Source organism: Schistocerca gregaria, chromosome X (assembly GCF_023897955.1).
Source record: "Schistocerca gregaria isolate iqSchGreg1 chromosome X, iqSchGreg1.2, whole genome shotgun sequence".
NCBI lineage: Eukaryota > Metazoa > Arthropoda > Insecta > Orthoptera > Acrididae > Schistocerca > Schistocerca gregaria.
This window is the reverse complement of record NC_064931.1, coordinates 217,728,183-218,881,615: the sequence shown is the minus strand read 5'-3', so window position 1 is coordinate 218,881,615 and position 1,153,433 is coordinate 217,728,183. Positions and strand designations below refer to the sequence as shown.

The window sequence follows — 1,153,433 nt, the reverse complement described above, 5'->3', positions numbered from 1 at the left end:
TTGAAGTAGATTATAAAGTTATTATGTACTGGATCTGTAGGCATAAAATATTTATATTAGTACATCTATAAAATTTTATTTTAACCAATGCTGCAGTGCAGCTAGAAACTAGATATTAAAGAAAATAGACGAAGCAAGGCGTGAAACGTCATTTACTAGCCATATGGCGTTTCATAGTGCAGTAAACAATCTTTCAACTAGCAAGACAATAGCTGTGAAATGTTTCTCGTCGTTTCATTAGGCATTTTAGTAAATATCATAAATTAAGAGCTCCGCAGTATAATCATATGTTTTCAAGTTTGAGTGTGTCGTATTTATGATGCTTTCTACACAGAAATATCAATAGCGAGGATAATTGCCTTTTTTTTCTCCACCTGTGCCTCTGAAAGGCACACACTAATGGCTTTTTTCGAGGCAATTGTCGCGCAGCTGGGTACCCACGACGCATTACGTGAAGGTGGTCACTGAACTTTCTCACCGAAATATTTACGACACCAGTTTGCACTACAGTGATAGTCTCGTATAAAAAATTTCACGGGTCGAGAATTTGCGTTACAAATGTGCAGAAACAAAATCCTATAAATAAAACAGTGTCCAAAAAATTTCGCCAGCATAGTGATACATTCACGCATATACACACATTTCATAACTCTTAAAGTACGGTTCTTGGTTTCCAACAACCTTTTTCACAAACCAGAGTCCCTAACCACTACTCATTATTCCTTGCTTTATTACACATATACATATTCCTAGACACTTCTTCAATATTTCATCATAATAAATACATAGCATAACCAAATTCCTCATATAGCATCAGCTTATTGATCATAAACATACCGCAACAGCGTAATACACATAGTCATCGTAATAATAACATCATAACACCTCAGTCAACTCTCAAAATCGTCGTAGCTTCCTCCAATAATTTTAAAACCTAAAAAAAATTCTCTGCTCATGTCAAAAGTGTCATCTGCCTCAAACGTACTTTAAAAAATCATGATCCCATACCAAATACATCATTCAAAGCTCTCATAGTATCACAATAGTTCCGAAAAAATATGAACATTTCACAAAGTACAGACAAAATACAGGGTGATTCAAAAAGAATACCACAACTTTAAAAATGTGTATTTAATGAAAGAAACATAATATAACATTCTGTTATACATCATTACAAAGAGTATTTAAAAAGGTTTTTTTCACTCAAAAACAAGTTCAGGGATGTTCAATATGGCCCCCTCTAGACACTCGAGCAATATCAACCCGATACTCCAACTCGTTCCACACTCTCTGTAGCATATCAGGCGTAACAGTTTGGATAGCTGCTGTTATTTCTCGTTTCAAATCATCAATGGTGGCTGAGAGAGGTGCCCGAAACACCATATCCTTAACATACCCCCATAAGAAAAAATCGCAGGGGGTAAGATTAGGGCTTCTTGGAGGACAGTGATGAAGTGCTCTGTCACGGGCTGCCTAGCGGCCGATCCATCGCCTCGGGTAGTTGACGTTCAGGTAGTTACGGACAGATAAGTGCCAATGTGGTGGCGCTCCATCCTGCTGAAATATGAATTGTTGTGCTTCTTGTTCGAGCTGAGGGAACAGCCAGTTCTCTAACATCTCCAGATACTGTAGTCCAGTTACAGTAGCACCTTCGAAGGAAAAGAGACCAAAAACTTTATTGGCTGAAATGGCACAGAAAACGTTCATCTTAGGCGAGTCACGTTCATACTGAGTTGTTTCCCGCGGATTCTCAGTGCCCCATATACAGACATTGTGACGGTTGACTTTCCCGTTAGTGTGGAAAGTTGCTTCATCACTAAACACAATCTTTGAAACGAAAGATTCATCTGTTTCCATTTGAGCAAGATTAAAATCACAGACATCGATTCTTTTAATCTTATCAGCTGCAGACAGTGCTTGAACCAATTTCAGACGATAAGGTTTCATAACTAACCTTTTCGTAGGAGTCTCCATACAGTTGATTGTGGAATTTGCAGATCTCTGCTAGCTCTGCGAGTCGATTTTCCTGGGCTGCGAACAAATGCTTGCTGGATGCGTGCTACATTTTCATCACTCGTTCTCGGCCGTCCAGAACTTTTCCCTTTGCACAAACACCCATTCTCTGTAAACTGTTTATACCAACGTTTAATACACCACCTATCAGGAGGTTTAACACCATATTTCGTTCGAAATGCACGCTGAACAACTGTCGTCGATTCACTTCTGCCGTACTCAATAACACAAAAAGCTTTCTGTTGAGCGGACGCCGTCTTAGCATCAACTGACGCTGACGCCTAGTCAACAGCGCCTCAAGCGAACAAATGTACAACTAAATGAAACTTTATAGCTCCCTTAATTCCCCGACTGATAGTGCTTAGCTCTGCCTTTTGTCGTTGCAGAGTTTTAAATTCCTAAAGTTGTGGTATTCTTTTTGAATCACCCTGTGCAATTTCATAAGTGTGAAGTTATCCAACCGTGTAATTACGTAAACATCTGTCACTGATGTAGTAAAATAAATATTTGTCTCTCTCAGTTAAATCATCAGATAGCTGTGTATTTCTGTGTTAGAGAAATATGGTACCGATGTGTAAAGTTGTATGAGCAAATACCATATTAGCTAGGGCTCCTTGTGCTTGCCATACACATGGTACACAAAGTAAGCGTGTACCCCCGTGAGGATTAATGTAATTATACCCTCAGGTGTTACAGATTACAGCAATGGAATGAAATGTATCACTGAAAACTTTCTTTGTAATTCAAAAATCTTGAAAAATAAATGGTTCAAGTACAAAATTAAGATTTTGCTGTGTTTGTCTCTGATTTTGTTCCATTGTGTCTAACTTTTGAAGCTTTTGCTGTGTTTCTCTCTGATTTTGTTCCATTGGGTCTAACTTTTGAAGATTTTGTTCCATTGTGTCTAACTGTTGCTGTGTTTTTCTCTGATTTTGTTTCATTTGTTGCATTAATTGCAATAATAATGTATTAGTGTCTGGAATCTGTTCCTCTATGCTTTTCGGCAGTGCATTTGCACCGGCAACATTCACATTTTGACAAGCAGAAAATGTATCTTGACTTATTTGAGAAAACGGTGAGGACGCAAAACCTGAATGTACAGTATTTCCTGGATTGTGTCCCGTCATTTAGGATTCCTGATGCGAGCTGCTGCCTACCGATCGAACGATAATGCTTCCCTGTTCACTAACTGTTTCACTGCCTATACCATTATTTGCAGCCCGCTCCATTTCCCTATGCACTATTACCAAATTACTACTTTGAACATTAGTTAATTCATTACATGGTGGCGCTAACACACTGCTTTCGTCTTCACTGTCATGTCTCAGTTTACTTTGGAGCCTAGTATTACGTTTTTCACACAACAACACAGAAAAACACAATTTGAAAAGCAAAAATAAGAGAACACATTAACATAGCACTGAAAATAATATCTCGTTAATTGTGAGCGCAGCTGCGAAATACTAGGTGCACATCTACATGCATGCCACAAGTGTTTTACTGTACAACAATGAAAAACTACAACTACAAAGAAGCTTCTCTCTACAATTACGCACTAGCAAATAAATAATAGCTACAATAATTACACAAACTACAAGAAAAAATCTGAAGAGTCCAGTGAGGTATCCTCGGCTAAGGGTCGACATATGAAACGTCCCCTTAGAAAAATTATACATGACTGTGCTTAAACTGACGCACAATATTTTTAGCGCAAGGCAACCTGACTTTCAAAAATCCCTACAAAAGAATGGCCCTGACTAACATTAACCTATACGTTTCACATATCACTTACCTCACAAAAATCTTGGTTACTCGAACTACTGCAATACAGCGAGCACCACTACTGCCAGCTAAATAAAAGATTCAAACTACGGGAGGCACTAACTACTGATAGGCATAGTTAGCAAATGAAAGATTTTGATAGAGAACAGACATCGTATTTACCTCAATAGTGATCAAAAGTCATAATGTATATAGCAGTTCATGACATCCAGTCTTACAAATTTCAAAACTCCGCCATCTCTCTCCCCACATCCACCACTGCTGGCGGCTCACCTCCAACTGCGCAACGCTACGCACTGTTCACATCCAGCTGCCAACGCTACAATGGCGAGTATTACAACACTGCCAACCAGCCACAGACTGCACACAGCACAGCCAGTGATCTTCACACGGAGCGCTACGTGGCGTTACCAATTAAAAAACCTAAACAGCGTACTTACAAGTTTCGAAGTGGCCTTATCATTCACACAGGTACCTCTGGTGGATGCACCACAATTTACAGGAGCTAACTTGGTGGAAGACGTCTCACATCTATTCAAACTAGTGCTTACCTCAACTTACGTTTTATTTAATGAACAGTCTTTGGAGCAAAGTGATGGTATTGCTATGGGTAGCTCTTTGTCTCCCATAGTAGGTAACTTTATGGAAGACTTCGAGGAGAAAGCACTTAAGTCGGTGGTGTTGAAACCTAAATTTTCCTGGAGATATGTGGGCGACACCTTGGTGGTACGGCCACAAGGGGCAGCAATGTTTGCTGCGTTTCTGGAATACCTTAACTCTGCCCATCCTTTAGCATGGAAGTGGAGAAAGTGGAGAGCTCCCATTCTTAGATGTCTTGGTTAGAAAAGAAGACGGTTCCTTAGGTCACAGAGTGTTCCATAAACCAGCTCACATTGACCTATAAGTATGAGCTGTGAGCTGCCATCACTCAATCACCCAACTCAGCGCAGTGGCATTTTATGGACTCTCGTTCACAGTTATCTCAGATACAGGGAGCTTACAAGTATAGCATAGTCATCTTTGCTCTGTGTTTGTACAAAACGGCTACTCTGATAAACAGATTCGTAATGCATTTCTACTTGCACGCACTAAACCTGAAAAAAAGTCAGAAGAAACAGAGTTATCCTATATTGGTGGCGTGTCGTTTAAGATCCGCAGACTGTTCAAGAAACATACAATAAAATGTGTCTTCCACTCTCAGGGGTGAGTGTAAACGATGTTGGGTTCTGCTGAAGACAGCCTAGGCCTAAGGAGACCAGGGATATATAAGAAACTATGACAGTGTGGGAAATAATACATTGGTCAGATGTGTTGCACTGTTACAGATAAATTTTTAGAACATAGACGTCATACCAGATTGGGCCACGCCAGAAAAGTCTGCAGTTGCTGAACACTTTCTTGAGACATCCCAGGTCGAGCCCAACCCTCCTGTGTGCTTGCTCGCCCCGTATGTTGACGTTGAGGATATGGTCAGTCCGGTGGTTCAACAACATGGTGAATGTTAACGCAGTCTTTCTTTTGAATGTTTGAGTTTTTCTTATGCATGGTACTTATACTATAACGTCTGTATTTTTTTAAATACAGCGTGTGTTGCATGTACACTCTGTGGAAATTTAAGAAGATTCAATATGACGAGTATTTGCACTGGGGGTATCAACAGCATTCGAACTTCTTCCATTCAGGTCCTCCTGGGGTGTGGGTCGTCCACAGCTGGCTGGCCTCTCTCTGGCTGAAATGCATTTCTGGAACTGTGATCATAGGCCGCGTTTACAGCACCAGTTTCCTCCGACGGCGCTGCAGTGCGGTACGGTGAGTACATGGGATGTATTTGACGATGTAGAGACCACTTTTGTGGGGTTTAACTACCAGTGCAGTATGGCGATCTGTACAAAGTAGTTTTGCTGCTGAATGTCTCGTCTGCAGAAAAAAATGCTGGACAGTGTCCCCACACTCGCAGCAGCAGGTTGGCGGGTAAATTCAGTAAGACACAATCAGAATGCTCCATTCATTCTAAAGATATCCTATGTACTGGGACAAAGGAGTGTCTACACAATGGTTCGAACAAGATGGGGGGCAAGGTATCTATAGAAAGTTCTGATGTCTTCTTTGTTCACATGTTCAAAGACACGTTGAAGCAGTCCATCCATCTCTGGTGAGATGCTCTCCCTCATCTACCATTGTGGTGTTTGGACGTCTCCACTGTAGGACAGTGCTTCAAATTGTGTTTTTATAATGTTTTGATTTTCCTGTCTGTGCTTTGACAGTGCTCTCTTTTCAAACAATGAGAATGCTTTAATGATTATTGGCATTTTCGCAAGCATGCACAGATATGATGCAGGATTTTAGTGGTGAGAACCTGTACCGTTTCTGAGATGTATGTTGAAAGCACGACGTTTCGATTTCCAGGAAGAGTAACATGTGATGGACAGGATGCCTCGTTAGGACCGTCAGGAAGAACGCATGCATTCTGGGTTATTTTCTTAAACAGGTCCTGTTATGACAAGAATTTGCATGTAGGCAAGCTGAGAAATCACGAAAGCTCCTACAACAACAAAATCGACCGTTAACTATTTCTGTGACATTTTATGATTTCTGTGAGGGGACTGATATGTAATGGACAGGCTCTGCCATTAGCAATGCATACTGCATTATTCTGGGAAGGATTGCAAAAGATATCTATATCATGTCCAGAGGGAAACTTGGCTGTTATTTACATAGACATTAAGTATCAGTATAACACTGACAACCTTTTAGCTGCGCTTTCAGGGGTGAGTTGATAGGACATGCATCTCTCTCTCTGCAAATTAGGCCTGCACTGGACCCACTATGCTTCAGCCACAGTGGCTAGGTTAACACGTGATTCAACAGGAATTTCTCAGCTTTCAAGTGTGAAAGGGATCCAACCGCCTCATGCATGCAGCACGCAAATGGACATCTCCACATGGCTCAGCAGCTAACGGTCGCGTCGTCACTTTGCGGGGGCCACCAGTTCACCCCGACTACTGGCAGCGAGTGCAGTGGTGTTCTGTGCAGTCCAGTGGACAGCGCATGCTTCGTGATAAAAAGATTTTCACCAGTGTAATGACTTGTGTAGGTGTTTCATGATGGTTCAAAATGGTCCAAATAGCTCTGAGCACTATGGGATTTAACTTCTGAGGTCATCAGTTCCCTAGGACTTAGAACTATTTAACCCTAACTAACCTAAGGACAGCACACACATACATGCCCGAGGCAGGATTCGAGACTGACAGTAGTGGTTTCATGACGGATTTCCTTGTGAGAAATGAATGAAAAAAAGCGATCGATTTATTACTTATTACAAAAGAAATGCATCTTTTCAAACAACAGAGAATGATGAGCACGAGAAATCCAAACCCTGCAAACAGATTTTTTTTTATAATAAATAAATGATATACCCTTGAATTTCCCTTCAAGAGATCCTTTTTCTCCACCAGAAAGCTGCCAGTTTGCTGGCAGGGGAGGGGAGGGTGAAAGGGGGAGAGGAAGGGATGGGGGTTTATCAGAGGGGGAGGGTTAACTAGCTGATCAATTTAATTATGTAGTCAAAGAAATTGATAAGAATGAGGTGGGGGCTATTTGAATAACTCAGACCTGAAATACAAATCTGTGTGAGTCGGTTTCCTGTACACAGAATGTCCTAATGACCCATCATTTTTACGGCATACTAGCACGTCTAGAAATGGTAAAGTGCCATCTTTTTCAATCACCATCGTGAATTTGATGTTCTCATGTAAAGACTTTAAATGATGAAGGAGAAGGTTTTTAAAGAGAATGGCTACACTTCACGCCAAATAAGAAAGGCCATGCGCAACTGTCATAACAAGAAGCAGCGCACTGAGGACGCTGAGGACGACTTTAAATCAACTGCGTTTCTTCCATACGCCGGGAATGTGTCGTCGAAAATAGGCCGATTACTGAAGGAGAATAAAATCAAGGTTATCTTCCGTCCACCAGCAAAGAACCGGGCCCTGGTTGGATCCGTTAAAGACGATTTACAACTGAAGAAAGCAGGCGTCTACAAAATTCCCTGTGAATGTGGCTCTGCATATATTGGCCAGACGACAAGAACTGTCCATGAACGATGTACAGAACATGAAAGATACAACCGTCTGCGGCAACCGTCAAAATCGGCAGTAGCAGAGCACTGTATTTCATTGGACATTCAATGGAATACAATGGAACAAAAAAATTTTAGCTCCGGTTTCCGGATTTTGGGATTCCGTAATCAAGGAATCAGTGGAAATACGTCTTGCCGATAATCTTATAAATCGTGACAACGGCTTTCAACTGGATAAAATTTGGAATCCTGTTATTAAAATTATACATTCACAGCGGAATAGACAGCGTCATTCGATACTCAATGACTAGATGATCTTTTACTTTCACCACCGAGGGTAACACGTACAACTCGGCTATGCCGCGCATGTCAACACGTGCGCGAGAATCGGTATAAATACCGCGACTGCACCTGGGCTCTTCAGTAGTTGTGTACTCACCTGATGATGGCCGGACGTCTCTGGGCCGAAATATCGTGGCAGAATGTCGACGGGATCCGGCTGCATACCCGGAAATTATTAGAAGAACAAATACGCCGGGAAAATTTCAGAAGTCACACACATAAGTGTTTTGGACTACACCGTTCATCGGTTATTGCTGAACATGCGGCTCCATAGCAGACGACTCCTACAAGTTCTTACGTTGGCCCAATGACATCGTCTATTATGACTGCAGTGGCCACAGGATCGTAGAGAGCGGAGCGTGGATCAATGGAAACGTGTCCCTTCGTGTGGTGAATCACGTTTTAGTTACACCAGGTCGAAGTTCGTCTCCACAAATGTCGTCATCCACGGGAGTGGCGGTTCGAAATGTGCACCATAGCAAGGCCACAGGCTGGTGGGAGCAGTATTATGCTATGGGAGACCTTCTGCTGCACTTGCGTGGGACCTTTGGAAGTAATCGAAGACATGGCTAACATTTGTGGACAACATGCATCTCTGCATATTAGATGTCTTCCCCACTGGCGATGTATCTTTCATCAGGATAACAGCCCGTGTCTCAAAGCCAGAACTGTGCTACAGTGGTTCGAGGAGCATGATAGTGTACTCACGTTGATGTCTTTGCCACGAATTTCGCTTTCTGTGAGTCCAGTGGAAGCTATTTGGGTCACTATCACGCGTCATCACCGCGTACATAAATCAGCGGCCCATTGTTCAAAGATGGTTCAAATGGCTCTGAGCACTATGGGACTTAACTTCTAAGGTCTTCAGTCCCCTAGAACTCAGAACTACTTAAACCTAACTAACCTAAGGACATCACACACATCCTGCCCGAGGCAGGATTCGAACCTGCGACCGTAGCTGTCTCGCGGTTCCAGACTGTAGCGCCTAGAACCGCTCGGCCACCCCGGCCGGCACGGCCCATTGTTTCAGGACCTGTGCGTGGGTATCTGGTGCGGCATACCTCCACAAACGAACCAACGATCTATCGAATCTATAATAAACAAAATCGGCGACTATATGATTGCAAAAATGGACCAATGAATTATTAAGCAAGTGGTCGCAATATTTTCGCTCATCAGTGTATAACAGCCAATTAAATGACGAAGACGTTGACTCACACGTTTCGAACAACATTACAATATAAAAATATTTTATTTGGAATGTGATTTGGAAGTGAAGTTAAAGTGGAATCACAACGAATTATTTCGCAAAAACTACAGTAGAATTAATGCTTTCTTAGTTACCGCTGAAGAAGATAATGAGGTGAAAGTTATACATCGAAGTCATTATTAAAGGTGAATTCAGAAGTGTTTCGCATGTGTAGAACGTATTTCCTTTAGGGTCATAATGGTAAAACTCCGTAAATCAATTAAAATTTCTGATAAGACATTTAGAATAAAAAGTTGTTCTGATAACTAATTTAAAACAAAGGAAAAGTACGAGTACATTTGTTTAATAAATGACAAAGAATTGGAGCAATAAATAGCATTGGATTTCGAGTTTATCTATTATACCTAATACTTTTTTTGTTAGCAGATGAAGGAAAAAGTTTTTATTCGAGTAAGTGACTAGTGTTTCGACTAATATTTGTTATTCACTAATAACGAACGGTAATATTTATCTGTATTCGTTATTCCTCATTCACCGAAATTTTGCCCAAGTCTGGTGCAACGCAATGAGCATCGCCCATGCGCACACTGAAGATTCGCAGCCTATGTGCAAGTGAATTCAGGCGCGTGAAATCCGCGTGCCTGCGGACAAGCGCTCACGCAGCTGTGCCAGTCATCAGCATCGGTAATCTTCGGAAACTTCCTCTAACGTTCGCGAAGTTTATTCGCGCTCCCACTAGCATACCTTAGACGCGTGTAGGCCATTCGGATAGGTCACACGTTTGCGGGGCTCTAGCTGGCAGTGCTCTTGGTAGCTCTCGACGGCGAAGTTCAAACGGCTGCCACAGCACAGCGGCAACAATGTGATGCCATAGAAACATTAACAAAATCACGCTGCACGATTGGTCGTGGCAGACAAGCGAAGCAGCCGTGCTAAACCGACTTTAGCTGCCAAGACCTTTTCTTTCCGTATGCGCTGTAATGTGGCATCCTTAGTGGACATTTGTTTCCTCTGAATTCTGTGAATTTGCTGTACGGGGACTACGGTATTGCTACTGCGGCCATCTACTGTATGTTACCTTTTAGTTACACTTAGTTTTTCCTGTGACTTTTACAATCTGCTCTGTGTAGCTAAAACACAGTTTATGATCTCTCACATTAGCAGTTACGTAGAGACCGGTGGAAGAAACAGGCGATTTATCAGGACGACGACGGCGGAGTACACAACTGATGAAACACAAGTCCACATCGTAGCAATGACTATACCAGTCCAGGTACCAATCTAAATCACAAACATAATGCAGGAAAGGTCAAAACTTGACTCTTCATTGGTGCGTAACTAAAGGGTTCAAAGACTACCAAGATACTGGGTAAAAAAGCCGGACCGTGGTATTTACCGACATACTTTCGTCAGTGGCCCTCTGCACATAGCATGCTGGCGGCAGCGGCGGCGGAATCTCTTCACACGGGAGCAAGCTGAGGCCGGAATGCGTAGCCCTGGTATCTCTGACACGTTCACCCTATCAATACACAAGCTGGGCGGGGGATCCGAATCACCCTCGGAGAGTAAATTGAGTGTCTGTTTCAGCCACAGATCAATACTAAAATCAGCATGCAACCTGTAATACAGGTATTCTCAGAGAACGCTTGGTTTATAAACTGTGGTGTATGAAAACCTGAACGCACTTTTTCATACGTTACAGTTTAGTCCTAATTTTCCAATGGAGGTATTATCCGAGCGTGCTTGATACACATGGAATGCTGCGTCTGACATAAGTCTGTGGCTGAAATGGAAAATGACATGAAAAGGTAATATAAAAGCAAGATACAATAAACCTCAGTATAATGCAAACAATGGCAATAATCTATTCCACATATTCGAAATCCACAGTATTTTCTACTAGTGTATTTGCAGCAGAAATAAAAAAAACTTCTACTGCGGATGCCACAACTGTGATGAAACGTGTCTGGATAAAGATAAACAATTAATTATCCTGGAGGGTGCGCCACATATTATTCTTTATATAAAATACCGGGTGATCAAAAAGTCAGTATCTTTGAAAACTGAATAAATCACGAAATAATGTAGATAGAGAGGTACAAATTGACACACATGCTTGGAATGACATGCGGTTTTATAAGAACCAATAAAATACAGAAGGTCAAAAAATGTCCGACAGATGGCGCTTCATTTGATCAGAAAAGCAATAATTAGCATAACAAAGTAAGGCAAAGCAAAGTTGATGTTCTTTACAGGAAATGATCAATATGTCCACCATCATTCCTCAACAATAGCTGTAGTCAAGGAATAATGTTGTGAACAGCACTGTAAAGCATGTCCGGAGTTATGGTGAGGCATTGGCGACGGATGTTGTCTTTCAGCATCCCTAGACATGTCGGTCGATCACGATACACTTGCGACTTCAGGTAACCCCAAAGCCAATAATCGCACGGACTGAAGTCTGGGGATCTGGGAGGCCAAGCATGACACAAGTGGCGCCTGAGCAAACGATCATCACCAAACGACGCGCGCAAGAGATCTTTGACGCCTCTAGCGATATGGGGTTATTTTTTGGTTCTAATAAGACTACATGTCATTTCAAGAATGTGTGTCAATTTTTATCTCTCTATCTACATTATTCAGTGGTTTATTAAGTTTTCAAATTTATACTGACTTTTTGATCACCCGGTATTTGTCGTAAGTTTGGTTAATCATTATTGGTGGCGTGAAATAAACTACTTGCGTACCCTTCGAAACAAGTTACTTTTCTGGTAATTGTAAAGATGCTATTGCATACGCAGGACAATACAGGTTATGGAATGAGTCTGTTATATAAAAAAAGTGTGACGAGGCGAAACGGAGATTGTGGTGAGTATTATTTCGTTAGTGACTTTTCAGGGTTCGAGCGAGACTGTGCATTATGAGACCTGTGTTATGATTCGGCGCGGGAAGCAGCTGTAAATGGCGGACGAACTAAAATAACCATGAGGATCAGGCCTTACAATAGCGGACGCTCAAAGCTCCATGCCGTCCGCCCAACGGTCGTCGCTCAGCTCCTGGCTCTCATGGCTCGCCATCGCGTCTACACTACATATACAAGGTACTCCACAGTACGTAGCGGAGAATACATTGTACCTGTATTAGCCACTCCCAGCAGCAGGCTACTTGGGTATGTGGTGGTGGTGGTTAGTGTTTAACGTCCCGTCGACAACGAGGTCATTAGAGACGGAGCGCAAGCTCGGGTTAGGGAAGGATTGGGAAGGAAATCGGCCGTGCCCTTTCAAAGGAACCATCCCGGCATTTGCCTGAAACGATTTAGAGAAATCACGGAAAACCTAAATCAGGATGGCTGGAGACGGGATTGAACCGTCGTCCTCCCGAATGCGAGTCCAGTGTGCTAACCACTGGGCCACCTCGCTCGGTACTTGGGTATGTACTGAGAGAAAAATGACTGTACACATCCACATGCGTCCTAATCTCTTATCTTGTGAGGGACAGTCATGAAGTTTTAATTATCAACTTAGGGGGAAAAAGGCTGCCACCATGAGCTTTGGTCATGCTGTCAGTCCTTCTCCACGTATTCACCCTTCAGTGTGACATCTTTTTCCCCGCTATAGATGACTTAGTCGTGTTGTTGTTATTGTGGTCTTCAGTCCTGAGACTGGTTTGATGCAGCTCTCCATGCTACTCTATTCTGTGCAAGCTTCTTCATCTCCCAGTACTTACTGCAACCTACATCCTTCTGAATCTGCTTAGTGTATTCATCTCTTGGTCCCCCTCTACGATTTTTACCCTCCACGCTGCCCTCTAATGCTAAATTTGTGATCTCTTGATGCCTCAGAACATGTCCTACCAACCGGACCTTTCATCTTGTCAAGTTGTGCCACAAACTCCTCTTCTCCCCAATTCTATTCAATACCTCCTCATTAGTTATGTTATCTACCCATCTAATCTTCAGCATTCTTCTGTAGCACCACATTTCGAAAGCTTCTATTCTCTTCTTGTCCAAACTATTTATCGTCCACGTTTCACTTCCATACATGGCTACACTTCCTGACACTTAAATCTATACTCGATGTTAACAAATTTACCTTCTTGAGAAACGCTTTCCTTGCCATTGCCAGTCTACATTTTATATCCTCTCTACTTCGACCATCATCAGTTATTTTGCTCCCCAAATATCAAAACTCCTTTACTACGTTAAGTGTCTTATTTCCTAATGTAATTCCCTCAGCATCACCCGACTTAATTCGACTACATTCCATTATCCTCGTTTTGCTTTTGTTGATGTTCATCTTATATCCTTCTTTCAAGACACTGTCCATTCCGTTCAATTGCTCCTGCAAGTCCTTTGCTGTCATCGGTGAACCTCAAAGTTTTTATTTCTTCTTCATGGATTTTAATACCAACTCCGAATTTTTCTTTTGTTTCCTTTACTGCTTGCTCAATATACAGATTGAATAACGTCGGGTAGAGGCTACAATCCTGTCTCACTCCCTTTCGTAGAAGTCGGGATTTTGATTATTAGCAAACGTTTCACCTAGAAAATACCTCTACATAAATTTAGAAATGCCTGCCACGTAAGGAGAATACGGCGCTGAGACAAAATGTGATTGCCCACAGAAGCACGTGTGGCTGTGAGCTGTGCTGAATGAGCTGCCGCAGCGTTGTCGTGGAGAAAAGAAAACTTCCTTAGACAGTTTCCCACGACTCTCCGAATTGACATCCTGCTATAACGTCGTCGGGAGACGTCTGTAGCACGGTCCTGTGGCGGTTCGTTCATCACGAGTATAATCCGTTAGTATCACATCATGGCAGTTAAAAGAAAAAAAGGGAACATTGCACGATGATGGGTGCGTCTTCGTCTTTCAAACTGTCGTGCGTGTCGTCTGAGGTTACTGTTAATATTGTCTACCAGGTAATTGATATAAAATATGAGCAGCAAAGGGTCAAACACATTTTAATTAATTCAACTATGCCTCCTTAGTTAAACACTGTATATTGTATTAGCTAAACGGAACACTTTTTGCCTTGTTTCACAAACTATGTTATTAGGGGAAGTTGGGGTATAATCGGATACGGGAGTGAAACCGGGAAACCTCATATTTCTCTTTACGAGTCGGTAACATTATTTTTTGACCTGTAAACCATGAAGACAGCCGGCAACTTCAGTACCGCCATGCAATTCAGTAGTGTCAGACGCGTTGTTGTTGAGCAAAATAATTTTTTGGATTTCTGTGGTTGTGTACGTCACTTTGTGCTCTTTTGTATTCAATGAGGAACTTATACCTTCGTATTAAAAGCTGAAACTAGTAACACAACGAATAATACTTTTCACTGGCCTTACGAACACATACAATGTTAAACGATTCATCAACTTCTTTCTTATACAGAAGGAACTTTACAGGTGAGGTAATACCGGGTAGGAGCAATGGGAATTACCTGATATTACCCCATGACTTCGTTACATATAACTTAAATGGGCAATGTAAGCAGTATGTGCTTTTATCGGTACGATACTTGTGTGTACACGTTTTAATAACTACAATTGAATAATTACATACAGAATTTATAGTTATTTTGTTCCAGTTTTTAGATTATCTTGCCGGCCGAAGTGGCTGAGCGGTTCTAGGCCCTTCAGTCCGCAACCTCGCGACTGCTACGGTCGCAGGTTCGAATCCTGCCTCGGGCATGGATGTGTTTGATGTCCTTAGGTTGGTTAGGTTTAAGTAGTTCTAGGTTCTAGGCGACTGATGATTTCAGATGTTAAGTCCCATAGTGCTCAGAGTCATTTGAACCATTTTAGATTATTTTTGTCACTAATCATTTGATTAATTACTCTTTACTGAAAAGGTATATTTTCATTTGAGATGGGACCATTAAGCGCTTTATACGGTCAGGAAGTTAAGACAAGGCTTAACAGTCATCTGAGAAGAGCAGCAACCCAGTACCAAATAGCTCAGTTATTCGGACAAATGTGTAGTAGAACAGGAACAATGCAAAATTACCCGTCTGGATTTAAAAACACTGGCCCTTTTACGTTTAATGCAAATGTATTTGGAGAAGAAGAATTGGCACCATCAGATACAACAGAAAGAATTAATGCCAGACCCCCAGAACACAACAGTCAGTTACTGCTTCTTCTCTATATCCTGTTCGGTCGACTGATGTGCAAACACGGTCTTTATTCACTTTGTTACCAGAGAGTAAAGCCAGCTCCTTGTTAGGAGAGACCACCATTAATCACACGAAGAGGAAAATGCGCCGTGATCATGGAGTTTACGTACAAAAATGAACTTAACGCAACAGAAGCATCTTCCTGGCAAGTGAAAAAAAATGTTGAAGAACACTCGTAGACCATAAAAAATACAAGAGTCTGAAGGCTATTGAGGCAAACAGCTCTTCTAAAGATGAGAATGAAACGCCTTGTCTTCTTTTCAAAGAGACCTACTCGTCAACAAGAAAATCAGATGATTGGGTGAAGTATTTAAAGCGCGAGAAGTGGTCCCATGAGGATTGTACAGGGTGGATTGAAGATGACTTGCCTGAGTACCGGTGTGCCTCATGCCTCAGACGGAAAATATAACACTGCCCGTTTGTACCCCACAGAGAACCTGTTTTTACCCCAAGGTATGGCGTATAACCATGTATTGCACAGTGCTGAGTTATATTAAACATAATAAGTCCTCATAGTTCATATATGTTATTCATACCTTGTTTACCTATTGCTGAAGTAAATTTGAAGTCCCAGCAAGGAAAACTGTCATTGTTATCTAGCTTTCTCCTTAGCCACCCCATTATACCCCAACTTCCACTATTATACGACCTAGTTCAGGTTATAAGCCCATTTTCTAGCTCAAATGGCTCTGAGCACTATGGGACTTAACTTCTGAGGTCATCAGTCCCCTAGAACTTAGAACTACTTAAACCTAACTAACCTAAGGACATCACACACACCCATGCCCGACTCGAACCCGCGACCCTAGCGGTCGCGCGGTTCCAGACTGTAGCGCCTAGAACCGCTCGGCTACCATGGCCGGGCCATTTTCTAGTACATAACTGATCCCAAAGGTGGCAACCGAGCAAATAAACTCGTAGATTTCTTAATGTATCGATTCTAGACTTAGAATATATGTTGACAGTTTTGGCACACTACCCTGGGACACGCCTGAACTTACGTCTACATCGTCCGTCCAAAAACGTCGGAGACTTGTTTTATTACTGGCATTTGACGGACGTAGGTGCAGTTATTGCTGTGGCATCTTGAACTGACAACTATAAACAATAGATGTGCATTCGACAAGCCATTTGTGAGCAGGTAGTGTTAAGTAGTGGACGTGCGATCGTAGTATATCAACGCTGTCGTGTCCCAAACCACAATGGAACGAGGAAATGAGCATGTCTAAATCAGGTGTTCCAGACATTCTACAGAATGTGTTTAAGAAGAGAAAACTGTGTGCTTGGACAGTCCGCACGCCTTGCTTCGTGGACAAAAACGACGACAACGGACACCTACCGCGGATTGATTGAAATTAAAAACGTGGACAGTTCTTTTCTGAAGAAATCATCACAGGTGACTAGACTTGATGTCATCAGTACGAACATATCGCAAAACGACAACATGCAGAATGAGCCTCTGATGGTTCGCCAAGACCGAGGAAGGTGTGAATGTGACGCGTAAGTTGAACAAGATCTGACAGAAGAACAGTTTCACAAGGCTGTATGAACGTTATGTACGTTGTATTCTACGTAGGTCGCCTGAAGCATTAAAACCACCATATTTACGTTCTTCTGTTTTTATTACTCCAGAAATTTTTTGGACTGACGATGACTTTCCACCCAAGATGACGTGCTGCGTTCTCCCTACCAAGAAATCCTGTCTGGTCACAAATTTCGTTTGATACCGCATATGATCGTACTTTTGTTAATATGCTTTCGTGTGGCAGTGAGTCAAACTCTTTTCAGTATTCAAAAACATACTGCATCCACCTGACTGCTTTGATCCACGGCTTTCAGGAAGCCATGTGAGAAAAGCACAATTTGTGTTTCGCATGACGGACGTTTACGGTATCTGTGCTGGTTAGTACCGATTCTGCCCGAGGTACCACATTATCTTTATGCTTTATTTCATGGACATAGTATCATCAGTGCTGCCAGGCAACTCATTAGATGTTGTTTCCTCCGATTTACTTTATAATAGTTGACTTCAGGTATATAGGACACTCATTGGAACTTTTCAGTATCTCCAATTGTCGAAAATAAAGCATAGTTAAGAAAAAGAGAGCTTATTACGTCAAAATGATGATAGACGGCTGTCAGGACAAGGAAGATATTTCGTAAAACGTTTGGAGTACAACAATATCTGAAATATATCACACGAAATATACATACTTAAAAATCAGAAATTCTCTTCTATAATTACGAAACAGAGAAGGGTAGCGGCGAGTGCGAATAGTTCCACAGTTCTACTGATAGTCTCCCCCAGTTCTGGGAGAGAGTTGTGCGTCTCTGCTAGAGACGTTGAGCGAAGCCGACAGGCTGCCATCAGTCTACCCAGAGCATTCTGGACATGTTCTACAGGATTTGGAACCAGAGACCTCACTAGATAGTCCATCCAGAGGAATTTTTACATCGGAGAAATTCACTCAGCAGAGCTGCTTGATGACGATGTACACTGATAAGGAAGTTTTTTCCACCTGCACCTGTGATTGCATTAGGTTACCTTTATGCATCAAGGATTGATAATAGTCCTCGTGTTATTAAAGATGTCTTGAAGCTCTTATATGCCGTCTGACACGGAGCGTGCACACATCAATATCCCTGCACCAAACTGTGCTCTTTGCACCAGGTTGCTGTAAGTGCACCGACTACTATTTTCCTTCAAGGCGAATATGTGGGGTCAGAAGCTCCACGAGACTGTTCACAGACCATGCTGCTGTATACAGGGAAGTTACAACGCCAGAAAACACAACGAAACGTAGGAAGACTGCTGCACTGACTAGCAGCTGACCTTCAAAGAAAAAAAAAACGTAACGCACTATGCATAGGTAAGAATAAAGACTCAGAGCTGTTCAATTTCACTTCTTCTTCTTCTTGAGGGCCATCTCTCTTCGGGGGTTGGCTATCATTACGACTAATCTTGTTTCCGATTTTATTTGGATCCAAACTGTTGTAGGGAAGTTTGTCTGAACCACTTTCTCAGCTTCTGTAGCCACGACGTTCGTCTTCTTGCTACTGATCTTTTCGGTGTAACTTTTCTTTCCATTATCAACCTCAGAATATTGTATCTTTCTCCTCTCATCATACGCCTAAAATAACACTCAAGATAAATCACCGGAAACCATAACAACGGTAAACTATGTAGGGTAACTGTAACTGTCCGGAATAATGAATGATCTAAAGAGGAACATTCATTGAATATAGCTGTATGAAAAGCAACTGCAAGGCTGACATTCATTGTCCTAAGGAAATCATCCTAGCGAAATGTAATTCATCGGCGAAAGAAGTGACTTACAAAAAATTCATTCGGCCGGTTCTTGAGTATTGCTCCTCAATCTGGAATCCTTCCCAAGTAGAAATGGGAGAGAAAATAAAGAAGATCCAAAGAAGAGTGGCATTATGTTAGTTCCTCCCACATACAGGAAGTTGACAAAAATATGGACACATCAAAGCACAACATAGTACCATGCCTAATACAGTGCAGCAAAACCGATGGCATTCAAAACAGCTTCCAGACGTCTCGGAATGGATCAATACAAGTCCCTTACAGTTTTCGAGGGAATATTATCCCATTCTTCCAGCAAAATAGTGGCAAGTTCAGGTAACGATGATAGAGGTGGATAGCGATCATGCACCCTTCTCTCCAAAGTAGACCACAAGGGCTCAACAATATTGAGATCTGGTGACTGTTGTGGCCTGGGAGATCCGACAATTCATCATTGTGCTAACAAAGAGAGGGTTTAACGATGCGACCCTATCCTCTTGGAACACAGCATCACAATTGGGGGACAAATACTGTACTGCAGGATGGACCTGATCAACCAATATGGTCACATAATCATCCTTTTTCAGTAATGCGATCTAGGAGTACCACGAAATGGCAGCTCACATCACTGAGCCCTTGACATGTTCTACTCGTGACAGTAAACAGTCTGCATAGTAAGCTTGGGATGGCTTACGCCAGACATCTCGGCCAGAAGTTGCAAACAGACTGAAACAAGAGACTCTTCCGACCAAAATGACTTTCTTCCATTGCTCCATAGTCCAGGTTTTATGGCTCTCGCATCATGTTTTCCTGTTACGGGATATGCATCACTGATGTGTGGTTTTGGAATTCCAGCTTGTCGTGCAATTCCCTACTTATGGAGCTCAATTCGTTTTGCTAGTGCGACATTTACTTCTGCAGTGACTTTTGAGGCTGTCGTCCTCTGAGCCGGCCGTTGTCGTCAAGCGGTACTAGGCGCTTCAGTCCGGAACCACGCGGCTGCTAAGGTCGTAGGTTCGAATCCTGCCTCGGTCATGGATGTGTGTGATGTCCTTAGGTTAGTTAGGTTTAAGTGGTTCTAAGTCTAGGAGACTGATGACCTCAGATGTTATGTCCCATAGTGCTTAGAGCCATCTGAACCATATTTCGTCCTCTGATGTTTCTTCACAATCCTCTTCACTGATCGTCTGTCGGGATCACTCAACGCAACAACCACTTTCCTCTGCTGTGTAACTTAGCGGATTATGTTTTTCCATTTTCCCTGTGTGAGGTATAAAATTTTCAATACAGTGCCTCTAGAAACACTAAACATTCGGTTACCGTGTTTATGGCAGCATCCATCGTAAGAGCACCGACGATTTACCCGAATTCGAATTCACTTAGATCCGACAAAATGCACTCAGAACTGTATAGAGCGCTGTTCTGACCACAACTGACAGTTGCGACGTATTGAGGACATTGCAAAGGTGCTGTTCGTGGTCAAATACTACAGCGCCTCCTGCCGGCGTGGCTAACATTCGCATTTGTGTTCAAGCATGTATTTCTCGTGGGGTTTAGATATTTTTATTGAACTCCTACACATCACCTAAACTGACCACGATGGGAAAATAACAGAATCAATGCTGATATGCAGGCTTACTGGCAATCATTCTTCCCACGCACAGTTCGTTAATGGAACAGAGAAAAGGAGTGGGAGAGATAGGGACTGGTAATGGTAAATGAAATATACTCCCCCACATAATGGTCAATAAAGTATCCTCCGCCACACGCACCGTAAGGTTGATTGCGGAGTATAGATGTGGATGTAAATAATCAAATAACCATTTCTTTTTCAAATTGAAGCAAGATTCCCGCGTGAAGAGTGTATTCCTCCAGTCATTCATGGACGAATCTTGATGTTGCTGCCTCAAAAAGCTGGACTTCGTGAATGAGACTAACACAGCCTGACGTCTACCGCACAGATCAATTGGTCTGAGTCCCCGACATGCAGTTTATCAAGAAACCAAAACTGTTGTGGTAGCCATTAGCACTACAGGCAGTTGTCTTACTGACCACGCTGGATTTCGTAGTGCAATGTAAAAACGTAAATGTCGTGTGGCATTATCGGCTGGTATATCTCATGAGGTATGTTGTGTCATATGTACACTCCTGGAAATGGAAAAAAGAACACATTGACACCGGTGTGTCAGGCCCACCATACTTGCTCCGGACACTGCGAGAGGGCAGTACAAGCAATGATCACACGCACGGCACAGCGGACACACCATGCACCGCGGTGTTGGCCGTCGAATGGCGCTAGCTGCGCAGCATTTGTGCACCGCCGCCGTCAGTGTCAGCCAGTTTGCCGTGGCATACGGAGCTCCATCGTAGTCTTTAACACTGGTAGCATGCCGCGACAGCGTGGACGTGAACCGTATGTGCAGTTGACGGACTTTGAGCGAGGGCGTATAGTGGGCATGCGGGAGGCCGGGTGGATGTACCGCCGAATTGCTCAACACGTGGGGCGTGAGGTCTCCACAGTACATCGATGTTGTCGCCAGGGGTCGGCGGAAGGTGCACGTGCCCGTCGACCTGGGACCGGACCGCAGCGACGCACGGATGCACGCCAAGACCGTAGGATCCTACGCAGTGCCGTAGGGGACCGCACCGCCACTTCCCAGCAAATTAGGGACACTGTTGCTCCTGGGGTATCGGCGAGGACCATTCGCAACCGTCTCCATGAAGCTGGGCTACGGTCCCGCACACCGTTAGGCCGTCTTCCGCTCACGCCCCAACATCGTGCAGCCCGCCTCCAGTGGTGTCGCGACAGGCGTGAATGGAGGGACGAATGGAGACGTGTCGTCTTCAGCGATGAGAGTCGCTTCTGCCTTGGTGCCAATGATGGTCGTATGCGTGTTTGGCGCCGTGCAGGTGAGCGCCACAATCAGGACTGCATACGACCGAGGCACACAGGGCCAACACCCGGCATCATGGTGTGGGGAGCGATCTCCTACACTGGCCGTAGACCTCTGGTGATCGTCGAGGGGACACTGAATAGTGCACGGTACATCCAAACCGTCATCGAACCCATCGGTCTACCATTCCTAGACCGGCAAGGGAACTTGCTGTTCCAACAGGACAATGCACGTCCGCATGTATCCCGTGCCACCCAACGTGCTCTAGAAGGTGTAAGTCAACTACCCTGGCCAGCAAGATCTCCGGATCTGTCCCCCATTGAGCATGTTTGGGACTGGATGAAGCGTCGTCTCACGCGGTCTGCACGTCCAGCACGAACGCTGGTCCAACTGAGGCGCCAGGTGGAAATGGCATGGCAAGCCGTTCCACAGGACTACATCCAGCATCTCTACGATCGTCTCCATGGGAGAATAGCAGCCTGCATTGCTGCGAAAGGTGGATATACACTGTACTAGTGCCGACATTGTGCATGCTCTGTTGCCTGTGTCTATGTGCCTGTGGTTCTGTCAGTGTGATCATGTGATGTATCTGACCCCAGGAATGTGTCAATAAAGTTTCCCCTTCCTGGGACAATGAATTCACGGTGTTCTTATTTCAATTTCCAGGAGTGTATAAAACTCTTATTGTGGAGCCCTGTTGTAATTTTACAATTAATATAAGGCCCTGGTATCTTAACTTGATTTCAAAAAAAACATTCGTGTAGCAAACTTCTTCAAGCATGAGTAGACGAATGAAAAAAATTAAATAAATAAAAACAATAATCGAGTTTCGAACACGAGGCGTAAGAATGATAGGGTGGAGCACTAGCCTCTGTGTCACCAGTTGGGCTGAACTTATCGAGTGCTAAGAGGCATCTAAACTATGTCGAAAGCTTTGACGGTCGTTTTCATGGAGCCGGTCCAGTGTCTACGGATGATGAGCCAAGACACGTGTTCGTTTATTTTGACCTCTCTTCCACAGAGCGAAGTTTCTGGGAAATCTGGTTATGTCACTTGCCGTGTTCTACTCATTAGTGCAGGATCTGCTACCGCCAATTTATCCGTGTTGCCCAGAAGACAATTGCTCTTGTGTTCCTTCAGGCGGGTGTTGGCGATCAAAGAACACAAGAACCAAGAAACAGCTCGGCAGTTTCAGATAGCTAAACAAATTTACATTTATTCCGTCACTTTTAGGGCGTGCATCCGGGATATTATTAATTCTTGCTTCGATATTTCGACTGACACCCTTTCAACCATTCTCAAGGTGAGTCGACTGCAAGATTTTTAATCACCTTACACAATAGCGTGGAGTAAACGTATATGATGGAATTTAGGTCCATCGGGAAAACGTCAAGAAATCCAAGCTCACATCCGAAAACTAAGTAATTACATCCTTATAGCCTTTGAGGATGTTATCCGTAACTGGAGACGGCACATTAGGCACAGAAACGCATCCTAGAACACGGGCTAATGTCCGTAAGTCCACATTTTGCTCGCAAAAAAAGTGCGAACTCGAAGAGCTGTGTCTAACATAATGATTTTCCTTATAGTGAAATCACATGTCTGTCAGTACTCCTTTGTAACAAAAATAATACAATTCTGGTTTGTAGACAGCTACTGACGGCCATTTACACCTAAAAAATTCACCGACTGCATGGAAATACGAATTGTATTGGAATGACAACAACTAGTCACATGTGTTGAAAGAGCTCTATTTCTAGCTACTCATGATCATCTTTAGAGACTTTATTACCGATATGAGTGTATCATGCTTATAAGCCACACGTTGGCTGACTTGATAATCGAGGACTCAGCGCTGTTATATGGGCCATCAAACAGGATTTGGGTTTTCAGTATTTCCCTAAATAGTTTCGTGTAAACGTCGAGATGGTTTCTAAATTTAATGTACGACATTCAGCTTCGTCGTTCCATGCAAATTATGACTGAAATCTTACACCACCAAATTACTGATATAATTTTTGCATCAAAAGTGACCTACCTCGTGAGACAGAGCGATTAATCAAATCCGTACCGAATCTGCGCCGTGGATTGACGACTGTTGCTATGATGTTCCGGAAAGCCTAAGAGTGATTTTTAAGCTGTTTTCCACTCTCGTTTAGACAAAACGCTCCGATGTCCTACAATGTCAGCCTCGGAAAACATGCTACATATACGCTTAACATACGATAACACCCAGAACAAAGTTTCCCTAGCTTAGATTAAATGACTACCACGGCAACAACATAAATCCTCCAAACCATGAAAAAAGCAGACCCGGATGATGGGATAAAAGAAGGATGCAGGGGAGTTTTCTATCAAAATTAAATTATGCCATGGAAAATATACAGAAGCCACATAAATTAATATGTGATCTAGACATGGATGTGGTCCATCATTGATGTTATTTTTTGTTTGTTTGGAATAAATAAGCAGAGAATGGTGAGACAAAAACACTGTGCTGCGAACATTATTATCTGTCGATCACTATATACTAAGATGTTGAAAGCGAACATATTTAGAAGAGCTCTACATACATACATACATGAAAAAATTCTAAAACAACATAATATAAACATTTTTTTTTGTCATCAGTCTACTGACTGGTTTGATGCGGCCCGCCACGAATTCCTTTCCTGTGCTAACCTCTTCATCTCAGAGTAGCACTTGCAACCTACGTCCTCAATTATTTGCTTGACGTATTCCAATCTCTGTCTTCCTCTACAGTTTTTGCCCTCTACAGCTCCCTGTAGTACCATGGAAGTCATTCCTTCATCTCTTAGCAGATGTCCTATCATCCTGTCCCTTCTCCTTATCAGTGTTTTCTACATATTCCTTTCCTCTCCGATTCTGCGCAGAACCTCCTCATTCCTTACCTTATCAGTCCACCTAATTTTCAACATTCGCCTATAGCACCACATCTCAAATGCTTCGATTCTCTTCTGTTCCGGTTTTCCCACAGTCCATGTTTCACTACCGTACAATGCTGTACTCCAGACGTACATCCTCAGAAATTTCTTCCTCAAATTAAGGCCGGTATTTGATATTAGTAGACTTCTCTTGGCCAGAAATGCCTTTTTTGCCATAGCGAGTCTGCTTTTGATGTCCTCCTTGCTCCGTCCGTCATTGGTTATTTTACTGCCTAGGTAGCAGAATTCCTTAACTTCATTGACTTCGTGACCATCAATCCTGATATTAAGTTTCTCGCTGTTCTCATTTCTACTACTTCTCATTACCTTCGTCTTTCTCCGATTTACTCTCAAACCATACTGTGTACTCATTAGACTGTTCATTCCGTTCAGCAGATCATTTAATTCTTCTTCACTTTTACTCAGGATAGCAATGTCATCAGTGAATCGTGTCATTGATATCCTTTCACCTCGTATTTTAATTCCACTCCTGAACCTTTCTTTTATTTCCATCATTGCTTACTCGATGTACAGATTGAAGAGTAGGGGCGAAAGGCTACAGCCTTGTCTTACTCCCTTCTTAATATGAGCACTATGTTCTTGATCGTCCACTCTTATTATTCCCTCTTGGTTGTTGTACATATTGTATATGACCCGTCTCTCCCTATAGCTTCCCCCTACTTTTTTCAGAATCTTGAAGAGCTTGCACCATTTTATATTGTCGAACGCTTTTTCCAGGTCGACAAATCCTATGAAGGTGTCTTGATTTTTCTTTAGCCTTGCTTCCATTATTAGCCGTAACGTCAGAATTGCCCCTCTCGTGCCTTTACTTTTCCTAAAGCCAAACTGATCGTCACCTAGCGCATTCTCAATTTTCTTTTCCATTCTTCTGTATATTAGTCTTGTAAGCAGCTTCGATGCATGATCTGTTAAGCTGATTGTGCGATAATTCTCGCACTTGTCAGCTCTTGCCGTCTTCGGAATTGTGTGGATGATGCTTTTCCGAAAGTCAGATGGTATGTCGCCAGACTCATATATTCTACACACCAACGTGCATAGTCGTTTTGTTGCCACTTCTCCTAATGATTTTAGAAATTCTGATGGAATGTTATCTATCCCTTCTGCCTTATTTGACCGTGAGTCCACCAAAGCTCTTTTAAATTCCGAGTCTAATACTGGATCCTCTATCTCTTCTAAATCGACTCCTGTTTCTTCTTCTATCACATCAGACAAATCTTCACCCTCATGGAGTTTAGGAAACTAAAAAATGATATTGATTGTAACTGGAAAAAATCATTCAAGAATAAAAATTACAGTGAATAATGATACAATGGAACACGGGACAGTCTTAATAATTAGAAAATCCAACTCAAGCAGTTAACAAACCACACACACGTAGAAAAGAATTTAACAACGTATAATAAATTAAATGCGATATTAAAAAGAAACTTCGATAAACAAATGAGAAAAGAAATGAAAACCAGGTATCACAATGTTATATTGAGAGGCACCCACATGCCTTGCTCATACTGTGGCAGTCAGGCCTGCAAGGTGAGTGGTCCGCCAAGCGAGTGGATTCATTCTTATTTATCGAGTAACATGAGCTCTAGTACTCACAATTAACTTACAAATTATTCTCGTGTTTGAATATTACGCAACGGAAACGGATAACGCGCATCTGACTATTAGTAATTTACACAACTCTGACTGTTCACTACGCACTGGCAATACCACATTTTCTTTCCTACCCACCGGCTTTGATCAACACGTGGCCATCGCACTGAATATGAATGGCGCACACATTATAAATTCTGGATATCATGACAACATACTATTCGAAGGAAAAGGCCACCAATCTTTTTCTTTTCACTATCTTTTTTATTCCGATAAATTCTAGAAGCATTCGCTATATCTCACACTTCGACTATCACACCCATCATCGAAAATTTCCTTCTGACCGAGCGGTACAAAAGAAACATGCATAACTCACTGCCTCTGTACCTATCTTGCTATTCTCCCATGCAAACCATACACACTTAAATTACATGAAATACAAAACACTGGTAACATGGAATACAACACAAGGAATAGTCACAACGTTATAATCACATCACTTTCAGCTTTCCCACTTCCATTAGTATTCATCCCAGTTTCACATGACGCTGCCCCACTTCCTAACTTTTCTTTCCTACTATGAACTCTGGAGGATATATGCACGTCTTTCTGTGCAATGCAAGCCGAGTGGCGTTGCTGGATAGACGGGTGATTCACTTTGCTTCACTCCCAGAGTATTATAGTTTGAATCAAGCGTCACACGGAAACATAACACACAAAGTAATATTAAGAACATACTCGTCACACACGCGAGTCCTCAACTGATACCATGGACGAGTACTTCTCTTTATCCTTTGTCTCACACACAGATTGAGACTCACACAGTACTCACCACGTGGAAGTACTCGTCTCTAATTTCAAGTCCCGCACACGCCATTTCTTAAATATTTCCAACTTATAGTACACACGCCAGTAATTCAGCTTTACTTTAGCACTCGGAAGCATTTCAACACGTGGTTTCATTGTGACCATTGGTCACTTCCGAAGATTACTACGATCCCCTTAATATTATCTGCTTGACATTTAATTCTGCCCACAAAAGTTCCTGAAATAGAGAAATTATTATTCCAAACTACTCTTAAGTATTTCACATGCATACAATGTTTCCACTATTTTGTCTTTACGGAGCACACCTAAGACAGGTCTTACCAACACAAGATCCAGCGGCAGAGTGCTGAAACATGGCCGGTCTCGCACCTCCGCCAAGGTGGGGGACCACCATGCTACCGTATTGGTCAGCCACATTTCATGCGCTCAAAGCTCAGGTAAATTTCATGTCTTTGGTTCCAGAAAAGGTGACCAAAGGACCGTCTCAAAGATGATCATATATTGCACATTCACTATCTGCAGTTAACAGACGACCATACATTCATTCATTTCACAGATCCCACCAAATTGGATGTAGGGATTTATTTTGTGGGAGTGCACATGTAATCAATTAAACAAATAAATTGTCATTCTTTCCTACACTGGTATCCAGCTTCGCTGTATTAATTGAAATTTAGTTATTATTAGAAAAAATATGTTGTTCTGACAAGAATAACGAAGAATGTTGTATCTATTTTCAATGTCGGGCGGTACTGTACCCATTCAATATCAAGACCAACAGTTATGCAGCGTACCTTAGAGGGAGAAACTGAAAAGTGGAAAATATGAGAATACAATGGGTTGTAGGAGTGGCACGTGATGTGCAGACGTGCCAATCTAAATGACACGAGAATGTTGTTAGAATGCCAGAAGATAGGTTACCACATTAAGCGTTTGCATATAAACCCTAAGTAAGAAGAACTTTAGGAGGACCATATCATCAATGACATGAAAACTTGTGCAGTCGCAACGGGACGATTCTCAGTACCGCTCAACGAAGATGATTGTGATGATTAATCAATCAGTGTATTTGTAATTAATTTATATATTGACAGAGCCCGTAATTTTGTGGCGAAGTTTCAGTGGTCGCATTGAACAAAAAAATCAAATAAGCAACTAAAAACTACTCGTTTATTATTGTAGGCAATTGCATAAAATTATTAGACCGAAAGGTAGCTATTGTGCATTGTGATCAAGACAGGAATCTCCAAGACAGCATTGTCCACTTCAGCGACAACTTCTCGCAGCTGTTGGTGCGAGAGGCATGCGATCAGGAGCCACGGCAGGCGTCTACAATGAGTTCATTAATTAGAGGCCTGCGAGCTCCGCTATCACACGCAATAAAGCAGGCCCATTATTAGTTACGACCGCAGCATGTACCAGAGATTCCGGATCCTCCCTGTAGCGAGAGTCTACCTGGGTTGGATTTGCTTCCTATCTTAATCGTTCGCTTTATGAACGAGGCCATTGTTGTTCTTGCACGAATAAAATTAACAACTATCTAGTCGTGTTGATCGTCTGTTATTGGCTATTGCTATCAGCACGGGATCGACATCGGAGACCATTAAGCGCAGTGCAGGTGAGAGAAGAACGCACGCAGTCAACACTTGGCGTTCTTGACCTCTCTCTCCTAAATCTTAGAAGAATCCATACATTTACAAACAAAATTTTACCAAAAGTCGAATCTTTAGCTATCTCTTGACTTGTAGATGATCAGAAGACGTTACAGCATATTACCTCTTCCTTTAATTGCCCTGTCCACTTTCTTATTTCTAATATGAATAATAACAAATTTTGCTTACCAATTTTCATCACGAAGCTATAATTTAAGTAGGGAATGTGAGTTAACTTACACACTACAGTGCTTTTCTAAATGTGATCCTCGACGATGCAATAAACCGACGAAAAAATCCCAGCACAAAGAAATGATTAATGTAGAATAATCAGATTTCAGGAATATCTTTAAGTGATTAACGTTGTAAGATAACAGATTAAAGTAAGCGCGGGAAAAGCCACCGCAAATGTGAAAAGCTGGTACATTAGTTCCCGGTGTAACCGCCAGAATGTCCATTGGAGCAATACAAACGTGCATGTATTGAGTCGTACAGGTGCCGATTGTCAGTTTGTGGGATTGTCCAGATGTTCAAATGTGTCTGAAATCTTATGGGACTAAACTGCTAAGGTCATCAGTCCCTAAGCTTACACACTACTTAACCTAAATTATCCTAAGGAAAAACACACACACCCATGCCCGAGGGAGGGCTCGAACCTCCGCCGGGACCAGCCGCACAGTCCATGACTGCAGCGCCCTAGTCCGCTCGGCTAATCCCGGGCGGTTGTGGGATAGGAGTGTTGCACTTGGGCGATCAATGAAGCAATGGTTAATGCTGGTTGTGGATGACGCTGGGGTTGTCGTTCGATGATGTCCTTGTACGTGTTCGATTGGAGAAAGATCTGGTAATCGAGCAAGCCATGACAATATATCGACTTTCTTTAGAGCATGTTGGTTACAACAGCTGTATGTGGACGATCGTTATCCAGTTGGAAAGCTCCTCTGGAATGCTGTCCATGGCCGGCCGGTGTGACCGAGCGGTTCTAGGCGCTTCAGTCTGGATCAGCGCGACCGCTACGGTCGCAGGTTCAAATCCTGCCTCGGGCCTGGATGTGCGTGATGGCTTAGGTTAGTTAGGCTTAAGTAGTTCTAAGTTCTACGGGACTGATGACCTCAGATGTTCAGTCCCATAGTGCTCAGAGCCATTTTTTGCTGTCCACGAATGGCAGCACAAGTCGAATCGCCAGATTGTCGTACAGATTTGCAGTCAGGGTGCGTAGGATAACCGTGAGAGTGCTCCTGCTATCATATGAAATCGCAGCCCAGACCATAAATTCAAATGTAGGTCCGGTGTGTCCAGACCGCAGACAGATTGGCTGCAGGCTCTCACCTAACCTCTTCCTGACCAACACAGGGACATTACTGGCCCCGAGGCAGAACTGGCTTTCATCAAAAAACGCAACAGTCCTTCACTCTGCCCTCCAATGAGCCTCGCTTGACACCACTGAAGTCGCAAATGGCGGTGGATGGGGTGTCTGTGGAATGCTGGCTCGGAGCTGTCGTTACAGGGACCGATTTGTAACTGTTCGTTGTGTCACTGTCGTGCCAACTGCTGCTCGAAATGATGCTGCAGACGCAGTCCAGAGCGATACGCCCTCTCGTTAGTGCCACGTGGCCGCCCGCAGCCCGGTCTTCTTGCGGCCGTACCTACCTGTGACCACCGCTGCCAGCAATCAAGTGCAGTGGCTTAATTCCCGCTAAATATTTCTGCAATACCATCCAATGTCGCGGGACATTCCGCCTATCGTAACCCTATTACAGGACCTCGTTCAAACTCAGTGAGGTGTTGATAATGGCGTTTTCGTCTTCTTAAAGGCATTGTTGACTAACGACAACTCACTTCGCCTAATCTCAAAGGTAACCAACGCTCAGCCGGCCAGAGTGGCCGAGCGGTTCTTGGCACTACCCTCTGGAACCGCGCGACCGCTGCGGTGGCAGGTTCGAATCCTGCCTCGGGCATGGATGTGTGTGATGTCCTTAGGTTAGTTATATTTAAGTAGTTCTAAGTTCTAGGGGACTGATGACCTCAGAAGTTAAGTACCATAGTGCTCGGAGCCATTTGAATTTGATAACTAACGCTCACTACCGTTACAGTGTGTATTAAAGCAAACCTGATTTGCAACCTCATAATATCGTTATTAGCGCCACTCTAATGCGACCGGTATGAAATTTGAAAACGTGTCATCTTTTAGATGTAGAAATACGCCTTCTTTCGTTTACGTCGCCCAACTCCTTCTTGGTATTACAATTTTTCCGTCAATGTATAACGTTTTATAGTCCTGTGAATCTTCACTTATTATCCTTTTTAGAGGGATGAAAATATTATCTTCTACTAAACCGGTCGCTTGAGTTTTGCAGTGTTAATTTCGAAGGAAAGAAACTGTTAAACATTCAACATCTTCATGGATGCAAAACCTAGTCCCCTATCAGCTTCCCATGAGATCTGAAGAAGTTAGATTACTTATTTCATCAGGCCAACCTCTAACAGCTAAATGCAACAACAGATCCTGATGATATTATGATTAGTAAAATACTAAAGAGTGTGCGTAGCAGGGCTGTGTGACTTCTGGCACAGTCTGCATTGTTGCCAGATTTCCCTTCTCTCCCACTCCCCCTACGAGGTCATCGATCAGCTCATGCATTAATTCCACATTTCTTCCCCTCCTCCACCCCCATGACTTACTCTAAGTGTCCACTATATAAAAAGGCGTGAAATTCTAAACTTGGTGGGAAATTCAAAATAGCCAGGGTTTTTCCCACTCCTCTGATGTCACTGTGGAAGTAGGGTGCTTGTCCTAAGTACAAAATGGAAGGAGATTTAAAAAAAAAGTTCAAGACATGGGGGCAACATTGTTCAGTTGGTTGAAAATAGGGGAGGAGGGGGGGGGGGATAAGGATAGTGGCATCAGAAACCAAACTGGCGACATCATAACTTAATATACTATGGTAGCAAGTATGGTTATCAGTTTCCCTGGCCCCATGATGTCACAATTCAAATGGTGGCCTTCAGGATATTAGTGCAGCCTGCACGGTTGACAGATTTCCCAGTTCACTGGTGGAGCCAGCATAGTTGCTGGGTCACTTGTGCTAGGTATAGAATCTAATTCTGAGTGTAAAGTGGCGGGAAAATGAAATTTCATCGGTTTTTCCCTTGATGTTACTATTCACTTGCATTAAGTTTACAAACAATGCAGTCTGCATGTTTACACAATTAATGTTACCGTAAAATCAGCAGAGGAGTATTGCACTGGTCCACTGGAGACGAACTTACAAGCAGTATACAGGCACTAGACGTTTTCCTCACAACACAGATGAAGCTACTTGAAAAAGAACATTTGATGTGTCGAAGCACATAGTCATTCTCACATCTCACCATTGATACAAAGGTACCCTACGGTATGCACTCTATGATGGCTATCAGAGTATGTACACTCCTGGAAATGGAAAAAAGAACACATTGACACCGGTGTGTCAGACCCACCACACTTGCTCCGGACACTGCGAGAGGGCGGTACAAGCAATGATCACACGCACGGCACAGCGGACACACCAGGAACCGCAGTGTTGGCCGTCGAATGGCACTAGCTGCGCAGCATTTGTGCACCGCCGCCGTAAGTGTCAGCCAGTTTGCCGTGGCATTCGGAGCTCCATCGCAGTCTTTAACACTGGTAGTATGCCGCGACAGCGTGGACGTGAACCGTATGTGCAGCTGACGGACTTTGAGCGAGGGCTTATAGTGGGCATGTGGGAGGCCGGGTGGACGTACCGCCGAATTGCTCAACACGTGGGGCGTGAGGTCTCCACAGTACATCGATGTTGTCGCCAGTGGTCGGCGGAAGGTGCACGTCCCCGTCGACCTGGGACCGGACCGCAGCGACGCACGGATGCACGCCAAGACCGTAGGGTCCTACGCAGTGCCGTAGGGGACCGCACCGCCACTTCCCAGCAAATTAGGGACACTGTTGCTCCTGGGGTATCGGCGAGGACCATTCGCAACCGTCTCCATGAAGCTGGGCTACGGTCCCGCACACCGTTAGGCCGTCTTCCGCTCACGCCCCAACATCGTGCAGCCCGCCTCCAGTGGTGTCGCGACAGGCGTGAATGGAGGGACGAATGGAGACGTGTCGTCTTCAGCGATGAGAGTCGCTTCTGCCTTGGTGCCAATGATGGTCGTATGCGTGTTTGGCGCCGTGCAGGTGAGCGCCACAATCAGGACTGCATACGACCGAGGCACACAGGGCCAACACCCGGCATCATGGTGTGGGGAGCGATCTCCTACACTGGCCGTACACCTGTGGTGATCGTCGAGGGGACACTGAATAGTGCACGGTACATCCAAACCGTCATCGAACCCATCGTTCTACCATTCCTAGACCGGCAACGGAACTCGCTGTTCCAACAGGACAATGCACGTCCGCATGTATCCCGTGCCACCCAACGTGCTCTAGAAGGTGTAAGTCAACTACCCTGGTCAGCAAGATTTCCGGATCTGTCCCCCATCGAGCATGTTTGGGACTGGATGAAGTGTCGTCTCACGCAGTCTGCACGTCCAGCACGAACGCTGGTCCAACTGAGGCGCCAGGTGGAAATGGCATGGCAAGCCGTTCCACAGGACTACATCCAGCATCTCTACGATCGTCTCCATGGGAGAATAGCAGCCTGCATTGCTGCGAAAGGTGGATATACACTGTACTAGTGCCGACATTGTGCATGCTCTGTTGCCTGTGTCTATGTGCCTGTGGTTCTGTCAGTGTGATCATGTGATGTATCTGACCCCAGGAATGTGTCAATAAAGTTTCCCCTTCCTGGGACAATGAATTCACGGTGTTCTTATTTCAATTTCCAGGAGTGTATATAGATGTGAATTTGAAACAGAAACTTATAGTGACACATCTGAGACCACAGATAGGAGCACTTTAAGAAGATGACCAAGTCTATTAGGGGAATATCGTGAGCAAAATGGAATCGTTTGTGCAGAAATCTGGAAACCTCCGATCAGTCACCCACGTTGCAAAAACGTAAGAAATCACATTGTTCACATCGTCATCACGAATGGAGGAGCAAAAGAGAAGAAAAGAGTTGTGAAACCACCTATAGGAAGTGTGAAGCAACTAAATACTTAGGAGAGTAGCTTGAAATAACACGATAATTTGACATGATTGGTGGGTACACTATGTACATGTATTTAGTTGCTGTTGTACCTTTCAAATCTATAGAGTACTCGAGAATGGTACTAGTAGTGGAACTGTACCACTCTGAAGACAATGATATATAAAAATTATGTAAACAAACCCATCTGTCACTTTCCTCTGCCCTCTACTTAACCTTCCTCCCACTCCCAGTAAGATACTTGGGCTATTATTGTGTGTTTACTTAGGATCTAATTTATGACACTGTGGTTTTATCCTATTGGTTGCTATTTACTTAGTACTTGATTCATTACCCAGTTAATTATCCTTATGGCTACTAAGATAGACGCCTCTATATTTACGTCAATCTTATCCTTATTGCTATAATTTTATGATTCAATATGGCCAGTGGTTGTTTTCCAAGGTATCCTCATCATAATTATTATAATTTATGACTCAGTATGCCTGCCACAATGAAAATATGATTGACCAAGACGTTAAAAACATGCTACATATAGCACCAGCAATGTGATAATACTGGCGTGTTACACTTTTTTATCATTGTTGGTCACGAATCATAAACCTTTTTAAAAATAAAATAACCACTGCTAGGAGCCTCTGTTCATACCAGAGAACATTACCAGAACTCATCTTCATGATCATCATCCACATACACGTGTATATCATCACAAATACGAGACTTTTAATGTTTAAACGCTCACAGCTGCAGGCATGTTGTGCTGATGGATGCGATGGGATCGGAGTGTTTATTTATCTAAACAAATAACGCGTCAGAACGGCCTCATGTGCCGACACACTACATGTCATGAGAGGTCTCCGCGGAGGAAACACTTCGTCCCAGGCCGCTGCCGCTCATTCTCCGGCCAGCCAAACCATACGCTGCCCACCACTGCAAATGGCTGAGCGCAGGAAGGCGCCTCACCTCACGGCTGTGATCTTGCTACAAGCCCCGTTACATAGCTTCGGCCCTAGGGAGGACACTCCAGGTGGGGAGCTGCTGGCAGTGGACGTGCATAATCATACATAAAGCGCCCACCCCACCCCTCGATGAGCCGGCAAGAAGTGCCTCTGAGATGCCGGCCATAGGCATCATCTGGCGTGACCACTGTAGGAGGCAGAGGTTGCCGGTCTTACACTTGAACTCATTGTAATTTTATAACGGGACATTTTCTGGCCTCTTAATTGTTGGAATATTTTCAGGAGTGAGACACTGTTATCAGCATTCCAGAAATCTCACATACTAACCCTAGCAAGGTTGTCCCGTATTATAACGATACAGCCTTCCGCAAGATTAATATAGAATGTCTGATTCCATCTTTTTTTATATCCATCCGGATAGTTATCGGACAATTCAGTGCTTCCTAAGTCATTGTATATGTGTCTTTACATATATCATTCTGTCCTATTTGATAAAAAAATTCGATTTTCATTGCGAAGGCATATGAAATGTTCTAGAAGATCGTGCGTTGTCGTAATTATCGGTGGATTGTTGTCATTGATAAAATTATATACATATACTAAATTAAGTAAGTAAACAAGAAATAGAAGTAATAAGTCCTTGCCAATAAATAACTAGAGACTGCAGAGATGTTACTATGCAAAATCAATGATTCTAATTAACAAAATGGTAATCTAAAATTCCAGTAATAGGAAACAATCTTTATCTTGAGACTCAGCTGAAAAGTTATTACCAAACGATGTATTTTCATTTCTTATTTATTTTTATGTCTTCCTCTGTAATTAATAGCCTTTCTAATTACATTTCTAATTAACTCTCCAGTTGTTTACATCTCACAATTTTCCAAATTCAGAATTTGAGGGCTTATTTGTAACTTTCTGGTATGCAGTCGGATAAAGCAAAAGATTTGTAATAGCATTGAATATCATGAACCAAATCCAAACTGTAATTAATTATGTAACTAAAATAATACAAGAGACATTATTGTAATTAAAGCTCAGAATGATTTTCTTATGGAAAACTAAAGATATTAATAGAATAAATAGTTATTCAAATATTGTGTTTTATATCTTATTCGGCTGTAACATCAGTTTCTTTCGGTTTTGTAATTTTAATTGTAACATTGACATTGTCCAAATTTAATAATGGGCTATTTTTAAAATTCTATATAAAGAAATGCAGCGATGCTGCGACAAGTCAGTTTTGAAGTTACTTATGGAAGTCAAAGACATCAGTGAAGTCTGTCAGTGTTTTGCTCACATGACGAGAGTGCAGTTCCGATGTCAATTTATGTGAATAAATTTTGTTAAGCATGAAAAATTCACATTCATTCATCAATGGACCAGGCAGAAGAAACTTAAGTAACATTCAACATGAATCGTTACAGTATGTAGCTCCACACACTTTCGTTGCCAACTATAAAAGAATGAAACTCGTGTACAGTAACCACACAGGGGGTGCAACGACCATATATTTCTTTGATATACGAGGGACATTCAATAAATAATGCAAAACATTTATTGTTCTCGGCCAATTTAGGTTGAAAAATGCGGAATTGGTCGGGGCATTGTCGTGTAATACTCCTGCATCAGCCTCTGTAGTTTCATGAATGTCCGACTGGTTACGCTACTGTTTTAGCATTCAAAATGGCGTCTGTAGCGGAGTTGCATTCCAAGCAGAAGGCTGTCACGCGTTGCTTTCGGAGGAAAACCAGAGAACTGCAGATATGCGTAGGCACTTGCAGAATCTCTACGGAGATATATCAGTGGAAAACCAGAGAACTGCAGATATACGTAGGCGCTTGCAGAATCTCTACGGAGATGTAGCAGTGAACAAAAACACTATGAGTCGTTGGGCAAGGCGTCTGTCATCATAACAAGGTTGTATAAGTCTATCCGATCTCCCATATGTCTTACCACCAAGGTGGCCTAAGGCCGTCGCATTGAACGGAGATTATGTTGAAAAACAAGGTTTCTAGCCAACACAGTGGGGAATAATACGGTGTACGAGGGGCGTTTGAAAAGTCCGTGAAAAAATAAAAACTACTTACGTGTTTGGGGTGAACCTTTTTTATTTTTCGACATAGTCTCCTTTTAGACTTATACACTTTGTCCAACGCTGTTCGAATTTGTTGATACCTTTCGAATAATAGGAATTTTCCAAGTCTGCAAAACAGCTATTAGTGGCTGCAATCACCTCCTCGTTTGAATAAAATATTTGTTCCACCAGGCATTTCTTCAAATCGGGGAACAAACAGCAGTCCGAGGGAGCCAAGTCTGGAGAATAGAGGGGATGTGGACGAGGTCGAATCCTATTTACATTAATTTTGCGACCATAAATGTTGAGGAGTGTGCGGGTGCATTGTCGTGAAGAGAAAGGACTTTTTTCCTGTGTTATTCTTGAAGCACGCTTTTCAATCGGTCCATTAACAATGAATAATATGCACCTGTAATGGTTTTACCCTTTTCCAGATAGTCGTTGAGGATTATCCCTTGTGAACCCCAAAAGACAGACGCCATAACCTTTCTGGGCGAAGGAATGGTCTTGGCCTTTTTTGCTGCAGATTCTCCCTTGGTAACCCATTGTTTAGATTGTTGTTTGATCTCAGGAGTATAGTAATGTAACCGTGTTTCATCCACAGTGACGAAACGACGCTTAAAGTCCTGCGGATTCTTCCTGAACAGCTGCAAACCATCCTTGCAACACTTCACACGATTCCATTTTTGGTCAAGCGTGAGCAATAGCGGAACCCATATTGCGGATTTCTTCTCATGCCCAAATGTTTATGCAAAATATTATGTACCCGTTCATTCGAGATGCCTACAGCAATGAATTAAATTTTAGGCGTATTTTTGGATGTTGTTTAGGACTATAATTTGTTTTAGGCAATATGAGTTCATGGACGTATCGAGGTTTAGGACTGTGTCTAGAAAAAAATGCGAAATTGCTTTCTGATAAATCACATGAAATATGGCTGGTATGTCCCAGATGTTCCAAAGTGTAACGACATCCCTAAAACAATTTTTTACTTTTTGCCAATTTGTTGGTGTATTCATTGATTACTATGAAACGTCCCCTTAGAAAAATTAATGAATTACTGTGCTGATAAACCTATTACATTATTTGATTTTCAAACAGCTGAACGTACTCAGACATTTCGCTCATTACCTATTCTGATCATCACTAAACTGACACACAATATTTTTAGCGCAACGCAATCTGGCTTTCAAAAATCCCTAAAATAGAATGGCCCTGACTAACATAAACCTATACGTTTCACAAATCACTTACCTCACAAAAATCTTCGTTACTCGAACTACTGCAATACAGCGAGCGCCACTACTGCCAGCTAAATAAAAGATTCAAACTACTGAAGGCACTGACTACTGATAGGCACAGTTAGCAAAAGAAAGATTTTGATAGAGAATAAACAATGTATTTACCTTAATAGTGTTCAAAAGTCATAATGTATATAGCAGTTCATGACATCCAGTCTTACAAATTTCAAAACTCAGATTCCTCATATAGCATCATCTCATTGATCATAAACAAACAATGTATTTACCTTAATATTTTTCAAAAGTCATATTATATATATCAGTTCATGAAATCCAGTCTTACAAATGTACTGTCTCTGGCGGACACACGTCCATATCGTCCGGTCTTAAAATTCTGCCATCTCTCTCCCCACATCCACCACTGCTGGCGGCTCCACTCCAACTGCACAACGCTATGCGCTGTTAACAACCCACTACCCAACACTGCAATAGCGACTATTGTAACAATGCCGACCAGCCTCAGACTGCACACAGCACAGTCAGTGATTTTCATATAGAGCTCTACGTGGCGTTACCAATAAGAAAACCTAAACAGCCTACTTACATAGCCCCCATGCTCCCCACAAAAAATTTTACAAATTGTTTTGGGCACTGGCCAATACATATTTGTTAAAAAAAATTTCACAGTTACAACAACAAAGAAATCACATGCACACACTTATTGATACAATGTTGGTCAAAAGCTAAAATTTTCTCACAGCCCATAACGACAGTCCTGACCATTCATCACAGTAAAATTGCAGTTTTTTTCTCAAATTTTGAGCAGTAAAAGACAATGCACACGGAAGTAGTGGATTTCAATGCAGTCTTGAAGAAGTAGTGTTGTCCTTCCAACAGAAAGACAGCGCTGACTCTTGACATGCAGACAGTTAATGGGCCACAACAGAGCAAACCACCGCAGAGTCAGTCGAAGTTTTGAAGAATATTGGTAGTCCTTGTAGAAATAATGGTATTGGTGGGCCATCTAAGATGCAGACCCACTGTAGTCCTTGTAGAGACGGCCAGCAGCCATCTGTTGCAATTGTGCAGTTGCACAATCACCATCGAAGAGTCTTACGGAGAATATAGCAAGTCCATAAACCACCACTTGTGCATGGACAAAGTTTTTGGAATTGTCCTTAGAACCAGCAATGCTGTTAATCAGTCCCTTGCTGAATTATCAACACACGTACAAACACTAACGGTCCCAACTTCTCACATATTGTGCACATACTATGACCAACAGAAACGTGTGCAGTCTAATGTAACTTACAAGTTAGTTAATTTCATGAACTGGTGTCAATTACAATTTTATAACATAAGAATACAATAACAAAGGTACAAAATACATCATTAAAGAACATAACAATACAGATAACATTTGTAGTAAAACAGGCTTTACAAAAGAATAGAAATAAACATATACATCAGTGTTACAGGAATTATGCCATAAGTAAATATATAAAATAATGAGAATAGTTTTCGAAACATTAATTTCACATGTGAGCATTAAAACAAAACAGATTAAATAATGTCTAAACATCTTTACAAAGTAAATAACATATTATCAGAAAAATTCTACAATGTAAATCTTATTAGCTAAACACATAAAGACGGGAAAGAGACAAATAAACAAGGGTACATAAACACATAGCGGAATAATACAAAAGGAAAGACAGGGTTCGTTTTCAGTGTGACATTTGGTACTGCAGTCCAACCCAAAACTTCGTTCTGTAGATATTTCCTCTTATTTCAACGTTTGTTTCCACCAAAAAATATCCTATCCAAGCATGCTTTCTGTGTTCTGTTCACATCCTCTTTCAAAATTCTTTTTTGGCCAAACCATTTTCTTATAGCTTCTCAATGCATTTCTTCCAATTCATCACAACTCGTTCTCACATATAGCTACCCATCTTAAGCTAACTTAAATCTACTGAGCTCAGATGCTAAACTAAGGGACGAGGCAATGCAACAGCATAAAACAATTAACACAAACAGCAATGACAAAAAATGCAAATTGGCAGAGCAAGCAGCAGTAAATGTAATAACTTATATCTAAACATGACAAAGCCACAAGCAGAAAAAATAGTACACTAAAGACAACAATGCAGATAAGGGAAATATATATTCACATCTTAATGTCTGTGTAACTAAAGTGGTGCACCACAACTTATTCTACGAGAAATATTACCATGTAGTTGAAAAGAAAATTCTGTATGCAAGTCCTGTCAAGGGAAATGTCTTTTTGTGCTCCTTCTTTTTTTTTTTTTGAAGTAGATCATAAAGTTATTATTTACTGGATCTGTAGGCATAAAATATCTATATTAGTACATCTATAAATTTTTATTTTAACCAATGCTGCAGTGCAGCTAGAAACTAGATATTAAACAAAATAGGCAAAGCATGGCGTGAAACGTCATTCACTAGCCATATGGCATTTCATAATGCAGTAAAGAATATTTCAACTAGCAAGACAATAGACGTGAAATGTTTCTCATCACTTCATTTCAGTAAATATCATAAATTAAGAACTCTACAGTGTAATCATGTTTTCAAGTTTGAGCGTGTCGTATTTGCGATGCTTCTACAAAGAACTGACAATATGGAGGTTAATGCCTCTTTTTTCTCCACCTAATGGCTTTTTCTCCAGGCGACTCGCACAGCTGGTAGCCCATAACGCATTACGTCAAGGTCACTTAGCTTTCTTACCGAAATATTTACGACAGAAGTTTGCGCTACAGTGACAGTCTCATAAAAAGAATTTCACAGGTCGAGAATTTGCGTTACAAATGTGTAGAAACAAAATCCTACCAATATAACAGAGCCCAAAAAATTTTCGGCGGCATTGTGATACATTCACGCATTTACACACATTTCATAACTCTTTTAAAGTACGATTCTTGGTTTCCATCATCCTTTTTCACAAGTCAGAGTCCCTAACCACTACTCCTTATTCCTTACCTTATTACACATATACATATTCATCAACACGTCTTCAATATTTCATCATAATAAATACATAGCATAATCAGATTCCTCATATAGCATCATCATCATTGATCATAAACAAACAATGTATTTACCTTAATATTTTTCAAAAGTCATATTATATATATCAGTTCATGACATCCAGTATTATAAATGTACTGTCTCTGGCGGACACGCGTCCAGATCGTCCGTTCTTAAAATTCTGCCATCTCTCTCCCCACATCCACCACTGCTGGCGGCTCACCTCCAACTGCGCAACGCTACGTGCAGCCACCTGCCCAACACTACAACAGCAACTATTGCAACAATGCCGACCAGCCTCCGACTGCACACAGCACAGTCGGTGATTTTCATATAGAGCGCTACGTGGCGTTACCAATAAGAAAACCTAAACAGCCTACTTACAACAAAGATAATGAAGGGAAATTTTGTGAAAAATTTCAATTTCTTTTTCCATATTTTCGGGACTCAGAGGGTTAACACGGCAAAGTCCTTAAGTATTTCTGCACATTAATACAGACTTTCCTGAAGGCCCAGCAGTACCAGGCGGACTTTGCTGAAGATCCAACAATACCACGCACAGTTCAATGGAGTCAGACACGGACTCTACCACACCGAAAGTATTATCAACGACGCAGCTAACGTGAGAATGCTTTTGGCACTCACTGACAAATGGCGAAAACGTTTTAGCACTTAAATGGCTTATCCACTTCCTAAAGTATCTTTTTTTTCCCTTCTGTTTTCGTTTGTTTGAGAACGTAAACTCACCGAATGCCACGAAGCTTTAGTCCTCCAACTTGTTTAATACTCGGTGAAAACTGAATACCAAGGTTGTTATCCATCAATCAAGTGCTACACACGACCAGAATTTTTGCAAATGGAACGATCGGGAAATAAGAATTCAAAAAGGACAGACTATTAATAAAGAAGGTCATGAAGTTGTCGAAAAGAATACAAATAAATAATGGCCTGAAATTCTAACAAGAACGTTTGATATAATAAGATTGTAGGTGAAACAAAATTTGACATTACGTGGACACAGGGAAAATCACAACAGTTTGAGCAGAGGCAGCTTTTCGAGTTCTCTTGCATCTGCTGGCAAAGTACGACTGTTGCATCTACTGGCAAAGTACGAGCCTGTTCTCCGGGCACATGTAGTAAAAATAAAAATAGGTAAAAAAAATTCACATATTCGTATGTCATCACAGGTTCAAAACGAGTTTATTGAAATTTTAGGGAATAAAGTTCGCCAAAAAATTATAGATCATGTTTAAAAGGCCAAGTATCATTTCATGATTTTTGACAATAATCCAGATATTTCCCTCGCAATCAGACAAGCCAAGTATTACATTAATAGATTTCACTGAACCGAAGAAAACAGCCGAATATATTAGTGAGATAATACTATCTAAAGTCGACTCTGATGAACTCGACATTATGACTGGCAGAGCGCAAGCTTACGGCATTGCTGTCCTGTAACAATGGCTGGAAGACGGACAAGTGTGCAGCAACGGATAAAGTCCTAATACCGAATTAACCGAATTAGTACTCTGCTCAAACCACTCACTGAATCTAGTTTTCTTCCGTGTGGCTTCAGTGTAGGGGAATCCAGTGACTGTCTTCGGAACACTTTAATGCTTTTTTTTTCTACACACCGATAGGAGGTCCTGATTGTTATCACAGGCAAGAGATTGGAGAGGGTTCATGACACACATTGGAGCGCAAGAAGCGATGTATTAAACATGACCGAAATCGTTACAAAGAAATTTTTACAGCACTAGAGAAGCTCACAGAAATAGGCGAAAGCTTGAACACACGAAGGGACGCAGGAACTTTGTTAGTCGCCACGCCATCATTTTTGTTTCTACGTTTCTTGTGGTTCTGGCATCCGGTTCTGCGTAAGTGAATGATGGCCAAAATTATCTGCAAATGGAGGGACTTAACACACAGCTGTGTGCTCAGAAAATAAACTCCTTACAGGCTGCGTTGGAAGAGAAACGAGAGGAATTCGTAGACAAGGCTTAAAGTTATGGTAAAAACTTGTATGAAGAACTTGAACCTACAAGAGGAATATGAGGAGGTAAATTTCTGGCAACGGAATTCGAGATGTTGTCTTACCGCGCGAAGATTATTTTAACGATAAATATTTTCTTCATTAGATGGAGTAATTGAAGAATTTCGAGAAAGTTTCTAGCAGTCCCAGACATAGGGCAAAAAATGTATCTTCCCAAGGCCTGCAACAATATTGGGCGTCGGAAATGACTGATGAGAAATACACCAATATATAATGAGAAAATTCCTCACAGCTGCCTTAAGTAGTGCTAGTTATGAAAGAAACTGATTAAAATTATTTAAGATCTTCGATGTTACAAATCCAGCTATTTTGGCAATCGAGCAAGAGGTGCAAACTAACATTGGGGAACGTATTAAAGATACTTTTAACAATGAGGGTGACGCTGAATTATTTTTAAGATTGCATATATCAGTGCTATGTAGTTTCCATACAACATTATTTACGCAAAATAAACTTTTAATTTAACAAAGACATTTTATGTTGAATCCATCTGAAATACTAACGAAGTATCACACTTTCTTTTTTAATTTCGAAAGTAAGGGGTGGCAAATTGAAGGTTCGCACTGGATGGCAACACCACTACGCCGAAAGTATGATCATCGGTGAGATACTCCATGCTAGTGTATGTGGGATGAAGTAATGTGTTGCCTGGAACATACTCTCAGATTTTTTTCAACAATAAAACTCTTCGTTATTCGCAGTGCCTCTCTTGCAGCGACTACTACTAAACTTTGTTTACCATCTCGCAACAGCTAAACGATTGCGTGGATGCCGCTCTGCATTGGATCATATCTGTCTCTTCCATTAATTCAATCTGAGCTGATGAGCAACACTTAAAAATCAGTCAAAAAGGTGGTTTTTAAGCCATTTCTTTCGTAGTGGATTATACTTCCTTAAGATTCTCCCAGTAAACTCAGCTTGGCGTCTGAGTTTCCTACGAGATGTATTATGTGATCATTCTGCTTCAGCTCGGTGCAGACTGTTACTCCTCGGTATTATATGGTTGCAAATATTTCCAGTGATTTATCATCAATAATGTAATCGCACAGCGCTGGATTTCTTGCCCTATTTATGTGCAGTACATTGCATTTATCTGTATCCAGATTCAACTCCCAGTCCCTGTACCAATTAACGATCTTCTGCAGGCCCTCCTGCAATTCGCTAGTCTTATGGTGTTTCTATCCTCTTCTCATAGACAACCACATCATCTGTGATCAGCTCCATGGAGTTTCTGACATTATTCAAATGTTTAGATGGCTCTAAACACTATGGGACTTAACATCAGAGGTCATCAGTCCCAGAGACTTAGAACTACTTAAACCTAGCTAACCTAAGGACACCTCACACATCCATGCCCGAGGCAGGATTCGAACCTGCGACCGTGGCAGCCGCGTGGTTCGGGATTGAAGAGCCTAGAACCGCTCGACCACAGCGGCAGGCTGACATTATTCACTGGATCACTTATAAAGGTAGGGGTGTAAATGTGGAAGCGTGTGGGTAATGTGAGAACGTCTAGTATCTGGCCTGCAGAGTGCTGCACTGTAGTGGGGCAGCCAGAAATCGTTGCAATAGTTCCTATTTTGTCACGGCAGAGGGTTAGAAGTCAGTAGAGCAACAGGCGCCGTGACAGTGATGCAATTTACGTTCTCGCATTTTCTAAATCTTTATCGAGGTACGTTGTCGTATTATATTTATCTACATACTTTGTAGTTATCTTTCTTTACGTCTGATAGCTTATAAAGGGAGGTGCATTGAAGGTTTTAGCAGTCCTTTGTCAACCTTAAATGGATAGTTGCTTAATGTAATCTACCGAAATTTAAAATGGCCATTGTGTAGGTAATGTGGAAGCGTACATACGATGGCATTGTGGAAACGTTTCCACAATACCAACATCAAATACGTTACTTCTAATACATTTTGCGTCTATTTCTAGATGCCACGAAAGCTAACCGATCTGAAACCAAGAGCTATTGTGAAGAAGTGAGATGCTTAAAACATGATTAAGGCTGTAACAGCCTTAAGGGAAAAGCAGGTGGAGTAAAGAAGAGCAGTAAAAGCTTTCAGTGTACCTCAGACGACACTTCAAAGGTTTGTGCATAGTCATATGTCACGTGAAGAATGTGTTGCTTTGAGACGGACGTAAGTCTGCACTACCTGAAGCTATTGAGAAACAGTTGGTACAGTATCTCATTGAAATGGATAAAGCAGAAGGTCGACATCGCTGTCAAGTACCTCATCAAATATGTGAGTGTCTTCACAAGGTATCATGCCATCCCCTCCTCTAAAGAGGACGGTTTCCAACAGAGGTCATAAGCCACGCTCATCAGCTGTTTTGACATCTTCCCCTTATAAAACACGCCTTGAAGACCCCTTACTGAAGGGTAAACAGAAGCTTCCTAAGGCATCTGCCAAAAGCAAGAAAAAACGTGAAGCTCCTCCTAGAAAACCATGCAAAAAACGGCTTAAGTTATCTTAGGACTCAGCTGAAGAGCCCAATGCACCAACTGTCTCTTCAGGCGAGTCACATTTGGATCTCGCAGTTGGGAAAGAGAAACCTATTGAAGAAGATGCAATTTGTATTTTTTATGGAGGCGCATTTTCCAAAGACATTCGGGGAGAATAGTAGATTAAGTGTGTAGTGTGTGAGGAGTGGTGCCACTCTTTGTGTGCCGGAAATGAAGGAGATATTTACATATGCGATTTTTGCAAGTGAACTTCGCTTATGAAGCATTTTTCTAATACAGTTGCGTTTAAAAATATTTTGTGTAGTTTAAATTTAATATAAAATAAAATAGTTTCTAACATTTTCAATAGTTATCGTTTGAAGTAGTCAGTTTGCCACAATTTTAAGGCGTTTCCACATTACCCGCACTTCTTGAAAAATTAATGAGTTGTTGCGCAAGCAAATAATGTTTTTTAATTTTTAACATTTTTAGTTTTTGTGTTTCATAATATTACATTCATTGCTAAAACATTATGAATTAGCTTTGTCTAATTTTTGAAGCTGAAAGAGAAGTAAACATTTCTTTTATATAGCAAAAACAAACTGGGTTTCCACATTTACACCCCTACCTCTACTGCTGCCACTGCTCCGTTGGTGAGCCATAACTACTCAATCATCTAACGCGATTTTATCAGAAGTAGTGTCACTGTGTGATCCATGTGTATTTTTTACTGCTATAGAACAAATAAGTTATGACAGTAGTTCGACATGTGTGTTGCACTCGAAATATTATTTATTTTCATAAATAATAATGCAGTCACTTTTATCTTCACACAAGATCGAATACTTTTTGTTTGTGATCTGAGATCTACAATCATACATGCGTATTATGATGAGCAATCTGCATGTGTTTGGTACACATACTGTTACTCTCCACCGCAAAATATCTTTTTAGGGTGGAAATTAAGCGGTGTATGTGTTTTAAAATGACTCTTATATTGTGTATTTACAGCCTAATTACATCCTCGTAGAGTAAAGCGATACATACGGCAATGGCCCAATCTATTTGCAGAATTTTATGACTGTGGTCCCATACAGAAACCTTGGACCGAACAGCAAAGTGCCTCCGTTACAAAACGCATGCTATGTGCAGTTCTGGGTCACAGATCCGTGTTCTGGACTATGTATCACACAAAAAAGGTTACTCTAGAATTCCTTTTCATTACAAGAATCGAAGTAAGCCATCCCCCACTTTATGATTTACGGAGAATTTCCGCCCTGACACTGACTTCTTTCTCATAAAATCAATAATGACTCCATTTTTTGAGAATAGTGGTGACGCTGACTTTTTTGAACATTGCATTTAGCATTGCTATGTTGTTTTCATACAACATACAGGGACGCAACTGTAATTTGAAATGGGTGTAGTATTCTACTGCAGAACCTTAAGGTGTTTGAATCAATCTTTTACTGCCAGCACAGTAGTTTGTTACAATTGTTTTGTTGTAACATAGCAATGTGTGGACTAAATTTAGAGTAATTTAGAATATTGGAACCCAGTGTGTTATACTGAACAGTGGAAGTTCCACAATAACGAAAGTACAATCGGGCGTGCCGCAAATACGCTCAACCAGATCTATAATATTCTCTGCGAACATTAATGATTTACCAAATAATGTTTGCAGAACATTCACATAGTTCGGTTACGATACTGTTGTCTACGGGAAAATATCGTCGTTGAACGGCGCGTTCTTCAGATACTTAGTGTTAACATTAAGGAGCGATAATAAATGAGAGAGACAGTTAAATAAAAACGAGACAAGTGAAGAAAATAAGTAAACTATTTATTATTTTAATAGTAATCGCCATAACTGTTAATGTATTTATCCTACAGTAATGCAAGACTGTCAGTTCCATCAAGAAAATGTTTGTAGATGGCTACGGAACAATGGTTGTACCAAGGCTTGAACGTCTTCGTCTGAAGCAAATCGACGGCCACGAACGTCTTTCCTCAGGACATTTTGCAAAGGCTGAAACGCGCAGTCAAATCCAAACGCACGGGAATGTTGACAGACGGCATCATTCTGTTGCAAGATAATGCACACTGACATGTTGCCAAAGTTGTTTAGACTACGCCGCAGAAGTTTCGCTGAAAGCCCTTACACATCCTCCATACAGGCCCAGTCCCTCATCTTGCGATTTCCATATTTTTGGGCCGGCCGAGGTGGCCGAGTGGTTGTAGGCGCTACAGTCTGGAATCGCGCGACCGCTACGGTTGCAGGTTCGAATCCTCCCTCGGGCATGGATGTGTGTCATGTCCTTAGGTTAGTTAGGTTTAAGTAGTTCTAAGTTCTAGGAGACTGATGACCTCAGAAGTTAAGTCCCATAGTGCTCAGAGCCATTTGAACCATTTTGAACCATATTTTTGGAGCCCTGAAGAAACACATTCGTTGCGCGCCTGGGTACAAACATGGTGCCTTGGGCAACAGCAAACATTTTCCCAGGAAGACACTAACCGTCCTGTCTCACAATGGGATAAAAGTATCAACAGTTATGGCGATTGCTATTGAAATAATAAACAGTTTTCTTACTTTTCCCATCTGCATCTTTCTCATTTGACTGCCCCTTATGTAATCATTGGTAGGAAACAGGAACCGAAGACTTAGCTTTTTTGGAAGGATTCTGGGAAAGTGCGTTTCATCTATGTATGAAATGACGTATAAGATTCTAGTGAGACCAGTTCTCCACCGTGTGGACTTTTTATTAACTAGGCATGACAGCAGACGTCGAATGAATCAAGAGACCACTACTGGAATCGTAATAAGTGATCATAGCCCATACGAAAGTGTATCAGAGATGCTAGGGGAATGCCGGCCTTGTGGCTGAGCGGTTCTAGGCGCTGCAGTCCGGAACCGCGCTGCTGCTACGGTCGCAGTTTCGAAACCTGCCTCGGGCATGGATGTGTGGGATGTCCTTAGGTTTGTTAGGTTTAAGTAGTTCTAAGTCTAGGGGACTGATGACCCATAGTGCTTAGAGCCATTTGAACCATTCTTTGCTAGAGGAATTCATATGGGGAGCTTTGGAAGAATGGCAACGTAGTTCGCGCAAACTCTGTTGGTTTAATTTAGAAAAACGGTATTTAAGGAAGACGGTCCTGTCCGACAGTTTTGTTGCTACCATAGGACATATCACACAGGCCCATGTGAATAAGACGAGGGAGACTAGCGTGCATACAGAGGCAAATAGTCGTTTTTCGTTCGCTGAATGCGTGAATCTAATAAGACATAAAATCGAGAGTACTGGTATGATGTCCCCTCTGCCACACGATGTATAGTGACTTGCGCAGTGCGTGTAAGCTCACTAGACGAAATATACTGCCGGAAAAAGTTATTACACCTTTTTAGAAGTTTCCAACTCACTCAAGATGTATTGTTGCATAGTGCATATGGAGTACATGAAATGGTTACATTTACGGACCAATAGCACAAGTCGTTCAGAGATACCAGGTACCGAACCATGCTGAAACTCCTATATTAGCACGTGGTGTAACCTCCAAGGGTAGCAATGCAGGCGTTGAATGGGGCATCCAGTCGATCGTACAGATGGCGAATACTGCCTTGGGGTACGTTATGCCACGACTGCTCAACCCGTTCACGTAGTTATGTTAGAGTTGTTGTTCGATGAGTCACAAGGGTCACTTCTCGTCCCATCATATCCCACGTATGATCGATTGGAGACAATTCCGGAGATCGTGCTGACCAGGGATATTGCTGCACGTCTTGGAGAGCACGTTGAGTTTCATGGGCAGTACGTGAGCGAGCATGATCCTGTTGGAACAACACATCACATTCCTGTTGCAAGAAAGGCGAAAAATGGTTCAAATGGCTCTGAAGACTATGGGACTTAACTGCTGAGGTCATCAGTCCCCTAGAACTTAGAACTACTTAAACCTAACTAAGCTAAGGACATCACACACATCCATGCCCGAGGCAGGATTCGAACCTGCGACCGTAGCGATCGCGCGGTTCCAGACTGAAGCGCCTAGAACCGATTGGCCACTCTGGCCGGCAAGAAAGGCGAAAGAACGGGTATAACAGTATTGTGCACGTAACGAGCACTGGTTAGCGTCCCCTCCAGAAACACCAAAGGTGAACCTGAGTTGTGGCTCATCGCACCCCAAACCATAAAGCGTGGGCTGGAACCGGTGTGTCTTGGACGAATGCTCTCTACGTGATGGTGCTCACCAGGTCTACATTGTATGCGCAAACGACAATCACTTAAGTGCAAGCAAACTCGGCTTTCATCACTGAAGACCAAGGTACACGGATCAGAAAGGTAGGCCGTTCAGGCTATTACGCTCTGATTGGCCAGCATGGTGTCACGTTACTTGGCAGCAAGCGCTGGCGCAGTCGCACATTTGCCAGTGGAAATCTCACTTAGTAAACCAGTTTGTCAGGTCTCTCTTCATTCGATTTTGGGCATCTCATTGATGGAGTTCAAGATGATTCTAAAGAATTAGTTTTTGAAATATTCGAAAGGAAATGTTAAAAGCGGTAAAAGCACTTATGACAACACTTAATATCTAAAGCTAGCAGTAGATGATCGTCACTAAAACTTACGGCTTAAGAACGCGACTACGGTGAATATTTTGCAGTTTTACGTCCTATGTTAGTCCAGACATATTTAGACAATATTATGACAAAGATGGCGAAACTTATTTGACAATGTTCACATTTCAAATTTAACTCGAATTTGCTGAAGACGACACAGTCCAGAGAAGATTTCTTTTCGTCGCAACTTCATTGCATCCCATTTGACTCTTTTATTCAAAAATCTAATGCGAATGGAAGTTCTCATTCTTTCACACACATCAACTATTATCCAGTCTAGTTTAGTTGTTAATTCTGTATCGGCATGGCATTTTGAGGTTGTAATTGCTAACGAAATGTCGATGTTTCCACACTTGAAAGCGATATATCCTGCCAAGTGTTTTAACGCATCGTGAGTAGCGTCTTCACAGGAGTTAACTGAATCGCTAAGATCGCATTCTACAAGCAAATATCCTTCAACTGAAGTATCGTAACGTGACGTGTCAGCTACTTTGTTGCGCAACTCTCTAGAAGTAAATTTCTTCTGCAGAAGTTTGATCTCCGTCCTCTAAATTGGAGGAACTAAGGGGTAAAGATATATTTGTCACATTGCCAGTTAGTATTAGTAGGCTAATCCCATTTTATAACCTCGAAGGGCATCGAATTATTGTAAAATGCACCAAGACCACGAATTCGCGAAAAAAATTTTTCGAGACAATCTTGGTTCAGTCTGGCAGTCACGGTGTAACTTGCTCCGGCATTTTTCATGTCTGTGAAAAGTCATAAAAAAGTGAATATATTGATGAAACGAATCGTTTTTGAAACGGGCAATCACCGAATTTGTCCTTGAGTGAAACACTGAGACATAGAAAGGTCAGATGTTTTGGGAGGTACACATTGTTTCTGAGCTTTCTTCGTAGCTGCAATTTATTGCTATAGTAAAGCGTTTCTGCTATTCATGATAGACAATCCTTTTTCCAAGTCTTTAATTTCTTGCTGTTTTCTTATGACGATCGTATCATAACGAATTTTTGTGTTAACTGACTTGTCCAGTTTTGTTTTCGCGGGAGACAGAATATCCACTGTTTCGAGAGTTCTCTTCCGCATTGTTCTGATGTTACTACCACGTTCTCTTTATGTTAAGTAATCTTCTATGTGGGCAAAACCTGCAGCAACAGAGTTATTTCTTTGCTAGTTAGGTGTTTTTTGGGATGGAAATGCACTTGACTTCAGCAACGTCTTGTAGGTAAACTCAAGAACTCATTTTGCATGTCCCGATTGTAATCCTGTGGACGGAAATATTCGGTACATATCCTTGCATTTTTAATATTGACAACCGTTCACGCTGGAATTCTAAGTCTTTCGGAAACCCGTGGTGAAGAACGTCCTCGGTTCTACGTCCAGAGTTATTGTACTTAGCAACAGCACAGTACTACGTGTTTTTGCTCATTTCACTCAGAAAATACTGTGAACGACTCGCAAGATTATGAAAAAAAAAACCACTTCGTACCGGAATACGCCACAGTTAACGAACTGCACTCGAAGGAGCGATAACACACCACTACCAACAACGGCGCGAGTCTCGCGGATACGGCCCAGTAGCTCCCCAGTGACGTCACGCCTTGACAGGCCGGACGAGATGCAAACGCGCAGGAAGCGGGAATACACCCCTCTGGCTGAAGACTACGGCCCGCCATTTCGTCTTCCACGTGATCCTCTGGCGATTCCAGTCGAGCTGTGCACGTCGATGCTCTGGCGTAAGTAGAAACCGGGCAAGAGGTATGCGTGCCTGTAATCGCTCTGCGAACAGCCGGTTCGCAACTGTTCGTATTGACACGTCTGGGCTCAGAAGCCCTCTTATCTGTGCTGTGGTAGCTGTACGATCTACCACTTCTGCCCTTACAATACGTCGATCCTGGCGGGCGTCTGTGCTGCATCGTCCAGAACATGGTCTATAGGCGTGAGAATGTTCACATGACCACTGATACCAGAATCGTTGCACAATTCACACACCACGTTGTAATATTTCCGGCATAGTCAGCCATCATATTAGGCTCCAAGAAACTGTTCTCAGAGCAGTGGAGATGCAAGAAGTATATAGATGACGAAATGTGGTGTGAGGTACCTGTGACAGTTGTTAGATTCGGTACCATTCCCGTGAGAAAGACCGCCTGCATAATGCTACTGCTCTGTGAATCGCTGCTGTGTTCGGTGCAAGGGTGCCAAAACGTTAAAGTATAGTTATTATTATTAGTTAAACTACTCATTGGAATGACTTCACTTTTTAATATAAATATCTCTCAACAGCTGACTATCAATCAGTCATTTTAGAATTATTAGAAGCAATTTAAATCAAAAACAAAAGACTGACGAAATTGCAGACGAAGCACTTCGGAAGCGTTCGGGTCACGCCTTTTCTGGTGTGGCGAGAGAAGTGTTTCGGGCTGTACGTGACTCTGGATTAGGCAGTCGAGAAGAACAGACATGTTGTCAGTCGTAGCATGAGTTTCCAATTTTTATTTAAGTTCCTGTTCGTCACTCTGGATTAGGCAATCGAGAAGAACAGACATGTTGTCTATCGTAGGATGTGTTTCCAATTTTTCTTTAAGTTCCTGTTCGTCACTCTGGATTAGGCACTCGAGATGTACAGTCATGTTGTCTGTGGCAGGATGTGTTTGCCAGTATTCAGTATTAAAAGATTCACTCCGGTAGTCATGAGGCACAGACACGTGCCACAAATAGTGTAAAGGTACATTTTCGTAAACATTGTGTTTGATGATGTACTTTGCTGTATCAGAAGGTGTTGTGTTAAGATCATGTAGTCTTCTCGTGTGGCTATATTAAAATACGCGAGTGGCATCCCAAAGAAGTGATATATCATTTCAGAACAGAACCTCGCTAAAAGTCAGTTTCAGCCTCAAGATATAGAACCTACGACCTGCGTGCTGTTTTCTGGGATGGGGACATCAGCTTGAAGACAGCAGGTTAGTGAACTATAAGAGAACCTTCGTATTCCACACAGTGCAGTGGAAACAACTAGACGCCTCACGTGTACTGCATGCACAGAAAAAATGTGCTCAATGACACGTCATCTGTAGTAATGCAGAGGAGGTAAAGGAGGACGATCGTTGTTAACACCAACAATAAATTCATTCTTCCTTTCTTGCCGTAACGTCCAGTATGTGTGGCAGTGCTCCGAAAGGACCATCCCGCTTTTCGGAATGCCACAGTTTTGCTTGCTTGCTTCACATGTTTCCACGAAACTGAGCCTTCTGGTTGTGGGCGTTTCCTATTGAAGGTTAGACACAGATGGCGCTCTGGCAGCTATGTCACCACGCTATCGTAGGGCAGACCACGTTGAAACGGGTATTCATTGGACAAATATATTATACTAGAATTATAGTAGGACTAACATGTGATTACATTTTCACGCAATTTGGGTGCATAGATCCTGAGAAATGAGTACCCAGAACAATCACCTCTGGCCGTAATAACGGCCTTGATTCGCCTGGTCATTGAGTCAAACAGAGCTTGGCTGGCGTGTGTAGGTACAGCTGCCCATGGAGCTTCAACGTGATACCACAGATCATCAAGAGTAGTGACTGGCGTATTGTGACGAGCTAGTTGCTCGGCCACCATTGACCAGACGTTTTCAATTCGCGAGAGGTCTGGAGAATGTGCGCTGGGCAGCAATCGAACATTTTCTGTATGCAGAAAGGCCCGTACAGGGCATGCAACATGCGGTCGTGCATTATCTTGCTGAAATGTAGGGTTACAAAAAATAGTTCAAATGGCTCTGAGCACTATGGGACTTAACGTCTGAGGTCATCAGTCCCCTAGAACTTAGAACTACTTAAACCTAACTAACCTAAGGAGATTACACACATCCATGCCCGAGGCAGGATTCGAACCTGCGACCGCAGCCGTCGCGCGGCCCCACACTGTGGCGTCTAGAACCGCTCGCACGCTCCAGCGGCCCAAATGTGTGGTGTCGCAGGGGTCGAATGAATGGTAGAGCCACGGGTCGTAACACATCTGAAATGTAACGTCCATTGTTCAAAGTGCCGTCAATGCGAACAAGAGGTGACCGAGACGTGTAACCAATGGCACCCCATACCATCACGCCGGGTGATACGCCAGTATGGCGATGACGAATACACGCTTCCAATGTGCGTTCACCGCGATGTCGCCAAACACGGATGCGACCATCATGATGCTGTAAGCAGAACCTCGATTCATCCGACAAAATGACGTTTTGCCATTCGTGTAGCCAGGTTCGTCGTAGAGTACACCATCGGAGGCGCTTCTGTCTGTGATGCAGCGTCAAGGGTAACCGCAGCCATGGTCTCCGATCTGATAGTCCATGCTGCTGCAAACTTTGTCGAACTGTTCGTGCAGATGTTTCTTGTCTTGCAAACGTCCCCATCTGTTGACTCAGGGATCGAGACGTGGCTGCACGATCCGTTACAGCCACGCGGGTAAGATACCTGTCATCTCGACTGCTAGTGATACGAGCTCGTTGGGACCCAGCACGGCGTTCCGTATTACCCTCCTGAAGTCACCGATTCCATATTCTGCTAACAGTCATTGGATCTCGACCAACGCGAGCAGCAATATCGCGATACGATAAACCGCAATCGCGTTAGGCTACAATCCGACCTTTTTCAAAGTCGGAAACGTGATGGTACCCATTTCTCCTCCTTACACGAGGCATCACAAGAACGTTTCACCAGGCAACGCCGGTCAACTGCTGTTTGTGCGCGAGAAATCGGTTGGAAACTTTCCTTAAGTCAGTACCTTGTAGGTGTCGCCATCGGCGCCAATCTTGTGTGAATGCTCTGAAAAGCTAATCATTTGCATATCACAGCATCTTCCTCCAGTCGGTAAAATTTCGCGTCTGTATCACGTCATCTTCACTGCGTAGCAATTTTAATGGCCAGTAGTGTACTTTGAGGGTCAACTGTCAATCCCTGTACCAAAAGTAGATCCTATGAAAGTCTTCCTGCATTTCGCTACAGTTTTCTAGTGTTGCAACTTTTTGTATACAACAGCATCGTCCACGAAAGGCCTCGTGGAGCTTTCGATGTTAACCACTAGGTCATTTATAGAGGATGTTTCCAATTCTTTGCGTCAGATGTTTAGCAGTGAGAGATTACGTCACGAGGAACAACTATTTTTAGAGACAAAATTTTCGCTGACGCTTCCCGGCGAAACTAGGTGTCTTTTTATCAAATCCACCGACCTTGGGACTACGAGATTTCACCGAATCAGCAGGTTCTATTAATCAGGCGTGGTGCATCTGCATAATCTAATACCTACCACCAATTAATTGATAGAGTAATTTCCAATAACAAAACCTTAATAATGAATGCCTCTAAGCAAATAAACGTATTTTAGAAGTGAATCATGAACTTGGCTTACCCATTTTCACTTAGAGCAGATAAGTGGATCATAGGCAACACACACAGCACACGCACAATGGCGAGTGCCTATGCTCTTCCGCCTCTCAGAGGCGTCAACTACACTACTGGCCATTAAAATTGCTACACTACGAAGATGACATGCTACAGACGTGAAATTTAACCGACAGGAAGAAGATGCTGTGATATGCAAAGGATTAGCTTTTCAGAGCATTCACACAAGGTTGACGCCTACAACGTGCTGACATGAGGAGAGTTTCCAACCGATTTCTCATACACAAACAGCAGTTGACCGGCGTTGCCTGGTGGAACGTTGCTGGGATGCCTCGTGTAAGGAGGAGAAATGCCTACCATCATGTTGCAGTTTACCGTATCGCGTCATTGCTGCTCGCGTTGGTCGAGATCCAATGACTGTTAGCAGAATATGGAATCGGTGGGTTCAGGAGGGTAATAAGGAACGCCGTGCTGGATCCCAACGGCCTCGTATCACTAGCAGTCGAGATGACAGGCATCTTATGCGCACGGCTATAACGGTTCCTGCAGCCACGTCTCGATCCCTGAGTCAACAGATGGGGACGTTTGCAAGACAACAACCATCTGCACGAACAGTTCGACGACGTTTGCAGCAGCATGGACTATCATCTCGGAGACCACGGCTGCTGTTACCCTTGACGCTGCATCACAGACAGGAGCGCCTGCGATGGTGTACTCGAGGACGAACCTGGGTGCACGAATGGCAAAACGTCATTTTGTCGGATGAATCGAGGTTCTGTTTACAGCATCATGATGGTCGCATCCGTGTTTGGCGACATCGCGGTGAACGCACATTAAAGCGTGTATTCGTCATCGCCATACTGGTGTATCACCCGGCGTGATGGTATGGGGTGCCATTGGTTACACGTCTTGGTCACCTCTTGTTCGCATTGACGGCTCTTTGAACAGTGGACGTAACATATCAGATGTGTTACGACCCGTGGCTCTACGATTCAAATGGTTCAAATGGCTCTGAGCACTATGGGACTTAACATATTAGGTCATCAGTCCCCTAGAACTTAGAATTACTTAAACCTAACTAACCTAAGGACATAACACACATCCATGCCCCAGGCAGGATTCGAACCTGCGACCATAGCACTCTACGATTCATTCGATCCCTGCGAAACCCTACATTTCAACAGGATAATGCACGACCACGTGTTGCAAGTCTTGTACGGACCTGTCTGAATACAGAAAATGTTCGAATGCTCCCCTGGCCAGCACATTCTCCAGATCTCTCACCAATTGAAAACGTCTGGTCAATGGTGGCCGAGCAACTGGCTCGTCACAACACGCCAGTCACTACTCTTGATGAACTGTTGTATAGTGTTGAAGCTGCATGGGCAGCTGTACCTGTACACGCCATCCAAGCTCTGTTTGACTCAATGACCAGGCGTATCAAGGCCGTTATTACGGCCAGATGTGGTTGTTCTGTGTACTGAGTTCTTAGGATCTATGCACCCAAATTGCGTGAAAATGTAAATACATGTCAGTTCTAGTATAATATATTTGTCCAATGAGTACCTGTATCTTCTTGGTGTAGCAATTTTAACGGCCAGTAGTGTATATTGAAAGACGCCTATTGTCACTGGGGAGCAGCAACAAACAGTTTGTCTCGAACAGAAGTTGTTCCCCATGATGCCATCTATCACTCACAGACGTTTGATGCAAAGACTTTGAAACACCCTTTATATACTGTGAACTGTAAGAATCCTATAGCACTGTTCTGAGGTACGACCAAAGTTAATTTTACGTCTAAAGATTTCTCTCCGTTAAGGATGATGTGCTTTGTTCTCCTTGATGATAACTTTTCAGACCAATCACACAGCTAGTCTGATATTCCATGCACTCATCTTTCGTTAATTAAACGACTGTGAGGAACCGTGATGAAAGGCTTCCGGAAGTCAGGGAACATGGCGTCAACCTGGGAGCTGGTATCTACTGCCTTTTGGGCGATCGTTGTTTGCACAATCCATGTTGATTCCTACAGAAGAGATTTCCGGCCTTCAGAAATCTCACTAACGTATTAAAATGTTTTAAAATTCCAGACAACAGCCTAGTGTTAGTGATATGGGCCCTTATGAACAAAACAAAGTGGTGTCGCTTTCATAATTTGGGAACATAAAATGAAAGAAGAATAGGTCCCCTTTGCCTGTCGGGCTGTCAACAGTCAACTGCTGCTGGCCAGCGTGACAGCTGCTGTTTGTTGTGATAGGATGCGCACACAGAGGTTTTTACGGCTCGGCTCGTACGCCTGTGTAAACTTTCCGGGTACTTGGCGCCGCCGCAAGTGCTGCTCTGTTGACACGTGGAAAGGAGTTAATGCACTCGAGAGAACGCCAATTTCCATAAAAAACACGGCCAGCTGGTAACTGGTTACCGTTGTACCGCCGGCTGCAGGGGAGCACAGCTCTTCCTTATACGTTAGGTCTTAGACCGCCCTCATATTTTGCCACTGTCTCATTGAGTATTACAATATTGTTATCAGATAATGTTTCCTCATTTACAAGGTGGGTTATTTGAGTCGAGACGTAAAAATATCTCGAGAACTATGCATCCCACAGGGAAACAGCACAGATTAAATTCTCTTGAGGACGAGGCCCCTACCCAGTTCCTATTAGATGGCGATGTTGTCGCCCAAATAGAAAGCAACTCAGTTTTAAAAAGAGAGAGCTAAGTTTGCAACCTATAATAATACGTGCTCTAAGGAAAAAAATACTTTTATTTGGGCCAGACGGATTTCATTTTATTTAAAGTATCCTCAGTAGTCACTGTAGCAATCGTGGTATTTCTTACAAGTCAGTTTAACGACATCACAAACAGTACTCATGTTTTGGCACCTACGTTATTTTCATGCTTTCTTCTATACAGCCACAAGAACAAAACAAAAGGTGACTGCATTCCTCAGCAGTCAAAACAAACTAAGTACATAAAGTACTCGAGGTGAATGTAGATATATAGAAACATGCATAGGAGAAATTATAGTGTGCCAGTGCGGTGCCAAAAAAATCGAGAGCACTGCCGCACAGTGCAAAGAATGCTCGAAGACGTGGCCCTCTGTCTAAACAGCATATAATCTAATCAACGCAAGTAACGCACTGTAAGAAACTGAGTTACTGAACTAACAAATCTTTTACAGTACATTGCCTTCGACATTTCTAACACATTTAGACGGAGAACCAAAATATTTGTGCCTGTTATTTTATGCTGGCTTATATTCTGTGTCTGTTACTTACTGACATGGAAGGACCCTACACAATTTCAAAGAGAATGTATCAGTTTATGCTGCACGGTTAAGCAGACGAATCATTGTATTCTGTCATATTCATTACCTTACCCACCATTTTAATTGAACATTGTATTTGCAAATTTAGAATTCCATAAACTTATATGACGTGTTTCTTGAATTTTGTGTGCTATGTTCGATGGTTTTGAAATGTTAAAAACAATAGAATAACAAAATGACTTGTTGGATGCCTGTGTGGGCAAGTTTTTAAAAAGATCTTCTAGTCTACATTAAGATCGAAATTTGAATCCAATCAACGTCTACATCCATTATTTTTATATTTACGTCTAATAACAATGAACACCATACACATCCAAATAAATCGTTAAGGAAAATAGATGACACCTCCAGGAATGCTAAATATTTTGCCTCGCAGGTATGTCTACCATTCAATGCCGTATTACGTACATTTAATACAGAAATTAGTATTCTTTCGATTTCTTTTAGCTTTTGGCGGCATTTTTTAGCATCCCCTTTATTACGTGACGCCATTTTGTAGCCTTCACTTTACATGTTCATAACTTACCTTCAGGGACTTAATCCTAAATATAAATTGCATATTAGTACCAGTCATGGTGTAAATAACGTAATATCTATACTTCTGGCCATGTTTTCGAGAATTCGTTCAGTGTGCTCGGTCGACCTGAACGCGAGACCAATTTGCCAACAAGGGTGCAATCTCGCTGTTTTTTTAAGTTTTTTATAAGGCACGAAAGCAGAGTTCTAAGCATTACAGTGTTTAAGTTGAAGATCGCACTAGCACTACCCAGGGAGAGTATGTTGTCTTTTTGTGAAAACTAGTACAGGACGGAGCGTAGTCACACTGAATTTATATTGATTTAGTCTTCTTCATCTGCACCACTCTGAAGGCGGATATTCATTATATTCCTATTAAAAATGCCTACCAGTGAAGAGCATTATTCTATATTTACCTTCAGTTTTGTCATAAAGCATCATCGTACAACAGATCTGCATTAATATTTTTTTGTTGTATTTGATGGATAGCCCGTCAAAACTCAAGCATTAAAACAGGAAAAGGTGTACTGAACAGCGAAAAAAAAAGCAAAATAGAGGCAGCGAACGGTCCAAGCTCAACAAGTGCAATATTGAGTGGAACTGAACAGCTGCGTTGTCGTGGTTAAGTGGTCACGGTGATGGAGGGTGAAGAGGACGCGCCGTGTTCAATACTACTTCGTGCCGTATAAATTTTTTCATAATATTATGAACTGTCCTCTCATTGAAATGCTTCTTCTCTTTCTGTAGTCTTGGCTGTTGTCATACTATACATTGGCTATAGAATATTAGTCATGTGGTAAGAATGCGTTACCATCGCAAGTAAACGTGATGAATAGTGAGAGCAGGCGAGATACCGCACAGACGCCTCATAGAAATGAAAATAACAAATAACACTGTGTGAACTATGTTAAAACAAAGGAATTCAAGAGTCAAAACTTCCAAACCGGATCGCAACTGCAAAAACGTTAAAAACATATGTATTGACAGAGCGCAGAGAAACGATGTGATTGTGATCAAACGTTTGCGGTTCCCATTCGAAAGCCACTTCCTTTCGGCTGCTAATACAGTAGTTGTGCAGAATCAATTGTCATAGGTCCCTTCCTTAACCACAACGCCCTTGCCGCTTCTGGCTGCTCTATATTGCACTTCTCCTTGGACCGTTCACTGTTTCTATTTTGCTTTATTTTTTTACCTTCTTCCTGTTTTCATGCCTGACCTCTGTTCGGTTTTTGACTGGTTGTCCACTGGGCCCTCTTAACACTTAATTTGGGGGGGGGGGGGGGAGGGAATTTCCCTTGTAAGTGACATCAGTAGTTCAGTAGTTTATTTACTTAACCTGACAAAATTAAGGCCATCAGACTTCCTTTTACATGTAACCAGGCATTCTACATATTTCGATATGTATTCGGTACGATAAGCATGTTCAGAGTGTTGTGTTGGCAGAAGAGTCAATACCGTGTTACTAGAGGAGGCCGAAATGCACGCGTTGTAGCTCACGAAGGCTGGCGTGAGGAGCGAAGAACTATACTGACGTGAGGTCTGGAACATGACAAGGAATTAGAATTCAGAAGGCGGGAATAATTAGTTTGATACTTAACTTTAATCCATTAATGATGAACGTCGCTCTTGACGGTACATGAGTCACAATATTACCAGTTCAGAAGACATAGTAACTGAATATGGCGCCTTGCTAGGTCGTAGCAAATGACGTAACTGAAGGCTATGCTAAACTGTCGTCTCTGCAAATGAGAGCGTATGCAGACAGTGAACCATCGCTAGCAAAGTCGGCTGTACTACTGGGGCGAGTGCTAGGGAGTCTTTCTAGCCTAGACCTGCCGTGTGGCGGCGCTCGGTCTGCAATCACTGATAGTGGCGACACGCGGGTCCGACGTATACTAACGGACCGCGGCCGATTTAAAGGCTACGACCTAGCAAGTGTGGTGTCTGGCGGTGACACCACAAAGAGTTTCATCTGATATACGAGGGCGTGCTGAAAAGTAAAGTTTCTGAGTTTTTTTATTCTGTTCTCAATATCTGCTGGGTATTACATGACATGCGTATTACTCGGCCGACTTTCCCGCTTCGCTAACGCATTCTGCAATCCTCTGAGGGCTCCGAATTGTGACGTGTAACATGGACATGTCTAACGTAACTATGTCGTTAAGTGAGAAAAAGCGTAGAGTAATCGAATTTATAATCGCAGAAAACGTGTCTCTGAATGAGATCCATAGAAGAATGAAAGGTGTGTACGGTGATGATATGCGACGTTAGGTTGGTCGTGTTCGTAATGAAGGAAGAAATGGTATTACCGTCACCGCGCGGAGTGGCGCGCGGTTAGAGGCGCCATGTTACGGATTATGCGGCTCCTCCAGCCAGAGGTTCGAGTGCTCGCTCGGGCATGGGTGTGTGTGTTGTTATTAGCATAAGTTAGTTTAAGCAGTGTGTAGTCTAGGGACCTCAGCAATTCGGTCCCTTAGGAATTCACACACATTTCAACATCTTTTGGTGCTAACCTGAACGTGGGTGACAGAGCTCGCACCCGCCGACCGCGTACGGCAACCGGCGAGACTCATCGGAATTTGATTGATGAAGTTGCAACGTACGGGGGTTTATCGCAATATTATTGATATATTGAAATATCTATTGGTAGTCTTAGTCGACCTTGAGTTGCTCTCTGACTGAAGTTGGCTCTGTTTAAACGCGCGGTTATGCCCCCAATATCATTTGCATCGAAATTACCATTACACTCTAAATATTAAACAAAAATATGGTGATTGCTAGCTACGAAATCAATAACGCGGTGATTAGCATATGATACCAAATTTAGATTTATTCAGAACAGGATGAGCAATATATCTAGCGTAGCATGACAATACAATACACTCGCTAACCAAACTAGCCTTAAGTCAACACTGAACCCACAAGTGACTCTATTACAGTTCTGCCTGAACGGACATAGACTCAGAGAGCGCCAGTCAAACAGCTAGCGGAATACGAACTCATTGAGAATTACAGTGCCCTACTTTGGCTGATGATTGCTAACATCACCGTAATTCTCCGTGATGATTACGACGGCCGGCCCAGCCAACGTCGTGATGCCGTCTTTCCCGTGAGCGAGCTTGGCTTTAATCTCCAACGTGGAAGTGGTTTGCGCCCGTAAACTTCTGTACGCAAGTGTTCAATTGCGGAGTCCGTCACTAGTCAATACTCGAGCTACTTGCACATGTGCCAAGAGTAGTTGGTCGACTCAAGTGCGCGGCAGCAAAGGTACACTTCAGATTGCATATGAACACCACAGGTTAGTACAAATCTGTTTCTCTCCTCAGAGGAGCAGATAATGCTACGTGTGTGGAGTCGTATGCTCTAAACTATTCAGACTTGGAGAGTAACCACTGGACTCAATGCCGGGAACTTCTCAAACCTACTTCTCTCCACGCTCTCCAAGCAGGGCAGCCAGACACCGCGAGTGCTCTCGTCCACAGCCGACCCCAGAGTCCTCCTTCAGAGTTTATGCAAACCTGGCCGTTCTTCGCCGCATGGATCCGTGCGCTTTGGTAGACAATCACGACACAGACTTCCATGTATTCGTGCGCATTTGTACCCAGCCACGACACAGAATTCTCCCGTGGTTACTGTTGCCGCAAAATTTCTAACACATATCTCTACGGGCTCTGCGCCAATCCCGTCACAGTCTTCCGCAAATCGTCGCGCGAAATCGTCTTTCTCTCTTTCGCATATAGCTCCTTCTCGCATCTTGTTGTGTTGGCCCAGCCTCTCCGAACGTCTTTGGTGGTCTGAAGTGCCAGCCGACAAAGGGGTCCGGCCGCGGCCATCCCGTTAGTTTGACATGACATTAAACACCTTCCTTAGGGGTTCCGGCCGTGTTCCAGCCTCTGAGCCCATCTCGATGGTCTCACATGACACACACAACTTTCTTTTCTATGTCCATTCTCTCCTACCGGTGGGCCAATTATCAATTATTATTCGGTGTATTAGTACTGATTTAGCATCATGTAATGTGCAAAGTCTGCTACCTTACAAAGTCATCAGAGAAAATCATGAGACAATAGAGACACAGCTCTCAGGTAAGTGTGACATATCGCGAGAGCGTGTACAGGCCATCACTGCAGAACTGCGGTACAGAACACTGTACAGAGCGAGGTGGCGCAGTGGTTAGCACACTGGACTCGCATTCGGGAGGACGGCGGTTCAATCCCGCGTCCGGCCATCCTGATATAGGTATTCCGTGATTTCCCTAAATCGCTTCAGGCAAATGCCGGGATGGTTCCTTAGAAAGGGCACGGCCGATTTCCTTCCCCATCCTTCCCTAACCCGAGCTTGTGCTCCGTCTCTAATGACGTCGTTGTCGACGGGACGTTAAACAGTAATCTCCTCCTCCTCCACAGAAAACTGTGTGCACAGTGGATGCCTCGAATGCTCACCCCTGTCATGAAACGGAGGAAATTGGACAATTTGTTTTGCCTTTTGAGTGTGAGAGTGATGGATTCCTTAACAACTTTGTGACAGGTGGTAAGCCCGAAAACGAGAGAGCAACAATCGAGTTCCATCACAAAGGATCATCGACGCCAAGAAAGTTTGAGACCATGCTATCAACAGGCAGAGCGGTGCCCACAGTGTTCTGGAATACTGATGTTGTGGTACATTTGGAATTCATGCCCAAAGGCACTACATAAGCTCTAGATGGTACTCCGAGACCCACAGAAAAGTGAAAGCGCGAATTTGAAGGGTTCAAATGGCTCTGAGTACTATAGGATTAGATTCAAGAAGCGCTTGTAAGAATTGCATAAACCTAAGAATCCCTTCCATGGCTTTTTGCTGGTTGGAACTGTACATTGCATTAATTTAGTTGCGGTTGGGTCGTATCCCAACCGCAGATACAATGTACCTCAAAAATTTGATGTCTTTACTAAATGGTTCAGTTGGTTGTGAGCACTATGGGACTTAACATCTGAGGTCATCAGTCCCCTATAACTTAGAACTACTTAAACCCAATTAACCTAAGGACATCACACACACCCATGCCCGATGCAGGATTCGAACCTGCGAGCGTAGCGGTCGCGTGGTTCCAGACTGAAGGGCCTAGAACTGCTCGGCCACACCAGCCGGCTCGAAGGTTTCGTCCACGCATCATGCACTGTCTCTCTCAGCATGACAATACCAGTCCACACACGAGCGCTGCGACGTCTGCAGCAATCTGAAACCTTGGGTTCACTGTCATCGATCACGCTCCATACGATCCCGACTTGGCCCCATCTGATTTTCAACTCTTTCCAAAACTGAAAGAACACCTACGAGGACTTCATTTTGACAGTGTTGAAGCAATGCAAGCATATGTGAAGTTATGACTCCGTCAGAAAATTCAAACATTCTACAGTGACGGTATCAGCAAACTGGTATCTATTTTGAGAAACGAACATGTAGTCATGAAGAATAAAGATGTTAATAATGTTTATTTTATTTAAAAATTATTAAGAGTTTTCAAGTAAAAAGATTCGAGAGTATCACTGTTCAGCAGCAATTACTATTGTGCAGAAAGAAAAAAATAATAAACACAAATTAAATTCGTTCATGAGATGTACAACAATAGAGACAGGTTAGGGGAAGGTAGATTTAAACTAGGAGGGCTAGCAGTAACGAGCATTGGAGAAGGGGCGAAAGAGGAACGTGATAAAATACGATTTATGAAGGTAAGGAGACAGAAAATTACGTGACTGACTGAGAAATGGAAAGAGAAAGAAGAGTAAATGGGAGAAGGTGGGACCATTTCCTTCAGTGTTTGGCTCAAGTAAAACAAGCCATATACGATATTTTTTGAGGACGCGTAATGGGGCTGACAAGAGCACGGGCTTCACCTTCTTCTTAAAAGCAACAGGGTGATGAACTGTGTGCAGAGTAGCTTCTTCTAGGGGCGGATGGTGGCAAGAGGTAAGGAGTTTGTAAATGTTTTTGTTTCATGGACGAGCGGAGTACTAGGATGCATGTGCACTGAGGAGCCGCTGAAGTAAACATAGCGTATGGTAGTCACGCAATTTGTCGGGCCACAACCAGTCTGACTGGTTTGCGAAGCACTGACATCGTCCAATGGACATATGTAGAAACATATAACGCACATAAGCATTTACTGTGAGTTCTATCTGTCTAGCTTTCTCACTGCTCGTGTCGTCTTGGACTACATCGCAATAATGGAGGTTCGGTAGAACGAACGATTGGGCAAGTTTACGTTTTTAAGCGGAAGCTTTCTTGCGTTTGGCAACAGTTGAGATGCTCATCCAAAGTTACACCCAAGTTCTTCGCTGTTTCTTTGAGAAGGTATTCGAATACTGTCGAGATGAGTAGGAGGCAACTGTTCGCGAATTCAGAATTGATTAATTTCTGATAAGATACTAAAATTGCTTGGAACTTTTTCTCATTTAATTTAAATCTAAGGTTTTGTGCCTGTGTTACTAGTGAAGACAGATCATTATTCATCCTGACGATCACAGTACTCGATGTGGCCGAGCGTTTCTAGGCGCTTCAGTCCGGAACCACACTGCTGCTACGGTCGCAGGTTCGAATCCTGCCTCGGGCATGGATGTGTGTGATGTCCTTAGGTTATTCAGGTTAAGTACTTCTAAGTCTACGAGACTGATGACCTCAGATGTTAAGTCCCATAGTGCTTAGAGCCATTTCAACCATTTGAACCATCACAGTACTGAGATCTTCAGATCAGGTCTTAAGGCGTGAGCAACTTCACTCTTACCCTACACTGTCGGATATGGAAAGTGTTACACTACTAGCACTTTGGTCGAACGCTACCAAATTGATACTCCAGTGTTTACATGCCTGTGAAATATGGAGGTTAAAATATTCAGCGAGCTTATTTTCACTAGCAGAAAAAAAGCCATTCCGGTACGTGAAGAATCATGTGAGTAAATGATGGCTGTTTGGTGTGTCTACTCTTACTGGAACTATTCACATGGAGATCACAACGCTGCCTGCCCAGAGCATATGTACCATCGTGCTCAAAAGTATCCGAACGACGTGAATAGCATTTCGCCTGATTCGCACGCAACCCGCATAACGCAGCTGTCCAGCAGGTCCTCTAATCGCTGCTTGACTAGTGAAAATACACTCCTGGAAATGGAAAAAAGAACACATTGACACCGGTGTGTCAGACCCACCATACTTGCTCCGGACACTGCGAGAGGGCTGTACAAGCAATGATCACACGCACGGCACAGCGGACACACCAGGAACCGCGGTGTTGGCCGTCGAATGGCGCTAGCTGCGCAGCATTTGTGCACCGCCGCCGTCAGTGTCAGCCAGTTTGCCGTGGCATACGGAGCTCCATCGCAGTCTTTAACACTGGTAGCATGCCGCGACAGCGTAGACGTGAACCGTATGTGCAGTTGACGGACTTTGAGCGAGGGCGTATAGTGGGCATGCGGGAGGCCCCGTGGACGTACCGCCGAATTGCTCAACACGTGGGGCGTGAGGTCTCCACAGTACATCGATGTTGTCGCCAGTGGTCGGCGGAAGGTGCACGTGCCTGTCGACCTGGGACCGGACCGCAGCGACGCACGGATGCACGCCAAGACCGTAGCATCCTACGCAGTGCCGTAGGGGACCGCACCGCCACTTCCCAGCAAATTAGGGACACTGTTGCTCCTGGGGTATCGGCGAGGACCATTCGCAACCGTCTCCATGAAGCTGGGCTACGGTCCCACACACTGTTAGGCAGTCTTCCGCTCACGCCCCAACATCTTGCAGCCCGCCTCCAGTGATGTCGCGACAGGCGTGAATGGAGGGACGAATGGAGACGTGTCGTCTTCAGCGATGAGAGTCGCTTCTGCCTAGGTGCCAATGATGGTCGTATGCGTGTTTGGCGCCGTGCAGGTGAGCGCCACAATCAGGACTGCATACGACCGAGGCACACAGGGCCAACACCCGGCATCATGGTGTGGGGAGCGATCTCCTACACTGGCTGTACACCTCTGGTGATCGTGTAAGTCAACTACCCTGGCCAGCAAGATCTCCAGATCTGTGCCCCACTGAGCATGTTTGGGACTGGATGAAGCGTCGTCTCACGCGGTGTGCACGTCCAGCACGAACCCTGGTCCAACTGAGGCGCCAGGTGGAAATGGCATGGCAAGCCGTTCCACAGGACTACATCCAGCATCTCTACGATCGTCTCCATGGGAGAATAGCAGCCTGCATTGCTGCGAAAGGTGGATATACACTGTACTAGTGCCGACATTGTGCATCCTCTGTTGCCTGTGTCTATGTGCCTGTGATTCTGTCAGCGTGATCATGTGATGTATCTGACCCCAGGAATGTGTCAATAAAGTTTCCCCTTCCTGGGACAATGAATTCACGGTGTTCTTATTTCAATTTCCAGGAGTGTAGTTCCAACAAGTCACCACTAGAAAACACTGCTCTGTATCCCAATAACTCAAGATGTAAAGTATTACCAATATACTAAAAACAGCAGGGAACACCTTATCATAGATAAGACTGTCCTACAGGCTTGTAACTTCACATTTATTACAATAAATGGCATACCTGAAATGTTACCACTCTCATTATTATGTCAGATAGGTAATGCACGTAGTAAGTTCATCGTATTCATGATTTCCTCTTCAAAGTAACATACAGTACTTATTATTTAACACAAAATGACATTAAAAATTCAAGTTATTCATGAGCAGGTATTTGAGAATATGTATGAACATCAAATGACACCACGAACCGTCTCGTTCTGCATATGGATTCATACCCAGATCATGCAGACTAAGCAAAGATTTCGTGACCGACGGAAACAGTCATTTCTGACTAGGCATACAGAGAGTGATATACCTCGATCTGTTAGTTAAATTACATAAACATTTTTAACAGACGTGAGTTCCTACATAGCATCTGTTGTCCCTTTTAACTAACTACGAGAGATGTTAAATATTGCTTCTTCACAAGTATCTAACTTGAAATGCCGTATGGTAAAGCTTTGTGTTGGAGAGTGATTCGAACCCAGAACCTGATCGGATTGTTATCGAAGCACAATCAACTATGACATATTGGATTTTCTCGGCAGTAGCTAGATGTCTTAACTGAAATGACGAGACGAAACATTATTTTTTTTCCTTCCCAGGACTCCAACCTTGCACCTACCGCTGTTATATTCTAGAGAAAAAGAACGTTAAATATGGGTTTGTTACACCAGCAGCGACATGTGAGCATGTTTGAACTGGAAATTATATGATGAAGAGTTCAGTGCTGACTGGGACTCGAACCCCACTCATTCATTGTTGACTACACATAAAGAGACGCCAGCTACCGATTTTTCCTCCACCAGCAGCTCAGAATAACATCCTTGAACTTATAGTGATCTCACAAATAGTTCTGAGTCTCACTGGTAGTCAATAACGTCAGATATGGTTAGTGTTGACAACGATTGAAAATACATTTAAAATCAAAATTTTTATACACCAGCAGATAGGTGTTCTCATGCTAGAGCTTGATAATACATAATGAAAACTTTAGTGCCGGGGCAGGATTCGAAGCCAGATGTGGATATGTTGAGGAATCTGTAGTTTTGAACAAACAACAAATTCTAGTCGAGCTGTATTGTCACGACGGGAGCTAAGTGCGGTCTGAGTTGCACAATCAATTTTATCGACATACACAAGCTCAAATAAAAGATGGAATAAGTGTCCGGTGACCCTACATTGTGTTTGTTTCGTCACTAGAAATAATTAACTAGTATAAGAAAGGTTTCTGGTGATACAGTTTTTACATGTAGCCACTCGTGACTTTATTGTGGTTCAACCTAACATCTACTTACTAGAGAAGGAATTCATGTTTAATGTGAATTTCAGATCACAATGCCATATACGTTCTTCACTTGGCGAAACCAGAAGAGAATAGAATCTGTCTGTCCTATCAAATATCATGAGGAGAAGTTGGAATGGAACGCACACCGTAAGTATATGAACCTGTCATCAACCCAAGAAACCACCAAATCATCTGCGCTGTGACTCCTTTTTCTATCGTAGTGCCGTTGCGCCACATAGGATGAGGATTCTGACACACAGGCTGCCTGTAGTGGATTGCAGCATGTTCAGTACATTCATTTACTTGGTTGACCGAATCGCCATGAACTAGCTGCCACGGCTACCCAGTGCATACATTCGACTCTATTTTGTAATCGCCGAAATAAAATCAAGTAACTGCTATCGACACAGAACTGCCAACGGTGTAGGATGCACAAATTTAAATAGGAAGAGTCCCTTTGCAATTGAGTTACTCTATTGCGCTATCTGCTTGTTAAAAACGTCGTGCAGTGCAGAAGAAAAGCTGTAACTGTCTGTCTCACAGAAGTCTAGATCCGGTCATATGCATTTCTCACAGCACTGTGAAATGTGGAAGTTCTGGACGTGCTGTAGCGATGTGTCAGTTAGCAGTGTAACGATAAGCGTTGCGCACTGTCGATAAGATGTGGCGAGTTCGAGTACATTCACTACTACATTTTTTTAAACACGATTCTGCTATCTGCTGAAGTTATCAATCTAATGGAACTTTGAACTTAATTCCCTTCACTTCTCAACCCAAAATAGTCGCATGTGAAAAAAGGGCTAACTTGTGCGACCTTCATTTCTTTTCAGGTTTAATAGACGGCCAGGTAGCAAGCAGATGGATCTCGCAACTTTTGTAATATGTATGGGGAGAGCGCATCGTGACAAAACACGCCAGTGAAGTATTTTCTACATTAGCTGTCGTGTGACAGTAGCATTTTATTCTTGTTCAAACCTTGTTTGACAGCTTTAACTCAGAACGTGCATGTAATCAATAAACTGCATGTGCATTGTCAGATTGTTATAGATAACATCAGAGAATTCGCATATATCGTTGATGATTAATTTCTCTTTCATGTTTAGTATTGTTTTAACAACTCTAAAAGAAACCTTAAGAAAATTGTGAACTGTATTGTAAAAAATGAAATACAACTACCCAGGATAACCTTACGTCGAAAGTCTGTTTTAATAAAACGGAGTATCTGTATACAAGCGCGCCTCTGTCGGCACCAATTAGTAAAATACTAATCACTTAGATTTCGATTGCGTCTCTGTTTAATTCATATGCTGTGTTATACCCAAGAAGTATGCGAATGTGGCATTTCATAAATAAAGCTATGTAGTTCTAGAAACCTAAAATTAGCTTGTCATTAGCGGAAAGAGGCGTTACCTTTTGTAGAGCCGGAGTTACCTGGAACACTGAGTGGTATTCTGTGGTGTCTCGCAATGAGTCGCGCTTCTGTTTGTGGCGGTAATACCGACGTCAACGAGTCTGTAGTTGACTTGGTGAAGGACCACAGGAAACAGTGATTTTTCAGATCCATACCTCTACAGCTCCTCGGATGATGGTGTGAAGGAGCAGTTGGGTACCAAAACAGGAAGGCTGCATTATTGCACGAAAATAAGTATCAAGAATGTTGCCGTAGGCTCATGACCAAGGTATTAAATGATCGACTCCAGCAGGATAATGAAAGTGCCTACACTGATTTTCATGCCATTATCGCCTTGAGAAATGTGCAGATCCCTTTGCGTTTGCATGGTCTTCTGATTTGTCACACAGAGACAGTACCTGGGATGTGAAGTGAAGATATATGCTCTCATACAAGCCTCCAGCCAGAAATCTTGAACTGACATAGCTTGCGATTCAGGCACACCAAGAAAGCTGAACTTCAACGTCTTTGATTAGTTAACACCTAATGTTGAATAATGGGTGGCAAACTTGTGAGATGTTATTGTTTTGGTTACATTTTGGGTGGACACAATTAAGCTAACTTTCTTGAGGTCTAAATTCCTACTAAAAATGATACACAGTCGGTTCCGCTATGAGCCCTGAAACGATTTTAAATGTATGTAATAACTGTAATTGGGTCCAGTTATGCAGTATGGAACCAACTCCAAATTTATAGTTTTGAGCTACATCATATTTCGCAAAACATTAAAAATAAAATTCTACATGTACAGTACAGACAGAGTGAGAATGTTATTACAGTTTACATTTTAGATACCTACGTTTAAAATAAAGAAAAGTATAAAATATACATTTCCCTAGGTGCAAAGGGCCTAAATGGGAGTTGGTTCCTTATTGCTTACATCAACAAGTTAAAATGGCACTTTGATCTTTTGTTCTGTGTTTTGAGGGACGGGATAGTGTGCATCAGGAGCTTAAAAAACCTGCCAATAGTGATGTTTGTATCTATTAATATACTGCACTTCAATTATTTACCAAACAATATGAACTTAATATAATTCAATGTAAAGAAAAATAATACATTTTGCACAATGAATCCGATGTTACTCCAAGGTGAAGTCCAGCTCCCCGTCAACATCACCCACAATACCACAACCTACTGAAAGATTACTGTAAAACGTGGTACCATCACTCGGAATGAGATGTATAATGGACGCGATGTCGTCCAATTTTGGCTGTGATATAGGCTTTCCATTAGGCCACAAAGGTAACAGGAGTGAGAGAGCGATCAGCTCTTCTTTTCTTGACATAAATTTCAACAAAATTCTCATTTAATTCTGAATTTATAAATACAGAGAAAAGGTTTGCTCTTTAATATTCTAATCTGACAGAGTTGCAGCCAGCTTACTTTTTCTGAAATATGTCTTGTTTCCTATTAACAATATTCTTTTCAAGTTGTGCGGTTCCTTTAAAGTCATGTTTTTGCATCTTATGTACCTGTAGGGGATTCTTTTTCCTTGCCCTCTGCATTGCACGGACATAGTCTTCTGGAATATACAGTCTATCCTGCACCTTCAGAGTGCGTTCTATATCGCCCGTCACTAATGTTAGGCAAAAAAGAATGGACTGAGATAAAATATTTTATTGTAATTGTCTACAAAGAACTATGCTCGTCTAGAGACGCTTTTAACATTAAAACCATTGTTATATTACGGTTTTGTCCTCCACATGAATCCGACCACAAGGCCTATTTCTTCACTCCTTGATTTACATTGTTCTGTAGGTGGCGTCGAAGACATGACCCACGGCCAGCAGTGCCTTCAGTCCAGGTATAGCAGTGCGCTTAATTACATTTACCGCTATGGATTCCACAGTTGTACTACCAGAATTATCTTTTGTAAAAGATGATATTTGTTGGTATTCGTGGTAATGGCAATGTCTTTTCTAGATCATAAGTGAATATTTGAATCTGATTTTCCTCCTGTGCTCTAACCATATATTCTTTCAGAATTTTCTGAGCTTTTTCTGCTTTATATATGTGTCTGCCAGGCTGGTCTTTAAGAATTACCTTATCCACTGCACCATTTGCTGATGCAATTTGTGCCTTATATTTGTCGCAAACATTACATGTCTTTTTTAATTGTCTTCTTTCTTAAATTAAATTTCTTTATATAAAACAGAAATAGTTCCTTATACTTGGAAAATGAGACAGTATCACTATGGTCCTACTTATATAATCAAACATTTTGCTATCGTTAAATCAGGGGCAATGTATTCTTCATCTGACTTGTTTCTACTGTAGTGACTTACATATTTTGGGAACTTATTAATATTTTGCATAATGTCTCGCTTTTATGGATATGCAATCTTATTATGACCTCCACAACATCTACAACTACATGGATACTCTGCAAATCACATTTAAACGCCTGGCAGAGGGTTCATCGAACTACCTTCACAATTCTCTATAGCGAGCAGAAAGAATGAACACCTAGATCTTTCTGTAAGAGCTCTGATTTCCCTTATTTTATCGTGCTCATCGTTCCTCCCTATGAAAGTTGGTGTCAAAAAAATATTTTCACATTCGGAGGAGAAGGTCAGTGATTGGAGAAGATTCCGTCACAACGAAAAACGCCTTTCCAGCCCAAATGCTGTTTCACTTCTGTGACACTCTGTGCCATATTTTGCGATAATACAAAACGTGCTGCCTTTCTTTGAACTTTTTCTATGTACTCCGTCAGTCCTATCTGCTAAGGATCCCACACCATGCAGCAGTATTCTAAAATAGAATGGACAACCGTAGTGTAGGCAGCCTCCTTAGTAGGTCTGTTACATTTTCTAAGTGTCCTGCCAGTAAAACACAGTCTTTTGTTCGCCTTCCCCACAACATTTTCTATGGCTCTGAGCACTATGGGACTTAACATCTGTGGTCATCAGTCCCCTAGAACTTAGAACTACTTAAACCTAACTAACCTAAGGATGTCACACACATCCATGCCCGAGGCAGAATTCGAACCTGCGACCACAGCAGTTGCGCGGTCATTTTCTATGTGTTCCTTCCAGTTTAAGTTGTTCGTAATTGTAATACCTAGGTATTCAGTTGAATTTATGGCTTTTAGATTAGACTGATTTATCGTGTAACTGAAGTTTAACGAGTTACTTTTAGCACTCATGTGGATGACTTCACATTTTTCGTTATTTAGGATCAACTGCCACTTTTCGCGCCATTCACATATCATTTCTAAATCGTTTTTCAGTTTGTTTTGATCTTCTGATGACTTTATTAGTCTATAAACGACAACGTCATCTGCAAAAAGCCGAAAACGGCTGCTCAGATTGTCTCCTAATCGTTTATATAGATAAGAGACAGCTAAGGGCCACAACACTACCTTGGGGAACGCCAGAAATCACTTCTGTTTTACTCGATGACAGGAATCACAAATCCAGTCAGATAACTGAAACAATATTCCATAAGCACGCAATTTCAATACGAGCTGCTTGTGTGGTACAGTGTCAAAAGCCTTCCGTAAATCCAGAAATACGGAATCAATCTGAAATCCCTTGCCAATAGCACTCAACACTTCATGTGAATAAATAGCTAGTTGTGTTTCACAGGAACGATGTTTTCTAAACCCATTTTGACTCTGTGTCAATAGACAGTTTTCTTCGAGGTAATTCATAATGTTCAAACACAATATATGTTCTAAAATCCTGCTACATATCGACGTTAACGATGTGGACCTGTACTTTAGTGAGTTACTTCTACTAACTTTCTTGAATATTGGTGTGACCTGTGCAACTTTCCAGTCTTTCGACACAGATCTTTCGTTGAGCGAACGACTGTATGTGATTGTTAAGTATTGAGCTAATGCATCAGCATACTCCGAAAGGAACCTAATTGGTATGCAGCCTGGACCAGAAGACTTACTTTTATTAAGTGATTTCAGTTGCTTCAGTATTCCGAGGATATTTACTTCTATGTTACTCATGTTGACACCTGTTCTCTATTCGAATTCTAGAATATTTACTTCGTCTTCTTTTGTGAAGGCATTTCGGAAGACTGTGTTTAATAGATATGGGAGCAGAGCATCTCCACTGCTATCGCTCAGAGAAGGCATTGATTGTTTATTGCCGCTAACATACTTCATATATGACCAGAATCTCTTTGGATTTTCTTCCAGGTTTCGAAACCAAATGTCGTTGTGGAAACTATTATAAGCTTCACGCATTGAAATCCGCGCTAAATTTCGAGCTTCTGTAAAAGATCGCCAATCTTGGGAATTTTGCGTCTGTATAAATTTGGCATATGTGTTTCGTTGTTTCTGCAACAGTGTTCTAACCCATTTTGTGTACCAAGGAGGACCAGCTCCGTCATTTGTTAATTTATTTGGTATAGCCCCTTTTATCTAATAATTGTATTTGGATTTGCTCTTCTCCATTGCTGTAATATCATTAACTGTGTAAAGCCTACTGCAAGTATGTTTATTATTTTTTCTATTTCCTCTGTGACGGCAGACTTCATGTTGCCTAATCATTCTACCTAACACTGCAGTTTGTATATTATAGTCTCCACTTTTCCAAAAATCCTCAAAGTACGGTTTTCTTTCCTGTACACTTATTACACTACATTTTCTTGAAAAGTTACATGTATAATCTCCAAATAGTTTTGGCTCCACTGGTTTCTTTGCAGTGTTAACATATTTTTTGTTACTATTTCTTAGGAACGTCCACTGCTCCCTTGACAAACCTCCAGATTTTCTCTTCCTTTATTTTGTGAGCCTCTCTTTATGTTCACCTGCAGCACTGCCACTGTCGTCACCACTTTAGCTGTCTTCTGCATCATGTTCCATAACTGAATTTTCTAGATCAGTAGATCCATTAACAACCATGACATCTTGTCTTGACCCACATATGATATTTCCATCTTCTTCCTGTAATACACAAAAATAGGTACCATCAATATATCATCCAGTTCAAATCAATGACAGTCATAAGAAATTAGTTAAAACGTTATACTAACCTCACTTTCTCTTGATTCATTTTGGGCCTGTGGAAGTTGTCCTGCAACATTCCCTTCCTGCAACTATAACAAGTAAGGCCTTGTAAGCGATATCACCAACAAAATACTATGTTACAGATGTGCACAAAGTATTAAAAATATTAGTTATTCAACATGCTTGCAAACTCGCATCGTCATGTAAACCATGTAAACACAAAGAGACCGGATATATTCCCCTAGATAACTTGTTCATTTTCGTTGATTTCTCCCAAGGAAGTGTTTTAATATTAAATATATGAATAACATAAACCAAAAACACAATAGTTCGTTCAATTCAGTTGTAATAAAAACACTTACACTTAGATGGCCCATGAAGACATGACTTCGTATCGTATTGCAAATCACAGCACCTTTCATTCTGGTGCTGGCGGTTGGTTCTGCACTCTCTAAATGGCAGAACATTACAGGAAGAAGTTGGTTTTATTTTGCGTAACATGATACACACCTTCTACCTCTTTTTGCAATATAAAACCAAAAATCCAGAAAATGGTGGTTGGATACTTATTTCATAACTTGGCCCAGTTGTATTGCATGGATTTCGCATGGGATTCGAACTGTGGATTTTCAGATATGAAGCCAGCTGGGCGATGCTTTTACGTACGTTCATCATTGTGTTTGCCAGAAACCATGGACCTTGCTGGCTCGCATGCATCAACGACACAGATAGCCATACCGTAGGTAGGTAGGTATCTGCTGAGAGGCCAAACAAGCATGTGGTTCCTGAAGAGGGGCATCAGGCTTTTCAGTAGTTGCAGGGTCAATAGTCTGGATGACTGACTGATTAGGTCTTGTAACTGCAACTACAGCTGTTACTTTTCCTGAGGGCATGCAGGTATTCGTATTGTTAAATGAGGATGGCCTCCTCTTAGGTAAAATAGTTCCCCATTTGGATCCCTGTGCTATGACTATTCAAAAGGTTGTCATGATCAAGAAAACCAAAACTGTCATTCCATTGGTCGGAACATGGACTGTAAGATTCCTTAATCGAGCATTAAGGTTAGAAAGTTTCGAAAGGGAAATGGATAGATTTATTTTCGATATAGTGGGAATTAGTTAAGTTCAGTGACAGGAGGAACAAGATGTCTGGTCAGGTGAGTATGGGGTTATAAACACAAAATCAAATATGGGTAATACAGGTGTGTGTATAATAATGAATAAGGAAATAGGGATGCGGGTAAACTACTATGAACAGCATAGTGAACGCATTATCATAGCCAACATAGACACAAAGCCAACTCCCACCACAGTAGCACAAGTTCATATGTCAAATAACACGGCGGTTGATGAAGAGATGGAAAAAATCTATGATGAGATAAAAAAAAATTATTCAGAAAGTTAAGGAAGAGGAATATGTAATTGCGATAGGTGACTGGTATACAGTAGTAGCAAGAGGAAGAGAAGGAAAAATAGTAGGAGAATATGCACTCAAAATGAATGAAAGAGGAAGACGCCCAGTAAAATTTTGCGTGAAGCATAATTTAATCATCACTAACTCTTGGTTTAAGAATCACGAAAGAATGTTGTATATCTTGGATATTCGGGAATCCAGCCGGATGTTCGCGTCGTTCTCGCACGATATTTCAACAGCGTACCTCGCTGTCTTCTTCAGGTGCTACCTGAGACTGGTCCTTGGGTCGATCGAGTCCAGTATTTATGCCTGGGAGGAGCTGGGCGTTCCCTAATCAGTCCGCGCCCAGTCGAGTGTTCCATCTGTGGTCCGCGCCCGCCAGACTCGGCTTCAACGGACCCCTCCAGTCGCGGATGTTCCGACTGCCGTCGGCGCCGGTTTTGGCCGTCCTCAACGGTTGTGGTTGTCAACCACAACCGTTGAGGACGGCCAAAACCGGCGCCGACGGCAGTCGGAACATCCGCGACTGGAGGGGTCCGTTGAAGCCGAGTCTGGCGGGCGCGGACCACAGATGGAACACTCGACTGGGCGCGGACTGATTAGGGAACGCCCAGCTCCTCCCAGGCATAAATACTGGACTCGATCGACCCAAGGACCAGTCTCAGGTAGCACCTGAAGAAGACAGCGAGGTACGCTGTTGAAATATCGTGCGAGAACGACGCGAACATCCGGCTGGATTCCCGAATATCCAAGATGTCAACAGATCGCCGGGAAAGCATGAAGAATTACAATGTTGTATATGTTGAAGAGACCTGAAGACACCAGAAGGTTTGAGACTGACAGTATAATGGTAAGAGAGGTATATTGCAACCAGATTCTAAACTTTGAGACATTTCCAGGGGCAGATGTTGTTTACGGACAGCAGATTAAAACTGAAGCAATGCAAAAAACTAGTAAATTAAGGAGATGGGACATGAGTAATTTGAAAGAACCAGAGGTTGTTGAGAGTTTCAGAGGAAGTATTACGAAACAGTTGACTAAAAAAAGAGTAAACAGATACAGTACAATATGAATGGGTAGTTTCAAGAAATGAAACAGTGAAGTTAGCAGAGGATCAAATAGGTAAAAGGACAAGGGATAATAGAAACCTTTGCACATCACAGGAAATATTGAATTTAATCGATGACATGAGAAAATATAAAAATGCAGCAAATGAATCAGGCAAAAAGGAATCAGTCTGAAAAATGAAGTTGACCGGAAATGCTAAATGGTTAGCATGAATGGCAAGAGGAGAAATGTAAGGATAATTAATCACTTATAACCATGTTAAATACAGAAAGCGTCTATAGGTACATAAGAGAGACCTTTACAGAATAGAGTAGGAGCTATATGAATAGGAAAACCAGTACTAAGCAAAGAAAGGAAAGCTGAAAGACTGAAGTAATATGAAGAGGGGCTCTACAAAAGACATGGACTTGAAGGCAGTACTGTAGAAAAGGCAGAAGACATGGGTGAAGATAAGACAGGGGCTATGATACTTCGAGAAGAATTCGAGAGAGCGCTGAGAAACCTGTGTCGAAACAAGGAACCTGGAGTAGATGACGTTCCGTCACAACTACTGCTTTCAAAGAAAGCACAGCCTGATAAGTATGAAAATTACCAAACTATCGGTTTAATAAATCATGGTTGCAAAATACTAACACGAAATAATTACAGAAGAATAGAAAAACTGATAGAGGCCGACCTCAGTAAAAATCAGTTTGGATTCCAAAGAAATGTAGGAACATGTGGGACAGTATTGGCTAAACGACTCCTGTTAGAAGACATGAGTTTCTTTTATTTGTAGACTTACAGAAAGCTTTTTAAAAATGTTGACTGTAGTACACTCCTGGAAATTTTGAAGGCAGCAGGAGTATAACACAGGAAGGAAAAGATTATGTATAACTTTTACAGAAACCAGATAGCAGTTATAAAGAGTCGAGGACCATGAAAGGGAAGCTGTGGTTGAGAAGGGAGTGAGAAAGGGTTGTAGCATATCCTCCATGTTATCCAATCCTCACATTGAGCAAGCAATAAATGAAACGAGAAAGAAACTTAGGATAGGAAATAAAAATTCTGAGGTTTGCCAAGGACAGTGGTGATGAAGTTTGGTTTGTAGCACACTCAACTGCACGATCATCAGTGCCCATACAAAGTTCCAGTTTTTACGCAGTCCGTTTTCTCTTCACAATCCAATTTAGTCACTCTCTTAAATGATGATGATGGTGATGAAATGTTGAGGACAACACAAACACCCAGTCCTTGGGCAGAGAAAATCCCCAACCCGACCCAGAATAGAGCCCGGGGAATGGGCAGTGTCTTGAAATGAGGATATGAGGTCAACGTCAACAAAAGAAAAACAAGGGCACTGGAATGTAGTCCAATGAAGTCAGGCGATGCTAAGGGAATTGAATTAGGAGACGAGACACTTTGGATAGTAGATGAGGTTTGCTATTTTGGCAGTAAAATAACTGATGATGGCCACAGTAGAGAGGATATAAAATGTAGATGGTAAAGGCAAGAATAGCGTTCCAGAAGATGATAAATTTGTAAACATCAAATATAGATTTTATGTCAGAAACTCTTTTCTGAAGATATTTGTCTGGGGTGTAGCCCTATGCGGAAGTGAAACGTGAACGATAATCAGTTCAGACAAGCATAAAATAGAAAGTTTTGAAATGTGGTCTACAGGAAAATTCTAAAGATTGGCTGGATAGCCCATATAAGTTAAATTCAAAAAATTATGTTAGGTGAAATATTATTAGCAATTGTATCATCAAAAGTAGTACATAATTTACAATTGGTTTTCTTGGTTTGCTCATAATATTTTCTCTCTCAGTCATATTTATGAAATAAATTGTGCAATTCCTAATAAAATTATAGGGATTTGTATCAGTATCTCCTTTTAATTCTGTAACTAGTTTGAAATCACGAAATGAATCACAAACCTGTAAAAAAATTATTTGGCAGTATAATCTCCTCATTTCTTGAAAAAAATTTTAGTCCTTCCACTTTTTTAAGTAAATATTCTCCAGTTTAACGTTATCAAATGATAAAGACTCAATAAATAGATAAATTACCTTTTTGTTTGAAAAAGAACAAAAGAAAAATAAGGAAAACCAAATACTGGTGAATAATATTGATTCGTTATATCTATCTCAAAATTATTTTTATTACTAAATCCAACGATTTCTATTCAATGAAAATTATTGCTATTTTATTATTCTTAATCTTTCTCGTTGTAATTAAATTTCATAATAAGGTTCATATGTAACAATAGGAACGTTAATTTCCATATTTTCAATAACAGTGTGTCCTTCTTTAGATAATGTATCTTTTTTTCGCTTCAACTTCATTTTTATCATACAATTTAGGAATACTATCTTCACCACTAATAGTTAAAGTAAAAATGACAGAGAAAGCTGCTTCCCAATGATTACTTACAATCTTTTAGAAAAAGCTGCCAAACATTTCTAATGGATACTATGGTACATTTTCCTAACCTTTAATGTTACCTTTCTTAAGTATATGTCCTTTTATAAGGCGTAAGCGAAGTTTGATATAATAAACGATAAAATGTTATTTCCTTTTTAATAGTTACAAAATCAAATGATTTTCTAAACATAATTACCAATAAATTTTTTATTAGATTTTACATTGTCATTATATCATTAGAGCCATCAATTTTAAAGTTCATACATAATGGAGTAAGGTTAGGATAAACCCAAACATCTCCCATACCAACATTAATTTTTGTATTTCTATTAGGAATATTTAAATTATCTTTGCATTTGCATTAACAGGAAAAGAATAAAATTAATAGCTCTCACTATTGTTATTTATAATGATTACAATTACTAAAAATGTCCTTAGACATTTTTTATACAGATATATCATCAAAATTATCAAAAACAATCCATTTAACGAAAACTTTACACATTTTTTGTAGTTCTTGTTCATAAAAGTTTCCTTCCATCTCTTCTCTATTAAAAGCTTTAAATCTGTATATGAATAGATAAGGATGAATAACTTTTTCAATTTCGAATATTTCTGTAGACCAGTTAGGTGTGTAGTCATCTTCAAAAATTACTTTTAATTTACTTACTCTGCCAATATTGCCGATTTTATATTTCGTCTTAGTTTCTTCAAAACTTGTTCCATAAACACTGTATTAATTTTTTTCATGAACTTTAGTTCAATGTTCAGTGTTGTAATATTCAGCAACTAGTATTTTAACTATATCATATATATTTCCCTGTATATCAATTTTTTATTATTTTTTCTTTTAATGTTCTACTAAATCTTTCATCATGGGATGCTTTTATTCTGTGAAAGTTGAATAACAATAAATTATATATTTTTTTCATTTGTTCTTGAAAACCATTATTATCAAATTCTTTTCATTTTCCATTTGAATATTTCTTGAACACCCATGGTTTAAAATTTTTAAAAAACAATCAGTTACATTCTTATCTGTTTATCCCCTGGAATAGTCCAATTACATTTTGAAAAAACATCAATTATTTATTTAATAATTATTTAGATTCTCTATTTATTTCTGAACTGACTTACAAATTAAGTGAATCCATTTGTACTGCATCTGCTAGCTATAAATCGTCTATACCAAAAGAAATAAACTATTCCTTTTAAAATTTTTTGTAATTGGTTATCTGTATTTCATTAATTACTTCTTCTCAAACATTAGTACAAATTTGTTTTACTGATTTAGTCTTTTTAGTTTTACAAATTAAACCAATTTCTTCAATTCTTTCTCTTCAAATGTAATAGTTCTATTTTGATAATGGATTTAAGAAAATATTTTACATGTTATACACCAATTATTATTGTCTGGAAGGTGGTATTCACCATTCACTTATATAACATTAAATTTCACCAAAAAAATTATTTCACATTTATTGGAACAGTTTTACCTATATCTTTTACTCTTATAGTTAGAAAACATAGTTTATATAAAAATTTTATTGTCTTCTTAGCAATACTCATTTTGTAAAGATTATCAAAATCTTTAGTATAATATAAAAAATGATTAAAAGTCAAATCATTAACAGAAAAGTCTTAATTTTTTACCAACAACACCTTTTTAAGAACAAAATTATACTCATCGAATTTACGGATTTTTGTTAATTTACAGTAATTAATGTAAATTCAAGTATTTGTATCACATTCACTGTTCTTAACCATTAAGTCCATCTAAGCATAATTAATTGTGGCCTTCAATATGTATAGGTTTTGGTGATAATCTTCTATAGCACTTGTATAAGCTGCACTTCTTTTACTAAAATTACTTAATATACTTTTAATTATTTTTCTCAATATTGATTGGGAACAGCATCATAACTACTAATAGAATTGAATTACTCGATGAATTCAGACATTGTTTGGTTAAATTTTATATTTTTAGATGTATATCATTTCTTAAGTTTTCCTAAGTCATGTTAATTAATTTTTGTATCCATTTTTGATCTATTTCTCCTAATTCATCTTCAATAATAGCTGTGTTTTTTATTATATTTCTAATTGACAATATAATTAAAATAATTTTTATTGTATTGGTAATTTGCATTTAACAAGTTTTCTACTTTTACACCTATATCATCTTTATTTCTTAATTCTTGTTTCTTAATGTTTCGTTCTATTTGACATGTTTCATATTTATTAGTTTGTGTATACATTTTTTATTCTATTTTTGATTCATGTTTAATTACATATTTCTATTCTTAGATTTGTCTCTTATTTATGTTTTCTAATTCAATTAAGGATTTTTATAGTAATTCTTCTACATATAACTGTTTTATTTATTTTTGATTCTATGATACTTATAATTCTCCATATATAATTTTTATTAAATTTAAAATATGTCCACTTACAAGATTTAAAATAAGTTGAAATTTTTAATGTCCGATAATAATTTTAACATTATTAAACACAATGCCCACTATAAATTATTCAGAAATTTATTTTCTTTCGACATTATAATATAAATAATTTTCGCAAAAAATTAAGTAATGTTGAAAGTATGAAGCAAGAACAATTATTGTATTATAAAAATCCAATGAGTAACAACATTAGCATAAAACTCTAAATTATCTATAACACATTCAATTTTTTATCTATTTGGTGCTACATCAATCTTAAAAACGCCTCTTGAAGTTACTTTTTGTTTCCATACCGAATTTGCTAAACAGTATCTGATAATTGTTTATTTGTTTTTAATATTTCTTGAAAATTTTGTTATTCCTGTCACTTTGTATTCCATTGCTATATCATGTTTACTTTGTTCTTTTAATTCTTTATCTTTTTGTAATATATCGATTACTGTTTATGATGCATCAGATACTTCAACAGCTTGTCTACCAATTTATCAAAATATGGTAATGTAGCCAAAATAATGGTAAAAATTCTACTTCATGTTTTATTAATCTGGAACCAGACTTATCTTTTTTTTTTAAAAGATGTTCAACATATTTTCTCACCATTGGAATACCTTGATTCTATAAATTAATTTCCATTGGTTTTTAAATCACGATTAAGTTTTGCGCATTAGTAGAAAAATTGTCCAACTATTTAGCTGCTCATTACTTACTTTTGTTTTAGCTGCTTTAGATTTATTTTACCACTTGGCAGCAACGTATACCCAATAGATAAACCTCTCATTTACATTAAAATTTTAAAAAATCTTGATTAAATATTATAAGAAACATTTTATGTAAATTAAAATTTAATAACATTATGATAAAAAATTTGTAAATTTTTTATTACATTAGAGTTTTATAAAATATATATTAAAAAATTATAAAAGTATTGTACTGAGTACTGTTAAAAAATCTACAACAATTATCATTGGAATCCATTACTAAGTAACGTTTTCCATATATGTTTCCTCTAACTGCTGTTGATAGTACATCTTCGCCACATGAAGTACGTTTGGCATACATTCCTTATTTTGCAGTTAATTGACATTCTCTATCTGTTTCATGTTTTTTTCCAAATCTTTATTATCACTGCACGAAATATAGTTTTTACAAGTCTCATCTCATGGATTTATTCCCTTATCACCTCTAGCTAACCTTTTTCTTCTATTGGTCCTGGACTGGAATAATTATATTTATTTTTATTTTCAGTTCATTCTTATCTATTAATATCTGCCTATCTGTCAAGTAAATATGTAGCATTCAAATAAGTATATTCAGTTGGATGTTCCATATACTTTTAATTAAACCTAATTCACTAATATTTTGTCTTCACCTGAATTTAAATTTTCACTTTTTTTAAAAAAATAGACTGTGACAATTCTTTTAAGAGACATGTATATTCATCACCTTACTGATTTTTATTTTCTTTGGATTATAAACTGAATATAATACAGTGGACTGATATTATTTATCTACATAATTTGGTAAATCAACGATATCAAATTTTGCTTTTCATGTGATCTGGTTTTCAGTTAAGGTGTTTATTAATACACCTGTGTTTTCATATGTACTATCACCGACTCTTAATTTAACTCCTTAAAATTTTGCCTGCATTCTTGTAATACATATAAATCTATCAGCAGGTCTTTATCCAAAACTTTATCTTCACTGTGGTCGAATATTTGAGCATCCTTTCATTTACATAAATTTTTCTAGTATTTGGAGCTCGTTTTTCTTCGCTGATGACCTCGATATTGAGCTCCCATAAAGCCCCCCTTTTTCTTTTTTTAACTATTTTCTTTTTTTAATCACTGCTTCGTATTTATTCAGTAAATCTTTTCTGATTTGTTTTAAGGCTAATATATATAATATAGTTTAGTTGCTGGTACATCATTAAATTATTCTAAATAATATTGCTGTTAATGATGATAAGCACCAAATTACTTTTCAAATTTTTTTATTTTCTTCAATTGTTACAAAAACTTTATTTTGTATGTCTTTGAATGTATCGATAACAGGTTGAAACTCCTTCATATATTTGTCATTTACAGTTCTTGTTTGCGTTTTTCATTTTTTAAATTCTTCCTTACAGTACTCCTTTTTTGACAACTTTGTGATCATATTCTGCTAACATTTATTAAGGATAGAAGAATAAGTAATATTATTTTTAATGTTGTATTATTAATCTCTAACATTAATGTTTTTTTAAAGTCTTTGGTTTCTTTCATATCTTCTTAATTAAATTTTCTTTTCATATGTATTGTAATAAATGCAAATTTATCATTAGTCCAACATTCAGTATACATTTCTTTAATGTCATTATCATCATACACCACCACCAGCAAATGTATGTTGTATGTGATTTAAGTTCGTGTCATGTTGTCTAAAATGTTAAAAAATTTAAATTATCTGCTACTAAGTGTTTTGGTGTTTTTGAAAATGTTTGACCTAGATAAAAACAATCTTTCCGTTATGTCTACCTTTAGTAACGTATTTTTAGTTACATCTTTCTTATCAAGAATAAAATTACAAAATAAAGAAAGTGACCTATTTTGACAATGAACTAATGGTATAATTTCTTCATTATTTTTAATTAAAGTTACAAGTTTTCATTATTTTATTTTCAATTTTTTATACATTTTTATCAATTCTGAGTATTTTGTTGGCCCAAATATATAAATCGTTTATTTTGTCCAAGTGTAAATGTCCTGGAGGCAAAATATAATTGTCACCCATTAATGCCTTTTTTGGTTTATTGCCCATTGGATAGAAATTGGTGAAGGTTTACAAGTTTATTTTTACTTTTGTTCTCACAATATCTTATTTTTATGTTTCAATCCAATTTTTGTTCCTGGAACAATTTTAATCTTGGGAGCTGTTTGTAAATCCATAAATAATCATGAAATTTTTTTGGCATTCTAAACATATTTAAAAAATATAACAAATTTTAGAAATGTCTACAATTCAACTGATTTACTAAATGTCTTAGATCTTCTGGAAAAAAATTGTTAATATTTTTCATGTGATTCTTTGTTAAATTTGAAGAATGTATCAAGGCTTGAAGCCATAAATTTAAAATTATCTGGAGAACTGAAAATTTTAAATTTTCTTTTAGTTCACGAAAAGTAATACATCTATTTCCATTAATTGGTTTTATATCTAAATCATATTCATCATAATTATGTTCATTCACAAAAATATCTGTATCATAGCCAAATGAATTACGTATAAAAGTGGTGCAAAGTTAATGTCTTTACTTGTAAATTACATTTATTAGATAATAGATTCATTTATTTTCTAGTCAAATGATCAGGATAATGAATTTTTTACCATTTTTGAGGTTTTCATACATAAAGAACCAATGTTATATCTAGAAGCTTTTTCGTTCTTGTTCCCATTTCTTCAAATTCTCTCGTTTTCTTCAGCCTCCTTTATCATATATTCGTTAAATCTTTTATAACAATATGGATCTAGATATAAGTGAATCTTTGTAATATCCATTTACAGATTTCATCTTATAATAAAATTCGAGATGTTCCTTTTTTATTATTTCATAGTAAAGGAATTTTCTGTATTGCAGTACAATTATTGAGTTTTAATACCAAATTTCCAAGATCCACAGAAATAACAAACGGAACTTCATGACTGTATTTATAATTTTTAAATTTTATGGATTCAGTTTTCTGATAGTTCTGCTTTTATTTGTGTATTAGTTAAAGATTTTTTTGAGTGAGCTTAAATTTTTCTTTGTTATTAAAGTGTAATAAGCATAAATCACAAATAAACTTTTCTTCTTTGTAATTTGAAATTTGGATTTAAACAAGTCAAGATCATTCTTTCATCAACAGTAGTGTGAATTATTTTCCTGTTTAAAACGTAATGAATTAATATTTTTCTTTCTTACAATTTATTATTTTTAATGGATATACTAGACATTATTCATTGAAAGAGTAACCAAATATGTATACATTAATTTTAGTCTCTGTTATTGGTACTTCAACAATTTTAACAGGAAATGAAATATTTTGTAAGTTTTTCTCAAATTCCATAGCAAATTTTTTATATTTGTTTGTTCTATCTTGATTTTTACATTTCTGCCTTTCTATTTCATTCAGTACTGAAACTATAGAACACAAAAGCACTTTGTCCTTTTTTCCCATTAATACAAGGTCATTTTTCTTTTATTTTTCTGGTAATTGAATGTAAGACGATCCTCTTAAAGGAATGTATCTATTACTCGGTAATCATACTGCAGTAAGTCTATTTAATAGCGATCATGATCCTTGATTCTCAAAATTAGAGATTTTAGTTTAAATGTTTTTTTTCCCAATATAAAATTTCTTAGCTATATCTCTTTCAGTAGCAGTTGTATACTTTTGAGTTTGATATGCATATTCCAAACCTTTATGATTTGTCTGCGCTTTCTACTCACAAAACAAATTAAAATTTATTTTCAAACCATTATATAACAAAATTTTTATTACCTATTTTCAAAATTTTTCGCTTTTACGGCATTTAAGAAATAGTTACTCCAAACTGAGTTTAATTTTATGGAAATATATATATTGTAGCCTTTTCTTTATTGCTTTTACAACTAATTAATAAATAACTGTTCTCCTAAAAGGTTTTTCTCTCAAAACTTTTGTTACCATTAATATCAGTATTAGAAGAAAGTAATAGCTTCTCAATTTTTCAGCTTCTTCTTAAATGATTAATTACAAATTTAATTAAATTATGTTTATTTAATTTATAATAGCCTCTTAAATTTTCTAATTTCCAAAACTTAGGGAGTTCATTTAGAGCTAAGTTCCCTCTAAGAATATTATGAGCTTTAAAGACATTGATCATTTTAATAATTTGTATTTGCTAAGATTTACTTTTTTTAATTTGTTTGAAGTTTAGTTCCGTATTTGCCACTTTAAAAAACTGAAATTCATATTCATCAACTAGTTCATTACATCTTTTTGGCAAAAAGATTCTGTTTATTATTGAGTTGTAAACAAATCTTTTAACATATTTAGTATTTATATATACACAGTTAGTAATATTATATAATAAAACTAACTCACAGTTTTTTATTTTTTATTCAAACCTTTATTTATAAGGAAAAAATTTATCATACTTTGGAAAATAAAAAGTTATTAAAAATGGAAATACAAACTGTATCTAGATTTAGAGAACTAATTTATGAGATTTTTTGTTTGAATTTATAAGAGAACATTTATTATGTCTCAAGAAAGGAAATAAAAATTTAATCAATTATAAAAAATGGAAAAACGTTTTGAATAGAAAATTTGTTTGTTATTATGTATAAGATAAAATTTATGTTAACTTTTAAAAATAAAAAAATAAAATATTATACTATTATTATAATATTTAACATAAAATGATTAAAAAAAGATTTTGTATAAAATGTAAATTTATTCATGTGCAAGATTTTATTAAATTTTTATTTAGCTCAAAATTATAATCTGCTGTTTTTAAATGAATTAATATTCTGTTAATATGTTTATAATTAGCTGCTTTTTAAAATCAAGTGATATTATGTTGAAATGTATAATTTTTAGATCTTTTGTTTAGTTTTGTTTATTAATTGCTCTTAAATTTATTTACCTGATGGAAGATGATTGGAGTGAAAAGTCTGCATCAGTAGTAGATATATACTGAGGAGCTGCCCCCTGTTGGTGCTGAGGCCCCAATTTACATCCTCTCAGGTACTCAATGATGTGTTTATGCTGCATTTCTCACGACATAATAGGAGACCATAAGGACCAATGAAGGACCAATTGTGTGCAACTGCTTGCACACTATTTGGCTGATGGTGACAATATTTTGTCGAACTCCATCATAAGCGATGAAACATGGGTTCAGAAGTTTAAACTGGAAACAAAACAGCAGTCTACGGTGTGGCGCCACACCACCTCTCCTGTAAAGTTCTAACCTGCAACCTCAGCCAGTAAAGTAAAGGCGACAGTCCTCTGGGACTCTGAAGCTGTTATATTGCTTGCTGTCCTTCCTAATAGTCCAATGATCAATTCTGAAGTGTGTTTTGCTACCCTGTGGAAACTGTGTTCAGTGTAGTCATCGACATGTATCCTTCCAAAAAATCGTAGCCAGCCACTTTCTTTGCATATAGGTCAGTCTATGCATTCCTTCCACTTTATATCTGTTCACATTCTTACCTCCTAATACCTGTATGACATAACTGACTTGATTTTCGACTCATCAGTCCTTTAGTGAAAGGACACCAAAGTTTCATGTTTCAAGATGTGTGCAGCATTGCATTTCTCTACAGAAGGACTAAGTCCTTGCATCAGATGGATACTTTGTCGAACTCCAAATGGACATTAGTTCACGTTTTACTGAACTGCATTTCCAGGTATGTAACTACAGGAGGTGAACAAAAATATGGAAATAAGAAAAACACAACACATTACGATAGTTAATACAGTGTAGGAAAACGGTTGGTATTCAAACCCAGTGTCGCCTTGAAACACAGCACCACCAGACAGTATACCATGGGATGAACATTATCAGCCAAAATGATCACATAATCCTTGCCACTAATGCGACTTTGCAGCGTTATCATGGAGCCCATGGAATATGATGATATGGCTGCCACAATCATCATCAACCCTATCCAATATTTCACCCTTGGTGCAAAACTCGGGTGTAAATTATAAACAGTGTGCAACAAGACACATCTGACCAAAACACTTTTTTCTGTTGCTCCATAGTGTAGGTTATAGGACTCCGGCACCAGGATTTGTCGACATTTGAATCACTGGTGAGTGGTGTTGGAATTCCAGCTCACCCTGCAGTTTCCTGCTTATGGAGCTACCTTTATGCTGTTTTGGTGTTGATGGAGTTCGCCAGTGTGACATTATGTTCTGCAGCGACATTCGGAGCAGTTGTCTTCTTATTTTTCGTCGTAATATTCCTCTTCAATGACCGTCCGCTATTGTCACTCAACACACTGTGACTTTTCTGATGATGTTTTACCGCTTTTCCTGTATATGGCACATCTATTCGATACGGTGCCTTGTGCAATACCTAACAATTTGGGTACCTTGGTTACTGAAACACTCACTATAGGAGCAGCAAAAATTTGCACACTTTCGAATTCACTTAGCTCGTGGTCCAATACAACAGCACAACCTACAGGATTCGTTAGTGTCCGCATTTATGTTCAATATTGAAATTCTCGCTACCGACCAAGGTGATACCGTGATTAGTATACCGGACTCGCATTCGTGAGGACGACAGTTCAAACCCGCGTCCACCCATCTGTATTTAGATTTTCCGTGATTTCTCTAAATCGCTCCACGCAAATACTGGCATGTTTCCTTTGAAAGGGCTGGGCTGATTTCCTTCCCCATCCTCAGCACCATCCGAGCTTGTGCCCCATCTCCAATGATCTCCATGTCGACGGGACTTGAACTCAGTCTTCGTTTTTTCCTTATGAATTTGTTGCAATGTTCCGGATCTTTGTCTAGACCCGTATACTATTTGCAAAAAAACAGAGATTGCAACTTAAATTACTAGCTAATTCATTCACATATACCTTGAACGCCAATGGTAGTATTACGCTCCCCTGGGACACATCAGATATGTCTTCAGTATCTCTGGATGACTCTCCTTTAAGGGTAGTATGATGCCATCCGCCTGTTAGGAAATTTTCGATGTATTTGCGGACCTATTTATTTCTTTGAATCATTATCATTTTCCTTAATATCTCCTTCAAGTTAAAAGAACAAGCATATGTGCAGTATTAGTAAGCTAACCAAGTATTAATAATCACACCAAGAGCAAAGAAAACACCGAGAACAAAATTAAAACTATATGGTAAATTGTGAAAGAGGCGTCAGGGCAGAATGTGGGTGATCAACATATTGCACCTCTCTTGTTTGAGAATGGAACAGTTAGTGATCCGCCATAGTTGTGAAAAAAATTTAACAGTCACTTCTTATCAATAGCTGACAAGTTAAACAAAAATTTTATTGGTACATGTAATTATGTAGAACTCTTGAAATCTGGTGTTCTGAGGCAACTACAGTAGATGCAAAAGCAGTAACCAAGCAGAGATGAAACTGCATCAAATATTACATTATTAAAGAGCAAAGATTCCCATGGGTAAGTTAAAATTTTGTTAGTAGGATTATGAAAAAATGGTTCAAATGGGTCTGGGCACTATGGGACTTAACATCTATGGTCATCAGTCCCCTAGTACTTAGAACTACTTAAGCCAAACTAACCTAAGGACACCACACACATCCATGCCCGAGGCAGGATTCGAACCTGCGACCGTAGCAGTCCCGCGGTTCCAGACTGAGCGCCTAGAACCACAAGACCACTGTGGGCGGCAGGATTATGAAGATCAGTACACCATACATTAGTTCTGTACTCAGTCACTTGGATAATGTGTGTTTTAGGTGTGGCCACTTTCCTGACAGATGAAATACTCATTAGTGAAATTACTTTATAAACAGTTTTAATGTTGACAACTACCAGCCAATTTATTTGCTACCAATGTTTTTAAAAGTTTTGAAAAAGCAATGTATAAGAGGGCAGTGGCACAAGTCACTACACACTATTTGCTGTCAGACACGCAGTTTGGTATCAGGAGAGGGATATCCTTGTAAAATACAATTTCTTCTTTTGTGAGTGAGGAACTGTCAGGCTAAACGATAGGTTGAGAACACAAGCTGTTTTGCTTGAGATTTCACGGAAGTGTTTAATTCTATGGGGAATGCAATACTTTTACGTAAATTGGAACATTAAGTCATTAGAGGGATAGCTCAACAATGGTTCACTTCATATGACTAAAATAGGAAGCGGCCGGTTATCCTCCAAGGTGAATGTCTGCAGCTGATGGTCTGGTGGCTAGCGTTGCTGCTTTTGGATCACAGGGCCCCGGGTTCGATTCCCCAACGGGTTGGGGATTTTCTCTGCCTGGGGGCTGGGTGTTTGTGTTGTCCTCATCATTTTATTTTCATTATCATTATCATCATACGTGACGGTGGCTAGATAGGACTGTGTAAAAATTGGGATTTTGTACAGGCGCTGATGGCCGCGCAGTGCAGCACTCCACAAACCAGACATCAACCTCCAAGGTCAATAAACAGGCAAGATAAGATATTACAGAGTTTGTGTTACTAAGAAGCAGGATGGAATGTTACGCCGATTACAGCCATCGTGAAATACAGGAAATTTATTCGTAGTTGCAAATTGGACAACCATCAGCTGTGTAATGGAATGACGATAATGAAAATTAGTGCCAGACTGTGAGTAGAACCCAGATTTCGCACATTAGACGAGCAGCCGCCTTAACTACTTTGGTTATGTATGCATGATTCCCAGACATACCCAAACTTCCATATGTCGTCGTTCATGAGTCACCACTTACACTTGTACACATTACGTAATTCCCATGCAGAGGAAGGCCATTTTAGCTGAAATTCACTGTCTTATACCGGCAGATACATATGATATTGCAGTGCCTGTGTTGTTAAGAAGTACCATGCAACGTTCCTTCGGACATGCATGCATGTCCATCTAAGTCCACTTAATTTTCAACATCTTTCTGTAGCACCACATCTCAAACGTTTCAACTCTTTTCCTTTCCATTTTCCCCACACTCCATGATTCATTTCCATACAATGGTGTGCGTCAAACGTAAATGATCAGAAACTTACCCTCGACCTATATTCTGTACTTAAGAAACTGTTCGTTCCATTCAACAGGTCCTGTAATAGTATTTTACTTTCAAATAGGATAGAATTCTTATCAGTGAACTTATCACCGAAATTCTTTCATCCTTAATTTTAATCGCACTACTGAGCATTACTTTTATTTCTGTCATTATTGTTTTGATGTATAGACTGAACAGCAGAGGTGAAAGACTGTATCACTGTCTTACACCTGTTAGTGTCCATAGACGGAAATTTGAATCGTCAATTTTACTGGAGGACCAGGAATTTAAAGGACTGTATAATGGTTCAGATCCATTTGGACTGCAATTAATGACAACATATGGAGATTATTGAAAACATCACACACAAAGAAAATATATACAGGTTGTCTCACCTAACTCTGCCACCTCAAATATCTCTGGAATAACAATAGATACTCAAAAACAGTTTTCACCATGATGAACGTACGCCAGGGGCTTAGGAAACCAAACACTATGCGAAATTTTAAAACGTAAACAAATACTATTTTCAACGCAAATTTGTGTATTTTTCAAAGGACATCTCCTATTATTTTGTATGCAATCAATAGCATGAAAAATCACAAAAATAATGGCGTTGGTTGCATCGCAATACGTCAATTACATACCGAGAAATTGCGAAGCGAAGATGACGCTTGAAATGAATGAAGCGCACAGCTAGCGCACGTCCTGAGACTCAAGCGTGCACCTCACGCTGCCGGTAATTGTGATGTGATTGACGTACTACGTCAGTGGAGTGTTAATGTATGATGTAGTATCATATGACAACACATAATTGGCCCATATTTCATTGATGGCACTCCTAAAGGGGAATAGTTTAGCCCCTTCTTGAGCTGTACCTTACTTGAACCGGTCCACCTCTTGTAATGTGTCAAATAATGCGGTATCAGAATGATGGATGTCCTGCGCATGATGTTTATTGTTGCGAAATGACAACTAGAGATACAATTAGTGGTAACACACTTGGTTTCACGTTTCTAAACCTCATAAGTTCTAGAATACGTGGCTAATAAAGGATGGCAACGGCGTCACAGTTTCTGACGTAATGCATCGCAAATAGTACTGTGCTCAGTACCACCACGGCACGCTCCACCTTCAGTGTACAAGTGTGGTCTGCCGAACCGCTCTCATACTGTAACGTAATTCACATACGTTGCCACATTAAAACCTGTTTTCTTATCGCTTGTTACATTTGCCGTCATCTAGTCGATATGGCGCCCTTCAGTAATGAAGAAGAACTAGATATTATTTTAATTTATGGCGAATGTCACAGAAATGCAACCGCAGCTGTGACACTGTATGCTGAGCGCTACCCAGATCGGCGGTATCCGTCACGTCGAACCATTGGCAACATCTGCAAGACACTTACGGAAACAGGAAGCTGGGCTCCGCGAAAACGTCGACTTACAACGTCAGCCACTGGCAATGGAAACGAAATTGTTGTTCTGGTTGTTGTGTTGCTGCAGTGCACAATCCTCAGGTGGGTGTACGAGGAATTGCACGAGATGTAGGAATAAGCCATGGCAGTGTGTGCAGACTCTTGCATCGGCATCAGTTTCATCAGTTGCATATCTCACTGCACCAAGAATTGTAAGGGAATGACTGAATCCCGCACTGCATTCTGTCGTTTTGTACTTCAGCAGTTGCGAGGCAATTCAGTATTCCTAAGCAATCCGGTGTTTACGGACGAGGCTTCATTTACAAATCATGGTAATGTGAATAAGCGTAACATGCACTACTGTTCCTTGCAAAATCCCCACTGGATTCGCCAAGTTGCTCATCAACGGCAGTAAATTGTCAATGTTTGGTGCGGTATCATTGCTAACTGTATTGCAGGTCCCTATTTTTACCGTGGAACATTGAATGGACAGCGATATGCATCATTTCTTCAACACACACTAGTGCTCCTCTTGGAGGATCTAGGATTGGAAACTCGTCTATCAGTGTGGTTTCAACAAGATGGATGTCCCGCACACGGTGTAAAAGTTGCCAGAGACGTTGTAGATGCGACATTTCTAAAGAGGTGCATGGGCCGGGAAGGTACTGTGCAATGGTCAGCGTCACAGAATCTCAATTCTAAGGGCCCGGGTTCGATTCCTGGCTGGGTTGGAGATTTTCTCTGCTCAGGGACAGGGTATTGTCCTAATCATCATCATTTCATACCAATCGACGCGCAAGTCGCCGAAGTGGCGTCAAATCGAAAGACTTGCACCCAGCGAACGGTCTACCCGATGGGAGGCCCTAGTCATACGATATTTATTTATTTATTGGTCAAGATGTGGGTGTATTTTCTATGCTGGATGCAATGCACAACAATACAGTTTCTGTGGGCGACAGGGCACTAGTAAATGTGTTTAGCAAAGTTGAATTCAAGTGTGTTATCTCTGATTGTAGCCCTACTTGTCATTTCGCTAGAATAAACATACATTTACAATTTGGAAAACGTAACTTTGCATTGGACTTGTTACTTGTTTATTTTTGTGGATTTTGCGTACCTTCCCATTGTGTGAGCCCCTGACACAGACTGCGTGAGGTGCAAAATTTAGTCTCAGGACGTGCATTAGCTGTGCGCTTCATTTATTTCAAGCATCAACTTCGCTTCGCAATTTCTCGGAATGTAATTGACATATTGCAATGGAGCCTACGTCATTATTTTGTGATTTTTCATGCTGTTGATTGCATGCGAAATAATAGGGGTGTTCAATTAAAAATAGAAAAGTTTGTGTTGAAAATAGTATTTATTTACCTTTTAAATTTCGCATAGTGTTTGGTTTCCTAAGCCCCTGGCGTACGTTCATCCTGGTGAAAACTGTTTTTGAATATCTATTGTTGTTCCAGAGATATCTGAGGTGGCAGAGTTAGGTGAGACACCCTGTATATACGGCCATTAGCACATGAGATGTGCGGGACCGGGCCTACAACAGCCGCTCGAGCGAGTGTCCATTCATAACGTCCCTCCCTCTCGCCGCGGCGAGTCCCGTTAGTCACCCTTGGAGAGGTTGTGTCCTGGCCATTGTCCCTAAGGTACAAATAACTCGAGAGAGGGCAGCACTCTCCAGTGACTCAGGCGAGTGTGGCGATCGAACACACAGTCTTTAATGTGACAGCTTCTTTGTGTTTCTTCCTTTCTTTTTGCTCCCTGTTGGGCTTTGTACATATTGCATATTACCTGCCTTTCCCTGCAGCTTATGTTAAGGGACAGTTTTTCTCAAACTGCCCAAAACATTATTAATAATTACTCAGATGAGGTGCGGACAATGGCTCCAAGAGAGAACAAGCCTGGCAAAAATAAAGTTTACCATGGAAATAGAAAAGGATAACAGAATATCTTTCTTGGATTTCTTAGTTATGAGACGGTCCGATAGAAGCTTGGAATAAAAAGTTTATCGGAAGGTAACACATACAGACAGATATTTACATAAAAATTCTAATCATCATCCACAACAAAAAAGGGGTGTCATAAAAAGTCTTGTCGATCGAGCGGAACGGATATGTACACCTGAACATTTGGATGCTGAAGTGAAACATCTGAAGCAGGCTTTTGAAAAAAACGGCTACTCAAGAAAAGAGATAAATAGAATTTTGCGTCCAAGGAACAGAAGACCAAAAGATAAAAATGAACCACAACGACAGAAAAATACAGTAGTCCTCCCTTTTATTAAAAAAGTAACAGATCGGATCGGTAAGATTTTACGAAAACATGACATAAAACCGGTCTTTAAACCAACAAAGAAAATAAGTCAAGTACTACGATCTGTGAAGGATAAACGCCCTCCCCTGTCGACATGTGGTGTGTATAAAATTCCATGTACCAGTGGTAAAGTTTATGTTGGTACTACCAAAAGAAGCGTAAATACGTGACTGAAAGAGCACAAAAGTCTTTGTCGACTTGGAAAAATAGAAAAATCAGCTGTAGCGGAACATGCTCTTCAACCAGGCAACCACCAAGTGAAGTTTTCGGATACCGAAGTTTTATCTACAACGTTAAATTACTATCCACGGCTACATAGAGAAGCTATTGAAATTTATAAACATCACGATAATTTTAATAGGAAAGAGGAGGCTATGAAACTTAGCGATATATGGACAGTGGCTCTACAAAATTGCTGACAATTTTTATCTTCGACAAGGTGATAATCGATAGTCAACCTTATTTTTGCTGTAGATTATCACTGCTCATCACGTGTCTCCTGAACCACGCCCCCACCCTTCCTCACATATATAAGTCACTCTCAGACACCAGACCAGTCAGCCGGCGAGACTCAGCGGAGCAGCGTCTCTGAGGAAGTCCTGCGCAGTCCTGGACAAAACGTAAGGAGCAGAAAAGTTCTTGGACCACGACCTCAATCCCGGAAAGCATATCAACAGCCATGTCACCCGGTCGTGAAAGCCTTCATTCTACAGAGAGCCAGGAGTCAGCCAGATACAACCGGAAACATAGCACTGTTTTTTCAGCAGATGCAAAGACACCAGGGAGTTGCCGAGTGGGTGGTAGGTCAAGAGAAAGTGTCCAGCAGGTTGTGAACTTTCAGAAAAAAAAGAGTTTTTAAGAATGCCATTAGAAAACATAAAATCTGCTACGCAAGGAGAGAAACACCACATACTCAGCTTGGGGGACAGCTGTTGTGGACAGTAGTAGCCGACCGAGAAAGACGCAGCGACAGGGAAGTAACCGATTTTGTAACATTTACGAGTTCCTAACCTGGAGAGAAATTTATTATATCATCTGTGTGCTTTAATAGTTTAGTTTCTTGACTTTCCGCATACAAATTTAATATCTAACAGCCACAGTTCTCTCGTTTTCGTTTGCGTCAGAAAGTAAACCGATTTTGTGACATATTCCAAGTTCCTAATCAGGGGCGAATTATTTAGTTTCACCTGAGTGCTTCTGTAGTTAGGTTTTTGAATATTTGCGTATTAATAAATAGTTCCTGCGTTTTCGTCAGGGTTTACAGTAGAGTTGCGCAGCACGTGCCGATAGTCTGTTTATCTGCATAGTTTAGTTTTCCACGGCCTTTAATATGAACAGGGACAGCGATTGTTGTGTGTGGATGCTTGCCAAGTTGGTGATACTTAGCTCTCAGCTTCAGGCTGTGATGGCTTCGGGTACACAGCTTGAGGCTGCAGTGGATGGGCACCACTGTTGTGGGCCAGCGGTGGGGATCTAACGGACATCCAGCACGTCCGAGTCCTCCGATCGGTACTCACCAGTGGCCAACCCAGTTAGTTACTACTCACACTGAGGTTGACACCTCACCTGTGGTCGAGTGGGAGGTCGCCCCGGTGAGAAACAGGCGGCGAAAGACTTCCCAGGCGGCCGCTCGTAAGGCCTCCCCGGTTTGTCTGACAAACATGTTCCAGGTGCTGTCTGTGGCTGACACTGTCGCTGAGCCAATTGCTGTCGCCAGTCCTGTTTCAGAGAAACCACTCAGCCTGCAAGATCCGGGAAATCCCAGAGGGTGGGATTATTGGTAGTTAGGAGCTCCAGTGTTAAGAGTATTTTGGGACCACTTAGGAACTTGGCTGAAAAAAGGGAAAGGAAACCAATGGGCACTCCGTGTGCATACCAGGTGGAGTCATTCCACATGTGGAAAGGGTCGTCCCAGATGCCATGAAGAGCACAGGGTGCAGCCAACTGCAAGTGGTTGCTCACGTCGGTACCAATGATGTGTGTCGCTCTGGATCAGAAGAGATTCTCTCTGGTTTCGAGCAGCTAACAGAAGTGGTAAAGGCTGCCTGTCTTGCCTGCAAGATGAAAGCAGAGCTGACCATTTGCAGCATAGTCCACAGGACCGATTGCCGACCTATGGTACATATCCGAGTAGAGGGTCTGAATCAGAGGCTCATATGGTTCTGCGACCGTGTAGGCTGCAGATTTCTCGACTTGCGCCAAAGGGTCGTTGGGTTTCGAGTTCCGCTGAATAGGTTAGGTGTCCACTATACGCAGGAGGCGGCTACACATGTAGGAGGGCCTGTGTGAAGTGGACTGGGCGGTTTTTTAGGCTAGAGTTAGAGGGTCTCTGGAAAACACGAGAAGGGCTTCAGTCACATAGGGTACAGGCCGAACACAGGAGGAACGTAAATACATAAACCATTGGTATAACAGTTGTAAATTGTCGTAGCTGTGTTGGGGAAGTACCAGAGCTCCAAACGCTAATAGAAAGCACTGATGCTCAAATCGTTATAGGCACTGAAAGCTGGCTAAAGCCGGATATAAGCTCAGCCGAAATTTTTGCGAAGAACCTAACTGTGTTCCAAAAGGATAGGCTAAACACGGTTGGCAGTGGGGTGTTTGTTGCTGTCAGAAGTAGTGTAACTTGTCGCGAAACTGAAGTAGATACTTCCTGTGAGTTAGTATGGGCAGGGGTCATTGTTGGCAACTGGAATAAAAAAATAATTGGATCCTTTTACCGACCTCCCAATTCAGATGATACAGTTGCTGAAAGCTTCAAAGAAAACTTGAGTTTAATTTCAAACACGTACCCGACTCATACGATAATAGTTGGTGGTGACTTTAATTTACCCTCGATACGTCGGCGAAAATACATGTTTAATTCCGTAGTTACGCATAAAATAGCATCCGAAATTGTACTAAACGCATTCTGTGAAAATTATTTTGAGCAGTTAGTTCATGAGCCCATGCGAATAGTAAACGGTTGTGAAAACACACTTGACCTCTTAGCAACAAATAATCCTGAGCTAATAAAGAGCATCAAAACCGATACAGAGATTAGTGAACACAGGGTTGTCGTAGCGAGATTGAATATTGTAATCCCCAAATTCTCCAAAAATAAGTTAAAAATATGCCTATTCAAAAAACAGATAAAAATTCACTTGACGCTTTCCTGAGAGACAATCTCCACTCATTCCAAATTAATAATGTAAGTGTAGACCAGATGTGGCTTGAATTCAAAGAAATAGTATCGGCAGCAATTGAGAGATTTATACCAAGTAAATTAACAAACTACGGATCTGATCCTCCTTGGTACACAAAACGGGTTAGGAACACTGTTGCAGAAACAACGCAACAAACGTGCCAAATTTAAACAGACGCAAAATTACAAGATTGGCGATCTTTTACAGAAGCTCGAAATTTAGCGCGGACTTCAATGTGAGATTCTTATAACAGTTTCCACAACGAAACTTTGTCTCGAAACCTGGCAGAAAATCCAAAGAGATACTGGTCGTATGTGAAGTATGTTAGCGGCAAGAAACAATCAATACCTTCTCCGCGCGATAGCAATGGAGATACTATCAAAGACAGTGCTGCCAAAGAAGAGTTACTAAACACAGCCTTCCGAAATGCCTTCACAAAAGAAGACGAAATAGATATTCCAGAATTCGAATCGAGAACAGGTGTCAACATGAGTAACGTAGAAGTAAATATCCTCGGAGTACTGAAGCAACTGAAATCACTTAATAAAAGCAAGTCTTCCAGTCCACACTGTATACTAATTAGGTTCCTTTCGGAGTATGCTGATGCATTAGCTCAATACTTAACAATCATTTGCAACCGTTCGCTCGACGAAAGATCCGTGTCCAAAGACTGGAAAGTTGCACAGGTCACAGAAATATTCAAAAAAGGTAGTAGTAGTAACCACTAAATTACAGGCTCACATCGTTAATGTCGATATGCAGCAGGATTTTGGAACATATATTGTGTTCAGACATTATGAATTACCTCGGAGAAAACTGTCTATTGACACAGAGTCTACATGGGTTTAGAAACCATCATTCCTGTGAAACACAACTAGTTCTTTATTCACATGAATTGTTGAGTGGTGCTGACAAGGGATTTCAGATAGATTCCGTATTCCTGGATTTCTTGTATCACACAAGCGGCTTTTAGTGAAATTGCGTGCTTATAGAATATCATCGCAGTTTTGTGTCTGGATTAGTGATTTCCTGTCAGAGAGGTCACAATTCGTAGTAATTGACGGAAAAACATTGAGTAAAACAGAAGTGATTTCTGGCGTTTCCCAAGGTAGTGTTATAGGCCCTTTGCTGTTCCTTATCTATATAAACGATTTGGGAGACGATCTGAGCAGCCGTTTTCGGTTGTTTTCAGATGATGCTGTCGTTTATCGACTAGTAAAGTTATCAGAAGATCAAATCAAATTCCAAAACGATTTAGAAAAGATATCTGAATGGTGCAAAAATTGGCAGTTGACGCTAAATAACGAAAAGTGTGAGGTCATCTAGATGACTGCTGAAAGGAATTCGTTAAACTTCAGTTACACGATAAATCAGTGTAATCTAAAAGCCGTAAATCCAGCTAAATACCAAGGTATTACAATTACGAACAAATTAAATTGGAAGGACCACATAGAAAATTTTGTGGGGAAGGTTAACCAAAGACTACGTTTTATTGGCAGGACACTTAGAAAATGTAACAGACCTACACTACGCTTGTCCGTCCTCTTTTAGAATAATGCTGCGCGGTGTGGGATCCTTACCAGATAGGACTTACGGAGTAGGGGTTTGGGTTGTTTTTAGAGAAGTAGAACAGACAGCGAGTTCATCGGTCTCATCGGATTAGGGAAGGTCGGGGAAGGAAGTCAGCCGTGCCCTTTCAAAGGAACCATCCCGGCATTTGCCTGGAGCGATTTGGGGGAATCATCTGACGGAGTACATAGAAAAAGTTTAAAGAAGGGCAGCACACTTTGTATTATCGCGAAATATGGGAGAGAGTGTCACAGAAATGATACAGGGTTTGGGTTGGACATCATTAAAAGAAAGGCGTTTTTCGTAGCGATGGAGTCTTCACACCAAATTCCCGTCACCAACTTACTCCTCATGGTTCAAATGGCTCTGAGCACTATGGGACTTAACTTCTAAGGTCGTCAGTCACCTAGAACTTAGAACTAATGAAACATAACTAACCTAAGGACATCACACACATCCATGCCCGAGGCAGGATTCGAACCTGAGACCGTAGCGGTTACGCGGTTCCACACTGAAGCGCCTAGAACCGCACGGCCACATCGGCTGGCCTACACGAGATTGGAATAATAGAGAATTGTGAAGGTGGTTCGATGATCCCTCCTCCAGGCACTTAAATGTGATTTGCGGAGTATCCATGTAGATGTAGATGAAGGAGGTCAAGGTGTCTATATCTAAATTTTGTAAGGATGCCCATCATTGGCTCATAGTAATTGTTTTGGTATTGAGGATGAGATCTCACAAGTGAGTATCTGCATGCTTTTCTATTGGAGGAAACGCCAAAATATACACATAGTGGGAGCGAATTTCTGTTTACTGCCCCACTCTAAAAGAGGACTGTGCAGTGTCAGTCAACTGCGACCGCTGCATTAGGAGAAAGGGAATTGTTGCATTAGATGTAAGCTTTTCATTGATCAGTGTTGGGAATGGCTAATGGTTCAAATGGCTCTGAGCACTATGGGACTTAACAGCTATGGTCATCAGTCCCCTAGAACTTAGAACTACTTAAACCTAACTAACCTAAGGACATCACACAACACCCAGCCATCACGAGGCAGAGAAAATCCCTGACCCCGCCGGGAGTCGAGCCCGGGAACCCGGGTGTATGAAGCGAGAACGCTACCGCACGACCACGAGATGCGGGCTTCGGAATGGCTATTGAGATTGTGGCACTGGCAGACCGAGAAAAATTTGGTGGAGGATGAAAGAAAGATACTATGTCTTGGGATGGCAGGCAGATGAGGCTTTATCTTAGGGCATGAAACAATACTTTTCTTCATCGCAGGGGGCCATGGAGAGAACAGAGACGTCGTCAATTTAGAGCTGATCACATATACCGAAACTGAACTTAAAACTCCCAGCCGCTAGTCCAGCCATTCTCTGCAGCTGGGAATCAGCAGAGTGGTAAGCACAAACCTCATTTGCGTATCAGGATGAGACGACCGCGAAGTTAGTTGTTTCCTGTCAAAGTTGTTTTTTCTGAATTAACTCATAGACAGCTATCTGCACTGAATGTGCGCTTAAGGGAGAGATCTGGTGCTTGTTCATATCTTTCTGGGTCTTTTCGTCAGCAATCATTGGGAAGGTTTTTGAACTAAATTTTTGTATCATTCTATCTCAAACGTACGCAGCTGTCGCACAGTCTTTCGTACATGATTTGCATCGTTTTTCTATTTTGTGACCATTTGTGCTGTTCATTCAGTGATTAGAATAATATAAATGTATCTAGCAATAAATCATTGTTATAGTGACCTTTAGTTTCGTTTAGTAGCTTGTGGAAGCCTTTGTCACTATTTCTATGTGGTATGTGGTACTCACGTTCCGTGTTAAGTTGGTCCAACCCAGTTTATTTCAGATAAGTGATTGATTAACTAATTATCCATTGCACAATTTTGCTTTTTCATTTTATATGGTGTCATGGCGAGCAATCAGTTCGCTGTATAGGTCACAGGATTTCGATCTCCTAGCATCTTTGGGTATACTAAATGCTTTACCAAAACCTCACACTTATTTCTAATTCTGAATTCTGAGCACCTTGCATCACCTTATACTGCTGAACAATTTTTTCAAAACCTATGAACAGGTATCGACTTTTCTTATGGTTTTCTCCCATTATCAAGCACAACGTCAGAACTGCCCCTCTGGTGCCTTTACTTTTCCGAAAAGCAAACTGATCATCATGTAACAAATGGTTCAAATGGCTCTGAGCACTATGGGACTTAACATCTATGGTCATCAGTCACCTAGAACTTAGAACTACTTAAACCTAACTAACGTAAGGACATCACACACATCCATGCCCTGCGACCTTAGCAGTCGCGCGGCTCCGGACTGAGTGCCTAGAACCGCTAGACCACCGCAGCCGGCGGTCATCATGTAACAGATCTTGAATTTTATGAATGGTAGCATTGATTTATTGTGTGTTCTCTAGTGAATAAAAGTATCAACTGACCTAACAGCCTGTAACTATCTACTCTTTTCTTTTTACACCAGGATCCCTCACCTCAGATTGTCTCAACTGATCTTTTCCACAATCATTCAAATTTGGTAATCGTCAGTAGCTCGATATTTTACCCTGAACTGACGTGACAAGAAGTCCCAGCATGTTTTGTACAACTTTTGAAGGTCAGTAGTCATTGCTGGAAAATCTCTTTCCCTCCAGATATTCCTTCAGCTTGCCGAAAAGTTGGAAATCGCATGGTGTGAGATCAGGACTTCCTAAGCGTCCTCAGACATACCTGTGCCGTCTCGGTCAATTCGTTGGCACAATTTCACTGCGGCTGGACGCGACATTGCATTTGGTCGATCCACCGCTAGAATTCCATGGCGATCTTCTGTTAAATTTAGACATTTTGCCCACAAGAATCGAACTGCCCCGCGTACTATCACTTTGGAATACATTTCCAGTTGCTGTGGCATTTCACTTGCACACTGTGCTTCATCTACTATCCACATCGGTGTAGAATTGTGTCTGCAGGTAAACCGTAACATGTAATCTCTTCTGACAATGCGCCACTCTTGTTGCGCAATGGTCTTAGCGTGGAACGATGTGTGCAACATATTTTCCGAAGTCTCTATGTAGAACATTTCTATTACATCAGTCAATTTCCAGTGTGTACTTCTGCATCTGTACGGGCTAGCCATTGCACTGTGTGTGGCGGGGTGCGTGTAGCGCACCAGTACCACAACCGTGCCCCCCCCCCCCCCCCTCTTACCCCACCTATTTCTTCCGTTCGTGTATAGGAAGTAGAAGGAAAGACTGTCGGTACCCTACTTTAGGATCGCGCAGTGGTGCAACATACACTCCTGGAAATGGAAAAAAGAACACATTGACACCGGTGTGTCAGACCCACTATACTTGCTCCGGACACTGCGAGAGGGCTGTACAAGCAATGATCACACGCACGGCACAGCGGACACACCAGGAACCGCGGTGTTGGCCGTCGAATGGCGCTAGCTGCGCAGCATTTGTGCACCGCCGCCGTCAGTGTCAGCCAGTGTGCCGTGGCATACGGAGCTCCATCGCAGTCTTTAACACTGGAAGCATGCCGCAACAGCGTGGACGTGAACCGTATGTGCAGTTGACGGACTTTGAGCGAGGGCGTATAGTGGGCATGCGGGAGGCCGGGTGGACGTACCGCCGAATTGCTCAACACGTGGGGCGTGAGGTCTCCACAGTACATCGATGTTGTCGCCAGTGGTCGGCGGAAGGTGCACGTGCCCGTCGACCTGGGACCGGACCGCAGCGACGCACGGATGCACGCCAAGACCGTAGGGTCCTACGCAGTGCCGTAGGGGACCGCACCGCCACTTCCCAGCAAATTAGGGACACTGTTGCTCCTGGGGTATCGGCGAGGACCATTCGCAACCGTCTCCATGAAGCTGGGCTACGGTCCCGCACACCGTTAGGCCGTCTTCCGCTCACGCCCCAACATCGTGCAGCCCGCCTTCAGTGGTGTCGCGACAGGCGTGAATGGAGGGACGAATGGAGACGTGTCGTCTTCAGCGATGAGAGTCGCTTCTGCCTTGCTGTTCGAACAGGACAATGCACGTGCGCATGTATCCCGTGCCACCCAACGTGCTCTAGAAGGTGTAAGTCAACTACCCTGGCCAGCAAGATCTCCGGATCTGTCCCCCATTGAGCATGTTTGGGACTGGATGAAGCGTCATCTCACGCGGTCTGCACGTCCAGCACGAACGCTGGTCCAGCTGAGGCGCCAGGTGGAAATGGCATGGCAAGCCGTTCCACAGGACTACATCCAGCATCTCTACGATCGTCTCCATGGGAGAATAGCAGCCTGCATTGCTGCGAAAGGTGGATATACACTGTACTAGTGCCGACATTGTGCATGCTCTGTTGCCTGTGTCTATGTGCCTGTGATTCTGTCAGTGTGATCATGTGATGTATCTGACCCCAGAAATGTGTCAATAAAGTTTCCCCTTCCTGGGACAATGAATTCACGGTGTTCTTATTTCAATTTCCAGGAGTGTATTTCCTGGTCGCGCCTGTGTGCTGTCCTGTTCGTTATTGTAGGCATCTCTGACGGTTTTCGGTTGCTGGGGGACTATGGTTGATGTTCATCCTGAAGTTGATGCACTGGTCTTTCCATAACACTCATAACATAAGTAGGTGGTGGTCAGAGCCGACTAGGCTAATTTTTAAGGCTGGTATTTTTTAAAAATCTGTGGCAGAGGTGCTTCTAAAAGTCTAGCCAGGGAGTAGAACCTTACAGAAGCATTGTAAGTGGTAGCGGGAATTGGACAATGAAAATATAAGAGTCGATCGAAAAGTCTCCGACTAAGGGCGTTGCTGCAGCGTATATGAAACGTAGCGCGACTTCAAAGCGGGTATACAGGGTGTTACAAAAAGGTACGGCCAAACTTTCAGGAAACATTCCTCACACATAAATAAAGAAAATATGTTATGTGGACATGCGTCTGGAAACGCTTACTTTCCATGTTAGAGCTCATTTTATTACTTCTCTTCAAATCACATTAATCATGGAATGGAAACACACAGCAACAGAACGTACCAGCGTGACTTCAAATTTTGTTACAGGAAATGTTCAAAATGTCCTCCGTTAGCGAGGATACATGCATCCACCCTCCGTCGCATGGAATCCCTGATGCACTGATGCAGCCGTGGAGAATGCCGTATTGTATCACAGCCGTCCACAATACGAGCACAAAGAGTCTCTACATTTGGTACCGGCGTTGCATAGACAAGAGCTTTCAAATGCCCCCATAAATGAAAGTCAAGAGGGTTGAGGTCAGGAGAGTGTGGAGGCCATGGAATTGGTCCACCTCTGCCAATCCATCGGTCATCGAATCTGTTGTTGAGAAGCGTACGAACACTTCGACTGAAATGTGCAGGAGCTCCATCGTGCATGAACCACATGTTGTGTCGTACTTGTAAAGGCACATGTTCTAGCAGCACAGGTAGAGAATCTCGTATGAAATCATGATAACGTGCTCCATTGAGCGTAGCTGGAAGAACATGGGGTCCAATCAAGACATCACCAACAATGCCTGCCCAAACGTTCACAGAAAATCTGTGTTGATGACGTGATTGCACAATTGCGTGCGGATTCTCGTCAGCCCACACATGTTGATTGTGAAAATTTACAATTTGATCATCAGAATCGAGGACGTACAGTACATACTGACGAAACTAAAATGAGCTCTAACATAGAAATTAAGCGTTTCCGGACACATGTCCACATAACATCTTTTCTTTATTTGTGTGTGAGGAATGTTTCCTGAAAGTTTGGCCGTACCTTTTTGTAACACCCTGTATAAGCGGCGACATGTAGGCAAGGGATTAGTGTGGCGTTCCTGTCTTCCAAACGCGCGTGCCGTAAATATGGAAACGTGAACTATGGCGACGTCTTTTCCAAGTGCGTCCAAACGGGACCAACGTGCTGTTACTCTTTTCTTTGCTGCCGAAGGACAAACACCTGAAGACATCCATCAGAGAACGAAGAATGTGTGTGGGGCGGGATGTCTGTCGAAGCCACCGATGTGGAATGGTGCGCCAAGTTCCGCGCGACAAGGGGTGCTGGGGCTTAACGTTTAGGTACGTCCCCCATGTCGCAAACGTAACGCACAATTTACGCCAACTCAAGTGGGGGACACTCGAGCACCCTTCCCCGATTATCACGTCTTTGGTCTCTTAAAAAAGGACCTGCAAGGTTGGCGATTGCCTTAACCCGACGATGTGCAGCAGGCAGTAACGGACTTCTTCACACAGCATGTGTTTCACAAAACTGGTATCTGCAACCTGGTACGTAGGTAGGACGATTGTTTCAAAGCTCACGGCAATTTTTCCTGATTAGCGTACGGATTCCGGACTGTACTGCCTTCGAATTGAAACTTTTTGGCTTCTAGTTATAATTTCTTGGAGCGGTTTGGAGTTTGTGAGGTTGCCGGCAGCCCTCGTGGGATGTCGTGTACGCTCTGGGTCGAAGCTGATGTTTTCGAAGTGTTTTTCAGAAGTCGGAAGAGGGGATTCTTGGTGATCAACCGAGTTATTTCTTGAGATACGGAGAAATTAAGAGATTCTACTGACCATTAAAATTGCTACACCACGAAGATGAAGTGCTACAGACGCGAAATTTAACCGACAGGAGAAGATGCTGTGATATGCAAATGATTAAGCTTTTGAGAACATTCACACAAGGTTGGTGCCGGTCGCGACACCTACAGTGTGCTGGCATGAGGAAAGTTTTCAATCGACTTCTCATACACAAACAGCAGTTGACCGGCGTTGCCTGGTGAAACACCGTTGTGATGCCTCGTGTAAGGAGGAGAAATGCGTACCATCGCGTTTCCGACTTTGATAAAGGTCGGATTGTAGCCTATCGCGATTGAGGTTTATCGTATCGCGACATTGCTGCACGCGTTGGTCGACATCCAATGACTTTTTGCAGAATATGGAATCGGTGGGTTCAGAAGGGTAATACGGAACGCCGTGCTGGATCCCAACGGCCTTGTATCACTAGCAGTCGAGATGACAGGCATCTTATCCGCATGGCTGTAACGGATCGTGCAGCCACGTCTCGATTTCTGAGTCAACAGATGGGGACTTTTTCAAGACAACAACCATCTGCACGAACAGTTTGACGACGTTTGCAGCAGCATGGACTATCAGCTCTGAGACCATGTTTGCGGTTACCCTTGACGCTGCATCACAGACAGTACTCAACGACGAACCTGGGTGTACGAATGGCAAAAAGTCATTTTTTCGGATGAATCCAGGTTTGTTTACAGCATCACGATGGTCGCATCCGTGTTTGGCGACATCGCGATGAATGCACATTGGAAGCGTGTATTCGTCATCGTCATACTGGCGTATCAATCGTCGTGATGGTATGGGACAGTGGACGTTACATTTCAGATGTGTTACGACCCGTGGCTCTACCCTTCATTCGATCCCTGCGAAACCCTACATTTCGGCAGGATAATGCACGACCGCACGTTGCAGGTCCTGCACGGGCCTTTCTGGATACAAAAAATGTTTGACTGGATCTCTCACCAATTGAAAACGTTTGGTCAATGGTGGCCGAGCAACTGGCTCGTCACAAGACGACAGTCACTACTCTTGATGAACTATGGTATCGTGTTGAAGCTGAAAGGGCAGTTGTACCTGTACACGCCATCCAAGCTCTGCTTGACTCAATGCCCAGGCTTATCAAGGCCGTTATTACGGCCAGAGGTGATTTTTCTGGGTACTGATTTCTCAGGATCTATGCATCCAAATTGCGTGAAAATGTAATCACATGTCAGTTCTAGTATAATATATTTGTCCAATGAATATCCGTTTATCATTTGCATTTCTTCTTGGTGTAGCAATTTTAATGGCCAGCAGTGTATGTTCCCGCGAGAGGGAGTCTATTTCGGGTTGTGTTTTCCGATGTTGTAGGCGAGTGTTGCCTGTAACTGAGCGCGCGTGTGCTCGTTAGGCAGACTCCTTACATTAGACCTCGGAAATTAGTGTTTTACTGAATGAGACGGACTCGGTGAGATTTGGTAGAAGCCAATAAATTATATTTGTTTCCGTGAACATTTGAGAGAGATGTTTTTGTGTGACTCTTTCCTTATTGACTTCGAACCGTCTCGCTGTTCGTTTGTTGTGGCCGTAATAGGCGGGAGTTGCTAGTAGCCAGCTGGAAGCGGTGTATTGAACTGTTAGCGGTGAACATATTCCACTCAACTAGCCGGATCTCGGAATATTTCCTGAAAATGGTTACAGGGCTTTTAATTATTGACTTTGGAGTTGCCAGAGGTTTATTCCTATCTCGCGGGTTAACGCGAGGCTGGTGACTCTTATTTAGAATGATTGGTAGTGTAGCAGAGCGGAGAATTAATCCGGCCCCTCCAATAACGGTTTCCAATTAAATCCTCGGGGCAGTAGCGGCACATCGCGTAATTTGTCCCGCGCCCACACATCGCCGAGAGTGCGTCGATAATGGCAACGGGTGTGAAATCGCGCGGCGCCACATAAGCTCCGAGGCACGGACGAAAGGGACGTTTCAGTCGTTATTATGTGAAATATACGAGGGCGTGCTGAGAAGTAATGCTTCCGACCATTTATGTGAATTTTCTTATAGTTTTTAAAGAAAACAAGCCTTTTCTTCACGTCTACTTATTTATTTCTCATCATACTCACCCTGGCGATGAATGCATTTCTCCCAACGAGAGACCAGTTTATTGATATCACCAGTGTAGAATGTTTGACTTCGTTGACGGAACCACAAATTCACCTCTGCTTGCACTGATTCGTGACTATGAAAGTGAAGTTCTCGAAGGTGTTCTTTAGCTTTTGGAAACAGACGAACATCGAAGGAAAGGCGGGACTGTATGGAGGATGATCGATGACAGTGAATCCAAGACATCAGATTGTTGCAGATGTCGCAGCGCTTGTGTGTGCTCTGGCGTTGTTATGCTGAAGGCGAGAGGAGGGAACTCTTGAAATTCGAAACTCGGTTACAGAACGTTGTTTCTCACGGACTAATATAGTGGCGTTACACACCGCCACGCTACATACTACAGTTCGGAGATCTCTAGCGACAGAGGGCTGGGAATATGTAGACCTGAAGAATAAAAATGTAGAATGTTAGTAACGTTTCTTTTAATTAAAAAGCCTTAAGCATTTACACGTAAAAACTCGGAGGCATTACGTTTTAGCACGCTCTGATACGTTGGAAGAAGTAATATCTTTCTTGGAGTTGAAGTATGGAGCTTGTTTTACGTTCACATGTTATGACATTTCTGGGGGAAGAAATTGTTCTCTGTAAAAAGCCACGTGGGTTCCATAAACAGCAGTCTTGCAAAACTCAACTCGCTATTCATGTGTGGGAACAAGTGCGCCGTTCACAAAGGCTTTCAGATTGGTGCCATGTTCAACTTCCGGAAGGCATTGATGCAGTTTCCCACTGTCGTTTAGTAAACAAAATGCGTACTTATTTAGTACCGGACCAGTTTTGTGACTGGATACAGGACTTCGTTGCAGACAAAACTCAAGATGTCGTTCTTAGCGGAATAAAATCGAAATATGTAAAGATAATTTGGATGTTACCCATTGGAGTGTTATATGACTGCTACTTTTTACATTTCATGACCTAGTGGATAATGTTGAAGGTTCCGTGACGACATTCACAGACGATGTTGTTGTCTATAGGAAGCTGATCATGACATAAATATATGTAACGAATTCCGCATAAATTGACGAAGAAATGGACTGCTTTTCGATTACGCTATTAGGGACAAATGACAGGAAACACTAACGACCGCAAAATGCCTTGGAGTAACCATTCGGTGTGATCTAAAGTGGGACAACCACATAACTGCTAACGGCCTTACCACCTTGGTAATACCGGTTTCCGCCAGATAACCGAAGTTAAGCAACGTTGGTCTCAGTTTGTACATGAATGTGTGACCGTCCGAGGAAAACCGGGTGCCATTGGCTGAAAGACACGCAAGTCCAATTGAAAGACCGGCACCAGGCCAGTGTGCCATACAACATTATTATACTACACACATCGAAAAAGTTTTGCATAACCCCAGCTCCCAGAACTCCTGATATAGACGTTGACTATGGATATTGTATCACAGACACAGTCTCTTTGACCGCTCAGAGATGTCACTAAACCTGCCCAAAGCTGTAAACAACCATGCATGAACAGCGCCTATTAGACGGAGGGGTCCGACAGCCGACCAGTTCCAGTCATTCCACCAGGAAGGAGGTACACGGCTCGTGTTGTCCGTAGTTCAACCATGCCTATACGATCAATACCGTGGTTCGATCTCTTCCGCATTGTTACTTGGTGCCAGGAAGGGATCTCAACAAGGGAAGTGTCCAGGCATCTTGGAGTGCGCCAAAGCGATGTTGTTCGGACATGGAGGAGATACAGAGAGACAGGAACTACTACTGCAGTGGATGACCGCTACCTACGGGTAATGGCTCGGAGGAACCCTGGTAGCAACGCCACCATGTTGAATAATGCTTTCCGTGCAGCCACAGGACGTCGTGTTACGACTCAAACTGTGCTCAATAGGCTGCATGATTCGCAACCTCACTCCCGACGTCCATGGCGAGGTCCATCTTTGCAAACCATGACACCATGCAGCACGGCACAGATGGACCCAGCAACATGCCGAATGGACCGCTTAGGACTGTCATCACGTTCTCTTAACCGATGAGTATCGCTTATGCCTTCATCCAAACAGTCGTCCGAGACGTGTTTGCAGCAACCCGGTCAGGCTGAACGCCTTAGACACATTTTCCAGCGAGTGCAGCAAGGTGGAGGTTCCCTGCTGTTTTGGGGTGACATTATGTGGTGCCGACGAACGCCGCTAGTGGTCATGGAAGGTGCCGTAACGGCTGTACGATACGTGAATGACATCCTCCGACCGATAGTGCAACCATGTCGGCTGCATATTGGCGAGACATTCGTCTTCATGGACAACAATTCGCGCCCCCATCGTGCACATCTTGTGAGTGACTTCCTTCAGGATAACGACAGGGCTCGAATAGAGTGGCCAGCATGTTCTCCAGACATCAACCCTGGCGAAAATACAGTTGGATAACGTAATACTTCTTCCCACACACGTTTAGCGCAACGACGACAAGAAAATCTGAAATATTAGAGCCAACACGGAGCTTCACCGACAATCATTTTATCCGGCTCGCTATTCGCGAATGGGAAAGGGAAAAGGGGGGGGGGGGGTCAGGGAGTGGTGCCAGAAGTACCCTCAGCCACAGACCGTAAGGTTGCTTCCAAGTGTTATTAGTGTAGACTCATTCTGGAACTCTGTGAATAATGCTCTCCAAGATGCATAGCGTTTTTCTTGCAACGTTACCCAGTGCCGTTCGTTGAGTATTTCTGAACATTCTTATGGTGACTAGGGTAGTGTAGCACCTCGACAAATCTTTTCGATCTCATCTGTAAGGATTACTTGGTAATGGAACAATAATCAATAATTGATGGAAAAAGTGTTTTGTAAGCGACTTCTTCGGTGCGAGAGTCACGCTTCCTTAGCGTTCTCCCAACAACGCTCATTCTGACAGTTGGCTTCCCAAAGACCTAATTTAAGTGGTCAGAGCGAGTTAAATCATTAGGAAAGGAAACTACTAGATAATGGAAGGATGTGACTGATATCCATGACTGCTCACCGATCACTTTGTTATGTCAACTGTTCAGGCGCATTGCATTACATGTATGGTCTGTACATTACTGGATATAGTAGAGGAACATTTTGGAGACGATCATTGTATCAGCATGACAACGAACACGGTTATAAAGCAGTATATTCGAAGCAATGGTTTGTGGACAGAAACATTTCTGCAATGGGTTTTCTTGCACAGAGTCCGGACCTTAAGCCAATGGAACAACTTCGGGGTGAGTTAGAACGTTGACTTCGCTCCACACCCGAGCTTCCAACATCACTACCTTCCCTGGTTTCGACTCCTCAGGAATGACTGGCTGGCATTTCTCAAAAGACATTCAGACTCTTCATTGATAGTGTCCCCAGCAGAGTTCAAAGAGTTCAAATCGTCATAAAAGCGAAGAGTGTGTAAATAGCTGTTTAGGTTTTTTTAATTGGTAACGCCACGTAGCGCTCTGTACGAAAATCACTGGCTGTGCTGTGTGCAGTCTGTGGCTGGTTTGCATTGTGGTTGGCTATTGTAGTGTTGGGCAGCTGGATGTTAACAGCGCGTAGCGTTGCGCAGTTGGAGCTGAGCCGCCAGCAGTGGTGGATGTGGGGAGAGAGATGGTAGAGTTATCTTTAATTTGCTAACTATGCCTATCAGTAATTAGTGCCTTCAGTAGTTAGAATCTTTTATTCAGCTGACAGTATTGGCGCACGCTGTATTTCAGTAATAACGAAGATTTTTGTGAGGTGAGTGATTTGTGAAAGGTATAGGTTAATGTTAGTCAGGGCCATTCCTTTGCAGGGATTATTAAAAGTCAGATTGCGTTGCGCTAAAAATACTGTGTGTCAGTTTAAGCACAGTCATTAATAATTTTTATAAGGGGACGTTTCAAGTGGACACACCCCACATTAATGTCGACAATGGCAATCCTTTTCATCAGATAGTGTATGCAGAGCAACTGAAAACAAAGCATGTGTTCAGTAAGACAAGAATGAAAGCGGGTGAAAACTTCTACAACGAGTTTATGAAAATACGTGATGAATGAAGGCTTAGTGCAGCTGAATTTACCCAGTTTCCAGGGAACAGCAAATTTCAGCGCGGAAGAAGTTGGCAGATTCTTTGACAAACCGCATGAGTTGATGAAAATGTTTTTGCAACGAAAATGACTTTTTCACAAATTCATGTACAGCAAAACCCTTTACGGCTGGAGTTCTGGTTCACTGCGTACGTATGGTCAACAGTGGCGGCCCTAGGACGCTACGTAACTGGAGGCCCTGTCACATTACCTTAGTCTACGCCGCACTGTACCTTCGCCGTTAAGCGAGCCTCTGCCTTAAGAAAGAAATAAAACATTGGCTAAAAATGCAGTCTTTTTTTACATACATTTGTATACCATTTACTGTTTCGTGAAAGTTCCAAACTTTGTCAAAACATGAAGGGGACGAGCTGAATCCAGTTTTGCCGAGCTTACGGAAACCGGGCGCGTCCGGGCGGTGCCGTGGTACAGAGCAGCATTTCTGGCCTCCTTTTTTCCCTTCTTCCTCGGGTCTCACATACTCGATACCGCTGCACGACGACGAACAAAAGGCGGGATGAAATTTCAAGCGAGTCCGCAGCAGCGTGAAAGCGATCTGGTAATTTTAATATGGGCCTGCGGCCTGCCACCGCAGCGCCAGGCCGACGCTCCGGGACGGCTCTGCCCTGCTTTAAACCTGGTGCTACCTTGTGGCCGCCACCATTCTCTTTCCTCTAGAACGTCCGTGTTACACGGATACCGCACGGAGGAGGCACTTTACAGTCACAGTCTGTGTTGTTGTTTGGCGTTTAACTCGCTCATTTGTGTGAAAACTGGTCTCGACTACAAGTCAGCCACACACACATTCACGCACAGATCAGCAATTTATAACTATGATTGTTGTTGTAATCTTCAGTCCCACAAGAGGTTTGATGCAGCTCTATACGCTGGTCTGTCCGTCACAAGTTTCTACATCTACGTCATTACTCTGCAATTATCATTTAAGTATTCGACACAAAGTTCATAGAACCATTTTCAGACTCTTCCTCGACCGTTGTACTCTCGACAAGCACATGATAAAAGTAAACGATTAAATCTTTCCGATCGAGATCTGATTTCCTTTATTTTATTAAGATGGTCACATCTCCCTGTGTAGGTAGGCATCAAGAAACTTAAGAGTATTTTTCATTCGGAGGAGAAAGATGGTGATTAAAATTTGGAGAAAACATCTCGCCGCAACGAAAAACGCCTTTGTTTTAAGGATTGCCGAACCAAATCGCTTATTGTATCCGTGTCAATCTCTCCCATATTTCGCAATAACAGCCGGCCGGATGACCGAGCTGTTCTAGCCGCAACAGTCTGGAACCGAGCGACCACTACGGTCGCAGGTTCGAATCCTGCCTCGGGCATGGATGTGTGTGATGTCCTTAGGTTAGTTAGGTTCAAGTAGTTCTAAGTTGTAGAGGTCTGATGACCTCAGAAGTTAAGTCCCATAGCGCTCAGAGCCATTTGAACCATTTTTGCAATAACACAAAACGAGCTGTCCTGCTTTGAACTTATCCGATGTCTCCTGTCAATTTTATCCGGTAACGATCCCTTAACAATCAGCAATGCTCCACAAGAGGACGCACAAGCGCAGTGTAGGAAGTCTCTTTAGTAGATTGGTTCGTTTTCTCTGGTACTTACATAGAATTAACGCTGAATTTGTTAAGTCGATCCAGTGGTGGATGCCGAGGAATGGGTGGGAGCTGAGACAGAGAGCAAAATAATTAGAAGCACACGTAATGGACAGTATGTAATGTCGTTCACTTAACTTCCTTCTGCCAGTCATTAACAACTACGACAACACAGAGGAAAACTAGCAACTCTCCGAAGCCTCCAAGTGAACACAATTAGAGCGGATGGCGTTGCAGCATAAGTCTGCTCGGTGGTGGCGCGTGCAGCAGACCGTGTGCCTACGAGCTGGCTGCGGTTTGGCAGGGCAGTCACATGTGATCTGCCAACCTCTGGACGTTCACCCCAAAGTTATACACAAATGAAATCTAACATTGTCATTTATCTGTTCACAGAATAAAATCAGTTTGCATGTGCCCTTCCAAAAACAGAACTATTAATTTATCCCAAAAACATTGAAGTAATTATTGAATAACTAAGACAACTTTCACGTGACATTCTCTGACTGACTAAATAATTGAAGCACCCAGAAGACATGGTGGGATGTCAATATAAGTTCGTTTGTAAAAGCTTAGAGTTGCAATTCCATTTGACAAGTAGAACGACCACGGGAGTGCATTAGTGTTGTTAGTGCTGAATGCTGCTACCAGGCCCGGTAGAGTATTTAAGAATCGTATTCAGCGTCAGATGTTGAGTGATAACTGTGCACGGGTACTCGTGTGAGACAGAGTTATTAGCATCTGACAGAGTTTGAAAGAGGTCTCATTTTGGGTTTCCATTTGAGTAGTCGGTCAAATCATACAATATCCAGATTTATGGCACATTCACGTTTGACAGTGGCCTAATGTTGGACTCCATGGCAACGTGAGAGTAGGCATGCTCATTGTCAAGTTTCCACGGCTGACCACCAAACGGGTGGAGCACCGTATTGTGCACCAGGCACGTCGTAACCCCTTCACACCTGCGCCTGCCATCCAGGAACAAGTAAGGGACTTCCTGAAACATATGTGGTCATTCCGCAGCATTGATCGGTGACTAGCAGCAGCCAGACTAGGGAATTACCGTCCCATGTGTGGGCTGTTGTTAACACTGCAACACAAACCACTGCGTTTGGAGTTGTACCACGAGTACAAAGCGTGAACTGACGAAGAATGGCGTCGTATTTTGCTCGGCAATGCATCAGGGTTTAGCAGTAGCCCGATGAACATCACCGGCGAGTATGGCGACGACCTGGAAAGAGGTCCCATTCTTTCAGTATTTTGGAGGCCAAAGTGGTGTTACTTCTGTTGTCATGGTGTGGTGAGACATCGGGTATACTTCAGGTGACGGCATTCTGCTGGCACAACAGTACATCTCGGACATCCTGCGACCTAATGTGTTGTAAGTAGGGTGTTTAGGTTCTTATATTGGTAACGCCGCCGCCACGTTGCGCTTTGTATGAAAATCACTGGCTGTGCTGTGTGCAGTCTGTGGCTGGTTTGCATTGTTGTCTGCCATTGTAGTGTTGGGCTGTTGGCTGTTAACTGCGCGTAGCGTTGCGCAGTTGGAGGTGAGCCGCCAGCAGTGGTGGATGTGGGGAGAGAGATGGCGGAGTTTTGAAATTTGTAAGACTGGATGTCATGAACTGCTATATACATTATGACTTTTGAACACTATTGAGGTAAATACATTGTTTGTCCTGTATTAAAATCTTTCATTTGCTAACTGTGCCTATCAGTAGTTAGTGCCTTCAGTAGTTTGAATCTTTTATTTAGCTGGCAGTAGTGGCGCTCGCTGTATAGCAGTAGTTCGAGTAACGATGATTTTTGTGAAGTAAGTGATTTGTGAAAGGTATAGGGCCATTCTCTTGTAGGGATTTTTGAAAGACAGATTGCGTTGCGCTAAAAATATTGTGTGTCAGTTTCAGTACAGTCCTGCACAATTTTTCTAAGGGGACGTTACAGTGTTACCTCTCATGCAACAATATAGTAGTGCAATTTTTCAACAAAACATTGCTCGATCACAAAAAATGTTCATATGCCTCTGAGCACTATGGGACTTAACATCTGAGGTCATCAGTCCCCTAGATTTAGAACTACTTAAACCTAACTAACCTAAGGACATCACACACATCCATGCCCGAGGCAGGATTAGAACCTGCGACGTAGCAGCAGCGAGGTTCCGGACGGAAGCGCCTAGAACCGCTCGGCCACAATGGCCAGCGCTCGATCACACATGGCACGTGTGTCTGTTGACCGTCTGCGTGATGTTGAGGTATTTCCGTGGCCAGCAAGATTCTCAGATGTGTCCCCTATGAAACATGAGTCAGACCAGCTCAGACGTCAACCGCATCCCAGTAGCACTTTTCAGCATCTCAGGGATCAGTTACAACAGCTGTGGGCCAGCTTGCCTTTGGAAAGGATAAAAACGGCTTTTTGACACCCTCGCTATACACCGCGGCGAGAGGGGGTGCAATGTCGTAGTGATAAGTTGGTTTACACTGCCAGAGTCTTTGTAAATTTGACTCATAGTTGTTATCAGTGAGTAACATCACAACCCATGATGTTTCATTTCGTTTTCTCATCCCTTTCCGCCTGCTTCACGATTTTTGTCAGGAACTGCAATTATGAGGGTGTAAGAAAATCACCAACATTAACAATAGTTAATGCACATAGTGATAATTCTCTTCACCTACTGCAAGAAAAGCACATACCATCACAACTTTAGCCTTTGCAATATATAAAAACGGCCTAGCTCTGCCTAATAAAATTTGTACCTCAAATAATGAGAATTTCCAGTGGAGATGGCCAAGACAGTCCCCTCAATTAACTAAAAGCTCCAAGAAAAGAACTGAAATGCTTAAAATGACAGAATGAACTGAATATTATACCCACAAATAGTCACACGTCTCAGTGAAGCCGGTTACTGCATGTATTGACTCCCAAATTTCCACATGCAAATTTATGTCTAACTGAATGATACTCGACCTTACTCTTACAGGACAGATAGAAAAATTTCATTGCTTGCATAAAGAGCAATCTTAGTAGCAGCACACACATTGATGATATTACTGACAGAATTACGCAAAAAAATTAAGACTGAAGCTAAATTCAGTATCAAATAATTCCTGAAAGTAATCATGTCTGAAATGCGGACCATTGACAGGATTTAACACAAAATAATTAGATTATCAGTGAAGCTGCTTACTATTAGAAGATTACAAGAAACTGATCCTGCCATCAGGATGTCAGTTGAATGCAGTTCGCCATATTTAAACACCAGTGGGTTTCTTAAGATACTGTGACCCCTGTATTAATTCTCTCAAACAATCCAATTTTTGAATGAAATCCGGCCCATAAGTTAACAACCACACAATCTGACCAAGTTTCACGTGATATGTGGTAGTGAGCAGGCACAATAATGTGAAGGGGATTTAACATAAGTTAAGCCAAGGTAAATTGAAACCATAACCTTTCCAAGAAATCTCATCTAGTTACTCCCTGTCTGAGTCATGGAGTTCCTACTGGCAGGAGAAATTCGTGCAATTTAAATGGAGCTACACACGATGTCCTACAACAGCTACTCAGTTGAAATGAGCTTGTATGGTAGCCAAACATTGACGTCTTTGTCACTGGAAACGTGTGCTTTGAAGTTACAACGAGATATGTACTTACCATGTTATCTGCAAATTGCATCAAAACATAAAATAATCTCTACGCTTAAGGCAGATTATTGCTTTCTTCGTGAAACATAATGAAACCTAATCTAATTTTCTCATGAACGAGGTTCTTAAGGGAGCACACATGAGGATTCATACAAAGATCTGAGGAGTCGAAAATGACTTCGTAAGTGCCGGAAATTATGTGAATTTATGTAAGGGGTGAGTTAGGAGCAAAGATACATGCTTTGCGGGATGACAGTATTTTTGAATGTGAACAAAGAACTTCGAATGAAGATATGTCCTTTTCTTAACTGTTTTCAACATAGAGCTGTTTGAGAATCACGGGTGTCAGTTGTATGTTTTTCTGCACCATCATTCACATGTGAATACAGTCAAAGTGACATTAGGCTACGTGAAGCTGTCTTTACTGACCATTCCAATGCGGTATTATTGATGACCAACTCATCGGTCTAGTTGTATTAAATAACCATCTTGGTGGAATACGGTATACTGATTTCCTTCAAAATGTGTTACCATGATACTTGGAAGATATTCTTTGGCAACACAACGTCGTATATACTTACAGTGCGACGGATCTCCTGCATATTCTGTTCGGCCAGTGACACAATAACTCACTGAAGCGTATCTTGGGCGTTGGATGGGTCGCCGTGGAGTCATTTCTTAACCACCGAGGTCACCCGATCATACCCCATTAGATTACTGTTTTGTGAGGTTGGCTTGAGAGTGAAGTCTACAAGCGCAGAGTGGACGCAAAGAAGGAACTTCTCGCTCGTATTTTAAATGCGTGTGCTCCAATAAAGAACCATACGAATGTGCTCAGATCATGAGCTGCTCACAAGAACTGCAAAATGCATTGCAGTTGACAGTGGACTTCATGAACGTCTTTTGTGAGGAAATGTACACAATTAAACGAAACATTCGATTACAATGTTTCATTCACAATGACCGACATTTGTCGTGTTCCCCATTGTTTTCATTAGTTTTCCCGGGAACTGTTAAGAACAGGACATATGTCCGTATGACTTTTTTTGTTCAGGATCACTAATACTATCACCCCTCGAAGCATGTACATTTCCTCCTGACTCACTCTGTATTCTGCAGAAAAATAATACAGAGTTTCATGTCTTACATACAGGTGGAGGTGCCTATAAACAGACCCCGTGGCTTTACATGACCACACAATTACAAAAGCCAGGAAAACAAACCCACATTCGTGTTAACGGCCATAATATTAATTAATGAGTGCAAAAGCAATGAGAAGAGCTGATGACGTAAAGTTTCTGATCGTAAAACCTTGTGCCGGTGCCCTGGATTAAATTACAAACCACTTCGCTGTGTCTCATGGCGTACCACTGTTGATGGTGATCTGTCCGTAAGCATGACGATGTTAAGCTCGGCGACCCCCTTGGGGCTATTTGAAAGGAGTAGTCCATGTGCCGACACTAGATAGCACTCTCTGTTTTTCTCATAACCATCCTGCTCAAACACGACACCTTAATATACGTATATCCACTACAGTCAGCTGCACTCAACTGATACATTTATGACGCAGGGGTCACACACCGAGAGGGAAGTGGCCATTGTGTATGGATGAAGAAAATCCCTTCCCTATTAGGCTGTTGAGCCTACCCCTCTGTGTGAATATAATTGCGGGTGAAACTGAATTTTTATTGACATCGATAACTTAACTATGTACACATTTGAACATAATAAAATGTGACGATTGCTGGTGCCTAATATATATTAATTTCCATACTTGATATATCCTAAAACCTGCTTCTGAGTCCGCTGCTAAGTTTGTGGTTTATGGGATGGGAATAATCAAAGGATGGGTTAACCATACACGCACTTAACATCCACATGCAGTTGAGGTTTACACAGAGGAGAGAAAAAAAAAACAAATGCCTTCCACCATGACTACACGTGGCTAGCAAAGAGATGCTCCTTCCTCAATTTTAACAGGCGGAATGAGTATGTAGAGTTACCACTGAAATGTACAGACGACGATCAAAACATGAACTAAGAAACACATTCAATTTAAATACAGTGTGTAAGAAGGAGATTGAGGAAGCTACATCACAAAACATGCCTTAAACCAGAACACGTGGTGTTAACGAACAAAGGTAAGTATCGAACACATAGAAATTTCAGAATAAACGGAATGGGATTGAACTGAATTTATCGTAAAGGTAACAAGATGAGACAGATGAAAGTTCTTACACATGAACACTAACAGTTGTGGTAATGAACAAAGGCAAGTACCGAATAATGGAAACTACAAAATAAAACGGATGGAAAACTCAGTGACACAATCACAGCGGTATCATATAACGCACAAGCACCCACGGTTAGAAAAATTAGAAGCTCCTTGAACTGAATTGTTACTCATTCAACATACAACCACCTGTTCAAGTGACTAGTTGAATCAAACAATAGCCTACGAAATCACCTAAATTTCAAAGTATTCCGCATTCGCGATATCAAAATAAAATTCACCTCATAAACGAATAGCCTTTAAGTAAAACGCGTCAGGGCTTTAGCTAGATTGAAAACTAACACAACTTCAATCATTAGACTATTGCGGAGAAGCTCTTACGAGCTACAGCTCTTACCAAGTTCCCAGATGGCAATGAAGAACTCCCTAACAAACACGGGTTTATCCCTCCAACGTAAGTGACCAGCGAGCAGGCCTACTATATTGTGCCAACCTACCCAAAAGGTTCTACCAAGGAAAATTGAAACCTCTTTGCTACCCACCAAGCACCTGCGGGAATTGGCCATACTGTCGCAGTAACAGATTACTCTACGCCAAGGGTGATTCACATATAATTCGTAACTGCATATATATATATATATATACAGGGTGAGTCACCTAACGTTACCGCTGGATATATTTCGTAAACCACATCAAATACTGACGAATCGATTCCACAGACCGAACGTGAGGAAAGGGGCTAGTGTAATTGGTTAATACAAACCATAAAAAATGCACAGAAGTATGTTTTTTAACACAAGTCTACGTTTTTTTAAATGGAACCCCATTAGTTTTGTTAGCACATCTGAACACATAAACAAATACGTAATCAATGCCGTTTGTTGCATTGTAAACTGTTAATTACACCCGGAGATATTGTAACCTAAAGTTGACGCTTGAGTACCACTCCTCCGCTGTTCGATCGTGTGTATCGGAGAGCACCGAATTACGTAGGGATCCAAATGGAACGGTGATGGACCTTAAGTACAGAAGAGACTGGAACAGCACATTACGTCCGCATGCTAACACCTTTTTATTGGTCTTTTTCACTGACGCATACGTACATTACCAACAGCGTTCAGCAGTCGTTGATGGAGTTACTCTTCTTTTTCGTTAAACTTCGTATTACTCTAGACTAATCTTGGGAGCGTAAGATTTGTAAGGATAAACTGCTGTTTATAATAAATGTGTTCCTGGGTATATTACTAGCTTAATATTCTCTTGGAGATGCGCTTCGAGAAGTTGTGTCTTATCTAACAGTATGAACTGTAATACAGTAATATATCTGAAAACACATTCATTATATGCATACAACAAACATATATCAAGCACGTTGTTGATTTTTCGCAAATAAAAAGAAATTAAGAGAGTGTGGCATAAAAACAATAGTCTTATATTTAGCTGTATAGACGGGTCACATCTCCAAGATGTTAATAATCTATGTTTCTATATAAAGACAAGTCGTTGTTTAGCGTTCTTATCAAAAAATCTCTAAAAGTACTTGACCGATTTACCTCAGGTTTTTACACGATACTCTATTAAACGTTTGGGCAGACATATATGTTACATTTCTGCTAACCATCTTCCCCTTTAAGTTGTAGTTAAAGAGGAAGGTTCTTAGCAGTAATAAGTTCTTTACACTATACTCTAATAAACGATAGGGTAGACACAGGATATATATACAGGGTGGTCCATTGATAGTGACCGGGCCAGATATCTCACGAAATAAGCTTGAAGCGGGAAATCAGATGGCGCTATTGCTGGCCCGCTAGATGGCGCTGCCATAGGTCAAACGGATATCAACTGTTTTTTTTTTTTTAATAGGAAACCCAAATTTTTTATTACATATTCGTGTAGTACGTAAAGAAATGTGAATGTTTTAGTTGGCCCACTTCTTTCGCTTTGTGACAGATGGCGCTCTAATAGTCACAAACGTCTAAGTACGTGGTATCACGTAACATTCCGCCAGTGCGGACGGTAATTGCTTAGTGAGACATTACCCGTGTTAAAATGGACCGTTTACCACTTGCGGAAAAGGTCGATATCGTGTTGATGTATGGCTATTGTGATGAAAATGCCCAACGGGCGTGTGCTATGTATGCTGCTCGGTATCCTGGACGACATTATCCACGTGTCCGGACCGTTCTCCGGATAGTTACGTTATTTAAGGAAATAGGAAGTGTTCAGCCACATGTGAAACGTCAACCACGACCTGCAACAAATAATGATGCCCAAGTAGGTGTTTTAGCTGCTGTCGCGGCTACTCCGCACATCAGCAGCAGACAAATTGCGCGAGAATCGGGAATCTCAAAAACATCGGTGTTGAGAATGCTATATCAACATCGACTGCACCCGTACCATATTTCTATCCACCAGGAATTGCATGGCGACGACTTTGAACATCGTGTACAGTTCTACCACTGGGCACAAGAGAAATTACGGGACGGTGAGAGATTTTTTGCACGCGTTCTATTTAGCGACGAAGCGTCATTAACCAAAAGCGGTAATGTAAACCGGCATAACATGCATTATTGGACAACGGAAAATCCATGATGGCTGCGACAAGTGTAACATCAGCGACCTTGGCGGGTTAATGTATGGTGCGGCATTATGGGAGGAAGGATAATTGGCTCCCATTTTATCGATGGCAATCTAAATGGTGCAATGTATGCTGATTTCCTACGTACTGTTCTACCGATGTTACTACAAGATGGTTCACTGCATGACAGAATGACGATGTACTTCCAACATGATGGATGTCCGGCACATAGCTCGAGTGCGGTTGAAGCGGTATTGAATAGCATATTTCATGACAGGTGGATTGGCAGTCGAAGCACTATACCATGGCCCGCACGTTCACCGGATGTGACGCCCACGGATTTCTTTCTGTGGAGAAAGTTGAAGGAATTTTGCCATCGTAATCCACCGACAACGCCTGACAACATGCGTCAGCGCATTGTCAATGCATGTGCAAACATTACGGAAGGCGAACTACTCGCTGTTGACAGGAATGCCTTATGCCATGATGATCCTGTGGCCTTAGGGCCTGAACGCGCTGTAGATGATACGGGTACAACATTTGTTCGTGAAGTACGTCGTAGATTACAGAGCGAGACACGCCTGCTGCTGCTGCTACACTACTGGCCGTTAAAATTGCTCACCAAGAAGATACGGGTATTCGTTGTGACAAATATATTATACTAGAACTGACATGTGATTACATTTTCACGCAATTTGGATGCATAGATCCTGAGAAATCAGTGCCCACAACAACCACCTCTGGCCGTAATAACGGCCTCGATACGCCTGGGCAATGAGTCAAACAGAGCTTGGATGGCGTGTACAGGTACAGCTGCCCATGCAGCTTCAACAGGATACCACAGTTCATCAAGAGTAGTGACTGGCGTATTGTGACGAGCCAGTTGCTCGGCCACCATTGACCAGACGTTTTCAGTTGGTGAGAGATCTGGAGAACAGAATCTGGATTCATCCGAAAAAATGACGTTTTGCCATTCGTGCACCCAGGTTCGTCGTCGAGTACACCATCGCCGGCGTTCCTGTCTGTGATGCAGCGTCAAGGGTAACCGCAGCCATGGTCTCCGAGCTGATAGTCCATGCTGCTGCAAACGTCGTCGTACTGTTCGTGCAGATGGTTGTTGTCTTGCAAACGTCCCCATCTGTTGACTCAGGGAACGAGACGTGGCTGCACGATCCGTTACAGCCATGCGGATAAGATGCATGTCATCTCGCCTTCTAGTGAGGCCGTTAGGATTCAGTACGGCGTTCCGTATTATTCTCCTGTACCCACCGATTCCATATTCTGCAAAAAGTCATTGGATCTCGACCAACGCGAGCAGCAATGTCGCCATACGATAAACCGCAATCGCGATAGGCTACAATCCGACCTTTATCCAAGTCGGAAATGTGATGGTACGCATTTCTTCTCCTTACACGAGGCATCACAATAACGTTTCACCAGGCAACGGCGGTCAACTGCTGTTAGTGTATGAGAAATCGGTTGGAAACTTTCCTGATGTCAGCACGTTGTAGGTGTCACCACCGGCGCCAACCTTATGTGAATGCTCCGAAAAGCTAATCATTTGCATATCACAGCATCTTCTTCCTGTCGGTTAAATTTCGCGTCTGTAGCACGTCAATTGATGTAGCAATTTTAATGGGCAGTAGTGTAGTTAGCGCACACTGGTCCCCGGGGTTTCTTCCACCCAGTGTAGCACACGCTTCTCCACGTCAGGCGTGCGATCTGTGCGGAGCCTTCCAACCGTGTCAGTAGAGGTGCTTGGATACCTTTGTCCCTCAGACGCTGAAAAAGACTGCCGAACAGCTTATCAGAGGGCACAGTGTGCTGTCGATATTTTTCAGCATATAGGACACGGCCTCGCAGGCTACGTCGGTTTGCTAAACCATAACAGACCATCATATCCGCCATGTCGAGTAGTAGACTTCCATTGCTCACAAGTGGTGGAAGAAAGAAAATGTAAATGTACCTCACTATTTCCACCTTCAAACAGCGCAATAACGGTAAAGACATAAGTGAATCCGCGTTTAGAAGACAGTTCTATACAATAAGGCACACAAACACGACGAAACCGAACGTATACTGCAACACGACTCGAACCACGCAACTGACTGCAGACCACCTAATAGTAGTTAGAGTACTGTGAGTAAGACATCATAATACCCAGCCGACACATTTGATGGACCGCCAATGTTCTAATACCCGCAACCAAGTGTCGCGCAGCCCTTCGTATAAACACGTGTTTACCTAGGCAGGTATGCGTTTTGCGTTTCCGGACCCATGTTCACTGGACTTATTACTGTCATAGGCTACATATTTCTTTAATTCATGTGGTACATGACTATACAGGGTGGCGCAGTAAAAGCATCCCGCCTCCCCCGACTTTTGAAAGAAACAGCTACAAAACTGGACAGTTTTAGGCAATAATCGATTGTTCTGTCAGTATTTCAGTTTATTTCATCAATGAATTGAGACGTTTCTCTTTGCGGTCTGAAAAATGACTTTCTCGATGGAAGAAAGAAGTGAAATTGTGGAAGCATATGTGAAAACAGGTTCGGTTAAGGAAAATTGCGATATTTTTGGGGTCAAGTATCTGGATAGAGAACTTCCAGCAAGGAGAGCAATACAGAGTCTGTACATAAATTGGCGCACCTACGGATCTGTGTAAAATATAAAACTACGAAGAATTCCTTCAGTTTGCACACCAGAAGTTATTCCAGACATTTGCCAAAGAACTATTCAGAGCCCATACAAAGTCTACACGTCAACTGGCCCAACACGTGCATGCAAGTAGGAGGAGTTGCCAGCGGGTATTGAAAAATCTTAAATTGAAGCCATGTCGTGCGACGGCTGCGCAGCAGTTACAGGAGAATGACTATCAGAAAGGTATAGATCACTGAATGTGGCTTTTGAATAACAACAATTGTGTTTTGTTAGATCCTTTCCATTACATCATAAGTGATGAAGCTTGATTTCATATTTTCTGCTCTGTGAATTCACAAGACAATGGAGAACCCCAAAATTTTGTGTCAGCAACCACTCCATGATGAAAAAATTGGCGTTTGGTGAGGTGTAACACGAACGCGCGTCATTGGACTGACATTTTTTGACACTAGCCTTAAAAGGTTTTTTTGAAACATTTTTGCTCAACTCACTGAATGTGAACGACAATACTGCTTCTCCCAGCAAGAAGGGGCTTAACATGTCACCTGGAACGACTCCATGATGTCTTTACTGAGGAACGAACTGTCAGCAAACATTTATGCCCACCACGTTCGCCGGATCTAGCATCAGGCGTTTTTTTTTCCTGTGGGGACATTTGAAGAGCAAGGTCTATAACACAAACTCACACATAATACAGGAACTGAAAGACATCAGTCGTGAAGTTGCCGCTATCGAAATCCGAACTTTACTCCGGGTCTATCTCAATATGCTTAGACGTGCATATTGATGTTGCAGGGGGTCACGTACAGCATCTTCTACAAATGATTCTTTTTTTTCCGCAGCTCGGGGTCTAGTGACGCCGGCACTGTGTAGTTCAACGTGCTCGGGCAGAGTGTTAGCTGCCCTCTGTAATAATAATAATATTAAAAGACTGAGTGGAGCGACGGCCGGCTCTAGCGCTACGGTCTGGAGCCGCGCGACCGCTACGATCGCAGGTTCGAATCCTACCTTGGGCATGGATGTGTGTGATGTCCTTACGTTAGTTAGGTTTAAGTAGTTCTAAGTTCTAGGGGACTGATGACCTCAGAAGTTAAGTCCCGTCGTGCTCAGAGCCATTTGAATTTATTTTATTTATTTATTTATTTATTTTTTTTTTTTTTTTGACTTAGTGGATGGATCGACGCTGAACTTGAACGGGTGTCATGGGACGCCCGCGTCGAACAAATGGAACAAACAATAACGAACAAAATGAGATACAAAAAAAAAATTTAAAAATCTGGCTAGCGTTGCTGCCTCTGGATCACGACGTCCCGGGTTTGATTCCCGGCCGAGACGGGGATTTTCTGTGATGTCTTGCCCACTCGTCTCGTATATGGTGCCTAAAGGATGCTGCGTTCTCGCAATGCTATTCAACAATTCAAGGAAAATCACATTAATAGTTTTTATTACAGATAAGAAGGTAGAGAATAATTAACTTTGAATTAACAATGGTGTTACAAGAGATGGGCGACATGCAATTAGTCAAAGTCCTTTGCTGTATACAAGATCCATGTAAGCAATTGGTATGCATCACAGGTTACTGCTATCGTAGTGTTCTCCTAGTATTGGACGAATACTGCCCGGCCGAGGCTGGCAGGAACGGCGCTTATATTCTCTTCGGCTAGAGGGCGCTCCTGTCGTGGTGCGGTCCTTGTCAGCGGGCTGTTGGCTGACGTCGTCTCACCGCCTTCTTTGTTCTTGCGATCTTCGCCTTCGTGCCGGTGCTTGTAGTTCCGCAACATTTTCTCCATCTGGAAACTGGGTGTTTGTGTTGTCCTCATCATTTTATCATCATTCGGGAAACTGACTAGACTGAACAGTGAAAAGGTTGGGGCTTCATACAAGCGCTGATAACCACTCAGTTGAGCGCCCCAGACGCCAAATATTGTTATCATTATAAGTTTATTTTTATGGTTCAAAATGGCTCTGAGCACTATGGGACTTAACATCTGTGGTCATCAGTCCCCTAGAACTTAGAACTACTTAAACCTAACTAAACTAAGGACATCACACACGTCCATGAACGAGGCAGCACTCGAACCTGCGACCGTAGCAGTCGCGCGGTTCCGGACTGAGCGCCTAGAACCGCTCGGCCACCACAACCGGCGTTTATTTCACTGCATTTCCTTTATACTTAGGAGGGTTACTTTTATCTGCACCACTCTCTCTCTCTCTCTCTCTCTCTCTCTCTCTCTCTCTCTCTCTCTATATATATATATATATATATATATATATATATATATATATTCCTGGAAATGGAAAAAAGAACACATTGACACCGGTGTGTCAGACCCACCATACTTGCTCTGGACACTGCGAGAGGGCTGTACAAGCAATGATCACACGCACGGCACAGCGGACACACCAGGGGAACCGCGGTGTTGGCCGTCGAATGGCGCTAGCCGCGCAGCATTTGTGCACCGCCGCCGTCAGTGTCAGCCAGTTTCCCGTGGCATACGGAGCTCCATCGCAGTCTTTAACACTGGTAGCATGCCGCGACAGCGTGGACGTGAACCGTATGTGCAGTTGACGGACTTTGAGCGAGGGCGTATAGTGGGCATGCGGGAGGCCGGGTTGACGTACCGCCGAATTGCTCAACACGTGGGGCGTGAGGTCTCCACAGTACATCGATGTTGTCGCCAGTGGTCGGCGGAAGGTGCACGTGCCCGTCGACCTGGGACCGGACCGCAGCGACGCACGGATGCACGCCAAGACCGTAGGATCCTACGCAGTACCGTAGGGGACCGCACCGCCACTTCCCAGCAAATTAGGGACACTGTTGCTCCTGGGGTATCGGCGAGGACCATTCGCAACCGTCTCCATGAAGCTGGGCTACGGTCCCGCACACCGTTAGGCCGTCTTCCGCTCACGCCCCAACATCGTGCAGCCCGCCTTCAGTGGTGTCGCGACAGGCGTGAATGGAGGGACGAATGGAGACGTGTCGTCTTCAGCGATGAGAGTCGCTGCTGCATTGGTGCCAATTATGGTTGTATGCCTGTTTGGCGCCGTGCAGGTGAGCGCCACAATCAGGACTGCATACGACCGAGGCACACAGGGCCAACATGGTGTGGGGAGCGTTCTCCTACGCTGGCCGTACACCTCTGGTGATCGTCGAGGGGACACTGAATAGTGCACGGTACATCCAAACCGTCATCGAACCCATCGTTGTACCATTCCTAGACCGGCAAGGGAACTTGCTGTTCCAAGAGGACAATGCACGTCCGCATGTATCCCGTGCCACCCAACGTGCTTTAGAAGGTGTAAGTCAACTACCCTGGCCTGCAAGATCTCCGGATCTGTCCCCCATTGAGCATGTGTGGGACTGGATGAAGCGTCGTCTCACGCGGTCTGTACGTCCAGCACGAACGCTGGTCGAACTGAGGCGCCAGGTGGAAATGGCATGGCAAGACGTGCCACAGGACTACATCCAGCATCTCTACTATCGTCTCCATGGGAGAATAGCAGCCTGCATTGCTGCGAAAGGTGGATATACACTGTACTAGTGCCGACATTGTGCATGCTCTGTTGCCTGTGTCTATGTGCCTGTGGTTCTGTCAGTGTGATCATGTGATGTATCTGACCCCAGGAATGTGTCAATAAAGTTTCCCCTTCCTGGGACAATGAATTCACGGTGTTCTTATTTCAATTTCCAGGAGTGTATCTAAGGATAAACGTTAGCAAAAATTTCGTGACCGATTTACTTCAGATTTTTTCACGATGCTCTGATAAACGTTCGGACGGACACAGTTTACGTATTTACGAAAATGTTTACACAAAACTCTAATAAACGTATATATAGGGTGAAGACAAATTCGAGCACTAGGGCTTCTCAGCGCGATTCCTCACATACTGGCGATACAAAAATGTCTCTCATATAATTTCGTCCGTTGCATAAAAATGGACGTTAAAGAGTGACAATCTGTCAACACTGCAATCACATCTACGGTAACTACATCTATCCGCAGGTAGAGTAGTGCTGTGCAGATTGTGCAGTGGATGGCGTTTATGGTTAAAATGCAGGAGGTCGAGTGTTAGATTTTGGGTGGGGGCATATTTTTTATTATTTGCTAAATGTAGTCTGCATGGTACGGTATTGGGAGTCTTAATCGCCGGCGTTGGTGGCCGAGCGGTTCTAGGGGCTATAGTTTGGAACCGCGCGACCGCTACGGTCGCAGGTCCGAATCCTGCCTCGGGCATGGATGTGTGTGATGTCCTTAGGTTAGTTAGGTTTAAGTAGTTCTAAGTTCTAGGGGACTGATGACATCAGAAGTTAAGTCCCATAGTGCTCAGAGCCATTTGAACCATTCCTGGAGTCTTAATCGTCATACAACGATTACATTGGGCCTTCTGCACAATATTTGCAGTTACATTCTATTAATGGAAGTACATTCGTTTTCATTGGTCAGCTTTTAATCAAGCCTATTGCACGTTGTGAACGAGAATTGTTTCGCGCTACTGCATCTGCTAGATTCCAAACCTGTTTTCTGTGTCCCCTCCCCGAATGAGCCCATAAAAATTATTTTCAAAGCACGTTGTTAGCACAACTGGTGATGTAAGACCCAAACGAAATCTAATGGACCTGAACGGGGCAAGAATAACAGTTCGTATTAATCGAAGGGACCATTGGGAGAGGGTACGCACAAAAAAAGTTTGGAATCTAGTAAATGCAGTGGTGCAAAACAATTCGCGTCCACAATGTGCAAAAGGTTTCTTTAAAAACTTACCAACGAAAACGATTGTATCTAGATTTCTGTGCTCATAGGATGTAACCGCAAATGTTTTGTAGAAGACCCATTGTAATCGCTGTATAACGATTAAGACACCAAATAAATATGAATAAGTCTCGACCCAGAATCGGACCCAGAATCGAACTCTCGACATCCTGCATGCTAACCCGAAACGATATTCACAGCACCAGCTGCATAGTGCTGGGTTGCCTGCTGTGAGAGGTAGTAACCGTATATGAGATCACAGTGTTGCCAGATTGCCAATCTTTAATGTCCATTCACTACGTGAAATTTTGTGACAGACCTTTTTGTATTGCGATTATGTGGGGAATCGCGCTGCGAAGTCTGAGTGTGCGAACTTTTCTTCACCCTGTATAGGCCTTGTTTTTTATTATATATAATAGCGAAACTTTGTAATCAAAAATCTCGAGAAGGTGTTGACAGATGTACTTCACATTTTTACATGATAATCTAATAAACATCTACATGGACATAACCTATATATGTTTTAAACACCAATGTACGTGTTTTCTGTTAAAACCAACTGCGAGAAAGAAAATGCGGTACTGTGCAGTGAAATGTGCGGTTTTCTCTTTCGGAGCCAATTTTAATTACAATAGCAGGGCATTTAAACCATTAGAAATGGTTTCTTCGAGACATATTCTTTTTTCATGTATGTAATTTTGCACAAAAATTGTATAAACAAAAATGTGGTGTTTTACTTTCTTCCTCTCATTCGGTTTTAACAAAAACAAGAAATCTGTAATTATAGCTTGTGGTTAGAATACTACGACCGATTCCGAACCGTCCGAAACTTTGTAATCCTTCCTGTTCGCAGATTAAAACAATGCGAAATACTGCGGACATTTTAGCTACTATCCTCATAGCTCGGGCAGCTGGAGAGGTCTCCTTCATACACCGTATACCAGTGATCCCAACCAGAAACTTACCTATTAATTTTAAGCGATTTCAATTCGCAATCAAGGTGTTATTTGCAGTAACAGAAAACGAAGCTCAAGGTCAGAGAGAGGGGGGAAGAGGAGATGGGCTTAGAGGGGGGGTAAGGAGCAGATGAACACAGAAAAGAGGAAGAAGGAGGTAAGGATGTATATCCATTTCCCACACATATTCAGCAATTGCGAAGCATTGCTGCATTCGCTAGTAATAATACACGAGCAGCTAAGAAACTTTGTTCTTCTTTTGCAGAAGTTGCAGTTGTGGGTAAATACCGACGAGGATATCGTCAATGATTGCTAGTAGTGTGATTCTTACTGTGAAAGCTAATCATAAAGAAATGCAACTTACTGAAATGTTTTCACGACTATGAAGTGCGTGGAATACTGATAACGTTAGTAATTGTTAGATTAATTTTGCGTTTCTCGTCACTAGCAACACAGCGCTTTTAACAACGCATATCTGTAAAGAAGGACAGGAAGAAATGAAACAGCTGAAGATAATAAGAGTGCAGATGTTAATTCAGTGCATGCAACCGAAATGTAGTATTGAGGCTGAAAGGTGTTGCGTTCATTAGTGTCACAACGATATTGTGACAAGGTATCTGATCTTGACTTCAAGCGATCACAGAATCTCGTTGGTAAAGGGCAAAAGCAAAGTGTTAATTTTCGTGACAAAACACAAGCGCGCATGCAACTAGCGGAGGTCTTTAGTAACGCTGCAAAGGTCGAGAGCCTCAGAAACATTTAATACTCCGGGAAAGCATTAAACAGCACATAGACATCGTGGTTGCCCTTCCATTCTCAGAGCGAATATTAACGTGCGAGCGTTGTCTGCTGCAGAATGGATGAATGCTTATTAAAGGACGTGGAACGACGGAGATGAAAGCGGGAATTACCTGCACGTGTACGGAACAGTTATTATGAGGCTTCAGCGTTTTCAGATAACAGCATTTTCCTTCATTGGCCAAAACACGAGCTTATCACCTCCGTTACCCATTCTGGGCGTAGTTTATTATTGCCGAAGCCAGATTCCAGAACGTGTCGTTCAGGGGAGGGCGATGGAGAGGAGATACAAAGCGAGGTAAGAGTTTAACATCCCACCGCCAGCAGCATCTGTAGAGCTGAAGCAGTAGTTTTGACTGGTTAGGTACGAGGAAATGGGACGTTGCCTATTCTAACCTAAACCATTTAATCAAAAATACCCGAACACCCCTATAAAATGAGGATATAAAAGGAAGCGGGGAGTATTGTGTTATCAGTGGTGAAGCGACCACAGCAGAATGCGTTGGTCATGAGAGATCAGTGATTTCGGACGTGGGCTAGTCATTGGATGTCACCTGAGCAACAAATCCATCAGAGGCAGGTCAACCTTTCTAAAGCTGTCCAAATCAGCTGTTGGTGGTGTGACTCTGAAGTGGAATCACAAAGGAACATCGCAGACACACCGAGCAAGGTGGCGCAGTGGTTACCCCACTGGACTCGCATTCGGGAGGACGGTGGTTCAAACCCGCGTCTAGTCACCCTGATTTAGGTTTTCCATGACTTCCCCAAATCGCTTCAGGCAAATGCCGGGATGGTTCCCTTGCAAGGACACGACCGAGTTCCTTCCCCATCCTTTCCTAATCTAGTTTCTTTAATACTGAGAAGATCTACTTTCAGTAGATTATAATTTCATTCTTTCAAGAACCTTTTATCAAGCACATTTAAAAACACCACACTATACGTGATATCGGCTCCACTGTATCAATATCTTTGAATTACCCACTAGATACCAATTAAATAGACTGGAACGTTTCCTTTAACCCCAATGAAATTGGATTTATTTTCCTTCTAGGTATCTCAATACACGTTCGTTGTCACCAGTGAACGAGTGCCAGAAAATACATTATCATTCCCCACAGTACGGAAGCAAGTAATAAAAAAATCAAACAAAAATCCTAAATGTCACCACCACTTTTCAACTAACCTTAAGTTACAATTTAAAAGCAAATCTTGACCTCTTCAGGCGTTGACCACACGCGACCCGCTAAGTTCCCTAACATTTCAATCGGCCACTCGTCACCTTGATGAATCAAGTTTTGGTTTAGCTACGTGTAGCTCGTTAAATGGTTTCTTAATTTACTATCGCTTGTCTACTCAGTGATACGTGCACACCATCACCGTATAGTGAAACAGTTCGTCGTTCTATTAGCCAATTCGCTGTTTGCTGCAAGCTAGTGGTCTTGAAAATACAACTACCAACGCGTGTTCGCGGCTTTCCCTTCTGGATACACACACGCACAATACCCAAACCACCTCAATAAAAACGACAAGCAACCCAATTACCTCTGGGCGAGTCGCGACCACTCAACATACAATGCACACGGGATATCGGTCACACCGATTCCACAAAACTCAGAACCTAACAAATCAATCTCTCAATTAAATCAGGCTCTCGCGGGACTCACCCCAGCAAATTTTACGAACGAAACTGTTCCCATAATTATAATCAACAAAATTCCATGTACTACCCAAGACTTAGGTGTCAACTGAGTAGCCTCACTACACCACTCAGTGAAACGCTATAAGATCAGACCTGATATACACCACTACCACCACTTGGTCGGTGAGAGGTCTATCCGGGAACTAACTAACTCTTTTCGTTGTACAATAGAAACCATTTATAACGAACAAACACGCAATGCCACGCCAACTTTTAACAATGAATGTAATAATCATCGATGGTGTCGATTCTTCGCAATAGCGCCCGGCTGCTGCGCGTCGCTCAGGCGGCATCTCTGGACGCAGCGAAGTCCTTATGGTATATCGCAGCAGTCGCGCGTGGTCGCCACCTGCTATTCCGTAAATGCTCTCATATCATTGATTTATCACGCAGGACGCTCAGCACCAGTGAGGGCGAACGTACCCCGTGCGTTTTGACACAGCACATCTTCCTACAGCCCCCCCCCCCCCCCCCCCCCCGCAATTCATCCAGCCACAGACAAACCGAAATCAGGCAGACCCCATGTACTGACGGATATGGACCCTCGAGTATTAAGGAGTGTGGTTGTAAAAATAGCTTGAAATCAGGGGAAGGAATCGTGAGTTCCAAAGGACTGACAGCAGTCCAGTTAGCACGTTGACTGTGCGTGTGGAGTTAGAGGGCATGGGGTACAGTGGTCAATCAGCTCCTCATAAGACACCCATTCCTGTGCTCATCTACATCAAACTCCGCAAGCCACCTAATAGTGTGTGGCGGAGGGTACTTTCGGTACCACTATCTGATCCCTCCAACACTGTTTCACTCGCGAATAGTGCGTGGGAAGAATGACTGTCAGTAAGCTTCTGCATTAGCTCTAATTTCTCGAATTTTCGACTCGTGGTCAATACGCGAGATGTAGGTGGTGAGAAGCAATATGTTATCCGACTCCTCCTGAAAAGAGCTGTCCAGAAATTTCAACAATAGATCTCTCAGTGATGCACAACGCCTCTCTTGTACCGTCTGCCAGCGGAGTTTGTTTACATCTCCGTAACGCTCTCTCGCCAGCTGAAAGATCCCGTGACGAAACGCACCGCTCTTCGATGGATCTTCTCGATCTTCTACATCTCCTCTATCAGTCCTACCTGATAAGGATCCCAGATAGATGAACAATACTCAAGAATCGGCCGAACAAGCGTCTTATAAGCTACTTATTTCGTGGATGAGTTACGTTTCCTTAAGATTCTTCCCATGAATCTGAGTCTGATGTCTGCTTTTCCCACTATTTGTTTTATGTGGTCATTCCAATTAAGGTCAATCTGGATAGTTAGGCCTAGATATTTTACGGCAGACGCTCTGCAGCTGTTTGTCAACGATAATGCAGCTCTATAGTAGTGGATTTCTTTTCCTATGGCCGACCAGAGTGGCGAAGCGGTTCTAAGCGCTACAGTCTGGAACCGCGCGACCGCTACGGTGGCAAGTTCGAATCCTGCCTCGGGCATGATTGTGTGTGATGTCCTTAGGTTAGTTAGGTTTAAGTTGTTCTAAGTTCTAGGGGCCTGATGACCTCAGAAGTTAAGTCCCATAGTGCTCAGAGCCATCTTTTCCTATGTATGGGCAATATGTCACATTTGTTTACGTACAGGGTCAACAGCCAGAGCCTGTGCCATTCATCAATTCTCTGCAGGTCGTTCCGCAAATTCTTACTATCTTCCGGCGTTGCTACTTTGGTATAGACAACTGCATCATCTGCGAATAGCTTTAAAGAGCGACCGACGCTTTCTACTAGATCATAAATACATATTGTAAGCAGCAACGGTCCTATCACACTTCCCTGTGGTACTCCGGATATTACCTTTACATCTGTCGATTTTTTTCCGTTAAGAGCGACGTGTTGAATTCTATGTGCGAGGAAGTCTTGAACCCAATGGCAAGTCTTCTCCGATGCTCCGTAAGCTCGAATTTTTTCATTAAACAATGCGGGACGGTGTCAAATGCCTTACCGAAATCAAGGAACACGGCATCAACCTGAGTGCCGTTGTTCATTGCGCTGTGGATCTCACTGAGGAACAGAGAGAGCTGAGTTTCGCAGGATCTCTGTTTGCGGAATCCATATTGATTTTTATAGATGAGATATTCAGTTTCCAAAAACGTCATAATTCTTGAGCATGAAAAATGTTCCATAATTATACAACAGACTGACGTCAACGATATAGGTCTATAATTGTGTGGATGTGTTACGGCATTTCTCAAAAACGGGAATGACCTGCGGTTTTTTCCAGTCGTTAGGTACATTTCGTTGCTCAAGCGATCTACGATAAATTACTGCTAGAAGGGGAGCAAGATCTTTCGCATAATCTTATAGAATCTTGTAAGTCTCTCACCTGGTCCTGACACCCTGCCACTACTAAGCGAATGTAGCTACTTTTCAGTTCTGCGATCGGTTATCTCAGTATCTGCCATTTCGACGTTCGTACGACGATTGAAAGGAGGGAGAGTGTTACGATCTTCCGCGGTGAAACAACTTCGGAAGACTGAATTCAGTATTTCGGTCTTCCATCTATTATTTTCCGTTTCGGTGCCGGTGTGGTCCCTGACAGAGTGACTAGATGATTTTAACCCGCATACGACCAAAATCTCTTTGGGTTTTTACTCACGTCGGTTGACAACGTTTTACTATCGACATCATTGAACACATCACTCATTGCTCTTCTTCCGTACATTTTCATTTCTTTCAGCTTTTTTTTTTGTCTTGAATCTGAGATGAAGTGCTATTTGTTTAGTAGCGCTCTTCTAATACGGCTATGAAGCCCTGGTGAATCTTTCCCATCAATTAAAACCTTACTCGGAATATAGTTGTCTTGGACATATTGAACGATGCCTTTGAATTTTTTAAATTTGTTCTCCATATCTTCGTCCTCATCACCAAATATTTGATGCTGACTGCTGAGATATTTTGAAATCTGTGTCCTGTCACCCTTGCTGAGCAAATATATCTTCCTACCTACCTTAACATTCCTTGTAGGACCCGTCTTCATAGATACTTTCATAGCCTTATGATCACTGACACCTTCCTCTACGTTAACTGATTCGATAAGTTCAGGTCTGTTTGTTGCCAGGAGGTCTAGGACGTTACCCTCACGAGTTGGTTCTCTAACTATTTGCTCAAAGTAATTTTCGGACAAAACATCCAGTACAATGCCACACGAACCCGTGTCTCTGGCACCAGTTTTGATGGCATAACACTCCCATTCTATACCTGGTAAGTTGAAGTCACCCCCTATTACAACGGCATGGTCAGGAAAATAACTAATGATATTCTGCAAGTTCTGTCTGAAGTGCTCTACAACCACAGATCCTGACCCAGGTGGTCTATAAAAGCATCCAATCAACATTTTTTGCCGTTCTTTGATACTTAATTTCACCCAGATTAATTCACATTCGGAATCCGTGATAACCTCGCTAGATTTTATCGAATTTTTTATTGCAATAAACACGCAACCACCATAGGCGACTAACCTATCCTTACTTTAAACATTGCAATCTCAACTTAGGATTTCGTCGTCACTGACGTCTGGTTTCAGCAAGCTATCTGTTCTCAGTACTATCTGTGCTTTATAACCTTCAGTAAGCGATACTAATTCTGCGACCTTTCCTTGGATGCTCCTGCGGTTTACTAAAATCATATTGATCTTATATATCTCTGATCTGCGAGGACCAAGATTCTCTGAAGTCACTGTGGTTGATTTAGCAGACAAATCGTCTTTGATCCCACGCCACACGTACTCCGCTACCCTAGTAGCCGCTTCCTGTGTGTAGTGCACGCTTGACCTATTAAGGGGAACCCCAAAATTCTGCACCCGAAGGCGGAGGTCGAGAAATTCGCATCCAATACCGTCGCAGAGTCGTCTGAGCCTCTGGTCTAGACCTTCCACTCTGCTCCAAACCAGAGGACCGTGATCAAGCCTGGGTACGGTGCTACAAATAGACTCCGGCCGGGGTGGCCGAGCGGTTCTAGGCGCTACATTCTGGAACCGCGCGAGCGATACGGTCGCAGGTTCGAATCCTGCCTCTGGCATGGATGTGTGTGATGTCCTTAGGTTAGTTAGGTTTAAGTAGTTCTAAGTTCTAGAGGACTGATGACCTCAGAAGTTAAGTCCCATAGTGCTCAAAGCCATTTGAACAATCTTTTTACAAATAGACAGCACCCCGCCTGCGTTGCTAGTTGCCTTTACCAAATCAGCCAGCCGCCGAAACGAGCCGAGGATGGTCTCAGAACCCAAGCGGCAGGCGTCATTCGTGCCAACATGTGGCACTACATGGAGCCGATTGCACTCAGTACGTTCGGTAGCCGCCGGTAGGGACTCCTCCACATCACGGATGAGACCTCCCGGCAAACATACCGAATGCACACTGGAATTCTTTCGTGCCTTGGTTGCTATCTCCCTGAGGGACTCCATCATCCGCCTAACATTGAAGTTCCCAATGACAAGGATACCCACCCTCTTGTTCGGACTGGACAGGGAAATTGACCGCTGGCCCAATAGGAGAGCCATCCAGTGCTGGATCAGAGTTATCATCAACACTGGGTAGCACATCGTACCTGTTGCTAAGACGTAGGGAGCCAGCCGCACGGCCTGCTCCCTCTTTCGCCTTCCGCCCAGTGACAAGCAAACCTGTCACTGTCTGCCATCCACTCTGGAGTGAGGACGGACCGGTCAGATGTTGCGTATCAGAAGCCGCAGCAGTGTCCGGGTCACCAGGGGATTGCAGTGGCACCAAAGATGTCGCAGGTCTCGTCACATGAGCCACAACGTTAGCGCAACTTTGAGCGTTAGCTACAAGGTTGCCGATGGTAGCCAACGCACCTTCCAGCTATTTAAGGACAGCAGCCAACTCTCCTTGTGTCCGCTAACAACAAGCACAAAATACATATAAGGTCTCAAATGGTGGTACTGAGTTTGAAATGTATACAAAATATACCAAAGGAGAATAACGTAACACTAAAAGTTTCTGTGCATATTTCTCACTGTACTCTGAGACCGCAACATATTAAACAGAAATAAATTTCTGTACTGAAATTGATGTAATTACAGATACCTGTTATTAGAAATCCTGCCTAACGAAAAGTTACTACACGAGATAAATATTCAAACTAGAATGCCCTGATCTAAACTGTCTGCTGTCTACTAGCACAAAATAAAAACTTAGCGGAGTGACGGAGTTTCTGGCTACAGGAAAATTTACACTAGGAAGCCGCCGTACAAAAGGATATTCACAAGACTTACGCAAAAACAAAAACTACGCTTAATTTTGTAACCTCTGGGCAACACAGTAAAATACACAGGTATAGTTCACTTCCTTGCAGAAGCACGTGAAAAAAACAAACACAAAGACTAAATTAATTTACTGTTTATCAGACAAGTGCTGCTGCTGCTGGTGTGCATCCTCTTGGCTCGGCGGCTGCCGCTGCTCAGTGTTAAGCGACGCTTGAGCTGGTGTAAGGAGCAACATCATTGAATAATGGATGACTGGAAACGAATGGTTTGGAGTGATTAATGACGCTATACCCTGTGGCAGACCAATGGATGCGTTGTGTGTGGCAAATGGCTGGAGACCATTACCTGCCATCATGTGAAGTGCCAAGAGGAAAGTACAGAAGAGGTGGTGTTACTGTATGGGTGGATTTTCCGTTGTTAGGATATGCTAGCCTTATTGCGCTTAAGAAAACGCAAAATGTGAAAGCATATGAATATGGTTTTCAGTGATGTGTGTGGCGTACAGTAGAGGAACAGTTCGGAGACAACGATTGTTTATATCAACATGTCAATGTGCCCTGTCATAAAGGAGCATCTGTGAGTCAATGGTTTGTGAACAATAAACTCATGAAACGGACTGGCCTGGTGGATGAGTTAGAATGTCGAAATCGCTCCAAACCCCAGCATTCAACATCACTACTTTATCTGGTTTGGCTCTTGAGGAAGAATGGGTTAGCATTCCTCCCTAGACATTCGGACATCCCTTTGAAAGTGTCCGCAAAGTACCATAAAGGAGAAGGATGGACATAGCCCATATTAATGTCCACTAACAGATGTCCGGATACTTTTGATCAGATAGAGTATATCTGTTCACCACAAATAACCGTATCGTGAGTATCGAAGTGTAAATGTTGTACACTTCCTGTTCCATTCAGGGATCGACCGACAAAAGAAAAGCTGTCGGTACCGCTTTCTGCATGCCCGAATTTCTTTAGTTTTGTATTCATGGCCATTAATCGGGATTTAAGTTGAAAGAAGTACAATTCGGTCCATTAAAATTGCAGCACTAGGAAAGATAGCCAATAAAATTTCGTTTATCGCGCGTCTACTGTATAATAGAAGGAAAACAATGATTAATTTAAAAGTCATTTGTGGGTATACAGGGTGCGAAATTGAGTACACAGTGCTGCCATCCACATCAGCAACAATTACTTTAACCCAGCTCAGATTCAAGTCGAAGAGAGCATTGATGAGAGGTATGGGTACGTCGTTCTATGCTTTTTCGACTCTGGGCCTTAGTTCATCAATCGCAATGGCTGCCGAGTGATGGTATACCAGTCTCTCATCAATACTGTCAATGGATGGGAGATCTGGAGAGTGTACTGACCAGAGCAAAACTCGAACACCTTCTGAATCGAGGTAGGTCAGCATAGTACGAGCTGCATGAGGTCTTATCTTGATAAAAAGTAACGTTTAATATTAAGCTTAAAAAGCAGTCCCAGGTTGCACCATGTTCGTTATTGGTTCAAAAACGACACGTTCACCTGTGTTGGCCATCATAACGTTATCTGGAACTACAGTACTGAAAGGACGCAATAAATAACCGGGCGTGGTCCTGTCCTGAACTACTATACTGAAACGTGAAAACCAAAAACGGAAATATATAAAACGAAAAGGATAGGAAAGCTCGTTTAAAATACCGATACTGCCAAAACGCATTCGTAAAATACGCCTAAAATACCCGGCAATCAAACGTGAAGAACACCGTAGAAAATGGTAGTAAAACCACCGAGAAGAAACGTACAGAATAATCCTCAAAAGTGAAACCGTCCATTAAGCTCTTGTAATGTGGGTCATCAGTCACAGCAGCGTGGAATAAGACCACGTTCATAAACTGTGAACACCAATCCTGAACAAAGCGTCGGGGCCCATCCACGCTCATTAGTGTAAACACAGTAACGATGCAATCAGAAGCGACTCACGGTGTTAGAAAAGCTAACAAGCACTAGGCGGTGCCAAATTCAGTTACGAAGCCATCAATAAAAAATGATTGTGGTATAGAGAAAGAAATACTCATAAGGCCGGCCGGAGTGGCCGAGCGGTTCTAGGCGCTTCAGTCTGGAACCGCGTGACCGCTACGGTCGCAGGTTCGAATCCTGCCTCGGGCATAGATGTGTGTGTCGTCCTTAGGTTACTTAGGTTTAAGTAGCTCTAAGTTCTAGGGGACTGATGACCACAGATATTAAGTCCCATAGTGCTCAGAGCTATTTGAACCATACTCATAAGGAAGAAGGAAATAAATTTTACAAATATTACTACAGAATACTGGCCAAGAACAGAAACAGGGGGTTCAAGTATGCAAATGTAGTACAATGAAATAGAAAAAAATTATAAACAAGAGAAAGAAATGAGACAGAGGTACGTAATACAGTAAACGGAGTCGGGAGGCTGACATACAATAAGAAGATAATGTAAAAAGAACTATACAAGATCCACTCTGAAACCTTCCTAATTAAAACTATGCAGGGCACGAGGTAGAAGGTACATAACAGGGAATGCTTGTCAATAAAAAAAATTGTCAAGAGCGTATAGCTAAAACCACAATTAGTTTATAATCCTAATACTATCATGTAATTCTGCTGTCATGAGCAGAAACATTCAGCACGAAAAAATATAAAACTGCAAACCCCAAATATTCCGTAAAATATAATTTATTTACAAGAATAGAAATTTTATGGTAAAACCATAAAAGAAACCTAAAAGAAGCCTTATAAATCGGAAACGCTACGTTCATAGTAAAGTATTATGCACCGGCGGGATCTATAAGGCACATGAGCGACAACTCACGTCAGTAAAATTAAGTAAAGTGACTGAAGCAAAAGCAGAAACTATGACTTTGAAAAATATATAGGCCTATACGATTAGTTTATAAGCTAAGAATTGTCATAAGACTCTGCTGTGAATTCCAGGAACCAACAAGATAAAACAAGACAAACTGCAAACCCCATGTTTACTAAAAGAACTATATAACGTAAAAACCAGAATTTTTAAAGTAAAAACATTAAGAGTTATAAATGTATAACAAGCACTTTGTTTTGGGGTGATGTTTACAGTTTATAAGCGTGACCTTGTTATACACTGTCATGCTATTTGCATGGATCTCTTTATGAATGTTTAGGTTAAGGAGCCATTGTTCTCACTAACTGCTTATTTTCCTGGTTCACTTGTGATGTGTATGAGTTAATGAATCATTTACTCTTGTGTATTGATGATGTTTGAAAACTGGCGTTGTCATGTCCATTGAATATCGTTTACTGCAATTTTTCGGTTTGTTGTTGTTAATGTTTTCCACAAGAAAGGAGCCTGTTAGCTGATAGTTTGGTACTGACTGGAAAAATGACTGAGCTAATATCTATACATGACCGCCATAACTTCTTGAAAACTGAATTTTTATGCTTGTAATTATAATATTAAATAGTGAAGCTTTTTTAAAGGTGGTAGAGAGCAGGTAGCTGGTTGAGGTTAATTGTTGTAGTCAATATATAGATATAAACTGGTGTGATGACTAATGATAGGTCTGGCAAAACTTATATAAGACAGGACGGCAGTCTCAATGAGCCACATGGAAGGAGTGCACTCAGTGAATAAGATGTATGATATTTGGATAAATACATTAGAGGAAAGTGGGCTTCATAATTTTGTTCAAATCAAGGGTGTTCACAGTGTACTGCAACATCAGGGCCACAGTGAAGTCATATTTAAGTTCATTTTATTGTTATTTAAATTCAATAACTTTATCTACTTTGGGATAACATTTGTTGATTTGTATAACTATAAATGATTTTGTTTATACTGAGTCTGTTGACACTGTGGAGTTACCTCAGAGCCTCAGTGATGCCATATTGTAAGATTACTTTCTAATTATTTTCTCAATCAAGTAAATCCTCTCAATTGAATTCTTTAGGTACAATTTTGTTTCGTCTATTAATTATCAAGCCATATTATGGTTCCATATTCAAAATGGATGGCTATACACACTGTAGCTTTAAGATATCTTGTATTCATTCTTCTAATATCATGATTTATATAGATATTTTATTTTTATCCTGTAGATATTCAGAGCATGTAAGGTTATTTATTACTTACAGTTATCTAAAAGGAATTTATGTACTAATAGGTTGCGATTTATCAGGGCTGTATGTCTTAAAGTGTCAGTAAACGTAATGAATTTTTAAATAGGTCATATCTTATCCGTTTTGTTGAATGAACACTACTGTTGATGATGGCAATTTTGACGACCAACTTGGTGGTCTTCAATTAATCACTCCACAGAAAACATTCCACGTTGGCTCTCCTATTCCAGGGGAGTCTGGCGAAGAGTATCTGCTTTAATCAGCCATCTTTAATACGTTCCATTGATTTGCATGCCGTTGACTAGTAAGCATGTTTGCTTTTGTATCAGTAACAAACTGATCGATATCGGTATTTTCGGTTACAGTGGCTGCACTTCGGTCTTTGCCTGTGCTCTTTCGAGCGAACTTGGCTCCGGCAATGAACAGCGGAGGCGTGGTAGCCTTACTTGGGCAGGCTACTTTTCTAAACGACGAAGTGGCAGATGGAGTGTTGCAGTCATTTGGAGTGTTTTTGTTGTTGTAGTTGGGAGCAGGCAAACAATGGTGGCCACAAAATGGCCACTAGAAGTTTTTTGTGATGGTCAGATAGTTGTCTACTGTACTCCATTTTGACACTACTGTGAGTAGATGACATGACATAGGTATGAAATGTTAGCGGGCGTCGTTACTACATATTATTGAGGACGGGAGACCGACAAGCATATAACGCTCCTATTTGTCTGCTCAGCAACTGAAGGTAATCTGTACTTTTTCTTTACGAACTGGCTTTTAACACTGGAGCAGTGTGGTTGCTTAGGTCTTCTTGTTGAATATGTAACAGAATGACACTAACGGTTGTGATCAATGCGTCGCGATTCTTGCTCTGTTTATGAATTGAATTTAACTTGTGATCGGATGTAGTAAGTCACCAAATAGATCTTGTCGTTCTCATTCCATTTTAAAGCGTGTATCTGTTGAAATTTGTCTTTTGTAAATTTTGAAGTACAATGATAAAGTTAGCGCAAATCTCATATCTTTGTTTCAAGTTCACCTTTGTAAATTTAATTGACTGGAGCAGCAGTTTTATCAGGGAGTAGAAGTGAGCAAGCGTGATTAGTAGCCCAACGCCTACGTGGAAGTTCTTACATGAAAGATTCTCGTAGCTAATCCAAACAAGTTTTTTTACATAAAAAACCATTTCTGCTCGTAATAGGTGCTCACAAAGGAAAGTTTCTTGGTTGAGTAAATTATTTTCAGGTCAGATAAGGTAAGTCACTTCGACAGCTTCGAGACGGCCGCTACGCGGCATTTTACTTACTTGTTTTGTATCGTTGTGAGGTCGTTTCAGTACATTTGATACATTAACTGGGATGGGTAGTTTTATTACCAGCTTGAGAAAAATTAATCTGCGATGATGAAATTTATTGATGGTGTTAGTCCTTTTCTGCATTTCACCCCTCAATGTGGACCATTGTTCCCAACGGCGAATGACTTGGTAGAGACAATGGTTGTAGAAGTCTGCATTTTAGCTGTTCAGGAAACGTTCCACTTCGAAAAGCACATCATCATTCTGGAAATGCCTGCTACGTTACTGTTCCTTCATTGAAGGAATGGGGAAGAAGTGAGTGTGTGCCATATTATCAGAACAAAGGGTGAGGCTAAATAAGATATCCCAAAGAAGCAGCATGTGTATCTATGACCTGTCGTGGAGCAGAAAAGCTACCTTGGACAGCTTCCTGTCACGCTTCGCTGCCGTAAGCTCGTTAGTTTTCGGTAATATCTCCCTGCAATTATTTGCCCCTTGCAATCGGAATTTGTTCGCACCACATCATCACATTCATAAAAAAAATGCTCAGCATCACCTTTCCAGATGTCTCACTTATCGTCTATTTCAGCATTGGTTCCACTGCTTGTTTTGAACCCTTGTCTCGTCGTCGCATTGATAAAACCAGCCTTCATCCATGTGATTACGCAACTAGTCCGTGGCCACTAAGTGGGTACAGACGTCATCTGGAATTGCCTGACACAGATGCATGACTTCCACCGATGCCACGGAGCTAAGGAGCCCAGTGGTTAGCGTGATGGTCTTCCATTCGGAAGGTTGGCGGTTCTAATACTCTCCCTGCCATACTTATTTAGGTTTTCCGTGATTTACCAGCATCGCTTAAGGCAAATGCAGGGATAGTTCCTTTGAAACGGCACGGCCGATTTCTTTCCCCACCCTTTCCTAATCTGGACTTCTGTTCCGTTTCTAATGACCCCGTGTTCGACGGGACGTTAAAGACTAATCTTTCTTCCTGAGATCGAAGCTCTTTACGAATGTATGTGAACAGTCATGGAAGTCAGCAGACGGCGATCTTTGCTCATATTCAAAATTTTCACTTTTCCCATTGACGCCTACAATGTGATATTCCGGTTCACTAGCACCAGGGCGCTCCAATTGGCTTGTGATTCCGTTTCTTCACAGAGGAATGGCCTACCACTTCGCTCTTTGTCAGACATATTTTTAGATCGTACTATAAGCGTTGCGCCACTCAACCACTGTTTCATTTTCATACGCAGAAAAGACATTACCGTACGACACTCCACTTTGTCAGTGGACTGTGCCATTTTGTTTTGGGTACTCTATGAACGGCGATATGGTACTACAGCGCGGGGATTTCTATGTGTATCAGGGCGGCAGACATATACTTGTAAACAAACAAAATTACCGAACTTTACTTTTTACAGGCGATAAAACTCTACAACTACCCCTTCTACTATGACAAACTTCATTCAGTGTGGTCATGGGGCACGTCCAAATACAATAGCTTCTTTTTGCCATTGTCACGCCCCCACTTCGATACATGTAACAGCACTGATTCCAAAGAACCGTTGCAGTAGCGCAGCAGCAGAATGTTGTGGTTGTCTTCAGCCTGAAGAGTAGTTTCATGCAGCTCTCCATGTTAATTTATCCTATGCACGCGCCTCTTCATCTTCGATAATTTTTGACGTCATTACAGTTTTAACAAAATAAACAGCCCAGATGTCAATAAATTATTTATACCAGTAACAAGTTTCGGTCTATATCACCATTTTCAGACCAGAGACTATGGAATGTATAACACGATGGACCATGTATGACAACCCTTATTCACCTTAAAAAGTAACATAAAACCAAAAAAGTATGAACTAAAATTATGTGCTATCAGCTGACATGAGGAGCTAGTACACGGAGCTATCGTGAGTACCTGCTGGTACCTGACACCATGTGCTAACTAGCTACCAGAAACTTGGTTGGTTGAAATGGCTCTGAGCACTATGGGAACTTAGAACTACTTAAACCAGGGCTTCCCAACCTTTTCAGCTGGCGGACCCCTTCTACAGTCCAAAATCCATGGCGGACCCCTAGTCAGTCAAGAGCGCAGTAACTTTAAATTTCAGAGCGAAACCCATGGGAACTGAAAGCTACTTAATGCAAGTGTCATGTTCCCAATGACCTCCCCCTCCCCTTTCCCCCGAAGTATCAATAGTCTTCGGAGATTCTTGTGATTGTTCTTCCTTTGGTCGTCCTCCCTCCTCATTCATTTCAACTGGAAACTTCCCTTGCTGTGAAGGCGATGGAGAACAGCACCCTTCTTCAATGATCCTGACTTCAGCCACGGATCCATGTTAAAAGTAATAAACTGTTCAAAAATCGACTTATGAAATAGGTAGTGCACTGACAAAGCAAGTATAACATTTAACGATGCCTGGGGCCGCATACGTGCCAGTGAGAGATGTGATTGGTCGACAAAACTCGCTCCGCGCATGCGTAAAAGGTTTCACCGCATCTAGCGCCGTGAGCCGGCGCACAAACGACCCTCGTATTGTTGCGAAACAGTCGATCAGAGAAGCCGCATTCTCCGGCACTAAACTGTGCATGCATTGTCACTTAGGAGCCGCAAAGGCTGCCTGGGAATACGACCTGAAGTAAAAGTACACTTGTTTTTCACGCACAAAAAAATAGTGATTAATTTGATTTTCACATTTTAATTCAGTAATTTTACTCATTATTTTACACGATTTGGTGAAAGGTGGCTGCAGACCCTCTAGAAAGAGCCGGTGGACCCCTAAGGGGTCTGTGGACTACACGGTGGGAAGCCCTGACTTAAACCTAACTAACCTAAGGACATCACACACATCCATGCCCGAGGCAGGATTCGAACCTGAGACCGTAGCGGTCGCGCAGTTCCAGACTGTAGCGCCTAGAACCGCTCAGCCATCCCGGCCGGCACCAGAAACTTGGCTTTCCCTTCGTGACACGTCATAAAAAAGTAATTAAAATTCATAAATAGCATGTGTATAAACAGAGAAACATTATTTTCTGCAAGCAAACATAATACAAAATTGGTTTAAAACCATAAATACATTTAAAAAGTTTTAAAAAGGCCGAATATTAAACAATGCCTTCTGTTATGTAGTTGACTGGACTATTTCATTATGGACAAGTTGTTAAAGTTTGTAGCACAGACGATCCATTCAGCCAGGCCATGATTACGCTGCGCCGGACGCTATAGAGACGCAAACCGCTTGTTCTTCCATCCCAGTCATTACTCCTCCTGCTGGCGTGCCAATGTGTCGCGCCTAAATGCTCAGCGTTACGTTGTGAGTACTCACAGCCAGAATGGGGCCTTTCGTGCCAGTTACCATGAAAACCTAATAATCAGCTTAATTACATGACAGGCGGCAATATTTCGTTAGAGGTGTTATTATATCTCATGTAATGTTCAAATGTCTCTGAGCACTATGTGACTTAACATGTGAGGTCATCAGTGCCCTAGAACTTAGAACTACTTAAACCTAACTAACCTAAGGACATCACACACATCCTTGCCCGAGGCAGGATTCGAACCTGCGACCGTAGCAGTTGCGCGGTTCGGGACTGAAGCGCCTAGAATCGCTCGATCACAACGGCCGGCTCATGTAATGTTTTTAACTCATTTTATTTCATAGCCGGCCAGGGTGGCAGAGCGGTTCTAGGCGCTACAGTCTGGAACCGCGCGACCGCTACGGTCGCAGGTTCGAATCCTGCCTCGGGCAAGGATGTGTGTGATGTACTTAGGTTAGTCAGGTTTAAGTAGTTCTAAGTTCTAGGGAACTGATGACTTCAGGTGTTAAGTCCCATAGTGCTCAGAGCCGTTTGAACCATTTTTATTTCATAACTATGTTGTGTTTACGTTAGTTTGCAAGATGAATAAGTATTGTCATTCATTGACTCCTCTCGCCTCTGTGGGCTCACGGTTTCTTCGTCAGTTTGTGCATGGAGCTATTGCGACCCATTCTTCCCCCCCGGGCTGCATTTCCTTCCCCGTATCCCTCCCTCCTATCCTCGCTCTTTCCCCTCTGCCCCCTCCTTCCCTTCTGTCGATATTCTTACTTACGCCGACATGGCTATCCATCTGGATTCTTGTATTCCTTCCAGATTTTGTTTCCCTTGCCATTTTCTTTTCATCCTTCGTTTTTGGTCCCGCTTTCGTGTTTGACCTCTACTTTTAAATTCTCTTTCTGTAGTGTGAGTCATTTGGGGAAGAACTTCCTCGCTAGCATCTATGACGTGGCTTCCTTTACCCCCTTCTTCCTTCTTCCTACCCCACTTTAGCCCCCCCCCCCCCCTCCTCTCCCAGGCCACCTAGAGGTCAGCACCACGTGTAGCCAGTGTAGCCAGTCGGTGTGATGGGGCCGTTGTGTACCTACCTGGCTGAGTCCCCTAACAACACAGGGATCACACTTCTGATACCTCAGCTGTTGCCTCTCTGTGTATGCGTAGTGGTGGTTGCTTATCGTTCTCTAGCATCAGAACTCCCGGCAATGGTCGCCGTGCCAGTGGGCTCTTGCTATGACTGTGTGGTGCCGATGGGGAAAGCCCCTGATCAGAGAGGTTGGTATCAGGGCGGATACTTTGCTTATGAAATTATTAAGCTCCAAAAAACTGGCCTTTCGGGCCAGGCTTGCCGGCTTGGGGTGAGACACTTTCCCCACTATTTGGTCAGCACTAGGACTGATGGGGACACGTTCACATACTGGACTCGCATTCGGGAGGGCTATGGTTCAATCCCGCGTCCGGCTATCCTGATTTAGGTTTTCCGTGATTTCCCTAAATCACTCCAGGCAAATGCCGGGATGGTTCCTTTGAAAGGGCACGGCCGACTTCCTTCCCCGTCCTTCCCTAATCCGATGAGACCGATGACCTCGCTGTTTGGTCTCTTCCCCCAAAAACAACAACAACACGTTCACATAAGCACTGCAGGCGCGTGAATAGGGCTTGCCTACGTCATTCACTAAGCATGCGGGAGCACGCGGTTGGGAGTTCACTCACTCGGTATCATGCGGTGCACACTCATGAAGTGACGAACAACAGCCATGTGGCCTTGTCATGTGGATAAAGAAACATGGACCCTACCTATACAACATCGACACAACGTAGCTGCACTAGTGGGCCTGGCAAACGTTCAAATGCATTTTGAATTAGAATTTCGTTTTACCTGTCGATTTGCCATGTTTTCTATGGGAAAGGTGTGTGAGATTCACAAAGTGTTAGCACAATGTAACGAAAATTAAAATGATAACAGAATATTGAATGTTACTGAAGGTCATTGTTTCAGTTGTAGAACTCTATATCTCTGTGAAATAATAGCTGATGAACTAATGCTGGCTTTCAGTCTGCTGCTAAAATCGCACTGACTCTTAGACATAGTTTGAACAGAACAAATGAAAACAAATTTACTTTGAGAATGTGGCAACTGACTACAACTATGAACTTAGTGGCTCGAAACAGCATATCCAGACACTCCGGGATGATGATGGCATGACACGCGTAAAGCTGAAATACTAAACTCCTTTTTCCAAAGCTGTTTCACAGAGGAAGACCGCACTGCAGTTCCTTCGCTAAATCCTCGCACAAACGAAAAAATGGCTGACATAGAAATAAGTGATCAAGGAATAGAAAAGCAACTGAAATCACTCAACAGAGGAAAGTTCACTGCACCTGACGGGATATCAATTCGATTCTACACAGAGTACGCGAAAGAACTTGTCCTCCTCCTAACAGCCGTGTACCGCAAGTCTCTAGAGGAACGGAAGGTTCCAAATGATTGGAAAAGAGGACAGGTAGTCCCAGTCTTCAAGAAGGGTCGTCGAGCAGATGCGCAAAACTAAAGACCTATATCTCTGACGTCGATTTGTTGTAGAATTTTAGAACATGTTTTTTGCTCGAGTATCGTGTCGTTTTTGGAAACCCAGAATCTACTCTGTAGGAATCAACATGGATTCCGGAAACAGCGATCGTGTGAGACCCAACTCGCTTTATTTGTTCACGAGACCCAGAAAATATTAGATACATGCTCCCAGGTAGATGCTATTTTTCTTGACTTCCGGAAGGCGTTCGATACAGTTCCGCACTGTCGCCTGATAAACAAAGTAAGAGCCTACGGAATATCAGACCAGCTGTGTGGCTGGATTGAAGAGTTTTTAGCAAACAGAACACAGCATGTTGTTATCAATGGAGAGACGTCTACAGACGTTAAAGTAACCTCTGGGGTGCCACAGGGGAGTGTTATGGGACTATTGCTTTTCACAATATATATAAATGACCCAGTAGGTAGTGTCGGAAGTTCCATGCCGTTTTTCGCGGATGATGCTGTAGTATACAGAGAAGTTGTAGTACTAGAAAATTGTAGCGAAATGCAGGAAGATCTGCAGCGGATAGGCACTTGGTGCAGGGAGTGGCAACTGACCCTTAACATAGACAAATGTAATGTATTGCGAATACATAGAAAGAAGGATCATTTATTGTATGATTATATGATAGCGGAACAAACACTGGTAGCAGTTACTTCTGTAAAATATCTGAGAGTATGTGTGCGGAACGATTTGAAGTGGAATGATCATGTAAAATTAATTGTTGGTAAGGCGGGTACCAGGTTGAGATTCATTGGGAAAGTCCTTAGAAGAATCAACAAAGTAGGTGGCTTACAAAACATTCGTTCGATCTATACTTGAGTATTGCTCACCAGGGTGGGATCCGTACCAGATCGGGTTGACGGAGGAGATAGAGAAGATCCAAAGAAGAGCGGCGCGTTTCGTCACAGGGTTATTTGGTAACCTTGATAGAGTTACGGAGATGTTTAGCAAACTCAAGTGGCAGACTCTGCAAGAGAGGCGCTGTGCATCGCGGAGTAGCTTGCTGTCCAGGTTTCGAGAGGGTGCGTTTCTGGATGAGGTATCGAATAAATTGCTTCCGCCTACTTATACCTCCCGAGGAGATCACGAATGTAAAATTAGAGAGATTCGAGCGCGCACGGAGGCTTTCCGACAGTCGTTCTCCCGCGAACCATACGCGATTGGAACAGGAAAGGGAGGTAATGACAGTGGCACGTAAAGTGCCCCGCCACACACCGTTGGGTGGCTTTGCGGAGCATAAATGTAGATGTAGTTTAGAATCAACTACAAAATTTCAGTCCAGCTACACCGTAGTATTTCATGAGTAAATCGAGCAAGTGAACTAGTAGGACTCGTTACATTCGACAATATGAACATAAAGAGAAAGGAAGTGTAAGTTGTAGTAGTGAAGAAGACAGGTATTATTCGAACAGATTTCTATCTGGATAATTATTCGAATAATTAGATCATTCGAACAAACTAATACAATATCTGCAAATTAAATAACGAATGACATATAATGCCACTGTATTTTCTTTGTTTACTTCTTGTTCTGGACTAGCGTTTGTTCCCTTGGCCCAGTGCAGTTTCTGTTTTATTAATAACTTATTATGGATTTGACCAGAAGGCCGAGCGGGATTAGCCGCACGGTCTAGGGCGCTGCAGTCATGAACTGTGCGGCTGGTCCCGGCGGAGGTTCGAGTCCTCCCTCGGGAATGGGTGTGTGTGTTTGTCCTTAGGATAATTTAGGTTAAGTAGTGTGTAAGATTAGGGACTGATGACCTTAGCAGTTAAGTCCCTTTAGATTTCACACACATTTGACCGGAAATGTGCCTTTGTCGCATAGGATTCGATCCGCAGTTGGTCCTACGATTTTCTCTGTTCTTGTCGCTTGCTTCACCTATAAGAATCCCAACAATACAAGTCAAGTTGCACAATGTTTCGGAGTGAATGGTAGATCCCTCACTAATTGACTGTATCTGTTCAGGGGTGGGAGGAAGTGAAGGGCGCAACAGCATGACTAGTAGAGCACTGCAGTGCTGAGCACAGCTTTACTTGATTTACAGCGTAACGAATGAAACATAAAAATGCTTATAGGTGGACAGCATCAGCAGTTTGGGGCATAACACACAGGACAGCCGCAGCGATAATCAGCCAATTTAGTCAGTTAGCTCACGGTTAGTCGTAACCGATCAGCTGAGTGAGATGGACGTGGAATATTTTATGCCTTTTTTCTCATAACAACCGCATTTTATTACAATTATAAAAATTATTTTTCTATCGTTTTAATTGCTTTATGCACTGCGGATTATAATTGACTTACATGGATGCTGGAGCATAGTGAACATATAGTTACTCCCCTATTTTTATGCAATCAATTTTGTCTGAAAAATCTCTTTAGTAAAAACTTACAAACATCGGAGAAAAGCCCCATATAAAACGAGAGAGCACCGATGCCGTGCCGGCCGCTGTGGCAGAGTGGTTTTAGGCGCTACAGTCTGGAACCGCGTGACCGCTACGGTCGCAGGTTCGAATCTTGTCGTGGGTATGGATGTGTGTGATGTCCTTAGGTTAGTTAGGTTTAAGTAGTTCTAAGTTCTAGGGGACTGATGACCTCAGATGTTAAGTCCCATAGTGCTCAGAGCCATTTGAACCATTTTTGAGCCGATGCCGTGCGTCATTGTCTGAGACGAGGCATTTAGTATATCTGAAAATTTAATGCGTCCTTATGGAGGAAGGAGCTTAACAAACAATAAGAGAACCTTTAAAAACCGACTGTCTCGGAATAGGCAGTTTATAGAATACTTTGCCAAATAAACGGTGAGCGGGGAATTTTTCATCGCGCAATGGATGTTCGAGATGAATTTGCAATTGTAGTAATAAATACATGCTGCATTTTACAAAATAATGTGCCAGAAAGCGACGGCTTTAAATTTAAAGACATATTGTACGTTACTCCGGAACTGGAAATTGCTCAAGTCCTACAAACTGTCGAAAGTCGTCATAAAATTTTTTTCAGGAGGCAAAGAAGATCTGGCTCCCTCGACAAGTGCACGGACACTGAAAGCAGCCACTTAAATTGTCCATAAAACAGCCAGCTCACAGCTGCCAGTGCTGTGCCAGCTGGCTGTCGTAGCGGCCCAGTAGTGAAAGAGCCGGCCGCTGTGGCCTAGCGGTACTACGCGCTTCAGTCCGGAACCGCGCTGCTGCTACGGCCGCAGGTTCGAATCCTACCTCGGTCATGGATGTGTGTGATGTTCTTAGGTTAGTTAGGTTTAAGTAGTTCTAAGTCTAGGGGACTGATGGTACAAATGGCTCTGAGCACTATGGGACTGCTGTGGTCATCAGTCCCCTAGAACTTAGAACTACTTAAACCTAACTAACCTAAGGACATCACACACATCCATGCACGAGGCAGGATTCGAACCCGCGACAGTAGCAGTCGCGTGGTTCCGGACTGAGCGCCTAGAACCGCTAGACCACCGCGGCCGGCCTAAGAGACTGATGACCTCAGATGTTAAGTCCCATTGTTCTTAGAGGCATTTCAACCATTTGAGTTAGTGAAATGGACTCGAGAGAGGAGGAACTTTTGTTAGTACTTCCAAGCAGGAAGAGGAGGAGGAGAATGAAGACAAAATGTTCACTACACGTGTAAGTAGGCTGTTTAAGTTCTTTTATTGGTAACGCCGCCGCCACGTAGCGCTCTGTATGAAAATCACTGGCTGTACCGTGTGCAGTCGGTGGCTGGTTGGCATTGTTGTTATACTCGCCATTGTAGTGTTGGGCAGCGGCAGCTGGATGCTAACAGCGCGTAGCGTTGCACAGTTGGAGGTGAGCCGCCAGCAGTGGTGGACGTGGGGAGAGAGATGGCGGAGTTTTGTAATTTGTAAGACTGGATGTCATGAACTACCATATATATTTTGACTATTAAGGTAAATACACTATTTGTTCTCTATTAAAATCTTTCATTTGCTAACTATACCTATCAGTAGTTAGTGCCTTCCGTAGTTTGAATCTTTTATTTAGCTGGCAGTAGTGGCGTTCGCTGTATTGCAGTAGTTCGAGTAACGAAGATTTTTGTGAGGTAAGTGATTTGTGAAAGGTATAGATTAATGTTAGTCAGGGCCATTCTTTTGTAGGGATTTTTGAAGGTCAGATAGAGTTTCGCTAAAAAAATATTGTGTGTCAGTTTAAGCACAGTCTTGTACAATTTTTCTAAGGGGACGTTTCATATGTCGACCCTTAGCCGAGGATACCTCACTGGAATCTTCTGATTTTTTCTTGTAGTTTGTGTAATTAATGTAGATTTTTTTATTGTTAGCGCGTAATCATAGAGAGAATTTACTTTGTAGTTGCAATCTTTCATTGTTGTACAGTAAAACAGTTGTGGCATGCATGTAGATTTGCACCAAGTATTTCGCAGCTGCGCTTGCAATTAACTAGATATTATTTTCAGTGCTATGTTAATGTGTTCTCTTATTTTTGTTCTTCAAATTGTGTTTTTCTGTGTTGTCGTGTGAAAAATTGTGACAATAATGGCGTGTGAGAAACGTAACACTAGGCTCCAAAGTAAACTGAGAAATGACAGTGAAGACGAAAGCAGTGTGTTAGTGTCACCATGTAATGAATTCACTAACGTTCAAAGTAGTAATTTGGTAATAGCGCATAGGGAAATGGAGCGGGTTGCAAATAATGGTGTAGGCAGTGAAACAATTAGTGAACAGGGAAGCGTTATCGATCGATCGGTCGGCAACAGCTCGCCTCAGGATTCCGAAATGACAGGACACAATCTTGCAAATACTGTAGATTCAGATTTTGCGTCCTCACCGTTTTCTCAAATAAATCAAGACACATTTTCTGCTTTTCAAAATGCGAATATTGCCGGTTCAAATGCACTGCCGAAAAGCACTGAGGAACATGTTTCAGACACCAGTGCACTGTTATTACAGTTAATGCAACAAATGGGACAAAGTCTGCAAAAGTTAGACACAACGCTTGAACAAAATCAGAGACAAACACAGCAACAGTTGGACACAATGGAACATAATCTTCAAAAGTTAGACGCAATGGAACATAATCTTCAAAAGTTAGACACAATGGAACAAAATCAGAGACAAACACAGCAACAGTTTGATACAATGGAACATACTCTTCGGAAGTTAGACAACACACTTGAACAAACACGTGAAGATTTAACTACTGAGTTACATAACATTAAATCGAAATGTCAAAAAATCTGTAATGAGATAAAAACACAAATTTGTGAGCATTTTCAACCTATTTTTTCGCGGCATGAAAACTCATTACAGAATCACGAAGCAGACATAAAAGAATTGCAAACTGTTGTTCGTGAAAATCACGACACCTTGCAAGCTAAAATGGACTCAGTTGCATCCACCGATTCGGTTACGCAACTTGCAAGAACTCAGGAAAACTTAAAGGACACAGTAGATTCGATTTCAACACAAATGGACACTCTGAAACTTGGTTCAGAAAAACACACTGAGGAAATGTGTTCACTATCGGAGAAAGTAGCCGAACTTTCGGATCAGTTCACTAATTTATCTACGAAGGTAGATGATAATCTGAATGACAGAAAACCGGTAGTCTTTAATGACACAGAAGAGTTCGAACAAATTAGGAAATTCAAACAAAATCAGAATCAAATTAATACGCAACACCAAAGAGAAATCCGGGAAGTACAACATCAGTTGACACAGGTAATACAAGAATTACGTATTTCAGAGGACACTCGCACTCCAATACGGGAAGAGGGACATAAAAATACGGAACTGTCACAAAATAACCACACAGGGCACTTTGGAGATTATGAAAGAAATTGGCAAAGTACACCGAATTTTGAGATGGAACCGCCGAAACGACGTAACAATGACCGATATGCGACCCGCCGACACGATGATTTTGACTATAAGCTGTTCATTACTACACGTAAATTCAAAACATTTAAGAATTCTGGCAACGACATTCATCCACAAGCGTGGCTCCATCAATTCTCTCATTGTTTTCCTCCCAACTGGTCACTAGAGCACAGATTAGAATTTATGAGTGGCTACTTAGAGAATGAACCAGCTGTAAGAATGCGATCGGTCATTCACGATTGCCACAGTGAAGGAGAATTTTACCATGCCTTCCTCTCAGCATATTGGTCCCAAGCCACACAAGACCGAGTAAAACATGGCATCATGATGATGAAACATTTCGAACAATCTGAATTTTCCAGTCTTGTGAAATATTTTGAAGACATGTTGCACAAGAATCAGTACCTGTCAAACCCATACAGCCCGTCAGAACTTATCCGCATTTGCTTAATCAAATTGCCTGAACATTTACGGCATATTATTTTGACAGGCCGTTGCAAAGACGACATTGAAGCTTTTCAGGGACTCTTACAAGAATTAGAAATTGACACTGACAATCGCGGAACGCGAAAACAGGAACACAACAATTACAGGTCACATCCGTGGCAATTCCGCGATGAAAGAAATAATAAATGGACACGACAAGGCTATTCTCACAATACAAATCGTGACCAAAACAGACACCACCCGTATGACAACCGTTGGCAGAGTAGTAATAACTACAGGGAAAGGTCACCTCTTCGTGGTAATGACTATCACAGAGACAATCAGAGAAACAGACAATATGGGAACCAAAATAATTACTATCAAGGGAGACAGAATAACTTTAGACGCAACGGTCCAGCGCGCAGTTACGATTCAGAGAGAAATTCTCCACCACGTGACCGACAAGAAAGAAACTATGGAATCTACCGACATGACGACAGACGATATGATCGTAACGACAGACCTGAATTGCAGCAGAACTGGCGGGAATCAAACAGAGCAGGGCCCTCTCGACATGGTGAATTTGTAGAAGTTAGGTCTCCAAATCCCATTAACGACTCGCGCCAACGAAGACACAATAGGCAATGACTCACACCGCTGGCAGCCACAAAACGTACGCATGAAACTGACGACGAGGTGCCGTAGCTAGTAATTACGTTAAAATGGAAGACATTAGGGACATATTACTCCAGGAACACGACGTAAAACATAACAACATTGCATATCCTGTGATTCACATTACTGTAAATGACGTAAAATTTACGGCAGTACTTGACTCAGGCAGTCCCATTTCAGTAATTAGTGAAACAGCTTTTAGTAAATGCAGCAAATCGAAAGATTGCCCCACACTTCCGTTACGCAAGATTAAATTACGAGGTGCAGTCATTGGAAAAAGTGTAGATGTACACCAACAAACCAACTTAGAATTCTTTTGTCAAAGCCACAGCTTCTCCATGAATTTTCTTATTGTTCCATTATTGTCGACGGAAATTATACTGGGAGTAGACTTTTTGAATGAAAACAAAGCAATCTTAAACTTTCACGATGCTGAAATAAGTTTAGAGAAAGAAGGTAAGTCAATAGCTTTGAAATTTGAAGATTGGCTCTCAAACCATGACGAGGAAATTAATCGACTTTACCTTCTGTTAGACAACAGTTCGGAATTTTCTACGGAACTAGACACTAACAATCACTCTGCAAGTACTGAAAGGGATGATATCGACGGCATATTTGAAACTAATGAGTTAATTCAGAATAAAATTCAAAAAATTGAGAATTGTAATGACACTGATAGGCAGGACCTTTTTGAGATTTTACAAGCACATTCTACAGTTTTTACTCACAAAACAGGAACAATCAAGGGATTTCAATACCAATTTCGTGTTCGTGAGCATACTAAATTTTGTGTTAGACCATACGTAATTCCAGCACATTATAGGGACCGTGTTAGAACAGAAATACAATCTATGCTTGACGACGGCATTATTGAGCCTGCAGTAAGCTCATACAACAATCCATTACATGTTGTTGACAAGAAAAATGGATCGATCAGGCTTGTCTTAGATTCGAGACAAATCAATACTATCATTATTCCTGAAACAGACAGGCCGCAAACGTTGGAAGAACTTCTTCATAATTTTAATGGTGTAAAAGTGTTGTCTTCCATTGATCTCAGATCCAGCTTTTATCAGATCGAACTTCATCCAGAATGTAGAAAATACACAGCTTTCCTTTGTTTCGGCGTTTGTTATCAGTTTCGGAAACTTCCTTTTGGTTTGAACATTTCCTCGGCAGCATTCATTCGCGAGCTAAATTCCATATTACCTGAGCTCTTAAAACGTCACATCACCTTATATGTGGACGATATTCTGATAGCAGAAGTCTCATGGGAACAACATAATCGCATCCTCAACAGCGTGTTACATATTTTTGCAGAATCTGAAATTACAGTTAACTTGGAAAAGTCTGAATTCGGTAGGACAAAAGTGAAGTTTTTGGGACATATTATTTCCTCTGAAGGCATCCAGCCGGATCCTGAAAAGTTAGAAGCAATCAGAGCCATTCCAGTTCCATCCACAAAAAAAACAAGTCCGCAGTTTTCTAGGTCTCGTAAATTTTTACCGTCGTTTTCTGAATATGCAAATTCTAGTTACACCAAAACTTTGTTCTCTCACTGGAAAAAATACTATTTGGAACTGGGACGAACAAGCACAGTTGGAATTCAATTCTTTGAAAGAATCGTTACTTAACGCGCCAATACTAGCTCATCCAGATGTCTCACAAGATTTTTGCCTTAGCACGGATTCTTCTAAAGTCGGTCTTGGTGCCCATTTATTTCAAGAAGCCACAGAAAATGACATTACTGTTCAGAAAACCATTGCTTTTGCTAGCCGAGTGCTAACAAAATCTGAAAAAAATTATTCCGTTACTGAATTAGAAGCTTTAGCTATCGTTTGGGCATTTAACAAATTCCGTTTCTTTCTTTATGGTAAGCACGTAAAAGTATACAGTGACCATCGTGCATTACAATTTCTTATGTCTTCAAAATTAAATCATGACAGGTTAAAACGTTGGGCATTGTTTCTGCAAGAATTCCACTTCACAATAGTCTACATTCCCGGCAAGGAGAACATTGTTGCGGACGCACTGCCACGCGCACCGGCTGGGCTTGAGAAAAGTAACACAGAAAGCAACCTCGAGAGAAATTTCAGTATTCTTTACATCCAGAAAGTCGCCTTTGAAAACTTCATCACCACATCTTTGAAGGACATTGCTCATGAACAAGATAAAGATCCGATTTGGAAAGACATCAAAAGTAAATGGCATGAAAAGACACACACACAGATTCGGCATTATTATCTGGTTAGAAACAACATACTGTTCAAACGATGCACTGTTGATGACAAGCTATGGGTACTTTGCATTCCAGATGATTTTGTTAATAAGCTCATTTGGTACATTCATTTCAGCTATGCACATTTTGGTCCACGAAAATGTTATCATATTCTTCGAACGACTTGTTATTTTAACAATATGGAAAAGAGAATTAGAAGAGTCTTGTCTATTTGTAAACTTTGTCAAAAGGCGAAACCATCTACTGTCTCTCATCGTGCTCCATTGTTTCCTATCATTCCTTTTAAATTAAAAGAATTTGCTGCTGTTGATCTCTTGGGACCGCTTGTCAGAACATCTAATGGATTTTCGTACGTTCTAGTCGCTGTTGAACTTACTTCAAAATTTGTTTCTTTCACTCCGTTACGTAAAGCCACTGGACGGTCTGTATCCAACCCCTTTCTTATAAATTTCTTACGTGAAGTTGGACACGTTAGTAAAGTAATTTCAGATAACGGACCGCAATTCAGATCTGCTGTTTGGTCACGAATGCTTCGTAACCATAAAATCAAATCTGTTTTTATTTCATTGTACTCACCACATTGTAACCCGTCTGAACGGATTATGAAAGAAATCAATAAGCTTTGCAGACTTTATTGTCACAGAAAGCATCAGCATTGGGACAGATATTTACACTTATTTCAAAACGTGCTGAATGAAATGCCTCATGACTCCACTGCTTTACCACCTGTTCTTGTACTGAAGAATAAAGAACCACCAAACAGAATAAGAGAGCTTGTACCTTTTCCGAATACACGTAAACTTCGACACAAAGACATAATTGATTTGGCTATTAAAAATATAAATTCTGCTGCAGACAAAAGGAAAAAATTACACGCGAAAGCAAATGCAAAGAAATTATATATTGGTCAGAAAGTTCTCATTAAAGCTCATCCATTGTCACATAAGAAGAAACACTTGAGTCACCAATTCTTTCTAGTTTACAGTGGACCTTACAGAATCCGACGTATACCACATGATAATTGCGTTGAAGTTGAAACTCTGCGTACTAGAAAGAGTAAAGGTTTACACCACATTTCACATGTAAAACCGTTTATTGAAAGATAATCTGCTTTTTAACTTTGTCTTTGCCATAAAACATTTCACTTCACATTTCTAGTATGCTTTGTCACACTTAGAAACTGTTAACATGGAACAATGTTTTGAAGTTCACTATCCAGTCTAGAACCTACGGAACATATTTAGACAGTATTTACGAGTGCATTGTTATAGTGAACAGACATCACTGTGTTATTTCGTGTGTACATTCTTGCTTGTTAGTTGCACGATTACGTAACGACTATAAGGCTCACATACTTAGAACATTTACCAGTATTGCTAATGAGATTTTAATGCAACATTTTGGTTTACTTGAAAATACATTCTGGATTTAAAGTACTTTCTGTGAGATACCAGATGATACAGTGGTTAGTTTATATGACAGCTACACGATTTTATCACGACGCTACTAATGAGTGACAATTTACAATGTTGCTTTTGCAGTTTATCTGTTTTATATCTGCACAGTTTTTCTGAATTTTTCTGGAAAGTAAAACATGTTTTAGTAGTAACGTTTGTGGTATAGCTACAATGAGACAGCCTTTTCTGTAGCACAACAATACGTACAGTACAGTACTTACTTCATCACGGCAATAAGCGTAATAACTAAGATATCTATACGAAAAGCATTTCAATTTCGTTTATCATGAGATAAATACATTGACTTCTGCAGAACTTAGCTTTCGGAGGACAATAACTACATTTCCACAGAGATTGTCTTACAGCAAGACGCACATTTAGCGCTACAGGACACGCATTAAACTATTTATTTTTCAACATATTTGAATTACAAAGAAAGTTTTCCGTGATACATTTCATTCCATTGCTGTAATCTGTAACACCTGAGGATATAATTACATTATTCCTCAGGGGGGTACACCCTTACATTGTGTACCATGTGTTTGGCAAGCACAAGGAGCCCTAGCTAAAATGGTATTTGTTTATACAACTTTACACATCGGTACCATATTTCTCTAATACAGAATTACACAGCTATCTGATTATTTGACAGAGAAACAAACATCTTTTTACTACGTCAGTGACACATGTTTAAGCAATTACGCAGTTGGATAACTTCACACTTATGAAATTCTATTTTGTCTGTACTTTGTGAAATGTTCACATTTTTTCAGAACCATTGTGATACTATGAGAGGTTTGAATGATGTATTTGGTATGGGATCATGATTTTTAAAGTACATTTGAGGCAGATGACACTAGACATGATCAGAGAATTTTTTTTAGGTTTTTAAATTATTGGAGGAAGCTACAACGTTTTTGAGAATTGACTGAGATGTTATGATATTATTACGATGACTATGTGTATTATGCTGTTGTGGTATGTTTATGGTCAATAAGCTGATGCTATATGATTTATTTGACTATGCTATGTATCTGTTATGATGAAATATTGAAGAAGTGTCGACGAATAAGGTAAGGAATAAAGAGTACTGGTTAGGGACTCTGATTTGTGAAAAAGGTTGTTGGAAACCAGGAATCGTACTTTAAGAGTTATGAAAACTATGTATATGCGTGAATGTATCACTATGCTGTCGAAAATTTTTGAACACTATTATTTTTAAATGATTTTATTTCTACAGATTTGTAACGCAAATTCTTGACCTGTGAATTTTTTTTATATGAGACTGTCACTGTAGCGGAAACTGGTGTTGTAAATATTTCGATAAGACAGTTAAGTGACCACCTGCATGTAATGCGTCGTGGGTACCCAGCTGCGCGACAACCACCTGACAAAAGAAAGCCATTAGTGTGTGCCTGTCAGAGGCACAGGTGGAAAAAAAAAGAGGCCATTATCCTCGCTATTGAGATTCCTTTGTAGAAAGCATCGCAAATACTACACGCCCATACTTGAAAACATATGATTACACTGTGGAGCTCTTAATTTATGATATTTACTAAAATGCCTAATGAAACGACGAGAAACATTTCATGGCTATTGTCCTGCTAGTTGAGAGAAATGCCATGTGGCTTGCTTTATGCATTTATTTACTCATTTTGTTTAATATCTAGTTTCTAACTGCACTGAAGCATTGGTTAAAATAAATTTTATGGATGTACTAATATAAATATTTTATGCCTACAGATCCAGTAAATAATAACTTTATGATGTACTTAAAAAAAAACGAAGTAGCACAAAAAGACATTTCCCTTCACAGAAATTGCATACAGAATTGTCTTTTCAAGTACATGGTAATATTTTTTTTACAATAAATTTTTGTGGTGCACCACTTTAATTGCATAGACATTAAGATGTGAATAGACATTGTCCTTATCTGCATTGTTGTCTTTAGTGTAACATTTTTTCTACTTCAGCTTTGTCATGTTTAGTTATAAGCTGTTGCATTTGCTTCTACTGTGTGCCAGGCATAGTGCTGCTGAATTTCGCTTTGCATTACTCTGTTAAGCCAGTTTTACTACGGATTTGTTTCTCTTGTTTGCTGCACAGCGCCTTATATTAGTTGTAATATTGCATTTGCTTTACCAATTTCCATTTTTTTGGGTCATTGCTGTTTGTATTTATTGTTTTGTGTTGCTGCATTGCCTCGTCCCTTAGTTTAGCGTCTGAGCTCAGTAGATTTAAGTTAGCTTAAGAGGGGGTAGACTATATAAGAAACTAACTATGATGAATTGGAAGAAAAGCATTGAGAAGCTTTAAGAAAATGGTTTGGCCAAAAAAGTAGTGTACAGTGGAGAAAAACTATTTTTGAAAGAGGATGTGAACAGAATACAAAAAGCAGGTTTAGATAGGACTTTTTGGAAATAATGCTGAACTAAGGGAGATCTCTATGCAAAATACTGCAGTAAAACAAACCCTGTCCTTTCCTTTCGTATTATCCCTCTATGTGTTTATGTACCCTTGTGTATTTGTCTTTTTCCTGTCTTTATGTGTTTAGCTAATAAGATTTATGTTGTAGAATTTTTCAAATACTATGTCATTTTCTTTGTAAATATGTTCAGACATTATTTGTAGTGTTTTGTTTTAATGCTCATGTATGAAGTTGATGTTTCAAAACTTATTCTGATCTTTTATGTATGTACTTATGTCGTAATTTTTGTAACACTGATGTATTTGCTATTTCGATTGTTTTGTAAAGCCTATACTACTGCAAATGTTATCTGTATTGTTATGTTCTTTAAAGATGTATTTTGTACCTTTGTTATTGCATTCTTATGTTATAAAATTGTAATTGACCCCAGTTCATCAAATTAAGTAACTTGTAAATTACATTTCACTGCACACGTTTCTGTTGGTCATAGTATATGGACAATATGTGAGAAGTTGGGACTGATAGTGTTTGCACGTGTGTTAATAATTCAGTAAGGGACTGGAAACAGCATTGCTGGTTGTAAGAACATTTCAAAAACAATTTTTGTGAGTGCACAAGTGGTGGTTATGGACTTGCTATATTATCCGCAAGACTCTTCAATGGTGATTGTACACCTGCACAGTCAAACAGATGGCTGCTCGCCATCTCTACAAGGACTACAGTGGGGCTACACCTTTGACGACCCACCGATACCATTATTTCTACAAGGACTGCAATGGGTCTGCACCTCTGGTGGCCCATCAATACCGTAATCTCTAGCAGGACTACAGTGTGTCTGATCTGTGATGACCTACCTACTGATGGTCTTCAACGTCGACTGACTGCTGTGGCCCATTACCTGTCTGCATGTCAAGACTCAGCACTGCCTTTCATTGGAAGGACAACACTACTTATTCAAGACTGCTTAGAAAGCCACTACTTCCAAGTGCAATTTCTTTTGTTGCTCAGACTTTGAAAAAAAAAAACACTGCATTTTTACTGTGATGAATGATCAGGACTGTCTATATGGACTGTGAGAAAATTTTAGCTTTTGACCAACATTGTATCGATAAGTGTGTGCATTTCATTTCTTTGTTATTGTAATTATGAAAAAAATTTTCAAATCTGTATTGGCCACTGCCCATAACAATTTGTAAAATTTTTTTGTGGGGAGCATGGGGGCTATGTAATTAGGCTGTTTAAGTTTTTTTATTGGTAACGCCGCCGCCACGTAGCGCTCTGTATGAAAATCACTGGCTGTACCATGTGCAGTCGGTGGCTGGTTGGCATTGTTGTAATACTCGCCATTGTAGTGTTGGGCAGCGGCAGCTGGATGCTAACAGCGCGTAGCGTTGCACAGTTGGAGGTGAGCCGCCAGCAGTGGTGGACGTGGGGAGGGAGATGGCGGAGTTTTGAAATTTGTAAGAATTGGTGTCATGAACTGCTATATATATATTATGACTAGTGAGGTAAATACATTGTTTGTTCTCTATTAAAATCTTTCATTTGCTAACTATACCTATCAGTAGTTAGTGCCTTCTGTAGTTTGAATCTTTTATTTAGCTGGCAGTAGTGGCGCTCGCTGTATTGCAGTAGTTCGAGTAACGAAGATTTTTGTGAGGTAAGTGATTTGTGAAAGGTATAGATAAATGTTAGTCAGGGCCATTCTTTTGTAGGGATTTTTGAAAGTCAGATTGCGTTGCGCTAAAAAATATTGTGTGTCAGTTTAAGCACAGTCTTGTACAATTTTTCTAAGGGGACGTTTCACACGTATATCCACTGCTACGTGATCGGCCGGAGGAAGGATTGTTTTATACTCTTTACGTCGATCTGAGACAAGATGAGAAGAAGTTTTATCAGTATTTTCGAATTTTGAAAACTTCATTTGAAGAACTGCTAGGAGAAGTGAAAGAAGAAATCACGGGAATGAACACTACTGCGGAGGACTATCCCTGCAGAGAAAAAACTTGCTCTCACATTAAGGTAGGAACTGTAATATTAAGTTATTTTGTTGAAAGCATATTTCACAGATTTGAGCTGGTATTAGTATACATTACAAATTATTGTAAAACTCACAGACAGTCTACTGTCATTGTTGCTCTGCCTGTGCAGTTGAAAAGTACACTACTGGTCATTAAAATTGCTACACCAAGAAGAAATGAAGATGATAAACGGGTATTCATTGGACAAATATATTATACTAGGACTGACACGTGATTACATTTTCATGCAGTTTGGGTGCATAGATCCTGAGAAATCAGTACCCAGAACAACCACCTCTTGCCGTAATAACGGCCCTGATATGCCTGGGCATTGAGTCAAACAGAGCTTGGATGGCGTGTACAGGTACAGCTGCCCATGCAGCTTCAGCACGATACCACAGTTCATCAAGAGTAGTGACTGGCGTATTGTGACGAGCCAGTTGCTCGGCCACCATTGACCAGACGTTTTCAATTGGTGGGAGACCTGGAGAATGTGCTGGCCAGGGCAGCAGTCGAACATTTTCTGTATCCAGAAAGGCCCATGCAGGACCTGCAACATGCGCTCGTGAATTATCCTGCTGAAATGTAGGGTTTCGCAGGGATCGAATGAGGGGTAGAGCCACGGATCGTAGCACATCTGAAATGTAACGTCCACTGTTCAAAGTGCCGTCAATGCGAACAAGAGTTGACCGAGACGTGTAACCAATGGCACCCCATACCATCACGCCGGGTGATACGCCAGTATGGCGATGACAAATACATGCATCGAATGTGCGTTCACCGCGATGTGCGCCAAACACCGATACGACCATCACGATGCTGTAAACAGAACCTGGATTCATCCAAATTCGTCGTTGAGTACACCATCGCAGGCGCTCCAGTCTGAGATTCATCGTCAAGGGTAACCGCAGCTATGGTCTACGAGCTGATAGTCCATGCTGCTGCAATCGCCGTCGAATTGTTCGTGCAGATGGTTGTTGTCATGCAAACGTCTTCATCTGTTGACTCAAGGATCGAGACGTGGCTGCACGATCCGTTACAGCCATGCGAATCAGATGCCGACCAACGCGCACAGCAATGTCGCGGTACGATAAACCGCAATCGCGATAGGCTACACTCCGACCTTTATCCAAGTCGGAAACGTGATGGTATGCATTTCTTTCCCTTACACGAGGCATCACAACAACATTTCACCAGGCAAAGCCGATCAACTGCTGTTTGTGTATGAGAAATCGGTTGGAAACTTTCCTCATATCAGCACGTTATAGGTGTCGCCACCGGTGCCAACCTTGTGTGAATGCTCTGAAAAGGTAATCATTTGCATATCACAGCATCTTCTTCCTGTCGGTTAAATTTCGCGTCTGTAACACGTCATCTTCGTGGTGTAGCAATTTTAATGGCCAGTAGTGTACATTAAGGATTCGTCGCTGGACTCAGAGGCCGTTGACGAACACGCAGTTGGTAACTGATCGGACAACCTGGACTGTCCTCCAGTGTAGCCGTGAACTGTTCCACGATGTGCACGGTCGTGATATGGATCCCCAGCAGCGTAATTTGGTCCTGGTACAAATCCTATCTGGAACGAAGCGGAAGCGCTGTAGTATTGTTGGGCATTAGTAATGACATTCACCATATCAGCTTTCACTTTCAATCTTGCATGAATGGGAATTTTTTTAAATTCAGGCACTAAAGACTGCATAAACAAGCTATCTTCGCCTGCTTGTTGTGTTGAATTGTGTTTTGTGGCGTACTTTTCCTTCAAAATGTCATGCAGCATATCATCTTCTTCAAGACTTTTCTCTTCACGTGGCCTTTTTTGCGGTCACACAACAGTTTTTCACATGCCTCCTGGTCTAAATTTTCTCCTCCATCAAACTCATATCTCTCACTATCATCATCGTCCTGAATACTAGAGGTAGCGTTCATATAGTCAGTCGTTAAGAATCGCAGCTCATCGAAGTAGATGACTGTAGAGGACACTTGCTACCTGGGACATGGCAGGTACCCACAGACGGACATGTCTCCGTCATGTCACCAACAGCGGTAACGTAAACCTGCATAATATGCACCATTAGACAACGGAAAATCCCCGATGGCTGCTGTATTCCGCACTCACACCATTTCCGAGTGGTAAACAAGAGCCAGTGATGCAGTCTCAAGCTGAGAGGGGCATGAGGCTAGTTAATTTAATTTTACATTTTTGACTTTTGCAGACAGCTAGTTGTCACCACCATGAACTTTGGAGATTCTATTGGTGTTTGTACTTGCTTTTCCGGGTTTCTTCCTTTAAATCACCAAACATTTTCACAGTCTTTGATTGTATCCAGGATATACTCGTAGTTTCATGTTATGCTTTTATATGTCCACCCACAAGTGCCAAAGCTATAAGGGGTGGTCAGAAACAGTCTGAAAAACTTGGAAAGCTGTTGCAGGGTTCGATATGTTGCACCATTTCTGAGTTAATTAGGATTGAAGTTGGGCCGTTGTGTGTGCAAATTCAAGTGACCCGCCGGATACAATTAGTGTTATTTGGTCTCGTGGTGTATTTGATATCACATGAGACTGCTAAGCCTCTCTTGTACGGTTTCAGGTAACCAAAGGAAGAACACGTTTGTCGACCACTGTTTCAAGTGGGCCACTTTAATTTGCGTGTGCAACAGCTGATTGGATAACTCCAATGCTAATTAACTGTGCAACGTATCGACTCTTTTTCTTAACATTTATTTCTCAGCACAACCTACCTTGCAACACCCTTACAAGCTTTTCAGACTGTTTCTGACCACTCTGTATTTCATTATTATGACCTTTGCTCCCCTTATTAAATATTTACGTGTTTAACTGAGGAGACAATTCATTTGTTTTATCTGCTGTGGTAGTAAACCAAATTGTTATAGTGACCGCTAGTTTCCTTTTGTAGTTAAATGAGCCCCTACATTAACACATTTGTGTGAGGTGTGGTACAAATACTTTCACGCTTAATTGGGCCCCCGCTAATAGTTACTCTTCAATAAGACGTTATCCACTGCATGACATAGCTTCTCTTCAATTTGCATGACGGTATGGGGGGCTTCCCGTCTCTGTAGGGCCGGCCTTTGGTGGCCGAGCGGTTATGGCGCTACGGTCTGGAACCGCGCGACCGCTACGGTCGCAGGTGCGAATCCTGCCTCGGGCATGGATGTGTGTGTTGTCCTTAGGTTAGTTAGGTTTAAGTAGTTCTAAGTTCTAGGGGATTTAAGGCCTCAGCAGTTGAGTCCCATAGTGCTCAGAGCCATTTGAACAATTTTTTCGTCTCTGTAGGTCATGGGGGTCGAACGTGGAACATCGTAGGGGTGTGCTAAGCAGATCAACCAGTACCACACTCAATGCTTGTACGTAATACATTTAAATCTTGTTACCCCCCATCTTTCAATTTACATAATAGTATTTTTGTGCTCCCACATCGATGAAATTACAAACGTTTAACTTGGCAACATGTGCCAACAACAACCACATCACTCTCCCACCAACCACCTAGTAAAACTTCAACTTACAACAGAACAGGACAAACTCCTCATAACACACATCGAAACAGGTTAGGCCAAGATGATCAGTGATACAAAAACTTGTAGCACAGCGATCTCACAGAGCATCAGTGTCTACAACCAGAGAAATGTATATGTAATTATTTATTTTACAATTTTTTCAAGTTATTACTCAGAAAAAATTATAAAAATAACAGTAATGCCAACAATGATTATTAATTCCAAACGTCTACTCAGAATTTGCAAAAAACTTTTTAAAATGTTCGCTTTCTGTTAAGAATAATTTATTACAATTATTTATAACTGAATAAAAATAATATATTACTTTATTGTTTGTTCACTAAAAAGAAGAAGCCAAATCATCACTATACAGGGTGGTCCACTGATCGTGAGCGGGCCAAATATCTGACGAAATAAGCGTCAAACGAAAAAACTACAAAGAACGAAACTAGTCTAACTTGAAGGGAGAAACCAGATGGTGCTATGGTTGGCCCGCTAGATGGCGTTGCCATAGGTCAAACGTATATCATCTCCGTTTTTTTTAGATAGGAACCCCCATTTATTATTACATATTCGTGTAGTACGTAAAGAAATATGAATGTTTTAGTTGGACCACGTTTTTCACTTTGTGCTAGATGGCGCGGCAATAGTCACAAACATATGGCTCACAATTTTAGACGAACAGTTGGTAACAGGTAGGTTTTTTACATTAAAATACAGAACGTAGCTATGTTTGAATATTTTATTTCGGTTGTTCCAATGTGGTACATGTGCCTTTGTGAACTTATTTCTGATAACGCATGCTGTTACAGCGTGATTACCTGTAAATACCACATTAATGCAATCAATGCTCAAAATGATGTCCATCAGAATCTTTGCATTTGGCAATACGTGTAACGCCATCCCTCTCAACAGCGAGTTGTTCGCCTCCCGTAGTGTTCGCACATGCATTGACAATGCTCGCCGGCCGTGGTGGTCTCGCGGTTCTAGGCGCGCAGTCCGGAGCCGTGCGATTGCTACGGTCGCAGGTTCGAATCCTGCCTCGGGCATGGATGTGTGTGATGTCCTTAGGTTAGTTAGGTTTAAGTAGTTCTAAGTTCTAGGGGACTAATGACCGCAGCAGTTGAGTCCCATAGTGCTCAGAGCCATTTGAACCATTTTTTTTTTTTTTTTTTGCCAATGCTCTGACGTATGTTGTCAGGTGTTGTCGGTGGATCACGATAGCAAATATCCTTCAACTTTCCCCACAGAAAGAAATCTGGGGACGTCAGATCCAGTGAATATGCGGGCCATGGTATGGTGCGTCGAAGACCAATCCACCTGTCATGAAATATGCTATTCAATACCGCTTCAACAGCACGCGGACATCCGTTATGTTGGATGTACGTCGCCATTCTGTCTTGTAGTAACATCGATAGAACATTACGTAGGAAATCAGCATACATTGCAAGATTTATATTGCCATCGGTAAAATGGGGGCCAATTATCCTTCCTCCGCCGGCCGCGGTGGTCCAGCGGTTCTAGGCGTGCAGTCCGGAACCGCGCGAATGCTACGGTCGCAGGTTCGAATCCATTTGAACCATATCCTTCCTCCCATAATGCCACCCCATACATTAACCCGCCAAGGTCTCTGATGTTCCACTTGTCGCAGCCTTCGGGGATTTTCAGTTGCCTAATAGTGCATATTATGCAGGTTTACGTTACCGCTGTTGGTGAAAATGGTTCAAATGGCTCTGAGCACTATGGGACTTAACATCTATGGTCATCAGTCCCCTAGAACTTAGAAATACTTAAACCTAACTAACCTAAGGACATAAAAGAACACCCAGCCATCACGAGGCAGAGAAAATCTCTGACCCCGCCGGGAATCGAACCCGGGAACCCGGGCGTGGGAAGCGAGAACGCTACCGCACGACCACGAGACGCGGGCGCTGTTGGTGAATGACGCTTCGTCGCCAAATAGAATGTGCGCAAAAAATCTGTCATCATCCCATAATTTCTCTTGTGCCCAGTGGCAGAACTGAACACGACATTCAGATTCGTCGCCATGCAATTCCTGGTGCATAGAAACATGGTACAGGTGCAATCGATGTTGATGTAGCATTCTTAACACTGACATTTTTGAGATTCCCGATTCTCGTGCAATTTGTCTGCTACTGATGTGCAAATTAGCCCCAACAGCAGCTAAAACACCTACTTGGACATCATCATTTGTTGCAGGTGGTGGTTGAAGTTTCACATGTGGCTGAACACTTCCTGATTCCTTAAATAACGTAACTATCCGGCGAACGGTCCGGACACTTGGATGATGTCATCCAGGATACCGAGCAGCATACATAGCACACGCACGTTGGGCATTTTGATGACAATAGCCATGCATCAACACGATATCGACCTTTTCCGCAATTGGTAAACGATCCATTTTAACACGGGTAATGTATCATGAAGTAAATACCGTTCGCACCGGCGGAATGTTAAGTGATACCACGTACTTATACATTTGTGACTATTACAGCGCCGTCTGTCACAAAGCGAAAAAAGTGGTCCAACTAAAACACCCATGTTTCTTTACGTACTACACAAATATGTAATAAAAAATGGGGGTGCCTATTTTAAAAACGCAGTTGATATCCGCTTGACTTTTGGCAGCGCCATCTAGGGGGCCAACCATAGCGCCATCGGGTTTCCCCCTTCAAGCTAGACGAGTTTCGTTCTTTGTAGATTTTTTGTTTGATGCTTATTTCGTGATAGATTTGGCCCAGTCACTATCAATGGACCATCCTGTATATGAAGAATAAATGTGTATCGGACACTCTGATCATTCTTATAATGCACTCTGCTTCTTCTATCATATCGAGTACTCTAGTCTTTCAGTCGTATCGTATTGTAGCGGCACCATCGTTTTGAATAGGGAAAGTTAGTTTTGTTCGATATTCGGAGCATGGGTTACAGCCAGGTGTGGGTCAGATTGCAGTAAGTTACACATAGCAGCAGCTGCGAAGGCAAATAGAGGCTACAGGGACGTAGATCTGCCGAAGGGGGCGTACACAGCAGTTTCCATGGTGCAAGTCACAGGCAGAAAGGGCCCAGTGGCGCAGCAGAGTACGTGACTCAGAGCGGCGCGTTAACAAAACAGGGGTGCACCGCTGAGTATAAATAGGTGCCGTTCCTAATGAGATTCATTCAAGTGTGGCAGCTCTCCTGGACGGCGAGGTGTGTCACACCGCCGGGGTACACGCAGCAACAGATGGAGCGACAGCGTCCCAGTTTACGGTGGGTCATTGGTTCGACCCTCTGAGGCCAGGGCGGGCCACTCTTCAGCTCACTACCGCGGGTAATTGTCTCTGCTCCCGTCACACGCCAGAGACTTCCGAGGCAAGCGCAGCAGATGCAGACGCCGGATAGCGGGCGCTTGTTTGCCACCGCAATCTCAACTACGCCAGTGAGAAGAAGGATGCAGCTGGCTGCCTGCAGCTCACTCCGAGTGGCACTCAGTCGGCAGGGATGCAGACCGTCAAGTCAACTGTGGCATCCTGACGACGACGCAACTCTGCTGGCATACAAGACCCGCTGGGGTGCTTCCTCAGCATCGCAGAGCCTGTGACGCAGGCCGAGGTGAATGGAGCACTGTAGTGGAAGCAAATAAATCATTTGGAAAGTTCTCGCCGAGTTTTAATTTCCACTACATTTGGTGTCAATACGCCACATTTGGCGTCTGATACCACAAAAATATACACAGATACGTAATAGAAATGGTTCACTAGCCAGTTCCATTACAGTTCCACTGTGCACGACACTAATTTGCATTTCAGTCTTAGTTTTACTTTTTGGAGATAGGTAAACATGTTGCGTTGTAGTCATCGATCTAATGAGTACAATGGGCTCTCCACAGTAGTCAACCATGTTGTTGTTGTTGCGGTCTTCAAAAAATGGTTCAAATGGCTCTGAGCACTATCCGATTTAACTTCTGAGGTCATCAGTCCCCTAGAACTTAGAACTAATTAAACCTAACTAACCTAAGGTTGCTCGGTTCCAGACTGTAGCGCCTAGAACCGCACGGCCACTACGGCTGGCTGCGGTCTTCAGTCAAAAGACTGGTTTGATGCAGCTCTCCATGCTACTCTACCCTGTGCAAGCTTCTTCATCCCCTAGGAACTACTTCAACCTACATCCTTCTGAATCTGCTTACTGTATTCATCTCTTGGTCTCCCTCTACGATTTCAACACTCCACGCTTCCCTCTAGTACTCAGAAGTAGTGATCCCTTGACGCCTCAGAATGTGTCTTACCAACTGATCCCTTCTTCTAGTCAAGCTGTGTCACACATTCCTCTTCTCCCCAATTCTTTGCTGTGTCTCCTCATTAGTTGCATGATCTACCCATCTAATTTCCAGCATTCTTCTGTAGCACCACATTTCAAAAGCTTCTATTCTATTCTTGTCTAAATTGTTTATCGCCCATGTCTCACTTCCATATATGGTTATGATCCACAAAAATACTTTCAGAAACGACTTCGTGACATTTAAATCTATACTCGATGTTAACAAATTTTTCTTCTTCAGAAACGCTTTTCTTGCCATCGGCAGTCAACGTTTCATATCCTCTCTACTTCGACCATAATCATTTATTTTGCTCCCCAAGTAGCAAAACTCATCTGCTACTATAAGTGCCTAATCTAATTCCCTCAGCATCCCCTTCAGAATCTGAAAGAGAGTATTCCAGTCAACACTGTCAAAAGCTTTCTCTAAGTCTACAAATGCTACAAACGTTAGTTTGCCTTTCCTTAACCTGTCTTCTATCAGAAGTCATACAGTTAGTATTACCGGGTGTTCCTACATTTCTCCGGAATCCAAACTGATCTTCCCCGAGGTCGCCTTCTATCAGTTTTTCCATTCGCCTGTAAAGAATTTGTGTTGATATTGTGCAACTGTGACTTATTAAACTGATAGTTCAGTAATTTTCACAACTGTCAGCACCCGCTTTCTTTGGAACTGGTATTATTATATTTTTCTTGATGTCCGAGGATATTTCACCTGTCACATACAACTTGCTCACCCTGATGGATGAGTTTTGTCATGGCTGGCTCTTGCAAGCCTATCAGTAGTTCTAACGGAATGTTGTGTATTCCCGGAGCCTTGTTTCAACTTAGATCTTTCAGTGCTCTCTCAAGTTCTTCACGCAGTATCGTATCTCCCATCTCATCTTCATCTATGTCCTGTTCCATTTTCATAATATTGCCCTCAAGTACATCTCCCTTGTATAGACCCTCTACATACACTCCTTCCACCTCCTTGCTTTCCCTTCTTTGCTTAGGACTGGTTTTCCATCTGAGCTCGATATTCATACGGCTGGTTCTCTTTTCTCCAGAGTTGTCTTTAATTTTAGTGTAGGCGGCATCTATCTTACCCCTAGTAATCCTTACATTTGTCTTTCTAGCCATTCCTGCTTAGTCATTTTGCACTTCCTGTCGATCGTATTTTTTAGACATTTGTATTCCCTTTCGCCTGCTTCATTTACTGCATTTTTATATTTTCTCCTTTAATCAACTAAATTCAGTCTCTCTTCTGTTACCAAAGATTTTCTACTAGCCCTCGTCTTTTTACCTACTTGATCCTCTGCTGCCTTCAGTATTTCATCTCTCAAAGCCACCCATTCTTCTTCTACTGTGGTCCTTTTTCCTTTTCTTGTCAATCATTCCCCAATGCTCCCTGTGAAACTCTCTGTAACATCTGGTTCTTTCAATTTATCCAAGTCCCATCTCCCTAAATTACAACCTTTTTGCACTTTCTTCAGTTTTAATCTACAGTTCATAACCAATAGATTGTGGCCATTCCACATCTGCCGCTGGGCATGCCATACAATTTAAAACGTGGTTCCTAAATCTCTGTCCAACCACTATACAATCAGTCTTAAACCTTCCTGTGTCACCAGGTCTCTTCCACGTATACAACCTTATTTCATGATTCTTAAACCAAGTGTTACCTTTGATAAAATTATTCTCTGTGCAAAATTCTACCAGGAGGTTTCCTCTTTCATTCCTTTCCCCTAGTCCATATTCACGTGCCACTTTTTCTTCTCTTCCAACTATTAAATATTCTTCTCCCTTAATTATCTGAATAATTTCTTTTATCTCATGATACATCTTCATTACTTCATAAGCTACAGAGGTAGTTGGCGTATAAATTTGTACTACTGTTGTGGGTGTGGGCTTCGTGTCTATCTTAACTATAATAATGCGTTCACTATTCTGTTCGTAGTATCTTATCCGCGTATCTATTTTTTTATTCATTATTAAACCTACTGCTGCATTACACCTATTTGAATTTGTATTTATAACCCTTTATTCACCTGACCAGAAGTCATGTTCCTCCTGACACCGAACTTCACTAATTCCCACTAAATCGGACTTTAACCAATCTACTTCCCTTTTCAAATTTTCTAGCCTTCCTGCCCGATTAAGTAATCTGACATTCCACTCTCCGATCCGTAGAACGCCAGTTTTGTTTCTCCTGAGAATGACGTCCTCCTGAGTAGACCCCGACAGGAGACCCGAATGGGCTACTATTTTACCTCCAGCATATTTTACCCAAGAGGCTGCGATCAGAATTTATCATGCAGTAAAGCTGCATACCCCCGGGAAGAATCACTTCTGCAGTTTCCCATTGCTTTCTGCTGTTCGTTGTACCATCACCGCAAAGCCGTTTTTGTTGATGTTACAAGGCCAATTCAGTCAATCATCTAGACTGTTGCCCCTGCTATTACTAAAAACCATATGAAAGTATTTTCACCTATCGGTAACGACTCTGATTTACATCCATTTGAATCTTCTTACTGTAGGCTAACCGTTGTCTCTCTCTCACAACGTTTTCACTCCAAACAGTTGCCTCAAATAGCTGTGGCCGAGCGGTTCTAGGCGCTTCAGTCCGCAACAGCGCTGCTGCTACGGTCGCAGGTTCGAATCCTGCGTCGAGCATGGATGTGTGTGATTTCCTTAGGTGAGTTAGGGACTTATGACCTCAGATGTTAAGTCCCATAGTGCTTAGAGCCATTTGAAAAAAAAATTTGTCTCAAGAAGTGTCCTATCAACCAGTCCATACTGTAGTCACATTAGGCCATAAATTCCTTTTCTCCTCGATTCAAGTTAGTACCTCTTCATTAATTATCCGATGTATCCATATAATCAGCAGGAGTATGTAACACCACATTTCGAAAGCTTCTCTTCTGTTCTTGTCTTAACTGACCATCGTCCACGCTTTACTTTAGTGCAATGCTACACTCCATACAGTGCCTTCAGAAAAGACTTCCCAACATATGAGCTTATATTCCATGTTAACTACTTTCTCATTTTCTAATCTATTTTCTTGCTATAGCCAGTCTGCATTTTACTCTGTCCAGTCACATTAATATGACCACCTGTTAAAGGCCTAAATAACCACCACTGCAGGAAGAATCGATGAGGTTCTGGAGGGTACCGACAGGAATGTGGAGCCATGCCAACTCCAGTGCAGTGGCCAGCTGCGCGAGGTTTCTCGGTTGAGGATCCATAGCGCGAACAGTCCTATAGACGTTCCCCTTAGATTCTCTGTTGGGTTTAAATCCGGAGAGTTTGATGGCCATAGGACTACGGTAAACTCTCCTGGTGCTAACACAGTAATATCACAGATTGAGTCCGCCTTGATGCAAAACACCGTGTTATTTGTTTATTTCTTTATTATTCCAAACTAGTTTCGGCGACAAATATCACCATCATCAGTGGTTTTTTTAAAATCTAAAACATGCAGAAAATGGTATGGTTGTACAAACACAGTAAAACATTATTACATTTTTACAAATCGTCAACAAGCAGAAATTTTCGAAGGAGGTACACATAGCACATGAGAGCTCTGAGAAGTGACAGCACACATTCCACTTTTGCAGATCATCTAATGAACAAAAACCATAATCCCACTAATAGCGAAAACGATCTAAGCACGCTGAGAAACAGCAACAGTCTATACCGACAACTAACGACAGAAGAAAATTACCACATACAAATGGCTATAGTCGAAAGGAAAAATGTAATAAATGAAAACACAACACTCTGCGACAACATAATCTTTACCGCTCTGAGAGAACTGACCAAGGACACAGAATAGAAAGCACACACACGCAAAAGAACCTCTTCCCCATCACACACAGAGACATAAATTATGTACAGAAGTCGTAATTCGCACTACAGTTTTTCATAGCCTTTCTCGCCACTTGCGATACGCCTCTGGCGACACACGCGAACAGCAAGATAGCGTAATGTTCTGGATCAGAAACAAAGTGCAAAAGTTTTGTTTTTCTGTGTAAAAAGCAGTCACACACCATCCAACGAACGTGAGTACACGAATAGCTAAGCAAGAGCTAAATACACACCAAAGTAACTGGTTTCCACAACACCACCACAACCCCAAGTATATACTGCTGACATACGAAGTTCACCTTTGAGTATTTGTTTACTAACAGCCGTTCACATGGTTGCAGATGACATGATGTTCGCTAAGTAATAAGGACGGCAACAGAAAAAAGAGCACAGAAAATTTGTCACAAACAGCGCCAATAATAGCTTAAAACATGCTGTAGAATACAATAAATAAGGTAGTATGAAAGTATCAATATAAAACTGTATTTCAAAAGACGATTTGTAAAAATGTAATAATGTTTTATTGTGTTTGTACAACCATACCATTTTCTGCATGTTTTATATTAGAAAACCTCACTAATGATGGTGATATTTGTCGCCGAAACTAGTTTGGGATAATAAAGAAATAAAAAAATAACACGGTGTTTTGCATCAAGGCGGACTCAATTTGTGATATTACTGGTTTTCTATGCAAACACGGACCAAATGGAAGAGTTTCAAGATAATGCTATTGTCTCCTGGTGCTCTTCGAAAAAATGCATGTACACTGCTAGCTGCGTGACTGGTTGCATTGAGTTGCTGGCAGATGTCATCGTACCGAGGGAAAAGGGTGCACACGGTCTCCAAGCATGCATGCACACTTTCGTTGATCCAGTGTGCCTTCCAGAATGACTAGATCCCAGGGAATGCCACGGAAACATTTCCCAGCCAGTAACACTCCCTCCTCCGGCCGGGACTTCCGACCACTGTTGCTAGATGTTTGCTTTCAGCACTATGGAGCAAAAAACACCACTCATCTGAAATGGCCACCTGTCGCCACTCAGTGGTTGTCCAGTTGCCGTACTGGCGTGCAAACAGCAGTCAGCGAGGTGCATGAACCAGGCGCCTGCTATGGAGGCGCCGGCCGGAGTGGCCTTGTGGTTCTAGGCGCTACAGCCTGAAACAGCGTGCCCGCTACGGTCGCAGGTTCGAATCCTGCCTCGGGCATGGATGTGTGTGATGTCCTTAGGTTAGTTCGGTTTAAGTAGTTCTACGTTCTAGGGGACTGGTGGCCACAGCAGTTAAGTCCCATAGTGCTCAGAGCCATTTGAACATTAGCAACGGAGGCTCATAGGCAGCAATGTTCTCTGAACGGTCGTTGAGGATACGGTTGGGTGGTCAAGTGCTCAACAGTTCCACATCCATTCGCCCGAACACATCTCCACAGCCGTCGTTGCCCCCTGACATCTGTGACCCATGGTGTACTACAGTTGCCTCGGCGCCAGTTTTTGGACAGCGCCATTTTGCCATTCACGGTATACAGTGAACTATGGCGGTGTAAGAAAAGCTTAAAAACTTAACCGTTTCACCTATGGTCCGAAACCCAATGATCATGCCCTTTTGGACTTGAGATAAATCGCCCCGTTTGCGCATTACGACAACGACTGCACTGTTTTCCGCGTCCCCTCGACACGCATTTTACTGGCTCAAAAATGGTTCAAATGCCTCTGAGCACTATGGGACTCAACATCTGAGGTCATCAGTCCCCTAGAACTTAGAACTACTTAAACCTAACTAACCTAAGGACATCACACACATCCATGCCCGAGGGAGGATTAAAACCTGCGACCGTAGCAGTCACGCGGTTCCGGACTACCGTAGCAATCACGCGGTTCCGGACTGAAGTGCCTAGAACCGCGCGGCCACAGCGGCCGGCACGCTTTTTATTCCTGCCACTGTTAGTGCTGTCTCCTGCCGTCGTAAGTGGTTATTGCACGTTGATGTCGAACATAGTGAGAGCGTACCGTGTATATACTCTCTACGTCAGCTATCGTCAGTCATTTTTCTGTCCAAATAGTATAACTCGTCTACTACATGTGCTGTTTGCAGGCAATTTTGCTCTACTGTATGAAAATCTAGCCAATGCAGACATACAAGTCATTCTCTTGGAACAGATAGCTATTAGCGCAGATAAGGAAATTTCAGGAAATAAATATAAATTTTTACTACAGTGAAGAAAGCTACACTCGTCCGGATAGCCGTGCTTGCTAAAGCGCCACTTTCTGGATGGGAAGATGCTCCGGTTTCCGGTCAAATCGGCCCAGCGGATTGTCGACAAGATTCGCTGTGCCGACAAGCCTGGTTGTGGGTTTTAGCCGGTTTCCCACATCCCACTATATGAATACCGGGCTGGAACCCTAATTCCGCCTGAGTTACCGTGCGGTTCTAGGCGCTACAGTCTGGAACCGCGAGACCGTTACGGTCGCAGGTTCGAATCCTGCCTCGGGCATGGATGTGTGTGATGTCCTTAGGTTAGTTAGGCTTAAGTAGTTCTAAGTTCTAGGGGACTAATGACCTGAGAAGTTGAGTCCCATAGTGCTCAGAGTCAGCCATTTAGAAAACTTTCAACCACTTTCACATGAATAACACTACACATAGCCAGTTATGGTACACGCATTCCATCTCAGAGGGTAACGGGGTGGCAACAGGAAGGGCGTCTAGCCTCCCGTTAAACTAACCATGTCTTATCAGTTAATAGCCATGCTGTCCGTGAGCCGATGCTGTACAAAGGCACAAGAAAAATATGCTTCGCAATTAATTCGCTTACTGCGAATTCTTTGACATCAGCTGTAGTAGGATAGATCTACTGCCCAGTAGTAACACATGAAAATTAGTGCCGCTGGCCGTGGTGGTCTCGCGGTTCTAGGCGCGCAGTCCGGAACCGTGCGACTGCTACGGTCGCAGGTTCGAATCCTGTCTCGGGCATGGATGTGTGTGATATCCTTAGGTTAGTTAGGTTTAAGTAGTTCTAAGTTCTATGGGACTAATGACCACAGCAGTTGAGTCCCATAGTGCTCAGAGCCATTTGAACCATTTGAAATTAGTGCCCGACCGGGACTCGAACCCGATTTTCCCGCTTAAAGCGAGTGGTCGCATTAGTCATTTCGACAATCCGTGCACGGTCTACGACCCTACCCAAACGTCCACATGTCTAACTGTCAACGTTCTTATACACTCAAGCGCCAAAGAAACTTGTAAAGGTACGGGTATTCAAATACAGAGATATGTAAACAGGCAGAAAACGGCGCTGCGGTTGGCAACGCCTATATAAGACAAGTGTCTGGCGCAGTTCTTAGATCTGTTTCTGCTGCTACATTGGCAGGTTATCAAGATTTAAGTGAATGGGACACAGCGTTTCCGAGGTAGCGATGAAGTGGGGATTTTCCCGTACAACAATTTCACGAGTGTACCGTGAATATCAGGAATCCGGTAAAGCATCAAATCTCCGACATCGCTGCAGCCGGAAAAAGATTCTGCAAGAACGGGACGACGACGACTGAAGACAATCGTTCAACGTGACGGAAAGTGCAACCCTTCCTCAAATTGCTGCAGATTTCAATGCTGGGCCATCAGTAAGTGTCAGCGTGATAACCAGTCAACGAAACATGATCGAAATGAGGCTGCCAGTCGACTTGTGCCAAAGGGTGGTTGGGTTTCGGGTTTCGCTGAATAGGTCAGGTGTCCACTATACGAAGGAGGTGGCTACACGGGTAGCAGGGTCTGTGTGGCATCGACTGGGCGGTTTTTTAGATTATAGGGTCTCGGGAAAACACAAGAAGGGCTTCAGTCACAAAGGGTGCAGGTTGAACACAGGAAAAACGTAGATACAGGTACCATTGGTATAACAGTTGTAAATTGTCGTAGCTGTGTTGGGAAAGTACCAGAGCTCCAAGCGCTAATAGAAAGCACTGATGCTCAAATCGTTATAGGCACTGAAAGCTGGTTAAAGCCGGAAATAAGCTTAGTCGAAATTTTTGCGAAGAACCTAACGGTGTTCCGAAAGGATAGGCCAAACACGGTTGGCGGTGACGCGTTTGTTGCTGTTAGTTTAACTTGTCGCGAAATTGAAGTGATACTTCCTGTGAGTTAGTATGGGCAGAGGTCATTGTTGGCAACCGGAATAAAAAAATAATTCGATAATTTTAGCGATCTCCCAATTCAGATGATACAGTTGCTGGAAGGTTCAAAGAAAATTTGAGTTTAGATTCAAACACATACCCGACTCATACGATAATAGCTGGTGGTGACTTTAATTTACCCTCGATATGTTGGCGAAAATAAATGTTTAATTCCGTGGGTACGCATAAAATATCATCCGAAATTGCGCGAAACGCATTCTCTGAAAATTATTTCAAGCAGTTAGTTCATGAGCCCACGCGAATAGTAAACGGTTGTGTAAACACGCTTGACCTCTTAGCAACAAATAATCCTGAGGTTATAATGAGCATCAAAACCGATACAAGGATTATTGCCTTCCTCACAGGCAATCTCCACTCATTCCAAATTAATAATATAAGTGTAAACAAGATGTGGCTTAAATTCAAAGAAATAGTATCGGCAGCAATTGAGAGATTTATACCAAATAAATTAACAAACGAAGGAGCTGATCCTCCTTGATACACAAAACCGGTTAGAACACTCTTGCAGAAACAACGAAAGAAACATGCCGAATTTAAACAGATGCAAAATCCACAAGATCGGCGATCTTTTACAGACGCTCGAAATTTAATGCGAGGTGCCTATAACAGTTTACACAACGAAACTTTGTCTCGAAACCTGGCAGAAAATCCAAAGAGATTCTGGTCGTATGTGAAGTATGTTAGCAGCAAGAAACAATCAATGTCTTCTCTGTACGACAGCAATGGAGATACTATCGAAGACAGTGCTGCCAAAGCAGAGTTACTAAACAGAGCCTTCCCAAATGCCTTCACAAAAGAAGACGAAGTAAATATTCCAGAATTCTAATCGAGAACAGCTGCCAACATGAATAACGTAGAAGTAAATATCCTCGGAGTAGTGAAGCAACTTAAATCACTTAATAAAAGCAAGTCTGGTTCAGACTGTATACAAATTAGGTTCCTCTCTGAGTATGGTGTTGCATTAGCTCCATTCTTAACAATCATATACAACCGTTCGTTCGACGAAAGATCCGTACCCAAAGACTGGAAAGTTGCACAGGTCATACCAATATTCAAGAAAGGTAGTAGGAGTAACCCACTAAAGTACAGGCCCATAACGTTAACGTCAATATGCAGTAGGGTTTTAGAACATATATTGTACTCGAATATTATGAATTACCTCAAAGAAAACGGTCTATTGACACACAGTCAACATGGGATTAGAAAACATCGTTCCTGTGAAACACAGCTAGCTATTTATTCACATGAAGTGGTGAGTACTATGGACAAGGGATTTCAGATCGATTCCGTATTTCTGGAATTCCGAAAGGCTTTTGACACTGTACCACACAAGCAACTCGTAGTGAAATTGCGTGCTTATGGAATATCGTCTCAGTTATGTGACTGGATTTGTGATTTCCTGTCAGAGAGGTCACAGTTCGTAGTAATTGACGGAAAGTCATCGAGTAAAACAGAAGTGATTTCTGGCGTTCCCCAATGTAGTGTTATAGACCCTTTTGCTGTTCCTCATCTATATTAACGATTTTGGACACAATCTGAGCAGCCGCCTTCGGTTGTTTGCAGATGACGCTGTCGGTTATCGACTAATAAAGTAATCAGAAGATCAAAACAAACTGCAAAACGATTTAGAAAAAGATATGTGAATGGTGCGAAAAGTGGCAGTTGACCCTAAATAACGAAAAGTGTGAGGTCGTCCACATGAGTGCTAAAAGGAACTCGTTAAACTTCGGTTACACGATAAATCAGGCTAATCTAAAAGCCGTAAATTCAACTAAATACCTAGGTATTGCAATTACGAACAACTTAAACTGGAAGGAACACATAGAAAATGTTGTGGGGAAGGCTAACCAAAGACTGCGTTTTATTGGCATGACACTTCGAAAATGCAACAGAACTACTAAGGAGACCGCCTACACTACGCTTGTCCGTCCTCTTTTAGAATACTGCTGCACGATGTGGGATCCTTAACAGATAGGACTGATGGAGTACATCGAAAAAGTTCAAAGAAAGGCAGCACGTTTTGTGTTATAGCGAAATATGGGAGAGAGTGTCACAGAAATGATACAGGATTTTGGGCTGGACATCATTAAAAGAAAGGCGTTTTTCGTTGCGAAGAAATCTTCTCACGTAACTCCAATCACCAACTTTCTCCTCCGAATGCGAAAATATTTTGTTGACACCGACCTACATAGGGAGGAGGGATCACCTAGATAAAATAAGGGAAATCAGAGCTCGTACGGAAAGAGATAGCTGTTCATTCTTCCCGCGCGCTATACGAAATTGGAATAATAGAGAATTGTGAAGGTGGTTCGATTAACCCTCTGGCAGGCATTAAAATTTGGTTTGCAGAGTATCCATGTAGATGTAGAAAGTGCAAATCGAGAATTGTGAAAATAGTACATTACACACGATACTGAAATCAGACTGCCTCTACGCAAGCGAGTACCTATTACTGAATTGTAGACCAGACAAGCTGGGCGTATTACCGAGAAGAATTATAAGAAAAATGTTTGGGTGTAATAAGAAGCACAGAACCTTGAAAATTAAGATGCCGTGATTAAATTTAGAAAAACAGAAAAAGCTAACAGAAAAATAAGAAAAATAAAGTTATATATTCTGGACATTTGTACTGAGTTAACAGCAAGCTAACCAAACTGATCTGAAAGTATCTATAGGACAGGAAATTAACAACACGCCTGATTCGAGACTTTAAGAAATATTCACAAATACAAGAAAATAAGCTGGGGAAATAAATATATTTACAAGGAAACTGTTAAACTTAGAGGGATGCCAAGGTATAAGTAGAAAAAGAACAGATGTGAAATTGTCTGAAGAAAGGAAAAAAATTGGAAAAATGTTATGTTTTGTGAAATGATTTGTTTAAAAGTAAGAAACAAATATATATCAGAGAAACATTTGATGCGCCTTTTAATGATGCTCGAAATCATGTACAACACGTGATGTGTCGAATGAAAATTTAACATTCAATGTTTAACTTAGAATCTTAGAATTTAAAGAAATCTAGAGGGAATTTGTTTGGTGGGTTACGTAGACGTGGAATCTGCTGTTATGTGGCCTTTGGTGCATTTCTATCATATATGCCCGAAGGTGTAAAAATTCTCAGTCGCACTCATTTGGTGTATACGATTTTGAGCATCGTTGAGAGATGTATGAGATGTTTCTCTAATGATTTTTTTAAAAATTTCCTGCTTTTATGAAAATCACTTCACGAAAATTTCACCGTTTTTCAATTTTTTTATATTCATATCTTGCTTAGAAAGAAATGAAGGAAAATGTAAGCTGGTATTCGCAATGTCTGCTGTTGTTGCAATGTTCTAAATTTAGTACCTGATTCGAAGGAAACCATTTTAAAAATCAAGTATCACACCAGCGCAACTTTTTGTGTGCAAAATAGTTACGCTTTACAGAGATGAACTTTCTGACACTTCATTTACATAGCCAGCACCAGCTGTTCGTGACATGTTTCAATTACCCCCCCCCCCCCCCCCCCCCCCCCGAAATCACCAAACATATGACCAATGAAAGAGTAATGGCAAAAGATGGAAGAATATTGTAAGAAAAAAGAAGCCAGTGGAAAGGAATTGATACTGCCACGTTCTGCCTTGTTGATCGTAACCACAAAAAGCCAAATAATAACTATGTGTGTACTGCGCTAGTCACTCTATGGTGCGAGGCTGAGCGTACTTCCCCTTCGCTTCTGTGTCCCATTCACGAATGCACGATTGGCGTGTGGGAAGAACGATTGTTATTAGATTTCCATATGAGCTCTACTTTATCTGATTTTGTTCTGTAGTAATATCTGAAGCGATTGTGAGGCCCCTGCGGTATTTGGCATTGTGGCATATCAATGCAGGCTGAGCTAGATTTCAATGCCGGCAGTGCGGGGGTGTCCGTTCATGTGCGCCCACACCTCACCTTTCCAGCGACGCGATGCCATGCGATGCTGCTGCTGCTGACGTGGGAGTGACTTCCTCCCACACAAAGCGTCTGCCAACCCCGCTAAACATTAACATTTATCACGTTCTGAGTGACCGAAACAGCGCCGAGTCAACAGGAAAAATTCAAACTCATGCTGTTTCGTCCTGTGTTAAAATGTATTACACAAGCCCTATAGTAACACCGTAGTGACACTGAACATTAACATGCACCTTCCACACATCTGAGGTACAACAAATTTTAGATGACAGTTTAGTAGCAATCCAATCTAGACAGATTTACACAGATGGGTCTAAACAAAAAGACCGAGCTGGAAGTGTATTGTAGATGGCAAGACTATTCCAGAGTGCACATTCAGGCTCCCAGAAGTAGCGGCTACATTCACTGGAGAACTTACTGTGACTTTAGAGGGACTTAAATATGAAAAAAAGGTCAGGAACAAACAATCATTATTTTATCAGACTCACGTGCAGCACTGCTGCTGTTAGAATGCTGCTATGTCAAGAACACAAATGGTTATCCCGTACACAACATTACACAAACATTTCAAGAGTGTTCTCGCCTAAATAAGAATACATTGGTGTAGTGAATTACGATAAAGTTCTGCCTGGCGATCTGCTACGTACCACAAAAACTAGAATCACGTCACAATGGCACTATAACCTGCACTGGTCTTGCGAAATTAAAGGGAGACATTATGCTACAGTGGTGCCTAACTCCCATCAAGTCCTTGATGCTAAAATCTCAAATAAAGTAAACATTTTGTAGTGACAATGGTAAGCCTTCGATTTAATCACAGGAGATTCCGGCAGCAACTCTACCACCTCACCATGATCCCATCTTCTTCGTGTGAATACGGCGGTGAGAAAAACGCTAATCACACTTTCTACGGACGCGACAGAAGAAACAGGAGAATGTCAGTTTCCTTCAGAAATGTGTTACAAACCAACATTCAGACTGATTTAGCGACAGAAGATGTAAAATTGAATAAAATCCTATAAGTTTTTATAGCGGAAGTACAAATAATGTTATGGAAAACGCGTTTTTTACATTGCAAAATATTAAATGAGTAAGTATACTTTTTGCTAATAACCATCTTTTTATATTAATGAATTTATTTTAAATTTCTTCGATGTTGGACCTAATTTCAGGTAAAATGCAAGTAGTTGTTAATTGTTGTTATAATGGTACGTGTGTTCCATGTTTCATTTCAAGGGTTTCGCGCTGTTACTCGGTTAAATCATTCTTAGGCTGACTTCATGACTAATGTCCAAAAGCCATTAATAAATAAACAATAAAATAAATTGTGGTAACGAGACTCCATCATAAAGTCACACTAAGATACAGAAACACTCCAAAGAATATCTAATATGGATGACATAATCTAGTTGTAGCATGTAGCTCTAATTTTTATTTAGTCTCATTATTTTGTATATGGGTCGGGGTGATGTCTAAATACTTATATTGCCTTTATATCTGTATTATGTTTGAAAATGTTATGGAATGAAAGCCTTACATAAATACGTACATACATTAATACTTGTTCTATAGACCGTGACAACGACATTTCACAATGATGTGAAACGTGTCACTTTAACGTAAGTTTTATTTACACAAAATAATTAATTGATAATTATTTTTGCAGTTACTATTTCATATCTAAAAATTCATCTATTGAGTAGAAGGAATTGTCATTCAGAAATTCTTTTAATTTGCTTTTAAATGTTGGTTGGCAATCTGTCAGACTTTTAATGCTATTTGACAAATGACCAAAGATTTTTGGATCAATATTATTCTTGAAAATAAGAGATTTTTTCACCTTAAGAGGCAACAGTGATTGAATATGTATGTAGACAGACATGGAGTAAATAGAGAAAAGACGTGTAGTTGACGACTGAGCGGACAAACAGCACAGGTGATTCTGAAGGCAACATATCTGATTGTGAAACATTTTATGAGAAGATTAATTAAAGAGTTTTTGGATGGATGCTGAACGGAAGCACTAAATACATTGGGAAAGGTGAAGGTTGAAGATTTGGCACAAGTAGAAACATGTCCAAGAGTTATTAAAAGTGGGAAGCACGTTTATCTAAGACGTTCGACAGAACTGGTGACTTACGAATTAAAATTGTCTTACTGGAAATCACTGTGAGCGGAACACTCTTTTTGATATGTTAAAAATATTCTATAAAGTTTACCTTTATTACTTCCAATAAAATCTAAAAATCTCTACTGATTTCTGAAATCCATATATAATTAATGAAACTGTGCTTTTGATAGACTATACGCCTCATAATTTCTATGGTCGAGTACTCAAATTTCCAGAAAAACGTACAGCCATGAGACAGGAAACTTATCCGTCTCCGTCGAATCATGGCCCATGCAGCAGTGGGTTGGCTTGTGTGCCTCCGATATCCGTATCGCTCACGTAACCTCTCAGAGAGGCATCTGTCGAGAACATATGGTTGCTGTCAGAGGGGGTGAAATACTTGAAAGAAGAGATGAACAGAAAAGTTAGTGCCCTGAAAAGATGTTGTAAGACGAATATCAACGTAAGTAAAACAAAAGAAAGTAAATTAGGTGATGTTGAGGGAATTAGATTACAAAATGAGACGCTAAAAGTAGTAGATGAGTTTTACTATTTGGGCAGCAAAATAAATAACGTCCAAAGATGTAAAGGGGATGTAAATCGAAGACTAGTAATAGAAAGGCAGCCTTATCTGAGAAAGAGAAATACGTTAATAATGACTGTAAATTTAACTGTTAGAAATTCTTTTCTGAAGGTCTGCACTGTAGCCTTATACGAAAATGAGACGTGGGTTATAAGCAGTTGAGACAAGAAGAAAATAGAAGCTTTCGAAATGTGGAGCTACAGAACAACGTTGACGATGAGATGGGTAGACCCGATAACTAATAAAACGTACTAAATGAAACTGGGGAGAAAATAAATTTATGGGACATCTTGACTAAAATATGGGATCGACTGCGGTAAGCAGGTTAGAATGGATAGCATATTATGAATTATAGCGATGTAGCACAGCATCATACCTGTCGGTACTTCAGACATCATTAGCTATTAAAAAACGATCAACCGTATTTTTGGATAAGGAGATTAACATTGGACAAAAGCATGGAAAATCCGTGTGAAATGTATAAACTTTATGAAAGTACTAGCTACTAACTATGCTGCAACAACCTGTTTGAAATAATCAATGTAGTCACTTATACGAGGGGTAGTTTCAGTTATAACCTCGAAAAAATTAACCTGCAGTCTGAAACATGGTGTTGGCGGTAGTCCTTCTCTACATATTCATCCTTCAATGCGACATATTTTTTCAGAGATGGATGCTCCAGACGGAAACCTTGGTCTAAAAACCTGCATTTTATCTGATCAGGTAACGTTACACCTCGAAAATCATTTCGTCGTAATTCCGGAAATGTCTGCCATGGAATAGTTTCTTTATCCGAGGAAAGAGGAAGAATCCACAGGGTGCCAAGTCAGAACATGGGTGCTCTGATAGGCCAAAGAAGCAGCGTGTGTGAATGCACCTGGGCAGAATGAGCTGGGGCATTGTTGTGGAGGATAAAACTTTCCTTAGACTTCCTGCAACACATCGTCTTCACAGCCTGTCGTTACTTCGACTGGAGATTCAGGTTATAAACGCCTGTAATGGTCTGCCTATAAAGAGTGTAATCTGTTAGCGCAACACCATGGCAGTTCCAAAATACTCAGTTTTAGCTAGCTCAATAATGGTTGGATCATCGCCTTTCTCCAGCGGTGATGAAACCACATGTTTCTGCTCCTTGCTTTGTTTCTTTGCCGTAAGGTAATAGTGATACAAGCAGCTCTCGTCTATGCCAGTTAAGTGGCTATATAAGGCACTTTGATTTGCTACTACTTTCACTACTACCTGAGGCTTTTTGAATGGATGTGAGCAATCGTGGAACACAAAATGTTATACAACATGTGGAAATGTGTTCAATGGCAGATTTTCACTTTTCCACTATAGCCTAAATTTTGATAGGCCGGTTTTCGGTTTCTAGGGGTCCACTTCTCCTGCAATTCCCGGTTCCTCAACATCCTGACTTCTTTGACTACAGCAAAAGAGTCTGCGCCACCTAACCACTATGCCGTATGGTAGTGCACAGTTGATGTTATTTTCTGCCAACACAGTGAAGTGTTGCAGTGATCTTCCCCTTCAAATGCACACACCGAGTTACCGCGCGACACTCCTCACTTGGATGCGCCTTTTTGTTTTGCCCCCTCTAGTGGCATGCTACGGTAGTGTTGCTCGGAGTTTTCAATGTCTCCCTGTACACACATGTATACCTGTATGCACGTGCCTACAAAAAGTTTATTACGTAACTTTATTTGAAGATGACAGTGAAAACTCTGACTACCTCTCGCGTGCACGTAGAACTTAGATTTCAGCATGGAAACAGTTAATTACTTTTGTTATCCTATCTTTTGTTGCGTGGTGATCAGAGTTTGGCATACACTACATTTTAGCCGTCTACGTTCACAGTCAAATAAAATTTGTCTCCATTGTAATTTTATACAATGGCGCTAACTATCCCTTTCAGATTAATAATAACAACAAAGTAACAGTATTTGCTGAAATAAAGAAAAAGTGTGAACACACACACCCACACACCCACCCACCCATCCACCCACCCACCCACCCACCCACACACACACACACACACACACACACACACACACACACACACACACAACAGTGCAAATGGGCTATGAGTTGGTTAAGCTCTTGGATTTTATTAACATCTGTTACATACATTTTGGATCTTTGGAGCATATACAAAGCTCTGATACCAGCAGTTCCTCATTATTCTGTGTTATCAACATACAGAAAAGTAAAAAAATGAGTGTCACCTTTGTTATATGGTCATGGAGCGAAATTTTGTGAGAAATCAGTAATCATAAAGTTGTATTTAAGATAGCTTAAGTCGACACTTCAGTCTACGATAGGTTAACATTGTGATGCACTAAACCTCCACCTGAGTCCATGTGTTTTAGTGGACATCCGGGCTGGACATTGGCAGCTAGCACTCTTTGTTTACAGACTTTTTCTGGGTTGACATTTTGGAGGTAGAAGAAGAAGCAGTCTTGCAAGCACTTCGTGGACAATCTGCCTGTGTGGAGGAACCTGAGTCACTGCTGGATGCTAAACAAACCAAGCCACCCTAGGTAGAATGAATAAGAACACAATTATTTTATTACTGCATATACATTTCCGCAAGCAAAATACGGAAAAAATCTCGATAAAAATTGGGAATACAAGATATCTGCATTTACAGTAAAAACTGATGAAATGTGGTTACATATCAGTGTACTTCTGGAACAATAATGGGTTCAAACGTGCATACTATATCAAGCTATAATCAAACAAAATCTGTTTATAAACTTCCATTCCTATTTGAACATGTTTAAGAAAAAAGTGATTATATTGTATCAGTGTGTGGTACATTTCACGTTAAGTGTCATGTTATTCCAGAAGTCTTAAGGGGAATCGGATGTTTGTTTCGTTCAAAATTTTTTATTTTTATTTTTTGCACCTCTTTTGTTACGCATATATTTGGGTTTAAAATGATACCAAATTTATTAATTTATGTTGAGTAGTTTCCGTTTTACAAGCATATTAGTAAAACCCTGCAACACACACTTTTCATGAACTCAACCTTCTTTTTACTCGCTAGTGACTACTTGTTATAGTACAGCTGTTTGAAAGCTTAGTTGGTAACACTGATGAAATACCGTTGGCAACAATGATAAAAACAACTGCCAGTTTACTTTGTTGTTTTCAGTTCTTTGTTTGTGGTAATTGAAAGTGAAATTTGTTTACGATATTCGTATTTCAGTGTTTAGATCTCAGCAACTAAGTTTATGTTATGTAAAGAAGCCGCGAATAGAAAACAAGAAAAAAAATGTGAGTTCAGTGGGGGGAGATGTAACCAAAAACAGTTTTTGTATCGTGGTGAATCTGAAGGGGAAGTTCATTGTGAAGGTGAGTCTAGGCCTAGTACTAGTATTGAGGCTGCTTGTGTTTCTAAAACAAGCTTTTCTTCTAAGAAGCTTACCCGTAACTTGGCTAAATATAAGATATATGGAAAACAAGAAGGTTACTATGATATTGTTAATATCATCAGTTTAGATAGCCTAGTTAGCCAAATTGCGGTGTGTGTAAAATGTAAAGGATTCCTTACCGTCTCTACTGGAATCAGGCTAGGCTTACAAGTACCAATAGTAATAAAGTGCAGTTACTGTTCTTTTGAAGTGTCCACTACTAATTCTCCATGCTTACCAGACTCTAAACAATCAGAAGTGAATGTTCGATTAGCCTACGCATTCCGATGTATTGGAAAAGGTGAAGAAGCGGCGAAAACTTTCTGCGCTGTAATGAACTTGCCGACTCCGCCAGCTTTCAAATATTACAATAAGATGCTTCGAGACGCTGCAAAAGAGGTCTGTGAAGAGAGTATGAAGGCTGCTGTTGCAGAAAGTGTCGGTGAAAATGATGGTAATAGAGATTTGACACCAATATTTGACGGATCGTGCAACGTAGGGGCCACACTTCACTCAATGGAATTGTAACTGCAATAGCAGAAAACACAGGCAAGGTAATTGATGCTAAAATTTTATCCAAGTATTGCAGATGAGAAAATAGAATGACCAAGGATCATGATGCTGATTGCCTAGCTAACAACTATGGAATAAGTGGAGGAAAGGAGGTAAAAGGAGTTGTGGAAATGTTCCAAGAATCGCTGCCGAAATACGGAGTGCGGTACAAGTATTATTTAGGAGACGGGGACAGTAATTCTTACCCTAAGGTTTGTGATGCCAAACCATATGGTCCCGACTTCTCAATTGAGAAATTGGAATGTTGCGGTCACGTCCAGAAGCGGATGGGTAGTCGCCTCAGGAAATTGAAACAGAAACTTGGGAAAACAAAACTTCCCGACGGCAAAACGATCGAGGGTCGTAGCCGCCTTACTGGTGAGGCTATAAATCAAATACAACTATATAATGGCCTACCTATAAGAAGAAAAGCTTCAAAAACTGTAAAGGACATGAAGGCAGCGATCTGGGCAGATTTTTTTCATTTGACGGCTACCAACGAAGACACATCTGGACACGGACTATGCCCCAAAGGTGAGACAAGCTGGTGCAAATTCCGAAAAGCCCAAGAGAAAAATGAGCATTATGACCAACCACAATGACCACACTCATCTTCCTTTCGCTGTCATAGAACAATTAAAACCCATATTTAGAGACTTGGCCCATGCTGACCTCTTGCGTAAGTGCCTGCATGGTGGTACGCAAAATCCGTCAGATCGTTCAACAATGTTGTATGGTCGCGGCTACCAAACGCAACTTTTATTTTGATGACTACATTTCAGTTTGGAGTGTAGGAAGCTATTACAAGTTTCAATGAAGAAAATTTAGCAAAGTGTAAAATTTTGTGTCATCCAGGCATATCTCCAAGCAAGAACTGCGTCAAGTTTTTGAAAAATGACGACGAATTTCGGATAAAAAAGCGGACAAAGCTGTCACAGAAATTGAGAAAAAGTGTCGCCAGGCCACACAGCAAGCAAGAGGAAAGACTGAGGACCAGTTTGAAGAACTAGAAGATCCAGATAGACCTTCATATGAAGCTGGAATGTAGTAAAGTAAGAATAATAGCATTGATTAGTAGTCTTATCTTTCCAGAATGAGATTTTCACACTGCAGCGGAGTGTGCGCTGATATGAAACTTCCTGGCAGATTGAAACTGTGTGCCCGACCGAGACTCGAACTCGGGACCTTTGCCTTTCGCGGGCAAGGTTCGCAGAAGAGCTTCTGAAAAGTTTGGAAGGTAGGAGACGAGGTACTGGCAGAAGTAGAGCTGTGAGTACCGGGCGTGATGCGTGCTTCGGTAGCTCAGATGGTAGAGCACTTGCCTGCGAAAGGCAAAGGTCCCGAGCTCGAGTCTCGGTCGGGCACACAGTTTCAATCTGCCAGGAAGTTTCAGTCTTATCTTTATTTGCGTTTCCCCCACAACTGTGATTTTCAGTGGTTAGGAACATTTTTCTTGGCTACTATTAATGTAATCAACATTATTTTTTAAAAATTGTTCCTTAATGGTCAGTTGTTGATTTAAACTGAGGAAATATTAATATCTTTTAAAGAACTGTGGTATAAATTTAATTAAAGTAAGAAAATTGCAATTTTTGAGGCTACTTTAAAAAATACTTTTTAAATATAAGTTTTTATTATTTATAAGACTTATCAGATGAAAATGAAGATAAAGATATAAGGGACACAACACAAAATAATCATGATAATATGTCAATTGGTTAGGGAGAAAAACGTTCCTAAATTCATATAATTTAACATGACCGAGACAGAACCATTCGACTCCCATTAAGAAAAAAGTAGCATAAACTGTTACTGTTCTCACAAATAACGTTATTTCAAAAGTCTTAGGAAAAAGAAGCAATGTATCAATCCCTATTAAAGGAATTACTCGTTGTTGCTGTTTCCTGTTGATGTGAGTCATTGCATATAAACGACTATATTGGGATAGATAGTACCTATACAAGTCAACCGTTAATAAGATTACCTCATGATCTTTACACTTCCTTAAAAAAACTGGCCAACATAAAAGAACCATGATTTTAGCGCCAAAATGTAGAACTGTCAGACAAGAGTCTGCACAGTACCACCATTTGTTGATGTAGATAGCCTTCCACAGTGTTAGGAAGTATTATTTTGCTCACTGAGGAATGCTGTTGTTAAACATATCAGAAAGAGCCAATCCAGTAATGACTCAAGGTATTAGTGGGATGTATAGTTTGTAGAACATCTGATTCAGATATCACGCAAACGCTCCATAACATAACAATTGCAAATTTGTTGCCTACACCCATATGTCAGAATACTTTACAATTCAGCAATATTACGTTGATTTATAGATACTTGTAGAAAAATCAGCAGAAGTAATCAGATTTTGCAACAGAAACAATAGATGTAGGAGGGAGATAACCCATATACGTGTAGTATCATACATGGTACATTAAAGTTCTACATAAAATTACATAGTACGTGGTTCAGATTAACGATCTAAGCATAAGATGTCAAATATGATTGCACTAAAATATATGAGGAAGATGACTTCGCATATCTATTCTTTAATAGAGGAATAAGGAAGCATTCTAAGTTACACATAAAGTTACATACTGCATGAGGCGAATAAAATGACCTAAGGACAAGTTGTTCAATAAGGATATGGTATAATATAATTTGGAGGTGACAGCACATATGTGTACTTTAATACTGAAAACCTTCTAGAGACACAGTGTAAAGACGAGACTACAATTTCTCCTACATGGGAATGAGAGTGTGATAGCAAGAAGAATACTTGAAAAAATCGGTAAAGAAACATTGTAAACCATTTCGAGGAAATAAGAAAAACCCTGTGGGTATACCACATAAAGTGAAATTGGCATATGTTTAAATGGATGCTCTAATAAACAAACTGCCTTGGCTAGAGAAAAGCTTCATGTAGACGACTGTTACATTATGGACATGGATATAACAGAAGATTCTGCTTGGATTTTCTATAAAAGTTGAGATTTGTGACTACCTAACATCAAACTACAACTTCTGTATGCAAGACGAAGATTGCCAAAGAAACAGTAATGTTATTGTTAGTAATGATAAGTCATTAAACACACATTTTCCTGTAGTTGCAGAGGCGGAATTAAGATATTCTCCAGAACGATAAGAGTGTTTAACATAGACGAGCTCCTGTTGTAGAAAAAGGATATAAAATAAATTTATGTGTTACGTCACAAGCCAAGGAGTGAGTAGAGTTATCATTATCCATTTATCGATGTTACGAAGTACTCTCACATGAGACTACAAGAAACTTTTACGTCTTCCTCGGATAAAAAACACGGTAGTACCAGACTAGAAGCTACGATTTGTACGCGGGTCATTCAATAATTAAAGAGAAAAACTGGTCTGGAGAAAAAAGAGTTTATTTTTACAAAACAATATTTTTGACAATACTTTTTCTACCTTTCAACACAATCCCCTTAAACACTTACGAACTTGTTCCAACGGTCTACAAGCTTTTTTATTTGGACTGAAAAGAACTCTTTATCTTGATGTTTGAACCAATTTCCCACAAACTTTTTCATGTCCTCTTTGTCCTGGAAGCTCTTCCCACAGGATGCCTCCTTCAATGCACCAAACAAATGGAAATCAATAGGTGCTAAATCAGGGCTGTCAGGGGGATGAGACAGTACTTCCCAGCCCATTTTGTCGCTGGTTTCATGGGTTAGTTGAGCAATATGAGGACGTGCGTCGCCTTTCTGGAGAATCACACCTCTCCTCTGAGATCCATAAAGTCTCTTTCTCATGGCTTCACCTTGTTTAAAAGTAAATCCGAGTAGTATTGGGTGTTTATTGCACGCTGCTCTTCGAGATAATCACAAAAAACTGGGCCTTCAGCATCTCAAAACACCGCTAACGTGGCTTTTCCTGCTGATGCTTGGGTTTTGAATTTTTTTACTGGCAAGTGATTTGGTGTGCTTCCACTCCATGCTTTGTCTTTTTGATTCTGGCTCATAACAGTGAACCCAAGTTTCATCACAAGTTAAAATTTTGTAGAGGAAGTGCTCACCTTCTCTTTCATAACGTTCCTTTAGCTCTGTGCACACTCTCAATGTTGTTTCCTTGTGTCGCTGCTTCAACTCCTTTGGGACCCACCGTGCACATCTTTTACAGTACTTCAGCTTGTTACAGACAATATTATGGACTGTATTAGTACTAACTTGAACCTTATCTACTATCATCTCCACAGACACACGGCGGTCGGCATGAATAATGTCACCAATGCGACTTTCAAGTGAGAGAGTTGAAACTGCAACTGGTCGGCCAGAACGATGTTTGTCAGTCACTGAGTCGCGACCATTTTTGAACTGCTCTCCCCACTTTTAAAAATTTGCACAATTCATACAACCTTCAACATAAACTTTAGACATTCTAAGGTATATATTCGCTTGTTTCTCGCCTTCAGCAAGTAAAAAACGAATAACAGGACGTTGTTCAACTAATTATGACGATTCAAGCGGACACGGCATCTTGAAATGTATTTTTGAGGTTATAAACAAAACAATGTTGATACATCAGCTTATCAGCGTTCACTCCAGTAATGTCAACTTAAAGCCATAGAAGTACCAAACTTGCCCTACAAACAGTTTTTTTCCATAGACCAGTTTGTCTCTTTAATTATTGAGTGACTCTCCTAACTATGCAATGGATGATGTGGGTGACCCTATGAAAGATTGTTTAATTGTATTAAATGCAAACAAACAGTATGTAAGGTGTCAGGCAAATCCAACACCTTCCATGAAAACGCTGACATGATAAGCAAATCCAGTAGTATGTCACATAGCTCCGAATAAATCGTGACATTAAATTAACCAAAGTATTACGAGTAACGAGTGAGCAAATAGAATACCACAGACTAACACAAGAATGCCTAAATGCATGTCATACCTTCCCACCGTGAGACAGACGCAGTTCCGAGGGGAGAAATGAGCAGCAGAGAGCAGAACCGTGTTAAGCTAGAAGGCCCTGCGATAATGGACGGACTGGACACCCACGTTGCCAGCAAACCACTAGGACAACGCCAGCTGCAAGTTTTAGCGTGAGACTTTTTCGCGTCTCTGTTACGTTAGGACCACCCCCGAGCCCATGTTAAAAGATAGAGCTCTCCAGAAGAACAGTATAGATCTTACGATAACGCTAAAAGGACCACACCAGATGCAAGTTTTAGTGTGAGACTTTTTCACGTCTCTGTTACGTTGCAAACTTTAAAAACATTGCCCCACCACGAAAAGTATAACGTTTCTCATTGGATAGACAGAATTTTTGTAGGCGGAGAGCTTAAGGTTAACATTGAGACCCTGATTGGTCAGATGAAAACACAGCCAGATAGTTTTTTTAAACCAACTTCGGTAAATTGTAGTAAGGAGAAGTTAGGAGAGAGTTAGTTCCGAGACGGCGAGCTGGATGGCTGCTGCGCCAGCCGCCGCCCCCTGACGAACACCATCAAGGTAATGAACGCAGGCGGTGCCACATAACAACGAATAAAGCTTCACTCAGAACTGCAGAAGTCTCATCTGTTACACCCCCTTTTTTGCGTAATACTAGTGTCGATCGTCAATTAAAGCTCATGGTGTTCACATTTGCCACTTGAAGTAAAAATCTGAAACCGCGATGATTTTTCTGTTATATAGTTATTGAGAAGCCACATGAGCCACTGTAATTTACGACAAGTTAGATAAGTAATTAAAGATAATTGAGGGTCACTGTAGACCATTTTGATAGTTTTCTCTTTTGTGAAACTTAATTTAAGCCTAGATTATAGATGTGATATGGCATAGGTCATCCTTCGATCCATTGTAGAACTTGGAAACCCATTCAGGGAATATTCGTTCACATTTTTGTTGAACGCAGTTGGTTTTTACCATCCTGTATTAAAACACTTCCTTTTATAAATAGTGCAATTTATAAACAATGTTTTGTGAGTAGAATAAAATTTCCAATGGTAAACTTAACTGCTTTTTCGACGTTATTTTACCAGCTAACTAAAAATAGGAAAGCCTTGAACCCCTTCCACTAAATTTAGTTAGTATTAAGATCCTTTTACAGGGAGTGCAGTGGAGCGGACGCTGAAATCATTAAGTATTTGGTTATATCATCGCTAGTCTCACTGAAATATTCTGAATTCTACATGTCATGTGTGGTCTGTCGTCTCCTTACCAGCAACAGGTCCCAGGTTCAAACTAGTCAATTCCCTAAAAAACACGCTGGAAATCACTTACGTGTCGTGTAAATTGTCAGATAGCTTACTAAACAGCTGCTCTAAGACAAAAAACGATGCACCATGAAGGAGTTATGAAAATTAGTCACAAACTGATATCCATACAGGTATCGACGAAAATTGCAAAGTTGTAAACTTTGGCAGCCAGTGCATGACTTTGTGACACTGTAGCGCAACTTCACAGCACAGCTGGCAAGGATGATACAGGGGGACATGTCGATACCAGAGATTCATGAATTGCATTCCATGTACTCAGTTGGACAGTAACAATGCCACTATTCGACAATTTTGGTAGGAACGGGTGAACCATGGTCGAATACAGCATCAAGAACGAAACAGTCGAGCTAGAGGGACAACAGAAAGTGAGGATCCACCAACTGTCAAAGAGGCAGTGAGAGCACCAGATTCGTCATTAATATCGATCTCATGTGTAGCTGGTGCTTCACTGACCACAAGGACCATTAGTAAGCTGCTCACAGGAAGGGGGTTGAGCTCACAGCGTCCCTTGCGCCGACTAACACTAACGAGCCCGTTTCCGGTGGCGTTGGGCGCATTTGACCTGGAACTCATTGACTGGAATAAAATTGTGTTCAGTGATGAGTTCCGCTTCGGACTGAGCCCCAATGACCAGCGAAGACGTACCTGGAGATGCCCTGGAGAGCGGTGGGATACCAACCTGACTGTCACCTGCCATACAGCTCAACAACCAGGAGTGATGGTGTGGGGTGCCATTTCATTTCATAGCAGGGCCCCTTTGGCTGTCATTGGCGACATCCTTACAGCAACAATGGTACGTCGACGATATTCTACATCCCGTTTTTTACAATTCATGAAGTTAATGCCCACCTGCACATGGTGCGAATTTTTACTACTTATCTTCATGATTGGCCATCGAGGTCGCTATATTTGTCCCCAAATGACTCAAATGACTCTGAGCACTATGGGTCTTAACATCTGAGGCCATCAGTCCCCTGGAACGTTGAACTACTTAAACCTAACTAACCTAAGGACATTACACACATCCAAGCCCGAGGCAGGAATCGTACCTGCGACCGTAGCAGTCGTGAGGTTCCAGACTGAAGCGCCTAGAACCGCCCGGCCACACTGTCCGGCTATATCTCGCCTCAATTGAGAAAGTTTGGAGCAATATGGGCAGGATCTTCTGACGAGCTCGGGGTTTTGATGATCTAACGGGCCAATTGAACAGAATTTGGCACAGTATCCTTCAAACGGATATCCACCAACTCTAGCAATCCATGCCAAGCCGAATTACGGCTTGTATAAGGGCTAAAGGTGGGCCAATGCATTAGTGACTTGCTCAATTTGTGGAACTCATTCTCTTTAATAAGTCTTACAATTTTTTCATTTGTTTGTCTGCACACGTACTTCACACATACCGATTTCCATCACAAAAAATAATTTTTTCGTGCTACGTCGTTTTTTTGTGATAAAATATATTTAACAATGTTCTGCAGTTTATCTACTGGAGTAATAAGAGTACACAAAAGTTGACTGCTATACAAATAAAACGTCCCGACAGTTAAGAAAGAGAAACGATTATGAAGTATGTTCTGTCTGCCTATAGTTTCAGTTATCTGTTTATAAACTACACGGCTGTCAAATGGCTCTGAGCGCTATGGGACTTAACTGCTGACGTCGTCAGTCCCCTAGAACTTAGAACTACTTAAACCTAACTAACCTAAGGACATCACACACATCCATGCCCGAGGCAGGATTCGAACCTGCGACCGTAGCGGTCGCGCGGTTCCAGACTGTAGCGCCTAGAACCACTCGGCCACTCCGGCCGGCCTATAAACTACACGGAGATCATGTAAATTAAAGGTAGAGGGGAAGAAATGAAAGGAAAGGGAAGGAACTATTGACGTCAGCTGCATCAAGACTTTATGCAGAAACAGCGGCGATGGGTGAAAATGTGTGCCGGACCAGTATTTGAACCCGGGCTTTCCCACTCACTAGGCAATTGTATTAACCGCTGCACCATCGAGACACAGTGTTTATCGCAATTACGTGGACTTGCTCGGTACACCTCTCGGACGAACCACACTCCCACCTGGTGCTACCTATTCGCAGTCTCATCCATGTCCTCCACGCTAGCTACTTTGAGAATCCCATAAAAGATCGAACATAATTGTTCATCCACAGCGAGGGTGGGTGATTCATTGTCCCTCTAGGCAAATCAGTTATATGAATGCGTTGTGTCTTTTCTTTCGAGTCCGCAGCGCGCGGTCTACTGGTTAGCGTTGCTGCCTCTGGATCTAGGGTCCCCGAAACGATTCCCGGCCGGGCCGGAGACTTTCTCTGTCCGGTTGTGAGTGTTTGTGTTGTCCTCATCCTTTCATCATCATCATTCGGGAACAGTGGCGTGAATGGACTGTGAAAAGACTGGAAATTTGTACAGGCACGCAGTTGAGCGCCCCATAAATCAAATATCATCGTCATCGTCATCGTCATCATCATGTCAAAAGACCAGACACCAAGCGAAGTCTGCAGCTGTGAAACATATTACATAAACTGAAGGTGGAACGGGGAGAAAGAAAAGGAAAGGTAACGAACTATTATGTCAGCTGCATCAGGACTTTATGCGCAATCAGCAGTGTTGAGAGAATAAGTGTGCTGGACCGGGATCCAAAGTCGGGATCTCGCGCTTACTAGGCAATTGCATTAACCACTGCGGCATCCAGACACAGTATTTATTACAATTTCACGGACTACCTTGGCAGGCCTCTCAGCCAAATCACTTTGTTTGTTCTTTCAGAGCCTCGCGGGATTAGACGAGAGATCAAGGGCGCTGCAGTAATGGACTGTGCGGCTGGTCCCGGCGGCGGCTGGTCCCGGCGGAGGTTCGAGTCCTCCCTCGGGCATGGGTGTGTGTGTTTGTCCTTAGGCTTAAAGACTTTTATCTGAATGTATTAACTTGATATAAAATGAATCGCGAATAACAATCGACAAATTGACTATCGTCTGTCTGCCGCCATCTTAGCAAAAATATCTCCGCAGCAGTTCTGAATCGAGAATTTTAACAAACATAAATGTTGTTAGATATAAATGAATAGAAATAAATGTGCACCGGTGGTCCCGAATCTACTTTAAAAGGTAGAATTCAACTTAGAATGAATCCTTAAAAATAGTGCTCACAGCACGTTACGTAATATCAAGTTCTTATTTGCTGATGTATGAAGCCTAATTATTTCGGAGGATTTACGTGAAACGTTTTAATAGGAGACATACGTCAGTGTTGTGCGCGGGTAGTATTTCGTGACTAAATGTTCCTTTCGATAGAGAAAAGTGTTTCCTTCTTAAGTAGCAGTTGCGTAAAATCTGATAAGTGATATGCAATTTACTGCCACTCACGCGACTTTACAGACAACGTTTCTACAGAACGTCAAGTGGAAATTTCTTTAGCACAGTGACAAATATTAGCCGGGATAATCATTTTTGAGATCCAACGAATTGTTACGCGGACAATAGGTAACTGGTTTTACATTTTATTGGATCTACCAGAAATAGAAGTAATTAAAGTCACGAAATGATACACTACTGGCCATTAAAATTGCTACACCAAAAAGAAATGCAGATGATAAACGGGTATTCATTGGACAAATATATTATACTAGAACTGACATGTGATTAATATTTCACGCAATTAGGGTGCATAGATCCTGAGAAATCAGTACCCAGAACAACCACCTCTGGCCGTAATAAGGGCCTTGATACGCCTGGGCATTGAGTCAAACAAAGCTTGGATGGCGGGTACAGGTACAGCTGCCAATGCAGCTTCAACACGATACCACAGTTCATCAAGAGTAGTGACTGGCGTATTGTGACGAACCAGTTCCTGCCACCATTGACCAGACGAAATGTAACGTCCACTGTTCAAATTGCCGTCAATGCGAACAACAGGTGACCGAGACGTGTAATCAATGGCACCCCATACCATCACGCCGGGTGATACGCCAGTATGGCGATGACGAACACACGCTTCCAATGTGCGTTCACAGCGATGTCGCCAAACATGGATTCGACCATCATGATGCTGAAAACAGAACCTTGATTCATCCGAAAAAATGACGTTTTGCCATTCGTTCACCCAGGTTCGTCGTTCAGTACACCATCGCAGGCGCTCCTGTCTGTGATGCAGCGTCAAGGGTAACCCCAGCCATGGTCTCTGAGCTGATAGTCCATGCGGCTGCAAACGTCGTCGAATTGTTCGTGCAGATGGTTGTTGTCTAGCAAACGTCCCCATCTGTTGACTCAGGGATCGAGACGCGGCTGCACGATCCGTTACAGCCATGCGGATAAGATGCCTGTCTTCTCGACTGCTAGTGATACGAGGCTGTTGGGATCCAGCACGGCGTTCCGTATTATTCTCCTGTACCCACCGATTCCATATTATGCTAGCAGTCATTGGATCTCGACCAACGCGAGCAGCAATGTCGCGATACGATAAACCGCAATCGTGATAGGATACAATCCGACCTTTATCCAAGTCGGAAACTTGATGGTAAGCATTTATCCTCCTTACACGAGGCATCACAACAACGTTTCACCAGGCAACGCCGGTTAACTGCTGTTTGTGTATGAGAAATCGGTTGGAAACTTTCCCCATGTCAGCGCGTTGTAGGGTTCGCCACCGGCGCCAACCTTGTGTGAATGCTCTGAAAAGCTAATCATTTGCATATCACAGCATCTTCTTCCTGTCGGTTAAATTTCGCGTCTGTAGCACGTCATCATCGTGGTGTAGCAATTGTAATGGCCAGTAGTGTAATTCAAACTGGGAGTATTCCTGGTTGTAGCTGCAGTGTATATAGTAAGCGACACTGAATGGTCTATGCAAATGTACACCTGGATGAATAGGAGCCAGAGTCTACACTACGACTGCAACCAGGGACTGCTTCCAGTATGCATTCCCTATCTACATAAATCACGAAGGTAGTTTTATTTTATTACTAAATTTTGTAAACCACACAAATTCGTTTTTGCCAGTAGGCATTATACTGGTTACTGGTTTAAACTGAACACATTCGTCAAAATTTACATCTAATCCTTCCTAGGAATAAAAATAAAACAGGTATCATTAACATATTACAACGATGAGAAGTAATAATGCTACATCATGTAGGCCTTGACAAGTTTTTTATGTAACAGAAATGACATACTTCTGTATTACTAGCGACCAGCAACGTTTACAGAGTCACTTGTCTCTGAAGATGGTACTCTTTAATATGCAGTTGTACAAGCCTAATTCCCTTGTCGCCTCTCTAATCTTTTAAAGTCATCCATTCATAATCCGAATACTGTTTTCCAAAGAAGTTGACAGAGGCGTTTTGATTCTGTCTTTCGAAAAAGTGCGTAAGTTAGAGCTCTGTAGTGAATGATGTGTTGGTAAAGTTTATTTTGTTTTCATACCACTGATATTTAGTGCCACGTTGTGCATCCTTATTTACTCGATACAATCCTGCTAGAATTGACCATCTGAAACATACACATTTCTTTGATTCGATGTTTGTTACTGCGTTTTTTGCATCTATTACCTTAGGATGCTTCCTGTGTACTTTTGCACGGACTGTCTTATTTTCGTTAATGTGCAACTGAATTATTTCCTCCAGAGCCCAGCCACAATCACGAGCTTGGAAAATTTGCTGTCGCTGTGTGACATTGGTTGAATACCATTCATTGATATGAGTAGCAGTCAGCGATAGAGCAACGTGCACAGTCAGCGATAGAGCAACGTGCATTGCATTGAAGTATATTTGCTTTTTCTGAACTGTCTTCGGTAAGAGAAAGTTGCAGAATAGCAAACAGTTAATCTTAATTTGTTGGTTAAATTGAGAAACTCGACTCTCGAAAATGGGGAAACAGGCATCCAAGGAGTATGTGAGGTCCTTAAAGCCTAGCCTATTATCTGTAACACCTGTAAATATTCTTCTTGGAAATGGAGACTCGGCATCTTGGCATGGAGATTATCTAATTTAATATGGTTTGCTGCTGGTTCAGCCTTGATAATAACAGTATTATTAGGATAGTCGACGAAAGGTGAGCCTAACAATGTGATGATCTTCTTGCAAGTTCTCTGTTGCCGCTGTTGGTTGCTAATTATTTTCTCCTTAGTGGCTCGATGGGACCGCTTCCCTGTAAGGAGGACTGCAAATTCTCTTCGCTGCTCGATCAACAAGACTGCAGCTTCTGTAACATGAAATATAGGAAAAAACCATGTATTCACAGATATTCCAAACGATTTTTGAATGGTAGTGTGAATAAGGAGAAGGTGATACCTACATTTTTTGTTGAATTTCCTATTTCCGACTGCTTTTTTAGTGCAGATAAATCTCTAATGTTTCTTTTTTCAGATAGTTTATTTTGCAGCTGCTTCAGGAGCTCAAAACAGTCGTTTACAGCTTCAAGGACAACGGAGGAATTACTACTGCTAGATGAAGTTGGTCATTTCATTCGTCTCAAATTTTTCCGAATACTTATTGCTTCTATGACAGCATTCTTATCTCAAGTGCTCAGTGAGAATGACTGCAGATTCTATAACATTAAATAAGGAAATACAAAAGTGTTTTAATGACAGACGGGATAAGCAGAAACATACTTACATTTTCTCTTGTCGAATTTACCGACTCTGCTCTCTCAATTCGCAACTGTTTCCACAGTATTGACTGTCCGGCATTTCAGAATCAACAGATAGCTATTGAACGAGCCTTCCTGCTTTTATACCCAAACCACCCTGCTGAGTCAGGAGAGATGCCTTATCTCGTTTGTTGATTCAAGGCTTGCGTAGCTATCTCCCCAGGAAACACAAGTTTCCCACAAACATCAAGCGTGAGGAAGCAGATAGACCTAAGCAACCTGAGCTATTCGTTTTTCCTGTATTCAAGAAACAGGCGAGCTGAGATTTGTTGCCGGCCGGAGTGGCTGGGCGGTTCTAGGCGCTGCAGTCTGGAAACCCGCGACCACTACGGTCGCAGGTTCGAATCTTGCCTCGGGCATGGATGTGTGTGGTGTCCTTAGGTTAGTTAGGTTTAAGTAGTTCTAAGTTCTAGGGGACTGATGACCTCAGAAGTTAAGTCCCATAGTGCTCAGAACCATTTGAATTTGAGACTTGTTCCCGATTGTAGAAACCTCCAGCCTCCCTCTCTGTCTAGAAACTGGAGTTGTGTTCTCCATTAAATTAAAAAAAATTGCATTTACAAATCACAATGAAATCTAATGCACACACAAAAAATTCCAGAGAGAGAATGACTGCATCAAGATGATGTACCACATGTGTTGCATGACATCACATCACAAAATTTCCTATCCCTTGTTGTTGTTTCCCTAAGATTAAAAATTCCAGTCTTTTAACACACATTACAATTTAAACAGTAGAAATGGTAGCCCGTGCTTCACCTTGAAGACATCTGACCTCTGTCATACGCACAGCAGACAAATCAGTGCTTTTTGTAAGATGTCTCGTAAACTTTTTAGTCTCTAGATATTATTGCTTATCACTTTCGTTTGGTTCATGTTGTAGCAACCTTGTAAAATTATAATGTGCAGAAATTTCTGCTCGACAATTTGCAGGTATGAAAAGTAGAGCTTCATCTGACAAAAAGTCGTTTCTCTTTCAACCTCAGAGCTGTTATTTAACGAAAATATTGTTTTCATCGATCTTAACAGACTAAATGTCGTCTTCTACAATCCAGTAAAGATTAGAATGCTGATTTTTGATATTTCAAATATTGTTCTTTTTTTTCGACTACGTGTTTTAGACCTCCATGAATGAAAGGCTTTAATTAGTGAACAAGATTACAGACTTCCCACTATGTAATAGGTGTACTGATAATAATTCTTGGGGCACCTTAGACTGGACATTACATACCCAAAAGAACCAGATTGTATTGGAAGGGAGAGGGTCTTTTCACCTTCATTCCCATCTTGGAGATTCAACATGCATGAGGTAATACCACCTCACCCTGAGGGAATTGTGGGTTAAAGCACATATGCTCTCCAATACATTAACGATATATACGTCTGGTGTGAGAATTCCAGCACACATGCTGCGTTTTTCATGTATGATGTCTTGCAAAAAATAATAAGGTGATTCTGTCGCCCTAGTTTTCGCTAAAAAGATTTTGAAGATATGATTTGCCCCAAGATTATTTGAAAGATGAGTGCACATAAATTACTTTTAGAAAAACTGTACAGCGGTAGCGTTCTCGCTTCCCGCGCCCAGGTTCCCGGGTTCGATTCCCGGCGAGGTAGGGACTTTCTCTGCCTCGTGATGACTGGGTGTTGTGTGCTGTCCTTAGGTTAGTTAGGTTTAAGTATTTCTAAGTTCTAGGAGACTGATGACCATAGATGTTAAGTCCCATAGTGCTCAGAGCCATTTGAACCATTTTTGAAAAAAAAAAACTGTACAAACGTTATAGTAGCACCACGATAGGAGACTGTATCACTTACATTTGCAATCAGTTTCAGGAAACGCCTTCTCACTTATTCCCTCTGCGTAGTGCAAAGGGGGTCTGTCATCTAGTTACGAAGTGGAAGAGAGTAATGCAATAGTCAGTGGTCTCTCTTGCAAGAACAGAATGTGCCGGTGAGTTCTATATGAAGAATGTTTTGGTAAATAACACCTTCCTGATGAAAAGCAGTAATTCATTTCTTTGTCCTTGGAGTCAGTTTTTTATGTTAGTCCAGATGTACGTATTGGCACACAGTTTTGCATGTAAGAAGTTATGTATCATGCGTTATTCCTTAACGTTACCCATTAAGCATCAGGTGTTCCTGGATCTTTATGTTGAATTGGACTTGTCTGGAGACATAATGCATTACGTGTTAGTCATCAAGTATTACTGGGTCTTACATTATATTCTAACACCAGGCGGATGACAGTTACGGGAGGAATGCGAACTGAAGTCCACCTGTAATACGTTATAATGTTGTTGCCTGGAGGCATTATGCATAGCTGTTAGGATGTAACTAAAATTGTAGAGTCATGATTGGAAGGTACACCAGCCAACATTCGTGTGTTACTACAAAATGACAACAGTGATGATGGGCATATGATGATGGGCATATGATGATGGACAGGAGGGAGGAGGGGGAGGGGAAAAGGATTTTTAATTGCCCAGACTATTTTCAAATACTACACTCTGAGTCGTTGGAAAGATGACTGGGAGAAGGGTATTAAAATGATTTATAAGAATGGCATCAGGTATGTATTAAAATTTTCATAACCTCCACTTGAAAGTCAAAGAGATTCATTAATTCTGACATAAAAATGGTGTTAAGTTACATTATTTACATACAGATCAATTGTGTACATTATAACCCTACTACCCTTCTGTTTCCAACACTGTGTTAAAAAATCCAAGTTGATGGAAATAGACCAACTGTGTGTTTTATATTCCACGCACCCTCTAGCATAACGCTATTGCAGTATACAGATACAAGTACAGATCTGTTCACGAATTTATAATGCTTAAAATGTGGGCGTCAAGTGAAATTATTTCTATGAGAGTCTGAGATGGTTCGCATAGGCATACTGATGACATACTATTTTTAAAAAAATGGTTCTAAGGTCAAAATGTTACGCATGTCTTACACCAAACCTACTTTACACACACCGTTGTTGTCAAGTAATTTTTTGTCTCACACACAACTATATTAAAATTAAATTACTATTGTAATATGTTACTAAGGAATAATAGTAAAAACAGTATATAAAAATAATAATTTTATTATAAAAATTTCACAGGGAACTTCCACAGTTTATACTGTGGATATATACGAATTTAAAGTACATTTACACTCTACACTTCTTCCAGCATTTTCTATTACAGACAGCTTTTTTTTCCAATGTGAGCAGATATTTGAAACAGCTCCTTTAGACAACCATGATTCCAGTGCTGTATCTGCCTTAAGGAAATCGAAACGGCGCTGAATAGCATTTTGCGAGCAAACTGTATACTTTATGAATGATATGCTTGTAATATAGCTATCTACGAGATTTCTATACTGGGACAGTAACAGTTCTGTGTTGTAAATACACTCACATCTATCATATACCAGAATGAGATTTTCACTCTGCAGCCGAGTATGGGATCATATTAAACTTCCTGGAAGATTAAAACTGTGTGCCGGACCAAGACTCGAACTCGGGCCTTTGCCTTTCGCTGGCAAGTGCTCTACCATCTGAGCTACCCAAGCACGACTCACGCCCGTCCTCACAGCTTTACTTCCGCCAATACCTCGTCTCCTACATTCCAAACTTCACAGAAGCTCTCCTGCGAATCTTGCAAAACTGGCACTTCTGGAAGAAAGGATAGTGCAGAGACATGACTTAGCCACAGCGTGGGGGTGTTTCCAGAGTGAGATTTTCACTCTGCAGCGTAGTGTGCGCTGATCTGAAACTTCCTGGCAAATTAAAACTGTGTGCCGAACCGAGACTTGAACTCGTGGCCTTTGCCTTTAGCGGGCAAGTGCTCTACCATCTGAGCCACCCAAGCACGACTCAGGCCCCGTCCTCACAGCTTTACTTCCGCTCACGCCCCGTCCTCACAGCTTTACTTCCGCCAGTACCTCGTCTCCTACTTTCCAAACTTCACAGTAGCTCTCCTGTGAACCTTGCAGAACTAGCACTCCTGGAAGAAAGGATATTTGCGGAGACATGGCTTAGCCACAGCCTGGGGGTCAGCCACACAGTTTTAATCTGCCAGGAAGTTTTGTTACCTATCGTGTACTTCAAAACATAGAGTTCATAATCGGTAAAGCATTCTCTCTAAAGCGATTGTATTATGTGCTCACTGACTTCTGTAAAAGCCTGTAGTCAACAGTGACTTTAAACGTGAGAGTTAAACACTCTTGAGTCTTGCATATAAAACAAGTCTTTTTTTTATACTTGTAATATTAACGTCTATTATTCTTCCACTGCATGATACTTTGTTAACAGAAAGTGACTTTTTTATATACTCAAACAATTACGTATTAATTTCAAACTTGACTGTGTCTGTATTTTTCTCTCTTCACAATATATTGCACATACGTTACCTCCATTGAGGAAGTAGAGTTTGGTGGGACTGATGGTCGAGAATCATGATGGTAGATATATCTTGCAGTCTTTCAGATGAACCAGCAGCGTTGTTCCAAATTTGATGGTGACGCATTCTCTGCTTAATATCGGATGACAACGCTCCTTTTCCAATGCTGATAGGCATACAGTTTATACTGTGGTCCCCAGACTCTTCAAATTCTGTAACATGGAATCTCTGCTTCGATTTATTACATACAGCAAGTAACTGATAAGCAAAATGTGTATATTGTTGTTAGTAGTAGTACCTGTTATACTTACATCTCTTGCAAAGACGGAGACTGTGATGTTGAGTCTCCGAAGGTTCAGTATCAACTGATAGCTTCCTAGCGAGTTTTTTTCAGCTCTTATAGTACGCTTCTCTGCTGAAACAGCAGTTAAAAATATAATTTGTAGGCGTTAGAAAATTTATCATTATCTTGTTTACAACACACATTTCCTAAAAGAGGACCCCATCTCGAGATATTCTCGGAAACACAATCTCTCCCTCTTTTTGCGGATGTGTGTGTGTGTGTGTGTGTGTGTGTGTGTGTGTGTGTTGGAAAGGAGAACAGAGAGACCTTGCTTCTCCACATCACAAGTTTCCGTTAAAAAAAGAAACTGTGGTATAAAATATTTTTAATGAGTGTGCCGTGATAATTGTGGCAGTAGTGTGCTTGTGTTAGGCGCGATGGTAATGGAAGCCGTCTCAAAATTGGCCGTGGCCTTCCGACACATAAGGCTGCAGCGTTATCTCTTGCAGACTATTAACTATGTTTGCTCGCTCATCTTGGTGTAAAATTGGCCCAGTTATTTGGCTAATATTTTCAATCCTTTTGTGGAAGCGAAGACAATCCCCTTCCATCTGTTCCCGTAACGTAGTGAATGCTGTTCGATCCAAATCAATAAATATATGAACTGTTTCCAGACCTACGAAATTGACTTTTTGCAGACATCTCTCAGCTGATGGAATGTCTCCACACGCAGTCTCCCAGTTCTTCGCTCTAATATGTTTGATAGCCATCGGCAACATCAGACAATAATCAAAACATGTTAGCATGGTACCTATTTATTTGCACTCCTTAATCTCATTCACTGTGAACTATAAGAATATTTTAAAAAATTCAAGTTGTCTTATTAATCGATTAACCTGCAGCAACAAACTTTTTTCATCTTTTCCAATTCTTCTGCAGCCCATTTTCTACCCATTTGAAACATAAAGCAAATGGATAAGATTAGTTTTTACAAGTCGACCAATACATGGTTTTATTTATTAACTATGCGGTGCAAAAGTAGAGCTGACCTTCGGATTCGTTTCATTTCCTCTCTTAAATCTGTGTTGCTGACTGGTATGAGGTATTTTAAAAGTTTTAGCTGCCTTTACACTCCTTTAACCTGCACAAATTGCATGTTTTGCCTTTCACAAATCCTTTACAGTCCATCTTCTACATAAAGAAAATGCGACAATGCCAGGTATCATTCAACAACTATATGGTGCAAAAAAGTAATAGTAACTTAGATGTTGTGTATAATCAATAGTAAGAGACAACTGATATGTGCTAGCAATGTTGCGCGCCCGACATTCAAACAACAGATACAGGTACTTTATGGAATACCTCTTAAATACAGAAGACCACTGCAGTCATCGCTATCATGAATGATATTGTGGACACGATTATTTTCTTAAATATGGTAGTAGCATACAAAATCGATGCTATTAAGGTCATGATGAGCTGAATGCAATGTTTCATTCAACAACTATTATTACATGTTGCAAAAAATAGGGCTAACCCTAAGGCTATGTATAATTAATAGTATGAGACAATTAACCCCATTACACTCTTATTCGCTCAATATTCTTATAGCTGATAAAGGGAGTTCACACTTTCCTCTGACCATCATGGCCAAAAATATTTTTTCGAATACGCTCTTTTTCATGGTGGAGTCATTGTCTGACTCGGATTTCGTGAGATCTGCCAATAAAAATTGAAGGTTTACTACGTTTATTTTTTTGAAGAATGTGCTTGTCCAGCCTCTGATTCATAATAAATTTTGGGGAACCCCTTCAGACTTTTCCTTAGAATCCTGGCCTTTGATTTGCAAGAAATTTCTTGAAATTTCTTTCAGCGAAATCACCTCCTGATTTTTGTGTTCTGAGTAAGCATCGCCATGCTCGTAACAATACAGATAAATATTAATTTTTTTAAAACTGTTTAACCGGTTATATTTCAAAAAATATGACAAAGCACACCACCTCTGCTTAGAGAGAGAGAGAGAGGAGAGAAAGGGATAGAGAGAGAGAGAGAGAGAGAGAGAGTCAGCAGGTTTCTGCAGGTAGGAGGTCCCCTGTTTCCTGCCTCTCACAAAAATAAATGTCTTAGGTTGTTTAAGTCAGTTTTTTCTCACTAGCAGTAGGGAAAAGCCAGTGTGGCCCCACTCTGCATTATTGCAAATTTATTCAAGATAGCTGCCACAGATGTGGCAATGTCACAATGACATCATGGGGGAAATTCAAATTTTGGTGGGAAAATAGGTCAGCTGAGCTATCTCCACTAACATACCTCCACCCCCTTCCCTCCCCCCGTACCCCCTCCCCCTCTACCCTCTACCCCCTCCCTCTTTCTCCCTCTCCACCACTCCCCTCCCATCAACCAAAAGGAAACTGGCAGGAAAAGACTCAGTCTGTGCTAGGCTGCTGCATAGGAGGGATGTAAATCTTTATTTTGTATGTATGGCGATATATTGTATACTTAAACAATTTGAGTTGTCATAGACAGTAGCTCCATCTAGTGTGTTCACCTTGAAGACCAGAGTTAAAGTGACCTAATATACAACACCACATCCAGAGGGTACTGTTGTCCCTCCCACCTCCCTTACTCCTCCCCTCCTGTGATGTAATCCAAGATGACGGTCTGGGGAAAAATTGAGGGACATTGGCTCCATCTGTGTCCAGCTGCTGGACTGGGAGGATCTCATGACGGTAGGCTAATATAGCGTGCACAAGGCATTGTTTAAACAATTTGTTTGTTTATTTCAGCAATGGCATTACATCACATAATTGATGCTGGCGTTTTAAACTATATAAACAATATCAAACAATTGCAGCGCTTTTTCATTCCGATCGCACAAGGAACCACCAAGTTACAGTGACACAGATCACTTCAACGTATCTGGAAAACTTTCTTGCATTTCGCCGCCCCGTGCAGTGTGCTCGGAGTTGGGATGCACCAGAGGAGAGGGACTTGGAACCGCCAGTGTCCATGCCGGCTGCTGAAGTAAGCCATGCGGCAGGCTCACAGCACCGGTACGCGGTAGTTGCAGGGTTGGCTGCACACTAAGTACTTCCTGTCGCAGTGGAAATACCCGCAGCCTTCTCCTTCTCATTCCTGGCTCATGGATGCCCCTTGGCGCTAAATAGAAACTGCTTCAGGAGTTATTAAATCTGGTGTTTAAGAAATGTGCAGAATATTATCACATACATATCTTGAAAATGTCACAGGGTTAAATGTACCACTGCACGAAGAGAGAGAGAGAGAGGTTTGCAGATGACGCAAGAATATTTAAACAATTTGTAATGTAATTGCATGTTTTATTCCGAGGAATACCACCAACACTTAACTCTAGGCTCTAAAAACAGATCGCGGCACACTTGTGAAACCTCCCACTCTTGCCGTGCGGGGTAGCCGCACAGTCTGAGGCGCCTTGTCACAGTTCAAGCGGCTGACCCCGTCGGAGGTTTGAGTCATCCCTCGGGCATGTGTGTGTGTGTGTGTGTGTGTGTGTGTGTGTGTGTGTTCTTAGTGTAGTGTAGTTTAAGTTAGATTAAGTAGTGTGCAAGATTAGGGGCCGATGACCTCAGTGGTTTGGTCCCATAGGAACTTACCACAAATTTCCAATTTTCCACCCAGTCTTCCTCCCTGATACACTTCGCACGCTTAGCTGCAATATCCGACGCAATGCGACGATATTTGGCAGTCGAAATAAATATCTCTGTAACTCTAAACAGGGCGCTCGCTACTTTTCGAGTTTTAGCTGCTTGTTTGAAGACACCACCAAAGGTAGTAAAATTTCTGAGTACTACAGCTGCTTCGTTCATTACTTTTCTGAGTACACTGAGTAGGCTAAGTTTATATTTGCTGCTGGAGTCAGGGATATTAAGGCTCTTATTCTTGGTTTTTGTCAGTTCTCGAAGCACACTGGTATCTAAGTACTGGTGAGAATCCCAACTGCTCGAACCAGAGGAGGCTGGTCTGCTTCAATGTGTATCTGAAACCTCGAACAAAGAAGAGATCATGCGACTCTTAGACGTCACAGAACTTTCCGTAGATAACTTGCACCTGTTTTGCTCGAACCAGACTGTAGAGGCTCCTATGTTCCGCGCAAAGGATGTCTTGTGACTCTCTGACGTCATGGAACTTCCTGTGACTGGAGCATTCTGGTTGGTTCCCTTTTAGTTTACCCGCCAAACAGCTGCTGCTGCCGGCGTGAGAGCGCTGTCTGCCACTTTCTGCAGACAGGCAAAATACTAGAATTTCAGTGGCAAACTATTTCATAGTTAAACCTTGCATACGTGATCTACAGATCATGAAATACGAAAACTATCGACAAAGACACTTCATCAATTACACTTCTCTTCTACCGTCGAGGATAGCTTGAATTTTTCAGCATGAAACCGGTCTCCAACCAGGCTATGTCACCACACAAACGACTGTAGCACCATACCATATTGATGTAGTAAGACACAGTTCATATCCTGTTCCATACAAAACCATCACTTCCGCATCCTGCATACAGCTATCGACCACCAGACACTCGAACATATAGCGCGAAGTCAGACAGATCCCAAAAACATAAGCACATGCACCGTATATAGTCGCTGCACTAGATATTTCCCGCAAAGTCAGTTGGTATGCACCACTGGCAACGGTCACGAGGCAATTGCCTCCGCACATGCTGGTTTTCTGCACGATGAGAGCGCCTTCTGCGGACTGCAGCCACTCTCCGAACTGGTGTGCAAAGGCCGGGCTGGTTCCCATGGCACAAATACGTAACTGTTTCCCATCTGGTCTCCTTGCTTGCTGCCATGGTTTCTACAGCCATTTCCACACTCTGAGATTACAAGAACATTTGTATTTTTACATGATTTCCCAGGACATCACACCATTTATGCGGTAGTTCTCGATATAAAGCAGATAGCAGTATGGTACCGACCGCTTGCACAGTATAATTCTGAAGATGAAGAGTGGAAATGACATATGCCTAGAAACTCAAAACTTTGGCGAGATCATTATGTGGGATGTGCTGCGAACCACTGAGTGACTAGAAACTTATCTCCTCTGTGAAGATCTTTACATGAAAACTCGAAAAAAATAGAGGAAACTGATAGTTCCACTCGTGAATGCCGAAGTCGGTGATATAACAGATTCCAAATCATCCTTCTAATTTACAAAGTCCACTAAGATGTGAAGAACCAGCAAACGTGTCTTCCACCCGTCTTTCACCTGCTAGATGTACACAACACAAACCGCAATCGATGTTCTCTCAACCAAATAAAGACGGGAAATGCCCAGAAGCAGTCAACCGGATTATTTACATGGGAGGCAGTAACTGTCCAGCACAAACACATGCCCATATTGTATCTTCTTAAATTTCCACAGAGAAGACATGCGATCACGAAGGCTGCCCAACGCATACTGAGTATAAGTCCGCTAATCAGCCGTCTAGAGGGTGACACAATTACATTTGCTACATTCCTGTACCCCAGACGGCCTCTCAATTTGGACGACTCCCGCCGTAACCCAGAAACGTCAATCGTTCCTGCCACAAGCCACAGCCGCCGCGCTCCCCGCCCACTAGACAGAATCATCGTAGGAAACGAGCCACATATATCTTATCACAGGAGTTACAGTTAAATAATACGATTGCAGCCTCAATCGGACGACATTCGAACATGAGCGAAGTATCAGAAATGCCCCACCCTGACAGCTACGGTTCTGGACATATCAAAATCTGTCCCATTCTTATGACTGGACATAATCTTCCACGTAAAAAAATCTTTCATCCCCTTACAGCGATCGATGCCCTGAAATCGTAATTCTCCACGTCAAATGTATACTTTATTCATGACAGGACAAAGCCGTTTTCTTTGCACATGTCGCAACAATGCCCACAGTAACTTTACACCTCAACACATACTTTACAAGCCGGCTGATCACAGTGAATCTATCACGCGTCCCCTACTAAGTGTAATACTTCGCCAGTCACTGAATGCTGGTGATACCAAACAATACTGAGTGAAATTCCGCGATTTGTTTTTCTTGCGAGTGGTACCAGTGTGTCTTATGAGGATAGACATAATCGTTTTATAAGCGACCAGCGATTAAAAACACGATTGAAACGATGTATGTAACTGTCACCCTGCATAAAAAGTGGTCTTGTTTCTACAGGCCCACACAAGTACCACTAACGATATCCATGTTAAAAACTATATAAGCTTTGTAAATTTCTTCTTTCGCTTATGCCATAGTCCCGCAGCGATCGCAGGGTCGGCGTGGTTACAACGGAGTTGGCAGTGTTAGTGTTAGGGATGGCTGGATGCCCTTCCTGCCGCCACCCCGTACCCCCCAGGACGGAATCAGTGTACCCCAACTGTCTGCATCTAGTGTAACTCGTGAAATAGTGCGGACGTCATTCAAATGTCTGCACCGCGTGTAACTGAGGCGGAACGTGGGGACCAGCCCGGTATTCACTTAGCGGGATGTGGAAAACCTCCTAAAAACCACATTCAGGCTGGCCGGCACACCGGCCCTCGTCGTTAATCCGCTGGGCAGATCCGATCCGGGGCCGGTGCGCCTACCGGAGTCCAGGAAACAGCGTGTTAGCGCGCTCGGCTACCCTGGCGGGTATATGAGCTTTGTAAATCGAGATATAATACTGCTTCTGAATGGTCTTCCACACAAATACCGCAACATTGAATATAGACAGTGATCACTGGGGTGTGTACTAACAGAACGAAAGCGCGGGTGTATGTCGCTGGTGATGTAAGCTCGTAATAAAATCACCATTCCAACCCAATTTAGAAAGTGATTCCGCTAAGGAACGTAGTATGAAGCTGATATTTGCAACTCCTTCATGCCACCGCTAGATAATTCTCACGCTAACAAACAATATTTGTAAGGTATTCTATCTCAGTGCCATGTCAGAGGTTCTGCGATAATTCTACTAGATTATAGGCGAGGGAGAATGATAGTTGATTGAGGATGATCACATACAATAGATGGTGTGCTATGTGAGGAATCACTTTAAAAAATGCAATGCTAGATTGAGGTCATAAGAAATGTACAAAATCCTATGACCAATACACTAGCTTTTCAGATCTATTGTGTTACACTTTCCGGTCGATATGCTGTCTATGATTAAGAATAAAGTCTCTCCATTCAACCATATACTTGCGTTGGATTCTATAGAGATGTCTTTTAATGATTACAGCTAGTAGTGAATCATATTCATAGTGCTCTCATTTCTCGAAAAGAGTCACCTTTTTCTAACCTCTCTGCTAAGAACCCCATACAACAAAACTCCAACGTCGTTTTAGACAGTCCCTCTGTACCTTGTAACTGGTCCTCAGTCTCTGTCCCGCCTCCCAACAGTTTTGTCCATGTGATCGTCCCAGTTTAAGTCGGAGCTGAGCGGAAGTCGGAGAGCGCTATATCTGCCACCTTCTGCAACCTGTGTAGAAACAGGGTGAGATGAGTTAATACGACACGACCATGTTTTGGACCACTCTGTGGTAACAGGGACATGTCATAGTCCCACCAACAGTGTGCAATGTATAAGGCCAACACTAGACGAAGCTTTCTCCTGCAACACGAGACAGTTACGGGAATTGGAAGAAGGATGAGGATTTTGCTGCTGCATTACTATGCATCTCCAAGCTACATACAGGTAGTGCAGTCCGAATGAGATTTGCATCTCTCAGGTTGCATTCATGTCTGTCACCCAAACACTCTCACCGTCCTCGTTATTTTGTACCATCCAACGGAGGAAAAGTATGAACTATAAAAACTCTACTAATGTCACCCAGTAGAGAACTCTATAAGATATTACCACATCCCTGTCTTCTGATATATCAGGAAACAAATACTATCAGGATGCTGGCAATGACCAAATGTGATGATCTCATTAAATATATCATGTTTTTGGGCCATTGGAGCAGATGATCAGTGATCTAAGTCGCTTCCACAAACTAGTGTAAGCTTTCATTACCTGTAGAGTAGGAGGTCCATATCCCACAGACAGTCACAAGAAAGGGTGCCTGTGTTGTTGTTTGATACACTGATTTTTTTCTGCTGTAACACATCGAAGCAGTGTATGACTGCAGCTTTGTACCCCACACATTTTGTTTGTCCAACTAGACTCTGAGGTCTATACCTCACCCAACAATAACACATTTTGATCCATTGGCTTGTAACCTCCCCCTCAATTATCGACCTTAATGACAGTGAAAAATTAAACCGCGTGCACCTAATGCAAATTTGGGAAAAGCAATCGTCACTGAAGTTAATCTGTCGGTAAAGAGGAAGGAAAGGGTTACATCTAAGTGAAAGGAAAAATGCAAATGAAATGGGTGGAAATTAATTTTGAAAAAGGGTAAAGTTAATGAAGAAAGTAAATGTGCTGTCGTTACGTTAACAATTAACTGGTGTTAATTAGATATTTGAGATTTGGGGAAAATTACGGTCGCCAGTCCTATGGACAACTACTATAATAACTGAAAAAGAAAGGTTAATGCACATATAATTAGCACTAAAAGCGTGGCAACTGAAGGTTAACACGTGTTGCGTGAAAACTGAATGTTTGTCAGAAGTAATAAACTTCACTACACTCTGACTTAATTTAGCAAAAGAATTAATAAAACCGGAAAATTGAAAGTTAATTTAGTGACTGAAATTAATAGTGAACTTTGCTTCTGAAGCACTACGAAATAAAATAAAATAGGGTTAGTCTTGGGCTACCTCAACAATCATCTCAAAAGCTACTTGAATCTACGCAATTTAGAAATAAGAGATTTGACTTTGAACTTGAATTAAATGATTTTGAACAATTAACAACAGTAAAATTTAGTACGTACCAGGCTGAGCTGCAGTCACAGGTAACCTAAAATATGGTAACAAAACTCTTAATTTGCGCTTGTGTAATCTAAATATTGTAGCCAGCTATGAATACTTTTACTGAACTTTGAAATTAAAGCAGTGAAATGGAATGATATTACTTTAATGCTGGCGTTTGAATTTCAACGACAGTCGGGTTCATTTCGGAAAAGATAGAGACCCTGCTTGGTAATGCAATTGGGACAATAAGCAACAAAGGTTCACGCTAAGTTGCTGTATTTTACTGATACAAATGGAACAGTTTGAAAAGCTGAGGTCTGCCATACAGTTCTAAAACTTAACGTGCTTCCAGTCTTCGTTGTTGGTTGATTGCAGGTTTGAAGTCGTCGATCGAGGAGGTGGCGACAATCACTTATTGCTGGCCGTCACTGTTGCAGAAGCTGGATATTGGCGCGCCTTCTTCTCTGCACGGTCTCCAGGCGAAACTGACTCTTGATGTGTGCCAGCTAATGTTTCCCGTCCACAACACCGTGCCAGAAACTATCATAGCAAGTCGAGCGCAATTACATGCTGCCAAACCCCGAAAGCGCAGCAACTCGCTGGAGCTTCACTCAACACACCTCTCCACCGCCCTACTCCAGCCAGACTCTGCTCTGCCCGCGCTCCACGCGGCAGAGCCAACACTACCAAAGATCATAAACACTTTGGTTCTCCACACGACCTATCGATGTAACCGTTCGATGGCATAGTTTTCCCTAGGCAAGACCCAGCGTAAAAATGCAAATAATGTTTACAAAACAAAGCAATTATACATCGACAAAACAATTACAATATATAAAGACACAGAAATGTCATATCTTTAGGTAACAAAATAAGGAAAAAATTTATAGTACAATATATGGAAATAGGAGGATATGTATTTCCGGCGTTACAGGCTCTCACAGAAAACTGGACACCACATGGTGTAAACTAAGTTGCTGCTCCCACAACACACACAAGATGATTGAAACAGGAGACAGAGGCAGTGTTTCTTTTTGACAAAAATGCAGAAGACATCACAACATATGGAAACTGGAAGATTCTGCGGCATTGTGGATCATTGTGAAGCAGCTGCCCCAAAGGTGATCAACTCTACATTTTATCTCATTTCTGAAGGGGTAGCAAGTGTGGCGGTGTTCCATTTCGATTGACTTCTCAATTTACAGTCATGTACGCGATCGCTATTTTGGTGCTGGCCAGCCCTGGAAGATGTTACTCCCACCAATATTCTGTCTCCAACTCAAATAAGTGATGTCAGTCTGTCATTATATGGTAATCAACTGCTTAGCAGTGGACGGATGGGATGGAAAAGACACTGTCGATGTACTGTGATAAGCATCAAAGTTGATAGGATGATCAATTTTTAGCAATTTTATGTTTCTCTGTAATTTCAACACCAACCAGTGACATGGCAACATGGTTCCTAATTTCTGTATCATCATTAAACCACCCCTCCACTACTTTTTGTGTACCATATGCTAGATTTGCGAATGTAGATAGATGACTGTGCAGTATGTCCATTCATGGTTAATTTTCGAACATATACAACAAGGTATAGAAGACAGCATTCTATACCGATCTATATATTTCTAGCACTTCGATCATAGTGCGTAGTTGACGATTACTATTGCTCATCTTTCCCTATGCGCATGGGAGTCACAGAGCATTCTCGCATTCTTAGGATAAAGTTAGAGATAGGAAGATCTCCTCTCATTGTCTTTCACCAACCCTCCCTGCAACACTATCACAGATTTAATTTGTAGCTGACCAGAAGTTGACCACTACATTCCATGTCTCATGAAGGAACAGAGTGAGCCAAGTCTGTAATTGCTGACCAGCGAAGATTGTTCTGGACCAATTTTACTCTCAGCACCCATCCAAGTGCACAAGATCTCTCCAGATGTGCACATGCCGAGGTGGTTAGCACCTTTTATCGGTGTACAGTAGATATGAAACAGACGGTTAAGAAGAAGAAATGTGCAGTTTTGTGCATGATGCAGCTCCAGACAGATGGAGTTTGAAGCGTTTTACATAAATCAACTGCGCTATCAATTCTAAAGTATTATTCTAGTGTCGGTGATCAGTAGCAAGAAGGTATTGGTAAGAGAGAATTGATTGTGGAACATAAACACATGCACTGTAATGCAGGATGTAAATTTCCAACATCTGGAATTCATCCACCCTGCAAGTTTTCTTTCCCACTCACTATTGTGACAAACTTGAAGAAGAAACTGCTTCTTTCTACACACATAAAACAGGTTTCTGTAGGTGTATAGCGCCCACTCTTCACATACAATCACAGTTAATAAATTATACTATGCTCCCAGAGTGTAATTTTCACTCTGCACCAGAGTGTGCGCTGAAAGGAAACGTCCTGGCAGTTTTATACTAAGCTCACACTGGTATACTATGCTCGCATTGGTCCTATAAATTGAACCTCAGCAACAGAGAATGCTTCTTACAGGGAAAGAGACAAACACATATCAGTGGCGTTTAACATGTGAAATTACACGCCATGCTGCCACTAACACTGTAAACAGGACATCTGTCTAGCAGTTGTATATAGAGCGACTGCAGTACCTCATGAACACCTACCACTAACTTATAATCAAGGTAGTTACGAAACTGGAGACTCGATTTTATGCCCAAAAATGCGGCAGGGGAATGGTTCTCTTTTCCAGGAAAGCATCAAAGACAGCAGGCAACTTGCATGTATCACTATTATCTCAATAAACATATAGTAGAATGTTGTTAAAAAAGCATACAGGAACTGTTTTTAATGTATTTAACTGACAACAAAAGATTGTGGAGAGTATAGAGAAGTACATTGTAGATACTGTTTGTTGGGGCTTAAAACACCTAAACAGATCTGCACAGAGTCAAACACACAATCCATTCTGTAGCTGTATATTGGAGTCACACAGCTGGTAATACAATGCTCCTTAGCTAAGGAGACTACAAAATTGAAGCCGACTACTGTGCAGTGATCTTGAAAGTGTATTTAGAGACATATTCATTTGGACTTAATAGCTCCTGAAACAGCTTGTACCCAAAGATAAGAGAAGGGTGTGGCATTGCCCACAAAAGCACATGAAATTTCTCAGGTATGGTTTCACGAATGTGGCACAATCTTTTTTCAGATTCTGTGTTCAAGTGTGGTGATGGTATTCCTCGGAATAAAACTTGTAATTACATGACAAATTGTTTAAGTATTCTTGCATCATCTGCAAAGTTCTCTCTCTCTCTCTTTGTGCAGTGGTACTTTTAGTTCCCGTGACATGTATGTGACAATATTCCCCACATTACTTAAACACAAGATTTAACAACTCCTGAAGCAGTTTCTGTTCAACAAGAAGGGGTATCTGTCCGCCAAGAATGAGAAGGATTGTGCAGGAAGTGATTAGTGCATGGCTACCCTGCGGCTGCTACATGCCGGCGCTGCAAGCCCAGCGTACGGCTTCTTCCAGTGCCGGTATGGACACTGGCAGTTCGAAGTCCCTCTGGCACACCCTGACTCTAAGCAGCCTGTGGGGGGTGGCGAGGTGCGAGGAGGTTTTCCAGATACGTTTCAGAGATCTGTGACAGCATAACTACATGGTTCCTTACACGATTGGAATGAAAAAGCACTGCAATTGTTTAACGCCATCTAAATTGTTTACAACGTCAGCACCAACTTCGAGGTGTATTGCGATTTATGAAATATATAAACAATATTCTTAAACAAATTGTTCAAACAATGCCTTTTGTACGCTGTATTAGCCTACCGTCGTGTGATCCTCGCAGTCCGGCAGCTACACACACAATGAGCAAATTACCCGCCACTTTCCCCCAGACTACCATCCTGGATTACATCAGAGGAGGGGAGGGGGAGGGAAGGGGGAGGGCCAACAGCATCCCGGTGGTGGTGTTGTGAACTAGATCAGTTGGACTCCAAGCCTGAAAGTGAACACACTGGATGTAACTATTGTCTATGCCAATTCAAATTGTTTAAGTAAACAATATACTGCAATGAACACTGTTGTCCAGCTGCCCAACACAGACTTAGTGCTTTTCCCACCGATTTCCTTTTTGAGGGGAAGGGGGCAGAGGGGAGAGTGGAGGGGGAAGGAGAGGGGGAGTTAGGTTAGTGGAAGTAGCTGAATTGACCTATTTTATTGCCGAAATTTGTATTTCCCCATGACGTCAGTGCGACATTGCCACAACTATGGGCGTCATCTTGGATTCTCCATCTTAAATAAATTTGTCAGCAATGCAGTGGAGGCTACACTGGCTTTGGCCTACTATTCACACTTCGTGTTTGTGGGGAAACCGGCGTTTTCAGGAATGTCACTGTGCAATCCCTGATTCAGTGCACGATATAATCAGAGTCTGCTGACTCAGTAGTAACGTTTGAGCATAAAAGCAGGAAGACTCTCTTAGTAGTTGTTAGTTAATGCTGAATGGGGGATAGTGAACACCATGGCATCAGTTGTGAGTTGGGAGGGCTGAGCTGCAAATTCGACATATAACATAGTCTAAGTATTCTTCTGCTTATCCAATCTGTCACTCAAACATTTTCTTCATGATATCTATGAAAAATTTTATTTTGTCATGTTCATGAACACATTTTGTTTGTCATATCCATGAATACATGGTTCTTTTTCTCAGTTAATGCCACACAATCTGTGGTCCAGTAGCAGAAACGTTCTCTCAGAAGTACTCAGAGGTATAAACAGCAGACATTCTAACTTGCAGAACTCATACCTTGTCCTCAGAGCTGTCAACATCTGTTTTAGGTCCTAAGAAGTATGTGGAAAAAACAGACAGTGGAGTTTTTTCTGCACTAAAATAACAGTTGGGAATAGGATATTCGATAAAATGTAAATATTATTGCTATTGCACCTACTATTATTGACACATTCTGTTTGCCATATGTATGAATATATGTTTTCTTTTCTCATTTAACGTTACAGAACCTGCAGTCTGGTACTGAATCTGTGGAGTTTCCACACTACACTCAAGCTCTGATTTGGCAAAGAAATTTCCGGGGAGTCGCCTTGACAATATTTTGCAGGGTATACAAAGCCCAGCTTCACCTCACAGAGTCATACATGCTTTATCCTTGGATGTGTAAACAGCTGTTTTGAGCTCCTGGATCAGTGGGAAATAACAAAATCTCCAAGAAGAAGCAGTAGAGCTTTTTCTGCACTAAAAAAAAGCAGATGGAGTCGGAAATTTAAGAAAAAACCTGAATATTGTTCTTCTTCTTATGCACACTATCATTGAAACATTCTGTTTGTCATATCTATGAGTAGATATTTTTTTCTTCTTTCATGTTACAGAATCTGTAGTCTTCCCGATCGAACAGCGAAGAGAATCTGTGGTCAACCTGATTGGGCAGTAGTCTGATTGAGCAGTTGAGATGAAAATAATCGGCAAGAAGCAGCGGCAACATATAACCTGCAGAAGGTCATCATCATATTGGTAAGCTGAACTTCCATCGACTAACCTAATAATACTATTATTATAAAGACTGAACCAGCAACAAACTGTATTAAATTAGATGATCTCGAATGGCTTGATGCCGAGTCTGCATTTACAATAAGAATATTTACTTGTCTTATAGATAATAGGCTTGGATTTAAGGATCCCACATACTTCTTGGACGCCTGTTTTCCCTTCTTCGAGAGTCGAGTTTCTCAAATTAACCAATCTATTAAGATTAATTGTTCACTAGTCCTCAACTTTTTCTTGGTGAAGACAGATCAGGAAGAGCAGATCAATATTATTACAATGAATACGTCTCTATTGCTGACTGCTTCTGACATCAATGAATGGTACTCAACCAATGTCACAGGCGACTTTCGAAGAACACTGGAAACTTTCCAAGCTCGTGATTGTGGCTATGCAATTAAGGAAATAATTCCATTACACGTTCACCTTTATGAAAACATGGATTTCCAAGCAGGAGTGCAATGGAAACGTCGACTCAAAGAATAATGCATCTTTTAAATGGTCAATTATAGCAGGACTGTATCCAGTAAATAAGGATGCACAATGTAAGACTAAATATCAGTGTTAAGAAAAGCAATTAAACTTTAGTAACACGCCATCCACTACAGAGATCAAACGTTTTCACTTTTTCTAAAAACTGAATCAAAACGCCTCTGTAAACTTTTTTAGGATCTGTATTCTGTTTATGAATAAATGAATGTAGAAGATAAGTGGGAAGACAAAGAGATTAGAGCTGTACCACGGCATATCACAAAACACCTTCATTACAGACACGTGAATGTGTTAATGTTTCAGGTTGTTTATAATACAGAAACATGTCATTTCTATTACGCGAAAACTTTGTTAAGGCCTACATGGTGTAGCATTACTCCTTCTCTCCAGTATATTGTAAGATGTTGATGATGCCTGTTTTATTTTTATTCCAAGGAAGGATTAGATGCACATTTTGTTGACTGAGTCTAGTTTAAACCAGTCATCAGTATAACAACTACTGGCAAAATCGAATTTGTGGAATTTAGAAAACTTAGTAATCAACTGAAACTACCTTCGTGATTTATGTTGATACGGAATGCATATTGGAAGCAGTCGCTGGATGCAGGCGTAGTGCAGACTTCGGTTCCTATTCGTCAGGGTACATTTGCATATACCATTCAATGTTGCCTATTATATATACTGCAGCTGTAACGAGGAATACTCCCTGTTTACATTATATAGAGGCTGAGATTGAATGGAATGCTTTACACGACAATTCTAAGCAATCACCGAGACTGTGAATGGCATTTTATGATAAAATAAACTGATAAAAGTTAGCGCTACTCAGAAAATGTCTGTCATATTTATGAGAAACCCTTTGAGGATTACGATGTGAACCACTGGGACCACTGTCATTTCACAGGTGCGAACCAAGGTGCAGCACATCCTGGCTGCAGTGTGGTTCACTGGCATCACTATGCTGTGTAAAAAACAAAAAGACAATAGCTGGAGATGAAGGAATTACGTTAAATCCAGGTCGTGTTTCTACTACACCATCGAATATGGAAAAACACAAATCTTTCACAAAGCGTATTCCAATAATACATCAGGAGAGGGAGGAGATGCAACATAAATTTTCGATTGATTGAGTCATTAAATTTTGTGACATGTTCCCTCAAAAAGTATGCATCTTACCTGAAACGAGTTAGAGCTCAAAGTAATGAGAACATATTTTCCTGATGATCATGAGTTTAATTTAATTAACCACAAGGAAATTTTACCATATGATTACGTCACCAATAAATCGATTCTTCTGAAAGATCGCTTGTCCTCAGTCGAAAAGTTTAATAAGAGCTTGCTGAAACAATAACTGAGGCTGAGTACCAAAGAGCGTGCCGCGTGTGGAACGTATTCAGTTGTAAGACACTCTGATTTCTATTTAGAGTTCGATGTGTTGCTCCTTGCTGATGTGTTTGAAAACTTTTGCGGTCTTTGCCTTAAGACATATGACCTGGACCTTGCACATCACATACTGCACTCTGCCGTGGCACGCTCTACTGAAAGTTACATAAGAGGAGTTGCAGCTAATAAGTAATATCGAACAATTACAGTCCCTAGAACGAGGCATCAGAGGTGGAACTGTTCATTGTTCTTGAAGACATGGAGTTGCCAACATCAGATTCATGTCCGGTTACAATGAAAAAATCGTTGAAATCGTTGTCCGAATACGGTGACAAACATATTGGGAGATGTTGCAACATCTTCCTGTATCTACGTATTTCCTTCAGATGGCATAAAAAATTTTGATTTGGAAAGGATACCAGACGGATCAAACACAGAGTGCATAACTGAAGTAGAACTTGGATAGCCCAAAAGTATTCATAATTTACATTTAGATTTACTCTTGTGTTCGGAAAAAATGGCACCACAGTCAGACAGCAGAAAACCAAACAAGCTTTTCGACCTTGAACGATAAGAAAATTTATGTAATTCATTGTATAAATTTGAAACAATGCATGGAAAAGATTCATCGAATCTTATCATTTAGGCAAGTTCCCTGGATGAAGCCATCCAATGCACAAAACCGCAGGAGGGCACATAATGATTTTGAGGGGATTTTCTTCAAACTTATGAATAATGCGGTATTCGGCAAAACCATGTAAAATGTGCGGAAGATACGGGACACTACACTTGCAATATCATGGGAGAGGTCTGAAGCACCTGCAATAATCGCAAAAACTTAATTTTGAAAATGCGTCATTTTTAATGTAAATCTTGTCGCCAATGAACTTCGCCCTTTAAATGTTGTATGCGAAAAACCAGCCGCCGCTGGAACGGTGATTTTAGATATTTCTAAAAGGCTTCCGTTACTGATATGAATTGAAATAATTCCCGCCAGATTGTGTAACACTGTGTTACAGACATTGCTAGCCTCATATGCCACTTCAAGACGACCAGTGTCTATGAGCATCTAAGGAGAGATGTGCATACAAGTTTCGATACTTCGGGATTCACAGAGAATAGCCAACACACTATTCAGTGGCGAATAAAAATGTCGTTGGTTTGATGAAAGACGAAGTGAATGGTGAACCTAGCATAGAATTTGTGGGCCTGCACACAAAATAGAATGCACTTGAGACTGAGTCGGTGCGCATAATGAATGCACAGAGCAAAAGGTATAATCAGTCTCCGGCCGTTGTGGCCGAGCCGTTCGAGGCGCTTCAGTCCGGAACCGTGCTGTTGCTACGGTCACAGGTTCGAATCCTGCCTTGGGCATGGGTGTGTGTGATGTCCTTAGGTTAGTTAGGTTTAAATAGTTCTAAGTCTAGGAGACTGATGACCTCAGATGTTAAGTCCCATAGTGCTCAGAGCCATTTGAACCATTTGTAAACCAATCGCCTGCAAATGGGCTCCTTCTTGAGAATTACAAACAGTGCATCCTGGATACGGAAGTGGAAACAACGGAGCAGTTCGGTATGCAACCGAAATATGTTGTTTCGACTATTAAACGACTGAGACTGACTTTATCTGCCGAGGATCACAAATGATGTATACTTCCTTATAAGATAAATATACTGGCCTTGTGAAAGACACTGGCCTGGGGACTTCACTGCATCAAAAATTAGATGATTATTATTAAACTGTAAGTACTTGGCATGAATGGTGATTGTGTATAATGTAAAGTATCTAATTTCTTTGTACAGAATTTAAATAATTGAAATAATGACGCTTGTATAGAATGATTGATTTTTATTGTAATAATGTAAATACTTCAAAAATATACAAATAATACAAATACTGAAAAAATGATCAGTACCTTACTGGTTTTTATTATGAAAACGCAAATACTAAGATTAGGTTAGATTAGATTAGATTTACTTTCATTCCAACTGATCTGTAGTGTGGAGGTCCTCCAGGATGTAGAACATGTCAGAAAAACAACAATTCATGACAAATATTTACAACTCAAACAAATAAGCTAATGTACCATTCCACAGGTCCCAATTGGAATGATCGTCATTTTTTAATGAACACTATATGAAAGGATCATTTTACAAATACTAATGCACTGAATTTAAAATAAGTTAATAAACGTGTAATACAACTACTATAATACTTATTTACAATTAACACATTACTGCACTGGTATGGTGCAGAAGTTAGATTGTACTTACACCCACACACGCACGCACACTTATTCACAGTGAACACATTACTGCACTGAAACTGTGCAGAAGTTATATATATATATATATATATATATATATATATATATATATATATATATATATGAAGGAGTTGGCCACCAATAAATTCTTTAGGTTTCTCTTAAACTGAATTTCATTGGTTGTTAAGCTTTTCATGGCTGCTGGCAAGTTATTGAAAATCTGTGTTCCTGAATAATTCACACCTTTTTGTACAAGACTAAGTGGCTTTAAATCCTTGTGAAGATTATTCTTATTTCTGGTATTGATTCCATGAATTGAGCTGTTGGTTTGAAAAAGTGATATATTTTTATAACATCCATTAAAGAACAAATATATTGGGAGGCAGTATTTAGTATCCCTAGTTCCCTAAACAGGCTTCTGCAGGATGTTCTTGAGTTCACACCACATATAACCCTTACTGCACGTTTTTGTGCCCGGAAAACTTAAGCTTGACTTGATGAATTACCCCAAAAAATAATACCATATGACATTAACGGAATGAAAGTAAGCATAGTATGCCCACTTTTTCATTTTTATATCCCCTATGTCTGTCAACAAATATTTTATCAACTGATGTTTCTAAGACTACATTTGATTTGCTATTTATTGTAATGTTTGTGTCATACATAAAACTAATGCCAATATAATAATAATGTAAATAATAAAGTATATGAAAGAGATTGTATGAAAGAAACAATTAGCTTTATAATAAATTTTATATGTACGTTTTTTATTTGTTTGAGTTTTCTACCTCCAAAGTTTGTTTCCACGCAGCATTAGCAAGTGTATATCTGTCTCAGATGGACTGCATCTGTATCACGATAGCTGGGACGTGCAGAACTATCTCGCCTCTCTCTTTGCATTATATAAGCAAAATGTCATCTCTCTTTGTCAATTTCTGTGCTCCCTATGAACTTGAAATTCTTCTGTATTTCTTACAGCCAATACTATACTTCTTTAGCACTTCTCTCTCTCTCTCTCTCTCTCTCTCTCTCTCTCTCTCTCTCTCTCTATTTCCACTGGATTTATTCACTGTATCGGTGACTGACGAAAAAAGCTTGAGAGTTCGGAATATTTATACATTTATGTAAAAAGTTACTGAGGATGATATTTAATAATGAGACATAAGTGGACAGATTTGTTCAAACACATATGTGAAATGAGATTAAACGACGAGACAGTACAGAGTGAGTGAAGGGGATTCAGGGAGGAAGGGAGGGAGAGAGAGAAGTCCTAAAGAAGTATAGTATTGGCTGTAAGAAATCAGAAGAATTTCAAGTTCATAGGGAGCACAGAATTTGACAAAGAGAGATGACATTTTGCTTATATAATGCACACCTTCGAATTTAAAGTAAAGGTATGTAGCAATATGTACATAATCATCTTTGACTTCCATAGAAAATATTGTCTATTGACATCATTTTTTATTAATCATGATAATATAATTACGCCAGAGGTATGTAAATACACTCCTGGAAATTGAAATAAGAACACCGTGAATTCATTGTCCCAGGAAGGGGAAACTTTATTGACACATTCCTGGGGTCAGATACATCACGTGATCACACTGACAGAATCACAGGCACATAGACACAGGCAACAGAGCATGCACAATGTCGGCACTAGTACAGTGTATATCCACCTTTCGCAGCAATGCAGGCTGCTATTCTCCCATGGAGACGGTCGTAGAGATGCTGGATGTAGTCCTGTGGAACGGCTTGCCATGCCATTTCCACATGGCGCCTCAGTTGGACCAGCGTTCGTGCTGGACGTGCAGACCGCGTGAGACGACCCTTCATCCAGACCCAAACATGCTCAATGGGGGACAGATCCGGAGATCTTGCTGGCCACGGTAGGTGACTTACACCTTCTAGAGCACATTGGGTGGCACGGGATAAATGCGGACGTGCATTGTCCTGTTGGAACAGCAAGTTCCCTTGCCGGTCTAGGAATGGTAGAACGATGGGTTCGATGACGGTTTGGATGTACCGTGCGCTATTCAGTGTCCCCTCGACGATCACCAGAGGTGTACGGCCAGTGTAGGAGATCGCTCCCCACACCATGATGCCGGGTGTTGGCCCTGTGTGCCTCGGTCGTATGCAGTCCTGATTGTGGCGCTCACCTGCACGGCGCCAAACACGCATACGACCATCATTGGCACCAAGGCAGAAGCGACTCTCATCGCTGAAGACGACACGTCTCCATTCGTCCCTCCATTCACGCCTGTCGCGACACCACTGGAGGCGGGCTGCACGATGTTGGGGCGTGAGCGGAAGACGGCCTAACGGTGTGCGGGACCGTAGCCCAGCTTCATGGAGACGGTTTCGAATGGTCCTCGCCGATACCCCAGGAGCAACAGTGTCCCTAATTTGCTGGGAAGTGGCGGTGCGGTCCCCTACGGCACTGCGTAGGATCCTACGGTCTTGGCGTGCATCCGTGCGTCGCTGCGGTGCGGTCCCAGGTCGACGGGCACGTGCACCTTCCGCCGACCACTGGCGACAACATCGATGTACTGTGGAGACCTCACGCCCCACGTGTTGAGCAATTCGGCGGTACGTCCACCCGGCCTCCCGCATGCCCACTATACGCCCTCGCTCAAAGTCCGTCAACTGCACATACGGTTCACGTCCACGCTGTCGCGGCATGCTACCAGTGTTAAAGACTGCGATGGAGCTCCGTATGCCACGGCAAACTGGCTGACACTGACGGCGGCGGTGCACAAATGCTGCGCAGCTAGCGCCATTCGACGGCCAACACCGCGGTTCCTGGTGTGTCCGCTGTGCCGTGCGTGTGATCATTGCTTGTACAGCCCTCTCGCAGTGTCCGGAGCAAGTATGGTGGGTCTGACACACCGGTGTCAATGTGTTCTTTTTTCCATTTCCAGGAGTGTATGTTCTGGAAATAATGATTACCTTTCAAGGGATCTAACGCACTACTTTGACTTTAAAGTTGAGGTGTGTGATTTTTTACAGCACCTAGCACATCATTTTAATGCTGTGCTCTGACTGGATCGCAAATGAAGTAAGTACTATAACACCCCAACGACCCCCTTAAAGTCAATTAAGACAGAATATCATAATATGAGGTAGGGAAGAGTTATCTTGGCAAGTACGACATCTTTGCCGATAAGTTAACACCAAGAAGTTTTGATAACAACAACATTATCCATCACTGGGAGTTTTTGTTATGAAAAGAGGAGGAAGGAACCTCAGATTTAATTAATGAATAAATATCCAAGTGATAATTGCAATTAATATCTTGAAAGCTAAGTCCAAGCTGATGTTAGTCGAGAGATTACTTTTATGTGGAAGAGAGTTATAAGCGCAACGAAGAAATTCAATGCGCCTACAATACTCTTTCACAGAAGAAGTCGCTTGCTGGCTCTCGTCCTGTAAAGACGTGCGAGAACAATTCTTGTCTTAGTTATTGAGAGTACGGAACGCGCCGAGATTGTTTTGCATTCAGAAGTGTTTCTTGCGTAACGTGACTCACGAACTTCGGAAACTGATTTTCTAAGCAGAGACAGGAACTGATAGACGGGTTAGACCGTGCATAACGGGTTAATTGAACTTTATTGACGAAACTACTGAATATTGCACTTGACTTTCAAATAGCTGTAACTAAAAAAAGAGTGGATAGTATATCAAAGGACTACACTCAAGTAGTCTCGAGTAGGACACAATTACACGACTTTACGAAGATAACACAACTACGCTGAAGAATCAAGTTGTCGTAATTGTCAAGAAACTTAATTTTAATAGAACTGACTTTCTCAACCAACTGCGTGTGCGTGTGGTGCGAAAGTTATAAAGTATTTAATGGCCAAGGAAAAATAAACTGTTCGTTCCAAGTGAAATATCAAGCGTGGGATACATTATTAAGTGATTTAACCAACGATAGTTCAGCAGGGACAATTTAATCTGAATATCAAAATACATACTTCATTAATTGAAAAGAGAACTTTTGAACATTTTTTTTTTAACATTACGGCGTAGGTTCACTCAGATGTGACCAAAGAGTATCTGTGGATCTCGCTTCATACAGGTTCAACAACTCCATAGCAGCGAACCAACAACGTACGAGAGGACTGATAAGTACAACGTTTCCTCGCAATTGGTGGTGTGTATGATGCGGATGAGATAAGATTTAACAACTACTGCATATCCGGGCAATGAATAATTCAATCTTAAATCAGAAGAAGCATCCATCGTACGAGTTCGCATTTTCTGTCTCCCGTTCACCAACGGGGACCTAGGTCATCGCTCATCGTGTCTCAACGCTCTACGGCGTCGACAATATAAGCACGCGGTTGGAGTGCAGGGACGCCACACAGTAGACACCACTTTTACACTATGTCCTGACTATCTGGAGACAGGGAAGAGGCGACGTGGGGTATCAAGCACAATCTGTTTGTTTCTATCACCTTGTCTCTTTGTAATACTGCACTGGAAAGAGGAGGGGGATTATAAAGCACAATGGGTCTGTACATAAATAATATCACAGGACATCATTTTTCCACTACGCTCAGATTTGCTGGAAAGAGGCGCGGGACTGGCGTATAAAGCACACACAACTGGTTTGTTTCCATGATCCTGATTGGGTGGAGATAAAGAAGGTTCAAAATGGTTCAAATGGCTCTGAGCACTATGGGACTTAACTTCTGACGTCATCAGTCCCCTAGAACTTAGAGCTACTTAAACCTAACTAACCTAAGGACATCACACACATCCATGCCCGAGGCAGGATTCGAACCTGCGACCGTAGCGGTCTCGCGGTTCCACACTGAAGCGCCTAGAACCGCTTGGCCACCCAGGCCGGCTATAAAGAAGGGAAGGGGTGTAACTTGACATGTACATCAAAAATAATATAATTTGGCATCATTTTAATATTAGGCTATAATTGGTCTGAAAGAGAAGTAGGAGGAGAGGGGGAAGTGTACATAGGAAATAATGCACTTTGACAACATTTTTATACTACAAAAGATTGCTTGGAGATGATGAGCAGAGGGAGCGTGAGATACATAGGATAGTTGGTTTGTTCTCATCATCTTCGATTTTTGATACCGCGCTTGACTGACTGGAGATAGTGAAGAGAGCATGGCTTTAACTTGTCATTAACACAGTTGGACTATTTTCTAATACTACATACTTCTTGGTTGGAAAAACGAAGGAAGGGGTTGGTGGTATAAAGCACACAATTGGTCTGCTTCTGTCACCTTGGCTATTTAATACTGCACTGTGACTGGCTGGAAACAAGTAGTACTGCGATGTCTGATTGGCTGGAGAAGTGGGGCGGGGACGGGTTTTAATTTTTACACTAATGAAATAGGAATATTTCCGCCATCTTGGATTTTTTCAATACTGTGCTGTGATGAGCTGGATAGAAGGAGGAGGGCATGTCGTATCACTCATAACGATGTCACTGATGATGTCATCAGTCAAAGTCATCGATGACGTCATGCATGACCTGGAAAAAAGGTCAATGACAGAGTTCAGTCTCAGTTAGTGTATCTGTAGGGATTCTAGCTGCGCCAAAGAGTTGATAGGCATACTACTCATGCGCTGTTACATTCTGTATCAAGGAAAGAGGTGGAGCATTCATTGGTATTCAGTTTATCCGACGAACGTTTTTAAAAATGGGTCACAAGAATTGTTACTTACAAAGGAATGGCAAGGCAAGTGTGTAAGTACAAAAGAGATACGGTGTGTGGGGTATTTTAATACTACACTCTCCAACGGTGCAAAATTATCATCGTCACAGCTGGATTAACATGATTACAGCTTAACACGCCTTTGAGGCTATCGAAGATATTTCTATAAAAATAATTAATGTTAACTCTATTCTACTTGTGGTTTTATGTATCTTGCGAGGACAGACAAGAGCTGATAAAAAGACAGCGATGATGCCACGTTATAGAAATACTGTCCATAAATTTTGCAGAAAGTGATTGCTATTAATTCAAAAGCTTGTAATTTTTGCCAAGGTGGCGTTTTTCCCTGTAAGGGAGCACTTTGTGCTAAGTTTGAAAGATCCTTTGCATGGATACGCCAGAGAGGCGCCAGAAAAACGATCCTGACCGTTAAGAGCAGGGAGTGCTTGCCAACCTAACTTAACTCTGTAGCCTGCCCCGAACTGTGCAAATGAGCACAGTTATGATGGCTATGAAAAGTAGAGCCCTGCACGCAGTCGGAAGTTTTCTCCGAAACTCGAGGTGTTAAATAACCCCTACAGCAAGAGCTCTGCCTCTCTCAGATAAGATTTCCTTTGCAGTCAAGACGTGTTTCGTGGCTGGTACAGACAGTTTGCAAACCACATGGTCCTACCGTTTAAGTGCCGTGTGAAAATAGCGATACTGAGGCTTACAGGCACCAGGAGGTCGATCTGATACTGACGTTTACTCGGAGAATCCGTACATGGTTTTGTTGCCCGTCAGTTGCCCCACGGAACCATCCAAAATTCTGATGGTTATTCGTAATTACGGTCGCAAGCGGCCTCTGCGTCACCTCTAGTGTAATCTGCTTCGTATACTGCTGTTTTCCACCAATATCATTAGACCATATCTCTCTCGATCCCCCTCAGCTAAGTGTTTTTTCCTCTTTTGCACGTGTTCTCTAATAGATTTGTTTTTAGAGATGGCCCGCCTTGAGCAAAACACGATTTTTACTTTTCTTTTTATTTCCCAGACATGTTTCGCTGAAGTTTAAGCATCATCAGTCGGTTGTTTGTTATCTTCTATAAAACAGGGAAAATGCTATTTACTACTTGTACATATATAAATTTCAGTTTTTAAGACAGTATTTACATATCTAAAAAAGGAGAAAATTTTGTATATGTACATTCGTGGACAAAACGAGCGAGACCCCTCGCCTTTTCGTTATGCTGATCCGCACAGCTTTAAAGTCTGCTACACAGCATACCAGGCAAGGCGACGAGGTGCTACCAACATACCATGCAAAGGCATGAATCTGAAAACCATCCGAACTTTGTCAGACTGTTTTCAATCATGTGTAAGACTATATTAATGCTGATTAGTGTTTTAAACACAACAAGTAAATATAAGATATAAATGAAAGAAGAACCGCTAATTAGTGTAAACTGTACTAATAAAAATGAATTTCAGCTTATCGAGATAACATAACTGTTTTAGTAAGACAAAGTACCCCAGATCATTACGAAATAGTAAAATGTTATTTGCATTAGGCCGCGAAACGGTCTGTGTCAACGTTCAGACCATTCATATTGGATTACCGTTGCTGACCTACCATGAAAGTGTGCAAATGTAGCAATGCGTGAAGATTAATAACGAAATTCTGTTAAAAATCATTCAGTGCCACACTGAAGTCAATTCAATTATTGACGGAAGCGGAAAATGTAGGCAGTAACAAGTATGAAATTCTACAAGATTTTCATATTGACATCCACAGGGCGCCGGTTCAGAATAAATCGGTAAAAATGGAACCCTACTAGTCTCACTTTCTTGACCGCCTATCTGTCTACCCAACCCTTAAAGCCCGTTTACCTCGAGTTAGGGTAGACATAATAAGCGGAAATGTATCGCACTTCCTGTGGTATACGGTCCCTTGGTGGTGTAAAAAAGTGAGCTTCTATGTCAACGCAATCTACAGATACGGCCATTTATGTAAAGAAAATTTACGCGAAAGGTCAAATAGTGGCTCTAAGAACTACTCGACCAAACTGCTTAAGTCATCAGTCGCCTAGACCTAGAACTACTTAAACCCACCTAACCTAAGGACATCACACACCTCCATGCCCGAGGTAGGATTCTAACCTGAGACTGAAGCAACCGCGCAGTTCGTGACTGAAGCGCCTAGAACCGCTCGGCCACCACATCCGACGAAACCCTTTTCACCTAATGTATAAAGATGATATACACTGTCTAGTGAGGATAAACTGTATTCGCCAGCAACTCATATCTTTTAATCACGGAACTTTTACGAAGATACATTCAAATTTTGTTCGAAGTCGTCTGCAGTATCCACTTATAAACACCCTAGGAACGTCGTATGCGATATCCTCTTCTGAAGACGCTGGCAGACTCTGCAGTACCATACCAAATAGTTAAGAGTTTATTGTTATTAGTCCATGCATGACACTGTCTTTCAGTATCAATTTAACGCACATAGGTGTTTATCTATAGCTAAAAATATGGGAAAAAAATAAATAAACAGCAAACAACTTCGATGTTCAACTCAAATGTAACTCACATGTTGCAATTACAACATAATTTCGATGTTACATATACATGACTACATCTACAGGATTTCTTTGCAATTCAGACTTACCTGTCTGGCAGAGGGTTCATCAAACCACCTTCGGACTACTTCTCTACCGCCCTATTCTTTAACAGCTTGCGGTAAAATGGACCACTTAAGTCTTTCCTTAGGAGCCTTGAATTACATTATCACTATGGTCATTTCTTCCCGTGTAAGAATTCTTAACGATCTGCGGTACTTTGTCTTACTAAAACAGTTATGTTATCTCGATAAGCTGAAATTCATTTTTATTAGTGCAGCTCATGTTAATCAGCGTTTCTTCTTTCATTTATATTTTATATTTACGTGTTGTGTTTAACACATTAATCAGCATTAATATAGTCTTACCCATGACTGAAAACAGTCTGACAAAGTTCGGGTGGTTTTCAGTTTCACGCCTGTGCATATTGTGTTGCCTTACCTGTTATGCTGTGGAGCAGACTTTAAAGCTGTGCAGATCAGCATAACGAAAACGCGAGCCCTCCCTGGGAAATAGGTGTGAGTGTTTGTCCTTAGAATAATTTAGGTTAAGTAGTGTGTAAGCTTAGGGACTGATGACCTTAGCAGTTAAGTCCCATAAAATTTCACATACATTTGAACATTTTTGAAAAGGCGAGGGGTCTTGCTCGTTTTGTCCACGACTGTACCTTGTGACCACATGCTGTACATTTCGTGGATTTACGTAATTTAATGCAGTTCTTTTGTTCCACAGTTTGTCATCTGCTACCATATAGGACTTACTGTAGAACAGTTACATACTATACAGTTCCACTCTTTCACAATCTTGTCTATACCATAACAGGTTTTCAAACCTTGGCGATGCCCGAACTGAATTTCGACTGCCTGACGGGAAGTAAATTAATGAGATTTCCTGCCAAACTGACGGCTTTTTTCACTGTTTCTTCGCTTAGGAAGGAACAGTAAACACGTTTTTGTCCATTTGTCCATTCTTCTGAGAAGCTCTATGAAACTGAAATTGTGGTGGCAATCGTTATTCTTGTGCTTTTACACAAGCAAACTTCAAAAATCACTCGTAGAGTGTATATTTACTGACAATGTCGAACAAAAGATAACTGGTGAGGATGCGGTCGGCAGAACATCAAGAGATGGTGTTGAATGCTGCAGCCCATCTCAGGTTGTTAGTTATCTGACACAGGAACTCGAGGGATGACGAGACGATGGTCCACAGATCGAGACCCGCATGGCCCACTGGAACCGTTCAGGCTTGCTACATCGCGGATCCATCGGTTTGTCGGATAGAGCGGGCACCGCACCAGCAGACACTTGGCGCTCACGAGCGAGTGATACAGCACAGCCCACCTGTCCCTGTCTGATCCATATCAGCCCACCGCGCCGGCCACACCAGCACAACTCTCGCTGAATCTGGACCTCTCCACGGGAGCTAAGCACTGAACTACTGCAGAGCATTCTATGAATCACCAAATGCAGTTGAGTGGTCCCAAGTTGGGATAGAGTCACATTGTAGATTTAATGTCGGTATTAGTAGGGATAAACGTTAAATTGGACAAATAGGCTGAAGAAAGGCAACAAAACACTATATTAGATCAACAGCCCAGAAAAAATGCTAACATTAACACGCAGGTAGATCAGCTGCAGCTGTCTTTACTTTGCTGACCAATCGATTGGGCGATGTCCATCGCCATGTTATTGAACAAGTAGGAAAACTCAAGTCATTCGGAAATGAATTAGCTTCTCTAATCAGTAACGTCGGTAGGGGACTCGCTTCACAGGAAGTAGACACTAAGAAGCCTATTAAATCAATAGTTAGCGCAGTAAAACATGGGATAGTGGAATGCGAAGACGCCAGTGCCTCCTTAGACAGGCGGATTTCTGTGTTTGGTGTTGATCTCATAGGAGAAGTTATTATGTCACGTTTGCAAAGGTTGGAGGACACTTCAAGCAGCATCACTGGCTCAAGTTTTAGTATTTCATACATCTTTTAGAAATTATCCATAGCTTTGTTAACTTGTACTGGACGTCAGACCTACATCTTATTCGTGTTGACATAAAAGATTTTGTGAGGGGTAGCTTCCATGAACTTCTTGCAAAGCCTGATATGAGAGCACCGCTCACCTTAATTTTAACTTCTTTAGAATAAGATTTTGGAGAAATTAAGATATTTCAATTGAATCCGATGCCAAAACGCCCCGATTCCGATATCTAGATTTACTTAAAGGACATAACTTTAATTGCTTTTAATTAATAAAACATCGTTAAAGGTATATCTGTAAATTTTGTAATTCTTTACCTAGACAAAATCCGGCTTAAGTTTCGTAATCCTCCTTATTAACAGAATGGTTTGATATAACGGGTGATTATACTCGTAATTGAAGTGCAGCTACTTACAGAGGTTGTAACGTTCCTAAAAATAGAACAATGGCGACGGTTTATTATTATTATGTTCACCTGCCTATCCATTAAACAGTGGGTTTTTAAAATGCCCTACCCACCTTCCAGAAATACCAGTTTCTGTCAATACTACAGTTCATGAAGATTCTCTAATGCTCTTTTCAACTTGAGCACCATATTGCTATAATTCCTTGTTATTCGCATCAATATTTTTACTTACAGAGTCTTCAATTTCTTCTATCTCTTCAATAACTTCGCCTACTCTATTATAACACTGAGAGCAGACATTAATTATTTCACAGCTATTGTTATCTACCTCATTTTAATTTATTTAGGTAATTCCAGCACTGAAATGTGTTGTTCTGTTACGACAATACTGAGCAGTAATATCTCATTTTTTCTCACTTGATCAATAGTAGATGTTAGTTCACTAATTAGATCATTATGTTCCTTGATTTTATTTTATTGGAGCTAATCCTTTCATATAATTCCCCATCTGTTTTCTCCAGTGAACTAATCAGCTGATCTCAATTCTAGTGTTTGTCTTTTGATTTTCAGTGCTAAACATTTCACTTTCTTTCAGCCTTAAATTTAGACAACTTCCTTTTTTAATTCCTCACAAGATTTGGTCAGCTGATCATTTGTCTTATCAATATTCTTTGTTACATCCTTTCTACTTTGCCTTAACTCATTATTACTTTGTCTAATTTCCTTGCTCAAATTCTCATTAGTTTCTTTTAATTTATGGTTACTTTGGTCAATTTTCCTACCCAAAATCTTATTACACTCATTAATTTTAGTAACACTCCTAGTCAATCTCTTATTATTCCTATGATTTGCTTTCGACATATGCCTTAGTGTATACATAATATTCTGAAGACTACACTCTTCTGGTGTTCCAACACTAACCTCATCACACTGTTTGGTAAAGCTTCAGTAAGCCTTTCACTATCATCAATTTCTTGTTCCCCATTTTCTCCAACAGTATCTTGGGATGCTACATCATGAGATTTACTCAGTGCTAGTAAATCACTGTTACCATTATTGATTAACTCATAAGTACTGTTTTCAGCGCTATGAACGCCGCCCTGGATAGTGATCATGTTAGTCACATTAACATTAACTAATTTATTATTATTGTCTCTATTACTGTCAACATTCACTTGAGTGATGACTTCATTATTTACATTTACACTAGCAGAAGCAATGTTAATCTGTTACTGACTCACAAAGTAAAACAATTTTAAATTACAAAATTCCCAAGTTAACATTTCTTAAAATTATAATATAAGTCCCTTTCTCTAATAATAATGTAAGCACAACTTACATTAACAACTGCGAGGTGAAGCGTCACATCGTTAAGCCAGTGCGCGCTGAAAACCGCGTCTCCGGCGAGACCCCTGTCAGACGCAGGTAACCACTGCTGCCAATACTCGGACGTGCTTTCTAGGCCGCCGCTCCGTGCGCCGCCAAAGTTAAGATGAGAATGACGCCGCCGTCGATATGCGCTGTCAGCCGCTGGCATCACACCTCCGTCGTCGCCCTACTCCAAAATGCGCGCGCCGTCCGATTACCATGTCTTCATTATCGAGTTCCGTTTGTAGTGGAAACTGCTCCATCTTAACAGTTCTAATTCACTGTATTGCTAAACATCAACTAACGCTACCCCAGTTCATCAAACAGTTTCTGAACTATTTATCCGCTCATTTGTCATCAAAACGCAACGTTCAAAATAACTACTAATCATCAATAGTTAAAAAAAATGTTTCTTGCTACTATTCAAAGTTTTGCCAAGTCTAAGAATTCAGTGTTCTTCAAAATTTTAGCAACATCAAAAGTCACTGTTCTTTATATGCACTGATATAAAATCTCCCCCACTTTGATCACTGTTTTGCAAAGTTAAAAACTGATTTTAAATTCCACAATGCTCACTGTCCATTAACACTTCTTGCAGCACCGATGAACCACAGTCCACTGGTCGTTTCCCCAGTTAGAGAAGCCAAGTTTAACGTTTTTTCTAAAAAAATAAAAGATAGACGACGGTCGATTATTATTATAATGTTCCCCTACGTATTCGTTACGCGGTGTGGTTTCATAAAATGCCCTACCCACCTTGCAGAAATGCCAGGTTCTATCAGTACTACCGTTTATGAGGGTATGTCTTTTCACTTTCCTAACATCACTTATTTTGGTTTGCTTACGTCGCATCTTCTAAACCTGTCTTATAGGTGTTGTCCCGATTGTTATCTTCTCCACATAGGCGCAGGAATCGACGTACGAACAACAAACTGAGCTAAACTGAATTGGCAGTGCGGAAGAAAATTCAATGCTACGAAGTAAAGTTATCAAAACACAGGATGTCACTTAATTTTTATTCATTAATGATTAGCGATAGTCAAAAACCGTAAGCAAGACCCTAATTATGTTCATTCATTACACCAATTTACTTGGAAGCTAATTGTGTTCACAGTACCGCAACAGGACACACTAATTATTTACAGTATTACAGGATGTTTAAAACTTCACACGACCGTTCACCAAGGCACTTTCAACGCGAAAAATGATTTTAGATAACTCGTCACACTATACCCTTCAAAGCGCGTGTTGCACTTGTTCGTCCCTGTTATATAGTGATACAAACAGCATACAGCTCCAGATTTTGACCTACGGTCAAAGTAAGAACTATTTTTTTTACAGCGGAAATCAGTTCCGTATTAACCTTTGGCAAGTCTACCAAGTTTCGCTGCCATACACGATAATTGCAGCCCACAATGGACTTCCATGAGTAGCTGCACGTTAATTGTAACCACCTAGTACAGAATGATAACATATTGTTTGATTTTTAATTTTGGCATTTTTCTACGAATTTTTGTTTTTGTGTTTTTTCGTTTCTTCCATCTCCCTTTCAACCCGATTCAGTCAATACATTATAAACACGATTTACATCTACATCTACATGCATACTCCGCAATCCACCATACGGTGCGTGGCGGAGGGTACCTCGTACCACAACTAGCATCTTCTCTCCCTGTTCCATTCCCAAACAGAACGAGGGAAAAATGACTGCCTATATGCCTCTGTACGAGCCCTAATCTCTCTTATTTTACCTTTGTGGTCTTTCCGCGAAATGTAAGTTGGCGGCAGTAATATTGTACTGCAGTCATCCTCAAATGCTGATTCTCTAAATTTCCTCAGTAGCGATTCACGAAAAGAACGCCTCCTTTCCTCTACGGACTCCCACCCGAGTTCCTGAAGCATTTCCGTAACACTCGCGTGATGATCAAATTTACCAGTAACAAATCTAGCAGCCCGCCTCTGAATTTCTTCTATGTCCTCCCTCAATCCGACCTGATAGGGATCCCAAACGATCGAGCAGTACTCAAGAATAGGTCGCATTAGTGTTTTATAAGCGGTCTCCTTTACAGATGAACCACATTTTCCCAAAATTCTAGCAATGAACCGAAGACGACTATCCGCCTTCCCCACAACTGCCATTACAGGCTTGTCCCACTTCATATCGCTCTGCAGTGTTACGCCCAAATATTTAATCGACGTGACTGTGTCAAACGCTACACTACTAATGGAGTATTCAAACATTATGGGATTCTTATTCCTATTAATCTGCATTAATTTACATTTATCTATATTTAGAGTTAGCTGTCATTATTTACACCAATCACAAATCCTGTCCAAGTCATCTTGTATCCTCCTACAGCGACTCAACCACGACACCTTCCCGTACACCACAGTATCATCAGTAAACAGCCGCACATTGCTATCCACCCTATCCAAAAGATCATTTATGTAGATAGAAAACAACAACGGACCTACCATACTTCCCTGGGGCACTCCAGATGATGCCCTCACCTCCGATGGACACTCACCATCGAGGACAACGTACTGGGTTCTATTACTTAAGAAGTCTTCCAGCCACTCACATACTTGGGATCCAGTCCCATAAGCTCGTACCTTTGTTAGGAGTCTGCAGTGGGGCACCGAGTCAAACGCTTTCCGGAAGTCAAGGAATGTGGCATCCGTCTGATACCCTTCATCCATGGTTCGCAAGATATCATGTGAAAAAAGGGCGAATTGCGTTTCGCAGGAGCGATGCTTCCTAAAGCCTTACTGATGCATGGGAAGCAACTTCTCTGTCTCAAGGAAATTCATTATATTCGAACTGAGAATATGTTAGAGAATCCTGCAACAAACCGATGTTAAGGATATTTTATAATTTTGAGGATCCGTCCTTCTACCCTTCTTATATACAGGAGTCACCTGCGCTTTGGATATGATCAGAACTAGCAGTTTGTGAGTGACTCCAAACGTCATTTCAATACACTGTGAAACTGGCCATCAGCGTAGCTTAAAATTGCATGAAATTGTATTTGATTCGTAAAGCACTTCGTAATTCTGATGAAGGGCTTCTTTGATATCATGGGTGTGGTATCGGCGGCGTGTTCGTTGACAGCACCTGGGAAGCTGCGAGTCGCTCACAGTGACGCAGGAGACGGCACATTCACACTTCCCGCTATGACATCGCCGACGAGCTCGCTCTTCCATCACTCGCTGTATCCGATGGAGGTGCCAACAGAGGACGTCGAATTCACTTGAGCTCGCTACCTGTAACTCTGACTGGCCAGCTTGTCTTTTTAAGCAGTCACATTCAGAGCTCCACTCCAGATTCAATTCATCTTCATACTTGTATCGGCCTTAGTACAGAGGAGTGCAGTGAGAAAGTACACTGATGTGGCACTGAACTACTAAGCATTACTACTTGATAGTGATTCGACCAAATGTATCAGCAGTCAAGACTCTTTGCCTATGCTGAGAACGTTACCGTCAGCACCACAGTAGAATGCACAGCTATGCAGAACAAATGAAAGTTGTGTATATCTCAATTATTAAGGGTATGTATTGCAAATAAACTTATTAATGTGCCATCTTTTTGAAGTTGTCTCATTGTCTTTCTTGACCACATCAGTTAACGATACATCAAATGGAGTGACGTCACAAGCCACCGCAATAAAAGAGATGGCCTCAGCTGAAGGTGAGCAGTCGTAGCACCTGTCGAGAAATTCTCAATGAGATATCAATGAGTGCAGCTAGCAGATGCTTAGGGAAACGGCCAAGTCTTGTTAGTTCCAAACATACACTCCTGGAAACTGAAATAAGAACACCGTGAATTCCTTGTCCCAGGAAGGGGAAACTTTATTGACACATTCCCGGGGTCAGATACATCACATGATCACACTGACAGAACCACAGACACATAGACACAGGCAACAGAGCATGCACAATGTCGGCACTAGTACAGTGTATATCCACCTTTCGCAGCAATGCAGGCTGCTATTCTCCCATGGAGACGATCGTAGAGATGCTGTATGTAGTCCTGTGGAACGGCTTGCCATGCCATTTCCACATGGCGCCTCAGTTGGACCAGCGTTCGTGCTGGACGTGCAGACCGCGTGAGACGACGCTTCATCCAGTCCCAAACATGCTCAATGGGGGACAGATCCGGAGATCTTGCTGGCCAGGGTAGTTGACTTACACCTTCTAGAGCACGTTGGGTGGCACGGGATACATGCGGACGTGCATTGTCCTGTTGGAACAACAAGTTCCCTTGCCGGTCTAGGAATGGTAGAACGATGGGTTCGATAACGGTTTGGATGTACCGTGCACTATTCAGTGTCCCCTCGACGATCACCAGAGGTGTACGGCCAGTGTAGGAGATCGCTCCCCACACCATGATGCCGGGTGTTGGCCCTGTGTGCCTCGGTCGTATGCAGTCCTGATTGTTGTGCTCACCTGCACGGCGCCAAACACGCATACGACCATCACTGGCACCAAGGCAGAAGCGACTCTCATCGCTGAAGACGACACGTCCACATTCGTACCTCCATTCACGCCTGTCGCGACACCACTGGAGGCGGGCTGCACGATGTTGGGGCGTGAGCGGAAGACGGCCTAACGGTGTGCGGGACCGTAGCCCAGCTTCATGGAGACGGTTGCGAATGGTCCTCGCCGATACCCTAGGAGCAACAGTGTCCCTAATTTGCTGGGAAGTGGCGGTGCGGTCCCCTACGGCACTGCGTAGGATCCTACGGTCTTGGCGTGCATCCGTGCGTCGCTGCGGTCCGGTCCCAGGTCGACGGGCACGTGCACCTTCCGCCGACCACTGGCGACAACATCGATGTACTGTGGAGACCTCACGCCCCGTGTTGAGCAATTCGGCGGTACGTCCATCCGGCCTCCCGCATGCCCACTATACGCCCTCGCTCAAAGTCCGTCAACTGCACATACGGTTCACGTCCACGCTGTCGCGGCATGCTACCAGTGTTAAAGACTGCGATGGAGCTCCGTATGCCACGGCAAACTGGCTGACACTGACGGCGGCGGTGCACAAATGCTGCGCAGCTAGCGCCATTCGACGGCCAACACCGCGGTTCCTGGTGTGTCCGCTGTGCCGTGCGTGTGATCATTGCTTGTACAGTCCTCTCGCAGTGTCCGGAGCAAGTATGGTGGGTCTGACACACCGGTGTCAATGTGTTCTTTTTTCCATTTCCAGGAGTGTACTAAGGGAAAATTATGAGACAAGAAGTGGAAAAAAGTAGGTAAGAGGACAATTTGTTAGTGTGGGCTGCCTGCATCAGGGACAAGTATTCATTCAGGGGCAAACCGCTCATTTTACCTGTTGTTCTGCCAAGAGGATTATGAACCTGGGGATAATCCATCCTTTTGATTATCAGGTCCTTTACCCATTGTTTGGTTAAGTGGTTTTCCAAGAAACACCCAACCCCCCCCCCCCTTTCGCCAATCGTGGTAGCCGTTCTAGGCACTTCAGTCCAGAACTGCGTGACTGCTACGGTTGCAGGTTCGAATCCTGCCTCGGGCATGGATGTGTGTGATGTCCTTAGGTTAGTTAGGTTTAAGTAGTTCTATGTTCTAGGGTACTGATGACCTCAGATGTCAAGTCCTACAGAGCTCAGAGCCATTTGAAGCATTTGGACCACCCCTCCTCCCCTCCCTCTCACCCTCCCTTTCTCCTGCCCCACCTCTCTTGAAACTCCCCTCGACGATACAAGCACACTTTTGATATCAGCTAGATTGAATAATTAACTAAATCGATCAATTAATTAATCCACCATCTGGGAAACCACCCAACCCTACCCTACCCTCCTCCACCTGGAAATTGGTGGGGAAAGACTGCTGATTGGCCATTTGGTGGGAAATCGATTGCAGTGTATGGAACGTTGTTTAAACAATTTAGACAATGGGTGTAACATTGTTTATTCAAACAATTTGTGTGATACAAGGTGGTGTTTAGAATATAGTTCATTTATTTAATTAAAGGATTGGTCGGTAAATTGACTGCAGTATATGGATTATTTTATTTTCTTTATCCTGATCGAGCAAGGAAACGCTGAGTAGGCTTAATATATATTTGCTGTCGGAGTCAGGGACGTTGTTTTACTCACTTTTCGAAACACACACTGGTATCTAACCACAGAAGGGAAAATCAGAACAATTACATATCTGAAACTTCATGACATATTTGGAAACCCACTGCCACTTTCTACAGACAGACTAATCATTCGAATCTCAGCAGCCAACTGTTTTGTACATATGGAGGAACATACAGCGGTCCTATTGCACTGACAGTTAAACCCTGCAAAAGGGGCCTACGGTTCATCAATGGAATGAAATGCGATATAGTAGCCACTGTTTGGGTTCTCTCATGCGTGTACCTATTGTCAGGGCACCGCCACGAAGGTCAAAACCACCCATTGTTCTAATTACAGATTACGTCGCTAAGTACCATCGATCATGGACCGCGCATCGGCCTCCTTTGATCTTGCAGCTCCAAAAGCAAAGCATCAAGTGGCGGCATTCTATTAAGTGGGAAATCCCAGACTAGCTGCCTGTCTCTGTCTTCCTCAAGAGACCACTCCCTGTTTGTCTGTGTGAACCTATGTCCTGGAACACGCAGATGGAGGTGTTTATTTCTCCCCAGAATACAGTATTCCTATTGGCTAATGTTGGAGGCGACCGTAGCAGCAACGCGGTTCCGCACTGAAGCTCCTAGAACCGCTCGGCCACAGTGGCCGGCTGGACGGGGACTACCCTGTAATCGGCGAATGTCGCGTGTCACGGGATAGCTAGTCTGTGTGATCGGTAGGATTTTTTTTTTTTTTTTACCAGATATGTTTAGTGGAACGATGTGGCGGAGGAGAGACTTTGTGCTCTCAAACATTGGTGTGTACAAGACCTTGAATATATTTAGCACTACGATCTATTTGTGGTGGAAATTTCATTACCTGATTTTCATATTGTTTGTATGTGATACTCAAACGTTGAAAATACGTTTTATTACGACGAAGGATCATCGTGAGATGGAGATGAGTGTTTTAAGTGTACTATTTTACTCTCAATTACTTTGAGAGAGCAGTGCAAATGGCTTATTTCACTCTATTTTTGTAATTGAAGTCGCGTCAGCTCTTCCTTTGTCTTCAACATTAGCCAATAGGAATACTGTATTCTAAGGAGAAATAAAAACCTCCATGTGCATGATCTGGGACGCTGGTTCACAGGGACAAGCAGGCATTAGTCTCTTGAGAAAGGCAGAGACAGGTAGCGAGTCTTGGATTTCCCACCGGCCGGTGTGGCCGAGCGGTTCTAGGCGCTTCAGTCTGGAACCGCGCGACCTCTATGGTCGCAAGTTCGAATCCTGCCTCGGGCAGGGATGTGTGTGATGTCCTTAGGTTAGTTAGATTTAAGTAGTTCTAAGTTCTGGGGGACTGATGACCTCATCTGTTAAGTCCCATAGTGCTCAGAGCCATTTGAACCATTTGTGGGATTTCCCGATCAGAAGAATGTCGCCACTTGATGCTTTGTTTGGGGGCCGATGCGCGGTCCATGGTCGATGGTACTTAGTAACGTCATCTATCATTAGAAAAACGTGTGGTTTTGACCTTTGTGGCGGTGCCCTGACGATATATACACGCATGGGAGAACCCAAACAGTGGCTACTATACCACACTTCATTCCACTGATGATCTGTAAACCTCCACTGATGATCTGTAAACCTCTTTTGCAGGGTTTAACTGTCATTGCAATAGGACTGCTCTATGTTTCTCGATCTGTAGAAAATAGTTTGCTACGGAGATTCTAGTAATTTTTCTGTCTGCAGGAAGTGGCGGTGGGTTTCTAAATATGTTATGAACTTTTAGATATGTAATTGTTCTGATTTACCTGTCTGTGGTTAGATACCAGTGTGTTTGCAAAAAGTGAGTAAAATAACGTCCCTGTCTTCGACAGCAAATATAAACTAAGCCTACTCAGAGTTTCCATGGGTGATCAGAATAAAAAAGCGACACAGTTGTTTAAATATTCAATACTGCAATCGATTTCCTGACAAATTCTTTACCTAAACAATATTGTATACACCACATTTTATTGTATAAATTGTTGGAATAAAAAGTAATTCATACACTGCAGTCAATTTCCTAGCAAATTCTTCAATTAAATAAAAGAACTATATCCTAAACGGCACCTTGTATCTCACAAATTGTTTAAACAAACAATATTACACACATTGTCTAAATTGTTTAAACAATATTCCAAACACTGCAATCGATTTTCCACCAAATGGCCAATCAACAGAGTCTTTTCCCACCAATATCCAAGTGGAGGAGGGGAGGTTTCCCAGATGGTAGGTTAATTAATTGATCGATTTAATTAATTAGTCAATCTCATTGATATCAAAAGTGTGTTGGTATCAGCGAGGGGAATTCCCAGAGAGATGAGGCAGGAGAAAGGATAGAGGGAGGGGAGGAGTGGGTGGGGGAGGGATGGAGGTTCCTTGGAAAACCACTTAACCAAACAAATGTACAGGAGCAGTCAGTCAAAAGGATCGATTATTCCCAGGGGTTCTTAATCCTCTTAGCAGAACAATAGTTAAAGGATCTGTCAGTCAAAAAGAGAACAATTGCTTTGCCCTGAATGTATACTTGCCGCTGGTGTAGGCAGCCTACACTAACAAATTGTCCTCGTGCCCACTTTGTCCCATTACTGAGAGATACTGGTCACCGGTGCATAGAAACAGCCAAAGCTTGGAGGCCAGCTACATGAAATGTCAGAGGTTCCTAAACGCATTGTAGAGAAATAGTTATGAAAGGCGCCTGGGTAGCGATGGTCGCGTTCAGTGATAGCACTATAACTTGTAAAAACAAGAGTGATATTATTGCAGACAAACAGTAAGGGTAAGACAGATATAACTGGAGCAAGTCTTTGGAAGGGGTATCTGTATGTTACGAAAGGCCTATAGCAGGCCTAAGACATCATTTACTGAGAAATGCCTCCCTCCCTCCACACAGCCTCCAAAGAATAGTGGATAATTAGAGCCAATGAGACCACGAGTGCTCTTCGATAACAGGCTTTGCCAGTGACTGGCGTGGGCAAAGGGGAAAACTGAATAAAGCTCGTAATCAGGACGCTCCGAGAGGTCTGTTACAGTCAGAGTAAGAAGATGGTAGATGTATCAGCAGAGGCAGCCGAAAAGAGTACCCGGGCAGGTCTAAGCAGAGTTATCTGGAGTAGCTGCAGCGCAGCTGATGAAATCCTTGTCGTTTAGCTAAGGACCTCTGCATGTCATATCGTAGATGCGTGCTCAGTTATTGCAGACAGTCCCATTTTAAGAAGACGGAACGGCGTTTGATAGTCACCACCTCTATGTAAAGATTTGGTCTCTTCGTGGGTATATTTCCTTCAGGTAAGTATATCAGGAGTTGATATTGTTTTCTGAATAAAGCCATAAGTTGTAATCAGTCGTAATAAGAGAATTTTAACGACATATTCAGGTCAAGATTCCCTCTCACTTAGGTTGACAGACTACTTCCATTCTTCCCGAACCCTGTCGGCGAATTCCCAAGCTATACTTACGTCTGGGACGCGACAAGCTACGGATGTGCGTATCTTTCATTGTTTCTGCCTGGCGTGAAGGTGGCAACACTGGGACAGAGATATTTCAGTGCACTGCACTTGAGTTCTTTTTTTTTTTGGAAAAATAATAGGCAAATATTTCTCAGTTTTCTTATTTGTAAGATAAAGATCACGTTAAGTGTATAATGGAACTGTGGAGCAGCAACCCTGGAAAAGCAACGACCACAAGATAAGTAGTATGTACACAGGAAGTCAAGCATGAGTCCTACGGTTTTCTTCAGCCTAGCTATGCATGAAAGAAAAACGTTAGTGGCTTTACTACGCATGTGCACAAATTTTTGTACAATGACGTGAACTGATTATAAAGCAAAGTATTTATTGAACATCACGTCCTGCGAGCGTACCATAAACGGTCGCACACTAGCGAAACGTTCTAACGTAAGGCATAATTAGCCAAATCGTAGTAAATTCAAAAATATTAAGATAGTTGAGACTGACGTGTAACTACTTACTGCTCTACACACTTTGTGTTGCTCATTGCTTCACTAATTACTAACACACAAAGATTAGAGGAGAGTGGGGGAATTTGGCGCAGGGGGTAGAATGAGGCATGTCAATATGTCTTTAACTGTGAGAGCTAGACTTACTGATCGGTGCCGCCTCCTGCTGCTTAATTACAAATAAGCATACAGAACGTGGGAACCGTTACTTGCCACTTGTCGGCGCTAGAAAAAAGAGTGTGTTTTGTCTTTGTTTCTTCTAATGTTTGATCTCTAGTTTCTAAGACTTGAGCCATTTCCTGTTGTCATAAAATACAAGTTTTTGTTGTTATGTCTGTCTTTGCACAGAAACCGCGAGCGTGGAACATAAGCTTTATGTAAGCCAAGCTTGGTGGGGTAATTTGACGCATAGAGGCCGAGTGGGTCATTTTATCCCACTTCAGTTTCACGCTAATGAATGTTGGTAGCTAAATGAGATATATTAGTGTCTATTCAATGAAAGTCAAAATGACATAGTGCATCATTTTTGTAGGAATGGGTTCCTCTGATGAGATGCCGAGGATGTACACTTGTAAAACAGAGAGAGCTTCTTGGACGAATTAAGAAATACTGTCAGTGCTGTTCATAGTAGGACTTCTATTAGACAGAGCGCCATCCAGCACAACATACCAGGGGTGAGACAGTCCTGAAAACTGTAACTGGGACTGGTGTCTGAAGAAGTGTTAGTTGTTTTGCAGGAAGCAAGACACCAGTTCCTGAATACACTTCTGCTCGAGTCTTATTCTTCACTTTGTCATTATTTTATAAGAAAACTATTATCATTGTTTTGTGTCTGTTCTACAGTTAATTAAGCTCATATTTTCGCTATTTTATTTTTGTAAATTATGTTGTTGAGCGTTTCGTTTAATAAGCATAATATTCAACACATATTTTGTATTATAAGATGTGTGAAATTCCTTGCGCTAATTTACCTCGCTTATTGCATCATTTTACCCGGCATGTCGGGCAAAATGACGCAGTGCAATAATGTCATAATTTGTCAGTTTCTTTCTAACACGTATAGAAGTATATTTATGGTTTTAAGATGCGTTACAGTAAAAACATGCGGCTAATGCTACACGAAAATTAGAGCCTCCAGGTATTATAGAATAAAGGTTATAGTCAAAATACCTTAGGGAGCCGAATTCTCCAACTTCCCCTGGCCTAACAAACACCAGACATTGAATAACAGTTGATGCATATTCGTGTACAGTTTGGAATGATGGTTGCACATTACAGATGTCTATTATTTTTGGTACTGTTGCTAAAATAATATTTGCATATTACTGCGACGCAGGCAATAAATAGTTTCCCTCAGATCTCTATCTTTAATATTTATTGGCTCGAGTTAACAATTGGCAATAGGTTTGGCGTCTATATCGGCTGCCTTTTCTGAGGAAACAAAATCAACGTTCATTGTCTTTTTTTTCAACAATACTGTATTCTGTCTTCAGCTTGGGCTAACCACATATCGCTGAATTCATGTATATTTTCTTCCCACACTTCTAAAAAGCACTCCCACTTACGTTCACCAGTAACACTGTATTTACTCTGCTTCAGGAGTCTTCTTATGAGATCTGTAAAAATGGACTAAATAATATAAGGTAATGAATAAATGCTAGTTCTATAAAGGGGATGTCATGGGCACACTGCTAGCCATCGCCGTTGTGGCCGAGCGGTTCTAGGCGCTACAGTCTGGAACCGCGCAGCCGCTACGGTCGCAGGTTCGAATCCTGCCTCGGATATGGATGTGTGTGATGTCCTTAGGTTAGTTAGGTTTAAGTAGTTCTAAGTCTAGGCGACTGATGACCTCAGATGTTAAGTCCTATAGTGCTTAGAGCCGTTTTTCTTTTTCTTTTTCTTTTTTTTTTTTTTTTTTCTTTTTTTTGCAACATTACGAAGACAGTAAGCGACAAACGTCAAACTGACATGAAGTTTTGGCTACTACTCGTAAATTCTTGCATATGTCAATGATTGGCTTCTCAGCGCGACCACACGAAGTACGTAGGTGTAAAGCCTTCTACATTCTGTATACAAGAAGAATATACGCAACAGGTTTCTCGTCAGTTCCATAGATTGTCTACGACGTTTGCTGAAGACGATTAATTTGTTCCTGGATGAGAGTAGATTTTTCGTCAGGGCTGACAGTCATTGCACCAGTACAGAACCCTTAATGGCTGGGGTGTTGCAGGATTCGATTCTGGAACCCATGCTGTGTTCTGCCTACACAAACAGCATATCTACCTAAACAGACAGGTGAGAACTCGTTCGGTACGCTGATAACATTGTCCTGTTCAAGCGCTGCCACAACCTAAACTTTATTGTTAGGCACCTCTAGAGAAATCTAAACAAAAGCACACAGTGGTGCACTATCTAGAAGGAGAAAATCAATCCTAACAATAGCCAAGCAATTCTTTTCGCTATCAAGCTTAAGCTCCCAAACAGCCAACCCGCAACTTTGGCCTTACCATAGAAAAGATACTGACAGAGGTCGCATGACCTGTGCTTTCAATTAGGATTGTGGCTTTTTATACCAGCTGTAACTGCACTTTAGCAATGAGACATTACCAGACTAAGCAAAGCTGACGATTCGGCGCATCAACGTACTGCCGACTCTTGTAAGATTGTGAAGCGTGGTCAATGGGCACCGACAAACACTTGAAAAGACTGAACCCTCCCAAAACAAAATGAACCCTCCCAAAACAAACGTATTCTAACATCCAACAGTCATCGAACAAATCATCAAAAGGAAACCTACTGGTTTCTACAGGAAAACGGCTTTTTCTACCCATATTATCATAAATACCAAGAACACCCAAATTCTCTTCGTAAAAGACTAAAGACGACCCTTACACTATGCTTAGAGATTGACGCATATTTACGGACTAAATATCTAGCATCACTATACACGGATGATATCGCCTCACTTTTCTACTCATGTGTACCACAGTCAGAAGGCACACTAGCACAATACCCTGTGCAGATTCTGTTGTTTCTTCAGGGCGATTCCGTGATGATACAAACTTTCAGGGATGATGGAGGACTGTATATGTGTCGATTTGATGAAAAGAACCCAGGTCCGGAAATGACCTAGTCGAAAGTTATAAACGAAAATCCTTGTCATATCTCTGACACTGGAATACATATTGTAGGGTAGGAAAGTGTCAGAGGTGATAATATGGACAAAAACAAGAAAAAAATTCATAGTAAACATAGGTTCAAAACTGCATACCTTAATAACTGTGGGTACTTGTCATCTTCGATACTGCAGACAAGATAACGCAAGAACTCATGTTTCCTGTGTTTCCCTGACCTAATTCGATAAAGAATGTGTTGGACTGTTTCCCTGGCCAACAAGTTCTCTTGACCTCTCACCCATTGTAAAGATCTGGTGAGTGGTTGCCGAGAGACTGTCGCGCCACCAGCTCCCCTAGGAGTACAACTCATCAGCTCTGGCAGAGAGATAAAGCAGCATGGATTGACGTACCCGTATGTCATACAGACTCCGTCCAACTCTACGCTCAGTTAGGTTGGAGCTATTGTTGCTGTCAGAATGAACAGTTCTGTGTACTAATTTGCGCCCCCTTTATGCCCTGAAATTGTCTACAAATTTAATAATGTATTCTTCGTACTATGGTGTACACGCACGCTAAGTAAAACTTCGCTATTTGCTCCCCTTCCTGGTACTGCAATCCTAATGGTCAGCAGTGTAATTACTGGATTCGGATTTCAATCCGCAGAGTAATTTTAGGAGATTGAGATGGGTGTCTTAGCGAGATTTCCCCAAAATTCGAGGGCATTATAGCACTCGGGAATGCTCGGTGGATTTAGAGCGTATCTGACGCCGACGCTGGAAGTTTCTTGGCCGTTATTCTGCCAAATTTGATCATGAGTGTGCTTTTGCTAGGCTACAGCATCGAGGAGACAGTTGTTGTTAGCTGTGGAGGGCCAATGAGGAAGTACATGGGAAAGATAAAAAGCTAAACCATCAGTAGTACTAGCGCTGATGGTCTTCGGTTTAAAAAATTGTGAGAGTATCTAACGATGAAAACAAATTCAGCGGAATATTGACGCAGAAAGTAACCAGCATTTCTAAACTTCATTGACAACTGTAATGTTTTAATGCAGAAGCACACCAGTTACTGACTGTAGCTTTGCTTTGGTGGTAATGAGTCTTCAGTTGTGACTTTAAAAGTCGAAAATATGGTGACATAGTCCAAATTAGCGTATTATTCAAGGAAATTTTGTCTTAGGTGAGGGGACAATGGTTAGTTGAAAGAGGTGCTGGTCATAAAACGGAAACACTAAAGTTCTTAAAAAGGGGATAAACAGAGTTCTTTCCACGAAAATGTTGTGCTTTACTTCGGTCTGCTCTTCTGGCCCTTAAAGCTCGATTACATACAGAACGGGTTCCAAGTCACGGTCCGTCGTGTTTAATGGGCGTACAGCGATCCAGTTGAATGGCGCTCGTTATGTGTGAGCTAGTTGCTGTGCAGCATACATGAATACTACTTCCGATGACGACCAACCGTTGCTTTTATGTGTACTCTTTTGGAGGAAGCGATGAAAGCCGTCATATCATATGAATAGCAAACTACACGTCTATGGCGTGTTTCTCCGACCTCGCCAGGAACTGTGGTCTTTTGAATAACGTTTCTTTAGTTACTTTCGTGTGCCTTGTCAACAATCCGGAACGTTACATGATTTTCATTGAAGCGAAAATCTTGACTATTTCCAGTTGTGTATCGTTAATGGACTATTCAAGGAATACAAAAGGAAAATAGTTCGATATTCGAGAATGTTCTTCAGTCATTCTTCAGAATTATATTATTACCATGTGCAGGTCCAGTCTCTGCATATGATTAATTATGATATAGAATTGCTCCATCAGAGTTCAAGGAAGCATATTATTATATCAACTGAACTACATTTTACACAGAAATACTTATGTGGTAGTATATACCATTAATCTAAACTCCCGACTCATCAAAGAATCGAACTCCCATGTATAAAAGTACCAGGTGATCAAAAAGTCAGTATAAATTTGAAAACTGAATAAATCATGGAATAATGTAGATAGAGAAGTACACATTGACACACATGCTTGGATGACATGGGGTTTTATTAGATGCAAAAAATACAAACGTTCAAAAAATGTTCGACAGATGGCGCTTCATCTGATCAGCATAGCAATAATTATCACAACAAAGTAAGACAAAGCAAAGATGACGTTCTTTACAGGAAATGCTCAATATGTCCACCATCATTCCTCAACAATATCTGTAGTCGAGGAATAATGTTGTGAACAGCACTGTAAAGTATGTCCGGAGTTATGGTGAGGCACTGGCGTCGAATGTTGTCTTTCAGCATCCCTAGAGATGTCGGTCGATCACGATACACTTGCGACTTCAGGTAACCCCAAAGCCAATAATCGCACGGACTGAGGTCTGGGGACCTGGGAGGCCCAGCATGACGAAAGTAGCTGCTGAGCACACGATCATCACCAAACGACGGGCGCAAGAGATCTTTAACGCGTCTAGCAATATGAGGTGTTTTTTTTTTTTTTGTTCTAATAAAACCCCATGTCATTCCAAGCATGTGTGTAAATTTTTACCTCTCTGTCCACATTATTCAGTGGGATATTAAGTTTTCAAATTTATACTGACTCTTTGATCACCCGGTATGTCAAACGCCTGATTACTTTACAAATGAGTCAGTGTGTTAAATATTTGATGTTAAGCATGTAAGCGAAAAAAAGGTTGGAAAAGATTTGAAATCATCCTTAATACTTATTGGACGTCGCTAAGTGTTCTTACTATGAAACACTGGACGAATATAGCGCTCCATTTTACGCAAAAACTAGTTTTTCAAGCCTCTATTTATTTACGACGTCGTATTTCCTGAACTACACTAAAGAGCCAAAGAAACTGGTACACTTGCCTAATATCGTGTAGAGCCCTCGCGAACACGCAGAAGTGCCGCAACACCATGTCGCACAGAATCGACTAATGTCTGAAGTGCTGGAGGGAAATGACACCGTGAATCCTGCAGAATTGTCGATGAATCCGTAGGAGTACGAGAGGGTGGAGATCTCTTCTGAACAGCTCATTGCAAGGCATCCCATATATGCACAATAACGTTCATGTCTGGGGAGTTTGGTCCAGTGGAAGTGTTTAAACTCAGAGGTGTATTCCTGGAGTCACTCTGTAGCAATTCTGGACCCTGTGGGGCGGCGGGTGGAAATGTTTGTTATTGAAATGAATGTAATGTAGAAAAGAGGCATTTCCCGGCACATGCATAATATGTGGGGCGGCGGGTGGAAATTATTGTTATTGAAATGTTCCTATATTTTAATTAATGCTGCTGTTTGCCGTTTTTAACACTGGCTCTCTAACTACAATATTGGCAGCCAGAAAGTGATTAGCAAAACGTGAAGCCTGTAATTAGAATTCCTAGTGCCCACTTCAACTGAGAAATACACTTATAGCTACAGCTTATAGCTCTGAGGAATTAGGAGATTGTCTGGGATTCATAATCAAAAAAACGATTCTTTCAAAACTGTTCGCTATATTCTGAAAGTCGCAGACCAAAAAGAATCCACACAATCCAACTACCAGAGCAGTTCAGAGTCTAATGCGCTGATACAACTATAACTGTTCAAATTAAATGCTTAAGTGAATGCTCGCCATAATTTGATGATAAGGTTCATCAAACACCACTCTAAATAATAGTAGAATGTCTGTCCCGCGGCGGCACGTGAAAATACGACATACGCAAACTGAAGATAGATCATTAAAGTCATCCCAGAATTAACACTTCATGGTTACGCGTATCCCGAGTAACTTATTACGGCATCCGAGGCTGTTTATAGCAATGATACCGACGCGAGGCGACTCCCGGCACAGGTGGTGCGCAGATCAGCGTCTGAAGAGAACTGGGGCTTTATTTTCCTACGCTCGCACATATATTGAGGGTTGAACCCTCTGCTGTTATCGAAGTTTTAGCGCAACTAAGGCGCTTCTCCTTCTGACATGAAGATTGATGTGGGTGATGTGGGATGTCGTGACAGATTGGTGATGGCTTGACTTTTGTGCTGGTTTTTTTTTTTTTTTTTTTTTAGTCAGAGAGTTAGTGGAAGAAATGGGAAAACGAACGGCCCAATTGACTAGCCGGGGATATTACAATTTAATTATAGAATAAAGGAGAGGAGGAGGAATAGTTAGAGTGAGTGAAATCGAAAGGCCATTATCCTGGCCTCTTCTTCTTCATAGCGGCGTCTGGATGGTGGTGGCAGACAATCTTGGAGTGGTGTGGGGGGGGGGGGGGGGGGGGACATGAGAAAGAAGTCAGAGAGTGACAGCTGAAGAAGTGGAAAGAGGAAGGGCCTGTCGTGATTAGGCCAACATTGGGGACAGAGTGGGTGGAAAGGGGGGGGGATGGCGTGCTTGGGGCGATGAATGACATGACATGTTGGGGGATGATCGATGATGTGAGGAAGAGTAGTTGACATGAGATGAGGTGGCTTGTGCATGCGAATTCATGGGGGGCGGAATAGAAGGTCAGGCCATCGAGTGGTGGCTAGACGGTGAACACGGGTACCCAGGGAGAGGATTAAGGGATTAGGAGAGTGACGTGTTTGTTGGTAGAAGGAATTGGCTGTGGAGAGGATGCGGGTGCGAAGAAGCGGCACCTCGGCCATGTTGTGAAGCTCTTGGGTTGGGAAGTCGAAGGGGAGGTGGAGGGCACGCCGGAGAGCCCGATTCTGGACGGTTTGGAGTCGGCGGAAGTGGGTGGGGGCAGCATTGCCCCACACCACCGCCGCGTATTCAAGGATGGGACGAACAAGGGAGGTGTACAATCGAACAGCAAGGTGTGTGGGGAGTGAAGAGGTTGGATTGATGAGAGGGTAGAGCAGGCATAGCCGCCCCATTGCCTTACGACGCACGTCATCGATGTGGGGGGCCAGGTGGGGTGTCGGTCCAGGGTAACACCCAAGTACTTCGCAGTACGAGTCCAGTGGACTGAGGTACCAAGGACCGTCACCTGAGGGAGCCGAATGGGAATATGGCGTCGGCAGATGATAAGCGCTTGGGTCTTGGAGGGATTAAATGCCAGACGCCAGGTCCTAGCCCAATCAGTTAGGGAATCTGTAGCCCCCTCAAGCCGCTGTTGTAGACCTGCCTCACTCCGAGAACGAGAGAAGAGTGCAGTATCATCTGCGTAGAGAGCTAAATGTACCCTCGGCGCAGAGGGCAGATCGGCTGTGAAGAGGGAGTAGAGTAGCGGTCCAAGTACGCTGCCTTGTGGTACTCCTGCCCTAATGCATCGTCGTGTAGATTTCCCGTCAGGGATCCTAACATGGAAGGTGCGACCTTCCACGTATGTGGCTATTAGCCGTACATGGGACACTGGAAAGCCGAGGGAAAATAATTTGTAGAGCAGCCCTTCGTGCCAGACCGGGTCAAACGCTCTGGTCACGTCGAGGAGTATGGCCCCGAAGTACTCCCTACGTTCTATGGCGTCCAGTGCCTCTTCTACAAGGCGCAGGAGTTGGTGAGTGGTTGCGTGTCCCTGCCTTAAGCCAAACTGCTTATCAGGGAGGACTTGTTCTCAGGCAATATGGATGAGCAGTCGTTTAAGGTACAGCCTCTCCAACACCTTGGAAATGTTGGGCAAGAGGCTGATGGGGCGGTAGCTGGCAGGGGAACGAAGATACTTCCCAGCCTTGGGGATGGCGACCACTTCAGCATGTTTCCAGGCAGTGGGATATTGCCTGGTTGTGAGGATGCTGTTGAAGATGGGCGTCAGGATGGGAATAGAAGCTGGGGGTAGCTGCTTGAGGAGGGCATTCGTCAGCTTATCGGGGCCGCGAGCTTTCTTGGATTTGAGGTACTGCAATTGCAGTTCGACCTCTTCTTCATTGACGGGGTGATTTCATCCTCAGGGTCCTAAACGGCAAGGAGTTGTGGGAGGCGTGCCATTACCAGGCGGATGTGGTCAGGGTCAATGGGGTCATTGACCAGGGTGAAGTTGTGTGTGAAGACATCAGCCGAGGCATTAGCCTTGGTGTCTGGTTCGAACACAAAATCATTGCCGACCTGGAGGGGGGGGGGGGGGAATCCTTTGCTCTCGTCTCACAAGGCTTTTTGTGAGCTGCCAAGTGGACAGGTCACTCAGGTCAATCGCAGAGATTTTGTTCTCCCATGCCTGATTGCGGTGGTCTTACACCGCAGCCTTGATTTGGCGTTGTAATCTATTGATGAGGCGCTTGGTTGCCGGATTCCTAGTGAGCTGCCATTCTCGGATGGTCCAGTTTTTCTCTGTGATGAGAGCAAGGATGTGCGGGGGGGGGGGGGGGGGGGAGTGGACGCAGATGGTCTGGGGGCCGGTGTGGACAGTGAGGGGTCGCTGCTGCTGCTGCACCATCTAGGGCTATGGTGGTGAGGTGTATGAGGGTGCGATATGCGTCAGTTTGATTGCCAGCAGGGATTGTGGGTAGGGCTGCTTCGACCCGTCCTGGTAGGACTGCCAGTCAATACCACGGATGTTTAGGCCTTCACTCGGCGCGGTAGTGATTCCAACGAGATCAATGGAATAGATGACCGGCTGGTGGTCAGAGGCTAGAGCGATGCGGGTGGCTGCTGTGATGGGGTGGGGTAGACCTTTCACCACTGCGATGTCTAAGACATCTGGGGGACATCCTCCAGTGGGGTATATGGTGGGGTCGTGCAGGCCGATGGTGCGGGCATCGTGCCGCTCAGCGACCTGGAGAAGTCGATGACCAGAAGTGTTTGTTAGTCTACTGTTCCAGGCAGCATGTTTGGCATTGAAGTCACCGCCAACGAATACATCGTTGGCGAGCGACAGCAATGCCTCGTAGTCTGGTGTTTCAAGAAGGCCTCGAGGTGGTCTATAAAGAGCATCGAATGTGAAGGGACCTCTCACTGTGTGGACAACAACGCCAGTGGCTTCCACGGTGTTAAGTTGGGGGAGGGGAATGGGGTGGTGATGGAGGGAGTTACACCGCCGTGCCGCCATAGGCGGTGGGCCTGTCTGTCCTGTAGCAGTAGTTCGCTACACGGACAAAAACACCAGGTTTGAGGTGCATCTCAGCAACAAGGCCAATATCTACCCCCTCATCTAGGAGGAATTGTTGGAACTCGCCCTGTTGTTTGTGGAGGCCATTGGCGTTCCAGATCATGGTTGTCAGTCCGTGATGTCTAACAGCCATGACTGGTTGGAATGGGAGTGGTGGTGGTGATGGGGGACATGGACTGGGAGAGGGCAGTGACAAGTTGGTGTGGGATGGTTTGGAGGAGGGAGTTGAAAGTGGTGGAGATTGCCAAGGTCAGTGCCTCAACAACATTGTTGATGAGGTCACTGAGGTGTGTGGGAACAGAGGGTGGGGTGGGGAGAGGGTGCTGCTGGGATTGTACTGGGGCTGGGAAGGGGGCAGCAGTTCTTAACACCAGCTGGTGGGATGGGGAAGGAACAGCAGAGTGTGAAACTCACTGTGGGGAGGGGGAAGCAGTGCTTAACGCCTGCTGGGTGGGGAGATGAGGGAAGGCTGTTGGGGGGGGATCGGGATGGAGAGGAGGGGGGGGGGGGTAGGAGCCCAGAGGGGCGGGATCGGAGAGAGGAGCATGTTGGGAGTAAGCCTGCGGCGTCGCTCACACCAGGGCACCAGAGTAACTGGCGCCCCCACAGGTCACCACTGATGGCCTTGCAAATCTGTTTTGACTTGCCCTAAACAACTTAATTTTTGGGCAGCCCATATAGCTGCCCGTGTGATTCCCGCCACAGCGGGCGCAGGTGGGGGGGGGGGGGGAGGCGTCTCAGGGTTTAGAGCACTCTGAGGAGGCGTGACCACAAGCACACTTCATGCAACGCACCTCACGGGTGCAGTCACCCGCGAAGTGTGCCAGTCCCTGGCACTGATAGCATACCAGGGTCATCCTCCTGGAGTGCAGTTTCTCCATCGTCACGCTAACGTGATCGAGGAGCGAGAGGGTTAGGCGGTGGCGGTTCTCCGGCGTGTCAGGGGCGGAGACGAAGAAGAGTGGGGTGGGGCGACTGGTTCGAGGGGAGATGATCTGGGATATAACCGTGGTGGTGATGTTTAATGACGTGAGTGCCTTCCTCAGGTCATCACCAGAGTACTCCATGGGAAGCCCTCTGACGACGATCCGGAGGCGGCTGGTCCTTTTAGGGGGGGGGGGGGTGGAGAAACCTATATTAAACTTGCTCAGGATGATGAGGGTCTTGGCAAGGTCAGTGGGGGGCTGGACAGACAGTCGGTAGTTGTCATTGCCTGACCATTTTATTCGGAAGAGGTAATTAGTGTGAGTAGTTAGGATGTCTACAGGCTCTTTGTAGGGTCCCTTGTGTTGTATATAGATGGGTGGGGGGGGGGGGGGCAGGACTGGTGGCTGAGGGTGGGGGGGGAGGGGGATTTGGTGGGGTGTCTGCGGAACCATCAATAGCCGCAAATGTATTACTGACGGGCACATCCGTCAGTGACGTGGTGAACTGACGGCGGGGTGCCGTTTTGCGCGGCACCTGGAAACCTTCCGCGTCAGTAACGATTTTTTTCTTCTTGGTCAGCCCGCGTTCGGCAGGCAGAGTGGCCTCAGAGTCGGAGGACGAGGCTAACTGCCGCTTCCGACGCTCAGCGACCGGGCGCCGATGGTCGTCATCAAACTCCATCACGCTCCCGTCATCGCTGTCGCCGGCCGCGGCAGTCATGTTGGGGAAGAAGCCGAACACAGTCGACCTGCTGGCCCCCCTCCTCTGCGGCATCACGGAGGGCGATCAGTTGCTCTTGCAACCCTCCTGTATGTCTGCGTCGGACATCAATGACGACGCGAGGTCTTCTTGTGGTGCCGGAAGCTGTTGTGGGACGCATACAGCGTCCTGTATGTCCGGCATGTCGAGTGGTGGTCTGGTAGGAGGGGGGGGGGGGGGGAAGGGATCTAGAGCACGGCGCACGCGGGCTTGTCCCACCTGAAGGGGGCCCTGATGCGCAGATTTCCCTATTCCTGGCCATAGGTGCAGTTTCATTGATGGCTGCATCAATGAAGCTGCAACCGGGAGTGGCAGGGGAGAGGCAGATGACTGTGGATGTGATGGTTGTGGTGGTGATAGTGGAGGTGCAGAAGGTGGTTATCGGCAAAGTAACTACGCCGGCTGCGGCAGTCTTCGCTGATGGCCTTCTTTTATATATATATATATATAGGATGGGGCCCCTCCACGCCCGCACCAACGTGGTGACCAAACCAAAAGTTCTACTGTCACCTCCGTATAACACGTTAGTTTTAGAATCAGGAGTCACAGGCTGCAGGCTGTGATGTTATCCATGCGTCTGGGTAAGATTACTCATTTACATGGTCCATCAGGAGATAGAAGTGGTCGAAAACGATCGAAGGGTAGCGGTTGTAAGGGCAGAGGGAAAAAAGTGCCAAGGCAAGCGCCAAGGGAAAAAAAACCTCTGCGACAGTAGGACGGGTAGTAAGGGCAGTAGCGGATTGCTAGCTGCGACAGCGCATGCAAGGTGTGGTTATGTTAGTGCGAGGTATCGTGAATCGTTACCGTTGTCGTTGCTGGCGCTCGTTCCAGGATCTGCTGCTGCTGCGTCCCTGAAACATTTCATTGACGTCATATATTAGTGGGCGATCGGTCATAGATCAGCTCACAGTGTGGGGGGTGTGTGTGGCTGGTTTGCGTGCTGTGTGCAGTACGGTTTCCCTGCGATTGCCGGTATTTCGGCGGGTTAAGCATCTGGGGTTGCCAGTAGTAGCTGAGTTGCAGGGGCTCGCCAGTACTGTCATGTTAGCGTGCTATGGACCATAGATGTTCAGTTTCGTGCTAATAGTGTTTTTGGTCTATTATGTTTCCATCTATGGTTGTGGTCGTAGTTACCCAGAGAAAGGATAAACGGGTTACGCGAGTGTCTCGTGTTTCTGTATAGTCGTGTGGAGAGTTTTTGGAATACCTGCAAGATGGTATCTAGCCGATATTCCCGGTGAAGGTCCGCGGTGCGCGTGTAGCGCGGAGCGTTGCATATGATTCTGAGTACTTTGTTCTGTATGAGCTGCAGACGGCGCACACGTGTGGGCGCAGCGTATCCCCAAACGGGAGCAGCATACGTCATCAGAGGTCTGATAAGTGTGGTGTACATGGACCTGGACACCCTCCTATTCAGTGTGCTACGCCTGTTAAGCATAGGGTAGAGTTGTTTGAGCCTCGCGTTTGCTTTGTTGCTCACGTGCTGGATGTGGTCCCCCCAGAGTAGTTTCCGGTCAAGCCAGACACCGAGGTATTTGACCTTCTCTCGGAAACGTATTGGGCGTGCGTGTAGTGTTATTTGATTGCAGTGTTGATGTTTGCGCAGTAGTTTCGGTCTTCTGGTGAACAGAACGGCTTCGCACTTGTCGACGTTTACTCTAACACGCCACTTCACCAACCAGGGCTCTGCCGTTCTGAGTGCGGTCTGTAGTCGTGAGTTAATGTTAGACGGCTTCCAATCTTGCGCTAGGATGGCAGTGTCATCCGCGTAGATTGCCATCGTCGTGTTATGTGTATCTGGGAGGTCGTTAATGTAGAGGCTAAACAGTAAGGGCCCTAGGATGCTTCCTTGGGGTACCCCTGCCTGTATACCATGTCGTGTTGATTGTTTGCCCGCCACGTCAGTGTTGAAACTCCTGTCCGTGAGATACGAGTGTATGGGATGTACGAGCCCGTCGGGGAACCCTGCGTCGTTTAGTTTGCGTATGAGGCCGTTGTGCCATAGACGATCGAAAGCCTTCTCGATGTCCAGGAACACCGCACCAGTTGCTTTGTTCATGTTGTATCCGTGTGTGATGTATTCGACGACGCGGAGGAGTTATTGTGTTGTCGAGTGGTGATTCCTGAAGCCGAATTGCTCCGGCCTCAGGGTGTCATTTGTAATGCAGTGCCTAGTGAGTCGTTTTAGTATTACCTTCTCAACAATCTTGCTGAGCGCGCTCAGCAGGCTGATGGGTCGGTAATTTTGTGGGAGGGAGTGGTCTTTCCCCGGCTTCCTGAACATCAGGACCTTGGCCGTCTTCCAAAAGGCGGGGAAGTGTTGGTGTTTGAGTATGGCATTCGTGATGTGCGTGAGATATTCTATTGCTTTATCCGTGAACTCCTGGAGGACACGGTTTTGAATGCCTTCGTGACCAGGGGCCTTCCTAGCAGTGGTACGCATGATGGCCCATTTCACTTCAGCTGTGCTAGCCTGGCGGATGTTGTTGCGAGCTGGTTGGGCCAGGATGCGAGTGACCTCCTGGTCTGTTGCAAGTGTGAACGCTGGATCTGACGGGTCCATGTTCGGTGTGAATGACGCTGCAAGTGTGAGGGCCATCAGTTCAGCTTTTTCTTCCGCAGAATATGCCGGTCCGTCGGGCCCTTGTAGCGTGGGTGTGTAGTGTTTCTCCCTGGTGAAGTGGCGGGCCATCTGCCACACTGCCAGGTCGCGTGGTGTCTAGCCCTGCGAGTTTTTGGTCCCACTGTTGTGTTTTAAATGTTTGTATTTTGTCCCGGATTATTCCCTGGAGCCTGTTAATGTGCCGTTTGAAGTGCTGGCGCCTGGTACGCTGCCAATACCTCCTGAGGCGGTTCCTCATTGAGATAAGGCCCAGGATCTCCTGGGGCAGGGCAGCACTGTAATGTTGTGGTGTGCGGATTGGTATGGTGCCGGCTATTGCGTCTTGGACGGCGTTAGTAAGGGTTTCAACAGCATCATCTATTTGGGCTGTCTCATTAATTGCGTGGGTAGGTGGGATGTGACTGTCAAGCGTTTCCTTGAACAATGTCCAATTCGCGCGCTTGTAGTCGAGCATCCTGCGTTGGTCAATGTGCTGCAGTGTTTCTTCATCGCTGATGGCCAATGAAGCTCTCAATTTAAATGTGCAATCAGCACACAGGTAAGTAATCATAATAAAAGTATGGCGTGGCTAAATCCAATATTTTGGGCAAGAGAATTAATTTAATTACACTACACGCAGTAGACGAGCTCTTAACTTGCCATTTGGAGATACGCTATCGCTATAGTTTTATAGGTGTTCTGTTGAAACTTTTCACATCTTTATGATTGTAGCGTATCTCGCTTCTATTTAAATTTAAACATCCTAGCTTTATTCATTCAACTACTTAATCTATCTTGCTTCCTTAATTTTTAAGACAAAAATCAGAAAATTATGAATTTCAACTAAAATTTTAATTTGTGAGATCCAGAATACTGTTTCTACTAAATTGTTATGCAAAAGGAATCTAAATATAAATTTTTAAGTTTCTAGCTCTTTTCTGTTGCGCCAATGATTTTTACAGAAAAACATCTAAATTTCGAAAGTGGTTAAAGTTATTGAACTGATATTCAATAAATACTGATATAGTATTACTCCTGACATACTAGAAACGTTTCAGGTTATTTCCTTGATTTTTAAAGTATTGTGCAACATTTATGACGTCACAGCTAGTTACAGCAGTCTGGCTGGCATACAATGGAAAGACTGATGTAAATTTTCTACGGCGTGAGTAGGCTGCTTCCCTACATCACCCTCTACTTAATTTTTTGAATGTAAATGAAAAAAAATTAATTACAAAAAGGGAAGCAAGAGTACAGCTTAACTCCCTATGAAAATTAAGACTGAAATGTAAACATATAGAAATATTAAAAGATAACTTATTACCTACTACAATTATTTAAATTGCTGCGATATTCACTGCTTAATGAGCAATATTAGCACTCAAAATTTAAGTAAAATCAATGAAACACATTGGCATACATATTGCCTTAGACATACAAACACCTAAAATATGTAAAACTATGAAAATTTTAAATCCATTAAATACATTTTTACATACACAAATTCAAAGAAAATAACAGTTATTCATGATACATAAACAGATAATTATATCTTAGCAGTCTTTTCTAACCCTGAAAGAAAATTTTACAAATCCTGAAAATTTCATTTTTACACACGTGGTTGTAGCCGTTTTGGCTGGCGTTCTACACTTCCATTCACAAGGGTAGAGGAGGGGAAGTTGCTATGGTGTGCGTCCTTCACGTTCACTCTAAATTACATTGGGAAAGGGGAGGGGTCACTGTGAGTTGTGTCCAAGTCACTCCACGCTTTCACGCAGCTGCCAGGCTGCCATTATCTGGTTTGTCCTGTAGAATAAACAAAAAGAGTGCCTCAGACTCTGTTCACTTAATATCTAAGGGTGGGTCACAATGAAATGGGGATATATACATTTTATCTTTCAATATGCTACTGGAGCAAAGTTAACAGACCTTTTTCAATTTTACTCTCTTGGTTACTTAACTGTCATAAAATTGGTAAACAAATGGCTCAAAACGCCGTTAGTCACGTACTAGAGAAAATTTATGCTCGAGGCATATATCATAAATCCTATTTAATTTCAATTCATTATTTCTGGGCCGGAACACTGAACCAATGCTCGGTACATTCCTGACACATTTGTATTTTATTTACTTAGCTGACTCATCTTCGATTTCCTTATTCTTAGAGATAGTATGAGTATATTTGATTAGTAGTTGTCTTTTCAGCTTCTTTGTACATGTGAGTAACTTGTGGTAATAGTACAGTTCCGAGTGTTCAAAACACACTACGGTTAGTTGACTACTAAATCCACTTATTGGTCCTCTGCTGCTGTGTCAGTTCCACTTCTGCAATTATGTACTTACTTCATCGAAGTGTATTCATGCTGAGCTATAAATAACGTTTCACGTCTGCCATTTTGTTACTCAATTATGTTGCTAGTATATGTACTTACTTAACACTCACTCTATTAACATTTAAAACATAGGATAGCACATTTATTTCATATCTATAGTGTATTGCAGCTAATCAGTTTGCTCGCGTGGCAATCCATTTCCACTCGATCGGACGCTGAAACCACAGGTAGTCTCTCTCGACCTACCACTAAAGTGCATTAAGTAATTATGGACGAGGGTAATGCTAAATTTCTTAAACCTATAGGACACCATGAGCTGCTCTGTCTCATCTAACATAAGGGTATCTATGGTCGCATTCACGTCTCCAACTCATAACCTCAATACGTGTAGGTGTGTCCCCGCACACCCAACACCAAAATAATGGCCAGCTCCAACCTTAAAAAATACTTCAGTGACGTGTCCTTCACGTCTCAACCAAAAACACTACTCAAATTCTATTACACTGCCATTCCTTGCTACACAAGATGAGTTCATTTTTACAACTTATCTGCATATTTTTCATATCACTAAACAATCTCTTGTACTATTAATTAGTTAGCTCTAATGCATACACTAGGTCTCATTGCCACTTCAGATCTTGCTTGTACACGAATTTGTATACCTCTTTTAAATTACTGTTGGTGGACCATTTCCAATAAAACAACACTTTGTACTTACAATATTACCAGGGTTCTATACATACTTGTTACTCAAATACCTTTGTATCTTAATTACATCATACTTCTCTGTTGTTTATGTCACTGTTAGGTTTGTCACATTAGGTATTTTCTTCACTAATCGGTGGATAGAATGGTTACAGAACTCATGGCTTGATAGCCATGACGGAAAATTTTTGTATTGCAAAGAAGGAGTCGAAACTTTGGTGGATAGGAAAGATGAAGAATGAGTGAGACCTGAAATGGAAAGAAGATCTCACACAGCTGGGACTGCACAGCTGCCACACTGTGTAGAGGTTACAGAACAACCTCCTTACAGAATTCATTGGTTTCAGAAAATTTTCATATTGGAAAGAAGAGGTCGAAATTTTGTAGATAGGAAAGATGAAGAATGAGTGAGATCTGAAAAGGAAAGAAGATCTCACACAGCTGGGACTGCACAGCTGCCAAACTGTGTAGAGGTTACAGAACAACCTCCTCCCTACAGAATTCATTCATTACCTATGAACTTCTTTAGGTCGATCACGTTCCTGAGACCTAATATCTTTTTACTTTTAGGGTACTCTAGCCTACTTGCATTGGCATGTGGTTTTCCTATGATCCTGAAAGGTCCTTGGTATGCGAACATGAATTTATTTGTTTCTGCATTTATTTTCTTTGATTTTTCCTTTGTTTTGACAAGGACTAACTGACCTATTTCAAAACTAGTGGGTACAGCTTTTGCGTCATGACCCTTCTTCCTTTCCAATGCTCTTTTTCTTATATTTGCCCTAGCCTTTAACTTTTTTTCCTCTGTGGATATTTGCGTTAGAATAGGGAATTCTACCATATCTGCAATCACATTGTGCGGTTCTTGGCCAAACATCAATTCACAAGGCGCAAAACCAGTTGCATCATGCCTTAAGTTGTTAATTACATTCTCAAAATACTTAATGTGCTCTGCCCAACTTGAGTGTTTCCGAGCACAATAAGTCCTGCAAAGCCTATTCAATTCTCTCATAATACGTTCACTCATATTTCCTTGGAGGAAATACGCAGATACTTTCAGATGTTTCACTCCGGACTTATCCAGACATCCTTTAAATCTATCAGAAGTAAATTGAGGCCCATTGTCGGACAGCAAATTCTTCGGAACACCAACGTTCACGAAGAAATCTTTTTCTAACGTTTCTACCAACGTTTTTGCATTTGCTCTTTTAATTGGGTATAGCTTAACATATTTACTAAATCCATCCACAACAACAAAAAGATGGGTGCACGCACCTCTAGAAGCAGGAAGAGGGCCAAACAAATCACAAGCCAGTAATTCCAGCGTTTGAGTTGGCTCTACTGAATGCATATCCCCTTGTATTCTGGTATTAGTAGCACGGACTTTCTGGCACACTACACAAGATGCTAGACGCTTGGCAACACGGCGGTACATGTTGTCAAACACAACTTTCTCTTTTAATTTTGCAATGCACTTCTTTGCACCATAGTGCCCATACCTCAGGTGTACATAGTCGATTAGTAAGTCTACATGTCGTGAGGGAAAGCACAGCTTCCACTCAGAAACACCTACCTTTTTCCTCCTAAACAGAATACCTTTATGCAGACAGTAGTATTGCGAAACCTTATGATAGTTCGCATCTTCCAAATAGCTCTTTACTAATTTCAGTTGGTCATCTGCATTCTGCTCACGTCTCAAGTTCTTAATCACCCTCTTTAATGCACTTTCTTCCTTTACTTCGTGCAACGCAAATATTCGTACTTCACTTAGGTCTGTAGCTGTAATTCCCGCGTCATCACAGAGCTCTGCACTTCTAGATAACACATCAGCTACCAAATTATCTTTCCCTTGACTGTATCTAACCTCAAGGTCAAACTGCTGGAGATACAATGACCATCTTACCAAACAAGCATTCCTCAACTTACAGGTCTTTAAAAAGGTCAACGCCTTATAGTCACTGTAAACAATTATCTTGTGACCTAATAGATACTGCTCAAATTTCTGTACCCCAAAAACAATTGCCAACGCTTCCAGTTCTGAGATGACATAATTTCTCTCTGCTGCCTGTAAAGATCGACTTGCGAAAGCTATAGTCTTGTGCACTCTTGTTCGTTCTTCTATTCGTTATTTCTACTTGGAATACCTCCAGAGCTATACCATAGCCACTAGCATCAACAGACATACAGAATGGATTTTCAAAAACAGGATGATGTAAAATAGGACTATTAATTAAAGATTGTTTAACCACCTCGAACGCCTGTTGGCATTCTGCTGTCCAAACCCAAGAGGTATTATTTTTCAGCAGCAGGTGAAGACAGGGCGCATTAAAAGCCTGATCACTAACAAAACGCCTATAGAAGCCGAAAAGACCGAACATCGATCTCAACTGCTTCTTGTTTCTGGGAGCCTCAAATTTTTCAATGACTGCTAGCTTGCCTGGGTCAGGCAGAATTTCTTTTCCACTTATCATATATCCCAAGAAACCTATTTCCTCTTTAACGCACTCTGTCTTTTCAATCTTTAGTTTGATGCCACCTCTCTCAATAGCCTCTAACACTTCCTCTAATAAAACTGTGTGTTCTTCCCAGGTAGGAGTTCCTATTAACAGATTATCCACGTATACTGTACTTTTATTACTTAAGGCTGGTCCTAAAACATGGCACATCACACGTACGAAGGCACAAACAGAGATATTAAGTCCGAAAGGTACCACACGGTATTGGTAATAAACTCCTTCGTACAAGAAAGCTGTGTACTTCCTTGAACTTTCCGCCAGTGGCAAATTCCAATATCCACACGTGATGTCCAAAGAGATTAAGAATATTACTCCCCGGAACTTTTGCAATAACTCGTCCATGTTCTGCGGTCTATCACTTTCCCTAACGACTATTTCATTCAACCAACGAGCGTCCAAGACCAGTCTGACACTCCCGTCTCTTTTTGGTACAACAACAAGAGGATTATTGTACTCACTGACCGCTTTTTCAATCACACCCCACTCTAGCATCCTCTGTATCGCCTTTCGAACCGCCTCCTTCCTAGCTACATGTATTTGGTATGGCTTCCTGAAAAACACTTGGCCAGGTTTCACCTTTAATTGACATTCATAACCTTTGACCACGCCAGGTCGATCTCAAAATACCTTATGATGCCTTTTTAAAACCTCTCTCAGTTCTTCCTTCTGATTAGCTGAAATTTTTTCGATTTCCTGCAATTTAGCTTCTATTTTGTCCAAAATAATTGCTTCTTCTTCTTCTTCTTCTTCTTCTTCTTCTGTGTTTAGCTTACTTTTACTAAGATTAACATCTTCGTCCCAATATCTCCTATTTTTCAGAACTCGTATAGGCAGCTCCCAAGTCTCATCATTAGTTACTACATGTTTATCAATAAAAGGTACCGTAATTACTCAGGTTATCGGCCAGACCATTTTTAACTGGCTTATTACAACGTCAACAACACTCTGATATTTCGACAAGAAATTTATGCCAATTAAAACCTCAATACTGAGATTGTTTACAATCAAGCATGGATGATCAATTAAATTACCATTAATGTCAAAAGGCAGCAAAGCTTCTTGCTTTACCATTTTTGACACCTTGCCAGTAGCACCAATTATTCTTAGTCCTGATACCCTCATTACTGTAAGCTTGTCTTTACCAGGTAATGCATCAAAGAAGGACTGAGATATTGCACTCACCTCACTTCCACTGTCTAAGAGACAACGTACATTGATACCCAACATATTCACTATTATTACAGGGTGGCTTATCCTAGTTCGTACAGGTGGTTCCTCAAACTCATCCAATAGTTCCTTTTGGATTTGTCTCCAACTAAAGTGATCGACATCTGTCTTCATTACATTTAGGTCAAAGTGTGTAGGGGTTTCCTGAATTACATTTTCAGCTGCCTTTTCCAGTCAGTCTATTAATTTCAAATCGAAACACCGCACTACTTCATTACATTTAATTTGCTGAACATGACTCAAATTATTATAGTCTGAGCGATTCTGCGTCTCCAGACCGGGCATAACACTAGTTACAGCTAAACCACTTTCACTATTATCGTCGGGTTCCTTCTCAAGTGACAACTGGTCATAGCTACTGGGTTCATCGACCCCCAACAGGCTATCCTCTACATTCTCACTTACCACCTGTCCTAAATCTATTAGTACAGTATCAATAACCTGCACAGGCACTTTAGATAAGAGCACATCATCCTCATCGTAAATATAAGCATGAATTTCTTCTGCTTCTTCACCTGACAATTCAGTATTTTGTAGTTCTTCCCTACCGTTACACTGCTGCTCCTTATCTTTCTCTTCCCACTTAGAAAGCGTCTCTAACACGGTATCTATCAAATACTGTGAGTGATCTAACATTTCTGCTGTATCCTTAGATGCTACCGACCCCTCATTCACATGTTCAGTCTGAGTATTCTGATCTGTCTTACCAATTACTGTAATCACTGGCTTAGGAAAAGTAACCGCCTGTTGAGCGCCAGCGTCCTCATAGACGGGAACTAGTTTTCCTGCCTCGGCCTACTACTGTTTCCTTTATTCCCATTATAGTTAACTGGCATAGCATTGCATTCCGCACTGTTGTTTACCTGCATAATTTTGTTCGGAACAAAATTACTATCATTTGGATGCCACTGTTGGTTCTGATAATTATTTCTCCAATTCCTACCTCTCTTAGGATGTCGAACACCTACTGTTCTGATGTTTACATTGCCATTCTGCTCGTTCTTAAAATTACTACTAGTGTTATTACCATTTCTGTTATTACGTGCTTGCTCCTCATTGGCAGCAACACGTTCTACACGTTCCAAATATTCAATTAAACGATCCAGATAGTCTCTAGGGGCAGATATAATTCTAGTTTGCCAGTACCATGGCAGTTTGGCTTCAAGACCTAGTATTATCATTTCAGGTTTCAGCTTTTCGGCCAAATGTGACAAACGTGACATCCATGACCTGGCAAACTCTTTAATAGATTCCTTGCCTACATTGAAGCGTTTCCCACTCCAAAATTCTCTTAACACTTCATTTTGCTTATTACTACACCAATACTCATTAATGAAAGCTGTTTTACATTCCGCTACTGTTTTACACTTCAACATAACATCAGCTGACCAACGCATGGCGTCACCTGCTAAATGGCTTCTAATAAATGAGGTTTTCTCTCGTTCAGACCAAGTTGATGGAATCACATCTTCAAAATCGTTCCAGAAATCTAGCGGGTGGATATATTTATCTGGATCGAACCGCAAGAACTGCCGACACCCGATAAAAGCGGCGTTTGAAGCTACAACTTGTTGCATACTACCATTACCAGAAGTTACTGAAGCTACTTTACTCTCAATGTTAGTAATGTTAGTACTAATATTTTTTACTCTCATTTCAACATTATCTACTCTTTGCACAATATGAGTAATACCAGTTTTGATTGCATCTACTTCTGCTTGACATATGTTTACTTTTATATTAACATCCTTAAACCTATCTGAGCACAGTTCAGATTCCGCCTCGATCTTTTCTGTTAACTTGTGCTCCAGCTTCGCATCTTCCATTTGGAAGTCTTTGCGAACCTCAGCAACTTCGGATTTTACTGTTTTATACATCTCAGATAACTGTTGAGCAATCTTTTTCTTAATATCCTCATTGTTGTAATCAATTTTATAATTTAAACTATCCAGATCCTCTTTCAACTTACTGCAACCAGCCTTGAAGAAAGTTTCTAATTCAGTTTTATTAAATTCTAATTTATTGTCCGTTGCCTCAAACCGTTTATTAAAATTAGTTTGGCTGGTCACAATCTCATACCTTAATTCAGCATTACTGCATTTGACCTGTTCACTTATTTCAGACTTTAATTCAGCTGTCATTCTAGCATTACTGGCTGACATTTTTGCGTTACTGGCCGCTATTGCTTGTAATATAACATTTAAATCCATAGCCCCAGTATTTTTGGGTTGCTCACTAGCTGGTTTTTTATTACACTCAGGTGACGAAAAACTAGCTCCAACACCAGAGTCATCAAAACTAAATGAAACTTCTGATCGATCAGTCATATCTAACTTCTCCTGTTTAAACTCTACCACCTCTGATGACTGTTTCATTTCTAATTCATCAGAGAAACTATCATCCAATAAATTAACAATTTCTGATTTCTGCTTTACTACAGGGGTCTCTATTATTAAATCATTGCCCTCTTTCACACTACTGTCAGGAGACAATACTTCATATTTCACTTTAACATTACTATTTTCATACATATTTACACTTGAAACGTTGTCTGGATTTACAATTCCCTCAACAGATATAGGTTTTGATTTAAGTTTAACCTCAGCTTCTTTCTTCGGTTCCATCGCCGACAGTCTTTTAGTGCAGGTTGGTAAAAGTTTTAACAGCTTTTCACTTAACTTAGTTCCTTCTGCACGACGTATGGCGTTGCCGGCGCGGCGTACCAGGATTACTGATGCGACGCGATGCGTTGAACTGCAGACGGCTTTTCGACGGCTGCTGTGTGTTTGCGTGGCCCGCCGCGGCTCCGGTTGCTGCGGAGAGGCGAAACTGGCTTCTCGCGATTCCGGCAGCGCCGCTAGACTCAGTGCCAGCTCCGTCAATCCAGATGCGTTGTTAATCCAATTGAGTCATCCACATGCACACGTAACACTATCACTGTTCTATTACTCAGTTGCGTGTCGCATTTCACTCCCGTCTCCGAATATTTAAAAATTACTTTCACTGTTACTCTGTTTGTTTCCCGGCCGATGCACCATATGTGGGGCGGCGGGTGGTAATTTTGTTGTCAGAAATAAATGATGATATATGTCATTCCTAACGATGCACCATATGTGGGGCGGCGTATGGAAATTATTGTTATTGAAATGTTCCTATGATTTAATTAATGCTGTTGTTTGCCGTTCTTAACACTGGCTCTCTAACTACAATATTGTCAACCAGAAAGTGATTAGCAAAATGTGAAGCTTGTAATTAGAATTCCTAGTGCCCACTTCAACTGAGAAATACACTTATAGCTACAGCTTATAGCTCTGAGGAATTAGGAGATTGTCTGGGATTCATAATCAAAAAACGATTCTTTCAAAACTGTTCGCTATATTCTGAAAGTCACAGACCAAAAAGAATCCACACAATCCAACTACCAGAGCAGTTCAGAGTCTAATGCGCTGATGCAACTATAACTGTTCAAATTAAATGCTTAAGTGAATGCTCGCCATAGTTTGATGATAAGGTTCATCAAACGCCACGCTAAATAATGGTAGAATGTCTGTCCCGCGGCGGCACGTGAAAATACGACATACGAAAACTGAGGATAGATCATTAAAGTCATCCGAGAATTAACACTTCACTCGAAAACAATTTCATGGTTACGCGTATCCCGAGTAACTTATTACGGCATCCGAGGCTGTTTATAGCAATGATACCGACGCGACGCGACGCGACGCGACGCGACGCGACTCCCGGCAAGGTGGCACACAGATCAGCGTCTGGAGAAAACTGGGGCCTTATTTTCCTTGCGCAGCGTTCTTACATATAAAGCCGCGGTGCGGACGGCTAAGGGAACGCTTGATTAAATTCGCTGTCCCGACTAGCCGCTGGGCTAGTAATGCACCGCTTTAAGTTATTAAATAAATCATTGCTTCCTTTGCTGATGACCAATGAAACTCTCAATTTAAATGTGCAATCAGCACACATGTAAGTAATCATAATAAAAGTATGACGTGGCTAAGTCCAATATTTTGGGCGAGAGAATTAATTTAATTACACTACACGCAGTAGACGAGCTCTGAACTTGCCCTTTGGAGATACGCTATCGCTATAGTTTTATAGTTGTTCTGTTGAAACTTTTCACATCTTTATGATTGTAGCGTATCTCCCTTCTATTTAAATTTAAACATTCTAGCTTTATTCATTCACCTACTTAATCTATCTTGCTTCCTTAATTTTTAGGACAAAAACCAGAAAATTATGAATATCAACTAAAATTTTAATTTGTGAGATCCAGAATACTGTGTCTACTAAATTGTTATGAAAAAGGAATCTAAATATAAATTTTTAAGTTTCTAGCTCTTTTCTGTTGCGCCGATGATTTTTACAGAAAAACGTCTAAATTTCGATAGTGGTTAAAGTTATTGAACTGATATTCAATACATACTGCTATAGTATTACTCCTGACATACTAGCAACGTTTCAGGTTATTTACTTGATTTTTAAAGTATTGCGCAACATTTATGACGTCAGAGCTAGTTACAGCGGACTGGCTGGCACACAATGGAAAGACTGATGTCAATTGTCTACGGCGTGAGTAGGCTGCTTCCCTACAACGTGTAGGGTGTCGCATTGTCCAGGTGGAATTACCCAAGGCCGTCAGAATGCACAATGGACATGAATGGATGCACGTGATCAGACAAGATGCTTACGTACGTGTCACCGGCTAGTGTCGTATCAAGACGTATCAGCGGTCCCCTATTACTTCAACTGCACACGCCCCACACCATTACAAAGCCTCCACCAGCTTGAACAGTCCCCTGATGACATGCAGGATCTATGGATTGTTGAGGTTGACTCCGTATTCATACACCTGCATCCGCTGGATACAATTTGAAACGAGACTCGTCCGTCCGGGCAACATGTTTCCAGTCATCGAAAGCCCAACGTCGGTGTTGACGGGCCCAGGCGAGGCGTAAAGCTTTGTGTCGTGCAGTCATCAAGGCTACATGAGTGGACCTTCGGTTCCGAAAGCCCATATCTATTATGTTTCGTTGAATGGTTTGGATGCTGACACTTATTGATAGCCCAGTATTGAAACTGCAGCGATTTGTGGAAGGGTTGCACTTCTATCCCGTTGAACGATTCTCTTCAGTCTTGGTTAGTCCCGTTCTTGCAGGACCTTTTTCCGACCGCAGCGATGTCGGAGATTTGATGTTTTACTAGATTCCTGATGTTCACGGTACACTCGTGAAATGGTTGTACGGGAAAATCCCCACTTCATCACTACCTCGGAGATGCTGTATCCCGTCGCTCGTGCACCGACTATAACAGCACTCATCGAAATCTTGACAGTGTCTTATATAGGCGTTGCCGACCGCAGCGCCGTATTCTGCCTGTTTGCGTATTTGAATACGCATGCCTATACCAGTTTCTTTGGCGCTTCAGTGTACGTGTCGTACAATGATATAATTTTGCTCTGATATTGGTTCAAATGGCTCTGAGCACTATGGTACTTAACATCTGTGGTCATCAGTCCCCTAGAACTTAGAACTACTTAAACCTAACTAACATAAGGACATCACACACATCCATGCCCGAGCCAGGATTCGAACCTGCGACCGTAGCGGTCACGCGGTTCCAGACTGAAGCGCCTAGAACCGCACGGCCACACCGGCCGGCGTTGTGATATTCATTAGTAAATTGGATCCTGTCTGAAAACGTTGTTTAGAGTAGATTCGCTGTTAAAGAGCAATAATTTAAAACATCAAGTGTGATGGTAAAGGTTTACTGCATGCACAGCGAAAATGTAGTATATGATAGGCTTTTTTCCTTTCATCATTTTGTAGGGGTGTGGGGATATGTGAGAGACAAAAAATTTGGTAAGGGTTTGAAATTCAGTGTAAAGTTTGTTGTAATTCTCTGTTCTGTAGTACTGGGTGGATAAAGAACGTGTATTTGCGCACTATCAGTTACATTACCTCAAGACAAAAACAAATTTTCTGGCTGTAATACTTTTGTTCGTGTGTTAAACTTAATGAGTTGATTATGACAGTAACGCGAAATACTGAAAATCTAATTTTTGTTCGCCTGGCAGCCGTTAGATAGGCAACGTACAATTGGATTTGTTCCGGGTTAGTCACTTAGTAATACAGATGATACAAGTATGCAGTCATTGATGAATATAATGATTAGCCGTTTCATTCATATTTGCACTTATTTTCTTTCACGTTGCCGCCTTTTGCGTCCCTTTTTGTATTCCGTACGGCAAGTCTTAGGAACAATATGTTTGTAAGCATCAGACCAATCAATCTTCTAATTTATTTCGACGTTTCGCACGCTTGCCCAATACGGCAAGAGCAGTCCAACACGCGTGACCGCCTTCTGTTTGACTGAGACGATGCCCCAGCGTGCAACACAGCTCCCTGTCTCACAAAACCTTCACTTCTTCAAACTGCTCTCTCGAAACTCTCATTGCTATGACTGTAGACATGGTTACAAAGAGCTATTATAGGTTAAATGGAGGTTATTGAAGTCGTGTTTTTTCGTCAATCTGAGTTACTGAGGGCCTTGGGACAGCCAGCCATGACAAAAATATTCCATCTGGTATGTAAGATATACGAGACAACCGAAGTATTCTCAGACGTCAAGCATAAAGTAGAATCCCAACTCCAAAAAATGGTTCAAATGGCTCTGAGCACGATGGGACTTAACATCTGAGGTCACCACTCCCCTAGAACTTAGAACTACTTAAATCTAACTAACCTAAGGACATCACACACATCCATGCCCGAGGCAGGATTCGAACCTGCGACCGTAGCAGTCGCGCGGTTCCGGACTGAAGCGCCTAGAACCGCTCGGCCACCGCGGCCGGCCGAGAGTTCCAAAAGGCAGATGTTGACAGTCTGAATATTACCGAACCTCCAGCCTAATAAGCAAAAACAAAATTATAGACATAATCACATGTTTATGACACAGTCATAAACGGTCTCGGCCATACAATGAGCATCTTCAGATGCTAATGGCGGCATGCACTGAACACAGGTTCATGCGTTGTGTCTATAAATAAATAAAAAAAAATACAAGAGAATCAATCACGCACTCCATAGAAAAAATGTCGTTTTTTCCAAAAGTTTAATAAATCATTGTTGTAAAGTGGTGGTGGTGGTGGTTAGTGTTTAACGTCCCGTCGACAACGAGGTCATTAGAGACGGAGCGCAAGCTCGGGTTGGGGAAGGATTAGGAAGGAAATCGGCCGTGCCCTTTCAAAGGAACCATCCCGGCATTTGCCTGAGACGATTTAGGGAGATCACGGAAAACCTAAATCAGGATGGCTGGAGACGGGATTGAACCGTCGTCCTCCCGAATGCGAGTCCGGTGTGCTGACCACTGCGCCACCTCGCTCGGTGTTGTAAAGTATTGACACGAATTATTAACAGTATAATGGAAAAATTGGTAGAAGTTGAACTCGGGAAAGATCAGTTTGGGTTTCGGAGAATTGTAGAACACACGTTGTAATACTAATCCTACAACTTATCTTCGAGGGTAGGTTAAAGAAAGGCAAGCCTTTGTTTATAAAATTTGAAGAAAGTTCTTGACAATGTTGACTGGAATGAACTTTTTTCAAAATCTGAAGGTAGCAGGGGAGGGAAAGGCTGTTTACAACTTGTAGAGAAACCAGACAGCAGTTATAAGAGTTTAAGAGTAAATGAAAGGGGAAGGTCGTAGCCCATCCTAGATGTTATTCAGTCTGTACACTGAGCAATCTGAAAAAAGGGAGGAATTAGAAAAGTAAATTTAAGTTCAGGAATAAGAAATAAATACTTCGAGGTTCTCCGGTGACACTGTAATTCTGTGGCAGAGAGTAAAAGACATCGAAGAGTAATGAACGGAGTGGACAGTGTATTGAAAAAAGTTTATGAGATGATATTCAACAAAAGTAAAACAAGGGTACTGGAATGTAGTCGGATTAAATCAGGTGATACTGAGGGAATTAAATGAGGAGATCAGGCATTAAAAGTAGTACATGAATTTTCTATATGGCCAGCAATATAACTGACGACGTAGAAGGACAGAGGAGGCAAAATACAGCGTGGCTAGAGGAAGAAAAGTATTTCTGAAAAAGACGAATTTGTTATCTTTTAGTATATAATGTTTAATTGTTCGGAAGTCTGTTCTGACAGTATTTATCTTGGGTTTAGCCATGTACAGAAGTAAAACGTGGATGATAAGAACTCCAGACAGGAAGAGAGTAGAAGCTTTTGAAATGTGATGCTACAGAAGAATACTGAAATTAGATGGGTAGACCTAGTAACTAACGAGAAAGTGTTGAATCGAATTGGGGAAAAAGGGATTGTATAAAATAAGTTGACAAAAGAAGGGATCAGTAGATAGTAGGCTGCACTGCCAGGGGCATCAAGGAATTGTCAGTTTGATAACGAGGGAAGTGTGGGGGGTTAAAACTCTCGAGGGAGATCAAACAATAAATACAGCGAGAACGATCAAACGGATGTGGGTTACAGTAGTTATTCGGAGATGAAGAGGCTAGCACAGGATATTACTTTATACAAGGTGGACAGAATCTGTCTGAGAAGCTTGTAAGGGTGTTGCAGTGTGAGTTGTGCTGAGAAATTATTGTTTAGAAAAAAAATTCTATACGTTGCGCCATTTCCGTGTTAATTAACATTGGAGTTAGCCAGTCCGGCAGTTACGCATGCGGATTCAAGCGGCCCGACCGATAAAATTAGTGTTAGTTATTTTCATAGCGTAAATGGTACTGCACGATACTGCTCAGCCTTTGGCTCTGGTTCGACCCTTACTACCACTCCATGTCCAATTTTTGTTGGGAACCAAACGCAGCACCTGTTTGCCGACGCCGTCTCTGGGGGCCGCTTAAATTCTCGAGTACAACGGCCTGATTGGCTAACTGCAATGCTAGTTAAGTAATTAACGTATCGATTTTTTGTGAACAGTTATCACTGATCACAACCTGCCCTGCAGTGCTCAGGCTGCGATTGCGTTGGAGCGGTGCAGCGCTGCGCAGTATGTGTGATTATAGTGGCGCTGCAAGCAGGGTGGCGCTCGGGGAATCAATCATGTTTGTTTGTAAGAGAGGCGACCAGAGCGTGAAGTGATTCCGACTACGTTTGGGCAACGGCGGCAGTGTTCGACTGTTGTTGCGGGTAGCAACGTCAGTACTGTTGCTGACGCTTGTCTTTCTTTTGTTGCACTGTTGGGAAAATGGCATGAGCGGAAGCCATGATAGCAACTGTTTTTACTCGGCGTCCTTTTTGGCACCAGAGAAGCAACTGTCAGCACATCTGATTCATTTTGGACAAGTTGCATGAAGAGGTGGCAGCAGAATTACGAACTGGCCGATGTGCACGTGTAAGACAGAACATGCTGCGGCATGTACACGCATGCGTTGAGGCACGTGGACACCATTTTCAGCACATACTGTAACTGTGGCCGCATGGTACAGGGCGTATTAGACCGCAGTCTCTGTAACAAAATATGATTGAATAAATGGTCTCTAGCATGTAAATTGTGCATTTCCGGACATAAGTTCATTAGACCTTTTTTGTTCCGTATCCTCTCATCGATCAATCCCTAGAGTTTGTACACGGTGGAAAAAATCACCCTGTAGAAATGGTGTATCAGAACACTGCACCACCCAACGTGTTCTGTAACATCACGCCGCCAGGAAAGCGTTATTTCCTCTGGTGTATAGCATGCAATATCATACAGGAAAAAAATATAATAAATTACTCAGGGAAAGTATTTAACCCTTAACCCACGAGGTGTGGTCTCTCAGACCACATGAAAATGTTCGAACTCAGTCTCCAAGGCCAGTTGTGGTGGAATGCTTCTATACTCCCGCTACCCTTCTTAGATTGCCAAGCCTACGATGTTTTGCTGTCGGTTGCGTTATCGCCTTCTGTCTTTGTTGTTGAAACGTGTTATTGATAGGTGCTGGAGTCACCTAGACCGCGCCTCGTGAACTACGTACCTATTTCCTTCAGTATGGTACCGTATAGCTCAAACTGTGTTGGCACGAATGTGTCATTTTTAACTTTCCCGAGTTTGATGAAATTGTTAGTCGGTCTATGGAGGAAGGTGTCAGTGATACAGATCAAGAAATAAACGAAAAGAAGACCGTTTTACATTAGCCCGTGATCACAGTTTCTATCGAACAAGAGTATCATTCAGAGGAAGAACTTCAGGAAAGTTGTGATTGGGACCTGTCTGTTTCTTCAATGAAATACTTGTTAGTGCCCGTTAAAATCGAATGTGTTCTGAGTGGTGATAAAAATGTAATTCCCAGCAAGGAATGTCAATTTGACAGACTTTCTTTTTGTACCTATCGGGTGGAATTTTTATGCGCAAATTTAACCCCTGGAATTTAGTTTTATTTGGAAAGTTATTTGCTACAGAAACTGTATAATTTTCCAGAATGTAAAATGCAGTCTATTTACGTGTACTATTTAAAAGAACCACACAAAATTATGTAATTTTGCGTGATAAATAGTAAAATGCTGCAGGCTTTGTTTAGTGCAATAAAGTACACTAGAAGCACTTAAACTATACTTAAATAATTTAAAAAATAAAGTTAAATAGCAAAATAGCAAAATTTCAAATCATTTTTGCCATAAATTTCGCTTTAAACATCGGGATCCCAGATACCCCACCTCTCGGTATACGTTACAGGAAAGTCACCTTGCGATAACACTAAACTGAAGACGTTCCTAGCGTTTCTTGTATGTACAAGGGGACTTGTAGGAAACTTTCGCACTTAAATAGTTGTAAATAATGATAATATTTGGAATAAGTATAGTCGTTGGGATATGGGTAGTTGTGGGGATGAAGAGAAAATACCTTACAAATGAACCGAACGACTTATAATAGTAATCATGAATTCATGATACATCCTTATATGTACACTTGCATGCTCATAATTTTGAACATAATTATTTACAGAACATTACAGCACCTCAGTCTAAACAGTATTTGACGTAAGAATGTAATCTTAGTCTACTTCTTGTTTTTCATTTTCTTTAAGGCTTACGGCCAGAGAGAATGGACAAGTGCAGTGGTCACGGCCATCATACATGACAATGCTGTATACGAATTATCCGGTAAAGAAGTACTTTAAAACAAATAGAATGGTGTCTGTAATCAGATAATATGAAAAGGGAGTCTCTTATTCGTGATGAATTTAGCTTCGTAAAACAAAGGTATGAAACTGGTCATCAATGATACCCTTTTATCTGTTGATAGTTTAAAATTTCCTTTTGTGTTAAAATTTTGCTCAAATTGTAAATTTTTGCGCAAAATCGGTATGCAATGTCAGAAGCCAGCTATAAAACAATTTTAACGATACCTCATTCAGCCCTGTGTTAAGAAAAAGGGATGTTGACTCGAGAAATAATATATATGACAAGAATTATTGATTCTTTGTATCAGCAGTTGTTTTTTAATTGCAGATTCGTAAACAAGACCTATATCATTATGAGACTGTGAGTCATATCACGTTCATTTAATCTGTTCCATATAATTTATACAATCTGTGTTGGATTATAAAGCTGGACCAATAAATACATACTACATATACGAAGTATTTCCTTTCTCGTTGCGTGATGTTCTCAGCAAGACGTCATGTGTGAGGCGGATGTAGTCCAGAAGATGTGCCGTTTCCGACGGCATTAAATGGACACGCACATAATGCCAAGCTATTTCTCAGAATTGCTGCCAGTGAAGCATTCGTGTCACGCGCACGAAATACGCCGCTTCCGCGCGGTGCTGCACGTGCTGGAGCTTCCATCGTACGCGGATAGATGGCGACGATGCCCACACGGCGACCCCAGCCTGGAACTCCCTGCTCCTGCTACGTGCGCATGACTCTTATGCTACTTGATGCAACAGGATGTCACACTGTCTCTCAGTCCGCTCACGTAAGCGAAGAACTTACGTAAACAGCAGTTTAACGGAGATCCGAACCAAAAATGAAAAACTACTTGTGCTTACACGTAAGCAATTATCAGGTAGGCTCAGTAATTCCGCTAAGGAAGCTCCCCCACAGTGTTGCGTACGTCGGTAGCCCAAAAGTAGAAAGTGTTCGAAAATTTCAGGTTATTTCAGTAGATTCTTTTCGGAGTCATAAAACAAAAATAACCGCTTGGCTTTGTTGGCAGAGCACTTTTCTGCTCTCTCAGAGGTTTCAAATTCGTGTTCCGGAAAGTTAATTTGCATCGGCATCTACTTTATACTCCATCTAACGGTGAGTGGCAGAGGGTACTTCTGGTACCACTAACTGATCTCCGCTTCCCTGTTCCACTCGCTAATGGAGCGTGGGTAAGCGTCGGTAAACCTCTGTATTGGCCCTAACTTCTCGAGTTCTCTTGTCGTAGTCATTTCGTGAGATGTGTGTGAGGGGAAGTAATATGTTGTCCGACTCTCCCCGGAAGGCACTCACTGGAAATTTCAGTAGTACCTCTAATGCTTTCGCGCTGGCTAAACTAACCCGTGACGAAATGCATCGCTCTTCGTTGGATCTTCTCCATTTCTTCTATCAGTCCTACCTGGTAAGGATCCCAGACTGACGAACAATACTCGAGAATATGTCGAACAAGCGCCTTGTAAGTCACTTCTTTCGTGAATAAATTACATTTCCTTACGGTTATTCTTACGAATCCCCGTCTGGCATCTGCTCTTCCTGCTATTTGTTTTATGTGGTCATTCCGCTTAAGGTCGCTCTGGAGATATTTTACGGTAGAGACTGTTTCCAGCAAATTGTGGTCATTAGTGTAGTAGTACAGTAGCGGATTTCTTTTCCTATGGATGCGCAATATGTTGCTTTTACATTCATGGTCAACTGCCAGAGCCAGCACCATTCATCAGTCCTCTGCAGGTCATTCTGCAAATCGATACTGTCTTCCAGTGTTGCTACTTTCTTACAGACAACCGTACCACCTACGAACAATCTTAAAGAGCTTCCGACGCATTCTACCAGAGCATTTATGTGCTTTGTAATCAGTAACGGTACTATCACATTCCCTAGGGGGACTCTGGAAATTGCCTTAACATTTGTCGATTGCGTTCCGTTATGAGCGACGTGTTGAGTTCTGTCTGCAACAAAGTCTTGAATCCAGTCGCAAATCTGGATCGATTCTCGATAAGCTCGTCCTCTTTCCCACTAAACGACAGTGCGGGCGGCGTCAAATGCTTGCGTGAAGTCAAGGGACACGGCATCCATCTGAGAGCTGTTGTCTACAGCGCTATGGATCTGTTGGAAGAACAGAGAGAGCTGAGTTCTTCAAGGTCTCTTTGTTCGTGGAATCGGTGTTGATTTTATTGATGAGATTTTTTTCCGCAAAAGGTTTCATAATTCTACAACAGATTGACTTCAGAGATACATGCCGCGCGGTCTGAGGTCCATGTCATGGGTTGCGCCTGCCCCCCCCCCCCCTCACCCTCCCCCCTCCCCACCAGAGGTTCGAGTCCTCCCTCGGGCATGTGTGTGTCTGTTGTTCTTAGCATAGGTTAGTTGAAGTTAGGTAGATTGATGACCTCAGCAGTTTGGTCCCTTTGAAATTCACACACATTTGAACATTCAGCGATACAGGCCTATAATTTTGTGCATCTGTCCTACAGCCCTTCTTGAAAAACAGGAATGGCCTTCGCATTATTTTCAAGTAGCATCATAAAGGAATTATTACTACCGAACAAGTGTCACATGAGTTATGTGTCAACAGAACATTTGGTTCATACAGCTGCTGACAACGCATCTAGATCATGTTCAGTAATGGAGTTTTTGCTGCAACTTCGCTACAATATTGTAGGATCTCAAAGGTTGGCGAATGGGTACTGAAGCAAAAAATATTATTTGATCGTGGGTGTCCGATTAATACCGATTTCTACCAACTGAGGCCTGGAGTGAAACTGTTTAAACTACAGTACCTCAAATTATTTGATAGAATAATAAGTGAAATGGGAAATAGATCTCACACATAACATTTCATCTCAAATGGCTTTGAGCACTATGGGACTTAACTTCTGAGGTCATCAGTCCCCTGGAACTTAGAACTACTTAAACCTAACTAACCTGAGGACATCACACACATCCATGCCCGAGGCAAGATTCGAACCTGCGACCGTAGCGGTCTCGCGGTTCCAGACTGTAGCGCCTAGAACCGCACGGCCCTCCGGACGGCTAATATTTCATCTCACTTTAATTTCCTATTAACATCTTAATCGAGAGATCTGTATCTTATTTTAAAAATACCTATTTTGATGTCAAACGTAACACAATATTGAAAGAGCCGATCTAGTTAACAAAAAAGGTTTTAAAATGCCAGTACAAAGAGACGATGAAGAACATTATCATAGCTTGCTATTTCTATATTAAGTAGTTTGTATTTTCGAAGTATGGGTCAGAAGTTGCTTATCCAAACGTCATAATAGCTTTGAGAATATTTATGACTATTCCAGTGAGCACAGCTTCTTATAAAAGTAGTTTCAGAAAATTAAAGATGAAGAAACCACTTAAGATCGAGGCTAGGTGAAATGGACTATCAAATTCAGCTATCTTGTAGACAGAATGCGCCACAGCTGATGAATTTGACTTCAATGACATAATCAATGCGATTGCTTCTCTTAAAGCAAGGAAATGGAAAGAAAATTGATACTAAAACACAATTTTTGGAAAGGGATATGTTCTCAACATTTATTTATAGACCCATTTCTCAACATTTACTGGTAGCTCTTTTTTGTTTCCAATTAATAATTTATACACTATTAACAATTTATGAGGAGCAGATAATGAATGCTACTTGTCATACATCGTGCTGAAAGCAGCGTGCACTAGCTGATTTACAAAATAAGACGTAGATTTTGTTTCACTTTCAATTTGTTTAGAATGTTTCTACAATTTGTAATTTACTTACAAGAACGATGCATTTAATTAGGTGTTTTTCAACTGTTGTTGTTGTAATCTTCTGTCCGAAAAATGGTTCCATGCAGTTCTCCATACTAGTCCATCCAGTGCATGCCTCTTCATATCTGTGTAAGTATCTCAGCTTACATTGATTTTAAACTGCTTACCGTATTCAAGCATTCGTCCTCCTGTACAGGTTTTACACCTGCGACTCTTATTCCATTTCCGAACTGATGATACCTTGATGCCTCTGGATGTGACCTACCATCCGACCCCTTCTTTTAGTCTAATTGTGGCTGAATTTCATTTTTTTTCCCATTTACATTTATTTGTATTCCATCAACAAATCTAATATTCAACATTTTTCTGTGACACGAAGTTTCAAATACTTCTGTCTTCTTCTTGTGTGAATTGCCTTTCGTCCGCGTTTCACTCCCATATAAGGTTACACTCCATATAAAACACTTCAGAAAAGATTTCCTAACATTTAGGTTTGTATTATGTGTTAACAAAGTCCACTTTTTTCAGAAAATCTTTTCATGTCATTGCCAGTCTGCATTTTATTGCTTACATACTTAGACCCGCATCAGTTACTTTTTTGTCCAAATAACAAAACTCGTATATGTAGTCCAGTCTACATTTCAAGGTTTTCTATAAGTCTAAAAATGCAATAAACTTAGGTCTGCCTCTCTTCAACCTATGCTCTAGGTTAATTGATTTAAAGAAATCCGCTTCAGTTGCACTAATTATTTATACAAACCACGACCAGTTTCGTGATTTAAAAATCCCATCTTCATGTGAGAAAAAGTTACGTATAAAGGAGACGGGGGAAGAAATCTAACGCCGATATTTGTAAAAACCAGAAGAGCAGACTACTAAAACAAGTCGACTCACTTATTGTAATTGGTAACGCACAACACGCCGTCGGGCCAGTCAGTGCATGGGCTCCATACGACTGCATCTTGGCTGAATTAGAGGAAAGGAGACGGCCAAATAATCAAATGGACCTAAATTTATAATGCCCGGGTGGGCAGCACGAAGGAAACAGAAATGTCAGCCGCTACCATTATTTCCGTTCTTCGGTAAAAAATTCGTCCCAATATGTTGCTCCCGTGACTTTTCGTTTGGCAGTATTTACTTCTGTAAACACCTGCCTTCTTTGGAATTAGAATTATCATATTTTTTCTTAAATCTGAGTGTATTTCGCTTGTGATATATATCTTGCACACCAAACAGAATAATTTTGTCATCGCCGGCTCTCCCAAGAGTCTCAGTAAGTCTGATGAAATGCTATCTACTTCAGGGACTTCTTTTCCATATATATCTTTCAGTGCTTCGTCAAATTCTTCTCGCATTATACTGTCTCCCATCTCATCTTCAAGTGCTTGCTCTTCCCTTTCTATAATATTGGCATCAAGTTCATTTCCATTGTAGAGGCCCTATGTATAATCCTCCCAGTTTCAACTGTCCCTTCTTTGCGTAGCATTAGCTTGCTATTTGAGATCTTGGAACTCCTACAGTTATTGCTCTTTTTTCCAAAGCTATATTTAATTCTTCTAGAGGCAGCGTCCATTTTTTCTTGTTATGTGTGCTCCTGCAGCCTTGCATTTTTCCTCTGCCCCTACTTGCTTTACCTTTTCGCACTTTTTGTCGGTCTCAGTATTCTCTTTCACCTGCTTCATCTGCTTCTTTTGCTGCATTTTTATATTTACTCCTATCATCAATGAAATTCAATATCCTATTACATAACCAAGAATTATTTTTAGGTCTTGTATTTATACTTACGTGATCCCCTGCTGCCTTCACTTTTTCATCTCTCAAAGGTACCTAATTCGTTTTCTATTGTGTTGCTTTCCCCTGTTTCAGTCAAACGTTTCCTAATACTCCCCTTTAAACTCTCAATACCCCCTGGTTCTTTCAACTTATCCAAGCTCCGTATTCCTGGTTTCCTACATTTTTGCAGTGTTTTCAGTTTTAGTCTGCAGTTCAAAACCAAAACATTAGGGTGAGAGTCCATATTTTCCCTTGGAAATGTCTCATAGTTTAAGATCTGGTTTCGAAACGTCTGCATTAACATTATACAATCAATCTGAAACCTTCCAGTGCCCATAAGCTGTTCCTCGAATAAAACCTTGTTACATGTTTCTTAAATCAAGTATTGGCGATGATTCAATTACGCTTTGAGCAAAATTCTACCAGTCAGCTTCCTCTTTTATTTCTTTCCTCCAATCTATTGTCTCCTACTATTTTTCCACCTCTTGCTTTTCCTATTACCCAATTCAAGTCACCAGTCACAATTAAATTTTCATCTCCCTTAACTGTCTAAATAATTTGTTTTATCTCGTCATGTATTCTTTCAATCTCTTCGTCATCTGCGAGGATAGTTGGCATACAAACTTCTGCTTTCGTGGTGTAAGTTGGCTTCATGTCTCTCATAGCTACAATAATGCATTCATTATGCTGTTCATAGAGCTTACCTGTATTCTTATTTTCTTATTCGTTATCAGCCCTACTCCCGCACTACCCCTATCTGATTTTGTGTTGATACCGATTTGACCAAAACTCCTGTTCCTCCTGCCAACGCACCTCACTAATTCCCAACATACTAGGTCTACAACTTTGCTTCCGCCGTTTTTTCTCGGAGTTTGGGGCTTTATTGTGAAAAACTTACAAAAAAAATATGATTCATAGCATTGCCCATCGCTGGCCACTACATTCTCCCATCTTTCGGATAGCACACGAATCCCGTGGCGGAAGAACTGGGCGTCTTTTGTGGGGATCCATGAATCGATTCAATTTTGCACTTGTTCATATGATCGGAAGTGCTGGTCAGCCAGACTCTATGCCACTGATCGAAAAAGGTGGTAGTCAGACAGGGAAACGTATACAGAATACGGCTGGAGGTATAGGACTTCTCATTTCAACGTTTCCATGTATATTTTGACGGGTTTTGCCACATGGAGCCGAGCACTGACCTCCTGCAAAATTACCTTTACTTGTCTAACGCTGTATTGTGGCCGTTTGTGTTTCAGTGCTGGGTTCGAACGCATCAACTGCTTTCGATAATGATGTCCTGTGACTGTCCTCGTCCGTTTCAGTAGCTATGAAAACGTTCTGTCTTCCACCGCCAAGCCGGCCTTAGACGTCAAAATCACCGTTATTAAGGCATTGAACACATTCTCTGCACGTTCTTCCACTAATAGTTCGCCCACCATTGGTTTTACCCAGAATTTTAAGAGCCACAGCCGCAAATCTCTTCATGTTAAAGTAGAAAATTAAAACTTCCCGCAAATGGTGAGAATTGGGTACGCAAGTTGTCGTACTTAATCGAGAGTAGCCTTACGATGCAATCACAAATCGACTAATATTTTTATGGCATTATGTTTACAGATGCCTAAGCTTATTGTATTACATCTATGACCCTAACCCCACTTGCAGCTAATGCAGTCTATCGCAAAACGGCGGAAGCAAAGTTGTACACCTAATATCTAACTTCAACCCATCCATTTCCCTTTTTAAATTCTCCAACTTACATACTCAATTAAGAGATCTAACATTTCACACGCCCACTCGTAGAATGCTAGTTTTGTTTTTCCTGACGTCGACATTCTCCTGAGTAGTCCCCGTCCATATGGAGGACTACTTTTCCACTAGGATACTTTACCTGAAAGGGTTCCTTCATCATTTAATCATACAGTATGACAGCATGCCCCCGGGAGAGAAAAGGCACTGCTATAGTTTCCCTTTGCTTTCAGCCATTCGCAGTATTAGCACAAGAAGATCATGTTGGCTAATGTTACACGACCAGATCAGTCAACTATGCTCCTGCAACTTCTGAAAAGGCTGCTGCTCCTCTTCAGGAATTACAGGTTATTCTGGCCCTTCACAGATACTCCTCCGTACTGGTTGCACCTGCGTTGCAGCTAGCTGAGTTGTTTCATTACACAGCTCATTCATAAATAAACCGCCTTCAGTCACAAGTTGCGTTTATTTACTGCAGTATGCATTTCGAGCCCTGGAGGCTCATCTTCAAATGCTTTTTAGTGATTTACATCAGGTTCTTTTAGTTGTTTGCCTGTTGATATTACATTTTTGTGTTACAACATGGTATATTATAGATATAAGTTTAACAGCGTTAATAATATGAAACTAACTTACAGTTCAACATTATATGATGTCTGCTTCTGTTGTGCAGTTGGTATGCACAATACACATCTTTAATTTTGCAGTACATACTGGGATATATACATAGTCACACACTTTTTCGCACATTGTAGTAGCAGATCGTAAACATGCCAAAGATTCTCATTCATACAGATGTTCTACTTCTAAATATAATCGATTTTTTTGTTTCACAGAAGATAATATGATATAGTATTACTAGTACACAGGTATTTTTAAAATAATTATTTGGCACCATGTTGTAGGTTGTCAGCTGTTTGTACTATTATAGATTTGATTTCTCAGAAAAAAAACTAACTTTTAAAGGTGTAGAAAAAATTGTGGCTGTTAAGCTCTGTTTGTTCATTCAACAAGTTTTCGGAATATGTTTCTTTCTGTAGCATTATTTCGAACTGTTCTAGTAGATTAAGTTTTTTACTGTTGGGTTCTGTGTGATGTACAGTAAGGCTGTTGTGGATGTCATCAAGTCTGTGTTTATTTATATACATGTGATTAGCTATTGTAGATTTTTCAAAATGGTTTAGTCGAAAGGCGTCGGCGTGTTCTTTATACCGTGTGTGGAAGGTTCTTCCAGTTTTTCCTATGTAAAATGCAGGGCAACTGTTACATTGTAATTTATATATTCCACTGTGTTGTGTTATTGGCTTGCTTATGTTCACTGTGTGAGGTAAGTGGTATCCAAGTTTGCTGTATGTGGAGAAAGATATTTTAACATTGGTTTTTCAGGATAAGTTAGCTTTCTCTGTGATACTGTGACTAAGTATGGAATGCTTGTGAAGATTTGTTTTGTGTCGGTAGTTTTCTTTTCAGTGTTTTTGTGAGTGATGTTGGTCTGAATTTTTCTAGATAGTTTATCAATTGATTTTAAAGAGTAACCATTATTTACTGCAATTGTTTTGATAGTATCTATTTCTTGTGTTAGTGCTTTGGGTTTTGAAGGTAATGTATGTGCCCTGTTCAACATTGACCTAAATGCAGCATACTTACGTGTGTTCGGGTGGTATGAAGATTCATGTATTGTGACGTCAGTGTAGGTTGGTTTTCGGTAAATGTACAAGTTATGTTCTTGTTGTTCATTCACAATTGTCAGGTCTAAGAAATTTATGGATTGATTTGTTTCTTGTTCTATTGTGAACTTTATTTTATTGTGGAGTGAGTTGAATGATGTGAGGAGTTCTTCAAGTTCATCTTTAGTGCCATCAAATAAGAGTAGTGTGTCATCTACATATCTCTTGTAATACACAATTTTTTGAACAAGTTTATTTTCTCCTTTGAAGAACGTGTTTTCTAAGTGGGTGATGAAAATATCAGCTAGGAAACTTGACATGCAGTTACCCATAGCTAAGCCTTCTTTCTGTTGATAGGTTTTATAATAAAATAAAAAGTAGCTGTGGGACAGTACTAGTTCAAGTAGATCTACCAACTCTGTAATCTCTGGTACGGTTAGTTTTTGTGTGTGATGAGGTTTTTTCTAATGATTTCAATTGTCTCTTTAACAGGTATATTTGTGAACAGGCTGATAATGTCAAATGAGGCAAATATAGCTTCTCCGGGGATTTTTACATCTTCGATGAGTGTTGTTAACTCATGTGCATTTTTTAGTGTGTATGTGGTTTCAAAAGTGTAAAGTTCTGTTGACACATAGAGAGCATAGATTCAAAAAATATCATTGTTGCGAAACGAAATTGACTTTTTGTTCACACGAAGCAATGAGTGCTATCGCCAGGGGACTTCAAGTTGATTTAATATATCTAGATTTCCAGAAGTCTTTTGATATCATTCCTCACAAGTGGCTTCTAATCGAATTGTGCGCCTATGGAATACCGTGGCAGTTGTGCGAGTGGATTCGTGATTTTCTGTTGCAAACGAGATGTCATTGGGAAAAACAGAAGTGATAGCTGTTGTTCCCCAGGGAAGAATTATGTTCCCTCTTCTGCTTATAATCTGTATCAACGATTTGGGAGACTATCTGGATAGCCCTCTTACATTGTTTGCAGATGACTCAAATGGCTCTGAGCACTATGGGACTTAACATCTGTGGTCATCAGTCCCCTAGAACTTAGAACTACTTAAACCTACCTAATTTAAGGACTTCACACACATCCATGCCCGAGGCAGGATTCGAACCTGCGACCGTAGCGGTCACGTGGTTCCAGACTTAAGCGCCTAGAACCGCTCAGCAACAAGGGCCGGCCATTTGCAGATGATACTCTGGTTTACCATCTAGTAAAGTCATCAGAAGATCAAAACCAATTGCAAAATCATTTAGAAAAGACATCAGTATGGTGCGAAAAGTGGCAAATTATTCTAAACAATAAAAAGTGTGTGGTCATCCACGCCAGTACTACAAGGAATCGTCATGTCTCAATGTCGCACCCACAATTGATCACACAATAGGAGGACACGAAACAAGAGGGTTAAAAAAGCATTAACACGCTTTGCTGCAGAAATGTTCAAATATCGTCGAATGTTTTTTCAACGTCCCTAGTGGTTCCAGCCTGAATACCAGCGCAAAAACTGCGGTCGCGCAACACACCGAAAGCATTAGATCACTTACAATGGTGTTACAGCTCTGCGAAGCCCTTCGAGACATGACGAAACGTCCTGGGGGTGCCAGCAGTGTCAGATGTCGTCAAGAGCGCCGTCCTGTTGCTCATCGCCCTGAGAACAGTAGATTTCGAACGCGGAAGGCGTGGGAATCTACGCCCCAAGGGAAGGGATGGTTTCACTGGCGCCCTTTATGCCGCCCGCTGCGGCCTTTTCGTGTCAATTCTGAGCGGCGGTGTGGCTCAGCTGGTTTCCTTGGCCACACATAAGCAAATCGCGCCATTCCAACACTGAGCGTCGCAGTTCTAACCTCCATTGCAGAGGCGTCAAGAGAAGGGGTAAAATGTGGGTAAGAGGAGGAGGAGGAGATTAGTGTTTAACGTCCCGTCGACAACGAGGTCATTAGAGACGGAGCGCAAGCTCGGGTGAGGGAAGGATGGGGAAGGAAATCGGCCGTGCCCTTTCAAAGGAACCATCCCGGCATTTGCCTGAAGTGATTTAGGGAAATCAAGGGAAACCTAAATCAGGATGGCCGGAGACGGGATTGAACCGTCGTCCTCCCGAATGCGAGTCCAGTGTGCTAACCACTTATGGGTAAGAGTAGGTGTGAGAACCTTCCCCTCGAGTGACACGTCGACTGTAGCGTTGGGCAGAATTGTGGCGAAATTTGCAACATCATTAACTCACCACGTACCTCACACGAAATTCTGAGTTCTGGCCGTTTTCTTGCACGTGTCGACACCTTACTGTTTGAACGGTCGACGAGCCCGAGGGTGACGTAGCAGGGCGCAAGCATTTGCACATCTACGTAGGAGGGATGTAGACATCTTATAGCGGAATTTCAGACTTCTGCGTAACAGAGGGAGATAATTGCTGGGTTTCAAAGAAGTGTGACCCTTTAATGTGTTGCACACTGTACATGACATAGCCAAGTTACGGAGAATGCAATTTGAATGCGCAATATACATTTGATTCGAGTGTTGACAGCTCTGTCCCGTGCTCTTCCTGACAGATGATGCTGCACTCTCTGATTTGACCAAGAGCGTTTGTTTAGGTGGCGCAGATGTTCTCACTCTCAGGAGTTTTCAGCAACTGACCTACCGGCAATAGTTTACGTTTTATGCAGATATATTAGACTCATCTACATATAGATACATACATATTTGCACCACTACAGAGGAAGGATGTAGACACCTTATATCAAAAATTTCAAACTTGTGCGTAGAAGTGGAAGATAATTGCGAGCTTTAAAAAAGTGATCCTTTAATGTGTTGCACACTGTCCACGGTATAGTCAAGTTAGGGAGAGTGCGTTTCGAACGTGCAATATACATTTTATTCGAGTGTTGATAGCTCTGTCCCGTTTTCTTCCTGACAGATGAGGTTATTTTCATCGTACCCCACCACCACGGACCGCTCCTGCTGCACTATCTGCTTTAACCAAAAGGGTTCCCATTCTCAGGAGTTTTCAAAAATTGACCTACCGGTAGTAGCTTACGTTTTATGCAGATGTATTTGACTCATCTACATCTACATACATACATATTATTCAACGAAATTTCCCATTACTGAACTTTATTACAGCTTATCTTTGTAATTACGGATAATTTTCAAGTATAAAACGATGTTGCCAAAGAAGAAGAGAGATGCAAAGGCACAGAAAATTTGTTTCCCATTGTCAGCATGGGTGAATCAGTCAACAGAGAAAGAAGACTTAACGTTTAACATTATCGCGTCCATGTTAACACTATGCAGAGAAGAAAACAATGGTCTGCTGTTTTTAACAGAGCTAACGGATATCGTTACATTCCGTATACTTTAATTAGCTAAGCCGAGGTTTAGTTTACTTCTTCTAACGACTGGAATTGCATCTCTGGGCACCTCTGGTATATTCCTGCACAAAGGGCTGTTGAAACTTACCACAAAGGACTCCCTTACATCGGAAAATATTTGGCGAAAATTGCTGACTTCTAAGTTCCTTTCAATTACGACGATCATAAATTGTGAACAATATTCTTATATTGGGGCATCATTACCGTCTGTTTGGAATTTCTCGTGCGCCCTCACAACACGCATAAAACATCTAATCAAATTTTACTCATATCTGATATTATTGCTAGCTTGTTAATCTCTAACGAACCTACTTCTGACGTGGCGATAAGACTCATAGTTTGCCACAGCAGGAGAGTATGGCATCACAGATCAGTTTAGCGAGACAGTCAATATGCCGAACAGTGCCTGAGTGTTCATCAGATCAGAAACATGTTCGTGCAGCCATGTAAAAACGTCTATAGTCACACTGAAAAATTGGAGTGTCCACAGCCATGAAGATTTAGAAGAATATGTTGAAATTCGTATCCTGATTCATGAAACTTCCAGTCAGATTAAAACCGTGCGCCAGACTGGACCTGGAATCTGGGACCTTTGCCTTTCCCAGAGAAGTGCACTTCCGCCAGTACCTCATCTCCCGTGTTTAGAACTTCACAGAAGCTCTCCTGCGTACCTCGCGGGCTGTGGTTAAGCTAAACCTTCACATTATCATTTTTTTCAGGAGCGCTAGTCCCGCAAAGTATGCAGGGGAACTTTTGTGAAGTTCGGGTAGCAGGAGATGAGGTACTGGCGCAAGTACTCTGCGAGGACGGATCGCGAGTCGCGCTTGGGTAACTCAATCGGTAGAGCGCTCGAAAGGCAAAGATGCCACGGGAGACAGCAAGTAGCTATGGATCTTATGGTCAGCTTCGACATAAAATCTTTGTTTACCAACGTGCCTCTAGTCGAAATCATCAACGTCCTACAGGAGCAAATACTGCCGGACATCTGCGATCCAGTGCAGTTGTGCTTGTTGTCGACATACTTTAGTTGGCAGCGGAAATTTTATCAGCAAAGAGATGGAATGGCTATGGGCTGAGCCCTCTCACCTGTAGCAGCTGTCACATATTCACTGAAGACTTCGAATAAACCACGCCAAATTCCGCTCCATCGTGCGCACTCTACTGGCTGAGGTACGTGGACGACACGTTCGTCGTATGGCCGCATGGGGAAGCAGAATAACGCATATCTCATGAACGCCTCAGCACTTTACACAAGAACATACAGTTCACTCTAGAAATGGAAAACAACGGAGAGATTCCTTTTCTGCATATAGAAGTCCACAGAACATCTAGCGGCAGACTAGGCCATGAAGTTTTCAGGATGCCGAAGCACAAGCAGCAGATACCTACACGCGAATTCACACCACCATCCAGCACACTACGTGTGCCGATAGCCCAATCTCACTGGATTAGTGACGCCAACCACATACAACAGGAACTGGACGAGCTCAAGACAACATTCCGTGATAGTGGATGCAACAGGGATATACCAGGGTTGCCCAGAAAGAAATGCACCGCATTGTTTCTTCAACAATTCTTTATTGAACATAATGAGAATTTGACACACGAAAGAATGTGGTGTTTTATCTACACGCCCTATTTTTCCACGTAATCTATGGCCTTCCTCCAGCGTGAAACAAGGGCGTGTATGCTCTGTCGGTACCAATCCTTGTCCTGGCGGCGGAGCCAGTGCTTCACTGTGTGAACTTCCTTTCCCGATTGACAGATGAAGCGCCAGCTGCCGAGTCGTAATGCGTCAGTCACGCGAATAACATCAGCTCGCTGCAACATGTCAGGTGTGACAGCCGCGGATGGTCTCCCCGACCGCTGCAAATCGTGGAGCTCCACCGAAACGCCTTCTAATGGCCACATCCTCTGTGCCCAGCGACTAACTGTACTCCTGTCGACAGCAAATACTCCATAGACTTTGCACAAGCGGTTGTGAATACTCCCCACAGTTTCTCTCTTTGCAGTGAGAAATTCAATGACGGCACATTGCTTGTTACGCACATCACCTACAGACGCCACTTTGAAACTGTCCTACAGCTACACTATCTGTCGGAAGCGACGGAAACTTGGCGCGCTCACTCAGAAGACTTCAAATAATACATACATAACGTTTCGCATTCGTAGAATTGTTTTAATCTGAGAAAAAAATGTGGTGCATTTTTTCTGGGCAACACTCGTACATCGAGCCATGAAGTACAGCGAAGGCAAAACAGAGAAAGGTACAGAAACACTTCCTGTCGCTCGCATACCTTATGTGAAAGGTGTCAGCAACCTTGTAGGCAAGAATCAGACCTATATCTGGGAGTGGCCGCAAGATCAGAGATTTGTAGACGCCCACATGGGTCACGGTTGAATGCTGTCCACACTGCAGGTGTGTACGAACTTCAGTGTTAATTCCGCGAAGTCTATGTTGGTGAAACCGGGAGACCCCTAGCACTCGCGTTTTGGAGCATGAACGTTGTGTACGACTGGAACAGAGAAACAAGTCAGCTGTAGCAGAACACCACCAGTCAGGTGGCCGTCCTATCAGTTTTCAAGAAAGTCGCGTGCTTTCTCGGCAGCCATGGACGCAGCAACGGAAAATAAGAGAGACTATTGAAATACTTAAATACCGTAACAACACTAACAAGGTGGATAGCTAGAAGTTACCTGCGGCCTGGCTGCTGGTGATTAGAGCCCAGCGGACCGCTTGAGTTCGTCGGCCAGCGGCACCAATTGACCCAGGTTTGGCAGTGTAGTTAGTGGCCGCGAGAGAACTGCTGTACAGTTTTATCGTCTCGCTGTAGGAAAACATCATCCCCTGGATACAACCTGACGATTTACCACTGCATTCCAGTCACCGACGAGAGTTTCCCACCAGTCACTTACCAGAAGGGCACAGGGAACACACCACCAATATGTTACTTTCTACCAATCACACGCTAGAATTTCCTTCCAATCAGCCACCAGGATAGCATAGACAATATCGTACCGTACAGCCACCCCTTCATAAAAACCTCTTCAAACTGTCCAATGACATCTCAAATATGTGACATTGGTAGCCGTCACATAACCGAAAATGACAGTATATAAAGGACGAAATTGACCAGTATATAGCAGTGAGCCACCCTGAAGAGGACCGCAACAATTCGATCGAAACCTTTGCAATTCAGCAGTTGTAATAGTTACAATGTTGCGCCCAACACTCAAAATTATTTTACCCAAAAGGTCTCAGGTTCCACATCCAGTATGGTAAGCACTTTTAATCCACCTGGACGTTTCAAAATAGCGCACACGCCGCTGCAGAGTGAAAATTCATTCTGGATCCTGGTTCATATTCACAGCAACCTCAGTCAGTGGGCATGTGTCGTGATACCAAAACGAAATAACGGTCCCCACCTACTGCAATTTAACCGTCTCCCTAGGACAATGGTGCACTTGACCCCTTGCATCATTCGAAAAGTGGTAAAGTCGTGACTCACTTCCATTCAGTTTCTGTGTAGTTCAGCCTGTTGATAACGCTCAACAATATGTGCCACTATGCGCAGTGGCGAGTTGTCCAACACCAAATGCATGCACTCCAAGCATGCGCTTCCATTTACAATGTTCACTAAGAAAGTGGCTGAGATGGACTGCATTTATTGACATCGGCAGTTTGACGGGTTTGAAACCGATTGACACTGACAGGACGTGACATTCGTCTCCTGCCCTTGCTGGTTATTATCTACACCGTTCGTTGTAGACACGTTGAGAGTCCAAGTTGATACAATGACAAATCGGGAACTTTTTCACAATTTGGTCAAGGGCACGTCCAAGCTCCAATCTGTCATCTGTTACATCTACACGGCGACCCATTTTACTGCGCTGATTCCATAAAACGTACTGCAATATACGCATCACTTCATAGCCATAACTTATCATCACAGTGGGTGTCCGCATGTCTGCTCGATATCAGTTTTATACCACCGTTATCACTCCGAAGCGATCAGCGGGCTCCTTCAATCTTTTTGACTAATAATTTATCCAGTGATTCTGTCTCTTTAAGTTAAAAAATTGTGTTACATATTGTTTCCGAATTGTTATCAGCGACGTCCTGAGATTCCCTGGTTACTTCTTTGACGGCGCCGTGTTGTCTTTACAGCTCCTCTACACAGTGGTGATTTACGGAAAACCAGCGTCAAGAGTAGGGAACGTCGCTGATGCACGCACTGCGGTACAAGTGCAAGGTCGGTAAAGCGCAGTAAGGTTCAGCACGACTTACTGCATGACGCCATCCTCGTTACTTGGTGACCACAGCCATACAAGGACACTTTTTTGTTTGGCGCGCGTCCCTCACCTTCAGAGTACACTCTTTGCCATAAAACATGACCTGCCGGCCGGCCGCTGCAGAGCCTAAATCCGCGCCGATCGCGAATCGGGACAAATAACCTGGCCACGCTGATAAATATTGTAAGTCCAACCATCTGCACGATCAGGCAACACTGTATGCTGTGGCACTTCCTGGACTCAAAAGGCGTATCGTTCGAATGTGAGGTCTCGCGATCGGGACGACCCGTCGTCGGCTACATTTTACAGCGCGTTTCGTCTGAATGCCGAAGTTAAAAGTGAAATGATAGTACAGTTACAATTTATTTCACTTTCTAACACACCGGTAATAACAGTTTCATCCAATAAGAGTAATCGATTGCTTAACGGATTGTCTACCTCTGGACGCCCCACAGGACACATTATCCGGGGCCCATTTGATAGTTAGTGGCAGCGGCTGCAACGGCGACGCTGACTCCCTCGCCCCTTGCCAAAGGCGCCTGCTACCGCTAATCGCTTTGGGTGGTATAAATTGCTTTAATGTTGTAGAGTGATGCTCCAACAAAAATATCCACTATTTGCATTTCACACTCGACAACGGAGGCATACGACCGTTTTCAAAATTATGACTTTTCTGTGACACTCATATAGCACAAAACTATTTGTATAGTTTGTGATCCAATTAAAATACCCCACTGGGTTGTTTAACGTTATTATTACTGTTTTATATCTCACTTCTTTTCCTTTTAGAGGTTGTTCTTCATGCAATTATTTCGTCAGGAATTTGTGTGTTTCCGTCAAGCCACAGCAAGAAACGGTGGTGCAATGCGTTTCACTATCGCCGTTTGATTCCGTTCGATAAACATATGCGCTAAACTGTGTGAATGTTTTGCTGCGCATGACCTGTAGCAAGAAGGCACTATGCACATTTTGATTCATGGAGAACTGAACGCTAATAGAAAGTGACTTTTGACGTATTCAGTTACATTTAAACCAACAAAACTCACCACGTTCGAAGCTATCCTGAGGAGAAGGAAGTTGCTAAGGCCGATGTCAGCAAACATCTACAGAGGGTGGCGAATTGCTGTTACAGAAATTTAGCTCAGAGGAAGTATATTAATCAAAATGTTCACTTCATACCTATTCTCCTGACATGTGGGTCCTACGCGACGAGCAGATCTCAAATTCGTATCGTTGAGGATCGATCCGAATCTCTTCAGAGACGATTGTATAATGCTGCAACTTGGTAATTAAAACAGATTATTGAGTCAAGAAGGCGAGAAGACTTAATGTGCGAAGGTTTTCTCCAGATTTCTATCAATTTTTAGCTCCATGAAATAAAACGGAAAAAGAACTTTTGGTGCTTTGGTACTCACCGGGATTAGAACTGGCCAACGACACCGCCGTCGCATCGTAATCCACGTGCAAAACCACGCAGCTCACGAAACGTTGCTAGCAAGAGCCCTCTCATATCGCGAGATTGGTCGCTGACCTTGATAACGCACCGATAAACGTAAGACAGTTGTTAGTTATGTAAAGTACTGAATACCTGGAGTCGAAAAATGAAATTATTCTTCTCACTGTCTCATTTTACATGTGCATGTCAAATGAATTTAGCGGGTCTACTCAGTGACCCACACGGAAGTATGAGCACTGTCACAGGGTTGCCCAATATTTGTTGGGATGTTGCCAATTCTTAACTGTGCTGGAAACAGCTGTGTAGCGAAATGCTTGATGTGCTCGTCTTTTACGGGCTCTCATAGGCTGCGTTGTCTCCTGATACTTTCTAAGTCAATAAATTACATTTAATCAGAATTCCTCATTTTCTAACCTTTCCGGCGTGGAAGGAGACTGTTAAAGTGTGGTGTTACACACACTGGTTGGGGGATGGGTTGTTTGGGGGAAGAGACGAAACTACGAGGTCATCGGTCTCAACGGATTAGGGAAGGGAGTCGGACGTGCCCTTTTCAAACGAACCATCCCGGCATTTGCCTGGAGAGATTTAGGGAAATCACAGAAAACCTAAGTCAGGATGGTCGGAGGCGGGATTGAACCGTCGTCCTCCCGAATGCACACACTGGTGTCCAAAATTAAAGCAACAAGCGTAAATGTTGCAAGGCTGCGTGTATTTTGCCACAAAACAATATTAATAGGTACAAAAGATGTAAAAATACAGAAGTTAAACAATTACAACATGTATAATGATAGGCAAAAAAGTTCCTTTTTTTTGCAACTTAAAGATTTGCACACACATTCGAACGACTGGTTAATGTGCTCAGTAAGGGTGCGACCATCTCTGGCAGCAATACAAGCCTGACAACGACGGGGCGTACTGTGGATGATGTCACCAGTCTCATGTTGAGGCAGTAACACCCATTCGTCCTGCAGAGCTACTCTGAGTGGTTGGTGGATGCTCACGTGATGCAACCAGTCTAGTGCACTCCACACATACTCTATGGGATTCAAATCGGTAGACCAAACAGGCCACGCCATGTGCGCAATATCTTCCGTCTCCCAGGAAACGTCAACCACATGTGCTCTATGAGGCCGAGTATTATCGTCTATCATTACGAAGTCTGAGCCAACAACACCTGACAACGACTGCTCATGAGGTCTAAAGATCTCGTCACGTCGCCTGACAGCAGTTAAACCTTACCGGTTCACCAGTAAAGCTTCTTCAAGGGCTGTTTGACTGGACAACACAATCCTTGCCCACACCATTAGGGATCCTCCCTCGATATCGGTCTCTTTCTACAATGTTTGGGCCCCAAAATCGTGTTCCACTTTCCCTCCAGATACGAAGCCGTCGAGAATCACTCCAAATCGGAACTTGATCTGTGAAAAGCACATCGACCCACTGTTCGGTCATCTGGCTGACATGTTGGCGACTCCACTCTAGACATTCCCTTCTGTGAAGACGCGTCACAGGTACACATACAGCAGGTCTGCGACAGTAAAGGTCACTCTGACGAAGCCTTCTGTACACCGTTTGCCTCGATGCAACAGATCGACTGGATGCTGCGAGGTAAGGTGGTACCGTCGAGCCCCTACAGCCAAATAACAGTTCTCTCTTCTGATGTCACGCGTTTTCGGCCCTACACTGGTATTCAGGATACAGTTTCAGTCTCTATGAATTGCCGCCACATTCGAGATACAACCGAACGATTTTATATATACACTAACATAACTCATTCGAATAGGAGAACAACTGTGGTGTGCGTACTGTAAGACCTTCGGTACACACACCATCAGATTATTTGTCGCTCTAACGAAGTAGGCGGGTTTCAGCAATGTGTCTCGTGGTCTTATCGTGGCGTGTTTATCTTCTGCCCTTAGGTCAGACGATAGAAATGCCACTTGCACGCTTAGAGTAGCAGATTGACGGTGACCAACTTTAAACAGAACTTGATTAATTTTCAAACACATTTATTAAAATAATAACAAGTATAAACCTTACTTAACTTGATTCTCGATACTATTTACAATTGACAATCTGAAGTTCCTTTGGTCTTGGTACGTTAATCTTAGTCTCACATATCTCTGATACTTGACAAAGTGTCTATTCATTTCTCTTCATGACTATGTATAGGAATATGGTAATCTTATTAGGCGCAGACTGAAACTTGACTGCAGACTAATGCAGACTGACTAATTGGAGGTCTGTACACTCGTTATAATACCTCGCGGGTTCAGGTATCACTGCGCGAGTGTGATCCGCAAGGAGAAAAGATTCTACGTTAGTAGCAATCTCATTGGCTGCGTGACATATTAATACGCGGATCGGCGGAAGCAGGATTTGATCCATCTCTAAGGCAGCGCCATCTCGTAGTGCGGAGACGGACGAGCGCTGCGCCTGCGCTGTGGTGCTTAGCGGGGCGCGCTCTAGTGGGAAAGTTTTGTACGCGCTGACTACGCAGAACTATGTACACAACAACAACATAATTATCAAAGACAGTTTTCCATTTATAGTTGTTAGTCTACAACCTACAGCTGAGTAAAGGGTAAACCATGGTTGCAATCATAAATTCGTAGCTATCTGTAGCAGAGTCCGTCCATACTACATATTCAATTGCTGAGTAATCCACTGCGATGTGAATTTATCTGTCGTCATGTTGTGAAATCGGCAGAAATTATTCTGCCTCCGTCATCAGTTGTCGTTTACTCTTATTAGGCTATTCCTATTGACCTGATCACAAGACGCCGAGTTAAATGTGTGTGGTCTGGGTGACGAAACATCCAACATTCTATTCTTCCAGCTTCACTGGTCAAGTGCATTGACACAAAATAGCGATACGAAATTTCTTGCGACAAAAGGACTGTCAACAATTATAGTAAGAATAAATAACGAACGAATTTTATTACATTACAGAAGAAGACGTCGATTAAAAATAAAAATTGGCTGATAGTTCAGTTGGAGCGACTCTCAAGACAGGTGGATGCCTTACAAATTTCTTCATTTAAAACGGCTAGAGGAAATAATACACCGTATTTAGTGTTTCAGTGTATGTGTCACATGGTATAAAATAGTCGAGTAACTTAAAACACTGTGCATATGGCGTGTGCAGCTGTCCAAATGCGTACAGGCCACTCATCAGGGCACCAATATAGTAAGACAGTCTATCTGAGTTATGAGTACAGTAGGACAATCGACTCATGAAAAGAGGCATGTTATCTCCACAGTATTATTGTTGGCATATGAAATTAAATGACAATAGTTGATCAACGTCTATTTCACCATTTCTGTTTATGGGGAATAAACAAAAAATACTGTGTTTAGCATTGGATGACTCGAAAAGTGTCAGATCCAAAATGTGCCACATCTCGAGCCTGAAATTCTTTACTCGAGTCGCTCAGTATGACAATGGCCGATTGTCTCTTAAGTTGTCCAAGCTCTCCGCTTCTACTGTCACTGCTGTCAACAGGACTTCGAAAGTTCTCTCTCTCTCTCTCTCTCTCTCTCTCTCTCTCCGTGAGCGTTGAGGCAATCATCCCACCTATGCATCAGGCCGAAGATACCCGTATGGGAAAACGCCGTGTCCCCCTGAGTGTAGAAGTCCATAACTGCCTGCTACACATCTTCGTCCTCGTGGAATTGTCGACCGTCCAAGGGCTTTTTAAGGTATCGAAGCCGTGATAATCACATGGGAAAAGATCAGGACATTTGCGATAGGGGATGTGCGTCATCATGAAGCAGCAGCACCGTGTATCGCAGCATTCCCAGCGGTGTATCGCAGCTCCATACACATTCTTTATTCTCCGTTAGTCCGCCCCCGGTAGCTGAATGGTCAGCGTGACGGATCGTCAGTCCTCTGGGCCCGGGTTCGATTCCCGGCTGGGTCGGGGAAATTTGTCATCCTCATCGACTTCAGGTCGCCGAAGTGGCATCAAATGGAAAGACCGCACGTTGGTCCTGTTTGGACGCATTTGTCAATAACGTCGCCATAGTTCACGCTGCCACATTTACGGAACGTGCGTCGGAAAACACACTACTGCGTTGCCTACATGTCTGTGCTCATATACCCGCATCGGAGTCACGCAAACAAAATTAAATTTCGTGTGTTGAAAGGGTGTGTCACCCTATTTCAGTGATTACAACAAAAGTGAGTCAAATTCACGAGAGACTTGGCAGTATGAGCCCACTTATTAATAACGAAGCTAATCTGATGTTCAGAGACTTTCAAAAAATCTATTTAAGTACCAAAGCGATGCGTGTAACGTGAAATGCTATTGTGTGGCGCCCTGTAGCCAGGTACGAGGGTGAGTCAAATGAAAACCTTAAATATTTTTTAAAATATTATTTATTGTGCAGAAGTGGTACAAAGCTGTATCACTTTTCAACATAATCTGCCCTACGCTCAATGCAAGTCCTCCTGTGCTTACAAAGTGCATAAACACCTTTAGAAAAAAATTCTTTTGGCAGTCCACGCAATCACTCGTGCACCGCGTGGCGTGCCTCTTCATCAGGACGGAACTTATTTCCTCTCATTGCGTCTCTGAGTGGTCCAAACATATGGAAATCACTTGTGGCAAAGTCTGGTGAGTATGGTGGATGAGGAAGACACTCAAACAGCAGGTCTGTGGTTGTTGCAACCTTCTCAATGGATTCAACTGCTGCAATGTTCTGTGGAGTCACAACTCGTTGTGCCTGACCTGGACGAGGAGCATCTTCCACTGAAGTCACACCATTTTCGAACTTCCTATTCCATTCGTAGACTTGCTGCTGTGACGAACATTTTCACCGTACTGAACCTTCACTCGTCGATGACTTTCAATAGGTTTCACATCCTCACTACGCAAAAACCGAATACCAGAACGCTGTTCTTCCCTGGTGCGAGTCGCAAGTGGGGTGGCCATCTTTATACTGATACTGTGACGGTATGTGTGCATCTGCACTATGTTGCCATCTACAGGCCACTCTGCACGCTGTTTGTAGCACGCTTACCAACTTACAGGATAATGGCGCGAAATTTCGATTTGTTATTACAAATTTTAGGTTTTCATTTGACTTATCCTCGTACATGACTTAACTGAGGACTTTCTGGCAGGCAGAATGTTGCATGCTTCTCGACACAGAGAGTCAACCATAGGCACAGAAATAATTTAGGTTGCGTTCCAAAGCGGTATTCGTGAAATACGTTAATGACTTTGAGGATACTCTACCACTGTTCTTAAGCTACCTATTTGTAATTCCTGCAGTGATTGTGAAGGTAAAATCAGGCTAACAAAAGTTCGACCAGCGGCATATAACTACTTTTCCAACGCTCCATTCGAGAACCGAACGAGAAGACATTTTAATGTCTTACACAATACAATGTACCCATTACCACATAACTGACAGTGATTTTGTGAGTAGATGTAACATAGAACAGAAATCTATATCTAATTGGCTTTTCTCATCTTACAGGGTGACAATTATTGAACTATATAAAATAAACGTAAATTAGTTGCAAATTACGGCGTGTACACACTTTATTCAACATGCAAACGTCACTACAGATATTCGGATTTAAGTTATGACGTGTTCGATATTCTTACAATCATTGGCGATGATGTGGCGCAGACGAATAGCGAAATTCTGCATGACCCGCTGAAGTGTCGGAACATCGATACCGTAGATGACCTCCTGAATGGCTGTTTTCAGCTCAGCAATGATTGTGGGGTTATTACTGTACACCTTGTCTTTAACATAGCCATACAAAAAGGTGTCACGTTTGTTCAGACCCGGAGAATATGGCGGCTAATCGTGGTTAAGGCCAGTGGCGTCTGGGACCCCAGAGCCAGAATGCGTTCCCCAAAGTTCTCCTCCAGGACATCAAACACTCTCCTGCTTCGATGGGGCCGAGCTTCGTCTTGCATGAACTACATATTGCCGAAATCAGGATCACTTTGGATAACTGAGACGAAATCATCTTCCAAAACTTTCGCATACCGTCCCGTAGTCACCGTGCCATCAAGGAATATCGCACAGATTATTCCGTTCTCAGTCCCCCAAATGCGCCAATTTTGCTTACTGACTAACCCATCCAAAAGAAAGTGGTCTTCGTCGCTAAATCAAACCATACAGCCCATACTAATCCCCAACATGCCCCGCGGCCAACCGTGCAGTTTGAACGTCCTAACGCTAACCGTTCAGACGTTATGGCGATTTTATTTCATATAGTTCAATAATTGTCACCCTGTACATGCACACAGAAAAGAGAAGCGTCTCGTATACATCACACAATAAACAGACCCTGTCTGTATTTTTTACATTTTGTACGAAATATATCAAGATCAATATGTGAAAAAAAATCATTCTTGTAGCAAGATTGCATGTCTAGTTCTTAAGTAACATTGGAACTCGGCGCATTTATTCCACAGCAAGCTCGACAACAGCTTTGGGATTGCTCACAAAGTGTACACCGATTCGCCTGTGCCATCGTGCAGGAAATAAATAAGCCACTCTTCGATTGCCCTGTCAAAAATACCGACACGATTACAAATGACTTTTACACCCGAGAGGAATACACTGGAAGCGAATCTCTCTAGAGGAATCAATGGAAACGAGCGAAGCAATCATTTTTCTCTTTGAAAAATTGTGCATCGAATAATATTTTACGTCTCGCGCTTATATGTTTGACAGTGTTTCGGTGCAAGGCACAAAAATTAAGAAAGGTACCTCCAGCGGACTGGTGGATGTAAAATAAATAATACAATCATCTCTGTTTGAATTGAAAGTCTGCAAAACGATGAAATTGGAAAACTCTTGTCGAGACCGTAGCCACCGCCTAAGGACATTTTTTTATTTCAACGAGTTTTATTCAAAGACGGCTAATATTTAAAGGGCAGCTATTTCATGCTTTCGTGCAAAGTCTAATATGATGGATTCAGTTTCACTTATTTAACAATCCTGTTATATCAGACTCTTTTTTTAAATCACCCTAAAGTATTAAATTAAATCGAGCGGGGTTGTATGGAAAATGAATCTGTTGCAGAGTAATAGAATAACAGAAACAAGCGGGGATATGTCTTTTAATAATAAGTGTATTTAAAAACGTTCATATTGTTGACTGGCAAAGAACTCTTGAGCTTTCATCAAACCGTCTCCCTGAATACCTCGAAAACTGACGTGGATGCGACAGAAGTGGCGAAGAATGGCCGCAGAAAACGATGGAAAATTGCTCTGAGCACTATGGGACTTAACTTCGGAGGTCATCAGTCCCCTAGAACTTAGAACTACTTAAACCTAACTAACCTAAGGACATCACACACATCCATGCCCGAGGCAGGATTCGAACCTGCGACCGTAGCGGTCGCGCTGTTCCAGACTGTAGCGCCTAGATCCGCTCGGCCACACAGGCTGGCAATACGATGGAGAAACTTACACAATCAGCGGATATTTTTTGAGAAGAAGCAATTGACGTTGTACTGCAACTGTCTCAATCGCTGTTTTATATTCAAACTGGACTGACAACTTTTTGTTGCTCTAAACTAGGGCAATTTCTGACTTAGTCCTTCACATTCTGAAATTTATATCAGATAAAGACACTCACTTGTTGTATCTTTGAAAGGACAGTGTATCAATTGTTTACCTTCAAACAGCCTTAATTTTTTAATGAGTGAACTGATGAGAAACATGCGCTTTCAACATGCACATTTGTTTTAGAGTGGCATAAAATTTTAATATGATATTACAGTGTTCGTGTTGTTAAGAAGAATGATACACTGTTCCTTCGGACATACATGCAAAAAACCATCACTTATGTAAGGGAATGAGGATTTCCCGCTTATCGCGAGTAGTCGTCGTATCACTAAATTATCCGAGCACGCCTCCCGGCCAGATACAAACTTCCATATGTCGTCAACGGCTTGTCCACAACATGCACTTGTACATTCACTACATATATTCCCGTACAGGTAAGACATTTTAATTGAAAGTCGCTTGGCCAGATCGGCGGTTAAATACGATACTACAGTGCGGGTGTTGTTCAGCATTACACTACGAAGTTCCTTGCTGCGATGGGCCACAGTTGACTATTGCAGTACTGGACGGCAACATATAATTGTATGTTGCTGAGGGAAGAGAAGATGATCTTGATGACATGACGTGCACAGCAGTGAAATAAAAATTTGTAAATGCGCCCCAAGTACCCGGCTTTATCAAACACCTCAGTGCCGAGTAACATGGCACCGGCACTATGTCAGATTTGTTGGACAGTGGACAGTACAGATGTGTTCAACTAAGCAGGTAGTCTGGTAAACCGTGCAGTGGCTGGTGTGCAAGCCAAACTGCTGGGGAATGAGGATGCTGTTGAATGTAAAGAAATCACAGAGGAAATGAAGAATGCCGTGTTCAGATATTTTACTGGAGCAACTGAGAGGGGAGTTTTGGGGAAAGAGGAGATCCACACCTGATGTGGATGCACACTATAACTAGGGGGATAGGTGAAAAGTGGTCCAAACTGGGGCATGAAATTGGTGGACAATGCTCCTGACAATCGTTTCCTTGTGGTCGCCACTTTCCTTGCTGTCGGAGTTCTTGGACTGGATTGCAGCTACAGTGTCGGACATGGCTTCAGTCTTCTGTTGATGATCATAGACTAACCCATTCGGATTTTGTAGCGGTTTAATGGGAGCGGATTGGCTTTTTCATGATCGTACCATCCTCCAAAACTTGTCCGAGTTGTTGTCAGCTTCTTGAAGGGATGCTTCCCAGTACTGTGATATGTGCCACTGGAGTAAGTTTTTGAGCTGACGGCTGACCTTAGTTCTTGGATGTGTTGAGGCACGGAACGTCGATTTGTGTGATGAATGTTGGCAGTAGTAGGATGCCAGCTGCTCTCGAAGGTGTCATCAGTGAAAGAGGCAATGGCTTGGTTGATAGCTGCTTTGGAGGGTGAGTTAGGCAGCAGAGGACTACGGGTGGAGATGAATACTTTATAGCAGTCGCAGTCGTTGAAAGAATTAGGAAGGTATAGCCATGACGAAGCATCAAACGTTGTGATCCAGTGTAAGGAGGATAGGTTTATGGACTGAGTCCAGATCATTGACAACAGTCAAGTTGTACTGTCAAGGAATGAACTTGAGTAGGAAGAAGTCCAAAATATCTTGGCGCAAGAGCTGTTTATAATGGACGTGGGTGGGTGTATCTGGAGCCGCAGCAGTGATATCCCGAGTGGACTGGAGAATGGTATGGATAATCTTCCGGATCCTTTTAATGACATGACAGTGCCAGGAAGAACGTTTAGAATTAAGGTCTCCCCAAGGCTGACCGTTCTACCGAGATATAGAAAAGACTGCAGGTCATCCGGAAGAAGGCGACTTCCTGCTGATGCGTTAAATGAAGCAATAAGGGAAAAGAGCTTATCACAGAGCTGTGCTTCAACTGCGGTGGCTTCCATCCATGTTAGGTTGTGAAGCCACGCGATGTTGTATCAGGACCACAGTGTCACCAGCCAGGCAACCAAACCTGTCGTTCTAGTAGATGAAACAGTTGCACGAACGGAAATGTTTGTTTGGAAGGAGGTGAGTTCCTGTCAGCAGTGACATCAGCTCGATGGTCTTCGAGGAATTCTTCTTATGTCATACATTCGAGAAGAACGTTATTGATGTTCCAAATCAAGAGTGTGATGGCCGAAGCGTGTTCAGTCCGAGCCACTGAAGAGACTAACAGCAGCAGCACATAGGAACGTTATTTTGTAAATACATCAGGTGGCTGTCAGATTTGTGGGACTATCTGCTGCACTGTTGTAAGAACGTGACAGATGTTGAGTTGGAAGAGGAGACTGAGAAGAAACTTCACGTCCTTTCCAAGTTTCGTGGGCTGAGAGGAGTGTACTGGCGGTTGTTGTGCCTATGGGCCAGTCAGAATGGTCCGAGGTGCTGACAGTGGCTGCATATCACAGCGTGGTAAAGCCCGAAAATGTGCAGGAATCATTGGAGGCGCTGGTGGCTGCTGGTTGGCAGCAGAGCTGTAGGAAGCCTTCTGTGCAGTCCACTGTGAAGTGATGCTAGCGTAGATGAGGTAGTCTCGGTAGTTGGCGGTGTGTTCACCTCCGGATTTTGAGCACGTAGGGGCAGCGGTCTTAAGTTTCCTACAATTGGCAGTCCTGTAACCCTGGCCGCACTTTACACAGCGTAGCGGCAAGTTATAACGACGGGATCATGACAAAATTCATGAGAATTATGAAACTGGACCCTTAGGAGCTCTGTATGGCTCTACTGTCACCTTGAGGTGAAGGACAGTGCATGGATCCTATATCCTTTTCAAGCATTTGCATTTTCCAAGCCAATCAAGTAAAGCGAAGTGGGGCGTTTACCGTAACCATCTAATTCTGGGTTAGATATTCTGATGACGTGACTGGCTGAGGACAGTCAGACACTCATAATAATGCCAGTGTATATCGACAGGAGAAGCCCACTCATGACCACCTTCAGTGACTGCTGAGTTCATATCACGATGTAGAAAGGAACTTGTTCCTGTTGAGCAAGGCGCACAAGACGCAGAAATCGGCAGGTTTAGAAAAGATGAAGGTCACAGCTTCCTCGACAGCCTCTTCCAGTCTGAAAAATCTTAAGGTAGTCAGTGCTGTTATAGACGAGGTAGGGTGGCGCATGCTGCTTCGCTGGTTTGGCAATTGAGGAACCTGAGAGTCATCTGCAGCATCCTGAGGCAGCAAAGTAAACCTGTTGGATGTTGGCACGTTAGAAACGAGTTCTGTGTCCGTGTTATGAATACCAGAGGCGCTTCCCACACATCGTAATCGGTATTGGTAGGAAGAGAGTCAACTGGAACTTTCCGCTTGGCAGGAAAAGTGTTATCAGAAGTTTCGGCCCTACGCGTGGCTTGGGGAGGCGAAGTAGAAGCTTTCCTAATAGAATCTACCTTCTTCTTTCCCGTCATCCTTGCTTGCCCATGTAAGTCATGGATTGTGCATATGTTTGTGTAACGTGCTTTGTGGTGGGGAAAGATGGACAGGGTCAGAAGAAGATGAATAGGTCTTATCAGCCATTGGTATCCAGTAGGAATTCACAACGGACAGAGAGTGAAAAGAAAAGAAGTGAATTAACCTACTTGCTTAACTAGAAAACTAATCTAACCTTGCCTCTGCGTACGTGGGTGATACCAATGCGAATGGGGCCCAAGCACACAACATTCCTCACTAACAGCTAGAGTCTGGCTAGCCCAGAATCAACCTTTCAGCGACAACTCACAAGTAGACGAGCTTCGAAGTAGACAAAGTTTAGCAGCGAAAGGCGCCGAACTGCCGATGATTCCCCAATCGTCTCTGATCGCTTATATACTTTCAAATGGTTCAAATGGCTCTAAAGACTATAGGACTTAACATCTGAGGTCATCAGTCCCCTAGACTTAGAACTACTTAAACCTAACTAACGTAAGGACATCACACACATCCATGCCCAAGGCAGGATTCGAACCTGCGCCCGTTCAGCCGCGTGGTGCCGGACTGAAGCGCCTAGAAACGCTCGACCAGAGCGACCGGTGTATATACTTTCCTTACCGCGGCATATGTCTGCAATACCAACAGGTGGCAGTTAATATCGCTGTGTTCAGTGACCATACTACATTGACTCACCTGCTTATATTATGAATAATGACCTGATGACAACCCGTTGGGGTATATTCATAGTTGACGGTTTCATTCCTTTAACAACGATTAGTTCCATCTACTTCTACATCTACATCCATACTCCGCAAGCCACCTGACGGTGTGCGGCAGAAGGCACCCTGAGTTGCTCTATCGGTTCTCCCTTCTATTCCAGTCTCGTATTGTTCGTGGAAAGAAGGATTGTCGGTATGGTTCTGTGTGGGCTCTAATCTCTCTGATTTTATCCTCATGGTCTCTTCGCGAGATATACGTAGGAGGGAGCAATATACTGTTTGACTCTTCGGTGAAGGTATGTTCTCGAAACTTTAACGAAAGCCCGTACCGAGCTCCTGAGCGTCTCTCCTGCAGAGTCTTCCACTGGAGTTTATCTGTCATCTCCATAACGCTTTCGCGATTATTAAACGATCCTGTAACGAAGCGCGCTGCTCTCCGTTGGATCTTCTCTCTCTCTTCTGTCAACCCTATCTGGTAAGGATCCCACACTGCTGAGCAGTATTCAAGCAGTGGGTGAACAAGCGTACTGTAACCTACTTCCTTTGTTTTCGGATTGCATTTCCTTAGGATTCTTCCAATGAATCTCAGTCTGGCATCTGCTTTACCGACGATCAACTTTATATGATCATTCCACTTTAAATCACTCCTAATGCGTACTCCCAGATAATTTATGGAATTAACTGCTTCCAGTTGCTGACCTGCTATTTTGTAGCTAAATGATAAGGGATCTATCTTTCTATGTATTCGCAGCACATTACACTTGTCTACATTGAGATTCAATTGCCATTCCCTGCACCATGCGTCAATCCGCTGCAGATCCTCCTGCATTTCACTACAATTTTCCATTGTTACAACCTCTCGATACACCACAGCATCATCTCAGTGAAATTCCGATGTCATCCACCAGGTCATTTATGTATATTGTGAATAGCAACGGTCCTATGACACTCTCCTGCGGCACACCTGAAATCGCTCTTACTTCGGAAGACTTCTCTCCATTGAGAATGACATGCTGCGTTCTGTTATCTAGAAACTCCTCAATCCAATCACACAATTGGTCTGATAGTCCATATGCTCTTACTTTGTTCATTAAACGACTGTGGGGAACTGTATCGAACGCCTTGCGGAAGTCAAGAAACACGGCATCTACCTGTGAACCCGTGTCTATGGCCCTCTGAGTCTCGTGGACGAATAGCGCGAGCTGGGTTTCACACGACCGTCTTTTTCGAAACCCATGCTGATTCCTACAGAGTAGATTTCTAGTCTCCAGAAAAGTCATTATACTCGAACATAATACGTGTTCCAAAAGTTCTACAACTGATCGACGTTAGAGATATAGGTCTACAGTTCTGCACATCTGTTCGACGTCCCTTCTTGAAAACGGGGATGACCTGTGCCCTTTTCCAATCCTTTGGAACGCTACGCTCCTCTAGAGACCTACGGTACACCGCTGCAAGAAGGGGGCAAGTTCCTTCGCTTACTCTGTATAAAATCGTACTGGTATCCCATCAGGTCCAGCGGCCTTTCCTCTTTTGAGCGATTTTAATTGTTTCTCTATCCCTCTGTCGTCTATTTCGATATCTACCATTTTGTCATCTATGCGACAATCTAGAGAAGGAACTACAGTGCAGTCTTCCTCTGTGAAACAACTCTGGAAAAAGACATTGAGTATTTCGGCCTTTGGTCTGTCATCCTCTGTTTCAGTACCATTTTGATCACAGAGTGTCTGGACATTTAGTTTTGATCCACCTCCGTGGTCCAGATTCATTAATACGGCCATCGCCTATAGTCGACGTCAAAGTGCAAAATCCACTCACGGACGTCAGGTGGTACTACTAGCAGTGGGGGGTATATACGACGGTTGTCCAGAAAGTAAGTTCCGTTCGGTCGCTAAATGGAAACCACAGTGAAAATCAGAAACATTTTATTTGCAAGAGTTATCTACACTTTCCAGATACTTCTCTATATAGTCGCCGCTTCCACTTAGACATTTGTCGGAGGGGGTATACCAAATTTCCAATACCATCGCATAGAAGGCAGCCGCTTGTGCTTTCTGATAATTCTTTACGCTGGTCTATAGCGCGTAGCCTGCGCCCAAGTGCTGTTTTCGTATTCAGTGTTTCATGTGAACAGAGATGATACTCAGGACGAGCCAATTAGGGCTGTGTTGTGGGTGATCGAACTCTTCCCATCGAAAAGGCTGTGAGAGCCTCTTCACTGTCCCTGCAGAGTGAGGCTGAGAAAAAAAATGGTTCAAATGGCTCTGAGCACTATGGGACTTAACATCTGTGGTCATCAGTCCCCTAGAACCTAGAACTACTTAACCTTAATTAACCTAAGGACATCACACACATATATGCCCGAGGCAGGATTCGAACCTGCGACCGTAGCAGTCACGCGGTTCCAGACTGAAGCGCCTAGAACCGCTCGGCTACACCGGCCGGCGCGGCTGAGAACTGCCATGAAGAGGGAAGTGCTTGGCAGTTGTGTTAGGTGGGCTGCATTTATTAAGGCGGAGCCTCACAGCGGGCCCTCCTACTTGGCGGGAGATATCGTTGTTCTAGGCACATTTACTCGTTCACAGTGCGCTCACAACTCAAAAGAGCGTCTTGATGCAAGCGACCGTCATACCAGAGACCCTACCCAACACATCTGTGCAAAGCTTCATCGGGTTTTCACTGTGGTGTCCATTTCGTGATCGATCGGAACTTACTTTCTTGACAACCCTTTTATCTTTCAGTTGAAAGCAACCCGGGATGTTTGAACTGATATCAGAGTGTTTTCGTTCGATCTTCAGAGGTAGCGTAGTTAGTGGGCTGGAACGTCAGCAACCAGTAGAGGACAACTGTATGGCTGGTGGCTGTGTCGCAGGCGTTAGCCTGGGTATGAAGCAGCAGGCAGACAGCCTAGCAGCCAACGCCGCCTTCTTGGAAGCCGTCACTTGGCCAGGTGTAGGCCACAGTCTCTCCTCCCGTTTCCAGCCAGTTACTGGTGGTGAAAACTTCTTGTACTGCCTTAGTTCGAATCAGCTACCTCTGAGCTGGGTACTACCGCACAGGCGTTCGTTAGAGACCTCAGCTACGGAGGCGGCTAATGCGTTATGTAATACTACTTAATTGTAAGTGATAATGACGGAATGTTGATTTCTTAGTATTTGTAATTAATCACAATCTAAATCAAAGCTCTTACCTCATCTTTAGCTGATATGCAGGATGTTTTAGTAGGAACTGTAAATTATTTGAAAGGTATAGACTAATTCAAATAAAATGTACCATATAATTTGCGTCCAGTTTTACTGATTACAGAGATAAGTTTTCATTTCCCTCTTCGGTTCTCCAGTTTCTATGGATCTATTGGTCGAGTGTAAGTTTTATTTTGAAAGTCAAGTTGTAATGTTTTTTCTTGAGTTTCCATAATAGAATTTTCAACACTGGCCAGTTTGAATATTCATCATGCTGGGTATGCCAATATGGTATTTTTGTACGGGTTTTGCAATAGAAACATTGTTGCTGTTTGTAGAGAATACGGTAGACTATCTCCTAAATGCAGAGTGATTTCTCGTGTTTTCATTAAAATAAACGAGACTGGTGAAACGCCCATCTGAACGTGCAAATGAACAGCGTATGGATGAATTAGAAGCATTAATCACTTGAAGGAATTTAGTTCTTCAACAAACACACGTAGAATTTCTACAGGTATTGGTGTTCCACAAACAAGAATATGACTGACATTATATATAGGGTGTTACAAAAAAGTACGGCCAAACTTTCAGGAAACATTCATCACACACAAAGAAAGAAAATATGTTACGTGGACATGTGTCCGGAAACGCTTACTTTCCATGTTAGAGCTCATTTTATTACTTCTCTTCAAATCACATTAATCATGGAATGTAAACACACAGCAACAGAACGTACCAGCGTGACTTCAAACGCTTTGTTACAGGAAATGTTCAAAATGTCCTCCGTTAGTGAGGATACATGCATCCACCCTCGGTCACATGGAATCCCTGATGCGCTGATGCAGCCCTGGAGAATGGCGTATTGTATCACAGCTGTCCACAATACGAGCACGAAGAGTCTCTACATTTGGTACCGGGGTTGCGTAGACAAGAGCTTTCAAATGCCCCCATAAATGAAAGTCAAGAGGGTTGAGGTCAGGAGAGCGTGGAGGCCATGGAATTGGTCCGCCTCTACCAATCCATCGGTCACGGAATCTGTTGTTGAGAAGCGTACGAGCACTTCGACTGAAATGTGCAGGAGCTCCATCTTGCATGAACCACATCTTGTGTCGTACTTGTAAAGGCACATGTTCTAGCAGCACAGGTAGAGTATCCTGTATGAAATCATGATAACGTGCTCCATTGAGCGTAGGTGGAAGAACATGGGGTCCAATCAAGACATCACCAACAATGCCTGCCCAAACGTTCACAGAAAATCTGTGTTGATGACGTGATTGCACAATTGCGTGCGGATTCTCGTCAGCCCACACATGTTGATTGTGAAAATTTACAATTTGATCACGTTGGAATGAAGCCTCATTCGTAAAGGGAACATTTGCACTGAAATGAGGATTGACACATTGTTGGATGAACCATTCGCAGAAGTGTACCAGTGGAGGCCAATCAGCTGCTGATAGTGCCTGCACACGCTGTACATGGTACGGAAACAACTGGTTCTCCCGTAGCACTCTCCATACAGTGACGTGGTCAACGTTACCTTGTACAGCAGCAACTTCTCTGACGCTGACATTAGGGTTATCGTCAACTGCACGAAGAATTGCCTCGTCCATTGCAGGTGTCCTCGTCGTTCTAGGTCTTCCCCAGACGCGAGTCATTGGCTGGAATGTTCCGTGCTCCCTAAAACGCCGATCAATTGCTTCGAACGTCTTCCTGTCGGGACACCTTCGTTCTGGAAATCTGTCTCGATACAAACGTACCGCGCCACGGCTATTGCCCCGCGCTAATCCATACATGAAATGGTGGTGGTGATGGTGGTGGTTAGTGCTTAACGTCCCGTCGACAACGAGGTCATTAGAGACGGAGCAGAAGCTCGGGTTAGGGAAGGATTGGGAAGGAAATCGGCCGTGCCCTTTCAAAGGAACCAATGACGGCATTTGCCTGAAACGATTTAGGGAAAGCACGGAAAACCTAAATCAGGATGGCCGGAGACGGGACTGTACCGTCGTCCTCCCGAATGCGAGTCCAGTGTGCTAACCACTGCGCCACCTCGCTCGGTCATACATCAAATGGGCATCTGCCAACTCCGCATTTGTTAACATTGCACTGACTGCAAAACCACATTCGTGATGAACACTAATCTGTTGATGCTACGTACTGATGTGCTTGATGCTAGTACTGTAGAGGAATGAGTCGCATGTCAACACATGCACCGAAGTTAATGTTACCTTGCTTCGATTGGGCCAACTGGCGGTGAATCGAGGAAGTACAGTATATACTGACAAAACTAAAATGAGCTCTAACATGGAAATTAAGCGTTTTCGGACACATGTCCACATAACATCTTTTCTTTATTTGTGTGTGAGGAATGTTTCCTGAAAGTTTGGCCGTACCTTTTTGTAATACCCTGTATACGCGGCCTCTATCCGTGTCATTTACAGCCTTTTTACCTTCGAGAAGGACAGGAAGGTAGACGATCAGAATTTTGTTACTGGCTAATTGCAATTCGCCGAGTAATCGCATCAATAGTGTTTACTGATGAAGCATCTTTTGCTCATGGCGGTATTAATAACACTAACAATTCACATCGTCTGTCCGAAGGAAAGCCACATGCCTTCGTGGGGGTACATTTCGAAGAACGCTTCTCTGTTGATGTGTGATGTGATTTGATAGATAACCGGTTGACTGAGTCTATTGTGTTACGCCATCGTCTCACAAGACCTCGTTATCTAGATTTTCTTAGGAACGAGCTTCCAGCATCGCTGAGAGTTATCAGGGTTATGAGGGTGTGTCTACGTTTTTCCAGCACGACGAGTCCTGCAATTATAGTCGTCAGGAGACATATCATCTAAACCTCACATTCCTCGGAGGGTAGATCGGCAGAAATGATCACATTTCATGGCCACCAAGATCTCCGACCTTACCCTTCTTTGCTTACCACTTCTGAGCTTTTGTTTGTGCTGCATGTAACAGCCGTATCTCTGTAATCGATAAAAATGGACACATGTTATTTGGAATGTTTCATTAGAAATAATCTATACTCCTAAAATATTTACTATTCCTGCTGATTCCCGCATCTCGTGGTCGTGCGGTAGCGTTCTCTCTTCCCACGACCGGGTTCCCGGGTTCGATTCCCGGCGGGTTCAGGGATTTTCTCTGCCTCGTGATGGCTGGGTGTTGTGTGCTCTCCTTAGGTTAGTTAGGTTTAAGTAGTTCTAAGTTCTAGGGGACTGGTGACCATAGATGTTAAGTCCCATAGTGCTCAGAGCCCTTTTTTTTATTCCTGCTGAAACACTATGCAGAGGTAATTCTTTGGTTCGCCTCCTTTCAATTTGCGCCAACATATCTAGTTATTTCTCTGAACGCAACAAAAGACAACAAAAATTTTTATCGCTGCATGTTTGGAAATAAATAAATAAATTTATCTTACAATAGCCCTTCTTTTATTATTATTTCATAGACTATATAAAATTCAAATTCGCATTAACAATAATAAAAAATATTGCTAGAAGTTCGTATTATTGAACCGTTTTTTATATAATCTTTCTGAACCATATGTAACGAATCAGTCTTGTAAATTAAATTGAAGTGCCCTAACTGTTATCTAAACGAGGCGTACAATGGGATGCTGCCACACTAGATGTAGTATTCGCATACTCTGTACTTGAACAAAGCGCCTAAATTGTAATCTGACGTAATCATGCTAGCATATCACATCGGACAGTAAGGAAATCGGTCAACTACCAGACGAATAGGGTGTTTCAAACTAAGCAACGGAATTCACGACACTGCAATGTACAATAAACCATGGTTTCCACGAATGAACACAGGGTAATCCAAAGTCAGTTTTATAAATATGAGAATGCAGTAAATAATTACGCACAAGCTTTCTGATGACACTTCGGAGAGAACAATAGCAAAGAACAAAAGATATCAACTCAGATTTGTTTTATGACCCACATAGCCGTGATAAATCTCACGGAAACTGACTGTACGACACCTGCTGAAAAGGAGTTAGTCATTCACCTTATCCCATATTCTTTTGTCATTCATTTCTCGGAGTCTTTTAACTAGTGCTGTGCATGTTGTTGTTGCTGTTGTTGTTGTGGTCTTCAGTCCTGAGACTGGTTTGATGCAGCTCTTCATGATACTCTATCCTATGCAAGCTTCTTCTTCTCCCAGTACTTACTGCAACCTACATCCTTCTGAATCTGCTTAGTGTATTCATCTCTTGGTCTTCCTCTATGATTTTTACCCCCCATGCTGCCTTCCAATGCGAAATATGTGATCCCCTGATGCCTCAGAACATGTACTACCAACCGGTCCCTTCTTCTTGTCAAGTTGTGCCACAAACTCCTCTTCTCCCCCATTCTCTTCAATATCTCCTCATTAGTTATGTGATCTACCCATCTAATCTTCAGCATTCTTCTGTAGCATTACATTTCGAAAGCTTCTATTATCTTCTTGTCCAAACTATTTATCGTCCATATTTCACTTCCATACATGGCTACACTCCATACAAATACTTTCAGAAACTACTTCCTGACATTTAAATCTATACTCGAATGTTAACAAATTTCTCTTCTTCAGAAACGCTTTCCTTGCCATTGCCAGTCTACATTTTATATCCTCTCTACGTCGAACACCATTAGTTATTTTGTTCCCCAAATAGCAAACCACATTTACTACTGTAAGTGTCTCATTTCCTAATCTAATTCCCTCAGCATCACCCGAGTTAATTCGACTACATTCCGTTATCCTCATTTTGCTTTTGTTGATGTTCATCTTACATCCTCCTTTAAAGACACTGTCCATTCCATTCAAGTGCTCTTCCAGGTCCTTTGCTGTCTCTGACAGAATTAAAATGTCGTTGTCGAACCTCAAAATTTCTGTTTCGGCTCCGTGGATTTTAATTCCTACTCCGAATTTTTCTTTTGTTTCCTTTACTGCTTGCTCAATATACAGATTGAATAGCATTGGGGAGAATGGTTCAAATGGCTCTGAGAACTATGGGACTCAACTGCTGAGGTCATAAGTCCCCTAGAACTTAGAACTACTTAAACCTAACTAACCTAAGGACAACACACACATCCATGCCCGAGGCAGGATTCGAGCCTGCGACCGTAGCGGTTGCGCGGTTCCAGACTGTAGCGCCAGAACCGCTCGGCCACCAGCGGCCGGCAGCATTGGGGAGAGACGACAACCCTGTCTCACTCTCTTCCCAACCACTGCTTACCTTTCGTGCCCTCGACTCTTGTAACTGCCATCTGGTTTCTGCACAAATTGCAAATAGCCTTTCGCTTCCTGTATTTTACCCTTGCCACCTTTAGAATTTAAAAGAGAGTATTCCAGTCAACATTGTCAAAAGCTTGCTCTAAGTCTACAAATGTTAGAAACGTGTATTTTTGTTTTCTTAATCTTTCTTCTAAGATAAGTCGTAATGTCAGTATTGCCTCACGTGTTCCAACATTTCTACGGAATCCAAACTGATCTTCCCCGTGGTCGGCTTCTACCAGTTTTTCCATTCGTCTGTAAAGAATTCGCGTTAGTATTTTGCAGCTGTGACTTATTAAACTGATAGTTCGGTAATTTTCACATCTGCTTTCTTTGGGATTGGAATTATTATATTCTTCTTGAAGTCTGAGATAGGAATACTAAAATCTGCTCAAAATCTTCCTCCGAGTTTCGGTGTATGTTTTGTCCATTACTGTTTACTCAAATGTAAATGGCTCGTCTTCGTTTCCAATTTTTTTCTGACACGGAGCCATACAGTATATTTGTGTTCGCTACCTCAAAATTTATACAGTCGCCGAGCGTTTGGCAAAAGCCGGAAGTTGTTTGACTGCTGCTACAGCAATCCGGCGAGAGGTGGCTGTCAAGAGCGTTCCCTGGGGCCCTGTGGCCGCTATTGATCTAGGCTGGCCGGTTCGTATACAAACACGGGCCGGGTCCCCAGAGACCAGTCGTGTCAAACGAGGCCAGTGCGGTCGCCTGTCGGAAACAAGCAACACAGCCGGCACACTGTGAAACGAGCCGCAATTTCAGGACAACATATTGACTGAACACGGAACTGATGCTTTGACACATCTTCTCAGCGCACACTACATTTTGTCCTTTCTGTAACTGAAATTATGTAAACCATCCATTACTCTCTTTATACATTCAGCAACGAATATTACAAGCCTCAAATAATAAATTATCGCCACGTGGTATTTTTTGTGACCTGTCTAAGATGTTTGATTGTGTAGATCATGTTACTCTGAGAAAACGTAAATTTTACTGGACTGATGGTTTTATAAACAACTGGTTTCAATCATGCGCAAAAAACATAATGCAAAAAGTTGTGCTGAATAATGCAAACAAAGATGGAAGGAAAGAAAATTTTAGTGACTGAGGACAAATCATGACCCATTGGCCTTGCTGCCGTGGTAACACCGGTTCCCGTCAGATCGCCGAGGATACGCGCTGCCGGGCTGTGTTAGCACTTGGATGTGTGACCATCCGCCAGCCGGAGTGGCTGAGCGGTTCTAGGCGCTACAGTCAGGAACCGCGCGACCGCTGCGGTTGCAGGTTCGAATCCTGCCTCGGGCATGGAAGTGTGTGATGTCCTTAGGTTAGTTAGGTTTAAGTAGCTCTAAGTTCTAGGGGACTGATGACCTCAGAAGTTAAGTCCCATAGTGCTCAGAGCCATTTGAATGAACCTCCTTTTTTTTTTTTTTTTTTTTTTTTTTTTTTTTTTTTTTTTTTTTTGACCATCCGGTCTGCAAGCGGGGTGCACTCAGTCCTTGTGAGGGAAACTGAGAAACTACTTGATTGAACAGTAGCGGCGCATGTCTTGTAAACTGACAAACGGCTGGGTGGGTGGTGTGCTGACCATATTCACCTCCATATCCGCATCAAGTGACGGCTGTGGGCTGGCCGGCCGGAGTGGCTGAGCAGTTCTAGGCGCTACAGTCTGAAACCGCGCGACCGCTACGGTCGCAGGTCCAAATTCTGCCTCGGGCATGAATGTTTGTGCTGTCCTTAGGTTAGTTAGGTTTAAGTAGTTCTACGTTCTAGGAGACTGATGACCACAGATGTTAAGTCCTATAGTGCTCAGAGCCATTTGAACCATTTTTTGTTAAGTCCCATAGTGCTTAGAGCCATTTGAACCATTTTTTAATCATGGTAAACACATCAGCATAATATGAAACACTTTCCTAAATGCACTTTACACTATTTCCTCTGTTAGAAGGAACCTGTCGTCTCATTGAATCACCGAGCGAGGTGGCGCAGTGGCTACTACACTGGACTCGCGTTCTGGAGGACGACGGTTCAATTCCGCGTCCGGCCATCCTGATTTAGGTTTTCCGTGATTTCCCTAAATCGCTCTAGGCAAATGCCCTCTCATTGAATCCCTGATGCACTGAGTGGCTTTAGGTGCGGAGAGCGTGGAGGCCAAGAAACTGGACCACTTCTACCTACCTATCTGTCTGGGAATCTGTTATTTAGAAGCCTCTGAACATTAAGATTGAAATGAGGAGGAGTTCCATCGTGTATGACGGACATGTTTTGTCGCACTGGTAAAGGCACATGGTATAGCAGAACAGGTAGAGTATTCTCTAAGAAATGAGCCTGAGTGAAAGAACATGAGGCCCCAAAAATCACCAACAGTGTCGGCCAAGCTACAGGCAGAAAAAGTTTGTTGATGACGTGATGCAACAATTTTGTTAGTATTCTCTACACCCATACGTGCTGACTGCGAGAATTTACAATCTGATCACGTAGAAACGAAGCCTCATACTTGACCAGCGCATTTGCACTAAAGTGGGGTTTGATACATTGTTGAACGAACTATTCAAGAAGTGTACCATTGCAAGAAAATCAGCTGCTGATAGTGCCTGCACGCGCTGTATATTGTACATAAACAGTAGCTTCTCATGTAGCACTCTCAAGACAGTCATATGGCCAACAATACTTGATGCAGCAAATTGTCTTACACTTACACAAGAGTTGTCGTCAACTGCATGAAGCCGTTCCTCCTCCAGTTGAGGTGTCCTCGTCCTTCTAGGCCTCTCCCAGTCGCGAGTAGAAAGCTTAAACGTCCCGCGATTCATAAGACGGTATTTTGAGCAGTTCAAGTAGGAAAACTTTTCATGTTACGCTGGTCTGTTCTGTTTCTATGTGTTTCTCATGATTAATGTGATTACAGAAAGAAGTAGAAAATGAACTCTAACATGGAAATAAAGTGTTTCCGGCCCCACACTCCTTTAATACATTTTCTTCCTCTATGTACGACGAATACTTCCTAACAGATTGGCCATCCTTTTTTGTTATACCCTGTAAATACACTACTGGCCATTAAAATTGCTACACAAAGAAGAAATGCAGATGATAAACGGGTATTCACTGAGCAAATATATTATACTAGAACTGACATGTGATTACATTTTCACGCAATTTGGGTGCTCAGATCCTGAGAAACCAGGATACCACAGTTCATCAAGGGTAGTGACTGGTGTATTGTGACGAGCCAGTTGCTCGACCACCATTGACTAGACGTTTTCAGTTGGTGAGAGATCTGGAGAACGTGCTGGCCAGGGCAGCAGTCGAACATTTTCTGTATCCAGAAAGGCCCATACAGGACTTGCAATATGCGGTCGTGCATTATCCTGCTGTAATGTAGGGCTTCGCAGGGATCGAATGAAGGGTAGAGCCACGGGTCGTAACACATTTGAAATGTAACGTCCACTGTTCAAAGTGCCGTCAATGCAAACAAGAGGCGGCCGAGACGTGTAACCAGTGGCACCCCATACCATCACGCCGGGTGATACGCCAATATGGCGATGATGAATACACGCTTCCAATGTGCGTTCACAGCGATGTCGTCAAACACGGACGCGACCATCATGCTGCTGTAAACAGAGCCTGGATTCATCCGAAAAAATGACGTTTTGCCATTCGTGCACCCAGGTTCGTCGTTGAGTACATCATCGCAGGCGCTCCTGTCTGTGATGCAGCGTCAAGGGTAACCGCAAACATGGTCTCAGAGCTGATAGTCCATGCTGCTGCAAACGTCGTCGAACTGTACGTGCAGAGAGTTATTGTGGTGTCACCGCCAGACACCACACTTGCTAGGTGGTAGCCTTTAAATTGGCCGCGGTCCGGTAGTATACGTCGGACCCGCTTGTCGCCACTGTCAGTGATTGCAGACCGAGCGCCGCCACACGGCAGGTCTAGAGAGATTTCCTAGCACTCGCCCCAGTTGTACAGCCGACTTTGCTAGCGATGGTTCACTGACTTCTACGCTCTCATTTGCCAAGACGATAGTTAGCATAGCCTTTAGCTACGTTATTTGCTACGACCTAGCAAGGCGCCAGTATCCGTACTATTGATATTGTGAATCATGTACCATAAACAGCGACGTTCGTCATTAATGGATTAAAGTTAAGTATTCCACCAGCTACGTCCGTTTTACTCAATTCTAATTCCCTTGTCATGTTCCAGACCTCATTCCAGCCTGCGTGAGCTGAGACGCGTGCATTTCGGCCTCCTTTAGAAAAACACGGTTGGCTCTCCTGCCAACCACAACAGTTATTGTCTTGCAAACGTCCCCATCTGTTGACTCAGGGATCGAGACGTGACTGCACGATCCGTTACAGTCATGCAGATAAGATGCCTGTCATCTCGACTGCTAGTGATAGTATTACCCTCCTGAACCCACTGATTCCATATTCTGTCATTGGATCTCGACCAACGCGTGCAGCAATGTCGCGATACGATAAACCACAATCGCGATAGGCTACAATCCGACCTTTATCAAAGTCGGAAACATGATGGTACGCATTTCTCCTCCTTACACGAGGCATCACAACAACGTTTCACCAGGCAACGCCGGTCAACTTCTGTTTGTGTATGAGAAATCGGCTGGAAACTTTCCTCATGCCAGCACGTTGTAGGTGTCGCCACCGGCGCCAACCTTGTGTGAATGCTCTGAAAAGCTGATCATTTGCATATCACAGCATCTTCTTCCTGTCGGCTAAATTTCGCGTCTGTAGCACGTCATCTTCGTGGTAGCAATTTTAATGGCCGGCAGTGTATGAATGAGACCTTTGACTTAACGTTTATCAAACAGAAGAGATACAAATTATGATAGTTATAACAAATCACATTGAAGAGAAATGAGAAGAAAAAATTGTTAATGACTTTTTCACAGAAATATGATGTGGTTCTCTGTAAATGGATTCCCCTAATTTTGAGAAAACTAACTCTATTCAGTTCCGTACTGCAAATACTTATACCAACATCTGATGTCGCCTATGAACAGGAGTACTAAGAAGGTAGGATGCTTCAAATTTTTACGTGTACATATTGATGATAACTTTAATTAGAAGAAACAAATTGCTGAGTTGCTCAAACAATTAATTTCAGCTACTTTTGCTCTTCGCGTAGTTGCTGGCCTTGGAAAGAAAGAAATCATCTTCCTAACGTATTTTGATCTACACTTAGTAATGTCCTATGGAATAATTTTCTGGCGTGTCTTATCACTTAGAATGGGAGTATTGATTGCAAAGCGAACAATAAGAATAAGATGTGGTGTTCAAACGCAGTCATCTTGCACGTACCAGACCGAAGAGTTGGGCATTTCAACTAGACCTCCGCAATATACAGGTGATTCAGGTGCTCCTGCCGCCCCGTTGTATGGAACCCACAGTGCCTTCAAATACTACATACAAGATTTTCATATTCTCTCTCTCCCGACGAGCAAACTATTAGTCCTACAGAAAAAATGAACGAGACCTTCTTCTAGGAAGCTTAATATAATTAAATTTTGTACTGGCATCCGTTTCTGCTAGATGCCATAGTTCTCGAATTACTCAAGAAAAACGTGTTAAATTACCTTCAAACGCAATTCTCTTGAATAACTCAAAAACCGTGGCCTGCAGCGAGGACGTATTCCAGTACAAAATTTAATTATGTTAAATTCTCTAAATAAAAGGTTCTGGTCATTTTTTATGTTGCATTAATATTTGTACGTAGCCAGCGAGAGAACATGAAAATCGTGTGCGTGATGTTTGAAGGCATTGCGGGCCGCATAAAATCCAATGATAGGGGCGGCTCAGTCACCCTGCATACCGGGTATCCTTCCTAAGAGTCACCAGAATGTGAGGTAACAGGCGAATTGTGGTGCCCTGAAAAATTCTTAGTTCGGAGTTGGCATGATCGCACGGGCTGCTCGGCGGGCGCGGGCCGCTCGGCAGGCCAGTCGGACGTTGGCCGATCGCGTGGCTGGGAATTCCATGTTGACGCTGTGACGAGGACTGTGCTTTGTGTTGATGAAGGAAATGTCTATGCCGGGAGTGCCAAAAATGGCGGACTTTGTGAAACCATAATAGCAGACATTTCACAATTCGTATAGAAATTAATAGTAGCCAGATGAATGATGATACCTCGAAAAGAAACGTGTACATTACCATTATTTGCACGATGATTCTGATGGTGTAATCAGATTTTCAGTATCTTTATTAAAGTTTAGAATCTGACTGCAAATTATACAAGTAACACCCTGCAACGAATTCCAAAATCTAAACGCTTCATCCGATTTTCACGCTCGACGTGTCTTTAGAAAGCTATTAGTGTAAACCTAAATTGGTATAAATTACAGACATTTAACTTGAATAGCACATGAATTATTGGAGATCAAAATGGCCGTTTACTATCGATCGCGTCAGGCCGTAAGTACTCCACAGTTACACGGAAATAAGCTAGCAGCATACTTATAAATATATTTATTCGTCTATGTCATTGTTTATATCCGATATATACGATTCATGAAGAAATTGGTCAAATATTTACTGTGTTTTAGAAAGCACGGAGACATTAGGCTACTGGCCTACTTTTACTTGCTATTCCTTTGATATACGTTTATTTAATTTGCTTATGTATTTAATAATGTATGTAGAGCGTGTTTATGGTCCAGCAATAGGAATATTTCCTTAATTTCAAGTTATTTAAATGTAAATCCAGTATTTAGAAAGTGTTTTATATTTGTGAGTTTGCATCGGCTTGAAGACATGGCGGCAGCGCTCTAGCCACCACAGCGCTAGTGAATGGAGAGACCCAATGGAAGTGGGAAAACAGTATGGCACAGGACACGGGAGATGCTGGACAGTACGGCCGGACGGGGAGTTTGCGCGTGGTCGCGGGAGTGCCGACTTGTGCTCTTGTGTGATTTCCGTGGCTTCTGTAGTGAAGACGGTATGCGCTTAGAAGTGAATATTTCGCGAGCTATGTTGTTGTTTATAACTAATTACGTGAAGTAGGAATCTATTGTTTCACTGTTATTCAAAAAAATGGTTCAAATGGCACTGAGCACTATGGGACTTAACATCTGTGGTCATCAGTCCCCTAGAACTTAAACCTAACTAACCTAAGGACATCACACACATCCATGCCCGAGGCAGGATTCGTATCTGCAGCCGTAGCAGTCGCGCGATTCCGGACTGAGCGCCTAGAACCGCTCGGCCACCGCGACCGGCAACCCACTGTTATTCAACTTATATTTTATTTAATTGCTGGACCATCGACACCAATAAGTGTTTTGCAGAAATATATCGCATTCTCAAAAGTACTTCTACTATTGTACTCATCATTTAAAGTCGTTAGATATAACCAGCAGATTTTATTTAAATGCAATCTTTCATTTAAAAAGTCTATATTACGTTCAAAATTCGCAATTGCCAAGTGATAGGAACCTTCGACCATTCGATTAATGTGTCTGTTCATATTGTATACTGTAGACTTCAAAAAAATGGTTCAAATGGCTCTGAGCACTATGGGACTCAACTGCTGTGGTCATCAGTCCCCTAGAACTTAGAACTACTTAAACCTAACTAACCTAAGGACATCACGCACAACCATGCCCGAGGCAGGATTCGAACCTGCGACCGTAGCAGTCGCACGGTTCCGGACTGCGCGCCTAGAACCGCGAGACCACCGCGGCCGGCTATACTGTAGACTCAGCAGTATTGGCTTGTAATGCGGCAACTACGTATCCCATCCCGTAGACAACGAAACCAGTCAGAAATTTTAATATTTCAACTCTGAGTCTGAGGGTGCGTAGTTGAGGGCCACCACATCCCATTTCATTATCATTTTATTGTTAAACGCCCGCAAGAAGCACTTACTCTGGTTCAAAAATGGTTCAAATGGCTCTGAGCACTATGGGACTTAACATCTGAGGTCATCAGTCCCCTAGAACTTAGAACTACTTAAACCTAACTAACCTAAGGACATCACACACTTCCATGCCCGAGGCAGGATTCGAACCTGCGACCATAGAGGTCACGCGGTTCCAGACTGAAGATTTACTATGGTATTTCGGCAGATATTTGCAATTTCATTTCTGCAATGTGTAACTTGAGTCAGCTCAGACAAATAGACCTACTGCTCATGATGTCTTTCCTGTGACGTCCAGTGTCGATGGAAAGCGTCGGTTTGTTCCCTGTTACAAACAAAATCTTGCTTAAAGTGGAATTTTACATGTACTTTCGATACCGCGGTCCCAAATTAGTCTAGTGGGATATTCTTTTTATTGAGACATTAAAACAGGAAGAATAATCAGTATTCAGCAGCGACTTAGCAGCGCTGTTGCATGGCAGTAACAGTCAGCAAAGGCCAGGGAGGGTCTCTCACTGCTGAAGCACTGGTCATTCTTCCTGTTTTACTGCCCCTGTTAATATATATCTTTGAAACGAAAATCGCACTGAACTAATTTGGGACGGCACTAACGAATGAGTACGTAAAATTCCGCTTTAAAAATCATTTGGTCTGTAACGGGAAACGAATCGACGCTTTCCGTTGACAATGGGCGCCGCAAAAAAGACGTGATGAGCAGTATTTGTTTAGGTTGATTCTACCTACAGACTGCAAGAAGGAAATTGCAAAGTATCTGCCGAAACACCAGAGAAGAGATATCCTGTCATTCGTCATAGCCGGCCGGAGTGGCTGAGCGGTTCTAGGCGCTTCAGTATGGAACCGCGCGATCGCTACAGTCGCAGGTTCGAATCCTGCCTCGCACATGGATGTGTGTGGTGTCCTTAGGTTAGTTAGGTTTAAGTAGTTCTAAGTTCTAGGGGACTAAGGACCTCCGATGTTAAGTCCCATAGTGCTCAGAGCCACTTGAACCATTTGAACCATTATTCGTCATAAATAACCGACCACAATTTTAGAAGCATATTAATGCGAGAGGAAAAAAATCTTCATTACTCATTATTAAAGTTGTTAGTTGCTCAGAGAGGAGTTCAGTATGTACCAACAAAATTTTCTGATCATTTGCCCAATAACATAGATTGTCTGATACGTAGTGAAGCAAGATTTAAATCTAACCTAAAGTTATTTCTTCTGGACAATTCCTTCTACTCAACAGACGAACATTTATTTGGCTAATTGGTGACCTGTAAAATAATCTCTAGTTTTAATTCTAGTCGCATGATTAGTTAACAAATAATATGTCTGTTAATGTTAAATTTAGACAGTTTTACCATTTAGGAACGTGAGAATGCCCAGTGTGTAGCCATCCACTGCAAATAATTATGTATACATATCCTGTAAACTGACTCGTTCCACATTTCTATGAAAAACCGTTCAAATGGTCTATGGGACATGTAACTAACTAACATGGTTTTCTCAAGTATTTTGTAAACGGTCTCTTTAACAGTGGTAACGGATAACCGGCCGAGTATTTTGTTTTGTGGTTAATACTTACAGCCAGCAATTTACATCACTCTATACATTTAGTGGCTATTCTTTGTGATAAAATGAAAGTTAGTAGATATATAGCCACATTTACAGCTTAGAAGTCGTATTAGGTAAATAATTCAGAATGTTATTTACATCTTATAATGCACATACTGATAAAGTTCAAACGGTTCAAATGGCTCTAAGCACTATGGGACTTAACATCTGAGGTCATCAGTCCCCTAGACTTAGAACTACTTAAACCTAATTAACCTAAGGACATCACACACATCGATGCCCAAGGCAGGATTAGAACCTGCGACCGTAGCAGCAGGGCGGTTCCAGACTGAAGCGCCAAGAACCGCTCGGTCACAGCGGCCGGCTACGGAGAAAGTAATAAGCCCAAACACTGGCACTCATAAAACTAAGCATTACCCTTGATAAAAAGTAAAATCTCACTGTTGCACTACATTTACACGGTCCAGTCACATTAACGTGACCACCGCCTTGTTCGATTTAAACTTGCAATTACCATTCACAGAGGGTAGGTGGCCAGCACTGCCTCTGGAGGGTATATAACACATGCTGTGGGACGTAGAATACAGAGCTGTCGTTGTCGTAATGCGGAAAAGGGCATGGTCATTGGCTTTCTAGCCAAGGGTGGAAGCATTTCCGAAATGGCTAAGCTTGTTAACTGTTCACTTTCCGTTGAGGTTGAAATATACTGTGCATACCAAAACAGTGCTAACAGCGGCGCCGAAGCAACTGTGGTTCACCACGGGCCGCTAGTGCTGTCCATTGATGACAAAGTTGGAATTTGCGCGCCAGTATCGCAACCAGACGTCCACTGACTCGCGACAGGTAGCTTCTTCAGATGAATCTCGTTTTATGTTCATCGGGCAAATGGCCGTTGACATGCACTGCGTGAAACTTCTGAAATCAAACACACTGCAACAATCGACCGACGGGTCCAGGCCGGAGGAGGGAGCGTTATGGTCTGGGAAATGTTTTCGTGGCATTCCTCTGGATGATCTCGTCATTCTGAAAGGCTCAGTGCATCTATCCTTGTGGATCATGTCAACCCTTACGTGCAGTCTGGTTTTTCCCTGCAGGAAGCCATCTACCAGCAGGACAATGCAATGTGCCACACAGCTAGCAGTGTACGTGCGTGGCTCGAAGAGCACCAGGGTCAGTCTACCGTAACCCCCCCCCCCCCCCTGACCGACCAAACTCCCCGGATTTAAGCCTAATCGAGAATCTGTGGGACCAACTCAATCGCGACGTTCGAGCCGTGAATCCCCAAACGAGAAACCTAGACCGTCTGGCCACGGCACTGCAGTTATCATGTCTCCACATTCCTGTCGATACCTACCAGAACCTCACTGACTCTCCTTCCTACACGTCACGCAGCGGTCAGCGCTGCAAAAGCTGGTTATTCAGGTTTTTGACAGGTGGTCATATTAATATGACTGGACAGTGTATAATCATATTTTTTACTCCATTCACTCTTATTTTGCTGTTGCTTTCTACGTAGGATGCTTTCTTATTGGTACAGATTTGATGGTGATTTCGTCACAGATAGTTGCTATACACTTCATCTGAAGGGCTGAAGTGACTAGTTTGCAGATTTACATTTAACAGACCCCACCTAAGGACTCTATCGCAAGTAGAACTGTACCTAAATTTTTGCTGCATAGTGAAGTGCGATAGCTGATATGAGGGTTGCCAATGAGTTCCTGAAATAAATAACGCCCGACGATCTCACCTTTTAGAATAAACGAATATAATCGAAAGTCCCATTGGGAGTTTCTGTCAACTCTTTAAATATATGCAGAGTATAACTGTCTCTGTACTCTTCATCATCGAAGGATCCAACATAGTCGTGAATAGCAAGTGGTGTAAGCAGAAAAATTTTTCCTCTATTCCTGCAACTATAATCTCAAATATCCAGTTGTAACTCTCCACTAAAAACCGTAGTTTCATGTTCGTATTGACATTTTCCTTTAACGGAAGGAATGTCGTAAAAATCGTTAACTCTCTGAGTGGCTGCATAACTGTTGCCTTTAATGTAATGTTTCTTTCGTTTCGTTTCCTTATCTTTCCTTATTCGGTACAAAATTACATCCGGCCGGACAGAATTGATTAGTATATCTGCGTAACTGAAAATTATTTTCTGTTTACATTGAAAACTTCTAATATGTTCCAATGACAATATAATTATGAGACAATAAAATTTTATCGAGCCATGTCATATAGTTCAGTGTCCAGGAACTTTCCGGCTATTGTACGTTGGCAGTCAATTGACCGAGGAAATTTTATTAGTTTATTTTGCCGTGACACTATGCATAAGACTTAAGCGGAAATAAGCACATATTCGAGTTTTTCGCTAGACAGATTAAATGAATGCTACACTTGGACCCTACTCACGGCTATTCATTCGTATATATTTTGCCGCTCGCTTCAGTTGCCGAATAAATACCGTAGAAGTTTTCACTGCAATGTGGCAGTAGAGGAAATGGACCCAAACAAAGAGGACGAAAAGAAAGGGGAAGAAAATAAATTGTGACCTTTCCTCGTGGGTAACGGCAATCTCCTACCATAACTTGATGCACGCCACTACTCAACTTGTTCATCTATTGTGATATTGAAGTAACTATTGTGTTTAACATAACAATTTACTTTTATGAAAACAGCAGCCGAGTGCACTTGAAACGAGCATGGTTATAAACGCCGTATTTCTAGCTCTAATAAAGCGCAAAAATCGCCGGAAACTGTGCTAAATCTGAAGGTGACTGTATTGATCTGATCTCCACTATGCGGTTTGTAGCCAGCAAGGAAGGTGAAGCAGCGCTGTGCCCACTGTCTTTGCCTTTTATCATTTCTTGTCTCTTTATACCACAGCAGATATTAACAAGCGTTATTTCATTGCACTCTTTCTCTCTACAGCTATCGACTTCAGTTTCTTAAACGACATTCTTCTACCGTTTTCTAATATTTATTTCAAAAATCGTAGCTAAGAGAATTTCCTAGAAGAAACACAGTTTAAAATGATCATATCGAGACTCAAAGAGGCAACACTTTGGTGTGCAGCACACTGAGCTACGTGAATGAAACATATAGTCTGCTTAGTAGTCTCTATGGCCTAGAATTAGTACCGACTGTTTGTGAAGCGAATAATTAGAAGCTAAGTGTAGGTAGATGTACCCTGTTCATTCGAAAAATGCAAGTAGATTCCATAGGGATAGACATTTCTCAAGGAAAAGATATATCTTTTTTTCACTGAGTCCGCGATCTCCTGTTCGCAGTTATTCTATGTTTGTCAAATGATTCAAATGGCTCTGAGCACTATGGGACTTAACAGCTGAGGTCATCATTCTCCTAGAACTTAGAACTATTTAAACCTAACCAACCTAAGTACGTCACACACATCCATGCCCGAGGCAGGATTCGAACCTGCGACCGTAGTAGCAGCGCGGTTCCGGACTGAAGCGCCTAGAACCGCTCGACCAAACTGCCGGCTCTGTGTTTGTCCCCTCGCCCTAGCCACTCCACCCAATGTACCCATACCATACGTTAATTCCGTGTAGACGATCATGACGTCCAATTCGTGCTACTTTAAGAACCAATTATCCACATGTTTTCTACGAAAGTAAAGATGCCGATGAGACTAAAGTTAAGACAAACGCTGTCCGTCTGATTAATATCTGAGCGCATGACTGTGTTACAAAAAACTAAAATATCGAAGGCAGTGTCAGAAATGAAGAATGCATGGAATACTATTGCACAAGAATACTCCCAAAGAACTGGCAAAACACTACGGTGTTGCACAGCTTGATAAACTGTTCACAAATATGAAGAGTCAAATAGAAAAGGAACCCGATCGAAGCAAACAAGAAATAAACCGATTAAATTTAAAGATTTCGAAAAGGGTTTATTGGTATTACTCCTCCAGGAAGATAATTCTGATTTTAGAAACGCTCCAGGATCTATTTAGGGTGGTGTCAAGCACATATCAAATGCTACTGAACACTGCGATAGAAATGAAGATCAGAGCGAAATGTCTTACACAGGTACGTGACGCCGGCCGCGGTGGTCTCGCGGTTCTAGGCGCGCAGTCCGGAACCGCGTGACTGCTACGGCCGCAGGTTCGAATCCTGCCTCGGGCATGGATGTGTGTGATGTCCTTAGGTTAGTTAGGTTTAAGTAGTTCTAAGTTCTAGGGGACTAATGACCACAGCAGTTGAGTCCCATAGTGCTCAGAGCCATTTTTCAACAGGTACGTGCCCAATTGTTGCTCCTGCGAAAACAAAACCGACAAACGCAGCACACATTCGACCTGGAGTGAAACCCCTTGCAGCATATGAAACTGAAGAAACAAAATACCTCTCTTTACCGCAACTTCAGAGACTTGTATTGTTGAAACAACTGGAATTACAGAACGTTCAAATAGAAAAAATGAAAAAAAAATTGCAGGAGACAAATCTACTCAAACGGATTATTTGTATGAAACGTAAATATCGTATTGTCAAACGTTTCGTTTTACCATAGCCTTTCCATTCCTTTCTTTATTGTGAAAAAAAAGTACATTTTTTGCTCTCTTGTAATTATGTGACTTTCAGTTAAAATTACATTGCTTATATGTTGCTTATCAACCTGAAAAGTACACAATTAAGCCTAAAAAGTACCTAAATAAAATCTCAGAATTTGCTGCCGCTTTATTGACCAAGAATTTTCCTTCAACTGTTTTTGCAGCTGTCTGTTGGGAGGCTTGTCTTCATGAGGACTCTCATTTTCGTCGTCGTCTTCTCTTTCTCTACATTCTGCATCTTTCCTGTCCTTCAAATGACACTGAATGTGATCTTTCAGGTCATTAGAGATGTTGTGCAGTACGGCACACGTTACTATTAGTCTGCACGCTACAAGGGCATTCTGCACATATGCTAATAAATTTCTCAACAACATCTACGGTGGCCTCCACATTAATAGAGTGCAATTGATGTATTCGTCATCATGTAACGGTTTCCTAATTTCTATCTGGGTACAATCCAAAGCTCCTATTACAGATGACAGTCGAAAATTTTTTTGCCGTTCTGTCTTAGCCGTATTAATTTCTTGCTTTTTAGACGAGAATCGAATACAGTCGTGAGATTTTGAAACTATCTGACCCATGACATTGTTCAATGTTTTACACAATGTTGTCTGGTCATCCCCCAAATTCCTCGGCCACACCAGTCTGGAATCCAGAATCGCCCAAACAACGAGAAGTATTTCCATCCGTTTTCGCAAAGTCGAGACTCCTCCACCTGTTTCGTCACGTACTGGCCTAAATTCCACAGTTAAAAAGTCCACATTTTCCGTTTCGAATCATAACACCTCTTTGCATCTACTAACAACCCTCCAACTCTGATACCGTTTCTCGTGTGTGACCGCCAGGTACATCGCCATGGCACAGACTCACGGACCGCGCTTAAGAACATGTCCCACTACCGTCTTACTAATAACCTAGATGTATCTCAGTGTGAAAACCAGACTCTAATTTTTATTCACAGCTTAAATCTAGTACGTTCGGAAAATCCAAGATACATTTTGGCATATTCGAATCTACATCGTTTATTCTCATACAAGATAGATACATGTTAAAATCGTGCAAGACTTGACTTCAGCTCATTTTTATTCACATCACTCATTGCCTTAGTGAGCACGGAGAACCAGTCAAGCAAAAAATTGTCTAACTTCCACACAAAAATTTAGCTGAACATTGATACTTAAGCAAAATATATGAAATTTAGCTAGAGGGAAAGCATCCACAAATCCATTCCTTACCATTACAGCGACAAACAATAATTGCTACCACAGCCATGTGATCGAAACGAATAATTGAAGGTTGATTAACAAACTTATTATTGTTTTTTTTGACCAAATCTAATGTCCCAAGCAGTTTTTGCAGAGGGCCCTCAGAAAATTTAAGCAGTTTATGACTATCTGTTTGCTCTTAGTGTTTTGAATAACGCACTGCCAACAGAATATCAAAGGTTTCTAGAAAGAAAAATAAGTGCTATGAATGTAAGTACAAATTAATTTCTGGCTTCTGAAATTGTTTCACTGTATTTGCACTATCAGTAGTAAGTCTGATTTGAAAGCTATGTTCAAAAATGTGGTTTGATTAAAATTAACTATTCTATGATTATAAGCGTGAAATGAAAATATAAATCAAAGTACTGGCAAATTTTGATATAAAACATGCCCCGCAGAGATATGAGTGATTAAAATTGATGAAACAATTCGGATATAATTAGGCTTTTAGATGCGTAAGCCAAGCAAACGGAAATAACAGTATTATGTATAGGGTTTCGGTTGTAAGGGGCCAATCTGTAACTCAGATCTCTGGATTTAACATCCCTCTAAGTGACATTTCTCCATATTAACTGGACAAATCAGAGGTCATGGTGTCACTGTAACATAAACAAATCAAAAGCAGTTCATTTAGTACAAAGCAGGGATAGGCAATGAACACTGATGATGAGGATAATGAACAAGACAGCTATCTGCAATCCACAACGGATTGGAAAATAAACACTATTGTTTGTAACACTAACAATACGAAATGTCAGAACATAGTTCACCTTCGTTAAAAATGTTTCTCTTGATAGTAAACGCACTGAAACCCGCCTGAATGACCGTGCATGTTAAAGTGCCACTTTTGAGACGGAGAGGGGCGCCGGCTCCGGATCGAATCCGCCCAACGGCTTAACGACGATGGCCGATGTGCCGGCCAGCCCGGATGTGGTTTTTAGGCGTTTTCCCACTTCTGACTTAGTGAATATAAGGATGGTCCCCAAGTCCCTACACAGTTACATGACGCGCAAACATTCAGAAAACTTTCGCCCCCTTTCATCCCAATAACAATACATGAAGATAGCTGAGATACACATATTTCGTCGCGGGAGGCAAAGGAGTGGCGACGGGAAGAGTATCCTTCCGCCCCTCTTAAATTAACCATGCCAAGTTCGTTACTAACCATACTGACCGTAGGCCGATGTGGGAGAAAGGCACAAGCAGAATAAGAAGAATATAGTAAACACACTTAAACCAAAAAATATGTTTCAATCATTTACTTAACATTTCATTCCATGAAGGTGATATTTTTCAATGTATTTACCAAAGAAAAATCACCAAACAGCCATATTTTTTCAGATGTTCTTATCTTATTTACACGACTAGTTTCGGCATGTCATTAATGACATTTTTAGGTCGCTATGCACCCCCTGTATAGAGAATCAGATGCATCGATGCATGCATAACCGGAGCTATCAATACCTGGGTTCCGTGAATTTTTGTGGAGAGTGTGCTTTGAAGACGGAATCCAGGTATTGATGTCTCCGGTTATGCATGTATCGACGTATCTGATTCTCTATACGTGGCGCGCATAGGGGGCTAAAGATGGCATTAGTGAGATCCCGAAACTGATCGTGTAAACAAAATAACAGCTTCTGAAAGTATTTGGCTTTTTGGTGATTTTCCTTTAGCAGATAAGTTCGGCCGCTGTCCCGCATCCACGATGGATCAACAGAGATTTTCCACTACAGGATGTATATTTATTAAGACCTCTGCATAGCTACACAACTACAGTGATAAACCAAATCATTTTGACCGCCTGCTTAATTGACTGTTGGTCCACCTGTGGAACATAATACAGCTGAAATTCTGTGTGGTATGGATTCAGAAAGTCGTTGGTAAATATCCAGATATATGCGGACTCAGCTGTCTACGCAGGGGTCTCGCAGTTCCCGTAAAATACGGTCTGGTAGATTGTAGGAGTGGATCTGGCAACAGACAGTGCCCCAGGTGTGTTCCATGATGTTCTGATTAGGAGGCAACTTAGGTGGCCAAATGCCGACGCGAGTTCATTATCATACTCTTCAAACCTAACTAACTAGCTAACTAACTTACTTGTGACGCGGTCATTTAGCATGCTGGAAGATGCCGTAGCCGTGGGGGAGCATGAAAGGACACATGGGTCCACGTAGTCCACAGCTGTTCTGGTGCTTTAGGTTACTACCACAGCCCTCATGGAAGCCCAGGTGAATGTCCTCCATATGATAATACTGCCCCCATGAACCTACGTCCGTGGTGCGGTGTGCATAGCGGTTCGCATGGATGACGGCGTTTCCGGACACGACCACCGAGGTGTGTAAAAAAACAACGTGATCAATAAAACAAGGCGACACGTTTCCATTAATCCATGATCCAGCCCTGTGGCCACTGCATTCGTAACTGACAATGTCATTGGGTCATCGTGGGAACACTTAGGAGTCGTGTGCTGTGGAATCTCATCGTCAAGAGTGTATGCTGCATGGTGTGCTCTGAAACACTAGTGCCTGCAACAGCTCTGTTGTCAGAACTGCCACATATCGCCGCCTGTAAAGACCTCTCACCTCCACGTTCTGTGATGACACGTGAACGTCCAGCATCTTTTCGACTATTCTTGGTTTCACCGCCCTTCAACCACTTTCGGTACATGCTCACGATAGTAGCACGCGAAAACCTGGCCAGCTGCACCGTGTTCTAGATTCTCGTTCCCAGGCGCCAGCCCATAACAGTCCCCTCTTTGTCAGAGTCGTTTATGTCAGTCGATTTTCCAATTTGCGGCCCTTATCGTCTCTGGGGTGGTTCCTCATTCGTCTTTGCTCCGCTTATATACGAGGGTTAGAACTTAAATAGTGGCAACTATTTATTCACAACCGGTACAAAAGAGTTACAAGTTTGCATCTGTTACTGTCCTCAAAAGTAGTCACCTGCGCTGTGTAGAACCCGTTGCCAGAGATGTGGAAGGCGTAATATACCATTAGCAGAGCCTGCTCTGTTGATGGTGCGAATCGAGCGGTCTAAAGATATGGTGATTCGTGTACGGCTGTGATGGTGTTATCCTAACGCATTACGTTTCTCCACAGCAGACCGTCAATGCACAGAATTACTGTTCATTTTTGGAGCATCAGCTGCGAACAGCTTTGCGAATGAAGCGGCGACACATTCTGCGCAAAGCTCCCATCATTTTGCACGACAACGCGCGGGCGCATACAGCACAAGCTGTGCCTGCTCTGTTCGGTCGATGGAACTGGGAAGTACTGTACCATCTACCAAAGTCCCCGGACTTAAGTCCTTGTGACTTTGCCGGCCGGTGTGGCCGAGCGGTTCTAGGCGCTTCAGTCAGGAACCGCGTGACCGCTACGGTCGCAGGTTCGAATCCTGCCTTGGGCATGGATATATGTGATGTCCTTAGGTTAGTTAGGTTTAAGTAGTTCTAAGTTCTAGGGGACTGATGACCACAGATGTTAAGTCCCATAGTGCTCACAGCCATTTGAACCATTTTGAACATTGCGACTTTGATCTGATTCCGAAGACGAAGGAACCACTTCGTGGCATTCGCTGTAGAACTGTTCCAGAGATTCGGCAGGCAGTAGACCGCTCCATTGGCACCATCAACAGACCAGGCTCTACTAACGGTATACTACGCCTTCCACATCCCTGGCAACGGGTTCTACACAACGCTGGTGACTACTTTGAAGGAAAGGAACAGGTGCAAACATGTAAGTCTTTTATATCGGTTGTGAATAAATAGTTGCCACTATTTGAGTTCCAACCCTCGTAGTTTCCTTATCGCGTCACGTGACCGCAGTGCCACCGGGAGACATTCAACGTCGCGCTGGCCAGTCGCCAGAATGTTTCGGCTCATCAGTGTAGTTTCGGCTTCAAAAGCCATTTTCAGGTTCTAGAGCAAGGCGCTGTACGCATGAAAATGGCAGAGAAGTCCCACAGTAAGCTACTTTTCGTAATGGTTTACAAATTACACTGTTTCTGATGTTTCACCGACCGAAGTGCATCGATTATCATTCAAACCATCACCAGCTTTATAATTTCTAAGTTATCAAGAATGTAATAAATGGTGTGAACCCGCTGACATATTGAAGCGTATGGTCGGTGCTCTACATAAACAATCGAAAATAGCTTCTAACTCCAAAACTAGTAGTGTAGTTAAGAAAAGATTGTTATCAATATAAATGGAAAAAATGGAAATGAAGTCCCATGCTTATTTACAGAGCGTAGGGGAACGATGCTGGAGACTCGCACTGCCTTACTAGACAAGGTCCTAGTGGAGGTGGTTTGCCGTTGCCTTCTTCCGACCGTAATGGGGATGAATGATGATGAAGACGACACAACGACACGCAGTCATCTTGAGGCAGGTGAAAACCCAGACCCCGCCGGGAATCGAACCCGGGACCCCGTGCTCGGGAAGCGAGAACGCTACCGCGAAACCACGAGCAGCGGACGGTCAATGTAAATACGTCGCCTTTCTTTAGTAATTTACGGCAGGGATGTCCTATACGAATAAATACAAAACTGTTTGAAGGAGATAAATAATAGTTAATACAGATTTTTATGAGTAATTTACTTTGCTTTTCGGTTAACAGTTTCGTTATTTTGTAGCCAACTGAATTCCTTCATGCCGTGAACTCTTAGATATCCTTCACGTTTTTGACTGAATCGCTTTAATTGTGTTCGACTGTTTCCTCTCCAATTTTTGTCGTAATTTGTAAATGAAAGTTATTTTTCTAGTGATACATGTAGCGTAACTTTCTGTCTAATGGTTTATCCCCTGAGTAACGTATCGCTCTGTTGTGTTGTAAAATATCCGAACCACCTTAACTGCTTTCTGCCTCATTTCTGTGCAACCCACATAACATAGCTGTCTAGAAGGTGTCCTAATGTCTTTCCGGGACAGTCGTTGGACTATACTAAATTGTTACTACAAAAGCCCACTAGAGAACTTTGCCCTGTGTGCCAATCAGTTCAGATGCAAATTAATGGAACGTTGATGAAAATATCACAAAGCACGTTAGTCGATATGACAGAGGCATTGAAGCTTTAGAACTCAAATTTATTACGATAAATAACATTTCAAAAACCGAGGCTCAACTTGAAATTACATGATGAAAATTTTGTACGGGATCAGGAGCCGGGACTCCTGCCCCTGTTAACTAACCACTTAAGATCTTAAATTTGGTTTCATTCACAAATAACGAAGGGTGCGTATGTTTAAATTTGAAACGACGAGGCTTAAAGTTTTGTACAGGACGGGGATTCGAACCCAGCACCTAATAGATTGTTAACTAAGTAGAATCAAATGATAGATATCGAAATTTTTCAACAGTAACGAGATGATTGAAAGTGAAATAGCGAGACGAAAAAGTTTTCCCTTATATGGATTCGAATCCAGCACCTATCGCTGTTGTTTCCGAGTGACAAACAAACGTTAGATATCGGTGTGTTTCACGAGTAGCGAGATGTGCGGGTTTTTCACCTGTGAATAAAGCGACAAACAGTTCTATGCTGGTCGAACCCGCACCGTTGATTACTACACACGAGGGTGCCTATCTAATTCTTTTTCACCAAGAGCAAGGACGGCATGTTTGCACCTGAAATGATATGAAAAGTTCCGCGTCTGTCTGGGACCGGCACCAGTCGTTACTGTCGACATCGCACGAACACATTTCAAAAGTCATAATTATTTTTCACTTGCAGTTTTGTGTGCACATGCCACAGCTTGAAACGACATTATGAAAATTTTTGCGCTTGACCAGGATTCGTACCCAGACATACACCATTCGTGGAGACCATGAGGAGTTCTGAATCTTTGAGAAACAACTAAACGGTGGAACTGTATCGTACCGAAGAGGTCAAATCTCATGAGATATTCGAAGAGCAGTACAGCACCAATAGTTTCTACATCTCAGGTTCAAAGAGAATAGTAAATAAGTGCCATGTGACTTTAATTACGACTGGTTCCTTATAAAATAAAGTTACTGGTGTAAGAAAGCTAACTGTGGCAGAGATTCTACTTGCCACGACTTCCGCCTCTGTTATTGGCCTAAACTACAGTGACTCTTCTAGTCCATAGCGAGTGGACGCAACATTTAAGTTGTGTTTGGAAACACTATGCAATTCTTTGTTGATCAATTGGCGTTACGAGAGGTGAGGAGAGTTGGTTCATTTCAACATACAACCGCAATTCACAGTGGCGCACGATTTTGTCTTGTCGATGAGTCATCCGCGCTGGATGAAAATTATGAGCGTCTGGAGGTAAATTATATCTTGTTCAAAACATTCACTTTCTGGTTCTTTCCCATTGCCATCCAATAGTTGCCTTGGCTACCCAACGCGTACTTACGACTGATTCTGTAATCACTTAAATTAAATCACATAACGGCCATCTGCTCAAGCTGGCAAAACTGCAAGTACGTATATTGTTACATGAACTATTGATTCCCATTTGGGACTCTATGGTGCTGTATGTATTAGTGGAGTAGTGGCAAACGTGGCATTGTATACACGCAGATCGGTTTCTCGTTTAAAGTTGAGCCATTTCGACGTGAATAATTTTCCACGTTCAAGAATACCAGCGGGCTTTGACGAATGACGACTTTACATTTTACCACTAGGGTCTGCCCGATTATGGGCAAATGTGATGAACTGCGACCATTTAACTTTCGTGAGACAGTTGCTTTCACAGGGCGAGCGTGGGAAGAAAACGAAGGAAGGATGATTAAACATCACAATGACGACGAGGTAATTAGAGATCAAACAGAAGCTAGGATTGGGGAAAAATCGACTGCGCCTTTCCAAAAAATTTGCCAACATTTGCCTAAATAGATTTCAGAAATTAAAGCAAAACTGAAATCAGATGACCAGATGTGCATTTGAACCACCGTGTGTCAACTTCCTAAAAAGAAATGTACGAAACAATGACCTATGTAAATATACAAAATGTAATTTTATACATCTGATGGCACAAAGAAGGCGTTACGAACTTCATCCCAGTGTTTCCGTCGCAGTTGGAATCTTTTACCAACAACTGAGACGCCTTGCGGTCGCCATGTAAGAAAAGTGACTAAGAAAACTGCATCGTTTGTTGCCACTGAACAACGCCCGTCTGAATTCGGCTGATTTCACTAAGGAATGTATCCATGGTTACCTCTACCTTTCCGTACAGAACAACCGCCTGGAAAAATTCTTTTTGAGCCAAAATGCACTTGAAACCTGGACTGACAAGAACTTTATCACTGAACCACTAGCTTTCTACAGTCGTGGAATCCAAAAAAACTGTCTGAGCATTCTCAGGCTGTTGTAGTTAATGTGGGAGAATATACTGTTGGTGATTACTTTCTCTCCTATATTTCCCTGTCATAGTCAATAAACGAACGAGAAGCACTATAGAAATATACAATTTTCTAATTCAATTGGATTACAACTTACTATGGTAACCTTACTACTAAAGTCTAATTTAATATAACAAACTGTATCCGTAGTACGAGCCTATCCAAAACTCCACACTTTAGTAAGATATATGGAAACGACCTTCCTGAAATCAATCCATAAATTAAGTAAGAATAATTCAGTTTATTTATTTGCAATGACAAGAAAATATCGAGTGAATTTTGCAGGATAATTCTGAACCACCCCAGGAAGCAAATCGACGGTCACATAGTTGTCAAATGTATGTTGTAATCTTGCCAATTCTCCACTAGACTAGCGACATGAAGACCGCATTTGCTCAGCCGACGTCTCTCTTGATCTGGTTAGCATTTGGGAAGCTCGGGCTGCGAAGGGACAGCCACCAAGTTGACAGCTGGCCGAAATACCTAAAGTGTAGCCCAGCGACTTCTATTCACATTTCCGTAGCTAAGATTTGGTTCTAAACTGTAGTTACGAATAGCATCCAGATGCACCAGCTGCAAGTCGAACATCATCGATAAAGAACTGGGGGAAGTATTTTGAAGGCCCTCCTCTTCAGTAGCTGTCGTAGCTATTTTTGTTTTTCCGTCTTACGTGTACTGCAAACTAGAAAGCTCATTTGCCGGAAGCGATTGGTTTTTTTAGCATCACCAGACGCTATTGACATTAAGAGTAAAATTCACTTTAATGTTCAACAATTAAAAATAATTTTCATTAAGAATGCTTTTAATGTCACCATCTCCAACTCATAATGACACAAATAAAAAATAGCACTGATTACAAAATGCGAACACTAACATTTCGCGAATGACAGTCTCAAATGTCTCGAATGAAAACCAGCCCACAGTTGCACTAAATTATGTTTATTTTAAACCTTGACCATGGTTTGTGCTATAATAATGTAGCCTTCTTCAGAAGTCCTAAAAATGATCAAAATAACATCTAGACCAGTGATACAATCTACACATAAACTTCAAAGTTAGGTAAGTGCTAACATATCACTTATATACACACTAATAAATGATAAATGTCTTATCCCAGCGGCTGCGTCAAGACCAATAAAATAATTTCAACAGACATAAGCCTGTTTCGAACATAAGTAAAATTACATATGGCACCGTATGTACTTTGCCACTACCACTGTTATACTGGGCGCACGGTTGTCAAATGTGGTGCACCCCGCGCAACATAGGTGGCGCTCACCACAGTGAGATACATCGCACCGTTTATCAGGCAACTAGTCAATATGTACGACAATAAATTAATAACAAGCCTACATGTGCAAATGACGAACCATATGCTATTAATACGAATGTCCAACAGATGAAATATGATCATTAGAGTGATAGAACATTCACAATTTTATATAACAAAGTTTGTCGTATCACTATTTGATGCATGATGCAGAAACGAGACTCTCATATGCAAATATAACTTCAGCTTACATTATACGCTCTAATAGCTTATAGGACTAATTCTACCAGCCGACCGTAGTCGTTGTGCATAGCCACACTACCAATGATTGACATTATTTCTACGACTAACACCCTAGTGCATGAGTGAGGTAACATGGTACAAGATGACAAAGGGCACATTAACATATCTGTCTCAACATAAACCACTGTTAACATATTAGCAGCTCATGACTCTTTATGACAAATTCCTACTGGAGCATTGTCCGAAAACATTAGTTTATCTCAAAAGATAATCATACAATCATATGGCACAATCGAGTAACTACTAGTGCCTATCTGCTACGCCCAATACGTGCTGAAAACCTTCAAGGAAGCTGGAACTTTTCAAATAACACTTATCATTCAGTAAATTCCTACTGTCAAACGTTTTGTGCACCTCCTCCAATAAATCTAATTTCACACCCTTTGCTTCCTTACACAATAGTTCGGTGCCGTTAACAGGTTGAGGCGTAAGTCCTTCTTCGATGATGTGTTCAGCAAACGTTGACCCATTCTTATTCATACCCATCCTCGACAGCATATGTTCTTTAGATCTTATGGCTATAGACCTACTTGTTTGCCCTATGTAATACGCCAGGCAGACATTACATTTCAATTTATAAACTCCTGATTGCAATAGCTTATTATAATTGTTATCGCTGAAACAAACAAAATTCCGTTTTAAGCTATTGTTGGTGGAAAATGCTACATTACAGTCGCGTTCATGGAGCATGCGTTGCATTTTATAAGATATGTTTCCTAGAAACGGAATAGTTATAAATCTCTTACGTTCATCCCTGTTGTTCGTGGACATCATCAACATGGAAACTGTATTTTTCGTTTTTCGCTCAATTATATTATCGACTATGTTGGGGTTATAACCATTATTACAGGCAGTCTCTTTTAGGGTACACACTTCTTTTTGAAAGTTAGCCTGTGTAAGAGGTAAATTTATTGCCCTGTGTACAGTCGAATTGAAAAAAGCCATTTTCTGCGCCAAGGATACGAAGACCTGTTGGGAATGATTCAATGTGTAAACGTAGGGTTTCGATAAATATTAAACTCTATCCCATCGTTAACTACTGATAAAGTCAAATCCAAGTAATTAATGTCTAGTATTATTCCCTAGTTCCATAGTGAACTTCATTTTCTCATGCATCGAATTGAAATGAGTATGTAACTGCTCCAGCTCCTTATGGGACCCATCTACCACAAACAACAAATCATCAACATGTCGTGCATAGAATCTAATGTCATTTTTAACGTCCATAGCGCTATTGAAAAAATCGATTTCTTTTGAATCGATAAAAATGTCGGCCATAAGCCCAGCAGCCGGCTGGAGTGGCCGAGCAGTTCTAGGCACTTCAGTCTGGAACCGCGCGACCGCTATGGTCGCAGGTTCGAATCCTGCCTCGGGCATGGATACGTGTGACGTCCTTAGGTTAGTTAGGTTTAAGTAGTTCTAAGTTCTAGGCAACAGATGTTAAGTCCCATAGTGCTCAGAGCCATTTTAGTCATAAGCCCAGCAAGCGGGCAGCCCGTGGGCAGGCCATACGGTTTTTCATAAATCTTCCCATCAAATTCAAAATAATTGTACTTGAGCGTTATACGTAGGAGCGTCATCATTTCAGTGGTTTCCTGCGCTGTTATTTTTGAATGATAAAGTAGATTTCGTTCTATGATGTCGAGCGTAATGTCATCTGGGACAATGGAATATAAGTTAACTATGTCGAAGAACACTAGTTTAGTCATAGATGAGCATGAGATAGTTTTAAACCTCTCAACCGACTCCCAAGAATTTTTTATCGAGTAAACACGTTCGAACACATACACTTCCTTTAACTTATTTTGCAGAAGACTAGCTAATTTATGATGAGCACTATGGGAATTGTCGACGATCAGACGAATCGGATGGTCCTTTTTTTGTACCTTAAATCGGCTACGTAACTTAGGCGGCTTCGGATTCATGTTAATTAACGTCTTCTTTTTGTATTCACCCATAAGGCATTTTGTGTTACAGAGAGCATCCCTGATACCTTTTGGCAAACTATTCGTGGCGACTATGTCGAGTTGTACAATGTTATTCGCATTAAAAAATTGCATGCCTTGTCAATATACTTGTTAACATACGCCACAATAGCCGAGTTTCCCTTGTCAGCCTTGGTGATAATGGCCTCGTGTTGCTTCAACTTCATATTAATGCTCCTTATAACCCTGTATTCTTCATTATTTCTGCTAACCTTCTTACGCTCTTTTTCTATTAATTTTGAACATTCATATGCAATGTGCACCTGCTTGCTTTTCTCAACTTTCGCACAATCTAGTCCGACCTTCAAATCGACCAATAAATTTTCTATCGTCCGTTCTTCATCAAGCTTAGGTGTAACATTATATTTAAGACCATTGTTTAACAAGTTCTTTTCTGTGGAAGAAGACATAATTTCCGTTTTATTAACAACCCTTCCGTAGAACTTTATCTCACTCCTCTGTACATAACATGACTTTCTAGGTTCCTTTCTAAAAACCAACTGAGCCAGTTTTTCCTCATGCCTAATGACGATTTCCTCCTTACGATTTTGCAGCCATTCATTTTTGTTAGTAACAAATACAAACTGTATGAAACTTCATTTAAACTATTCTTAACGATACATAATTCAGCTATTCTTCTATCTAGAACCAAAGTCTCCATTTTAGTCCTTATATTAGACTCCCCATAAGACCGTTTGTAGTTGACGAAGTCCTTTACAAACTTAAGCAAACACATCTCTCTTGTCATTGTTTAATGTATTTTATTGCCATACCTGTTCTCATAATTTTTAAAGACGTGTCCATATAGCTGTATGCTGCCGTCACTACCTGGGCCAGTACATATTTCATTATTTTCATCATGGCAGCGACAACAGCAACCGTTACGAAATCCTCTCGAATGAAAAACAGCCCACAGTTGCAGTAAATTATGTTTACCTTAAACCTTGACCATGGTTTCTACTATAATAATGTAGCCTTCTTCAGAAGTCATGAAAAATGATCAAAATAACATCTAGACAAGTGAACTTCAAAATTAGGTAAGTGATAACATATTACTTACATACACACTAATAAATGAAAAATGTCTTAGCCCAGCGGCTGCGTCGAGACCAATAAAATAACTTCGACAGACATAAGCCTGTTTCGAACATAAGTAAAATTACATATGGCACCGTATGTCCTCTGCTACTACCACATTTGACAACCGTGCGCCCACTATAACACCACCAATAGCTTCAACATCTCAGGTTCTAAGAGAATAATAAATAAGTGTCATGTGACATTAATTACGACTGGTGTAAGAACGCTAACTGTGGCAGACATTCTACTTGCCACGGCTTCCGCCTCTGTCATTGGCCTAAATTACACTGGCTCTCTTCTAGTCCGTTGCGAATGGACGCAATATTTAAGTTGGGTTTGAAACCACTATGCAAGTCTTTGTTGATCAATTGGCTGGTCAGTGGACTGGGCATCGGACTTCACTGGCGCCCAGCCATCAGATAGCCGGACCTGCCCCTAGAGTGCTCACCTGGTAGCAAGAGCAGAAGAATGCAACCCAGTGACAACCAAGAAGACGAGCCAAACTGAGAAGACAATAAATACTCTGCGATTCACCGAAGCTGGAACAGCAGGCTCTGTTTAACCTTCATCGACCGTGTGTAACGAAGCACCGGTGGGCCAGTCAAAAAAATCTTCAAATGTGTGTGAAATCTTATGGGACTTAACTGCTAAGGTCAGCAGTCCCTAAGCTTACACACTACTTAACCTAAATTATCCTAAGGACAAACACACACACCCATGCCCGAGGGAGGACTCGAACCTCCGCCGGGATCAGCCGCACAGTCCATGACCGCGCGCGGCGGTGGGCCAGTCAGTTAGCCATTTAGTCGAGCCTGTGACGCTGATATAGTTAGCTAGTTCGTTCCAGTTAGTTCAAGTCTGTACGCCGTGAACTAGAGGCAGGCAGCACTTATCAGCCTTATAGTGAACATAGCAGAGTTCTACTTCAACAGCTCTGAGGCTTCGTGGACTACACAGAAGAGAGCTTGTATCTCGGCATATGGAACTTCAAGTTAAGAGCTCTTTGTTTATGAATAAGGAACCCAGTTATTAATTGCGCGCAATTCGTGTTATAGAACGAAGATACCGGCCATCGACCGACATTCTCTAACTTCCCAAGGTACAGCTCTACAGAGAAAACGAGACTACATAAAAGAGGCTAAAGAGAATACAACATCCGAAATGCTTCTTCGGTAGAACAAGGGACTTCAGGAGAAGACCATATCAAGGTCAAAAGTCTGTAATATCATAATAATGAGTGAAATTTTGGGCAAACACTTATTTTGGATTCTATTTGTTTTATTAAATTTACCATGGTAAATTGTAATTCATTTGAACGACGGAGTTTTGAAAAGTAATCCCTTCGAATTTTTTACGAGAAAGCTCTTAAAGCTATTTAAATAAAACAAACGTTATTAACATTTCACATCTTTATTTTCACGAAGACATTTCATCCAACGAGAGACCAGTTTATCGATAACGTCATTGTAAAATGTTTGACTTTGTTGACAGAGGCACAACCTCACCTCTGCTTGCACTGCTTTATCACTACCAAACTAACGTCATCGAAAATTTTCTTTAAGATGTCGAAATGGATGAAAATCCGATGGTGGCAAGTCGGGACTCTTTGGAGAATGGTAAATGACAGTGAACACAAGGCGTCTCGTTGTTGCAGATGTCGCTGAAGCATACGTGCTCCATGTACGGACGAAGTCTCCGAATTCTAGTCTCTATTATAGCACGCTGTTTCTCATGCACCGAAATAGGTACATTGCACACAGCCATGTTACACGCTACAGTTCAGAACCCTCTAGCGGCATAGGTATGTAGACATGAAGAATAAAGATGTAGAACGTTAATAACGATTGCTTTTTTCATAAAAAAATTCGGGCGTCTTACTTCAGCACACCCTCAGATTAGAAAAGTGTGTGTTTTTATAATGCTTCTCGCTGGTGTATTGAGTATAACAGAAAAAAATAAGAGAGAAATTAATCATGAACAGTATAGTCTCTCACATTAACTGTTACAGGCTGATAATGCTTAGACAGTTTGTGGATTGCATGCCTGTTGAAAGCTACTGATTCAGGGACAAAGATGTTGTCAATCCAAGTTTTAATTGTATCTTCGCTCACAAGGAAATTTTCCAGGCCGTTGTTCGGTATGAAGAGGGAAAGATAAATATTTTACAGTGCAAGAATAAGTGCAGCAGGAATTGGTTTACAACCAAGCTCCTGGATACATTCCTTAGTTAAACCAGCAGAATTGAGACAGGTTTTCTCGTCCAGTACATCTACATATATGTCTACGTGTTGACTCTGCTATTCACAATAAAGTGCCTGACAGAGGGTTCAATGAACCAACTTCAAGCTGTCTGTCTACCGTTCCACACTCGAACGGCGCGCGGGAAAAAGGAGCACTTAAAATTTTTTTGTGTGAGCTCTGATTTCTCTTATTTTATCGTGATGATCATTTATCCCTATGTAGGTGCGAGCCAACAGAATGTTTTCGCAATCGGAGGAGAAAACTGGTGATTGAAATTTCGTGAGAAGATCCCCTCGCAACGAAAAACGCCTTTGATTAAATGATTGCCACTCCAATTCACGTATCATGTGTGTGACGCTATCTCCCCTATTTCGCGATAATACAAAACGAGCCGCCCTTCTTTGTACTTTTCCAATTTCATCCGTCAGTCCCACCTGATGCGGATCCCACACCGCACAGCACTACTCCAGAATAGGGCGGACAGGCGTGGTGTAAGCAGCGTCTTTAGTAGACCTGTTGCATCTTCTAAGTGTTCTGCCAATGAATTGCAGTCTTTGGTTTGCTCTACCCACAACATTATCTATGTGATCGTTCCAATTTAGGTTATTTATAATTCTAATCCCTAAGTATTTAGTTGAATTTACAGCCTTCAGATTGGTGTAACTTAGGTCTTAATCGAAATTTAGCTGATTTCTTTTAGTACTCATGTGAATAACTTCACACTTTTCTTTATTCAGGGTCAATTGCCACTTTCCGCACCATACAGATATCTTATCTAAATCATTTTGCAATTCGTTTTGGTCACCTGACGACTTTACAAGACGGTAAATGACAGATTCATCTGCAAATAATCTAAGACGGCCATTAAGATTGTCTCCTATATCGTTAGTATAGATCAGGAACAATAGAGGGGCTATAACTCTTCCTTGGGGAACGCCGGATATTACTTCTGTTTTTACTCAATGACTTTCCGTCTGTTCCTACGAACTGTGACCTTTCTGACAGGAAATCAGGAGGCGATATCCCATAGGCACGTAGTTTGGTTAGAAGACGTTTGTGAGGAACGGTGTCGAAAGCCTTCTGGAAACCTAAAAGTATGGAAGCCATCCGACATCCCCTGTCGATAGCACTCCTTACTTCGTAAGAATAAAGAGATAGTTGTGTTTTGCAAGAACGATATTTTCTGAATCTGTGCTGACTACGTGTCATTAAATCGTTTTTTTTTTTCGAAGTACATCATAATGTTCGAATACATTATATGTTCCAAAACCCTACTGCAAATCGACGTTAGTGATATGGGCCTCTAATTCGGGTATTGGTGTGACTTGAGCAATTTTTAAGTCTTTAGGTACGGCTCTTTCTGTGAGCGAGTGGTTGTCTATAAGTGCTAAATATGGAGATGTTGTATCCGCATGCTCTGGGAGGAACCTGACTAGTAAACAATCTGGATCACAAGCCTTGCATTAATTAAGTGATTTAAGCTGCTTTGAGACACCTAGGATATCTACTTCTATATTTCTTATCTTGACAGTTGTTCTTGATTGGAATTCAGGAGTTTCGGAAAGCGGTGTTTAATAACTCTGCTTTAGTGACACTGTCATCAGTGACTTTACGGTTGTCATGATGCAGTGAAAATATTGATTGCGTCTTCCCACTGGTGTGCTTCATGAATGACTAGAATCTCTTTGGGTTTTATGCCACATTTCGAGACAGAGTTTCGTTACGGAAATTATTAGAAGCATCTGGCATTGAATACGCGGTATATTTGGAACCTTTTTAACACTTTTCCAGTCTTGGGGATTTTGAGTTCTTTCAAATTTGGCATTCTTTTCTCGCTGCTTCTGCAACAGCGATCTGACACGTTTTGTGTACCATGGGGTATCAGTACCATCTATTATTAATGTATATGGTATATATCTCTCAATTGCTGTCGATACTATCATTCCACAACTTTACTACGCTTACATGATCAGATGGGAAGGAGTGAAGTCTTTTTCTTAAAAAGGAGTTAAAAGCATTTTATCAGCTTTTTAAATAGATATACTTTGTGTTTCTTTTTGATGGTTGTAGGTCTTAAGGCATTCAGCCTAGCAGCAACTGCCTTGCGGTCGCTAATCCCTGTATTCGTCACGATGCTCACTATTTGTCCAGGATTATTTGTTGCTAAGAGGTCAAGCATGCTTTCGAAACCATTTACGCTTCGAGTGGGCTCATGAATTAATTGTTCAAAATAATTCTCTGAGAAAGCATTCAGTACAATTTCGGATGCTGTTTTATGCCTGCCACCGGCTTTAAACGCATAATTTTTCCAGCACATCGAGGGTAGGTTGATGTCACCACCGACTATAGCAGTATGAGTAGGGTGCCTATTTGAAAGGAAACTCAAGTTTTCTTTGAACTGTTCAGCAACTATATCTTCTGAATCGGGGGTCGGTAAAACGATCCAATTAATAATTTTGTCCGATTATTGTATATAACCTCTACCCATACTATTTCGCAGGAACTATTTACTTCAATTTCACTACAAGGCAAACTACTTCTGACAGAAATAAATACCCCACCACCAACTATATTTAATTTCTCCTTTCTAAACACTGTTAGATCGTTTGAAAGAATTTCGGCTGAACTTATTTCAGGTTTTACTCAGCTTTCTGTACCTATAACTATTTGAGCTTCAGTGCTTTCTATTAGGGCTTGGAGCTCTGGTTCTTTCCCAACACAGCTACGACATTTTACAACTACAATACCGATCGTTTCTACAACTAACTTACTGTGTTTTACATGTTCCCTTTTAGACGGACTATCTTTCTGTGGTTCCCTGAGACCCTCTAACCTAAGAAACCGCCCAGTCCCTTCCACAAATCCCCCGCTACCCGTGTAGCCGCCTCCTTTGTGTAGTGGACTCCTGAACTATTAAGCAGAACCCAGAAACCCACCCACCCTCTGTGAATGCCCAGACCCTTTGGGTCGAGAAGCTTCCTCTGGAACAGGGTGGACGACTGAATCTGACTCAGAGACATCGTCAGCCACAGATAACACACGAAACCTGTTCGTCAAACGAACTGGGGAGGCCCTACAATCGGCCCCTCAGAAAGTTTTTCGCTGCCTGCCAGATTTTGGCATGATCTTCCATTCGACCACAGGTGATGGGTCAACCTTAGTGCAAGCAGCACCTGGGGCGGCCACAGCATTGGACCGATCGGGGGACACGTGGGACGTACTCGACGTCCATCGCATTCCCACGTCCAACCCTCCAAGGTGATGCCCCTGGTAGTAGTCTCAAGGTGTGTGACAGAAGCCAACGCAGCCTGGAGCTGTGAGCAAAGGGTCGCCGACTCAACTCGCATCTGTACACAGCAATCACAGTTCCTATCTATTACTGCAGTAGCAACAAGTGATGAAGTTTCCTTCGTCACTTTTTTTATATGGCGACCGCAAGGCATCTCAGTCGTTGGCAAAAGATTCCAACTGAGGTGGACAAACTGGGATGAAGTTCGTAACGCCTTCTTTGTGCCATCAGATGTATATAATTACATTTTGTTTATTTACATTGGTGTTTGCTTTGGATATTTTTGTAGGGGTCAACCATTATTTTCTTTTTAGAAAGCTAACACACAGTGGTTCAAATGCACTACTGGCCATCCTGATTTCAGTTTTCATGTATTTCCCAAAATCGATTAAGGCAAATGCTGGGATATTTCCCTTGGAAAAGCACAGTCGACTTCTTCGCTACTTAAATCCCAAATCAATTCACGTTGAAACAGCCCTACATGAAATGAGAAACCCATCTGCATGTACACTGTGCCACATTTGCTACTACACCACTAATACATACAGCAGCTCAAATGGAAAGCAGTTCGAGTAAAAATTGCCACTTCCTATAGTTTTGCCACCTTGTGCAGATGGCCGTTAAGAGATCTTATTTAAGTGATTCAATAATCAAGTCTAAATTTCGCATTGGATAGCAAAGGGAGCTGGTAGACGGCAATGCGGTCGAACACGAAAATGAATGTTTTGAGCAGGCTGTAATCTAGCTCCAGGGGCTCAGAATTCGCATCCAGCTTGGAGCACTCTTCTATACGACAAAATTATGCCCCAATGTGAAGTTTAGTTGTCTGTTGGAATGGTTCTAGCTTCGTGTGCTTAAGGTCACTTGGGGCAACCATCTGTAACAAACGCGAATAGACTCTCTGCACACCAGATAACACTAATTGAACAAAGACGTTTTGGTCTTTGGTTCCAATAGACATTACACTGAGGTGACAGAAGTCATGTGGTACCTCCTAATATCGTGTCGGACCTCCTTTTGCCCAGTGAAGTGCAGCAACTTGACGTGACATGGACTCAACAAGTTGTTGGAAGTCCCCAGCAAAAATATTGAGCCCACTGCCTCTATCCATAACTGCGAAAGTGATGCTGGTGCACGATCTTGAGCACGGGCTGACCTCTCGATTATGTCTCATAACTGTTTGACGGGATCTGGGTAGCCGAATCATTCCCTCGAATTGTCCAGACTTTTCTTCAAACTAGTTGTGAGCAACTGCGGCCCGGCGGCATGGCCGGCCGATGTGGCCGTGCGGTTCTAGGCGCTTCAGTCTGGAACCGCGTGACCTCTACGGTCGCAGGTTCGAATCCTGCCTCGGGCATGGATGTGTGTCATGTCCTTAGGTTAGTTAGGTTTAAGTAGTTCTAAGTTCTAGGGGACTGATGACCACAGCTGTTAAGTCCCATAGTGCTCAGAGCCATTTGAACCATTTTGAACCTGCCTCGGGCATGGATGTGAGTGATGTCCTTAGGTTAGTTAGTTTTAAGTAGTTCTAAGTTCTAGGGGACTGATGACCACAGATGTTAAGTCCCATAGTGCTCAGAGCCATTTGAACCAGGTTCAACCCGGTGGCATCCCGCACTGTCATCCATGACAATTGCAACGTCGTTTGGAAACATGAAGTCCATGAATGGCTGCAAATGGTCTCCAAGTGCCGAACATAACCATTTCCAGGCAATGAGCCACGTAAATATAGCCCACACCATCATGGAGCCACCACCAACTTGCACAGTACCCAATTGACAACTTGCGATCCTGGCTTCGTTCGGGCTGCGCCACACTCGAACCCAACCATCAGTTCATACCAACTAAAATCTGGGGTCATCTGACCACGCCATGGTTTTCCAGTCCTGTAGGGTCCAACCGACATGGTCACGAACACAGGAGAGGCGCTGCAGGCGATGACGTGCTGTTAGCAAAGGCACTCGTGTCGGTCATCTGCTGCCACAGCCCCTTTAACGCCAATTTTCGGCGCACTGTCCTAACCGTTACGTTCGCCGTACGCTCTACATTGTTTTCTGTGGTTATTTCACGCAGTATTGCTTGTCTGTTAGTACTGACAACTCTGTCTAATTGCCGCTGCTGTCGCTCGTAAAGTGAAGGCCGTCAGCCAATGCGTTTTCCATGGTGAGAGGAATTGCCTGAAACATTGTATTCTCGGCCCGCTTTTGACGCTATAAACCTCAGAGATTTGAATTACCTAACGAATTCCGAAATCGAAAGTCCCATGCGTCTAATTTCAACTAGCATTCCGCGTTCAAAGTATTTTAATTCCCGTTGTGCGGTCATAACCAGGTCGGAAACTTTTTCACATGAATCACCTGAGTACAAATGACAGCTCCGCCAATACACTGCCCTTTCATACCTTGCATACGCGATACTACCGTCATCCGTGTATCTGCATATCGCTATCCCAGGACTTTTTGTCACCTAATTGTAAACATGATGTCCCTTCGCTACCGAATAGAAGATATTCGGACTAGGTTGGGCCATGTCAGAGGTGAAAGTCGCAACAAGCAGAATTTCTGCCACACTAAGCCTTCTTACAACAGAAATTTTATTTCCAAATGAATTAATCGTAAACTAACGTCTCTGGGCACTTATTTGTTATTGTATGAGAATCTGGGGCGTTGAAAATATTACTGGACTGGAATTTGGGCCTATATCTCCCCTTTCACGGGATTTGACCCTCTCAGACGATACAGTTTCGTCGTTTAGTTGTTTCCCCAAAATACAAAACTCTTAAAGAGCTCCACGAATGGCGTGTGTTTGGGTTCGAGTCCTGGTCAGAAACAAAAAAAATTATCATGTCACTTCACGCTGTAGGATATGTACACCAAACTACAGATGCAGAATAATTATGATTTTTGAAATGTGTACATGCGTTGTCAACAATAAAAGACTGGTGTCGGTACCAGCTAGCCACTGAAATTTTTATATCATTTCAGGTGCAGACATGCCACTTCTAGCTACTGGCGAAAAAGAGTTACATATTTTACGTATTTTCGTGCGTAGTCAATAATGATCATGTGTGCGGGTTCGGCCCGCAGTCAGCAAACAACTATTTGTCACTTTATTTCCAGTTGACACACCCGCACATCTCGCTACTAGTGAAACAAAACAATATTAAACTACTTTTCGTGACTAGAAAACAACAGAGATAGGTGCCGGACTCGAGTTACAGCAAAGGTAAACTTTCCTGTCTCGTAATTTCAATTTCAGTCATATCGTTACTGATAAAAAGTTTCTACATCTATCATTTAACTGAGTTCAGTTAACAAACTATTAGGTGCTGGGCTGGAACCTCTGCCCCACACGAAACTTGACGCCTCGTCATTTCATTTTTAAAAATACACACATTTTATTATTTGTGACTGAAACCATATTTAAGATCTTACATGGTTAGTTAACAGGCAGAACAGCAGCCGGATGGTCCAGTGCAAAATTTTCGTTAAGTAATTTCAAGTTGAATCTTGCTTTTTGAAATGTCATTTATCTAATGAATTTGAGTTCAAAAGCGTTAATGGCACTGCATCTCCATTACCGTGTAATACTTTCATTATCGTGATACTAATTTGCAACTGGACTGATTGTCATACAGAGCAAACTTCTCTATTGGTCTCTTGCAGTAGCTGACATGTCCCATTGTAGGGTGGTGCACGCACAAAGGAGTCAGTTCCCAAGTAGCCTTGAACTGAAGTATTTATTTCTCTAAGGAAACTACAAATGGCTCTGAGCACTATGGGACTTAACATCTGAGGTCATCAGTACCCTAGAACTTAGAACTACTTAAACCTAACTAACCTAAGGACATCACACACATCCATGCCCGAGGCAGGATTCGAACCTGCGACCGTAGCGGTCGCGCGGTTCCAGACTGAAGCGCCTAGAACCGCACGGCCACAGCGGCCGGCAAGGTAACAACAAGAAAACATCAATAACAGAAATTGAATCATTACAAAAGAACACAACACATTGTCCTGGTCTGATAAGAACACTGTCAAACAGTGTATATACACTCCTGGAAATGGAAAAAAGAACACATTGACACCGGTGTGTCAGACCCACCATACTTGCTCCGGACACTGCGAGAGGGCTGTACAAGCAATGATCACACGCACGGCACAGCGGACACACCAGGAACCGCGGTGTTGGCCGTCGAATGGCGCTAGCTGCGCAGCATTTGTGCACCGCCGCCGTCAGTGTCAGCCAGTTTGCCGTGGCATACGGAGCTCCATCGCAGTCTTTAACACTGGTAGCATGCCGCGACAGCGTGGACGTGAACCGTATGTGCAGTTGACGGACTTTGAGCGAGGGCGTATAGTGGGCATGCGGGAGGCCGGGTGGACGTACCGCCGAATTGCTCGACACGTGGGGCGTGAGGTCTCCACAGTACATCGATGTTGTCGCCAGTGGTCGGCGGAAGGTGCACGTGCCCGTCGACCTGGGACCGGACCGCAGCGACGCACGGATGCACGCCAAGACCGTAGGATCCTACGCAGTGCCGTAGGGGACCGCACCGCCACTTTCCAGCAAATTAGGGACACAGTTGCTCCTGGGGTATAGGCGAGGACCATTCGCAACCGTCTCCATGAAGCTGGGCTACGGTCCCGCACACCGTTAGGCCGTCTTCCGCTCACGCCCCAACATCGTGCAGCCCGCCTCGAGTGGTGTCGCGACAGGCGTGAATGGAGGGACGAATGGAGACGTGTCGTCTTCAGCGATGAGAGTCGCTTCTGCCTTGGTGCCAATGATGGTCGTATGCGTGTTTGGCGCCGTGCAGGTGAGCGCCACAATCAGGACTGCATACGACCGAGGCACACAGGGCCAACATGGTGTGGGGAGCGATCTCCTACGCTGGCCGTACACCTCTGGTGGTCGTCGAGGGGACACTGAATAGTGCACGGTACATCCAAACCGTCATCGAACCCATCGTTCTACCATTCCTAGACAGGCAAGGGAACTTGCTGTTCCAAGAGGACAATGCACGTCCGCATGTATCCCGTGCCACCCAACGTGCTCTAGAAGGTGTAAGTCAACTACCCTGGCCAGCAAGATCTCCGGATCAGTTCCCCATTGAGCATGTTTGGGACTGGATGAAGCGTCGTCTCACGCGGTCTGCACGTCCAGCACGAACGCTGGTCCAACTGAGGCGCCAGGTGGAAATGGCATGGCAAGCCGTTCCACAGGACTATATTCAGCATCCCTATGATCGTCTCCATGGGAGAATAGCAGCCTACATTGCTGCGAAAGGTGGATATACACTGTACTAGTGCCGACATTGTGCATGCTCTGTTGCCAGTGTCTATGTGCCTGTGGTTCTGTCAGTGTGATCACGTGATGTATCTGACCCCAGGAATGTGTCAATAAAGTTTCCCCTTCCTGGGACAATCAATTCACGGTGTTCATATTTCAATTTCCAGCAGTGTAGTTCTACTAAGATGCACAAGAAAACATACAGTGTGTCAGTTGTGGTCACTATCGGCGGTGCATTGGCGTTGTCTTCGTCCGGTAGTGATCTCGTTGTTTACTCGGCGGTAGACTCGGCGGCAAGCTCTGCTACAGAGCTATTTTTGTGGTAGGTTGAGGTACAGTGTCACCGATGGATCTCGGTGTAACTGTCTTGGTGTAAGGGTAAATTTGTTCTATCCTACAATCATGTAATTTCACGTGAAAGTTCAAGGCATCAGGCAATAGGGAACACAACTACATAGATTGGTGGTCGTATTATAGACGCCACGGATCGACACTTTATTAGTGGTCATAACAGCGCTGTCGTTAGCTATGTTTTGAATCTGATTCCTCAAGGATGGTGAGAGGAACAGGGTGACGGTGCCAGTGCCGGAGAGTTATCGTGCCAATTTTTTGTAAGCCAGTGACCGTGTGACGAAGGGCATCCACTCTGTCATAGAGACGCATTGCCCTCTCTCGAATGGACGTCTTCAGACTTACCATGTGTGTTTTCTCGTGGAGGGTAACTACCCTCGTGAGGGGAGGAGCATGGAGGTTCCACCGAAGCGCCTTATTCTGCAGGCGCTGGAGGATCTGCATCCAGGACGAACTATTCGTAGCCAACACAGTGGAGCCGTAGGTGAGGGAAGGGTGGAAAACCATCTGGTACAGTCGGAGCTTGTTCTAGGTTCAGTTCCCTGCTGTTGAACATTGAGTACAACACTTTTATCAGCTTTTGTCCTTTTTAGGTCATTTATTCTGCATGTCGATGGAAGAGCAGTTTTTTAATCGATCCGAAACCTAGATATTTGGTATCAGGGGACCGTGGGACTTGGACGTCTGCAATAGTGATGTTGTGGTGGAGGATTGGACGCCATTTGGTGAAGTAGACTGCCGTAGTTTTGGTGGCATTGAGGGCAATTTTGTTTGAACGCCACCAGGTCACTTTCGCGTCCACCCGCCGCAGGAGACTAGCAGTGAGCTGGTACTTGGTGTCGCCAGTCGTATAGAGCGCCATATCATCAGTGTATTGCGCCAGGTGGCAGTGTGGGATTACTGGCAATTCACTAACATAAATGTTAAAGAGGATGGGAGACAACACAGAGCCATGAGGGGTACCCATCGACATGTGATGTAAGCTTCAGCGTTTTCCTTGCAGAGTAACCAAGAAGGTTCAATCTTGGAGGAAATTATCCACAATCTTGTCATAGACGTCGAGGATGGTCGTGTGTGTCAGCATTACCTACACAAGGTTGTCGTGCCAAATCTTGTCGAACGCGTTTTGCAGATTCGCTGGCGGAGTGGAGTTAAAGTCCTTGCTGACGTGTACTGTGGTCCTAAGAACTTGGAGTTCGGCCGACAGATGGTAAGTGAATCCGAACTGTTCCAGACAGATTGTCCCAGTCAGCGCCAAAGGCTGGGAAATGCGGTGGAGGATCAAATATTTTGGGACCTTTGCCATGGTATTCATAAGGCTAATGGGCCTGTTGTTAGTAGGGACTGTAGGATCCTTCGAGGGTTTGGGGATGGCAATCAGTTTGCCCTGCTTTCACTGTGGGAGGAAAAGATCTGTTGTGAGACAGCGGTTCAGGATGCTGGTAAATAAGTCCAGTGGCCTCTATATGTTCTAGTGGTTGTAGAGCCTCGTGATTATGGGCGAGTGCCTTATGTAGAAACACTGCCGTGCCCCCACCTCAACCGATGGAGATGTTTGTTTAAGATACCATCCAAACCTGGAGCCGACTGCCCAAGCTTCCGCTGGAGGATCAGTTGAACTTCCACCAGGGATGTAAGGTGAGGGGCAGTCAGATGTTGTCTTTGTATGAAAGCGGCAACGGCCGCCAGAATATCGCGTTCATCCTGGAGTTCATCAGGCGTAAGGTCCTGGATGAGCAATTGGTTCTGGGCATCAAATGCATAGGCCACAGTTTCTACCACACGCAGGGCATCATAAGTTAAGCCATCCACGGTGCAGGTGGGATGGTTGGTCTTCATTGCGGAGAGCCATAGGACTTGGACAACAGCAAATTCTGATTTACGTTGGCCGGCCGGTGTGGCCGCGAGGTTCTAGGCGCTTTAGTCTGGAACCGCATGACCGCTACAGCCGCAGGTTCGAATCCTGCCGCGGGCATGGATGTGTGTGATGTCCTTAGATTAGTTAGGTTTAAGTAGTTCTAAGTTCTAGGGGACTGATGACCTCCGATGCTAAATCCCATAGTGCTCAGAGCCATTTGAACCATTTTGATTTACATTGGAGGAGGAAGGCGAACATCTTGTCCTCCCATTGTCCTGTTTGCCAGTCAGCGAGGTAGTGGTAGAATTCAGTTTGGAGACGCTTCATGCAATGCTTATCCCTAGGGCATGAAGCTGCCTCCACTGCCTGAGGTAGTGGTTCTTATGAATTCTGTGTTTGCGGAAGAGGAGAGGCAAGTCATCCAGTGGGGTTAAAGCCCTTGGGACAATGGAAGTAGAGGCCTTCATCGCCTTCTGGATTTTCGTAGTTAGGTAATCAAGAGCACTAACCAGATCGGCAAGCATTGTCAGGTCTAGATGTTCCCGAGTGGTGTTGTTGAGGATACTGGAAAATTTTTCGCAACCCGTGATGGTCAAGGTAGAACAGACATCTAAAGACAGAGCGCAGTTGGTAAGGTGCAGGAGTACGGGGTCGTGGTTAGAGCCCAGTCCATGAAGTGTTTCCAACGAAAACTGCAATGCAATGTTCTTGAAAATGGCCACATCCAGAACATCTGGCTGGTAGTCGGAGCAGACTTGTATATGGTAAGGAGTATGTGGACCATAGACTGACAGCTCTAGAGGACCTTCCAGGTCGAGGAGGACTCTGCCCTAGGGATTAGCAATGCGAGAATGCCAAGCTGGATGCTTGGCATTGAGATCTGCCCCAACAATGAATTTGTCAAATGATGTCAAGCTACAGAGATCCGCTTCAAGAAATGGTAGGTTAGGGCTCAAATGCGCCACAGAGAAAGTAATAGTACCAAGGCAGGTAGAAAGAGTGACAGCTGTAGCCTCAATATGTTCTAGTGGCTGGAGTGCTTGGTGATTATGGATGAGTGTTTTATGAAGAAACACTGCTGTGCCCCCACCTTAGCGATGGAGTCGGTCAGTGCAATAGCAAACTATGTTGCGAAGACGAAAGTCGTTGGTGGATTTCAGGTGGGTTTCTGAGACAAGTAATATGTCCATATGGTCATAGAGGAAGGTTTTCAATTCAGTCTTCATACGTTTAATGCCATTAACATTAAAAATACAGACAAGTACATCCTGAGGTAGCTGATGGTTGTGTGGTGGGCGATTCGCCATTATAACAAAATCTGGCTGAGCCCTTCAACAAGGGTGATCACCTTGATGAGGCCATCTTCCAACCAACGGTTCTTTTGAGTTGTTTCACGAATGGCAGCCCTGATGTGGGGCTGCATGAACAGAGAGATGGCCTGGAGGACCTCTTTATTGCCACCCCAGAAAGAAGCACTTGTCTTCACCATTGGGGGGATATCCCAGGTGGGCTACTTGACCCTGCAGAGGGCAGGAGTGGGCGTGGTGACTAGTGGAGAAGGTGCCACCATGGAAGGCTGTAGCACTTCTACAGGTGGGCATGAGGAGGCTGCAGATAGTCTTTCAGTTTGGTGGGCGTTGGTATTCGTCTCAGAAGACGGATGAGTAGGAGGAGACTGAGCTGCAGCAGCGAATGTGGTCGTACGGAATGGAGGTGGAGGGGGGCTCCTGCCTGAGCATCAGTGGCGATCCCGCGATGGCGGGGATGACCCATTAGTCCTTGGTTTCTTTCTTTGAGGGCGTAATACTTTATTGCCTTCTGGTATATAGGACAACCTTCCAGGAAACCAGATGGTGGGGATCGTGAGGTGCCCAAGCGTGGGAGCCGGTACACTTGACACACCTAAAAGGCAGTGAGCAGTAATTGCCATTGTGTCGCTAAAGTTGACACCCACAGCAGGTGGAGGAGCCACTGCTGCCTTATATGATTCAGTATGCACCTTGGTGCACAGGAGATATCTGATTTGGTAAACGTGTTCGACGTCCTCTCTCCTAAGAAATGAGACAATATGGGTGGACATAGGGATTAATTTCCGGGTCTTAGGGTCCCTATTGTTGTATAGGTGCACCAAAGAGTCTGGGAACTTGAGACTAAGTCATCCCTGATGTCTGTTTCTGTAACTTTGCAGGCAAGCCCTTTGATGACGACTTTTATTCTTCTGTCACCAGAATTCTGATGAATGTAGTAGTGCATTGCCTTCGACTTTACAAAGTTGAGAACTTGAAGATAATCGTGGTCCGTGTCAAGCAGGTGCTTGACACGATCTTTCTGGTAAGCTGCCTGCAGTTGGCCTGCAATAAGGCGTTGCAGTTCAGTTTAATGCCGTTTGTGGGACTGCAAACCACGACAGGAGGGATCTTCTCCTTCTTTGGTGGTGGTGGCGGTGGGCTCTCAGAAGTGGGGTCGGGAGGGGGACCCATGTCCTGGCCCATGGCACGGGCAGGTGCTTCTGCTCCAGGTGTGGAGGCATCGATATCCGATTCACGCCCCTGCGATGAGCGCGGGCGGAAGGCCGTTCAGATTTTCGACTACGGGGAGGACTGACAGGGTCAGAGTCCCCAGAAGGTCCGTTGGGCGGACGAGATGGTGTAGACGAAATAGCGTCTGACGGGGCGTTCACGTGGTCGTCGGTTGTATCAATGCTGGGGGCCGACATGGCTTGTCCATCACTGGGTCTGAGGTCTATCACTAGGAGGCCATGGGAGTCGTCAGATGACTAAGGGGAAAATCGGTCCCTCACGCGAGGATGTCGACAGGGTTCACTTGAATTGGTATCACTGTCAGTAGTTATCGGTAGCTTGTGGCAGGAGGCACAATGCGCTCGGTCCTTAGCCCATTGTGAGGTAGTATCTGCGCCTCTGGGATGGCCGTCAAGTGGCCGGGGTCACATTGCCACGCAAAGGGGCAACAGAAGAGTCGCCTAGCCGCGGATTCCTGTCCTTCGCCCTATTCATGCTGCCTAGGCCCGACTGACGTAGTCAGGGCCCTGGCAGACAAAATACACTAACGCCTGTAGCCTATAAACGCCAAGTGCAACGGGACGCTTACGAAAAAGCAACGCCGGCTTAGAATGCGATCGAAAAATCAACGTTGACTCAGACACTACGACTGAACAACGCTCAGCCACACTCGTGACCGTAACGAACGACGCGCCTGTACTATCATGACTCCAATCTGGCTAACGCGTGCTGGAGAGCTGAGACGGCAGTCCTATTTAGGCCGCCCAGCGTAGGGGTACTCGGAAACGGCCGGCGTCACTTGGCCACGCGGACGCGAAATAGTGCCGGCTGTGTCCAGTGATCGTGGCGCCCTCCATACTGCAGCGGATGGCGTATGAAGTCGAACAGTGTCGGCTGCAAGCGTCTTGCGCAACGGCAACCCGCAAGGCACTGCTGTGTGGCGGGTCTGCCGGAACATCAGGCATCCAATGCACACAGCAGTAACCACATTCATCTACATCCATGCTCCGCAAGCCACCTGACGGTGTGTGGCGGAGGGTACCCTGAGTACCTCTATCGGTTCTCCCTTCTATTCCAGTCGCGTATTGTTCGTGGAAGTCAAACGACTGTAACGAAAAGAGATTAGCGGACCTGCAAGACAGCTGCGTTATGTGGATTGCTCACAAATCAGGAGGATGTTTTGAAGCATGATAGTATACAGACGTGTTCAAATTATTAGACTAAAGGCATTACATCCACATTTTCCTTTTCTGTTTGCATTATATTCACCACCTTTCTGCACTGAAAGTTTGATTCTGCTGACAGTTTTCTGTGATATTCTCATTCTGTCAGCAACTTATTGCTGTGTATTACGATTTTCAGCAAAAAGTGCTCCCATAGCCGCAACTTTCCGAGGTGAAACACCTTTTGTCTTCCCCATAACCTCGCTTTCTTTGGAAAATCCACGATTTATTCCTATAGCTAAAAACAAAAGCTACATAATATCTTGTTAATGTAGCAAGAAGTTGATAGAATAAATGACAAGCTGAAGTACATCACAGAAACATAAAACATTACTATAAACACAGTTTCAAAGCATGTACACAGACAACTAACGCCAACACGATTTGGAGGGAAAATGACAAATGTTACCAACTGTGAAAAATTCAGTGATCTGTGAGTTGCCTGGAAGGGAAATTTCGTTGCAACAATCAAACTATTAAAACAAATTAATTATTTCACTTTTCTGTCCTCTTTTTACACCATAAAAGAGTATCCAAAATAATCCTTTGCTCTAATAATTTGAAAACGTCTGTATTTGTATTTGAAATATATTACGTTCATCCCTTTAAGTTAATATTCGAAACTAATAAGGACAACAAGAACACCTACTTGCATAGCTTCTCCCGTAACAGGAGGTATTACCTCAGGCATAAGAATACATAAGACCACAGTTCGAAGTTGAAAATTGTAAGTAACGAAGGAGGAAACCATCCTACACAAAAGCAAATATTATACGATTAAATATACTTCATATATCAAATTTTATATTAATCTGGAATAATTAGAAGTCATTCAGCTTTTCCTTTACATTGTATTAAAATATACTACGTCAGGAATGGTTACGAGCGCTACAACGCATCACGTTTTTTATGCAGAAAACAGTTACCAAATTTTAATCGTTTTCACAACGAACAAACATATAGAGCGGAAACAGTGGATAATTTTAAAGTTTCTAGGTTTTGTTTCCCTTTATTTATTTTATTTACATTCTTCTTGCTAGGTGTAGGTATTCTGCGACAAGTGACCAGCCTACATCTCATTAGAAACATTCTTGGGTCATAAAAAGATGAAATGTTGTTTTTCTTTGATCTGTTGGAATTATGCGGCTGTCGCTCCTCGTAAGTTAAGGGACGTAGAAACGTTTGTGGGATTTGAGAAATTTGGGTATGAAAAATGGTGTGGAATGTGTACGTAGGTACAAAGCGATAGATAAGTTTTAAGTGTTTGGAGAAGGGTAGGACTTGCAAGGCAGTAAAGCATGTGTTGGACTCCTAATTTGTGTTTGCGAAGATACGGTATGTCACAGTTGGCAGGGCGGGTATCTCTCAGAATAATTTCATATGGTTCAAATGGCTCTGAGTACTATGGGACTTTACATCTGAGGTCATCAGTCCCATAGAACTTAGAACTACTTAAACCTAACTAACCTAAGGACATCAAAGACATCCATGCCCAAGGCAGGATTCGAACCTGCGACCTTAGCGGTCGCGCGATTCCAGACTGAAGCGCCTAGAACCGCTCGGTCACACACCGGCCGGCCAGGATGATTTCGTTGTGTGGGAGGAGGAGACGATTAAATTCTCTTTGGATAGGATGATATCTATTTTTAGTTACAAGGAAGTTGGGAACTGCTGATACAGGCGCTGCCGATGACCAAAGTTCTCAGGAACAGGGAATATTATGGAGTGCCGGTATTTTCATTTAGAGAAAATGTATCGGCGAAGGTGTTCCTGGTATTGGAGGGGGTGAGAGAACTTCTTGATCTGGTACAGGATGCGGTAGAGGTCGATGCAGATTACAAGAGTTTTGAGTTAACTGTAATCTTAGGGAAAGGCTGAGATCCAAGTGGTATTTGTAGATGTGTGGACGGGGCTGATGGTGTCTTGTATGTACCTAGAACGATGGTGAAACTTAATCCACATTTTCTGCCGGTTAATGATTTTAGTCTACTGTTGCCTTTCTTTTGGACGTTTAGTAGTTGGGGATAACTCTTTTCTAAGTTTCCATTCAGACCACGATAGTCAGATCTGTAACGACCGCTGAACACTGTCAAAAAATAACTCTGAAGATAGAGACATAAACTGTTCAATTTTGAGAAAATACCTGAAACGTTTATCACTATGCCTTTTGATCACTTTTTAATGAGAAATGAAGTGTCCAGAAATCCGAGATTTTATCTGAAAATGAGTGGACAGTCAGTAAAAATTAAAAAAAAAATTCTCCCCATGGTAGAGCGGAGTTCTAACGATCTTCGAGATTGGGCTTGGCAATGGCTGACAAATCTTCATCTGCATCTACGTCTATACTTTGGAAACCACTGCGAAGTGTACGGAACATTTTCCTGTTCCGTTCACGTAAGAGTGAAGGTGGAACGATTCCTTAAGTTTCTCAGTGCGCGCTGTAAGTAATCTTTTGTTTACGATCGCTACGGGAGCGATACGTAGGGTGTTTTAGTATATTCCTGGAACTGATCACTTAAATTGTTTCTTGAAATTTACCAAGCAGGTTTTCGCGGGATGGTTGGTGTCTATCGTCAAGCGTTTGCCATTTTAGTGTGGTTTATTTTTCAGAAACTCGGTGTCCGTCTCCCATATGTCAAACAAGCCTGTGACCATTCGTGCTGCTCTTTTTTGTATATGTTAACTACCCCTTGTTAGTCCTGCTTAGCATGGGTCCTACATACTTGAGCAATATGCTACGATTGGTTGCATGATTAGTTTGTAAGCAATCGTCTTTGTAGAATGTCTACATTTCGCTTGTATGACTCTGATGAACTGAAATGTGCCACATGGTTTATCTACGACAGAGACTGTGTCATCGTTACATTTTATATCCCTTCAAATTTTTATACCTAGGTATTTGTAGGAGGTGGCTGTTTCCAACTGTGACTTATTGATACTACAGTCTTGCAAAATTTTACGTTTATGAATATTTTTAAAAAATGATTCAAATGGCTCTGAGCACTATGGGCCTTAACTTCTGAGGTCATCAGTCCCCTAGAACATAGAACTACTTAAACCTAACTAACCTAAGGACATCACACACACCCATGCCCGAGTCAATATTTAATATTTAAAAGAAGTTTCCACTCCTTGTACAATTTTGAAATCTTATCTAGGTCCAACTGTATATTTGTGCATCTTTTGCCAAATAGTAGTTCGTTATGGATAATATAGCTAGGCTGGCTCGAGCACTGCCTGCATTGTTACTAGATTTCCCCACCCCTATAACATCATCAATCATATCATGCATTGTTGTCAGATCTCCCTCCTCTGACACAGACCAATTGCCCTATGTATAAAATGGCAGGGAACTGAAAAGTTCACAAGAAACCCCAAATAGCACGACTGTGCTGCAGCATTCTCCCCAACACCTATGTGGTTACAGCTCAGATCTCAGTTGTGTTAATTGGTGCGGAATCGAAGATGGTGCATTGTTCTTCTAGTTGAAAATCCAAGATATCCGACCTGGGAATACGAGCACAAGCATATGACAGAATCAAAGATAGTGATCCAAGACGGCGGACCTGGGAATATGAGCATAGACTCTATAAAGTCACACTTCAAGATGGCTGACCTGGGAATATGTGGATGGCATCTATGGCGTCATATACCAAGATGGCGCTACAGTCTGGAACAGCGCGACCGCTACGGTCGCAGGTTCGAATCCTGCCTCGGGCATGGATGTGTGTGATGTCGTTAGGTTAGTTAGGTTTAAGTAGTTCTAAGTTCTAGGGGACTGATGACCTCAGAAGTTAAGTCCCATAGTGCTCAGAGCCATTTGAACCATTTTGAACCAAGATGGCGATCTTGGGATACGAGCGCAGTCCTATGGAGTCATAATAGCCCTATGGCGTGATAATCCAAGATGACGGACCTGGGAATAGAATCAGAGGCTCTCTGATGTTGCTATTCAAACTGGCTGACCTGGGAATACGAGCATAGGCAACATGGTTTTCAAATATTTACTATAAAAGACAGTCTTGATGACAATTTATTTATTATGGTGACCAGTTTCGACCACTACTGTGGTCATCTTCAGCCCAATGAGTAAGAACCTCCTTCTGGTGGTAAATCGCATCTATTACCACCAGAAGGAGGTTCTTACTCATTGGTCTGAAGATGACCACAGAAGTGGTCGAAACCGGTCACCGTAATAAATTAACTGTGATCAAGACTGTTTTTGATAGTAAATATTTGTAACACATTGACCACTGTTCACTCCCACAATGTATTCAAAAGTAACATGGTTGTCAGTTTTCCAACCCTATAGCGTCACAGACTACGATGGCTGTGCTGGAGATACAAGCACAGGCCTCATGGCTGCCAGGTCAGTTGTGCTAAGTGTCAGTGGAGGGAAATTGAAACAATCATTGCCTTACCCACTCCCATGATAAGAATGTCTGACTTTATTTAAACGTCTACCACTCCGGGGAGAAGCCCCTCAGATCTCGCATCATGACAAGTGCATGCTGATGCCGCCACCTCAGCCTCACTCACTGCCGCCCTCAGCGTCGTCGTCACACTAGCAGGAACTGCGGAATGCGTATTGCTGATTTGATAGTCTAATGCGAAAGGAACAGTAGTTCATATTTCCACCACTGGTATGTCTGTGATGTCGCTACAGCCACTCCTCACATGACTGACTTAAAATGGCGAGGAATTCTGAAAATGCAAGCAGTACACGCAAGCTTTGCCATGTTAAAAAATACAGGATGTTCAACATGACCTACAACCAACAGACAGTCACCAAGAAAATTTAGAAGTCGCAGATGCACAGTCGTCTTCCTCCCAAATTAGTAAAGAAAGGTGCATGTTTTATGAGTATTTGCGTGAAGTGTAAAATACAAAAAAGACAGAAAAATATGATAAGTAATTTTTTAAATTATAAAGTTTTGATTAACTATCTTTTATAAAGTACTGACATTAAGAATTATTGTTTGTATATGAACCGGATTTTCATGTGCATTATACAGGGTGTTGCAAAAAGGTACGGCCAAACTTTCAGGAAACATTCCTCTCACACAAAGAAAGAAAATATGTTAGGTGGACATGTGTCCGGAAACGCTTACTTTCCATGTTAGAGCTCATTTTATTACTTCTCTTCAAATCACATTGATCATGGAATGGAAACACACAGCAATACAACGTACCAGCGTGACTTCAAACACTTTGTTACAGGAAATGTTCAAAATGTCCTCCGTTAGCGAGAATACATGCATCCACCCTCCGTCACATGGAATCCCTGATGCGCTGATGCAGGCCTGGAGAATGGCGTATTGTATCACAGCCGTCCACAATACGAGCACGAAGAGTCTCTACATTTGGTACCGGGGTTGCGTAGACAAGAGCTTTCAAATGCCCCCATAAATGAAAGTCAAGAGGGTTGAGGTCAGGAGAGCGTGGAGGCCATGGAATTGGTCCGCCTCTACCAATCCATCGGTCACGGAATCTGTTGTTGAGAAGCGTACGAGCACTTCGACTGAAATGTGCAGGAGCTCCATCGTGCATGAACCACATGTTGTGTCGTACTTGTAAAGGCACATGTTCTAGCAGCACAGGTAGAGTATCCCGTATGAAATCATGATAACGTGCTCCATTGAGCGTAGGTGGAAGAACATGGGGCCCAATCAAGACATCACCAACAATGCCTGCCCAAACGTTCACAGAAAATCTGTGTTGATGATGTGATTGCACAATTGCGTGCGGATTCTCGTCAGCCCACACATGTTGATTGTGAAAATTTACCTTTTGATCACGTTGGAATGAAGCTTCATGCGTAAAGAGAATATTTGTACTGAAATGAGGATTGACACATTGTTGGATGAACTATTCGCAGAAGTATACCCGTGGAGGCCAATCAGCTGCTGATAGTGCCTGCACACGCTGTACATGGTACGGAAACAACTGGTTCTCCCGTAGCACTCTCCGTACAGTGACGTGGTCAACGTTACCTTGTACAGCAGCAACTTCTCTGACGCTGACATTAGGGTTATCGTCAACTGCACGAAGAATTGCCTCGTCCATTGCAGGTGTCCTCGTCGTTCTAGGTCTTCCCCAGTCGTGAGTCATAGGCTGGATTGTTCCGTGCTCCCTAAGACGCCGATCAATTGCTTCGAACGTCTTCCTGTCGGGACATCTTCGTTCTGGAAATCTGTCTCGATACAAACGTACCGCGCCACGGCTATTGCCCCGTGCTAATCCATACATCAAATGGGCATCTGCCAACTCCGCATTTGTAAACATTGCACTGAATGCAAAACCATGTTCGTGATGAACACTAACCTGTTGATGATACGTACTGATGTGCTTGATGCTAGTACTGTAGAGCAATGAGTCGCATTCAATACAAGCACCGAAGTCAACATTACCTTCCTTCAATTTGGCCAACTGACGAAAATAAAATGAGCTCTAACATGGAAATTAAGCGTTTCCGGGCACATGTCCACATAAGATCTTTTCTTTATTTGTGTGTGAGGAATGTTTTCGGAAAGTTTGGCCGTACCTTTTTGTAAACCCTGTATAATTAGACATAAGAAGATTTACATTTGCGCCGGCCGGAGTGGCCGACCACCGCTACGGTCGCAGGTTCGAATCATGCCTCGGGCATGGATGTGTGTGATGTCCTTAGGTTAGTTAGGTTTAAGTAGTTCTAAGTTTTAGGGGACTGATGACATCAGAAGTTAAGTCCCATAGTGCTCAGAGCCATTTGAACCATTTACATTTTGCATAAAAATAACTATTAGGCGCGTAAATTAGCATTTATTTGATGAATTTTATACTAAAATTACGTAGTTATTCGAATCGAATGAAAAAAGGAAAAAGTAATGACAGAAACGAGACTCAATCTAGCGATTGTTAGTCTTGTGCACCTTGTGTATTCTGCACTTCTCGGAAATGCTCAGAGCATGCACCTTTTTAAAAAAATTTGATGCTATCTGGAATCGAACTCAGCCCCACTTCTCCCCACCCCGCAACGAGAGAGCACCTGACCACAGAGCCACATTGCTTTTAGAAATATTTGTTCCTAAATTTAACATATTAAACGTGGCTGGAAAACTTCGAAGTCCATTATATCGACAATTTTTGAGAGTTGCATCGAACTGCGTTGCGAGAGGCATATTAAAGATATGAACTTCACTTGCCATAAACATTTAAATAAAATTACAAAAATCCGATTGCCCTGTGGTCCACTTATGAGTTGGCGGAATCCTTTTTTCGTGACGCGTTCGTCTAGTCGCTGTAAAGTTTGATATACCTCTTCTTCGACATTCCGTATTACACCCTTATGTGTGGTGTCGATCTTCATGGCTGGTATCTCTTCTGTACTCGGCCGACAGTTCTGGCTGCCATAAAATGCTGTATCTCTTCTCTTACAAAAAAAAAAATGGCTCTGAGTACTATGGGACTTAACATCTGAGGTCATCAGTCCCCTAGAACTTAGAACCACTTAAACCACACATCCATGCTTGAGGCAGGATTTGAACCTGCGACCGTAACTGTCGCGCGGTTCCAGACTTAAGCGTCTAGAACCGCTCGGCCCTTCTCTTAGAAACTATTGTTTAAGAGAAACAAGGTCACGGTGGTCCTCCACAACTGCCATAGGGAAAACTTTCTCCCGACTCTTTCTGTTGCATATTCTCGATGCGCTAGCACCATTTCACAAATTATTCTGGTGTTGTTACATCCTTTTACGAGAAAAGTTTGGTACACGTCTTCTGCAATTTCTTTCATCAGTTGTGAGATTTTGTCGGCTTGTCATATTCGGATTCACAATGTGCAAAGGGCCAACACATTCTGTATATATTACTCTATCGTTTTGCCAGGACGTTGCGCCTTGCTCTTCAGTTCTCTTCTACTAAGCGGACTTGCTGTTGATTGTCACCAAATGTTTTCTTGAGTTCTGGCTGGAATTTTTCGCAGCTACTGAGCTTCTCTTCTTTGTTCAAAAATGTTCAAATGTGTGTCAAAGCTTGTGGGACGTAACTGCTAAGGTCATCAGTCCCTAAGCTTACACACTACTTGGCCTAAACTATCCTAAGGACAAACACACACATCCATGCCCGAGGGAGGACTCGAACCTCGCCGGCCGGTGTGGCTGAGCGGTCCTAGGCGCTACAGTCTGGAACCGCGCGATCGCTACCGTCGTAGGTTCGAATCCTGCCTCGGGAATGGATGTGTGTGATGTCCTTGGGTTAGTTAGGTTTAAGTAGTTCAAAGGTCGAGGGGACTGATCACCTCAGATGTTAAGTTCCATAGTGCTCAGAGCCATTTGAACCATTTTGACTCGAACCTCCGCCGGGACCAGCCGCACAGTCCATGACTGCAGCGCCTCAGACCGCTCGGCTAATCCCGCGCGGCTCTTCGTTGTTCTCGAACCACTACTGGGGCGACATCATGTCATCCCACCCGTTGCATCTGCTGACTTTGTCGAACCTTTTCAGGCGTTTCGACGGTTCCTGACCAGCGTATCCGGATAACAATGATAGTTGTCTGATGTGCAGATGATTTACTACTATTTTGGAATCCACCTGCTTCTTGAATATACGGATCTTAACAACTATGTACTGCTTGTATTCGGACGGCGACTTTTACAATACCGAAATGGAGCGACGGTGACGCAGATGTTTTGAAGTATCCGGCGTCTCCTCCAAACAACGTTACGTCGAATACACAAGGAAGTCCAAATCCGAAGGGAGGGTCATCAGTGAAGCACAACACATAGAACTGAAAGCACGTTTACTACTGTCACCAACGTACTATTGGAACTGAACTGACCTTCTAGACGGAGAGTGTAGCTATTTATACAAATATCGAATAATCCAGAATATACCAATATTCCAAACCTAATATACTTCAGGAACTTTCCAGAAAGGATAAATACTAATAAATAAATAATTTCTGTTAGCCAGGTTTGAACTGACGACCTGCCCAGCGAGGCTAACCACTAAGACACACTCTATGCACCAGTGCCACCCTTCCCCTCTCAGTATTATAATGAAAAGAGGTGCTAACTCAGACAATTCGGTACATAATTTGAAAAGGGTTTATTGGACCATGAAACTTTGTTCAGTTATTAACTGTGTCTCTCTCTCAATGACACTAATATCTACTTCACTCATCATTGCAGTGGTGATGATGATGTTGTCTTCAGTCCTGAGACTGGTTTGATGCAGCTCTCCATGCTACTCTATCCTGTGCAAGCTGCTTCATCTCCCAGTACCTACTGCAACCTACATCCTTTTGAATCTGCGTAGTGTACTCATCTCTCGGTCTCCCTCTACGATTTTTACCCTTCACGCTGCCCTCCAACGCTAAATTTGTGATCCCTTGATGCCTCAAAACATGTCCTACCAACCGATCCCTTCTTCTAGTCAAGTTGTGCCACAAACTTCTCTTCTCCCCAATCCTATTCAATACCTCCTCATTAGTTACGTGATCTATCCACCTTATCTTCAGTATTCTTCTGTAGCACCACATTTCGAAAGCTTCTATTCTCTTCTTGTCCAAACTAGTAATCGTCCATGTTTCACTTCCATACATGGCTACACTCCAAACAAATACTTTCAGAAACGACTTCCTGATACATAAATCTATATTCGATGTTAACAAATTTCTATCCTTCAGAAACGCTTTCCTTGCCATTGCCAGTCTACATTTTATATCCTCTCTACTTCGACCATCATCAGTTATTTTACTTCCTAAATAGCAAAACTCCTTTACTACTTTAAGTGTCTCATTTCCTAATCTAATTCCCTCAGCATCACCCGATTTAATTTGACTACATTCCATTATCCTCGCTTTGCTTTTGTTGATGTTCATCTTATATCCTCCTTTCAAGACACTGTCCATTCCGTTCAACTGCTCTTCCAAGTCCTTTGCCGTCTCTGACAGAATTACAATGTCATCGGCGAACCTCAAAGTTTTTACTTCGTCTCCATGAATTGTAATACCTACTCCAAATTTTTCTTTTGTTTCCTTTACTGCTTGCTCAATATACAGATTGAATAACATCGGGGAGAGGCTACAACCCTGTCTCACTCCTTTCCCAACCACTGCTTCCCTTTCATGCCCCTCGACTTTTATGTCTGCCATCTGGTTTCTGTACAAATTGTAAATAGCCTTTCGCTCCCTGTATTTTACCCCTGCCACCTTTAGAGTTTGAAAAAGAGTATTCCAGTCAACATTGTCAAAAGCTTTCTCTAAGTCTACAAACGTAGGTTTGCCTTTTCTTAATCTTTCTTCTAAGATAAGTCGTAAGGTCAGTATTGCCTCACGTGTTCCAACATTTCGACGGAATCCAAACTGATCCTCCCCGAGGTCCGCATCTACCAGTTTCTCCATTCGTCTGTAAAGAATTCGCGTTAGTATTTTGCAGCTGTGACTTATTAAACTGATAGTTCGGTAATTTTCACGTCTGTCAGCACCTTCTTTCTTTGGGATTGGAATTATTATATTCTTCTTGAAGTCTGAGGGTATTTCGCCTGTCTCATACATCTTGCTCACCAGCTGGTAGAGTTTTGTCATGACTGTCTCTCCCAAGGCCGTCAGTAGTTCTAATGGAATGTTGTCTACTCCGGGGGCCTTGTTTCGACTCAGGTCTTTCAGTGCTCTGTCAAACTCTTCACGCAGTATCGTATCTCCCATTTCGTCTTCATCTACATCCTCTCCCATTTCCATAATATTGTCCTCAAGTACATCACCCTTGTATAAACCTTCTATATACTCCTTCCACCTTTCTGCCTTCCCTTCTTTGCTTAGAACTGGGTTGCCATCTGAGCTCTTGATATTCATACACGTGGTTCTCTTCTCTCCAAAGGTCTCTTTAATTTTCCTGTAGGCAGTATCTATCTTACCCCTAGTGAGATAAGCTTCTACATCCTTACATTTGTCCTCTAGCCATCCCTGTTTAGCCATTTTGCACTTCCTGTCGATCTCATTTTTGAGACGTCTGTATTCCTTTTTGCCTGCTTCATTTACTGCATTTTTATATTTTCTCCTTTCATCAATTAAATTCAATATTTCTTCTGTTACCCAAGGATTTCTAGCAGCCCTCGTCTTTTTACCCACTTTATCCTCTGCTGCCTTCACTACTTCATCCCTCAGAGCTACCCATTCTTCTTCTACTGTATTTCTTTCCCCCATTCCTGTCAATTGTCCCCTTATGCTCTCCCTGAAACTCTGTAAAACCTCTTGTTCTTTCAGTTTATCCAGGTCCCATCTCCTTAATTTCCCACATTTTTGCAGTTTCTTCAGTTTTAATCTACAGGTCATAACCAATAGATTGTGGTCCGAGTCCACATCTGCCCCTGGAAATGTCTTACAACTTAAAACCTGGTTCCTAAATCTCTGTCTTACCATTATACAATCTATCTGATACCTTTTAGTATCTCCAGGGTTCTTCCATGTATACAACCTTCTTTCATGGTTCTTAAACCAAGTGTTAGCTATGATTAAGTTGTGCTCTGTGCAAAATTCTACTAGGCGGCTTCCTCTTTCATTTCTTAGCCCCAATGCATATTCACCTACTATGTTTCCTTCTCTCCCTTTTCCTACACTCGAATTCCAGTCACCCATTACTATTAAATTTTCGTCTCCCTTCACTATCTGAATAATTTCTTTTATTTCATCGTACATTTCTTCAATTTCTTCGTCATCTGCAGAGCTAGTTGGCATATAAATTTGTACTACTGTAGTAGGTGTGGGCTTCGTATCTATCTTGTCCACAATAATGCGTTCACTATGCTGTTTGTAGTAGCATACCCGCATTCCTATTCATTATTAAACCTACTCCTGCATTACCCCTATTTGATTTTGTGTTTATAACCCTGTAGTCACCTGACCAGAAGTCTTGTTCCTCCTGCCACCGAACTTCACTAATTCCCACTGTTTTTAACTTTAACCTATCCATTTCCCTTTTAAAAATTTTCTAACCTACCTGCCCGATTAAGGGATCTGACATTCCACGCTCCGATCCGTAGAACGCCAGTTTTCTTTTTCCTGATAACGACATCCTCTTGAGTAGTCCCCGCCTGGAGATCCGAATGGGGGACTATTTTACCCAAGAGGACGCCATCATCATTTAATCATACAGTAAAGCTGCATGTCCTCAGGAAAAATTACGGCTGTAGGTTCCCCTTGCTTTCAGCCGTTCGCAGTACCAGCACAGCAAGGCCGTTTTGGTTAATGTTGCAATGCCAGATCAGTCAATCATCCAGACTGTTGCCCCTGCAACTACTGAAAACGCTGCTGCCCCTCTTCAGGAACCACACGTTTGTCTGGCCTCTCAACAGATACCCCTCCATTGTGGTTGCACCTACGGAACGGCCATCTGTATCGCTGAGGCACGCAAGCCTCCCCACCAACGGCAAGGTCCATGGTTCATTGGGGGGGGGGGGGGGGGGGGGGATTTCAGTGGTACCAGAATTAAATTGGGCAATACACCTGGATTTTCCTTTGCAAAGGATCAACTGGAAACTGCTTTGCTATCCACAATTTCAGTTCCCATCCAGACCATGAATGTGCAGACACTAACTTCAGTATCAGCCTTCATATATGACGGCTGATAGTGGCACACTCATGTTCGAGACAGAAACTAAAATTGAGGGTAGCAAAGCATATGACTAGAATTTCCTCGACTTTTGTGAGAGATACGATAATACTCTGCTACGGTAGTTTTTGAAGGCTTCGCGCATTACCGTCTAGACATCTACATCTACATCTACATGACTACTCTGCAATTCACATTTAAGTGCTTGGCAGAGGGTTCATCGAACCACAATCATACTATCTCTCTACTATTCCACTCCCGAACAACGAGCGGGAAAAACGAACACCTAAACCTTTCTGTTCGAGCTCTGATTTCTCTTATTTTATTTTGATGATCATTCCTACCTATGTAGGTTGGGATCAACAAAATATTTTCGCATTCGGAAGAGAAAGTTGGTGACTAAAATTTCGTAAAAAGGTCTCGCCGCGACGAAACACGTCTATGCTGTAATGACTTCCATCCCAATTCGTGTATCATATCTGCCACACTCTCTCCCCTATAACGCGATAATACAAAACGAGCTGCCCTTTTTTGCACCCTTTCGATGTCCTCCGTCAATCCCACCTGGTAAGGATCCCACACCGCGCAGCAATATTCTAACAGAGGACGAACGAGTGTAGTGTAAGCTGTCTCTTTAGTGGACTTGTTGCATCTGCTAAGTGTCCTGCCAACGAAACGCAACCTTTGGCTCGCCTTCCCGACAATATTATCTGTGTGGTCCTTCCAACTGAAGTTGTTCGTAATTTTAACACCCAGGTACATAGTTGAATTGACAGCCTTGAGAATTGTACTATTTATCGAGTAAACGAATTCCAACGGATTTCTTTTGGAACTCATGTGGATCATCCCACACTTTTCGTTATTTAGCGTCAACTGCCACCTGACACACCATACAGCAATCTTTTCTAAATCGCTTTGCAGCTGATACTGGTCTTCGGATGACCTTACTAGACGGTAAATTACAGCATCATCTGCGAACAGTCTAAGAGAACTGCTCAGATTGTCACCCAGGTCATTTATATAGATCAGGAACAGTAGAGGTCCCAGGACGCTTCCCAGGGGAACACCTGATATCACTTCAGTTTTACTCGATGATTTGCCGTCTATTACTACGAACTGCGACCTTCCTGACAGGAAATCACGAATCCAGTCGCACAACTGAGACGATACCCCATAGCTCCGCAGCTTGATTAGAAGTCGCTTGTGAGGAACGGTGTCAAAAGCTTTCCGGAAATCTAGAAATACGGAATCAACTTGAAATCCCCTGTCAATAGCGGCCATTACTTCGTGCGAATAAAGAGCTAGCTGCGTTGCACAAGAGCGATGTTTTCTGAAGCCATGCTGATTACGTGTCAATAGATCGTTCCCTTCGATGTGGTTCATAATGTTTGAATACAGTATATGCTCCAAAACCCTACTGCAAACCGACGTCAATGATATAGGTCTCTAGTTAAATGGATTACTCCTACTACCCTTCTTGAACACTGGTGCGACCTGTGCAATTTTCCAATCTGTAGGTACAGATCTATCGGTGAGCGAGCGGTTGTATATGAGTGCTAAGTAGGGAGCTATAGTATCAGCGTAATCTGAAAGGAACCTAATCGGTATACAATCTGGACCTGAAGACTTGCCCGTATCAAGCGATTTGAGTTGCTTCGCAACCCCTAAGGTATCTACTTCTAAGAAACTCATGCTAGCAGATGTTCGTGTTTCAAATTCTGGAATATTCCATTCGTCTTCCCTGGTGAAGGAATTTCGGAAAACTGCGTTCAATAACTCCGCTTTAGCGGCACAGTTGTCGATAACAGTACCATCGGCACTGCGCAGCGAAGGTATTGACTGCGTCTTGCCGCTTGTGTACTTTACATACGACCAGAATTTCTTCGGATTTTCTACCAAATTTCGAGACAATGTTTCGTTGTGGAACCTATTAAAGGCATCTCGCATCGAAGTACGTGCCAAATTTCGCGCGTCTGTAAATTTTAGCCCATCTTCGGGATTTCGCGTTCTTCTGAACTTCGCATGCTTTTTCCGTTGCCTCTGCAACAGCGTTCGGACCTTTTTTGTGTACCACGGGGGATCCGTTCCATATCTTACCAATTTATGAGGTATGAATCTCTCAATTGCTGTTGCTACTATATCTTTGAATTTGAGCCACATCTCGTCTACAGTCGCATAGTCAGTTCGGAAGGAATGGAAATTGTCTTTTAGGAAGGCTTCTAGTGGCACTTTATCCGCTTTTTTAAATAAAATTATTTTGCCTTTGTTTCTGATGGGTTTGGAAGAAATGGTATTGAGCCTAGCTACAATGACCTTGTGATCACTAATCCCTGTATCAGTCATGATGCTCTCTATCAGCTCTGGATTGTTTGTGGCCAAGAGGTCAAGTGTGTTTTCGCAACCATTTACAATTCGCGTGGGTTCGTGGACTAACTGCTCGAAATAATTTTCGGAGAATGCATTTAGGACAATCTCGGAAGACGTTTTCTGCCTACCACCGGTTTTGAACAAGTATTTTTGCCAACATACCGAGGGTAGGTTGAAGTCCCCACCAACTATAACCGTATGAGTGGGGTATTTATTTGTTACGAGACTCAAACTTTCTCTGAACTGTTCCGCAACTGTATCATCGGAGTCTGGGGGTGTTTCTTGTAGCGTCCCTCTGTCCATGATCCTATGTTTTGCTTTACCCCCATTAATTGCTTGGGACATTTTTTATTTAATGTCATTGGTGTTTGTTACATACCTTGCCGTCTGCGCCATACTACGGTGGAGTGCTGACAAATAATTCCTCCAATCTCTTTCCGTGAAAGCTCTTAATTTTTTTTAAATAAACCGAACTTGATTAACACTCTACATTTTTATTCTTCGTGTCTACATATTTATTTCTCAAAATAGTCACCCTAACGACGAACACACTTTTCCCAACGAGAGACCTGTTTGCTGGTACCGTCGCTGTAGAATGTTTGCTTTTTTGTCGGAGTCATAGCCTTACTTTTTCTTGCGCCGCTTCATCACTATCAAAGTAAAGTTCTGGAAGTTTTGGAAACACGTGAAAATCGAATAGGGCCAAGTCGGGACTGTATGGGGGACGATCGAAGACAGTGAACTCAAGGCGTCGGATAGTTGCAGACGTGTCAGCTCTGGTGTGTTATCTGACATTGTGCTCCATGTGTGGACGTTTTCTGTGGTAAGATACTCGAGTACAGCACGCTGTTGCTCTTACATCACGCTGTTTCTCACGCACCGAAATAGTTATGTTACACACCGCTATATTGCGCGCTACAGCTCTTTACCGGCAGAGTGTTGCAACTTGGTTCAGCGAAGTGGGAAAGTCGACTGAATAATAAACATAACTTATAACACCTCAACTGCTATTGAGAACAGAATAAAAAATCTGGAGGCATTTCTTTTCAGCACGCCGTCGTATATAAGTAATCTGACGGTTACAACATTTTTATGTTAATACACTCGTGGAAATGGAAAAAAGAACACCTTGACACCGGTGTGTCAGACCCACCATACTTGCTCCGGACACTGCGAGAGGACTGTACAAGCAATGATCACACGCACGGCACAGCGGACACACCAGGAACCGCGGTGTTGGCCGTCGAATGGCGCTAGCTGCGCAGCATTTGTGCACCGCCGCCGTCAGTGTCAGCCAGTCTGCCGTGGCATACGGAGCTCCATCGCAGTCTTTAACACTGGTAGCATGCCGCGACAGCGTGGACGTGAACCGTATATGCAGTTGACGGACTTTGAGCGAGGGCGTATAGTGGGCATGCGGGAGGCCGGGTGGACGTACCGCCGAATTGCTCGACACGTGGGGCGTGAGGTCTCCACAGTACATCGATGTTGTCGCCAGTGGTCGGCGGAAGGTGCACGTGCCCATCGACCTGGGACCAGACCGCAGCGACGCACGGATGCACGCCAAGACCGTAGGATCCTACGCATTGCCGTAGGGGACCGCACCGCCACCTCCCAGAAAATTAGGGACACTGTTGCTCCTGGGGTATCGGCGAGGACCATTCGCAACCGTCTCCATGAAGCTGGGCTACGGTCCCGCACACCGTTAGGCCGTCTTCCGCTCACGCCTCAACATCGTGCAGCCCGCCTCCAGTGGTGTCGTGACAGGCGTGAATGGAGGGACGAATGGAGACGTGTCGTCTTCAGCGATGAGAGTCGCTTCTACCTTGGTGCCAATGATGGTCGTATGCGTGTTTGGCGCCGTGCAGGTGAGCGCCACAATCAGGACTGCATACGACCGAGGCACACAGGGCCAACACCCGGCATCATGGTGTGGGGAGCGATCTCCTACACTGGCCGTACACCTGTGGTGATCGTCGAGGGGACACTGAATAGTGCACGGTACATCCAAACCGTCATCGAACCCATCGTTCTACCATTCCTAGACCGGCAAGGGAACTTGCTGTTCCAACAGGACAATGCACGTCCGCATGTATCCCGTGCCACCCAATGTGCTCTAGAAGGTGTAAGTCAACTACCCTGGCCAGCAAGATCTCCGGATCTGTCCCCCATTGAGCATGTTTGGGACTGGATGAAGCGTCGTCTCACGCGGTCTGCACGTCCAGCACGAACGCTGGTCCAACTGAGGCGCCAGGTGGAATTGGCATGGCAAGCCGTTCCACAGGACTACATCCAGCATCTCTACGATCGTCTCCATGGGAGAATAGCAGCCTGCATTGCTGCGAAAGGTGGATATACACTGTACTAGTGCCGACATTGTGTATGCTCTGTTGCCTGTGTCTATGTGCCTGTGGTTCTGTCAGTGTGATCATGTGATGTATCTGACCCCAGGAATGTGTCAATAAAGTTTCCCCTTCCTGGGACAATGACTTCACGGTGTTCTTATTTCAATTTCCAGGAGTGTACATACAGAGTACGTAGTAGCTGTTAATTATATCTGTAGGTTATTATTTCTAAAGTTCATGACTATTTCGTAAAATTCTACATTTCCTTCTGCGAGGATGAAGATGATTTTTCTGGGAAACTGGTGTTTCATTTTGCCTTTTGACAAAATTACTTGTTAATTACTATAACAGCCACACGAAAATATCCGTGATCTAAATCACCTTCTCTTGTTGATAACGCGTTCTTATCATTGACTTTAGACATCGTCTGGCACATGCCCATTCAGGAGGGGGAGGAGGGGGGAGAAAAGGGGATTTGGGGGAGGGGGGGGGGGTACGGTAAAAGTTGCACATTACGTTACTGGCGGCCTCTCCTCCATTGTGTTTTGCTTACACTTCAGAATATTTAAGCCCAGGCACGACTCACGACCAACCCTCGCAGCATCACTTCTGCCAGTATCTCATTCCTGCTTTCCAAAATTCATAGAAAGAAAGGAAGATTAACGCTTAACTTCCTGTCACCGATGAAGTCATTAGAGATGAAGCTGCGTTTGGGGTAGGATAGGGAAGGAAAGAGCAGTACCCTTTGAAAGAATCAGTACTGACACTCACCTTCAGTTTCACACATAACCTGAATCTGGATGGACGGCCAGATTTCGATCACGGCCTCTCCAACAGGAGTCCAGTGAGTTGCCACATTGCTCAGTACTTGACCCCTCAGTAGATCGTGGTTCCCGAAATGATCATACTCCGTCGATATCTGATGTCAATGATAATGATTATTTTTTATCACATAAGCTCCTCTGCATTACAGAAGATCGTAATACGATCCCTCATTAAAATCGTAGTAAGAATGTCGGAATAGCAGATATTGACATAAGCGATCGCGGAATAGACAAACAACTAAAACTGCCCAACAGAAGAAAGGCAGTAGGACCGAACGAGATACCTTTCAAGCTCTACAGAGATTAATTGAAAGAAACTGCTTCTCTTTTAGCAGTTTTAGCAGTAGTTTATTGCATGGTATTGTGACAATGAGGGTAGCTAGCGATGGAATAAGGCGCAGATAATTCCCTCTTCAAGAAGACTCGTCCCGGTAGTCGATCGCGTTAAAGCTGGGGGGGGGGGGGGAGGGAGGTATGAGGAGCCTTCCCCAGATCGAACCACCGTCGCAGGTTAAAGACGAGCTGGTGAAACTGACCAACCTGAATGTGGTGTGTAGCGGTTTCCCACATCAAACTATATAAGTGCTGGCCTGGTACTCACATTCCGCCTCAGGCCCACGCTACGCAAACATTTAGGAAACTTTCTCATGCTTGAACGTAGATTTACGCTAGACGCATACAGATGGGGTGTAAAGATTGCGTCCCAGGGGGAGTGGTGGCATCAGAAAAGATATCCGGCCGCCAGCTCCTTCTAGCATTAAAAGCCTCTCTAGGTTTGCTGCCAGGGTCTGAAACCAACGTAATTCAATATTTCGGCGACCCAGTTGTGCACCATCTTCAGAAGAACGTTGCTGCATAGAGGCACTCAATGGGACACAGCAACAGCAGCGTTCTCCTGAAGATGGTGGACAGTTGGATCACCGAAATACTGAATCATGTTGATTTCAGGACCTGGCAGCAAACCCAGGGAGACTTTGAAGACTTATTACGCCGGAGGAGCCTATGGATATACTACTAACACTGCCTCAACCCACATAACTGCCATGTTAGGTGAGAGCGCTACTGCGCTGCTTTCTGGACTCGGGTAGGCGTGCCGGCCCCTGATCGAATCCGCCTGGCGGATTAACGACGAGGGCTGGCGTGCTGGCCAGCCTGGATGTGGTTTTTAGGCGGTTTCCACATCTCACTAGGTGAATACCGGGCTGGTCCCCACATCCCGCCTCAGGAACACGACTCGAAGACATTTGTAACACTTTCGCACTGTTTCATGATTTACACTAGACGCAGACGGCTGGAGTACACTGACTCCGTCTTGGGGGCGGGGGGGGGGGGGGGGTACGGGGTGATGGCAGGAAGGGCATCCAGCCACCCCTTACAATTAACCTTGCCAAATCTGATTGTAACAAAGCCGATCCTGCCAAAACTGTGGGATGAGGCACGAGCGAGAAAAGAAAAAAATTGCCTCAACCCACATAACAGACCCCTAGAAGAAGCGGAAAAAGGCTTGTTGTCTGTGGCGTAACTGAGATTGTATTATGCACATTTTTTTAAACATTTAACTTTTGTCACACCTTTATGCGATAACAATGTTAGTTATCCACTAAGGTGTTTTGGTGTAGGAACGATCGGTCAACAGCCAACTCATTTTCAGACGAGTTATCTTCGCTGGAAGTTAATAATACATGTATCGTTAAGTAGTGTGATATTTTTTAAAATTCGCTTGAACTTTTTCAGGTTTAATGTTTTTTCAAAGTTAAGTACGAACATATAAGCGGTGCACAAAAGAAAGAAGAAGCACGCATTAGAAAAAAGAAACAAACAAATTAGCGAAAATAATAATAACTATTTTCTTTTCTCTTCCTGGTGGTAGTGCTAGATCAACGGTTACAAAAGTTTGCAGTGTAACAGGTGAGGTGAAAACTGATAACAGCAGTTGTGAATTATACTTGTCCGGGCTGTTATGCCGTGGTCGGTTGATGAATTTTGTCTCAATTCCCAACGTTTCGTCTCCGACTGCGGGAGACATCTTCGAGGGGGTCCGTAGGTCGATAGAAGGTCCAACACACCCACTGGCTCGCTCCTGACTGCCGCTAAATTCCGTCTCCGCGAGCTCCCGCTCCGCGGTGTGACGTCACGTGTTTTGAAAACGTCAGTGCAGTTGGCCGCTGTCCGTCGCCGTCGATCGCTGTTGCCATCAACCAGTAGTGGACGGGTGGTACACATCTTCTGTAACACCGGCATCCATATACCGTTTAATTTCACGCCCTCTTCCTTTCGGTTGAAATTATTTGGGTGTTTAGCGATTTCGATTGCCTCCCTGTAGAGCCTTTCGTAGTATCCGCTTGTGGCCGCTAGTACTTGCGTCTCCTCGAAACGAATATTGTGGTTCCCTGGCTGGAAAGCATGCTCCGCAACAACTGATCGTTCCGTTTCTCCTCTTCTACAGTTTCCCTTGTGCTCTTCCAAACGTTTAGAAACCGTTCTTTTAGTTGTACCCACATAAACATCACCACAGCTGCATGGGATCCTGTACACTCCAGCTTTTTCCAAAGGTTTGCGAGCGTCCTTGGCAGGCTTAAGGTATTCCTGTATCTTCCTGGTGGGCTTGTAAATTACGGTAATATTCCGCTTCGTCAAGATCCTCCCTATTCTTTCCGTTACATTTTTAACAAACGGCAGGAATACCTTAGATTTTGCAGTAGCCTGTACGTCAGTATGGTTTCTGCGTGGCTGCCTCAACGCACGTTTTATTTCGGCGGACGAATATCCGTTCTTCATTAATGCATTGTGGAGATGTTCCATCTCAGCGTCGAGCAACTCAGGTTCACAAATATTTTTAGCTCTGTCCGCTAACGTCTTGATAACACCCCGCTTCTGTTGTGGGTGGTGGTTCGAATCCCGGTGCAAATAACGGTCTGTGTGCGTGGGTTTGCGGTATACTGAGTGGCCCAAACTACCATTTTCGTTTCTAAAAACAAGCACATCGAGGAAATGTAATTTGCCGTCTACCTCCTCCTCCATTGTAAACTGAATTCTCGAGTTTATGCTGTTTAGATGTTCGTGAAACCGGCTTAGTTCTTCCCTACCATGTCTCCACAGCACAAACGTGTCATCCACGTATCGGAACCATACATTTGTTTTTTTGCTGGCCGTACCTAAGGCCTGTTCTTCGAATTTCTCCATAAAGAAGTTTGCAATTACGGGATTTAGGGGGCTTCCCATAGCCACGCCATCCGTTTGCTCATAAAACTGTTCATTCCACTTGAAGTATGTGGTCGTCAAACAACACTTAAATAGTTCTAAAATATCGGCAGGAAAAATTCGATCCAGCTGTTCCAATACATCATTAAGTGGAACCATGGTAAACAGCGATACCACATCAAAGCTGACCAATATGTCCTCCGGCTGGACCACTATGCCATCCAATCTGCTGATGAAATGTGTCGAATTCTTTATATAAGAGTCCAAACGGCCCACATGTGGTTTCAACAGCGTAGTCAAAAACTTGGCTAACGAGTAGGTGGGCGAACCAATGGCACTTAGTATTGGTCTTAATGGCACACTTTCTTTATGAATCTTGGGCAATCCATGAAGCCTCGGTGGTAGCGCAACCGAATTGCACAGACCTTTCTGTAGACTCTCTTCAATGGAGGACTTTTTTATTAACCGCGACACAGTTCTGAGAACGTTGTTAGTGGGGTCCTTATTCAGCTTCCTATATGCTTGCGGATCCAATAGATCAGTAATTTTACTCTGGTAGTCGGCCACATCCATAACCACCGTTGCGCTTCCTTTGTCAGCTGGGAGAACCAAAATACTATCGTCGTCATTCAGGACTTTTAAAGCTCTTCTCTCACCCACAGTTATATTACTTTTCGGCGGTTTTGCATTGGCTAATATTCTCACTGTTTCTATACGGATTTCTTCAGCTGTTACAGAATCCACACTGCGAATTCCTGCTTCTGCACTGGCTATAATTTCTTTCGTGGGCACATAACGCGGACTAACAGCAAAATTTCCTCCCTTGGCAAGCACAAATGTCTCATCGTCAGATAACGAACGTTTGGACAAATTGATAACGGTCCGGGAAACGTCTAAATGCCGAACAGACTGCTTAGGTAGCTAATTATCAAACTTCTTCTTCTGTCTACTAGACGTTGGCAACATATGCTTCGCCATGGTAACATGCAGTAGTCTATCAATCTTATCCCAGTCACTGCTGCACAGTTTATTACTGATTGTAATATGGAGAGACATTAACTTACAGTTTGTGCTTACCAAGTCCCGTCGGGCCAGCTGAATGCGCTCTCGTAGTAAGGCCTCCTCAGTCCGTTTGAAAATGCGTTGTGCCTTTCCCGAATAGAACAGTCGCTTTATCTTCAGAAACTTCGGTATGACGCCGAGGCTCTACAACGAGACAGGAATGTGAGGGAACACAACAGCTGCACTCTCTTCTTCTGGAGTCCTTCCAGGCGTCGCACTTCCTTGACATCTCCTCCCCGTAGAGGCGTCTGATACTAAAATGTAGACTTTCACGGCCGGAAATATCATGTCCATTATACTTGTCCGGGCTGTTATGCCGTGGTCGGTTGATGAATTTTGTCTCAATTCCCAACGTTTTGTCTCCGACTGCGGGAGACATCTTCAAGGGGGTCCGTAGGTCGATAGAAGGTCCAACACACCCACTGGCTCGCGCTACTGACTGCCGCTAAATTCCGTCTCCGCGAGCTCCCGCGTCGCGTGTGACGTCACGTGTTTTGAAAACGTCAGTGCAATTGGCCGCTGTCCGTCGCCGTCGATCGCTGTTGCCATCACCCAGTAGTGGACGGGTGGTACACATCTTCTGTAACACCGGCATCCATATACCGTTTTATTTCACGCCCTCTTCCTTTCGGTTGAAATTATTTGGGTGTTTAGCGATTTCGATTGCCTCCCTGTAGAGCCTTTCGTAGTATCCGTTTGTGGCCGCTAGTACTTGCGTCTCCTCGAAACGAATATTGTGGTTCCCTGGCTGGAAAGCATGCTCCGCAACAACTGATCGTTCCGTTTCTCCTCTTCTACAGTTTCCCTTGTGCTCTTCCAAACGTTTAGAAACCGTTCTTTTAGTTGTACCCACATAAACATCACCACAGCTGCATGGGATCCTGTACACTCCAGCTTTTTCCAAAGGTTTGCGAGCGTCCTTGGCAGGCTTAAGGTATTCCTGTATCTTCCTGGTGGGCTTGTAAATTACGGTAATATTCCGCTTCGTCAAGATCCTCCCTATTCTTTCCGTTACATTTTTAACAAACGGCAGGAATACCTTAGATTTTGCAGTAGCCTGTACGTCAGTATGGTTTCTGCGTGGCTGCCTCAACGCACGTTTTATTCCGGCGGACGAATATCCGTTCTTCATTAATGCATTGTGGAGATGTTCCATCTCAGCGTCGAGCAACTCAGGTTCACAAATATTTTTAGCTCTGTCCGCTAACGTCTTGATAACACCCCGCTTCTGTTGTGGGAACCACAATATTCGTTTCGAGGAGACGCAAGTACTAGCGGCCACAAGCGGATACTACGAAAGGCTCTACAGGGAGGCAATCGTAATCGCTAAACACCCAAATAATTTCAACCGAAAGGAGGAGGGCGTGAAATTAAACGGTATATGGATGCCGGTGTTACAGAAGATGTGTACCACCCGTCCACTACTGGGTGATGGCAACAGCGATCGACGGCGACAGACAGCGGCCAATTGCACTGACGTTTTCAAAACACGTGACGTCACACCGCGACGCGGGAGCTCGCGGAGACGGAATTTAGCGGCAGTCAGGAGCGAGCCAGTGGGTGTGTTGGACCTTCTATCGACCTACGGACCCCCTTGAAGATGTCTCCCGCAGTCGGAGACGAAACGTTGGGAATTGAGACAAAATTCATCAACCGACCACGGCATAACAGCCCGGACAAGTATAATGGACATGATATTTCCGGCCGCGAAAGTCTACATTTTAGTATCAGCAGTTGTGAAGTCGAAAAAGAAGACAAAGAAAATCGCAATAAATATAATTAAGCCATTATCACTTACTATTGAAATGATCGTACAAATTATTAGTCAGATGTAGATGATGAAACTAAAAAGTTCTTTGCCAGACAAAAAGCCTTACCAGCCAGTGGCTCCATTCGCCAAAGATGCTAAGCGGGAAACCTGGTTCTACTCCATTAAATATAACGAACATTCACATTGACAGGACGAAGAACTTGAAGAGAATAGTTGTGTTATTCATCTAAAACTGGCCCGTTTACTGCAAACCGTGTTGGCTCTTTGCAGGACAGAAATTGCCTTCACCTTGGAGGAATAGGGTTCGAGAGTGAAGTATAATGCGACACGAAACTAGGTATGCACATCTAACGCATGAGTTGTTTTCAATTCATGGCGTAAGAAAAACACAGTTGATGCGGTTGTGAATTCAGGAGTGAAGAAAACTAAGAGCAAACGTGAACAGGTCCTTGAGGATATTGTATATGTGTCGTTAACACTAGCATCCAATAAGACAGATTTTCGGAAACATAGGGAAGAACTGGAAAATCAAACATGGAAAAGTTTTGGCAATTATCGAACTTGCAGCAAAGTAGGATCCAGTATTACGTGATCTAATAAATGAACCGAAAGTACCTTAGCCCTTTAACTGAAAACCAGTTAGCGAATGTCCTATCCCGTGAAGGTGAAAAAGAAAGTATTAATGACATTAAAGTTGCCCCATACTTTTCTGTTATTGCAGATACAACGTAGGACATTACAAAAAGAGATTAACTAACTCAGACATTTCGGTATGTTACAGTTTCACATTATGTCACTCAAAAACCTTCGGAGGAGAAGATAAATGAAAGCTTTCTGGGTTTTCATGAAGTAAAAGGACAATGTGCGTTAGAAATAAAAAATCAAATACTAAGTACAATAGAAGAAAAGGGGCTTTTGTTGACTGAACGCCGTGGTCAAGGTTATGATGGTTGTGCCAGTATTTCATGCATGTATAAAGGTTTTAGCAGGAGAATTCAACAAAGACAAAGAACTGCAAAATATGAGAATTGTGTAGCGCATAATTTAAACCTAGTACTTAACGATGCTGCATGGGGAGTTCAACAAGGCAGATCTTTTTATGACACAGTAGAAACGTTGTATCTTTTCTTCAGCCATTGTATCAAAAAATGGGAACTTTTGGCATCTTATTTTACCTTAAAAACTTTGCCCACAACTTTGGTCTTTGATATACCAGTCAATTAAACCCCTTTGTTACGTTTATGTCGATGTATTTCGGCTCTGTCAAAAATAATATTTATATCTAAACAAAGGGAGAAAGGAGAAGAAACTGTATTGTTGAAGAACTAACTAGAGAAATTTGAATTCATTTCTCAGATAGTGTTGCAATTAAAGTTTCTAGAATGTACTAATTTAGCATCTCAAACAATGCAATCGGGAAATGTTGAGTTTGATAAAGCGTGTTCTCTCTTTTAGAAAGCATCTGATAATTTATCTTGGCATGGAAATAATTCTGAAGAAGCAGCGTCGTCAGCTGCATCTTTAACAAAGAAATGGATCAATTCACCATAATTTTAAATTAAAATAATTCGAAAAGTGAAAAAAAAGTTTCATGAATTGTATCAAGACGTGTGGCTAGTGGATCAAAACATGTATTTCAGAACCATGGTTTTGAATGGCTGTTTGGACATTATTGTAACCCAGTTAAAAAGGATAATTGAGGGTGTGCACAATGTTAACTATTTCTTCAAAATTATTGTTCCAAAATTTCTAAGTCTGCTTCTGCCGAAGAGTTTCACGATGCAGCACTGATTCTTCAAAACGAATGTGAGAAGGATTTATACAATAAAGTCCCAGACCAGGTAGTAGGTTCCAGAAACACTCTAATAAAAGAAATATCTTAATTAACCTCTGTAGTTGACTTAACAAAATTATTAGTAATAGAGAATTCAATCGTAGCGGCTAACGTCCAGATTAATGCACAGCATTTTACCTTTTTCGCTATTCCTGGTACTGTTTCTTCGGCTGAGCCCCCATTTTCGAAGCTCAGACTTATAAAGAAGTGTCTCGGGAATTCTATGACCCAAAACAGACTTAGTGAACTCGGCCTCCTCAGTATCTAAAGTGAAGTCGCTTGATCCATTGATGTCATTAAAATAATCAATATCTTCGCATCACAGAAAGCTCACTAATGTCCTGTTTCACTACACATCAAGGCGAGTAAAGTGATGTTTTATAAATGCAAGTGTTAATAACATTTAACAGTATCAAAAATTTTGTTTAATACTTTGAAAATAGTGAGCAAATAATCGCTTTGTTTGTATTACATGGGATTATGCAACACATTGCATTAAATTTCTACTTCACCTGCGCTTATCATGGATGTGGTTAAATGTGAAGTGGGGACTTCATTTTTCTATTCGTCAAGTTCTGCTAAACCGTATGTTAGTTACTGATCGGTTATAGGCTACATTTCATTGCAGGGGGGTAGGATTTTTATTTCTGCACGCAGGCCCGTGTCGTGTACGTTACTCCTCTACCTGAGCGGCGAGGGGCGCAGGACCTATTTCTCCCGCGGTCTGAAAAATAGGACACGTTCCTCCCGAGCCCGGAAGGGTCCGGAAAAGGATGGGACCCATTCCTCCCGTTTAAAGCAGGTAGACGTGTCTTTCGCAGCTGGTGACGGCCCTGCAGCGCATCGGGAGATGAGGTTGGAGTGTGTGACCAGCCTGAAGAACCGTTAGCGTTCTCGCGCGGGTTCTTTCTGCCCTTTCTGGGAATTCATCGCGGCCCATTCTTCAGTCCAAACTTTATGAATACTCCAAGAAAGCAAAGCTTTCTAGCATATGTACTTACAGTAGAAGCTGTAAACGTTTTCCGCGTTTATCATGAATATGGTTAAATGTTCATTTTTCTATTCGTCAAGTTCCGTTACACCGCAAAAGGTCAGTAAAACGGCTGAATATAAACTAGCACAATAGTAATGAAACACAGAAGCTGGCTGAAAAATCTCCAAGGAACTATTAGGCGTAATACAACGAGTGCCGGCCGCGGTGGTCTCGCGGTTCTAGGCGCGCAGTCCGGAACCGTGCGACTGCTACGGTCGCAGGTTCGAATCCTGCCTCGGGCATGGATGTGTGTGATGTCCTTAGGTTAGTTAGGTTTAAGTAGTTCTAAGTTCTAGGGGACTGATGACCACAGCAGTTGAGTCCCATAGTGCTCAGAGCCATTTGAACCATTTTACAACGAGTGTGCCAGCAGGAGATTCTTCAATTTAGGTGCGAGAATCACCGCTAAGATCTTTGACACCTCGCGGTAGCTTACTGAAAAGGGATGCGGGAGAATACTATACGACTTTGTGCATAAGAGTCTGGGAAGTGTGATCCAAAAGTAGATTTAATTTCTGTCTAATACTAATTGAATGAAAGCTGCTAATTCTTGGAAAATAGCTCATGTTTTTAAAAACGAACATCGTTTAAAAAGTCCATGTTGAGAGTGCCAGTTCATTTAGTCTCTGAATTTTGTGACAAAGTAATTTTTGCGTGAATGTGGACTTCTTCAATACCCACACCATCTAGCTCTTCAGTAGAAACAATTTCAATAAAGTTGCTGCAACATGAGCTCGCAAACTGCTGAAAAGCCTCTGGGCTGTTACCTGCAGGCCACTAGGCTAGATCGGGAGGAGTGGGTCCTGTTACTTGCTAATCTACCTGGTTTTAGGAGGAATGGCGTCCACGGCGAAAGTTCATCAAGGACAAAGGTATCAGGAATTCTTCAGAGAAGTGTGATAACACCATTGTTATTCTCTGTATGCGTTAATAACAGTAGCGGCTGGTGCTAATTTTCGTTGGCGGGGCCAATAAATTTTACTAGCGAACTGCTCCAAACTGTTCGCTATACAACATTTGTTTACGTCTTACTGATTAAAAACACTAGAAAAATAGTAAAGCTGGTAATTATACAGATATGAATGTAGGGCTAATCAAAGAAATACTGTAGTTAATAATAAAGTATACAGGGTGTTACAAGAAGGTACGGCCAAATTTTCAGGAAACATTCCCCACTCACAAAGAAAGGAAATATGTTATGTGGACATGTGTCCGGAAACGCTTACTTTCCATGTTAGACTTCATTTTATTACTTCTCTTCAAGTCACATTAATCATGGAATGGAAGCACACAGCAACAGAACGTACCAGCGTGACTTCAAACACTTTGTTACAGGAAATGTTCAAAATGTCCGCCGTTAGCGAGGATACATGCATCCACCCTCCGTCGCATGGAATCCCTGATGCGCTGATGCAGCCCTGGAGAATGGCGTATTGTATCACAGCCGTCCACAATACGAGCACGAAGAGTCTCTACATTTGGTACCGGGATTGCGTAGACAAGAGCTTTCAAATGCCCCCATAAATGAAAGTCAAGAGGGCTGAGGTCAGGAGAGCGTGGTGGCCATGGAATTGGTCCGCTTACAGTACATAGTGAGGAAACTAAAATGAGCTTTAACATGGAAAGTAAGTGTTTCCGGACACATGAACCACATAACATATTTCCTTTGTTTGTGTGTGAGGAATGTTTCCTGAAAGTTTCGCCGTACCTTTTTGTAACACCCTGTATACAGAAGTGAACTGAAGTTGTTTTTATCCGTTGTGTGTGTAATATTGTAATTACGCCTGTTATTGTTGTTGTTGTTGTCTTCAGTCCTGAGACTGGTTTGATGCAGCTCTCCATGCTACTCTACCCTGTGCAAGCTTCTTCATCTCCCAGTACCTAATGCAACCTACATCCTTCTGAATCTGCTTAGTGTACTCATCTCTCGGTCTCCCTCTACGATTTTTACCCTCCACGCTGCCCTCCAATGCTAAATTTGTGATCCCTTGATGCCTCAAAACATGTCCTACCAACCGATCCCTTCTTCTAGTCAAGTTGTGCCACAAACTTCTCTTCTCCCCAATCCTATTCAATACCTCCTCATTAGTTACGTGATCTATCCACCTTATCTTCAGTATTCTTCTGTAGCACCACATTTTGAAAGCTTCTATTCTCTTCTTGTCCAAACTAGTTGTCATCCATGTTTCACTTCCATACATGGCTACACTCCAAACAAATACTTTCACAAACGACTTCCTGATACATAAATCTATATTCGATGTTAACAAATTTCTCTTCTTCAGAAACGCTTTCCTTGCCATTGTCAGTCTACATTTTATATCCTCTCTACTTCGACCATCATCAGTTATTTTACTTCCTAAATAGCAAAACTCCTTTACTACTTTAAGTGTCTCATTTCCTAATCTAATTCCCTCAGCATCACCCGATTTAATTTGACTACATTCCATTATCATCGTTTTGCTTTTGTTGATGTTCATCTTATATCCTCCTTTCAAGACACTGTCCATTCCGTTCAACTGCTCTTCCAAGTCCTTTGCCGTCTCTGACAGAATTACAATGTCATCGGCGAACCTCAAAGTTTTTACTTCGTCTCCATGAATTTCAATACCTACTCCGAATTTTTCTTTTGTTTCCTTTACTGGTTGCCCAATATACAGATTGAATAACATCGGGGAGAGGCTACAACCCTGTCTCACTCCTTTCCCAACCACTGCTTCCCTTTCATGCCCCTCGACTCTTATGACCGCCATCTGGTTTCTGTACAAATTGTAAATAGCCTTTCGCTCCCTGTATTTTACCCCTGCCACCTTTAGAATTTGAAAAAGAGTATTCCAGTCAACATTGTCAAAAGCTTTCTCTAAGTCTACAAATGCTAGAAACGTAGGTTTGCCTTTTCTTAATCTTTCTTCTAAGATAAGTTGTAGGGTCAGTATTGCCCCACGTGTTCCAACATTTCTACGGAATCCAAACTGATCCTCCCCGAGGTCCGCATCTACCAGTTTTTCCATTCGTCTGTAAAGAATTCGCGTTAGTGTTTTGCAGCTGTGACTTATTAAACTGATAGTTCGGTAATTTTCACATCTGTCAGCACCTGCTTTCTTTGGGATTGGAATTATTATATTCTTCTTGAAGGCTGAGGGTATTTCGCCTGTATCATACATCTTGCTCACCAGCTGGTAGAGTTTTGTCATGACTGGCTCTCCCAAGGCCGTCAGTAGTTCTAATGGAATGTTGTCTACTCCGGGGGCCTTGTTTCGACTCAGGTCTTTCAGTGCTCTGTCAAACTCTTCACGCAGTATCGTATCTCCCATTTCGTCTTCATCTACATCCTCTTCCATTTCCATAATATTGTCCTCAAGTACATCGCCCTTGTATAAACCATCTATATACTCCTTCCACCTTTCTGCCTTCCCTTCTTTGCTTAGAACTGGGTTGCCATCTGAGCTCTTGATATTCATACATGTGGTTCTCTTCTCTCCAAAGGTCTCTTTAATTTTCCTGTAGGCAGTATCTATCTTACCCCTAGTGAGATAAGCTTCTACATCCTTACATTTGTCCTCTAGCCATCCCTGCTTAGCCATTTTGCACTTCCTGTCGATCTCATTTTTGAGATGTTTGTATTCCTTTTTGCCTGCTTCATTTACTGCATTTTTATATTTTCTCCTTTCACCAATTAAATTCAATATTTCTTCTGTTACCCAAGGATTTCTAGCAGCCCTCGTCTTTTTACCCACTTTATCCTCTGCTGCCTTCACTACTTCATCCCTCAGAGCTGCCCATTCTTCTTCTACTGTATTTCTTTCCCCTATTCCTGTCAATTGTTCCCTTATGCTCTCCCTGAAACTCTGTACAACCTCTGGTTCTTTCAGTTTATCCAGGTCCCATCTCCTTAATTTCCCACATTTTTGCAGTTTCTTCAGTTTTAATCTACAGGTCATAACCAATAGATTGTGGTCCGAGTCCACATCTGCCCCTGGAAATGTCTTACAACTTAAAACCTGGTTCCTAAATCTCTGTCTTACCATTATACAATCTATCTGATACCTTTTAGTATCTCCAGGGTTCTTCCATGTATACAACCTTCTTTCATGGTTCTTAAACCAAGTGTTAGCTATGATTAAGTTGTGCTCTGTGCAAAATTCTACTAGGCGGCTTCCTCTTTCATTTCTTAGCCCCAATGCATATTCACCTACTATGTTTCCTTCTCTCCCTTTTCCTACACTCGAATTCCAGTCACCCATTACTATTAAATTTTCGTCTCCCTTCACTATCTGAATAATTTCTTTTATTTCATCGTACATTTCTTCAATTTCTTCGTCATCTGCAGAGCTAGTTGGCATATAAATTTGTACTACTGTAGTAGGTGTGGGCTTCGTATCTATCTTGTCCACAATAATGCGTTCACTATGCTGTTTGTAGTAGCATACCCGCATTCCTATTCATTATTAAACCTACTCCTGCATTACCCCTATTTGATTTTGTGTTTATAACCCTGTAGTCACCTGACCAGAAGTCTTGTTCCTCCTGCCACCGAACTTCACTAATTCCCACTGTTTTTAACTTTAACCTATCCATTTCCCTTTTTAAATTTTCTAACCTACCTGCCCGATTAAGGGATCTGACATTCCACGCTCCGATCCGTAGAACGCCAGTTTTCTTTCTCCTGATAACGACATCCTCTTGAGTAGTTCCCGCCTGGAGATCCGAATGGGGGACTATTTTACCCAAGAGGACGCCATCATCATTTAATCATACAGTAAAGCTGCATGTCCTCAGGAAAAATTACGGCTGTAGGTTCCCCTTGCTTTCAGCCGTTCGCAGTACCAGCACAGCAAGGCCGTTTTGGTTAAAGGCTGCTGCCCCTCTTCAGGATCCACACGTTTGTCTGGCCTCTCAACAAATACCCCTCCGTTGTGGTTGCACCTACGGTACGGCCATCTGTATCGCTGAGGCACGCAAGCCTCCCCACCAACGGCAAGGTCCATGGTTTATGGGGGGGGGGGGGGGCAATTACGCCTAGCCGCTTGATTTCTAGCTGCTCTTCCATATTTAATAAATTAAAGGCCGTTTTTAGCAAACAATCTACTTTATTCATTTTAAAATCACTGTAAGAATACTCGAGTTGCAACCACAGAGCTCCAGAATATGAAACACTACTGATATATGTCCCGTTTGCTGTTTGCAACCTTTTCTGTTGACGAAGGGTGGTAAGAGAGGCTACGGACAAGAAGGGGGGGGGAGGGGAGGGTTTATGTGTCAACAGTGCAATTAATTCATACAGCTGCTGCCAACACAGTTAGCTCATTTCAACAATGGAGTTTTTGCTGGTACAGTATTGTTGGATCTCTCAAGTTGGCCACCAAGTCATGAAACAAAAAATATGCAGTTTAACCACCGTCTTCTTATTCTTGCCGATTTCTGCTAACTGTGGACTGGAGTGAAACTATTTAAGCTAAACTGCTTCAAAATATTCGATACAATAGTAAGTCAAACGGGAAACAGATCCCAATAAAACACACAATTTCATCTCCCTTTCATATCCTGCCAGGAAAGAGTTAAATGAGAGCTCTGTATCTTATTTTGAAAAATATGCAACAGATTTTGGGCCCAAATATAATAGAAATATCGACACAGAAGAGCTAGTTAACGAAGTAGCTGCTTTCATATTACAGCAGAAAGACTCGATATAGAGTGCTGACACAGATTCTCATATGGATATTTGTAACTTTTTATTTTTGATGTGTGGGTTACGAAATGCTTATTCAAACAGCGAAATAGGTTTGAGGATATTTATGACAATTTCAACGCAGTTCCAGCAAATTATAGATTATAAAAAAATTATTTATGCTCAAGTGTAGGTGAAGCAGACTGTCAAATTCAGCTATCTTGTCGACGGAACATGACACAGCTGCTAAATTTGACTTCAGTGACATTATCAATGAGTTTGCTGCGCTCAAAGCCCGGAAATGGAAAGTAAAATTATAAAAAGAATACTGTTCTCGGAACGGAATGTGTTCTCAACACTTAATTATAGCTCTTTTCTTTTAATTTCTATTAATGATTCGTCAGCTATTAATAATTTAACACGAGTAAATATAATCTGTCCTTGATTATACATGGCGATAAAATCAAAGTACAGTAACTGCCACAAACAATGAGACATATATTTTGTTTCACTTCCAATTATTTTAGAAAGTTTGTACAATTTGTAATTTATTTCCTGCGATGATACATTTAATTTGTTGCGTGAAATGTTTTTCGTCTATATAGCTCACTCAAGTAACATTTTTTCAGGAACGCTTCATTTTTATTAATTCTCCCTTACAAATTTGAAAATTTCCTATATCTGCTTAGAAAAAATTGCAGAAAAGTAGTTTTCTTGGTGAGTTTGGGGGGGGGGGGGGGGGGGTTTGGCATTTCTGCCAGAGGCACAGGATCAACTAGGCATGGCTCTGGCTACGGTCCCTATCGGCATGGCCTCAAACATTGTGTAGACGAGCGGACGAGTGGCCCACGAGGGTTGAAAGACAGCAGCGTTCGATAGTGTGCGTGACCTGATTCGCCCAGTGGGCCCGTCTGACCCACAGAGCGTAGAGCAATGCTCTGTGGTCGGAGCTGGCTCTACCCTGTGCTACGGCGAGGAGCGAAGTGAGAAAGGGAAACTGCTTGGCCACATTACTGTGGCTTCCGTTTTACAAGCCAGGGGTGTGGAGGGAGTACGGGCTATCTAACGCAAACCGTGGCGCGGGACGAATGGGGTGGGGAAAGGAAAACAGTTTCGGCACTGTGGAGGGATACGCTTTGGGGAGGGAGAGAGAGAGAGAGAGAGAGAGAGAGAGAGAGAGAGAGAGAGAGAGGTAGCAGCGAGGTCTGGCCCGGCTACCGACAGCTCAGAGTAACATCGTATCTCTGCAGCGGAGCAGTGGAAATGGGACTTATTGCATGTAGACTCTGTCATTCGTACTACATCAAATCTTTTATTATTCGTGCTCTGCGAATAAAATTATGTCACAAAATTTCTGGTGGGACTGGGCCCCTCTAGACCTTAAGAACGACCCTCCTCTGATAAATGACCTGACAGATAGAATGAGTATCAGTCTGCGACTGTTTGCTGATGAGGTTGTAGTGTACGCGAGAAGCCGGCCGCTGTGGTAGAGCGCTTCTAGGCGCTTCAGTCCGGAACAGAGCGACTGCTACAGTCGCAGGTTCGAATCCTGCCTCGGGCGTGGATGTATGTGATGTCCTTAGGTTAGTTAGGTTTAAGTAGTTCTAAGTTCTGGGGGACTGATGACCTCAGATGTTAAGTCCCATAGTGCTCAGAGCCATTTGAACCATTTTTGTACGCGTAAGTGTCGTCGTTGAGCGAATGCAGAACCGTACAGGTTCACTTAGGCAGAATTTCTATTTGGAGTCATGAGTGGCAGCTTGCTGTAAACGTGGAAAAATGTAAGACAGTGGAGATGGGTAGAAAAAAATTATCCTGTAACGTTCGAAAACAGTATTAGCGATGCGCTGCTTGACAGTATGCCGATTAAATACACTGAAGCGCCAAGGAAATTGGTAAAGGCATGCGTATTCAATTACATAGATATGTAAACAGGCAGAATACGGCGCTGCAATCGGCAACGCCTATATAAGACAAGTGTCTGGCGCAGTTGTTAGATTGGTTACTGCCGCTACAATGGCAGGTTATAAAGATTTAAGCGAGTTTGAACGTGGTAGTATAGTCAGTGCACGAGCGATGGGACACAGCATCTCCGAGGTAGCGATAAAGTGGGAATTTTCCGCTGGCCGTGGTGGTCTCGCGGTTCTAAGCGCGCAATCCGGAACCGTGCGACTGCTGCGGTCGCAGGTTCGAATCCTGCCTTGGGCATGGATGTGTGTGATGTCCTTAGGTTAGTTAGGTTTAAGTAGTTCTAAGTTATAGGGGACTAATGACCACAGCAGTTGAGTCCCATAGTGCTCAGAGCCATTTGAACCATTTTTTGGGGATTTTCCCGTACACCATTGAATATCAGAAACCCGGTAGAACATTAAATCTTCGACATCGCTGATGCCAGAGAGAGATCTTTTAAGAACGGGACCAACGACGACTGAAGAGAATCATCAGCGTGACGGAAGTGCAACCCTTCCACAAATTGCTGCAGATTTCAATGGTGGGCTATCAACAAGTGTCAGCGTGCGAACCATTCAACGAAACATCAGCGATATGGGCTTTCTGAGCCGAAGGTCCACTCGTGTACCCTTAATGACTGCACGACACAAAGCTTTAAGCCTCGCCTGGGCCCTTCAACACTGACATTGGACTGTTGATGACTAGAAACATGTTGCCTGGTCTGACGAGTCTCGGTACAAATTGCATGGAGCAGATGGGCGCGTACGGGTATGGAAACAACCCCATCAATCGATGGACCGTGCACGTCAGCAGGGGACTGTTTAAGCTGGTGTAGGCTCTGCAATGGTGTGGGGCGTGTGCGGTTGGAATGATATGGAACACCTGATGCATCTAGATACGACTCTGACAGGTGACATGTACGTAAACATCGTGTCTGATCACCTGCGTCCATTCGTGTCCAGTGTGCATTCCGACGGACGTGGGCAATTCCAGCAGGACAATGCGACACCCCACACTTCCATAATTGCTACAGAGTGGCTCCAGGAACACTTCTCTGAGTTTAAACACTTCCTCTGGCCACCAAACAGCCCAGACAAGAACATTATTGAGCATATATGGGATGCCTTGCAACGTGCTGTTCAGAAGATATCTCCACCCCCTCGTACTCCTACGGATTTATGGACAGTCCTGTAGGACTGATGGTGTCAGTTCCCTCCAGAACTACTTCAGACATTAGTCGAGTCCATGCTACATCGTGTTGCGGCATTTATGCGTGCTCGTGGGGGCCCTACACAATATTAGGTAGTTTTTTTGGATCTCCAGTGTATCGAGGTATAACGTTGCAAAACGATATGAAATGGAACAGGCACGTAAGGAGGGTAGTAGGAAATGTAAATGGTCGACTTTGGTTTATTGGGAGAGTTTTCAGAAAGTGTAGCTCATCTACAAAGAAACCGCGTGTTGTAGAACATTGCTCTGCAATCCATTCCTGAGTACTCCCTGAGTATTAGGGAACGCCACCAGCTCGGATTAAAGACAGACATCGAACCAATTCAGAAGCGCGCTGTTAGATTTGTTACCGGTAGGCGCAATTAACATGTGAGTGTTACGTGGATGCTTCGTGGACTCCACTGAGAATCCCTGGAGGAAGGCAACGTTCTTTTCGTAAAATACTCTTGAAAATGTTTGGAGAAAAGGCATTTGCAGCTGATTGGAGAACGATTCTATTACAGGCAACGTACATTTCGCATAAGACCAACGAAGACAAGATAAATCAGCGCTCGAACAGAGACATATACATTATCGTTTTTCCCTTGGTCCATTTGCGAGTGGACTCGGAAAGGAAATGACTGGTTGTGCTACATGGTACTCTCCACTATGCGCCATTCGGTATGTGACGAAGATTTAGATGTAGATGTAAATGTAGATCCGGAGCGATCTAAAGAGGGATGACCACTCTAATCAAATAGGAAAAGCGGATGCCAGAATGAGTATCACGGAGAGTATCTTAAGCAAATGTAATTCATCCACGAAAGAAGTGGCGCAGAAAATACACGTTCGACTGAGTCGTGAGTATTGTCAATCAGTCTACAACCCCCATGAATTACAAATAATAGAAGAGAGAGATAGAAGATCCAACGAAGAGCGGCGCATTTAGTCACGGGATCAATTACTCGGCGCGAGAGCATTCCGGAGGTACTCAATAAACTTTAGTGGCAGGTGCTACGAGACAGGAGTTGTGCATCACGGAGAAGTTTGCTGTTGAAATTTTGAGAGCTTGCATTCGGAGAAGAGTCGGGTAACATATTACTTCCTCCCAAGTACGTCTCGCGAAATGTCAGAGAATTAGAAGTCATACGTAGTTTTACAGATAGTTATTCTTCTCAAGCACTATTTGTGAATAGATCAACGACAGGGAGAAAAAGACAGTTGTACCAGAAGTACCCTCCGTCACACACATTAAGGTGGCTTGTCGAGTGTAAGCGTAGATTGAGGTACTTCCTGGACTAGCAGTCCTGGAAGAAAGTACACTGCGGAGAACTTGGCTTGGCCACAGCCTTGGGGATTGTTTCCAAAATTGATTTTTTCATTCTCCAGCTGAGTGCGCGGTGTTCTTACTACCAGATTAAAATTGTGTGCCAGATCACGACTCGCTGGTCTAGTAAGGTATACAGAAATATTTGTTTGAAACTGACTGGAGCGCTCAGTCGGTAAGACAACTTCGCGTTAAATGCAAAGTTCTGAGCTCGAGTCCCGGTCTGGCACAGAGTTTTAACCTGCTAAAAAGTTTCAAACCAACACACACTTTGCTGATGAGTGAATGATTCATTCTGGAATAATTAAGTTGCACACATTTGACCACAGTTCTAAAAGCATGCGTTGTTGAGAAGTTTTCCTTTATTCGGCTGATTAGTTCAAAATGGTTCAAATGGCTCTGAGCACTATGGGACTTAACTGCTGAGGTCATCAGTCCCCTAGAACTTAGAACTACTTAACTCTAACTAACCTAAGGACGCCACACACATCCATGCCCGAGGCAGGATTCGAACCTGCGACCGTAGCGGTCGCGCGGTTCCAGACTGCAGCGCCTAGAACCGCTCAGCTACCCCTGCCGGCGGCTGATTAGTTACAAACTATTTTCGAGTTTTGTCCTGAACTGAGACAATGGTTTCCTGGGCGGCAAACACTTGCATGTGAGAGAAGTAATGAGCGGGTAACGTCGTGAGTCACCTCTCTGGTAACTTAGATCGTGCCTGTGAACGAGCACGCGAGCTCCACGCAAGTAAGGACGTAGAGGTCTTTCGCAACCACTTGCATTTTACTGCATGTCAATCCTTACGACACATCTCACTGCCAATCTCATATCTGATGTAGCAAGTCAGTTGTGAGTAATCGGCATTGTCAGATAAAGCGAAATTCCTTGTAGTTAGAGGATACATTTACATTCTGCATCAGCAGCCACCTGAAACTGATCATTAAGATTGTATAAATCAGCCGTATGATCTGCAATAATAATACAGAAATCTTGGCAGTTTTGCCCTGTGCAAGGTCATACCGACCATATTATGAAGTATCTCAATTCTCGAAAACTTTTTTGATTGGAAACCACGCTGACGTCGACTAAAGATAGTACGACCCTATGAGATATGTAACCAAGATTGCAAATGAATCACAAGTTTCCCTCGAAGCAGCACGCATCACGCTACATTGGATGGGGGGTCGTCTGCAGCCACTGAAGTAATGTCTGGTGTGGCCAAGGACAACGTGGTATGACTGTTGCTGTTCATGTCATCCTTAAATTACTTAGCGGATAGTATCAGTTGCAAATCTCATGCTTGTCGCAGATGATTCAATTATCCATTACGAAATTCTATTCGATAAATATTGCAGTTATATCCAGTGAGCTGTCGACAGAATATCAGTCTGGTGCAAAGAGCTGTAATCAGGTCTTAACTCAGAAACATACAAAGCTGTTCACTTAAAGAAAAGTGATATCGTTGACTACACTATTAATGAGCCACACCTAGAGCGAGTTACGCCGTACAAATAAATGGTAGTAACAGTGAGACAGACTCAGTTAAGATGTTGTGGTAAAACACGTTTCAGACTACGAATTATCGATAGAGTACTGGGAAAATGCAGTTTGTCGACAAAACAGAAAAGAGGCTGGACAAAAAGCGTCTATGGCCCGCACTTGAATACTGTTCATTTCTGTGGGACCTGTACAATGCCGAACTATGAGGAGACGTAGGGTGTAGTAAGAGAAATGTGGTTTGGAACGGTCAAGTGCACAGTTGACTACGCAAGAAAGTGTAACAGAAATCTTGAAGAAACTTAACTGGCAAAATTCGAAGAAAGAAGTCGTATATTTTGCAAAATCCTGTTTAGAAAACATTAAGAACCGATTTTCAGGGCAGGCACCACGAATATTCTTCAGCCTTGTATGTATCTATCCTTAGTACGTATTTAAATAAAAAGGACTATTTGTCTTCTTAACTGATCGCTTAGCTTGTTAGTGCCTCACACGTAAAAGAATAAATTTATTTTATGTGGATGTTCCTTTCCCGAAGTGAAACTGCTAGTCTGAGAAATGACCTCGTCCAGATTATGGAATTATCAGATATGATTTTGCGCACGGACAAAGAACTGGAAACTGCAGGGATGGTGACTGGCTGTTTTGAATCAAGTAGCCAAGTAAGAGAAACACAACACAAGTTTCCAAGACTGTCCCGACATGTAACAGAGAAAGGGCAGGTGGTACCGCAGTACAACGGACACAAGACTTTATGTGGAAAATAATACATGGGCAGCGGCTGCACATTGTACCATTCTCACAACGTAAATATTTCTACGCCCCACATGTAACGATGAACCAACGAGTGATGCAGTGTTGTTTGATAGAGCCTCACGTACTTGCGTATTTAGTTTCATTAAATGAAACCTGTTTCACCAAAAACAGAATGCTCTATAATCACTACATTCATGTACGGCCCTTTAAGAGTCTTTGCACTAACCTTGTGTCCGCCCCCGGTAGCTGAGTGGTCAGCGCGACAGACTGTCAATCCTAAGGGCCCGGGTTCGATTCCCGACTGGGTCGGAGATTTTCTCCGGCTGGGTGTTGTGTTGTCCTAATCATCATTATTTCATCCCCATCGACGCGCAAGTTGCCGAAGTGGCGTCAAATCGAAAGACTGGCACCAGGCGAGCAGTCTACCCGACGGGAGGCTCTCGTCACACGACTAACGTTGTGAAGAGAATGAAGATTTATGGTTCACTAATGAGAATGCAAACTATATGACTAATTCAGAACTTACCTTACAAGCGTTAGTTGAGCAGCTAAATTGGGTGCAGCGCAGATGACATAACGGCAGCTGCAAGACGACCGCCCTGGATCAGTCAGCTAGGCTCAGAACAGAGGTAGCCCATTGCCTAACACAACACTGTCATGAATGGGATGCAAGCCTGCTCATCGATCATAGTAGCAGTTCCGTCGACGAATGAATGACAGCAGTTCATCGATGAACGATACGACACAAAATTTTCGGTCTCGTCTTCTATATCTTCTTGAATATCAGTTCGCGTCAGATTTTGTGCGACTGATTAGAGGTGATATTTATGTCCGCCATTGGGGTCAGCCATTATGGCTGGCTCCAGCTTATTCTCCCTCACTTTACTTGCTATACTATTGTACTTCCAGAGTTCATTGGATTTTAAGTGATTGCCTAGAAAAAATACACTCTAGGTGTTTTCCATCGGTTTCCACGCGTGATATACACTGAAAAAAGTCGTTGGATACCTCATAATATCGTGTCGGACCTCATTTTGCGTGGCGTACTGCAGCAACTAGACGTGGCATGGATTGAACAAGTCGTCGGAAGTCCCCAGCAAAAAATATTGGGCCTCTATAGCCGTCCATAATTGCGAAAGTGTTGCCGGTGCAGGATTTTGTGCACGAAATGATCTCTCGATGATGTCCCATAAATGTTCGACTGGATCCATGTTGGGCGATCTGGGTGGCTCGAATTGTCCAGAATGTTCTTCAATCCAGTCGCGAACAATAGCCTGGTGACGTGGCGCATTGTCATCCATTAAAATTCCATCTTTGTCTGAGAACGTCAAATCCATGAATGGCTGCAAATGGTCTCCAAGTAGGCGAACATCCAGAGGACCCAGTCCACTCCGTGTAAACACAGCCCACACCATTATGGAGCCACCATCAGCTTGCACAGTGCCTTGTTGACGACTTGAGTCCATGGCTTCGTGGAGTTTGCGCCAAACTCGAACCCTACCTCAGCTCTTACCAACTGAAATCAGGACTCATCTGAGCAGGCCACAGTTTTTCAACCGTCTAGGGGCCAACCCATATGGTCACGAGCCCAGGAGAGGTGCTGCGGATGACGTCATGCTGTTAACAAAGGCACTCGCGTCAGGCATCCCCTAACATAACCCATTAATGCCGAACTTTGCCGCACTGTCCTAACAGATGCGTTCCTCATCCGTCCCACATCGTTTTCTGCGGTTATTTCACGCATCGTTGCTTGTCTGTTAGCACTGACAAATCTACGAAAACGGCCACTGCTTTGCCTGTGGTGAGAGGTAACGGTTAAAATTCGTTATTTTCAGCACACTTTTGACACTGTAGGTCTTGGAATATTGAATTCCATAACTATTTCCGAAATGGAATGTCCGATGCTTCAAGCTCCAACAACCATACAGCGTTCAAATTCGTTAATTCCCGTGGTGCGTCCATATTCGGGTCGGAAACCTTTTCACAAATGGTACTTCCGGCAATGCGCCGCACATTTATAGTTTTTGTACGCGATACTACCGCCATCTGTATATGTGTATATGGTTATCCCGTGCTTTTGTCACCTCAGTGCACCTTCTTGAAGAAAGAATATACGCTGCATCCAGGGATGGGCGTTAACTTCAATCCCAGCGTCCGCCGCCTAGCTAAATGATCAGATTGAAAGCAGTTGCAAAAGAATGAGGACTGCAGAAGATATTTACAACGACCTTGGGCTCCTGAACGTCACGGAATTCTGTGGGTAATGAAGGACCGTCGCTGAGCGACGATTGTCTGTGTGTCTTGACGAAGGTTCAAAATGGCTCCTAGCACTATGGGACTTAACTTCTGAGGTCATCAGTCCCCTAGAACTTAGAATTACTTAAACATCACACATCCATGCCCTAGGCAGGATTCGAACCTGCGACCGTAGCTGTCGCGCGGTTCCAGACTAAAGCGTCTAGAACCGCTCGGTCACTCCGGCCGGCCCTTGACGAAGGGAGGTGTCGTGATACCTGCATTGTGAACAGATGAGGAGTATATAAAAAACACACTGAGGGAAATGGAAATAATCGGTCCGGTATTTATCAAACTTTGCAGAGATATTCATCACATAACAGGTATTAAAAGATTTACCTTTCATTCCGTTCGGAACTGATATCCATCATCAACATCGATATAAGACATGACCTCCATGAGTACGAATACACTTTTGCGTTGGTCAAGACATTTCCTGTCATGTCTATACATACTGTGTCAGCTCATGAAGACTGGTGATACACATGTTTCATGGAGACAAATCACGGAGATAGAGCAGGCCAATGAAGGAACTGTATATTTCTCAAGGATTTTGTGATGGGGACTGCATCATCATGCTAGTACATGCCGTTTGGCACCCTCGTTATTATTCGTCACATACTAGCTAGCATTCAGCATCCCTTAAGAAATTACCACATTAATTTTGTCGTCATATCCGATAGCTTCGTATACCATCAGTCCAGGGTTTGGAAAAGTATGGATTTCGAGAATCGCTGCTTCTTTTGACCTTTCAGATTGCCATCTACGGGACGTTGGCATCAATCAGACCGCCAGAAGTGAGACTTATCACTGTACACCACAGAATGCCACTCAGTGACGCAGTTAGCTCAGGCTCTACATGTCTGTGGTGTGATGTCAATGAATGACTCATGGCAACTCGACGCCTCACCTAGCGTCCAGTAACCTGTTCCTGACGTTCTGTCGTCGTACTCTGTCTGTAACCTCTTCACGCATTTCATATATTGCCATCCGCCTCTTCGTCGCAGCAGATCGAACTATCCTACGACCTTCTCGTGGTGTAGTCCTTCTGAAAGCACCTGCGTCTATGCTTCTTGCCACACTGTTGTCCTCAGTCCATTCCATTAACCCTCGTTCAGAAGTCATTACTCTGCAGCCAGCCTTTTGTGCACCCTGTCGGAATGATGTTCCCACGTCCCTCATGTCAATAAATCGACCTTTCTCAAAGTCCGAATGGCGGTGATCAGCTACACGTTCACGTCCGCTGGAGTGTTGCGTTGCGATCTCGTCCTGGGACGTCCCTGTAACGTTAGACACAACCAGCTGCCATCGTGTACCCACACCAAACTATATCTGCAGGGGTGCTTTTATTCTGTGATGAAACTACTGAAAATAAGCTCACATAAGACAAAATTTTAATCAACATATCTTACATGCATGGAAAAACCGGAGTATCAGTTTAGCTGTGCACAGTCAAGATGTTCACAGTGTAAAAGTATCCAATTCCGTTTCTGTATTTTCGACTGTCCTTTGGTCCACTAAGTTGGATAATCAACAGATGTAGAGAATGAGACATTGTTGGAAGATGATGTTTTGGTTTCCCTGTCAAAGAATTTATGGGCAAAGATCTATGGTTGCCTTTCTAAAAGCACGCCTCACCCAACATACGAGGGCAGTTATTTTTTTTGTTACAACCTCTGATGGGTCGCGAAACGGAAACCGCAGTGAAAGTCAACAATGTTTTATTTGCGACATTTAGCTAGACGTTCCAGTTAATTCTCTATATAATCGCCGCTCGCACATATACACAAATGGCCATTAAAATTGCTACACCACGAAGATAACGTGCTACAGAGGCGAAATTTAACCGACAGGAAGAGGATGCTGTGATATGCAAATGATTAGCTTTACAGAGCATTCACACAAGGTTGGCGCCCGTGGCGACACCTACAACGTGCTGACATGAGGAAGGTTTCCAACCGATTTCTCATACACAAACAGCAGTTGACAGGCGTTGCCTGGTGAAACGTTGTTGTCATGCCTCGTGCAAGGAGGACTTTGACTTTGATAAAGATCGAATTGTAGCCTATCGTGCTTGCGGTTTATCGTATCGCGACATTGTTGCTCGCGTTGGTCGAGATCCAATGACTGTTAGCAGGATATGGAATCGGTGGGTTCAAGAGGGAACACCGTTCTGGATCCCAACGGCCTCATATCACTAGCAGCCGAGATGACAGGCATCTTATCCGCATGGCTGTAACGGATAGTACAGCAACGACTCGATCCCTGAGTCAACAAATGGGGACGTTTGCAAGACAGCAACCATTTGCACGAACAGTTCGACGACGTTTGCAGCAGCATCGACTATCAGCTCGGAGACCATGGCTGCGGTTTCCCTTGACACTGCATCACACACAGGAGCGCCTGCGACGGTGTACTCAACGACGAACCTGGGTGCACCAATGGCAAAACGTCATTTTTTCGGATGAATCCAGCTTGTGTTTACAGCATCATGATGGTCGCATCCGAGTTTGGCGACATCGCGGTGAACGCACATTGGAAGCGTGTATTCGTCATCACCATACTAGCGTATCACTCGGCGTGATGGTATGGGGTGCCATTGGTTACACGTCTCGGTCACCTCTTGTTCGCAATGACGGCACTTTGAACAGTGGACGTTACATTTCAGATGTGTTACGAGCCGTGGCTCTACACTTCATTCGATCCCTGTGAAACCCTACATTTCAGCAGGATAATGCACGACCGCATGTTGCAGGTCCTGTACGAGCCTTTCTCGATATAGAAAAAGTTCGACTGCTGCCCTGGCCAGCACATTCTCCAGATCTCTCACCAACTGAAAACGTCTGGAATGAATACTCGTTTATCATCTGCATTTCTTCTTGGTGTAGCAATTTTAATGTCCAGTAGTGTAGATCTGTCGTAGCGTGGTACCGTCTTTTCAGTTCCCTCGTCATAGATGGCAACCATCTGCGATTTCCGTCCATTCCATTTGCTGGTCTGTAGCTCCTTGTCTGTACTAAAACGTTCTGCCATAGCCAGAAGTTACGTGAGCGAAGAAATGAAAATCAGAAGGAGCCAAGCGTGGGCTGTATGGCGGGTGATCAAACACTTCCCACAGAAAACACTACAGGAGCATCTTCATTGCACCTGCAGTGTGTGGCCAAGAACGAAACACATGGCATTTAAGTTATGTGGACTGCATGAAATCAGGTGAAATCCCTCAGCAGGTACATCACACTTGATGGGAGACGGTGCTTTTCTAGACGTCTTGTGTGCTCGCTGTGCCCTCAGAAGTGAAAAATACGACGTGACTCGATAGACGGGCATACTAGAGACACTGTGTAATACATGTATGCAAAGCTTCACCGAATTTTCACTCTGGTTTTAATTTTGCGAGCGATCGCAGGTTGAAAAAAATAGTCCTGGTAGTAGCGACGCATTTAAAACACAAAAGCATTCGCAGGCACCCTCCGCTTTAAGTGGCACTGACGTTTCTTCGAGACGAAATAGGTTACCTCTAGATTTTTTTAGGGAGAAAGAAATGACTGTCGACCATCTAATCTTTAGTAATGTCATTAGAGACGGAACACTAGGACTCTGGAGCGAATCGACAATGGCTTTATCGTAAGAACCTTACTGCTATTCCAATGAGCCACAGCAAATCAAAATCTGGATCACCAGAAAGAGATTTGAACCCTGTACCTTTTAATACAAAGACGGTGCCTCAAGCATTGCATGACTGTACTCAGTATTTATGGAAAGTGAAAGGGTCCAACACGTCACCTGGTTTTCATCAAAATAGTTAAGCTTTGTATGCCACATTGGCATAAGATTAAACCATGGAGTCCCAGCATAAAAAATTAAATTTTTTCACAAAATTGACCTTTATCGTAATAGAAAGCAACGAGTACATGAAAAAATTGTAAAACAATAAACAATTAATTGTTGTAACGATGTGGTTTCACTTAAAAATTTTCACAAAATTAACCTTTATTATCTTCGTAAGTAACAAATACAAGAAAAAATTAGAAAAAATAAGCAGCCAATCGTTTTAAAGCTGCAGTTTCATTTTGGAACCATTGGGGACATAAATGTTTCAACCTCCCATCATTCCATGGGATATATTTGAAAGCATTTTTGCAATTTTCCTAGGCGCAATTCCACAGCTCAGAACTACCATCAACTCTGCCTAAAGCAAATTATTCTCCTTAATAACAAGGAAAAATGGGTCTAAAATTTAAATTTTATCAAAAGCACATACTATCCCAATGGTTTCATTTCGAAACCACTCATAACAGCACTGGTACAAACTCAGATTCACGTTACAATAGCTTTAGATATACTTACTTTCAGCGTCAGTTATCTCTTCAGTATGAAAAAAAAAGAAAAAAGAAAAGCAAAAAAAAGGAAGTCACATGCCACATTCTACAATCACGTAGCACAACTCCGCGTCAACGGTTGCTTTGAAAGCTGTTTTAAGTGGTTGCTACATTGCACTACATTCTACAGGTACATTTACATCCGGCATTTGTATCGGCACCAGTATGCGCGTCATTTATACACATCTCCGGCATATGTATCGCGACTTGTAGGAGAGCACTACTTGCAAGTCATACATGTATGATCTGCGTTTACATCGTCCGATCGTGCAAAGCTGTTCTGAATTCGCAAGGGCTTCTCAAGACTTTGCATTTTTATGTGCTTGTGCACTTTCCCTTTTGAATGAAGAAAGGAAAACCCCCAAAACCCAAAGAATACAATAGCGGATTTCATAGAACACTCACGATGAAAAGGTGTTTTTAAAAAAAAAAACATGTAGGCATGGCGCCAAAAATGTTATTGTACAAACGCAACTTCTGCGGCTTGTCGAGTATATCGTGCAAAATGTATAGACCTATGCGACTTGTATACGCGGGAAAGTCGGGATACAAGTTGGGTTAACTCTTGTTCAAAATGGCTCTGAGCACTATGGGACTCAACATCTATGGTCATCAGTCCCCTAGAACTTAGAACTACTTAAACCTAACTAACCTAAGGACATCACACAACACCCAGTGGTTAACTCTTGTATGAGATGATGTATGGCGACATGTCAGATTGACATGACGTTCATACAAGTTGTGGTACATGTCTCTCAGTGTAAACGTACCTTTACAGATAACTCAGTGTATCACTAGATGTCTCTGTCTTGTAATAGCATAGGTGGTTTCATACAAAAAAATAGTAAAATGGTGGTTTCATGCAGAAACCACTGGTACTCAAAGAGTTAAGAAAGAACGTCAGATTCAAGCAGGTGATGGTTCAAAGCTCGCGCGATTTAGTTTGGCATAAGCGCCGTAACAGACATCTGTCAAAGGTGACCGGCTGTGGCTAAATAATGCCAAATAGCAGAAACAATCAACACAGAGTCACTTGCTGTTCACATTAAGTTATGCTTCAGGAGTGTTGGGTGCTCTTATACCAGGCGCTTTGAATGTGAGAGCGAGGGAACGCTCTCCGGCCGGGCAGAAGTCGTTTCGTGGCATTCGTCCGAGAGATGCTAAGTTGTCAACTTGATCGCTCCAATGCAGCATAGCTTGCGCCGTAGAGGAGTTTAAAATCTGTTTATCACCTTTCGCTCTGAGCAATCTCCTGTGCTATAATATTTTTAATTATCTTTTCAAAGTAAATAATCGTGCAATATCTAATCATGGTTTTCCCCCTTTCAGTCGAATGAGTAGTTAAACTTTCTATTATTTCAACTCTTGATTAATACTACACACTCTAACGTCACTGTTCTTACTATCTTATTTAATGCTGCGTAAAGTTATGTTACATATTCGACATCGGAGCTATTTTTGAGCTTCTTTGAGTACATTCACGTGATCCTTGTCTAGAATTGGCGAGCACTGTATCATGTTCACGTATTAGATGCCCATTGCCACTATTCTCCCAATACCTGCTCTAAACATTTCAGAGAAAAAGAGAGCTCATGAAACAGGACTTTCTGCTTCTCGTGAGTTACAGACTGCGTTCTACTAAGCTCTCGTCTATTCGGCTTGCATATTTGAAACTTGTGGGAAATGAATGGCTCCTCTTTCTAAGTAAGCGTAGATTTGTTTCACAATAGCAAATCGATCGTTGAGCAATTTTGGTAGTTTTGCAGAACTGTGGATGAATAAGATCTCTTGCCCCTCCAAGTGTCCAGATGACGTTGAGATACTGTATTCAACGTCTGTACAGTTCGCATTTGTTTTCAGTTACGGTAAACTCATTTTGTGAAATCACTTTGTCTAAGAACCAAGGTTGTTTTATTGAATATATTGATAACGTATTTCCTCGAGTCAGAAGCTAATACAGTGCGTGGTAATTAACATTAAAAACAAAACAGAGAAAGCATTATTAAGCTACACTACTGTTGCCCAAAATCTTGTAACATCAACTGCGCTGAGTTGCGAGCATAAGTCCTTCTTCTGCGAAAGATGCAAGGCGTAGTTAACATACTATTACGTGTTCCATGGCGAGTTCTTGGCAGTCACGGTTGGTGATATCCACAGGGAAGTTCAATTTCTGGAGGTTGCTCCTGAATATTCCCACTCCAGATAGAATTTGGCTATGATCTGGACACTATCCAATTCTGCCCAGATGAGAGGGTTTCCGACAGGTGTGGCCAAGCAGAGGTATTCTCAAGTCGGGAAATCCATAGTTGTTTCGTTGCTGTAGCTGCTGTTGATGGCCACACTGGGTGTTGTTGACCACTCCGAAATGTTCTTGAGGAAACTTCTTCTGGACATGAACCTTAGGGCTTCTGTAATGTGCCCATATAATGAGTGGTTTTCCAGCTAAATCTGATTTGTTCCCTCCGCATTGGCAGCTACTTTACGACGAATATCAGGTGGCGCTAAGCCTGTGAGCTGATAAGAGCTTTGCAAGTGGCGTAGGTTTCAAACCTCCTGTAGTAAGAATACACGTTTCGTTCAGTCTCTTGTCAATTTTGTTTGAGTGCGTAGATTTGCACCAGAGTGGGCACGCATACTCTGCAGCACTGTAACATGTTACTAGTACCGTCGGTCTCAGGGTTTGTGGTCAAGAGATCCACGTACCATCAGTGATATTGCGTAGGATGTTATTAAATATATTGATATTAACAAAACCGTTTCGGTGTTGGCTACATGGCTTCTCCTTGACAACCCCGTTAATCATTCAACTACAAAGTTTAATCTTTTTGAATCATTGTAAATGGCAGCATCTCTTCTTTATTCATTTAATTATTAATGTCTGAAAAAGACATCATTTCTAAACATTGTGGCGCGTGTTACTGGAGGACGCTTGTACAAGTCATACAGTTACAATAGTTGCAAGTGAGTAGAGTAGTTAGAGCAGATCAAAAAGGACACAGAATATGTTTATGTGGTTAGCATTCGTGTCTTTATTGTAGTCATGAAAAAACTCACTGACTCTGTGGCACCTAGTGCCTTATTCATGATAGTATCCAGATGATTTATTATTGTAGCAGTGTTAAATATTGTGAGATACTCTCTTCTTTATTCTTTTAGATATGACAGATAGCAATTACATGATTTCTTTTGGGTATGCCAACGTTACGTGTGAGGTTCTTGATCTTCAGTGCGCTTGTGAGAAGGTGCACCCTAATAATAAAATTTATAATATTCCGTAACAGTCATCTTGAGAAAAGTGTAACTTCAAATTAATTTCAGTTTCATATGTGGGCTAAATAGTGGTTACATACAACGAATCATCAATTAGTATGTTCTAAGAGACCACGTGAAATTAGTCACGAATACTGGCCAAGTGTGAGTGCCAACGTTTGACAGTGGCCGCTGCATGGTCCCGAGTGTTCACTGGGAATACTACAGCGAAGGAGGAAGACGCTGAAACGCGCCGTGGGCGGCGCAAGTATTGCTCACACCTGCTCCACGAACGTGACCGATGACGGAGGACGGCTATCGAGAATTCTGTGAGACAATAGAAAGGCGTATTAGCTGGCATGACATCATCGTGTTACGACTATGAGGCCGATTCCGAGAGTACAGCACATACTCATTTTCAGGCAACTTATACTGCCGGATAAAAATGCAACACATTGAAGGTCTGTGTTCTGTGGCACCAGGGTAATTATACGTGCGTACTGAGGGGTTTAGTGTTACTGATTCATTTCTTACGGTCATTGGCGATCAAAGAGTCCACAGGAGGCCTGTTTGTGCATATTCTGCTTTGAGGTGAATGGCGTTTGCAACATTCATTCTAGGGTACAACCATGCCCCACCGACGAATTCATACTCCTGTTGAACAGCTTCATTCATTTGAACATGGTCGTATTGTGAGCCTGCGGGAGCTGGATGGATATATTGATGGATTGCTGTATATACTGCGCACGCTGAATCGTTGATGTGTCGTTGTTTCCAACAGTGGCCTCTTGCACATTCCCATAGCTATAGACCAGATTCTGGACGTCCAATTAGTACAGATGCACGTCAAAATCGACGTGTTGTTGCGAGTAGCGGTGATCGACCGAACATCATCCAAGGACAAAATCTGGGCACATGTTGCATCCGCTGTGCCATCAGGGACCATCTGCTTGCAGCAGGACTAAGAGCACGTGTGAGTCTGGCCAGGCCACCATTGACACTCCAACACCGCCAATCATGACTACTCTGGTGTCATCAAAGAGTTGAGTGGAAAGTGGAATGTCGCTCTGTTGTGTTCAGAGATGAGAGCAGGTTCTGCCTCTATGCGAGTGATGGACGAACACTTGTATGGCGCCGACTTGGTCAGCTGCCTTTTCCAGAATGCATTCGCCCACGACACACAGGTCTCATCCCATGTTTCGTGGTGTGGTGGCCATCAGTTACAACTCACTGTCAGATCTGGTCTTTCTGCATGGTACAGTGCCCGCATCAGTGCACAGGCTGCATCCCCGTGGTACTGGCCTTTCTTCGACAGGAAGATGATGGGCTTTTTCAGGAGGACAACGCACGTCCACATACAGCTGCTGCGGCTGCACGTGCCCTTCGTGGTCCACAACAACTGCCCTTTTCAGCAAGATCACTAGATCTCTCACCAAATGAACACGTTTGAGACTCCGGGATGAAAATGGCATTGAAACAGAGGATGACACGCGTGAAGCTGAAATACTAAACACCTTTTTGCAAAACTGTTTCACAGAGGAAGATCGCACTGCAGTTCCTTCTCTAAATCCTCGCACAAACGAAAAAATGGCTGACATAGAAATAAGTGTCCAAGGAATAGAAAAGCAGCTGAAATCACTCAACAGAGGAAAGTCCACTGGACTTGACGGGATACCAATTCGATTCTACACAGAGTACGCGAAAGAACTTGCCCCCCTTCTAACAGCCGCGTACCGCAAGTCTCTAGAGGATCGGAAGGTTCCAAATGATTGGAAAAGAGCACAGGTAGTCCCAGTCTTCAAGGAGGGTCGTCGATCAGATGCACAAAACTATAGACCTATATCTCTGACGTCGATCTGTTGTAGAATTCTAGAACATGTTTTTTGGTAGCGTATAGTGTCGTTTCTGGAAACCCAGAGTCTACTCTGTAGGAATCAACAGGGATTCCGGAAACAATGATCGTGTGAGACCCAACACGCTTTATTTGTTCATGAGGCCCAGAAAATATCAGATACAGACTCCCGGGCAGATGCTATTTTCCTTGACTTCCGGAAGGCGTTCGATACAGTTCCGCACTGTCACCTGGTAAACAAAGTAAGAGCCTACAGAATATCAGACCAGCTGTGTGGCTGGATTGAAGAGTTTTTAGCAAACAGAACACAGCATGTTGTTCTCAATGGAGAGACGTCTACAGATCTTATAGTAACCTCTGGCGTGCCACAGGGGAGTGTTATGGGACCATTGCTTTTCACAATATATATATAAATGACCTAGTAGATAGTGTCGCAAGTTCCATGCGGATTTTCGCGGATGATGCTGTAGTATACAAAGAAGTTGCAGCATTAGAAAATTGCAGCGAAATGCAGGAAGATCTGCAGCGGATAGGCACTTGGGGCAGGGAGTGGGAACTGACCCTTGACATAGACATATGTAATGTATTGCGAATACATAGAAAGAAGGATCCTTTATTGTATGATTATATAATAGCGGAACAAACACTGCTAACATTTACTTCTGTAAAATATCTGGGAGTATGCGTGCGGAACGATTTGAAGTGGAATGATCATATAAAATTAATTGTTGGTAAGGCGGGTATCAGGTTGAGATTCATTGGGAGAGTCCTTAGAAAATGTAGTCCATCAACAAAGGAGGAGGCTTACAAAACACTCGTTCGACCTATGCTTGAGTGTTGCTCAACAGTGTGGGATCCGTACCAGGTCGGGTTGTCGGAGGAGATAGAAAAGATCCAAAGGAGAGCGGCGCGTTTCGTCACAGGGTTATTTGGTAAGCGTGATAGCGTTACGGAGATGTTTAGCAAACTCAAGTGGCAGACTCTGCAAGAGAGGCGCTATGCATCGCGATGTAGCTTGCTGTCCAGGTTTCGAGAAGGTGCGTTTCTGTAGGAGGTATCGAATATATTGCTTCCCCCTTCTTATACCTCCCGAGGAGATCACGAATGTAAAATTAGAGAGATTCGAGCGCGCACGGAGGCTTTCCGGCAGTCGTTCTTCCCGCGAACCATACGCGACTGGAACAGGAAAGGGAGGTGATGACAGTGGCACGTAAAGTGCCCTCCGCCACACACCGTTGGGTGGCTTGCGGAGTATAAATGTAGATGTAGATGTGGATGTAGATGATGAAGGGTAAACTTACACATGCTCCAGGGCGTGCATGAAATATTGCTGAATTGCAACAAAAGGCGTAAGGTGCTTACGACAGCCTATCTCAGGACACCATTCTGCATGTTTATGATCGTTTTCATGCGAGAATACACACCTATACTGCAGCCAGAGGGGGTACACTGTGTAACGATGCTACTGTCTGGGCACCGTTTACTGTGACATATGTATTTCATTTGGTCTAAATTTATTATCATGTATCCCTAAAATGGTGACTCCCTTTTCAATAAAATGACCTTGTCCTTGAGAGCGTCGGATATTATCCGGCAGTGTCCAGTGTCGTAGCAGAGAAGGCCGCCAGATTCCCACGAACAAGAACACAGCACTGGGGTTCTTTGTCTCGACAAGTCACTTTCTATGGAACAGAAGTCTTTAGATACACTTGTGATAGATTGTATCAGAGATACTTAGATTGAGTGGCCAAATATCATGGAAAAGGTTGTCCCCTTTGAAGATGTATAGTGTACGACGGCCGAATGTTGCGGCTAGAAGCGGTGTATGGTGCGAGAGTATACACGACGACTGACCGGTCGACAGGAGTGTGGTGACATGGCAACACGTCGCAAGTTAACCGCTTTGTCGTAACATACCGAAGATCATCTGAGAATCCAGTATCCCAAAGACAGCGACTAGGGTGTATCTTCAGTATGGTAAAAATGTTTCCACACGCGTCAAGCGCTGCAAAGGTCGACCGCAGAAGTCTGACGAAAGGACGCCACGTCTCTCCGCTGTCATACGAGGCGATCAACAGTGTACCTCATTCTACTCCACTCGGAGTCAGATCGGTGCCGAATTGAATCTGAAGCGTTAGGAACCCATTTGTACCGGGAATGAACGAGGACAAATGCACAGTAGAGGATTCAGCAGCCAATGACCAATCTTTGTCCCAGAACCTACTATCGTGCAGCAAGTGGTATTGTCCCAAGAAGCACTTTTTCATTCTTCTAACAATTTGAACGCAATTAGGCAGCGATGATGTTATCCATTGCCTGACTGTAGAGACGTGCGATGCTGGCAAATCATCGATGCTGATTTCCTTTACATTATCGACGTCTAGATATCGATAGCCAATAATACTCGACGCCAAAACATCGATGTTTTTTACATCGATGGTAAACAGTCAATATATAGATGGTGTAAATATGAGAATAAGAGGGGATTGAAAAAAGTAAGCTCAACATGTCGTCCCACACTAAGACCATTGACCATTGCACAACAAGAGTGGCACCTCTCAGAAGAGAGTACATGGTCTGGGTTCCCTGCAGAGAAACTGGTGCTGCAGCACGGTTAACAGGTGCACCACAGTATGTGTATGAAATGGTGAGATAGCTGAAAACGTACTCCAAAGTTGGAGTGAGCGGGATAGTATGATTCTTATGAACAAAACGTCTAAATTGCACACAGATCTCGGAGGAATTCTGGCGGTATATATACCAAATGCTATGTCCCTTCCTGCCGCAGTGAATTGGTTCCAACAATGTGTCTAAGGCCGCAAAGACGTGCGTGATGCTGATTGGAAGGATGGCCATCACGTTGTCCACAGACAACAATGTCCAGGTAATCGGGGAACTGATTCGTAGCAATCGCAGATTTTTCAACTACGATGACGTTCGCACAGCGCTTCTCGAATGACTCCGTTACCGATGAGCGGATTTCAGTCGTCGAGAAATCGAACGATTAGTAGAACGGTCCGTGTGTTGTTCACAGAGACGTCGTGACTATGTTGAAAAAGAGTGTCATGTGTCTTTGTTTCTTTAAAATGCTGTATTCTTTCAACAAAATGTACTTGGCCTGCCATAATAATATTTAATTTACTTTTTAAGTCCACTCGTACAAATAAGTCATATAAAATACTTACTAACCAATAAATACAGCAATAGTTCACACTACATATGCCGCAACTTCTCGTCAACAGACATAAATGCTTTTTTTATTTCCAGTTGCTAGTTCCCGTAATGATCCAGGTATAAACTGATTCTTACTGTTCACTCCACATTTAACGTAACACGAAATTCAATTCGGTTTTTTGAAGTACGTTTTGGAACAACTCAAATGTTGAGAAATTAGAAAATAAGGTATCCATAACTCGCTCGTCGGTGAATACGACGCCCCTACGCTGCCGTATCATTCCGTGATCATCTTTAATGTTAACACATGCCACGTGGAAATGAAAGCGTGCTGAAAGCGTTTATAGTTGGCAGTAACGATCTCTCAAATTAACAAACCAAAAGAGGAAATTATTGGAGTACTGAGAGAACAGAAATATTTGCTTGGATAAAATGTAATCTTTCGTATCATAAACGAAAAATGTACTTACATAGTTCAAAATAACTTTTTAGTACTTATAAAAGCTATTCAGGATAATATGGGTACACACTACTTGACACCACGAAAACATGAACTGAATGACCAAACAAGATACTTCTTGTTCTTCTTAACCGTCTGCTAGTACAACACAACACTTTCAAATATGTTACTATACACCGATAAGGGTTGCTAGCCTCTTCGACATGGGGGCATCTGCAGAAATCTTGTGTACTTGATTGGACGAGGACTCGGCTAGCTCCATTCATTCACGAGACGCGGAATATAGCGGTCTACTTCTGGTCAGCTGCATATTAAACCGGTAACGGTGCTGCAGGGCGGGTTGGTCAAAGACAGTGCGGGGGTCTTTCAGTCTCTAATTTTATCCTAAGACTGTGAGAATGGTCTTTGACTCCCATCCGCATAGAGATAGATCGTAAATTATGCACTATGCTCGAGGTGCTAGAAATATGTAGAGTGCTGTATGGTATACTTTGATGATGTATGTGATCGAGAATTAACACTGAATGAATGTACTGGACAGTCGTCTATCTACATTCGCAAACGTACTCACAACGTAGAGGAGGGGCGGCTTAGCGATGATACTGAGACTGGGAAGTATGCTGTTCCATCATTGGTCAGTGCTGAAATTACGGTGAAATGGCTAAAACTGTTCACACTGTCAACTGTGATGCTTATTACAATACATCGACGGTGTCTTTTCCATCCCATCCGTCCACTAGTACGCTGTTGATTACCACACAATGTTTGACTGACATCGCCTGTTTGAGATGGAGAAAGAGTTTTCGTGGAGGGGCAACACCTTCTGGGTGTGGCCAGAACCGAAACAGTGATAACGTACGTGACTGCGATATGAGGAATCAGTCGAAATGGTACACAAAGCCATCAGCTATTCCGTCACTGTGACAGATGAGTTTAAATGTAAAGGTCGTCAATCACCTCCGGACAGCAGTATGGAAACGCTCCACAACGCCGCCAAACTTTTCCAGTTTCCTTATATTGTAACTGTCTTTTATTTAAAATCATCCAGTTTGTGTGGTGTCTTATGGTAGCAGCATGATTTATACTGTGCGACGTCTAGTTTTCTGTCAGAAGCAATGGACCAGAACGTGTTAATGTCAGTTTAGAATTTGTCACAGACCTCGAAGTCGTGGAAAAAAACAAAATGTATGGCAGTTAACAAAGCGTGTCACAGCAGAAAAAACGATGTTTCAAACCACGACACAGGGTCACAGGGAGCGTCTCTTGTGACTCACAGTAGAGTTTGTGGGTTATGGTCATCCTCCTACAGTACAGGGGATGCAACTTTACACTGGTCTGTGCAATGGATCAATACCTGTATATTCAATAGAATCGTCTCATGTGCTCGATGCTTGCATGCAGATGGTATTTGTTTTAGATATATAGGATGAGAGAGATGCAGAAAAAATCTTATCGAGTTGTCTGTTGGATGAAGTTAGTGAAGGTTTTATAGTTCGTAATTTTTCTCTGTTGGATGGTACAGAATAATGATGATAGCATGTTGGGGTGATAGACGTGAATGGGCCCTGAGGGACGCGGATCTGCTTCGGACAGCAGTACCTGTATGTAGTTTGGGGACACACCACAATGCTGTAGCAAAATCTCGTCCTTCGCCCAGTTCCTGTCCTGTCTTTTCTCCTACCTCATGTTGCATGATTAGGCTTCGTTTGGCGCTGACCTTATAAATCGTGAAGCTACGATAACTTGTTCCCATTTCCACCGCATGATCAGAACATGGTCCTGTCGCACTGACTCAGGTCACTCTGTTTCTACAAGGGTTGCAGAAGGTGGTAGATACAGCTCTCTCCGACTTCTGCTCAGTTCCTATTTAAATTGGAACGATCACATGCCCAAAGCTGCAGAAATGACAGCAGTTGCAAGAGGCATAGGGACTACCTGAAATTTTACTGTAGCAGATAGGTTCGAAAAAGGTGACTCGTTTAGTGATATGAGAGTACTAGAAATATGATTCAATAGTGGCTGTAATCAATAAACGACTTCTCCATCGGATACAACGCAGATATGTGGTTGAATGGAAAGACTTGATTCCAAATCATAGACATCATTTCTAACAGAAAGCGTAGCACTAGAGATCTGAAAAGCTACTGTTCGTTTCTTACGACCCCAATCAGCACACCATCTACTGTTTGGATCCTTCTCAATCAACCATCGCCTATAACCGAGTCGATATATCACCGAACTTCTAATGTGGCATCGAGACAGAGTGTGTTACAAATACTGGACAAATAGCTAGCGGCGGCGTGAGGGAGTTGCAAATACCGGTTTCATGTCATGTTCCTTAGCCAAATCACTTTCTAAATTCGGTGATTTTATCACGAGGTTGCACCGTCGGCGACGTGTAACCACACCGTTGGTCTGATAATTTACACTCAGGCGCTCATCGTCTATATTCAGTGTCGCAATACTTGTCTGGAAAAACCACTATATTCGGAGGTAATGCCATATCTCGATTTATAAATCTGGTATAGATTTTAACACGGATACTTGAGTACACCTGTAGAAACAAGACCGATTGTGATAGTAATATGATCGTTGGATCTGGCGCTTTGTAAAACGATTGCACCTCTCTTCCTAAGACACAGTGGTACACTCGCAAGAAAAAATTACGACATATGTCCACCCATCGCTGATTTTCTCTCAGTATTATTTCGTATCGCCAGCAATCAGTTATTAGTAGTAGGGGGTGCATGACAGGTTCGCCATGAGCATCAGGCTTATAAAGTATGTGTGCGTGTTCCGACATGTGCAAAGGAAATGACTCTCTCGAGTCGTAAGGAAGGTATGGGTTTGATGTGGAATAATGTGATAGCAAAGGGAAAAGTATGCCAGGTCATAAGAATGGTACAGATACTTCTATTTCCAGGGACACAGCCGTCAGCAGGGTGTATTTCCAATACTTCGCTCAATGTCGAATGTCGTCCAATTGAGATTGTGATCGTAACATTTAACTGTAAGTATAGCGATCAAATATTTATGCGACTAGTTTCCTAGGATAATTCTATCTAGGGGCTGCGTGGCGCGTTGGCGGTGGCATGATTCACAATTCCGGCTAACGGCAGGAGCTGTCTGAATGCAGGAATGTAGCTGACTTAACCGTGTCGTCTTCTAGATTGCTGAATAGCGAACTAATACTTAGTGTGTGTTGGACAGCTTTCGTCACCACGTGGAAATTTTAGAATATTCAAAATTGACGTATGTTTGCTCTGGATCATTATTCCTTCCCATGTAAATTGTCCGATTGACTGCTTCTTCACGTTTCCGTCTTTATTTAGTTGAGAGAACATCGATTGTGGTGTGCGCATCTACATAGCAGGTGAAAGAGAGGTGGAAGACACGTTCGCTGGTTCTCTAGACATGAGAAACACCTTAGTTGACTTTGTAAATTATAGGAATGATTTGGAATCTGTTACATCACCGACATCGGTATTCGTGTGTGGAAATATCAGTTTCCTCTCTTATTTTTGAGTTTTCACGTAAAGGTCTTCGCAGATGGGATAAGTTTCTAGTTACTCAGTGGTTTACAGCACGCTGAACCTCGCTAAAGTTTCGCGTTTCTAGAGAAATAATTTCCAGTCTATATCTTTGGAATTATGTTGCATGCGCGATGCTGCTATGCTAGCGATCTTGTTGTGTGCTTGATATCGAGAAGTATAGCGTAAACGGTATAATATTCTGGCAAACCATGTGAAAATAATGTGTTCTGGTAATCCCAGAGTCTGGAGATTGGAGTAGAAAACAACCAAGCAAGCAGGTCGGTACCAGAAATGTTGACGCCCTTGTGCCAAGGGGAACCGACCCAGCCTTTGTGCAACAGTCTTTGCGGTATATGTACGAGTGTCTCGCGAAAATGATATGATATTCTAGCAAACCATGTGAAATTACATATGTTATTGTAATCCCAGAGTCTGGAGATGGGTGTAGAAAGCAAGCAAGTCAGGGCCAGAAACAGTAACGCCTTTATGCCGAGGGCAACCGATACCCACTTGGTACAACAGTTCTGAGAGTAACTTCGGTCCACTGAGGGCGGTCTGGTCACACCTTGGGAGCGGATAACTTGTGACCGTCGACTGCAGTGGATGACCACCCAACCTCGCGTTAAATATCTAGTGCAGTGAGGAGTATACTTACAGAGCATGTCATTATGCTATCTGTCTTCACAGTTTATCTACGAGTGTCTGGCGGTCGATAGTTATATGCATGATGCAAAAGGGGCGATTCTGTATAGGACAGGATACGAATTGTATGTTTACTACATCGACACGGCACACGGTGATATATTGCCGGGTCGGAGATCGGTTTCACACTCTAATATTCAAGCTTCCGGTCTCAGTGGCAGAGCAGCGTAATTGAGCAAGTGTCTTTCTGTATTTGACGGTCTGTAGGTCACTTTTGCAGGGTTTAACTGTCCATTCAATATGGCGATCTGTACAAAATAGTTTTGGCACTGAAAGTCTTGCCTGCAGAAAGAAAGAAAAATGCAGACAGTGCTTCCACACTGGCAGCATCAGTAATTTGGCAGGTAAATGCAGTAAGAGCCAATCAGAGTGCTCCATTCATTCTCAAGACTTCTTTGTGCTGGGACGTAAGAGCCTCTACATAGCAGTGAGAAGGTTTACTGATTCTGAGACTATGTTGAAAGCAGGATATCATGAATTCCATGAAGGGTAACACGTCACAAACGGGGAGCCTAGTTAAGACCATCAGGAAGAATGCAGTCAGTGTTATTCTGGGCTATTTTCCTAAACAGCTCCTGTTAGGACAAGAATTTCCACACAGACAAGCTGAGACATCACAAAAGCTCCTACAAAAGTGACCGTTAACTATTTCTGCAGCAGTTTACTATTTCTGAGAGGTAGACTTGTGACGTCAGTATAACATTGAGAACCTTTTAGCTGTGCCTGTGCAGGTGAGCCGCTATGCATACATCTCTCGCTTGACGCTCGACTTGCAGATAGATGTCAGTCACAGTAAACATGTGCACTTCCGGAGGAATCTCACCTGTCCTGTTAGGATTGCTAGGAACAATGCACACTGTGCTATTGTGGGAAGCATTGCAACAGATTTCTGTAGCGCGACCTGTGACGTCAGTAAAGCATTGAGAACCTCTTAGCTGCGTCTGCAAGGGTGAGTTACTTGGCAATTAGGTCTTCGCTGGACTGCAGTTGTAGAGGATTCGCGCCAGCAACGGTAAATACATGCGCGCCCAGAGGATGACTTGACTCTTATTTACATAGATGTATGATGTTAATATAACAGTCGAAGAATTCTAACTGTTTACCCGAAAATAGACGCGACTTTCACCTACTGGCTGTATGCGGTAGCTGCCTGAGGGCAAGAGATTGCGCTCCTGCATTCGTCTGTTTGGCGGTGGCTCGCGGCGGCGGCGCGTGCGTGCAGTGGAGAATCTGATACGTTGCGGTTGACGATAGTTAGAAAGCCTTTTTTTTCGTGCAATGAGTGTTTGTACACTGCATTATTTTCCGCTGTTTAAGCGTTGTGAGCATGTTTGCAGAGCCTTTTACATGCATTATTTTTAACAATTTATGAGTTGTTTGCATGTCTGTAGATCAGCGTACTGCATTATTTCGGTGATTTACGAGTAATTTGCAGGTCTGTAGGCAATGTACTGCATTATTTAGACAGTTTACAATTAGCAAGCGTGTATGCAGAGCGTTTTAAATGCATTATTTTGAAAATTTTCAAGTTGTTTTCGTGTCTGTAGACTTTGCAATGCATTATTTCGACAATGAGTGTGTAGTTTGCAGATCTGTACGGTGTGCAATGCATTATTTCGGTTACATACGAGTTGTTTGCGAGCCTGCACATCAGTGTACTGCATTATGTCATAATTTACGACTATTTTGCAGGTCTGTAGGCTGTGTGGCGTGACCCCAAGGGGAGATGAAAGATTTTACATGGAAAATTATGTCCAGTCAGAAGAATGGTATAGAAATTGACATTACCAGAGCCACAGTCATCAGAAGGTGATATTTTCGATACTCGCTCACTGTCGAATGTCGCAAGAATGGCGGTACGATCGTAATACACTCCTGGAAATGGAAAAAAGAACACATTGACACCGGTGTGTCAGACCCACCATACTTGCTCCGGACACTGCGAGAGGGCTGTACAAGCAATGATCACACGCACGGCACAGCGGACATACCAGGAACCGCGGTGTTGGCCGTCGAATGGCGCTAGGTGCGCAGCATTTGTGCACCGCCGCCGTCAGTGTCAGCCAGTTTGCCGTGGCATACGGAGCTCCATCGCAGTCTTTAACACTGGTAGCATGGCGCGACAGCGTGGACGTGAACCGTATGTGCAGTTGACGGACTTTGAGCGAGGGCGTATTGTGGGCATGCGGGAGGCCGGGTGGACGTACCGCCGAATTGCTCAACGCGTGGGGCGTGAGGTCTCCACAGCACGGATGCACGCCAAGACCGTAGGATCCTACGCAGTGCCGTAGGGGACCGCACCGCCACTTCCCAGCAAATTAGGGACACTGTTGCTCCTGGAGTATCGGCGAGGACCATTCGCAACCGTCTCCACGAAGCTGGGCTACGGTCCCGCACACCGTTAGGCCGTCTTCCGCTCACGCCCCAACATCGTGCAGCCCGCCTCCAGTGGTGTCGCGACAGGCGTGAATGGAGGGACGAATGGAGACGTGTCGTCTTCAGCGATGAGAGTCGCTTCTGCCTTGGTGCCAATGATGGTCGTATGCGTGTTTGGCGCCGTGCAGGTGAGCGCCACAATCAGGACTGCATACGACCGAGGCACACAGGGCCAACACCCGGCATCATGGTGTGGGGAGCGATCTCCTACACTGGCCGTACACCTCTGGTGATCGTCGAGGGGACACTGAGTAGTGCACGGTACATCCAAACCGTCATCGAACCCATCGTTCTACCATTCCTAGACCTGCAAGGGATCTTGCTGTTCCAACAGGACAATGCACGTCCGCATGTATCCCGTGCCACCCAACGTGCTCTAGAAGGTGTAAGTCAACTACCCTGGCCAGCAAGATCTCCGGATCTGTCCCCCATTGAGCATGTTTGGGACTGGATGAAACGTCGTCTCACGCGGTCTGCACGTCCAGCACGAACGCTGGTCCAACAGAGGCGCCAGGTGGAGATGGCATGGCAAGCCGTTCCACAGGACTACATCCAGCATCTCTACGATCGTCTCCATGGGAGAATAGCAGCCTGCATTGCTGCGAAAGGTGGATATACACTGTACTAGTGCCGACATTGTGCATGCTCTGTTGCCTGTGTCTATGTGCCTGTGGTTCTGTCAGTGTGATCATGTGATGTATCTGACCCCAGGAATGTGTCAATAAAGTTTCCCCTTCCTGGGACAATGAATTCACGGTGTTCTTATTTCAATTTCCAGGAGTGTACTTAACTGCACTTCCACTGATAAATAATACAGTATGTGATCAAAAGTATCCGGACACCCCCATAAACGCACGTTTTTCATATTAGGTGCATTGTGGTGCCACCTACTGCCAGGTACTCCATATTGGCGACGTCAGTAGTCATTAGACATCGTGAGAGAGCAGAATGGAGCTGTCCACAGAACTCACGGACTTTGAACGTGGTCAGGGGATTGGATGCACTTGTGTCATACATCTGTACATGAGATTTTCACACATCTAAACATCCCTATTTCCGATGTGATAGTGAAGTAGAAATGTGAAGGGACACATGCAGCACAAAAGCGTACAGGCCGACCTCGTCTGTTGACTTACAGAGACCACCGACAATTGAAGAGAGGCATAATGTGTAATAGGTAGACATCTATCCCGACCATCACACAGGAATTCCAAAATGCATCAGGATCCACTGCAAGTACTATGACAGTTAGGCGGGACGTGAGAAAACCTGGATTTCATGGTCGAGCAGCGGCTCATAAGCCACACATCAAGGTGGTAAATGCCAAACGACGCCTCGCTGGGTGTAAGGAGCATAAACACTGGACGATTGAACAGTGGAAAAACGTTGCGTGGAGTGACAAATCACGGTACACAACGTGGCGGTCGGATGGCAGGGTGTGGGTATGGCAAATGCCCGGTGAACGTCATCTGCCACCATGTGTAGTGCCAACAGTAAAATTCGGAGGTGGTGATGTTACAGTGTAGTTGTATTTTTAATGGAAGGGGCTTTCACCCCTTGCTGTTTTGCGTGGCACAGACAGTTAAACCCAGCAAACTTGGGCCACGTTGATGTTTTAAGCAGCTTCTTGCTTCCCACTGTTGGAGAGCTATGGGGGGATGGCGACTACATCTTTCGACACGATTGAGAACCTGTTCATAATGCACGATCTGTGGCGAAATGGTTACAAGACAATAACATCCCTGTAAAGGATTGGCCTACACAGAGTCCTGATCTGAATCCTGTAGAACACCTTCGAGATGTTTTTGAATGCCGACTTCATGCCAGGCCTCACCGACCAACATCGATACCTTTCCTCAGTGCAGCACTCCGTGAAGAATGGGCTTCCATTTCTCAAGAAGCCTTCCAGCCCCTGACTGAATGTATACCTGTGAGAGTGGAAGCTGTGATGAAAGCTAAGGGTAGGTCAATACCATACTGAATTCCTGCATTATCAATGGAGGGCGCCACGAACTTGTGATTTATTTTCTGCCAGGTGTCCGGATACTTTTGATCATATAGTGTACGTGCCTGGTTTCCTATGCCGATTCTGCCTGGTGTCTGTGTGCTTGGCGGAGGTAGCCAATGACTGTAACGAATGGACGTTTCCAGCTTAAGGTGCGAGCTGCGCTAAGCCCCACAAACCGATCCAGTGGGGTAAACTGGGCCACCCTCTGGGCAGGTGAGTAGCGAACTAATACTCAGTATATGCTGGGTAGCCTTTGTGATGGCGTGTGTTGTGAGTACTCTCCGATATTGACGTGGATATTTGTGAATACCCAATATCGATCACTGGCAAGTTTTGGCACTGAACATATTGATAACATCCAGATTCCTACCTCTCCAGTTTTCCTGGACACTCTCCATGGAAGGGCGGTACTCTTCGGCAGGTCAAGTCTGGCTGCACTCTTCATCCTGGTGTGGCTAAAAGCACCAACTTAGGGATTATACAGTGCTTTAAAAAGCTAATCGCAATGTCAAATTTCTGACTGATCGATGTATTGTTTCTGATAGTGGTACTGTTGCGGCCACATGTAGTAAGCATTGCTTCATGAAGTGGAGAATGACAAAACAGAGGCACGCCGGCGACCGAGGCATTGCGAAGTAAGCATGCACAGACAGCCTTGCTGACAGCAACAGTCTATCAACAGACTGACGCAAGGACGCACACAGACCGAGCGCCGAGTGAAGCCTGGAGAGTGCTGAGTAAGGGGAAGTGAGGTCAGCATGCTAAGTTACGCTGCAATATGCTGTGGGAGTAATAACAAAAAGCTACCACTGAGGGTAAAAAACGTCCTCCTGCCGGATATAAATAGTGGAGTGCAGGCAGCAACAGACAGAAGCTATTAGGAAGCAGTTCAGATCTGACGATGGACGTGATCCGTGTCCGAGTGTTCAATCTTCGTAGGTGACGATTCCGGAAGTCTGTTCCAGCTCGCAGGAGTCATCCGATCGCCACCAGATGTCAACTTCAGCTCTGGAGGTCGGCCCGAGTTCGGTCGGCACCATGGCTGACTAACTACAGCGAGAACATCCAGCAGGACTGGCCACAGTGCGGTCTTGGTCATAGGCGCCACCGGGGACTGATGCCCGGACTTCAAGGCAACCCGGCCCACGGCTCGTGGTCCATCCATGACCAGACCTCGCGGACATCGCGACTGACGAGTTCCAAGTCGCTGGTGCAGCAGGTGCAGCATCTGAGCTCGTGGCGACGCCCCTCGTGGGCGTGCCCGTACTGGGGCGCCGAGCTGCGACGAGTTCATCTCAACCACAGGGCATTCTGGCTTCATCGAAGCACTGGTGGCCTGAGGCTCCCGAGTGCGATCAGCGGCGCTCGTTGCGCGCATTGTTGGAGAATCTACACAGCACAGCCAAGTGGAGGGATCCACAGGACTGGGCAGCGACGACGAGGGAGAATTAGTAAAGAAAGTTCAATAAATAATTGTAAAACTCCACGCCATCTCAGTCTTTGGCGCGGCCACTGTGTCTGCTGCTAACAAATGGTGCAGAAGTCATATCAGTACTGTGAAGACACACATTAATCCAAGCCCTCTTCAGATTGTTTAAGGACATTACATGCAGATGAGCTGAAATTTGAAATTCTCTGCTACCTCCAATATAATGGCCTTTCTACCAAATGACCTAACTGTGCCAGTATCCACCAACAGGGAAAATTCCAGAAGGATTTGGAAATTGGATTGTTGCAAGATCGAATCTCGCCAGTTATACCAGTCCTAGTATTCACCATTAGGATGCAAGGAAAAACTGGCCACATACAAAAGGTATCAATTTAATTAATTAGCCCATCGATCTGATAGAGTGAGGGAATATTTCCCAGACATCCGCAGCCTTGGGGATTCCCAATGTATCTACTACTCTGATCAAGACAAAGCAGGGATTAGGGTGGCACACAACAGATGCAACATACTTCTTCTTGAATGTCTTTGTTCCATCCGCTACAGGTTTCCATAGCAGTGGAAGTGTGAGAACAAAGGGATATACCGACTACCAGAGCCAGGTCTGATGAGTGGCGAGGGGGCAGGGTGAGGCAATAAAAGGGAAAAGCGGCAGGAATTACACCTGTGTGTGTTTGCATACGTAGGTTCACACAAACAGGAAGTCAGCACTTGAGACAGAGAGAAAGAGACTGACAGGGAGACAGGGAGGCAGGAAGTGAGTCTGGTATCAAATTTCAAAGGGATGCCGTTACCTGATGCTTTGTTTGCAGAGGATTAGCGCGGTCAAGCAGCTGTGGCAGTCTATGACCGGTAGAGCACCCAATGCAGTGCAATTGGTCTGGCAGTCAGGAACATGACCAGGAGTATTTTTTCGCCAGATGTGTTTAGCGCCATCTGTAACAGTGTAATTACGTGTGGTGGATGTCCCACGACAGTATTCCTTGTCTGATCAGAATAAAACAGTGCCACAGTTGTTTAAATATTCCATGTTGCCTTGTCACCCATAAGTTGTTTAAATAAACAGTAATCCATACACTGCTGTCAATTTCCTGACAAATCGTTTAAATAAAAAAAAATCTGTATTCCTTACAATGCCTTTAGGCCATAGATTGTTTAAATAACTAATATTCCACACATTGCCTTGTGTACCAGAAACTGTTTAAAAATATTGCAAATGGTTCAAACAGCTCTGAGCACTATGGGACTTAACATCTGAGGTCATCAGTCCCCTAGAACTTAGAACTACTTAAATCCAACTAATCTAAGGACATCACACACATCCATGCCCGAGGCAGGATTCGAATCTGCGACCGTAGCAGTCATGCGGTTCCAGACTGAAGCACCTAGAACCGCTCAGCCACACCGGCCGGCAAAGTATTTCATACACTGTAGCCAATTTCTAACAAATTCTTTAAATAAATAAATAAACTATATGCCATACACTGCCTTGTATCAAATAAATTACTTAAATAAACATTATTCGACACATTGGCATATCTACCAGAAATTGTTTAAACAATATTCCATACACTGCAATCGATTTCTCACCAAATGGCCAATCAATCAATATTTCCAAAAGAGGGCAGTATCTACTAAGTAAAACTGATCCATTGTCAATTTAATTAATAAGTCAAACGAACTGATAGAGTGGGAGGGATCTATTCAAATGACTCAGGCTTGACCCAAAGCAGCTCATGGTCAACGACAGACTACCAACAGGGGAAAATTGGTGTACAGCTGAACAGTAGGTCAAGGGAGTGGAAGGGAAAGGGAGGATGGGGGAGAGAGAAGGCATGGGCGAGGGGTGTGGATCTCCCAGAGGGGAGGGTGACAAAGAAAACTGGCTCAGTGTGTGAAACTGAAAAAGAGTCATAGAACTGGCGAGGAAGGGAAGAGGGCCATGTTGTAGCTGGGGGAAATCCATGGCATAATCAGGGAATGGGGGTAATTAATTGATCTCTTCAATTAATTTGATATCAATGTGATGTAAAGTGATGTAGAAGAAGAATGGGTTAAGGGCTGACATGAAGTAGAACAATAGGTTAAAGCGTGATATCTTAATTGCCCCTGAATGTATGCTTGCCCCTGATGCAGGCAATCCACAGTGTGACGTAGAACCGGCCTTACTCTACTACTGTCATCATTGGGAAGGTGGATTCCAGGCTTAGATTTATTGGAAGAACCTTAAGAAAATGCAATTCACGCAGAGGTTGTCGTTTACCAGACATTTGTTCGACCAGTTCTTGAGACACGCTCCGTTAGTGTTTCGCTTAATATGTAGGATTAACAGAAGAGGAAAAACAGATTCTACGAAGAACTACACGATTCGTCACGGCTTCGTTTAGTAGGTGTGAGAATATCACAGTAATGGTCAACGAACAACAAAAACGCTCTGCATCGCGAAAAGTGTTACTCACAAAATTCCAAAGCACCACGATCCAAAATGAGTCAAGAGACACACTACACTGAAAAGCCGAAGAAACTGGTAAGCTTGCATAATATCGTGTAGGACCCGCGCGAGCACGCAGAAGTGCCGCAACACGACGTGGCATGGACTCCACTTAATGTCTGAGGTGATGCTGGAGGGCATTGACATCATGAATCCTGCAGGGCTGTCAATAAATACGTTACAGTGCGAGGGGGGCGGATACCTCTTCTGAACAGTACGTTGCAAGGAATCCCAGATATACTCAATAATGTTCATGTCTTGGGAGTTTGATAGCTAGCAGAAGTGTTTAAACTCCGAAGAGTTTTTCTGGAGCCGCTCTGTAGTAATTCTGGACGTGTGGGGTGTCGGATTGTCCTGCTGGAATATCCCTAGTCCGTCGGAACGCACAATGGACATAATGGGTGGAGGTTATTAGACAGGATGCTTACATACGTATCACCTGTCAAAGTCATATCTAGGCGTATCAAGGGTCCCATATCACTCCAACTGCACACGGTCCACACCATTACAGAACGTCCACCAGGCCCTGCTGATATGTAGGGTCCATGGATTCACCAGGCAATATTTGAGTTGACGGGCCTAGGCGAAGAGTAAAGCTTTGCGTTGGGCAGTCATCAAAGGTTCACGAGTGGGCCTTCGGCTCCAAAAGCCCACATCGATGATGTTTCTTCGAACGGTTCGCACGCTGACACTTGTTGATGGCCCAGTATTGAAATCTGCAGCAATTTGCGGAAGGGTTGCACTTCTGTCACGCTGAACGATTCTCTTCAGTCGTTGTTGGTTCCGTTCTTGCATGATCTTTTTCCGACCGCAGCGAGGTCGGAGATTTGATGTTTTACCGGATTCCTGATATTCACGGTACACTCGTGAAATGGTCGTATGGGAAAATCCCTACTTCATCGCTACCTCGGAGATGCTGTGGCTCATCGCTCGTGCGCCGACTATGACACGAAGTTCAAACTCACTTAAATATTCATGACCTACCAATGTAGCAGCAGTAACCGACCAACAACTGCGCCAAGCACTTGTTGTCTTATATAGGTGTTGCCCACCGCAGCACTGTATTCTACCTGTTTACATATCTCTGTATTTGAATACGCATGCCTATACCAGTTTCTCTGGCGCTGCAGTGTATTTCCTCCTACGGTTATCACTCTTAGTGACCACGTCGCCAAAACTATAGCAATTTTGACTCATATACAAGGGTATCAACATTCTTTCCTCCTGCGAAAGGAGAAGGAAGGGCGGGAAGTGCTGCCAGTACGTTACATTGTGTATCCTCCAGCACACAGCGATGCAGACTTACAGAGTACGGATGTAAATTCCCACTGATGAGCTGCCCATTGGTAGACTGAATGCCGCCTGGGGGCATTGCGGGCATGTGACACAGCAATGAAAGTGTAAGAGGAGCAGAGAAGAATGGGAAATCATTCTTCCTATGATAAGAGCCATAAATGGAGATATCCAGTGACGTGAACGACTTTCACAGAGTACATATTGCTACGGCCCAGCGCCTGGGAGCGAAGATCTCGGAAACGGCGAAGATTATCAGCTGTTCACGTGGTATTCTTGTGAGCATTTATGGAAATGGTTTAAAGCACGGTGAAACCACGTGTAGACAAGAAGTTGTTGGACGACCACGCTTCATCGCAGAACGTGCATGTCAAGGTTGATCCCACCTGTAAAGAATGATAGGCGGCGATCTGTGGCAAACCTGACCGCAGAGTACAATGCTGGAGCAGGCACAAGTATTTCAAAGTACATTGTTCAACACGCATTGTTGAACATGGGGCTCCGCAGCAGTGACCGTTACACGTTCCCACGTTGACCCAACGACATCGTCAGTTATGACTACAGTAGTCACAGGATCATCGAGATTGATTAGACCAGGGATCAGTGGAATGTGTCGCTTGGTCGGACATTCACCTGGACTTCCATGGGACCTGTGGTAGTACCCGAAGCCTCGTTACAGCTGTGATCTTCGCGAACATTGATTAGGACCATCTGAATCCCTTCATGCAACGTCTTCTCTGATAACAATGTTAATCTGCATTGATTCCAAAGAGGTTGTTTATGCAAAACCCAACTCCTGATTTTCTCACATGACATCCTGAGAACCAGAAGTCAAAGCATCAGGTAGATCAGTATTTCACGACTTCAAAAACCATTTTACTCTGTACTACACAGCATATAAGTAGTGAGTCTACGAAGAAGAATAAAAAAAATATCAGTGTGACTATAATGCAACCCTCTGTATTTACAATTTAATTATCCTGATTTATTAATATTATGACCGCGAATGCATCAGACTACCCAACGCCAAGTTATAACAAAATTTCAAGTACATGTGGTAATAATATTTCACTGATATTTTGAAATTAGAAATAAATAAAACATTTATGATAATTGGAGGATAGATGTTATGTTTGCTAATAACATAACATGCTATATCACTTAATTTCGTAATTAATATGGCAGTCATTCGTACACCCATACATCCAAGCTATACTACTAATCAGCGACTAATCAACATAAATATTTCTACAGGTGGTATGGTGCAGTTACTAAATCTGTTAAGTTACTACAATGATTCATAAAGTTCATAAAGTTCATAAAGAAACTTCTTACTTTAGTTCCACACTTCTATTAGCAATCAAAATATTATACGATTCTTGCTTGTAAAAAAACTTAATAAAAGAACCAAACTATCTGCTCTGTGTTTAATTCTTGAACTGCAATACTTGAATGTAAAGTTATGAAGAAACTACACTTTACAAACAAATAGGACTTAGCTGGATTGTTGCTGAAGATGCTCTGGTTCAGTGACAGATATACAATTTCCATGTCCTCCATCGTTCCTCCTGCGACAGTGTTATGTTATTATTTCATTTTGGCCAGCCTCTTCTTCTGGCATCTGCATATATAGCCACATTATAGGTATGTGTCTATATGCTATTCCTCGACCATCACAAAGGCACACATCTGCACTCAAGAGTACAGACCAGAACAGTGATCTAAGTCTGACTGCTGCACTCTCCACTACTCCCAATGTGTTATGATAAATAAAGTCTCTGCAGGACTAGTGCAGTTCTCTTCTCAAGAGTACAGACCAGAACAATGATCTAAGTCTGACTGCTGCAGTCTCCACTACTCCCAATGCTGTTATGATAAATAAAGTCTCTGCAGGACTAGTTCAGTTCTCTTGCAGGTATTATAAAATGTTTCACTTACTTTGTTTCTTTTTATTACACCTTCTTCTTTTCTGTGCTGTTTAACATTTTGAAAATGAATCCCAAAAATTATATCTACAACTGTTAGTTTGCTCAGGCAGAAAAATAACATTTATGCAAATAGTTCTTCACGAATATCAGTGCTTACTTCAGAATATCTCACACTGAATTATCAACTGAAATTAACAAATGATTGAATGAAAATTATGCTATGTCTTTATGTTTTGAAAGTGAGAGTCTTTAAATGTATTGTACTGTGTTGACGTAGCTGTGTTGCACATGCCCCTCCAGTTGAGCACGGGTTGTCAACACGAAGCACTGACTGAACTGCCTCAGACAGTGCATAAGCGTTATAAAGATGTTACAGGTGAACCTAGAAATGTGTAACTGTCCGTGTTTTCTTGATCAAATAATGTTAATAACCAGTTAGAGGTGGATTTCGTTGTCCTCCCTCCTCCCCCACGCTCCTTAATCCAAACTCGGTCCCCATATCTACCTCATTACTTTTCTCTCTTATGTTAATTTTTTTCTTTTTCTCGTTTAGTCATGGTCCAGGTTTCTGAACCATACACGATTGCTGGGCTTACTACTGTGTTATATCTATTATACTCATAATTCTGTTATTAAGTTCTTAAAATATCAAGTGATTGTTACTTAATTTCACCTGTTAGTTCTCTCCCTTATACTCTTGATCTGACCCATTTTTGTCACAACCCATAATAAGTAGTTCAGTCAATATCCTGTGAAGTTAACTGAAATAACGTCTATATTTTCACGTCATTTTTGGGTCATTTATTAATTGCTTCACATGGATCAGAAGCTCAACACCGCTTCTTGATGCCTCTTTGTAGTGGAGCATGCCTCATGCCCACGGCTCCTTTGAGCCCTTCTTTTCTGCTCTCATCTGCTACTTTGTATTTACTGCCAAATATTCTTTTTATGTCAATAATTTCAATTAAAGCAACATTTCATCTGAAACAAACTTTTACAACCTTTCCTGACACAAAAGTTTACAACAGTAGTTCCTAATAGCTTCTGTTTGTTACATTCTTGGCACTTTAGTTGTTCATACTAGTCTGAATGGCCATTTGCAGTCATCAATATTCTATCTGTTTAACTTCATGCACAGTTTTACAATATTACAGATGATACAACTAATATTATTTCTCACTCATACCATCATTTGTATTGACTAATTCCTAGGAATTCACAATACAAATAATCATAACGTCAAATAATGAATAATTATATTTGTTAAAGCCCCTTGTCATAGCCATGTTCATAAAGTAAAAGATATCATTGTTGAGATAGTCCTTCCACAACCCAATGCAGAGTGCCTTTAATCACAAAAAAATGCTTCATATCTTTTAAGAACATTCCGTTCAAGTATCCTTGTAATTCTTTCGTACTTATCTCTTCTTTTATTCCCAGAATCATAGCTTTTTCTACAATTCAACAGTAAACCACATAATCAAATACATGGCACAACTAATTTGTGTACAACTGATCGTTAACTTTCTGTCTTCTGTCTTGGCCTCATTATTGCATCATTTACTAACGCCACTTGCAATTCATTTACTGACCAACATTTCCATGTGTCATAAAAACGAGTATTCAAAAGTGAATGTACAAAATAACCATCTCTGTCACCTTGAACTATATGCAAGAATAAAATTAAAATTACTATCGCTTTCCATAGACAATGTTGTACTATAATGAAAATTTCAGTCATGTGCAAGACCTCTATTGCACACTACTAACACTGTGGATACATCAGCTGTCAATTAACCATATATTACATCGTCATCAATCCTATTTGCAAAAGAGACAACAACAATAGTGAAACATACTTTTAACAGACTGATAGAACAGTAAAGACAAATTCAGCACAGAAAAATGAATCTGGAAAAGAGCACTGTGCGGCTCAGAGGCTTGTCCTCGCCAAGCACATGATTCATAAAGTGTGTGAGTCCTTCTGAGGTCAATTACCTTAATCAACCCTCTGTTCACACAATTTTAAGTCCACAATATATTTGACACCAAACTTGTTATTATCTTTTGGAAAAAATAAGTAACAGTCATTAGTATGGGGTATGTTCACTACCTCATATGGGCCATGATATATTATATGAAAGAATTTTGAAATCTCAGATGTTACCTGTTTAGATTTCTCGTGGGTCTTTACTAGTACTAAGTCTCCCATCTTAATCTTAGACTCTCTGAAGTTAATATCATGTCTCTCTTTTCGTAGCCAGGATCTGGTTTGCATATTTTGCTTCATCAGTTCTCTTTTCTCTTCAATGCTCATTTGCTGGGTGGGAACTTAATGATTTCTTCAGTGAAGTACGTTGTTCTTACGCCCATGATAATTTCCTCAGGAGTGAATCCAGCACTCCTGTGTTTAAACAGTCCATTATACTTTCAGAATTTTTCACTCAAGTTCCCCAAGAACTATACTGTTCGTTACAATAAATTCTGCAGAATCTCCCCAAATCTCTCATACAACGTTCTGCCAGGCTGCTGGCCGGATGGTAAGCTGCTACGTATCTAACTCCAGCCTCAACCATAGCATTTTTCCATAATTAAGGACAAATTGAGACCCATTATCCAATAACACAGCTTTAGGTTTACCTACTTCCACAAAGTAATCTTTAAACATTTTATCACTTACTGCCTTGCCAGCGGCTTTGTTTAAAGAGTATAACTTAATATATTTCGAAAAAAAAAATCGACTGAAACCAAAATATAAACAAAGCCTCCCCCTCTCCCCCCAAAATTTGTAGTGGTGATAATGATAGTTTAAAATCAGAAATAAATAAAACGTCTACGACAATAGGGGGGTAGACGTAGGTTTGGCAATGACCTAATATACTATATCAGTGAATCACATCATAACGTGGCGTTACTTGTTACATTTACAGAACATTGGTGCGCACCTCAAAATACTCAGACTACATTACGAATTAAAATTAATAAATTCACGAATGAAAATTACACTTTCCTTTATATTTTGAAAGTGAGTGTCTTTAAACTTATGTTCATGTCTTGACTTAATTTGTCGTTACATGATCTATCGTCGAATATTGCTCAAAAGTGTGCGACCCATGCCGAATTAACTACTTGAGAATACTGAATGTGTACAAAGAATAGAATCGCAAATGATCACAGGTTACGAAGATCCAAACAGAGCGTCACGGATAGTTTCAGCAGCCAGTATTAAGAGAGAAATGTAGGAATATACTACCGCCCCCTAGGCATCTCTCCGGTGGAGACCGCGAAGACAAAATTACATCAGTTACAGCTTCCGCAGTAGCATTTATCAGTATTTCTTCCCCTGTTCCATGCAGCGGTGGAACGTGAGTCAGAAGTAATATGCGGTTCGATGGGAAGTACCCCAAGACACACACTCGACAGTGATTGGCGTAGTATGGATGTAGATGTAGAAGTAAAAGAAATATGTGTTACCTGCGGGGCGTTGTGCCGGTTTTATCATATCTACTCATAGACGAGAGTGGAGTAGTTTGCTTCTGCTACGACCGGTGTTCACATTCGCCACCTTACTTAGCTTCGCTCATATCCTGATCAGCCAGAACATTATGACCGCCCATCTACTATCGATATAAGCCCGTACAGACGACAGGAGCGTCAGCAGACGAGAAATGACTACTTGTCAGACATACGCACGGCAGATGTAGTATCAGTTTGCTTGCTGTCCGTGTATAGAACGGTGAAGGCGCACGATCTACCTGAGTTTGGCCGAGGACAGATTGTGATGTCTCCGAGGCTCGGCACGAACATTTCAGAAACTACACGACTTATCGAGTGTTCTAGGAGTGCTGTGTCTTCAACACGTGACGAAATCAAGGTGAAACTACGTCCAGACATCGTGGGGTTGGGTGGGCACCCCGCATTACAGATGTCGGACGTCATAGACTGGGCAGGCTGGTAAAGCATGACTAGTGGCGCACTATGGTGGATCAGACTTTAATGTTTGGCAGAGTACAAGTGTGTCTGAACACACAGTGCGCCGAACACACCTAACGATGGGCTTCTGCAATCGACGACCCCTGCATGTGCACGTGTCAGCACCACGAATTCGGCAACAACGACTGAAATGGGCCCATGGCCATCGGCACTGGACGTAGACGCAGTGGCAGAGCGTTGCATAGTCTGATGAATCCCGATACGTTCTTCATCATACCGATGGGAGTGTACGAATCGGTAATCGTCCAGGGGAACAGCTCCTCGACATATGCACTGCAGGACGGCGACAAGATGGCAGTGACTCCATTATGCTCTGGGGAACATTCACGTCGGCATCCATGGGTCCAGTGGAGCTCGAGCAAGGGACCATGACGGCCAAGGAGTATCGTATAATGCTTGCACACCACGTATGCCTATATTGACCCTCATGACGATCATGTTCCTTTCAGCAGGATAATGTGCCACGTCACAGGGTCAGAAGTGTGACGGAGTGGTTCGAGAAACACAATGGCGAGTTCCAATTGTTGTGCTGGCCTCCCAGATCTGACCCCAATCCAACACATCTGGGATGCATTTGAACGTGGCATCAGTGTTCACTTCTCCTCGGATTATAAGGTAATTAGGTGACTTGTGAATGCAGATGTGGTGCCAGTTTCGTCCAGTGACCTACCAGGGCCTCATTGCTTCCATACCACGACGAGTCGCCGCTGTTATCCGTGCCAAAGATGCACATACCGGCTATTGGGAAGGTGGTTATAGCTTTCTGGCTCATCTGTGTATAAGATATGAAATATCCAACTTATGGTTCAGAGCTGCAGTGGGGTGGCGCCTACGTTATCCCCTAAGACACTTAGGACACTCTACAGAAACCAAAAATAAATAGATAAAATCAACAACTTGGCAGCAACTCTTACAATTTGACATCAACATTATGAAATGTCTGTGAGTCGTTTTACAGCGGCAAGTAGATGGCAGTTTTTCTCCCATGTCATCTATTGGCAGAATTAGATGTTTACAACCTGACGTCAACATTATAAATAATAAATTATAAAACATCTGCAGATGATTTTATAGTATGAAGTGTGTCGCAGGATCCCTCTCTTGTCATCTATTGAGACCTAAACCTTATACTGCTCGACGAACGGGAAGAAACTTCCTTCGTAAGCAACTGAAAAGCTGCATGTGTTCATCAATACAGAGTCATAACTGTGCGACATGTTGATAGTATTCGAAACAGATTAAACAATTTTGGACGAGGCTTCGTATTACTTTGCGAGCGATCCCCGTGTTTCATACGTTTAAGCTGCAGAAGGACCTCAGAATATGAGGAAACGATTTACATTTTCCCTGAACTGGAAGTGAATCGCTAGAAGCATCAACAGTAGGTTGCGTCACGACCTTGGAACACAGACGTCCCGTCCTGGCACGAGCAGTAAATGTCAGCAACGAGGATAACCGAGGAAAGAAATCTATAAAATGACGAAAAGAACAGGGATTGACAGCCGAGCAGAATGCAGTAGAAACCCTTCCACACCTCTGGCATCTTCGTGACAAGTATGTGTGCCAGACTTCCGTGAATTGTTCAAATGCATATCGTGAATATTTTCCCGTCGGCATCAATATTTTGGCTTGAATGATAATACGAAAGCTTTAATTCTGTGCATGAAAATCTTTTCGCTTTCAGACCAGTTCTACTTAAAGTGGAAGAAATAGCATTAATTGACAACCAAGGCGTTGGGAATCGCTTTTAGTGCTTTCTATCCAGGACAATAGATTTGTCAGCGCGGTGGTGTCACAGGGGCTTGAGGGTCATCCCAACTTTCACCTCTAGATTTTTCGTATAGTTCGGGAGGTTCGCTAAAGTCCGACGTGTACTGGCAACCGGTGCAAACGAGGAATGAATTGCTCGTTCGTCCTGTACACGCTGAAGTACAAAACTAACATACGCAGGTGAATAGATAGATCCACTCTTCATAGATTTTCCAAAGACGTTCGACGTGATGCCACATCTTTGACGAGTTATAGGCTACTGGTATATTTTACAAAAAGCATTTGATTGTGTTCTTTTAAATAAATTAGAATATACTGGTGTGGAAGGAAATGTTACATGGTTCAGATCGTATCTCTGTGACAAAAAACACATGATGTCAATAGCAAGGAGTTCTGTATTAAGTAATCAGACATCATCCAACTGGGTACTAATTTCATGTGGTGTCCCAGAAGGTCTTATCACAGGGCCCTCACTTTTTCTGGCGTATATCGATAAACTTTCATCAGCGACACTGCCAGATACCTAATTTGTTGCCGGCCAGAGTGGACGAGCGGTTCTAGGCGCTACAGTCTGGCACTGCGCGACCGCTACGGTCGCAGGTTCGAATCCTGCCTCGGGCTTGGATGTGTGTGATGTCCTTAGGTTAGTTAGGTTTAAGTAGTTCTAATTTCTAAGGGGCTGATGACATCAGAAGTTAAGTCCCATAGTGCTCAGAGCCATTTTAACAAATTGAACCTAATTTTTTTTCTTTGAAGATAATACAAACATTGGAATAAATAGAAAACTAATTATAGTTTTAGAAAGATCGACAAATGAAATTTTCACGGACATTAATAAATTAGTCATAGCCAATTCTTTGTCACGAAGCTTTGAAAAGACATGCTATATACTGTTCAGAACTTATAAGAGTCCCTCCTCCCTCCCCCCCCCCCCCCCAGTATACGATGAAAATATGAGGACGAACATATAGAAGAGGTGGACAGTGATAATTTTTTTAGATTACAAAATGGTCAGGACCTGCAGAAAGTGTCATCACTTATGCCTCTATGCTGTTCATTTTTGGAACACAACCTACGGCCAGCTTAGAGACAGAAGTGATGACACTTTCTGCAGGACCTGACCATTTTGCAGGACAATGTTCAAGCACGTACAGTGCAAGCTCTCCCTGATTTGTTTGACTGGTGGGGCTGCTAAGTGCTATACCACCTACTGCACTCCCCTGACTTAGGCCCTCGTAAGTTCAACTCGATTTCTAAACTGAAGGAAACGCTTCACGGCATTTGCTTCAGAACTGGTACAAATTCGTCGGGCAATAGACCGCGCCGCTTTTAACTGTCAACACATCTGGCACTGCTAAGAGTATCTTACGACTTCCACATCGCTGGCAACGGGTTTTACACACAGCTGGTGACTACTTTGAAGGTCAGTAAAACTTTGAAACACGTGGCTATTTTGTACGAGCTGTAAATAAGTAGTTGCCACTATTAAAGTTCCAACTCTCGTATTCGAATATTGATAGCAAGCATGCAATCGATAACTGATCAGCTCCTTCAAACAAAGTGCACTCTGCCTTTTTAACATAAATTTACTCGTAACAGAAGTTGGTTCTGATGTAACATAACATACTCTGTAAACTACAACAAAAGATTTTTTGTAATTTACCGTTTATTTCAATACCAATTATTTTTAATGTTAACTGCACAAAAGAAAGTGCCCCAGAACCTGCTAATGTGCGAAGGTCTGTAGGATTAGATTCAAGAGGAACTGGAAATGAAATAAGAGGCTTTATGACACGGTAAAAGAGAACTTCGTTATGAAATAAAAATAAAACAATAGCCAAAGTAGCCAACCCTCCTTGAACTACAGACAATGGCGAGGTGAGATGGCTCCATACTTCAGCGATACGGGTGGCCGTACCGTAGGTGCAACCACAGCGGAGAGGTATCTGCGGAGAGGCCAGATTAACCTGTGGTTCCCGAAGTGAGGCAGCCGCCTTTTCACTAGCTGCAAGGGTAACGCAAGGTTAACTACAGACGTTATTATGAGGTAATTTCGTGTGGCTCAGTTGCCGTTTGCAAGTCTTTCAATTGGACACCACTTCGGCGACTTGCGTCTCCCTAATCTACAGCAGTTATCAAGCCGGGGTAATTGGACCTGCAGATTAACGTGCAATCCAAACCACGTGTAGGTTTTAGCGGCTGCTCACACCGTTGAGAGGAGAAGGATAACTTAAAGGTGGACTGAAAATTTCTGTGGTCGGACCGGGATTTGATCTCGCTACCTCTGGGTTTCCAGGCACGCGATTTTCTACTGGACCACTAAGTCCAGCTTCTGCTGAGTAAAATGATTATAAATGTACAATCATATATGGGTAACGCAGGATAATGAATAAAAACAGAATGAATTCCGGTCAAAAGATACTATAAAAGGCGTAGTGAAAGTGTTATCGTAGTCGAGAACGACACGAAGTCAATACTCTCCACAGTGCAAGTTTATGTGTCAGTTAGCTCCACAAATGATGAAGAGGTTGACTGAATGCATGGTGAGATACAACAAATTAGTGATAGTGAAAGGAGACGAAACGTTGTGATGTGAGACTGTAATATGATACTAGGAGAAGAAAGAGAAGGAAATGTAGTATGAGAAGTTGGGGAAAGGAATGAAATAGGTGTCTACCTAGTAAAATTTTTCACAGAGCGTAATTTCATCGTTGGAAACACCTTAAGACGCGGGAAGGTTTCATATTGTTTATATAATGATGAGACTAAGATTTCGAAATGGGATTGTACATTGCGAAATACTTCCAGGGCAGATATAGATTGTGACAAAAATTTATTGGTTACGGACTGCAGTCTAAAACATCTGAATTGCACAAAGTTAGGAAATTAATGAGCTGGGACCTGGATAAGTTGAAAGAAACAGCGTTTGTTGAGAGTTCAAAGGAGCATTAGGCAACGATTGTCTGAAACAGGGGAAATACAACTGAAGGCTAGTAGGTAGCTTTAAGAAATGAAAACGTGAAGGCACGATAGAATAAAATAGAAAAAAAGACCAGGCCCAGTACTATTTCTTGGATGACACATGAGATACTGAATTCATTTGATGAAAGAAGAAACTTTAAAAATACTACAAATGAAGCAAACAAAAGGGAATATATACAACTAAAAAATGAAGTTGACATAAAATGCTAAATATGAGATGGGAGATATGATATTGTGAGAAGAATTTGCCGAAACACTGAAAGACATAAGACGAAACAAGGCCATTGGAGTAGACGACATTCCCCGGGCGCCCCAACTACGACAAAATTATCCCAGTTGGCGTGAAAGATATATGAGACAGGCCAAATACCCACAGACTTCAGCCAAAATTTAATCTTAGCAATAAGCGTGAAAGCAAGTGCTTGTAGGTGTAATTATTATAGAGCCATAACTTCAACAAGTCATAGTTGGTAATTTACGATAAGAAATATTTGCAGAGGACTGGAAAGACTGGCGGTTCAAACAGTTCAAATGGCTCTGAGCACTATGGGACTTAACAACTATGGTCATCAGTCCCCTAGAACTTAGAACTACTTAAACATAACTAACCTAAGGACATCACACAACACCCAGTCATCACGAGGCAGAGAAAATCCCTGACCCCGCCGGGAATCGAACCCGGGAAATCGGGCGTGGGAAGCGAGAACGCTACCGCACGACCACGAGCTGTGGACAAAGACTGGCGGAAGCTGGCGTCGGGGAAGATCGGTTTGGGTTCCGGAGAAATGTTGGAACACGTGAGGCAATACTAATCCTGCGACTTATCACAGAAGACAGGTTGAAGAAAGGCACTCAGCATTTGTAACATTAGTAGATTTAGAAAAAGCTTTTGAAATTTTTGACTGTAATACATTCTCTGAAATTGTGGAGCTACCAGGGATAAAATAAAGGGACGGAGAGGTTGCCTACAACTAGAACAGTAGCCAGACTGCATTTATAAAAGTCGATGTCATGAAAGACAAGCAGTGATTGAGAAGGGAGTAAAGGAAGGATTGTAGTCTTTCCCTGATGTTATTCAATTTGTACATCAAGCAAGCAGTAAAGGAGACCAAGGCGAAATTTGGAAAGACAATTAAAGTTTAGGGAAAAGAAGTAGCCACTTTGAGGTTTGCGGATGACATTGCAATTTTATCCGAGATATAAAAGACGCGAAAGAGCAGTTGAACGGAATGAATAGAGTGTTAAACTAGGTTATAAGAGGAACATTAAAAAATAAAACAATGGTAATGTAATGTGTAGGAGTTAAATCTGGTGATGCTGAGGGTATTAGATTAGGAAATGAGACAGTAAAAGCAGTCGATGAGTTTTATCATTTAGGCAACAAAGTGACCGATGTTGGCCGAACTAGGGAGATTGGAAATGGTAAGAAAAATGAGAAATTTGTTAATATTGAACACAAATCTAAATTTTAGGAAATTTTTGCTGAAGGTAGTTGTTTGGAGTGTACGGATGTGCAACATGGCCGACAAACAGTGTAGGCAAGAAGAGAATAGGAATTTTTGAATTGTATTTGCTAAAGATGAATGCTGAAGATTAGATAGTTAGATCGAGCAAGTAATGAGGAGACACTGAATCGAATTGGGGAGCAAAAATATTATGGTACAACGTAACAGAAACAGGAGATAGATTGATAGACCACATTCCAAAGCGTCGGAAGTAGTCAGTTCGGTAATGGTAGGATGAGGGAGGGATAGGGGGGGGGGAGAGGTAAAATTTGTAGAAGGAGACGAAGGATCGAATATGGTTATCAAGTTTCTAAACATTCATGGTAGTGTCTGATTGTACTATATCGTGTCTCCCTACCACTTTCGCGCAACGACGCTCTGAGCGTGTTTTTTAGGGAATTAACTAGTTTGAACCTGGGACCTGTTGCTGGTAAGGAGACGCCAGACCACACGTGACATGTACAATTCAGAAGAGTTCAGTGAGACTAGCGATGATATAACCAAATACTAAATGATCTCAGCGTCAGCTCCACTGCACTCCCTGTAAAAGAATCTTAATACTAGCTAAATTTAGTGGAAAGGGTTCAAGGCTTTCCTATTTTTAGTTAGCTGGTAAAATAACGTCGAAAAATCAGTTAAGTTTACCATTGGAAATTTTATTCTACGCACAAGACATTGTTTATAAATTGCACTATTGATAAAAGGAGATGTTTTAATACAGGATGGTAAAAACCAACTGCGTTCAACAAAAATGTGAACGAATATTCCCTGAATGGGTTTCCAAGTTCTACAATCGATCGAAGGATGACCTATGCCATATCACATCTATAATCTAGGTTGAAATTAAGTTTCACAAAAGAGAAAACTATCAAAATGGTCTACAGTGACCCTCAATTATCTTTAATTACTTATCTAACTTGTCGTAAATTACAGTGGCTGATGTGGCTTCTCAATAACTATATAACAGAAAAATTATCGCGTTTCAGTTTTTTACTTCAAGTGGCAAATGTGAACACCATGAGTTTTAATTAACGATCGACACTAGTATTACGCAAAAAAGGGGTGTAACAGATGAGACTTCTGCAGTTCTGAGCGAAGCCTTATGCGCTGAAAAATGCGGCATCGCGTGCGTTCATTACCTTGTCGGTGTTTAAGCAGCGTCAGGGCGGCAGCGGCCGGCGCAGCAGCCATCCAGCCCGCCGTCTCGGAACTAACTCTTCAACTTCTCCTTACTACAATTTACCGAAGTTAGTTAAAAAAAACTATCTGGCTATGTTTTCATCTGACCAATCAGGGTCTCAATGTTAACCTTAAGCTCCGCCTACAAAAATTCTGTCAATCCAATGAGAAACGTTATACTTCTCGTGGTGGGGCAATCTTTTTAAAGTTTGCAACGTAACAGAGACGCTAAAAAGTCTCACGCTAAAACCTGCAGCTAGTGTGCTCCTTTTAGCGTTATCGTAAGATCTATACTGCTCTTCTGGAGGGCTCTATCTTTTAACATGGGCTGGGGAGTGATCCTAATGTAACAGACACGCGAAAAAGTCTCACGCTAAAACTTGCGGGTGGTAGTGGCCCTTTTTGTGTTATCGTAAGATCTATACTGCTTTTCTGGAGGGCTCTAGCTTTTAACATGGGCTGGGGGTGATCCTTGACGTACCTGAGACGCGAAAAAGCCTCACGCTAAAACGTGCGGGTTGTATAGTCGTACAGGTAGGCTCGTGGCGTGGGTGCCCAGCCCCTCCCTTATCTAGCTTAACACGGTTCTGCTCTCGGCTTCTGTCCTCGTTTCTCCCCTCGGAACTGCGTCTGCCTCACGGTGGGAAGGTACGACATGCATTTAGGCATTCTTGTGTTAGTCTGTGGTATTCCATTTGCTCACTCGTTACTCGTATTACTTTGGTTAATTTAATGTCACGATTTATTCCGAGCTATGTGACATACTACTGGATTTGCTTATCATGTCAGGGTTTTCATGTAAGGTGTTGGATTTGCCTGACACCTTACATATCACCACCCTTCGAACTTAATTTTTGCATTGAATTTAGGCAATGAATGAATCGTTGTCTAAGTCAGTCAAAAATTTTCTAATTTATCTACATTTTGTTGCACACTGTTCAGCCATATTATTCTGTTCTATGCTAGTTTGTATTACTAATTTATATTTTTATATTCTTCCACATTATAATTAAAAATGACAAGAGAAGAATATTTTTATACTATTATTAATTTTTAATTATTATTAATTTTTAATTATTTTCTTTCTTTATTTAAGTGTGAAGTTTGTTGTTTAAGAAGTTTGTTATAGAAAGTGAGGACTCTTTCACATCGATTTTCTTACAAATATTGTTTTTATAAATATTGTAATTGAGTAAAATCTATTCCTAACACATTTTCTAAATATCATGTGCAAGTAAAATGTTTTTGTTTCGAGACACTCATTTCAACATTGTTACATTAACAAGTAAGAATTATTTCCAAGAATTGCTTTGACAAAGAAATATACATACACAAGTATTGAGATATTATCCTAAAAAATTTTACAAATGCTAAAAAAAATTGCTTTGACAAAGAAATATACATAAACACGTATTGGGGTATTATCCTAATAAATGGTACAAATGTTAAAGAAAGGGAAAACATACAACAAGATAATTTTTGATTCTTTGTTTTTATAAGGAAAAAATAAGTAAAATATAGTTATTCTTTCATTTTTATGAGGAGAAAATAAGTGAAATATTGTTTCTTTATACACTGTCCATTTCAGAACTAATGACTTATTTTTATCGATAGTCTATTCTTTATTTAAGTCCATAGTCAATGACTGTTATTTTGTAGTTTGTTAGCGGTCTGGTGTGCTTTACTTATTTAGTTTTTCACACGTTTCTTTTGCACAATTCCTACATCACATAATTTGATTTCACGCATTCACACAATCCTATGAATGTTCAAGCATGAGGTTGGCGAACGTTTTTGCACGAAGGTGATGGACTTGAGCGAGATGAATGTGGGCAAGCATTTGATGTACAGCTTCGTTCGTCGTTCCTTATCGGCTTTGCAAGCGTGTGTTGCTGTTGTGGAGGTCTCATAATGGAATGGAGCTGTGAGTGCAGAATCTCGTGGTTTACTGGCTTTGTATGCGTGAAAGTCATCGTTATATGTCGCTGAAAGCGGTCGTTTTTCGTTGTAATACTTCGCAGACGACTAGTTTACAATAGGATAGGGATTTGGAAAGGTATGTCGTCTATTCTTCATCCATCTTCTTTCTTGGTCTCAATCTTGCGAATCTTCAACTTCTGTTCTTCCCGCTTTTTCTCTGCTTCTTACTTGCATCTTGGTTCTTCTCTGGGCAGGATATGGAAATATTTATTGATAACTAGTCGCTTTGAAGCTCTCCTCCTAGTAACAGTTTGATAAATTGTTTGGGCGTGTCATTTTTAATTTGTGGAAGTTCTTCTTCAGTTTCGTGCATCAGCGTGCTGTTTAATAGCAGTAGTGTGACATTTACGCTTTTTTTTTTTTTCCCCATTGGTGGCTTGCCCAAGCGGTCTCCTCGTCGGGCCGTTTTTTGCTCGCTCCGCTGAGTGGGGGGCGCCCCGGGGTTTACGAGCGGTGAAAATCCGGTGTCCTGGCGTCCCGTGGCGCCTCTGCACGGCTGTCACTGTACGGCTCCCTGTTCCATCCCAGCAAGGTTCCTCCTAGGGGGCACATTTGTTGCCCACTTTCGCTACAAGGGCCGTCTGTTAGTTCCGCCTTTCCCTTCTCTCGACGCTCCTGCTATGTAGGAATCGTGTCTTGCTAATTACGTCCTTCTCTTTCTTGATACATCTCGCGTTGCAACTTGTGGGTCGTTGCATCTCTTCCTTGCTGGAGTTTTTACAATGGTTCTTACAAAAAGTTTTACTTATAATCATCTACCATATGTCTAGTATCTACTTGTTATACGCCTTCTTAAAAAGCTTTACAAATTTCGGCGCCCTTTCCATGTTACAATTCTAAGATATTTGGAGTCTTAACATCTACTCAAGAATCCTCAAATTCGTTTTTTTTTGTGTGTAATGTCGTGGTGTATAGCATATTAGTATTTCATGCTGTTAGACTACCTACGCTTTATCCCTTCACCTTAATCTATCGTACTATTGGTGTTATTATTGAAACTACTTTCTTTTCCCCACCTTCCTCTCTCTTCATTCTTCTTTCTCCTGACGATCTTATCTGCAACATAATCTTCAAATATTGTGCTGATTATTTACCAGTAATAAAATTAATCTTCAAACTTGTACTGAAAGTGTTTAATACTGCCAGCCTTAGGTAAAAATACCTCTGCTTTATCTCGTAAAATACCCTCTAATTCTCTTTTACTATGTTCCGAAATACCTTGAACTTCTTGCAATTTTTTGTCGATTTCTTTATGGACTTCTAACATGAGTTGAGGCGATTCCTTCTTTTGTGCATACCATTCTAATTCTTCATCCTCTTTATCTCGCGTCATTCTTAATTGTTTGTTTATAACCGGTATTTCTTCTAATTTTAGCTTTTGCTCAAAGAGAAGTGTGACATTCCCGAATGTTACGCTACCTTTCCCCATATCTATTATCGCTCGTCTCTCATTTAAAAAATCTGCACCTATAATCAAATCTACAGTTAGTTTAGGTATAATCACGAAGTTGGCTTCGATCTTTTGACCTTGGCACGAAAGAGTTAACCTTGTTTGTCTCGTAACTTCCGCAGTATTGTTTCTAATAGGACCTCTTACTTTTATCTTACGTGTTTTCAGAACTGGCAATTCCTCATTGGCATTACACTGCATGAATAAATTTTCTGAGATCGCAGTCAGTTCACTTCCGCTATCAATTACAATATTGACTGGGATATGCTCTACCATAGCCTTCACAATTAGTTGAATTTCAAAGGGTTGGTTCTGTTGTTCTTCTTGCATCAACGAATCCTCCACTGAATCATACATGAGTCTTTTTAGGAATTTCCCTTGTGAATTCGAACTCTCTGTAGGATAAGCTTCGACTGCTACTTCTCTCTCTTTTATTTCCTCTTCTCTATTTCTTCCTTCATTTACGCTATCTTCTAAATCCTCTATTTTTTCCTCATCCTCGTCTATCTTCTCCTTCTCCATCGCTACTTCCACATAATCGCGTCTAAATGCACTAATTATCGCTTCATAACTTCCTTCATTATATACGTTGGGTTGTGTGCCCACTCGTAACTTATTTTCAACTTCTGTTGACTGCGCATTATCCTCATTGAATTCGCTTTCCCTGGTTTCCATGTTAAATAGCTCTACAATACTCATTACTTCGTCCTTTCCTCCTACATTCGTTGTGCATGCCTCTGGTAATTCATCTTCCTCGTCAGTATTCTCCCAATTAATTTCGTCCCAACACGATATTCTTATTTTCCTGTCTTCATTCTCATCTGGTCCCTTCGGATTTGTTTCTTCCTTCTTCTCTTCTCGTGATAAGATTTTTACTTCTCTGTTCAAGGTGCTGCAATTGACCTGGGTCGGTGCGTAATTCTCTTTGGCATGGGCGCTTAGCTGTCAACTCGAACGTTTATTGGGGTTTGGTGGTCTTACCTCCACGTCTTCTATGTGTATTCGCTTTTCTTGTTCAGCTTGTTGATAGTGGTTTCTTGGTTGATAATTTGTCGGTCTATTGGTTCTCCAGTACCTGTTCCGGTTGTCGTTATTCCCTCTGTAATAGTTGTTGCCGTTCCTGGGTGAATTATAGTTATTGCCATATTCTCTTCTAAATCCATAACCGGTTCTTTGCTGAAATCTATTGTCGTTTCTTGGTGCGAAGTTATCACGTGGTTCGTAATTATTGTTTCTTCGTACTGTGTCTTGTGGATTCCACTGCTTTTTGCTTTCGTTTTCATGTACGCTTCGTCTTTTTCTTGCGTCATCTTCCGAAAATATGAACTCTAGTTCCCTTAGAATACCTTTAAATGCTTCGACGTCATTGCCTCCGCGACCTACTAATGATTGCTGGTATTTCAATGGTAGCTTCATCGCGCATAATTTAATCAACTCTCCGTCACTGTATGGTACATCTAAGCATTGATTTTTGTTTGCCATTACTTCGAAAAATTTCACGGGACTCTTCTCTCCTGAATTTTCAAAATATGGGTTCTGTAATAATTCGTACTTCACTCTGTTCTGTGCTTCGCTGGACCAATATCGTGAGAGAAACTTCTCTCTGAAATCTTCGTACGATCGGCATGTCGCTGCAACATTCTGCATGGTTTCTGCGACTGTTCCTGACATGTGTGTACATATAAAGTCTAATTTGTGTGCTAGCGTCCAGTGTTCTGGTAATCCTACTCGGAATTGATCAATAAAAGTTCGTGGATGTAATGAGTTTCCTTCTCGAAAGTGTTGAAATTTTCTGACTGTGAGGAAATGATCGTTGTCGTACTTCGTCATAGTTCCATATGAAATTCGCGATTCTTCGCTACTTTTGTTTCTGATCATTTCTCTCGTCTTTCCTTCCGGTTGTGGTAGATCTATTGGATATTGTCCACTGTAACTTTCGCGTACCCGCGGTGCAGGCTGTCTGATTTCACATATGCTACTTTCCGCTTGTGATTGGAATCGCAAATGCGTAATATTTTCGTTAATTGCTTTTTTTTCCGGTGCTGTTACAGATACAGATGTGGTTGCAGACTCTGTGTTTGTTCGACCTTGTTCACTACGCTCTTCAATGGTTTGCAATAACTCTGTTCGCAATTTCTGAAACTGTCGCTTCGTTTGCGCTTCTATTTTGACTATACGGTTATCATATCTTTTCAGCGCTGCTTTTGTGATACGTTTGTATAACACACTTTTTTCAACAATTTCACGCGCTGTACCTGCTGCTTGTCTAGTAATTACGTTTATCTGTTTCTTTAGTTTCTTGACTTCTGCCTGGGTGTTGTTACGTAATGTTTTGATCTCGTCCTGAGTGTCATTACGCAATGTTTGTACGTCCGCTTGTACTTTGTCAATGTCTGTTCTCAATTGATTGTGACCTGTTATTAAGTTTCCTATCACTTCTCGAGATTCTTTTGCCTCGTCTTCAATATGACTTAGGTGTAACTGAATTTTTTTGTTTTGTTCTTTAATCTCACGCATTTGTCTCGTGGTTTCTGCATTCTGAATTTGAATTTGATTCGCAATTTCTTTATTTTGCCTTGTCATGGTTTCCGTAATTTGTTGTAATAATTCTGCCAAATTGGTGGGTCCTATTGCGTTTTCTTCCGACGTCCTACGCTCTGTGTTTTCGCCCAATTGTTGGTTTGCAACCGATTGCATTGAACTGTGCTGTGACACGTTTCTGCTCGCATTCCTTGTACTCTGTGGTGAGGGAGCTCTGATTACTTGTACTATGGGTTCTACATATTCAAGAGGCAAGTTAGATCTTCATCGCCTGTCTCTCTACTTTGCTGCTCCTCTGTCGTATGCTGACCTATGTTTTCTGTGCCTTGGCGTACATTATCCTCGTTATGGTGCGTTATCTGCCCTATTTCTCGCGATACTGCATCGTCTGTTGTACTGTCCTCTATTCTCTGTCCATTTTCATGCTGGGTCTCTACCTCAATTCGGTCAAGGTCTCGATTTGCCATTGCTAATCTTTCTGAATCCCTTATTTTCTGTTTTAAAAGCAATTCACGCGCCCTACTTCGCGTCAAAATGCGCTCATACGATCTCACGCGTTTCATAAACTTTTTGTTCACAGGGCGCTCAAACGATCCCACGAATTTCATAAATTTTTTGTTCACACGACTTCCTACTACCAAGACTGACAATCCATTCACTTACTTGTTGGGACAGAACCAACTTGTCAATGATGTATCCGCCACCTGCGCGCTTGCATTGGAGAGAAAACTTAATTCTAACAATTTTCAATATTCATAACTTAATAATGCTATTGCCTCTGTTAAACTCATTTCTATTTAATACTTTTACTATCTATCGCGCCAGCTACTGTTTTCGACTATGTATAACTTTAGAAAAAAAAATTTTTTTTCAACGAAAATTTTTAGCAGGATTTTTTTCTGACCTAATTAGGCATGTGGTCGACCTTCAATTATGGTATTTTACCATCCTGGCAGGGTCGCCATTTTCTAAACATTCATGGTGGTGTCTGATTGTACTATATCGTGTCTCCCTACCACTTTCGCGCAACGACGCTCTGAGCGTGTTTTTTAGGGAATTAACTAGTTTGAACCTGGGACCTGTTGCTGGTAAGGAGACGCCAAACCACACATGACATGTATAATTCAGACGAGTTCACTGAGACTAGCGATGATATAACCAAATACTAAATGATCTCAGCGTCAGCTCCACTGCACTCCCTGTAAAAGAATCTTAATACTAGCTAAATTTAGTGGAAAGGGTTCAAGGCTTTCCTATTTTTAGTTAGCTGGTAAAATAACGTCGAAAAATCAGTTAAGTTTACCATTGGAAATTTTATTCTACGCACAAGACATTGTTTATAAATTGCACTATTGATAAAAGGAGATGTTTTAATACAGGATGGTAAAAACCAACTGCGTTCAACAAAAATGTGAACGAATATTCCCTGAATGGGTTTCCAAGTTCTACAATCGTTCGAAGGATGACCTATGCCATATCACATCTATAATCTAGGTTGAAATTAAGTTTCACAAAAGAGAAAACTATCAAAATGGTCTACAGTGACCCTCAATTATCTTTAATTACTTATCTAACTTGTCGTAAATTACAGTGGCTGATGTGGCTTCTCAGTAACTAAGGAACAGAAAAATTATCGCGTTTCAGATTTTTACTTCAAGTGGCAAATGTGAACACCATGAGTTTTAATTAACGATCGACACTAGGATTACGCAAAAAAGGGGTGTAACACATGAGACTTCTGCAGTTCTGAGTGAAGCCTTATGCGCTCAAAAATGCGGCATCGCGTGCGTTCATTACCTTGTCGGTGTTTAAGCAGCGTCAGAGCGGCAGCGGCCGGCGCAGCAGCCATCCAGCCCGCCGTCTCGGAACTAACTCTTCAACTTCTCCTTACTACAATTTACCGAAGTTAGTTAAAAAAAACTATCTGGCTATGTTTTCATCTGACCAATCAGGGTCTCAATGTTAACCTTAAGCTCCGCCTACAAAAATTCTGTCAATCCAATGAGAAACGTTATACTTCTCGTGGTGGGGCAATCTTTTTAAAGTTTGCAACGTAACAGAGACGCTAAAAAGTCTCACGCTAAAACCTGCAGCTAGTGTGCTCCTTTTAGCGTTATCGTAAGATCTATACTGCTCTTCTGGAGGGCTCTATCTTTTAACATGGGCTGGGGAGTGATCCTAATGTAACAGACACGCGAAAAAGTCTCACGCTAAAACTTGCGGGTGGTAGTGGCCCTTTTTGTGTTATCGTAAGATCTATACTGCTTTTCTGGAGGGCTCTAGCTTTTAACATGGGCTGGGGGTGATCCTTGACGTGCCTGAGACGCGAAAAAGCCTCACGCTAAAACGTGCGGGTTGTATAGTCGTACAGGTAGGCTCGCGGCGTGGGTGCCCAGCCCCTCCCTTATCTAGCTTAACACGGTTCTGCTCTCGGCTTCTGTCCTCGTTTCTCCCCTCGGAACTGCGTCTGCCTCACGGTGGGAAGGTACGACATGCATTTAGGCATTCTTGTGTTAGTCTGTGGTATTCCATTTGCTCACTCGTTACTCGTATTACTTTGGTTAATTTAATGTCACGATTTATTCCGAGCTATGTGACATACTACTGGATTTGCTTATCATGTCAGGGTTTTCATGTAAGGTGTTGGATTTGCCTGACACCTTACAAGTTCAAACTGATGAAGGTTGTAGTAGTTATGCATATATGAACAGGCTTCTGCAGAATAGATTAGTCTAGTGAGCTGCATCAAACTAGTATTTAGACTGAAGACCACAACAGTAACAGCGGTTGCTCCCGGCGGAGGTTCGAGCCCTCCCTCGGGCATGGGTGTGTGTGTTTCTCCTTAGGATAATTTAGGTTAAGTAGTGTGTAAGCGTAGGGACTGATGACCTTAGCAGTTAAGTCCCATAAGATTTCACACACATTTGAACAACAGTAACAAAAATCAAGCAAAGATAGTTTATTCGGATGTACTCATCTTTATACATCTGTGAAATCAATTTTGATATCTGGTAAGATTCAAAATCTTATTGCTCCATTCCGTGTACTTTGAGATGCTTGGATCCACCTTGCCGTTGTTTCCATACTGTGATAGAGACGTTGTTGCTCAAGCCGGACTCACTCGTTGACAGCGGTCCTCCTGAAGCCACCCATTGTTTGAGGACGGTTCTGTGACGACACACTAGAACTGGTCCCAAGCACAGTGAAACGTGTTCATGTCAGCTGATACTGGAGGCCATTCAATCCAGTTGACAATTGCGTGCTGTATTATTGCTGGTGTATTATCGTCTTGAAGGACGAACCTATCACCAAAATGTTGACTGTAGGGGTCGAGAATAGGTTGAAAGACCCTGTCCTCCACATCTCGCAAATTATCCTCGATACCGATGAGAGGCGTCCGACATCAGTATATGACGGCAGCACAAACCAGTACTGACCCACTTCCCATCTTAACACGTGGTACTGTACACCTGAGACGTGCAGTGATACAGTGATAGCTGGTCGACTCCATACCTTTCTACGAGGAGTCAGACAAATCCTTCAGTCGTCGGTGAAGAAAACCAGACGCCGTTAATGCAGGTTTGATTCAAGATGTTCCCTTGGCTATCTTCTCGGTCTAGCCCGGTGCCATGGGGAGGGGGGGGGGGATGTACTATCATTCGTAATGGATGCCGAGAGGCCAAACTGGTCGTGTTTCCGCAGGTGTTATCCACCGCGGTCGACAGTTGTTCGTTGTTTTGAGGCTCAACAGAGTAGCCGAGTGTTTGAATGACAACGATGTGGTGTGTTCTGAACCGAGAGGCAACTTTTCATGCTGACATTCGTTCATGCCCCTAAACAATAGGCTTGATATGCATCTTCATGGTACGTGACAGACTGAATAGTGGACACAAGCGTCAGTGTCCCGTTTACGGTTAGAGATACAGTGCGTTCTACTACACTACACTGAGAATCCAGGAGGTTGTATGTAACGATTTCCTGTGGTCAAAGAAGTACTGAGAAAGAGTTTTAAGATAAGGAAAAAAAGACAGTGCAAGGTATGCGGGTGGTGGAAAATGTCTTTTGAGCAATTCGTGTTCGTCTTCACTCAAACATATTTCACGATAGTTGTGACCTAGTCAGTGATCTTTTATTTATTTAATTTCTGTGAGTTTGGAATATTTGGGCTCTAGGTTATTGCTGTTTTTAGGCCTATTGTATCTTATCTTACAGCTGTTTTTCCTTTTGCTGTCTATTCAGTCACTGATCTCTGATAAGTACAGCGTGCCAGCTAAGACACAGGCGTGCTAACATGATACACCTATAAGAATAGTACTTTGTAAGATCAGGAAAATGTATACTGAGGCAACAAATGTTGGCATCTCTTATCACTGACATCTTATTTTGTCGTTATTGACCTGCTCTGAGCTAAGCACATATAATTGTGTTGCTAGAAAGGACACGTTGTTAATCATGTTTTGTGTAAGACCGGGCACATCTACAACGATCGTGACAGTGGTACGTTTTGTTACCTTTTCGTACAGCTACTGAAGTGCTCTTGGATAACCAGTAAAGTCCTCCGTTATAGACGTGGTGTATAGTGTGAGCCTTAATATTAGTCCATTGCGACTTGTCAGGATACTTCACTCAAGAGTCATGACTTCTGTCACTAAGCTGGTCGTAGGCTGTGTTCCAAAAATGAACAACATAGAGACTTACGTGATGACACTTTCTGCAGGACCTGACCATCATTTTACAGGACAATGCTCAAGCACGTGCAGCGCAAACTGTTACTGATTTGTTTGACTGATGGGGCTATTATGTGCTGTACCATCTACTGCACTCCCCTGACTTAATTCCTCTAAGTTCAACTCGATTTCTAAATTGAAGGAAACACTTCACGCCATTCGCTTCGGAGCTGGCAACAGACCGCGCCGCTCGAAATTTCAACACAACTGGCACTGCTAAGAGTATCTTACGACCTCCACATCGCTGGCAGCGGGTTATACACAATGCTGGTGACTACTCTGAAGGTCAGTAAAAATTTGAAACACGTATCTATTTTGTACGAGCTGTAAATAAATAGTTGCCACTATTAAAGTTCCAACCCTTGCATTAAGGGCGATGGCTTCATGAGAATTATGACGCTTGAAACAATACAAATACGATTTGCAAGAAGGTAAAACCTGTCAATGACTACATCGTTCACTCAGAACCAAGGAGGGCTCTTAAGTGTCGCAAACATTTTATGAGGGAACATACAAATCGCCCAATACCTAACTAGTATTTCTCAGGAAGTTTCGTCCACGAGGAAGTGAGCTTCGTTGCTGTGATTAGAGTACAGCACATTGTGACATTCCAGACAACGAAATGGCAGACACTTCGGCGGAAGCGGCAATTCGTGATGAGATAAAGATCCACGGTGATATTACTAGGAACTCAACAATCGAGAAAGTGTGACGCCTTGGCCAAGGAGCGGTTAAGTATCTGCTCCTAAGCCGACGATGTGTGTATGTAGCAATACACGTTCGGTATATCACCCGCTGGCGACGCGTTGTTAGTATATTGACATGTCACAGTCATTAAATTTTACAGAGACGACTAAAAATCTTAGCTTCAGTTACGTGAAATTAAGAAAGCACCTTCGTCACGTTAGTATCGTTACTTCCTCCTTGTGTGGGCATCAAGAAGAGGAAAATACCAAGCATCTCTTTCCTGCCTGGCTAACTCTTTTTTATCGTTGTTGAGGAAACAGTGGCATCTAAAGGGCATATTCTCAAATACACAACTCCTGTGGATATACTACATTTCGTGGTCATTCGTCGTCCAGGGTTGCAGGTCCACGGTTCCATTATATGTCTAACGTGATCTTACCTTTGTAAATAACAAACAAAAACTTTGAGTAATATTTGTTTATTATTGATCAGTATAACAACACTAGTACGACGCACTGACATATCTCGCTGCCTCAGTGTTGCCAGCTTCACAGCACCATCTCGGTAACATGAACTCTGCAGCTGTCAAAGCTCCTGCCAGCCATCGCGTCAAGATAGTCATCACAACTGTCCATCTGCCCCATCCCCCTCTTCAGAAGAGGCTGTCGTTTTCATTTTAATGACTAGAAACATAGAAAAGCACCAATCACTAGAAAAATACAAAATAAATACCAAACAGAATGTTATCGCGATGTATGTCAAACTATTCCGTTTTATTAGAAGATTACGAAACTGATATTAGATATTGATTAGCCAAAGTATTACGAAAGTTATTGATAGATATTTATCGACATTTTAGGTAGTTAATAGTAACTAAAACATCATCTTTTCAGTAAAAAAAAGTCGTTGGAATCGAGGTGTTTTGATGTCGTGCTTCGACTGAAACACCTTAATTGCTTCAAAAGGCTTTGCTCCTGCTTTACATTTTTGTAGAGGTGTCAAACTGAATCACTGACGAGAGCCTTGCAATACATCGAGCAGAGTTTATACACTAAAGAGCCAAAGAATCTGTTACACCTGCCTAATATCGTGTAGGGCCCCCGCGATCACGGAGAAGTGCCGCAACACGACGTGGCATAGACTTCACTAATGTCTCAAGTAGCGCTGGAGGGAATTGACACTATGAATTCTGCAGGGCTGTCCATAAATCCGTAAGAGTAAGAGGGTGTGGAAATCTCTTCTGAACAGCACGTTGCAAGGCATCCCAGATATGCTCAATATTGTTCATGTCTGGGGCGACTGGTGGACAGCGGAAGGGTTTAAACTCAGAAGAGTGTTCCTGAAGCCACTCTGTAGCAATTATGGAAGTGTGGGTTGTCGCATTGTCCTTCTGGAATTGCCCAAGTCCGTCGGAATGCACAATGGACATGTATGGGTGCAGGTGATCAGACAGGAAGCTTACGTACGTGTCACCTATCAGAGTCGCATCTTGACGTATCAGTGGTCCCGTATCACTCCAACTGCACAAGCATCATACCATTACAGAGACGCCACCAGCTTGAACAGTCTTCTGCTGACACGCAGGGTCCATGGATTCATGAGGCTGTCTTCATACCCGTACACGTCTATACGCTCGATACAATTTTAAATGAGACTTGTCCGACCAGACAACATGTTTCCAGTCATCAACAGACCAATGTCGGTGTTGAAGGGCCCAGGTGAGGCGTAAAGCTTTGTGTCGTGCAGTCATCAAGGATACACGGTGGACCTTCGGCCCCGAAAGCCCATATCGATGATTTTTCGTTGCATGGTTTTCACGCTGACACTTGTTGATGATCTAGCATTGAAATCTGCAGCAATTTGTAGAGGGGTTGTACTTCTGTCACGCTGAACAATTCACTTCAGTCGTCGTTGGTCCCATTCTTGCAGGATCTTTTTCCTGCCACAGCGATGTCGGAGATTTGATGTTTTATTAGATTCCTGATATTCACGTTACACTCGTGAAATGGTCGTACAGGAAAATCCCCATTTCATCACCACCTCGGAGATACTGTGTCCGCCGTGCGGGATTAGCCAAGTGGTCTAGGTGCTGCAGTCATGGACTGTGTGGCTGGTCCCGGCGGAGGTTCGAGTCCTCCCTCGGGCATGGGTGTGTGTGTTTGTCCTTAGGATAATTTAGGTTAAGTAGTGTGTAAGCTTAGGGACTGATGACCTGAGCAGTTGAGTCCCATAAGATTTCACACACATTAGAACATTTTGAGATTCTGTGTACCCTAACTAATGCGCCGACTATAACACCACGTCCAAACTCACTTAAATCTTGACAACCTGCTATTGTAGCAGCAGTCACCGATCTAACAACTGCGCCAGACGCAGCACCATATTCTGCCTGTTTACGTAGCTCTGTATTTAAATGTTCAAATGTGTGTCAATTCGTAAAGGAACAACCTGTTTAGGTCATCGGTCTGTAGACTTACACACTGCTTAAACTAACTTAAACTTGCTTATGCCAAGAACAACACACACCCATGCCCGAGGGAGGACTCGAAGCTCCGGCGGGAGGGGCCTCGCAGTCCGTCACATGACGCCTCAAACCACGCGGCCACTAAGCGCGGCTGTATTTAAATACGCTTGCCTATACCAGTTTCTTTGGCGTTTCAGTGTATATAAAAAATAAATGTAACATATGTCTGTTTGAAAGTTTATTAGGGTTTCGTTTAATAATTTGATTTAAACTGACCATGAGGTTTTTGAGATCTCTGCTAATAACGTTTCCGTGTTACATGATAACTTTCTTGCGCCTCATTCTAGGAAAATGTGGCGTCTCCCTGCAGTAATTCTTGCAAGGCTTGTACCTTGATACAGAAGTCCTTCTTGAATCGCAAGTGGAACGAGCCCATTCCCAGAAAACTTCTTACATTCTGAACGTACTGAGGAGTCAGAAAATTTGTGACTGCTCTTATTTTCTCCGGACCAGCATGGAATCCATCGTCACTCACTAGTTGCTCGAAGATTTTTGTTTCTCGGATGACGAAGAATCAAATTTTCGGATTCAGGTAGAGACCTGTAGTGCTAATACACTTCAACACAGTTATTAGGAAGCTTACATGTTGTTAAAATCTCTTTAAGAAAAGGACAATGTCATCCAGATGGCAACGATACGGTGTCCATTTAAGGTGTCTAAGCCAGTTGTCCATCATATGCTCGAAGGTGTCTGGAGCAGTATATAGTCCAAACGGCATAACTTTGAGCTCATAGGTGCCGTCAGAAGTTGTGGAAGTAGTTTTTTCCCCGTCATAGTCGACAGCCTCAGTTTGCCAGTAACCTGTCTGCATGCCCATAGTTGAGACTTTTCCTATTTCCGGAAAGTGTAGAGTGTCATCAGTGCACAGCAGTGGATAAACATCTTTCTTCGCTACTTTTTTTAGTCGTCAGTAGTCGATGCAGAAACTGCATGTGCCGTCCTTCTTCTTCCCCAGTATCATAGGGGAAAACCAACGACTTTCTTCAATGACGTTATTTCGCAGCATCTTCTCCATGTCCTCCTGGATTATCCATCGTTCAGCTGCCGACACTCTTAATGAGCGCTAACTAATTGGTGGAGGTTCCTCAGTGTTGATATGCGTTTTACCATGGACCTCTTGGTGTGTATTTTCCCCACTCTGGATATAAAAACAACCTAAAATTAACTCAAAATTGCTATCGGTCACCGACGATGTTCTTAAGTCAGGCCGGATCCTATTGGCAGTTCGTTAGTAGCTTCCTCCCCTGCATCGTCTGTAGTGGTAGGAGAGCATGATTCTTCGTCGACGCCACTAATCTGCCCTTCCTCGATTGGTTCGGCTGTCCCTATGCACATTCTCTCAGAAATTAGTCGTGGCTGCAATGTTTAACTGACCATCTCGATTGAAGGCTAACACTCGTCTCGTATGTGATGGCGAAATACCAACGACTTCAACGGCAAACAACCGACTAGGGCAATGTTGGTCATGTTAGCATATTGGAATAACGTCGTCTGTCAGGAGCTCTAATCTTCAATGACTGCTGGTGATGCCTGTAAGGAGTTCCATTCGAGAATAACAGCATGAATACTTTCTGATAAACAACAAATTCGAAGGACTGTATTCTGTCATTGACAGTTATTCTTGCAATACATGTTCTGTCGGCCTGGCGTATTTCCTATTTGCTATCTTCAGCACAACCGTTTTCTTATCACGAAACACGGTCTTTTTTAGCTGGCCGTCATAAGCATTCGGCCTTACAGGAAAAGAAGTGTCTGACTGAATTAGTTGTCCGCCGATGACGACGTCGATCAGATTTCCTGCCATCTTGGTAACTGTCATCCACGGAGGATTTTTATCCGTAGCGGCTTCACTTCCTTAGATTGTCGCCCCACTTAGTTTTCCTGAATTCGGTGGCCAAGCGAGCGACTGGTACTTCCGTACGGCGAAGTGAATGGCTACGGCATCTTGGGGAGTGACTTCGACCAGGTTATGGCAATGAGCTTCGACACACAAGTCAGCTATAATAGTTTGCAGTTGTGTGCCGTAAATGAGCCTGTTGTGATGGTTGACGTCTTGCAGCGTAATAGTCGTCGAACACTATGCTTCTTTTTCTGCAGTAGCGAGCAACTTGTCCAGGGCGTTCAGAGTGAAAACAGACTGGTGTGTTGTTCTCCTTCCTTCAAATATCTATTCTTCTGCGGAGCGTTTAGTGGAAGAGATGGTGTACCTGCGTTGGTTGGATGGTAGGTTACCGTTCGACGGTAGTAGCGTAACCAAGATGGTGGAGGCCACTCTTCATGGCGCGTTCGACTGGTGGAGATTGGTGCCATAGATTGACACACCTCTTCTTCGACGTTCTCTATTACCTTCAGACGTATGAGATTGACGTTCATGGCTGGTCTCTCTTCTGTACTCGGCCCAACAGTTCTAGCTGCCATGAAATGCTGTATCTCGTCTCTTACAGCCTGGAGTATGAGAGGAGCGAGGTCATGGTGGTCCTCCACAACTGTTCGTATTCCCGTATGTGACGGCTTTTACATTGCCCGGTTGGAGACACGGGGATGTAGATGTTTTGAAGTACCAGGTGCCTCCATAGAACAATGTCACTGTGTAATCACACTCAAGTCCGTATCCGAAAGCCGGATCATTAAGGAAATATATACTTAGGACTGAAAGCAAGTTTATTACGAGCACCAACATACAGCTAGAACAGAACTAACTTCCTCGACGGAGAGTACACCTAATTATACAAGCATCCCCTATTCCAGATTGCTGGTATTTATGCAAACATCGAGTATTCAAAAGTATACAAACATTAGAAACATGAAATATTTCGAGCAGCACCCAGAAACGATAAATACTAAATAACAGATAGTTTGAATTGGCAGTCCGCAGCACGCCAGTCAGCGACCCTAACCAGTGCAACACACTGCAAGAACAACAGCTCGCTGCAAATCTGTAAAGTCATACAATACATTTATTATATGCAAGCAACAAACACGCCTTCGGTGCAGATGGTGTAGCGGTAAAGCGCGAGCCTGGAAAACGAGAGCTTGCGCGATCGAATCCCAGTTGGCTCACGGATTTTTCAGTTTACGGTTTAACCTACCCTTCGTCTCTCAGGGACGTGGTTCGGATTCCAAGTTAAACTGTAGGTCCCATTTCCCTCGGGGATATCCTTATGCAATGCGGAAATGACGACTAGATTGTCACGAGAGGAAAAGCTGCAATATAAAAGTAGGCAGAGAGTACCGTCTTCTAAGCAGAGAAGCAGTAATAGCAGAATTGGTTGACCAGGAGATCTCAGTTGCTTCCAATGTGGACTTGTCGTTGGATGTCATCTGAGTACCAAATCCATCAGCAACATTTCAACCTGAGCAAGCACACCACATGCTTTCCTTTCCAGTCTCGCTCTTGAGTATTCTGCAACTACAGCCAGGATCTCAACAGCATTGGCTAATACACTCCTGGAAATTGAAATAAGAACACCGTGAATTCATTGTCCCAGGAAGGGGAAACTTTATTGACACATTCCTGGGGTCAGATACATCACATGATCACACTGACAGAACCACAGGCACATAGACACAGGCAACAGAGCATGCACAATGTCGGCACTAGTACAGTGTATATCCACCTTTCGCAGCAATGCAGGCTGCTATTCTCCCATGGAGACGATCGTAGAGATGCTGGATGTAGTCCTGTGGAACGGCTTGCCATGCCATTTCCACCTGGCGCCTCAGTTGGACCAGCGTTCGTGCTGGACGTGCAGACCGCGTGAGACGACGCTTCATCCAGTCCCAAACATGCACAATGGGGGACAGATCCGGAGATCTTGCTGGCCATGGTAGTTGACTTACACCTTCTAGAGCACGTTGGGTGGCACGGGATACATTCGGACGTGCATTGTCCTGTTGGAACAGCTAGTTCCCTTGCCGGTCTAGGAATGGTAGAACGATGGGTTCGATGACGGTTTGGATGTACTGTGCACTATTCAGTGTCCCCTCGACGATCACCAGAGGTGTACGGCCAGTGTAGGAGATCGCTCCCACACCATGATGCCGGGTGTTGGCCCTGTGTGCCTCGGTCGTATGCAGTCCTGATTGTGGCGCTCACGTGCACGGCGCCAAACACGCATACGAGCATCATTGGCACCAAGGCAGAAGCGACTCTCATCGCTGAAGACGACACGTCTCCATTCGTCCCTCCATTCACGCCTGTCGCGACACCACTGGAGGCGGGCTGCACCATGTTGGGGCGTGAGCGGAAGACGGCCTAACGGTGTGCGGGACCGTAGCCCAGCTTCATGGAGACGGTTGCGAATGGTCCTCGTCGATAACCCAGGAGCAACAGTGTCCCTAATTTGCTGGGAAGTGGCGGTGCGGTCGCCTACGGCACTGCGTAGGATCCTACGGTATTGGCGTGCATCCGTGCGTCGCTGCGGTCCGGTCCCAGGTCGACGGGCACGTGCACCTTCCGCCGACCACTGGCGACAACATCGATGTACTGTGGAGACCTCACGCCCCACGTGTTGAGCAATTCGGCGGTACGTCCACCCGGCCTCCCGCATGCCCACTATACGCCCTCGCTCAAAGTCCATCAACTGCACATACGGTTCACGTCCACGCTGTCGCGGCATGCTACCAGTGTTAAAGACTGCGATGGAGCTCCGTATGCCACGGCAAACTGGCTGACACTGACGACGGCGGTGCACAAATGCTGCGCAGCTAGCGCCATTCGACGGCCAACACCGCGGTTTCTGGTGTGTCCGCTGTGCCGTGCGTGTGATCATTGCTTGTACAGCCCTCTCGCAGTGTCCGGAGCAAGTATGGTGGGTCTGACACACCGGTGTCAATGTGTTCTTTTTTCCATTTCCAGGAGTGTATTTCTGACACCTCATTCCCAGATGTTAGCAATGGCTCAAGGGCAAGGTCCCAGAAAATTTGTCTCTGTGGACAGCCCATAATGATTCGCCTCTTTACTTTATTGGATGTTGCGCCCCACGCTACACTGCGCCCTTTCCAATAACCTAGCAAGGTCTGGTGCAAACATTGCCTGTCACCACAGACTATCAATTGCACCCACAATGTCAACCACAATCTCTACAATATACTTGCTACTGTAAGATGAATTAGCAATTGCGAATAATGACTACCATCAGCTGTAGAATCGAATGACGGCAATGAAAATTGGTGCCGGACCGGGACTCGAACTCGGATTTCCCTCTTATCGCCTAACAATTTGGCTATCCGCTCGCGACTCACGGCCAGACACAAACTTCCATATCTCTTCAACCATACGTCTACGATCTGTACTCGGACATCCACTATGTGTATTCACGTACAGATCAGACGTTGTACTTGAAAGTCGCATGCCCGGGATCGGCAGATAAATATGATATTGCAGTTCCTGCGTTATTCTGATAACGATGCACTGCGGCGAGCACAGCCGTTACGAAACACTTCAGATCAATTCGCGATTGCAAATAATGACTACCATCAGCTGCAGAATGAAAAGATGACAATGAAAAATTTGTGGCGCACTGGTATCGAACCCGGATTTTCCGCTTGGTTGACGACGTATGGAAGTTTGGGTCTGGCCGTGAGCCGTGCGCGGATAGCCAAATGGTAAGGCGACTGCTCGTGATAAGGGGGAAATCCGAATTCGTGTCCTGGTCCGGCACAAATTTTCATTGTCTTCATTCCATTCTACAGCTGATGGTAGTCATTATTCGCAACTGCGAATTCATCTGATGTGTTTCGTAACGGCTGCGATCACCGCAGCACATCGTCACCAGAATAACACAGGCACTGCAGTATCGTACTTGCTATTACAGTTGTCCACAACGCTGAGAGCACAGTTAATTGCCACGTCGTTGGATCTGCCCTTTCTGAAGCCGAAATGGCTCTGGCTGAGGTCACGTAGCTCCCTGTGGGACTGTAGTCTACTGCACAGCAAGTGATCTTGAACTTTACCCAATGTGGTAAGAATTCAGATTGGTTTGTAGCTATTTGAAACCATTGGATCCTACTGAATTGTCATAACTTGTCCAGAATCCGAGACTAGAGCAATTCTTCCTGGTATTAGTGAGTTTCAGCGTTTCAGTATGAATGTAACCTGGAGGTGGTCCATAACTACAACACACAGGAAATCTTTCACCTCTTTGTTATTTCAGATTATGTTGTATGCTACTCCTGTAACATCAGCGGACGACCTTATTGCATTAATTCACGCTGCAACCGAAATACTGTAGGCCCAGCCGTATTTATCTCAGTTTGTGCATCGGTCTCGATATACCTGTTGTATACTCTACAATTAAGTTGTAGGTCAAAATTTTTAACCTCTTTTGTGGTATACCGACACTCTTGTCGAATTTCTTAACAAAATGTGGAACATCGGTCGAGCACAATATCAGAACGGTCCTCTATATTTGACATCCCACAGGGCACTAACTATGAATTTGTGGACATCGGTTCCCCCATCAAGACTGGTCAGTTCACCGTCTTGTTCCTCATACAAGTGTCGTGTGTCTGAGGACGCTAAACTGCGAGGTAATTTGCGCCCTGCTCCACATAATAAGCGACCCGCAGGCACAGTTCGTGTATTTACTTTGCACTGACGTACAGCGGGTTGCATAAATACCTAGGATAGTAAACACAGTCTACCTAGTAGAGCAGGGATTCCCAAACTTTTCTTCTGATGGAATACTTTGAGAATCCTGATACTTTGATGGAACACTTTATTTAATCTGCAGGTTAATAAAATCTTAAAAGTTGAGAAAAATTTGTTTTATTCAGTTATGACTTCAATTTTAAATCACAACTAATGACACAGAAATCACAAGAAAATTTATAAACGAAGCAATTAGTAAGGTAAAACGTAGAAAAAATGCCATATTACACTACTGGCCATTAAAATTGCTACACCACGAAGATGACGTGCTACAGACGCGAAATTTAACCGGCAGGAAGAAGATGTTGTGATATGCAAATGATTAGCTTTTCACACAAGGTTGGCGCCGGTGGCGACACCTACAACATGCTGACATCAGTAAAGTTTCCAACCGATTTCTCATACACAAACAGCAGTTGACCGGCGTTGCCTGGTGAAACGTTCTTGTGATGCCTCGTGTAAGGAGGAGAAATGCGTACCATCACGTTCCCGACTTTGATAAAGGTTGGATTGTAGCCAATGGCGATTGCGGTTTATCGTATCGTGACATTGCTGCTCGCGTTGGTCTAGATCCAATGACTGTTAGCAGAAAATGGAATCGCTGGGTTCAGGAGGGTAAAACGGAACGCCGTGCTGGATCCCGACGGCCTCGTATCACTAGCAGTCGAGATGACAGGCTTCTTATCCGCATGGCTGTAACGGATCGTGCAGCCACGTCTCGATCCCTGAGTTAACAGATGGGGACGTTTGCAAGACAACAACCATCTGCACGAACAGCTCGACGACGTTTGCAGAAGCATGGACTATCAGGTCGGAAACCATGGCTGCGGTTACCCTTGACGTTGCATCACAGACAGAAGCGCCTGCGATGGTGTACTAAACGACGAACCTGGGTTCACAAATAGCAAAACATAATTTTTTTCGGATGAATCCAGGTTCTGTTTACAGCATCATGATGGTCGCATCCGTGTTTGGCGTCATCGCGACGAACCCTCACTGGAAGTGCGTATTCGTCACCGCCATACTGGCGTATCACCCGACGTGATGGTATGGGATGCCATTGGTTACACGTCTCGGTCACCTCTTGTTCCCATTGACGGCACTTTGAACAGTGGACATTACATTTCAGATATGTTACGACCCGTGGCTCTAACCTTCATTCGATCCCTGTGAAACCCTACATTATAGCAGGATTATGCACGACCGCATGTTGCAGGTCCTGTACAGGCCTTTCTGGATGCAGAAAATGTTCGATTGCTGCCCTGGTTAGCACATTCTCCGGATCTTTCACCAACTGAAAACGTCTGGTCAATGGTTGCCGCGTAACTGGCTCGTCACAATACGCCAGTCACTACTCTTCATGAACTGTGGTATCGTGTTGAAGCTCCATGGGCAGCTGTACCTGTACACACTATCCAAGCTCTGTTTGACGCAATGCCCAGGCGTATCAAGGCCGTTATTACGGCCAGAGGTGGTTGTTCTGGGTACTGATTTCTCAGGACCTATGCACCCAAATTGCGTGAAAATGTAATCACATATCAGTTCTAGTATAATATGTTTGTCCAATCAATAACCGTTTATCATCTGCATTTATTCTTGGTGTAGCAATTTTAATGGCCAGTAGTGTATTAACAGTTTTTCGCGCAGAACTTAATCTCTTCCCGCGGGACATCAGTTTGGGTTCAAAAATGGTTCAAATGGCTCTGAGCACTATGGGACTCAACTGCTGTGGTCATTAGTCCCCTAGAACTTAGAACTACTTAAACCTAACTAACCTAAGGACATCACACACATCCATGCCCGAGGCAGGATTCGAACCTGCGACCGTAGGCAGTCGCACGGTTCCGGGCTGCGCGCCTAGAACCGCGAGACCACCGCGGCCGGCATCAGTTTGGGTAATTCTAGTCTAAAGAGGATTTGATCCCAACCTGATAGCTATTTGTGTTGACTAGCCCTTATATGCCTTACGAAATCGTTCGCACCTGGGGAAATTCAGAAGCGCTAGTGGAAAATTAAAACAAAACCCCTAAGACAATGGGCACACATGAATCAGTTTCAGCCACATATTACATTCGTTGGGCATTGGACCCTTTCAGCCCAGAAAGTTTCGAGACTGGATTAATAAAAAATATAAAGGAAAGATGAGGTGGTGGTTCAGTGCTTGAAGTGTTCTACATAACTACTGTCCACTTGACTAAAATGGACAGAACGTTCGCACAGCCCTGTCAAACTGCCAGAAAAGTCGTTCTTTTGAATGTTGTTCAAATCATGCGTCACATCGGCGTAAATGTCGGTTACGTTGTCAAATTGTTGACCCTTTAGTTATTGATAACATCAAGTATCGTCATCTGTGATGAATTTTTTCAGAAAAGAATTTTCCACGTCTTGCAGTTCAATCAAGTCGTGACAGGCGTCCACGTGGCGCTTCAGTTCGGGAGTCAAGGTATGCAGGACGAACTTGAGGCACATGTTTTTCTTCTTCAAAACATTCTGGAAATTGTCTTGAACACTTAATTTAGAGATGTTGTTCCATTGCGATTTGTCACACAACGAAGTTGACCCACTATAGATGCACGTAAACTACTTAACACTGCGTGCTCACTACTGACTGGTCGAACGCACATACGCTGTTTAGAGTTGTTAGTTGAAGCTGCCATCGTAGTTCCTGTACTGACGTAGCTTATACGCTAAGAATAAAATCGGTCTCGGATCTCTTTTAAGGGCGGTGTATACCATTCTAATAACACGGTCATATACCTGGGGACAAACGTTACTTCAAGCCTTCTCTTCCTACAAATTGCAGACCTACAATCATGGACAGAGGAGATCACTGTTAGATATCATCTTGGTAGATATTATACCACTCTACTTCCAACTGTTGTTGCAGTCGATCAAGGCGTGTTGCCAGTAATGCAGAGCGAAGTAGACACTGTCGCTTAAGTGACCATACCAGACGAAATACACTCCTGGAAATTGAAATAAGAACACCGTGAATTCATTGTCCCAGGAAGGGGAAACTTTATTGACACATTCCTGGGGTCAGATACATCACATGATCACACTGACAGAACCACAGGCACATAGACACAGGCAACACAGCATGCACAATGTCGGCAGTAGTACAGTGTATATCCACCTTTCGCAGCAATGCAGGCTGCTATTCTCCCATGGAGACGATCGTAGAGATGCTGGATGTAGTCCTGTGGAACGGCTAGCCATGCCATTTCCACCTGGCGCCTCAGTTGGACCAGCGTTCGTACTGGACGTGCAGACCGCGTGAGACGACGCTTCATCCAGTCCCAAACATGCTCAATGGGGGACAGATCCGGAGATCTTGCTGGCCAGAGTAGTTGACTTACACCTTCTAGAGCACGTTGGGTGGCACGGGATACATGCGGACGTGCATTGTCCTGTTGGAACAGCAAGTTCCCTTACCGGTCTAGGAATGGTAGAACGATGGGTTCGATGACGGTTTGGATGTACCGTGCACTATTCAGTGTCACTTCGACGATCACCAGAGGTGTACGGCCAGTGTAGGAGATCGCTCCCCACACTATGATGCCGGGTGTTGGCCCTGTGTGCCTCGGTCGTATGCAGTCCTGATTGTGGCGCTCACCTGCACGGCGCCAAACACGCATACGACCATCATTGGCACCAAGGCAGAAGCGACTCTCATCGCTGAAGACGACACGTCTCCATTCGTCCCTCCATTCACGCCTGTCACGACACCACTGGAGGCGGGCTGCACGATGTTGGGGCGTGAGCGGAAGACGGCCTAACGGTGTGCGGGACCGTAGCCCAGCTTCATGGAGACGGTTGCGAATGGTCCTCGCCGATACCCCAGGAGCAACAGTGTCCCTAATTTGCTGGGAAGTGGCGGTGCGGTCCCCTACAGCACTGCGTAGGATCCTACGGTCTTGGCGTGCATCCGTGCGTCGCTGCGGTCCGGTCCCAGGTCGACGGGCACGTGCACCTTCCGCCGACCACTGGCGACAACATCGATGTACTGTGGAGACCTCACGCCCCACGTGTTGAGCAATTCGGCGGTACGTCCACCCGGCCTCCCTCATGCCCACTATACGCCCTCGCTCAAAGTCCGTCAACTGCACATACGGTTCACGTCCACGCTGTCGCGGCATGCTACCAGTGTTAAAGACTGCGATGGAGCTCCGTATGCTACGGCAAACTGGCTGACACTGACGGCGGCGGTGCACAAATGCTGCGCAGCTAGCGCCATTCGACGGCCAACACCGCGGTTCCTGGTGTGTCCGCTGTGCCGTGCGTGTGATCATTGCTTGTACAGCCCTCTCGCAGTGTCCGGAGCAAGTATGGTGGCTCTGACACACCGGTGTCAATGTGTTCTTTTTTCCATTTCCAGAAGTGTAATTTGTCAGCCCCAGGAGACATGGTGCTAAAACCGCGTAACAACTCCTCTAGCCTTGACAGTGGCCTCAATTCAGCGAGAAAGTCCACATGGTTTATCAGTTATGCATTATCCAGCTCAAGAAACTCATTAATGATTAGATCCCATCGAGCTTTCCAGAAAGCGCTTAACACAGTGCCACGCTGCAGACTATTAACGAAAGTACAGGCATACGGAACAGGTTCCCTTATATGTGAGTGGCTCGAAGACTTTTTTAAGTAACAGAACCCAGTACGTTCTCCTCGACGGCTAATGTTCATTGGAAATAAGGGTATAGTCAGGAGTGCCTCAGGGAAGAGTGATAGGACCGTTCTTATTCCCTATGTTCATAAATGATCTGATCGAGATGATGAGCAGCTGTCTGTGTCTGTTTGCGATGCCGCTGTGGTATACGGGAATGTGTGGTCTCTGAGTGGCTGAAGTAGGATACAAGAAGACTTAGACAAAATTTGTAGTTGGTCTGATGAATAGCAGCTTGCTGTTAATGCAGAACAATGTAAGTGCATGCAGATGAGTAGGAAGAACAATCCCGTAATGTTCGAAAACTGCTGCTAGACACAGTCACGTTGATTAAATATCTAGGCAGTGGTATGAAATGGGACGAGCACGTAAGTACGGTAGTAGAGAAGGCGAATGGTCGACTTCTGTTTGCTGATAAAGTTTTAGGAAAGTGTGGTTCACCTGTAAAGGTAACGGCGCATAGGACAGTAATGCGATCAATTCTTGAGTACTAATCTAGTGTTTGGGGTTCCTTCAGGTCGGATTAAGTGAAGACATCGTAGTAATTGAGAGGCGGGATGCTAGACTTGTTACTGATACGTTCTATCAACACGCGAGCATTATGGAGATGCTTCGTGAACTCAAATGGGAATCTCTGGAGGGAAGACGACTTTCTTTTCGCGAGACACTGTTGAGAAAATTTAGAGAAATGGGCTTTGAACTTGACTTGAGAACGGTTCTATTGCCACCAACGTACCTTTCGCGTAAGTACAACGAAGATAAGAGAATGTCGAGCTATTGCGGAAGCATAAAATCAGTTGTTTTTCCCTCGCTCTGTTTCTGAGAGGAACAGTAAAGGAAACGACAAATGGTGGTATAAAGTACCTTCCGACATGCACCATATGTGGCTTGCGGCATATGTATGCAGCTGGTAGATAGATGGAAGATGTTGACTGCTACACTTCATACGCTGTTCCAAATTATACCAGACATTTTTTCAAGAGTTCACGACAACCTAAATAGGTCGTCCCAAGTCATGCTACGAAAATGACCCCAAAAATAACACAGAACAGCCTCCAGCCTGAACTACTATTTCTACACTCAGCGCGTTAAACGACAGCACTTTGTCACTTAAAACGTTGTTATAATTGCCCTGGTTCGTAATCACGGTAAGTTGAATGAATGTGATCAAAATCATGGAAGGATAAAAAAAACCAAAAACATCCCAGAACCACCTTCAGCCTGAAATACGCCCTTCAAACACTGTAGGTTAAACAATTCGTTGGGCCGTCGGTGCACTCGACACCTTGATTCGTTTTTTCAAATGATTAATCGCTACTATTTGGACCACAGTATACGGGTCTAGTCAGCTACCGTCCAGTTTCTGGGTTGTTTGGCTCACTGAAGACGTTCAGAATATGTACCACTGTGATTAATGAACTGTTGCGACATATCCAGCTGAAAATGTCTACTGTATGCAGCTTCCTTCGTAATGTTCACTCGGAAACTGTTTGAAATGGATCTGCACTCACTGAGAGCAGCAATTCCTGTCGGGGTTGAAACAGATTGCCGCTGACGAGGTGTGGCACATGTCTGCAGACCCTATCCGTTAAGATCTTATTACGACCACTTTTTCTACACCCTGTTACAATGCTGCGAGTGGTGCACCATTCTGTGTAGATGCGTTGATACACTAAAAATCGGGCAAATTCATTCACGGTGTGGTCATGGGCACTCCATACACGACTACTACACCTACATAAATACATCTCAAGCCACGGTACTGTATGTGGCGGTGGGTTACCATTACTAGTCATTTCCACTGCCCATTAGAACTGCTGATTATATGCCACCGTATGAGCATTAATCTCTGGTATCTCACGTTCGTGGTCTTTACATGGAATGTATGTTGGCAGCAGTAGAATCTTCTACAGGCAGCTTCAGTTGCTGGTTCTCTAAATTTTCTCAAGAGTGTTCCTCGAAAAGAACGTCGCCTTCGCTTCAGGGATTCCCGTTTGAGTTCCAGAAGCATCTCCGCCATACTTACGTGTTGTTCAAACCTACCGGTAACAAATGTAGTAGACCGCCTCTGAATTGCATCGATGTATTCCTTCAATCCGAACTGGTATGGATCCCAAACAGTCGAGAAGTAGTCAAGAATATGTCGCACCAGAGTCCTATATGCGGTCTCCTTTACTTGTGAACCACTCCTTCCTAAAATTCTCCCAATAAACCGAAGGCGACCATTCACCTTCCCTACCACAATACTGACATGCTCCTTCTATTTCATATCAATTTTCAACGTTACGCCCATATATTTAAACAAGATGTCCATGTCAAGCAGGACACTACTAATGCTGTACCCGAACATGACTAGTTTTTTTTTCCTGCTCATCCGCATTAACTTACATTTTTCAACACTTAGAGCTAGCTGCCACTCATCACAGCATCTATAAATTTTGTCTAAGTCATCTTGGATCCTCCTACAGTCACCTAATGACACCTTCCAGTGCATCACAGAGTCATTAGCAAACAATCGAGGATTGCTACCCAGATCACTTATGTATATAGAATAGCGATTTTATCCCACTTCCCTGGGGCACTTCTTACGATACCCTTGTTACTGATGAACAATCGCCGTCTATGATAATATACTGGGTTCCATTGCTTAAGAAGTCTTCGAGCCCCTCGCGTATCTGGGCACCTATTCCATATCCTACGCTTTTCGGAAATCTACACTACTGGCCATTAAAATTACTACACCAAGACGATGACGTGCTACAGACGTGAAATTTAACCGACAGGAAGAAGATGCTGCGATATGCAAATGATTAGCCTTTCAGAGCATTCACACAAGATTGGCTCCGGTGGCGACACCTACAACGTGCTGACATGAGGAAAGTTTCCAACCGATTTGTCATACACAAACAGCAGTTGACCGGCGTTGCCTGGTGAAACGTTCTTGTGATGCCTTGTCTAAGGAGGAGAAATGCGTACCATCCCGTTCCCGACTTTGATAAAGGTCGGATTGTAGCCCCTCGCGATTGCGGTTTATCGTATCGCGACATTGCTGCTCGCGTTGGTAGAGATCCAATGACTGTTAGCAGAATATGGAATCGCTGGGTTCAGGAGGGTAATACGGAACGCCGTGCTGGATCTCAACGGCCTCGTATCACTAGCAGTTGAGATGACAGGCATCTTATCCGCATGGCTGTAACGAATCGTGCATCCATGTCTCGATCCCTGAGTCAACAGAGGAGACCTTTGCAAGACAACAACCATCTGCACGAACAGTTCGACGACGTTTGCAGAAGCATGGACTATCAGCTCGGAGACCACGGCTGCGTTTACCCTTGATGCTGCATCACAGACAGAAGCGCCTGCGATGGTGTACTAAACGACGAACCTGGGTGCGTGAATGGCAAAACGTAATTTTTTCGGATGAATCCAGGTTCTGTTTACAGCATCATGATGGTCGCATCCGTGTTTGGCGTCATCGCGACGAACCCTCACTGGAAGTGCGTATTCGTCACCGCCATACTGGCGTATCACCCGACGTGATGGTATGGGATGCCATTGGTTACACGTCTCGGTCACCTCTTGTTCGCATTGACGGCACTTTGAACAGTGGACATTACATTTCAGATGTGTTACGACCCGTGGCTCTAACCTTCATTCGATCCCTGTGAAACCCTACATTATAGCAGGATTATGCACGACCGCATGTTGCAGGACCTGCACGGGCCTTTCTGGATACAGAAAATGTTCTACTGCTGCCCTGGCCAGCACATTCTCTAGATCTCTCACCAACTGAAAACGTGTGGTCAATGGTGGACGAGCAACTGGCTTGTCACAATACGCCAGTCACTACTCTTGATGAGCTATGGTATCGTGTTGAAGCTGCATGGGCAGCTGTACCTGTACACGCCATCCAAGCTCTGTTTGACTCAATGCCCAGGCGTATCAAGGCCGTTATTACGGCCAGAGATGGTTGTTCTGGGAGCTGATTTCTCAGAATCGCTGCACCCAAATTGCGTGAAAATGTAATTACATATCAGTTCTAGTATAATATATTTGGCAATGAATACCCGTTTATCATCTGCATTTCTTCTTGGTATAGCAATTTTAATGGCCAGTAGTGTATAAATATGTACTCTGCCTGTTGAGCAAGGGCAACCCGAGTTTCACACAAGGGATGCTTTATAAAACCGTGCTGATTCGTGGGAAGAGGCTTTTCCGTCTCAAGACAGTATATTATATTCGAACTGAGAATATGTTCAAGGATTCTGCAGCAGACCGATGTTAGGGGTATTGCTAAATAATTTTGCGGGTCCATCTCTTTAAGCTTCTTACAGAGTGACATTTATTGAACTATGTGAAATAAAATCGTCATAACTTCCGAACGGTAGCGTTACGACGTTCAAACTGCACATTAGGCCGGGGGGCATTATGGGAATTAATATGCGAATTGTTGTTTGGTTTAGCGACGAAGCCCACTTTCATTTGGATGGGTTCGTCAATAAGCGAAACTGGCGCATTTAGGGGACTGAGAATCCGCGAGATGTCTCTTCACCCTCAACGGCTGTCTGTGTGATGTGCAATCTCCAGTCACGTAATAATCGGTGCGATATTTCTTGATGGCACGGTGGCTTCCGAGCAGTATGTGAAGTTTTGGAAAATGATTTCTTCCACATTATCAAAAGTGAGACTGATTTCGACAAGATGTGGTTCATGCAAGACGGAGCTCGTAGCCATCGAAGCAGGAGAGTGTTTGATGTCATGGAGGAGCACTTTGGGGAACTCATTCTAGCTCTGGGGTACCCAGAGGCCACTGGCATGGGCCTCGATTGGCCGCCATATTCTCCGGATCTGAACACATGCGACTCCTTTTGTGGGGCTATGTTAAAGAAAAGGTGTAGAGAAATAGCCCCAAAATCATTGCTGAGCTGAAAACAGCTATTCAGGAGGTCATCGACAGCATCGATGTTCCGACACTTCAGCGGGTCATGCAGAATTTCGCTATTCGTATGCGCCATATCTTCGCCAATGATGGCAGGCATATCGAACATGTCATAACCTAAATCCGAGTATCTGTAGTGACGTTTACATGTTGAATAAAGTGCATGCACGCCGTAGTTTGCACTAATTTACGCTTTTTTTCATATAGTTGTCGCCCCGTATATACAGGAGTCACCTGCGCTTTTTTGCAGTCGCATGGGAGTTTGCGCTGGGTGAGAGATTGGCGATAAGTGCAAGTTAGGTAATTGGTCAAAGCCGTAGAGTACTCCTTGTAAAACCTAAATGAGATTCCATTCGGTCCTGGAAACTTATTTGTCCTTACTTATTCTTGACAAGGTTTATCTCTGCTATTACGTGATATCCAGACCACGCCCACTTTCCACGGTATTTAGGCCGTTCGTCGACGTCCCACTCGTCAGTCGGCAAGACTCAGCACAGCCAGGAGCACCTCCGAAGATGTCAAATGTAGCTTTGGACGAAACGTCAGGGATAGCAGAGTTCCTTCGACCACGACCATACGACCCGGAAGAATTGTCGGCAGGCCGGCCGGAGTGGCCGAGCCGTTCTAGGCGCTACAGTCTGGAACCGCGCGACCGCTGCGGTCGGAGGTTCGAATCCTGCCTCGGGCATGGATGTGTGTGATGTCCTTAGGTTAGTTAGGTTTAAGTAGTTCTAAGTTCTAGGGGACTGATGACCCCAGATGTGAAGTCCCGTAGTGCTCAGAGTCATTTCAACCAATTCGCGGCAGCTAAACTCATTTGTTTTCAACTCTCGTAGTTGTTGCTCTACGCCGGGGATGCGTATTACTATGTCATCCATACGAGAGTACGTTCGTTGGTCAAACGATCGTATGTTGTATGAACGTCTTTAGTTTTGCTGTCTTCAACTGCAACATCAGACTGGTCAATGAGCAACTGGATGAAGGCCTTAGACGCACTTAGCGGTTTTACATATGAATATTCTCAGTTTCCCTACCAGATCTTTTTTACGGTATGGCGGTGGCAGCTGTTGTGTGTTTTACGCTTAAATCTTTTCACAGACGCCCAAAATTCTACTATCCTTTACCTACCGCCATTTGCGCGTTCTCTTTTGAACCGAGAGTGCAACAGCCTCTGCTTCCACAGCATTTTCCGAATTTCGTTATTAAACCATGGTGGGTCTTTTCTAGCCTTAATCCACTTACTAGGCAGATAACCCTCCAGATCGCAGTTTACAATCTGCTTTAACCTCGCCGATCTTACTGAAACTTAGTGACCTCAATTTACTGTCTGAGTGAGATGCTAACAACTGCTTATGTGCTCTATCTATCAGAAAAACTTTCTCTAGCGTTCTTGACGATTTATTAACTTTCGTACCCATATTTGCTATAGTGAAATCATGATCGCTAATCCCCGTTTCTGTACTGATGTTGTCGACAAGTTCCGGCCTATGTGTAGCTACAACAAAACTCTTTGAAATGGATCTACACTTACTGACGGCAGCAATTACTGTCACGTTTGAAACCGATTGTCCCTGACGAGGCGTGACACATATCTGCAGTCACTTCTGGTTAGTATCTTATTACGACCACTTTTCTCACACTGTGTTACATTGCTGCGAGTGGTACACAATTCATTGTATATACGCGTTGATAAGTCAAAACCTCGGCCAACTTCATTCACAGTGTGCTCAGGGGCATCCCCAAACACGAGCCGGCCGGAGTGGCCGTGCGGTTCTAGGCGCTACAGTCTGGAACCGCGAGACCGCTGGAGTAGCAGGTTCGAATACTGCCTCGAGCATGGATGTGTGTGATGTCCTTAGGTTAGTTAGGTTTAAGTAGTTCTAAGTTCTAGGGCACTGATGACCTCAGTAGTTAAGTTCCATAGTGCTCAGAGCCATTTGAACCATTTTTTGAACCCAAACACGATAACTCCTTTCTTCCACTCCGTCACGTCTCCACATTTTACTGCGCTAATCCACAAAAGCGACTAGAATGTGCACACCACTTCACTACCATGACTTAGCGTCAAGCGGCCCGTTGCTCATGTAAGCTTGTTTCTAATGTTTTGCACGGTTAGCTACGTGTGAGATATTTATAATCGTAATCTTTACCTATACCTGAGATAACGGGTCACGAGCATCGAAGATCTGACCTGGCTATGGTAGGATCCAAGCGTACCAGCAATCACAGCGCCTTCTTGCTCTGTTCAAATGGTTCAAATTGCTCTGAGCACTATGCGACTTAACTTCTGAGGTCATCAGTCGCTTAGAACTTAGAAGTAATTAAACCTAACTAACCTATGGACATCACACACATCCATGCAGGAGGCAGGATTCGAACCTGCGACCGTAGCGGTCGGCCGGTTCCAGACTGTAGCGCCTAGAACCGCACGGCCACTCCGGCCGGCTCTTGCTGTCTGAAAATAATTGTGTGGCGGTAGACACGGCGGCGTCGAGCTGTGAGCAGCACGGGAAAACACTAGGCTCAAGGGTATAAGTGCAGGTAACGAAGCGGGCGTGCTTTTTTTTCCTGCGAACGCCGTGACGTCAGGTCGGAAGCTGAAGGCTGCGCATCCGGGTGTGTGTGTGGGTATATAGCGGCGGCCCGGGGCGCCACCTCACAGTCCCAGCCATGGCCGCCGCACCTGCAGTGCTCGCCGGCGCCGTTGCGTTGCTCGCTGCTTCCGCCAGTGCTTTCAACGCACAGGGGCTGGGGATGGCCTCAGAGTTCACCACCAGGCACGTATTCGCTGCGGCTCCTCATACTCACGACCTTCGTGTGGCCTGCTCAACACCGTATTTAGCAAACTGACTGTCCAATATCACTTTTGGTTGCTCGTCCAAACGCTTCAGTACTGTACGGTCTGTTAGCTTTCGCTTCGGTATGTTCGGCCGACGTTTGTTAAATGCTTTTCTGACTCTCATATTGGAATTTTCAGCTCCTCTCGTGCTTTCAGAAAATAATAATGAAATTAGGTATAGGTCCGCCATTTTACAAGTACACAATTATTTAACTTCCTGGCAGATTAAAACTGTGTGCCGGACCGAGACTCGAACTCGGGACCTTTGCCTTTCGCGAGCAAGTGCTCTACCAACTGAGCTACCCAAGCATGACTCAAGCCCCGTCCGCACAGCTTTAATTCCGCCAGTACCTCGTCTCCTACCTTCCAAACCTTCTGTAAAGTGTGGAAGGTAGGAGACGAGATACTGGCAGAAGTAAATCTGTGAGGAGGGGGCGTGAGTCGTGCTTGGGTAGCTCAGTTGGTAGAGCACTTGCCCGCGAAAGGCAAAGGTCCCGAGTTCGAGTCTCGGTCCGGCACACAGTTTTAATCTGCCAGGAAGTTTCATATCAGCGCACACTCCACTGCAGACTGAAAATCTCGTTCTACACAATTATTCTTTTGCGTTTATAGCCAAGCATGTTTCATCACAGTTGTGGCACCCTTAGTGGGGTTTACATTTTACATTGTGTGTATCCTGTGACTGCCAACTGAAGTCAGCCACAGGTCTAAATTAAGGGTCCATTCTTCTCAATCAGCCATTAAAATAAGCGATTTTACGACTATTTTGGAAAAACTAAAGAGGATATCAACGTAAATATTTTTGCACATTATTTATTGATTCTTGTACAACAACCAGTTTTTTTTTTTTTTTGAAGAAATTTGTTAATCATTAAGCCCTCCATCCCAGGAGTTAAAGTTGCTCTGTCCAAAATGAGGTGTGCCCATGACCGAAGTGCTGCAGTCTGGAAATCTTATCTGTAATCAAAAAAACAATTTTTTTAATCCATAGAATATTGCGCACGTAGTAATAACACAGTTTCTTTAAAATTTGAAAAAATTATCAAATTGCACAGGTTTGAGACAAAGATATAGTTTTGACTTTTTTTGATCACGCTATTTACAGTAACTGATGTATAAATTAAAATAAAAAATAGCCTACTATTTACCGCGGACATGCCCGAGGAGTAATTCTGCCAAATTTCAGAAAGATATCTTTCTTAGTGCGCCCGTAATCCATTCCGTCAGCTTAAGATGAAGTGTGTTTCAATGGATTGCGTAATGGATTGCGTGCACACTAACATCTATATCTTTTTGAAATTTGGCTGAATTACTCTTCGGACGTGTCCGCAAGAAGTAAGAGTGTAATTGTTTTATTTTAATTTATTCGTTAGTAATTGCAAAAAGAGTGGCCAAAAACACATGAAAAAACTACATCTCTGACAGGACACACTTCATTTTGGACAGAGCAACTTTAACTGCTAGGATGGAAAGGCTTAATGTTGTCTGAATTTATTTAAAGAAATCGGAAGATGTTGTCCAATAATCAATGAGTAATGTTCAAAAAGATTTACGTTGCTTGCTTCATTGGTTTTCCCCCCAAAAAATTCGTAAAATCGTTAATTTTATAAACTGATTGATGGGAATTGACCTTTAATACAGTGGTTTATATCTGCGTATAAAACGTATTTTGTCGTTTCTGTGTGGTTGGAATGACGTTTTCTCCTACTCATTTGTGAATCCTGCGTCTTGTTACGCTGTTGTCGCTTGGACACACAAAGGTGTGTGCAATGAAACGTATCTGCAACCCATGGTAACATAACAAGACGCGGGATTCACAAATGAGCTGTAGAAAACGTCATTCCAACTACACAGAAACAACAAAAACACTTTTGACGCATAAATATAAACCAGCCGAAGCTCAGGACAAACCAAATACAACAATGATGGCGTGGTGTATTAATGACCTGTGGCTGACTTCGGTTGGCAGCCACAGGACATACACAATATACAATAAAAGAGAAAAGCCCATTGAGGATGCCACAACAGTGGTGGAACATGTTTGGGTATTAAAGCAAAGCAATAATTGTGTACTAGCAGAAAGGCGGACCCGTATTTAATTTCATCACGATCTTCCTGACGTTTCATCAGCACGACTGACAGACGTTGCTGGTGGCGAGCGAGTGTGTGAATCTCTGACAATGCCAGCGACTTGTGCTGGCCAAACGTCAGATAAGTTATTAAATAAACATCGGTAGAGGATCACGAGACCAAAGCCAACAAGCTATACGTGAATAAGTAGCCACGAAAGCTTCGCCGAGAGAGGTGGTGCAGTGATTAGCACACTGTACTCGCATTCGAGAAGAGGACAGTTCAGATCCCCGTCCGATCAACCGGACTTAGGTTTCCGTGATTTTCCTAAACCTGTTCGAGCCAAATGCGGATGGTTCTTTTGAAAATGGCACAACCGACTTCCTTCGCCATCTTTTCCTAATCCGAGCCTGTGTTCTTCTCGTTGACGACGGGACGTTAAACGCTAACCTTCTTTCCTTCTTTTACAGAAACTTTAACAATTTTGCACTCCAATAGCGATTCTAGAAATGCGATTTTGGCTGCCAGATTTCATCTTCCGCAATCGGCGTTCGTCTCCATATAAACGTTCTACTGCATTTAAGCAGTGGTTCTGATGTCAGGCTGCGACTTGATTTTTAAAATGTTGCTTTAAATATTGGACTGACGAGAAAATTATTCATCTTCTATATTTGATTTGCCGAGAGTTTTGCTGTTCGGCGAGCAGGATAACTGAAAGTGACCGAAGAAGAAAGGATATAAAATGCATACTGTCAATAGCAAAGGAAAAGTTTCTAAAAAAGCGAAAATTATTGACGGTGTATGTAAATTTAATATTCTGAAGTATATGCTGGAGGTATTTTTTGGGAGTGTGTAGCCTTGTATGGAACCAAACATGGACGGTAAAGAGTTCAGACAAGAAGAAGGTAGAAGCTTCTGAAATTTGGTGCCACAGAAGTGGCTGAACATTAGATGAAGAGATACTACAACGAAATGGAGATGAGACTAATTGATAACACTCATCTTGCGACGTTGAGGAATCGTCAGTATGGTAAAGGAAAGAAGTGTGTGGGGTTAAAATTGAAGAGGAGAATTTGGAAAAAAATAACTTTCCCAGAGCAATTTTTGTACTTTCGGAAAAAGACTGAATTACACAAAAAGTGAATCCTGTCATTTAAAAATAGAATAAAAATATTACAACTCTGTTATTGGCCTGGAGAAGAGGCAAAAGTCAGAAAAGTACTTGGAGATACAACTCTCTCCTCTAAGCTGATATTTCTTGCTCCACTTTGTCATCTGCAACAAATCGGGATTTATCCATGGTACATTGCGTACACAGGGTGTCCTAGGAGGCATGGTCATTATTATGAAATATGACAGGAAAACGTATTCGAAGTAAAAATCTAGTAAACATGGGCTCTAAAATGCATACCTTAAGACCTAAGAGCATTTCATCTTCGATACTGTGAAACACATCTCTTCTACTGAACAATATTATGAAAAGGAAAGTTGCTACTCACCATATGATGGAGATGCTGAGTTGCAGATAGGCACAACAAAAAGACTGTCACAAATAATGCTTTCAGCCAGTAAGGCCTTCTTCAAAAATAGACGACAGACACACACACACACACACACACACACACATTTTTAACTCTCTCAAACGCAAATCACACACACGACTGCAGTCTCAGGCTACTGAAACCAGACTTATCTGATATGCAAAAACAGAAATTGACATGGAAGATCAACGCCTTGACTACATAACCGCCATTGAAGCCAATGTGACATGCGAGTTGAACAATATGCCAAAGAAATACTTTTCTGACACTGTTACATGTTTGTTCCTTGTGTACACCACCTGAAGCACTAAAACTACAATCTTAACGTTTCTCTGTCTTCTGTTAATCCACTCTCAAAACTTATTGCAAAAAAATTGACTTCTGAACAGTGTGTGTGTGTCGTGTATTGTTGACGAAGGCCTTAATGGCCGAAAGCCTTAATTGTGAGTCTGTTTGTTGTGCCTACCTGCGACTTAGCATCTCCGCTATATGGTGAGTAGCAACTTCCCTTTTCATAATATTGTTATATTGCATCCTGGATTTTCCACTGTTTAATCTTCTACTGAACAAGTGCTCATAGCTCTTAAGGTATGCATTTTAGAAACCACGTTTACTATACAATTTTATTCTTGTTTGGGACCGTACTACATCCTCATAAAATATGGAAAGCGAAGAGCTTGCAGTAGAAGAGATTTGTTTCACAGTATCGAAGATGAAAAAGTCCTTATAGCTCTTAAGGTTTGCATTTTAGAACCGAAGTTTTCTAGACTTATTTGTTTCGAATGCTCGTTCCTGTCATATCGCTGACTGTTGACCTTTTTTCTTGGGACACTCTGTGTGTGTTTACATTATCAGGCTCTAGGCCTAACATGAAACCATTGCTTTTTCCCTGTTTTGTTGATGTTGGGGTATGTACGTACTGCCATTATCTTACATTCTGCTGTCAATAGTGATTTGTTAATAATCTTTTAACTATCATTCGCTAGGTTAATGTAATAGATTTTGAAACTACTGTATGGACGTGTTAATTGTGACGGGCTTTGTAAATTGGTGAGCGACGAGAGGGGATTTTGTATGTACATACATTTTTTTTTAATAAGGCGACTTCATGGTCTTCCTGACTATAGTATGTACGACGTGCAGTCTTTTTGTGTTGTTTCTGTTATTAGCGTCTATTTTCATCCGTGGTTATTACTGTGGAAGAAGACTGCTCCATTCTGATATAAGCTCACGAGAAAAAACGTTAGTCACACCCTTAGAAGAACACACTAGTCGCTTTGGAGAGCTGTATATGACGTTCAGTTGGCATCAGGCTGTCATGTAACCGTCAAACGCTGACGTAAGTCAGGGCAGTGATGTATATTCGCGTCAGTCGGTTGTATGGAAGTAAGTGCAGTAAGATGGGTCGAAGTGGATGCGTGACAGAATGGCACAACGGAGCTGTTGTGTTTAGACGTGCCATGAACACACAGTGATTGAAACTAGCCGATATGTTGGTGTACCAACGCGGGCTGCCTAACACGTCTACAGGGAGTGGTGTACTACTGGCAGTCATTTAGCTTGGCGTGTGAATAGTGACCATAAAAAGAGACTATTGTGTTTATTTCAACACTCTCGATTTTGCTCTTTCTTCTGTATGTTCATGATGAGTTTTCTGGAAACACTCCCACCTTCCAAGATGGCAGCAGCTGTTTTCGTAGGGTTGTACGTGTTCATTCCTGGGTTGTCTAACACTCAGGCTCCGTACCACACCTCGTCTCGCTCGCCAGATCACCCGATCTTAATCCCATGTAAAATGTCTAGAACAACTGGTAACGGTGGATGAAATGTAGCAATCAACATCTCTACAGTTTGGTAGCTCTATGTGATCTGATCATCAATGAGCAGCTTCAGCTGGATATATCATACATGAAGAAATTTTTGGATTCTCCTCTTTGTCATAATGAGGCTGTACCACCTGACGTAAAAGACTGGTCGAACAGTGCCAAGTGTAGTGTGCTACACTGGTTGTCTGAAACGGTCTATCGTTGACAGTGGCTCTGGACTGTCCCTTTCTTGCCATACATTAAATTAAGTATAGCTTAAGTCGCTGTCACACATGAGACTGAGTGCGTATTGAAAGTCAAGTAGTTTCTGACCTAGCACCCAAGTCAGTAAAGGATGAAGGTGATTTCCAGGATAGTTCAGGGTCACCCAACAACAACAGTGTCACGAGGATCTGATCCCTCCCCCTCCCCCTCCAATGTCGCCTTCTCCACCTTCCCCCTTCAAGGTCACCCCCTCCTCTCCTACCACCACCCCCTCTCTCTTTCCACATGCAGCATTGCCATATTTCTTCCAAGATGGCGGATTTAGCCAAAAAGGGTTGCTGAAAACATTCAGGGTGGTAGAAATAGGTCAGTTAAAATGGCTGAATCAACATTTATATCTTGTACTATGTTGAACGTAATGTACTCGTATTACTTAAAAATGATGACCTTCTGCCTGCATAAACTTTCCACGAATGTGTCTCAGTTATTGAGTAGAGTAATCGATTCAAACGTAGGTAATGCATCAGTATTTGTGTTGATGTTTCATGTCTTTCTCTTATTAGTACAAATGGTCCAAATGGCTCTGAGCACTATGGGACTTAACATCTGTGGTCATCAGTCCTCTAGAACTTAGAACTACTTAAACCTAACTAACCTAAGGACATCACACACATCCATGCCCGAGGTAGGATTCGAACCTGCGACCGTAGCGGCCACGTGGTTCCAGACTGAAGCGCCTAGAACCACACGGCCACACCAGCGGGCTCTTATTAGTACAGTACTGGGTCAGGTACACTTTGTGGAAGTTTAGCCAGTTGCCTGATGTCTCAAGCAGCTGTTAGTGGAAATCTCTCTATCTTACTAATTGTCATGTCTTCAAGTCTTTTTGTTATATGAAAAGTGCTGTTTAGTCTGAATCAGTCTCCATTAGCAAAGGACGCTACTTACTCTACTTTCTGTGCTGAATATACATGTATCTACAGTACAGCAGTAGTTCAGTTGGAAGTAAAATTTTGCCGTCTATCTCACTGCATCTGGATTTTGTAGATATGAGCCTTGCACTCAGATGTGAGTCAGATGTGCCAAGAAGGCTGCACCCGCTATCCTTTCCAGAGAAACTTCAGCCCTCTTCAAGGGAATGGAGTCAGCGTGCATCCTACATACTGGCAGCATCACAGCATTAATGCCTCTGTTACAAAATATTTTGTCTCTGACCTCTTCTGCTGCACACACACACTGTCTTTTTTTCTCTTCCGACCAGGCCTTTGAAGCGTGTAATATTTACTGCACTCTTTACAGTCATAGTCTCTTGAAGAGAAACAAAACTCCAAGGTAAAGTGGCCAGTTTCGCTTTATGTCATTACAGTATGACTCTAATCCTTATAATTAGGCATAGATGCGCCACTGATTTTATGCTTCTCTATTCCTTCACCTCTTTTTACCACATATGGAATCGAAAATGATCTGTGATAAGTATTGTAATCTGTACCGGGGACCTAGAACTGTTCTGGAAACTGCCTCCATCCTCTACTCACGTTGTGTGCTTCCCATTCTCCCATTGTGTTGGCCTTTGGTGCCATATCAAACTGGACGAATAATATTTTTTACATGTTTGTGAATGTCGTACACTCGTCGGCTCTGCTCACAAGCATTATGGGTGAGCAATCATTCATTAACCTAATTATTCGTTATTGTATGTAATCAAAACATTTATGTAACAAATTATGCCTTCAAATTTATGTTCATTTGTATTTCAGGGCTGTTATTTTCTTCCATTGGTAAATTCTTTAATTTTGAACTTATCATTCATACTCTTCTGATTTGAATGTTTCATTTTACCTCTTACATGTTTCTACGTCGGGATACATATACTGCACAATCCACTGTACAGCGTGTGGTGGACGGTTCTCCTTGTCAGACACGGATCGAGGAAAGAGTACTATTGGCACCCCTCCTTGACATTCTTCAATCTAAATAATTTCCAAAGAAGTTAAAAAAGTTTATTCTGACCAAACTAATGGCCTGAAGTAAAAGAGATCAGCATTTTAATGGTCCTTGTACAGTTTCACTATGGGCAATAATTTCTGTGATATTGAGCGCATCGAATTTCTTACGAAAGGCCTATATTTTCTACAGTTTTATCCCGACTACGAAGATTTTATGGCTGCTGTAGACTCCTAGTGTTTATGACCAATGACTTCAATAAAATCCTATTTTCCTTACCATATTTTTTATTGCCAAAGCCCTATCACGCTTCGTCAAAGCTTGTAATAGGTATCATAGTTTGTAACAGCTACCTATCTTCTCGACTTTGTATTTTTCTTATTGATCATTGATTGCACTTCAGAAAGCAGGTGATAAAATCTTCATTAGACATTCTCCAGAAATCTGGCGAGTACTCATCGACACCTCGGTAAATACCTCGCCTATTCTAAATTTGGTGGGCACTTGCTGTACGATCGCCGAATGCCGCAAGTTAATTTTTTACTAAGGCCTAAAAGATTACTCTTTTAATTATGACTTTGAAGGTTACTAGTTTCATTGTTTTGAATTTTCTTTTATTGGCTATTTGTGTTTGAATTAGTGTGGCTTTTTTAACTTTAGTAGAGCGAAAGATTTTCGGTTCTGGCGCCGGCTTTACATAGATCGGCAGATTACAGTAACGTAATTTTTTGTAGGTATTTTCGCTACGTTCATCTGTACTTATGTATTGTTCATGTAGAAGATTGTTTCCGAATTGAAGTGCCATATACAGTATAATGCCATATACAGGGTGTTACAAAAAGGTACGGCCAAACTTTCAGGAAACATTCCTCACACACAAATAAAGAAAAGATGTTATGTGGACATGTGTCCGGAAACGCTTAATTTCCATGTTAGAGCTCATTTTAGTTTCGTTCTTCCACCTACGCTCAATGGAGCACGTTATCATGTTTTCATACGCGATATTCTACCTGTGCTGCTAGAACATGTGCCTTTACAAGTACGACACAACATGTGGTTCATGCACGATGGAGCTCCTGCACATTTCAGTCGAAGTATTCGTACGCTTCTCAACAAGAGATTCGGTGACCGATGGATTGGTAGAGGCGGACCAATTCCATGGCCTCCACGCTCTCCTGACCTCAACCCTCTTGACTTTCATTTATGGGGGCATTTGAAAGCTCTTGTCTACGCAACCCCGGTACCAAATGTAGAGACTCTTCGTGCTCTTATTGTGGACAGCTGTGATACAATACGGCATTCTCCAGGGCTGCATCAGCGCATCAGGGATTCTATGCGACGGAGGGTGGATGCATGTATCCTCGATAACGAAGGACATTTTGAACATTTCCTGTAACAAAGTGTTTGAAGTCACGCTGGTACGTTCTATTGCTGTGTGTTTCCATTCCATGATTAATTTGATTTGAAGAGAAGTAATAAAATGAGCTCTAACATGGATATGGTTCAAATGGCTCTGAGCACTATGGGACTTAACTGCTGTGGTCATTAGTCCCCTAGAACTTAGAACTACTTAAACCTAACCAACCTAAGGACATCACACACATCCATGCCCGAGGCAGGATTCGAACCTGCGACCGTAGCAGTCGCACGGTTCCGGACTGCGCGCCTAGAACCGCGAGACCACCGCGGCCGGCAACATGGATAGTAAGCGTTTCCGGACACATGTCCACATAACATATTTTCTTTCTTTGTGTGTGATGCATGTTTCCTGAAAATTGGGCCGTACCTTTTCGTAACACCCTGTATAACCTGCTTTACCGTCTTGATTTTCCCTAGTTTGTGGAAACTAGTGTAGCTTCACCTCTACAGGCCTGTCACGTTTGGGAATTCGCACTGTTTTTATTGCACCCTTATGGAAGTGGGTAACAAAGTGACGCTTTGCTCGTGTGTTGGCAGCCTGCTGTTCGACGATCTAGTGCAGCCGCTGTGCACAGAATCCACGACCAATGACGCGTGCTACGGCTGCTTCGCGCGCTACGCCAGGATGAGGCAGGTAGTGTATACAGCTTGACAGACACGAAAAAAGTGACATTTTACTAACAAAAAATAATAACATTCTGCCTTCTAAGAGATAATATTACAAACTATAAATAGTATTCTCTCCTTAGTGTGTTAACGAACATTTATTACATAGTTTTTATTTATTTGTGATCATACGCAAGTGTTGCTCTTCTAGTGGCTGTGGAAAAGTGTGTTTTCTACGACAGAAAAAAGAGAGGTATACTAGTTTATTGTATTTCTAGAATATGCTATATAAATTATTAAGTTGCTGCGTGATATATCACAAACGTTTTTATGAAATAAATTTAATCTACATGTAATATCTAATTATTCATTGCAGTTTCTACATGTAATGCGTCCTGGTATCAACAGACTCAAATGAGTATGTCCAGGGCAAGAATGGATGAATTGGTCCAGTTAGCTGCCTCGTGTGTCACTGGTTCCCTGTTGCGCAAATGTTCCTAAACTACATTATCTACTAATATGTAATATCTAATAACCTAATAATCACCGTGAAATTTGTCTCATCTTATCTTTTTTTCTCAGTCTGATGTACAAATATGGCATTGAAATGGGCATCACTTTTGTATCCTGACAGTTACGACAAAAAATTTCGTGTTAATGAACACCGTGGGCGGAGAACAGTCCATCCGTTACAGCAGCTGTCTCCATGACAGCTGGGCGTCAACATAAAAAGATGTATCAACAGAAAAGTTCTTCTTTCAGTTCCCCTAAGGTCCCCACAGGTTAAAATTGCGGACGAAGCGTACCTTCCGGCATTGACTTCATTCTGCTATAGGACGACACCGACCTTCTAATAGGCGAACATTCAACCAGCAGACTCAAGTTACATACATTGATCTAGCAGAAAAACCATTTCTACTGACTCTTATTAAGCTTCCTTGCAACTACTCCGTTCAGTGCTCGCGACATCCTTTGCTGTAGCTGAATCAAACTACTTTTTCTACTTACTCGTCTTCCCTTTCATAGAAATTTGAGGCCATATGAAATTTTATTGGAAATTTGTGGTAAGTTCGTATGGGACCAAACTGCTGAGGTCATCGTTCCCCAGGCTCACGCACTACTTGCTCTAACTTAAACTAACTTAAGCTAAGAACAACCCACACACCCATGCCCGAGGGAGGACACGAACCACCGACGGGCGGAGCCGCGCGAACCGTGGCAACACGCTCCAGACCGCGCGGTCGAGGGCATATATGATCCACTCCGGTTTCAAATATATTTTTCAGAAATTTATCATTTTGTTTCGCTTTCTTTTACTTCAGGCGAAATAGACAAATCATATTTCCTTACAAATAAGATAAATAGTTATGTTTTCCCATGTTTTTCGGAGAAGAACTACAGCTGTATTTCAATTACTTTCTAATTACAGGTACCAGATGCATACGATGAACTCAAAAAGTGCGCCAGGGACTACTTGAATGGTACATCCTATGCAGAATGTCAGGCAGTGGTGAGTCAATAAATTATTTTCATAATGATAACAATACATAAAGTTCATCGAGTCTCAACTGCCCTTTAAGGTAATGTTTATGCACAACATACCCGTAATGAGGCAGTTCCGAAACGCTGTTTAGCCCGAGCATCTTCTATAGCTCTTTAGCTTTATATAACTGTCACGTCGATAGTCAACTTAGCTTCAGTATGCTTGAATTATTCACGAACAGTAGTGTTAGGTTTATTGTTGCGAGAGTCTTGTACGTAGTTTCTCGCAGTAAAAGGAGAAATTAAACCCAAACGTCTCCATCACGCTTCAGAAGTCCCAATTTGTAAACGAGTCGTAAGAAAACGGTCGTTTTTAATCACTCCACAAATATTAATTTGCCTTGGACATTATAATTAGGTGACGATCTAGGGTGTGCTGCTGTTGAAAACTTTCCCGTGAGTTGAAACATGACGTGAGAGACCAACGCGCTTTAACATTACCTTACCTTGATGCTATGTGAAAATGTAAAAGTGACTTCTTCATCCCATTTTTTCTTTCATTTTCAGATCGGAGATGTTACAGGCAGTCAAAGTGGACAGTCGAATGTATTCTGCGATTTTGAAAAGTGCGTTAGGAAGCGGGACATGTTGCATCTGGTAAGTGTGACGGACAATAATTTATGTACATGTTCGCCTTGTTTGAGAAATTATGAAAATTTCTGAAACAACTTTCTTTATCTTTCGTCATTTGTTTGCTTTTTTTTTAGGTCGATGAATGTGCCAGACAGAGTGACAATTCCAAATCTGAAGCGGAGAAGTACGTACAAACAACATCCTGCGTTCTTGAAGAAATGCATCGGCGCAAATTTGTAAGTGCTTAGCTAACTAAAAAACAAAAAATGCGTGATGCGTATCGAAAAGCAAACGATGTACAGATAATGCTAAATGCATTCGAAGAGTTATGGACCGTTTTTCGCGAAAACCATTATTTATGGAGCTATTGATAATTTTCTGTAGCTCACAAACAACAAAAATGACTCTGAGCACTATGGGACTTGACTGCTGAGGTCATCAGTCCCCTAGACCTTAGAACTACTTAAATCTGACTAACCTAAGGACGTCACACGCATCCATGCCTGAGGCAGGATTCGAACCTGCGACCGTAGCGGCCGCGTGGTTCCAGACTGTAACGCCTAGAACTGCTAGGCCACCCGAGCCGGCCACAAACAACAATTTGGAAAAATGTAACACTAACTCACTCGTCCGGAAAATGATATGTAGGTATAGGTGGTTCGGTAGTATTCAAACCTGTCATGACCTGCCATTTTCGGAATTTGGGTTGTATTGTATTGTATTGAACTGGGGACCTAGAAACGACGGAGAGGCTTTGTTCCCGCCGTAGCCCTCAGTGGTATACAACCCCACAACAGGCTACAGCAGTCCACTCACCCCACCACCTCCCCACACTGAACCCAGGGTTATTGTGCGGTTCGGCCTCCAGTGGACCCACCGGGAACGTCTCATACCAGACGAGTTGCGTCGTAGAGTTTTGCGTGGTAGAGTAATTACGCGTACCTGGAGACAGTGTTTGCGCATCAATCGCCGACGTAGTGTAACTGAGGCAGAATAAGGGGAACCAGACCGCATTCGTCGATACAGATGGAAAACCGCCTTAAAAACCATCCACAGACTGGCCGGCACACCGGACCTAGACACTAATCCGCTCAGAAAGCACTGCGTTAGACCGCACGGATAACCGGGCGGGCCCGAAATTTGGGTTACTATGTTATTCTTAAAGTCTATGCGTAATTCGTCTATCTTAGTGCATTTTGCACACCAGGTGAATAGTTTTGCATAGTTTGCTCTTCCAAGGCGGTGAGACTCTTCAACACGTGGCGAAACCATGTCCAGACGTTGTGAAGTTGGACAGCCACTGCTCATTACAGATGTCGGACGTCGTAGGTTAGGCAGACTGGTAAAACAGGACAGGCGGCGAATTGTGGCGAACCTAACATTATACTTTAGTACTGGGCAGAGTACAAGTGTATCTGAACACACAGTGAACCAAACACTCCTAACAATGGGCCTCCGCCGCCGATGACCCATGCATGTGCATTGTTAACACCATGACATCGGCGGCTGCTATTGAAATGGGCACGTGTCTACCGGCACTGGAGGTTGGCGCAGTGGCAGAGCGTTGCATGGTCCGATGAATCCCCATACCTCCTTCATTATGCCGAAGAGAGGGCGCAAATCCGTCTTCTTCCAGGGGAACAACTCCTCGACAACTGTGCTGCAGGACGGAGACAATCTGGCGGTGGCTCCATTGTGCTTTGGGAACATTCAGGTGGGTATCCATGGTCCGAGTGGAGCTCGTGCAAGGCACCATGACGCCCAAGGAGTATCGTACACTGGTTGCAGACGACGTACACCCCTTCATGACGATCATGTTTCCCGATGGCAGTGGTATTTTTCAACAAGATGTCACAAGGCCAGGAGTATGATGAAGTGGTTCGAGTAACACAGTGACGAGTTCCAATTGATGTGCTGGCCCTCCAACTCGCCAGATCTGGACCCGATCGAACACATCTGGGATGTGGTTGAACGTGGCGTCAGAGCTCATCGCCCTCCTCCCCAGAATGTACAGGAATTAGGTTACTTGTGTGCAGATGTGGTACCAACTCCCTCCAGCGACCTACCAAGGCGTCATTGCTTCCGTGCCACGACGCGTCACCGCCGTTATCCGTGCCAAGGATGGACATACCGGCTATTACGTAGGTGGTCGTGATGTTCTGGCTGATCACTGTACGTAAATGGCACAATCTCAATTCGGAGCCATACAGAGGGGTGTAGACAGTCTAACTCTGCGAATGGAAAAGGCTCGGGGAGAGGGGTGGGGGAGGCTGATGGTGTATGTGGACCGTACGGTAACTTGCGGAGTTGAGACGTGCTTGTAACACAGGTTGTCTGCTTACAGCTGTCGGGGCCTCGATACCCAGGCGGCTTCTCGAGTCCGAAGGCGTACGCGCTGTACGTGACGGAGGCCGGCGAGCTGCGTGTGATGTCGACGTACGTGGGCGCCAACGATCAGTTCAGCTGCGAGCCCTCATCATCCCCACTCGGGCCGATTCCTGCTTCGGCCGACGGGCCCGAGGGAAAATAACACCTCGCAACAAATTTCCTTTAATGTAAAACAAAATTATCCTTCAACAATTAAAAGCCTTAACCATATTATGTGTATATTTCATTTCTAACGTCGAAATCGTAACCTTTGCTTTCAGAACAATTAATGGCAGCTCCAGATATTTGTGATCGTTTAAATCTGCATGCTGGACTGGGGCTCAAAACTGAAACCTTGTGTTTCGCAGATGGCGCTCTTACCTACTCAGTTAAGCTCCATTAATTGCAGGAATAGTATTTGTCATAGCAGACTGGAGAAAGAGAATATTAATATAGTATTACTTTATTGCAGAAGCGACAGTTGAAAGATCCCAGAACTATACCTGGATCAGAGCAAGAAAGAGATTGACAGTTCATTGCTTACACGAGAGCTACCATAGCAATCATCAACCACAGAAAATGTTGGTCGCACCATTTGTTTTGTTCCCCGTTGACATATCGCTCTGTGGACGACAATTACGGCGGCTAACATAACTTTTCGCCATGTGCTTTGTTATTTGGTGCTTATAACACCCAAAAATGGATAAAATGGCTCTGAGCACTATGGGACTTAACATCTGAGGTCATCAGTCCCCTAGACTTAGAACTACTTAAACCTAACTAACCTAAGGACATCACACACATCCATGCCCGAGGCAGAATTCGAACCTGCGACCGTAGCAGCAACGCGGTTCCAGACTGAAGCGCCCGAACCTCTCGGTCACAACGGCCGGCTATAATACCCAAAAGAATGTCTGCAGCCACCACTGACAGTAAGTAGTAAAGTTAGAAGACTATTAGCACCTTGCAAGACGGCCTGAGTCCTACATTTTAACGAGAAATGTATGAAGAAATTCAGAACTGAATGGTACAACTGTTGCGCACTCGACCGTATTGTCTCTGTAAAACTTATTTACGGTTTTGTCTGAACCACGAGTAGTAGTATGTAATAAACATCTTCACTATTAGTCTAAAGTAGATAAATACAGTAGAGCACAACTAATTCGTTAATGTGCTTCGTGTTAGCAGTAACTTTATTGCACAGCTTAACAACAACGTATCTATAAACTTCTGATATTCCAGATCAGTTCATAATGTAGCATATGTTGTTGAAAATGCGTCATCACCTTACACACAAACAACGTGAACATATTGTAAGCCACCTGTTGTTCCAAATTTCACATCTATGGCAATGATGAATATTTATACGAGGTACATTCAGTAATTAGACACACTGATATAGAAAAACTGTATATTTTTCCAAAATGGGGCTTTACTGCTTCTCAACATAATCCACACCAATATTAATACACCTGTCCCAACGATGAACTAATTTTTATACCTGATGCAAAGAAGTATTTTTCCTGTAGTTTGAGCCACTTTCCCATAAATTCTTTGACCTCCTCGTTGCTATTTTTTTTACCACATAATGCCTCCTTGAGTGAACCAATAAAATGAAAATCCAAGGACGTCAAACCTGGAGTGAAGGGAGGATGAGTAAGTACCTCCCTACCCATTTTTTTCAATGGTTCTTGAGTCAGCTGTGCTGTGTGAGGGCGAACACTCACGTGTAGCGATATCACGCCTTTTCTTGTTCTCTCATTGCTGCTGGCTTAACTTTGTTCATCAACATGTCTGGGTAGTTACAGTGTTTGTTTTAAACTAATCATCTAAGTAATCACAAAAGACGCCATCTTGGGCATCCCAAAAACGGTCAATATGACATTTCTGCTGATGCTTGCGTTCTGAACTTCTTTCGAACAGGTGAATTAGTGTACTTCCGTTCCATGCGTTCTCTTTCGAACTCTGGTCCAAAATCGTGAACCCAAGTTTCATCACACGTTATAATCTTTCCCGTTTCCTTGTGTTGTTGTGAAAACCCTTTCGAGGGACACCTTGCACTTGTTTTTCTGTACTTGAGCTTGTTACTGATAACGTTATGAACTGTGGTAACACTTACTGCAACTATTTTTGCTATGTGTTCTTCACCAATAACGTCATCGATGCGGATTTCAAGCGAAGGAGTTGACACTTCTGGCCGGCCAGAAAGTTGCTCGTCAGTCACTGCGGTTCGGCAGTTTTTGAACTCTTCTATCCGCTTTTAAAAATGTTCGCCGTTCATGCAACTTTCACCATAATGTAAAATTCTTCGAGGAAACATTTCATCTTCGGAAAGCAAAATACGGATCACTGAACGTTGTTCAACTTATGTGCAAATTTCAAGCGGACACTCAGTCGTTAAGTGCAGTACTGAGTTTATAAACAAAAACATTTTTATCCGTCAGTTGGCATAGTATCACATAAGAAACTCCGGAAAGGTCTCTGAATTTAATGCAAGCCACTGGCACAAAGTCTGATGATCAGGATCTTTACGCCACCCCTTTCTACCCTTTGCCGTAAAGGCCAATAGTACTATATGCCAGCTCTAATTTCTCTTATTTTATTATGGTGAGCATTCGTCCCTATGTAGGTAAAGTATTTTCACACTCTGAGGAGAAAGCTGGAGACTGCAATTTCAAGAGAAGATCCTTCCACAATGATAGACGCCTTTATTTCGATGACAGCCACCGCAATTCGCGTATCATATCAGTGGCAGTCTCTCCCCTATTTCGCGATAGTACAAAACGAGCTGCCCTTCTTTGAACTTTTTCGATCCTTCGCAAAGTGTGAGAGTTGCGTGTTTAAGTGTATCCGAGAAGTGTCGGTGACTGTAACCGGCGTGTGTAGTGTGGTATCATGTTTATGTTGAATAATGATGAGGAAGGGAGAGGGTGAAACCCGATGCTCGCACTGATTGTGATCCGTCTGTCGCATGGGGTCGTTAAGTTCGGTATCGACTAGCCGTGAGGGGTAGGCTATATGCCAATAGTAATTGGCGTACCCATGCAGTTACCCAACCACATGCTGGCCACGACAGATTTTGCTTATCTTCTGTGATCTGACAAGAACCGGTGTGTCCAACGAGACAAGGGCATTGGCATTTCTTTCGTACAACCTAGATTACAGAACATTCTAGCAACAAGTACATTTTATCACCGGTGCACAGAGAAACGATCTGATAAAAGTTAAGGAATTTGTGGTATAACTCATGTAGCATTGTAAAACTGCGTTACCTTGGCCTAGATCGGTCCGCGCCATCAACCACTAACGTACGACAGAACTACACTTTACAGTGTTATTTCTCTGCACTAGTAACTTACTTAAAATAGTCAAGTCTAGAGAAACGCTTCTACTTACCGCATGAAGAAGTGCTCTCTACCCATTACCATCTCGAAAGTTTCTTGGTCTATTTCGGTAAGACAACACTAAGAACTGGGCACATTTTTCTCTTCCTCATTATGTTTCTTCACTCCCAAGTAAGTTGTAATTGCTTCCTGTTCACAGGCATCGGGATTCACAACCGACACAGGTGGCTTATTGCGTCATTTATTTCGTAGACACAAACCTTCTTTGAGGTTCGAACTTACATTTTTTTGTCGGCGAAAGTGGTGCAAAAATCGACGAGGATTTCAGGGTCCGAATCCTTGGTAATAGGGGTCTTTCTGCTTTGTTAATAATTTCAAATTCTTCGTCAGATTCAGCTTCATTCGCAAGCTGAAGAAAATATCAAACCAATCTTTCTCGTTTAGCTCCTTTGCTTGTAGATGCTTTCGCCGCATTTATATTTTGTAGCTGTTTTATTATTATGCTTTGGTGTTCAGAACGGCCCAATTAATTTATAACCAAACTGCTGTTCGAGCATTCGGCATCACTGTCATTTTAGGTAGCTTTGACTCATCAAATAAGATTGTCGTGTTTACAAATTTTCATCTTTATTGTCGAATCGACACATCTGTGTGCGAAAACATGAATACAGGTTTGACAGTCATGGCACCTTAGCTCGCATTTGCAGGAAATATTAATTATTTTCTTTTTGCGTACAGACCGAGAACATATGAAAAAACAAATTGGTTTTCTCTCGCTCTACTTGCGAGTGGGACAGGAAGCAAAATGACTATAGCCCATGTCACGTAGGATGTCGCTTCAGCGCATAGAGGCGGAACGAGAGGGAAGCGTGGAGGGGATAAGGTTTGCGGATGGCTGACTGCAGAGAGCGGGCAAACAAACGTCCGTGTTGCCAAACTGTGTTACTGCGGACAACAGGCAGGTCCATTTGCCTTTGGTACATCGTATTATACGTTCAAATCTACGAGGGATTAGTACATTTTAAAGCCGATTTCGATCAGACGTCTACATGAAATAAATATTACTTTACGTCTTGAGGTTGTGTCCACTGCTTCATAGTAATCGTCTGTGTGACGGCGGAAGGTGAGAACAGCTGACGCAGCTTTGTGAAGACGTCAAGCACAATTTTTCTCCAAACGAGTACTGTCTAACGACAAGGTCATCGAAAATGGTTGCAATAACTGCCATTTATTGCGATTTGGACTATATTATAAGTAAAAAAAATCTTCAGACTGAAACCGAAATCATTGTATTTGTTGGACAACTGCTTCTACTAAATATAATTTTTCCCAGTGTGTATAACGCGCGTATGTAGATGTGTCTCACTGCAGCTCAATGTAAATGTACGTGGAAAAAAGAATTACTGGTAGCAAAGACTAGTGCAAAAGACTATCGTAAAAAATGTCAGTATGTTTTCATATTTTTCTGTGTCAATGGGCATTAACAGTTTAAACTAATTTGTTCGACATTACAGTGGGAGAACGCATTTATGATCAATTGAACAAGCTAACAGTTAACCACCTTTTGTAAATAACTCGACGGAACGCTGACCGATAACGCAGAAAACCACCGATATCTCAACAGGTATCCCTCCCTTTCATTTTAAGGCGTCTTACAATTCGTACCTTGAAAATGACTGGGGCTCACGTGTCGAAATATTGGAGTTTATGACGAATGCATCCGGCTGTATTCTCTCGAGTAATTAAATAAAAGCTTAATGTCTCCTTGAGCAATGTGTTGAACATTGTAGTCTGAATACATCATAGGATAAGTAATCCTAATCAATAAAAGTTAGGAAGTTCTCATGTAGTATGTATATGCAATTGATATGCTGACAAAAACATTTTCAAACCATGGGCCTTTAAAACAAAGAAAGATAATTACTCTACTTTGTTTCGAAGTCTACGTCGTAATACCATCTACCAATCGAGCCCATGTCCGAACCATGTGACCGTAAATTTAGGATGATGGGTTCAAGGCTACATCTCCCTGTCAGAGTCTTATTTCTAAAACTTTTCAGCGTACCCACACTGAAGGGACACAAGCGTTTCAGTGTCTGTTATCTTGATTTTTTTTCACATAGCTTGTTACCTGTGCACAAATTAATTCTATCGGATTATATTGACAGTGATTTGTGGATAAACGCAAAACTCTGTGACCACATTCACATGCAAGAAAGTCAAGTTTGTACATTCTGTTGCGTAACTTTTACAAATTAATGAGCTGCAGGAGTTCAGCACTAGTCTGGCTTATATTGTCTGGAGTATTTTTATTTTTCAGCCAGAGCACAATGTCCCCTTTCCTGGTGCTCGTACTTGGTCATTTCTCTGTACCATAACTGGCTTGGTAGTTACAACGAACTACTTCGAACCAAGGTATGGCAAGAATTGTTCTGTGAACCACTTCTTGAAAGTGACAGCGTTCATATCCGAATGGTAGTCACTACGGTTTTTATTACACCTAAATACGAGTTTACTCTCAGAAACCAAATCAGAAGAAGAGCCAGCATGCAGAATAACTAGGCGAGAACCTTTCCCTATGTGTACTTTAAAACCGACAGTACCATAACTTAATTTCCAGCGGGTCTTCGTGGACCCATGTTTCATCAAGATATCATTGTAGAACTACCACGTCATCTTGTGTGTAGTGCATCTTTATAAGGGACATGATTCGTGCAGCTTCTATGTCACTTCATTCAAATAAAAACTATTTTCTTAACGTATTTGAAACCAACGTCTTTCAAAATTCTTTGCATTGACGAAGTGCTACCTTTGAGGCCAGTTTGCTCAGGCATAATTGTAACAAGTTTTCGTGATGTTGGGTATTTCCTCCTTGTATACATTTTAGACACGGAGAGCTGTAAAAAATCGTTGTCAAAACCAACTATTTGTGTTACAGCCTTCTCGCGATTCCGATGCTGTCTGGCGACACGAAAAAGAATTTTCCTGAGGTTTCTATAGTTCCGACACTTTCGTTTACTACTCTCGGTACAGTTCTTTTCCCGATAGGTGCTTCTGCAGTTCCTTCTTGAGTCTTCAGAATATCAAAAATAGATGTACCGGTCTCAGGTTCACATTTCAAACAGTTATAAGCGCGGGACATAGACCTCCTCGACTTCTTGTGAAGCATCTACATCTGCATCTACATGACTACTCCGCAATTCACAGATAAATGCCTGGGAGAGCGTTTATAGAACCACCTTTCAAACTATTTATCTATTGTTCCACTCTCGAATATTGCGCGGGTAACACGTACACTTTAATATTTCCGTGTGAGCTCTAATTTCTCTTATTTTATTATTGTGAGCATTCCTTCTATGTAGGTAAAGTATTTTCACACTCTGAGGAGAAAGCTGGAGACTGCAATGTCATGAGAAGATCCTGCCACAATAAAAGACGCCTTTGTTTTGATGACAGCCACACCAATTAGTGTATCATATTCGCAACAGTCTCTCCCCTATTCCGCGATAGTGCAAAACGAGCTGCCCTTCTTTGAACTTTTTCGATCCATCCTACCTGCCGTGGATCGCACACCGGGCAGTAATACTCCAGAAAAGAGCGGAAAAGCGTGGTGTAAGTGGTCTCTTTAATAGAGCCGTTGCATTTTCTAAGTGTTCTACCAATAAATCGCAGTCTTTGGTTTGATTTCCAAACAACGTTATCCTTGTGATAGCTGCAATTCAAGTTACTCGTAATTGTAATCCCTAAGTATTTAGTTGAATTTTCAGACTTTAGATTTCTGTGTTTTATCCCGTAAACCGAAATTTTGTTGATTCCTTTTACTACTCATGGGGATAACTGCAGACTTTTCATTATTTAGACTCAATTGCCACTTTTCTCACCACACAGCCGTCTTGTGTAAGTCGTTTTGTAATTTATTTCAATTATCTGATGACTTTATAAGACGGTAAGTCACAACATCATCTGAAAACAGTCTAAGAGGCTGCTTAGATTATCTCCTAAATCGTTTATTAGATCAGGAACAGAGGAGAGCATATAACACTTCCTTGCAAAAGCTAGATATCACTTCTGTTTTACGCGGTCATTTTCCGTGGATTATTACATACTGTGATCTTTCTGACAGGAAATCACGAATCCAGTCGCTCAGCTAAGACTTCATAGGCACACTTGTGAGGAACTTCACGTTTATTGCCGTCACCTGACATATTCATTTGGAAATCATACTAAAATATTTACAGATACACGTTCACAACTATTCTACTACACAAAAGTAACATCGACGTCTCAGTGAATAATTCGGTCGCTCTGTGAATGAAACTGCATTGTCGCTAAATACGGCAACAGCGCAGCACGATGGAGAGAGAATGTCGCAGTCTACTTTGTAACTTGCGGCTAGCCGCTCAAAAAGGGGAAAAGTCTTATTAGCTGCTAGCAGTTAATTTCGGGGGGATGCACAGAACGGCTGAAAATAGGGCCGTTGTCCTACATGGCACGAACTATAGTAGTGGTACAACGTAACCTTCGCCATGCACCATATGGCGGCTTGCAGAGTATGTACGTAGAGGCAGACAATCATACAATCATGCTAATACACTTAATCATCGTCTCCGAACTGTTCCTTTTCTGTATGTAGTACATAATGCTCTAAAATGTCTTCATATTCTATCGCAGTTAGCGTTTTCTTGACCTTAGAATGTCAAATCCTCGTAAAATTTAAGATTGCACCTGGCATCCCTTCGCTCTTCCCGGTAACCTGAACATATGAGCGACACGTGCTCTTTAGTACCTTTATAGCAAACATTGCTGTCAGCAATGGTTGAATTATTTATTGACCGCCTCTGGTGGTTTGCTGACAGTGATGCTCTTGTCGTAAATAGATGGTTCAGATGGCTCTGAGCACTATGGGACTTAACATCTCTGGTCATCAGTCCCCTAGAACTTAGAACTACTTAAAACTAACTAACCTAAGGACATCACACACATCCATGCCCGACGCAGGATTCGAACCTGCGACCGTAGCAGTCGCGCGGTCCCGGACTGAGCACCTTAACCGCGAGACCACCGCGGCCGGCTGTCGTAAATATAAACAATGTTTAGTCATGGTGTGCCAGTTTTCTAATAGTCAGCATTTTTGTTAAATAGCTTAGAATTTATCTTAGTGTGGCGTCTTTGGTGAAACATCAAGCAATCCCAGTTAGAATAGTGATAGTTTATATCACACTGCCCCAATTCAGTGTTGATCACGTCTTTTGCTACTGAAACTAGTATAATATGGATGGTGCTCAGTTTGATTTTGATACTAACATAATGTGTGGTTTGCTCTAAGAAGCTGACAAAGTCACAGACAATGGAAAATTTAGTGAAAAGGAACATAGTGATCTGTAAATAGATGACAGTGATGTAGACCCAGACTTTGAAGCAGCAAATGAGGAGAATAAGGCATCAGAAAAATAGTACTTGGTGGACAGTGGAAGACCGAGCTAGGTCATGCTTAGAGAGTAATAATAGCTTCTACAGCAGAAGATTCCCTGCTCATTTCGTGTACCTGTGGAGTTATAGCAATTGGTAACTAATGTATAACATTAATTATAACTTCTTTTCCTATAACATTTCAAGCAGTGAAGTTGTCATTATAGTTCATAAAACAGGACATTTTCTACTTATTTTGTATATAACATACCACTGGAGCTCTAATATTTGTAATTAACTAGTGCATAGCCTATGGATTATGATTTCCTTTGAATAAAATTTGGAGTCGTAGAATTTACGATGTTTTAGTAGCAATGAAACATTCCCCCCCCCCCTTTAGTGCTCTCAGGTTAAGCTCAACAAGGGGGTAACACTAACTACGAAAAATATGCCCATACAGTAATACCACTTCTTCTACAATTCACTGTTGACACTACACATGACGGCTGGTAATGTTTCCCATGCACGTGCCAAACTCAAATCCTCCTCCACTTTTGTAGTCCTGTATTCCTCAGTTTCATGTAATATTACGGTCCATAAGTAAAAATCCCCCCATGAACCATGGACCTTGTCGTTGGTGGGGAGGCTTGCGTGCCTCAGCGATACAGACAGCCGTACCGTAGGTGCAACCACAACGGAGGGGTATCTGTTGAGAGGCCAGACAAACGAGTGGTTTCTGAAGAGGGGAAGCAGCCTTTTCAGTAGTTGCAGGGGCAACAGTCTGGATGATTGACTGATCTGGCCTTGTAACAATAACCAAAACGGCCTTGCTGTGCTGGTACTGCGAACGGCTGAAAGCAAGGGGAAACTACGCCCGTAATTTTTCCCGAGGGCATGCAGCTTTACTGTATGATTAAATGATGATGGTGTCCTCTTGGGCAAAATATTCCGGAGGTAAAATAGTCCCCCATTCGGATCTCCGGGCGGGGACTACTCAAGAAGATGTCGTTATCAGGGGAAAGAAAACTGGCGTTCTACGGATAGAAGGGTGGAATGTCAGCTCTCTTAATCGGGCAGGTAGGTTAGAAAATTTAAAAAGGGAAATGGATAGGTTAAAGTTAGATATAGTGGGAATTAGTGAAGTTCGGTGGCAGGAGGAACAAGACTTCTGGTCAGATTACTACAGGGTTATAAACACAAAATCAAATAGCGGTAATGCAGGAGTAGGTTTAATAATGAATAGGAAAGCAGGTAAGCTACTACAAACAGCATAGTGAACGCATTATTGTGACCAAGATAGATACGAAGCCCACACCTACTACAATAGTACAAGTTTATATGCCAACTAGCTCTGCAGATGACGAAGAAATTGAAGAAATGTATGATCAAATAAAAGAAATTATTCAGATAGTGAAGGGTGACGAAAATTTAATAGTCATGGGTGACTGGAATTCGAGTGTAGGAAAAGGGAGAGAAGGAAACGTAGTAGGTGGATATGGATTGGGGCTAAGAAATGAAAGAGGAAGCCACCTGGTAGAATTTTGCACAGAGCACAACTTAATCATAGCTACCACGTGGTTCAAGAATCATGAAAGAAGGTTGTATACATGGAAGAACCCTGGAGATACTAAGAGGTATCAGATAGATTATATAATGGTAAGACAGAGATTTAGGAACCAGGTTTTAAATTGTAAGACATTTCCAGGGGCAGATGTGGACTCTGACCACAATCTATTGGTTATGACCTGTAGATTAAAACTGAAGAAACTGCAAAAAGGTGGGAATTTAGGGAGATGGGACCTGGATAAACTGAAAGAACCAGAGGTTTTACAGAGTTTCAAAGAGAGCATAAGGGAACAATTGACAGGAATGGGGGAAAGAAATACAGTAGAAGAAGAATGGGTAGCTTTGAGGGATGAAGTAGTGAAGGCAGCAGAGGATCAAGTAGGTAAAGAGACGAGGGCTAGTAGAAATCCTTGGGTAACAGAAGAAATATTGAATTTAATTGATGAAAGGAGAAAATATAAAAATGCAGTAAATGAAGCAGGCAAAAACGAATACAAACGTCTCAAAAATGAGATCGACAGGAAGTGCAAAATGGCTAAGCAGGGATGGCTAGAGGACAAATGTCAGGATGTAGAGGCTTATCTCACTAGGGGTAAGATAGATACTGCCTACAGGAAAATTAAAGAGACCTTTGGAGAATAGAGAACCACTTGTATGAACATCAAGAGCTCAGATGAAACCCAGTTCTAAGCAAAGAAGGGAAAGCAGAAAGGTGGAAGGAGTATATAGAGGGTCTATACAAGGGCGATGTTCTTGAGGACAATATTATGGAAATGGAAGAGGATGTAGATGAAGATGAAATGGGAGATATGATACTGTGTGAAGAGTTTGACAGAGCACTGAAAGACCTGAGTCGAAACAAGGTCCCCGGAGCAGACAACATTCCGTTGGAACTACTGACGGCCTTGGGAGAGCCAGTCCTGACAAAACTCTACCATCTGGTTAGCAAGATGTATGAAACAGGCGAAATACCCTCAGGTTTCAAGAAGAATATAATAATTCAAATCCTAAAGAAAGTAGGTGTTGACAGATGTGAAAATTACCGAACTATCAGTTTAATAAGCCACAGCTGCAAAATACTAACACGAATTCTTTACAGACGAATGGCAAAACTAGTAGAAGCCGACCTCGGGGAAGATCAGTTTGGATTCCGTAGAAATACTGGAACACGTGAGGCAATACTGACCCTAGGAATATCTTAGAAGCTAGATTAAGGAAAGGCAAACCTACTTTTCTAGCATTTGTAGACATAGAGAAAGCTTTTAACCATGTTGACTGGGATACCCTCTTTTAAATTCTAAAGGTGGCAGGGGTAAAATACAGGGTGCGAAAGGCTATTTACAATTTGTACAGAAACCAGATGGCAGTTATAAGAGTCGAGAGACATGAAAGGGAAGCAGTGGTTGGGAGGGAGTAAGACAGGGCTGAAGCCTCTCTCCGATGTTATTCAATCTGTATATTGAGCAGGCAGTAAAGGAAACAAAAGAAAAATTCGGAGTAGGTATTAAAATGCATGGAGAAGAAATAAAAACTTTGAGGTTCGCCGATGACATTGGAATTCTGTCAGAGACAGCAAAGGACTTGGAAGAGCAGTTGAATGGAATGGACAGTGTCTTGAGAGGAGTATATAAGATGAACATCAACAAAAGCAAAACGAGTGTAATGGAATGTAGTCAAATTAAGTCAGGTGATGCTGAGCGAATTACATTAGGAAATGAGACACTTAAACCAGTAAAGGAGTTTTGCTATTTGGGGAGCAAAATAACTGATGATGGTCGAAGTAGAGAGGATATAAAATGTAGACTGGCAATGGCAAGGAAAGCGTTTCTGAAGAAGAGAAACTTGTTAACATCAAGTATAGATTTAAGTGTCAGGAAGTCTTTTCTGAATGTATATGGAAGTGAAACATGGACGATAAATAGTTTGGATAAGAAGAGAATAGAAGCTTTCGAAATGTGGTGCTACAGAAGAATGCTGAAGATTAGATGGGTAGATCACATAACTAATGAGGAAGTATTGAGTAGGTTTGGGGAGAAGAGAAGTTTGTGGCACAACTTGGCCAGAAGAAGGGATCGGTTGGTAGGACATGTTCTGAGGCATCAAGGGATCACCAATTTAGTATTAGAGGGCAGCGTGGAGGGTAAAAATCGTAGAGGGAGACCAAGAGATGAATACACTAAGCAGATTCAGAAAGATGTAGGTTGCAGTAGGTACTGGGAGATGAAGAAGCTTGCACAGGATAGAGTGGCATGGAGAGCTGCATCAAACCAGTCTCAGGACTGAAGACCACAACAACAACAACAACAAGAAGTAATAATTATCAATATACCGTCAAACCCTCCTATCGGTTTGCCACAGTGCATATGGTGATTCACCGCACGAAGTCATTCGTTTCCAGTCATCCACTGTCCAGTGACGTGGCTTATTGGGGGCTGCTCGACCATTCTACTCCATTCTTTTCAACTCCCTACGCACTGTCAGTATGCTTCATGGACTGATAGTAGCATTTTGGAGCTCACGAGTGATTCCTTCCGCTGATTTCATGCCATTTTTTACAACCGCCCTTCGCAGTTCCTGTCTGTCAGTACTTGAGGTCTCCTAGTCTTGGTTTAGATGCGGCTGCTCCTTCGCGTTTCCACTTCACAGTCACATTAAGTTCGCGTTTTCTGATTGTAAAGGAATATAGGTCAGAATAGGCAGCACGAAACCTGAGTGTACTAAACCGTTAGTCACATATAGTATATTAACTGAGGGCAGTTTTGAGCAATTGAAACATGAACTGAACGTAGAAGATTGGCCGAATAAAATTAAAAATCTTGATGAATGATTCTCTACGTTTTATCTATAATTAAAAATACAATAGATGGGCATCGTCCGTTAGTCACAAAAATAGGCATCCCTAACAACAGACAGAAACTTCAGCACTCTAACAAGTGGTACACTCAAATGCTCGAGCAAATAAGGATACTGCTACTTATACACAAAAATAAGACTACTAAAAGTATGGAAGCTAGGGAACACTATATGACCCATATGAAGCAGTTCAAATACGAAACAGAATCAGCTAAATGTAAAGTAAATGATGAATATATCACAAGCTCAAAAAACAATCATCAATCAACTTGGAATATTATAAAATCAATATGGGCAAAGGGCAAACCACGGTCCCAATAGATTGCAGTGCCCTTAACCAATGCTTTACAAGCTATACCAGCTCCCATTCTTCATTTACCACAAATAATTCCAATAATTGTTCAGCTGCTGTGTCTCAACTTAAGCAACGAACACCAGAAACCAAAAAATTCTCTTGGTCAAAACTCACCTCAAGTAACATCATCAAATCTATCAATAAACTTAAAAACTCAAAACAGTGGATTACTATAGGGTTAGTGGCAATATTGCCTTTGAAATCATGATGCCACTAACATATCAGGCGAATCGTATTCTCAATGAAGGTGTGTCCCTGAATATCTGAAAATGATGGTTACACACCCAATTTACAGGGCGAATCACTAACTATTGCCACCAAGAATAGCATGATAGGAACTGAAAAGCTTGTGGGACAAAAGTTGCATGGGACAATGGGGGCCGGGATATGAGGTTGGTTTTTTGTTGCTAGGTGGGGTCGCATCAGAGATTTGAAGGTCAACTTTGCTTTGTTAAATGGGATGCTATAGTTTGGTACTTATTTTCTGATAGCGGCTATCCAGATGAATCCAATGATGTGTAACATTAAGGTCTTTGAAGGTCAACGAAGGTCACAAAGGTGGTATGAACGTCCCTTTACAGAAGGTGTTAGAAGAGATGAGCATTGATATCAATGCAGTGCTGGAATCTTCTTATCATGGATAGAGTGGTATTCCTTATCACACCGGCACTTATCGAAGCATATTTAAGTGTATGACGTGTAGGGTTGCTGCGCGGTGTGGGATCCTTACCACGTGGGATTGACGGAGGACATCGAAAGGGTGCAAAAAAGGGCAGCTCGTTTTGTATTATCGCGTTATAGGGGAGAGAGTGTGGCAGATATGATACACGAGTTGGGATGGAAGTCATTACAGCATAGACGTTTTTCGTCGCGGCGAGACCTTTTAACGAAATATCAGTCACCAACTTTCTCTTCCGAATGCGAAAATATTTTGTTGAGCCCAACCTACATAGGTAGGAATGATCATCAAAATAAAATAAGAGAAATCAGAGCTCGAACAGAAAGGTTTAGGTGTTCGTTTTTCCCGCTCGCTGTTCGGGAGTGGAATAGTAGAGAGATAGTATGATTGTGGTTCGATGAACCCTCTGCCAAGCACTTAAATGTGAATTGCAGAGTAGTCATGTAGATGTAGATGTAGGGTGAGTACGTTGAGGATATCTTTCAGTGTATAAGGTTCTAGCTCTCACTGAATTTCGTGGGCATTCTCCGTAAATGAGAAGCATATAGACTTGTTCTTCGAAGGAATACATCACTCACATTCGCTTGATTCGACGATACTAGTCTTACCGTCCCTTTTAGTGTTGTATTGCGAAACCGTCCAAATGGTGTTTCATGTCAATGGCACGTTAGATGGATACCACGTATTTGGCGAATATTTACTATTTGTACGATATGCGAGAGAGCGTTGTCAGAGTACGTGCTTCGATAAGTGCCGATGTGATAAGGAATACCACTCAATCCATGACCAGAAGATTACAGCACTGTATTGATACCAGTGGTCACCACGTCGAACACCTTCTGTAAACGGACGTTCCTGCCACCTTTTTTATCTTCGTTGACTATCAAAGACCTTACTGTGACACATCATTGGATTTGTCTCGATAGCCTCTATCAGAAAGTAAGTACCAAATTATAGCATCCCATTTAAAAACAAAAAACCAAAGTTGACCTTCATATCTCTGACGCGACCCCACCTAGCAAAAAAAAAAAAAAAAAAGGTTCAAATGGCTCTGAGCACTATGGGACTCAACTGCTGTGGTCATCAGTCCCCTAGAACTCAGAACTACTTAAACCTAACTAACCTAAGGACATCACACACAACCATGCCCCAGGCAGAATGCGAACCTGCGACCGTAGCAGTCGCACGGTTCCGGACTGCGCGCCTAGAACCGCGAGACCACCGCGGCCGGCTAGCAACAAAAAACTAACGTCATATTCTGGCCCCCGTCGTCCCATGCAACATTTGTCCCACAAACTTTTCAGCTACTATCATACTTTCGGAGTTATTCTACGTGACAATAGTTAGTTACTCACCCTGTACATCTACATCTACATCTACATCCATACTCCGCAAGCCACCTGACGGTGTGTGGAGGAAGGTACCCTGAGTACCTCTATCGGTTCTCCCTTCTATTCCAGTCTCGTATTGTACGTGGAAAGAAGGATTGTCGGTATGCCTCCGTGTGGGCTCCAATCTCTCTGATTTTATCCTCATGGTCTCTTCGCGAGATATACGTAGGAGGGAGCAATATAGTGCTTGACTCTTCGGTGAAGGTATGTTCTCGAAACTTTAAGAAAAGCCCGTACCGAGCTATTGAGCGTCTCTCCTGCAGAGTCTTCCACTGGAGTTTATCTATCATCTCCGTAACGCTTTCGCAATTACTAAATGATCCTGTAACGAAGCGCGCTGCTCTCCGTTGGATCTTCTCTATCTCTTCTATCAACCCTACCTGGTGCGGATCCCACACTGCTCAGCAGTATTCAAGCATTGGGCGAACAAGCGTACTGTAACCTACTTCCTTTGTTGTCAGATTGCATTTCCTTAGGATTCTTCCAATGAATCTCAGTCTGGCATCTGCTTTACCGGCGATCAACTTTATATGATCATTCCATTTTAAATCACTCCTAATGCGTACTCCCAGATAATTTATGGAATTAACTGCTTCCAGTTGCTGACCTGCTATTTTGTAGCTAAATGATAAGGGACCTATCTTTCTATGTATTCGCATCACATTACACTTGTCTACATTGAGATTCAATTGCCATTCCGTGCACCATGCGTCAATTCGCTGCAGATCCTCCTGCATTTCAGTACAATTTTCCATTGTTGCAACCTCTCGATACACCACAGCATCATCTGCAAAAAGCCTCAGTGAACTTCCGATGTCATCCACCAGGTCATTTATGTATATTGTGAATAGCAACGGTCCTATGACACTCCCCTGCGGCACACCTGAAATCACTCTTACTTCGGAAGACTTCTCTCCATTGAGAATGACATGCTGCGTTCTGTTATCTAGGAACTCCTCAATCCAATCACACAATTGATCTGATAGTCCGTATGCTCTTACTTTGTTCATTAAACGACTGTGGAGAACTGTGTCAAACGCCTTGCGGAAGTCAAGAAAGACGGCATCTACCTGTGATCCCGTGTCTAAGGCCCTCTGAGTCTCGTGGACGAATAGCGCGAGCTGGGTTTCACACGACCGTCTTTTTCGAAACCTATGCTGATTCCTACAGAGTAGATTTCTAGTCTCCAGAAAAGACATTATACTCGAACATAATACGTGTTCCAAAATGTATAAGAAAGGTGGAAAAAAAAGTCAGACAATTATAAATCCATATCAATAATTCCTATTACATCAAAAGTTATAGAGAACAGTATAAGTATGCAAAATTACTATTATTCTGAAAGTAATAAACTACTGAGTAACAGACAGTTTGGGTTTCGATCTCAGTCAGCTACCAACAACAAAAGCCGTAGAGTGTCTCCTCAGTAACATATACGAAGGATCTGAGACCAAGAAACTCTAAATGCGAACATTTTAGGTTATTTACTTGTTTTGAAAATCAAACTGCCTTTTCTAGCTGCTAGGTTATTCTTTACCATGACTGCTATTGGTATCAAATACGAGTGTAAGTCAATTATTATCTGCAATTTAGCAATATGTTTGTTTATTTTGGTAGTACTGTCGTTTTACGTTGATGAGGCATGCTTTGTTTATTTGTTGTTATATCTTTGCAATTTTCAAGCTGCTAGATTATTTTCATTATCGCTGCCGTGCTGTTAATCCTGGCCGCTCCGCTGTCTATTTGCACCAAAGAAGAGCTACGTTCAGTGATTCGTTTTTTGTGGTCGGAAGCGTATCAGGGGCAGAAATTCATCGAAGAATTTCGGTACAGTACGTGAACAGTGATTTGCCACAACGGAGTGTCTACGAATGGATTAAAAAATTCCGAAATGGTCGTACAAGTGTTCTTTCCGCACTACGAAGAAGTCGGACGACCGTTCACCGCCACAAATGAAGAAACCATTGAGCGTTCACTTGAAATGATTCTCTTAGACAGACGATTAACTATTGACGAAGTGGCACCTCGTTTGCAAATTAGTCACGGTTCCGCCTACGAAATCATCCACAAAAGACTTGGGTTCCATATACTTTGTGCAAGATGCGTCCCAAAACAACCCACACAATTGCATAACAAACCTTACTGGACATCTGCAAAAAACTTTTGGGTCACTATGGTAACGAAGGGGACAACTTCATAGACAGGTTCATTACCGGTGACGAAACATGGGTCCATCATTACGAGCCGGAGAGTAAACGACAGAGTATGGAATGGAGACAACCAAATTCGCCGTGCAAGAAAAAGTACGAGATCCACACGTCTGCAGGAAAACTGATGCTTACGGTTTTTTGGGGCGCACAAGGTCCAGAACTGGAACATTATGGGGAAAGGGGCACAGCAATAAACAGTGCATCTTACAGAGAGATGCTTACTGCCAAGCTAAAGCCCGCAATTCGAAGCAAACGCCGAGGATTGGTGTCAAAAAGGTGTGTGTTGTGATGTTGCACGACAATGACCGTCCGCATACTGCTGCCCACAGTGCTGAAACACTACAGAAACTCAAATTTGAAGTACTGGATCCTCCTCTATATAGTCCCGATCTTGCCTCTTCTGACTATCCCTTGTTTTGTCCACTCAAACAGGCATTAACGGTCCGTCGATTTGCCTCTGACGAAGCAGTGAAAGAAGCCCTGCATTCCTGGCTCGCAGCTCAACCGAGAATCTTCTTTCATGAGGGCATCAGGAAGCTTGTACAACGTTGCACCAAGTACGTTTAAACCCAAGGAGACTATGTCGAAAAATGATGTTCTTTTAAGTTTCCTAATTTGATTACAATAAATTTTTATAACTACTTTGCGGATAATAATGGACTTGTTGTTGTTGTTGTTGCGGTCTTCAGTCCTGAGACTGGTTTGATGCAGCTCTCCATGCTATTCTTTCCTGTGCAAGCTTCTTCATCTCCCAGTACCTACTGCAACCTACATCCTTCTGAACCTGCTTAGTGTATTCATCTCTTGGTCTCCCTCTACGATTTTTACCCTCCACGCTGCCCTCTAATACTAAATTGGTGATCCCTTGATGCCTCAGAACGTGTCCTACCAACCGATCCCTTCTTTTGGTCAAGTTGTGCCACAAACTTCTATTCTCTCCAATCCTATTCAATACTTCCTCATTAGTTATGTGATCTAGCCATCTAATCTTCAGCATTCTTCTGTAGCACCACATTTCGAAAGCTTCTATTCTCTTCTTGTCCAAACTATTTATCGTCCATGTTTCACTTCCATACATAGCTACACTCCATACAAATACTTTCAGAAATGACTTCCTGACACTTAAATCTATACTCGATGTTAACAAATTTCTCTCCTTCAGAAACGCTTTCCTTGCCATTGCCAGTCTACATTTTATATCCTCTCTACTTCGACCATCATCAGTTATTTTGCTCCCCAAATAGCAAAACTCCTTTACTAATTTAAGTGTCTCATATCCTAGTCTAATTCCCTCAGCATCACCCGACTTTATTCGACTACATTCCATTATCCTCGTTTCGCTTTTGTTGATGTTCATCTTATATCCTCCTTTAAAGACACTATCCATTCCGTTCAACTGCTCTTCCAAGTCCTTTGCTGTCTCTGACAGAATTACGATGTCATCGGCGAACCTCAACATTTTTATTTCTTCTCCGTGGATTTTAATACCTACTCCGAATTTTTCTTTTGTTTCCTTCACTGCTTGCTCACTCCCTTCCCAACCACTGCTTCCCTTTCATGTCCCTCGACTCTTATAACTGCCATCTGGTTTCTGTACAAATTGTAAATAGCCTTTCGCTCCCTGTATTTTACCCCTGCCACCTTTAGAATTTGAAAGATAGTATTCCAATCAACATTGTCAATACTTTCTCCAAGTCTACAAATGCTAGAAACGTAGGTTTGCCCTTCCTTAATCTAGCTTCTAAAATAAGTCATAGGGACAGTATTGCCTCACGTGTTCCAACATTTCTACGGAATCCAAACTGATCTTCCCCGAGGTCGGCTTCTACTAGCTTTTACATTCGTCTGTAAAGAATTCGCGTTAGTATTTTGCAGCTGTGACTTATTAAACTGATAGTTCGGTAATTTTCACATCTGTCAACACCTGCTTTCTTTGGGATTGGATTATTATATTCTTCTTGAAGTCTGAGGGTATTTCGCCTGTCTCATACATCTTGCTAACCAGATGGTAGAGTTTTGTCAGGACTGGCTCTCCCAAGGCCGTCAGTAGTTCTAACGGAATGTTGTCTACTCCAGGGGCCTTGTTTCGCCTCAGGTCTTTCAGTGCTCTGTCAAACTTTTCACGCAGTATTGTATCTCCTATTTCATCTTCATCTACATCCTCTTCCATTTCCATAATATTGTCCTCAAGTACATCGCCCTTGTATAGACCCTCTATATACTCCTTCCACCTTTCTGCTTTCCCTTCTTTGCTTAGAACTGGGTTTCCATCTGAGCTCTTGATGTTCATACAAGTGGTTCTCTTTTCTCCAAAGGTCCCTTTAATTTTCCTATAGGCAGTATCTATCTTACCCCTAGTGAGATAAGCCTCTACATCCTTACATTTGTCCTCTAGCCATCCCTGCTTAGCCATTTTGCACTTCCCGTCGATCTCATTTTTGCGACGTCTGTATTCCTTTTTGCCTGCTTCATTTACTGCATTTTTATATTTTCTCCTTTCATCAATTAAATTCAATATTTCTTCTGTTACCCAAGGGTTTCTACTAGCCTTCATCTTTTTACCTACTTGATCCTCTGCTGCCTTCACTACTTCATCCCTCAAAGCTACGCATTCTTCTTCTACAGTATTTCTTTCCCCCATTCCTGTCAATTGTTCCCTTATGCTCTCCTTGAAACTCTGTACAACCTCTGGTTCTTTTAGTTTATCCAGGTCCCTTCTCCTTGAATTCCCACCTTTTTGCAGTTTCTTTAGTTTTAATCTACAGGTCATAACCAATAGATTGTGGTCAGAGTCCACATCTGCCCCTGGAAATGTCTTACAATTTAAAACCTGGTTCCTAAATCTCTGTCTTACCATTATATACTCTATCTGAAACCTGTCAGTATCTCCAGGCTTCTTCCATGTATACAGCCTTCTTTTATGGTTCTTGAACCAAGTGTTAGCTGTGATTAAGTTGTGCTCTGTGCAAAATTCTACCAGGCGGCTTCCTCTTTCATTTCTTAGCCCCAATCCATATTCACCTACTACGCTTCCTTCTCTCCCTTTTCCTACTACCGAATTCCAGTCACCCATGACTATTAAATTTTAGTCACCCTTCACTATCTGAATAATTTCTTTTATTTGATCATACATTTCTTCAATTTCTTCGTCATGTGCAGAGCTAGTTGGCATATAAACTTGTACTACTGTAGCAGGTGTGGGCTTCGTATCTATCTTGGTCACAATAATGCGTTCACTATGCTGTTTGTAGTAGCTTACCTGCTTTCCTATTCATTAATAAACCTACTCCTGCATTACCCCTATTTGATTTTGTGTTTATAACCCTGTAGTCACCTCACCAGAAGTCTTGTTCCTCCTGCCACCGCACTTCACTAATTCCCACTATATCTAACTTTAACCTATGCATTTCCCTTTTTAAACTTCCTAACCTACCTGCCCGATTAAGGGATCTGACATTCCACCCTCCGATCCGTAGAACGCCAGTTTTCTTTCTCCTGATAACGACTTCCTTTTGAGTAGTCCCCGCCCGGAGATCCGAATGGGGGACTATTTTACCTCCGGAATATTTTACCCAAGAGGACACTATCATCATTTAATCATACAGTGCAGCTGCATGCTCTCGGGAAAAATTACGGCCGTAGTTTCCCCTTGCTTTCAGCCGTTCGCAGTACCAGCACAGCAAGGCCGTTTTGGTTATTGTTACAAGGCCAGATCAGTCAATCATCCAGACTGTTGCCCCTGCAACTACTGAAAAGGCTGCTGCCCCTCTTCAGGAACCACACGTTTGTCTGGCCTCTCAACAGATACCCCTCCGTTGTGGTTGCACCTACGGTACGGCTATCTGTATCGCTGATGCACTCAAGCCTCCCCACCAACGACAAGGTCCATGGTTCATGGGGGGAGAATAATGGACTTACTCTCGTAAAATAACGAGTTCACTGTTACCAGTCACTGTTTATTCATATTCACAATCCCTTTTCGTAGTTTTAAACCTCCATCATCTGGTGGATTTACATGTGTCAGTGTGACACGTGTGGGTTGTGTTATGATTTTGGGGTAACTTGTGGCACTGTCTGCTTTGGGCAAAGGTTCCTTCCTCTGTGATGACACATCACATGTAAATTGTCATATTTTCTAAACAAACATGGTTTCTGGAAACTAATAGGTGGTTCTTTACACCTAGCAGTTTCCAGACACCACCTTTGTTTTCAAAATATGTCAGTTTACACATGATGTGTTACCACAGAGAAAAGAACTTGTAACCACTGGAGACAGTGCCACAAGCTACCCCAAAATCGTAACACAACACACAGATATATCATATTAACACATGTAAATCCACCTGAAAATGGAGATTTAAATCTTTGAAACACCTTGTGGATATAAATAAATAGCGACTGTTAACAGTAAACTTGTTGTTTCATTCAATAACAAGAAACTGATTTGCCCAACACTGTTAGATTTAAGCAATTTTTTTTATTCTGTCACATGTGACATATATGATAAAAAAAGTTAGAACACTATGTGTTGTAGATAAGCCATTACAACTATTTCAGTCATACTTAAGCAACAAGATACAATTAGTAAAGGTAAACAACTAAATGTCAACACCCATGAAAATAAAGATAGGAGTTCCACAAGGGCTAGTGCTTCGGCCTTTCCTGTTCATTGTTTATATCAGCGACTTGCCAATATACATGCCATGTGACAAAGTCCTGGATGTTGATGACATGACACTAATTATGGATGAAGAAAATCTGTAAGATGTCTCAGAATACCAGAAAGTGGTAACTGAAATGAGCAGTGACTGATGCAGGACCAGTCTTTTAGCCATAAATAGTATAAAAGCTCAAGAAATTTGCTTCATCCTAAATACATCCAAATAAGATAGAAAAATTACTGGGGTTCATTTAGATCAAGAAGGTACATAGGATAAGCTTACAAATTATCTATGTTGCAAACTTGCTCGTACTCTGTTCCTACAGCACAAGTGAGACACATTATAAGCAACATTTTATTAATTCCTGCATACATTGCTTTTTTCAAACACAACTGCAGTATGGATTAATACTTTGGGGTAACTCAGTGGGTTCCAGTACCATTTTCAAGTGCCAGAAGAAAGCAGTTAGATGTATATTAGGCGTAGAACCAGCACAAAGTTGCAAAAACCCTGTTTAAAGAACTCAAGATAACGACACTGCCTAGTATGTATACCTACAACTGTTTAATACAAACTAAAGAAAACGCAAGTAATTTTAAGTTAATATCCCAAGTCCATTTCCATAATACTTGAAGTAATAGTGACCTAGATCTTCCATACTCGAGACTGACATTAACACATAACAACCATAAGTACCTATGTTTGGAATTCTGCAACGATCTCTCAAAGATCGTGAGCGATCTACCCATGAATAGTTTTAAGTATACGATAGTAGTTTGGTTTAAATGTATGCCATACTACTCAATTTATGAGTTTGTAAACAGTGACACACAGGAGGCACAAAATAAGCAGTCGGTAACTACATTATCAAGTATGCCTATATGTGTGTGTTACAGTAATGTATAAGTGTTTACACATTTTTCTAAATAGTACTCAAATTAAAACATAGTTGCTTAATGATACAATCATAAATGTTATTAATATAATGTATTATTCCTAGTTATTACTATTATATTAACAATGTATAGTATCGCCACCATTTTAGCATATATATCTACTTGTACTGCACATGCATATTTATGTAATTATATTTTATTGTTTTACGTATTAAACACAGCAATGAAACCAGTTGTATGGAAAATATATCGAAAGGCAAATAAAGATTCTAGTCTATTCATCATCAGCATTCGACTTGGACAGCTTTAGAAACACTGGACTCGCATTCGGAAGGACGACGGTTTAATCCCGCGTCCGGCCATCCTGATTTAGTTTTTCCGTGATTTCCCTAAATCACTCCAGGCAAATGGCGGGATGGTTCCTTTGAAAGGGCACGGCCGAATCCCTTCCCCGTCCTTCCCTAATCCGATAAGACTGATGACCTCGTAGTTTGGTCTCTTCCCCCAAAAACAACAACAATAACAGCTTTAGAAGGGTTGAAATGTGCCTGATGGATTTGTTACTCAGGTGGCATCCAGTGATTAATCCACACCCTGTTGATACTGCTTAGCTACTGACACTGCGTACTTCCTGCTTTCATTTATACTGCTACATCTGCTTCTCGTGACATCTAACTGTCATTTCAGCCTTACATAGATTCAAATTCGTTGTCGTTAGAAAATCCAAGAGTTTCTCGTGGTAAATTGAATAATTCTGATGCATCTCACTTAGTTCTGCACACTTGTATTTACACAGTGGACACAAAATGCTATCTTCACGTACCTTTTGGTGACAGTGACTGCTGAAATTGTCATATGTAGAGGTACTAGAAATACAAATGTTACACGCGAATTTCAAAGCACCATTACTCAGATGTTTAGTATTAATATCTCTTTGCAAGTTACTGTTGATACTGAATGTTGCACAACAACCCACGCAAGTATATTCAGCCATATTTCGAGGAGCTGAGAATGGCACTGCAAGCTTAGAATACAGTGCAGACGCTGCAGTAATTCAGTGGACGTTTACATCCGAAGCACAATGACAGGTACCAAGAATCTCAAATAGCAGTAACGTAAACACCAATAAACAACACTCAGCAAGAATCAAGGCACAGAGCATTACAACAGCACAAAATCACAAACTTTAAGCACTCGGCTTCATGCATTGCTGTGTCTGTACGCCAAGACAAGGTGTTGCTTAGGTTTTTGCTTGGTTTCCCCCCATCTGGTCTATTGATGAGACCGGGGCCAAGTACAGTATTTCGTTGGCCCCATCTAGCGTGCTTGCCCAAGCATGCTTGACAGTGATTGGGATAAATTCGCGCAAGCATCAGTACTGTACAACCACCTTGATGCTCGATTGAGTATGCATGCTTGTGCAAGCGTGTGTATGCTTGAGTGTGTGTACGAATAATAGGGAGGCTTGTGCAAGCGTTTGTCGGTGATCTGGTTTGATTTAATTTTTATTTGGTCCTGTTAAATAACGTTCTGTACAAAAGTTGTACTGTATTGTAGGTCAGGCCATTGAATACAATATCACTCGTACATGGAGAAAGAAGAAAATCAACAGTTCTGTGAGGTAGTTTCCATAGCGTGTCTACCACGAATAGTTAATACAGGAATGATGTTTTCGTTTCTTTAACCACTCTAGTCCACAAATCTCGTTTTCTCCCCTATCTTTTAACACAAGCAAAAAGGTTGCCAAAGCCAGCTCATCGTCGTCTCAGGTCGGCATTTTCTTGTGAACAAACTAATGTTTATATAAGCATGCTTGAACCGTGTGTAAGCGCCAGAAATCTGTGCATGCTTGCTCAAGCACGCTTAAGCAAACAAGACTGTCAAGCATGCGGTTACGTGTGTGATCGCCGTATGTTAGTGCAAAGAGAAGCGTTAACTCAAGAGAGTGCTCTGCACTCGGCAAAGTAGTTTTCTGATTGTCTCGTAATCTTTTTAGATTAATTATCGAGTGAAACCGCAAAATGACGTGCAATAACATTGAACACAAAACCGACTACATAGTTCATAATTTATTTTCCAGATTGGCATATCGTTATAAACGGGCAGACAGGTGTATGGTAATGTCAATAAAGGAAGTACTTGTTCTAAACAAAAATGTGGAAACAGTCAATTACGTTTAGCAGGCTTTCGCGACCATCTGCCAATTCAGGTGATTTAACATTTCCTTGGCACTCATCTATGGGTAAACTAACTTGTGACCAATCGCACTGCCTTTTTCATAGATGTTGAACATCCGCAGTTAGTCCTGCTTGTTATGGGTCTCGCACAACTGCGCAGTATTCTAAAATTGGACCTGCGAGTGATTTGTCAGCAATCTCCTTTGTAGACCGACAACACTTTCCCACTAACCTACAAATTAATCTTTTATTGACGCTATTGTGGAGAACGTGCAACATATTTGCATCATTAATTAATAATGGCACGCATTAGTATTGAAGCCGAAGCCACGTTTAATTTAATACCTCAAACAATTTTCTCAGAAGGACAGAGTCTGAAGAAGTCGCTCCTGGCATAGAAGGCGCGTTGACACACAGGGTGTCCAGCGAATGAGTCACTGTTTCAAAATTAAATATGTCAAAAAATAATATCGATGGGCGACTGCAATGAATGGTACGTTTATTGTGAATTTTATAAAAAAAATTCGAAATAGTTCAAAAAGTTGCTAACAGATAACGCTGTTCGCTATGCAGCTCGAACAGTAACAGCGTGAATAATTTAAGTCTTCCTCTGCAAATAGTGTTTGCAGTCACATCACAGTATTTGAAGGATATTGGGAAAGACAACGGTAACACTCAAATTTGAATTTTTCAAAACCAAGTACAGTAAATCAATGATAACCCTGATGTATAGAAGTTGATGCAACGACTTTGTCTAATTGATGACAGATAGCAGCACAATGTTGTTTCGTTTCTATGAGAACCCACACAATCTGCCCTCTGGTGAGAGACTAGAAACTATACCTTCAAAATGGAGTCAGTAGCTGACAGGACCGTGGTCTTTCTTCAATTTTAAGTGAATTGTGTGGTGATTCCGACAGTTTTATTGCCGACATTAATGATTCAGATTCCAGTTCAAACCAGGAGATGGAAGAGTCTACGAATATTAATTCCAGTATATATGAGGTAAGGTTTGTTTTGACATGTTATTTGCCGGATTACCTTTGTGCTGGATGGTTAGACTATGTGTTTTTATTTTTGTCTTGAACTGTTTTACAAGCCCTTTATACTAAGATACAGCCAATACACCTTTTAATACAACTACTTTGTCCTGTAAATCAAATTTGTTAACAATAAAGAAAATACTCCTACATTTGGGTTACTATCTCTTTGATGATGTTATTGGTTGACCAGAACTTTTTTCAAATTGCACTTTCTAAACAATAATATGTCTTGACTAAAAGGCAAAGGTCCACAGCCATGCATGACGTCATCGCCAGTGGTCGTACTGCTGCTCGAGACGCTTTCAGCTGCTGGCCTATATTGATCTTGACGTTCGTCAAATTCTTATCTAAAATAAAAAATAATTCGATACTTCTAATAATATTTGTTCTCTTATTTTTACGATACACTCTCTTTTTCGTAAGATCACATTGAAACTTAATTTGAAGTTAAGTGAAATCTTGAATTATCTGTACAAATACGTGTTTCGGGAAATCAATGAAATGTTTGGAAATTCGATAAGCAATGAGTTAGTATTTATATTTACACAATTATTTATTTTTTATTTGTGCCGAAAAATACAAAAATCTTCACAGAACCAAATTTTCAGTAATTCTTCTCATACTCTTTGAGTGTTGTAACACTTTATATTTACAGTATCAGTAACCCTTATTATTTATAAAATAAGCGCCTTATTTTTAAAGACTATTGACCTCAGGACCAAGTATACAGTCGATGATTTAATGTGCTGTGTAATTTGCAGTACAATCAGACCCAACAAATATATCCCCAGGCAAGTTGCTACAACATACACAAAACAATACATTTCTTTGGCATCTTTCGTGAAGAAACAACTCTCTCTCTCTCTCTCTCTCTCTCTCTCTCTCTCTCTCTCTCTCTCTCTCTCTCTCTCTCTCTCTCTCTCTCTCCCCCCCCCCTCCCCTCCCCTCCAACTGTAATACCTAACATATGCAGCATAAGACCTAATAAAAATGACAAACACACAAACAAAAAAGAACCATAATCATTCACTGAAAACACGTACACAACCCTCGTTACTGCACCAAGTACCTAAACTCTAAACCACTTTAGCACAATGACAACCAAAACTCAAATGAACCCAGTTCCACAAGTTAAACTCCGCACATCCACATCCACCCCCCCCCCCCCCCCAGAGGGCACCATCAAATACAACACAACCTCTACAGACACAACCAACTCAAATACTCCACATCATAATGACATCACACACCACTCCATTACGTCGTGGGTCAAAGCAGATGAGTGGAATTGGATGCTTTGGTTGACCTGAATGTTCCATCATAAACCAATTTGCAAACTGATTTAGCAACTCTAGTGTGTGTTTAGAATTCCTTGTTATTGGCTCTTGGAACATATTTAATTACCTCTGACCTTTTAACAAAGTTTGAATGTTAACTGCATGTCACCACTTCCAAATTATCTCAATGAAATTTGCACTGTCATTGTGGTGAAAAACATGAAGAGCAAGTTTTACATTCTCCCTTTCTGTGGTTGATGGATACTGTGATTTAAGACACAGTTTGTTGGCAAATTTCAATAAATTTTCCTTTTCAAGTGACTGAAGAGATTTCCAACTGCTTAAAAATGCAAAATTGCCATAATCCTCATTGCTAAAATCTGGAAACTATAATCTCTTCTTTCTGATTTAGCCAGTTGTTATGTATATATTCCAATAGGTGCACACTATCAAACAGAAGATACAAAAGGCTACATCCAGCCCCTGGAGAAGGGTTTGAGTACTTAATTTTAAGTTCAGGTGGATCACTGAAGTATGATACAGCCTTATTATTGATGTAATTATCATAATCATTACCAAGAACCTCATACCATATGATCTGCAATTTCAATACAACCTTTTTAAGAAATGTGGAAAGAACAGGGGCTTGCATGGCTTTGACAGGTAGATCATGAGCTACATCATTGTGCTGTGTATCCAAATGACACGCCATAAATACATAGGCTGTAAATGCACATTCACTTCTATTACTACTGCTACTGCTACTTTAGGCCTGACCCACAGTATAACACCTTTTGAAATGCATTAGTGATTTTAAATGCCTTCCATAAAGATGAGGACTGTTCAATGTTGTTCAGTCGAAAATGACACTTTGTTAGCTGTGTATTCTAGAAAATATGCAGAAACATGCCTAAGAAAAGGATTAATAGAAAATCCAATACATATTCTAGTCAGAGTAGCTGGACAATGCATCATTATTAAAGGCACACAACATTGAGGAGAAATTGAGCGAACTAATGACCATACCACCAAAATATCCCATGAATATCTTGCCCTATTCTTTTTACATTGTAGCATTGAAAGCTGTTCTTTCAAAAATGTAATTATTTCTTGTTTATCTGGTAACTTTTCAAATAAATTGTTCAAAACAGTAAATATAAAATGAATACTTTGAGTAGTGTTATTGTCTTCTCTATTGCTAAATTGTAAGTTCGCCATATTAAGCATAGTAGTTAACTGTGTTGTATTATTTACAGTTACGGGGAACTTGAAATTCTCTATTTGATCAGTCTGCAGATCATTTACATGAACAGTGAGACTTAAGTTTGCCCTAATATGACAAAAAACTATCTGAAATAACACTTCACTAATTAAAAGGAAATGTACAATAGTCTTCTTAACAACACAGATCCACTCACTCAAATCAAAAGTATTAATTTTATAAATGATTCATTCAGGGCTGAGAAGGATACAGACTTCATATGTTCTTCATGACTAGTCAAACTTTCCTTTAGAACACAAATGTTGTAAGCATTTTCTATGTGCTGTCTTCAGTCCTCAGGAGATTCTGTTGATGTTGAAGGTGTAGATAAATATCCAGGACCTCCAAGTAATAGTGATGGTACTGCACCTGTAATAAATATATTAACTGCCATTATCTTATGTTATACATTATAAGGTCAACAGATTCATTCACTAATTGTCTATCTTAACACAGTCCATAAACACCCAACAAACCTGTCCTTAGCTGTGGATGGTCAAGAGGTGCTGTAATAAATTTTCGAGTCTTAGCCTCATATGCTGATGTACTTTTTTCTGTAACGTGTGCATGAAAGTGCCACTCACAAAACTGTTAAAAATAATAGAGTAGCTTGCATTAGTGTGACAAAACAGTTCCCATATATACGTTATGTTTATAAATTACAGTTAATGCCTGAACTAAATAAAAATATTTAATGTATTTGTTTACTGAAGCTGCTGCTTTCCATAGAATTGTATGTAGGCATAAAATTATTGTGATGAACTGCACTTACCCATTTTCTCCTTGCATTTTCATCACATGGGAAATGGAATATACTTACTCTTTCTTGAGTACTATAATTGCCTTTACAAGGCCCCTCCCCTTGCCAGAGGGCTCGGGATCTTTCAAGAGTTCGTGTGTGGCGCACATGGTGGCCCAGGCTATATTCCTTCCTGGGCTGCATTTCCCTTCCCCATGCCCCTCCCTACCCTGTCCTCACTCCTTCTCCCCTGCTTTCCCCCTCTTAGTGTTCTTACTTATGTCAACCTGGCTATCCACCTGATTTTGTTCCCTATGCCTTTTCTTTTTCACCTTCCTTTTTGATTCCCCTTTAGGGTTTGACTGCCACTTCTCCATAGTGTGAGCCGTTTGGGGAATAACTCCTTTCCTAGTACCTATGGCGTGGTGGGAGGGCTCACCACTTTTTGGTAAGTTCGTGTTCGGCTACCACTGGGCCCCAACATTTGCAGCACCCCTTCCCTGCTGCATGCCTATCATTCTGGTATTCTTCTTCCTCTTCCTTGGGGGGACACGCCTGGAACATTTTTGGGAATGTGTTCTGGGGTTTTAATAGCATGACATGAGAACAACCCCATCATGTAGATTCTTTTTCTTCGTTCTTCATCTTCTACCATTCCCCCGCATCGTTGTTTGAGGTTCCTCTCAATTTCTTCTTCCTCCTCGTGAGCTCCTGAAGGCTGGCCCATGCTGTTTTACGTGTAAATAGAAATATTACAAAAGGTAGGAAGATTTTTCTGTTTAGCAAAAGTGACAAAAAGCAGATTACAGAGTACCTGATGGCTCAACACAAGTTTTGTCTCAAGTACAGATAGTGTTGAGTATCAGTGGACAAAGTTCAAAACCATCGTACAATATGCGTTAGATGAGTATGTGCCAAGCAAGATCGTAAGAGATGGGAAAGAGCCACCGTGGTACAACAACCGAGTTAGAAAACTGCTGCGGAAGCAAAGGGAACTTCACAGCAAACATAAACATAGCCAAAGTCTTGCAGACAAACAAAAATTACGCAAAGCGAAATGTAGTGTGAGGAGGGCTATGCGAGAGGCGTTCAATGAGTTTGAAAGTAAAGTTCTATGTACTGACTTGGCGGAAAATCCTAAGAAATTTTGGTCCTATGTCAAAGCGGTAGGTGGATCAAAACAATATGTCCAGACACTCTGTGACCAAAATGATACTGAAACAGAGGATGACAGACTAAAGGCCGAAATACTAAATGTCTTCTTCCAAAGCTGTTTCACAGAGGAAGACTGCACTGTGCTTCCTTCTCTAGATTGTCGCACAGTTGGCAAAATGGTAGATATCGAAATAGACGACAGAGGGATAGAGAAACAATTAAAATCGCTCAAAAGAGGAAAGGCCGCTGGACCTGATGGGATACCAGTTCGATTTTATACAGAGTACACGAAGGAAGTTGCCCCCCTTCAGTGGATGACGTCGGAAGTTCACTGAGGCTTTTTGCAGATGATGCTGTGGTGTATCGAGAGGTTGCAACAATGGAAAATTGTACTGAAATGCAGGAGGATCTGCAGCGAATTGACGCATGGTGCACGGAATGGCAATTGAATCTCAATGTAGACAAGTGTAATGTGATGCGAATACATAGAAAGATAGGTCCCTTATCATTTAGCTACAAAATAGCAGGTCAGCAACTGGAAGCAGTTAATTCCATAAATTATCTGGGAGTACACATTAGGAGTGATTTAAAATGGAATGATCATATAAAGCTGATTGTCGGTAAAGCAGATGCCAGACTGAGATTCATTGGAAGAGTCCTAAGGAAATGCAATCCGACAACAAAGGAAGTAGGTTACAGTACGCTTGTTCGCCCACTGCTTGAATACTGCTCAGCAGTGTGGGATCCGTACCCGATAGGGTTCATAGAAGAGATAGAGAAGATCCAACGGAGAGCAGCGCGCTTCGTTACAGGATCATTTAGTAATCGCGAAAGCGTTACGGAGATGATAGATAAACTCCAGTGGAAGACTGCAGGAGAGACGCTCAGTAGCTCGGTACGGGCTTTTCTTAAAGTTTCGAGAACATACCTTCACCGAAGAGTCAAGCAGGATACTGCTCCCTCCTACGTATATCTCGCGAAGAGACCATGAGGATAAAATCAGAGAGATTAGAGCCCACACAGAAGCATACCGACAATCCTTCTTTCCACGTTCGATACGAGACTGGAATAGAAGGGAGAACCGATAGAGGTACTCAGGGTACCCTCCGCCACACACCGTCAGGTGGCTTGCGGAATATGGATGTAGATGTAGATGTAACGGGTGATTGGATAATGTGTAATTCCCAGACCTGGGGGTAACAGGTACAAGTCATACGTAGTCCCTGGTACAAGCCAGGCCTAGGGAGGGGTGATTGCTTGAGCTGGTGGCGCAGTGGATTTCTTCCACCTTCTTTACATATTGGGCATGTTGCCCTTGCATTGACTGAAACTGTGATATTTCTGGGGCTCATGCTTGATAAAAAAAGTTTCTTGGTCCTCCCATGTGTCTTACCTGGCCACCCGCTATACCAGGTCCATCAGTGTTGCATGTGTCCTAAGCAGTACTTCCTGGGGAGCAGGTAGACCACCGTCCTCTGTTTGTACTGATCCCATGTCCGTTCGAAACTAGGCTGGGCGTGTTTCGTTAATTCATCTCATGTCCATCCATCTTATGCCATCTTAATACTATCCAGCATCATGGAATCCGTTTGGTCTCTGGCGCCTTTTACACTAGCCCTGTTGAGTCTCTATGCACAAGCTGCCAAACTATCGCTATCATATGGGCATGGTGTTCTCCCCGGAGTTCGCGTTTAGCTATTGCTCCAGATGCATGCTGTATGTCTGCCATGCCTGGCCACCCATCCTATGCCTCCTTTTTTGATGACTCCCTTTACCACCAGTATGGGGTGTGTCCTCCTCTGTTACCTCTCAGAGTTTGCTTTTGGCTATTGCTCAAGCAGCTTAACTTCATGCTACCTGCCACATTCACAATGGGTGTGAACCTTCTCAACCTTGGCTTTGCGCGAAGCCGAGCTTGTGAAAGATTCACACCCATGTTCATCTTTGACTTTGCTTCCTGATTCTATCGCTGTAAGTTGCTCCACCTAAGTACTCAATTTAGCAATAGCACCTTTGTGTACGCTGATGGCTCTAAGACTGACCTTTGTCCGGTGTGCCTTTGTCATTGCCACTGACCATTTTCAATATCAGTTTCCAGAACACTGGTCAATATTTACAGTAGAGATCTCCACCCTGTATCAGGCCACACAGTACATCTAGTGACACAGATTATTTTAATTGTCATATGCTCCGATTGGTTTACCATTGTAGGACTGATAAACCAGTCCCAAGCAAAGAAGGGAAGCCTGAAAGGCAGGAGTAGTATAGAGAGGGAGATGAAATTGAAATCAGTATTATAGAAAGGGAAGTGGACATGCCTGGAGATGGAAGATATGATACTGCAGTAAGAGTTTTAACAAAGCTCTGAAAGATCTAAGTTGAAATAAGGCCCTGGGTGTAGATGACCTTCCGTCAGAACTATTGATAGCATTGGGGACCCAGCCATGACAAAACTCTTACATCTGGCATGCAAGATGTATGAGACAGGCAAAGTACCCTCAGACTTCAAAAAGAATGTGGGGATTCCAATTCCAAAGAAAGCAGTTGTTGACATGTATGAAAATTACCAAACTACCAGTTTAATAAGTCATGGTTGCAAGACGCTTACACAAATTCATTACAGAAGAATGGAAAAACTGGTAAAAGCTGACCTCAGGGAAGATCAGGTGGGATTTCAGGTAAATCAAAGAACACATGAGGTTGATTAAAGGCAAACCTACATTTATAGCTTTTGTAGACTTAGAAAAGATTTTCAGTGTTGACTGGAACACTCTATTTGAAATTCTGCAGGTAGCAGGGGTAAAATACAGGAAGCAAAAGGCTATTTACAATTTTTACAGAAACCAAATGGCAGTTATGAGTCAAGGGGTATGAAAGGGAAGCAGTGGTTAAGAAAAGAGTGAGACGGGCTTGTAGCCTATACCTGATGTTATTTAATCTGTACATTGAACAAGCAGTAAAGAAAACCAAAGCAAAATTTGTAGTAGGAATTAAAGTTCAGGTAAAAGAAATAAAAACTTTGAGGTTTACTGATGACATTGTAATTCTGTCAGAGGCAGCAAAAGACTTGGAAGAGCAGTTGAACAGAATGGACAGTGTTTTGAAAGGAGATATAAGATGATCATCATCAAAAGCAAAACAAAGATAATGGAATGTAGTCAGAGTAAATCAGGTGATACTAAGGGAATCGGATAAGGACACGAGATGCTTAAGAGTAGCAGATGAGTTTTGCTTTTTAGGAAGCAAAATAACTGTTCTTCTTTTCATGGGAACAAGTAGAGAGGATATAAAATAGACTGGTACTGGCAAGAAAAGTATTTCTGAATAAGAGAAATGTGTTAACATTGAATATATTTTTAAGCTTTAGGGAGTCATTTCTGGAGGTATTTGTGTAGAGTGTAGCCATATATAGAAAAAAAAACATGGACAATAAACAATTTAGATAAGAAGAAAATAGCTTTCAAAAAGTGGTGCTACAGAAAAACACTGAAGATTAGATGGGCCGATCATGTAATTAATGAGGAAATACTGAATAGTATAGGAAGACAAGAAATTTGTGGCACAACTTGTCCAAAAGAAGGGCTTGGCTGATAGGCTGCATTCTGAGACATCAAGGGATCACCAATTTAGTATTTCTATGCGTAGCCAGTGGCGGGGTAACGCGTAATTCCCCGCCCCGGGTAGACAGGTAGGACATGTACGTACCCCCTGGTAATGGCCAGGCCCAGGGAGGGGTGATTACCCGAGCTGATACCTTCCGAAAGTGCCGATTGGTCCCTCCATTCGTTTTTCGGGCATTGGTTCCTCCTTCATCTAAACATCATGTTTCCAAGAAGGCTAATAAAGAAACCCAGTTCCTCTCCTGCTCCCCCACGGCGTGTCTCATCTACAGCACCACCTGGCAGTAGCCGCCCTCGTCCGTCTTCTGTGTCGCCAGCACACACTGCAGGCGGCCAATCGCTGGTGGCAGGAGCTGCTGCTGAACAATCTATGGATCAGGATCTTCTGCCTTCGGCTGACTTCCGTTCCACGCTGTCAGTCGCAAGCTCTGAGCTGTTGAGGGCAACCTTGGTCACATTCTTCCATTTTCTGTCCACCCTATGTCTATTATCCATTGGAATACACGCGGCATTCGAGCCAATCGGGATGAATTGTCGATCCTCTTACGATCCTACTAGCCGGACATCTTCTGTATTCAGGAAACAAAGCTGCGCCCCCACGACCGCTTTGTTTTCCTCCATTTCAGTCAGTCCGATTTGATCTTCCCTCTGTTGAAGGCACTCCAGCACATGAAGGACTCATGATTCTTCTCCATGATACTCTACATTATCACCCAATCCCCTTAAACACTTCCTTCCAAGCTTCCGCTGTCCATCTTTCCCTTTCTGGATACACCTTCTCTCTTTGTACTGTATACATTCCATTGTTCACACCAATGGCACGAGCTGATCTCCTTCATCTTCTTGGTCAGCTTCGCCCCCCCCCCCCCCCCCCCCATTTGCTGGATGGGGACTTCAATGCCCACCACCCACTTTGGGGATCTTCACATACTTGTGGCTCACTATTGATAGACGTCTTCCACCAAGCGGATCTTGTTTGCCTCAACACTGGGGACCCTACATTTTTGCCAGCCTCCACAACAAATTTCTCTCATTTGGACGTTTCAGTCGGTACTGTTCCGCTAGCTCGGCACTTCGAATGGTTTGCCCTTGCTGATACACACTTGAGTGACCACTTTCCATGTGTCCTTCAATTGCAGCCACACCTGCCATATATGCGTCCACGACACTGGAAGTTTGCCATAGCCGATTGTACACTTTTTCCATCTCTAGCGACATTCAATGACAGTCACTTTCCTAGCATCGACGATGAGGTCGCTCATATTACAGACGTCATTCTTTCAGCTGCGGAACGTTCAATACCTTCGGCTTGCCCCGGCACCCCCCAGTTCCTTGGTGGAACGAGGCATGCCGTGACTCAATACGTCAGCGACGGCGTGCTCTTTGCGTTTTCAGACACCATCCTACATTGGCCAGTTGTATCTGCTATAAGCAGTTCCTTGTGCAATGCCGTTGTGTCATCCGCGATAGCAAGAAGGCAAGCTGGGACTTCTTTACTAGCTCATTTAACACCTTCACTCCCTCCTCGGAAGTTTGGAGTCGGATTTGACGGTTATCTGGCACGCCTAGTTTCTCCCCTGTCTCTGGGCTCACTGTCGCGCATGATACATTAGTGGACCCCGTCGCAATTTCTAACTCATTGGGTCCACACTTTGCTGAGATTTCGAGCTCTTCAAATTACCCGCCACCTTTTCTCCCGAAGAAACGCGCTGCGGAAATGCAACTTCTTGCCTTCTCCTCTCAAAATCGCGCAAGCTACAACACAGTTTTCTCCATGCGGGAACTCCAACATGCACTCTCTTCTTCTCGCTATTCCGCCCCAGCACCGGATGGTATCCACATCCAAATGTTGCTGCATCTACCATACCATAGTCTGTGTTGCCTTCTTCACCTTTATTATCGAATTTGGACCGACAGTACTTTTCCCAGACGGTGGCGGGAAGCTATCGTCGTTCCTGTTCCGAAACCTGGAAAGGACAAACATCTTCCCTCTAGCTATTTGCCCCATTTCTCTCACGAGTAGTGTATGTAAGGTTTCGGAGCGTATGGTGACTTGCCGTTTAGCTTTGTGGCCGGAGTCCCGCAGTCTTTTAACACCTGCCCAATGCGGTTTCCGGAAGCATCGTTCTGCAGTTGACCATCTTGTTTCCCTCTCCACTTATATCATGAACAATTTTCTCCAGAAGCACCAAACGGTAGCAATATTTTTTGATCTGGAGAGAGCATACGATACCTGTTGGAGGACAGTCATCCTCCGCACACTGTTCTCTTGGGGCTTTCGAGGTCGGCTGCCCCTTTTTCTTCGCGAATTTATGGCAGAGCGCACATTTAGAGTGCGGGTGAACACTACTCTCTCCCGTACTTTCTCCCAAGAAAATGGGGTACCCCAGGGCTCTGTGCTAAGTTTTGTACTGTTTGCCATTGCCATAAATCCTATTATGGATTGTCTCCTTCCTGATGTCTCGAGCTCCCTCTTTGTGGACGATTTTGCGATCTACTACAGCTCTCAACGGACCAGCCTTCTTGAACGACGTCTTCAAGGGTGTCTCGATCGCCTCCACTCTTGGAGCATCGAATCCGACTTCCGCTTTTCTCCCAGTAAGACCGTTTGTGTTAATTTTTGGCGTCGTACTGAGTTTCTTCCACCTTCATTACATCTAGGACCTGTCAACCTTCCATTTTTGGACGTCACTAAATTCTTGGGTCTTATGTTTGACAGAAAACTGTGCTGGTCTTTCCACGTTTCCTATCTTTTGGCTCGCTGTCTGCGATCCCTCAACACCCTCCGTGTCCTGAATGGTACCTCCTGGGGAGCGGACCGAGTGGTCCTCCTCCGCCTCTATCGCGCCTTAGTGCGATCAAAATTGGACTACGGAAGCATAGTTTACTCCTCTGCTTGGCCGTCTATTCTTCGTCATCTAGACTCTATCCACCACCGTGGATTACGTTTAGTGTCTGGAGCTTTTTACACCAGCCCTGTGGAAAGCCTTTATGCTGAGACTGCTGAACCTCCGCTGTCCAATAAGCGAGCTGTCCGGAGTAGTTATGCTAGCCATCTGTCTTCCATGCCTGCAAATCCGGCCCATGACATTTTTTTCAGCGCCTCCTTGGATGTAGGGTATGCAGGCTGACCTTCCTCCCTACTACCACAGGGAGTCTGCTTCCATCAATTGCTCCATTCTCTTTCCTTCCGCTTTCCTAAAACTTTCTTGACAACTTTGGGTGCAGCTCCATCTTGGCTCCGGACCTGCCTGCTCCGTGACCTTTGTCAGGTTCCCAAGGATGGTACCCCTTCACTTGTTTATCGTCAGGCATTTGCTGCTCTAAGCGCACAAATGAAGGATGCCACATTTATTTACACTGATGGCTTAAAAACATCGTTAGGTGTTGGCGACACCCCAAATTGATTCCGGCTTCCTGACAAGTGTTCGGTTTATACTGCAGAGCTTTACACTGTTCTCCAGGCTGTCCAATACATCAGTCGCCATCAGTGGATACAGTATGTTATCTGTTCAGATTCTCTCAGCTCTCTCCTCAGTCTCCAAGCTCTCTACCCCGTCCACCCTCTGGTCCACCCGATTCAGGACTGCCTCCACTTGGGGGACATCTCTGTGGCGTTCCTCTGGATCCCAGGACACGTTGGTATCTGTGGAAATGAGGCGGCCGATATAGCGGCCAAGGCAGCAGTCTCTCTTCTTCGGCCAGCTATTCGCATGATTCCTTTCGCCGATCTACGGAGTGTTTTATGTCGTTGTGTTGCTTTTTTATGGCACGCACATTGGTCGACACTTCCCAGTAACAAATATGCGGGACGTGAAAGCTCTTCCCTGTGCTTGGACCTCTTCCTCCTTAACGCGTCGTCGGGAGGAGGTAATTTTAACTAGACTCCGGATAGGGCACGGTCTTTTTAGCCATCGACATCTTCCCCACTGCTCTTAGCTGTGAACGGTAAGACACCTTTTACTTGAATGCCCCTGCCCCTATTTTACTCCGTTACGTGCCCGTCTACAGCTGTCGCCTGATATATCTTCCATTTTAGCAGATGACACGCGCTCAGCCGATCGCGTTCTCAATTTTATTAGTGCCAGTGAGATGACGTCAGTCATTTGAAGCTCTTTTTAGGGACAACCAACCCCATTCTATAGTGTTTTTTTAAAGATTTTTAGTTTTTCCAATTTTTTGAGTTTTGAGTTTTGTTCCCATTGCTGCTGGTTTCAAGTTTTGTCGTTTTCTCCCCCCCCCCCCCCCCCCCCCCCATCCCCCCTCAAGTCACAGACCGGGTGCTAATGACCGTAGCAGTTTTACGCCCTAAAACCATAACAAAAACAAAAAAAGGAGCAGTTTTGTGTGTGTGTGTGTGTGTGTGTGTGTGTGTGTGTGTGTGTGTGTGTTTGGGATTGCTTTCTCTTCTCTAGGTTCTTTTGTCCATTCGTCATGGGTGTAGGCTACACTCCGCACCCTCCCAGGTTGTCAACAGCAATCTTCCATTCTGGGCCTTCTCCTTCCAGGTGGCCTTTGTACAGATCCATCAGTTCGCACGGAACACCTCACAACCCATTTTGTGATGGCATGGTGTTGCCTTGTTCCTCCTGGAAACAGCAGTCTGAAGCTTCCCAGGCTTGTCAGGCAGAAACCTACAATGAACCTTTCACTGAATGGGGGCTTCTTCAGGCCATTTCTTCTTCTCACAATACAGCCCAATTCTGTCCATAATAAATTGCTTCAACACCTCGTGCCTCCACAATGCCAATATTCTGGTGTTTAACCATATTTGTCTTTAAGGCATTTTCCCTTCTCAATGGAAAGACAGTATTTGCGGGTCCTGTATGTAAGCCCAGTGAGGCTCTGTCATCCCTTGATAGTTACAGGCCAATCAGCCTGATCAGTGTACCTTGCAAGTTGGATCCTTGAACCTCAGGATATTTTATGTCCTTACCTGTGCAACTTTTGGGAGGGATGGCTTCGATCGGAAACTGCAGTTCGGCAGACCTTTCCTCAGCACCACCCTCTTGTCACAGTTTTCTTTGCTCTTTGTAAGGCCGACAACACAGCTTGGTGCCATCACGTCATCCTTACACTCCATGAGTGGTGCATTTGAGGCTGCACCCTCCCAATTTTTATTTGCCAGTTCTTATCCCAACAGCTGTTCAGAGTTCAGGTTGGCACCATTCTTGAATCTCTGTGGACCCATGAGAATGGTGTTCCACAGGGCTCAGTGTTAGTGTACTTCTTTCTCGCATCCCTATTAATGGACTTATGGCCTCTGATGGACCGTTTGTCACTCCTGTTCTGTATGTGGCTGATTTCTGTATTTGGGCTAGCTCCCACTCAGTGGCCTTTGAGGAACGACAACTCCAGGGGTCCATCCGGCACACTTCAACATGGACACACATGCACGGTTTTCAGTTTTCTCAAGGGTGGTGCATGTCTTTCACCATACTATGGCCCAGCCTGATCTGGAGCTCTGCCTTGACACCCAACAGTTCTGTTTCTTGGGCCTTTTTAACAACAAGCTTGCTTGATTGCTGCATGGCCGTCATCTAAATATTGGCTGTTTTCGTACTCAATGCCCATCACTTCCTTGCCCACACATCTTGGGGCACAGATCATTCAACCTTCTCCACCTTTATCAGGCATTAGTTTTGTCTCAGCTGGAAAGTGGTTCTCAAGTTTATGGATAAGCTGCCCCTTCCACACTGCTCCTATTAGACCCAATTCACCAGCAGGGTATCCATTTATCCACCAGTGCCTAGACCTATTGGTAAGTCTTCTGGTTAATGCTTGCATCTCTCCCCTTTTGATTTGGCGGTATGAGCTCCTGGTTTCGTACACCATCACTACTTGCTTTTCTCTTGCTCACCCCCTTCTATTATATTCTTTTTGCTGCTTTGGGCTGTTGCCTGCCCTCACTACCTGTCCTTGGGTGTGTTTACTGGTTGGGCTGTGCCTCGCTTCTGCCATGATTTCTGTCTCTCCTCCTTGGCCTCTCCCCCGTGTTCTCACCACCACCCCACCCCAGATTAGTTCCTCGGCCCCAGATTCGGATGGATGTCTTCCGGGGTCCAAAAGTCTCCATCACCCCTATTGTGTTGTTTGTTCTGAATGCTCCTATGGCAATGTCAGGGTGCCATTGTTTCTTAAACCAGTGGCTCTAAACCTACTGATCACGTGGGATGTGGCTTCACGTCTTCTGTTGGCACAGAACACCATCTCTTTCTTGCCACGTGTGGTGTGTTTACTGCAGAATTGATAGCCATCTATTGGGCCCCTCTGCTTTATTAAATGATGTTCACCTGAGTTTTATTATGTATGGACTCAATGAGTGGCCTTCAGGCTATAACTTGGTGTTTTTCCTGCCACCTCTTTGTCTCTGCCATTCACAACATTGTCGATCTTGGCGATGCTGTTTGTTTGGTTGATTTCCTTTTGGTTCCTGGCCACATAGGTGTCTTGGGTAATGAACTGGCTGATCATCTGGCTGGGGGTAGTAGGCACCTACCCCACCATTCCCCATTATACCATCAGAGGTGGATTTGCAGCAGTCTGGTAAATCCCTTTTTGCTCAGTTGCGGGCCAACTCTTGGGAGGCTACCCCCACCCCCTGTCCAATAAACTTCATGCAATCAAGGAGACTCCCATCAAATGACATTTTTCACTCAGTAGGAATCTACCATCCTCTGCTCCACCCCACTTTCCTGTTGTTTCCTTGTCCTGTTGCCCCAATGGTCCTTTTACCTGTTTGTTTGCTTGTTTTCATTTTTCCTGGACTGGAATGTGCTGTTTGTGTTGTTTCTCCCTTGGTTTCTGCCACTGTAGGTCATGGGACCTTGCCCCCCTCCCCCAGCCAACCCACCAAGCATCTACAAGCAGGCATACAGCATCTGTATGGCATAGTTAAATGTTAATACTACTTTAAATAAAACAATTCAAATTTCTTCTCTGTGTTAGGTTCACAGTCTACATACCACAACAGATAAAAAAACTGCTGCCAGTGCATATCTCACTCTGTTTGTTATGACCTGTAGCGCTTATGTGACAAGTGATTCCAAAAGACAATGTAGAGGCTTTATTCTTAGATGGCGCTACCACAACAGAATTTATCGTGGGAATAAAGACATCCCAACGAAAATGTCAAAAGTAAAGAAACAAGAATTGAGAAAATTTGCAAGGACTAGTGGACTCGAATACTCAACTAAACAAGATACAGTGATTGAAGTAAGAAATTTAGTTGGTGCTTCTTGTAAATGTATTAAAAATGTTTTGAATGGGTTGGGGTGAGATTTCTACAGCCATTCTGGCGCATTGGGGACTTCAGTAGGTAGAGTGCTTATTTATTTTGTTCCCTGTAGCTAGAACCAATAAGAAGCAGATATACAAGCAACAAAATTAGCAGGCATAACAACACTGTGTGATAGAGCTGTAAAAGATGGCAGAAGCACTGAAATTTGCAAAGTTGCATTTTTAAGCATCCCTGGTTTGCAGCACAACAGAGGCAGAGTAAAAAATATGCAATGAAAATTTCGAACAGGGGCTACTACTCCATGAGATGATAGAAGAGGTAAACACCAGCATAGTCCACACTCCTTATCAGAGGAAGATGTGCAATTAGTCAAGGAAAATATGGAAAGTATTCTGAAATACAAAAGTCATTGCAGTAGAAAAGATAATATTCATAAATCTCATGTGTCGATGCAATATTCTGCACTAAGTTACTACAACCACTATAAAAATGAGTACTGTCATGATATCAAAGCAAAGCCTGTATCTTTTGATAAGTATCAACTCTTTTTTTTTTATTGAAGATTTCAACATTTCATTCAAAGTGCCGAAATCAGTTACTTGCCCAATGTGTGATTCAAAGGAAATTGAATTGAAAGCTGTCAAAAAGACATGGAAAAATTAAGATTTTGTATGTGTATATTTCAACAGTCATCCTTGTAATTTGTTACCAGGTAATTTTTTTGTTTGGGATAAAACAGTAGCATCAGGGGCTTTAGAGGAATTAGACAGCTGCTTACTGAAGTATTTTGAAGATCGCAACATACAAGGGAATAAGTTCATTGCAGTTTCAAACAACTGCTCCAAGCAAAACAAAAACTGCAACATTGTATATGTTTGGATGCCGCTAATTGCAAAAGGAAGGTTTTCCTCCATTGAGTACCATTTACCACTCTCTGGGCATTCCATGTTATCAAGTGATCGAGGTTTTGCTGTTATTGAAAAGTATGTTTACTGATGTGTGCAGTTTGTATATGCCCCTGAAAGACATCTTGGAAGAAGTGTGGCCAAAAGAGGCCTTTTTGTGTCCGTGTTATGTCACCAGAAAAGTTTGTATGCACCAGTGACATGAGATCCATGTTTAGTCAAAAGATTATCGCAGAAGAAGGGCACAAGGTGTTAATGCGAGCTGCTGGATGACTCATCCCCCTCTGCAGACAAGCCAGGGGTCTTGTTAGTGTAGAATACATTTCATGGGGAAGATAGAAAGAAAGTCAACTTAAACAAACAAGGTCGTCCTCCAGCATCTCAACCAGTTTTTGAAAGAAGTACTTCGGGTCACTTTCAGTTGACCCAAAGAAGAAACAAGACCGCATATTAGCACTGAATTAGATATCACGTATTTATCCGAACTTTGCATATTTATCCAAACTTTGCAGAGTCGTAAAAACTAAGAAGACATCTACAATGGTATGCCACAAAATATATTCATCACTGGTAAGAAAATATAAAAATTTGTACATTATTAATACAAAGTTCATATTTTTTGCCATTGATTTGTGTGCTTAAGTCTTTGAACAGTGTACACAAGTCACATTAATAATAAAATGCCAGTAACTCTTGCATGGAAAATTTTTTTAGACTTTTTCGACTGAATATCTCCAGTCATAGCTAATGTAGGTTATCATTATTTTTCACAAACTGTAAATTTATGGAATGTCCACAACTCGCAGTATGGAGGTGGCGCAAAAGAACAATGAAATTTATCATTTGTCCGCCTCGGTACCTTTGCGATCAGCAAGGCATACTGCTAACTGAAAGGGCGTGGGTTCAATTCATGGCCAGGTCAGAGATTTTTCTCAAGTCCTGGACTGGGTGTTGTGTTGTCCTTATGTTTGTATCATCATAAATGAGAAGAGTATTGTCTCCAATACGCTGTCATATTATCTTTCTATTACTGAGATGGCTACGTGGGCATGAACCGAAAGCCAATAAATTGAAATAATAATAAAAAAGTTGCCATCATATCCTGCCATGTCTCAGTGGCCAATGGATTCAGATGCTGCACAGGTTGCCGATTCGAACTTGTTTAGCATGGTGGTATGGGTCCAGTAGACAGTTTCTTTCAGTGTGCCCCACAAAAAGTAGTCACAAGGAGTGAGGTCACTCACCCATTCAGTGGTATGTGGTGTGGCCCCATCTCACATGGCTTGCCCAGTGCTTGGTCAGTACTCCCAACACTAGCTGTGTAGAGACTAATTGTTCCAGAACTGCAATGTAACCTTCGCTAGTGATCATTTCTTGCATGAAAAAGAGGCCACTAATGTCCCTGCTGCATACTGCAGCTCAAGCAATAACTTTGGGAGAATACAGTGGTTTTGCTTCATGCAAATTGAAATTTTTGAAACACCAAAGTAGCAATTTTTCCTTATTCATGACTTTCATTCAGGTGGAAGTGCACTTCATCTGTGAACCATATGCAGCAAACATCAAATCCTTCTTCATTATCAATCATTGTGAAAATCTGGTTTGCAAAGTCTGTCACACAGCTCGTATACGTATGTCCTGCTGGCTTTGGATTTTGAATGCAAACATGTTTGGGCTCTCAGTATTTTCTGCATACTGGAATGCTTCAAACGAGTCTCTGCTCCAATTCTTTGGATGGATTTCCTTGGATTTTGCTTAGTAATCATATGTTTTGTTAATAAATGTTTGTGTGGTATCGATTTTACAAGAAACCTGTTTCTTTTTAGATGTCCTGGTCCTGGAGGTGGAAGGATCTGCTCACAGTGGAGGCAGCTCCTGTCAGTAAACTTTACCAAATTGTGGGTACAGCTCCAGCAGGTATCCTCATGAAACCAACCTCAGAAATTGAGAGGAAGAAACAGGAAACTGATTCTAGACATCCCTTCTGTGGCCACGAGCATCGGCGACCAGGACCCAGAATTGTGAAAGCACTTCATGCAGACAACTACAGCAATGCCTTCATTTCTCGGTGCTTGCCTAGCGGAACTTTGACAAGATCCTTCGCCCAAAGCACACGAAACAAATGTCAAAGGAGAACCAGTGGCAGGTTCAGACCTACCTTATGTGATAAGAAATAATGCTAAACAGATTGCTAACCGGGGTTTCACAATGCAAAGTCAACTTCACAAAATAGTGCTTCAGCAGTGATGATGAAATTTGCCATTGTGGGGTAGGACTGTGTTCCAACTTGTGGTATTCCAATGCCAGAAGAACGCATTGTTCAAATGAATACATGATTTCTGATCCTTCCGTCAGTATGCTAACTTACTTCCAGTGCCGCCAGTTAGCAGCTTTTTGGAGTATTTCGAAACTTCTGTATAATGGCTGTATAAAACTCTTACAGCTTTCCCAATGAACATATCATTTGTTGCTCATGTCTGTCGATCTTAGTTTTCAAGATATTTAATTTTAAAATCAGCGACTCTTCTGCTGAACACACTGTAAGAAAAGAACTTTCTGGGAGTGTTCTCAATAGCAGGAGATGTTTTGATGGACTATAAACGCCTAACTACAGGGTGTTTCAAAAATGACCAGTATATTTGAATCGGCAATAAAAACTAAACGAGCGGCGATAGAAATACACCGTTTGTTGCAATATGCTTGGGACAACAGTACATTTTGAGGCGGACAAACTTTCGAAATTACAGTAGTTACAATTTTCAACAACAGATGGCGCTGCAAGTGATGTGAAAGATATAGAAGACAACGCAGTCTGTGGGTGCGCCATTCTGTACGTCGTCTTTCTGCTGTAAGCGTGTGCTGTTCACAACGTGCAAGTGTGCTGTGGACAACATGGTTTATTCCTTAGAACAGAGGATTTTTCTGGTGTTGGAATTCCACCGCCTAGAACACAGTGTTGTTGCAACAAGATGAAGTTTTCAACGGAGGTTTAATGTAACCAAAGGACCGAAAAGCGATACAATAAAGTGTCTGTTTGAAAAATTTCAACAGACTGGGAACATGACGGATGAACATGCTGGAAAAGTAGGGCGACCGCGTACGGCAACCACAGAGGGCAACGCGCAGCTAGTGCAGCAGGTGATCCAACAGGGGCCTCGGGTTTCCGTTTGCCGTGTTGCAGCTGCGGTCCAAATGACGCCAACGTCCACGTATCGTCTCATGCGCCAGAGTTTACACCTCTATCCATACAAAATTCAAACGCGGCAACCCCTCAGTGTCGCTACCATTGCTGCACGAGAGACATTCGCTAACAATATAGTGCACAGGATTGATGACTGCAATATGCATGTGGGCAGCATTTGGTTTACTGACGAAGCTTATTTTTACCTGGACGGCTTCATCAATAAACAGAACTGGCGCATATGGGGAACCGAAAAGCCCCATGTTGCAGTCCCATCGTCCCTGCATCCTCAAAAAGTACTGGTCTGAGCCGCCGTTTCTTCCAAAGGAATCATTTGCCCATTTTTCAGATCTGAAACGATTACTGCATCACGCTATCTGGACATTCTTCGTGAATTTGTGGCGGTACAAACTGCCTTAGACGACACTGCGAACACCTCGTGGTTTATGCAAGATGGTGCCCGGCCACATTGCACGGCCGATGTCTAATTTTCTGAATGAATATTTCGATGATCGTGTGATTGCTTTGGGCTATCCGAAACATACAGGAGGCGGTGTGGATTGGCCTCCCTATTCGCCAGACATGAACCCCTGTGACTTCTTTCTGTGGGGACACTTGAAAGACCAGGTGTACCGCCAGAATCCAGAAACAATTGAACAGCTGAAGCAGTACATCTCGTCTGCATGTGAAGCCATTCCGCCAGACACGTTGTCAAAGGTTTCGGGTAATTTCATTCAGAGACTACGCCATATTATTGCTACGCATGGTGGATATGTGGAAAATATCGTACTATAGAGTTTCCCAGACCGCAGCGCCATCTGTTGTTGACAGTTGTAACTACTGTAATTTCGAAAGTTTGTCTGCCTGAAAATGTACTGTTGTCCCAAGCATATTGCAACAAACAGTGTATTTCTATCTCTGCTCGTTTAGTTTGTATTGCCGTTTTAAATATACCGGTCATTTTTGAAAGACCCTGTAGCAGTGATTAGATGGAACAAGCATGTCTTTCATCAAGCAAAAGTAGCAGATAACCTGGAATGGGAATCTGGAGGGAAGGAGAAAAATGGGAATCTGGAGGGAAGGAGAAGTAAGAGGTCAGTACTTGAAGACTGTGGCGCCTATGAAATCAGGTATGTATTTTTTTATGTTGCTAAAGAGAGCACAGTGATATGACATCATGCAGTCATTCCATTCATATCCCTAGAAATAGTTACACCCAGATATTTGTATGAGTCAACTTATTCCAGTTCTAAATCTTTGATATAGTAGTCTTATGCTACAGCATTCCTGTATTTTGGGAATGAATGTATAGTTTTACTATTCTGAACATTTAAAAGTAGTTGAGTCATTGGACCACTTTGAAATCTTATCGAGAACTGACTGGACATTTGTGCAGCTTTCTTCAGACCGTACTTCATCAGAGGTAACAGCATCATGTGCAAAAACTCTGAGGTTACTAATAATATTGTGTATCAGGTAATAAATATATAGCAAGAAAAGCAAGGGTCCCAACACTTTTCCTTGCATACACCTAAGTTACTTCTACATCCAAAATAACAGACTGTGTTCTTCTTGCTGAGAAATCGTCAATTCAGTCTTGGTTTTTTTCCTGATATCACTTATCATATTTTTGTTAAGAAATGTTGGTGTAGTATCAATTTTACAAGAAACCTGTTTCTTTCTAGATATCCTGATCCTGGAAGTGGAAGGATCTGCTCACAGTGGTGGCAGCTCCTATCAGTAAACTTTACCAAATTGTGGGTACAGCTCCAACATGTATCCTCAGGAAACCAACTTCAGAAATTGATAGGAAGAAACAGAAAACTGATTCCAGACATCCCTTATTTGACCACGAGCATCGGCGACCAGGACCCAGCATTGTGAAAGCACTTCATGCAGACAACTACAGCAATGCCTTCATTTCTCGGTGCTTGCCTAGCGGAACTTTGACAAGATCCTTCGCCCAAAGCACACGAAACAAATGTCAAAGGAGAACCAGTGGCAGGTTCAGACCTACCTTATGTGATAAGAAATAATGCTAAACAGATTGCTAACCGGGGTTTCACAATGCAAAGTCAACTTCACAAAATAGTGCTTCAGCAGTGATGATGCAATTTGCCATTATGGTGGCCTGCAGGAGCATCAACATCTATTCGTCTGTTAACAGGAACCTGCTGGGCACACTACTACGAGTGATCTTGCTGCAGCTAAGAAAGCAGCCAAAATTGGCAAATAGTGGGTTCTCCACAGAATTTGAAGAGAATTAGCTTGCTGTTTTTTTAAAAATCTTCCTGTCTGTATTTTATCAGTTCTTGTTGTACATATTTTTCCCTGTATTTTTACTGTTATTAATTTCTATCTGTATGTTACTGAATTTCCTCTGTAACTGATTTTTTTATATGTATTCAATCTCAATATGTATGTTATTAATGCTCTGTCAGTATTGTAATAATTCAATGTTCTGGACATGTAAAATATAGTAAATAAATTTCGAGATTTAAAATAGAGTTCGCGTGTTATTGCTGCCAATGTTTGCGAAATACAGTTGCACTGTGATGCTTCTGTTGCTTTACACAGAAATCAATATTCACATGAATTTATCAGAGTTGAATAGGTCAAATAACTGAGCTGTGGTAATAATACTGAAGAAATGACACAGCAACTACTTATTGTTCTGAGTTTCAAAAATTAACAGCTTCAGATGATTTTGCATCCATCTTCTGAAGCTCCATATGCTATCGTAATAAATTTTAGAGGTACTGAAACAGCTGTTCTTGTGTGCAGCTGTTAGTCATTGCTTTCTCACATCCACTAAATCTGCAGCTCTTGATCTTTAACTAGGGGCCATTAGGAGACGCATGCTCCTACTATATCCCTGACACTGCCATCAGCTACAACTACTCCTCTGTGCCTTGAGAGGTGTTTACTCCTTTTCTGAAACAGCTATCAAAGTCCTCTAGTAGGAGCCTGGAGTTGTTCATACCTATTACATTCTGATGTAGAAATTGGCTACCAGAAGTCCTCTATTAGAAACCTTGAGTTGGTGTTCGCACCTGCTACATTCTGATGCAGCTGTCAGTTCTGGACATCCTCCAGTAGAGATCTTGAGGAGATGTCTACTGCTAGTATGTCCTGACACAGCTGTCTGCTACTAAAAGTCGTCTAGTAAGGCCATTGAGATGTTATCGCCTTGTATGTTATGATGCAGACATCAGCTATCAGATGTACTCTAGTAGGTGCCTTGAGAGTTGATTTCCATACCTGCATTCTGACATGGCCATTGGCTGTTATAAGTCCTCTAATAGACATGTTGAGGAGATGAGCACTCCTGCTACGTTCTGACACAACCATCAGCTACTAAAAGTTTTTTATTGCGGACCCTGAGGAGAAGTACATTTCTATTATGTCCTGATATAAACATTGCTATTGCAAAAATCCTCTAGTAGGGGCCTTGAGGAGATGCATACTGCTACAATGTTCTGACACAGCTGTTGGCTACTATAGGAGCTCTAGTATGGGCCTTATTACTACATTCTAACACAGCCTTCAGCTACTACAAGCACTCAAGTGTGGGCCTTGCAAGTCTTTGCTTCAAATGCTAGCTCCCGCCGTATCCCTGAATGTTGACCATTCCTCCTGGCACACCCTGTATGTTTCCAAATGGTAGGCCTGAAATGAAACCATTGCTTTTCTCCCCTGTTTTGTTGATGTTGGGCTATGTATGTACTGCCATTATCTTGCTTTCTGCTCTACTTTGATAGTGGCTTCAGTTGCTTCAGGTATGTCACATTGAGCTGAAGAAACTCATTAATGATTAGATACCATTGAACTTAATGGAAAGCATTTGACACAGTGCCTCACTGTAGTCTGATAACAAAGGTATGACAGAGTAAGTTCCCAGATATGTGAGTGGCTTGAAGACTTCTTAAGTATTAGAACCCTGTACGTTGTCCTCACTGGTGAGTATTCATCAGAGAGAAGGGTATTATCCAGAGTGCCCCAGGAAAGTGTGATGGAACCATTTTTGTTATCTGTATACATAAATGGTCTTATAGACAGGGTGAGCAGCAGTCTGTGGCTGTTTGTTGTTGATGCTGTAGTGTATGGGAAGGTGTTGTCACTGAGTGACTATAATATGACACCAGATGACTTACACAAAATTTCTAGTTGACGTGATGAATGGCAGCTACCTTTCAATGTAGAAAAATGTCAGATAATGCAGATAAGCAGGAAAAATAGTCCTGTAATGTTCAAATATGGCATTAGTAGTGTGCTGCTTGACACAGATATGTTGAGTCGATATCTAGGTGTAACATTGCAAAGTGATATGAAATGTTTATCTTGTCATAAAGACTTCATTTTTATTGTCCATATGGATTTTAATTCCCATTTACTTTCACAATCATCAGTTATTTTGCTCCCCAAACAGCAAAAGTAATCTACTGTTAGTGTCTCATTTCAGAGTTTAATTTGAGTCCTTCGCCATCTCTGGACGAGTTACAATGTAATCAGTATCTTACAAAATTTTTATTTCTTCGCCCTGAACTTCAATTCTGTTTCAGAAGTTTACTCAATGTACAAGTTGAATGACATGTAAGATAGGTTACAACCCTGTCTCTGTACGTTCTTTCAAATACTGCCTCTGTTTCTTGTCCTTGAACTCTTAAAAGCTGCAGTTTGGTTTCTGTACAAGTTGCAGATAACCATTTGCACCCCATATTTTATCTTTGTTAATATCAGACTTTAAAAAAATTTATTTCAGTCAGTATTGTCAAAAGATTTCTCTAAATCAACAAATGCTACAGATGTAGATATACCTTTTTCAGTCGAAAGTACCTCAGTTTCCTGTTTTTACAGATCTATTCGATTTTTGACATGCACGTTTCTTTCTAGTCTCTGGCAGAAACAAGCACGGATTGTTACTGTAGTTAAGTGGTGAATCATTCATAAATGCCACATTCTTTGCCAGCAGTTGGTGTGTTGGTCTAGCCACATGTAGTCAAGTGTGATTAGTAACAGTTTTAAATTGATCTTTTCATCACTAGTCCACCTTTTTAAGTAGACCCCTGTAACTGCGACACAAGCTGGAGCGTCTCATCAGCCTATCTTCTACATAAGATGACAATCAGTTTCTTGTTCGAAACAGATAAATCCCAAGTTCTAAGTATTGTAATTTCCCTGAAACTATAATCAGATTCTGAAAAGTGAAATTCCAGTGAAGTCTTCTCTTTTAGAACTATGATACTAGCTGCAGAAATTACCATAGTTCTTTTTGAAAATACAACATTGATAGCAATATCTTTGTAACTTCCTGCCAGATAAAAACTGTGTGCCAGACTTGTACCTGAACCCAGAACCTTATGCAGGCAAGTTATCTGCTAATTAAGCTAATCAAGTACAATTCACGAGTACTTGCCCATGAATGGCAAACGTTGTGGGTTCGGGTCGAGTCTGGTGCACAGTTTTAATCTGCCAAGAAGGAAATTCATTCTGGAATATCTTTGCAATTTATATAGCTATGAAGAGAGACTGTCATTTAGTGAGGACTTTTTCACAATTCATTTGGACAAAAACAGAATTGAGACATCTTAAGGGGAGCTGGAGGTACCTACGCTGCCCATCTTAAAATGTTTGAGGAACATTTATGAATAAACTACCAAATAGAAAAATTTGAATTTTTTTTTTATACGTATAGAGTGGTTTAGTATTGCAGTTATGACAGAGGGATTTTGGAGTATCTTTTCTACTTTCCTTCCAATTATTTTTTTTTATTAATGACCCAAATTTTTTTTACAAATAATTGCTTTATAATTAAACTGAAATGAAACTACTGAACATATGGCTGTGTTACAATGTAAGTTTGACCACTAGGACTGCTGTGTAAAAATTTCATCTCTCTAGCTTGAATGGATTTTGAGAAAATGTTCCTTATATTCGAAAAATTCTAATTTATGGGAAATGGCTATCAAAGTTTCTCAATACATTCCTGCACTATAGGATGGATTATCAGGGTTTTCTTCTCCATCCTCCAAAAGCTTCCTCTTCTGTCTTCTTTTCTGGCCTGTTGTTCCATTATACTTCATATGCCTTTCTCTTCTTTCTGCTCCTTTTATCCTTTCTCTGTCATAGTGCTCGTACAGTGTTCCCCCCAGCTGTAAATCCTAATGCCTTCAGAACTTCACACTTCACACTGTTCCCTTGGTTGTAAGTTGTTATTGCATCATAAATGCCAAAGTGCAGTGTTTTTATGCTTACAAACACTCTTAGGAATCACTTTCCAAATCAAATTTACGCTCTCATTAGGATTCTGCGTCTTTCCGTGTAGACATTTGTGTAAGAATGCTGGCTGTGCTAAGTCATGAAAAATTGGCTTTATTGCATTTATCACAGCTGCTGGCAAACCATGTTTGTGATCATAGTCCTGTTTTGCATTATATTTGCACCAGGAATCTTTTGGGCGCAGGCTGTGTTGAGGGTATTCATTGGAAGAGGCAGTATGAAGGAACAATGCCCACACTGCTTTTCGCATGTCACTAACCTTAATAGTATTTTGCCTTATAGCATACCCATAGTACCTCTGTAGACGTTCAATCACCTCATCAGTAAGCCTGCCTCTCCCTCCTATTGTCTTTCCATCACTGAGCTTACTTGAACCCAAAGTTTGTTTGAGCCTTCGAAGCTGTGCACCCATACGCTTTTGCACATGCCCAATGCATTCCAACTTTTCAATTACAAATTCTTTTCCATATGGTTTCAGCTCCTCTATAGTCTTGAAACCTTTGGAGTCACCATCACCAAGGTAGTATTTGTACCTAACTTTGTATCTGAGAACTGAACGTTCAAAAATTTGTTTCACTCCATCCACTTCCATTGTTCCACTTGATCCACTAAAATTTGCCTCACAGGTTCCACTGTGCTCTCCTTTGATTTTATTTTTGCACCTACAATGTTTTGATAATATTGCAACATCTATCACTTTTGCACTATCTTCACAAGTAGCAGTTACAACCCCATTCAGGGATTTATGACCCCTCTTTTGCCAGGAACCACCTAATGCCACTACCAAATCCCTAGAACCACCGTTCATTTCTGCAGATTCCTCCACTGCTCTCTTCATGGTTTTCAAAGCCACGTCTTCAACAGAGGATCCTACCAGTTCACAGTTGTACCCAAATTTGCTTGGAGGTGATGGCAAGTTCATAATACCACAAAACAGTTTACCAGCAGCAGACCCTTTTCCAATGGATCTAAGACCATACACAAGTCGAACATTCACATCAAACACTCTAGATCGTCCATTTTCACCAAAGAGACTGGCATGTGAATTGTAGAAAGTCACTTGATACTTGCAACATGCACAGATTATCTTCATCTCACAAGCTAAACCAAAGTGCTTTGTTATCTCTAGTCCCACTCCTACATGTGAACACATTTTGCACAGAACACTTTCTTTCAGCACAGAAGATAATAATCCAATATTCAGTACTTTGTTAATATCATCACTGTCACTAACGTATTCACGAAATCTGTCACTTCCACCAGTTAACTTCTTGCTAGATGATGTCACAGGGCTATGGCCGGCCATGCGTTGCTTAGCAGAACAACGCACTGTTTCAGTAATTGTAGTATCGCAACTTGGTATTAGTGTTAATTTTCTTTTCCCTACATTCTTCCTCTTCTTATATACACGGTTACTAAAACATGGCATCGTAACCAGAACAACGCTTTACACAAGAAGTATAATACTACCAACAACAGGCGCAACACTGAACTAATTCGAAACTGTAAACAGCAAAGAGACGATGTTCCGCACTCTTGACACTTCATTTGTCACAGAAAACAATGTAGCTAACCCTTGCACACTCGCTGTATGCGTAACATAAGGCGCTGTATGTGTAACAGGCCGAGAAAATCCCAAGCAGTCACGAGAGGGTGTTAGATGCATTCAGCGGCCGCCCATTTCCTCTGCATGCGTGGGGGAAAATGGTAATAACTCCACTTCTTGGGTGAGTAGAACAATAATTCAAAGTTTACATTAAAGAGGAATGTTCCAATTTATTTTCGGTAGAAAAAGAAAAAAAATCGTAATTATTTGGATTTGACCACCTCCGGCTCCCCTTAAACAGTTCAGGAAATATCTAAGGTGAACAACTTAGCTGACTGACCCTGTATATAAATGCCATAGCAGATAACACAGAAGCACCATAAGGCTGCTCGCAGATGATGCTGTTGTGTTGCTAGAATAGTATAGTGAATTGCAGGAAGAGCTGTGTTGGATTTACGCTTGGTTCAGGAATTGGCAGCTGACCCTAAACATGAATAAATGTAACACATAGTACATGAACAGATGAAAAGGCCCATTCTTGTACAATTATGAGTGTTGAATAAGCACTGAAAGCAGTTGCATCCGTTAAATATATGAGAGAGTGCATACAAAGTAATTTAAAGTGTTATGACTGCATATAACTAATTGTAGGAAAGGCAGAGGCCAGACTGAAGTTTGTTGGAAGAATCATCAGGAAGTGTTGTCTACCCATGAAGTTAGTAACTTACAAACCCTTGTTCTAATATTACTAGAATATTGGTCATCAGTCTAGAACCCTTGCTGGATAGGAAAGATATAGAGGAAATAGAGAAGATCCACAAAAGCAGTGCATTACATCCTAGGTTCGTTTAATAAGTGTAAATGTGTCTTGGTGGTGATCATCCAAATCCAGTCATATATGTTACAAGAGATGCATTGTTTATCATGGTGTAGTATACTGTTAAAATTCTGTGAACACATTTCTAGAAGTGTCAACTGTTATATTGATTCCCCCTACTATATCATGATGAAAAAAATCATGAAGGTAACCTGTGAGAGGAGAGATCTGAGATCACAGAGGCTTACTGATAATTATTTTTCCTGCACAACATTTGTGACTGGAACATTAAAGGGGAGGGGGAGAGGAGGAGGAGGAGGAGGAGGAGGAGGAGGAAGGTTAGAGTGGTACACAAAGTACCACATCATAAGATGGCTCGCAAAGAATGGAGACAGGTAATGAATAGTAAAAATGGCACAAATGCTACTGGTAAAGTAAATTTAGCTTTCGGTCAACAAGGCCTTTGTCAAAAATAGATAATGCACACACACACACACACACACACACACACACACACACACACACACGACCAGTCTCTAGTCTGGAGCCAATTACATTGTTACATTCCATCCTGGATTTTCCATTGTTTGGCAAAGTAAACAGTGTTTTGAAAATGAAGTTTCTTGTATGCATAAAATTGAATATTTAAAATGAGTGTGCATTACTGTTTTTAACAAATGCCTGTGATTTATGGACTTTTAAACTGAAAAAATCATTCAAAAACTAAGGTTAATCAGCAGTGGAGGAGTGCATGTTGGGAATCAGTTGGAGACATATGAACCAACGAATATAATGAACTGGAATCTGAAAATACGATTATAATAAAAATGCTAAGCAGGTGAGCAGGACATGTAGGTAAGTATATAGATGGTAGATGGACCAAGAAAGCTCACTGCTGGATTCAAAGATAAGAAAATGACCAAGTTGATGGTGTAATGAAAGGTAGGAAGGTAGCATTAGACAACTTGCAGGAGCAACATGGATGGATATATGTGAAGAATGCAGCACATGAGAAATGTGGAGGAAAACTTTATCCAGCAGTAGGTTTCAAGTGGATGGCGGTGGTGGTGGTAGTAGTGATCAAATAAATATTAGTATCTAGCAAAATGGCAATAACAAAGGGTTGTGAATTGATTTAGTCTCATGTCTGAAAGATAATGAAATATTTTTGTTTCTGTTACTAAGAAAATTTCATTTTACTCCCCATGTGGTAATTACCCCCAGGTTGGAAACAACTGGAGTAGATGATGAATTTATTCCTCCCTGTGAAGATCTGAGTTCTCTCATCAACAAGATCACAGTGAAGGAAATCAGTGAACAAGGAAGTACACTGAGGTGACAAAAGCCATGGGATAGTGAAATGCATATATACAGATTGTGGTAGTGCCACATACACGAGTACAAAAGGCTTGTGCATTGGCGGAGCTGTCATTGGTACTCAGGTGATTCATGTATGAAGGTTAATAATACAATTATGGCCACATTACATAAATCAACAGATTTTGAATGCAGAATGTTAGTTGGAGCTAGATACATGGGATATCCATTTCGGAAATCGTTAGGGAATTCAATATTCTGTGATCCACAGCGTCATGAGCGTACCAAGAATACCACATTTCAGGCATTATCTCTCACTATGAACAATGCAGTGTTTATGGCCTCATTTGCATAGATTTGTCAGTGCTAATAGACAAGCAACACTGCATGAAATAACTGCAGAAATCAATGTGGGACATGGTGAACATATCCATCAGGACAGTGCGCAAAATTTGGCATTAATGGGCTATGGTATGCAGATGTGAGTGCCTTTGCTAACAGCTTATCATCACCTACACCATATCTGTTGGGCCCTAGATGACTAGAAAACTGTGGCCTTCCCAGACGAGTCCTGATTTCAGTTGGTAAGAGATGATGGTAGGGTTTGAGTGTGGTGCAGACCCCACAAAGCCATGGACCTAAGTTGACAGCAAGGCACTGTGCGAGCTGGTGGTGGCTCCATTATGGTGTGGGCTGTGTTTACATGGAATGGACTGGATTCTCTGGATATTTGGCTACTTGGAGACCATTTGTAGCCATTCATGGATGTCATGTTCCCAAAAAAGGATGGAATTTTTATGGATGACAATGTGCAATGTCACCAGGCCACAGTTGTTTGTGACTAGTTTGGAGAATATGCTGGACAGTTTGAGTGAATGGTTTGGCCACTCAGCTCACCCGACATGAATTGCATCAAACTTTTATGGGACATAATTGAGAGGTCAGTTCATGCACAACACTTTTGCTACTATCTCAATATTTCTGCACGACTTGAGTGCATGCCACTACGAGCTGCTGCACTACGCCAGGCAAGAGGAGGTCTGACACAACATTAAGAGGTATCCCAACTTTTGTCCCCTCAATGTAGTGTGACTACTGAACAAGAAAGTTGACACTGGAGAAGTATGGTAAAGTTCATGGTATAAATAAATCCCCTGTTGCCATGAAATAGTGGTTGAGGTAACTGCTTGTGATATGCGGGAAATCCAGAATTGGGTCATATTGTGGTACAAATATTTAATTGTCATTACATACTCATTCCACTGTAGGTTCATCATAACTGAACAGTTTCTGCTGTTATTTCATGTTACTGCATCTTCACTGATTTCATCCCCACCAATTCATTCCACTGCATGTAATTCATTTCCTGTGTATCTCTTATAGCAGTGTAAGACACTTCACTCTACTGAGTCCATTCATTCCCCCTGTGGTGCAATTGGCACATGCACTATGTAGTGGAATTGTTCCAGGATTGTAGGTGGAAACAACAATGACAATGAAAGTTTCAAACAAGCCTGGAGGCAAACTCAAACAACCTAATGAGTACAACAAATGCTCGAAATATGCAGGAAATCCAATTTGAGTCCCAGTCTTGTGCAATTTTCATTTGTCACTACATATTTGTAGTTTAAATTCTGAAAGTCACAAAGGATCCTATGTTACAAACACAAAAGGACAGGAAAACAGTTGAACTGACAATGAAATTCTAGTAGCAGACAAGATTTGAAAACATAAGATGAGGGAGCAGATGACTATTTAAAAAGATTATTTAAAAAGATGTGCATTGGGGAACATATTCAAGTATGCTGCAATTTAGATCTGTTGTAATCATCTATAATACTCAATGCAATCTCAGATTATCATACAAAGTATTCGTCTGGTACATAGGTTGGGCAAAGTGCAGTGATCTAAAAGGGGATAACATAAAAATAAAGATACTTTTATTTTTTATAAAACACAGCCTTTCACTGTCAGGCTAGGAACTGACCACCTTGTCCGTGTGAACTATACATCCATTTCAGGATAAAAGATTCCAGATTGCAAACTTAAACTAGACCATAGGTCATAACTCATTTTGTTAACCATATTTTGTAAAACTATGTCAAGTAGCTCATGGATTGACAGCATGACGCACTGTTGATTATGATTTAATAATTGCACAAGGATATTCAAATTGCCAGCACTGTTACTACGTGTAAATAGGTGTTGGTCAAGCAGTGGTATCATGCTTGACCTGATTGCACATTTTCATTCTAATTGTCACAAGCATAATAATTACAACAATTAACAACAATTGAGGCATCCAGAAGCAAAATGCAGTGAGTGGACAAGAACTTTTTTTTCCCTTCCAGGAAGCTCAAAATAATTCTTACTTCCTTCGTATGGCAGAGATTTGAAATTCTTTTTCATCATAGAGTTATATTTCCTTAAGGAGTATATTTCTGACAATTCCTGAAATATTCGGCTTATTTACAGAGTTTTGCTTCTGTAGAAATGGATGTGCACCACATAACAGTAAAAAGACACCTAATACTGGTACAAAGGAGAAAATAAAATAATTCAATGGCTGTAATTGATTGTGATTACAAAGTGTGTGGCATTGCACAAAAATTTGAAAGTAGTTGAAATGTCACACGCTCAAAAATCCTGTACTGTCTCACCCTGTCTAAATTACATTGACTACTTCTGTATGAATTTCAAAGCCTGAGTCCTCTGCATTATTCACAGCTTTTTGATGATCAGTGATATTGTTGTAGAAAGCAAGATTTTTGTTTTCTTTCCAAGTCTGCCCAAAATGCTTTTTAAGCAGATCAGTAGCCCTGATTCTGATAACATTTGGTTCCATGAATGAGTAGGCTTTGCCTCATCTGTATATCTCCCTTCTGCTTTTCCAGTTTGGATAACATTTGGTTGCGTGGACAAGTAGGCTTTGCCTCGTTTGCATATCTCTGCTCCTTCACTAAGGTCCATCCTGCAACCCTCTTCACCTCTTACTAGTTGGCTTCCATGTTTACTTTTGGTGATGTCAACCAGTTTCACAGGGCTAAACTTGAAGTGCTGCTGAGTAGGTGGCTTAATGACATCAGCATCTGCATCCTTCCAACACTTATTGTTGACATATGTTCCTAATTGGAAAACTACTCCATGATCCTTGCACACTTACTGAACTCACATGGTGGGGTAACTGTGACTTTAGACCTAAGAAACGTTTCTGTTCAACCACAAATTCTGCCACAGAAGCAGTCACCATCACCCCAGTTGCCAAGTATCCACTACTGGTAGCGAAACAGAGCAAGACCGTGCAAACTGCCAAAAACCAACACACTGAAGATGAAGCCAGCTCCTGTCTGGCACTCCCTGCCATACAGTCTGAGCATCGGCTTTCACCCATTATCATGGAAGTTAAGAACAACTACGAAGGTTTCCTGCAGCACCTCAAACAGTGGATGGCAGACATTTTCATTGTGAGGGCTACAGGAGATGATGTGTGAGTCCAACTCTCAAATGTTGAAGATATCTGGTCACAAGCAAGGCAGCAGAGCTCTCGAGCCCTCTCTACACTTATTTTGTTGCCCTAGATAACCCTGTCAAGGCAGTCATCAAGGGTTACCCAAACTGCATGAACCCTGATCTCCAGAAAAGTCCTGGAGGACATCGGGTTTCGTGTGCACAGTGATGCATATCAAATCCACCCAGACACTGAGTGAGTCATATTTTTCCCTGATGAGTGCCAACAGTAACCAGGAGAACAAGAAGTTCTTTTCAGTGAAGAGGGTGCCACACTCGTGTCACTGCCGAGTGGTGGGACATGGGGCTCACCACTGTACCTTCACCAAGGCACACATGAAGGTGTGGGCTAACACGTCAGCACAAGGTGCTCGTTACCTATTACATGTGAATGAACAGATGCCAGACAACACCTCAACACTTGGGCCATCAGAAGACAGCACCCATGTGGCATCAAATGTGTAAGGGCGAGTACACCAGAAGAAAACTGAGATCAACCCGTAGGAGGAAAATCCACTGACCTGATGAAACCACCACAGTGACAGGCGTCAGTAGCACAAGCACTACCAAAGCCGTCCATGTCAACACTGCACCCTGCACCCCACACCATCGCTCATGGCCAATAGAGACCTGGCCACACTCATCACCTCACAGTCTGCAATGCTCGAACAGGTCTCACATCTTGCTGAGATGCTGTGGAGAGTTTCTGAGGCAGTGATGTCTGGTGCCCAAGCAGTACAGATATCTACACAACAGGTGACACCATACACTTACTCCTGACACATCCATATTCAGAGCTTTGATGTCACACCAACTTGGCCTATATTACACTGTCTGCACTGCTTCCAGGTGCAGACAGCACGAAAAACCTGAAGTGGAAACATAGGGACAATCAAAAAACTGAAAGTACAAAAAATTTCTATTGCAGAATCGGGGGGTGAAACACCATATGCCAGTACTCCAAAACAATAAGGCAGAGGTGAGGGAGGTGAAAAGAAACACCTCAAGAACTTAATGCATCACGGTGTAAGGTCCTGTTTACAGGTACACTGATAATGAAGTTCTTATTTATTTCCATGCAGTGAAATAATATAAAATACGAGAGTTGACAACAGAATCTTATCTCATGCGTTTTGCTTCGTTTCTCTTCAGGTCATAAAGATTTTTGATCTTTGGTGGCTTTTCCATCTCGAACTGATTGTACACGTACTCCATCGTCAACATCCATGATTATGGAGGAAATGATAAAGCACTCTTTATGCAACAAATACACCATAAACGTTGTCCGTGCACTCACAAAGAAGCCAAGTGAAGCCGAGGAAAAAGTGCCAATATGGCTAGGTAATGGCCGGCGTACTACTGCTTTTTGTTTTATGATAGTGCGAAGTAGGGATAACTTGACCAAGCCACTACACATACGCTAACATTCACAAAGTAATAAGCTGGAAAAGCAGCATTATTCAGACAAAATACATAATGTGTACAAAGCATGTGTTGCATCTGAAAACCTTCCTCCGATGAACCCCTTGATTGCGGCGTTGCAAAAGGTCAATGAATTTATAGCATTGGACGCCACATATATTGTCTACCATGCAACCAATATATTGGGTGCTATTAGCAACTGGGGGTGGGAATGGGGGTATCCAATGCTGAGCACAGCATAAGGTAAAGGAGCTTAGTTGAACTGCTTAGTCAACAAGTAACTCGCAACTGTGTTACAGCACTAGTGGTGTTCATACAAAGCAGGGCATTTGCAATCATAAACAAAGCAAACATTGTATTATATCTACAAAAACAGTTGCCAAAGTTGACATTTTGCCAGAAAGGAGCCCAAGGAATTTTGCAGAGTGAGAAAGAAGTGGCAGATGAAATGTTAGCATTTCTGCCAGATGGATCAATGGAAGGTGTGGTGTCGTATACACTCGACTGTGCGGACAATGTGCACCAGGAGTACAATGATGATGATAACATGCTTAACAAGTGAAAGTGATATTGAAACAAGTGTTAAGCCTTGTACTTCATCGTCGTTGTTGGACAGAAAGCCACAAATACCATCTCCAGCAAAACGCTGTAAAGGACAATTGTCATACTAAACATAATCACAAATGTGGAAGATGATCCGAAACATAGTAAAAAAGAAAGAAAAAAAAATATTATGAAAAGATTTCGAATATGTATGCAGCAATATGACTGTGTAGTGCACAAGAAAAATTATTGATATTCAAGGGAGAACAAGTTGCATTTGTTACTGGTGTTTGCGTGTTTCAAAGATGCTTGATACAAGTTACAGGATGTGCAGTATAGTGACTTCCTACACGAAATTTTACACGACAAAGATTACAGTGATTTCAAGTGAAGCAGGTGATGGTTGTACAGCTTCAAATGGTGCTACAGAATTATAGGACATAAAATAACAAAATTTCAAACAAAATGTCAACTTGATGATGCACAGCAAATAGTGGAATTGGCCCAAAAATTTCTAGATGAGATAAACAAACTTATCCCATTGTTCAGTAAAGAATTTGTTTTCAACTCTGACCAATCAGGATTTGAAGAAGAAATGTATACAAAAGGAAGCCTGAAAATTAGAGATACCAAGAGAGTTTTATCAACATCACCTAACGCCAGTACCTTAACACACTCGTATATAATTATGCTGATTGTTAATCTGGATGGTAAATTGGCTGGAAAGTTATTTATTGTGCAGCAAGAAGCTTGAGGTGCTCTGCCCCCTATGATTCCTTCTCATGTGCATGATCTTGCAAGGGCAGTAGGGAATATTTAAATCACAGCAAGCAAGAGTGGGAAAACGGGTGTAAGAGAACTACAACAATAGTATAAGCACTGCTTTTGGCCAATAGCTGGTCAAAACAACTTAAAAATTTGCATTTGCTTCATTCCTGATTTGTGTGTAAAACTCGTACTCCTTTAGAGCAAAGTATAAGTGTGTGGTACTGCAGTTCTTGTCATCTGAAACCACTGGACAAATTCCACCTCTGGATGTTTCATCCCCCCTCCCCCGCCTATAAATCATATTATCGCACTATCTACAGCTACACCTTAAAGGATAGCTAGTTTCATGATAAGTTCCACGACAGATTGTTTTGCATTCAGCTACATGCCATCACCTTCCATCACTCTTTGAGAGTGGATACCTAGCTGAATGTCCTGCATGGTGTGTAAATCCCAAGGAGTTCACCTTTGATCTTGATGTGAACCTTTGTGATCACTGCGTTGCACCATTTTTCATTCAGTGTCCACAGTGCAAGTTAATGGTTTGTTCTGAAGGCTTCTTGAATATTGATGATGTCCATTTTGTGGAGTGTAATACATACATCCCACAGAAGGTTGATCTCTGCACCTCCTGAACATTCATTTTCTGTCACCCCCCTGATGCACACGGTGAGTCATTAGCAGCTAATATATTTCCTGTCATTATTGTTAACACAAAAATGAACCCTACTAGAGATTGAACTAGCGACCTTATTCTCAAGGCATTCCTTTGTTTGATAATGGCATTTGCTATGGATACACAAAGTTCTGCCACTTTATCATGCAAAGCATTTACTCAGTTTTGCTTTGCAACCAGAAGTGGATACATCGACTTTTACATCTGTAGCCTATTTTGCAGGTATGTTTTAGGGCAGACACAAGCTGCTTTGATTGTGTTTTAAGTGTGTAATCGATAGATGGCAGCATAGAGAACAAAATGGTGGCAACAATTCATTTTAGAAAACAAATGGATTTACTTCAGTTTGCTTCTGGACACCTCAGTTAATATGGGCACCATTTGACAGATATAAGTGGAAAAAAACTAAAACGATTGGAGGCTGGGTGTGGTTAATCTCAGCCTTGTAGTAGAGTTTGGGTCCCCACATGTAATGGAAATAAATGAATGAAAAAGAAGTCTAGCAGTGTACAAGCATAATGATTTTTAGTTTGGGTACTGGAATTAAACAGGAGAGATATAGTAAGAAATGACTTTCCTTGACTACAGCTAATAAATGGATGTACTTGGTTGCAGAATCTTCTGTCCTCTATAGTCTCAAACTGAATTTTTTTTGGATATTCTAACTTCTCTCAACAATAACGAATGTAATACCACAGGATTTCAGATTCATGAGTATGCACATTTATTTTCCTTAACATACTCTTACTCCTTACAGTCTCTAACAAATAACAGTACTTTCCTTGTTGTTGCACCAGTAGCTCTCTTAAAACTTGTCCAGTCAATTTTCACCTAACACATCATCATTTAACAGCCAAGTACAACACCCTTATATCTTGACATCTTAAACAAAATTCTCACTCTGTGGTAATTCATTAATCTCATTCTTTGCTGTTGCCCAGCATTACTTTATAACTCGCTGAATTCACCCTCAACATAGTCTGATTAATCATCCACTAACTGAAGTTCAATAACCCTGACAGTATGTACAATTGTCTTTTTGAAAACCATATTTTACCAAAACTGACAACAAATTAAAAGTTCATGCACATAAGTGTCCCATAAATCTCGATAGAAATGAACATTCAAACAAATAATTGCAAACTCTTTACACAGAAATGTTAGCATGTTTAAAACTGATTGCTGTAACACATCATTTTGCAGGGGGTTGACAAAAATATGGAAACACCAAAAACATAACACATTACCATGCCTAACATGGTGCAGAAAACCCGATGGCATTCAAAAAAAATTCCAGCCATTTTGGGATGGATGAATAAAAGATCCCCATATGATTTTCAGGGGAATGTTATACCATTCTTCCTGAAAAATAGTGGAAAGTACAGGTAACAGTAATGGAGTTGGACAACAATCATGTACACTTCTGTCCAAAGTAGGCACAAAGCCTCAGTAATATTGAGATCTGGTGATTGTGGTCATGCAACAGTTCATCTTCATGATTCCAAAACCAGTTATCGATGTTGTGAGCTGTGTGAAGAGGCAGTCATTTTGAAACACAGCATCATCATTGGGGAACAAATAATGTACTATGGGGTGGACCTGATGAGCCGAAATGGTCACATAATCTGTGGCAGTATTGTGGCCTTGCAGTGTAATGACAGGTCTTATGGAATATCTTGATGTGGCTGCCCAAATCATCACTGCAACCCCACCATGTTTCACTGTTGGAGCATGAACTCAGTCAGAAGTTGGGAGCAGTGTGAAACAAGACTTACCTGACCAAATGACTTTCTTCCATTGTTCCATAGTCCAGGTTTTATGGCTCCGTCACAACATTTTCCCATTACATGTATTTGAAATTACAGTTCACCCTGCAGTTTCCACTCCGTGGAGTTCCTTTCATGTTGTTTTGGTGTTAACAGAGTTCACAAGGGTGAAATTCAGTTCTGCAGTGATTTTTGCAGCTTTGTTCTCTTAGTTTTCATCACAATACTCTTCAATCCCTGTCTGTCATGATCAATCAACTCACACTTTTGACCACATTATTACTTACAAGGGAACCTCCCCATCGCACTCCCCTCAGATTTAGTTATAAGTTGGCACAGTGGATAGGCCTTGAAAAACTGAACACAGATCAATCGAAAAAATAGGAAGAAGTTGTGTGGAATTATGAAAAAGTGAGCAAAATATACAAACTGTGTAGTTCATGCGCAAGATAGGCAACAACAAAGAAATAGCAAGCTTGGGAGTGCTGTGGTCCCGTGGTTAGCGTGAGTAGCTGCGGAACGAGAGGTCCTTGGTTCAAGCCTTCCCTCGGGTGAAAAGTTTAATTTATTTTCAGTTTATGTGACAAACACTTATGCTTTAATCATTTAATCATTCATCCACAAGAAAACCTAAATCGGGCAAGGTAGAAGAATCTTTTTACCCATTCGCCAAGTGTACAAGTTAGGTGGGTTGACAACATATTCCTGTCATGTGACACACATGCCGTCATCAGTGTCGTACAGAATATATCAGACATGTTTTCCTGTGGAGGAATCGGTTGACCTATGGCCTTGCGATCAAATGTTTTCAGTTCCCATTGGAGAGGCATGTCCTTTCATCTACTAATCGCACGGTTTTGTGGTGCGTTAGCAAAACACAGACACTAAACTTATTACAGTGAACAGAGACGTCAATGAACGAATGGACAGATCATAACTTTGCGAAAATAAAGAAAGTAAACTTTTCACCTGAGGGAAGACTTGAACCAAGGACCTCTCATTCTGCAGCTGTTCATGCTAACCACAGGACCACAACACTCCTGAGCTCACACTATCCTTAATGTTGCATATCTTGCACATGGACTACTCAGTTTGTATATTTTGCTTTTTTTTCATCGTTCCACACAACTTCTTCCTGTTTTCTCAATTGATCTGTGTTTAGTTTTTCATACCTATCCACTGTGCCAACTTATAACTAAATCTGAGGGGGGTGCGATGGGGAGGTTCCCTTGTTAGTGTATGATGTTTTTCAGTTTTCCCTGTATGTAGTATAAATATTCAAGACACTGAATAACTGCCATTCATAACCAACTGGCTAATTGCCTTGCAAGGCCTGAATATTTTTATAGTAGGAGTGGTATATAAAGACTGGCAAAATAATAGTCTGTAATCTTGATAATTACATTTAGTTTATAAAAATGTAAGGCAAAAATTTAATAATGTAGATGACTTACAAATTCCAGGAATCATTTGCTTTAACTAAGAGACAACTGTTTAGAAAATGTGTAAAGCTGTCATGTTCAAAATTTTGCTAATTTATGTAGTCTTAATCACAAACTTAATTCACTAATGAAGATTGTTATCTGGTTCAGAAAAAGCGTAGCAACAAAAGTAGTCAAATCCTGGAACCTAACAAGCATAGTGGCTAAAATGGCAAAAGTAATTTTGGGTGTGACCAATCTATACTATGGCCTACCCAGTTAGCCGAGCGATCTAACGCATGGCTTTCCGGAGTGGGAAGGAGCACCTGGTTTCTGGCTCGAATCCACCCGGAGGACTTGTGTCGAGGTCTGGTGAGCTGGCCAGTCTGTGGATGGTTTTTAGGCAGTTTTCCATCTGCCTCGGTGAATGCGGGCTGGTTCCCATTATTCTGCCTCAGCTACACTATGTCAGCGATTGCTGGTCAAACAAGTTCTCCACATATGCGTACACCACCATTACTCTACCACACAAACACTCGTCTGGTGTGAGATGTTCCCTGGTGGGAGGGGGGCACAGGGGGCCAAGCAAACTGCACAATAACTCTGGGTTCAGTGTCGGGTTGTGGACCACTGTGGCTGCGACGGGAATGGAGCCTCTCTGTCATTTCTAGGTTCCTGGTTAACATACAATACAATCTATACTATGGTCCAATATAAGGACAAGTCGTATGACATTATTACCAAATATCTTGAAAAGTTCTTGGATTTACTTCAAATTTTTACACCACACTCTAATGAACATCCAGATGACACACAGGCTATAAATTTTTAATATAAATATATTACAGTATATGTAATATATAAATGGGAAACATTGCTACTAAATATTAAAAATAAATAGCTTTTCTTCAGGTATAGAATGGCTGGAAATGCACTTCTTTCTGCGTTCTCATTTCATGTAACTTGGCGCACATTACACTATTCTAATTATTGGGTTTGATTAGTGCATTCTCTTTATGCCAGCCTGCCTACATTAATTACTGAATTGTGTAAATTCAATGTACAGAGCGATTATAATTAAAGTTAAACTTTCGAAACACTGTAGAAATAACACTACTGGTCAGAATGACATCAAATTGCAGCAGAATATTATCAGAAAAGAGGGAAAACGTTATGGCAGAAGAAAAAAAAATAGTGTGAAAATTGATCAGTAGATCGTGCTGTATGTGTCAGAACATGTAAATGAAAACACCTGTCATGTGCATGACCCATTGAAATTGGTATAAACACGTCGGGTACACAGCTTTTCCTCCTAATGCATCTGTAACATTTGCCACGACTGTCTCACTGGAACATCGCACTCTGCTTGTAAGGCTGTATTACAAGAATGATGACTATACACGTTGCTCTGCAGAAGTTCCAGACACAGTAGGGTTTGAAAAAAGGTGTTGGTCCGATGACTGCTGTGGGTCTGGAGAAAATGATTCGGAAATTCAAAAAGATGGGTTCTTTTGGTGTGAAACCTGGTGGGGGGACAAAACAAATTGGTTCAACGTCAATGGAAACAGTGGCCACAGCAATGCAGGAGGAGACGAGTGGTGATAAGCAAACGTGTAGTGCATAGACAATTGCCTGAAGATTGGACATACCAGTGAGTATGGTGCGTAAAATCCTACGAATCATCCTTCTTTGCTATCCATTCAAAATTACCCATGTGCACGAGTTGCTTCCTGTTGACCTGCCAGCAAGAGAGAGAGATCTTCACTTCAGAATTTCTTGCTAGCATGGAAGTGGACAATGATTGGCCATGGAAGATTTTGTGGACAGACAAAGTCCACTTACATCTGACAGGATATGTCAATACACAGAATTGTCGAGTATGGGCAATGGAAAATCCACATGCAAATCAACCAGTACCACTTCATCCTGAAAAGGTCACTGTGTGGTGCAGGTTTATAGCCATATTTTTTCAGAGACAGGTGCTTCTGGTCCTGTTACCTGTAACGTCACTGGTAAGTGCTATGGGAGTTTCTTGCACAATCACATCATTCCAGCTCTCCAACAGCATGGATGGGATCACTTTTATGTAAGATGACACATCTCCATGCACTGCAAATACAGTTAAGCAGCTGCTGAAGCGCCATTTTGGAAATGCTATAATTTGCGGCCGCCATTTCTGTGCAGCCTGGCCATCCTGATCTTAATCCATGTGACTTCTGGCAGTGGGGCTATCTGAAAGATGTTGTGTTCAGTGTTCTGTTTGCAAACTTAGATGCATTGAAGGCATGCACTGCACATCACATTCTGAATGTGCCCCCGAAAACACTTTAATCAGTTGTGGAACATGCTGTTTCTCGATTTCAACTTATTGCAGAAAACGGTGGAAGGCATATTGAACATCTTTTGCACCAGTCACACAGAAATCAATAATCTGAATTGATTGATGCTTTTTATGCGGTTTTTGGCATCAAGACAATTAAACACTGATTTTTCGCATCCGATGTGATATGACCTTGCCATGGTGGATGGGCTTACGTAACTAAGAGTATCACACTTGTACACCCATGCACAATGAGTAGTACAGTTTGTGTAACTTCAAATGTACACCTTAGGCATTGTTGTATGATTCATTTGTCATTTGTAGTTAACCACTATTCAATTATAATGCTTACAGCGCCATTTATTGCTACATTTTGTAACTATTTATTTTTCTTCTGCCATACATTTTCACCATTCTCCAATAATACTCTGTTGCAATTTGGCATCTCTCTGACCAGTGGTGTTATTACTACAGTGGTTTGAAAGTTTAATTTTAATTATATACACCCTGTATTTCAAATTGGTATTAACATAACTTACTTTGTAGTATTTAATAACAGTGTCTTCTGTTGGTTTCTGTTTGCAATTTACCCAATACCTATTGTGTGGTATTGGTTTGGCAGTCTACTTTAATATTGACACTCAGATTTAACTCAGACATGGGAGTTTTCCATTATTTTAGTTTTTGACAATGCTTTTATTTTATTTTAGGTCATGGGTAAACAGCTCAGATGGCATATAATGATTTTACTTTGATACTGAACTTATTTATGGGTAGGTCTGGTTTCATGGCTCCTTGATCATAGTGTTGGACTGCAAAGCTGGAGATCCATATTCACATCTCCCTCCCGCCTTCTTTTTTTTTTTTTGTTTACAAATTTATTAATTGTCCAACCTGTCATTGATGTGCCTGTTCGCTGAATTCAAATTTGCCTGTGTCATGGTATGGTGTAACATCCATTTGCAACAGCGAGGTGTAAGGAGGGACCCTCAGACATATATACCTCCCCTTACCTCTACACAAGTACATGTAGCGACAATAGTAGATTCTTACCACATGACTCATATTCTGTGACCAACACAAAGCATGACAGTTGCCAAGACCACAGAAGGAGAACAGACATGTCAATGACCAGTTGGAGAGTTCATAAATTTATGAGGAGGGGGGGGGGGGGGGGGAGAGAGAGAGAGAGAGAGAGAGAGAGAGAGAGAGAGAGAGAGAGAGAGAGAGGGAGAGAGAAATGGGCATGAAGGAGATTTGATCACAACGGATCTCGAGCTTTGCTGTTCAACACTGTTACCTGCAACCATGATGCTGTGGCTCTTGCAACTCGCTCAATGTTGCACACCTTATGCTTGGAGCATACACTGTTTCTATTTTGCTTCTTTTTTTACAGTTCAGTGCACCTTCTTTCTTTTTTTATGCTTGATCTGTCTTCAGTTTTTGATGGGCTTTCCACTGGACCGTGTTACCACTGAATCAGAAGCAGTTGTGATGGGGTGTTTCCCTTGTTAGGTCAATTCAAATGGTCAACGTACCTGCCTCTGTTTTTTTTCCCCAGGAAATTATTACTTATGTGGTACTATGTGGGCCAATGAAAACCAAATAAGTAGCTTAGATGGAGCCATTCTTGTTTTGCTAAGTGGTAGGACAACAGGCAAAACATAGATGAAGTAAGAACCCAGAAATAAGTGCACTGCTAGCCATTCCACACCTGAAGAAAAGCTAATTTTTTAAAAATATATGGTAACAATGTTTCCCATTTATATATTAAATATGCAGTATATATATATATATATATATATATATATATATATATATATATATATATATATATATATATATATTAAAAATTTATAGCCTGTGTTCATCTGGATGGTCATTAGTGTGTGGTGTAAAAATTTGAAGTAAATCCACGAACTTTTCAAGAATTTAGTAACAACGTCAAACGACCTGTCTTTATATAGTACAGTAGTATAGATTGGTCACACCGAAAATTACTTTAGCCATTTTAGCCATTATGCTTGTTAGATTCTAGGATCTGACATACTTTTGTTGCCACAATTTTTCTGAACCAGATCACAATCTTCATTAGTGAATTAAGCCTGCATAAATTAGCAAAATTTTGAACATGACAGCTAAATGTAATTATCAAGATTACAGACTATTATTATGCCAATCTTTATATACCACCCTTATCATAAAAATATTCAGCCTGTGCAAGGCAGTCAGCCAGTTGACCATGAATGGCAGCTGTTCAATGTCCTCAATATGTTACAAGTGTCAGTCGTGGTCAGAATAGTGTTCAAGGTAATCATGAGAGCACTATGTCAGAGCTAAGTGGACTCAAATATGGGTAAATTGTTGGTGCTCATATGATGAGTGCTTACATAACCCAATTAGCCAAAGTGTTAGGTGTTTCAAGAGGCACCATTCTGAATATTTATACTACATACAGGGAAAACTGAAAAACATCGTACACTAAGTTACAACATGGTCAAAAGTATGTTTTGACTGATCATGACAGACACTGATCAAAGAGGATTGTGGCAAAAAATAAGAGGATGGCGGCTGCAAATGTCACTGCAGAATTGAATTTAACACTTGTGAAACATGTTAACATCAAAACAACATGAAAGGAACTCCTTGAACCGAAAACTGCAGCGTGAACTTCAATTTCAAACCCTATCATCAAAGATGCAAAGTAATAATTTCTAAAAACAAAACAAAGCAGCGGCAGGTACATTGACCATTTGAATTGACCTAACAAGGGAAACTCCCCATCACAACCTCCTCAGATTTCGTGGTGACATTGTCCAGTGGAAAGCCCATCAAGAACGTAACACAGATCAAGCATAAAAAGAGGAAGAAGGTGTACTGAACTGTGAAAAAAGAAGCAAAATAGAAACAGCTAATGGTCCAAGCTCAAGATAAGCAACATCAAGTGCATTTGACTAAAAATGATGTTATGGTTATGTGTACTGCGAAGGGGGAGATCTATGATAAAGTCTCTCTCTGCCTCCCCCTTTTTTCCTCTCTCTTCTTTTTTTCTTTTCTTTTCCACAAAATTGTGAACTGTCTGTCCAGTCATTGATGTGCCTGTTTGGTGGATTCAAATTTCTGTCAGTGTCATGGTGTAACATCCATTTGCAACAGTGAGATGTAAGGCAGGGACCCTCAGACGTACGTACCTCCTCTTTGTTCTATGCAGGTCCCAAGTTGTGACTCTTGCATTTCGTTTCAGAAATTTTAACTCTTGAACTCCTTTGTTTATTTCATTTCTGCGAGAGGTCCATGCAGCATCTGCCTGCTGTCACTATTCATCACATTTACTTGCGACGATCATATATTCTTACCACATGACTCATATTTTGTGACCTATGTATAGCATGACAATTTCCAAGATCACAGAAGAGAACAGACACTTTGAGGAATCAGACATATGACACACCTTTGAAAGATATGTCTGTAAATGCAGATGTAAAGAGCACTGCCACACACCAAAATAATATGCAAATGAAAGTGAGGTTTAAGGAGTTGGAATCAATATAACCTATATTAATAAATTATTTTATTTAACGTGGAAGACTAGTACACAAATGAAACAAATACTATAACATGAGATATGCACAGTACAAGATGTACAGTGATATAATTTACAGTAAACTAACACAGTTCTACATACTTCAGAGTTGGTGCACAAGAACAAACTATAACAAAATTATAACTTTTCTCATTTATGGTCTGAACCCAAATTATTGACATAGATTCCTTATTTCAAACTTTAGCCCTTGTAAACCACTAAATTAACAACCTCAAATGAAACACATGTATATTACTACAGACTTTACATCATAAATAAAAGACAGAATCTGAAGTGCAATGAACAGAAATATTTTGTACAGTATAGTTAAAACTCTGGTAAAGGCACTAGACTGAAAGGCTTTTAACAGTTAAAGAGAACTGTTACTGAACACATTAACTAACTACTGGCATATCATGGAAAATGGCAGACATTCATCATATATCATTTCCATAAAACTTAGGAAAGTTTACTATGCAGTCACATCACATCAAAAATACTCTCAGGTTATAAAGAGGAGCAATTCACTGTTATGATGTCAAAAACTTAATTTTCTTCTTAGCCAGCAGGAAGACTTTGCTCTGTAATTACAACCTGCATTTAAGATCACTGCTTACCAATCATGATTCATTTATATAGCACTGTTACTGATATACCCGTAACTACAAAAAGTATGAGGCCGCACAAAATGCAAACAAAAGCTTTCTGTGCTAAGGATTTCTGTTGTTATCATTGTATGTTCAGTTAATTCCAGTTAATGTACCGATGTATATCTCATCTCCAGAAGATGCTTGTTTTACTTTAAATTTAGCAGTGGAGAGAAGCTCACAAACTGCAAAAGTATGAATTTTCTCATAATTTTTATGAATATACATTACACCAACATCAAAACCTTCAACATTAAAAATTATTTTTGTTTTTGAGATGCATATTTCAATGGAATATTGCTCTAGAAGTAATGGGCAAGTTCATTCCATTTTTCTCATCATTTTAAATTCTAATTCTGAGAAACAGTACCAATCTTCACAATAGATTCTTAAGACCATCTTTCAATTAGTTTGTGTAAACAGTGCAGCATTCAAAACAGCTACTCTGCAGAGGCTGTCACTTACTCAAACAAAAACAGGAAGGAGAAGAATCACCATACACAACTTTTTCTGTACATTTCAGCTAAAATTGTTTTTAACAGCTTCCCCATTTCTTTAAAGTTCATCTTAAATATTCTTTGGGTTTTCCAAACATAATTAACCACAATGAGCACCACTATCACACTCTTCCAATTCAGTTAATAATAACTGCTTAAAACACTTTGAGAAGCGACATCATCCAATGAAAGAAAATGCAAAAAACAATAAAAGAAGACATCATCACGGAGAAACCAGCCATCAACTATTATAAAATAGAACATCAGCTATGGCACTCTTCATGAAGCATTGCTGTGCAAAGAGACACATGTACTGGAAGCAGATATAAAAATTAGCCTTTAAGTTCACTTGTGTGCAAGACTTCTGGCACTGATGGATTTTTGGTAAGTGGTAATGTCATTAGTTTGTTGATTCAGTTGGGCTTATTGCAATTGGATGTTAGCAACCTGGTTTAATTTACTAATTCAGATTACAATTTTAATTTTCCATGAAAGTTTAGTTTCAAAAATCCCTCCCAACACAGATTACAGTTTCTGGTAACTGAAAAAAATAGATAAGAATTCAAATCGTGTGACAAAGGAAGAAAGGGCAATTTTTTTTATTATGATAACTTTATTTTTTCAATGAGTAGCTATGTTTTAGGAACATCTTAAAGACCAATAATACAAGTGACTATGAGGGCACACAACTTTAGGTGCCAACTAAAGTGACAAGTTACTCGAAAGGGAAACCTCAGATGCAAACAAATGTACTGCATATTTAAGTGGCATCATATTAAAAATTATATCCACTGTAGTCTTTAAATGTTGAGAACATTTTAACAGATAGCAATAAGTTAGATAGATTAGATGAAACTTCAGCAGCCTTATGTTTCTCTAATTTCCAGTAAATCATTAAATCTATCTTGTCAGTCTGACTACATTGAAACATATTTTGGGTGCTGATTCCAAGCTACTTTGAATGGTACACAGTTATGTACCTCTCACATTGGTCTAAAATCAACACTCAAGATATACTTCAATGCCCAAACAACCCAAGTATATGATTTACTGGGAATGAGGGAAACATAATGGTGTTCATGTTTCATTGCTGGAATTTATGAGATATGTGTTAACATAATCAATATTGAGAGAGAGAGAGAGAGAGAGAGAGAGAGAGAGAGAGAGAGAGAGGGAGAAAAGTTCTTTATTTTTTAATCCTTTGACTTAATGCTTCAAGTGTCACATTATTTGTAGGATTGATAGGCGGTGTTTCTCATTTTAATAATTACATATGTAATTATAAATTATAAATGGGATTGTTTCTCATACTGTAGTGAATGAGTTGCACTCAAAACACTTCCATGATGTATTTGTTCAAGTAATAGTAACAGCGTCTGCCTTTTTCTTTCTTTCTGCATTTTGTGTTAGTAGATGGTGATCAACTTTCACAGTTTGTGAAAAATGTCATATTATCTTTTGATTGTGGGACTTCCTTCCACTGCTAAAGAAGCAAAGCTTTGTATGATTTCGATATTTAACTGCAATTTTGATGATTTTAATGCATTTTGCTTCTATAAAAAAGTCACAAATGTTACAAATTTGCATTAACAAACATTCCTAAAGCCCTGACATTTGTTAAATGAAATGATGAGTTTAATCTCTCTCTCTCGGCATTAAAAAGAAAGGCTTTCATCTTAATAAAAGCTATCGTTAAATTTTTTGAGATTTATCCTTAGTATACTGTACAATTGTTACCAGGCTATTTACCAATACTGTAAATTAAAACACACTGTCCTATTTTTCACTTCTGTTATTCTCACTCTATATTTCAATGAATTCCACACTGATATATTTCTACTGCAAAGAACATTAATTACTTAGAAACACAAGTGCATAATTGTACTTACCAGTGGCACCACAACTGTATTAAGTCTGAGAGAGAGAGAGACAGAGAGAGACAGAGAGAGAGAGAGAGAGAGAGAGAGAGAGAGAGAGAGAGAGAGAGAGAAACAAGCTACTTTCCAGTATTGTACAATTTATTACTGTTTTTTATGGCTCAGAAGTTATTCACTGACAGCAATTGTGCATTGTGCAACTATTTTCTATGGAAGTCTTTTGCTGTCTAGTTCAGATGTGGATGGTATAATATGACGCTGAATTCAGTGTGTTTTATATTCACTTTCACCACCCATCAGAGTACATGATGCTCACTAATCATCGTACTTATTTATAACACTAACTACCACATTTCTCATCACCTAATTTAACAACAGAAAAAGTATCACTCACTACTTTGTTTTAGACATCTGTAAATTATTTCACAGGCATCCTCAATTTTTTTCTAAGGCAAGAAACTTAACAATAATAATAATAGCAAACTGTAGCTCATGTCCCCAAAGGCATTTTCTGTGATTGCTGCACTCTACATACTGCTTAAAAAGCTCTTTGGATTTGAAAATGGCTTTATGTTATCAAGTGATCAAGAATAGCTCCTGCTATGTATGAGCTCACAGTGGGCTTCTTTATAAAATATAATTCTACCAGTTACAGTTCATTTACCATACATGTAATAACTTTTGAGTACTGTAAAATTTTTAAGAAATACCAAAAAGTGATATGTTGCTTTTAAAATGCTAATAGTGGTGCAAAATCTTGAAGTCAATAGAATAAAAAAGGAACACAATGGTGGAAGGTCCTTGGCTTATATATTATGTTTTATAGATGTGGCAGTCCAATATAATGCCACAATTGCTATAATGATTGTAAACTGTTTATAAACATATTCATACACTGTTTTACAACTAATACAGGCATAATTTCACAGCCTTATAATGCACTAGAGCTGCCACTAGACTGTATTTTCAGTTAAATACCTGAAATGTAAATATCATATTGCAAACTTAAATAATAAATACAATAGTGGGAAAGAAAACGCTGGAAGGTACATAAAAGTTCATAACTTCAGAGTTCCTAACAGCTGTCGGCCAGTAATCATTATAAGTGATCTGATGTGATTGGCATGTGTTACTTGTTGGCCCATGTGGATAAAACTAGCATACTGAGACTCTGTTCCAGCAGGTAACATTTGGCATAGAGATTCCAAGGGATATGTCTGGGCCAAGTACGTTAAAATTTCTGAAACAGAAATTAAATATCAAAATATTTCACACATTGAGAAATGAAAATACACTCCTGGAAATGGAAAAAAAAGAACACATTGACACCGGTGTGTCAGACCCACCATACTTGCTCCGGACACTGCGACAGGGCTGTACAAGCAATGATCACACGCACGGCACAGCGGACACACCAGGAACCGCGGTGTTGGCCGTCGAATGGCGCTAGCTGCGCAGCATTTGTGCACCAGCGCCGTCAGTGTCAGCCAGTTTGACGTGGCATACGGAGCTCCATCGCAGTCTTTAACACTGGTAGCATGCCGCGACACCGTGGAAGTGAACCGTATGTGCAGTTGACGGACTTTGAGCGAGGGCGTATAGTGGGCATGCGGGAGGCCGGGTGGACGTACCGCCGAATTGCTCAACACGTGGGGTGTGAGGTCTCCACAGTACATCGATGTTGTCGCCAGTGGTCGGCGGAAGGTGCACATGCCCGTCGACCTGGGACCGGACCGCAGTGACGCACGGATGCACGCCAAGACCGTAGGATCCTACGCAGTGCTGTAGGGGACCGCACCGCCACTTCCCAGCAAATTAGGGACACTGTTGCTCCTGGGGTATCGGAGAGGACCATTTGCAACCGTCTCCATGAAGCTGGGCTATGGTCCCGCACACCGTTAGGCCGTCTTCCACTCACGCCCCAACATCGTGCGGCCCGCCTCCAGTGGTGTCGCGACAGGCGTGAATGGAGGGACGAATGGAGACGTGTCGTCTTCAGTGATGAGAGTCGCTTCTGCCTTGGTGCCAATGATGGTTGTATGCATGTTTGGCGCCGTGCAGGTGAGCGCCACAATCAGGACTGCATACGACTGAGGCACACAGGGCCAACACCCGGCATCATGGTGTGGGGAGCGATCTCCTACACTGGCCGTACACCTCTGGTGATCGTCGAGGGGACACTGAATAGTGCACGATACATCCAAACTGTCATCGAACCCATCGTTCTACCTTTCCTAGACCGGCAAGGGAACTTGCTGTTCCAACAGGACAATGCACGTCCGCATGTATCCCGTGCCACCCAATGTGCTCTAGAAGGTGTAAGTCAACTACCCTGGCCAGTAAGACCTCCGGATCTGTCCCCCATTGAGCATGTTTGGGACTGGATGAAGCGTCGTCTCAAGCGGTCTGCACGTCCAGCACGAACGCTGGTCCAACTGAGGCGCCAGGTGGAAATGGCATGGCAAGCCGTTCCTCAGGACTACATCCAGCATCTCTACGATCGTCTCCATGGGAGAATAGCAGCCTGCATTGCTGCGAAAGGTGGATATACACTGTACTAGTGCCGACATTGTGCATGCTCTGTTGCCTGTGTCTATGTGCCTGTGGTTCTGTCAGTGTGATCATGTGATGTATCTGACCCCAGGAATGTGTCAATAAAGTTTCCCCTTCCTGGGACAATGAATTCACGGTGTTCTTATTTCAATTTCCAGGAGTGTAATAGGATGCATACATTCTATATTCATCAAAGATACAGTATAATCTTATGCATGACATGAAATTATTAAAGATATTAAAGATCAGCGTCATTGTAAAACAGCACATATTCTTTCAAGTTTCTAGCTGTCTGGTAAAAACCAAATTGTGGTAACTGTGTATAGTAATTACAAATGGCAACAACTAGATAACTGATAGAATTAATACAATTATTTATGTTAGCTCACACCTAAAAGAAAACAAACTGATTTTTTGGTGGACAGAGTTTTTGTAGTGCTACATTTGGCTGCTAGGAGCACATAGCGCAAACATTCCAGAGTCAGTAAACCTAGTGCTGTCACTGGAGAAGGCCAGGACTAGTTTTGGCAGAGTTTACAATGACAAATGTTTTCTATGATTGTCGTTCGTGTAATGGCTGATTTTTGTGACAAGCATGCAGCAGTGAAATTCTGCTCAGAGAAAGTGGAACAGAAATTCTTGAAATGTTAAAAACAGCGTATAAGGATGATGCTAAGGGGAAAGCTCAAATGTGCAAGTGGTTTTCCCATTTCAAAAATGGTGAAATGTCAACTGATGACAAATCTTGTTGTGGTTGTCCTTCTACAGCTTGAACACATGAAAATGTTGAAAACATTCATGCAATCCTCAACACAGATCAATGGCAGACCACTGAGAAAATTCTGGAGCTGTTGGGAGTGACTTTGAGCTCAGTGCAGTGAACTGTGGCAGAAGATTTAGCAATGAAAAGGGTGGCTGCCAAATTCGTGCAATGACTGCTGACTGCTGAACAAAAGCAAGGTTGCATTGGAGTATGCTGCGCTTTGAAAGAAGAGTCCCAAAATGATCCAAACTTTTTTTCAAAACTTATCACAGGTGACAAAACTTGATGCTATGCTTACGATCCTGAATCAAAGCAACAATCAAATAAGTGGAGGACTTCAAATTTGCCTCACTCCAAGAAAGCTTGTCATGTTAAAAGAGACATGAATGGAAAGCATTTTGCTAATGCTGCTGAGGTGACAAAAAAAACAACAGAGATGATGTAATGCATCACAAAAGTTGAATGTAAATAATGTTTTGGTGGTGGTGGTGGTTAGTGTTTAATGTCTCGTCGACAATGAGGTCATTAGAGACGGAGTGCAAGCTTGGGTTAGGGAAGGATTGGGAAGGAAATCGGCCGTGCCCTTTCAAAGGAACCATCCCGGCATTTGCCTGAAACGATTTAGGGAAATCACGGAAAACCTAAATCAGGATGGCCGGAGACGGGATTGAACCGTCATCCTCCTGAATCCAAGTCCAGTGTGCTAACCACTGCGCCACCTCGCTCGGTAAATAATGTTTTGAAAAATAGAATAAAAGATTACAAAAGTGTATTAATGCAAGTGGAGAGTACTACGGGGATTAAAGATGTGTGCTTTAAAAATGTTCAGTTTCTTTTAGGTGCCCCATTGTAAGTAAGCAGAAATATAGTTGTGCTAAGTAGATGACCTAGACTATGATTTAATGGTTAGCTAGTCAATTGTGTATTTCATTAATCTCTACAACAAATACAACAAGCAGAATCTTTTAAGAGCAAAATTTAATGCTGACAAGGACAGGGCGCCCACAGCTGCTTCAATAAATACCTCTGTTGCTAATGAGTTCAGCAACTTCATCATATGAGTTTCAGTACTGAGACAAGAAGAGGAAGAGGAGGAATAAGGAAATTATTGAAGGAAATAAGTATTGACTGAAACATTGGGATTTCCATAAACTTCATTACTCTGGTGAGCGGTACAGAATACTGTTCACAATATAATAATTAATTTTACAGAAAAAGCAACAAAACATATTGACCTTTAGACTCTTGCCACACGTTTTCCCTTTTCTGCTACTATTGATCTGTAGATGGATTAATTTTGCTTTCCTCCAGAACCTTCACCTTCTCTTTTCTCCAGTTTCTGTGTGCCTGTTTCCACTAACAATGGCATTCTAAATTAGAGTTCAGCAATGAGCTCTAATTTGTGAGCCTGTTAGCTTCCTTCTGTTTATGTTCTGACAACAAATACCTAAACAATATTTTTCTCCATTGAGTAGTGATGATATATCCTTTCTTAAAGCATAAAAAAAATAAACAAAAAAACCTCTCTCATTAACATGTGGGGAACTGACATATGTGCAGTCAGGTGTGACACACATACACAGATAATATGATTCCTTGATCATGTTACAAGCTTTCAGAGATAATGAAGAAGGGTTTTCAATTTGAGATAAGGGGCCCTAGTCTGGAAATGACCTGGTCGAAAGTTATAACCGAATATTGTTCTGTTACCTCTGACAGTGGACTACTTCTACTGCAAGCTCTTTGCTTTGCTATATTTTGGTAGGGGTAGTATGAACCAAACCAAAGAATAATGTCCAGTAAATATAGGCTCTAAAATGAATACCTTCCAGCTATCAGCACTTGTTCAGCAGAAGAGATGTGTTTTCATAGTGGCACAGATGAACAAGTTCTCATAGCTCCTAAGTTTCCATACACGCTTTAGAGCCTACATTTATTGGACTTTTTTTGTACATATTACCTCCTTCCAAAAAATGAAAAGCAAAGAGCTTGCAGGAGAAGAGGTACACTGTCAGAGGTACCAGAATGTTTTTTGCTTATAACTTTCGACTCAGTATCTTACCTCAAATTGGCACATTTAACCATCTCCATCATCCCTGAAAGTTTGTGACATCATTATGGAATCACCTTGTATAGCTACTAGTCTCCTACTGGGTAACACCCCAGGTGCTGGACAGACTGCTAATCATTACTGGCAACAATCAGCTCAAGGTCAGAATGGGTTCCCAATGGGTCTGTCTGTTTGCTGTGTCCCTGTACCTGAATATACTGGCTAATAATAGCCTTTCTTTTGAGTGCACTAACTCCAGAAACACATCCTGTCCCTGATGGAAACAAGCATTTTGGGGAAAAAAGATTAAAATAGACATGTTTTAGTCTGAATTGTTTCCATGAAAGACACATGTCATGTTCTTGATGGTGTAATATAAAAATTCCTTCCAGAGGTATACAACAATAGTTTGTTCAGCATTCAATGATAAATACAAAAAACTTATCAAAGTTTTAATTTTGTTTTCCTTTGACATGACACATTTATAGAGAAACACATCATGTCTAAGGAAAATAAAATTTGTGATTAAGACTCTGTAGAGATTGCATTTAACGTAAGAGATGTAAAATTATGAACATAATTGAGCTATTACGACACTAAATTACATCTTCCAAAATTCTGGACATCAAGATTCGGCAGTAATATTTTTTTTCCCAATAAGCTGCAGTGAAGGCATTGATATTATGCTTGTTTTCAATCTACTACTGTCTTATAATGTTCTTTCAATTAATGTTGCATTTCTCTTTGAATTCATAGCATAATATATTAGCTAATAAATTATTTTATCTGTTGTATCCAGTTCATGAACCACGGGCAACATATGAGGGCCCAAGTAAGTGGTCCCGACAGCCAGGATATCGGTTACTTTGGAATAAGGCAGGGCATCTCGGACATATGGACATATTCTGAGTCGTGGTCACCTTTGTGCTCATACAGCAAAGACTACCAAATCCACCGGTTAGTCCCTCAACCGTTAGGTGTAAAACTCAATGGGACTCGAGGCAAGTAAGGCTAGCAACCTGCTTCCCCGATACTTTAAATATGATGCTGGCAACAATCAGAGCAAAATGCCTTAGACCTTTGGAGGTGACGGAGTCCCACCTCTAACTGACAAACCAGGGACTCCTAAGATACGACTTGGCAAACAAATGGTAATGAAATGGGGAGCTATTAATATCAATGGGGGCTACTCTGGGAAGAAGGTAGAGCTGGCAGAGGCTGCAAGTAAGATGGGGCTGGACGTTTTAGCTGTTAGTGACATTCGGGTAAGGGGTGAGAAAGAAGAGGAAGTGGGAGAATACAAGGTCTACCTCTCAGGAGTCAAAGCAGGAATAGCAAAATGGGCTGTAGGGCTTTACATCAGGAAAGAAATGGAACCCAGCGTAGTTGCAGTAAGGTATATAAATGAACGACTGATGTGGATAGATTTGACAGTGTCTAGCAAGAAAATTAGAATTGTGTCAGTATATTCGCATTGTGAAGGGAAAAATCAAGATAAGATGGATAGTTTTTATGAGGCACTCAGTGATGTAGTTGTTAGAGTAAAGGACAAGAACAGTGTTCTGCTCATGGGTGATTTTAATGCCAGGATTGGAAATCGAACAGAAGGGTATGAAAAGGTTATGGGTAAATTTGGAGAGGATATGGAGGCCAACAGGAACGCGAAACAACTCTTGGATTTCTGTGCCGGTATGGGCTTAGTAATCACAAACTCCTTTTTTTTAAACATAAGAACATTCACCGGTATACTTGGGAAGGCAGGGGAACCAGATCTGTCAGTGACTATATAATAACAGATCATGAATTCAGGAAGGCTGTGAGGGACACATGTGTATTCAGGGGATTCTTTGATGACACTGATCATTATTTAATCTGCAGTGAAATTGGGATTGTGAGGCCGAAAGTGCAGGAGGTCAGGTCCATATGTAGGAGGATAAGAGTGGAGAAACTTCAGGATAAGGAAATCAGGCACAAGTACATAGCAGCGATCTCAGAAAGGTACAAGTTAGTTGAATGTAGTAAATTACAGTCATTGTAAAAGAAATGGACAAGGTACAGGGACACAGTACTAGAAGTGGCTAAAGAATTTCTTGGAACAGTAGTGTGTAAAAGTAGGATGAAGCAAACAGCTTGGTGGAATGACACAGTCAAGGCAGCCTGTAAAAGGAAAAAGAAGGCGTATCAAAAATGGCTACATACTAGAACTCAGGTAGACAGAGAAAGTTATGTTGAAGAAAGAAACAAAGCCAAACAGATAATTGCAGCATCCAAGAAGAAATCTTGGGAAGACTTTGGAAACAGGTTGGAGACTATGGGTCAAGCTGCTGGAAAACCATTCTGGAGTGTAATTAGCAGTCCTCGAAAGGGAGGTAAGAAGGAAATGACAAGTATTTTGGACAGGTCAGGAAAACTGTTGGTGAATCCTGTGGATGCTTTGGACAGATGGAGGGAATATTTTGAAGAGTTGCTCAATGTAGGTGAAAATACGATCAGCAATGTTTCAGATTTCGAGGTAGAATGGGATAGGAATGATGATGGAAATAGGATCATGTTTGAGGAAGTGAAGAAAATGGTCAATAGATTGCAGTGCAATAAAGCAGCTGGGGTGGATGAAATTAAGTCAGAACTCATCAAATACGGTGGAATGTCAGGTCTTAAAATGGCTACACAGGATAACTGGAATGGCCTGGGAGTTGGGACAGGCTCCATCAGACTGGACAAAAGCAGTAATCACACCAATCTTTAAACATGGAAACAGAAAAGATTGTAACAACTACAGAGGTATCTCTTTAATCAGTGTTGTGGGTAAAATCTTCTCAGGTATTGTTGAAAGGAAAGTGCGAGTATTAGTTGAGGACCAATTGGATGAAAATCAGTGTGGGTTTAGGCCTCTTAGAGGTTGTCAGGACCAGATCTTTAGCTTACGGCAAATAATGGAGAAGTGTTATGAGTGGAACAGGGAACTGTATCTATGCTTTATAGATCTAGAAAAGGCATATGACAGGGTTCCTAGGAGGAAGTTATTGTCTGTTCTACGAGATTATGGAATAGGAGGCAAACTTTTGCAAGCAATTACTTAGGATGCATATTCTCACAGGATGGCAACATAGTGAAAGAACTGAAAGCGAGGTGTAGCAAAGCTAATGCAGTGAGCGCTCAGCTACGATCTACTCTCTTCTGCAAGAAGGAAGTCAGTACCAAGGCTAAGTTATCTGTACACCGTTCAATCTTTCAACCAACTTTGTTGTATGGGAGCGAAAGCTGGGTGGATTCAGGTTACCTTATCAACAAGGTTGAGGTTACGGATATGAAAGTAGCTAGGATGATTGCAGATACTAGTAGATGGGAACAATGGCAGGAGGGTGTCCACAATGAGGAAATCAAAGAAAAACTGGGAATGAACTCTATAGATGTAGCAGTCAGGGCGAACAGGCTTAGATGGTGGGGTAATGTTACACGCAAGAGACTCATGGGTTCAGCAGTAGAGGGTAGGAGGAGTCGGGGCAGACCAAGGAGAAGGTACCTGGATTCGGTTAAGAATGATTTTGAAGTAATAGTTTTAACATCAGAAGAGGCACCAATGTTAGCACTGAATAGGGGATCATGGAGGAATTTTATAAGAGGGCTATACTCCAGACTGAACGTTGAAAGGCATAATCAGTCTTAAATGATGATGATGATGATGATGTGGTATCCAGTGATTAGCTTTGTATTTTATGACATTTTCATCTGTAGCATACATGATAGTTTGCTAAAACTCGGTTTTTGTTTGTAGATCACAGGAAGGTATATGACACAACAAATACAGACCACATCAAGGAGATCCTGGACCTCTTAACAGCATGAGATCTTTCTGATATCGAAATCAATATTTCCAATGACAAAGACCATCTTGAATATATTCCAGGTGCTGTTTCCACAACTCCAATGATAGGAAGTGAGAAAATGACAGTGAAAGATGATTTGTTGGTGACACAATTTGAATTCACAGAAGATGCAGTGGAGGTAGCATCAGTTCATAATGGCCTAGAAGGTGAAGAAGAGCCACATGAGCTATCTGCACCTGCAGGGACTGTATGTAATAGTGATCCAGAATATGACTATCACACTAGGAAAGAAGAAATAAAGTATAGACCTTACCCTTGGTCACCTTCTCCTATTCATTTTGAGAATCAGTGCTATATTGATCAAGAAATTGAAGAAGAACCTGTCTGTTACTTTAAAAAAATATGTAACTGAGCAAGAATGGGAAATGTTTTTGAGAAACACAAATATATATGCATTACAGTCTGGTTATACAAATTTCAAACCAACTAACCCAGATGAAATAAAAGCACTCATTGGCCTGCATATAGCAATAGGAAACTTGAAATTTCCTCGAGTGAGATTTTACTGTGACAAGTTTGTTGGAATACACTTATTCTTCGATTCTATGACTAGAGATAGGTTTTTCCAGTTGTGAAATGCTCTGCATACTGTCAACAATTTGGAACGCCCTGCAAACTCAAGTGGAAAATTGTATAAAGTTCAACCTTTGTACAATGTTTTCAGAGAAAGATGTTTAGAGCTCTCCCATGAAGAATATTTATGTATTGATGAACAGATGGTTCCATTCAAAGGTCAGCTTTCAATCAAGCAGTATGTGAAAGGCAATCCGTTAAAATATTTGTTTTGGCTGGAAGATCTGGTGTTGCTTATGGCTTCCTAATATATCAGGGTAGTGCGACTGAGCTTGATGAACAGAACAAGAAACTATTCAGTTTAGGTGCGTCTGTTGTTCTCGATTTGTGTGACAGAATAAAAAGTGAAGGACACAAGCTATATTTTGACAATTACTCCTCTTCTTATCGTCTTCTTCAAGTATATAAGCAAAGAAAAATTTTTACTGCTGGAATAGTTAGTGTAAACAGGTTTTCTTCTCCTACGTTGATGAATGACTAAGATATCAGAAAGAAGAAGAGAGGATTTTCTGACCAGATTGTCAGTAGAGACAATAACGTAGTCCTGGCAAAGTGGCTTGATAACAGAACTGTGGTACTGGGTTCAAATTTTGTTGGAATAGGTAAAGAAGACACTGTTGAATGAGGAGTCAAAACCTCAAGATCATACGTTAGAAATCAAGCGCCCTGAAGTTGTTAAATTGTACAATGAATCAATGGGTGGAGTAGACTTGTTTGATCAGCTGATTGGACTGTACAGAATCTTTATTACATCCAGAAAATGTGCTCTAAGAATGCTGATGCATGCTGTTGATTTTGCTTTGGTCAACAGCTGGTTAGAATATCGAAAACACTGTTCAGTGAAAAAAATTCAAGACAACAAAGTATTCGACTTACTGCATTTTCGAATGAGTGTAGCTGAAAGTCTTGTGAGAGCAGGGACAAACACAAAGAGAAGAGATAGGCCAAGCAGTGAAGAACCTGGAAAAGAGACTCAACAGGAAAGATCCAGAGCAGAGAGACGATCTCAATCAAATGTACAATACGATGGTGTTAATCACCTCCCAGTGGTAGATCAACGCAAAGATGGAGGTAGATGCAAAAACACACCATGTCAAGGGAAATCAAAAATAATCTGTTCAAAATGTGATGTTCACCTTTGCCTAAAAAAAGATGCAAATTGCTTTGTGGCCTTTCATACAAAATGAATGTAATGAAAACTGTCCTCTGTAAGTGTTCAACTTATTAACTGTTCTGTAAATCATAATACCAGTAGTTAAAAATATTAATATAACATATAGATTCCTGTATTTTATAAAAGAATTACACCCTTGAAAAGATTTTGCTCAATAAACATTGCTGTATAATTTGTAACTACTGACTTCTTATTTCACATTATCAACACCTCCGAGACCCAATGTCCAATTTATTGGACATTTCATTTTTTAAACAAAGTACGACATATTGAAATTTTGCTCGAATATACAATAAATAGGTCCACATAGACATGATAAAGTGCAAATCTTTTATTTTTATTTTTAAAATAATTCAGGACTGAAGGGGTTAATTATCATTTCATCTCAGTAGTTTGGCTTTTTCTCATGTTCGTGGTTTTGTTGACTGACTATTACTGACACCAAACTTAAGTAATTATGTCTAAGTTCAAGTTCAACCAATGTGTTAAGCAATGTAAACAATCCTATGCAGCACGAGCTGATGACATAAAACGCTTGGCATGCAAGTGTGACTTTACCTGTAATGGATGCGGACTCCTTAATCCATGATGTTATTATACATCTCACTCTAGATCATGATGTTCATGTGAAAACTTTAGAAGTTTCTGATCCCAACATGAGTGATGTGTTAAAAACTGCCAAAGCTCATGAAGTAACTGTGTCAGCACAAGCTCAGTTTCACAATTCCTCAGGTGTTGATGTTGTTAGTAATTTAAGTTGCAATGTGCTCTATGATCACCTGATTACTTCCAATCAAGGTCATTATCTCATTTACAGAGCACCCATTTATCCAGTAGTCCAGCAACACAGGTTCAATAGTTAGTGCAGAAGTTAGCAATTCCTCAGCCTCATTGTCAGCATATGTGCAACAAATGGAAGCTCTTTGTCCGCCACTGGCATGTCCTCAAGTGAGCAGAGGCTCATTTGATGTTTTCCTCCTCCTTCTCACTGGCAGACACCAAAAACATTCAAGCTAGAATGAAATTTTCACTTTGCAGTGAAGTGTGCGCTGATATGAAACTTCCAAAGCACTTGCCCACGTAAGGCAAAGGTCCCAAGTTCGAGTCTTGGTCCGCCACACACCCTTTTAATCTGCCAGGAAGTTACAAATCGTGTCCATATGGTGGACCGCAGCACAACTGACTTTACTGCCCTACTGCCCTACTACTGTTTTGCATGGTGCAAATCGGAGCGCCTCATGAGTGTCTGCTTCAGCTGGTTTGCATTGTCAACTTTTGCTGTCAGCATGCTCCATGTTATCCTGTTGATGCCCGTGGCAACAACAGGTGAAATGCAATGTCTTGTGTTGTAACTGGACAATGCAGATTTCCAGTTGGACAGAAGTGTGAACATTTTTCTGATTAATGAGGACACATACCAGCGCACTGGCTCTCCATAGCTGTAATCTCCTAAGTGCAAAGTGGTGACATACAATGCCCAGTCAATCCTGTTGCAGGGGCAGACAGTTGACCAAGCTAAGTATAAAAATATTGCTCAGCAACTAACCTTGTTCATAGTAAATTCTTGGATGATGACTAATGTTTTTGGCATAGATGCTTTTACGATTTTGTGTTTTCAAATCCAAGACCAGGTTAATTTAATTTCACCTGCGATCCCATTCAAGGAACTTGGTATGTTGTGTGTACAATTTAAGCAGCCATTTGAACCAACACTGGTTTGTGCAACAGAGTTCCAGGCCCAAATTTCCTTAAGGCAATGGGTAGTGTCTAAGTTCCGTAGGGCTCTTCCGGTGCCTTTCACCATGTGCGAGCAAGTTAAAGCAGAACTAGATATGTTGCAAGGTATGGGTGTTCTACCACAAGTATCATTGAGCCAGTGGGCTACATCCTTGGTCGTGGTTCAGAAACCTAATGGCTCACTTTGCATTTGTGTTGACTTCAAGTCTATCGTTAATGCTCAAGCAAATGTCAATTTGTATCCACTTCCTCGACAGGAGGAATTGTTGGCTAAATTGGCTGTGGGGCCAATATTTTTCAAAGATAGATCTTGCCAATGTCTACTTTCAGTTACCTGTACATAATCAGACAAAACAGTTTTTAGTTGCCATTTGGGGTCGCAAGTGCTCCTGTGATATTTCAAAGAAATTTTGTGCAACTCATCCATGGTATCCCCAACTGTGTTAATTATTTAGACTTTTATTACTTACTAAGGCTATGTGAGAGCAGCACCTGTGAATTCTACGGATGTTGCTTGAGTGGCTCCAAGCCTACGAGCTGTGCTGTTGGCTTGACAAATGTAGTTTCTTTGTGCTGAGTGTCAAGTATTTGGGTCATATATTAAGTCAAGATGGGCTCACTCTGATGCAGAATCATGTGGCAACAATCACTGACTTACTGGCTCCTATGAACCTCAAAGAACTACAGTCATTCCTTGACACAGTAAATTATTACACCAATTTTATTCCAAATGTGACCCACATTTCCCATTTACTCATTCAATTGTGTAAAGAAGACTTTAAATCAGTGTGGTCAGAGGCATTCTGGAAAGCTTTTATGCAACTTAAATAGTGCCTTAGGCTGGCAACTTGTTTAACTTTTAGCTATATTCCATCATGGCATGCATTTGACGCTTGCTGCTGATGCTTCAGATTGGGGTGTTGGTTACCTATGAGATCCATTATTGGTCCACCATGCAGCACTCTAACGTGAACGGACTTTCCTGGTTGACATGTGGCTCATATGCTGAATTTGATAGGCATGAGGCCCTTTGTTTTGTCTTAAACACAAACCAGTAACACACCGTCAATGGATTTCCAATTATGGTGTACAAAGTAGCAGCTGTGATTGTCTGTGATCTGTTTCTCTGCAAGGTGGTGTCTGCTGTACGGGGGAGTTGGCCAGAGCATTTGCCTAAGGATGCTGATCTGGAATGATGCACATATTTTTCCTTATGGCACATGCTTAATGTTATCAATGGGGTTATTTTGTTGGGTATGGATGATACTGAATGCCAAGTGGTAGTTCCTCTCATGCTCCGCCCACGCATAGTGCAAACTCCTCCACATTGCACATTGGGGAACGTGCAAAATGAAGGAAATAGTGTGGCATCATGTGTACTGGCCTGAGATTGATGCCATCAATGAATGCACTGCACGGAAGTGCCATGTCTACACCAACAACCAGTCTGCCCCAAAGCAGAGGTTCAACCCTTGGCTACAGCCTGACTGGCGCTGGCATTGGGCACATGTTGATTTTGCTGGTCCATTAGGGGGAGTGATGTAGTTGCTTGTTGTTGATGCCCTCTCTAGCTTTCCACATGTCACACGGATGGCTAAATTACAACAGCAGCTACCATCCATGCGCTGGGCGTCATATCTGTGATACAGAGTTCCCTTCCACTTTAGCTTCTGACAATGTCCCTCAGGATTTTTGTCAGTACAATGGCAGTGAGCACCTGACCACCATTCATTTCTATCCCATATTCAATTCAGAAACTGAACAGATGGTCAGGATCTCCAACATGCAGATGTGCAAACTAATGATGACAACTTAATTTGGTGGCCTAAGCTCCTCCCTAGACTCTGTTGATCAGCCAGGACTCTCACAGACGGCACCATCTACCATCCCAGCCAAACACGATAATGACCCTCTGAAGGTGTCTTTGACAGACATTTGTACATTTCTCTCTCCCTTCCCATGGCAAAGTTGGCAGAAGCTGGGCCACTTTCAGTCCTATATGCCGATTAAAGTGGGTAGGGATTTATTATCTGAGGGTGATTTGGATTCCCTGTCTAGCCTGTCATCAGAGATACTCAGGTTCCAGGTGACAGACGCTACTTGCGGCTGCAGAGGGTGTGGCTGCGGTGGCAAGCATGTGAGGTGGCACCACCCCCTGATGAGTGTTTACCAATATACCACAGCCCAGCAATTGCAGCCAATCTCTCACCAGTCACTTAAGTCTTAGTTACACATGACTGAATTGCAGAGCTTCAACCTTAGCTGATTTACATTTGCAATTGGATTTTTCTCCTTGGATGGTTGTATATGCTTTAGATAACTTAGCTATGCTCTGGACTTGTGATAGTTGTTAGTTCACTTCGTGATCTCTACTGTGATTCATCTCCAGAACTGTCTGTTTTTTGTTTTGTTCTGTCAGTCTCTATGTTACCGTCAGTTCAAGTTATCATAAACTGTGTTTCTACCTAGACAGAAACAGCATAGAAAACTTAGCCCCTGATGAAGATTTTGGAGGCAGTCATCAAACGCTCAGTACTTTACCTGAGACTGATGTAGCAAGTAAACCAAGAACTTTTCATTTAAGAAATCCATCACAAAAGACTTTGTAACAATATGTGTATGAATATTATTACGATTGTGTAAGTTAGTCCTATAACTAGCATGCAGAAAATTTCTACATATCTTGATAACTCGCAACCAAATGTATGATGTGCATTACGTACAGAAAACTTGTAAAGGGAAGTGTACAGTTTAACACCCTTTTGATATTGAAGTACTTAGAAGGAGAGGAAGTTTGTACCTCCTTCACCTTAAGTGGAAGCAACATCTTTACATCAGAAACTGTGCTTTGTGGCTTGAATTTTGTCACTGGATAAATAATAATCATGCTGAAGCCACCTTTGAACAGGATGGAATCAATAACACACTTAATAACCATTCATGGTTGCATTACAATCCACATGGTCCAGTGGAAAATAATTTCAGGGTTACTTTTATGTATCAATGTAGTGTCTGTAATGATTAGTGATATGTTCATAGATCCAGCTATTTTTGGAGATCAAATTAAGGGAGATAATAACTAGCATTAAAAAAAATACATCTATAGAACAATCAGAAAACATCTCATTGGCCACACATAATAGTCATACTTCCAAAATTATGGAGCTCCTTCACACCAGGTACAGCTGCCCTCCACTGCACATGACTAGGTATGACATTGCTGTATACTATACAGTACTCACTCAGGTGATGAACAGGCTTCAATATGACAGACAAAGGAATGAAACTTGGAGAATGGAACATAAATGACTTCAGGTATGTTGATGATACTTCTCTTCTAACATAGAAGGGGAAATATATTGACCAACTGTTGTTCAGAGTAAAGGCATAAAATGAAACTGTTGAGCAGAAACAAATGTGAAGATATCCAACATCATGATTACTAAAATTAACAAGTTTGTATATGCAGCGTCAGTATCATGGAAATTACCCAGCATGCAGCAACAAATGACTGTAATGGCAAACCTCTGGACAAACTTTGTTGTAACACTACCTGAGGAAACCACACAAGGTGTAAATTAGGCATCCTAGCTGGGAAACAAACTGAGACCGTTCTGATTATGTTTCCAGTATTTTGCCACTGAAGCCATCACCCTCACTTTGAACACTTGCTAGCACTATGGGAGTTCTGCATTGTTTTCATATCAGATTTTCTGGAAGTTGATCGTTACTACTTCCTTAAGACCAAAAGTAGATATTTCCAGAAGCATGAAAAAAAATCAATAACCTAATTTGGAATGAGAACCATAGTGTGGCTTGAGATTCTGCTTATAATTTTTACCAAATACTGTGCACCTAAAAAAAAAAAAAAATTATCAAAGTCTCAAGTGCCTGTCAATCTGGAACCTGTGTGTTCCATATTCCTTGCAAAATCAACACAGACGGTCATATAAATACTTATCCTATGGAATGCTAAGCCATATATAACTGTGCACTGTTTTTAAATAACTAACCAAACAGACCTGACATTTTTAATAAATCCATGAACTGCCAAACAAATTCACATCAAAATTAACATCACTATACTGGTAGCAGATGCAGGACCCCAAATAATGGAAAAACCTCCAACATAACTACATATGAAAAGTTCTTGCTGTACCATCAGGTTAACAGTTGCAAATACATTTCTCGAGTTGTCACAAGAAAAAATTGTAAAAGACCCATGATATTTGTTCAAAGCGACTGTTTGACATATTCATATAGTTCTGGTATTTGCTATTGACAGAAGTGATTATATTTCTGTAGCAGCATCCAAATTTATCAGGGCCATGAGCAGAAATGAGATATGTGGAAAAGCTCTTACGGCTGAACAAAAAGAGCACTCCTTGTGACCCCAGCTAGGAACCGAAGATAAGCATTATGCAAATTCCCCATGGGCAATGACTATGCTGTCGGACATCGCTATGGCTAAAAGCTGAATTAATTATATTATTAAGTAAGCCATACATATCCTTATGGCAGACAATTTCCTCAATAGGGACACGGGAGTCAATTAAGTGCTGGCTGCGAGTAAATTAAAATGTGAGAAATAAAAATCTCTAATAATATACCCAACACAGCATGCTGCAAAGGTTTAATTCAGTTTTTAGAAGCAGGTAGCAGCATAGTTGTTGCCCATGATGCACATTCTGAAGGTCGTGCTGTGGTTTTCAACAAGGAGCTCAATGAGTTCTATTTTTGTCACTGCATGACCCCAATAAATGAATATTACCAGTTGCATTTCACAGCAGTAACCACCACAACTACATGAAGGTATCAAGCAGCTGATTCAAAGTTATCACAAAGTCATCCAGTGGCAAACCTGAAAAGCATATTTGTAATGCCGGGAAAGCTGCAACATCACATCATGTTAAGATTTAATTACTTTATTATTCTTAAAGTTAAGTAATAATGAAGAGACAGGTACTTGAGAATACATACACAGAATAACATCTGATTTGGTATTGGTAGTCTTACCATTCATTACTCGCATGTAGTATGGCTTCAGTAACTCATCAGACAATGCACTGATTTTCTTGTGTAACAATGACAACAAATGTTTGTACTCACTGTCAACAGTATATCTGTCCTGTAAACAGAGACACAGTTTCAGTGTGATTCAAATGTATGACACTTTGGCTTATAGCAGCGATTTACAAACTTACAAGTTAAATCTCAGATTCAATTAAAACAACAAGAGCTGTTACACAGAAATAACTTCATTTTTCCATGGAAAAAAGAAAAAGACACAAAGTATAAATCCACTGGCAAGGCACATATGTAAAGTTTACTTGCATATAATTGCAAGGATTCTAGATATATTGTTTGTAAAGGAGCGGTGAGGTGTTGAAGAGAGAGAGGTGGTAAATGATTTCCAGTTTGTTTTCTGGTCCCCTTACCAGGAATGGAAGAGAGGTATGTCACTCTGCAATAATATTTTAGTATCTTATTTTATATGTCTAGATCCATAGGATAAAACTGAGCAAATATACATAATGGAATGAATCAGTACACTGCTTAGCATCAGAAATGTTAATAAAAGAGAAGACAAAATTTACATGAATTATATGAAGATGACAAGCTGCCGAGTAAGAAACTAGCATGATCACCAACATAACACATGAATTCGCTTAATTTTTATCCAGGAACTCCCCAACAGCATAGAAGGGATGTGGTATGAGGAAATTCTTCAGTTTAAACTTAAAAATGTTTGGATTACTGCAATGTGATTTTTATTTTTGTAGTAGCTTACTGAAAATGGATGTAGAAGAATACTGCATGCCTTTCTGCACTAGAGTCAAGGGCATGTGGTCCAAATGCAGATTGGATTTCTGCCTAGTATTAACTGAGTGAAAGCTGCTAATTCTCAGGAACAAGTTCATACTGTTAACAATGAAAGACATTTTAAAAATGTGAATATGTTTGTGAAAGTGATGCCTCATTTTTTTTCCCTTCACTTCTATTTCATTACTGATTTATTAAACTGTGATGCATAAAAATGCTAAATGAACTTTCTTTGGTGTCCAAAATAAGAGTGTGATGCTAAACTTGCAACTTTATATCAGTATTTTTAGTTATTTTTCAGTTTCCTTCCAAAATTCTCAACAAATTTATTTATTATAGTATGTAAATAAATGGAACATTCAGCTGAAAAATGAACTGTTCAAATCATGAGGCACTCTCAGTTTGAAACATACTTCTGAAAATGTTGAAATTCAGCTTTACTCAAAGAAACATACACTACCTGATCAAACGTATCTGGACACCCGTTTGTGCACATTAATATGTGGTGTAGCCAGACTTTCCTTTTATGACTGCTTGAACTCTGTTATAATCACTTTCAATGAGATTTCTGAATGCCTGTGGAGGAATGGCAGCCCATTCTTCCTCGAGAGCCAAATCAAGAGAAGGTTGTGATGTTGAATGCTGGGGTCTGGAGCGAAGTCAAAGTTCTAATTCATCCCAAAGTTGTTCCATTAGGTTCAGGTCAGGACTCTGGACAGACCAGTCCTTTCAGGAATGATAATATCCACAAAGTATAGCCTCACAATGTTGCATTGTCATGCTGATACAATCAATATTGTCTCTAAACTGTTCCTCCACTACTCACAGTACACAATGCTGTAAAATATACTTCTGCATTTGGTATTTTCTTAAGCACAATAAGGGGACTAAACCCTAACCAAGATAAACACCCCTATAGTGGAACACTACCTCTTTCGTATTTTACTATTGACATTAAACATGATGGCTGGTAAAGTTCATCAAGCATTTGCCAAACCAAAACACTTCTATTGGACTGCCACAGGGTACAGCATGATTCATTATGAAAAATCACTTTTTTAGAGTCATCCACTGTCCAATGGAATCACCATGTGAAGCATCGTTCAGCATCCCCTACAGAAATTTGTGGCTTATGAGGAGATGCTCAACCGCTGCGCCCAATTCTTTTTAACTTCCTGCACATACTCATTGGGCTAGTTGGACTGTTGGCAGCACTTTGGAACTCATAAGCGATTCCTTCTGCTGATTTCACGTGAATTTTTACAACCACCCTCCGCAATGCTCAACAGTTCCTGCCAATCAGTACATGAGGTCTGCTTGGTCTTTGTTTAGATGCAGTTATTCCTTCGTGTTTCCACTTCACAATCAAATCACCAACGGTAGACTTGGGTAGCTTTAGAAGGGTCGAAATGTTGCTGATGGATTTGTTATTCAGGTAACATTCAATGACTAGTGCATGTTCGAAATCACTGAGCTCTCCTCACAGACCCAATCAGTTGATACTGCTTCCGTGGTGTCACCGCCAGACACCACACTTGCTAGGTGGTAGTCTTTAAATTGACCGCGGTCCGCTAGTATATGTCGTCACTGTCAGTGATTGCAGATCGAGCGCCGCCACACGGCAGGTCTAGTCTAGAGAGACTCCCTAGCACTCGCCCCAGTTGTACAGCCAACTTTGCTAGCGATGGTTCACTGTCTACGTATGCTCTAATTTGCAGAGACGACAGTTTAGCATAGCCTTCAGCTACATCATTTGCTACGACTTAGCAAGGCGCCATATTCAGTTACTATAATTTGAACAGATAATATTGTGAATCATGTACCGTCAAGAGCGACATTCATCACTAATGGATTAAAGTTAAGTATAAAACTAATTACGTCCGCTTTCTGAATTCTCATTCCTTGTCATGTTCCAGACCTCACATCAGTATAGTTCTTCCGTCCTCACGCCAGCCTGCGTGAGCTAAAACGCGTGCATTTCGGCCTCCACTAGTAACATGGTGTTGGCTCTTCTGCTTCTCTATTGACAACTCCCCCCTGCCTTTTATACTGGTGGGTCTACTTTTTGTGACATCTAGTGGTCATTCTGCGTTACACAGGGATGTCTGGGTACTTATGATCAGATAGTATAATCTATTACTCACTATTACTATAATCTATTTATTACTCACTATTTTGTCAAGTAATTATTATTATTATTATTATTATTATTATTGTTGTAAAATCACTTAAAAACCACCTTACTTTGGCAAACTGCAGCAGTGTTTGAGGACAGAAATTCAGCAAAACATTCGTTGCTTCCTTTGTTGATACACACAGGACCTGGAGGCTGAGGTTTCCATGAAGTTGTGGGTGTGTTTGAACAAATTGGTAAACTTCCACAACACACTCCTTTGGAAGTTTCCCAGAGCAAAGAAGGCACTATGAAATGCAAAATTATATTTTTACCATCTGGGAAGTTGTGAACCTTTGACATAATAATGTATACTTTTATCTCTGAGAAATAAGTCAAATTGGTCCCAAAAATTGGAGGCCACACAAAGTGAGAATATTGTAGTATCATTTTTTAAATAGCATAGCTCACTCTTAAGCAGCAAGAATATAATACCAAACATATGTTTTGACTAATTATAGCCACTCCTCTACAAACTGTACATAATATACAATTAAAAATTGATGAGTATTTCATTCTTGTATATGAAATACAGAGGTGAGATTCATTAAAATTAAAAACTAAATGCTTAGCTACTTTCCCTGCAGAAATATTGCAAAAGGGATAGGTGAAGCAGATGTTCTTTGCCCATGCACCAGTGTGTCTGACTATTATACATAGTACAAAAGAACATGAATTGCAGCACATTTCAGATGCTAAATGTAAACTTTAAGGTTTGCCTAATGTTAAGTTGTAATCAAGTCACTTAATGCACTTTATGCACGAGGTTCAAAGTGACAACAGACAAGCTTTAAGCAGTTCAATGAGTATAATATGACCCACCACAATAGGAAACAAAAGAATGAGTGAAGAGGTGACTATCTGTAAGTTTATCTTCTCTTTTCTTTTTTTTACAAGCTAGTTATACATTTGCAAGGAAAATTATATAATTTTACATTAAATTTTGGAACTGGTTCAATATCCCTGCCAGTGGATAAAATCGGTAGCAGTTCGAAGGTTTTAAAGCTAACAACAGACAGTTGTCACAGAGGTGTCAGTGATGGGTCACATGGCCTCAGTCAATAACAGCACAGGTCTAAGCAAGCAGCTGCACAGTAGTCTTACTAGAATGCTGCATGACTAACTACCATTCACACTTAGCTGCTATTGGGTACGGATCCTGTTTTCGGACTTTGTATTTCTGGCTATCGTTACTGTCGTTTCTTCCCTGTACTCCTAATGATACACTTGTCTTTGTTTATGGGTTACACATTTGTACCAGGAGCAGACATAGAAGCGTTGACAAGTTCTTACTTTACCATGTTTATGGTGACACATTCATACCCAGTGCATCAAGTCCCTGGACCTTTGGCAACAACAACTCCAATTACAATGGCACCGACTACAACAGCAACAGTTTGAAGTTCAAGAGCATGCTGCTTTCCTGCAGCTCTTGTCTGAGCAGCAACAACAACATTAGTTGGTGGCTGTGGCTGTGCCCTCAATCACTGTTAACTGCCTTCAATGAGTCTTCATATGACAGGGACTGAACTGTACTGTTTTGCTTATGGCATTTCTGGTGAGCAGCAAAGTGCATTACTCTTGTCTTGTAGTAGTTGTTTATACTAAGTGGTACAGAAATTGCAACCACTTTCGGATCCAAATGAATTATCCAAAATATGGATACAGCTTGGGCTGCCAACATGCAGGCTCTTTTGCTCACAAGTCCAATTTTACATGCCAGAGCTGTGCAGATTTGTATGCAGAATCATTGACTAAGGGTGTGATTTTGCACCTTGCCCCTGACACTGAGGTCACATCTAAATCTTTGGCCAAGTCCAATTCTAGTCTTTGTGAAGCACTTAAAACCACTAAATCTTTCAAGACTGCTTCAGCAGCAGACCATACCTTTATGGATGAAATTCGAATTCCCCAAGTTGTTAGTCACCATTACATGCAGCAGTCAAGTGGTGATTCTAACTCATCATCTAAAATTACGGTTCTAAGTCTTGCCCAAGTCCACAGGTGTCCAGATCACAACCATCTCATAAGATACTATTCCGCTGTCCACTCAGCATCAAGTGATCTTTTTTGTAATGTTAATCGGGCAGGTTAGAAATACCCTTGCACCTTGGCATTGCAATCTACTTCACATATGTCAAAGAAACTTCTGTCCTATGCACATGCCTGCATTGTGCAGCAGATCGCTAGGACTACAGAAGGTGTGGTCACCTTGTAGAAGTGCATCAACAAGCGACCCACCGGCTGTGCCCTCAGCTGCAGCATCAGGACAACACTGTGGTCCACACCATCATTGCTACGGAGAATGCAGCTGCCCTGCTAACAAGTGTGAAGTGAAGTCACATAAGATGTATGCACCCATTTTTATGTAATTTGAAGGTTGTATCAGTGCTATAGTGGTTGCTATAAAAGTTCATAGAAGTCACAGGTTGTGTGGTGACTACTTTCTTTTCAGTACACATTTGAATTTATACGTCATTATCAGATTAATCAGGCTTTAGGTAAACACATCATACATATGTATGGAGTTATTTATTTTATCCATAAAACAATGTGAGTTTCATATTGATTTATGGATAAGATAGATGCCTCCATACATATGTGTGACTTGTTCACCCAAACCCTGAGTTAACAAGATGGAGGAAAATAGCTCATTACCAGCCAAATTCTTTATCGACATTACAATTAAGGAGAAGACAATCCAGCTACAGGTGGACACTGGTGCTATGGTCAGTTTGATCAATTGTCCAACATATGTCACTGAAGTTGAACCCTATATGGTGGTAAATTGCCAGCTACCACAAACAGCGAATACTGTTAAAAGGCCAAACAACTATATCAGCTTTGTACAGAACATTGCCCAACAAAAAACAGTTTTTGTATCAAATAGTAACATCACAGAAAATTTAATGGCATGTATGCCTTCCAAAGTTTTGGCTTCTCAATCCAATATTCTGTAAACCCGGTGTAAGATGATAGCCACATAAAGAAATATATGCATTATGCAAGGCCTAACATCAAGTTTTTGTTCCCAGATTGGGGAAAGCCAAATCATCCGAAGGTCATATAACGCTCATGTATATGGCGGAGCTGCATTTTTTAGGGCTTCCAGGTGCCAAAGTCCCTTTGAATCTAGGTCAAGGAGGAACTAGACTGGTTGGCCCAGTTGGATGTTATTGAATCAGTCACATCCAGTGAGTGGGTCATGTTGCTGGTTGTAGCCAAAAAACCATCCAGGAAGTTGTGGCACTGTAGAGACTTCAAAGTGACTGTCAACTTTCAAACAGAGGTGGACACGTATCTCATTCCTCGGCTGGAGGAACTCTTCACAAAATTAAGTAGGGGCAGGTACTTCTCCAAAATCGACTTGGCTGAGGTGTATCTACAGCTTCCTAAAGACCACACCTCTCAAAAAATTCTAGTGGTAAATACCCCCCACAGCCTCTTTAAATTAAAAAGAGTGGTCTTCAGCATCGTCAGTGCACTGGCAATCTTCCAACATTTTTTGGAGCAGCTGTTCCAGAATAAGTCATCGTGCATAACTACTTGGATGACATATTCATGAGTTGATCCATGCCAGAAGAACATTTAACAAACCTTGAAACTTTGTTCCAAGTCTTGCAGGAAGTTGAGTTAAAGTGCAGCTTAGAGAAGTGCAGTTTTTTCGAACTATAAATTGAATTCTTGGGCCACAGTTTCTCTGCTACAGGGATTCAACCAACCAACAAACAAGTAGAAGCTATAGCCATGCTCCCCAGGCCAACAAACATGAAGCAGTTGCAATCCTTCTTAGGGAAAATATCATACTACTGAAAGTTCCTGCAACCTGTGGCAGACACAATATGACACTGTATCAGCTGTGTAAAAAAGACACTCTGTTCTCTGGACTGATAAATGTGAACACGCATTCCAAAACATGAAACTATAATTACAGTCTGCACTGCGTATGGCCCATTATTAGCCAGGGAAACCACTCATTGGAGCTGTCAGTGCCTCAGATCACAGCGTGGGGGGAAGTACTTGCTCAAAAAATGCTGACCTGTCACAACAGCCCATCGCTTTTACATCCAAGTCATTAAATGCCACACAGCAGACAGCAGAGATATTGACAAATAGAGAAAGAAGTATTAGCAAACATGTTTGCACTAAAACAAATCATTTTTATCTCTATGGAAATGCCTTTCAGTTCATCACTGAGTGCTAGCTACTGATCGCACTGTTCAATGTGGCCTTCAAGATTCCAGACAAAACTGCAAACTGCCTCCAGAGATGGGCATTATTCTTATCCTTATAACAGTATGCCATACAATTTAGGAATAGCTCTGCCCCCACCAATGCTGATGCTTTATCAAGACTGCCCATGGGTCTTTATCATGATTTTGATCAGGATGAGCTCGTGGTTTTTCAACTAGACGACAACTTGTGGATAACCTCAGACAATTTTCCATTCATCAGTGAACTAATTGCCAAGGAAACTGAAGCAAACCCCATACTTCACGTAGTACAAAAGGACATCTTACAGGGCTGGCTGGAGTCAATGCTGCGAAGAGGAAATAAACAACTGCGTCATTATTTCTCGTTAAGACACCAACTCTTGATAGTGAATACAATATTACTCTTGGATACTGAGTGATGTCAACCACAAGTCATACTCCCGTCAACACTTCACCACAGCATGATGCAATTGCTCCATCAAGGACACTGGAGAATTGCAACAACTATAGCCTTAGCCCACTGTTTTGGCAACTGGCCAGGGATTAGCTGGTCCATTGAGAGTATAATACAAATACACCATCACTGTGCAGCACAAGTGGCTCCATGCCAGATGTCTGCCCCACACCTGGCAGCCACGACAATGTGGGATCGAGACTGCATAGATCTAGCATGGACGTTTCTCAACGCAATGTGTCTCAACATCACTGATGCTTATTATCACTTCACTTACATTGTCAACTGTCAGTATGTCACCTCAGAACAAATGATTGCTGCCCTTTCCAAAGTTTTTTCGAATGAGGGCCTCCCTCACACTCTAGTTTCTGGCAATGGGCCCCAGTTCCGGTGCCAAGCTTTCGAAGATTTCTGTACTCATAATGTTATCCGACACATTTGGTCCCCCTCCCCCCTCCGCCCCCTTCTTCCACCCCCAAATGTGGAGGCAGTGGACTGGTAGGCACTTTTAAAACCCAAATGAAAAAAATATGTGGAAGAACAGTCAACCAAAGATGTGCTACTTCCGTTATTGCATTCATACAGGTCCACATCAATGGGTCAAAAAAGTCCAGCAGAACTCCTTTGCTGGACACTTCTGCATCTGGTGGTGCCATGGCCCAACCACTCACCAGCAATGCCATTCAACAAGTATCAACCAGGCAGACCAGTGAGGTACCCTGGTCCCTGGCCACCATCGTTCATCAGCAAGACCAGAAGGTTTTCACCATCTGGGTGGAAGGCCGGGATGTCTTCTGGGATCCTATAAACCTGGACAACATCATGTCTCCTACAGACACACAGTGCTCTTTGTGTTCAGCAGGCAATACCCATCCCCATCTGGACCCCCCGCAGAACCTTCCATCACCATTCACTGACTCCCAGCAGCTGTCTCCTGTCAGCCAGCCCACTCCCAAGCAGCCTCAGGAATCACCCTCACTGGAGGTTCTGGAGACAGAGATGTCTTTGCCATAAATAAAATTAAAATAAATAACCATTTGGTGACCCTGCCTTGCACCTAGAGTTGTGCCTCTTAGGAGCTGTTGGCAGTTCTGCCCAGGACACTTCCAGTGCTGCACTCCTACCCCAGCCAGCCAGCAGCTCTTGTAGGCCATTAATGACCCAGCACAGAGGGATGATCCAGCACCATACGAGACAAGCCTAGGTAGCCAGAGCAAATGGACATTGCCTACATCCTGATCTCACATCACTTTGATTGTCATTAGGGTCTGAGCAGTGACAGCACCACGTCCGGCTACGGCTATCTCAATCTATCTGCCAAAGAGATTAACAACAACAACAATAACAACAACAGACATGGTATGCTGGGAAGACTTGCCAACTGGCCAGACAGGTCGACTTCGATATGGGCTGTAGAGCAAGAACCATTGCGACGTTTGGCCACCACCACATTTGTGCAGGAACAAATACAATGAGTGGTCTTACTTAAATGAGCAGGCAGGCCACTACAGCTAGTCCATCTCAGTTCCCTGTGCTATGACATATCCTATCATTCACTGTCTACGCTTGGCCAGACTACCTGGACACATCAGAACAGATTTTGGGTTGTGAAATGGACTTTTATTTTAATGGTACGAGTAATAAAAATGTGTCAGTAACTGAGTTTGTGTTCTGTCAATCATAACAATAGTAATTAAAAAACCAAATGGGTCATTACATGTTTGACATGATTTAAAGGCCACTTTTAATTCACAGTCCACCATTCATTTCTATGCCCTGTCCCACACAGAGGAGTTCTTGACTTAAGTGCCTGGAGCCAGAATTATTTGGAGATAGATTTAAAGGATGCGTATCACTGACTGCTGCTTGCTGATGCTTCATGTCAGGCACTGATCACTTTATAAAGATACAACTGCATACCATTTGGGATTGTGGGTGCACATGCCATTTTCAAAAAGTATCTCAAACAATTTCTTCCAAGGTATTCCACACTTTGTTCATTATTTGGATGTTGTGAGGGGCGTTCAATAAGTAATGCAAAACTTTTTTTTTTCCTCAACCAATTTTGGTTGAAAAAATGTGGACTTTTTTGTGGGACATCATGGAATATTCCCCCTTCAGCAGCTGTACCTGTAGCTTCAGTAAGTTCTGATAGGTGGTAACGCTGTACATAGCTTTCAAAATGGTGTCTGCAACAGAGGTACATTCCAAGCACGGAGGTGTCATTAGTTTTTTTGGCAGAAAACCAGTGCACTGCAGACATTCGTAGGTGCTTGCACAATATCTACGGAGACCTTTCGCCACAAAGATGCAAATGAACTTCGCCTTCTCAATGACAATGCAAGGCCCCACGGAAGTCTGCACGCCTGAGATGAGCTCACAAAACTTCCATGAATTGTTCTTCCTCATCAACTCTACAGCACAAATCTCATACCTTCTGACTTCCATCTGTTTGGCCCAATGAAGAATGCACTCCACGGGAAGCAGTACATGGATGATGGGGAGGTTACTGATGCAGCTATATGTTGGCTCTGACATCAACCAGTAGAGTGGTACTATGTGGGCATATAGGGGCCTCACCAGAAGGTGGCATAAGGCCATTATGTTGAATGAAGATTATGTTGAAAAATAGGGATTTGTAGCCAAAATAATGGGTGATAATATGGTGCATAGGAACCATGAATAAAACCAACCTGCTTTCAGAAAAAAAAGTGTTGTATTACTTATGGAACACCTCTCATATTATTGTTATGGGGTTGATGCACGTGGAACATCACAAGATTCTTGAACCCCTTTGAAATGGCTCCAGGGAAACGGGTTATACTTCAGTTGCAAATGTGCAGTTTCTTTGACCCATGCATCAAATACCTAGATCACATTCTTAGTCACAAATGCAGCCCCCAATGCAGACTATTAATGAAGGTCGGAGGACATGAATTAGGTTCCCAGATATGTGAGTGGTTGAAGACCTTTTAAGTAAAAGAACCCAGCATGTTCTTCTCAATGGTGAGTGTTCATCAGAGACAAGAGTATCACCAGGAGTGTGTTAGGGAAGTTTGATAGGAGTGCTCTTATACTCTATATACATAAATAATGTGATGAACAGGGTGAGCAGCAATTAATAGCTGTTTTCTGATGGTGCTATGGTGTATGGGACAGTGTAACCATTGAGTGACTGTATGAGTGTACAAGATGGCTTAGAAATTATTTCTAATTGGTGCGACGAATGGCAACTTGCTCCAAGTGTAGAAGAATGTAAGCTAATATGGATGAGTATGAAAAACAATCCAGTAACATTCAAATACAACATTAGTAGGATGCTGCTTAACACAGTTACATTGATTAAATATCAAGGCATAAAATTGCAAAGCGATATGAAATGGAATGAGCATGTCACATTGAGAGAAGGGAAGGCAAACTCTCAACTTTGTTTTATTGGGAGAATTTTTGGAAAGTGTAGCTTATCCATAAAGAAAACAGCCTACAGAATGCTAGGGCAACCCATTCATGAGTACTGTTCACATGTTTGAAGCCCCACCAGATTGGATTAAAGGAAGACATCAAAGAAATTCAGAGGTGTGTTGCAAGATTTAATATCAGTAAGTTTGATCAGCATGCAAGTATTACAGAGATGCTTCATGAACTCGAACAGGAATCCCTGGAAGGAAGACAATAGCCTTTTTGTGAGGCACTACTGTGTAAATCTAGAGTACACGCATTTTGACACCAATTGTAGAATGATTCTACTGCTGCAAACATGCATTTTTTTGTGTAAGAACCACAAAGATAAGATGTGAAAAACTAGGGCTTGTACAGAGGCTTTTTAGAGAGTTGTTTTTCCCTCTCTCCATTTTTGAATGGAACAGAAAAGAAAGTGACTAGTAGTGGTATGTGGTACCCTCTGGCTTGTGGAGTATGTAGGTAGACATAGGGGTAGATCATGCTCATGTGATACCATGACAACAAGATTGTAAAAATGCCAACACCTATTTTACTTTTAAATTAATAATAAACACTTTTCCTACTTTTTCACATCTGCCTCATTTTCATTTCATTGCCCTTTATAGATAACACAAAAACAAAACTATAATGTATTTAGTTGCAAGTGGAAACACTTTCCCCCAATTTGTAACATACACAGTTCTGAAATGCTAAAAGCTTTTAATCAAAACAGCAAACTTTCCTTGAAACATGCTAAAATAAGTATCTATCTGACAGTTTTACCCACCAAGGAGAAGAAATCATGACCAACAAAGTTGTATAGAGTGTGTGTTCAACAAAACAGCCCTCATGAATCATGCTATGAATGTCCAATTTGTCATGGACAGTTGGATTCTTGAGTAGAAGAATGTTTAAAGATCATTCACCAATAAAAAATTGTTTTTTTAATTACCATTTGGGACAAAATGTAAAGATTTTACATGTAAAACTTTATTATTTGTATGAGCTTTTGTATTCACATTTAAATTACTTTATTCCCAGTATAAAAAGAAAAAAAAAAAATTCTGTCAAGCCCATACAATTTACTATACATGTCTCTGATGCCCACAACCAGTAAATCACACATATCTGCTAGGAAAATTGTAGAAACTCATGTCATATAAGTTAACTTGTAGTTGTTGCCGACAGTCAGATTGTCAAGTGCAAAATAAGTCATAGGTGACAGTCTATGACGCAAATGCGCAAAAAGTCATATCATTGATACCATTTGAAGCACCTAAAACCTCTGGAACAAGTACATACATTAAAATAATCAAAAATATTTACTTCTATAAATAAGTTCTACATCTTAAATGAATAAATCAATGGATGAAAAAACTGGAAAATTTCACAATTTTGTAGTCTTTCAATTATATTGCAAGTTCCTCTGTATATTTTGATCTTGCTGTTCAACAGTATACACCTTTACAGCACATTACTAAACACAGAAGCATGTACGAGTGTAAACATTTCTTCCAAACCTATGACAATATACGAGTATATAAACATAAACATAAATGTTACCTGAAGTTTAACAAGACTTTCATTTTTGTGGCCTTTATCTTCATCTGATGGTTGAATTTTTGGATCTGTGGTTTCACCTCTCTGATGCGCTAGAAGCTTTTCAGACAAATTAGGAGCAAATGGAGGCATTTTTTGAAGGAACACAAAGCGACAACTTTCAAAGAGAACTGCTGATTTATCTGCACTATCTTTAACTTCTGGAGTTTCAGGTGTGCAACTTTTGTCACTGGTATTCTTTTTACTAGCAAGATTATAGCACTGGAGGTCACTCAGGTAAGACCTCACCAGTATTTTCAGTGCTTCAATAACAGGAAGATCATACACAGATTTGAAGTCACAATCTGGATACAATTCAAAATAATGCCCAAAATAGTTTTCCAGGAAAACTTGTAAAACAAGACTTGCTGATGATCCAGAAATACCAATTCTAGATGGGAGATACTCCAAAAAAACCTGTAAGGAAAGAAGATAGAGAAAAACCTATTACTATATAGCTAAATAACTGGGCATCTAAAAAATATGTAATTTAAAGGAACACTGGATTGTAACTGTAGTAATGTAGCAACACTCAGAACAATGTAAAGAGATGGAGTATGAATTTCTTTATATCAACAGCTGACAAACACATAAACAAGAGTTTCAAGTGTACTTCAGTACTGTATAATACTATGAAGGAGAGCAGAAAACCTTTTAATATGAATGGGGTTCACTGAGATGTATACAGGGTGGGGTGAGTGTGAAAGGAGAAGAAAGGGGGTGGGGCAGGCAATGGTACAGCATGATAGGATAGTGTACCAAGGCTGGATGAGGAGCAGTTGATAAGTAAATAGTCTCTTCCCTTTCAAACATAAATTTATTAAATTACAGGGCTACATGAAGCAATTGCCAAAACCAGTAGGCAGGAGGTAGTCTTTTGATGGTCTTGGCAAAAGAGTGGATGCTAGGTTGAGTCTATGAGGTGTGAGAGTATTATCAGACTGAGCGAGGCGGCGCAGTGGTTAGCACACTGGACTCGCATTCGGGAGGATGACGGTTCAATCCCATCTCCTGCCATCCTGATTTAGGTTTTCCGTGATTTCCCTAAATCATTTCAGGCAAATGCCGGGATGGTTCCTTTGAAAGGGCACGGCTGATTTCCTTCCCAATCCTTCCCTAACCCAAGCTTTTGCTCCATCTCTAATGACCTTGTTGTTGACGGGATGTTAAACACTAACCACCACCACCAGTGTTATCAGAGAACATGACAGCACACACAGCTTATGGGAGTCTGAAAGAGAACACCCCAAAATCAAAAACCTTACATGTCTCATTCTAAGATGCATTCTGTAGCAAAATTGTCCAAGTAGTTACAGTGTCTCAGCTGGTCTATGAAATCATAGTCACAGCAAACAATAAATAATGTTCCCCATTGGTTTTGTTTGCAGACAATGCATTTATGTTAGGCAAATATCAGGATGTAGAAAGAATTCCCTGTCAGTATTTCCACCAGGTTTCAAACTTGGTTTCAGCTAAATGAGTTGATCCTGAACATATCTAAAACTCATATGACGCAGTTCAGAACCCAGTCAAAATGTGAACAGATTAGTGTTACTCACAACAATGACAACATACAAAAAAATAACTCCTTCAAAAGCTTAGTCTCGAATTTCAACAAAACTTTGAGTTGGCACATGTGTGCGTGTGTGTGTGTGTGCACATACTCATTACTCTGACTCTATTATCAGGTATGATATTGTCTTTTACTAACACAACTGTTCTCATGTCTTTGTGAAATTATTATCTTTTTGAACACCAGACAGGAATTATATGAGGAAAATCATTTTATTCATACAAACAACACAACTTTATGCTTCCCACCCACCAACTGAAACTGTACATGCTGGCTCTTCTGTATGTATGTATGGAAATCAAAATTTATAACAGTTTAAAAGTGAAAAAGTTAATGCATATGAAGTTAGGTCCACTGAAAAAGTGATATGGAACACTAATGCATTAATGCTATTACTCAGTGGATGAATTCATGCAGGACAAACTGGTAATTTGAGGTGGGTACAGCTTATTACTTCTCCCAGTAAGTACATATTTCTGTTCACGGAAATGTCATTTGACCGTTATACCCTTTTTTGTTACTGTGAAAATTATTGTATCTGTATGTCAATTTCTGACATGTCAAATATACACAAACCAAATCTTTTGCAAATATATACTAAGAGGTGAACACAATTTACTTATTACAGAACAAACATGACAAAATATTCTGATCAGCTGCTTTGCACTGTGAGTAGTTGCTATACATGAAATAACTTGGGACTGCCTGTCACGTTGATAAAATTTTGGAATGAAATACTAAAAGAATGGCACCCTTGCTTTGTATAACAAGTAATAAAGGATTTTCAACTGAAGAGTTTTCCTCCCTTTAAATTTTACAGCATTTAGTCTACATTCATAGTTTCATGGCATTTTATTCCATGATTTTGGTCTGCTTTACTGTCAGACTGATGCAGTAAATTGTCATTGAGTTGGTTCATATATAAGAGCATGGGACACTGTGTGTGTGTGTGTGTGTGTTTGTTTGTTTTTATCACACTGAAACGAAGGCTCATGCAAAGGTGTCTCAACACAATGTCACACAATTTATACAACACTCAATTTCATTTAAACAATCTGCATCTGCAGTCACCACTTCCTCTGAATTGGCCACTGTCACCTTACTAATGCAATTTTACACAGATTCTTATTACAACACTAACTTCTCTTGATTAATCATTTTGAATTTTACTTACTTTTAAAAACCCCATTCACATAATATTTTGTCTGCACTGGCCTAACTTTAAGACTCAGTGTACACATGTTACACATTCTAGTACTTGTACAAGTGTGTCAACCCAGGTGCTATCTTGTAATGAGCAGTCCTGATTTTGTCTGCTCTACTGTTTGTAGCCACCAGCTCTATTATCACTGCCACTTACACTGCTGCATCAGTTTCACATACTATAACTATGCCAGTGACATGCACATTGCAGGAAGGATACTGATCATACTATAAAGCTACGTTGTACCTTCGATTGTTGTGAGAAGTATAGAGGTTGAAATTAGTGTAATTATCCTTAGTTTTAAGGCCTTGTTGTAACGGTCAATTCACCTACTGAGAACCTTAGAGGGGAGAGGTGTTCAACCTGAGACACCAGTCTTTTAGAATTTAATTGCTTTACTGAACATTTGTCTTAACTGATAGACAATGTGAGTTCTGTTTGTGTATAGTAGCTGCTTGCTCTGTAAAGTGACTTACTAGATAGTATTCTGGAATAAAACAGTACTTACTGTTTGCTATGGCCACAGCTTCATGGACCACATGCCCACACAACTTGTCGAGTGATATTGGTACAGGGTGCATGTCATAATGAGGTGCATGAAGTTTATGGTTTTACAGTCTTCTCTTTCCGGACACTGACACTGACAGCCACATCAAGCATTTCTAGAGCCCTGTGCATTGCCATGTTCCCACATAACAGTTCCTACAGGTGCAAACAGGGGAAGCAGCATATGGACATTGGATGACAGCCCCCCCTCTCTTCTGCATGAATTAACCCTACCCAATTTGAGATGACATAACTTCAATCCAGCTGCAGCATGTGTGCATCCTATTTGTGTGCTCTGAATAAAACTGCAAGTCTGAAAGCTAAGACAAAGTTTACAGAACTTTTTTTTACTTGCAAATCTATTGATCAGCATTTCTACTATATAGTGGTTGGTTGGTTGGTTTAAAAGGGAGGAAAGGGACCAAACTGCTTGGTCATCGGTTCCTTGTTCCTGCTGTAACAATTCCACAAGGGAAAGGAGAAAAGAAACCAGACATACAGCACAATACTGAGAGGAAGGAAAAACCACAAGAATGACAGAAGAGCAACTAACACTACAAGGAACGAAACAGGACAAGAAAAACACAGAGGTGCGAAAAACCAGAAGAAGAGGGTAAAAGAGGAGAGCAGATTACTGTGGCTGGCTGACCACGAAAATAAAAGGATAAGCCAGCCACTCTGCAACACATTAAAACCTCCACCCTAAAAGCACTAGGGTGGAGGGCACAGAGGGACAAAGGACATGTGCTAAAATTTAGATCAAAGGATAAAACCCACCCTCACATATAAAATGTAAAAAAAAAATAAAATAAGCTGATGAGGTGCTGCCTGCGAAAATTAATGATAATGAGTCAGGTAACTGAAGATGATGTCTCAGGGCAGCCAAACTAGGACAGTGCTAAAGAATATGGGTCTCCACGGTGTGGGAGGTAGCCATGTGTCACCCAAGCATGCCCAATGGAGAGCCGGCAGAGAACCACAGAGTCCCTGTGGGAGGCCCGCATCGTGGAGAACTTCCACACATTCATAGTCTCCTTAATGGCACGCAGTTTGTTGAGCATCCTGAGACTATCCCATTCCGTCTCCCAAAGCCAAGAACCCTTGAGACGTAATAATGAATGCAGGTCAGTTATTGGAATGCCGAACTACATTAGAAGTTCCCATGTAGCCTGTTTGGCTAGCCTGTCAGAAAGTTTTTTGCCTGTGATTCTGACATGACCTGGGGTCCAGACAAACACCACTGAATGACTGGACTGTTCCAGGGCATAGATGGACTCCTGGATGGTGGCTACCAAAGGATGATGAGGTTAGCTGTGCTTGATAGCTTGTAGTCTGCTCAAGGAGTCAGTACACAGAAGAAACGAATCACCAGGGCATGAAGGGATGTGCGCAAGAGCATGAGATATAGCCACCAGCTCTGCAGTGAAAACACTGCTGCCATCAGGCAATGAATGCTGTTCAGTAGGGCCTTTGTGAACGGGGGTGAAGCCCACATGACCATCAGCCATTGAGCCATCAGTGTAAACCACTTCAGAGCCCCGGAACACATCAAGAAAAGAGAGGAAGTGGAAGCGGAGAGCCGCAGGAGTAACTGAGTCCTTAGGGCCATGTGAAAGGTCCAGGTGAAGTTTCGGCCTAGGTATCCACCATGGAGGTGTACGTGAATGGATCTCAAGTAGAGATGGTAAAGGGAAGGACTCCAGTTCAGACAGAAGCAACTGGATGCAAATCGCAATCGTGAGCCCTGACCTGGGCCGCCAATGCCGGAGATGAACCGCAGTGGTTGGGAAAATGAGATGGTAATTCCAATATGCAGGACAACTACGAATGTGTGCAATGTAACTGGTGAGCAGTTGTGCACGCCTAACCTTCAATGGAGGGACTCTGGCCTCCACCATGATGCTAGTCACCGGACTCATCCTAAAAGCTCCCGTCACTAGTTGAATGCAACAGTGGTGCACTGGGTCAAGTAAACACAATGCTGAGGATGCCACCGAACTATAAATCAGACTCCTATAGTCAAGGAGGGATTGAACAGGGGGTCTGTGGAGCTGCAGCAGCATAGAGCAATCTGCACCCCAGTTGGTGTTGCTCAGGCAGTGGAGAGCATTGAGGAGCTGCCAACACTTCTGCTTAAGCTGACAAAGGTGAGGAAGCCAAGTCAATTGTGTGTCGAAAAGCACTCCTGAGAGTCAATGTCTCCACTACAGTGAGTGGATCATCATTAAGGTAAAGTTCTGGTTCAAGATCAATGATAGCTCCCTGTAGGTGCCGCTCGGCAACACGAGTACTTGAGCAGCAGTACAAAATGCAGAAGTCATCTGCATACAGAGAAGGTGAGATGGACGGCCCTACAGCTGTTGCTAGGCTGTTAATGACCACTAAAAAGAAAGATACATTCAATAAAGAGCCCTGCAGGACCCCATTCTCCTGGATATGGGGTGAACTATGGGAGGCACCAACCTGGACACAGAAAGTGTGGAGGGATGGGAAATTTTGAATAAAAATTGGGAGCAGGTCCTGGAGACCTCACTCATACAATGTGGCAATGATATGATGTCACCAGCTTTTTGTAAATCAAAACAGATGGCAACAACGTTTGGCATCTGGAAAAGGCTGTTTGGATGGCAGACTCGAGGGACACAAGATTATCAGTGGTAGAGCAACCCTGGCAGAAACTGCCCTGGCATGGAGCCAGTAGGCCAGGTGACTCCAGGACCCAATCCAACCGCTGACACACCATACGTTATACCAGCTTACAAAGAACGTTTGTGAGGCTGATGGGCAGATAGCTATCCACATCAAGCGGGTTTTTACCAAGTTTGAGCACTGGAATGATTGTGCTCTCCCACCATTGCAATGGAAAGACGCCATCGCACCAGATTCAGTTGAAGATGACAAGACGTCACTTGTAGTCGGATGAGAGATGTTTAATCATCTGACTGTGGATCTGATCCAGTCCAGGAGCTGTGTCAGGGCAATGTGCAAGGGCACTGAGGGGCTCCCACTCTGTAAATGGGGTGTTATAGGGTCCACTGTGGTGTCTAGTGGACGAGAGGACTTTTCCTCCCGCCCGCCGTTTGAGAGTGCAAAAGGCTGGGGGGTAATTCTCTGATGCAGAGGCTTGAGCTTAGTGCTCAACAAAGTGCTCAGCAATCATGTTTGCTTCGGTAGATAACACATCATCGATGGTAATGCCAGGGACACCTGTTGGGGATTGAGACCCCAAAAATACGTCTGATCTTTGTCCAGACTTGGGAAGGAGACGTACAGCACCAGATGGTTGAGATGCACCTCTCTCAACGCTCCTGTTTCCTTCTTTTTATGAGCCGGTGAACGAGGGCCCAGAGCCATTTAAAAGCTATTAGGTGCTTCAGAGATGGGTGCTGCTTTGCCACTGTAGAGCCTGCCTACTCTCTTTAATGGACTCAGCAATTTCCAGTGACTACCAAGGTACTGTCTTTCACCGGGGGCATCCTAAGGAACAAGGGATCGCATTTTCCACTGCAGATATGATCATTCCAGTGACCCACTCAATCACATCGATGGTACCATGTGGGGGAGATATAGCAGAGGTGAAAGCTTCCCAGTCTGCCTTGTTTAGAGCCCATCTGGATAGGAGTCCGTGGGCATAATGCCGAAGGACTGACAGGAAGATGGGGAAGTGGTCACTACCACACAAGTCATCATGGACTCTCCAGTGGACAGAAAGGAGAAGTCCTGGGCTGCAAAGAGATAAATCAATGGCCAAATAAGTGCCATGAGCGACACTGAAATGTGTGGGAGCCCCAGTATTTAGGAGGCAGAGGTTGAGCTGAGACAGTAAATTTTTGGCCTCTCTACCTCGGCCAACGAGCATGGTGTCATTCCACAAGAGGTTATGGGCATTAAAATCTCCCAAAAGTAGGAAAGGTTTAGAGAGTTGATGAATCAGTGCAGCCCAGACGTTCAGGGGTGCCACACCACCTGGAGGAAGATATATGTTGCAGGCAGTTATTTCCTGTGTTATCCTTATCCTGACAGCAACAGCTTAAGAGGAGCGTGAAGGGACACAGGTTCACTACATACCAAGTTCAGGACACAGACAAAAACTCCACCTGACACGTTATTATATTCGCTACGGTTCGTGTAATATCCCCTATAGCCGCTGAGGGTAGGGGTCCACATTGCTGGGAACCAGGTTTCCTGGAGAGCAATGCAGAAAGCAGGTGTAAAGCTTAACAGTTCCTGTAGCTCAGCCAGGTGGTGGAGAAAACTGCAGCAATTCCACTGGAGGATGACATTATTGTGAGGCAGGGAAGGCATGAAACACTCAATGAGGCAGTTTATGCCTCAGGATCCCCTGCTGCCACCAACTTAGTTTTCGAGCAGTCTATATCCATTGTGCCTGAGGGTCCGGCGAGATCTAGGTTCTCAGCAGATGCCGGAATCTCCACCTCATTCTCAGATGCAGAGCTTGTGGGTAGCAGTGGTGTTGGTGCCACCGCAATTTCCTTGTTCTTGGGGGTCTTCTTTTTAGATTTCTCTTGCTACTCCTTGGGTTTCTCTAGTTGGGAGGGCTTCTTTGATTCAATCTCCAGGACTGAGGAGGATTGTGTATCCCTACAACCAGCTGCTTTTGGCACTTCAGCCACTGGTGGGTGTCATCTTTCCCACTAGTCGAAACCTGGGAAGTGAGGGACCCAAGGACCCCTTCCTAGCAAGAGGAGCCGAAGACAACTTATGCTTCTCTGCCTGAGAAGTGGAGACTGATGTCCCTGGTGGTTGGAGGGGGGCAGTGCTCCCAAGGCAGGTAATGGGCTAGAACTGTTCTAGCAGTGGCAGCATAAGATGATGACAGAAGTGCAGGATGTAGGCGGTCAAATTTCCTCTTTGCCTCAGTATAGATAAGTCAGTCCAGTGTCTTGTATTCCATGATTTTCCATTCCTTCTGGAAAATCCTGCAGTCTGGTGAGCAAGGGAAATGGTGCTCTCTGCAGTTGACACAGATGGGAGCTGGGGCACATGAAGTATTGGGGTGTGATGGGCACCCACAGTCGTGACATATGATGCTGGAAGTACAGCGGGAAGGTATATGTCTGAACTTCCAGCACTTAAAGCACCGCATCGGGGGAGGGATATATGGTTTGACATCAGACTGGTATACCATCACCTCGACCTTCTCGGGTAATGTGTCATCCTCAAAGGCGAAGATGTAGGCACTGGTGGCTACCGGATTATCCTTTGGACCCCTATGTACATGCCGGACAAAATGAACTCCTCGTCACTCTAAGTTGGTGTGCAGCTCATCATCAGACTGCAAAAGAAGTCCCTGTGAAATACGATACCCTGAACCATATTTAAGTTCTTATGGGGCGTGATGGAAACACAAACATCCCCCAGCTGGTCACAGGTGAGTAGTGCCCGTGACTGGGCAGAGGATGCTGTTTTTATCAAGACTGACCCCGACTGCATTTTGGACAATCCCTCCACCTCCCCAAACTGTCCTCTAAATGCTCCACAAAAAACTTCATCGACATGAAGGATGCCTCATTAGTTCTTATACATATGAGATACCAGGAGGAGTAAGATTCACTGCCATCCTTAGGAGCATGGTGTGGTCAGGGAAGGGAAGGGAACAATTTGGGGTCATACTTCTTTGCATTGCAGTTAAGATCATGACTGCTTAGAGACTGCTGGTGTTAGGCCACCAGGAAGAGATGATGTAGTACACTTCACTGTGTGTCATCCGCCCTGATGCCAATCACTCCAACCAGGGGGTCTCCCCACGGACACCACCCAACCACAGCAAAGGCCACCTGGCAGGATGACCATTGCCAGGAGTCCCAATGCCCCAGAGTGATGGGCATCTTCTCCTTGGCATATGTGGCAAGTTAAAGGCACAGGCATCAGCAGAGCGATCCCTGTATAGTCAGGGGGCTACAACCAATAGAGTACATGGCGGCCCCACCACAACAGACTGGCTACCATGCTGGACATCAGGTGCAAACAAGTCCATTATCATCATCAGCGGGGAAAACAATACTGCACAGTGAATGGAGGAAAACACACCCAGGAGGGTGACCTTGTCCAACAGCTGGAGAATGAGCGGAAGTGCAGATCCACGTTGACAAATGATGCGAGAGATCTCAGCGCATAATGGACACGATGCACCATGTAAGGCGCCCTTCACCAGTTGGTTTGCTCTTCAGGAAAATTTAGAATAATGGAGGTCAAACCCAACAGGGAACCATCACATAAAGGTCAAAATGTGTGAAACTCCTTTCAATCACCTCTTACAACAGGCAGGAATACCTCAGGCCTATTCTAACCCCTGAACCCACGGGGGGAGGGGGGGGGGGGGTGGTACTATAAAGTGAGAAGTGGTCATTTCTCTTGCCATTGTTTCAGAGTTTCACTGTCTCAGCTTAAGAAACAAATTCTAAATTCTAAAACAATATTTACAACAACAATATACAATGTTACATTTTTAGTAATACACAAATAAATAGAAAAGTAGGCATCAATATTTGTCTACTTACTAGGCATTGGAACAGGAACAACTGGAGCAAGTTTAAGGGAAACACAAATTAAAAACATGGATGAAATATTAACTTTTGGAATTTTCCAAAAATTCTTTATCAGGAAAAATGGAAAATGAAAGAAATGTTAAAAATAAAAGGCAAGACCTAAAGATAAACAAGTGAACACTGGATCTGGAGAAACAAGATTCTGTAGAGAATTTTAAAGTAATAATTTCTATTTCTTATCATTTCATTTGTTCTGATGATTCACCACCACTACTGAGTAGTGCATGCATGCGTGTGTGTGTGTGTGTGTGTGTGTGTGTGTGTGTGTGTGTGTGTGTGTGTTATTGCAAGTGGTCACACTTCTTCTGTGGCAAAGAAAGTTAGTATGAGATGCAACTCATTTCACACACCAAAGGTACAGATGTCATGCTTTTACAACACTCTCACATTATATAATGTATATTGTCATGTGAGCACATACATACTTGCAAAACCTCCTGCAGCGACATTTTCTGTGATGCAACCAACTCTGATAACACTCCTGCAAGTACTCTAGGTTTTGAATCCATCAGAACAACAGACAACTCTGAAAATGTTGTTAATTGGTCATTCCTTCTGCTGTAGAAATAAAAATATATTCATTAAGAAAAATAAGTTCATAGGGGAATTTCTTTGACTTCAAAAAGTACAGACACAGTACAACCCTATTAATGAACTATATAAATAAGTTTTGACATTATTTTTTTCCTTTAAAAAATGGGAAAAAGACTCCAAGGACCGGTCAAGAAAATATAATTTTATAGGTATTTCATTGAAATTTCGTACCTACTGTACACAGAATCGTGCTTGCTTGTAGACTTCACTGGTGTAGTTGTCTCAAACAGAAGCATACTATTTTCAAAAAGTATAGCTGAAAGTTGGTTTGGTTCAAAAGAGCTCAAGACAGCATTTGCTTGTTCTGGTGATCCCTTCTGGATGCATAACAAAACTAAGGCTAATGCGTCACTTGACTTGGGCACTGGTCTGAAAACAGAAGCAAAGTCTCTATATAAGTAAGGCTTTAGTGACTTCTAAAGAAAACAAAACTTTTAATACTTATTATAGATAGTATAGATAGTAACTCAAAAGCATGGCGAAAGAGAAATAATTCTCAATTTTTTTAAGAGAATAAAGTGAAACAAGCCTCACAAAAACTTGTTTCATTCATAAAAAGTATATATAATGCATTTTTCACCTTAAAGTCAAACGATATCACAATGCAAATGATAATCATTATTGATTTTTCCCAGTCCCACATTTCTTTGTTTAGTGAAATTAGATGGCAAATCTGGTCACATAGGCAACAGCCTTGCTGCAGTGGATACACCGGTTCCCGTGAGGTCACCGAAGTTAAGTGCTGTCGGGCATGGTCGGCACTTGGATGGGTGACCATCCAGGCCGCCATACACTGTTGCCATTTTTCGGAGTGCACTCACCCTCGCGATGTCAATTGACGAGCTATTCGACCGAATATTAGCGGCTTTGGTCAAGAATACCATCATAACGACCGGGAGAGCGGTGTGAAGACCCCACACCCCTTCTATCCGCATCCTTCACTGAGGATGACACAGCAGTTGGATGGTCCCAGTAGGCCACTCATGGCCTGAAGACAGAGTGCTTTTTATCTGGTCACATAATGTGTAACCATGGCAGTAGTTTCTCTGTGAATACCAATAAGTTAACCTTCATGCATGTCATCCTGGGACTGCCGAATGTAAAAATAAAAAACAAGACAATGTCACACATGCACCAATGCTTACCTGAGAATCCATGCACAACTTTTGTGAATGATTTTATAGTTTGTCAGCAATGGGTACCATTTAAATAATGTTATTTTAAAAAAAGGTTACAGATGTGTCATATCGATTTTTATTTTAAATGATATTTTTGATTATAATTGCAGGATAGAATATAATATGAAGTATATGAGAATATAATACACTCCTGCAAATGGAAAAAAGAACACATTGACACTGGTGTGTCAGACCCACCATACTTGCTCCGGACACTGCGAGAGGGCTGTACAAGCAATGATCACACGCACGGCACAGTGGACACACCAGGAACCGCAGTGTTGGCCGTTGAACGGCGCTAGCTGCGCAGCATTTGTGCACCAGCGCCGTCAGTGTCAGCCAGTTTGACGTGGCATACGGAGCTCCATCGCAGTCTTTAACACTGGTAGCAAGCCGCGACAGTGTGGACGTGAACCGTATGTGCAGTTGACGGACTTTGAGCGAGGGCGTATAGTGGGCATGCGGGAGGCCGGGTGGACGTACCGCCGAATTGCTCAACACGTGGGGCGTGAGGTCTCCACAGTACATCGATGTTGTCGTCAGTGGTCGGCGGAAGGTGCACGTGCCCGTCGACCTGGGACCGGACCGCAGCGACGCACGGATGCACGCCAAGACCGTGGGATCCTACGCAGTGCCGTAGGGGACCTCACCGCCACTTCCCAGCAAATTAGGGACACTGTTGCTCCTGGGGTATCAGCGAGGACCATTTGCAACCGTCTCCATGAAGCTGGGCTACGGTCCCGCACACCGTTAGGCCGTCTTCCGCTCACGCCCCAACATCGTGCAGCCCGCCTCCAGTGGTGTCGCGACTAGCGTGAATGGAGGGACGAATGGAGACGTGTCGTCTTCAGCGATGAGAGTCGCTTCTGCCTTGGTGCCAATGATGGTCATATGCGTGTTTGGCGCCGTGCAGGTGAGCGCCACAATCAGGACTGCATACGACCGAGGCACACAGGGCCAACACCCGGCATCATGGTGTGGGGAGCGATCTCCTACACTGGCCGTACACCTCTGATGATCGTCGAGGGGACACTGAATAGTGCAAAGTACATCCAAACGTCATCGAACCCATCGTGCTACCATTCCTAGACCGGCAAGGGAACTTGCTGTTCCAACAGGACAATGCACGTCCGCATGTATCCCGTGCCACCCAACGTGCTCTAGAAGGTGTAAGTCAACTACCCTGCCAGCAAGATCTCTGAATCTGTCCTCCATTGAGCATGTTTGGGACTGGATGAAGTGTCGTATCACGCGGTCTGCACGTCCAGCACGAACGCTGGTCCAACTGAGGCGCCAGGTGGAAATGGCATGGCAAGCCATTCCACAGGACTACATCCAGCATCTCTACGATCATCTCCATGGGAGAATAGCAGCCTGCATTGCTGCGAAAGGTGGATATACACTGTACTAGTGCCGACATTGTGCATGCTCTGTTGCCTGTGTCTATGTGCCTGTGGTTCTGTCAGTGTGATCATGTGATGTATCTGACCCCAGGAATGTGACAATAAAGTTTCCCCTTCCTGGGACAATAAATTCACGGTGTTCTTATTTCAATTTCCAGGAGTGTATGATGTATATGAGGAGAACCCACTACTAACAAAACAGAGGAGACCATGAGCAGGACAGAGGTATGTAGTAAAGATGGGAACTTGTTTAGCTTTTGGACAATACTGGCCACCAGTCAGCAGTAGCAGCAGGTGTGTGTGTGTGTGTGTGTGTGTGTGTGTGTGTGTGTGTGTGTGTGTGAGTGAGAGAGAGAGAGAGAGAGAGAGAGAGAGAGAGAGAGAGAGAGAGAGAGAGAGAGAGAGAGAGATGGAGACTTGTATGAGTGAAAGAGAGACTTGTACCATGGATATGTTAAAATCTGGAATTACACACTGATACGCTAAAACATTATGACCACTGCCCTCCGTTGTATGCCACTTGGTGGCTTTGCAGGCACAGATGAGGGATCATGCTAGCAAAGATGTGTGTTGCAAATGGGGAAATCCGTTGAGATGACAAAGGGCAGATTATTATTACACGGATTCTGTGAATGAGTATCTCAAAAATGACAAAGCTGGTTGGATACTCACATGCTACTGTTGTGAGCATCTATGGAAAGAGGCAGAAGGACAGTGAAACTACCATTAGGCGCTAAATGGTTGGATGCCCACAAATCTTCACAGATTGTTGGGTTCGGTGGCTTGTCGGCTTTGTAAAGTAGGATAGAAGGTACTCTGTGGCATCTCTGCCAAAAAAGCACAATGCTGATGCATGCAGAAGTATTCTGGAGCACACTGTTCATCGTACATTGTTGAGCATGGAGCTCCTCAGCAGACCATCCCTACATATTCACATGTTGACCAAACAACACAGCCAATTATCTGATATTGCAGTGGGCATAGGGCCATCGGGATTTGATTGTCGATCAATGGAAATGTGTCGGCTCTTTGGCTGAACCAAATTTTTGTTACATGAAGTCAGTGGTTGTCTCCACAAACACTGTCATCGAGGTGAACAGTGGGTCAAAATGTGGAGCGCGCCACGGATGCAGAATGGTGAAAGCAGTGTTATGCTATGGGAGACATTCTCCTGCACTTGCATGGGACCTTGGTAGTAATCAATGACACACTGACAGCTGCGAACTACATGCATCCCTTCATGCTTGATGTCTTCCCCAACAGCATTGTCATCTTTTAACACTATAATTGTCTGTGTCTCAGAGCCATAACTGTGCTAAAGTGGTTTGAGGAGTATTATAGTGAACTTATATTGATGTCTCAATCGGCAAATTTGCCTGATGTAAATCCTATGGAACCCATCTGGCCCACTACTAGGCACCATCACCGTGTACACAAATAGGCGGCCTGTTATTTACAAGATTACATAGCCTTTGTGTAGATATTTAATGTCACACACCTGAACAAACCTACCAACAAAATGTTGGATCCCTGATATGCAGAATCAGTGATGTATTTCATTCCAAAGATGGACAAATAAGGTATTAAACATGTTGTCACAATGTTTTGGCTTATCAGTAAATATACTCATAATTTTTAATAAACTTTTTAGACTCATACTCGAGAATTGTTTAAACCTTTTGGCTGCTACAGATGTACTTGCTGCTGGACACATTGACTGCTGTGCCACTATTGGTAATCCGGCTACCTGCTCGCTACGTGGTTGCAGTTGGGCTAATACGTTTAGCCAAGTTAGCTGCATGGCCTGTTTCGCCCTTTGCTGAATATTATCTGGAGTGCATAGTGGTGATTCTGTTTGCCATTTAGTATCTGGGCAATGCTGATACAACATAAATACTGTGAGGGCCTAAGTTATTTTGACACTGAAAATTTCTGATTCTGAGTTACTACTGATAAATTACAGTACAAACTCACAGAGTCAGTACAGCTGTTTTGCCCAATAATTATATTTTTCCAGTAGTTTTCAACACAATTTTAGTAGCCTACGAGGAAAATGATAAGTATCTTTAGTTTCACCTGAATAGTCTCCTAAGCTACTTTTTCTTAATGCCTGCACTTCTCGATGTATTCCTTACTGCACCAACTCAAGAAAATTAAACAACCCATAGCTTACTTGAAAGTGTTAGTGTATATCAAATTTCATATCACACTCCTTATATGTGAAAGGGAATGCCAATCATCTATCATATTTCTTTAATACATTAACAGTTACTGTGTAAACAGTTAGAGCTAAGCTCACCAGAGAAAACATTAGTCACCCCTCGAGAAATCATTTTAAGCATAATTTAACACTGTGTAATTCCACTCCTGGACTTAATAACCACCTGGATTCAGTTAGGAAGCGAGTCTAGAAGGTTGCGCATATATACTGTACCCAGGTTAAGCCACTCACTGAGGATTTGATCGCGCAATGCCATCAAATTGCGTGGATACTGATGTCAGTATTTTACCTGCTGTTCTAACATGCCCCACAGATTTTCTATGGGGTTCCAGTCAGGTGATTCTGTTGGCAAATTGAGATGTAATAGGGTGAGGGAGTGCTCGGAAAACCAGTCACATATTCTTCCAGCTTGATGACGTCTGCTGTTGTTGTCTTAAAAAATAGGGATATCAATAGCAAACTCATCATATTGACTGAAAGGCAACAGCTAATCATTCATAATGTTTAAATAAACTAGTTGGTTCATGTTACTCATCACCTCAGCAAACAGGCCCAATTAATGATAAGAAAAACATCTGAATATAGGCAAAACATGATTCGCCACACCAAATTATGTTCCACAAGTCAGCTACTGTCCATGTTTTTGTTTTCTAGCCCACTGAAGATGCATAGCTTTATCAACCTGTGTGAGCGATGGCCTCTTGCAAGGTGACCAACTCCAAATGTTCACTGCATACAGTTCCCATCGCATGTTCTTTCACTAACAAGTGGGGATGGACCATCATTCATTGCCTGCAGCAATTCCTATTAGGTTTGGAAGCAGTTTTGATTCACAGCCTGTGAAACATGTCACTATTTTGATAATGTGTTTTGCATTACCCCACGGCTTGTAGATATGTTGAACAGTCCACCACAAAACACCAACAAATCCAGCAACTTCACACACCAAATGGCCATGGGCACAACCAAACATGATTGCCCCTTTTTGCCACTCTGTGGGCTCCTTACATTTACCCATGTTTACCTACAATGTCCACTTTAAACATACAATGCGTGTGAGTAAAGTAATGAGACTGACAACAACGCAAGCAATCTGGCAATGCTGTGTTGTTCTACTTGTGCAGACTGGGGGTATTCATTCCTTCCGGATGCTCAGTCCAAGTTTTGGCTTGGTGCAGCCATCACGTGATTTTTGAGAGCACCATCTGTGAAGTTGTTTTTTGTTGTTTGTTATGAAAATGGTAGATGGCAGAACTGAGAGCAATGTTAGGCCATCAAATTTTATGTTAAGCTTAGGAATCTACAAGCTATGGGGAACATTCTTCATTAAGAGAACAAGCTTTTTGTAGCCACAAATCATTTTTGGAGAACCGAGAACACCTTTAAGATGAACCTTCCAATTAAAAAACCAATGAAAATGTGTGCAAGCTCTTGTATCATTAGACTGAATTTGTCAACCAAACTGTTTTACGAAGATGTCACTGAAAGACTCTGGAAAAAGGTGAATTGAGTGAGACTGGACACTGCAGACAAGTGGATGCTGTAACATGGCAATGCCCCATGTAACACGGCCACTTTCATCTTGGAATTTTTGACTTCCAAAGGCATCCTTGTTGCTCCACAGCCCCCTATTTACCTGATCTGAGTCCTTGTGACTTCTTTATTTTCCCAAAATTGAGGAATGTCTTAGGAAGACATCATTTTGGGACTCTGGAGAACATTTGAAGGAATGTGACCCACATGTTAAAGGCCCTAATAGTTGAAGTCCTTCAGCACTGCTACCAAGACTCAGAATGACAACTCCAAAGTGTATAGCTGCCAAAGGGAACTACTTTGAAGGACACAATATTGTTGTTTGAAATAAATAAATAAAAGCTTTGGTAGAGAAAAACTCAGTCTCGTTACTTTTCTCACACACCTTGTAAATGTCTCACCGATCACTACGTCTTTATTCTCACATAGAGGCACTGCAAGCATGGTAGAACATGTGACTCAATCACTCCGCTGTCTGTAAAAGCTTATCTATGTGTGTGCCTGTGGTGACTAATATTTTATGTGGTGGGCTTATTTTGTTCCTCTTCGTTGAACCCATTTAGTAATTTCATGTACAATATATCACTTAGACTGTAACAAAGCCAAATGCGTAGCCATAAATGGACAGATTGTCAACCTGCAATAAGTACGTTGCGTAAACAGTGTAAGTGTGGCACAGATTTTGCATGATATGTACTAGCGAATCAAAGTTATGCTTTATTTTTGAATCTATTATTGTGGACTGGAAACGGTTGACTGTGTGCAACGGTGTTTCTTTAGTGCAGCAATGTCTAATGTTTTGTACATAAATTATGAAATAAACACTACAGCATTTGAAATGTTCAATCATTACAGTTCATCTGAGCCAGGTCCCTAGGCAATCTTTAAAACAAAATAATGAATGTTTCTGAATACCTTTCATTGCTGTCCAAATAACAGTTGCACATTGGAAATAGACAATTATGTACAATTTTGTTTCATTGACATTATATACACTCATTTTATAATTGCAGTGCTTCACATAAACAGGTGTAAAACCATCTGAAGTTTGTGAAATCTGTGTGTCTGTCATATCAATAATGCAACTGGGCAGTAGTTTCAAAGTCAGGAATCTAAATGATCAAATACTTTTACACCTGTATAAAATTTGCATCCTCTATTTTGATCCAGCCTTTGACAGGCACTTTCAAAATTACAAATATATACTACCTGGCAAAAAATTGAAGCACCCCCATGATATGGCCAGATCTCAAAGTAAGTTCATACACATACATACCATCGGTGGCTACGTAAATGATTAAGAGTTGCAATTCTGTGTGACAAGTAGAATGGCCATCATGCTGTATTAGTGTTGTTCGTGGTTAATGTTGGTACCAGGCATGGTAAAGTATATAAGGAGTGTGAACAGTTCCAGATGTTCAGTGATCACTGTGAAGGGCATGGAGATGCCACGTACTCACATGAGGCAGTGTTATCAGCACCTGACAGAGTTCGAAAGGGGCCTCGTTGTGAGTCTCCCTTTGGCCAGTTCATCGAATCATACAATATCCAGATGTGTGGGGTATTTGAATGTGACGGTGGTCTAATGTTGAACTGAATGGGAACGTGAGTATAGGGCACAGTCATTGTCAAGGTTATGGTTGACTACATCTGGCCACTGTATATGCACCAAGAACATTGTAACCCCATCACATCTAAACCCGCGATTAGAGAACACACAATGGGCTTCCTGCAACATTCTGTGTCATCCTGCACCATTGGTTGGAGTCTAGCAGCACATGGACAAGGGAATCATCACTGCATGTGCAGGATGCCATTAACACCACAACACAAACGACTGCATCTGTTGTGGTGCAGTAACCAGGTAGCATGGTTGGCTGATTACTGGCATCACATTGTGTTCAGGTTGCACTACACTGTGTAACCATTGTCAGCAAGTATGGCAGCAACCGGTGAAGAGGTCCCATTCTTCCAATGTTTTGGAGAGGCACAGCAGTGTTACTCCGTGTCATGGTGTGGAGCCATAGGGTATGACTTTAGTTCACAGCTGGTGGTGACTGAGGGAACACTGGCAGCACAATGGTATATCTAAGACATTCTGCATCCTCATTTGTAACCTCCAATGCAACAGTACCATGGTGCCATTTTTCAAGAGGACAATGCATGTCCACACATGATCTTTGTCTCTATGAACTGTCTGTATGACGTTGAGGTACTCCCACGGCCAGATAGATCCCCATATTTGTACCTGACAGAGCTTGTGGGGGGGGGGGGGGGGGGATAGTTCAAACATTAATTGTGTGCCAGTGACCATATCCAGGATATCAGGGACCAGTTTCAACAGTTGTGGGCTACACATGGTATGTGTCTCTACGAACTGTCTGCATGACGTTGAGGTACTCCCATGGCCAGATAGATCCCCATATCTATCCCTGACAGAACTTGTGTGGGAGTAGCTCAAATATTAATTCTGTGCCAGCGACCATATCCAGGATGTCAGGGACCAGTTACAACAGTTGTGGGCTAGCATGCATCAGGTTTTTAGCTGCATACCACAGACAACTGGTGACTACACCTAGTTTACCCACATGCTGGCCACAGAAGCACTATTATAATAAAGAGTTAGGAAATACAAAGATAAAATACAAATATACAAGGAAAGTACACATGACAAGCTAACTTACTAATTTTTTCTTCCTTAAAGGGAGGTGCCATGTATGCAACAACCTGCAAGCATTGGAATCTGGTAATGCCTTTCTGGTTGCCCACATGAGTTACTTTTGATAGGAGGAAACCATTACCATCAGTGCTCTACGAAAGATGCTAGGGATCATTAGAGCTTTCTGCAGAAGGAAGTGGCACACTAGCGGAGTCAGAAATAGCTACCTTTCCTTGTAGTGAGGGTGCTGTTTCCAATTAACATGCAAGTGGACACAAACACAAATTAAATTAGTAAATATAATAAAAGATTGCATTTTGGAAGGATTTAACTTTACTTGTATACACACACACACACACACACACACACACACACACACACACACAAAGATTTGGCTTAATTTAAACTACCTGACAGATAGCTGTTTTTTCATGACATTCAGAACCCTGTCAGTAGCATACTCTCTCAACAGAGCAGAATGAAGGACAAGTGTAGAAACTTCAGATGGACTATACTTCTCAAACAGATCCAGTAAAGTATTTGTAAAATCTTGGATGGATGGATTAAATGAGCTGTCTGAATTATGATGCATGAATAATAAACTGGTCTTCAAATACTTCATCAATGCTTTCAGCTGGAAAAAAAAAGAAAAGATGACTGTTACAAAATACGATAATTGAAATTTTACACATAAACAATGTCTATGTATCATACATGTCCACACTTTATACAACATTCATTTATTTATGATCTGCAGTAATCTGTCATATAACTATCCTTTTTGTGGGAAGTTTGGGAGAAGGCCAGATTGGGGGGTGGGGTGGGGGGGGGGGGGGGAGGATTGTAATGTCCCATCAATTGAATCTTTTGAGCATTTTTTCACAAAGCCATAAACTATCATAGAAAGCAGCATTATGGAATAGTCCTTTAGTGACTGAAACCTTCCATAAAAATGATTATAAGTGCCAGGATGATGATGATGATTATTATTACTATTGTTATTATTATTATAAATGACTATAGGAAACTGCAGGTCTATTGTTATTAGACTTTTGCCAACAAGACATGCTGAATTACTTCATACTGCATCAATTACAAATTAATATTCAATAGCTGTTTGGCCCCTGTATTTCAGCAAATATTTAGCAGTTATTATTAGTCAGTTAAGTTCACCTCTGCCAAAGATGTGTGTTTTGCTCACTTATATTGAAGTAATTCTGCATGTGGCTCAATAGCATAAAATGTCCACAGGAAGAATCTAAACACAAAATTATCATTTTTATTAATAGATGGAAAAGGTTAATAAACTTGAAAATTATCAAAAGTTCAGCAGTTTGACACTCACAAACAACAAATGGAAGAGTGAAAAGTATCCAAATAATTATTGGAATGAACAGGAGATCTATAACTATGTGCCTGTCATTTATACAGAATGTTTATGAAAAATAGGAATTCATCGAAAAGAAAGAGCAATAGCACAATATATGGAGCTGTAAGAATTTGTCAAAAGCTTTGTAACAAAACCTAAGTTAAATTCTGATGTAATTAACTGAATAATTTTTGTCTTTAGGTGATATATTATTTAGAGTTCTTTAAAAGAATGAACTGTCAGCATTTTCTGCAAAATGTTTACATCTCCAATATGAGCTATTCCTTTGGTAAACATGAAGGTGAGGACACTCAGATGTATTTAACACTCACACTACTTGGTTTCTTGTGCCCTTCCCTTCCTGCCTAGGTACTTGTGAATATACAACTATCTCAAGCATTTAACTCAAATAACTGTAATATTTTCCTGATATTTCTCCCATAGCTTCAGTCTTGCTTATTCTCTCTTTAGTCAATCATTCATCCTTGAGTAATTCAAGCATCATAACCCCCCCCCCCCCCTCCCTCCCTGGCCCTTCTGCCATCTGTACAAATTTTGTGTATTACTTATCTACTTGCACCCTGGTTAACAGCATAATATTACATTACACACCTGATTTATTCCAGCTCATTATTAGAATGTAAGAATTTGAATGTCAGTTGATGCATCCTCAATTTACTTCCATCTTTTGTTATATTTTGCGTGTATCTCTGACAGGGTCTTAAGTGGCTTTTCTCATAATCAAAATCACATGGATACAGATGTAGATGCTGGCAATCAAATAGTGCTTCCAAGGAAACATCATCATCATATTTTATGGAGAAAAAAGTACACTTGCAAGATATCAGCCTCAAAAATCAATTCCATGTAAAAATTTGGGCCATAATTCTGATAGAATGCAGTTATGACCTTCTGGATGTGCATCTTTAAACAAGCAGAAATGACAGTTGTCACTCATTCTGTCACACTGCAGCTGATATCTTGCAAGTGTGCTTCTCAATGCAACCCTCACTCATGCTCTCTCTCTCTCTCTCTCTCTCTCTCTCTGTGTGTGTGTGTGTGTGTGTGTGTGTGTGTGTGTGTGTGTGTGTGTGTATGTGGGTGGGGGGGTTGTCAAAATAGTAGTATGTAATGGATAATGTCTTCATAAAAGTACAAGTTAACAACCTATCCATGACATCTGATAAAGTTAATGAACACATTATATCCAAGAAATTAGACTTCTATATAATATGGGAACAAGTTGAAAAGTTCTCAGCCTGACATAGAGATGGCATTAATATCAACATTTTGGTTTTGTTTCCATGGTTCACACAGTGACTGTCAACATGATCTGGGAATGTGCTCTCTTTATACAGCTTCATAAATAAGTTGTTGTGTGTACAATTTTTTCAAATGTATAAACCAGAACATCACACTAACTAAATATTCATTCTTTTGGGCAGTGTATTACCTAAGGAAATACATCCAATGTTACTGAAGGTTTATTAGAATTCTGTTTCCAATAGGTGTAATTAAAAGATGACATCAAAGCAATCCAGAAGTGTGTCGCTAAATTTCATACTGGCAGGTTCTATAAACATGAGTGTGTTACAGAAATGCTCAATGAACTCAAATGGGAATCCCTGGTGGCTGGAAGAAATTCCTTCTATAAAACACTTTTGAGAAATTTTAGAGAACCAACATTTTCAACAGATTGCAGAACAATTCTGCTGCCACCAACATACATCTCCTGCACATACAATGAAGAAAAGATAAGAGAAATCAGCACTTGTGCAGCACCATGTGGTCAGTCATTTTTCCCACACACTGTGAGATGGACCAGAAAGGGAATGATACAAGGCATCCTCCATCATGCATCCTGTAATGGCTTGTGAAACATGTGTGTAGATGTAGATTATCATCAATTATGAGAAGGTGGGCTATGATCAACTGTGGTCAAACTTCCCTGGAAGATTATCCATGTGAAGGATACCCCAAAACTGCAATCATAGATGAAAATTCTGAAAAAATGCACAGTATGATAGTCAACTGTTGACGATTAAACATGTATGATGTCATATGAATATAAGAAGGAAGAGTATGGCACATTTTACTAGAAAAAAATAACTATGAGAAAGTTTGCTAAAAATTCATGCCACATGACCAAAAGTACCTGAGAGAATGAATTTCTCAGAATGGTTTGGACTGCTTTAAAAATAATGCAACTGTTTTTGTGTGACCACAGTCTTAACTGAAACACTTTTCTACAAACAAAGATTATTATATGTGATGCTTCATCGTTAAAAAAACTTGGCAGTCTGTGGCTCCAGCAGTCAGTATAGAGGACGTGACTGAAGAAAGGAGACCATCAGTCCTACCTATTTATTCACATTTGTTGATATGGAAAACCTGCACAGAGATACTTTCTAATCCAGTTGCATGGAACACTTGCAGGAAGAATTGCTACCAGATAGCCTGGGGTAATTGAAGCACACGCTTAGGTCGCTAACATTCACTATAGTAGCTTTCTACATAACATTTGACAGATTGCTGCAGTCCGGGCCAATGATATCTGTTTATAATTCAATCAAGGCTCTTCACAAATCTCAGATGACCTGATGCCAAAGCATTGTGAAAATACTTCAGTATGGTGCATCATAAATGAGCTCAGAAGACCAGCAACCATTTCCCCACCAGTCCAAAACATTTAGAGACTGAAACTAAAAAAGAGGGAGAGGGAGAGGGAGAGGGAGAGGGAGAGGGAGAGGGAGAGGGAGAGGGAGAGGGAGAGGGAGAGGGAGAGGAGAGAGAGAGAGAGAGAGAGAGAGAGAGAGAGAGAGAGAGAGAGAGAATCTAAGATTGTTAAGACTGTGGTTTTAATGGTTCAGTTATTCTACATAGTGTCCCCTCACTTGAGTACAATGCACGAAACATTCATAAAACCATTTGAAACTGTCAGAAAAGCCTTCCTCTGGGATGTTGTTTAACTCACACATCACATTTGCTTCAATTTGGTTATGTCATCAACAAGTTATCCCTTCATGAGAATTTTGCAATTTGTCATATTGTGGTAGGTTTGTATTGGTAACATCAAGTCTCATCACTCATCATGAGTTTTTCCACAACAGAAGTGTCCATGGTTTTCATTTCAATCACATCGTGGCTGGCGTCTGAGTGTCTCTGATTTTGTTCGTGAGCCAAGGTGTGTGGAGCAAACTTTGCACACTTTCATCTCTTCTGAAAACATTCTAGGCATTGTCTTGAACACTCGATTCAGAGTTGTCACTCCAGTGTGATATGTCACACCTGCATGTCCACTACTTAACACTGCCTGCTCACAACTGACTGGTCGAATGCACATCTGTTGTTAGTTCAAGCTGCCACTATGCTGATGTTGCTTGTACATCAGGAATGAAATCAGTCTCAGAACTTTTTGGACAGGCAGTGTACACAGTGTACATTCCACTGGCTCAGAATTCCTCTTATACAATGTGCCATCTATCATTCTGAATTCTTCTTTGACAGCTTCTTCCTTCTTTAATGCCTCCAATGGATTTGGCCAATGGGATTTGGCACCTTTGTGTTTGCATCCTTTTTTTATACTACTGTGATGTCGTATTCCTGAAGTTTCAGTGCCAATCTTGCCAAACATACTGATGGATCTTACAGTTTTGTCAACTTACATACAAATAATGGTCAGACAGAACAGTGTTTGCCATATAATAAGGATCAGAACTTGATGATTGCCTAAACAACAACTAGGCAATCTTTCTCAGTTTTAGAGTATTTACAGTACACTGGAGGCATCAGCAATCACTCTTTCAGTGCCTTCCTGAATTTGCATGGGTCCCATAATCACTATTGTCATTGTGTAGTTCCATTTCAGCAATATTGTCAAAAAGAGAGGAGCCATGAAGATGGCATCTGCCCCCTCCTTAAGGATGCAGACAGATCTTTCTTGCTCCTTATTCCAAGAAAATCTGGTGTCATCCTAAATCTGTGTTTGTACTGGCCATGCCTTGCAAATAAATCCTTTATGAAGTCTATGTAGTAGTAGCACACTACAAGGAAGCCTCTCACATCACAAATGTCCTAGGGAATTGGGTATCAGTTATGACTCTTACTTTATCTAGATAGGAACAGAATCGGTTTCCTTTAACTAGGCATGTAAACATTTTTATTTTTGTTGGATGACAGTGAGGCACTTTCTGTGAGTCAGGCAATGACCTCTGTTGTGGACACACTTCAGCATAGTTGTTAAGTATTTTAGATGTTCTTCAAATGTTTTATTGAAAACAATATCACTATTATCTAAGTTACAAAGCCTTGTCCCTAAGATGTTGAAGCAGGTGGTCCAACAGGAGTTCAAAAATGGCTGGAGTGATGCACAGACTTTTTTCATTTTATTAAAACTTTAAAATTTAATTGAGCATTCTGACTGCTGATTAGAATTCATCTTGCCTTCAGTTAGACAATCACCCAGAGAAACCATAACTGTCTGAAATTGATGCTATTCTCACAACACAGGTTCCTGTTGATTGAATGTACTTTCCATTTGTAACTTTGATTACAATGGCATTTGAATCTCACAATGTAATTCTTTCTTCAGCTGGCAACAGAAGCATTCAATATGACAGAAAATGATGCCTTAAGAGTCAACTACTGCCAGGCCAGTAGGTTGTTGATGAGGACACCAAAGTGATTTGGCAACATCATTGCAACCGTTGTAATGTGGATTTTTATCCGGGGTGGTCTTGTTCAGTTTTCCTGACTTCAGCATCTGGTTGAGTAATTAGAATCATTGTGTGGGGACAGGGAATGACTGCTGTGGGTTGCAGAATGGCCTTGTTCAGGATATGGTGATGAGCTTCATTCCACAGATCAGCTGTAGTCATCTGCGGTTGCCTAGTGTGCATTGATTTGCCCTGTTCTTTGATATTTTATGGTGTAATAGTCATCAACCACTCTTCTTCTTTCTTTACAGGGGTTGTACAATGGATACATGTACATGGTGATCAAACCAGTAAGTGATCCAATGGTATTTGTGTTGTCAATAACCTCATATGTTGTATGATAGTCATGGTCTTAGTCCATGTTTCTGACTCCATTCCTCTATGTTGGTTTGCCTTGTTGAGATTGGTGTCAATGATCAAGAAAACTCTTCTCAAATTAGCTATGCAACTTACACATGGCTGGATTCACTGCAACTATGCATGTTTGATGTCAAGACATTATCCCCTCATATTTCTTCTCCTACTATTTGACACTTTAGTGATGTGATGTCCTGACGGCCTTGCCAGCTGTACAACATGCATGATTCTGTTGAACATGTTGTACTCTAGAATAGTATCTCAGCTTAGCAACATCCTCAGCAAATCACAGTTTGAATTTCAGAAGGGTCTCTACTGAGAATGTCATTTACATGTTCACTCACCAATTTTACAAGCATTAAATAATTAAATAATGCTGACTGGTATTTTCAGCAACCTAAGGCATCTGAATGTATGAATTATGGTATTCTTCTAGCTAAAATGAAGTTTTATGGGATTGATGGTACAGCCAACCAATGGATAATGTCATATCTAACCAAAAGATTGCAGAAATAATTCTGACTGTGGGAGAAATCATGTATTTGGTTCCCCAAGGCTATATCTTAGGTCCACTGTTATTCCTCATAGGCATAAATGATCTTCTGTCTAATGTTCAACAACAGAGTTAGTTCTCTTTGCGGATGACACTAGTATTGTAATCAATCCAAGCATACATACAGAATGAGAAGAAATGGTAAACAAAGTTCTTAAAAGTCTCATTGGTTTCCTGTGAATGGCCTCACTCTCAATTTTAAAAATACACAACATGTTCAGTTCTGCACATCTAACAACACTACATCAATGATAAGTGTAACACATAGTGAGGAAACGATAAATAGTGTGTAAACTTAAAAAATCTCATATGTCCATATTGATGAGAATTTAAACTGGAAAAAGTACATTTGGGTACTCCTAAAACAACTTAGTTCAGCCATATTTGCTCTTGGAATCATTACAAGTCTTGCAGAGAGAGAAATCAATAAGTTGATGCATTTTGCATATTTTGATTCAATAATGTCATATAGAGAATGTTGTGGGATAACTCCATCTTTAAGAAAGAAAGTCTACAATGCACTTAAATGTGCTGTAAGAATAATATGTGATGCTCATCTATGATCACCTTGCAGACATTGTGAATTCTGACTACTGCTTCACAGTATATTTATTCCCCCATGGAGTCTGTTGCAAATAATCTACTACAGTTCAAAAAGTATAATGATGTACATAATTATAAAACTAGGAGGAAAAATTACACACATTACTCCACATTAAGGTTGTCTTTGGCACAAAAAGGGGTGCACAATTCTGCAACTAAAATTTTTGATTGCTTATCCAGTAATATAAAATCTCTGTCAGACAGCAAAGTAAAATTTGAAAGCAAACTGAGAAAGTTTCTCCTTAATAACTCCTTATGTTCTATAGAAGTATTTCTGTTATTGTATTGTGTCAATGACGGTGGGTAGGAATTATTAACTCACATCTCTATATCTAGAAATGTTCAGCATGTAACCAAATGTACCAATTAATTTGTGATGTGAATAATGACACAGTCCACATCCTAAAGATTTGTTGTGTAAAATGATCCATGGAACATGAAAATAACTGACTAACTTTCAATATACCCTTTTAAAGTGCATTGCCTCAATGTGCTAGCGCCACTTAGTTAAGTGATGACATCCTTCAAAAAAAGCAATTAGTACGATACCTTCTGCCACACCGTTCATTACGTGTGACATTTCATCAGCTTCCATCACATTCAGGTTCACTGTGTGACACAGCTCCAAAACATATATGTTCTATTCTTCCATTGCAACAAAGGATTTGCAGACCAGCTGCTAGTTGGCACCAAGTGTTTTCTTGATTTCTGCCTGTAATTTTTCCCATCTCATGAGCTGTTCCCTGTTGTTATCAACCCACAGTTGGGCTGCACTGTCCAAGAAAAAGTAGGTGTTGGCAAGACACATCATGTCATACACCTGTTGTATTTGGTGACATGATAGAAATTCTTTAACTATTTAATCAAACCCTGACCAGTGTCTCCCGAAAACACTTATGGATACTTGACATGCATCTGAATCACTGATGCTTTCATATCCATTGATGCCTTTACAATACAGCTCGCAGGGGGATATAATGTATCCGTTTGGGGTCCAGCTAGTAAAGGCGATGACTTTTGCACAGTCATATTCAAACCATGGCAATGTTGATGTCAGTGATGACCTGGCTGCTTTTGTAAACTATGTGATGTTGAATCCAGGAACAAGTAACACTTATGAGAGGAATATTGTCAAGAGATACTAAAACATCACACAGAAAACACAGCTATAGATCACACAGAAAAGTGTACATTCAGTTAACTGCCTGCCTAAGCAGTGTACAATATTCATAGATGAGTAAGTCCCAGAACCTTCCAGAAATTACAAATGCCAAATAATAAATAACCACAGATGGCAGGAACTGCACCAGTGACCTATACATCACCAGCCAACAACTATAAGCACTACACAAGGTGTACAGGAAAATACAGGCATATGGCAAAATAAACATGTTTTTGTAACAAATGTGTGCAATTTCTGTTTGATTGACATATCACACATTATTAAGATCTCTGGAGTATGTAACCAACTACATTAAAGAAAGGGGTGTACAGCACAACATACATATGAAAAATAGGCTTCCTCAGGACTGTGGTTATTTGTGACCAAACAGGTTTTCAAACACAAATGGGAGGCTTTTCTCCTGGCAAACAATTTCTATTTGCCATAGGAATATTCAAACATATACTGGAAGCTTTTCTCCTGAAAAATTAGTTTTATTCACTGTAGGTAGTCTTTAGTACAACTTAATTTTCTTATTGGACTGTAATTCAGTAAAATGAATTTCATATCAACTTGATAGTGCTGTTATAAATGTAACTCACTAACATAAATCTAAATGTAGTTCAAACTGTTCATACAAAAAGTATATAGGTTTGTTTATCTGATGTGGTGGTTTTCATTGGTTTCCCTAAATCAATCTGGGTTATCTGGAATGAGTTCTGCCATGGTGACTCTTTCTTTTTTCATAATCCATTATTATAATTAATGAAGTGAAGTAAATTCTTATTATGCATTAAACCAGGAAGATGAATTATGGCTAACACATTATAAACAGAAAGTCTCAAAAAAGTAAATAATCATTTTGATTTCAATTTAAATGTGGTGGGACATCAATGTGGGTTTTCATAACTGATGGAAGAGAGATGAAAACTTTAGTGGCAGAATGGTGAAGAAGACTTAGATGTTCCAGATCTCTACATAAATCATTTTTAGATCTAGGTTGAAATTTTCACCCTGCAGCAAAGTGTGCACTGATAAGAAACTCCTGGCAGATTGGAACTGTGTGCCGGATTGAGACTTGAACTCGGGACCTTTGCCTTTCATGAGCAAGTGCTCTACCAATTGAGTTATCCAAGCATGACTCACAACCCATCCTCACAACTTCACTTCCGCCAGTACTTCATCTCCTGCCTCCCAAACTTCACAGAAGTTCTCGTGTGACACTTGCAAGACTACCTACCACTCCCAGAAGAAAGGATATTGTGGAGACATGGATTAGCAACAGTCTGAGGGATGCTGCCAGAATGAAATTTTCACTCTGCACGGTGAGTGTGCTCTGATATGAAACTTACTGTCAGATTAAAACTGTATGCTGGAACTAGACTCGAACTTGGGCCCTTGTCTACAATAGGCAAAAGTCCTGAGTTCAAGTCTCAGTCCAGCACACAGTTTTAATCTGCCCGAAAGTTTCATATTGGAGCACACTCCACAGCAGAGTGAAAATTTCACTCTGGAAACAGCCCCCAAGCTGTAGCTAAACCATGTCTCTGCAATATCCTTTCTTCTAGGAGTGGTGGTGTTGCAAGTTTGAGAGGATAACTTCTGTGAAGTTTGAAAGGTAGGAGTCGAGGTGCTGGCAGAAGTGAAGATGTGAGGATGGGTCATGAGTCATGTTTGGGTAGCACAGTTGGTAAAGACTTGCCCATGGGAGGCAAAGGTCCTGAGTTCGAGTCTTTGTCTGACACACAGTTCTAATCTGAAGGGAAGTTTCATTTCTAGATCTTGTGTTATGATCCATGGTATGCACTATTAGACGTAAAAAGAAAATAGTTATTAGAGACAAAAACCACCAAAGAAAATAAATTGAGATGTGATGGTTAATATTTGTAGCTTATGGAACACGTTTCTGCAAGAATATCATGGATGACCTCCACCCACAATTCTAACTGCTCTCTTTTGAGTAAAAAAGACTTTTTTGGCTAAAGGTTGATAGCCCTAAAAATACACAAATAAAAAAAAATTTTGCGTCACCTCGGTTCCCAGAACTGAAGATAGACATTGACTGCAGATATTGTATCACAGACACAGTCCCTTTGACTGTTCAGAGATGTCACTAAACCCGCCCAAAAGTGTAAACAACCATGCATGAGCAGCACCTATTAGACAGAGGGGGTCCGACGACCGATCAGTTCCAGTCATTCCACCAGGAAGGAGGTACATGGTTCATGTTGTCTGTAGTTCAACCATGCCTAGATGGTCAATACCACAGTTCGATCATGTCCGCATTGTTACTTTGCGCCAGGAAGGGCTCTCAACAAGGGAATTGTCCAGGCGTCTAGGAGTGAACCAAAGGGGTGTTGTTCGGACATGGACGAGATACAGAGAGACAGGAACTGTTGATGACATGCCTCACTTAGGTCACCCAACGGCTACTACTGCAGTAGATGACCACTACCTACAGATTATGGCACAGAGGAACCCTGACAGCAACATCACTATGTTGAATAATCCTTTTCGTGCACCCACAGGACGTTGTTTTATGACTCAAACTGTGTGCAATAGGCTGCATGATGCGCAACTTCACTCCTGAAGTCCATGGTGAGGTCCATCTTTGCAACCATGACACCATGCAGCACAGCACAGCTGGGCACAGTAACATGCTGAATGAACTGCTCAGGACTGGCATCACGTTCTCTTCACCGATGAGTGTTACATATGCCTTCAACCAAAAAATCGTCAGAGACATGTTTGGAGGCAACCCGGTCAGGCTGAACGCCTTAGACACACTGTCCAGCAAGTGCAGCATTTGGGGTGGCATTAAGTGAGCCCACGTACGCCGCAGGTGGTCATGGAAGGCGACTGTGTGGTATATGAATGCCATCCTGCGACCAACAGTGCAACCATGTCAGCAGAATATTGGTGAGGCATTCATCTTCATTGACGACAATTTGTGCCCCATTGTGCAAATCTTGTGAATGACTTTCTTCAGGATAACGACATCGCTCGACTAGAGAGGCCAGCATGTTCTCCAAACATGAACCCTACCAAACATGCCTGGGATAGATTGAGAAGGGCTGTTTATGGACAAGGTGACCCACCAACCACTCTGAGGGATCTATGCTGAATTGCCATTGAGGAGTGGAACAATCTGGGCCAACAGTGCGTTGGTGAACTTGTCGATAGCATGCCATGACAAATACAGGAATGCGTCAATGCAAGAGGATGTGCTACTGGGTATTAGAGGTACCAGCGTGTACAACAATCTGGACCACCACGTCTGAAGGTCTAGCTGTATGGTGTTACAACATGCAATGTGTGGTTTTCATGACCAATAAAAAGGTTGATCTCTATTCAAATTTTCTGTACAGGTTCCGGAACTCTCGGAACCGAGGTGATGGAAAACTTTTTTTGATGAGTGTATTATACCATATGACACGACAGAGTGAAAACAGACAGAATAAGCAGCTCTGATAGCATTCATATCACTGACTTTGGTAACCAGATGAAGGGGTAAGTTGCCACACTGAGTCTTTTTTGATGGTCTAGAATATGCCCAGACGAATTTAACCTGCCATCAATTATAATTCCCTGGAAATTACAAAATTCACAATGTAATATATTTGGGTTATCATATTTAAAGTGGATTACTTCATTTTCTTGTTGAGATAGATGAAACTGCATATATTGAGTTTTTTCAGTATTTAGTGCTAACCAATTAGACTTAAACCAGTGTAAGATGTCTACAAGTACAGCATTACATTTATTTTCTAGTTCACCCATTTTTCAGCTTTCAAGCAGAATAGTAGTGTCATCAGCAAAAAAGCAAATTTGCTCTCAGTAGTTGTACAAAGTGATAGAGCGTATATGAAGATAAAACACAGTACAGGCCTCAAAATGGATCATTGTGGTACTCAGCACTATCATGTGCCTTTGCTCAAACTGCAAAAAGCAGCCTTCCTTAAAAGAATGTTGTAGTCTATGCAGTCATAGGTCATTGGTGAGTTGCAGAAAATTCTATATGTGTGTTACACACCAGTTTCTCTAACATTTTTGAGAAGCAGCTTAGCAGAGACAATGGACAATGGTTTGATAAATTAGGTTTGTCACCCTTCTTAAAAAGTGATTCCACAATAGCAAACTTTAATCTCTTTGAAACACTGAAAGGAGTCATTGCAAATGTGACACAGGACTTGATATAGATCATTAGAGCAGTGCTTTATAGCTTTGGATGATATGTTGTCAATAGCTGTGGTATTTTTGGTTTCTAAGATCTTGATTATATTTTCAGCTTCACTAATAGTGATTGGAGCCATACAAATTAGGTCATGTATGTTGTGATCAGCTCCTAATAAATTCACGGCCATATTTAACAAGTCCTTACAACTTTCACATTCTGCTGAAGTTAAGAAGTGACAGTGAAATATATAAGAAATTGTTACGGTATTATGTGATGCGCTATCACTCACTGACAAGTATGATTGTCTTCTTTAAACTCAGTTTCTATGAGATCTTAAGTGACTTTAGAAGCCAATCCTGGAGTTGCAGATTTTTCCACATTTTTGACACATGTTTGTTCTGGTGGGGATTGGCTGCATAGTGTCACTGATCTTCAGGAGTTTCCATTGTTTTCTAGCTTGTGCTTGTCAGTTTCTATTTTCCACCTCAATTGCTCGACGTGCTTAATACCTTCCCAGATATTGCAATGCCATACTGAATGGCTAAGTGCAGTATTTTTCCAGTTATCAGTTTCAATTGACATCTTTTCATGTTGTCCTTAAGTAAAGCTTTGTATCTTATCTGTGGACTCCCTAGTTTTCTTTGACAATCCTTTACCAGGGAATGCATGATTTGTTTTGGAAGACGGGATTCAGGAATACAAACAATGTGGCACGTCCACAGACTTGATGCTTGATGATCAGGGCTTCAATGCTCATTGACTTTGCTTCTTCCAGAACACTGATGTTAGTGCGCTAATCTTGCCATTTCACCCTTACGATTTTTCTCAGACAGTGATGATGGTACTTTACCAGACATTGCATGTGCATTATGTAAGTAGTCCATGCTTTGCACTCATATGTGAGAAATGGAATAACTGTATCGTGGTATACGTACAACTTGGTCTTAATGCTGATGTTATGGTTATCAAAGAGTCTTTCCCGCTGATGACCAAACGCCATACTGGCACATTTGAGGTGATATTGTATTTCACCATCACTATTTACATTTGCTGAAATATGGCTGCCAAGATACGCGGAGTGTTCTATGTTCTACAAGACTTTTCCTTGTACTGTAATTCTTGGGGGTATAGCAATGGAGATGGATGCAGGTTGGTTTAGGATCTGCATCTTCTTGATGTTAAGGTTTAGACCAATGCTTGTGTATGCTTCATCCAATGCATTTTTGATAGTTTGTAGATCTTCTGAGCTGGCAAGGACAACATTATCATCTGCATATTGAAGTTCAATGATGACTGCAGTGGATACTTCAGTCTTGGTCCATAGTCTGTTGAGATTGAATAGACCACCACCAGTCCAGTATTCCATTACTATGTCCTTTGGCGGCTTCCTGTTTACAAGATGAAGTATAGTTCCAACAAATATTGAAAACAAAGTAGAAGCTAGCACATAACCTTGCTTTGCACCTGTTTTATTTTGAAATTCTCCCCAGGGCCATTGTTGACAAGAACCATGCCATTGATGTTATCATGCAGTAGTCTAAGAATGTTAATGTGCTTCACACAACAGCCCCTGTTTTAGTTAAGATCTTCCACAAGGATTGATTGAGTAAAAAATCTCTACAAGATCTATGAACTCCATGTACAGAGGATGTTGTTGTTCTTTACACTTCTCCTGTATTGGTCTGACACACAGAAAATCATATCTGTGATACTGTGATTAAGTCAAAATCCACACTGTGTTTCAGGTAAACAAACTTCAGTGAGAGGTATCGAGCAAGTATTTTTCCAGCAGCAGATAGAAGACACATTCCATGTAGTTACCAAAGTCAGTTCTGTTGCCATTTTTGAAGATGGTAACTATCAGTGTATTTCTGAAATCAGGAGGAATGATTTTGGTGCTCCATATTTTGGCATTGAGAATGAGTATATGATCAGCAAGGGTATTTCCACTTTCCTTGAAAAATTTAGCAGGGATTGCATCTTATTCAGCACTTTTGTTGTTTTTGAGTTACTTAATAGCTTTCTCAACTTCTTGTAGAGAAAGGACTTCGCCAAGATGATGTTTTTTAGGTTCTTGCAGAGTTGTGGAAAGTACTGTTCCATTGATCTCTGGAACTTTATTAAGAGTTCATGGAAATGGTCGATCCATCGTGTGTTAATGGAGTAGCTGTCCTTCAGGAGGGTAGGGGCATCCCTCAGTTTAGACCTTGAGTTACTGGGCCATATATAGTTTTTGTTATGCTGAAGAAATCTGGAGTGTTGTTAGCTTCTGCTAGATGTTGCATTTCTTGAGATATCAGCATCCACCATTTGTTTTTCACAGCATGTGTTTTCCTCTGCACTTCTGCCTTCACTTCTTGATATTCTCTTTTCTTGGTGATTGGCTTAGGATTGCTCTACCAAGCCTGATGTACCTTTCTCATTTTGTTTAGTGGTACCTGAATTTCTTGGCCAGTTTTGTCAAACCAGTCTTGATATTTAGTCTTGCAGTATCCAACTGATTCTTCGCCAGTGACATTATGGCAGCCTTTAGTGTTGCCCAGTGTTCACAGGTGCTTTCAGGATATTTATCTGATAACCTTTCATCCACGAGTTTCTGGAATTTTTTCTTTATTGCTACTATCCTTAAGACAGTCTGCATTCATTTTAGATCTTGCAAGTTTTCTCTGTTTCGTACATTGTAAGTGAATGTGAAGGGTCATCACAGACTGTATCAGTGAGTTGTCTGTCCAGCAATCATCAGCACTTGTAAAGGCTTTCATGATAATGACACTGTTTTGGTCTCTGATTTGCACAATTACATAATCAATCATGTGCCAGTGTTTAGGGCATCGATGTGCAACAAGGTTTTCAACTTATCCTTCTGCCTGAAGATGGGATTAGTGAGAACTAAGTTGTGCTCTGACCATTTCGTGAGCAGAAGAGTTTTGTTAGAATTGCACTTCCATACCCCTCTTTTCCAATTACTTTGGGTCAAAGTGTTGAGTCTCTACCAACCCGTGCACTGAAGTCTCCCAAGAGAATGACTTTGCCAGCTTGGGGTATTCTTCATAGAGGCATTTCAAATTGGGAGTATAAGTCTTCCTTTTCATCATCTTCACAAGTGAGCATCGGGGCATATGCACTGATAATAGTAACATGTTGGTTATTGGTGAGTTTGAGGATTAAGCTCATGATTCTTTTGCTTATGACAGAAGATAGTTCAGCAAGGTGAGGAACAATTTTTTTTTTTTTGTGATAGCAAAGCCACCACCATGAATGCATCGTTCATGAATTTCTTTTCCCTTCCAAAAAATAGTGTAACCACCTCCTTGTTCTTTGATTTGTCCTTCACCTGGTATTCTAGTTTCACTGAATGCTGCAATATCAGTTACAAATCTTTTAAGTTCAGGAGAAATAATAGCTGTTTGCCTTTCTGGTTGTCTTATTGTATCATTATCCATTAGAGTTCAGATGTTCCAAGCAGCAAAGTTTATCTTTATTTTCTGTCAACTGCATGTGGTGTGTCCTCCAAGTGTGGCTTCCCAGTTGGGTTAAAAATTGTGGCTGACTTTGTTTAGGGCACCTTTTATAGCCCCCTCCCCATTCAGGGTGAGCAGAGTGGTTCCTAAACAGGCCTTCTCAGTCACGAATGCAGCACATGAGTTGCTTTACAGCCTCTTCTCAAGCAAAGTGGTAATCACACATTTGTCATCTACATGCCTGTCCATCAGTAGGAGCTCCCAGACTACATAATCTTGCTCCTGTCACAATTCCCTGATCACTGCAGGACTCGTGGCAAGTGCTATGTTCTTCAGAAGATGCCTGTGCATGATATAATTTAGTGTGGGAATGATGCTGCACAACAACAGTCACATATTTTTAACAGGTTGAGGACCTGTGCCCAGTGGCACAGTAGTTACAATCACTGGAGATTCCAAACCTGCTGCAGCCTTTGTCCACCTTTCCAACTGCTGGGGACACTTTGGTTGTCCCTGCTCCTGGATTGCTGTTGAGAACTTTAAACCCATACCAGCTCATCAACCTTCCTAGAAGCCGTTGGTGTAGTAGAGGAGATTCTCTATATATCGAGAGGATATTCAAGATTTTCTGTCAGGGTTTACTCCCTTAGTCTTCAAGGATCCCTTCCCATCCCACATGACAGTGGGTTCTGTCTGTATTAGCCCCAGAAAGATGGATTGCCTCTTCTGCCAGCTCTGCAATTCTGAATTCCACATCCTCCACCTGCGGAGCCTTACCCTAACAAGGGGGCCTCACAAGAAAAGGATTATGTACCACCTTGCATCATAGCTTATCTCTGTCGTATTATCATTCTTACTGCTCTTGGCACACTCTAATAATTCAGAGGGCATGTCCATTGAACATGCCTTCAGTAGTCTGTAAGTGCTTCATGCATTTATCTCAATCACCACCATCAGGTCACATGAGCATATCCCATGATCTATAATTGTGGATAAAGCTACATTCATAGAAGAATTAATTAGCACATATTTATGTTTAACACATATTTACGTTTACTCATCTAGTACATTGTGTGAATGTTCTGTACTTGCCTGGACTTGATCCCTATCAGATATTATATGGAATTGTTCTTGTACTGATGCAGATGTTAATTAAAATAGATATTGGATGTGAGTGGACTTCCTTTGAAACCTTTGCATTCTTTGCATATGAAAATGTGGCCTGGTGTGGATTGTTAATTGTGTTTGGGTGACATATTTTGTATCTGGCACTTAATTGCAAAAATAAAATTAGTCTCAAGACAAACACAACAATAATCTTAACTGTCATAGCTCCCACTAAAATAAGGAAATAAAATAATGGTCTGGATCTGTTATAAAATATTGTTTGACCTTATGTGGTCCATTTGAATAACAGAAATAGATAAATGAGTTACTTATGCTCTCAGTAATCAAGATAGCTACAAAGGATGCAAAACGATTCATTCACAGCAATTTTTATCACAAGTTTAAGAAAACACTTGTTTCCATTCTGCACTACTTAAGAGAAAAAAAAACTCATCACAGATATGTCAAAAAGTAGGAAAATAATGTACATTTGTAAACTAATATGAATGAATTCATACCTGGTTCTCTTTTTTCCACTCTATATCAGTCTCCTTTGGAATTTCAAGGTTTTTCACCCTTTCTATAATGTTTATGGGGCTGAAGCCAGTCATTTTGTAATAGTGAGCTGCAAGTGTCCAGTCTTCTTCACAATCACAACTCAAATGAACAAATGCAAAATTTAATTATTAAACTCATATGATAATTCTGCATAATACAATAAACTGTAAGAAATGTTATACAATCAGAGTCCTGTCTCCAATCAATAGGGATAATAGCAGAAAATAAATTAGGTTTAAGTGTCCCATTAGCGGCAATGTTATTAAAGATAATAGAACTTCAGAATGGAAAAGGACAGACAGGAAATTAGCTGCAGCCTTCCTGACATTTGTCTTTAATGAATACAGAAAAAAACCATGGAAAATCTAAAGCAAGCTGACCAGATAAGGATTTGATGGCAAGACTGCAGCAAAAACTAAAAGTGATCTATGAGAAAACATGGCAAACAAACTATTCAGTGAACAGAGAGACATTAAATGAAACCAAAACTGGTAAACAGTTTTTAAGTTAAACTAATTAAGATTTTTATGAAAGGATACTATTATAAAAGTCTTTTTAGAACATCATTGTTATAAAATATTTTGAGCAAATTGCAATTTTGAGGCATTCTTAAATTTTTTTCTTCATATTACTCCACACCACTATAGCAGTTGTCTTCCCTAAGGGTCGTCCAATGTATTTTCTCTACTGTTTTAGCAGATATTCGATATTTCACTTTTCCAATGTGTAACTTGAGTCAGACGAACCAAGTATTGCTTATCATGTCTTTCATGTAACATCCAGTGTCAATGGAAAACATCAGTTTGTTTCCCATTACAAGGAAACTGATTTTTAAAGTGGAATTTTATGTGCCCATGTCATAGAGTGATCCCAAAATAGTCTAGTGTGATATTTATCTTATGTCATCTTATGTCATAGATTAACAGAAACAGTAAAACATGAAGAATAACCAATACTCCAGCAACGACAGTACTGTCCTGGTCAGTGTTGACGCTACAGCTATGCAAATGCGCTGCTTAGTTGCTGCTAAAGTACTGGTTATTTGTTATGTTTTACTGGTCCTGTTAATACATACACATAATATGAATATCACAATAGACTAATTTGGGATGGCTTTATCAAGCAGGCATGTAAAATTTCCATTTAAAAATCATTTTGTTTGTAATGGGAAACAAATTGATTCTTTCTATTGATTCTGGGCATTGCATGAACCGTGTCATGAGCAGTATTTGTTTGGGCCAACTCCATCTAAATAGAGCAAAAATGAAATTTCAAATATCAGTTGAAACATCAGAGTAAATGTGCCAGATGACTCTTTGGAGAGACACCCTGTATACTGCTTGGTAGCGGCAATTATTTTTCTTTTTACATTTCAAGTGCAAGAAAATACATATCAGTCTGGTTTCAAATGCATCCTAATCTCTTATATGTTGTTCTCAAAAGCCTAACATGAAATATATGATTGCCACAGTATGGTGTTCCACAGTCTGGAATAATGCATGTTTAAATTTACCCCACAAGATTTCAAAAGTATAATATTCCCATTTCGTTTTCCCTGAGCAAATCCATAAAACTTTTGAATGGGTTGGTTAGTTATGTAACTAGCAACATTTTCCTAAATTTATTTTACTACTTCTTTCACATCAACATGATAAGAATTCAGAATATTCACACAAGACTATTGTGAACAGCATTCTGTGCAGATGTGCAATAATTTTCTAGAATTCTGTCAAATTACTGAGTGAGGTGACACAATGGTTAAGGTTCTTTTATTTATTTATTTATTTATCCCACTCTAACCAGGCATTATTCATATTTTACATTATACTCATTACAACACACGTTATATGTGGTCTTACATCTAACATGGACTCCAACACTTGGAAATATAAACATAAATAACAAAAACAGTAAAAGCCACAATACAAAAAACACAGTTTTGTTTATATCCATTCATGAAAAGTAGGATAATAAAGATAAATTATAGTATATAGATTTAAACTGGGGGCAGTAGCTGCAATGGACATGAAAAAGCTATATGAGATGGAAAGGAAGAAGAATGTGATAGGACACAAGTATTGAAGAGACGGAGAAAGAAGGTAGTATGATTGACAGCAAAACAAAAAGAGAATTGAGTAACTGGGAGAAGGTGAGAGGATTTGCTTCATGTTGACAGAGAGATGGCCACATATGTTAATTTTTAAGGAAAAGTTGTGATGTTGACAAACAGAAATGTTTCAAATTTTTGCTTAATGCAAGAGGACAGTAAACTCTGCACAGAGTATGAGGCAGCTTGTTCCTGAGATGTACAGCAGCACTGGAAAAGGGATTCGTAAATGATTTTGTTTTATGTGAGATCATGTAGTTAGAAGAGAGGTACTTGATCTGTGGTGTGAGGTACTGGAGCACATGCACACTAGGGAGCCAATGAAGTACTTGTAGACAAGGATTTGGCAATCACATAATTTTTGTGACTGCAAACCAATCCTAAGTGGACAAATGAAACATTGAAATGGTAAAATAGATAGATGTTGCAGACATAACACAAACAAGCATTCATGGTTAGTTCAAACCATTGAGTCTTTTAGTACTCATGCAATGTTATATTACTAGTGGATATTCAGCAGAACAATTGACTGCACAAGTTTTTGTTGCACATCCTTTGGAAAAATGTTCCAAAAATTCTGGAGGGCATAGTGACAAATGAAACTCTTCCTGAACTTGATGGCAATATTTTATGCCCAGTTGAAGCATTAACCCAAGGCTCCACACAAGTTCTGAATCTTTTCTGATACAGTACTGGTGTAGTATCAAGCAGAATAGGAGGCAAATTTTTGTAGAATTCAACACTAATTTTAATTTCTGGTGAAATGATGAGATTACTTGAGGCTTATTTGCATCTAGTTCATATCTCAGGAGTTGCACCCACTTGAACACTGATGACAGATCTTCATTCATACAACACAAAAATAATACTTATAGGGCAGAACTGATGAGATATCATTGGTACACAATGAGAATAATACTGGGTCCACAACTCATCGCTGTGGCACTACTCATATAGATTGCTTCCAAGATACCTTTTCATTCAGACAGACAAAGGCTGTTCTCTGTTTGTCAAGTAGCTTTCAACCGCACCTGTGAACTATATGAAAATTTCCGATGTCACATTTTTATGAGCACTACGTCAAAATTGAAAATACCAAATGCTTTGCTGATGTCTAGTAATGTCAATATTGTGTTCTCATTGTTGTCAATGGCATATTTCAGGCCGTCTGTTGGCCTTCTTAGTTCAGTGTTTGTGCTATGATGTTTATGAAAATCAGACTAGTATTTGTTACATAAGTTTAATTTGAAAAAGTGCAATTGGTCATGAACGATATATTCCAGGGCTCCATACACACCAGGTAAAATGCTGAATGGTCAGTATTTACAAGGTGATTGTGGGTTTTATTCCTTGGGGACAGATTGGACTATGGTTCTTTTCCATTAGGTGGAATATATCCCATTAATGAGGGAATCATGAAATAGTCTGTCAACACTGTTTCTAAGCTCTTTGTAACATTCTTAATCAAGATTATGTTTCGCTAATATGAAAGAGGTGTAAATTTTAAATCTCTTCATCAATCTTGATTTAGGTTTTCCATAATTTGCCATGATTATTTCAGGTAAATTTCAACATGAAATTTTAAAGTCTTTCCCCTGTCCATGTCTAACTAAGACAGTTGATGTTAACAGGACATTAAACTTTAATTTTCCTTCTTTCTCAAATCTTATGTTTCCCAATCCTACAGTCCATTTTACGAAACACAGTTTAAAGTATCTCAACAGCACAGCATATACTTATATTAAGTATAAAGTTTATTTTAGTCCAGTTCTCACATATAGTATTTATGGGACTATTTGACTCAAACTTTGTAGTTAAAATACTGTGCTTGCTGATGCTCTCTGACAATAATATGAACTTTATTTTTATGACCAGTTTTTGATGTCACCCATTATCAAATTACACAATTTGCAAAATGTAGTATGTAGACTTCATGAAACAACCAAAAATACTCTTCACACTCTCACAAAAAGTGTTGTTCATTCATACACTACATTTACATTTTTTCTTTGTGTCTCACTTAACTTGATAAAGGGCAATACCCAACAACTATCCATGAAATTAAACAAGTCTTTTGCAACTGAAATGATTTAAACTGTATGGTTTTCATTCAGTAGCTTGATACAGCTGTGGTACCTAAAGTGAACAAACTTTTTATTTTGAAGTGACTTTTCTACTTCATGTTTTGACTAAAATTAGCACAGGAAATAATGATTAGAGAGAGAGAGAGAGAGAGAGAGAGAGAAAAGAGACTAACTTTTCATTTCAATTGCAGGAGCAATAGGAAACAAACTGCACAGTATGTGAGCAGTCAACATCAAGCACTCATCTCAGGGATAAAAATGGGTAAAACTCAAAAGAATTGTACAATATGCTTTAGCCATGTATGTGCTGATCATGGTTATAAGGATGGAAAAGACCCACAATGGTTCAGGAGCCAAGCAAAAATGTTGGCAAAGAGAGCTTCATCACAGATTTAAACTATGTAAAAGACTTGTTGACACACAATAGTTTAACTGAATAAGAATATACATAGCTCTCATCAGAGCAATTGGAGAATGGTTTGACCAGTTTGAAAGGCCATATCTGAACTCAGTAAACATATCAAAGATGTCTATAAAATTGCTAAGTTATTGTACTGACACTGAAATGGAGAATGAATTTTGTTCTTTGATCTTCTCTGTCTCAGTATTCCAAAATGTTTTGACTGCAGACAACCATAACATGGCTCCTCTTTCAATCTTTACACAAGTGCTGAAATGACAGATAATGAAGTAAGTGATCCAGCAATACAAATCAACTAAAATCACTAACATATAAGAGAAAACTGAACCTGATGGGACACATGGATTACTCTACACAGATTATGTGAAAGAATTTGCTCTAATTACAGCAGCAGTTTATCACAAGACACTAAAGTAAAAGGCATTCCTATAATTGAAAAATAAGCTATGGTCATTCAGAGTTTTCTAGAAAGGAACAGATGTACATAACTACAGGCCTCTGCCAACTTCAATCTGTTGTAGAATTTTGAAACACCTCTGACACTTCTTTATCATGATCTTTTTGGAGAGCAAAAATCTTGTCTTTCGGAATCAACATGGATTTTTCCAACAGCAGTCTTGCTAAATGAAGCTCATGTTATTTGTACATTAGAGGCAGAAGGCAATATGCAATGGTCCCAAGTTGATGCTGGGTACCTTGATTTCCAGAAGGCATTCAATACAGTTCTGCACTGTCACCTAGCAAATAAAATACAAGCTTATGGTATATCAGACCAGATTTTTAACTGGATTCCAGACTTTTAGCACACATTGTTCTTAAATGGGTAAAATCCTGAGATGTAAAAGAAATTTCAAGCATAACCTAGCAGAATGTTATAGGATTTATTACTGTTCATGATATACATACATAGTTTGTTAAAAGACATCTTGTTAGCACTATTAGCTCTACATAAAATATTTAATTGCCAGACTAGTATTTTGGCTCAGAGTTCATTGTTAGTGGAATCTGATACAGAGGGCAAAGAAACAATTGTATGCATACTGATTTCTACAACATATTATGTTCCTCTATATCAAATGATGTCAATTATAAATTCTCTATGATGTCAAAATTGATGTTGATCTAAGAAACATAGGACCTCATGGTGTTAAAAATCTAATTTATAACCAAGTGCAAGTGATTATGATAGGATATAAGATCTGTCCTACCTCAGAGAAACAGGTCATTTTGCATACATGTTACAACTACCAAATGTTAAACAATGATATATTCTGGTTACACTGAACGTTACTGCCACAGAATGCAAATATGAAACTGACAGGTAAGCCAAAGTGTTCATATTACAAGTAGCTTGTAATTCCTGAGATCATATTTTGATATATCTGTGACATGTGCTTACATATGTATTAAACACTGTGCTTGGACAATCAGTATGTACAGGGAGAATACATAAAGTATACAAATGTAGTATATATGTAAAGAGATAAAAACTGATGTTAAATGGCCCAAAAACATATTGAGTAAGATGGACACAATGGAAAATCTCTCTGCCATGGAACAAGATTGTCATGGATCTAATGGTGAACCACCATCTTGTGTCAAATTAGTCAGTTTTACATGCAGGGAACAGGTAGGGAATTTCAGGGAACAGAGAGGATCTTCAATCTGAACCCACTTGGTTAAAACACTGTTGAGGTTCTGTATATACTTAGAGAGAGAGAGAGAGAGAGAGAGAGAGAGAGAGAGAGAGAGAGAGAGATCTCCATGCTGTAAGCATTTAAGACTTTATTTTAACTTACTTTATATAATAATCTCCAAGCAGAGCACATGATTCTCTTAGCGTATCTTCAAGTTGGGTTGCTTCATCATTCTTCATATTTGGTGTAATTATGCCAACTGAATGGTGCTGCTTTGAGAGCCATGACACAGTATGGGCAGCTATCTGCAAAATTGTGTGAGCTTCTGTCAACAGATGACAATATGTTGCAGGACTTGACCAACGGTGTTGTGATGCAACAGTCATAATATCATTATAGAGTGTTAGTGGACTAGGAACTCTAAGTGAATATAAAGTCCAGTTTGTGCTATGAGAACTGAAATGAAGAGACAAAGAAATGTATAAACAATACAGTAAATGGATGGAATGTGTACTGAGTCATACAAGTGTTTTGTTAATTATCATTCTATCATAGTTTGGTTCAGTTCTTACTCTTGGCTACTAATGCTGGATCCTTCTGAACAAGCCAACAGTGATAAATATGAATCAGAAAGCAATAAATGTTCCACACCAAGGAAAGGTCGCAATCCAACCAAACACACGGGGTCATCAGATTTTCTAGACATCTGAAAGAAAAGGAAATGTAGAAACAAACAAAAATCTTTAAGATGAGTATGTAATCTGTATCATTAAAACTACACTAAACTAAGATAAAAACAAAATAAAATTTAGGAATTTGTTGGTTGCTGGCAGAAATAGCAGTCCACAATAGTTTTATTTCCAAATTTATAGAATTTAATGTCACGGTTACTTGACCTGAAGTGCTGTATTGATTGCATTATATACTGTTAAAATGTGTGTATGATTTATAATTTGAATTTTATTTTCAACAAATGCATGGCATTCACCTGAAGAATTCTGCTTTATATGGAGGTGCTTGTAAGTTCATTATGATTTTTCAGAACTTGGATTTTCAATAACCTTTTCCTCATGAAGACCTTTTGTATTTCTTTAATTTGTTCATTGGTTACTAAATTACGGTACTTCTGTTTCTCATGGATTTGTAAAAATTATTGATAAAAAGTTTTCTAATAACCAGTCACACCAATGGCCTTGTCACAGTGGTAACACCGGTTCCCGTCAGATCACCGAAGTTAAGCACTGTCGGGCTGGGATAGCATTTGGATGGGTGACCATCTGGTCTGCCGAGTGGTGTTGGCAAGCGGGGTGCACTCAGCCTTTGTGAGGCAAACTGAGGAGCTACTTGATTGAGAAGTAGCAGCTCCGGTCTTGGAAACTGACATATGGCCGGGAGAGAGGTGTGCTGACCACATGCATATCTGCAGCCAGTGACACCTGTGGGCTGAGGATGACAAGGCAGCCAGTCAGTACCATTGGGCCTTCATGGCCTGTTCAGGTAGAGTAATAACCAGTCACAGACTCAGTGACCTAACTTACAATATCAGAAATTAATTAAAACTTTTGCTTCCAGTTTACAGCTATACATTCATTGCTGCACACTCGCTTGCACACGTAACTGAGCTAAAAATTGTACTGAAGAAATATTCTGTAAAATTGTGATATCAAAGATATTGGAAAAGATGAAAATTACACAATTAAATGGCACAACACAAGAGTACAGCTCAATTTCAGTATACACACTACCGAAAGAAATTTGCCCCTTCTGAAGATTGGTATCAAAGAATCTGGAACGAACATAGTGAATAAATTTCAAAGACAAAATAGTGATTGGTTGCTATAATACCATTTACCAATTTTAATATCTGACAGTTATTCTGATTCCCTGCCTGGCCCAAGCATCAATACTGACACACAAAGGTTTGGGGCTACCTAACCAGCAAGTTGTCCTGCAGTTCCATGGAGAGAACAATTGACGTGTGAGGCTGGTGTGGCTGCTAGAGGTGGTTTATGCACACTCTTGCATTGTATGAAGCTACAGCATATGGAAAATCAATATTTGACATTGCTTGTTTATTTTCATTAATTTCAGTTACTCTCTTGGCTGACTTATCACACTTTATGACAACCTCTGCTGTGCTTTGGACTCATTTTTGTCTGGTCATTTAGTAAACAAACTCTGTTATAGAATAGAATAGAATAGACTCTTTACTGTTGCATGACACACATGTGATTGAAACACTGGTGACTTGTCAATGAATACAGTTCTATGCCTACATAGGTATATATAAAAACAGCATACATTAAAAGAAGGTGAATGCATGCACACGCAAGGATGTTACAAAAACACGTTACATTTTTTCTTCTACCTTAAATTTTTCCACACTGTATCTTTTCAGCTATTTTTAATTTTTTGTTTCTGTAGCATATAAATAAGGACACATATAAAAAGAATCCATATGTCCATTAAAAGAGAACATACACATACACAGAGATCACAATGTAGAAAAAAAATAATATCTTCTACTTGTCTTCCTCATTTACAAAATCTTCCACATGGTAATAAGATTTACTTTTTAAATATTTTTCAGTGTTTGCGTGTGCATTCCTTGAACTTGGACTGAATTTTATTACTAGTCTTCAAGGAAATTTAATATAGGGTATTTTCAGATAAGCTCAGACTGTGACATGATAACATGTAATCTGATCTATGCCTTGTTTCATAAGTGTGTGCAAAAGATTTTCCTTCAAAAACATGCAGGTTTTTTAGCTTGAAGAGGAGTATTTTCTATATAAACATAAAATGAGTTTTCATTAAGTGAAGATTTAGGAATAAATGTTTGCCTGATTGCCTATTGTTTGTTCTCACCATACCTCTGATGATTTTTTTTTTTTTTTCTGTAGTCTGAACACAGTGAGGAGGTTTGCTTTTGTGACACCCCAAAAACTTATGCTGACCTCACAAATGATATAAAATATGCATGATAAAAAAATTCCTTAACAGTTAAATCAGTTACTTTATTTAGAACTTGCATAAACAAAACTGTTTAATTGCTTCACTAAACAGTCTACGCGATCAGTCCATGACAAGATTTTCATTATAGTAATTCCAAGAAATTTAACACAGTCCACAGTGATCAGTTCTCTGCCCTCATAATTTAACTGTGATATATATTGTGTGCTTTCATCAACCACTTGCAACGGCCTGTTTGTTTCCCCACTATCTGTGTCATCATTTGCGCAAGTGATTGTGAACCCTGTTTTTAACAACTTCTAAGTAGCATAAAAAATTACAATGTGGACATTTGTCATTGTACAACTACACAGGGTATAGCATCGATTCTGACTTTTCCAAGGCTGTGGCAGCAGCAGCTGGTACAATAACAGCAAATGTTTCTGTAGCAGTTAACCAACTAAGAACAGTAATCATAAAACAAAAAGAGAAACACAACAGCACTAGCAGTTGTAACTGCAACAGAAATAGCAGAAAATTCTGAAACAGCAGTTAGCCAACCAAGAGTGACAACAGCAACTGAGGTTACAATTACTGCTGCAACAACAACACCAAGGAAGCAAACAAAAAACAAAAACAAAAACAATAATCTGCAGCCACAGCATCCCCTAAACCTAATTACAGAACAAGGGAGTGCTGGGAGTCTACTTCTGCCAGTTCGTTCTTCACTGAAAGACAAATCACATGATTCATTTTGACTGTCAGGGTACTCCCTTATTGTATTATAGTAACAAATTGCATAAACTGGTGCAGAAATTGCAACCATTCTCAGACCTCAGTACTTCGACTTTTCCTGATATATGTGGTTTGCTGACTCATTACCAGGGTCAACAAATCCACACGGTAGCAAATTCTTCAGTATTTTAAATAATGTAAATAAATGTATGCAGCATGGGCTGCATATCTGCAATTCTTAGGACGTGAGTTTGATTTTTCATGCAAATAATGAGGCACTCATGTAGGCATGTGTGTGTGTGTGTGTGTGTGTGTGTGTGTGTGTGTGTGTGTGTGTGTGTGTGTGTTTTGTTGACGAAGGCCTTAATGGCCAAAAGCTTTAATTGTGAGAGTCTTTTTGTTGTGCCTATCTGTGACTCAGCATCTCCGCTATATGGTGAGTAGCAACTTTTCTTCTCATCCTGGGTTTTCCATTGTTTAATATGTGACTTTATGAAGTTCAGTGGCAGGAGGAACAAGACTTTTGGTCAGGTGAATACAGGGTTATAAATACAAAATCATATAGGGGTAATGCAGGATTAGGTTTAATAATGAATAAAAAAATAGGAATGCGGGTAAGCTACTAGAAACAGTAAAGTGAACACATTATTGTGGCCAAGATAGACACGAAGCCCATGCCTACTACAGTAGTACAAGTTTATATGCCAACTAGCTCTGCAGATGACGAAGAAATTGAAGAAATGTATGACGAAATAAAAGAAATTATTTAGATAGTGAAGGGAGACGAAATTTTAATAGTCATGGGTGACTGGAATTCGGTAGTAGGAAAAGGGAGAGAAGGAAACATAGTAGGTGAATATGGATTGGGGATAAGAAATGAAAGAGGAAGCCGCCTGGTAGAATTTTGCACAGAGCACAACTTAATCATAGCTAACACTTGGTTCAAGAATCATGAAGGAAGGTTGTATACATGGAAGAACCCTGGAGATACTAAAAGGTTTCAGATAGATTATATAATGGTAAGACAGAGATTTAGGAAACAGGTTTTAAATTGTAAGACATTTCCAGGGGCAGATGTGGACTCTGACCACAATCTATTGGTTATGAACTGTAGATTAAAACTGAAGAAACTGCAAAAAGGTGAGAATTTAAGGAGATGGGACCTGGATAAACTGAAAGAACCAGAGGTTGAACAGAGTTTCAGGAAGAGCATAAGGGAACAAATGGCAGGAATGGGGGAAAGAAATACAGTAGAAGAAGAATGGGTAGCTTTGAGGGATGAAGTAGTGAAGGCAGCAGAGGATCAAGTAGGTAAAAAGACGAGGGCTAGTAGAAATCCTTGGGTAACAAAAGAAATATTTAATTTAATTGATGAAAGGAGAAAATACAAAAATGCAGCAAATGAAGCAGGCAAAAAGGAATACAAACATCTCAAAAATGAGATCAACAGGAAGTGCAAAATGGCTAAGTAGGGATGGCTAGAGGACAAATGTAAGAATGTAGAGGCTTATCTCACTAGGGGTAAGATATATACTGCCTACAGGAAAATTAAAGAGACCTTTGGAGAGAAGAGAACCACTTGTATGAACATCAAGAGCTCAGATGGAAACCCAGTTCTAAGCAAAGAAGGGAAGGCAGAAAGGTGGAAGGAGTATATAGAGGGTCTATACAAGGGCGATGTTCTTGAGGACAATATTATGGAAATGGAAGAGGATGTAGATGAAGATGAAATGGGAGATATGATACTGTGTGAAGAGTTTGACAGAGCACTGAAAGACCTGAGTCGAAACAAGGCCCCCGGAGTAGACAACATTCCATTGGAACTACTGACGGCCTTGGGAGAGCCAGTCCTGACAAAACTCTACCATCTGGTGAGCAAGATGTATGAAACAGGCGAAATACCCTCAGACTTCAAGAAGAATGTAATAATTTCAATCCCAAAGAAAGCAGGTGTTGACAGATGTGAAAATTACCGAACTATCAGTTTAATAAGTCATGGCTGCAAAATACTAACGCGAATTCTTTACAGGCGAATGGAAAAACTGATAGAAGCTGACCTCACGGAAGATCAGTTTGGATTCCGTAGAAATATTGGAACACGTGAGGAAATACTGACCCTATGACTTATCTTAGAAGCTAGATTAAGGAAAGGCAAACCTACGTTTCTAGCATTTGTAGACTTGGAGAAAGTATTGACAATGTTGACTGGAATACTCTCTTTCATATTCTGGAGGTGGCAGGGGTAAAATATAGGGAGCGAAAGGCTATTTACAATTTGTATAGAAGCCAAATGGCAGTTATAAGAGTTGAGGGGCATGAAAGGGAAGCAGTGGTTGGGAAGGGAGTGAGACAGGGTTGTAGCCTCTCCCCGATGTTATTCAATCTGTATATTGAGGAAGCAGTGAAGGAAACAAAAGAGAAATTTGGAGTAGGTATTAAAATCCATGGAGAAGTAATAAAAACTTTGAGGTTCGCCGATGACATTGTAATTCTGTCAGAGACAGCAAAGGACTTAGAAGAGCAGTTGAACGGAATGGATAGTGTCTTGAAAGGAGGATATAAGATGAACATCAACAAAAGCAAAACGAGGATAATGGAATGTAGTCAAATTAATTCGGGTGATGCTGAGGGTATTAGATTAGGAAATGAGACACTTAAAGTAGTACAGAAGTTTTGCTATTTGGGGAGTAAAATAACTGATGATGGTCGAAGTAGGGAGGATATAAAATGTAGACTGGCAATGGGAAGGAAAGCGTTTCTGAAGAAGAGAAATTTATTAACATCAAGTATAGATTTAAGTGTCACGAAATCATTTCTGAAAGTATTTGTATGGAGTGTAGCCATGTATGGAAGTGAAACATGGACGATAAATAGTTTAGACAAGAAGAGAATAGAAGCTTTCAAAATGTGGTGCTACAGAAGAATGCTGAAGATTAGATGGGTAGATCACATAACTAATGAGGAAGTATTGAGTAGGTTTGGGGAGAAGAGAAGTTTTTGGCACAACTTGACTAGAAGAAGGGATCAGTTGGTAGGACATGTTCTGAGGCATCAAGGGATCACCAATTTAGTATTGGAGGGCAGTGTGGGGGGTAAAAATCGTAGAGGGAGACCAAGAGATGAATACACCAAGCAGATTCAGAAGGATGTAGGTTGCAGTAGGTACTGGGAGATGAAGAAGCTTGCACAGGATAGAGTAGCATGGAGAGCTGCATCAAACCAGTCTCAGGACTGAAGACCACAACAACAACATCATACACCTACCTCCAAATAGAAAATTCAGTACAAAAACATTAGTCACTTGAGTCAAATTAATTGAAGTTCTTAAAATCAGTAAGCTGCATGAAATAACACTTCACTCCACACTATGTTTGATGATGACATTTGGACAGAATGACTTACTACTAGTCAACATCATCTATGGATGACAGGAGTGTAGAAGTTCTTAATAATAGGTGATGTCATACTCATCACTCAACTGATGAAAATCAATCAATTTTATCATCTGAGGTACAAAGCACCTGTACGCCTGGTGATGGGGTAGACAGCAGTTAGATCAGTAGTTAATGAGTAACTCCCCTCACTGAGAGTCAACTGGTGTAATAGGACATTAAAAACTATGAAAAATGAATCCACAGCCTCCCAAAATCACAGATACTATAGACATTACATTCTCGATGACTTTTTTGTTATGTTTTTGTCTGAAAACATCTGCTACAACTTACTTCTTCTTCTTCTTCTTCTTGTATCACTTGTCTCTTGGCACCTTAACTGGCTACATGGATGGTAGAAGGTGATGTTCTGGACTAATTTACAATTTGATTTAAACATGAATTAACTTTGTGTAACATTATTAATATTTTCTGTCCTAACCTTGTTTTTGAATGTCTTTTGCAGACATGTGATACAGGGATGAACATGATGTTGCTGTTACTAATACAGTTAGGCTATTGATTGGTAGCCATTGCTACAGCCTTAAAGGGATACTCTATGGTCATTGAAAGAAACTGTTTTTTCCAGAATTTGGTTTTTGAAGTCCAACCCATTTAAGGAATGTTATTCTTCTGCACTAATACTAGTGGTGAAATACTTGCCTTTGTCTCCACTGTCATGCATCACTCTATTAGTAGTGGACCAACCATTACAGATTGTGCTTATCCATAAATTAATCACCACCTTAAAATAACTCTGTCTTCTCTCTTTTTGCTAATCATATGGCATGAATAACATTTGATCATTTACCCAAGAGGGAAGAAGAATTATAGTGGTAGCTTTCAATAATGCTGTAGCACATCACAGTACACCGTTAAGTACACCATTTTCATTTGTGAGTTGAGATAGCTTGTCACTAGAAGTGACTCATTTTGAACTTCCTCTGAGCTCTTTAGTTTAAACTCCTACAGTTTGTGCACATTTGTTTTTGGCTGAAGAGCCACTTACAGTTGTTAGTCTCTTCAGTTGAGTGTTAGCTTTTGTTACTGCAGCAGTGCATCGAAGTACACCACTTAGTTTGTGAGTTGACGCAGCTTCTCATTTTATGTGATTTATTTTGAATTTCCTCTGCACTCTTTAGTTCAAACACCTAAATTTTGTGCATGTTTGCATATTTATCAGGCATAGTTCTGCGTCTTGTTAACTGTCTAGAGCATATTTCTGCCATTTTTGGTACGGACAGGCACTATGGTTGCTGTGTTCAGATCTGATCTGAGTTGGTGACCTTTTGCTCACAGTTCCAGGTGGTGCTGGCTTCAGTTACACAACTTGAGGCTGTTGCCAATGAACATCACTGTGGAGGACCAGACATGGGGATCCAAGCAACGTCCAGTACATCCCGTGTGTCCCCTGATCGGTCCACTACTGTGGCCACTCTGGGTACTGCCCGTACCACTATTGACCCCTTACCCGTGGTCAAGTGGGAGGACATTCCAAGGTGTGACAGGAAGTGAACGATATTCCAGGGTGCCGATTGGAGGACCTCCCAAGTTTGTCTGATGAACAGGTTTCAGGTGCTATCTTTATCTGATAAATATGCTGAGCCAGATGTAGTCCCTTGCCCTGTTTCTGTGAAAGCCCCTAGCCTTAAAAATCTGGGCTGTCACACAGGGTGGGATAACTGGTAGTTGCAAGCTCCAACATTAGGTGCATAGTAGGGGCTCTTTGGAATACTGTTGCCAATGAGGGGAAGGACTCCAGCATGCACTCACTGTGCATACGTGGAGGGATCATTCCAGATATGGAATAGGTGTTCCAGATGCCATCAAGAGCACGGGGTGCAGCCAACTGCAGGTGGCTGCTCATGTCAGTACTAATGATGCGTGTTGCTTTGGATCACAAGAAATTCTCTCTGGGTTTGGGCATTGGGCAGCTAGCAGAAATGGTAAACACAGTGCCTCTTGCTTGCAAAATGAAGGCAGAGCTCACTATCTGTAGTATCAGCAACAGGACTGACTGTGGGCCTTTAGTACAGAGCTGAGGGGTGGGTCAAAATCAGAGGCTGAGATGCTTTTGTGATTGTGAAGCCTGCAGATTACTTGACTTGTGCCACATGGAGGTGGGTCTTCAGGTTCTGCTTAATATGTTGAGGGTCCACTATACAAAGGAAGCAGCTAAACAGGTAGCAGGTGCTCGGTGGAGAGGACTCAGCAGTTTTTTAGGCTAGACAGTCTCAGGAAACTACAGAAAGGACATTAGTCTTGAAGGGTGCTGGGAAAACACAGCACAAGGACAGACCTGGCAACAACTAGTCATCATCATCATCATCATCATCATCATCTTCTTCTTCTTCTTCTTCTTCCATTGGCACTGCATCCCAGGGTGAGACTTGGCCTCCTCAATAATTTTCTGCCAGTCCTCTCTGGACTTCATCGTGGACCTCCAGTTACGACAACCGACTCGGGTAGCGTCCTCTCCAACCTTGTTGTTCCATCACAACCTAGGTTTTCCTCTTGTTCTTCTTCCTCCAGGTTCACTGCAGCAGACTTTCCTTGTGAGATCTGTCTCATTGAGTCGCATTACATGTCCACCCATCTCAGACTACACAGCTTTATGAACTTGACCACATCATCCTCCTTATAGCAGTCATAAAGTTCATCATTTCTTCAGCTTCTCTGTGTCCTATTTTCAAATACAGGTCCAAAAATACTCCTCAATATACTTCTTTCATGTGATCTCAGTTTGTTTTCACCCTGCTTTGTAATTGTCCACATTTCTGAGCCATAAGTAAGTACTGGGTATATCAGCATTTTGTAATGTTGGCGCTTAGTCCCTCATGATAGAAGCTTGGATTTGAAATGTCGCAACATTTCAAAGTAGCAACGGCTAGAAAAACTTATGCGAGCCATAATTTCAGTAAATGTGGTGCCATTTGCTTCTATCTTTGAGCCCAGATAGGTGAAACATTCCACTTGTCCAAATGTCATTCCATCAAGGGTTATTGTGGGCTGTAAGGGTTGGTTAGTGCCATTATACATATACTTCATCTTTCCTTCATTAATTCTCAGGCCTCTCTCTGCATTCAGTTTTAGAGCTGAAAATGCACTTTGTAGAGCTCTATGTCTTCTTAAACCCAAGTCATCTGCATATCCCTGCAGTTGCACAGACTTATAATAGATAGTACCTCTTGTCTGAATACCCAATTCGCGTACCACTTTTTCAAGTGCCAGGTTGAAAAATAGGCAGGAAAGCCCATCTCCTTGCCTTAGCACAGTCCAAGTGAGAAACTGAGGTTATAGCCTGGACTGCACTCACACAGTACACTGGGGGTACATTAGGGTGATCTCTATTAAACACACCAATATTCCAGGCATTCAAAATTCCCACATTGCATCATAAAGTTTGGTCCAGTTTATTGTGTCATATGCAGATTTAAAGTCAATGAAAATATGATGCACACCAACACTGAACACATTGGTCTTTTCTACTATTTGTTGGAGAGTAAATATCTGGCTTACAGTTGACTTTCCTGGTCTGAACCCACACTGATAGCTTACAATAATGTCTGCTGCTATAGGTGAAAGTCTACTAAACAGGATATTTGACATTACCTTATACATAATATTTAAGAGTGTTATGCCTCTGTAGTTGCTGCATTTAAATAAATCTCCTTTCTTGTGCAACAGACACACTATCCCTACATTCCATTCTTCTAGTAACTCTTCCTATTCCCATATAAGCCACACAATCTAGTATTTCCTATGATTTAGCTCAACTCCTCCAGCTTTCAATATTTCAGATGTTATATTGTCAGTCCCTGGTGCTTTCACTGTTCTTCAATTGGGCAATTGCTCTGTTCACTTCTCCTTGCAGAGGGGGAGGTACTATGGCATATCTTCTGGAGGGACTGGGATATCTTGAGTAGGGGACTCTGAAGCATCCAACAGTTCACTGAAATAATCTAACCAATGCTCCAATGCCTCTTGATCATCAGTTAGTAGTGTCCCATTTTTACTTTTGCACAAGTTGATGCAGAGCTAAAATGCTCTTCTTTCACTATTAATTTTCTGATAAAATTTTCTAGCACCATTTGTTTTTCCAATTTCTCCAGTTCTTTAATCTTCTTTCTTTCCCATTCCCTTTTCTTTCTCCGATGCAGTTGCTTTTCTTCTTTCCTTTTATCTTGATAATTTCTTACCATTAGATGAGTATATGATTTCTCAAGCATTTTCCTGTATTCTCTTACAGCCTTCATCAAACCAGGAATTCCTCTGTTGTTTCAGCTGCCAACATGAGTAACTTAAACGTAGGTATCATTGGTGTAGTGAAGCAGCTTAACTCACTTAACAAAGGCAAGCCTCCAGTACAGATTGTATATGACTTAGGTTCCTCCCAGAGTGTGCTGATACAACAGCCCCATACTTAGCAATCATATACAATCACTTGCTCACCTAAAGACCCGTACCTGAAGACTGGAAGGTTGCACGGGTTGCACCAATATACTCAAGAAATGAAATAAGAGTAATCTGCTGAATTACAGACCCATATCACTAACATTGATTTGGAGTAGGGTTTTGGAATATGCATTGTACTCAAACATTATGAATTACCTTGAAGAAAATAATTTATTGACAAACAGTCAACACTGACATACAGAATATCATTCTTGTGAGACACAACTAGGATTTTATTCTCACAAAGTAGTAAGTGCTGTCGACTGGGGATGTCAGATTGAATCCACATTTCGCCACAATATCCATATGTACTGTCCAAATTTTATCGCTTACAGAATTAGCAGATGCAGGCATTACTGGCTGCCCTTGGACAGCTCGTACAGGGTCAACATGCAATGCAAAACGATGTGGCGGCCGCCGCTCCACCACTAACGCAGCCACAACATGCAGTTGCACCTCCCTTCCGACCTTTTGATGCAGCGTTGGAAAGCTGGACAGAGTGGTCACGCCAATTTGGATTCCATCTTGCCGCCTACAGAATTCAAGGTTATGAGCGGCAGCCTTTCCTTTTGTCGTCCATTGGTGTGCAAACCTACCATGTGGTAATCAAATTATTTTCCGATGCGACCTAGCAACTCTGTCCTACGACAAAATTTTGTTTGCATTAGATGCATATTTCAAAGAATCAGTCAATGTAGTTGCGAAACGGTATACCTTCTTTCGTACAAAATGTCCGGCAGGTCAGACTAATCGGGAGTGGGTTGCAACCTTGCAAGGCCTTACTAGGGATTGTGCTTTTGAGTGTCAATGTGGATTCCCTTATTTAGATACTATGGTATGTGATGCAATTGCACAGAATGTTTCTGATGTTAATATAAGGGAACAGATTTTGAAACTAGTCAATCCTCCCTTCAACAAGTGATGGACATATTGGATCGGCAGGACACACTTGACTTTGCTCAGGAATCATTTGAAACTAAACCAGCCGTGTGTCAGGTTAACCGACCCACCGAGCGAGCTGCATGGAGCAGTAAACAGCCCTCGCACCCGACCGCGCCGCTGCTGCCAGGCTTGCAGCCATGTGTGCCGCGCCGGCAAGCAAAATGCACTGCTTAAATCATGCCCGCGGTGCGCTACTAAACATTCGTGTGAGAATTGCCCGTCATGCCAAGCTATTTGCTTTTACTGTAATAAAAAAGGACATGTTCAGAGCGTTTGCCAGAAAAAGCTCAGATCGGAAACTCCAAACCATTCCAGGCCCTTTGCTTTGCACCATAATCGGAATTGAACAAAGGATACTCAGGCCCATGAAACTTCGCCCATGGAAATTCATGTCGTTCATTCCACTCTGCCCAGTGCCACTCTCTCTAACAGTGACTGGGTTCGTCCCACAAATAGTGTGCGTCGACATCGCCGGAACTCTCGTCAAGTTGCAAGTGATTTTTTACCAGTGTCAGTTCATGTTGCACGAGACAATAAACATTTTGTAGACTTGGACATTAACAGCAAAGTGATACCATTCCAGCTCGATACCGGAACTGCAGTTTCACTGATCAATCAAGACAATTAAAAACTGCTGGGCACACCTCCGTTGTGTGCCACAAATGTTAAGTTAACTAGCTATTCAGATCAAGAGATCCCTGTGTTAGGACAGTGCAGCCTTCTTGCAACATACAAAGGACACACAAAACTTGTGTCATTTTACGTCCTTCCTTCTTCTTCTGCAGTGAACTTGTTTGGTTTCGATTTATTTCAGCTGTTTAACTTGTCTATAGTAAATCAGGTCCTATCAGTGAAGCAGACTGTGCCTTCAGACAATGTTTCTAGTCTATGTGAAGAATTTGCAGACATTTTTGCATCGGACCGCGGTTGCGCTAAGAATTATATAGCACATTTGGACCTGAAAGTAAACGTGCAAGTGAAATTTTTCAGAGTGCGCAATGTTCCCCACGCATTGCGTTATGAGGTTGCAAAAACATTACACGATTTGGAATCACAAGGTGTAATTGAACGTGTGCAGGCTTCTCTCTGGGCATCACCCTTAGTAATTTTGCCAAAACCTTTGGGACAATTGAGACTGTGTGTGGACTTCAAGGTAACAGTGAATCCACAACTAGTGATTGCAACTTTTGCTTTACCCCATCCAGAAGATCTTTTTGACAAACTGTGCCCGGGCAAATATTTTTCGAAGTTCGACCTAGCCAATGCGTACTTGCAAATCCCGGTGGATGAAGAATCCCAGCGCGTTTTGGTAATTAACACGCATAATGGTTTGTATCAATTCAAATGACTGCCATTCGAGTGTGCATCCACCCCTGCTTTGTTTCAGCAATATCTACAAACTGTTTGTGCGTCGGTCCCTACTGCAGCAAACTATCTGGATGATATTGTCATCTCCAGGAAGACGGAAGATGAACATTTAGCCAATCTCAGAACATTATTTCAGGTCTTGCGACAAAATGGTCTTCGCTTACGGAAGGACAAATGTGTGTTTTTTGCTCGTGACTTGCCATACCTGGGCCATACATCCAATGCCCAAGGCATACATCCCAGTCCCACGCACTTCTGTACCATACAAGACTTGCCTTCGCCGCAGAATTTGAAGCAGCTACAGAGTGTGCTGGGAAAAATCAACTATTATCGCAGATATGTGTCACATGCCTCTTCCATTTCAGCTCCGCTTCATCGCTTACGCCATAAAGGTGTTCCGTTCGTCTGGACGACGGAATGCGAATGCGCCTTTTGCCGGTTGAAATCGGCGTTGCTTTCCAATACTTGCCTTACGCCATTCGATCCCCGGAAGCCCCTTTTGTTGATGGTGGGTGTATCGGATTTTGGGATTGGTGCTGTGCTTGTGCACAGAGTTGGTTCGCACGATCGCCCTATTGCCTTTGCGTCCAAATTGCTCTCGTCTGCGCAAAGACATTATTCACAGATTGAGAAAGATGGATTGACTCCCGTATTTGGTGTTACAAAGTTTCATGACTTCTTGTATGGTCATCACTTTACCATAATCACAGACCACAAGCCTTTGACATCACTTTTTCATCCAAACAAGCATGTACCTCCATGTACAGCACAGAAATTCATTCGCTGGTCTATATTCCTCGCGCAGTACTGCTATGATATCATGTCTCACTCCACTGCTAAGCACAGAAACGCCAATGCGTTGTCCCGTTTGCCTGTTGCTGAGGATAGGCCTTTTTGATTCCTCCGAACTTGCTTGCCTGTTCATTGATTCGAAAACCCATTACGTGGTCGAATCGTTTCTGATTGATTTTCATCGTGTAGCTACAGCCACAACTGCTGACCCTGTCCTTGCTACCGTTCTGCGTTTTGTTGCTACGCAATGGACTTTGTCAAAGTCATGGATCTGTGACCCGTTGGTTCGCCGATTTTTTGCTCACAAGGAGAGACTTTTTGTTCGACGTGGTGTTTTGCTGTTGCGTTCTGATAACGATCAGTCCAGAGTCGTGGTCCCACGTTCGTTACAGTGCTCTGTCTTACAGCTTCTCCACCAAGGACATTGGGGTATAGTGAGAACAAAACAACTTGATCGTCAGCACTGTACTTGGTTCAGAATTGATGCTGTGATTACAAATATTTGCTCTTCCTGCATGGTGTGTGCCGAACAACAATCAGCACCACCGCAGAAATTCTTTGCATGGCCAAAAGCCACTTTCCCTTGGCAACACTTAGACATCGATTTTGCTGGTCCATTCTGGAATGCTCGATGGTTGGTTGTGATAGATTCATTCAGCAATTTTCCTTTTGTTGTCCGGATGTCTTCCATGACATCATCTGCCACCATCAAAGCGTTATCCGCTATCTTTTGCATTGAAGGTCTTCCACAGACAACTGTTTCCGACAATGGCCCACAATTCATGTCCGCAGAATTTCAGTCATTCTGCAAGGCCAATGGTATTCAACATTTGACATCCGCGCCATTTTCGCCACAGTCAAGCAGTGCCGCTGAATGATTGGTCAGGACTTTCAATTCACAGATGTTGAAGTTGAAAGAGTTGCATTCTTGGGAGGACACGTTATTGTTCTTTTTGTCCTCGTATTGCTCTTAGCCCCAAGATGGTTGCTCACCGGCTGGGTTGCTCCACGGTCGCCATCATCGAACCTTGATGTCTTTGCTACATCCGCCGCATCAGGTTCCTGTGTAGCAGCAGAGACCTCCTTTTGCCCCAGGCGATGTTGTCTACTACTGCCACTATTGAGGTTCACGGCGTTGGCTCGAAGGGTGCATTCTTCACTGCCTCGGACACGCTATGTATCTGGTTTTGGGGGCCTCTGGTGAGGTGCGCCGGCATCTCAATCAGCTGCGCCTCTATCGTCGCACGGGATCTGCCACTCATCGTCTGTTTTCAGCGATGGTGCCATCCATTCAGCACCCCAGAGATCCATCTACTGGCTCGTTTCAGCCCCAGGTGTTATCGACACTGCCTTCCATTTTGCCCCATGGTACTGCGCCGCCGCCATCGCCTGTTCTCCCGCCGGCGATGCGTCGCTGCAGCCGCCGTGCGCCTCCCTGGGTCATGCGCCGCCGATCGCTTCCCCTGACCAGTTTTCTTCTGACATGGAACTCTTGCCCGCTCCGAACCATATGTCTTCTTCTCCTGTTGGGTGCCCCGGCCCGTTGGAGGTCGACCCTTTGGCCCTCCTGTCTCTTAACGGGTGCATACACCACATGTTGGCGTGCACCCTGGAGTAGGTTTTCAGGTGTTCCCGAGCTGCCCGCAGTCTGAATGGCAGGGTACGGGTGGCACAGCCTCGCCTCCCACCTCATCTCATATGTCAACATGGGGTCCTCTCCATGGCGGGCGGAGGCCTTATACCACAACCGTCCGCCGATTTGCGGGGGAGGAATGTGGTGTCACTGCCAGACACCACACTTGCTAGGTGGCAGCCTTTAAATCAGCCGTGGTCCGTTAGCATACGTTGGACCCGCGTGTCGCCACTATCAGTGATTGCAGACCGAGCACCGCCACATGGCAGGTCTAGTCTAAAGAGACTCCCTAGCACTCGCCCCAGTTGTACAGCCGACTTTGCTAGCGATGGTTCGCTGAATACATCCACTCTCATTTGCAGAGACGACAGTTTAGCAAAGCCTTCAGCTACGTCGTTTGATACGACCTAGCAAGGTGCCATATTTAGTTACTATTGATATAGATATTGTGAATCATGTACCGTTTAGAGCGACGTTCATCATCAATGGATTAAAGTTAAGTATCAAACTAATTACATCCGCTTTCTGAATACTAATTCCTTGTCATGTTCCAGACCCCACGTCAGTATAGTCCTTCCCTCCTCACGCCAGCCTGCGTGAGCTAAAACGCGTGCATTTCGACCTCCAGTTGTAACACGGTGTTGGCTCTTCTGCCAACACAACAGGCTACACTATGCTTGCCTGTTCTCTTCTGCAGTACTGCTGCCCAGTGTGGTATCTTTATCTGATAGGCTTAATGGAGGACATGAAAAAGGTTCAAATAACAGCAGCTCATTTGGCATAACTGCAAAATAGGGAAGAGAGTTTCACAGATATTATACACGAATTAGGGTGGCAGTCATTAAGACATAGGCATTTTTGGCTGCAGCAGGATCTCTGCATAAAGTCTGAATCAAATTCTCCTCCAAATGCAAAAATATTTTGATGGTGCCCACCTACATATGGAGAACTTTCCATCACAATGAAGTAAGAGAAATGAGAGCTCACATGGAAATATTTGTGTGTTTATTTTTCCTATGTGTTGAGAGAGAGGAGAATGATAAAGAAATAGCTTGATGGTGGTTTGATGAACCTTCTGCCAGGCACTTAATTGTGAACTGCAGAGTAATGATGTTGGTAATTGCCCACGGAAAAAAGTACTTGGTCTGCTGTTATACTTTCACAAAATGAGCAGAAGCTCAGAAAAAGAACCTTCTGCACCTGGTCCAATGACTACACACACAGCCATATTATCATGCAAGCTCCTATGTATGGATTTTCTCTTTTGGGCAAAATCCCAGGTAAGTTCATTGTTTCATCAGTGGCAGTAAGGGTGACAACTGTTGAAGTCATGTCCAACTACTTCCAGCCACAACAGGTAGCAATATCCTCCTGTCACCCCTCCCCCACTTGGGCCTGTAGCACCTAGTTTTGTTTACATAAGATTACAAGGGTGTGACCCACTGGGATTTACATATTACTTATGTCTTCTTAATAACTACAATAATCAGTAGTTCTTCATTCAGGCTGACTCAGTCACAATAGTAAAAATCGAACATCAGGCAAGGAATTTCTTTATGGCTCATATAATGTGTTTTAAAAATTTATTCATCAGATACTCTGGAATGATTGCTACATGTAGATATAGTGTTTCCAGTTGTATGTGGAAAAAAATCACAGATTACTACTAGTCTCTTATAGTGTTACAAATTCCCAAATACTTGGAAGAAATTGTTTGAGAAGCAGTTTCATTGATCCTACATAAAAGTCCAGTAAATGGGCATACGTTGCAAAATTATTCTCTGTACACTTTATAAAATCATAAAATATGCCAATTATTTGAAAACTTTCTTCTTTATTCATAGTGCCAAATGACAAAATGAACTTAAGTGTAGACTAAAAGCACAGTGTGATGAGACAATCATATTTAGTTTTTGTTTAAGTGTAGAGACTACAAGCATATACTCACAGCACTGTCCAGTGACTCATTTTCCCTTATTAACTGATGAGAAGATTTCAAGGTGTAAGTTTCCAGTCCCATTTCTGTAAGGGCATGAAGCAAATAGCTCTCCAAAGCTATGTGCAACACAGGTGCTGTAAATGGATAGACAGAGACACAAGCTGCCTGTTGTAACTTCAAGGGTTCTCTTGATGCTATCATTGGGAAATGATAAAGAAAACCTTCTTGTTGTGTAGCAACAAAACAAACCACACTTCCAAGATTTTTGTAATAAGGTGACCGCATTGGGTGGTTTGTTGATATTTTCTTGTTTGCTGTAAATGCATACAGAATTCACAGAATTAGTGACCACATCAACAGAGTGCAACAATAGGACAACAGTGACATAAAATAAAACTGTAAATATTACAATGTAAAATACTGATACTATAAATCACACATTAATGTGACCGCCTATCAAAAGCCTGAATAACCACCTTTCACAGTACAGACCACAGCAAGACATGTAGAAAGAGTGGCAATGAGGTTCTGGAAGGTATCAATAGGGCTGGGGAGCCATGCTGACTCTAGTGCGATGGCTAGCTGCACTAGGTTTTTCAGTTGAGGATACATAGTGCGAACAGCATGATAAATGTGGTCCCACAGATTCTTGAGTTTAAAATCTGGAGAATTTTACAGCCAGGGGAGTATGCTCTTTGAACCACACACGTACACCATGAGCTGTGTGAAACATTGCAGCATGCTGCTGGTAGGAGCCATTGTGCTGTGGGAAAACAAACTGCCTGTAGGGGTGGAGATGGTCCCCAGAGATAGATGCACACTTGTGTTGATCTGCTGTGCCTTCCAGAAAGACAAGATCACCCAAGGAATGCCCTCCAGCCTGGACCCTTCCAACGATTGTTGCAGAGTGTTTGCTTTCAAACATTTCATGCTGTACACACCAATGGCCATCTGTTTGACGGAGCATAAAATGTGATTCATCCGAAAAATCCACCCGTCACCACCCAGTTGCAGTACTGGTGTGCAAATTATAGCCTTCATCACTAATGAGCAGGAGTCAGCACGGCTGTGTGAACTAGATGCATGCTGTGGAGGCCTATATGCAGTAATATTCACTGAAAGGTCATTGAGAAGACACTGTTGGTAGTCAATACAGCATTAGTGACCTGTGGTGCACCATACTTGCCTCAGTGCGAGTTTTCAAGAGTGCCATTTTGCCATGCATGGTGTACTTCAACCATAGCAAACACACAAACAGTTTGCAAACTTTGGAAATTCTTCCGCCCTCAGCCCAAAAGCCAATGATCATGCCCTTTCGGACATCACATTCTCCATTTCTGCATTATGACAATGACTGCACTGTTTGCAGTATGTCCCCCCGCACCAACACTTTATACACTCTCCACTGTTAGTGCTGCCACCTTGCTGTCTGTGACTGGTTTCGCACATTGACGTCGAACATACGTGGTGGTCACATTAATGTCATTAATGTGACTGGACCGTGCGCGCGCGCGCGCGTGTGTGTGTGTGTTTGTGTGCGTGTATGTGTAACACAACTGAATCTGCAGTTCAGTATTTCTGTAAAGGTGGTGCTTAGGTTGTGCTCTCCTCACCTTCATAATTTAATACTAAAAACTGTTTCAAATAGTTTGTCTGGATATGAAACACTATACTATGGGGGTATTAACACAAAAATAAAGAGTTTACAGATATGTAAGAAATATAGTCAGTCACCAGCCCCCATTTGCATGGTACACTGATAGAAGGCATTACAGGGAATGATTCAGTGTATCATGCTACACATAGTCAAAAATAATACATTGAATAGAAAAAACAGCTGGGACAATACAAACTTTATCTCACTTCTTGAAAGAGTGATATGTCATTTTCAGAACTTTATGGGATTACAATTCTCGTAAGCAATTCAGCCTGGCACAGCTGAACACAAATCGTAAAACTGAGTAACTCATTGAGGTCATACAACTGTAATAGAAAGGAAGAAAGAAGGTCAAAGTAGTAGGGGCACAATAAGATAAAACTGCTGACACACCTAAAGAAATGGACAGGATTGTGAAACTGCTGAACATCTTGTACACACAGCTATATATTTGGATAAGATGAATCATGAGGTCATACACATCCAATAATGGATATGCATCCAAAGATGAAGAAGAAAGAGAAGAAGAGGAAGTGGCAAACATATTGGGTATGAGATGTCAGCCGAGTATCACTGTCAATGTTGATAGACCAAGAAAGGCATTTATCATCCAGAACATTTGTTATAGCTTTCACAATATATTTAATATGTGCCACACAGAGCAAAAGGTTGTGTTTTCTTGGTATGGTAATAACGATACAGCATTAGACAAAGAAACAAGATAAATTACATCTCTAGATGCTATACCACCTATTTTGGTGATCTGCTGATTAGACTGCCACACATTTTTTGCAAGAACAAAGTAGAGACTTGTTCTTATACATGTAACTAGTTCTTTGGGGACAAACATTCATCATAAAACCCTGAAAAAAATGATCTTTTGATCAGTCCTATATATAAAAGAAAAACTGTGAAAGATGTAATGTGTCAGACTGGTACAACTAGTGGATATCACTAACTCAATTGATGACATAATTGGCCCTGTATATTTCACACGTAATGTAGCTTACAACTGATTCTGTTTCCTGATGCTGATCAATCATTATATTTATTTGTGCTCATTACTCCAATACAGATTAGTCATACATTTATGCAAAAATTGTTGCAGTTACATTTGCTTTACACCGCTTTGTATGTTTTATCTATGCTGCAACAATTATGATGAATAATAATTTTATTGCAAGACACTGTTTCAGTTAAGTTTTTGACAGACTGATAGCTTTTATTCCAGGAGTCATTGTCACTATCTAGCTAATTATCATAGTGATCGACTCACTAATGAGTAATTTTCTTTGTATCCCATGAGAATCACCAATCTTTATGGGTTCACAAGTGGCTGAGACCAATCTTTGAATCAAATTTTCTGCTACAGTGAGGGTATGTCCTGCCATGCCTGCCAGGGGTTGCTGCAGACTGTTTGTATGAGATTTCCTTGCCCCTAAAATTTTTTTAAAGTTTTGACATTGCTGATTATATCACTAGAAAAAAAATCACTTGGTGCTCTGTAATTCACATTTATTTGCCTATTTCAAGATTAACTCATCATCAGAACATCGAAGAAGAAAGGGGGACTTCTTCATACACAGTAATTTGTCATGTGTGCGCTAACTGCTCCAGAGCACTAATTTTTTTTCTAACAATCTAATCAGCAGTGCTACAAGTTGTAAAAAAATTCATTAGACAATGGTTGCAATCTTCCTAAGCAACTTCATGTAGCACCTACAAAAATCCCTCGCTCTTTCCCACAGTATTGCTTGTTCGAGCATTGTCTTTGCCATCACTGTTTGAAGTTTTGTGAGCCACTGAAACAGTCCAATGCTATGTCAGATGATCAGAGGCATTGGTTGCACTATCTCTGGTGTCAGTTTGACATTATTTAAAGTGACTTCGGAATGTCTTTGTATCATTTCAGTTATCCCCCTTGCTTTCATTGTCTGTTTTTGAGTTGTGAATAGTATTCTGGAAATATGACCAACACATCAAAGTTGCTGTTTGATGATGTTAGACTCCATCCTGGCAACATTTGTTTCTTTTGGGACACTGATTTTGATACACTAGTCTTGGCATTTCACTTTCAGTACTCTCCTGAACCATCATTTATGATATTTCTCAAGGAGCTTCAGGTGTCTTCTACAGGTGATAAGGGCCTCACTTCCATATGTAAGAATTGGTATAATGATGGTTTCATAGACAAAGAGTTTAGTCTGAGTGCTGAGGTCATGGTTGTCAAAGAATCTGTCCTGCAGACAGCCAAAAGCTGCACTCGCACAGCTTGTGTGATATCAGATTTCAGCGTCAATATTTGTGTTTCGAGAAATGACTGCTAAGATCAGGAAAGTGATCAATATTTGGCAGGATTTCACAACTGAGGGTCTTTATAGTTGGTATTTGATGAAGTTTGATGGAAAATTTGTGTATTCCTTATGCTGAAGTCTAAGTCAATGTTCATGTTAACTTAATGATACACATTTGTGATAATGTAGATACAAATGCAGAGTATGCCTCAAAATGCCAAAATGCAAGTTTACCTGAAAATACTATTTCATACCAAAAGTTATCCGGATGAATTATTTTGTCAGAGAAAGTTTGAAATGGCTTTATTTTTTGCACATAAATATTGAAAGTAACCAATTTTTGGGTATTAGTACTGCGTGATATTTTGTGAAGCCAAGTTTGAAAGACAATGTGCACAAGAACATGTCTGAAAAATAAAGAGTGCATTACTGCACAAAACCACAACCTAGCAGTGCACCAGTAAGGTACACTCTGATGTCAAATCAACTGTGAGTTGGTGAATGATTTCTATAAGATACACACTGTGTATGGCAAGACAGGACTCTGCTATGGTCCCTACCATCTTACAACAAATAAATGCGTATGTTTGTCTGTTAGTTTAAATCCGTTATGAATGGACACTTTCACATCACAGTTCTAGGTGGTGGGAGTTTTGAACTATGGTTGTTTTACTTTAGAGATCCAGTCTGAACTGCATCATTTATGATGCTACCAACTGCAACCAGCAATTGCGCAGTACCTGTTACCAAATGATTTGTGCACTTCGCTTTGCTTTGTGTTGTCTGTTGCTCTTTGTTTCCTGTTCTTATTTTGAAAATGGGTAAAGAGAATAATCCTAGTCCATCATGGGATTCAAATAAGTTGATCACAACACCAGAAGGGTTTTTATTGATCCCTACAACAATGTGTCAGTTCTGATTTTGCAGAAATACAGAACATGTGTGTAGGCTGCCTGCCAAGGAGAGGTGTGACCTGTTCCTCGACACTCTTCCTGCTTGTCCAGTGATCAAAGTTCTCACTTGTTTATGCTTGCAGCCAACTGGTGTGTTATATAGTGTCTGCACTACAAGAATTAAAAAAAAAAGCTAAACTTTGTTATCAAACTGAATGAGAAAAGAAAGATAATAACAAGAAATACCTTAAACCGGAGAAACACTCTGTTCACTGGAAAGAAACCACTTTTGCTTCTCAACAGAGGCAATAATTTATTGAAAGCTTAAATAGAGCCAAAAGGAGAAAACAAGTAAAGGCCATTTTGGTGAGAAAAACAAAGTTTTTGCAAGAGCCAAGATTCAACTCAAAAACATTCTTACAGAGAATAAAAATTATTTATTCTCAGTTACTATTATTTTATCTCCAAGCATTTTTCCCCTCATTTCTATCTTCAGGCAACATATTAAATTTATATGTCTAATCATTTGCACAGACAAAAATAGAAGCTAATTTTGCCCAAAATAGATGCTAATTTTACGAAAAATAGGTGCTAATATTGTCAAAACTAATTTCTACATTTTCAGGCCCCTACATCAAATACATTCAAGTGTTGTAGGCTTCTGTAGGAAAACTTTTTATTTGCCGAGCTTGCAAGGAAGGATACAGTTAAATAGCCTATTCACAACTGAAGCATACAAAAGGTTACAGGCCATTATTCAGAATACAAAGAATTCTTTGTATTATAAATATTGGCTGTAGCCTTCTGTATACTTTCAGATTTGAAGCTGGCCATTTTACTGGTCAAAACAAGTACCTGGCATATTCTTCCTTGTGATTGTGTCAAAGGTTTTCCCATAGAAGACTACACTACTATATTTAAAAATGGCCCCTGCAACATTGACAATGTCAGGTAATTAAAATATATTCAAAATTTCTTGAAGGGCTTCCTCTGAGTTAGACAAAACATTACCATCTGCATATTGGATTTCTATGACACAGATTATTATTACTTTAATCAAAGTTCTCAGTCTGCTAAGGCTGAAAATCCCACCACCTGTACTAAATACTATTTTAACTCCTGATGGTAGTTTTCCTTCAACAAGTTTCAACAAATATTGAAAATAAAGTAGGAGCAAGCACACATCCTTACTTAATTTTTTAAATTTTATTTTGAAAGCTTCTCTGTGTCCATTGTAATTGTCAAGTATGGTGCTGCTCATGTTGTGCAGTAGGCAAAGTATTTGTATCCATTTTAGGGAGCATCCAAATGAGGTCAGGAGCATCTAAAGAGAATTGCTGTTAACAGAGTCAGATGTCTTAACAAGATCTGTAAAAGCCATATAGAGGAAGAGATTTTGTTGTCTTGATTTCTCTTGCATTTGTCAAGTGCTAAATATCACATCAACTGTGCCTCAGTTTGGCTTTAAAGCACCCTGTGGTTCTTGCAGGGCATCTTCAGCAAGGGGCATCAAGTGGTTGGATAAAATCTGGGAAATAATTTTACCAGTAGTTAAAAGTAGAGATAGCCCATGGTAGATGACAAAGTCGGCTTTACCCCCTTTTTGAATATGGTTACAGCCAATGCACCTCATAAGTAAGCAGGAAATGTTTCAGTATCTCATGTCTTGGGTATATGGATGTGTATATGTTGAGTAAGTTTGGGGGCATCCTTTCTTATAGAACTCTGAAGGGACCTCATCTATACTAGCTGCTTTGTTGTTCTTCAGCTGATGACTAGCCTCTTCAACTTCCTGGTGAGAAGGAACATCAATGATACAATACCAACTGGACCTTTCAGGAATTATGTTGAACATATTTTCCTCACTGTACATGTCCCTGTTTAGAAGTTCTTGAAAATGTTTCTGCCAATCACAGTTGATGGAGCAACTGTCTCTGAAAAGTCTACTTCCATCTTTGGATTGTAATGGATTTATGCATTGGGTAGTCAGACCATAGATAGTTTTCTTAGCAATGAAAAAAGTGTGGATTGTTACTATCTGTTAGTTTCTGCATTTTGAGTGATTTTGTTTCTCACCATTCATTCTTAAAGAGACTGAATTGTTCTTTGAACTGCAGCTGTGAATGCTACGAATTGTTGTTTCTTGGGGGCTGAGTTGGGATCATTCTGCTTGGCAATGTGAACTTGCCTATTTCAATCTATGAGGCTTTGAATTTCGGTTTCTTTTCCATCAAACCAGTCCTGGTGTCTTTTCTGAGTGTAGCCAACTGTCTCTTTAGAAGTTAAGAGAACTACTGACTGGAATGTCAAAAAATGTTGTCCGATATCCTGGGGCCATTCACATGGAGGTTTTTTGTTGAGGATTTGATGAAACTACGTTAGCAATTGCTTGTCTTTAAGCCATTCAGTTTTCAGTGTTTTCCTTGGTTATTTTCCCCATCTGCTTCATTTTGGAGAGACATGAAGGGGCATTATGGACCATATCAGCTTCTGATCAGTGCAACAATTATAACCATTGGTCAAAGCTCTTGTGACCAGTAAATGGCACTGGTCGTGGGTGCAAACAATCACTTAGTCTGTCGTATGCGAATACTTCAATCTGAGGTGTTGCCAGGATCATTTGAATCCGTCTTTCTTGCAGAAGAGAGTATTTGTAATGATGAGTTCATGTTCCAAGCATTTAGATAACAATAGAATTCTGATGGAATTGCTCTTACCTACTTCATCTTTTCCCATGATACCAGGCCACAATTTATTGTACTTGCTACCCCTGGTACTGAAATTTCCTAAAAGTATGATTTTACATGACTGGTTATTCATAAACAGTGTGTTGAGTTGTGAATAGAATTGCTCCTTGTGATCATCATTGGATGTGCGAGGTGGAGCATAAGTGCTAAATATGACTGATGATTTTTAATGGGTTTACAGCAGCAAGTGATGAGCCTTTAACTGATTCTGATAGAAGTTTTTCAAGGAGATCAATGAGTTCATTTTTTATGGCAAATCCAACTTTGTGTTTATGAAGTTTATTTCTATCCCATCCTTTCCAGAAGTGTGTGTTGTGCCATCATTTCCGTGAGCTGCTTTTTGTCAGCCTCTCTAGTTTCACTCAGGATATCAATGTCTATGTTTAATCTTGCCACCTCATAAGATATAATTGCTGTTCCTGTTGTTATGCATCAGAGTATAACTGTTCCAGGTTGCAAAGATTAAATTTATTAGTTTGTTTTAATTGCATGTGTTGCCGCCCTTGGATGCAGTGATATGCTCAGATGGGTTTTAGGCTGACTATGTTTAAGGTACATTTTACAGCACTTCCCCACCAGGGTGAGCAGGGTGAATCCTAAAGAGGACTCCTTAGTGTGGATGGTAGCATGCGAACAGTTCTACAGCCTGTCTTAGAACAGGAGTGGTGATCATACACCTGACGTTTATGTGCCAACTTGTCATTAAGAGCTCCAAGACCACACAATCTTGCTTCTGTCACAACTTCCTGACCATTGTAGAGCTTGGTTTTATGCATTTGGATAATAGTTGTTAGGTCCAATGGATGACACCTGTGTGTGGATTCGTTTTACATGGGTATGCTATTGTGAATCAGCAATCACATGATCCTTGGCAATGATAGTGTCTGGCTCCAGTGCCATAGAAACTAGGGCGACTCAAGGCTCCATGACTTTTTCAGCCTTCTTCCACCTTCCCAGTCACTGAAGTAGTGACTCACTAACTCTTATGCCTTGTTCCGCATTGAGAAATTCAGGAAGCTACTGAATATGATACAGACACTTCTGGATTTAATCCCCTTCTTAGATTACGTAGGATTACCTCTTCACCATCTTTGCCATACCACGGTTCATCTCTTCTGCCATTGAGGTCTTTGTTGTAACCCTGCAAAGGGGTCCACAGATGGTACTATTACTAGATGAGGCAAGGTTTTTTAATGAAGTGTTACTCCTCCCACTGCAACTTTCTCAACTGGGCTTGGGAGTGGACAGTATACTTAGTAAACTATGAACAGACTGTATAGCTTAGTGAATATATTAGAAAGTTGAACTGAATAAATTAGAAAGTTGGAACTGTTCCCTTTTCACTATATACCATCGTCACCACCACAAAATAGGCTATCTGTCCTATTCCCATTTAACAATTACTCTCTGTCTGGGAGATCCCACATTGCATCTTCCTGAAGATATTTAAACTACTGATAATTTTCATCCATTCTTAGCAAATGTTTGAACCATTTATTTTTATGTTCATTAATTTTGGCTCCTACAGAAAAGATGTGTAGTTCATTTCTGATATCCTCATTTCTTATACGATATCTTTTGGAGAATTTCTAGCTGTGCATAGAAATTTCATATCTGTTGTCTTGATCTGGTATTAATCTCTGCATTTTATCATCCACATCTTGTTCAGCATTCTTGCCAGTGGACATCAACATGGATGGACATAAGCCAGTATCAGTCTCATGACAGGGTCATGTGGCATGCTGTCATAGGGGGTGCACATGAGGCATTGGATGGACATAACCGATGACCCATGTGTTTATTTGCAGCGGCGATGTGCCGGGCCTGTCTGTTCTTATTCTGACATTGACCTACTTGGACATAGCCTTCACATTGCACTACGCTTTTGGTTCTGCTTGCTAGTTGTTCAGTCACTTGCAATTGTTGCATCAGACTCCTGGTTCCCCATAGACTGATCTGTACACCAAGTTTGTTTTTCTCTCTTGCTCTTCCAGGGCCAGTTCCTTGTCTTCTGAGTCAAGACACTGCTGGCTAGAGTAGTTACACATGTGCCAACAGGACAGTTTCATGGTGTTGACAAAAGTGGCGATGATGGATGCTATTATGCATGTAACACTTTTCTTTTTTCGTAGTGTTGATTTGTGGTCACTATGGACCTGACATTTATGTAATGCTGTCAAGAACAGCTGCACCTACAGAAGCCACAACTGGAGCAGCATCAAATGCAGCAGGCACAGCTGCAGGAGCTGCTCATACAGAATTTTGGTGATCTTCTGTCACATGGTGCTGGTGGAAAGTCAGACAATTACAGATGAGTCAGTTTCGATGAGTCTTCAGAAAGGTGTGACATTAACATCACCAGTTCTTGCCATACTATAGAAAAATTTGTGTTGTTGATCTAGTGGATAAGGCTGCCTTGTTACTGTCCAGCAGTGCAAGGTTGTGAAATCTGATAACCCTCCACTGCGCCTAAGAAACGTAACTTTCGGGAACTCTGACAGTTACTCGTGCAGTATTCTGGGCATCAAATCTATGTGGTGGTGGCAAAGTTGCAGTTTAACCAGCACTACAAATATGAGCCTGGATCGCCACCCTGCCAGGTCTCTTGCACAAGTGTTGGTTTGCATATCCCCAGTGAGCTACTTCATGTGCCAACTTAGGTATGTGATTGTCCATATAGCACCAGACCCGGAGATCCAAACTAAGGCATTTTCCTTGTCTGACCCTTCTTTAGTTGAAGTTGCCCAGACTGCTGAGTCACATGAACTTATGGTGGCAGTAAGGGACGTACTTTCTGAGCTGCCATGTAATAATGATGTGGTCAATTTGAGTGCAGTGGCCACACAGCACCACCTGCCTTCACTCACAGCGAGCTTAGCAGGTACAAGTAAGTCAAGGAGTTGTGATCCCCACACATAATGTTTCTCAGTGTCACTCTCCTTTTGCTTCTCTTTCCACTTAATGGGCAAGTCTGTTATCCCGTCCTGATTGTCATATGGTGTATATTTGCCAGGACTGCCCATATGTAGATGCCATGTGTGGGACTTACCAAAAAGTAGGCCATTTGGAATCGGTTTGTGGCAGTTGGCAAGCCACAGGAAGGTTGGGTCAGATGTCCCAGTGTTTTCCTTGGACTCAGAGGCTGTCACTGATATCCCACAAGCATCATCCCAGCACACGTTGGTTGTCAATGTGTGACCAATTGAGTTTCAGCAAAGGTCCACCTGGTTAACTTAGGCACGTACAGGCTCTTGCACTGCCCTGCATTGCAATGGCCACTATGTCAAGATGTATCTTCTAGCAAACAGTGTATTCCATTGAGTGGATAATCTTCCATCTCAGCACATTATAAAAACATGGATCGATAAATCACATTGCTAGTGATTAATTCATCACATGTGCAAAATATTTTTGAGTTACACCCAATTTTCGTTTTTTTGTTTCCACATTGTTAACAAAGTCCATTTAGTGCCCCACTTGGTATTCTTTCAAGATTTGGACTCTTTACTTGAGTTGTATGACCAGCTGTTTGATAACACCTTGAGTCGGTTAGAAAATTTTGAGAACCTTGTCTCCCTTGAGCCATCGGCAATTCCTAAATTTAACACCCCTACCCCATCCCCTTTGCCACGTGTGACGAGGTTAAGGGTAAGTTGCAGCGCTGGCAGTAATCCCTGTTTCTCCTATTTCATCTAGTCAGCTCTTTGGTGGTGATTCAGAAGCCAAATGGTACCACACACCCTTGCAGCGATTTTAAATAGATGGTCAAAATGTGCTATTTGTATTACATCCCATGTCTGGAAGACTTGTTGGAAAAGTTGTCTGTGGACTAGTGTTTATCACACATTGAGGTATATCTGTAGTTGGCAATGGTCTATGCTCCTCAGTGTTTTTTAGTGCTCAACACCCCCTTTGACTTTACAAGTTTAATTGCTTCCCCATTGGAATTTCATCAACCACAGGAATTTATAAAAAATATTTGGGGCATTTGATTAAGTTTCAAAGGAGAGACCTTCTCCAGCCACAACTGGACACTGAAATAATTTGATGGTGAAAGTTGAAAATTTGTGCTGGACCGGGACTCAAACCTGGATCTCCTACTTAATGCGAACGGTTGCCTTAACCAACTTGCACACCAGTAGAGTCCACTGTCCACTCTCCTACTTGCTTGCAGCAAGTCATGTATCCCCACAAGAGGCACAGACCCTGTTGTGCACTTGCACTGAAGTTGTCAAGGTAGTCACGCATACAGATATACTGTATATATGTGTGATGTCTGTCCTGTTGGGCTTGTCCAACGATGTACATGTTGAAATAATTACAGAAAAGAATGAGATCCACACAAAAGTAGCCCAGAAAATCACTCATTGTACTGAAAATGGGGCCTATTAAAGAACTAATTAGAAATCACCTTACAATCCAATGTGGAACAGAAGTTCAGATCTAATTTTCTGAATATTTGCAAAGAATTTATACATGCAGAAACGTGCATTGCGATATAGTAAGTCTCAGAAGTATCATCCAGAAAATTTGTGAAGTTAAAGGTTATTGTACAGGAAACAAGTATAAGAAGTTACATAAATGACCCCCACCCACTCTGTCCCACCACCCACACACATTTTACACAAATAATACTTTCATACGCAGATACACAGTGGAAAACTAGCATGCGCGCGCGCGCCCCTCCCCCCCCCCCCCCCCCCCCCCCCCCACACACACACTCTCTCTCTCTCTCTCTCTCTCTCTCTCTCTCTCTCTCTCTCTCTCTCTCTCTCTCTCTCTCTCTCTCACCTTCAATTTGTGATACTTATGTACATTGTATTTTGTGATGGTTTTGAAGTTATTCCTTCACACTTATATTTCATTTATTACTCATATCTATGTTACGTTTGGGGAAGGTGGGGGAAAATTGAAAGAGGAATTGAAAACAACTCACATTTTTGGTTTTGGAGGGGTTTAGCTTGTCTGAGGTACATTGGCTTCACCACTAAACAACGAAATTCTTCAGGACCAACAAGCACACCCATATTTGAATCTCCAGCTTCTGGTGAATACAGCTGTAGTTGTAGCAGATTTGTAACACTAGTTTCCTCAGAAGGGCCCTGAAACACCATAGAAATAAATGCAAGTAAAATACAACTTTGAATAATAGGTGTTATGTGTTTCAAAATTTCATTGTCAGACTGAAGCTGTGGAATGAAGTGTACAATAAATTAGTGATAGAAAATATACATAAGAGTGTATGTAAGTATTGCAATATACGGAGATTTCAAATAGTATTGTACTTACATAAAAATCAAACTTTAGTACAAAGCTCATGAAAGTGAGCACATAGACCGAATAAAATACAAATCTCATCGCATGAAATTACAACATAAAAGTAATAAGAGATGAAAATAAATGTTCAAGAACGGAAAAAAGTTACTCCATAAGTTTAAGTAAAGGCAATCATTAATACAATAAGAATCAGCTTAATTTTTCAATGAACTCCTCAACAGAATAGAAGGAGTGGCCCATGAGGAAACTCTTCAGCTTCGATTTGAAAGCGCGTGGATTACTGCTGAGATTTTTGAATTTGAGTGGTAGCTTATTGAAAATGGATGTAGCAGTATATCGCACACCTTTTTGCACAAGAGTTAAGGAAGTATGATCCAACTGCTGAGGATTAACAGAGTGAAAGCTGTTTATTCTTGGGAATAAGCTAATATTGTTAACAAGAAATGACAGTACAGAATATATTGAGAGGCCAATGTCAAAATACCCAGATTCGTGAACAGGGGTCGACAAGCGGTTCATGAACTTACACCACTTATTGCCTGAACCGCCCGTTCCTGAGCCAAAAATATCCTTTTAGAATGGGAAGCGTTACCCCAAAATATAATACCATACGACATAAGCTAATGAAAATAAGCAAAGTAGACTAATTTTCATGTCGAACAATCACTCACTTCTGATAGCGTTCGAATAGTAAAAATGGCAGTACTAAGTCTTTGAACAAGATCCTGAATGTGGGCTTTCCACAACAGCTTACTATCTATCTGAACACCTACAAATTTGAACTATTCAGTTTCACTAATCATATGCCCATTCTGTGAAATTAAAATGTCAGGTTTTTATTGAATTGTGTGTTAGAAACTGTAAAAACTGAGTCTTTCTGTGATTTAGTGTTAGTTTATTTTCTACAAGCCAAGAACTGCAATATTTGGACAAATTGTGAGCTACTCCCCGTATTCCGTAATGGTCCAACTCCTGGAGCAATATTTTGTGATCAACACAATCATATGCCTTAGTTAAATCAAAAAATATGCCAAGCGTTCAAAACCTTTTGTTTAGCCCATCCAGTTCCTCACAGAGAAAAGAGAATGCAGCATTTTCAGTTGTTAAATAACTTCTAAAGCCGAACTGTACATTTGACAGCAAATCGTGTGATATAAAATGATCAATTATCCTTACACACAGCGTTTTCAATAACTTCTGCAAACACTGATGGCATAGAAATAGGTCTAAAATTATTTACATTGTCCCTTTCTCCCTTTTTATAAAGCAGCTTTACTACTGAGTACTTTAATCACTCAGGAAACTAACCATTCCTAAAGGAAAAATTACAAATATGGCTAAATACAGGGCTAACATGTGTAACACAGTACTTTAATATTCTGCTAGACACTCCATCATAACCATGAGAGTCCTTAGTCTTCAGTGATTTAATCGTTGGCTCAATCTCCCTCTTGTCTGTATCACAGAGGAGTATTTCAGACATCTATCTCGGAAAGGCATTTGCCAAGAAAGTTATATGATTTCCTGTAGAAACTACATTTTTATTTAATTCACCAGCAATGCTCAGAAAATGATTGTTAAATACTGTACATATATCTGATTTATCAGTAACAGAAATATTTTTACTGCAAACTGACTTTATATCGTCGACCTTGTGCTGCTGACCAGACACTTCCTTCACAACTGACCATATGGTTTTAATTTTATCATGTGAATTAACTATTTTTTTTGCATACCACAAACTCTTTGCCTTCCTAACAACATTTTTAAGCACCTTACAATACTGTTTGTAATGGGCTACTGTAGCTTGATTGTGACTACTTCTATCATTTCGATATAATTTCCGCTTTGTTCTACAAGATATCCTTATCCCACTAGTCAGCCACACAGGCAGCATATAACTGCTAGTGCCCCATTTAGAACGTTTTAATGGAAAGCAACTCTCAAAGGTCGTGATAAATGTGTTAAGGAAAGCACTGTATTTATCACCTATGTTATTGGCACTATAAACTTCCTGCCACTCTTGTTCCTCGACAAGGTTTAGAAACTCTCTATTGCTGTTGGATTAACTTTCTTATATAGTTTGAAATTAAATATGACATTGGTCTGAGTACAAAAGCCTTTTTAGTGTTAAAATTTGTGCATCATGGTCTGAAAGGCCATTCATGCTTTTACTAACAGAATGCCCATCTAATAATGAAGAATGAATAAAAATATTGTCTATGGCTGTGCTGCTGTTCCCCTGCATCCTAGTTGAAAAAAAACACAGTCTGCATCAGATGATATGAATTTAGAAGATCTAACAACACCCTCTTTCTCGCACCATCATATACAAAATTTATATTGAAGTCACCACATATAATTAGTTTCTGGTACTTCCTACAAAGTGAATCAAGAACCCTTTCAACACTTAACAAGCACTGGGTATAAATGTAGTTCAAAACACAAAATTATTAGGACTCACCACTTACTGTGGGAACACCACATTGCTACCACACCTAGCAAACTAAATTCAGCCATATTTATTCTCAAAACATTAAACCACTAGCAGCAGATGATGTTATGTGAATGGTGCATTTCTCATATTTTAATGCTATCATGAACTACGGAATAGAAATGTTACATCAGTCAAGTGATGCAATTAAAATCTTCAAACTGCAAAAAGTGACAATTAGAAGAATGTCTAAAGTATTCATTTTTTTTTTTGGAAAATATTCCATTCCAAATGGAATATAGCTGAATATGAATGTCACATCTTTGATTCAACAATCTAAAAATTATCCCCTCATAAGAACAAATCTAGGGAAACTAACAAATTGTGGAGTATAATGCCAGAAAGCTTTCACAAGACATGTCAAATTCCAAAAATGTTGGGTTGAACCTAAAAATTACACATCTGAATGGAAAAACAAAAATCAGAACTACTGAGTAGTATACCAACAAAAACAGTGTCCCATTAATACTCCTGGAAGTGGCAAAACATGGTATAAACTTTTAAAAAGTTTTATTCAGCCATAATATCATTTACAACATTTTGCTTAGAACATCTGAAGTATTAATGAATTTACTGCATTAAGTTTGAACAAAAATTAAATTTGAACAAAATGTGTTCTGAAATCTATATTTCAGAGGTTTTTTTAAGTAAAGCTATGGGCCATTAACCTATAGGGCTGGGGGATAAAAAGTTGAGAACACTCTAGTTCCTGGGGAAGACATCTTTTTGACCTTGAAATTTGTCTTGACCGGACAATGGCGTTGAAACTGCCACCGCACTGAGGAATCTGCATAATTTCCCAAGAATATTGTGACATGGGTCTATAGTTATGATGTTGAGAGCAAGGTTCAGTCTCCAAAATGGATCAGGAAAGGTTCTCCAAGACCAAGAAAAGCTCACTAGGTCAGATCAAGGGAGCGTTCATAGGTAACACACCAGACACCACACCTACCTTTAATTCAATTACTCATGATTGTAAATTGCATGTGTAGGCTTGCATACCTCCATGGACTAGCACCACAACTAATGGCGAACATTTACTACCACTAGAGAAGCTGTAGTATCTCAAGCTTTACATAGCAGTACCACAACAATCCTCATCTTCACAGTTCATTCGCTTTTCTTCAGAGCTAACTACACTGGAAAAAAAAAAAAAAAATCGCTTTGTTGGGTTAAAACTGGACGTAGAATCAGCAAGCCAACTGGAGTCTCTTATTGCGTGCAGTAAAATGATAAACTACTGTAAGTGGAGGGAGCGTTCTTGTGGGAATTGGGAATGGATGATGGGCTCGTGTCTACTGCTGCTATGTTTGTGTTGTACAAGGAATCTGAGCTTCACAGTACTGGGCCCTACCTGCAGCTCAGAAAGGGGTGTACGAAGATGACACAGAAAAATACGTGAGGCCATTATTTCGGCAGTGAAAATGTGCATATGGTATATTTGGCTGGGAATGCACTGCTCTGTACAGATTCAATTCATCTTGACCGGACAATGGCATTGAAACTGCCACCGCACTGAGGAATCTGCATTATTTCCCAAGAATATTGTGACACGGGTCTATAGTTATGATGTTGAGAGCAAGGTTCAGTCCCCAAAATGGATCAGGAAAGGTTCTCCAAGAATAAGAAAAGCTCACTAGGTCAGATCAAATGTCAAAGCCATACTGATAGTTTTCTTTGACTTTGAAGGAGTAGTTCATCATGTATTCGCAACACAGAGACGAACGGTTAATCGATGATACTATCAGGATACAGTGGGACGTCTGCGAGAAAATGTGAGAAGCATATGGTCTGAAATTTGGTGAGACAATCCATCGCTCTTGCATCACGATAATGCAACAGCACTTTCATCCTTGATGATGCGTGACTATTGAACAAAAAAACGAAATCACTGTGCTGCCTCATACTCTGTGCTCTCCAGACCTGGCCCCTGTGGACTTCTTTTTATTTCCAAAGTTGAAAAACCTGTTGAAAGGATGAAAATTTGCAATGACAGACGAGATAAAAGAAAATTCACAAATAACACTTCACGTGATCCAGCAAGAGGCGTACCAAGACTGCTTGCGGAAGTGGAAATGGCGTTGGGGGCAGTGCATCAATGAGGCAGGAGAGTATTTCGAAGGAGACTGTGCACAATAAGTAAAAGGTAAGTGTAAACAATTTTGTGGACAAAGTTCCAGAATTTTTTGAATAGACCCCTGATAGGATAGTAACAGAAAATGCTAGTGTCTGCACCCTCCCATGCACCCCCTCCTACATTCTAGCAGTGATCAAATCTGGTGATGTTATGTGTTATGCCTGTCCTGTACTTGGCTGTCACACTGGTACCCAGTAAAAAGTTTGACACATTCAAGTCCTCTGTGTGAATCATTTGGCAGGGAGTACTACCCATCCTACCACATATTGGGTTTCTTCCCATTCCACTTGCATAAGGAACATGGGAGGATGACTAAACAAGCCCTTATGGGCTGTGATCAGTCCAATCTTGTCATTCTGGTCCATTTGTGAGGGATATTTAGAGTATCACAGAATATGCTTACATTCTTTCCTTAATACTGGATCTCGAAGCTTTGTATGCAGGCTTTCACAGGATACTTCACATCTATCTGCCATTTCAGATTTTTAAGCATTTTGGGATTCTCTCTTGAGAGTCAGACAAACCTGTGACCATACTTGCTGAAATTTTTTTGCATACATTTAATATTCCCTGTTTGTCTTAGTCTGTATGCATCACACACACTTTGACAGTTTTCCACGATGGGATGCATTTGTGTTCTGTAACGTGTACCTTTTGTAGAGTGACTGCATTTTTTGCAGTATCCTACCAATGAACTGAGTCTGCCACCTGCTTTACCTATGACTAAGCCCACTTGATCATTCCATTTCATGTCCCCACAAGTTGTTAAACTTTATTTATATTTATATTTATATTTATTTATTTATTTATTTATTTATATTTATTTACTCTCTACCACAAAAGAAGGAATGCTTGGTTCCAGACACATTCATCACATTATTTTTATAAGTTAACTGCTTCTTCATGTGACTCATTGATATTATAGTCAAATGATAATACATTTCTGTATTCTGTGAAGTGCACAATTTTATATTTCCAAACATTTAACACAAGTTACCAACATTTGAGGCACTCTGGAACCTTATCAAGATGTAACTGGATATTTGTGAAGTGTTTACTCCATCATAGGTAACACACCAGACACCACACCTATCTTTAATTCAATTACTCATGATTGTAAATAGCACGTGTAGGCTTGCATACCTCCATGGACTAGCACCACAACTAATGGCGAACATTTACTACCACTAGAGAAGCTGTAGTATCTCAAGCTTTACATAGCAGTACCACAACAATCCTCATCTTCACAGTTCATTCACAATATTTCTCAAGAGTTTAATGGTTTTCTAATTTCATCTGTTTTCTGTATAACTAATTTACAGAACTGCTTATTCCACTCTCTTAACCTCAACCCAGAGTTTTGAGTGAGATTCCCTACAAATTCTTTTAAGTTTTTACTCTTCCCCTTTCTCTATCTTACTCTCCACCACAAAAGAAGAAATGCTTGGTTCCAGAAACATGAGAAATAATTATATATTACTTATACTTGTAAGTAACTGAAAACATGTTTATCTATTTTCCTTTAATATCTGTAGAAAAATACACACTATGTGATCAAAAGTATCCGGACACCCCCAAAAACATATGTTTTTCGTATTAGGTGGAGTCTGCTGACACCTACTACTAGGTACTCCATATCAATGACCTCAGTAGTCATTAGACATCATGAGAGAGCAGAATGGGGAGCTCTGATGAAATCACGGACTTCGGACGTAGTCATGTGATTGGGTGTCACTTGTGTCATAAGTCTGTATGTGAGATTTCCACACTCCTAAACATCCCTAGGTCCACTGTTTCTAATGTGATAGTGAAGTGGAAATGTGAAGGGACACATACAGCACAAAAGTGTACAGGCCAACCTTGTCTGCTGACTGACAAAGACCACGGACAGTTGAAGAGGGTCGTAATGTGTAATAGGCAGACATCTATCCAGACCATCACACAGAAATTCCAAACTGCATCAGGATCCACTGCAAATACTATTACAGCTAGGCAGGAGGTGAGAAAACTTGGATTTCACAGTCGAGCAAGTGTTCATATGCCACACATCATGCCAGTAAATACCAAATGACACCTCACTTGGTGTGAGGAGTGTAAACACTGGACGACTGAACAGTGGAAAAACGTTGTGTGGAATGACAAATCACGGCACACAATGTGGTCATCCGATAGCAGGGTGTGGGTATGGCAAATGCCCAGTGAATGTCATCTACCAGTGTATGTAGTACCAACACTAAAATTTGGAGGCAGCGGTGTTACATTGTGGTTGTTGTGCTTTTCATGGGGGGGGGGGGGGGGGGGGGGCGCTTGTACTCCTTGTTGTTTTGCACGGCACTATCACAGCACAGGCCTACATTGATGTAGGTTACACAACAATAACATCCCTATAATGGACTGGCCTGCACATAATCCTGACCTGAATCCTATAGAACACCTTTGGGACGTTTTGGAAAGCCAACTTTATGCCAGATCTCACCGAACGACATCAATACCTCTCCACAGTGCAGCTCTCCATGAAGAATAAGCTGTCATTCCCCAAGAAATCTTCCAGCACCTGATTGAACATATGCCTGTGAGAGTGCAAATTGTTATCAAGGCTAAGGGTGGGCCAACACCATATTGAATTCCAACATTACTGATGGAGGGCACCACGAACTTGTAAGTCAGTTTCAGCCAGGTGTCCGGATACTTTTGATCACATACTGTACCTCTATCTTTCACTTACATTCTCTCAATATCACTACCAAATTCACGAACAACATTCCAAAAACAAATTTACTTGCATCAGTATTATGCGGATAGTATATTGGGACACAGTCGACCACGACCATAAACAAATGAGTTATACTGCCTGAGAGGAGAGGGTGGTTGAGGGGGAACAAGCCCCACCTCTCTCTCGCACGGCTGCCAGCCTATGTCTGCATTCTGTGCTTCCACCAAAGCAGAACTGACATACTAATGGTCATAGGGATTGCTGATTCCTTGTGTTGTGATGAGAGTTGCATACACCAAAAAACAAGCAATTCACAAGACAAACTAAACTGGAATACACAAAGAATTTGGTGACGGCTACAGTGCAACTGTTTGCTGCAGTTGGCAGAGGTAGTTTAGGCTTGACCTCTACCAGTATCTTGTGCAACCACAGTTCATAAAACTGCCACGATATAGTGTCTGCATAATAGCCGAGAATAATATTTTATTTTTCACATACCTCAGATGGTGATGAACACTTCACATTAATTGTCATTTCCAATGGAGCTACTTTAAATGGCATGTTTCTATATGGTGTGCCATCATTTGTTGGAGTATTTGTTGAACAATGACCCTGCTGAGTTGTTATTCCTGGCAGGTGGATAGTAAGAGGAAATGAATTATTGTGGAGCTTCTCAACCCAGTTGTCTTCAAAAGCATCTCTGCCTTTTGCTAAATTTTTATTGAATTCTGCTTCCAGCAGAGAATCCCAGTTAATTTCAGAATCTGTTTCTTTCTTGGTCCCTGAAAATGGAGACAGAATAAAACTAACTGAATCTCTAATTGTCTTAACATAGATTTTTTTTTCAAAGCAGAAGAGTGTATTTTACAGAAAATAATCAGTCATTTGGGTGCTGTCACTTGAGAAGAGAGCTGTCTTACCTGACAAGTATGCAAAGACATATAATTAAGTAATTAAACAAATTCTCAAAGTTTCACTATCCCGGACAACAGAACATACTATGTATGACTGTACATACAAGTTAAATTTACTTTGAGTCATTATACCAGAAAATTAAATATAAACAATTTTAGGCATAATTAAAGTTTTAACAACATCAAAGATCATACTGCAGGTACGTTTTGTAGCTTTCACTGAGTAGTAGCCTCATTTTATGCATGTGAAACAAAACAGAATGTAAATGAAAAATGTTGATAACTTATTGTCTACAGAAGTACCTTCATGTGAATTCTACCAACAGCTTTGATAAATCTGATTAAGTTCTCAAATAATTCATTACTCAACAACACAGCCATAAAGAATAAATACATTAAAGCTCAAATAAAACACCACCAAGAACCAGACACAAGGGAGCACTCCCTGGACTGGAAAAGCTGAATCACATCCTTCACCAGGGACTGATTACCTATCATCATGTCCGGAAATGAGGAACATCCTACCCAAGATCCCTTTCACCACTCCTAAAGTGGTATTCCTTCACACACACACACACACACACACACACACACACACACACACACACACACAAGGTCACAGGGATTACATCCCTGTGGAACACCCAGGTGCAAGATATCAAGATATGTCCAATCCACCCACCCAGTACTTCCTACTCTGTTCCTGGCACAGGCTTATCCAATCCCATCACAGGCACGGCCACCTGTGCCCTGCCAGCAACCATGTCATGTACCAACTCTGCTGCAATCACTATACAACTTTTTATGCTGGTGTGACAACCCACTAGCTGCCTGCCAGAGTGAATGGCTGCTGCCAAACTGTGACCAGCAACAAAGTTGACCACTCAGTTGTACAACATGCAGCTCAGCACACAATGCTTGATTTCAATGGCTGCTTCACAGTCTGGACCACCTGGAGGCTTCATTCCACCACCAGCTTTTCTGAACTACACAGATGGCAACACATCCTCTGTCCTGCCACTCCTTCACAAACCACATTACCTTCCATGTGCGCTGCACCCTACCAGCTATAGTGCCCATGCACCTGTCACCTCTCTCTCTGAATTCCTAGATAGCAAACCTGATACCTCACTCCAAGCCAATAGTAACCCACCCCAATCCCTCTTCCTGCCTCTCCCATCTCTATTCTGCCGACACTAGTCCACCTGCCAAAATGCAATCCTGGCATTGTGTATCCAGCTGGCACAATGTAAGAACACAGGCGTGTGTGTGTTTTTGTTTGTTTATGCATGCATGCACGCATGCATATGGCGACCCCCCCCCCCACCCCCCGTACACACACACACACACACACACACACACACACACACACACACACACACACATCTCTCGCTCAACAAAGAATTTCTTCTGAAAGCTAGCTAGTAGATGACACAAGGAAAGACAAAATAATGAATTTTATCTTCCAAAATTGTTTTACTGTGGACAAATTGTAATATGGTTCATTTGAATGCTAGGATGACAAATATTGAAGAAAGTATTCAGGATATGGAAAATAAACAGGACATGATGAGCTATCTGTGTTACGTGAAAAAACAGAGATCTTATAAAACTCAACTAGCTCTGTTCATCATTCACAAGATCCAGACTGCCGTAGGCAATGGTATCCATAATGATGCTGTGTCCCTGGCCTTCAGAAAGGCAGTTCATACTGTTCTGCACTGTCTTCTAGTGAAAAAAATATGAGTTTACCAAGTACTGGATGAGATTTTGATTGGACTCAAGGCTTCCTTGTAGATGTTGCTCTTAATGGGACAAAATCGACACATGAAAGGGTAATTTCAGGACTATGCCAAAGAAGTGTGATAAGACCATTACTATTTATAATATACAGGGTGAAGAAACATTGTTGCACTTGGTGGTTGGCATGTGACTCCTCATCCCAGTTCATGACAACAGTGTGTCTAGAAAAACCTAGCCCTGCCAATAGGTTTAACAGAAATGTGAAAAGCTGTGCATCACAGAGAGGTTCACTATTGAAATTGTGAGATATTATGTTCCAGGAAGATATATTACTTCATCCCATATACTGCTCACAGAATGATGACCACAATGAAAAATCAGAGAACTTGGAGCTAATACAGAGGCTTACTGACAAACACTCTTCCCACTCAGCATCTATGAATGGAACAGAGAATGGGGGCAGAGAGGGGGGGGGGGGGGGGGAGAAGCTAGTGGTACCAGAGGCAACTCTCTGTCATATATTGTAAGGTGATTTTCAGGGTACAGGTGACAGGTGTAGAAGTATCTTAGTTAATACCAGAGAGCTTTCTCTTGTCGCATAAATTAACTACTTAGGTGGGCCTCACATATTTGCCTTTTGAAGTTGTGTGCATTTGTTAAATACCTATTTTCATAGCTACAACCACCCAGAGGTGTCTTGACTAAGATTTTACTGAAGATAAAAGTAACCAAATCAATATTGTCATTCATGAGTAAATAATCTTTACGGCTTAAGCCGCAAGTATGCTTTTACATATCAAGTGAGTGTTTGGTGAGCACATAAATCACTGTCGACATCTACAACATTCTTCACTCATAAGATCTGTTTTAAACTCTAAAAGGCAGAAAATATTATAGTGATGTTGATCACACACTACTTGCAAACTCCACTACATCACAGATAAAAGTTCTAGTTTTAGGTACATCATTTCACCTGCACAAATGCCAACAGTCACCTTTCGGTACTTCAAGTGCCCCAGCCATCCTCCAAACCTACCTTCAACAGCAGCCTCAGAAAATCCCAGGATACTGCAACTGACTGGACAAAATTATTATTTCACAGTAGAATAGAAGGCTCAAAACAGAGACTTTGAGTGTCCTTGCAGCATAGGATCAAATGAGGACTACGGATGCTGCTACCCAGGTATGTGGCTGTGTGTGTGGGGCATATGAGGGGCTTTTCAGATTATGCGACTCTCCATCCAACGCATACAACAATAGCTGTATGAGACACCAACGTATCAGTGTAAAATCCAAAGAAATGACCCTTACATCTATCCAAAGGAATGACCCTTACATCTATCCAAAGGAATGACCCTTACATCTACATACATACTTTGCAGTCCACTATATGGAGCATGGCAGAGGGTACCACATACGATATTTCCTTTCCTGTTCTACTCACAAATATAGGGAGGGAAAAATGATGGTTTATATGCCTTTGAATGAGTTCTAATTTCTCTCATCTTATCTTCACGATCCTTATGCAAAATGTATGTTGGTGGCAGTATAATCAATCTTCAGTTAGCCTCAAATGCCGGTTCTCTAAATTTCCGCAGTAGCACATCATGAAAAGTGTTGTCTTTCCTCAATAGATTCCCAACTGAGTTCACGAAGAATCACCATAATACTTAAGTGCTGATCGAATGTATCAGCAACAAATGTAGCAGCACACTTCTGAATTGCCTTCGATGACTTCTCTTCATCTAACTTGGTAGGGACCTCAAACACTTCAGCAGTACACAAGAATGGGTCACACTAGTGTTCAATACATCTCCTTTATATATACACTACTGGCCATTAAAATTGCTACACCATGAAGATGACGTGCTACATATGTGAAATTGAACCGACAGTAAGATGCTGTGATATGCAAATGATAAGCTTTTCAGAGCATTCACACAAGGTTGGCGCTGGTGGCGACACCTACAATGTGCTGACATGAGGAGAGTTTCCAACCTATTTCTCATACACAAACAGCAGTTGACCGGCGTTGCCTGGTGAAACGTTGTTGTGATGCCTCGTGTAAGGGGGAGAAATGCCTACCATCATGTTTCCGACTTTGATAAAGGTCGGATTGTAGCCTATCATGTATGCGGTTTATCGTATCGTGACATTGCTGCTCGGGTTGGTCGTGATCCAATGACTGATAGCAGTATATGGAATCGGTCGGTTCAGGAGGGTAATACGGAACGCCGTGCTAGGTCCCAACGGCCTCGTATCACTAGCAGTCAAGATGACAGGCATCTTTTCCGCATGGCTGTAACAGATCGTGCACCCACGTCTCGATCCCTGAGTCAGCAGATGGGGACGTTTGCAAGACAAGAAACATCTGCACGAACAGTCCGATGACGTTTGCAGCAGCATGGACTATCAGCTCGGAGACCAAGGCTGTGGTTACCCTTGACGCTGCATCACAGACAGGTGGGCCTGCAATGGCGTACTCAATGACGAAAATGGGTGCACAATGGTGAAATGTCATTTTTTTGGATGAATCCAGGTTCTGTTTACACCATCATGATGGTCTCACCCGCATTTGGCGACATCGTGGTGAACACAGATTGGAAGCGTGTATTCATCATCGCATACTGGTGTTTCTCCCCCATGATGGTATGGGGTGCCATTGGTTACATGTCTCGGTCACCTCTTGTTCGCATTGACGGCACTTTGAACAGTGGACGTTACATTTCAGATGTGTTACGACCCGTGGCTCTACCCTTCATTTGATGCCTGCGAAACCCTAATTTCAGCACAATAATGCACGACCGCATGTTGATGGTTCTGTACGGGCCTTTCTCGATACAGAAAATGTTTGCCTGCTGCCCTGGCCAGCACATTCTCCAGATCTCTCACCAATTGAAAACGTCTGGTCAATGGTGGCCGAGCAACTGGCTCGTCACAATACGCAAGTCACTACTCTTGATGAACTGTCGTATCGTGTTGAAGCTGCATGGGCAGCTGTACCTGTACATGCCATCCAAGCTCTGTTTAACTCAATGCCCAGGTGTATCAAGGCCATTATTACAGCCAGAAGTGGTTGTTCTGGGTACTGATTTCTCAGGATCTATGTACGTAGATTGCGTGAAAATGTAATCACATGTCAGGTCTAGTATAATATATTTGTCCAATAAATACCCGTTTATCATCTGCATTTCTTCTTGGTGAAGCAATTTTAACGGCCAGTAGTGTATAAGAGCCACACTTTCCCAAAATTCTCCCAATAAAATGAAGTGGAGCACTCGCTTTCGCTACTGCCAACCTGACAAAGTCATCCCACTGCTTATCACCATGCAACATTACGCCTCGTTATTTAATTGATATGATTGTGTCAAGCAGTACATCACTAATGCTGCATTCAAACATTACAGGAGTTTTTCCCTACTCATCTAAATTAATTTCTGTTTTTCTACATGTAGAGTGAGCTGCTATTCACCACACCAACTAGAAATTCTGTCTAAGTAATCTTGTATCCTCCTACAGCCACTCAATGACACACCAGTGTCATCAACAAACAACCATAAATTGATGTTCACCATGTCCGTCAGATCATTTATCTATATTGAGAATAAGAGCAGTCTCATCAAACTTCCATGGGGTGCTCAAGACAATACTGTTGTCTGTGATGAACCCTCCCCAATGAGGACAATGTATTGTGTTCTACAACTCAAAAAGACTTTGAGCCACTCACATATCTGGAAACATATACCATATGCTTGTAATTTTGTTAACAGTCTGCAGTGAGGCACCAAGTCAAATAGTTTCTGGAATTCTAGGAATATGGAAATTGCCTGCTGCCCTGCATACATGGTATGTATGATATCATGTGAGAAAAGGGCAAGCTGACTTTTGCATGAGCAATACTTTCTGAACCCATATTGATATGTGCACATAAGCCCTTCCATCTCAAGGAAATTTAATGTATTCAAAATAAGAATGTGTTCAAGAATTCCGCAGCAAACCAATGTTAAGGATATCGGTCTGTAATTTTGCAGGTCTGTTTTTTTACCCTTCTTATACACAGGAGTTTGCCTGTGCACTTTTCCAGTCACTTGGGACTTTGTGCTGGGCAAGAGATTTGTGATAAATGCAAGCTAAGTAAGGGGCCACATCTGTGGAGTATTCTCTGTAAAACCAAATTAGGGTCCCATCTGGAGCTGGTGACCCACTTTCAACTCTTTCAGTTGCTTCTCTATGCCATAAGTGCCTATTACTATGTCCTCCATATGGGAGTCTCTGTGACAGTCGAGTAATGGTATGTTTGTATCATCCTCCTGTGTGAATTATTTCTTAAATGTGAAATTGAAAACTTCAACTTTCGTTTTACTGTCTTCCATTGCCACACCAGAATGATCAATGAATGGATAGAACCCTTTGACTCGCTTAGTGATTTTATGTATGACCAGCATTTTCTTGGGGTCCCAGCAAGATCTTTCACTAAAGAATGATGATGGAAATTGTTGTGTGCGTTGTGGATTGATCTTTTTAGGGATGCACAGATTTCTACTAACTTTTGTCTCTCAACATTTCCGTATTCTTTTTTAATCCAAGAGCACAGCAGTCTCTGTTTCCTCAGCATTTTCCAAATCTGATCATTAAATCATGGAGGGTGTTTCCATCCTTAATCCACTTGTGTCTCCAAAACATGATTTATAATTAGTCTAAATTTTGGCCATAGTTCCTTTATATCCATCATACTGGAACTGAACAATGTCCATTCATTGTCTTAGTGGGATGCTAACAACTGCTTATTTACTTTTTCTAGTGTAAATACTCTTCCAGCCATGAACACAATGATGACGTTATGATCACTAGTCCCTGTTTCTATACTGACACTGCCAATAGTTTCAGGTCTGTTTATAGTTACAAGATCTAAAATATTTCCATTGTGTGTGGGTTGTCTAACTGGTTGTTCACGGTAGTTTTCAGAAAATGTGATCAAAAGGACTTCACAACACTATCTGTTTGTACCAGCTGCAGTGAATCCATATATGTCCCACTCTGTATTTGGTTGATTAGAGTTGTTGCCAACTAATACCAATTTTTCTCGTTTTTTCTGTGCTACTGAGTGTAGACTTTCCTTGAATAATTCTACAATTGTTATGGCAGAATTAGGTGGCCAGTTAAAACATCTCATAATTGACTTGAGTTCACCATGGCCTGCTACTCATGTCCAGATAACTTCACAGTCAGACTTCATTTTGACATCAATAGACATAATATTTTCACTGACAGCAATGAACACTCCCCCTTCAATGGCAATTAATCTGTATTTTCAATATAATTCCACACCTTGCTAAATATTTTGGACTTTCTACTTTGGTTTCAGCCAGCCCTTGATTCTGTGAATAATTTTAAATTTTAGTGCAACATCTTTCCTAGACGGCAGTAAGAACAGAAAATTTGCTTCACATACTTTGCCAATTTATTGTTAAAATTTTGAAAGTCAAAGTCTGTCTACTTTGTACACAATCTGATTTTGCTCTCTGTTTATCAACTGGCACACGTTCATCGGAGGACCTCAAACTACTGCTTAGCCTAAAAAACCACCCTGTGTACTTCACAAATACTCTGCTACCTGAGTAGCTACTTCCTATGTGTGGTGCATTCCTGGCCTATCAAGAGGAGTAATACAACTTTCCACTCCATAGCATATGTCCAGAATTCTGCAGCCATGATCATCACAGAATCAACAGAGCTTCTGGTTGAGAGTGTTCACTTGGCTCCAAACCAAAGGAAGTCGATCAACTCTGTGTACAATGCTGCACATTGCGAGCTCTGCTTGCTAGCAGTGAGTGAGGCCAACAGTCTTCACCACTTCCACCAGCTGCCCATATGAACACAGTATTGCTTCAGAACCTAAGAGACAGGTGTCATTGGTGCCAATATGAGCAACAGCTTTCAGACTGCTGCACCCTTTACCTTCAACAGCCAAAAGTAGGGCTCCTCCACATCTCAGATGAGGCCTCCCCAACAAACACACTGAGGGCACAATGGCATTATTTCCAGTCCTGGAGACTCCATAATGCACCTAACATTGGAGCTTCTGATAACCAGTAAAGCCCTCTGTCTGTGTGCCTGCTCAGACCTCACTGAAGGAGCAACCACCTGTCCAGTCACAGAGTGAATGTATGAGGCCAGACAGCCAGCCTCCACATTCATGCTCTGCTTCGAGCGATGTGACCGTGTAACAACCCACCACTCATCCTGCAGTGAACGCAGACCCCAAAATGAGCCCCAACAGCAAAGCCTGTGGGCAAAACAAGAGACACCTGAGGTGTCCATGCATCATGCCACTTTCTCTGCTGCCACCATATCCTGAGGTAGCAACCTGCAGATGGCTGACAGTGACAATAATAACCCCCAGCTGCTTGCGGACTGTGGCCAATTCCTCTTGTGCACAGACACCATGTCCATCCTACTAACTTAGGAACTTACAGGTGATAGAATTAAAATCCCAGTGATAAACTATTGAAACATTCAAAATGAAGTGACAGTGTTTGAAGTGCTTGTGAAAGCAATGGAGTTTTCAAAATACTAAATACAGAAAGCTGGTTAAAACCCAAGATTGGTAGCAGTGAGATGTTTAGAAAAAATTAAGTGTATATCAAAAGGATAGACTAATGGGAAATAGCTGTGGTATATTTGTCCCATTAGACAAGAAACTATAATACACCAAGATCGAAATTGGAACTGCATGTGAGTCTGTTTGGGCAAAAGTCAGTTTCAAGGATGGACATCAAGTTAAAACAAAAAATGCCTAAAATATAATTTCACTTAAAATTACAATTACTCTCTGCCCTTTCCACTCACATTCATCTAAAATAATACCCAAACATGGTGTGCACAATGAAATTGATAATGATTATGAGGCATTTGCAGCAGCAGTGATTATCAAAGTAGAAAGGGCAACTAAAACAAGTAGAAAAAAATATATAATCAACAAACTAGATAAAGAGGTAGTGTCATGCAAAATGTAGTGTCCTATGACTACAGTATCAATGGGTAACAACTTGAGCTGGTTAACTCATACAAAGACCTGGGTGTAACACTTTGCAGGAATTTGAAATGGAATTACCACAAAGGCTCAGTCATAGGTAGAACAGGTGGCAGACTTCAGTTTATTGGTAGAATACTAGGGAAATTAAATATGCTCATACATGTGTTTGCTTGCAAAATACTTATGTGACCCATCCTAGAATACATCTCCACAGTGTAGGGCCCATATAAAATAACACTAACAGGGGATATTGAGTATATAAAAATAAGAGTGACAGGCATAGTCACACATTTGTTTAGGACATGGTACGGCATCATGGATATGCTGAAAAAACTGAACTAAGGGATGCTTGAATAATTCTATCTATCTTGGGAGGGCCTACTTACAAAGTTTCTACAACCAGTTTTAAGTGAGGAATCCAGGAACATACTAAAACTACCTCTGTATCACTCCCATGAGAATTGCAAAGACAAGACTACACTGTTACAGCATACACAGAGGTATTGAAGCAAACGTTCCTCCAACATTCCGTATGTGAATGGAACAGGAAGAAGCCATAATAACTGATAATGTGGGAAGTACCCTCCACCATGCACATCACAGTGATTTGCAGAATTTTGTTGTGGACGTAGATATAGAGAGTGAAACTGGGTCTGAGAGCATCACTTTCTGCCAAGACAGCAGACATAGCACTTCCACTGTCCTGATTCATAAACCTCAGCTGTTAGAAGACTGCTCATCGGTCCCCTTGTGGGCCTGTGGATGTGAACAGATACCGCCATTTGCAACTAAAGATGGACAAACAAGAGATTACCTCAAACATTACTGAATGGAACACTGTAAAGTGCAAACGAGTGAAAATATGTGTTGAGCACCCATTAACTGCAACATACACGTGACTAAATGTGGCTCGAGATCAAATTAAGTTGTTCCATCAGTTTAGTTCTGTTCCTTCAGATTCACATTTATAATGCTTCGGCCCACTTCAGCCTACTGCTCTAAGATTCTTACAATCACTGACAAGCAGCAAGCCTTTGGGACATTTCATGATTTAGCATATCACTGTGCAAGAGCTGTGCTAGTCTGCTCTGGCTCTCTATTATTTCAAACACATTAAAGGAAAGTCCCTGGTGGAATATACATAATTTAACAAGTTCCTCATTCAGGCCACAAAGAGCCAATGAATGTCTATTGACTGCCATGTCATCTCCTGCCTTGTGGCATCATGCAGATGTGGTATGGAGGGTGGTTATGTCAGCACACCGCTCTCCTGGCCGTTTTGCAGACTTTTGAGACCATGAAGTCACTACCATTCGGTCAAGTAGCTCCTCAATTGGCATCATGAAGCTGAATGCACCTGTTACCAGTACTCCCACCAAGAAAAAATCATTGGCAGTACTGGTAATTGAACCAAGGTCCTCTGCCTGGCAGCCACCTACACTGACCACTCGGCTACTGTGGCAGACTGGATTATACATGATGGAAGGAGTAAAGGTAACAACTCACCATGTATCTGTGGCATTGAGTCATTGATTGCCACATAAATAAGGCTGAGAACATTTCTGAGCTTTCAGATAAATCATTATTCAGATAGAATAGAATGCACATATAACCTGCATGGCTACATTGTCCCAGCCACCTACATTGTACTGACACACCAGCTCAAGCTAATTACTTTCGATTCTCATGAACTCCACACAACACAAAAACTCATCCCAATTGAGCTGCAGAGCCTGCTGGCACAATGTAGTCAGCCAGAACAATGAAGCCATTCAGGTTGATGTGTATTATGTTTGCCTGGAGAAGGATTCATCCAAAATCTCAGAAACATTCTTAGTCTCGTTTATATACCTACTGATGACTTAATGCATCTACTGTACAGTGATTTGTTACCTTTAGTTCTGTCATTACTTATTTCAATTTTAGTATATGCACCACTGAAACAAGCAATTCACTAAATCAAATGTTACATTTTAGCACATACAATGCATTTTAGTACATACAATGGTGCGGTGAGAGAGAAGCGGAGGGGGAGAGGGAGGGCGAGTGGGGGGTGAGGGGTGGGGAGGAGAGGGGATGGGATGGGAGGGAGGGGGATGGGAGGGGTTCGGTGGGGAGGGGAGGGGAGGGGAGGGGTGAGGAGAGGAGAGGAGAGGAGAGGAGAGGAGAGGAGAGGAGAGGAGAGGAGAGGAGAGGAGAGGAGAGGAGAGGAGAGGAGAGGAGAGGAGAGGAGAGGAGAGGAGGGGAGGGAGTTTTAAATGTATTTCAAGTAACTTTAATAAGCAAATGATGAGATTATTGAGAAAATTTTTCTTGCTAGTAGCTTAGTAGAGAAATAAACAACAAAATTTTATGAAAATGATAGTTGCTATTCACTATATAGCAGAGATGCTGAATCACAGATAGGCACAACAAAAAGATTGTCACAAAATAAGCTTTCAGCCAACAAGGCCTTTGTCAAAAATAGAAGAGACACACACACACACACACACACACACACACACACACACACACACACACACACACACACACACATGACCACAGTCTCTGGCAGCTGTGACTTCTGCTGCCAGAGACTGTGGTCATGTGTGTACAAGTTGCATTTGTGTGAGTGCATGTGTCTGTCATCTATTTTGGACAAAGGCCTTGTTGTTCGAAAGCTTATTTTGTGACAATCTTTTTGTTGTGCCTACCCATAACTTAGTATCTCTGCTACATAGTGAGTAGCAACTAGCCTTTTAATAATATTTTTCTTTCAGTATTTTATGTGCATCATTTTACCAGATTAATGGTTAATACATTGAAAGGAAATGTTTGTCAGCACAACTACTAAGAATGAAACAATTTGGATAGCATAATGAAAAATAAAATACTATATTTCCTTCAGGTACTCTCTAGGCATTCAATGAATGATGATTCATGACAGTTCAGAACTTTATGCTGTGTAGTGCCAGAATAGCAGTATGCAAGCAATCACTGAAATTTTGAAATGAATTAATATAAAGCACAACAATGAAATAGAAACAGAATAAATTCTGCGGTACTTACCATTGTCCTTCTCATTTTTAATGCAAGTATTCTGCACGATTTTTTCTTTTTCCAACTGTCCCACTTTGAACACATGCAGATACTGTTTGGACATGCAAGCTACAATATCCTCACACATTTCAACTTTCATTGGTGTGAAACACATTTCCAAACTTACTGGAGATTCTTCAAAATCTATAAATTTCTGTCTTGATATATCATGTGCCCTCACTTTAAAATAATAAAGCACCAAAGTTCTGTCAAGGACTACAATCAAATTTCCAGTTACCTGAAATAGTGTCAATAATTTGTTTTCAGTTTGTGAATATATATTACAAGAAGTCACACTAAAACACAAAATAATGTTCATAGTGCAACTTATTTGTTACTGTGCATATTAAATGAAAAGGTGAAGCAACTACTTTAAAATACAACAGCAGACTGACGTATAGAGCTGAAAAATGAAAGAACTAATGTAATTTATTTTATATTTTTCATGGAAGATACATAGCAGTATTCCAATGTTGCTCTGCTGCTTATGACACAGATATTGACTTAAGAGAAGAACATTTGTCAACAGCTTTGAATAAGGGATAAAGCCATTCATCAAATCCACTGAGAAAAATGTTTTAAAACATAACAACAGAAACTTATTTCCTTCAGATCCCTATCTCTCTCATTCAAATGAATATTTATTCAGTGAAACTATCATTTTTTAAAAAATTTAAACGTATGTAACACAGTAACTGAATCATTGATTTGAACACCACAGTTTCTTATGAGGAATGATACTATAGTATAGGAAGTACCCCGTATTTGCCTTCCTCCAACTGAGGAAGTCAACTGACTCAACTAGTTCTGGGTGAACCTTCACTTTTGCCTTAAATTAGAATCAGCTTTGTTGTGCAGATTAACTACACCAGGACCTGAAAGTCAAATTAAGTGGCAGAATGCAGGAATGAAATGTTACAGGCATGAGATACACAAGTGGAGAAACCATAAAAGTGAACTACATCTAAAACTCAGACAATATGGATGTACATGGCAGAGATGTCCATATCTTAACTGTAACAGTTTTTACAGAATACAGTGGAAACAAGTGAACCTGTGTGGACATTCGTGTAGTGCTACATTGTGAATGTACAGAAGTCAAATAATATTATACTGTGGCACAAATACATTAATTTCACTAACATTTATAAAACAACTCAAGCTTTGTGTCACATGACAGTTTAATATAAAGGCAGACATGGCATTTATGATTTCAAGAAACTTGAAAGAGTTTACTAATTACTTTTTATGGCATTATACAAAATAAATGCAATGGCCTCCTACATGTTAACAGAGTTCAGAGTAATACATTTCAAATTCTATTTTCGGGTAGAGAAAGCTGATGAGGATGTTGTCGGAAGTGACAGGGACACACAGATATTCAATGAATCTCATGGTGGAATACTGGCATTATGAAAATAATTGGTATGTCTGAAACCTAAATAGAGAGACAGATGGGACAAAGAAGGAAGGCAGATTAGGCTTTAATATCTAACTGACAATGAGGTCAATAGAGACATGGCACAAGCTTGGATTGGGGAAGGAATTTGGCCATGTCCTTTCAAAGAAATCATCCCAGTGTCCTCTTTAACTGATTTTGCAAAATTAGTAGCAAAGTAGTGTTGACAAAACAGACCTCAAAATGTAAAGAACATCCTTCTTAATTCTACAACAGTCCTGATGGAGGCAGATTACAAGAGATGTGAGATTCCTGTGTGAGTCTATCCATACAACAAGCTATTTTATGTTAGTTTGGTTTATAATCAGTCTTGTAAACTGACATACAGCTGGGAGAGCAGTGTGCTGACCACATGCCCCTCCATATCCACATCCAGTGATGTCTGTAGGCTGAGGATGACATGGTGGCCAGTCAGTACCATTGGGCCTTCATGCGCTTTTCCAGCAGAGTTTGGTTTAGTTTTTTGGTTTATAATGGATTAATACTTTTAATTATTTTAAAGTAAATCTCTTGTACATAAATCTAAGTGACATAAAATAGTATGGGCCCAAAAGGATGTACATCACATGAACATTTTAGCATCATTGCAATCATGTCACATAAAATAGTGGCCTCATAATCACTATAGATGGGTGCATGACAGGTGGTCTAGTTTTAGCCCACAAAACTGAGCTGGAGAGACCATCTTAGTCTGCTGCATGGGTCAACCTGAAACAACAAGTGATTTAATGCCATGTGATCGGAGGCTCTGGGTCTGGGGATGACTAGCAGTCTGCAGTGTAAGACACTGGTGCCCACTAAAACCTAGCTAAAAAATTATAAAGACTTTTGAGTTTTTAACATGTAATTTCACCAGATAATACAAAGTAGTGAATAAAAATTTCCAAATACAGTAAAACCCCTTTTTTACATTCCCGCATTTTACATTTTCCCACTTTTTAAGTCAATTTTTGTCAGTCCCAACACAAGTCTTATTCTCACAATACAACACTTTCCCATCATTAATGATTCTGTGTTACAACATTTCCCACATTTTAAGTTTTCTTTGACATTATCATGACCTTCAACACTGATTTTCATATAGATTTCTGCAAAAATTGCATTGTATTCCTGCTCAAAGTCAGCCTTGGAACAAAGCAGAAAATGCAGCCTATATGCAAAGTTAATTATCATGTAATGTAGTGTTAGTGCAGTAAGTGAGATTTTCATTGTCAGCATTTTGGATCATGGCCACCTGTTATAGGTTCACAGTGTTTGGAAGAGTGGGAAAGTATGCTGAGTCACTGTCTTAATGATAATCACGATCTGATGATAGTGACTCCAGAAGCAACTTTCCTTCTGGTCATTGCATTGTATTACAACAGCTTTAATTTTATTTCACAGTCATTTATACAAATAAACACTACTTTTGAAAACGGACATCTCCATAATGAGCTTTCACAAATTGTTCTTACTTTCACATGAAATAAGCTACTCTGTACCAGGCACACAGTCTTAGGCTGGTACAAATTGATGTCAGACTTAAATATTCCTCCTCAAGATACTCCATAGCATGACAAAAATTTCTGCCCTCTTTCTCATCTAGGAAGTCCATGAACTGAGTGCCCTCCTTGTCGGCAACAAGCTTAAATTTCATGCCTACTATTCTCTGTTTACAAAGAAAGACTGCCAACTTTAGTGTTTTAATCAGTGTTGTGTTACAAGTTTTATTTATTATGATTTTATGATGATAATCAATAATAAGTCTTACATTAGAACACTAATATCTTTTTAATACGATTTCTGAAAGAGTAGAGTTAGTTTAGATTAGATTCATTTTTCGTCCCATAGACCCCAAAAAGGAGATGATTCTCATAGGTGTGGAACATGTCAGAAAGTGTAACATAAAACATTTGACTTACTACCCTGCTCATTTGTCAGGAGATTGTCAAAATCAGTGAATACAATGTGCTAAACTGGAACAGCTAATATTTACAGAATTAACACCCTGTCAGAATGAAACATTGTTATGCACTATTAATAAATTTATCATACACAAAATACCTAATCTTGACTGTTGTGACCAAGTGCTGTCAAAACTGAAATCAGACAGACATTTTTACTTAAGCTGGCTTAACAGTCACTGTTAAGATATTTATCTATAGAGTAGAAGGAGTTGCCTATCAAAAAGTCTTTCAAACTCTGTTGAAACTGTGCTTTATCTGAAACCATGTTTTTAATTTATTATAAATGTGTGTTCCTGAATATTGGACCCCTTTTTGGAGCAAGATAAGTGATTTTAGGTCTTTATGTAGATTGTTTTTATTCCTAGTATTGATACTATGTATTGAGCTATTGGTTGGAAATAGAGATGTATTACTTGCAACAAATTTCATTGAGGAATAAATATACTGAGAAGCAGTGGTTAGAATACAAAGTTCCTTGAACAGGTTTCTACATGATGTTCTTGAATTTACACTACATATGATTCTTATGACATGCTTTTGCACCCTAAAAACTTTTGCTTGGTTTGATGAGTTACCCCAGAATATGATCCTATATGACATAATAGAGTGAAAGTAAGCAAAGTGTGCAAGTTTTTTTTATATTTATATCTCCTACATCTGATTTCGTTCTCACTGAAAATACAGATTTGTTTAGGCACTTAAGCAATTCTGTGGTATGCCCTTCCCAACTGAATTTATTATCGAGTTGTAATCCCAGAAATTAAACATTATCAACCTCTTCGAGCTGTGTGTTTTCATATGTTATACACATGCTGAAAGGAAATCTTTTACAGGTTCTGAGCTGCATATAGTGGGTCTTAAAGTTTAATGACAGTGAATTAGCTTTAAACCACTTATTAATGTCAGTGAAAATTTGATTAGCAGCTATTTCTAAATCTGTACTTGACTTGCTACTTATTGCAATGTTTGTATCATCTGCCAACAAAACAAACTTAGCATCTGGCAATGTAACACAAGAAAAAGCAATGGACCCAAGATGGAACCTTGAGGAACACCATGTATTAATTAATTCCCAGTCAGATGAAGACTGACTGCTTGTTGCACAGGTATTTCACAACAACACTCTTTGTTTCCTGTCACATACATAAGACTCAAATCATTTCACAGCATTGCCAGTGACACCATAATATTCTAATTTACTTAAGAGAATGCTGTGGTTCACACAGTCAAAGGCTTTTGACAGGTCACCGAAAATGCCAGTAGCCTCTAATTTATTATCTAATGAATTAAGTAAATAAGTAAGTGTAAATAGATTTCTCCATATCACAACCATTAAGAAATCCAAACTGTGACTTGGACAATATATTATTTGCCGTCAGATGCTTAAGAAGATGCTTGAACACAGCTTTTTCAAATATTTTTGAGGAAGCCGGGAAAAGTGAAATCGGTCAATAGTTTGATGATATCTCTTTATCCCCCTTCTTGTAAAGAGGCTTAACTTCAGCATATTTTAGCCAATCTGGAAATGTTCTTCTGATAAGAGACTGATTACACAAATAACTTAGAGAAATAAAAACAATTAACTGTCAGATTTTTTTTAAATAGGCTGAAATTAAATTGCTTCAATTTCATATTTTGAACAATATAATGAGAATGACAGTAAGAATAATTCATTCATTCTCTCTTGCTGTGTTTCCTATGTGTTCCTGTATTTTACACTTTCCTGCATTTTGCACTTTTATGGGTCAATCTACTGAAATGTGTAAAAAGGGGGTTTTACTGTACCTTCTGTCTTATCAAAAATACACATTTCCCATCAACACTGTCCATTCTATCCAATAAAGTACAGTCTCACAGGAACATTAACAAATTAGGTATATAAGTGTCAGCTATACCTGGCAACAAGCAACTGCATTTGGGTCTCTTTTCAAAGGCAGTTCGATCATTTCCAATCCTCCTGAACTGATCTGTGCACTGCTTGGTGTTACCTGACCAGCAATTCTTGCACGCATTGGCTGCTGTAGAAATGTGCTGTCTGGAGGGTTATTAACTATGTCCCATTTACAGTAAATTCGTACATAGTTGGAGATTGTACCTTGGCGATTTTGCTTGCATTCAAGGGCTGCAATGTAGTCACCTGAAAATAAATAATATATAACTTAGAGTTATCATGTAGTGTTCAAAAAGTTCATTTTATCCTCATTTAAAACTGGGGAAAATAACAGAATACATTCAGAGGCATAACACAGAGGCATTCAGTAAGTGATGCAACTTTTTTTTTCCCCTCAGTCAATTTCGGTTGAAAAAAATGTGGAATTTGTTGTAAGACACTGTGAAATATTCCTGCTTCAGCCCCTACAGTTTCATGAAGTTCTAATTGGTGATGGTGCTATACATAGACTTCAAAATGGGGACTGTAATGGAGGTGCATTCCAAGCAGAGAGCTGTCATTGAGTTTCTTTTCGTAGAAAACCAGCGCATCACAGATACTCATAGGTACTTGCAGAATACCTACAGAGACCTGGCAGCAGACAAAAGCATTGTGTCATTGGGCAAGGCATGTGTCATCATCACAACAAGGTTACGCAAACTTGTCTGATCTCGCACAAGCCAGCCAGACGCAGACAGCTGTGACTCCTGACTCCTGCAATGTTGGAATGTACAGATACTCTCATTTGAGGATAAATCACAAGCAAGCAACTTGCTGCTCAACTGTTGGTGCTGACACACTTGTCGACCAGTTTAGGTACTCAAAGATGTGTGCCTACTGGTTTCCTTGCCACTTAACAGAAGACCATAAAGAGCAATGGAGGACCATCTGTGGGGAACCCTCATCACCTCTCCTTCAAACAGAAAGTTCAAAGTCACACCCTCAGCCGATAAAGTCGCTGTGATGCCCTTCTTGCTCTCTGAAGGGCATTATTCTGTTTGCTGTCCTCCTTTATGGTGCAACAATCACCTCTGAAGTGTATTGTGCTACCCTCAGGAAATTAAAGAAATGACTTCAGCATGTTTGTCATCACAAAAATGCAAACGGACTTCTCCTCTATGACAACACAAGGTCTCACACACGTCTGTGCACCCAAGAGGAGTTCAAAAGACTTCTATGGACTGTTCTTCCTCATCCACCCAACAGCCCACATCTCTCTGTGTGGTCCAATGAAGGATGGATGCCATGGGAACCAGTATATGGATAATGAGGAGGTTACTGATAAAGCAAGACACTAGCTCCAATGTCTACCAGTAGAGCGGTACTATATGGCCACACAAGCCCTCCCAGTAAGGTAGCATGAGGCCATCGCATTGAATGGAGGTTATGTTTAAAAACAGGGTTTTGTAACCAAAAGAGTGGAGAATAATGTGGTATATTGGAATCCTGAATAAAACCAACCTGCTTTCAGAAAATAGATGTGTTGCATTACTTATTGAATACCCCTTGTATTTTTTCAATGCCTGAAGAAAAAGATAGCAGAACAGATAGACCAAGTTTTTTGTAGTGAAATGAGTCACCAATCTGCACAGTTACAATAATTCTGTGGAGTCACCCTGTAGGCATAAGTGTCACTGCCCTAGCTGATGGCGGGTGCTTGATCTGGAAGCAGGTAGCCGGACCCCAGAGGGGGGAGGGGGAACCTTGGTATGCGGGTCAGTCTACCAGAGAGCAGACAGCCTGAACATCACATACAGACTGCCACAGAGAAAAGCACAAAATGCGATCAGTGTGAATGAACGAAACAACTAGCATGTGGAACCAAGAGCACAGCAAGAAGCAAAAGCCAGTTCTGTATTAGTCAACCTTAGCATGAGATCTGACTGGCCTGGCCTATCACTGCCGGCAAGTAAGTACCTGGGTCAGCTGTTTGGCCCATATGGTACTTTGTGTGCACTGTCCATGATAGCTTTCTGCGTTGTTTGCCACAAGACCTACTCCAGCTCATCTGCATTCATATATATGTACACTGGTGGGCATACTAAATCCCCCCCTCCCCTCCCACCCCCACCCCCTCCTCCTCCTCCTCCTGAAAAGGCCACATATGGCCGAAAATGGCTTAGTTTCTGTTAGGCCACAAAAATGGCAGAAGACTGTGGAGGCTAGTCTGGTGACATCAGCACGAGTGACAATTCATCTATGGCTCAGATCCTAAGTCCATGGCCTCACCATCAAGAATCATGGGAATGATTGCTGCTGGCTCCCTATTCTGCAGTGAAAGTAGTGCAGAAGGGGGTGTGGAGGGTTGGCAGAAAGTGTGCATGCTGTGGCAATTGGTAGTCTCCTACTGGGCAAATGGTGCTAGTGTGGAGATGGCAGCATTAAAAGTCCAATGGGTCATGGATGCAGCTGATCTGAATGATCGGTTAGCTGCTCCTGACTGATATCCACCACAAACAAAAGCTTATCTTTCTGGTCCACCACTACACTCGGCAGTCACCGCTGCTGCTGGCTGAAAGACCATGCCTAAACAGCAGCCCCATATGGAAAATGCAGTGGGACGTGAAATTGCAGGGCTTGCAAATCAGCATCTAACAAATCTAAGAGGCACCGCAGCTGGTGCCATTGTAAATGTTCCCCTCAACTGCACCCTCCGACCCTCCGACTGTAATCGCACAATACATGGCTAGAAAGCTAGAAAGTGCATCATCATGGGATGAGGTAGACATGGACTTCTTTGTTTGTGTCTTGAATGTTTGCATGAATCACTCCACCTCTGTGTTAGAAGCCATGTGAAATTGGGTGGTAGTGAGATGCCAGATGCTTCTGTGAATGCAAAAAAATCTTAAACTTTTCACGGCACAAATTGCCAATCATTATCAGATGCAAAAGTCCATGGGGATCCCTTGATAGTGAAAACAAATAATAGCTCACGAATAGTTGCTGTTGACATCACAGAGGGCAGACTGGCTATATATGGGAAATTGGACAATGCATCCACCTCCAAAAACCACGTGTTTCCCAAAAAAGGCCTGTAAAATCAATGTGCACTCAGTCGCAACAGTGCTCTGGGACTGGCCAAGGGGAAGGAGAGAATTGATGCCCTGGTCAGCCTGGTTCCCTGCACCGGTCACACTAGCCTCCACAAGATGTCCAGTGTCATGATCAATCGTCGACCAGTATGCTCATCATCATGTCAAAGTCTGTATATGAGACATACCCCAGTGCAACACAACAGCTGCAGTATGGGAGGACACAATGCTGGAGGGACAACTTTTCAACAGCTTTGATCTCACAAGACAAGCATGTGGAACTCCTGGACAAATTCAAGTCAATTTTGTAGTAGGAAAAAATGTAAGTTACACAAAATCCACCCTTCCAGGGGCACACCTGTGCCATCCCATCTAGGCTGCAGAGATGGTTTCCTTCTTTTTTTTTCTTTTTTTTCTCCCAATCTGTTGCGAGGTATTGTCCAAAATGAAAACGAAAGCCTCCTGTTGATCAAACTCAGGATCAGGTACTGCTGGTGATTGCAACAGTGCATCTGCATTAGCATGCTGGATGATGGGCCAGTACCGAATATCACAATAATAATTACTGAGAAAGAATGTCCACCCCTGCAATTGGTGGGCAGTCCTATCTAGTAGTTTAGACTGAGGACCAAATAATGAAATCAGTGGCTTGTGGTTGGTGATGACTAGGAACATTGCTCCACACAAAAACACGTGCAATTTATTAGAAAATGATACCCAGTTCCTCCTTTTCCCCCTGCGAAAAATTACTTTGCACTGCTGATAAAGTATCTTTGATGCATAAGTACTGGGCTACTTGGTGCCATCTGGATTCTATTGTGACAAGACTGTACCAGCGCCATACTGGGATGCGTCAGAGGCCAGAGTTAATGACTTACCCAGCATAAAATAAGCTGCACAGGGAGTGGAGCACTGCTTGAGAGACTGAAAATTCCATTGACAGTCCACAGACTGCATGAATTTGATTCCCTTTTGGTGAAGCTGGTTAAGAGAATGACAAATGTGCAGACCTTGGGGTATAGCTTTAGGGTAATTAGAAATTCCTTCAGGTTCTTGGGTACCAGCAGGCTGACAATGGCTTTGATGTGCTTGTCCAAATGGATGTCATCCTTGCTAAACATGATCCAAAGAATGCACTTTTGGGGACAAAGAAACTACATTTTTGCAATTTGCAATGAAGGATGTTGTCCAGAAGGCATCGAAAAACTGCGTGCAGATTTCATACATGTTCCTTTTGCATGGAGTCTGTGAACCACATGCCATTAAAGTAGTTGACACAGCAGGGAATGTCCTTGATCAAATGCTCCAAATATATTTCATAAATTCCTGGGGCAGACAAAATTCAAAAGGGCAAGGAATGAAACTAGCAAAGTCCAAACCGATTTGCCCACTGAGCAGAAGCAGATATGGAAGGAGAGCAATACCAAAAGCATGAAAAATGTCATCATCAGGGATCACAACTCTTTGTCTTACTTGTACCCACCAAGCTCATCGTCAATGGCATCATCACACTGAGGCTCAGCAGAAGGCCAGATTGCCTGGCCAGTCCCTTTGTGCACTGGGGACAGCTTACTATGTGTATCTAACTTCACCAGCTGTCGATTGTCTGAAAGTAAATCCCTTGCTGCTGCTGTAAGTCCATGTGATTCAGCAATCTGGGCAACTTCAGTTAAAGAAGGGTGGGACAAGGCCATAGCCCTAGCCTGGACCTCAGGGCTGTGTGCTCATTGGATCATCATGTCAGTAATTAATGAGTCCACATACATGGTGGTAGCACACTGGAGACAATTAATTACACAGGAGACTTGGCAAGTCAGTGATCCAGGCTGTGAGTGACTGCCCTGGGCACTTGTGATACTGTTTAAACTGCAACTGTGCCACCACCGCATGCATTTGATACTCAAAATACTGTGTCAGCAACGAATCCTCAAATATCAGTTTCTTGGGCTCAGTAGAGGGTTTCAAATTTTGCACAGCAGGATCGACAATACACCTTACCTGGCAGTGCAGCAAGAGTCAGTGCAGGTAATTCTGCCTTTCCATACACTCATCAAAACTGGCTAATGGCATGATGGTGGTGGAAGAGGAGGCTTTTGTGCGGGTCCCTGGCCTGCCACCAGTATGGTGTGAGAGTAGATCAATTCTGTATTCTGTTTGAGTAGCTTCTGCATCTGCTCCTGCTAAAGTTGGTGCTGTTGCTTCTGGAGACACAACAGTTCCTGCCAGCATTGCAAAAATTTTGGGTCTGTGGTAGCCACCAATGAACACTATGGGGAAAAAATGAAATAAAAGTGTCACATGTGGAAAAACATCCCTATTCACCACTTTTGTTGGCACAGACATGACAATGCCCCAAAGCCATGCTGTCAGCACAAACACCACTATTCTAGCCAATGGTGTGTGCTCAACCTGAAAGTTGGTTCCAGGAGAAGAAGAAAAACTTGAAATTCAGGTCAACCTATGGAGCAGAAGAGGGTCATAACACTGCAAAGAGACTGGCACAGAGAAAACCACAAAACATGATCAGTGCGAATGACTGAAACAACTAGCACGAGGAACCAAGACCATGACACACGGCTGCAGCCACGTTCGTGTTAGTTGACCAGAGCATAAGAAATGACTGGCCCAGTTTTTCACTGCCAACAAGAAAACATCTGTGTTGACAGTTATGCCCATACGACACTTTGTGTGTGCCTTCTAGCCTTCCATGCTACTCTGCCGCGAGACCCCTACCAGCTCATCTACATCCATATGCATGTACACTGATCGTGATATTTAACTCACCTTTTGTAAATGTAACATAAAATTTATTGGATAGTGCATAAACTCAAAAGAAACATCAACATGTTGTGAGCTATCACTGTATGGTAGGTAATGGAAGGCACTAATGTGCCCCACCAGCTGCAGCTCCCTGAAATGGTTCTTACAATCTTCTCATTACATGTCCATAATATCAGAATCCTCAGATAAATGTCCTGTATAATCATATGAATATTCTGCATTTCTTTTTTGGAACCCATATCGTTCCAATTTTGTTTTTAAACCTAACAATCATGACTACTGAAGACAGAAGAATCCATAGTGAAAATGGTAAATGATGTTTTCCTTAAAGTATTGCCTAGTTTTGCACAAATTTATGATGGTCCCCTGGACATTACAAATGGTGGTACATGGTTTTTGATACGGTGTGTGGTTACCACAAAAAGCAACACATGCTGTACAATGCGCTCCCATGCTGGCAATAAAGTTAGTGAGGGGCTCTTGAGGTAGGGCATTCCTTTCCTCCTACAGTGGAGTTGACAACTGCTGGATGGTCAGTGCTACAACCTGATGTGCTACAATACGTCTCCCTATGCATCCCACATGTTCTCAATGGGGTTTACATTGGGGGAAAGGCCAGGTTAGTCCATCTGTTGAATATGTTCTCATTCCAAGAGCTGCTCTTCTTGTACTGTTCAATATGGTCGTGTACTGTCATCCATAAAAATTAAGCCAGCACCAAACACATGCCTGAAAAGTTGCAAATAGGGAAGGAGTAGAGTGTTACAATAACATCAAACAGTAAGTTCAAGGATTTGGAGGTGAGTACACTCATTCAATGAGCTCCTCCATGCTGTTTGATGCAGTCACACACTGTCATCCCTTGGATAGGGTCAGGGTCAAATACACCCCTCAAATGACGCACATGTGGAAGGAGTACAGAGTCACAATAATGTCAACTGGTGAGTGTATCGTGTTCAAAAATTTGGACGTCAGTGTGCCCATGTAACATTATGTATCCCCACACAATAACACCTCGATCACGAAAATGGTTATGTTTGACACTGTTCCTGGGTGTATTACTGTGTTCCCATCTCTCGCCGCATGAGGACATGTCTAGAATCACTACTCAGACTGAATTTGCTCTCATACAAGAAGAGCACATGAGCTCACCCCTCATTCGTCCAGTTCCTATGCCCTTGGCACCATCACAAAAGATGCTGCCAGTGTGTGGGTGTCAATGGAACACAACATAATGCTCACTGGGCAAAGAAACCACCCCCATGCAGTAGCCATTTCACTGTGGAGCACAAGATTGCTTGCTTGCAGTCCTGTAAAAAATGTAAACATAGGCTTCCATGGCCGTTGTCACAATCAGTTAGCAATCCACCCTGAGGAAGGCGCCTTGCAACAGTGGCCGAAAACATCGGAATTTTACAGATGACAATATGGCCTCAAACCCAGAAGAATTTTATTGACTCTGTTAACTATGGTTGCAATTGCATCTGTTGTTTGATATGGGTCCCTTATTGCCCGTTGCACATCGTAGCAGTCATCTGCTTCTATAGGTGGCCATGGTTGACTACCTTCTTTCCTTCTGGCGGCAATGCCTATGGTTTGGAATGCTTCCATGCTCCCCATGAATGTGAAACAATGCTGTCAACAATACCAAACTACTGGGCTACACTTGTCACACATCATCCTTCTACCAGTTTCCTGATGATCCTCCCCCAAGTGAAGTCATCCAGATATTGTTTCCAGGCCATGCTCTAATGAAGGACGCAATCATAGATCACCACAACTGCTTGCTGATAGACACACACTGTCTTTTCCCATTCCTTCAACTGCCTTGTGTTGCAGGGCAGCCCTGTTTGGTACTACAGTCATGCAGACCTCAAGCCATACGACTTCCAGCTTTCTGTATATGACTCGGAATCTTCTGGCAACAGACAACTGCACTTTCATTCATTTCCACTGAGTAGTTAATATATTATGGTACTTTATCTTTGTCATCCTAAAGGTTTTCAGAGCAGTGTTTTGCATATTCTGTGGTTCACCTCTAAAGGAGACAACTTACAGAGCACTAGTATGACCCATTCTTGAATACTGCTCAAGTGTTTGGGCTCTCCAAGAGGTCAGCTTAAAGGAAGACATCAAGGCAATTCAAAGACGGGCTGATGGATTTGTTGCTGGTAGGTTCGATAGTATTATAGAGATGCTACGTGAAGTCAAATGGGAATCACCGGAGGGAAGATGGCATTCTTTTTGCAGAATACTATTGATAAAATTTAGAGAAAAGGAAGTTGCAGTTGACTGCAGAACGACCCCACTGCTGCCAATGTACATTTCGAGTAAGGGCCCTGATGATAAGAGAAATTAGGGCTCACACATAGACACATAGCCAGTAGCTTTTCCTTCACTCTATTTGCAAGTGGAACAGGAAAGTAAATGACTAGAAGTGATGCAAGGTACCGTCTGTCATGCACCTTACAGTGGCTTGAGGAGTATGTAAGTAGCTGTAGATAGTAATTACAATTGTACATGAAGTTCAAAAATATACATCTGGCAGACATCTGTTTAAACAATTGAAAACATTAAACAGCACTGCCTTCTAGTGAATTTAACTTTTACACCGAAAAAGAGTGCAACATTCAGCTATAGAAGTCTTCAATGATCTGCCCACTGAAATAAAATGTCTGACAGTCAGTATAAGTGAATTCAAACAAATATTTAAGTTGTTTCTCAAACCTGTAATCTGCCGCGAGGTGTGTGTGTGTGGGTGTGTGTGTGTTCTCTCTCTCTCTCTCTCTCTCTCTCTCTCTCTCTCTCTCTCTCTCTCAGCCTTTCTCTAATTGTCTCTTGTCTCTGTGTAACTGACAGGCAATGCATCATAGCATTTATTGTGAATATAATACATGATCTACAAGACATGGACACTAGCAAACTAATTAATTACATCAGGTGGGCACAAATACATGAATACAGCAGTATTTACTGGTCATGAAGTTATCCAATCCATGACTGATGATAAGAATATCAGGCCTACAATCTTGTGCTGACAGTCAGTGACTCAAGGCATATTTACTGACAGTTTAAAATATGCCACATTGGCATCAGTATATCCAAATGGATATATGAAAATCACCTTCAATTACTTCCAAGAAAGTGTTTTACAATAAAAAAACCTCATTCAGCTACACGGAGCAGTGTAACTGCTCTCTGTACAGCTTTTGTAAGGGATTCTTTTTGTGGAGAATTCCTTGCACGATGACAAAAAGTAAGTCCTGGCAGATAAAGAACAAAAACTGTACTATTTGTATATTTTATGATCTTGTCAAAATCGTTTTCATTATCTGCACAGGTGTCACAATGCCACTTCACTATATGGTGAGTGCAGATACTTCATGGCCCAATGGTGGCTCAATAGTAGCTGGAGAACAGAATCCCGTGAGAATGGAATGAACTCGCCATCTGCTGCAAGCAGTGGAGGCACCCCCTCCATCAGCAAGAGGGAGGGGGAGGAGGGTGGCAGATCAAATTCCGTGAGCTCCACATCAGTAAGCGCAGTTGTGGGCTTCACTGTGGGCTGCTGCTGCAAGTGCAAGCCATCACACAAAATAACATTGTGACTCAACCAGCTGCCCATCACACCAGCAGACCACAGCAGTAATGCTCCAACAGGATGCAGGTTTAGCTGATTTGCATGATGAGTAAGCTGCTCCCTACCAACATCCACAACAAACAACTGCTGACCTTTGTGGTCCACCATGACAACTGGTAGCCACCCCCACCACAGCCCAAAGGACTGGGCCCAAACGGCAGCCCCCAGTAGGAAAACATAGCAGTCTATGGCAGTAAGTGGGATGCGACTCATTGTGCAGCAAGTCCAGGAGAAGCTGTGGCTGGCACCCATGCAAACATTCTGCTGCACTGCACCCATCGACTGGCGTTGCCCCGTATATGGCCAGAAAGCTTAACAATGCATCATAATGGGAAGTGGAAGATATGGAACTTCTTCATTTGGGTCTTAAACTTATGCACGATGGACTCCATCTCTGAGTTAGAAGCCTGGTGAAATGGAGTGGTAGTCAGATGCTGGATACCACTGTAAACACAAAAGTCCTCAAACTCTTGTGACACAAATTGCTGAGTGTTGTCAGATACCGTGGTCCTGGGGGATTCCTCAATGGTAAAAATAACCGACAGTGCATGAACCACAGCAGCTGGTGATGTGGAGGACAGACTGGCAATGTACAGGAAACTGGACAACGCATTGACCTCCAACAACCACATGCTGCACACAAAGATTTCCCCTTGTCCCAGGGGTGCTCCAGGACTGGCTAAGGAGAGAACTGGTGCAGCCTGGTCCTGTACACATGCCCAGGAAGAACACACCAGATGTTCAATGCCACAATCAATTGCCAGACAGTAGACGTGACATCACATTGCCGTCATATGAGTCATACCTCAGTGTGATGCATGTGGCAATTGGAGTAAGAAATGCTGGAGAATGACCACGTGGCAGCATTGCTCCACTGTGGCAAGCATAAGAACCTTCTGGGCAGAAATGAGCTGATAATGTACAAGAAAAAACATATTTCACATCTGATCCACACCAAAGAGAAGCGCTGCAGCCAACCCAGCTGAACCACTGAAATGACATACCAGAAAAATGGGTGAATGGCTACGTAGGTCACAACTTCATATGCCATCAACAGACAGTCTGACAGGGTTTGCCTGCCAATCAAACTCCAGATCAGGCTCCACTGGTGGCCACGACAGCACATCACTGTCGGCATGCTGGCAGTGGATAGTAACAAATGTCACATCAATAGTTACTGAGAAGAGGGCCCACCACTGCAAACGGGGGATACTCCCATCTGGCAGCTTGGAACAAGAGCCAAATAAGGATATCAGTGGCTTGTGGTCAATGATGTGGAGGTAATTCACCCCATTCACATTAAACTTTTAACCCTGAAAATAACATCTAGTGCATCCTTTCCCACCTATGAATAATTATACAGTATAAAGCATCTCTGGTGCTTAAGCGATGGGCTGTTCTGTGCCATCCAGGTTCTTATGGGACAGAATGGCATCAGTGCCATACTCAGATGCATCACAGGCCAGGGTTAAAGGTTTACCCAGTGTAAACAAAGCCAGACAGGGAGCAAAGCACAAACACTGCTTGATAGACTAAAAAGCCCATTAAAAATCCCTAGACCAGACAAACTCAATGCCCTTCTGGCAAACCCAGTTAAGAGGTTGCAGACATGCATGGCCTGGGGAACAAACTGAGCATAATACCAAATCTTACCCAAAAAAGACAGGAGCTCCTTCAGGTTCTTGGGCACTGGTGTGTTGACAATGGCCTTGATGTGGTCATATTTGGGGGCAAGACCATCTTTACCAAGCACATGAACCAAAAAATGCACACATGGATAGAAAAAACAGCACTTCTCCCACTTAGAATGAAGGCCATTCCCCAGAAGACATTGGAAAACCAACTGATAGTTTCATAAATGCTCCTCCCAAGTAGAGTCTGTGATCCAGTTGTCATCAAGGTAACAGTAGTAGTAGTAGTAGTAGTAGTAGTAGAGGGGTTTTGGGCGCACGACAGCAAGGTCTTCAGCACCCATCAAGGTAACAGGAAATGTTCTTAATCAACTGTTCTAAAGTCCATTGGTAAATTCCTGGTGTAGATGATATCCCAAAAGGCAAGTGATTAAACTAGTAAAGCCCAAGGGGGTACTGAGTACCTGGGAATCCCAAGAAATCGCATCAAACATGAACTGCAGATAAACGTCGTGCAAGTTAATGCGGAAAAAATACTGCGCCCACAGACAATTTCACCAAAAACTCTGTCTGCCACAAAACAGGATACGAACCTACAATAAAATGCGTGTTGATCATCTATTTAAAATGACCACAAAGGCAGATGGCACCACTGGGCTTCACAATCACCACCAAAGCAGTGGCTCACTGTGTCGACGAAATAGGAGAAATGATACCCTGATCCTGACAATGCTGCAGCTCAGCTTTTATCTTGTTGCACATGGTGAAGGAAATGGTTCAGGGATGACAAAATTTGGGTACTGACTGACAGCTTAAGAGAAACATGTGACTCAAAATTTCTGTTTGGCCCAAGGTATTGTCAAATAGTAGGCTGTAGGATTGGAGTAACAAGTCCAGATCATGAACAAGAGTGGATTGACACACTGAATGCACTTCATCAATGATCTGGAAGCCAAAATCAGAAAACACATCAAGCCCCCATGTGAAGATGGAGAATTGGTCCCGAGCCTCTCCCTCTAAAGGAATGCACTGTTTGCTATAAGACATAACCTGATGGAGCGAACATTGCAATTCTCTGCACCTAAAGAGCCTGCATGTATCTAAGTTAATTAGGCTGACTGTCTCTCCTTTACCTACCTGAAATTCTACTGGTCACCCATTTACTAAAAACAATAACAACATACACTGAGGTGTCACATAAAAGGCCTCAAAGACAGCCCTAGAGTCCAGTGAAAACAGCGGAGTATCTGATGACTGACTCACGGCCTGTTAACTGCCACGAACAGTTGCAAAATGACCTATCCACTGGTATACCCCCCACACACAGCCTCCAAGTGCAGGCAGTCGTGGTGAAGAGGCAACAAATGACATTAGGGCCAGGATGCTGGCTCACCCAATGAGTGGAAGGATAATGATGGCGAGGACCTGAAAAATGCTGCTGGTGGGAATTACAAAGCCGCATGCAGCATGCCACTCCACTGGCTTCGCCAATGGCAGCAACACACGCTGGCTTGGCAGAAGACGAGGCCACCTGGGGTGTGCTGAGAGGCACTGGGAGCTGTTTACCATCCACACCCAATTGAAACCCCCATAAATTATCAGAAAGGACTGCTGTAAGCTCATGCAATTCCACAATTTGGGCAATACTGGCTAAACAAGGGTCGGACAAGGTTAACACCGCAGTATGAACATCATGATAAGAAGCTAACTTGACAATCACACACTGAATTAGTGGGTCTGGATAAGAGGTACCACATTTGGGACACTGAAAATGACACTTGTGTGAGAGGCTCTGCAAATTGGCAATCCAGACCACATACGATTGCCCAGGGCACTTGTGGTGCTGGCTAAACTGCAACTGCACTGCCACCACATGGATTTGATGCCCATAATACTGCATAAGCAACCAAAAAAGCTCATCAAAGGGAACTTCCTCAGGTTCAGTGGAGGGCTTCAAATTTTGGACAACTTCACATGGATGACAACAACAACAAGGCAGCCACACCAACTGGATCAATGATATGTCTTACCTAGCAGTGCAGCAAAAACGAATGCAAGTAATTCTCCCACCTTTCCATCAGCTCATCGAAACCAGGAAACTGTATAAGGGACAGCACAAAAAACTGAACAGCTGGTGCATGACTACCCCAACAGTGATGCAAGGGTGTAAAGCAAGTCCGCATTTTGGGTTATCAGCACCTGCATCAGCTCTTGCTGCTGCTGCTGCTGTTGTGCAACTGTTCCTTCCAACACTACAGAAATGCTGGGTCCATGTTATTCCAAGTGAACACTAGGAAAAGGGAAAAAGATATAGGGGTGTTACATGTTTAATAACCTCTATCAATGGCTGTTAAGTATCTGCACGAGCTGCTTCACTACATGGCTGGCACAGATATTTCATGAGCTAATGGTGGCTCAGTAATAACTGGAGAACAGAACCCCATGAGGGTGCAAGTTAATCTACAGGAAGCAGAGAGTCTGAACACATGTAGAAATGAGCACGGAAAGAACTCAGCACATGGCTAGCATGAACGGCTAGTGGCTAAATACTTGACACTACATATGACACAGTATGCTAGGTGATGTCTGTGTTGGCCAAACTCTGAGTAAGCACTGGTCCACCTGGCTTCCTGCCACTTGCAGGTAAATTCCTCCGGCAGTGGGTCTGCTCAAACCTTGTGTCACAAGCGCTTTCTATGGCAGGTTCCTGCATTATTCCACTATGATAACTCATCTGCCTCCATCAAGATGTGCACTGGTGGTGATACTAAATCTTTGATTGAGGGGACCATAAAATTCTACTTCAGGTGACATTAATGGTATCTCTCAGATATGGATTGAATCCTAGTTCCACCACAATAGAAAGCTTATGACAAACAAGTGTTTTACACTAATAAAACTAAACTCAAAATGTAACTGAACATATCTACAACTGTTTTACAGAGAACAGTTTATGTTTTGGGGTCTCAATTTTGAACAAGTAAAACCTGCTGAACTAGTTGTCAGTGTCCAACAGAAATATTTCAGTGAGCACCCAAGAGTTCTTCAGTGCCCCTGATGATGGGAACAGGGTTGTTCACTGAAATAGTGTGCCCGTTGGACACCAAGTACCAGCAGTACATAAATGGACTGTTCTGTCAACAAATACACTGAAAGAAGATAAAGACTCATCAGCAAAACTAACTTGCTGGTATCACAGAGTGACATAAGTTGACACAAACTGATTGAAATATTATGGATAAAACTCTTTTCAGTCCACTTTACTAACAAACTGGAATACACACATGGATAAACAAATCAAGATTACATGAACGTTCCACGGGTGTACTAACGAACCATAGTGTCCAATAGGCACAATATTTCAGTGCTCAGACATGTCACCATCGTCAGAAGAGATGATGAACTGAGCTCCTGAGGGTGGGTGGCTGTCTTAAATCCCCTCCCACTGTGAGGCATTCTCTCCGGAGTCCACACCCGCGGTTGCACATCGGCGGTCACTGAGACACTGGCATCGGCATCTGTGATGGCGTCAGTGTAATTGCCTCTTCTGCCCTGGTCACCCGTTCGTTTTCTTTGCTGAGCATCTTTTTAATTAGACTCAGTGCTGGTTCCCACGCCTTGCTGAGGTTATAGCCTCAATCTCGGTTGATGAGTCCGTCCCTGGTACAAATTTCGATAGCCTCTCTAACAATTCTGTTCCAGTATTTAGATGTCTGTACCAAGACCCTGGTATGTTGGTAGTCCATTTCGTGATTTTCAGACAAACCGTGCTCAGCGACCACTGACTTGTTGGGGGTACCTAAGTCGAGTGTGCCTCTGATGTTCTCGGCAACAATCTCTGATGGTGCGCACTGTCTGTCCAATATAAGTCTTCCCACACTGGCATGGAATCTGCTATATGTCGGCCTTCTACAAACCGAGATCATCTTACTATTCTTCTCAAATTGTGATGGAATGTTTACGACAAATTTCATTGGTGAATATACATATTTCTTTGGAGCAATTAAAATGCCTAACTCCTTGAAGAGGTATCAACATGACAACTGTGAGTGAACATCACATATCATTCTTCCAGCTCACTTTTGTGTGATCAGTACTTTTTTTCCGAGTGATGAGTTACATCAGAAAATTATTCCTAAATAATTTTAACAACAAGGTTGCTAACTTATTTTTGATATGGCAATATCCTATTTTCTTAAGGAATTATCTTCTATGGCAATGCAACCAAAGTAAATAAAGTACACACTCAATAAAAGTGAACGGTATGAGTTCCGTTTAGAGTAGATTATTGGACATCTTGCATAGATTCTTTAAAGGTGTTGCAATTTTTCCTCTCATTGCACTAAACATATAATACTGTGCTTCACAGCAAATGTACTCCAAAAGCAGTAGTTGAGTACAGCCCTGCAAGCAGCAAGTACTGTACCTCCCTCCATCATCATAGGGAATAGGTTGGGGAACCATGTGGAGACTTGGGTAAATGAAGAAATTGGTCTCGAGAGAAATGCTTGAAGAAATCCAGACTGTCTTTATATTCTCTGTCATATCACACAACAATTACCTTAATTTGCAGATCAGTGCAAATTGGGTACTGGAAGCTTCTTCATTTTTCCATTCAGTTGCACTATGAATCCTGATTTACACTCCTGGAAATTGAAATAAGAACACCGTGAATTCATTGTCCCAGGAAGGGGAAACTTTATTGACACTTTCCTGGGGTCAGATACATCACATGATCACACTGACAGAACCACAGGCACATAGACACAGGCAACAGAGCATGCACAATGTCGGCACTAGTACAGTGTATATCCACCTTTCGCAGCAATGCAGGCTGCTATTCTCCCATGGAGACGATCGTAGAGATGCTGGATGTAGTCCTGTGGAACGGCTTACCATGCCATTTCCACCTGGCGTCTGAGTTGGACCAGCGTTCGTGTTGGACGTGCAGACCACGTGAGACGACGCTTCATCCAGTCCCAAACATGCTCAATGGGGGACAGATCCGGAGATCTTGCTGGCCAGGGTAGTTGACTTACACCTTCTAGAGCACGTTGGGTGGCACGGGATACATGCAGACGTGCATTGTCCTGTTGGAACAGCAAGTTCCCTTGCCGGTCTAGGAATGGTAGAACGATGGGTTCGATGACGGTTTGGATGTACCGTGCACTATTCAGTGTCCCCTCGACGATCACCAAAGGTGTACGGCCAGTGTAGGAGATCGCTCCCCACACCATGATGCCGGGTGTTGGCCCTGTGTGCCTCGGTCGTATGCAGTCCTGATTGTGGCGCTCACCTGCACGGCGCCAAACACGCATACGACCATCATTGGCACCAAGGCAGAAGCGACTCTCATCACTGAAGACGACACGTCTCCATTCGTCCCTCCATTCACGCCTGTCGCGACACCACTGGAGGCGGGCCGCACGATGTTGGGGCGTGAGTGGAAGACGGCCTAACGGTGTGCGGGACCGTAGCCCAGCTTCATGGAGACGGTTGCGAATGGTCCTCGCCGATACCCCAGGAGCAACAGTGTCCCTAATTTGCTGGGAAGTGGCGGTGCGGTCCCCTATGGCACTGCGTAGGATCCTACGGTCTTCGCGTGCATCCGTGAGTCGCTGCGGTCCGGTCCCAGGTCGACGGGCACGTGCACCTTCCGCCGACCACTGGCGACAACATCGATGTACTGTGGAGACCTCACGCCCCACGTGTTGAGCAATTCGGCGGTACGTCCACCCAGCCTCCCGCATGCCCACTATACGCCCTCGCTCAAAGTCCGTCAACTGCACATACGGTTCACGTCCACGCTGTCGCGGCATGCTACCAGTGTTAAAGACTGCGATGGAGCTCCGTATGCCACGGCAAACTGGCTGACACTGACGGCGGCGGTGCACAAATGCTGCGCAGCTAGCGCCATTCGACGGTCAACACCGCGGTTCCTTGTGTGTCCGCTGTGCCGTGCGTGTGATCATTGCTTGTACAGCCCTCTCGCAGTGTCCGGAGCAAGTATGGTGGGTCTGACACACCGGTGTCAATGTGTTCTTTTTTCCATTTCCAGGAGTGTATTTTCCAACATAACTGCCACTACATAAATTCTATGACAAACTTATATTTTCGACAATTTCATCAACACTGCTATGAATGTTAGATCCAGCTGTGATGCTCCAATATTTAACTTACATACAGCACCAAAGAACATGAAACATACCCTGCCACTGAACATTGTACGCCATTGTCTGAATGAGACACATGATTGTCATGTTTGATAATGGCAGCATGAAAAATTATTCTACCAGAAAGGGACCTAAATGTTCAGCTGCAACTGCTGAGTTTTATTTTATTCCCCAAAAGGCACAAGGTCTCTGCTAAAAGTAGTGTAATTTTGCAGCTGATCTGAACAACACAATTGATTCATTTTTTACTCTTCTCCTTCCTCTTCTTTTAAAACCTTGCAGATGCTCATGTCCTTCACATTTTCCATATTCTTTGACATGTTGAGATATAAACTGACTTTGTAAATTAAGCTTCCTGATGGTAGACAACACCCTACAGTTCACCAAAAATTTTGCGAATGAATCTTTTTGTGTAAAATTATAAGATTGCTCAGAATACAATTGAAATACGAAGACATTGTCGTTGTTATGCAATGCCAACTTGCCCTGGTGCTATTTGATGGCACCACTGTCAAAATACATTCCCCTATTTCACACGTGGCATTTGTCCTGTTTTATCAAACCACATGGTGCACATACATTCCCCCCCATTCCCCACTACACTGCAACTGCTCCATTCACAAGCAAGATAGAGCAAGCACGAGAGCTCACACTCAAAATCAGCAGGTTGTTAAGCTCTAATATAATATTTCAGCTAATAGTCTGTGCTGCTGACAGTAAAAATCAGTCACTGTTGAACTGCAATTTACACCATCCCCATAAATGATGCAAAAACAATTTTTGTGCAGGCTTTGAAACTTTGTCTAATGTTAACATTGCAGTTTTGTATTCTGGTGCAGAGGTCTTCAACAAGTTTCCATAAGACACAAAGTAATGATAGGGAATCTGTAAATAGTCAAAAGAAAGTGAAAATGATGCATGATTAGGCAAGGTGGCTATAACTTACCTGATTATACAGATTAAAGGCTTGAAGATTCAGATTAACTGCGTGGTAACTAAAAATGTCCATTCTAAGCAGAACCTGATTGTTACAAATGTAGATAACTACTATTCCATGGCAAAAATGTCAATGTAATCGCATAGGTTCAATGGTTCAAATGGTTCTGAGCACTATGGGACTTAACTTCTGAGGTCATCAGTCTCCTAGAACTTAGAATTACTTAAACCTAACTAACCTAAGGACATCACACATATCCATGCCCGAGGCAGGATTCAAACCTGCAACTGTAGCAGTAATGCGGTTCCAGACTGCAGCACCCAGAACTGCTCGGCCACTCTGGCTGGCCTAATCACATAGGTGTTAAGTTAACAGTAGGAGGTAGTTGGTTAGATAAAGGGAAACTGTCAACTGAACAAAAGATGCCACAGGTCTGCAATTAACTGCTAATTTACGTTCAATAATTTCTCTGTGGTACAGAAGCAGTTATCAAGGAGAAAAAGGAACCACTTAATACAACTACAGAAGTACCAGTATTCTTCATGATCTTAATACATTACAGTTAATTTAACCTGAGTACACACAATAGTGTTGAGCAGTTTAACAACAGTTAACTATTAATCCAGTTCCTAACAAGTGCTTATCTTTGGTGAAAAATAGCACGAATAGTTTCACATGGCTGAAGTTCCTTCTTCAAAATGGGATCTATTAAATACAGTGAATGAGTAGTTAAATATCTGAAGGAACAAATAGAATTTTCTTAGATTTGTTAGTATTCAGCTGCAGCTTTTCCATACTTATTTACAGACATCACAGAGTAATTCCACTGAAGAAAATTGATTTAAACATGAAAGTCTCTTTTCTTACCATTACAGCAATACACCATCTGACGTACTTCATCTACAGTAGGAAAAGTGAACAGAACATCTCCACCCTCAGCTAAGCCACGAACTTCAACAGCATGCTGGGCCTGAGCCAACAGCAAACGATCAGGTGGAGCAGTAGTTACTGCCAATGGTTCCTCACATTTATGGATGTCCTGATTTGCAAAATGATGAACTGATATTACTCGCACCATTCTTCAAAAATCTGAAAAAAAGACATCAAGGAAATGAAGAGAATTAAAAGAAGGTTATTAGAACACATATCTATACGAAAGACCCCTCTGTTTTACTGACAATCTGGAATATTACACATATATAGTAAATTATTGTTCCCACTATTTTTTGTAACATGAAAATGGAATAAAGGGTGCAACACTGAAGGACTATTGAGTCTAAACACACAATATCGGCAAATGTGCAGTGCAAAATCCAGGTTTTATAGCACGAGCACAGTGTGTGACTTCTCAGTCTGCTGTATTTTAACTGTGATTCAGGTTAATACATCTTTGACTAAATATGTATTTACAGCCATGGGGAGACAAATTTAATATGTCAGTTACATGTTATTCTCTAATTACAACTCTAGGAATCTTGTTTTCCAGCTTCTGTTGACAAAATGGTAATTTATTTTACTTAATTTTGTCTCTGTTACAAAATGTTGTTAAAACTTCTAAGTATAATTAAAATATAGTTTTAAGCTCTATTACTGAAATGCATTGGTGTTGTTAAAAAGCCTATGAGCTGTGCTGCTGAGGTATGTAGTGTACTCAACATGGTGGATCCACCCTCACAGCAGGGTGCATAGTGAGTGGTACTGCACTCATGTCGCTCAAGGAGGAGGGCCAATGTGGAGGCTGGTCATCTGGCCTTGCCTATTTGTCCTGTGAGTGAACAGGTGGCGTTCCAATGTTACGCACATTATAGTGGCCCTTAGGAAGATAGTATTCAGGGGCGGAAAGAAGCCAGTGTGCACTCAGAAAGTCTGCCAGGGCAGGGGGGCCTCATCTGATATGTGGAGACAGCCCTTCCTTCTGTTATCGAGTGAGCAGGGTGAAGTCATCTGCAAGTTGTGGTTACATTAGCACCAATGATGCCTGTCGCAAGAGTTGTGGGACCATCCTTAGTTCACACAGGCGACTGGTAGAGCTGGTGAAGGCTGATGAACTTGCGCACGGAGTGCAAGCAGAGCTCACAATTTTCAGAATTGTTCACAGAGTCTATTGGGGTCATTTGGTTTGGAGTTTAATGGAGGGTCTGTACCAAAGGCTTTGTCAACTCTGTGAGTCTTGGCTACAGATTTCTGGACATGTTTTATTGGGTGGGGATTTGTACAACTCTCCTTGACAGGTCATGGGTTCACTACACAAAGGAAGCAGCTTCTTAGGTAGTAGAGTACTTGTGGAGTCACAAGGACATTTTGGGGTTGGGTTTGGTTGTTTGTGGGAAGAGACCAAACTGCGAGGTCATCAGTCTCGTCGAATCAGGGAAGAATGGGGAAGGAAGTCGGCCATGCCCTTTCAGAGGAACCATCCCGGCATTTGCCTGGAGTGATTTACGGAAATCATCGAAAACCTGAATCAGGATGGCCAGACGCAGGATTGAACTGTCGTCCACCCGAACAAGGACATTTTTTAGGCTAGGTGATAGTTTGAAGTACACTGACAAACATTCGCCAGTTGATATGCAGATAGGGAAGTCAGACCACATTCAGAGTGAAGACAACTAACAACTCATAAAAAAGTTGCTGAATTTACTACTCTCCGAGAAAGTTCTGGCACTCAAATTATTCTTGGGACCAAGAGCTGGTTGACCCAAAGTAGAAAGTTTTGAGATATTTAGCGAGTCATGGAATGTATTTTGGAAAGATAGATTAGATGCCATTGGAGGGGGAGTGCTTGTTGCAGTTGATAAAAATATGTTATCCACTGAGAGGGAGAGTGTTCATTGCAGCTGACAAAAATATTGTCTCTATTGAGGTCAAAGTTGAATGTGACAGTGAAATTATCTGGTTGTGAATAACAGGTCAAGGTGAAATCAAGTTAATTGTTGGATGTTTTTATTGGGCACTCAATTCTGCTGTGACAGTTCTAGAGTCATTCAAAGAAAGTCTATGGTCAGCAGCACATAAATACCTAGATCATGCAATATTAGTTGGAGCAAATATAAACCGGGACATCTATTATGGATTCTTTGTGGGAGGGGGGAGGGGAGCGGGGTAGAGACAGACAGTCCTGCAAAGTACTTTTCAACACAATTTCTGAAAACTGTCTTGAACAGGTAATTCGGCAGCCAACATGCAATGGAGATATCTTAAGACCTTGTAACTATGAACAGGCTCGATGTTATCGATAGTGTCAGTATAGAGACAGGAATTAGTAGTCATAATGTCATCATAGTGACTCTGGGTATGATAGTTAATAAATCAATCAAGAAGGCTAGGTGATTACTTCTGCTAGAAAGAGCAGATAAGCAGTTGTTAGCATCTCACTTAGACAACGAATTGACATCACTCAGTTCCAGTAAGATGGAAACAGAAGAATTATGGGCAAAGTATAAACAGTTTGCAAATCGTGGTTTGGAAAAATACGTGTCTAGTAAGAGTATTACAGATGGAAAAGATCCACCATGGTTTAACAACAAAATTTAGAAAATGCTGAGGAAGCAAAGGCTGTTTCACTGATTAAAAGAGAAGGCACAAATGGTGACAGGCAAAGGTTAGTAGAGATTCAAGTGTCTCTGGAAAGATCTATGTGCAACACTTACAACTGTCATCTCCATATTTTAGCAAAAATCTGGCCGAGAACCTAAGTAAATTCTGATCCTTTGTATTCCACCCAGTCACTCGTTGACCAATCTGGTGTGGCAGTCGAAGACAGCAAAACAAAAGCTTAAGTTTTTTACACATAAAAACTATTCACACAGAAGATTCATACAAAAATATTGTCATTTTACCTTTGTACAAAGTGCCATATGGATGACAAAGTAATAAGCATTCCTGGCATAGAGAAGTTACTAACAAATAACTTGCTGGTCCAGTTGGAATCCCAGCTAGGTTTTACAAAGAGCACTCTACAGCATTGGACCCTCACTTAGCTTGCATTTATTACAAATTTCTAACTCACCACAAAGTCCCAAGTGACTGGAAAAAATTGCACATGACTCCTGTATATAAGGGTAAGAGAATGGACCTGCAAAATTACAGATCAATATCCATAACATCAGTTTGCTAGAGAATTCTTGAAAATGTTATCGGTTCAAATACGATAAATTTTCTTGAGACCGAGAAACTTATGTCCATAAGTCAGCATTGTTTTAGAAAGCATTGCTCATGAGAAACTCAGCTTGAGCTTTTCTCACACAATATATTGCAAACTACAGTTGAAGAGCAACAGGCAGATCCCAGATTTCTAGATTTCCAAAAAGCATTTGACACTGTGCCCAACTGCAGGCTGTTAATGAAGGTACAAGCATATGGAATATGTTCCCAGATATGTGAGTGGTCTGAAGACTCCCTAAGTAATAGAATCCAGTATGTTGTCCTCAACGGATAATGTTCATCAGAGACAAGGATGTTGTCGGTGAGTGCCCCAGGGAATTGTGATAGGACCACCATTAATTTCTTTATACATAAGTGATCTGGTGGGTAGGGTGGGCAGCAATTTTTAGTTGAGTGTGTATGGGAAGGTGTTGAATTTGAGTAGCTGTAGGAGGTTACAAGATGGTTTAGACCAAATTTCTAGTTGGTGTGATGATTGGCAGCTAGCTCTAAAAGTGTAAAAATGTAAGTTACTACAGATGAGTAGGAAATACAAACCTGTAATATTCGGATTCAGTGTTAGTGTTGTAATTAACACAGACATGTCATTGAAATATTTGGGCTTAATACAGCATAGCCATAAGAAATGGAACTAGCATGTGAGGATTGTGGTAGGGAAGATGAATGGTCAACTTCAATTTATTGGAAGACTTTTGGAAAGTGTGGTTCATCTGTAAAGGAGACTGGATATATGACATTAGTGCAAACTACTCTTGGGTACTGCTCAAGTGTTTGGGATCTGTACCAGGTCAGATTAAACGAAGACATTGAAGCAATTCAGAGGCAGGCTGCCAAATTTGTTACCGGTAGGTTTGAACAACATGCAAGTGTTACAGAGATGGTTCAGGAGCTCAAACGGGAATCCCCTGTGGGAAGGTGACGTCCTTTTTGAGGAAGACTATTGGGAAAATTTAGAGAAACAGCATTTGAAGCTGACTGTAGGATTATTCTACTGCTGATAACATATTTTCGTGTAAACAGCACAAAGATAAGATATGAGAAATTGAAGCTCATGTGGAGGTATATGAACAGCAGTTTTTCCCCTCACTCTATATGCAAGTGGAACAGTAAAGGAAATGACTAGTGGTGGTACAGGGTAAGCTCCACCACACACTGTACGATGGTTTGTGGATTATGTACATAGATGTAAATGTAGGACAACAGGACTAAAATTTCCTGTAAAGACATCTTGTGACATGTAGTATACAAACTCTGCTTGATGGGTAATATAAGGATATTATTAATTAGTAATTATAATTATAATAATTATTATTTTCGAAAATGTGCCAAATTTTTTTTCAATATAAAATAATGCACTCTAAGATTCTAAGGTCATATTAAAACAACAGATCCAAGAAGATTAACTAGACAACTTGAAGAGTTCTATGAAACTTGCAGAACAGCTAAAATTAAAACAACAAATTGGATTGCTGCTGTAAAAGAGGATTTGAAAAACTGGGATAAGACAATACAGAAATATCTGTAGGCAGAAAATTCATAACTAGAAAGTAGGCCAGGCAGAAAAACCCAAGAAGATGAGAGCTACTCGATTTGATGATAGGAAAATACACCCTTGGTTAGGAATGAATGTAACACAGACACAAAGAAAGGCTAAATGAAAATCATGGAATGCTCTTTTCTGGACATTGCGTGACCCAAATGTGAATTATAATAACAAACCATCTGAACAGGCCTTGATAGGCCCAGTAGTACTAACCAACTGCATGTCATCCTCAGCCGATAAAAATCGCTAAATGCAGTTATGGAAGAGCATGTGGTTAGCACACTGGTCTCCTGGTCGTTGTGGGTTTTCATGAGCAGAGCCGCAACATCTCAAGCAAGTAGCTTCTCAATTGGCCTCACAAGGGCTACACTCACCCTGCTTGCCAACAGTGCTCGGCAAACATGAATTGTCACCAAGCCAAGTGCAAGCCTCGCCCAACAGCACTTAAATTCGGTGATCTGACTGAAACCAGTGTTTCCACCTTGGAAATAATAATAATAATAATAATAATAATAATAATGGGATTGGCATGTCAATCAGGAATTTTTTTTGTTAGTTGTACAGGGTGGCTGATTCCCCTCCTGTTGCCCCTTCCCCCCTCTACCCCAGGATGAAATTTGTGCACCCCATCTGTCTGTGTCTACTGTTACCCCAAGTGAAAGTGGGGGGACATTTTGGAAATGTCTGTGAATTGTGTAACTGATATTGGATGTGAGTACAAACCCAGTATTCACCTAGTGAGCAGTGAAAGACCACCTAAAAACCACATCCATGTTGGACCGCACTCCAACTGTCATTGTTAACCCACTGGGCAGATAAATAGAGGGCTGGCGGGCCTACCTGAATCCCAAAAGTGGCATGCTAGTACACATGACTATCTGGGTGGGGGAATGGTGGTAATATTGATGATGATAATAATAGCAATAATAATAATAATAATATTATTAATAATAATAATGATGACTCCTCACACAGCAATGTGTGCCTTTATACAGTAATTTACTGTCTTGAAAATTTGTATCTTTTCTTGCAGCAGACTGCCACGTTCCTTCAGTTTATGTTGTAGTGACAACTGGCTTATCAGTCACTGGGCATCTAAGTTGCACAGATGTTCAGTGGGAGCTAAGCGAAGCAAAAGAAGAAGAAGTATACACACATAATGGAGACATTTGGAACATGGGAAATGGCATGAGGCTGTGCACAATGCTGCTGGAAGGAAGAGAGAATATGTTTTAATAGTTCACAGAGGACAAGGTCATTAAAATGCAACTTTGACTGAGAAAGAATGGCAAAGGATATTAGCCTTGCCATTTTCAAAGGAACCAATCCACGATTTGCTTAAAGTGATTTAGTAAAAACCATAGGAATCCTAAATGAGAATGGCCAGATGGGACTTTGAACCCTGCTCCTTATGTATTAAACACTATGAAACGTTAGTCAAGTGATACAATGCTTCTTGTATGACAGCCTGTGGTGATTTTTTTTATAAAGCCTGAGAGCACTACAGAAGTACTAAACAAATCTAGTGGAAAAACATGCACCACAGAAAGAATTACTCTTACAATTCAAAATACATCCCAAATAAGTCAAGAAACTGATTACTTCCTCTCACATACTTCTTGCTTAATGCCAGTCACATTAATATTACAGAAATTGAAGCTTAAATGGACGTATGTTTACTGTCATTTCTCCCACACTTATCCTTGATTGGAATACGGAAGAGAAAAGATTATAGTGCCAAGCTATGCACCTTCCACCACAGAATTTTCCACACTTAGCCATTAATTCCACAATTTATCCAGATATTTGGATTCACAGACATAAATAGAGGTTCAACAAGTTTTTAACTTTTTTTATGATGGCAGCTGACAGAGGCTTCTGAAATCATTTAAGTTATGGTACATAAATGCTTATTATGATGTAGTGCATTAAAAGAGCAGTTAAGTGTTGTCAGGGAAGCAGTGGTGAATAAATGTACTGTGGGGCTCTGGAAAATATTCTCAGTGGCATAACGAGATGTCTGCAAGATGTACATGTGTAAACCCAATACATAATTCTAATCAGGCTTTTTTTCTTTTGTGAAATGGAAACTTATTGCCTACAACATTGTGCTGTAGTACATTACTGAATGAAAACATGCATAATATGTGAACATAACAAATTCTATGTCCCCAAAACTGGTAGTTAATTGCGGCAAAAGTACGTGAAGCCAAAGGTTTCAGCATGTCTACTACGTTATTTTCCTCTTTAGGTTCTCATCAATATGCACAACCAAGTACTTCAAACATCCTGCTTTGTTTATTTACTTTTGTTGGCACACCATGTTAGCAGGAGATAGCGTATTTTGGCAGTGCAGAACTGGACAAGCTTCTTCCAAGTTTAATGTGGTCCATGTGTGGAAAAAAAGGTAATAACTATTACAGAAACCTTATTTACCGTTCTCTTCATTGGCACTTCCAGGCTCCACACGATAATAATATTGTATCTATCCCAAAACAGACTAATTCTGCCCGCTGTTCAAATAAAATGGAAGATAATTAACACAGAGCAAGAAAAGTAATGGCTGAGGATCAAACCCTGAAGAGCACTCATGGTGATTTCTAGACACCATCTTTGCTTAAAAAAATAACACAGTTTATATGTTATATATTACAACAGACAAAGGTGTCTGTAACCACTGGAGGCAGTGCCACATGTTAACCGAAAGTTGTAACACAACACATGTCATATTAATATAAATAAACCCACATGATGATGAGATTTAAATCTCTGAAATTCATTGTGGAAAAAAATTAAACAGCGACTGGTAACAGTAAACTTTTCATGTCGTTCTACAACTTGTGTTTATTACGCTGAGTATCCTACTGTAATTTTTTGCATCATGTTTCTAAAATAGAAAGTAAATCAGGCATGTGCTCAACTGTGATACATCCAAATGCTTTTGATAAGCGAGGGCTCTCACCTGGTGATAGATTATCATTTAAAATATTTATTATGTGCTCATTGACTTTATAAACAGGTATCTCAAGAGAGCAGCCCTCTTGAAATTCAAACTGGGATTACTACACAGGTGGCTGCAGTTCTTGAGTTCATTTATCTTCTCAAAAACTTTGGAAAATTGGGTAAGGAGTGAGACTGACCCATAGTTATTGATATTGGTGGAGTAGCCTTTCTTGTAGAGAGACCTAACACTCCAGAATGAGATTTTCACTCTGCAGCACAGTGTGCACTGATATGAAACTTCCTGACAGATTAAAACTCAGATGGTAGAGCACTTTCCTGCAAAAGGCAAAGGTCCCAAGTTCGAGTCTCAGTCGAGTACCAAGTTTTAATCTGTCAGGAAGTTTCAGACCTAACATTGTTACCTCTGAATTAATGGTATATTGTTCATGTGGCTAAGAACATTACATTTTGTATATAGGAAGGAAGATCACAGTTTACTGTCCCCTTGATAATGATGTCATTAGAGACAGAGGTTGGATTCAGAAAAGGCAGGCAGAGAAAGGCAATCAGTGACATCATTTTAAAGGAACTGTCCCAGCAAAACCCAAATCCAGATGGGTAAATGGTGAACAAACCAGTTTCTTCCCAAATAAGAGTCCACTATCTTACCACAGTGCCACTTGACTTGTAACATATTACGCACAAAAGAATTTCGGTGCCTCAGGTGATATCATCAACTAGGTATGAACTTATACTCTTAAGGTCCATGACCATTTTCATTTCACTAAGTTTCCTCCATATTTTTTCTTGACTGCATGATTTTGTTCTCTCTTAACTCATTTACTGAGGGTATATTCACTGTATTTCATATATGATTTAAATATTTCTGAATACTTTTATCATGCCATTTTAAGTCAGAATTTGCTAATATACAAATGACTAATAAATATTCACATAACAGTTGAAAGACAGAAGGAAGGAAGAGTAGGGTTTGCCATCCGATCAATGAGGGGATCATTTGAGTGGAGCACTAGCTCAGATTGGGAAAGACATTTGGTCATGTCCTTTTTAAGTACAATATTGTTGACATTTATTGCAAATCACAAATGTTGCACTAAAATGGTACACTGATGATACGACAAACTTAATAATGTAATGAGAGTAATAGAAGTCATGTTTCACATTGCAATAATGAAAAGAATAAGGGATTCAATGAAGCTGTATCAGTGTCTTATTTGGAATTCAAAACAACGAGGAATGAGGAATAAGAAGTATACAGTTTAATACAAACATTTTTTTTTTTTTTTCTAAAGAAAAAGGGAGCAAAACTGGATCCTGGAAATGTGTAACATACTTCCTAAGGATGCAGACTGCAATCCACACATGACACCAACTCTTAAACAAAGCACAAGTGTGTCATTTTCTTACACTTTCATTCTTAAAACTGAAATTAGGAAATCTGTGTGAGACACTCTTGGCATAATATTAATTTGTATAATCAGTAAAAGACTGTTTGGGAGATGAGTGGAAAAATCATATGGAAGCTGTTGCAAGGAGGTAACAACTTACTCTCATGAAAGGTTCTCATGTACCTTTAGAGAGTATGCATTCAAAACTGCTTGTGAGATCATTGTAATGAAGCCACAATATATTACACATACATAACATGTGGGAATGGTAAGAGATTAGGGCCTGTATGGTGTAAAGAAGAAAGTCAATTTTCCATTCCAGGACTTACTATTGGAACAGTAATGAGGGGAATGAACAATACATCACGCATCATACGGTATCTTCCAGAAAATATAGGCATGTAAAACTTGAATGGGGGCTGTAAAAGTCTACAACGTCTTGTGCAACCTTTAAAGAGTCTTCATGGCTAGACTGAATGATTGAATCCAAGTTACAAATTTAAGAAACAACTTTGGAAATATGTAAGATAATAAGTATCTAATTACCAACTGAATACAAGCAAATGATTATAAATCATGTGCTTAATGTTTATACATGTCAGTATACTTAACGTCAAGGTTTAACAAGACTACGAAAGTGAACGACATAACCGTAGCATTCACTGAAATTTTGAACGCCAAACGAATGTCCCATTTACACTGAAGTGTTAATTGACGCATATACGATTGTACGAATAGCGTGGGGTAAACACGATGAAAGGAGATTCGAATTTTCAACGTGGTGATCTAGGTGTTTACGGCGAATTGGGTACAACTTCATAACGTATGTCCAGTCATGACTGGTGCCGTTAAATGCATATAGATTTACTTTACTTGCTAACACAACAATAAAAAGTGGTGGACGCGTTAGTTTTCACGAGTTATATGTATTCTTCTGGACTTCACACATATCGTATGATATTTTGATCATCAACACAACTGTTTTTAGAGTTTCCTTCTGCTATACCGAAAATTGATGACAATACTTCATAAAGTATCTTTTGGGCCGCTTACACTAAAGTTTCGCCACCCAATTTTTATTGATTTCAGGTTCTTTGTAGCCAATGTCAAAACTAAGAATCAATGTACATATTATCATCTCAATAAATAACAATTCAAACGATATCATGCGGATTTAGGGAAAAACAAACAATTTGTATTTACTGTTTACTTTACCTTATCCTAAGAGAATCACTGTAAAGACATTCCTATTTCCTATGTTGACTACTAAACAGAAATCTAACTAGATACTGCAGGATACTGCAGGGAATTTATACACTGCACGGAAGTTGTGAACAAAAATTGTATTTCTATTTTATTTTTTAATATTATTTCAAAAGTAAGAAAAAATACAACTTACAGGAAAGTTGACACTTATGAGATAGTCTCGGCATGTGAACATCACAGAGAGAATGAGTCTTGTCAATTGTTTTGCTTCTAGCGGTATATCAACTTCAACTGTAAGATATGCAATGAAAATGATGTGTGTGCGTCAGCAGTGTGTTAGGAATTTAAGTGAAAAATATATATGTTCAGAAACAATTGCGACTGTATTCAGCAGAAATTGAACTACGATTCGTTGGACATGGCCCTTTGCTCTGAAAATGAATTCAGTGAACAGTGGATCGTAATTATTGTGCGTTGCGGTAAACGCTTGGACAGATCATGGGAGTATTCGCTGTATTTCGAATGTGATTTTAAACTTTTTGGTAAGCTTCAGTGATAATATTTTAATCAAAACTTGCAGAGCTTGCTTATGCACAAATATACGATGCTTTTTAGAACGATAGATCAGACTGGTTTTGTTCCCCTGCAAATAAAGTTTGTACTTGAATGATTGTAAACACTAGCAATCAACTCAGTTCCATAGTTTAGGGTAATGGTGCAAGTGCCATATTTCGCGGAAAGGTTTCGCAAGATGTGTTCGATGGAGATTAAGTCTATTTGCCGGGCTAGGAGACAAATCTGGTCCGGGAAAATGTTTTAATCTCTCAGAAACTTTCAAATATGCGTACACTTTGTTGTAGAATAAAAACTCATTCTGGAGTTTCCTAAGTATTATCTGTTTCTTAATAGAACCATTAGCTGTAAATAATTCGAGTGTTTAGCTCCCATTATGTACCTTCCTCCCCTCCTCTTTTTGCATGGGTAGTACAACTGACGACGCTTCCTTTACCTTTGCTCAGCTTTGTATGCAGATGTGACATTAGCTGTCAGTAGAACAACACATTTAAATCTGACAATGGAACAATGTGTAACTGGATTTTAAAGCAGTCCTCTGCTGGAAAGCATTTTGTATTTTATTTTTAGGTGTGTTAGTGAACCTGTAGCTTTTTAATTAACAAAGAAACTTGACATTCACTTTGCTGTACTTAGTTCCAGGTTTCCATTACCCATAAAAAAAGCTTTGAATCCTGTAGTTCATTTATTCAAAATCCTTGCTGACTGTTAAGGCATTACTTGGTATACACATTATCTAGAGTATTACAGAACTCCCGCCCCCCCCCCCCCCACACCCAAGGGTATCAATGTTTGATCTGTTTCAGACTGATTGGCAAAATTTTCTGCATGGAGTTGTGGATTTGAACTAGTACTTTATTTTCCTGCTACAAAATTAGGTTGTTCACCCTCCCATCTCTGCTTTTATTTTTTTAACTGTTGATGTTATATAGGCATCATCTCTTGACATTAAGCCTACGAATAAACTGCTCTATCTGCATTTTTAATGTTGTCACTCATTCCCAATCAAATATTGCACCCTAGACATCCGTGACTTCATTGGGCCAACATGTTGCCGACCGGAGTGGTCAAGCGGTTCTTGGCGCTACAGTCTGGAACCGCGTGACTGCTACGGTCGCAGGTTCGAATCCTGCCTCGAGCATGGATGTGTGTTGTCTTTAGGTTAGTTAGGTTTAAGTAGTTCTAAGTTCTAGGAGACTTATGACCTCAGCAGTTAAGTCCCATAGTGCTCAGAGCCATTTGAACAAACATGTTTTCAATACAAAATGATACTGCAGAGCTCGCTTGTTCTCCCCAACTCCCCCTCCCTCCACCCCCAGGCAGTACAATGCACTATTTCTTTGGACAGATATGCTTGGATAGCCTAATGGTAGGGCAACTGCCTGCAATAAGGGGAAATTAGGGTTTGAGTTCCAGTCTGGCACAAATTTTCATTGTCGCCATTCTATTATACAGCTGATTGTTGTCCATATTCACAGCTGTGTATACATTTCATGTTCAACACATTGTGGGTTGAAGACTCTTCAAGTATACTACTAACTTCATGGAAGTTTTCACTTTCAAAAATACTCGGCTGCACGTATATGCAAGCAGGTTTCTTCCGTACTATTTTGCTCTATACCACCTGGATCTTAATGTTTTTCCCCCTTATTATCCTACCTTGGCAGTATTAATTTGGTTATTATTTTTCTGTCAAATCCTTTTAATTTAATTTATTTGTTTCCTTTCCAATTTTAACATCGTTTCTTTTGTTTACAGATATGTTTTATGACTTTTGTGTTTTTTATATGTTCATTTATGTCTCAGTACTTCAAGTAATACTCCTCTCATCTTGGTAATTCAATTCTCCTGTAGTATTTCACATGATTTCAGAAATATTTGTATATCGCATAGACAAACACTGTTTTGATCCACTTGTCAGTATAGGACCTGGCAGGAAATGTATTCCTTCATAATGGTAGTTGCTTATGAGCAGCTTAATTTCCTTTTTAATACTTATTGCTTATAATTGTACCACCTATTTCTGTGTCTGTATGCTTATTAAATATTGAAGATTCAGTATGTTTGTTCTTCAGATTAAAATAACCAGATCTTTTGTATTTTTCATTGTGTTATTTGTTTCATTTCCTTTCTCAATAAGTGAATGACAAGTATGTTCACCTTATAAGTAATAAATATATTTATTTGTAACATACTGCATGATACATTGTACAGTATTCTACACACAAATTCCACCATATTCTTGTATATGCTGGTTTGTCTTTTAGGTGAATAAAGCATTAATATGACATGTAAATAAGTTTGTTTAGCTTTACTTAATTTAAGTATCTGAAATCCAAAATTGATTTTTCCCTGTTTTTAATGAGACAATCAATGGACATTCTTTTTAGAGAAAATACAAAACTGGCAATAACAGTGCACTCAGCAGTAAACTTCAGCAAAAAATTGCAAACATGATTCCATAATAGAAATAACAACTGCCCATTCCTCCCACTACTAGTGTGTTACAGTTGAATTGTTCATATTATAAACCCTTCGAAAGTTACCAGACTCAGTAGAGAGAACATATCTCTAATACCATAAAATGATCTTTTTTAAAACAAATTTTTGATTTTATTATTTTCTTCTTTTTGATTTTATTTTAAAAAAATCTATATGATTGGTGTACCAGTTGGCCAGATGGAATGGGAATATTTTATAAAAGGCTCTAATACATGTTCCTTAAACAACTACCTAATCGGAAGCCTACAATAAGAAACTCAATAGACAAGATGATTTAATTTTACAGATAAAACTTCCATGTAAAACTGCTCATACTGACATCCGTGTTCTGTCTGATTACTCTGTCTTTAACAGTGCATACCCAGTTGTATGCAAACTGATAGATAAATTGCTCAAAATAGTTTTGCACAATCTTAATGACGTAACAGGCTTTGTGTTTCTTTTTATTTATCGTGAACCATATTCTCAGTACTTCTTCAGCCACAGGAAATGGCTCTGTATAGCCATCTGTGTGACAGAGATAAATCAATGGCATTCAGCAGAGCACACTGTGTCTCCAATTGTAAATGGGACAGTGCAAACTGTGTACACAGTTCAGTGTGTCATTGTGCCTTGCAGAGTTGTTTGAAGCTTACAGAATCCACACGTGGTCACTTTACAGCAAGAAGAGTTGTCAGAGTGGAAAGTTTCAACCAAATTTGCATACACAACAGCCGTATCATTTGAACATTCAGCCAGAGAGATGTAGAATACTGAACAACTGCCTCATAGGGGTCGTCTGATATCGACAGCAACCACAGACTGCTTACTATGAATTATGGCTTGTAGGCACCCTAAGGAGACTAACAGAAATGGGTGCTCCCATTTTGGAGGCAACTAGGAGGGCAGTGTCAACTCATACTGATCACAATCACCTCCAGACAATTAATTTCCCGTCCAGGAATCCGTTACAAACAACAGTTCAAAACCCACAGCATCATGGTGCATGAAGAATATCAGTAAGGGAACACCTGGTGAGGAGTCTGGGTTAAGGAGAGCTTGCCTATGCGGTCAATGTTAAATAACCCAAGTGTATGTACCTTTATCTCTCGAACCAATGAAGATAAGAATCTAAAATTTTTACAGCTATATAATTCAAGTTATTTGTATCTCCTGAAGCAGAAAAATAGATCAGATACAGAACTACTATATAATGATGCCATTTTTATTGTGAATATTTGTACATGGAAGCTGCTAGGTTCATACCTATTCAAATCACTATCATCATTGTACTTCAGTAGGTACAATATGTTACAATAAAACAGATCACAAAGTTTCATGTAGCTATCACAAGTAGTTTTTTTATGTATAGGTACATAAAGCATAAATCATGCATTTTGAGAAAATCATATTTAAAGTTTAAAATGATAAGAACTCACTCATATTTTTAAATAAAGATTCAGAAGCACCCAGCAGCATAGTTTACATCATCATCCTTGCTGCTTTGGTAGTGAACTCCACTGCATGCTGTGCCTCAGTATGTTTAGACTTATCTAATAATTTTAACCTCTTTACGGTATGACAGCCTGAGCTGATGATGACTAGGGGAAGAATTCTTTTTTCTCCCCTATGTTTCCATCATAAATTGTTAATACAGTATCACCAACTCCCCATTTCAGTGTATTTAATCCTACAAACACATTTTAGGGCACTCTTGCCCATACAATATGATTGAAAGACTCGTGGGATTCTGAGTCCGCCCATGTAGGCACGTTTGGAGGTGGTCTGGATGAGCTAGGTTCCTATAAATTCGTTTGATGGCTTCCATAACAGCTTCAAGAATAGTGTTCTTGTATTCAGAATAAACTCCTGAAACTTCAGCTTTCCGGAATTTACACCATGATTCAGGTCCAATTTTCTAAATCATTTCCATTATTCCTGATTGCCATTCCACAATACTACTGAAACACATCTATTGTTGTATCAGTCAGTTGACACTCAGTGCCTTGGTATCTGATGATGTTGTGGTGCGAAGAGTTTGTATTAATTTTCTGAGGTCTGTGCCCAGGATTTGATTTAGTTACACTCTTTTAGGCTTTAGAATTACATATAAAGAGATGTATATTCGAAATTAGGTAGTTTTGGAGATACCCAAGGAATGTAGTAATAAAATTAAAAATGAAATACTTGTAAACATCACATAAAGGTAAGTTATATGCCATTTTGTCCATATAAGAGTGAAGAATGTTATAGGACTTGTTTTGTAAAGTCAGAAATTCAGATTTTTTTACCTGCAAACTTCCCTTAATGGCATCTGGTTTTCTTCCTTACGAATGTAGAATTTCTTTGATTCCTGAGGATAATTGTAAAAGAGGCAGGAGTCAACCTAATGGGATGGACTGCACCTCCAACCCCCCCCCCCCCCCGTCCCCCTCCATCCTCTCATACACTGGATGATGGATGACCTTAGGAGGGCCAACATCAGAGTGTGGAACTGGAAGCCAGAATGTTACAGTGCGTTTGGTGAAAGAACATTTTTGAATGTTACACACAAGCTTATTTTGATTTCATAGATGTTCAAAAATGTGCACTTTCAAACGGATTGCCTTTATTTTGGTTATTGTTTTTTTTTAGTTAATAGTAAAGCTATTTGTTTAGTTTAGTAAATGGTATTCTTCAATTCCCTGCTGCTCTTGAATGTAAGCCCACATACATTTGCAAACATGTAGGTGGTGCAAAACTAACTCTCTCTCTCTCTCTCTCTCTCTCTCTCTCTCTCTCTCACACACACACACACACACACACACACACACACACACACACACACACACACACACCTGCTTATATGAAACTATGACATGGCGAATTAGTAGCAACAGAAAGATGACGAGAAAACCAGAGAAGCTGGAGAAGGTTGTATTCTAAGGAGACCCTGCAAGTGGTGGCGAAGTGATATTATGATGATGATGATGATGATGATGATAATGATAATGATATGACAAGACACCAGTATCCAAAACAATAACAATGTGGTATCCAGAATCTGTGTGACATATAAAGTATAATTTAAAATGTATGGAAAATTGTACAATGTAAAATTATAGCTTCAGTGCATTCCCAAACTGGTTGTTGCATACACTATGTGATCAAAAGTGTCCAGACATGTGGCTGAGAATGACTTACAAGTTCGTGGTGCCCTCCATCGGTAATACTGGAATTCAGTATGGTGTTGGCCCACCCTTAGCCTTGATGACCGCTTCTACTTTCGCAGGCATACGTTCAATCAGGTGCTGGAAAGTGTCTTGGGGAATGGCAGCCCATTGTTCACAGAGTGCTGCATTGAAGAGAGGTATTGATGTTGGTCGGTGATGCCTGGCACGAAGTCGGCCCTCCAAAACATCCCAAAGGTGTTCTATAGGATTCAGGTCAGGACTCTGCGCAGGGTAGTCCATCGCAGGACTGTTATAGTCGTGTATCAACTCCGCCACAGGCTGTGCATTATGATCAGGTGCTCGATCGTGTTGAAAGGTGCAATTGCCATCCCTGAATGACTCTTCAACAGTGGGAGGCAAGAAGGTGCTTGAAACATCAATGTAGGCCTGTGCTGTGATAGTGCCATGCAAAACGGCAATGGGTGCAAGACCCCTCCATGAAAAATACAACCACACCATCACCTCCGAATTTTACTATTGCCGCTTACACATGCTGGCAGATGACGTTCACCGAGCATTCACCATATCCCCACTCTTCCATTGTGTACCATGTACCGTGATTCGTCACTCCACAAAACGTTTATCCACTGTTCAGTCGTCCAATGTTTACTCTCCTTACACCAAGCGAGGCGTCATTTGGCATATACCGGCGTGATGTGTGGCTTATGAGCAGGTGCTTGACCATGAAATCCAAGTTTTCTCTCCTTCCGCCTAACTCTCATAGTACTTGCAGTGGATCCTGGAGCAGTTTGGAATTCCTGTGTGATGGTCTGGATAGACGTGACGTCTGCCTATTACACATTACGTCAGTGAACAGACAAGGCTGGCATGTATGCTTTTGTGCTGTACGTGTCCCTTCACATTTCCACTTCACTATCGCATTGGAAACAGTTAACCTAGGGACACAGGAAGATAGGTCAGTACTTAGTTTGATGCTGCAAGCTAAATGTAAATCACACTGATTAGTATCAGGAGTGTGTTTATCTGCCAGACTAATGAAGTCTGCATCTGTTATAAGAGTTATTTATTGATCAAATCTAATGGCTCAGTGTCACATAGTTGTCCAAATGGAAAGTAAGCTAGTAAATATCAAGACAAAGAGCTATACGGAAAGTTGATAGAATATCTTGGAGGAAGGAAGAGTAGGGTGTAACACCCCATTAGTGACAAGGTCTTTAGAAACAGGGCATGAGATTTTGATTGGAGAACAACAAGAAAGAAAATTGTGTGTGTACTTTTTGAAAAACTCTTCCAGTATTTGTCCTAACTGATTTAAGGAAACCATGGAAAACTTAAATGCAAATGGTCAGATGAGAAGTTGAACTCAGAGCCTTTCAGATGGAAGTCTTACGTCCTAACCACTGCACCATGTTGCGTGAAGGGTAAAACATAATGTCTGCATTGATGATCTCTGCAAAACACATCAAAAGTGACACATGAAAATTACTTCCAGGACTCAGACCTGGATTTCCTGCTTTCCAAGAGCTGTAACTTTATCCTTTAATATTGAAACACACTACCAGTATGTACTCAAATTATTGTCAGTGGATTGTTCCTCCTTACTTTGGAATTCTTTTGCACATGTTTAGTCAGGGGAATACCACTACTACAGAGTGGTGATTTTTTTCTTTTATTATTTATTTAATTTTTTTTTTTTTTTGGGGGGGGGGGCTGTAAGTCCAGTATGAGGAACATTATACCTTATACTCAGCTGTTTCAGCGGTTATTTGTATTTTCGTTTGTGCTGTGTGTAGCTGGAATCAGGCCAAACAAATACTGCCTATCGAGTCTTTCATGTGACAGTTTGTCAACGGAAAGTCTCGGTTTGTTTCACATTAGACAATTTTTAAAAAAATGGAATGTTACCTGCCCATTTAATAGAACAGCCACAGATTAGTCTATTTCAATATTGGTTTTATCAATATGTATTAACAGAAACAGTAAAACAAGTAGTTACCAGTATTCCAACAACTACAACACTGCCCTGGCTGGACTGACTGCTACAGCCATGCAGCAGCACTGCTAAATCACTGCTACAGTGCTAATTATGCTTTGTGTTTACTGTCCTTGTTAATGTATATCAATAAAGCAAATATTGCACTTGACTAATTTGTGACTGCACTACCGAACAAGTGTGTAAAAATTGTTTTTAAAAATAATTTGGTTTGTAATGGGAAATAAACCAACAGCTCCTGTCAATGCTGGGGTAGCGTGAAAGGCATGATGAGCAATGTTTGTTTGGGCTGACTCCAGCTACAAATACCAAAAATGAAATTCCTGAGATCTGCCAAAACATCAGAGAGAATGCACCCGATCACTGTTAGGAGGGACACATGGTATATATAAACATGATACAAAAAATTCCTTGAATTGCATCGCATATCACAGCAGTTTGGCTGATACACATCAAAAGTGAAATGAAACTGTGTGCCAGGACTTATAATGTGATAGGTCCTGTGCCATCAGACATACTGTCTCCCACTGTTACATGCAATGATGCTTTCTGAGTTCAGAAACTGGTGTGTGGGGATTGGGGAAGCCACATATAGTGATGAAGGGAATTTGAGTATGTCAGGCATGTTTGGTGGCCTAATGATTAAGGCAAATTTCGATGGAAAGCAGGAAATCCAGTTGTGAATCCTGGTTCTGAAACAATTTTTCTGTCACTGTTGTTGTGATGACAGTCACAGAATTCCTATTTTCTACCTTATAGTATGACACTTCAATTGCTCGATTGTAATTGATGTGATAAGACTAATGCAACTATCTGAAATTTATCATTAACACTGATGTTTTTTAAGCAAGCTGAAAAGGACTAATTATAAAATTTATAGAATCATAAAGTAGGCTTACACTGTACTAAAATGCAAGTAAATCATTGTCTCTACCCTGTAAAATTAGAAGTTCCTTTATTCATGTTTAATATGTTCAAATCCGCATTACAGACCATTTTTGGAATCCACTGTAGTGTCACAGCAGTGGCAATTCAAGCTTTAAACAGTGATGGGAAATCCAATAAACTTGTTTTTGTTTTTATTTTCCAAATTTTGCTAATTAAGATGACAATTACAGTAATATAAAGCTAAATGTCATGTAATTAAATTATATGGAGTAGGTACACGCTTACAGTGCTCTACTACATAAAGAAATTGTAAAACCTGAACTTATCAAATATTTTAGCTATTTGTTCTGTCAGTACTTTGTGTAGAGTTACAAATAATCTATGTACTTCATTTGTGTATGAAGAACTGTACTAAGTGACGAAACCTGGGAAATGGAGTCGAATAAATTTAAATAAAACAATATTTAAATTAGCTGTGTTTTCTTTGTGCCATCTTTTGTTGGAGAGGTTAACCAATGCTTTTGCACGTGGTCTACCATTGAACCATATAGCATGATACTTTAATTGAACTTAAAGGAAGTATAGAAGCTGCTATTTAAACATTTTTGCTGCATGTACTGACTTTCGCTGGCATAATGTTTACAGCAATCTGTAGATTGTTTAATGGATTGTTTCTGTGCCAATGAGACAGTATTCATGAATGCCACAACCTGGAAGTAACAACTGCTTAATAACATGCCATTGCATTCCTTTGTACAGCAGTTACTTGATTTCATTTAAGTATTTTTTGTATCTCGTATATAACTTTGAGTAGTTTACTATTCGTCAAAGAAAACACTCGAGTCTTCCATTCTCTCAATGGGAGCACTGCGCAGAAAACAGCAGTGTTCATTCAACCGTGTTCCTCACCCACATCTTCTAGCAGGTGAGTCCTGATATACTTTCTTCTCAGATTCATTTTTAATGATTAATCCTCAGAATACTGTTGGATACAGATTTCATGTAGTGCTGTGTTAAGCAAAAAGATTGGAGAAGCTACTAAAGACTTAACTGATTCTGTGCACTTAATTCACACTGTTTGTGGAAAGGCTTAATGTGATAAATAATGAGCTAAGTTTTATCCATGCTATTTTCCTTGGGCCATGATACAGTGCAAAGAAAATGAATGGAAATGCACTCCGCATACAGACTGCTGCAGAGTGAGAAGGGATGGAGGAGTAAGCTCCACATCTTACATGCAGGGTAACCTCAAGATAAAAAGTAATTTACGCTGTGTAAATCATACTGAGCTTGTATTTAGATGTAGGTAACACAGAGGTAAAGACCAATTACAGGTTTTTTTTCTTTTTGGTGTTGGAATTGTTTCATATACTGGCAGGGACAGTATTATGCAACAGACTTAAACAGGGTACCCTCTATTTACTACTACAATACTATTTTGTTGAAAATATACTACTAGCTTAAAGTATTCAGCTTTAAACCGATCAGAGTTGAAGAGAGTAAAAACTGGGATTCGTTGCATCCATAGCATGTGATAAGCCACACAGGATTCCTTAGCTGAAGACTGATGAATGCCATCAGTCCCTTGTAACTTTAACCTCTGTGCCTGCTTCAGTGACCACCTCATAGCTGTGGCATATTCTGTCTCACAGGAATGGAAATCTTGGCTTAACCACATGGATTACAAGAATGTTACAAACCTTTGAAAAAAGTAACTTCAAACAGAAGATGAGCTGTTATTGGGCTGTTAAGACAAAACAATGATTAGTGGGAACCGTTGGGAACATGCTACACTTCAGTTGTATAATACTTACCCAGGCAAGTGGGGCTCTTTCTGGGGGGGACTCTTCTCCTAGCTGCTCATGGGACATCCATGAAGCATACATCTCATTCACACGCTACCAACAGTTTATTTGAATGTGCAAACATTACCCGAGTAAATCTGCAGCAAAGCTTAGACCTATAATACTTAACCCTGTGCAGTACTTTACATGTAAACATTTAGGGTACACTACCATGAGATGCAGAGGGCAGGCAACATGTAGATGTGGGACAATTAACCAAATAGTTCATTCTCCCTTTACAGCTCCTCACAGGCGTGTGAACTGCAATCCTCTATGATGCACCACTGAATACTGCAGTAAACAGGAACTCAAAGAAAGGTAGATCTTTCTGCTTGTTAAAAGCAAAGAGACAGATTTCAGATTACGTGACAGGCCAACACAAGAATTTTATTTCCAGCACTATCAATGTTGAGCATTAGTGGACAAGTTCAAGAGTCAGAAAAACTGTGTGGAATGGAAAAAACCCACCATGGTTTGACAACTGTGTTAGAAAGCTGCTACGAAAGCAAAGACATCTTCACTGTAAATTTTAATGTAGCCAAAGCCTTCACATACAAACAAGAACCAAATGAAGCCAAAATTAGTGTAAGGAGGGCTGTGTGTGAAGTGTTCGATAAATTTGAAAGCAAAATTGTGCCTACCAACTTGACAGAAAAACCTAAGAAGTTTAATTCTTTTGTTAAATAAGTAAATGGATTGAAGCTATCTATCTAGACACACTGTGTGACCATAATCGCACTGATAAAGAAGGTAACACAGAAAAGGTTGAAATACTTCTTCCTCTTCTTCTACGTGATCAGGCCCAGTGGACAGCACGCTACTACAAGTTTCCTCCTCCACTGTACTCTGTTCATTGCTGCTATCCGCCATCCATCCACAACTATTGGTGCTTGGTTTAAGTCTTCATGGAGGCCATCCTTTCACCACTTCTTAGGCCTCCCTGGGTGTCTCCTGTAGATGTGAAGTCCAGGAGCTTCTGAGGCCATCTGTGATCTTCCATCCGGGCCACATGGCCGGCCCACTGCATTTGTTTGGCTTTGACAGTTCTTGCTATGTTGGGCTGCTGGTATAGTTCCTCAAGCTCTTGGTTGTATCTGATCCTCCATTCTGCTGTGTCTGCATCCAGAACTGGACCAAAGATCTTCCGAAGCACTTTTATCTCAAAAACAAGGAGCTTATGGAATTCCTGTTTCCGGATACTCCATGTCTCTCAGCCGTATAGAACAACAGGCTGGATCAGGGTTTTGTACAGTCGAATCTTGATCTGTCTGGAGAGGTATCTGGACTGAAGCAGTTGTGTTAGGCTGTGGTAAGATCGGTTTCCTGCTTGTATTGTGGCATTGATCTCTGCTTCACATGATGAGTTCTCAGTGAAAAGTGCCCCTAGGTGTTTGAATTCATGCACTCTCTTGTAGGACTGGTCTCCCATCTGGCAGCCTCCTTTAGTGCTTTGGTCATTTGCTCCAACTCCTCTTCAGACCTAGAAAGTAAAAAGATGTCATCGGCATAGGCTAAGTATGCTAGTCTCTTTCCTTTGACTTCAATCCCTTCATTCTCTTGGAAGGTCTCATGTACAATCTTCTCGAGGGCAAAGTCGAACAGGGTAGGGGACAACCCATCTCCTTGCCTGAGTCCCGTCACAATTTCAGATTTCTCAGTTACGCGATTTATCATCTTCACCTTTGCATGTGTTTCGCTCAGACAGATTTTTATCAGATTGGCGAGTTTCTCTGCCATGCCAGACTCCCTTAAACAGCTGAGTACTGTAGTTCCTCCTCTAAATAGTCATACAAATGACAACTCATATGAAGAATCCTCAGGAAATGTCATCCATCAAGAAAGGAAGCAGGTTGTAAAACAGTTGTTCAACCAGTACTTGAGTATTGCTCGTTAGCCTGGGATCACTATCAGATAGGACTGATAGAGGAAGTAGGAAAAATCCAGAGAAGAGCAGTACATTTCGTTACAGGTTCATTTAGTAAGTGCAAAAGTTTCATGGAGATGTTCAGCCAACTGCTGTGACAGACACTGCAAGAGAGGCATTTTACATTGGGGTATGGTCTTCTGTTAGAGTTGTGAGACTATACATTCCTAGAAAAGTCAGTATAGTCCTTCCTCCTATGTATATCTTGTGAAAGGACAATGAAGATTAAACTGGAGAGATGTGAACCCACATAGAGGCTTACTAGCAATCCTTCCCATGAACCAGATGCAACTGGAACAGAAAAAGGGGAAGTGACACTGAAGCACAAAGTACCCTACACCACACACCAAAAGACGGCTTGTGTGTGAATAGATGTAGATAATGCCCAGTCTTCATATAGGAGAGGAAGAGACAGAAAGTCAAGGTCACCAATAGTATCCCACATTCTGAGGTGAAAACAGCATTTCAGGCCCTTGAGGTACATATGTTCATAAAGTGCTACAGCTTATCACTGAAGCAAGCTATATTGGACACCAGTAGTATTGTGACTGAAAGCTTATGGAAACACAATCACATGTACTGTAGATGTAGTTTCAAACCTGTTCCATAGACTAAACCAAGTACACTCTCAACATATCAGCAGAAAATGATTTCCAGCCCAAAACAGAACAACGAGAACAGTTGAAAACACGAGACCCTAAACCACATGGAGGCCTCCATTCAAAACACTTAAAATTCTACCATTACCCTGCATGTACAGAGCGTATCAGCTAACCTGTTCATCTCAAATATATCAGGAACTGCTTAAGGTGTCAGTTTTCACCCAGATTAATTACGGAAAAGTCAGTAAACAATGTATAGGATCTTGTTATAGCTATGTTAATTACAAAGTTATCAGTATCAGCTTTGTGTTTTCAAATGGAACTATAGTAATTTCTGATGCTAGTAATGTAGTCCTAAGAGAAATGAATTCAACACCATTTCATTATTGAAAATCTGACAAATAGTTTCAGAGAAATTATGATATTTAGAGCTTAGGATTTATCAAGTTTTAACATGAAACTGAATGCTGTCTTGTTGTAAGATCAACTAAAAGGAGTCATATATTAATCAACATTTTACATTGATGACTCTGCTATTGTTTTAGGTCACTTCACAACCTTTTTGACTTTATTACTTATGGTACCCTTTTAGGGTTTGACCTCCACTTCTCCAAGTTTCACAAAGTCCAGGCCATTTGGGAGAGGACACCTGACATGGTGCATCATCTGTCAATCACACACTGTGTTCCCCTCCACGTTTTATTTATGTTTGCATCAGAAATCAAATGCAGTAGCCGGTCTGTTGTGAGAGGAGGGATTTGTCACATACCCTCACAGTTGTAGCTTCCTGATAACACAGGAACACCAGGGCTCTGGGCAATGGCTATTCTGGCAGTAAGCCTTTGCCATGGTAGAGTGGTGCCCATGGAGAGAGCTTCTGATCGGAGCGAATGGCGTTAGGGTGGACAATCTGCAGGTCCAACTCACCTGTACCAGTATTCATGCCAACATGGCTGTCTCAGCACAGAGAAAGAGAGATTGTAATTTAGAGGCTTATGATCCCATGGTATTTCCACCTTGGGCCATGTCTTTAGATGGTTATCAGGCAAGGGGAAATGGAGGTGAACAGTTTGCCCAGTTCTTGGTATGCTCCAGGAAGGACTGAGAATCTTTTGCAACAATAAAGCCAAGTTTTTTTTTTTTTTAAATTGAATATTGTGGATATGGTCAAAGAAGTTGATGCAATAGAGAACATGAGAAATGGACCTTTATTTGTCATATTTTTTATGGTCATTAAGTTGTGGTCAAAGACACAACTCTGCCTAATGTTTCGTCTTCCAATGCTGGAGACATCATTAGAGGCTTTAATGTGCCAGAAAACAGTCTCAAACAAGCTCAGCAAGCTGAACTTTTTATATATTGACCAGCCAGAACATTATGACCACCTACCTAATAACTGGTATATCCACATTTGCCACAAATAACAGCGACGATACACTATGGCATGGAAGCAGTGAGGCGTTGGTAGGTCGCTGGAGGGAGGTGGCGCCACATCTGCACACAGATGTCGCCTAATTCCCATAAATTGTGGGGAGGAGTGTGATGAGCTCTGGTGCCATGCTCAATCACATCCCATATGTGTTCGATTTGGTTCAGATCTGGCAGTAAGGGGCCAGTGCATCAATTGGAACTCGCCACTGTGTTCCTAGAAATACTCTTTCACCCTTTGGCCTTGTGACATGGTGCATTATATTGTTGGAAAATGCCACTGCCATTATGAAACATGATCATCATGAAGGGGTGTACTTGGTCGGTAACAGTGTGCAGTACTCTTTGGCCATCTTGGTGCCTTGCATAAGCTTGACTGGACCCATGGATGCCCATGTGAATATTCCCCAGACCAGAATGGAGCCGCCACCAGTTGGTCTCCGTTCCGCAGTACTGGTGTCAAGGTGTTCCCCTGGAGGATGACAGATTCGTGCCCTCCCATCGGCATGATGAAGAAGGTATCAGGATTCATCAGACCATGAACGCTCTGCCACTGCACAAACGTCCAGGCAGATAGTCACGTGCCCATAGTTAATGTTCTACATCTACATTTATACTCCGCAAGCCACCCAACGGTGTGTGGCGGAGGGCACTTTACGTGCCACTGTCATTACCTCCCTTTTCTGTTCCAGTCGCGTATGCTTCGCGGGAAGAACGACTGTCGGAAAGCCTCCGTGCGCGCTCGAATCTCTCTAATTTTACATTCGTGATCTCCTCGAGAGGTATAAGTAGGGGGAAGCAATATATTCGATACCTCATCCAGAAACGCACCCTCTCGAAACCTGGCGAGCAAGCTACACGGCGATGCAGAGCGCCTCTCTTGCAGAGTCTTCCACTTGAGTTTGCTAAACATCTCCGTAACGCTATCACGGTTACCAAATAACCCTGTGACGAAACGCGCCGCTCTTCTTTGGGTCTTCTCTATCTCCTCCGTCAACCCGATCTGGTACGGATCCCACTCAAGTGTAGGTCGAACGAGTGTTTTGTAAGCCACCTCCTTTGTTGATGGACTACATTTTCTAAGGACTCTCCCAATGAATCTCAACCTGGTACCCGCCTTACAACAATTAATTTTATATGATCATTCTACTTCAAATCGTTCCGTACGCATACTCCCAGATATTTTACAGAAGTAACTGCTGCCAGTGTTTGTTCCGCTATCATATAATCATACTATAAAGGATCCTTCTTTCTATGTATTCGCAATACATTACATTTGTCTATGTTAAGGGTCAGTTGCCACTCCCTGCACCAAGTGCCTATCCGCTGCAGATCTTCCTGCATTTCCTTACAATTTTCTAATGCTGCAACTTCTCTGTATACTACAGCATCATCCGCGAAAAGCCGTATGGAACTTCCGATACTATCTACTAGGTCATTTATATATATATTGTGAAAAGCAATGGTCCCATAACACTCCCCTGTGGCACGCCAGAGGTTACTTTAACGTCTGTAGACGTCTCTCCATTGAGAACAACATGCTGTGTTCTGTTTGCTAAAAACTCTTCAATCCAGCCACACAGCTGGTCTGATATTCCGTAGGCTCTTACTTTGTTTATCAGGCGACAGTGTGGAACTGTATCGAACGCCTTCCGGAAGTCAAGGAAAATAGCATCTACCTGGGAGCCCGTATCTAATAATTTCTGGGTCTCGTAAAATACAGGGAGCGAAAGGCTATTTACAATTTGTACAGAAACCAGACGGCAGTCATAAAAGTCGAGGGGCATGAAAGGGAAGCAGTGGTTGGGAAAGGACTGAGACAGGGTTGTAGCCTCTCCCCGATGTTATTCAATCTGTATATTGAGCAAGCAGTAAAGGAAACAAAAGAAAAATTTGGAGTAGGTATTAAAATTCATGGAGACGAAGTAAAAACTTTGAGGTTCGCCGATGACATTGTAATTCTGTCAGAGACGGCAAAGGACTTGGAAGAGCAGTTGAACGGAATGGAGAGTGTCTTGAAAGGAGGATATAAGATGAACATCAACAAAAGCAAAACGAGGATAATGGAATGTAGTCAAATTAAATCGGGTGATGCTGAGGGAATTAGATTAGGAAATGAGACACTTCAAGTAGTAAAGGAGTTTTGCTATTTAGGAAGTAAAATAACTGATGATGGTCGAAGTAGAGAGGATATAAAATGTAGACTGGCAATGGCAAGGAAAGCGTTTCTCAAGAAGAGAAATTTGTTAACATCGAGTATAGATTTATGTATCAGGAAGTCGTTTCTGAAAGTATTTGTTTGGTGTGTAGCCATGTATGGAAGTGAAACATGGACAATAACTAGTTTGGACAAGAAGAGAATAGAAGCTTTCGAAATGTGGTGCTACAGAAGAATACTGAAGATAAGGTGGATAGATCACGTAACTAATGAGGAGGTATTGAATAGGATTGGGGAGAAGAGAAGTTTGTGGCACAACTTGACTAGAACAAGGGATCGGTTGGTAGGACATGTTTTGAGGCATCAAGGGATCACAAATTTAGCGTTAGAGGGCAGCGTGGAGGGTAAAAATCGTAGAGGGAGACCGAGAGATGAATACACTAAGCAGATTCAGAAGGATGTAGGTTGCAGTAGGTACTGGGAGATGAAGAAGCTTGCACAGGATAGAGTAGCATGGAGAGCTGCATCAAACCAGTCTCAGGACTGAAGACAACAACATGAACAAATAAAGCGAGTTGGGTCGCACACGATCGCTGTTTCCGGAATCCATGTTGATTCCTACAGAGTAGATTCTGGGTTTCCAAAAACGACATGATACTCGAGCAAAAAACATGTTCTAAAATTCTACAACAGATCGACTTCAGAGATATAGGTCTATAGTTTTGCGCATCTGCTCGACGACCCTTCTTGAAAACTGGGACTACCTGTGCTCTTTTCCAATCATTTGGAACCTTCCGTTCCTCTAGAGACTTGCGGTACACGGTTGTTGTTCCTTAAGTCAGGTTTACTGCTTCTTTTTGTAGCCCACACGTAAACCTGACTGCAAGTGCAAGGGATTTCATATATTCCTGCTGTGGCAGGCATTTGCCATAGGTCCTTTGCAGTGTTCAAATATTCGCGCAACTTTCTTGTTGGTTTAAGCGTTTCACTAATAACTTGTTTTCTGAGTACTCTGCTGATATGATCTGTGACAGTTTTTAAAATGGAAGGAAATCTTGTCTTTTAGTAGGTTCTTTTTCGTTAAAGGTCTCAACCTTTTAGGTTGAAGTGCCCTATTTATCTCTGCCTACCAACACGTTGCCAATGTTATTTGAAATTCACTGCAGAAGTTTCACCGAGCACTTCAGACACATCCTTTATACAGTCTAGATCTCTCCCCATGTTATTTTCGCAATTTTGGAGTCGTGGGTAAAAGACATTCATGGTCACAGATTTGCTTTGGACGAAGAGGTGCATGGCTATGGTTCTACTGGCAACTGTGTTGACCATATTGCTTCACAGTGGGAGAAATGTTTTATCAGTTATGGCGATTACTTTTGAAATAATAAACAGTGTATTTAAGTTTTCCATCTGTCTCGTATTCGTTTGAATGGCCTTGTATATACAGGGTGTAAAAAAAACTACATATACAAAATTTTAGAGGAGATAAAAAGAAACATTTTTTTTACGTGACAAAAATGTGACAGGTACACTGTTTCTCCCATTAGGGTTCCTTGAATGTTTGTCATTTGTGTTGTTCATATACGGTGTTCAAAGTGTCCTGTGATTAGTATCATTGTAGATATGTTACCCCATTACTACAGATTTCTTTTTTTAGTTGATAAAGATGAGCCACTTGTCCCTTTGGCTGAAGCAGCAGCCGTTTTTCGTGAAACAATTGCTTGTTGCCAATTTTGTCACATAAAAAAGTATTTCTTTTTATCTGAATCTAAAGATGCTAACTTTTTATATACAGATTTTTTTTCTCGGCCAGTTGTGGTTGAGAAAATGCGGAATTAGTTGAGGGATATCATGGAATATTCGCTCTTCATCCTGTAATGTTTCATAAAGTTGCGTTAAGTGGTGGCACTATATGCAGTCTTCAAAATAGCTTCTGTAATGGTGGCGCATTCCAAGCTGAGAGCACTCATTGAGTTTCTTTTGGCAGAAAACCGGAGTGCCACAGATATTCATACGTGCTTGCAGAATTTCTACAGAGACCTGTCAGTGACCAAAAGCACAGTGAGTCGTTGGGCGAGGTGTCTCTCGTCATCTCACAATGGTCGTGCAAACCTGTTTGATCTCCAGAGTACCGCCTGACTGCACACAGCTGTTACTCCTGCTGTGTTGAAACATGCAGACTCTCTCATTCAATGTGATTGATGGATCACAATCAGACACCTTGCTGCTCAACTGGCTGTATCTGTTGGTAGTGCTGATACACTTGTCTGCCAATTGGGGTACAGAAAGGTATTTGGCCTTTGAGTTCCCTGCTGCTCAACGAAAGAGCATAAAGAGCAACGAAGGGCCATTTGTGCTGAATTGCTAGCGTGTTGCAAGGTCGATTGGGACAGTTCTTTTGTCAAACTTCGTCACAAGCGATGGAACAAAGATTCATCACTTCGAACTGGAAACAAAATGGCAATCCATAGAGTGGCGCCACACCATCTCTCCTCCAAGTAAAAAGTTCAAAGCCGCATCGTCAGCCAGTAAAGTCATGACAACAGTATTCTGGGACCCTGAAGGTATTATTTTGTTTGATGTCAACTCTCATGGTACAACGATCAACTCTGAAGTACTTTATGCTACTCTCAGGAAATTGAAAGAATGGCTCCTCATGTTCGTCACCACAAAAAGTCAAATGACCTTCTCTTTGTCCATGACATTGCAAGACTGCACATAAGTCTGTGCACCCAAGAATACTTCACAAAACATCACTGACTGTTCTTCCTCATCCATCCTAAAACCCAGACCTCACACCTTCTGACTTCCATCAATTTGGCTCAATGAAGGATACACTCCACAGGAAGCAGTATGCGGATGTTGAGGAGGCTCTTGATGCAGCAAGACATTGGCTTTGACGTCGACCAGTGGAGTGATACCATGTGGATGTGGACATACAGGCCTTGCCAGTAATCTGGCATAAGGCCGTCGCATTATGTTGAAAAATAGGGTTTTGCAGCCAAGAGAGTAAGGAAGAATATGGTGTGTTGGAATCCTAAATAAAACCAACCTGCTTTCGGAAAAAAGTGTGTTCTATTACTGCCCTTCGTAGTTTTTCTACTATAATGAAGTGGATCAGTAAAACAATACACATGCAGTAGAAAAAATAGTAGTGGGTGAATTTGTTGCTGAGAAGAACAAAGTCTGCAGAGCTGCCAGCCACTGTAAAACAAACAAACGGCGTGAGTAAAACCATCTTATCAGCAGTCCAAAACTCGAAAAAATGGAGTAAGAACTCCAGTCCATAAAGATCTGGCACCAAATTGTCAAATCATGCAACCTCACTCCTGTCTGATGAATTAGATGATGATCATTCATACAGTGGTATGGATATTGATGTGTGCCTGAGGGAACTGTCAAGTCCTTTAAGTAACACAGCCTCCCACTTCCCTGCTGCAGCGAGTTCCACTCACAGGAATGACAGTCGAACACAAATAGGTTCAAGACATGTTGAAAAACTATGAGTTCCAGCACAGTACAGACCAATGTTTATATGCTTCCAAGAGGTGCGTTTTTAACCTTCTGATGCCTCTGTGCTAAATGGTTACAGCTTTCACAAAAAGGACAGCCTTAGCAATGAAAGAGATAAAAAGCAGTACCTATTTTTGTGGACACTCCATACTATTCCTTACCTCTCCATATCCACACCGACTTACAAACTGTCGCTGTAACATAGAATGTCTAATGGAAATTAACAGTTTGTTCCTTCTGATTGTCATTACATGGAGTTCATGAGCAAACAACCCATTGTGCAGCTCACCCAACCATTACTCCTGCGTGCAGATTTTAACACACATGATGTGCACAGGGCTCACAACTGCCTGCCCAAGGGATAGTGATGTTGACAGTTTCATTCTGTCACCAAGGACATACCTATTGAACAGAGAGGGGGGGGGGGGGAGGGGTGCAAAGCACACACTTCAACATTGCAGCATAGTCATTCACTGCTGCCAATCCCTCTATATTCCCGTCAGATTTTGCACATTGCACAGTGGGAAGTGGTCAACGACCTGCATTCAAGTAACAATTTCCCAATCGGGGTCCACCTGCCAGGCAAAGTAGCCCGTTGAAAGAAGCAACCACGATGGTCGCACAGCAAAGTAAACCAGGCATTGCACAGCCATTTTGCAACATTTTAAAAGCGTGTCAATGTCCAGTAATGGATGGATCATATTGCCTTCATCTTCCACTGCACCACTGAAGCATCCATTTCCGAATCTTCAGCTCAGCTACTTAGGCCACTTGTCCCTATTGTAACAACAAATCCTGCACCATAATCAGTGGGAAGCAGCCAGCTCTACATAGCTTCAAGTGCTGGGCAACTTCACAGAACCCCAGAGGTTTTCAGGTAGTGTTGTGGAAATGTCAGAAATTTGGGGGAGCATGAAGACTTCATACCATAAACTTTTCCTCTAAAAATACTGTTTTATGGATGCCATCTGAAGGATTTCTGGGAGTGATGGGAAATGCCCAGTTCCTGCTTTATGGCGAAGTGGAAACTCCAGATGAATCAGCAGGACACATCACTACAGTCAGCCTAATTCAAATGTTAGTATCCAGAAAGCTCCTTAAACGAGTTCAGTATAGGTTCAGGAGGCATCACTCCATCTCTCACAACCTGGGACTCGTAGAATTGGCTATACAACAACCTTTCTTGCACAGGATAATTTAACAGCTGTATACTTTGACGTCATGAAGGCCGACTATAGTACTTGGAGAAATAATATCCTCAGACAGTTTCACGATTAGAGCTTACGAGCATGTCTTCCCATCTTCGTATCGTCCATCCTCTCTTCATATTATTTTATATATCGAGTTAGACGTGTCCTCTGACAGCATTCAACAAAAGAAAAGTTTCCGTCAGTGCAGTGTTTTAGCGTGACTGTCTTTTTCATAGCTGCTAACAGTATAACGTCTACAGTAAAAAGTCCTGTCCAGTGTTAACTGCTTGTGGTCGACCTCTCCATCTTTTGTTCCTTCGCTAGCCTTGCAACCACAAATTTCCAGGTGCAGATGGCAGAAAGTTGGAGGAATAAACAGAGAGACAATGTTTAGATTTTCGGCTGCGAATGACCCATGGTGCCATTCCCTGTAGAGAGGAAACCTCTGATGCCCGTGGTGCACAAGTCACTGTACAACCCAATTTAGCAGAATGTGTTTTATATTTTTCTGAGAGGACAGAAGGAGGTTTAGATGGTGACTGCTTTCTATTTTAGCTAATAACAAGTACGGTATATTTTTTATTTATTGTATGTACTCTGGCCTAAGCTTTTAGGCTGGATGGTTTAGTGCATGAACGGGCAACCGGCAGCCCATGGGATCAGCCTGACCCACCGAAGAAATTCGTGGGAAAGAGTGTGAGGTGCAATAATGTCTTGGACGCATTTTCGAATATTTCTGTCGACACTTGGCTCATCTTAAATTTGCAGCCCATGATGCAAACCAGTAAAACTTTTCCTTACTCACTGCATGCACAATGCCAATTCACTGTCGTTGGATTTGAACAAAAAAGAAACACTATTCCAGCCTCAGCACAAAATTATGTCCCCTTGTGCTCATGTGTGCGTGAAGAGTGAGGGAAACACCTCAGTACCTTGAAGGGGTGTGAGGAGAAGTATTTTCGATTCGGGATCAGTGCTGACAATACATGCATTTTATTTACTGCTTGCAGCCTACATATGTGCTACACATCGATAGATCACAAACCCTGGTAGTAGGCGACAACGGCATGAAAATTACCGACTACTTGCGAAATGTGTCGATTTGATCAGTGGCAGCAGAGGGCATAACCTGGTGAACAAACTAGTTATCTATTGTAGGCTCAGGATTTTCTATTTCCTTGATGACACTTCAAGATGCGTGGCATATCATTTTCAGATGTTTAAACTTTTTTATATGCCATAGATATTGTTTCTTTGCTAATGGCGTTTCAGAATTTTGCAACAGAAATCTTTAAGACAACTCCATGCGTAAATAAATGCAACATAAATGAATTACTCTCAGACATGCGTGTTTCGAAGCATAATTTATTGGTGTGGTGCATGGGCTAGGAGCTCTGCAGGTGACGAGGTGGCCTGCAAGCTTAAGTAAATATATGAATCAGGCCTGCAGGTCACCAATCGTTGTCCAAGCCTGGTTTCGTGTGTTTCTGAGTAGTTGGCTCAACTTTTGTAGCTCAGTGACCAGCCAGCCACATCAATCTGTTGTAATATATCTTACAACTGAATTTCTCTCTTTTTAATGTGTGTGGTGTGTGTGTGTGTGTGTGTGTGTGTGTGTGTGTGTGTGTGTGTGTGTGTGTGTGTGTTTGGAGGGGGGAGCATTATTGAGTTTTTAGCGTTTATCACATTTAACCATACTCACCCCCTTAGTGATATTATTTCAGGCTCTAAAGATCTGGCTGTCGTGTGTCCAAACAAGCACATGATCATCATCAGTAAAAGATTATTTTTCCTTGTGCTGCAGAAATTAGCACAATTAAATTTGAGATACACTGGTCACCCAGGCACATTGATAACTCAAATAAGGTTGTACCAAGTGAGGCAGAGCAATAGTTGTGACAGTGAACTCTTGTAGGATTGAATGGTACTCAAATCCCTATTCAGCAGGAAAATTAAAGATACATGTGATTTCCCTAAACTACTTCAATTAAATGACAAAGATGAGTCCTAAACCAGGCCATAGGCATTTCTTCCTCTAATACTGTCCAACGACTGGATGATGCAGTGTGCTTATATTTGGGAAGAGCTGTGTCAACGTCAGTTTCCATCCATCCATTCTTAAATAACCGAGGCAAACGTTCGGATGGTTCCTTATTGAAGGCCATAGTTAATTTCCTTTTCTTGCTGTTTGTCAACTCTGAGTATGTACTCAGTCTTCAATGGCCTTATTATTGATGACACATCAAAGTCTATTCCTTCATTCCCTCTCCTGCTCAACAAGTGCCTCATCTCTTACGATTTGTCTGTCAGTTAGACATTAAACTCCAAGCTTTCTTCATCAGGGTACTCACAGAGGTCCAGTGTAGGCTGTAAATGTCATATGATAGTGAAACTTGGTAGCTACACTATGTGATCAAAAGTGTTCGGACACCTGGCTGAAAATGACTTACAAGTTCGTGGCGCTCTCCATCGGTAATGCTGAAATTCAGTGTGGTGTTGACCCACCCTTAGCCTTGATGAGAGCTTCTACTCTCGCAGCCATACGTCCAATCATGTGCTGGTAGGTTTCTTGGGGAATGGCAGCCCATTCTTCACGGAGTACTACACTGAGCAGAGGTATCGATGTTGGTCTGTGAATCCTACCATGAAGTCGGTGTTCCAAAACATCCCAAAGGTGTTCTATAGAATTCAGGTCAGGACTCTGTGCATGCCAGTCCATTACAGGGATGTTATTGTCATGTAACCACTCCGCCACATGCCGTGCATTATGAAAAGGTGCTCGATAGTGTTGAAAGATGCAATCGCCTTCCCCGAATTGCTCTTCAACAGTGGGAAGGAAGAAGGTGCTTAAAACATCAATGTAGGCCTGTGCTGTGATAGTGCCATGCAAAACAACAAGGGGTGCAAGCCCCTTCCATGAAAAACACGACCACACCATAACACCACCGCCTCCCAATTTTATTGTTGGCACTACACACGCTGGCAAATGACTTTCACCGGCATTCGCCATACCCACACCCTGCCATCGTATCGCCATATTGTGTGCCGCGATTCGTCACTCCACACAACGTTTTTCCACTGTTCAATCGTCCAATGTTTACTCTCCTTACACCAAGCGAGGCGTCATTTGGCATTTACAGGCGTGATGTGTGACTTATGAGCAGGTGCTCGACCATGAAATCCAACTTTTCTCACCTCCCGCCTAACTCTCATAGTACTTGCAGTGGAGCCTGGTGCAGTTTGGAATTCCTGTGTGATGGTCTGGATAGATATTTGCCTATTACGCATTACGACCGTCTTCAACTGTCAGCGGTCTCTTGTCAGTCAACAGACGCTTTTGTGCTGTACGTGTCCCTTCACGTTTACACTTCACTATCGCATTGGTAACAGTTGACCTAGGGATGTTTAGGAGTGTGGAAATCTCGCGTACAGGCGTATGACACAAGTGACACCCAATCACCTGACCACGTTAGAAGTCCATGAGTTCTGCGGAGCGCCCCATTCTGCTCTCTCACGACGTCTAATGACTACTGAGGTCACTGATATGAAGTACCTGGCGATAGGTGGCAGCACAATGCGCCTAATATGAAAAACGTATGTTTTGGGGGGTGTATGGATACTGTTGATCACATAGTGTATTATAATGCGTTGATGCGGAACCGATTTAGCTCGAAAAAACTGAGTTCCAATTTTGGCCACCAGATGCAAATCTGCCCCTGTGAACGCTACGAATACGTATAGAAACGTTTCCATATATAATGGGTTAGGAAAGGGACGTGACGAGAAAGGGTCAAACAAATGAGAAAGGCATAATGTTAATTGTATTATTAACCACCGCATACACAGTTAGTTCAACATGAGTACTGCAGACGTCTACGAGGTGCTGTATCCATATAACTACGTGATCAGCAATTGCTTGCAGCAGTTTCGGTGGAATCTGAGCAACATGTTCCTGCACACTGACCTTTAGATCAGCTAGAGACTGAACATGTCCCTGGTGAAAGATTTGTTTAAGATATCCGCAGGGCCGAAAGTCACATGTTCTCAGATCTGGTGATCTTGCAGGGCATGCGTCTGAAAAACCTCTGGAGATTACACGTTCTTGAAAGGTTGCAGTAAGCAGATCTTTCACTGGCCATGCGACATGAGGTGTTGCCCAATTTTGTATGACAACAGTGGTTTCCACAGGCCAACGGTCTTGCCGCGGAGACCGAAGTTAAGCGCTGTCGAGCTGGGCTACCACTTAGATGGGTGACCATCAAGTCCGCCGAGCGCTGTTGGCAAGGGGGTGCACCCAACCGTTGTGAGGCAAACCGAGGAGCTACTTGATTGAGAAGTAGCGGCTCCAGTCTCGGAAACTGACACACGGCCGGGAGAGCGGTGTGCTGACCACAGCCGGTCGTGGTGGCCATGAAGTTCTAGGCGCTTCTGTCCGGAACCGCGGGACTGCTACGGTCGCAGGTTCGAATCCTTCCTCGGGCATGTGTGTATGTGATGTCCTTAGGTTAGTTAGGTTTTAGTAGTTCTAAGTTCTAGGGGACTGATGACCTACGATGTTAAGTCTCATAGTGCTCAGAGCCATTTGAACCATTTTTTGCTGACCACATACCCCTCCATATCCGCATCCAGTGATGCCTACGAGCTGAAGATGACACGGAGGCCGGTCAGTACCGTTGGGCCTTCATGGCCTGTTCAGGAGTAGTTTAATTTTACTGGTTTTCACACAGTTGTGCTCTTCCAAAGCAAAAATCACCTGCTGTGCAAGGAGGTCTTGATAATGTGCAGACGGTACGATACTCATGAAAGGCTCTCTGGGTGTATTCTCTTCCAAGAAGAACGGATCGAGAATTCGCACCACATAGTCACATAGAGAGCCTTCCTCGTACTGGTGCCACACCAAGCTCAACCGTGTTTTCGCATTTCATTAAAACTTTCTTTAAACCTTTTAATGACATCTGGCCTCTTCTCAAGCCTTTCAGTCGGTTATACTCTCTCAGTGCTGCACTGTAATTCTTGCTGTTCACATAGAACAGTTTCACTAACAGCATGCGGTCTCTCTTCTCGGTAATAACACTGTTCTTTCATGTTACTGCTTGTAAACTGATAGTGTGGATGTCATACCGTCATACAAACAGTGTACAGCGCCGGATTTGCACCTAGTGGTCACAATTGGATCTACGTTTCGCTGCCATACAATAATTACATTCCACACTAGACCTTTGTGAGTAGTGGGACTTTAATTATAAACACCAAATACTAGCTGAGCACCTGGCGTTGCCAGGGTATGTATGTATTCTAGTGCTCTATTAGCACATCTCTTCTTTCCCCCTCTTTCTCTTCATCTCCTCCTCCCTCTCTCTCTGCCTATGTTTCCCCCACCAGTCTCTGTCCATATCCTCGTCTTTCGTCCGCCTGCTTAGCTGGGTGGTAACGTGCTCGCCTCCCATGCAAGTGGGCCCCAGTTCGATAACCCGATCGGGTTGGAGATTTTCTCCGCTCAGGGACTGGGTGTTGTGTTGTCCTCATCATCATTTCATCCTCATCACCGGCGCGCAAGTCGTCCAGTGTGGCGTCAAAGTGGTTCAAATGGCTCTGAGCACTACGTGACTTAACTTCTGAGGTCATCAGTCCCCTATAACTTAGAACTACTTAAACCTAACTTACCTAAGGACATCACACACATCCATGCCCGAGGCAGGTTTCGAACCTGCGACCGTAGCAGTTACGCGGTTCCAGACTGTAGCGCCTAGAACCGATCGGCCAACCCGGGCGGCAGTGTGGCGTCGAATGAAATAAGACTTGCACTTGGCGGCCGAACTTCCCCAAAATAGGGGCCTCCCGGCCAACGATGCCATACACTCATTCCTATTTTTTTCTCCTCCTTTGCTCTGTCCATCTCCACCTTTCCCTTTTTCTGTCCATTTCCCCCTCCCACCGTCTTTTCATCTACTCCTCTCCTCTCCTCTCTTCTTCCCCATATCTGTGTCCATCTCCTTCTTCCCCCTCACTGTCTGTCTATCTCCTCCTACCCAGTCCCCTCTCCACATTATCATGCTCATCTGAATATGAAGCTGGTGGTTCTTACCGCACAGTACTTCTTTTCAGAATGTAACAGATGTATACCAAATATTGTTGAAATCATTCTGGGGCTATGGGATAAGCTTTTTACCCGTGGCTTTGCCCCTGTATGCACATGTCTAAACATATTTCACATATATTTAACATATTTCACACGTACTTGTTCCCATTTTTCACCAGTATCTCTAGCGAATTTTACCCTGCAGTTTGATTTTCATGCAGCTCAATGTTTATGAGGTCGTATCTCCTTAACTATGTGCTACATAGTAATGTAATTTGGCAGGAAGATGTGACTGATGCTGCCGAAATGAGTTGTGAATAGAGTTAAAGTAAAGAAATAATAAATTAAAACTTCATGTATGATGTGGCAGTTCATTATGCATCTGTGTATTTGTTGTCTGTCTTCTAAACTATGTGTTTTTACAAAAAAAATTGTTCAAATGGCTCTGAGCACTATGGGACTTAACTTCTGAGGTCATCAGTCCCCTAGAATTTAGAACTACTTAAGCCTAACTAACCTAAGGAGAGCACACACATCCCTGCCCGAGGGAGGATTCGAACCTGCGACCGTTGCGGTAGCCCGGTTCCAGACTGTAGCGCCTAGAACCGCTCGGTCACCCCGGCCGCCTATGTGTTTTACAATGATATAATTTTATAGGTACATTCAACAGCATATGTGGATAGTGTCGGCGAAATTTGTTACGGGTGGAGTTAGTAGTAAAGAAATAGTAAATTAAAATGTAATGCATGAAGTGGCAGTTTCTCATACTTCAAAATATTTGACGTCATATCTCCTGAACTATGCGGTGTACAATGATACATTTTTGTAGGTACATTTAGCAATCTAAGTGTGTACTGTTGCCAATAGAGTTAGTAGCACTGAAGTAATAAATTTAAACGTCTTGCATAAAGTGGCAGTTTTTCACCAATCTCTATGTTTATGATGTCATATCTTCTGAGGAGGAGGATATTAGTATATTAGTTTTTGACGTCCCTTCGACAACAAGGTCGTTGGAGACAAAGCACAACCTCAGATTAGGGAAGGATGGGGCAGAAAATCGGCCGTGTCCTTTCGAAGGAGGAATCCTGGAATTTGCCTGAAGCGATGTAGGGAAATCACGGAAAACCTAAATGAGGATGGCCGGACGCGGGTTTGAACCGTCGTCCTCCCGATACAAGTCCAGCGTGGCAACCACTGCGCCAACTCGCTCGGTCGTATCTTCTGCGCTATGTGTCATAGAATCGTAGAATTTTTCTGGTACAGTCAGTGGTATATGTGAATACAGTCTGCAAAATGTATCGTGTATACGGTTAATAGTAAAGATGTATTAAATTAAAACGTCATTCGTCATACGGAGTTTTACTGCATGAATAGGAAAAAATGAAGCAAGTGATAAACTTTTGATCTTTCACCGTATTGTGGGGGAATCAGCGAGAAAAAATTCCGTAGGTTTGAAATTATATGTGAAGTTTGTTGAAAGTCTCTAACTGCTCTCATTCTCAAGTACTGGATGACTACAATGTGGGTTTTCGTGCATCATGAGCTACTCTACTTTTTCACCCCCACCACGTAGATAGGTACGTCATTCTTTCTGCCATGCTAATAATTTCCAGACAATAAGTGATATGTGTACCAAACTTGGTGGAAACCGGTCCAGTGGTTTAGGAGAAGACGTGGAACATACTTACATACATACATACATATGTATACATAATAAAGAGCATGTCAGCAAACCAAAAGTCATGGGATCAAATGCTGGTCGGCTGACGAATTGTTTTCAGTCTCCTTTTAACTTAGCCTTCACTAACGAGTGTCAAGAACACCTGCAAGAAGAAAACTAACATATGCAAAGTGTGACATTACAAATTATTGAACTGTCTACACTACCGTTTGGAAAAATTGAAAAATGAAGACAGAGAGATGTGATTACAATTAAATTTATTCGCAGACCTGTACGTGCACTATGACTGCGGAAATTCAGACAGTGTAGCACCACCTCGTGCTGCAATCACAGCCGCTAGACTTAGTGGCATGGAATCAAAGAGCGCCTGAGTATGCTGCTGGGGAGTACTCTGCCACGCCGTTTGTAGGCGCGTCCACAAAGCATCAACTGTGCCTGCAAGATGACCTGAATGAACGATTTGCCGATCAACCATTTCTTACGCATGTCACCAGGCGAATGGGCAGGCCAGTGAAGCAATGATACCCGTCATTCTTTGAAGAAGACTTGCGCATTCCTCGCCACATGTGGCTGGGCATTGTCTTATGAAATATGGCACGTGTTCAAATGTTCAAATGTGTGTGAATTCCTAATCGACCAAACTGCTGAGGTCATCCGTCGCTAGACTTACACACTACTTAAACTAACTTATGATAAGAACAATACACACACCCATGTCCGACGGAGGACTCGAACCTCCGGTGGGAGGTGCTCCGCAATCCGTGATATGGCGCCTCTAACCGTGCGGCCACTCCGGGCGGCTATGACACGTGGAACGGCCTGCAGAAGCAGTACTGCCGCAGGCTCCAAGACCTCAATGACGTAGGAGTAGCTGTTCACATTGCCCTCCAGACGAAGGACTCTAGATCGCGTGTTATAGGTAACGGCACCGCAAACCATCACACTTGGCATTTACCCAGTATGTTGGTCAACAAGACAGTCTGGCCCATTGCGTTCATAATAGTGGAACGATTATGCGGCCATCACTGTGGGACAAGTTGAAGTGGGACTCGTCCGAAAACGCTGTATTTTGCCCCTCAGCTCGCCAGTGTTGGCGTCTACGCGCCCTTTGCAGTATGCGGCGTTCGTGGGTTCTGGTCAGTGGAAACGGACGCAATGGCTTGTGTGCCACACGTCTAGCCCACACAAGACGTCGTCGAACCGTCGATGCAGACACGCCCCCACCTGTTGCAGTGCTTCATCGTCGTGCCGACAGTGTGGACGAGTCAGCCAAGCAGACAAGATGGCGGTCATCTTACGCTGTGGTTACTTTGTGTGGTGCAGTACCGTGTTGACTCTATGTATGATCCTCTTCTCTGCACTGGTTCCACATATGCCTCATATGCAGTACCGTGTTGACACTATGTATGATCCTCATCTCTGTACTGGTTCCACATATGCCTCACTGTTGAAGGAGCATGTCCTGTGTGAGCCACAATGTCACAGAACAACAGAACTGCCTCCCAGAGACCAATAATTCTGTCCCTTATGAAGACACATTCCGATATTCCACTCTGCGTTGTTACATGTTTACATTTTGTATGATGGCTCCGCACCGATTGAGCGTTGAGTAATACCGATCTGTAGGTCACACAGAAGAGGGTGCTATTGGGCCTACGTGCACGCCACCCCTCTGCCATTTAAATCCTTTATTACATTTCGATTACTCTACACGTCTTCCTATAGTGGCGTGTTGCAGACCATTCCTTCTGAGTGTTGCACGTTTTACAAACTGTAGTGTACATCTCTCACTTACACCGTCTCTAAATCTATACAGCATATCATCACATATTTCGCGTTTTTAAGCTCCCTAACAGTTGGTATTGTGCAACTGAAAAGTTAGTTTATAACCACCCAACTTTACTCCGTATTCTCAAAATAATGTGAACATACATCGTCAGCATATTTGCATCTGGATCTTGTACTCCTTCGCTACTGCAAAAGAGAGAGAGTACACACACATTGACAGTACCACAAATATATATATTTCATCGGTACCACCACCCCTCTACTGACTGATTTCGGCAATATCCCTGCAGGTTTCGAGTTGTTCACTTTCTCCCACAAACACTACCATCACCACCACCACCACCACCACCACCACCACCACCACCACCATTACTCCTTTACTGGCTGGTTCATGTCAAGTTTATGTAGCCTACTTTGGTATGCAAAACTTATGGACAAAAGTAATTTTCGCCTGATGTGTCACTTCCAAGTAACATCGCTCGATGAAACTTGGAACATAAATAGAAACAACTGCTAGTATGCCGCCACGTTAGCTGCATGATCAGTGCAGTAAATTGCCAACCAAAGGGGCCAGGGTTCAATTCCTGGCCGAGTCAGAGGTTTCCTTGGCTTGGGGACTGGGTGTTATGTTGTATCTACGTTTGCATCATCATAAATGACATACCACTGTTGAGATGTCTGTATGGGTACGTTCTGAAAGCTAATTTAAAAAACCTGCTGCAGTATAGCATAAGAGTACACTGTGAGACAAACACAAATGACACTTTTATTCAAAGACAATGATAACACTGAAGTCACCATGGTTCATGATCGTCCCCCAGAAAAAAGTGAGACATTGTTCTTAACAGAGTGTGTGATCACCATAGATGACAGTGCATGCTTTGCAATGATTCTATACTCGCCATAAGATTGGTTATCAGTTCTCTCAGTAGAGTGTGCCGAACATCCACCAGTGAGGTTCACAACTCCTGAATGGTCGTTGGTGCATATGGGTGTGCTGCAATACATCTCCCCAAGACATTCCGCATCTGCTCTATGGAATTTAACTTGGGGGACCGGCAGGTCAGCCCATCAGCCGAAACTCCTCTCAGTGATTAAAATATTGAGTCAAATTTAGGAAGAACTTAGCAGTATGAGCTTACTTATTAGTATGATGTGGTACCCCCCTTGCCTGGATGCTTACAGTGATTCGGTTGGGAAGAGCACCATAAAGCATTTATATCCTCTCCTGAGGCAAGCTGGCCCCCAATTGTTGTACCTGGCGCTTGATATCCTGAATACTGGCGCTGGGACAGAGTTGAGGTCCAAACTGATCCCACACATGTCTATCAGGGACAGATGTGGGGTCTTGCTAACCATGAGAGTACATCAGCATCATGCAGACCATTCATTGATACATAATCCAATCGTGGACAAGCATCGTCCGGTGAAAAATGGTACCGCGATATTGTCGCATGAGGTGTAACTGATTAGGATGCTTGATGATTGTAACATACTGCTGTGCTATCAAAGTTGCCTCATTCACTACCTGTCGTAACTAGAAGTCGTGCCCAATGATTCCCCACTCCATGACATCGTAAGTCGCCGCTGTGCCTCTCCAAAATGCTGCCGGCCAGGGTGGACGAGCGGTTCTAGGCGCTACAATCATAGTGTGGTATTGTGCAACTACAACTGAAAATCTGCTCGGAAGTTGAATTAGCCGTGGCAGTACGATTTTGTGGGTAAAACGTCTAAATTGCACGTAGATTCACCATGAAAGTCTGATGGTATATGGATCAAATGTAATGTCGCGTCCAGCCAAAGTGAAATGGTGCCAACAATTCGATAAAGGCCACACAGACATGGGTGTTACTAAGAGGGAAGGAAGGCCATAGGTATCGACCGCAGACGATAATGTATAGGCAATCGAGGAACCGATTCGCAGCACATGCAGGTTTTCCATTGACGATGACTTTCGCACAGCGGGTCTCGTACGGCTCCGTGACCGAGGCTCTGAGCACTATGGGACTTAACATCTATGGTCATCAGTCCCCTAGAACTTAGAACTACTTAAACCTACCTAACCTAAGGACATCACACAACACCCAGTCATCACGAGGCAGAGGAAATCCCTGACCCCGCCGGGAATCGAACCCGGGCGCGGGAAGCGAGAACGCTACCGCACGACCACGAGCTGCGGACACTCCGTGACCAAGGAGCGGATTTGTATCTTCGAGGAATTGTGCAATTGATAGAACGCTCCGATCGTTGTTTCCAAGGACTTGGCGACTATGTTGAAAAATAGTGTCATAGATCTTTGTCACTTTGGAGTGCAGAGCACCAGTCAATAAAATTTACTTGGTCTGCTATGTGTAACTTATTTTGCCGGACAGAGTGGCCGAGCGGTTGTAGGCGCTTCAGTCTGGAACCACGCGACCGCTACGGTGGCAGGTTCGAATCCTGCCTCGGGCATGGATGTGTGTGATGTCCTTAGGTTAGTTAGGTTTAAGTAGTTCTAAGTTCTAGGGGATTGATGACGTCCGCTGTTAAGTCCCATAGTGCTCAGAGCCATTTGAACCATTTTGTAACCTATTTTCTCAAGTCCCCTCGTATCCATTTAAACAATATGCCGCAACTAAAAATGGCTCTGAGCACTATGGGACTTAACATCTGTGGTCATCAGTCCCCTAGAACTTAGAACTACTTAAATCTAACTAACCTAAGGACATCACACACATCCATGCCCGAGGCAGGATTCGAACCTGCGACCGTAGGAGTCCCGCGGCTCCGGACTGAGCGCCTGAACCGCTAGACCACCGCGGCCGGCTATGCCGCAACTGCCTGTGGCAATAGTGATTGTGTTCCCTTATGTCGGTGCAATCATGCGATACGAATCTCATAGTTGCCTGGAGAATTATACACTGAAGCGCCAAAGAAAATGGTATGGGCATGCGTATTCAAATATAGAGACATGTGAACAGGCAGAATACAGGGCTACGGTGGGCAACGCTTATATAAGACAATTGTCTGGCGCAGATGTTAGATCGGTTGCTACTGCTGCAATGGCAGGTTATCAAGATTTAAGTGAGTTTGAAGATGGTGTTATAGTCGGCGCACGAGCGATGGTACACTTCATCTCCGAAGTAGCGATGAGGTTGGGATTTTCCAGTACGACCATTTCACGAGTGTACCGTGAATATCAGGAATCCGGTAAAACATCAAATCTCCGACATCGCTGCGCCCGGAAAAAGATTCTGCAAGAAAGGGACCAACGACGATTGAAGAGAATCGTTCAACGTGACGGAAGTCAACCCTTCCGCAAATTGCTGCAGATTTCAATGCTAGGCCATCAACAAGTTGTCAGCGTGCGAACCATTCAATGAAACATCATCGATACGGGCTTTCGGAGCCGAAGGCACATTCGTGTACCCTTGATGACTGCACGACACAAAGCCTTACGCCTCGCCTGGGCCCGTCAACACCGACATTGAACTGTTGATGACTGGAAACATATTACCTGGTCGAACGAGTGTCGTTTCAAATTGTATCGAGCATATCTACGTGTACGGGTATGGAGACAACCTCATGAATCCGTGGATCCTGCATGTCAGCAGGGGACGGTACAAGCTGGTGGAGGCTCTGTAATGGCGTGGGGCGTGTGGAGTTGGAGTGATTGGGACCCCTGATATGTCTAGATACGACTCTGACAGGTGACACGAACGTAAGCATCCTGTCTGATCACTTGTATCCATTCATGTTCATTGTGCATTCCGACGGACTTGGGCAATTCCAGCAGGACAATGCGACACCCCACAGGTCCAGAATTGCTACAGAGTGGCTCCAGGAACATTCTTCTAAGTTTAAATACTTCTGTTGTCCATCCAACTCCTCAGACATGAACATTATTGAGCATATCTGGAATGTCTTGCAACGTTCTGTTCAGAAGAGTTCTTCACCCCTTGTACTCTTATGGATTTATGGACAGGCCTTCAGGATTCAATGTGTCAGTTCCCTCCAGTACTACTTCAGACATTCGAGTCCGTGCAACGTCTTGTTGCGGCACTTCTGCGTTCTTGCGGGGGCCTACACGATATTGGGCAGGGGTACCAGTTTCTTCTGCTCTGCAGTGTATAATCCTCGTGCGTACTCTGCCTGATGCAACGTTCTCTATCTCCGTGCACCTGGTTCGACTTCGTCACGGTCGCGCACGCAGTTTTTTTAGACTTCTGCGTTTGCATGGAGAGTGCCTCTTGTCTTCGTCTTGGCTTCGTCTGTCGTTGAACCTGATGGTTTTTCCATTTGTTTAGATACTATTGCTGCTCGCTGGGACAACCTGGTACTGCCAGTCCGATGACCTGCTTACTAACTGCTGAGTCCGCAACCGAAAATCAGGAACCATAGCATTTGTCCACTTGTTGATGGATGCTGCTGGCAGTGTTAGTGCCCCAGTGCTTCATGAATTCGGCGTCATCGCTAACGTTTCAGATGAATCAGATATTACCCTGTCAGTGATATGTATATCAGTGGCACAATTTGTTCGGACAGTCTTGTAATCATTGAAGGTACCAACCACTACGATGTTATCTTCGGCTGGTAACTCACTTTCACATACTGTGTTATCGATGTTAATACTTCTGGGTCCCGGTTTGGCTGGTTATGGCCGTTATCAGTATCAACATTTCGCTCAAAATTATGAGTCTTCATAGCCCCCTAATTGTAATAAATTATATGCCATTTTATTTATTCCAGACAGAATTTGAGCCTGAAGAATTGCCCAGTTAAAAGGTATGTTCTTCGGTTCCCGGGCTACCTCTAGTTGTAGACTCTGTTGTTCCAGCAACCCGTCATGTAGCTGTAATCGCATGCGTTAGTTTAGCATGGTGCTTACGTCACAAAATATAAAAAGATTCTTAGACTAAATTTGATTCAGTTAACTTCAAAGTTATGTTGGCCGTTAAATGCATTTATTGCAACATAATTTAGTGATAGAACTTCTCTGTGTTCTAAAACATTGGGCTCCATTACTCACATACGTTTATATGATAGATGTGTAACTGCTATTTCGCCACCTGTATTCTTCGAAGAGTTCATTTCGCAGATAAACTGATGGTTTATGAATATTCCTTAACATGGAAATTGGAAATTTGCGGTAAGATCTTATGGGACCAAACTGCTGAGGTAATCGGTCACTAAGCTTACACACTATTTAATCTAACTTAAACTAACTCATGCTAAGGACAACACACACATACCCATGCCCGAGGAAGGACTCGAACCTCCGACGGGGAGAGCTGCGCGAACCATGACAGAACTCCTAAGACCGATCGGCTAACCAGCGAGGCTTCTCTCACACGATCCCCCACAAGTTTTCCTGTGCAAAACAACTGTTTGTCAAGAAACTTAGGGGGCTCTCTTTTGCTCGAGCGAGCAAATGTTTCGTAAATTCCGATCCATGATGATAAATGTCAGCCCACTAGGATGACGCCTGTTACGCAGACTTGTATGTACATTCTTTCGGCTTTCTGGCCATAACATCCTGCTGCACCATACATTAAATGCGTGAATACAAGTTCCCTTCCCATTCGCAACCACCAGTCACGAACTGTAAACAGTGTTAAACTCTACCCTGGACTCATTATAGACTACTGTGCATTGTTTTCAAAGCAGTACCACCACCATCGTTGCAGCAGACATTTGTTTATTATGAAACATAATCAGTTGACAAACACATACCTCACATGCACTGCTCATTCGACACCTCATACTGCCAGACATATTCGTTACCGACGATTAGTTCTTCATCTCAAAATACTCTGTTTATGATCCTATACCTCTCTATAATTTTACCACTAAGTTTTGACCACCGCAAACAACTTTTTGTCCAGCCTGAAAACGAAAAAAAAGTATCAAGCAGAAGTTGTTTAGCTACCGGGGAGACATTGATCACCGTGATTGCCTTTCTTGTAACTTCGTTCGTTGTAAAGATATGAACAGCAGTATATCTGTATAAATAGTATCGTCATCCGTCCTCAATTGAAGGACTGTGTGTGTATAATCAAGAATTTTCTTTACCGTACACAACAGTAAGTACTACAGCACTGTACAAAACGTATTCGTACTGTAAATAAGAAAAAGTGCTACAGTTACTGTTGTGCTAACTTACGTTCTCCGTAGATGAGTCGCATTTCTACCTTCTCTTCGTTGGTGTACACAAAGGATTCTTTTATTTTTTATTAGAGCATACTGGGGGATCATGTGTTGCCCTTCCTTCTACATCTTCATGATGAGTGTTCTGTAAACACTCCCGCCTCCCAAGATGACAACAGCTGCTGCACTTTACGTTCCTGATTTGATTCAACTCAGGTACCCTTTGCACCGAGACTGGCCCGCTAAAGCCCACGATCTTAATTCCATAGAAAATGTCCGGGACTATTTGGAACAGAAGGTGAAAGCTAGCAATCAACATTCATTCATTTTAGTAGCTCTAAGGGATCTAATAATTAGTGACCGGCTCTCAACAGTGACCCGCTTCAGCTGGATACAGCATATCTGAAGGAACCTGCGGACGTTCTTCCTCGCCGAACGGAGCCCATTAGTAAGGCTGGAGGCGATGTTACAAGGTATTAATGTGGTGTCTCTTGGAACGATTAATTTTTTTGACCGGTATGCTGTAGTGGCAGAGCAAAGCTGTCACCAACCCGAATGTTGGTTTGAACACCACAGTGCTTCACTAGACATAGTTCTATTAGAGCTGCAATGTTGTTGCCTTCGTCAGCCATTTGACAGATTAACCGTACCACGTTTAAGGGACCTACAGTTTAACGTGGACTCAGGATCGCAGTGTAGCTCAGAATTCTTCACGTTAACAACCACTGTCAGAGCTGAAAGAAAGAATAAATGACAGACAAAAGTCCTAGGACTGTTCAGGGAACGAACCAGGGATTTTTGCACCCGTAAACAGACACTTAGCCACTGAGTCACTGAGTCACACTACTAATAAAAAATGTTACCATCTGCAGAGTTTCACAAGTTCACATTGAGTAGCTTGAAGCCTTACTCATGATACCCATAAAGCGACGAGAAAATTGCACTCCAAGCGCCACTGCAACAATGAAGTAACTGTAATATTATGTCGTCTTCTTGATACATTAAAATAGCATCGCTTGTGGTTTCCGCTTTTAGCAGAAGGTTCAGGAACGATTCTCCAAAGTCTTAAAACCGTACAGTCTACATGCAGTTCGGTTATTAGATTTCTCTGTCTGATGGGTAAATTATCTTCTCATCTCCGAAACGTGGCGTGAGAAATGTGGCAATACATTGTATTAGGTTTCCGTAAGTTTTCTTCAGACAGAGTAATTCTTATTCAATAATTCTGTTGATGAGGAGACGACTCTACCACGTGATAACTGTAGGTACAAGAATCCGGTAGCACATGTATTGACATATCACAAGCAGTCACGTTGTCAGAAAAAATCTCGAAAAGTTCTTGACCGATGTACTTAACATTTTTACACAATACTCTAACGAACATTCAGACGGACACAGGTTATATATTTTTAATTATTATGATAGCGGAAACAAGTTAACAAAAATCTCGAAACTTGTACACGATACTATAATAAACGTCCAGAAGGACATAGACTACACATTTCTTTAATATATACGGTATATGAAAATTTATACTACTATATAAAAACAAGTCATGGTTTAAAGTTGTTATCAAAAATCTCCAAAAGTTCTTTACCCGATTACTCAAAACTTTTACGTGATACTCTACTAAAAGTTGGGATGGACATGGCCTACATATTTTTAATATATTTGGTATATAAATATATATGCGCTACATAAAGGGGAAATGTTGTCAGAAAATATCTCGCATAGTTCTTGACCAATTTAATTCAAAGTTTTGGACGTTAATCTAATGTATACCGTATATCATGTAACACGGAAACGTCTCGAAACCCTTGTCCACCGATGTGACCAGAAAACTAAGAACTTATAGTCTTACGTGAAGTCAATAAGCTGATCGAAACCATCTATTCAGTCCCTCCCTGTTCATACTGACACCGAAACAGAAGCTGACAGAAACGCAGTGAATACGACCGTCCGAATTTGTTTTCCCTCAGAAGTCTGTAATACGGTTCCTCTTCTTAGTCATCGAAGTGGCAGATATTGACATAGCTGATCGTGGAATGGAAAAGCGTCGAAAATCTGTCAATGGTAGAAATACCCCATCACTCCAAAAAGTTTCGAGACTGGATTTAAAAAAAGAAATAGAGAAAAGTAAGGTAGTTTTAATCTTCAGGTGTTCTAGACAGTTTTTTCCATCCTCCCCCCCCCCCCCCCCCTATCATTCCCACTTGAATGCAACACACACAACGTTCATACAACCACGTGAAACTATCAGAAAAGTCCTTCTTTGGCATATTGTGCAACTCGCGCTTCAAATTGGCTTAAAAGTCAGTTGTGTTATCAAACCGTTGACCCTTGACGTGAATTTCTGCACATTGCCTATTTTTTTTTTTTTTTTTTTTTAGTAGCTTCACATTGATAACACCAGGTCTCGTCAGGCGCGATAATTTTTTTCCAGAAATGAATTGTCTGCGTTTTCACTCAAGTCACGGGAGACGTCCAAGTGTTGTTTGGTAGACAAGGTGAGAGGTATACACTTTGGAAACACTTTTCATTTCTTTAAAACTTTCTGAAGAATGTCTTGAAACTTGATTTAGAATTGTTGCTCGATTGCGTTTTGGACACTACAACGTTCACAACTAAGGCCGCACGTTGACTGCTTAACACTACCTGTCACAACTGACTAGCCGCATGCACATTTGTTGTTACAGTTGTTAGTTTAAGCGGTCACCGTAATTAGTGCACTGGCGTCGCTCGTACGCCGGGGATTAAATCAGTCTCGGAACTTTTTCGAGGGACGGTGCACGTCAAGATCTACATCTACATTCATACTCCGCAAACCACCCAACGGTGTGTGGCGGAGGGCACTTTACGTGCCACTGTCATTACCTCCCTTTTCTGTTCCAGTCGCGTATGCTTCGCGGGAAGAACGACTGTCTGAAAGCCTCCGTGCGCGCTCGAATCTCTCTAATTTTACATTCGTGATCTCCAGGGGAGGTATAAGTAGGGGGAACCAGTATATTCGATACCTCATCCAGAAACGCACCCTCTCGAAACCTGGCGAGCAAGCTACACCGCGATGCAGAGCGCCTCCCTTGCAGAGTCTGCCACTTGAGTTTGCTAAACATCTCCGTAACTCTATCATGGTTACCAAATAACCCTGTGACGAAACGCGCCGCTCTTCTTTGGATCTTCTCTATGTCCTCCGTCAACCCGATCTGGTACGGATCCCACACTGATGAGCAATACTCAAGTATAGGTCGAACGAGTGTTTTGTAAGCCACCTCCTTTGTTGATGGACTACATTTTCTAAGGACTCTCCCAATGAATCTCAACCTGGTACCCACCTTACCAGCAATTAATTTCATATGATCATTCCATTTCAAATCGTTCCGCACGCATACTCCCAGATATTTAACAGAAGTAACTGCTACCAGTGTTTGTTCCGCTATCATATAATCATACAATAAAGGATCCTTCTTTCTATATATTCTCAGTACAGTACATTTGTCTATGTTAAGGGTCAGTTGCCACTCCCTGCACCAAGTGCCTATCCGCTGCAGATCTTCCTGCATTTCCTTACAATTTTCTAATGCTGCAACTTCTCTGTATACTACAGCATCATCCGCGAAAAGCCGCATGGAACTTCCGACACTATCTACTAGGTCATTTATATATATTGTGAAAAGCAATGGTCCCATAACACTCCCCTGTGGCACGCCAGAGGTTACTTTAACGTCTGTACACGTCTCTCCATTGATAACAACATGCTGTGTTCTGTTTGCTAAAAACTCTTCAATCCAGCCACACAGCTGGTCTGATATTCCGTAGGCTCTTACTTTGTTTATCAGGCGACAGTGCGGAACTGTATCGAACGCCTTCCGGAAGTCAAGGAAAATAGCATCTACCTGGGAGCCCGTATCTAATAATTTCTGGGTCTCATGAACAAATAAAGCGAGTTGGGTCTCACACGATCGCTGTTTCCGGAATCCATGTTGATTCCTACAGAGTAGATTCTGGGTTTCCAAAAACGACATGATACTCGAGCAAAAAACATGTTCTAAAATTCTACAACAGATCGACTTCAGAGATATAGGTCTATAGTTTTGCGCATCTGCTCGACGACCCTTCTTGAAAACTGGGACTACCTGTGCTCTTTTCCAATCATTTGGAACCTTCCGTTCCTCTAGAGACTTGCGGTACACGGCTGTTTGAAGGGGGGCAAGTTCTTTCGCGTACTCTGTGTAGAATCGAATTGGTATTCCGTCAGGTCAAGTGGACTTTCCTCTGTTGAGTGATTTCAGTTGCTTTTCTATTCCTTGGACACATATCTCGATGTCAGCCATTTTTTCGTTCGTGCGAGGATTTAGAGAAGGAACTGCAGTGCGGTGTTCCTCTGTGAAACAGCTTTGGTAAAAGGTGTTTAGTATAGATATACCTGGGAGATTTTACACAGCTTTTGCGAAAGTACTTGTTCCACCGCCAGTAGCATTCTTATGGAGGAATGAACCATTCTAAGAGATTGGTAAGCGCAGATTATTCCACTATTCAGCAACGGTCGTCGAACATAGAATTGTGGCCCTTTATCGCTGACGTCAGTCTGTTGCAGAAATGCGGAATGAGTTTTGTGCTCACACATTTTGATCTTTTTTAAAACAAAAAATACTCTTTAAAAAACAACATGGATTGAACAAACAGGGATCTAGTGAGACACAATTCGCGGTGTTCGTCCCTCATAGCCAGAGCCCGGTAGGCAACGGTGTACAGGTTGACGTTGTTTTCCTTGAATTCCTGAAGGTTCAAAATTGTTCAAATGGCTCTGAGCACTATGGGACTCAACTTCTGAGGTCATTAGTCCCCTAGAACTTAGAACTAGTTAAACCTAACTAACCTAAGGACATCACACGCATCCATGCCCGAGGCAGGATTCGAACCTGCGACCGTAGCGGTCTCACGGTTCCAGACTGCAGCGCCTAGAGCCGCACGGCCACTTCGACCGGCGAATTCCTGAAGTGAACGGAATACGAGCGTACCGAGGATCAGCCAACTTTTTGACTGAATTCAAGACTTTCTGACCCACGGAACACAACACGTCGTACTTAACGGAGTGAAATCGTCATATCTGAAACTGACTTCGGAAATAACAAAAAGACTGTTACAGAGCCGTTACTGTTAAAATACACATAAATGATCAAGTGGATAACTTCGGAAGCTCCATGAGGCCGTTTGAGGATAACGCTGTTATATATAGGAAAGATGTGCTGTTGGAAATTTGTAGCGAAATGCATGGAAGCGTGCAGGGAGGTGTCGACTAGAGACTTGCAGCTAATCCTGGCCGTAATTTAATGTAATTTGTTGCGAAAAAGCAGAAATAAGACTCATTAGTTTTCGAATACACTTTTGGTGATAAATCTCCGGAAACAGTGTCAACCGCAGAGTATCTAGAGAAACCTTCTGGAGCGACGTAAGGTGGATCGACCACAAAAACTAGTTGGAGGGAAAATCAGGCGACAGGCTGATATTCATTGAAATAATCCCAAGAAACTATAGTTCTTCCACAAAAGAAGTGACTGACAGAACACTTGTTCGTTCAACTCTTGTGTTTCGCTCATCAATCTGCATCACTTATCACGCAAGATTACTAGAAGAGATATAGAAGATCCGAAGCAGAGCGTCACGTCCCGTCTCGGACTTGTTTAGTATGAGCGACAGTATCACGGAGATGGTAGACCCTACCAAACACGCGCTGTGCGTCACGGAGAGGTTCCTCTTCTTCCTGGCCTTTATCCCGTATCTTCAGGGGATCAGCATGTTACTTTATGGATTTGGCAATGTTAAAGAGGGTGGCCGATTTCCCTTCCTATCGCCACCCCTTTCCCTCCGAGACGTAATTTGTGACCCCCATCTCCCAGCGTCTAGTGCTATCCCACGTGAAAGTCTGCGAACGGTTTCTAAATGTTTGCGAATCGTTTAAGTCAGTCGAGACGTGGGTACCAGCCCAGTATTCACCTAGTCTGATGTGGGAAGCCGCCTAAAAACCACATGCAGGGTGGCCGGCACACAGGTCCACGTCGTTGATCCGGCGGGTGGAATCGATCCTGGACCAGCGCGTCTGCCTGCCGAGGTGGCCGAGCGGTTCTAAGCGCTACAGTCTGGAACCGCGCGACCGCTACGGTGGCAGGTTCGAATCCTGCCTCGGGCATGGATGTGTGTGATGTCCTTAGGTTAGTTAGGTTTAAGTAGTTCTAAGTTCTAGGGGACTGGTGACCTCAGAAGTTAAGTCCCATAGTGCTCAGAGCCATTTTTGAACCGGTGCGTTTCCCCGAATCCTGGAAACGGAGTGCTAACGCGCTGTCCTATCCGGGCGGGTCATGGAGAGGATCACTTTTAAAATTCCTAGGGCAGTTTCCGCAGAAACTGTGACCACTTGTTACTTCCTTTTACAAATATCTTGCGAAATGATCATGGTGGAAAAATCAGGTCAATTTAGAGCTCTAACCGCGGCTTACCCACAGTCGTTATCCCACGCATCATTCGCAAATTAAACAGGAAAGGGGAGCAGTGTAGTGATACCACACACCACAAGGTGGCTTGCGGAATATACAGTGTTTCACAGGGATAATGGTCAATATTCAGGGATACGACAGTAACGGTTCTTCGAGGCAAACGAGTCCAGTAAACATGGGCTCTAAAATGCGTACCTTAAGAGCTATGAGTAGTTCTTCATCTTCGATACTGTGAAACAAGTTCTCCTACTGAAAGCTCTTCGCATTCCATAATTTGAGAGGTGGTAGCACGGACCAAAACCAGAAAAAATGTCCAATAAACATGGGCTACAAAGTGCATACCTTAAGATCTATGAGCACTTGTTCAATAGAAGAGATGTATTTCGCAGTAGTGAAGATGAATAACTACCCGTAGCTCTTAAGGTATGCATTTTAGAGCCTATTATTAATAGACAAATTTTTCTTTTTTTTCGACCGTACCACCGCTTCTCAAAATATGGGAAGCATAAAGCCTGCTGTGGAAGAGATTCGTTTCAACATGAATAAGTTGTCATAGATCTTAAGCTATGCATGTTTACTAGACATTTTTGCTTCGAGTGTCATATTCCCGAATATTGAACGTTCCTCCTGGAACACACTGTATATGTACATGTGACAAGTTTGATCAAAAACGACGAACTCAGTGGCAGTAGAGAAACAGTTCACTGCTGTTCTAAACGTATTCTGTGGATTTGTGCATTATTCAGGTGAGATGTGTCGTTGAATACTGAAAACTATTTGTATTCTGGCCAGAAATAAGGTCATTCTTTTCTCTGAAATCATAAATATTAGTTCCTTTATACCAGCTCCTTTAGGGACAATGACCTGAAACGGTTCCAGGAGACAAACAATTTCCGTAAAAGTGTGTTTCATGTTATCTGTTATTTGTGCATCGAACAAATGAGCCAAAAAGGTGAACGAATCCAGTTTTCACCTACGTGAACGTGGAAACCACAGCGGAACTAGACATCGAGTCAGTACCTACGTTCTCCGTGCCTAATTTAGAAGCTGCAGTGCGTCGCTACACGAACTGGCGTATTCCGTTTTTATTCCGAGGAGCGTCGGCACGATGAATAATGGATTAACGAAATTCGTATACAGCAACGATTTTACCCCTGGTGGCCTCAGAAGTCGTTTCCCTTGTCGTTCGTCAACAGCCAAGTTCATTTTCACCCCGTTCGATTATTTCTATCCGCTGTTGCACGCTACAGGCTGAATTTGGCTCGCGAATGGTGGAACATCACGCACCACGAAGGGGAGCATTCAAGTTGCTGTTCGTTTGTAACGCATCTGCTGGCCGCTGCGAATGCTTCTGTCCGTTGAAATTCAAAACGTATGCTTAGGCTCCTTCCGAAGAACAGCCTTAAGGATCCAACGTACTGCGTAAACAGTCGGGTTGGTCTTTCAATTTTTATTGCTATTAAGTTAGTTTTGGTGATAGCCACCATTTAACCAGCTATAATTTTATTGCATACAACACTTTTTCCATGTTACGTAATACATATATCTTTACACATATACAAAATAAAATCACAATGTTCTCATACCTCGATGGCTTGATCTTTCAAGCAGATTTCAATAATATAAAGGATTCTGAAATCATTCGTGCTTAAGAAGGTTGAAATGAAAGTAGATGATGGAATCGTTAGCTGATGCCGTTTCACAGATAATTTTGTTTGCTATCTCCGACATTTAGGGCATGCTAATATTAAGAGATGGCTTTTATTCCTTGTCATGTCCACAGTTGGAAGAGTTTAAAACTTAAACATGTAGAGATTTCTGTGGTAAAATGCATGGTCTACCATCAATCGTATTAGAAAGCTTTCGAGCTGCTTAACTCAATTTGACTCCTTTAGGTGACACTTGTTTTGGATTCAGAAAAAAAAAAACATTCGTATGAAACAGAGCTACACATACTCATACGCGTCATATTGCAGCTGGGCAGGTACGTCGCGTTTACCTAAATTTTCATAAGGCGTTCCACATTGAGCCACATCGTCGACTACTAACCAAGCTACCATCATACGGAGTATCTTCGCGAATATGGCATTGGCTCCAGGAATATTTCGCTAATAGAACCCAGTACGCTATACCGCACGGCAAATGTTCCACAGAATCGAAAGTAACATCACGAGCGGCTCTGCGAGGCACAGTAGGACCTCTAATGTTTTAAATTTGGATAAACGATCAACAGCACTACAAGGTTGTTCGCTGACGAAGCAGTTGCGTACAGGAAAGAATCATCTTTGGACGACTGTAAGGAATTGCTGAATGGCAGCGCTCTTTAAATGTAGGTAAGATAATGCCTACGATGGCATGCTCAAAATTAAGGCCTTCAAAATTTTTTTCTGTGAAAACTCTTAAGGCTTTTTAAATATACCAAACATTAAATTTCCATATCTTTATTCTTCATGTCTACATATTTATGTGATAATATAGTCACCCTGGCGACGAACACATTTCTCCCAACAAGAGATCAGTTTCTTGATATTGTCACTGTAGAATATTTGACTTCTTTGACGGAGCCATAATCTCACCTCTGGTTTGCACGGCTTAGTTACTAAAGCGAAGTTCTCGAAGGCGTACTTTTAAGTTTTGGAAACAGATGAAAGTCGGGTGGGGCCAAGTCGGGATTGTAGGGAGGATGATCGAAGACAGTGAACCCAAGGCGTCGGATTCTTGCAGACGTCGCAGCGCTCGTGTGTGGTCTGGCATTGTTATGCTGAAGGAGAGGGTGATCCACGTATGGAAGAACTCTTCAAGATCGAAACTCGATTACAGCACCCTGAATCACACGCACCGATATCGTTATGTTACACACCGGCATGTTATACTTTACAAATCGGAGCCGTCTAGCGGCAGAGGACTGCAAAATGGAGACATGAAAAATAAAGGTGTAGGATGTTAATAACGTTTGTCTTATTCAAAAAGCTATTAGAGTTTTCACATAAAAAATTCGGAGGCATCACTTTTCAGCATGCCCTCGCATAACAAAGAGAAAGAACGGCATAATATCTGATAGTGTACACGTCACATAGCATAAGTAGATAGAGGGTACTATTAGAAAACGAAATGAAATGGGACGTTGACGTAAAATCAGTAAAAGGCTAATAAAAGACATAGATTTGTTCGAAGGGTTCTGGGAAAGTGCGGAGCATCTGTAAAGGAAATCACACACAAGACACTAGTGCGACAAATTCTTCAAGTAGAATATTATTCTATTGTTTAGAGTTATTATGAAATACGTCTGAAAACAGACATCGAACAAATTCAGAGACTTGCTGCTAGGGTCGTAAAACGTCGATATAGCCCAAGCGAAAGTGTAACGGGAATGCTCGATGAACTTAAATGGGAGTCCTAGGAAGAAATTCTGTGGGGTAAATTTTAGATAACCTTTATTCGAATCCGACTGTGCGACCACTATGTAGCACAATGATATATGTGGCTTAGTGATCAGGAAAATAACATGGAAGATATTAGGGCGCGTAGAGAGACATTTAGACAGTCATTTCCCCTCTCTCAGTACGGGAATGGAATAAGAAAGAAAACCGACAATATTGGTATAATGTACCCCGCACCATACTCTGTACAGTGGCTTGCAGAGAATTTATGTAGATACATATACAGGGTGTCCCAGGAGGGTTGGTCAGTATTCACTGACAAAACAAGAACGATCATTCGAAGCAAAAAAGTTTGCTAAACATGGGCTCTAAAATGCGTACAGATTCCTTAAGAGCTATAAGCATCTTCTCACCTTCGGTACTGTGAAACAAATCTCTTCTCGTTGAGGTATGTACCGTCTATGCAACTAAATGAAGGCAGTTTGTTTATTGCCATACGCGTTTCGCGTCTTTTATTTTGGAAGCATCATCAGTGGCCTGAAATACATGTTTCTTTTTATACATACAATAACCGTTTTCTGAGATAGATATAATATGCTGCTGTATTTCATTTTGTCGTGTTTTTTCTCTTGCTTTTTAGGTTAGAAGCAACTTTTATAGCACAAGTTCCGTATTGTGAATGAATTGTTCGGTGTTACGATTTCCAGCGCTGTCATCACATATGTGTGGTCCTGGAGATGTATTTGTTAGTCTTCATACTCCAGTTGGCCGATTTCTGACGTTCTTCCATCCACAGAAATCGCCCAGCTGGACTATAAAGACTAACAAATACATCTCCAGGGCTACACACATATGTTAACTGCGCTGGAAATCGTAACACCAAAAGATACATTCACAATACGGAACTTGTGCTACAGAAGTTGCTTCTAACCTAAAAAGCACGAGAAAAACACGACAAAATGTAATACAGCAGCATATTATATCGATCACATAATTCGTTTATTGTGTGTATAAAAATAAGCATGTATTTCAGGCCACTGATGATGCTTCCCCCGGGTTCACGGGTTCGATTCCCGGCGGGGTCAGGGATTTTCTCTGCCTCGTGTTGGCTGGGTGTTGTGTGATGTCCTTAGGTTAGTTAGGTTTAAGTAGTTGTAAGTTCTAGGGGCTGATGACCATAGATGTTAAGTCCCATAGTGCTCAGAGCCATATGAACCATTTTGATGATTCCCAAATAACAGAAGCGAAACGCGTATGGCAATAAACAAACTAATTTCATTTAGTAGCATAGACGGCACATACTTCCACCAATTTAGAGCAACTAAGAGAATGACAGAAAACAGATAAAAATGACAGAATCTCTTCTAGTGCAGTCTCTTTGCTTTCCATATTTTGGGAGGACGTAGTATGAACCAACATGAGAAAAAGGTGTCTAGTCGAAATGGGCTCTAAAATACATACCTTAAGAGCTATGAGCAGTTGTTTAGTGCAAGAGATGTGTTTCGCAGTACTGAAGATGAACAAGCGATCACAGCTCTTCAGGTATGCATTTTAGAGCCCACTTTTACTGGACACTATTTTCTTGTTTGGGGCACACTACCACCTCTCAAAATATGGAAAGCTTGCAGTAGAAAATTTTACAGTATCGAAGATAGAGAAGTGCTCAGGGGTCTTAAGGTATGCATTTTAGAGCCTATGTTTAGTAAATCCTTTTGTTTCGAATAACCGTTCCTGTCCTGTCCCTGAGTATGTACCATTCCTCTTGGGATACCCTGTATGTCATGTGTATAATCAGAAGTTGTCGCTTAATTTATGGTTTTGTTATCTGCTAAAAGCACTTTTGGAATCTGTTAAAACCAGTTTCTTTTAGAAACTGGTCATTGCGCTGAATGTTACCGTTTCTCAAATTATTAATAAACACACGGAACAAAAAATTATAGTCATCCCAGGAGGTCACATTACTACCATTTAACACTGCATGTAGCCATTTCATAAAGGCCTAATTTCGTCGCGGAAGAGAGCACAAGATTCTTCACGTATGCCATATCCAGCTGAAGCTGGATCCCGCAAAGCTACCAAAGCATGGGTATGTTGGTTGCCACATATACTGTTTCATATACTCCCGTACATTTTATATGGGACTAAGATTGGGTAATTTAGCAAGCCAGTCGAGCATCAGTAGAGTGCCTGTGTTTTCGTCAAACCAGGGACGTGTGCGTGCAGTCTCTGGACGTGGCTATTGTCATCTTGGAAGATGGGAGTGTCCACAGCATAACCATCACTAAGATGTAGAAGAAAGAGCAACACTTGTTCACCGAGAACGTTGCATAAACATCCTGGTTCGTGCACATGGTAAACTGTGTTAGAGATTCCAAGTCGTGGTATGAAATATACCCCCAAAACATGACAGAACTACCTTCGGCCTGAACTACTCCCCCATACACTGTGAGCTACGCGTCTTGTTGGGTTGTCGGTGCACACGATACCTTGCACAGTTTGAAAAGTCGGAAACCCTTCAGTTTCAATGTTGTCTGGGACATTGAAAACGTGGAGCTATATGTGCCACTGTGAGCAACAGCCTTTTTCCAGGTACCCAGTTCCAAATGTCGACTGCATGCAGTTCACTTCGCAACTTTCAGTAGGAAACTTGCTGAAACAGACGTGGCGGTTTTGAAGACGATTGTCATTGACAACGCATGCTATTCGTTTTCGGTCCCTATCGCCTCGGATCTTTTTACGACCCCTTTTCGCACACCGTATTTCATTTGTGCAAGCTGTCCCCTTTATTTGTAGACACTTTGGACTGTCCGCATTGATGCAGCAATAAGTCAGGTAACTTAAGTCAGGGTGTGGTCATGGAGACGTCTAACCACGCTACCTCCTTTCTGCTAGTCTGTCGCGTCTCCAAGGCGACCCGTGTTACTAAAATGATTCCATGTAACCGACTGACTCATATACACCACTTCACTGTCACGACTTAGGAGGGTCAAATGACCACCTGGAACCACACCATCTACAACATTCCAAATCGTGTATGCTTGTTTCAGCTGTATAGGTCGACAATTTCGTAGGTATAGTTCCTCAGTGGTCATTAAAATACGATAACGAAAAAAAACACAACACCAAAAAATAATTAATGTAGAGTAATGAAACCTCCCCTTAGAAAAATTATGAATGACAGTGATGGTAAACCCCTTACGTTATTTGATTTTCAAACAGCTGAGCAGAACTGAACGTACTAAGACGTTTCGCTCTTTATTTATTCTGATCAACACTAAACTGACACACAATATTTTTAGCGCAACGCAATCTGACTTCCAAAAATCCCTACAAAAGAATGGCCCTGACTAACAATAGCCTATACTTTTCATGAATCACATACCTCACAAAAATCTTCGTGACTCGAACTACTGCAATACAGCGAGCGCCACTACTGCCAGCTAAATAAAAGATTCTAACTACTGAAGGCACTAACTACTGATAGGCATAGTCAGCAAATGAAAGATTTTGATAGAGAAAAAACAATGTACACTCCTGGAAATTGAAATAAGAACACCGTGAATTCATTGTCCCAGGAAGGGGAAACTTTATTGACACATTCCTGGGGTCAGATACATCACATGATCACACTGACAGAACCACAGGCACATAGACACAGGCAACAGAGCATGCACAATGTCGGCACTAGTACAGTGTATATCCACCTTTCGCAGCAATGCAGGCTGCTATTCTCCCATAGAGACGATCGTAGAGATGCTGGATGTAGTGCTGTGGAACGGCTTGCCATGCCATTTCCACCTGGCGCCTCAGTTGGACCAGCGTTCGTGCTGGACGTGCAGACCGCGTGAGACGACGCTTCATCCAGTCCCAAACTATACTCAATGGGGGACAGATCCGGAGATCTTGCTGGCCAGGGTAGTTGACTTACACCTTCTAGAGCACGTTGGGTGGCACGGGATACATGCAGACGTGCATTGTCCTGTTGGAACAGCAAGTTCCCTTGCCGGTCTAGGAATGGTAGAACGATGGGTTCGATGACGGTTTGGATGTACCGTGCACTATTCAGTGTCCCCTCGACGATCACCAGAGGTGTACGGCCAGTGTAGGAGATCGCTCCTCACACCATGATGCCGGGTGTTGGCCCTGTGTGCCTCGGTCGTATGCAGTCCTGATTGTGGCGCTCACCTGCACGGCGTCAAACACGCATACGACCATCATTGGCACCAAGGCAGAAGCGACTCTCATCGCTGAAGACGACACGTCTTCATTCGTCCCTCCATTCACGCCTGTCGCAACACCACTGGAGGCTGGCTGCACGATGTTGGGGCGTGAGCGGAAGACGGCCTAACGGTGTGCGGGACCGTAGCCCAGCTTCATGGAGACGGTTGCGAATGGTCCTCGCCGATACCCCAGGAGCAACAGTGTCCCTAATTTGCTGGGAAGTGGCGGTGCGGTCCCCTACGGCACTGCGTAGGATCCTACGGTCTTGGCGTGCATCCGTGCGTCGCTGCGGTCCGGTCCCAGGTCGACGGGCACGTGCACCTTCCGCCGACCACTGGCGACAACATCGATGTACTGTGGAGACCTCACGCCCCACGTGTTGAGCAATTCGGCGGTACGTCCACCCGGCCTCCCGCATGCCCACTATACGCCCTCGCTCAAAGTCCGTCAACTGCACATACGGTTCACGTCCACGCTGTCGCGGCATGCTACCAGTTTTAAAGACTGCGATGGAGCTCCATATGCCACGGCAAACTGGCTGACACTGACGGCGGCGGTGCACAAATGCTGCGCAGCTAGCGCCATTCGACGGCCAACACCGCGGTTCCTCGTGTGTCCGCTGTGCCGTGCGTGTGATCATTGCTTGTACAGCCCTCTCGCAGTGTCCGGAGCAAGTATGGTGGGTCTGACACACCGGTGTCAATGTGTTCTTTTTTCCATTTCCAGGAGTGTATTTACCTTAATAGTTTTCAAAAGTCATAATTATATATATAAGTTCATGATATCCAGTATTACAAAACAAAAGTTTTGTCTCAAGTACAGATAGTGTTGAGGATCAGTAGACAAAGTTCAAAACCATCGTACATTATGCGTTAGATGAGTATGTGCCAAGCAAGATCGTAAGAGATGGAAAAGAGCCACCGTGGTACAACAACCGAGATAGAAAACTGCTGCGGAATTAAAGGGAACTTCACAGCAAACATAAACATAGCCAAAGCCTTGCAGACAAACAAAAATTACGCGAAGCGAAATGTAGTGTGAGGAGGGCTATGCGAGAGGCGTTCAATGAATTCGAAAGTAAAGTTCTATGTACTGACTTGGCAGAAAATCCTAAGAAATTTTGGTCTTATGTCAAAGCGGTGGGTGGATCAAAACAAAATGTCCAGACACTCTGTGACCAAAATGGTACTGAAACAGAAGATGAAAGACTAAAGGCCGAAACACTAAATGTCTTTTTCCAAAGCTGTTCCACAGAGGAAGACTGCACTATAGTTCCTTCTCTAGATTGTCGCGCAGATGACAAAATGGTAGATATCGAAATAGACGACAGAGGGATAGAGAAACAATTAAAATAGCTCAAAAGAGGAAAGGCCGCTGGACCTGATGGGATACCAGTTCGATTTTACACAGAGTACGCGAAGGAACTTGCCCCCCTTCTTGCAGCGGTGTACCGTAGGTCTCTAGAAGAGCGTAGCATTCCAAAGGATTGGAAAAGGGCACAGGTCATCCCCGGTTTCTAGAAGGGACGTCGAACAGATGTGCAGAACTATAGATCTATATCTCTAACGTCGATCAGTTATAGAATTTTGGAACACGTATTATGTTCGAGTATAATGACATTTCTGGAGACTAGAAATCTACTCTGTAGGAATCAGCATGGGTTTCGAAAAAGACGGTCATGTGAAACCCAGCTCGCGCTATTCGTCCACGAGACTCAGAGGGCCATAGACACGGGTTCCCAGGTAGATGCCGTGTTTCTTGACTTCCACAAGGCGTTCAATACAGTTCCCCACAGTCGTTTAATGGACAAAGTAAGAGCATATGGACTATCAGACCAATTGTGTGATTGGATTGAGGAGTTCCTAGATAACAGAACGCAGCATGTCATTCTAAATGGAGAGAAGTCTTCTGAAGTAAGAGTGATTTCAGGTGTGCCGCAGGGGAGTGTCATAGGACCGTTACTATTCACAATATACATAAATGACCTGATGGATGACATTGGAAGTTCACTGAGGCGTTTTGCAGATGATGCTGTGGTATATCGAGAGGTTGTAACAATGGAAAATTGTACTAAAATGCAGGAGGATCTGCAGCGAATTGACGCATGGTGCAGGGAATGGCAATTGAATCTCAATGTAGACAAGTGTAATGTGCTGCGAATACATAGAAAGATAGATCCCTTATCATTTAGCTACAAAATAGCAGGTCAGCAACTGGAAGCAGTTAATTCTATAAATTATCTGGGAGTACGCATTAGGAGTGATTTAAAATGGAATGATCATATAAAGTTCATCATCGGTAAAGCAGATGCCAGACTGAGATTCATTGGAAGAATCCTAAGGAAATGCAATCCGAAAACAAAGGAAGTAGGTTACAGTACGCTTGTTCGCCCACTGCTTGAATACTGCTCAGCAGTGTGGGACCCGTACCAGATAGGCTTGATAGAAGAGATAGAGAAGATCCAACGGAGAGCAGCGCGCTTCGTTACAGGATCATTTAGTAATCGCGAAAGCGTTACGGAGATGATAGATAAACTCCAGTGGAAGACTCTGCAGGAGAGACGCTCAGTAGCTCGGTACGTACTTTTGTTAAAGTTTCGAGAACATACCTTCACCGAAGAGTCAAGCAGTATATTGCTCCCTCCTACGTATATCTTGCGATGAGACCATGAGGATAAAATCAGAGAGATTAGAGCCCACACAGAGGCATACCGACAATCCTTCTTTTGACGAACAATACGAGACTGGAATAGAAGGGAGAACCGATAGAGGTACTCAGGGTACCCTCCGCCAGACACCGTCAGGTAGCTTGCGGAGTATGGATGTAGATGTAGATGTAGATGTACTCTTTCTGACGGACACATGTCCAGATCGTCCGCTCTTAAAATCCTGCCATCTCTCTCCCCACATCCACCACCACTGGCGGCTCACCTCCAACTGCGCAACGCTAAGCGCTGTTCACATCCAACTGCCCAACACTACAATAGTGAATATTCCAACAATGCTAACCAGCACAGACTGCACACACCACAGTCAGTGATTTTCATACAGAGCGCTACGTGACGTTATCAACATAAAAACCTAAACCGCCTACTTACAGTAATAAAATTTTGGGAATACATTTGTCTAGGTAACATATTTAAGTCATTAACATTGCAAGATCACAAGTTAATGTAAAAGCGAGATAAGCCATAACAAGTGTGAAATGCTGGTACATCAACAACCGCTGTTACTGCCGAAATGTTGAACGCTAGCAAACGTGTACACGGGCCGGATGTCAGTTTGTGGTATTGAGTTCCATGCTTGTTGCACTTGGTCGGACAGTACAGGAACGGTTAATGCTGTTTGTGGGTGATGCTGGAGTTGTCGTCCAACGATGTCCCATATGTGCTCGATTGGAGGCAGATATGGTGATCGAGCAAGTCAAGGCCACATGTCAATACTCTGTAGAGAATTTTGGGTTACAACAGCGGTATGTGGGCAAGCGTTATCCAGTTGGAAAACATCCTATGGAGTGCTGTTCAGGAATGGCAGCACAACAGGTCGAATCACCAGACTGACGTACAAGTCTGCAGTCTGGGTGCTTGGGATAACCACGAGAGTGCTCCTGCTGTCATTCGTATCTTCAGGTGTAGGTCCAGTGTGTCTATGGTACAGACACGGTGGTCACAGGTCCTCAACTACCCTCCTTCTAACCAACAGACGGCCAACACTGGCACCGAGGCTGAACCAGCTTTCATCACAAAACACAACAGACCTCCACCCTGACCTCCAATGAATTCTTAGTCGATACCACTGGAGTCGCAATTGGCGGTGGTTTGAAGTCGGTGGAATGCTCACTATAGGGCGCCTGGCTCGAAGCTGTTCTTGAAGTAACAGCTTTGTAACAGTTCGTTGTGTCTCTGTGCCGCCAACTGCTGCTAAAAATGCTGCTGCAGATGCAGTACTGTGCGTCAGAGCCATACGTCGTACAGGACGATCTTTCCTTTCGGCAGTGCCACGTTGCCGCCCGGAGCCCGGTCTTCTTGCGACTAAATATTCTCGTGACCAGCAATGCCAGCAGTCATGTGCAGTGGCTACATTCCTGCCAAGTCTTTCTGCAATACCGCTGAAGGAACATCCAGCTTCCCGTGGCCCTATTAGACGAACTCATTCAAATTCAGTGAGGTGTTGATAAGGGCGTCTTTTGTCGCCTTGAAGCCATTCTTGATTAACATCAACTCACCACGTTCAATCTCAAAGGTAACAAACACTCACGACCGTTAAAGCGTATCTTCATAGCAAACCTGATTTGCATCCTCATAGTGTCGTTACTGGCGCCACTCTACTGTAGCTGGAGAGTAAGGCTAGAGAATTAGGTTTACTTAAGAAAACAAAGCGAAAGGGACTGCTGTGCATTAAATTTATAAATGGAGGAATCTCAATGGAGAATTTCATAAGTATCGTCAACTACGAAGATCACCAGACAAGTTCTTCGAATACACGTGAATCAGCAGAGGAGCATTTGACTGTCTCGTCAATAAATTAAATACGAATGTTTTTTACATGATCAAGAACTTTTAACAGCCAATAAATGAAGAGGAATGACTATTACTTGACTAAATATGCTAAGTACAAATATAACCACTAAGTATAAAGCGAAAGGGTAATATGTAGCGGCGGTGTGGCGATGCCAACACAGTAGCTCAGCGTGTTTTCTTTTCTTTTTGGTTCTTTTTCGTTCGTTGTGTCTGCTCCCGTTTCAGTTCGTTGTTGATCCATTAACTCAGTTTTTTATTACAGAGGGCAGCTACTCTCTGACCGAACACGCTGAGCTACAGTGCCGGCGGAAAAAAAGAAACAGTGAACGGATCAACGAACAACCTGAACGGGTGTCAACGGACATCCGCCACGAACAAATTCAACGAACAATATAGAACAAAATGAGATGAAAAAAAATCGGTAGCGTATGCAGCTCTTAATCGTCTGCAAAGTTGAAGTCTTCGGTTCGACTCGCACTATTTTTTATATTTTTATCGACTTAATTACGATTCTGACTACTGTTTACACTGCATCGCTAAGTATATTTTTAAGATCTTGCCAAAGAACTTGATCTTCACACCTATCCCAGTATATCACACAGATTTAATTCCTAATAAATTACAATGAACCATGAAATTTTACAGATATTTGATGTTGTGAACGTAATTTATCAGCAGTCAGTGTTAAGGCCAAGCGTTTCAATCACTCTAAGTAGTCTGTAAAAGTAAAGCTTACAAAATTTTTGAAAAGAAAGTCAAACGTTTTGTGTAATGATTTGTATAAAATAATGAAATAAAAAATATTAGGGAAACGTTTAGTGCACCTCATTTTCTATTCATGATTTCGAGCATCATTCAAAGGCGCGTAGAACGTTTCTCTGATCTACTTATTTCTTTTACACAAATCATTTCAAAAAATATTTGACTGATTTATTCCATTTTTGAATTCCAAGTTTTATTCAGAAAGCATGATCTTACTGACTCCTCGTTTCGCTTCCTGACGTACTTGATTCGAAGGAAGCCTCTTTGACATTTAAATACCGCACCAATGTATCTTTTTATGTGCAAAATAGCTAGGTCTTGAACAGATAACATTTTTGACACTTCATTTACAGCAGCTTTTCGTGATATATTTCAATTTTTCCTCTGCTTATTAATTAAGTTTTCGTTAATTACCGTGATTACTTTCAAGCAGTTAAATATTTTCATGCCAAACTATACCTCATGCTGGTCACTTTGATAACCCGTTTACCTGTTTATCTGCCTTTGTTTGCCTACGAAAATTTGGAGAAAACCTCATGGTGTAGGTTATAGGGAGTTCAAATGACACCATAGACAGATGATGAGGCTGTTGTTGATCAGCAGCATCGTATGGTCCCTTGGGAGTGATTGCGAAAGTATATTACTCTACATTACAACATCCCGCTGACACATGTTTGGCTGAATCCATTAGATGTTCGCCTCTGCTTCTCAATGGCCAGCGGTAACATAAATCTATCGAAATTAGCTATAATCAGTTACTGTGTTTCTATTCGGTTTCATTACAGATGTTAGAATTTTTCCGTTTCTGCCTGAAGGAATGATTGATTCACACATGAAGTTATTCATATGCAATTTGCTGCTATCCACACAAGAAACTGAGTCAGAGACATTTGCCATGTTGTAGAGATAGTACCCCTGTCGCTGCGACGACTGATGTAGCGGGGGATGTGCTGGCTTTGTACTGGTTGTCATTGTGACAGTTGAGCGCAGGGTGGGAAAAACGTATTTCACCACCGGCTCACTCTGGATGCTCAAAGTGTCGCTCAGCCCATCTCAGAAGTTTGTGCAAGCAACGAGCATTTTATGTGCCACAGAATCAAAGGTTTATTATGAGTACTTCGATTCAGGGAAAACTGACGCCGCTAGGGTAATTACCCTAGTCAACAGTATGTTGATGTAAAAACTCGCAGTGGATTATTGCACTAAATAGACAGATCGCAGTCCAGTAAATCACTCGCAACCGGAAAACAACGATACATTCAAGAATCATTTCCTCGCTATCAGGCCCAGAAGCCAATGCCCAACCCTTGCTCCTTTGCTCACCGCCTCTCAAAGGCAACAGAGGTGAGTAGGGGCCCAGAAATCACGCAATTGGAAGTTCGAAGCATCGGAGAAGGTCGCATGGACTGACGGGTCACTCTATATGTTGGTACATGTTATGGACATTGTACAGGTACGTCGATAAACACATAAGGCGTTGCATCCCAATCGGCAAGAAGGCATCTTTCAGGCAGGTGATAGAGCTTTTCTCGTGTGGGGAGTGTTTGTTGGGTTCCTAATCCATCTGCCATCATCTTTCACTGATAAACATATATTAACCACGATCTGAGGTTTTCAAACTGTAGAATTCTCTGGTATCCGCCTGAGTCGCGTCGTAAGTTCTCCACAATATTTCAGCAAACAGACTTGTTGCCACTTTCTGGTGGTTGCTGATCACCGCTGCTCTGCTCGTGTCGCTGTGCTGTATACGTTGGCCATTGTCCCCTCCATCGCTCTGCTCCTCTCATTGTACGTGTAGGTGGCGGCGGCAGTGGGGATGGCGCAGCCCAGTCCTCGTGCTATAGCTTTCATGTGCAGACCTTATTGTACAGCAACATTTGGGCGTTCTCGACTCAGTGCAGTGTTCCATGCTTGATTCAGTTGCAGCCTACTAACTGTCCAAGATAGTCTAACAAAGATGGTGGCAGTGGCACGAAGGGCAGTGGAACACATAATAAATACAGGGTGATTCAGAAAGAATACCACAACTTTAGGAATTTAAAACTCTGCAACGACAAAAGGCAGAGCTAAGCACTATGTGTCGGCGAATTAAGGGAGCTATAAAGTTTCATTTAGTTGTACATTTGTTCGCTTGAGGCGCTGCTGACTAGGCGTCAGCGTCAGTTGATGCTAAGATGGCGACCGCTCAACAGAAAGTTTTTTGTGTTATTGAGTATGGCAGAAGTGAATCGACGACAGTTGTTCAGCGTGCATTTCGAACGAAGTATGGTGTTAAACCTCCTGATAGGTGGTGTATTAAACGTTGGTATAAACAGTTTACAGAGAATGGGTGTTTGTGCAAAGGGAAAAGTTCTGGACGGCCGAGAACGAGTGATGAAAATGTAGCACGCATCCAGCAAGCATTTGTTCGCAGCCCAGGAAAATCTACTCGCAGAGCTAGCAGAGAGCTGCAAATTCCACAATCAACTGTATGGAGAGTCCTAGTCCTACGAAAAAGGTTACTTATGAAACCTTATCGTCTGAAATTGGTTCAAGCACTGTCTGCAGCTGATAAAATTAAAAGAATCGATTTCTGTGATTTTATCCTTGCTCAAATGGAAACAGATAAATCTTTCGTTTCAAAGATTGTGTTTAGTGATGAAGCAACTTTCCACACTAACGGGAAAGTCAACCGTCACAATGTCTGTATATGGGGCACTGGGAATCCGCGGGAAACAACTCAGTATGACCGTGACTCGCCTAAGGTGAACGTTTTCTGTGCCATTTCAGCCAATAAAGTTTTTGGTCCCTTTTTCTTCGAAGGTGCTACTGTAACTGGACTACAGTATCTGGAGATGTTAGAGAATTGGCTGTTCCCTCAGCTCGAACACGAAGCACAACAATTCATATTTCAGCAGGATGGAGCACCACCACATTGGCTCTTATCTGTCCGTAACTACCTGAACGTCAACTACCCGAGGCGATGGATCGGCCGCCAGGCAGCCCGTGACAGAGCACTTCATCACTGGCCTCCAAGAAGCCCTGATCTTACCCCCTGCGATTTTTTCTTATGGGGGTACGTTAAGGATATGGTGTTTCGGCCACCTCTCTCAGCCACCTTTGATGATTTGAAACGAGAAATAACAGCAGCTATCCAAACTGTTACGCCTAATATGCTACAGAGAGTGTGGAACGAGTTGGAGTATCGGGTTGATATTGCTCGAGTGTCTGGAGGGGGCCATATTGAACATCTCTGAACTTGTTTTTGAGTGGAGAAAAACCTTTTCAAATACTCTTTGTAATGATGTATAACAGAAGGTTATATTATGTTTCTTTCATTAAATACACATTTTTAAAATTGTGGTATTCTTTTTGAATCACCCTGTACTATCTGTTTGTTCTTGATACACTTAGGCAGTTTTCAATACACACCATACATTCAGTAGTTATAGAGCGTAGCTTCCAGTCTGGTAATACCATGCTTTTTATCCAAGAAGGAAGTAAAAGTATCTTGTAGATGCGCATCAGGATACTTCATAAAACTAATGATTACCAATATCGTTATTCACTTTTGGGCTTGTGATGTGACACGTAATTTTGCTATATATCTTTATTCTACAACTGGAGCTCATCCACGTTAAAAATTCTATTCCAGTTTTCTTGTGATTGTTGACAATCACATTGCTGACGTCTGGACACAGAAGTCGTGGTTTGATGTTAGTTAATCACACATCTCCATTTTTTTAAAATCACTACAAAATCCTGCATCATATCAAGCTAATAGTCGTCTATAAAGAGCTGTTGAAATGTTTCAAGCATTTCATCCATTAGTACAGTACGTCAGAAAATTTCTCTTGGTGTTACGTTGTCGTTCTCATGCAGAAAAAACAGAAATTTTGCCTTGTCCCCGTGACTCACACAGATGATCTTGGAGAATTTTCCACGTAGACGACTTTAGAATGTACCATCATTTCCTTTTTTAGCATAATAGACCATCACTTCTCTAATTGTTTTTGGCAGTCCACTTGGTCACAGCTTTTAACCGCCAAAATGTTGTCACAACACGGTTAAGTAAACAGTGCAAGTACATTAAATTTTTCTTGTTAAGGAGCGTGTTTTCTTGTTAAGGAGCGTGCCATTTTCAGTATAATTTAGAAGGCTGTCGGATCCTACACCTTGGGAATCCACCACACGCCGTTGTATGAATTAGGATAGTACGATACGCTACCTGGATTATATGATGTAGTACCAAATTAAGCGAAATGGTGACCCAAATTATGTGACATGGTACCGTGTATCATGCGACACAGAAATAGAGGTTGTACCCTAGTAGTTATATGCTGAAACAACAAAAACAAGAGTTCAAGCTCTAAATGTTGAACAGAAGATGAGGATCTTCCTTTGACGAGTAGGAGGGCCTGGTTTGAAGTGCAGTTATGTAGAAGACACTAGTGTTTCTTAGAGTATGGCATCAGACACGTAATGAAAAGTAACGACTATAATGAAAAATGATGTGTCAGCCTAGGCCATGTCTCGCTACATCCTTTCTTCCAGGAGTACAAGACCCGCAAGATCCGCGGGAGAGCTTCTATGAAGTTTGAAAGGTAGGACGTAAGGTATTGACGGAAATAAAGCTGAGAGGGTGGGTCATGAGTCGTTCTTGTGTTGCTTAGTCAGTGGAGCACTTGTTTGCTTAAGGCGAAGGTCCCAAGTTCGAGTCCTTGTTCGGCATACAATTTTAATGTTCCAGGAAGTTTCATATCAGCGCACACTCCACTCCACAGTGAACATTATTCCTGAAATCTATCGGATTTGTTGCCGTTAGCGGGTCTGGTCAGTCTCTAAATGGGCTCCCTTAGCTGGCTGGTATTTTCTCCATAGGAAGGCACGAAGCGATCCCATCCACATGGGTAAGGAAGTGTAAAATACCCTGTGTTAAGCATAGCTTGTAATTTTCTAGAAAACTTTGCCAGTTTCAAAACTCTTAGATGTTATGTTACTTTTTTCTCACGGGATTAGATGAGAAATTTGAAAACTGATATATGTCAATAAACACACATCATAGAAAACGTTTCGCATCACTTCGGATCCGAGAGTTCCGGAACCTGTCTAACATTCTGCGTGGTGTCTGTTTGTTCTAAGTCGTGTCTCCCTACCACTTTCGCGCAACGACGCTCTGAGCGTGTCTTTTTAGGAAATTGACTAGTTTGAACCTGGGACCTGTTGCTGGTAAGGAGACGCCAGACCACACATGACATGTAGAGTTCAGAAGAGTACAGTGAGACTAGCGATGATATAATCAAATAGTTAATGATTTCAGCGTCAGCTACACTACACTCCCTGTAAAAGAATAACACTAACTAAATAATACTAACTAAATTTAATGGGTGGGGTTCAATGCTTTCCTGTTTTTAGTTAGCTGGTAAAATAACGTCGAAAAAGCAGTTAAGTTTACCATTGGAATTTTTATTCTACTTGCAAAACATTGTTTATGAATTGCACTATTGATAAAAGGAAATATTTTAATACAGGATGATAAAAAGCAACAGTGTTCAACAAAAATGTGAACGAATATTCCCTGAATGGGTTTCCAAGTTCTACAATGGATCGAAGGCTGACCTATGCCATATCACATCTATAATCTAGGTTTAAGTTAAGTTTCATAAAATGGAAAACTATCACAAATGGTCTACAGAGACTCTCAATTATCTTTAATTACTTTTTTTAACTTGTCGTAAATTACAGTGGCTGATGTGGCTTCTCAATAATTATATAACAGAAAAATCATCGCGTTTCAGATTTTAACTTGTAGTAGCAAATGTGAATACCATGAGCTTTAATTGACGATCAACATTAGTATTATGCAAAAAGGGGGTGTAACAGATGAGGCGTTCTTGTGTTGCGTCTGTTTCACGGTGGGAAGGTATGACATGCATTTAGGCGTTCTTGTGTTATCCTGTGGTATTCCATTTGCTCACTCGTTGATCGTATTACTTTGGTTAATTTAATGTCAGGATTTATTGGGAGCTATGTGACATACTGCCGGATTTGCTATCATGTTAGGGTTTTCATGGAAGATGTTGGATTTGCCTTACACCTGTACAGAAAACTGGAGTAGAGATCAACATAAGCATCATTTACGCCCTTTTTATTGCTCATGAAAACCACACATTGGATGTTGTACCACCATAAAGCGAGATCTTCAGAGGTGGTGGTCAACATTGCTGTACACACCGGTACCTCTAATACCCAGTATCACGTCCTCTTGCATTGATGCATGCCTGTATTCATCGTGGCATGTTATCCACAGATTCATCAAGGCACTGTTGGTCCAGATTGTCCCAGTCCTCAAACACGATTCGGCGTAAATCCCTTAGAGTGGTTGGTGGGTCACGTCGTCCATAAACAGCCCTTTTCAATCTTTCCCAGGCATGTTCTTAGGGTTCATGTCTGGAGAATATGCTGGCCACTCTAGTCGAGCGATGTCATTATCCTTCACAAGATGTGAACGATGGGGGCGCGAATTATCGTCCATGAAGACGCCAATATGCTGCCGATATGGTTGAACTATCGGCCGGAGGATGGCATACACATATCTTACAGCCGTTACGGCGCCTTCCATGACCACCAATGGCGTACGTCGGCCCCACATAATGCCACCCCAAAACAGCAGGGAACCTCCGCATTACTGCAGTCTCTGGACAATGTGTTTAAGGCGTTCACCGTGACTGGGTTGCCTCCAAACACGTCTCTGACGATTGTCTGGTTGAAGGCTATGCGACACTAATCGGTGAACAGAACCTGATGCCAACTCTGACCGGTCTATTTGGCGTGTTGTTGGGCCCATCTGTACCGCGCTGCATGGTGTCGTGGTTGCAAAGATGGACCTCGCCATGGACGTCGGGAGTGAAGTTGCGCATCATGCAGCCTATTGCGCGCAGTCTGAGTCATAACACGACGTCCTGTGGATGCACAAAAAGCATTATTCACCATGGTGGCGTTGCTGTCAGGGTTCCTCCAAGTCATAATCTGTAGGTAGCGGTCGTCCACTGCAGTAGTAGCCCTTGAGCGGCCTGAGCGAGGCATGTCATCGACAGTTCCTGTCCCTCACTATCTCCTTCATGTCCGAACAACATCGCTTTGGTTCACTCCGAGACGCCTGGACACTTCCCTTGTTGAGAACTCTTCCTGGCACAAAGTAACAATGCAACCACGGTATTGACCGTCTAGGCGTGGTTGAACTACAGACAACACGAGCCGTGTACCTTCTTCCTGGTGGAATGACTGGAACTGATCGGCTGTCGGACTCCCTGCGTGTAATAGGTGCTGCTCGTGCATGGCTGTTTCCATCTTTCGGCGTGTTTAGTGACATATCTGAACAGTCAAAGGGACTGTGTCTGTGATACGATATCAACAGTCAACACTTATCTTCAAGAGTTCTGGGAACCCGGGTGATGGGAAACTTTTTTTGATGTGTGTGTAATTACCTTTGAAAAAAAAAAAAAAAAAAACGGAGCGAGGTGGCGCCAGTAATTAGCACACTGGACTCGTATTCGGGAGGACGATGGTTCAAACTTTCGTCCGGCCATCCTGATTTGGATTTTGCGTGATTTCCCTAAATCGCTTCAGGCAAGTGCCGGGATGGTTCCTTTGAAAGGGTACGACCGACTACCTTCCCCATTTCCCCATCCCTACCATTCCGATGGGACCAATAACCTCGCTGTTTGGTCCCCTTCCCGTGAAGTCAACCTACCATCCAACCAACCATTTAATAACAATTTTTGGGGAGATTTTCCTGTCCCCCATGTACCATCATGGAAAATTTTTTCAATCATATAATTTACAGAAGTCTTTTAAAAGGAGCTATATCAGTTCGTTCTCGATACATGGCGAGTTCCCGCCTTTATGTTTCTCTGCATGTCCACGTTGTTACATTCCAGTAGCATGTGGTACACAGTTTGTTTACCTCTAGAGCATGGACACATGGCGTCGTTGATTATTCTGAATCGGTAGTATTAAGCCTTCAGTTTTCCGTGTTCCGGTAACGTGGCTTTGAAGTTAGGAGAGATCTGCAACTGGGTCGCCAGTCTTTAGTGCACCGTTGGAAAATATTCTTTTGTAATGATTCCTTTTGTAATCTGTTTCTATTCATTTTCCCATTCTTCAAGAGCTATTTTTCCTGGCATTTGTATCGTGACGATTTTGGGACGTTCCTCATGTGATCTGGATTCGTTTTTGGCCAGCTACTTTGCAAGTTCATTCGCGTGCACGCCTGTGTGAGCTTTAATCTATGTAAATCTATAACCCAGATCTTCTTTTGCAACATTCTGATCTTATTACATGTTTCTTCAATCAGGCTGTTGTGATGGTCTGTATTACTCGAAGAATGTAATGTTGTTTTACTGTCGATCTGTATTACTGTCGTATTTAGCTTTACGAGAGCCATTTAAATGGTAAAGCACTCTGCCTGATTGTTTGCGCATTCATTTCCGAGTTTATACTTCATCAGATAAGTTGCCGCTTTGTTTATTGAAATTGCTATGCCTGATTCAACTCCTTATTCAGTTATACTCACGTCCGAGAATACATCTATCAAGTAATGCTTCCTGTCATTTCGTTCATTAAGAACGACAATATCAGCAGGGCGAGTAAGTTTTTTATGATCATCAGTTTCTACTGTTGTTTTTAATTTTATTGTATTTATTCACCATTTACATGATTTCAATAATTATTTGTTTAAGGCTCGACAGAATACGCAGCATCTCGTTTGATTCTATTTTGTGCGTTTTAGCAACCTTGATATTAATTAATCATTGTGCTCGTTTGTACTCGTTTGTAACGCCTTGTTACAGTGCTGCTCCATACTGGAGATGCATATCATAACATAGATAATATTGCTCCTTTGTAGATGATTCTTATAGCGTCGGAACGAAGTCCACAGTTAAATCTGGCTGATTTTGATAATTTTGTACATTTGTCTGTGACGTGTTGAATATGATTACTAAATCTGAACTTACTGTTAACAGTAGATATTTTAGTCGGTTACCTTTCTCCAGTTGTTTACTGTTCAAGAAGATACTGACTTTCGTTTTGTCCCTTTTTCTTGTTATTAATAGGGATTTCGATTTCTGCTCATTGAAAAGAATTTTATTATTTTTAGCCTGTTCCTCTATTTTTCGCATTTTGATATTAGAAACGCACTGAGCTGCAGAGGCACAGCTTCCTTTTCGTCAGTGTTATCTGGTCATCAGCAAAGAATATCGTTTGTACATGAAATGTATTCACAGTTGCTAATACGAATAACCAACAGATGTATAAGGAAATGACAACGACAATTTGTGCCAGACCAGGAATCGAACCCGAATTTACGAGAGCTCGCTAGCCCCTTAAGCACTTTGGCTACCTATACAATATTCACGGCCATACCTGGGGACTTTCATATGTCGTCGTTGCTGCGTGAAAACCTGTACTCGTACACACATTCCCGTACAGGGGAGGACTATTAATTGAAAGTCGCTGCCTGGTATCGGAGGAGAGAGGAGGAGAAGATTAGTGTTTAACGTACCGTCTACAACGAGGTCGTTAGAGACGGAGCACAAGCTCGGATTAGGGAAAGGTGGGGAAGGAGATCGGTCGCGCCCGTTCAAAAGAAATACCCCGGCATTTGCGTAAAGGACTTAGGGAAATCACGGAAAACCTTAATCTGGATGGCTGGACACGGGTTTGAACCTCGCCCTCCCAAATGCGAGTCCAGTTTGCTAGCCACTGCGCCACGTCACTCAGTGGTACAGTGGTATCGGCGGATAAGTATGATATTTCTGTGTCTGTGTTATTTAGAAGAACGATGCGGGGTTCCTTCGGCCAAGCCGTTCCTTCGGTCTTGCCGTGAGTCGTGCATAGATAGCCAAACGGTTAAGGTGATCGCTCGCGTAAAGCGGGAAATCCGGGTTCGGGTCCGGTTGTGCGTATTCGCAATTGTGAATAGATTTCATGTATTTCACAATGGCTGTAGTCGCCGCAGTGTCTGTTCCTTCGGACATGCATGCATCTCCGAAGGAACACTGCATCTTCTTCTTAACTACACAGCCGGCCGAAGTGGCCGAGCGGTTCTAGGCGCTACAGTCTGGAACTGCGCAACCGCTACGGTCGCAGGTCCGAATCCTGCCTCGGGCATGGATGTGTGTGATGTCCTTAGGTTAGTTAGGTTTAAGTAGTTCTAAGTTACAGGGGACTGAAAACCTCAGATGTTAAGTCCCATAGTGCTCAGAGCCATTTGAACCATTTTCTTAACTACACAGGCACAGCAATATCATATTTATCGTATTCTTGATGGACCCTTGTTTATTAATAACTGTAGGCAAGCTCGTCAACTATGTACTTAACAAATTCGTTGAATATCTCTTCTTTGGCGATGAATATTCCCGTAACGTAACTTTTATGACTCTTAGCCACATGTTTTCCTATACTTAAGCGAATGACATTATGATCTGAACAGCTTTCTTCTTCGCTATATTCCCACTGATATATGATAGGTAGCATGGGAGTATTTTCTATTGTGAGGTTAACATCAGTCTTGCGTCTGCTACATTCGAGAGTTGTTGTGTTACTGGCTTCATTCATAATGAACAAGCCTCTGACGTTCATGTATTCTTCCTTGTCTGTACCTCTGTTACTGGTTACTGAATCGCGCCACATGTTCGTCCTTGCGTTGATATCTGTCATAATTAAAATACCTGCCCCTGTCTTAATAGATCAAATGTTATCAATTTTCCGAAATCAGATTGTATGTCCCTTCGTATATCGAAATGCAGCTTAATCTCATAGTATCGTAGGTAGCGTATTGTAGTTTGTACCACCGCAGTACCCTCATCTGAATATTGATTCGCCATTAATGCGTTTATTACTGTGTTGGCGATTATTACTGCTGCGCGTTTCCTTTCGTTTCCTGAAAGTTCTGCGATATTCCAGAGATTTTATTTTGTATGCCGTATGGTTTCTGGATATGCACTAAATCTACGTCGTTTTCGTATTCAAATTGTAACAGATGGTGTGTTGCAGAGCGAGATTGCTGCACGTTTACCTGAAGGTACTTGATGTCTGTCATGTTGACATTTCTATTTCCGAGCCTAGAAATAGTATTTGCAAGTATCATCTTGTTTTAATCCTGGATATTCTCTATTCTATCTCCAGGTTTAGGGCGCTGACGTCCTTTGTGAATTGTTTTGCTACTGGGAGGATCTTTTTATGAACGCATAGTCGCTGTCAAGAACCTTGTAAATTCTGTAGGAGAGATGATTTCACCTTCATCTCAACACGCTTCGTACTCCGTCGTGTCAGCAGTCGATGTTTCGGATGATATCGAGTCACATGCCGACATCGGATCATGTATTTCACCCTTGTGTCAACTGGCCATAACCTGGGATATTTTGCTTCTCTAAGTGATAAATATGAAGTAGTTGGGATTCCTCTCTTTGTCTCTTGCGTGTAAGTGGGAACTCGTTTCTGTCTCGTGAAGTTTATCTGCTGATGAATTATTTGCTCGCGTCAGAAGTTTGGGCATTGTTCAGTCACATTTGTGACACTTTCGACCACTTCTGAGAACAATATCTTATTGCTTACATTATGTGGAGAAACATCAAGCTTTCGGTCGGCACACATTACGTACAACGTTGTCCACTGCAGTATAAATGGCACGTGAAGCACATTCATGAGATACAGTTAATGACTTTGGTACTTTAGCTATGTCATCAAAAATATACTGTGCTGTACTTCGAAACGATTTGATATGACTACATCTTGGAACTTTCGATGCGGAAGGTACCTCACGCAAATGATCTAATATCACATCAAACTGTGACATTTTGATGACGACTACCATTTTTCATATGAATACAAGGCATTAGAAATACCACCCTTGTTCCTGCCGCTTTAAAGCGTATGATTTGAGCCCAATATATTTCGCGTAAGTTAACACCACCAGCTTGTGCAAGTTGGTCGACATAAGACCGAGTCACACTAGACTCAACGGTACGGCGTGGATCGTCAGATGACGTTACCGTGAAATGATGGAAGGTTCACACTACACGAAACGTCAACGCGACTTCAGTTCGCTTCACCCAGTACCAAACTGTGAAAGTGAGGGTATAAGATACCGTGTGTGATACAAAAGGCTAGAGTATGGTATCGAAATTAAGGAACTAACAACGATCAAGTTTATTGATGGCCAAAGCAAGCTTCACAAAGGATATCCTTGATCAATTTAGGAGAGCACTGTCCATTTCCGTAATATTTGCCGTGCAAAATGTAGGAGATTCACCATATATCGCGGAAATGCACAGTGCTATTGATGTGCGGTTTTCACAAAATGGATTGGTAGTCAGGGGCTCATACTGTTAGCCAATCAACAGATTTTAATAATACCTAGAAAGAGTGTTTCTTGTGCAAACATACAGTTTTTTGAATGAAAAAATGCCTATTGACATTAATAGACTAAAAGTAGAATGAATTAGAATGTCAGTGGTATTTGTTGCAATTTCTAGTGCGAGCCATTTGCGAGTTATCATATTTTGAAAAGTTCCCGCACCGACACTTGTCTGTTCCATAGTGGCTACGTACGATTTTGTTACATTTGCGCCGGCCGTAGTGGCCGAGCGGTTCTAGGCACTTCAGTCCGGAACCACGCGGCTGCTAGGTCGCAGGTTCAAATCCTGCCTCGGGCAGTTAGTTAGGTTTAAGTAGTTCAAAGTTCTAGGGGACTGATGACCTCAGATGTTACGTCCCATAGTGCTAAGAGGCATTTTTTTAGTACATTTGCTTACAGCGTGCCTGTGCCTTCCTTGGGCGCTTTGCGACTTGCTATTCAGTTAGTGTGTTACAGTCCAAGCAGTAGGTCGTGAGGGGACGATAGGATTTACAAACGCAGAAAAAGCCGGCATGCTAATGGTGTATGGAGAGTGTAGGAAGAATGCAATAACGCCAAACGCTCATTTCTATTTTTTTACCTGACTGGAAGCGCATATTGCCGCTGCTGGTGGTCATCTTGAACAAAATCTGTGATGGTGAACTGTCTCGTCACTGGTCAGAATCCACAGAACTAATGTATGCACTTGTGTTGATCTTTAGAGTGCTCTACCACACGTATTGTACAAGTGTCGGTGTGGGAACACTTCAAAATACATGATCGTGTAAACAACTCGTGCTAGATTCATGCAAAAAACACTACTGACGTTTTGATTTACCCTACTTTTAGTTTGTTACTGTCAGTAGACATTCTTCCATTTAAAAAGCGCATGTTTGCTCAAAAAACACAGTTTATAAGTTGTATTACAATCTGTGTATTGGCTAACAGTACGAGTCCCTGATTACCAGTCCTTTCTGTGAAAACCGCACAGCAGTAGCACTTTCTATTTCCGCAATATTTGCAGTGCAAGTTTTAGGTGATTCACCTTTGTGTATAACTACATCAGAACATAAAGAACTGTGCCGGCCGCGGTGGTCTCGCGGTTCTAGGCGCGCAGTCCGGAACCGTGCGACTGCTACGGTCGCAGGTTCGAATCCTGCCTCGGGCATGGATGTGTGTGATGTCCTTAGGTTAGTTAGGTTTAAGTAGTTCTAAGTTCTAGGGGACTAATGACCACAACAGTTGAGTCCCATAGTGCTCAGAGCCATTTGAACCATAAAGAACTGTATTTTCTCATTCAATAGAGCTTACAATTTCTCTTTCGAGTTATTTAATGAAAATTGTTTCATTAATTTTGCTTTCAGATAACTAGCCCCTCTTGTGAAAAAACACTCAGTGGGAAATATATCCAAGTCGTCATGGAATATTTGCAGTAAATGTAAATGTCGCGTGATTAGGGCCTCCCGTCGGGTAGACCGTTCGACGGGTGCAAGTCTTTCGATTTGACGCCACTTCGGCGACTTGCGCGTCGATGAGAATGAAATGATGGTAATGAGGGCAACACATTTCCCAAATGCTGAGCGGCGAAAATCTCCGACCCAGCCGGGAATCGACCCGGCCCTTAGGACTGGCATTCTGTCGCGCTGACCACTCAGCTACCGGGGGCGGAAAACATTTGCGGTGCGTCACAAGAACAGAGAAAAATAATACAGTAAATTAAAGACTAAGAAGATCAAAAAGCCAAAAATTCACTAATGTACCACGAATAAGCGTGGCGAAAATAGGTTAACTTCCGAAGTTAGCAGACGACTACACATTTCCCCCACCAGCGTCAATGTCCGACTTTCTTCCCGAGAAACTTTGACAGTGATGTCCCTTTGCGTCCTTTCGACGGCCAGTGTGAATGCCGCAGTTTGAAATGCACTGTGGAGTGTTTTTGTGTGACGTTCCATTGCGTCAAAATGAATCGGCCTACAAACAACTGATCTTAGGAATACACATACTGCTCCTCCTGCAATTTTGGAGCAATTGATTTTATTTTGTCCATCAATCACATCACTTAACGCTTTAACATAGTCGGCGTCAGTAGCAGTGTCCGCAACGTTCTCCATGATAACAGCGTTTTATGCTGAATTCGTTGTAGTATCGTTTGTCGCATAGCGTCAGTGGTGGCGTATTCTCGGACCAAGGAGGTTACAACAAAGGGAGTTGGCGTTACCGAAGTCAGCACGTACTTTCGTGGATGCATACTCACAATCAGTTGAGAACTTAATTTATTGAGGCGAAATTTAATTCGTTATGCATTGACTACATCGCGCATAACAGCCGATCGTTTTAAGTCGAACTATTACCTGTAGTAGTTAATAGTACAAATTGCATAAAGTCCTCCAGATCGTTTCACTACCAAAACGTACGATTTTCATAATTTAAGCATTGAAATGACGCTTTCAGTCAGAGGAATGTGGCAATATAGTAAGAAAATTATTGATTGAGCTTAGGTGCAATCAACCACTAAAATCAAAAGGTTACACTTAATGCCAAGTAAAGCCTATCTTTGTCTCTCTCACACATTTTGAGTGTCACGTCAAGCCTTCTGCCACATTACACACCGGATTACTTGTCACATCATTCCGGTTGCCTCCCTGCCTAAGACGATACGGCTTACTCTCGATCAGACGATAACAACAGCAGACTTCGAAAGATCGCTTAAAATTTTTTAACCACGACTTTCTTGCCCGACTTGCCCCTTCTCGTCTCTGCACTGCTCTGTCTTCTACCATCACGGGCCAGCGCTACTCAGTTACTGCTGGAGTAGAGCTTATTCTTCGTGTTTTGTTGTCTCTCTTGACACATATCGTTAACACGAATATCGAACTAAACTGAACTTGGATCGCCCTATGGAATGGGCACATAAAATTCCACTTTAAAAGAGATGTCGTTTGCAATGAGAGACAAACCGACATTCTCCGTCGATGCAGGGCGTCGGGTGAAACGCATGATTTTCACTATTTGTTTGGGCTGTCTCCGTCTACACACTGCCCTTACAACATTGCAGATATCTACCGAAATACACAGAAAATCCACCTCACGACTTTTAGGTGATACACACATTATACGAGGGTGAGTCAAATGAAAACCTTAAATATTTTTTTAAAATTTTATTTATTGTGCAGAAGTGGTACAAAGCTGTATCACTTTACAACATAATCTCTCCCACGCTCAATGCAAGTCCTCCAGCGCTTACAAAGTGCATAAATTCCTTAAAAAATTCTTTTGGTAGTCCGCGCAACCACTCATGCACAGCGGGGCGTACCTCTTCATCAGAACGGAAATCCTTTCCTCCCATTGCGTGTTTGAGTGGTCCAAACATATGGAAATCACTTAGTGCAATGTCTGGTGAGTATGGTGGATGAGGAAGTGGTTGGTGGAAGTGAACCCAGGTTTCGTCCCCAGGTTTCTTGCAAGGAAGCCATCACCTTCTCATTTAAAGCGCCGAAGAAGTTCTTCACAAGCATCAACATCCAGAATGAGATTTTCACTCTGCAGCGGAGTGTGCGCTGATATGAAACTTCCTGGCAGATTAAAACTGTGTGCCCGAACGAGACTCGAACTCGGGACCTTTGCCTGTCGCGGGCAAGTGCTCTACCATCTGAGCTACCGAAGCACGACTCACGCTCGGTCCTCACAGCTTTACTTCTACCAGTATCTCGTCTCCTACCTTCCAGACTTCGATAGCTCAGATGGTAGAGCACTTGCCCGCGAAAGGCAAAGGTCCCGAGTTCGAGTCTCGGTCGGGCGCACAGTTTTAATCTGCCAGGAAGTTTCATATCAGCGCACACTCCGCTGCAGAGTGAAAATCTCATTCTAGAAACACCCCCCAGGCTGTGGCTAAGCCATGTCTCCGCAGTATCATTTCTTTCAGGAGTGCTAGTTCTGCAAGGTTCGCAGGAGAGCTTCTGTAAAGTTTGGAAGGTAGGAGACGAGATACTGGTAGAAGTAAACCTGTGAGGACCGAGCGTGAGTCGCGCTTCGGTAGCTCAGATGGTAGAGCACTTGCCCGCGAAAGGCAAAGGTCCCGAGTTCGAGTCTCCGTCGGGCACACAGTTTTAATCTGCCAGGGAGTTTCAAGCATCAACATGTTGTTCTCTCATTTCAGGAGTCAGCTGCCGTGGCACCCATCTTTCGGACACTTTGTGAAACTGGAGCACGTCATGCACAACGTGGTGTGCTGACCCGTGACTAATCTGTAAACATGCTGCAATGTCATTCAGTGTCACTCGGCGGTTTTCCTTCACAACGGATTCAACTGCTGCAATGTTCTGTGGAGTCACAACTCGTTGTGTCTGACCTGGACGAGGAGCATCTTCCACTGAAGTCACACCATTTGCGAACTTCCTACTCCATTCATAGACTTGCTGCTGCGACAAACATGCGTCACCGTACTGAACCTTCATTCGTCGATGAATTTTAGTAGGTTTCACACCTTCACTACGCAAAAACCGAATAATAGAACGCTGTTCTTCCCTGATGCAAGTCGCAAGTGGGGCGGCCATTTTATACTGATACTGCGTCGGTATGTGTGCATCTGCACTACGCTGCCACATACAGGCCATTCTGCGCGCTGTTTGTAGCACGCTCATCAACTTACAGGATAACGGCGCGAAATTTCGATCTGTTATTACAAATTTAAGGTTTTCATTTGACTCACCCTCGTATAATTACGTACTGGTCGTTGAGATACAGATCTGTATTCTTCATGTTTACATATTTATTTCTCAGCATTGTCACCTGGCTACGAACACATTTCTCCCAACGAGAGACTGTTTTGTTGATACCGTCACCTTAGAATGTTTGACTTTGTTGGCGGAGTCGGAGTCTCACTTCTGCATGTACCGCTTCTTCATTATCAAACCGAAGTCCTTGAACGCATTCTTTATGTTTTGGAAACACATAAAACTCGGATGTGCCAGGTCAGGACTGCAGGGAAGTTAACTGATGACAGTGAGCCCACGGCGTCGGATTGTCGCAAATGTCGCAGTACTCGTGTGTGGTCTGGCATACTGAAGAAGAGGGTACTCCATGTGTGGACAAACTCTTCGAACTCGAAACTCATTTACAGCACGTTGTTTCTCACGCACCGAAAAAATTACCTTATAAACCACCATGTTACACGATACATTTCGGAGGCCTCTAGCGGCATAGGGCTGCAAATACGAAGACAGCAAGAATAACATGTAGAATGTTAATGACATTCGTTTTATTTAAAAAAATTTAAGAGTTTTCTCATAAAAAATTCTGAGGCATTACTTTTCAGCTTGCCCACGTACTAATCAAGCCTTCTTTTCCTGTCACGTCCGCTAGTATCCTTTGACCACGAGCCTGGCTCTACCTCGCTGAGATGCACTTTCGCATAGGATGGCCCTGCCTCATCAGTACCAGCTTCACAGCTCCCAAAAAAGTCATGGTTTATACAGGGTGTAAATTTTAAGTTGACAAACCAGAATAGCTCGAAAAATAAGCTTAACACGAAAAAATGTATAGAATCCAATGTTGATTATTTTCGAGAGTAACATCTGCAGGTGCTAAAATTAGCCCGCCAGCCCGCCGCCCGGTGGTTGGGGCGGGAGGCAACTATAAAATTTCAAATGGGAACCGCCCATTTTTTATTACAGAATCAGATTCCACATAACAAACTACGTACATTGTGTCTTAAACGTTTGTTTTGTTTCTTGGTGGTTGGCGCTGTAATTCAAGAAAATCCATGTTCTCATTTTTGCAGCCTTTCTCGCCCCTCGCCTACGGTAAATTAAACCTGAGTTGTCAGCAACCAGATGCAGAAGCGCTGAGTGTCCATGAGCACTGGGGTTAGAGTAGGCACAGAACATCTAGCACACACGTGTCACTTACAAATCTCCGGCTGTGCATTTCTGTCGTCACTGTCAGACATTTCACGCACGGAGCGTAATTAGATTTCACCCCACCGGCAAAATTGAGGATATTGTTAAGTGATATTTTCCGAGTATTTTGAAGCCGGCCGGAGTTGCCGAGCGGTTCTAGGCGCTACAGTCTGGAACCGCGCGACCGCTACGGTCGCAGGTTCGAATCCTGCCTCGGGCATGGATGTGTGTGATGTCCTTAGGTTAGTTAGGTTTAAGTAGTTCTAAGTTCTAGGGGACCGATGACCTCAGAAGTTAAGTCCCATAATGCCCAGAGCCATTTGAACCTTTTTTTTGTGACGATTTTGAAGTAAGGTATCCGTGGTCTCCAGTGGCTCGTTACAGAGTATCCCATCAGGTCCAGTGGCCTTTCCTTTTTTGAGCGATTTTAATTATTTTTCTATCCCTCTGTCATCTATTTCAATATCTACAATTTTTCATCTGTGCGACAATCTATAGAAGGAACTACAGTGCAGTCTTCCTCTGTGAAGCAGCTTTGGAAAAAGACATTTAGTATTTCGGCCTTTAGTCTGTCATCCTCTGTCTCAGTACCGTTTTGGTTACAGTGTCTTGACATATTGTTTTGATCCACCTACCGCTTTGACGTAAGACCAAAATTTCTTCCGATTTTCTGCCAAGTCATTACATAGAACTTTACTTTCGAATTCGTTGAATGCCTTTTGCATACCCCTCCTCACACTACATTTCGCTTCGTGTAATTTTTGTTTGTCTGCAAGGCTTTGGCTATGTTAATGTTGGCTGTTAAGTTCCCTTTGCTCCCGTAGCAGGTTTCTTACTCGGTTGTTGTACCATCTCTCCATGTCATTACACTGAAGGTGCCCTGTCTCCCACTGTAAACCAATGAATAGCCGTCTGGGATGCAAAACGTCGTTAAACTCCGGTGACTGTTTCAATTAGCTGCGCATCTACCACTGCTGTTGACCTCGGAAAGTGCAGCTTGTAACTCTTTCTCAGAACTGAAAATAAAAATAGACGATCATGTCCTCTGTCAGAAGTAGAAACGTTGTTACGGAAGTTCCACACAGCTACATCTACATGTAAAGGGATCGTCCAAAAATATGGAAACATCGCGAGAAATGCATGCGTGAACATAAATGCAGGTTGCGCTGTTGTATCTGACCACGCACGGCACCTGTGTTCTTACGATCTGTGTGAATTCCTAAGGGACCAAACTGCTGAGGTCATCGGTTCCTAGACTTACACACTACTTAAACTAACTTATGCTAAGAACAACACACACAGCCATGCCCGAGGGAGGACTCGAACCTCCAGTGGGAGGGGCCGCGCAATCCGTGACATGGCGCCTCTAACCGCGCGGCCACTCCGCAAGGATGGAATGTCCTCAATACGTCGGAAAGTATCAGTTGTGATCAGAACAGTGTTCCGTGTAGTCGTGAGTGCATTATGCCGGCGCTATGTGAATACGAACGTGCTCATATTATTGGTGCTCGTATGGCGGTGTTTCCATTATCAAGGTAGAAGAAGTGTTTGATGTTTCAAAAGGCACCATATCGCATACAGTGAGAGCGGAAAAATATGAACCGCTAAGTCGCAGCGCGGACGAAAGTTTGTGTTAAGTGATCGTGACGGACGGTCATTGAAGGAGACTGTAACGAAAAATAAGTGGACGACAACTGCAAAAGCCACTGCAGAACTGAATGTCGCCATCGCGAACCCTTGTGCCAAAACAATAAGAAGGCAGCTCCAGATGAATGAATTCCAAAAGCACTCATCAGTTATGCAAATGATCGTAACAAGAAAACGTGGTGCCGAACCCGTAAACTCTGGACTACGGAGCAATGGAAGAACGTAATTTGATCGGATGGGTATTGTTTCACACTGTTTCCAATTTCTGGCCGAGTGGCCCAAGACTGAAACATGGTGGAGGTTCAGTGATGATTTGGCAGTCATATCGTGGTAATCTGTGGTCCCCATGGGTACTCCACAATATCAAATTCCAGCCAAGGATTATGTGATCATTTTGGCTAATCAGGTCCATTGCTTGGCACAATGTTGATCCCCAGTGGTGATGCTGTCTTCCAAGACTACAGGGCCCCCGTTCACACTGCTCGCATTGTCCAGGACTGGTTTGTGAACATGAGGATGAATTGTCGCATTTTCCCTCGCCACAACAGTCACCAGGTCTCAGCATTATTGAGTCTTTGTGGTGTACTTGGGAGAGAAGGGTGCATAATTGCTATTCACCTTCATCATCTTTACCCCACCTACCCACTATTTTGCAGGAAGTATATTCCCTTTAAAACCATACAGGACTTGTATTTATTCATTCCGAGACGACTGAAAGCTGTTTTGAATGCCAACGACTTTCTTACACCTTATTAGATACGGTATTGTGTTGTGTTTATGGTGTTTGCATATTTTTGTCCACCCCCTTTACATCCATTACTCTGTAACACATCTGAAATTACGTGGCTGGGGGTACTTAAAATGGCACCACATGTTAGGTATTTCACGTACCAATCGCGTATTGAGCGCGAGAAGAATAACTGCTTAAATTCCTCTGTCCCTGCTGGAATTAGTGTAGCCTTACGTTCACGGTCCCTCCGGAAGCGATACATAATTTCATCATTTAATACTGATTCTTGAAACTTCGTTAGCAGACTATCGGATGATATTTGGCGCCTATCTTCAAGCGTCTACCGAGTCAGGTTTTTCAACATTTCCGTGACGCTCTCTGTTGATCAGACAAACCGGTGACCTTTCGTGCCTCTCTTCTTTGTATATGTTCAGTGTTCTCAGTTAGTCCTATTTGGTGAGTCCCACACAACTGAGCAGTATTCCAAGACATGAGGTACAAGTAATTGGTAGACTGACTGCTCTTTAGCAGTATAGCTTGCCAAGGTACCGAAGTCTGCCACCTGACGAACTAATAATTTAGCCTCTGCTACCATTCCATTTCATATCCATACAAACTGTTATACCTAGATATTTGTATGAGTCGACTGCTTCCATTTGAGTCTCATTGATGTTATAGCCACAGAATACTACTTTTGTGCGTTTTGTGATGTATACAGTTTCACAATTTTCAACATTTAAAACGGAATGCTAATATCTGCACCACTTTGAAATCGTATCAAGATCTTACTGGGTATTTGTGTAGCTTTTTTCAGAGACCATATAGTAGTAAGTTACTACTAATGTTGTCTGCCAGCTCATTGACATACAGTATAAAGAATAAGCTTCCCAACACTCTTTCCTAGGGCACATCGCATGTTACTTCCACTTTTGTCGATGACTCTCCATTCAAGATAAAATGCTGCGTCTGGCTTAACAAGAAATCGTAAACCCAGTCACAAATTTTGATACACCATATAAACGTATCTTTGTTAATAACGATTGGTGTGGTGCCGAGGCAAATGTTTTTCGGAAGTCAAGAAATACTGATTTTATGTGATCTATGGCTTTCAGTATGTCATGCGAGGAAAGCACAGGATTGATGCGCATGATTGATGTTTTCTGAATCCTTGCTGGTTAGTGTGGAGGAGGTCAGGCTATTCGAGGTACACTATTACTTTCAAGCTCAGAATATGTTTTAGGATTCTACAATAGTTGGACGTGAACGACATAGACCGATAGTTTTGTGGATGATTTCTGCTACCCTTCTTGTGAAGACGTGCGACCTGCGGTTCCTTCGAATCACAGTGTCGTTCAGGGTATCTACGGTATATTACGTTTAAAACGGGGGCTAATTCAGTTGCAAATTCTGTACAGAATCGGACAGGGATTCCATCAGTCACTAGAGTTTTCTTTAATTTTAGCGATTTTAGATGTTTCTAAACGCCATTGATCTATATCACACATCTTTACAGTAGACACAAGGCTATCCAAAAGAAACCATCAATTTCTGTCTACTTGTGCTACGAACAGGCTACTCGAAAGGGCCGAAATGAGTATGCCCAGATTTTCAACTAATCTATTAACTTTAGCTCAAACCTTAATTTTTAAGACGACTGAGACAGATATGTGTCAACAATTTTTACAACTATGAAAGGTTGGTGGCGTGAATCTCGAATCAGTCGAACATTAACCACTCGTCGTTACCAAAATTCTGTTTTCAAAACAATGAACTGAATTCAGAATCTTGTCAATCCATTATCATTTGACCTTTGCGTGATCCGTGAATCACTTCATGTGACAACGAAAAAAAGTTGTATAACGAACTCTATGACCCGTTTCTTTCCCGTAGCAAGCAAATAACGGTACATTTCCCTCTTTTATCTAAATTATAATACTCTACATAAACTATACCAAAGACCAGACGAACGTATTACAGATGAGTGACGTTATTTACCGCAGTGGATCGTCGTAGAATTTTATACACCCACAGACTACCACGTGGCTAACGGGAAGTTAAACCTTAACATTCGTTTTGAAGGTAGCATGTCTACAAGACAATGTATTCATTTCCCGCACAATGTGATCTAAAATGTGAGTAGGATGCTGATTATAGATTTCAGAAAAAAGGAAAAAGTGTCATGCCCTCAGGAAATCTGATTCGTAGGACAATATCAGGGGAGGAACAACTGAGGGGTAGCAATGAACCTTGATCTCTAGAGGAGAAGAAGCAAATGTCGGTGACACAGACCTTAGTTGCATATAAATTTTTGGGCTAACAGTCATGCGTATGTGCTTAAAAAAATAATAACTTCTAGAAAATTCCAGGAATGCCTTTCAGGGGCAATATTTAAGACACGCCTAGACAATGAATCATTACTTTGCGATCATTTTCTTACACTTACATGAAAACCCTCAACTGGAAATCATCAGAGACATGGACAAAATGTAAAGGCAAAACTACTATAAATATGCAGCCAGTCCACTTTGACATAAAGTAGATGACACTATGATAAAAGCCATTAATTTTCTTTTCTTCTCTCTTTAGCACTGTGCCTAGGATCATGCATCCAATCACAGTTAGTGTTATTTTTGCCTTTGCTAACTTACAGTGAAGATATTTGAAAGATGCCGTAATCGAGGAAGAATTATTAAAACATCAATATCGTAGCGCCTCTTAAGACGTTGTCGCAGAATAACTCGTGTCAGAAATGTAGCTACTATAGTGGCCCCTTTCTTGTCTAATCAGAAGCGTCGTATACAAGAATTAACACAGTGAAAAGATCACCATAAGTGAATGAAACAGAAACTATGACTGACTAATAACGACGAAATTAAAATTTCTGTGGATTACGACGAAGTAACTGCCACTACTGTAATACGGTATTTGCCCAAAACATACATGGAACAAAAAGTCACTGCCACAAAATGAGTGTATTCTGAAGTTATCGTTTACTAAAATAGGGGCGTCTGCAATGTCACAGAATTGAATCCACGAGGCGCTTGATATATTTGTGAAATACTGCCTGTCGAGCTACCTACATACAATTCCACAGTACTGGAAATAGCGTAAACTGACTGGCAAGCTGTCGACCAGATGTGGGGGAGAAAATTCCTTCAACATGTTCTTTCAACAGTTACACACGAATCTTATTTTGCTAAGAAAGTGTGTCACTTTGTTCGAATACAGGAGACGTTTGGAGTTAGGTGATTGAACTACCAATCGGAACGCCCCATTCAAGTGTTATACGACTTCGTCTGTGGTCGTGGCTACTACAGATTCCGCCGTTCCCGACGATAGCTAATACCTCTGACGATCTGTTGAGTACAGAGCCCTACGCATCCTCCAGCTCATTCCGGGGTCTTTTTTTCAACGCAGCACGACGAGATGACTTGTTGCACAGAATGCTGATACGCCCGTACTGCAACAGGTAGCGACAGATGGAGCCGAAACAAGAAAAGAAAACATCAGATTTGAATTAAAGATAAACTGACGAGCCAAAACATTACGACCGCTGCCCACCGCAAGACTGAATGTCGCCTGTTCACGCTGCGGGCAAGTGACGCGGCAAGAAAAGTGTCAGAAACAGTTTGAAAAGCTTATAAGGATAGGTTGTGCTGAGAAATAATTGTCAAGAAAAAAATGCCGTACGTTGCGCCGTTTCCGATTTAATTAGCATTGAAGTTAGATAGTCAGATGGTTGCGCGAGCAAATTCAAGTGGCCAGCAAGATACAATTAGTGTCAGTTGTTCTCACAGCATGAGGCTGCTCAGCCAGTGGCTCGGGTTGGATCCTTGCTACCCTCCTACGTCCAGTTTTAGTATCGCTCTCATTTTCGGTTTCAGGAAGCCAAACAAAGAACACGTTTGCCAACACCGTCTCTGGTAGACTGCTTGTATCTGCGCGCTCTACGACCTGTTTGGCCAACTTAAATGCTAATTAAATAGGGGACGATGCAACGTATCGATTTTTTAAAACAGTTTTTCCTCAGAACAACCTACCATGCAACACCCTTACAAGTTTTTCTGACTGTTTTTGACCACCCCGTATAAGCAGAGCAGAGACGAATAGGAAATCCTTCTAGTGATGACACGGACTATAAAATGGTGAAATCCACAGACATAAGCGACTTTGAGAAGGGGAAATTGTTATGGACCGGCAGATGGGAACGAGCATTAAGGAGGAAGCCCTCCATCGACGCCTGAAAAATACGTGATTTTTGTTGTATTTTTTGCAATTATAGTAAAAGGTAATGCTAAATCTGTTGATATAGTTTTATTCCTTACACGTCTGTCTTTGAGAAATCATTTCTGTGTTCACGTCGGACGCACTCTGTAACCGCTGCACCAGGTGTAAGGACCCCTTGCAGCCGGAAGAATTTTCTTCTGCGGGAATTCCCGAAGCCCTTCTGTTGGACGTGTAAAAAATAATTTTGTGTAAATAATTTTCATTATATTTTCTGTCAGCATACATATGATAATTGAAAATATTAGTTCTAACAAAATGGTGATATGTTCGAACAAATGTTATTTTCTTTCCCCCCAAAAATCCAGACAAAAGCGTGCACTGAAAATACAACACTGAAAATATTGCAAAACAGCTACATACAATGATGCAGAATTTGATTTAAAATTCTGGCGTCAAATTCCGATCAAAATCATACGTATCGTTCTCAAGTTATGTTTCATGCCAATTTTAAAGCCGGCCGCTGTGGCCGAGATGTTCTAGACGCTCCAGTCCGGAACCGCGCTGCTGCTAGGGTCGCAGGTTCGAATCCTGCCTGGGGAATGGATTTGTGTGTTGTCATTAGTTAGGTTTAAGTAGTTCTAAGTCTAGGGGACTGATGACCTCAGGTGTTAAGTCCCATAGTGCTTGGAGCCATTTGAACCATTTTAACCGATTTTAAAATACGGTTCTGAGAAAAACGCGTTTAAAGTTTTGGGTTACATATTTTGTAGTTAAGCTAATTTTACCTTTAGTCAGCTATCTCTGGAGCATACATCATTCCTTCCAGATCCAAAAGGAGGTCCTCCTCCGTCTTCTTCGTGACTAAGGTGGTCCTATGGCAGCTATGTCATCCGCTGCTCTGCTCGCTCGATACGTTTTTCGTCCGCTTTTGCGCAGCCGTTGATACAGACTGGTCCCATGCAAGTTCATAGTTACTATAATGCCTGCTATGCAGTCGTTGAAATTACATTTTTACACATTGGCCGCGATGTTTACTACGTTTCCCCGCTGTGAATAGCCTCGGAGACACTTTTACAAAATTCGCCTTGTAGCTCGTTAACATAGTTCGTGGCGAGCCTGGGATCAACACTGCTATAAAGAAGATATCCCAGAGAACATCTTAAGCAACAAAAAGAGAAAAATCGAGTTTTTAAAATTTTCTTCCAAAACTTCTGCCTTAAACGAATGGAAAGTGCCTAACGCTGTGGATTGTCGAAACTCCGTGCGACATAATTGGAGCATTATGAATACCGCCCGCTCCACTTGAGTCGGACATGAATTGCCTGCAGGGGGAGAGAACATACCGAATGACAAAATGTAATCGGTACTCCGTATCACTAACGGCTTTAGCCTCTGAGAATGAGAAATGAGAGGAATACAAGAAATACGGAGTCCGCAAGAACTTCGCTGGCAGACGCTTAAGAGTAAAGAATTGGAGGAATATGAACAATACCGAGCTGGCCAGAATCGAGCCACAATTGCGTGCAGGGAAGCAAACACGCGAGTAACGAAACGTTTCGAACAGTAACCAGACGGCACTTCAAGTCGCGTGGGATACTCGTTACTCAGTAACGAATACATATCATATACAACAGCCGTATAGTGAATTCAAGTTAAATGACTGAACAATGAAGGTGCTGCTACGCATTCAGCTCTAAGAGCCATCAGTGACGAAATTACTACGGCAGTGACGCACCTTGGTTCTGACGTTTCCATGCTAGTTCTTTGTCCGAGACAGAAACGACAACACTACGTTATGCTCTGTTATGCTATGTAACTTCGCTTCGTCGCCAGTTGATAGGGCTACTGTGACTTCTGCCTGCGAGGTGCCGCGGATGTGTCTGTGCATACAACGGCGCTGCTTCCCAAAAACAGCATCAGGCACGTATACATATAAATAGTACAGCTACTGAAATAACTACCAGTGTCTAAATCCAAAACACTCATATATTCGGTAACACAAATACTCATCTTCAATGCGAACTTCGTACAAATAATCCTAGCCTGTGATCATATCCCATTCATAGACTAAGTCCAAATCGGTGAATACAAGTATCCTCTTCTCGGCGTCAACACAGCTCCGTACCAGTGTCTTGCGTTGTCGCTGGGCAGCTGATTTCACGTCGGACTCATCGTCGGCGAGCTTTGCGATTCCTTTGGCAAACAGATGCTCCACGGAATGTGAACTTCAATGTAACTGTTGAGTTCGAGGGAACTGGGACTCTCTTTTAAGGTGTGGAACGCAGCTTATATCCCACTTTGCGCAGTGATATTTGTATGGAGTGTAGCCATGTATGGAAGTGAAACATGGACGATAAATAGTTTGGACAAGAAGAGAATAGAAGTTTTCGAAATGTGCTGCTACAGAAGAATGCTGAAGATTAGATGGGTAGATCACATAACTAATGAGGAGGTATTGAATAGAATTGGGGAGAAGAGAAATTTGTGGCACAACTTGACTAGAAGAAGGGATCGGTTGGTAGGACATATTATGAGGCATCAATGGATCACCAATTTAGTATTGGAGGGCAGTGTGGAGGGTAAAAATCGTAGAGCGAGACCAAGAGATGAATATACTAAGTAGATTCAGAAGGATGTTGGTTGCAGTCGGTACTGGGAGATGAAGAAGCTTGCACAGGATAGAGTAGCATGGAGAGCTGCATCAAACCAGTCTCAGGACTGAAGACCACAACAACAACAATGAAACTGCACCATACTCGTTTCACATGATTGCTAACGTGCTAACCATACGTCTGGGATTAGTCCGGACAGTTGCATAAATGTCCAGGGTTTGAGAATTTTGTGCTTGGCAAGAATTTTTTTAAACCGTGTGCCTGCATATGCGACATCGCGTTTTTAAACATTCTTTTACGGCTTTGCCGCTCTCAGCCGACCTTGGAGTAAGCGATGACGTCGATGCGTAGGCGTGGCTACCGGTTCCGCCACAACTTTTCACTTACCGTAGTCGTTTGGCAACACAACATAGGCATTGTGTTTATGTTGTTTTAGTGTGTGTGAAGTAACTCCTCTACACTTTTTAATCATTTTATCTCTACTCGTTTTTTGTTTCATCGTTTAGCAATGAACGAAATAAAGGGTGTGTTTAATGTTAACCTAAAATAGGAATACAAATTTTTGAAAATGTGTAATGGTTGTAACCATGAATCTTTTTACTGCATACTATGCACTGTAGAAATTTCTACTGCACATAAAGGAAACCGTAACATTAAAGGCTATGTAAAAACAGTTAAACATATGAGTGTTTTAATGCTACTGGTTCAACAAACATAAGAGGTTCCTTTAAACCCAAAGAGAGGAGTTTGTGATCCGAAATGTCCCCTAAAGAGGCTACTTTTTCATATAACACTACCAGACACAAACTCGGTTTCAACATATCAGGCTACACATCTAAACTGTCTAAAAAGTTACATGACCCAAGATTTTCATCTGGTAGCACTAAAACGGAGGCAATAATTGTTAACTTTATTTGACCATTTATATTTGAAGTGTTGAGTTCTTTGACAAACAATTATGCAGCTGTATCAATGGACAGCTCAAACAGAACCACAGTGAAACTTGTTCCGATTGTTGTAAGATATTTCAGTTTAGAGGAGAGAATTCAAGTTAAACGTTAATTTTGATGGAGTGTCACGCGAAACTGCTCAGATTGTGACTCAGTATTTTTTGTAGCGTGTAAAAAATAAAAACTTACAGAAAAGTTAGTTTGTTATGCTGCTGGTTACACAAACAGTAATTTTGCAGGTATGAAGAGGCAGGCGACTCAAAACATGTTCAGAAAAGTTCAAGGCGATTTAGGAATCGGTTGTTTTGCAAACTCTTAAATCTTTAAAGCTATTTCAAAAATACTTCCTTGGTTGGACCCCAAAAATATGGTAACATGTCCTGGGTTGGACCCAAAAAATTGTGGTAAGCCTAAATACAGTTCATGTTATGCTGGCGCTCGAATTGCTAGCGGTCCCTCTCCGCCCGGTGTGTAGGCTGCTCTGTGCAACCTTCTTTCCTAGAGGGAAGGCTAGCATGCAGTGGAGTTATGACCAATTGACTCGTGGTCACAAATCCCTATGCTAAAATTTTCACTTTCTCCCCAGAACCGATGTTACTCCTCTTGTACTGCAGCAGACCCAAGCACAGCGCACCGGAATTTCACTTATGCGGACGGCTCAATTCAATCAGCATGTGCGATCTCTCGGTCAAGCGCGTAGCGTAATACGCACACACACACACACACACACACACACACACACACACACACACACACACACGGACCTGTGCCTGCGTGCAGTCACACTCCCAAAAAACATGGTACATCCCACATATTCGGCTCTGCTAATTACGCTGAATCCGTATCCTCCGCAAAACCCCTGGCGACCACAAACGCTGAAACCGGATAAGTGCGATAGACGGAGATTGCGCCATCGATGCTAAAACAATACGTAATATTTTCTCCTTTACTTCCGACAGTGCTTGGATACTATAAAAAACACAATTAAGCACTCAGGCAACTAAAAGAAAACAAAGGATTTAATTTATTTTGTTCACTTAGTATATAAGCGTAGTAATAAATAACTTCCTTCGATGTGTGTAGCATGCTACGAAACAGACAAATTATGCTCAGTCCAAACTTCCATGTGGTACGTCTACATCTACATGGCTTATTATGCAATTCATCTACATCTACATTCCATACTCCGCAAGCCACCTGACGGTGTATGGCGGAGGGTACCTTGAATACCTCTATCGGTTCTCCCTTCTGTTCCAGTCTCGTATTGTTCGTGCAAAGAAGGATTGTCGGTATGCCTCTGTTGCCTCTGTGTGGGCTCTAATCTATCTGGTTTTATCCTCATGGTCTCTTCGCGAGATATGTAGGGGAGAACAATATACTACTTGACTCCTCGGTGAAGGTATGTTCTCGAAACTTCAACAAAAGCCCGTACCGAGCTACTGAGCGTCTCTCCTGCAGAATCTTCCACTGGAGTTTATCTATCATCTCCGTAACGCTTTCGCGTTTACTAAATGATCCTGTAACGAAGTGCGCTGCTCTCCGTTGGATCTTCTCTATCTCTTCTATGAACCCTATCGGGTACGGATCCCACACTGCTGAGCAGTATTCAAGCAGTGGGCGAACAAGCGTGCTGTAACCTACTTCCTTTGTTTTCGGATTGCCTTTCCTTAGGATTCTTCCAATGAATCTCAGTCTGGCGTCTGCTTTACCGACGATCAACTTTATATGATAATTCCATTTTAAATCACTCCTAATGCGTACTCCCAGATAATTTATGGAATTAAATGCTACCAGTTGCTGACCTGCTATATTGTAGCTAAATGATAATGGATCTTTCTTTCTATGTATTCGTAGCACATTACACTTGTCTACATCGAGATTCAATAGCCATTCCCTGCACCATGCGCCAATTCGCTGCAGATCCTCGTGCATTTTAGTACAATTTTCCATTGTTACAACCTCTCGATGTACCACAGCATCATCCGCAAAAAGCCTCAGTGAACTTCCGATGTCATCCACAAGGTCATTTATGTATATAGTGAATAGCAATTCACTGTTAAGAGCCAAGCAGAGCGTTCTTCCAACAACTTCAACTCTATTTCTCTGCCGTTCCTCTCTAGAACAATGAGGGGGGAAAGCGAACACTGAGATATTAACGAGCGAGCTCTGCTACCTCTTATTTTTTTACGGTTATCATTTTTCCCTATGTAGGTGGGTGTCAACAAAATATTTTCGCATTCGGAGGAGGAAGTTGGTGACAGAAAGTTCATTACAAGATTTCGCTGCAGCGAAAAACGCCTTTGTTTTAATGATTACCACCCCAGGTCGCGTTATCCGTGACAGTCTCTACCCTATTTTGTCATAACACAAAACGAAATGCCCTTCTTTGAACTTTTTCGATATACTCCGTCAATTTTATCTAATATTTGGTTTGCTTTACCACGACGTTATCTATGTGATCATTTTAGTTTAAATAGTTCATAATTGTAACTTCTAGGTATTTGGTTGAATTGACAGCATTTACATTTGTATCATTTTTCATGTAACCTAAATTTAACGGATTGCTTTTAGTGCTCATGACCTCACACTTTTCCTCATTTAGGGTCAGTTGGCATTTATCGCACCATGCAGATATAGTTTCTAAATTATTTGTGAATTGTTTTTGATCTTATGAGTTTGCTAGGTAATGACAGTATCGTTAGCAAACAATCTAAGATGTCTGCTCGGACTGTCTCCTAAATCGTTTATAAAGATTAAAAACGGCAGAGGGTCTATAACGTTTCCTTGGGGAACGCCAGGCATTACTCCCGTTTTACTCAATGAATTCCTGTCAACTACTGCGAACTGTGACCTTTCTGTCATGTAATCACGAATCCAGTCGCACAACTGAGACGATACCCCATAGGCACGCAATTTGATTAGAAGCCGCTTGAGAGAAACGGTACTAAAAGCATTTTGGAAATCTAGAAATGTGAAGCATGCATTGACATCGTAGTAATTCCTATATAGTGACCAGTATTTCAACCAGTTGGATGGTGTGGCGATAGGAATTCTGTTATCCCAGTCTATGGCCAAGCTTTTTACGGAGAAATTTGAAGACATCGCTTTGGACACGACACCAGCTGAACCAGGTTGCTTCTATTGTTACGTTAACGAAACTTTTATCATCTACTCCCACGGACTTGAGAAACTGGGGTAATTCTTAGAACACCTGAATTACATTCATGACCACATTAGGTTCAAGATGGAAGCAGAGACAGATGGTGTACTGCCCTTCCTTGACGTCCTCGTTCCCCGGAAAACCAATGGGAACCTTAGCCATAATGTGTACAGGAAACCTGCACACACGGATTGGTATCTACACGCTCTCAGCCACCACTATCCGGCACAAAAACGTGGCGTTCTGAACACGCTCGTCCACCGTGCTAAAATCGTCTCAGGCGTTGAAAATCTGCCACTAGAAATAAGCCACCTCCTTCGGTGAAAATGGTGACAGTCACCGTCAGGTACCACAGACTATTTGTGTTGAGACACGCAAGAAAAACATCACCGAAGATGAGAGCAAGAAAATTCCGTTTTCGCCTTTCTGTGGCGGGAAAGATTAGTCTGCTCCTGAAGAGACACGACGCTTCATCTATGTTCAGGCCCGCAGCAAAAATACGACAGCTCATGAGGTGCGTGAAGGCAGTGTGGCTGCTACTACGTGCCGGCCTAAGTGGCCGAACGGTTCTAGGCGCTACAGTCTGGAATCGCGCGACTGCTACGGTCGCAGGTTCTAATCGTGCCGTGGGCATGGATGTGTGTGATGTCCTTAGGTTAGTTAGGTTTAAAGTAGTTCTAAGTTATAGGGGACTGATGACCTCCGAAGTTAAGTCTCATAGTGCTCAGAGCCATTTTTTTTTCCCTACTACGTTGATCAAACAGTATGCACCGTGGAGCGACGCATACGGAACACGAGCTGTGCTTACTCCTACGCTATCCTGAAAAGTCAGCTCTGGCAAAACAAGCTTTACAAAATCGACACCGAATTCTGATCGACCAAACATTTGTCATTATGAGTATGAAGGGATTTTCGGATAGCGTGATAAAAGAAACTATAGAAATAAAAATATCTGAGAACCTCAGCAAGAAGGAAGGCGGTTTGCAGCTCAGCACAGTCTGATACCCGGCCATCGAGAGGTTGAAGCAGTAACGACGGACTGGAGACGAAAATGTTACCACATTTTGCGAGGAAGTGAGCACCAGTGACGTCACAGCCAGCAGGGCGGCTATATAACGGCGAGACCAGGGCGGTACGACAGTCATTTACCACTTGACAGTGACCGAGGAGAGCTCGGATGAAAGCTCGTGGGATATTAACTACCAGATGCGGCTGGATGCTTGAGAAGGTTTTATTACAAATGTTGAATCAGTTTAGATCTCCTGTCGATAGCACTCATTACTTCGTGCGAATAAGGATCTAATCGTGTTTAACAAGAACGATACTTTCTGAATCCGTGCTGACTGTGTGTCAACAGATCGTTTTCTTCTACTTATTACTTAATGTTCGAACACAGTATATATTCAAAAATCCTACTGCAAATCGAAGACAGTGATATGGGATTACTCCTGTTTCCTTTCTTGAGTAATGGTGTGACCTGAGCAACTTCCCAATATTTAGGTGAGGATCTTTCGTCTAGCGAGCTGTTGTATATGATTGTTAAGTATGGAGCTATAAGGGGCAGTCAGATGAAAACGAGACAGATGGAAAAAATAATTAAACTGTTAATTGTTTCAAAAGTAATCGCCATATCTGTCAATACGATTATCGCAATTTAAGACAAGACGGTCAATGCTACCAAGGAAGAATGTTTGCGGCTGCCTATGTGAACATAATTGGACCCAGACGTGCACCTCTTCGTCCAAAGCAAAACGACGTCCACGAATGTCATCCTTCAGGGCTCCAAAAATATGGAAGTCTCATGGGGAGAGATCGGAACTGTATGGAGGATTTGGAAGGGCTTCCCAGCGAAATTGCTCCTGCGAACACGAAACAACATTGGAAATTTTTGAGTGGACTCACACGTTGTAGAACACAGGTTGTAAGTTGTATAAGTTTCGCTGGGAATGTCTTACACATCATGTATACAGTTACGATCCCTGCACATACGTTTTTCATATTTTAGGAGTCCTGAAGGAAGATATTAGTGGTCGTATTTGCTTCGGACGAAGAGCTACACGTCTGGGTGCAATCGTGGTCCCGTAGGCAGCGCAAACATTTTTCGGTGATGGCATTCTCTGTCTTGTCTCACAGTGGGATAAATATACACTCCTGGAAATTGAAATAAGAACACCGTGAATTCATTGTCCCAGGAAGGGGAAACTTTATTGACACATTCCTGGGGTCAGATACATCACATGTTCATACTGACAGAACCACAGGCACATAGACACAGGCAACAGAGCATGCACAATGTCGGCACTAGTACAGTGTATATCCACCTTTCGCAGCAATGCAGGCTGCTATTCTCCCATGGAGACGATCGTAGAGATGCTGGATGTAGTCCTGTGGAACGGCTTGCCATGCCATTTCCACCTGGCGCCTCAGTTGGACCAGCGTTCGTGCTGGACGTGCAGACCGCGTGAGACGACGCTTCATCCAGTCCCAAACATGCTCAATGGGGGACAGATCCGGAGATCTTGCTGACCAGGGTAGTTGACTTACACCTTCTAGAGCACGTTGGGTGGCACGGGATGCATGCGGACGTGCATTGTCGTGTTGGAACAGCAAGTTCCCTTGCCGGTCTAGGAATGGTAGAACGATGGGTTCGATGACGGTTTGGATGTACCGTGCACTATTCAGTGTCCCCTCGACGATCACTAGAGGTGTACGGCCAGTGTAGGAGATCGCTCCCCACACCATGATGCCGGGTGTTGGCCCTGTGTGCCTCGGTCGTATGCAATCCTGATTGTGGCGCTCACCTGCACGGCGCCAAACACGCATACGACCATCATTGGCACCAAGGCAGAAGCGACTCTCATCGCTGAAGACGACACGTCTCCATTCGTCCCTCCATTCACACCTGTCGCGACACCACTGGAGGCGGGCTGCACGATGTTGGGGCGTGAGCGGAAGACGGCTTAACGGTGTGCGGGACCGTAGCCCAGCTTCATGGAGACGGTTGCGAATGGTCCTCGCCGATACCCCAGGAGCAACAGTGTCCCTAATTTGCTGGGAAGTGGCGGTGCGGTCCCCTACGGCACTGCGTAGGATCCTACGGTCTTGGCGTGCATCCGTGCGTCGCTGCGGTCCGGTCCCAGGTCGACGGGCACGTGCACCTTCCGCCGACCACTGGCGACAACATCGATGTACTGTGGAGACCTCACGCCCCACGTGTTGAGCAATTCGGCGGTACGTCCACCCGGCCTCCCGCATGCCCACTATACGCCCTCGCTCAAAGACCGTCAACTGCACATACGGTTGACGTCCACGCTGTCGCGGCATGCTACCAGTGTTAAAGACTGCTATGGAGCTCCGTATGCCACGGCAAACTGGCTGACACTGACGGCGGCGGTGCACAAATGCTGCGCAGCTAGCGCCATTCAACGGCCAACACCGCGGTTCCTGGTGTGTCCGCTGTGTCGTGCGTGTGATCATTGCTTGTACAGCCCTCTCGCAGTGTCCGGAGCAAGTATGGTGGGTCTGACACACCGGTGTCAATGTGTTCTTTTTTCCATTTCCAGGAGTGTATTTTATCAACATACTCTGAAAGGAATCCAATTGGTATACAATCTGGACCGAAGGACTTACCTTTAAGTGATTTAAGCTGCTTTGCTACCCTCATGGATATCTACTAATAAGTCACTCATGTTGGCAGCAGTTCTTGAGTAGAATTCAGGAATGCTTCGTCTTCTATGGTGACGGAATTTCGGTATACCTAATACAGTAACTCCGCATTAGTGGCAGTGTCATTGGTAACATTGTCATCGCGCAGTGAAGGTACTGATTGTGTCTTGTCGCTAGTGTACTTCACGTACGACCAGAATCTCTTAGGATATTCTGCCAGATCTGGAGACAGATTTTCTTTGTGGAAGCTGTTAAAAGCATCTCGCACTGAATTTCGTGCTAAATATCCAATTTCTGTAAAACACCAACCTTGAGAATTTGCGTTCTTTTAAATTTGGTATGTTTTTTTACGTTTCTTCTGTAACAGTGTTGTGACGTTTTTTGTGAACCATGGTATATATATCTACATTGCTTTCGGAACTATTTCTTTGAATTGAAGCCGCATCTAGTCTATAGTCTACGGTTTCATAATTCGGAAGGAATGCATGCTGCCTCTTAGGAAGGCGCTTTACGAAATTTTATCTGTTTTTTTTAATACACATATTTTGCGTTTATTTTTGGCGGGTTTGGATATTACGATATTCAATCTCGCTACAACGACCTTGTGGTCACTAATGACTGCATCCGTCGTAATGGTCCCTATTTGCTTGCTTGGTGTTATTTGTTGCTAAGAGGTCGAGTATGTTTTCGCAACCATTTACACGTCGAGTGTCCCCTGAATTAATTGTTCGAAATAATTTTCGGAGGAAGCTTTTAGTATGATTTCGGACGTTGTTTTATGCTTACCACCGACTTGAAACATGTAATTTCGGCAACGTATTGAGGTAGATTGAAGTCACCACCAAGTATAATTATATGAGAGAGGTATCTATCCGAAATGAGACTCAAGACTTCTTTGAACTTTTCGGCAATTGTATCATCTGATGCGGGAGGTCGGTAAAAGGAGACAATTATTAATTTATACTGGTTGTCAAGTATAACCTCCACCGATACTGACTTAGAGGGACTGTCTACTTCAGTTACCCTATAAGAAAGACTACTTCTAACAGCCACAAACACGTCTCCACCAATTATATTTATACTATCCTTCCTGAACAACGTTAGGTCCTTTGCAAAAATTTAGGCTGAACTTACCTCCAGCTTTAGCAAGTTTTCAGAACCTGTAGTGATTTGTGCGTCAGCGCTTTCTATTAGCGCCTGGAGCTCAAGTGCTTTCACAGCAGAGCTACGACAATGTGCTACTATAATACTTATTGTTCCTACGTCTATCTTTATCCTCTCTTTGACCTGCACTCTTTAAAACTGAAACCGATTTTGTACGTTCACGAGATCGTATAACCTAAAAAACCGCCCAGTCCAATCCACAAAGCCCCTGCTATCCGTGTAGCTGCCTCCCGTGTGCGGTGGACCCCTGACCTATTAAGCAGCACCAGATACCCCACTACACTATGGCGCAAGTCCAAAAAGCTGCAGCCTACACACAACCGTCAGAGCCTCTGACTCAAACTCTCCACTCGGTTCTGTAGCAAAGTTCCCAATCGGCTCTGCAGACGATGCTACAAGTTGTGAGCTCTGCTTTTAGATTGGCAGTCTTCACCAATCCAGATAGCTGCCGGAAACCAGAGAGAATCTTTTCCGGTCCAAAGCGGCACACATCATTAGTACCGACATCAGCCACCACCCTATGCTCTTCATGGCATCCGAAAGGATCCATTTCGACATCTAGGATGGCTTTCCCCCCGGTATGAACACAGTGTGCACACTGAACTTCTTCCCCTCGACGTCAGCCACGTGCCTGACATTGACGCTCCCAACTACCAAGCCTCCCATCCTCTATGACTCCACAGATCTACAAGCTGAGAGGCTACTTCTGAAACAGGAAAAGCGACTAAATCTCGCTCAGGATCTTTATCGGTCATAGACAGCGCCTTAAACTTGTTAGTTAGACGAACTTGGGAAGCCTTACGATTGGCCGCTCAAAAAATCGTTCGCTGCCTTCTATCTCTTGGGACGATCTCCCATGCGCCCACGGGTGGTAGGTCAACATCATTGTGGCAGTAACTGGGCAGGTACAGTAGTGGACCGATCAGGTGACATGTGGGACTTGCTGAGCGATGTTCATTGGCAACAGTCTCAAGCTGCGTGACCAAATGTAGCACTGCCTAGTGCTGTGAGAAAAGAGTCAGTAACTCAACCTTCATCGCGCACAGCAGTCACAGTTCCTTTCCATATTAAAACCGGCGGAGCTCTACACTACACAGTTATTAAGACGCTATACTGTGTCTAGCAAGCACGCACACACACGATAAATTTAAGAATTGAACTACTAATCACACAGGTAATAAATGAAATGAAATGATCATGTGCCACTGATGGCCGGGAGGCTCCGTCCAGGTGCAAGTCTTATATAAGGTGACGCCACATTGGACGACTTGGGCGTCGATGACGATGACAGGATAATACAACACTCAGTCCCCAGGCGGAGAAAACCTCCAACACCGCCGGGAATCTAACCTGGAGCCGCTGCATGGTACGTAAGCACATAACCACTCAGATAAGCAGGTGGACAAGCACACAGGTTACTGAAAATAAATTGCTTCTGTTTCAAGCTTCGAGCTCGTAAAAAAATAATTCACAAACGAACGCCGTACTGGCCTGTGCTGCTGCAGGAATGAACGCATGCGCATTACTAGGGTCTCTATCTGACACAGCCTATTCAAACCAAAACGAACAAACGCCTGTGGTGGTACAGGTGGCGGTACTGTACACTACACAGCTATTAAAACTATCTTTGTGAATTCTTGGGTGAACACGATGTACCAATCTGTACGTTTGCTGAATTTTCGGCTGCTGCCAGGAGCATATTTTAATATTCCTGGCCACTGTGCGTTGTGCAGAGCTATGTTTGACAAACATGGAGGCACTGCAGTGCTTATTAAGCACGGTTTACAGTACAGATAAACTGACCACGGTCCTGTAGAAACGGATTTCGAAACAGTGGATGCCATAATTCTCTCGAGAATCCTTATAGTGAATATACTTTCTACGGACTGGCAGCTTGCCGCATGTGATAAATAGATCCGGAATTTGTTTTATAATGGAAATAAACGGTTGTAGCTCCGTCATAAGCTGGATTGAGAAGTATCTTTTTCCTGGTGGTGACTAGTTTCGGTCACCTGTGTCCATTTTCAAACCATCCGTATCGTAAGTGTGACAATACAGGCGATAGTTTATGTACAAAAGCTGCCCTTGCAATGATGATTAAAGCGGCACTATGGCCGAGTCAACAACAGTAAATAGACCATGTAGAACGGACATTATAGTTCTCTAGAGTTGTCTAATATCCGTCCTATGTAGTCTATTTGCTGTTGTTGAGTCGGCCATAGTGCCGCTTTGATCATCATTGCTGGGGCAGCTTTTGCTCATAGGCTACAGCCGGTATTATCACACTTTTGCGATACGGATGGTTTGAAAATGAACACAGGTGTTAGAAACTAGTCACCATCAAGAAATTAAAAAAAAGATGCTCCTCAAGGTGATTTATGACGGAGCTACAACCATTTATATCAAATATACTTTTGAATACTGAGTTCCTACTTATCAGATGTCAAATGATGAGCTTAGATCATTCCTAAGTGGAATGGACCACCCTAAGATAATTAGGGGGGATTTAAACACTCATCGTCCAAGCTAAGACAGCCTCAGTTAGGACACGCTAGGAAAAATAAGATCTGAAGTAACTGATGACGAAAACGTTATACAATTTAGTGATGGGTCACCAACCAAAATAAACGGGCCACTAGAAAGCAGGAGTGCCATGGATATATTTTGTGCCGCATTTAATCTTATTTGGAGGATTGTACAGGTCCGGACCATCTGTCTCTTGTAAAATGCTCATATGAAACTATGACTACGGCGAGCCCATTGCAGTCAAATTTCAATGTAAATATACGAAGAGCAAACTGGGTGAAGCATAAGGGGAAAGTGACAAAGTGAGAGCTCTAAACTGCTACGGTCGCAGGTTCGAATCCTGCCTCGGGCATTGTTGTGTGTGATGTCCTTAGGTTAGTTAGGTCTAAGTAGTTGTAAGTTCTAGGGGACTGATGACCTCAGATGTAAAGTCCCATAGTGCTCAGAGCCATTTTAACCATATGAGAGCTCTAGCTGTAGCAGAGGACCCTGCAAGGGACTGTGCTTGTTAAGCTGTATGTACTGAAGACGCAATGCTGACAACCATCTCCATTCATAAACCATGGATACCGCATGAAAAGAAATACCCCCTATGTGCTGAGCGAGCGAGGTGGCGCAATGGTTAATACAGTGTGCTCGCATTCGGGAGGACGATGATTCAAATACTCGTTCGCCCATCTGGATTTAGGTTTTGCGTTACTTCCCTAAATCAGTTAAGGCAAATGGCGGGATGGGTCATTTGAAAGAGCACGACCGGTTTCCCTCCTCATCCTTTCCTAATACGAACTTGTGCTCCGTCTCTGATCACCTTGTTAAATTGTAATCCTACATTTTCCCTGTGTGCTGGGACGAGGACTGCAATACAACTATCCGTGAAAGATGAAATGCTCTTAAACAAAATACGCCGCAGACTATGCAAGATAACTGTATTGAAATTGATCAAATTCAAGCAAAAGCCAAGAAGTTCTTAAAGAACAATATACCGAAACGTTGCAAAAACCCATGTGAAGACCCAAATAACCAAACTGCTGTGTCAGTTATTTAGGAAGAAACAAATCGAACACCTTATTTCCATTAGGTACATCCCTAAGGCTTTGTCAATATCCATTATCAGATGCTATCACATACCCTCTGAAGGGATAAATCACTCATGTAACACCCCTTGCAACACTTGGTCGAGTACAGTATCTCCAAAAGATATGAAAGAGCGCATATCGTCCCCATATTGAAACCAGGAAAATGCGGACCAGGGAAATGCAGAATCGAAACAAAAGTATTTCGCCTCGTCAGCCTTCTGTTGAGCGTAATTAGCATTGTCAACCATAAACTCGAATGGTGGTGTAAACGTAACCCTGCTGACATTAGTAATAGATAAACACTTAAGTTCAGATGAAAACAGGTACGTTATGAAGAGGGACATTATTCCACCAGGCTGCGTTTCAAATTATTTTATTTGAGCTACTACTTTCGGACTCTGCCCTTTCTCAAGGGCATGTATAGTAACAGTTGCTGACACTTTGTCCTTGTTTCATAAAAAAAGTCCCATGCAAATATGTGCATAGCACGGTCGTCAGCGGTCCTCATCATGTAATGCTTACTGCAAATTACACTACCTACACTTCTTCATGTAATTGACGCATGTGAATTACCTTACCTTGCAGGTACATGAACAAGTGTATATAGTGTATTTGTAGTAAACATTACAAGATGAGGGCCATTGACAACCGTGCTGTGCACAAATATGCATGACACGTGATTTTTTGATGAAAGGAGGACGATTTCTCCGCGTGACACACCTGTTACACTGAGGTGACAAACATCATAGGATAATGATATGCACATATGCAGATGTCGCGTACAGAAGGTATAAAAGGGCAACGAGTTGGCGGAACTGTGATTTCCACTCAGTTTGTTCACGTGAAAAGGTTTCCGATATGGTTATGACAGCACGACGAGAATTAACAGAATTTGAACGCGGAACTGTAGTTGGAGCAAGACGCATGGGACATTCCACTTTGAAAGCCGTTAGGAAATTCAACATTACGAGGTACACAAAGTCGAGAGTGTGCCGAGTATGCCATATTTCAGGCATTACCTCTCACCACGGACAACGCAGTGGCCGACACCGTCCCTTAAAGACCGAGAGCAACGGCCTTTGCGTAGAGTTGTCAGTGCTAACAGACACGCAACGATGCGTAAAATAACCGCACAAATCGATGTGGGACGTACGACGACCTTATCCGTTAGGACAGAGCGGCGAAATTTGGCGTTAATGGGCCATGGCAGCAGACGACCGATGCGAGTGCCTTTGCTAACAGTGTGACATCGCGTTCAGCGCCACTCTTGGGCTCGTGCCCATATCGATTGGACCCTAGACGACTGGAAAATCGTGGTCTGGTCAGATGAGTCCAGATTTCACTTGGTATGGGCAAATGGTAGGGTCCGGGTGTGGCGCAGCTCCGTGATGATGTGGGCTGCATTTACATGGACTGGTTTGGGTCCCTCTGGTCCAGCTGTACCGATCATTGACTAGAAATGGTTATGTTCGGCTGCTTGGAGGCCTTTTGCAGCGATTCGTGGTTTCATTTTTATGGATGAAAATGCGCCGTGTCACCGGGCTACAATAGTTCGCGATTGGTTTGAAGAACATTCTGGACCATTCGAGCGAATGATTTGACCACCCAGATCACCCGACATGAATCCCATTTATGGGGCAAATCGAGAGGTCGATTCGTGTACAAAATCCTGCGCTTGCAGCGTTTTCACAATTATGAACGGCTATGGAGGAAGCACGGCTCAATATTTCTGCAGGGCATTTCAAACGACTTGTTGAGTCCATGCCACGTCGAGCTGCTGCACTACACCGGGAAAAAGGAGGTCCGACACGATATTACGAGGTATCCTATGACTTTTGTTCCAAAAAATGGTTCAAATTGCTCTGAGCACTATAGGACTTAACTTCTGAGGTCATCAGTCCCCTAGAACTTAGAGCTGCTTAAACCTAACTAAACTAAGGACATCACACACATCCATGCCCGAGGCAGGATTCGAACCTGCGACATTAGCGGTCGCGCGGTTCCAGACTGTAGCGCCTAGAACTGGTTGGACACCCTGGCCGGCTATGACTTTTGTCACCTGGATGTGTTATAGAGGCACTTGAGAATTGACAGTACCAAAAACTACACTGCACAACACACTTAAACTATTACTTTTTCTAAACACCCTAACTGTCTCCCATAACAACGCATAAATTTAAATTTTGGCTCACAAGTGTCTACAACCTTTCTCTGTAATGATACAAAAGCATGGCACGCTCGACGTAATTCTTCGTCTCGTCGATGCTTTTTATTTGTTTATTTATTTATTTATTTATTTACACGTCATGCTCCATAGGACCAAATAGAGGAACAAATCTCCAAGCTCATGGATTGTGTCAGTATATGAAATTATAACGTAAAAGTAATAACAGATAAAAATAAAATGTTTTTGAACCCAAAAAAAGTCAAGCCATGCGTTTAAGTGAACGCAGCCAACAATATAACATCAGAGTCAGCTTAATTTTTCAAGGAACTCCTCGACAGAATAGAAGGAGTGACCCATGAGGAATCTCCTCAGTTTCTATTGAAAGCTTATGGATTACTGCTAAGATTTTTGAATTCTTGTCGTAGCTTACTGAAAATGGATGCAGCAGTACACTGCACACTTTTCTGCACAAGAAATAAGGAAGTCCGATCCAAATGCAAGTTGGATTTCTGCCGAGTATTAACTGAGTGAAAGCTGCTTATTCTTGGGAATAAGCTAATAATGTTAACAAGAAATGACAGTAAATAATATATATATATTAAGAGGCCAATGTCAAAATACCCAGATTAGTGAACAGGAGTCGACAAGAGGTTGGTGAATTTACACCAGTTATTGCCCGAACCGCCCGTTTCTAAGCCAGAAATAACCTCTTAGAATGAGAAGAGTTACCCCAAAATATAATACCATACGACAAAAGCGAGCCCGCATCTCGTGGTCGTGCGGTAGCGTTCTCGCTTCCCACGCCCGGGTCCCCGGGTTCGATTCCCGGCGGGGTCAGGGATTTTCTCTGCCTCGTGATGGCTGGGTGTTGTGTGATGTCCTTAGGTTAGTTAGGTTTAAGTAGTTCTAAGTTCTAGGGGACTGATGACCATAGATGTTAAGTCCCATAGTGCTCAGAGCCATTTGAACCATTTTTGACATAAGCGAATGAAAATAAGCAAAGTAGACTAATTTTCGTGTCGAACAATCACTTACTCCAGATACCGTTCGAATAGTAAAAATGGCAGCATTAAATATTTGAACAAGATCCTGAACTTGGGCTTTCGACGACAATTTACTATCTACCTGAATACCTAGCAATTGAAACTGTTCAGTTTCGCTGATCATATGCGCATTCTGTGAAATTAAATCGTCATCTATGTTATCAGCACTATACACATCCTGCCACTCTTGTTCCTCGGCGAGGTGTAAAACACACGCGAAAAAGAAGTCGGTGCTCAGTAGTTCATGTGAGGTATAGGGTGGAATAATAATGCCACATTGGCACGAAATTTCACCACAGTTACGCCGAACGCCACCGTGGACGTATTGCACGATGGAAAGGTCGCCCTCTTACCCACCTCTGACCCCTTTCTTTCACGCCTCGGCGATGGGGATTAGAATCGCGACGCCCAGAGTTGACATCACGTTTTTTTTTTTTTTTTTTTTTTTTAACGGGTGTTCGAGGAAAACATTTCAGACATTCAGACACACCGCTGCTCAGAATGGAAACAAAAAGGCTTTGCGGGGTGGCTTAACGGACGTCATTGAAACCACCCTTCGCCTTGGGGCGTAGATTTCCATACATTTCGCGGTCGAAAACGACAGTTCGCAGTGAGGAACAGGACGACGTTCTTGACAACCTTTGACACTGCTGCCATCCCCACTCGATTCAATAGTACTGTAAGGGCATCGTGGAACTGCAACCCATTTTATGTGATCTCACCCCTTTGGAGTGTAGTGCGACCGCAAATTTGTTTTGATATACAGGCTGGAACCTCAAGGGACCGTTCAAAGACATTCGACGAAATTTCAATGTGATCAGAAGCTGCAAAGAGTGTGTATACTTTTTACAGCATCCTGTTCCGCGCCGTCCTGTGGCTTGATCATGGAGTTGTTCGACACTGATACCTACATGTGTGAACAAAACGGGAAAGGGCCCCTCTAAGACCACTTATTTCGGCAACACAGTCGGTGTCAACCGCCCACCTTTGTTGAGCACCTTTAAAAACGCATCTGCACAGACAGAACCCATGATGAAAGTCGTAAGCAGCTGCTGTCAGGTTGCATTGCTGCTCTTGCACCTGCTAGTAGGCCATCCGGAATCGGAGGAGTGTCGAAGGGGTTGCCTATCTGGAAGCGCCTAGGACTTCACCGCAGGTTGTGCACTTTCAGGTACAATTTTAAAGTGTTCAACAAAGATGGGTGGTTGGCACTAAGAGTGTTGCCAAACAGGGGTTTGTTAGAAGAACCGTTTGCTGTTTTATGCACGTATGTGTTAGTATCGCAGTTGTGTTTGAATTTCATAGAATGATTTCGAAAGTCCCTAGTTGTCCACCCTATACGACTGAGGAAAACAAAAATTGTGGTCGCACTCCACTCCAAAGGAGTGACATCACGTTCAATGGAGTTGCTGGCCCACAATACCTGGGGGATGCCGGCAGTGTCAAAGCTTGTGCAGAACGTCGTCCTGCTGATAACCACATTGCGAACTGTAGTTTTCGACCGCAAAATGTGTGGGAATGAAAGCCCCAAGGGAAGGGGTGGTCTCATTGTCGTCTTTCATGCCACCCCCTGAGGCCTTTACATGTCGGTTCTGTGTGGCCGTGTGTTGAAATGTTTTCCTGTGCCCCCCATAAGAAAACCGAGTGATTCATCGCAATTCTGACCTCCACCGCAGAGGCGTCAAAAGAAGGGGTTAAATGTGAGTAAGAGGGAATGTTACGACCTTTCCATCGTATGACACGTCCACGGTGGCGTTGGACATAATTGTGGTGAAATTTTGTGTCAATGTGACATGATTAACCAACCTTACACCTCACGTGAACTTCTGTGCTCAGGCCTTTTTTTCGCATTTGTCGACACGTTGCTGTTTAAAGCGTCGTCGAACCCAAAGGTGACGTAGGGTGCTACGCTTTTGCACCATTACAGAGGAAGATTGTAGGCACCTTTGAGCCAAATTTCAAACTTATTCGTCTGAATGGGAGACAACTACGGGGTTTAGAAAAAGTGATCCTCTAATTGTGTTGCGCAATGTAGTACGGCAAATAAATAAATAAATAAATAAAACATAGCCTGGTGGAACAATGCTCTTCTTCAGATTTACTGAGGCCGTGGGGACGACGTAGAAGATAATGAAAATAGGTTCCTTACAGCAGTATTTGTGGACCCTGAGATTGCTTATGATGATGTTTGCCTCGAGCTACTGGTAGGTAAGTTTCAGCAAATGAACATGCCAGATATCTCTGCAGGAAATATGAGCCTTTTAAACGATATGGAAGGTGGTCCTTCATGTGAGACTGTTGATACTAGGAAAACTAGTAAGAGTTTTTGGAACACTGTTCTAGGAAAAACAGAAATTTATCTAATATTGTAAATTATTTCAATAAACACATTCGCGATCGCATTTAAGTTGTTTGTTTTTATTGTTAGACGATCGCTTTCGACTTTGTAAGAAATCATCTTCAGATCTCACGTTCTATGAAGAGGAATAAAAACATAATGCTTCAGTTACAATCTAAATGGACTCTAAGATAAATTAATGTCGCAGAAAAGCACACCTCTTATATCCATGGTGACCGCAGGAGTCGTTGGCGTGGAGCAGATCCATCTGTGCAGGCGTGGAGAACACTGCTACATATGGTTTTTTTCCTTTATTGTGATTCCCATTCCCCATCAGGGGCGGGCTGCCAGCACCATAAGCCCTGCTCCTCAGCAAAGAGACATAAATCGACAGGAAGACATTTAAAAACAATATAAAGCAGATAATATGGCGGAATATAGGAACAAAGAAGGCGCAACAGAAAGACATACAAAGCGGTGACTGTAAATCGGAAATAAAAATCTAGAAATGTATGTTACACCAAAAAAAAAAAAAAACCGCACTCTACATTAAAAGGCACCAGGAAAAGTACAGCTGGAGCATAAAAGTCTGTAGAACGAGTAAAGTAGCCTCATGACGGGCAGCTTATCAAGGAACTGTCATGGACGACAAACAGGTTGAGCACACAGTTAAAACCTACATCACTAGATGACACTGTAGAACGGCACCAATTCACAACACTAATGTAGCAAACTGATACCGAATAAAAACCTGGGAGGATCTGCGTGGGAGGGGGGGACAAGGGAAATGGGAAGAGGGGGAAGGAGGCGAGGAGGAGAGGTTGGGGGCGTGCCGAAGGAGGGCTGGGAAGGGAAGGGACGGGAGAGGAAAACAGTTGCAGAGAGGGTGCAGGGGCTCAGGGAGGAAAGGAGGAAAATCCGCTCTGGAAGAAGGAGGGATGAGGAAAAAGGGGGCCCTGGGGAGAGGGGAGGGGGGGGACGAGGCCAGGTTATAGTTGGAAGGAAGGGTATATGTCACAGAGAAGTTCAAGATCTGGGAGGGGGAGGCGCTGGAAGTTGCCCTGATGATGGAGATAGAGGGTGTGGAGGTGAAGAAAGGAAGGGATACAGAGACGGAGGCGCAGCAACGGGTGGGGGGTGGAGAGGAAGGAGGGGGGGGGGGGGATCAAGCCTGCGGACAGTGTATAGGATGAGGAGATGTTGAAGGAAAAGGAGGAGCTGGGAGAAGGGGATGAGTTCATACAGGAGCCGTGTGGGGGAGCTCTATACGTCTCAACTGTTGGTAGTTAAGTTGCGGAAGCCCCATCCATTGTCTCTCGTATTAATTGATTGGTAGCCAATGGCCATGAGACTTGATTACATTGTATGCAGAGCATGTATGATTATTAGGAGTTTGGTCCTTGAGAAAACAACAAAGACTGTTTTGATGTTATAAATAGAGACATGCGTTATAAAAGGCGTCAAAATAGAGAAATAGTCACTACCCAATGACAGGACTCATTTCAGCGTCTGGCTGCCCTCTGCAGAGCCTTCTGGTAAACCTAAACGTGGCAAAGACGGCCGGTAGGACGCCAAATTGGTAACCAAGGAGCCGATGTACGTTCTACCATTAGTCAAAGATATTATGAATTCCTACTCGCAAGAAAGAAGCCAGTTAGTAACTATGGAAACAATGTGGAATCGATAAGTACCGTCATTTACCAACAGATGTACGTAACCATCCGTAAGTGTGCAATACACTTACGTAATTCGTATTTTACGTAAATTAGCTGCTTCTTCTGTTCTTACGTTTGCCCAGGTGTAGCTGTTCTTTGTTTAAATGGCCGAGTCTCTGCTTACAAGCGAATTATAGACCTAAATCGTGGATTACGAGACATACACCCCTCTTTACCAGAGAAAGATACATGTATATATCAAAAGTACACTTAACGCCACACAACTTACGTCATTCTGTTCTCTAACGCATACAGTCTGATACAACATTTTAATTTTTCGCTGGGACACAAGTTTGGCATGCGGTGTCTCAAAATAACATCTTTTGAAAATACGCCAAATGGTAACTGCATATGAGATTGTTCATTTTTCTTGCATTGCTTTCTTGTATGAGCTTTCCTAAGCATGTTGTATCTGATGATTATTTCTCTAAACGCGCCATAAATAAAGTATTTCCATGGAATTACTACATGCTTATCTATAATTTCTATTACATTAATCAAAACGGCCACGAAAATACCATCCTTAACATGATCCTGTTAATTGAAGTTCACACCTGTTCGACAACACTCATTTTATTGTACTTTAATCACAAGCCGAAATTATCTCTAAGAGCTCAATCACACTCGATCTACAGCCGCATTCATGCACAACAATTTTGGAATAGAGTTTGCCACAACTGGTAATTTCCTTACAGTCGTCTATAAATCAAAATCATCCCCTGATTAATTAAATAATTTCAGTTTCACAAATTAACACCTTCTATTACTGAACAAGTACCACGCCCACACTCTTCATCCTCTCTTCACGAAGGTTCAGGTGGGACTGACTCACTTATGCACCAAATCAAATGGCTGGTGCCACGAAACACCCTTCTAAGACAATGGACATTCCTCATCAACAACGTTAACTCGCTGGTCAAAGATGCGTAAGGGTTGATTGGATCTGGCTTGGACAGGATCGACCTCTATACCCTTACATTCCCTCACTAAACGTTTCCAAAACCCGCAAGAATTAAAAATTTGTGAAAATGTAAGGAAAGTTTCCCAGTCTAATTAAAAGAAGGAGAAAAAATAGAATTGACGAAAATGTGCTCCAAACATCCCAGAAATATCTAATCACAGATTGCAATGGCTCCCTCATTTTCACATTGTCATTAATAGTCTCAGTGTCAAGATATTAAAAGAGCACATACATCGCTTTCATGCATCCCTACCAATTTATAATTCTTACAAAGTTTGTCTAGGCATGATATAAACTGCTTAAATAAAATCATGATTTTTACAATCTCTTGGAATATTGCCATTTGATTTGCTGCAAGAAAATAGCATATTAGGCACATATAAAAAGCAGACATCAACAAAGTTAGCAAAGCATACGAAAGGTTCATACTAACAGTGAAGTATTTTCGTTTGTATGCAAAGACATTAATCTGTTGCTTTTTAAGCAGGCTTATTTAGTGTAACAGATGAAAATTAAGAAAACTTTAAAGACAAAATTTGAGAAGATTAATTTTTTTGAAAACTTAGTATTGCTGGATGACAATACGAAAAAGTAACACCAATGGTATCGTCCATTCGGTAGCGTCTCTTTTCACTGAAAACCTTACGCACAGGGAGACAATACGGGGTTGTATAGGGACTGTGCACTTGCAGTTGATCCAGGTCGCCGGCCGCTCTGCGCTGCGAGGCATCCGTAATGCTGGCTATAAATCCTTCCTTTGCACTTCTCGCCTCCGGGGTTGCCCGAGGCTCAGAATGCTGTCGTAGCCGATTGCCGCGCTGTGCTTGGCTGTCTCGACTGCCACGGCCCAGTGCTGCACCCTCTGGCCTTTGACTCTCCCCATTTAATAAAAGCAGCGTTACAGGCTTGCCGTCAGCTTCTGCTATCAGATACGTCAGGCTAAACACAAACCGACACGCATATAGGACGTGTGGAGTGACAGACAGTCTGCGCGATGAGTACTTTCCCCGCATGCCACGCGGGTTCTGCGCATACTGAGATGCGTACATATTTGTTGTTCGCGCCGGTTGGCGACGCGCTTCGCTGTCTAAATCATAGCGCTCACTCTGTAATCTTTCTCAAACGATTCTACAGAAACTATTTGGTAAAAGTATTTGGTTTTTATGGTTACTTGTAGCGTTGTATGTCAGCTCCGTGGTGAAGTGCTCATCATCTCACTAATGATCATACTTACTGTGATATACACATTTTAATAATACACTCCGCAAAATACGAAAAGCTTGCATTGAAAAAAAAAAAGGGGGAGTCGCTATGATTTTGCGTTTGGTGCATATTACACCACACGTTGCCGTAAATAAAATTTAGCTAACATATTGAATTTCTGTTTATACTTGGGAGAAGGTCTGTAAATGTCTCCGATCTCGAGAAAACGGATCGTATATAGCGCGTTCACTCCCCATCGCACGCCCCGAGAATGAAATATTCAGAACATCCCTTATGTCTCGTAAACTACTCGAGACATAGAAACGATACAGTAGCAAATGATAGTACACAAGGAGGACAGTTTTTTTTACCAAATCATTAACAGAATGAACTTTCTTATCTGTGGTGATATATCAGAAGTTATAGTTTTATTTTATTTTATTTTATTTATCTTTTTCACTCCAGTGACCATAAGCAGCGGGTGATGCTGTAGTATACAGAGAAGTTGCAGTATTAGAAAACTGCAGCGAAATGCAGGAAGATCTGCAGCGATAGGCACTTGGTGAAGGGAGTGGCAACTGACCCTTAACATAGACAAATGTAATGTATTGCGAATACATAGAAAGAAGTATCCTTTATTGTATGATTATATGATAGCGGAACAAAAACTGGTAGCAGTTACTTCTGTAAAATATCTGGGAGTATTCGTACGGAAGAATTTGAAGTGGAATGATCATATAAAACTAATTGTTGGTAAGGCGGGTGCCACGTTGAGATTCATTGGGAGAGTCCTTAGAAAATGTAGTCCATAAACGAAGGAGGTGGCTTACAAAACAATGGTTCAACCTATACTTGAGTATTGGTCATCAGTGTAGGATCCGTACCAGGTCGGGTTGACAGAGGAGACAGAGAAGATCCAAAGGAGAGCGGCGCGTTTCGTCACAGGGTTATTTGGTAAGCGTGATAGCGTTACGGAGATGTTTAGCAAACTCAAGTGGCAGACTCTGCAAGAGGTATCGAGAGGGTGCGTTTCTGGATGAGGTATCGAATATATTGCTTCCCCCTACTTACACCTCCCGAGGAGATGACGAATGTAAAATTAGAGAGATTCGAGCGCACACGGAGGCTTTCCGGCAGTCGTTCTTCCCGCGGACTATACGCGACTGGAACAGGAAAGGGAGGTAATGACAGTAGCACGTAAAGTGCCCTCCGCCACACACCGTTGGGTGGCTTGCGGTGTATAGATGTAGATGCAGATGTAGAATTTTTTAAGAGTCATCGGCAGCTAGTGAAAAGAGAATTTCCTAGTTGAAAATAACCGTTAAACCTCTTCTCTTATGTTACTGCAAACCCAGACAATGAGGTTTTTCATAAGCTGTTGATTATTCTGGTCGCCAATTACTTGTTTAATGAGACACTTTTTTCAGAATTCTGTCGCAGTAGCTGCTACAAGGTGAATTTGTGCAAATGGCGTCGTGTTTGGCAAAAGAAGTACAATTAAATCTCATAAAAAGAGAAATGTAGCCGTTACTCGTATGAGGTAATGCTTCTTCGAATGAAAAAAAGGTTAACAATTCACACAAATAAATCGCCAATTCTGTTGCATTTTTGGTTGAATCCCCCTAACCCATCGTATTTTTAACACTGAATGATTGGAATGGATACTCACCAAAGGATTTTATTCCTGTTCTTCATATGAGCAATATTAAAATAAAGACGAGCGTACGCTTCAGGTGGAGAGACGCGCACATGCCAAACGCTGGTTACTCACCTATGGCTTGCCAAACTGACAAAATGTGATTCGCGATTAAAATAGTTGTCATTCAGAAAAGAAAACAACTGATCCATCGCGCATGGCGAGGGTCAGTGTACTGTCAGCAGCTGAGAATAACGCGCGCCAGGCGTGCCTTGTGCAGGGAAGAATTCACGTCGTTCGAAAAGAAGATTTTCGTGAATGTAGACCTGCCTTTGTGAGCAATACATTTCAGCAAGTTAAATATATCATATCATCATATTCTTTCAGGATACTCATACTTTCGGAATAATACCGACTGCATTCTTCATTTGTGTAACCTTTGTGTAATTAGGCCGGCCGGAGTGGCCTAGCGGTTCTAGGCGCTACAGTCTGGAACCACTCGACCGCTACGGTGGCAGGTTCGAATCCTGCCTCGGGCATGGATGTGTGTGATGTCCTTAGGTGAGTTAGGTTTAAGCAGTTCTAAGTTCTAGGGAACTGATGACCTCAGAAGTTAAGTCCCATAGTGCTCAGAGCCATTTGAGCAATTTTTTTGTGTAATTAGTTTATCCATACCTGTACCGTGTACATAACCATTGAAATAATTTTTCTGTACACTAGGCCTCAATTGAAACATTGTCATTCAGGGAGGGTTTCTAACTTACAGTGAAAATTTGATGTCTGCATGCATGTAGCACAAAGTCTTTTATTACATCCATATCCTAGTAATCACAGTGAAGCTGCTATAATTCACATCTTGGACGCTTTTTAGCAGGAGCACAATAGGGCCAGATCTGTGGAAATACCCACATTTAGAATTTTTGTAACAGATTGTATAGAAATGTCAACATAGGCAGGGCCGTTGCTAGACATTTTGCCATCCTGTGCGAGAATCGAAAAATGACGCCCCGTCATTTTTACTACCAGCAGTCTCCCTGATATTCCCCCCTCCCTCCCCCCCCCCCTCCCCATCCAGCAGCAGCAACATCCAGAGGCTCAACAATGCAAGACCTGATTTTCTCGAGAAAGTTCTCAATTTTCATGCTTTATCTTCAATTTCTTTAAAACTGGTTGAGCAGAACAAATGCCCTCGGTTTCCTATTTTTTTCCTTTAAAGTTTTGAAATTTCCCAAAATAATTGAAACAAGAACAATGTGAGCAACATTTTAAACAACTCAACTGAATATACTAGTGAAACGAAATTTGGTATCAGTTACTTATTTTACTTAATTATAAGAAAATGAACTAATAAAGGTGTGGAACTATTTTATGGTGTGAATGAATTGTTCCTTGAATTTAGAAATGTTATACTGATGGGAAGTATGCTGAAGCATCAAACTAGGTCATTTGGGTAATCGCGGTGTTATTTCGTTTCTGTTTTAATTGAAATAATTGTAGAATGAGAAATAAATCTCATCTTTTTTCAAAGTCCACTTTCGTCAAAGTAAGCAAAGACTTATTAAGTAACTGCTCCGTACGCTTATGAAAGTAATTCCGTTTTTCAACTTTACCTCTTTTTCATTTTTTCCCCTCATTTGCTCAATTTTTTTGCTGTTTGATTTGAAATTAATTTTTTCCGCCCTCTGCCGCCCCTAATATTTTGCTGCTTTAAGAGACCGCTTAGTCTTGCATATTGTTAGAAACAGCCGTGCAGGTAGACAACCTTGTTTCACTGTATACTATTTAAAATTTCCCACCTCACATCTTGATTACATGATTTTATGATACGTATTACTTCCCATTTCACTACCCCCATGATGAGTCCTCTGTTCCTTCTTGCGATTTGACGACATTGTGGAGCAGAAGATATAGTCCTAGTGGATAATGGCTCGCCAGTGATTGAACTGTGCATTGTTTAGACAAAAGAGAAGCAATAACAAAATAAAACAGCAAAACTATATTTTACATATAGAACTAAAAATATAATGTACCAATGAAAAAAGATCGTGAGCTTGAATGGCGCAAAACGATACACTACTCAATGACAATAAAGTTCAGTACTAAGACAATATTTTTCGAACGACCAACACTACCACTCCCGATATGCGTGATGCCGAAGGGATCGTATGGGAGGACTGCTTTCCCTCCCCCCCTCCCCCCCCTCCCCCTCTCCCCCACCCCCAACCCTTTCCTCTCCCACGGTGCTACCGTGTCGCGCCGTGCGAGAAACTGTGCCACAACCACAACGCAAAGAGAGCTGATAGCATATTGATTTGGGGGAGGGGACCAAACAGCGAGGTCATCGGTCCTATCAGATTACTGAAGGATGGAGGAAGAAGTCGGCCGTGCCCTTTCAAAGGAACCGTCCCAGCATTTGCCTGGAGTGATTTATGGAAATGACAGAAAATATAAATCAGGTTAGCCGGACGCGGATTTAAAACGTCGTCCTCCCGAATGCGAGTCCAGTGTGCTAACCACTGCACCACCTCGCTCGGTCTGATAGCCTATCTCAGTCTGGATGTTCGTTTGAGTAAATGTAAAAAATTCTAGTAAACACATAAACTTTCCGAGATTTTTGATAATAATGTTTTTATATATCACATATATACCGGGTGATCAAAAAGTCAGTATAAATTTGAAAACTGAATAAATCACAGAATAATGTAGATAGAGAGGTACAAATTAACACACGTGCTTGGAATGACATGAGGTTTTATTAGAACCGAAAAAATACAACCGTTCAAAAAATGTCCGACAGATGGCGCTTCATGTGATCAGAATAGCAATAATTAGCATAACAAAGTAAGACAAAGCAAAGATGATGTTCTTTACAGGAAATGCTCAATATGTCCACTATCATTCCTGAACAATAGCTGTAGTCGAGGAATAATGTTGTGAACAGCACTGTAAAGCATGTCCGGAGTTATGGTGAGGCATTGGCGTCGGATGTTGTCTTTCAGCATCCCTAGAGATGTCGGTCTATCACGAAACATTGGCGACTTCAGGTAACTCCAAAGCCAATAATCGCACGGACTGAGGTCTGGGGACCTGGGAGGCCAAGCATGACGAAAGTGGCGGCTGAGAACACGATCATCACCAAACGACGCGCGCAAGAGATCTTTCACGCTTCTAGCAATATGGTTTTTTTTGTTCTAATAAAACCCCATGTCATTCCAAGCATGTGTGTCAATTTTTACCTCTCTGTCTACATTATTCCGTGGTTTATTAAGTTTTCAAATTTATACTGACTTTTTCATCACTCGGTATATAGAAACATATATAGCCTATGCCTGTCTGAATTTTCATTAGACTACCGTGTAGATGTGAATCGTTCAAATACTTCTCGAGAGTTTTCGTAACAACGACTTGTCGTTATATAAACTAAGTAACATACCATAGTATTGTTAAGTGTGAAGGATGGTCTAGAACAACAATCAGAAAATATTATAAATTCAAAAACGCCTACGTGTGCGATACTACGCTACGTTCCGCTTCATCGTAAGTGTGCCACACATTTCTGGAGCCGGCTTTTGCGGTATCAGCCACAGATAAGCTGTAATTGTTGCCCTCCGGAATTTGTGTGTACTTGTAATGAGGAGGGCGAGGGGTGGTCGCGACTAGAAGAGGCCGTCAGCCGTCAGCCGGCACCGGTAGTGCTGCCGGTGGCCGGTGGTGACGCGGCGGTATTTTTGGTGGGGACTGGCCGTTCTATTTATTGATCGCACACGGCGCGCGCTGTGCTGTGCCGTGCCGAGTCCAGTCCGGCTCACTCGCAGCCGGCGACTCGCCGTGGCGTCCGTCCGCACCGCACAACTCGCTCCGCTCTCTGCCCTGTAAGTAGCTCTCACACGCGTGCCACAACACGCCGCGCAGCTAACACGCCCTATCCTCAGTACTCTAGTAGTCGCAGTCTATACGTACAGTAGTTGACACGCTTTTGTTTGGGAACAGTTCTCGCACTTAGAGCACGTAGCAATGAGAGCAGGTTTAAGGCGTACGTTTATTTTCCTGTGGAACGCCTTAACGTGCATTTCGTGAACTGTAAAAGCATTACCCTTCTGACGAGCTTATTTTGTAGGTCAAGGTCAGGGTCAGCGAGAGAGTGGTCATGCGCACGGCGCCTGAAAGAACCGTCACACTGCTGTATGCATAGCTGCACACTGCCTCGCGCATTTTTCCGTCAAATCTTTTCTCTGTATGACTTTCCTACGTTACTCGTAGCCAGAAGATGTTTGCTACCGTATTCATCGTACGAAAATGCCAGCTTTCATTCACTGCGACCAGTGAGATTAACGCAAAGTATGTAGGGAAAATTCTGTCTGCTGTGTTACTTCGATGCATTTTATTTCCCAATATCATTGGAAATGCAGCTCCATCTTCAGGACTTCAGATGAATATTTTTGTCGTATAAATGCGCTTCTGTGACATATTATAGTGAATTTAAATAGATGAATGGCAAAAGTTGCGGTTTAACGTACTACTTCCGAGAGCATAAGTAACGTATCGCACCTCTGCAACAGCAGTGACACAATTCAAAAATGCAATACTTGAGAAAAATCGACCTTAACAATTCTAAGAAACTTACATTGAAATAATATAAGCGTCCTTTAGATTTTAAGTAAGTAATTTTGGCAGTAAGTTACATTATAACCTATACAACAGTAATGTGGGCGTGTAGTTCTGTACTCATCGAATGTGAGGTGTTACCAGATAATTATTAATTAATTCTTTCAGTTGTGTCACTTTCCTTGGTTTCCTAAAAGCTTTTACGTTTTTGTTATGATCCCTTGTGTAATACGTTTGCCACTTTTCTACCCCAAATAATATTTTTCTTTTACTTGCAGTTAAATAATACGACATTCGAACCCCTATCAGGCAAAATTTGTCTTCAAGTTACAATAAAAATTGAAAAAAAAGTTGAAATTGTTGTATTAGAAAAATACAAAATACAGAATTGTAATTTATGAAACTTAATAGAGTTTAACATCTGTTCGTACAATCTAAGGAACACAATTTACGAAACCATAGACTCATGAATGGGGTTGTATAATGCAGAAATACTTTTCGCCGAGAAAAGGGATTCAATATGAATTTCCTTGGTAGAAGAAATTTCTATTTCTTTTCTCGTTCGCTACAACGCACGAAATTTTGTAATATTTACGACAGCTGTAATTGTCGAAACAGGGTCTGTTCCTCCAGACATTGTAATGTAACATACAGACACTGCATAAATGCAGACATTGCAATAATCAATGATACTGCAGAAACACAGACATTGTAATAATCAGTGATATTAAAAATTACATTCAACTTACCTTACACACGAGAAGTTCCACAACTCACAACACACGACGTTCCCCATGAATGACCCATGCACAACTGCCAGTAGCAAAGCTCAAGTGAAACTGTTCTTGCCCTGTCGAATCATGGAGTATAGCCTGAAACAAAACTGACACAACTGCCCTGAAGTGCAGAAACTGTGTGATAGAGACGTGACATTTTTCGTGCACGTGGGGACACTTCATATGTATTTTTCAGTGACAAGAGCTAAAAATTGCCGTTTTTTTATTTGTGTCACTTTTCTTGTCGAGGTGCGATTTAAGATCTCTTTTTCAATTTTTTGTACACCGTATCTATGAAAGGTGTTGTTTCACCGTGTATGACTTTGCAATGTAATTTTTTCTATGCTATATACTATGCAGATTCACCTAACAGTATTTTATGCATGTGTTGTGTAATTAACATGAGGAAGAATTTGGAATCATATGCAGGGAAAACGCGTCAAAAAGTGGGGTGTCACAGACGGAATGACCTGTATTCAGGGATTTGGCAGGAACGACCATCCCAAGCAAGAAAGGATGGTAAATATGGGCTCTTAAAATGCTTGCCTTAAGAGCCATAAGCACTTGTTTATCTACGCTACTGTGAAACACATCTACTGAGAAAGTGTTCATAGCTCCTAAGGTATGCGTGTTAGAGCGCATGTTTACTAAACTTTTTGCTTCGAATAATCGTTCCTGTCACATACCTGAATATTGATCATTCCTCCTGGGACAACCTGTACGTATACGATCAGTGTAAAACATTTCTTGTGTCTGCATGTTGGAACGTCATTTTTACGCGATTCTCGATTTAACTTAACTATAACTCCAACAGATACTACTATCCATAGTGTTGGAGATTCTTCAGCAAATAACTAAAGCCTTGAAGATGTAGCTGTGGTTAGAAATGTACATTGACTGATACAATGAGGTGACAAAAGTCATGGGATACCTCCTAACATCGTGTCGGAGCTCCTTTCGCCCGGTGTAGTGCGGCACTTCAACATAGTATGGACTCAGGTCGTTGAAATTCGCCTCCAAATATGTTGAGTCATGCTTCCTCTGTAGCCGTCCATATTTGCGAAAGTGCTGCGGATGCAAGATTTTGTCCACGAACTGACTTCTCGATTATGTCCCGAAAAATGTTCGATTGGATTCAAGTCGTACGATCCAGGTAGCCAAATCCTTCGCTCGAATTGTCCACAATGTTCTTCAAACCAATCGTAAACAATGGTGGCCCGGTGACGTAGCGCATTGTCGTCCATAAAAATCCCATCGTTGTTTGGGAACACGAAGTTCCAGGTAGCCGAACATAACCATTTCCAGTCAACAGTCGATTCAGCTGGACTAGAAGACCCAGTTCATTCCATGTAAACAGAACCCACACCACTATGGAACCATCATCAGCTTGCATAGCGCCTCGTTGAAACCTTGGACCCATAGCTTCGTGCGTTCTGCGCCACACTCGAACCTTACCATCAGCTCTTACCAGCTGAACTCTGGACTCATCTGACCAGGCCACAGTTTTACAGTTGTCTAGCGTCTATCCGATATAGTCACGAACCCAGCAGAGGCACTGCAGGCGATATCGTGCTGTTACCAAAGGCAGTCGCTTCGGTCGTCTGCTGTCATAGCCTATTAACTCCAAATTTAGGGTAATCCACTAAATTACAGGCCCATATCGTTAACGTCGATATACAGCAGGATTTTTGAACATATATTGTGTTCAAAAAATATGAATTACCTCGAAGAAAACTGTCTATTGACACACAGTCTACATGGGTTTAGAAAACATCGTTCCTTTGAAACACAACTAACGCTTTATTCAAATGAAGTGTTGAGTGCTATTGACAAGGGATTTCAGATCGAGTATGTATTTCTGGATTTCCGGAAGGCTTTTGACACTGTACCACACAAGCGGCTTGGAGTGAAATTGCGTGCTTATGGAATATCGTCTCAGGTATGTGACTGGATTTGTGATTTCCTGTCAGAGGTCAAAGTTCGTAGTAACTGACGGAAAGTTATCGAGTAAAACAGAAGTGATTTCTGGCGTTCCCCAAGGTAGTGTTATAGGCCCTTTGCTGTTCCTTATCTATATAAACGATTTGGGAGACAATCTGAGCAGCCGTCTTAGGTTGTTTGCAGATGACGCTGTCGTTTAGCGACTAATAAAGTCATCAGAAGATCAAAACAAATTGCAAAACCATTAGAAAAGATATCTGAATGGTACGAAAATTGGCAGTTGACCCTAAATAACGAAAAAGGTGAGATCATCCACATGTGTGCTAAAAGGAATTCTTTAAACTTCGGTTACACGATAAATCAGCGTAATCTAAAAGCCGTAAATTCACCTAAACACCTAGATATTACAATTACAAACAACTTAAATTAGATGGAACACATAGAAAACATTGTGGGGAAGGCTAACCAAAGACTGCGTTTATTGACAGGACGCTTAGAAAATGTAGCAGATCTACTAAGGAGACTGTCTACACTACGCTCTTTTAGAATACTGCTGCACGGTGTGGGATCCATACCGGATAGGAATGACGGAGGACATCGAAAAAATTCAAAGAAGGGCAGAGAGTGTCAGAGAAATGATACAGGATTTAGGCTGGACATAATTAAAAGAAAGGCGTTTTTCGTTGCGACGGAATCTTCTCACGAAATTCCAATCACCAACTTTCTCCTCCGATTTCGAAAATAGTTGACATCGACCTACATAGGGAGGAACGATCACCATGATAAAATAAGGGAAATCAGAGCTCGTACGGAAATGTATAGGTGTTTGTTCTTTCCGCGCGCCATATGAGATAGGAATAAAAAAGAATTGTGAAGGTGGTTCGATGAACCCTCTGCCAGGCACTTAAATGTGATTTGCAGAGTATCCATGTGATGTAGATGTAGACAGAATTTCGCCCCTCTTTACAAACGGATACGCTCGTCGTACGTCGCACATTGATTTCTACGGTTATTTCACGCAGCGCTGCTTATCTGTTAGCACTGACTACTCTATGCAAACGCCGCTGCTCTCGGTCTTTAAGTGAAGGCCGTCGGCCACAGCGTTGTCGGTGGTGAGAGGTAATGCCTGAAATATGGTATTCTCGGCACACTCTTGATGCCGTGGATCTCGGAATATCGAAATCCCAAACGAATTCCGTAATGAAATGTCCCATAGATGTAGCTCCAACTACCACTCCGCGTTCAAAGTCCGTCGATATCCGTCGTGCGACCACAATCATGTCGGAAACCTTTTCACATGAATCACCTGATGCAAATGACAGCACCGCCAATGCACGTTGTGAACGCTATACTACAGCCATCAGTATACACACAGTGGCAAAAGTATTCGGACAGTGGGAAGTTTCACAATGAGTACTCGAGAAACAGTGACTATGAAACCCAAACATATTTATTAGCAATATATATGCGTAACAACATTAATTACAAAAGAATTATTGCATTATTTCGTTTCCAAAACATAAATAACAGAAAAATTGACAACAAAAATAAAACATCCTGCACACCCTGCTGCTACAAAAGTATTCGGACACTGTCCAATAAATGTTCATAAGTTGTATGACGAAAATGTCAATACCTTGTGGGTCCACCTTTCATTTTAATACCTCCTCCAGTCTACTAGGCATACTTTCCACGAGTTTTTTCGTGAAATCTGGGCCTATATTTGCCCATTCTTGGCGCAGTTTCTCTTTCAAGGTCTCTTTCGTATAGATGTTGTCCACGCGGAGGGTCCGTTTCAATTTACTCCACAAATGTTCGACTGAGTTAAGGTCTGATGATTGGGGAGGGGGGTGCAATACTTTCAGTCAATTTGAAGAGCAACCACATTTGTACAATATGAGCGGTATGCCTGGGAGTCATTATCCTGATAAAAATGAAAGTTGTTCGCAATACCTAGATGTCGTGCACTCTGCTTCAAGTGACTTCGCAGTATATTCAAATACGCTTCCTTGTTCATCGTATCATCAATGTACACTAAATCACTCACACCACTGCTGGACACGCATCCCCACACCATGATGCTCCCATCTCCAAACTTTACTGTTGGTTTGAGGTTCCTGGGATTCAGTTCTTCATTGGTCTTTCGTCACACGTTTGCCGTTCCGTCGCTTTGCCATAATGTAAATTTACATTCGTCGCAAAATATCACCCGATTCCACCAAGCCTGATCGTATTCGGCGTATTCCCTCACAAACTGCATACATTTCTTCTGGTTCACTGCATTTATGAATGGCTTTCGCCGTGTCACTCGACCATGGTACTGCGATCGTCGTAGTACTCTCCGCACGGTTTCGGGATGAACTTTTACACCAAGGTCTGCCTCCACCTCACTTGCAATTCGTGTGCAGATATTTTCGGATTCTGTTGTACCTTTCGCACAATCACACGTTCATCTCTCTGTGAAAATGTCCGTGGCCATCCTGTACTGCAACGGAATTCCAGTCGATCTTCTTTCTCGAACCGTTTAATAATGTCGTGAACTGTACTTTTCTTTATGTTCACTATTGCGGCAATTTCCTTGCAGGTTTTCCCCTTCGCGTGATGATAAACGACAAGTTGCCTTTGCTCGAACGTAGAACACTTCCCTCTGCGTCCCATCGTCGACCTGCACACGCTCGCGTTACGTGTTTACTAATCATCGCTATCGTCTCGCTGAAATGTCGGACACACAGCAGTCGCTTCACCCTCTGTGCGTCTCGGAATGAACTATTCTCTCACGTTGTTCGCCTTTGTCCGAATACTTTTGTTGCACCTTCCCATGCCGTTTTCAGGAAATATTACGTAACAGATACATGTCCAACAACAATTCTTCGTATTTCACGCTTGTTTCACGTTGCGACATCGTACCCAGAGTCCTAAATACATTACAAAGTGCAATTTCTGTATTTGTTCATGCGGCAAACTGCAAAATTATGCGCCGTTACGTGCTGCCCGAATACTTTTGCCAGTGAGTGTATGTGCGTACCACTATCACATTACTTCTGTCACCTCAATGTGAAATTTGTAAAATTCGCTAAAATGGGGCGATGGATGAATTTGTTATTTCATTTTCCATTCGTTTAGTTGCACGAGTTATGACGAAATCCCATTATCGCTACCGTAATATATGTATTTGCCAGAGTCTAACAATTTTGCCTGGCATCTGAAGTTTATATTTTAAATACGCAAGGATATTAAAGTCGGTATATTTTACGGGAAAACAAATGAGTTGTTTCAAGCAATGGGAACTCCTTATATTGTAAATATGCTGTTTGTTTTCCAGTACTGCTAGAAACTGTTTTAATTTGAGTTCTCTTTCTTTTTCCTGTTCGTAGAGATCAACGGATCACATGTCTTCGCAAAACTACATGGACCGGAAACATAACTGCAGTGATCGTGTGTCGTATTTTAAGACTTCAGAGTGAACTTCTCGGTAGTCAAATAGCAAGAAACGAGAAATAATCGTCGTATAGCAATAACACATTAGTTCAATTAGTGATGTCTTGTTAATGTATTTAGAATCGTGAGAAGAGTGAACTCCACTATCGTGTTGTGACTCAGTATACTTTGTTTAGTCCCTAACATCACAAATAAAAATTTTATTTGCGTGAGTCAAAAATGCGACAGCAGATGGCTTTCGAAGCATCAAAATTTCGCCCCATTTAAACCGGATTGTGGGTGCGGACTGGTTTCTCTCTTCGGTTGGTGTTAATTGAGAGTGTCGGAAGCAATGTCGCGTGCTTCGTGCTGTGGAGAAAGAAAGGCAGCGCGTCATTTATCGCTGTCCATCGTCGACCGCTGTACGAAAGTACGACTGCTGCTGCCCGCTGCCGTCCTCGCACAAGCTGCGCACAGTTAGAGCGGTCGCCCGCGCCGGTACCTTAACGTCAGGTCGAGTGCGCAACCTCGGCCCAGCGTTCGCTCGTGCCAGCTGCTCGGCGAGTCGTGCAGTCGGCGGTAGCGGTCGGCGCGTCCGCGGCTGCGGTGGAGGTGCACGGGGAGGGCGGGGCGAGTGCGCGGATGCGTGCGTGCGACTGCGGGGGCGGCCTGGGCCTGGAGGTGCGGGTGGCGGGCGACGCGTGGCGCCTGGAGGCGGCGGGCGCGCAGTTCGCCATGCTGTCGTTCAGCGTGGAGCCGCACTGGTGCGGGGCGCTGTACTCGCTGTGCGCGCGCCACGAGCGGGCGCTGCCGCTGCCGCACCTCGCCGACGCCTTCGCCTGCTCCGCCGCCGGGCCGCCGGTCGACGTCGACTGGATCGCCGTCGCCGGCACTTTCGGCTTCGAGATTTGCTCGCTCTCCTCCACCTGGGCGCTCGCCTTCGAGGCAGGTGAGCAACATTTTCCTGTCTTGCCACCGTGCCAACCGTCCCCAGGAGACTCGAGTTCGACCGAGGAAGCGGGGACCTCCCCCTCCACACACGCTTTCGCTGATAACGTCGCTGTAACAACGAATCTTACGTCGCTGCAACTGGAGGATCAAACGTCGTAATATAAATATAAACACAGTATAAACAGTCGCTTCATTTTATTTCTCTACAAAGGTTTGGGATGCTTTGCTCCATCATCGGGTGGCAAATCCGGCTTTTAGCTCAGTCAGTGACCCTAGAAAACCAACGATCTTGCATCCGCGGATACCAGGGAGGTGGGGGAGGGGCATAGGGGATTCCCGCCCAAAAATCAAAAACACTGTAGCCGGCCGGTGTGGCCGTGCGGTTCTAGGCTCTTCAGTCTGGAACCGCGTGACCGATACGGTCGCAGGTTCGAATCCTGCCTCGGGCATGGATGTGTGTGATGTCATTAGGATAGTTAGGTTTAAGTAGTTCTAAGTTCTAGGGGACTGATGACCACCGATGTTAAGTCCCATAGTGCTCAGAGCCATTTGAACCATTTTGAAAAACACTGTACTGACCAGTTTTGTAAACAAATTATTATGGTTGCAGAATGAATTTTGACTCTTCAGCGGAGTGTGCACTATTTTGGAACTTCCTGTTAGATCAAATGGTTCAAATGGTTCTGAGCACTATGGGACTTAACTGCTGAGGTCATCAGTCCCCTAGACTTAGAACTACTTAAACCTAACTAACCTAAGGACATCACACACATCTATGCCCGAGGCAGGATTCGAACCTGCGGCCGTAGCGGTCGCGCGGTTCCAGACTGAAGCGCCTAGAACCCTCTGCCATTCCGACCGGCCCTGTTAGATCAATAGTGTGTGCCGAACCGAGACTCCAACCTGGGACCTTTGTCTTTCGCGGGCAAGTGTTCCACCATTTTATTTATTTATTTTTAATTTCTTATCTCTTTAGGTCCTGGCGCCTTCACGTTTGGTCGATTGGGTGGCTTTCTTCACGTAGTTCGTCAAAATGTATAATAACAGTCTAAATAAAGACTGCCCCCCACCAAACAAACGCAGAAGAAACAGAGCCACAGAACACTATCGAATAGACCACTTCATAAGCTTTTCCAATTGAACTATCCAAGCACGACTCACGACCCACACTCACAGCTATACTTCCGCATTTACCTCATCTCCTGACTTCCAAACTTGCTGTAGGAGATGGGGTACTGGCTGAAATAAAGCTGGGAGCGTGGCTCTTGAGTCTTGCTTGAATAGCTCAGTTGATAGAGCACTTGCGAGCGAAAGGTTCGTGTCTCGGTCCGGAACACAGTTTAAATCAATCAGGAAGTTTCAATTATTACCATGATAATAAAACATTTTATATATTTTATTATTATTAAAATCCTAGACATCTGTGGCACATTAAATGTGGATATGACTTTAAGTTATATTTGGGAGGGGTGGGAGGAGGGGGGAAGAAAGAGCCAAAAGAGACCGTGGCCCCTTCACCAGAACTGAACCCTGGATCCAACGCTTATGATGTTGAAATATCTACAATCGCGTACATGTTCGTTGTGTACTTTCCTGGAGAGCACTGCATTTGAGCTCAACACATTCACAGTTTACAACCTTACAAAATAGATTTGTAAACAGGGAATGTGTTATAACCCCAAATGCTATTCCTTACGCGAAAGGACGCAACGCAAACGCACAGATATTTCAGAAAAACTGGATTCCCAGGAGCAGTGTACCTGACCCAACTGATGATGAAGGAAAGCCTTCTAAACGCGTTGGAAATAAAATCTTAAAAATTAGGTGTGTGGTTTTGTTTTTATTTATATGCTAAACAGACAGTCACGGGAACTCCCTACCACGCATATGTATGTGTAAGGAAACATTGCAACTAATCACAATTCTGTCCAACGTCAGAAAACAGTCAATGAACCAGCATCTACCTAGGCATTGTAATATTAATGCGTTCCTCCGGTTTCTATTCTTACAGTACTTAATTTGCTAACGTAAATTGTCTCACACTTCTAGTGTCAAAACTATAGAGATGTTAGAGGTCTCAAACTAGGTTGTTTGGTCTTTGAGGACATGCGATTTGTGGGAGATGGTACGTGGTATAAGGCATATTTTTGTGGCTGACGTTTCGCCCCCTACCGCGGAAGGCTTCATCAGCGGCTGATGAGATGTTGGCAGTTGATTCTCAAATGTAAACTTATAAAAAGGTTAATCGATGTACATCGTACTTATTCAACTCATCGAAAATGGAGAGCTGCATCAGTTACTGCTAACTGTGTTAGTACAGTGTGCACAGATCCCTCCACTCGGGAATTTGCCTTCGAGGCCGGTTAGCAACGTTTTCCTGTGTTGCGGCCGTTCTGACCACCTCTAGGAGCCCCCAGTACAATCGGGGAAGCGAGACCACTCCAAAATGTTCAAATGTGTGTGAATTCCTAACTGCTGAGGTCATCGGTCCCTAGACTTGCACACTCGTTAAACTAACTTATGCTAAGAACAACACACGACGATGCGCGAGGGAGGACTCGAACCTCCGGCGGGAGGCACCGCGCAATCAGTGACAAGACGCCTCTAACCACGCTGCCACTTCGCCAGGCGAGAGCACTCCCCAAACCTAGATTCATTTATGGCCACGTTGCCTTAACAATGGCTCTTACATCGCTGCAGCTAGAGGAAGAAACATGGCAACCAATCACAAATCCATCTGTCGGAAAACACTAAACGAACACGCTCCTTCCTGGGTATTATAATCTTGTAGTGTTTCTCAGGTTTTTGCTCTTAGACATGATCAATTCCTAATTAAGGTTGTTACAAACCTCTAGCTTCATAATTATAAATCGGAAGAAGTTGTATGGAAGGCGAACAGAAGACTGCGTTTTATTGGCAGAACATTTAGAATATATGCCAAATCTACTGAAGTGACAGTCTACACTGCGCTTGTCCTTCTTCTTCTGGAGTATTGCTGCGTGGTACGGGCTCCTCAGCAATTTGGACTGACGGAGGACATCGAAAAAGAAAAACAACAGCTGGTTTTCTGTGATTCCAAACTAGGAGAGTGTGTCACTGATATGATAAGCGAATTGGGACAGATATCACTAAAACAGAGACATTTTTGGTTGCAGTGAGATATTTTCACGAAATTTCAATCACCGCCTCCTGCGAATGCCAAAGTAGTTTTTTGTCTCCCACCTACGTGGGGAGACATGATCATCCTAATGAAATAAAAGAAGTCAGAGCTCGCGCGGAAAGATTTAGGTGTTCATTTTCCCCACATGCTATTTGAGAATGGAATGATCGAGAAATAGCCTGAAAGTGGTTCTATGAACCCTCTGCCAAACATTTAAGTATGAATTGCAGAGTAATCATGTAGCTGTAGATGTAAATGTAGATGTTATGCGTCCTAAACTGAATACTTTGATCCTAGACGGTATCGTATTTCTGATGGTTTGGTATAATTTTGTGGCTGATGTTTCGTCTCCTACCGCGGGAGACATCCTCAGAGGCTTTCGAGAAATAGGTTGTCGATTCTCCAACGTAAACTGCTTTAAATTAGCGAATTACTGTACAATATCTGATCAAAATCAACCGGACACCTCTGTAATGCGGAACTGACTACTAGATGTAATTTTTGAGTTTCTTCAGGCGTATTTGATAATCAAAATATCCACAGGTGTACTGCCGGTCTATAGTGTCCAGCGTTAGACACTATAGACCGGCAATACACCAATGGATATTTTGATGTCTACTAGATGTTACGAGAGGCGAACCCGTCGGTATAAGACGAGGCGAGGACTATTCTACTGTCGGTAGAGGAGCAGTAGCAGCATCATGAGTCGCTCAGGGTGGCCTAGTAATCGGATGTCGCCTCAATAACAAATTCAAGGATATTTCAACCCTTCTAAAAGCTACCCAAGTGGATTGTTTGTAATGTGATGGGTAAGTGGAAACACGAGGGAACAATCATACCTAAACCAATACCAGGCAGGGCTTGTGTGCTGATGGACAGGGGCTGTTGACCGTTATCGATGGTATAGATCTTGAATTAAATTCTCCCTGAGACATTGAAGACTCTGATTTATCTACGATAATGTTGTAAGCTGAAGAAGTGAATTAAATTTTGCGCAGCGACCGGGACTCGAACCCTTGTCTTGTTGCTTACTAGGCAGGTATGCTGACCATTACACCACCACAGCATTATGGTCAACATAGCTGCACGAACTACCCAAGTCGAATACCCTCCCCCAAACTCCAATTCACATCTCCCCTTATATTGCTACTATTACCAGGGCTCTCCGGCATTGGAATAGCACCCCAACATTGGACGTAGTGGGGAAGTGCAGTATTACATGTGATCGTATAGATCTTTAATTAAATGTTCCCTGAGACATTTAAGTCTCTAATTTATCTACGATAACGTTGGAAGCTGAAGAAGTGAATTAAAATTCATGCTGCGGCCGGGACTCGAACCCGGGTCTTCTTTCTTATTTGGCAAATACGCTGACAATTACACCACCACAGCACATATTTAAATTGACTTCTTGAGGTTCCAACGTTATCATAGATAACTTAGAGACTTAAATGTCTCAGGGAAAATTTAATTTAAGATCTATACGATCACATGTAGTACAGCACTTCCCCATTATGTCCAGTTCTGGAGTGCTATTCCAATGTCGGAGAGCCTTGGTAATAGTGAAAATATAAGGAGAGGTGTGAATTGGAGTTTGTGTTGAGGAGGGTATTTGACTTGGGTAGTTCGTGCAGCTCTGTTGACCATAATGCTATGGTGGTGTAATGGTCGGCATATCTGCCTAATAAGCAAGAAGACCCGGGTTCGTGTCCCAGGCGTAGCATAAATCTTAATTCACTTCTTCAACTTCCAACGTTATCGTTATCGATGGTGTTTGTAGTAAACTGAATGAAACCAGCTGAAGTAACTACCCGTGAGTTCCTAAGCGTTATCAGAAGTCCAGTTAGCACAATACCTTTGCGTTGGGAGGTAAAAATACCGGAGTACAGTGGTCGAGGGTCTCCTCTTAAACCACACATTTCTGTAGGCAATGGTAAGCGATGCTTGAGGTGAGTTCCGGAGCGACGCCACTGGACAATGGGTGGGTGGAAGCAACTGATGTGGAGTGATGAATCACGCAATTAAGCTATACGCTGTGGCAATCCGATGGAAGGATTTGGGTTTGGCGAACGCCTGGAGAATATTACCTGCCATCATGTGTAGTGCCGACAGTGAAGTACACAGGAATTGGTGTCACGGTATGGATTGTTTTCTTGGCTAGGATGTGGTCCTCCTATTACTCTTAAGAGAACGCTAAATGTGGAAGGATATGAACAAACTTTAAAACTCTGTCTGCTGTGTACAGTAGAGGAACAGTTCGGAGACATAATTGTTTGTATCAGCATGACAGTGCATCTTATCATAAAGTAGCACCTGTGAGCCAATGATTTGTGGACAATAACATTCCTAAAATGGTGGCATTCCCAGAATCCTGACCTGTTTCCAGTGGAACACTGGGTGAATTATAATATCGATTTCGCTCCAAACTCCAGCTTCCAAGATCACTTCCTTCTCCAGTTTCAGTTCTTGAGGAAGAATTATCTGCCATTTCTCCACAGACATTCATATGCACCATTGAGAGTGCACCACAAGCCGTCCTAAAGGCGAAGGGTGGACACACTCTATATAAATGTTCGCTATAGTGTCCTGATACTTTTTATCTGCTTATGTACAATGTAATTGTTCACCTGACCGAGAATGCCGAACTGCAGCAGTTTCTGCTATTTGAGCATGTACGGTATACACTGATTCTTCAATCTGGGCACTTCCTTCTATACATGTGAGCAACTTTTTCATGTGTTATGGCCGTACCAACGACCGAGACGAGTCTCCAGTCCGATCGAGGAACCGATGACTTTCCCCAACCTATACTCATTCCGTGACCACGTTACCATATCAACGATTCCTACTCCGCTGTATCTGGAGGAAGAAACATTTTAACAGTCACAGTTTGATCTGTCAGTAAACAAATGAGCAACTATCAGCGTTGAATATTGTTATGAATGGCAGCTTTCTCTAAATGCGGGAACGTGTAAGTTAATTCAGATGAATAAGAAAAAGAATCCTGCAATGTTCGAAAAGAGTATTAGTTCACATGTTCAAATGGATGTGAAATCTTATGGGACTTAACTGCTAAAGTTGTCACTCCCTAAGCTTACACACTACTTAACCTAAAGTATCCAAGGACAAACACACACGCCCATGCCCGAGGGAGGACTCGAACCTGCGCCGGGACCAGTCACAGTATTAGTATCCGCCTCCGTAGTCGACTCTTTGGGCCAGTATCCTGGACTAAATTCCAAATATTTCCACAGTTTCATAAAATAAAAAAACTTTGTGATCGCTCTAAGCTTGTTAATACCAGTGCCTAACAATTTTAATCGTATCTTACAGCACTGAGGATGGTCACTAAGTGACCGAAAATCGATTTTGCGGATAACAAAACAAAAAAATACGACCAAGGCTGTTTCTCCTTCCAAGCTGGAAGCGGCTCCATTATGCTATAGAGAACAGCTACGTGGGCAACCATGGGTCCAGTGGAGCTCATGCAAGGCACCATGACGGCCAAGGGGTATCGTACACTGGTTGCAGACCACGAACACCCCTTCGTGACGATTATATTTCCCGACGGTAGTGACATTTTTCAACAGGATAATACGCCATGTCACAAGGCAGGAGTGTGATATAGTGGTTTGAGGAACACAGCGACGAGTTCCAGTTGATGTGCTGGTCTTCCAGTTCGCCAAATGTGAGCCCAATCGCCCACATCTGGGATGTGTTTTGACGTGGCGTCAAAGCTCATCGCCCTCCTGCCTAGAATTTACGGGAATTAGCTGACTTGCGTGTGCAGATGTGGTGCCAGCTCCCTCCAGCGACCTACCAAGTCCTCACTGCCTCTAGGCCACGACGCGTCGCCGCTGTTATCCGTGCCAAAGGTGGACATACCGGATATTAGATAGATAGTCATTATGTTCTGGCTGATCAGTCGATGTCGACGTTAGAACGCAGGTACTGCTTCAAGATGTTCTTGATGATCATAACAAGTATGAAAAGCTATAAAAATTCTAAATAGCAGCTGTTATGGATAAAAAAAATCATGCCATTCATTTTTACTCTAACTGTTGTGGAGCACCACATGCAGGAAATTTGCACCAGATTGGAAGTATTGAGGTTTCATGAACCAGACAGAGCAATTTTACAAATCATTCTCTGATTTACAGAGATTTAGTTAAACCGTAGTTTTCCGCTGTCGGGAACTGCAAACATTTTCGTAATTAACGAGAAAGATTCTGTACCAGGCCGGTGTAAAATACTTTCTCATGTATGGAAGTTTCATGGACCGTCACAATTCACATACTTCCTGAACTTGAATTAAACGTTTCAATCTTTCAACAAGCAAAGTAGGTTGTCTAGGCCATGACTTACGTGATTAAATGCTGGGGTAATAGTATCATTGCATCAGATTCATTTACTTGAGAGCTCCATGACATCATAACGTGGTGACTAATTTAGGAAGAATACATTCTCATCGACATAATTATTTATAAACACTTAGTCAGTATGACTCCACGGGAGTTGTGAATCTATAAAACACTTCATGCACATCAGTAGATGGAGGAAGACATGTAGCGTTTCAGTAACTTACTGATACTGAACGTATTATGAAATCGTTTTAAGATATAAATATCTAAACAAGTGTCAGAATGTCAGGAGATGTAATAAAATTATCAGTTCAAAAAAAGTTGCAAAACAAATTCGGCAAGGGTCAGAAATTGTTCTTTGTGTGGACAAAGTGCACGTTAGTGAGAATCCAATTCGTACTTAGGTTCATAATATTTCAGTGAAACACTCCAACACGTTAAAGATTTTGAATTGGAGCGTTGCATGGAGTTTGCTGTTCAATATACATCACTATCTTCCTTTACCTTTCGTCCTTATAAATTAATGTGCTGTCTGCACCAAGAAGGTAAAAGAAAGACACCTGGGTCAGAACTGACAATAGAAGACAGTCGTGATGATAGCGTGGAATTGCTCAGGAAAAGTACAGGAAAGCCAGTCACAAGTCAGTCTGGGATTTGATTTGATTACGCCCAGTTAACCCCTTAACGGCGCGACCTGTAATGTGATTACCGAACGGGAGCTTGCCCTCACTACGAGACCTATACAACATGACGGACCAACGACACTGTGCCCTCGCAATCAGACGAAGCAAAAATGTTAAGCTCTTCAGCCTTGTTAACAGAGTTACAAACTGCAGCCCATCCCAGTCAATAAAAGTTTCTTCCTTCTTCCATTTCGTCATTTTCTGTTGATGTGTTTTGAGTGAAGCAATATATAAACACACCTTTACGTAAATGAGCAATTATATTCATATTTCTGTATATTTTTCGTGTGTGCTTAGACTGTCGACTGATAAAAATAAAACTGAATGTCAATAATACTGGAGAAGACACAGTGACTCAACCATACATCATTTAATACCGTAAAATGTAGTAACATGTATTCGCTTTTGTTACTTAAAGTTTGTTTTACAAAGTTTTACGGTAATATGTATTTCTAACTGAGCCATAGCGGGTCCAATGTCCGGACCCAAAAGAAAGGTCGGAAATATGAAATTTATTTCGTGACACCTAGTCTGGTGTCATGTCTCCGTTCGCTGACACGTTATTTCCGTGTACAGTTGAACCCGCTCAAGCCATCGCCACACGGGACGAGGCAGCTAACACTGACGTATACGCGGACTGGAAATAGAACGTCACAGGAGACAGTGCTGTCGGCACACGGGACGAGCTGTTTAACGAGATTTTGCGGTATCACCGCTTCCCAGTGACAACTGTCGGCTTTATTTGGCTCGTAAACCACACAGTTTCCGAAAATGGGCTTACGCCAGCTCTGTTAAAACACACATTGGCCAGCCGTTGTGTACGAGCGGTTCTAGGCGCTTCAGTCTGGAACCGCGCGACCGCTACGGTCGCAGGTTCGAATCTTGCCTCGGGCATGGATGTGTGTGATGTGCTCAGATTAGTTAGGTTTAAGTAGTTCGAAGTTCTAGGGGACTGATGACCTCAGATGTTAAATCCCATAGTGCTCAGAAACATTTGAACCATTTTTCCTCCTCTTGTCCATTTGCTAGTCGTGTTGCTCTGTTCGAAATATACGAAAACAAAAGCTTGAACATGTAATAAGCCAAGAAGGCAAGACACATGTCCAGGACAGCCTTACAAAATTGAACAGACTCACTCCTGATAGAGAGCACATTTATATTTACATAACATTTAACTATTACAGAAATTACTTCTAGTAACTTCATATGGAAACGGTGCTTCGTAACGTGGCGCACCTACTCGTACGCAACTCTGAATCTCTGCAATGAGCGACCATACGTATGTTATGGTGTTGTGAACGCTTTAAGCGGTCATATGTTATGAATATGTATTAAATGAATCTTCAACGTCCCGTTGCCTGAAAATGGTGTACTTTCTTAACACGCGAGTTATAACACAAAAATTCTTTAACCACGAATATGAAGTTTCCCCTCATTTCATTATAACAAAGCGTACCAATACGTAGCGTACTTAAGAGTTTCAATATGCTGCTGCTTAGAAACAGCATGTATTCATAGGGTGTAACATAAAACTCATCAAATACGGGCTTCAGCTGAACACGACAAATACAATATGACATCTCGCAAGTTCTGGTTGTGACGCAGAGAGCGTTCTTTCTTCTTATTGGCTCTACTTTACGTAGCACGCTATCGAAATATCACTGAACTTATTTTGCGTTTCACGTGACAAAATGGCTCCTCGACGTGAAATAGCAGGAGGTGACGTCACAAAACTCGCAGAGCGTCACGTCAACTTTTGCTGACTCGCCCCATGTGACGATGGCTTAACTCTAACGATTCCGTATCACGTGAGGCCACACCGTGCCGTTAAGTTGCGCCGCATTGCTAGTTGGTAGCCATCACAGCATGGGACTGTCAGTGTTTGACGAGATGCGCTACCCTCGCCGTCCTTGGCGTTCGTAGAAGCGTGACTGTGCAGTGCACAGCGATGCGGCCCCCATGTACGAGCGAGTCCAGTGGTACTGCAGAGTCACGTCCTGTTCCTGTCACCTCTTGTACCTAATGCAAAACCGTAAAAAAATTGACAATAACAGGTACGTATCCGTAGATTCCACTAATTAAAGCACCACATTTCGATCTTTTCATTCCCCCATAAAATCTGACTCAAAGTTCATATCTGTTGGAGTAACTTATCTTTTAAACATAGAACTGATTGTCCACGGGAACTGTTGTTGCAGTCAGTGACTTCTAAAAAAGAATCTAAGGCCGCTACAGAATTGTTTATTATCGTTCTTTGACATTTTACGACTTAACACGAAAAATAGTCATTGCGGAACGTGAGCATTGTAAAAGCCTCCTTATGCCTAATTTGTTCTAGACTTTCTCTAGAGGAACACCCACATACACACACACACACACACACAGAATAATTTCAGTATTTTGTAATCGTATAACACAGACTGCATTCTATCACGTCAAATTCACTGTTACTTTAACGAAGAAAAAAATTACGAACTCGAAACCAGTAGTGTTCTCAGGCGGGCTGGTATTGGAATTCTAGCTACTGACAGCGGCGAGCAGTTATCTTTGAAATATTACTTTACTTTCATTATCTAGTTTCCGAACCATTTCAGGCTTATCTTAACATGAGCTGTACAGAAGTTCACAAAATCACTGTTACTGCGTGACACTGCGCACTGGAGGTTGCTTCATGCAGTAGCGTAGCTGGTATCAGTGTTTTAATTCCACAGGCAGCTTCCATAGTCTAAATCTAAATCTACATCTACATACATACTCCGCAATCCACCATACGGTAAGTGGCGGAGGGTACCTCGTACCACAACTACCATCTTCTCTCCCTGTTCCACTCCCAAACAGAACGAGGGAAAAATGACTGCCTGTGTGTCTCTGTACGAGCCCTAATCTTACCTTTGTGGTCTTTCCGCGAAACATAAGTTGGCGGCAGTAAAATTGTACTGCAGTCAGCCTCAAATGCTGGTTCTCTAAATTTAGTCAGTAGCGATTCATGAAAAGAACGACTCCTTTCCTCCAGAGAGACCCACCCGAGTTCCTGAAGCATTTCCATAACACTCGCGTGATGATCAAACCTACCAGTAACAAATCTAGCAGCCCGCCTCTGAATTGCTTCTATGTCCTCCCTCAATCCGACCTGATAGGGATCCCAAACGCTCGAGCAGTACTCAAGAATAGGTCGTATTAGTGTTTTATAAGCGGTCTCCTTTACAGATTTTTAGTCACATAGTTACCCACTATGCACTATCTTTGATAATTACTTCTCTTACTATTTCATGTTGTAACGAGAAACTGGCCAGCATCCAACATATGGTATACAAATGACAACATATGCTGCCTGTGGGCGGTAATATTTCATAAGTGACTGGTTGTAACTATTCGTGGTTAGAATTCATTTAATACACATGTTCTCTGACGCGCAGAATGGATAAGATTAACCCTCCCTTGGAAAGGTGGATCCTATACCACCAACACAAAGGTGGGGTGCAGTACACCCCAATGCCTACAACTATCCTGCCTCATTGATTTTCCGTGTAAGACCGCTACTACTTTGTTGTTTTAGGTTTCGTTTCTTTTCCACACTTTATTATAGCTTTAGAACATTTTACAATGAACAAATTATATATCTTGATAACATATTACACTGAAGAGCCAAAGAAACTGGTATAGGTATGCCTATTCAGATACAGAAATACGTAAATAGGCAGAATACAGGGCTGCTGTCGGCAACGCCTATATAAGACAACAAGTATCTGGCTGAGTTGTCAGATCGGTTGCTGCTGCTGCAATGACAGGTTAAGAAGATTTAAGTAAATTTGAACGCGGTGCTATAGTCGGTGCACGAGCAATGGGACACAGCACATCCGATGTAGCGATGAAGTGGGGATTTTCCTGTATGACCATTTCAAGAGTGTACCGTGAATATCAGGAATTCGGTAAAGCATCAGATCTCCGACATCGCTGCGGCCGGAAAAAGAACCTGCAAGAACGGGATCAACGACGACAGAAGAGAATCGTTCAGCGTGACAGAAGTGCAACCCTTCCGCAAGCTGCTGCAAATTTCAGTGCTGGGCCATCAACAAGTGTCAGCGTGCGAACCATTCAACGAAACATCATCGACATGGGCTTTTGGAGCCGAAGGCCCACTCGTGTACCCTTAATGACTGCACGACACAAAGCTCTACACCTTGCCTGGGCCCATCAGACCCACATTGGACTGTAGATCATTGGACTGTTGATGATTAGCAACATGTAGCTCGGTCGGACGATTATCGTTTCAAATTGTATCGAGCGCATGGACGTGTACGGGTATGGAGACAACCTCATGAGTTCATGGACCCTGCATGTCAGCAAGGGACTGTTCAAGCTGGTGGAGGCTCTGTGATGGCGTGGACGTGTGCATTTGGAGTGATATGGGACCCCTGATACATCTAGATACGACTCTGAGAGATGACAGGTACGTAAGAATCCTGTCTGATCACTTGCATCCATTTATGTCCATTGTGCATTCCAACGGACTTGGGCAATTCCAGGAGGACAATGCGACACCCCACAGGTCCAGAATTGCTACAGAGTGGTTCCAGGAGCACTCTTCTGAGTTTAAACACTTCTGCTGCCCACAAAACTCCCCAGACATGAACATTATTGAGCATATCTGGGATGTCTTGCAACGTGCTGCTCAGAAGAGATCTCCATCCCCTCGTACTCTTACGGATTTATGGACAGCCCTGCAGGATTCATGGTGTCAATTCCCTCCAGCACTACTTCAGACATTAGTCGAGTCCGTGACAAGTTGCATTGCGGCACTTCTGCGTGCTCGCGGGGGCCCTACACGATATTAGGCGGGTTTACCAGTTTCTTTGGCTCTTCAGTGTACAATAAACAACATATTTATCTTTATAACAAGTGACAATGAACACATTAGAGCGTACATAATAAATCCAACATACAATAAACGTCCATGTTCAATATCTGTGCCGGTGTTCGTCCTTCAAGACGGCCTTTTAGTCAGTTGGCAGGTGCTTCAGCTTCAGAAACACAGTCGGGACAAACGAAGGTCACATGTTTGGCGAGACAAATGTACTGAGCGCAGGATTTGCATACGTAGTTCGTTTTTCTGCCCTCCTTGCGGCCGCACTAAGGGCTTCCCCGGGAGTCTTTGCATTCCTTGCGTTTCTTGTTGGTCCAGGAGCTTCTTTGATGATGTTCCAAGATCTCGTCCCAACCTTCTGCGGGATTTTTCATCTACTCGGTGACGCTGTACTTTTCGAGGTTCAAATGGTTCAAATGACTGAGCACTATGGGACTCAACTTCTGAGGTCATTAGTCCCCTAGAACTTAGAACTAGTTAAACCTAACTAACCTAAGGACATCACACACATCCGTGCCCGAGGCAGGATTCGAACCTGCGACCGTAGCGGTCTCGCGGTTCCAGACTGCACCGCCTAGAACGGCACGGCCACTTCGGCCGGCCCTTTCCGAGGTAGAAGTTATAACATTTGTTACGGTCGTCGATGCCGTCGTCGGTTGTATCCTCATCTAAGTCAGTATAGTGTTCAGTCTCTGCAATTTGACCATCAGACTCCTCGCCCCCATCATCAACAGGTAGCGGTTCGTGCAGTTGGTGATCCTCCACATTCTCGGCTTGCTCCGCCTTTTCCTCCACGTTTTGCAGTAGCTCCTAGCGCTTTCCGACCCATATGACGACATCAAAAATATAATATAATGTGCATAATTGTAATATACTACAATCAAGTAATTGTAATATATTATAATGCAACAGACGGATACCAGAGACCCAGTTATAAAATTACAATTGTCATTTACATTGGAAAGTAGAAGATTGTTGTATTATGATACAGTATTAGACATGTACAAAGCATCTGTCACTTACGCCTGGAGCAGGCAACAAGCTCGGTAAGGTGGGATGCAGTTAACACCAATAGAGAGAACGAAGATGTTTATCCGTCTAGTTCTAACACACGAATGAGGGAAAAGTTTGGCGCGCACTTGGATAAATACCACTGACAGCTGTTCAGAACCTCAGCAGTGCCCGTCCCTCCATCTCGGTGTTATACATCCCGGATTTCTACCGGTGGGTTAAGGTTGGTAGTCTACCATTCAAACACACAAACACTTTCATGATTTCACTGATTTTCGTGAACGCACAGACAAAACGTAGTCTATATTACAGTCTTCGCCACAAGAATAATTTGCGTGTCCACCACAATTTTATTAAAGCAGCAATGATTAAAATTCATCTCGATATAATTCCAAAATTTTCTCAGGAATACTTAGCTGTCGAGTACCATAGTTGTCAAGGAATATATGGCTACGTGTATTTTATTTTCCTAGATGAAGCTTTTGCCGAACTTCTGATCATTTTTATAGAGTTTTGTTTTAAGTGAGATATAGTCAACTGTTTGGCTTTTATCTTCGTGCTCTTGCCCTTCAGATACTGCTCGTTTTTCATCCTTTTTGTTACATTGAATGTAACTATGTACCTTTACCCATATAGGTATTTATTTATTTCCTACAAAATCTCTTCGTGAAGTGGCCTATACAACCAAGTATAAAATCCCGAGACATGAGGCAAAGTTAAAGTGTGGTTACTTTTTAAATTTAGTATTTGTACATTTTGTTTTCGTTAATATAAAGACTTTGAACGCTGTTTCACCCAGTGCTAAGCTTGAAAGGCTTCCGTAAATCGACCTGCTTCCTTTTGGGACTGGACTACACTGGCACGTAGACCAGCTTGACAAAAACGTTCAACAGTTCGCACCCAGTGTACCATCCCTTCCTCTGTGTGATTACCATCGGTCGCTTGCAGTTACGGCAAAAGAAGAATGGTCGCCGTTGTGTAATGAGGACATTAAATTCAAGGGAACTTGATACTGTGCTATCCAAGAGCCATATACCTCATACTTCATTGCTTCTTAATTCTGGTGTTAAGCGAGCAGAGATGTCACAATTTATACATAAAGAGCAGGCCACGTGGTTATCAACAAAACGTAGACACTGTACAATTCAAGATGACATCCTGTATTTTTTATTACACTGTATAAAATATAAAAGACAAAGGGCGAAAACACTGCACGAAGAACTCAAAATTGTTGATGACTCGTCACTCATATTAGTTCTAAGTACATTACACTATCAAACCTATAAATGTGTTTGGTCATTGTGCTTTTAAGACGTACCTTTAATGATACTTTGTTATAACTTAACATCTGATTGGTTCTCGTAAGTGTGCTCAAATGGCTCTAAGCACTATGCGACTTAACATCTGAGGTCATCAGTCCCCTAAACTTAGAACTACTTAAACCTAACTAACCTAAGGACATCACATACATCCATGCCCGAGGCAGGATTCGAACCTGCGACCGTAGCAGCAGTGCGGTTGCGGACTGAAGCGCCTAGAACCGCTCGGTCACAGCGGCCAGCGTAAGTGTGCAATATTTCTTCCACTACATGTTGTCTTTTTGTTTTTAAAATATCTCTTTGCACTCGCGTTAATACTCAAGCTATTCTTATTTGGACTGGATACGTTTCACTTTATCCAAAGCAACATCAGTTGTCTGTTTTTTGGCTTCTACGTGAAACCATGCGTTCTTCTATTTCACAGGGGTTCGATTTTTAGCACATGAACTGATCGAGCGACCAAAACGAAGTACACTTGGTGGATGAATATAAAGGTTTCCAGCGGAATGAATAATTCAGCCGCGCGGGACTAGCAGAGCGGTCTGACGGCGCGGTAACTCAGCGTGTTCGCTCAGAGGGTTAACTGCCCTCTGTAATAATAAAAGAAACTGAGTTAATGGATCAACGACGAACTGAAACGGGTGTATTGCGACGTCCACCCCGAGCAGATAAAAATAAACGGTTATAATGAAATTTTAAAAAAAAGCGGTCTAAGGCGCTGCAGTCATGGACTGTGCGGCTGGTCCCGGCGGAGGTTCGAGTCCTCCCTCGGGCATGGGTGTGTGTTTGTGTGTGTGTTCGTCCTTAGGATAATTTAGGTTCAGTAGTGTGTAAGCTTAGGGACTGATGACCTTAGCAGTTAAGTCCCATAAGATTTCACACACATTTGAACATTTTTGAATAATTCAGATTTCAAAGAAGACGCGTGTTGACAAATATGTATATTATCCATCCAGTAATCGAGGAAAACGAGAGGCAATACTGATCCCACGATATACACTCCTGGAAATGGAAAAAAGAACACATTGACACCGGTGTGTCAGACCCACCATACTTGCTCCGGACACTGCGAGAGGGCTGTACAAGCAATGATCACACGCACGGCACAGCGGACACACCAGGAACCGCGGTGTTGGCCGTCGAATGGCGCTAGCTGCGCAGCATTTGTGCACCGCCGCCGTCAGTGTCAGCCAGTTTGCCGTGGCCTACGGAGCTCCATCGCAGTCTTTAACACTGGTAGTATGCCGCGACAGCGTGGACGTGAACCGTATGTGCAGTTGACGGACTTTGAGCGAGGGCGTATAGTGGGCATGCGGGCGGCCGGGTGGACGTACCGCCGAATTGCTCAACACGTGGGGCGTGAGGTCTCCACAGTACATCGCCGCCGTCAGTGTCAGCCAGTTTGCCGTGGCATACGGAGCTCCATCGCAGTCTTTAACACTGGTAGCATGCCGCGACAGCGTGGACGTGAACCGTATGTGCAGTTGACGGACTTTGAGCGAGGGCGTATAGTGGGCATGCGGGAGGCCGGGTGGACGTACCGCCGAATTGCTCAACACGTGGGGCGTGAGGTCTCCACAGTACATCGATGTTGTCGCCAGTGGTCGGCGGAAGGTGCACGTGCCCGTCGACCTGGGACCGGACCGCAGAGACGCACGGATGCACGCCAAGACCGTAGGATCCTACCGTGCCGTAGGGGACCGCACCGCCACTTCTCGGCAAATTAGGGACACTGTTGCTCCTGGGGTATCGGCGAGGACCATTCGCAACCGTCTCCATGAAGCTGGGCTACGGTCCCGCACACCGTTAGGCCGTCTTCCGCTCACGCCCTAACATCGTGCAGCCCACCTCCAGTGGTGTCGCGAGAGGCGTGAATGGAGGGACGAATGGAGACGTGTCGTCTTCAGCGATGAGAGTCGCTTCTGCCTTGGTGCCAATGATGGTCGTATGCGTGTTTGGCGCCGTGCAGGTGAGCGCCACAATCAGGACTGCATACGACCGAGGCACACAGGGCCAACACCCGGCATCAAGGTGTGGGGAGCGATCTCCTACACTGGCCGTACACCTCTGGTGATCGTCGAGGGGACACTGAATAGTGCACGGTACATCCAAACCGTCATCGAATCCATCGTTCTACCATTCCTAGACCGGCAATGGAACTTGCTGTTCCAACAGGACAATGCACGTCCGCATATATCCCGTGCCACCCAACGTGCTCTAGAAGGTGTAAGTCAACTACCCTGGCCAGCAAGATGTCCGGATCTGTCCCCCATTGAGCATGTTTGGGACTGGATGAAGCGTCGTCTCACGCGGTCTGCACGTCCAGCAGGAACGCTGGTCCAACTGAGGCGCCAGGTGGAAATGGCATGGCAAGCCGTTCCACAGGACTACATCCAGCATCTCTACGATCGTCTCCATGGGAGAATAGCAGCCTGTATTGCTGCGAAAGGTGGATATTCACTGTACTAGTGCCGACATTGTGCATGCTCTGTTGCCTGTATCTATGTGCCTGTGGTTATGTCAGTGTGATCATGTGATGTATCTGACCCCAGGAATGTGTTAATAAAGTTTCCCCTTCCTGGGACAATGAATTCACGGTGTTCTTATTTCAATTTCCAGGAGTGTACTTTAAAAGTCAGACGGGAGAACGGCACACTTACATTTATAAACTTAGTAAAAATGCTTGACAGTGTTGACTGGAATACATTCTTTAAAATTTAGAAGGTGTCAGGTATAAAATATGGGGAGCGAAAGGAAAGAAGATTAGTGCCTAATGTCCGCGACAACGAGGTTATTAGAGGCGGGGTACAAGGATGGCGAAGGACGTCGACTGTGTCCTTTCGAGGGAACCATTCCGGCATATGCCTTAAGTGATTTAGGGAAACCGCGGAAAACTTAAATCACGATGCCGTCGTCCTTCTGAATGCGAGTCTAGTGTGCTAACTACTGGCTACCTCGCTCGGTAGGGAGCGAAAGATTATCTAGAACATGTATCGAAAACAGACTGAAGTTATAACAGTCGAAGGCCATGAAAGGAAGTGAATCAGAGTTTGTAGCCTATCCCTCACGTTCTTCAGTTGAACACTGAGAAAAAGGTAACAGAAACCAAGGAGACATTTGGAAAGGGAAAAGAAATTTAAAAAAAGTTAGGTTTGCTGATGACATAATTCAGTCGAAGTCGGCTGTGGACTTGGAAGAAAAGTTGAGGGACTTGTAAGAGTAGTTAAATGGAATGAACCTCTTGAGAAGCGGTTATAAGACGAATGTCAAGAAAAGTAAAACGGGAGTAGTGGAGTGTAGTCGAATTAAATCTAGCGACGCCAAGGGAATCACATTCGGAAATGAGACACGCAAAGTAGTATATATGTGCTGTTATTTGTGCAGCAGAATAACTTACTATGACCGAAGTAGAGTGTATAAAACATTCTGATTGGCAATAGTAAGAAATCTATTTATGAAAATTGAAATTTGTTAACATCATATATATTCTAAAGTTAAACAGGGACAATACACGGTTCAGACAATAAGATAATAGAAGCTTTTGAAATGCGGTGCTACTAAAGAATGCATTAGATGGGTATATCCGATAATGAATAAAGACTTCGAAAAATAGGTTACACATGTCGCCCCCACACAACACGAGCGGCTCATTGTCAGAAGAGACTACATGTCTGGGTGTCCTGCAGACATTGGTCTGTTGTGGCACGATTAACAGATGCATCACAGAGTGGGCGACAGATGGCGTCGCAACTGCGAACGTACTGTGAAGTACGTGAGACAATACGATTCTTGTGGGCAAAACGTCTGAATTGCACGTAAGTTCACCGTGAAATTCTGGAAGAATACGGATCAAATACAATGTCGCGTCCGGTCGTAGTCAAATGGGACCAAGAATTTGGCCAAGGCTGCACAGACATGGGTGATGCTGATCGGGAAGGAAGACAATCGACATCAACCAGAGACGAAGATGTATAGGCAATTGAGGAACCGATGCACAGCAATCCCAGATTTTCCAGTGATGAGGACATTCACACAGCGGTTCCCGTATGGCTTTGTGACCAAGGAGCAAACATCTATCGCCGAGGAATTGGGCGATTGGTAGAAAGTTCCAACGTTTGTTTACAGGGACTTCGTGACTATCCTGAATAGTGGTGTCATGAATCCATGTCGCTTTGATGTGTAATTCAATAAAAGTTGCTTCGGCTGGCATAGTACTTTTTGAAATCCCGTCGGAAATCAAATTGGGGAGAAAAATTTATGGCACTATTGGACTATAAAAAGAGATCGTTTGAAAGGCATTAAGGAGTAGTTAATTTTGTCATAGAAGGAAGTGAAGGGGGGGGGGGAGGCTACAAACTGTAGAAGGGAACCAAATGTAGACTACAGTAAGCAAATTCAAAGGGATGTAGGCTGCAGCTGTTATGCAGAGCCGTGGCTTGCACAGAATAGACTGGCACTGAGAGCTGCATGAAGGCACCTACAGTACTCTGTCTACAACGTTAGCATGGTAGCATACTGTGGGCGTGATTTGCTCTGTGTATATGGATGCTTCCACTAAACTTCATTATGATAAATTCTCTGTTTCTGAAGGTACTAAATCACTTATAAGTAGCATTTGCAAAGCAAACCAGAAGTACAGTACACAATGCCAATAGAAACTTCACGTGATAAAAACGAACTGTTAGCAACTTCTTTTCCAATCCTGGTCGCTTGTAGAAGGAGGGAAAAGTGGCTATCTGTATTCCTTCATTCAGTCTCCAAGTTTTGTTGTTGTGTTTTCGTGACCGATATGAAGACGCATGAGAAAACCAATATTACTGTTGAACGGTACAGCTCTAAGACACGTTCCCTAAATACACCCAAGAGTGTTTTGAGAAAACAACGTGGCCGTTCTCTTCACATCTCTGTCGCACTTCCTTATAAGGATGATTCAGTTGCCTCTACCTATGAGTTTTATGCAACACGCAACGCCTTCAAATACTATAAGCAAGAGTTTCATATTCTTCCGCACGCTGTGAACAAAATATTAGTCCTACAGAAAAAAAAATTAACATGATCTTTTGTAGGAAATTAAATGTTTTGGGATACGTTTTCGCTAAAGGCTATAGGTTTTGAATTATTCAAGAAAAACGTACGAAAGTGTCCTTCAAATGAGGTTTCCTTCAGTAACTTGAAACGGTGGCCTCCAGCGAAAACGTATCTCAGTACAAAATTTCCTACAAAAAGATCCTGTTCATTTTTCTGTAGGGCTAGGAGTTTGAGTGTAACGAGAGAGAGAATATGAAAAATTCGCACATGGTTTTTGAAGGCGTTGCGGGTTGCACAAAACGCTTACATAGGGGCAGCTGACTAACCCTCTTTTGTATCTACTTGTCACAATCCTACAGCCTCTCAACTCGAAAGTAACCCGAAACACTGGAGCAATAGTCTAGCATAGACACCACTGTAGTCTTATGCCCAGTGCCATTAACAAATGCGACACAATCCTCCCACCGAGCCTTACCTTTACCAAACAATTTCTCTATCGAACTAATAGGGGCCGAGCGAAGTGTAGCTGATGTGCTTTTGTACAGTGCTGACTGAAAAGTCGTGGCTTTCCAGAGAGGCCTTATCACACTTTCACATGAATAAATTTGCTGTATCTTGAAAATAAGAATGCATATTTACTATAGGTTAACAGATTAGATAAACCGTCATAGATTTCCATCCGTTTGGATTATTTATGTTCCACTTTCATACTCTGTGAATAATCTTGTTCTATGATCAGTACCACACGAAGAAAAAAAAGAGAAAGATGGTTTAAATTTTACATTTCTCGTTAAAGGATGGAGTGTTCATTGGTGTTCAGTTCACAACACCTCCGATTTTATTGTTGTGTTCGGTTGTTCTGCCCACAGAATTTATTCATGTGGTTGAGATGCCGGCCACAGTTTTTCTCTGTGGCTTAATGTATGAGAAATTTATGATTTTCGGAATTCAAATCCCATTACTAGCATCCTGACTTAGTTTCCTGTGGCCTCCCTAACCGATTCCCATTTTTTTAAAAGTAAGACAGACATCTTGCGCTCCGCTTCACCCTAGTCCAGCCTGAACTAGTGCTTCGTCTCTGGTGACCTTATAGTCGAAGCGGATTCAAATCCAAATCTTATTTCCCACCTTCTATTTTATATTTGTTTTCTTTTTCTTAAGGCCTAACGTGTATTGCCCTTTTCTACATCTACATAGATACTCCGAAGCCACCGTACAGCGCATAGCGGAGGGTACTCTGCACCAGTACTAGTCATTTCCTTTCCTATTCCACTCGCAAAAAGAGCGATGGAAGAACGACTGTCTGTATGCTTCCGTATGAGTATTAATTTCTCGCATCTTATGTACGTGGTCCCTACGCGCAATATACGTTGGTGCCAGTAGAAGCGTTTGGAAGTCAGCTTCAAATGCCGTTTATCTAAATTTTCTCGCTAGTGTTCCTCGAAAAGAACGTTGCCTTCCTCCTGGGACTCTTATTTGAGCTTCTGAGGCATCTCCGTAACACTTACGTATTGTTTGAACCTACTGGTAACAAATGTAACAGTCTACCTCTGAATTGCTTCGATGTCTTCCTTTAGTACGACTTAGTACGGATCCCAAACACTCGAGCAGTGCTCAAGTATAGATCGCACCAGCGTCCTAATTGCGGTTTTCTTTACGGATGAACCACACTTTCCCAAAATTTTCCGAATAAACCTAAGCTGTGCATTCGCCTTCCCTACGACAGTGTCCTCACATGCTCGTTCCATTTCATATTGTTTTGCAACGTTACGCCCAGAGATTTAAGCGGCATGTCTGTTTCAAGCAGTACCCTGCTAATGCTGCATTGGAACGTAATGGTTTGTTTTCCTTCACATCCGCATTAACTTACATTTTTCTACATTTAGAGCTAGCTTCCATTCATCACACCAACTAGAAATTTTGCCTAGGTCATCTTGTATCCTCCTTCAGCCACTCAACTTCGACACCTTCCCGTACACCAAAGCATCATCAGCAAAGAACCTCAGATTGCTGGCCGCCCTGTCCGCTAAATCATTTATGTATACAGAGAACAACAGCGGTTCTATCAAACTTCCCTGGGGTTCTCTTGACGATACCCTTGTCTCTGATACACTAGTCGTCGAGGACAACATATTGCAGTCTATAACTTAAAAAGTCGTCGAACCACTCACAGATCTGTGAACCTGTTCCATATGCTCGTACCTTCGTTACCACCTGCGATGGGGCACCATGTCAAATGCTTTCCGGAAATCTAGACACACGGAATCTGCCAGTTGCTCCTCATCCATAGTTCGCAGCACAGCATGTGAGAAAAAGGCAAGCTGAGTTTCGCAAGAGCGATGCTTTCTAAAGTCGTGCTGATTCTTGGACATAAAGCTTCTCGTTCTCAAGAAAATTTATTATATTCGAAATGAGAATATGTTCAAGGAGTCTGCAGCAAAACGAAGTTAGGGATATTGGCCTATAATTTTGTGGGTCCGTTCTTTTACCCTTTTTATAGACAGGAGTCACCAGTGTTTTTTTCGAGTCGTTTGGTACTTTGTGCTGGGCGAGAGATTAGCGATAAATACAAGCTAGGTAAGGGGCTAGTCACATAGTCCACTTTTCGTATAACCAAATTGGGATTCCATCTGGACCAGGTGACTTATTTGTTTTGAATTCTTTCAGTTGTTTCTCTATGCAAGGATGCTTATTACTATGTCGTCCGTACAGGAGTCTGTCCGATGTTCAAATGACAATATTGTACCGTGAGTGCAACAGCATCCGCTTTTTCAGCATTTTCCGAATTTCGTTATTAAACCATGGGGAGTATTTCCATCCTTAATCCACTTGCTAGGAACATAACTCTCCAGACCAAGATTTAAATGGCTCTAAGCACTATGGGACTTAACATCTGAGGTCATCAGTCCCCTAGACCTAGAACTACTTAAACGTAACTAACCTAAGGACATCACACACATCCATGCCCGAGGCAGGATTCGAACCTGCGACCGTAGCAGCAGCGCGGTTCCGGACTGAAGCGCCTAGAACCGCTCGGTCACAGCGGCCAGCCAGACCAAGATTTATAATCTCATTAAATTTGCCCTTCATTCCCCTACGTCCATCTTCCTGGAACTAAGTGATGTCAGTTCACTGTCTAAGCGAAAGGATAACAGCTGATTATTCGCTCTTTCTAGCAGAAACGCTCTCCTAGCCTACTTGACTCATTTATTAGCTTTCGTAACTGTAGTTGCTATAATGATATCGTGATCGCTTATCTCCGTTTCATCAGTGACAGACGTAAAATGGTCCGTAACATTGTCTTAGGAACAGATTCGCAACTCGCTTAGTATAATGTTAGGTCGTTGTGGTTGATGTGGTCCTCCTACGAAGACTGGCTTGACGAAGCTCTTGACGCTATCAATAAAATTATTCTGGGTATGTGACCGTACTGTCAGTAAGTTTCGGCCACTGTTGCAAATGGCCTTCCTCAGGACGTGGTGCTAAATGCTGAGTGGGAAAATAGTTTTTGTCATTCAACAGTCAACACAATAACCCACGTAAGGCCATTTGCAACAGTGGCCGACGTGTAGCACTATACATATTCACAGTCTGGTCACATACACAAAAGAACAGAGTGTTTCAAAAAGGACATTAATACTTTGAAAATTCATCTTTCCTTCTTGTCTTTTTACATAATCATGGACATTTAAGTTTTTATTCATATGTACTACAGACGGAACAACATGACTAGTATATGGACAAGCGAGGAAATGTGCGTTTTAATAAAGCTAACGTAGGAATTTTACATACATCCATTTTCGTTAGCGAACTGTGTGGTTTGCGAGCAAAATAAAGCCGCCAGCTGCCGGTGAGGAGCGCTGAGAGCGCAAAATCACGTTAACGAGCTCGTCCTGTTTGCCGACGGCGCTTCTCTCATGACGTTCTGTTTTAGCCGGCGTCAGTGTTAGCTGCCTTTCCCCGTCTCACGATGGCTTTACTCTCGACACTATCTTCTGCAAGTCACTTATTCCCTGCATATTTTTTGCAACTTACATCTACCTTCAATCTCTAATTGTAGTCGAGCGCCGGCCGGAGTGGCCGAGCGGTTCCAGGCGCTACAGTCTGGAACCGCGCGACCGCTACGGTCTCAGGTTAGAATCCTGCCTCGGGCATGGATGTGTGTGATGTACTTAGGTTATTTAGGTTTAAGTAGTTCTAAGTTCTAGGCGACTGATGACCTCAGCTGTTAAGTCCCATAGTCCTCAGAGCCATTTTTTTGTAGTCGAGCTTTGCGCTCCCTCTAGGCTCATTTTCCCTCCTGCACTAAAAAGCTGTCCCTTACACAACTAACTAATCCTTGATGTCTTAGGATCTGTCCTATCAAAGTGCCTCTTATCTTAGCCAAATTTTGCTATAAATTCCTATTCTTCGCGATTCACGTTTTAAAAGCTTGTATTATCTCCTTGGCTGTACTGTTTATCGTTCATCTTTCTCTTCTACTCTGGTTGTCCATCCCCCTCCCCCTCCCCCCCCCCCCCCCCCCCCTTATGATACGTCGGGCACATTTTCTCCGGAGTTTCGACAGATTTTTTGCAGTTTCGTTTTAGAACGTGTAGCTGTAGTCAACCCAGACAAGTAGTGATCACCACTTCTTTCATGCGACGCACAGTGTCGACGCCAAGCTTTGGAGTGTTTCCCTTTACAAACAAAATCATTTTTAAAGCGGAATTTCATGAGCTCATTCGATAGAGCAGTTCCATATTTGTTAAGTTCGATACGTGTTTCATCGAAAAGTATAACACAGACAGTAAAACATTGATAACCAGCATTAGGACGTTTGTTATTTTAAATTATATCGGGTTTCTGATACATCGATATTTAAAAAATATCATTATTGGTTCCCCATATATCGGAAAAGATACCGAAATGGAAGCGGAAGAAATCGACGTACCTACCTATAAAAATATCGGCTGCACATTGTAAATGTATTGTATTTAGAGCTGTATATTTAAGTATGTATTTATTATTAGAAATTCTGCAAATTAACAAGCTAGCAGCCAGCAATCCCTCTCAGAGCAAGAACTGAAAGCAAATCGATGGAAATTCACGCCTGGCGATAATCACCGTGCTAACAGTGGTAACTGCATATAAGTGGCACATTAAAAGGTGTCTGATGGGTCCATTGTACGATTTCGTCACTTATCGGATTTATCCGGAACGCTTCATGTCGACTGCCCTTTTTTTTGTATAATTCCTGCAAACGCCAGCGACCTAGCAGTTTTGGCGTCAAAACTGCGTGGTGAAGCTAAGTTGCGGTTTCTGTTGGTAGTACTCGGCGCAGATTTCGTCAGCATTTCCACCCACATGTCTCCGCCCACCTCAAGCAGCAATCTTATAATTTTCAGCAACTGTTTTTGAAGAATGTCGATGTGAAGAAATAGCACATTAGTAGCGTTAAACATTGTTTTTTAACGCAACTGATGTGCTGTTTCTTCACATTGAAAATTCACCCCCCCCCCCCCCCCCCGGTCAATATGTGTTCTTCTTTTGGGCCACATATACTTGATTCACACAATCAAAGAGGGAGACTGGACGTGATAAAAGCTCAAAAAGTAGTAAGACTTCTTCACCCAGTGAAAGTAAATTTATGCTCTACTACAATTTCAAAAGAACAACTTCAAATATTTTCCGAAAATTGTGAAAGAAATATAATACAAAATAACAATATAGCCGACATATATCGATACTTTTTGGAAAAATGTCTATGTACTGATATTTTATTAAAAGTCCTAACCACTACTCCAGCAGTGACAGCACCACCGCATCCTGCACTCGGTGTTACTGCCGTGCAGCGACACTGTTCAGTCGCTGGCGGAGTACTGATCTATTCTTCCTGTCCCCGTTAATACGTATCGATAAAACAAGCATCGCACTTAACTAATTTGTAACCGGTCTGTGGAATGGGCACGTAATATCCGGCTTTAAAAACAATTTTGTTTGCTGTGGCCCAGCGGTTCTAGGCGCTTCAGTCCGGAACCGCGCTGCTGCTACGGTCGTAGGTTCGAATCCTGCCTCGGGCAAGGATGTGTGTGATGTCCTTAGGTTAGTTAGGTTTAAGTCGTTCTAAGTCTAGGGGACTGGTGACCTCAGATGTTAAGTCCCATAGTCCTTAGAGCTATTTGAACCATTTTTTGTTTGCAATGGGAAAGAAACCGACGCTTTCCGTCGCCACTGCTCATCGCATGAAAGATGTGATGTGCAGTATTTGTTTGGGCTGATTCATATATCTGCCGGAACACCAGAGAAAATACGCCTGACGACTCTTAGGAGGGACACCCTCTATAAGGCTACATTACGGACAAATAATTCCAGATTTGTTAACACATTTATATTCAGTATTAAAATATTTAATTTTTCTTGGAAATGTATTCCTTGCACTTGCCGATCTACAATTTACATCCCCTTTATTTCTCCCGTCGTCAATTATTTATTTCCTTAATAGCAAAACTCTTTTCCAAATATAATTCCAACAGCATTACCTTATTTATTTCGACTACACACCACTATCCTAGTTTAACTTTTACTGATGTCAACCATAAAACCTCTTTCTATCTTCTTATATCACTATCCATTCCGTTCAATTGATGTTCAAAAATCTTTGCTGTCTCTGACAGATTCACAATGCCATTGGCAAACATTAAAAGTTTTAATTTATTGTTCCCGAACTTTAATTCACTTTTGAAATTTCTCCTTGGTTTCCCTTACTGTTTGATCTATTTATCGATTGAATAACGTGTGAGACAGCGTACAACACGATCTTACACCCTTTCGACTATTGACTTCCTTTCCTGTCCTTCGACTCTTAAAACTTAAGTCCTCTTCCTGCACTGGTTGTAGACAATTTTTCCCTCCCAGTATTTTATCTTTGATAACTTCGGAATTTCAAAGAGTCCAGTCAAGATTTTCAAAAATGTTAGATTGGGCATGGGCGACCTTTGATGACTTAAGCCCGCAAGCCAACTCGTCAAGTCAGAGTTGTGGCGTCAGTGACGTAAATGTTTATGGAGTAACTCATGAATTAGAATTATGCTTTAAAACACGACTTTTTGAGAGTACATTCATGTTATTCAGCAACTAAGCTACTAAAGAACGACGAGAAAAAAGATAAAGTGACATCGATCTTATGTTCACTCCATCTTCAGATGTTTATAGTACCTCGGTCTCTACTCTATCTGACCCCCCCCTCCCCCCCTCCCCCCTCCCCCCCTCCCCCCCCCCCCCCCACCTCCACCCGGTCTGAGGGGCTGCAGTCATGGACTGTGCGGCTGGTCCCGGCGGAGGTTCGAGTCCTCCCTCGGGCATGGGTGTGTGTGTTTGTTCTTAGGATAACTTAGGTTAAGTAGTGTGTAGCAGTTAAGTCCCATAAGATTTAACACACATTTGAACATTTTTCTATCCCCCCAATTACTTCCGTGGGCCGACAGATGCTCACCCATGTGTTAGATACTAACAAGCGAACGTTCCCAAGCTTCAATAAAAGTTCTGGATGAAACTTGGCGGGTGTATAGAGGGGGCAATATAATGCAATAAGTATTTTTTCGTTTTTGCCAAATTTCGCTTTTCAGAGGTAAAACACACCCCGAAACGTAATTTGGCGTGTTAGATTTAGAGTAAATATGTTCGAAACGATTATGTACAAAAGATGTTTCTCATATAAAAGTTGATATGCCGTTAACGTTCTTGAAAACTGTACGATCGTATTTTGTAATAATTTGAAATTTTGCAAAATACCCCACCAACATTAATTTTGAAAAATTAACATTTGTTTCAACATAAATTAAAGAAGCTTTCAGGCTACACATATCCATGTGTAATAAAGCCGATTTCTGTAAAACCATTTTTGGAAAACAAACTGAACACAATATGCTGTCAAAGTGTTTTCAACACACCTAATTAAAATATGTAAATATTCATTATTAGTCTAGTTATTTATTTTACCTATATTACTTTTGTGTTTTCAGATGTTATTTTACATTTAAAATCATTTCGTTTTGGTTTTTGTCTTTTAGTTTACCATTTCACATATGTGTCTTTTGTAAATTGAAAATAATAAGTAACTCATTGTTATGATATAAAATCCCTAAAATAATGATAATCCTAAAATAATGATAATCTGTAAATAAATGCTTAAAAAATAACGTTTTCTTACACTATGCACATAACATGAACGAAATATAAAACAAAATTCAACAGGGTTTCAAATTGTCACAGGCAACCCTTTAAATATCATGATTTGTATCAACTATATTTCAGTGGATTGGTAAACCTTGGCGAAATGAAGTGATTCGTACTAGTGACTACAGCTTAATTATATCGATTCTCAAATTAATTGACATTACACCGGTTATTAATGTACCAGCATTCCACATTTGCAATGATTTGTCTCGCGCTTGCATTAACCTGTGATCTTGCAATGTTAATCACTTAAATATGTTACTTATACAAATGTATTCCCGAAATTTCATTACCCTACATTAAATATTTTTTGGTGTTTGATTTTTTTTCGTGTGTGTGTGTGTGTGTATGTATGTTGACTGATTCCAGATGTGAAAACTTTATATTTTATCCATAAGATACCGTGATCTTTTCGTTTTGTGAAGTGCATAGTTTTACGTTTCTGTACATTTAAAAAAGAAGAATGCGGGAAAATGTGGAGATCATAGACTCATTAGTCTTATGCGCTATTCCCTTGAAAATATTTCTGAAAGTCGTCCATCAAAGGTTCTATGAAAAATGTGAGAAATTCATTGGTGACACACAGTTTGCTTTTAGGAAAGGTTCAGGTACAAAAGAAGTAATAGTTGCGCTACAGTTTCTGTGCAAAACTACTCTGATCGGGATAAAAATATAGGCCTTTGTGTTATTGGCCTTCGATAGAGTGCAGCGTAATAAACTTAAGGAAATTCTCAAAACAATGAATATAGATCAGAAAGACATTCGCTATATACAAAATTTATATTGGAATCAGACAGATGAGGTTAAATTTGATAATGAGGTCATCGATTTCGTTAATATCTGTAGGGGAACCCGAAGAGGAGGCGTTCTGACACCCATGTTATTGAATTTTTACTCAGATGTATCTTTCAGGTGATACAGAAGTAGTCATAAAGGTTAACGGAGTCTTCATCAGCAACATTCGCTATGCTTATGATATAGGAATTACTGCTGCTAATTTAGATGATCTTAAACAACTCACAACATAGTGGAAGATTACAGCAGTAGGTCTGAATATCAACAAAAGGCGCATTTTTTGATTATCAAACTACAGCTCTACTCCTTTGTAAATGCAAATTTACGATTCAATGGTTGCTTAGTAAAAGCAGTAGCCAAGTTTAAGTACCTTGGAACATGGCTATGTGAAGATTGGAAATCAGACATAGAGATAAAATATCGTATAGAGAACCCGCGTAACGCTTTCATAAAATTCAAGGAAATTCTCGTAAGCATAGACCTAGACCTAACTCTTAGATTGAAATTTGTAAAATGCTACATCGTTTCTGTACTTCTATATGGTTCCGAAGGATGGACGGTAAATATAACAACACCAAGGATCGACGCCTTCGAGATGTGGATTTGCCGCAAAATGCTTAAAATACCATGGACAGGAAGAATAACTAATAACGATATATTGCGAAGAATACACAAACAGCGAGAAATGTTAACAACATTCAACATAAGAAAAACTGCATACCCGGGACTTATCTTACGGAACACCAAATGTATACTTCTACAGTTGACAATAGAAAGGGAGATAGAGGGTAAAAGAAAGAAAAGGGAGGAGAAGAGTCTCCTGGTCAGATAACATAAAGCAGAGGACAAGATTTCAAAGTGCAGACTAACAGCTGCATACTGCGATTCATGGAATAGAGATGCATCAGCTGGTCGTCAGTGCATGGTCCGTTAATGCATGGAAAGAAGAAGAAAAATGAGGAGAATATTTAAGGCAAGTTGCCAATTTTTGCAACGCCTTGAAAACTTATCAAGCTCGGATTAAGTATTTCTGCATCTTTCTTCAGACAGTACTTCATTATGGATAATTCTTTCATTTGCGAAAAGTCTGAGGTTGCTATTAATGTATGTACCAGGTCATTAAATACACCATGGATAGCAAAGGTCCTGACACAGTTCCATGGGGCACATCTGAAGTTACTTCTACGTCTGTTGATGGTTCTCTGTACATAAGAGGCTGCACCAGCCATACCAAGAAAACCTCAACCCACTAAATTTTGTTTGCTCCTCCATATACTCGTACTTTCATTAATCAACATTGGGGTGCTATCGGGTGAAATGTTTTTCGGAAGTAGAGAAATACTGCATCTGCTTGTCTGCCTATATCCATGGCTTTCAGGCTGTCATGTGAAGAATGCACAATTTGTTTAGCATGTCTGATTCTGTTCTAGACATTTCATTATGTTTGAACTCAGAATACGCTCTATCATTCTGCAACACATATACTTGAATGTGACTTCTCTTTCCCTTCCTGTACAGAGGTAAGATCAATTTCACCCCCACCCTCCACCCGTCCTCCCCTCAATAAGTGAGTAACGCTCTTTGTTCAAGGAATCTACGATTTACTTTCGTTAAAGTAGTCGTCTGCAGATAATCTACAGGTTATGACGGTTGTTTTCGGTGCAAGAAGCGTGCAGAGCGGCATATCTCCGTTTTAACTCACTTCGCAGTGTGTTTTCAGCGGAACGTGTGGCCGCAACGTGCGCCACATCGAACCGGGAGCACTGCTGTCCGGACTCTAGGCTCTAATGATTACCTGTTAGCCCCACTCTGTGTACCGCTCACTATTGATTCGTCTATTAGCTTTCCTCGTCCAGTACATAAGTTGCATAACGAACCTTGCATTACAATTACGAAGTGGATGTTTTCGGAGGTAATGTTTCTCTAAATGGTCGTATATGTAAAATGATTTGTGTTAGCGTAAAGCATTACATTCGGGAGAGGTAATATGAGCCAGGCATGAACCGTACCAGTGCGCTGGATTTCTCACAGATGTTCAACTGTGAGTTGATTGTAAATCGTTTCTGGATTCACCTATGTACCTAGTGTTATAATTCGCTTCTCAGCCTTTCATAAGGCCAAGTTGTCCTTTAACGTTGTTACGAAAAATCTCGAAAAGTTGTTGACCGATTTTCTTCAAATTTTTAAGCGATGCTCTAATAAACACTTTGATGGACATAGGCTATATATTTTGATATGTATAAGATGTAAATCTATATATAATATACAAAGGAGAAACAGTGTTGCCCGCATCTCGTGGTCGTGCGGCAGCGTTCTCGCTTCCCACGCCCGGGTTCCCGGGTTTGATTCCCGGCGGGGTCAGGGATTTTCTCTGCCTCGTGATGGCTGGGTGTTGTGTGCTGTCCTTAGGTTAGTTAGATTTAAGTAGTTCTAAGATCTAGGGGACTGATGACTATAGATGTTAAGTCCCATAGTGCTCAGAGCCATTTGAACCATTTAGAAACAGTGTTGCATAAAAATCTCGAAACGTTCTTGGCCTATTTACTTCAAATTTTTACTCGACACTCTAATAAACGGGCTTAGTGGGAACGCAGATGGTGGCCACGAAATGCCTCTAGTGGTTCATGATATAGTTTATAGCTTGTTCCCAATTGGGATTTTACTGAAGCTGCTCCTCGTCGCACCAACCATTTTCTCGTATTTTGCACAGCCCTCGTCATTTCTTAGCCATTGTAGCACTTTGTTACTTCCAATAGATCTTCAGCTATTTGTTAACATGTTTTTATTAGGTCACTTTCTTGTCTGTCTGTCTGTTTGGTACAAATTCTACAACTGATTTGAAACTAACTTTCCGCTGAGGTACAGACTTGAAATTTTAAACATAGGTCGGAAATGGATAACAATGCAGTATTAACTCGCTTTACTGCCGACCTGTTCCTTAGGAGTGACATCTGCACGGAGGGGCCGCGCTGTTAGAGGCGCCTCTCGTCAGAGGTACGAGTCCTCCTTCGGGCATGGTTGTGTGTGTTATTCTTAGCTTAAATTAGTTTAAGTCAGTTAGTTTAAGTAGTGTGTAAGTATAGGGACCGATGACCTCAGCAGTTTGCTCCCTCAGGAATTCACGCACATTTGAAAATTTGAACCTGACATCTCAGCTTGCCTTTGCAAGACCAGTTTGTTGTGTGGGTTTTATCAAAATGCATTCCAGGTGGTATGCAAGCGGATGGCCATGGCTGAGCGTTTCGCCCTTGTAAGGCGTCATCAGAGTATATAGTGACAATACAACAAAAAATTATGATGACAAATCGGTAAATAGAATGAGGCATGGTTCTAAGTTGTGCACCCATGCGTAAAAGGGATAGTGATATGTGCATAAATTCTAATGACTGCTATATAGGGTGAATCAACAAAATACCCACCGCAAATATTATGGAAACGGAAAGTGGTACTGATGTGCGGTTTTCACAGAATGAATTGGTAGTGAGGGGCTTGTATTGAGAGCCAGTCACCAAATTGTAATAATACTTATAAAATCTATTTTTTTGTACAAACGTTCAATTTTTTTAATGTGGCAATGGCTATTGACATTAATAAACTAAAAGTAGTGTAAACTGGAATGCCAGTGGTGTTTGTTGCAGGATTCTAGTACCAGTCGTTTACGAGATATCTTATTTTACAGAGCTTCCAAACTGACTTTTGTTTGTGGCATTCAAACTTCGTAGTTGCTACGTTCGATGTTTTTATGTTTGCTTACAGTGTGATTGTGTGTTCCTTGAGTGCATTGCGACTTGCCAGTCAGTCAGTGTGTGACACTCCAAGCAGTAGGTCATGAGGGGACGACGGAATTTACCAAAGCAGAGATGCTCATGGTGTATGGAGATCGTAGGAAAAATGAAGTTCGTTCTTGTACTGTGTATGCGGCAAGATATCCCATCTCGGCAATTATTTATCAACTTCTTTAACTAGTTATGTGAAACTATTAATGTAACAACTACAGAACGAGACAGAAGGAAACAAGTGACGACAGAAAAGAAGGAAATTAATGTTCTTATTGCTGTTGTAGTTGATCGCGCGTTAGCTCCCGCGCAATCGCTGGAGGAAGTGGCATGAGTCAGGCAAGTATCCTACGCATTCTCCATCGACAATGGTTGCATCCCTATCAACATCTCTCTCCATCAAGAGCGGCATGGAAACGATTATGAGAATAGTGTTAACTTCTGTAATGAGCATTAAGACAGGATACTCCTGATGTATCTTGTTTAGTGATGGAGCCGCGTTTATCAATCATGGCAGGTATACCGCCGAAACATGCACTATTGACGTGTTGGCAGTTCCCGTTGGCTTCGTCAAGTGGAAGGTCAGTGCCCATGGAATGTAAACGTGTGATGTGGGATAGTGAACCATTGGCTCATGGGCCCGTTTTTCATAGACGGAACACTAAACGCGCAAAAGTATCGCAGCCTCCTAACACACCATATTCCACGGATGCCAGAAGAAGGATCTCTATAGACTAGGAGGAACCTGTGGTCCCAAACTGATGGCTCTCCTGCCCATAGTGGATTACACGCAGAGGACGTGTACCTTGGCTCCTGTAGACTTTTTATCTGTGGGTAAAGTTGAAAGACGCTGTCCACAAGGACATACCAAACTACACCCGATGATATACAACGACGTATTACTGCAGCCTGCTCGGACATCTCAACTGAAATGCTAGCAGGTGTACAGTAGTCATTCCGTACCAGACTGAAAGCGTGTATTGCCGCTGCCGGTGGTCGTTTTGAACACAACCTGTGATGGCCAGTTGTCTCGTTACTGGTCAGAGTCCACATAATTAATGCATGTACTTAAGTTATCCTTTATCGTGTGCTACCACAGATATTGTATAATTGTCGCTGTGGGAACTTTTCAAAATACCATATCTCGTAAACGACTCGCATTAGAATCCTGCAACAAACACCACCGACATTCTAATTTACCCTAATTTTAGTTTGTTAATGTTAGTAGGCGTTGTTACATTTAAAAATGTATGTCTGCACAAAAATACACTTTCTAATTGTTATTATAATATGTTGATTGGCTAACAATACGAGGCTCTGACTACCAGACCATTCTGTGAAAACTGCGCATCAATAACACTAGCCATTTCCCCAATATTCGCGGTGCAAGTTTTAGTTTCAAAATAGTTCAAATGGTTCTGAGCCCTATGGGACTTAACTTCTGAGGTCATCAGCCCATAGAACCTAGAACTACTTAAACCTAACTAATCTAAGGACACCACACACATCCATGCCTGAGGCAGGATTCGAACCTGCGACCTTAGCGGTCACGCGATTCCAGACTGTAGCGCCTAGAACCGCACGGCCACCCCGGACGTCAAGTTTTAGGTGATTCACCCTGTACAGTAGGACAAGCTTCATCCTAAATTGCCGCTGAAGGGCATTAAATAAGAATAAGAAGAGTCTAGATGTGATATTCGGTCGTGAAATGTCTTATCAAAAACGTAAAGGACTTAAACGGGAAGTAAAAGTAGAAAGTTACCTAGGTAACTGTTAGACCAGTTAGGTACCTTCCATGTACTAAAGCAGATTCAACATGGCGTACACAGCACAGAGCCACGTGTACAAGAAGTGGACGTAGAGCAGAAAACGATCGGCTCAGCAGGTCCGCCCAGCACAAGAGCAACGGCTGACTATGAGGCGTGCAACTGGATATGACGCGCTAGCACATATAAAAATGGCTCTGAGCACTATGGGACTTAACATCTTAGGTCAGCAGTCCCCTAGAACTTAGAACTACTTAAGCCTAACTAACCTAAGGACATCACACACGTCCATGCCCGAGGCAGGATTCGAATCTGCGACCATTGCAGTCCCGCGGTTCCGGACTGCAGCGCCTAGAACCGCACGGCCACCGCGGCCGGCTCTAGCACATATACATCACTAACCGGCAATATACAATTAAGTGCCTGGAAGAGGGTTCATCGGAACACCTTCAAGCAGTTTCTCTACCGGCCCACTCTCGAACATCGAGCGGGAAAATGAGCACTTAAATCTTACTGTGAGAGCTCTAATTTCTTTTGTTTTATCAAAATGGCTCTGAGCACTATGGGACTTAACTTTTGAGGTCATCAGTCCCCTAGAACTTAGAACTACTTTAACCTAACTAACCTAAGGACATCACACACATCCATGCCCGAGGCAGGATTCGAACCTGCCACCGTAGCGGTCGCGCGGTTCCAGACTGTAGCGCCTAGAACCGCTCGGCCACCACGGCTAGCTTTGTTTTATCGTGATGATCATTTCTCCCTATCTAGGTGGGCGTCAACAGAATATTTTCGCAGTCGGATGAGATTGCAATTTCACAAGAAGATCCTGCCGCAACGGAAATTGCCTTCGTTTTAATGGTTGCCACCCCAACTCATGCATGTCCGTGGCATCCTCTCGACTACTTCGCGATAATACAAAACGAGATGCCCTCCTTTGAACGTTTTCGATGTCCTCCGTCAGTCCCATCTCATGAGGATCCCATACCGCACAGCAGTACTCCAGAAGAGTATGGACAAGGGTGGTGTAAGCTGTCTCTTTAGCAGACCTGTTGCACTTTGTCAGTGTTCTGCCAATAAATCGCAATCTTTGGTTTGCTTTTCCCACAGCATTATCTGTATCATCGTTCCAGTTTAAGTTATTTATAATTGTAATCGCTAAGTATTTAGTTGAATTTGCAGCCTTTATATTTGTTTGCTTTATCGTGTAACCGAAATTTAGCAGATTTCTTTTAGTACTCATATGGATGACTTCACACTCGTCTATTGCCACTCTTCGCACCATACAGATATGTTGTCTAAATTATTTTGCAATTGGTTTTGATCATCTGATGACTTTGCAAGACGATAAATGACTGCATCACCTGAAAATGACCTAAGAGGGCTGCTCAGATTATTTCCTGCGTCGTTTATGGAGATCAAGAACAGCAAGGGGCCTATAACACAACCTTTGGGAGCGCCAGATATTACTTCTGTTTTACTCGGTGACTTCCCGTCAATTACTACGAACTGTGACCTTTCTGACAGGAATCACGAATCCAGTCACACAAATGAGGTGATACTCTATAGGCACGCAATTTGATTAGTAGACGCTTGTGAGGAATGCTGCCGAATGCCTTATGGAAATCTAAAAATATGGAATCAATTTCACATGTCCTGTCTAGTACACACTACTTCGTGAGAATAAAGAGCTAGTTGTGTTTCAGAAGAACGATATTTTCTGCATCTGTGCTGACTATTTCTCAATAAATCTACCCTGGGAACGGGCTAGATAGCGCAAAGACTCAGACATAACAAATCTCACCAACTGAATTGCTTAGTTCAAACAAACTTCACCGAGCGAGGTGGCGCAGTGGCTAGCACACTGGACTCACTTTCGGGAGGACGACGATTCAAACCCGCGTAAAGCCATCCTGACTTGGTTCTCTGCGATGTCCCTAAATCGCTTCAGGCAAATATCGGGGTTGTTCCTATGAAAGGACGCGGTCGACATTCTTCCCCATCCTTCCCTAGTCCGATAGGACTGATGATCTCACTGTTTAGTCCCCTCCCCCCAATCAACCAACCAACCAAACAAACCTGAAACTTCCAAAAATATATGTCATACCACATTAAAAACAGAACAAATCACATTTCAGGTAAAAAATGCAAATAAAAAACGGAAACTTTCTAATAATAGTTTAAAAGACACAGAAAATATAATAGCCCAAGACGAATCAGTGCCACATCCAAGAACGCTCTTCGTAGCAAGATAAAAATACAGCGCCAATAATAAAATAATAGCAAATATATAAGGGAATTTTATGACGTGGCCGAAGAACCAACCTGCGCGAGGTATGTGTCACAAATGCCTGATGGCTGTAGAGATAACATATTACTTTGTAAACTGCGATAGAGGACCTTAAGTAAAATATTGTAGGAAACAAACCAGTAGCTAGCATAATAAATATCTTCTACGCATGCACGTTTTTTGTCACATAATAATAAGAACATAACCATTGTAAGAAATTTTGATTTTCTTAAAAGTCCCAGAGATAAAATGATATATTACCGAGGGTATGCAAATTTACTGTATGGTTAAATGATGATGGCGTCCTCTTGGGCAAAATATTCCGGAAGTGAAATAGTCCCCATTCGGGCCTCCGGGCGGGGACTACTCAGGAGGACGTCGTTACCTGGAGAGAGAAAACTGTCGTTCTAAGGATCGGAGCGTGGAATGTCAGATCCATTAATCGGGAAGGTAGAAAATTTAAAAAGGGAAATGGCTAGGTTAAAGTTAGATATAGCGGGAATTAGTTAAGTTCGGTGGGAGGAGGAACAAGACTTCTGGATAGGTGAATACGGGGTCATACGTACAAAATCAGATACGGGTAATGCAAGAGTAAGTTTAATAATGGATAAAAATAGGAACGCGGATAAGCTACTACGAACAGCATAGTAAAAGCTTTATTGTAGCCAAGATAGACACGGAGCCCACACCTACAACAGTAGTACAAGTTTATGTGACAACTAACTCCGCAGATGACGAAGAGACTGAAGAAATATATGGTGAGATAAAAGAAATTATTCAGATAGTGATGGGAGATGAAAATTTAATAGTCATGGGGGACTGGAATTCGATAGCAGGAAAAGGAAGACAAGGAAAAGTAGTAGGTGAATATGGAATGGGAGTAAGGAATGAAAGTGGAAGCAGGCTGATAGAATTTTGCACAGAGCATAACTTAATCATAACTAATACCTAGTTTAAGAATCATGAAAGAAGGTTGTATATGTGGAAGAGGCCTGGAGGCACACGAAGATTTCAGATAGATTTTAAATAATGGTAAGACAGAGATTTAGGAACCAGGTTTTAAATTGTAAGACATTTCCTGGGCCAGATATGGACTCTGACCTGAACTGCAGGTTAAAACTGAAGAAACTGCAAAAACGTGGGAATTTTAAGAGATGGAACCTGGATAAACTGAAAGAACCAGAGGTTGTAGAGAGTTTCAGAGAGAGCATTAGGGATCGATTTACAAGAAAAGAGGAAAGCAATTCGGTAGAAGAAGAATGGATAGATTTGAGAGATGAAATAGTGAAAGCAGCAGAGGCTCAAGTAGGTAAAAAGACTAGGGCTATTAGAAATCCTTGGGTAACACAATATATATTGAATTTAATTGATAAAAGGAGAAAATATAAAAATGCAATAAATAAAGCAGGCAAAAAGGAATACAAACGTCTCAAAAATGAGATTGACAGGAAGTGCGAAATGGCTAATTAGGGGTAGCTACAGGACAAATGTAAGGATGTAGAGGCATATATCACTAGGGATAGATACTGCCTACAGGAAAATTAAAGAGACCTTTGGAGAAAAGAGATCCACTTGTATGAATATCAAGAGCTCAGACGGGAAACCAGTTCTAAACAAAGAAGGGAAAGCAGAAAGTTGGAAGGAGTATATAGAGGGTCTATCCAAGAGCGATGTACTTGAGGGCAATATTATGGAAATGGAAGAGAACGTAAATGAAGATGAAATGGGAGATACGATACTGCGTGAAGAGTCTGACAGAACAGTGAAAGATCTAAGACGAAACACGGCCCCGGGAGTAGACGACATTCCATTACAACTACTGATAGCCTTGCGAGTACCAGCCCTGACAAAACTCTACCACCTGGTGAGCAAGATGCATGAGACAGACTTCAAGAGGAATATAATAATTCCAATCCCAAAGAAATTAGGTGTTGAGAAATGTGAAAATTACCGAACTATCAGCCTACCTCGAACTATCAGCTGACCTCGGGGAAGATCAGTTTGGATTCCGTAGAAAAGTTGGTACACGTGAGGCAATACTGACCCTACGACTTATCTTAGAAGCTAGATTAAGGAAGGGCAAACCTACGTCTCTAGCATTTGAAGACTTAGAGAAAGCTTTTGACAATGTCGACTGGCATACTGTATTTCAAATTCTGAAGGTGGCAGGGGTCAAATACAGGGAGCGAAAGGCTATTTACTTGTACGGAAACCAGATGGCAGTTATAAGAGTCGGGGGGCCTGAAAGGTAAGCAGCTGTTGGGAAGGGAGTGAGATAGGGTTGTAGCCTATCCCCAATGTTATTCAGTATTTATATTGAGCAAGTAGTAAAGGAAACAAAAGAAAAATTTGGAGCAGGAATAAAAATCCATGAAGACGAAATAAAAAGTTTGAGGTTTGCCTATGACATCGTAATTCTGTCAGAGATAGCGAAGGACTTGGAAGAGCAGTTGAACGGAATGGACAGTGTCTTGAAAGGACGAGGTGGCCGTGCGGTTCTATGCACTCCAGTCCGGAGCTGCTCTGGTGCTACGGGCGCAGGTTCGAATCCTGCCTCGGGCATGGGTGTGTGTGATGTCATTAGGTTAGTTAGGTTTAAGTAGTTCTAAGTTCTAGGGGACTAATGACCACAGCAGTTGAGTCCCATAGTGCTCAGAGCCATTTGAAGCCATTTGTCTTGACAGGAGGATGTAAGATGAACATCAACAAAAGCAAAGCGAGGATAATGGAATGTAGTCGGATTAAATCATGTGATGGTGATGTAATTAGATTAGCAAATAAGAAACTTAATGTAGTAGATGAGTTTTTCTATTTGGGGAGCAAAATAACTGATTATGGTCGAAGTAGAGAGTATATAAAATGTAGACTCGCAGTTTCAAGGAAATCGTTTCTGAAGAAGAGAAATTTAGTAACATCGACTATAGATTTAAGTGTCAGGAAGTCATTTCTGAAAGTATTTGTATGGAATGTAGCCATGTATGGAAGTGAAATATGTACGATAACTAGCTTGGACAAAAAGAGAATAGAAGCTTTTGAAATGTGGTGCTACAGAAGAATGCTCAAGATTAGATGGGTAGATCACATAACTAATGAGGAAGTATTGAATAGGATTGGAGAGAAGAGAATTTTGTGGCACAACTTGACCAGAAGAAGGGATCGGTTGGTAGGACATGTTCTGAGGCATCAAGGGATCACCAATTTAGTATTGGAGGCCAGCGTGGAGGGTAAAAATCGTAGAGGAAGACTAAGAGATGAATACACTTAGCAGATTCAGATGGTTGTAGGTTGCAGTAGTTACTTGGAGATGAAGAAGCTTGCACAGGATAGAGTAGCATGGAGGGCTACATCAAACCAGTCTCAGGACTGAAGACCACAACAGCAACAATAACAATTTATGATGACTTGGCAGAATATGACAACAATGTTAAACAGGCAACAATTTCCTAATGTTCTACAAAACCACCCGTACGATGTAGATTGTGAAGTTGTACATACTGTTAAGAAAAGTTGTAAGATGATCCTACTAAAAATATGTGAAACAAAAATATGACACAGAATGATAGCTTACTTTTGAGTGACGAAACTCAATTCTCCCCTCCTTCCTCTGGTTGATAAATTAACTTCCAGTTATAAATATTAGATAACAGTTGTAAATTCATCTTAATTTTTTCATTTTCAGTTAAATGTATCTATTTTCAGATTTTTTAAAAATGTATATAAAACCTATTAACTGACTATCTCACAAACAACAGACTAAACTGACTACGTTAACTAGTTTCAGATGATCACACAACCATTCTAATGTCAATCACGGTAAAACATTGTGTTAACGTATACAGTGTGTTACAAAAAGGTACGGCCAAACTTCCAGGAAACATTCCTCACACACAAAGAAAGAAAATATGTCATATGGGCATGTTTCCATATTAGAGCTCATTTTATTACTTCTCTTCAAATCACATTAATCATGGAATGGAAACACACAGCAACAGAATGTACCAGCGTGACTTCAAACACTTTGTTACAGGAAATGTTCAAAACGTCCTCCGTTAGCGAGGATACATGCATCCACCCTCCGTCGCATGGAATCCCTGATGCGCTGATGCAGCCCTGGAGAATGGCGTATTGTATCACAGCCGTCCACAATAGGAGCACGAAGAGTCTCTACATTTGGTACCGGGGTTGCGTAGACAAGAGCTTTCAAATGCCCCCATAAATGAAAGTCAAGAGGGTTGAGGTCAGGAGAGTGTGGAGGCCATGGAATTGGTCCGCCTCACCAATCCATCAGTCACCGAATCTGTTGTTGAGAAGCGTACGAACACTTCGACTGAAATGTGCAGGAGCTCCATAGTGCATGAGCCACATGTTGAGTTCTAGCAGCACAGGTAGAGTATCCCGTATGAAATCATGATAACGTGCTCCATTGAGCGTAGGTGGAAGAACATGGAGCGCAATCAAGACATCACCAACAATGCCTTCCCAAACGTTCAAAGACAATCTGTGTTGATGACGTGATTGCACAATTACGTGCGGATTCTCGTCAGCCTACACATGTTGATTGCGAAAATTTACAATTTGATCACGTTGGAATGAAGCCACATCCGTAAAGAGAACATTTGCACTGAAATGAGGATTGACACATTGTTGGATGAACCATTCGCAGAAATGTACCCGTGGGGGCCAATCAGTTGCTGATAGTGCCTGCACACGCTGTACATGGTACGGAAAGAACTGGTTGTCCCGTAGCACTCTCCATACAGTGACGTGGTCAACGTTACCTTGTACAGCAGCAAGTTCTCTAACGCTGACATTAAGGTTATCGTCAACTGCACGAAGAATTGCCTCGTCCCTTGAAGGTGTCCTCGTCGTTCTAGGTCTTCCCCAGTCGTGAGTCATAGGCTGGAATGTTCCGTGCTCCCTAAGACGCCGATCAATTGCTTCGAACGTCTTCCTGTCGGGACACCTTCGTTCTGGAAATCTGTCTCGATACAAACGTACCCGCCACGGCTATTGCCCCGTGCTAATCCATACATCAAATGGGCATCTGCCAACTCCGCATTTGTAAACATTGCACTGACTGCAAAACCACGTTCGGGATGAAAACTAACCTGTTGATGCTACGTACTCATGTACTTGATGCTAGTACTGTAGAGCAATGAGTCGCATGTCAACACAAGCACCGAAGTTAACATTACCTTCCTTCAATTGCGCCAACTGGTGGTGAATCGAGGAAGTACAGTACATATTGACGAAGCTAAAATGAGCTCTAACACGGAAATTAAGAGTTTCCGTACACATGTCCACATAACATCTTTTCTTTATTTGTGTGTGAGCAATGTTTCCTGAAAGTTTGGCCCTACCTTTTTGTAACACCCTGTATAGTAAGGTTACAGTATCTACAGGGTGTTTCAAAAATAACCGTATATTTGAAACGACAATACAAACTAAACGAGCAGCGATAGAAATACACCGTTTATTGCAATATGCTTGGGACAACAGTACATTTTCAGGCAGACAAACTTTCGAAATTACAGTAGTTACAATTGTCAACAACAGTTGGCACTGCTCTCTGGGAAACTCTGTAGTACGATATTTTCCACATATCCACCATGCGTAGCAATAATATAGCGTAGACTCTGTATGAAATTACCCGAAACCTTTGACAACGTGTCTGGCGGAATGGCTTCACATGCAGATGAGATGTACTGATTCAGCTGTTCAATTGTTTCTGGATTCTGGCGGTACACCTGGTCTTTCAAGTGTCCCCACAGAAAGAAGCCACAGGGGTTCATGTCTGGCGAATAGGGAGGCCAATCCACGCCGCCTCCTGTATGTTTCGGATAGCCCAAAGCAATCACACGATCATCGAAATATTCATTCAGGAAATTAAAGACGTCGGCCGTGCGATGTGGCCGGGCACCATCTTGCATAAACCACGAGATGTTCGCAGTGTCGTCTAAGGCAGTTTGTACCGCCACAAATTCACGAAGAATGTCCAGATAGCGTGATGCAGTAATCGTTTCGGATCTGAAAAATGGGCCAATGATTCATTCGGAAGAAATAGCGGCCCAGACCAGTACTTTTTGAGGATGCAGGGACGATGGGACTGCAACATTGGGCTTTTCGGTTCCCCATATGCGTCAGTTCTGTTTATTGACGAAACCGACCAGGTAAAAATAAGCTTCGTCAGTCAACCAAATGCTGCCCACATGCATATCGCCGTCATCAATCCTGTGCACTATATCGTTAGCGAATGTCTCTCATGCAGCAATGGTAGCGGCGCTGAGGGCTTGCCGCGTTTGAATTTTGTATGGATAGAGGTGTAAACTCTGGCGCATGAGACGATATGTGGACGTTGGCGTCATTTGGACCGCAGCTGCAACACGGCGAACGGAAACCCGAGGCCGCTGTTGGATCACCTGCTGCACTAGCTGTGCGTTGCCCTCTGTGGTTGCCGTACGCGGTCGCCCTACCTTTCCAGCACGTTCATCCGTCACGTTCCCAGTCCGTTGAAATTTTTCAAACAGATCCTTTATTGTATCGCTTTTCGGTCCTTTGGTTACATTAAACCTCTGTTGAAAACTTCGTCTTGTTGCAACAACACTGTGTTCTAGGCAGTGGAATTCCAACACCAGAAAAGTCCTCTGTTCTAAGGAATAAACCATGTTGTCCACAGCACACTTGCACGTTGTGAACAGCACACGCTTACAGCAGAAAGACGACGTACAGAATGGCGCACCCACAGACTGCGTTGTCTTCTATATCTTTCACACCACTTGCAGCACCATCTGTTGTTGAAAATTTTAACTGCTGTAATTTCGAAAGTTTGTCCGCCTGAAAATGTACTGTTGTCCCAAGCATATTTCAACAAACGGTGTATTTCTATCGCTGCTCGTTTAGTTTTTATTGCCGTTTCAAATATACCGGTCATTTTTGAAACACCCTGTACATATCTTGCTATATTCTTATATAAGGGACATCTCCAAAAAGTGCTAGTTATACAAACGTGATAAAAAAAGAATAATTTAAAAGGTAAGAATATAAACCATGCAATTAAATATAAAATTTTTAAACGTCATCGTTGCAAAACGTAACTTCTCGGAACCAAGAAGATAAAATATACAAATATGCACATTAGACCCTAAGACAGAAAAGGTTTCACCACTATGGAATTATCCAAATTGTATGGAAATAGTTAGATGTGATGTACATGTACATACAAACAAATGATTACAATTTCAAAAACACTGGGTGATTTATTCAAGAGAATAGTGTTTGCAATATGTAGTGATCACCTGACGATGGTCCAAGAAGGCGAAAGCCGGTTTGTGACCTAGCAGAATATTATGAAGGTATTTGCTATTTAATAAATCCTTATGAATACACCTCGTACGTCTGTGTGGAGCTTTGAAATTAAGAACAGCGAAAGCTACAAATTTCAGCTAATCTATTTTCGTTAATTCGGATTATGAGTTTACACAAAAAGTACAAAGTTCAAATAGTTATATTTATTTACTATTAAAAACAGTCTTGATCACGATTTATTTATTAAGGTGACCGGTTTCGACCACTACTGTGGTTATCTTTAGACCATTGAGTAGGAACCTCTTTCTGCTGGAGAATCACTACTGGGCAGAAAGAGGTTCCTACTCAATGGTCTGAAGATAACCACAGTAGTAGTCGAAACCGGTCACCTTAATAAATAAATCGTGATCAAGACTGTTTTTAATAGGAAATATTTGTAACTCATTGATCACTGATAATCTCATAATGTATTCAAAAGTAATCAAATAGTCATGTTGTAAATTTATTAAGTTACTCCTTGTATTATTTACGTCTGTCCACGTGTGTATTCCCAGGCAAACTGGGTTGCCTAATGAAGATAAGGACGCGGGTAATGTATTACCGTAACGAACACTACTCAACCTCGCGATGTAACTGAGTTCTTAGAGCGGATATAGAAACGCTGTAGTTTATTAACGTAGAGCACGTTATCGATTGTGACGGCTCCGCGGTTGTAGATGTACCCAGAACAGCCGATTGCGTTACTGCAGTAAGGAGCATCGAACAGAAGGACGAGCGTGGGCTGGCGGGCTATCGACCCCGACCTGGCCTCAGCCGACACCTTCAGAAAGGCCAGCCGCAGTTCCCACCGTTACAGAAGCTAGCGGCAGCGCAGTCAACTACTAGAAAGGTCAGCAGTTATTAATAGGAGCGTTTATGAAACCAAACACTCTACATCTACCATTTCAAGTTTTGGTTACATTGATTTCTGGGATGGAGAATCTGTTTCAGCACTTAAATGACTAACTCTATATTTCAAGTCGGTAGAGGGCAGCATCCTATTTGCGCACAGAATTTTCTACTTGATCTTTCTCAGCACAAAGTGACTACTGAAATTTTTATTCCGGCTGCGATGTTTTTCGTTGAAAGTTACAAGAGTACGTACTGCGAGTGACATAGTGTATTGAAACACGACTGTAGCTAACATAATGAAAAGCACGGCCATTGTACCTGAAGGCTCTAGAGCTTTTTTTTCTTCAAATTGAAGGAAAATTGATATGAGTGTGGCACTACGAGTAATAACCTCAATTTAAATGTAATCACTGGTAATTTCCCCAGCCTGGTAACATATATTTTGAGTAGTAATAGCCTAGTGACCACAACCTCTGTGCCAGGCGGGTCTGACGTCACACAGTGGCTGCTGGGAAGGGCCCAGCAGAGCAAGGGGTAGACTATTCACTTTTTGGAAGTCGTGAGAGCAACATGTACTGTACTGAACTCCACAGACGTGATTAAATTAATAAATGACGTCACTGTTTAAGTGAGACCTTACTTGGCCTATCACGACAGTGACTCAAATATTTAAAAATATGTTCCAGATTTCATTTTTAAAACTGAGCTAGAACATCATATGACGCGGATCAAGTACATAGAAAGAAGCAAACTTCATTTCATCATCGAGAATAATATTAAAAGACTGGGCAGTATCAGAGATAATATCAGAGAGGAAATGTAATTATCTGACTCATTCAAAAAGACATGATTCTATAGCATTTGCGTGTGCCGCCTCGAATTATCAGGCGCCGCGTTGCTGATTGCAACAAGTGACCACTAATTTTATAAAAACACAGCTTCCACCCTTGTAGTAAATACATGATAAAATTTTTCACCCATTCTGAGAAATAACATCGGTACAATAAGTATGCTTCGACTTGGTGTGTTACTTTCAAAGTAAACTTTTGTACGTTAATCGCTTGTGCTCCCTTCCATACTAAGTTCACTGTTCTTGCCGACCGTTGTGGCCGAGCGGTTCTAGGTGCTTCAGGCCGGAACCGCGCTGCTGCTACGGTCGCAGGTTCGAATTCTGCCTCAGGCATGGATGTGTGCAATATCCTTAGGTTAGTTTGGTTTAAGTAGTTCTAAGTCTAGGGGACTGATGACCTCAGATGCTAAGTCCCATAGTGCTCAGAGACATTTGAACCATGTTTTCACTGTTCTTTACAACACACACTGACGGAAAAAAATCAGAACACCAAGAATGAGCTGTGCGACATAAACGAAAGTTGGTAGGCGTGTTTATACATCTGAAATATGATATCTATTCAGATTTCACGCCAGCTGCTTAAGAGTGGCGCCTGTAGCACCACTGCGAAGATGCAAATCAGGTTTGCTTTGAATACACACTGTACCGGTTGTGACCGTTAGTTACCTTTGACATTGGACGTGGTGAGTTGATGTTAGTCAAGAATGCCTTTAAGGGGGAGGAGAAGATTAGTGGTTAACGTCCCATCGACAAGGTCATCAGAGACGGACCACAAGCTCGGATTAGGAAAGGAACTCGGCCACGTCCTTTCAAAGAAACCATCCCTGCATTTGTCTAAAGCGATTAAGCGAAATCACAGGAAACCTAGAGCAGGATGGCCCGACGCGGATTTGAGCCGTCGTTCTCCCGAATGCGAGACCAGTGTGCTAACCATTGCGCAATCTCACTCGATAAATGCCTTTAAGGCGACAATGACAACATTATCAACACATCAGCGAGTAGAAAGAGGTCGTGTAATAGGGCTACGAGAAGCTGGATATTCCTCCTATGATATGGCAAAAAGACTTGGCAGGAATGTAGCCAGTGTACAAGGCTGCTAGCAGAGGTGCTCACGGGAATGTACGGTAACGTTAAGATCTGGCTCCGGACGGCCACGTGGCACTGCTGAGAGGGAAGACCATCGTGTTCGGTGTATGGCAGTGGCGCGTCGTACTGCATCTGCAGCAGCAATTTGAGCAGCAGTTGGCACCACAGTGACACAACCAACTGATACAAACCAGTTACTTCAAGGACAGCTCCGATTCAGACGTCCTGTGGCGCGCATTCCACTGACACCAAACCACCGCCATTTGCGACTTCAGTGGTGTCAAGCGAGAGCTCATTGTAGGACAGGGCGGAGGTCTGCTGTGTTTCCCGATGAAAGCTAGTTCTGCCTCGATGCCTGTGGTCGTTGCGTGTTGGTTAGAAGGAAGCCAGCTGAGGACCTGAACTAACCTGAAATGATAATTAAATCAAGACCCTAAGCTGTCGACAGGCGTTGATATACATCAATGGGGACAGTTGAAAATGTGGCCCCCTACCGGGACTCGAACCCGGAATCTCCTACTTACATGGCAGACGCTCTATCCATCTGAGCCACCGAGGGCGCAGCGGATAGTGCGCCTACAGGGATTTATCCCTTGCGCGCTCTCCGTGAGACCCACATTCCCAACTTAACGTCCACACACAACATTCGTAGTGCCCCTGCCCACTACACTCATTACTCTCGGCGGACAACCTTACCGAGTCCCGTAAGAGTTCGGGCAATGCGTGTGCATCCAGCACACAAGAAGAAGGTCAATGGCAGGTTAGCTTTAACTACATCGGTAACCATGCAGCTATCTTAGAATGAAATGATAATTAAATCAAGACCCTAAGCTGTCGACACGCGTTGATATACATAACGTGAACAGTTGAAAATGTGTGCCCCGACCGGGACACGAACCCGGGATCTCCTACTTACATGGCAGACGCTCTATCCATCTGCGTACTCTATCCTGTTTGCATGCTAGACACACACTGAAGCTACACCTGGAGTTGTGGTTCAAAAAAATGGTTCAAATGGCTCTGAGCACTATGGGACTTAACATCTGAGGTCATCAGTCCCCTAGAACTTAGAACTACGTAAACCTAACTAACCTAAAGACATCACACATATCTATGCCCGAGGCAGGATTCGAACCTGCGACCGTAGGGAATTGTGATCTGGGATGCGATTTCGTATAGCAGCAGGAGCAGTCTCATGGTTATCTCACGCACCCAGACTGCAAATTTGTACGTCGGTCTGGTAATTCGACCTGCTGCGCTGCCATTCATGAAAAAATTTCCATGAGGTGCTTTCTCACAGGATAACGCTCGCCTACATGCCGCTGCTGTAACCTAATATGCTCTACAGAGTGTCGACGTGTTGTTTCGGCCTTCTCGATCACCAGATGCGTCTCCAGTCGAGCACACCACCGGACGACATCACAACCAGCTTTAATTGTACCCGTACTGACCGACTAAGTACAACAGGCATGGAGCTCCATCCCACAAACTGACATCTGGCACCTGTGCAACAGAGCGCATGCACGCTTGTATGCCGCGCTTGTATCGACCGGTTATCTTGCAATGTTAATCGCTTTAATATGTGACGTAGACAAATGTATTCACGAAATTTCATTACTCTATATTAATTTTTTTCAGTAAGTATATGTTCTCCACAACTTGACGCAATTTAACTAGTTACATTCGTCCTTTCGGTGTAAATTTTTTCTGCAACCAATACCCCCACTGTCCAACACTAAAGTCAGATACGAACGAATAAATAACAATACTGTCTTCTGTCTCATTGAAGACTGTCGAACTTGAATTCGTCACTTAACTCCGGAAATGACTGTATACAAATACAAACTTTTCAGCGTCTTTATACATGACATGCAGATGCATATTTTTAGGCCTCTCGAGATTAATAAAATTTTCATAGAAGTTAAAAAGATAACACCATCAAGAATTCCGTCACGAAGCTCTATTCTGAATAAGTTGTCAAGGTACAGGAATTAGTAAGTCTGGCAACACGCTGCGTGAATATAGAGGTCAAATGATGCAGAGTTCACACACACCCTGCAATACGCGGCAATAGAGGGGCATGAGATGAGCTAATGTGTCTTAGAACGGCCGTGTTGGAGGCACATAAAAAGGGCCGTATTTAAAGGGCCTTGGAGCAGCAGGGAACATTGCAAGTGATAAAAGTTTCACTAGAGGCCAACAACATCTTCTACTCCACGGGGTGCCCATTTCAAAGCTACGGAGACCATTCCATGTTTTCTTTTGGCCTGACTAGAGACATTTCCCTGTTGTTTTTCCCGTAATGGGCTCGTACTATGTTCTTGACACTAGATGTTCGCTGTCACAAGGAAGAGGAGACAGTAAAAGGAAAATGCACAGTACGAATAACGACGTTCTAGTCTGGTAAATAAAATGTAAATGTCGTGTGACTACGGCCTCCCGTCGGGTAGACCGTTCGCCGGGCGCGAATCTTTCGATTTGACGACACTTCGGCGACTTGCGCGTCGATGGGGATGAAACGATGATGATTAGGACAACACAACGCCCAGCCCCTGAGCGTAGACAATCTCCGATCCAGCCGGGAATCGAACCCGCGCCCTTAGGATTGACATTCTGTCGCGCTGACCACTCAGCTACCGGGGGCGAATGTCTGGTAAGTGGGCTGATGTTAGTAGTTCAGGTTGCAGTAACCCTTACATGCCTACAAGCTGCCGCGAATTTTCCTTCGTCATGTCGAACGACGATTCCCATTTGTCTGGAAACAAAGTACACGGCATGATAAACAAATTCTTCGTGTCGCCAAGCTATGCTGCTTTTACACAGCCCTATAACACCATCTCCTGTGTCATCAGAAGATATGATTAAAGTGCAGCTATGTGCTATTACACAACTTCCTGACAAAATCGATAAACTTGCTGTAGCACATTTTTATGGAACGGGTTTCTTTAGTCATCCAGCAATTCTAGCTACATAAATGAGCTTCAGCAGTGTTCTACCGCGTACTTCAGCCATTCCCGTCGTATGTGTCATATTTCAGGCTCGTATAGACAGTGACGTGGGAGGAAATGTGCCATAGCTTAATTGTAGGAATCATCCCGTGCTTCAAATACAAAATTAGTTAAAGAAAGCTGACCTTACACGATATCAAATTTATAATTTTGATGAAAGTAACTATTTAAGGTTTTCTTGAGTGAAATTTAGTCTGTTCATGCTATTTACAGTAAATGCCAATTAATTCATTAGCAGTCGAACCCACTGAATTAGCTCATCAAGTGATGTACCTCATTGCTGCTTAGTGCTTACTGCCTCTGGGTGGACTAGCGTGGCCAGTCATCGTTTCATTCCCTGGTGACTGCACGCATTCTCAGCATCTTATCTTTTATTCTGAACAGTTTTTCGCGAGATGAAACATATGTGTTAAATAAACAGACATTAGATACATATAATGTGTTAAATAAACAGACATTAGATACATATAGTACTATTATGTTTCTGCAAAGGAAACTCATTAGATACAAGTCAATTTTGAAAAACATAATACATTAATGAAATTTAAAATAATAATCAAATTATCTTAATGATCATAATTCAGGATAAATACTCTCTAGTTACATTGCATTCAGTTAGCGAATAATCGCTCTATGTAATTAAAGAAGTACGAAATCGAAGGCGGCCGGTGTGGCAGAGCGGTTTTAGGCGCTTCAGTTTGGAACCGCGTGACCCCTACGGTCGCAGTTTCGAATCCTGCCTCGGGCATGGATGTGTGTGATGTCCTTAGGTTAGTTAGGTTTAAGTAGTTCTAAGTTCTAGGGAACTGATGACTTCAGATGTTAAGTCCCACAGTGCTCAGAGCCATTTGAACGAAATCGAATGAGTCTTGTTACACGCTAGTCGGTTCTGCGTCATATCGCTAGCCGCCTATATGTTCCCGAATACAACAGTTGTTGTTGGACAGTCGACTGCCCTGTGAGTCACAAGCCTTTCAAAATTACACGTTAAACATAAAACATAATTGGCCAATGTCACACAGCATTACTAGTCCATTATACAGCGTGGTTATAGTTAAACTTTCGCTACTTGAGCCAGTGTGGACGGAATAGCGTGTACCCAACTTTATAGGAATGATGTCCGGATAGTGCGGTGCAGATTTGCATTGTTAATAGTGTTGGTGTCATGATTTGCCGGTAGGCAGCGGTATTGGTGTGGAGACATAGGGTTGAAACACAAGCATAAGTGTGCATTACAAATGGTTCAAATAGCTCTGAGCACTATGGAACTCAACATCTGAGGTCATAAGTCCCCTAGACTTAGAACTACTTAAACCTAACTAACCTAAACACATCACACACATCCATGACCGAGGGAGGATTCGAACCTGCGACTGTAGCAGCAGCGCAGTTCCGGACTGAAGCGCCTAGAACCGCTCGGCCACAGCGGCCAGCCAGACCAAGATTTATAATTTCATTAAATTTGCCCTTCATTCCTCTACGTCCATCTTCCTGGTACTAAGTGATGTCAGTTCACTGTCTAAGTGAAATGATAACAGCTGATTATTCGCTCTTTCTAGTAGAAACGCTCTCCTAGCCTACTTGACTCATTTATTAGCTTTCGTAACTGTAGTTGCTATAATGATATCGTTATCGCTTATCTCCGTTTCATCAGTGACAGACGTAAAATGGTCCGTAACATTGTCTTAGGAACAGATTCGCAACTCGCTTAGTATAATGTTAAGTCGTTGTGGTTGATGTGGTCTCTGGTTGATGTGGTCCTCCTACGAAGACTGGCTTGACGAAGCTCTTGACGCTATCAATAAAATTATTCTGGGTATGTGACCGTACTGTCAGTAAGTTTCGGCCGCTGTTGCAAATGGCCTTCCTCAGGACGTGGTGCTAAATGCTGAGTGGGAAAATAGTTTTTGTCATTCAACAGTCAACACAATACCCCGCGTAAGGCCATTTGCAACAGTGGCCGAAGTGTATCACTATACATATTCACAGTCTGGTCACATACACAAAAGAACACAGGGTGTTTCGAAAAGGACATTAATACTTTGAAAATTCATGTAAATTTATTCATAGTACCTACAGAGTAGATTGTAGTGTCAATTTGTAGGGAAATACATGTTTTGTCTGGCGTAGTTTGCTAGTTCCGAATCGCACCGTAAGGAGCGCTAGGGGCAATTGTGTTAAATATGGCTGTATTCACTGGACCCGAGCGTGCTAGTGCGTGTTTTGGTTTGAAGAATCGAAGTCGGCGACAACAGTCTGGCGTAATTTCCGCATCAAATCCCCTGGCAGTGCGGCAAACCATACATAGGGGAAACAATTCGTACGGTAGTGAGATTCAAAAATGGTTCAAATGGCTCTGAGCACTATGGGACTTAACTGCTGTGGTCGTGAGTCCTCTAGAACTTAGAACTACCTGAACCTAACTAACCTAAGGACATCACACACATCCATGCCCGAGGCAGGATTCGAACCTGCGACCGTAGCGGTCGCGCGGTTCCAGACTGTAGCGCCTAGAACCGCTCGACCACTCCGGCCGGCTAGAAGAGAGGTACCGCGAACTTAAACACCATACTGAACTACTGCAGACCACCAAATCAGCTGTGGTCGAAAACAGTATAAACACTGGCCATACTGTGGAGTACGAAAACACTTAGGCAATCCTCTTCCTTATGGACTTTCGTATTTAGAGACCATGGAAATCAGACTGAGAGATGGTATAATGATTAAAGATTGTGGCCTACAACTCAGTCATGCATGTAACCCTGCCCTGAACCTGGGAAGGAAGAGGCGTTTCCGGACGGTGGCGGCCGAGTCGGCCGTACCTAGGACACTGAAGACAGGTGCCGTTCCCCCACCACGTCATCATCCGCCGCGGCAGCTGCGCGGACAGCGAATTGAGTGAGTGGGAGGATGGTGTAATAGCCACCATATATACGACGCCGAGTAAGGCAGCGCAGCAACACATTCCTGCTCAGGCTGCGGAGAGGTACGGATCGCTGTTGTCGCTGTTGCTGCTCGAGACGTCGGGACGCCGAAGGGGACTCAAAACTTCAGCCCTAGCGGAGTTGCTGCCCACGCTAGCACGAACGTCCGGCAACAACAAGAAGAAGAAGACTGTAGCGCAGTGCTTTCGCTGCCAAAAGCTTGGCCGTGTCGTCGAGCACTGCAGCGGCGCAGTTGCGTGCTTGAAATGTGCGCAAGTACATGACACACGCGACTGCAAGAAGGAGAAGGATACCCCTTGCACCTGCGTCAACTGTGGAAGCGCACACGCGGCGAACGCCCGTTAATGCGCCTACAAGAGGAATTGGCGAGGACCGGGCAAGAAGAAGACGCAGAAGCAAGTGACCACCACACATGAAGGGGTGGTCTCCTGTACAGAAGACGTCGTCTCCAGGCGTCTAAAGGACGCTGCACAAGAAGCCACGTCCGCCTTCAAATCCGCCATGGCGGAAGAGAGGGCAGCCATGTCAGCGGAACTGGGCGAGGCTCGGCGTCAGATTGCTGTGCTGACTCAGGAACTTCGCTCAGCCAAAGAAGACTCCGCCACAAGAGGACACCGCCACCCAAACGACTGCACGAGAGAAGGAGTTCGCAATGGTGGCCACGCAAACCGACGAGCCTGCCGAAGGGGATGCGATACAGCAAAAAGACATCGAAGCAGCTTCACAAGAGGAAGAAGAGTGGGAAGAAGTACCATTCCTCCCGCTTCCGGACATGTACAGCGCAAGTGCTGTACTGAAGAAGATTGCTAGTTCGCTTCGCGACGGTACATATCCTCACCACGAAAACCCTTATCCCTTTCTCCCACCAAATCATCCAAAACCGCCACTTCCACATCATGGACTTACCTATCCAGAAGATCTTACTGGACTCTCCAGGGATGATTATGAGCTCATTAATTCCTACCCCGTCTTCACTACCCTGCAGATGCGAGGTCTAATCTGTTCTCTGATCTATGGAGAACAATTGAAGACAGAATACTTTACGTATCAAGCCAACAGCGAGGAACAGTCCTCACTCACCAGTAAGAAGAAAAAGAAAAAGCGCAACATCGACAAGAACAAGAAATACACTATCGGCACTCCTTGCCAGTCCAGAAACAAGTTTCATCAAGATTCTTAGGGGAGTAAAGGCCAACAGGCCACAAACCTCCATTCGAACTTCCTCACAGTGAGGAAAGTAAAAAAGGAGCAGAGAGAGAGAGCACCGCAGCATTCATCAGGGACCATCTGAAGATGAAAATGTGTCTGCTGAAATAGTGTGGAGGAATTTCGATGTGACCCGGCTGGACACCCCAGAATTCTGTAAATTAGACTAGATGTTGTACAGCTAGTCCTATGCATAGAAGCAGTTTAGCAAGTGAATAGGTGTCTATCTGTTTAAGCCAGAATACAGTCTTATAGCTGGGAACAGAATGTATCATGAGTCTGACCCTGTGCAAAGACTGAAAAGCGTGCTCCACATTACTGGTTGCCAATCACTTCCATGTAGTATCAGTTAAGGGATGACTTGCCGAAAACTGCTTTGTGGTGTTAACAGTGTTCTGCAGTTTGTATATTTTGGTAAAAATTCCCTGAGCATGGTTAATGTGTTTATGAAAAAGAAAACGGGAAATGGATGATATCGAAGTCAAATAACGAAAAACTGGACTATATGGCTTTGACACTTGCCTTTAAGGAAGAATATAATCAGCAATTGGAAAAGAAGACGCTACTGCAAATGCACAAGGAAGGTTTACATATTACTTTAAACACAATATATGGAGAAACCTGGCTACAAGTGGAGAATATAAGATATTAGCATTTACTGTAAATAGTAATGGTAAGTAGCCATACTTTGGAGTACTGGTCGAAAATGTCGGAATCGAGACCTTTTACTGCATTAAGGGAAGAACGCCTGGGCATTGGGTCAAACAGAGCTTGGATGGCGTGTACAGGTACAGCTGCCCATGCACCTTCAACACGATACCACAGTTCATCGAGAGTAGGGACTGGCGTATTGTGACGAACCAGTTGCTCGGCCTCCATTGACCAGACATTTTAAATTGGTGGGAGATCTGGATCATGTGCTGGCCAGGGCACTAGTCAAACATTTTCTGTATCCAGAGAGGCCCGTGCAGGAACTGCTACATGCGGTCGTGCTTTATCCTGCTGAAATGTAGGGTTTTGCAGGGATAAAATGAAGGGTAGAGCCACGGGTCGTAACACATCTGAAATGTAACGTCCACTGTTCAAAGTACCGTCAATGCGAACAAGAGGTGACCGAGACGTGTAACCAATGGCACCCCATACCATCACGCCCTGTGATAACGCCAGTATGGCGATTACGAATACACGCTTCCAATGTCCGTTCACCGCGATGTCGCCAAACACGGATGCGACCATCATGATGCTGTAAACAGAACCTGGATTCATCCGAAAACATGACGTTTTGCCATTCGTGCACTCAGGTCCGTCGTTGAGTACCCCATCGCAGTAGCTCCTGTCTGTCATGCAGTGTCAAGAGTAACCGCAGCCATGGTCTCCGAGCTGATAGTCCATGCATCTGCAAACGTCGCCGAACTGTTCGTGCAGATGGTTGATGTCTTGCAAACGTCCCCATGTGTTGACTCAGGGATGGAGACGTGGCTTCACGATTCGTTACAGCCATGCGGATAAGATGCCTGTCATCTCAACTGCTAGTGATACGAGGCCGTTGGGATCCAGCACGGCGTTCCGTCTTACTCTCCTGAACCCACCGATTCCATATTTTGCTAACAGTCATTGGCTCTCGACAAACGCGAGCAGCAATGTCGCTATACGATAAACCGCAATCGCGATAGGCTAAAATCTGACCTGTATCAAAGTCGGAAACGTGACGGTACGCATTTCTCCTGCTTACACGAGGCATCACAACAACGTTTCTCCAGGCAACGCCTGTCAACTGCTGTTTGTGTATGAGAAATCGGTTGGAAACTTTCCTCGTGTCAGCACGTTTTAGGTGTCGCCACAGGCGCCAACCTTGTGTGAATGCTCTGAAAAGCTAATCATTTGCATATCACAGAATCTTCTTTCCGTCGGTTAAATTTCGCGTCTGTAGCACGTCCTCTTCCTGGTGTAGCAATTTTAATGGCCTGTCGATTTGGTCACAAATTAATTTCTTTTTAATTACAAGGGCTCTTTGTATATGAAACTTTTTCTATACTGTCAGGAGTTTTTTGTTGTAGTTCCTCACTTTAATAATTTTCATGACTTGTTCCATGTTGGATGGTTCATGTCCATGTTTTATCAGGTGTTGAGCAAAGGTAGAATCGCTGTTTTCATACTTCCAACTTCTTATATGTTCTTTATACCATGTTTTGAAATGTGTTTATTATATATACAAAAACAATCATGTATTACAGGCCATTTAAGATGCTTATTAAATAAAAGAAGCGAAACACGTGTGGCAAAAAAGCAAATTGCCTTTCATTTAGTTGCAAAAGTGGAACATACCTCCATAAACATAACAACTGTTTGCAGAGTTTAAAACCGATGAAATAACAGCTGCTAACGGTAAATCGTTTGCAAGAATTTCTACTTAAATGTTCTACATGGCTATATGACGTTGGAAGCAGAATGATTTACGTCAATCGCCTAGTCCGCCACATTTAGAAGCAATGTAATCCTCCTATTTAAGCAGGTCCAGATGTGAATGGAGCTTTATAAACAGATCACTTTCGTGCGTCAGTTTATGTAGCAAATGGTCTCGATCCCGACATTTTCGACCAGTACTCCAACGTATGGCTACTTACCATTACTATTTACAGTAAATGCTAATATCTTATATTCTCTAGTAGTAGCCAGATTTCTCCATACCCTGTGTTAAAGGCTTGCACCTTGACAATAACTTCTCCTTTTTCCAATTGGTATTTACATTCTATCTTCACGACTGTTGCCTAAGCCATATACGCCTGTTTTTTGTTACTTGACTTCGATGTCCTCCATTTCCAGTTTTCTTTTTTATACACATAATACATTGACCATGCTTTGGGGCTTTTTACACCAGCAGATAAACTGCAGGACACTGTTAAACACCACACAGCAGTTATTCCATAAGCTATTCGTTAAATGATACAACGTGGAAGTGATTGGCACACAGTCCAGTAAAACGCGTTGTCAACACTTTTTGTCGCTAAACTGAAGCGAATGCACATTGTGTCAAGACGTGTACCGGCCACAGGTGTTATCTGACACGTGTCGTCAAAAGTACTGGCATCTCTGTACGTGTGTGTGTGTGTGTGTGTGTGTGAGAAAGAGAGAGAGAAGGGGGAGGGGAAAGGGGTGGACGCAGCATCTCATGGAAAAATGATGGATAAAACAACCTTTTGCTTACTCATCTGGAGGGCCCACTATAGTGGGTAGCTCAGCTGGCAGTTTTGGCAGGTGAAGTCATCTTGGCGTCGAAATTGCGTGTCGTTTGATGCAAGATGTTATACAACAATGTCTCGATTTTCTCATTAAATTATTAAGACTATAGACAGGTAGATCATAGGTTGCGTTTGATATATTGGTACGTACAAAGTAACATTGCTTGATGGTATTGTATAAAGAATAAGTTTCTCTTGCAGTGTTAATATAACACTTGCATAGTGGCATAGCCACTGGTTTCACATAGCAGTAGACAGAATGTTCGTCCAGATAAACTGTGGTTTGCAAAAATATGTAGTCAAAACTTCCAGCACTCGGTAGAAACGCATGTATTCTAAGACAGCAAAAATCAGAGCTCCTTAATCGACATGTGTATCGAACAAATACTCGTAACATAAGCAATCGCTGATGTATATTCACAGCACCTACATATTTTGCTCACAGAAAATGTCCTAAAGACATTAGTCGTGCTAATATTGGCTACCAATTTTATGTTCAGTCACACACGCAATTCGCCAAGAGTACTAACTTTTTCGTGGAAGTCACACATACACAGTGTCATACGTTAATATTTACCACCATTTTGCGGAATATGCACTGACGTCACAAACACTGCAGTGTCAAATCTCAATATCTCACCACGCCTTTTTTTGTGTTCTCATTGCAACGTGTATGGAAGGCAGCGGTTCAGCAGTCATTAGTGCACAGCACTTACAAAAATAATTTTAATGTAAATGCACATCCACAAAATGGACGTATTTGCACATCCGCCAATGGCTGGTACATCAGAAATTTGGTTTATCGTATCAGTTTTGCCAATTGACGATTTGACGTTCAACCAGATTTCCAATTTTACCAATTTCCAGATTTGGCGTCCTACAAATTTACCAGTTATGCAGATAGTTTACTAACAATTTCTGGATTTTCCGTCCTACTAGATTCCCAGTCTTGCAGCCAGTTTTAGGAATTTCCGTATTTGGTGTCCTACCAGTTTACTACCACTTTACCAATTGTCCAGCCAATACTACCACTTTAAAAACGTGACAGCTAACAGTTACAAGACTGTTGCTGCAAGGTCAGCTGTTAGCAGTTAATGAAGAAAGTGTGTGTGCTCGTATTGGCTGATAGGGTTGAAAATTAAAAAAAAGCAGTTTCATAAAAGATATTTATTTGCAAACACATTCATATTTATAGGGTAAGGCACCTAAGACAGATCACCTGAATAACTCAAGACACTTTTAGTGATAGAAGAAAATCTTTCAAACAAAATCTGCTTAGCTTGAAGGGGGACATAGCGTAGTGTTCATCAATTTTTCGTTGGTGGAAGGGTATAAGAGGTATGATGGCCAACTTTGTTATTTTAAATGGATTGACATTTTATATTATTTACTTTTTAATAATACTTTTGAAAATGTGTACAGTGCATTAGGTTGTACCTTAATTATCTTATATCATGAAATGTGCAGTAAGTAATTTAATGACATGAAATGGTTCAAATGAACACTATGAGACTTAACATCTGAGGTCATCAGTACCCTAGAACTTAGAACTACGTAAACCTAACTAACCTAAGGACATCACACACATCCGTGACTGAGGCAGGATTCGAACCTGCGACCGTAGCGGTCTCGCTGTTCCAGACTGAAACGCCTAGAACCGCTCGACCACAGCGGCCGGCTAATGACATCAGATAACGTTGTTACAACACGTGTTCAAATCGTGACCATTAGCAGTCATACATATTGTAAAACGATTGGATGTGGGCAATACTACAGGTTGAAGTTCATCCGAGATGGTAGCAGGACAGGATGATGTACTAAAACTTTCATGTCTTCGCGAGTGGTCGGAATTTTTTCCTAAACTTGTTATTTCAATATATACCACAAGTAGAAGTTCAGAGGCGTTTGGTCTGTCGAACGTGCAGGCCATTTTGTACTGTCATGCGACCAGTCCAACGATCTTCAAATATGTGGTTCATAATCTCCGTAATTCTTCATGCAGAATGTGCAGGACATCCATCGTGTTGGCACCAAATTAGGTGGCGTATGTCTAGTGAGATTTCTTCTAGTAATAGTGGCAATACCTCTGTTAAGAATTAAAAATAGCTCGCGTTATTTAAGTCCTCGTCAATTAAACAGGGGTCAATAATTCGATTATTTAGAGGATTCTGCTAGTAATAGTGGCAATACCTCTGTTAAGAAATAAAAATAGCTCGCGTTATTTAAGTCCTTGTCAATTAAATAGGGGTCAATAATTCGATTATTTAGAGGACCACACCACACGTGGACTGACCAAGGTCTGTGTTTGTCCACTTTTCTCAGTCACTGTGGGTTTTCATAGGACCAGCAGCGCATGTTACGAAGATTAACGTGTCCATGGTTTGTAAATGACTCTTCATCTATAAATAACATCTTGGTTAAGAACATATCATGTGTTTGCTGTTTCCGAATCCCACATTTCCATTGTACCCTTCGCCTAAAGTCATCCAGTGGAGTCCCTGATGAAGTGACATGTAGTATGGGTAAAGTTTGTTGGAATATAATATTTGCATAACACTTCGTTGACAGAGTCCACCCTCACGTTCTAGCTGCCTTGTACTAACATGTGGATCGTGTCCTACAGCTGCTAAGATGTCAATTGCATTTCGCTCGTCGGTTATTGATTTGAACCGTTTACGTTTTATTATTATTATTATTATTATTATTTTCGACGTTTCCTAAAATGTTTGTATTACATTGATAAAGGCAGATGGCGAAGGTGCTGCACAATCAGGGTATCTCTCAGTATACGGTCGCACTACTGCTCTCGTGTTTTGGCGACAGTCGCTTTCTTAGCTATTGCGTAGAATGATTTTTTTTTCCAGTCTTTGATCACAATATCAATTCTTTTGATGATGACCGGTTTCAGTCCGTACGGACCATCCTCAGTTCTAAAATATACAAATATATACATCTAGTGAGCAATACGTATTACAATATAGTATCATACAACCAAGAAATTTTACAGATATAATACTGTAAAACGTACCTTTTTTACACCATGTCCTAAAGTGATAAGACCATAATGCCATTCTCAAAACATATAAATATAATCAGCACATCATCGTCACATAGATCTAAAATAAGGTGTAGAATAGGCCACTCGCCCACACAGTCATTATTGCAACTGGCTACTGAAGTACAGTAGCTATCAGAAATCTGTTTGCCTTCATCCTCCCTAGATGTCGCTACTGTGGGCTTAGATGTAGTCATCATTTAGGCAAAAAACGTAATCTGATAAAAACACATTCGGTAAAATACATATAGCAGACTTTTAAATATTGATAACTATCATAGAAACCAATTGTGATACATTAAAAGACGAATACAGTTACCCATATTGAATTAAGAGTAAATATATGAAGAGAATAGGTCAGACCCTTTTAAGGTGAATTTACGGTCAATTATTAATGTACGTAGCTCATTACCTACATCTAAGCCCTCAATAGCGACATCTAGGAAGGATGTAGGCAGACAGATTTCTGGTAGCTACTGTACTGCAGTAGCCAGTTGCAATAATGACTGTGTGGACGATGTGGCTATTCTACACCTTATTTTAGATCTATGTGACGATGCTGTGCTGATTATATATATGTTTAGACGATGCCATTCTGGCCTTATCGCTTTAGGACGTGGTGTAAAAAAGGAACGTCTTACCGTATTTTATCTGTACATTTCCCTGGTTGTATGATAGTATATTGTGATACGTATTGCTGTATTGTGTTGAAAGACACACTGCTCACTAGATGTATATGTTCCTATATTGTAGGATATTGAGGATGGTCATTACGGAGTGAAACCGGTCATCGCCAAAAGAATTGATACTGTGATCAAAGTTTGGAATAAAAAACATTTGACAGTATCGTATACGCGACTATGTCGCAGTTGGTGATTGCGTAAAATATTGTGAAGATCTGATAACTTTATGGAGACGTCTTCTGCTCGTTGCTGCAGCTAGGCACAGTCTGATGATCTTCACGCAAGAGATAAACAAACGAACCCAGCAGTGAGTGGAATGTTGTTTACATTTGATAGTTGTCATGCAACAAATAACCACATGAAACCTGCAGTGAGTGGAATGCTGTTTACATTCGATGTAACCTGTACACGACAGCTAACACGTACCGTACTTGTTCTTCGTAACCGATACCCCATAATTAACGGACCCTCATACATAACCAAACCTAAGAAAATCTAATGCATTGTACACATTTTCAAATGTATTATTGAAAGGTAAATAATATAACACTCCAACTATCATATCTCCTCTACCCTTCCACCTACGAAAAAAATGATAAACACCACACTATGTATCTCTTCAAGCTAAGCAGCTTTTTTTTCGAAAGATTTTCCTCTAATCATAAGAAGTGGCTGAGTTATGCAGGTGGTTTGTCTTACGTGTCTTACCTTTGTACACTGGTGTCCAAAATTAAAGCAACAAACGGAAATTTTTCAAGGTTGCCTTAATTTTACCACAAAACAGTACAAACAGGTGACAGTGAAGTAGAAACAATGTAAAGACTACAGGACGTTAACAACTGCAACATGCGTAAATGTAGACAAAAATGTTCTTATTTTTTCCAACTTAACCGATTTGCACACACACGTTCCGACAATTGGTTAATGTTCTTAATATGGCGTATGACCTCCTCTGTCAGCAATAAAAACTTGACAACGATAGGGCATGCTGTGAATGATGTCATCAATCTCATGTTGAGGCAATAACGCCCATTCTTCCAGCAGAGCTGCTCGCAAGTCTTGGAGAATGGAAGGTGGATGCTAAAGTAATGCAACCCGTCTCCCTAGTGCAACCCAGGCATGCTCTATGCGATTCAAATCTGGAGAGCGAGCAGGTCACGCCATGCGTGCAAATCTGTCGTTTCCAAGGAAACATCAACCACCCGTCTTCTATGAAGTCGAGCATTATCTTCGTCAGTAGAAAGTCTGGGCCCACAGCTGCTCGCAACAACCGCACATGAGATACCAAGATCTGGTCACAATACCTTACAGCAGTTAAACCTTGCCAATTCACCCGTTCAATTCCGTGAACAGGTGTTCTAGTGGTTAACATACAGGGTGTTTCAAAAATGACCGGTATATCTGAAACGGCAATAAAAACTAAACGAGCAGCGATAGAAATACACCGTTTGTTGCAATATGCTTCGGACAACAGTACATTTTCAGGCGGACAAACTTTCGAAATTACAGCAGTTACAATTTTCAACAACAGATGGTGCTGCAAGTGATGTGAAAGATATAGAAGACAACGCAGTCTGTGGGTGCGCCATTCTGTACGTCGTCTTTCTGCTGTAAGCGTGTGCTGTTCACAACGTGCAAGTGTGCTGTGGACAACATGGTTTATTCCTTAGAACAGAGGATTTTTCTGGTGTTGGAATTCCACCGCCTAGAACACAGTGTTGTTGCAACAAGACGAAGTTTTCAACAGAGGTTTAATGTAACCAAAGGACCGAAAGCGATACAATAAAGGATCTGTTTGTAAAAATTTCAACGGACTGGGAACATGACGGATGAACGTGTTGGAAAGGTAGGGCGACCATGTACGACAACCACAGAGGACAACGCGCAGCTAGTGCAGCAGGTGATCCAACAGCGGCCTCGGGTTTCCGTTCGCCGTGTTGCAGCTGCGGTCCAAATGACGCCAACGTCCACATATCGTCTCATGCGCCAGAGTTTACACCTCTATCCATACAAAATTCAAACGCGGTAATCCCTCAGCGCCACTACCATTGCTGCACGAGATACATTCGCTAATGATATAGTGCACAGGATTGATGACGGCGATATGCATGTGGGCAGCATTTGGTTGACTGACGAAGCTTATTTTTACCTGGACGGTTTCGTCAATAAACAGAACTGGCGCATATGGGGAACCGAAAAGCCCCATGTTGCAGTCCAATCGTCAATGCATCCTCAAAAAATACTGATCTGGGCCGCCATTTCTTCCAAAGGAATCATTGGCCCATTTTTCAGATCCGAAACGATTACTGCATCACGCTATCTGGACATTCTTCGTGAATTTGTGGCGGCACAAACTGCCTTAGACGACACTGCGAACACCTCATGGTTTATGCAAGATGGTGCCCGGCCACATCGCACGGCCGAAGTCTTTAATTTCCTGAATGAATATTTCGATGATCGTGTGATTGCTTTGGGCTATCCGAAACATACAGGAGGCGGCGTGGATTGGCCTCCCTATTCGCCAGACATGAACCCCTGTGACTTCTTTCTGTGGGGACACTTGAAAGACCAGGTGTACCGCCAGAATCCAGAAACAATTGAACAGCTGAATCAGTACATCTCATCTGCATGTGAAGCCATTCCGCCAGACACGTTGTCAAAGGTTTCGGGTAATTTCATACAGAGACTAAGCCATATTATTGCTACGCATGGTGGATATGTGGAAAATATCGCACTATAGAGTTTCCCAGACCGCAGCGCCATCTGTTGTTGACAATTGTAACTACTGTAATTTCGAAAGTTTGTCTGCCTGAAAATGTACTGTTGTCCCAAGCATATTGCAACAAACGGTGTATTTCTATCGCTGCTCGTTTAGTTTGTATTGCCGTTTCAGATATACCGGTCATTTTTGAAAGACCCTGTAATCACTGCCCGCACCAAAGGGATCACCCTCGATATCGGTCTCTTTTCACAACGTTTCGGTCTTCAAATCGTGTTCCAAGTTCCCTCCAGATGCGAATACGTCGAGAATCACTCTCCGTACCAAATCAGGACTCAAATGTGAAAAGAACATTGGTCCAGTATTCGACCGCCCAGGTAGCATTCTAGACGTTCGTTTCTGTGAAGACGTGTCATAGGTACACATACAGCAGGTCTCCGACGATAAAGGCCACTTTGGCGAAGCATTCTGTGTCTCGACACAACACGCCCAGTGGATGCTGCTCGGTCAGATGCAAGTTTCTATGCAGTACTAAGGCCGTACCGTCGTGCCCTTACAGCGAAATAACGGTCTTGTCATTCTGATGTCACAAGTGGTCGGCCCTATCTTAGTCTTTGGAATACAGTTTCGGTCTCTCTAAACTGTCTCCACATCCAAGAAACAAAAAAACGACTCACATGAGTTCGCGCGGCTGTCCTGCTTCCATTCCTCCTATGGTCTTCCACTGCAGAGAGTCTGGTAGGTGTCTTCTCTGTACCATACTGCACCCTTTGTGACTGTGTACACAGCGATTTTGGATGTGGGACTATCCTGCAAACACTACCCCGTTTAATAATTTTTTCATAATGTGGTGCCACAGTTATATTTCTTAAAGTCAGTACCGCCATTAGACTGTAGTTTATTTGCAGTGTTACATTTACACGATCATGATTTCGGCTTCAAAGTGCCATTATCAAGTGTTTTAAGTGTTGTACAGTGCCTAAGATGGCATACTGTCTTATTTAAAATACAGTATTATTGATAGATTAAATACAACGACCCTTAGACAATGTGTCTAATAGTGTATTTTAAATACGACAGTGTGCCATCTTAGGAACTGTAAGACACTTATAACACTTGATAATGGCACTTTGAAGCCGAAATCATGATCGTGTAAATGTAACACTGCAAATAAACAACAGTCTAATGGCAGTATTGACTTTAAAGGAACTACCCCGTTTGACAGGTGCCCTGACGACGTTGGTGGCTTGGTTGTCCGTTGACCGGAATGCCAACTTCCTTGCAGAACACGATCGTACGGACATCTGTTGACAGTTTGTATGATTATATCGTGAATTAGACACAGGTCGGGGAAATAGCGGTTTCTTTATTTAATTTTGGGCATCAGTGTATATTGTCAATTTAAAACCGACAAATAGCCACATATTTTCATGTTATATTCCTCCAGATTGCTTGACCGTCCAAATAAACTGTTATGTTTTGGTATATACGGCTGCTGCTGTGGCTCAGGCACTAGGAGGACGTGGAATATCCCTATGTCCTGGTCCAGCAGTTTTGTCAACCTTGGATTATGTGCTCTTTGTGCTGTGGACCGTTGCTGCTGTGAATGTGTCACTGCATAGTCGAACGACAACAGGTCCGACATGTCGGGAAGACGTGCTGTCAACAGTGGCTGCCGCTGGTGAGGCAGTCTCCGAACACACCCATGTCCTCGTCTAGCACCAGATCAGTGTCTGTAATAATAACAAGAAAACTTAAGTATAAACGCATTAAACATATATAGTGCGTACAGAGAATGCCATAACGTTATTAATTTATCACAATATATCTGTAAGACACACATACAGTAGTTCTGTAAGTCTTTCATGTAAGCAGAACAGCATTAGCTGCTGCCCTGTCGTCGCATTGGAGTGCTGCGACGCGTGCACGAGGATTGATGGGTTTTTGCCAATACTAGCCATATTGTGATGACAAAAAAATTGACAGATACTTACTATCGGAGTATTTCTGTCCGGCTGTCAACTGCTGGCAGTAGTTCATGCTGGACAAATTACAGACGGCAAATGATTACAATCATGAAGTCGAACTATAAATATTACAATTGCTCGAGGGGTGGGAGCTGAGCTTGCACGCCATTGGTGCCCATGGGACCCAATGCAATTGGATGAGAGCATGGTGACGTCGACGCACGTACGTAGCTCCGCAATTTACGCTAAACTGTTTAACAGCAACTCATGCAATTCAATTAGACTACTTCTGAGATGTGCGGTGGCGCGTTGTGTGCGGCGGGAAGAGGAGGGGTGTCACGAGGCAGTGATTTGATGTTTTCGTGGCCTTGTTGCAATTTTCCGGATGCGATGATGTCAGAATTCCCGGAATGCTGATGCTGATGCTATCAAAATATAATAAGTACAATTGCCAGATGTTGACGTCGGCTATTCCGGGAACGCTGATGCACCACCAGTTACCCTATATCACTGCGAAATGCGTACAGTAAAGGAACAGTTCAGAGACGATGATAGTTTCCATCACCTTGACAATGCACCCTGTCATAAAGCAGCATCTATTAAGCAATGGTTTGTGGACGTAACATTCCTGAAATGAACTGGCCTAATCAGAGTCTCGATATGAATCCAATGGAAACATCTTTGAAATGATTTAGAACGTCGAGTTCACGCCAGACGCCAACATCAGTACCTTGTCTGGTCACGGATCTTAAGAGGAGGACTGAGCTGCCATTCGTCCATAGACATTCAGACACCTCATTGACTGACTCCCAGCGGACTTCAACCTTCATACAGGCAAGGTTAAACAAACCCCATATTGTTGTTCTCTAAAAGGTGGCCGGATATTTTGATCAAACTGTGTATTTCTACTCTGTGGTAAATTCCAGTGTTTCATGGAAACAGTTGGCGACTTGGTCGGGCGCTTGAAGCTAAAGACTTCAAGTAGCAGCAACCGTTGTCAGCTCTGTGGAACTCTTGTTAATTCTATATGCGGCGTGAAATCGCGCATGCGCCATGGTGTGTAAGGAATGAGCATCAGCCAAACGGATGACAAGTATGGCTTATAGCTGTCCGTGCCGGGAACGTAGCGTGACTTCGGCTCGTGCGCGGTAACACAAGCGCTGCTATCGTGTCGCCCCAAACCAAACCATAAATTTCTGCTATGCAGAGACGCTGCCTCTGCTCGCCTAACTGTAACTGATGGAAACACAAGCTCTCAGGCTACGCGAAGCTGAAAATCAGTTTGCCATTTCTGTGGCGTTGCTTTTCCTAACACTTAACGCACAATTCTTGAATTCAGTTTCCCTTTAAAGCATCAGTGAATTTATTTGTAGCATTAGTCATATTTTTTTCTTCCTCCAAATTCAGAAACCCTTTCACTCACTTGTATCAATTAGTATATCTGTGCTCTGGTTTATACAGATGTCAGATAAGGACTAACGTGCTAATTCAATACTATTTCCACTGCAGAGTTATCTAAATGGCAATTACGTTTCAGACACCTCCATTGTAAATAACTAAGGATCGATAGTAACAACATTATGTCTATTTTTATCCCAAGACAGCTAGAATACGACTCTGATCTCTATACAGTCTCAGATTCCTGTGAATTATATTACAGAAATCTGTTGTGGAAACAGAAATTCACAATTCTGGAATATGTTAGACTTATTATCAGTATTCTTGCAAAACAGGCCGTTTGTTCAGTAAACACTGAAATATCGTCTAACGGAGAACAGCGATCTGTATACAAAGAAAGTTGTTATTTAGACACGATGGCAGAGAATGATAACTGTATCACCGATTTCGAATGGTCATTGCCCTTTTCTTATGTGGCAGAATTACGCACTTCCCTGTAGCTATTTATTTCAAATGAGTCGAAATGTATTGAAATGAAACTGAATAGTTGTTTTGTTGTTGTGGTCTTCAGTCCTGAGACTGGTTTGATGCAGCTCTCCATGCTACTCTATCCTGTGCAAGCTTCTTTATCTCCCAATACCTACTGCAACCTACATCCTTCTGAATCTGCTTGGTGTATTCATCTCTTGGTCTCCCTCTACGATTTTTACCTTCCACGCTGACCTCCAATACTAAATTGATGATCCCTTGATGCCTCAGAACATGTCCTACCAACCGACCCCTTCTTCTAGTCAAGTTGTGCCACAAACTTCTCTTCTCCCCAAACCTACTCAATACTTCCTCATTAGTTATGTAATCTACCCATCTAATCTTCAGCATTCTTCTGTAGCACCACATTTCGAAAGCTTCTATTCTCTTCTTGTCTAAACTATTTATCGTCCATGTTTCACTTCCATACATGGCTACACTCCATACAAATACTTTCAGAAATGATTTCCTGACACTTAAATCTATACTTGATGTTAACAAATTTCTCTTCTTCAGAAACGCTTTCCTTCCCATTGCCAGCCTACATTTTATATCCTCCCTACTTAGACCATCATCAGTTATTTTGCTCCCCAAATAGCAAAACACCTTTACTACTTTAAGTCTCTCATTTCCTAATCTAATACCCTCAACATCAACCGACTTATTTCGACTACATTCCATTATCCTCGTTTTGCTTTTGTTGGTGTTCATCTTATATCCTCCTTTCAAGACACTATTCATTCCGTTCAACTGCTCTTCCAAGTCCTTTGCTGTCTCTGACAGAATTACAATGTCATCGGCGAACCTCAAAGTTTTTATTTCTTCTCCATGGATTTAATACCTACTCCAAATTTTTCGTTTGTTTCCTTTACTGCTTGCTCAATATACAGATTGAATAACATCGGGGATAGGCTACATCCCTGCCTCACTCCCTTCCCAACCACTGCTTCCCTTTCATGCCTCTCGACTCTTATAACTGCCATCTGGTTTCTGTACAAATTGTGAATAGCCTTTCGCTCCCTATATTTTACCCCTGCCACCTTCAGAATTTGAAAGAGAGTATTCCAGTCAACATTGTAAAAAGCTTTCTCTAAGTCTACAAATGCTAGAAACGTAAGTTTGCCTTTCCTTCATGTAGCTTCTAAGATAAGCTGTAGGGTCAGTATTGCCTCACGTGTTCCAATATTTCTACGGAATCCAAACTGATCTTCCCCAAGGTCGGCTTCTACTAGTTTTTCCATCCGTCTGTAAAGAATTCGTGTTAGTATTTTGCAGCCGTGACTTATTAAACTGATAGTTCCGTAAAATCACATTTGTCAACACCCGCTCTCTTTGTAATTGTAATTATTATATTCTTCTTGAAGTGTGAGGGTATTTTGCCTGTTTCATACATCTTGCTCACCAGATGGTAGAGTTTTGTCAGGACTGGCTCTCCCAAGGCCGTCAGTAGTTCTATTGGAATCTTGTCTACTCCAGGGGCCTTGTTTCGACTTTCAGTGCTCTGTCAAACTCTTCACTCAGTATCATATCTCCCATTTCATCTTCATCTACATCCTCTTCCATTTCCATAATATTGTCCTCAAGTACATCGCCCTTGTATAGACCCTCTATATACTCCTTCCACCTTTCTGCTTTCCCTTCTTTGCTTAGAACTGGGGATCCCATCTGAGCTCTTGATGTTCATGCAAGTGGTTCTCTTTTCTCCAAAGGTCTCTTTAATTTTCCTGTGGTCAGTATCTATCTTATCCCTAGTGAGATAAGCCTCTACATCCTTACATTTGTCCTCTAGCCATCCCTGCTTAGCCATTTTGCACTTCCTGTCGATCTCATTTTTCCGCCGTTTGTATTCCTTTTTGCCTGCTTCATTTACTGCATTTTTATATTTTCTCCTTTCATCAATTAAATTCAATATTTCTTCTGTTACCCAAGGATTTCTACTAGCCCTCGTCTTTTTACCTACTTGATCCTCTGCCGCCTTCACTATTTCATCCCTCAAAGCTACCCATTCTTCTTCTACTGTATTTCTTTGCCGCATTCCTGCCATTTGTTCCCTTACGCTCTCCCTGAAACTCTCAAAAACCTCTGGTTATTTCAGTTTATCCAGGTCCCATCTTCTTAAATTCCCACCTTTTTGCAGTTTCTTCAGTTTCAATGTACAATTCTTCTACTGAATAGTAGATGCTGATATGTCGCTGTTTTTTGGCGAACGGGATGACAGATTAATACCACACTAGGATTAATGCCACACTAGGAGCTGGTTATAGGCAGTCGAAACTGATAATATGCGTATTGCGGTTTGCGTTAGTGGTGGTTTCCCGCTATTTCAGCAAGTCTCAAGTCCAAAAGGGGGGGGGGGGGGGGTGAGAGGGCCCGTGACCCCCATCCCCCCTTTCAACATATTTCAGTAGAAATGTGTATATTTTTACTCATATCGGTTTCGAAATGTCACAGCTAACTTTAGGTTAGCAAAGAATCATGAAAAGTAAGAGTCATGAAAATGCCAAGGAATTCTAAAAATTGCAAGCTACATTTAAATGGTTCAAATGTCTCTAAGCACTATGGGATTTAACATCTGAGGTCATCAGTCTCCTAGAACATAGAACTACTTAAACCTAACCAACCTAAGGACATCACACACATCCATGCCCGAGGCAGGATTCGAACCTGCGACCGCAGCAGTCGCCCGGTTCCGGACTGAAGCGCCTGGAACCGCTCAGCTAAATCTAACATAGGTTACTTTTTATTTGCTCGTGTGAGATATGCTGTAAGCTTGCTATTTTCAATTGTAATCATGACTTAAATTCAAATGGAAATGGTAATGTTAATCAGAACGCAGGGAGGAGTTGTGATTTAAATAACAATAGATTTATTCATTCTTAACATCATAAAACAAAACAAAAATGGCTAAAGAAATGTCACACAAACATTTTTATTTGACTAACGCTATCAATAATATGTGGTCTGTGGTGGACAATGTGATCAGCTGTGGATCGACACACGACACTAACCATAACACTAATCGCTTTATCTGACTTCATATACGTGAATACGGGATATGGCCCAAAAAATACGCTACTATCAAGCATCAACACTCTACTATTCCATAAAGAAAAATGTGGTTGAAAAGAACAGGATGCTGAGAAGCATATATTGCAGCCCTACGCCGTAGCAGCGAATACTTCACCCTCCTGCTGGTCAGGGCGGCACACGACGATGCGTTTGGCGACTGAAGTCATGGATGGCAGCAATCCGTTATTAATGGCGCGCTCGCGAAAAATGCAAGTACGTGGTCTCGCGTTCTGCTAATTCGGAACGCAGGTACTTCCCTATGAGCCTCTGAAACCCCGGTGGTTTCCAGTGTGCTGGTGGACCCGTTTGCTGGTCTGCCAAACCAAACTGACTCTGTCCCACGACTATGCGTGACAAAATATGTCAAATGTTTAGATGGCTGACTTAAAACGAATAAGTACACCCACGCATTACTCGTTGTGTGCGTGATGCTAGAAGCAGTACCTCTGATGGTTCAGAACGTGACTGGCACAGGTTCTAGGTGGCACACTTACAAAGGACACAAGTCTCACCGTTTAGGCAAAGACTGCAGTTCTTTACTAGTGAAGCGCCAGTACAAGAGTGACCTTTTCTCTTTCTCTCCACTGTCCTTGGCAGCTCAGTAGCAAAGCTCATTTACATCTAAGACTACTCCCACTTTAGCACAAGCCAATCACAAACTGGACCACTGCATTCGAAGATGAGAGACTACCCCTTGCTCTTGTACCGATCAGAGACTTTAAAGTAAATTGGGAGAAAATGGAAAAAAGATTCAATTTCGCATCCTCTTTCCCACGTCTTTATGCTGTGTCTTTTGCTAACATGACCTTGATGGAACCACAGCCCTCCTTTAAAAAATCATTATCTCCCCTGTTGTGTCCATTTCGAACTTTCCAAAGAACGGCTATAAACTCGCTAAAAGCCTCGTGCCTTCACAAATATGTTTTGTAACAATGACTGGACGTCTGGGCGCCAGTGACCTGTCCCACATTAATTCGCAGAAAGCTCACAGTCGTCTCATCGGCTTCCTGCATAACAGGGGCTCATCCTCTGCTTTATTGCCGGTCTTCAATGCTCTGCCAATTGCAGCGGCGACTTCTTTACGCGGCCGCAGACCGACCAGCGCCATCCAACGTGTGGGCTGCACAATGAGACCGCGGAACTTGGCAGTCCGCAAATGTCTTCACCCAGGTTCCTCCGAAAAACGCTCCCCTCGGCCCTAAGCCGCCGTACGCTTTTCCTGCAGTCGTTTAAATCGGCACCCTATTCCTTTGAACGCAGATAAAGCTTACTGCTATTCTTTCACTAGAGTACACAAGCAAGAGCGTTAACTACTGCCCACCATTTTATCATGATGTATGAAGTCAGATTGATCCAGGTATAGAAACCAAATAATAAAGATCAGCTTCCCTAAGAACATTACGCAGCATAAACTGTATTAGAAGTGAGAGTGTCCTGCAATCTCTCAATGCAAAGCTTTTAGCTACCGAATAGTGACAATAAATTAAAAAAAAAATACATTACCTAACAGAAAACATGGAGCATCCATAAGGGGAGGAGACAATGAATTGAAACTTCACGGCTTGAGAGGGGAAGTGATGTTATTTAAGCCATTACAAAGTTGATTCAAATTTACAAAGAACTTTGCAATATGAGCCCACTTACCAGTATGACGCTGTGCTCCCTTTACCTGGATACACGCACTGATTCGGTTGGGAAGGGTGTCATAAAGCTGCTGTATTCTCTCTTGAGTTAAGCTAGTCCGCAACTGTTGTAAATGGTCCTTGATATCTTGGGACAGAGTTAACATCTGAGCAGGTCCCACTCAAGTTCTTTTGACGACATTTTTGGGGATCTTACTGGACACTCTAGTCCCTCAACATATTCTTATTTATTATTCGTCCTCAAAAATGGCTCTGAGTACCATGGGACTTTACATCTGAGGTCATCAGTCCCCTAGAACTTAGAACTACTTAAACCTAACTAACCTAAGGACATCACACACATCCATGCCCGAGGCAGGATTCGAACCTGTAACCGCAGGGGTCGCTCGGTTCTAGACAGTGGCGCCTAGAACTGCTCGGCCGCCTAGGCCGGCTATACGTCCTCCAGAGTTTTTACTATATCTAGGCATGTAAAACACATGGTTACTAAGTACAGTGAATTTTATGAAAACAATACATAAATGCATATTTACAGATATAAGGGAGCAAGCTGGTTCTGTTTTTTTTTTTTCAAAATAAATTATTAACAAACAGATTTAGAAGTAAATTAGACAGTTGTGATTTATAAGTTCACACCATTGCTTAAATTGCATCACAAGCTAGACATAGAAATGAAAATCTCGCACAATTAAAACCTCCAAATTTTTCCCAGTATTTTTAAGGAAATTAGCAACAACTTTATAAAAGAGAATGTCTTTAGCAAAAGAGAAGAGAAGAAGCTGAGTGAAGGAGATGGTCTCTCACACTCAGCAGTGTCTCCAAAAAGTCCAACCTATCATAGTCGCCGGCCGCGGTGGTCTAGCGGTTAAGGCGCTCAGTCCTGAATCGCGCGACTGATGCGGTCGCAGGTTCGAATTCTGCCGCGGGCATGGATGTGTGTGATGTCCTTAGGTTAGTTAGGTTTAAGTAGTTCTAAGTTCTAGGGGACTGATGACCACAGCAGTTAAGTCCCATAGTGCTCAGAGCCATTTGAACATATCATAGTCAAATTCGGGCCACGAAAACAAGATGTAGTTTACATTAACTTCCGATTCGGAATCACACTCAGATGCAGGAGAATTGTAAAATTTGATTCCATCAAGATGAAGGGGAAAAGAGGTGTGATTGAAGCAGAGTAGAATGATGACAGAAATCGTTGATCGGTACAAAATGTTTCCTCGTAAACCACGGCTTTGTAGGAATTCTAAGTTGAAACACCGTATAATAACCTCCTTTAGTTTGATATTTTCCATGGCTTTTGATCTCACGTAACTAGTCTGTATACCGCAATTTCAGATTAATAACAGCGTCTTTAGAGGCAGGTTGCTTCGCTAATAAGTCAACTTCCTCATTACAGCGGATGGCAGCGTAGAACTACATCCACGGAAAATGGATGGTCTGTACTTTTATCTGCGGCGCGAAAATGAAAACAAGAGGGCTATTAGAAAACACTGGCCGCCCCAATAGCTGAGTGGTGCCGGCACGGTAGCTCAGCGTGTTCGGTCAGACGGTTAGCTGCCCTCTGTAATAAAAAAAAAAATAAAAAATAAAAAAAACTGAGTTCATAGATCAACGACGAACTGAAACGTGTGTCTTGGGACGTCCACCCCGAGCAGATGCGAAGAACTAAAAAAAACGAACAAAATTAGATTAAAACAAAAAAAGTGGTCAGCGTGACGGATTGCTGTCCTACAGGCCCGGGCTCGATCCCCGGCTGGGTAGGGTATTTTTTCCGTTCAGGGACTGGGTGTTGTGTTATCTTTATCATCGTTTCATCGCCATCCGGCGCGCAGGTCGCCCAATGTGGCGTCGAATGTAGTAAGACGTGCACCAAGGCGGCCGGACCTGACCCGCAAGGGGCCTCCCGGCCAATGACGCCAAACGCTCATTTCCATTTCCATTTCCATTTCCATTAGAAAACACTGACGTCTCCCGAAGGTATGAAATGCCTTATGACACGGTCCTCTGCTGCCGTTGACTCCACATGAAATTCAACGTGCAATATTGTTTCTGCAGACTCACTTTACAGCGTGTAGCCATGCTCAACATTTCGAGCACTTGGTATGACAGCTATAATAAACACACAAAGCGAGTCAGTTACGTGTTTGCTTACATTTGGTATAATAGGGCAGGCGCTTGTGGAACGTCTTCACCTGACGGCGAGACAGTAATACTACTTGATCAAGACCCATACATGTTATGTTGTTGAATGAAACTTCTTTCAAATGCCATAAAAAAAACGTACATTGTTCCATTAGGAAAAAATCAAAGCCAGTGTCGTAATTCGGTGACTATACACGACAAAAATTGCCTGCAAACGTCTGGGAATTCACCATATTCTCCACTATAACTTTGTAAAAACCGCACCTATATGTATTTATTCATTCTGGATATATCTGGGATGCCCTGTCTTAGCTGACTCAGTTGGTTGTTTCATTCCATCTGCGGCGTTCAATGTTTTTTAGGAGACTCTGGGATGTCTATGGTAGATAGTTCTTTGAGCGATCAGTGTACTTCCGGTGCGGTAGCTCAACGTGTTCGGTCAGAGGGTTAGCTACCCTCTGTAATAAAAATAAAATAAAACTGAATGAATGGATCAACGAAGAACCTGAACGGGTGTCATCGGACGTCCGCCACAAACAAATTCAACGAACAATGTAGAACAAAAGGAGACAAAAAATAAGAAAAAAGTGTACTAATACAACAAACCATCGTCGAAGGAATTCCGAATTATGCCAAACTGTCCAAGAGATTCCCCCCCCCCCCCCCCCCCCCCCCCCCCCATGAACCATGGACCTTGCCGTTGGTGGGGAGGCTTGCGTGCCTCAGCGATACAGATAGCCGTACAGTAGGTGCAACCACATCGGAGGGGTATCTGTTGAGAGGCCAGACAAACGTGTGGTTCCTGAAGAGGGGCAGCAGCCTTTTCAGTAGTTGCAAGGGCAACAGTCTGGATGATTGACTGATCTGGCCTTGTAACACTAACCAAAACGGCCTTGCTGTGCTGGTACTGCGAACGGCTGAAAGCAAGGGCAAACTACGGCCGTAATTTTTCCCGAGGGCATGCAGCTTTACTGTATGGTTAAATTATGATGGCGTCCTCTTGGGTAAAATATTCCGGAGGTAAAATAGTCCCCCATTCGTATCTCCGGGCGGGGACTACTCAAGAGGATGTCGTTATCAGGAGAAAGAAAACTGGCGTTCTACGGGTCGGAGCGTGGAATGTCAGATCCCTTAATCGGGCAGGTAGGTTAGAGAATTTAAAAAGGAAAATGGATAGATTAAAGTTAGATATAGTGGGAATTAGTGAAGTTCGGTGGCAGGAGGAACAAGATTTCTGGTCATGTGACTACAGGGTTATAAACACAGAATCAAATAGGGGTAATGCAGGAGTAGGTTTAATAATGAATAGCAAAATAGGAATGCGGGTAAGCTACTACAAACAGCATAATGAACGCATTATTGTGGCCAAGATAGATACGAAGCCCACGCCTACTACAGTAGTACAAGTTTATATGCCAACTAGCTCTGCAGATGACGAAGAAATTAAAGAAATGTATGATCAAATAAAAGAAATTATTCAGATAGTGAAGGGTGACGAAAATTTAAATAGTCATGGGTGACTGGAATTCGGTAGTAGGAAAAGGCAGAGAAGGGAACGTAGTAGGTGAATATGGATTGGGGCTAAGAAATGAAAGAGGAAGCCGCCTGGTAGAATTTTGAACAGAGCATAACTTAATCATAGCTAACACTTGGTCGAAGAAGCATAAAAGAAGGCTGTATACATGGAAGGAGCCTGGAGATACTGACAGGTTTCAGATAGATTATGTAATGGTAAGACAGATATTTCGGAACCAGATTTTAAATTGTAAGACATTTCCCGGGGCACATGTGGACTCCGACCACAATCTATTGGTTATGACCTGTAGATTAAAACTGAAGAAACTGCAAAAAGGTGCGAATTTAAGGAGATGGGACCTGGATAAACTGACTAAACCAGAGGTTGTACAGAGTTTCAGGGAGAGCATAAGGGAACAATGGACAGGACTGGGGCAAAGAAATACAGTAGAAGAAGAATGGGTAGCTCTGAGGAATGAAGTAGTGAAGGCAGCAGAGGATCAAGTAGGCAAAAAGACGAGGGCTAGTAGAAATCCTTGGTAACAGAAGAGATATTGAATTTAATTGATGAAAGGAGAAAATATAAAAATGCAGTAAATGAAGCAGGCAAAAAGGAATACAGAAGTCTCAAAAATGAGATCGACAGGAAGTGCAAAATGGCTAAGCAGGGATGGCTAGAGGACAAATGTAAGGATGTAGAGGCTTATCTCACTAGGGGTAAGATAGATACTGCCCACAGGAAAATTAAAGAGACCTTCGGAGATAAGAGAACCACTTGCATGAACATCAAGGGCTCAGATGGAAAACCAGTTCTAAGCAAATAAGGGAAAGTAGAAAGGTGGAAGGAGTGTATAGAGGGTCTATACAAGGGTGTTGTACTTGAGGACAATATTATGGAAATGGAAGAGGAGGTAGATGAAGATGAAATGGGAGATACTATACTGCGCGAAGAGTTTGACAGAGCACTGAAATACCTGAGTCGAAAAAAGGCCCCTGGAGTAGACCACATTCCACTAGAACTACTGACAGCCTTGGGAGAACCAGTCCTGACAAAACTCTACCATCTGGTGAGCAAGATGTATGAAACAGGCGAAATACCCTCAGACTTAAAGAAGAATATAATAATTCTAATCCCAAAGAAAGCAGGTGTTGACAGATGTGAAAATTACCGAACTATCAGTTTAATAAGTCACAGCTGCAAAATACTAACGCGAATTCTTTACAAACGAAAGGAAAAACTAGTAGAAGCCGACCTCGGGGAAGATCAGTTTGGATTCCGTAGAAATGTAGGAACACGTGAGGCAATACTGACCCTGCGACTTATCTTAGAAGCTAGATTAAGGAAGGTCAAACCTACGTTTCTAGCTTTTGTAGACTTAGAAAGCTTTTGACAATGTTGACTGGAATACTCTCTTTCAAATTCTAAAGGTGGCAGGGGTAAAATACAGGGAGCGAAAGGCTATTTACAGTTTGTACCGAAACCAGAAGGCAGTTATAAGAGTCGAGGGTCATGAAAGGGAAGCAGTGGTTGGGAAGGGAGTGAGACAGGGTTGTAGCTTATCCCCGATGTTATTGAATCTGTATATTGAGCAAACAGTAAAGGAAACAAAAGAAAAATTCGGAATAGGAATTAAAATCCATGGAGAAGAAATAAAAACTTTGAGGTTCGCCGATGACATTGTAATTCTGTCAGAGACAGCAAAGGACTTGGAAGAGCAGTTGAACGGAATGAATAGTGTCTTGAAAGGAGGATATAAGATGAACATCAACAAAAGCAAAACGAGGATAATGGAATGTAATCGAATTAAGTCGGTTGATGTTGAGGGTATTGGATTAGGAAATGAGAGACTTAAAGTAGTAAAGGAGTTTTGCTATTTGGGGAGCAAAATAACTGATGAAGGTCGAAGTAGAGATAATATAAAATGTAGACTGGCAATGGGAAGGAAAGAGTTTCTGTAGAAGAGAAATTTGTTAACATCGAGTATAGATTTAAGTGTCAGGAAGTCGTTTATGAAAGTATTCGTATGGAGTGTAACCTTGTATGGAAGTGAAACATGGACGATAAATAATTTTGACAAGAAGAGAATGTAAGCTTCTGAAATGTGGTGCTACAGAAGAATGCTGAAGATTAGATGGGTGGATCACATAACTAATGAGGGAGTATTGAATAGGATTGGAGAGAAGAGAAGTAAAGGGAGACCATGAGATGAATACAATAAGCAGATTCAGGAGGATGTAGGTTGCGGTAGGTACTGGGAGATGAAGCGGCTTGCACAGGATAGGGTAGCGTGGAGAGCTGCATCAAACCAGTCTCAGTACTGAAGACCACAACAACAACAACGTCCAAGAGATTAGTGTAATAGTGTACGTAATCATAAGCTCCATTAACGTCATGAACACGATGGCGATTGTTTGTTTCCCTTTAAAGGCTGTCGTAATATCCATTGCAAGGGAATACAGATTGCTCGTAGTCCCTTTGCCTTTTCTGCATCCGTATTGACTCCGAGGCACCAAATTACTATTTTAAAGCCACCATTCCATTCTTGTTTTTATCATTCGCTCCGGTGTTTTTGCAACACATGACCACAACACGAGCGGTTGTTCAAAAATGTTCAAATGTGTGTGAATTCCTAAGGGACCAAACTGCTGAGGTCATCGGTCCCTAGATGGACATACTACTGAAACTTACTTAAAATAACTTATGCTAAGAACAACATACACACCCATGCCCGAGGCAGGATTCGAACCTCCTGCGGGAGGGGCAGCGCAATCCGTGCATGGCGCTTCTAACCGCGTGGCTACTCCGCGCAGCTGATCGGTTGTTTGTTAGAGGCCATATTATGATATTTTCCTCTTTTTAAGAATTGGAATTATGACTCGCGTCGTCAATGTTAACATGGGAACGTGTTGCATCCACTACCAGTTAAAATATTAAAGAAAAAATATTTCGCTTAATGAATAATATCAATGCTAGGACAGCTGTCACTCGATGATTTAAGCTCGTTGAGATCTTCTTGAGAGAAAGGAAGAAGTATTATATGATGCGGACATCTTCAACAGGAGACGGATGCCTTAAGAAAGGGGTTATGGGAAGAGTGGGCATATTGATAAATTTAACTAACGAGGCTGTGGTAGTAGGAAGAGTGGAAGGCAGTCGTCGGCTATTTCTAATAGCTTTTGTTTTGTATTAGATGCTTGCCATGTTTGTAGAAGTTTTCCAGTGTGGAATTCTGGCCATAAGTTTTCAAAGCAAGTCAGCGTCTTGCAATTTCTTGAGAACATTCCATCAAGGAGGAGATTGTTGCGTCATAACTCTTTTTACTAAGGAATACTGACCTCCACTGCGAATTCCTTAGCATTTGTTAAGGCTTTGCACGCATCTTCTGCCCGTAAGTCACGTCACATGTTTTCGTGTGTCTGTCGAACTGCATCCTAATATTTGCTCGAGCTGGATTCCGCAGTTTTCCACTTACTATTAGCATAACATATTTGTGTAGTATCCACGTTTATATTAACATGGAACTCTATTGGGAGATGATCGGATCCTATGAAATCTGTTTTAACGCATCAGTTAGAAAGTTTATTAAAACAGGGGCTACAAAGTGCTACATCTCTTGCAGAACGTCTACTGAAAAGTGAATACAACATTATAGAAACTCTGTCGGTGACAGTCACTGGATTATTATCTTCAATAATATTCATCAAAGCCCTGCCGGGTTGTCTGTTATCTCTCCTCCCAACGCTACATGATGGGAATTCAAGTCTCCACCCGTTATAAATGGAGGTCGAAGCTGGCTTATTAAGTGTCTCCAGTCGTCTTCCAGGATACTGTTGTGGAGAGCTTTATACAGCGAGACAACTGTAAAGGTTTTGTGAGCAGATTGTACCCACACAGCAACTAGTTCGACTTCGTTGTTTCTTACATTGAGAGGGTCAGGTAGATACGGCAGCGAATGTTTTACCAATATAACAACGCCACCCTTCCCATTGAGAAGGTCCTCCCTCATTGTGAAATAATTTTTAAAGTAAACAGTCTACTGAGACTTGAACCATGTTCCCCATAATAGGAATATATGTGGCAAACTGAAAATAATTCTCTTTGCGAACTTCCTCTGTTGAAGTCGGCTGCTCTAGAGTTCCACTAAAATACTTTTATAGACTTCATAATTTAGGCAGACAGAGGATGAAATATACCCTGTATGAGATGCCGGATATCGGTATCATTCATAACACTGTTTTTGTCGCATATTCTAGATTACAAAGTCAATGACATTTATTACCTTATCGATGAGTCCAGCGTGAACTGGAGGCTGTCGTTGATTTTATAGTTGTGGAGGTGGTAATCTATGAGCACCAGGTTGATTGGGATTCTGGCTTATAAGTGTGGCTGAATGTTGTGTGGCGTACACCAGGGTGCGGTACCGAGACCACTCAATGCTTGCTTGTCCGACTGTCACCGGCAAGATCTGTGAGTGGTACTTGACTGCCGAGGCACATCCACAGACTGGGTTCGGTCCCTATTTCCTTGCTGTTGACCCTGCTTGCTTGTGCCTATCAGCGGCGGGAAAAGTTGTGTGTGTTTCGAAGATCTGGAGCGGTGAAATTTGTTGGACCAGCAACGATCGGCGTAAGCAAGAAAAGTTGTTGTCCCACAGTGACGGACGTGTAAGTTGGCACGCGGGCAACAGTCAGCGCATTACTGAAATGAATGTTATTGAACTTAGGTAATGCTTGGGCTCGTCGTCGTATATGACATTCAGGATAGGACCGATTCGTGGATAAGTGTTGTCTCCAGTCACGGCGACAATTAATGCACTGCCTGACATAATGATGTGCAAAACATCTAGTTCCATGAATAGACAAAATTTCCGGTAAAGTTTGAGAGTTAACAAGCAGGTCTGCGGTTTTACTATTTCTTCTTTATCATATCTATTCGTAAATCTGTGAACATCCAAAACTGGAACGATAGATTGCACGACTTCAAAATCTCCGCTTCTTCAAGTTCTGTATCTGCTTTTTTTTTTTTATTACTCTCGGTTAGCGAACAACGATAGAAAGAATGCAAACTTATATGTTTTTGAGACTTCAATGCTGCATTGTTGACTAAGAAATTAGGCCTTTCTGAAGTTTTCAATTCGACCTTAAATTTGGTTTTCCCAAAAGAAGAGATATTAATTGCGACATTCTTGAGTACTGATAAGGAAAAATGCAACGGTTTCCCTAGAGCCTTAGCGTGCAGACGACCTATATTTTTAACCAAAATTTCCTATAAATAACGTACGGTGACTTTTCACTGTGCCGTGAAAGTTCTATCAGTCACTAGCAGCCGTGATCTGAAATCGTGCCCGTTGGCTCCCCGCACCATAAAGTCACTAGTAACACCGCTGTTCCTCTCCAAAACATTGAAAGAATCAGACGTCCATTACTTGTCCTCCTATGGCAGGTACAGAATGGGAGGGATTACAATGTGCCTTGGGCACAATATGGCGACCATCCCTTGTGGACAGACTACATCGTGATCAGTTTTTGACTGTGAAAATAGTTGTACAACTGACAGATTAGATTTTATGTTAATGTATTACTTTACCCGTATTACATTATTAGCATTAGATAGACACTAGTACGATAAAAGCAACAGCCCAGCAGGAGAGCACGGCTTGAACTTTCAGGAGGTCAGCCTTGGTGGCAGTTACTTCTTATGCGTTATAACATCGGCCGTCTTTCTTCTTCTTAATAAATCTGTCCCCTATTTCTTCTTCTCACAGAGCAACTTTAATTAGAGTAGCTTTAGGTTAACTTCATTTTATTAATATTGATGTTGCAGAGCATAAATACTAAAACGTTTATCTGACTGACTGACTGAATTGGTGAGTGATTTATGTGCTGTGAACCAGCGCCAATGTGAAACTGCAAATGGAAACAAAACAGACCTGTCTGTGCCCTAGATGGTAGGTCATGTGCAAAGATCAACGAATAAACAAAGATAAATTAAACATACGTATGGGCTGCTAATTTACAGATAAGTGTAGCTACTTAAATTTAGCAAAGGCAAGTACGTTGTAAGGTGTCGAGCTTGGTGGTCTAGTGATACACTACTGGCCATTAAAGTTGCTATACAGTCCGGAACCGTGCGACTGCTACGGTCGCAGGTTCGAATCCTGCCTCGGGCATGGATGTGTGTGATGTCCTTACGTTACGTAGGATTAAGTAGTTCTAAGTTCTACGGGACTGATGACCACAGCAGTTGAGTCCCATAGTGCTCAGAGCCATTTGAACCATTAGCCAAAGTTGCTACACCAAGAAGAAATGCAGATGATAAACGGGTATCCATTGGACAAATATACTATACTAGAACTGACATGTGATTACATTTTCATGCAATTTGGGTGCATAGATCCTGATAAATCAGTATCCAGAAAAACCACCTTTGGCCGTAATAACGGCCTTGATACGCCTGGGCATTGAGTCAAACAGAGCTTGGATGGCGTGTACAGGTACAGCTGCCAATGCAGTTTCAACACGATACCACAGTTCATTAAGAGTAGTGACTGGCGTATTGTGACGAGCCAATTGCTCGGCCACCATTGACCAGACGTTTTCAGTTGGTAAGAGATCTGGAGAATGTGCTGACCAGAGCAGCAGTCGAACACTTTCTGTATCCAGAAAGGCCCGTACAGGACGTGCAACATACGGTCGTGCATTATCCTGCTGAAATGTAGGCTTTCGCAGGGATCAAATGCAGGGTAGAACCACGGGTCGTAACACATCTGAAATGTAACGTCCACTGTTCAAAGTGCCGTCAATGCGAACAACAGCTGACCGGAACGTGTAACCAATGGCACCCCATACCATTACGCCAAGTATGGCGATGACGAATACACGCTTCCAATGTTCGTTCACCGCGATGTCGCCAGACACGGATGCGACCATCATGATGCTGTAAACAGAACCTGCATTCATCCTAAATAATGACGTTTTGCCATTCGTGCACCCAGGTCCGTCGTTGAGTACACCATCGCAGGCGCTCCTGTCTGTGATGCAGTGTCAAGGATAACCGCAGCCATGGTCTCCGAGCTGATAGTCCATGCGGCTGCAAACGTCGCCGAACTGTTGGTGCAAATGGTTGTTGTCTTGCAAACGTCCCCATCTGTTGACTCAGGGATGGAGACGTGGCTTCACGATCCGTTACAGCCATGCGGATAAGATGCCTGTCATCTCGACTGCTAGTGATACGAGGCCGTAGGGATCCAGCACGGCGTTCCGTCTTACTCTCCTGAACCCACCGATTCCATATTTTGCTAACAGTCGTTGACTCTCGACCAACGCGAGCAGCAATGTCGCGATATGATAAACCGCAATCACGATAGGCTACAATCCGACCTTTATAAAATTCGGAAACGTGACGGTACGCATTTCTCCTCCCTACATGAGGCATCACAACAACGTTTCACCGGGCAACGCCGGTCAACTGCAGTTTGTGTATGAGAAATCGGTTGGAAACTTTCCTCATGTCAGCACGTTGTAGGTGTCGCCACCGGCGCCAACCTTGTGTGACTGCTCTGAAAACGTAATCATTTGTACATCAAAGCATCTTCTTCCTATCGGTTAAATTTCGCGTCTGTAGAACGTCATCTTCGTGGTGTAGTTTAAAATGCGAGTTGGACACAGTTAAAGTCGTGGGCTCGATTCCCGGTCAGACACCGGATATTTTTCGCTTGCTTTCACGCTAGGCTTCACATTTCGATGTTGTCGAGATAACATAGTTCGGATGCACGTTAAATTGTAGGTTGCTCTCCGAGGTAGGATTACAGAAACAGGTCAAGAGCGCACAAGTCGTCGAAGTGGCGTCCAATTGAAAGAACTTACAAAGAGATGGTTGAATATCACCCTCAGCCATTAAAGCGAAACGAATTTACATTTTTACCGTATGGGGTAAAAATGTAACGAACCCTGCGCAAAACAAGCTAGAAAACGTTATGCGAGCTATGATTGCCATTGACATTAAGAGACTTCACTTGGATGTAACTAACAACTTGCATTTTGCTCAGGGAATCGCCTCAAAGCGTTGTCGCTGTAGATCAGGACCACCCTGTCCATGCCGCTTCTGACAATGACATCTATACTCATTTCACACACAGTCCACCCAGTCCCAAGAGAGGTTTGTCTGAAAGGTGAAATGTCTTTCATGCACCGTTACTGACAAGATGCTGGAGGTTAAATACTGGTTAACAGTTTTTCAACGGCGAGGTCCTTGGATTCCGACTTCGGATTAAGTGTGAAAGTCGGGCTTGTCATCCCGGCATTTGCCGTAAGCGATTTACAGAAATCGCCGAAAACTTAAATCTAAATGGTCAGACACAAGTCTGGTATCTTAATCGCTGCGCCACCTCCTCCACTGTATGAGGAAAGTACTTTGGGTGCAGACTGTGTCAGCAGCTTGCTGCTGCTCGTGTGTTTGCTAACCTTCAAAGCACACTGCTGGCCGGAGGTTGTGTATATTCCCAGCTCCCGCTACCGGTAGAAACCTACTGGTACGTCCTACCGAGCTGAACGTGTGCTGGCGAAGAGGGCATCACCTGTGTTTTGGAGAAAGACCATGCACTCAGGGCAAAAGAAAAATGTAACACTAACTACAAAAAGTAGCTGTCCGTATAGTTATCACTGGAGGGAAAAAAAACAGGGACAAATGCGAATAGGACTCGCGCTCTGAGGGTTCCGCCAAAACTTTATTATGTGTATATTATTATTTAATGACAATAATAATAATAATAATAATTTAGTGTGGCTCATTGACCTGGTGCAACTCATCTACAGCATATTCTGCAAGTCACTTAATGGCGTGTGGCGGAGTGTACTTCTGGTACCACAAACTGAACCTCCCTACCTTGTTCCACTCGCTAATGGCGCATAGGAAGAACGATTGTCAGTAAACCTCTGCATTCGCTCTAATTTCTCAAATTTTATCGTCGTGGTCATTTCGCGAGATGTATGTGGAAGGAAGTAACCCCAATCTTCCCGAAAAGTGCTCTCTCGAAATTTCAATTCTAAACCTCTCCGCTATGAACAACGCCTCTCTTGTAACGTCTACCACTGAAGTTTGTTGAGCATCTTGGCAATGGTCTCGCGCCGATTAATGATCCCGTGACGAAACGCGCTGCTATCTTTTCTACCAGCCTTATCTGGCCGGTCGCGGTGGTCTTGCGGTTCTAGACGCGCAGTCCGGAACCGTGCGACTGCTACGGTCGCAGGTTCGAATCCTGCCTCGGGCATGGATGTGTGTGATGTCCTTAGGTTAGTTAGGTTTAAGTAGTTCTAAGTTCTAGGGGACTAATGACCACAGCAGTTGAGTCCCATAGTGCTCAGAGCCATTTGAACCATTTGAACTTTATCTGGTAAGAACCACAGATTGGCGAACAATACTCAGTAATGAGTTACATTTACTTAACATTCTTTCTATGAATCTCTCTCGGGCCTCTGATTTTGCCACTATTTGTTATATGTGGTCATTCCTCTTCACATCAATCTGGATAGTTACTACTAGATATTTCAAATGGTTCAAATGGCTATAGGCACTATGGGACTTAACATCTGAGGCCATCAGTCGCCTAGGCTTAGAACTACTTATACCCAACTAACCTAAGGACGTCACACACATCCATGCCCGAGGCAGGATTCGAACCTGCGACCGTAGCAGCATCGCAGTTCCTGACTGAAGCGCCTAGAACGGCTCGGTCACTGCGGCGGGCTGGTTAGTAATACACGGGATTGTCAGAAACAGTCGGAAAAGCTTATAAGGATGCTACAGCGTAGGTTATGATGAGACATAGTTGTTAAGAAAAAACCCAATACGTTGCCCTGCTGTGTGGTGTTGGAAAGGTGAACCAACACGATATAGAGTCATATTGTTTAATCTTGTCAGTGTAGGCCGTAACTCTAAGCATTAAACGTTCCCTGATCTCGTCCTGCCAGATGCAATGGCTTTTTGCGTAGACTCCCTCGCGTCCGCGGTCAGAATCAACGCATTCCAAGTGATGAGCGGCACGTAACAATTTACATGACGAATTAGCAAGGAAACGTACGTCGAATGACTTCTCGGCACTCTTCCACTCGTAAAACAGTCTTAATAAGGGAAGACAGCCTCGTATTGGTCTGAGAGGCAGTACTAAAATTGTCACTATTCCAGTACCAGTAACAAATGTCGCGCACAATCTACCATCGCTCAAAACGTTGCAAGATCCGTCCACTGGATTAGAAAACGTGCGTTGCTATCAGTCAATACATCACCTTCTATTTGTTCCTTGCATCCTCTACAGAAATCTTCACAAACACCAAGCAAGGTATCAGTTCAGAGTTACGTACCTGAAGAATCACTCCTACGTCTAGACACTTCCAGTTTCCACGGAAACAAATGCACTTAATTAACTCTAATGAAACCTCACCAAGTCACCTCCACGTAGACAGCAGCAGCACGAACCAATACAAGGCTTTGCCTATCAAAGGCTGGCTTACCCAGTAAGCCACAACACTCCCTAACGAAGCTGAAAACTGATCAGATCTTAATACCTGCGCACAGGACGTAGTAGCAAATTCTTGTAAGCATTTTCCACTGGAAGAATAGATTTGTCTGACTATTTGAGTCACTAGCTTCTGACATCGGAAACCTGCGATACCATCTGACGTTTCTTGAGTGTGGGATGCACGCTACTAATGTAGAGATGTGTCCAAGTAGCCAAAGTACAAAGGAACTTTACTTATATATTCTTGTCTGCTCTGTCTTCGTTTACGCTAGCGTAGTGACGGAACGTTGCCTGGTCTGTCTTAACAGGGCATTACTGACGTAGCAGAGAAATTTTCATACCTGAACGCAGTCCATGGTTGGTGCACTCATGATGAATTGGCTGCAGTGTGAGGCAACAGACTCCGACTGGTGAGCCACTGACCGCACGCTTGGCGAATGGAACTCTGATTGAGGAACCGTGTAATATTCGGAGTTAAGCCCAAAGAACAGTGAACTATAACTCCCGATTTCGATTAACTGGAGAATGACCGGGTGTCATTATATATAGCCGGGGGAAAGTGTGATGGCGAGTGACTCACAGAGGCGACATAGGGACCGCGATAGCTGCTCTGTATACAGCGAACGTGTCACCTGATACCTTGGCAATATGATCTCCAGCACTTGTGTTGTTGGATTACTGGAAGGGCAGCAGCCAACGATACACTGTTGTGTGGTTGGTGGCTGGGTCGTGGAAGACAGCTGAAGGTATAGCATCCCTCTTTCCTGAGGAGCCGACCACAGTGGCCGTGCGGTTCTAGGCGCTACAGTCTGGAACCGAGCGACAGCTACGGTCGCAGGTTCGAATCCTGCCTCGGACATGGATGTGTGTGATGTCCTTAGGTTAGTTAGGTTTAATTAGTTCTAAGTCCTAGGCGACTGATGACCTCAGAAGTTAAGTCGCATAGTGATCAGAGCCATTTGAACCATTTTCCTGAGGAGAAGATGACGGAGCCATCTTGTTGCGTGGTTGGCGCCTGTGACAAAGGTGACAGCCGACGATACAGCACTATCAAATAATACCTCAGTTTTAGAGTGCCCATGACTCACCTCTTACACCTAGGAGGGTTGCCAGCCAACTTTCAGCCAATCAGGCTTGGCATGGAGAATGATGGGCTTTTGACCCAAAGGACAGTCCTGCCTCCTGGCAGCCCACGGCCCACAGACGAAAGGGAAATGAAAAAAAAAATTGTAGCTTCTTTCTTATATTTTGTGTATCTAAGAGTTGTTAGACGAATTCTGTCTGCCGACTGGGCAGGTATCTGCTATTTCATTTTTGCAATGTGTAGGTGGAGTTAGCCCGAAGAAATACTCTTTGTCTTGTCTTTCTTACGACACAAAAGGTTTGCTTCTCACTGCAAACAAAAGGCTCTTAATTTGAAATTGCATCCAAGATCAGTTTTAAGTGAGTCTAGTCTGAAGTTAACGGTTAACTATACAGCAAAACACAAACAAAAAGCATTATTGAAGCAACGACTGTATATTGATGCTGCATGAAGGTAACACACACACATACACAGTGCAGCACATGAGGCGCGGAAAGATGAACAAGGAAAACGTGGCCGACACAAGATAAGGTCCAAGAATATGGAACAGGTTCTCAGATATATGAGTGGTTCGAAGACTTCTTAAGTAACAGAACCCAGTACGTTGTTCATCAGAGGTATCGTCTGAAGTGCCCCAGGAAAGTGTGACAGGACCGTTCTTGTTCTATATACGGGTACATAAACGATCTGACGAATAGATGAGGAGCAAAGTGCGGCTCTCTGCTGACGACATTGAGTGTACGGCAAAGTGTTGTCCTTGATTGACTGCAGGATGATTTAAGATTTGATATGATGAATGGCAGCTTGCCTTATATGTGGAAAAAATGAAAATTAATGCAGATGAATAGGAAAAACAATCTTGTAATGTCCGCAACTCGTGGTTGTGCGGTAGCGTTCTCGCTTCCCACGCCCGGGTTCCCGGGTTCGATTCCCGGCTCGGTCAGGGATTTTCTCTGCTTCGTGATGACTGGGTGTTGTGTGATGTCCTTAGGTTAGTTATATTTACGTAGTTCTAAGTTCTAGGGGACTGATGACCATAGATGTTAAGTCCCATAGTGCTCAGAGCCATTTCCAATCTTGTAATGTTCGAGGGCAGTATTAGCGGTGTGCTTCTTGACACAGTCAAGTCGATTAAATATATAGACGTAACACTGCAATGCGATATTAAATGTGACAACCATATCAGATTGTTTGTAGGAAAGGCGAAAGGACAATTTCAAATTATTCAGAGACTTTTAGGGAACTTTAGCTACTCTGGAAAGGACACCATGAACACAAAATTTGCGCGGCCCATTCTTGAGTACTGCCCGAGTGTTTGGGATCTCCACCAGGTCGGATTATAGGAAAACATCGAAGCAATTGAGAGGCGTGCTGCTGTGTTAGTTACCGTTAGGCTCCGTCAACAGGCGAGTTTTACGGAAATGCTCTTTGAGCTCAAATGAGAATACCTGGTGGGAAGAAAACGATCGTGTCACGAAACACTAGTGAGATAATTTAGAGAACTGGCATTTGCGGCAGACTGAAGAAGAATCCTACTGCCACCAAAATATAGGGTGAGCACAAAGTCTTGCACTGATTCTAAAAATCTATAACACAATAACCGTTTGACATAATAAGTTACATTTGATGCCGTTACATAGGTTAGTGTTACTAGTTTTTTTTAAGACCACTTACATTAGTAAAGCTCAATGTGTACTCCCTTGGTAGCTCGGAGAATGTCGAGGACGTATTCTGGTTCCCGCCAGGTGTTTCGTAACATATGTTCCTTCACAGTACCCACAGCAGCTTGTATCCTACCCTTCAGTTTGTAGAGAGCGGGATGGCCAGGGTGTTGGAGCGTTCCTTCCAATCCACCGATCCGAACATTACCCCCTCTCCAGACATTACGCCCCTTGACCTTTTTTCTGGGGCTATATCAAGGACAGAGTCTTCGTTCAAAATGGTTCAAATGGCTCTGAGCACTATGGGACTTAACATCTTAGGTCATCAGTCCCCTAGAACTTAGAACTACTTAAACCTAACTAACCTAAGGACATCACAAACAGGAGGCAGGATTCGAACCTGCGACCGTAGCAGTCCCACGGTTCCGGACTGCAGCGCCTAAACCGCACGGCCACCGCGGCCGCGAGTCTTCGTCACACCAGTTGCTAACGTCGACGAACTGAAGGGTAGGATACAAGCTTCTGTGGGTACTGTGACACAAAACATGTTACGAAACACCTGGCGGGAACTGGAATACCGCCTCGACATTCTCCGAGCTACCAAGGGAGCACACGTTGAGGTTTACTAACGTAAGTGATCTTAAAAACTAGTAACACTAACCTATGTAATGGCATTAAACGTAAACGATTATGTCAAACGGTTATTCTGTAATAAATTGTTACAATCGGGGCAAGACTTTGTGCTCACCCTGTACATCTCACGTAAGGACCGCGAAGACTAGACAAGGGTAATCAGGGCTCGTATGGAGGCGTAACGACAGTGGTTTCTCCCTCGCTCCATCTGCGAGTGGAACAGATAGGGAAATGTCTAATAACTGTACAAGGTACCTTCCACCATGTAGCGTATGGTGGTTTGAGGAGTCTCTTTGTAGATTTAGATGTAGGTAACCCATGTTACATCTGCCAGAGGGCAATGGAACTGGATGTGTTTTAAAATCTCAAAGCACACTGTTCTGTTAGATATACACTACTGGCCATTAAAATTGCTACACCACGAAGATGACTGCTACAGACGCGAAATTTAACCGACAGGAAGAAGATACTGTGCTATGCAAATGATTAGCTTTTCAGAGCATTCACACAAGGTTGGCGCCTGTGGCGACACCTTCAATGTGCTGACATGGGGAAAGTTTCTAATCGATTTCACATACACTAACAGCAGTTGACCGGCGTTGCCTGGTGAAACGTTGTTGTGATGCCTCATGTAACGAGGAGAAATGCGTACCATCACGTTTCCGACTTTGATAGAGGTCGGATTGTAGCCTATCGCGATTGTGGTTTATCGTATCGCGACATTGCTGTACGCGTTGGTCGAAATCCAATGACTGTTAGCAGAATATGGAATCGGTGGGTTCAGGAGGGTAATACGAAACGCCGTTCTGGATCCCAATGGCTTCGTATCACTAGCAGTCGAGTGACAGGCATCTTATCCGCATGGCTGTAACGGATCGTGCAGCCACGTCTCGCTCCCTGCGTAAACAGATGGGGACGTTTGCAAGACAACAACCATCTGCACCAACAGTTCGACGACGTTTGCAGCCGCATGGACTATCAGCTCGGAGACCATGGCTGCGGTTACCTTTGACGTTGCATCACAGACATGAGCGCCTGCGATGATGTACTCAACGACGAACCTGATTGCACGAATGGCAAAAGGTCATTATTTAGGATGAATGCAGGTTCTGTTTACAGCATCATGATGGTCGCATCCGTGTCTGGTGACATCGCGGTGAACGGACATTGGAAGCGTGTATTCGTCATCGCCATACCTGGCGTGATGGTATGGGGTGCCATTGGTTACACGTTCAGGTCACCTCTTGTTCGCATTGACGGCACTTTGAACAGTGGACGTTACATTTCAGATGTGTTACGACCCATGGCTCTATCCTTCATTCGATCCCTGCGAAAGCCTACATTTCAGCAGGATAATGCACGACCGTATGTTGCACGTCCTGTACGGGCCTTTCTGGATACAAAAAATGTTCGACTGCTGCCCTGGCCAGCACATTCTCCAGATCTCTCACCAATTGAAAACGTCTGGTCAATGGTGGCCGAGCAATTGGCTCGTCACAATACGCCAGTCACTACTCTTGATGAACTGTGGTATCGTGTTGGAGCTGCATGGGCAGCTGTACCTGTACACCAAGCTCTGTTTGACCCAATGCCCAGGCGTATCAAGGCCGTTATTACGGCCAGAGGTGGTTGTTCTGGGTACTGATTTCTCAGGATCTATGCACCCAAATTGCGTGAAAATGTAATCAAATGTGAGTTCTAGTCTAATATATTTGTCCAATGAATACCCGTTTGTCATCTGCATTTCTTCTTGGTGTAGCAATTTTAATGGCCAGTAGTGTATATAGCAGATATTACACTGTCCATTCACATTAATGTGACCGTTGCCTACGTTCGACGTCAACGTGCAATAACCACTCACAGATGGCAGGTGGCAGAGCAGCAGTGAAGGGTATACGTAGAAAGTGTGTTGGGGGTATGCGGAAACAGTACAGTCATGGTCGTAATGGCGAAAAGGAGCTATTTATCTAACGTCAAAAAAGGCTTGATCATCGGCTTCAGGCCAATTTTGGAAGACTTTCCGAAATAGCTAAGTCTGTAAACCGTTCACATGCCATCGTAGTTGAAGTATACCGTGCATGGCAAAATGGTGCTATCGAAAATCAGTGCTGAGTCAACCATGGTCCACCATGGGCCAGAGATGACAGGGGGAACAATTGCTGCAGAGGTGTGTACGGGTGAACAGAAGTGCAAATGTTGAGCCACTGGCCGCCCAAATGAACAAAGGGGCTACCAACAGTGTCTCCTCGACGATCCTTCAGCGAACGTTGCTGCGTATGGGCCTTTGCCTGGTTCATGCACCCATGCTGACTGCTGTTCATCGGCGACAAAGGCTGGAAATAGCGCGCCAGTAGCACAACAGGACGTCCACTGAGTGGTGACAGGTGGCTTTTCCATATGAATCACGTTTTATGCTCCATCAGATTGGCAGGTCGGCGCCAAACGTCTGGTAGCAAACAAGGAGGTCTAACACTCCTCTTGCGTTAGCAAGACCAATCACAGAACCTGTTGGTGGTAGATCGTCTGAAACCGGCGAGGTTGATGGTGGAGACATGCACGGCCCTTGTATCTCGCTGTGGGTACCTGGAATACGCTGACCTGTGTCTTTCAGATGATAATGTTCCCTCTGCACAGTAGAAGCGCTGGTCATGAATTCGCCATACTCAGGATCTGGTTGAGTGATGTGAGGACTGGTTCAGATGGTTCAAATTTCTCTGAGCACTATGGGCGTTAACATCTGAGGTCATCAGTCCCCTAGAACCTAGATCTACTTAAACCTGACTATCCTAAGGACATCACACACATCCACGCCCGAGGCAGGATTCGAACCTGCGACCGTAGCAGTCGCGCGGTTCCGGACTGAAGCGCCTAGAACCGCTCGGACACCGAGGACGGCTGATGTGAGGTCTGACAGGAGTTAGTGGTTGAATAATAGCGAGCACGTTTTTTTTTTTTTTTTTTTTTTTTTTTTATGGATGGCATTTTGTTATTCTAGTAATTTTCTTTGTGGTGATTTACAAAACAGGTTTACACAATCGCTTATCATCCTTCTGCGCCGTATGCAGATTACAACGGTCTTAAACTCGCATATCGCACCAAAATAGTGACCGCTACATTTAACAGACTCTAAACAGTGCCACAGTTTAACGGATAAGGCATACTCTACAGTTATCAGCAGGACCTACGGTCGACACGCAACCGCTCAGATTCGCCATACCTTTCCGACTGCCGCTCTGTAATCTTGACACATGGTAGGGAAGTGCTTCCATGTGTTTTGGGATAATCACAGCTCTCCGTTTTGTTGCCTTCTGGGATCGACCAGTGGCCGTCTTCTTACGTGGCTAATGTATTTCCACGTCACCAGGGACGCTACACCGCAGGCTCTCTGTCGTCCAGTTTATTTACTCTCCCTCTCACACAATCCAGTGGCAACATACTCCCCAACACTGCGAAATCTTAGTTAGCACTCACCGAGTACCCTCAATTAACATAATCATTATAGAGGGAGCGTTATGTTCTACGAAATGTTTTCGTGGCATTCCCTGAGTGATCTCGTCATTCTAGAAGGCACAATGGATCAATACAAGTATGCATCTGTCCTTGGGGACCATGTTCACCCCTGCATGCTGTTTGTTCTTCTTCAGCATGATGACTGGGCAAGTTGGCGCAGTGGTTATCTCACTGGACTCCCATCCAGGAGGACGATGGTTCAAATCCGCGTCTGGCCATCCTGATTTATGTTTTCCGTGATTTCCCTAAATCACTTCAGGCAAATGTGGTATGGTTCCTTTGAAAGGTCATGGCCGAATTTCTTCCCCATCCTTTCCTAATCCGATGGGACTGATGACCTCACTGTTTGGTTCCCTCCTGCAAATCAACCAAGCAATTTTTGATATGATGGCATCTACTAGCAGGACAATACAACTTACCACACAGCTCGCAGTGTACGTGCGTGATTTGAGGAGCACCAGAATGAGTTTATAGAACTCCCCTGGTCCCCAAACTGTCCGTATTTGAACTGAATCGAGAATCTGTAGGACCACCTTGATTCTGTTCATGCCGTGGATCCTCAACCGAGAAAGCTAGCACAGCCTCGGCACTCGAGTCGGGATCACTCTGCACCCTATTGGTGTCCTCCATAACTTAACTGACTCTCTTCCAGCACGTGTTGCAGCGTTCTGCACTGCAAAAAGGGTTATTCAGACATTTGGAAGGCTGCAATGACTCTTTTTTCAAAACCACGCAAGTCACCAAAATGTCTTCTTTAGTGCTTTAAACAGCTTTGATTGAATTAATAACTATTGATTAATTTTAGGTGTACCATTGTCACTATCCATCTGAGCCCAATTATAGATGTACCTGTATCTTTGTCCATCAGTTTAAATCGGTCAGATTTTAATTAAAACAGAGAGCATTTTTTCTTCGCTTAATACGAAAACGGAATATAACATAAAATGATAATATTGTTGCAAAGTATCTTTTACTCATCACTGTACAGTAGCGGAGTATATACGTATATGTAGTTGTGTCCTGATATTCAACTTTCTTCACAGAAAGAGTACTTCATCATAGAAAACAAAATGTACTGGGTTACAATTCTGTTGCATGGCCCCATCAGTCCAAAAAGTTAAGAGACTGGATTAATAAAAACTAGAGAAAAGTTAAGATAGTAGTTTCAATGTTTCAAATGTTCTATATGGCCTCCCCACGCCCCCCCCCCCCCTCCCCCACTTGGGTGCAACGCACAGAGCGTTCATAAAATCATGTGAAACGGTCAGGAAAGTTCTTTGGAATATTATTCAGTTCGAGTGTCACAAGGACGTGAATGTTAGTTATGTCATCAAAGCGTTAACACTTAATGTGAATTTCTGCAGTTTCTCGCTTTTTGGTAGGTTCATATTGTTAACGCCAAGCGTCAGAACCCGTGATATTTTTTCCAGAAAATAACTGTCCGCATTTTGCGTTTCAGTCAAGTCGCGGCAGGCGTGCATGCGTCGCTGTTTTTGTACGGGAGGGAAGGTGTGTGGGACAAATCTTATATACTTTTTTCTCTACTTCAAAATATTTTGAAGAAAGGCTCGAACATTAGATTTAGAAACACACATCAACAATAGCTTTGTATCACCCTTTCATTTCGAAGTTCGTGGCAAGGAAAAAAAAATTGGCTTTGTTGACATAATCATCTTCAGTGTGTCCCGATCACCATTTAACGAAACATTCCGGTAGCGACAAAATCATCTGTTTCCCATGAGTGGTTTTTCGCAGCAATCTTGAGCAACGTCAATACGTGGTGGAACACCCACCTTTGCACGGATGCAGACTTGAATCCGTCGTGGCATGCTATGGCTCTGAGCACTATGGGACTTAACTTCTGAGGTTATCAATCCCCTAGAACTTAGAACTACTTAAACCTAATTAACCTAAGGACATCACACACATCCATGCCCAAGGGAGGATTCGAACCTACGACCGTAGCGGTCGCGCGGTACCAGACTGAAGCGCCTAGAACCGCTCGGCCACCCTGGCCAGCTGTGGCATGTTATCAATCATATCATCATGCCAGTCCTGGTCCAGATTATCTCACTCTTCAACGGCGATTCTGCGTAAGTAGTGCAGATTACGTGGTTGTTGTCGACGTCCAAAAACAGCTCGTCTCAATCGATCCCACACATGCTAGTTTCGGTTCATGCCTGGGGATCATTCAGGCCACTCCATTCTGGTGATCATAGCATCCTGAAGGAACGTGTTCACGACAACAACAGGACGAGCATACAATTTATCATCCATCAAGGTGAACTGTTAGTAAAATTTTGGCGACATTGCCTCACAATTGACTGTAGAATTTTCTCTCCCTGTACATTAGAGTACGGAGATTGCCCTCAACATCCACGAGACGTATACGGTAGCTCCTTGTAATGTCACTCCAGAAAATCACCCCACTATCACCTTGTTACACATGTGGGACAAAGTGTTGGAGGCGTTCGATATTGCCAGCTTGCCTCCAAAAATGTTGTTTGCAGTTATCAGGGTCCAAAAAGATCCGAATTTTGTCTGTTAACAACACCCGACGCCAATCCTGGGGCGTCCGTTCTCTATTATTTCTTGCCCATCTGTAACGGAGTTCATAGGGTTTTGATGATCTACATAGTGCGGCTATGGTCGTCGGGAGTGGAAATTCGCACGTGTAGTCGTCTCCCAACACTTTAATGCGATACATGACGTCCTGCAGCCTCTTCTTACGCCGGATTTAGTTCTGGAGCACTCAGACCACGGTTCCTTTGACTCAAAAGTCGTAGACATCGATCATCTTGCCCACTTGTAGAATGTGGACGGTCTGCGAGGTATAAGTCCTCAACACCATCTGTCGATTCGTACCGATTGCATCGCCACACCACATAACTTTGACTCCTCAAATTCCTTGGTTAACAAGAACTAGCGTTCTCCCCATAACGTGATGGTGCAACCCGATCATTGGTCGCGACTGTCGATCGTGGTATGACAGATATTCACCCTGCTGTTCTACAGACGTCTCTGATGTGTAGCAAATGTTGCGTTACTTTCAACTGAAATGCTGGACTCCATTCGAGTGCTGCGTTCTACCCATAAGTAGTGCTCATGGTAACTGTGTGTTTATTTACATACAACGGCAGGCGTAACCTTCCGATCGGTACGGGAACAGTTACAATAGCAACGCACGTGCACGACATATCGGGGTGATAAAAACTGTTTGCTGACATGTGTATGTTGCTCCATTACGAATTCTTTCAAGCTGCCACCATATCTGCTGAGCTGACGTCGCTTATATGTCGGAAACAAAATCAATATCGGATCCTTTTGGATTGACGTCGTAAGTAATGGTTACGAGCATCTGATACTTGAAAAGTAGTTCATTTAAGATCTTAGCACATTACAGACGTACTCCAAGTATTGGACTCAACTTCCCTTAGTAAAACAATTACAATACTGCAAAAGTAGCCTTAAAATCGAAGCAATTAATACTAAATGTCATTTTCATTTTTCTAACATATTTATCCTCCTTGGTATAATGTTTCAAATTTTCACAAGATTTTTCTGTTGAAATAACGTTATTCCATATATCAACTTACATTTCATTCAGTTTTTCCTGTGTTATAACTACAGATTTCTTGATTTTTCTCTTCGCAACACCCCATATGTTTCTATGTGGTTTATATCAGGAATTTTTCCAAGCCAGAACGAAACTGTCAGTTAACTTTCTTCCAAGAGTCTGGGTTCACTCTTTAATTAATGATATTGCGCACTGTCATGTATGATAATGCCAATATCAGTAGGGAACCACTCACTGATTTGTGGTAATATTTCCTTGTACTGTCCCTGCTTCAATGTGCCTTCATCAATATGAAGATTGGCAGTTTCCTTAACAGACTTCACACAGCACACCATTACCGACACTGGATGTTTTTCATACAGTGTTGAAAGTAGTGGAGCAAAGAGAGAACGAGCACAATTTGTAGGTGCAGGTTGCACACATACGTACATTCAGGAGCAAGCCTATTTTTATGCTAACTGATTTATGAACCCCAGTAGATAATCAGTCGTTATGAGAAACCCCACGCCTGTCCCCTCTGCTTGATTTATGATTCCCACCTGGGGATAACACACCCTTCTGAGAAAAACCCCCTGCCCTTCCCCAACCCCCCTTCCCCTTAACCTATTGCACTACTTTTCCCCCTAACCCTCCCACTCTGGGAAATCATCTGCCTTCCTCTCCCCCGTTTCGCCCCAGCTGGTAGGGAAACCACCAGTCTCTGCAGAGCTGTTGCTGTGGAAGGTGCAAATATTACCTTGTCCAGCAACTACACATCCTAATTACATAATACACTGCTGCAGAATGGAGGAGTTGTCTTGTTGGAAAATATCCAAGTGTGTCCTCACCTTCACATGGAGGGATTGACTGAGCTAATGCACAATGCCACCACCAGTGGATATATCACCCCCTTCCCACACCTTGCCCCCTCCTACCCCAACCCTACCAGAAAAAAGTTGAGGGAAAAATCGCTCAGCCTGTGCTGAGCTGGTGTATTGGAAGGATCCCATTGCAGGAAATAAAACTACTTTGATATTCAGTACTGGGAAATTCCTGTAAAAACACATCTCTCTCTCTCTCTCTCTCTCTCTCTCTCTCTCTCTCTCTCTCTCTCTCTCTCTCTCTCTCTCTCTCTCTCTCTCTCTCTCTCCAGTAGTTACTTCCTGATCAGCCAACATCTGTCGCATGCCACCACAAACCACACTAAACCCTCTTTTGTGCTCAATAAACTAGCAGATACCTGGTAAATCCCCAGCCCTCCACAAAATGCTGGGCTGTAGTTGTCTTGGAAACAGTGAAAATGGGATACCAAATTTATTGACTAATTAATTAACTCGACACCAGGAAATAACAGATATCATCTTCATATAGTTAAAGTTAACTGGCCATTGACCTTCTTCTTCTGTGTGTATGCACACGTACTGCCTGAACACTTACAGGACTCGGTAAGATTGTCTGCTGCGAGTAATGAGTGTAATGGGCAGGGGCACTACAGGTGTAGTGTGAGGACATTAAGTTGGGAATGTGGGTCTCATGAGGAGTATGCAAGGGATAAATCCCTGGAGCTGCACTATCCTATGTGCCCTCGGTGGCTCAGATGGGTAGAGCGTCTGCCATGTAAGCAGGAGATCCCGGGTTCGAGTCCTGCTCGGGCACACATTTTCAACTGTCCCTGTTGATGTATATCAATGCCTGTTCACAGCATAGGGTCTTGATTTAATTATCATTCATACAGCGGATGATGAAATCAGAAGGTTTTTTGCCAGATGTTTAGCATGATATGTAACAGTTTAATTATGTGCAGTGACTGTTTTATGTTGATGTCGATCTCATGACAGTATTCTTTGAGCAATCGGAAAAAAGCTACCTATTTACGTGCATAGTTACTTCTTTTAGATGTATTTTACAAGGCCTACATCATCCAAAATTAAATAAACGGCAGGGAATGATGAGCTTTTCATGCTAAATAAAGAGTTCCAATCCCTGTGAATTGGTACACAAATTGAATTTTGTAAATAAACAATGCTTTATTATGCCCTCTGCATGTAGTTGAATTGTCTGTCAAAAGATCCTTCCAGTCCACCAGCTCAGTAAAAACTGAACGATTTTTCCTACCAATTTTTTCTAGTATGGATGAGGTGGGAGGGGAAGGGGTTGGGCTGTGGGATATCCTCTGGTGATGGCATTGTGCACTAGTTCGGTCGATCCCTGCACATCAAGGTGGACACACACATGAAAATATTCCAACAAGGTAACATCTCCAATCTGCAGCAGTGTAATTACATAATTAGGACGTGCAGTTAATGGACATGGAAATATTTGCACCTTCCTCACCAACAGATCTGCACAGACGGAGCAATTTTCCAAATTTTTTTCGAGTGGTGGAGGGTGGAGGGGAAGGCTGGGGGATTTCCTAGAGGGAAGGGGAGAAAACAGCACAATAAGTTAAGGGGAAGGGAAGGGGATAGGGGATGGTGGGAGTTTCTCAGAAGGATGTATTATCCGCAGGCAATCATAAATCAAGTGGAGTGAGGGGTTGGGGGTTTCTCAGGAGAATCGATTATCCTCAGGGGATTGCAAGTCAGTTAGCATAACAATAGGTTTGCTCCTGAATGTATGCAACCCACACTAACAACTACACTCGTTCTGCCTTTGCTCCACTATCTTTGAATACTTTCTTCCTCTAATGCTTCTTCTGGGGACCTAATGATGTACCGACTGTTTTCCTGCTTTACAGTGACCACGGATTCACCAGTGAAGTACACCTTGGCCATAAACATCAAAGTCTGAATCTGATAAATAAATGAAGTTCTTATAAATGCCTATTACTGAATTAAAATGTCTTGAGTCTTCACAGATTATCACAAAGAACAGCAAAGGAAAAATTTACTCAGATGAGCCAAAACATTATGACTACTGCCCACTGCGAGGCTGAATACCTCCTGGTGGTATCATGGGCTTGTGACACAGTAAGGAAAGAATGTAAGTGGAAAGAGATGAATGGTCATTATAGGAAAGATGCAGACTGCAAATGTGGAAGTCCACTCATATAAGTGGTTTGAAAAAAGAGCACATTGATGTGGTGCTGCTGCTGTAAACAAGAATCTCTGAAATGGTGAGTCTTGTCAACTGTTGGCTTATTACTATCATGAGTACCAATGGAAAGTGGTTGAAGAATGGTGAAACAAAGAGCAGGCCGTATGATATTAGATGATCATGTCTCATTACAAAACGGAGAGGTCGATGGATCCCCCACTGCGTAATTCAGGATAAGCAGCTATCTTTGACAGGTCTGACAGCAGAGTACAATGCTGGTACAGGCTGAAGGTTTCTGGGGCACACTTTTCAAAGGTCATCGTTTAACATGGAGCTCCACTCACACGACATCATCAGTTATGATTGCAGTGGACACAGTACTGGGTTTTCACAGTGGATCAATAAAAACGTGCCGCCTGGCGAATGTATTGCATTACTTGTTACACCACGCCTATGGTTGGATCCTTACACGCCATCATTCAAGTGAATGGCTGCACGAAACAAGCACCACGCCACAGATGCAGACCAGTGAGAGCAGAGTTATGCTATGGGGTACATTGAGTTGGGCTTCCATGGAATCTGTGGTGGTAATCGAAGGCATTGTGACAGCAGTGAACTATGTAAACATTATAGCATTGCTTCACGCTTGAAGTCTCCACATATTGCGATGACATCTTTCAGCAGGATAGCTGTTGGTATTGCAACGACAGAATCGTTCTACAGTGATTTGAGGGGCATTATAGTGAGCTCACATTGACATCTTGGCCAGCAAATGTGCCTGATCTGTACGCATTGGAACACATATTGGACACTAGCTGCGTGCCCGTAAACCACCGACCCATAATTTACTGGAATTGCTTGACCTATACGTAAACATCTGGTGCCACATACTTCTGTAATCCTATCAAGGGCTTGTAGAACCAATGCCAAGCAGGATATCTGTGGTTATGCGTTTGAAAAGTAGAACAGTTCATTATTAAACAGGTGGTCATAATGTTTTGGCTCATCGGTGTATTTCCTTCATTAATCTTAATTATATACCTGTCTTCGCTCAGTTATCATTCCAGAAGGTCTTTGGCTCATTGAGCTCGTGTATTTTTCATCGCAGATGCGATCTTCCATTTCCTCGGACGACAATCTTTTAAACCAGCTTGGAGCGATCTTCTCCTTACCGTTACGGCTGACACACCGACACCTAAATGTTTCATTTGGTGGGAAATGTCCGTGACCATTGTTACAAGTTTTCTCATTGGTGTAGGGTAAATTATTCTTTTGATTCACAGTTGCCCTGTTGTTGCGTCTGAACAGTTCCTTCTTACCAAATCTTGATTCTACCCAGTTTTCCGCGCAATCTTCTGTTTCAATTTTTATCCATTTCCCGCTGCCTATATCACTTTTTATTGAGAAGCAAAGAAACAACAGCAACTTTTCTGGCTGAAATTTATTTTGTTTTATCCATAATCGCAAAATTAAATGCAACTGCACATCTGTTTCCTCTGCACAGAGTTAATGAAATTATTAACTATCAAAATTATAAAATTACGAAATAAAAGAACAATAAAATCACGGAAATACTTCTACTATTAAGAGACATAGACATCGGTTGACACTTGACACACCTTTTTGCACCGTTTGGAGGGATACTTGCCACTGTTATAAATTTATGCAACAATCAGTTGCATAGTGCCGTTACTGAAATATAATGAAAGAGGACTTCCAAAGAAAAAAAAGTTAGTATAGCTTCTGCGATTGTCCGTTACCATTAAACAATAAAATTCCCGGCAAACTGTCTTTGGTATAACAATCTGAACTTACCTGTTCCACACATCTCTCTTCGCTTTACTTGTTGGGCGTAAGCAAATTTTGTCAATCTGCGAGAGAAATATGCAATTTTTAATTTTCATTCGTGATGCTACGTTACTTCCTCTTTCTAGAAAAAGATGTTTTGAGCACGTGAGAAGTGAGCTGTTTGCCATAAATACCAACCGAGGCAACGGTCCAAAAGCTCCCTCAGTCACCTCTGATTCACTCACACCAGCCGGGCCAATCTCCTTGGCATTTATTCGCGGGTATTAGAACTCCTGTTAGCGACTCTTTATGGTATGTGAGAAGCAGCTTCTGGTAATTGTGAATAACTGTTATAAAGCCTGGAAGCTTTTCCATACGTAATGAATTTAATTAGTATGATACTGATTTTAGCATTTTGGCTATATGGTAAATTAAAGGCTCCGAATGAGATTTCGGAACTATGTCAGAATTAAAAAAGTTTTCATTTGTTACAGTTTAAATCTTTCTCTTGTTCAGCTGACTGTGAGAAACATATGGATAAAATATCCGAAAGTACTGGGAAATGTGGGTAATTCTGAAAGAACTTAAAATAAATCTTTTTTCGTCAAAAGTATACGTGAATAAAAAAAATGGAAATAGAACGAAGTAACCTTGGGAGCTTACATCACTTGTAAGCCATCCCACCGAATAAACATCGAATGTTGTTCAGGGATATTTTCTGAGTATTTTGGCGTCAGAACTCATAATCTCCAGTGGCTCGTTACAAAGTAATAATGTAATTATGAAATTTTTCAGTTTGTTTTTTCTTAGAATATACCTTCACATCAGTAAAAAATCCTGTAATATGCAATCACAAATCTGTTCAAAACAAAAGAGAAAGTAATATAACAACCATCAAACCCAATACGTACGCTGTGGTGTGATTGCCGTCGCTGCGGTAACAAATCGTTCGACATAGCGTCGTTGCTCAGCTCTTGTTCTGTATGCAGTGAGTCCATATACAAGATGCATAATGGCCAACTCATAATAAGTAAACCTATCCATACTGTTGTATATCACAGTTATCAGGCAAGTAACACTGCCGGAAAGACTAACCCAAGACTGTACAGAGCAGCACTAAGGCAAGATTGAGGGCGAAGAATAAAGTTGTCAACAGCAGATACTGTGACTGAATGGAACAAGGTTTTTTTCCCCCTACACAAGACACAACCCATACCACCGACACTGGGACTATCATGCGGATCTTTTCAGTGTTGTGCAGAGACAAATACAAATGGGCGTTATAAATCAAACTAAATGCAATTACTCTGTAACGAGCTACCGGAGACTTCCCGTCCTTTATACCAAAATACTCAGAAAATATATCTGAACAGCTTCCGAGACTTCGTCTGTGGAATTCGGGTTCATCCTGTATATAGGGCTAAACGAAGCTCGACGCCTCTTGAACTTTTTCTATAACTGTGTCTGACTCATTAAGAACTCCACTTTTTTCTTGACTGGAAAACGTCTTCCATTGCTGGTAGCTTTGTGCCTGCAAATTAGCATTCACATTGTTGCGTTAAATGATTTTTCACAATTAAAAGTCAACACATGCAGCTTCCGTTGATAGGGAAGAACGCGTATATTCACAAAAATTCAGTTTCGAAAGCAAGAGATCGGGAATTCTGCGCAGAAAGTCTCTGGCATGGCCGTGCTGGGGTGATCCTGCGCCCCTGGCAGAACTGTCAAGGTTGCGTCTCGCCCTCCCCCCCAAAAAATACTATAAATTTGTTAGTAGATTTAATGAAAATTAATTATTGTAAAATTACTTAAATGAACTATGTTGATAGAAAATATTCCACAGACGAGATTAAATGTGTCAATGTAGTAAATAAATATAAATTGCATAAACTGAAAATAAAGCTAAAAATTTGTCTTATTGTTAGTGTAGCCACTGTACATTGGCTTTAGTATGATTTAAAGAACGTATCAAATACCGTGCCGAGGTGGATACACCAGTTCCGGTCAGATTCGCAAAGTTAACTACTGTCGGGTGTGGTTAGCACTAGGATGGGTGACTATTCGGGCCGCCGTTGCGCTGTCGACCAACTGGCGTGTTTCGGTATCATAGCTGTACACCGCTGATTCATAGGCAGTTGCGGCACAGAATAGGAAATTTGGACCATCTAGAACTATTGTTTGGAGTTCTGTCCATACCTGAACATAATGGTCTCGTTGATCGACGTTCGAAAGACAAGGAACGAACTTTGGTGCAATTCGTTTCATGGTCAATTCAACTGCTAGAATGTGTTGACATATCTCGTACGAAATTCCAATGATTTCGTAGACATCATGAGTTGTCTGCCCTCTGTCGTTGTGGGTGACTTCACGCACTTTCGCAATCGTTTCCGGGTTTGTGCATGGTGACAATCGGTCCGAATCTTCGTCATCATCTACAGACTATCGTCCATCTTTAAAACGCTTAAATCAATCGAATGTCCTCGCTTGGCTCAAAGCTTGCATACCAAAAACCTCCATAAACATGCAGAGGGCCTCAGCTGTACTTTTACAGAGGTTGAAACAAAACATCATATCGATCATTCGTTCCTTCAAGTCAGCCGCTTAGAAATTTGTATTCACAGTAGAACACGGCGTGAAGAAATCGGCAACAACGTTTCGACTGATGAACGCAACAATGACTCTGTGTAGCAGATTGGCAGTTGAAAGACACAGTTTACCACCTAGCGACGGTAGTTTGTACTGCTGGTTATTTGCATGTTGAGAACTCTTTGCATGTTGTATTCAAACTCTCGGAAATTTTCGGTAGCAGTTCGTATGTTTAGAAATATAAAGTGGAACGACCACGTTAGTTTAGTTGCAGGTAAAGTAAATGGTTCTTATTCGTAAGCTGTGTCTCGTCTGGTGGAAGTAATTTGTTTGTTTGGCTGGGAGACATCAAGTCGCGGGTTTCTGCATTATAGCTGCATTCAGATCATTTCACCACCCACACCGGGATCGTATCTTGCAATCTCGTCAATCGTTTCTGCCCAGTAAAATGTTTTCTCTGATCTTTGTTCGATTTGGTGCGGCTTCCGAGGTTATTTATTTGTTTTCCAATGATTGATGAGATTGCGACTTTACCTCTAAAATATGTTCATGTGAATCTCTTGTTCAACTTTTGCCCTTGCAAGTATGCGATTATAATGTGAAGTTTTATTGTTGAGAACGTTATATTTTTAAGAGCGCAATATTTGCATTCTTTGCCATGTGTTTCGTTTGTTGATTTGAGTTGCCAGAGTATCACTGATGCATACTGAACAACTAATAGTGAAATCAGACTCTTTCCGTCACTAACTTGTCATATAGCTAGCCTTCCCAGCAATTAGACATAAAGTGGCCACTGCATCGAACTTGTAAATAGGTAATATTTTGCAATATACTTGCAAGCAGCCATTTTCCTCGAGTAACTAAGCTCTGCGATAGAGGAGTGTACCTTAGAGGCACCATCAGTGGAACACGTCAAAAATGGTTCAAATGGCTCTGAGCACTATGGGACTCAACTTCTGAGGTCATTAGTCCCCTAGAACTTGGAACTAGTTAAACCTAACTAACCTAAGGACAACACACACATCCATGCCCGAGGCAGGATTCGAACCTGCAACCGTAGCGGTCTCGCGGTTCCAGACTGCAGCGCCTAGAACCACACGGCCACTTCGGCCGGCTGGAACACCTCACTTGCGTCCCACAGTACAGTACGGAAGAGATGGCTAGAGGACTGCACTCAACATATCCTCTGTGAAGACTGTTGTTGTTGTTGTTGTTGTTGTCGCTTCAGCGCATAGAACGATTTCTTTTTCACAGAGGACGTGAACACTGAAAGGGACAGCGGCCTCACATTATCTTCTTCCATGGGGTGCTAGTGACGCAATGATGCTATGGCTGTGCCATATGTGAGGCAATGTAACTATGTAGTGGACAGTTGGAAGAAGTGCAGCTCTTGCCATTCTAGAAACTACGTAAGTGTGAGAACACAAAGAAAGCCAGTAGTGTGCTGAATGCACACGCAGCCAAGATCAGTCACTCACCATCTGACCAAACTTATTCGGTCATTTATATGTGGTGTGTCCATGTTTCGCCTTTACGATCGCTTGAGCTGCTGGGAATCCTTTCAATAACCCGAAACGTAGGTCTTACAGTAATAATAAAGTTTGTGAAACTCTCAACTGCACAATGTTGTCTCGTTAGCTAGTAATTTCAACAGCAGAGTATTTTTTCACACCAAGTGGATAAATCACTCTCCAAAGTATGAGAACAGCTTCGCAAAAGAATGTCATTTACTTCAAATGGAATTCATCACCACCATCATTGACACGTTGCTGTACATGAAGTGCTGCTGCTCGTGGTAAACAGCATTACGTATCTACACTTATACTTTGCGGGTTACTGTGAAGTGTGAGAAAGACGGTAATTTTTATTGCAGCATACAGTTCTTACCATTCCATTCAGGAATGAAGTGCAGGAAGAAAGACTGCTTATACTCTTCTGTGCCAGTTGTTATCTGCCTGATTTTCGTCTACACAAGCGTTTATACATGTAGGGGTCCGAAGAATATTTTTAGTTTCTACCCTGAAAGACATTTCTTTCAGTTATCCAGGTAGATTCTCGTGAGATGTACGGTATCTTTCTTCCAATGTCTGCGAGTTAAGATTGTCGATATGATGTTACCCTTTCTCGCCAGTCAAACAAACTTGTGACGTTTAGCATTGCCCTTCTTTGTATACAGTGTCCCTTGTTGCTCCAACCTGATACAGGGCCCATATACGATAGAAAGTTCAACTACGAATCGTACAGATATTTGATATACAATCTCTTTTGAAGACAAAATCATATATCTTTATCGTTTTCTATTACAATCCATACATATGCTGCCTGACAAAAGAAGGGATGTCAGTTTTAACCTCGTACACGTACACACCATCGGTGGGTATGTGAATGATTAGAGTTGCTATTCTATGTAACAGATAGAGCTGCCATCAGAGGCGATTAACGTTGTTCATGTTTCGTGTCGGAACCAGGCTTGGTAGAAAATACAAGGGGGCGTGAATACTTTCAGTTGTTGGGTGATCACTGTGAAGGACACGAAGATGTTGCATAGTCATGTGAGATGACGTTATCATCACCTGACAAGAGTTCGAAAGGGCCTCATTGTGGGGCTCCATTTTGCCAGTTGCTCGAATCACGCAATGTTAAGATTTGTGGGGCATTCAAAGGTGACAGTGGCCGGATACTTTACTGCGTAGGAATGTGAGGGCAGCATACACATCAAGGTTCTGGTCGACCACATCTGACAATTCCAAAGGAGGATAGTCATAATGAGCACCAAGCACATCGTTACCCCTTTACATCGGCCCCTGCCAACTGAAAATAAGTAATGGATTCTCAGCAACATCCTGTATCATCACACAACATTGGTCGAAGACTAGCAGCAGCCAGACAAGGGAATTATTGTCCTATGAGTAGTTTATCAGTAACACGACAACCCAAACAGCTGTTTTTGGGGTGGTGCTGTGACTGAGATCGGAGAACATCTTCACATTGTGTTCAGTGGTGCATTATGGTCTGCACTACCCTGGATGGCCATCATCAGCGAGTATGCCGGCGACTTTGGGAGAGGTCCCATTCTTCTAATGTTTTGGAGAGGCACAACAGTGTTTCTCCTGACATCATAGATCAGGGAGCCATTGGGTGTGACTTCAGGTAATGGCTGGTCGTGATTGAGAGAACTCTGGCAGCACAATGGCACGTCACAGTCATCCTGCGTCCTCATGTGTTACCTGTCGTATGGCAGTACCCTGGTGGTATTTCAACAGGGTAATGCTCTTCTATATAACACGTATCTCTGTGAACTGTCTGCATGATGCTCAGATATTCCCATGGCCAGCGAGATCCCCAGATGTGTCCCAAATAGAACATGTCTGGGAGTAGCTCAGACTGCCCACAACTCTAGGAGACACTCGACCTCAAAGGCATCTCCAACCATGAGACTTCATTGGTGTAATATATGCTTTTGTGAGTGGGCAACAAGAGAAACCCCAAATGTTTTTGGCCAGATTGAAAAGAAAGAAAGTATCTCCTCACAGTTGGTATGAATCCATATGAAAAGCTAATGAGAGAGCAATTAAATATTTATGTTATGGACAATTTAATTACTCAACCAGTGCTTAATGACATGAAACAATTCCAGCAGTTATCTGGCAGACTTGTTTCACGATGTGTAGATATGTGTCCTGGTGTGATCACAGGCTACAGTTCATTAATAGGATAATGGGAAGATGTACAGTACATGCATGAATACTGCTCAGACCACATCAGACTAACAGGAGACACATAGCACAACAAAGGAGGGAGTGTAAGTTGTAAATGGACTTTTTTAACTGGGAGGAGAGTGTAAAAAAGCATTGAAACCACAAGCAGACTGTCAAACAAAGATGCCTCATATCATGCAAGAATCTGCTTAGAAAACTTGGAGACTGTCTTTTATGGCAGAAACTATGAATATTCTTAAGCTCCCCTTAGAGAATACATTGGAAGTCTCTAGGACTGTATGGATACTGCTTTTGTCAGACTGGGTGATTATGGCAATTATCTGTGCAATTATCCGTTTGGCAGAAGCACTCAGATGCAAACCCTAATGTGTATGAGGGACTCTTTCTCCCCTGAGTGATTTTCCACACCATGCATTAACACTTTACACACAATGCATCATCCAGGGCATATCACCCCACTCCTATTATTACCACATGATCTTCTTTTTGAACATCCTTTGGCAAAGATGCCCAAATAACAGGCAATACTGTAAGCCCTGTACTTTACTTAAAAGAATAAGTTACCTGATAATCAGTTCTCAAAGGTTCTGTGCAATTTCTGACATTCCCTCCATGACTAGCTAGTAGTGCCCAGTAATAAGACCTTTTTGATCTTGTAAATTATTGGGGTCAAAATTACACAGACAGAAGAGGATCACAAATTGATAACTGCGAGATAAAGAATTAGTGCTCATGAATGAATGTTTAGCTTTTTACTGACATAAAATAATTACCCCTAATGGCAACATACCTGTCTCCATTACTGAGGCAACTAATACACAGTTGTGGATGAAATTTTCATCATCAGTATTTTGCTGTTCACCAGAATTAAATAATCAATCAATCCATCAATAAATTAATTAATAAATTAAATAATTCACCTGAATTAAATGTCAAACTTCTCACAGTGTCTCATTGAGTGAGGGCATATATTAATGTTGTGGTGATCCATTCATCAAATGTGGACTTAAGCTCTGTACCGGTTCAAAAGAAGCAGGCCAGCATCGGGTTCCACCCTCTCCCTTCTTTTGTCATCGTATAACACAAGCATGATATTTCACTATACACACATCTATTACAGCCAACTACACATAACAGATAGACACAACTCTCAGACACCATAAGGAAAGGAGCCACTGTGTGCTGAGGGAGGAACCCTTTTCTGGTGCCGGCCAGTGTGGCCGAGCGGTTCTAGGCACTTCAGTCTGGAACCGCGCGACCGCTATGGTCGCACGTTCGAATCCTGCCTTGGGTATGGATGTGTGTGATGTCGTTAGATTAGTTAGGTTTAAGTAGTTCTAAGTTCTATGGGACTGATGACCTCAGATGTTAAGTCCCATAGTGCTCAGAGCCATTTTGAACCTTTTCTGGTTAGATGACTGAACATATTCCTTTGGGTATCCCATCCAACAATGCTATGCAATTATTTTTTTTATTTTATGTTTACTTTATAGAAACAAATTAAATTCATAGTAAAAGTTCAAAGATATGATTGTCAGTCTCAGTGCATGTAACTTCTGTGCCTGGAGTGGTGAAAATCTGTACCTCACACTCATATCAGATCATCAACATTGATGTTTTATCAGCTTGTGATCTGGAACTGTACAGGACCAGCTGGTATAACCTTATTTTCTGCCACCTGATTTGAGTAGTGTAAGTTACTTGATGCTCATTTGAGATGTGATACTACAGTGCCTCTAGCTGTCCACAAAGGTATATGGTTTCAACAATATAGTGCACCATGCTACTTAGATATTAATGTCTGTGAAGTCCTGAACAACAGATGTCCTCATCAATGGATTGGAAGGCAGGGAAGAAGGGGGTTGGGGGAGGGGGAGGTGGAGTTAAGGTACCATAATCAGCATGATTACTGGACCTCACTCCTTTGCATTTCCTCCTACAGGGTTTTATGCATTCAACAGTGTATGGAACTCCAGCAGTAGCTGAAGAGGTCTTGGTCAGTAGGGATTATACAATGGACAACAGAGATATTTGAGACAGTGCAGGAAAAAATGATACATCCTTCAGTGTACTGAGAGAGGCTGTTGCTGCATTGAACAGTTGCTATGATGCAAATGTGAAATTTTCTGTTCCCATCCTTATTCACATATATTGTGTCTTATGAAGGTTCTTTGTCTCTTACAGTGAAAGCAAGCGGTGTCATTCTGCTGTTGGGCGTTGGGAGCTTAGTCTGCTATAAACTGTACAATTACTACTGGCCGAGGTCAAGGTCACGACTTGGCTCTCCTGATTCCTCACCTTCACCGCAAAGGCGTTCAAAATACTGTGTTGCCTACAGCTGTGCTCATGGTGAACTAATTGAAGATGTTGAAGAGGAAGATGATGTGGACATTCAGGTTTGTAATATTGTACAGAATGTATAAAATAAAATCTGTAAAACTGTTTCTAATCTTAATTTTCTTTCATGTGATTACACAATACTCCAGTCACTACTCTTAATGAACTGTGGTATCGTGTTGAAGCTGCATGGGCAGCTGTACCTGTACATGGCATCTAACCTCTGTTTGACTCAATGCCCAGGCATATCAAGGCCTTTATTACGGCCAGAAGTGGTTGTTCTGGGTACTGATTTCTCAGGATCTATGCACCCAAATTGCATGAAAATGTAATCACATGTCAGTTCTAGTATAATATATTTGTCCAATGAATATCCATTTATCATCTACATTTCTTCTTGGTGAAGCAATTTTAATGGCCAGTAGTGTACATTATGCTGTCTGAGCACACTTCCTGACTTAACTCAGACTTTCATTGCCATTCATTTTTTCACCTATGATGATGATTTACAAACACTAGGTATGTGGGAGAGCACCACTGGGTGAGTGGAGTCAGTGGGGGACCATAGCTTTCCCTGTCACAAGCGATATATATATGAAATGCACTGTAATGAAATTAATGGAGATGTAGAATATCTGAACGGTTTTCACTGATGTTATTTGATGCATCTTCACAAATTTCATCATCACCGATCCATTCATTTCACTTTAGTCCATTTAATTCATTTTATGTACACTGATCAGCCAAACTATTATGAATGCTCGCTTAATAACTTGTTGGTCCAACTCTGGAACATAGTACAGCAGTAATTCTATGTGGTATGGATTCAACAAGCCCTTGGTAGATGTCCAGAGGTATGAGACACCAGCTGTCTATGCACAGGTCATTCCATTACTGTAAATTACTGTAAAACTGATGGTTTGTGTGTGTGGAACTGCGTATACTAGAGCATTCCAGATGTGTTTCATCAGGGCCAGATAAGGCAAATTTGGTTGGCAAGGTATCAATATGAGTTCACTATCATGCTTGATGAACCACTGAATCATGATTCTGGGCTTGTGTCTTCCTGCTGGAAAATGCCATTGGCATTGGGGAAGATATCAAGAATGAAGGGATGCAGGCAGTTGACAATGATGTTCATGTAGTCTTCATCTATCATGTTGCCTTCAATTACTATTTTTGGTCCATTGGATGCCTGGGTGAATGACCCCCTTATTATAATGCTGGCCCCACCCTCTTGCATCCACTGTATGGTACATTTTCTGAGCAGCCATTTGCCTGAATTACTGGGTATCTGGACGTGACCGCCAACCTGGTATAATAAGAAATTTGGTTCATCTGACCAAGTGTCATGTTTCCATTGATCCATGGTCAAACCTCAATGATCCTGTGCCCACTGCATTCATAACTGCATTCATAACTGACAGTGTCACTGGGTCAATGAGGGAACACACAGGGGTTGCTTGTTGTAAGGCGCATATTAAACAATGTGCACTGAATGGTGTGCTCCAAAACATTAGTGCCTGCACCAACACTGTACTCTGTGATCTGATCTGGCACAGATGCTGGAGATCAAACCTGGGGTTTTTCACATGCAAAGTGAACACTTTACCACTCAGCTCCCACTTCCTATCCTGCAGTTCACAGCAGACAAGCCGCCTTCTCCATGTTCTGTGATGAGACAGTATGTACAACAGCTTGTGGTTTCACCTTCCTTCAACCATTTCCCATATATACTATGACAATGCACTTGAGTAGCCGACTAGCTTCACCATTTCCTAGACAGTTGTTCCTAGGTGCTGGGCCATAACAATCTGGCCTTTGTAAAAAGTCACTTATGTCAACATGTTTCCTCATTTGTAATAGATAGCATCGCTAGAATGATTCCCAATTTGTCTCTGTTTCACTTATATACTTTTCTTACCATGTCAAGTGCCCATAATGCCATCAGGCGGCATTATCACAGTAGTCATAATGCATACCCGGTTATCTCCTTGTACAGTAATTTTTTAAGCTATTGACTATGCTGCAGCCTTTTAATGACCTGCCAAACTTCATTACTAGTGTTTTTATAAACTTAAGTTATTTCTTCCTTTTGGCTCAACATTCCAGCATTAAAATATTTTTATACACACTACACCGGTACTCCGAGAATGCAGGCTTTCTCGGCAAATCTCTATGATAAAATCTTCTCGGGTTGACAGGAGAGTCAATGTGTTGTTCTCTGGCAATGTTTCAGCAAGTTTCTTACTTGCCATTTTCAGGCAAAGTGTCGGATTCACATCTCGTCCAGACCTTTATAGCCACTGGACCATGGGCTTTTCTGCATCTTCAGTGCCGGTTGGGCCAGTCAGGCATGAGAGGAATCAGTGCAGCAGCACATGGTGGGGGGGAGTCACAGGTACCAGGTTGCCACTACCGATATCTCCACTTCCTCTTTAATAATAGAGTCCCAAAAACCACACAGTCTCTTTGTTTCTTCAAATTGAAATGTGTGTACTTCACTGAGGCTGTGCTACACTACCATGGATTTTTTGTATTGTCTGAGGTGAATGATTCCCACATGTTCAGAGATGCATTGTGTGATGCAACACTGCATCAGTCCAATATATTGTTTTCCACTATCACAGGAAATGCTGTAGACACCTGATTTTTGCTGGAGGATGGAATATGGTTTTTAATCTTGTTCGTCCCCAGTATCCTGGCAATCTTGGCCATGGGTGGCCCTGCATATGGGAGGAACGCTAGACTTTTGTTGTTCTCTTCTTCCTGAAGGTTCTCCTTCTTATTCTTGCTCATCCTGAGAGCATGTCTAATCTGTGTTTTGTTGTAGCCATTCATCTGAAAGGTTTTCTTGAGATACTGAATCTCAGTAGAAAAACTGTCCTTGTCGCATTTGTCCAGAGCTTTGTAAAATCAGGGAAGTGAGCATGGATTTCCATTGTGCTGGGTGATGGCAGCTGATGGTGTTGAGGAACAGGTCTGTGTGTGTTTCCTTTTAGTAGACCGAGTGTCCCAGTGTGCTGTTTGTTTTCTTCTTTATTAGGATATCACACACACAGACCTGTACCTCAACACCAATAGCTGCCATAACCCAGCACAATGGAAATCCATGCTCACTACCCTTGTCTGCAGAGCTCATGGCATATGCAACAAGGGCAGTTTTTCTACTGAGATTCAGCACCTCAAGAAAACCTTTCAGATGAATGGCTACACTGAAATGCAGATTAGACATGCTCTCAAGGTGAGCAAGAAGAAGAAGAACCTTCAAGGAGAAGAGAACAACCAAAGTCTAGCATTCCTCCAGTACACATTGCCACCCCTGGCCAAGACTGCCAGGATACTGGAGAAGAATAAGATAAAAATCATCTTCCATCCTCCAGCAAAAAGCAGGAATATGCTGGGCTCAATGAAGGACAACTTGGGTCTAAGAACACTGGATGTCTATAGCAAACAGTATATTGGACAGATGCAGCTTTGCATCATACAACACATCTCTGAACAAGTGAGAAGTGTTCACCTTGGACAAAATAAAAAATCCGCAGTAGTGGGGCACAGCCTCAGTGAAGAACACACATTTCAATTTGAAGAGACAAAGAGATTTTGTAGACTGAAAGGTGTCTGGGACTCTAATATTAAAGAGCCAGTGCCGATATAGGTTGGTGATAACCTGGTCAACCAGGATAGTGGCTTCCAACTCAGCACCAAGTGGAATACAACTTTAGCAAGAATACTTTGCCTGAAGATGGCAAGTAAGAAACTTGCTGAAACATTGCCAGAGAACAACTGATTGACTCAGGTGTCAACCTAATAAGATTTTATTGTACATACACCAGTAGTCATTTGTTCATTGACAAAACTCCTCTCTCTCTCTCTCTCTCTTTCTCTCTCTCTCTCTTTCTCTCTCTCTCTCTCTCTCTCTCTCTCTCTCTCTCTCTCTCTCTCTCCCTCCCTCTCCCTCTCCCTCTCCCCCCCCCCCCCCCTGAGGCCACAGCAGCCACAGTCTGTGGTCATGTGTGTGTGTGTGTGTGTGTGTGTGTGTGTGTGTGTGTGTGTGTTAGCAACTATACTTCTCATAACATGCTCACAGTTGGATTCAAAATAGGGCAAAAATGTATCAAAAGTACTTTGTATGTGTGGAATGTGAAATTTATTATACATTGTTCACAGGCAAAATTGATAATTCATAAGGTTATTTTATCATTGCTCAAATGCTTTTCTTTCAGGGTTGTTACTTTGGCCCACTTGATGAAAAGGAAAAAGTGGAATGGTCTGCTCACAGTTCAGAGGTATGTTTTAGATACTATAATTAATGTTTCTCATGAATTTCTAATTTATTCTGTTTGGTCATGTTACTTTCTAGTTTTCTTAAAGGACTATATTCAGTGATGTCAATTTTTTTTATTTTCTATGTAATTTCTTTTTCTAAAGCCATATTCCATGTTTAAATACTGAAATCACTTTAAAAGTGGGGCATGATATTGAAATATTATTCATTGATATGAAGAGCATACACATTTTTGTGCAACTATGATTTCACTTAGTTTCACCTCCTACCTTTGTGACAGGTAAGCTGATTTAAATAAAAAGGGACTGGAATTTTTTTCATTGGCATGTGTGAGTTCAATGCAAGCTATATCCCTAGCATTCCTAAGTTATGCATCCACCTGGGTGGTGCTAAATATGAGCAGATCAGTCAACATTAGATGGATTTCAGTGTGGTTTTACTAAACCCATGTTTCTTAAGCTGAGAACTGGTCAGTCCTTCATTATTGTAAGCTCCACCATGCTTTCATGACCACTGTTTGCTATGCTTATGGAGAATTATGTGTGTTTTAGGGAGCTTGTCTGAACCACATGGATCATGAATACAGTTTAAAATGTCTATAAAAGAACCTCAGCCTAAATGTGAACTTCAAATCAATGTGGTAGATGACTGCCAATGCAAATTAGTTAACAGCAGGGGCACCAGCTAGACCTTACTTGCATTTGGCTTGGGTGTCCCACCAGACCCACCAGAGAGTACTAAAACCAAATTAAATCAAATTACTTTAAGAGGAGGGACCCCTGAACAAGCCTCAAGTAAAATAAAACTCAGAAATAAAAACAGGACAGTATTGTATCAAGATAATTTATTATTATTGCAATTATTGTAAGACAAGAAGCCAGTTTTGAGAGAAATTTATTGTACTGGTAAAACTGACTCATTCCATACTCTGTGGTATATTCTCAAGATGGATCACCAGAACTCAGACGAAATAAATAAATTAATTTTACATTCAGAAGGGGGTGGAAGGATTAGGAAGTACCCTGAAAGCTGTGAAAAGACCATGTACAAGCAACCTCTTGATGATAACTGCTACAAGTGATAAAATCATTCAAAACAATCTGAGATACAATCACATAATCTGTGAACAGTATAATACACTCAGCTTCTGTAAGGATGTTGTGATATTGTAGATATAAATCTGAAAGATCTTCAGGAAGAATGAACAATTACAAATAAAGGAAATTACTAATGCATTCAAGAGAAAAAATAGCAACTGTTTAAATAGATTTATATTGCCGGAACACATAAAGGGTGTGTTTAGATACATGTATTTACACCAAATAATGTTTTATGCTTCAAATGCCAGATGTTCAGACATACCACTGCTGCACACAGAGGTAGACCTACTTACAGCTGAGGTGGATTCTTAGGACATGAAACTGAGCCTCTATTACTCTCCCCTGTAGCATTTTAACTGATAAAGGAATCATTCTGTATGGAGCAGAGAATACAATGTATTTGTTAAGGGAAGGACAGTCTCAGAGTTGGAAGTTATCAGAAAAATTCCTTATGCTGGAACAAAATGAGCTTTCAAGACTGCACCTTTTACAAGTCTCTTTGCTCTAGCCCTGGAAGGAAAACCTCTGTTTAAACTGATGCCAATACACAGCTAGAGAGCACTAAAGGTGCCACAAATATCTGCTAATACTCTTGCAAGAGACCAATTAGAAATATGCAGCTCCTAAAATGATGATGCAGTACATAACCTGATGTTTGTGGAGCTATGGCAGCCCATTCTTCCTCAAGAGCCAAAATCAGAGAAGATACTGGTGATTGATGCTGGGGCCTTGAGTTAAGTTGATATTGTAACTCATCCTAAAGGTGTCTCATTGGGTTTTGGAGAGCAGGCCAGTCCATTTTAGGAAAGTTGTTGTCCACAAACCATAACCTCAAAAATGCTGCTTTATCATAAGGTCCACTGTAATGCTGATATACGCAATCATCACCTCCAAATTGTTCCTCTGCTGTACACAGTACACAATGCTGTAAAATAAGGGGACGACACTCTAGTCGTGAAAAACACCCCCGTACCATAACACCAACTCTTCCACTCTTCAGAAATGGTTCAAATGGCTCTAAGTGCTATGGGACTTAACATCTGAGGTCATCAGTCCCCTAATCTGAGAACTATTTAAACCTAACTAACCTAAGGACATCACACACATCTATGCCCGAGGCAGGATTCGAACCTGCGACTGTAGCAGCAGCAGCACGGTTCCAGACTGAAGCGCCTAGAACTGCTCAGCCACAGTGGCTGGCTCTTCCACTCGACACAGTTGGCACTGCACATGATGGCAGTTAATGTTACATCTACATCTACATGACTACTCTGCAATTCACATTTAAGTGCTTGGCAGAGGGTTCATCAAACCACAATCATACTATCTCTCTACCATTCCACTCCCTAACAGCGCGCGGGAAAAACGAACACCTAAACCTTTCTGTTCGAGCTCTGATTTCTCTTATTTTGTTTTGATGATCATTCCTACCTATCTAGGTTGGGCTCAACAAAATATTTTTGCATTCGGAAGAGAAAGTTGGTGATTGAAATTTCGTAAAAAGATCTTGCTGCGACGAAAAACATCTTTGCTATAATGACTTCTATACCAATTCGCGTATTATATCTGCCACACCCTGTCCCCTATTACGTGATAATACAAAATGAGCTGCCATTTTTTGCACCCTTTTGAAGTCCTCCGTCAATCCCACCTGGTAAGGATCTCACATCACACAGCAATATTCTAACAGAGGACGAACGAGTGTAGTGTAAGCTGTCTCTTTAGTGGACTTGTTACATCTTCTACGTGTCCTGCCAATGAAACGCAAACTTTGGCTCTCCTTCCCCACAATATTATCTATGTGGTCTTTCCAACTGAAGTTGTTCATAATTTTAACACCCAGGCACTTAGTTAAATTGATAGCCTTGAGAATTGTACTATTTACCGAGTAATCGAATTCCAACAGATTTCTTTTGGAACTCATGTGGATCACCTCACAATTTTCGTTATTTAGCGTCAACTGCCACCTGCCACACCATACAGCAATCTTTTCTAAATCGCTTTGCAACTGATAGTGGCCTTCGGATGACCTTACTAGATGGTAAATTACAGCATCATCTGCGAACAACTTAAGAGAACTGCTCAGATTGTCACCCAGGTCATTTATATAGATCAGGAACAGCAGAGGTCCCAGGACGCTTCCCTGGGGAACGCCTGATATCACTTTAGTTTTACTTCGATGATTTGCCATCTATTACTACGAACTGCGACCTTCCTGACAGGAAATCACGAATCCAGTCGCACAACTGAGACGATACCCCATAGGCCCGCAGCTTGATTAGAAGTCGCTTCTGAGGAATGGTGTCAAAAGCTTTCCGGAAATCTAGAAATACGGAATCAACTTGAGATCCCCTGTCGATAGCTGCCATTACTTCATGCGAATAAAGAGCTAGCTGCGTTGCACAAGAGCGATGTTTTCTGAAACCATGCTGATTATGTATCAATAGATCATTCCCTTTGAGGTGATTCATAATGTTTGAATACAGTATATGCACCAAAACCCTACTGCAAACTGACGTCAATGATATAGGTCTGTAGTTAGATGGATTACTCCTACTACCCTTCTTAAACACTGGTGTGACCTGCGCAATTTTCCAATCTGTAGGTACAGATCTACTGGTGAGCGAGCAGTTGTATATGAGTGCTAAGTAGGGAGCTATTGTATCAGCGTAATCTGAAAGGAACCTAATCGGTATACAATCTGGACCTGAAGACTTGCCCGTATCAAGCGATTTGAGTTGCTTTGCAACCCCTAAGGTATCGACTTCTAAGAAGCTCATACTAGCAGCTGTTTGTGTTTCAAATTCTGGAATATTCCATTCATCTTAATTGGTGAAGGAATTTCGGAAAACTGCGTTCAATAACTCCGCTTTAGCGGCACAGTCGTCGGTAACAGTACCATCGGCACTGCGCAGCGAAGGTATTGACTGCATCTTGCCACTTGTGTACTTTACATACGACCAGAATTTCTTCGGATTTTCTACCAAATTTCGAGACAATGTTTCATTGTGGAACCTATTAAAGGCATCTCGTATTGAAGTCCGTGCCAAATTTCACGCGTCTGTAAAATTTAGCCAATCTTCAGGATTTCGCGTTCTTCTGAACTTCACATGCTTTTTCCGTTGCCTCTGCAACAGCATTTGGACCTGTTTTGTTGACCATGGGGGATCCGTTCCATCTCTTACCAATTTATGAGGTATGAATCTCTCAATTGCTGTTGCTCCTATATCTTTGAATTTGTGCCACATATCATCTACATTTGCATGGTCAGTTCGGAAGGAATGGAGATGGTCTCTTAGGAAGGCTTCTAGTGACACTTTATCCGCTTTTTTAAATAAAATTATTTTGCGTTTGTTTTTGGTGGATTTGGAAGAAACGGTATTGAGCCTAGCTACAACGACCTTGTGATCACTAATCCCTGTATCAGTCATGATGTTCTCTATCAGCTCTGGATTGTTTGTGGCTAAGAGGTCAAGTATGTTTTTGCAACCATTTACAATTCGTGTGGGTTCGTGGACTAACTGCTCGAAATAATTTTCGGAGAAAGCATTTAGGACAATCTCGGAGGATGTTTTCTGCCTACCACTGGTTATGAACAAGTATTTTTGCCAACATATCGAGGGAAGGTTGAAGTCCCCACCAACTATAACCGTATGAGTGGGGTATTTATTTGTTACGAGACTCAAATTTTCTCTGAACTGTTCCGCAACTATATCATCAGAGTCTGGGGGTCGGTAGAAGGAGCCAATTATTAACTTAGTTTGGCTGTAAGTATAACCTCCACCCATACCAATTCACACGGAGTATCTACTTCTACTTCACTACAAGATAAACCACTACTGACAGACACAAACACTCCACCACCAATTCTGCCTAATCTATCTTTCCTGAACACCGTCTGAGATTTTGTAAAAAATTCTGCAGAACTTATTTCAGGCTTTAGCCAGCTTTTTGTACCTATAACTATTTCAGCTTCTGTGCTTTCTATTAGCACTTGAAGCTCAGGGACTTTCCCAGCACAACTACAACTATTTACAACTACAATTCCGACTGTTCCTTGATCCAAGCACATCCTGTATTAACCATGCACCCTTTGAGATTGCAGCCCACCCCGTACTTTCCTGAGGCCTTCTAACCTAAAAAACCGCCCTGTCCACGCCACACAGCCTCCGCTACCCGTGTAGCCGCCAGCTGAGTGTAGTGAATTCCTGATCTATTCAGCGGAACCCGAAACCCCACCACCCTATGGCGCAAGTCAAGGAATCTGCAGCCAACACGGTCGCAAAACCATCCGAGCCTCTGATTTAGACCCTCCACCCGGCTCTGCACCAAAGGTCTGCAGTCAGTTCTGTCGGTGATGCTGCAGATGGTGAGCTCTGCCTTCATCTCGTAAGCAAGACTGGCAGCCTTCACCAAATCAGATAGCTGCTGGAATCCAGAGAGAATTTCCTCAGATCCAAAGCGACACATGTCATTAGTGCCGACATGTGCCACCACCTGCAGCTGGCCGCACCCTGTGCTCTTCATGGCAACCGGAAGGACGCTTTCCACATCAGGAATGACTCCTCCCGGAATGCACACAGAGTGCACACTGGATTTCTTCCCCGCCTTAGCCGCCATATCCTTAAGGGGCCCCATTATGCGCCTAACATTGGAGCTCCCAACTACCAATAAGCCCACCCTCTGCTCTCCAGGTATTCACCAAGCCAAGCCCAAACATCAATTGTCACAGGGTAGAGCACAGTTGCATGAACCACCACTCCAAACCCATCATTTAAAGTCCTTCATTGTCCAGTGACATCACTCTTCACACCATCTCAAGTGTCACTTAGCACTGATTACAGAAATGTGTGGCTTCTGAACAGCTGCTTGACCATTGCACCCTTTCTAAATCTCTACACACAGCCATTGTGCTTGATGTACTGCTGGTATCACTTTGGAACACATGATTCCTTCTGCTGATTTCATGTGATATTTTACAACTGCCCTCCACAATGTCTGACAGTCTCTGTCCATCAGTACATGAGATGTGTGTGGTCTTGGTTTAGTCATGGTAGTTACCTCATATTTTGACTTTATAATCACATCATCAACAGTCAACTTGGGGAGCCTTAGAAGAGCTGAATAGTCCCTGATGAATTTGATTGGTCGGTTGATTTGGGGGAGAGGACTAAACAGTGAGGTAATTGGTCCCATCAGATGAGGGAAGGATGGGGGAGGAAATCAGCCATGCTCTTTGAAAGAAACCATCCCACCATTTGCCTGAAGTGATTTAGGGACATCATGGAAAATCTAAATCTGGATGGCCGGATGCAAGATTGAACTGTTGTTCTCCTGAACGCGAGTTCAGTGTGCTAACCACTGCACCACCTTGCTCAGTCCTGATGGATTTGTTACCCAGGTGGCATACAATGACTAGTTCACAACTGATGTAAATGGGCTATTTTGACCAACCCTATCTGCTGTTACTGTTTGTCTACTGATGACAAAATACTGCCTACCTCCTTTGATGCTGGTGGGTCTACATCTTGTATGATCTAGTGGTCAAGTCTATTTTACACAGGAGTGTCCAGATACTTTTGGTCAGACAATGTACATATGACATACATATTCCTTTCTACCGGTACTGATAGTTAGTGTCAGTTTTGATGGTGATTTACCTGTATAAGTGATGCTCTTCTTCAGACTACTCAGGCTGGTATAGAAAGGTAAGGAGGGATGTGGTATGATGACATATACCACAGCTGTGAAATGGACTACACAATAATATGTGAAGAAGAAGAAGAAGAAGAAGAAGAAGAAGAAGAAGATGATGATGATGATGATGATGAGGAAGGATGAATGAATATTATATACTACTACACCTGTGGTAACAAACTATTTCATAAGACATACATATGAATTGCAAATAAATAAATTGAGTTAGACTGTGTTATAATTCTCAGTCACTTTCAGAAATGTAACATTAAGTCTAAAATAAAATTAGATCTACATATTTTACTAAACAGCTCCTTCTGAGTGTTTGTGTAATATCTAGTGGGAGTTGTGACTTTTTATTTCACTTTTTCTGAATTTAGTATACTATCAGATGGATTCTTTAGACAGAGCTCAACAGCTATTGTACTTTTTGATGTTGATTTGTTGCTTTTTTTCTATCCAGTAATGTACATTAAACAATAACAATTCTAACTGTTACTTGTATTGGAAATTTTGTCTTGTCCCTGCCAAAGACAGGTTCCATATTTAGGTGTCTTAAGAGTATATGAAGAGATTACATATGCAAGTAAATTTGTCTGTTCTGTATTAACATTAGTTGAAGAACTCTTGTGCATTTATATTTTGTACATTTGTAATGTAGCTTATTTCTGTTCCATCTCATAAGTCATAGATATGGAGGATAATGCACCTCCATTATGTCAATCCAAATTTCAATTTCAATTACAATTATTATGTTGCTGTCCTAGAGTGAGGCAGACACAGATCCAAGTAAACTGTGCCAATGTGTCAGACACTGCCCTGTTCATCACAAGGCACCATGTTCAAGCAGGCATCGACATCCACGACTCAGGTGGAGGTGTCCTAGCCATATGACTTCAGCTCCACAGCAGAAGCCAACCACATGGCTATTAAGGAAACTAAGTGATATGATGAATATTGCATCAGGACATCAGGTACTTCTTTCATTCACTTCATATTCTTAATTTTATACTTACACTGATGAGCCAGGATATTATGACAATCTCTTTGATGTGTACACAAGTATCCCTAAGTCAGCTCTAAGGTTCAAAATGGTTCAAATGGCTCTGAGCACTATGGGACTTAACTACTGAGGTCATCAGTCCCCTAGAACTTAGAACTACTTCAACCTAACTAACCTAAGGACAACACATACATCCATGCCCGAGGCAGGATTCGAACCTGCAACCGTAGCGGTCGTGCGGCTCCAGACTGTAGTGCCTAGAACCGCTCGGCCACTCCGGCCGGCCACCTCTAAGGCATATAGTAGATACATAGTAGGTTCTGGTGAGACATAGGAATCTTTTGGTCAGTTCCATGTTACCATGTTAAGAATGGTTGAAATTGGCTTGCTAAAGTGACTTTGACAGAGGACAAATCATGATTACCTGTATGTTAGGGACAGGAGTAACAGAACAGCTAGACTCACTGAATATTCGCTTCCTGCCATAACAATGCAGTTTCAAATATTTGTTGAGACAGAATTGTGCAGAATCTTTAATCAAGTATGTAATAGGGTGTCTTAATCCCAACTCAGAAATGAGAAACCACTGTTGAGGAAACTGGATTCTTCTGTGACTGAATTAATTCAAACAGCTAGAGCCCACAAAATTTCCTACACGGTCCAAAGTTTAATTAAGATAGAAGAAGACATTACAGCAGACAGCTCTCTGGTGTCTTGGTAGCTCTGGCAGAACCATCACCTGCTCTGCAGTTCAGATAACTCTGCAAACAACTGTATCAATGGCAATGAGCTGCATCAGCAGCAACATCATTCCCAGGCTGTAAATATTGTTTCCAACCCCCCCCCCCCCCTTCCCCCCCCCCCCTCCACTGCCAGTGAGTGTCCCATCGGCATGCAACATGCAGCAGGTGCAGTAAAAAGGCGTATGTGGGTATGTTTTAGCAGCTGTGCTGAAAATATGTCCCAACCCTCGGAAGTGAACCAAGTAAGTGATCAAGTGATCAATCTATGGAAGTGCAGACTTTTCAGAATGCAACCCAGAAATTTTTACTAGATGTGTTCACTGGCAAACGCCCTGTGAGGTTACTCTTGGACACTGGTTCTCCTATGCTAAACCAATCTAATTACTTAAGTTTAGCATTGCTGCCTTTGCACACAGCTGAGACAAATCTTTGCGCCAATTGATATCATTGTGTGCCTTTGCTAGAAAAGTTTCTATTTTTATTTACTTACTGCCAAGTTACTTGTTCCATAAATTTTCTGATGGCTGCCTACCACAAAGTGGACAATGTTTTTTGGATAGACTCTTTCAGCACTCTTGGATTTACAGTTCAGCAAACAGTGCACACCATTCAATCCAAAGGGCTCCGTGCTGCCTTAAAGACTTTCTGTGATAGATGTACTCAAATCTTCTCACTTGGATTATGGAAGGCAATCCCTCAATTGGTTGCGAAGATCATGGAACTCTTAAAGTGACAGCTGCCCCCCACATTTTTTCAAAGCTCACCTGCTGCCCTTTGCTCAAAACAGAGCTAGACAGACTCATCCATGTAGACATGTCAGAACTCTCTTACCTCTTGAACTTGCTGTGATGCAAAGGCACACATTTCAAGTGGCCACCTTGCTATCAACAATCTTTCCTTTCCAGGCTTTAAAGATTACCCCTGCTTTGCCTACGGTAATAGCAACTGACACACTGTAAGTATCTAGATGACATCATTCAGTTAAACTTGATTGTTGTTCCCTGTAACCACAGCAAATATCACTAATGTTCTGTTTTACAAGTATGTTTACAATAAATTTGTTGTATGTAATTCATGAAATTACTTGCATTTCAATGGCATTAGTTGTCTAGGAGATGATTGTATGTTTTGGCAGTAATAATATTAAACATATTGGTTCATTCTCAGTGTAGACTGAAATTTAGTGTGATTCTTTAGTTCATGGTTAGTTATGATATATTAATCCAAAAATATGTTGACAAAAAATTTGAATTACAAATGAACTGTTCACAAAGAAAGTGCCAGAGAAAACTTGAAATAACAGTTGCTGCTTCTTATGCGTATTAATGCCTTATAAAAAATGAGATAAAGAGCTGACTTATGGCATGCTTTAAGCAAACTCTGGTTGTTGTTGTTGTTGTTGTTGTTGTTGTTGTTGTCTTGGTCTTCAGTCCAAAGACTGGTTTGATGCAGCTCTCCATGCTACTCTATATTGTGCAAACTTTTTCATCTCCAAATAGCTACTGCAACTTCCTTCTGAATCTGTTTACAGTATTCATCTTGTGGTCTTTCTCTACAATTTTAACCCTCCATACTTCCCAGTAGTACTAATTTGGTGATCTCTTGGTGTCTCAGAGTAAGATCTCTTCTTTTAGTCAGGTTATGCCATAAATTTCTTTTCTTCCCAATTTTATTTAGTACCTCCTCATTAGATACACAATATACCCCCCTAATATTTATCATTCCTCTGAAGTGCCACATTTTAAAAGCTTATATTCTCTTCTTGTATAACTGTGTATCATCCATGTTTCATTTCCATACATGGCTACACTCCACACAAACACTTTCAGTAAAGAATTTCTGACACTTAATTGATGTTGATTGATTTGATGTTACCAAATTTTTTTTCTTCAGAAATTCTTTCCTTATCATTGCCAGTCTGCTTTTTATATCCCCTCTTCTTCAACCATTGTCGGTTATTAATGTCAGGGATAGGCTAAAACCATGTCTCACTCCCTTCTCAACCACAGCATTCCTTTTATGCCCCTCAACTCATGGCTGCCATCTGGTTTCTGTACAAGTTGTAAATAGCCTTTTGCACCTGGAATTTTACCCCCACTACCTTCAGAAGTTCAAGAGAGTTTTACAGTCAACATTGTCAAAATCTTTCTCTAAGTATACAAATGCTATAAATGAAGGTTTGCCTTTCCTTAACCTACATTCCAAGATAAGTTGTAGAGTCAAAATGGCTCTGAGCACTATGGGACCTAACTTTGGAGGTCATCAGTCCCCTAGAACTTAGAACTACTTAAACCTAACTAACCTAAGGACATCACACACAACCATGCCCGAGGCACAATTCGAATCTGCGACCGTAGCGGTCGCGCGGTTCCAGACTGTAGTGCCTAGAACCGCTCGGACACTTGTAGAGTCAGTACTGCTTTGTGTGTTCCTGCATTTCTCCAGAGTCCAAACTGATCTTCCCTCAGGTCAGCTTCTATCAGTTTTTCCAGTCTTCTGTAAAGAATTCATGTTAGTATTTTGCAACTATGACTTATTAAACTGATAGTTCAGTAATATTCACACCTGTCAGCACCTGCTTTCCTTGGAATTGGTCTTATTATATTCTTCTTCAAGTATGTAACTTCCAATTATGTGCCAGAACATTCAGAAAAATAATCTTCTGGGATGTTTTATAAATTTCAAATTATAAATTAGTTGAAATTTATGTGTGGGTTTTCTGAAGTTTTAATGTCATTTTCAGAAAATAGTGGCCTTTTTATTTAATTCAATTTTGCTGTCAAACTTTATAGGCTAGAAGATTTATGCAACTTTGTTTACATTCTTGTTTTTAAGTATTTCTCTTTAAATACATTACTTTCAGTGAATTTGCCTACATTACTTAAATAAAGAAAGGCAATCCTTGGTAATGAACAATATATTATTGCTTGTGAGTCTTCAATTAAGTTTTTAATATTTCTGAGTGCTTTTGAACTTTTCAGTGCGTATTTCTTACAACAAAATTCAAATGTGCAAAAATAAAAGTGTAGAATGACAGTCTTTTAGTATGAATTATTATGTTTGTGTGTGGCGTAAAAATAACAAATGAAAAGATTTATCTTTACTAGAAGGCAATGGATTAAATGTACTGAGTGGTTCATTAGTAAAAGTGTATCACTAATATCTCTCTCTCTCTCTCTCTCTCTCTCTCTCTCTCTCTCTCTCTCTCTCTCTCTCTCTCTCTCTCTCTCTCCCCCCCCCCCCCCCTTCTGATTGGGAACCCCGGAGTGTGCTTATCAGTTCAGGTACCACTCAGCCTGGATCCACAGGATGATCTCCATTTGCCATTCATCCATGATGTATATGGTGACCTCTGCCCATGAACTTTTCCTGCGCCATTGGAGTCAATTTTGCCTCTGCCATCCTGGTCAGTAGCCTCCTGCTTCTCCAACCCTGGCAGACCCTCTAGTCCTGTGGTGACTTATGCATTTTCCATCAAGCCTCATCCTGCCTTGGCCTTCCACAATGATGCCCATGGACATCAAACCGAGTGAGGTGGTGGAGTGGTTAGCACACTGGACTCACATTTGGGAGGACGACAGTTCAATCCCACGTCCGGCCATCCTGATTTAGGTTTTCCGTGATTTCCCTAAATCGCTCCAGGCAAATGCCAGGATGGTTCCTCTGAAAGGGCATGGCCGACTTCCTTCCCTAATCCGATGAGACCGATGACCTCGTTGTTTGGTCTCTTCCCCCAAAACCAACCAACCAACCATGGAAATCAACCCACCAATATTCTTAGTGACAACTATTCTGGACCTTGAACTGCCTATGTCTTCTCCCCTAGTGGTTGCTGCCTTGGAGACCGTGGCGAGTTCACCATCAGCTTGGCTCAGGTTTTCATTTCATGGGTCTGTTGGTCATAGACAGAACTTTGATACAATGTGCATTGTATTATGCTTTGGGAATACAAAGGAGACTCCTGTATATATCTCTTGTTGTACATAAACCAGAGTAAGCCCCTTTGGTTGTGTATATAGATTGCCTTGTACAAAATTCACGTAAGAGTAAATGTGTCCACATTGGGACAATGTTATTGTTGTGAGCTGTGCTGCATGCAGTGTAGTGTTGTGTAGTGTAGTGCTTAGCATCACTGGCTGGTGCACTGCTGGCCACCCATTCAAACCTGACCTCACCAATTATTTGTTGTTTAGAATTTATCATTTCTGGAAGTTTCTTGAAATGTCTTATGACCATAATGTTAGTATATTATGGAATATTCAATATTTTAACAATTAGCAGCATTCAATAGTCTTCAATGTTTGTATCAATAGCTGCACTCTCCATCCAGAAAGTCAGTTCTGTTTAGACTGTACATTGGTGTCAGTAATAAATGTACTTTCAGTACTAAGTGTTCATTGAAGACCATGGCTTTGGATTTAGAATTGACTGTGATTTAGACATTAAATTCTTGGAGATGCTGGATATTGGTCCCACTATTTCTTGATCCAGTACCTTTTGACCCAATTGGTCAGGAGGTATTAGAGAATGTTAAAGAAGTGTTTTATCAGTCTTTATCACCAATCTTTGCCACCACCCATATGTGGCAGGAAGAATGGACTTGCTCAACTCAGACTAATGCCACAATCATTAAATGACAATCCAGTATCTGTCTGATACAGGTACAACCAACTTCTACACCAAGTATAATGCCCAGCAAAAGAACAGACATTTGGAAGACAGAGGACAACTTGTGAGTGTATTTTCAGTGCAGATGCCCATGACACATTGTATGGTACTGCAGAGAAGGAAGTTGAGTTTGCAGTGTCTACTATGCCACCATCACAACAGTCCTATTTACACAAATCAGCTGCAGTTGATTGTAACTGACTTGTGGGATGAAGTCCATCACCATACCCTGGAAGAGGATACTGCCAAACATATGATAGCCTTCCTCACCCCTGTATAGAGGTACCAGCCATTCACCTAACCACTGACTTCTGGAAAACAAAGTGAGGCGACTGTCTTTGGAGGTGAGACTGCCCCAGACACAAATTCTCCGTGGATCAAAAATCACTAAGATGTCAGGGAATCTCATTGGTGTGACCTTCAATGGCCAATCTGTCAGGGTACTGTTTGACTCAGGCTTTTTTTCCTGTAATGTTGGGTGCTTATTTTCACCAGCTAAAGAAGACTGTGTTCTGTGATTCAAAAGCAATTGTGATGAAAGTCCCAAATGGGAAATACATCCAGCTGCCAGGTACATGTATTGTGAAAATAACTTCCATTGTCAGAAGACAACCCTTAAAATTTTCCATTTTATCAGAATGTAGTCATAATGTTATTCTCAGCTGAGGCTTCTTGCAGGTATCATAGACAGTCATAGATTGTGGGAGATCAGAGTTCCAGATTGAAGAAGTCATTCCAACAAGCATAAATAGCAAAGGTTGTTCTGGATGGTTGTTTCCTGTTGAAGACATTGTTATCCAACTATCAACAGTAAGCTGAGTTCCAGTCATCAATCAAGATACTCAGTTCAATTGTGAAGCTATTGTCAAGTACTAAAGGCAACTTGGGCTCACAAAAGAAAGCTACATGCCAGTAATGATCATAAGCATTGTAGGTGGTCAAGAAGAACTTTGGATCATTAATTATCATGAGCACACACAATTCATCCCTAAAGGATGTGTGTAGGGATATCAAAATAAGTTCAGTCAGGGCACCTTAGCATCATTGGTGAAGAATCATGCTACATTACCATCACAAACAATGCAGGGGCGTAAGCTACTTTTGAACTGCCAATAGGATCTGGCCTGACTGAGGAGCAATGTTGGTGAGTGATAACCATTCTGCATCAATTTTCAGATGCTTTCAAATCCAGAGTGGAGAAAACACAGACCAAGTGGCCTATGGCAAAACACAACACTGGGAATTAACCATGAATTAGCCTGCAATTATACAGAATGTCAGCATTGAACAATGGACAAGCATGGAGGAAGTGGAGAAGATGCTGCAAAATTACATCATTGAACCTTCAGAGAATCCTTGGTCCTCTCCTGTGATCCTTGTGAAGGACAGCACATGGCGTCTTTGTGCCCTACCAACAACTGAACAAAATCATGAAAAAAGATGTCTATTGACTGCTGTGTATTGATGACATCCTAGTCTGCTTGAAAGGAGCAAAGTATTTCTCCACTATCAACATGTAGACAGGCTGCTGACAAATTGAGATTGATCACTAAAATATGAGCTTAAAGTTATGCCATTTGGACTGTGTAACATTCCAGCTACCTCTGAACATATGATGGGCAACATGCTTTGACACCTTAAATGGATGACATGTCTTTGCTGTGTGGATGACATTGTCAGTTTTTCAAAGACTTTGAAGAACATCTAGCCCACCTTACAACTGCGTTGAAGTGTGTTCAGACTGCAGACATCTGCCTGAATCTCTTCACCAACCAAGAAATAAAACTCTTGGGGTCTCTTGTGAATAATGATGGAGTCAGTCCCAATCCAAAGAAAATAAGAGAAGTCACAGATTTTTTGACCTTTTGGCACAATTTCTCAGAATGTGCTCACACTACCAGTATTTTATAAAGATCTTCTGTAGTAAGGTATATTCGTTGCAAGATCTACTGCAGAGAAATGCCAAATTTTCCTAGAATGGGGTATAAGAAAGATGTTTCCTTGTGCTGAAGGAGTTCTTAAATCTTCTCCAATTTTAGAATTATATGGCAAGAACGCCAAGACAAAACTTCCCACTGACACTAGTGGTTTTGTGATTAGGTAAAACTTCAGAAAGGTGCTGAAAAGGTGACAGCTTATGCTTCCAGAGTACTCTACAAATCTGGGATGTACTACTCTGCAACGAAGAAAGAGCTCCTTACAGTTCTTTCATCCATCGACAAGTTCTGACCATATTATCTTGCAGACCATACTTCATTGTGACAGACCACCATTCCCTATGCTGGCTGACAAGCCTGAGTGATCTGTTGGTTTGATTGGTGGGATGGGCACTGAAGCTTGATGGGTATGATATCACAATGACATACAAACGTGTGCAGGAACACAACAATGGCAATGGTGACTGTTTTTCAAGGAATTGTTTGGCAGCACACGGAAGCACAGGTGAAATCTCAATCATTGCTACTTTAAATGGCATTGCTACTACACAGAGGGAAGGGCCAACACTGCTGAAAACCATAGAAGCATGGAAGAAGGAGGAACTCACCAAAGGAGAATTACAATTAATTAATAGAGTATTTTATAAGAGGAACTATGATTGAGCAGGGTGAAAATGGTTGCTTATCATCCCAGTCCATCTGTGGTCAGCTGTCCTGAAGTATTTTCAAGATGCTGCAATGTCCAGGCACGTGGTGTTTGTGAAAACTGTGAAGACTTTAAGCAGAATAAGATTCAGGTGCTGCTGTCCAGGTCTCTTCTGAGCCATTAGACACTATGTGAGTGACTGTAAGGAATGCCACTGATGGGAGCTTTATGTCGCAATTACCTCCACGGCAGCTGATACCAATTCCACCTGTGGCAGCACCATTCCACAGGATTTGAATCAGTCTCTTGGGGAGGTCTCTTAAGTCAACAGATGGGAATTGATGGTAATAGTCTGCACTGACTATCTCACCCAGGCTATCATAGTTGGCTTCAGTGAGATCTTCTGAAACTGTGACTCACAGTTGTTTGAGGAGAAGGAGGAATACCATGAACCTGTGATGCATGCTGCGTGAAGTAATGGTTAGTGTTGTTGCCTGGTGTGCTGCAGATTGCCAATTTGAACCCAACTGCCAGGAATTATTTGATATTTAGATTTAATCATTTATGGAAGGTTTTTGAAATATCTTATGTTCATTATGTTTGTATATTGTGGAACATTTAATGTCTGTGTAAGTAGCAGCATTCTGAAGTATTCAGTGTTTGTAATGAATAGCTGCACTCTCCATCCAGGAGGTCGGTTCTGTTCTGGTTGTACACTAATGTCAGTAATAAATCTAACTGTTGAACATCTTCGATGACCCTGCCTTTGTACTTGTAATTGATTGTGGCTTAGATGTGATATTATTGCTGACCATTTGCATCTTTTATATGATGTCTTTCCCATCAGATATGTCATTTTTCAGTAGGACACTTATCCATGCCACAGAATAAGAATTATGCTGCAGTAGTTTGAGAGCATAAGGATGAATTCTAGTTTTGCCAGATAACTTGCCATGTACCAAACAGATCTGAGATGTCATTGAGTACATCACCTCTGTGCTCATAAAAATAAAGTTTATAATACCTGCACAGCTATACAGTTGGCCAAATTAATATTCTGGCTGATCAGTGTGCTACCATTTGTTAAGTACAGGCCCTTATATATAAGACATTGGACCATTCAAACACTTGGTTTTTACAGTAAATTATATGTGTATCTCTAACAGTGCAACTCTTTAAGAATCAATGCAATGGACAAGATATGCCACCCTAGCAGTTTCTACATTGTGTGTACAAATAGTAAACAGTTGGACATATGGTATGTGTTGTTTATAACAGTAAAAAGACTGTATGGGTTTTATGCAGAGTGAGATTTTGATATGTACAAAAAAACCAAAGGATATACACATGATATGGAAAGGAAACTGAAAAGTAATATAAATTTTTTATGTAAACCAACATTTACAAAATTATTGCTACTTTTCTGTAGCTCAGAGATGACAAGTCAAAGGGACATAAAACCAACCACTTCAGATATAAAATGATCATATCATAAGAATTTAATGGGGCTGCATCATCTATAAAAAGAACATTGATTGGAAAATGCTTAAAAACATTTAGTAATGAACCAAATAGTGTTGAAGCTTTGGAAACTTTGAGATGTCTTTTTGTAGATTTCTACATATAAAGGAAAGAAAAATAGTAGAAACTCAGGCTCTCTTTACTTAAAGATTCCTTTTCAAAAGCCAGTACAAGAAAAAGGGAACGAAAATGATTGGTAAATAGTAAAATAAGTCACAGATGACAAATTCACTCAGGGCACAAGGGTTGAGAGAGTCATAGCCATAGATATTAATGTCAGGACTAATAGTAGAGAGTAACAAACTGAAATCTTATTTATGGGAAATCACTGCTATACTTAGACAGAAAAGTATGTTAATGGAGCAGAAATTAGGGAAGAGGAATTGCCATGATGTAAAACCACCTCCATCACCATTTAACTTAATTCATTAAACAGAACAACTCTGTTGAAGCTCCTATGTTATAAATCTCATGTGTGAGAACTATTCAGTAGTCAATTTGGCATGACCCATTCAACTACCAGTATTAGCATAAAGATCACTTGGCTTTCAACCAGAATGAATGGATGAACAATACTCTTTGAATGAACAAACCATGTAACACAGTTTAAGCACTTGGGTGACTTTTGTACAAAAATAACCATGAAAAATATTTTCTCCCGCTCTCAACTCTTGAGATATTCACTTGTCTGAAGTTTATTTTCAGCACTTGTTTGCATTCCCTCCACCTTATGCTTCAACTTATACCCATATCTTTTTTTGTATGCCTCTTATTTCTCATTGGCATTGTTTGTTTACCCTATTTGGTGCTCAGCTTAATTGTCTGTAGTCAAGTGTATTCAGTATCTCTTTTTGCTCTTCATTTCTATTGTTTTACATTGTTTGCCATTTCATGTCTTTTTTCATGCTTCAGATTCTATTAACTGATTTTCTCACATCTGTGTATTCATTAGGATTCCTATGGCTATCTACCATTTTCACTTATGTCTTTATTGATAATTTGTCCTTTCTAAATTTTTACTCATCAGCTTCCTCTCTTACTGTAACAACATGTAACCTGTTGTTGGTGCCTGTTCCATCCTAACTTCTAGTGTGTCTTGTGGACTAGAATTCTGAATGAGTTGAATGGCTGCATTTTACTTTTAATGGCTTTCACATTTCATTTTTTGCTTTAAACATGAAGTTCACAGTTTTGATGCTTGAGGTGTCATCATCTTACTGTCTGCTTTATTAGTAGTGCCATATTTCTGTTGGTTTGGTAAGTAAGTGTCTTCATCAATCGTAATGAAGGAAAATATGACCATTTAGAAATGGCCAAAATCAGATGAAATGTCATTGCCTCCAAAGCTTTCAATGATTTTTGTTTAAGCACAAATGACAAAAAAAAAAGGGAATGCAGAAATATCATATCTTAAAATCAAAGCTATTTTTTCCGAGTGTTTAAACAAAGGGGACATTTGATGAGAAAAACCAAACTAATTTATGCCAGCCTAATAAAATTTAGTTTTTAATGTCATGTTCTGATTTTAAATAGAAAAAGTTTATTGAAAGGATAACTGACAATAGTTTAATCAAGCCAGCATAGATTTCTACCACTGAGAGTCACTTGATAATTAATGTTTCATTTCTAGGTTTCCAAATATTTGTCATTAGATTAAAGGTAGTTTTTAAATTTTTCCTAAATATACCTTATTTTTCTTTATTACTTACAGGTTGCTGTTGTAGGAAGTCACATTCCTCAGGATACACCGAGTTCAAGAGAAATAGGAAAATGCCAATCAATGCAAGTACAACTTTTGAAGTCAAAAGAAGAACCAATGCTAATATCTTTTTCTGAAGATAAAGATTTTTATTGTCAAGCCTGTCATGAAATGCCATTGCATACAGATAGAATTTGTGGAGAAACTGTGACAGATACCCCTCATTTAATTAGAGATGAATCATATGACTCACTTGGATTCTCCAAGGGGATGCCAAGTGAAGGGTCATTGGATAGTGTCTGCTCAGAACTTAGCTTAGATTTATCTTTACCAGAAATTTCTTTGGGAACAAGTACAATGGTTCGTTTTGAAGGTATACAGCAGGTAATTAACCAGATAAAAAGTAACTGTGACAACATGAGTGAAGACTTTGAGACAATTAAATGCAATAGAAATTTACCTGGCATGTCCAGCTTAATGAAAGGGGGAGCAACTTGTGATCAAGATATAAATGATGCTCTTCCTGAAGAGGAAGCAGAAAATGTCAAAGAGCAGCGAGCACGGGCCTGCTTTGCAGGACTATACAGCCTTACTGTTATAAACAATAGCACATCTTCTGAACTTTCTGATGCATGTCTAAATACTGATAATAAACAAGGAAGCTTTGGATCAGCTGAGTCATTTGAGTGGGATTCTCCAAATCATGTAATAAGTACAGAAGTTTGTGAATCACCTAGTAATTCAAAAAATATGTGTGTTAGTGAATCAGAAGGACTAAATAGTGCTAGCAACTATATCAAAACTGGCATAAATATTGAGGAAGGAAGTGCCAAATGTAATGATGCAGATTATTTACTCTATCGTCAGTCTATAAAAGTAAATGAAAATACAGGTATAACAACTGCTGCAAGTGAAGATGACTTGATGGCGCACTTGGAATGGGATGATGATTTAACAGAGTTCACAGAAGAAAATGGTAACACTAAACTTGATGGTGACTTTATGCATACATTGGAAACATTGGAAATGGACATGGAAGCAGAGCTTCAAGTGGAAGAGGATTTTGCGAAAGATGATTTTCTCATAGATGGTGCAGATAGTGCTATGACAAGCTTCATCTCAACAAGGAGTGGTACTGATACTTGCTCAGTAGAGAAGTATGTTTGTTACTGTACGTTCTCTCTTTTATGTAGATAGTTATTTTGAGTCATTCTTTGTAATTAATTCTAAATAATGGTTATTTTCCACTGGAAACAAATATATAAATTTTGCTTTCTGTTTTACACTTTCAAACTGATATTTCTTCTACTTAGCAATAATTGTACGTTTAGTCTGATAGCCTTCACGGTTATTCTCAGCAACTTAACAAAGAATAAAAAAAGATTCCTGTGTACTTTAACCAACTTCATAACTAACAACACAACTTGGTTGGAAATTTCTGATGCCATCAATCTCAGCTTCCAGAGAAACTTCAATTTTACTTTTGATTAGAGTGCATAGACTGTTTACTTCAGATTCATCTTCATTACATTTCCACTTACTATTATTAGTTATTCTCCATCATATAGTTCTTGGAATTACAAAATTATATATTTTGGAAAAGTCTGAAATTTTGTAAGAGACTGGTACCTAAGATTTCTGGGTAACATTTTACAATTATTTTGTGTCATCATTGATTGTTTTCAAATTTTTGTCTGTCTAATTTCATAAAATGAGAGGCAATGTCAAAATATTCTCAGCAGAGTAACCATGTCAATCTAAAATTATTTCTCAAGCTTCTGGCAGTTATTAACACTACCCATATTGCCACAGGATAGAATCCAATTACAGAAATGTGTCCCATGAATCTAATAGTGTTAGCCACAGCTATAACTACTACTGAATGCTGCTACAGTGGTACCCAATTGAAAGTGAAACTCAAATCTCCATGTTTTAGATCGGAATTTGTCATGACCAAGAGTTGTTAAGCTTGACTTCAAACCAGCAACCTAAGACTACAGCATTCTCAGGAAAGCTTTTGGGTTTACTTTGCACTCTTTGCTATCTTCTGAGAATGCAGTTCCAAATCACACTCAATACCCTTTAGAAATTTGTGGAAGATGAATTGATTTCAAGTATCTCTACAGTTATAAAATCACAATAATTTGAAGCATGTTAAAGGTCTTGGTATGGGCAAAGTTTGTTGTGTGTGCCCCTACGAAACTATTTTCTGTGATGACCAAAATCTCTGATTGTTCATTTTGTAACCAAATAGACACATTCTTGTTAATTGTTGTAGATAACATTCCCACCACATAAAATACAATTAGTTTGAGTGCCCAGCAATCACAGAAAACAGACTCACTAACCAACACAGGAGAAAGTATGATAGCAGCTAGTTTGCTATGCAGAACTGTTAATTACCTACATTCAGGCTGCTTCTTCCACTGAATAAAATTGCAAACTTTACTATTATGGCTATTGACAACAGCTTGTGACAAAGGTGTCACAATGAATTCAGTACTGGCATCAGTATTTAATGCATTTGTTGTACAACCATATACAAGGATTCTACATCAACATCTACATCTACAAGGTTACTCTGCAATTCACACTAAAGTGTCTGGCAGAGCATTCATCAAACCATTTTCATACTACTTCTCTACCATTTCACTCTCAAATGGCACTTGGGAAAAAGGAACACCTAAATATTTTCGTTCAAGCTCTGATTTCTCTTATTTTATTATGATGATCATTTCTCCCTAAGTAGGTGGATGACAACAAAATATTTTCACATTTGGAAGATAGAGTTGGTGATTGAAATTTCATAAATAGATCTCACCACAAAGAAAACCGCCTTTGTTTCTGTGACTGCCACCCCAACTCGCCTATCATATCAGTGACACTCTCACCCCTATTGCACGATAAAATGAAACGCGCTGCCCTTCTTTACACTTTTTTGATGTCTTCCATCAGTCATACCTGGTAAGGATCCCACACTATGCAGCAATATTCCAGCAGAGGACAGACAAGTAGTCTGTCTCTTTAGTAGGTTTGGCGCATCTTCTAAGTGTTCTGCCATCAAAGTGCAGTCTTTGTTTTGCCTTCCCCACAATATTATCTATGTGGTCTTTCCAATTTAAGTTGCTTTTAATTGTAATTCCTAGGTATTTAGTGAAATTGACAGCCCTTAGATTTGTGCAATTTATTGTGTACCCAAAATGTATCGGATTTATTTTAGTACCCATGTTGATGACCTCACACTTTTCTTTGTTTAGTGCCAATTGCCACTTTTCGCACCACACAGAAATTCTCTCTAGATCATTTTGTAATTGGAGTTGATTGTCTGATGGTTTTACTAGACAGTAAATTACAGCATCATCTGCAAACAATGTAAGGGGGCTGCTCAGAATTATCACCTAGATCATTTATGTAAATCAGGAGCTGCAGAGGGCCTATGACACTACTTTGCGGAATGCCAGATATAACTTCTGTTCTACTCATTGATTTATCATATCACTATGAACTGTAACCTCTCTGAGAGGAAATCATGAATCCAGACACACAAATGAGATGATATTCCAAATGCATGCAATTTGATTAATAGTCACTTGTGAGGAATGGTATCAAAAGCCTTCTGGATATGTAGGAGTATGGAATTGACCTGAGATCCCTTGTTGACAGCAACTTCATGGGAATAAAGAGCTATCTGTGTTGCACAAGAATGATATTTTCTGAATATGTGTTGGTTATGTATCAATAAGTCATTTTCTTCAAGGTGATTCATACTGTTTGAGTACAGTATATACTCCAAAATCCTACTGCGAATTGAGGTCAGTGATATGGGTCTGTAATTCAATAGGTTACTCCTAATTCCTTTCTTGAATATTGGTGTGACCTGTGCTACTTCCTAGTCTTTAGGAACAGACCTTTTGTCAAGTGAGTGGTTGTATATGTTTGCTAAGAGAAAGGTGCTATTGTGTCTGCATACTCTGAAAGGAACCTGGACCGGAAGACTTGCCTTTATTAAGTGATTTGAGTTGTTTCGCAACACCTAAGATATCTACTTTCATGTCACTCATGCTAACAGCTGTTCTGGTTTCAAATTCTGGAGTATTTACTTCATCTTCTTTCGCGAAGGAATTACAGAAAACTGCATTTAGTAACTCTGCTAGAGTGGCACCATCATGGGTAACATTTCCATCGCTATCACACAGTGACAGTATTGACTGTTTTTTTTTTTTTTTTTCCACTGGTGTACTTTACATATGACCAGAATCTCTTTGGGTTCTCTACCATATTTTGAGACAATATTTCAGTGTGGAAACTATTAAAAGCATCTTGCATTGGTGTCCACACTAAATTTTGAGCTTCCAGTCTTGAGGATTTTGCATTCTTCAGAATTTGGCATGCTTTTTTCATTGCTTCTGGAACAGTGTTCAGATGTGTTTTGTGTACCATGATGGATCAGTCCCGTCACTTACTGACTTATGCGGTATGAATCTATCTACTGCTGTCAATACTGTATCTTTGAATTTGAGCCATAGCTGGTCTACACTTACATAATTAGCTTGGAAGGAATGGAGACTCTCACTTAGTAAGGCATCAAGTTAATTTTTATCTCCTGTTTTAAATAGATATTTTTGCATTTATTTTTAGTGGTTTTGGTTGATATGGTTTTGAGCCTTACTACAATGACCTTGTGTTCACTAATCCCTGTGTCTGCCATAACAGTGGCAACTATTTTTTTGCAGCTCATACAAAATAGGTACATGTTTCAAAGTTTTACTGAGCTTCAAAGTAGTCACCAACATTGTGTATAACCAGTGATGTTTAAATCATAGGATACTCTTATGACCTGAGAGGTATAAGTTTGGAATTTTGCCCAATATTCAAAACTCACTGTTCTGTACAGAATTGTTGTGTAATTTAGAGTCTTCTTCTCACACTCCATCAGTGAATAGAATGGGAAGAAACAATAATGTTTGATACAATTAAAAATAACCATCAGTCATGCAGCATGAAGTGATGTGGAGATTAGATATGTAGATGAAAACACTGCGCAGATTCTGCATATTTGGTAGACAAGGAGGTTCTATAGGAACAGTTGAAGCATTTTTGAAACTGTGTTTTGTTACAGTGATTTACCTAATTATTTTACTGTAGACATGTAGATCAGCATTGATGAACTCTGCTCACATCAAATTCCTGAAAATGTAAAGCCATACTTTCACTGAAGATGTGTTCATTGTTAAAAGCAATTCATCAGAATGAAAGTGACTGGTTGGTGTTAATTGACCAGTATGAGTGGCAGTGATGTCAAATGTAGAATTTGTTCTCTCTTGTCTGTGTAAAATTTTTAACCATTCCTGGCTTGATTCTGCTACTCACAAATTTCAACAAGCTCTGGCATAGTGATGTGGGTAGGTGGGAGGGGGTGGGGTGAGCACTCAGAAGAAACTCATATCAAATGCTTAAGTCACCACATGCCTGTTTAAAAAAAATCAGACTCAAAGGGTCTGTTTTGGAACAGATGGAATAATTAGAGCACAAAAATAAGGGAATTTTATTAATACATAAAACACACCCAGTTTAATAGTGCCCAAGAAATCACAGAATCGGTGATTTCAGTTCGTAGAGATATAATTAAGGAGGAAAGCCCTGGTTGGATGGGGTGGTTTCCAAGTCATGTAAGACTTGCATTCTGATCACTGTTCACATACCTGAAAGTGTTTGCATCACATGTCTTGGAATATTAGTTCCTGGTCAGCAATAGAATGGAGTCTGTCATGAAATTTTCATATTGTTATTGTAAATTAATAAAAAACATGCAATTAGTGCACTTTGCTAGGTACCTTGGTAACAATTGTTTCATCCTCAGTGCAGAATGCATATTTTGCAGCGTTTTCCTCATAAAATGAATCTGAAGAAGACAATGAGACAAAAAATGTTTGCAAACAATAGTAAATACTTTAGTATGTAATTGTGTAGACTGATTTAATTAAAACATTCCAAATAACATGTGCACAGTTTCTTTATTTTCGTCAGAGTTACAGCTGTCGTAAAACAATCCAAATAAATACTCACTGAAAGTGTTCAGCAAAAGCAAAGTTGATTTTCATATATTCTGCCTCCAGCTTCAATGCACTTTTGAATTCTCTTGACAACACCATGTGTAGCTCTTCTGAGGTAATCTTGGTGTCCTTTTACAAAGGCAGCACTGTTCATGATGAAAGCAATCAACTTGTCTCTTGTGTTTACTTTTTCTTTTAGACTTTGCCTTTCAGTCATGTCTACAGGAAAAATCTAAAAGTGGAAGGTCACAGGACCTGAGTGGCTAAGAAATTTCTGCTAATCCACCTTCCAGGGAATGTGAAGTCTAGATGATGTGTCACCTGATGACTACAATGTTCAGGGACCCAGTCATGCTGGAAGAAAATATTTGTCCTTGTAGTCAAAAGAATCTCTTCCAATAATGCTGGGAGCTCATTTGCAAAAAAGTGTAGATGATGTGGTAACATAACAGATCCAATAAACTGATTGTCTACTGTACCGCACCACACAGTTACAGGAAAGCATTCTTGAAAAATATGCCAACAAAGACTTACTGATTTTCCTCAGACCATCAATGTGGGTAACAAGTCATATTGATTCTGCCACAAGTGACAGTGGCTAGATCAATAAACAGTAATCTGACTTACTCAGCATTTTGCAACTAGACAACAAAAAATTCTGAGCCTCTGCCCTCATCTCCTCCTTGAAGGTGTTGAATCTGCTGTAAATGATAAGGATAGAGGTCATGTGTACAGTGTGCTGTGACTGGTGGAGGAAAAGTTAGTGGAGGTCTTGGGAAGGCAATGCATTCCTTGCCAGTTGCTTACTGGCCACTGCTCAATGCAGATTGCTCATAGTGTGTACCTGTGTTCAGGTGACACATCGAGAGATCAAAATATCACGATTCACTGAACAGCAACAGCCCATTCAGTTTTGTGTTAAGTTAGGGTAATTTGGCTCTGAGAACTTCACAATGTTTAAACAAACTTTGGAAATGATGTGATGTCTCATACTAACTTCATTGTTAGCAAGTTCCTGGCCATGCAAAATGCGTCAGTGCTGCCCCAGCCACTGTGCAGTCCCAGTCTAGCACCAGCAGACTCCGTTTTGTTTTCTCGAAGAAAGTGAACCTTGAAGGGCCATCAGTTTGGGATGCTGGATGCCATGAAAGCTGCCATGACAAGGTGTCTGAAAGAGGTTCCCATTAACATTTTCCAGGAACTCTATCTGAGCTGGTGGAAAAAGTGGATTGATGTCTAAGACTTTGACTTTTATTTTCAGTAACCTGTTCTTTATGTATTAATTTGACTTATGTTCTGGACACATCTTGTATGTGCCTGCCACATTTTGTATGAGAAACATTGATATGTGTAGAAATTCTTTGTGTACTTGTTGAAGGACTATGCTCTGCCAGCTGAATAATGTCTTATACTTCATCTACACTCAATTCATTTGCACATTCAAATGAAATATGACTGCTTTGCTTTGCATCATTCTCAGGCAGTTTAGTGAAATCATTAGAAAACATTCTTGAATCTGTCAATTTGTGATCCGGAAGACGTCGAGTATTGATCATGTGCAGGAGCAATGTTCCAGTACAAAACACAAGTACCATACCAGCCTACTCAGCATTTGTAAATGGGTGCGGCATACTTACACAATACAATAGACGTGACCAAAAGATCACAAGCACAGTTGAAAAATTCAATTATATAGACTCAAGTACAATTTTGCAACATGATATCTAAAACAAAAATGACGTCTGGTAAATAAATCCATTGCAACTGAAGTACCAAGAAGCAGAATGAAAACTTATCTCCATAACCAATAAAAATTTGACACATGTTGTAAGGAATGCTTTATTTAAATTAATCTATACTATGACCTCCTAAAATGTTTGCTGTCCTTTGTGAAACATTGTGATTCATAAAAATACGTTAGTGACCTGCCCCGCCTTTGCATAGCTAGAATTAAGTATCTACAGCTGGATGACTTGCCTCAAGTAAAGGTTATAAATGAAATATGAAAATCTCCCTAGTGATTCAGTCTATTGATTAGTGAAAGCTATCATTATCTCTACTGTAGTTCCTGAGATTAGTCTTCAGATAGAGGCAATAAAAAACAGTGGATGACTTTAATTCATTTTAGTTCATCCACTTTGCATGAAATATTTATGAATAGAATACACAAATCTTCCCCATAAGCCAGTCTATCTATTACAGAAAGCTGTACATTAATCATGAGATTAACTTTCACATAAAGACAGGAAAACATGGTGGGGAACTAAGGAGGCATAGTAATATTTTAGAAGGTGATAGTATAGACAACTTTGAATTAAACATTCAATATAAGTTTTGTCCAGTTTTTATTGGTTACAGAGATACATCTGGTTACAGAGGAAAGTCTTCTTTTTTTCATGTTGGTAATTCAGGTGGTATGGATTTATTTATCAACTGTCACTTTTGTTTTGGATTTCAAGTTGTGCATTTGTACTTCAAAGATCTATTCACTTTATCCAAATCTCTACTGTGAAAAAACTTCTTTACTAACTATCCGTCCAGCCAGAGCCAACCCATTGCTAATACTTCACCTCACCTCTCCCAGTTCATACCATCATCCAGCTGTGACCCTCCCTCACTTAACCACCCCCTGTTTACCTTCCAAGAATTCCTTACTTTCTAATTGGTCTCACCACCCTTCTACTGATCCCTTCCCAAGAATACAAACCTTTCAACAAAAGAAAGAACAGCCATTGAGCAACATCGAGACAGACCCTGATTTAATCATCCTGAATGCCGACAAAGACTCCATCATAGTTATGATAAATTGCAGGGGCTACCTGACAGAAGGCATCTGGTGATCATCTAACTACTCCACCTAAAAGCTCTGCCATAGTGATGCCACCAAAGAAGTCCAGCACAACCTTCAAACGCATGCCTCCTACATTTTCCCAAAATCCGCAAAACTCTCTACCACCCTCATCCCATTAACACCTGGAGCCCTACTCCATATTGTGGATGCCACTTCACTGTACACCAACATCCCCAATGCCCATGACCTTGCTGCTACTAAACACTACATGTCCCAATGTCCTTAAAACTCCAAGCCAGCCCATTACCCCATTCCTTATATATCTAACCAACTAATTCCTCAAAACAAAAGTGCTGGCAGGTCAATAGACACACAAACAAACACAAACATACACACAAAATTCTAGAAATGTCTGCTTGTGTCTGTGTATGTGCGGATGGATATGTGTGTGTGTGCGAGCGAGTGTACACCTGTCCTTTTTTTCTCCCTAAGGTAAGTCTTTCCGCTCCCGGGATTGGAATGACTCCTTACCCTCTCCCTTAAAACCCACATCCTTTCGTCTTTCCCTCTCCTTCCCTTTTCCTGAAGAAGCAACCGTTGGTTGCGAAAGCTGGAATTTTGTGTGTATGTTTGTGTTTGTTTGTCTATCGACCTGCCAGCGCTTTTGTTTGGTAAGTCACATCATCTTTGTTTTTAGATATATTTTTCGCACGTGGAATGTTTCCCTCTATTATATTCATACAACTAATTCCTCACACGTAACTACTTCTCCTTTGAGGGGAAGATATGTACACAAATTTATGGCATGGCCTCCAACACCAGTCTATTTATGGGCCTCCTAGAGGAAGCCTTCCTAGCCTCCAGAACACCAGACACCCTGTCTGGTTCAGATTCACTGACAATATGTTCATGATCTGGACCTAGGGCAGCCAAGATACCCTATCCTCACTCCTCCACAGTCCCAACACCTTATCTCCCATCCACTTCACCTTGTCCTCCTCAGCCCAATGTACTGCCTTCCAGGTTGTTGACCTACACCTCTCTGATGAGTCCATCCACACCTTTTTTTCACATCAAGCCCACTAACCATCAAACATACCTGCATTTTGACAGTTGTCATGGCTTCCAAAGCAAAATATTGCTACTATATACCCTGTACACCTATCATCAACGTACGTGCAGAGATAAAATCCCTTATCCAGTACCCTGAAGCTCTCACGAACGCCTTCACAAACAGGCACTATCCCCCAAATCTATTTTTAAAATAGATTTTGTACCCCATATCCTCACATGTCTTTAATCCTCCCACTGTCCCAAAGGATCAGCTGCAAAGAAGCACTCTGCTCACCACCAAGTATCATCCTGAACAGGAGCAATTGAACCATGCCCTTATCCAGTGCTTCTACCATCTATCATCATGCTCAGAAATGAGGGACACCCTACCCACAATCATTTTTACCCCTCTTAAAATGGTATTCCATCATCAACCCAACCTACACAATATCCAGGTTCATCCCTATGCCACTACCACTCCTAACACAGGTGCAAGACCTGCTTGATTCACCCACTCAGCATGTCCTACTCTAGTTCTGTCACAGGTTTACCTTATTCCATCCTATCCTGTCAGATGCCCAAGGAGCCATGTCATATACCAACTTTGATGCAATTTCTGCATAGCATTTTGTGAGGACATGACCACCAACCAGCAATCTACCACAATGAATGGTCACTGCCAAACTGTGGCACAACATGCTGCTATGCACAAAATGCTAGAGTTTAGTGGCTGCTTCACAATGTGTTCAGTTTGGATCCTTGCTCCAGCACCAACTTACCTGAACTTTATTGATGAGAATTATTCTTGCAACACATTCTTTGTCCCCATAATCCTCCTCGTCTCATTCTCCAATAACCCACTGCAGCCACACCCTCTGTCCAACACTCATCCCTCCTTCTGTCCTGTCACCCCTTCCAAAATCCACCTCTCCACATCATAATTATTGTGGCCAACATGAATTCACCAGTTCAGGTGCTCATGTGGTGCCTTCCTGTCCCTTGCACCTGCTGATGCTCCCTCCTTCATTCCTATCCAACACGTCTGCTGCCTCCCTCTGCGCCATCAGCCACTCTATCCCAATCTTCACTTTTGTTCCCTTGCTTTCCTCCTCTTTTCCCCCTCCATCCACTCCACCAGACATAACATCTCATCAAGTCTTCCTGCTGAACTGCAGTCCTGACATCATGTGATGAGCTGGCACAATGTAGTGTCTGTCCTATAAATTATTTACAACCTAGCATAGCTTCCTAAATTTGTGTTAATCACTACTTTGTCTTTATCTATCATGGGTCATTAATTGAACTCTGATAAAGAGTGTGCATCTGCCAGTTCTAGTGCAATCACATCTCCCATGATTTACAAAATGTATGCACCCTAAGACAAAAAGAGACCCACCACAAAGAAATTATATGAATGGATGGAAACCAGTAGATGTAACATACATATACAGACAAGAAAATTATTAAAGTTTCAGAATAATTGGATGATTTGCTTAAGAGAGAGAACTTCACAAATTGAGCAAGTCAGTGACATGTTGGTCAAGCTCTGGTCCTTATGCAAGCAGTTATTGAGCTTGACAGTGATTGACAGAGTTGTTGGATGTCCTTCTGAGGGATATTGTGACGAATTCTGGCCTACTGGCATGTTTGATTGTCAAAACTCTGAACTGGTTGGAGGACCCTGATCCTAATGCTCCAAATGTTTTCGACTGGGAATAGATTTGGTGACATTGTTGACCACTGGCAAGCATGAAGACAAGCAATAGAAAATCTTGCTGTATACAAGTGGGCATTATATTGCTGAAGTGTAAGCCCAGGTTGGGTTACCGTAAAGGCAACAAAACAGGGCATAGAATTTCGTTGATCTACTGCTCTGCTGTAAGGGTGCAGCAGATGGTAACCAAATGGGTCATGTTCTGAAATGAAATGGTCCCCCAGATTATCACTCATCGTTGTCAGCTGTATCCTGGGCAACAGTCAGATTAGTATCCCACTGTTATCTGGGACACCCCCAGATGTATCTTCACTGGTCATTGGTGCTCAGTATGAAGTGGGACTCATCACTGAGACAATTCTACTTCAGTCCATAAGATTCCATGCCCCCACTCCCACCTCCCATTGATAGTGGTGGGATAGCAATCTGACTATTGCCAGCCATATGGCCTGACAAACAAGAGTAATGGTCTGGAATTGCATTTCATTTCACAGCAGGACCCCTTTGGTTGTCATCTGCAGCACCCTACAGCACTGTGGTACATTGATATTCTATACCCTGTCTTGTTGCCCTCATGGCAAGTCATCTTGTGCTTACATTTCAGCAAAACCTTATCTTGGCCAGTGTGATTAATTGAGCTCCCCTCAATTGAGAAAGTTTAGATCATTGTGGGCAGGGCCCTCCAACCAGCTTGGGATTTTGGTTATCTAATATGCCAATTGGACAGAATTTGGCATGATATCCCTTAGGAGGACACCCACATCTATCAATCAGTGCCAAGGCAAATAACTGCTAGCATAAGAGGTGAATCAGCATGTTACTGACTTTCTCAATTTGTGAAGCTCTTTCTCTTGAATATATCATCCAATTTTTCTGAATTTATTATCATTTGTTTGTCTGTACATGTACATCACATCTACCAATTCTTATCTCATTCAGATGAGAAAATAAACTCTGAAAAGCCAATGACAAATGTACATTCTGTACTCAGGCTTAAAACATATCATAAATTAATGTGGGCATGTATGCTGATATTTTTTCCCCTTTATCACAATTAAAATTTATTTACTTTATGATAACTATATGTACATTTCACAACAGTTTTCATCCTGTTGCCAAGGAGTAAAAATATTGCAAACAGCATGTACTCTGAAGTTTACTGTGATCTGAATGCAGGCCTTATACAATCTAACAATCAGCCTAGTCAACATGGGTTTTCCTCCTCAAGTATTGTATGTCTACTAGGTGTTGATATTGCTAATTATCTGATTTCTCACAATCTACTAGATTATAGCCTGATTTGTATTAATCAAACTTCCTTATTATGAATGTTCTAACAATTCCACCTGGTCCCAAAATGAGCGTCATGATCTTCAACCTCAATTATTTTTCGAAAACAGTGGCATAGTGGCCTTAAACACCTTCACAGAAGTTATTTTTGGCTAAGGTGCTGAAACTCATTGAAATTGGAGCTTTGTTATACAGTTTGTTATAACTCTTCAGAATGTGTCTTAGAATGGGAGATATGGCTCTACTAATTAATATCTATCAATTTTGATTAAAAATATATTAATTTCTCAAAGGTATTCTGGAATGGAAAGCAGTGGATTTGGGAGCCTCATGCTTGACTCTAGTACATCAGTGACTTCCCATATGTCACCCACTGATGGAAGTCAAAACAAGGAACCACACATATTCAGCAATGCTGTAGAATCAGCCTACATAGACTGGGATATGGGTCCAGAGCAGCCTATCATACAGGATCAACAGTAAGTTTTTTTTATTTTTATTTTTTGAGTCTGTATTTACTTTTATATATAAGTGACAGTACAGCTTTCAAGAAAAATGCAATGACAAGGTGAACTTGTGATTAAATTACAGAACTGTGTGATGATATCTTTCTTGACCACACTTCTGAACATGTGAGAGTATTATATGTAGTTTATGCATTTATGAATTATTATTAATCATTCAGACCATTGACCCTTGATTTTTTTAATGCATTTATTTGAAAATAGCTGTGTTAGCTTTTTGATTACTGCTTTGGCTGAATTTGCAGTTTGTTGAACCCTTTGAAAACTCACATACTATGATTAAGTATGATTTGCATGAACTGGGGGTCACAAGTTGGTGAATTGTTAATGCCCTCTACTTCCATTGCCATAAACTCTGGATATGCTTCATTTACCATCACTGAGTATGATGGTGGAATACTGTGTCACAGATATTTACATATACAGAGATACTCTGCAAGCCACCATATGGTGCATGGCAAAGGGTACCTTGTATCACTGCTAGTCATTCCTGTTTGTGTTCTACTTGCATATGGACTGAGGGAAAAACAACTGTTTCTATGCCTCTATATGAGCAATAATTCCTTTCACGTAGTCTTCATGGTCCTTATCAGGGTGTATACGACCCGGGAAATCCGGGAAAGACCCGGAAATTTTTTCATCCGGGAGAAAACCGGGAATAACCCAGGAATTTTTTAGAATTCTGGGAATATTTCATTGCTTTAGTTTTCAGTTAATTTTTTGTAATTTTGACTGGTAAGAACCGATACTCTACAAAGGATATTACTGTATCCCGCCACTGCAGAATAATACTGCAACAACATTACACAAACTAGAGAATAAAACTTAAATTGCAAAGGAAATGCGCCATATAAAAAAAAAACACAGAGCTCATACAAGTGTCTGCCAACAGCAAAATGTGTGAAGTTCTATGTAATGCTTCGTAACATAAAATTACCTCCGATGTGCGTGACGTCACAACTGTTTACACTAGATCAATTTAAGCAGTAACGGGCGGGCTCATGCGCATGGGCAGTTGAGTCGCGTATGAGTAGTACCTTCTCCCACTTCTGGCTACTGAAATGTTGCTGCTGGCTGTGTAAGCAGCAAACCGTGGTATAGGAATGGGGCAGAAATTTCGAGGGGGGCGGGGGCATACTTATATTCTTAAGGTTTTCAAAACCTTTTCACAAAGTGCCTAGCATTGAGTGCACGTTGCTCTATCGATTGTTCAAATGATTATGAAGCGCATCCCTGTTGGTTTTTGAAAATTTTTGAGCACATTCTAAGTTGATTTCTGAATGAATCATAAGTTGCTTTTTGAATGCGTACATAGTGTACGTGATGTCTCTGCCAGGGGAATCTTCGTCACATCTAGAAATAAACTTTCCAGCAGACAAAAAGGGGCGGGGCTATACGAGTGGAATAAAGCCGAACGGGTGAATGCCAACTGCTGTTTGTTTATGTGATTGATTGGGTATGCAAATGATCAGTGTCATTTATACTAGCGAAGTCCACAGATTCAGACTATGAGGGTAGCGCGGAAAACGAGTTGTACAAACGTCTAACCAGAGAATAATCGCTGGATAACTAAACGGGTCTACTATTGCCCCGGTTTGAAATATTGTAGACCAGGGACTGATACGCAGAGGAGTCTGAGCGTCATAAGTTGTAGTGTGGGGGGGGCTAGTCTCCACGTGATCCTTGTTTACATTTAGTTATTTTGCTGTTTGCTCTTCGTTTACTGCTCAGTGATTTCTGTGGCTAGGAGCTTTCAAGTGAATTAAAATATATTCACGTAATTACGGAAGGCTAAAATGTGTTATTAGTTTCAGATTTTATTTCCACCTTTCTGACAGTCAAGCATTAATCGCCTCACAGAATAATGAAGTTTCTTTTGTCTCTTTGCTGTGATCTATTTTTCCGCTGAGACAGCCAATTTATTTGAAACAAAGTGTTTACCACACTATTGGCTAGTTTCAACTGTTCACTGCATTTCAAATGCACGTTATCATGTTCTAGTACGTATGGCATTGTGCCATAATAAAGAACTCAACATGAGATAATACAGTACTGGTACTCCAAGAAAACTGACATCCTGAATGATGTTGAGGCCTACTTTGTTGGCAATCTGGACATAAGAATGTACATGGGCGTACCCAGTGAGGGGCAAGAGGGGGGGCAGATGCCCTCCCCCCCCCCCCCCCCCCCTAGAAGATATTCGAACTCGTTCGCGCAGATCCGGGAGTAATTTTTTCGTCTTCGGCACGTTACTGTCGGCAAATCCTAGAAGATTGTTACTGAATTAAAAAGTTGTATTTTTAAACAAGGGCATTCTTATGTTTAAAATGTTTATTGAAAGCAGTGTTACACTAGTTTACTGTTTTATTTAATAAGAAGTGCTGTATGGTGTCTCGAGTCCTTGTTTCCTGAGACTAGTATGAACTGACCCCCCCACCCCACCCCTAGTTCAGATCCTGGGTACGCCCTTGTGAATGTACACTTCAAGGCGAATTATTCATTGCAGTATGGTTCATGAAATTTCGACACTCTTGGAGTATCCTCTGATGTCTTTTCTTTTATGACATAATGTAAAATCAAAAATGGTGCAAATGGCTCTGAGCACTATGGGACTTAACATCTGAGGTCATCAGTCCCCTAGAACTTAGAACTACTTAAACCTAACTAACCTAAGGACATCACTCACATCCATGCCCGAGGCAGGATTCGAACCTGCGACCGTAGCGGTCTCGCGGTTCCAGACTGAAGTGCCTAGAACCGCTCGGCCACAACGGCCGGCAATGTAAGATCTTTTAATGTTTCACACATACGGGCTTCCTACGTCATCTCAGGTGCGCAAGCGCAGTGACGCCTCTTATCTGCCGGAAAAAATCTATTTCAAACAGATCGCGGGGAAATATTGTGGATTGTTTGAAAAGTGTTATTTACAAAGTAAATTTCCTTTTATGCAAGATGAACTATGTTCGAGAATGTACGATGAATTTCTTAAATCACTCTTTGATGACATTCCATTTGGAAGAATTTCCAGCCCAGAAGATCAGAGATTAATGACGGCATTAAACATTTTACTGGCACATGTGTGTGATGTATCTTAAAGTGTAAAACGCGCAAAAAAGATCAACATTATATGTGGAGGCTTAGCTTCTGTTGTGGCTTACAAATCGTAGTGACCAATACCATATCTGAAAGTTTTTCTTTTCTTGTAGTAGCACTATTTATATTAACTTTTCCTATTTGTGTGTTCGTGCTACTTTACAATGATGTTTCTATTGGCTGACTACATCACGTGTTCTGTGCTCTGAATATCCGCTGTCATCGGCTGGTGAGATCACGCGACATAAGCTATGACTGGCTTACAATATCGCATCGCAATTTCGATTTCAATGCTTCGGAGAGTAACAAGCGGTGTTTGGTGGAATGCAAATTTATACTTTCAAAATCTGAAAATTTGCTGCGTATATGTTGCTGCACATCAAAGAACTTTCCAAAACTTTTTTAGGTTTGTTTTCTAAAGTGCTGGGAAATCCTAAGCTGCTGTATAGAACCATAACCATTCAAATGATTCATACATTTTACAGTTCTGAGGGAAAGTATACTGTCACTTAACATGGAAAAAGTGTATTTTCACCTGGGAGAGAGTGTATCTTTAACTGGAAGATCTGGGAATTATTATTATTTTTTTTTTTTTTGTTCACATATACACCCTGCTTATGCAAAATGTACATTGATAGCAGCAGAACAATGCTGCTTCTCAAATGTCCTGACTAGTGTTCCATGAAAAGAACATTGTCAACCCTTCAGGAATTCCCATTTGAGTTCACAAAGAATCTCCATATTACTCATATGTTAATCGATGTTCCCAGTTAGAAATCTAGCAGTATGCCTCTGAATTGCTTCAATGTCTTCCTTTAATCTTACTTCATGGGGAGCTTAAAAACTGAAGCAGTACTCAAAAATGGGTTCAACTAGTGTTGTATATGTGGTCTCCTTTATGGATAAGATACACTTTCCTAAAATTCCCTCAATAAACCATAACTGACCATTCACCTTCCCTTCTACCACCCTTGTGCTTTTGTTCCACTTCATAACAGTCTGCAGTGTTATACCTAGACATTTAATCAACATGATTATGTCAAGCAGTACACCACACATACTACGTCTCAATATTATAGGATTACTTTTCCCACTTATCTCCAATAACTTACACTTTTCTACATTTAGAGCAAGCTGTCACTCATCACACTAGATAGAAATTCTGTCTAAGTCTTCCTGTAACCTCTTACAATCACTCAATACTTTCCTGGATTGCTCTTGATGAACACTCAACATCCAGGATAATGTACTGAGTTCTATTATTTAAAAAATCTTCAAGCCACTCGTGTAACTGGGAACCAATTTGATATTCTTCATACTTTGTCAACAGCATGAAGTGGGGCACTGTGTTAAAAGCTTTCCAAAAAACTAGCAATAAGGAATCTGCCTGTTACCCTTCGGTAATGGTTTTCAGGCTATCATGTGAGAAAAGGCAAATATGAGTTTTGCACAAACCATTCTTTATAAATCCATGACAATTTGTGGATGGATGGAAAGTGGAAGTTTTTGATTTTATTATCTAGAATATCATATTGGCACAAATCACTCTACTTGACGGTCAAGTTAATCTCACTTTAGCAATATTTTTATTTTATAAGTAGAATTAGTAAAAATAAAACATTCTTGTAAAATATTACCTAAATTAACTATATGAATATGGTGTCTGTTCTGACAGATGTGCCTGATAGAGCAGACACCACACTGTTGTTGATACAGCAGCTGTACATGCCAAATTTCAAAGGAGAGGCTGACTTCAGACATAATTGGACAGTGAAATGATTTGATGGTGAAAGTCGAAAATTCGTGCTGGACCAGGAATTGAAGCTTAATGTGAGTGGTTGCCATAACCATCTCAGCCATCCAGACGTGCTTCCCATCTGACCAAAATTCTCAACCTGCCACATTCTAAAAGCCCCCACTGTCCATTCACCTACTTGCTTCCATTGCGTCCTGTATTCCTGCAAGGGGCTCAAACTCTGTTGTGCATTTGCACTGAAGCTGTGAAGACAGTGATGCATACAAATGTTCTGTCTTGAGAACTTCAGTGCAGATGCACAACACATCCAACGGCACAGACATCTCACATATTTACAGTATGTCTGTAGGCACGACTGTCTTGATAACTTCAGTGTGGATGCACAACAGGGTCCAAGCTACTTGTGGGAAGACAGGACTTGCTGCAAGCAAATTGGAGGATGGACAGTGAATGCTTTTAGTGTGTGATGGGTTGAGAATTTGGGTTGGATGAGAAGCATGTCCAGATGGCTGAGGCAGTTAGAGCAGCCACTCACATTAAACAGGAGGTCTCTGTTTGAGTCCCGGTCTGGCACAAATTTTCAACTTCCACCATCAGATTATTTAAATTCCCCATTGCTGTGGGAGTTGGTCTCTTTTTTTTTTAAATTTGATATTTATGGCTGCTGTACCAACAGCAGACACCACACATACATGGTGATTCAGCTGCCCCTACTGCTGTCATTTTATACAACCTGCAATGTTATATCTGTCCTTCAAAAAACCCCATGTGAGATTTTCATATTCTCTTGCTCATTACACACAAACTACTAGTCCTACAGAACAAATGAACAGTACCTTTCTTGTAGTAAATTTAATGAAGTTAAATTTTGTGCTGGGATACGTTTTAACTGTAAGCCACAGTTTTCCTTAAGAAAAACGCACTAAAGAATCCTCAAATGCACCTCTACCATGATTCTTATCCCTCACCAGTCAGGATTTCTAGTCTGTCAGTCATGGCACTCCTTCCTATCAGTGTACAAAAATTTCAGACTACACGAAGTATTCCCAATGTTAGACGTTTTTGGTCTCTGTGGATCTGGCTATTACACCACCAGCATAGTTGGCTATTTCATTAACATTATTAATTTAAACATGCCTGTATTGTAATGGAAGAAAAATGACTTTTGTAAATGTTACACTAAAACTAATTACACTGACAATTTGATCCAAACTTAACTCTTACAGGCACAGTAATTTTGTAGTCAGAAGGCCTGGAAAATACAAAAAGTTATTGTTTGTTTTATGCTATTAAAATTCACAAAATTGTTATTTGAAGTTTACAAAAATGTCAGTTTTTCAATTTATGAGTGGTCGGCTAAGCCAGTGGCATAATAAGGCCAGTCAACGAAGACCAAAAAAAGTTGAATGTGGGAAATTATTCGTAGAATGAAACATTTTTGTATAGTTGTAGGAAGGAGTGAAATGAACAACATACTAAATTTCCTGAGCCCTGACCAATGAGGGCTGAGTGTGGGACTAAGTGTGCATCTGAAAGCCATTCTTGTATGTTTTCGTGAATAACTCAAACCATCCCAGTACAAAATTCAGCTACATTACATTTCCTGGATAAAAGGTCCTGTTCATTTTTTCCCTGTATGACTAGAGTGTAGCAGATGCAAGAATATGAAAATCTTACCCTTGGATTTTGAAGGCCAGGTGTAACATTAGGGGTTGCATAAAATAATGGTGGTAGGATCAGATGAATCACCCCGAATATATAGTACATCTATAGGCATGACTGCCTTGGCAACTTAAGTGCAGATGCACAACAGGCTCCAAGCCCCTTGTGGGAATACTGGATTCACTGCGAGCAAGTAGTTGAATGGGCAATGAATGATTTTAGCCTGTGACAGGTTGAAAATTGGGTCAGATGGAAAGCATATCCAGATGGCTGAGGTGGTTAAGGCAACTGTTCACATCACACAGAAGATCCAGGTTTGAGTCCCAGTCTAGCACAAATTATTTCAATGCATGATTATGGCTGTAGTCAGTTTCTCCTGTGATAGAAATTAATTAATTAATTAATGGAAAAAAATTGGACACAAAAATTAAATGTATTATTGTCGTAAATAAATTACAGATTGTTAAACTTTCTGAAAAACATTAAAAGTAAAACAAAATTTATATCTTAATGTTTATGGAGCTATTGTACACTGATTTTACTATGATATATAATCAAGAGCAAATTTGATTTGCTCTTCATAAATTGTGAATTAGAAATAAAAGAAGGTGGGCTGTAATTGGAAGCTGAGAGAATATATTTCAAGAATTATGTTTTATTATAATTGTACTCCATATTTTCTTGCTTGATGGGTTACATCACTGAAGTCAAATTTAGTAGCTGTGTCATGTTCTATCAGCAAGGTAGCTAAATTTGACAGCCTGTTATTGCTCATATTCAACTTTAAGTAGTTTATCACCTTTAGTCTGCTGCTGCATTTACAAAAAGCTGCAATCACTGGTATAGTCACAAAAATCCTCAAAGCTATTTGATGTTTGGATAAGCACCTCTTAACCCACAACTTGGAGGAGGAGGAGGAGTAGGAGGAGGAGGAGGAGGAAAAACTATCCAAATGAGAAGCCACATCAGTGACCAACACAGATAGTCAAACACATTAATGCAGCATTTCAGGGATCTTGGATGGTGAACTTGTCCTGGATTTAATCTGTCTTGTCAATTAATGAGGAGGAGTGGTGAGCCAGACAGCCAGGATGTGGTTTTTAGTTGCTTCCTCACATCCAGCTAGGTAAATACCAGGATGTTACCCATGTCTCTTCATCATAACAAACTACACAAGCATACGTAAAATGTTTTCACATTTGAACATGAGATTTACTTTAGATGCAAACAGTGATGATACACAAATTTTGTCCTGGAGGGAGTGGTGATCTCAGAAACACACCGACTTTCCCTTACTGTCAAAGTCCATATAATGCTGACCCAATAGAGAAATAGATAGGAAAAGGTGAGGAAGAAGAAGAAAAAGAAGAGATGGAGATCACTATCTCTGCTGCATTTGGTGACAAAAGGAACTGCACTTTTTTTTTAACAAATGAGTGTGTGTTCATTTAAGGTGTAGCAATGTGCAGATCCATTTTTGTAGACCCCATCCATCCAAGCAGATGACACATCAACTGGCACACACCACATTTCCACATTTGAGACCATGCATAGCATCAAACAGTAGTAGATCTCTCTTTGACAAGCGTGGGTTTTTCCCCAAAAAGCCATGTAGCATCAGGCAATCTTCTCGATAGCACTTTCTGTAGAGTTTCCTAGCAACACACATGATGGGAGTTGCTCTCCCAAGTTGTGTTAGTGATTGTAAAAATAAGTTTGTTTTTTGATATCAGACATTTAATGGCTTGTGTAAAAATAAGTTTGTTTTTTGATATCAGACATTTAATGGCTTTCTGGGTGATTAGTTTTTGTTCAAGCCAGAAGACGATGGGTGGATAAGTTGGTTTGGTAATACATAGCACTGCACAGCATTTGCCAATGGAGAGCTCTTGGTAGGCAAACAAAGGGCTCTAGGTGATTTCATGCAAGCTGAAAAATGCTCACCTTGGACTAAAGATTATGTGCACAGAGTAGCTGATTATCAGAACTGAACCAATGGTACAAACTGCATTCTAAACCTTATATCAGTTAGCGAAGAGGTGACACGGTAACATACATATCCGCTGCTATACTAACTAGGCTCTTCCATGAATGCACTGGACAACGATGGTATTAGAAATTTACACACTAGAAATACTGTCCATTGTACAATATTATTTATGAACAGTTTTTATACCATAAGGTCAATCAACAATATTGATAATGAAAACAAGAGATCAGTTAACATAGGCATTGCAAGAAACCCTTATCTGACATGTGTGGTACCGAGAATTATTATTATTATTATTATTATTATTATTATTATTATTATTATGTGAGACCTGTTCCACACCAGTGTTGAATTCAGAACTAATGGGATTTTCATGTTATGTGTAGTTCCCTATGTGGTGTCAAACATTTTCTTATTCAGGATTTGATGCATGTTATTAATACCAGTATCAAAATGACCACAGTAACTTGTCAATGAGATTATTTCTTTCAATGTAATAAATGATTTTTGTGATATGTAGGAAGTTATTGACATATGTGCTGAGACATCCTGCCCCATCGATTCGTATATAACATTTATTTGCAGCAAATTAGTTAGTTGAGCAAACAACAGTTCCCATGCTGGTGACTCCAGTGGAGCTCAATGGCTGTGTTACACACATTACTTGACCAGTATGTGCAGCTTGTGGAAAATGACACTGCTGCTGTTCACATACTGCCTTCTTCCACTCAGTCAGTTTATCCTGTGATCCACCTGCCGCCCTTCAATTCTCGGACCCCTGGCTGTGATTTCCCTCCATGGAAGTAATTTTTGCAGGCTCTTCAGTGGCTAGCAACGCTACACAGTTTTCTCTGATGGTCACACAGTTGGATCCTCTGATTGCTGTGGAAGTGCACGACATCATCATTCCTCTATTAAAACTGGGCAAATTCAATCTGCTCAGAGACTGACTGATAGGCCGGTTCATCTCATCAGAGATACATCTCATATGTGTATTATTTTCAACAGAAGAATGTATTGATAAGCAGCCCTCACAACTCTTGCAACATCTTAACACTTGGGATGAACCCATGATAATGCCAAATAACCTGCTGCTCACAAATTGGCTCATGTGCCTGCCTGTTGTTGTCCATACGGCAGTGGCCACACATGCCTACATGAACATCAGTGCGGTGGCCATAATTGCTAACAGGTTGTTTGAATCACTTGATGCACACATCTTGATCCCCACAGCCCCCTCTGTAAAACGGTCCCCACATGCACCTGGAATCAGTTTCCTTCCCCAAAGCCACTCCAACAATTCTGTGCAAATTGCAGAGCTCATTAACTGCTTGATCATGGAGATGAACAAACTCACCATTTCCTGATGAATGTACACCAACTAATCCCACACCATGCCTGATACTACACAGTAGTGTCCTTGACTGGCATGTGCCCATCTGGCGTGATGTGCAATATCCCTCTTCCCCTACTCACAGCCACCAGCATATCTGCTCACACAGGCACAACTTACACCCTCCAACTAGTAGCAATCAGGGTAACCCACGTGCAAGCAGCTAGGGCTGGTAACACAAGCACTTTGTCAACAATGCCACCAGCTGCTAGGCACCCTGCATGTGGCACCCAAACTGTAGCCCACACTTCTTGATACCCTACCTCATTGAAAATGTCTCAGACCTCTCTGTCTATCCCTGCCAGCTATTGCCCAAGGCTGGTCACCATCCATTCTCTCCCCTACTCCTCACTGCAGAAAACTTCTCACCACTTGCCACTCATTGGTCCCACACCCATTGTACGGACCTCAGACTCAGCAGAGATTTCACAAGGACCTTTACCACGTCCAATGTTACAGACCCCATCCTCAGGACTGATTTCATCACCAACTATGATCTTCTCCCTGACCTGGCAAACTGCTGGGTTGTCAACAACACTTCCCAACAGTCCACATCCTGTGACTGCTGCACAAGCACCCATTTCATTATTAGACAGTTATCCTATTTAAGCCCCTTTGTCGACCTCCACACTGAATTCCCACCCTTCCAGCACCCTCAGTGAGGTATGCCATGATACACAGCACTACACAGGTTTCAGCCACAAATAAATCAACCCCTTGGAAGTTCCTCCAACAAGAATATCTTGTACAATTCACAACTGACGTATGACATGTGGCAGGCATTGACAATATTGTGGCCAACTGTCTTAATTGCTCCAGTGCAGCAGCAAAACTACACCTAAACAAGTGCCCTCACAGGTACCAACCATACCACACAACATTTCAAGCAATATTTCGTCATTTGTGTGATCAAGGGTCTTTTACACAGACGAATGTGCAGGGAGGCAGCGGACCGTGCATACGCCAGATTTGCAGGACCGGGTTCTGCTCTTCACTATTTCCATCTGCTTGGCCACACACAAACACCATCTCAGCTTGATCCTGACATTAATAACAGGCCATTCTGGTGGTTACAGTACGCTGATTCAGTCACTCTGCCAGCAACACACAAGGAATACATGGTATGTGGGCAGAGGAACTTTCATTCATCAGCGCCAAGACCATGTTGTTGTTGTGGTCTTGAGTCCTGAGACTGGTTTGATGCAGCTCTCCATGCCACTCTATCCTGTGCAAGCTTCTTCATCTCCCAGTACCTACTGCAACCTACATCTTTCTGAATATGCTTAGTGTATTCATCTCTTGGTCTCCCTCTCCGATTTTTACCCTCCATGCTGCCCTCCAGTACTAAATTGGACAAGTTTCTCTTCTCCCCAATCCTATTCAATACTTCCTCATTAGTTATGTGATCTACCCATCTAATCTTCAGCATTCTTCTGTTGCACCACATTTCAAAAGCTTCTATTCTCTTCTTGTCTAAACTATTTATCGTCCATGTTTCACTTCCATACATGGCTACACTCCATACAAATACTTTCAGAAATGACTTCCTGACACTTAAATCTATTCTCGATGTTAACAAATTTCTCTTCTTCAGAAACACTTTCCTTGCCATTGCCAGTCTACATTTTATATCCTCTCTACTTCAACCATTATCAGTTATTTTGCTCCCCAAATAGCAAAACTCCTTTACTACTTTAAGTGTCAGTATTGCCTCACGTGTTCCAGTTTTTCTACGGAATCCAAACTGATCTTCCCCGAGGTCGGCTTCTACTAGTTTTTCCATTTGTCTGTAAAGAATTCGTGTTAGTATTTTGCAGCTATGGCTTATTAAACTGATTGTTTGGTAATTTTCACATCTGTCAACACCTGCGTACTTTGGGATTGGAATTATTATATTCTTCTTGAAGTCTGAGGTTTTTTCGCCTGTTTCATACATCTTGCTCACCAGATGGTAGAGTTTTGTCAGGACTGGCTCTCCCAAGGCCGTGAGTAGTTCCAATGGAATGTTGTCTACTCCGGCGGCCTTGTTTTGATTCAGGTCTTTCAGTGCTCTGTCAAACTCTTCACGCAGTATCGTATCTCCCATTTCATCTTCATCTACCTCCTCTTCCATTTCCATAATATTGTCCTCAAGTACATCGCCCTTGTATAGACCCTCTATATAATCCTTCCACCTTTCTGCCTTCCCTTCTTTGCTTAGAACTGGGTTTCCATCTGAGCTCTTGATGTTCATACAAGTGGTTCTCTTCTCTCCAAAGGTCTCTTTAATTTTCCTGTAGGCAGTATCTATCTTACCCCTAGTGAGATAAGCCTCTACATTCTTACATTTGTCCTCTAGCCATCCCTACTTAGCCATTTTGCACTTCCTGTCGATCTCATTTTTGAGACGTTTGCATTTGTTTTTGCCTGCTTCATTTATTGCATTTTTATATTTTCTCCTTTCATCAATTAAATTCAATATTTCTTCTGTTACCCAAGGATTTCTACTAGCCCTCGTATTTTTACCTACTTGATCCTCTGCTGCCTTCACTACTTCATCCCTCAGAGCTACCCATTCTTCTTCTATTGTATTTCTTTCCCCCATTCCTGTCAATTGTTCCCTTATGCTCTCCCTGAAACTCTGTACAACCTCTGGTTCTTTCAGTTTATCCAGGTCCCATCTCCTTAATTTCCCACATTTTTGCAGTTTCTTCAGTTTTAATCTACAGGTCATAACCAATAGATTGACCACGTGGTCAGAGTCCACTTCTGCCCCTGGAAATGTCTTACAATTTAAAACCTGGTTCCTAAATCTCTGTCTTACCATTATATAATCTATCTGATACCTTTTAATATCTCCAGGGTTCTTCCATGTATACAACCTTCTTTCATGATTCTTAAACCAAGTGTTAGCTATGATTAAGTTGTGCTCTGTGCAAAATTCTACCAGGCGGCTTCCTCTTTCATTTCTTAGCCCCAATCCATATCCACAAGACCATAGCAATGATGAATTTCAAGATGCATATTCCTAGGACCTTTTTTCCTCTATTCCCAGTCAGAAATCTGCCCCTGCAATTTGTTAGTTTTATTAATGTTCATCCTGTATATATTCAGATAGTGTATGGTTATACACTCAATATTTGTTACAGGTTCATTACTTTGATACATAAAGCCAGCAAACAGCCATCACTTCTAGAAATGTATGAGAATAAGTATTTTGTGATGAAATAAGACTTTGTACTCCAAATTCTGGGTGGTTGTGGTGGTGGTGGTGGTGGTGGTGGTGGTGGTGTGTGTGAGTGAGTGAAGGGGGCAAGTGCCTGTGTACGGAGTCAACCATTTCCAACAATGTATCAGATGTTGGACCACCAACATATAAAAAGTTATGATAAACTTTTTTATGTTCAGCCTCAGTTCTCTCAACAAGCTTTGATGAGTTATCTTTGATTCTTCTTGGATCAATTTTTATCCCCCTCTCTTTTCTGCTTGCAGTAAAGAAGGTCAATTATCAGAGCAGCATCTTTATTGTCCAGCATTCTGAAGCACAATATTATTGTGATGTATTATTGACTGTCTGGGGTGCTTTAAGCAGTTTAAAATTGAACAGAAAAATACATTAAAAGAAATATCACAGAAACATCTTTCAGGCTATTTCCACTTTATTTTGTTATTACTTTCAATATTTTATTCTTTCATATGGGATATTCTTTTGATATTTGTAATCAAATGTCTGATTACACTTATAAAAGTGATTTATTTATTCAAAAATGCTTGATCTAAAACTATTGTACTCATTGTAACATTTTTTTACAATTTTTGCAGAGAAGTGTATGAGAAATCGATGGCCTACAGTAGTAGCTGTACTAGTGAGATTTCAACACCTATGACTGAAAATTCTTATTCAGATGTTGCATCTCCTTTGGAAGAGCACAGTAAAGAGCCCACTACTGAAAACATTGGTAGCAAAGTAGATTTGCTGCAATATGCTCTTAAGGAATGGAAAGGAAGCACAAAGAAAGCCGAGACAATCCTGAAGGTATAACCATAGTTTTTAAAGAATTTGTTGATTTCAGTTAAACATGATATTTCCCAAAAAATTATCAGAGAAAATGTCAAATCTACATTTGCAGAAAACTTTGTGTATATTTACATCAGAGTTTTTTGTTGATAAACTGAGAAATGGAAAATATATGTTTTCAAATTTTGAATTGTGGTTGGAATTTCTTTTATAGCAACAGTGACAAATAATTTACCAATGAATCACATAGCTCAGGAATGATAAATGTGTTCATCATAAATTAAACAATGACTGTGAATCCAAAAGAAACCCAAAATTCAGACAAACTTGGTGACATGTAAACGTTATATGTATGTGAGAGTAGCTGATCATAAAATAACTAAACAATAAATATCCATCTGGACAATATTTGTTTTATTCTATTGCATTTAAAATGCATTTTTGTAGCTTTAACTGAAACTTTTTCTCGAAGAGCTAAGTGCTTGCAGTAATATCAACTGTTCACAAATATATTCAGTGACAAAGACAAGATTTCGACTGAGAAAATTGTTAAAATTTCAGAACAGGTAGTCAGTACTTACCTTCAGAAGTTTGAAATTCATAATACTGCCTATAGAAGTGCTAGAACTAGAAAATAGCAAAGAAACTTTGAGAACAAAATTTTTTCTGCCAGGAGGGAAGAAGGGTTGGTTGGGGAACTTTAGAAAGATGGGGCGCACACGTAGGCCCTGGATTAAGAGGGATACACCTATTGTCAGTCAACCTAAGGTCTGAGTGAATTGCCCCACCCTCTCCCCCTTTCCATCCATCTCCAACCAATACCTCTTTCACCACAAAGGAAAAGCATATACACTCCTGGAAATGGAAAAAAGAACACATTGACACCGGTGTGTCAGACCCACCATACTTGCTCCGGACACTGCGAGAGGGCTGTACAAGCAATGATCACACGCACGGCACAGCGGACACACCAGGAACCGCAGTGTTGGCCGTCAAATGGCGCTAGCTGCGCAGCATTTGTGCACCGCCGCCGTCAGTGTCAGCCAGTTTGCCATGGCATACGGAGCTCCATCGCAGTCTTTAACACTGGTAGCATGCCGCGACAGCGTGGACGTGAACCGTATGTGCAGTTGACGGACTTTGAGCGAGGGCATATAGTGGGCATGTGGGAGGCCGGGTGGACGTACCGCCGAATTGCTCAACACGTGGGGCGTGAGGTCTCCACAGTACATCGATGTTGTCGCCAGTGGTCGGCGGAAGGTGCACGTGCCCGTCGACCTGGGACCGGACCGCAGCGACGCACTGATGCACGCCAAGACCGTAGGATCCTACGCAGTGCCGTAGGGGACCGCACCACCACTTCCCAGCAAATTAGGGACACTGTTGCTCCTGGGGTATCGGCGAGGACCACTCGCAACCGTCTCCATGAAGCTAGGCTACGGTCCCGCACACCGTTAGGCCGTCTTCCGCTCACGCCCCAACATCGTGCAGCCCGCCTCCAGTGGTGTCGCGACAGGCGTGAATGGAGGGACGAATGGAGACATGTCGTCTTCAGCGATGAGAGTCGCTTCTGCCTTGGTGCCAATGATGGTCGTATGCGTGTTTGGCGCCGTGCAGGTGAGCGCCACAATCAGGACTGCATACGACCGAGGCACACAGGGCTAACACCAGGCATCATGGTGTGGGGAGCGATCTCCAACACTGGCCGTACACCTCTGGTGATCGTCGAGGGGACACTGAATAGTGCACAGTACATCCAAACCGTAATCGAACCTATCGTTCTACCATTCCTAGACCAGCAAGGGAACTTGCTGTTCCAACAGGACAATGCACGTCCGCATGTATCCCGTGCCACCCAACGTGCTCTAGAAGGTGTAAGTCAACTACCCTGGCTAGCAAGATCTCTGGATCTGTCCCCCATTGAGCATGTTTGGGACTGGATGAAGCGTCGTCTCATGCGGTCTGCATGTCCAGCACGAATGCTGGTCCAACTGAGGCGCCAGGTGGAAATGGCATGGCAAGCCATTCCACAGGACTACATCCAGCATCTCTACGATTGTCTCCATGGGAGAATAGCAGCCTGCATTGCTGCTAAAGGTGGATATACACTGTACTAGTGCCGACATTGTGCATGCTCTGCTACCTGTGTCTATGTGCCTGTGGTTCTGTCAGTGTGATCATGTGATGTATCTGACCCCAGGAATGTGTCAATAAAGTTTCCCCTTCCTGGGACAATGAATTCACGGTGTTCTTATTTCATTTTCGAGGAGTGTAGTACTGAAAGATAGGGTTACTATTTTCTACTGTTTCTTTATAATTAATAACTAAAAATCAGGCAGAAAAAAGAAAAAGAAGAAGAAAAAAAAGAATTCTGAAGGTCTCCTCAGATTACATGAAATGCCTAATTATTTTACAAAGTGTTCCTGTGAAAAGCGTTATTTTTCATATATTCAGGCAATTCTGATGCACCAGTGGAAAGCTAGGTCAAGAGTGGTGTTTAGGTTAGGTTAGATTTGCGGGTGATGGGATTTCAAAGAGTAGATCTGATAGGTATATTAGCAGTAGGGATAGGGAAAGTTTTATCTAGGTATGTCCAACAATAGTGGCTGATAGGGGCAGTATCCTTAAATCATGTCACATGTAACCTATGTAATGACAGCTCCAAACATTCTAGTGCATTCTCATGGCCATATGTTAGGGTGTATTTTGTGCTTGTAAGGCATCTGGGAAACCTGTTGATACTTCTCTCTACATCTTTCTTTCCCTGAAGAAAATTGAGTGTTTAGCATTTGAGATCTCTAAATGATACACTTCTGCTCTCCTTGTTTCATTTTAACTTTGTAAATGTGGTCTGCAAACTCTTCATATGCTTCACTATGCCTTATCAAGATGTTATTTAGCAACTGCTTTTCTGCCTAGTTTTTTCCTTTACTCATGTAGTCCACATTTCAGCTCTGTGAAGATTCCCATGTGTCTCAGCTTCTCATAACAAATTGTGAATAGACACAGACCATTTAATTATGCTACACTCTACCATCATTCCTTTGAACAATTACCCAAGGACACAGCAGCCTTAAAAATATCCCAAGGAAGTTTTTATTTCTTCCATGGATATCCTCTCAATGATGTAATTAAACCCAACATTGTGAACTCCAGTGCTTTGGTGGATGGACTACATGGCGCTGGGATCTCTACCCTTCTGGCTGTATTCAACTTACTTAACCACTAAGTCAAACCTTGCTTATCCAGTCATAGTTGTACAGTCTCATTTAAGAGATGATGCACATTGTATTGCATACTGTGTTTCTTTCCTCCCAGATTCTTGGAATTGTGCACTACCATCCATGGTGAGATGTACAACAAACAGGTTGTACATGCTGGCCAACAGCACTCGTGCATCAATGTGTGATAACTTACACCTGTGCCATCAATTAGGCAGTAACTCTGTATTCCCTAGATGCTTGCTTCTGACATCAGATTTCAGATTTAATGCAGGAAAGTAGCTTTTGCCCATCAGTCTGTGGGTGCAGCTTCCTTTAGAGGAAGCAATAACTAGTAGCAGATATCCAGAAAGTAGTGAGAAGATTGTTGAACAATGAAACACTCATGTAGAAGAGTTCAAACATGTCTGGACAGTTGTTCATAACTGTTAACTCCCTATGGAACCAGTGTGGAGTCTTTGCCTTGGTGGGCTGAGTGACAAGGAGGGGTAGACAGGAGCACAGTCTATAATCAAAGACCAGACATATGGTTGACCACAGGATGGCAACATAGGCAGTGCAGTTACACCATTCAGTCTCCAGGAAATTCTTTTCACCATTAGTTCATCAATGCAGCACCCTTGTCAATGTGACAACTGATTGTGTTTTCCTGTTTCCTGGTAGCTATATGACAGAGGTATTAAGGCAGGCAAGAGCACTGATGTAATATAATCTTCACTATATTCCATTCAATGGCTGGTAAAGCACAGATGTCGATTTAGCTGTAAATGATGTAAACAAATCTTGCAGAATCCTCTGGTGTTTTCCTGGGTCATGTCATAAGTTCTCCAGGGAATGTCTGCAAACAGACGTGTTTCCTTCATCAGATAGTTCCTGATGATGGCTACTCTGCTCTGCTCAGGGCAGCATTGTGTGTACATTGGTCATTATCCCCTCCATCACTCCACTCCTGTCACTGTCTGTGGAAATGACTGTCATAAATTGTGGTGCTGGTGGGCTTAGCAATGCCAGCTGTGAATTGCAGCACTCTGTCTCTGCACTGTTGCCACTGAGTGTGGACCTCACTGTATTGGAATGCTTTGCTGATTCTTGGGTCAATGCAATGTTTCATGCCTGACTCAATTGTAGGCCACTATCTTTGTTAATTACACCTTCTTGGAATCTAAATTTAATGGTTTCTTGAATAATGCAACCCCAGGAGGAGGAAGGTTGTCTAAATATCTTGGTTTTGTTATACTCTATAGTATGGTCAGTTTTATAGTAGTGTCAACCACAGTTGAATTAGTGGCCTGGAGTAATTCAGTAAATCATCCTTTACTGAAACCAATAGTGTCAAGGTCTTAGCAAGTGGGTGAAATACACAACTGACATTATGTTGCACCAAGATTCTGCTGGCTCTTCTGGAGCTTTTGCCAACAAAAGGGATGATCACTAGTGATTCGTAGTCCTCTTTTTCTTCATGCTGTTGCCTTGGTATAGCCTCTCTAAATGCATGCCTTATCTACTTGTTGTTATATCCATTCCTTTGAAATGTATTCTTTAGGTTCTTCAACTCAGGTGGAAGGCTGTCTTCATTCCAGATGGCTCATGTCTCGTGAACAAGTGAGTGTAACATGCCTTCATGCTGGGCAATGGAATGTATATATGAATCGATGTGTGTAGACTTCGAGTACACGCTGTGTCCTGGCTTCTAATCAGGTTTCTGTTTCACTTCAACAAAAAAAAAAAAAAAAAAAAAAAAAAAAAAAAAAAAAAAAAAAAGGAGGGAGAGAGAGAGAGAGAGAGAGAGAGAGGATGGATAGAATTCCGTTCCACCTCCATGGTAAACCGTACTGGGTGAACTAAGTTGAAGTGATGGAGAAATTCACCTAAGTTGACCCATCCATGTAGCCAAAAAATGAACATGACATCCATGTAATGGTAGAAACAGATTGGTTTTAGTTGGGATTGCTCCAGGGCCTTCTCCTTGAAACCTTGAAATCTTCCATGAACAAATTTGTCGCAACTTGTGATGGATGACGCATAATGGCGTCGCCATCCATCTTTTCATAATTTCTGTCCAACAGGAAGTAAGTTGAAATGAGCACAAACTCAAAGAGTCTTATCAGGTTGGTCCTGATTTTCTTGCTTATCAATTCCATACATTTTTTTTAGTGGTACCCTGGTGAAGAGGAGCAGTATGTGAGAATTCACCACCAGATCACTATCACTGAGGCAAAGTTCTTGTAGATGTACAAAATGAATGAAATTATAGATGTGATTTTGGCATTACCCCACAGATGGACTCAGGAATGCAGACAGGTTTTTGGCCAAGCCATACGTTGCTGCTGTTGACAAAGGGAATGTTACAATGTTACTCCTGCACTCAGAATATAAACAGAAAGTTTATGGACTTTTTGATGATGCAGCGCACAGGAAAATATAACAAGGTAAGTCCAGAGAAAAATCATCAAACTTCTACAAAATACATTCAGTGACAAGACTGTCAAGAAACTTCAACCACAAGCTGCTCTTCCACTGCTGTATGGACTGCCAAATGTCAACAAAGAGGGCATCCTCTGAGGCTCACAGTCAGCAATATAGGAGCAACTACATATATGGTTTGGCCAAACACCTGACCACTCTCCTGAGTCTGTCTGTGGGGAAACGCCAACATTGCATCCATTATTTCCATTCATTTTGTACAACTTCCACAAGAACTTCCACTTAGTGATAGTGATCTACTGTTGAGTTCTCACATAATGCTCCTCATCTCCAGGGTACCACTAAAAATGCATGGAACTGATAAAGCAAAGAATTCTGGACCAACCTGACAAGGGTCTTTGAGTTTGTGCTCACTTCAACTTACTTCATGTTTGACAGAAATTATCAAAAGATGGATGGCTTCACCATTTGGTTTCACATGTCACAATTTGTGGCAAATTTGCTCATGGAAAATTTTGAGAAGAAGGCCCTCGAGAAAGCCCAACTAAAACAAACCTGCTGACTTGTTCAATATCAATTTGTAACTATGTATAAAATGATGAAAGGGACCAACAAAACAATCAATCAATCAATACCATTATGTGGATATTATGTGATTGTCTGGTCTCATGGATGCATCAGCTTAGGTGAATTTCTCCATCAGTTCAACTTAGTTCACCTAATACAGTTTACCTTGGAGGTGGAACAGCATTGAATCCTCCTATTTTTGATGTCCTGGTGAAATAGAAACCAGACGGGAAGCTGGAATGCAATGTGTACTAAAAGCCTACACACAATGATCTGTATATACATGCCTCCAGTCACCACAATTGCCGGCCAGAGTGGCCATGCGGTTCTAGGTGCTACAGTCTGGAGCCGAGCGACCTCTCCGGTTGCAGGTTCAAATCCTGCCTCGGGCATGGATGTGTGTGATGTCTTAGGTTAGTTAGGTTTAATTAGTTCTAAGTTCTAGGTGACTGACTGACCTCAGAAGTTAAGTCGCATAGTGCTCAGAGCCATTTTTTTCACCACAGTTCCCAGTATGAAGGCATTTCATGGACACTTGGACACGGGGTGCAGTTCATCTGTAACTAAGACAGCCTTCCACATGAGGTGAAGCACCTGGAGAAAACATTCTGAAGGAATGGGTATGGCAACAAATAGTGAGGTGTGCATTTAGTCAAGTTATATCTAGACAACTGCATAAAGAAAAAGAAGAGTGCCAATGAATAGTGAACATGCCATTTGTTGGCAATACCTCCATGAAAGTCAGCAGAATCTTGAAGCCATACAGTGTCACATGTATATTTCACCCACCCTCTAAGGCTTTGACCCTGCTAAATAGTTATCATTGGTTGTGTTCAAATGGTTCAAATGGCTCTGAGCACTATGGGACTCAACTGCTGTGGTTATCAGTCCCCTAGAACTTAGAACTACTTAAACCTAACTAACCTAAGGACATCACACACATCCATGCCCGAGGCAGGATTCGAACCTGCGACCGTAGCTGTCGCACGGTTCCGAACTGCATGCCTAGAAACGCGAGACCACCGCGGCCGGCGGTTGTGTTCCACAGCTTTCATAAACCATAGGAACAACATACTGCAACACATAAGCTGCTGAATAATTTATTTTTAATTTCTAATTGTATGAGAGTTTTTAATCAGAGACCATTTCCTAGTTCAGTTTTTGTCAATAATAGATGTCACATATATCTTATAAAACAATTGTCAAAATATAACTGGTTATACAATTAAAAATGAACTATTCAGTAGCTTAGCATGTTATAATATGTTGTTTCTATGAAAGACACTATTAGTTTCATAAGATGATGATCTTGGCCTTTGCAAACCAGTGGTCTACCAAATCCCGTGCCAGTGCAGCAAGACGTACATCGGAGAAATTGTACCCATATAGAAGACTGGTGCCATGAACATGCTGTGCTGAATTACAACAGACTACCAAATCAGCCATGGCTGGCCATAGTATAAAACAGGCTACATTATCAATAACAACAAAACCAAGATACAAAATCTTCCTTGTTCTGAGATTGTGTGTTTAAAGAGGCTACTGGAATTGGGGTCTAAGATCATGTAATTAACAAATAAAACAGACTACCACTGCATCGAGCATTGAACACTGCCCTGAGCAAAGAAAAACAAAGCATTATTGAAAAGGCTGTGAATGTAAGTAAATTGATCATTTTATATCACACAATTGGCTATCGAATGTACAGCTCAGCTTTAGAAGTCATTTAACAACTGAAAGTGCTATATTCTCTTTTCTCTGTGAGGTACTGGATGGGTTAAACAAAAGGTTTCAAATGCTTGGCAATTTTTTTTAAATTTAACTAAGGCGTTTGATTGTGTTTATCACAAAATATTGCTCCAGTTGGACCATTATGGAATATGGGGGGTAATTCACAATTGGTTCACCTCTTACTTTAGCAACAGGCAGCAAAAGGTGATTATTCACAGTGTTAAGAATGGCTGTGATGTGGGGTCTGAGTGGGGTATGGTCAAGTGGGGGGGGGGGGGGGGGGGGGGTGCCATAGGGTTCAGTGTTGGGCCACTCCTGTTCCTTATTTATATAAATATATGCCCTCTAGTATTACAGGTAACTCTAAAATATTTCTGTTTGCTTGGTAGTAAAGGATGTTTTGTGAAACACTGACTCAGTTTCAAATAGTGCAGTTCATGACATAAGTTCATGGCTTTTAGGAAATAAAATAATGCTAAATCACAGTAAGACTAAGTTTTTACATTCTCTAACACACAATTCAACTAAACCTGACGTTTTAATTTCACAGAATGTGCATATGATGAGTGAAACTGAACAATTCAAATTTCTAGTTGTTCAGATAGATAGTAAACTGTTGTAGAAAGTCATGTTCAGGATCTTGTTAAAGATTTAATGCTGTCATTTTTACAATTGGAATAGATCTGAAGTGTGTTCAGATGTCAGCGTAACTTTCTACACGTACATAGCATCAGTAGTTAGGTAAAGGATTAGAGTTGCAATTCACTGTGGCAGATAGAGTGGCCATAAGAGTTGTGTTTAGTGTTGTTATCAGGCATGGTAGTATATATAAGGTGTCTGAACAACATCACATGTTGAATGATAACTGTGAAGAACATGTAATTGTTACACATTTGTGTGAGACAGTAACTGACAGTGTTTGACCAGGGCCTCATTGTGAGTCACCATTTGGCTCCATTTAGCTGCCTGGTCAAATGAAGCAATATCCAGATTTTTGAGGGCAGACATACTTATCATCAAGATGCCAGTTGCCCATTTCTGACCATCATAAGGGAAGATTGCCATATTGTGTATCAAGCACATTTTAACCTCTTCAAAAGTGCACCTGTCATTTGAGAAAATCTATCAGATTCCCTGCAACATTATGTGTTAGCCTGTACTGTTGGTTAGAGACCAGCAGCAGCCAGATAAGGGAATAACTAATCACAGTGCCACACATCTCCTGCCGTTGACCCCCCCCCCCCCCCCCCCCTCCCCAACACAAGTAGCTGTGTTTGGAGTGGTCTCAAGACCAGGAAACATGGGTTGCTGGTGTCTGGGGACACACTGTGATCAGCAATGAATCATGGCTCTATACTACCCTAAATGACCATTGTCGGTAAGTATGATAGTGACATGGGAAGAAGTCTCATTCTTCCAATGTTTTGGAGATAAAGAGCAGTGTTACTCTTGGCATTGTGGTGAGGCAAGCCATCATATACGAGTTCAGCTGACAGTTGGTAGTGACTGAGGTAACTCTGATGACACAGTGGTATGTCACTGACATCCTCGTGTGCTACCCTCATATAACCGTATCACAGTGCCATTTTTCAAGAGAACAATGCTTGTTCACACATGGCACATGTCTCTGTGAACTGTCTGCATGACATTGAGGTACTCCTGTGGTGAGAAAGATTCCATATTGGTCACCTATAAGATGTGTTGGACTAGCTTGGACATCAACACCATCCCAGAGCCAGAGTCCAATACAGCAAGGATTATTTACAACAGTTATTGGACAGCTTGCCTCAGTAGAGGATACAACAGCTTTATGATACCCTTCCCAAGTGAATCTGTGGATGTATCCAGGTCAGAGGTGGTGCAATGTCATACTGATAAGTGGGCTCATACTGCCAAGTTCTTTGTAAACTTGGTCAATATAGTAGTCCCTGAAATAACATCACTTACCCTTTCAACTCATGGAGATTCATTTTGTTTCTTCCTGCTCTCCTGTGTGCCATGTATGGGAATGCAGTTGGTCTTTTGATGTATCATAACATGGTTGAAGTAGTGTGAGCATGTAGCAGTTTCTTAATTGCTATTTGAATCAGATATGCGCTTGGTTATGAAACGAAATTATGCTTCTTGGATGATCTGTTTACTTCGATCACAACAGTGAAACGAAAAATTTGGTTTAGGAGATAGTAGCATGACTGCAGCTGATACTGTAATATAACTAAGAGAATATGACTAATTTTGCCTTTAAGAACATACCAGAAACATAAACACAACAGGAGGAAATGAAACACTTTTTTTTTCCATTTTGTGATTTCGGGCTTCCCAATATAACTCCTGCCTCTTCAGCAAACGTTGCACTTGCTGAACATCCGCAAGTCTTTCAGGAAGTAACCAAATTTTTAACATTAAGAGATTCTGTATTTTGTTTCCCAATTTCAAATATAGATATACTCATGGGGTTAGACAGAAATGCTAGGACATCAACTATTACATTGTCTTATGTAGCAACATTCAAATTAAATATTGTGTCTTCGGTTTACTGTCATTTATTTATAGTAAAGTTGTTCAAAATTGACTGGTACATCCATTTACCATTATGGTCATATTTTGTTGCAATTCATCTAGGTTTCTTTATGGTTGTCAAATGTCGCTGAAAAAGTTGACAGTTTAATTTAATTTGTAAAAAATTTACTAGTGAGATGAAATACGGCTTTGTCTGTAATGTGAGTAATATGGCATTGATGTCTGGGAGGATTTCTTTCTTTGAATACAGTGGCACTCTTCCTTTATAGAATGTGTATTTTATGTCTTAAGAATATCTGTTTAATGTAGATGACTGTGATGAGTGCATGCAGAAAGTAATTTTACATGTGTTTTGTTGATACTGAAAAGGAAACATGAAACACAGTGCCAGTACATAGCCTACTGGTTTTAAAAAATAACATCAGCAAAGCCACTAAACTTACAACCCTCACCTGAAAAATAAATCAGCATCTTGGAGTCATGTGCCCTCATAATGTGATACATTCCAGAAAGTTTTACAGTATAATTCAACCCAGTTTACACTGATTGGTCATCAGGAACTGCCATCACCTGTTCATCACTTCCCAGTTTTTCTTTTTTCTTTTTTTTTTTGGGGGGGGGGGGGGTTTGGGGGGGGGGGGAGGGTCTGCATGGTCATGTCAGAAATCGGCTATCTCTGTAGTGAGCAGTGCATATGAGTGTGCATTGGTGCCATGGCCAGAAAGTCACAGTAATTTTATAATGTGCTCGCCCGCCTCACTCTTACTTCACAAGGAGTGTAAACTTCAAAAAAGTTGCTCTGAGCACTATGGGGCTTAACAGCTTAGGTCATCAATCCCCTAGAACTTAGAACTACTTAAACCTAACTAACCTAAGGACATCACACAACACCCAGCCATCATGAGGCAGAGAAAATCCCTGACCCCGCCGGGAATTGAACCCGGGAACCCGGGCGTGGGAAGTGAGAATGCTACCGCACGACCACGAGATGTGGGCAAGTGTAAACTACATAATCAGAAATTTTATGATGGTTTTTGTTGTAAGTCTGCTTCTTCAGCAATACAGATGTTATTAAGCACAGCTTATTTACAATTAAATCACACAAAATAATATTTCTTGACTCTTCTGCAAACACATAAAACTGAAGGTTCCTGGATGTGGTTACCACATGGTCAGTATAGTACTCTGAATGTTTGTTGAATAATTCACATATCAGTGTTGGAGAAAACTGTTTGTAGCTTTGACTGGGAAACACTCAGATATGAACCACACTCTCAATGTATCCATATGCCATAAGTTTGTTCACTGAAAACACAATCATCTGTTTAATGGCAAGCAAAGATGGTCCTCCCATAGACAGACAGGAAAATCTGTGAGCTAGCCAAATGTCATTGGTATTTAGCAATGAAGTTCAAATCACTGTCCAAGAAAAAGGATGTAGCATAGGGTTGCCGTCAATAGATACACTGGTGATCTTGCTGTAAATATCAGCTGGTTGGCTGATCAGTGACTATATGAAATTTGTTACCGTATAAAAAACCTCAGAACTTTTGATCACCAAAGATAATTGCCAATGTCTCATTCTCTATCTGGGAATAATTTTTTGTGCCATGGTGATTGCCATAGTAGTGAACACAATAGGCTGTTTTGAACCATTCAGGTACCTATGCCACAGTGCAGCCCCAACACCATATGTTGATGCATCCATGGAAAACACTGAAGATAAATGAGGATGATACAAGGCCAGCCAAGGAACAGTTTGGAGACATTTCTTCAGTTTAAGAAATGCTGCATGACAGTTCATGGACCACTGGTAAGGGACCTGTTTTCTCTGCAATCGATTCAACATGAGCTATCACTGTAGTTTTGGGAATAAATTGGGCATAATAGAAACCTTGACCATAAAAACCTGCAGGTCTTTTATGTTGTTTGGTACTCGAATGTGGGAAAGGCTTTCATTCTCTGACATTAGTTTAAGTCCTTCCTGGTTAAAGATGCATTTTATATACTTAATAGAAACCTAAAAGAAGGAGCATTTGGACAAGTTACACTTTAACCCCACTTTTAAAAGAAATGAAAATATTTTCCACAGATTTGATAAACACTCTTCCACAGTTCTACTTGTCACTACTACATTATCCAGATAAATGACACTTTGTGGAATGTTGGCCATAGTTTGTTCTAAAAATTTCTGAGAGATTGCTGGTGCACTACCAACACCAAAAGGTAACCTGTTATAATGATAGAGGCCAAAAGGAGTATTCAGTACCAGACTGGCTTTGGAAGTTTAATCCAAAGGAAGTCAAGAATAAGCTTCTGGAGGATTGATTGTAGAGAAATACTACGACTTGACTCTATCGTGTTTATTTGCATTAGCACACTCAACTGGTGATTGCACAGCTGGCACTGACAAACATCTGCTTTAAAACCTTATTGAAAACACTGTTGACAGACATAATTATAATGTGATGTGGGCAGCTGTGTGTAGCATGTAAAAAATAACCAGGAAACCAGGACAACTGGGCAGTCTGCTGACATTCTGCTAAGGCCAGGAGGAATACCTGTAATGGCACTAGATTCCTAGGTTTGATTCCTGACTGGTTGAGTGAGAGCTACTTCACTGTCACCTGTACTGTGTGACATTTCTCTAGTCTCATGCCCAGATGAACTAAGCTGCTGATTGAGATGATATTTCACAGTATGTGGAAGTTGTAGCCTGAGGTGCTTGAGGTATCTTGAATGCTGTAGCAATATGCAAAACTTCTAGAGAGAAACCTGACTTCTACAATGCACTTCAATATCCAGTACTAATCTAATCACTACATCACATATTAATGATACTGTGTAGAATAGTCCAGAAGAACATATAAACTTGCATCTTCTGCTCAGGACTTGTAGGTCTGCCATTCATGATTCGTAACTATCTAATGTTGCTTTAAGATATTGAAGGAACTTTAAACAAGCTGTCATGATATGCATTTTTGTAGCAAATTGTTAACTTAAAAGCAAATGGATATTTGTGAGAGGAAGCAATGGTGGATTAGATAAAGGAGCCAACTTTTACACAAGATAGTAGAGATGTTAATTTGTATTTAATAGAAAGGATTGCTGTTGCTCAGGGTAATGAATGATACTTGCCTGAAAATAAAGTGCTAAAACCTTTTGATACTCTTCCCAGTCCTTTTGAGTTCATTAAATGGCTGGAACGTTGGAATTGTTGGAAGTGATTGTTGATGTGCTAGATATGTCAACTTCTGCATGAGCTCGTGCTGCTACTGGAGCTTTCATTTCCATAGCTCAAGAAACTACTGGTCCATTATGGTTGAAACACTCAGCACAACATCCTGACAAGTCTCACTCTGGTGCAGGATGAGCTGCAATTCCAAAAAATTTTCGACAACACTGTTGTAAGTCTACTTTTTCAACAACTCAGATTTCATGAAGATCAACTTATTCACAATAAAATCACACAAAACAATAGCTCCTGACTCTTCTGGAAATACACAAAAGACTCCTGGAATCAGTTACCTTATGTTCAATGTAGTACTCTGAAAGTCTGTTGAACAGCTCACAAGTCCATGCTCAAGAATACTGTTTGTTCATTAGGTTCAGCTAGGAAACACTCAGAACGAACCACGCTCTTGGTGTATCGATATAGTGTCAGTTTGTTTACCACAAACACAGTGAGTGAAGACAGTCCTATATTAGTCAGACAGGAAAAGCCCTGAGCTAGCAAAGTGTTGTCAGCAGTTAGCAACAAAGTCCAAATTACAGTCCAAGAGAAAATCATGTAGCACGGGGTCGTTGCCAATAGATATACTGGAGAGCTTGCTGTAAACATTGTCTGGTTGATAAGTGACTGTAGAGATCTGCAACAGCCTTTAAATCTGCTGCAGGTGTTTTGCCATGAGATCTGGCATCAGCACATGTATGTGTGCGTGCGCCATTCCTAGTGACTGTCAGACTTACACATAATTATATCGAGTGATTCATCCATATGTACAGAGGAATTGCAGGAGTGTTTGTATAATTGGATTATATGTTTGTGTGGTCCAAAAACATTTTGTTTATATCCTGTTGAGTTTGGATCACTGGCCACCTCCAAAAGGACAGTACAAAGAAGAAAAAGTATCAGAAAAAAGTCATTTACACTGAAGAGCCATAGAAACTGACTGACTATTGTGTAGGGCTCCCGTGAACACACAGAAGCACCACAGTACAACATAGCAGGGACTCAACTAATGTCTGATGTAATGCTGGAAGGAATGTACACCAGGAATCCTGCAGGGCTGTCCATAAATCCATAAGAGTGTGAGGGGATGGAGATCTTGTCTGAACAACACGTTTTGCAAGACATAACAGAGATGCTCAATAATGTTCATGTCTGGGAAGTTTGGTGGCCAGCAGAAGTGTTTAAACTTAGAAGAGTGTTCCTGGAGCTACTTTGTAGCAATTCAGGATGTCTAGGGTATCGCATTGTCCTGCTGGAATTGCCCAAGTCAATCATAATGCACAATTGACATGAACAGATGCAGGTGATCAGACAGGATGCTTATATACATGTCACCTGTCAGAGTCGTACCTAGATGTACAGGGTGTTTCAAAAATGACCGGTATATTTGAAACGGCAATAAAAACTAAACGAGCAGCGATAGAAATACACCGTTTGTTGCAATATGCTTGGGACAACAGTACATTTTCAGGCGGACAATCTTTCGAAATTACAGTAGTTACAATTTTCAACAACAAATGGCACTGCAAGTGATGTGAAAGATATAGAAGACAATGCAGTCTGTGGGTGCACCATTCTGTACGTCATCTTTCTGCTGTAAGCATGTGCTGTTCACAACGTGCAAGTGTGCTGTGGACAACATGGTTTATTCCTTAGAACAGAGGATTTTTCTGGTGTTGGAATTCCACCACCTAGAACACAGTGTTGTTGCAACAAGACGAAGTTTTCAACAGAGGTTTAATGTAACCAAAGGACCGAAAAGCGATACAATAAAGGATCTGTTTGAAAAATTTCAACGGACTGGGAACGTGACGGATGAACGTGCTGGAAAGGTAGGGCAACCACAGAGGGCAACACGCAGCTAGTGCAGCAGGTGATCCAACAGCGGCCTCGGGTTTCCGTTCGCCGTGTTGCAGCTGTGGTTCAAATGACACCAACGTCCACATATCGTCTCATGCGCCAGAGTTTACACCTCTATCCATACAAAATTCAAACGTGGCAACCCCTCAGCGCCGCTACCATTGCTGCACGAGAGACATTCGCTAATGATATAGTGCACAGGATTGATGACGGCGATATGCATGTGGGCAGCATTTGGTTTACTGACTAAGCTTATTTTTACCTGGACGGCTTTGTCAATAAAGAGAACTGGCGCATATGGGGAACGGAAAAGCCCCATGTTGCAGTCCCATCATCCCTGCATCCTCAAAAAGTACTGGTCTGAGCCGCCATTTCTTACAAAGGAATCATTGGCCCATTTTTCAGATCCGAAATGATTACTGCATCACACTATCTGGACATTCTTCGTGAATTTGTGGCGGTACAAACTGCCTTATACAACACTGCGAACACCTCATGGTTTAAGCAAGATGGTGCCCGGCCACATCGCACGGCCGACGTCTTTAATTTCCTGAATGAATATTTCGATGATCGTGTGATTGCTTTGGGCTATCCGAAACATACAGGAGGTGGCGTGGATTGGCCTCCCTATTCGCCAGACATGAATCCCTGTGACTTCTTTCTGTGGGGACACTTGAAAGACCAGGTGTACCGCCAGAATCCAGAAACAATTGAACAGCTTAAGCAGTACATCTCATCTGCATGTGAAGCCATTCCGCCAGACACATTGTCAAAGGTTTCGGGTAATTTCATTCAGAGACTACTCCATATTATTGCTACGCATGGTGGATATGTGGAAAATATGGCACAATAGAGTTTCCCAGACCACAGCGCCATCTGTTGTTGACAATTGTAACTACTGTAATTTCGAAAATTTGTCTGCCTGAAAATGTACTGTTGTCCCAAGCAAATATACCGGTCACTTTTGAAACACCCTGTATCATGTCCCACACCATTACAGAGCCTCCACCAGCTTGAACAGTCCCCTGCTGACATGCAGGGTCCATGGATTCATGAGGTTGTCCCCATACCCATACACGTCCATTCACTCAATAAAATTTGTAAAGAGACTCGTCCAACCAGGCAATATGTTTCCAGTCATCAACAATCAAATGTCAGTGTTGATGAGCCCAGGCAAGGTATAAAGCTTTGAGCCATGCAGTCATCAAGGGTGCATGAGTGGAGCTTCAGCTCCGAAAGCCCATATCGATGTTTTTTGGCTGAATGGTTTGCATGCTGACACTTCTTGATGACTCAGCATTGATATCAGCAGCAATTTGTGGATGGGTTGCACTTCTGTCATGTTTAATGATTCCCTTCAGTCATCGTTGGTCCCCTTCTTGCTGGATCTTTTTCTCTCAGCAACAGTGTCAGAGATTTGATGTTCTAGTAGATTCCTGATATTCACAGTACTCTCAGGAAATGATCATACTGGAAAATCCCCACTTCATCGCTACCTCAAAGATGCTGTGTCCCATCACTCATGTGCTGACTATAATACCACATTCAAACTCATTTAAATCTTGACAACCTGCCATTATAGCAACAGTAACCAATCTAACAATTGCGCCAGATACTTGTTGTCGTATATAGGCATTGCCAACTGCAGCACCATATTCTGCCTGTTTACATATCTCTGTATGTGAATATGCATGCCTATACCAGATTCTTTGGTGCTTCAGTGTATGTGACATACTAGCAGTCATTATTTTCTACATAGCGTGATCAAAGAATTAATACAATTTATCTTGTTACCATTACTAATAAAATCTAAACGTAAACTGAGAGATATAGGGGAAGCTACTGAAGACAGTATGAGACTGTATAAATAGGAAGAAAGTATGACAAAACAGTGATGCAGATAATATTAACAATTGCAAGTTTAGGCATACTGTGAAACAGATTGATACAAAGTATCTTGTCAGTGTTGTCAGTGCAAAGTAGAAGAGTTAACTGATAGGACTGAGTGAATTGTGACACACAAGAAAAGAATCTGGACACTAATGGCACTATAGATAACTACTGGAGAAAAATGTGATATGAAATAAAAGAAAATCACTTAATACATCTTTGATACATTGATTTTCCATGCAATTCAAAGGTTACATCCTGTGTTACTATTAAAAGGTATACCGGATACATTAATACACAATGCCAAAGTGAAATAGGAAACCATTTATGCAACAGCTATAATACTATTGAAATATAGAGTCCATATGTCCCTGTGTATTTTTAAGGTTTTGTGGTGAACCAGGCATGTTCACAGTAATATGGTAGTACAAATATAATCAGGTGACATACATTGAATTCACACCATAAAGGTAAATATAATAATATATGACAGAGATAGTACAAAATGAAGATTCAGGTACAAATTATGTGTTGTCATAAACAAAATAAAATAATACTTCCATAAAGTTCACAATATGAAACTATTTCTTTGTTCTGAGACAAACAGCAAATTTACCCTGTTCGCTAATGATACCACAATTCTAATTGATGATTTGATAGATCACAATCTTGAACAAACTACAAATACTGTCTTTAATGACATCTTAAATTGGTTCTCCTCGAATGGTCTCTCACTCAATGCAAATAAAACTCATTATATGAGGTTCCATACATCACAAAGTAATCTCAATGAAATTAACATAAAATATAGAGATCAACCAATACAGAAAGTTGAAGATACAAAATTCCTGGGTGCTTATATAGACAGTAAATGTAATTGGTCAGTTCACATTCTACATCTATGTAAGAAACTTAGCTCGGCAACATTTGCATTACGGGTAATTTCTTCAGTGGCTGAAGTTGACGCCATTAAGGTTGCCTACTTTGGTTACTTCCACTCATTGATGTCATATGCTATCATGTTCTGGGGGAACCAACCATTTGCAAAAAAAGTTTTCACCGTCCAAAAAAAAGCAATCAGAATAATGTGTGGGGTCCATATCAAGACACACTTGCAGGCACTTGTTTTGAAAGATAGGTATCCTAACAACTGCCTCACAGTATATTTTTTCCTTGCTGACCTTTGTGTGCAAAAATTATTCTATCTACCAAGACAACAGTAAATTCCATGGCTATAACACCAGAAACAAAAACAGTCTACATGTCGAAATGAAACGTCTCACTCTGGTACAAAAAGGAGTTTACTACTCCAGCATTAAGCTGTTCAATGCTCTCCACTACATATCAAATGTCTTCATACAGAACTGCCAAAATTTAAACAAGTTCTCAAAGATTACCTGACAGAGAGATCTTTTTATGCTGTGGATGAATATTTGAAAGAAAGTGTACATCATTACTAAACTTAATGTGTCTAGAACTAGTTCAATTGATTTTATTGAGCATTTGAGCATAATCACAGTTTTTGCAACAACAAATTGGCTGTACCTGTATTTACTCATGTAGGCCTAATGTCTGAATTAACCTTGTGCTCTTATTTGTAACCTTTATTTGAAACTTTTTTCTGTTAAATAGTTGTTATGTTATTAAGCTGACATTGTATATATTACTGTATTTATAGTATGTCTTACTTAGACTATGTACAATTTGGCATTGAATTGCCCTTGTATTTATTGTAAGTTTAAATTGAAACCTGTACAATTTGACACGTTCCACATCCTTGTGATTGACTCACTAGCTGGATCTACGGAACATGAAATAAATAAATAAATAAATTTCATAATTATGTGAGCTATGTCTGACGATACAATAATGAGCAACTTAGACATCATATAAATCATATAAATGGCTAAGCAGGGATGGCTAGAGGACAAATGTAAGAATGTAGAGGCTTATCTCACTACGGGTAAGATAGATACTGCCTACAGGAAAATTACAGAGACCTTTGGAGATAAGAGAACCACTTGCATGAACATCAAGTGCTCAGATGGAAACCCAGTTCTAAGCAAAGAAGGGAAAGCAGAAAGGTGGAAGGACTATATAGAGGGTCTATACAATGATGATGTACTTGAGGACAATATTATGGAAATGGAAGAGGATGTAGATGAAGATGAAATGGGAGATACAATACTGCATGAAGAGTTTGACAGAGCACTGGAAGACCTGAGTCAAAACAAGGCCCCCGGAGTAGACAACATTCCATTAGAACTACTGACAGCCTTGGGAGAGCCAGTCCTGACAAAACTCTACCATCTGGTGAGCAAGATGTATGAAACAGGCGAAATACCCTCAGACTTCAAGAAGAATATAGTAATTCCAATCCCAAAGAAAGGAGGTGTTGACAGATGTGAAAATTACCAAACTATCAGTTTAATAAGACACAGCTGCAAAATACTAATGCAAATTCTTTACAGACGAATGGAAAAACTAGTAGAAGCTGACCTCGGGGAAGATCAGTTTGGATTCCGTAGGAATGCTGGAACACATGAGGCAATACTGACCCTATGACTTACCTTAGAAGCTAGAATAAGGAAGGACAAACTTACATTTCTAGCATTTGTAGACTTAGAGAAAGCTTTTGACAATGTTGACTGGAATACTCTCTTTCAAATTCTAAAGGTGGCAGGGGTAAAATACAGGGAGCGAAAGGCTACTTACAATTTGTACAGAAACCAGATAGCAGTTATAAGAGTAGAGGCACATGAAAGGGAAGCAGTGGTTGAGAAGGGAGTGAGACAGGGTTGTAATCTCTCCCCGATGTTATTCAATCTGTATATTGAGCAAGCAGTGAAGGAAACAAAAGAAAAATTTGGAATAAGTATTAAAATCCATGTAGAAGAAATAAAAACTGTTGAGGTTCGCCGATGACATTGTAATTCTGTCAGAGACAGCAAAGACTTGGAAGAGCAGTTGAACCGAATGGATAGTGTTTTGAAAAGAGGATATAAGATGAACATCAACAAAAGCAAAACGAGGATAATGGAATGTAGTCAAATTAAATCGGGTGATGCTGAGGGAATTAGATTAGGAAATGACACACTTAAAGTAGTAAAGGAGTTTTGCTATTTCTATTTAGGGAGCAAAATAACTGATGATGGTCGAAGTAGAGACGATATAAAATGTAGACTGGCAATGGCAAGGAAAGTGTTTCTGAAGAAGAGAAATTTGTTAACATCGAGTATATATTTAGGTGTCAGGAAGCCATTTATGAAAGTATTTGTATGGAGTGTAGCCATGTATGGAAGTGAAACATGGATGATAAATAGTTAGGACAAGAAGAGAATAGAAGCTTTTGAAATGTGGTGCTACAGAAGAATGCTGAAGATTAGATGGGTAGATCACATAACTAATGAGGAAGTATTGAATAGGATTGGGGAGAAGAGAAGTTTGTGGCACAGCTTGACTAGAAGAAGGAATCGGTTGGTAGGACATGTTCTGAGGCATCAAGGGATCATCAATTTAGTATTGGAGGGCAGCATGGAGGGTAAAAATCGAAGAGGGAGACCAAGAGATTAATACACTAAACAGATCCAGAAGGATGTAGGTTGCGGTATGTACTGGGAGATGAAGCTTGCACAGGATAGAGTAGCATGGAGAGCTGCATCAAACCAGTCTCAGGACTGAAGACCACAACAACAACAACAACATAAATCATACAGTGTTCATCACTCACAATATAAAAGTCCCATAATATCCATTTCATCAAGATCAGTGGTAAGCAGCAACACAGAGGCCTCTATAGCTTTATGTGGTATACTGTGACATTTCTCCTATAAATGATATAACGTGTACATACAAAAAATTAGTGGAGGAAAGTGGTGGACAGAGATTATGATGTACAAATTTATTCAGAAAAGGGTGTATTAGTATGAAGATCCAGATGACATCTGGGTTGGTAAACCTCAGTTGATTATGTTGTTCTTAGTGGTATATTCTACCAATAAGCTGACATCTCCAATCTGGCTTCAATTTGATAATGGTAACGCCTACATAAAAAACTGTGCAAAAGCTGCATCAAAGCTATAAGATATGCATGGATTTGTCAGTGATCCAGCTTCTATAGGGTAAAATGTGTCATTTATAGGTCTGGAGTAGGAGCTGTTGTGTGGAATATATAGAACAGGCCTTGCACCTGAATCTTCCACAAGGATATGACCCATGTTTAAGTAAGGGGGAGTAGATGTGGGATAAGGATGGACCAGGATATTTTGTACATTGGTAGGGCAGCAGAATGTCATTAGGATATAAACTGTGAATAATGTACTGTTTGAGGCTTTCTCTGCATAATAACTGCATGTGGAGTTCTCTGACACTGCATCAGATAATGTAAAGGAAACTGTGCATTTTTGATAACACCATTCAGTGCAATGTGTGAAACCCCTTCAAGCAATGTGAATGGTACTTAACACAATGCTTATTTCAAACTCTCGCAAATTTTATTACTATGGAGAGATTAACTTAATTTATTCATAGTATATCATAACATTTAGTATTTCCATATATCTGTCACTGTTAATAATGCTGAAGAAAGTGATGCAATATAGGATGACCATAATTAAACTTCCAGTTTCAAAATGCTGTAGAAAGAGAACCACTATTCAGAATGATGTCAAAATTTGAATAACATATTACTGAAGCAGTGATTCTTAATGTAAATGGGGTTGGCTACAAATGATTGATTGGATTGCAATATATTGTCTATGGTTAGAGTTTGGTTAGAGTTGCACATTACACCATCTGAACCATTCAATCTCTGTGTCTACACAAGTTTGGTGACAGCAGTTGTGGCACAGTTAGTAAGGTAAGCCCATCTATCATGGCAGGATTGTACCACATCATATGGGAAAAAAAACAGTTCTTAATCATTCTGCGTCCAAAAACTGTATATAAAGCAAAATGGCATTTTTTTAATTGTTCTAGTGCCAAAAACCACATAAAAAGCTAAACAGTAACTGTTTCAAATCATTATGAGCCTGGCACAAGACTTTTCAGCATGATGTCTGCCACAGGATGCAATCAAGTGACAGCCTGTTCCACAACAGATTGTAGTGTCTCAGGGATGACATTCAGAATGCATTGTGCAATGTGTGCCTTCAATTCAGCTATGTTCATAACTGAGGCACTGAACACAACATCTTTCAGCTAATCCCACAGCTACAAGTCACAGATGAAAATCAGGTGATCTGAATGGCCAGGCTGTAGGGAAATGATGGCTGATAATTATAGCATTTCTGAATTGCCTCTGCATCAGCCATTTCACTGGCTGTGCTATGTGCAGAGGAGCACCACCTTGAATAAAAGTGATGCTATCCACACATCCATGATGTTGAAGGACTAAAATGACACTGATGTGCAAGAGACTGTCATATCATTTATCAGTGATGGCACATCTAACAGGACCTGCAGGTCTCTTCTCCTTAAAATAATAATAATAATCTGCAATGCTGTGTACTGACATGTCCTTGGAGGTGGAAATGAGCTTCATCTGTCCACAGAATGGTCCATGGCCATTCATTGTCCACGGTCATGTAAGCAAGAAATTGCACAGCAAATGTTTGTCTTGCATACACGTCAGCAGGAATGAGCTCCCAAATGTGGAAAATTTTATATGGATAGTAAAACAGGATGTTTCATAGGATTTTATGCACTGTGCTCACAGACATGTACAACATTCAGGCAAGTTCTCATGCACTGTATGTTTGCACACCGCCACTCGACCCCTCATGCAATTCTGTGGGCATGTGTTTGGCAGACATCAGATCAATTGCTTTCCTCCCTCTGTCACATTGTGTTTTAAAAGAATCTGTCTGTTTAATTTTGTGATCCTTTTCTCCAGTCTCTTAGCAGACATCAAACTAATGCCATTTTTCATACCATTGAGTGTGTGGAATTTCTGCATGGCTATTGGTGCACAGTCACCTTTCTTCTAAAAGAGCTCTACCAGCAGCATGTGATCCTTCATGGATAAAGTCATGTTGGGCATCTCGGACAAACTTAGGAACAGCCATCTATTGGTGTGCATATTCTGATATTTACAGTGCCATCTGTCAGTCAAATTTTCATTAATTTTGTTCCTCATGATGTTTCCCCCTGCGCCAATAATATGCAGTTCAAATTTAATGTCATTCTGAGCAGTGGTTTTCTTTCTAAAGCGTTTTTAAACTGTAACTGTAACTTTAATTATAGACACTCCTTATATTTCTCAAAGGAGATACATTTTACATGACTGTTAATGAATAATAATATTTCTGCCAGGTTACAGAAATTTTTGATAATAACTAAAGACTAGTTCATTATTTTCAGGGGTATGCTGAAATACCATCAACACTGGGAGTTTCTCATTTACGGCGTATACGTGGTGACAACTATTGTGGTGTTAGAGCAGCAGTTTTCCAAGTTTTGGCACAAGGTCTGACAGTGCCTTCTGCTTACAGTACATTACAATATCTAATGAGCAGTGAAGGGCATAATTTGGTACAAGATTGGACGTTTGCTGGTAGATTACCATACAAAGGAAGTAATGTACTTTTTGGCGTTGAATCCTGTCTGCAGAGCCTAGATAATATGGTAAATACATTGCTGCGTATGCTGTATTTAAGTACATTATATGGAAGTGGAATATCTTACCACCATATTTGCAGAGTATGTCTTGTATAAGGACAGTGCAGCTAAATAAGTACTGAGAACAAATATTCCCTGTCCACACCTCACTGTATTGCTCACCTCACTGAACCCAGTTATCTAGTTGAAAAGTATCTACAACTAAACAAATTTTCCAATAAATTCACATTGAGATTTAAATATTAATAACAGTCCTCCAGTGTAGAATAATGTGCATGTAACACCAAATTAGAAGCAGAAGTACTCAACTGAAGGCTACATTGTATGAAGAAGTTTTATTTATAACCTTTTCAGTGTAATAGATGTCCTGCTTGTTGTATTGTACTGTAGATGATATTTTATAATTTCACCAATTTCATGACTGAGTCAGAAGCTAGTGGTGTGATTCTGATTTGAGGAGAGCTTGTCATGTATATATTTAAATTCCAGGTTAGTGCTGGCTTAATATGAGTATGTGATTCTACAAACTGTTACAGATATTATTCAAGTGTCTTCATGCAATATCCATTAAGTTAGTCACTCACAGGAGACGTCATGCTTATATCATGTATCATTGCATTTAATTTTGATAATGGCCTCAGTTTTGTAAGTGAGAGTGTCCACAAGTTTCTTCAAGTGTGCAATATTCATCTGAGGCCATTCATTGATGATTAGAGTCTACAGAGCTACTAAATTGTGGGGATGATGATTGACACATTTCACCCACTGTTCCTTTCACCCACTGTTCCCAATAGTGTCAGACATTTCCTACGGGATTAAGATCAGGTGATATAGTTGGCCATTGGAGGTGTGATGGGGTACCTGAGTGTTTTTCAAACCAGGAGGGTACATGTGGAACCCTGCAAACACAACTGATGTCAACTTGGAAGACAGGAGTGTTCACAGAATACTCACCATGAAGATATAAAACAGGGGTGGCTAAGAATTCAGCTTGAGAGTTGTGCTCTGGCACGAGTGCCATTGTGTTCAGCCTCACTGCACAGTTCTCCCCCCCTGTCACACCATGCTATCTGAGTACAAGGAGGGTAAGAGGGGAAACTGTGAATGTGCAAATTTAAATGGTAGTTCGGTCACACTGCATGCTACTTGGTTTTATGTTTCACATTTCTCAACAACATAAATCATAAAGATAACAAATTTTCAGTATTATTTTTGGCATGCTGAACTCAAATCTGGTACAAACTGTCACATATGAATAGACCCAGACATTTTCAAGGATTTTCATACTCAGGTTGCCATTTAATTGTGACTTATTTAATTTCATAATGGAAAAAGGTTTTCACACAGATACATTGATCATAATTGATGCACTTTCTTAACCTCATTATGGAGACATGGAAACTCAACCTAAGGAAAGCTATATATACATTCTGGACAATTATAATGTAAAAGCATTTGACTTTAAAACATGAGTTATGTTGCAAATGCACAGGGGTGCTTTCCACTGAAATGGTGGTCTTGAAAACATCCTGAAAGGTTTGCCAGCAGTAAGATCTTAAAAACAGGTGTAAGATTGACAGTGCCTTCAAAATGTTAGGTACTTTCCTTGTAATTATTTCCAGGTCACATGTTTTCTTTAATTGCAGTGAGCTTAGGAGACTGGACTCTGTTTGTCAAATGTGCCCCTATAAGGCAATTTTCTTTTTAAATGCACCCTCATTGAACCAGAAAGAAGTTGTTTCTCACCTTGCAATGATTTACTACAGGCAGTGTGCTGTAAAGTTCATTTAAAATGCAAGCTTTGGAGTCCATTCTGGTTATTCTAATTTTCATTCCTGCACTCTTTTTTTCCTTCATAAATTCACCAATAGTGGGTTTTAAATAAAAAAACTCTTACCAGACATGTCCCTTGCAGTAATATATGACGTCTCTATACTCTTCATTCAGTTCCATCATAAACCATTGCAACTGGCAATGGAATTCATGTGACTTCCAAAATCTCGATATTCATACCACCAATTTTTTCATGAGCTCCATGCCTGCAAATTTAACACAAAATGTTTCTTGACGTTTAGAACAATGGATACCATGTATCAATCATTGCAATTTTTTGTTCTTTCATTGTCAACTAAGTCTAGATTCTTTCTGCATGGTATTGCAATATCATTTCATAGCAAATTTGCAGTAACTACTGCTTATGCAACTGCATAATATGATTGAGAATTCTCAACCCCTCTCCTCTGTCATTCCCATTCATTTTTAAAGGCATGTGATGGTAGATTGCTAGACTGCCTCTCTTTCTGCAAACAGCCACTGGGCCTGTCAATGCCCTTCATACCATGAACAAATAGCAAAGGGTAAACAGCACTGACACCATGATTTTGCCAAACTAAAAAGAGTTTTGCAACAAAAAAAATGCCACACCACAATATTAAATGAAATATCATGCTGTATCAAGTTCTTCCAGGAAGGAATGAGCAAAGCCAAGACAGGCTAAGCTTTGGCCTGCATGTGGTCCACACATTAGACCTGCATGAAGTTTGGCACACAATGACCAACTCTGATATAGAAGAAATGGCGGCACTTGGTCTATGGTAGTGTGGAAATGATCATCCTGTTTCACATTCAATGTAATCTGGATGAGTGGGGAGAGGTCATGGTATGAAAAACACCCACAAAATGTAACAGAACCAGTGCAAGCCTGAACTACACCATCTGCACACTGTAGATTAAATGTTTCTTTGGACTCTCAGTGAACTTGAGGTCTTTCATCATTTGAAAAGAGCCAGATTAGTGACTTGTTGGACTATGCTACATGTCTCCAGTCAGCTACTGTACAGATTCTGTATTATTTGGGCCATTGAAAATATCGCTTTTTGCACAGTACATGTCTCCAAATGTCCACAGCACATAGGTTCCTTCACAATATTCACTCAAAAACTGGTTGAGATGGTCCTGAATACTCTGATATCAGCAATTCCTGTTGGATATGAAACCAGTTCTTATTGCCAAGGCATGACATTTGTCTCCAATTCCTGTGTGTTAGAATCATTTTATGACCACTGTTTCTAAGCCATGTTACATGGCTGTGAGTGGTACATCATTCGTTGTAAATGCATCTGCATTGATACAGCAATTTACTCCATTCTGCCAGTCTGTCACAGTTTTCGTATCAATCCATCTTACTTTGCCAATTCAATACAACTGATTGGCACGCGCCCACACACACACACACACACACACACACACACACACACACACACACACCACACACCACACACCTTACATCAGTGCCACCTGGTACTAGTTCTACACCATCCACAGTGCTCTGAGGTAACCATTGTGCTCTTTTAAAAGGGGACTGATATTTTGTCCTGTAAGCTTAACTTAAATCCACATACACTTTAAAGATTTCTTTTTGACAAATATTTCATGTTCAAATTTTGCTCATTACTTACATATTTGTATCTGTGGTCTTCTTTAAACATAATTTACTTAATGTGCATAATGATATTAATACTATACAATATGTTGTGACCCAATTCATGTTTGTAAAATACATATCTTGCAATTAGACAGCTGTATTGAATCTGCAATTAATATAAGGTAAAGTAAAGATCTGACTTATGGCCCAAGATGTGTCAATTGGGCCTAACTGACTGCCCTGTTATCCTGTGCCAGTGGCGTCATCGGATGCAGTTTGGATGTACATGTGGTCAGCACACCACCTTCTCGATTGTTGTTGGGTTTCTTGACCTTGGATCCACCACTAATTAGTCAAGTAGCTCCTCCGTTGGCCTCATGAGGCTGAGTGCACCCCATACAAGTGCCCCTCCCCCCCCCCCTCCCCACACCTCCCCTCCCCTCCTTCCCCCTCTTCCCTCCTCCCTCCTCCCTCCTCCCTCCTCCCTCCTCCCTCCTCCCTCCTCCCTCCTCCCTCCTCCCTCCTCCCCCCTCCTCCCAAAGAAAAATAGCTGGAAGTACCAGGAATTGGACCTGGATCTTTCACATTACAGTCAGCCGTGCTGACCTCTCAGTTAGAAAGGTGAACGCAGTTAATAAAATGTAACAATTGTTTTGCATTTGAAATTTATGCATTTCATTGAATACATATTTTTGCAACTTTACTTACTTATTTTATTAATATCATTCTTAGCTGATATATTAAAAAGATATAAGCAGTTACTATTCTAATACCCTGCTTTAATGGCAGTTTGTGGATTTTATATGGGGGTTCACTGGAAAATTGACTTCAGTGTTCCAAATAACTAAATATAAGGCTAAAAACTAATAACAAACTAAATATTGTAGAGAAATACACTTACTTTTTGATGAATATTTTTATGAAATCGCCTCTCCTCACGAGCAGAGAATCTGTCAATAAGACATTCTTTGAAGTATACAGTACTGCATACTAAATCTTTCTTGATGGAGATTGCTGTTAGTGATGTTAGCCTCTCTTAACTCACAGTAGTTTGCAGATTTTCTTTTTTCTTTTTTTTTCCTTCAGGGTAGAGAAAAATCACCTCTCCTCTGACATTGTTATCAGTATTGTTACAATCACTTTCTGTAGTTTCATTATTTCTCCAAAGGGCTCCTGAAACTTATTTTCAGGCAGGGGTTTCAGAAGAGCTACAGAACCTGTGAGAGTTCTAAACTCATTCCTCATATGCAGTATTTGAAGCTCCGTTTCCAGCTTATTGCATCCAAGGAAGGGATATCAAACAGTGTAAAGTCCAGGATGGAATGTAACAATACCGGAGAAGGAAAGTTGCTACTCACCATATAGTGGAGATGCTGAGTCACGATAGGCACAACAAAAAGATTCAAACAATTATAGCTTTCAGCCATTGAGCCCTCTGTCAGCAACACACACACACACACACACACACACACACACACACACACACACACAGAGGCAAACACAACTTGCACACACGCCTGCAGTCTCAGAGAACTGAAATCGCACTGCAAGCAGCGGCACCAGTGCATGATGGGAGTGATGAGGCAGGGGCGGGGAGGGGAGGGATAGTATGGTGGGCGTGGTGGACAGTGAATTGTTGCAATTTAAATGGATGGCAGGAGAGAAGGTGCGTAGGTGGGAGGGGTTAAGTAGTGGAAAGGAGAGAAATAAAAAGAAATTAAAAGACTGGGTGTGGGGGTGAAACGACAGCTGTGTAGTGCTGGAATGAGAACAGGGAGAGGCTGGATGGGTGAGGACAGTGACTAATAAAGGTTGAGGCCAGGAGGGTTACAGGAACGTAGGATGTATTGCAGGAAAAGTTCCCACCTGCATAATTCATAAAAGCTGGCGTTGGCACATCCTGTGAAGCAGTCATTGAGATAAGGGATATCATGTTTGGCACCGTGTTCAACAACAGGGTGGTCCACTTGTTTTTTGGCCACAGTTTGTCGGTGGCTGTTCGTGCAAACAGACAGCTTGTTGGTTGTCCTGTGCTGCATTCTATGTAGGCATAGCAACCAACAAGCTGTCTGTCCGCATGAACAGCCACCGAAAAACTGTGGCCAGAAAACAAGTGGACCACACTGTTGCTGAACACGCTGCCAAACATGATAGCCCTCATCTCAATGACTGCTTCATAGCCTGTGCCATGTGGATCCTTCCCACCAACACTAGCTTTTGTGAATTACGCAGGTGGGAACTTTTCCTGCAATACATCCTACATTCCTGTAACCCTCCTAGCCTCAGCCTTCACTAGTCACTGTCCTCACCCATCCAACCCCCTCCCTGTTCCTATTCCAACACGTCCAGTATTTAAATTTCTTTTTATTTTTCTCCTTTCCGCAACTTAACCCCTCCCCCCTCCACACCTTCTCTCCTTTCCTCTGTCTAAACTGCAACACTTCACTGTCCACCACTCCCACCATACTATCCCTCCCCCTCCCCCTACCCACCCCTGCCTCCTCCTTACCCCCACCCAGTTGCCACTCCCATCACGCACTGGTGCTGCTGCTTGCAGTGTGGTGTCAGTTCTCTGAGACTGCAGATGTGTGTGCAAGTTGTGTTTGCGTGAGTGTGTGTGTACATGTGTGTACGTGTGTCTGCTGTTGACAAAGGCCTTTATAGCCAAAAGCTGTAATTGTGTGAATCAATTTGATGTGCCTATCACGAGCGACTCAGCATCCCTGCTATATGGTGAGTAGCAAACTTTCCTTCTCTGATATTGTTACAAGGAAGGGATATATTTCACAAGATCTCTTCAGCAATATTTTTGGAAATCAAGTTGCATATACAGTATGCTGCTGCTAGTGCATGTGAGTGTGAGTGTAGTGTCAATGTGCACATTTACTTAAATTATCTGCCAACTGTATCAGCACAGGTCGGCCAGTAGAGGCTGCCTGTAGGAGGTGTGTACATGGGGTGGTTTCTGCCTCATCATCTACCACTGACTGACACCTATACACATGCAGAGCAGTGCTGACGCAGTCTCACTACGTTCTCTTCGTTTGTACCACTCACATCAGTTGTTCTTTGTATCATTTATGTTGCACCTTCTGTATGATTCTTTTGTCTTGTTATGTGTGGACTCACAAGAGGCTTATTTCTGTTATTGTTTCAAGGTTTGTGAATAGAGCCTTATTTGTGTTGTTTGGATTGGTTTTACATATTATTTGGTTACTGCAGAATATGAAACAAACTTTTCATAATTAAATAAAGTTGCAGCAGTAAGATGCCTTATGACGTCTAAGCATTTAGCAAACCTGAGCAATATTTGTATCGTACACTTCTTTTGCAACAATAGTTTTTGGAATTTCATTTCCCTGTCTCTGTCTCTTAGCAGGATGCATCAACTTTCTGGATGTGGGAAATGTGTCAATGATGCTACCTTGTATATCTTTTATGGCTCTTTTGAAATGTTGTATCTCTTTTTGTGTGTTCAGTGGGTCAACTGCTCATTTTTTGTAATTGACTGTACCATATGTAAACATGTGCCATAATATATTTGAACACAGAAACCAAAATTGAAATACTGGACACTCTAATTTCAGGCAGAGCCCTCTCACTTGAGTAATTGTAGTAATTTTCAAGATGTAAGCTCAATTTTGTCCAAGCATTCTGCAAGTGACACTGTATTTTCTTACACAATTTGCACATTTCTTTATTTAAAATTCCATCTTATGTTGGAAACATGAGGGACTTTTCTGTTCACTATGTCAATTAGTGTTGCTATTCACTGTGAATAATTACATAAAAAAACTAAGAAGTTCTCTAAGGTAATAAAAATTCGGATGGCCATATTCTGACACATTGCTAAGTCTAAAATTAGATTCAACTTATGCGTATACCAGTGAACAACACAGGCATTCTTGAAATGCTCTTTCAGAAGAGTCTATACCTGAATGATGACCACTCATGACATCTGCAGCTCTGAGAAGTAACTTTCTCTGAATTGTCCACAAGATCCAGTAAAGTTTCTTTAAGCAATTCTGTTAACATTTTTGTGTCATGTTTGAGGAATGAGGAAACCCCAAAACGTTTTTGTCAGTTTATCCTCAGACAAAATGTATCTGATAACTATAAAAAATCTGAAATTGCTGAAACATCAGTTGTTTCATCTGCCATAACTTGTACAAAAGCAGCAACAGGAATTTCCTTTATTATTTGATCATCATAAACTTCCAGTATACAACCAGTATACAAAAAAGTAAATATTTTAAATATGTTTAGAAGTGTCTTTGAAAATAGTAGGCATCAAAAGTGATCATTAGGCACAACATCAAGTTCAGCAGTAAAATTTATAAGATTGTGGAAAATTTCAGGCTTTGATGAGTAACTGTGTTTGTCATTTCCTTGAAGTGCAAGCTCAATAGCACCACAAAATTTAATACAATGCACAATTTTTGAGAGTACATAACAATTTTTGTGAATCTGATCATTGTGTCTTTCACTTGACAGCCTATAAGCACTATCCAGTTGTCATCTGATACTGTGTTTCGCTATGAGGTTGTGCTCTGTCTGTGCTGCCATATGTGATTTAGCCCACTTGTGTTTCTTCATCTTCTGTAATACAGTAAATGTCCAAGACCGCCATTGCCTCTTAGTGTCCAAGTAATTTAACCTCCGGCATTCCTTTTGGAACAAACATGGAAAACAATACAATTTGTTTGTGATATAACAGCCACATTATCAGTCTCTTTGTTTTAGTTTTCTTGACTAACATGATTTCCAGTGTTTGTCTCCCTAGTTCCTTGACATGAAGTTTATCTTAAAGTGACAGGAAAGGTAAACTGAAACTAATTTCTCTTAAGTCTCTGCACTGAAATGTCATAAATCCTGAATTACACTGTAGACACTGTAGAATTTGTATCTTCAAAAACACAACAATATAAAATTCTTGCACATAACATACTATAAAAGCTTATCATAGAATGGGAAACTTTACTGCAACGAATATGGTAAAACTTCTGCATGTCATTGTCGACTACACTCTTTCTGTTGCAGTTTCAGAAGTATAATAGCTCACATGGGTCAATGACACAACAGATATTATAAGTTACAGAATAGTGTAGACATGAATTCGATTCAAAATGTGATATTTGTGTCATATCAATGTATCAACTGGGGAGGAAGAAGAACTGCACTTTGGCAAGGTTCAGCAGCAGGAGGAGAAGTGGAGGCTCTGATGGATGCACACTTGAGCGTTGCTCCAATGCTCAGGATATAAAACATTTCCTGGCCTCCACTCCTCTCTCAGCCCTTTCCAATGAACTCAGCAGCTGGACTGTGGTGTCCAGGAGTGGGGGTGCAGCTAGATTTTGCACATGGGTTGAGTTAAGCACATAAAAGCTGACTGCCAGTTTCAAACATGATTATAGACATCAGCAGGGATATTCATACGTATTACCAAAATTATATGTCATGGAGGCAGGAGAATATATTATTTTAAGTTGAAAATCTTTATGCACTGTAACATTTTCTCTGGCACCAATAATTCTATGGAGTTCATTGCTCTGTTGTGCCATAAGATGAACCACCACTGCCCTAATTTCACTCTGTATGGTCACCTAATTATGTCTGTATAACCAGTCTGTGAACTCTTCTGTGGAAATCTCTTAATTCATCTTCATGCTAGCCACTTGTTAATAGAACTTACCAACCAGTATGTTATAAGCATTTAAACATACTAGAGAAAAGCTAAGTTTTATGTTGACCCATCTGGGGAGGATGGTAGTCACATCCTCATAATATCCCACATGCAACATGCTTGCTTTGCATGGTAGATGATGGGGATAGGCTGGTCAGTTTGCAAAACTGTTTTTCATTCTGTGTGCTCTTTGGACACATATAGGTATATTTAACATCACAAACATGATGTTATGGGTCTGCTATATGCATTATTCACAGACCAGAACATGGCAGCAGTAATACACCATAATAAATTTTTGCATTTCAAGAGCACAAAATTCTTCTGTGTATTGAGGAATATAATACTGGTTTTAGGTATCATATTCTTCCTGTAGACTACATGCATTCAACACATTTGCAAGTGATATGACATGAACAAGCTTAAATTCAGATTGGAGAAACATTAAATGTGGCATACCACTAGATTTGGCACTTGGTTCACTGCCATTCTTGATCTACATAAATGATTTACTGGGGACAATGGAGGACTCTTTGAACCTTGAATGTTTGTTGATGAGACAAATATACTGATAAAATTTGCTGCTACAGACATGATTAATTGCCACAGGCCAAGCTGAGTGTGATTTCATTGTAGCCTAAGCTGACCACCTGTGCTTGGACCCTTCCATCCTTGACTGCTCCCTATCTTGTATATTACCTGTGCTAGCCTCCTTGCACTGTGCTCATTTGCTAGCTTGCAAGCCAAAAATTGCAGAATCCATACATTCACTCCCTTCTAGTCCATCTGTTCTCTTGGTGCATGCTAGCACAACTATTCATTCAAAAATTACTCAAGGGAAGGGAATTTCTTGCTAGAAAACACTTCTGATGCATCTGAATACTTTTTAAGTATGCTACATAGATAAAATTAATTGTTCTCTGGCAAACTTCAAGGCCAGAAATCAATGTTTTCAAATACAAAATCTTTCAGATCTGCATAATTTTTTATTAAGCGATATGATGTATGCTGTGTATTTACTTCATGCATGGGATATATATTGTAAAACCAGGTCCACCTGTTGCCAGAACATTATTTCATCTAGAGAGATGCTTCAAACTCAGAATGTTGAACCTTTTGAATTCTTTTTGAAATGTGTATTATGTATTTCAATCCTTTTGTATGTCCCCACACAACATCCATGGCCAAGTATCACAATACCCAAATATAACTGTCTATGTTACATGGTAACAATTTTAGCATATCATAAACAGATGAATACATATAACTTTTGTTTTACTGGTGCAGTGTATGCTGGTGCAATATATGCTGTGCATTTACATTATGTACAGAATATATATTGTAATATCTGGAACACAATATCTGTTCATTTGCCAGTGAACTACTTCACCTGAGGGAAATGTTTGAATACTCTTTACACTCATTGTATCTATTTCCAAGCCTTCTTTTTGATGCAAGCTTTCCTCTGGCGCTGACAAAGTTAAAATTAGTTTTTTTATATTGTCTTTAATATTTTTATGGGTCTTGTTTCTTTGTTTTTTAACAAAACAGTTTATTTGCAAGTGTCAAATAATTTCAACTTTGGCATCAGTTTTAGTTCCCAATGATTAATAATGCCTCTTTGTGTGATAAGTCTTGAAACAGAGTACAACACATAATGGTACATAGCAAGTTTTACATTGGTATCTAGTTTCCTTGTGCACTTTCTGTTTCATGGAAACCACACATCTGCACATCAGCAAATTTTTCTTTGAAAGTTCACTCACAGTAATATGTGGAAAATGCCTTCCTGTAAATCAGAACGTCTTCCTCTGTCAGATTTGTGCCATTTTGTTGCATATTTTTCTAGTTTCTGTAATGAGAGAGAGGTAAAACTCTGAGACTGCCATTTTTGCCCTGTAACCAACCTGTGGAGAGTATGAGCATTTAAAATGCATTAATCCAAAATGTGAAAAAATGTTTTGTGTACAATTTCACAGTCATACTAAAATTCTTCTTTAAAAATAATTTTGTGCATAATGGAATACAACAGCAACACAAAGCAAAGAAAAACTTACAGATATCTGCCAAACATCAGAGAAATGCATCTCATGACCCTTAGAAGGGACACCCTGTAAGATAACATCCCCCCTCCCCCTCCTACACCTCCCAGACTGGCACAAATACACTGGTTGTTTCTCTGTTTTTGATTGGTTTCCCTAGCAGATTGGTGTCAGACAAGAGAAATGGGTAGGGAAAAAGAGCCAATGATGAAGTAGATAGCTCTGAAACAGATCTCGTGTATCAGTTCTACCCATGATACAAACATATCTGTCACTTCTGCAAATCAGCCTCTGCTCAGTGTCTCTCTTGATATTATCCAAATGTTGGAAACCTCAACAACATCCTTTCCCAGGGCTTCTACTACCTCTCACTGTGCCCTGGAGATAAACGATATTCTGTCACCTATTCAAAGCAGTGTGCTAGTGTATCCATTTTTCATCCTTATTCTCAGAGCAGTAGCTTATAGGTATTCCCATGTGGATGATCTAATGGCGAGACCTGTTCCATACATCCAGTCCCTATCTACTACTGCAATGCAGTCACAGACATTTTCCATCTCGTTACATGAGAAAATAGCCACACTGCAATCGATGGGCAGTGTTCTATAAGGGTATGACAAATAATCTGATGTCTATCTACATAGATAGTCACCACCAAACTGATGCTAGCTGTAGCCATTCTTATTGAACATGCTGTACAACACACAACCAATGCCTTCAACTGCTGCTTCAGTACCCATTCGGTCTGAATCCTTTCCTCTAGCACCTGTTCCTCTGAGATGTGAATGTGGGCTCTGTCTCCCCAGCACATACTCTGTTCCCACAACACCCTGCAGTTTTGACTGTCTGTAAGTGACATTGGTCAAATAAATGAAGTGTATTCCTTGAAGGGCAACTACGTATTTTCAGACTACTTGGGATTCCTATGCAAAGAGTGTTTTTAATGACATTCTCTTATATTTATTTTCAAGAGAGAAGAATTGTATGTACTGTAAATAGTTATCCTGAATGTCCAATTTTTATTTTACTCTGAGTACACAAACAGCTGAATCTTTTCCCTTGTTATGCTCAACATAGCTCACATTTCAATTCATTAGACTATATCTACTGTTCAAAAGCATGGAGGAGTCATATTTGAATGCAGACATTCACTTTAATACCTTTGAAATACAAAAGTAAAAATTAAGTTGGTAGAAATTGTTAATCTAGCAGTTGAACAGGACAGACATTTCATCATGATGACACTTGTGCACCAGTTTCCAAAAGTTTAATGAAAAACTGTGCATGAAATCATCATCATCATCATCATCATAGTTATCGCAGGTGGTAAATTTCTAACAGACGGTATACAAAAACTGATTCCCCATTGTAATATGTGGATATAATTATGTAGATAGTGGAAGATCAATAACTACACATTCAATGAACATGTTATTACACTGGAGATGTTCAAAATTCATATCCTTTCTTTCTGTTTTATTGTTTGCATGTTTTTTGTATATCACATTGCAATTGTTATCAGGGTGAGCATGATAACAACATATTTTATTTAATATATATTTTTTGAACATGATGGACAATTGTTCCTTCTTACACTACTATTTATCTATTTATATTGAATAATATTTTTGTTTGTTTGTTCTAAATATCCTGACTGTATTATGTTGAAGATGCCGACAATTTGTGGTATAGCATATAAAACAGTAAAACATACACAAATGCAGTCATGCTGGAACTAGATTTTTCAGTTAAGGACCTATTCAGTACATATGTCTGTTATTTAACTGATTTCTATAAAACATTGTATTCTGCTTATTTGATGTTTTTATAGCCTCGTCTGCTGGCATCACATATTGCAAACAGAGAAGATGAAGTAAAGCATATTTTAAATTCCAATCCTACAATGGACCTGCACATAATGGAAGCAGTTAAACTACATATGCTTAAAAATGCTATTGAACTGTACCATAACTACACAAATGGGGAAGATGTTCCATTATTTGCTATGTTAATGTTCTCTCGAGACACTTCAGAAACACCCCGAGAACTGATGAGAAATCATTTACTTGAAGTTGGAAACACAGCTGGACTGGAGCAGGTAATAACATGCTCTTTTGTATCAGTTTGCTACTCAGAAATATTTGGAATAAACAAAAAACTTTCTTGATTATTCAGGCTTACATATGGGTAAATTTCAGTTTACAAATTTAGGTGTGGTGTAATGAGGGAAATACTTAAAATTACACACACACACACACACACACACACACACACACACACACACACACACACTTTTACCTGCAAGAGGTTAATGTCTCAATAGCTAATATAGATACTTAAAATATACAACAGCAATCCTTGCTTTAAGAACAATAGGTTCAGTTTTCAAAGAAGAAAGGAGAACTGATTGGGACAGGTAAGGCTATATTACAGACCATGTGAGACACAGTTGGGTGCTGCTGTTTTTCAGTCTAACAAGACAGTTCCACCAGATTGTTCTAAATGATGATAATCTACTCTTATACAATCCTATGATGATGATGATACCTCTTTTTTCATATTGCACACAATTATGGCTTTGAAGTCTGTTGCATAGTTGTAAGAAATTGTGGTTCATATACACTATGTTACAATGTGAGAGACTACTTACTGTAAGGTAATAGTACAAGATTCACTTACTGTATTGCATGATACATCTGATAGATGAAATATACACTACGCTGTATCCTCTTCTTTATATTGTTATTGTATGACTACATTTCACATTTATCACTCATTACTTAATTTTGTATGAAAGAACTGCGAATTGTGTGCCTACTGGCTATAAATATAATGTGTCATTGTCGAAATATAAATGTGTGGTAGAGAATTTATGAGTTTGTAATTGGTCAAATTTGGAGGAGTAATAGCAAGAATTCTTTGGTGCAGTTGCTTCCACATAAAATTAATGTATAGAAAGCCCTAGAAAAACACTGTGTTACATCAATACTGATTACTGAAATTAGAAACAGTTCAATAGATAATAATCTTTAGCATGTTTGATAAGATAGTTGGATGCAACTTTAGCATTGAAGCCTCTGCAATTATACATTGTGGTTGCTCGAAGATTATGCTAGATGAGATGAGATACTGTGGACAGGAAGATGCGCATCCGAGTTTGTGGAGACTATGTGTGCTGGATGAAGTGATCATTCCTGCAGTCAGTGCTAGAAAGGTAGCTGTCATGTGTCATGCCATGCATCAACCCATGGATCTTGTAGTGGAATGTAAGAGAAGCATACCACTGAAGAATAACTTGGTCATCCCAGCCTCTGTCATCTCATTTAAGAATTATTGGGTGAATTGTGGATAGTTAACTGTTGCCGAGAACTGCAGATCATTCCAAGACGTAAGTGTGTAGCAAACACTGAGCCATTAATTGCAGAACAGCTGAGCATCATAGAAACATTCCATGACGAGTCTGTGGGCGAAATTAGTGCTACCACTACGAGACAAGATCTTCTAGCTCAACTATCACCAGATCTCATTAAGGAACAACAGAAGAAGCTACTTGCCATTCTTCAAAAGTTATCTGAATGCTTCAATCCACAGGTGAAGAGCAAACTAGATAAATCGACAGTGAAGCACCGGATTAGCACTGGAGACCATCAACCAATAAGCCAGAGAGCATACCGTGTGTCAGCAACAGACTGTCAAATAATTCATGATGAGGTAGAGAAAATGATGAAGAATGACATCATTCAGCTTTTGCAGAGCCCATGGTCATCACCAGTGGTTATCGTCGGGAAGAAGGATGGCAGTTGGCGCTTATGCGTTGATTACGGGAAGCTTAATAAGATAACTAAAAAGGAAATTTACCCTCTTCCATGAATTGACAATACACTAGATTGTCTGAAGATTTTCTCAACTATGGACATGTACTCGGGATACTGGAAAATTGAAGTAGATGAGGCTGATTGTGAGAAAACTGCACTCATCACCCCTGAGGACCTGTAGGAGTTTAAGGTAATGCCATTTAGTTTGTGTAATGCACCAGCAACTTTTGAACGAATGATGGATAATCTTCTAAGGCAACTGAAGTGGACGACGTGTCTTTGTCATTTAGATGACATTATAGTGTTCTCAGAGACATTTGATGAACACATAAGAAGATGGAGGGCCATTCTTAAGTGTCTCCAACAAGCCAGACTGAAACTTAATCCAAGAAAGTGTCTCTTTGGAGCAAAAGAAATCAGAATACTTGGGCACCTTGTGTCAAATGAAGGTGTGCGTCCAGACCCAGAAAAGGTGAGAGCTATAACGGAATTTCCTATTCCTAAATGTATTATAAATGTGTGAAGCTTCCTCGGATTATGCTCTTATTATCATCGTTTTATCAAATACTTTTGTATCAAAGCCAGGACACACCAAGAGTTGTTAAAAGCTGATGCTAAATTTATCTGGGGTAGTGCTCAACTAGTCTTTCGATGTGCTGCGGAAAGCTCTGATGACTGACCCTGTACTTGGTCTGTATGATGAGAAAGCACCTACAGAACTACACACAGATGCCAGTGGGTATGGGATCGCTGCTGTTCTGGTGCAGATTTTGGATGGAAAAGAGAAGATTATAGCCTATGCATCTAGGACACTTACAAAAGCTGAGAGAAACTACTCAACTACAGAAAGAGAATGACTTGCTGTGATCTGACACATGTGCAAATTTCAACAGTATCTCTATGGAAGGCCATTCACAGTTGTTACAGACCACCATTCACTTTGTTGGTTGACAGATCTTAAGGATCCAACAGGACGACTCACCAGGTGGGCACTACGTCTTCAACAGTATGACATTACCATAGTGTACAAAAGTGGAAGAAAACACCAAGATGCCAACTGTCTCTCAAGAAACCCTGTGCAAGACCATCAAGACTTTGATGGAAGATAGTGACTGTCTTGCTGCACTCCAGGACCTCTCTGCTGAGCAGGAGGAGGACGCAAAGATCTCAAATTATGCTGACCTTAAATTGGTCAGAGTATGTGAAAGGACAATTTAAGGTAGTTAATGGATTACTTTGCAAGAAAAACTTTGATCCATTTGGAAAGAGGTGGCTACCAGTGATTCCTAAACTCATGCTCTTAGATGTTCTACAGAAATTCCATGACACACATGAGGCTGGACATTTAGGATTTATTAAGACATACGATAGAATCTGCAAGAGATTTTTCTGGCCAGGTTTATTTAGGAGTGTCCGTCACTATGTGTTGCACTGTCGAGAGTGCCACAGAAGAAAGGCAGTTCCTCAGAAACCACCTAGCTGACTCATACCAATTCCACCAGCCAAAACGCCTTTCCAGCGTGTTGTGATTGACCTCCTTGGATGATTTCCAATGTCTGTTAATGGCAATAGATGGATTATTATTTGCACTGATTATCTGATGCATTATACCATTACAAAAGCCGTGAAAACAGCTAAAGCATTTGAGGTAGCCAAATTCATTGTATAAGATATTGTATTAAGACACGGTGCCCCAAGGACATTAATTATGGATCGAGGGAAATTTTTTTAATTGAATCTTGTGACAGAGATAAACTGCTGGTGCAACATTACTCATCACATGACGACCGCCTGCCATCTGCAAACTAATGGGCTTGCTGAATGCCTTAATTAGACCTTGGTCAACATGCTGTCAATGTTCGTCAATGTTGAGCAGAGCAACTGGGATGAGGTGCTACCTTTTGTGATGTTTGCCTACAACACCACCAAACAAGACACCATAGGATTTACGCCATTTTTCCTGGTGCATGGGAGTGAGGCAACAACGACAGTGGACACTGTGTTTCGACGATGGACACTGTGTTTCCGTTACTTCCTGATGTGGATGAAAACTACATTGGCCAGGTGTTAACCACAGCTGAGGAAGCTTGGCAGTTAGCTCATCTCCACACACTGCAAGCTCTAGAAAATGATCGCTGAAGGTATGCCGCTAGCCACCGCCCTGTTCTCTACCAGCCAGGTACCTCATCTGGATCTGTTCAGAAAGTTGGTCTCTCTGAGAAGCTCATCAAGCGCTACTTTAGACCTCATAAGGTTGTAAGACAGTTGTCTGATGTTACTTATGAAGTTGAAGATTTCGACTCCGACACAAGATGATGAAAGATCAGAGATACGGTCCATACCCTTTGACTGAAGCCCTATAACAATCCTGCAACCCAGGGTACATTTGAAGCTCCAGTGACAAGCAACATGTGGAAAGGTACTGAAGAATGTAGCGGCAAGGGAAGTTCTAAGAAGATCACCACCAGGGGGAAAATCAGTCATCGGAAGTCGGAGTATGCAGGACCAATGACTTGTTCCCGGACTAAGAGGACATAACACCAGTACGGTCTTCTCTCAAGGAGGGAGCAATGTCGCTGAACAAGCTGAGTAGCACAGTCGCCGTACTGTGGTAGTTACGATAATAGATTATTGCATAGAGGGTCGTGAGTTCAAAACTCACCTGAACTGAAACATTTTAATTTCTATATCCGGTTTGAGTACATTCTAGAAATGTCAGAAATCATTGTACTGAAATTTTCTGTTGCTGTATATATACTATATGTGCTCTGGCCAGAGGCAGTTCACTCCACACTCTTGTATGTGCAAGTGCTGATAAATCTTCGTTAAGTGAAGTTAGTGTTCGTCATTCAGCTACTTACACCTTCCTCTATGTGACAATATGTTAAAGTCAATGTAAACAAAAGTCCAATTTATCATCACAAAATTTGTATGTAAAAAATGATAGTAATTGTGATTCAGATAACCATAAAGTCACATGAGCTATGTTACTAACAAACATTAATCTGTGCTTATAAAATTAGCAATGCAAAGATTACAACGTTATTGTGGATATACACTGAAGAGCCAAAGAAACTGGTACACCAGCCTGATATCATGAAGGGCCCCCACGAGCTCACAGAAGTGCTGCAGCATGATGTGGCATGGTCTCGACTAATGGTGAATTAGTGCTGGAATGAACTGACACCATGAATCCTGCAAGGCTGTCCATAAATCTGTAAGAGTACGGGGGAGGGGGGGGGGGGGGGGGGGGGAGAGATCTCTTCTGAACAGCATGTTGCAAGGCATCCCAGATATGCTCAATAATGTTGATGGAGAGTTTGGTTGCCTGTGGAAGTATTTAAACTCAGAAGAGCATTCCTGGAGGCACTCTGTAGCAATTCTGGACATGTGGAGTGTCACTTTGTTCTGCTGGAATTGCCCAAGTCCGCCAGAATGCACAATGGACATGAATGGATACAGGTACTCAGACAGGATGCTTACGTACATGTCACCTGTCAGAGTCATATCTAGACATATCAGGGACTCCATATCATTCCAACTGCACATGCCCCACACCATTACAGAGCCTCCACCAGCTTGAACAGTCCCCTGCTGACATGTAGGGTCCATGGATTCATGAGGTTGTCTCCATACTCGTACATGTCCATCCGCTTAACACAATTTGAAATGAGACTCGTCTGACCAGGCAACATGTTTCCAGTCATCAACAGCCCAATGTCAGTGTTGATAGGCCCAGGAATGAGATGTAAAGCTTTGTGTCATGCAGTCATCAAGGGTACATGATTCGGCCTTCGGCTCCGAAAGCCATATCCATGGTGTTTCATTGAATGGATCACACACTGACACTTGTTGATGGCCCAGCATTGAAATCTGCAACAATTTGTGGAAGAGTTGCACTTCTTTCATGCTGAAAAATTCTCTTCAATCATCATTAGTCCCATTCTTGTAGCATTTTTTTCCGGCCACAGAAATGTCGGAGATTTGATGTTTTATTGGATTCCTGATATTCACAGTACACCTTCAAAATTCTCATATGGAAAAGTCTCCACTTTGTCACTACCTTGGAGACGCTGTGCCCCATTGCTCGTGCACTGACTATAACACCATGTTCAGATTCACTTAAATCTTGGCAAACTGCCATTGTAGCAACAGTAACCGATCTAACAACTGCAGCAGACACTTGTCTTATATAGCCATTGCTGACAGCAGTGCCATATTCTGCCTGTTTACATATCTCTGTATTTGAATATGCATGCTTATACAAGTTCTTTGGCACTTCGGTATATATATGTCATGCAGTTTTGTTATTAGTATTGTAATATTTTGACATGCTAACTGATTCAGATTTCATAACCAGTTTTGTAAAAGTATTGAAATTTTAATTCATTTACCTTTAGTTTAAACAATGCAGAATGTAACTTCATGATTGTTAAAAGCTACTCAAGGGAAAGTGGCAGTATCCATGGAGAGCCAGTATTGTTTCAGCATTTAGGCACTTAGCCAATGTCAGACTTTGTGAGTTTGTTATGCAATAAAACAAGTTTTAAAAGTATTTTGTGTATTGCGGTTCATCATTTATCTGATTAACATGACACAGGGCACCTGATATATAATAAGTGGACCCATAGTATATTAAACATGGTGGAAATGCAACAAGCCTAAGTTAGGCACCCCATTTGAGACTGTAGATAATCAAAGAGTTAAGTAGTCAAATTGTAGCCAAAAAGCTGCAGCTCTTTTTCATGCTCACCCCACCCTCTTGGTGGTTAGGTGGTTGTTACCCCTACAGCAGTTCTTTCAATACAGTAAACAATATGTGTACCAAGTTTGGTTGAAAGCGGTCCAGTGGTGCAGGAGGAGATGTGGAACATTCACACACACACACACACACACAGAGAGAGAGAGAGAGAGAGAGAGAGAGAGAGAGAGAGAGAGAGATTTTTATAATATGTATGGATTTGTGTAAAATATGTTTTTGTTCTTTTCTGACCTAGACGTCATATGTTTAAATTATTTGTATTGATATTTTTCCATTGTAATTTACATACATTGTAATTTCTAATAAGAATAAAATTGTTTACATTGTCATAATATTATTTAAGTGACCACAAGCTGTGACAGCACAGAAAGTCAGTCATGTAGTCAGTCAGTCCAGTTCAGAAAGGATTTTGCTCAGTTCTACACAATTCTCTATCAGTATTTGTAAATGAAATGTTATAAAATTACATATAAATCATGAACATTAAGAAAGAATACTGATTGTTGGGAAAATAATTTATTAAGATGTAAGAATGCAATAGATTTCCAAGAGATTCACTGTATTTTTTTTCCTGCATCAAATGAGTGTAATGTGTTAACTGGATCAACAATAATGGACACCTCCAACCAAAGAAGTTAAGGATAATTTTTAATGTAATGTTTCCTGCTCTAAAAAACTTCATCCAGTTACTCACAAGTACTTGGATTCAGTGTTGAGCATAATACAAAAAATCTATTCTTTACTATTTGAGAGAATGTAATGTTTTATTATTGACTGGACACTTACTACATCTAGCAGCTTAACCATGTGTAACTTTCCTCTTAACAAATTTTTTCTTGATTGTATGTGATAAGTTAAAAGTTTGAGCTGGATCAGTAATGGAACATGGATTCCTTCTTTTGATGGTCAGTCCATTAATGATTATTCAATCAGGGTAACCTCATGGGCTTAATCCAAAATCAGCACTACATGTAATCTCTGAAATGGGGAGTGAGATGTGTTTAGATGTCACAATTGGTAGCTCACTGCCTGAAAAAGAAAATGATCTGACTTTGAGTTACATCCCACCATAGGGTAAGGTTAGGTTCAGCCAGGCAGTTTTTAGTTGGTTATTTTGTTATTTATATTTTTCATGATAAGTAAATTCTAAACATACAGTTGTATTGAGTGTTAACCAATGAATATTTGAAGCAAGCGCCTAATCTAACTATTAAAAATGCAGAGAGCAAAATGAAATATAGTTGTGAGCAGTCCATGCCTATCAGAATTACATGGAGTGGATTATAACCATACTAAGATTCTGACACAGATGTCTAACTTCTGGGCCTGCATCATTAAAGAAGCTATTGAGATTCGAGTAAGGGAACAGCTGATCAGTCTTGATAGTGGCTACAGTCTTAGTAAGGTCTAGAAACCTGCACTTAATTTAATTAAGAAGAGACAACAGATCTCCTGCAATGAACTGATATTGGGGGCAGGTGGAGTAGCAGTGGAGATGCTGCCTGTAGCATTCTATGTTAACCACAGATATAGCAATGAATTGGTGTGAGAAGGCAGGGGTGAGATACTGCCTGCACACCCACTACTAGATGTGGACCACTCTTTGAGCAACAGGTCAGAGGGAGGGTGGGAGGAGGTAAAATTTCCATTCTGTCTCCTAGAAACTCAGTTCATCACTGCACCTGATGATAGTAGCATGGTAGATTGCTATAACACTGTGACCCTTGGACACTAAGATCCAGCCATTCACATGAACTTAGCTTCTACAAACTAAAGTTACATAAATCACAGTGAAAATATGACATACTTGTAGACTGAGCTTATTTTAATTGAACTTTTTTATGTAATTTCAATACAACATCAGTCTCTAGTACAGAACATCTTCCAGCAGTTGTCAATACTTTCCTTGTTCTAGTCAAACATCCATAAAGTGACACTTGATGCCCATCTTTTAGAACTTGCAAAACCTTAGCAACATAATCCTTGAAAGTTGTAGCATCTTTTCTGTAGCCGTTCACAGTCACAAAATTCCTTGTAGAAAACACCATGCTGTCTTCCTATGAAGAAAGATGTATTGCTGAGGAAGAGTAACAAATCTGTTAGATTCTTCAGTAGGCTAATGAATGTTCAGGTCTGCAGTTATGATCTCAGAAACATTAACCATGGAAGGAGATGGCAACAAATAAATTTTTTGGTAGGAATCAGTTTGCAAAAGTAGTTAAGTCAAATTAGCTGCCATATAGTCTTTTCATGCAAATATATCTCTGTTTGGTGTTTAAATACTGCAAATATTTGGTTGGAGTGGGTGAGAAAGTACAATATGCCAGCCAGTCCATCAAACTAATAGATTGTGGCTGATCTTCCTGTACTTGCCACAAGATCAAAACATGCTATGTTAAATAATTTTTGAAAGGAGCAAACACTGTCACATGTGAAATGCCAGAGCAAGCAAATTAATACCATCGTCTTTTGCATATGATGTAACATTTATGCTTTTGTGTCCAGTATCATCAGTTTAGTTTTTTTTTTTTTTTTTTTTTTTTTTTTTTTTTTTTTTTTTTTTTTTTGCCAGGCTATTCACATTTGAGGAATTGCTATAGAGCTAGTGAAACTGTCAATCCAACCCCAGAGCCAGATATGGCATTGTGCAGCAGATGATCCTTAAAGTACATCCTAAGAAATACAGATAATGAGGATGGAGCTGTTTCAGAAACACTGATTACTGCAGCTATTGTCACACATACACCTCCTTCAGCAAATGTAGCTGGTTCAAGTACTCTGCTGCCTGAGCCAGTACATTTGGTTATTTCTACATAGTGGTTGCTTCTGGCCCATCCAGTTTGTGTACATCTTGCATTTCATGTTTCTGTTTTCACTGAGAGTTGGTTTTGTTTCATGAACACCGTGAGCCATTCCTGTCCTGTCATGTTCTGCCTCTCATCGACAGCTCGTGGCCTAGTGACTAACGTTGTAACCTCTAGATCACAGGGCCCAGGGTTCAATTCCTGATCAGGTTGGGTATTTTCTCTGCCCAGAAACAGTGTGTTTGTGTTGTCCTCATCATCTCATCCTCCTCCTCATCATCATCATCATTCATGACAGTGGCTTGTTTGGACTATATATAAAAATTGGACTGTGAAAAAATTGGGACTTTGTACAGGAGATGATGACCATGCAGTTGAACACTCTACAAAACCAAATATCATCATTTTCTGCTTTTCCCAGTTCTCCAACACAATTTTTTCATTCCATTTCGCACATCCACTTGACAAACTTCTTACAATTTTTGTGGCTAAGGCGCAGTGGGTGTTGCATCCAGTAATAATGAAGTTACAAAGTGTGTTTTCTTCCATCTCTATGAACCTTTCAAATATTCATTTGATAACTCAAAATTTATCTTGTCAATTCCTACAGCAAAAGCTTTTTTTCTTCTTTTGTTTAAGAGTTTCTCTTGAAATAGTCATGCTTCTTTCTTATATTCACAAGGAAATTTATTTGTGGAAGTGTCGACTGAATGCATCTTTCAGCATTTCTGATGGAAAATCTCCATAATTGCTGGTTTGCTGTCTTTTTATTGGCATTATCAACCCAGTAATTGACAGTATGCCTAGTTAATATAATTAATCATGCTTCTATTGACACACGACTGTAAATACAAAAGTAGGTACATGGCATTTTTTTTTAACTAAGCCACTGGGCAGCTAACCCCAAATGTATGGTTCAGTTGAAACCACAAAGAAATATGCCACACATATCTACTCCCTTGCTCAGTATGCTTGAGGGGGGTCACACCAAGGCCTTCGCCGACAAGCACTGTCCCCCAGACCTAATCCGCAAACAGATCTTCTGTGCCATTTCCACTCACAGCCACAATCCTCCTACCACCCCCCAGTAACCAGCCACAAAGGAGTGTTACCAGTTCTGCTGCAATCATTGCACAGCTTCATATATTGGTATGACTACCGACTATCAGGATGAATGGCCACCGCCAAACTGTGGACAGGAGCAAAGTAAACCACCATGTGGCACAACATGCAGCTGAACATGACAAACTTTTTGTCAATGGATACTTCACTATCTGAACCATCTGGATCCTTACCTCCACCACCAGCTTTTCTGAACTGTACCAATTGGAGTTATCCTTACAACATATTCTCTGCTCCTGTAATTATCCCGGCCTCAACCTATGGTAACATACTGTCCCCATGGTCTCCAACCAATAGTTTCCATCCCCTCTCTGCTGTCATCTCCTCCCTATTCTCATCTCCCACCGTGTTTTTTTGCAGCCCTCTGCTAATGCATCTGCCCATCTTTCCCCATTCCTCTCGTGTTTTGCCCAGTTTTTCCCTACCTCTCTGCCCCACAACCTACTGACACTGCAACTGTTGACAGTCTAGTCCCTGCAAATTCCACTAGGCAGCATTCATCTCTCTCCCCAACCATACACTACTATCCCTTTCCCTTTTTCACACCTTCCAGATTGTTGCTTTCCCTCAGGGGGCTCAGCATTCGTTTGCTGGGTACGGGCTTGGCGAACCTGGGGTCCTCAAGCTGTGGACTGGTGTGCGCCGCCAGTCTGCTGATACTGTAAGCTCTGGGCATGTTTCAGCAACCACCATGTGGCGCAGTGGAGGAACGTTGTGTGTCTTAGGGATCGGGGATCTTGGCTTGATTGCCTGGATCGTGAGGACGGTACATACCTCTATAAAAAACCCTTCAATCTTAAGGTGTGCTGCATGCCGATAAGATGCATGGCTATTGAGGTGGAACAGTCGCTAGTGGGCAACCTCTGGAGAACCTGCCGCACCTCAGTTGTACAAGACTTATCCAGGCATGTGGGGCTCTGTCTGGATGAACGTAAGTTTCCCTAGGTGCTCGTGGGATGGCCATGAATACCACAAATTCTTCCTCTTTTCCTCATTCTAGTTTTTCGCTGGCCAGCGGGATGGGTGGACCACTGGTAGGCACTACCGCCCAATCCAACAAGAGAGCTAGGTTAGCCAGTCCTCCTGACTCCGGCGTCAGCAAACGTACAGCAGTTCTGAGTAACAGAGCGTATACTGAAAACCAGAATGTGTTTTTAATAATAAAAAGGAAAGAGGGTTCCTTAAAAAAGGTTTCGCCATTCTATATCCAAAAGGGTCTAGAAGGAATAGCTGGAAATTTAAAATCAGTGAACTATTTATGGAATGGGACACTGCTTGTTGAAACATCAACTGCTCAGCACGCAGTTAACCTTCAAACAGCTAAAAGCTTGGGGGAATACACTATCGATACAGAGCTTCACAGCGCCATGAACTCCAGTAAGGATGTATTTACCTGTAGGGATCTCGTTGACATTCCTGTAGAAGAATTAAAGAGTGAGTGGGCTCAGGAGGGAATAGTTGACGTTCAGAACATCATGAAAAGAGTGGATGGGAACCTGGTGAAATCTGACTCCTTCATTCTTACTTTCGATACCCCCAAACTCCCAGAACATGTCAAGGCAGGATTTCTTTGACTAAACGTCCAGTTGTATGTTCCAAACCCAATGCGCTGTTTTAAGTGCAGCGTTTTGGGCATACAACTCTAGGGTGTAAAGAAGAAGCGATGTGTGGCAACTGTAGTAAGGCTGCCCATGACGGAATTGACTGTTCGTCGCCTGTCAGATGTATAAACTGTTCTGAAAGCCACCCTGTTTGGAGTAGGGACTGTAGAATCTTCCTAGAGGAATGTAAAATACAAGAAATAAAAACAACTAAGCGTATCCCCTACAGTGAAGCCAAAAATATCTTTAAGTCCATGCAGCCTCCCACATTCGTTATGTCTTTTGCTTCCATTGTTCAGAAGCCGCCTCCAAAGGTCGATGCATCTACACAGACGGAGGTTGTTAGTGTTGGCACGAACACCTGCACATGTCAGTGCACTTGCAAGGCAGCAAGTGTATCAGAGCCTGTAGCCCCTCCTACAGCAGCAAAGAAAGGTACAGTAGCTAACATTGAAGAGCCCCAGGCATCTACGATTGCTGAGGCTGTTCCAAAGCCCAGCATTGTCATAAATACCCCAGCCCCGGTTCCAGCAAAGCCCTCTAAACAAAGGAAAGCACATGTGAAGCAGCACCAACAGATTAAATTGGCTGGTAAACCCTCGGATCATGTTAATGTGGTCCCGCTAGATGCTTCATCAGACTCTTCCCCAGAGCTGATGGAGTCTGAGAATATGGGGCAATCATCTCACGCCAAGACTGAGCCTCCACCCACTGCAGTCTCCCCACCTCGGCGGAAAGAGAGGCAGAAAATACAACCACCGAGATGGCTCCCATACTACAATGGAACCTGAAAGGGTTCAGGACACATTTGGAGGAACTACGTCTATTGATTCAGGATAGATTCTGCAAGAGACAAATTTCAGTGAAACATACACCCCTGAGCTACATGGTTATGTCCTCCACAAAAAGGATGACCTTATTGGACAGAGAGCTCGAGGAGGAGTAGGTATCTTCGTCAACACCGACTACTACTCCTTGCCTCTCTCCCTTACGACGGATTTACAGGCAGTTGGAATATTAGTACATGTGCATCATATGCTAACAGTATGTTCGCTTTACCTTCCCCCACATGATGTGCTTGATGAAGAGGCTCTCAGTGATCTTCTTACACAGCTCCCCCACCCCTTCATCCTCTGTGGTGATTTTAATGCACACAATATGCTTTGGGGCTCTGTGACTACTTGCTCCAGTGGTAGAGCAATTGAGAGGCTTCTTCTGTCCACCAGTGCCCATTTGCTAAATACAGGTCAAAGCACGCATTTTTGCATTGCAATGGGTCATTGTCTGCCATTGATCTATCGCTTTGCTCTCCCGCCATCGCCCACACTGCTGCATGGGAAGTGGTTGATGACTTACACGGCAGCGATCACTTCCCCATCCGGATTCACCTGCCGCATGCAGTGGAACTGGAAAGGAAACTGCCTCGATGGGTGCTCGGTAGAGCCAACTGGGCACTGTGTAGTCAACTCGCCCAGTTTGAACATCAGGTCAGTGTCCAGGAATGGCTGGATCATATTACTGAAGTGATCCACCACGCCAGTGAAGCATCCATCCCACAGTCCACGGGACAACCGAAGCGGCAGCCTGTCCCTTGGTGGAGCGACGAATGCTGCTGTGCAATCAGGGCTAGGCGGGCAGCTCTGCATAGGTTAAAATGCCGGCCAACTGTAGAGAACCTTGCAGCTTCTTGGGTGGCGAGGGCAAAGTGTCGTCGGATTATACGAGAGAGCAAGAAGAGGTCGTGGCAGTAGTTCCTTAACACCATTAATCGTTCTACACAAAGTTCCATTGTATGGGAGACCATCAGGAGGATTTCTGGGAGAGGTGGGAGGTGCCCTATGGCTGCTATAATGTGGAATGGTACTCTCCAAACGACCCCAAAAGATATTGCCCAGTCTATGGCGGCTCATTTTGCTGCTATTACTGCAACTGCCAGTCAGAATCCAGCTTTCGAGCCCCACAGAGTGGCTGCTGAGAGGAGCAGTTTTGACTTCCCCTCATCCAATACAGAAGAGTACGACTGCCCGTTTTCCATGTGGGAACTGGATTCTGCATTGTGTGGGGCTCGTGATACATCCCCTGCTCAGGATAGAATCCACTATAGCATGCTGCGGCACCTCACAGGGAGAAATAAAGAAATCCTCCTCTGACTTTTTAATCTAGTCTGGATGCCCGGTCATCTCCCCGACTCGTGGCGTGAAGCAATTTTAATTCCTCTTTTAAAACCTGGGAAAGACCGCACGTGCCCGGGTAGTTACCGTAGTGTTGCCCTCACTAGCTGCATGGGAAAGACCTTGGAGCAGATGGTCAACCGCTGCCTTGTCTGGATGTTAGAATCCAGACAACTCCTTAGTTGCTTTCAGTGTGGGTTCAGGAGGTATTGCTCCACCTTTGATAACCTGGCCCTCCTGGAGGCGGCCATACAACAGGCTTTCCTGCGCCAGCATCACCTGTTGGGAATATTTTCTGACATTGAAAAGGCATACGACACTACTTGGAGGCATCTTATTATCAGGCAGCTCCATGAATGGGGTTTTCATGGATGTCGGTCCTGCCTGTCGACGTTATTTTCGGTACCGAGTCGGAGACGTACTGTCTAGTCGCTTTGAACAAGAGAACGGTGTCCCTCAAGGTAGTGTTTTAAGTGTGACGGTCTTTGCTATTGCTATTAATAGTATTACGTCTGTTGTGAAAAGTCCTGTGCAGTGTTCCTTGTTTGTGGACAATTTCTCTGTATTTTGCTCTTCTTCAAGCCTTGCAATGACGACTCGTCAGTTGCAACTCACTCTCCGACGTTTGGATGAATGGGCACAGAGGAGTGGTTTTAAGTTTTCAACTGATAAGTCAGTGTGTGTTCTTTTTAACCGTTCTCGTTCCATTTTTGACTTGCCTGAGTTGAGGATGAGGGACACCGTTCTGAATTTTAAAGACACGGTGAAGTTTCTGGGCCTCACTTTTGATTCTAAGCTTACGTGGCTGCCACACATTAAGGAACTGAAAAAACGGTCTTTTAAGGCGCTGTCTATTTTAAAATGTCTTAGTCACCTCACATGGGGAGCAGACAGGACTTGTCTGCTCTGGTTTTACAGAGCCTTCGTGCGGGCCCGGCTTGATTATGGATGCACGGTGGATGGGTCTGCAAGACCCACTTATTTGAAGCTGTTGGATGTGGTGCACCATGAGGGGATTCGGTTGGCCACTGGGGCGTTCAGAACGAGCCCCATACCGAGCCTGTGTGCAGAGGCAGGTGAACCGCCACTTCACCTCCGGCGGCGTCTATTAATGGTGCGCCAGGCCTATTAAACATTATCCACACCATGCACACCTGCATACCACACTTTTGCTCGGCCTCCACTGGAAAGGCTTTTTTGCAACCGGCAATGAGCAACAAGGCCCTATGGGATTCATGCAAAGGATTGCATTTTAGAGATGGGTGTGGATGTTTCACGTAGGTTGGAGCAGATATCCACCTTGGCTCCTCCAGAGGCCCAGACTGATTTTAGATTTGGCAAATTTTAAGAAAGACAGTATATCAGATTTTACTTTCAAATCTTTATTTTTTAACATTTTAGATAGGCATCATGATTTTACAGTAGTATACACTGATGGATCCCAACAGGGGGATTTTCTTGGCTGCTCAGTAGTGTTCCCCGAACGTGTCATCAGGATTCGCCTTTCCCCAGGAATACACTGTTTTTTCCGCAGAACTTCACGCGATCCTGAAGGCATTGGAGCAGATACGGTGTACTCAGGGCAAAAATTTCCTAATTTGCTGTGACTCACTGAGCGCATTACAGTCACTGCAGAACCTGTACCCAGCGGAGAAGTTGGAACAGCTGATTTACGACCAACTGTACATCCTCCAACGACAGGGCAAGCAAGTGTCCTTTTTCTGGGTGCCAGGGCATGTGGGCATACGGGGAAATGAACAAGCTGATAGAGCTGCCAAGGACGTCTGCAGATTACCGGAGGTGACACAATGTTCTATTCCTTTGCAAGGTGTTGTTTCTGTGCTGCGGCGGAAGTATATGCAATTGTGGGAGGAGGAATGACTGGCGGTGAGGGAAAATAAGCTGCGGTTGGTGAAGCCCACCATCCAGCTGTGGTGTTCCTCCTGCCGGTCACCTAGGCATGACAAAGTGACCCTTACACGTCTTTGCATAGGGCACTGTCCTCTTACGCATGCCTTCTTACTACAAATCACTGTACGCCACATTTTAGTTGAGTGTGATTTATATCGTTCTGTCAGGGCAGAAGTTAATATTAGTGGGGATCTGCCCTCGATTTTAGCCGATGACGAAGTGAGTGTCAAGAAAGTTTTAAGGTACTGTGATGTTTCTGGGCTTCAGCCCAAAATTTTTGGTTGGAATTTTTAGTGTGTTGCCGAGTGGCTTGCCACTCCTTTTTATTCTTGTAATAGGCCAGTTCCAAACATGTGCTATGTGGTTCATTTTAACCCTTTCCCCTACATTCTCTTGCAGTTATCCTCATTATGTGCTGCTTTCCACTTTGCAACTGTTGACGTGCAAACTGCCTATGTAGCCTTTCACCTTTAATTTTAGTCCTATTTTTGCACTTGCTGCATTTTAGTGACACTCGTCTGTTGTTGTTTCCGTCCGGGCGCTAAAGACTACACTGTTGAGCGCCCATAACACCATATCCACCACCACCACCAGATTGCTGCTTGCATCCCACATGATGCATTCTAGTCCGAGATGCTGGAGCTGGCGATCGTGTGTGCATGAGGTGTGCTTGCTTGTGTGTGCATGTGAATGGTGTGTATTTGTCTCACTTTTACTGAGACAGGCTGTGGCTAAAAGTTATATGTGAATGTCTTTTAATTGTGCCTGTCTGCAACTTGACATGTCTTCTAACAGTAAGTAGCAATCTGTCTTTTTTCTACATGATTGATACATATACCTACTTAGTTATTTACTGTAATATATCAATAGAAGCATGATAAAGTATTACAATTTGCCATATTGTCAATTACTGGTTTAATAATGACAAGAAAAAGACAGTGAAACACTGGGGTAAAAGAACATTTGAAAATGAGATATTAATTGAAACCTTGAAAAGCACATTTTTCAGTGAAATCACCACCACATCAGTAACTAATCCTACAACGAAAATAAAAACAGCAAAACATTTACTTTAGATCTTGTTAATTCAGTAATAATTAATAACATACAATCTACCTGCATTAGTGGCCAAAACTTAAATGAGGAGATTGATGACAACCAAAAGAAGATAGCTAAATTTTTTGAGTCTGAAATATCTCTACTTGTTTATTTTTCATTGAGTAGTTCAGTTAACCACTATGGCTAGTCACTTTATCCTACAGCTTTAACTTGTCATATACAGGCACTACAAGAAATAACCCTCAGAGAATAAGAAAATTTTTCTGAAATATTTACATTTCCCATACTTTTTTTAGGAAATGAGGAAAAAGTAGATCCTTAATAAACATGAAATTGCATAAATAACAATTATTTACTTATGCTTCTTCATGTCTGTTGCAGATTGAAATGTTCCTTTTGGGTTTTACACTTCATGTAACATTAAGGGTGGTAAGACCTTCAATGTATGGTACAGAAGAATACATATGCTGTTATCCTGAAATCAGTAATGAGAACTGGCCTCAGGTGCTTCTTATAGCAGAGGATGATCGACATTACAATGTTCTTGTTGAATGAAGCAGGTAATTTTTTATTTGTGGTATTACTTGGGTTAATAATTATACAGGGAAGCTATCTTCTCTTTTACAGTACATTGGACTGTATTACATGGTGTCAACAAGAATCATTGATGTAGTGTAGAGAAATTATCATAGTTCATCTGAAACTCTGTAACTGTAATTTTCTCTATGTCAGTGGTTAGTATTGCTAAAGAAATTTATTATTGTTTCATGAAGTACATATGGCTATTTGTCTAGAGCTTTTATGAAGTTGATGGATTTAAAGTAAGGCATGTCTAATTTTATATCATGTTGACTGGGATCTCTATGACAAATTCAGGGGAACAGCTGTCCAGCAAGAAGATTTTTCTTTTCAGAATACTTGTATCTTCCAATAAATTCATTTTGGTTTGTGAACCTTGTTTTAAATGTATTGTGCATAGTAGGATAGCCCATTATAGGTTGAGTTATGATAATCACCACTACAGGTGGCCCTATAGCATTTTAGATTGGTGCACATCTTATTTTTGAACAAACCTTGGGATCTTTTTATAGAAATGTCAGTAAAACACAATGTTAAAACAAGTAAATGTATGGAATAATTAAATACTGTACAAAAGCAAATTATATATATACACTCCTGGAAATGGAAAAAAGAACACATTGACACCGGTGTGTCAGACTCACCATACTTGCTCTGGACACTGCGAGAGGGCTGTACAAGCAATGATCACATGCATGGCACAGCGGACACACCAGGAACCGCGGTGTTGGCCATCGAATGGCGCTAGCTGCGCAGCATTTGTGCACCGCCGCCGTCAGTGTCAGCCAGTTTGCCGTGGCATACGGAGCTCCATCGCAGTCTTTAACACTGGTAGCATGCCGCGACAGCGTGGACGTGAACCGTATGTGCAGTTGACGGACTTTGAGCGAGGGCGCTTAGTGGGCATGCGGGAGGCCGGGTGGACGTACCGCCGAATTGCTCAACACGTGGGGCGTGAGGTCTCCACAGTACATCGATGTTGTCGCCAGTGGTCGGCGGAAGGTGCACGTGCCCGTCGACCTGGGACCGGACCGCAGAGACGCACGGATGCACGCCAAGACCGTAGGATCCTACGCAGTGCCATAGGGGACCGCACCGCCACTTCCCAGCAAATTAGGGACACTGTTGCTCCTGGGGTATCGGCGAGGACCATTTGCAACCGTCTCCATGAAGCTGGGCTACGGTCCCGCACACCGTTAGGCCGTCTTCCGCTCACGCCCCAACATCGTGCAGCCCGCCTCCAGTGGTGTCGCGACAGGCGTGAATGAAGGGACGAATGGAGACGTGTCATCTTCAGTGATGAGAGTCGCTTCTGCCTTGGTGCCAATGATGGTCGTATGCGTGTTTGGCGCCGTGCAGGTGAGCGCCACAATCAGGACTGCATATGACCGAGGCACACAGGGCCAACACCCGGCATCATGGTGTGGGAGCGATCTCCTACACTGGCCGTACACCTCTGGTGATCGTCGAGGGGACACTGAATAGTGCACGGTACATCCAAACCATCATCGAACCCATCGTTCTACCATTCCTAGACCGGCAAGGGAACTTGCTGTTCAAACAGGATGATGCACGTCCGCATGTATCCCGTGCCACCCAACGTGCTCTAGAACGTGTAAGTCAACTACCCTGGCCAGCAAGATCTCCGGATCTGTCCCCCATTGAGCATGTTTGGGACTGGATGAAGCGTCGTCTCACGCGGTCTGCACATCCAGCACGAACGCTGGTCCAACTGAGGCGCCAGGTGGAAATGGCATGGCGAGCCGTTCCACAGGACTACATCCAGCATCTCTACGATTGTCTCCATGGGAGAATAGCAGCCTGCATTGCTGCAAAAGGTGGATATACACTGTACTAGTGCCGACATTGTGCATGCTCTGTTGCCTGTGTCTATGTGCCTGTGGTTCTGTCAGTGTGATCATGTGATGTATCTGACCCCAGGAATGTGTCAATAAAGTTTCCCTTCCTGGGACCATGAATTCACGGTGTTCTTATTTCAATTTCCAGGAGTATATATATATATATATATATATATATATATATATATATATATATATATATATATATAGATAATAATAACAAGAGCGTATTATAAGTTAGTTGATATTTAGTGTTAAATCAAAATACTAAAAGGTGTTTTGAAAAACATTGTTTTTTTCAGATCATATCTTGATGTATTTATACAGCTGGAAGAGAAGAACCTGAGAATAAACAGGACATGAAAAGTTATATATACAGCCCAGCAGACTTATAAAATGTGTTCAGATATTGAAAATTCAAAATAAATTTTATCAGTTCCTGAATTGTGAGAGCTTCTAGTGTGTGCTTGATATGGCTCTTGGAATTACCAAACGTGTTCAGTTTTTCATTCAAGTGACTGTTCTGAAAGACAGAAGAATTTACTAACCGAGAAAATTGCCACCATTATTGATATAGCTAATTAGTGATATGGCCCATATCTAAAGGAAAGTTGCACACGTATACACACACACACACACACACACACACACACACACACACACACACACACACTCACACACACAGGGGGGGGGGGGAGAGTGAGAGAGAGAGGGGGGGGGGAAAGAACAGATACCTACACATTATTACACAGAACAAACTTCAGTTTTGTTTCGTTGATACTGAAAATGAATTCAAATACACTTTCAGCTGCTTCCACAGGTAGGGACATGGAAAAAAAACAAGCTGCTTGAAGAGACACATGAATGACATGCTTTTTAGCAGCTCCTATATGTTGGTGCTATCTTGTGTCTTAGATTGTAAATGATTGTTTATAGGAAACTTGGATAAGAGAGAAAATATAATCACTTGTCATATGTTACTTACAAACATGTAAAATGTAAAATATTTTTTCTTGGATGTGGCACTTCTTTTTAAATTCAAAATTCTGTTGTGCACCAGTTTTTGATTGATGTTGTGTATTTGAAACCGATCTTTTTTTTTATGCAACAGTCACTGGTGATGGCATCTCTGAGAAATATGTCATTTACATATAAACAACTTGACAGTTTTACTTGGTGTAAGGTAATCAAAAATTTATGTGTAGACACCTGTTGTATGTTCCTGCTTATATATGGCATGTGATAAATACAATTTTGTACTTAACAATATAAACAAGTTATCATTCATGGACTAGTAAACTGAATTATCAGTGTGCAGAAAGACAGATGTTATACTTGAAACAGAAAAACTGGCACTAATTTTGTCAGCAATAACATAGCCTATTTTATTTGTGGGAAGCAGCCACTCAGTCATTTATAACGAATTAACTGATCCTCATACCTCCATTGCTGTTTTCCTCATTTGTGGCAGCTTCTACAGTGAGCAGTAAGTTGTACATTACAGATTTTGTGGGCACAGGCTCAGATAAATCAGTGATTCTGGACAATAAATTTATTTATTTGTCTCACTGTCAATGCATTTATATTTGTAATTGTCCATAATCATAATGATAATACTAATATTTTGTGAAAGAAATATTTTCATTAGTTTAGTGAGTAAATAAATAATTTATAGTGCACAACTATAAGATTGTCATACACCTCTGAAAGCACTTCTTTGCAGCTGATATGCCTATCGGGCAGTACCTCTCTGTGGGAAATATACTATAATTTTTTAACAATTTGCTGATATAGAGCTCTCTTTCTTTCTTTCTTTCATTCTTAAGAGTCAAACTTATGTATTTTTGATGTTCAACAGAGGACTTCATTTTTGAAAAGCAAACCATGAATGCTTCAAAACAACAATGTTTGGTGTGAACTTGAGTAGCACAGTATCTTAAATTAACATTAAGATAGGTGAGCTGTGCATCTCAAAGGAAAAAAGGCTGCATATTTTTTTTTTTTTTTTTTTTTTTTTTTTACAGTGGCCACACACATGGCACAGTACTCACATTCACCCATATTAGTACCAACTAATCTTGCACACAACTGGTCCAAAAAATAGTGAAATGTAGACCCTAATGAAGAACTATGACAAACTAGACATACATATGAAATGTACAAATTCTAAAAATGATAAGTAGATTGTGTGCATCTGGCAGAGTGGTTTTACTCACAGAAAATATACAGTCAGGTACAAAGTTATAAAAATGTATTAGCAATATTATTACATCACTCTGCTGCTTAATGTATTAAATGCATACATGTGAAATAATTTGTATTGTCAAACTCTATCACAAATTTCAGTATACTTTTTCACAACTTGTCTGTCACAATATTAAAATAATTATTTTGTGTCATCATTGATATCTTTTTTGTTCCCTTTATTATACAAGTCAGTACTCAAGCAAGTAGACTGTAATATATACTGCTCAGGAAAAAATGTAATCCTGTTCTGCGCAGTTTCAGCATAGTGTGTGACAAGACCTGCTGTTTTGCAGTTGCGTGTATTGTCAAGGGCATGCAGTGCCTTATATAATTTTTTAGAGATCATGGACTAAAATTGCTTTGTCAATATTTCATGTCAATAAAAATCCAAAGTTCTTTAGAATGTGCACAGTATATTTCTGTGATACCATTGCTAAAAATATTACAGTTTAAAGTAAGGATATGTTGCATTGTTACAAATCTGTATTGTTTCAAAAGAAATGAGAACCTACTGTGAAAAAATGTGACACAGAATTAAACACTTTTTCTAATGTTTTCTGTACATTATTTGTGACTTTCACTTATCAACATCTTTGTGTAAACTTGCATTTAATTTGATGAAAGATGCTTTCAGAGTATATCATTCAGGGCACAATGTAAGTTCCAATATTTTCACCACAAGAAATAGTGTGTCACCCTATTTGGTGGTAATATGAAGTTCACAAAATGAAGTATGTGCGTAGGGCAAAAAGCTTAAATTTACACTCTAAATACTTCAACACATATTAAGTTCCATAATTACTCAAGATTTTATGTTTAGTACAAGCCATAGTGTGTCCCACTGCTTCTTTCATAAATTGTACTATCTTTGGTTAGAAGCAATAATAATACAAAAATAAGCTCTTGACACACTACTGTGTGGAAAACTACTTCATGAACCACAGACTAAACTGATAACTGATTACATAATTGACACTTCAGCTTTTTCTATACAAAATTACATGTATAACTTGACAGACTCATCAGTTATTCTAAGTTGGGAACAGGGAAATGAACATGTGGCATCTATTACTGCCCAAATTATCACTTATTTTTGGCGAAATTAGCATCTGTTTATGGTCAAATTAGAATATATTATTAGCATTTTTTTAAACTGCATATATTCAATCTGTTAATACTGTATGATGCATGTGATAGTTCTCAAATGCTTCATTAACTACTCTGTTTCATCAGTCTCTTTTTAGGAAAGAAACAAAACTCTCATTTTACAACTAATTTTATATGAGTTTTATTGCTGAAAAGAAAATGTTGTACATATCTCAGGATTACATTCTTTTTTCAGGTTATACCTCCCATCTTTAACAATACCATTACAGTGAAATAAATTTCACTCCCTAACAACACTTCATGCTCACCCAAAATTGCAGTCAATATTATTATCAAAATTTTGTACTGAGCAGGGTGCCACAGTGGTTAGCACACTGGACTTGCATTTGAGTGGACAACAGGTCAAACCTACATCCAGCCATCCTGAGTTAGGTATTCCATGATATCTCTAAATAACTTCAGTCAAATTCCTTTGAAAGGGCATGGCCGACTTCCTTCCCCATCCTTCCCTAATCCGATGGCACTGATAACCTCACTCTTTGGTATGCTCCCCCAAATCAGCCAAGTAACTGTAATTTTGTTTGTTTTCTTTCAGCTGTGCTTTAACCAGTTTCTTGAAGTGACACACCCATGAGACACTGCCTGCATTGTTTCATCTGAAAATCTTAAAAGTTTCTCAGTTTAGGCATCCTTCTCACTATTATTTAAAATCACATTCCTTGGATAATAAGTGTGAACTGAGGCCTCCAACCATTAAATAATTGGGACCATTGATTTTCAGTATATTAATATTTTCTGCAGTATTAGTTAACTTGACAAATACGTCTTCACCTGCTGCTTGTTGAAATGTAGTTAGTACATGCAATACTTTTTCTTTTGCTTCGGAATACTCTCCTTCTTATATGATTCAAAATTTTATTCCATAGTTTCAAGTTTTTGTTAAAGTACATGTGATGTTGCATATTTGGAGCACTCATGCAAAGTTAGGAGTTCAGCCAGCTGGCTGGCATGATCCTAAAAAAAAGAAAAGGAAAACTGATTGGTACAAATCCTATTCATGTATTTTTCCTGTGAAATTTTATATAAAGTTTAATAATTATTAACGTGTTTCATTTATGGCAACTTAACCAGGCCAACCATATCATGGACAAAAGTTTCCCAATAGAACATAGTTTCAAATAATTGTTTCTCCTCTGAATTCTTATTCTGCAGCTTCTCAAATTAAATGTTTATGTTTTCTATTGCAGAAGAAAGCTGACTCCACCATTGTTACTTCATTTAAATAAGCTGTAATTGCTGTCCTCCACATGCCAACAAAACTGAGCATGTGTGATAAGCATTGCACATGTATTGGACAAAGTTTTAAGTATATTTTAATTTTTGGTTCATAATGTTGAAGAAGGCTGTCTTCACCATTATGTCATTTGATTGAGACAAAATTTCTGTCCACTATATGCCAAGCAAACTGAGTCTGTGTGATACACAAATCACATGGATCAGATAATCACCAATGATGATATGAAAAAGGTTAATGAAAACACAGTGTTAATTCTGTCTAATTCATAATATAGAAAGTTAGTTTTCCATCCATTTACAGCTTTGCTGATGAACTTCTTACGTTCAGAATACATTTATATAAAGCCTAAAGAAGCTGTCTAGGGCACATTAGGCACACCAGTCAGAGAATTATCATCACAGTATGAATTCAAATAAAAATTATTTTTGATAGTAAATATGGCTTCAGTCTGCTTTTTACAATTTCATTTTATTGATTACCATATGACTGATGAAAGCTTTTGATTGTAAAATCAGTGATTTCACTGACACACACATTCCCATTATCAAGTGTGTGTTCCTACTGTATTATGATACCTTGAGTGTGCTGCTTGCTGTATGTGTTGCATCATTGTGATGACTTTACTGCAATGTAAACAGGCTAAAATTTTGTCTTTACTGGTATATATTGTTCTATAATACTGAAAAATGTGAAATACTTCTACATGTGAAATTTTGAAGTGAGCTGTGTAAGTGGTGAGTAGCATATGAGAGTTCCTACATAAAATGATATTCAAAATTTTGCAAGTGTAATTATTTTCACATTTGGCAGCATCTATAGAACAAAATATGACAGTAACAAAAACATTTACATTCAGTAAAGGCGTCCTAACAATCCAGCTCCTCACACACACACATCAAGCATCATCTTTAAAATTTCATAAAACAATAAGGAAACATACTTTATGATATGAATTATTTCTCAAAATGTGTTTTATACAAGATAAATGAAATAAAACTTGTGATAGACATTAGCAAACATTTTTACACATAATAAAAATAAAACCACTTCTTTTTGTAGACTATGGGTCAGGATCACTAATTGTACAGCTGACACATACAGTTTCTTGTGCACTGTAAGAGTAGAATGAACATGATGAAGTCAGGATTACCTATTGTACATCTGACATATAAATATTCTTGTGCACTGTAAGAGTAGACTGTGCATGATGATGTACTGTACATACTACAAAAAGATATTCAATTTTTAAAAAAGTGAAAATGTAATGTATTACTAGAAAATATGGACCATGCAAAAACTACATGCTACTGATCACTGAATTCCTCATTTTTGTTGAAGTTGATTTAAAACTTTCAAATACTATAAACTCCAATATGATACATGGCTGAAAGTAATGTATTCTCAAGCATAAAAAAATGTGTGTTATAGACATACACCTATCATTCAGATTATTCCTCTAGCAAAATTCAAGAATGACTACTTCACAGTAAACAAAAGAAGTGATTCTGCAGCTTTGTTCACTACTTGAGAATTGCAAATAATGCAATATTCTTATCGTGTACAAGATAAAGGCATTCAATGCAAAAGAGTTAGGAAACAGAACCTGAGGGTTGTTTTTCTATTATTTCTGATGAACTCTATTCTCCAATATGGCAAATAATTCTCATACAGAGTTCTCACACATGGCAGATCTTCATTCAAGATTCTGCAATCCCTGCCCTTAAAGTTAATTCCCAGTTTTAAGAGTGGATTGCTTGCTTTTTCAAAAATTATGACAGTTCTTTTTCCAAAGTGATCTTTACCTTGTTTTCTTCTGTTAGCACTGTTTAAGCTTTTGAAGCTTTTCTGTGGAGAAGCAGCAGCATTTTATCATCAGCGAACTCTTTCTCTGACTTAAAAAGTTCTTCTACGAACATAGACATAGCCAGCATTTGATTTTGGGGGTGGGGATTTGCAATAGACAGACATCTTAATAAAATGGACTTGTAATAGAACACAAAATTTCAAAAGAATTAGGGGGACATGTGTATCAATGTCCAGTATGTTGATACAAGCAGTACCTGTGATCTTATCGCATGGCTTGAGATCTTTGCTTTGAATGTAGGCAATAATTAAAATCATTCTGCATCTATTGGCTGTGTTATGCATTACCGTGTCAGGTGATACCTCAGAAGGAAGTGAGTACCAGTGTCCCAGTATTTTCTAGTAATGTACTCGGAAGGCAGTAGTTGTTTGTGGATGTTGTATTAAAACAAGCACATGCAGTGTGACATTTTAATTCAGTACAAGTTGCAAGTGCAGTCTGTTTGATCCAAAAAGGACAGACTTTCAGTCATGTTGCTGCAGATACCAATACCTCTCCACATGTCATCCGTAGGTTGTGGACATGCTACAGGGAGACAGCTCAGTACACAAGGTGAATTGGACAACGTTGCTGATGCATTACAACCCCCCATGAAGATTGATATCTGGCCATCTCCGTGCTGTGGCATCATAAGGCTACTCCCAGAGTGCTACAAGATGATTTCAGATGAGCTACTGGAGCTGCTATGTCTGTTCAAACTGTGAGGAACAGTTTATGAGAAAGGGCCTTACAACCCAGTTGTTCTCCTTGGTATCCCACTTCACATGACAACATCTTGCAGCTCACCTTCAATTCTGCTATTTGTATGCTAACTGGAAACTTTGGCAGAGGCAAAACATGTTATTCACAGACAAGCCCAGATATCCTCTGATGCCAGATGATGACCATTTTCATGTGCCAAGATCCATGGTGAGCAGTACCTACCAATGTTGTCCAGAAAATTGACAGATTTCTATGGTTCTGAGCTGTTAAGGGGAGGGTTCAGTGTCGACAGCCATGTGGATCTTGATAATTTATTTGTTTATTTATTTATTTACACATCTAGTTCCGTAGGACCAAATTGGGGAGCAAAACTCCAAGGTCATGGAATGTGTCAGTACATGAAATTACAACATAAAAGTGATAACAGATAAAAATAAAATGTTTATTAATCCAAAAAAGTCAAGTCATTGGTTTAAATAAACGCAACCAACAACATAACATAATAATCAGCTTAATTTTTCAAGAAACTCCTCAACAGAACAGAAGGAATGACTCATGAGGAAACCCTTCAGTATCGATTTGAAAGTGTATGGATTACTGCTAAGATTTTTGAATTCTTGTGGTTGCTTATTAAAAATGGATGCAGCAGTATACTGCACACCTTTCTGCACAAGAGTTTAAGGAAGTGCAATCCAAATGCAGGTTGAATTTCTGCTGAGTATTAACTGAGTGAAAGCTGCTTATTCTTAGGAATAAGCTCGCACACACACACATATCCATGCGCACATACACAGACACAAGCAGACATTTTCTGTGTGGTGTGTGTGTGTGTGTGTGTGTGTGTGTGTGTGTGTGTGTGTGTGTTTTATTTATTGTGCCTGTCTACCGGCGCTTTCCCGCTTGGTAAGTCTTGGAATATAGTAAAAATGGTAGCATTAAGTCTTTAAACAAGATTGGGAACATGGGCTTTCCACAACAGTTTACTATCTATCTGAACACCTAGAAATTTGAACTGTTCAGTTTCGCTAATCATATGTCCATTCTGTGAAATTAAAATGTCAGGTTTTGTTGAATTGTGTGTTAGAAACTGTAAAAACTGAGTCTTACTGTGATTTAGCATTATTTTATTTTGTACAAACCATGAACTTATGTCAAGAACTGCATTATTTGAAACTGAGTCAATGTTGCAAACAACATCCCTTTCTACCAAGCTAGTGTCATCAGCAAACAGAAATATTTTAGAATTACCTGTAATACAAGAGGGCATATCATTTAGTTAGTTAGTTAGTTAGTTATATTACTTGTTCCATGGATCATGAACACGACTCTTTCGTAATGATGTGTAACGTGTCAAAGTACAAAAGATGCATTTATCCCAAATAATCTTTGTTAGTCTTTATATAAATAAGGAACAGGAATGGCCCAACGCCAATCTCTGGGGCACCCCCATTCGGCCGTACCCCACTCAGACCCCACATCACAGCCATTCTTAACAATGTGAATAATGACCTTTTGCTGTGTGTTGTTAAAGTAAGAGGTGAACCAATTGTGAGCTACTCCCCGTATTCCATAATGGCCTAATTTCTGGAGCAATATTTTATGATCAACACACTCAAAAACCTTAGTTAAATTAATATATATATATATATATATATATATATATATATATATATATATATATATATATATATATATATATATATATATGACGATGTAAATAAAACAGAAAGAAACTTCCACATGGGAAAAATATATTAAAAACAAAGATTCCAAGACTTACCAAGCGGGAAAGCGCCGGCAGACAGGCACATGAACAAAACACACAAACACACACACAGAATTCGAGCTTTCGCAACTGGCAGTTGCTTCGTCAGGAAGGAAGGAAGGAGAGGGAAAAATGAAAGGGTGTGGGTTTTAAGGGAGAGGGTAAGGAGTCATTCCAATCCCGGGAGCGGAAAATGTGAAAGCACCCACGTGATTTACCAACTGACCTGCCTGCACTGTGATGCTTTCTATGTGGGAATGACCAGCAACAAACTGTCCATTCGCATGAATGGACACAGGCAGACAGTGTTTGTTGGTAATGAGGATCACCCTGTGGCTAAACATGCCTTGATGCACGGCCAGCACATCTTGGCACAGTGTTACACCGTCCGAGTTATCTGGATACTTCCCACCAACACCAACCTATCTGAACTCCGGAGATGGGAACTCGCCCTTCAGTATATCCTCTCTTCTCGATATCCGCCAGGCCTCAACCTCCGCTAATTTCAAGTTGCCGCCGCTCATACCTCACCTGTCTTTCAACAACTTCTTTGCCTCTGTACTTCCGCCTCGACTGACATCTCTGCCCTTAACTCTTTGCCTTTAAATATGTCTGCTTGTGTCTGTGTATGTGCGGATGGATATGTGTGTGTGTGTGCGAGTGTACACCTGTCCTTTTTTTCCCCTAAGGGAAGTCTTTCCGCTCCCGGGATTGGAATGACTCCTTACCCTCTCCCTTAAAACCCACACCCTTTCATTTTTCCCTCTCCTTCCTTCCTTCCTGACGAAGCAACTGCCAGTTGCGAAAGCTCGAATTCTGTGTGTGTGTTTGTGTGTTTTGTTCATGTGCCTGTCTGCCGGCGCTTTCCCGCTTGGTAAGTCTTGGAATCTTTGTTTTTAATATATATATATATATATATATATATATATATATATATATATGTGTGTGTGTGTGTGTGTGTGTGTGTGTGTGTGTGTGTGTGTGTGTGGGGCTAGCTTCGAAACCTTTTGCTAAATCAATCCAGTACCTCACAGAGAAAAGAAAATATAGCATTCTTCAACTTCTTAAGCCGAACTGTACATTTGATTACAAATCATTTGATATAAAATGATCAATTATCCTTACACACATAGCCTATTCAATAACTTTAGCAAACACTGATGGCATAGAAATAGGTCTAAAATTGTCTGCATTATCCCTTTCTCCCTTTTTATAAAGTGGCTTTACTACTGAGTACTTTAATCATTCAGGAAACTGACGATTCGTAAAGGAAAAACTACAAATATGACTAAGTACAGGGCTAACATGTGCAGTACAGTACTTAAATATTGTGCTAGGTACCTCATCATATCCATGAGAGTCCTTAGTCTCCAGTGAGTTGATTGTTGACTCAATCTCCCCCTTTGTCAGTATCACAGAGGAGACATCAATCTCGGAAAGGCATTTGGCGAGAGAGTCATATGATACCCTGTAGAAACTAAACATTTATTTAATTCACCAGCAATGTTCAAAAAATGATTGTTAAATACTGTACGTATATCTGACTAATCAATAATGGAAATATATCATCATCCTTGTGCTGCTGACCAGACACTTTCTTCACGACTGACCATATTGTTTTAATTTTATTCTGTGAATCAGCTATTCTATTAGTGTACCACATACTCTTTGCCTTTATAATAACATTTTAAGCACCTTACAATACTGTGTGTAATGGGCTACTGTAGCTTGATTCTGACTACTTCTAACATTTTGACATAATTCCTGCTTTGTTCTACATGATATTCTTATCTCACTAGTCAGCCACCCAGTCTCCATTTTAGAATGTTCTAATAGAAAGCAACTCTTAAAGAGCATGAGCAATGTGATAAGGAAAGCATTATATCTGTCATCTACGTTATCGGCACTATAAACTTCCTGCCACTCTTGCACCTTGACGAGATTTAAAAAACATACTGTTGCCATTGGATTGGCTTTCCTACATAGTTTGTAATTATATGTGACATTTGTTTGAGTACAAAAGCCTTTTAGTGTTAGAATTTGTGCATCATGGTCTGGAAGGCCATTCAGCCTTTTACTAACAGAACGCCCATCTAGTAATGAAGAATGAATAAAAATATTATCTATGGCTGTGCTACTGTTCCTCTGCACCCTAGCTGGAAAAATACAGTCTCAGTCAGATCATGTAGATGTAGATGTGAGTTTAGGAGATCTACCAACATCCTTTTTCTTGCAAAATCATATACAAAATTAATATTGAAGTCGCCACATATAACTAATTTTAAGTACTTCCTATAAAGTGAACCAAGAACCCTCTTCAGCTTGAGCAGTAATGCTCTAAAGTCAGAGTTAGGGGACGTATAAACAACAATTAGAAGTTCAGTTTCACTAAATTCAACTGCCCCAGCACAACATTCAAATATCTGTTCAGTGCCATGATACGTCTATGGACTCAAATGGAATACTGTTTTCCATGCCCATGTTTGCCTTACCACCAGGCAGTACATCGAACAGATCCTTTTGGATCATGAGGTGGATGCTGCATAATGTGTGGCCTTGAATACCTTCTAATGCAAGGGACCACATGGCAGGCATCAGCAGGGATGACTTACAAAGCTTGGTCATTGAAGTAATGGAATGGCCAGTGGTGAGTCCTGACCTAACCCTCATTCAGCATATGTGGGACCTGATTGGCAGACATATTTGTGGTCATTGTCTTGCACCAAAGATTCTGCAAGCATTCTCATGAGCTCTCATTGAAGAATGGGAACAGATATCACAGGGTGAGACTGTAGACATATAAGGAGCATGCCACATAGATGTTAGGCAGTGATAAATGCTCATGGATGGTAGAGACATTACTGAAGCTCTGAAAGTCCAAAGAAAAACACCTAGGTTGACAGGATGAATGATTATTTCCTGCTATTTTGTTGAAAACAGACATTCTGAGTCCATGGCTGTGTACAAAATATAAGGTGACTCTCACAGAGAAGATAACAACAACCATTCACCTTTTATAATGCTATTTATTTATTTAGATAACACCATTACTAGTTTCAAACTGACGGTTCATCACCAGATGGTTTGTTCATGTTCAACACTTTCAAGTGGTGAAACTTCTTGGTGTGTGAGTGGTGCTTTAGATTATGTGTACAAATATATATAAAGAAAGTGCTTCATACAGTCTTCACTGCAGCATGAACACAAGCAGTCAGCACTGGAATGTAATGGCATGGACTTTTCAACAGCACTATCACCCCGAGGAAATTTCATCACCTGGTAGAACAAAAATTGAAAGGTAATGTAAAATGTATCTTAATGTGAACGAGCCATTTGATGATGAACCTATCAGTATCAAACCAGTAACAGTGGTATTTAAATAAATAAACAAGTGTTAGAAAAAGTGCCTGCTTGCTGTCAACTTCTCTGTAAGAGATTGTTTCCACTTTATTATCTGTTAGACACTTCACTCCTTTTTATGTAAATGATCAAAGAGTATAATGACGTTATGTTTTGTACTTAATTTGTGGAAGATAAAGGTATTATTTGGAATCTGGCAAGCCATTCAGTCCTCAATTATTGCTCAGTGGAGTATGACAGATGCCCAAAGTTGTGTTCTCATAATTCTTTAGAGCATTACATGTATATTTTTTATATGTGGTTTGGCTTAGGTTCAATTTTTACTACTGTCCCATCTCAAGTTTTTGTATTGCTCACTTGTTTGGTTTTAGGAAACAAAACAAAGAACACATCTGGCAACACTGTCTCTGGTGGGACACTTGAATCTGCACGTGAAACGGCCTGATTGGCTAACTTCAATGCTAATTAATGCTAATGAACATACTAGTGTGTTGGTCATTTTTTCTCTGCATCAAACATTCTTCCCTCAAACTCATCACACAGTTTACTACCTGACATTTTCTGTCAGTCATAACTGCACCACTAAGTGGGTTATGCCTGCAGTATAGGCTAACTATTTTGGATCCAGGTGTCCGTACTTCAACACCTAATATGTGCAGCACAAGAAAAAATGGCTTGCTCTTGCCACATGTAATTGGAGGTACTACCAATGTAAAAGCTACAATCATTAGCATGCAAATGAAGTAAATACTGATGTAATGTTCAGTACACTGTTCTCAGTCACCAATAAAAATATCTGCACTTATACCAATTACACCCTGTTTACAAATACATATGGGTGGTCAGAAACAGCCTGAGAAACTTGTAAGGGTGTAGCAGTGTAAGTTGTGCTGAGGAATCATTCTAAAGGGAAAAAGAGAGAGAGAGAGAGAGAGAGAGAGAGAGAGAGAGAGAGAGAGAGAGAGAGAGAACTCACATACTTCTTGGTAATGTGTGTCTTTCCAGCATTGGGGAAGCAGCACAATGACTGACATGAAGAGAAGTACATGGAAAATAATTTTCAGCTTGTTCAGTACTGACAACACACACATGGTTTCTGCTTTGTAGGACCATTGATCATCTGCTATAATAGAAGTAAGGAAATAAGTTTAGTGTTTTATATCTCACAGACAGCTAAGGTCATTAGAGACAGAGCTTTGCCTGGAATTTTTATTATTGGAGACGAAGCAAGTCACTGTGTCCTTTTCAAGCAACCATCCCAGCATTCACATAGAGTGAACTGGGAAACCATAGAAAAACCAAATCTGGGTGACCAGCTCATAGGTTGAACCTGGGCCTCCTGGATGCAAGTCTAGTGCATCAGGGAGTACATATCTCTACACCACAACAGTGCTCCAGGATCCAATCGGGACCCTGTTGGTTTCTACACACAATCCATGACCAAATTAGCTCTCCACTTAACCATAGTTTACCATGAGTCATTTGAGCAATGAGCTGTTACAATTGACTGGAAAAAGAGAACAAGTCACATCCACCTACAGAAAATAAAGTAGGATGGATTCACAGATACAGGGTGTTTCAAAAATGACCGGTATATTTGAAACGGCAATACAAACTAAACGAGCAGCGATAGAAATACACCGTTTGTTGCAATATGCTTGGGACAACAGTACATTTTCAGGCAGACAAACTTTCGAAATTACAGTAGTTACAATTGTCAACAACAGATGGCGCTGCGGTCTGGGAAACTCTATAGTACGATATTTTCCACATATCCACCATGCGTAGCAATAATATGGTGTAGTCTCTGAATAAAATTACCCGAAACCTTTGACAACGTGTCTGGCGGAATGGCTTCACATGCAGATGAGATGTACTGCTTCAGCTGTTCAATTGTTTCTGGATTCTGGCGGTACACCTGGTCTTTCAAGTGTTCCCACAGAAAGAACTCACAGGGGTTCATGTCTGGCAAATAGGGAGGCCAATCCACGCCGCCTCCTGTATGTTTCGGATAGCCCAAAGCAATCACACGATCATCGAAATATTCATTCAGGAAATTAAAGATGTCGGCCGTGCGATGTGGCCGGGCACCATCTTCCATAAACCACGAGGTGTTCGCAGTGTCATCTAAGGCAGTTTGTACCACCACAAATTCACGAAGAATGTCCAGATAGCGTGATGCAGTAATTGTTTCGGATCTGAAAAATGGGCCAATGATTCCCTTGGAAGAAATGGCGGCCCAGACCAGTACTTTTTGAGGATGCAGGGACGATGGTACTGCAACATGTGGTTTTTCGGTTCTCCATATGCCCCAGTTCTGTTTATTGACGAAGCCGTCCAGGTAAAAATAAGCTTAGTCAGTAAACCAAATGCTGCCCACATGCATATCGCCGTCATCAATCCTGTGCACTATATCGTTAGCGAATGTCTCTCGTGCAGCAATGGTAGCGGCGCTGAGGGGTTGCCGCATTTGAATTTTGTATGGATAGAGGTGTAAACTCTGGTGCATGAGACGATACATGGACGATGGCATCATTTGGACCGCAGCTGCAACACGGCGAACGGAAACCCGAGGCCGCTGTTGGATCACCTGCTGCACTAGCTGTGCGTTGCCCTCTGTGGTTGCCGTACGCGGTCGCCCTACCTTTCCAGCACGTTCATCCGTCACATTCCCAGTCCGTTGAAATTTTTCAAACAGATCCTTTATTGTATCGCTTTTCGGTCCTTTGGTTACATTAAACCTCCGTTGAAAACTTCGTCTTGCTGCAACAACACTGTGTTCTAGGCGGTGGAATTCCAACACCAGAAAAATCCTCTGTTCTAAGGAATAAACCATGTTGTCCACAGCACACTTGCACGTTGTGAGCAGCAGACGCTTACAGCAGAAAGACGACGTATAGAATGGCGCACCCACAGACTGCGTTGTCTTCTATATCTTTCACATCACTTGCAGCGCCATCTGTTGTTGACAATTGTAACTACTGTAATTTCGAAAGTTTGTCCGCCTGAAAATGTACTGTTGTCCCAAGCATATTGCAACAAACGGTGTATTTCTATCGCTGCTCGTTTAGTTTTTATTGCCGTTTCAAATATACCGGTCATTTTTGAAACACCCTGTATATCCTCTATATTGCTCACATTGATCTGCAGCAGACTACTCGAACATATTCTGAGTTCTAATTTAATGACCTATGTGTAATGAAATAAACTTCTTCATGGAAATCAACATGGATTATAAGAGTACCAATCATGGGAAACCCAACCTGTGCTGTTCACACACCTCACAAAAAATGAAATTCCTTGCAGTTGTGACTGTTCAAATTCATTTTTAAATAAATGTGTCAGCTTCTTAACCTGTCGATTCTTGACTTAAGCTATAAAAGTTATCTCTCTTGACAATTTTGTCACAGTTACTTAGGTACTTACCATAATGAATTGCCTTAGAGATATGCACAGGAATGGAATTTTTGTCATGATCTCTCATAGATGAAGGCACCAAGGTTCTGCTCCTATAATAGGTTATAGCCTTGTCTTAAAGGGGCGAATAATGAACTGAGATTGGTAATTCAATAAAAAATGTGGGGATACAAGCATATCTGTTTCTTAATTTCTAGTACTGTATTTATGAGTGAGCTTTGCTCTCTTTCCCTACATGTGTAGGACTTTCACATCTGTTACATAGTTTTGGGTTTTATTTAAGCAATGTCTGGCAAAGGATGAATTAACATTCAGTTTCTATGTTGTCCTTTGAGTCTAGTACAAATTGACCTCCTAGTCTATCCAATACAGTAAGACTGACACTATCTTGGTAGATGACCTTACAAACCACACTTTTCATTATGGCAAGTTGTTTATCTTCTGAACTGAAGAATCATCTACCTAATGTCTGTGGGACATAAAAAAAATGAAGCAAAACTCTTTGCCTTTAAAAGTTTGTTTATCCTGTTTGAAGTTTTACCTATAAAAGGTAAACTGCACCATTTACTTTTTGGTGTATCTATATTGTTCACTGGTTCTAGCTTACTCAGTTTTTTATTGAGAATTTTTATAATAATGTTGAAAACAAATTCATTATATGTAGCTATTATTTTTATTACATTGAGTTCCTGGTCATAGTCTCCTTTGTAAATGGGGATGGAAAAGAGACAGCGAATCATATCATGCAATGCTGAATGTGTGTAGTCTGGAGAATGTTGAACGGTGCTGATTGTTTGTAGGCTGGAGAACGTTGAACGGAAGCTAGGGAATGTGTCAGTAAAGGAGTCTTTTCGCCAAATTTTAAATTTATGGTTGCTATTTCCTATCTATAAGCTGATGTCTAGGAAATCAATGATGGAAACCATAACTCCATACTGACCTTTATGTTAATATGCCACTGATTAATTTTTCCAAGAACTTCTAGGGTTGTCTAGTAGAACCTTTCTGCTTACAGGGAATACTGCCGACACATCTGTACCAATATGTAATATGTTTTGCCAGTGGTTCACTCTTAAAAAGTCAGCTTCTCACTTGTTCATGAACATTTTTGCTAGAAAGGGCATCCAAAAGAGCGAGCCCCTTCCCAGTCCATCTACTTGCTTATAATAGCTCCCATGAAAGCAGAAATAATTTTTATTCAAATAACATTCCATTGTACTAATTATACTCAGCTGTTCTTCTGGATTAATATTGTGTAAATACAATGACTGTAACACAAGATCTGCACAGTCTTTCACTGGAAGTCTAGAGAACAAACTGTGTACAACAAAGGAGACTAATTTTGCATTTGTTTAAATCGTAACAGCTTCTAACTTGTTTACTGAACCTAAATGCTATGTTTTCCTGTGAAGTTAAGTTTTTTCTCAAGATCATACTGATAGTATTGTACTAGTATTGCAGATATATCTGGTCGGATTGGTACTTCTTGTTTGTGATGTTTGGGTAAGTTATACAGCTGTGGAGCCCTAGGATTCATTTGAAGAATTCTCTTACAACATATTCAGGAAAAAGTGTTGGCACTTGTGTTTACTAACTGCTTAGCCTGATCATTTTGTTTAGATGTTGGATCTGCATGTAGTTTTTGTAGCTCTACTGACTGGAAAAACTCTTCCACTTTGCTTGCATAATCTGTTTTCTTTAACATTTCAGGTGGTATTTAAAACTTTATGAGTGTTTCTGGTACTAATATAGTCAGCATGATAGATAAGAACTGAGCTTAATGTGCACATTTCTTTGTTCTACAATGTTAAGTCCAGCCACCAACCTCTACACTGCCACTGGTTGAGTGGATCTTGTAGAACTTTTACACTCACTCATGAGTTCCCTAATATGTTGTGTTGGGGGATCACCCACCCTTTAGAGCAGGATAGGTGTCAGTCTGTGGAAGATCTAATAAAAAAATACAATGATGGTGCAGGTGAAAGTGCTTTTATGTGCACAGTTTAGTGCAAATTGTTGAATATGGAGCCCCTCAGCAGACAGCCTTTAATATCTCTGCCTGCAGCAGGTATCAATAGGGACTCAGAGATGTTGCCCCTTGCCACTATGACAGCTGCCACCTCTAGTCACAAGAGGTGGAACAGGTGTATCACAGGGGCTTCTTGCACTATTACAAGCCATTCCATGCTATTTGACATGCTCAATATACTGTCAAATCATGAGGCATACAATGACCTCACTTTTCTACACTATCTGATTTTCACTATTGGTGTATATTCAATTTGCAGCTTACAGGGATTCATGCTCTGTTTATGGCATGCTTTCATATCAGGAGTGCATAGGAAATTGTGACAAGGCAGTATCCCATCAAGAAGTTTGTAACACATTCACAGTCCAGTGCTGGTACCATGGAAACAAAGCTTCTTGAATTTTGGCAGCTACAACTGTCACTGTAGCAACAGCAACAGCACCTGGAACAACAAAAACTGCAACACAATCAGCAAGCTGCTATCATGCATGCAACTCTTATCTCAACAGCAGCAAAACATGAGTTGAAGGTTGCAACCAGGCTCAGATCTAGGGAGGAGGGGAGGAGGGCGCAAACCAGGGTATCTGCCCCAGGTAGCAATTTCAGGGGGCACCAAATTCATATTCTTGAAGAAAAAGCCTTGTTTCACAAAGTGCCTAGCATCCAGTGTATGTTGGTCTATCGACTGTTCATATGATTTTGAAATGCATCCTTGTTGGTTTTTGAACAATTTTGAACACATTATAAGATGATTTCTGAATGAATCATAAGTTGATCCTGCAGACAAAAGGGGACTTGGCTATAGGAGCTAAGCCAAATAAACCCGAACAAGTGAATGCAAATCGCTGTTTTTTATGTGGTTGATTGGGTGTGCCAATGATAAGCATTGATATAATTACTACTGAAATCCATAGATCCAGACTACCAGAGTGGAAACAAATGACTAATAGGAATAACAGGTAAGAAAGAATACATATTATCTTCTCAGTGTATTTAAGGAAATGAAATTTGGACAGAAAATTTTTTCCATGACGCTAAACTACTAAGGGTCAGTTGTACAGTCTCTGGTCAGCAGCCGCTTAAGTTCTGTTCTTGGAATAGCGCAGAAAATGCATTGTATCAACATGCAATAATGTCTAACTGAAGAATAAATGTGGGATAACAGAACCCGTGAGTTCTGGTAGGGTTAGTGAAGTTAACTGAAGAATAAGTTTTGGTTGGTTGATTGATTTGGGGCAGGGGATCAAACAGCAAGGTCATTGGTCCCATCAGATTAGGGAAGGAAGTCAGCCTTGCCCTTTCAAAGGAACTATCCCAACATTTGCCTGAAGTGAGTTAGGGAAATGACAGAAAACCTAAATTATGATGGTTAGAAGCAGGTTTGAACCATTGTCCTCCTGAATTTGACAATGGTAGGAATAGTTAAAGAATTGGTGATGACAAGATTGTTTGTTAGAATGAGGAAGGAGAATAAATGGGGACATTGCACAGATTATTTGATGATTCCAAGTTTGTATAAAAATCTCATACTACTACTGCTTTTCAATCTGATGCTTGAGAAACTGGAACATATGAATTAAATATGAAAGTATTGCCTTACATAAAACTTTTTGCTTGTGGTAAGCCTTATAGGCTTCTGATATTTGTACTTCATGAATTATATTTTGTTGTATTATTTATGTAAATGGCGTGCATTACAATTGCTGCCACATTAGAAAGGCCTAGTTGTTTTATCTAGCAGATAGTGACAAGATAGGCATAATCAAACCAAGAAACCATATCATTCTTGAGTACTATCCTTATTAACAACCTTTTCAGTATTAGACAACATTTTGATTTTTCATATAGCGAAATATTTGGAAAACTTTAATGAGAAAGGAAAGCACACTGGGTAAAGCTTCAGCATGTTTATAGAGAAAAAAATGCTGTGACCTAAGGGTTGAAGAAATGTGTACTGTCTTGCATGTCTTTTGTCTTTACTGCTTTTATGTTTTATTTATTTAGTTTTATGTCACACAAAAGAGGAAGTTATTAGCTAATAGGCAACAAAGAGCACAAATTTTCTGAAGAGTTCTTATTCTCCCATTCACAAATAATCCCATACAGTATTAATTGAGAGTTTTTTTTAGAGGGGTAGGATGTCAAACTGGCTGACTGGGAGCAGGAGAGGCACCAGAGGACATTTTAATTTCCACTGTCCTGAATATAGGTTTGATGGCTACCCTTGCAACATATACATATTTCAATTCCACAGAGCAAAATACAGTGACGTGAGATAGGAGAATCTTGTGTGAAGAGGAGTGGCACCACACTTTGGCATACTTAAGACTAAATAACATGTCTTACATTTCCTCGTACATATATATTTTATACATCAAATTCTTCAGAAAGATGTGCACTACAAAATGAAAATATTTATGAAAAATCAATTTTTTAAATTCTTGACATACCACCTCAAATGCCCAAGGGAGGGAGGGGGGGGGGGGGGGACACCACTATTAAGTTTTTGCCTCGGTTCAGGAATATTGTAGATCCAGGGCTGGTCGGAACTACAGTACTACTGCTGTTTGCCTGCTTTGATGAGGCTTCAGACAACTATGGGTACACCTCCAACATTTTGAAATGTATTGTCTTGCTTATAGAATTTCCAATAAGCAAAACAGAGTATTACTCTTCCATTATAGCAATTCACCCCTCTCAAACCCTACTGATTTATCTTTTGGTGAACTGTGTGCTCTATTAACTGAATGCTTCAGTCATCAGATGCATTTTGTTGCAGATAGGATACAATTTCATCAGTGTCACAAACAACACGGAAAGTCTGGGGTGCCAACTTGCAGGGTAACAAAATTCAAGGGTCATAAGTAGTTGCTGTTGCAAGCAACAGCCAGCTGATGATCTTGATTAACCATCTTCTTTCTATGTCCTTAAGTCTCACCCAAGCTCATGGTCCTAGAGGTTGCTGCTGTCACATGAGAGTATTAAGTACAACAATCTTCTTGATTGCCCCTCAGTGCTATGTAAAGCTATTCTTAATACTAAATGAGTGAGTCAAAAATGCCTTCCTCACTTCACAAAGCATTCAACATGCATGCAACAAAGTTCCATTCATGTCCAGACTGCAGCAGTTTGCTGTTCCTGGCGCTGTTGCTACAGTTAGGTACCAAAATTCACGAAACTTCGGGTCCATAGTACTAGCTTAGGTGTCAGTGTTTGACATGTGCCAAATTCAGGTAGCTGTGTGTCAACCAGATGCTCACTGGTCTCCTGCTGAAGAGAGAACATCACACCATGCAGTGAAAGCAGCTGACCAGGCAGTCCCATCAACACTACAGAAGTTGATGTTTTCTCTTAATATGTCTGCCATGTCATTAAACAAAGAAGACATGTATCAGCAGTTCGACTCACCTTCACTGCAAAGGGTTCAGTGATGGGTCATGTCACACTGCTAAAAGACAATTCCTCTCCTCGTAGAATTGCCATTTACATCTAAGTACAAAAACTTTGAGCATGTATTAACTTTCTTTGTAGTGAAGTCACCTAATGCTGTATATATTTTTGACTTAGATGCATTTATGTGATTTGGTTTCAAAATAGTAGACCACACAAATTTAGCATCCAAAGTAGTGCTATTTTATGACCTCAATTTTCTTTTCAGTATATACAAAGAAATATTTGAACCATGGCTAGATTGTGCAAATAATGTTACTGGTCATATCTCTATGAAATCATCAATGGTACCAACATTTTGTAGGGCTCACTCACTATCATTTGACGTTAGAGATGCTGTTCAGATCAAGTTTACATGGCTTTAGGAACTACGTATCATTTCACTAGTCTCAACTAGTCACTGGGTGACAGCTAGAATTATCATTAAAACATATAAAGGGTCTTGATCCATTTGTGTCAATATTAAGGCAACTATCAATACCCTGCCTAACAGTAATCTCTATTCTATGCAGTTTCCAGAAGATTTGTTAGTGAAGCTAGTTGGAGACTGGGTGACACCTATGATTATCATTAAAACACATAAAAGGTCTTGATCCATTTGTGGCAATTTTAAGGCAGCTATCGGTACTCAGCCCAACATTGATCTCTATTGTATGCTGTGCCCAGAAGATTTGTTAAATGAAACTAGCTGGAGGCCAATATTTTTCAAAAATCTGTTTAAAAGATGTTCATCTAAAGCTTCCATTAGATAGTTAATCAAAACAATTTCTGGTTTTAAATACACAAATAAGCTTTTACAAGTAAACTCATTTACTCTTAGGGGTTGCCAATGACACCCCCCCCCCCCCCTCAATCCCAGAAATACTTGCAACAATTGATTGAAGGTGTTTCATACTGCATAGACAATACCATTATAACAGGAGCAAGGCTTGTGGAACACCAGAATTGAATCTCTTTTCAAGTGCCTCTCAGAAAATGGTTAAGGCTGTCAATTAGGCATGCACATTTTTTTCATACACACTGTTAAATACCTGGGGCCATTCTTAGTAGCAATGTATTACGCCCACACGTAACCACACAGATACAATAATAATAATAATAATAATAATAATAACAAGTCACCACTAACCTCAAACAATTACAGTCCACTCTGAGCAAGATCACTTACTATGCAAAGTTTGTTGCCTAAGAAGTGAAGATCATGTACCTGCTCGATCAACTGCAGAAAAAGGTAGTCAACTTTATGTGGTCAGTTTCCTGCCATTAAGCTTTTCAATGCCTCAAAGACTGCCTAAAAACAGCACAATACTTGATGCCATATACACAGACCTGCAGTTGACATTTATGCTGGATGCATCTCAGTATGGGATTTGACAGTTTTGTCACCTACAAGGATGATTTGAAAAGCTCTCGGAACGGAATAGAAAAAAAAAAAAAAAGTACTTTAGCACTGAATTTTTTTTTATTTTTCAATGTAGGCTCTTTGTAGATTAATGCACTTGGTCCAATGATGTACCAGTGGCTTGATCCCATCTTCAAAATGAGTTTCCTTCAGGCCTGCAAAATAGTTGTCAAATCCGGCTATCAATACTTCGATTGAAGTGAATCTTCTTCCACCAAGAAAAATTTTCAGTTTTGGGAAGAGATGGAAGTCTGATGGAGCCATATCAGGTGAATAAGGTGAGTGTGGCAACAATTCGTACCTTAGTTGGTGTAATTTTGCCATGGCGACGGCACATGTGTGCGGGCGTGCAATGTCTCGATGGAAGATGACTTTCTTCCACGCTAAACCTGGCCTTTTTTCATGTATCTTTTGTTGCAATTTGTCAGGAGGTTAGCACAGTATTCTCCAGTAATTGTTTGCCCAGTGGGAAGATAATCTACAAACAGAACTCCCTTCGCATCTCACAACACTGATGCCATTACCTTTCCTGCTGAAGGAATTGTCTTTGCTTTCTTTGATGGTGGTGAATTAGCATGTTTCCACTGCTTTGACTCTTCTTTTGTCTCTGGGGTACAGTAATGCACCTACATTTCATCTGTGGTCACAAACTGGCGCAAAAAATCTTGTTCATTTCTCACGTGTTTCTGATCCAGCGTCAAAAGTCGCAGAACCCATCTTGCAGATAATTTTTTTATTTCTAATTCTTCAGTTAAAATGTGATATACCCTTTCAGATGACATCTGGCAGGCATAAGTAACTTCATGCACCTTCAATCGGCATTCCTCCATGACCATTTTGTGCACTTTTGCAATGATTTCTGGAGTAGTGACACATCTTGGGCGACCACTGCGCGGATCATAATCTAAGCTCTCCTGAATATATTTAAATTCATTTGTCCACTTGGCAACAGTTGAATATGAAGGAGCAGAGTCCCCCAGTGTATTCTGGAAATCTACATCTACATCTACAGCTACATGACTACTCTGCAATTCACATTTAAGTGCTTGGCAAAGGGTTCATCGAACCACAATCATACTAGCTCTCTACCATTCCACTCCCAAACAGAGCGTGGGAAAAACGAACACCTAACCCTTTCTGTTCGAGCTCTGATTTCTCTTATTTTATTTTGATGATCATTCCTACTTATGTAGGTTGGGCTCAACAAAATATTTTCACATTCGGAAGAGAAAGTTGGTGACTGAAATTTTGTAAATAGATCTCGCCGCGACGAAAAACGACTTTGCTTTAATGACTTCCATCCCAATTCGCATATCATATCTGGCACACTCTCTCCCCTATTACATGATAATACAAAACAAGCTGACCTTTTTTGCACCCTTTCGATGTCCTCCGTCAATCCCACCTGGTAAGGGCCCCACACCGCGCAGCAATATTCTAACAGAGGACGAACAAGTGTAGTGTAAGCTGTCTCTTTAGTGGACTTGTTGCATCTTCTAAGTGTCCTGCCAATGAAACGCAACCTTTGGCTCGCCTTCCCCACAATATTATCTATGTGGTCTTTCCAACTGAAGTTGTTCGTAATTTTAACACCCAGGTACTTAGTTTAATTGACAGCCTTGAGAATTGTACTATTTATAGAGTAATCAAATTCCAATGGATTTCTTTTGGAACTCATGTGGATCACCTCACACTTTTCGTCATTTATCGTCAACTGCCACCTGCCACACCATAAAGCAATTTTTTCTAAATCACTTTGCAGCTGATACTGGTCTTCAGATGACCTTACTAGATGGTAAATTACAGCATCATCTGCGAAAAACCTAAGAGAACTGCTCAGATTGTCACCCAGGTCATTTATATAGATCAGCAACAGCAGAGGTCCCAGGATGCTTCCCTGGGGAACACCTGATATCACTTCAGTTTTACTTGATGATTTGCAATCTATTACTATGAACTGTGACCTTCCTGACAGGAAATCACGAATTCAGTCGCGCAACTGAGTCAATACCCCATAGGCCCACAGCTTGATTAGAAGTCACTTGTGAGGAACGGTGTCAAAAGCTTTCCAGAAATCTAGAAATACGGAATCCACTTGAGATCCCCTGTCGATAGCGGCCATTGCCATGGGTAGTCCTTTGTCACCCTTGGTGGCCAATTTATTTATGGAGGACTTCGAGGAGAAGGCCCTGGAGTCTGCTATTTTGAAGCCTACAGTTTTTTGGAGGTACGTTGATGACACCTTCGTAGTGTGGCCCCATGGCGAGGACAAATTGCAGGACTTCTTAAACCATCTGAACTCCATCCATGGACAAATTCATTTTACAATGGAAGTGGAAAAGTAGGGATGTCTTCCATTTTTGGATGTCCTGGTACGGCGCAAAGAAGATGGCACTTTGGGTCATGCAGTATATCGGAAACCGACCCATACGGACTTATATTTACATGCAAATAGCTGTCACCATCCTTCGCAGACGAGTAGTGTTCTAAGAACTTTGGTACACCGAGCACACGTCATTTCTGATGAAAGTAGTTTAAAAGACGAACTTTTACATCTGAAGAGAGTTTTTGAGGACAACGGGTATTCTCCACAACAGATACGTAAGGCACTACAAAAAAAACCTAAGGTGTCCGTAAGGAATGCAGAAGATGACGAGGAAACATTTAAATCCATGGCTTTCCTGCCGTATGTGGGAAGCCTTTCATCCAAAATAGGAAGGATCCTCACTAAACATAAAGTAAAAGTGATTTTTCGTCCACCGGCGAAGACGGCTGCACTCCTGGGTTCCGTTAAAGATGACTTACTACTCCGCAAGCCTGGAGTTTACAAGATACCATGTGAATGTGGCCTTTCATATATCGGACAAACGAATCGTACAGTCCAAGAGAGGTGTACGGAACATCGCAGGTACACTCGGCTTTTACAACCCAGTAAATCGGCTGTGGCAGAGCATTGTATTGATTCTGGTCACTCTATGGTATATGAAAATGTCGAAATTCTGACTTCTGTTTCATCTTTCTGGGACTCCGTAGTAAAAGAGGCCATTGAAATCCGCTTGACGAACAATTTAATTAATAGAGACAGCGGTTTCACATTAGATAAATCATGGAATCCGGCACTTTCAATATGGAACTTACAAAGACGTCGCTACAGTTCAGCTCCCAGTAATACATCGACCTCCCAGCATGGATCGAATGCGCAGCCACAGACGTAACTCATGCATATGTTGTACGTCTTTGACGCCGATTAACTTCACTGGCGCCTTGTTTATCTGTGGCCGCATGCGCAGTGGCGCGGTTCGCGAGTTTAAAAGGATGGAGCGAGCGCTGGAGCGTCAGTCGTACGGCTCTCTCTGAAGATGGCTGAAAGGTATACAGCCGAAATATTAGAAGAAGCAGAATTCATGCGGCTGCATTCCCGAAACTTAATGGAGCTGCTTAATCACTGCTCGAATCTCGATTTTTTCCGTCTTTGCAAATCACTATCGGGAACAACAACAGAGCCACGTCACCGCCATAGCTCTCTTCCAAGAGCACTGGCATGGCACGTGTTTACAAGCAACATTCCAATGAATATCACATAAACAAGTCGTTGCACTAGCACTGACCTCTCGTGGTGATTCCGAGAACTTTTCAAATTACCCTCATAAATTGTCAGGCAGCTCTTAAACATTAACTGCAGTGCAACTCAACTATTCCCTAGTTGAGAAGGAGGCTTTAGAATACTTTACAGAGTAAAGAAGTTTCATGTGAATTTATTTGGCAGCAAATAACACCTGTTACTGTGTTTTACAGACTATAACATGCATCTTAATTTTTAAGCAGTTTTGTAAATAACATGTTTAGCACTTTTATGATTAGACTGCAAAACCAGACTAAAAAGAATCCTTAGTTTACAAAACCAAACTGATCTTTTAAGTATCTGAAAATCGTCAATTGGACTTTCTTCTTTTTCTTCATCATCGTCACTGTCCCCTTCATATATAAGATTGTCTTCACTGCCACTGAGAGTACTACTTATTCTGCACTTCTTGAAAGGTTTAATAATAATGTCTTCTCTCACTCCATACCATGACTGTTTTATCCACTGACACACTTGTTTGATTGTGGGTCGTTTTATAGCTCTGTTCAGCATGAATTCATGGTGAGCTTCGTCCATCATCAATTTGTTCCATTCCTTTCACATATACACTTTCCATAGTTTATTTATCAAGACCAAGAGATTGCAATTGTGAAGTAAGTCCTCCAGGGATAACAGCAAGCTCTGTATTTCCCAGCCTCAATTTCTCTTTCACAGAATTTTTCAAATTATTTCTAAACTGACCTAGCACAAAAAAGAGAACTCTTCCTCAATAAAGCACCTTTCCTTCTCTCTCACACTCTGTTAATCCATAATTTCATACCAGTTTTGTCCATCCAGCCCTTGCCACATACATTAACAACAAAACCTGGCAGTATATCAGAAGATTTTGGCATTGTTTTGCACTTGAAAGTAATCATTGGATTAAGATTAGTACCATCAGCACAATATGAAAGGAGAACAGTGTAGTGTGTTTTTTCATGTCCACTTGTTTTTATAGGTACAGTTTTAGCATCTTTCATGGCAACAGGTCTGTTACTTGGCACATCAAATGTCACAGGAGTTTCGTCCATATTCACTGTTTGGCTTAGTTCCACACTTACTTTCTTTCGATGTTTAATAAGGCAATGGAAGAATAATATTTTCTCTTCATACTCTTGTGGCATTTTCTGAGATATTCTGATTCTGGTTCACATGTTAAGCATATGAGGCTTCATAAACCTGTAGCACCAACCAGCTCAACCCTTAAAGTCTTTTAAGTTCCACCGCAATACTAGCTTATGAGAATGTATTTGAATCATTTTTGTATTAATTCCAATGCCGTTTTGACAGTGTCCTTGAATACACTTCAATACATCATCATCTAGTTTCAGCCATTTTGCATTCAGTCCTCTATTTGCACATTTAGCCTTCCTCATTTTTTTCAGTTCTTCTTTATTAGCCCACAAATAGCGAATGGCTTTTTCTGTTGGTGGAGAGTCAAAATGCTGCTCAGCTGCTCTGTTTCCATGTTCTTCTGCATACATTATTACTTTCAATTTATAGTTCGCATCATGTGAATACGTTCTATTTTTTTCCATTACGAAACTAGCTACTAAAAAAAAAAATAGTGTACTGTTACCGATAAGACAAATCACTGTCAGTTCAAGTTTATTGGCACTGTAGAATGCAAAGATTCATCATAGGCTAGACAGTGTTCTGGGCTTGTGATGGTGGGGCAGGAAGGAGACAGTGTTAGCAAGCTTGTGAATCCCCACAACTCATATTCATCACATCAGTGCACTGCTGCTGCCAGTTGAATCCAATGTTGGCAGACAGAGATAGGTTTCCCGTGGCATCGAGTACATGGCTATTTTTAAGACAAGCAGGAATTTTAGATCAAACATTGGACAATTTTTTGAAGAAAAAAGTGCACCTTATGTCCATAAAATATGCTAATTGACTACAAACTTTTAATATTGATTTTTGGGCATCAGTGTAAGCTCCCAGAAAAGAGAGCACATTGTCTGCAGTGGTGGCTGTTGTTTTTGAGTGGGTATACCTACAAAATTCATTTTTGTTTGACCACCCAATATGCCAATCCAGACACCCTGTCCTGCCTTTATTAGGGACCCAATGCAGATTTCAGTCACCATGAAATGGATTGTTATGTACTCTGTCACTACCTACAACAAACTCTGGATAAACTTCCATTGATAGCCTATGAGGCAATCATAATGTTTGCCCGGAACCTAGTTCTGTACCAAGTTTTGACAGTGGCACAGTCAGAGCGGCCCTGAAAACGGCACACCTGGAATTTTCTAACAATTTTGTGATGCAACACATACTCAGTGCCACAGTGCCTTAACATTGGCCACTGATGACTCGGAACGCTGGGTCATCATTCTGCCACTGCTCCAGTCCGACATCCTTCAGCCCCTTCATGCCTTGCATTGTGGAATGACGAGCATGAAGACATTAGCCTGTAAGCATATGTACTTGAGATCCATCAATTGTTTATTATAACTGGCATTAAACTGAGCCCTCACTAGTAATATAGAATCGCAAATGCACAACTCCTGTGGACATACTTAGCTTACAGCCATTTGTTGTCCAAAGTGTGGGTCCACAGTTTCATATGAATATTTGTGGTAATACTTAAGCTTCATAAACAATAAACAGACACTTAAAATAATCTTGGTTTATTTCTGCTACATTTACAAAAAACATGACATCAGTGCACTGAATAGCTGGCGAATCAGTATTGCCAACACGCAAAAACAATGCAAGTGCCAGTGAGAATGCCAGTGCTACAGCCAAAAAGCAAAGGACTGCCTTCAGGAGACGCCGCTGCATTTATTCTAGGTGCTAGCAACATTCCCATGTCACCAAACAACCCCTATGTCAAATTTATAACATTGCTAATGATTCAAATTAAGTACTGTGTAAATTCAAACTATGTTCATAGCTTTTTTTCAAATACAGATAATTAAATGCATCTAAATGACAATGGGAATCCTTCATAAATACTTGGTCCAATTTGCATACATATTGTGTTTATAATGTTTTTATTGGACTGGTTGAAAGAAGTGAAACGGGCTAGAAACACCCAAAAACAAATATCACTACAAAAATAAAAACTTAACAGATTATCATGATGTAAATCAAACTGTTCCATTTGATCAGATGATTACAAAACTCTATTGGGATTTCATCTAGTATTATGAAAGTTACTGATATGGCTTCATTGATATTTTAATTAATTAATAATAATTAATACAAAGTCTTTTAAGTGAAACTAGGTGTCACAAGCAAGGTACTATGACCTCCTGATTTGACTGAAATTCACCAGTTGTTTCAAAGGACTTTTCTAAACTAGTATCAAAACTAAGATAAGCAGTGTTCTCACATCAGGCTTTGCAGGGTTAGTTGATGGAACACATCCCCCACAAAGTCTCTTATGTCACTGTGAATAACAGATGGTTCTGCCTTCCAGTACACATTAGTAAAATTGGGTATAATACCTAAAAAAGAAATGAAATATGAAAATTTTAACCACACAAAGAAAGCTGGGAAGGTGAATATAAGTAAAAGGATCAACATGATAATGGATAGATAATTTCAAATAATTTTGTGTAGTGGTCAAAAGTATCTATTATGTCATATCAAAACCAACTTTTGTTACATAAATTTAGGTTTTGGTAAACAAAGCAGTTTTCATTCAAAGCAATTGATTTTGAATAGACTTACTGGCCACAATGAGTCTTGGATTTATCAAAACTGCTGATAGCTGAACACAATTATATCTTACACTGGCCTGGTATTGATGCTGAAATTGAATTTGCATGCTGCTCCTGTTATATGGGATCCTTAAACGAGGCAGCCCTGGCTCAATGTTTCTTTCCATGGGCATGCCCAGACCAACCATGGGAGAGAATACACACTGATTTTTCTGGATCATTTAATGGATCTATGTGGTTTGTTAGTGGTGGGTGCTCTCTTGAACTTCCCCTTTGTGGCATGAATGTTGTCAACGACCACCCATGCTATGATCCACACCCTATCTACAACCTTATGTGAATGAAGGAGTGCCAACACTCTGGTGTCTGACAATGGTCCCCACATCATATCACTGCAGTTTGGGGCCTTCTGTTGCCACAACAGTATTGAGCACCTGACCATTTCCCCTTCTCCTCAGACTGCCACACAGTGGCTAAAATGGATGGTATGGGCATTTAGTGCTGAAATGCATAAGGCTTTCCATGTGACATCGACCTAGGAACTGCTCCACAGTTTCCTCACGATGCATTAGTCTGCCCCCATCACCGGGGACAATCTGGGTGAAATATTGCATACTTGAACTCCTGCATCCTGTGTAGCACGCCCAGCAAAAGTACACGTCAGCCTATATGCAAGGCACCAGTGTCAGGGGACACAAATGTGACCAGTGCCAGAGGTGGACACAAGGGTCACTGCAGGTTACCAGATACATCATGTGTTTGAAGTAGTGGCTAGTCATTATCTAATGACTCACTACCAAAATTAGTTCTGTCTATGACTACAGTCACAATCAGTGCCCCTGCTCACACCACTACCTCTAACCAAGGGCCCTGACACCCCAGCAACAACCAACTGTGCAGCTAGCTCTAAGCCCACGTTGCCCATTCGCTGGTAGAATCTGTGCCCGTTACCCCATTCAAATATAGGCAGATGACTGGGCCACATGGACACAGAGCCACTCCCATCGCCCAAACTTCTTCTAGCTCCAGCTTTATTGGCCCCTAATCTGCCTCCAACACAGTGCAAACTCCACTTACAATGCAGTACCAAGCTGGATCATATTAGTTGACCAGTCTAGATGAAGGCATGCCACTCAGTTCCTTGGTGGGGTATTCAGTCACACCTCCCAACCACTGACACCGGCAACAGCACAAACTCATTCATTGTTGGCCCTACATGCTGATTTCAGGGGGGAGGGATTTAGCATCCTTCCTACATCAGGTATCAATATTGAATCATGCGTGAAGAGTCAGTATCTTACTCAAATATGAAGTTTTTTGGGTGGGGGGTAAACTGTAATATAAGTTGGATGTCTTTTAGCGAAATACACTAAATTCAGATAAAGAAAAACACACTGACAAGTACTTACCTCCAGGAGAGACAGCTCACAGTACTACCAGAATACATACAGTTTTATGTATTAAAAAAAATTGTAAATTTGTGGTAAGTTCTTACGGGACCAAACTGCTTAGGTCATCGGTCCCCAAGTGTACACATTACTTAATCTACCTTAAACTAACTTACTCTATGGACAACACACACGCACAACCATGCCAAGGGGGGACTTGAACCTCCGACAGAGGGAGCCGTGCAGACCGTGACAAGGCGCCTCAGACTGCTTGGCTTTTACATATAACAAAGCATTGGCTGAGAGAAAGTGAAATTAAGGATATGAAAACAGAGAACTATAAATTAATATCACACCTTTTCAGAAAGCAGTTCAGTAATGGATGTTGTTGCAATTTGTAACTGTAAGCATAAAGTACCCAGTGGCAGCAGTTCCCCTGTTGTACAGAAATTAAGCAGCAAACTGTGCACTCACATTAACGTGACCACTTCTCAAAAGCCTGAATAGCCACCTTTTGCCCAGTGGACTGCCATGAGACATGCAGGAGGAGAGTAAATGAGGTTCTGGAAGTTACTGACAGGGATGAGGAGTCATGCTGACTCCAGTGCTGTGGACATTTGCACTAGGTTTCTCAGTCGAGGATCGATGGTATGAACAGCTCAATTGATGTGGTCCCACAGATTCTTGATTGGGTTTAAATCAGGGAAGTTTGATGGCCAGGGGTTATGGTAAACTTATCTTAGTATTCTTCTAACCACGCACAAAGTGCGTTGTATTATCCTGCTGGCAGATGCCACTGTGCTGAGGAAGAACAAGCTGCATTTAGGGGTGGACATTGTCTCTAAGGATAGATGTTTACTTGTTTGACCCACTGTACTTTCAAGAATGACAAGATCAACCAGAGAAAGCCGCAAAAAAATTCCCCAGACCATAATGCATGCAGTATATTTGTTTTCAGATGTTGCACACCGTACACATGGTGGGGCATAAACCATGATTAATCTGATATGGCTATCTGTCACCGCTCAGTGGATGTCCAGTTGCAGTAATGGCATGTAAATTCCAGCCTTCATTGACAATGAACAGTAGTCAGCATGGGTGCATTAATCAAGCCCCTGCTGCAGAGGCCCAGATGCAGCAATGTTCGCTGAACGGTCTTTGAGGAGACTCTGATGGTAGCCCCTTGGTTCATCTGGGCAGCCAGCCGCACCTCTATTTGCCCATACACATCTTCACAGCCATCAATACCATTCATGTATGGCCCATGGTGCATCACAGTTGCCTCGGCACCAGTTTTGGATAGTGCAATTTTGCCATGTATGGTATATTTTAACTACTGTGGCATACAAACAGTTTAAAAACTTTACGATTTCAGAAATGCTTCCACCCTTGACCTGAAAGCCAATAATCATGCCCTTTTGGATGTTAGATTAATTGCTCCGTTTCCACATTACTACAATGACTGCACTGTTTCTCATATCCCCTCCTGTCATGCCTTATATACCTTCCACTGCTAGTGCTGCCAGTTGCCGTCTGTGAGGGGTTATTGCATGTTAACATTAAACATATGCAGTTGTCACATTAATGTGACTGGACCGTGTAGTGTCTGTATTTACGGCACCAAGTGATAATTTCAATAGATTTATAGAAATCGTGGATAGGGTACAATCAAACTTATGGAATAATAAACTAATTTTATGTGGGAATTTAAATATTGTCATTATCAGACATACAATTTAAAACAGAGTTGGACACTCTCCTGGCAACATATGGGTCTCATAATACTGTTAACAGATTTACTAGAATGAGCGCGAATACTCAATCTGCCACTGGTTTTATAATTATAAATATTGAATCCAAGGATGCCTGGTAAATGAAATGAGACAGACAAGAATTCACAGACTTTAATTATAAAAGATGCTGTGACGGTAGATACTCACTACTATTTCTCTTACAAAGACATTAACATAGAGCTTCTAAAGAAAAAAAAATGGAAAGTGAAAAGTGGCCAGACTGTACTTTTCTGATGATATAAATGATAAATATAACGTTTTATTGGATATTTACTTGAAGGCTATAGAAGAGTGCCTACCAAGTAAAACATGAACAGCGAAGAAAAATCATGGGCATGTGTAATTGTTGATGAATGGTTTATTTGTATCTCGTGAAAAACAATAACATCTTTGCTGTATTAGTGAAGATCTACGCAGGCCTGACCATTTACATGAATATTGTAAAGAAATTGTGGAAAACATTTCACAGCCATCAAATAAAATCAGGAGCACAACAAAAATAATTAACAAGCAAACAGAAAAATTATCACACAATAACAACAAATGCCTTAATCTCAAAGCAAATAATACAGTCATAGGAGATACTGTAGCTGTTAGTAGTACTTTCAATGAACACACTGATGACCAAAACATTATGAACACCTGCTTAACAGCTTGTTTGCCTGTCTCTAGAAGAAAATACATCACTGATTTTGCATAGGGATCCAACAGTTCGTTGGTGAGTTTGTGGAGGTATGTGGTATTAGTTGTCTAAGTACAGGTTATGTAATTCATGTAAATAATGGACCGCTGATTTGCGTATGCAGTGATGGCACGTAATAACAACCCATATGGGTTCCATTGGATTTACACCAGGCAAAATTGGTCACTGAGACATCAATTTGAGTTCACTATAATCTTACTGAAACCACTGCAACACAGTTCTGGCTCTGAGACACAGACAATTACACTGCTGAAAGATGACATCGCCATTGGGGAAGACATCAAGCATGAAGGGATGCAGTTGGGTTGCAGCTGTCAGTGTGTCTTCGAATACTACCATAGGTCTCATGCAAGCACAGGAGAATGTCTCCCATAGCATAATAATGGTCCCACCAGCCAACATCGATGGTGCACTGCATGTTTCAAGCTGCCGTTCATCTCGACAACGGTGTTTGTTGAAATGGCCACTGACCTAGTGTAGCAAAAATATGATTCACCCGAAGGGCCAACATGGTTCCATTTATTAACGGTCGAATCCTGATGGCCCCATGCCCACTGCAATCATTATTGATGATGTTGTAGGATCAACATGCAACCATGTAGGGATGGTCTGCTTGGCGCTCCATGTTCAACTACATATGTTGAACGGTGTGCTCTGAAACACTTGAGGGTGCAGCATCATTATGCTCTTTTGGCAGAGATACCACAGATCGCCATCGATTCTACTTTACATAGCAGACAAGCCTTCAAACCCCACATTCTGTGAATAGTCATGGACGTCTGACCATTTAGCACCTAGTGGTAGTTTCACTTTCCTTCTACCGCTTTCCGTAGATGTTCACGAGTTACTGTCATGAGCATCTGACCAGCTTTGCTATTTTGAGATACTCGTTCACAAGCTGTGTGTAAAAGTCGCTTATCTCAATGGATTTCCCCATTTGCAGCCCATATTTTCACTAAAATGATCCCCTGTCCATGTCTGCACCGCTTACATACTTTTGTTACTGTGTCACATGGGTACAACACCACCAGACGGCTTCCAACATCACGGTGGGCAGTGGTCCTAAAGTTTTGGCTTATCGGTGTATTTTCCATCATATGCCAGAGACTAACACAAAATAACAAAAGTGATCCTCTGCAAACACTACAGGTGCTTAAAAATAAGCAGTACTCCACCATTAAATCATATTATTTGTATCCTACAATAGAGCAAGAGACTGCAAAAGTGATATAGAAATTTGATAATAAAACAACCACAGACATTAATGGGATCCTTTCTAAGTTAACACCAAATGAGATGGACAAACCGCTTTCCACCACAAGCAAGATGGCCACGAGTGTAGAAGTGTGTAACTCTAATACGAGAAAAAGTTACAGATATGTGCTAAAAAAAGGGAGTGTGCGAGAATTGTAACGTCGAAATAACAAATTTAAGAGAACGAGTTTCAGGTCTACAATTCTTAGTCAACACTTTAAGAAGCGAAATCACCACACTCAAGAATGAAAATCGGGAACTACGGTCGAAGAACAAATCAAGCGAAGTGGCACCTGACGAAAGGCACAAATCGTCTGAGTGGACAGAAGTGAAACAGAAAGGTAGGACTTTAGCTGGAAAAATAAAAACGAACTTTGCAACAGCAGTTACATTTACGGATAAAAACAAATACGGTGTTCTGTAGTCCAGTAACGGTGTTAAAGACAGTGTGAATGATCCAGACCATTCAAAAGACAATGTGCTGAAAACGAATAATCACTCAGGGAAAAATGTTGATAAACGGGGAAGAACAGGTAAAAAGAACAGTGTGCTTTTTCTAACAGACAGCCATGGCAGGAATTTATCAAGTATGTTTCGAGAAATAAATCGAGACTTAGTAGTGACCAGTGTTGTTAAACCTGGAGCAGGAACTAAACACGTGTTAGACCCTTGCATTCAAACAAAATCCATGCAAGAAAATGACTTTGTCGTATGCATAACAGGATCAAATGATGTTGCAAAAAATGAAGCAGATGTACTTCAGAACTTTCTAGAAAAAAAAAATCAATGAATACAGTTGTTGCTACAGTGCCTCATAGGCACGATCTAATCTATAGTTCGTGCGTTAATAAAGAAATTCAAAGAATGAATATTAAAATAAAGAAACTGTGCTCCGAATGCGCAAATTATGCTGTGGTCGATATAAGGAAACTGCAGCGTAACCTTCACACCAGACATGGGCACCACCTAAACTATGAAGGGAAAAAGTTTATGTGCGAACGTGTCAATGAAATAACTAAAGAAAGACTCACATGGAATAAAACAATCTACGAAAGTAGCGGTTTGAATAATACCTGGAATGTACGTCATTTTTTAGTATAAAAGTCTGTGAATCGGCGGGTAATAAACCTCCTGTACTTGATCTAGGTGCTAAAAGCGACATTCGAATGAGAGAGTGTTCACAGACAACTGTGATGCACGGTTGCTTCATCGGAAAAGAGAGGAAAAGATGAAAGGATGTGGGTTTTAAGGGAGAGGGTAAGGCGTCATTCCAATCCCGGAAGCGGAAAGACTTACCTTGGGGGGAAAAAGGAACAGGTATACACTCGCGCACACAAACGCACACACATATCCATTCGTACATATACAGACACAAGCAGGTTCAATTTCAAGCCTGGGCTACCGAGGCTACAAAAACAGTACATAGTTGTCAGTGAACAGCGACTGCTTGTGTCTGTATGTGTGTGTGTGTGTGTGTGTGTGTGTGTGTGTGTGTGTGTGTGTGTGTGTGTGTGTGTGTGTGTGCACGCGCTTGCGAGTGTATACCTGTCCCTTCTCCCCCCTAAGGTCAGTCTTTCCACTCCCGGGATTGGAATGACTCCTTACCCTCTCCCTTAAAATCCACATCCTTTCGTCTTTCCCTCTCCTTCCCTCTTTCCCAATGAAGCAACCGTGGGTTGCGAAAGCTTGAATTTTGTGTGTGTGTTTGTTAGTGTCTCTATCAACATACCAATGCTTACACTTTTGTTTGATATATATATGTGCGCGCGCGCGTCCTCAAGATCGGTATATATATATCTGTGTGTGTGTGTGTGTGTGTGTGTGTGTGTGGGTGTGTGTGTGTGTGTGTGCGTGCGTGCGAAAATCCCCCACAGGGTAGATAGGGGAAAGTCTCCCACATATGGGTGGTACTGAGGAAATGAAATACCCATGGCAGATGAAATACTATCAGCTGCAGTTGTTAAGACTTATGCCTTCATCTCAACAATTAAGTCTTAAAATCTTGTGATCTCCATTGCAGATACCAAAAAACAATCTTCAGCTTGAAGCAACCATGCCACAGCAACAGGAAAGACTTGCACAGTTCTACACCCCAGTCAATAGATTGGATTTCCGTCCTGATCATAGGATTCCAGGGGCCAGACATGTTATGTAAAGAAGGACTGGAGTTTCTCAAAACTGAACAAAACAAAAATTTATCAGTGGTACCTTAAACATAAAACATTCTGTTGAAATCTGGGACACTGAACACTTAACGAATATGCCTTACAGATTCAGCAAAATTGTGGCACTGCAAGCCATCACCTTCAGAAATACTCTCAGCACTGTCAATAACATTATGAAACAAGGTGTACAACTTAACATGCACAGACCAACAAATAACAAAAACACAAAACATCCAGGAGTGCTACAAGACTTGCAGGAACGCCTGGAAGAAATCACGAACAAGATTCCTAAAAGTCACTTCAAGATTCTACTAGATGAACTTCAATGGGCAGTTAGGAAAAGAAAAGAACCACAGGAGAATCACAGGACCATATAATGATCACAACAGGACCAATAAAAATGGTGAACACCTCATAAGCTTCTGCCATAATTTTAACCTCAAAATTATGTCAACACAATTTCAGAAACCCACACAGAAACTAAAACATGAAAATCCTCCAATAAAACACTCTGGCGATTCCTTATAGTATTTATTAATGATTCTGCCAATAGTTGCTGTATTTATTAGGCATTTCAGGTTCAATTTCAAGCCTGGGCTACTGAGGCTACAAAAACAGTACATAGTTGTCAGTGAATAGCGAATACAAAATTGGTATTACAATAAAAAGTTCAAATGTAACAGAATTCCAGATGGACCATATCATTATCCCTAGGAGGTATCCCAAATAATGCCTCAGTGTTAAAGCCAGGAAAGGATTATTTGAATCAGACCACACTTGACCCCAAATGAAAGTAAAATTTCAGCCCAACGGGAAATGAACAAGAGTTAATCTAGAATTTCTGGACTGATCATAGAATTCAACAAGAAGAAAATTGCTTAAGAAATCTGTGGGATGGATACCACAAGCTGGTCTGAGTTCATGGAGAAAATGAAGCACACAATAAAACTAGGTCACCCCTCAAGATGGAGAAAACGTACGTGGTGGAACATCATACGTGATCGAGCAGTTGAAGATAAGATTAAATCATGGATATTTTAATAGTCATAAAACAACAGGAGAGTGGCAAGAAATCACAGAGGTATGGAAAAATGTCTCTAAAATTATTCAACAAGAAACATGCAACTTCAATAATAAGAGACTGAATGAAATAGAAGAAAGTTTCAACAAGAACAACACCTGAAATCTTCACAAGACCTTCAGAGAGAATTTAACTGGTTACCAACCTCCTGACCTACGTTTTCAACAACCATAGGGATCATTGGAAGCTATCACAAAAAATAATTGTGAAGTTCTAGCCAAATACACTCCTCAACTGTGAAGAGCCATCTGATCAACTAAGATTTGAAAAAATCAGCACCAAATCCTGATTCACTCCCACTCTCACATGAAGAAATAGTGAAATTAATCAGATCACTGAAAAACAATGGAGCCCCTGGCGAAGATGGAATTATTGTAGATTTGTGCAGATTGGATCGCAAAAATGTATCGACTGAGAAAATCCCAAAAGAATGAAGGACTGCCTTGATACACCTACTTCACAATTATAGGGGAATCTCACTTCTTAAAGTAACTTATAAATGAAGCCAAACTAGCAATCAATAAACTACACGAAATCTCCTATAAAACTGGAATACAAATTTACTACGAAACAACTCATGCCACATCAACTGGAAAACTCTCACTGAAAACACAGTAAGGAAAAATCTCACAGGTACTAAGGAGAAACCATCCAACCCACAGAATTGAACACAATCTCCAATACAGAGTGAATATTCAAACTACACAAGGCATACAAACTGACATGGACTCACTATAACAAAAAAGCAGTATCTTGTAATGCAAAACTACAACATGGTTGTTTTACCAGAAGACTTGTCTGCAGCAGAAACCACAGTAAAGAGAGGGATGATAAAAATTCATGACATAAAGAAACAAGAATGAAAAATTCTCTGAAAAATCTATGGCCCAATTCTCCAAGATGGAACCTAGGTCAGATGATCCACAAGGGAGCTCTACGAACACACAGACACCATCATAGATAAATTTAGGAAAAGGTACTTACAGTTCTACAGACATCTATGTAAGATTGATCACAAGACCTACAACAACTAAAAATTTCAGAATAAGAAATTGAGGAAGGAAAATGATTCAGAAGTAAAGTCATAAATAAGAAACTATAACAAGCCTCAATGAAAGAAACAACAGGTAAGAAATAGACAGATGACAGGAAGAAAAAAAAAAACAGTGAATTAATGAAGAGGTTTTGGGAAGAAATTGAAATGAGGCTCTGACTGGCTCAAGTTCACCCTTTCCTAAACGAGAATGATCAAGACTAATATGAATACGTACATATAAAAAAAAAACTGAAGTGTATAGTTTTAAAATGTATTCCATGTTTGTCTTATTATTGCCAAAATAGAGTGCAGAAACTTAAATTGATGGCTGCTCTCATCAGAATAGGAAATATACACTGATAAACTATGTATATTGAAAAGTGAATGCTCCTGGCACGTGTCCTTTCACCAAATTTTAAGCCATGTGCCAAAGGACAGTGTCGTGCACAGAAATGGTTGGTTGTGACTTCATTCTCTCTGTGTCCTACAAAGAATCCCTCCTCCAACCACACGTTCACTAACCACATGCTGCCCCTCACTTCTGCCCGGAACCCTCAACTTAGCCTGGATCTTTGAGCTACAGTAGCAGGCAGCCCTGAGCTGAGGCAATCAGATGGATGATGCTGCTTCATAATCTAGAGATAGCAAGTGTAGTGACATCATTATGTAAAAGTGACAACTGGCATAGGCTAAATGTCATGGTAGGGCCTTAAAGTGACAACTGGCATAGGCTAAATGTCATGGTAGGGCCTAGCTGTGCCTATGTGTTGGAGATGGGGGATTTTAAAATTGTGGCTCAGCACTGAGTTTGCAGGAGAGCCGATGTGTTTGTTATAATGGGAAAACAACTGGAGCGGAAGCTTAACACAAGGGTCCACGTGTTTTTAATGTGGCAGTCAGCAAAACTGTCAAAGCTTCCTGGAAGCTGTTCCACTCCCAGGACATTGGCATGAAGGCATGGTGGTATCTGTTGAATTGCACTAATCGGCAGGGGCATTGTCCGACGGGGTGAATGTGGCTGGTTCCGGCACACGTGGGCTGATCACTCATTCAGTGACCAGGACTTGCTGTGGCCTCGTTACAGTTCTGGACTCCAGTTTCTGCTCCAAGGTCTCCTACAGTTTTATCCCATTACATTTCTTGCCTTTTTTGAAGAAAATTCACCCTCAAATTCTGGCTGAAAACAGGCACAAATTTCATTACATACTTTTCATGGTTCAATTTCCAATGACAGTTTATCACTATTTTATACTTCTTTTCCTTGTTAGTAATGTTAGCACTTGGCTCACACTTGAGTCCATATGTCCTCATTTACACACTCTTCACTTCAACTCACTTTCTGAGTTCCATTAGCAGCTACGTCACTTCACATCATGGGAAAGGAATGGGGTTCAGGAAAAATGTCTTATCTGTGTAAACTCACTATCCTTCCCACTTAATATTCACATGTTAAAATTCTCATTTCCCCTCACTGACATTTACCAACTACAGAGAAAAACATTTAGAAAAATTCTCATGTATCACACTAAGATACGTCCTGCATTTACAAAACAACATTATACACATTCTGACACTGAGACCAAAATGAAACCAGGCATTCTTTTACATTTATCTATATGCCTACTATTTTGTCTTCTTACCATTGTGATTTAAATCAGTAATGAAAACTTTCTACAAAATAAAGATATCTGCGGTAGCTTTTCCATTGACACATTCTATATGTATTGACTGGGCAGAACTCTTAATGAACATAATTCACAAACTTCAAACTCACAATACGTCAATAAATGTACACAATACTTCCATCATACTCATAATTCTAACTTCTTAGCTTCACAATAACTCTCCAGTACTTCATAGTAAACCTCAGTATCTCCACAGATACCTCTCATTCCAACAAAAAACAACTATTCCCGTGGCCCCCCTTTATTGAGATCTCCAGTACCACAGACTTGCTTCTTGCGTCACAGTTGCTTTCCATCTACTCTGCCCATAACACACCTTTAAGAAACTTCGTAAAACTATTCTGTCACAAATTTCTACAGACACCATTGGCAGATTTACTGCTATTATGTGCACTGTCTCCTGGCAAACCTGGAATGAACTGGTGCCTCACCTGATGATCATCTCGCATGTGTGTGGCACCTCTGAACTTTGCTGCTGTGGGTCAATCACCATAATGTAAAGACATGAATTCTGAACCTCCCCACTCAGCTGCAACACACCATGCCATACTTCGTCCATGCTGGGTTAACATTGGTTACATCAACCTTATTACTGAACATGCTCGGTTCCAAAAACACACATATTCCACACAATCCAAGTATAATCTAAAAGCTTCTCTAACTTGTCACCTAAACTTTAATTATTTGCGGTTAAAACAAAACTTAAGGTTACTTTGGCCTATTCCGAAGTCTTAGAACCCACAGTTTCCCCACAACTAAGCCAGGCACAATCTGAGCACTGGCTGCCATAATGGCCTTTCTGAAGGCAATCCCAACAAATCACATTGTGTGACTCAGCCGGCCACATACTGCCAAGGTTATTTTGATTATGCTGCAGTTTTACTGTCCTGATCTCTCCCCATATTTTTGAAGGCCTGAAGAAAGACATTCATGGCTGTCGATCTGCGCTGGACAAAGAGGTGCACGCCTGGGCAAAATCATGGTTCCTTGGCTACTGCAAACACTTTTTTCAGAAAGGCACTGACCGTCTTGTTGATACATGTTAACAGTTACGGCTGTTACTTTTCAAATACTAAACAGTTTATTTACTTTTTCCTTCTCTCTCATTTTCATTTGGCTGTTGCTTATGAATGATTGTTCTTTCTTAAGGATGGAAAGAGATTAGTTGGAAGAAAGTTATGAAGACTAGTATAAGTAGTTAGGTAACTCATAACAGTACGTTAATCCTCTTGGAATCATCATTATTACAAATTGTGCATTTTGAAGGCAATTACACTGTTTACCATTGGACCAATTCTGCAACTACTACTAACTTCTTCAGATGTAGAAGACTGCCCAGATTTTTTGATTGGGTGAGTGTAAAATCAGTGAAACATATAAAGAGTTGTGAGTGTTTGTGAGACATACATTCCATGAATACCTCATTAAAATCTTGATATATTTTACCAGAATCAAAATCAAGCACAGTACAACTTGGATACAAGTGTTGCATGTGTTGCCAATTGCTGACAAACTTGCTTCAACAGCTACCAACTGCTTTAGTGCAAAGCTCATTTTGATGATGTTGCTTATTCAAGCACAGACTTAAAACAGCGGGTAGGTCTAAAAGGAGTGTTGACATCACACCACATTGGGGCCATTAAATATTCTAAATCTACGTCAATACTCTGGACATCACATTTAAGTACCTGGCAGAGGGTTCATAGAACCACCATCACAATCCTCTATTATTCCAATCTCTTATAGTGCGCAGAAAGAATGAACACCTATATCTTTTCTTACAAGCTCTGATTTCCCTTATTTTATCATGGTGATCATCCCTCCCTATGTAGGTCGGTGTCAACAAAATATTTTCGCACTCTGAGGAGAAAGTTGGTGATTGGGATTTCGTGAGAAGATTCCGTTGCAACGGAAAACACCTTTCTTTTATGATATCCAGCTCAAATCCTGTATCATTTCTGTGACACTATCTCCCATATTTCGTAATAATACAAAACGTGGAGCCTTTCTATGAACTTTTTCGATGTACTCTTTCAGTCCTATCTGGTAAGGATCCCACATCGCACAGCAGTATTCTAAAAGAGGATGGACAAGCGTAGTGTAGGCAGTCTCCTTAGTAGGTCTGTTACATTTTCTAAGTGTCTTGCCAATAAAATGCAGTCTTTGGTTAGCCTTCCCCACAAAATTTATGTGTGTTCCTTCCAATTTAAGTTGTTCGTGATTCTACTACCTAGGTATTTAGTTTAATTTACAGCTTTTTGATTAGACTGATTTATCATGTAACCAAATTTTCACGAGTTCCTTTTAGCACTCATGTGGATGCCCTCACACTTTTCGTTATTTAGAGTCAACTGCCACTTTTTGCACCATTCAGATATCTTTTCTAAATCATTTTGCAGTTTGTTTTGATCTTCTGATGACTTTATTAGTCAATAAACGACAGCGTCAACCGAAGATGGCTGCTCAGATTGTCTCCCAAATCATTTATATTGATAAGGAACAGCAAACGACCTATAATACTACCTAGGGGAATGCCAGAAATCACTTCTGTTTTACTCCATGACTTTCCGTCAGTTACTATGGACTGTGACCCCCTCTGACAGGAAATCACAAATCCAGTCACATGACTGAGATGATATTCATAAGCATGCAATTTCACTATGAGCCGCTTGTGTGGTACAGTGTTAAAAGCCTTCCGGAAATCCAGAAATACGGAATCGATCTGAAATCCCTTGTCGATAGCACTCAACACTTCATGTGAATAAAGAGCTAGTTGTGTTTCACAGGAACGATGTTTTCTAAACCCGTGTTGACTGTGTGTCAATAGACCATTTCCTTAGAGGTAATTCATAATGTTCGAACACAATGTGCGTTCCAAAATCCTGCTGCATGTCGACATTAGCGATATGGGCCTGTAATTTAGTGGATTATTCCTACTACCTTTCTTGAATATTGGTGTAACCTGTGCAGCTTTCCAGTCTTTGGGTACGGATCTTTCGTTGAACGAATGGTTGTATATGATTGTTAAGTATGGAGTTAATGCATCAGCATACTCCAAAAGGAAACTAATTAGTACACAGTCTGGACCAGAAGAGTTGCTTTTATTAAGTGATTTGAGTTGCCTCACTGCTCCGAGGATATTTACTTCTACGTTACTCATGTTGGCAGCTGTTCTCAATTCGAATTTTGGAATATTTACTTCGCCTTCTTTTGTGAAGGCATTTTGGAAGGCTGTGTTTAGTAACTCTGCATTGTCAGCACTGTCTTCGATAGTATCTCCATTACTATCATGCAGAGAAGGCATCAATTGTTTACGAGACAAGGTTTCATTTGGAAACTTAAGTATCTCGCATTGAAGTCCACGCTAAATTTTGAGCGTCTGTAAAAGATCGCCAGTCTTGAGGATTTTGTGTTTTTTTGGTTGTTTCGGCAACAGCCGTTTTAAGTACCAAGGTGGATCAGCTCCGTCATTTGTTAATTTATTTGGTATAAATCTCTGAATTGCTACCGATACTATTTCTTTGAATTTAAGCCACATCTGGTCTACATTTATATTATTATATTATCTACACACCGTCAGGTGGCTTGCGGAGTATGGATGTAGATGGTCTCTCAGGAAACGTTAAGTGAATTTTTATCTGCCTTAAAAAAAAAAATAAAAGTATATTTTTCCACTTATTTTTGAGTATTTGGGGATTACTATATTGAATCTTGATACGACAACCCTGTGTTCACTAATCCCTGAATTGGTTTTGATGCTTGTTATTAACTCAGGATTATTTGTTGCTAAGAGGTCAAGGGTGTTTTCACAACTTTACTATTCACATGGGCTCATGAACTAACTGCTCGAAATAATTTTCAGAGAATGCATTAAGCACTATTTCAGATGATATATTCTCATATTTTGTGGTAAAACATTATTGTGCACTGATGAACCTCCCAACTCTGGATTCACCATACCATAAGTTAGTTATTATTGGCAAAGTTCCTTGCAGCACTCCCCATTTACATGATCCCGAGGGCATTTGTAAGTTACGAACTACCAGGCAAACTTATCCCATGGTGGGATACATTGACAACTTACATGGCTCGAAGAATTATTGATGGCAACCAAATGTAAGAACATATGCCACCTATTATCTTGAATGAGCCATGTCTTCAAGTTCTTTTAAAACAAATAGCCAGAGATACAATACAAGGTAACTATTTTCTTAGTGGTTTTAGCAATCAGTCAGTAGAATATAAAAGCAATACTCTTGCAGATACATTCAAGCACCTGACCCATTCAACAGTTATGCATGCTGGTCAACAAACTCCACTGCTACCAGCTGCTACAAGAATTCACCATACGAAGAATGATATTTAGAAAATAAAGAATCGTTCTGCAAGTGCATGTTGACACTCCCTTCATACCATACCATACCATACCATACCATACCATACTTACCTGACCATGCACTCTTGTTCATGTAAGAATTTTGACATACATTCCAATCAATGATTTGTATAAAAAATTTTGTGGACACACAGCTACAGTCAGTCAAACAAAAAGGGATAACAATCAGTTTATTCTATGTCAGCTGAACTGAGCATTTACTTCCCAAAATTCAGACATGTATTTTGATTTTGTTCGGCTGCCTACAGACACTTCTTTTGTAACTTAATTCCTCAGATTGTTGCTAAACCAACTTCTCATACATTATGATTTTAACCATTAAAAAAAATGTAACATTGAATTTTAGGTGTATTAGGGGGGTGGTTGAGGGAAAGACTGTGTTGGGGAGAGCAAGGAAACTAAGTTACTTGCCTTGGGTACCAAAATACCTAATACTGGCCCTGGCAATGCGGTCGCTAGGAGGAAGGCATATTTTTAATCTTCACACATACATTTTCAAGTGACTACAAATGAAATATTCAAACTCTCAAGATACTTTGGGCATTATTTTGCTTTTAAGCCTCATCTGGAAAATTACTCAATTGCCATTACCTGAAGTATAAAACTGACAGAGCACACCAGTTTTAATATTCTTGATACCTCTAACAATTCTGTATGACAATACTACACTACAATAAGATCCAGACTGCCTTAGTTATAATACCAATGAATGAAACAATAGTCATAAAATGTAAGCTGGGTTCATTAAGTAGTTGCAAACTTCTGTTTTAAGTTCACTTAATAATTTTTTGCTACAATAATTTGCTGCACTGAAGCTGAATGACAATATAGTGCTCACTGTTTATAGAATTCAGGGAGAAATGTCTTGATAGCAAAAATAACTATTAAAGACAAGTACAACTAGTAACTGCACCCCATTTCTTATGGTCTTAAAACTGCTTTGTGGAACTAAAATACTAATGAAATATTTCACTGAAGAGGAAATAAAATGAAACTAATATCACGCAATAGGAAAACTCTTATTCTTCATCGGTTAAAAAGGTGGTTACAGGTATATAGAAATAATATCACCACAAATTGAAACAATTCAACTGTTTTTTTTCCCACAATTTATTCATGACTGGGATAGACGGGAAAAATTATATTGGCACTAAGTAACTTCCTCCATACAGTTAATTATGGTTTGAGAATAACACAGTTGAAGCAATACGATAAATCAGTTCTACATACAAAGCAACAGGACTTTAAAAAACACCAGTTGACATTGTCAAAAACCTTTTTAGTTGAAAGAGTAATTAATACTAATTCTTATCATCATATAACCAAAGAATTACTGACTCCCAACATCACACAAGAATTTAACAAAATAATTTTTTTGCAAAATTTAATGTAACTCTTACAGTGCAATCATAAGAAAATGTAAATCATATTGACAGCAAGCCACAGTAACATCTACAAAATAACGCTGGTGTAGAATGATTGAACTTTAGGAGAAATATTCTGCTAGGTGGCACAAGTTTACTGCACTAAAACTATAGCAACAGAAACAATACACATCTGCGCCCAAGTAATAAATGAGATATTACATTATCATATTATAGCAGTAATAGTAGTAATTATAATAGTAATAAAAAGTTACAATTAAAACCTTTTAGAAAGTATATCTGAAGTAGTAAATTAAACAAGATGCAAGATGTGGATATTGAGATGAGGTCCAGGCCATTACAAGGGTAGAGTAAGAAAATATAACTTCCAAAATAAAAGTGGAATGGAGGATAAGATACTTTTGTTAACTTTGATGATATATTAATTACTACACTAAGTTCCAATCAGCACGGGGGCAGCATATCAACATTCTGTAACTTTATATGTATTTAGACATAAAACAGAGTGTGTTGTAAATACTGAACTACACAGTTATTTAATTTTGCTTTTAAGTGTCATCAAACGAAGCAGAGTGGGTGAAACGGCTGATAATGTATTAACATCTTAAATACCTCTCCTGCCTGTCACTATAACAGCAGAGAGAGCAATATTGGAATATTGTATATATGAGATTCTGTGCAGTTGTTCACAAGAGCATTGTTGCCATTAAACCGACAGTGCACATTTTTGAAACAAACAAATTAACTGCAACACTTCCTAACTAATCCAACTTTTAAAAGCTCTTTCTTGAGATACTAAATGAAACTTTAACAAATTTCTGGAATGGAATCACAGATGAGCACCTATGCTTGCCAGACAAATGTGTCAAGATTCAACTCCACAATTATTACACCCTGTTAACTGAACACCTTGTTATTAAACCTCATTAATTCTGTTACACCTTCATGCCCACGCCTATGCAAAACATTCCCTGAATTACCAAATAAATGGAGAAAAAAACAACACAAAAGTAAAACAACATTAAGAAATGATCAGACAAAGCTGATCTTTCAAAATATAGTAAGGAAGAGCCACAGTATAACATATATAAATAATATTACAATTCACATGCTATACATAAAACTCATTTTTGTTGAAACTTTATAGCAAATAGCAATTAACATTTTATTTACCAGCCACCAATGTTGCTGTTTGTATCCTGAGATGTTTACCAAAATTTTTTCCTTAATTAAAATCAGCCTCAAAAAGAATAAGAGCCATTACATAAATATAAGGAATTAGGGCTACACAGCGACTACAACTGCTAACATTAGTGCTATCCTGACATTTAACTTTTAACTTATTTAAGTGTGCAAATGAGAAACCTAATATTATTGCAAATGAAATGCATAGTCAAGAATGTAAACATTTTGGTGTAGACCATTTAAAGATTTTGTCAACCAGCTTTAAAAATAAAAATGTTAAGTTTAATCTATATATGTTAACACACATTTCAAGCCATGTCCAATAAAAATCTTTCGTTATAAAGATACACAGTTGCTTCCATTCATTGTCAGCATCTTCTTTCTAACAGTATGCAAACACAATTTCAATTTACCACTACAGGGAAATTAATTGGTGTAACAATTTCAAGCTGTATTACTGTTTCACTTATCCAATCTCAGGGCATAACAACTGGAATTAAAAATTACAGGTATGGCTGGGCAAGCTACAGGCAGCAGTCACCAGAATAAAATATATCTAGTCAATAGAATATAACATGTAGAGATTGGTTGTATCAGATGCATTAGGAATCAGTGGATGTCCAGGTGCCAATGTTGAGAAGCCCAGGAACATGAAGGTCCGAATTAAGAGAGCTGAAACAAAACCAACAACAGAACATTCAACAATAAATTTAAGAGAAGCAAAAATCGTATTTCGAGTCGATTTTGACCATGCAAGTAAAAATACTCCCAATGAAACATTGTGAAAGTTTTTTGTTTCCAGACATTAACAATGACAAAATGAGATAAAATCTGCTGTCTTCAGAGCTCGGCAATATGTACAAATTTAACATAAATTTTTGGCTTACCCCTGTCACTGCGTTCCTTCTTGAAACATACGATGACCTGTGTGCACTTTAAGACCTCCTCTGCATACTCCAAGAGTGATACAAACCTGCAGAGCAGGACAACAAATAAATTAGAAGCCAAAAGAAAAAGAAACGTTAAATATCGAACTATGGCCATTCAAGGGAATGTTGTATCCAGCAATTTTTGAGAATGATCTGAAATCTTGTTACCAACTTTACCAGCCGCACTGGTGCATCTCCACAATAGTAATACAATTCCTGTTAAAATCTGAGTGCCAGCCATTTATGTAAAACAATTCTGGTGGTGTAAAATTTAGTGTTTCTAATATTAAAGTACAGAAAACAACAATAACCTAAAAGAAAACCAGGTAAAAGACAGGAAGGTAAAATAGAAATGGGCACAACGAATCTTGACAATTTATACCGGTCAACCTGGAGGGAGGGAGGGAGGGAGGGAGGGAGGGAGGGAGGGGGGGGGGGAGAGAGAGAGAGAGAGAGAGAGAGAGAGAGAGAGAGAGAGAGAGAGAGAACAAAGATATTTTCCTAATACAGACATTGTTGCTTAAGCCAGGAAAAAATTTAATGGATTGTAGTGGGAATATATATTTACTTCGCATTAGGATTCACTGGAAGCCTGACCATTACCACTGCAACACATCAACATACTGAACACTCACCATAAATACGGGTTTTTTATTTTATTTTGTGGGGGTGGATAAGACAGCACAGACATACCCGTTATGAAAGGAACAACTAATGGTCTATGGTATTCAAGCCAATTTATGACTTACTGGATTATGCACTTTTAATATAAAAAGAAAAATAATTTTCATATTTTAGCAGAGCAACTGAGTCAATATTTACCTGATATTCACCCTGTGGCAGTCATGTTTCCATACCAACCTGTTGTACCTCTTAAGAACATAACGACAAACTATCTGATCAGATGTATCCAGAAACCTATTAGTGGACATTAATACAGGGTATCTACACCCTTCATCTTTTCTGTCAACCAACTTTGTTGGGGACACTTTAAATGAAGTGTCTTAATGTCTGTGGATAAATGGTAGCTCTTTCTTCTACAAGAGCTGAAATCAGAGAAGGTAGTGAAGTTGAACACTGGTGTCTGGAGCAGAAATCAAAAAGTCATTCCATAGTTGTCTGGATTCTGGGCATGCCAGCCATTTCAGAAACATTGTTAGTCACCAACCGTTACCACATACATGCTGCTTTATGACAGGGTGCACTGTCATGCTGATACAATCATCTCCAAACTGTTCCTCTACAGTGGTGTATGCAGTAAATAATACCATAAAATCCCGCCATATTTAGTGCTTTACGTACAATAAGGTGAAAACACCAACCGCGAAAAACCACTGCCACACAGTAACACCAACTCATCCGAACTTCACTACAAATGAAGGCAGGTAACATTCTATAGGCAGTTGCCAAAACCACACTGTTCCAATGGATTGGTACAGCATATAGCCCGAGTCATCACTTCAAATCACTCATTTCCAGTCATCCTTTAGCCAGCGACAACACACACTATATCACCTTAAACGTCACTTAGCAGTGACTACAGAAGTATATGGCTTATGAGGAGCTGCTCAATCATTGTACCCCATTCTTTTTAACTTCTTACAGTGTCACTATCTGTGCTAACTGGTACAGTTTGGGAACTCCCAAGTGATTCCTTCCACCGATGTTATTTAACCATTTACAAACATCCTCCACAATGCTCGATGGCTCCTGCCTGTCAATACAAGAGGTCTGCCTGGTCTTTGTTTAGCAGTGGTTGTTCCTTCACATTCCCATTTCAAATGAACAGTCGACTAGGGCAGCTTTAGAAGGATTTAAGTGTCTGATGAATTTGATACTCTTGTCAAATCCAATGATTAGTACACATTCAAAGTCACTGAGATCTCCTGACTGCCCTATTTTGCTGTTACTGCTTCTCTACTAACACACTGTATGCCTGTCTCATCATACTGGTGGGCCCACCTCTCATGACAGCTAGTGGTCAGTTTCGCTTTACACATGAGTGTTCAGATACACTTTCGATCAAAGAGTATGGAAGCTGTACTGAGCAAGCTGAAAGTTTGTTTTACCAGTACACAGCACACTCAGCAAGCAGCACACAAAGCGAACACACTGTACACAGATAACACACAATGCCACATTGACGTTCAGGTGATCTCCACTTCAGCACTTGTGGGGCATTTGCAAACTGCAACATTGCCCGGGTGTTCCACTAATACTGAATCACTGAACGATTAAAAAATAGAGCTATCAAACTACAATTTGCATAAAAATAGTAGTACAAGACCTTTTATATAAAAATTTTAGTGGCCTTCAAATGAAATTACATGTGTGAATAGCACAGAATTTATAAATTGCCTATTAACACCAACTAAACTTGGCACCTGATGCTTCACTTATAAATCACTACTTGATTCTATAGCATTTGGTCTTGCTTCTTTGAGGACAGAAACTGTTGCATTACAGACCCTCTAATCTAATTCAAAATTCATGTTCGAGTTGTTATTTACTGACAGAATCAAATTTTTAAACTGCAGTTCATCAGTATGCAAAAGTACTGTCTCTGATGTCCACTGTATCATTCAGGAAATAATGATTATGCATAAGACAAAGTGTTAAACCAACTCAAGTGCCAGAACAATACACAGATTCTGTTTAATACACTAAATCCAAATTAAACTAACTTAAGATGATTACGATGCTTTTAAGAAACTAGACTGCATTGTTGTCAGTTCAATTGCAAAATGGTCAGCTGCCACTGTGGTGATAACACAAAAGGAGAACTATGGCTTATTTTATACTAGAGGTCTAGCCTCAGCAGCTTTATATTAAGGTGTGTTCAGTGAGTATTGTGATAAACATGATTTCTGAAGCACTCTACAAATAAAAATAACATTGACCTGATACAGAGTGTCAGTACACGGAGATGACCCAGCAGGTGGCTGCTTCAAGCTCAAATTGTGGTGAAGGGGGTTTCATCCTCCAAAGCCACCACTAATGTTGACAACAAAACCGGTGGACCATAACAGTTTATTGTAGAATTTGCTTTCATCATGAGAGGAGATGTTCATCTGACATTTCATCAACTGCGAGTGAGATGTAGGGTAGCACCCAACTTCAGTTTCTTCCTCGCATTGGTCAAGGTAGCACACTAAGCATCTGGACCACTGTCAAAGGGACACCATATTCACATAGAGGTCAATATCAAGATAAAATCATAGGGGAGACTGGTGTGATACAAAAGAACATATGGAGTAAAGAAGCAAAATGTGTGCAGTACTCTAAGCTTTCTAACCTGAAACTAGGTGCAAGCTGAAATAGAATGGAAACTGTCTACAACACTACACAACAAATTTCCAGAAAATAATGTAATAAACCTGATACCTTGCAAGTGCAACTAACTATATGGTGGTTCAGTTGGGGAAACTGCCAAAGGGGATAATGAGCCATGTAACAATCAGACTGCTTATGGCCTTAAAAGTAGTCAAAAGTTAACATAGCAAATTAGTTTTCTTTACTCCTGTTAGCCGTTTTTCCATTACCAGTATTTTTCACTAAAGTATGGTTACTGTTTAACAAAAGAACTTTAGGCCTAGGGTTCATATATTTTAACAGAAATCAGGATATTTTCGAAACATACAAAAATGCAGGACAAATGAGTAAAACTCAGGACATGGCAGAATTATCATCAACACAGGCTTAATAAGACAAGGTTTGTTTTTTTAAGTAAGTACCATTTTGAATTATTTTTTTTAAAAGAGGACATGCTAAGATATCTAATTTTAATTTTACATGAAAGCCTGTACCTTAATCTATGCACTGACACCATTACAGTCTGATTCTTCCTCGTTTACGTTATGTACTGAGCGTTCAAGAAGCCGCCGATAAACTTGAGCCCTCTGACGCAAGTACGGGCTGTTATAAGATTTCTTAGCGCTAAAGGCCTAAAAGCGATCAATATTCATCGAGAGATCTGTGCAGTTTATGAAGAAAACATTGTGAGTGATTGAATGGTAAGAAACTGAGCGAGAGCATTTAAAGATGGCCACACCAATGCGCATGATGAACAACGGAGTGGGTGTCCTTTGGTCGTTAATGAAAGTTTCGTGCAAGAAGTGGACAATAAGGCGAGAGAAAACTGGCACTAAGATTTTCTCCTTGCAGGATGACTTTCCTAATGTTTATCGTAGTGTTTTGTATGGAACTGTAACCAAGTACTTTAATTACCGAAAATTGTGCACACATTGGGTACCGAAAATGCTGACAGATGCGCATGAAACCAAACGTTTACACAGTGCATTGACTTTCCTTGAGCACTACCACAACGATGGTGACTATTTCTTAAGCCAAACTGTTACAGGCGATGAAACATGGGTGGCCTACGTCACACCAGAATCAAAGCAACAGTCCATCGAAGTTGAGCAATGGCATTTTGCTGCAAGACAATGCCCGTCCATATGTGGCAAATCATACCAAAGATCTCATCACGTCTTTTCGATGGGAAACTAAATCATCCTCCATAAACCCCGATCTTGCACCCAGTGACTACCATCTGTTCCTGCACTTGTGCACTTTAAGAAACAGCTGGGCGGTCAGCGTCTTCAAGACGAAGTCAAAACAGTGGTGATGCAGTGGTTAACAAGTCAGGTGGCAGACTTAAGAGGAGAGTATTCAGTAACTGGTACAATGTTATGACAAGTGCCCCAATATTGACAGAAATTATGTAGAAAAGTAGATTAAGATAATAGAGGCTTTCATGTAAAAATAAAATAGATATCTCTTAGCACGTCTAATTTTTAATGTTACTTGCTTAAACAACAAGCCTCAATTCTTTTTCACATAATATACCATACAACGAATGAGGGTAACAGTATTTGAAATTTGGCTGTAAATATAAACACAAATTTCACACATTTTGTACTGAAGATGATCGTGCAGACTCACTGGTACTTGGGTGGTACTTTTAGTAGTGTGTATTTGCTCTATAATTTTATTACAATTGAGTATGAAATTGTAGAAGCCCATACAAGGGAGGCTAGCAAAGTTTTTACAACTGCCAGAGCTTTTGCTGTTTCTAGCTTGAATGTGTTCATTTGCACACAAAGCTGTAATTGTAGAAAACACTCCTGACAGATGCATTATATGCTGTAATAGCTAATGAAAATTCAACCAAGCTTCTATGTTTTAGAAGAAGTCACTCAGCACAAATATCAGGAAAAATTTCTTACCATTTTGCACTGACAATTTTACATTGCACTCCAGCAACTTTCTCTCCAGTATTTACTTGCGTAACAATATTCATCAAACAGTTCTCCCTCACACACAAAAGTTTATAACTATTTTACAAAACTACACAATCACTGAATACTAATCCAGCTGGTGGTTTTATGGCCATCCACAATCCACTGGCTAAAGAGATCCCAGAAATAGTTCACACCCCACACAAACACATCCAATGTGGGTATCATAGAAAGCGTTAGTGATATCTAACTGTCACACTTGTCAACTTGTGTAGCTGCTGTTTTACTGCAGATGTCAAAAATCAGATTTTCAGCTTTCTAATTTGTTGAGCAACATGTTTATTTCATCCATAACTTCATTCAGGATGATAAACATGTCAAGGGACAGGAAGTAGTACTTTAATGCTTGAAAAATACAAATGACTTAAAAACTGGTAAAAGAGAATCATCTAGCAAGTTTTTTCATAAGACTTAATATTTCAAACACCTAAGACATACAAAGTCAAATGGTCTGATTTCAGTTCACTAGCTTTAGCATAGCTAACAGCACAATCTCCTTTGTGACAACTAATCTGATTTTCAGATACACACAAGAGATTATTGTTGAACAGCAATTTAATTGTGTCAGCTCTGCAGTCCTCGGACTCTGGTTGTGCACCACTGTGTGATATGCAAATTTGGCTTCTTGCACCAAATGTTATCCAAGTCGAACTATCTTCACCAATAAGTAGTCATCAATTTTTGATCTGTAAGAGTTAACTGCAGTTTTATGTTTGTTCGACTTCATGTGACATATTGGTGTATACCTTTTAACGCAGTCCTCAATTTCATACAAATTGCACACTCAATATTGTCATGTTCCTGAAAAATCTGAATTCTTGCAGTGTGTTACTGTTTAATGTGCACTTGCGATTTCCCATGATTAACAAAGGTAATATAAACTTTATGTAAGTCACTGTTGCAAGCATTGGAAACAGCCATAAAAGAGTTCAACATTCCAAAGTTTGAACACTTTTACATGTTTACAAAACACAAAACATGGCATGATCCATTTTGTGGAAGAATCTGTATATTGTATCAAACTTTATAACCAAAAGTTTAGATTTTTTTATGCAAATGAAGTGCTATGTCAATGTACCAAGACTTCATGCACAGAAAGTATTTTATCAGAACAGGTGAGTAGAAAGAATCTTCGTACACAAGGCAAAAACATGGAACATTTCACTGTTGCCAGACAGGGTTTAGGGACACGGGCATTTCACTGAAAATCTGGACTGTCCCAGAAAAATCTGGATGAATGGGGACCTTGTTTATGCCACAGAATACAATATAGCATTGTCAGTTGCCTTGGTGTAAATGATCTAATGTCTGTTAATGCAAATATGTCTTGGTACTCAACAAGCACGTTTTTCCTACCTTTGCAGTATTTCAGGATTATGACTGGGAGGTTTGGGAGCATGTATGATAGTCAGAAGAAGTAAAATATTGTCCCATTTCTGTGTCTTGCAAGTTCAATGAAGCTTTTCATAAAAAATGAAACACTCACTTTGAACAGGAACCACATGAAGAATTCAACATTATTTTATATATAAAGTACTCTTTTACAATGTTATACAAAAATAAAAAAGGGAGGCTTTAATTTATTCCTCACTTAAGATTAAGGAACACTCAATTTGATATACTTTATTAACTCCATCACACTTATGTACATACAGACACAATACATGTCACACAGTCTTCGTAGACTTAATCTGCAAATGGTGTATGAGAATGTGCTGAAGAGTAATGCCTCTGTACCTGTGTGAACATTCTTACACATTTTTAAAACACAAATCTAATTAACATTCTACATATTTATTCTTTGTGTCTACATATTTATTTCCCTACATAGACACCATCGCATTGAACATTTCTCCCAACAATATACCAGTTCGTTGGAACCTTCACTGAAGAATATTTGAATATGTTGACAGGCCAACAACCTTATGTCTGCCTGCATTGCTTCATCACTACAAAGCGAAGTCCTCGAAGGAGTTTTGTAAGTTTTGGAAACGACAAAATTCTGTTGGGGCCAAGTTGGAACTGTATGGAGGATGATGGATGCCAGTTAACCCCAAGCAACTGATAGTTGAAGAGGTCAAACCACCCGTATGTCGTCTGGCATTGTCATGGTGAAGGAGAGGGTGCTCGAGGAATGAAACTGTGCATTGAAGTGTGTTGTACGGTGGGTTGCTGCACCCAACTGTCTCTTCACAGAGAAATCATACTGAATCCATCAAAACATACTTTTAAAGTGAGCAACTCCCCTGGGTATTGTTCGAATACATTACTATGTGGATAATTATTCGAATAAGTAGGTCATTCAAATTTATTCACCAATAAATTATCTATAAATTAAAATAACAAAGAAAATAATGCCACTATTTCCTCTGTTTACTTCTTGTACAAAATTAGTTTTCATTAATTTGGCTCAGTGGAGTTTCTGTTTTATACACAACTTATCAATGATCTGTCCAGAAACATGACTGTGGCTCAGTGGCTATGTTCCAGAATACAAAACTTCCTTCAAGTTGAGCAGAGCTTTCCTGACTTAGAGCTGGTGGTTAGTCATGATTGATCAGTCGAGCACAATGGGCCTGGAATATGTTATGCCTTTCCATCACAACAAACTGACTAACTATAAAAATTATTTTTCCATGATTTTACTTTGTTTAAGCACTGCAGATTATAGATTCACTTCATAGATGTGGGAGCTTACAGAAAATATTGTGACTTGGCTATTTTTATGCCATAAATTTCGCATGAAACTCTCGTTAATAAAAATTTACAAATACCACAGAAAAACGCCCAGTTAAACAAGGGTGTACTGTTGCCATGCATCACTGAGACGAAGCATTTGGTATACCTGAAAATTTAATGTGCCCTTATGCAGGAAGGAGTTAAACAATAAAAGAACCTTTAAAAACTGACTGTCTCCGACTAGGCGGATTGTAGAATAGACACTGACAAAAGAATGAAGAATAGAGAACATTTCATCGCCACTGGATGTTTGACATGAATTTGCAATTGCTGTGATAAATTCATGCCGTGTTTTTTAAATTAAATGGGCCAGAAAGAGATGGCTATAAATCTTAGGACATATTGTATATCCCCCAGAAATGGACATTCCCTAAGTCCTATAAGCTGTTTAAAGTCATCATGAAATCTGTTTCACAATGCTAAGGTCTGGCTGGTTCAACAAGTTCACAGACACTGAAGGCGGCCACAAATTCTCCACGAGATGGCCCGCTCACAAATGGCAGCACAGAACCAGCTGGGTGTCGCGGCACCCCAATACGTATGCTGCTACAAAAATGAGTGAACCAAGTGATAACTATGTGGTTCCTCAGCATTAATGTTACCAGACTTAACCTAAAGTCTCCTAAAACATTTAGTGCACATTTGCTGGATGTCTGGAATCATCCAAAATGTTTTAGGATTAATTCTGGGTGAGATTGCCATTAGAATATGGAATAGTTTTTCAATGCAACATCCATATATGCAATTATGTTGAGCTCTGAGATTTGAAATTTTTGGAAGAGACATTGGGAACTGCAGCAAAGTCTTACCCACAATTTAAAAACACTACGTTCACTTCTACTATTGTTCATGACCAAGAGAGGCTTACAACAAACTTCAGACATATAATAGCCACAGAAGTGGCAAAGAAATTGGGCCATGAGCTTCAAATGACAGACTGACGTAAAAAGATTTTTTTAGGAATGTGATTTGACAAGTCAAGCTACAATGGATGTCAACAATTTATTTGCCAAGAACGACAGTGGAATTGACAAGATCTCAATTTTTGGTGCTGCTGCTGATCTGAAGCCATGATTAAAGAGTAATTCAGGAGTGAATTGCATGTGAAGAACGTATTTCCCTTGGCGCACAACAGGAAAAAAAAAAAAAAAAACTGCTGAAGCTTTATTCTAAACATCTTATCACAAAAAGTTGTTCTGAAAAGTGAAAGAAACTGACAGTACATTCATTTGATATAAGACAAGTATTGGAGCAGAGCGATAAATGCAACTGAACTTTAAATTTATCTATTATCCTTCACATTTTTTATTCACAGATGCCGAATAAGGATTTTTATTCATGTAAGTGAATAATGTTTTGAATAATATTTGTTATTCATGAATAACAAATAGTAATTTATATCTTTATTAGTTATTTATCTTTTATTTAAATTTCACCCAAGTCTAGCACTCAGCAAAGCGCATAGTGCATGCACGCACTGTAAATTCACAGCCTGTGTGCAGATGCACGATATCCACATGGCTGATGAGGCTGCACCAGCTGGGTGTATATGCGCTCACGTGGCTGTCATTACCATCGGTAATCTTCAGTAACTTCCATCAATATTTTCAAAGTGTATTGGTGCTTTCACTTGCACACCACAGATGTGGATAGGCCACACATTTGCAGGGCTCTACCCAACATTGTTACACCATGGCAGTGAAGTGGTTGTGTGTGTGTGTGTGTGTGTGTGTGTGTGTGTGTGTGTGTGTGTGTGTGTGTGTGTGTGTGTGTTTTTTTTTTTTTTACAGAATCAGTGCAGTACAATAGCCGTGCCTATGACACCAATGTTAATGTAGTTACCGAATATGTTGGTGCATTAACAAGGACTGTTCAGCTTGTCTACAAGGGAAGGTATACCATTCGCATCACTTTACACAGCATAACAATAGCAGTCTTACAAAAATCCTAACCAACATTACTGCAAATGAGCATCACACCTTGTCAATGACAAAGTGTCCACCCCCAGTAGCTGTGTGGTCAGTGCGACAGAATGTCAGTCCTGAGGACCTGGGTTCAATTCCTGGCTGGGTCAGAGATTTTCTTCACTCTAAGACTGGGTGGTGTATTGTCCTAATCATCATTTCATCCCCATCGACGTGCAAGTCGCCGAAGTGGCATCAAATTGAAAAACTTGCCCCCGGCAAACGGTCTACCTGACAGGAGGCCCTAGTCACACGACATTTACATTTCAATGACAATGTCTCAACCAGACAGAAATGACCAATATTAATGAATTCAGGTCTGTTGCTACTAGTTTGAGTAAACATGGCGAACGGACCTGCATGCAATGGACACCTGTGGTTTAGTATCTCACTAAAAGGCTACTGTTCATATGGGCACAAATCCACACATCTTTAATGGGTCAAACAACAAAGGAACTTTACAATGCATGGTGACCCGAAAGACCATAATATTTTAAAAATTCAGTACTTCACAGAATAGAATAGGTTGAGAGGTAAAAATTGACACGTTTCAAATGTCATAGGGCTTTATTGATATGAAAAAGTGCACAAAATGACCAACACATGGTACTTAATATGATACACAAGCAGTAATTAGAATAACAATTGATTTTTAGCAAAGCTATTGTTTATAACAAATGCTCAACATGTCCTCAACAATACCTGTAGTTTAAGGACAATGTTGTCAACACCAGTCTACAACATGTCAGTAGGTACAGTGAGAAGTTGTCATACTACGACTTTGGACCTACTCCCTCAGTTTACAATGAGCATGAGCCAAATGTTTAAATAAACATTCTCTGTGACTACGTGTCCCTTCTACTTCTTCATGATAGACATGGTGCAAACACTCCTGTCTTCCAAGATGACAACAGCAGTCTTCACAGGTGTGCATCATACATTCCTGATCTGACTTCCACACAGGAACCGTATCACACTTCGACTGATCTACTGAAGCACCCCAATAGCAATCCCATATAAAACATTTTGGACCATTTGTAACAGCAAGTGAAATGCAAGTCAGCATTCCCACACTTCAGTAACACTATGGGACCTTATAGTTAATGAATGGCCTCAGCTGGATGTGACATACATGAAAAATTTTGACATTTCCTCGCCGTATTGAGGCCAGTTTTCAAGAGAGTCACTGTTCAAAAAATTTGTGTACTGTATCCTGGAGCTGACTAATTCTTTTTGTTTGGTGTACTTCAATTGTAAGCAATAACTAACAATTTAGATGCAGGGTCAGCTGTCACAGCTTAAAGTTGAAACCTATCTATGGAAAGATCATTGCTTTTAGTTTAATATATAACAAATTTTCCTGTCACTTTAAACAAACAAGTCTACTGTCATGCATTAAGCTAGGAATACACTGGAGCCTACATGAGCTGAGTTTCATCCTGCCTGAGGGTTTTGATTTTTTCCAAAGCTTAATTGTTTTTTATACTCAAGTTGTCCACTTGTTGAGGAGCTTATGTGATAACCATATTATTACCCCCTTTCACTGGTATGGGTGTGTGTACACATCCTTTTTTACTGTTCCCAGGTTTTGTGGATGTGTGTACACGCACTGCTTGGATTTTCCTACAATGCTACGTACATCTGAATGCATAAGGGCTGCCGACCTCTCAATGCTGCAGATGAGTTACTTTGAGGTCTTGGTGAGTAAAAGTTTTGAGTACTTATACAACATATGTAACTCATTGCATGCTATCATTTGCAAAATATATCATATCAATATTTAATAGTTTATGAGATGACTATTTTTACGACCATGTGATTCACGATGCGCATGGATGTGAATCGGAGAACCGCACCTGACCGTCCTCTGGATATTAAACCCTAAACTAGAGAACAAAGTGAGAGATTCTTCAGCTCTCAATTTTAAATAAAATTTCAATATCGTATCTGCATCTCATTCACTGCAATGTATGAGCTAAAATCGGCCACATGCAAAGTTTACATAATACATTTTTACATCTGAACGCTGGCTTTGTGCAATATTTTATTTAATTTGATACAGCACAGTAAGTATGATGGAAATTTAGATCTTCGTCAAGTCAAGGTATCAGACTAAGGTGCGCAAAACAAATTTTTTCACCTAATAGTTTTCAAGAAGTCAGAAATATTTCATATTGGCCAGAACACTGTCTCAGCACAGCCATCAGCATTTAGCAAGCAATACAGCCATAATGAAAGCCATCTCAACATGGAATGCAAAGAGCACGTCTGTAGCACTGAAAGGGTTAAGATGGTTTTTTTGTATCATACATGTACCAGAGGCATCTGCTGTTTGGTAAAATAAAGGAAAATACTGTTACAGAATCTTAACTAGCCTTCAAAGAAGTCACCACCACCAGTTACAACAGACTTTGACAGCATTTGTAAAACTGTTGGAAATTGTCAACAAACACATTAGAGGAACCTCTCTCAGCACTATGCTCACAGGCAATGTGTGTGCGAAACAAACCTTTCAGAGCTAATTTAACACAGGAAAATAAAATGTCTGCCAGCACCAAATGTGGATAATAAGGAGGGCTTTGAACAGTCACCTTGTGTAGTGCGAGATAGTTCAGCATGCAGAGATTGCAGATATCCAACATATGATCACATTGCTTCAAGTGGTTTCACAAGGATTTTCAACACCTTTACAATCTATGTCAGAGTTGTGTTGCAGCTGATGATTACTTTGAAGGCCAGTAATAGTATTTTATTTGCAACTCTCTTTTCCGAGTACATTCACCCAACTTTCTAGACGCACCTTGTATTCCATATGTATACATGTACTCTATATGGCCCCATGAACCATGGAACTGGCCAAGGTGAGGTGGCTTGCTTATCTCAATGATACAGACAGCTTTATCGCAAGTGCAACTACAATGGAGGAGTGCTTGTGGAGAGGCCAGACAACCTTGTGGTTCTTTAAGAGGGTAGCAGCCTTTTTACTAGTGGCAGTGTGTCAATCTGGATGATTGACTGATATGGCTTTCTAATTTGAGCCAACATGACCTTGCTGTGCTGGTACTGTGCGTGACAAACCAAGAGGAAACCAAATGTTAACTGTAAGGTTAAATGATGATGCATCCTATTGGGAAAATGTTTTGGACATAAAAACAGTCTTACCTGATTCACATCTCCCAGCTGGGACTACTCTGGAGGACTGGTATTCTACAGGTCAGATGTGGAATTGTTAGATCCCTAATTAGGCATGTAGGTTAGAAAATTTAAAAAGAGAAGTGGATAGAATGGAGTAAGATGTAGGTGCAATTAGTGAAGTTCGGTGGCAGGATAAACAGTACTTCTGGTTAGGGGCATACAGGGTTATAAATAAAAAACCAAATACAGGTAATGCAAGAGTATGCATAACAAGAGTAAGAAAACAGGAATGTGAGTAAGCTACTAAGAGCAGCAATAGTGAATGGTGTAGCCAAGAGACACTAAGCCAACACCCACCACAGGAGTACAATTTTGTATGCCAACCAGCTCTGCAGATAATTTAGGGATTGAAACAATGTGTGATGCCATAAAAAATTATTCAAACAGCCAAGAGAGGAAAAAGGTGAATATGGACTGGGGGAAGGAATGAAACAGGTAGCCACGTGGTAGAACTTTTCACAGAGCCTAATTCAATCATTGCTAATACTAAGAATAATGAAAGAAAGTTGTACACGTGGAAGAGACTTGTAGACACCAGAATGTTTTAGAATGATAATATAATGTTAAGACAAAGATTTTGGAACCAGATTTTAAATTTTAATATATTTTCAAGGACAAAAAAGGACTCCAAACAATTTATTTATTGGTTGGTTAAGAACTGCAGATTAAAATTTAAGAAACCGGAAAAGGTAGGAAATTAAGGAGATGGGACCTGGATAAGTTGAAAAGATCTGATAAGAGTTTCAGAAGGAAAACTCAAGCAATGATTGAGTCCAACAGGGGAAAGGAACACAGAAGATGAATGGGTAGCTTTGAAAGTTGAAGTAGCGAAGGCAGCAGAAGATCAAACAAGCAAAAAGACAAGGCCTAGCAGAAATCTGTGGATAACATAAGATTTAATTTATGAAAGCATAAAATTTAAAAATGCAGAAAATGAAGCAGACAAAAGTAAATATAAATGTCTTTAGAAAAGACTGTCAAAGTGCAAAATAGCTAGATGACATACAAATCTATAGGACATAAAACTAGGGAAAATATAGATAAAGCCTACAGGAAAATTAAATCTTTAAAGAAAGTAAGAGCAGCTTTATGGACATCAATACCTCAAATGCAAATCCTGTACGAAGTGAATGAAAAGCTGAAAGGTGGAATGGACATACAGAGGAGCTACTCAAGGGAAATGAACTGCAAAGTAATATTATAGAAAGGGAAGAAAAACTAGACAACAAGAAGGGTTATATGATACTGTGTGACGAATTTGATAGAACACTGAAAAAGCCAAATATAAACAAGGTTCCTGCAGAAGCTGATGTTCCCCAGAACTGATATCCTCAGGAGAGCCAGCCACAACAAAACCATTCCACTCACTGTGTAAGATATATAGGGCTCTCAAAATAGTCAAGACTTCAAGAAGAATGTAATAATTCCAATACCATAGAAGGAAGGTGCTGACAGGTGAGAATATTACCAAACTATCAGTTTGGTAAGTTGTGGATGCAAAATACTAACATTAATTCTTTACAGAAGAAGAAGAATGGAAAAACTAGTAGAAGTCATCCTCTGGGAAGATTAATTTGGTTTCCATAGATATCTAGGAACATACGTTGCAATACTACAACTTATATTAGAAGATAGTTTAAGCAAAGGGAAACTTATAGCATCTGTGGAATTTAGAAAATGCTTTTATGAATGTGGACTAGAATACACTCTTTGAAATTTTGAAGGTATCAGGGGAGAAAGGTTGTATACAACTTGTACAGAAACCCCTTAGCAGTTATAAGAGTTGAGGGGCATGAAAGGGAAGCAGTCGTTGCAAAAGGAGTTAGAGTTGTCACCTATCCCCTATGTTAGTCAATCTTCATTGTGCAAGTGGTAAATGAAACAAAGGAGTAATCTGGGAAACAAATTTCATGGAAAAGAAAGAAAAACTGAGGTTTGCCAATGACACAGCATGTCTAATTCTGAAGAGCAGTTGAATAGAATTGATATTATTTTGAAAGGAGGTTATAAGGTGAACAACAACAGTAAAAACAATGGTAATGGAACACAGTTGAATTAAATAAGGTGATGCAGAGGGAATCAGATTATGAAATGAGACACAAAGTAGTGGATGAGTTTTGTTATTTGGGCAATAAAATAATGGATTATGGCCAAAGTAGAGAGGATATCAAATGTAGACTGGCATTGGCAAGGAAAGTGTTTTGAAGAAGAGAAGTTTATCGTTAGATATCAATTTAAGTGTTGGAAAATCTTTTCAACAGGCGTTTGAGGTAAAGTCTTTTACAGAAGCCACATGAGGTTGATTGGGTGTAGTCTTTTAGAGAACAAAAATGGACAATATGCGGTTCAGGAAAGAGAACAGAGGCTTTTGAAATGTCTTACTACAAAAGAATGCTGAAGATGAGGTGGATGAATGATTTAACTAATGAAGTGCTGAACAGAAATGGGAAGAAAAAATGTGGCATGAATTAACTAAACAAAGATCAGTTGACAGCACACATTCTAAGCCAAATTTAGGATTGAAGGGCAGTGTGGGAAGTAGAAACTGTAGAGGGAGACCAAAAGAAGTGTAGCAAGCAGGTTTAAATGGATGCAGGTTGCAGTAATTATTCAGAGCTGAAGATGCTTGCACTTTGGAGTAGCTCAGAGCTGCATCAAACCAGCTTTTGGATTAAAGACCACAAAAACAACATTATATATGACCTGCATCTTTATTGTGTAGTTTCACAGCTGCGTAAATATCACTTTGGGAAATGAGAACTTCACTCTCCCTCTTGGGCTGTTAATTTATTAGCAAGCATAGATGTTCATCCTCTCAGTCTTTCACAACTGAATACATGAATAAAACATTATGTTTTCGAACCACATCAATTCGAATAAAAACCTTGAGCTTTCGATGACCATCTATGCCATTGTCATCAGGAGTTCACCGACTGCCAGGGGTGCTACGGGTTCTCGCTTATATAAGCATGGTGACATCAGCAGCCAATCAGACCCAATGTGGCATGCGCGCATAAATCGATCTGCACAGCTAGCTGAGCTATTGCCCATGGCAGCACCAGTGACATCAGGTGGCGGGCACCACATCTGAAACTGCCACTCCCGCGTCGCGCATCTGTCTTTGCTTTCTTTCAATGTCATCTTTAACAGGGTGTAACATATCTCATATCTTGGGGATGGACCAGAACACAGGTCTTACCCATGTTTCTGCAGCAGACGTCCTAACTTACTGCAAGTTGCTCCACAGTATAGCACAAATACAGTCCATTTGGCCTCTTCTGATTCACCAGGTGCCTTTCGTCAACAGCCCTCTAAAGTGTTTGCGATGTCTCTTTTGCTGATGTCATCATGCCTATATAAGTGAGAAAACGTAGCAGCCACGGCAGTCAGTGAACTCCTCACGACGATGGCGGAGATGGTGATCGAAAGCCCGAGGATTTTATTTTAATTGACACTGCTTGAAAACAGACTGTTTTATTCAAGCATCAATATTGAGCAGCAAGTTCCAATGTGATATTGGTGGAGAGCTACACCGCAATTTGTTTTACACAAAAATATGCATCATATGACACACTCCATTGCATTCAGCTGACCCAAGTCCTTTGCTAACTAACATAACCTTCTCATGTAGTGCCTCCTTTTTATGACCAACTGTTTTAACTTCAGCCTGCTTTCTGTACAAATATTAGATAATATTTTTCTCCTTGTATTTTATTGCAACTTCAGAATTTCAAAAGGCATTCCAGTCAACATTGTAATATCCCCACCTCAGAGGTGACAGAGGTAAGGGGGGGGGGGGGGGTTAGGTCTCAGGAGTATCTCACATAGTTGGTGCAATAGTTTTGTCCTTGTTCATTCTCCCAAGAATCTTAATAATTGTAAGGGAATGTTTTCTGTTCCTGGTGCCTCATTTCCCCTTATGTTATTCAGTATTCTCCAATTATTTTTGCACATTTCCCAACTCTACAACTACATAACACTGTCCTATATATTCCTTCCACCTTTCAGCCTTCCCTTTACTTTTCATCTGAACTCTTGTACAGATGCTACTATGTTCTGCAAAGATATCTAACTTTTATATAGGTGGTTCTTACCTCATCCTCAGTTATGTATGCTTTTACATTTCTCCTTTAACTTTTTGGACACAGTCTAACTATTTTTGGACACAGTCTAACTATTTTTGGACACAGTCTAACTATTTTTGGACACAGTCTAACTATTTTTGGACACAGTCTAACTATTTTTGGACACAGTCTAACTATTTTTGGACACAGTCTAACTATTTTTGGACACAGTCTAACTATTTTTGGACACAGTCTAACTATTTTTGGACACAGTCTAACTATTTTTGGACACAGTCTAACTATTTTTGGACACAGTCTAACTATTTTTGGACACAGTCTAACTATTTTTGGACACAGTCTAACTATTTTTGGACACAGTCTAACTATTTTTGGACACAGTCTAACTATTTTTGGACACAGTCTAACTATTTTTGGACACAGTCTAACTATTTTTGGACACAGTCTAACTATTTTTGGACACAGTCTAACTATTTTTGGACACAGTCTAACTATTTTTGGACACAGTCTAACTATTTTTGGACACAGTCTAATTATTTGGACACAGTCTAATTATTTGGACACAGTCTAATTATTTGGACACCCATTCTCTTTTGCGTGCTTTGTTTGATGCCTAAATCCAAAATTAAATATATGTGTTACTTGTTAATTTTTGCTGGACCCTGTCTTTTGTGTAATTGTTTCTCTGCTGTCTTCACTGCTATTCAGTCATATTCTATTACATTTCCCTTCATTGATGCCTAATGCAACCCTTTAAACGCTTAACTTATGAATGTTTCAACTTCTACAGGTCTCATCTCTACTTACAAGTTATGTATTTGGAATCTCTATGCCTTTCACTGTTCATTCCACGTTAAGAATACGTTTTACCTAAATCTTTTTTTCATCATTTCTAATGCCTATTATCAATGTAGACAAATATATAATTCTAAAAATTTAAGACTCACGAGACAGACAATGGTTGACAATTTGCTATGGTAGGGAATGGGATTATAGAACAATCAGCAGAATTCCTTTATTGTTACACTTTTTTCATTCAGACACAACCTTCATTTATTCAGAAAAGGGAACACTGCAGTGAATACAACAATTGCATTATAAATGTAATTTGATGCTAAATATATCAGGGATGTTGATTAGTCTCAATCAAATTTACCTGGAATTTCCAAAGTGGAATATTAAACAAATACCTTAAAATTGGTATGAAAAAGTAAACAAACCCTTCTTTTGATCCTTCAGGCAAAATACACCCTGGCACTTGTATATACAGCCGCTGTTTCCATAACACTGTTTCCCAGCTTACTTGTGTATTTTCTGTTAGCAGTAACACGAAAGTTAAACGAAGAGATTCATGGTGCTCTGCTGCCTCTAGCAGTTCTTTTTCCTGTAACATAATAAAGAAATTTAATGTTCAGAGTACATAAAAATGAAATTGATGCATAAAAAAATCACCAAATTATTTCCCAGGTGCCAATTCTGTTTGCAACTATCTTTATTGGCTTGCAGTGCACTTGTCAGACAATACAAAGCCAAATATGAACACAGCAATTGCATTTTAAGGTAATTTGATGTTAAATATATTAGTCACAGATGGGACACACTACTGTCAGATTTGAGAGGATGATGCACTGCCTCCATGGCAAGTGTAATATTTCTTTAGTTTCCAAGTTGCAGTTTACTGACTGACTTCACTGACACCACATGTGTCCAGAAAACAGTTCTATCCAGTAATTTAGTGACTAATACTGCCTCACTATTTTCAAGACACTAGTCAACTGCAATATGAAATTGCTGAGTATTACACTTATAAAGTCCTCTTAAGACACATTTAGGTCCTGGTTTGGGAGTTGCTAAGATACTGCATTCTTTGACTAATTGTTTTAGTTTTCTTACTAAATAGTTTGGGCTCCAAATTCATTTTAAATTCTTTGAATGCTCCAACTTTTTGGAAGTAGTGTCACAATTCGGAACAACTCACTGCTTGTAGTGCTGGTACTGAATTTCTCTTTCCATTGCATTATTTCAGATTCAATATTTGTTTCTTAATATGCATTTTTCTTCCACACTAGGTATGTATTTACTTCAGAATACCTCAGACACTTGCTTGATCTTTTTCTGCACGTATGTTCACTCTCCCCCAGCGTCTTCTTTTTCAGCTACAGATTTGTCTGACTCACCCGAGGAGCTACGCTGGTTTGTGGTTTCCACTCATTTCAATGTAGTTTCGTCAGCCACAGGCCCTTGTCCGCAAGTTAATTTTTTCCTACTTTTATCACATATTTTGTAACTGTCATTATGCCCCAATCGGTACCAACCGTCCACATTTGCACTTTAGAGACTTTCTTGTATCTGCTGTGTCCATCTTCCCTGAATGGATTACAGTGATGCATGATCTTCTCAAACTCCATCTTCAAAGATGGTTTTTGTAATTTTCACACACAACAGCTTTTGCAGCAACTAACTTTACAGGAAACAGCTGCACTGCCATCCAATACTAGATAGCTTGAGTTTGGCCTGCTTACATTGTTTAACCACCACCCTTTTAACAATAAACATGTTTTCAGTGCTTTGTGTCACACAGTCTGAAAACAATTTTGTATTAATGCAACACACTGTGTATGTATTCATTTATATCTCGTGCCGTCCAAGTTGGAATTTTTACAATGTTGTATAGTATAACATAGAGAAGCCAATTTCTATTTGTCAATTTCGAAGGTGACATGTTTTGAGATATTCAAGGTCGTTAACCGTAATTTTCTACTTCCTTCGAATATGATGAAACTGCATATAGTTCAAAAGCTTCTTACAAGGCTTTTCCTAAATACCTGGTTCATTGTTCTATCTTTATTAGATCAAAAGTTACAGCTGTTTTTGTCAATTTTCTACACTTTTTAGAACTTCAAGTGGACATTATTCTTGTCTTTCTTTCATTAAAATTCTGTAATCTGGCACCTTTCATTCTCGTCATGTGCAATGAACACACCAAATTGTGTTGAAATTGATGAGGGTCAGGTTGGAAAGTTTACTTTTCTGCATTAATTTGACATGGAATGACTCTTCACCTATTTTGACACGTTTCAGTAGTTCTATATTATTGTTGACTTCACCTAGTGACTCCTAAGGAGCTTGCAAATGCAGCTGGTTTGCTCGAAATTCAACATTTTTTGAACAAATTTTGCTTTGTCATATGGTTCAAATCTAAAACACCCATAAAAAAATTAATGGCGTGAGCCAATTGATACACCAACATCAGACTTCTCTGATTTCAGTTTGGCAATCACTTATTTCACTTTTTTCAAAATTTCATAGGTTGATGATTTGCTGGGATGTCCATGTTGCTTGTCATCTTTTTCTAAATGCTTACAATACTTGTAAACACCCTTGCTTTACTCATAGGACACTCACCAGAAGCAACATTGATCACTCCTGAAACAGTTGTATTTATTCCATTCTTACAGCAAAATCAATACAAATTCTGTACTTATTTTGTATTTAAATAAATAAAATCAATACTATCAGCTGACAAATGACAATTTGCAGCATGGCTAATACTGCACTGACACTTCCTGGGAATATTTACCAAATGAACAATGAAATATGTGCAAATCTGACTAATACGAAATGCAAAATTTCAAAATTTATATTACTTCATATAATTTGCTCAGGTTATTGAGTAGTCGGAACTCCTGTTTGACTGCAGCATTTTAGCACTATGTGTAGCATTGTTTTATTTCTTCACTGTGTGTGTGTGTGTGTGTGTGTGTGTGTGTGTGTGTGACTCAAATGACTTCACTTTAGTGCAATCTGCAGGTTGGTTATAGCACAGAACCTGTAAAAAGTGAGTCATGAATTTACATTACAAAACAGTACTGACTAAGTGGGTCAAACTGTTTTAGGTAAACAGAACAACCTGCTCAAATGGGTATTTGTTTGTTGATAACACTCCTGCACCATGCCTCATCCCTGTACAACAATATAATTTCCTAACAACCAACAATTTTTTTAAATAATCTTATATATACCACTTTCAAGTATCTAGAACAGAAGCATTATACATTGGATGCATTAGTATCACTTATGTATTTAACATACGAACAAGTTATATTGCATTCGGGAGGACGACGGTTCAATCCCATCTCCAGCCATCCTGATTTAGGTTTTCCGTGATTTCCCTAAATCGTTTCAGGCAAATGCCGGGATGATTCCTTTGAAAGGGCACGGCCTATTTCCTTCCCAATGCATCATTAATGAATCTTCCATAAAATAAGTTATAATCCTTGTAGTATATTTTGGGATATGACTTATTCCTATGTTAAATACGTAACTGATACTTAAGTATCCAATGTATAATGCTTCCATTTCAGATACTTTACAAAGGCTTCAAGTTGAAATTGTCAAACTGTACATCAAATAAAGATTATGTCAGCTGAAGACAGCACAATTACAAAATTCATGACAGCAGCAAACCCCATCACAATATAGATTACAAAAATTCCTCTAACCCACTACTAAAATCATAGGGCAGTTACCAATCATGGCAACTGCATTACTAGAGGAATCAATACTAAGAACTAACTAATCAAAGTTATTGCCTTCTTAAATAAGGGCATTTTTCAACATGTAGCAATGTATGAGGCTGTTATTTAATGCACAGTAATTGTCAGGCTACACATGCTAAAAAAACTATGTTTTAATCAACATTAACCCCAGCATCACCACTTTGTATGGGGTGGGAGGTGGGACTTCTTGTTTATACCAACCTTTTGGAAATATTGCAATCTAGTAATGTACTTCATATTTTAATACTGTGAAAAAACTATAAAGAATTCTAACCAATTCTACAATTGTTTTAAACTTTTAAGTTAAACTTTATTTTTTATAAAGTCTACCTGAAGTGGTCCTAGTCTACCCTTTTGTAGTATATACAACTTTTCACAACAGATGCCTTATTCAATAAATAAATGTGTTGTGGTAATATATGATACCTAACCAAGTTTCCGTGTGCACAGCAACAGTACTCCCAACAACAGTATTAAGGTCCAGCACTTCATGAATGTTTATTTATACTGTTACCTTAAGCCACACTAGGTGACCGCAACTTTCTGGCACATCAAAACTGTGTGCCAGACCAAGATGAACTCTGGATCTTTGCCTTTAGAAGCAAGTGCTCTATTAGTCTAGTAGAATTAGCACTCAAATCGGAAAAAATTGTTACAAAAGGTTTTATTGTTTTAATGGCTTCATTTGTGTCTTAGTATGACTACCCTAGGTTTTCCCCCCCTCAGCAGAGTTTGTGCGGCAGGGGGGGGGGGGGGGGGCGCCACAGAGTCAAAAATGTACCCAAAAAAGAAAAAAGGGGTATGTTTTCAGTTTTGTGGGCCACCTGTTTCCATTCTAGTGCTCTTCAAAATTGGACCAATTTTGCATTTTCTGTTTTTTTTTTTTAATATAATTGAAACTAACCCACTGATCAATAATTTTTTCCATAAAATTGATATTGAGAGAGAAATTCTGCATTTGATAAAACCAAAAGTGAATTTATTGGACCACCCATTTGTGTGCAGCTCCTCATCATTAAAGGTGGACCATTTCTTATCATCAATGAAGACAATTTCAAATGTAGTTCTTTAGTAATTCTTATGTACACTCTTAAATACAGAACTATAGCAACCCATTGCCTCATACTTATTAAATATAGTAATAGAATAAAATAATTTTGTAAAATTTGAAAAATATTAAAAATGTTTTTCATATCTTGAGGGTTAAGAACTGAGACCTCGTACCTGAGATGTCAGAAAAAAATACTGGCTCAAAAAACTTAGGTGAAAAAATGTGGTTGTATTTGTCTAAATATTTATCTTTGTGGTAATAACAAATATTAGAAATATATTTTGAAATTAATTTTAACAAACACTGTTCTTCAGCTGGCAAGTCACTCACCCTTATTAATTCCTGATGCACTTTCTTCTTGTAGTGTTTATGGCACTGTTCACTTATTAGTTCACCTACAAAACAACTCATTTCAATACTTGAAAAACCTACTATTCTTGAAAACAGTTGAAGATAGGAGACTCCAGATCAACACTTACAAAACTCTTATTCACTTGTTTATTGTCTTGGGTCAAGCAAAGAAAGTAATATGAAAAGTAACTCCAATGGAATTCACAAAGTGTCTGGTAGAACACACAACATAACTGATAAACTATGCAATGAAATATCGTGTTTAACTCCCTAACGAAAATTGCAGCTGGCAAGTAGTTACCACTGAAGTTTTAAATCTGTATACATGGAGACTCATCATTATGTGTATACTGTACACAAGTGTAGTACAACAAATGTACCGTTAATTTTAAGAATTAGAACTCTTGCCAATTGTTATCTCTGCCCATTGTTATTTAAGAGTAGAAATATTTGATCATTCATTGTATGTAATGATTTAAACATCATTTGACCAATGTCAGATGTAATAATTTCAAGCCCTTGTTTGCTAACTTGGCACTGCACGAGCATGTAGAGGGGTAGCATTTTTACTGAAATTTGCTGCTCTATTACTCTCAATGTAGTTGAGTCTCAGTCATAATTTTTTTGTGAGATACTCCCATGAGAATGAAGAACATTCTGTAAAATTTTCACTTGTTTTCATTTAGTCCCTTTTCAGATACTGACCTGCAAAAATTGACATTAGAAGGGTTTTGGCCATTTTTTAAAAGCTCTAGAAAAAAACAGAAGTGCATTCTCAGGACTGCAACTTTTACTACAGGTAGTTATCTAAGTACACAACACACAGATAACATTATTAGTGAGTCTCTCTTCCTTCATGAAAACTGAAGGCCTTAATTAAGTGAAGATTGACAAATTTTTTCACAGTCTTTACGGAAAGAGTGAGTGACACTCTTGCATGATAGAAAAATTTTAAAAATTTATCCTGAAGTTCATTTCATGCTGAAAACACTGGTTTTTGAATTATTCAGATATATTTTAAAATAACTTGGCAATTAAACTTTCTGCAAACGTCTATTTCCACTAAAATTTGCCCAACCGCCATTGTAAAAATTGCTGCCAAAAAAAACTGACTCATAAAATTTTTTTAAACAGTGTTTTATGAATGCCTGCCTATAGGGAACTCGTAAAAAACTAAGAAAATCAAAAATATTGAGCAACAAATTTTATTCATTTTGGGTAATTTTAAATGGATTGACCCAAATTTGTTATAACAAAATGATGCAAAAAAGACAATGCACAACCTGAGTGTAATAAATGATTACACTCAAAATAAAAAACCAAAGCAAGCAAAAATTTTATTAAAAGTTACGTTTAACTCCCCGTAAAATTTAGTCTTGTCAGATACGTGGTTATTATATTTTGTAATTACAAAATTTTACATAAATGTACAGGATGAAAAGGGCAAAAGTACGTATGTACACAAATTTCACTTATGTCGAAGTTTGACTGTCATTGCACCACTCGGCTTCTCAAAGTCTGTAATTTCAGATTCCGACACCCCGTCACTCGGCTCCTCAAAGTCAGTAATTTTTGTCCCCTTGCAGTTGACACAAATTAATGAGCACTTAATACCAGCCTTCCAACACCCACAACTACCTGCACAGCCCCCTTGTTGCATTTACAGGAAATTGGTGAGAAGATACTGCGGAGTTGGTTCTTTGGAGGTAGGAACGGGGGCCAAGATCAAACTCTGAAGCCTGCCATCTCCATAGCAGCAGATCCATCTAGTGTCCTATCCACATTTGTGCTTTTAAGTAGGTCCTCAAGCAATGCTAGCTAACTGCTTCCGACGGTAGTGGTGGGGATGCTAAGGTGAATCTGGATTTCACAACTGCTTTGGAAAACATGTAGAATCGCAATTTGTCTAAAGTGTCTCCTGCCGTACCTCCATAGGGGGTTGTTAAAAATCTGATGCCGGCTTTGATAAGAGCTTCAGCTTGAGTGTCATGCTCTAAGAAAAGTTTGATATCGTCCAGAAGACATTTATTTTTGACCACCTTCTTCTTGCCTTGACGGATGAGTGCTGAAGTTGTTTCACATCCACTTATGGCGTGGAAAAATATGAGTGGCCTTCTGATGTTTGCCAGTTAAACTGCTGGAACCAAATACTTGTCATAAAGTCTTTCCTCTTCCAGGTTTCAAGAAATATATATTTGCTGATGGTGTAGCTAGGGCATTAAGCATGATAAGGTCCATATCCTCAACAACAACCACAACCTTCTAATGTTCCTGTGATACTTCAAGTGCTGTAGCAACAATTAGGTGGTCTGAGTCTTCATTAGCTTGCTTTACTGAGAAGCCTTCATCTCAAGCCTCAAAATAAGCAAGCTAATGAGACATGCTTTATTTCTGTCATTGGTCCTCTATGGGTTGAACGGTTTTAGAACTTTAAAGATGATGCAACTCGTCATATGCAATGTATGTATTGATATGCAAAAACATGGTGCTCTTTCTTACGGTAGCAGTGACTATGGAACAAGGGCGGCGAGGTGATGGGTGATTCATAAATGTGTCAGAGGTGGCCCGAGAAAAACGCAACGTGGCATGGGTGTGAGGCGCAGAGGCACATTGGCGTCGCGGCACGCGAAACCCTGGCACTTATCACTGCGTGGCATGTCGTTCTCTATGGGTAAATAACTGTGTCGTTAGGTGTGCGTCCACCCCGGAAGAAAAGTATGAACTGGTGAGACCCGGCCAGGAAAATCTTTTACCTGGGCCACACCTGTCCTTTTGTCCGCGGGTGGTGCCAGGTGCCATTAGAGAGCAATAAACTGTGTCACCTGGTGGGCGGACGCAGGATGCTACCGCTTGGTAACTGCACACTCACATTATGCACAACATTCTAGTTAAGCAAGAGCTGCTCTTTCAAATGGTGCATTTTAAATTAAAATCAGGTGACATTTTGTTTTTTATACTTGCCTCCAAATTTGGTCAAATGTAGGGTCTGATTTTTTTTGAAGGTAATTTTCTGGACGATTACCTTAGGAATTACAGAAGATACACTTTTGTCATTATTACACTGGCTTGCCAGGCAGGACATATACACAAAGGCAGAATAACAAGGTGCAAAAAGGCTTTGCCGTTTAATAAGGGACTGTCAAAGCTGACCTTAAATTTCTTGTGTCTGAAGTTACCCATGACTGAACAATTTTTAATTTTTTTTCAATCTTTACTCATAAGAAGAATGCTGAAGATTAGATGGGTAGATCACACAACTAATGAGGAGGTATTGAATATGATGGGAAGAAGAGAAGTTTGTGACAACTTGACTAAAAGAAGGTATCGATTGGTAGGACATGTTCTGAGGCATCAAGGGATAAATTTAGTATTGGAGGGGGAAGCGTAGAGGGTAAAAATCTTAGAGGGAGACAAAGAGACAAATACACTAAGCAGATTCAGAGGGATGTAGATTGCAGTAGGTACTGGGAGATGATGAAGCTTGCACAGGATAGAGTAACATGGAGAGTTGCATCAAACCAGTCTCAGAACTGAAGACCACAACAACACTCATGATAATGTTTTTTGAGTCCTCTGCATAAAACTGATCTAGAGACCTAGATTTGTAAATGTGAAGTACCTTACATACACAGCAATGAAAGTACAAACTTAACCATACAGAAACGGGTGGTCCATTTCACTTTTGGTCTCAAACACAATTTATTCCTCTATTCTATGAACTACCAAAAAACAGAGGTTAAAATCAAAATTTTTCCATTAACATGTAAAATTGGTCCAATTTTGAAGAGTACTAGTATGGAAACGTGTGGTCCAAAAAATATGCGGATGGTCTCATTTAACGCAGAATTTCATGCCCCACAATTTTTAATTCCATTATGGTTTCGATATTGTGAGTCATTAACAAGATAATCACAAAACCGAAAAAATGTCCCTTTTTCGGGTACATTTATGCCCCCCACCATTTTTCACAACTCCACCAAGAGGGAAAACCTACAATTTGTCTAATTTTTAGGTTTAACCCTACTGGGCTATATTGGCTGTCCTACTCAAGCATGACTCAACCCATTGTCACAGCTTTACCTTGGGACAGTAGGAGACAAGGTACTGGCAGAAAAACATCTATGAGAACAGATCATGCTTCAGTAGCCCAGTCTGTAGAGGACTTGCCCACGAAAGGCAAAGGTCCCGAGTTTGAGTGAGTCTGCCACACAGTTTTAATCTCACAGGAAGTGTCAAACCAGCACACACACTGCTGCACAGTGAAAATTTCGTTTCTATAGGTAACAGCAGTTTACTAAAAGTCAAATTTTATCACAGACATGAAATGAATGCAGGGATCATTTCAATACAGAAACTATTTGATAAAATTAATGAATTATTGCCTAGATATTCTGCTGGGATGCACACTGTTATACGTGAAATTATGTCATCGTTCCATGGTAATTGTCCCTTCAAGGTCTTCAGTAAGAAAAATCCTGGAACATTTACAGTGTACTTATATGCCTACTGACTGACCCTAAGGCAAGATGTGCTATCAGCAAGAAGCTGTACGCAGGAAAGAAAAATGATGGCACACAAATATATATCTCAAGAAGTGAAGTGTGCCAACAAGAGCTTTAGTCTCATAAATCTGCTCCCAGTGCTTCTATCCAAACTTTTTTTCCATATATTCCATGAATAACCTAAAGTAAACCTCCTGCTGTTATCTCAACATTGTAACACTGCAGCTGGTTCACTTATTGACAAGAACAAGAGAAGTCAATTTATATTATAAAGAGACCACAGGCTGCACTGAATTTATCAAATGGCAAGCAAATATTCAACTAAGAGCTACAAGGTACCCACTATATTTTTTAAACTCATGTGGAGATAGCACCAGTAATGGTTACACATTATTTCTACACAAACTTCCCAGACTGAAAAAGTATAAAAGGTGAATACTTTCTTCAAAAGATGAAACACATATTGAAGAAAGGACTACAAATATTTGAGGACTCCATAGGTCTGAGGTTTCAGCCATGGACGAGACTCAGACAGAAATCAAGCAGTACTTCAGTAAACAAGACGTTTATGGAGGTGAAAGTGTATGCCATTTGTGTACTACTGAAAGTTAGTAAAAAGCAGCAAAGTACAAAAAATGAACAAAAGACCAACAATCTGACAATTATAAGAGATATGTGTGGTAACAAGGAAACTTGTTGTACGTTCCAAGTGTGAGGTAATTCTAAAGACTGATTTATATTTTTTTCATAAAATATGTTGTGTAAACATCACCTAAAACATTTGCAATATTTTTTTCATTGTATTGACATTTTCTTCACTTCTAAATTAAACAGACAACTGAAGATAATGAGAGTAAACAAACAAATGACTCCACACACGAAAAATACAATATCCGTGTGTGTAAAAAGTGCTAAAAGACATTTGTGGGTTCTGGACCCTACTTACATGTTCGTCTCTTTAAATATATTTTTGTTAAATGTCAACATCAATTAACAAAACTTGTATTTTTATGGTGGAGATAAATGTCAAGCATGCAAATTACAACAAATGTTATTTCCAAAACTCCTATCTGGTGCATGCAGACAAAAAGCTACTTGGACAGACTTCACTTATAAAGTAGAAACATTGGAATTACATTACCCGAGAAACTATATCTCAAGTATCCAGTACGTAATTAGGTGCATAACTTCATAAGTTTCCTTTCTCAAGCTAGCTGAGGTCTCAGAGTTAATAGGCTGGGTTTGAAGTATTTGATTTACATTATGCAATTTACTGCAAATAATTTATTAATATAGGGAATATAAAGCTTTTCACTATAAACCAGTAATTTATGTTCACACGAACATAATCAGAACATTTTATCCATGCTAAATAATACTGAGACTAATTAATAGGTGATGCAAATGTTTTAGCATTATAACCACTGCCACACATTACAAAAGCAACAATATTATACAGTCATACTTACAGGACATATATCTCTGAATTCACATGGTCGGCTCACAGAGAGCTCATTCTGTTTCCCCACGCCGCTGCCCTCTGTGCTGATTGGAGACACACTACATGCGGCATGGGGGGCATCAGGACCACCACTGAGGCCCGGCTCCCAGCGTCACACAAAATCGTTGGCATGGCTCCTCCATAGACTCACTGGAAATGCATGTTTAATATGTAACTGTGGACTCAAAACTGAAAGGTTATATATATAATCTCACACACACAAAAATGCCTATATAATTTATGGACCATATAACATGCTGTGAGATGGAGTGGAAGGACAAGAGTTTTCCACCATCAGTAGTACTCCACTTCAATTAGACTCACTTGCTCAAAAGTGGCACTCTGGTATGCACTCTGTGAGAGCCTGTCTCAGTGATAACGCAACCACTTATCTCTGCCCGCACAGCAACACGAGCACTAATAAAGAGACCTCAGCACTTGTCCAGGATAACACACAGCTGCAAAATACCAACATGAATTCTTTACAGATAAATGTAAAAACTGTGAGAAGCCGACCTCAGGGAAGATCAGTTTGGATTCTGTAGAAATGTTGGAACACGTGAGGCAACACTGCCCCTATGACTTATCTTAGAAAATAGATTGAGGAAAGGCAAACCTACATTTCTAGCATTAGTAGACTTAGGGAAAGCTTTTGACAATGTTGACTGGAATACTCTCTTTCAAATTCTGAAGTTGTGCCACAAACTTCTCTTCTCCCCAATCCTATTCAATACTTCATTAGTTATGTGATCTACCAATCTAATCTTCAGCATTCTTCTGTAGCACCACATTTCGAAAGCTTCTATTCTCTTCTTGTCCAGACTATTTATCGTCCATGTTTCACTTCCATACATGGCTACACTCCATACAAATACTTTCAGAAATGACTTCCTGACACTTAAATCTATACTCGATGTTAACAAATTTATCTTCTTCAGAAACGCTTTCCTTGCCATTGCCAGTCTACGTTTAATATCCTCTCTACTTCGACCATCATCAGTTATTTTGCTCCCCAAATAGAAATAGCAAAACTCCTTTACTACTTTAAGTGTCTCATTTCCTAATCTAATTCCCTCAGCATCACCTGACGTAATTCGACTAAATTCCATTATCCTCGTTTTGCTTTTGTTGATGTTCATCTTATATCCTCAACAAAAGCAAAATGAGTATAATGGAATGTAGTCTAATTACATCAGGTGATGCTGAGGGAATTAGATTAGGAAATTAGACACTTAAAGTAGTAAAAGAGTTTTGCTATTTAAGGAGCAAAATAACTGATGATTGATTAACCCTCCCAATGAATATTTCCATTGGTCCTGGTGAGCTGCCATAACAACCACCACACAAATTAGGTAGCAATGAACCCCAGTAAAGAAAAATATCAGCTTTTAATGAATAAAAAGCTAGTTGCAAACTGTTATCCACACGAAGGTCATGTGATATGACGTCACAGGAAAGTTGGCATTATGTCCCAACCCCCAACTGATTGCACCGTTGGTTGGTGAGTGATAACAGACCAAACAGCAAGGTCATCGATCTCTTTGACAAGAGTTCATTATCTGGAGGCAGTGATGCCCCCAGGAATGTGCTCAGATGAGGAAAGTATGCAGCAGTGTAAAAACGGTGCACTGAAGATAATACTAATGACTGAGCTCAAAAATGATTTAGGGAGAAAAGCAAGTATGCAGGCTGGATCAGTATCGCAGCTAGCCCAGACAAGGGGTCTCCCAGGGATTAGCCAAACCCAAGAGAATTTTTACTTGCATTTGACCCCATCTAGCCCAATTAAGGGTGAAGACAGATCAGAGTAAGAGCTTCTAAGCAAGAGATTCCAAACAGTGAAAGTGAAAAGCCTAAAAATTTGATGGACGTCCACCGGACCATCAGCAATTTTTTTAAAAAATTTACCACCAGCACTGTACATGCAAGTGGGTATGCCCTCCCACAGAGGAGGAACATATCCACTAACAGAGTACTACCCCTTAAACAAAAGCAAGGTGCAGCAGAAAAGGCAAACTGCCTAAACGCAATCAAAACAGAGGAAAGAAAGGACGACAGAAGCGGGAGGATGGTTCAAGGGTACCCTGAATCACTAACTGCAATGGCAGGAAACTCCCTGACTCCAATCACCCTGCACCAACCCTGAACATAGTCTAAATTATACTGAGAATGAAAAGCACTGTCACAGAGAAAATGGAGAATCAGTCATCTGCCAATATGAGTGACAAAGAATTCTGAAGGCCATGCTTCACGTGGAGAGCTATTAGCAGGGAGCATTTCACCAAAATACGAGATGCTGTAAATTAGGCTCAACTATGTAAAGTAAAACTGTTGGTCAGCTTGGCATGGCCAATGTGGAGATGACATACACTGGTGGATTCTTTCCAGGAGGAATGGAAGAAAGAGTCCCATCCAGCTGTGGTCTCCTTGACAGCGCAGAGTTTATTAGAGGGGGGCAGTAGCTCACCAGATTATCCATCTCCTAGTAAGCAGAGGCTGTAGTTGCACATGAAAATCTGCTCCTAGGATTTTCATAGTGTATTTGATGGGGAGTGGCTTAAGGGGAGGTGAGTAATCATGTGTCTAGCAAAATGGTTAGTCAGTTCATTCCCTAGGGCACCCAAATGACTAGGGACCCAGAGAACCAACAACCAAGCAAACGGTCTACGTTTGGAGAGGTCATGAATACCAGATATCACAGGATGACAAGAGTAAATACATCAATGGCCTGGAGGCTGCTCATCTAGTCACTACATATTAAAAAGCAGTCAAGAGAGGCATTTTAATAAAATGGGTAGCTCCATTAATGGCCATCAGTTTCATCATAAAAATACTACATCCCCAGCAACAAATGGTGCTCCTGACCAGTGGAAATTGTGAAAGCATATCCTATCAGTGTTTTACAGCCATCAGTGTGAAAGACTGTAGCACCCTGATACTTATGAAGAGCTGAAAGGCCATGAGGGTGACAATTTAGGTCCTTGAAATAGATCAGTCCTAATTTGTGGGATGGGTACCAAGGGGTGATATGTGAGCAAACACAGGGAGTACATTTTGAGCAGGATAGACAGAGGTCCTGGCAGAGGATTGAGAGCATTCCTACTGGTAATACCACCTGAAGACAGGTATCAGGGAGTCGATGCCCCTTATATGTAAAAAGGAAAGGCTGTGTGTTGTTGAGGCATTAACACAAAATGTAAGGGTGACCAGTGGCCTAACAGAGGCCACTAGCCCAATGATTGCTATGAGGTAGAGTGTGAAACACAGAGCCTTATGGGAGGCTGTTCTCTTGGACCCATGGAGAGCTAAGTGAAATACCAACTCTAACCCAGAACTGGTGGGATGAAAACTGACAAAAAATGGTAGGAAACCTTAAAAAGCCCAATCATGGAGGGCAAGTAAAACATGATGGCATCAGGCAGTGTTGTACACCTTGTATAGGTAAAAAGAAGGTAAATTTAGAAGAAACCTGTCAGACCGCTGCTTCCAAACTCAGCAGATGGTCAGATGTGCATCGACACTCCCGGAATTGAAAGGTTCTGAGAGTTGAGAACCCAGTATAATCAGCAGGTTACTATCATTTCAAGCAGTTTGCAGAAAACATTGGTAAGGCTAATCGTTTAGTAGCTGTCAAGGGACATTGGGTTTTCATAAAATGTAAATTTTCACAGCCAGAATTGTCACAATTAATAAAATATTCCGGGATATTATGCTGTCATCAAATGGATGTCACTTTAAAGCCTAATGTCTCATCTCCATCCGTGGAGGAGATTTTCAAGGAGGATTGTAGCTTTGTGGAATGTCCGATTCACACAATGGCTCGCCACTGACTGCAGCAAAGTTGCTGCTCGTGCATTCAAAACATGTGACGATGAGCCACTGTGGAGAAGCAGAATTCTGCTGAAGTTGGTAGCTAGCCTGGATGTGAATCGGACATTCCACAAAGCTATGATCCCCCTGATAAATGTCCTCCTTAAAGGGGAACAAAACATCAGGTTTTAAAGTCAAATCCATTCAACCATGGCATAATAGCTCAAAATACTTTTTTCACTGGGATTTTGCTTGGCTTAAGGACTGTGACAATGATAGTATCTCGCCAGGGCAAAGGGAAGACAATGTTGAGCCAAATGTGGTTCAAGATCCAGAGTAGATGTGTAGCCTTTGACTAACAGTCAGGCAGTGGATAATCAATTATGAACTGAATCAGAGTCTGGAACTGTATTGAAAGAGAAGGCAATAGCCTTAACTAGTTACCATCAAAAGGTTCATTGTGAGTTAGCTTGGCAGAGGTGAAATATAGGGGTATGCCAACTGTCATTTCTGCAGTATAAAGATCGCCAGATAAGTACAAGATGCCAGTGTTGTCGCAAAGTGGGTCACTAGATGTTCAGCAAGAACTGACACTTCAGTATTAAGATCACCCTGAAGGACAAGACCCGAAATTGTTGGTGGCCCAAGAGACTATGGAGCTTGGTCCACACCTGAGATGAAGACAGGCACATTACCAAGCCAGAAACATAGCACTCCTCCTTACTGCAGTTGATCAGAAAGTTAACCTTAGTGTGAAGTATCTTAAAGATGAAAAGGTTTGTTGGTGAAGAATGTCGTTTGAAACATTACAGCGCTATTCAGTGATCATTAACTGCTATTGCAATGTCTCTGGCATACCAATTCACCAGTCAACGGGGAGGGGGGTCACTTGTACAAAGGGGAATAGCAGTTCCAGCAGTGTGGGTGACTGCATCAGAGACGTGTTGCACAACCTTGTTCATGCAATCCAATTGGGGATGATCATAACAGCAGAAGCCATAAATTGGCAGTCAGCTCTTTGAAGCAAGCAACACAGTAGTCTGCCCATGTGGCAGTGAATTGAAAAGATCTCCAGAAAGTGGTCACCATCACCAAAATGATCATGTAGTGACCAATGTAACAAAGCCACAAGATTGGAAGAAGAGATGGTAGAGTCCATGTGCAGAAAGGTGCAACAAATAGCACTGAAATGGGTAAAAAACACCCCACATTGAGATAACAGATCATGATCAGGGTGTCCAGGTTAGGTGTGCAAGTATCAGTCATGAATTTGAATCATTGTCTGTCACTGACTGGGATGGAACCACATCAAGGAGCATTGGTTTAGAGCCAGACTGTGTGGTGGGACCTGGCACCACCAGGGTTATCAGAGTAGCCTTGTCCCAATTCTGCTCCTCAGGAGCTGGCCAATTAGAACAACCCTACCAGACAAAGTGGTACTCCCCATGGCAAGTTGAGCACAGTGTTGTCCCCTAGTACGAGAAAAAAAGGTAAAGTAGTCGTATTAATGTGGTCAACTCAATGAAGTAAGTTGCTACCTGGAGGTAGATAAATGTTGCAAATGGTGATCACTGAGGTCATCTCTACCTGTACTGTTCTTGCTTCCAGTGTGGGACAGTGGGGAATCCACTCACTGGCATCTGCATGAACTAATGTACACATCCCTCTCTGGTTGCCCTCTTTGCACCAGCAAAGCATGTTTCTCTGGGAGCAATGTAAATTGCAGCAAAGGACATAAGGTTTTGCAATTATGGCACGTGACAACATCCATTACAGTTCCACTGAATGATCACATTATGGCTGACCATGTTAGGTGTGATGGAGCCAGGAGTACCAGTCTCACATCTTGATCACTGCCTGTGACCAACAGGGGTGGAACCAAATCAATAAGCATTGGTTCAGAATCCAACTGCATGGTGAGATCTGGAATCTCCACTGTTACCTGAGTAGCCTTGTCCCAATTCTCATTCTCCTCCTCCTGCCTTTGGTGGATGGTATTCTTGTGAGAGCCTCTATGTGATGAACATAGAGACAGATTAAGAGTAGGCTGCCCTGGGAACCACAGGCTGCAACTTCAGTCATTAGGTGGTATTTGACCTCTGATCTATGGGTTTCCAGAGAGAGATGTGGAGTATCATGTTCTATGCAGTTGACATAAGGTAGTTTTTCACAAGGACTGCCTTCATGGAGTGATTGTATGCAGCTGCCACACTTTGGGTCCACTGTGCAGTGGGACGACATGACCAAAACATAAGCATTATAAGCACCTCATCAGTGGTGGGGCATAAGGGTTTACATCCCACCTGTTTCCAGGACAGTCACTTTAAAGGCTAAGAAAGGCACCTGCATCTATTTGATTATCCTTGGGACTTTTTGGGTGCACTGGACAAAATGTAAAACTCACCACTCCAGATTCATCTGTAGCTCCACATCTCGAGTTCAAAGTCTCTGTGGAAGTTGATTCCCTAGGACATGTTGAAAGTTGTGTGTGGCACAATGGTCACTGGCATGTTACCCAGACATTCACATACCTGGACAGCTATAGACTGTGCTGCAGAGGCAGCTTTAATCAATACTGATCAACTGTGCATTTTCCCAAATTTACCTTCTATAATGGCACGGTAAAAGTAGGCCCATAAATTCGAGTACATTACTTAGTATTGGAGAAATTGTTTTGATCCCCATCATCTGGCTTGTCCCACTTTCTACATGGTATCCAGTGTACGGAAAGCATAGGACAGTAACTGTCTGCACTGAACATTTGATTCCTGCCTCAAGAGACAGCCGGATCAGAATGGGCATTGTTCTGGTGTATTTTGATGTTTCATGTCCAGAATGTATGCACTTATACTGCTTACTTCCATCAAGTGCTCTCTCCACAGGTGCCATCTGGCAGCAGCAC

The 1,153,433-nt window shown here is 41.7% G+C and overlaps 4 protein-coding genes, 1 long non-coding RNA gene and 1 pseudogene across 10 annotated transcripts; 4 read left to right on the top strand and 2 right to left on the bottom strand.

Moving 5' to 3' along the window:
* Nucleotides 1-481,009: 481,009 nt before the first annotated feature.
* Nucleotides 481,010-495,508, top strand: LOC126297487 (uncharacterized). Its single transcript, XM_049988366.1, has 6 exons — nucleotides 481,010-481,123; nucleotides 490,727-490,823; nucleotides 492,225-492,305; nucleotides 492,845-492,934; nucleotides 493,045-493,146; nucleotides 495,255-495,508. Exons 1-6 carry the CDS (start codon nucleotides 481,017-481,019, stop codon nucleotides 495,438-495,440), a joined length of 663 nt encoding a protein of 220 aa, XP_049844323.1. The 5' UTR covers nucleotides 481,010-481,016; the 3' UTR covers nucleotides 495,441-495,508.
* A 25,937-nt stretch (nucleotides 495,509-521,445) lies between these two features.
* Nucleotides 521,446-543,746, top strand: LOC126297486 (uncharacterized). Its single transcript, XR_007552532.1, has 2 exons — nucleotides 521,446-521,823; nucleotides 539,885-543,746. It is a non-coding gene; the product is annotated as an uncharacterized LOC126297486 (long non-coding RNA).
* Nucleotides 543,747-567,175: 23,429 nt separating this feature from the next.
* Nucleotides 567,176-730,769, bottom strand: LOC126297483 (Hermansky-Pudlak syndrome 3 protein homolog). 5 transcript variants are annotated; one of them, XM_049988359.1, is made up of 17 exons: nucleotides 730,672-730,769; nucleotides 720,084-720,305; nucleotides 700,988-701,229; nucleotides 695,658-695,925; nucleotides 683,415-683,698; nucleotides 675,232-675,397; nucleotides 662,714-663,018; nucleotides 645,030-645,163; nucleotides 644,620-644,913; nucleotides 638,169-638,307; nucleotides 620,557-620,780; nucleotides 611,324-611,521; nucleotides 610,984-611,116; nucleotides 600,631-601,083; nucleotides 591,030-591,206; nucleotides 587,979-588,090; nucleotides 567,176-571,465 (listed from the first exon to the last, which is right to left on the bottom strand). In XM_049988359.1, exons 2-17 carry the CDS (start codon nucleotides 720,292-720,294, stop codon nucleotides 571,284-571,286), a joined length of 3,522 nt encoding a protein of 1,173 aa, XP_049844316.1. In that variant the 5' UTR covers nucleotides 720,295-720,305; nucleotides 730,672-730,769; the 3' UTR covers nucleotides 567,176-571,283. The 5 variants fall into 5 exon arrangements, with proteins under 5 accessions (XP_049844316.1, XP_049844318.1, XP_049844319.1 ...); XM_049988361.1 differs by lacking the exon at nucleotides 730,672-730,769 and adding an exon at nucleotides 730,488-730,515; XM_049988362.1 differs by lacking the exon at nucleotides 730,672-730,769 and adding an exon at nucleotides 730,476-730,497.
* On the top strand, nucleotides 645,641-645,758 carry LOC126299658 (5S ribosomal RNA; annotated as a pseudogene).
* Nucleotides 730,770-730,839: 70 nt separating the features above from the next.
* Nucleotides 730,840-1,069,216, top strand: LOC126297484 (uncharacterized). 2 transcript variants are annotated; one of them, XM_049988364.1, is made up of 12 exons: nucleotides 842,168-842,261; nucleotides 849,086-850,077; nucleotides 960,873-961,084; nucleotides 965,252-965,314; nucleotides 972,878-973,084; nucleotides 984,340-985,484; nucleotides 997,522-997,707; nucleotides 1,011,448-1,011,661; nucleotides 1,035,449-1,035,712; nucleotides 1,048,687-1,048,953; nucleotides 1,066,482-1,066,660; nucleotides 1,068,841-1,069,216. In XM_049988364.1, exons 2-11 carry the CDS (start codon nucleotides 849,771-849,773, stop codon nucleotides 1,066,653-1,066,655), a joined length of 3,039 nt encoding a protein of 1,012 aa, XP_049844321.1. In that variant the 5' UTR covers nucleotides 842,168-842,261; nucleotides 849,086-849,770; the 3' UTR covers nucleotides 1,066,656-1,066,660; nucleotides 1,068,841-1,069,216. The 2 variants fall into 2 exon arrangements, with proteins under 2 accessions (XP_049844322.1, XP_049844321.1); XM_049988365.1 differs by lacking the exons at nucleotides 842,168-842,261; nucleotides 849,086-850,077 and adding an exon at nucleotides 730,840-731,020.
* A 45,762-nt stretch (nucleotides 1,069,217-1,114,978) lies between these two features.
* On the bottom strand, nucleotides 1,114,979-1,148,254 carry LOC126297985 (ornithine decarboxylase antizyme 1). Its single transcript, XM_049989298.1, has 7 exons — nucleotides 1,148,198-1,148,254; nucleotides 1,148,012-1,148,106; nucleotides 1,147,046-1,147,138; nucleotides 1,146,690-1,146,834; nucleotides 1,135,978-1,136,141; nucleotides 1,117,436-1,117,521; nucleotides 1,114,979-1,117,220 (listed from the first exon to the last, which is right to left on the bottom strand). Exons 1-7 carry the CDS (start codon nucleotides 1,148,252-1,148,254, stop codon nucleotides 1,117,105-1,117,107), a joined length of 756 nt encoding a protein of 251 aa, XP_049845255.1. The 3' UTR covers nucleotides 1,114,979-1,117,104.
* Between the last annotated feature and the right edge of the window lie 5,179 nt (nucleotides 1,148,255-1,153,433).

Bases quoted from the DNA above. Each gene is read 5' to 3' on its own strand.
- LOC126297484 (XM_049988364.1), top strand. From the start codon at position 849,771: ATGCGTGCGTGCGACTGCGGGGGCGGCCTGGGCCTGGAGGTGCGGGTG. The intron at 961,085-965,251 runs GTTTGTAATATT...CTTTTCTTTCAG, and splicing joins AAGATGATGTGGACATTCAG to GGTTGTTACTTTGGCCCACT. The intron at 997,708-1,011,447 runs GTAAGTTTTTTT...CAATTTTTGCAG, and splicing joins CCTATCATACAGGATCAACA to AGAAGTGTATGAGAAATCGA.
- LOC126297483 (XM_049988359.1), bottom strand. From the start codon at position 720,294: ATGGTGCGAGTAATATCAGTTCATCATTTTGCAAATCAGGACATCCAT. The intron at 701,230-720,083 runs GTAAGAAAAGAG...ATTTATTTTCAG, and splicing joins GATGGTGTATTGCTGTAATG to GTGACTACATTGCAGCCCTT. The intron at 638,308-644,619 runs GTAAGTTAAAAT...TGTTCATTTGAG, and splicing joins CTTGGAGATTATTATATAAA to TTGTGATTGTGAAGAAGACT.
- LOC126297985 (XM_049989298.1), bottom strand. From the start codon at position 1,148,254: ATGACCTTGCTGTTTGGTCTGTTATCACTCACCAACCAACGGTGCAAT. The intron at 1,147,139-1,148,011 runs GTTAATCAATCA...TCTCTTTATTAG, and splicing joins TGGAAATATTCATTGGGAGG to TGCTCGTGTTGCTGTGCGGG. The intron at 1,117,522-1,135,977 runs GTTTGTTTACTT...CCTGCTCTGCAG, and splicing joins CCTGAAGGATCAAAAGAAGG to GTTTGTATCACTCTTGGAGT.
- LOC126297487 (XM_049988366.1), top strand. From the start codon at position 481,017: ATGGCCGCCGCACCTGCAGTGCTCGCCGGCGCCGTTGCGTTGCTCGCT. The intron at 481,124-490,726 runs GCACGTATTCGC...GTGTGTTGGCAG, and splicing joins GCCTCAGAGTTCACCACCAG to CCTGCTGTTCGACGATCTAG. The intron at 492,935-493,044 runs GTAAGTGTGACG...CTTTTTTTTTAG, and splicing joins AGCGGGACATGTTGCATCTG to GTCGATGAATGTGCCAGACA.